The sequence below is a fragment of the Sorex fumeus genome, unplaced genomic scaffold (genome assembly GCF_029834395.1).
Source record: "Sorex fumeus unplaced genomic scaffold, SorFum_2.1 ptg000051l, whole genome shotgun sequence".
Taxonomy (NCBI): Eukaryota; Metazoa; Chordata; class Mammalia; order Eulipotyphla; family Soricidae; genus Sorex; species Sorex fumeus.
This window is the reverse complement of record NW_026606108.1, coordinates 41,852,430-43,005,862: the sequence shown is the minus strand read 5'-3', so window position 1 is coordinate 43,005,862 and position 1,153,433 is coordinate 41,852,430. Positions and strand designations below refer to the sequence as shown.

The window sequence follows — 1,153,433 nt, the reverse complement described above, 5'->3', positions numbered from 1 at the left end:
GCTCTGTGTTTTTTCCCTCACAGACGACCTGGTGGGGGGTAGGGGTGAGGGAGCACCATGTGCTGGGGGTAGAACCCTGGCCCCTGCATACATAGCATGCTTTACATACACTCAGCCACTGAGCTGTCTCTGTAGGTCACCAAGTTTCAGGTGTTGTTTTTTCAAAACTTTAGTATTTATCATTGCCTTAAGATGCACAAAACTCCAGGAAAATCAGCCCACTTGATTTGAGTTTCACTGCAACCAGCTAGCACGGTGCCTTGAACTTTATTTTGCATTTACCAGATTTTCAGTGACATAAAATTAATTAGAGGCTCTTGTTTTCTGTATTTAATTGAAAAGATTATCACGGGGTCAAACTTGTTGGAAGTATCACCATTCCTGCTAATGCAGGGTCCCAGTGCAGCCCAGGTGAGGAGATATGGAATCTCCCCACCTCAGGGATTTGGGGGGAGGTGTACGTCGGAGAGCAGAATGAATTGATCACCTGGCCTCCACAAAGGCTGGGAAACAGTTACGCCTCTCATGAATCATCAGGTAAAGTCTCTCCAGCATGCTCAGGGGGCCTCCTGAACTTTGAAACTTGGATCTCCTCCAAACATGAAATATGGAATGGTGCTCTTTATGCAATGCTTTCATCACCAACTCCCTTTCGCGTCTCTTTCATCTCAGCGAAGAGCAACAAACAGGTTCTGGTAACTGCTCCCTATGATTGTCATGCTAACAAAACTGTTTACATGGAAATTAGGAAGATTTTGGAATCAAAGGGCATGTGGATACTGTAATCACAGAAGACTGTGCCCATATGGTAATGATTCCAATCTGGATGCTAATTCAACTTTACTCCCTCATGTGGTATGTGTAACGGAGCATAGCATTGTTCCCTCTTTGGTGAGCACGTAGGTTTTGGTCTCCATTTATAGAAGACCAAAGTATTTAGCATAAAAATGATCCACACGATCTTCCATTGGAAACACACACACAAACACACACACACACACACACACAAGAACACACTCCTTAGATCACTCTTCAAACACCACTGAGGTGCTGATGATGAAGCTGACAATTTTAAATCAGTAATAACCAACTCCCCACATGGATAGATGTTAGTTAGCAGCTGGGCTCCTGACATCCCTAAGCCCAGAAAAAAAGTTGCTGGAGCCACAAAGGAGGCAGAAGATGTAATGCTGGAAACGATAATCTATCCTCTCTGGTTCTTTTACCTTTAAACAAATCCTCCCCACAAAAGAAAGATGTTTGTTTGTTATTTTCAGTCAAGTTGAAGGTTTATCCACATTTCCTGCTGATGAGTCATTTCTGCAGTTTACTGGGGAAAAAAATTGAGAACGAAAGTGCTACAAAATTAAGGATCAAAGACGTAAAACTGACGTAAGCCCCAAATAGGTAGGGGCCAGTAACTTAATCAGCAAACACATCCGTTGACACATCAGGACAGTACTTCCAGGGAGTTTGAGTTGTCAGGGATTTTCCCCAGCCTGCCTCTGGGTAGCATTTCTGTTGGCATCACCTATCAGAGACTTGCAAACAAAGCACACAGAGTATTTGGTCAAGGAACCATATTTGCCTGTAGTCCACGAGAGAAATGACCTCTGGCTTGCTTCTCGTGATGGCCAGGTTAAGATAGAAATGTTTGTTGTTTGTCTATGGGGCCTGGGTTGAAAAGACCAGCAGAAAATTGCATCATCTTTACAATGTGCAAGTGCAGAGAGAGACACCAGGCTCTGTCTGAGATTGGTAGCAAGTTCATTGGGGGAACATATGTGAGAACCCACACACAACCTAAGCGGATGGGTCTGCTTTCCATACACAAACATATTTGTTCTTAATTATTATTTCAATTTTTCCTCTGTAGACAATTTATTCAGTATAAAGAAACAGAGAACATATATATGCATATGTATGCATATATATATATATATACTCACGCACAATACACACACACACACACACACACATACATGCACCTATAGAGTTTCACTTGAAATATCTACAGTGATAACAACAGTAACAAAAAACATGACTGGGGCCAAAGCAATAGTACAGTAGGGAGTGTGTTTGCCTTGCACGTGGCCAACCCAGGTTTGATCCCTGGCACCCTATATGGTCCCTCAGCACTGCCAGGAGTGATGCCTGAGTGCAGAAGCAAGAGTAACCCCTGAGCATCACCAGGTGTGACCCAAAAAGAAAGAAAAAAAACATTACCAGGGGAAAAATTTAAATGTTAAAAAATATACAAATAACATGTATTTAGCACACATATATTATGCATCACATTTATTATTTGTGTGATTTAATCTCAGAACAACCCTATGTAGGACTTTTATTATTGTTTTCATAGATGAAGGAGTCTTATTACATCTTTTTCCAGTGTACACAGCAAGTAAAAGGGTCTTGACTGCAAATTCTTACCAAGCACTGTGCTCTCCTCTTCTGAGGATGAATCATTTCTGCCAGCACTTGGTTATATCCTCAGATCAAATCCTTCCTTTTCTACAAATTAAAAGCCTCTTAATCCTGGGTGGGAGTGATAGCACAGCAGGTAGGGCTTTGCCTTGCACGCGGCCAACCAGTGTTCGATTACCAGCATCCCATATGGTCCCCTGAGCACCGCCAAGAGTAATTCCTGAGTGCATGAGCCATAAATAACCCCTGTGTATCGCTGGGTATGACCCAAAAAGACAAAAAAAAGCCTCTCAATCCTACCTCGAATTCTGGATAATGAATGAACAAAGAGAAAACTTTGAACTTTCATTTAAGCAGTTGAGACACCGACCTTCACACATTGCCTAACAGAGCAGGTGAGTCTACAGTCATTTTATAACTTCAAGCCTATCTTGAAGTTACAGCCTCTAGACCTGATAGAAACCCCTCCAAGAGCTGCATTCACCTAGCGCTCTGCCATGTTCACTAGGGATGTTCTTGCCTGCCTCCATGTCCCAGGCCTTTCCGAAGGGAAAAGATACCCCTCTTCCAGTCTCTTCCTACTTTCACAAAGTCCCCTTCACCTCTGCTAATCTGTCCCTACAACCTTCGTCTCAGACTTGCGTTCTTCAAGACTGCCGTGCGATGGTCAAAAGCTCCAGTGTTTTCCAAGATCAGACATGTGTCTATGATGCCACCAAGAACTGAAGGAAGACAACATTTTCAAAGTCCCTCTCTGTGTCTCTCCCTTCTCTGCTGTCTGCTTTGCCATGCCCCACTCAGCTACTGCCTTTAAACAATGACTAGTTGTGAAACTGAGATACCAGAGGTGACACACATTAACCTTGATTTCCTAAAGATCAGCTTACAGTATCTGAAACAGAATCAGTTAATGTTGTCTACTGACTTGCAATTCAAAACCCCACTCTTTTTAAAACATATATTCGTCCAGGACCATCCTTCTCGGCAGAACGTGTATTAAACACTTGTAAGTTCACTCTTCTCTACTCACTAGAACCCAGGTTAGCCATCTGCAAAATCAAAGGACTGGACCAAAGTATCTCTAAAGTCATTTTCAGTTCTAATACTCCGATGTAATTTAAGTTCCCATTTTCCTACACTGAAGTTTACATGCACACACACACACACACACACACATGAATGTATATATATTCAGTATATAAAGTGCAGTTGCATGTATATTATATATACATTTAAAAAACTGTATATACAAAGTGCTTCCTATGGGGATTTAGCAATAACCAGAACAAGTAATAACTCTACTGTCATGGGTTTATGATTTTCTCTCCTTCCTCTTCCCCAAATAATTTCAACATATAAAGAAAGTCCATGGTAAAGTTGATCAAACAGTTTTGCATAATGGATTGAAACCTGAGCTCAAATTCCATTACTACATGTCATACCTTGGGTAAGTTATTCTAGCTGTCTGAGTCCTTTTTGTAGAAAAAGAGAAACTAAGAGCTACATAATGGAGTTACTAAAGGAAGAGGAATGGGTATTTTTAATTTCCTTATTCATTATTTCAGGGTTTTTTTAACCTTGGAAAATAATCTATTTGGAGGCTTTTGTAATTGATGATTTAAATAAATATAACTTGACTGAAATAAAAGCACAGGGCTCTGTGCCAAGTGCGTGGCACATAGTAAATGCTCAGTCGTGGTAGTTATTGTCATTATTATGAACAGAGCTTTAATGCACCCAACTTATTCCTCTTAAGTGACTCTGCTTGTTTTTGTTTAAATGATAGGATTTACATCTAATTTAATTGAATCTAACTGAAGTTCTGCAACATCTCCCTAGTAGAGATTTACAAATTCCCAACTCACAATATGATATCCCAATCAGTTATACCCAGTGTTAATTTTCTTTTGTTGTAAAAAATGAATTACAAATGAATTAATGGATTAAAACAACACAAAATTTGTCATCTTATAATTCTGTGCTCAAAAGTCTAAGATGGCTTCCAGTGAATGAAAATCAATACATCAGTCAAGCTGTGCTGTTCATTCTGGAGGGAAGAACATGCTACCCAGACTATTGCCTGCATTTCTCAGCTCATAGCTCTTTTCTCTTTCAAAGACAGTTGTGTCTCCTTCTTAAATCTCTCTCTAACTTACTTCTCTTCCACCTCCCTCTTCTATTCTTAAGATTCTTAAGGACCATGATCTGTTAACTATAAGGCCTTAGAAATATCATTTACTCTTCTTCCATTTTATGTTCTGGGACCAGAGAGATAATATATATCACTCACTTTTCATATGCCCAACCTCATTTCACTCTCTTGCTACTGCATATGATCCCTCAAGGAATGATCCCTGAGTACATAGGCAGGAGTAAACTCTGAGCACCTCCATGTGTGACCCAACCCTTCCCCAAAAGAATCAATATAAAATAGGATTAATATCTTTCTCAATCAACAGCCCTCAGGATAAAATGACAACACATATGAAGCCATAGTCCAGTAACTGTCACATTGTGAGTACTCAAATAGAAGCATCTAGAAGAGGTTAATAAACTATTCTTTAAAAACCCTGACAGTAAATATTTAAGGCTTTGCAAACCATGTTATCTCTAGTACAAATATTAAACCCTGCCATTATAGTGTAACAGTAGGCCCCCCAAAAGTAGACAAATGTACATAGCTATATTCCAATAAAATTCTACCTACAAGGACAAGTAGAGTCATATTTGGTCTCCAAGTTGATCACTACCATGTGAGCATATAGCAAAGGTTCCCATTGGCTTGCTGTTACCAAAGTGAATTAAACAAAAAGATGTATATTTTGAACTCTTCCATAATCTGTTTTGAACTCAGAGAGGCTAGTAATACCTTATTTTAAATCTCCTGTCAGTATGAAGGTTAAAAATATCTCAAGGGGCTGGAGCAATAGCACAGTGGGTAGGGTGCTTGCCTTGCACGTGGCCTACCTTGGTTCAATTCCCAGCATCTCATATGGTCCCCCGAGCACCACCAGGAGTAATTCCTGAGTGCAGAGCCAGGAATAACCCCTGAGCATTGCTGGGTGTGACCTAAAAAATAGTCTCAAATCCTTTTTTCCTTCTATTGAAAGGAAATCTAATTCTCCTTGCCTTGCGTCTGAGTTATACTTGATGATTGTTTGACAAATATATGGTGGTAACAGTGGTATTTTAGAATTCCTGAGGCTAGATTATAAGAGGACTTTAAACACATAAATTTTATAATTTTTAATCCCAAACATTCAAAATACATCTTAAAGATTCTTTCCAGAACCCTGTGGAATGCTGACTCTGTGGAGTCTGGCCATGTGGAAAGGTCAGTGGATAAATCTTCATGTGAGCTCCCAGTTGTCCATCCATCAGCATTAATTTTGCACAATCCTGCACAGGATCCAGTTAATCAAGTGAAGAAGCACTGAATGATGCTATTTGTCGATGAACCAGTCAGCATAACCTTTACTGATTTCCAAATACAAACAATTATGTTCAAGATGACATGGGTTATTGAGTGAAGCCACTTTTTCAGGTAGTTGATACCTAACAGATAATTAGAAAATCTTGGAATTTAGTTCTAGGGCACGGCAATTTTTATCTCGTTTTCTCACTGTTAGTGTAATACAGAAAACAATGTTAGTGTTTTCAAACATTCTCAGATAGTAACTGGCAATGGAAAATATTCAGCAAACAATCACTGAATGAATTAATGGTGATCCAGTTCCTCCCCACTCTGCCTGACCGGATTTCCTTGACAATTCCAAGTCACAGCTCAATTATTGCGTTATTCCAAAAGCTTTCCTCTGTTTGTCTCCCTTCCTTTAGATCAGATTACACCATTTGTTACCTGTTTCTTCATCACAGTAAACTATACTTTTTAATAACTTTAATTCACAATATGATTCTTCAAAGTGATGCTAAGTCTGCCTTCTCAAACACAAGGATGGGATCTTTCATGTCCTTCAATCCTACAAACACACAATAAGTGCCCTATAAAAATTAAGCACAAGGGCCGGAGTGATAGTACAGCAGGTAGGGCATTTGCCTTGCACACGGTCGACGTGGGTTCAATCCCTGGCATCCCATATGGTACCCCAAGCACTGTCAGGACTAACCCCTGAGCATTTCTGGGTGTGACCCAAAAAGCACAAAAAAAATTAAGCACAAATATTGAATACATGACATAAGTTGCCACCGCAGGAAGATTTTTATCTAGAAAATTCTGTGCACTTGCACTTATTCAGTACAGATAGCCGCAAAGATGGTGTACAAGAAATAGCTAAATATTCTTCATCTCTTGGAGGGACTTTTCCTCTTTCTTTTTGTTTTCTATAGGTTTCTGCCTCCCCTGCTCCCTGAGTGTCCACACAGCTGCACGCTGAGCTCAGACTTATTCAGAGATACAGCTTCCTGTCATGTGGGAGCTTCAGGAACTAGTTTTCTTACCACAACCAATTCTCAAAGGGCCTGAACCCACCGCTGCTGATCCTCCAGAGAATCCCAAGGTCCATGCTCTCAACCTTGGCAGGTTTAGCCTGACCTGCTCTCAATTGCCCTTGCCTATGGGAAGAGAAGAGGCTGGTTCTCCCCCGTCCTTGAAAATAGGGTGAAGTAAGGAATGTGACAGGGGCCTTATTGGGCTTACTTCTTGGAACCCTGAAAGATTCTGGGGACCACTGAGCCGAGCCAGTGCCACCCTCCATGTAAAATAAAACCACACTTGTGTCACTTATGCTTAACTCCGTGCTTTCTATTTTCATGACGTGATACCTACTATCTACCTACTAATATCCAACTCCCCTCTTCCCCTAGTGGATTCATAAATCCTATCACTGATATTTCGGTCCTAACCATCGGGACAGAGCTCTGCCACTGTGTGTGTGTGTGTGTGTGTGTGTGTGTGTGTGTGTGTGTTTGAGTCAGTCCCTCAAAAACCCTGACCCTCAGTTTCCTCTCCATAAGATGGCCCTCTTCCTACCTGACAGCTGTAGATAGAAGATTGAGAAATAACACAAGCACCCCAAGCCTGCTAGATGGCACTGTGTGAGTCCTGGCGGTATACAGACCACAGAGAGACTCACTGGATGACCAGCTCTTGCTGCATTCAGCCAACTGAATTCTTCCACCTCACTTCTGAGGGACACTCAAATCTCTTTGCACAGAAGAGGAAACTGTGGCCGTGGGACAGTCAGCCACTTTCCCAGGGTTACCTGGCCCACACAGCTGTACATGTGTGTCTCTCCCTGACTCTCGGGTTCAGATTCACAAGCCTGGCTCCCAAGACTGAAATCCCTACATACCCACCCTGTCCTTCCTGTTCTCATACTCATCCTTTCACCTGGTCTAGTAGCTCTGTGGGGAGGTCTCCTAAGCAAGATCCTCATTCTCTTGATGGTGCCTCAGCCCCCCTAACTGGGAAGGGATTGCCATGGCTGCTCCATCCAGCAGGAATGCAAGCATGTCTGCAAAGTTTTCATTTCCTGGTTGCCAGTGTGGAAGGAAAGGCAGCGCAAATGCAACTCATTGTTCCCCATGCTTCTGGTTGGTTTTCCAGGCACAAGAAGCTGAATGGATTTTTGATACCTGCGCTTGTTATTACAACCTTCTCTGGAGGACCTGAAAGCTCGCCGCAGGCCACAGAGCGGCTGCGGATCCAGAATTGGGAGGACTCGAAAGTAAAATTGTCCTCTGCGGTAAAAGTCAGACCAAACAGAACCCAGCCAGTGTCTTCTCATTCAATAGTCTGGAGTCTGGCTTGCAGTGGCATCAGCAGCACTTTGACATTCACTCTGGTGTTTTCCCATATATTTTGGGAGACAAGGATGGGCTGTAGGAAACCACATTCCACTGGGCTGCCCCCCAGCCGTGCTCACCCCACCCTCCCCACCAACTAATATGACTCTAACCTAAAACCCAAGACAGAAAAATAGCTTTTGCTAAATTTTAAAGGGCAAAAAATAAGGAAATCTCTGGAGCTGGTAATTTTAGGAGCTTCTGCTTTAAACATACACACACACACACACACATTTTTCTTTAATATTTACAGTTATGCAGGATTGTACTATATTATAGATGCTGTACTGGTGCATTTCATCCTTAAATATAGCAAGCAGGCAAATGGCCACATATAGTCCTCAGGTTAGCAGGTAGGGAAAGTCCCAGAGAGGTTAAGAAATTGGCCCATGGTCTGGAGCCTTGGAGAACAGAAGGAACTCTGAGCTGGGCCCGTCACACTCCAAAGTAGAGACTTCCCTGGGTCTCACTGGACTGACTTTTTCTCTTGGGCTGAGCAGGCCTTGAGCACTCCTCTCCCCACACACTCATTCCATAAGGCAACTCACAAGATGGGGGTCCCTTTGGAAAAATTGAGAAAGGGCGTAGCAAGAAGAAGCAGATGGGAACTAAACGGTGAAGGGGTGGGGGCAAGGGACTCAGGGCCTTAGGGACACGGGCAGTGTAAAGGAGTGGTATAGTTATCTATCCAAAATGCAAAATTGACAAAGCTAATAGAAGGAGCTTCACACCACAACAATCAAACTTAATAATATGACTGTCAGGGTCAGAGCAATAGTATAACAGGTAGAGCATTTGCCTTGCATGCCACTGACCCAGATTCAATTACTGGCACCACCTATGATCAGTACCCTGAGCCCTACCGGGAGTGATCTGAGCACAGAGCCCGGAGCAAGGCCTGAGCAACACTGGGTATGGCCCCAAAACAAACAAACCCCAAATATGGGCCTGCCAGGGAGGCATGCTATGAAGGTTCAGGTGGAGACAGGAGGGAACAACCTGGGGACACAGGTGGAGGGAAGTTGTCACTGGTGGTAGGACTGATGCTGATGGAACATAGTATTACTAAAATTCAGCTGTAAATGACTTAGTAAACCATGGTGTCTCCACAAAAAAATTAAAATTTAATTTAGAAAAGGCAGATTCAAAGATTGTCTAGACAAAGGAGAAGCCCACAACTGAAGTTAACAGCAGGAGAATGCCTTGCATATTTTCAGTGAAGTCTATATGTCTGGACAAAAAGAGAGGATCGGGAATAATTGGGCTTATTGTCTGTATGACAAGCAGAACTGGTTTGGATGATGCTGTGGGGAAGGAATAAACCCAGCTTGGTCTTTGCAGCAACCAGTTATTTAACTTTGCCTGGGCAGTCCACTTTTCAATTTGACTCCATGGCAGTATAGAGACAGAACCAAGATGCTTGGCACAGAGGTTCCAAACACACACAGGCTTTGTCATCTGGTGACTGACTCCCAGGAATCTTGGATCTGATGGAAAGGTCCAACTGGGTCCCTTCAGTCTTACAGAAATATTCAGAATGTCCAAGACAGTTCTCTGCATTTAAAAAAAAATGGCTTTTTGGGTTACACCTGGCAATGCTCAGGGGTTACTCAGGAATTACTTCTGGCTGTGCACAGGGGACCATATGGGATGCTGGAGATCAAACCCAGGTCAGCGTATGCAAAACAAAAGTGCTACCCACTGTACAATGTTCCAGGCCCTCTGTATTTAAAATTTCCCAGTCACTTAACAGTTCCCTGGAGATTACCTAAGGCCCAAGATGGAAGTTTGGAAGCCACAGGGATTTAAAAGTATATTTTTCAGGTTTTAAATTTTTGAATAAACAATATTCCAATGCCATAGTAATATATAAAATACAAATTAATGTATTTGTCACACTAAGCTTTATGACCTTCCCTACATAAAACTACTATTAATAACTTATTCCCATCTTTCCTTGCATTTTATACATTATTAAAGAGATAGATCCATGATAGATATGTATGTGCAGGACTTTTCAAAAATATAATTTCAGATTATATAAATTATTCTCAAAGTACTCTTCATACTCAATAACCGGTTTCCTTTCCATTCATTGAGCTCTATATTAGTCTTTTACATTGCTTCTTGGAAACTATGGTACATCTACACAATGGAATACTATGCAACCACCAGTTGTGAAGTCAAGAAATTTGCTTAAAAATAAATATTTAAAAAATCATCGTATGAGACTAATATCGGAGGACAGTACAAAAAAGGGCCAGGAAGACTGGCCCATAGTTGGAAGTTTGCCACAAGTGCTGAAGGAGATGGGAAGAAGGCAGTTGTGATAAAGAAGGGACCACTATAACAATGATAATTGAAAATGATCACTCTGGATAAAAACTGTATGCTGAAAGTCAGTAAAGGAACAGATGTTTACTGAAAAAAAGGAAAAAAGAAAAAAATCCTCTCAGTACCTTATATTGCAAACCATAATGCCTAGAAAGAGAGAGAGAGAGAGAGAGAGAGAGAGAGAGAGACAGAGAGAGACAGAGAGAGAGAGAGAGAGAGAGAGAGAGAGAGAGAGAGAGAGGAAAACAAGAAAGTGCCCAGCCTAGAGGCAGGCTGCGGCAGGGTTGTGAGTGGCAGGAGGGAAACTGGAGACATTGATTTTGGAAAATATACACTGGTGGAGGGGTGGGTGTTAGAACATTGTATTATTGAAACTCAACCATGAACATCTTTGTAACTGTGTATCCCATGATGATTCAATAAAAGTAAATAAATAAATAATTGCTTCTTGATGGGCCAAAGCAATAGTACAGCAGGTGGGGTGCTTCTCCTGAAAGCTACTAACTGGGCTGGGTTCGATCCTGGTACCCCATATGGTTCCCTGGGCCCTTCCAGGAGTAAAATATAAGTACTGCTTGGTATGATACAAAACCAAAATAAGCACTGTAGCACTGTAACACTGTCCTCCTGTTGTTCATCAATTTGCTCCAGCGGGCACCAGTAATGTCTCCATTGTGAGACCTGTTGTTACTCTTTTGGGCTTATTGAATACGCCACAGGGAGCTTTCCAGGCTCTGCCATGCAGGCGGGATACTCTCAATAGCTTGCCCAGCTCTCCAAGAGGGATGGAGGAATAGAACCCAGTCGGTCAGCCATGTGCAAAGCAAACGTCCTACACAATGTGCTATTGCTCCAGCCCTTTAAGCTATAGTACTTAAAAAATGTTGTTAAAACCAAAATAAATGAATAATAAATTTAAAATAATATACAGGGCTAGAAAGATAGTACAGCAGGTATTGAACTTGTCTTGCATATGGCCAATAAGGGTTCTATCCTTCACATCCCAAGCAAGCACCACCAGGAGTTAACTCTGAGCACAGAGCCAGGAGTAACCCCCCAAACAAAAAACCAAATAAATAAATAAAACTAATAATCTGTTGCTTGGCATTTTTCTAATACTATCCACCTTCTATTCCTCTGTAACTAGACAATGAATAATTTTATATTTTCTTGCAATATTACAAGCAATGCTATATTGGTCTAACACATACATTTATCCTGTGCATTTTCAAAAATGTATCAAAAGGAAGATTTCCTAGAAATACAGTTACAGGGTAAAAGGATGTGCGTTTTCCTGGGTCTTGTAAATGGGTTTTGTTTTTGTTCTGTTTTGTTTCGTTTTTAGTAGACAAGAGGGGGGATTGGTTCTTCATATCTGTTTTTGTTTGTTTTGTTTTATTTTGTTTGCGAGCCCACCCGGTAGTGTTCAGGGCGTACTCCTAGCTCTCGTTCAGGGGTCTCTGGCAGTGCTCAGGGATCATATGGGATGCCAGAGATTGAACACAGGTCAGCTACAAACAAGGCAAGTGCCCTATCCACTGTATTATCACTCTGGCCAGTCATATCCATTTTAACCTCTAACTCGACAGAAACCTGCTAATTACTTCTCAAACAAGCAAACAAAAAGCAGTACCAATTTCCTCTCTTCCCAACAGCATGTGAAAGAAAAGCTTCACATTTTGAAACACAGACTGCTCAAACCATTGCCTGAATTCATTTCTTTTCCAGCAAAGAGGATAAAGTGCAGAGACTAAAAAGCCACATTCATTTCATCCTCTGCACATAGGAGAGATGGGGACGGACTGGGAGGAGAGGGAGTAAGTGTGGGATAGGGTGGGGGAGGGGGGTGCTGGAGATTGGGGTGGAGATGTAGGGAGGGTTCAGGAGAGAGAAGTGGGGTGCAAGAGGTGGGGAGTGGACCTAAGGGGGGAGAGAGTGAGAGCTGAGAAAGGGATGGAGAAAAGAGAGGGAGTTGGAAGGGGGGTTGGGGGTGAGAAGGAGAGTGAATGTGGTGGAAAATTCCCAGCACACAGATGTACTTCCCTTGCCTGAACTTGTGAGGTGTCCAGACAGTGAGATTTAGGAAGGCTCTGCAGGAAGCAGAGGAACTCGGGGGTACTAATCCAGCTGTGCCCTGGAAATCTGAACATTCAGTACTGCAAGAAATACAGCTCCGGGACTCATCCCCTATCTCCAACATTCCATAACTGCATACCTGACAGGAGTGAGTCACCTCAGCAGAGAACTGCAGGACAGCATGCAGAAGTGGGGAGACTGGCAAGCCACATTCCGTGTGTCCTTCTGTGTTCTCAACCCCCTTCACTCTTTGCTCCTCCTGTCTTTGTCTTTGATTCTAATGCAAGGAAAACCAGGAGGGGGCCCTGATCTGGCCCTAGTCTTAGCTCTCCCCCCTATCCTTCTGTCCCCCTGTCCCCCGACCAGTGTCTTCACTCCCTCTGATTTCGCAAACATCCTGCGAGCTTCCTGCCCATTCATCCTGCCTGAACTTTTCTTTCCTACGCAAAAGGAACCCCCTGAAGGGAATCCCAGGCTCATGATTTAAACAGCTGGAAAATGGCTTTGTCTCGCCTCTGCCCACATGTGGCAGACAGAACTTTACAGGATATGTTTTATCATCAGCTCTTGAGCTGACTCAGGCCATTTCCAGGAAATATTAATAATTTCCAGAATGCCATCAAGTTCAAGAAACTGCCTCGAAGCGCTCAGGCTGCGTTTGTTCCAACCACACTGCAGGCCTGGGGCTTCAGTGACAGCCAGTGTGAGAGCGGGGTCTGTCCTACACACCAGGGGCGGGAAGGAAAAACGAGATACTGAGTGTGGAAAGATAGAGAGGGGAGGATCTTCAAAGACAGACAGGGGTGTTGAAGGACAGGGCAGAGGCGGTTTTGTCTTACCCAGATCAGCTCAATGATGGATCTGCAGGTGTTGCCTGCTCTGGCATGATGAACATGACTAACTAAAGATGCATGACTAACATGCAACTTTAAATATGTTGATTTCACACAATCTAGCTGTCTAGTGCCTGAACACTTGTTTTCTCTGAGTGACTCCATATTGCTTATATCCTCCAGTTGCCTTAGGACCCCAAATCAGCAAAATTAGGCATTTGCTTCACAGTTTAGTCCAGCGATGCTGCAGCATTTTATGTCCAGACTCACCATCTGCTCTCCATAGGGACATTGTCCGACTCTACTGCTATCGTCCCCCTACTGTTTCTGAGTGAATGACATTGGGATTGGAAGAACACTCCAGTAAGTCTGTACATTTGAGTGTCAGTGAAGGAGTGTAAGTTTCCCCAAGCATCTCCAGGTGAGGCCCTGGAGGAATCCAAGCGCCATTGGGGTTAACCTGGTGGTCTGCAACATTGCATGACCCAGGAAACTTTGTGTCCTTGGGCCTTAGCATTCAATCATATGGCTTGCTTAGCTTTTTATCACAGTAAGGACCTCTGAGCACTGCTTAGGAATCGCCCCACCCAAAATAAACAGAAAAATGAATAATTTTTTTGAGGTTTTCTCTCTTTGATCCCATCTGTTGCACTCCAAGGACAATCATGACCTCAGTCCCAGTTACTCTAAGATATTGCTTGTTTTTTTTCAGCTTATGCATTTACATGAAACCCATTTTCAATAGTAAACATATTTTCTTATCATTACAAGAATATTATCATGTGTTTTTGTCACACTAGTAACTTATTTGACCTTCCTCTAAACCAGCACTTCTTATGCCAAAGTGGTCCAAGGGGGAAGCGGGGATCACAGATGAAAACCATGTAAAGAGAGGCCACAACATGGGTCTAGGGGGCCAAGCAGTAGCACGGGGGGGGGGGGGGGGGGTCACAGGTAGGAAACAAATTTAAAAGGGGACAATGCTGAGAAAACATTGGAGAAGCATAGGTTTTTACCAAAAACATTTGAAGATTTATTACATGCATCAGCACTTTTGATAGCAAATTGCCAGCATCCATGTCAACCATGTTAAGCAATATAAGAAATGTTAGCTCCTGTAACTAAAACACACAGATAAAATGATAAGATAATAAAATGGAAAGACTGACAGATATGTATATATATACACATATATAATCTATATCATGGGCTGGAGCGATAGCACAGCGGGTAGGGTGTTCGCCTTACAAGTGGCCAACAAGGCCAACCCGAGTTCGATTCCTCCGCCCCTCTCGGAGAGCCCGGCAAGCTACCGAGAGCATTCGATATGCCAAACACAGTAACAACAAAGTCTCCAATGGAGACGTTACTGGGCCCGCTCAAGCAAATTGACGATCAACAGGAGGGCCAATCTATATCATGTGAACTTTACCTGGAACTAACTCCTTCAATCTGCAGTCCTCTCCAGTTCTGCTGGCTGTATTTCAAGCTGAATTTACCCTCAGCAGCAAAACAATGTCAGTCATTCTGGATTTCCATTCTATATGGTACCATAGTAAAGTAAAGGTAAAAGCCCTCCCGTTGTTCATAGATTTGCTCGAGCGGGCCCAGTAACATCTCCATTGGAGATTTTGTTGCTACTGTGTTTGGCATATCGAATACATCACGGGTGGCTTGCCAGGCTCTGCCGTCTGGGCGAGATAGTCTCGGTAACTTGCTGGGCTCTCCGAGAGGGGCGGAGGAATCGAACTCCGGTCGGCCATGTTGGCTGCATGCAAGGCAAACGCCCTACCGCTGTGCTATCGCTCCAGGAACAACTTCTCTTCATCTATTCCTTTGAGACTGAAAGGGTCTCATCTCCAAAAGTTCTGGCTCGATTCAAATGTTCATCTTGTGGCACCCCTAACCATCAAACGCAGCCCCAGCTGTCTCTCCAGAGAAACATAAGCTGCACGGCTCCCCCAAATAGCCAAAAGGCAATTTTTCAAAGTCGCTCAATCTATACCCACTAACTCATGACTCATATGAAATGGGGAGGGAGGCCAGGCACAGTGTCCAACAGAGGTGAGCAGAGGCAAGGAGGATCGGAAATGAAAGAGCTCAGTGTGTGCCATAGCATGCCTGTTGCCAGCACTGTCCACAGCGTCCTTAGCAGTCACACAAGTGGGTAGAGGATATGAAATCATATCTAACAGGTCTGACTCAAAAGGCTGAGAATCTCTGTTCTAGGCTATCAGCTACCCAAGGGCAGGGACTGTATGTTACTTATCTCGGTGGCAAATATAAAATGAATTCTCCCTCACCTCACTGGCCCAAAACCACCTTGTTCTTTTCCTGTAATTATTCTGATGTTTTAATTTTTTTTCCTTGATCTCCTCTCTCTCCTCAAAGGTCCTCGATAAGGGTCAGGAATATGGTTCAAGTGGCAGAGCATGTGCTTGGGGCGTTCAACATCCTGCATTCAAAGCCTGGCCTCTCTCAGCAACACTGGGTATAGCCCTGATTCCCCATAAGTATCACTGGGAGTGGCCCCTATAAAAAATAAAGGGGAAGGGAGAGGAGTATAGGGGAGGGGAGGGGAGGAGTGGGAAGGGGAGTGGAAGGGGAAGATTAAAAAGAAAAGAAAAATTATTCACCATATTGTAAACATCACTCTGCCCATTACCCAACCACCTGTGCTCTGGAGAATATAATTTGGTTTGTTTATTTTCTTGTTTCTGATTTACACCCAGCTCTGCTCAGGCGTTACTCTTGGTTTTGATTTTGGGCATCACTCCTGGCAGACTCAGGGGAGCATATGGGCTGCCAGGACTCAAACCTGGGAAGGTGATGTGTGAGACAAATGACCTACCCACAGCCTCTCCAGATGCCTGGTGAATATAATTTGAAAAACAAAATGCAAACTCTTTGTTTGGTGGAGAAGGGGAAATTCACTGTGGGGGTCAAATCGAGAATGAGGTGACAATAGTCAGAAAAGGTGTCCACCCCCACACTTCAAAGCTCGTTGTCTGCTGGACAACCAGGTGCAGACCTGGAACTGCCCATGACTTTGTTGCAATAGGAATTTCTAAAATATAAATCTTGATTTAGACGTGGCTTTCGGTTAATCAGAGAAACATTGCATTTCCTATTCCTCTGTACTTAGACGTGATGGGTTGAAAACTGTGGTAGATGCCCTAGGTCCCTCTGGGCTGAGCACTTGTACAATGTCATTTGCATGGTCTGTATTACAATCTCTACAGGACTTCTTCTATTCAAAGGGAAATGGTTTGCACAGGGATAGATTATGACATTCATAAACTATAAGCATGACAGATGATAGTACCCTCCTTTCAGACACCTAAAGGGTGCTCAACTGTATCACCTAAAATGGGTTTTGTGGGTATCTGTACTTGTTATGTTTTATTTTATTATATACATGAAAATCTAGTTTCTTCCTGTCACCTTAAATTTGCCCCTTTTATCCTAATTATGCACGCAGCCAACCCAGTTTCAATTCCTTTGTCCCTCTCGGAGAGCCCAGCAAGATACCAAGAGTATCCCGCCTGCATGGCAGAGCCTGGCAAGCTCCCCGTGGGGTATTCAATATGCCAAAAACAGTAACAAGTCTTACAATGGAGATGTTACTGGTGCCCACTCGAGCAAATCGATGAACAATGGGAGGACAGTGCTACAGACAATGCTACCCTAATTACACACACACACACACACACACACACACACACACACAATTTCCTTCTTCCTTTGTGGTACCCCCTATTCTGTTCCTATACTCTAGAAGCAAGGTTTCAATTTAGTTCTGCTAGTTCATTTATGTAGTTTCTTTATCTACCATTTTTTAATAATATTATACAGTGTTTGTATTTCTGTTTGACTTATTTCTTTAAACACAATACCCTCTTATTTCTCCTCTCTCTCTTCCTATACCTCTTTGAAGTTTTGTGCTTTGTTGTGGGACTTGAACTGTATCTCTCTGTCTTTTAAATAGCCCAGCCCTGAATCTATCTATAAAGGATTCAGATGGCTCCCTTTGTTCAATTTTCACCATTCTAATTGGCTAAGTGAGCTTTTCATGGGGTGGGTGGGGTAAAGAGTTGAATGAGAAAAGATAGTCTTAGGGCGTTGAGTTCTTTGCTGAAATCACCTGAAGAAACTAACCTCTCGGTCACTAAATTCTCCAAGTGTTGGTGCAATGACCACACAGTGAGAATAGAACTCTCTCTGACCAAGAAAGAAAAGAGAGTTTATTTCTCTCAGTCCCATTGACTGAGCGAAAACCCTGTGTTCCTATCCAGAACCAATTCTGCTCTCTATTCTGCTCTTGATCTAGTCTCCTATAGTCAATCCAAATTCAATACCTCAGCAATCTGTATCTTCCTCTCCTCCTTCCTCAGCATGCTCGCTTCTTCATTGACTTTCTCCCACCAGTCAACAAATATGCTGTTACATTTGTAAAATTCCCTCCCAAATTTTGGAATTGGTGGAGGAATCTGGAAGTGATTCCTCCATCAATTCCAGATCTCCAATGACCTCCGATGGTCCCTCTGCAACTCTGACATTGGTTCACAGCCACCATTGTTCTGGTTTTCCTCCTCCTTGTCCGTGTTTTCCTTCCCCATCTCTTTGCCTGTTCTTCCTCCTCCACAAAGTCAGAAGTTCCAGGGACTTCATGAATCCTCATCTCACACTCACTCCCTACGTGATCTCCGTGATCTCATTTCTCTCATCCTGTTTGAGATGTCTATCTTCAGCACAGAACTCTCTCTTGAATTTCAGTGCATAATAAATGGCCAACACAGTGACACCACTTAAATGGATAATAAGCATTTGTTAACACAACATGTCCAGGATAAACCCTTATTTTGCCCATCCATTTACTCCCATCCCGACCAAACCTGTTCAACAGTCTTCCCCATCTCACGTGGTGAGGTCCTTCTTTTGCTCAAGACTCTAAATCATCCATCAGCATATTCATATCTTGAAAATAGAGCTGGAGTCCAGTCTTTCGAGATGTCACTAACTGATTCAGATCTTGTCAAAATTATTGTCCACCCTGCTACCACCTCCCCCCTATAGTTAATCCTCAGCAGAACTGCCTCACAAAGCACATAAATCATAAATCAGATCATATACCTCCAGTGACTCATACAGAGTAAGTCAGGGCCCCACATAGTTCAGTTCCCTTCCTGAATCCTTTCCCACGATTCCTTTACTTGCAGGTAGCAGTGTTGGGTTCAATTTTTTCTAGTCCATCCTGCCACTCTGTGTCTCTTAATTGGTACATTTAGCCCATGGACATTGAGAGAGATTTGGTGTGCTTGAGGGGCTTATTTTGTCTTAAAGTAGCTCATTCTGTCCTTCTTGTAACAGTGGTTTTGAGTCTATGAGGTTCCTCAGTTGTTGTTTATCTGTGAAGCTGTGCATTATTTCTTCAAATATGAAAGAGAGTCTAGCTGGGTAAAATCTTTTTGCTGATATGTTCATTTCATTGAGTTTTTTCACTATAGCCCACCATTGTCTTCAGGTCCAAAGGATTTCATCTGATAATTCTGCTGAGAATATTAAGGATACTCCTTTGTAAGTAATTTTCTTCTTTGATCTTTCTGCTTCCAATATTCCATCTCCATAGTATTCCCTTTCATACCTCCACTGTGAATACTCTTAAATTTTTTATCTCCTGAAGCACACAAGGCATGCCCCTAATTTTAATGTTTGTATCATCTCTTTAAATAAACCAATCTGCATACTCTTGTTTAAGCCCAAAACTTCCCATTTCTACTAAGGTCTTCCCTATTTCGTTCTATTTTTTCCTAAAGTGGTTTTATATTTCATAAAAACATATTGCATATTCCATAATACACAATATTATCAATTCTATTATAAACATACCAGGTAGGTAGTTATTTTCCATGCCTACTGTTTATTGTCAGTATTAAAGGAAACTATAGAATGTAATTATGCTCTTTTGAGTATTATTTTTATTTATTTATTTATTTATTTTGAGTCTTAGTTTTATTCATTGAATATGACAGGATGCCTGCTTCATCCATGGCACTTGATGCTTGTCCTATAATCAACTTTATATATTCATTTTGTGTTTCATGTCCTGACCCATTTTTATGATTGATAATGTCATATTTGAGTCTATGTGTTATCCCATATGTATACAATATAAGCATATAAGACATATTACTAATTTGTAAATTTTTCACTATAGTGTACGTAAAAAATTTCTATTAACTTTTTATGTGTGAAGAATTTCCAAGCCCCATATGTTCAGGCCAGTTCTGAAAGATCAATTCCCTCTCAGAGTACTGCAAGGAAACTAACAAGAGTAATGAAAATCAGAGCTAAAAAGGCAGTATGTCTCTGCAAGTTTAGATTTTGTAGGTCAAGCATTTTAACAGCAGCTTAGTATTTAAGAGCACAGGCATTAGAGTCTAACTGCCTGATTTCTTATTGTGGAATCAGACTTTATTAAACTTCCATTTTGTCATCTACAGCACTGGTGTTATTATTTTAATCATTATTATAACCATTACTCAAAATAGCTGAATGGGAGGTATAGTAGACTTCAAACTTCAAAGATGCTACATTCAAAATCTACTACTACATAACTCTTCAAGAAAAAGGGGACTCTTCAGATGTGATTAGGATTACAATTCTTGAGGCGGAAAGGTGATCGGTTTGTCTCTGTACCGAATGTAAGCACATGCACTTATAAGAGTGGAAGAGGAAGCAGAGTACTTTAAAAGAAGCAGGAAATACAAAAATCACAAAAGAGGGACTCAAATCTCTGTTGTTGGCTTTAAAAACTAAAGGACGTGAGCCAAGAAATATGGGAAGCCTGAAAACCAAGAACAAGCCCCCAGTAGAGAATCTGCAAGAAACAGAAGTTCATCCTTCCAACAACATAAAATTCAACTCCTCTGACAACTGTGATCAAACTTCTCACAACAGAGAAAACAGTTTCACTCACCATCAGCTTTCCAGAGCTATGAGACACTAGGTCTGCATGCCAACTACCAAAAACATGGAGTTCTACCAGGAAAATTTTTGTTATTCATATACCCCATTAACTTCTGCAGAAAGACTTCAAGAGGCATGGTATGAATGGAAACTGATATGCTTAGCTTATGTTGGATACCTTGCTGGGAATTTTTATGTATTACATCTCATTTAAAAACACAGAAAACTGGGCCAGAGAAATAGTACAGAAGGTATGGTGCTTGCCAGGCACCCAGATTCAAAACCCAATGCCATGAAGGGTCCTCTGAGCCTCACCAGGGGTGATCCCTGAGCTCAAAGCTAGAAGTAAGCCCTGACCATTGCAGGGTATGGTCCCCCCCCAAATTAATTAATTAATTAATTAAATCAATATCGCTCCAGCCCCATCAATAAAATCACAACAGGTGAGAGCAGCCATACCACATGACCTTTATTGTGAGGGTAGGTCAAGAGCTGTAAAATGGAAGAGAAATAAAATAATACCAGAAATGGCTAAGTATACTCGACAACTAAATTACCTAACTGTGATAGTGTTCATTAAAATGAGGTTATTATAAAACTTTCAAAAAACAAAATCAACTAATATAATAAATATCCATTTCTCCATCATCCAAATTGAACAAACACCAGTCCTTTTGCCATAACTGACTCAGATCTTTGCTTTTGTTATAAGAATAAAAATGTATCAAAAATGCTCTTGTTACCCTTATCCCAGCTAGCTGCCACCTAGCTCGCCCTTAGTTCCTCAGAGGTAACTACTGTTCCTAAGTGATTTGAATCCTCTGTGTCCACTATGATAAGTACAAATTTATACAATAGTCTACACTATTGGTATTTCTGCCTCTCATGAATGGTTCTGTGCACTCCATTTCATTCAGCAAGGAACCTTTTCTGCTCTGCCATCTACATTTTTTTAAACCAACAGAGGGTTTTTTCCCCGTCTGTTGACATAAGTTATTTGTTTTAACATATGAATAGCGTCATCCTTGCGCGATAGCACAGAGGTAGGACGTCTGCCTTGCACGCAGCCAACATGGTTGACCCGAGTTCGATTCCTCCGCCCCTCTCGGAGAGCCCGGCAAGCTACCGAGAGTATTCGATATGCCAGACACAGTAACAACAAAGTCTCCAATGGAGACGTTACTGGGCCCGCTCGAGCAAATCGATGATCAACGGGAGGGCCTTTACTTTTACTTTTACTTTACTTTATGAATAGCATCCTATTGAATGAGGAAACTACAATTTATTTACCCATTTACATAATAATAGGCAATTTTATTTTGCTTTAAAGTTTTGGCTAGAACAGAAGCTGCTGTAATCAGCTCTCTGTGCATGCATTTCTGAGTGCAAATGGATTGTTTCTCCTGGAGACATAACGAATACAAAAAAGATAATACAACAATTATTGAGGTGAGAACTCCTGCTACATAACTGTACATCTGCGCTGTTTCCCCTCTCAACATGGCCAAATCCCTCTTGAAGTGTTGGCACCAGTTTGCAAGCCCCCAGCAGCAGGTCAGAGTTCCCCTGCATCCTCCTCAGCAATAGTTATCCTCAGACTTAGAAACATTTGCTTGGGGTCTGGAACAATAGTACAGCGAGTAGGGCGTTTGCCTTGCATGCAGCTGACCCGGGTTCCATTCCCAGCATCCCATATGGTTCCCTGAGCACCGCTAGGAGTCGTTCCTAGTGTAAAACCAGGAGTAACCCCTGTTCATAACCGGGTGTGACCCAAAAAGCGAAAAAAAAAGAGAAACATTTGCTTGACTGATCTGCAAACTTGTCCTTTGAATTTCAATCTCCTAATTACATGTAAAGTTGAGCATCGTCCCATGTTCTAACTGGCTAACTTCTCATTCCTTGAAATTACTCTTTTAGAGCTATTGTCTATGTTTTCTTTTAATGAAAAAAATTGTCTTTTTCCAGTTCACTGATAATTCATTATATAATCTAGCAATAAAATCTTTGCTCCTTTTAAGAACTGCAAATGCCTTCTCCTAGTAAATTATTTATTTAGTCCTTTTTAAAAGGTTACCTTCCTTTTAAATATAGACAATAACACATTCAAACATATCCATTGTTCATGTTATATGTTCTCTTAGTCTTGTTTGAAGAACCATCTCTAACTTGAGGGGACTCTTAAAGGTGACTTAGAGGTCACCAAGGAAGGAAGACATTGAGGGACCCTGCATGTGGACTTTATTCCTCTGCTCCTAGCAGTGAAGATTAGCATCTCATATGTCTATTTCATATTTAGACTCCTACATAGCTTCACACTCAAAGAGTTGTCCTGCTGTCAACTTTTTTTCTTTGAATATTTTTATATTTGTTTTGAGATTTCTGTCCACCAAGACAAAAAGAGAAAGAGGATACCTTACATAAACTCATTAAAAAAAATTATAAGCAAATATGATGTGTCATTAGCTGGGGAAAGGGCTAGGCTGGAAGAGGAAAAGTCCTAGAAGCAAGTTTAAGAACAATAGATCCTATAGACCCAGATGTCACTGGAGTGAGCAAACCATGAACAGTAGACTTCCAAAGGTTCTAAGTTTCATATGACCTTGCGTGTGGCACTAGAAAGAGTTAAATCACAGAATTAATCAGATATTAAGAGTTAATCAAAGAACAATAGACTAGAAGGTAGGGTGTTTGTCTTGCATGCAGCTGACCGAAGTTCAAGCCCTAGCAGCAGATATGGTCCCCCAAGCCTGCAGAGCCAAAAATAAGCCCTGAGCATTGCTGGTTGTGCCCCCCCCCCAAAAAAAAACATTAAAAAAACAGTTCAGCATGAAATGAATACAGGATTCTTTTTCCTTTCTGAGCCCGATTGAAACAAGAAGATATGTGTGTTGGGGTCATGCTCCAGGTCTGGGTCTCCAGTGAGGTCCGTGAAAGAGCTCTGATTGGTGCTTGTGCATCTGGGGAAGCAAAGGGCCTCGATAAGGGAGCAATTCTTTCTTTTGCTCGAGCGGGCCCAGTAACGTCTCCATTGGAGACTTTGTTGTTACTGTGTCTGGCATATCGAATACTCTCGGTAACTTGCCGGGCTCTCCGAGAGGGGCGGAGGAATCGAACTCGGGTCGGCCATGTTGGCCGCTTGTAAGGCGAACGCCCTACCCGCTGTGCTATCGTCTTAATTTTGGAAACTCTCTCAAGTGAAATAAGAAGCTTTATAATTCAGCAACTTCAAGTCCTTCATACTTTAAAGGATACACATAACAAGCATCTTATGAAGATGAAATAAAGGACACAAACTACTCCTCCCTTCCTCTGTAGAAACCATCCCTGTGGGTTTAATGATTCTCAACATGTAGAAAAATCTAGCTCTTTTTTTGGGGGGGGAAGGGTGATGATTGGGTAAATCAGATTAACTGGAATGTCTTTTTGTGAAAAACATTTATCTTTCAAGATATTTTGCTATCCCCAGCAAAGGCACAAGGCAAAAGCTAAAAAAAACTTTGCTGGGTTATTAATTTGTCTTTTTCTTGAACTCTTTTATTCCTCCCCCACATATCGATTTTCCTCATTTTCTTTCCTTTTCATGTATGTGTGTGTATGTGTGTGTGTGTGAGAGAGAGAGAGACAGAGAGAGAGAGAGGGAGAGAGAGAGAGATATGGGGCACAGGGGGTGGTTTGTCTCAGTCTCATTTTACATTCCCTCTGTTGGGGCTCCTTGGTTACGCTTTTCTTCATTTTTTTATGTAACCTGCTTAAGCTTAAAATGATCTGTTTTCTTAAACAAGGTTAGCACACATGATTATATGTTTCCTGGCCTTCTGCCACCGCACCATCACCCAGCTTTCTGGATTTGAGGCTTGTTTCTTCAGGAATGTGCAGAACTGTTGAGAATAAAGATAAAACAAGGAATTCAAAACTCTTCTCCCAAGAAAGGTATGCAGAGTGATTTTTTCATACCTGTGCAGTAAAAAAAGGATGAGAAAAGTATTTCCTTTGCACGTTAAGAATCTTGAACCTAAATAATTCTCAGCCAGATGTTTCTACCCTCTCTCTGGAGTACGTGTCAGAGTGAGGAACTTCTACTGTGTGTCAATCCATGGGCATTTTCCCCAAGAAGTCTTCATTTCACAAGTCTGGGAATTGAATCAAGTAAAAGGAACACATGGATTTCTCCCCAGCTGTGAAAGATTCCATGTCCTGCACTTAGAATTCCAAGTACAAAGGAACTTTCATTATACTACTACCAAGGTCCCAGCAAGCGGAAACAATCTGCAGCACGGGGTTTAATAAAGGAATTTTTTATGGAGTCAATGCAGCCAAGAAAGAATGTTGAAACTTCAGGTGATGCTAACAGCAGAAAGATATTCAGAGAAAAAAATGTTTTGTGGGAGTCAGGCTGATCTAGAACTAAGAAAAGAGGGTTGCACGGCAGAACTGGGATTCCGGCGTGGGGGGCAGTGGGGGAGGGAGGTTGTGGAGGGGCAGATGGCCGTGGGAGACAGAGAAGGAGGAGGTCCCAAATAACACATCTCTCTGCTGCTAATCGCCTGTTTCCCCTGGAGGAAGCCAACCGGCAGAGGCGGCAGGCAAGGCCTTGCACTGGAAATGTCCAGAGGACAGCCTTCTAGGCTCATAAGATGGAGGAGGAGGTAGCAAGGAAAGGATGGTTTCTGAGAAAATGGAAGCTAACCACCTCTGTTCAGAATGAGCAGAATTTTGTTCATTTATCATTTGAAAAACAATCTTGCTTATTCATTTAGTCTGTGAGACTTTGGAGAGTTAGAAGCTAATAGTTTAATATATTGTGGAGAAGTCCCCCAATTTTCTAAGTGTCTGTTTTTGCTAAGAAACATGAGCTGAGGGCTGGAAAGATAGTACAAGGGTTAAGGTGCTGGCCTTGTGCGCGGCCAAAATCATCCCAGCAGCCTATCTGGTCCCCAGAGCATCACTGGGAGAGATTCCTGATTACAGTCAGGAGTAACTCCTAAGCATTGCTGGGTGTGGCCAAAAAACAAAAACAACAATTTTTTAATTTATTAAAAAATAAGACACATGAACTGAAACTCAAAAACTTCCCTGATAATGACTAATTATTCCAGCTGAGGGGCCAGAGTGATTTTTTTTATTATTATTAGTGAAACACCATGAGGTACAGTTGTAGATTTACAATTTTTTGTGCTTGGGTTTCGATTACACAATGATCAAATACCCATCCCTCCACCAGTGCCCATTTACCACCACCATGGATAATATCCCTCCCACCCCCACCCCTCCCATCCACCCTGCCTCTGTGGCAAGGCAATCCCTTGTGTTCGCCAGAGTGATTTTACAGCAGGTAGGACATTTGCCTTGCGCACTGCCAACCCGGTTCAATCCATGGCATTCCATATGGACGCCAAAGCACCACCAGAAGTAATTCCTGAGTGCAGATATAGAAGTAACCCCTGAGCATTGCAGGGTGTAACTCAAAAAGCTATCAATAGATCAATCAATACATAAATAAATGTTCCAGGTGGAAGAGTCCTCTCAGACAGCATCTAATTTGCTTGCCTCTCTTTATACATGGGAAAGATGAAACTTGTGGTTTTCCTTTCTTTCTAGTTCTTCCATTACAACAGTACCAGTATGAATTTGATTTTGTACCAGGTGCTGTTCTAGTGGTCATAAGTCCACCATGAACAAAAGGAACAGTGTCCTCATGGAACTCAAATGTTCTAATAGACGGGAGGGAGCAATAAATAATAATAAAATAGGATTGATCAGAAGCATATAGTTGTTCTGAAGAAAAAACAGACAAGCTAGAGGGGGAGAGAGAGAGAGAGAGAGAGAGAGAGAGAGAGAGAGAGAAAGCAGATGAGGAATGGGATTCCCTGGAGGGCTCGATGGCTGTTCTCTCCACACCACTGAGTAGGAAGTAGGAGGTAAGGGATGGATGAGATTTGTGGACATCCTGGGCAGCAGTATTCTGGGAAGATGGAACAGGAAGTGTGAGGGCCATTAGTGGGAGCTGGCTCAATAAAGAGTCTAAAAGAAGCAGATTAGTAATAGGAGATGATGGAGGGTGGTGGGGAAGGTGAAGGTGGGAATATTTTTTCTAAGTTTTATTTTATTTATTTATAATAATTTTATTCGGTATGAGTATAAAGCTCAGAAAATGCCCTGAGATTTGAAGTGTAAATGTGGATATAGCATTTAAAATAATGAGAGAATGCAGTCATCTTCATAGTAAATGTAAATATATATTTTAAATAAATAGACCGAAACTTTCCCCTCAGTTCCCAAAATAAACTAATAATATTCCTATTCACTGATATTATTATCATCATCATAGGCATCATCGTTAAGTGCTTGCTGTGCACCAAGAATGGAGCTAAACACTGCACATATGTTATTATCTCATTTTATTCTCATAACAAGTCTGTGAGAAATTTACTAAGATTCCCACCTTACAGATAGCACGACCGGGGTTCAGAGGAATTTACTGGTCTGTCCAAGTCACACAACTCATATGTGGCGAAGCTGGGAATCAAGCCCAGACAATCTGACTCCAGAGGAGCCGCGGACACAAGCTTACATAGCAAGTTTGTGGCAGCAGATGTCTGATAAGCTTCTCTCCGCTGTGCTGGCCCTGCTGATTAAGTTCTTTCACTTCCACACAGAGCTGCACAGAGCTGCTCTGAATGAAGACAGAGCATCCCGGCACACAGCACTCCCCACACCCAAGCCAGTGTAGATATTTGAACTCTTCTCATTGTCCAACCTTAGGAATCAACCAACTCCCCTAAGGGTCAAGGTTCTGAATCTGCATCTCAGTTACTCGGTCTAAAGACCTTGCTCACTGGAACTGCTCTGTCGTTATAGACCACGGTGGGTCCACTGTGACTTCACTAACTCATCTAGACAATGACATGGAGAGTGACAAGGCCAGACCTGTCTTCACTCCTCTAAAGGACAACTGGCAGGATGGGAGATGTGTACCAAAAGTAGACTATAGACCGAACATAATGGCCACTTAATACCTGCATTGCAGACCACAACACCCTAAAGGAGAGAGAGAGTAAAAGGGAATCCATCTACCACAGAGGTAGGGATTGGGGGAGGGAAGGTGGGAGGGATTGGGAGCATTGGTGGTGGAGAATGGGCACTGGTGGAGGGATGGGTACTCGATCCTTGTACAACTGAAATATAAGCATGAAAGTTTGTAAGTCTGTAGTTATATCTCACATTGATTCATTAAAAAAAATCTTCAACTGGAAAAAAAAGTAAAATAAAAAATAAAGGAGGGCTGAAATCCACCTTTTGGAAGCTCCACAACACAGCAGATTTACTGGTTCTGTCTAGGATAGTTTGACTTGTCCAGGAGAATTCATCACAACTGGGGAAATAAGCTGGGAGGTCATCGGGTCCGGAGGGGGGATCTATGTTTATTACAGAACTCCCCCAGACACAGCCAAGCAGGGATCGTCTCAAAGACTGGCCCTGTGCTGTGTTTTTGCACTGAGGCAGGCAGCTCAGATAGCTTCCCTTTTGCTTTCCACCACTAGCCCTCAGAAATGTGGCAGAACCGTAATTGGAACCTTTCAAAGAGCTATTTGGATAAACAGACTGTCAGTTCTCGGTTATAAATAAACTGCCATCAGACATCTGAAAAAGACAAAAAGACAGCAGAGCACTAAAATGCTAAGGGATGCATACCTCACAGTGCTCTCCAAGACCAGTTGCAAACTCTGTCACTTTCACCACCTCCAGTTCCCAAATTGATCCAGAGAGTGGTGTGAGTGTGAGGTAGTTAATCCCAGGCTCCTTGGCATCCTCGTGCATAAAGCAGAGAAGACAGAGGTATGTGTGTGTGTGGTGGGGGGGGGGGGTGTGTAGAATAATTCCAAGTGATAATATATACACAGCAGATATGGAAAGCCACTTCACCACCCCACCCTCAACCCTCACAACCTCTCTTAGCACCACCAGGAACTGGAAGATAAACATACTGTGGGAAATGAGAGCACTAGTGATGATGAAGTTGTTGATGGCAGCAGTTATGATGATAATGTGGTGTGATGAAAGTGATAATGGGGGCAGGGGAGACATCTTTGCAGCATTTGTGAGCATAGGCCAAGCCCATAACTCTGTGTTGTTTTTTTTTTTGTTTGTTTGTTTTTTAGCTTTTTGGGTCATAACCAACAATGCACAGTGGTTACTCCTGGCTCATGCACTCAGGAGTTACTCCTTGCGGTGCTCAGGGAACCATATGAGATGCTGGGAATCAAACCTGGGCCGGCCACATGCACGGCAAATGCCCTACCCATTGTGCTATCATTCCAGCCCCAAGGCCCAAAACTCTGTAGAAGATAGAAGATAAATGTAAGGTCTGAGAGAACATTGCTACTTTAAAGAAGGATGTTTAGGTATATTAAGCTTAAATACTTGAAAATACCAACACTGTTCACACCAACACAGACAATATTTACCATGTATTCAACATTCACTTTATGGACATACGCAACTTAGTTTACATGTATTTCATTTAGTTCTCAACACTACCCTTTGAAGGACCAAGTATGAGTTTCCTATCAGATTAGAAACCCAAGGCTATGAAAGATTAAGTGTATCAGCCAAGGTCACAGAACTGAGAAGAGCCAAAGTAGGAATTCAAGCCCAAGATCATTTGACTCTAGTGCCCAAACTTATAACCACTGAACCATGTCTTCTGTGTCCTGGACAGACCTACAGTAGCTCGGCTGAGTGGACAGAGGTCCAAGGAGTCACAGAGACTGGGGGCTACCTAGCTTTATGTTTATTAAAAATCCACATGGGAAAATAAAAATGCGCATGATTTTATGAATTTATTCCCCCTCACTTCCCCACTTAGCCAAGTGTGATCCCTGGTGACAATGCTGTTGTGATCCTCGGCATGAGAATGAATATTCCAGCTCCTTACACCCTACAACTGACTGTGTGACCCCAGGATATTGCAACAACAATGAAGCAACAAGAAAGGGAAAAGAAAGGAAGTGAAAACAATAACAAAATAAAATGATGGTACAGTAAAGCTTTGTTTTTTCCTTATTCTCAACCTTTCATAAGTACTTCTCCAAGTTCTTCAGAATGCAGGAAGGACCCCCAGTAACCCCATGAAATAAAATAAAGATCTCTCTTTTATTTTTTCTTTGGTAGAGAAGAAAGTTTAAATGAAAATGTTGATAAGAAAACACGTGTGTGGCATTTCACAATGTTCAAGGCCCAGTCACATCTACCAACTCATTTAAATCTCAAAAAATAATCCAGTGATGTGGGCGAAGTGGAGGAGGGGTGAAGGGGGATAACATGTATACCTGTGAGAGACTGGACTTAAGTTCTCCTAAAAGTCCTATGGTCAGTAGGCAAGAGGATGTGAATGAGGATCCAGACCCAGACTGAGGTGAATCATCACAGGACACACTCAGCTATTGCCCCAGTAAAGTTAACTCACTTATCATGGACCTTTGCTCCAACAGAACAGAAACTAAAAGAGGAGGGAGGGTCAAGGATCTCATGGGACTGCCCCCCTCACTTCCTGCCTCTTCCCTTTCTGCCTTTCTTCTATCTGAGTCCATGAGTCCATTGTCACCTACTCTGTGTCTTGACTGTGCTAAGCACAAGCCACATACAAAAGTAAACTAAGGCCAAAAGAAAATAACCAAAATGTAACAGGAATATCATTCGTGGTTTTTTTTTTTATGATTTTCAGACCCACTTTGCCATCACTCCATGAGCTCATTGTGTGTCCATTTTACAGATAGATTTTTAGGTTCCAAAAAGCTAAGTGACAAAAGCTAGTCAGTCATATTGCTGAGACTCAAATGCAGATCGCAATTCTTTAGGCTCAGTTCTCTTTTCACTATTGATACTTCTTACTGATAATGAAGTACTTTACACACTAAGGTGCTAAGAAAGGTTTGCAAAAGTTAAATTAATTTGATTCTCTAGGTTAACAAAAAAAACACCTAATACAAATATTTCTTTTAAGATTAAAAAAGAAAGGTTTATTGAAAATCTTTGAAGTCTTTTTTTCAGTTTAACTCAGAAACACCTGAAATTATTCACTATTATTTCACCTAAAGCAATATATGTAGCTAAAACTATAAAAACAAATACTTCTTTTAAGGCAGATAACTTCAGATAAAGCTTTTCTTAGGTTTGTTGACATTCTTCTATGCCCAAGGACAATCTGTTAAGAAGAAAATATTTTCCCTATCTACCTCAAAGCACATTCCAGACCCAAAGGGAATATTGGATAGTAAGTGGTAAAGCAAATTGCTTAATCTTCTCAGATTCTCTTTCCCTAAATAAGTTTCCAAGTACACGACAGGCAGGGTCCCAAGAAGGTTTTTGAATTTTATTTCTGCATTAGGGTGCATAGGAAATTTTTTTTGTCATGGATTGAAATCAAGAGCCAATATGTGGTTTGAGCCTTCTGTGGACACCTGGTTCTCCACTACCCTCACTTGGAAAGACCCAACGGGCCCCACTGTATATTCCCACACTTGAAGTTGATCCTTCTCAAAGGTGGTTATACCAGGTCTGTTCTCCCTCTGGAAATGGCACCCAGAGCCATTCACTATGCTCATAGTCTCCTTTTTCATCCCTACCACTTCATCCTCCAGGTCCTTCTCCTGATCGATGATCTCTACCACTTCCAAATGTAACTAGACACATCATTCAGGTAACAGAAGAGATCGACCACCAAGGCATGGATTCTGTAAAACAAAGGATCTGGAGCTGTCAATTGATAAGTCAACCACATTGATTCAATCCTGTGGTCCTAAGTCTGTCTCACTCTGATTTCCTCCTTTTCCCTTCTCTCCCACTCTTTCAATCAGCCAATATTTCTCAAAGTATGACCTGTACCCACGATCCCATCACCATCTGTGCAGGCAGTAGCATTTCAGATTATCCGACCCCGAACTCTACACCCACTGAATCTTTGGGGGGTGGGGGATAAGGAACTTTTGTTTTAGCCAATCTTCCAGCTAAGTGTTATAGAAACACCATGTCTGGGAGTTCTGGTTACAACAAGTTTTCCTCCCAACGGGTATCATTCTTTTAACCACTCACAGCAATCTTGCTTCCAATATTTATATTATGGAGAAAGATTTTATTCTCATACTACTGGTACAGTCTTCAAATGATCACCTTTGATATAAAGTCAGAAGAAAAATTCAGATCAAACTCTAAAAATTCAGCAAGAAATCCTCAATAAGGGGCTGGAGTGATAGTAAAGCGGGTAGGGAGCTTGCCTTGCATGTGGCCGACCTGGGTTCAATTCCCAGCATCCCATATGGTCCCCCAAGCACTTCCAGGAGCAATTCCTGAGTGCAGAGCCAGGAGTAACCCCTGAGCATCGCTGGGTATGCCCCAAAAAGAAAAAAAAAGAAATCCTCAATAAGATTGGAAAGAGTGTACACTCTAACAGCTCATGGCTCTGGATTCAACTTATTTCAAGTTCATCCACTGCAGACTGTGGGAGTATAGGCAATAATGTCTCTCCTTATCCAACAAAATGTAGACCCTCACCAAAAAAAAAAAACGCTGATGTGGTTATTATGAAGATGATTGAGAGAGTACATATAAGGTGCATATAACACACACAAGCCACTCAGGAAGCTTTCCTTCTCCCTCTTCAAGGGTTGGGCCTGGTAAAACTCAGAATAAAACAGACTCCTGAACCTTGTATTTCCTCTTCACATCTCCCCAGACATTATCAAAGAGGTCAAGATATCTCTTGAGACCAGGAGAAGGACCAAAGTATCTCCGTCCAATGTCCAGTAACTGTGTGTGTGTGTGTGTGCGCGCATAATCTTTATCTTCAGAGCAGAATGGGACCAATATTAATATGTGTTAACCTTTCATTTGCTCTGAAGTAGAAATGTGGCAATGGAGCATAAACAATGGAGATTCAGAGTCTACAAATTTATTTATATTTATCTAAAATTTGCTGCCAGAAAAAATGATGCTTAAACAGAACAACACTCATGAGTTGGGTCCTTGAAAAGGAAGAGGGAACCATCTAATGATTTCCAGAGTCTAGGAAAAATAGTCTTCAAAAATGCTCCATTTCCTTCATGCTGGAGTTGTACTGATAATTTCTTATTTACTGACTTCTATGTACCTGATCCTAAGCTCTTAGATGATTCATATGCATTAGTGCACTGAATCCTCAGAAGTAATTACTATTCTCTAATTTCCCCCCACCAATATACAGATGAGAAAAGACTTCAAAGTTAAAGTCTTGTCACCACAGTGCACCAGGGGGGATATAAACCTGTGAGTTCACTCCAGAATCTGAGCTCCTAATCATCTAATTCAGTTTTCAGTTAGTTCAAGGAAATAAATCCCCTAATTTATAGACACCGGTAATCTAACCTTTGGCAAATTTAACAATCCCACTACAATCATAGTTGACATTCTGATTGATAACTCTCTTCCCTGGGACCAGTAGACAGCTCAAAGGGCTGGAGCACATGTTATGAATGCTAGAGACCCTGGATTCAATTCCTAGAATCCACAAGGGTCTCCTGCATTGCTAGGAGCAATCTCTGAGTACCAGGTAAGGCACCCTCTCCCCCCAAAATTTTTGCATTTTTTTCTTGGGAATTAGTACATAACAATTTAATAAGCTCAAGAATAGTTTATTGGATAAAGTTTCTAAAGCTACAAAGATGAGAGGTAGGCCTTGTCCCAAGATGACCTTGCCACAGAATTTCCTACCTGAGCATACTTGCTGCAGACATCTATCCAAGGAATTATTTGGTCTTTGATACCACAATTGTAATCAAAGTTACACAACTATGGACAATTCAGAGGGAACACGGGATAATTGTGTTAAAAGAAGCAGGATTATAGGAGTTTTAAGAATACAGTGGAGTTAAATGCATTCAGAAATTCCAAGGGCAGCAAACAGTTTTTAAGTGAAAAATTCAGGTTGTGGTCGTGCTTGCATGGAACCCGAATTAAGGAAGACTGTGAGGCCACTTCCGGACTTCATAGGAAAGAAGGTCATGGTTGGTGAGCAATGTCTGCCATGATCATAGGAAGCTGACATGCAGTTCCATATGTATCTTCCCTTCTTTAATGCTAGAATTTTAATAGATACTGACAATTATCTTGGATGTAGTGTCTATTTATGTACACATACAAAATAACATATTTTTAAAATATCCACCAGTGAAAAAGGGAATAAAATTATTGTGTGTGTTTTATATAAAATAATTATAGTAAATCATAAGAAGGTATCAGCTGATATATGAAAACTTGTAGTTTCATATAGACAAACTTTCAGTATGTCTATCTTAACAAGGTAAAACACAAAAGGAAAATATTTCTATGTAAAAAAATTGAGGTTCTTGTGGGTCCTCAATATGAATAGAAGTTTATGTTGCTTATGTTTAAACATTTGAAGGAGATAAAAATAACAGAATTTTTGTATTTTAAATGTGATAAGAGATGTATGCTTTAAATTGGAAATGCAAATCTAAATCTTCCCACCCTGCATCTGAACTCTCGCTATCTGCTAATGGTATAATTTAATATACATATTTTAACTATTACAAATAAGCTCTTAAAATTAAATATTGAATTTTAAAATGTGAGTATAATGTCAGTTTACAAAAATAATCAAGTGTGTCCCTGTTTTCCAGCAGCAATTAGGAAACAAATTTGTCAAGGACATTATAAAATACCATTATAATGTATAAAACAAATTAAGTAAAGTTAAATCTAGTGAAAGAAGGACTGGAGAGATAGCACAGAAGGTAAGGCACTTGCTTTGCACATAGCTGACCTAAATTCCATCTTTGGCATTCTATATAGTCCCCCAACCACCACCAGGAGTAATTCCAGGTGTAGAGTCAGGAGTAACCCCTGAGCAACACCAGATGTGACTCCAAAACCAAAAAAATTAAAAATCCAGTGAAATATATTTAGAAAACTTGAAGACATCACTGAGAGAATTAGAGACGAACTCAACAAAGGAGAGGCTCTTTAATATTCACTGATAAAATCTCATACTTTTTATCCCCAAATTAGTTCATGGATTCAATGTATTCTTGATCAGAATCATTATAGATTTGCCTGTGAGAGAGAGAGAGAGAGAGAGAGAGAGAGAGAGAGAGAGAGAGAAAGAATTAACAGGTACTTAGTGAAGATAATATTGAGGAAGAAATTCTGAGGCATTATCACATCTAAAATATTTTATAAAGATATAGTAATTAATAATAGCTGTGACCCAAAGGAATATACACGATGACCTTTCAGTATCTGTATTGCAAACCATAATGCCCAAAGGACAAATACGGGGGAAAGAGGGAGAGAAAATAAAAGAGAGAAAGAGAAAAGTGGGGTGGAGGGAGGAGACAGAGGAAAAGTGGGACACTAGTGGTGGGAAATGTGCGCTGTTGAAGGGATGGGTGTTGGAACATTATATGACTGAAACTCAATCATGAGCAACTTCGTAACTGTGTATCTCACTGCAGTTCAATAAGAGAGAGAAAAAGAGAGAGTATGAGATTGAGAAAGAGAATAGCAGTGGCCTCCAAGATTCATAAATAATTCTCAATAAAGACCAACTAATAAATTCTCAAGATAACCAGTCCCAGCTGAGACCCCGGGACAATCTTGGAAGTGGGTGAGCCAAGTTCCTGCCCTACCAAAGCCTCAGCAGCTACAATAATACTCTAATAGTTACCCCATGCCTTTGAGTAGTCTTCCCAATTAAATATTCTGGGTTTTTGGGAGCGACATCTCCAAACCCTATACAACTAACACCCCAGTAGGACAACACCAGATTGTATGGGAATGTATTATAGAAGTCAACTAATCTCAACTGACAAAAATGTTAACACAGAAGGCTTAACATCAACAACAGCTTAGTAAACTCTCAGACAAGGACTTAATGACTCCCTGGAGAGATACCACAATTTTCTTTTTCTGAAACATTTTTGGATCATTCCATTAGCCATTTAGTGGTAATAAGCAATATAAAATAAATTATTGTGGGCCCACTCTGAGGGCAGGCTTGAGGGGTGGTTGGGAGAATGGAGACAATGGTGGAGGGAAGGTGTCAGTGGTGATGGGGTTGCTGTTGGAATATTGAATGTCTGTAACAAATCATCACAAACAGCTTTGTAAACCATAGTGTTTAAATAAAGTGGTGGGTGGAGGGGGGAAAGAATAGCTGTGGCCTAAGAACAAACAAATCAACAGATTTTTAATCCAAAGGAGATCCCACAGCATCATTCAATTCCTGACAACATTGCCAGGACTTGGCTTGAATAAAGAAGAGCCTCTACAGCAAATGATGCTCAGTCAAGTTGCAGTTGACTTTTGTGGTGGAGGAAATAAAGCCCAGCCCCTCCAATTCACAAAATTCAGATGTGATTTTTATCAAATGTGAGTAGCAAAAGAGTCATTTTTCTAAAGATAGTAAAACTGTTTTATCACTTTGGGATTGAGCCATAATTCCTTACACAGGAAAAGCACTGACTAGAAGGGAAAAGATGATAAACTTGTCTCTCTTACCACTTGAAGCTTTTGTTCATCAAAACTTGCAGCATATACACACAGTGAAATATTAATCAGCCCTAAGGAAAAATGAAGTCTTGGATTTTTCTATAATGAATGGGATGAAACAGGATTATGCTAAACAAAATAAGTCAGAAACAGAAAGAAGTACAAGATTATCTCACTAGTATCTGGTATTTAAAACAAAGTAAGGAGACATACAGTACCCACTGAAAAGCCAGAGATTTTTGGTAACAGAACCGAGGCTGCCAAGGGCTTGGAGATACACAAAGGGATTTAGGGACAATAGTTGAGAAACATTGGTGCTTCGGTGGTTGATATAATAAAGTAGTACCGTACCCCTAAAACATAAATATTTAGACTCCTATTTTAAAAGTTTTAAATATACATGGTCAAGAGGATAAATAGGCAAGCAGAAGAGTAGGTACAGATATTTGCATCTGTCTAAAACAGGAGGTGTAACTGTTGTTATTGTTTAAAAATGCATAAATCAGAAAAGAAATCAGACAATGAAGCAAAAAAAGTACATTTGAATAAGCAATTCACATAAAGGGATATGAAAATGGTCAATATAAGTCTTCAACATCATTCAATATAATGAGTAATACTACACACCCAGTAAAAACCACTGTTTTGTTTGTTTTGGAACTACATCTGGTAGTTCTTAGGGCTACTCTCAATTCCATGCTGGTGGCACATGTGGGGGTGGGGACAGGGTTTGTGCAGTGGTTCATTTCTGGTGATGCTCAGGGGCCCATCTGTGGTACTATGGTTTGAACCCCAGTCTTCTGCATGTAAAGCATGACATGAAATGGATAGTCATTGAGCTTTCTCTCTAGGCCCCAAATTAAAATTTTTTAAGAGATTTGGAATGAGAGGTGTCGGTGAGAATATACAATAACTAGACTCACCTACTGTTGAAATTGGTACAATCTTGAAAGCTGTTTGACAATATCTACTAAAACTAAGCATATAAGCTCCAATAACATGGCAATTTTACTCTTAGGAATATAAAAACTGTGTATTTCTGTACACAATCACTGTCACTGTCATTGTCCGCCCGTTGTTCATCAATTTGCTCGAGCAGGCCCAGTATCGTCTCCATGTGAGACCTTGTTTTTACTGTGTTTGGCATATCGAATACATCATGGGTAGCTTTCCAGGCTTTGCCATGCAGGCGAGATACTCTTGGTAGCTTGCCTGGCTCTCAGAGAGGGGCGGAGGAATCGAATTCGGGCCAGCCATGTTGGCTGCATGCAAGGCAAACACCCTACCCACTGTGATATGGCTCCGGCCCATGTACACAATACATGTAGAAAAAATGCTTGTAGAAGCATTATTTGTAGATCAAAGAAACTAAAACAACACAAATGTTAACAATAGACAAATACATTGTGGAATTGGCATGCAATGCCACTTGTTACTACAGTGAAAGGAAATGAACATCTTCACCCAGCAGCATGGATGAATATCACCATTCAGCAGGTGGGAGGGGCTGTGGCTCAACTATTGAGCACCTGTCTCACATCTCCAAGGCTTAGGTTCGATCCCCAACAGCATACATATGGTCAGACCAACACATACACACACACACACACACACACACACACACACAATATAGGTCAGTGTATGGTTGCATAAAAGAAACTAGATACAAAAGAATGTCTATGCATTTATTGGCACTGTATCATTGATATAAATTCAAAACCAAACTCATTAAAATTGAAGTTGAAAAGCAGTAGTGCTTGGTAAAGTGGGAGTCTTATCTCAGTTGCATAAAATGCTTCACGTTTTAGGTATTGTTGGTGGGACAATGATTTAACTTTCAAAACTATTGTTTATAGAAGTGAGAATAGTGGAACAGTGACACCAAAGGGACTCAGGAAACTTTCAAAAGCTGATGATGCTACATTTCTTGATCCAGGTGGAGATTACATGGGAATGTTCACTTTGTAAACATTTATCAAACTACTTACTTGTGGTTTCTGTATCTTTCAATAAAGGCTTTTTTTTCTTCAATAAAACTTTACTTTCGAAAAAATAGGTTCTGTGGTTCAGAAATATAGCACTATAAAATACATAGATAATATGGACAGGCCAATCTTACTGATGATCACAATAGTAGAAAATATTTATTGAGCGTGTAGCACATGCCAAGCACTGAGCTAATTACCTTTCTGAGGATTCTAATTCCATTCTCAGGTCTCCCACAAGAAGGGCCCTCTTATTATCCCCATTTTACAGATGAAGAAACTGAATAATAATCTTTGTAGGCTGTAAAATGGGAAAATGAAATTCAAAAGAATAAAAAAGAGAGTGGGGATTGGAAGGAGAGAAAGGATAAGGATAACAGGAGGGGAAAAGGGGGAAGAGAAGAGAGAAGTGTGGAAGTGGGGGAGGGGATAGGGAAGAGGAAGTGGGGATATGGGGAAGGAGGGAAAGGGAAGGGGAGAGAGGGGAAGGGGAGAGAAAGCTGCCTACTCTCTCTCACCTCATGGGTGACCTCAGTTCCTCAGACCCCACAGAAGGCTGCTGTGAAGTGTCTTCAGTCTTGGTTGGGAAGTTTGGAAGAGGTTCGAAGGGAGGGAAGGTGCAGAAAAACCCAGGAAACTGCTGTGGTCAGTGCTGACTGGGCTTTTTGTAACTGGAAAAGTGAGGTAATGGTGTTTAGCCAGAGCAGAAAACAGGCCTCACCAGGAGCTGTGTGTGAAACCAGCCTTTGTCATACCAGACCTCAGCCCGCTCCACCACCTTTGACACACACACCTCGCACACCTCCCCTCCTGGCCCCTGTGAGTTTGCTCTTTTCTCAGAGCCCCATGACTGAAAACACTAATATTTGGGTGTGTCTCAAGCACAGCCTTTCACTGAGAACTGAGACTTGCTCTTCAGCTGCAACATTTCCTTAGTCTGAGCCGGGTGGGTAGGTGGGGCCTTTTGCTTGGAGAAATACTATGGAGGTTTCTCAGAAACCTGTGGTGAGTGATTTCTGTCATATCCCGAAGACTCTAAACAAACTCAAAATTCCAGAGCTAATGCAATGCTTGGAGTCAGAGGAAGATTTGAGCATCTGCAGATTAGGAGCCAGACTCAGACCTGGTGGCTAACAGCTCCCCTGGGACAACAGGCCCTGTACTGGAACAACAAGAGGAGGCACAGTGAAAAATAAGACCCTCGTGGCACTGGAAGACAGTACAGAGTACAGAGGGTAGGGCACTTGAACTACACGTGCCCACTAGGGTTCAATTCCCCATCTGACCTATGGGCTCCAAACCCTAGCAGGAGTGATCCTTGATCGCAAAGCCAGGAGTAAACCCTGAGTACTGCTGAGGGTGCCCCCAATGCTCCCCCCTAAATGAGATCCTTGTAGCTATCTTCAGTTACTGCCTTCCATGAGCTTCTCCTCTTCCTAGAATCATCCAAGTGTTTTACGTATTTCCGATATTCCTAGAAAAATTGTATCCTCCATCAGTAATTTTCCACTGGATTATCCTGCATTTATCTTTATTTATTTATTATTTATTCTGGTTTAAGGGCTACAGCCAGAGGTGCTCAGAGCTTATTACTGGCTCTGTGCCCAGGAGTGACCCCTAGCAGTGCTGAGGATGAGGGTGGTGGTCTATATGCAGTGCCAACAATCAAACTGGGGTTGGCCTCGTGAAACACCATAATTATCCCCTGCACTGTCTCTCCTCTCTAGGTTCTCCTGTATTTATACTGCATTCACCTACTCTCATGACTTACTCATTTATATTTTTTATTCATTCACTTATTCTGTGTACTCTGAACTCTGAGAAATCAGCTGTGAATAAGAGACATTATTTTCTTTCCCAGGTTCTAGAGTTGATCAATATTCTTACTTTATTTATATATATATACATATATATGTACACATATATGGAGCACCTATTTATTATGGGCTAAGCACTGCTTTCATCATTTTACATGTACTATGATCCTCATAATACTCTATAAGTAACTTCTATCTTTTAGGTGAGGGAAACTGGGACTAATAATCTAAAAATAATTTCTTCTAAGAGAGAGACAGAAAAGTGTGTGCCATTGAGGTAGGCTGGTGAGAAGAAGATGGGAAGGAAACTGGGGACACTGGTGGTGGGAAATGTACACGGGGGAAGGGATGGGTGATTGAACATTGTATGGCTGAAACCCAATCATGAGAAACTTTGTAACAGTGTACCTCGTGATGATTCAATAAAAAATAATTTAAAAATATATTTTTGAAAATAAAAATAATTTCTTCTAGTCCTGCTTGGCTAATGCATGATGATACAGCCGAGATTTCTGCCAGACACTCTTATTCCTCAGCCCCAGCTTTTAACTACTTACTATGTCTATATAAATAAATAGTTAAAAATCTTGAACACAATAATGAAATATCAATCAAAGTTATATTGCAGTTGGAAGTAAAAGGAGGTGGAAAAGCTAGTGATGTGCTTTGTTTTTGATAAATATTCTGTAGTCTTATTCTCTTGCCCGCTCCCTTTCTCACTTGAGCCTACTTAACTTGTACAAGGAGAAAGTCAACTGGGTTCTAAAAGCATCTAAAGAGGTGGGTTAGAGAAGTGAGGGGGGTAGAAGAGGTGATGCGTGCATAGCAGGTATGTGAAGACACAGGAAGAAGCTGCCTCTTAGGCACTGAGGCAAGATGTCTGTTTCCAGATAGCTCAACCCTTACCCAACTGTGAATTAAACAATCCTGTTGCTCTCTCTTTTGTGATATTCTTATTTCTATGTCAGGGATTTTGTCTACTTACAGTGTCTGAGAATGGGTGCCCTTTCATCTGATCAAGGTGAAGAAGACCCAACTCAACTGTGGTATTACAGGAGGCATTATTTTTCCTATATCTTAACATAAAATAGACTGAAAATCTTATTTAGTGACCTAATGATCTACATAGGTTGAAATACTACCTTCTGCAACTCAACAGAGCCTGGTTATGTTGGAAAAATAATTTCCCAGCATATATTCTAAGTACAATGAGAAGCTATTGTCAAGGAACTGACCAGATTTGATTTGTGTTTAAAGATCATGTGGAGGGGATAATAGACAGAATGTTTGTCTCCCAACTGGACAGTGGGCCCAACTCTTATTTGCTATGTACTTCTGTGTCCTTTTCCATGCCAGCTGTGTGGGAGCAGAAACTTGCTTGATCTGTCTTTTCTCTACCATGGCACTAATGACCAGAATAATACCCAGTCCATTTTAGACTCTAATAAATATTTGTTGAATGAATGAGCGAATTGATACAAGAACAGGTGAATGAGAAAAGTATCCCTTGAAAGAAGATAAAGTAAAAGCACTGAGTCTCATGAAAACACCTAAGAAGACAATTGGGATGAAGCAACAAAGATGCTGATAATTGTGGCTCAGAAATGAAGAGAAGTCAATTCAAGGCATATTTATGACATAAAAGTCATAAAAATCACCCAAATATTGGAGGTGGAGAAGGAAGAACTGCACTTGTTAAGAAGGTGCACTTCCTTTCTTGGTCCTCCAAACTGGACATCCAATTCAATTGCATTTAATTGAAGCTGAATGACTGTTTTCCAAGATGTTTATGAGCTATTTTTACAGAAAAGCATGGTATAACAAGCATTATTTTCCAAATAATGACATTATTTCATTGAAAATAGGGGAATAAAATGGTTCTTTTATAGTTCCTATAGGATTTAATAGATAGCAGTCTAGGATGGTTTTTTCAACACTCCTTCCACCCCAATCTCCTGATACTTCTCTAAGGTTTCCATGGCTAGGTTTCCATGACACTCCACAGTCAATTTCTCCTATTCTATTAAAAAAATAAACTAATCAGAAAAAAAGGATTTTTCTGGCAACTAATGAAAATATGCACCCACTCTTCACCCCCAACACACACACACACATACACACACACACCTGTGAAAGACATACATATGCATGCACATACACCCTTGTTCCTTGCACAGAGCTAGATACACAGGTTTTTTTTTTATGATTATTTATACTTGGGTTAAAATATCTTGCATTTCTTATAAACTTTAGTGGACTGTCAGATTAATATTTATAAAGGGTAATTTCCAAATTAAGTGCTCTTCTACCCTTTAGTTTGATTCTCTTGAGATTCCCTGCAAAAGCAGGCATTAATATTGTACAAATTACAAATAAAGTCCCCCCCCCCCCATCTTAACACCTTCACCATTATTTTGCCTTAAATTCCAAAACTAGAAGCTGAGGAGATTATTTTTTGTATGTGGATATATGAAGCTTAGGTTTTCCTTTTACCCTCAACCACGTTATTCAGAATATGTTGGCTACACAGCCCTCCAAAACCTACCCTAGTTGTGATTTCTACTTGACTGGAATGTTCAACTGAGTTCACAGAGACTGCATTTACAAGTTTGAGATCTTCACTCTCCAGCACCAAGATAATGCCCTTCTGTGGCACAGTGAGCTATTGAATCTCTGCCATGGTGACTGGTGAGTGAATGTCTGTCAATATTTCCAAGTCATAAAGCTAGAATGACTAAACAAACAGCATGTGGACTCAATTACTTGAGGCTGCCTCCTTTGATGGCATGTTGACTTTTCTCGGGGTGGCAGCAGATGATGGACAATTCTTGTGAAAATCTGATTGTCTTCTCTGTCCAAGTGTTTCTGCAAGAGTACAGCAACGTAGAAATACATCTTAATTACAAAACTGTTTGGAAGAGTTTCAGAGATTGTATACTATACAGGTGCTTACCTTGCTTGTGACTGTTCCAGGTTTGATCCCTGATATCATACAGGGTCCCCTCAACATACCAGGAGTGATCTGTGAGCAAAGAACTAAAAATAAAAGTAAGCCTGAGTACAGTCAGATGTAGCAAAAACAAAAAACCGAGAACACCTACTCATGACAAGATCAATAAAGACTGGACCCCCTGACATCAAAGATGTTTTCATAAAATCCACATTCTGTGCCAATATTCTTAGTTTGCAACACATACAATTTCTATTAACTTCCCTATTTGTCCCCACAGATGCAAAGTTTTCTCTAGCTTCATAAACTTAACAAGAAGACAACCAGACACAGAGCTAGGACAGCTTTATGAGTCAGTTGCAAATTTGGTATAAACTTGAAGTCTGCAGGGGTCATCTACACTAATGTGCCTCAGGTTTACAAAGGGTCAACAAAGAAGCTTTGTGATGGTACAGCTCACAAAAACAAATTACTGCTTTTTGTGGGGGGTAAATTATTCTATCATGGTTATATGCAGAACCCTGAGCAAAAACTTCAGTAAGCAAGTGTCTGAGGGGCGATAATAACAGAGGGTAGGGCATTTGACTTGCACGTGGCCAACCTGGGTCCAATTCCCAGCATTCCATATGGTCCCCAGAGCACTTCCAGGACTAATTCCTGAGAGCAAAGCCAGAATTAATCCCTGAGTATCGCTGGATGTGACCCAAAAAGCAAAAAAAAAAAAAAAAGTGTCTGAACTAAATGCAGTAACCAGTGGACCACTGAAACAATTTCTTTTTGGTTTAATCTGTGCATAATGTACACTATATTATGTACAGTGTATTATGTAATATCCTGTGTATAATGTAAAATATTTTGTGTATACTGTATATAGGGGCCGGAGTGATAGCATAGTAGGTAGGGTGTTTGCCTTGCGCATGGCCAACCTGGGTTTGATTCCTGTCAAGCTACTGAGAGTATCCCGCCCGCATGGCAGACCCTGGCAAGCTACCCATGACGTATTCAATAAACCAAAAACTGTAACAACAAGTCTCACAATAGAGACGTTACTGGCGCTAGCTCGAGAAAATCGATGAACAATGGGAGGACAGTGGACAATGCTACTGTATACAGGAATGAGAGCATATTTGATCATGCTTAAAATTCTTCAAGCATGAAGATTTCTGTTTCTTCCCATAGCTCATAGTGCCCTGAATATTCTTGTATCATTTTGATTTCATGACCCCTCTTCCCACCTAATCACACTTCTCTGTATTCCAACCACCTTCTTTATTTTTCATTTCCTTGACATGGATATGTTTTCTCCCACCCCTGATATTTCATGAAAGACACAGTTACCAGTACTGGATAACTCACATCACATATACTTGCCCACACACCTACGTACTCACCAACCCCAGAGACACATCAACCATTCATAAACTCTTTTCTACCCAGCTCACTCCTAGTTGTCCTCAAACTGTAAATCAAACATCTTATAATAACTTAATATAATGAATAACTTAATTCTAACCAGTGAGGCTTGGAAAACCTACCTTAATACTATAGTTTTTTATATACTCTAATCAAACTTATTTTCTTCTGACAATTTGACTCCATTGTTATGACTTTGTTAATTCTTTATCAAAGGCAGCTTTCATTCTTGATTTTGTTAATTTTGTTACATCAGACATGTGATTTTCTCACTCCTGTTTCCTTGGCCTTGAATATAGACCCAGCACATGATGGTTTGCAATAAATATTACATGGATGTATAGATGGATATACATAGATGGAGTGGCTGTAAGCAAATAGGAATATTTGCACCATAATTCGAAGCATATAGTTTTGGTTTTATTTGATTTAGGCTATTCTGATATTATGTAGAAATAGTAGTATTCTTCACATGAATCAATTTCTTTATAATTATGCTTAAAGGATTAGCATTCATTTAGTCACATAAATACCATGAATGATTCATATGCCTTTGGTTAGCATTCAAGGGAGAAAAATCTATTTATATAATTTAGAATATAATATAAATACCATGTCTTGTTAACTGAGTCCATATTCATTTCAACTTAATCAGAGAAACAGCAATTACTCTTAACACCATTACCAATCTTCTAATGTGCTAAAGATAAATTGCTCAATAAACAAATATTTAAATACATTAGTAGTGACAATTGAGTTTTGTGTTATACACCTTGAACATTCAGCGGCAGTACCCTTCTCTTAATTTTCCCCTTCCCTCCCTCCAGTGGAGCAGCCTGTGGAATTTGGGATACTCCAAATAGATAGGACGCAGAGTACAAATACATACATTGAAGCTTAAAGACAAATGATAGGGGAAGGTCCCATCACCCACTGCTGACTGGTACAATACAGCTGGGAATGCATTTTTGATCATGTACCAGATAATTCAAATAGTTGCAGAATGGAGAATGGTTGATACAAAGCACATGGAGAATCAAGAGCTTAAAATAGTCAAGATTGCATACCAAGGCCAGGTTTGCATTCTAGTTCCTAGTGGCTCATGCCCACTCAAAAGCTGGTTTAGGGAGAAACAGTCAGAGCATAATTCTGCTCATAAATTTACTTTTAAATATAAAAACCAAGGCTTGGTAGAATGACTATGTTTTTAATTATGTAGTGTATTCTTGCTAAAGGATCCAACAATTCACAGGATTGTAACAAATAGGTTTTGTGGTTCAGGAAAAGTATTATTTTCAGGGACTTTTCTATGAGCAATGTAGTGTAAGTTATAGGTAAATAGATATCTGGTGCCTGTAATTCTTTCCTGAGTTATGGCTCCCATTTTCTCTGAAGATCTGTCAAACTTAGAATAACTGGTTTTTCATTTTTATTGAAGTAGCTTGGTTACAATAATACTGAGATGCTTTTAGTGTGCAAAATACTATATCTCCACTGCAGTACAAAGACCCTCCACCCATATAATAATTAAATACAATAAAATTTGTCCATTATGAAAATAATTCTCCTGATTTATTATTTCAGGTGTTTTCAAAAAGTAAAAGCAATATATTTCTATCTAAATGTATAACAATAAATAGAAATCTAAGTAGATATTAAATCAAGGTGCTTATATTATATAGTATAGACTTCTAAATTGAAGAATCCTTTAGCTGCTTCTTCTGCTGCATTTCCTAGCCAGTTCTCCAGAGACATCCATTCTCTAGCAGTTTGATATATTTATTTTCACTTTACACAAATGAGACCCTAATATTTGTTTTTACCCAAAGCATAATGAAAACAATAGTGTTTTTACCTAACATTTACCCAAACACTTTTACTTTGCTTTTCTTTAAGACGAACTGGAGAAACTATATAAAGGGTGCATAGGACTTGAACTTAATGTAATAATTTTGTAATTCTCATAAATCCACAAGGACTTTCGAATATGTTTCTTCTCCCCTCAAATTTATCTCTGATCTTCAGTTTCTCCTTGAATAAGCACATGTTCACCAGACCGTCTGTGGATTCCATGGAGAATCCTTAGGAGGATTATTAGAGAGGGAAGCTTTGAGTATTAGCACAATTAAAAAAACAAACCCATCTGTGAGTTCAACAAAGGAGAGAGGAACTGCCTGGGTTGGTTGAAAACACCAGCAAAGAATTAATGAACTTCTAAAACAATTGCTTAAAACTGTGCGGCAGTCAGGTCTTCTTGATTTAGAAACTCTTCCTACTGGAGAAACAATGACAGGCTTTGTGAGAATTCAGTACTCCTTCCTGTGTCAAGGCAGACTCACTTTGAATGTTAATATTTGCCATAAATAAATGCATTCATTTTCATATTTACAAATGCAACCAATTGAGTAGTCTTCACTATTTGCAGGTCACTGAAACAAGGATACATAAGGCACCTCTTTATCCCTCAAAACACACAGGCTACAATAGCATTTCTTGTCATCTTTTGTCGCCAAGGAGCCCTTGGAAAATTTGATGAAAAGTTTGGAAATAAGATATTATACCTATGTACATGCACCCAAAACATTACAAATGAACTAGCCTGTCATTCTAACTCAGAAACCTATCATTTGGCCTAGAACTAAGTTAAGATGCCTTTGTCTATCAGAAATGCCAAACTGTATTACTGTATCACTGTCATCCTGTTGTTCATCAATTTGCTCAAGCAGGCACCAGTAACAACTCCATTCTTCCCAACCCTGAGATTTTAGCAGCCTCTCCTAACTCGTACTTCCCAATGGTGCCCTATTGGAGGCTCTTTCAGGGTCAGAGGAATGATACCCATTATTGTTACGCCATGGGAAGCTTGCCAGGCTCTGCCATGTAGGCAGGATCCTCTCGGTAGCTTGTTGGGCTCTCTGAGAGGGACAGAGAATATATATAAGAGAATATAAGCAAGTATGTTTGTGTCACTGATGCCAAATGAACACCTGGAAAAATTAGGAACCATAGTGCTTCAGGTACTCTGGTGAAAATGCAGTTGTTCCTTACAGTACTCATTCACAAAGCACTTTGTCCTGCCAACATCCTCCTACAGTAACCAAACTCCATTTTTCAAAAATGAGATCATGTGCTCAAGGAGATGAAGTGATTAGCCCAAGGCCACTCAAATCTAAGCTAGAATTCTGACCAGAATCCAAGTCTTTGGTATGCACTCTGTTTTGCCAAGTAGGGTAGATGACTAGCATGAAATGTCATGAGCAAGGTCTTTAAAAATTCCTAATATTCATTTATGAAAAAAACACAAAAATTTGGCCAGACCCAGGGATTGTGGTATCACAGGGTAGACCACTTACATGCCTGGCATGTAAAAGGCCCTGAGTTTCATCCACTGCACCACCTGCCCTGCCAAAGGTTGACCTGGTGGTCCCAGAGCACCTCAGCCTGTGAGCAACAAAATAAACAAGGATTATTTGCTATTATTATCTGTTATTATTTGTTATTTTATCTGACTAACCCAAGGATTATTTTGTGAATGTAAATGGTTCTGTTTCAGAAAGTGTTTTTTGTTTTTCTTTTCACTCATTCTCTCCCTTCACTTCTCGTCTTATCCTGTCCTTCATCTTCTGTCTCTTTCCTCCTGTATATCTTTATTTTTACAGTCATTTAGTCATTTACTCCTATTAAATTGTGTATTTCTTAAAGAAAGAAACTACACTGGAGAGACTGGACAGTGGGTAAGGAGCTCATCTTGTGCACAACCAACCTGGGCTCAGTCCCCAGCAACATCCAAGCTCTAGCAGGAGTAATCTCTGAGTACAGAGCCAGAAGTAAGCACTGAGCACCACTGGGTGTGACCCAAAAACCGAAAAGAAAAAAGAAGAAAGAAATTACAGATAGTTTATTTCACTTTCTTGTTGCTTGGGAAAGCATCTGGCATAGTCAGTACCCACTGTTGAGTGAATGAAAGTTAATTATAAAAAGAATGAAATTAAGGGTTAATATGTACTAAACATGTCCTCAGTTCATGTTTCATCAACAAAGATCATCTCAGGAGCAAGAAAAATAGCCCTATAATCTTAATTAAGAATAAATTGATATATTGCTCTTTGTTTCTCTTGTATTTTTATCTCCTTTCCCCCCCACCATGTTTTTCAAATGTACTGTAGCACTGTCCTCCCATTGTTCATCGATTTGCTCGAGCAGGCCCAGTAATATCTCCATTGTGAGATTTGTTGTCACTGTGTTTGGCATATCGAATATGACACAGGTAGATTGCCAGGCTTTGCCGTGCGGGTGAGATACTTTAGGTAGCTTGCCAGGCTCTCCGAGAGGGGCGGAGGAATTCAACTCGGGTTGGTCAGGTCGGCCGCATGAAAGGCAAACGCCTTACCTGCTGTGCTATATTCAAATATTTGATAAAACGAAGTCAAGTTGGATTGAGTATAGTTGAATAGTCAGAATTTCATTTGCAGAAATATATGGAATACTTCCACAATAACCTCTAAAATCTCCTGCTACTTAGAAGCACCTGGTCACTTCAGGAGTAAAGTGGCCCTGGAAAGGTCCTACCCTATTGTCATGCCTAAGTTACCTAAGTTACCATGCCTAGTTACCTAACAAGAAGAACCATTGGATTTTTTCAATTCACAAGTAACACTCACTAATTCCTCTTCACATAATACTACCTTTCAATACATAGCAGTTTCTTTCTCTTTAACAACCACATCTCTGCATCTGGGAAATGAATTTAGATGATTATGGAAAACGGTGCCAGATTGATTCTACACTTCCCTTCCTTATATTCTCTGGATCCATGTGACTTGTCTGAAATGTGGTCACTCTCCAGTAGCAACTAACTGAGTGCCCTGGCATTTAATACAGATTTAACACTAATCAAATATACTTGTAAGAAACAGCTTGGAAATGAATTGCCTAGTTTTTAAGCAGATGATTAGGAACTGTGCATTTTGCTAATGCTGAACTGACTTTTTAATTTTTAAAAATTTGATCCCATGTGTTACATGATATTCCTTTAGTATTATTTTAAATGCTGCATGCTCTAGAAAGCATCTCCCTTACTGGAGGGGAACCAGTTGATTATTAGTTATTTTTTTAAAGATAGTGATATTTCCTATTATTTGATAGAGATGTGAGCACCTCTTATGTGTCCAGGAATGTTCTAGAAACTGCAAAAGTAGAAGTAAACAAGATTTTATGGTAGTTACATTATAAAAAAGCAGAAGTGAATACACAAACAGATTCTAAAGTCAAGTTCATGAAGAAAATTAGGGTAGTAGAAGGGGTTAGAAAAGTAGCACAAGATACTGCTTTACAATGAGTAGACAGGGGCTGGAGCAATAGTACAGTGGGTAGAGCATTTGCCTTGCACTTGGCCAACCCGGTTCAATTCCCAGCATACCATATGGTCCCCCAAGTACTGCCAGCAGTTAATTCTTAAGTGCATGAGCCAGGAGTAACCCCTGTGCATCACCAGGTGTGACCCAAAAGGCAATAAATAAATAAATAAATAAATAAATAAATAAATAAAATTACAATGAGTAGACAGTATCTCACAAGAGATGATACTTACATAAAAAACCAAAATTAGAGTACAAGCCTGTCACATCTACTCCATTCTGTTCCCTATCTCCATCTCTGCCCATTTTCTGAGCACAAAAGTCCAATTCAGATTGTCTTTCCCCCTCCCACATCTACTCGACTGTCATCCATTTCTCCCTGCTTCATGTGACCAATTTTAATGGAATTCCTACTGCATTCTTCCATTCGCCAAGCAGCAATCAAAATGTTTCATGCTACTTCTGTGAAAGAGCAAACTGATAATTGAGTGGCCACTTCACAAATGTGGTTTGAATGCTCATGGCTCATTGTGAGGGCTTCTGTGGAGCTGCTCCTTGCAGTCAATTGTGATGGAAAGGAAACCTGCATTGTTGTTGGCTTTGTTTGTTTGCATGACATCATTGTGAATGACCTTTGTCTAACCCACCAGGAGACCAGAAGACAAAATCTGTCAAAGTTGGCCTTTAGATCAACTCCACCCCATGTACTTCAAAACAATATGGATTATCCTACGTCCTCTCACCTCACTCTCCTTTTGAACCCAAATCTCCTGTGTGAGAATGGAGACAAGTTAACTGACTTTTGTCCTGCACTCTGATTAACACATTCTGGTTAGGTTCTATGTTAGGTGGCATTTCAGTTAGCTCCCCCTATGCACCATGAAACAAGTTCATTTGAACACGTGTGGAAATCAGCTCTGATATTTCCTGCTGATATACAATTTCTACATTATTTTTAAAGTTCATAATGGAGTGTAAGTGATGTTGTTTTCCTGTGTGGGTTATGAGGTTGTATGGAAATACAGAACATTGGACTTAGACCTCCCAGAAAGTACTGCTGAGAACTCAGGGAGAGCTTTTAAATTAGTCTCAATTACTCATTTTCAGGGTGCTGGTAATGCCCACCTAGCCAAACCCTCTTATTTGGTTGTAAGGAATCAATGAGCCAGTGGCTGTGGCAGCACTTGGAAAAGTGCAAAGCTCTGTTCCTAAGTCATGTGCTATTGTCATTACCAAGAGTAACCAGCACCACCATTTCCCTTCTCATGAACTGAAAACCTTTGAAGCTATTGTTGCTTCCATGAGAAGAGTCAGCGCCTGCAAGCCTGGCCTGGAAAGTTCATTGAGGACATAATTGTTTTCAGACTACTCAAATAAATCCACAGGGGTGGATTGTTTCATCTTTTAGTATTATGTAAAACATAGTTTAATTGAGATAAACTGACATAAATCACTATATAAAGCTAAAGTGTAGAACATGTTTAATTGACGTGCTTGTATTTTGTAAAATGATCACCACCAATAGCTTTACCTCCATCATGTCACATAATTATATCTCATTTCCAGGGTGAGAACATTTAATATCTAGTCTCCTAGCAACCTTGAATCATATTATTATGCATTGACCTAAAGAACTTATTCATCTCCTAAATGTTTTCCCTTTAACCAGTCTCCCTAGATCCCTGCATCCCTGATAACTATTCCTATAGGCTAAGTTACTTTAGATACCACATAGCAATAATACCAAACAATAATTGTCTCTCTCTGTCTGACTTATCTCATTTGCAATGCACTCAAAGTCTGTCCATGATGTCATAAATGGCAAGACTCTTTCTTTTTTAATGAACTCTAATACATCTCTAATACATTATATTATGACATAATGTTAACCTAACCTGATATATATTACACCTTTATTCCATCATACATTGGCAGACATTACATTTTTTTCACTTCTTGGCTATTATGAATAATGTTAGAATAAGTAGAAATAAATATATATTTGGTATCCTATTTTTACTTCCTTCAGATAAATGTTCAAAAATATATTTGTTAGATTAGGCAGTAATTCAGTCTTATTTTTTTGAGGAAACATGTTACTATTTGCCACAGTGTTAGAACCAATTTGAACTCTCACCAATAACAGACAAGAGTTATCTTTTCTTTATATGTTTCCAACTTTTGATAACTTTTGTCTTCATTTTTGTAGGATGAGTGACTCTTAAATGGTGCTCATAAATGGTGCTCAGGGCCATGCATGGCAAAAGTCAGTCAGCCATACCAGATGGCTCAATGCTAGTGCCAGTAATGTGACACTACTCTGACCCAATGGTTCTGGTGGCCACCAGGTCTACATCAGTGATGCAAAGGGTAGAGAGACTGTTGTGCTGTAGATAGAACTAGACTTGTATATGCAAGCATGTATGCCTGACCCCTGAGCTAGACTCCTGCATTCCCCTAATTAGTGACATGACACATCTTTTTCTATGCCTTTTGTCCATTTATGTATTTTCTTGGAAAATTCTATTCAATTAATCAATTTATTTATTGGTTACACCCAGCAGTATGTAGGAGTTACTCTATGCTTAGGAGGCATACCTTGGTGATGCCCAGGAGACTAAGGATTTGAATAGGGTTGGCAGCATGTAACCACCTTAACCACCAAACTATCTCTCCTGACCCACCTGTTCCAATTTTTGATATCAGGTTGAGGATTTGCTTATTGAATTGTGTGAGTCCTTCATATATTAACTCCTTAACAGTTATATTATTTGCTAATAATTTCTCCAAGCCCGTGGTTGCCTATACTTGCTGTGCAGGAGCTTTTTGGTTTCATGTAATCCCACTTATTTATTTTTGCTTCTGTGGCTTGGATGTTTGGTACAATTATAAAATGTTATTGCTGATACCTATTTTAAGAAAGTACATTCTTAAGTTTTCTTTTAGATTTATATATTTCCGGTTCTTATACCCATTTTGAGTTCAGTTTTAAGGATGTAAACTATTTTTTATACATGTTATTATTCAGTTTTATGAACACCACTCACTGAACTATTCAATGAAAAACTATCCCTTTTCATTGAGTAGTCTTTCCTGCCTTGCCAACTCTATCTAACCATATATGCAAGGGTTTACTTCTGATTTTCTAGTTTTTTTCTATTGACTCATACATCATTTTATGCCAGTTCCATGCCATTTTGATAACTATAAATTTATAGTATAGTTTGACATCAGGATGGATGCCTCTTGCTTTGTTTCGTAAACTGGGCATAGAAGGAGAAAAGGAAGATCACATATGACAAACCACAGTTAACATCATACTCAGTGGTGAAATACTAAAAGTTTTCCTCTAAGATCAGGAACAAAATAAGGATATCCACCATCAGCACATAATATTTGGAGTCCTAGCTAGGTCAGACAATAGAAACAAAAACTTTTAAACATGAAAACAAAGTGGAAAATGCACCTAATTACAGATGATATAATTTTCCATAAAGGAAATATTAAAGACTCAAAAAACTGTTAGAATTAAAACTGTTAGAATTAATCAACAAATTCAGTAAAAACTGTTAGAATTAATCAACTGTTAGAATTAATCAACTGTTAGAATTAATCAATTAAAAAACTGTTAGAATTAATCAACAAATTCAGTAAAATAATATAATGTAAAGGATTCAGTAAAATAATATAATGTAAAGGTAACACACAGCAAGCAGCATTTCTGTACACTAACAATAAATAATATAACTGAAAGAGAAAACAATTTGGTTCACAATCACCTCAAAAACAATAAAGTATTTAAGAATATATCTAGTCCAGGGAGTCAAAAATGTGTGTGATGAAGACTATAGGATTTTAAAAAAAATTTTATTAGTGAGACATCATGAGGTACAGTTGTAGACTTACAAATTTTTGTGCTTGGGTTTCAATTATACAGTGATCAAATAACCATCCCTCCACCAGTGCCCATTTCCTAACACCACGGATCCCAGTATCCCTCCCAAACCCCATCCACCCAATCCCACCCTGCCTCTGTGGCAGGGCATTCCCTTTTGTTCTCTCTCTCTTATTGGGTGTCGTGGTTTGCAAAAGAGGCAATGGGTGACAATCATGTTTGGTCTATAGTCTACTTTCAGCATGCTTCTCCCATCCTGGGAGGATCCTCCCAACACCCTTTATTTGGTGTTCCCTTCTCTATCTGAGCTCCCTTTTCCCCTAGCATGTGTGGTTGGCCTCCAAGCCATGGAGTAAAATTCCTGGTACTAATCTCGGCCATTCTTGGGTGTTAGTCTCCTATTTTGTTACTTTATGTTCCCCCGATGAATGCAATCTTTCTATGTCTATCCCTTTCTTTCTGAGTCATTTCGCTTAACATGATACTTTCCATGTAGTATCACTGATGAAAGAAATTTCCACGAAAATACAAACTTGTGGAAAATACTGCAAGTAGCACTGTTTTCAGTGTTAACAAATCATCAAAATGGTTTCTTTGTGCATTTTCATTAGTTGTCAATAATCCATCCTCAACCAATACATATCTGAAATGATGGGGTCTTTCAAATATGTTAGATAGCTCTTATTTGGAAACAAATATTGTTATTCCCCTGGCCCTGGTTACAGCAGCGTTGAGAAAGATGTGGAAGGAGAGACTGATAAAATCTCAAGGCGGAACTAGGCTGCTAAAATGAAGAATGACAAAAATGACTGTCTGTACTTTCAATGCACGTATGCTGGCATCTGATGCATCCATCGAGGAACTGATGGTACAAGCACGAAAGATCAAGTAAGACATCATTGGTCTGGACCGAGATGAGAAGGCATAAATTACATCATGCCGTTTTCAACACTGGAGAAGAACTGTTCCTTGGAACATGCAACAAAAGAGGCGTCGGTGGTGTCGGTGTCCTTGTCAACATGAACTTAGCCATGAGCATTGATTCATTCGAATGTCTAACAACCCGAATCGGACAATAACACTTGAATAGATGTGGCTCATTGCTGGAAGTTTCCATCTTCGTTGTCTACGCACCAACATCCAACTATTGTAAAAGAGAAATAGAGAAGTTCTACATGGAGCTGGAGAAGTTCTTTAAAGAAGACCACACCTTCTACAAGATCATTGTCGGTGATTTTAATGCCAAGATAAGACCAAGAAGATCAGCTGAAGAACTTCACATCGGGACCCATTGCCTAGAATGGAACAAACAGGGTGACAGACTATCTGAATTCATCAAATCAACCAAGACCATCCATGGTAGCTCACAGTCCCAGAAGGCTGAATCTAAACATGGACATGGGAGTCTCCCGGTGGTCGGTTCCACAATCATATTGACCACATCATATTCAATCAACTGTTTTGCCTGACCTAGGCAAAGTCTCCATTGTCCCAAAATTCCAAACAGGATCAGACCACTGTCTCCTTCGTGCAAAATTCTACCTCATGGAGCAGGGAGAAAGGGCTGCAAAGTTTAAGAAGAGAAATTCCAAACGAACACCAACTGGGAGATCTTTGGCTCTGTGGCGGCAACATGGGAAAATGCCGTCATTGACAACATTGACGAGGAATACGATCAACTGGTTCAACACCTCCATGATTGTGCGAAAAACGTGGAGAGATAGCCACGAAAAGACGCTTGTCTTCTACCTGTTATCTGTCGTCTACAAGATGTTCACTCAACTCATCCTGAATAGGATTGGCAGAACACTAGAATGAAGGACAACCGTGCGAGCAAGCAGAGTTCCAAAAATGATTCAGCATGATCGACCATATCCACACGATAACCAAGCTCATTGAGATTTCTCAGAAGTTCAAGATGCCACTCTGTCTAATGTTCATTGATTTAAAGAAGGCCTTTGATTCTGTTGAGATGGAAGTGGTCATCGAAGTCCTAGCCAATCAGGGCGTTCAAACTCAATACATCAGGATCCTCCATGAACTGTAGTACAGACTCACTACCAGGATCTCAACATTCTACAAATAAGTGGTCATCCATGTCAAGAGAGGGGTTCAGCATGGTGATACCATTTCACTGAAACTCTTCAGTGCCACCCTCGAGAATGCCATGCAACGACTGGAATGGGAAGGAATGGGAGTGAAGATAGATGGTCGGCAACTACACCACCTCCACTTTGCTGATATCATCGTTCTAAATAACACCAAATATCAACCAAGTGGCACAAATGCAGACCAACTTCGACCATGAGTGTGGAAAGGTCAGATTATAGCTGAATCTCACAAAGACAACGTTCATGAGAAACAGTCTTGTTCCTGACGTTCCATTCACTCTCAACGGAATGACCATCTCCGAATGTAACAGTTATGTGTACCTAGGTCGAGAAGTCAACATGACGAATGACCTGGCACCTGAGTTGCTCAGGAGGAAGAGAGTGGTTTGTAACACTTTCAAGAGCATCGAAGAAATAACTAAGAGGACAAAGAACCTCCAGCTCTGAGCACATCTCTTCGATTCCACTGTTCTTCCTGCATTAACATACACCTCAGAGACCTGGGCCCTATGAAAACAGGATGAGAATGCTATTTGGGTCTCTCAAAGAGGAATCAAAAGAGCTATGATTGGAGTATCACGCTTCACTCAAATGAGAGAAAGAATCCGGAGTTCCAACCTCTGTCAACGCTCAAGAATCAGGGACACTGTCTCATTTGCCAAGGCATCGAAAATCAGATGGGATGGACACATAATGAGATTTAGAGATGACTGCTGGACTAGAGCCATTACCGACTGGATTCCACGGGATGTCAAAGATCACGTGGCCACCCACCTATGAGATGGTCAGACTTCTTCATCAAGACCCTGAACGATTAGTTTGAGGCTCTTCATGTTCCTAGAATGAGCAGATTCCACTGGGCTACACTAGCACGCAACAGGGATGAATGGAGACGTTACTGGAGCCTGCTCAAGCAAATCAATGAGTAATAGGATATCAAGTGATCAAGTGATTGTCTCCTATCACTTTATTATTTTATTTCCCCATCAAGTCTTATGCCACCTTTTAAAATAAGACAGACTGAAAAATTGTATTTAGAAGGATAAAGCAACTCATTGTACGGTTAAATGTTAAACTAAAAAACACTTTGCTTTGAAGTGGTAGTATGATGTGTTCTATTTATTATAATGTAAAATATGAGTTTGTATAAAAACCTAGTTAAATGTCTAACTAGACGACCTAGTCTCATGATTGAACACCTGTATTGTGGAGTCAGACTGACATGGGTTCAAATCTATTGTTTGCCTTACGTGGTGAACTTGAATGAGTTTTTGTTTTTCATCATCGACATTTTTTCTTCTATGAGGAATTTAGCTTCCTGAAATTGTTAGGGAGGACTGAGTTGTGTTAAGTAGTTAGCATAGAGCCTCATCCACAGTCATTCATCATCATTATTTGTAAATTATAGCATTATAAGTATATAAGTAACATTACTATAAATTTATATACTATTATTACTGATAACCATAACAGTAGATGAAAAGATACAAATATGTCAAGAGCTATAACTGCTTAGATTTAAGAATGATTTTTATGTACTTCTGTAGGTCCCATTCCCATCTTAGACAACTATTCAAATATGTTAGCACATATTTATTGCATATTGGAAAAATAAGACATATCCTGTAGTGTGCTTTATGAGAAGCTGGTATAATATATATTTATATATATAATTGACCTTGCTTTTTAAATAAGAATTATTTTTGAGATTCACTTAGGTCACTGTTCACTTCTAGTTCATTCCTTTTAAATAATGTTTCGTTCAAGACAATATTTACTGCAAAACATCTGTTCTCAGCCATTTTATTCAATCTGCTCTCTAAGAAAACGGACTTCAAGTCTAACTCTCCACCATTCCAAATAATATGACTATAAATCTTCTCATTCACATCCTTGGAAAGTTCCCTACAAGATATTCTTTAAAATGCATACATAGGAGTGGAATTGTTGGGTTTGTTATATATGGATATATATGTATATGTATATATATATATATATATATTCTTGATTTAACAAATTAGATCCAGATGGTCAATGTTAGGTAAGTCCATCTTACCTAAGACCTATAATGATTAAGTTATTATATTCCTACACTGCTGCCAACACTGGCTTTATCTATCATTCTAACTTTTCCTAGTCTAACAAATATGAATAACTCATGATTAAGTTTCCTAGATTACTAATGATTTAGAACATTATTTTTCTTTATATGTTCAGGAGTAACTTAGGGTTTCTCTTCTATAAAGTGTCTGTTTGTATCCTTTGCCTGTTTTTCTGTTGTGTTGGCTGCCTTTCTCTCATTTTTCAAAAGTTTCCTGAGATGGGTCCAGAGAAACAGTACAGCAAGCAAGGCACTGTACAGCATCCCATATGGTTCCCTGAGCCCAGTCAGAAGTGATCCCTGAGTGCAGAGCCAGGAGTTATCCCTGAGCAATGTCAAGTACCACACCAATAGCAAAAACTAGCAATAATAATAATAAGAATAAGAAGAAGAAGAAGAAGAAGAAGAAGAAGAAGAAGAAGAAGAAGAAGAAGAAGAAGAAGAATTAAAAATAAAGAAACATTTAGAATTTTCTCCAGTTGCCATCTATGTGATAAATTTTCCCACAGTGTCTGTCTTCTAAGAACATAAAAACTTCATATTGATTCACTCAAAGGCATTATTACTACTGAGATTTTCTATTTACATTTCTGAAATCTTGTTTGAAAAGCTGTCCTTGCCCAATGGTCACTAAGATATTCTTCATGATGCCCCTCAATTTATAACTATGTCTTTTTTTCTTAACTCTTTAATCTTTGTGGCGTCCACATTTATGTTATGGCATGTTACATGAGACAAGGATCCAATTTTATTTCTCTCTCTTGATGAGATCATTTTTCTATTGCCAGATGCTAGGTATTGGCTTGCGATATTCTCTTTGTCGTATTTAATTTTTCATATATACTTATGAGCCAGGGTCTGAGCTCTCTGTCCTATATTACTGGCCTATTTATCTGGATTTTGCACCAATCACATCATTGTTTTTGCTCTGGTTTTGTCAAGAGTCCTAATGTCCAGTAGAGCAAACTCCCTTTTGCTACAAATTCTCAGCTTGACTTCATGAACTTTCATTTCTCATTTATTCATTTAAAGTAATTTTAAAGTCAGTTTCCAAATTCCTCAAAAATCTCCATGAAAAGTTTATTGTAAGTATGTAAATTTATAGATTTGAAAGGAAGTCTTAATGTCTTTACAGTAAATTTTTAAGTTTTTCCATCCAAATGAATAGGGCTTTCTGCATTTATTCAAACTGTATTTACATCTCATTATTATTTTAAAGTCCTTTTCCCCTCTATAGCTACAGTATTACAGTAAGACAATTAACTCCTATATATTAACTGCAGCACTGTCCATTGGTTGTTCATTGATTTGCTCAAGCAGACACCAGTAACATCTCACAACAAATTGTGAGACTTGTTACTGTTTTTGGTATGTCAAATACCTCACAGGTAGCTTGCCAGGCTTTGCTGTGGGGGTGAGATACTAAGTAGCTTGCCAAGCTCTCTGAGAGGGGTGGAAGAATCAACCCCAGGTCTGCCGTGTGCAAGGCAAATGCCCTACCTGCTGTTATTGCTCCAGCCCCATATATTAACTAGATTTATTAATGATATATTAACTAGTAATGCTAACATATTTTATTATCTTTGTTGCTAGTATTAAACAAAGACAGATGTTCGAAATCAGAGAGATAATATAGCTGGCAAGTCATTTACCTTGTACAGAACCAACCAGATTTAATCCCGAGCACTTAGCACCCTAAAGTCCTTCTAGGAGTGATCCCTAAGTATAGAAACAGGAGTAAGCCCTGAGGACTGCCAGGTGTAGGCCTCTCTCCTCCACCAAAATAATAACAACAACAACAATAATAATAATAAAAGATGTTTGACCTCATTTTTAGCAATCATATTCAGCTATCTGACTGGTTCTAACCATCTGTTTATTTCTTCTTGGGCTCTCCAGTAATGCTCAGATACTTGAGGCCTAAGCCACCCTTGGCTCACAGGAGCACTTTGCCCAAGGGTACAGGATGGCTCAGCACTAGGAGCAAGCCATTTGATGCTCTTAGGCCTAGAGCTACTGAGGGCCATCAGGGCCACACCCAGTGGTGCTGCTATTTCGGAAGGAGGCACCAGATCCACAGCTGGCTGAGCAAGGCATACACTCCAACCCTTTAAGCTATTTCCCTAGCCCTATCTGTTTAATCTGTTGATTTTTCTAGATAATGATAATATCATAGATAAATAAAGATAGTTTTTTATCTCCTGTTTTCCTATATTAGTCAGCACTCACCATGATAGCAAACAACCCCAAGTCTAGTAACTTTAGAACAAAAAAAAAAATCTCTCACTTATATAACATGTTGGATGTACATTGGCCCAAGCACAGGTCTGTGTGTTTCGGATTCTGGGATTCACACTGAAGAAGACCCTATCAGGAACACGGCATCCTAGCAGCAGAGAAATAGTATAAGATAATAAGTTAATCTATCCAGTGGCTGTTAGACTATCTCTTAGAGCTGGCACATTGTCAAACCCTTCATAGGTATTGGCCAAAACAAATTCCATGGTCAAAGTCGATAATAGGATAAAAAGGTCCCTCCTCCCAGAGAAAACTGCAAATCACATGACAACAGGCAGCCAAGTATAACACTCTGTAGTAATGTGAGTAATGAATAATTGGAAACAAGAGTATGATTTGCCACCTTTTAAGCCCCATTCTTATTTTTTCTGTCTTTAGTGTCAGCCATGAAGGCAAATAGAAAGACTGTCTTCTGAATTGCTTCTCTCTTAAAACGTACAAATCTTAGTTTATTTGTTAATGTATTGATGCCACACTGCAATTCGTATTTCATTAAATAACATTCAAGTGTGAGTCGCCAGGACATCAATGTGATGCACCAGCATCAGTGTATTAAGGGTAATACAGGGCTGGAGAGATAGAAGTTGACAATATTCTTTGTATGTGTGTGGGAGTGTGAGGGTGTGTTTGATCCTTGGCTCCATGTCACATGGTTCCCTGAATATTACTGGGAGCAACACCAGGCAATGCTGATGTGAAAAAAATTAGGTAATAATATATATATATATATATATATATATATATATATATATATGGGCTGGAGCAATAGCACAGCGGTAGGGTATTTGCCTTGCATGCAGCCAACATGGCCGACCCAAGTTTGATTCCTCCGCCCCTCTCGGAAAGCCCGGCAAGCTACCGAGAGTGTACCGCCCACACGGCAGAGCCTGGCAAGCTACCCGTGACGTATTCGATAAGCCAAACACAGTAACAACAAATTCTCCAATGGAGACATTACTGGGCCCGCTCGAGCAAATTGATGAACAGCGGGAGGACAGTGACTATATATATATATATATATATATATATATATATATATATATATATATGTAATATATATGTATATATATATTCTTGGCATAAATAACTTTATCAATTTAAAAACAAAACGTCTGTTATCCCTACTGCTTAATATTAAGCATAATTTTTAATTGAATCTTTTCAAGTGTATTTTAGTTGATTGATAATATAAAATGATTTTTGTCTTCATTACTTTAGTATATTACCATATACAAATGAAATTTCTATGCTGAATCATCCTACATGTCTGAGATAAAGTCTACTTGATTTTGATATTTCCCTTTTTTTAACTTTCTTACAGTGTTTGTTAATTTTTTTCTTTTTTTTATTGAATCACCGTGAGATATTTACAAGCTTTCGTGTTTGAGTTTTAGTCATACAATGATCAAACACCCATCCCTCCACCAATGCATAGTCGCTACCACCAATGTCCCCAGTATACCGCCTCCCTTCGCAACCTTCCCGCTGCCTCCATAGCAGACAATTTCCCCCAAACTCTCGCTCTACTTTGGGGCATCATCGTCTGCAATATAGATACTGAGAGATTATGATTTTGATATTTTCTTTTTTGTTTGTTTTTAAGTCATATTCAGTAATACTCAGGACTTACTCCTGTCTCTCTCCTCAGGAATAAGTCCTGGCAGAGCTCAGGGGACCATATGGACTAAGAGGGATTGAACCCAGGCTGACAGCATGCAAGGTAAGTGCCCTACCCACTGGACTATCTCTCCAGACCCTTCAAGTATTTTTAAACACACATTTTTTTCCTTAAATTTTTATTATGAAACACCATGAGGTACAGTTGTAGACTTACAAATTTTTGTGCTTGGGTTTCAGTTATACAATGATCAAATACCCATCCCTCCACCAGTGTCCCTTCTCCACCACCACCAGTCCCAGTATCCCTTTCACCCCCCTTCCCCCCATCCCACCCTACCACTGTGGCAGGGCATTCCCTTTTGTTATCTCTCTCCTTTTGAGTGCTGTGGTTTGCAAAAGAGACATTGAGTGGCAGTCTTGTTCGGACTATAGTCTACTCTCATCACGCATTTCCCATCCTGAGAGGAACCTCCCAACACCCTTTATTTGGTGCTCCCTTCTCTATCTGAGCTGCCTTTTTCCCTAGCATGTGCGGCTGTCCTCAAAGCCATGGAGTAATCCTCCTGGTACTTATCTCAGCTATTCTAGGGTGTTAGTCTCCTATTTTGTTACTTTATGTTCCCCAGATGAATGCAATCTTTCTATGTCTATCTCTCTTTCTGACTCATGTCACTTAGCATGATACTTTCCATGTAGTACCACTTGTATGTAAATTTCATGACTTCATCCTTTCTGACAGCTACATAGTATTTCATTGAAACACACACTTTTTAAGGCTATAAAGAAGGTGATTTTGAATTTCGATTAATTAATAAAACTGACCTATTATATGTTATTTGTGATCCTAATCTAATTTTAGAATAATGTAATACTGGTCTCATAAAATGATATGCATAGATTTGGACTCTTTTCTATCTTCAATCTTGTAAGATAAAAGGCCCTCCCATTGTTCATCGATTTGTTCGAGCGGGCCCAGTAACGTCTCCATTGGAGACTTTGTTGTTACTGTGTTTGGCATATCGAGTACATCACGGGGAGCTTGCCAGGCTCTGCCGGGCGGGCGAGATACTCTCGGTAGCTTGCCGGGCTCTCCAAGAGGGGCGGAAGAATCGAACTCGGGTCGGCCATGTTGGCTGCGTGCAAGGCAAACGCCCTAGCGCTGTGCTATCGCTCCAGCCCTAAGATAAAAATTAACATTATTTAATATACATGCATTCTGCATTCTTGTAATAAATGCTATATTTCTTTTATACCAGCTTTGGCATTTCATCTTTTTTTCCTGGCAATTTATCCACCTAATTGTATGGATAGTTTTTAAAACTTATTAGGTTGTAATTGATCATAAAACTTTATACCATGTTTAATAAAGATGTACATAAATGTTATAAATTTATCTTAAAGTAATATTAAATATCACTTATATGTTTTAGCATTCTCTGTGTTTTTCTCCTATAGTCTCAATATTTTTCACTAAGATACTATTTTTATATAATATAAAACAACTTAGGCAGTTTTTATTTACACTTAAAGTAATCTATAAAATGCACCTATAATCAGAAATAGATTCAGATATCCAGGTGCTGCACTGATGGGGCGATATTTAAAAAAATCCTTGGCAAACTTCTTCCTCAGTACTGAATTAATCTGTAAGCAGAGTACTTACAGGGGAAAACCATAACTGTACATGGTCCTAAATCTCCCTGTGCACTTTCAATATTTTATAAACAATAATTAGCAAGCACTATCTGGCCCTCTTAGATTTATACCAATGTATTTTATTTTTTAAAAGGACATTTAAAAATAGACATCTATGAGAACATTATTTTTATTTGCAATAAGACTCTTGGAACATCAGTTATTTGTCCTGTTTGTCTGTTTTACTGCCTTTACTATCCACTCAAGTATGGGTTTTATTAAGCAGTGTATATTTCACTTAAGACCTTGAAAATGTACTTTTTCAGAAAAAAAGCTTTTCTTAGTATTTTGCGGTAAGTGGTCCCTTATTTCTATTTGGTCTCTAAGTGTGTTTTGAATGGGTCCTAGGGATTCAATAAGGCTATTTTCTTTTGAAATGTTGTCAGAGAACACAAATTTAAAACACAAAAGCAAATAGACACAGTCAAATGGGTTCATACAGCTCATATGCATTTAAAACAAATGGAAGGGAGAGGTAGAGAATAATTTTAAAGAGGACTATCAACAAAACGTCTTCAGTTCTCCCAGGAAACATCAGTTATATATATGCATGATTTATATGCATGGATGATATATTGTTTGGAGTTATTAGAATTATGTTATCAGCGGAGCAGAGGTGGTGTAGTTGCTGACCATCTATCTTCACTCCCAGTCCTTCACATTCCAGTCATCTCATGACATTCTCAAGGGTGGCACTGAAGAGTTTCAGTGAAATGGAATCGCTCTGTGGAACACTTCTCTTTACATAGATGATCTATGATGACTGCTTCAGTCTCAACAGAATCAAAGGCCTTTAAATGGATGAATGTTAGTGTGGCATATTGAACTCTCAAGAAACCTCAATCAGCTTGGTCACCATGTGGATATGTTCAATATTGCTGAATCCTTTTCAGAACCCGGCTTGCTTGCATGGTTGTCCTTCATCTAGTGTTCTGCCAATCTTATTTAGGATTACACCAAACATTAGCCAATGTATAACATCAAACATTAGCCAAGCAGCATGAATGCTGGCCGACTTCGACAGTGAGTGTGGAAAGATCGGACTGCAGCTGAATCTCACCAAGACAATGTTCATGAAAAACAAACTAGTCCCTGACGTTTCATTTTCTTTCAATGGAATGAACATCTCTGAATGCAGCAGCTATGCGTACCTGGGTCAAGAACTCAACATGAGGAACAAATTGACACCAGAACTGCACAGGAGGAAGAGAGTGGCGTGAAATGCCTTCAAAAGCGTTGAAGAGGTTGTTAAGAGGACGAAGAACCTCTGGCTCTAGGCACACCTTTTTGACTCCACCATTCTTCTTGCACTAATATACACCTCAGAGATCTAGGCCCTACGAAAACAGGATGAGAACGCTATTCAGGTTTCCCAAAAAGGAATCAAAAGATTTATGCTTGGAGTATCATGCATCACTCAAGTGAGAAAAGATATCCAGAGTTCCAACCTCCATAAATGATCAAGGATCAAGGATACTGTCTCGTTTGCCAAGCCCTCGAAAATCAGATGGGACAAACACATAATGCAATTTGGAGATGACCGCTGGACTAGAGCCGTTACTGACTAGATTCAACGGGATGTCAAAAGAATGCCTGGCCACCCACCAACGAGATGGTCAGTTTTCTTCGTCAAAACCCTGAATGAATGGTTTGATGCTCTTTGTGTTCCTGGAGTGAGCAGATGCCATTGGCTACATTAGCACATGACAGCAATGAATGGAGATGTTACTGGCACCCACAGATCCATGAGCAACAGGATAAGTGACATAAGTGATTCAAGTATGATATACTATATCACACAAAAAACACGTGTACACACACATACATATACATGTGTATATATATATATATATATACATATATGTGTGTGTTTGTGTGTGTGTTTTCCAGACTGCTACCTCTTTGATGCCAGCTCTCTTACAAATATACTGAAATAATTCTAGGTAAATTGATACTTTTCCTGACAACAAAGGATTCTGGAATGAATTAATTTGGGAGGGACTAGAAACCACTAAAATAGATTTTCGTTCTCAGAACTCTGCCCTAGTCTTCCTCATAGAGAGGAGAATATAGAATCAGAATACAAGATGGCTGCACCCTACTCATTATGTTAGCAGAGTTTCATGTTAACACATGTTAATAGAGTGAGGATTCAGAGACCAAGACAACTTTTAACTGTGATGTTGGTCAAAAAATTCAACTCTTTAGTTTTGGCTTCCTACCAACAAATTGGAGATGATACCAGTTCCTAAATCATATGGATGCCATAAGAATTAAGTGAGACATTAAGCAGCACATTTTATACAGGTATGTATTTACCTACTATTTTCTGCCCCATTGAAGTATTTAGTTCCATCAGGACAAGGAGATTTTTCTTTGTGTTTACTATTATTCTGGTTTTGGCATATCGAATACACAGCGGATAGCTTGCCAGGCTCTTCCCTGCGGGCGGAATACTCTCGGTAGCTTGCCAGTCTTTCCGAGAGGGATAGAGGCTTTTGGGGTGACCTCTAATCACCCTTGTAGGTGTTACCATATTTGAACCCTATCAAATATGGTACGACAATTCCAGAAGATGGGTATTTCGTGTCTTATGATGTGCGGCCGCGCGGGTCCAGAAAACGTCCTGGAGTGTGGCGACGGCTGGGTAGTGGAAGTAGTGTCGAGAGTGGAAGTCTGCCAGTGGGGTATTTATCTGGGTAGGGTGAGTCTCCTGTGCACAATTCGATCCCTGGGTGGTTGATGGAAGCAGACAGGGCAGGGTAGGGTGGGGCTCCTGATTAGAATCCCTTTGTCACCTGTGGTGGTGGGAGCAAGCAGAGAAGCTCTGTCCCTGGGTCCGCGGAGCCTGGAGTCCAAGGTCTCAGAGAGTTCCGCTTATCTTGTTCTGTGAGTCTTCAGTTGTGAGTGGGTCTCGGCCGGAGCTGCCACGCGGGTCCAGAAAGCATCCTGGAGTGTGGCAACGGCTGGGTAGTGGAAGTAGTGTAGCCCCCGGCGCTGGGAATCCTCGCGCCAACCCCGCCACCCAGTCCACTCGGAGCCCGGAGACCCCGGCGGGAGTCTGTTTAAGGTTCATTGATTTAAAGAAGGCCTTTGATTCTGTTGAAACGGAAGCGGTCATTGAAGCCCTAGCCAATCAGGGTATTCAAGCCCAATACATCAGGATCCTCCGTGAGCTGTATTGCGGATTCACTACCAAGATCTCACCATTCTACAAAGAAATGATCGTTGATGTCAAGAGAGGGGTGCGGCAGGGTGATACCATTTCACCGAAACTCTTCAGTGCCACCCTCGAGAACATCATGCGACGACTGGAATGGGAAGGAATGGGAGTGAAGATAGATGGTCGGCAACTACACCACCTCCGCTTTGCTGATGACATTGTTTTAATAACACCAAACATCAGCAAAGTGGCACAAATGCTGGCCGACTTTGACCGTGAGTGTAGAAAGGTAGGACTACAGCTGAATCTCACGAAGACAATGTTTATGAGAAACAGCCTTGTTCCTGACGCCCCATTCGCTCTCAATGGAACGACCATCTCCGAATGCAACAGCTATGTGTACCTAGGTCGAGAGGTCAACATGACAAATGACCTGGCACCCGAGCTGCGCAGGAGGAAGAGAGCGGCTTGGAACACCTTCAAGAACGTCGAAGAAATAGCTAAGAGGACGAAGAACCTCCGGCTCCGGGCACATCTCTTTGATTCCACTGTTCTTCCTGCATTAACATATGCCTCAGAGACCCGGGCCCTACGCAAACAGGATGAGAATGCTATTCAGGTCTCCCAAAGAAGAATAGAAAGAGCTATGCTTGAAATATCACGTTTCACTCAAATGAGAGAACGAATCCGGAGTTCTGACATCCGTCGACGATCAAGGATCAGGGACGCTGTCTCATTTGCCAAGGTGTCGAAAATCAGATGGGCTGGTCACGTAATGAGATTTAAAGACGACCGTTGGACTAAAGCTGTTACTGATTGGATTCCACGGGTTGTCAAAAGACCGTGTGGCCGCCCACCTACCAGATGGTCAGACTTCTTCGTCAAGATCATGAACAATCGGTTTGAGGCCCTTCATGTTCCCGGAGCGAACAGATGCCATTGGGCTACACTAGCACGCGACAGGGACAAATGGAGACGTTACTGGCGCCCGCTCGAGCAAATCGACGACTAACGGGAAGTTAAGTGATTAAGTTATTACTATTATTCTACAAACACACTATAATCATGGTAAGAATATAATAGGTCTTCAATAATAGCAACATTAGTAGCATTCATCTTTGTAATTAGAGTGTATCTGCTAAGTATTCTATGAATAATACAATAATTATTAATAAAGGTATAATAAACAAAAGTGGTGGTTGTAGTAGAGGTAGTGATAGTGTTGATATAGATGGAGGCGATGGAAGTGATCATGGTGATGGAAAAGGTGATGGGGTGGAGATGGTAGTAAATTGCAGCAGTTAATTGCAAAACCTTCTTGAAAACAGTCAACATATATTAACTCCTAGGATACTACCCTTGCACTGCAACTTGGATTTTATTGTCCTCATTTTTAATAGCACAGCGGTAGGGTGTTTGCCTTGCATGCAGCCAACATGGCCGACCTGAGTTCGATTCCTCCGCCCCTCTCAGAGAGTCCAGCAAGCTACTGAGAGTATCTTGCCCACATGGCAGAGCCTGGCGAGCTTCCCATGACGTATTCGATATGCCAGACACAGTATCAACAAAGTCTCCAATGGAGACATTACTGGGCCCGCTCGAGCAAATCGATGATCAACGGGAGGGCCTTTACCTTTTACCTTTTATTTTTAATGAGTATAGTAGTGTCTGTCTTTTTAGAATTCTTGTGAAAAGAGAATTTGTTAATATTTTAGAATAAAGTTTTATCATTATTACAACCACACCCACTACTTACATAGCTGTTTAGTTACTGCTATTATGAATCACAATTTTAAAGGAAAACATTCAAAGAAATCATATATCCTTAAGGTACTAAACTAAAGAGATTGACCCAAAAGAAAAAACATCAATGGAATGGAAGATGTAATTACAATTGGATAGTAAGTGAGCATAATATTTTGTTTACCTTGTGGTTTCTTAAACTTTCCCACTCTTGAACTCTTATTATTTGAGAAATTTCTGAACGATTATTTAATTCATTATAAATCTTTAAATAATCATTCAAAAACTTTGGCATATTCGATATGCCAAATCCAATAATTAAAATGGATCTAATTCCCCTGACCCTGAATACGGCAGCGTTGAGAAGGATGTGGAAGGAGAGGCTGATAAAATCTCAAAGCCGAACTAGGCTGTCAAAACGAAGAAAGACAAAAATGACTCTCTGTACTTTCAATGCACGTACACTGGCATCTGATGTATCCATCGAGGACCTGATGGTTCAAGGGCAAAAGATCAAGTACATCATCATCTGACGAGACAAGAAGGCATCAATCACATCACGCCGTTTTCGACACTGGAGAAGAACTGTTCCTTGGAACATGCAACAAAAGAGGCATCAGTGGTGTTGGTGTCCTTGTCAACATGAACTTAGCCATGAGCATTGATTCGTTCAGATGCTTAACAACCAGAATTGGACTTGAATTGATGTGGCTCACTGCCGGCAGTTTCTATCTTTGTTGTCTATGCACTGACATTCAATTATGGTGAAAGAGAAATAGAGAAGTTCTACATGGAATTGGAGAAGTTCTTTAAAGAAGACCACACCTTCTACAAGATCATTGTTGGTGATTTTAATGCCAAGATAGGACCGAGAAGATCAGCTGAAGAACACCACATCAGGACCCATGGCCTAAAATGGAACAAACAGGGTGACAGACTGTCTGAGTTCATCATGTCGACCAAGACCATCCATGGTAGCTCACAGTTCCAGAAGGCCGAATCTAAACGTTGGACATGGGAGTCTCCCGGTGAAGGGTTCCACAACAAAACTGACCACATTATATTCAATTGATGGTTTTGCCTGACTGATGTTGCTGTTATCCCAAAATTCCAAACGGGATCGGACCACTTTCTCCATGCAAAATTCTACTTCACAGAGAGGGGAGAAAGGAATGCAAAGTTTAAGAAGAGAACTCCCAGAACAACCACCAACTGGGAGCTCTTTGGCTTTGTTGTGGCAACATGGGAAGATGCCGTTGTTGACAACATTGACGAGGAATACGATAGACTGGTTCAGCACCTCCATGATTGTGCGATGAATGCCAAGAGAGAGATAACCACAAAAAAAATGCCTGTCTTTGAACACTCTTGAGCTTATTCACCAACGTGGCTTGGCGCATGCAGCAGGCAAGTGAAAGTGAACGTCCAAGCTCAGAAAACAGTGCAGAGAAGCGATCAAGGAAGACCTCAAAGACAGAAGAGCAGCAGTGCTGGTAGATGTGGCAGAAGCTGGGAAAAGCATTCGTAATGCCCCCCTGTCCTTCACCAACTACAAGACCAAGATGACTGCCCTCCAACGTCCTGATGGTGATGGATCTATCACATCTTCCAGAAGGGCAATGGAGAAGATTATTCATGACTTCTACTCAGATCTCTTTAATAGCTTGCCCACGTAGCAAATTCCGCAGGATGGATATGTCATTCCCAACGTTCTCCCTTCTGAAATCTGACATGCCAACTTGTTGGTAAAGAAACAAAGAACATCTGGCCCAGACAAGGTCAGACCTGAACACCTGAAGAATCTACCGTCAGGACTCATCAATACACTGACTCGGCTCTTCTCACACTATCTGTCTACATACAAGGTTCTGTCCCAATGGAAAACCAGCAGGACTGTACAAGAAGGGAGATATCCAGCAGGATGTATACAAGAAGGGAGACATCCACGACATTGGCAACTATCGGCTATCTCCCTATTGTCTGTCATCTACAAGCTGTTCACTCAAGTCATCCTGAATAGGATTTGCAGAACACTAGATGAAGGACAACCATGCAAGCAAGCCAGGTTCCGAAAAGGATTCAGCACAATTGAGCATATCTACACGATAACCAAGCTCATTGACGTTTCTTGGGAGTTCAAGATGCCGCTCTTCTAACGTTCATTGATTTAAAGAAGGCCTTTGATTCTGTTGAGATGGAAGTGGTCATCGAAGCCCTACCCAATCAGGGCATTCAAACTCAATACATCAGGATCCTCCATGAACTGTATTATGGATTCGCTACCAGGATCTCAACATTACACAAAGAAGTGATCATCCATGTCAAGAGAGGGGTTCTGCAGGGTGATACTATTTCACTGAACCTCTTCAGTGCCACCCTCAAGAATGCCATGCAACGACTGGAATGGGAAGGAATGGGAGTGAAGATAGATGGTCGGTAACTACATCACCACCGCTTTGCTGATGTCATCATTCTAATACCAAACATAAGCCAAGAAGCACAAATGCTGACCGACTTCGACCATGAGTGTTGAAAAGTCGGATTACAGCTGAATCTCACAAAGACAATGTACATGAGAAACAGTCTTGTTCCTGACGTTCCATTCACTCTCAATGGAACAACCACATCCGAATGCAACATTTATGTATACCTAGGTCGTGAAGTCAACATGACGAATGACCTGGCACCTGAGTTGCGAAGGAGGAAGAGAGTGGCTTGGTATGCTTCCAAGAGCATTGAAGAAATAACTAAGAGGATGAAGAACCTCCAGCTCCGAGCACAATAAGCATCTATACTTTTATAATGGGAGGGAGAAAGCAATCGAAAAGCTATTTACACATTGTAAGAAAGGCGACTGATCAAGAGTCTGATTAATTGGATTGCCAAGATCAATCTAATTTTAAAATTCTAACCGACCTGAGTCTCTGCGGAGTGAAAAACCTATAGCCAAAACGTGGTGACTATTAAGCTACCAGCTTTGTGACCACATGTTAATGACCATTAGTCTGGGAAATTTGGAAGAATCTTCCAGTGCATTTGTCCAGTGACATATTTGAGTGTGGGAGAGGGGAGTCAAGAGGGAAAAATGTTTTAAGAAAAGTAAAAAGAACCAGAAGAAAATAAAATAATATAGAACAATTTGAGACCAGGAATGATCAAAGGCTGAAGTAGGCCAAAATGATTTGCATGTCTTCAGGGACAGCAAAAAATTTAAATACCTTTTGCCCAGGGAATAAACTAGCAAAAGCATGATTTTTGTCCTTTCTGTGAATTACACCTTAATAAATACCTCCTATCATTTGAAATGTTGTATTTTATTTCTTAATTTGTTATGCTTAGTAAAGGGAATTTCAATTGTTGCTGTCTCAGAATCACCTAAAAAAATTGTTAAAATATACTGCCAGATTTCTCCCTTAAAGCCCTTGACAGATTTGTGTTGGGGCTGAGGATTTTGTCTTTTAACGAGTTTCCCATTGGTTGGTGCTGTTGATCTGGGAAGATCACTTTGAGAATAATAGGAGTGACAGCCTACAATATCTCCAATATAGCCTTATGCATTATTCCCTTTTCAAAGTTACATGTTACCATTAGAACAAAAGTGAAATGACCCATGAAATTCAAAGGGTGAATTACCAATAATTTTATTTCCTACCAAATAAAGGTTTACTTTTGCTTTTATTCCCATAACTATCATTTTTTATATGTGAAATTTTTAAAAATAAACATACAAAATATAATAGTGCTCCTTTATTATCAAAGACATGTTCACCTTATTTCCTGTTGCTAAATGTGGGCAGCTGGACTCTGACAAAATTCTTCCACAATGAAAATGCACCTAGGGACAGAGAGAAAGGATACTTGTCACTTCAGTGGTGATGAAGAGTGAAGGTGTATACCAAAAGCATACACATTAACCCTGTGGTAAACAATGTCACCTCAATAGTAACCCATTTTTTAAAATTCTTTCATAGCTTACTTTGTGCTTATATTGATGTCTATAAAACTCAGTACAGAAAAGTGATAAAGAACTCAAATTGTAATCCATGTTAAAATTCTGGTTTACATATATTACTGCATGTCTTCTAAAGTCCCAGTCCAAGTCTGAGTCTAACAGCAATAAAGCCTGCCTCTTCTATTAATCTAAAAAATAAAAAAATAAAATAAAATCTGGTTTATCTCTTAACTATAGGTACACAGATTTCACTGGAATTCAGAGTCTATTTGGGGATTTTCTTTTCTTGTAGGATCAAAAGATAATTAAATACTTAAATCGGGTTGTGTGGGATTTAAATTGTCAACAGGTAGAATCATTTAGCCCAGCCCCTACATAGAATAATTAATTTTAAGCCGTCGTTATTATCTGCATACAAACAAGAGTTATTTTTCATACCTCTCTCTGTAACTTTTTTTTTTGCAGCAGGTGAAAGAGTACAATACTCATTAACTCATAGTCAAATAATACTCTATGGTAATAATATTCCATGGCTTTATTCTGCTGTGTCCTCTCTTGGTGAACTCACCCCTCACTAATGCACATTCTGGTTGGTTCCAGATTTTTACAACAACCGTTGCAGTAACCTCCTTAACCCCTCAGCACTTTAGTACCACAAGTTGTGACTTTTATTTTTGGCTCAGGAACTGCCCTTTGCCTCAGTTCCCGACAGATAGGGTCATCTGTCACTGACCTCCCCCACTTTTATGCCCTTTCCCTGTCAAGCTGTTGAAGTTTGTTAAGCCCCAGGGGGGACTAGCTGGCAGCTAACAGGCTAAAGCCAGAGTCCCTAAGATCCATCATCCCAAAGGCATGCATCTGTGATGATTCCTGGGCTGGAAAATAAGACAAAACCAGCAGAAATATGGCAAGAAGCCATTTTGAAATGATGAGAGGCCAGAAAATACCCAGGCAATCAGTTTGTGTACATAGCCCAGAACCCCAGCTGTTTTTAACTACAGTCTCTAGAAAGGACACCAGCCACAGAGTTAGCCTCTCTTAGAAATTAGCCACTAATAATGATGCCTTGAAGATCTTGTTGGCTCGGTTATGTCATTAAGGGCTTTTCTGCTGAGTTGAGACCCTCATGACTCAGATCAACTGAGTTGTGATTGGGCTGTACTATTGAGGTTTGCTGAAATCCCAGATCCAGTCAGCCTTGGAACCAGTGTTTTGGGTTTTAAGGCAACACAAAATTTCCCCCTTGAAATTCCCATGAGTTTATCCAGTTCCCATTGGGTTTGGAACTAACCATTATTAAGTTCATTTTCATCTGGAGGCATTTAAATGTTATTTGACACTTAATCCTCCCTGAATGCCAGAAACTGTTGTCCCCACGTTGCAAAAAATGGCCATGGAGACTTGAAGAGGTGAAGCATCCTGAGAGTACATAACTGGTTCAGGAGCAGAGCTGGGAATCTAAGCCCAAATTCATGAGAATAAGAACTATGCAGGCACATATGTATACACACACACCCATGCGCACGCGCGCGCGCACACACACACACACACACACAAATCACCAAACCCAATCTTAAAATTAAAACAAGGAAACTGTCGCTTTCTCAGTTTATTAGCATCAGCTATCAAACGAGAAGCCAGATTATGTTCTGCATCCTCTCCAAAAAGTTGGTTGTAATATTATGATGACATGGTGAGAATGATGGTTTGGTGGTGGTAAGGATATTTTCCATCCCCTGGGTACTCTGTGTCAAGCACAGAACTGGACACTCTATATTCTTATACTGAGCCTTTTCACTGTTGCCATGAGCCAGGTATTTTGTGTTGAAAGGCACACTTGCACACACAAAATCCTGCCATGGTGATCAAAGCTTGCACAGTATAGCAGAACTGAGATTTGACCTCAGGCCCCTAACACAGGCCCCTCACCCAGTGCTTGGAAGTTGTGTGGTTCAACATGTCCTTCATCTCCCAGAGGGTCTATTAAAAGAAAACAGACCCTGGAAATCTTCCACTGGTCTCCCCTGCAGAAATGACCATTCTTAGATTTGCATATTTTATTCTGTAAGGCTCAGATGTATTAGACACTTTAAGTTAATCATTACCTGTCACAATTTATCTGGACTGTTCATTGTCAGCGAGCACATGTCATCTTGAGGTCCCAATTGCCCTCTGCTTTACATCACATTTTTTATTAGACAGCCATCATATTAATAGTTGAACTCTCCTGCTAGCATCAGGCCATTTTTGTGGAGCCGAAGATAATGTAGGTGCTCAGTCCAAATTAACTGGGTAATTACCTCCGACTTTTCTGTAATCCATCATCATGGTTCCCACACAGTTCAGTCACACGTCAGTCATAACTGAGATAACACTGTATCCTCCAAGAAATGAAGAAAGAGCAGTACAGAATTCTTCACAAGGCCCACCACCTACCAGCAGTGAAAATTCACTCTCCTCCCAGGAACCATTTATCCTGACTGAAGCACAACTGCCCCCACTTGGTTTCCCCCATTCAGTTCCTCCCTATCAAAGGTCATTGTTAGAGTGGTGCGTGCCCGCTGTGTGCCAGCAAAGTTGGCAGCCACCACACATACCAATAGCGTGGCGTTTCTTCTCGACTTGACAGCTGGCTTTTATGCAAGCGGAATTGTAGTCTATTAGCAAAGCTCCACTTGGGCTCTTTTCTGGACAGTGTGAAGGCCCACGAGCGAATCCAGTCGGCATCACTATTGCTTTAGTAATTCTGTTCTTCTCTTTCCTTCACTTTTATTAAGTTGAGTCTTCACTTTCACTAAGTTTTGCTCTTTCTAGAAACTGTGTTCTGGACATGCCCTCTACTTCAGGGCCATCAGGCAGGGAGGGAGAAAAAAAAAACACAACTCCAGATACTTGTGGAAACTCACTGTGTGTGCTGTTCCCTTCCTGGATGATCACAATGGGTGTTTAAGGCTAGAGTCCTGCAGTGAATTTGCTTCATCCCATGATGGTCAGTCTTATTTGAGGATTAAATTCCTCTTGAGGAACGGAGGTTCCACATTGCTATGAAGTCCCATTCTCCCTAGTGGCCGTAGCCTCTGGATTCTAGAGCATGAAAATGAAGACAAGAGCTGGCAGATGCTAGTAGAATCCTCAGGGATTCCACTGATGTCATGGCGCCAAAGACCATTCTTGACAATTCGGAACACCCTGACCTCAAAAAACATTTTCACAGAGTTCCAAAATGAAAACAAGCACCCCTAAATTCTTTCAAGAGTCCCAGGCTATTCTTGACACCCACCACAATTTCCTACATCACTGCAGAGTCAGGGAGAAAGGGCGAGGGCAGCAACTCAGGAGAAATCAACACTTCTATGTCGTGAGGTCTCTCTCTGCCAGTCAAACTTCTTTTCACGTTGCAGACAACCCCATGGTGAGGTGCCTTTAAGCCTTCACTGGATTTCCAAACCCTGAATTGGTATATGATGGGGGCAAACATTCTTTACCTCTCTCAATTTATTTACAGAGGCCTGAAACTCAGTCCTACAGTCTGAAGATATATTTGTTTAACAAAAATATTCTAATGCAAATAAAAGAGAAAAAGGCTGCTGGAGCCAGTCTAACCCATCCTGGAAGAGATTAAAGCTGCAAGGAGCCTTGGGGTGTTTTCTGCTCCCTGTAAGTTCAGTTGAATCCATTTCCAACTCTAGCCTCTGGATAATGAATCACATTAGAGCTCACCAAGTGCCCACTGACCCAGTTTGGGGAATGTTACTCCCTTATCCAGGACTTCTTCAAAGGCAGACTGCTAGGAATTCTTTAAATAGCTTTAAGTTTCTTTCATTTCTAGAAGTGGTACATGTGATTCAGTTCCAAGGGACAGGGATTGCTCCACAGTTGGAAGCCTGCCTGAAGTGTTGGGGGAAAGGTCAGTTGGGATAGAGAAGGGACCATTATGACAATGATGGTTGGAAGGGATCATTCTGGATGGAAGATGTGTTCTGAAAGTGGTTAAAGGACCGAACATGATGGCTTCTCAGTATATGTATTGCAAACCATAATGCCTTAAAGTAGAGAGAGAGGGAAAAAGAAATGAGGAAGAAAAGTGCCTGTCATAGAGGCTGGCTGGGGGCAGGTGGAGGGTGGCAGGAGGGATATGAGGGATATTGATGGTGGAAAATGTATACTGGTGGAGGGGTGGTTGTTGAAACAATGAATAACTGAAATCTGGTCATGAAAGTTTTGTAACTGTATCTCATGGTGATTCAATAAAAATAAATCAATAAATATCAGAACATTGCAAGTTAAATTCAGGAACACTTTGAAGATGTGTTCTCAATACTCCCCCCTACTGCAAACCCTTCTGCCTATGCCCCCCAGAGGTGATGATAATATTTTATTTCTGCACACACACGCGTGCACGCATGCACACACACATACACACACACACCCTAATGTATGCACTGTGTGAATCACATACATATTCATGAATCCTGTAGTATAAGACATTTTTGTGTTTTTATAATAGTAAGATATCATTGTTTTGTAACTTGCTTTTTGCAATGCAAAATGTGTCTGCGAGGTCAATTCAGTTGATACATACCTAGTCGTTCTTTTTCAGTGCCACATGGCAATAACTCTTAAATTTTTATCATAATTATCATAATTTTTCCATCTATTTTCCATTCTGTTGGATCTAGGATTGTTTCCCAGTAGGACTGTTATATAGCATAACACACTGAGCATACTCGTTCCTGGTTTCTTGAGCAAAAGTCAGGGGTGGTAAAGTAAGAGACCTAGAGATGTTACTAATAGATCACAGGTTTGTTTCCACTTTCAGATGATGCTGCCTAGCCAAGAGCAAAGAACTATGCAAGGGTGCCAGGGAAAGGACTCTCCACAGTGACTCAAGGAATCAAAACTGAGATGAAGGTGGGCTTATAGATCTGCAGTTGAAACACCTCCAAGGTTCATTTTCATGGCAACAGCCCCCCTAAACTCATTCATTGTCAATTTGAAGCTATGGTCCCATTTTATCTTGCCCAAAGGCTACCTTTGGCCTTTCAAGCCTCCTTTTTTCCCGTCTATCCTTACATTGTTGTGCTAAGCTGGTCTTCTGCTCCTAACTGCTATAGAGTTTGTGTGCACATTTGTGGTAAGAAAGACAGACAAAATGTCACTGAAGGTTTGCCACTGAATTCCTTCTAATAGAAAAACAAACTTTGGTTTAGTAATAAAGAAGGATGCAAATGAAGCCAAATAATCTACTGTTAAGTAGAGTAAAAGGCAGGGTTGTACAAATCACAATGAGATATTTTCTAAAAGGAGTCCAGAGAGAGAGTACAGCTGGTAAGACATTTGCCTTGCATACAGCCAACTCAGCTTTAGTCCACAGCACTTGATCTGCTCTCCTAAGCACCACCAGGAGTGATCACTGAACACAGAGGCAGGAGTAAGCCCTGAGCATAGCCCTGTGTGACATAACCCTCCCCTGAGCACCCCTTGCCCCAAAGAGATAAACAAAAGGGAGCAGTGGGATATTTATGAGCCAGGTAGGAGAGACTCATTTGTATTCCAATTAGGTTTTTAAACTTAAGAATATTAAAATATTGTCTTAAAAATTAAGTCTAGGAGCTGGAGGGATAGCACAGCGGGTAGGGCGTTTGCTTTGGTCGCAGCCAACATGGCGGACCCAGGTTCGATTTCCAGCATCCCATATGGTCCCCCGAGCACCGCCAGGAGTAATTCCTGAGTTCATGAGCCAGGAGTAACCCCTGAGCATCGCCAGGTGTGACCCAAAAAGCAAAAAAAAAAAAAAATTAAGTCTAAACACAACAATCATAAGTATATTGCTTATGAAAACTGTTTTCTTCAAAATCTAGGCACAGGGAGTGTGACTCAGTGTCAGAGTGAATAAATGAGGCCTGAGGCCCTGAGTTCAGTTTAAGGGACTGCCAAAAAAAAAAAAAAATCTCAGGCACAGAGGTCTTGAGATAATGTATTATTATATAATAGAAATTTTAAGAGTAAGAAAATGGCCACGAAATTTCTACAAGGGTTAAAGACCAAGAAAACCTTCCCCAAACTACCACCTCATCTTGCATGGTACAGCTCTTTCAGCCTCTTCTATAAAAGACTTTACTCTCTTCACTCTCATAAGCACCCCCAAGGACATGATACAAATTGAAAATGAGAAGTAGAGTTATGATGGAGATGCCTGCCACAAAATTAGAGTAGGAACATTTGCAATTATACCCTGGAGTATAATTTCCTTGGGAGTGGAAACTTAAGATTTGGTAATAGGAGTCAAAGCGTTAGGAACACTGAGTATTGTTTGCGGCCTATATTTTGGCACACCCATCCAGCAGGGATGCTAAATGGTAACGCTTGAGGACACCAAACGGCCTAAAATATAAAAGACTGTTAGCGCCTGGAACTTGCACTGTGAACATTGCTGCCTAAGCAGAGATAGGCCCAAGATGTTTTCAGAATTTTTCTTTAATTTGTACAAAATTTTAAAGGAAAAAAAATGTAACATTGTAAAAGTGCACTGAAAGATAAAATTCTCTTTCTACTTTCTCCAATCTAGGATTCTATACTTAAGAAACTGCTATTAAGGTCAGACATGTGGCTCAGTGGTAGAGCTCAAACTTCCAAGGAGAGCCCTGGGTGCAACCATCCTCTAACACTGCAAAGCAAGCAAACAGAAAAATTACCATTAAAGTTTCCCAAACTGATTATCCTTCCAGAAATTATGTTATGAACTTTAGCTTATGGATAGATGAATAAAGAGATGTGAATATGTTTGTGCCAATTAGCCTTCAAATAAATAATATCTCATTTAAAGTGTCCTTATCTTGCTCTTTTTACTTACTAAATTTTAGACATTTTTCTAAATCAGCAATTTCTTTATCTCCCACATTTTTCAAATAGTTGCCTGATATTTTAGAAGTCCAAACTCTCTTGGCTGTACTAAAATAAATTTATAAACCCAGGTCCCTAATGATGGGCATCTGAATTTTTTTTTAATTTTTGATATTATAAATCACATGGAAATTGACATTCTTAAACAAATATATCATTGCCTGCAGACATAAATGTCCACATAACTTATTTCAAACAATGGAATTGTTCAAGCAAAGCCTTTACACTTTATTACCAAATTTTAGTTGTAAAAGTTTATATCAGTGGTGTGCAAGAGCATCTACATTTCTCAACATTCTCACCATTCTACAGTTTTATCAATATTAAAGTTGATTCAGTTTTAGTAAAAAATTATGTACTTTGATAGTTACTTTGCCAATCTAGTGGAGTCTATGTTTCTTCTTTTGTGTTTATTATGATTAAATTAACATGTCACTGGTCACTTTTTTCCATGAGTTCTTTCTTTATATTATTTATTCTTTTTATTTTTTTATTTAGTGAGTTATACGAACTATCTTTATATAAAGAGATATTTTATCACCACACTGCACTGTAGGACTGTCTTTCCATTGTTCATCGATTTGCTCGAGCGTGCACCAGTAACGTTTCCATTGTGAGACTTGTTGTTACTAGTTTTGGCATATCAAATACGTCACGGGGAGCTTGCCAGGCTTTGCCACTGTGGCTGAATACTTTTGGTAGCTTGCCAAGCTCTCTGAGAGGGGTGGAGGAATTGAACCCGGGTCAGCGGCATGCAAGGCAAATGCCCTACCCGCTATGCTATTGCTCCGGCCCATTTTATCACATGTGCAACAAACAATTTTCTAGTTTATTATTTATCTTTTATTTACTGCTTTTCTTAAAATACAGAACTATTTCGTTGATAAATATGATTTCTATAACTGCTGGAATGCATTTATTTTAATGACAGATTTATGATCACTTTTTCTGATTTCACAAGAAAATATATTTCTTACTATATATTATTAATAGACAAGTATTTTAGTTAATGCCTGCATGTTAATATCTCCAACTATATTTAAAGCGCTTATAAGACAAAAGAAATTAAATAAATCTTCATATTCTCCATACCAGTGACAGGTATCTAGAAGAGAAATATATTTCACCCAGGGAATTTCAAACACAAGCAATGCTAATAAAAGAATTGTAAGAATCTAAGCTTTGGGATTGGTGTTGGAATGGTATATGCCTAAGATTCAACTGGCAATAATTTTTACATCACGGTTCTTTAAATTAAAAAAAATAGAAAATAATCTAGGGATAAATAAGCCCAAATTTGGTATAAATAAACCCTGAAAAGAGAAAGAGATACCCAAACAATACATATACAATCCCAAGACAAATTCAGGCTTGTCCTCCTGACTAGATTGAGAATAACTATTTTTTTATATTGTTCTTATGTCTTCCCAACTTTATCTAATAAACTCTTCCTTTCTCTTTATGTGCTACTACCTTGGGCTTCAAACTGTGATTCAAATTTTTAACAACCTTACCTAGGACCTTTACCTGAAATATTCTCCCCTTGATTTTCACAATTCTAACTCCTCCTGTTATTCATATTTGTGAAAAATTAGATTTTCCAAATATGGCTATTAAAATAAAATATACTCTACAATGTGATGTTAACCATCCAGCAATAAAAGATTCTCCATTAATTGCATTGAAACCAGATTGAGTTTTTTGTAATCAGCTTAACCAATAGATAGTGGCAGAAGTGATACTATGTCACTTCCAACTCTTTGGCATTAAGCACCATAGACCATTAAGGACAATGGCTCTCAAAGTTGATGCTGTTGGTGGGATTGGTGCTAGAACATTGTGTGTCTAAAACTCAACTACCAACAACTTTGTAAACTATGGTTCTTACATTTTAAGCATTTATAAAACAATAACAACAATGGCTCACTCTACAGACACTCATACTTGTAACCAAGTATGGTGTGAGGGCTGCAGGACACATGGAGGGTTTCCATGAAGGTGCATGGGCCAACAGTGCTATTGAAGCATTCATTCAGCCATCAACAAGACATGTAATTGAGAAAACCCTAAATTGCTCCCAAACCCTGGCATTCCATCTAGACCACAGACATTGTGGGGTGGAGATAAGTTGTTTCCTCTCAGAATCCATGAAAAGAAAATCTCTGAACATAAAAATACATTGGTTTCTTTAAATTTTGAGGGTTTTATTTATTTATTTATTTTTCCTTGCCTAGAGATATTCAGGAGTTACTCCTGGCTCTGCACTCAGGAATCACTTTTGGTGATACTCAGAGAACCATATGGGGTGCTGAGGATTGAACCTGAATTTGCTGCGTGCAAGGAAAGTGACTTACCTGCTGTACTATCACTCTGCCCCTCCTCCCTGCCCCAAATTTATTGTTTTAAGTTATGAGTTTATTGGTAATTCATTACTCTGGCAGGCCACAGTAATGATAGCAAGACCTTAGCTTAAATGACCTTTAACAGATCTTCCTTGGTCACCTGCTCTAAAGTTATGAAGTAATTATCTTACCACCTTACTTAACTCTAGTTCTCTACCTACTACTCTCTGCTAGTTTCCTCTTATTTTATTGGTTTGCTTATTTTTCCGTTTTTCCAGTAGAAAAGTAACAATACATGTACTAGATTTCTATGTGTCTTGTCTAGCTCAGATTCCGTAGCACCTACAAGTAAGTGTCTGGAACACAGTAGGTCATCCCAAAACATTTATAAGTTAATAAATGTATCACATTTATTCCTCTGCTCTACCAGTCACACAATCAAGTTAATAAATGAGTGTTCTTAAGCAATTGGATTCTTCTATTGTACTTTATTTTTGCTACCTGATGTAACATCTTACTGAGAACTATTTTTTATTTTTCAGGGATATGTTGTCATTTTCTGTGCTGTGACTACCTATGAACCTAAAAATGGTTTAAAATATATGAAATAGAAGTAAAAAATAAGTAATAACTGGAGATGTATATAATGAGATATTTTAACTGATCTTAAAGACGACAAAAATAGGGGCTGAATTTATGGTACAGGAATTAAGCACATACCTTACATCTGGCCAACCTTGATTTCTGGCACAGAATGGTTCACTGACCACCTCTGGGTATAGTTCTGAAGACATACAAGCACTATTGGGGCAGCCCATGTAATATCAGGTACCATAAGACCCAAGGAGCATTGTGTCCTCAAAATCTCCCATTAAACCACAGTTCAGAATTATCAGAATATTGTGGCAATGCCCCCCTGGAACTCCAGAGCAGTTCTTGTGATACCCACCACCAAGAAAAGGTTTTTTTATAAAAGTTATTAAAAATGTTAATGACAGTATTGCATAAAATAAAATTAAGTGAGTAAATAAAAGCTGTTTGAACAATAACTTTTACTCCATGGTCCTTCAGTAGGTACTCAGTAAAATGTAAAATCGTTCCTTTGGCCAAGTTTCTTATTCTGCAACTTTTATCATGACTTGCAATTTAAATCCAATTCTTCTGAGTCCTCTTTTCAAATATGAGTTGAGAAAAATGAATTCAGTGACTTTTCAATAGAATTGCTTGTCTCTCTCGGTCATCAGTGATTGAGTCAGAAGACAGCTTGGGCAATGACCCGAAAATAGGAACAAGACGAATCATTAGACCGAGTCTAAATGGGACCAAAATCACACCATCAGACTCTCAAGAGTTAATTGTACTTCTATGTGCAGGATGCCAGAGAATATTCTAGTCTTTCCTTACATCTTTAATGGTAAGGCAATGACATATGCCTTAAATGAATGAGCAATTAATGATAATATGAATATCAGTTAAAGAACAGCAAACGTCTACTACAGAACCACTGGAAATGTGTGTCCCAACATGCTTCTCTTAAGTTCATTTGGCGAGGTCCCATTCCCTCCTCTAGAAAGTTGAATGTCATACAGATGACCCCTGGGTTAGAATTACTAAACCAAATATTGGCTTCCACATTCTGGAACTTGTCATTCTGCAAGAATTGTGTGTGTGAGCTGATTAGATGCCCTTTTGCTTAGTAAGTCTCTTCTGACAGCAAACATAATACCCTTAATATGAGTCAATGCTTTTAGCCCACATATCCCTGACTTATAACTTTCCTTTCATCATTGTGCCTCCTCTATTACCGTAACATAAAAGTTTGTCCCAGAATGATAAAAATACCAATAGATAAGCCACAAATTATCATCAACATCTTCATTGTCATTTTCCGACCAAGTGAGTGGCAAATGTCAGCCTGGTTTCAAATGAATGAATTCCAGCAAGCTTAAAATTCTTGTGAATTCCTTCTGTGTTAAATTAAAACTTAAAAAAAATATGCTCACTTACTTATTTTACTAATAAAATAAGTAAGTTTACTAAGTTTCATATTGTAGTTCAAGAAAATGAGACTTCAGGAGTTTTTTTTTTTTTGACCAGCTTATACCGCGCGACATCTTATCAGGACATCTTTTTATGACATCTTATTATCTCATTCCTACTTTGGACAAACTTGCAGTCTATCGAATGTAGCCTGCCCACAGGGCAGAGTCTGGCAAACTCCCCGTGGCCTACCAAATATGCCAAATACCAGTAACAATGATGGGTCTCATTCTCCTAAAGAGCCTTGAATATAATCTCAGGGCTAGGATGAAAGAGACGTTACTGGGGCCTGCTCGAGACAATCGACGAATAACAGGATGATGAATGAATGAATGAATGAATGAATATGGCAAGTTGAAATCAAATGGTTTTGACACAACAGTGATTTTGATGGGTTAACTGCCAATGAACATCCTTATGGATAAAATTCTTCCTGATGTGCATGTGGGTGTATTTAAGGGTAGAGCACTTGGGACAAAACACATTTCAAGCTTTTCAAACACCCGTGTATCTACAGAGACCATTTAATGTAACTTTCTTCTTCTTGTTCTACACTAATTTCAAATCTGGCCAGTTTCAAACTCTTTGAAGGAAAGGGTTCTTCTCTTTTCTAGGCACTACTCCTTTTTCTTTCTAGACAAGCACCCTCCTTCCACTCCTTCCTATTATCAGAGGAAGAAAATGTTCAACAGAAACCCAGAGCTTATCCATACCCTCAATAAGCAAAGTCATAGCAGCAAGCTAGAAGGAAAAGACACATTGAAACTCATTCAATTCTAGCCCACTTCCATTCCTCTAAGATATCTGTAGTCTCTCTTTTCTGTTCCTCAGAGGGAGTTGAGAATTAACTCTTTTTTACCCATGAACTGCTATCAAGCAAATATTCCCAAAGAAAGGAAAATGTTCCTCCAACTTTCCCCCAAAGCTATCCATCAATGAATACTTATTTAAATGCATAAATATCTGGTTATCTTCACCAGCCTCCCTCTTGTTGATTTTGATCCACTGATTTAATACTCTAAGATTGCCCTAATTCCAAATACTATCAAATACTTGGGGAGGCAGCAAAGAGGTTGGGTCTAACACGAGTCTTAAGGATTTAGGCTGTAATCACTGTTATTCTACAGAGGGCTTAGAATTCTCAGTGCTCCAATTCCTGCTACCAGTCTGAGTTGTCATTTGAGATTAAATCTATTTACTGCTTTAGATGTTCCACTGGCTTTTTATTGGATTTATTCACAAGTGGGCAGTCAGATTACATGTCTTAATATCTGTGTATCACTTGAACTTCTATTTTATAACTTCTGGCCATAAAAAGCCCATCCAAGTTATTTGAAAACTCTTTCACAAACATGGTACACCCAAGTGAGTGCCTCAAATCACCTCACTTACAATGACATTGTCACTTGTTTCCAGATATCCCTTCTTTCTCTATACAATAACCAATGACCTGCCCATCACAGGAAAAATAATGGCAAGTTTTTGTGAGTATTTTTCATATTTTGGTTAATAATAATCAAAGCAAATCAAGAATGCATCTGTTTTTCTTTTAGAAAAAATGAAGTTTGATTATGGTGACTTTTGATACCAAGTTGGAAGGAAAATATGGAAAACACTTTTCATATAGACCAAAGCCTAGAGAGAACTGCTGCTTCTATTATTGTTAATAATATCTATGAGATAGCTCTTACTGTCTTGTGTAAGAAATTTGGCATTGAAAATTCCAACTTGACATTGGAATGTAAAATTGATTTTGTACATCATCTCTAAGTGTATATGCATATATATGCCTATATACACAGTATATATGTTTAAAGCAGGCAGGAGTTTTAACTTACCTCCACATTCTCCAGGTGAGAATGCTACTTGAGAATGCTATGAGACACTTGGTAAGTGATGAATATGAGGTTTAAATAGATATTCTCTATTGTTTCTTCTTGAAAAATATTAACTTTTTCCTCTAATGTGTGAGATAAGAAATGAAGAACCAGAGAAATAGTTCAGTGGTACTATATAATAGTAAGTGCTTGCTTTGCATGCTACCAACCCAAGTTTGGTCCCCAGTACCACATATGATTTCCCAAGTACAAGAAGGAGTGATTCTTAAGCAAAGAACCAAAAGTCAGGCCTGATCACATTCAGGTATGGCTGTCCCTAACCACCCACACACCCAAGAAATTCAAAAGGTTCCAGATTTGCCAATTTTGATATTCTAAATTTGGAAAATCACAAGAATTTACTTTAAAAGCCAAAGTACAAGTATCTATTTCCACACTCAGTCTTTTGTTTGTTTGTTTCTTGTCATTTATCTTTACTTTTTAATTTTTATTAGTGAGACATCATGAGGTACAATTGTAGTCTTACAAATTTTTGTGCTTGGATTTCAATTATACAGTGATCAAATACCATCCCTTCACCAGTGCCCATTTTCTACCACCACGGATCCCAGTATCCCTCCCACCCCGACCCCATCCCATCCCCCCTAACTCTGTGGCAGGGCATTCCCTTTTGTTCCCTTTTGCTGGGTCAAATGGGAGCTCAATTTCTAATTTTTTGAGGATCGTCTATACTGTTTTCCAAAAGGACTGAACCACTCGGCATTCCCACCAGCAGTGAAGGAGGGTCTCTTTGTTCTCTCTCTCTTATTGGGTGTCGTGGTTTGCAAAAGAGGCAATGGGTGACAATCATGTTTGGTCTATAGTCTACTTTCAGCATGCTTCTCCCATCCTGGGAGGATCCTCCCAACACCTTTATTTGGTGTTCCCTTCTCTATCTGAGCTGCCTTTTCCCCTAGCATGTGTGGCTGGCCTCCAAGCCATGGAGTAAAATTCCTGGTACTAATCTCGGCCATTCTTGGGTGTTAGTCTCCTATTTTGTTACTTTATGTTCCCCAGTAACACATAAAGTTATATGAATATATTATATTCAAAGCCTTGAATATAATCTCAGAGCTAGGATGAAAGAGACGTTACTGGGGCCTGCTCGAGGCAATCGACGAATGATGATGAAAATGTTCCCCAGATGAATGCAATCTTTCTATGTCTATCTCTTTCTTTCTTAGTCATTTCGCTTAACATGATATTTTCCATGTAGTACCAATTGTATGTAAATTTCGTGACTTCATCGTTTCTAACAGCTACATAGTACTCCATTGTGTAAATGTACCAAAGTTTCTTTAACCAGCCATCTGTTCTCGGGCACTCAGGTTTTCTCGGGATTCTGGCTATTGTAGAGTGCTGCAATGAACAAACAATTGCAGATGTCACTTCAACTATACTTTTTTGCCTCTCTGGGATATATTCCCAGGAGTAGTATTGCTGGGTCAAATGGGAGCTCAATTTCTAATTTTTTGAGGATCGTCCATACTGTTTTCCAAAAGGACTGAACCACTCGGCATTCCCACCAGCAGTGAAGAAGGGTCCCTTTCTCACCACATCCACGCCAGCACCGGTTACTTTTGTTCTTGTGGATATGGGCCAGTCTCTGTGGTATGAAATTATATCTCATTGTGATTTTGATCTGCATCTCCCTGATGACTAATGATGTGGAGCATTTTCTCATGTGCCTTTTAGCCAATCGGATTTCTTCTTTGTAAAAGTTTCTATTCATTTCATCTCGCCATTTTTTGATGGGGTTGGATGTTTTCTTCTTGTGGAGTTCAACCAGTACTTTGTATATCTTTGATATCAACCCCTTATTGGATGTGTATTTGGCGAATATTCTTTACCATTCTGTAGACTGTCTTTGCATTTTGGTCACTGTTTCTTTTGAGGTGCAGAAGCTTCTTAGATTAAGATAGTCCCATTTGTCTATCTCTGTTTTCACTTGCTTGGTCAGCAGCGTGACATCTTTGAAGATACCATTAGCTTCAATGTCATGGAGGGTTTTGCCAACTTTTTCCCCAGTGTACCTTATAGATTCCGGTCTGATGTTGAGGTCTTTAATCCACTTTGATCTTACTTTTGTACATGGCGTTAGGCAGAGATCTGAGCCCACTTTTTTGCATGTAGCCATCCAGTTTTGCCGGCACAATTTGTTAAAGAGGGTTTCCTTGCTCCACTTAACTTTTCTTGCCCCCTTATTGAAGACTAGATGGTCGTATGCTTGGGGGGAGATGTCAGTATATTCAACCCTGTTCCATTGGTCTACAGCTCTGCTTCTGTTCCAGTACCATGCTGTTTTAATTATTACTGCTTTGTAGTAGTGTTTGAAGTTAGGGAGGTTGATTCCTCCCATTTTCTTTTTCCCAAGAATTGCTTTAGCTATTCGTGGGGGCTTATTGTTCCATATGAATTTCAAGAATGTTTGCTCCATTTCTTTGAAGAATGTCATGGGTACCCTAATAGGGATCGCATTGAATTTATACAGTGCTTTGGGAAGTATTGCCATTTTGACAATGTTAATTCTCCGATCCATGAACAGGGGATATTTTTCCATTTCCTCGTGTCCTCTTTTATTTCCTGAAGTAGCGTTTTGTAGTTGCCTTTGTACAGGTCCTTTACTTCCTTAGTTAAGCTGATTCCTAGGTACTTGATTTTCTGGGGCACAATTGTGAACGGGATTGTTTTCTTCATGTCACTTTCTTCTCTTTCACTATTTGCATATAGGAAAGCCATGGACTTTTGGGTATTGATTTTATAGCTTGCAACTATACAAGCCTATTGTTTCTAGGAGTTTCTTGGTAGAGGTTTTAGGGTTCTCTAAGTATAGTATCAGATCATCTGCGAATAGTGAGAGCTTGATTTCTTCCTTTCCTACCTGGATACCCCTAATAACTTTTTCTTGCCCTATCGCTATTGCAAATACTTCCAGTACTATATTGAACAGCAGTGGAGAGGGTGGACATCCTTGTCTCGTCCCTGATCTTAGAGGGAAGGCTCTCAGTTTTTCCCCATTGAGGATGATACTTGCTGTAGGCTTGTGGTAGATGGCTTTAACTATATTGAGGAAAATCCCCTCTATCCCTATTTTGGCGAGGGTTTTCATCATAAACGGGTGCTGGATCTTGTCAAATGCTTTCTCTGCATCTAGTGATATGATCATATGACTTTTATCTTTTCTTTTGTTTATATGAAGGATTATGTTGATTGATTTACAAGTGTTAAACCAGCCTTGCATCCCTGGGATGAATCCAACTGGTCATGGTGTATGATCTTTTTGATGATTAGTTGAATTCTATTTGCTAGTATTTTTTTGAGAATCTTCGCATCTATGTTCATCAGGGTTCATCAGGGATATTGGCCTGTAGTTTTCTTTTCTCGTGGTGTCTTTGTTTCCTTTTGGTATTAGAGAGATATGGGTTTCATAGAAACTGTTTGGGAGAGTTTTTGTTTTTTAAATTTCCTATAAAAGCTTGAGTAGGACTGGTAGTATGTCCTCTTTAAATTTTTGGAAAAATTCGCTAGTGAATCCATCTGGAGCTGGGCTTTTGTTTTTGGGAAGACTTTTGATTACAGTTTCAATTTCCTTGATGTTAATAGGTCTATTCAGATATTCTAGATCTTCTTGATTCAGTTTTGGGAGATTATAGGAGTCCAGAAATTTATCCATTTCTTCTCGGTTCTCTTGTTTTGTGGCATACCGACTTTCAAAGTAGTCTCTGATGATCTTTTGTATTTCTTTGGTTTCTGTTGTGATATCCCCCTTCTCATTTCTGATTCAGTTTATTAGGGTTCTCTCTCTGTTTCTTTGTGAGTATTGCTAGTGGTTTACCAATCTTGTTTATTTTCTCAAAGAACCAGCTCTTTTTTTCATTGATATTTTGGGTTGTTTCTTTGGTTTCCATGTTATTGATTTCTGCTCTAAGTTTTATGATCTCTTTTCTTCTGCCTGATTTAGGCTCTTTCCGTTGATTCTTTTCTAAGGTCTTGACCTGTGAGGTCAAGTTTTTTCTGTGCATCCTTTCTACAGTCCTAAGATATCCTTGCAGAGCTATAAATTTTCCCCTTAATACAGCTTTTGCTGCATCCAATAGGTTCTGGTAGCTCGTGTCTACATTCTTATTTGTTTTCAGGTATCTTTTGATTTTGTCCTTGACTTCCTTCCTGACCCACTCGTTGTTCAGCATTGAGTTGTTTAATTTCCAGCTGTTTGATTTGGTTCTCCGTGTCTGTGTGTGATTCACTTCTATCCTCAGTGCATTGTGGTCTGAAAATATGGTTGATACTATTTCTATCTTCCTGATTCTGTTGAGGTATGTTTTGTGTCCTAGCACATGGTCTATTTTGGAAAATGTTCCATGCGCCCTGGAGAAGAACGTGTATTCTTTCTTTTGGGGGTGTAAAGCCCTATATAGGTCTATAAGCCCTTTCTCTTCTATTTCTTCTTTCAAAGCCAAAGCCAATGATTCCTTGCTGGGTTTTGTTCTTGTTGGTCTATACAGAGGTGATAAGGCGATGTTGAAGTCTCCAAGCACTATTGTGTTGCTAGCAATATCCTCCTTAAAATCTGTTAGCAGTTGTTTTCAATATTTTGCTGTTCCCTCATTAGATGTGTATTCATTTAAGGGTGTGATTTCTTCCTCTTGTACGTATCCCTTGATGAAGAGAAAATAGCCTTCGCTGTCCCTTCTAATCTTTTTCAACGTGAAATAAATGTTGTCGGATACTAGTATGGCCACCCCAGCTTTTTTGAAGGAGCTGTTTGCTTGTTTTCCATCCTTTGACTTTGAGTCTGTGTTTGCTCTGACTGTTGAGATGAGTTTCTTGTTGGCAGCAGAATGTTGGGTTCTGTCTCTGTATCCATTTTGCCACTCTGTGTCTCTTAAATGGTGAATTTAGACCGTTGACATTAAGAGAGATTATTGTTATGGGGTTTTGTGTCATCTTTCTGTGTCTGTTGTGGTTGTAGGGTTTGTCTTGTCTTACAGTAGCCCCTTTAGCCCTTGTTTTAGGTTTGGTTTTGAGTCTATGAAGTTCCTGAACTGCTGTTTATCTAGAAAATAGTGTACTGTTTCTTCCATTTTGAGTGAGAGTTTAGCCAGATAGAGTATTCTTGGTGAAGCATTCATTTCAGTGAGTTTTTTCACTATATCTCACCACTGCCTTCGGGCTTGGAGGGTTTCCCCCACACTCAATCTTAAAATACAACACACACACACACACACACACACACACACACACACACCACAGAAAAAGAGAGAGCTAAATTACTGGAATAAAGGAATCAATTTGGATAGTATATTAGAGTTTTTTTTTCAAAAACAGAAATGGATTTGCAGTTTTTCATGCTGGCCTTTCAAAGTGGCTTCCATAAAAGAAAAAGATCAGATTAACCTTCCTTAGAAGGATACCAGTTGACCACTTACTGACAATCACATCACTTGATAGACTTATCCAAAACAAACAAAAGGAGACACCTGATTCCAAAAAGAATAAGAAAAAAAATAAAACATTTCTATCCCTTTTCCCTTTCAAACAAAAGACAAAATGTAAGTTAGAACCTAATGTTTAGTAAATTCACAGTAGTTAAGTCACTGTGGGTACAAAATGTGTATTTTTTGTGTCCCTAATTTTTTCAAATTGAGGTATTATAATAACTGAAAATTACAGGGTCGTGATGGAGTGTCATGGTTAAAGAGTACAGTCCTTCAGTTATGCAGGCCTGAGTTTGAGTTTCTGTTTTGTCATGTCCTTTCTGGGTGCATTAAACAATTTAGACAAGTTTGCTGACCCTCAGTTTCCTCATCTAAAAAGGAGGGGGACTGGAAAGCTTGAATTTAAAAGTTGCTAATTTCAAAAGACTGTAAAAATTAAATGAATTAAATGAGTCTGTATCATGTACTCACAGTGTCTGGCACAGAAAAACAGTGAATGCTTGCTGTCCTAGCCATGATTCTTACATCAGTTGGAGGGGAATTAATTTGGCAAAAACAATGATAGACTAGAAGTAGCACAAAAGTGTCTTATCATTGAGAACAGAGCCTTTCTGAGAAATTAGAAGTCCAGTAAGTCCAATAACTATAATTCATTGGAATGAAATGGATACCAATATGCCATTGCTAAAACCAGGACTGAGAACTGTTAATGAGGATTCAGACAGCAGTTAGGAGAAGACAAAAATGGCAAATGAACACGGCATGCTGTGGTCAGTTGAGAAGCAGTTTTAAAATAAAGCTTTATTGAAACAACATTGGCTTATAATATCACAAGCCAATGGGGTGCACAGAGTTATAACTTAACATCTGTATATATTAAATTATGATCGCTATTAAAATTTTCATTTCCATTCACCGCCATCCATCCACACATATACATACTATGGAGATCCTCATAGCTCCATCCAAATGCTGTATTAGAGCTGAAAAGCTGCCCTTTTGGAGCCAACAAATTTACAGTGTTCAAGAAATTGATTTTTCAATTGGGAATTTACAGAAAAGGCCTTAATTTTGTCTACAGCATTAAAAGGGACAGTCACAGAGACCTAGAGACTCTAGGTGTTCATGATTGATGCCTAAAGTCAAGTCATTCTTGGGGAAGATGGTACCACATACAGGTCTATGTCTCAATCAATTCTTTCCCTTGGGATTTCATAGAGAACAGCCAGTCCCACGGAGCTCACCCTTCAGTGACAGGTTACTAGAGACACTTGCTGGACAGGTGCCTAGTGGGATCTCTGCAGGGATATATCAAGGTTATGTTGTTGGGTTCAAAAACACAAAAACATAGAACCAGACTTGATGCCCCATAGAGAATGAATGGGGTTATAATGGAGAAGAAGAAAGAGGATAGAACAGAATCAAAGATCCAGAGCAAGAGAGTCACATAGCTGAGGGATTAAAAAATGATCTGTGCCACTGCGGCGAGAAGCAGGGAGCACATTCGCTTTAGTGATGGATATACCACATTAATTTGTTCTCACTCTGCACCAGGCCCTGTGACAAGCAGACCTATTATGAGTTGTAGCTCATTAAATCTGCACTGCAATCCTGTGAGCTAGGGACGGTGGTTAACCTCATCTTACTAATGGGGACACTTGGAATAAGCAAGCTGAGATTTTGAGATATTAAGACCTGAGTCGAAGATCCTATGCTGAAGTGAGGTGGTATTTCTAGCCAGGCCATATGACCTCTGGGTATCTGCTTAGCAGCAATGCCCTCCCAAAGATAGAACCCTCTCATAGGCAGTTCATTCCAAGAATTTTCAGATACAGAGGACTAGATGATGTTTTGTAGAGAAATCTGGGTCTACAATTTGCTTCCAGTTAAATTAGAAATAAAAAATACTGCAAAACTGAAGCCAGAGCGATAGTACAGTGAGTAGCATGTTTACCTTGCATGTGGCTCACCCAGGTTCAGGCCCCAGCATCCCATTAATGGTCCCCTGAGCAGTACCAGGAATGATTCCTGAGTGCAGAGCCAGGAGTAATCCCTGGGCATAACTGGTTGTGACCCATAGAGAAAAAAAATCTGCAAAACAGAACAAAAATTCACCTGTATTCTTACGACAGAAGGCATGAGGATAGATGTTTACTTTGGCACTCTTTTTTTCACCAGATTTTTCTTTATTGACTCCCAATTCCTTGTAAAGTCTTAAAATACATTATTTTGAAATCCTTCAGGTAGAAATTTGATTTCATCTGAGAGTTCTGTTCCATCTGGGATTCAAGCAAAGTCTCAGAATGTACCTGATTCTGTTATTATATCCACATACCATTGGGGAAGATATTTTTTCTTAAATTCTGAGCTTCTAGTTGGCCATTTGAAAAAGAAAAAAAGTCACTATGTCTGACTGACTTCTCTACAGAGTAGCCAACTAGAAAACAAATCATGAGCTACAGCAACAGTACTGCAGGTAGGGTATTTGCCTTGCATGCAGCTGACGCCAGTTCAATTCCCATCATCCCAGGTGGTCCCTCAAGCACCGCCAGAAGTAATTCCTAAGTGCAAAGTCAGGAACAATCCCTTAGCATCACAAAGTGTTAACCAAAAAAGCAAAAAAAAAAAAAATTTTAAAGCATTACTGGCCACTATTTTGGTCTCACCACAACCTGCATGCAGGAGATGACAGAAAAAATACTGAGAATAAATGGATATAGAAGTGTGTGAAAAGCTCATTTATGTTCTTTATTTTTTTTTTAATTTTCTCCTAAACATAGGAGAAATATCTCTGTGCAAGGAGAAACGATCCTGACCATAATCAAAAGTTATACCAATAGGGGCTGGAGCGATAGCACAGTGGGTAGGGCGTTTGCCTTGCACGCAGCCAACCCAGGTTCGAATCCCAGCATCCCATATGGTCCCCTGAGCACCACCAGGAGTAATTCCTGAGTACAGAGCCAGGAGTAACCCCTGAGCATTGCCAGGCGTAACCCAAAAAGCAAAAAAAAAAAGTTATACAAATAGAGAGGCTGAGCACAGCAGTAGGGCGTTTGCCTTGCATGTGGCCGACCCGGCTTCAATCTCCAGTATCCAATACGGTCCCCAGAGCACCGTCAGGAGTGATTCCTGAGTGCAGAGCTAGGAGTAACCCCTAAACATCACTGGGTGTGACCCAAAAAGAAAAAAAAAGTTATACAAATAGAAACAACCAATACTCATTGCAGCATTATTCACATTACCAGAAGACAGAAGCCGCCTAATTGTCCACCAAAGGGTGAATTGATAAAGAAAATAGCTAAGGCACATATAATGGATTCATATCCAGCATAAACACTGAATCAAAGTCTGATACATACTATAACATTGATGATTCTTTAGGATATTATGCTAAGTGACAATCACAAAAGAATAAATACTATAGGATTTCACTTTTGTAAACATAGTAAACAAATTCATAGAGACAGAAATTGTAATAGTAGTTGCCAAGGACAGAAGAAAGGAGACGATACTGAGTTATTATTTAATGGAGACAGTTTCAGTTTTGCAAGGTGAAATCACTCTAGAGAAGGATAGTGAGTGATGAGCGCTGGACATCAGTGTGAATGGCTCACAGCCGAGCTGTATTTTTAAAGTGCTTATAATAATAAACTTGGTGTATATGCCCTTTACTGTGGTTTAAAAAACAATAACACAGAGGCTCAACTAGCAATGAACAGCTTAATAAATTCCAATACAAGGACTTAACAACCCCTTTACCTGATGTAACAGTTTTCACATAAAAAATAATTTTTCTTCTCATATACCTATTGATTTTAATATTTGAGCTTTCTTTTTTAATATTTTTAATTGAATAACAGTGATATACACATTTACAAAGTGGTTCGTGATTAGATTTCAGTCATATAATGTTCCGACATCCGTCCCTTCACCAGTGTATATTTCCCACCACCAATTATCTCAGTTTCCCTCCCACCACCTCCATCCCATCTCACTGACTGAGACTATGGCAGGCACTTTTCTTTTCTCTCTCTCTCTCTCTCTATTTGAGCTTTCTTATCTAATCAATATTAATTCTATAATTGTATCAACAATTGTGGCTTTTGATATAAGAATAAACTTCTAAAAAATTAATAGAGAGGGTCTGGGTTGGGTGCTTGCCTTGCATGTGGCTGACCTGGGTTCAGTCCCAGCACCCAATATGGTCCCCCCAAACACCGACAGGAGTAATTACTGAGTGTAGAGCCAGGAATAACCCCTAAGCATTTCTGGATGTGACCCAAAAACTAACAAAACCTTTTTTTATTAATAGAGAGTGGCTAGAGCAGTAGTACAGTAGGTTGAGTACTGGCTGAGCTCAGTTCTGTCTCTGGTATCTTATATGGTCCTCTTAGCACCACCAGAAAGGATCTCTAAGTATAGAAACAGGAATAAGCCCTGAGCACTGCCAGGTGTGACCCAAACACACACACACACACACACACACACACACACATACACACAAATTATTAGATAAAATATAGACATATTCAGAAAAAATGCAAATTATTACATCATAGATATAGTATAATGTAGTAATTGTTATATAACATCTTTTTATAACAGAACTACACTATAATTATCATATATAGCATCTAGTTGAAAACTTTATTATAGTGTAATGGTAAAGAATAAGTGCTGTTGTAGCTAACATATATCGGATACTTATTGTGTGTTAAACTCTTTTAAATATTTCTTGCTTTATGTACTTACAGCAAAATACTATGAGATAATTGCAGTTGTTTTCATCTAGTTACAGATCAGAAATATGAGTTACACAGTGTTAAATAACTTTTGAGAGGCACAGAGCTAATAAACGAGATTGTGATTATTCTAAGGAAATAGAGTGAAAGAGTCATAGATGGGTTGACCTCTTACAACTATTCTGCAGGAGGGAAAATAGTTTATGTGCTTGACTAGTAGTATGGATGGTCAAACCTAAGTTCCCAGCTGTTTATAATCTCACACACAAGACCCCCAATTAACCACAGACAAGTAATCACAACAGGATAAGAGGAATTTCCAGATGACTAGTAACAGACTAAGGCATTTAGATGTGTTTTCTTATCCCATCTTCCCAATAATCATAGGAGATAAATTCCACAATTGCCCTTGTTTTACAGATGAGGATACTGCAGCACTTAGTCCAGTGGTGAAGAAACTTGCCCACTGGCTATCTGACTAATAAGTGCCATAGTTGGGATGGACCCAGGCAGCCTGATGCTAAACTTTGCTCATTGACCACAATGCCACAGTGCCTTAAGCTATTATCTGAGACTTAACTTCGAAGCATTACTCATACACATTATAGTGAGTTAATATTTCACAAGCACTTGCCATATACCAAACTGTTAACAATTTGTTATCTCCTAGTTCCCCCAAAGAACCTTCTTGAGGAGATACTGCCATGGGCCCAATTTTACAGAAAGGGTTAGCCTATTCTCTCCCCACTGGCAAGAAGTATAAGCAGCTATCGGGACTCTTATCCCAAGGTTGCACACTTAGAAGCTATATCCCTCCCTGCTCAGAATAACAACCTCCAGCAGCATCTCCCGGGAGCTGGTTGGAATCACAAACCTTTGGCCCCTACTCCAGACCAAATAAATGAGCATCTGTAGATGGTCACAATCTGGCATGTAGTTTGTGTGCATCTGGAGGATTGAAGGATCTTGGACTGCTTTTCTCTCCCTTTCCTAAAGGCAACCTCTTAGGGTCTGGCACAGACCAGGTCTTGCCACCACACTGGAAAAGAGAGGAGAAGCAGATTCCCAATAAGGAAAGGATTACAAACCAAGCTAGGGATGCTTTAAAATATGCAGCGTCCCAGGGTCCTCCAAAACTAGCTCAAACAGAGCTTCTGGGGTTGGGTCCTGGAAACGTGCCATTGAAATGCTATTGTTCTCCTTGGTAAAGCTCAGGAGAAGACTCCAACATCAGTATCCCTCCTACTTTTCTTATCACCCCAATTCTTTGCATGGGAGAGGTGGATAAGAAAGAATATCCCTAATAATCTGCCTAATCTGAAGACAAGGAATTAAATACGACCCTTCTGTGTGCATTCATTTAGACATTAGAGAACCTGTAAGGCTATTTAATAGGCCATTCAAACCTACAGAAGCTCGCCATGGACCTCAGGGGTATGGAAGCATTCTTGCTTCTGAGTCTGGCTCTGCCCTCCTGCTACATAGTGAATGCCAACATACCCCAGCACTAGTGGTACAAGTGTAATGTGACAAGGGCAGCCAGGCCCTAGGCAGATACTAACCCATGAAGGCCATGCATGCATTGCAGCCAAGAACCAAATCTCATCTGGCACACTGGCCCAATGTCCGGCTCCTAATTCTTATTCACCAATCATTCCTTAACAGTTCTGAAGCTCTCATTACTGACAACTGCTAGCCAGCCCCTTCAAAACCACAAGCACCAAGATGTAAGTAATATGATAGCTCTCCTGTTTCCAAAGAGAAATGAGACTCACCACCAAAGCACGGAATTGCTTGCTAATTGCTCAGCATTGCACTAAGAGATCCAGGTGTGTCTTTTTTTTTTTTTAAATTTTTTAATAGTGAAACACCATGAGGTACAGTTGTAGATTTACAAATTTTTGTGCTTGGATTTCGGTCATACCATGATCAAATACCCATCCCTCCACCAGTGCCCATTTTCCACCACCAGGATAATATCCCTCCCCCCCCCCATCCCCCCCGATCCCCCCCCTGCCACTGTGGCAGGGCATTCCCTTTTGTTCTCTCTCTCCTTTTGGGTGTTGTGATCAGCAAAAGAGGCATTGAGTGGCAAACATGTTCAGTCCAGTCTACTTTCAACCTGCATCTCTCCTCCTGGGAGGATCCTCCAAACACCCTCCATTTGGTGCTCCCTTCTCTATCTGAACTGCCCTTTCCCCTAGAATACCCAGCTGGCCTCTAAGCTAGCTGAGATCAACACCAGGAGGATTACTCCAGGTGTGTCTTTTGATTCTCCCAGTGCCCATACCTCCCAAGAGGAAGTTACTTAAGTTGACCCCCTTGGCACTGAGATGTGACTGTAACTGGACAGAGAAAGAAAGGGAGGAGGGAAAGAAGGGAAGAGGGAAGGGAGCAAGGGAGCAAGGAAGTAAGAGAGGAAGGGAAGAAAGGGAAGAATGGGAGGAAAGGGAGGGAGAAGGAAGGAAAGACTAGTGAAAATTAAGAAAGAGAGAAGAGAGGATTAAAGAGTTGTACAAGGAAGGGAGGAGGAAAATGAAAGGAAAGATCTCTTATCTTTCCCCTGGGATAGAAGGAAAAGTATAAAAGCATAAATACCCGAAACTGAAATAATCAAACTTCTCACAAGATTGGATTATTTATGTTCTATAAACTCAGACAATAATAAAGAGCTGAATTTTAACCAACACAATCTGTCTGTCTGTCTGTCTGTCTCTCTCTCTCTCTCTCTCTCTCTCTCTCTCTCTCTCTCTCTCTCTTTCTCACTCACTCACATACACACACAACACATACAAAGACACACAGACACAGTTTGTTTTCTTAATTATGACTTCTTGGGACTGAATGGAAAGTTGGCAATCTGATTAGCAATTAGCTGTTGCTTACAATAAAATAGCACTAAATAGGTGTTTTATATGTCCTTTGTTTCTCGTTCTCCTTGGAAGACTGTCAAGAGTTTAATGAAACTAATTCTTTCGGATTTGTGTATCTTATAACCAGAAACCAGGGCCTCTCCAACATTAACTGTTGGAAGTAACTCAAGTTTTTTGAGCCTGTACAATGTACCAGACACTGAACTAAGTACTTGATGAGCACGCCCTCTCCCCACTGCCCCTGACAAAGTCTTCTCCCAACAACCCTGCAGTGAGGATGTGACTGAGAATTTCACATAATAGGTTTTTTTTAAGTCTACATAACTTGGCCAAACAACATACAGAGGAGCTGGGTAGACAAGTAGCCCAACTCCAGAGCCTCCTTCTCTAAAGATTGTGGCAAGCACTAACCAATATTTATGTCACCTAGCAATGCTCAGGACTTACTCCTGGCTCTGTGCTCACTCCTAGAAAAGGTTGGCAGACCACATATGGTGCCAGAGATCAAACCAGATTTGGCTGCAAGCAAGCAAGTGCCCTACTAGCTGTACTAACTATATAATTAAAATTATAATTTATACGTATATAAGCTTGACTAATTGTTTTTAGTAATTTTATAGATAAAGCTTCAGAAATACATCATCCCTCCGTATCAGAGTGATTTGACCTTCACCTAGCATGCTGAGGGAAAATCTGTGAGTTCAGAATGTTACTAAAGCATCATTGTGCCCGCTCTTCCAGCTTTTGTGGGAGGGGCACATTCCCCACAGCAGGCCCTGGGGTGTGGTGCATGGAACAATGGAAGCATCCATTCGTTGAATGAACACATCTGAACCAACAGACTGCCACGTGCCCAGCACTATGTTGCCACTTAAAGTAATATTATTATTTTATTCTCAAGAGAGCCCTGTGAGATAGTTTTCACATAATACCTCCCCATTATATGAAGGGGAAAATAGAAGTCCACACTGGTTAACTCAAGCTGGGGTTTTTAGCAGGCCAGTCTGATGTCTCTAGAGCTTGTGCTCTCAACCAAATGATAATAATGAGCATGAAAAGATAGACAAGTTACCCACCCTAGAGAAACTATGAAACCCACAGAGGAGATGTTTGTGAAGCCACTAATTACCCAATTAATCATTTTCTTCCCATAATGGAAAGTACTACGAGCTGATAGAGTAGGCTTTTTGTGTATGCTGAACAGGAGAGTGTCCTAAGGATCAGGAAATATTCCCTGATAAAGTGATGGTTTGGATGAAAGATGAGGTGAGTGGGAAGCAAGGAGAAGAAGAAAGGTACAACTATTCCGATGGAGGGGAATGGAATATGTTAAGATCCTGGCATATTAAGTAATAATGGATTAATGGATAAGAAGAGTAACAGAAGATGTAAGATTCTGCTGAAACAACCATCTATTGTCCTCGTGGCTTTTCTTATACATCTCTGTGTTATTCTCACTCCCAAAAGAGGAACTGGCCTCAAGTTAAATCCTCCCACTATCAAATTCCTTGCTGTGTGCCAGTGTTGCCTAACAGACATTCAGTGCACCAATGATGCATGAAAGAAATAAATGGACAAATGAATGAAGTAAAAAAAATTTGGCTCAAAGTCAAACAATAGTCTAGGAAGGAAAATAGTGCTCAAATTAAAAAGCAGATGTGTCGTATTGCTGATTTTTCTAATAGCTATAATTTTAAGTTGTGAACCATTATAAAACAATTAAAAATAGATATAGATCTGGGAATATAGTTCAGTGATAGAGCACTTGTCTTGCATCCATGAGGACAAAGGAAGGAAGGAAGGAAGGAAGGAAGGAAGGAAGGAAGGAAGGAAGGACAAATGAAAGAAGTGAATAGAAAAGGAAGGAGGGAGGAAGGAAGAGAGAAGGAAAATATAAAACATAAAAGTGAATATCTACATGCAGAATAATGAAGCAGGTGTTATGAAAAAATAAATATAAAATATAAATTTAAATTTAAAAGCCAAAGTTACAATGTTTATGAAAAAGTTTTTATAAAAACTTCCAAGTAAACATAGTCATAAATCTTTGTGACTTTGCCTATGTAGTGTATTATATGTGGCACCTAAATCACAAGCAATCAAAAAATAAACACACAGCTTTATTAAAATATAAATGGTTAGGTCCCATGAGACACTATCAAGAAACTAAAAATTCTCAGAATAAAAGAAAATATGTGTAAGCCATATACATCTGAAAAGAGACTTGTATTCTTTAAAAGTTTAAAGACCTTCTATAATTCAAGAATATTCATTCCCCAAATAATCCAATTTTAAATGCAGAAAGGATTAAAATAGACTTTCTCTGACTAATATATAGAAATTACTAGCATCATATAAATAGATTATCAATATCCCTTTTTATTAGGAACAAGAAAATCAAAGCCTCAATGAGCTACTTACATGATTTAGATTGCCCATGATTATTTTTCTGGAGCTCTGTAGCACTGCCCTCCCGTTGTTCATCAATTTGCTTGCGCAGGCCTAGTAACGTCTCCATTGTGATACTTGTTGCTACTGTGTTTGGCATATCAAATACATCACGGGTAGCTTGCCAGGCTTTGTGACGAGGGGGAGATATTCTCAGTAGCTTGCCGGGCTCTCCAAGAGGGGCGGAGGAATCAAACCTGGGTCACCCGGGTCAGCTACATGCAAGGCAAACGCCCTATCTGCTGTGCTATTTATCTAGAAATTATAAAAATAAATATTGGGCAAATATATAGATATTAAAATATATATTTCTGATGAGAATGTGAAATAATACTACAACTTTGGAAACAGTTTAGCAGTTCCTAGAATGTCAAACACTTATTCAACTCCAAAATAAGGATGAAAACCTTTACAGAAATGCTTCATGACGCAAAAGTAGAAACCATAAAAATATGTATGGATTGATGAGTGGATCTACAATATGTGTGATATCCATGATAAGTATTACTAGTTATGAACTTAAAAGAAATAATTGCCAACATATCTACTACATCAATGTAATTTGAGAGCATTAACTTTTTTTTATAAGTGCCAGGTGAAAGAAGTAAATTTCACTTTGTCTGATTTCATTCTTTGTTAAGAACAGGCAAATTCATACAGATAGAAAGTAACTGCAAGTTACTGAGCAAGTAACTGCCCGTGTTTGGCTAGAGGACACGGACTAGGAAGGGGCTGCTAATTCAGCTATGGTTACTTTGGAGAGAGATAAATGGGATAGAATTATTGCTAGTGATTGTTATCTACTAAACAGCAGTGAATTGTACAATTAAAATGTTTTAGTTTTATGGCATATAAATTATAGCTCAAGAAAAGTACTTTTTAAAAGTTACTTTTAAAAAGGTCCATGTGTGGGGGTGAAGGGCAGTTTGGAAAGACAAGGTACCAGTATAACGATGAAAGTTGAAGATTATCACTCTGGACAAGAACTAAGTGTTGAAAATAGGTAAAGGGATATATACCTGATAACATTTCAGTATCTATATTGCAAACCATAATGCCCAAAGGGGTATGTGTGTGTGATGGAGAGAGAAAAAGAGAGAGTGAGAGTGAGAGAGAGAAAGAGAGAGAGAGAGAGAGAGAGAGAGAGAGAGAGAGAGAGAAGGAAAGTGTCTGCCATAGAGGTGAGGAGAGGGGGGACTGGGAGAAAAACTGGAGACATTAATGGTGGGAAATGTATACTGGTGAAGGGACGGGTGTTGAAACAGTATATGACTAAAACCCGATCATGAACAACTTTGTAACTGTGTATTTCACTGTGATTCAATAAATAGATAATAAAATAAAATAATAAAATAAATTGATAATAAAATAAAATAAATTGATTAATTAAAAGTTCCATGACACCTCACTCACTGGCCCTGCTCCACCAAATCCCGACTAAATCTCCCAGCAGACACAGCTGAACAGCCAAGCAGCTCAACCTTATGGAATTGCCACCTTGTTGACTCATAGATCCGTAAGAGCCAGACCACGCATGCGTATGAGACCACACAGCACCTCCTGAAGCAACAAAAAGCTTAACACATTCTTAGACAAGGACTTACCAACCCTGCGATCAGATATAACAATGTTGATATAAATTTATTTTCTAGATCTATTGATTTTAATATAGAAACTTGGTTAGCTAACTGATTTTAATCCTACAATTGCATCAAAGTTGCTACCTTTTCCTACATTGAATTTCAAAAATATATAAATGAATAAAATAAATATGTACATGAGATAGAACTACTGTTACAACCTCAATTTTACTAGAACTGTTTTGTTTGTTTTGAGTATAGCCTTGGCTATTGAGTGTCTTACACCAAAATTACAAATTAAAAATTCCTTTATCCCACTAACATTTTTTTAAAATTACTTCTTGTATGAGGCCAGAGAGATAGTCAAATAGTTAGGGCACTTGCTTTGCGTGTAGCACCCCACAAGTTTCCCCAAGCCCTGCCAAGAGTGATCCTTGAGCACAGCACCAGGAGTAAGCCCAGAGAACCACCAGATATGGCCCCAAAGGTGTTATTTCCAAGACATACCTGGTCAGAACAAAATTAAGACCTTTTTTTAAAATAAAAATATTTACTTATGTATTTTGTTTTTTGGGTTACACCCAGTGATGCTCAGGAGTTACTCCTGGCTCTACACGCAGGAATTACTCCTGGCCATGCTCAGGGGACCATATGGGGTTCGGAGACAAAATCCTGGTCAGATACGAAATGCCCTACCCACTGTACTATCACCTCGGTCCCAAAGGTAAGACCTTTATCTACCTTTGTCTTCTCTCTTGTATTCACTTTTTTCTAAAGAAACACAGGAAATATCTGAAATTAAAAAATAAAATTTTTGAAAGATAAAAAAATATTCCCTCTACTGTGTTTCTAAGCCATTCTCCCACCCCCCTCAAAGTGACTGTAAACAGAAAGCTGGAAATAAATTTCTTCTGAGTCTAAACAAAGCAGATCAGCAAAAACAGAAACAATAAAACCAACCCATTCGCCAGGAATTCTAGTTATGCGAATTTTTTTCTATAGTTACAGCCGCATCTTTGAAGCTGGCTTTGGCTTCAGTGCTAGGAATTTAAGTTACACAAAAGTCATTTTCTTAGAAGCACTGCTAAACAATGTGTTATTGAACAAATATGTACATTTTTCCATTTGTGGACATCAGGGCTTTCTTGGCAGGGGTGCTCGAGAGACACTCTGAGCAATATGAGACCAATCAAACTGGAAGGTTTAATACTCAGCTCTTCCATGGGAAAGTGCCTGGCCTAGCAGTGCTTAGGGACCACTAGGACTACACCCAGCTGTGTTGCAGAATCATGAGATGCTGGGGCCGACTTGGGGTCTCACGCATGCAAGGTTTATACTCCTGCCCTTTGAGCTAACTCCTCCAATCTAATATTAGTTGGAGGTTTTGTTTCTTTAAAGACTATCCGTGAACTCCCTATCACAGTGTGTTTGGTCCTCCTATAAAGTAAGAAGGCAAATACAATTTCTTGCAATCCCCTAAGCATCCTATTACCTGTACTCCTTATTTAATGGTTCATCCTCCATTCTGTCATCACTTGCTATCCATTCCCTGCTTTACTGCTCATTTTCAGCATAATAGCCACCTCATTCTATGCATCATCTCTGAAAATTTCGGGGAATAGCCATGTAAGAGAAATGTGCTTTTTGAATTTAGAACAGTACATTATGTGTATACTTTATATTTCCTTCCATTTGCGCTGCTTCAATGACATTGGCCAAACTTAGTAGCAGAATGAAATGACTGCTATGTTTTCCTTTTGGGAAGGACAACATAATATTTAGCAGAAATATGGTAACATTTATTTTCTTTACCATTAAACGTACTTTGCAGTCTTTGCCACCCTAAGCAGTGTGAGGTATAAGTTTAGCAAGTTTGAACTATTTGTCCTGTCCAAAAGGATTTTAACCTCAATGTTTTAGTTTTATCTTCTTAACCCTAAAGAACAAATAGACTTATCAGAAAAGGTCTCTTAAACATTCACAAAACTGCTTCTGATACCAACTACAGTATCTGACAGAAGGATATAATTAGAAATATAATAATAATATAATAATAGCTAATATTTATTGAGATCTTACAATGGCCCAGCCACCACTTAAAGAAATAAAAGATAGACATGAGGTTATCTTACTCTATCTCAAGAAAAACCCTATGAAACAGGTGCTGTTATTATTCTTATTCTGCAGATGAAGAAATTGAGATACAGAGACATTAATTAACTTGCCTGAGATCACACCATTGATAACCAACAGAATTAGGATTCAAATCCCAGAGTGGACTCCCAAGGCACTCTTCCATGTTGCCTAGTAGCAGTTTAATAAACCTCTTCCAGTGAACAGGTGGGGGATGTATAGCAACAAAAGAAATCCATGACAGCAAAGTTCCATTTACTCCTCTCCACCCATCTTTTTAAAGCAGGTATGTGCCCTCTGAAAGCCTCCTGAATTTACTAGAATAGAAAGGACATTGTTCTTTCCTCTCATTTTCCTTCTCTTTTACTGTCTTCCTAGTCATGGACAAAGCTTTACAGGGAATGTGTTTATAGAAAAAAAGAATTGTGCTTGAAAAACAAGCTATTTCCCTATTCCCCAGGAACCCAAACATCAGTGTGCAGATGTACAAGGTCTATCTATTCTCTGGCATATTGTCCTCTTCAGAAGAAAAGTGGATTCTGATAAAGGCTTCTGATAAAGCAGATATAGAGAGCCAAAATCCTGCAGTAACCTAGAGTTCTGACACTGAGTTTCAAAGTTATCTGCTCCAAGCATTTACATTAAGGCATGGTTAAACTTGAACTTTTCCCGGGGTGGGGGGAGGGCAGGGCGGAGGAAATGGAGTCATAGTACAGTGAGTAGGGCATCTACCTTGCATGCGGCTGACCCAAGCTATGTCCCCTGCACCCCATATAGTGCCCTGAGCTGGCCAGGAGGGATCCCTCACTGCATACCTGGGAGTAAGCCCTGAGCACAGCGAGATGTGGCCCGAAAGTATAAACAAATTGGACTTTGTGAAATCATTTGAACCCCTCTTTGCTAATTAGTTAAACAAATTAAGGAAGTTGCTCATTCTTAGCCTTCAAATCAGAAGTCAGAACTTTCAGGTCAAAAGCATTCGGCACATATAAAAGTGGCAATGCTGAACACATCATAGGGTCTTGGCCTTCTATTCAGAAATGCCAGTAGATGTCTGACAGCTGAAGCTCCTGAGAATGTGTGAGGAAACTTAGAGTGAAGAGGTGTTAGTGTGAGGTAAATGCTATCTCATGGGAGGAGCAAATGCCCAGAAACCTCGCCTCACCTATTGAGAAATGTTAACTAAGCCTGGTTTTGAACCACATACTGAAAGGGTTAAGTTCTCCCTTTACACACATTACAGATTCCTTCCAATAGTCCTACAAGATTGTTTTCAGATCCTTAATAAGGAGAATAAAGTAGAGACAAGATCAAATGCAGGACTTTGACAATCCAAAACCCTCAGTTTAACCATCACAACTCTCCTACTTCAAAGCATCTGAACATAAAGACAGAAACTTTGCAACAAATACCTTGATGGAACCAATTCAACTCATTTCTACAACCTCCTTTGTAGTACATTTTAGGCATTGGAGACCCATAGGTCCAAACATATTTCTTGTAATATCCTGATTTTCCCCCAATATATGAGCATGGTATTATTTCTAGGAAACCCAAATTAAATGTAGAAATAGACCATAAAGTTTAGTGATAACAAATTAAATAAACATATTTAATTCAGTAAAATATAGTATATCATCAATTCTCTTATATTCTTTTTTATAGTCTCTGATTATAAGTCTTCTACCATATTATGCTTAGGTAATAAGTGTTTGTTGAAGTTCAGTGTTGCATAATTTATCAGGTTTCAAAATCAATTCAGCAACGTTCTCTCATTTGATCATAGTAACAGCCCAGTGAGGAAGGCAAATAAGAGACTTTTTCCAATCTTACTGAGTGAAAATTGAGACTTTGTATTACTAATGTAGCACAATTGTAAGCAATTGAGTGGATGTTGGAATCCACTTCTGTTTGATGGCGAGCTTCTTGTCACTTTTCCATATTGATTCTGATAAATCTACTGGCACACATTTCCACACAAACATAAACTGAGCAGACCAATGCTCCACCTCTCCTACAACTATCAGAGACCTAGTGTAGCTCAGTTTTGACAGCTCGATAAAGAAAACATCCAGTGTACTGAATGCCACATTAACTTTAGAAAAAGAAAGAGGAAGCATGACAAGCAAAAGTACTACATAGCATTTGGTGGTAGCAAATATGTAGAAAATCACTCATTAATTGAAGAAAAGATTAGTACTTCATCTTGGAATACGAGGTCAGTGAGAATACATAGCTAGTAAAACAACATGAAAAATTAGAAGGTGTCAGAGACAGTTACAGGTAGGGTAACACATGGAAACTACAAGATAATACTATCAGATTGTACCTGTATATTTTGGAAATACATAAAATGTTTGGAAACAGAATGGAATTTTGAATTCCTGCTGCCGTAGCAGTGTTTCTCAACCAGTGGTCATATGCTTCCTAGGATACTCTAAGAGGTCACAGTTGAGCATTTTGTAAATTGGAGAGTATATAACTAAGGAATTTTAACTCAGTACTTAGAGGTGTGATACTTTACACATTTGTGCATCTTAAAGACTCCATACTTGTTTTGTTTTGTTTTGCTTTTGTTTTTGTTTTGTTTTTTTGGTCACACCTGGCGATGCACAGGAGTTACTCCTGGCTCATGCACTCAGGCATTACTCCTGGTGGTGCTCGGGGGACCATATGGGATGCTGGGAATCGAACCCAGGTGGACCACTTACAAGGCAAATTCCCTACCTGCTGTGCTATCACTCCAGCCCCCAGACTCCATACCATCTTTTCAAATAAAATGAAAGAAACAAATTGTTTATCATACCAATCTTGACCATGGGCAGATGATAAGCCAGGCATAGTGCTGGGTGTGACCAGATGATCACCAAACACAAATCACCTAGCCTTGCGTTAGCAGAATTAGCTATTAAATATTAGCAGAATATTTAATACTAGCAGCACAGGGTTCTACAGAAGTTGTGACAATGAGCCTTTCTATCATTCACTTGATCTAGGAAAGCTTCAAACAGAAACTGACACCAGCTAAGACTGGAAAACTAAAGCATTTGCCTTAATAGTCTCAGGAAATACAGACCAGATTAATTATATACAAATGCTTGTATCGAAAGCTAGTTTGGGAGCAGAAAAGGGAGAGAGAGGCAGAATGATGAGGGTGAGGTTAGATGATCATGTAGGCCCTCCTATTCTGTCCTTGCCTGTGTTTTTACTTGATAAACATTGAAACTGTGTCTACCACAGGGCTACACGCTGACAAGAACAATGTATGAGGAGAGAAGTAGAGTGTCCTCACACAATTCCCTGACTTCACCCTCTTCCTATGCTGTACCCTAACACTGAATCAATAGCAACCATTGAGGGGAGAGGCAAGAGCATGGAGGCAGAGTGGACCTGTGAGCCGAATGGGGCTTCCCTTTCTCGTCCCTGGCTCCTGAAGAAGTTGCTCTGGCAGATTTCCACTTTGTAGACATTCTACCATTTGTCATAGGCAAGTTACACAACTCAGTGATCAAATTACCAACGGAGCTGCTATTTGAGGAGAGGAGGATCACGGTTGTTTCTCACTCCTTCACATGGTTTAATAGGAATTGAATTAATTGTTTCTAAACTCCCTGGTTAGAAGAAGGAAACATAAAAATTATGTCTGGTCTTATAGTCGTGATGTAAAAGCCACATTCAAACCCATTCATCAACCAGGAGGATCCCTTTGTCTAACCTTGGTCCTATGGTTAGATTTATAAAGGGTGAGATCATTGTCAGTTTCATTTATCTTTGTTATTAAATTCACTGGGCCTCCTTCAGTGACATTATATCTTCTTATCTAACTCAAATAAATGTCTTACTCATGACTAGAATGTAGATGGTGAAATCCCATTGTTAACTCAATAATTGAGATAATCTCATTGTTTGGCATTCCTTACAGAATCCTGAATCCATTGCTCATACCTGGCATTCCACTCTGTTCCCCAAACTTTTCTTAAAACTGCTGCTAGGCATTCTCTGTGCCTTGAGGTTTCTAAGAGAATGGCACGTTTTTGCCTTCTTCCTTAGCAGTTATCTTGGTTTGTTTTTCTTATGCAAAATGATTGCTCAATTTTACCTTTGTATTTATTTTCCTTAACTGGGATTAAATATATTGGTGAGAAAGTACCTATAGGCACAGACGTTGGAATAAATCTCAGGTTTGAATTCTAGCACTGTGACCTTATGTGACTTAACTTCAGTTTTCCGGGGATAGTCACTACCTCTTAAAAGTGAGTGTGTAGGCTGTGTGGTTAACCATTAGGTAACCAAGTCAAATAAGGCACTGACCATTGTATCTAACCTGACTAGAAATATGATTTATTATGCAATGATGTGAACATACTTTCTGAACTGTTGCTTATGAGAGTGATTTTCATCCTACTTCTTACTGTCCTTTTAGAGTACTTGCATCTTAATGACTTACTTCTGAGATCATGTGCACAAACCAGTCTCCAAATTTATTTTGTTTGACTTGGTTGCATTTTCTCAGAGGCCTCACTTTACAGAGTGCTCATAAGCATAAATTTAACTGCCACAATTAGTTAAGGAACATGAGTTCCCAACAATACCATTCAAACTTGGGTTTTCACAGTCTAAATACCGTAAAGAAAAATCCCAATCCTTGCTCTTCAATCTACAATCACTTTATAAAAAACAGATTCACCTCAAAATCAGTAACAACTCTTGCTATACTTCCAATGTCTCCTGGGTATTGGTCCCTGCACCTATTTATTTGGTTCACACAGAGAAATAATAAAGTTAGCAGTGGAATTGTTCCCTTGTCAGCTGGTGAACAAAATCCCACATTATGTTATTCAAATATGGGTCATTGAAAAGGGGTATTAGCCGGGAAGGGTGAAAGTGCATCAAAATCAAACACATATCACATGTGCTCAAAGATATATTAGAAATAATTAACCATCAAATGTTGACATCTTTCATGTTGGATATACTCTAACCATCAGAGGAGACCCCTGAAAGCAAATATATTGGCATAAATGAGTAAAATGGTCATGATAAAAATGTGAGAATGTCACAGAAAAAAAAACCTCTGAAGTTTAAAGTACAGTATATAATGCAGGAAGGATGAAGCTACTTACATGCAACCAACCTGGAGTTCAGTCTCTAGCTCTGTATCTCTTTTAAGCACCAACCAGAGCAATCCCTGAGCAAGGAGCCAGGAGTGGGCCCTAGGAAACACTAATTGTGGCCCATAAACTAACAGAAAGGAAAAGAAACTCTGACATTCACTTCTTTGTACGTGACGTCTCTGTTGCCATGCTAGTTTGAATTATATTTTTTCCTTTTTTATTAACACTTAAGCTCTAAAGTATTCTAATGGAATAGTTATATTTTTTAAAAATCTAATTTATTCTAATATAGTCCTTTAAAAACCAATTGAATATATTCAGATTAAGTTTTATTTTAATAGAAACATCTCTACTTCTTTTTGCTCACATTGTAAAAAACATCCTAATAATAATAGAGTATATAGATCTGGGCTAGAGCGATAGCACAGCGGTAGGGCGTTTGCCTTGCATGCAGCCAACATGGCCAACCTGAGTTCGATTCCTCCGCCCCTCTCGGAGAGCCTGGCAAGCTACCGAGAGTATCTCGCCCGCACTGCAGAGCCTGGCAAGCTCCCCGTGACGTATTCGATATGCCAGACACAGTAACAACAAAGTCTCCAATGGAGACGGTACTGGGCCCGCTTGAGCAAATCGATGAACAACGGGAGGGCCTTTACCTTTATCTTTATATAGATCTGTTAAGAATATTTTGCAAATGAAATCAAGGACTGAATACTTATAAAATTAGTTTTGTATATCTACAAAAAACTACCTAAAATATTAAAATATATAAGTAGGTGAAAAGCTTGGCAAAGAAGGAGCAGAAAGAAAGTGTCCTTACACAGTTAGGAAAACCATTCCTCCAGATTTTTACTAAGTAAGCCACAATTTTTGAAATTTAAAGCTATGTCTTCTTCATACAAATAAAAATATATGATTTCTACTGCTACAATTTATATTCTAAAACTAAAAACATGTACTTACCCTGTTTTTAGCATATATACTTATTTATAATCATAAGTACATAAAACTTATATAATATTGTGATACAATATTATTTCAATGAAACACTTAAATGTTTGGTGCATGCTTAATAAATCACCATTTCCTTCCTATTTTCATTTTTCTACAGTTTTAAAACCAACAGCAAAATTGTTTTTAAAGGTCATGGAACCATCACAGTGTTTCCAATTAATTATGACCTTCATTTTACATGATTCGAATTGTGTAAAATTAGACTACATTAGATTACATGGTCATTGTGATGATCCCAAACTACTATTCCACATGAAAATAGTACATATTGTAGATGACTCCTATAGTACAATCAGTTATTACACACATTCACATGATTGTAACTGAGCATTAGGCTGTATGAGCAAGTGAATGAGTGACTTGAATGAACCAGTTAGTGAATTCTAAGTGGCTTCCTCCATATTAAAATATTAGGACTGAAGGACTTATTTTTCCCTCCCTCTCCCTTATGGACACTCCACCCATATTCCAAGGAGTAGACATACTCTGTGTTCAAATCACCTCCGTAGGCCTAATGATAATCCCAGAGCTTGGGGTCAACTCTAGAAGCAACAGCTCAATGTTGCAACTTGAGACTGGCTCCACCAGATTCAGCTCTAGCTCAGGGTAGCACAACCCCCACTGTGCCATCAGCACTTGAGTTTATGATCCAGACATTGAGACACAGACTTGGCCATGAGGCATAGGGATACTGTAAGTAAATGAAATTTACTGCTATAATATAAACTTCAGCCTGGCCTGTAACTTTTATATCCTATCCTCCCACATCTTTGCTAGCACTGCTATTAAATATCCAGATTTAATTTTTGTCTTTTCATGCAGAGAGCAGTAACATAGCTAAGATGTCAATACTGCAATAGCGGCCTTTCAAAATTCATATAATATAATCTCAGGTTAATTTAAAATTTTGAAAGTCTGATATTTTTCTGGTGTTGGTACTTTCATCATTATAAATTTGTTGGAATTGCAACAACGAAGAGATAGACTATGAAAGGGGCTGTATTCCCAGTGTTTGTATGTCAGATGGGCGATCCCATTAAGACATTTCCAGGAAATACCACAAACAAACTTATTTATGTTTCTTTTCCTCCTGGGATTCTTAACAGAGGATTTTTAAAATTGAATTATTCATTTTCCTGGGGCCCTTAATAGTTCTTTATTTTATGGTTCTGTTGAAATTTTCTCCCAAATATGTTGCCCGGGGTGGTTGGGAATTGCATTTATTCTTCTTTTTATCTAGCAACATTTATGGAACACCTAACTCTATTCCAAGTTCTGTGAGCAGCACTGGAATAAGTATTGTAGAGTCAGACATACCTTTCTGGGGCTTATAGACTAATGTCAGAAAAAGATCAATCAACAGATGAACAAATGATAAAATATTGGAATTAAATTCAAGCCATGTGCTGTAATGAATAGTGTGAAGAAAAGACCATTTTTTAGAGAACAACTTGGAGCATCAAGGAAGAGCTTGAAGATTGTAAGAACTTCAATGAGATTTAGGGAAGAGAAGAAGTTGTGTTACAGAGTAATCCATAGGTTCATAAACTCTGAGACAGGAGGCATGTGGAGTGCTCAAGGAAGTGAAAGGGAGGAAGGGGGAAATTAGGTGCAGGACATAATGAAAATTCATGCAAGACTTGGGACAACTCTCGGGAACTGATCTTTGGCCTCCTTGAATCCAGTTCCTCCATCCAAGCCTGATCTCCTCAGGAACCTCTCCTATCTGCTTCCTGTTGGTAGCTTACTTGTCCTGATGTAAGACTTGTACTTGGGGAAACTATTTAAACTCAACTTTTCTGGTACTCGCTGAGCTGAGTAGGAATCCACACTAAGGTTCCTGAGTTCCAGGCTCACCTTCCCTTGCATGCTTTCTCTACTAAAGACTTAAGATCAGCAGTTTTCATCATCATCAATGCCTTCCTGTGCCCATAGGTAAGAGACTGAATGGTGGCCCCCATGTAGAAGGCTGGAAGGGGGTGTGGGGAGACACGGACTCCAAGGCCAGTGAGGATACCTGCTGTGAAAGGGCACAGTAATTCACTTAACTTATATTCCCAAACTTTCTTGTTCCAGATTTCCAAAGAAGCATAGTCATCACAATGTTAAGCTCATTGCAGCACATAATTGAGAAAGTCTGTGATTTGAACTAAGTCAGGAAACCTCTTATGGCATGTCCTCATGTCATACAATAAAAGCTGTGACTATAAATCTGTTTTTTAAATCTACAGGACACTTTCAGCTCTTTAGTCTAGCTATTATAAGGATTTTTCAGTACTTAGAACTGTTATTAACAAGGTTTAGAATAAAGGGAGATAATAGATTGGTTGATCTTTCTAGGAAGTAGTTCCTGTCTCGGAGGCTACATTATTTTAGGAACTGAAGGGGGATAATGACCATTGTCAACCCCACAGGGCTGTTGAAATAATTAAGTAAACTGGTTTGTTAAGTTCATGGTCAGGGACCCACATCGGATTTAGATCTTAACAACAATAGAAATTCTCATTTTATAATAAAACACTCTTTCTTTTTTTTCTTTTTAATTAAGTAACCCCAGTCTTTTTAATCATTAAGACAAGTTCTTCCATCAATTAGAACCAAGCCAGGGTTTGCTATAAGGATGATTTTTGCAGATTTTCCTCAGATTTCTCTGTTTTATTAGGCATTTGCAAGGTACACTTGGATCCTTACTCACCTGGAGTGACACAGTTTAGTGCCCCAAAAACAAAGATGGCACGTTGCTGATAAAAATAACCTCTAACGGAAGTCTGAGCTCTGTTGGAACTAATAAAATATGTTCTATTCTGCATTTATTCCACTCATTGGGCAAGAGACACTCTATACTCATTACTCTATAAAACAGTAGAAATTTAAAAGTTCTAATAGTAATCATTATTGATTTTGGTACCAGTATTTTTATTTATCATTTTCTTGCTGGCTTTAAGGTATTTTTGGAGGGGCAGCCACTATGCTTGGTGTTACAATGGCTTTGTTTACCTAATATCTACAAGTTAGCTAGCCCTCCCATGCCCATTTTGCAGGAGAGAACCCAGAAGCTTGTCTGGGTATACTAACCAAAGTCACTCCCTCCTTAGTGGCAGATCAGGATATAAATCCACCCTTTTTTGATGCTCCCTCTAGGAGAAGCTTCTTCTCTTTAGATTGATTATAAGAGTACAGGATTCTGGACAAGTCATTTGATGGAAAAGAAGACTGCAGGTGATTTGGCCTGATCATATGCTGTTTCGAGCTGAGGTCAGGTTCTATAAGTCACTCCACCCCTCTGTTCCTCAAATGGAAGTTCAATTTTTCATAATCATTACAACTTCCTTAATCAGTACAATTGGCTTCCCAGTCTGAGATGTGTACGTATTCCCATGATTCTATTGATTCTGGTCTAAGAGATTTAACAGATCTCCCGAGTCACATACTTCTTGTTCCCAGTCTTCCTCTTCATAGAAATAAAATCTTAAGGAAATCCGTCAGGCTGGCTCATCCATTCTGAAAGAATGTTCATTGTGGAAGGAAGAATTAGTGTCATTTCTCTGCTGTAGCCATGCCAAGCAGTCTCTCAGCCAAGGCCTTGCTGAGAGCACTCTCCACACACTAGGATGAGCCTCACGCATAAAAGAACTGACAGAGGAACCCAGGTGTGTGGGACCCGGGGCTGAGATCTCTAAGCCTGTACAGTTTAGGACTGGACCTGCCAGTAACTAGACAGTTACACCCACCAACTGCCGTGTAACTCCAACAACAGCCAGGATCCAGAGATCATCACACTCAGCTCCTGGAAGCGCGCAGCCGCATTTGCGGCCGCGCGACATCTTATCATCTCATTCCTAATTCAGTCAAACTGGCAGGCTACCAAATGTAACATGCCCACACGGCAGAGTCTGGCAAACTCCCCGTGGTATACCCAATATGCCAAATACCAGTAACAATGATGGGTCTCATTCTCCTAACCCTGAAAAAGCCTTGAATATGGCACTTTAAAAAAAAAATCTCAGGGCTAGGACGAAGAAGACGTTACTGGTACCTGCTCGAGGCAATCGACGAACAACAGGGTGGTCGTGATCGTGATGAGCCATGCCATGTGAACTCATTAAAAGTATTCTCTTATTCTTTCTCTGTCCTGCCCTGTCTTGTCTGTCTGTCTCTTTCTCTCTTGCTTGCTCTCTCTCTCTCTCTGTTTCATTATGTTTTTTACATACTAAATGGGGTATGACTAGTACCTACGTCATAAGATTGTTAGGAAAGTAAATGAGAGTAAGTTTAACTAAGTGACCTGACACCCAGCTGTCTCAATATACATTGTTATTGTTGCACCTAATAGATGGTTTTTAAAGATTATGCAATTTACCCAAGGCCATGAGTTGCAGAGCTGGGACTAATTGATCACAGAGTCAATACTCCAACCACAGTTTACACTGCCTCTTTAAATTCCTGAGTTTACTACTAAACTGACCACAGCTGGGCATTGTGGAAGATTCCAATGTTTCTTCAAAAATGACCTTCGATCCAAAAATTTCACTTCCAAGAACTTGACCAAAATGAAACAAATACTTAAAGGCATAGGTGTGAGAATGATCATCACATTATTTATGATGGTAGAAGACCAAATAAACTTTTTCCTAATTAAAAAAAAATAGAAAAGGAGTTGGAGAGATAGTACAGCCAGTAAGGCACTTGCCTTGCACATAATCGGGGTTCAACCTCCAGCACCCCACATGTTCTCTTGAGCACCGACAGGAGATATCCCTGAGTACAGAGGTAGAAATAAGCCCCAAGCAACCACCAGATATGGCCCAAAACCAAAAAATAGAAATGGCCATTAAAATTAATACAGGCTGAATAGAATGTTTCTCTACTTATGATCTTTTGAGCACATATGTTCACGGAAAATACCAAGTTAACTTGATGAGCAGAGTGGGGGAACAGGCTGTGGAAGCACTCACAAACTAGAGAAGCTGGGCTTCTGTATCCTGCATCTCACATGTTCTGACTTGATATCCCTCTCAGACTGCCTAAGGGTCATTGACGCAGAATCCACAGGATTTGGGAATTTCCATTTGAGAAGGTGAGAAATTTTCTCTCCTCATTTCTTGTTTGTATGGGTTTGTTTTTTGTTTTTTTTTCTTTTTTTGGCTTGGTGTGTTTTGGGCTTTTTTGTTGTTGTTGTTCTTGTTGTTTTTGACTTTTGGGATCACACCCAGGGATGCTCAGGGAATGACTCTGCTCTCGGAATCATTCCCAGAGGTTATTGGTGGACCATATAGCATGCCAGGGATCGAACTTGGGTTGCTGGCATAAGGCAAATGCCCTATTCACTATACTATTGCTCCAGATCCATCTCTCGTCATTTTCAGATAAGTTCTAGGGACTTTCTCTGGCCCACCCTGGGATAAGTCAGTGATTCCTGTGGCACAGGGTAGATGACAAGTGACTGCAGAAGGAATTGCTGCACTCCAGTCTCTGCTCATCTCAGCTTGGATCTATTTCATGTAGAATGAATATCTGGATAGTCAGGCAAGGGCTGGGCCTTTTATTATTATTATTATTATTATTAAAAAGTTGTTGTGCTACTTAAATTAACACGGTGCATTGTGCTCTTCCCTTCACGTGTATAGACACAGCCCACTTAAAATCTGTATTAAAAAATAGAATTGGCAGTGGCTTTTGCTCCCACTTGAGCTTGCCAAAAAGGTTAGAAATGAGCATGCTTCTTCCTGCCTCTCCTGGCTGGGTTCCCTGTTAGAAGTTGGTGGAGACAGAACCTTTCTCTCCCTCCACTTTCCCTTGAACAGTCAGTGGACAGTGGGGGTGGGTTCCCCGTGAAGGGCCTTTCACAATCAAGGAGGTGGTGATGTAGAAATATCAGGTGCTGGCAACAAAATTTGGGAGCTTCTGATCAAGTTCCCATGCTGTTGCTTAATCCTTAATCATCCCTTTTGGCATTCTTCCCACTGCTACTGCTTGCATAAAATTGGAAGGGACTAATTGCCTCAATCAGTATTTTCTATAAAGCTATGCCTAATGCAAAACCCACAGGGATTCCCCGTATGGTTATTTTGACCTAATAGGCTGTTTTATTTGCTTCCAAGAAGTCGCTTCTATCTTCCCCCTTATATTCTAAAATTTCTTACTCCCAAGTGACAGTCAGAGACATGGGAGATATTTAAACATTTCCTGCAGGAATACATGATGTTAGTTGAATTCCACACCATCTCTCTGGATGAGATTAATTATCAATGGGGTTGCTGCTATGAACAGGGTCTTTGTAGAAATGACCTCTGCTATTTTATTTTGCCTAAAGACTAGAACAGAGAGATCAAGAGGAATCATTTTTGCATCAACATGTCTATACCAAAAGAACAAAAGGAAAATCTCAGATTGTTTCAGTTTGTTATAATGAAAATCTGAGGACTCTTATGGATCTGAAATATGTCATTCATCTGAAGTCTTTCTCAGAAGAAAAAAGTTCACTGCACTCTTCAGGAATGAAAGTGTAAGCTCCACCCAAATTATTGCATAAACCAAAAATGTTCACAGTTGATCCATGAAAACTTTATGGCCAATCCTTAGGTGCTGTTTGCTTGCTACCAGGGAGGTTCTTGTCCTAAAATATCTTTGATTCTAATACTTGAAATCAGCCCTTTGAGGACTTTCTTAAAGCCCTCAGCAATTAAAGAAGAAAATAAAAACATCATCAGTCTCTTAATAGCTACAGATAATTTGTCTGTCGAATCTTTCCCCAAATTGGAAACAAGAATAATTTCTCCAATTTCGTTCTTATTATAGATTGATACACCATCAGTTTAAGTACATATTAGGGCAAAATTAAAACTTCCTATACCATTATAAGAGATAAGGTGTGGTAGCACACGATCCCTTCAATGGAGAAAGGAAGACAGTTAGGTTGAATGTGAGGAGATAAAAGCAGGAAACAGTAATAAGACATGGGGTATATAAGCCAGAGAAGTTCTGGGCAGGGCTCATTGGAGGCTGTCAACTAAGGAGCTGGTGCAGAAAAAGGAAGCAGCAGCCTCTGCAAGAGGCATTTTCTTCTCTCATTTCTGATGCTCGGTGCTTACTCATTCGATAAAATTAACAAGACCCTGAAATACTATTGAGTTTTTGAGTTTTGCACCACTTCCTGTGCAATGCATTCTCAAAAGATGACGTGACTTGTGCAGATTCCAAGTATCCGCCCCTGAGGGATTGCAGGGATTGAGAATGCAAATCAGGGGGTCCATGCATAGGCTAAAGAGAAAATCTCAGAAGAAAGAGGGTCAAAGAAATTCTTAATATGACTCCAAGAAATAAATTAAGCCTCTGTGAGTTTCTGTAGGTTAGTGAAAGGGGTAAACCTCTTAAAATAAGGCTCACTGATTCCTAAACCTTACACTTCCAGTCATGGCTACTCAGACCCGAGATTAGAGGAAGCGTAAGGTGATTGCCAGAGTTATGAGGATACCAACAAAACATCCTTAAACTCTCTTAAACTTTCTTCAGTTTAAGGAAACTCACTGAAAGAGTGGAATAGGATATGATGGAACTTAATAATAACCTATAGAGAGCAAATCACTGCATCATTTAGTTTCACTGTATATATATATATATATATATATATATATATATATATATCAGCCTTCAGTCTACAGTGAAACTAAATGATGCAGTGATTTGCTCTATAGGTTATTATTAAGATATATATATATATATATATCACTGTCCTGTTGTTCATCGATTTGATCGAGCAGGCCCAGTAACATTGTGAGACTTGTTACTATGTTTGGCATATTGAATACGTCACGGGTAGCTTGCCAGGCTTTGCCGTGCAGGCAAGATACTCTTGGTAACTTGCCGGGCTCTTCGAGAGGGGTGGAGGAATCAAACTCAGGTCAGCCATGTTGGCTGCGTGCAAGGCAAACGCCCTACCACTGTGCTATTGCTCCAGCCCATATATATATATATATATATATATATATATATATATATATATATATCCATATATATGTTGTTATTTTTAATATATCACAACTTTTCGTTACAGTGATGACTCTTAGACTAAGTTGTTGCTACTAGTATGATGCTTCAAAGAATTTCTTGTGCATGTTCCTTTCTGCCCGCATGGAATTATTTCCCAAAGAAATTTACCCAGAAATAGACTTTTGGGTGAAAAGTTATGGTCATTTTAATTTTATAAAATCCTAACAAGTGCTTCTCCAAACTGTTTATCAATGATCTAACACAGGGTTTATACAGTTCTAATTGCTCTGTATTTTCTGCAATTCTCAGTCTTGTTAGGCTTATATTGTTAGCCCATCTCATGAGTGTGAAAAGCCTATTTAAGTTAACATTTCACTAGTTACTAGTGGAGCCGGAATTATGTCATATATTTATCGAAATTTGATTTTCATTAATTTCTTATTGATTAACTTCTGTCCATTTTCTCATGAATTTTCTGTCTTTTCCTTATATTCATGTCTTTCTTTGTCTGACTCCTTTAGCCAGACTATGAATGAGCTTCTGTAAAGAATCACGACCTCCAACATTTACTAAGTTAACATTCACTGAATGACTACTATGAGCAAAACCCTACAGAAGCACTGTAGCTCTGTGTTCTTTCCCTGGAGATGCAATTGTCTTCACAAGTCTTATAATTATGTTTGGCATATATGGAGATTTGTTGAATGAACCAAAAGTTCACTAAGGAATATAAACTGTCTTCTGCAATCTTGTGAAGAAAATTTCCTCCTTTTTATATGTAAGTTATGTGAGAAGAATTGAGTTAAAACATAACAAAAATGTACTAATAATTAGATAGATAGGTTCAAAGGTAAAGTAATGAGCAGCCATTCCTGGATACACCCAGGAATAGTCTCATTAACTCACTCTTGAATAGAGGATATAACATTAGAGATTAGACTACTTGACTTCCTCTATTCCCTGAAATGTTAAAAAAAATGCAATGTAACGTTTTAGTTCACAAAATTAACTTAAGATATTTTATTTTCTAAACTCCCTAATAATTGTGTGCAAAGCTCACATTTCCATATGGCAGTTTTCATATTAAAATGCTTCCAGCAACTCCTAAATTCAATAACTCTGATGTCAGTTGGTTTTTTGTTTTTGAGGGGTTTTTTTTGTTTGTTTCTGTGTTTATGTATGTGTGGGAGGAGGTATGGAGCTTCTCAAGCTGGGTACCTAGAGCCACTTCCGATGCTACTGCATCCACTAGCTGGATGGCTGCTTGCTCAGGCCCAGCTGTGTGGCCCTTACTTGAGTTCAGCAGTGCTGGAAGGCACCAGGGTGTCTCTGAAACCCAGCTTCACCCTTTTATTTCATTTTTAAATTGTATTTGTTTAATTTTATTCATTTTAAAACTAAATCACAGTGAGATATAATTACAAAGTTGTTCATGATTGGGTTTCTATCATATAATGTTCCAACACCTGTCCCTTTACCAGTGTACATTTCCTACCATCAAGTTTTCCTCCCACCCCCACCCCACCTCTATGGCACTCTCTCTCTTTCTCTCTCTCTTGCTCGCTCTCTCTCTTTCTCTCCACTGCCAGCTCTCTCTTTGGGGGCATTATGGTTTGTAATACACATACTGAAAGGTTACATTACCTACTTTCAACACTCAGTTCTTGTTCTGAGTGATCATTTCCAACTATTACTGTCATATTAGTTCCTTCTCCAACCTAACTGCCCTCTGACCCCTACATTTGTGTCAAGCTTCCAACCATTGACCAGTCCTTCTGGCTCCTGTTTTCCCTGCCCTTGGGTATTAATCTCATACTATAATTTCTTTATGTTCCACAAATGAATGCATTCATTCTATATCTGCTCTTCTCCTTCTGACTCATTTCATTCATTCCACTCAACTTTTAATATCTGCAGTTAATTTAATAAACTATTGTCCTTATAATCCTTTCACCTTACTTCTTACTATGACAGAGAGGACTTCATCTTTCATTCCATGCAGATGACCTAATGAGTTATATCATAATGCCTTTAAAAAATGAAAAAATAGCTTCTTCCTTCCCTAATACTACTGCATAGAATACAAAATCACTGTTCTGAATGAGTCCCCATTACCATACCCAAAATATTAGACACTAGGTGTATAAAACTAGTCTCCTTTGATTTACACACACAAATTCTCTTAGAGTCACAGGTTTAAATGCAGGAAAAGACAATATCCTTTATTTTTGGTGAAATCGGGTATCTGGCATAAAGTGGCATTAAAGAAATAAAGAATAACTCTCTTATTCCCTGAGTATCTACCCAACTTATACTATATCTGTGGATACCATACAGCCGCTTAAGCAGCCAGTAAACATTACTGAGAGCCTAGCAGGAATGCAGCAGCATGCTAAAGTTAGACCCGGCATGATGTTCAAGAGATAGTCTCTACTCTCCAGGAACTTGCAATTATATTGGAGAGAAACAAAGAGAGATAAAAGACAATATGACACACAAATCAAAACCAGAGCCTGGCACAGGGCAGACATCAAAGAGAGTGACTGAAACAAGGAGAATCCATGACAATTCACAGAGTTCTTACTTGCAAGCCAAGGGTAAATGGTCATACCACTTGTCCATAAAAGAGATTCTAGAAGGAGCAATAATGGAGGCAGGGGAAGGTGGATCCGAGAGGTAGATAATGAATATATCTGGAGCACAAGTGTGGGTGAGCACTATTGAGACACTAAGCATTGGATGCAAGAATTTAGAAGTACATAATAATAACATACAAACTTGGTAGTCTCTAGAAAACAGCCTAGAGCCAAACTTAGAGAAACACCATCTTTAATACCTTGGTAGAAAAGATATATCCATGAAGGAAGCAGAGGACACTGTGGGCTCCACACGGGGAGAAGAGAGGTCAATGATAGAGTCATATGCTGCTAAGAATTCAAGTAAATAAGGACACAGAAGGATACTGCCTTTGACTTGGAGGTAGCTGGAAAAGAGCTGATGAACATCAAAGCTTGCTCTAATCCCAAAGGAACGGTGGTACGGTTGGGCTTCTGACATGGATATGAGGAAGGCTAGGCAAAAGGTGGAAGGGAATTTTAAGCATCACTTAAAAGCCACATAGTGAGTGGCACTTGGGGAACATGTGTCACAGTGGAAATTTCCTGCATAGTCACCATCTGGAAAGGGATGCTAGAGAGGAAGCCTTGGCTAGAAGGCTTGGACATCTGGCAAAGAACTTGGATTTTCCTCTCCAACTAAAAAGAGGTTTTGAGTCTAAAAGTGCCTATGAAATGCCATGAAACTCCATTTGTAGTTATGGGAGATATGATCCTTCTTAGTAACTGGGTGGGGACACACTTCAAACACACAAAATTTAAGCTGAGATTCAGCAGCAAAGGACAAAACACACTTTGAGACAAGCAGATTTGTTTCACCATCCTGTGAGCTCATGGATGGGAAACCTCCACCCTGTGAGGGAGACACGAGACACAATTTAGAGCTGTTATTATCATGGCAATAGTCATCACCTCTCCAGAGACAGAGAAAGGAAGAAAGAGAGAGAGAGAGAATAAAATCAGAGCTCCAGCAGAAAGTAGGAAAGAGTAACCACTTTCTTATTATTTCTGACTTGGTGAGTTACATAAGTACAGGCTGTGCCGGATCTGAAAAGCTGAGTTGATCCAGTTCCCAAGCAGAGTCTTTTTATCTTTTTTGCTTCTACTACCTTGGTTCATCCTTAAAGTCGGAGATCTTTGTTTGTCATGATAGACTTGGGGTTCTCTAGGGATTTGAGATAGGGATTCAAATCTGTGACTTAGCAATGAAATGAAATGATCTAATGACTCTCTCTACTTGTATCTTGTCTCTAGAAGGAAATAAAGGTGGAGGGGTTTGGAATGTTTCCTGGGACATTGCAGAAAGAAAAGGCCTGCTGGAGAAGTCAAGAGAACGGGTGGCCAGAGAAGAATGACAAAAAGAATAAAGCTAATTTCTGTGTTGCCTTCCTCTCTTCCAACCCAAAGACTGTTGTGCTATTCTAACTCTTTCCTTTATTGCTATGAGAACTCACCACATGCTTGGCATGAAGCTAAGCACTGTTGATTATCTGGGGATCAGCACACACACCATCTCTAGCCTTGCGGATTTGTTAATCTAGCAGGAAAGAGAGGGTCAAGCAAGTCACGTCATATGTGAATAATCATCTGCAAAAATGAGTCTATTGAAGGGCAACTACAGGAACAAAAGTCAGGGGCATCCTAATTACCCTAAGGATAGCTTCCCTGTAGAAGATTTGATAGAGTTTGAACCAAAGGATGATTAGGACTTTATGTGGTTAAAGGACTTTGGAAAGAGATGCGGAAAGACCCTAAAAGAGACAAGCAGTGCTAGGAATGAGGAAGAAAGGTCAGGCCACAGCACAGGCAGTAGAGATGGTGCCAGGAACTCCTTCAGAAGCCAAACTACCAAGGTTCCTGTTGCTAAAGAATCGGTTATCCTAAAAGCAGTGGGCATCCAAGGAGCATTTTTGAACAGCGAGTGCATGATGAGATCAGATTTATATTTGAATCAGCAGCAAAACAATAATACAGATGGCAGTGCTACCAGTGTGGTGTGTTTGTGTGCAGTCAGTCGATTGCATTCCCTCCTCTTGTCCCTCAGGCTCATCCTGCCCCTGACCCTGTACTTTCTGTAGGGTCAATGGATCACTTGGCTGCTGCAATAGGAGAAACAGGCAGCCGGCAGATGTTCCCCTGGAACAGTGGCCAAGAGAAAACTGCTTCCAGGCGACTGGCACGCACTTAGAAACGTGGGAGTCAGATAAGGGCATCTTGGAACTGTTTGAAAGTTAATCTAGCCTGTATGAAAATGCTATGCCATATGATGGAAATGCCCAAGATACACCATGAAGTGGAAAATGCCAGGGACAAAGCAACAGCATCAGTATACAATGCAGTGCAGTGTGTGTGTGTGTGTGTGTGTGTGTGTGTGTGTGTGTGTGTAAGCTTTTAGAGATTCATGTGCATGTTTGCATGGGAAAAAATCTCAGAGACTACTACGTAGAAAATTATTAATGGGGTTAACTGCACCATGGGAGATTGGCAATCTTTTTCTTTTTTATTATGTCTTATTGGGTTTTCTAAGTGTTTTTCTATTAACCCAGTGGGAGAAGATGATTGGGTAAAAAGACTGATTCCAGGGCCTTCATGGAGACCTTAGTTGTTGTAGTCCTGCTCCTCCTGTTCTTCAAATCCCCAAACATCCCTGCTTGGCTCCAGTTATGCCCAGGGACATCTTATTTAAAAAAAATTGGTCCCAATTGACTGGTCATCTCTCAGGACAAGTCACCATTTCCTTGAAACTTCAAACTCTTAGGTAATAGCTCATTCTGTCATCCCTTCAATAAACCAGGAGTCACGGTGCAGCTTCCCTTGTTCTGGAGGTTGTGAATCAGATAAGAAAAGAGGAATGGACACCACCCAGAAAAAAACCTAACCATTGAGGTTCCCTAAGTCTCATCCTTATGTTTAACCATCAACCCACCTGCTAAAAAGTTAGTAATTTTACAAATCTAATGTTTTAATATGTTAATACTGTCAGAGCTACTTGGGTCTGCAAAATAAGGATAGGATTTCAAGATTGGTCAAAGCAGGAAACAGTTGTCCTCTAGATAAAAGTCTCCAAATACCCTGACCTATGTTTTTGTGGGGCCATAATACTTAAATTATCCATGTGGAGTCTATCCTAAAACAATGATTCTGACTTAGAAAGCACTTAGACATGCTTTTAATATTATTTGTTTTGAATCCTCCAATAGTTGATGAAACAATAGCTCTCTTAAGTCACAAAAAGGGATTTACATAACTGAAAATTCCAAGGTAAAACTGAATCTTCTTGACCTCCTGGCTTGCTTCTTGGGTAGGTCAAGTGCTAAACCAACCCGTTTTGTAGGATAGAGGACACATATTGACTAGAGCTGAGTCAGATAACAACTCTTGGACCCTGTTAGGTTGGTTAGCCTTTCCTAAAAGTTCAAATTGAATGAGAGATGAGGATAGCTCACCAAAAGGAAATGGAAGATAAAGCTAAAGGATTCCTATCAGATAAAGTATCAAATGTCCACAAAACCCAGAAAGACATTAAGGGGCTTCTCAATTCATTTTCTTCCAGATAAGACTGAAACCTTGAGAAGAGGATGGTGTAATGGAGGAACACTGAGCACAGAAGGAGTGACCAGTGGTCCTGACTCACTAATCTTCCTGCCTTGAGTCTATCCTGATTCGTTTTCCATAGTGTGCCCATGATGATCCAGCTAAAATGCAAATAAAAGTATGCCTCAGCCTGGAATTCTTCAACACTGACTCCCCTACTTGTCTCCCTACCCCCATTGCCCACCCCACAATAATTCCAAGATCTCTAAGACTGACATGCAACACCCCTACCCCAAAGTCTTCTTTCCCCTTCATTCCCCTTGAACTCATATTAATACCACAATATCATTGAGTTTCTGGTAGTTCACATTCAGACACTCAGTGCAAGTTCATATCTTTGCTCTTGCTCTTTTTTGCTGTGTCCCTATGACTTAACTCAACCAACTTTTGCCTGGCCAATTCCATCTTAACCTTAACAACAAGGCCTAGATGTTATTTCTAAGGAGCAGTCTCCTTAGTCTTTCTCACAAGCACCACAATAACTCAGCACAGTTCTCTCTTTGCAATTAAAAATCTTCTAATTATCTATTTGAAATCATATTCCCACAAAATAATCAAAGTAGGAAGCTGCCTTTATTCTCTGGTCCCACAAAGTTTCTTATGAAAGAATATTTTACTGAATTTTACAGGACTTACTTCCTACTAATATATAATGAGAACATTGAACTATGAGCTATAGTGTTCCTTCCAGTTCGAGAAGGTTTGCATTAGACTAGCTCTCTTATCATTAAAGAACAGTATGGGGAAGGGATGAGATGCAGATGATAAACTTTGAGAGACAAAAATCAGAATGAGGGGGCTGGAGTGATAGCACAGCAGGCAGGGCATTTGCCTTGCATGCGGCCAACCCGGGTTCAATTCCTAGCATCCCATATGGTCCCCTGAGCACCGCCAGGAGTAATTCCTGAGTGCAGAGCCAGGAGTAACCTCTGTGCATTGCCAGATGTGACCCAAAAAAGAAAAAAAATCAGAATGAATCCTAACAAAACAGTGAAATAGTTACCAAAACTTGGAAGTGATGAATTCTGTTCGCTTCAGAAGAAATAAAGTGTGGATCAAAAGAAAAAATTCACAAGAGTTATTGTCTTCAGATTGGAAGGTTTACTAGATGGAGCCTGTATAGACACACTGTCAAACACACACCATGGACACAGAGTAAATATTCAACAATGTAGTAGAACTGAATGCAAGAAATTAACTTCATCTGCCTCTCTACCTAGTGTATGGCCTGACATGTACCTGATAAAAGGAGAGTCAAGGAAACATCTGCCTGTATTATATAGCAACAACCCTAGACGACCCTGATTGGTTCATGATATACCAGCAATTCAGCCTACAAAATCCCTGATAGGATTGATGCTAACCCAGATGGATGGATAAAAACTAGATAAAAGAGAAAGTACCCTAAGATGTGGAAAGTTTCATAGCAATGAATTACTCCCACAAGAATACTTAATCTTCCTTCACAGTGAAGATAGACATGTTACTACCAACTTCTTCAGACCCTTTTGCTTCTCTTTCAACATCTGCTAGAGATTAAAATCAAGGAAGATTGGATTTATGATTATTGGAAAACACACTCCTAAAGTAGAACAAAAAATCAGTATTTAATCATAGGCTGAAAGATTTCCTCTAAAGCCTCCCAATTTGGAGGCCAGGGGAAAGCTTCCAAGCAATGTCCTGGGCACTGGAGCCATTCCCAATCCAGTCAGATAAGTCAATACTTAGCCAAGCACGTGGTCACTGCATCTTGGACTCAGTAGTGTTGGGGGCCACCAAGACACCAGAAGTACTCAGAGAATCAAATGGCCCTGGGGATTGAACCCAAGGCCCCCACATGCAAAGCAAGTGTTCCCAACCATTTGACAATATCCCCAACTCCTTAAATTTCCCAGTTATTCAAAATTTGTATGATAGTTGCCTGAGAAGGAAGAATATAAGTTAAATTCTTAGGAGAATGTTATAATAGCAAACTAAATGTGTTAGGATACGTTTTCACTTAAGTAAACTAATTTTTTTAAGTTGACATTGCAATGGTTTTCTGACACTCAGGGGAGAATTTGTTTTCAGGGGCATTACGTCATTATCTGCGTTGTTGGTTTGGTTTTGTTTTGTTAAAATGCCTATGAGTTTGTGCCCAAAGATGTGCTTTGTCTCATGACTAGAGTTTTGGTAATATAAATGTACTTTGCTTCATTTAACTTATTCATTTAATTTCTGCTTGGGTGATAGTTGTCTGTCTTTTCCTTACTAACTCAGACTTCCTGGCAATTTTATGTTGAAAATTAAAGTAATATTCTTTCTGAACCTGAATTGATTTTGCCCAGGTCTTATTTCAGAAATAATAGCGAAGAGAAATAATAGACTCAAAGACCTTGAATTTCGCAGATTCCTTCTTTGCAGTCTGGCTTGAAGCCATAATATGAAGTCAGAGCTTTGGTTTTTTGTTTTGTTTTGGTTTGGGTTTTTTTTTTTTTGCTCTTTTTTTTTTCCACTTTCTCCTCTAAGAGTAATCACTTGACTCATGTCACTGATTTCTGATTTATATGACTTTTTTGTTGCTGCTGAAAATAAATTGGATCAACAGCCTGTAATTAAATCATCTGCTTATTTTTTCCCTTTAAAAAGAACCAAAAATCTTCCCCCCACATCCCCACAAGAGATGTGGGACAATGTCAAATGGAGCTTGGACTTGGGTTCTAAGGGTAAAGGGAACCCTAAGGTCATGACGTCCAACAAAATGGAAATGGGTGGGAAGGACAGCCATCTGGCTTCAATTCAGCTCTAGTCTTGATGGGACAGTTTTATTTGGCCTCTTTTGTCCAAATATTTGCTTTTGTTCTTTCTTTTGCGTTCCCTCTCTTACCCCTTCTTTGACCCCACCTCTTTTTTCTCTTTCTCTTTCTCTTCCTTTCTTCCTTCTCCTGGTATATATTGACCAGAATAAAAATTAAATACATATAAGGAAGGATGTAAGTAGCCACCTCTACCCCCAACCTTTAAAAGAAATTTTTTTAATTCATTGTTTGTTCCCAGAGATAGGGTTTAACCAGATGATGTCTTGGTCTCCCCTTTATTAATATATAGATACAGCCTTAAAATGGATTGCATATTGTTCAGTAATACTTCCTCCAGATGTCATTGGCTTCATAATATAGGACAAATGTGGCATAAGGACTTGAAAGAACCGCTGCTCTGGTCTACATACCCCAAATAAATCTGGCACTGCTCATACACAGCTAGTAAAACCCTTAATTTGTGTGGGTTAGGTTGTGGAGAGATAGTCTAGCAAGTAAAGCACTTGCCTGCACACACACACCCAGTTTGATTCCTGGCATGACATAGGGTCCCCTCAACCCCAGGAGTGATCCCTGAATGTAGAGCCAGTAGTAAGCCCTAAGCCACTTGGTGTGAACCCCCTAAAAATTTCTGTGGAAGTCAGTTTTCAAACATATATTTGACCTCAAAATCTCTTCAAGTACTAATGTTCTGAAGTCTTTGATCTCTTCTGAATATCTTCTCTAGGTGCTAGACTTCTGTCTGTAGTTCTCTTAGGTTATCCATCTATAATTTGGTCTTCAAAGAAGTCAAAAGCAGCTTTGAAAGAATAGTTTCACTTTGATCATACACTTTTTCTTCAGACTACCTATAGGAAATTTATAATATATGTATAGACTTTGTCAAATGCCAATTTAAATTAATTCCCACTTTGTAGTGAGCAATTCCTGCTGTTCAGACAGTGGAGCCTGAAAATAGACTTTCTCTAGTCTCTCCAGTACAGAAGGATGGGGGAATCTTGCCATCAAAGAACTCCTTCCAGTTCATTATCTCAACTTCCCCTGCAAACCTGAGGTTAAATCTAGAACCCAGCTGTACAGTAGAGCAGCTGTATTTCCCATGTGGTATTTAAATGCTTCAAATGTCCAAATTATGATATCTTATATGAATCAAAAAGCTCAGCAGATTTTTTATAATTTAGTATGAAAACAGTAAGTAAACTATCCCATTGATACTTTTATATTAATTCCCATATGAAATAACATTTTGAGCAAATTTGATGAAATAAGAGATCATAACATTAACTTTTCCTCTTTCTGCTTTTTTTATGTGGAAATTAGAACTGTTCTAATTTTAATTTTATGTGTGGCTCACATTCAGACAAAAGGGATACAGAGGTTTCTCTTACTGCTGATCAGTACAGCCTGCTGAGAGCACTCAAATGGCATATCTGGGTTAATGAAGTAAGAGTTCAGGATCAATTAGAAAAGTTATGGGAGTAGCCTCAGGAGGAAGTTAGTAGGTCTGCTCTGTACAAACTCAAATGGACACATTTCTTTACACTAGGTAAAAAGGAGCGGTCCATTACCCCCAAAGGAGAGGAGCGGTTCTCTAAGCCAAGTTACATAATTTCTGATGTTTTTTAATTTCTTTGTAAAAGTTCGACAAATTCACACTGATTTCAGCACCAGGAAAGCTGCCAGTTTGGCAGCCTCAAACAGAATTTTTTCTCTGATCTGAGGTACAAAGTTCCTGGGCTGTGTAAGTTTTCCTTCCTGCTATAGTACTTCTGACCTGTTTGGAAAGGTTACAGTCAAGAATGAACTGCAGCAACAAAGTTTGTGGGAGTTGAAACAAAACCACCAGAACCATCTGACTCTAATGCAAAGAGAAAAAAAATGTCAATTGACTTTTACAAACTTCTTCCTCTCTAAAAGTACTTTTCAAAGGGGACCTCTTACACATACATCTATACTCTCCACCCCTGTTTGTCCAAGAAATAAAACACAGGAGAGTAAGCCAGAAACGCCTCAGATTCATTATGTGGTTGATTTTGAGTTAATTTTTGCTTGTTGTGCATTTAGAAACCTTTCACTGTTGCCAAGTTTTTCACAACCCTCAGTTACGTGACCCCATATAAAATTGTAACCCACAGTTTAAGCAGCCAGGATTTAGACAACAGATTACAAAACCCTCTACGCTGATAAATTCTGTAGGACTCTCTTTACTTCTTACCATCAGATGCTAATTTTTACATGTGACCAAAAACTCCCTACTCTTTTCCCTTCTAATCTCCCCAGCACTCTATGATGCAGCCCCATCAATGTTCTCAGCTTCTCAGGCTCACCCAAATGTTCCCTCTAGCCAGAATGTTTTCCTACATGTCCTCCCAGAATCTGGGAAAATCCACACACCTTTCCAACTCAGGTACAACCTGGCATTCTTTCTGGGCTTGCCTAACTACCAGAATTCTGCGTGCTTCAGTTCCCAATATATATCACCATATTTGTACTCCTGGTTTGCCTTTCCAATTTGCAAGATGCTTCAAACTATGGACCAAATATTACTCATCTTTCTCTATCAGTAGTGCTTTATTTCTGCCCCCTATTAGGTAGTAAACCATTCTTATGAAATAAATGAGTGAATAAATGACTGAACAAATGAATATTCAGTTTTGCTGTTTCATCTGGAATTCTTTTACTAACCAAATCAAAATGGCAAACATTTTACAAATCTGAAGTAGACAGTCTTCACTGCTGAACTTTTAAGTCTCTGCATGGGACTTGCTTACTCTATCTATATGACTCTTTCTCAATGTTTAATCTATATTTCATTGTATTTTATTAGTAAGTATTCAGGAGGCAGGATGAAGGGGACACTAGTGGCATTTAATGATATATGAGCCCTATGGTAGCATGATCAGTCAGTCTCTAGAATACACCTTGATTTCTTGGATTGGAAATCAGGATAATTGCAGATTCATCCAGTCAGTAAATTGTATTTTCTAAGAGATTGTTAAATGAGATGTGTGTCTATAACCATTAGAAAACAGTTTAAAAAGCTTGTCCAAAAAGATATGAAGGCTTCTCCATCCTCATAAAGCCTCCAGACAAATATATTCACTCATTCTCATTAGTTTTATTGAGATCCAAACCATGATATGTGTCAGTGAAGAAAATTGAATGAAATTATTCTTCTTTGTGTCTTCTATGAGAGAATATAAACTCCATCAATACAGGATTTTTTGTCTATTTTCTTCACCCACAGTGACTCTCGCTGCAAGAAAGTCCTTCATAAGTATTGTTGAACAACCCAATGAAAGCATGGCAGTTGTGAATGAGGTAGAAAAAGGCATTCTTTTTAAGTTTTTTTTTATTAGTGAAACACCATGAGGTAGAGTTATAGACTTACAATTTTTTGCGCTTGGGTTTCATTTATACAATGATCAAGTACCCATCCCTCCACCAGTGCCCATCCTCCACCACCACGGGTCCCAGCATCCCTCCCACCCCCCATACCCCCCATCCCATCCTGCCTCTGTGGCAGGGCATTCCCTTTTGTTCTCTCTCCTTTTGGGTCCTGTGGTTTGCAAGAGATGCATTGAGTGACAGTCATGTTTGGTCTATAGTCTACTTTCAGTATGCTTCTCCCATCCTGGGAGGTTCCTCCCAACACCCTTTATTTGGTGCTCTCTTCTCTATCTGAGCTGCCTTTTCCCCTAGCACATGTGGCTGGCCTCCAAGTCATGGAGCAAAATTTCTGGTACTAATCTCAGCCACTCCTGGGTGTTCATCTCCCATTTTGTTGCTTTATGTTCCCCAGATGAATGCAATCTTTCTGTGTCTGTCCCTCTCTTTCTGACTCATTTCATTTGACATGATACTTTCCATGTAGTACCACTTGTATGTTAATTTCATTTGACGCTGGAAATAGCTTATTTTTTGGTAAATATGTTCCCTCATCTTATCCAAAAAAATTGAAATGACATTAAAATACAACTTTCTCCCCACACCAATCTCAAATATAAAATTGAGAGACAAGTTTTATGTCAAAAAAGGAAGTCAAATAGGTGACAGAAATTGTTTTCATTTCAGAATTTTCAATAACCAAGCCTAGAAAAACATTTCTGTCAAGTGACCTCTTTGCTGAGAGTTCTTTAGATAAGAAAGAAAATGCTGGAGCAAAATGGGGCTTTTCACATGACTAATTATATATCTCCCATTTAAGCAGCATAGGCTATGATAAGTTTGTCTAAATTTCTGGATTTCTGAGTAATTTGAACATTTCAAGAGCATGTGGAAGCCAGGTCTTGAAGTGGCATTTGGAGACTATTTCACACAATGGAAACTTATAACCCTAAAGGAATATGGTTATGACGGTTAGATTATGACATGGCTATGACCATAGTTTTAATGGTTGGAAAATGGTGAGTTTGAAAAATTAACTTTCTTATACTACTCTAAAGTGAGCTTAAAATAGACAAAAATCATGGTATAAATACATTTTACTCATTAGGATTCTCCAAGCCTAAAGTTCTCTTTTAAATCACTAATGTAGCAATGAAAGTTTCAGGAAGCTTATCTTTTAATGTACATACCATAATGTCTTAATGTTTTAACATATGAATACATAGTAAAATTATTACTAAAATCAACCTAATTAATACCTCTATCACTTCAGATAGTTAAGGTTTTTCTCTCAACAAATCTCAAGCACACAATATATTGTCTTAACTATAGTCAACAATCTGTATATTAGGTAGTCAGAACTTATTTTTTATAAGTGAAATGTTGTATCTTTTAAAAAGAATTTCCCTTCTTCCCTATTGCCAAGCCCCTGCAAACTATCCTTCTACTGTTTTTTACAAGTTGGATATTTTTAGACTCCACACACAAGTGAAATCATGAGAATTGGTTTTTAAGTGTCTGGCTTATTTTACTTAGCATGATTTTCTCCAGATTCATCCATTTTTCCACAAATGACATGATTGAACATACTTCATGGGATAAAATTCCACATATATATACATAGACAATAAACCATGTTGTATGTGCACACATAATTACGCATATTATTTCATTTAAAACGCACACATCCATATATATAGTCACATAGTAGAAAGTCACAGCAGTAAGGAGAAGACTTGGTGACATTAGTGACAAAGTTATAAACTATATATATGTAGCATGTATATATGTGATATGTTATATTTTTATCTTCTTTATATTTTTAAAAAATTGTATTGATTGAGGTTATGTGATTTGCAATATTTTCAATGATCATTTCTCCTGCACCTAACTCCAACACTACACCTATCACAAGTGCACCCACTTTCTTCCCTCAAGAATCCCATCACCCCTTCCTGTAAGACCCCCACCCACTAACTCAGTTGTGTACCCATTCATCTTTGACAAAGGCAAAAGTCATACTAAACTTGTATTGTTTCCTAATCTTAGCTGTTGCAACAATGAATATAATGATACATGTATCTTTGTAGTCGGTGTTTTCCTTTCCTTCACATGTATACAAGGAAGTGGGATTGCTGGATCATTAAGATCTAGCTCCTTAATATAGTTATTTTTTAATTTCCAGATCGTAGGACCTATGATTTTATTTTTAATATTTTCAGGAGCCTCCACAGTATTTCCCACGGGGGCCATACCAGTTACATTCCCATCAACTATGTCTACTGGTTTTCTTTTCTCCTCCTCCTCTTTACCACTTACAAATGCTTGACTTTTTGATAATATTCATTCTAACAGGTGCCATTTCATTGTGATTTTGACTTATACTTCCCTGCTTATTAGTGAGGTTGTGATTAATAATGTGTATTGGTCATCTTTGTGTATTCATTGTGATGTTTATTCAGATCCCCTATCCATGTTTTCAGCAAATAGTTGCGTGCTTTTTTGTTGCTTGTTTTTTTTTTCTATTGAGTTCTTTAAATACACGTTGATTTTTTTTTTCTTTTTGGGTCACACCCGGCGATGCACAGAGGTTACTCCTGGCTCTTCACTCAGGAATTACCCTTGACAGTGCTAGGGAGACCATATGGGATGCTGGAAATTGAACCTGGGTAGGCCTCGTGCAAGGCAAACACCCTACCCGCTGTGCTATTGCTCTAGCCCCCACATTGAATTTTTACCCCTTACTAGATCTATGACTCTCAAACATTCCATCCAACACTTTGGTTTGTTTTTTCATTTTATTGACTGCTCTGCAAAAACTTTTAAATTTTATATCCTATCACTCCCTTCTCTGTGCTTGTGTTACCTTTGGCTTAGGGGTTAAATCCAAATTGGAAAAAAACAAAAAACACCAAGGCCATGTCAAAGAAACTCTCATTCTTTTTTCCTAGTGAGGCCCTGAAAATCACCTTCACCTGCCTTCTCCCTGTCTCAGTGTGGAGTTGATTTTCTGCATGTGCTCCTAAGCTGTTGACAAATGTCTGTATGTCTGACTGTTGGGAACAAGTCTTGGAGGAAAGCGTCAAAGAACTGGGAGCCCCCGTGGGTCAATTTAGAAAGTCCAAAAGCAATCCATTAAGTGATTGTGGGCTAGTCTCCTGCAGTCTTTGGGGCAGATGAGAGACTACACAGCTCTCAGTGGACTTTGACTCCTATTTGTTGTGCGTCCTCCCCTCTCTGCCCTGCTGCAATACTCTCCTAACCACTTAGCCAATCACAGTATTTGGAGTGAGTCAAGAAAGCAAGAACCTTGGGCTACAGCCTAGATGACTGAGCAAGCTTGTGGTTAAGCACTGCACCCTCATTTTCCTTGGTGGAAGAAATCAGTGCAAGGAGAAAGACTTCACAGCTAAAGTGAAATGATTTGTATCCTCTTAAATATTACCATTTTCAGATTTTACTTTGCTCTGAAGGGCTTCTGGAACTTCCACCACTTAACTCCCAGGGTTTTGCAAAAGTTATTTATATCCATGGGGATTGACAATATCAGTGTTCAGGGGGGAACACAGCAAAAAATTTCTATTCTACCATCTTGCTAATTTACTCTTCAGCAAACAGTTGCAAAGACATTAGACATGTTGTAGATAGGTGGCTTCCCCTGCATTCCAGAAAATAATTACATTTCTATCATCATCATCAACAACACCATCAATGTGTATAACCCTAGACCTCAATGGGTCTTTAAGACTATATGTCACCAGGGTTAAAAGCACCATATAGCATACTACATAGCTATGTCAAGTCTTTCACTGAGTCAAATCAGAAATCACAAATCATCCTATTATTCATCAATTGCCTCGAGCAGGCCCCACTAACGTCTCCTTCATCCTAGCCCTGAGATAATATTCAAGACTCTTTAGGAGAATGAGACCCATCATTGTTACTGGTATTTGGCATATTGGGTACGCCACGGGGAGTTTGCCAGACTCTGCCCTGTGGGCAGGCTACATTTGGTAGCCTGCCAGTTTGTCCAAAGTTGGAATGAGATAATAAGATGTCATAATAAGATGTCACACGGCCGCGAATGTGGCCACGCGGTTCCGGGAGCTGGTTTTTATAGACTCCGAGTTTTGGCCGTTGATGGGATTACACAGCGCCCGGGGGCCAGTTGGTGGGTGTGACCCCCGCCTACTGGAATTTGGAGGATCTGGGTGGAGGATGCTCGGCCCCGATCCGAGTAGGCTTGGAGGTCTCGGCCCCGGAACCCACATGGCTTTGTCCCTCTGCCAGTACCTTCATGTGTGTGGAGAGTGGTCTCAGCATGGTGGTGGCTGGTCCTGGAGGTCTTCGACTGCTGGAGCCCTGGTCGGGGCGGGGAGGAAAGCTCAACCCGCTCCCCTCCAAGGTGAGCCTTTCACTGAGTAATGATATAATTTTAGGCATGTTATTAGTATCTATAAAATGGAGAGTAGAAATAATACCAAACTACCCCATAGGTTGATCACTTGATCACTTGACATCCCGTTTTTCAACAGGCACCAGTAGTGTCTCCATTTGCTCAAGCGGGCACCAGTAATGTCTCCATTCATCCCTATCACGTGCTAGTGTGGCCCAATGGCATCTGCTCATTCTAGGAACACGAAGAGCCTCAAACTGAGCATTCAGGGTCTTGACAAAGAAGTCTGACCATCTGGTAGGTGGGCGGCCATGTGCTCTTTTAAAGTCCAGTGGAATCCAGTCTGTAATGGCTCTAGTCCAGTGGTCATCTCCAAATCTCATTACATGTCCAACCCATCTGATTTTCGACGCCTTGGCAAACAAGACAGCATTCCTGATTCTTGATTGTCAACGGGGGTCGGAACTCCAGATTCTTTCATTTGAGTGAAGTATAATATTCCAAGCATAGCTCTTTTTATTCCTCTTTGGGAGACCTGAGTAGCATTCTCATCCTGTTTTCATAGAGCCCAGGTCTCTGAGGCGTATGTTAATGCAGGAAGAACAATGAAATCGAAGAGATGTGACCAGAGTCGGAGGTTCTTCATCCTCTTAGCTATTTCTTTGACGTTCTTGAAGGCGTTCCACTCTCTTCCTCCTGCTCAACTCAGGTGCCAGGTCATTCATCATGTTGACTTCTTGATCTAGGTCACTGTCACTGTCACTGTCCTCCCGTTCTTCATCGATTTGCTCAAACTTGACCTAAGCACACATAACTGTTGCACTTGGAGATGTTCCTTCCATTGACAGTGAATGGAACGCCAGGAACAAGACCGTTTCTCATAAACATTGTCTTTCTGAGATTCAGTTGTAGTACAACCTTTCCACACTCACAGTCAAAGTCGGCCAACATTTGTGCCACCTGGCTAATGTTTGGTGTTATTAGAACGATGTCATCAGCAAAGCAGAGGTGGTGTAGTTGCCTACTATATATCTTCACTCCCATTCCTTCCCATTCCAGTCATCGCATGACATTCTCGAGGGTGGCACTGAAGAGTTTCAGTGAAATGGTATCACCCTACCAAACCCCTCTCTTGACATGGATGATCACTTCCTTCTAGAATGGTGAGATCATGGCAGTGAATCTGTAATACAGCTCACAGAGGATCCTGATGTATTGAGTTTGAATGCCCTGTTTGGCTAGGGCTTCGATGACCTCTTCCTTCTCAACAGAATCAAAGGCCTTCTTTAAATCAATGAACGTTAGACAGAGCGGCATCTCAATGAGCTTGGTTATCGTGTGGATATGGTCGATCATGCTAAATCCTTTTCGGAAACCGGCTTGCTCGCATGGTTATCCTTTATTCTAGTGTTCTGCCAATCCTATTCAGGATGACTCAAGTGAACAGTTTGTAGATGACAGAAAACAGGTAGATCCAGTGATAGTTGCCAATTTCGTGGATGTCTCCCTTCTTGTACAGTAGTACAGTCCTGCTGGTTTTCTATTGGGACGGAAACTTGCATTCAGACAGGTAGAGTGTGAAGAGCTGAGCCGAGTATTGATGAGTACTGATGGCAGGTTCTTCAGGTGTTCAGGTCTGAACTTGTCTGGGCCAGGTGCTGTTCACTTCTTTACCAATGAAATGGCATGTTGGACTTCAGAAGGGAGAATGTAGGGAACGACATATCCATCCTGCGGAATTTGATAAGTGGGCAGGTGGACATGGCTATCAAAGAGATCCAAGTAGAAGTCATGAATAATCTTCTCCATTGTCCTTCTGGAAGATGTGATAGATCCATCAGGACATCGGAGAGCAGTCATCTTGGTCTTGTAATTGGCGAAGGACAGGCAGGCATTGTGAATGCTTTTCCCAGCTTCTGCTACATCTGCCAGCAATGTTGCTCTTCTCTCTTTGAGGTCTTTCTTGATCGCTTCTCTGCACTGCTTTTAGAGCCCAGACGTTCACTTTCGGTTGCCTGAGGCTTGAGCCAAGCCACGTTGGTGAATGTGCTTGAGAATTTTCAAATACAGGCATCTTTTTGTAGCTATCTCTCTCTCCATGTTTCTCGCACAATCATGGAGTTGCTGAACCAGTCAATTGTATTCTTTGTCAATATTGTCAACGACTGCATCTTCCCATATTGCCACAATAGTGCCAAAGAGCTCTCAGTTGGTCATCATTTGGAAGTTCTCTTCTTAAACTTTGCAGCCCTTTCTCCCTGCTCTGTGAGGTAGAATTCTGCATGAAGGAGATGGAGGTCCGATCCCGTTTGGAATTTTGGGACAATAGCGACTTTGCCTTGGTCAGGCAAAATGATTGATTGAATATGATGTGGTCAATTTGATTGTGGAACCATCCACCAGGAGACTCCCATGTCCATGTTTATATTCAGCCTTCTGGAACTGTGAGTTATCATGGATGGTCTTGGTCAACATGATGAAATCAGATAGTCTGTCACCCTGTTTGTTCCATTCTAGGCCATGGGTCCTGATCTGGAGTTCTTCAGCTGATCTTCTCGGTCCTATCTTGCTTGGCATTAAAAGGGTTGGTTGGGTTGATATAAAGAAAATATAAATAATGCAGGTAAAAATGTCTCACACAGACAAGTACTCAAAATCATTGACTTATTCTCATCACCATTTTAAAAATCATTATGCTGTGTGATTATTTGTGGCAAGATTGAAAGGTTAATGTTTCCTAGCTATACAAAAAAGGTCATCCTGTTATAAATTTATAAATGAAATTATAAATGAAGTTGTGAATGAAGTACCCATCTTAGTAAAATGAAGACATTAGCAGAATTAAAATTTGTAAAAGAAACCGTTCATTCAAAATAATTATAAGTTATATTAAAATGCTTATAAAATTATAAGCATGCTCTATTATAATCTTTAACTTTGAAAAACCTCACAATTATCAATATGTTTGTCAATATGTTCCAGTTCTATGTGTGTCAACTCTTGTTATAAACTAAGGGTTTTTTTGATATATTTTAAAATTGAGGTTTTACTTTATTCAACCAAGTTTAAACAAATGAGTTTTTGAGTGGAGGAGAGAGGAAAGAGGAGAGGGAATGGAAGGGAACCAGGGAGGGAAAGCCCTTCATAACTTGCTTATGAAGAAGACAGCCAGAAAATAGATTGCTCTGGAAGATGAGCAGGACTAAGTAATAACTAAGTAATTCCCAAAAAAGCTGCCACAACTGATAGATTACAACCAGTTAAGTCTGTCCTTTCATCTCAGCAGTGTATTAAGAACCACAGCACAAGATGAGGGAGTTTCAGATATACCCACTGCACAGAGACTAGATGGTGCCCTCTTATCAAATTTGAAACTGTCCCACTTAAACTTGATTTGTCCCAGTTTAACGTTGTAAAGAGATTTTTAAGGTTATAATATTGAAAAGTCTGCAAGAATGTCCTTTGAGGCAATATTTCTCTTCTCCCTTAAGTTGATAGACTTTAGTTACCTTCTGAGCCCACTGCAGGAGGGGAATGAAGTTCCAGTCGATTTTCTGCAGCAGTTCAATTACTACAGATTGGATTGGAGAGGCTATGTTTCACAGACATTTCAAAATACTAAATTGCTAACTCACTGCTTTGCTTTTTTCTGGATTTCTTAGTTCAGAAAGGGAATATTAAATATAGATCTTCAGTTTCTATGCCAGGCAGCCTGGAATCAAATTTCTGCATTGGAGGTTGGGAGGTTCCACTTACTAATAATCAGGTAATGTTAATACATAGTAACGTTTAGGGAAAGCTACTGTAGGACCAAGCAAACTTTCCCTCTATGACTTTCAAGGTCATTTCAACTCTGTCCTCTACACATGATACCCTTTATCTTCATTAACATAAAGCATTCTCTACATGGAGAGGGAGTGAAGCTAAGGAAGTATTTTAGGTCTCATTATACTTCTTTTTTTTAACTCTTTTTCTCTTTTTTTTCTTTTCCTCTTTTTCTCCCTTAATTCTTCCTCCCCTCCCAAATTTTCCCCATTGGCTGGCTGCTGGCAAGGTAGCAGATGGCGAATCTAATGGGCATTTTCTTTAAGATCATGTCCACAGCAATTCAGGAACTGCATTCTTAAAGCCTTGGTAATGACCTTTCATTATATTTTTTTTCTTTCTCCATGCTGCAGTTCAATTTAGTCCCATTTATGTGCAAATCATTCAGTCAACATTTATTGAACATGCACTAGAAGAATTAGATGAGCAACGTAAGTTAACTCAACAGGCATAGGTTAGTAAATTCTAACCTAAACTGGAACAGATACTTTATGATAATGAGCCAAGTATAATGGGAGTCTTAGGGGAAAAACATTATCTTGGATGGAGAAAAGTGAGTATTTTTGAGAAAACCCACAAGATGGACCACAGAAGTCTTGTCACTACATAGAAAGGTGAGAGAGGTGTTCAAAGCAACGAGACCATAGAAGTTCTAGGTTTCTTCAAGAGTGACAAGAAGCTTCTGGAACCTCACTGCTCTTCAACATAAAAATAGGAAAATCCACTGCTTAAGCTGGGCAGACTTAGGGGTAAGACACCCAAGTAGCACCAAATATACCCAGTGCCCAGATCTTAGTTTCTAATATCATTCCCCAATAAAGGTATGCAAGACTGCTTGGAAAAATCACTAAGCATTAATAAAACCAACAGATAAATCCTAGATATAAGATGATCCTGTCAAGGTACGTAGCAACTTAAAGAGCTCCCCATGATCAAAACTAGGAATTATTTGAGAATAATAATAATAATAATAATAATAATAATGGGCTGGAGCGATAACACAGTGGGTAGGGCGTTTGCCTTGCTTGTGGCCAACGTGGCTGACCCAAGTTCTGTTCCTCCGCCCCTCTCAGAGAGCCCAGCAAGCTACTGAGAGTATCTCACCCTCACGGAAAAGCTTGGCAAGCTACCCGTGACATATTTGATATGCCAAACACAGTAACAATTGTCACAATGGAGACATTACTGGGCCCACTCGAGCAAATCGATGACAGTGACATAATAATAATAAAATAAATAGTATTGAATTATAACCAAACATATAGAATTAGTAGTGATTTAGTATTTACTGATAAATATGTATTAAAATGAATATATAAAGCCTGGAGACAATAGAATGATTAGGGTGAACACCTGCATGCATCCCACCTCAGTTCAATTCCTGGCACCACTTGGCCTCTTTTGCATCACCTCATGCAACTCCAGAGGCTCTTTAGTTCCAGCAGGTGTGGTTCTGAAGGTCTCTACCATCTCCAGAGAGTCCTGAGTTTACCCAGCACTCCAGACCCCAGCAAGCATCCCATCCTGGGGCCCTTATGCTAAATCCAATTACTCAATTGGCTGAAAACCACCAGTAGGGCCCCAATCCTCCTGAGCACTGCTTGCGAGAACATATTCCCCCAACTGAACATATAAACCATGATAACAATCAAATGCACACAGAAGAATTCTAAACAATCTATGTAGAGGCTTTCAAGAAGGAAGAACATAGCTCCCCATGCATGCATGGGCTATGGTGCACCCCTTATGTCTAAAGAATATGATGTGGCAAGAAAGGAAAAGGTTACTTGACAGTGGAGAATCCTGACAGCCACACCTAAGTCAGCTTATCAGAGTGACAAAGCACTTTGGTCTCATGCAACGAGAAGGACACTTCTCCTCACTTCTTCCCAGATGGACAATCTGGGAAATGCCTAGCCAATGCTCTTCAAAATTGTAAAGGTCGTTAAAAGTAAAGAAAAGAAAAATCTGAGAAAAGTCCTAACCCAGAGAAAGCAAAGGCATGACAAATAAGTGTTATGTGGACTCCTGGAGGGAATCTTGAAATAGAAATATGGCAGTCTTCTTTTGCAAACCACAACACCCAAAAGGAGAGAGAGAACAAAAGGGAATGCCCTGCCACAGAGGCAGGGTGGGAAGGGGGGTGGGGGGGATATAATCCATGGTGGTGGAAAGTGGGCACTGATGGATGGGTATTTGATCATTGTATAATTGAAACCCAAGCACAAAAAATTGTAAATCTACAACTGTACTTCATGGTGTTTCACTAATAAAAAGAAAAAAAATGAAAAAAAAAAGCTCTGTAAAAGCCAGAGAGGTAACTCGGAGTGAGGGCGCATGCCTTGCAAGCAGAGAACTTAGGTTTGATCTCCAGAACTGCAACAAATATATAAGAAAATTTTTTTTAAAAAAAAAAACAAAGAAATATGGCAGTCAGTCAAAACTATGAAACTCGGGGTAAAGTCTGAACCTCAGCAAGACTAATTACAAATACTGGTTAGCTAATGTCTCCAATGTACCAAACAAATGCAAAATAAAAATAGGGGGACCTGGAGGTGAGTTGATGCAAATGCTCTGCACTCTCTTTAAACTTTTCTGTTCATCTATTTCCATTCTGTATTCTAAAATTGAGTTTATCTTAAAATACCATGATGATCACATCTGCTTGCCTGCTCTCTGTGTTGTTTTGAGTATCAAATGGCATAAAGTAGGTAAGTATACTTTCTAAACTCCCATGCGCACCACAACAAATGAAAGCGTTTTAAGGATTTGCTTGGGGGAGTAGATGCTATTTTTAGTTCTGTTGGTTTTGTTTGAGTTGTCATAAATCAAACCCAGGGACTCACACATGCACGGCATGTGCTCTACCACTGAACTACACTGCTGGCCCTAAATTATGTTTTAAATATTTAAAATTATTCTTGGTGTGAGATTAAAGTATACAGGCTGTGGCCAGACGCTGAACAACCCAGAAGCTAAGTTAAGGATTCTAGATTTAACTCTGAAGACAAGAAACTGCTAAATAATTCTAATTCAAGGGGAATAATTGGCTCTAAAGTTTAGTATTGGTGATGGAAGAAACCTGCATTATGGAAACCATGGGAATAGAGACAGAGATGCTTAAGACGAAGCAGAGGTAGTACACATGGTACAGAGGTGGTACTAAAAGGCCTCCAGACTTCCCAGAAAAGATGCCAATTCAACATTATTTTGATATTTCCAATAAATGTAAGCCATTATTGGATGAGCATAAGTAGATTTTTAGATATAGTGGCCGATGCTAATAGATGGATGCATCCATCACACAGGAATCTTCAGTCATCAGAATTGTGTCTGACTTGGATTTGAGAAGATTTGATCCTGGAGATGATAGTCTGACGCATGTGAGTGGGTCATTCCTCAGCCTCATTTCCCTTCTCTCTAACATAGGCACTATCGTAGTGCCTGTCTCATGGATTGTTGTGAGGAATGAAAAAGCACAGCTGTGTAAAAGCACATAGCGCATAGTGTGATGGATAGCGAGCATGAGGCAGATGTTAGTCTAAATGGTAGTAGGAGAAGAAATGGGTCTCCTTCACATTGCTTGGGATAATTATTTAAAATAGTGGAATTCATAAATCCCTGCTGTTATTTATCACTGTCTGTTTGCCCTGATGAGAGGCAGCTAGATCATTGCTAATAAGTGCCGACAATTGGAAGCATCTGCTTTCAGTGACTTGCCTCTTGAGACTCGTCTATAAAACCACTGTTTTTCTTCTCCATCTACTTCATCTTAATACACAAAAAGCACTCAACAAATATAGCTTCTCGTCATAGTGATTTTATGTCACATTCTCCTCATTGGCAACCCCAAGGAATTGTTCTAATCAGTTTCTCTGCACCGGAAGTAATCACTCGTCTATTTAAAATGCCACCCTAAGGCTACTCCAAAGTGCATGTGTATGTATACCATAGAGCTCATTTTTCATGTCATATCATTCCAAACATACCCTCTAGATTTCATACAAGTCCACCAAGCTATTTCCTGGAATGTGTTGCATGCAAACCGAAAGAATCTTGATTTTATGAGCAAAAGTAGTAAAGGTTTCCTATGCCCTGCTGTTATCTGTTTCTCAGCTGTCAGCAGTTTGGGGGCAGAATCCTGTCCCACCATCCACACCCAGGCCTGGACCTCTGATGGGCTTCACTGATAGCTGGAGACAACCACTACTCAGAGAAACCTCTTGAACCCAGCTTCTTAAACTGTGGCTTATATCCCATATCAGTCCACAAACTGAATGTGGGGTCACAAAAGATCTTGAAAATTGTTTCAAAATACATTTTGTTATGACTTATTATCAGTAAATGTTTTTATAAATGTATTATGTATACGTATTTTATAAATGTATCTACAAGAGGTGGTGGAAAAGTTTCTTGCATTGAAAAGAGTTGTGCATTGGGAAAATAACATTTAAGATCCCTCCCTCTGGAAACAGTACATCTCTTCCTATGAGTCTCTAAGCAGAGATACAACCCAGGGGTTAACTCTCCTTGTGAAACTTGACTGCATTAGCCACCTCTAAATCCCATTTATTTTTAAAAGAAATGGAGCTATTTTCATCTCTACTCTACCATTCCAGGAATCTATCTGTAGATTTTTTTAAGGCTAGAACTATCTAATAATGAGTAATTTCACTAGTCTATATTTAGCAGCCGAGACCTCCAAGCCTACTCGAATTGGAGTCGAGCATCTTCCACCCAGATCCTCCAAATTCCAGTAGGCGGGGGTCACACCCACCACCTGGCCCCCTGGCGCCGTGTAATCCCATCAGCGGCCAAGACTCAGAGACTATAAAATCCAGATCCCGGACGAGAGCAGTGCAGTCTCTGCCCCCGCGCTTCGGTGTTCCTTCCCGGAGTCCCTTGGAGGGGAGCGGGTTGAGCTTTCCTCCCCGCCCCGGCCAGGGCTACGGCAGCCGGAGACCTCCAGGACCAGCCACCACCATGCTGAGACCACTCTCCGCACACCTGAAGGTACTGGCAGAGGGACAAAGCCACGCGGGTTCCGGGGCCGAGACCTCCAAGCCTACTCGAATTGGAGTCGAGCATCTTCCACCCAGATCCTCCAAATTCCAGTAGGCGGGGGTCACACCCACCACCTGGCCCCCTGGCGCCGTGTAATCCCATCAGCGGCCAAGACTCAGAGACTATAAAATCCAGATCCCGGACGAGAGCAGTGCAGTCTCTGCCCCCGCGCTTCGGTGTTCCTTCCCGGAGTCCCTTGGAGGGGAGCGGGTTGAGCTTTCCTCCCCGCCCCGGCCAGGGCTACGGCAGCCGGAGACCTCCAGGACCAGCCACCACCATGCTGAGACCACTCTCCGCACACCTGAAGGTACTGGCAGAGGGACAAAGCCACGCGGGTTCCGGGGCCGAGACCTCCAAGCCTACTCGAATTGGAGTCGAGCATCTTCCACCCAGATCCTCCAAATTCCAGTAGGCGGGGGTCACACCCACCACCTGGCCCCCTGGCGCCGTGTAATCCCATCAGCGGCCAAGACTCAGAGACTATAAAATCCAGATCCCGGACGAGAGCAGTGCAGTCTCTGCCCCCGCGCTTCGGTGTTCCTTCCCGGAGTCCCTTGGAGGGGAGCGGGTTGAGCTTTCCTCCCCGCCCCGGCCAGGGCTACGGCAGCCGGAGACCTCCAGGACCAGCCACCACCATGCTGAGACCACTCTCCGCACACCTGAAGGTACTGGCAGAGGGACAAAGCCACGCGGGTTCCGGGGCCGAGACCTCCAAGCCTACTCGAATTGGAGTCGAGCATCTTCCACCCAGATCCTCCAAATTCCAGTAGGCGGGGGTCACACCCACCACCTGGCCCCCTGGCGCCGTGTAATCCCATCAGCGGCCAAGACTCAGAGACTATAAAATCCAGATCCCGGAACCGCGCGGCCGCATTCGCGGCCGCGCGACATCTTATTATCTCATTCCTACTTTGGACAAACTTGCAGGCTGTCGAATGTAGCCTGCCCACAGGGCAGAGTCTGGCAAACTCCCCGTGGCCTACCAAATATGCCAAATACCAGTAACAATGATGGGTCTCATTCTCCTAAAGAGCCCTGAATATAATCTCAGGGCTAGGATGAAAGAGACGTTACTGGGGCCTGCTCGAGGCAATCGACGATTAACAGGATGATGAAATGAAAATATTTAGCAGCAAGAAAGATTTTTTTAGGTCATTGCAAGGAAGTTCTCAGAAACTCTGCAAGTTGGAAAAAGCCTGCTGACAGAAGGTAAATCCCATTCTTTTTCCTTTCCTGAAAAGGATTTGCCACCACAAACCAGATCTCAGAGAGCAGAGTTACATTGTCCACACCAACAACTGACTAGTGTAGTATTCACCCTTGAGAGCTTTGGGGAACAGTAAATTAACAAATACAAAACACTTGCCCAGTCGTCAAACACTGTTAGTCCAACTCCACCTAGTTCTCTCCTGTCTCTCATTTCCTCTGCTCTGCATTTCAGCTTCATAGCCCAGAACTTACTTGTGACCTCTTGCTTCCAATCTCCCAGTTTATCTTTGCCCTTCCAAAAGCTCATCTCTGAATGTCTCCCTTATTATTAAGATTTTTCTGCATGTCTTTCTGGTTGACACCATGGCCTCCGTTGTGATTCCACATTCCAAAATTCTAATCATTCCAGTTACGTACCCTCTAATAGATGATACTTAAATTAACATAATTTGGAATTGAACATTAATAATATATCTAGATGGATAATCCCCCCCAAAATTTTAGAACTTAATAACTCATTTTTAAATATTTTTTATTTAGGCAACATAATTTATAATATTGTTAATCGTAGAGTTTCAATTAAACAAAGTTCCAACCAGTATCAGTATCACTCTACCAAAGCTCAACCTACCCCTTTTCAGAAACCTTTTAAATTTTAATTACTGTAGTTTGGGTCACATGTTTACAATAGTGTTAACAAATGTGGTTTTGCTGTACACAGTAACTTCACCCCACTGCCAGAAAAATGCCTAAGACCCTCCACCAGTGACCTTCTATGACTTCTGGTTCACCACTTCATTTCTTGCCATCCACTGCCCTGACCCAATTTGGTATTTTCAGTTCTATAAGGCCAAGGGGTTGTCATCATTTGAAACCTTTCATTCCCTGATCTTATTTCTCTATATACCACAGCTCAGTGAGATTATCCAATATAATAACACATAGATGTAAGAAGAAATTACAGAGTTAACTATAAACTACTTCAAACTGAGTGCTAAAGAAAACATAGATATTGAAAGGTATAGAAAGTGACTAACATAGCATTTGGAAGGAAATTTATGACTTTAAATGGTTATAGTAGAAAATAGTATGGGAAACAAATTAACATGCTTCAACCTTAAAGCAACTAAAGAGAAAAGAGCAAATTAAAACCTAAAAGTAAATAGACAAATAATAAGTATATCAAAAACATTCAGTGAAAAAGAAATAACAATGGAAACATGTAAGAAAAGAGCATATTCTTTGTAAATGTTAATAAAATCGATAAATCCACTAGCAAGAATGATTAAGGAAACCAAACATGAACAAGAATTATGACTGCCATAGTAGATGAGAACACACCATAAATGACTCTAAAGAACTCAAAGGAATATTATAAACAACTCTACACCAAAAAACTTGACAGTTCAGATTAACTGAAGAAATTCCGTGAAACACTCATCATTCCTTGAAAAACATTTGAAGTACTTCCAGTAAAAGAGAAGTAGACATATTGAGGAAAGTGACTTGATGATTTTAAAATGTATCTAGGAATGCAAAGAAATCATAACTTCCAAAACAATTTTGTGCTAAAAAATTAATTTGGAGGGCTTCCACTACCTATAAGATCACTATGAAGCTACAGGAATTAAAGACAGAGTAACATGGGGACAGAAAGATAGTGACGGGGTTAAGGCTCTTGCCTTGAAGGCAGTTGACTATGACTGGATTCCTGGCAGTGCTTATGGTCCCTATAGCCCCACCAGGAATGATCACTGAGAACAAAAGGAGAAGCAAGACGTTGTACTGTCAGTGTGCCCCAAAACCAAATTAATAATAACTTTTTAAAAATATCAGTAAATAAGAACCTAGACTCCATAAATATACCCACACATATATTCCAGTTATTTTTTTAATCTACTGTCCACCGTCCTCCCATTGTTCATCGATTTGCTCAAGCGGGCACCAGTTACATATTCATTGTGAGATCTGTTGTTACTGTTTTTGACATATTGAATATGCTACAGGAAGCTTGCCAGGCTCTGCTGTGGGGGCGGGAATTCTCAGTAGCTTGCAGGGCTCTCCTAGAGGAATGGAGGAATCGAACCTGGGTCGGTCGCGTGCAAGGCAAAGGCCCTACCCACTGTGCTATTGCTCCAGCCCAACATACCATATCACTTGATCACTTGACTTCCCATTAATCGTCGATTTGCTCGAGCGGGCGCAGGAACATATCCATTTGTCCCTGTCACATGCTAGTGTAGCCTAATGGCATCTGTTAGTTCTAGGAACACAAAGAGCCTCAAACCGATCATTTATGATCTTGATGAAGAAGTCTGACCATCTGGTAGGTGGGTAGCCACATGGTCTTTTGACATCCCGTGGAATCCAGTCGGTAACGGCTCTAGTCCAGCTGTCATCTCTAAATCTCATTACGTGTCCAACCCATCTGATTTTTGACGCCTTGGCAAACAAAACAGCATCCCTGATTCGTGATCATTGACGGAGGTCAGAACTCCGGATTCTTTCTCTCATTAGAGTGAAACGTGATACTCCAAGCATAGCTCTTTCAATTCCTCTTTGGGAGATCCGAATAGCGTTCTCATTCTGTTTGTGTAGGGCCCAGGTCTCTGAGGCGTATTTTAATGCAGGAAAAACAGTGGAATCAAAGAGATGTGCCCGGAGCTGAAGGTTCTTTGTCCTCTTAGCTATTTCTTCAACGCTCTTGAAGGCATACCAAGCCGCTCTCTTCCTCCTGCGCAACTCAGGTGCCAGGGCATTCATCATGTTGACTTCTCGACCTAGGTACACATAACTGTTGCATTCGGAGATGGTTGTTCTGTTGAGAGCAAATGGAGCGTCAGGAACGAGACTGTTTCTCATAAACATTGTCTTTCTGAGATTCAGTTGTAGTACAACATTTCCACACTCACGGTCAAAGTCGGTCAGCATTTGTGGTGCTTGGCTAATGTTTGGTGTTATTAGAACAATGTCATCAGCAAAGAGGAGGTGGTGTAGTTGCTGACCATCTATCTTCACTCCCATTCCTTCCCATTCCAGTCATCACATGATGTTCTCGAGGTGGCACTGAAGAGTTTCGGTGAAATGTTATCACCCTGCCAAACCCCTCTCTTGACATCAATGATTACTTCTTTGTAGAATGGTGAGATCGTGGTAGTGAATCAGTAATACAGCTCATGGAGGATCCTGATGTATTGAATTTGAATGCCCTGATTGGCTAGGGCTTCAGTGACTGTTTCTGTCTCAACAGAATCAAAGTCCTTCGTTAAGTCAATGAATGTTAGACAGAGCGGCATCTTGAACTCCTGAGAAACCTCAATGAAGCTTGGTTATTGCGTGGATATGGTTGATGGTACTGAATCCTTTTCGGAACCCAGCTTGCTCTCATGGTTTTCCTTCATCTAGTGTTCTGCCAATTCTATTCAGGATGACTCGAGTGAACAGCTTGTAGATGACAGACAATAGACAGATTGGGCGATAGTTGCCAATGTCATGGATGTCTCCCTTCTTGTACAGTAGTACAGTCCTGCTGGTTTTCCATTGGATGGAACCTTGCATTCAGATAAGTAGCGTGTGAAGTGCCAAGCCAGGGTATTGATGAGTATTGACGGCAGGTTCTTCAGATGTTCAGGTCTGACCTTGTCTGGGCTGGGTGCTGTTTGTTTCTTTACCGATGAAATGGCGTGTCAGATTTCAGAAGGGAGAACATTGGGAACAACATATCCATCCTGTGGAATTTGGTATGTGGGCAGGTGGACATGGCTATCGAAGAGATCTGAGTAGAAGTCATGGATAATCTTCTCCATTGCCGTTCTGGAAGATGTGATAGATCCATCAGGACGTTGGAGTGCAGTCATCTTGGTCTTGTAGTTGGCGAAGGACAGGCGAGCATTACGAATGCTTTTTCCGGCTTCTGCCGCATCTACCAGTACTTCTGCTCTTCTCTCTTGAGGTCTTCCTTGATCGCATCTCTGCACTGCTTTGCAAGCTCAGACGTTTGCTTGCAGTTTCCTGAGGCATACACCAAACCATGTTAGCGAATAAGCTCAAGAGTTTTCAAAGACAGGTATTTCTTTGTGGCTATCTCTCTCTTGGCATTCCTTGCACAATCATGAAGGTGCTGAATCAGTCGATCGTATTCCTCATCAACGTTGTCTAATCCATCATATCAACAAAAGATAAAAATCATATGATCATATCAAGAGATGCAGAGAAAGAATTTGACAAGATCCAGCACCCATTCATGATGAAAACCCTTGCCAAAATGGGGATAAAGAGGACTTTCCTCAATATAGTTAAAGTCATCTACCACAAACCTACAGCAAACATCATCCTCAATGGGGAAAAACTGAGAGCCTTCCCCTAAGGTCAGGGATGAGACAAGGATGCCCACTCTCTCCACTGCTGTTCAATATAGTACTGGAAGTACTTGCAATAGCAATTAGGCAAGAAAAAGATATTAAGGGCATCCAGGTAGGAAAGGAAGAAATCAAGCTCTCACTATTCGCAGATGATATGATACTATACTTAGAGAACCCTAAAACCTCTACCAAGAAACTCCTAGAAACAATAGGCTTGTATAGTAAAGTGGCAGGCTATAAAATCAATACCTCGTCAATATTGTCAACAATGGCATCTTCCCATGTTGCAGCAATAGTGCCAAAGAGCTCCCAGTTGGTGGTCATTCTGGGAGTTCTCTTCTTAAACTTTGCAGCCCTTTCTCCCTGCTCTGTGAAGTAGAATTTTGCACGAAGGAGACGGTGGTCTTATCCCGTTTGGAATTTTGGGACAACAGTGACATTGGTCAGGCAAAACCATCGATTGAATATGATGTGGTCTACTTTGTTGTGGAACCGTCCACCAGAAGACTCCCAGGTCCAACGTTTAGATTCGGCCTTCTGGAACTGTGAGTTACCATGGATGGTCTTGGTTGACATGATGAACTCAGACAGTCTCTCACCCTGTTCGTTCCATTCTAGGCCATGGGTCCCTATGTGGGACCTACACTACCCAGCCACCGCCACGCTCCAGGATGCTTTCCGGACCGCGTGACACATCATAAGACACTTAATATCCATCTTCCAGAATTGCCGTACCTAATTTGATAGGGTTCAAATATGGTTTGAACCATAGGAACACCTACAAGGGCGATTAGAGGCCGCCCTAAAAGCCTCTATCCCTCTTGGAGAGCCTGGCAAGCTACCGAGAGTATTCCACCTGCACAGCAGAGCCTCGCAAGCTATCCATTGTGTATTCGATATTCCAAAACCATAATTACAAAGGGTCTCATTCCCCTGACCCTGAAGGCATCACCAATATGGCAGCGTTGAGAAGGATGAGAAAGGAGAGGCCGATAAATTCTCAAGGCCAATCTAGGCTGACAAAATGAAGGAAGACAAAAATGATCATCTGTACTTTCAATGCACATACGCTAGCATCAGATGCATCCATCGAGGACCTGATGGTACAAGCGTGAAAGATCAAGTATGACATCATTGGTCTGACCGAGACAAGAAGGCACCAATCACATCTTGCCATTTTTGGCACTGGAGAAGAATTGTTCCTCAGAACATGCAAAAAAAGAAGCATCGGTGTCCTTGTCAACACGAACTTGGCCATGAGCATTGATTCATTCAAATGCCTAACAACCCGAATCAGACGTTTACATTTGAATAGATGTGGCTCACTGCCAGCAGTTTCTATCTTCGTTGTCTACTCACCAACATCCAATTATGATGAAGGAGAAATTGAGAAGTTCTACATGAAGCTGGAGAAATTCTATAAAGAAGATCACACCATCTACAAGATCATTGTGGGTGATTTTAATGCCAAGATAGGACCAAGAAGATCAGCCGAAGAACTCCACATCGGGACCCATGACACACCATATACAAAGATTAATTCTAAATGGATCCTAGAAAAATACTGTGATATGTTTAAACTAAAACTATTAATACTTTTCATTAAAACTATAAGCTACCATTTAATTTCCATCAGAGAAGCTAAAATCAAAAATACAATACTAAATTGGGGTGAGCATGTGGGACAACTGTAATACTTTTACATGTTTAGAAAGATTGCAAACTGGGACAAACACTTTGCAAATATTTAACATTTTCTTTATGACATTAAGCATACACTTATTTTACAATCCAACAATTCTGCTATGCATTTACTCAAAGACATTTTAAAAATATGAACTCCACAATTTTAAAAATATGAACTCCACAAACACCTGTGCAAGAATATTTATACCAGCTTTATATTCATAATATCCCAAACCTGGTAAAACAAAAACTGGTGAATGGTCAAACAAATTATAATTTTTTTATATGACAGAACACAACTCGGTATTAAGAAAGTAACACCACACTGATGTGTTTCACAGCAGAGATAAAATTAATCTATCATGAATCAGAACTGTGGTTTTCTACAACAGTTTTATGGTTTAATGGAAGGTAGCATGAGAGAACTTCCTAAGTAACCAAAGTATTAGTTACAAAAGTGCATAATCAAAACTTACCAAGTTTTGAACAAATATTTAGGATTTTGTGTCATAGTATGTTTTTCTGGTGGTATATGACAAAATAGGGTTCCCTAAGTATCTTTCCTTCTTCAGGGTATCTGGTATGGAAACTGTAGAGGTCAAGATATTCTACATCTGTGAGATGAGTGGGAGAAGGACTTTGCAGCAAGCTGAAGACCTTTTTCTGCCTCTAGTGACCTCACTGTGTTGGTGGTTCTCAAGACCATGTGGACCAACAGGTACACCACCCTGCATCTGTAACCAAATTCACTGTCACAGAAAACACTTTTGACAAAAGTGATTGTTGAGGCTATATAAACCCTTTCATTGAAGGTAGAAGGGTAGGTATCACTATTAAAACCACAGGAAATAACCTGGCCCTCAGCATAAATCAGCATAAATCTGGATACCGTTGAGGGGTCTCTGCAGTCTTGTTTCACCATCTTCTTGTATTTGGCAGCTTTGGAAAAGTTTGATCCCCTGCAGGAACATCCATGTACATTTCACCTCTGTAAAAATAATGCGCTCTCACCTCAACAGATGAGGGTAGAGCTGAAGAAAGATGTGGACATTAATCCTGGCTCTATAACTTACTAATGATTTTGAGCTTCTTAATTTCTTTATATGAAAGTGAAGATGCTAAGAACACCAAGTTTGTAGGGTTGTTAGGAGACTCAAGAAAGTTAATTCTCAATATGATGAAATGTTGAATGAATCTTGATGAATGTTGGGAGATTCAAGAGTCTAAAATGTCTCAACATTTAGAGGAAGGGAGGAAGCGATCTCCTCCCTTCCAAGTGGACTAATGTGAAAACCTACTTGCTGTGTATCATTTCTAGGAGTTCAGTTTCTTATCTCTTACCCTTGCAGTTATGTCCCTAAAGCTACATAGCTTCTTCACCTCACATTTTGATCATATCTTTCTCAGTTTCTCTCCTGTTTCCCCTACCCTTGTTTAGATTTGGTCTTCATAGGAAGATTGCAGGCTCTTAAAGACAGAGTCCATCCAGACTGTATCCAAAAAAAAAAATATGAGATACACAGCTACGGGGGCCATTTCTGAAGTGTCTCTTGGTGTTATTAATTTTAAATGAGTCATACAAATTTGAAGAAGCAATATTCAATGCTAAGTCTTACAATGTTCAAAAATAAATTAAAAAAAAAGGTATTCAGTGAAATGTCTCCTCCAAAGCTCTCTCTCTTGTGGGGAAGAGGGGGTATACTGGGGAGATTGGTGGTGGTGAATGTGCACTGGTGGAGGGATGAGTGTTTTATCATTGTGCGATTGTAACCCAAACATGAAAGCTTGTAACTATCTCACGGTGATTCAGTGAAATTTAAAAAAAAAAATCTCTCTCTTACCTGGTTCCCACACCTCCAACACCATCTCTAAAAGCAAAATGGACAGTCCTATTATTCATCACATTTCTCTATAAAAATGTAACAGTCTTATTTCTTTCTTTGCTACAGAAAAGGTAGCTACTATAATATGTGGGCATTTTGTGCTATTTTTCAACTAATATTACAACTTGAACCTCTTGGTAAGTCACTGCTTAGAAATTAGTCTGAGTGTCACATTTTTATTTTGTGTATTAAGGGTTATTTTCAATATTTGATTTTTATAAACAATATTATAATGAATACGTTTTTAAGTAACCCCTTCACAAGTATACTAGCAGAACTATGGGATATCTTTTTTTATTTTTATTAGTGAAATACCATGAGGTACAGATGTAGACTTACAAATTTTTGTGCTTGGGTTTCAGTTATACAATGATCAAGTACCCATCCCTCCACCAGTGCCCATTTTCCACCATTACGGGTCCCAGTATCCCTCCCACTCCCCATCCCCCCACCCCACCCTGCCTCTGTGGCAGGGCATTCCCTTTTGTTCTTTCTCTCCTTTTGGGTGTTGTGGTTTATAAAAGAGGCATTGAGTGGCAATCATGTTTGGTCTATAGTCGATTTTCAGCATGCTTCTCCCATCTTAGGAGGATGGGATATCTTTTTTAAAGTAAAATTTCTGCATAAAGGCTATATGTGCTGCTAGTTGATACTGTCAATTTATTCTCTCTGGGGATTTGCCAACATGCATATCCATAAGCCATAAATGATAGTACCTGAACCCACATACTTGCCAAAGGAATGAGAAATCAAATCCAAAATTTGTATGTTTGCTGATATGTTAAGTAGAAAATAGGATCTCGTTTATTTTCTTTCATAAATAGTGATCTTAAGTTAAGATGCCATTTGTTTTTCTTTCTTTGTGAATTGTTCATCCATTTTTCTAATGAAATTTTGGTCTTTTTCTTGTATTTCTTAAGTTATTCCTGACATAGCAGAGAGACTCCATTCAGACTGTATCCAAAAAAAAAATATGAGATACACAGCTACAGGGGCCATTTCTGAAGTGTCTCTTGGTGTCTCTCCGCACACATGAAGGTACTGGCAGAGGGACAAAGCCATGCAGGTTCCGGGGCCGAGATCTCCAAGCCTACATCTTATTATGACATCTTATTATCTCACTCCTACTTTGGACAAACTGGCAGGCTACCGAATGTAGCCTGCCCACACGGCAGAGTCTGGCAAACTCCCCGTGGCGTACCCAATATGCCAAATACCAGTAACAATGATGGGTCTCATTCTCCTAAAGAGCCTTGAATATATTCTCACGGCTAGGATGAAGGAGACGTTACTGGGGCCTGCTCGAGGCAATCGACGAATAACAGGATGATTTGTGATTTTGTGATTTGTGACATAACAGAGAAATGTTTTTTATATCATTTTTTATATATTTCCCATTTGTATTTTCTTTGCTTCCTTTCATGCTGTTCATGTTGGGTTTTTGTCATATAATGTTCCAGCACTGATCCTTCCACGAGTGTCCCCAGTTTCCCACCTGTCACCCACAACTCTCACCCCACCCCACAAGCTTGCCTCTATGGCAAGCACTTTTCTTCTCTCTCTCTTCCTCTCTTTCTCTCTCTTCTTCTCTCTCTCCTTTCCTCTCTCCCTCCCTCTCTTCCTCTTTCTCTTCCTCTCTCCCTCCCTCTTTCTCGCTCCCCCTCTGTCTTTCTCTTTGGGGCATTAGGGTTTGCAATACAAATACTGAGCAGTTATTATGTTTGTTGCTTTGCCTCCTTTCAGCATGCAATTCTTATCCAAAGTGATCATTTCTGACCATCATTGTCATGGTGGTCCCTTCTCTATCCCAACTGCCTTCTCCCCAGCACTTGAGGCAGGCTTCCAACGATAGAAGAGAAGGAGAGGGACAGACATAGAATGATTGAACTCGTTTGTGAAATATAAAAAAATAGTTTGAGACTAAGACCCAAGGACAGTATTAATCTTTTATTTTATAGCCTTTAAATTTTGAGTCATAATTAGAATGGCCTTCTGATGGTTTCTTTTCTAATCTGGTTGTTACATTATGCCAAAAGTACCAGATATTCCAAGGTAAACGTTAAAACTTTGAAGTGTTAAAAGAAAAGATAAAAGCTTTTTGAACAGATTCTTTTCTTATATATTTTGCATGTTGTGGGTCACTTCTAATTCCACAGTGGACATAAAGAAGGAATTTTGATCAGTGTCTATGATCATCTATGCTGAGCTCATTGCAGTTTCTTTATCCTACTGGCTAAAGCATTTAGCAAGCAGCCTTAGTAACAACAGATCTAATCAGGAACTGGAGTTTCTAACTCTGGACATAGTCCAAAATCTATTTCTGCTTAAGTTGCTGCTTTTGGTTTTACTGTTGTTTTTCTTTGTTTGTGTTTGTTTTCTCATAAGCAGGAACACAAGTTACTGTCAACCATAGTTATTCAAAGACCCTTGTCTTAGTCTCTTTTTTTTTTGTATGTCACTAAGGGATGAAAAGAGGGTTGAATCTTTCACTCATCCAACAAATGTATCTTGAATAAGCATGTAATATATGTGAGGCATCCTTCTAAGTACTTAGCAGGCATAGTGTAAAAAACAAACAAATTCACTACCTTCCTGAAACTTATATTCTGCAGGAAAGCATTAAGTGCCAAGAATAAATACAGATTGAGATTTTATAAAAGGGTCCTCTGAAATAATTGAACAGATGAGGAATGAATCCCCTCTGTTGAACTTAACTTCAAAGTATGCATAGAAACTAAGGCAAAGAACAGAAAGCGATTTCCAGACAAAAATTAAGCAAGAGCACTAACCAGAGCCCAGGAGAAGAGAAGTACAGCCTAGGAACTGAAAAAATCTGTGACCTTACTGGGTTGGAGGACAGTGGAATAAAAGCTACATATGTCAGTTGGTTCCCTGGCTCTTGGAACACCATCAAGGAGCGGGAGGGGAGGAAGTAAGATTAGGCAGGGAGAGAAGTTGAAATGGACTGTCTCACAAGGAGGCCTCAATCAACTGTGCAGAGAGTTCTGAAGTGCACAGGAGGGTCTCTCGGTGGTGGCACAGGAAGACTGACCTTCATAGCTTCACGTTAAACAGTTGTTCTCTGAAGTTCTGTCCCAATAAGGAATCTGGACAGAAAAGCATAGTACCCATAGGGGAAGGCATGTCACTCTAGCCCTTTCAAGGTAAGGGATTTGAATTTTATTTCAAGTGCAGGTGAAAATGCCAAGAGAGAATTGCAAGCAAGCAAGCAAGTAAAGTGATCTGATTGACCTTTTCAAAAGACTAGTCAGACTGCCTTACATACGTAGTATAAGTGGATGGAAGAAAGAAGTACTTAGAGACCTTTGGAATGGTGACATGAATTTAACTGGTAGTAAAGGAGAGATATTGGATATGGAAAGCAATTTGGATGGATTTGGAAACAGTGCCTCTGAGACTTCCTGGCAGACTGAACATGAACTGCCAGAGAAAAAGAGAAATTCTAGAAGTTGCCTAGATTTGGAACTAAACAATTCCTAAGTGTTGCATCATTTAATAAGATGAAGAAGACCAGTGAAGGTGCACAATCATAAGTCATCACATCCATTTCCCGGGGAAGCAGCTTCATCAGATGGTGCTCAGCTATCTATCCTGCTTATCATCTGTGTACTATTCTTAAGCGTACAAGGTCACAACTTATTGTTTGGGTTATGGCTCTGCATTCAAAATCTCAACCTTTAATGTCCAAGATCAGTGTTACTTCTTCAGTGAATTTTCCCTTGATTATCAAAGTTGATTTATAGGGGCTGGAGAGATAGTACAAAGAGTTAATATGTATGTCTTGTATGGTACAATTCCTGACTCTAGAAACCCCTCCATGATGGCCCAGGTAACCCCCAACATTGCATAGTCTGACCTGCACAGTATCCTTGGGTTCTTGTGTTTAGTTCTTGGCCCAGCTGGCTGAAAATCTCCATAAGGTACACCTGAGCCAGCAGAGAAATGTTTGAGAGCATCCCCATAGGAACTGAAATATAAAATATAAATATAAAATAGAGCAGATTGATCAAAAGAATGGAGCCCATGCCTTACTTACATGAGGCCCCTGGATTATTTGGCCCCTGAATACATATAAGCCGATACCCTACACCTTTGGCCCCTCAGAATAAATAGTCAAAAACTGATGGTGGGTTTGAACATAGGAAGCATGGATGAAGGGAGTGCCAAGGTTGACTTCTGATGACTTGGTGACATTTACAGAGGTTGAAAGCATCAGGACAAGAGGTATTTCCGGCAAAAGATCTTGAGTTTGGGGGCACATACTTATGAAGTTATGGGCTCTGCATTGGGACCTCTGTGTGGACTCACTAAGTAACTAATAATTAAGTCTCTAAGGGGACACTGCAGGGCTGGTGCCTACATCTTCTGTCAATACTTTTCACTGATATTGAGGACATCAAAACACAATGTGTGCTACACCATCTCCCTGATGTCCTATTTACTATTGCTGCCTCCCATTGGCATAACTCATAGTCACAAAGTCTGTGTGAAATGCAGATTGCAAAGCAGAGCATGAGAAAGTGAATACGGGGCTGACAGATACTCAGACAATAAAGATCCCAGCATGTTGGGGAAATGAGACCTGAATTAGAAATCAGAACACTGTTTCTTATTTCTAGTTCCATCAGCTGGTTTGGGCCATGCCATTTCCCATCACGGAATCTCTTTTCCCTTCCTTTAACTGTGCAAATACCTCCTTAATGCTGCATATATTTAGATATTGATCCTGAAAGAAACTTTCCCTGACCCCCATCCCTTGGAGCCTTACTAGTTGCTCACATAAATTCATTTTCTGCCTCTTTTTATTTTTGCTTTATTTTATAATTGAGAAATAACTAACATGTGATTAAAAGCAAAGATACTCAATGTTCAGTGTGATACATTTTGACAATTGAATATGCTGGTGTAATCACCAGCCCAAACAACACATAAAGCATTTCTTTTTCCAAAAAAGATTTCCCCCTCTGATGAAAATCCCACAATCCTCAGCATATATTCTCTGATTTCCAAGATGATCTCTTAGTTTGCTTGTGATCAAACTTTATATATATTTTCTATATACTATGTATTTTAAATGTTCTATTGTTTTCAAATACTTTCTCTCAAATAAGGCATCAGATTTTCTGCTTTAGCTGCTATAAAGCCAGTAATTAGTGACATTTAATTCACAATATGTGTAACCATCATCATGATCTATCTCTTTGTCACCCTTCATTTTATTCAGCTCTGGATGAATCTAATACCCCTAGTGGAAATCACCCCTCAAGGGATGAGATCATGTCTTACCCCAGTGACTGGCACCAAGTAAATACTGGCATTATTAGATGAATGGATGGATTGACGGATAGATAGATAAATGTAGAGATGGAAAAATATCTAAAATCTTATTGAATCTATGTTTACTCCAAAAAAACTATAATAGTTACTTAGCTTCTCCTTTATTCCCCCTAAACTTCTCAGACATTCATTAAATGTCAATATGGCATCTGTTTTCTAGATTCCAGAAATTTAAAATGACTTTGACAAAAATCCTGCCTCCAAGTTCATGAGGATACAAGCTAAGTTATGGATTCACACATGTGAATAACATGTAATAAAATAAGCCTTAGTAGAAAGATGAATGGGATGAAAAATATAAGTACAGCAATACAGTAATGCTTTATATTGCCTTGAGCAAGCAAGGAGGACTTTGTGGAGATCCATAAAGAACTACTGAGTGGCAGGGTGACTGGGGACAGACTATGGGGACTACACAGAATTCTCTACTGCCAGAGTCAGGGTCTCTCCTCCTGCTGTTCTCTCATTTTTCCTAAGACTAATCTTGGTGAAGTGAGTGACATTAATTTTTTTGAAATATGATTGGTTTGTTTTGCTCTCTTCCCACACCTCTTTATTAATGTTCTCCATATTTCTCTTTTTTCCTAAGTATCAATGTTTTTCATGGATTAGTCTTTTCTCCTTGCATGTGCTCTCTTCACTATTTGTGGTTTCTCATTTAAGATCTTTTTTCAAGACTTTGGGCTTTCTCTGGGATGACCACATTAATCTCCAAAATAATTTTTTTCTTGGTCTGTTCAAATGCAGCTGTTAAAAGAATTTGTATCTCCTTGTCACTCTACATCACACATTTGTTTTCTCGCCTGAATCCCACACATCCCATCCTCCATAATTCTTCTTAATCAGGTTCTACAGAGACAATAGGTGTAACAGCCTAGCAAGGACCATTCTTCCTTCTTCCATATGTACCCAAAATAATTCTTAGGAAACAATCTATAAAAATATACAGAACATGTTCTTGTTTCCCTCCTCTTATTATAACTAGGGTAAGTTATACATGACAGTAGAATCGCCCCAGTGTCGCCTTCACATGCAGTTCAAACTCTATCTTTACCCATAAGAAAGCAAGATTGTCATGTGGCAATGGTCAGGAAACCTTCCAGAATACGCAAAGCAGGGTTGTCTGAGGACCCTGGCTTCCACCCAAGAAGGAATTTGACTCTAGTTGCAGAAACAAGAATAACTTGAAAATCATGCAGGCCAAGGGTGAAAAGATGAACTGACCTAATCATCTTCCCTCCCTCATGAATCTGAGACTGAAGTGTTGGCAGCGAATAAGGTTATAAGCAGAGGCAGCAGAAATTGGCAAGACCAGAAGACCAACCTGTAAGAAAAATTTACATTTGAATTAAAACTAAAATCATTAGGGGCAGTGAGGGGGGATATATAAACATGCAAAATCTAGAAGATAGTACATTTACTATTGACATATTTTCTTGGATTATTTAATAATCCTACAGTACTCTGAAATATTCTTGCATCCATCCTGAACAGTTTACACATCATTTCCTTGGAGAAACATTTCTAAACAGCTCTATTCTGCACCCTCTACTCCCCAGGTTTAGATACTGAAAGACTGAACTGTTTCCTTATTCTTGGAGAAAGACAGACCTTGAGAAGGTATGAGTATTGTTGGCCATTTCAGTAATATAACTTTCCAATCACAATAGGATTTCTTTAAGCCATTTGGATCAGGTGCAAAGCTGCTTCCTGGGAGTCTCATCCCTGGTGAAAACACTGAACAGAAAATGTCTTTCTCAGATCCCTGGAATTTTCCACCCTCCTTCTTCAAAGTCTCAGTATCTCTAGAATGTCAGCTAGCAATCCAGGCCACTATAGAGTCCTCTGCTTATTACCTCTGTGGATACAAAGTTCCACATTCATGCAGCAGGGATATGGCATTTGCCAACAGAACACCCTACCCACCCCCATCTCCTTCCTAATACCGCCAAATTGTGGGAAGAATCAATTAAAAGGTACAATTTTTTTCTCATAGAGTCACAACCAATAATGCCTATCAATGCTCTATTGTTTCTTGATAAAAGTACTCTACCCTTCTTTCCTTAAGAAAGAACTAAGAGGCAGATTATAGGATGGTTACAGTCTTTCATCTGATCTTTGGAATCACACAAGCCAAAGATAAAAGTACATATGTTCAGGTTCAGCTATAAGTAATGTAGGTTTACCAGAGAGAGCACAAAATCTCTCTGTGACTCTTTCCTCCAAAATAAAGTGATCACATCTACTGTAGGGAAGGGGCATGGGTACTATCAAAACAATATTATAGAGTATCCTCCGAGCAATTTGTATTAGTGTCCAGTGTGGATTCAGAACCCATATGGTTTGTTTGCTGTTGCTGTATCAGTGCTAATACTGCAGAAAATACCTAACCGAAGGCTAATGGGAGAGATACTTGAGCATAGAGCTTTCCTTAGGATCCCTAAACCAGAGCTTTAATAAAAACTTCCAATTAAATCACTTTTTTAAAGGCAAATGCACCAACAGGCATGTTAGGAAACTAATGCTTTATAGGGCCCTGATAGAAATAACTGTCTCTTGTCCATATCTACATTCCAAGCAACAAGCAGAATGCTTGCCCAAAGGAGAGGCATTCATCCCTATGTTGAACAAGCTATACTTGTTAGCCTCAGATCTAGGGTCTGGAAGAAAGAACAAACCTGAGAAAAGTAGATGTAGCCCAGTCTTTCTGGAGATCACAGTTCTACTGCAAAATTGCCATTCACACGTTCACAGGAGAGGCACAGACACAATACACATGCTTTGCATGTGGCCAATCCTGGTTTGATCCCCAGCACCACGTATTCCTCTGAGCAACACCAGGAATAAGCCCTGAGAATCAGCATGTGTATGGCCCAGCTCCCTACCCCAAAGAAAACATCACAGGAAACATAGAAAAGCTGTACTGTCTCTTCTCTTTCATTTTTCTTTTGCTTATGAGAGACACATCTCCTTTTAGAACTCAACCTGAAGAAACTCAACATTGCAAGGATGATAATAAATGGCAGATGGCAAAGTCTGGGTTTTAGAGTGACAATATGTGTGCTAGACAGAATGCCACTATAAAACAATAGAGGTGGTACTTTCTTCAGTGTTAAGATTTCTTGTTCTGGGGCTGGAGTGATAGTACATTGGGTAGGGCGATTACCTTGCAAGCAGCCTACCAAGTTTAATCCCCAGCATCCCATATGGTCCCCCAAGCACTACCAGGAGTGATTCCTGAGCACAGAGCCAGGAGTAACCCCTGAGCATTGCTGGGTGTGGCCCAAAAACTTTAAAAAAATATTTCTGGTTCTGTATGACGGACACTGATTTTTGGAAGTGGGACATATAACAGACTGAGGATGGTGAGCAGATGCCAGGCAGCTGGGTGAGGTGCAGTGTGATTGCTCAGGGAATTGGGCTTCAGTGACCAACAAGCACCAGTCAGGTCCCTGGCAGGGTAGGGAATGGTGTTCAATTAGCAAATCGATATGACTGAACTCATTCATTTTAAATAATTTTTTCTTTCCATTCACTCAAGTTTTACAGCAAAGGGGAAACCCTTTTCAATCAATCAATTTGAGAAGTCAGAATATCCCCCCTCAGGGTGACTTTAAGCATCTTGTTCCTGCAGGAAGAAACCAGGGGGATTAAGCCTTGTTCTGCCTCTATCAAATCCTAATCCTTTTAGAATGGTTAATTGTCTGTAGGACTTGTTAAATGACAGCGGATGGTCTTAATCTCCTGAATGCGTGTGACAGGGTCACCTAGATGCCCCTAGAGAGATGAGGATCAGGCTACTCTCTTTATTTGGCATTTTTTTTAGGTTGAAGAGTTTAAGGAACTCTGGAAAAGAAATGAAATGAAAGAAGGGGAAAGACTAGAGGACATTGAGAAAGGAGATTTCAAAAGTGAGGGTGTTGAGGGTGTTTCTTAAAATAAATGCCAAAAAAATTCTGAAATGTGTTTTATTTGCTTCAATATTTGCTAATAACTAAGACATTTTGAACAAACAGCCTGCACCATTTTATACATAAGAAAATAGCATTTTGTGGTCTTTAAACATACAATTTTCAGAGTTGTCTGTTTTTCTCTTGGCACACTTATAAAAGCAAATATAAATGGACTACTATTTTAATAACCCTTATGGTATAGAGTTATGTATTAGATGCAATTCATTGTTTCCTACCCCTTATTTATTTCCCACAGCACACTGCTACTTTTACATTACACAGTCGACCCTGTAGGGAGGAAAAGAGACCCAGCCCTTTCTTTTTGCAGACATCCTGTAATTAGCTCAAGTCTTCATAGCTTCACAGCAAGACTCTGCTGCACAAAACAGAAAAGTTCTCTTTTCTCAACATGTTTTGGCCAGATGTTTGTACAAAAAATAAAATGTAAAGGCAATGCTTTTTGTGCACACCAATGCATAGATAGGATTTCATCCTTAATGACTACTTCAAAATGCTCCCCGCCCCCCCCCCCCCATTAAGCAACTCCCTTAATTCTCTGCATTGGTCTTTTTTAAAGCCTACATGTTGTCCCAACTTCACAGTCTGTCATCGGTTCAGAAGTTTATTTAAGACTGTCCCTCAGGAAGAAGTCAACTCTGAGCTCCATTCACCTCATCCTCTCTTCTGCCCAGCAAATCCAAAATGAAAACGTTCCTGTTGTGACAGATGAAAAATTCAATCCCTGTAAATTAACATGTGAAACTCCTGCTGTCTCTCCCATTAACCTTATAATTTTGACTAAGTAAGGGATACTTCTGTGATTTTGTGTTAGAATTGTCTGATAAATTTCTATCAGAATTAGCAGCCAGGCTTTGTCAACTTTGCTTGAGATAGCAGTGTGCTCAGCTTTGCTGGAGAATATGATTTTATAAAGATATCCCTAGTACTAGGGAGAGCACTGTAATGCTCACCACCTCAACAACAACCAAAAGTCCTCTGTCCTCGAGATATTAGCTTAGCAGTCATACTAAATTGTGTCAAGTCCATATCTGAAGTGACTTTAAAGATCCATTTCAGATCCCCCTTTTTAAAATAGCTGACAAAAATTAGAGGAGGGGAGTTGCACTAATTTTCCCTCTGGTTAGTCCATTTCCTACACCTGTAAGTAACACATGGCACTGAGTTTTCATGTTTAAAACCCCCCAAACACAATGGTAACCAAAGCCCATCACCGTCTGTCAGTGATGCTAGGTTGAATCAACTAGAATGATGTCTCTATACACCCCTATCCATTGCAGGATGGTATTCTTCATGCCAACTGTCTCATGAGTGGGGCAGATCTACCCACTCTACTATTTAATATATTTGGGAATACAACACATATATGAACATCCACAAGAATCAGTGGCATATGGTAAGACTCTTGGACGAGAAATGGCTGTGCACATAGACATGAATCTGAACCTCCACTTCTTATCAACAATGAACTTGGGCGACTTTTTCTGTTTCTCTAATTTTCAGTTTTCTTGTTTCAAAACTGAATAAGTAGAGAGGCTTGAGAGACAGTACAATGGGCAGATCATTTGCCTTGCACACAGCAGACCCATGTTTGAGCCCCTGTGCTACATATGGTCCCTTAAACCCTGCCAGGAGTAATTCCTGAGTACAGAACTCGAATAAGCCCTGAGCACCACCAGGTGTGGCTCCCAAACAAAACAATACTGAATAAGTAACAAAAACTTCTTCAAAGGGCACTGTGAGGAATGAATAAACAAGTTGATGAGCCTTAGCCTGTATGGTATAATACCTAAAAGACAATGAGCACCTGACATATTAGCATTTTTGCTATGATTAGTTAAAATTGCAAGGGTCTAGATTGTAAAGCTTTGGTTAAAACATTTAAATCTAAATATTTGGCTAAAATAAAAATATTACTTGGTTACAATCCCAACTGCCTAAGATAAAGTGGAGAAGGATTGAGGCTGTAGCTCAAAGGTAGAGCTCATGCTTTGCATGTATGAAAGTTTGATCTCTTGTACAACATACATATACACATACATGTGAATCCCACCACACACACACACACACACACACACACACACACACACTGAGCGGAATGAACGGAAGTCATCACCAATGAGGTTCAGGTTTCAAGACTAGGCTACTGAATATTCTGAACACTTGGCAAGATCCACTTATCAACCCTTTTGAAAGAAGAAAAACACTAGTTTCTTCCCCCTCATTTAATTAAGGAGAGCTAGAACTAGAAAGAGACAAATAAGATGACTGAGGTTAAAACACACACACACACACACACACACACACATAATTGTGTGGCTTATTAGGACCTGCATGACACTGAGAACCATAGTCTCCTAGATTTCTCACCAAGGCCTTCCTTCCTGTCACTCTCTACCATGGGTGAAGATCTGGCTGGTAACCTGCAGATGGACAGATACTGGAGAGAGAGCGAGCATGCTTGATGATTCTCCTCCCTGCTCTTTTCTCCATCAAAGCAAAGCTTACCTCCTCCTGATGGGAGAGCTCAGTGGCCATGAGAAAGCAGGGCACCCTAGCCAAATACAGGAACATGTATGATCAAGAAATAAAATCTTGTTACATCGAGCCTCTGAGATTTGGAGATTCTCTGCTACAACAACAAAACCCAGTTTCGTTATTTCATTATAGTTTAGGTAACAAGGTTCGAATACTGATAATGCTTAGGATATTGAAGTACAAAGTCCCCCCCCCCCCCCTCTATCTAAATGCCCAAGAACCTCCTCCATTGTCCCTATGTCATCTTGAGTCCACCTCCTCATTCCTCATATTCTTCCCCCACTACTTGGTAATCTGATTTTTGTAATCCAAGGCAAATCTGATTTCATAATCCATCATTTTTATATTAAAACTTCATCTTATTCTTATTTTCATTGTTCCAACCAAAATAAAACACACCCTCCTTTTTTTTATTACTCTCTACCTGAGTTTTGAACCCAGGTGAAGTCCATTTTAAAGCTTAGCTCTGAACCTTTTACTGGTTATATTATCCCTATCTCAGTTTTCTCAGCAAATAAAATGGTACTAATCAGGCAATCTCTTCAGGACTTTTGCATTATGTTAACTTGTATCTTAGTTGGTTATAAATGGGAACAAAACTTTCCTAAAAAGTTCCTAATGGCAGTGAATATCTCTGTGGCCCTGGTGTCTTAGCCAGTTTCTTGCAAGTATTTAATAGATATTTGAGTAAAAGAGTATATTGGTTTATCAGTTACAACAATTTTCTATGCAAAAACTATGAGCCATCTGGGAACCAAGACAATGGCCCAGATTTTCTCCTGTGTCTCTCTGTGAATCTCTCCTTTCAGTGCCTGCCTCAGCTAGGTTGTCAAGGTTACCTCTCATCATCTTTGGAATATTATTAGATGTTGACCCATATTGTGTCAAAATTATACCTAGACCTGGATGTGTGTTTTTCTCCCCTACAGTTTCAACTATTGTTATTCTCTTCTCTCATCTGTTTCATTCATTCTACTGTATTCAAATTTGTGAAAAATTTTACAGCTTGGCTCTTCATCAGAATGAGATATCATCCTGCATTATACAGACTCAGTGGGATTCAAGAGATTTAGACTCAAACTATGAAAAAAGAACAAGTTCTTTTGACATTTAAGTGAGACTATCTAACTCTTCTTTCTAAATCTGTAGATACTATCTACAGTTACTGTTATAATTAAGACATATTTCCATTACCATAATCACCATCACCATCATTATCTCAGCAGTTTATTTCTTTGTCCCTGTGTTAGGTGCTCTGCTAAGTACTCTCCATGTAGAGTATCATTAATATCACCTCAATCTTATGAAAAATACACTAATATTACTCCTGTTTTACAGATGAGAATACTGAGATTCAATAAAATAAGTAACTGGCTTCTGGCCACACAATTGGAGTTAAGATTAAATCCAGGTTTAATTTCACTAAGTCCTATGATATGACCTTTTCATTGTGTCATGAATCAAAGTAAAGGGAGTTCTCAAAGCTGATGGAATTCCTTTCAGTTTCATGACCATACATTTGAAAAGTTAAATAAAAACAATGAATACTAGTCTGCTGAACACTTAAGTGGTATAAAAGAAAAGTAACTAGTGATGTAGTCTGAAGTTTGGGGTTAAAAAAAAAACAGGATCTTTTTGTCTGATCCCACTTAAATCTATAAACTATGGCAAGAACAGGAAGTGGATTGTAGTTGCAAAGAATTGGTTTAATGAGGGAAAGTATTTTTAAAATCAATCTTTTAAGTGTACATCTTTTAAGTGTAGGAATTGTAGGAATGGGTCAAAGAGATAATACTTGTAAAGTCAGTTGTCTTGGTATGGACCCCCAGGTTCTTTTCCCAGCTCCATTTGGTAACCCTAGCATCACTACCACATGTGGTTCAAAATCCTCTTTAAAATAATACTACTGGAGCTGGAGAGATAGAACAGCGGGTAGGGTGTTTGCCTTGCACATGGCCGACCCGGGTTCGATTCCTAGCATCCCGTATAGTCCCTCGAGCACCACCAGGAGTGATTCCTGAGTGCAGAGCCAGGAGTTACTCCTGTGCATTTCCAAGTGTGACTTAAAAATCAATAATAATAATAATAATAATAATAAACATATTAACAGTGTTGCAGCCATCTTACCTAAACTGCAATAAAAATTAAATTTTTATCTTAAGAAAAATAAGTAGACTAATATTTTTTGTTTTTTTTCCTTTTGCACATCTTTATTCTGCTCTTTTAATAACCACTAATATTTTTCTTGAACCAATTTAAAGAATTGTACTTTGTTAAAAAAAATTTTTCTTGCTCTTCCTGTTTGTTCCCAATGCTGTGCCCAGTCTTCTTACTTCCACAGGTCAGTCAGTATTTGAATTCGGGACTTGGCTTTCTCCATGTACACGCCCCAGGTCCCCTGAGCCTCTTCCTGTTCATCCCCAATGCTGTGCTCGGTCTTCTTCCTCCCCCAAGTTGTACCCCCGACACACACACACCAGGTATCTGTAGGGGGCGTGGCCTCTTCAGAAGTGGGTATGGCTTCTGTAGAAGTAGATGTGGTCTAATTTTGAGCCTGCGGACGCTCACGATGCTCACTCGGCCGCAGGTGATTTACTCATACCCAGCAGTCTTGTGTAACATCTCAGTCTCCATACCTCCACACCAACATGAAGAAACAACTCAAATCCCCACCACGAGGGGAGAAAAATGAAAAGAGTCCAGAAGCCTCAGTAGGTGTACTCACCTAAGGGACCTGTCTGAGAAAGAATTCAGATATGAAGTAATGAAGATGTCAATGAACTCAATGAAACAGTGAGACAGATATCCAGTAAATTAAAGGAGGACATGAAAGAAACAATCAAGAAATGGAAAGAAATGAGAACAGAAATTGGAAAGCTACACACAGAAATGTCATGAATAAAAGATTCCGTAGATGAAATTAAAAAACTCATTCTGTGCCCTCAACAGTAGAATGGCCACAGCTGAGGTCAGAATCAGTGAGCTGGAAGATCAGTTGCATGAAGCCAACAGGCAACAACAAACAATGGCAAGAGACCTCAAAATAGCTCTAGAGCGAATCAGAGTCCTAGAAGATGATTCCAAGAAGAACAACATTAGAATCACTGGAGTACCAGAAGCTCAGGGAAACAATCCCAATGAAAACGCCATGGTTAAACAAATCATTGCCTGAAGGCAATGGTGGGAATATAGTGAAAAAGCTCACTTAAATGAACCCTTCACCAAGAATACTCTATCCAGCTGAACTCTCTCTCAAACTCGAAGGAACGGTACAATATTTTGTGGATAAACAGCAGCTCAGGAACTTCATAGACTCAAAGCCAAACCTAAAAGAAGGGCTAAAGGGGCTACTATAAGACAAGACAAATCCTACAAGCACAACAGACCCTTACAGAAAGATGACACAAAACCCCATAACAATTATCTTTCTCAATGTCAATGGTCTAAATTCACCAATTAAGAGATACCGAGTGGCAAAATGGATTCAGAGACAGAACCCAACATTCTGCTACCTACAAGAAACTCATCCAAACAGTCAGAGCAAACACAGACTCAAAGTTAAAGGATGGAAAACAATCCTGCAAGCAAACAGCTCCCTCAAAAAAGCTAGGGTGGCCATACTAGTATCCGACAACATAAATTTCAGGGTGAAAAAGATTAGAAGGGACAGAGAAGGCCATTTTCATTCATCAAGGGGTACGTACAACAGGAAGAAATCACATGCTTAAATGTATAAGCACCTAATGAGGAAACAGCTAAATATTTAAAACAACTGCTAACAGATTTTAAGGAGGACATTGCTAGCAACATAATAGTAGCTGGAGACTTCAACATCGCCTTATCACCTCTGGATAGATCAACAAAAACAAAACTCAGCAGGGAAGAAATAGAAGAGAGAAGGCTTATAGACCTATACAGTGCTTTACACCCCAAAAAGAAAGAATACAAATTCTTCTCCAGTGCACACAGAACATTTTCCAAAGAATGCCATGTGCTAGGACACAAAACATACCTCAATAGAATCAGGAAGATAGAAATAGTTTCAACAACCTTTTCAGACCACGATGCACTGAGAATAGAATTTAATCACACACAGACATGGGAACCAAATCAAACACCTGGAAATTAAACAACTCAATGTTGAACAAAGAGTGGGTCAGGAAGGAAGTCAAGGATAAAATCAAAAGATACCTGGAAACAAATGAGAATGAGACACAAGCTACCAGAACCTATGGGATGCAGCTAAAGCAGTGTTAAGGAGGAAAATTATAGTTTTGCTAGCAATTCTCAAGGGCCCACATAAACAACATCACTTCACAGATCAAGAGCTTAGAAAAGAATCAACAAAAGGAGCCCAAACCAGGCAGAAGGAAAGAGATCATAAAACTTAGAGCAGAAATCAATGGCATGAAACCAAAAAAAACAATTAGAAAGATCAATGAAACCAAGAGCTGGTTCTTCGAGAAAATAAACAAGATAGATAAACCACTAGCAACACTCACAAAGAAAGAGAGAGAGAGAGAGAGAGAGAGAAAGAGAGAGAGAGAGAGAGAACCCTAATAAACCAAATCAGAAATGAGAAGGGGGATATCACAACAGAAATCAAAGAAATTCAAAAGATCATCAGAGACTACTTTGAAAGTCTGTTTGCCATGAAACAAGAGAACCTAGAAGAAATGGATAAATTCCTGTATTCCTATAATCTCCCAAGGCTGAATCAAGAAGATCTAGAGTACCTGAATAGTCCTATTAACATAGAAGAAATTGAAACTGTAATCAATAGTCTTCCCAAAAACAAAAACCCAGATCCAGATGGATTCTCTAGCGAATTTTTCCAAACATTTAAAGAGGACCTATTGCCAGTTCTTTTCAAGCTTTCACAAGAAATTGAAGAAACAGAAACTCCCAAACAGTTTCTATGAAACCCATATCTCTCTAATACCAAAAGAAACAAAGACACTACAATAAATGAAAACTACAGGCCGATATCCCATATGAACATGGATTTGAAGATTCTCAACAACATACTACCAAATAGAATTCAACAATTCATCAAAAAGATCATACACCATGGCCAAGTGGGATTCATCCCAGGGATGCAAGGATAGTTTAACATTTGGAAATCAATCAACATAATCCATCATATCAACAAAAGAAAAGATAAAAAACCAAATTATCGTATCAATAGATGCAGAGAAAGCATTTGACAAGATCCAGCACATATTTATGATGAAAATCCTCGCCAAAATGAGGATAGAAGGGAGTTTCCTCAATATAGTTAAAGCCATCTACCACAAGCCTATGGCAAGCATCATCCTCAATGGGGAAAAACTGAGAGCCTTCCCTCTAATATCAGCAATGAGACAAGGATGCCCATTCTCTCCACTGCTGTTCAATATAGTACTGGAAGTACTTACAATAGTGGTTAGGCAAAAAAAAGACATTAAGGGCATTCAGGTAGGAAATAAAGGAAACAAGCTCTCACTATTCACAGATGATATGATACTATACTTAGAGAACCCTAAAACCTCTACCAAGAAACTCCTAGAAAAAATAGACTTGTATAGTAAAGCTGAAGGCTATAAAATCAATACCCAAAAGTCTCCTGCCTCTGCGCCTGACTGTCCTCACCAGGGCCCTTTGGAGGAATGTAGGTTGAGTTTCCCTCCTCACCCCGAACAGAGCCCTGGCAGCTGAAAACCTCCGGTTCCAGCCACAGCCATGCTTAAGACCACTTTCCAAATGTTCAGACGAGCCTCACGCATGAAGGAACTGGCCAAGGAACCCAGGTGTGTGGCACCCGGGGCGTAGATCTCCAAGCCTGCTCGGATTAGGACTGGGGCCTCTTCCACCCAGATCCCCCATCTTCCAGTATGTAGGCGTTACACTCACCACCTGCCCCCAGTGCTGTGTAATCCCATCAACGGCCAAGACTCAAAGACTATAAAACTCTGCTCCTGGAAGCAAACAGACATCTTATTATCTAATTTTTACTCTGGAGAACCTGGCAGGCTACCAAAAGTACCCTGCCCACACGGCAGAGTCTGGCAAACTCTCCATGGTGTATTCAATATGCCAAAAACCAATAACAATGATGGGTCTCATTCTCCTGACCCTGAAAGAGCCTTGAATGTGGCACTTTTTAAAATCTCAGGGCTAGGACAAAGGAGACGTTACTGGGGCCTGTTTGAGGCAATCAATGAACAACAGGAAGACAGTGATACAGTGATACCCAAAAGTCCATGGCTTTCCTATACACAAATAGTGAGAGAGAAGAATGTGACATGCAAAAAACAATCCCATTCACAATTGTGCCCCGGAAAATCAAGTATCTAGGAATCAGCTTAACTAAGGAAGTAAAAGATCTGTACAAAGAAAAATTACAAAATGCTATTTCAGGAAATAAAAGAGGACACGAGGAAATGGAAAAATATCTCCTGCTCATGGATCGGGAGAATTAACATTGTCAAAATGGCAGTACTTCCCAAAGCATTGTACAAATTCAATGTGATCCCTATAATAACGATACCAATGACATTCTTCAAAGAAATGGAGCAAACACTCCTGAAATTCATATGGAACAATAAGCCCCCACGAATAGCTAAAGCAATTCTTGGGAAAAAGAAAATGGGAGTAATCAACCTCCCCAACTTCAAACTCTACTACAAAGCAGTAATAAATAAAACATCATGGTACTGGAACAAAGGCAGAGCTGCAGACCAATGGAACAGGGTTGAATATACTGACATCTCCCCCCAAACATATGATCATCTAATATTTGATAAGGGAGCAAGAAATGTGAAGTGGAGCAAGAAAAGCCTCTTTAACAAATTGTACTGGCAAAACTGAACAGCTACATGCAAAAAATGGGCTCAGAACTCTGCCTAACACCATGTACAAAAGTAAGATTAAAATTGATTAAAGACCTCAACATCAGACCAGAATCCATAAGGTACATTGAAGACAAGGTTGGCAAAACCCTTCACGACATTCAAGCTAATGGTATCTTCAAAGATGTCACGCTGCTGACCAAGCAAGTGAAAACAGAGATAGACAAATGGGACTATTTTAAACTAAGAAGCTTCTGCACCTCAAAAGAAGCAGTGACCAAAATACAAAGACAGTCTACAGAATGGGAAAGGATATTCACCCAATACACATCTGACAAGGGGTTGATATCAAGGATACAAAGCACTGGTTGAACTCCACAAGAAGAAAACATCAAACCCCGTCAAAAAATTGGGCAACAAAATGAACAGAAACTTTCTCAAAGAAGAAATCTGAATGGCAAAAAGGCACATGAGAAAATGCTCTACATCATTAATCATCAGGGAGATGCAGATCAAAACAACAATGGGATATCATCTCATACCACAGAGACTGGCCCATCCAAAAGAACAAAAGCAACCAGTGTTGGTGCAGATGTGGCAAGAAAGGGACCCTCCTCCACTGCTGGTGGAAATGCCAACTGGTTCAGCCCTTTTGGAAAACAGTATGGACAATTCTCAAAAAATTAGAAATTGAGCTCCCATTTGACCCAGCAATACCACTCCTGTGAATATATCCCGGAGAGGCAAAAAAGTACAGTCAAAATGACTTCTGCACTTCTATGTTCCCATTGCTGCACTGTTCACAATAGCCAAAATCTGGAAAAAGCCCAAATGCCTGAGAACAGATGACTGGTTAAAGAAACTTTGGTGCATCTACACAATGGAGTACTATGTAGCTATTAGAAAAGATAAAGTCATGAAATTTACATACAAGTGGTACAACATTGAAAGTATCATGCTAAGTGAAATGAGTTAAAGAGAGGGACAAACATAGAAAGATTGCATTCATCTGGGGAATATAAAGTAACAAAATAGGAGACTAATGCCCAAGAATAGCTGAGATACGAACCAGGAGCTTCACTCCATGGCATGGAGGCCTGCCGCACATGCAAGGGGAAAAAGGCAGCTCAGATAGAGAAGGGAGCACCAAGTAAAGAGTGTTGGGAGGATCCTCCCAGGAGGAGAGATGCATACTGAAAGTAGACTATAGACCGAATATGATTGCCACTCAATGCCTCTTTTGCAAACCACAGCACCCAAAAGGAGAGAGAGAACAAAAGGGAATGCCCTGACACAGAGGCGGGGTGGGATGGGGGGATAAGAGGGTGGGAGTGATACTGGGATCATTGACGGTGGAGAATGGACACTGGTGGAGGGATGGGTACTCGATCATTGTATAATTGAAACACATGCACAAAAATTTGTAAGTCTACAACTGTACTTCATGGTATTTCACTAATGAAAATTAAAAAATAAATAAATAAAATACCTTTCACTGCCAAAAAAACAAAAAAAATAAAAATAAAACAATGAGACATTTTATCACTGAAAAATAAAGAAATTTTCTTTCAAAAAATGATATTTTCAAACTGAATTAAAAATATCATGGTGTTGACCATTTTTACTTCATTTTGTGAGAATTATCTATTCATAAAAAATTGCCATTTTCAGCTGAAAATATACACATGTTTTCATGTAATATAATATTCTATATAAATATAAACTGTAATCTTTGTATGCAACATAAATTAGACCTTTCATTTATTATTGTAGTGTAAACATTTTTCTTGCATGTTGTGTATACTTTCTTTGCTTGTGGCATTTTCTGTCCAAAGATATTTTAATTTTTATGTTTAAATGAATAGCTTTGATATTTCCTATGACTAGGAAAAACTTGGATATCAAAATCTAGTTTCACTAATCCATTTCATGTCAATAACAAGAAGGCAGGGAGGCACTGTATAATTTGTGAGGTAATTTGCAGAAGGTTTCCTGTTAGTCTCTGGGCATCATTAAATAATAGCCATGTGCTGATTTGGCCACTTTCCATGCAAAGCCTCAGAGTCACTCTATCAGCACTGAAATCAGTTTGTCATGCCTGGCTGGTCATGATCGGTGTTAACACCAGCCCATAAAATCACTGCTACTTTATGGGTTTGTTGAAATGTCAAGCGATTTGCTGCTGAGAGAAAGAATGAAGGAGAGAAAAGGAAGAAAGCTGGAAAGATGAGAGGGGGGAAATGGTAAAGGAATGGAAAGAATCAAAGAAAAGGAAGGCAATGGGATAAGTGTAGCACTACACTGTCTTCCCACTGTTCATCGATTTGCTTGAGCGGGCCCAGTAACGTCTCCATCATGAGACTTGTTGTTACTGTGTTTGGCATATCCAATACGTCACGGGTAGCTTGCCAGGCTTCGCCATGTGGGCGAGATACTCTCAGTAGCTTGCCGGGCTCACCTAGAAGGATGGATAAGTGTAAAATAAAAAGAAATAAGGTTGTTTTAAAAAAATAGGAACTGAAGAAGAAAAGGAGAACACAGAGAGAATGCATAGAAGGAAAGGATGTAGAGAATCAAAGAGGGTATTTGATCATTGTATAATTGAAACCCAAGCAGAAAAATTTGTAAGTCTACAAAGCGAGGGAGAGAGGGAGCGAGGGAGGGAGGGAGGGAGGGAGGGAAGGAGAAAGCAGAAATCAAAATGAAAATTAATTCCTTCAGGAAGGAGGGAGAAAATAAAAATGAATGACTTCATCAAGTCACACTAAATCCATTTCCACCATTCAAACTGTTCATAAATACTAGGAAGAAAAGGGAATACACAGTTCCTTTGAATCTAAGCTCCCCTTTTATAGGGAGCAAAGATTAAGGAATTTACCTCACTCTCACTGCAAATTCATAACAGATTAAGAACCAACTCTATTTCAGCTATCTAATCTGACTTACCTTGTCTCATATAGCAACCCTTATTACACTGGAAATTATCTATTATTTTGAGTTGAATTCAAGTAACATTCAACATAAACAACATTAGAGCCAAAAATATATATCTTTATGCAATAGAGGACATTTTTAAGGTGTATGTGAATTTTTTTTAATTTTTATTAGTGAAACACCATGAGGTACAGTTGTAGACTTACAAATTTTTGTGCTTGGGTTTCAATTATACAATGATCCAATACCCATCCCTCCACCAGTGCCCATTTCCCACCACCATGATCCCAGTATCCCTCCAACCCCCCATCCCCCCACCCCACCCTGCCTCTGTGGCAGGGCATTCCCTTTTGTTCTCTCTCTCCTATTGGGTGTTGTGGTTTGCAAAGGAGGCAATGGGTGGCAATCATGTTTGGTCTATAGTCTATTTTCAGCATGCTTCTCCCATCCTGGGAGGATCCTCCCAACACTAGAGGCCATTCTTAAACTGTGTGTGTTCTAATTGCATGCATTGTCACAGAGATTTTGATGTATAATAGTAAAAAATAAAATTAATGAACTGAATTCTTTGGTATTCGTAGGTTTTTAACTTTTTCTTTATGAAAAGGAAAATGCAGTCATACAATCAAATAAAAACTCAGTTTCTTTTCAATTCAAACAAATTAAAAATTTTGTGGATGCTAAGACTGAAATATAAAAGAACTTTATTTTTTGGAACCACATAATATAGATAAAGACCTTAATAATATATCCAACATACTAACAAGTTTCTTCTTAGATTCTTAAGAACTTACTCATCTTTTCTTATTTCTTAAAAAAGAAAGAAAAGAAAGAAAAAGAAAAAATCACCTAATTCTGGTAATTTTAACTTCATGTCGATATCTTTAGAAAAATTGAAAATGTACTACACAATTATCTTTGCCTCTGTAGTACAATATGACCTCACTATAACTTTGTAGACACCAGCTAATTGGATTAAAAAGCAATTGTTTCTAGGTGTAATTTCCAATGATAGTTTATGTCAAACATTGAAATCCTTTGCAATTTCTGCCATTTCACCTGTGCCAAAGCAAGTTTTTTAGAAATAAGTTCATAACAACATTGTGCTATGGAAAAGATTGAACACAGGAGAGGATAAACCTTCTAAGTGCAACAAATAAACAAACAAGCGTCCAGTTCTTATTAGTTCTGCTGAGTGCTCTTGGAATGTGACCTTATTATTATATAAACAGCCACAAAAAACCCCTCTCACCTGCTCAGTTATTGCCATGATGCTTAAAGCTGCTTATTTGCCATATCAACATGTTTAGGTGAGTCACCTGGGCACTGCGCTAATTTGGGGATTCCATTTTAGGGGCAAACAAATGATATGTTAATAGTAATTCAAACTCGAATAAATTTTAAACTGTACACCCATGTAGACTGTCTAGTCCCAGTAATTAAAAATTTAAGAAAATCAAATTAAAAAAAAAAAAGCCCCACTCCTTCCTGGCACCTGTTGGATGAGAACAGACAATTATCAACCATGGTGAAACTGCCCTGGAATGAGTCTTTCCTTTTCTTTCCCAGATGGGCAGTAGAGTATGTGTTTGTGCTCAGTGCTTCAAAATTCCCCCGGGCTCCTTCCCTAATCCACTGTGGTGTCTCCGCAGACCTCTGAGTGGAGACCAATCACTTTCACTTCTGCTGGGGAAATTACAGTCCTCTTTTTTTTTTTAATGGCAGAGCAAAGGAGAAACCCCAGCTCTTCTAATAATAAATCATTGGGCTTTGGGGGTTAGTCATTTTTTAAGCCCATCAGAATCATAAATGGTATCGAGAGAAGCACTGGGGTGTTGATGGGGAGGAAAAGAAAAAAGTAGGGAAGACAGAAAAGAGTAATGCTTTCATCATTCTAGAACCCCTGCGTGACCATCCTCCAGTGTCTTGACACCAAATTACACGTGGAGTTTCCACTGCGTCTGAGTCAGGGGCGGTCTGCTGAATCAGTTGCTGGTAGTTAACATCAGGAAATTCACCCAAAACTGAAGGACCCCGTGGAGGTCAGGGTCACTCAGCTTATACCTGGAAGGAAGAGGCCTTTGATCTTTGTTGTTTGGTCTCCTGGGAAATCCCTGGCTTGGCTGTTTGTCTGGCAAATTCCTGCTGCTGGTTTGCAGGGTGCGGGTGGGGGTGGGGAGAATGAGGCTCTTCTCTCCTCGAAGATTCTGTTCCTCTGTCCCCCTCAAAGCCCAGAAGGGGGTCCGTCTTCCACAGCCCTGCCACAAAGCAGGTGCAGTGAAAGTGCCACGGATATTAACTGTGATAGGCACTTGATGAATGCTTACTCTGAGAAGTGAGAGAGACAAGGCACAGCCCCGGCCTGCCTGGGGCGCTTATTGCAACTCCATAAAGAGAATTTTCATCTGGGCGGCTCCTTCCTTCTGAGAACAAAGGAGACTTTTTCATAGGCTGCATCCTCCGGGTGCAGAGAAGGCAGGCAGGCAGGTGGTATGTTTACACCCATTCTCCAACTGGATAGAATGAGTTCTAATGAAGGCAAGTCACTTGCTAAAGTTCATCCAGAGGTCAGGACCTCAAAGAGTTGGGGGTGGGGAGGACCATCTATTGGACTCTTGTTGTGTGGTGAACAGTTTAAACCAACTGAGAAGGCAGAAAACGTTTTTGTACGTGGAATCTTCTCTGAAAAGGAATATGCTCCTCTCTGAGTTTTTTGGAAAACATAGTCACCTACAGAATTTATTCTTTTCAACTTTTTAGTGGGTGCGTGGGGGGGGTGGGGGTGCACCAGGAAATACTCAGGCCTTATTCCTGGCTCTCCATTCAGAGATCATTCCTGGTGATGCTCGGGGGTCCATACGGGATGCGGGCGATCAAACCTGGGTCACCTGCAGGCAAGGCAAGAGCCCAAGCTGCTGTACATGGTTCTAGCCCCTACAGCATTTATCCTCAATATGAGGTCAGCATTTATTCTTAGTATGAGGTCAGCAGTATTGGCTGTGGGCTATGACATGGAGGCTCACAGAAGATCACCACACTGATCTGCAAATCCCTCACAGCTTCATGCTTCAGAAGCCTCACGAGGGTCAAGGAAAATACACTAGTAATGGACACTCAGCCTCCAGGCCTATACTCCATGACAGGATGCGTCAGCCCTGGTTCCACCCTTTGCCATCTGAGGGACTGTGAGTGAGCCCTCCCCCGGCTGCCCCCCCCCCCACACACACACACACACTCCTCCACAGTATCTTGGCTGTGAATGAGGGATGATTGTTTCTGCTTGCACCTCACGAGAAAGCACTGACTAAGCCTGTACATCTTAAATAGCAACAGGCATATGGATGAATTACTAGTGACATCGGTTGTGCTATCAGAGTTCACTTATTGAGTCCATTGCATTGCCTTTGGGGTAATAAGTCCAGTTCCAATAGCAACGGGCATATGGATGAATTACTAGTGACATCATTTGTGCTATCAGAGTTCACTTACTGAGTTCATTCCATTGCCTTTTGGGTAATAAGTCCAATTGCTCAAAATCTCCCTCCAACAACCCGTCATGGTGAAAGAATTTCCCCATTAGCTGGATTGTTTTCCAGTAAGGCCTTGTGGACCCCGTCACAGCTCCTTTGAAAACCAAACTTTAACTCAAGCCACTGTCAGTCATTTGGCAATTTCAATCAATTTATGGACTAGGTTGCATTTTTATCATTATTTGCAGTTAGGTTTGAATGGGAGAAAGAAGGAAAATATTTACATGGGGCAAAGAAAGCAACAGTTTGGAATGGATAAGGGGTTTCGGGGTGCTAAGAGAGCACACATATTGAACTGGTCCCTGAGGGAAGGAATCTGACAAATTAACTGTCTCCAGTGAAATGTTGTTCAGATTTGCCTCATGTGAATGGTGTTTCTCTTAGCTAATAAAAATTGATGTCTTGGAAGGACTTGAAAATTATTGTATCAAAAAGTTCAGAAGCCAAAACTTCCCAGAAAACAATAAATTCATGGAGAATCATATGTTTCAATGGTCGCTTTGGCTTGCTTTGTTTAAACAAACTTGTCCTCAAGCATCTCACACTTCTCCAGTTATGGTGTCCCCACTTTACCTCAGCCTTTAAAGAGTCTCTCTCCCCTAAACATTTCTAGAAATGCCCAAGAAGGCTAACACAGGGCTAGAAAATAATTCCAGTTAGAGACCTCACCAGGAATCCCATGAACCAGCCTTCCGATGCCTCCACAAAGATGCCCCTCAGAATGAAAACCAGGCTTATCCCTGTTGCAGCCCTGATGAATGAACCCCCACCTGGACATCCGGGAGGCCCTAAGCTGGTGAATGTATGATATCTCCACTTGTCTAAGATGGAAGCCCTCATCATCTCCTCACTTGGCAAAGTGAGAAGAGAGTTACATGGTGGGACAGTCAGCAAAGAGTCCCACAGCAAATTTGTTTAACCTCAGCTGTCAGAAAGGCTCTGGAGGGGTTCTATCTTTGGAGGCCTAGGGTGGCAATCCAGGATGTGGGCACTCACATCCTGACAATTCCCCAGACATCCTTCCCCTCCAAGGTGTTAGTCCTGTCATCTTTGAAACTACTGTGAGTCCCAAGTCACTAGAACTGTGACTCAAAACTGGAGGTGTTGTTTGGGATGATCAGTCCACTCAGCCTTGACCCTGCTACAGGGTTGCTTGAGCCCCTTGTTTTTTCACGATTACAAGTTTATCATTCTGAGCTGGAGAGCTAATACAGCAGGTAAGGAGCTTGTCTTGCATGAGGCTAACCCGGATTCAATCCCTAACACCCCACATGATCCCCAAAGCCTGCCAGGAGTGACCCCTGAACATTGTTAAGCTCTGAGCACCACTGAGTGTGGCCCCCCAATTTTTTAAAATTTTATCAAAGAGGTTTATCATTCTTCCCAATCATAAACACCATGCCTTTCTCTGAGACTGAAAATGGGCTCCAGGATAAGTGGGCCAGACTCCTGACTGCATCAACATCATCCTTGGTCACCAGGTTGGCAGAAACAGCTTCCCTCTTGCCTGTAGAAGTGGGTTCCTTTTTATAATACCCTTCATGTACGGGCACCCTCACTTCTCTAACAGATTGGCAATGCATTTCTCTGGCTACCGCTGAGCTTACAGAAAATCAGTAGGTTCAAATGAACCTACTGGGAATGTGTATGGTCTACCCCCATTCCCTGGAGCTCCAAAGATCTTGAGCCTGCCTGGTCCTTGCACTATATTTTCCTAAGCCAGGACTGAAACTCTCTCTGAAGGGATGAAGGGAAACCAAACTGTAGAACCCAGAAAATGAAAATATTGGAAACTTAACTCTCTGCTCAAGTTACACTGTAGATAGTTAAATTTAAAATCTGCCCTCCAGGTAGTTATGGTTAATATAAAGTTAATGAGCAGAATTGTTAAAGGCAGGAGCAGAATTGTAAGTTCAAAAACTGTGTGTGTGTGTGTGTGTTGCTAAGAAATGTAGTCTATCAGCAACTTCCCTTTAAATAACAGATTGAGTGAAAATTTTCTTCTCATAGCACTCTTCCTGTACTATCTGTGCTGGAGAGATAGTACAGCAAGTAAGGTGTTTGCCTTGCATGCGGTCCACTTGAGTTTGATCACTGGTACCTCATATGATCTCCCCAGTCCCTGCCAAGAGTGATCCCTGAGCTCAGAGACAGGATTAATCCCTGAGCACTCCTCAATGTGGTCTAAAAAACAAATAAACAAAATGGAATATGTACTTTGGAGAAAGCATAGAAGTACAGAAAAATGTATAAAAGAAAATAATTATCAGCCATTATCTGCTTCTTAGAGATATCCTGGCTAATATTTGAATGCAATTCTTGTGATGTTGTTTGGCATAAATTAATATGTTTTATAAAATACCTAATATTTTTATGAAATCAATGACTATAGCTCCTAAAAATATTATTTCTCCTAAATATCTCCTAAAATACTTACACAGGATATCTTCTAAAGATACCTCCTAGTGTTATTTGTGTTTTATTCACACCCAATTCAAATGCACATGTTTTTGTAATACAAAAAAATGTTGACTGAATATAGCATGATAAAGTAGAACAAAATTATTAATAGTATTAATAAGAAGAGCCATAGCTTATTAAGCAATTATATTAAGGTGGTTTCCTTTTGGTTTACTTTTTATTGCTACCTCATTGCCTCTCTTACCAATGAGATAAGGCAGGAGCAGAATTTTCTTCTAATTCAGTAAGATACGAAACACCATCCAGATATTTTGATCTGATCTACTGTCCACCAAGCTCTGGTTATTGCGCTACATGCGGTTGCCTACAGTTCAACTTAAGCTTTTGTTTCCATTTGTTTGGTTGTGTGGGGCAGAGGTGTTGCTTTGGGGCTTACTTCTGGCTCTGTGATAAGGGATCCCTCCTGGCAGGGCTTGGGAAACTATATGAAACACCGAGGGTTGATCAAACCTAGGTCAGTTGCATTCAAGGCTGGTGAGTAAATCCTGTGTTCCCTCTCCAGTCCTAGCTTTAGTTTTTGAAAGAAATCTGAACGCTTACTTCCAATTAATCCTCCCCCTTAAAGTAGATAAAGTTAAAATTTTCCAGCTTTGGGTTTGTTTGTTTGTTTGTTTGTTTGTTTTTTTGTCTCCTGTCCCCGCACCTGGCTGTCCTCGCCGGGGGCCCATTGGAGGGGAGCGGGTCGAGTTTCCCTCCCCACCCTGACCAGGGCTCCGGCAGCCGAAGACCTCCAGAACCAGCCACTACCATGCTGAGACCACTCTCCACACGCATGAAGGTACCGGCAGAGGAACAAAGGCATGCGGGTCCCCGGACTGAGATCTCCAAGCCTGCTTGGATTGGGGCTGAGCATCCTCCACCCAGATCCTCCAAATTCCAGTAGGTAGGGATCACACCCACCAACTGGCCCCCTGGCACCGTGTAATCCCAGCAACGGCCAAGACTCAGAGACTATAAAATCCAGCTCCCGGAAGCGACATCTTATTATCTCATTCCTACTTTGGACAAACTGGCAGGCTACTGAATGTAACCTGCCCACACGGCAGAGTCTGGCAAACTCCCCGTGGCGTACCCAATATGCCAAATACCAGTAACAATGATGGGTCTCATTCTCCTAACCCTGAAAGAACCTTGAATATGGCACCTTTTAAAAAAAATCTCAGGGCTAGGACGAAGGAGACGTTACTGGGGCCTGCTCGAGGCAATCGACAAATAGCAGGATGGTCATGATCCTGATCATGATCGTTTGTTTTAATGTAGGAGTATTGCTATTTATTCAGCCACTAATTAGCTGATTGAATTGGGCATTAATGCTACCTTACTTTTTTTTTCATTTTTTATAATTTTATTTATTGAATCACCATGAGAGCAGTTACAAATCTTTTGAGTTTAAGTCTCGGTCATACAATAAAACACCCATATCTTCACCAGTGCCCATTCTCCCCCCAAAAATCCCCAGTATGCCACCATCTCACACCCTCCCTCTACCTGTAGAGCAAATGATTTCCACATTACTCTCTCTCTCTACTTTGATCATACTCAATATTTTGACACCAGATCCACCATCAGATCTGCTAAAAAGACAACAGTAGAAAATTTGTTTGCTATTGCTGGTTATGAATAACATATGATGTCGTGTGCCTGCAGTAGTGGCTGTGCGATTTTGAAATTCCGAAATTTTAACAATTAAATCTGGAGGGATTTCTGCCAAAACCTGCTGGGTTCTGAGATTTGTTCCTGAGTCTCTTGGATCATGGCCGTTAAGCAGCTTGATCAGGAGCCAGAAAGGTCATTCGTGGACGGTGAGTCGGGATCTTGTTGGGACAGGGAGGAAAGGGCCGGCTCCAACCCCTACTCGTGAGGTCCCATGTGTCTCATCACTGAGGCCCCAAACCTGCCTGTCCAATGGCCTCTGGAGTATGGCGGCCACTGGGCTGCCTAGGGGGAGCAGGTGGAGGGACAGCACCCTTCCCCCCGGAATGATCCAACGACAGTAACCTACTGCGGGGTCTGGACACATTTCTGCCCAAAGCCACTGGATTTCGAGATTTGTTTCTGAGTCTCTGGGATCTTGGCCGTTAAGCAACTTGATCAGGAGCCAGAGAGGCTGTTCATGGGCAGTGACTCGGGGTCTCGTTGGGGTGGGAGGGAAAGGGCCAGCTCCACACCCATCCCGTGAGATCCCGTGCATCTCATCACTGTGGGCCCAAACCTGACTGTCTGATGGCCTCTGGCAGATGTTGGCCACTGAGCCACCAAGGGGGAGCAGGCGTAGGGACAACACCCTTTCCCCCGTGGAATGGCCCAGCGACAGTAACCTACTGCAAGGCCCAGACACATTTTTGCCCAAAGCCCTGGGTTTCAAGATTTGTTTCTGAGTCTCTGGGATCTTGGCCATTAAGCAGCTTGTTAAGGAGCCAGAGAGGCCATTCGTGAGCGGTGAGTTGGGGTCTCGTTGGGATGGGGAGGAAAGGGCTGGCTCCACCCCCATTCCATGAGGCCCCACGTGTCTCGTCACTGAGGCCCCAAATCTGACTGTCCAGTGGCCTCTGGAGGATGATGGCTACCAGGCTGCCAGGAGGAACAGCCCAAGGCACGAAACCTATTCCCACTTAGGGTGGCCCAGCACCTGTAACCTACTACAGGGACTGGATGCATTTCTGCCAAAAGCCACTGAGTTTCTAGATTTGTTTCTGAGTCTCTGGGATCATGGCCATTAAGCAGTTCTATCAGGAACCAGATAGGCCATGCCTCCAATTATATAGCTGAGCCAGAGGTGGTTTGTGGGTGTGTCTCCCACATACCTAACTTTTGGTCATTTACTTTTTGGTAAACTTTGCCCCAAATTTTTGGGGTCTGGCCAAAGGCACAGCAGCAATTTTGGGGTATCTGGAAATCTGAATGCACCATCAGGCTGTTGATGCACTCGCCTCGCAGGTACAGATTGACCTGCTGGCGGCACCATACCCCCTAAAATTTTCCAGCTTTTGTCGACTTACCTGGAAAGGAAGGATAGTCTCACTGACTTCATAAACTAGAAATGACTACCTACAGATGAAGTATTAGTTTACTAGTGCAATAAATATGGTAATAGAGCTAAAACGAATGTATTATAAGTGCTGGTTTTGAATCTTGACTCTACCACTCACCATTTATTTTTATGTAACAGGCAAGTTACTTACCCTTCCTTTTTATCAGCTTCCTCATCCTTAAAATGAATAACAGAAGCACTTACTTCATAGGTGAGGATTAGATAAGATCGTATATTTAAAGCATGTAGCAAAGCATTGGTTACTATTATTATCTTTGTTACTTATTATTAAGCAGTACACTTAAACACAATGTGGAACTGCTTAGAACTCATGGCTTCCTATTGAATGATGTTAAGGCACTAGTGGTATGAGTAATTATAAATTCAATCAAACAAGAAATTAATACTCAAACGAGAAATTAATACTCAAAGTCCAAAAGAAAATAGTAAACTCAACATTTTTCAAGAGATCTCCCAGCCTACTCAGATTGGAGTCGAGCATCCTCCACCCAGATCCTCCAAATTCCAGTAGGCGGGGGTCACACCCACCACCTGGCCCCCTGGCGCTGTGTAATCCCATCAACAGCCAAGACTCAGAGACTATAAAATCCAGCTCCCGGACGAGAACAGTGCAGTGTGCTGCCCCCGCGCCTGGCTGTTCCTGGCCGGGGCTCATTGGAGGGGAGCGGGTTGAGCTTTCCTCCCCACCCCGACCAGGGCTCCGGCAGGCGAAGACCTCCAGGACCAGCCACCACCATGCTGAGACCACTCTCCGCACACATGAAGGTACTGGCAGAGGGACAAATCCACGCGGGTTCCGGGGCCGAGATCTCCCAGCCTACTTGGATTGGAGTCGAGCATCCTCCACCCAGATCCTCCAAATTCCAGTAGGCGGGGGTCACACCCACCACCTGGCCCCATGGCGCTGTGTAATCCCATCAACGGCCAAGACTCAGAGACTATAAAATCCAGCTCCCGGAACCGCGACATTTTATCAGGACATCTTTTTATGACATCTTATTATCTCATTCCTACTTTGGACAAACTGGTAGGCTATCGAATGTAGCCTGCCCACAGGGCAGAGTCTGGCAAACTCCCCGTGGCGTACCAAATATGCCAAATACCAGTAACAATGATGGGTCTCATTCTCCTAAAGAGCCTTGAATATAATCTCAGGGTTAGGATGAAAGAGACGTTACTGGGGCCTGCTCGAGGCAATCGACAAATAACAAGATGATGAAATGAAATGAAATGAATGAACATTTTTCAATATCTGTGCCCTAAGGTTATAAGTTCTTATGAGTGTGCCAGAAACATTTGGTGGAGAAAAGAGTGGTAGTCAGAATAGTAAAGACAATGAAGATTATAAGACCCTCAAATTCCAAGCTTTGTTGTTTTATTTTTGTTTTTGTTTTCTGATTGTTTGTTCGTTCAAAGCAACAGGAAGCAGTGCTCAGAGTTTACTCCTGGGTCTATGCTCAGGGTTCACTTCTGTCAGTGCCTGACGGATCTTGTGCAGGGATTGAACCAGGATCAGCTGTGTACAAGGCAAGTGCTTTAACCCATGGATCATCGTTCCAGACTCCATATCTTACTTTAGTGACAAAAAAAAAAAATGATTTTATGATGAACAAAGTCATTTATTTTTCTTAGATTATCATGTAAACTTTTTTTTATGGTCTCTGCAGGTAGGTGTTACCAGGTAATGTTACAAGACATTATGATCATCAAGTCTCCATCTAATCATCCTATTCTGCTGTTGTACCATAAAGTAGCCATAGGCAATATATGAACAAATAGGTGTACTGTTTCCCAACAAACCTGCAGGACATTGCTGTAGCTTGTTAGTCCTAATCTAGAGAAAGCCAAGCTAAGGAGTTAACCTTGGGGTGGAAGGCAGAGTTGGTGGATAGAAAGGATCCTGTGGGTCCAAATTTGAAGTTTGCTTCTATCCCAGAAACAGGAGAGAGGCCTTTGAAGGGTTTTAGAAAAATATGTGGTCAGATGTAAATAAGGCCAGTCATCAATATATCAATCAGCATCCTAGTTTTGAAACACCTGTGAACTTTTGGCCCCATTTTATTACTTCCTTAGTTGGGTGGGTTCCTTCCTAAGTTAAATTCAAAGCAAGTATCTGACTGAGATGGTATCTTCAGGGAAAGTTCAGTGAGCAGAATTCATGAGCTTTGTAACCTTGGCTATACCATGACCGTAGTGCTGACCCACAGCGAGTCAGAATCCAGAATCTGTTAGTCCGTCCCTCTCTTCCTGACCCAGTTGTACTACACTACATGATTAGCATGGTGAAATGAAATGAAAACCACAATTGCCACAAGTGAGTAGTTGCATATATATACTAACGTTGGAATAACAGTAACTATAATGGTTAACATTTATTAACAACCTGCCATTAATTTAAGTGAGTACCATATTTAATGTCCATAACAAGCCCATCAAAGAGCTAGTGTGATGAAGGCAGTATTTGTAGAGAAAATTAGAGGTTATGAAACATGGAAGATGATAAAGGTAGAGAGTGGTAGAGATGGATGGTGAACTCATATGGCATGGACCACAGTCAGGGCATTTCATTAATCTCACATGGTGTCTTATAGGAGGCAAACATGCTCACTGAAACCTCAGCGGGAGGAGGAAAATTAAAATCCAATTTAAGCCATCAGGTTGGCACAGCCTGAGATGTCCGTCTTATCAGCTAAGAAAGTATTGTCAGTGGGCAAAGCCCTTCACTCTAGTGCCTCCAGGCTAGCCGTGACCCTTGTACACACTTTGTGCGAGTTTCAAAATGAAATCCCAAAGATAATGTCCCTCTTTCCAGTCTTATCATGACAGTGATTCCCATCATGATTTATCTTTCCTTTCTGTTAATAATAAGACAGAAAATTTCTAAGTCTTTTCTCTCTTTTTTTTAATGCCTTTACTCTAGAAACAAACAAAAAAAAAGCAATAGCCAGAGAATTAATACTTTCCTTGCTTGCAGCTGAGTCCAGTTCAATCCCCAGTCCATATATAGTTGCCTGGACCACCAGGAGTGATCTGTGAGCACAGAACCAGGGGTAAGCCCTGAGCACTGCGGGGGGCAGGGGTCAGGGGCCATGGCCCAAACACCAAAACATAAACAAATAAAATGGCAACATCTGGAGTGGAACATTCAGCAAGAACAGTTTGTTCTACTAAATAATCCTAACCTCTTATAGTGTAGACCTGGGCTTCTCTTGGAGGATAACAAGTAATCATGTGCTGAGGTGTCCTTGGACATTCACTAAGGAATCTTGGCCTTTAGACATCAAAGGAGAAGAATTGAAGAAATAGAACTGCTTGAATAGACAATACTGTCTGTGTGATTTGTAAATTATAGTCCCCTTTTGAAAATCCTAACGGATATTTAAGAACAAGAGAGCAGAACTCGGAGGAGTCTTTGCCATGAAAGATGGTAAGCCAGCTCAAGGAAAGACTGGAAATCATCACTGCTATGGAGAATGAGGAATCTGGGAATCTTCAATGACTAACTCAGGCTGAGCCTACTCTCAGCATCAAGGAAAAAGACCTGAAAACCAGGATTTCTCCCAGCCCTGAAGGGATGAGATGGACTCCTTTCTGCCAGGACATCTCTGTGGAAAATGAGGCCCAAACCTACATCCAGTTCAACCTGAAGGCTCGAAGCCATCCAATTCATCGTAGGACATCTTATGGCCAGGCCTGGGTATCTCTGATGTGCCAGATAAGATTAATTGGTGTGTCTCCCGTCTTTAGCCAACCCCCAGGACTTCTTAGTGAATAACAAAGTACCCCAAATGGAGAGTTCTCTAATATTGCTGTGTTTATGCAAAAGAACAAGCCAGGTTTGTTAAGACATTTGGCAAAATTTTAAAATGAAGGTGGAGAGAAAACCATGTTTCTGTAACTTGCTTTTTGTAAGAATTGGATTCTAATTCTACAGAGGTGATCATATAAATGTATTCTAATCTTGATCTAAAAAAAACCAAAAAGATGGTAAAAGCAGGGACTAAGGCACAGGGCTCCTTGGGTTAACCCCAGATAAATAACTGTTTAGTGCATTACAAGAATTTATGCTTTTCTTGAAATAACTAACTGTTCCTATGAGATGGAATTTGACCTGAATTATTGTACCGCGCAGTTTTAATAAACTTTTTTTCAGTGTGAAGCCAGTGAATCATCATATGGGAATCTAAAACTTAGTCCAAGTAGTCTTGACAACTAAGTCATTTAAACTTGTTTTCCCTTCTGCCCCTGCCTACTTTCATAATCTGAATCTCCTTCTCACTTAGAATGGAATACATGTGTTTCCATGAAGCAGTGAATAATATGCTTCTTGTCCTTTATTATTTTAGCTAATTTGTATCTGTGTATCAACCCAAGATCATGCTATTGTATGCTGAAATAGGATAGTGCCCCAAAGCCAAAACTTCTCCCAATCTCTTCCCCATTTGTGCTTTGTCAGTCCACTAAGTTGGGAGAACCCGAAGGTGAAGTTCAACTGGTTTTTTTTTCAGCATTGATATAAGTAAACAAATGAATGTGTGGGTTGACACATCGCCAGCAATAAATTGATTAAGGGTAAATATTGACATCGGATGATAATATATCACTGTGTTTAGTGTGTGGAGAGCTAGAGCGGGAGTTAGGAGAGTTCACATATTCACTTTGGTTCCTTGAAAAATCACTGAGTTTCCAGACAATCTTTGTATTTGTCTGTGCTTTTCATTTCTCTGTGCTTTTCTTTTTCTTTCTGCTCTCGGATGTTGCTGGTCGAAGAACTCATTATCAGCTTTTATATTTTTGAATATTGTTCTTTCTTTGAGCAGGCCCAGATGAATTTCATGAATAATCTATGGTTTTCTTGAATTCCATAAGCATCAACTCCCACAACACAATCTAACCTGTTATGACTTACAGAATTATTGGATCTTAAAGCCAAAGAACCTGGTAAAACTTGTAAAGAAAATTTCCAAGTTAATTGCCGAATATTATTTTCACAGAATCCTCCTCAGGTGCTCAGTGAGCTTCATGTCACAACCCACATTATGAGGTAGCATGTAGTTTCAAGGAAGCCAACATAGCATATGTGTGCATGTATGCATGTGTTCATGTGTATGTGTGCTTTTTTCCCTGAGTGGGATATGGCTTACATGTTATCCCATTTTCTACAGAGATTCTTGATGAATGCATTTCTATACTTTGTCCCTGTCACTAAACCCTGTGCATAGTTATGTAACAATACCAGAATTTACAAACACTATCAGAGAGACTGTGCTAAATACTAAGAATAGCATATTTGATCTGTACAAAAACCTTATGAAGCAAATACTATTTATTACCTTTATTTTTTTAAGTCAGGGAAATAAAATTCAGAGATGTTAACTAACTTGCTAAGAGATGGACTATCAAGTATAATATTTCAGATAAAGTTGGAGCTATTAAAAATTAAGTAAATGTTGACTGAATTCAATGAATGATAACCCTATTCACCATCACACCTTATCTGCTAAGGATGAGAGAAAAGTAAGAAATTTAAATCTGTAAGACAATAACAATATTTGTATAAGAATTGTGGCTTTAATTCAACTAAGGGATTGATTTTTCACATTAGTGTAGTTTTTCCCTCAAACCATCAGACCTAAAAATATAAATAAGATCTTAACATATTTTATTATACACTTTGCCTAGACTATATTTACAACTACTGTATTTAAGTTAATGTTTTATCAAGTCTCCTATAAACAAAGCAATAAAATATAAGTCTGAATCAATGAGGAAAACAGAGTCATTATTTCGGTTTCCCTAAAGGAAATTGAGATAATATTTTTCTTTTGGAACATCATCAGTAACTTTTTTCTTTTGAAATGTTATTTAATAGAAAGGAATTTCTGTATTAATAAAAAATGAAAACTTGAGACAGAATAAATCAATTAGTAAAGAGTTATAGTGTAATTTTTAAAATCTATTTCAAATAAAGAAAGAGTTTGCTATGTCACCTAGTTAATCATTAATGGGAAACATCATGAGTCAAACTCATGAAGCAGGTAAATTTTATGTTTGGAAATTCAACTATCTCCTTTTCGGACTTCTTGTTCTCTTATGGGGACACCCTACAAGTTTCTTAGGCCCTTAGACTGACTCTGAGTAGCCCAAGACTAAGATTTTTGCTTCTGATATAGAATTCTTTCAGATGCAAGTCCAGTTGTGTAGGGGGAAAAAAGAATTTATTGGCATACATAATAGTCATATTTAGAGATAGAATAACCTAGTCTGAAGATCTAGTCATCAAAATATAAAGCTAGAATTCTGTGTATAGCCGGGTCTCCTTTCTGCTTTTTCTTAATTTTTATTACCTCATTCACTGGAAGCTCAAAACAGTAAACTACAACTGCATCAAGATAACTCCTTTGTTTAAAAAAATGCATATTTCTAAATAATCATGGAACACTTAAAATGGCTGAAGGGATAGTATAACAGGGTAGGGCATTTGCCTTGCATGTAGCTGACCCAGATTTGATCCCTGCCACCTCTGAGTACAAAGGAGTGGTCTCTGAGTACAAAGTAAGGCATAATCCCTGAGCACTGATAGGTGAGGCCAAAGCAAAGTCAAACAAAATAAAAAATTAGAATGAAGGCTCATTTGTGTCTTCAACATGCCCATCTCTGAACTAAGGTTCTGATTGGTCAGGTCCATCCCACAATAGAATGCAAGTGAATAGTTTTCTACAGAAAATTTAGATCTCAGTGCCATATGTGGAAAGTGGGTAAATGGAAGGCAAAATCCTTATAAATCTTTCAGGATAGTGGATTTTCTTCTACGGCCTGAGAGATAATGGATGTGCCAAATACCTTAGTGAGGAAGCTGAGTCATGAAAAAGTCTACAACTGTGCCTCGCCTGGCAAGCTCCCCGTGACGTATTCGATATGCCAAACACAGTAATAAAAATTAAATAAAAAATAAAAAATAAAAGATTTGGAAGAATTAAAAATAACTGTGGTAATCCTTAGCAATTTCATGCATATGGATACTTTATGTTTAATCTAGTTTTCTTGAATTTATAATACAATTGACAAAAGAATGGATTTAAAAACTAAACTGATCCATAAACAAGATATCAGATATCAGGGATGTCTCCTGCTCTAATTAACTTTTTCTAGAATGCCTAAAGAAAGATGAAGGTATAAAGTGTTCATTGTTATGAACACAATTTTTTTGAGAAGCTCATTCAGATGGCAAATTTGAGTGCTCAATTATGAATTTCATCTGCCTGAACAATTTGAATTCCATAAGAAAAAATTTCACAATGATACAAAGATATAGATATAAGACTGTGCATGGGTCATAGTAGTGAAAAATTCAAAATAAATATTTATCAATAAGAAAAGAATTAAATTACTTATAATATTGTTAAATAATTCAATGCCACGTTGTAATTATCTGAAAATATTTAGATGCGTTTGTGTAGACATCGGCAGAGCCTGACAAGCTACCCGTGATGTATTCAATATGCTGAACACAGTAACAACAAAGTCTCCGATGGAGACGTTACTGGGCCCACTCGAGCAAATCGATGAACAACGGGAGGACCGTGACCGTGACCATGTGTGGACATGTCTGTGTTCTTTTCACTGATGAAGAAAGTTGAAAAACATGTTTCATAAAATTCAATGTTTTATTCTTTAAGAAATTTAGGGGGAAAATAGGGGGGGGATACAGGATTGATAAATGAGAACTTTCACCTTTGGTGTTGAAGAGATAGCACAATGCATAGGGAGTTTGCTCTAAACGTTTCTAATCTGGGTTTGTTTCTTGGTACTACATATAATCCCCTGAATCCCACCAGGAGTGATCCTTGAAAACAGTGTCAGGAGTAAGCCCTGAGCACCACTGGATGTAGAAGAAGAAGAAAAGAGGAGAAGGAGGAAGAGGAGGAGGAGGAGGAGGAGGAGGAAGAGAAGAATGAAGAAGAGGAGGAGGAAGAAGACAAGAGGAAGAGGAAAAGAAGAGGAAGAAGAGGAGGAATAAAAAGAGGGGGAGAGGGACTGGAGCCATAGCACAGAGGGTAGAGAGTTTGCCTTGCACACAGTCAACCCGAGTTCAATTCCCAGCATCCTATTAGGTCCCCTGAGCACCGCTAGGAGTAATTCCTGAGTGCAGAGCCAGGAGTAACCCCTGCCCCTGTGCATTGCTGGGTGTGACCCAAAAAGCAAAAAAAAAAAAAAAAAAAAAAAAGAGTGAGATTTGGAAGTTATGTATATTAGGTCTTTAAAATAGTTAACATCTGATAAAAGGATTAGATGAGGGGGGTGATATTTTATGTTTTATTCTACATTTGCCTTTAAAATATATATTTATATATCATTTTAATGTCTTTTACAAAGATGGGGGTAAAATCTAAAGTTATGCTTAACCATTGCATAGTTTAAAGTTTGGTGCAATTTCAAAAAACTAACTGCTTTCTTGGAAGCCTTCAACCTTCTGTTAAAATCCTACCTCACTTCTCATATTCATAACTTGAACCCTCCTCACTGTTCTTCATTTGCTCCATAGAGCAATCCAGTTAATACCCACAGTCAAATTAACATTAATTTTAATTAAAAAGACTAATTTGCAAATATATGTGGTGTGCAGTAAGATAGCTTTGAGAACAGCACAATTACTCAAAAAGCAATTTCTTTTCTCCAAATATCCCCTCAATAATTCCATTGCGGACTTGAGCTATTCAAAATAAAATTAAATTTAGACAGATAGGCAAGCAGAAGACAGAAGGAAGACAGCTAATTCATAGATAGAATAAAATGGAACAATCAGAAATTTATCACAGGCGGTTGTATTAGTCTGATGAACAGAAACACATGTGGTGAAGTCACAGAGAAGTAAAATAGAAAATGAAAACGAGGACCAAGGAAAGAGGAATAAAAATATGCTGGACATCATTCAATAACTATTTGCTGATGATAATTATAGGGGTGGAAAACCCATCAGGCCAATGGCACTAAAATTAATCATCAAGTATTCATGGAGCGCCTCCTGCTTCTATTACTGGTTCTGGCTTCCTGCCTGCCCAGTGCCCAGGCTGGAGATATTTGCGTGACATTCAGCTTGTCAAGACAGAAGGAGCAAAGTAAGCAGGCAGAGCACACGGCAGCAGTCTCTACCCTGTCATATTAGATGGAATCACAGCCTAGTCAGACAAATTTCTTCTGTGAAAGACTATAAAACAAGCTTAGAAGTTGTAAACACCACTACATCACCTGTAAAGAGCCCAATTAAGTGGAGTCTACTTCTGCAAAGCAAGAGTCAATTCATTTGGGTATTATTTGAGATTTTGGAAGTACAAATCCACATTTTTTCCTATGAAAGCCAGGAAGAGAGCACTGTAGGACATGTATCAGCTATAATTACTTTTTTTTTTGCTGACAAATAGTTTAAGCCAGGATTAATTCCATTTAAATGTAAAAGAAGGTATTTATTGTCACTGTTAATATTATGGTGAATAGTGTAGTGATGTCTATTATTTACATGTTCAGTATCTTTCCTTTCCTCCTTTAAAGCTCAATTTTGCTGATTTCCTCACTCTCAGGAGTCAATGTTGGAACATTTCCAATCTCAGAACACAAACATCTCTTACGCGGTTTAGTCAGTCATTTGGCACAGAGATGAGCATGAGATCAAACTATATTAATAAATTTCTTCCAATCATATCCAATAATTTATTGGCAAAGAATTCTATTTCTACAGGAGTTACTAAAATGATGCTTTAAATCTCAATGTTATAGGTCACCAGGTAAATTCAACCTTCTTCCAAACAAATCTAAACCTCTTAATCATTTTTATGTCCCTGTATCCTAAAACTGGAACTTTATATATTTGGTTATGTTGAAGGAATGAATAGAAGAGAAAATTAGTTGGGAAAGTACCTTTAATTAACAAAGATATTTGAGTAATTAAGCCATCAATCAAATAACTAATTATCAGAAGACAAAGATAAATCAAATTGATGTTTCCTAGCTGTATCCTCAAAGAGTCTGCTTTTGGTAGCTGTTTAGTAGAAGTCTTTTTCTTTCCCATCTAATTAGTATTGAGAGGGTATGTAAAATGAAAGATTTTTTTTTTCTCCCAAAACAATTGCCACTTAATACTGTAGTAGATCATGCTTTCTCTTGCAAGCATTACAAACTAATGTGGAATGTAGATTATAGTTTATGAGGTGAGAAAAAGTGATAATGATAACCAGAAGTCTGCTGATAACTGCAAGGCCACCTAGTAGGGTGACTTCTGGTATGGAGGGGAAGGAGGTACACCCAGAGATGCTCAGGGGTTAGTCCTGGCTCTGCACTCAGAAATGACTCCTGGCAGTGTTCAGGGGACCATAGGGATGCCAAGGACCAAACCAGGCAAGGCAAGGTACAGTCCATTTTATGGCACAGCACAGACTGAGGTGGAAAAAAAGAGGCAGCATTCAGTGGAATGAACATGGTCAAATGGTAGGAAAAGTCTGACTCTAGATTAGGCTAGAACAAAGGCATTGAGAGAAACACTCAGCAAAAAAATCATAATAAAATTCTAGATGAGTAAGAAAACTTCTGAGTATATGAGTTCCAGTTATGACATGTTACTGGTATTGGGGGATTCCCCTCCTCACTCCCACTTCAAGGTCTAACTTTCTCCATGAACTTTAAAGGTCATTGATCTAGAAACCCTAGAAACACCAATACTTCCTCATCCCCATTCTGCATGTTGCTTCTTGCTCTTCTGAGATGCAGCTTTCTATGTACTCAACCCTTTACTCATCAACTCCTCTTAGTTTTCACCAGTCAGCTGGTCTCCCTTTAACCAAGGCAACTCCTGAAAGCTCCTCTCATGAAACTGCTGAATGACGAGGCCTCAAAAACGCTTCTCTGGTCACATCATAGCTCCCATCATTGATTGGTCAGTCACTGGTACAGAATAATCATGAGACCAAATTTTAACAGTGAAGCTCCTCCAGTGACATCTGATGAGTTATTAACAGATAACTCTATTTCCACTGGAGTTATGAAGAGGATGTTTTAAATCTAGGTGTTATAGATCACCAAGAGACTTGCTGAGAATAAATCTAAAAACAAAGGGAAGTAAAGCTAGGAGAGAGATTCCAAACTCTGCTCTTTGATTTTTCTACCATCACGTAAGCTTCCTGGATCCAGCCAGACCTGGGGGGGTGGGGAGCAGTATATATATATACCTATGTGTATGTATGTATATATGTATACACACGTATGTGTGTATATATGTGTGTGTAGCGCCCTATCGCTGTGCTATCGCTCCAGTCCCCGTGTGTATATATATACATATATATAAAAAGGTAAAGGCCCTCCCGTTGATCGTCGATTTGCTCGAGCGGGCCCAGTAACGTCTCCATTGGAGACTTTGTTGTTACTGTGTTTGGCATATCGAATACTCTCGGTAGCTTGCCGGGCTCTCCGAGAGGGGCGGAGGAATCGAACTCGGGTCGGCCATGTTGGCTGCTTATGAGGCGAACGCCCTACCGCTGTGCTATCGCTCCAGCCCTATACATATATATATACATACATATATATATATATATATATATATATATTTGCCACCACACTGGTGCAAAAGTCCATTTTTTTTTTTTGACCAGTGAACCTTTGTTATTACTGCTTTCATTTCCTTCTTTGATTCTTCCAAGTCAGGATCCACCATACAGGTAAAATGGATTTCCAAAGTATAAATTAGATTATGGTCATGCTGGTAAATGTTGAATATCAGATAATAGTTTTCAAGGATAAGAAAAATATTTTCTCAAAATTTTGTATTATTCATAAAATAATACACTGTCACTGTCACTGTCCTCCTGTTGTTCATCAATTTGCTCAAGCAGGCCCAGTAGCATCTCCATTGTGAGACATATTGTTACTGTGTTTGGCATATCGAATACCTCACGGGGAGCTTGCCAGGCTTTGCCATGCGGGCAAGATACTCTTGGTAGCTTGCCAGGCTCTCCGAGAGGGGGGAGGAATCGAACAGGGGTCGCCCAGCTCAGCCGTGTGTAAGGCAAATGCCCTACCGACTGTGCTATCATTCCAGTCCTAAAATAATACACTATCAAGTTTTATTATTAATATTTCCTCTTCGTTTCTCAGTTATACTAGAAAAAATTAGTCTCTGATCTCTAACATTTCTGTAGTGTAAAATGTCCACCGTGGGTAATTTCAAAATATCAAAATAGCATTTCTGAATATAGAGTTGGAAAGAGATATGCTGTATCCCACATTATACAGGGCATGCCAAAAATAACATTAAATCAAAAGAAGTAGTAAAACATAATTAAGAGATAAAGGCTTGATCAGTTATTCCCTTGTTTTAAAATATTTAAGTTAGTAAACTTAATATTATTAATATTGACTATACTTAGCAACAGATTTGGAACATTCCTAATGTAAGAAGTGAGAAAGGTAAACCAGGGAAAAGGCAACAGCCTTGCATTACGTCAACTCCTGTTCAATCCCCAACACCAAATACAGTGTTCCCACCCCAGAACCAATAGAGGTCACTCCTGAGCACAGAGTCTATAGTCCCTGAGCACCACCAAGTGTGTGTCCCCACACCTCCAAAAAGCCCAAAGGCCCTTAACTATCAGTTTTAGTAAATGAGTACTAGTGTACTCTGAATGATCATTCCTCTGCTTAAAAATTTAAAGTAGGTAAAGGGATAACCTTTCAGTATCTGTATTGCAAACAATCATGCCTCAAAAGGAGGAAGAGAGGGAGGGAGAGTGGGAGAGAGAGAGAGAGAACAGTGCCTGCCATAAAGAGAGGTGTGCTGGCATGAGTGATAAGAGGGTAACTGGGAACATTGCTGGGGGGAAATGTACACTGGTGAAGCCGTGGGATTTGGAACACTGTATGACTGAGACCCAATCATGAACAGCTTTGTAATGGCCTATTTCATCATGATTCAATTTTTAAAAATTTTTAAAAATTGACCGCCCATTGCATTGATTTTGCAGGGGAGCTAGTGAAGAGAGGCAATGGCCATTTTCAATAAAATTAGTGATTATTTTTGTTGTTGGGACCTGATGATATATATAATATACATACACATATGTATTACACACACACACACACATACATACACACACACACAGTCCTCTCTACTTTCCAAAAAGCTTAGTATTTAAAACTCCTTCGTATGCATCTTTCCACTTGGACCTTACAAGATTTTCTGTCAGGAAGAAAATGAGGTAAATATAATTCTCTTTCCTTACAGATAGAAAAAAAAAATGAGAGAATCAAATAACTGGCCCCTGTCCATTCAGTTAAGTAAGTAGCAGGAAAAGAATCAGAAATTGATTTCAAACTAAGATCTTGATTTTTGTTTTGTAAATAGTGGCCACAACCTGAAGTAGCAGGGATCAAACTCAGGGCTTCAAACACACTCAGCAAAGCATGTGCTCTGTCTACCACTTAAGCAATCTCTTCGGCCCCAAGGATTTAAATTGAAAATTTAAGCTATCTCCTGACTCCAAGTCTTATATCAAAAATTTAACAAGACAAAACTTAGATGGTACATTGAATTTTAAGAATTGTAACAAAGGTATTTAATAACACTTCACAGAGTCTGATATAATAAAGTAGATTGATATCTAATAAAGAGATCTCTATACTAAGGATGTTTTGGTTATGCAAGCCCCACTGTTTCTAACCTAACTTGAAAAACACTTGAATGTGACCTAGTAAGTTAATAAGATAGAAATGCCAAAATGGAAATGTAGATTCTCAACCATGAACTAAAAGTTTCCACCTATAAATGAAACAATCTCTACTAATGAGGCAAGGGACAGGCTAGGAGATTAAATCAGAAGAAGGAAGAATGCTAAAGACATCATGGCCGGCCACAAATGCCACAAATGCAAAACAAAGTATGTAGCTAACACTTATAGCAGCTATTCAGTGTGCTTGCTCTCATGTCTCCAAACATTAAAAGCATTAGATTTCTGCTTATTGCAACCATTATGTCACTTATCTGCTGGTATTTCACTCCTTCTTGAATCAGGTACCAATAAGGCAGCATGAAGAATGCAGATTGAGCAGGACAACCACAGAGCATTGCATGTATATGAGCGCAGATTGGGATATTTTCAGAATCTTATAATGAAAGCATCATGAGGAGCACCAAAATGCCAGGGATTCAAGTAGCATTTTCCAGCTTTGGAAAGAATGCTAATTCCAATGAGAAAGGACAGAATCAAAGTGGAATTCATTACTACTAGAAAGGTACTGAACCAGAAGAAGTTACTTCTATTAGGCAAAGTTATTCATATTAGGTGGGTCTGGTGTAAAATGAAATAATGGAGTAAAGGGACCCGGGTTACCTTGAGTCTCTTACCTGCGAAAGTTGCACAAAAATACAAGTGTTTACTAGAATCAAAATATTAAAGAAGAGACTTATAACTTTGATAGAGCCAGAAAGATAGTTTGAAGTATGTTATGATAGTTCTCAAAAGCTGTTTGATAAAATTAACATCATTATTCAAAATTGTTGATGTATACAAAAGAATAGAATGTGTCAAATAAAATCATTGACTTAAAATGTATAGAGGGAGATAATAAATGGAAACCAGGGCCATGTCAGAAATTAAGCTATAGGAAAATAGGTTACAGGAGATATCTTTCTGTAAGAAATGTAGAAAAGATAGGTTGAAGCTCAAGGCATGCTGAACACTGGAGTCAAGGTTATTTGCTACTTCTGCTCCTACCAGTTAAACTACATACTTACCAACAGTAACACTGCCTGTGTTTATCCCCCAAATATGTTCATTCCATTTGTGCAAGTTACTGTAGTTACTTAGATACTTAAACATTAAGTAAAAAGATGAAAGGTGAGTTTTAAAAAGTAACAGTTGCTGCTCTATAAAAACTAAAGGGAAAGATGCCATATAACAATCGCTATCAAATTAAGTGGGTGGAAAACCACTTTAAAGAACCTGGATGAGGGGGGTCAGAGATGCTCAATGGTAGAGCACATACCTTTCGTGTATGAGGTGCTGAGTCTCATCCCAGTATCTAAGCAAAATTAAAACACACTTACGCAAAGATGGGAGCGAGGGGAGGGAGAGGTGGAGATGGACCATAAAAATTTTTAAATCTACATTGATACTTTTAAGTACTCTTAAAGTTTTTACTCCACTTAATCTGAGAAAAACAATAGTACTGCATATTCATTAAATTGCTATGCTTAAACACTTAATATGTCCCAGGAACTAATCTAAGTGTTACACTTACACATCTTCAACTTGTTTTGATTTTATAATAATTTGAGTCCTATTATCATGCTTGTATAGGTGGGAACCAGGGGCACAGAGGTTTAGGTGAGATTACATTTCTTACCGTGAAGCAAGAACAGTCTGCTCTGATCCATTTCCCTTGCCTTCCTTTTTTTTTTTTTTTTTTTTTTTTTTTTTTTGTCTAAGGGCGAGAACTCCAATGTTTACTTATAAGAAAAAGAGGATCCTGAATATTATTTGTACACCTTTTATTAATTCCTTTGACTTCCATCAACCCATTAAGAGTGATATTATGTCTGGTTGACATAAATCTATTACTCTATTATTTACAATGCTATTATAACTGTAAAATATTTGCTGAGTACCATCCTTTGTTCTAATGATGAGACATAGAACACTGAATAAATCAGTTCTTAAAAGGAGTTTAGATTTTTCATCTTTATTCCCAATGTTATTTCTGAAACAAATATATTCCCCACATAAAATTCCCCACGTCCGGATGGGCCTCATGCATGAAAGAACTGGCAGAGGAACCCAGGCATGGGGGTCCCCGGGCTGAGGTCTCCAAGCCTACTCAGATTGGGACTGGGCCTTCTCCAACCAGACTCCCCCATCTTCCAGTAGGTAGGCGTCACACCCACCAGCTGCCGCCAGCGCCAGGTTGGTCCCATCAATGGCCAAGACACAGAGACTATAAAACCCAGCTCCCGGAAGAGAACAGCACGGAGTCTCCTGCCCCTGCGTCTGGCTGTCCTCACCGGGGCCCCTTGGAGGGGGGAGGGTTGAGTTTCTCTCCCCCACCCCGCCCCGAGCAGAGCCCCAGCAGCTGAGGACCTCCGGAGCCAGCCATGGCCATGCTGGGACCACTCTCCACATGGGCCTCATGCATGAAAGAACAGGCAGAGGAACCCAGGCATGTGGGTCCCAGGGCTGAGGTCTCCAAGCCTACTCGGATTGGGACTGGGCCTTCTCCAACCAGGCTCCCCCATCTTCCAGTAGGTAGGCCTCACACCCACCAGCTGCTGCCAGCGCCATGTTGGTCCCATCAACCGTCAAGACGCAGAGACTATACAACCCAGCTCCCGGAAGTGCGCAGCCACAAATGCAGCCGCGCAACATCTTATTATCTTATTTTTCCTTTGGAGAACCTGGCAGGCTACCAAAAGTATCCTGCCTGCACAGCAGAGTCTGGCAAAATTCCAGCGTCGTACTCACTATGCCAAATACCAGTAACAATGTTGGGTCTCATTCTCCTAATCCTGAAAGAGCATTGCAATGGTTCTTTTAAAATCTCAGGGCTAAGAAGGAGACGTTACTGGTGCCTGCTCAAGGAAATCGACAAACAACAGGATGATCATGATCGTGAAGTTAATTTACCCCACCTTCTTCATTTGTATTTATTATAACTTCCCAGTCTACCTATTAGTAATTTTATGTGTGCTGTGTCACAGACAGTGGAGCTCAGAGCTCACTACTGGCTCAGTAGTCAGAAATCATTCCTGGGGGGCTCTTGGGACCATATAGGGTTCCATGAATGAAATCCAGGTGGGCTGCATGCAAGAGCCCTACCTGCGACACTATTGCTATCCCTATATTTGTCATTTTCTTACCTAGAGCTATAATAGTACAAAACACTTTCAATTGGTTGACTGCCTGATAATAATAAATAATAATAATAATGGGCAGATAATAAATGCTCGATAAATATTAACTATTGCAGAATTTGTTATTACTACATTGCTTAATTGCATGTCCTTTATGGTACACTGGACTTCAGCTCTGAATTCAATTTCACATTCACTTACTGCAAAACTATCATGGAATTGGCTATTTCATGGAAATTATCAAATAAGTGAAGAAAAACATTATTTGATGTCTAATTCTTCCTTCTGTATTAAGAATCTTTGCAAGCCTGGATAAGCACCAAGCTCTACTTTAGATTCTTTCTACTGAAAATTAGAATACTAATGTCTATTCCATTCAGGTATTATCAGTAAAAATGAGCAACAAGCTTGTGGTGGGTGGGTATGCCAATGTTAGCTATAAAGCTAACACATTCTAACTGAAAAACACACTGGGTTAACTTACATATTGTGCTGGCTTCCAAATGGCTGTGAAAGAATGAGAGATTTTCTCTCTAAAAAAAAAACTTGCATATTTATTTTAGCTCACTGAAAAGAAAAAGGAAAATTCCACACTGGTGCTCATTTCAAAGTATTTTCAGTGGCATTTTAATTTTAAATCGATGGGAGTCTTAATTTTAAGATGATTGCCGGATCCACAAGAAAAGCAAGCAGGGAAAAGTTAATTGGCAACTTTTGTAAGATGAGAAGTACTTAAAACCTGAGATGCACCAGCTAAAATTTGAATATATGAGAGATGAAGTAGATTCTTTTCCTCAAGATTCAGCTCTGAAACAAGTCTACTGGGAGGGGGCAGAATTCCATGAGATAATCGTTATGGTCTCTTCCTTAAAAAAAAAAAAAACACATGCATGGGGCTGGAGCGATAGTACAGCGGGGAGGGCATTTGCCTTGCATGCTGCCAACCCAGGTTCCATTCCCAGCATCCCAGATGGTCCCGGGAGGCCTCCAAGAGTAATTCCTGAGTGCAAAGTCAGAAGGAACCTGTGCATCACCAGGTGTGACCCCCCCCCCAAAAAACCCACATACATATATAAATATGTGGCATATATATATAGATATAGATATAATGTCTATAAAGAAACTATTCCCGTTATACCACTGAGGAAAGGAATAACCAAATTAGCACCAGCTCCTTAACATTAGCGTTGCTAAACCATGGGCAAGATCATTGCAGATTTGGGCCTTGACACCTTCCCATGAAACTCTTGGGCATTTGGGGGACCACCTGTTGAGTGGAGAAGCATCGGTTTATTTGAACTTGAGACTTAAAAGGCTACGAAAGCCTTCAACTGGGCCAAGGAGTGACTCGGAACAGTCGTGAACAGTCTCGTGGTCCACTGCCAACACCCATGGCTGGGGTTGGAAGCGTTGCATCAGTAGCCAAGCAATGGGGGGTGGGGGGAGGGGCGTTTCTTCTGCACTCAGGAAGAATGCTCCTTTGGCCCCCGATGTTGCCGGGAGTCCTTGTCTCGCGTCAGTCCTGCTGGCCGATGCTCCACCTGGGCAACGGTTTGGGTTCCCCGCGCACGGCGTCTCTTCCTTTGCCAAGATGGCGCCCCTAGAGGCGTCCGGAGGGCGGTCCGCGTGGATCCGCTCCGGCCGGGCGGCGGCCGGCGGCCTCGCTCTCTTCCTCCACCCCGTACAACTCACGGGGCCGACGCTGCCCGCCAACTGCCAAGACTAGGCGACTCGGGTCGCCAGCGACGGCAATGCCCGGCCAAGATGGTGGTCACCAGGCCCGCCCGCGGGCGGCGCCATCCTTTACCAAGATGGCGGTAGCCTGGCTTCCGGCACGCGCTGCCCGCAGCCCATGCAAGATGTCAAAGCAGATGCGCGCGGCGGGAGTGTGTGCATGTGTGTGTGTGTGAGCGTGCGTGTGTGAGTGTGAGCGTGAGTGTGCATGTGTGTGAGCGCGGCCCGAGACGAACGAGCGGCTGCAGGCGAGCGCCGGGGCGCACTGTGACGAGGTGGAGCCGCGGCAGCCTCCGCCCCTGCTGGGGAGCTGGCAAGGGCTGTCACCTGTGGGGGCGCAAAAGTTAGCTCCCCAAGCCCTAAAAGCAATGCCGCACCACCTTTCCCCGAGTCAAAAAAATCCAGATGTGTGTGCGTGTGTGCGCGCGCGCCGCACTCAGGCATCGGAAGGAGGCTCAGTCCCTGCGGCGCCGAAGCTTTGGGGACGCGGGCGGCTGGGGAAGGGGGCTGGGGCGGGAGCCTCCCGCGCCGACACCCCACACCCCTCTCCTTGGGGATTGGCCACGTGTTTCCCTCGGTCCAAGGGGGAGGCGCAAAACCGGAACAGCTGGAGGGAGTTTAATGCTGACATTTGCAAGCCCTGCGTGTATTCTGTTTTCGTTTGCAAAGGCCGGGGTCCCTGGAACATGAAAAAGGTGGGTGGGTGCGGGTGGCTGGGGGGTGGGGGTGGTAGAGGGGAGACGACGGTTAGAGCCGAGCGCAGCTAATGTCAAGATTCGGGGGAGGGGCCTCACGGGAAACTTGGCCGCGGGCCCTCGGAGGGGGTGGAAGAAGAGGTCAGGAGTTTGGGGCGGGAAGGATGAGCAGGGCATTACTTCCCCAGCAACTTACTAGTCGGCCTGCAACTTGCTTTTGGGTCGGCCACCCCCCACTTTTCCTTAAATATATATATATTATTTTTTTAAAGAGTCCTAATAAAGCGCAAAGAAATGCAACTCGCTGGAGGTTTTGCATTTGGCTTGCAACTTCCTTCAAGTGTGAGCGCGCTGGGAGGGAGGAGGGATGGGGGTTGAACTTGGCAGGCGGTACCTCCTTCTGCCGCCGCCGCCGCCGCCGCCTCGCAGACTCGGGGAAGAGGGTGGGGGACGGCCGGGGCGCGGGGGAGGGAGGATTCAGCTTTGCAACTTCTCTCCCGGAGCAAGAGCGCGGCGGCGGCGGCAGCGGCGGCGGCGGCTGCAGGCGCGGGCCTCCGAGAAGATGCGGGGCCGGGGACCTGACCGCACGCGACTTCCCGGGGCCCCCGAGTACGTACGCCCCGAGCCCCTTCGCGGCCCAACCCGCCCATCCCCGAAGCCTCCCCGGAGGGCGTGTCTGGCCGTCCGGGCCCCGCGCGCGGCCGCGACGCTGCGGCACCGTGTCGCTGCCGTTCCGGAGCCCCGCGCGAAGTGACACACTTCGAGCAAGTGGCTCCGGGCGGGGTGGGGGGGCAGGGGCGGCGGCGCGGATCACCCCCGCGGGGCGCCGTGCAGCGGGACCGCGCCCCGGGCTCCCCTTCGGCCGCCCGCTGTCACCCGCCGGGGCGCCGGCGCGGGGACTGGGCGAGCTCGGGAGCGGCTCGGGGTTCGCGGGGAGGGGGCGGGCAAGAGGCGGCGGCGAGGAGAGAAACTCGGGGAAGTCGGCGGCCCCGGGAACGACCAGGTGGGCCCCCCGCGCGCTCTCCGGCTCGCGCTCTTCTTTCTCTCGGGGGTGCACGGTGGGCGGCGGGCGCCGTCGGGGCGCCGAGGCCGTGGGGGCGGGGGCCGCCCCTGCAGTTGCCGAGCGTCGCCAACAGGTTGCACCGTCGGCCGCGGGCGGCGGGGAGCGGCCGGGGGTGGAGTGGGAGCGCGTGTGAGCGAGTCTGCCGCGCGCCTGGCGCCGCCCCCGCCCGCCCCCCGCCCTGGCCCGCTCGCTCCCTAGCCCGCCCGCCCGCCCGCCGCGGCGGCCCTTTGCGCTGCTCTGCGCCGCTTCCCCCTCCTCCTCCTCTCCTCCTCCTCCTCCTCCTCCATTTTGCGAGCTCGACTCGGTGACGGGAGTCCGAGTGGCCGCCAGCCCGTCGGGGCCGGATCCCGGGCGTTGGAGGGCGCCGGCGCCGGGACGGGGGCCGCGCGGGCGGCCGGGGAGGAGGACGCGGGGCCGGAGCGCCTGGCCTGTCAGCCAGGAAATGGGCGACTTTCTTAAATAGGGGTGCGCCCCTCTGCAGCCCCCGCTCCCCATGGAAAAAAGGGGCGGCTGTTTACTTCCTTTTTCTTAAGAAGAAGAAGAAAAAGAAGAAAAAACACCACCCCTGGCTGCCGCCGCTCGCGCTCGCACGCGCCAAGTTGTTTATCTCGGCGGCGGGGGGCGCCGCGGCCCGAGGTAAGAGGCGGGCAGGGCCGGCGGGGTCCCGGGCGCTGGCCCCAGGGCGGCCCTGAGCCCCGCAAACTTTTATGCGTCTCGCGGAGTGGGGGTGGGGGGTGGGCGCTGGCGAGGGCCGGGTTGACGGTGACGAAAGGGCAGCTCGAGGGTGACAGCGCCGGCCGCTTCCTCTCCCGGGGCCGAGGGGGAGGACCCGCAGCGGTGACTGTGCGAGCGTCGGGCTGCCCTGGCGCGGACCGGGCTCCCCTCCACGCCCTCTCCCCGGATCCTTCCAAGTCCACCCCCTCCCCGCCTTTCCTTTCCTTCCTAAAGGGGACGCAGCGGGGGGTGGGTTGGGGGGTGGGGAGTGCGCTTCCTCAACACCCGTGTCTCCGGTGAGTGCGGAACCGCGTCTGGATTCTAATCGCCTGAGTATTTCCCCTCCACCCCGGTGCGCCCGATCGCGATCAGGGGTTTCTGTCGAGCTCTTCGGCGTGTCTCCTGGCTCTGTGTGTGTGCGTGTGTGTTGAGAGAGAGAGAGAGAGAGAGAGAGAGAGAGAGAGAGAGAGAGAGAGAGAGAGAGAGAGAGAAGGGAAGCGCTCGGGTGTGTGTGCGTGTGTGCATGCATGTGTGCATGCATGTGCGCACGCGTGTGTGCATGCATGAGCGTGTGTGCACGCATACGTGTGTGTGTGCGTGCATGCATTCGTGTGTGTGTGCGCGCGCGCAGGGGGCTGACAGCCTGCAACTTGGAGACTTCGGCCAGCTCCGTGTTATCTGGTAGAAGTGGGCGTGTCGGAGAAAGAACTCAACAGGTCTGAACACATTTCTCTTTCAACTTCGCACTTTTCCCTGTCCCGCTCCCACTCCCCACACCTCACCCCCCGCCCCAGAAGGTGGTTCTTTTTGCTTATCATCTTTTCGACATCACCAACTGGCCCTTTTAGAAAGGGGGGGGGGAGACTTTTCCCGACTTGTGATCGCTTTTGCGGTGCATATTTTGGGGGTGGAAGGCGCGACTTTGAGGTTTGGCGTTGGCCGACGCGATCCTCGCGGGACCGTTTTGAAGACCCCGAGGCTCCGTTCCTAAAGGCCGACTACCCAGACGAGGCTGTTTCGTGGCGTAAACTGGGGGGTGGGGGGTGGGGGGGGAAATCCTGTGGCTGGAGGGATAGTTTCGTTTTAGAAAGTACTGTTTTGGTTTCGGGGCTTTGAAGGCTGCTGTCAAAGCGGCTTGGAAAATTCATTAGGCTCAGTTTGATACCTTGTGTTTAGAGATCATTATCGGATAAACACGGCGGTGGGGCGGGGAGATAAGCCGTTTACCAGCGAGATCGCCGTTGGCGGCCCCTTCCTCTTTGCCTTCGGCTTCTTGGATTTGCAGCGAGGGATTGAAATTTATGCTTCAAGTGTCCGTGCGCATTGGGGATGGAAAAGTTTCTTTTGAGTGGGATTTGACTGCATCGTCTCCAATGTGACCGTCGAAATCTTGAGGTTCTGAAAACAACCCGATTGTTAACAGTATTCTAGTAATCAAGTATTTCTTGAGAATAGGCTCTCAAGGATAGGTTTAGAATGCAGGGGAAATTACTGAGTGTTTTTATTGGCTATTGTTTTACTCTTTTTTTTTCCCCCCTTTAGTGCGGTTTTTACAGTTCTGGAGTTTTCTGCCATTTAGCACTTTTACATTTGGAAAGAAATATAGTTTAATTTGGAGATAACAATATTATTTTTAGAAATTCGAGTTTTATTGTTAAGAGGGCGAGAGAAGCCATAATTGCAGTGTGATGGTTACAATTCTAAGAAGCTACCACATTTTCTACTCTGCGTTGTAAAATTTAAAATGTAATTGCCTGATACACAACATATTTCATTTCACAGGTCCGGAATTTGAAAGCAGGCACTGTTAGGCACATTCAGTTTTTAAAAAATGAGAGTTAATGAATGTAAGGGGCTTTTCCTAACCTATTGGGAGCTGGGAATTTGAGCAGATCATCGTCATTTTTTCCTAAATAAAACGTGTGTGGTTCACCAGTTGGTTGTTTCACAAAGTTTGTGTGTGTTGACTGGCATGTAGGAGGGAGATTATTAGACTAATAAGAGAGAGTAAATTCTATCACCATATTTATCAAATTTCATGGGTAATGCTTCTTACAGAAGCAAAACAATCTTAATTGCAAAGAAGTAGGAACCTTAATGGCCAATGCTTAAAATGAAAACAGGCTTTGGCATTAGCATGAACCTTAAGAATGATCAGATGCTACAAATTACAATTCTATGGTTAACAAAGTTACAGTTCTTTTGAGTGGTGAAATGAATAACCAAACTTGTTTAACTCACTTCTGCCCTCAGCTATACACATAGATTACATTGCAACCTTTTAAAATGTTTCAAACTGAATGAGAGCAGGGAACCTGGCTTTTATTCTTTTATTTCAGGAGACAGAAGCTACTCTGGTGATTAACAAGTAATTAGATTTGGAGTTAACTGAAAGGTTCATTTAACAGATTCTTACTAATCCGATCACAGAGATAGTATGGCCTTATAGCTTATTATGTTTCTCTACCTTTTTTTTTTTTTCAGTTTTGCTGCTGATACTCACTGATGGACTCCAAAGAATCTTTAAGCGCCTCGAATAAAGAAAGCCCCGGTAGTGTACTTGTCCCGGAGACGGGAAATGTGATGGACTTCTATAAAACCTTAAGGGGAGGAGCTACTGTGAAGGTTTCTGTATCTTCTGCCTCACTGGCTGCCGTTCCTCCATCAGACTCCAAGCAGCAAAGACTTTTGGTTGATTTTCAAAAAAACTCTGGAAGCAATGCGCAACAGCCAGATCTGTCCAAGGCAGTATCACTCTCAATGGGACTATATATGGGAGAGACAGAAACAAAAGTGATGGCAAATGACCTGGGATTCCCACAGCAGGGCCAAATCAGCCTCTCTACTGGGGAAACAGATTTTCGGCTTCTGGAAGAAAGCATCGCAAACCTCAACAGGTCGACCAGTGTACCAGAGAACCCCAAGAATTCAGCACCCACTGCTGTTTCTGCTACCCCCGCAGAAAAGGAGTTTCCAAAACCTTATTCGGATCTGTCTTCAGAACAGCAGAATTTGAAGGGCCAGACTGGCACCAATGGGGGCAACGTGAAGTTATATTCCACAGACCAAAGTACCTTTGACATTTTGCAGGATTTGGACTTTCCTTCTGAGTCCCCAGGTAAAGAGACAAATCAGAGCCCTTGGAGATCAGACATCTTGCTAGATGAACACTGTTTGCTTTCTCCTTTGGCAGGAGAAGAAGATCCATTCCTTTCAGAAGGAAATTCAAATGAGGACTGTAAGCCTCTTGTTTTACCGGACACTAAACCTAAAATTAAGGATAATGGAGATCTGATCTTACCAAGCTCCAACAGTGTGCCACTACCCCAAGTGAAAACAGAAAAAGATGATTTCATTGAACTCTGCACCCCTGGGGTAATTAAGCAGGAGAAACTGGGCCCCGTATACTGTCAGGCAAGCTTTTCTGGGACAAATATAATTGGTAATAAAATGTCTGCCGTTTCTGTTCACGGTGTGAGCACCTCTGGGGGACAGATGTACCATTATGACATGAACACAGCAGCGTCCCTTTCTCAGCAGCAGGATCAGAAGCCCATTTTCAATGTTATTCCACAAATTCCTGTTGGTTCCGAAAATTGGAATAGGTGCCAGGGATCTGGAGATGACAACCTGACTTCCTTGGGGAATTTGAACTTCCCCGGTCGATCGGTTTTTTCTAATGGCTACTCAAGGTAAGATTAATGCTTTCCTATGTCATCTGGGTGGTCCATTTACAATAAATTGGGAGATTCGATTATTCCTTTATCTGTGTGTTTCAAGGAGTGATGGACATGTGTTCTGTGCACATGTTTGATGTTGGTTTTGAAAGGAGGCTTGTTAGACAATCTATCTGCACATATTCGTTTGGTGTTTTTCTGAAATAATGGTACTTGGCATCCCATTGATTAGTGATCAAAGGCTTTCCTCCAAATCTTAATGTTGCTCTTTAACAGGTCGTAAATAATAATCAGGCAAATTCAAGAGTATTAACAAATTCAATATAATGGGTATTAACAGAGTGCAATAATTGTCATGTTTAAGTTATTTTAAAATTTGTTCTCTGTATAGAAGTCTCCCCTTACTACTTCACGTCATCAAAAGGTTGTGCTGTTGTGTTGGACATTTTGAATTACGCGCTTGAGAATAAAGGGGCTGAAGAATTAAAGTACTAACAGTGAGCCCTTTTATTCCATTTGAACGTTATTTAGTTTTGCAGTTGATAAAGCAGGGCAGAGAGCAGTGTGCCTAACCATAGTGGTCATAGGAACTTGACCCTGGGATCCCAGACCCTAAGTAGACAAACTGTCTGCTGACCAGCAGTATCTTCATCAGGAAGTTGGTGGCAGCATGATACAAAACAAGACTTTATTCTCAGATGTTCCAAGTTCTCAGATAGCTCTAAATGATGGCCAACATTGTTCAATTGCAGATTTAAGCAGTTCTTCAGCTTCTCTGTCTCTTTTGGGTGTTGCGGGGGACTGAGGTAGGTCCCCAGCCTTGTAGAGCAAGTGCTCTGCTGCTGAGCTGTGTACAGCCAGGCCCTCTGGCTTATGGTGTTTTTCTGTTTGTCTTAGTCAATTTTAAGGCACATTTCTGTCTCATAGGGAAAAGCTTGGTTAAAATGGAATCACCAGGGCAAATTCTAATAATTTAGATCATGTGTGGTATAGGAATTAAGTCCTCCCTCCTCTCCCCCACATTCAGATAAAAAACTGAATTGCATATCACAATTAAGGTGTAAAGGGAAATATAAAAAGTGTGTTCTCGTGACACAGGATTAATATGTGGATTTACTTTTAAGAATAAAATACTATTCTTAAAATATTAAACAGCATAATAAACACTGATTTATTTGCACATAAGTGTTTTAGAATTTCTTCTTAAATGTTAGGCTCTTCACTGTCCCCATTTATTATCTTCGAAGATTTTATTTTTGACTCTCCTTAAAATTTATGTCTGCTAAAGATACATTCTAGCACTGAGATATTGCATTTCTCTAAGTGGGAATTTTTTCTTGGGGAAATTTTTGGACTTTAAATTTAGGCTAGTTTCTATTTCTTTCAAAGGCTTAGTTTTTTTAACTAAAGGAAAAAGGCCTTTGTTCTTGTGTTTCTTAATGTAAACTAATCTATTGTTTAAATAACTTATTTCACTATTTCAACTTTTATTTAGTCTTTCTCAACATTTTACTCACATGCCATTCTGATTTAAAGGTTTAAGTTGGAATAAAGAGATTTGGGATGTTTCTTATCATATAATAAGATACTGTGTTTAAATGCTAAAAGATTCTGTTTAATTTTTTTCAATCTCAAATTTTTGGCAGTGAAATTCATGATGATGTGTGCTTGGAGTTGTTTTCAAAGAGTAAGGTTAATATGACTAAGCTATCTATAAGAAACTATTATGTTGACTTATTCAACATGTAAATGTGCAAAGAAAAAATAACATGTTTTAGGAAGCTGTTGGGCATTATTAATGAATTTTTATTTGGATAAATAGATTATTTTCTTACTATAAGGAAGGCATGAAATAATATATTTTCCATTCACAGTGGAAAGCATAAAAATCTGGAGCATAACTTAGATGAACAGTTATCCTAAATCAATAGTTAATTTTAGTGTATTTTATAATTGTGTATGACATAAAGGATTTGTATTTTAAATCGAGTCTCCTAACGATGGAGGCAAATCAAGAATGATTTATTTCATTCTCAAGTGATAATTTTTATGCAGACGTGTTATTTGAAATGATAATAAGTAGTTATATCCTAGTAAAAAGGAACTAATATCTTATATGAGCTCTTTTGGTAATGTTTGGAAATTTTATACCGTATGGCATTGATTTAACTTTGGGAACTATGATTATCCAAACAAAGCTTCTTCTAAATAAGTTGAAACAATGTTTCTTTTCTAATCAGCATTGAATTAGCTTATTGTTTCCAAACAACAGCCTTAGTTCCCAAAATTGGTTGCTTTCTCTTCTCTATATGTTAAGTGACTCTTAGCCAAACACTAGCTGTAACCAGATAGATAATTCACCAAGCTGACACCACAACTATATTGAATACCTGCTGACTTCAGATATGAAAGTACTAAAAGCCACTAGTAAATAACTTCACTTGGATTTCTTTTACATTTTTTTAAAAAGGCATACATATATTGTACTTTGACCTTTTTAAGAGAGCTCCTAAAATTGCTTTTCCTTAGAACCCTTACAGATGACACACTGGTTTTGGGGAAGCCAATTCCCTGTGATGTGACAGTTTACCAGTGTCCAGTTAACACTATGAATAGCATAGCTGAGCATAGTAGAGTAGTTCTTTTTGAGGGTTAAGTTCACTGATAGCAAAACAAGAGATACCGTATTGATACTCAGGTGCATTCTTAAAGGAAAAGGATTTATGCCATTCTTGATAAGTTTTTTGAAATACTGAAGTTCAGTGAGTTGAACTTATTGTTACATAGATGAAGGCACAGATTTATACAATTTTCTGGTCAACATTAAAAGAGGCAGAGAAGTCAGTAGTTACAGATGGAATTAGAGCTTTTGTGATGTTAGAAAGTACCTATTTCTGAAGAGTAAGATTGTTGAGAATTCCAGAGGAATCTGTAAATTCAGTCTGAGGTGGAGTTTAGAACTATGATAGGTTTTTTTCAATGAGGCCAAGAAAATTTATGTAGGTTTTAACCATTATTGATTTCATGTGTCTAGTTTTCTGAAAATAGGGTATTAAAAACTTACCACAAACCCAAAATGAAGCATAATATTTCCCCTTTTTCTGCTTTCTTACTAATTTTGAATGTTGGAGCAGTAAGAGATTTTGTTTGGTCATGATTCACCCCTTTTAATGGAGTCTTCATCCCTTCTTTCCCTTTTTCTAAGGGAAATGGAAGTGAGTGCTTCATTGTCTTTTAAAAGCATATTTCTGATATTCATCTATATAAAATGATTTTTGAATGTTAAGCATTCACTTTGAGGTATTTTTAAAGTATGAATCTTTTTCATAAAAAAAAACACATACATGGTTATGACTTTGTTAATACAAGAAGGGGAGGGGGCAACCTAAAACGAAACACACTATATATTCAGCCACGTCAATTTTTGTGTAGAATGACTTCTAATACAGAAGTCTGTTACCATCATGTAGTTATATCTTCTTGGAATTGCTTCTTGTGGTGTTCTTTGGTTGTCCTGTTAACATTCTTATAATTAGTAATATAATTTCTACTATAATGTTATTTTGGTTTATAGTCTGATTACTTTCAGTATACCATTGGCTGTTTATGGATTTCATGAAAGTTATTCTGACACATACCCTGTAGAAATGTAGGTTAAATGCAAATTGTATTAATAGTGAAATTACATGTGGGTAGAGATCACTTTAGGGACCTTTTGAGATCTTAGTGAAGGAGAGATTGGATAAAAGGGGTTTATTTTAGTAAGCATGCCTAATGTGAAAAAAATAACATCTGTATTAATTGCTTGGTTATATAAATCTTAATCCACTCTGGCCTGCAGGTGCTTGAAATAACCTAGTTACCTTAGAAAATTTTAATTTGCATTAGGTTTAAAATATGTCTGGGTTAGATTTCTTAAAACTTTCTTTTCTTACTTTAAAGACTGCACCTTAATTTTAATTAGCAACGAGTTTTTAATATGTGCTACTGACATATCATCAAATTAAATGGCAAAGTAGGGTTTTGCTGAATAGCATTTATCCTTCTGAGGACATTCTGTTGTCATGTAGTATTTACAGGTATTTGCCAAATTAGTGGGTACTTGTTTCTGAATCATGGAAAATATATATTGGTGAATCGTGGTAAATCAAGATTTCAAGAAATACATTATTGAAATAAGCTATAATGGGAAAGAAAATTAGTCACTTTCTAAATGGTTTAAAAGCTCATAACCTTCTTATTTCTGTAGATTCAGTGAGCCAGTTGATTTCATTTCCTGCTTCAATTTTATATTCTTTCAAAGTAAATAAAAATATGCGTGCGAGAATTTCCATTTAAAAAATCCACTCAGTGTTTTTCCTTTGAATATATGTCATCATTTCTGTGCTAACCTGGATTAGAGAGTGTTTTTTAATAGTGCTGATTTTTGTATTCATTTTTACACAATAAGGTCTATTACAGAAAATAAAGGAGCCGAGAATCAATTGTAGAGGGTGATTACAATCCCCAAACACCTAATTTTGACAGGATGTCTTCTTCACTATTTTTTCCCATCACTACTGTCTTAAAAAGATTTATGATGGAGCTGAGAAAGTTAATGGGTATTGGGGTAAGAGAAGGTAAGAGAAAGTAGGAGGGAGAAAAGTAGGTGCGGAAAGGCGCAAGAGAAGTTTAAACCTATAAACAGCTCTGAAACCGACTTTCGGATTAGCTGTTATAAAGACTGCACATTGAAAAGAGAAAACGGCTTTGCTTGTGTACCAGGGGATGCAATAGGATTACAAGTTACAATTAAGTTTCTTTCACTCGAGGTCGAAATCATAAGTGAATTTGGGGTAATGTAGCCTTAACTGTTTATAGAATTAGGATGCTATCTCTTGCCTATGCTTTATTACCAAGAGTGGAATGAACTTTAATTCCCTTTAGATTATTTCAGCCAAAATCAAGTTAATATCTTTTCCATTTTTATTTAGACTCATACTAATGGAAATCTCATGACTGGAATGTTGAAATCATGATGTCTTTCATTGATTATAAGCACTTCTTATTCTCTAGTGCATTTTTACATACATTTTCATCTGACTAGAGTGCATATCCTTTCCTTAGCGTGTATTTGCATGTGTTGTGTATTTTTCTGCTAGAATACTGAAGAAATGTAATTCTTATCTAATGATACATGTAGAATAAAATTACAGGGTCAGCAATAGGTAGACACTCATTTAAACTTTAATATTGCAGTAAGACCTTAAAGCCAATTACTTTGAGTAGAAGTGTGTCATCCCCTAATAACTCTGGATCAATTTGAATATCAGTGATTTATCTTTGTAGAGCTGCATCCTCAAACATACTTTTTGAGGGTAACCCAAATACTAATTTTGAGTGCTTACAAATTTGTTTTCCCCTTTTAAACAAGTTTCAGTAAGATTAATATTATCTATAATGCTGAAAATTTAAATGAAAATAATTCTTTAGAATATTTTTTTCATTCCTAGAACATATGTATATGGGTATATATGTGTGAGAAAGGTTTTCTGATCAGTTGTGGATGGTTATCACACTTTTTCACATTGAATTTTAAATTTCTAAATATAGACTAAACTTAAGTATACAGTGTATAAGACTTACAGCCCATTTCTATTAAAGTTAACTTATTTCTCTGCATTATAAAACTAGCCTTTATTCTAGTTGGTTTCATCATTGCCCATAATATTTAACTGTGGCTATTATGAAAGTATATCTGATAGCCAATTTTTGAAAGCTGTTGTGAAATGACATCTAATTTAGTTTGTGATTTATTATTTTGTCCTGGTTAGGACACTGCAGTGACTTATGACCTTGTGATCATCACATGTCGAACAGTAAAGCTCTACTGGTTGGTTATGATGCTCTTTTCGTTGGTTGTTGTTTGGGTGCTTTGTTGTTGAGTAATTATTAGGGATAAAGACTTTATTAATTCTAACATGATATCAATGGAAAATTTGGTGCTTTACTTTTCCTTGTTATCCTCAAACCCCTTTCAAACATTATCTGTTACTTATTTAATAGAAGAGCCATTAGAAACTAATAAGATTTGGGTTCTAAGACTAAGCTGATGGGGTGTACTCAAAATACCTTAAGAAGTCACGTATTTTGGAGTTAAAAGTACATTCTTTCATATGAATTAATTTCAAGACATGTATTTTTGTTTCTGAATTTGATGTACCCCTTAACCTATCGCTTTAGTGAAGGGGAGACTTTTTGGTTTGGGTTTTGTTTTGTTTTTTTGGCTACATCTCTCAGTGCTCAGAGGTTACTTCTGACTTGGCTCTACACTCAGGAATTACTCCTTGAGGTGCTCAGGGACCATGTGAGATACCATGGATCAAACCCAGAACCTGGGTCAGTCTCATACAAGGTCTCCCTACCCTGCTGTACTCTGGCTACAGCCCTGTGAAAGGGAGACAGTTCAGGTATATATAGAGTAAATGAAATTGGTTCTTTGACATTTTTAAACTTTCCTATTCATTCCCATCACAACTCGTCTTAAGAACAAGACCACAAAAATGAACCCTGATTTGATATTTTTCTAAAACAAAAACTTAAAACAATAGACTCGGAGAAAGGTAATATAAACACTGTTGGTGGTAGAGTTTGGGAGGTGGAGTTCTCAGTTCTCAGAACTCATTGAATGTGTTAGCAGCGGCAGTTTTACATTGAAGCTGAAAGCAGTTATATATTCCAGCTTGAAAGATATATATTCCAGCTTGCCCATATCCCCCACTCTCTCAGCTTTTCAGGTGAGGAAATGCAACTAATGAAATATGTCTAGGGAAGGCTCTCAAAATTAGTGGTGCTTCCCAGTTGAATATTGTAATTCTTGGTTATTTAAGTTCCCATAAGCCTCTCAACATCTGCTTTTTAAGTCTAGAGCCTTGAAGCAAATAATTGATGGAATACAGACTAGTCAGGTGTTTTACAAAAGTTACTTTGACCAGGTTAAATGTGTAAAGATACACAATATGTGATATCTTTCTCATACATTAGCACTCAGTATTATTATTTAAATTGTTAATATAGTATGCCCTGCACTGTGCATACTATATTAACAATTTAAATAATAATACTGTGTACTAAATATGCTGCAACACTGTGTTTAATCCCTGTATTTAATTTTAACCTCTTAATCTGTGAGGGTTTTAAATTTTAGTTTTTGCAGTGTTTTTATCTGTCAGTATGTGGTAAAGAAGGTAGTTCATTACTTTTATAGGCGGGAAAACCTGAAATTTTTTTTTAAATATATAAAGAATAAATAGAAGAACCTAATACTGAACTGAAGGGAAATAACCTCATGGATGTTTTTTATGGATGTTTTTGTCATCACTGAATCTTAAAGGACAGTATGTAAAGGACAAATGGGATCGAGACCTTTGTTCTTCTGTATATCTGTGTCACTGGCTGCTTTCTGCCTGTTTTAGCTTTTTATATATAGGGAGAGCACCCAGCATTTTATTTTTCCTGACAGGATTTGTGTATGGGTGTTTCCTTTGAAAATTAAAAAAAAAATGTACTTTGAAAATTCAGGATGAATTTCTAAAGCTCTGCCAAGCCAACTGAGCTCAAACCAGAGTGACCCACTTCAGGTACCTTAGGACACCTGTGACTGTATAAGAAGCTCTTATTCATTGAGCACTAACACATTTCCAGCCTTTACTTTGTGCAATACCTGAAGGGTCACAAATCCCAATTTCAAAACCTTCAGGTACCAAGGTCATTGTTGTTGGGTTGGTTTTTTTTTTTTTCCAAGTTATGTTGTTTTGATTTCCGGTGGATTTTAGTGTCAGTAGGCATACTGTCTTTAATTTAATAGCCATATTGAGAACTTGACCACATCGCTAAACTTTTAAGTAATAGATAATAGAAGCTCGTCTGTCCCCTTCCTGGTTTTTTTGGTAGTCCTATAAAATCAAGTATACAAAGAATCTTTTTAATCAATTAATTTTAATCTGCATGAAAATGAGGAAAAAATGGCCAGTTCTAAATACTTTATGTTCATTATACAAAGATGTGTGAAAAGAACTTCTGACTATATTGAGAAGTATAATCTTTCCACAGTGCATAAACTTGATTGCATTTATTAGCTTTATTGATCAGAAGGTTGACAAAACCCATCAGTAAGTAAATTTGATAGATGAAACCGAAGTTCTAAATTCATTTTTTTGCATAACAAGCCAAGTATATAGAAACAAGTTTTATGATAGTTTAAAGTGTTAAACATTACCAATGCAGAATATAACTTAAGTTTGCAGAGACGTCTTTCTTAAGAAGGATTTTTGATTTTTTAATTTTAAATTTTGATTTTTAAATTTTTTTAAGTAGAATTTAATGTGAGAAACCTATCATTTTGAATTAGGCTGAGTTTGTTAAGGACAAACTATGTGCATAAAATACGGATTTTTTTTTTTAAAGCAGAAAGCACAGATGAAGAATGTACTTCTAAGTCTCCATCTTCAGAACAACCTTGTAAACCATAAAAGCATATAGTAACATCTAAATGTTCTAGATTAATCAGAACTTGTATTCTTTGCCTAGATCATTTGCCCTATTTATGTGATTCCAAGTGATATATGTGTTTTCATAAATTTAGAACTGTAATTCTCTCACATTAATTATATTTATTGATGAGGGTATTTTAAAAACACATTTAGGTATGTCTGCAGAAGTTGTTTAAAATTGTGTTAAAATTTTTGGAATAAATGTCTAGCGTCCCAAAGTTGCTAATCTGAAATAGATTGTGCTCAGTGGTTGATTTCTGATCTGTTTTAATTTATCGGGGAGCTTTATATGAATAGCTTATAAACTTGACAAAGTGCAAAACAAAGCCCCCTCCCCAACACAAATCACACACCTCTAAGGCTGATGTTTAGCATGTTCATACAATAAGGTGGGCTTGTCTTTGCCTTGGACTTAACAGGAATGTAATGATAGTAGATGTAAAGTAAATGAAAAACTTTTTAAATTGTTTCTTTTTATTGTTGTTTTGGGGGCACACCTGGCAGTGCCCAGGGCTTTCTTTAGACTCTGTGTTCAAGGATCACTTCAGGTGGGCATGAGGGAACTGTACGAGGTGCCAGGGATCGAACCTGGATTGGTATTTCTGTAATTTTTTATTCCTCATAACCTGAAATGTTCTGCTCTCACTGACAGTACTTTAAAAAAACTAAGCAGATTTTAGTTGTCACTGCTGTTTTCTAAACTTAGTTATGTTTATTATTCATAAAATTCTAGGACTGGAATGGATCCCAGCCTTTGAAATCATGAAGATACATGTAGTGGAATTAAAAGTGGGACATAATTTTTGCAATCATTCTTGTCAGTATTGAAATTCCTTGTGGGAATTCCTTTATTAGAATAATCTGCTTAAGTTTCCCTTGTTCTCGAAATAACCTCATGTATTTTTCTAAATCACTTTTTCCTCCAAAAATGATTCGTAAGTTTTCGGAGGAGGAGGAAAGAGGATAAAATCATCATATCACGATAGAGGTATTTCATTGTGAATTTTGTGCTTTTATTCTTTCATTAGTCTTGAATCTCCTCCTTTGTTCTTTTAGCTATGAGGCATTAGCGTTTTCTATTGAGTGGAAAAGGCACTTTATTACTAAGTGTTCATGCAGTCTGTGGTACCAGATCCTAAATATAATCTATGAAAAAAAAGAATGAAAGTTTTAAATTCCTGTTTCTCTGGTAAAATTGGATTTTTCTATGTCTAACTGTTTCTGTGTGAACACTAGGGAATAGATCAGCAGCCTTACTATATTGTGTTGGTAGGTGAAAGAGCAACAAACGCATTTACTTATTAATGAAGGCTTGAGCTAGGTGGTGTGGGAGATTAACTCTATGGTCTCAGAAGATTTTTTCCAACTGTCCTAGCAGCTGTAAGCACTGAGTGAAGCACTGGATAGACAGAGAAGAGGAAAATCCACACCCTCAAAGAAAGCCACCACCAGGTGTGCTTCCCGCCCAGGCCACCACCTCCTTCCTTAAACCAGTATGCTTTTTGAAATGCAACTTGAAGAAAGTTGAATTTTCCACCCCTATCCTCACCCCTGGAAATTATATTATCATGCTTCGAGTGAAGAGAATGTGTGAATGAATGAGGAGAAGGAGTTGATTTGACTCTTCAGAATAAAGAGGGGTCAAGGAGCATGACACTGAAGGAGGAACTCTAGATGGAACGAGTATACTAGAGGACTAGGAACGAGTCAGCAGTAGAGTTTAGCCACAGGTGGAGGAAAGGAAAACGGTCATTCTTTTTTTTGGGGGGGGGGGTCATACCTTGGCGATGCACAGGAGTTACTCCTGGCTCTGCACTCAGGAATTACCCCTGGCGATGTTCAGGGAATCAAACCCGGGTCGGCCGCATGCAAGGCAAATGCCCTACCCGCTGTGCTATTGCTCCAGCCCCAGAACTGTCATTCTTTATATGACATGATACAAGTCAAGAGAAAAACATGGTCTTTACTGTAAACATGTAACATCAAATCTTTAGGCGTTTAAAGAGTATCTTAAGTTTTAGAGACGCATAATCCCCAGGCCAATGACTCTTGCCATATTCTTCCCAATATATCCATATGACTTATTCTTTAACTTTACTTAGCGTGTGTGTGTGTGTGTGTGTGTGTGTGTGTGTATGCGTGTGTGTTAAGTGGACCTAAACGCTCTCTGCAAGAGAGACCACCTTTCTCTAATACGCTTTTCTCTAAGACATCTTTCTATCTTCCATCATCATTCTATCTTCTATCATCATTGAGTCTGTTGTGTACATTTCTTCTGCCTTATGGAGAAAGTCAGGCAAGAAGTTGATCTGTCTCCTTTTCAGGTCCAGAGCATGTTTAGTAATTGCATGCTCGTGAGGTGCATTCATTTTTATTTGAATTTCCAAATTATCTTTTAACCTTTTTTATAGTCTAAATTTGTCTTATTCTGTCTATAGTATACAGCAGCAATTGAAAAGGTTACTAAGAGACCTACTAACAGTTAGAAGAGAGTTCAACCTAATATGTTATAGACAATTTAAAGGGGGAGAAATGAAAGTTAAGTATTCCCTAACAAGAAAATCAGCTGTGCATAGTGGAGCGGGGGTTGGAGGAAGAAGTCAGATGAGGTCATTTAGGAATGAACCTTTTTAATATTAAGTTCAGGATGAAAAGGGAGGACCAAGGACAAAGCTTGGAAGGCATCCGAAAGAGAGCAGCCATGCTAGCTGAGAATTCGGAGTGAATCATCTTAAGGCGATGTGGGGAAGAAGTAGGTAAACCAGGGCAGATGGTAGAACAGAATATCATGAAAGTGAGAGATTGCTGTGCAAGCCAGTCCTTACATGAACATTCTCAAAACTACAAGTCAGTGAATTCCTCGAGGAAACAACAGGTTAGGTGGATTCATTTCAGTCTTGTTTTTAAAGAAGAAATCCTAAGTTTGAAAACCACATTGATCTTTGAACTTTTAGACTTAGTATTAAAAGGAATGAGACATGCTTCTCAGTCCATAGAGTTTCTATGACATTGTAAACAACTGGAAATTGGGGTGGAATTAAGTTCCTGTTCCAGAGAAGCTATCGCAACACACACACAAAAAAAAATCAAAAACTCTTAATTCGAATGCCTACTGCTTCACTAGTCTCCTCCTTGTTAGTGTTCAGGGCCAGAGTGATAGTCCAGCAAGTAGGACAATTACCTTGCTTGTAGCTAGCTCAGGTTTGATTCATGGTACCTGATATGATCCCCAAGCACCAACAGGAGTGATCCCTGAGAGCAAAGCCAGGAGTAAGCACTGAGAACCACCGAGGTAAAGGTAAAGGCCCTCCCGTTGATCGTCGATTTGCTCGAGCGGGCCCAGTAACGTCTCCATTGGAGACTTTGTTGTTACTGTGTCTGGCATATCGAATACTCTCGGTAGCTTGCCGGGCTCTCCGAGAGGGGCGGAGGAATCGAACTCGGGTCGGCCATGTTGGCTGCGTGTAAGGCGAACGCCCTACCGCTGTGCTATCGCTCTAACCACCTAGGTGTGGCCCAAAAACGAAAACACAAAAAAGACTTTTAGGAAACATTCAAATGAAGACAACCGATCACAGGTTCTTCTCAGCAGAGGTTGTGGAATTTTGATCCATCCATTAGACATTTATCTGGTACCTTTTTAAAAATTTTTATACTCTATTTGTTTATTTATTTTTAATCAATCACCAAATCATCGTGAGATACAGTTACAGACTTACTTGATTCATTTAGATCAGACTTTCGTGATTTCATTTTAGTCATACAGTCATCAAGTACCTATCCCTCCACCAGTGCCCATTCTCCACCACCAATGTTCCCAGTATCCCTCCCACCACCCCACCCCCCCTCCCCCGCCCCCACCTGCCTCTGGTACCTTTTCTGCCCAGAACTGAAAAGAAAGCAGCTGGGCAGACTATTCCCCACTGACCTGAGTACTAGACTTATTTCCCAAACCAGCTTCACCAACTCCGTCTGTGGAATGACTGAGTGATTGCAGCTGCTGTACATACAGGCGCCTTCTTGTTTAAGGGAAGACCTGAAACTCAGCACACAGTCCAGTATGTCATCAACACATAGATTCCCTGTATTCACACTTGGCGTCAAATATTAATGTCTCTGTCACTATCCTGCCATTGTTGATCAGTTTGCTCGAGTAGGCCCGGTAACATTGTGAGACTTGTTACTGTGTTTGGCATATCTAATACGTTATGGGGAGCTTGCCAGGCTTTGCCGTGCAGGCTAGATACTCTAGGCAGCTTGCCGGGCTCTCTGAGAGGGGTGGAGGAATCGAACTCCGGTCGACTGGGTCAGCCACGTGCAAGGCAAACGCCCTACCCACTGTGCTATCACTCCCGCCATTAATATTAATATCCAATAATATTATTTTCCAACTACATAATAATTGTACCCTATCATCATCTTCCTAGCATGCATCTCTCTAACTGTTGTGTGGCCATGAGCATGCCCTTCACCCTGTAAGCACTTTAAAGTAGGACCAAGGAGATAATGCATGTACATCACACAGCATAGTGTTTCAGTATGCTTAGAAAGCACTCAAGAAATAGTTTTTTTGTTAGTGACATGGATAAGAGCAGTTCCTTAACACCACAGATTCTTCCTTAGGGATCTCTGAAAGTGTGCCTATTACCCTCTTCATAAGATTTTCAACTTTTTCAAGTTGTTTCATTGGTAAATTTTATATAAGCTTACTTAAGAGGGTTTTTTTGTTTGTTTGTTTCAGTCTACATAACTGTAGCTGTGTAATCTCTGCTCTAATCTCTGCTGCTGTGCTCATTTTGCTAGCCCATGTGCTAAAGTTGGAATAATACCCAGATGATTGGAAAGCCCCTCCGTGCAAGAGTAACCCCTGATACCACTAACCCTAACCCTGATACCACTATCGTATTTGGGGGAGGACTGTCAGCTTCAAGAGGAAATGAAAAATGCACATGTGATATGTGATGGATATTTTGTTAAGAGGCGTGCTGTATTTCCCTCCACTTCTCTCCTGGCCCCATGCTCCACCTTCCTCTACTCTGTCATTTCTCTGTTTCTTAAAATGGTTGTAGAACTTAATTATTAGGGTTAAAGCAGCATCACAATTTAAAGAAAAATCTTACATCCTTGCAAATTCTTGGGGTTTTATCGATAAATTTATTGCTTCTATTGCTTCTTTCAGCTTCTCTAAAGGCAATATTTACTCAAAATTCTTATTTCAATGCAAAGGTGTTCTCTCTCCCTCTGCCCAAAGCACTTCAAAGACAACACAAAGCAAAAGTGCTAGTTTTTATTATGATTCAGTATGGATTTGATCATACAATAAAAGGGAAATCATTATGACAAATTAAAAAATTTTAATTGGATCGCATTGAATTACAGGCAGAGAGTTATTCATAATTACGTTACAGGCATCAGTGTTTTAACACCAGTCCTTTCACCAGTGTCTGTCCACTTTTCCCCACTAATTGTCCCTAATTTCCTGCCCTCTCCCAACCAAGCCTGCCTCTGTGGCAGACATTTTTGAAACAGACTACATTCTTAGAGTCGAGTTCAAATATATAATTTTTCATGTCCATAACTGAACTTATTACATGTGTTAAAGCAACTTGCAAAATTTTGGATGGCTCAGGTCACCTGTGTCAGCCTTATTTTGAAAGTTTAAATAATGAAGGACGCGTTGAACACTTTGTTTTAATATCAACAAACTCTTGCATGTTAGAACCCATCTTCTAAAAACAACTTTTTGTTTCACTTTCTCTGGTAGCTCAAAGCGGATTTGTTTGGTTGTTCTGTTAAGCAGTAAGTACCTGCTCTGTAAGGAACAGGCCACCCCCACGCTCATGCAGGAGTATGCATTTCGGCTGATCTGGACAGGCTCCACTCATCTTAGCTGGGTGTCTTTCAGTATGTCCTGTTGGCTCATTGGCAGTGGCATTGAAAACCGAAGCGATAGCTCATTGTCTCACAGGCATTCACAGGTTGGTAACAGAGTGGAAGTAGGGCTTCAAAAGAACCAGCAGATGGTGGGAAATGTGTGCTGAATGGAGATACAGGACCAAACATGAAACTTCTCAGTGTCTATATTGCAAACCATAATGCCTAAAAGCAGAGAAGAGAGTATGGGGGAAATTGTCTGCTACAGAGGCAGGAAGAGAGTTGAAAAGGGGATGGGGGGATACTGGGAACATTGGTGGTAAAGAATGTGCACTGGTGGAGGGATAGGTGTTGCATCATTCATTGTATGACTGAAATTCAAACATGAAAGCTCTGTAACTGTATCTCATGGAGATTCACTAAAAAGAAGAAGAAGAAGAACCCGCAGAAGAACTCAGGTTTATTAAGGCTTGGAGTTGGAATAACTCTCCACTATCTTCTATTGGTCCTAGGAAGTCACATGGCCCATGTATATTCAGGAAGTAGAGGGCCTGCTGAGTTAACTCTACAAAGGACAAGAATATAATAACAAGAGATCTTTACTCTGTCAAAATAGTTATAGGCATTAAATGCATCTGAAATTCTGAACCGTTAGTTTCTGATCCTACTTGCCCAGGGTTGAAAGTCAGAAATTGTGATCAAAAGGATATAAAAGTTTAGAATTTAGACTTTGAAATTCAAATTCTATTTGTATTCTACAGTCCTGTACGAGTTACTTAACTTTTCTGTTGGGCGTTCGGTAATACCAGATTCTTAACATGTAATTTAATATTTTTCAGGTAATTTATGTAATCATTTCTTTTTCCTCCTTTTCTTTGTTTTGGGGCCATACCCAGCATTACTCAGGGTTTACTCCTGACTCTGTACTCAGGAATCACTCCTGACAGTGCTCAGGTGACTGTGTGGGATGTCAGAGATGGAACCTGGGTTGGCCACTGCAAGGCAAGTGCCCTGTTAAGTGTACTATCTCTCCAGCCTTAAGAGATAGTAATTTCTAAGTGCTTAAAATAACTGCTTTTATTCATGCAAAAAAAATCGCTTTTATTCTTCTACACTCCATTTAAGGTGCAAGGCTCTGTCACTTTCTTGGAATAAGAAAGAAAAGTGAAATGTGGTAGGACAAGAATAACTATGGCCTTAAAATGAAGTAAACACTCACAGGGGTGTTTTTCTATAAGAAAAAAGTGGCTGAAACCACTAGTTAAGAAATAAAAATCAGGTGGGTACCTTGGGGATTCATGAAGTAAACAGTTTAAGATTAGTTTCAGTCCAAATCTAGATTTAAAGTAATATGTAAATGCACTCTTGGTGTGTGCCTTAACACTGAATTTAAATTTTTATGATTAAAAATAAGACATTAAATGAAATGGGAAAAATAACAATATTAGCCTCCATTAACATTGTAAGTTGCTTTAAAATAAAGGAGCCACGTAGAAGTACAATTAGATGTATTATTGTCATAGTGTTGAAAACTGTTGTCATACTGTGTGAGACTGAGTACTTAAATCTCTTCCTGCTAAAAGGAAATTTTAAAAAGGAAAACAAACGCTGTGGTAAAACAGCTTCCTGGGTTAGCTTAACTCAAAAAGGGCCGTGTATTTTCTGACTCCAGAAAGTGAGAAATGATTTAACTGGAGTTTTTATTGCTTCTCTTAGGACAGGTACCAGATGTTGGTACCAAAAGAATAGAGAACACAAGTTAGATGAGTTGATTTGTCTACTTTCATGTTGAAAACTTAATACATGCCAAGGCAAGATTTTGGCTATAGTTTTTGTGTTATTTAATGAATATTTCAGTGTGTACTGAAATATCTAGAAGCCCTTGATTTTTTTTTTTAAATTAGCCTTCTGAATTTTAGTCTTTGCTTTTTCAGTCAACATTTCCCAATTTCATTCTTCACCAACACCATTTGGCAACTGTAAACCCTGAGGAAACTTCAGCTCTCCAAATATATTTGTGACCCTAAAATATTTTCTGAAATCATTCTCAGAGAATTTTAATGTCAGCACTTCTCAAAACGCACAAAAATCAACTGCTGATGACTCTTAGTTCAGAAGGAAGGGTAGTTAATTAGAAAAAGTAATAATGTGCAAGCAAATGAACTTCAGTGCTCAGAGGCAGAGGGTCTTAAAGAGATGGCAGTAGAAGAATGTTTCTCCCAGCTAGCTGTTGATTGGGTGGATTAACATGTTACTGAAGACTTTCCACATGTTCTGTACTTGGGAGGAGGGAAGAGAAGTAGTATTTTTTTTTTTCTGACCTCAAAGGTGTATATCTAGCTGGGGAGACATGATAGAATTAAGAAACAACTGTAGCAGGTACTTAAGAGTGTTCCAGAAGGTCAGAGAATATGAGGAGTAACAGTGTAATGCATTCTCAGGTGATTCTCTCTTAAGCAGCACAGATTGGTATTTCCTGGGGATCAAGCCCCCAAACAGCACCACAGGTTCCACTTGGTTTAGTGTACAGCTAGGAAGAAGCAGGTGGAATTTCGTTGCATCAGTGAAAGAGGAGAATTGAGTACTATTTCTATTTTGACAAGTGACAGCCTTAAGAAAGGCATGAAATCAGGGGCGGGAGCGATAATGTAGTGGGTAGGGCATTGGCCTGGCACGCAGACAACTCAGGTTTACTCCCCGGAACCCCACATGATCCCCCAAAGTACTCCAGGCTGATCCCTGAGTTCAGAGCCAGGAGTAAGCCCTGAGCGCCGTGGGGTGTGCCTTGCACGGCAGGGTGTGCCTTGCCCTCCAAAAATATCAAGGAATGAATCATGATGAAATTTTAGGCACTTTACTATTTTTTTTTAAGTAAAAGGTAGTAAGATAGGCTGAAGCAAAAGAACCTCACTCACAACACCTAAAGCCAGTCCTACCTGTTTTTCCCATTCTTAATCTCCCCAACCCCCCAATTTTTCTTAATCTCCAGTTCCTCTGCTTTTCCGAACTCTGATGTACTCAAGTCACAGATCATGAATCAGTCAAGACTGCTGGTAAATTTCAGTGCCAAGTTCTTAGGAAATTTTAAGAAAATTAACTATTTCTGTCTATTGCTTCTTCTTCTTGCCCTCACCCCTTTTGTAAGAGTGGTAGGGATAGAGCCTAATAATCCGGACGTGTTCAGAAAGTATGGAAAGTCTGGATTATGCAGAGTATTGCTCTAAGGACAAAAGAGATGCTAATAAACTCTACTGCCAAGGAGGGAATGGTGGGTGCAGACCTCCTAACATGAGACGTCTACAATGGCCAAGTGGTTCCTGTGGCCCAGGTGACATAGGAATAGAGTCGAGTAGCTGTGGGGGTGGGCTGGAGCAATAGCACAGCCAGCGGTAAGGCCAACCCAGGTTCAATTCCTCCACCCCTCTCGGAGAGCCCAGCAAGCTACCGAGAGTCTCTCGCCCTCACGGCAAAGCATATATTCAGTATGCCAAACACAGTAACAATAAGTCTCAAAATGGAGACGTCAATGGGCCCGCTTGAGCAAATCGATGAACAATGGAAGGACAGTGTTTGTTTTGTTGTTTGTATCTCAGGACTGGACGGTACTTTTCCACTTCCAAGAGTCTCAATTTCAACTGCATTTTGTGATGAAAAAAAGACAATTATAACCTGTCATTTTTTTCCAATATATTACTCTCATTTCCCTTGCATGTGGTTCAAACATGAGAATTTTTTCAGCTTTCTGTTAGCCAGTTTAATGGATTTTCTGTACACGCATAGCTTTCAACTTTCTAATGGGTAATACTTTTTTCTTCAGAAAAATTTTATTTTTCTTTTTGTCATACCCAGTGGTGCTCAGGGCTTACTCCTGTCAAGGACTGGGGTACCAAGGGTTGAACCAAAATCAACTGCATACAAGGCAAGGATCCTATCTGCTCTAATATCTCTCTGTCCCCTCTTTAGAAAAATTCTTAATTGGCACTTAATTTCAGGGGGTCTCCCGTGGAAGCTAACTACATACAGTGTTTGTGAAAGTGATTTAGAGCCTCGTGCCTATTTCAAAAGGGAATACCTCGTGAAAAGTAGTAATATTGTAAATATCAAGCTTCTACTGTGTTTTAAGATCTCTGATAATACAGAAATGACTAAACAAGGGGCCTGGGAGATGGTTCAAGTGGCAAGATCTTGAATTTGAACACAGGGCCCCCACCACCTGTCTCCGACCACTGGTTGAAAACCACCACCTGCTTTGAGTGACCCCTGTAGAAATTATAATTAGGGGCTGCATAGACGACTGGAAGGCAGGAGCGCGTGCTCTGCGTGCTGGAGCCCAGGATTTGTTCCTCCACACCCTCATGATCCTCTGAGGGCCCAGAGGCGTGTCCTCCCATAGTAATTAACATGAATTTTTTTTAAATTAAGTCTTTTTCCTTAGTTTTTTAAAAAGTGCCTTATGCTTGAACTCTTGGTACCCCTCAGGGAGTGTAACAAAGCCAGTAAACTGCTCATTCTCAGGTTTCTAACAAAGCTTCAATTTGCAGTGTGCTGTTACAATGAGTGCTAATTATTAGATTATTTTTGATATTCTGATGCTTTCAAGAAGTTGTTTGTTTGCTTGTAAAATGTGTAATCTTTAATTAGAATTCTTAAAAGTTTTGAAGTAACATTTGGATTTGTAGAATCTGTATATTTGCATATAAATCATGTCTTTAAAAAATGGTTTCTTTTAGCCAGAGAGATAGTTATAGGGCTTAAGGCTCTTGCATACCCCCCCCCCCCCACCCCCAGTCTGATCTGGACGCCACGTATGGTCTCCTGAGCACAGAGCCAGGAGAAGCCCTGATCCCTGCCAGGTAGTGCCCAAATCTCCTTGACTTGCAAAAAAAATTTTTTTTAATTACCCAAGGAGTTTGGGTAAAGAAGCATAATTTGTATACTTTCCGTAACTTGAAACTCAAATCTCAGACCTTAAATTCAGCATCCTGTTTTCTTTCTTGGTAGCTCACCATAGCATTAATCCTTCAGTTTCATTTACTGCCCTACAAAGTCAAGTCTGAGGCTGACATAAGGCCGACACAAGTTACTAGTGCTGTAGAATCTGGGTAAGCTAAACCGTAAAATATTGAATCATGAAAGGCAGTGAAGGCAGCCACTGATTATGTATGTTGAGAGAGAGGCAAAATAAAAGAGGTGTCAAAGTGGAGAGAAAGGAGTGACTGGATTCATGGACTTTCCTGAAAATAGCTCTGTTTGATCATAGGCATCCCATTTTAAAATCAGTTACTTTAGAATACAAGAAATGAGTGTACAGTTAATACATATGATCAGATAAGTGCTCCTTTGTGCTTACCACACAACATGAAGAACGCTCCTTACTGTCAGCTTCGAGGCTCACTGCACTTACTGTTCAAGCCACATTTTCTTTCCCTTCAACCTGTGGCGACTGTAACAGTGAATTTGGTGATTTTGACGTTCGTTGACTGTAAGGATTGTACTACCTACCACATATCCCCAAATCACATGCACTTTCGGTCTAGACGATCCTTAGCTTGGCGGATTGAACATGGCTGGAACAGCCCTTAGCAGCTTTTTTCTTTCAACTCTGTAAGTTTCATCTGTGTAAGCTTAACTTGCTTAATGCAGATATATTGTTAGACCATTCGGTGAATATTGTACACACATTTATCCATCCTCATGTTACTGGACATTGGGCCATTTCTAGTTTTCTTAATTTTGGGGCACTGCTGTGAAAAGTCACTAGTGCATGTGAAGAGGGGTTCTCTATTCCCAGAGGCGTGAATCAGCAGCAGAGAGCTTGCTTTGTATGTGAGGGCCTGCCTTTAAAACCCTGCACTACAAGAAGAATTATTTCCCTGGGGAATTACACCTAAAAGTAAAATAACTAAATCATAAGCAATATACAGGTACAACTTCTAGTTAATGCCAAATTGTTCCCAAGTGATGTTACTTTTTGCCTCCTATCCTCACCAGTTTTGGGTGGTAGTGCTAATAATTTCTTTTGTGACAGTATGGTCAATGGGAAGTATTTACATTTTGTGTTAAGTGTTGCATTGAATGTAGCATTCAAGTCAATTTAGAAAAAAATTGAGGCTCTTCAAGCTGGTATTCTCCTCTGAACATGTATCTCATTTGCTCCTATGATTCTTTGCTTACTTATTTCCATTCTGGAGAGAATTTTTTTTTGAACAAATGTCTCCCCACATTTTTTCTCCCACATTTTTTATAATTTTATTGTTTGAATCACCGTGAGAGAAGTTACAAAGCTTTTGGGTTTAAGTCTTGGTCATACAATGAAACCCATACCTTCACCAGTGCCCATTCTCCACCCCCCAAAACCCCAGTATACCCCCATCCCACACCCTCCCCCTACCTGTGGGGTAGATGATTTCCACATTGCTCTCTCTCTACTTTGATTACATTCAATATTTTGACAAGAGACCCATCATTATTATTTGGGATTTTACCCCAACACTCAGATCTGCCTAAAAGGCAAGAGTAGACAATTTGTTTTCTATTGCTGGTTATGAGTAACATATGATGCTGCGTGGCTGCAGTAGTGGCCAAACGATTTTGAAATTCTGAAATTTTAGCAATTAAATATGGAGGGATTTTTGCCCAAACCTGCTGGGTTCCAAGATTTGTTCCTGAGTCTCTGGGATCATGGCCATTAAGCAGCTTGATCAGGAGCCAGAGAGGCCACTCATGGATGGCTAGTTGGGGGTCTCTTTGGGACGGGGAGGAAAGGGCCGGCTCCACCTCCATCCCATGAGGCCCCATGTGTCTCGTCACTGCGAGCCAAAACCTGACTATCCAGTGGCCTCAGGCAGATGGTGGCCACCGAGCCGCCAATGGGGAGCAAGTGGAGGAACAGCACCTTTCCCCCCCTGGGGTGGCCTGGTGACAGTAATCTACTGCGGGGTCTGGACGCATTTCTGCCAAAAGTCACTGGGTTTCAAGATTTGTTTCTGAGTCTCTGGGATCATGACTGTTAAGCAATCCGATCAGGAACCAGAGAGGCCATGCCTCCAGTTATATAGCTGAGCTGGAGGTGGTTTGTGAATGTGTCTCCCATATACCTAACTTTTGGCCATTTACTTTTTTGGTAAACTTTGCCCAAGTTTTGGGGGTCTGGCCAAAGGCACAGCAGCAATTTGGGGGTATCTGGAAATCTGAAGGTGCCATCAGGCTGCTGATGCACTCGCCTCTCAGGTACAGATTGACCCGCTGGTGGCACCATACCCCCTTTCTCTCACATTTTTTATAACTAAGTTGTTCAGAATCTTATCTTGCTTGACAAAAAAAATTACATATATATATATATGCCAGAGAGATAGTACAGAGGATTAAGGTGCTTGTCTTGCACTTAACCATTTCAGGTTTTATCCTCAGTAAAACATAAGGTCTCCTGAGCACAACCAGGATTGATCACTGAGCACAGAACCAGGAATAATCCCTGAGCACAGACCAAAAAAATTTTAATACAGAAATTATTATTAACACTTAGAAAAAAACATCAGTAAAAGTGTCTGAAAGCAAAACATTTTAACTATTCCGGAGCTTCTCTGCCCCATTAGTGAAACTGGTTTGTTACTTATTGGTGCTTAGAAGTCCAAGAAATGATAGTGGTTGTTGGTAGATATGAACATTGTGTTTTTAAACGGGAGTATAATGAACACTTACAGATGTGGGTTTCATCCTCTGTACTTTTTAAGTTGCAACAAGGTTAAGGCTCAGAGTGCCAGAATATTGCCAGTTATGATAAAACATAGGAAACTCCAAGAGTTTTTGAAACTGGCTATTAACATTTAAGTAAAGACTGAGGAAGAGAAGACAGGGGAGGGTTAGAAAGATCAATTCAGCTGTTTTGAGGGTAGGCAAGACAAATACTTGGGAAAGGAAAACTAGGATTTACCTTAGCAACAGTGACCTAGAGAATGGATTATAATCACACCTCTATGACTCTTAAATCCCAGAACCTTCAGGCTCCTTTAACAATAATTGTAGGGGCCAGAGCAATAGTAACGCAGATAGGGCATTTGCCTTGCACACAGCTGACCCAGGTTATGTAGTCCCCCCAGCACTGCCAGGAGTAATTCCTGAGCACAGAGCTAGGAGTAACCCATGAGCATGACTGAGTGTTATCCAAGAACAAAAAAACAAGTATTCTAAAAGGAAGGTATCATTCCGTGCCCCGCCCGCCCGTGTATTGATAAAGCAACAAGAAGAGTGATGAAAGAAGTTGATAAACAAATATCAGAACAGTGACAGAGGCAGACCGCAATTTGGGGATCCTCATGGGAAGCTCATGGTTATTGGGTTCTTTTGCTTTTTACTGTTCTGGCCCCCGAATACCAATGCCTCACTTCCACCATAACATCACAGATCCTCTGCCCTGAGCAGTCTTAGTGCCTGGTACAGACTCAAGAGAAAGTGCCAGGTCCCTGCAAACACAGTCTAATGAATAACAAAAATAAGATAGGTTTCTAATGAAATACTGGGCTGGGTAAGTAAACACCTACTGGGCTAGTGAATCAGAAATAAGGGCACTATTCAGAATAGAACCAAAACCAGTTGAAACTTAAAGTGATTTTTGAAATCGTGTTTTCTTTTGAGAAAAACATCCAACTTCCAACCGTTCACCCTGCAATTGAGATATTACTGATTTGTTTGATAACTTCAGGTAGGAGGTAACCTAATATATTAGAGAATTTATTAGGTAATCCAGTATCATAGAGAACTTACATATAAATAGATTTTTATTTTAAACACCACCTTCCCCTTTTCTGGTCTTGGGTCAGTTAAGGACTCAAGTTATCAGAGTAAGACTTAAGAGTTTTTCTGCAATACTTTTATTTTAGTATGTAATAGCTCTTTATGTCTTGCACAACTTTTCCTCTGGCTATGGTCTAAAGCAATGATTTTCTACGCTTTTTTATGCTAGCAAGCCAGTGAACTGGCATCAGATTGATACATGTGTTCGTTTGCCTTCACTTTCAGATATTAAAGTATCAGCCGCAGACAGTGGATAATTTACTTTTATATACCCTAATATGAGTTTCTTTTAAAGTTTAGTTATTCTTTTCAATTAATTGATTTTTAACGAATTTTTATGCGTTAGTAAAAAGTTGCAAGGGGACCAGAGCCATAGCACTGCAGGGAGGGCACTTGTCTTGCTTGCGGCCAATCTGAGTCAGTCACCAGCACCACCTCTGGGCACTGAGCCTGTCAGGAGCAAGCCCTGAGCACTGCTAGGTGTGGCCCAAAAACTAAAAAAAAAAAAAAAAATAGGTCACAAGGGAGAAATTGTGTGCTTTTCTGTATCTTTCATGAAGTTTTTCAGATAAGTATTCGAATGTCAGGGGATGGGGAGTTGAGAGTAGTTGTGGGGTAAGGGTAGGGCATGTGGGGTAGGGGTAGAGCAGGTGGATGTGTGTAAGAACCTGCAATAGCCGGAGGTCAGACCAGTAAAACCTCTGCCAAATGCTAGTCCTTGCTGAGGCCTGGGTGGCCCTGGGCATTATACAAATCTATAGCCACTGTCCTTAGTGTTTTGGCTTCGTCTCTCATGACTCTCCTTCATAAATAGGCTTCTTAGTCATATTAACTCAGAGACTGACGAGGTAGGACAGGAAATAAGGCTCATACCTCAGCTGTGGCTGACCCTGAGTCTCTGGCACCACATGGTCCCCTGAGCATTTGCAGGTGAAGCCCGGGAGCCCCTCCCCCCAGCACTACTGGGTGTGTGGCTGGAGGCCCATAAGCGCTGCACATATTCCTGAGTTAATATTTTGCAGATCTTAAAAAAAAAAAGCCAATAGGTTCCCTAGTGGTTGTGCAAAGGGAACCGTACTGTCATTGGCTCTTGGCTGCCAGCCCGTCACATAAGTCAGCTAAGGAGAGTAAGTACTGTAAGCTGAGAACATTTTTAACTGCTATAAGTATTGGGGAAGTTTATTTTCCTGGCCATCAGAAACCATCTTTTGGGGGGTGTATTGAGGGAAGGGGCTGGAGGGGACAGCTATTGTGAAGATCCACTGATAACTGTAATAGCTTAAAGAGATAAATTCCATATTAATACAAGAATTTTTAGTAAAAATTTAAATGTTTTAATTTTAATAAAAATGAAAAACAAAGCCCATATCCGAAAAAGCATCTTTTTTGTTATTTTTAAGTGATTATTAAAACACCTGTTACAAGTTGAATTAATGTTTGATTCTCATAACCTAGTGGGGTACTAGAACATCTCTAAAATGGCTCTTGTTATTTTGAATGAGTAAATAGATTCAATGACAGAGTGACTTGGGTGTTCACAGAAGCAGAAACTATCGGAACTCATGATTTCTGCTGCTTTACCTTTCCCTGCTATACATCCATGCTTTCTGCCTCATAAAACTATATAAAAAAAACACTCATATTTTTTCAAAAGCTGCCTCTATTTTGTAAATGAAGGATTTCTTGTCTTGTTCATGATTTTCAAATACCTTCACCAATGAAGCACTTACATCATCCTTCAAAGAAAAATAAAATAACTGGTAACTGGTCAGTTTCCAGGAGAAGGTTAGTAAAGAACCACAGGAAAATGGGGGGTGGGGGTGGAATAAAAAATCCACAGGTCACAATGTGCTCCCAACTTTTTTACAGTTTCATAGCCATATATCATTGAGCAAGTTTGGGATCCAAATTGCAAAAGCTGTCACAAAAGCCATGATCTCATCTTCTTCAATGACTGGGCATAAATGTGCAAGAAGGAGTTTTCTACCAACAAAATATCCTTAAAACATGTTCTCAAAACATTGGAATGGCAGTTCTGATCCTACAGAGTCACATCTAGTCTAGTGAAACTCTTCTCAGAAGAATAAACTTGAATTGCAAGATTTTAAGGAATGCGATGTTTAAAATGTGATGATTAAGGTGTGTACAAAACTTGAGACTTAACAATTGATTTGATTGTGTAAAAATGAATGCGAAACTAGGACTCCAGTAAGTTTTGGAGTGCTATTATCTCAAAATTCCGTGAATGTTATTTACATGACTGGTTTTCTTTCCTTATTTAATGGATTAAGCTTCATGTTAGAAGATTTTTCCATTTTGGGAGCGCTAACATTCTAAACGGTGCTATCCTTTGTTATTAAGAGGATGTTCTTTTCATTGTAAAATGGTTAGTGACACCCTTGACAATCATTAATCCTTCTGTCTCATCGATTTGCCTGTTGGGCATCCATGTAAATGGTACACAGTGTGTGGCCTTTTATGTCTACGTTCAGCTTGCGTTTTCAAAGCTTGTTAGTGTGCTTTCGTTTTATGACTAAGGCTCCGTTATGTGGATATGCCACATTGTGTGTATCCCTTCATTAGTTGATAGGCCTTTAGGTTGCTTCCTTTCCGGCAGCTTTGAGTAATGCTGTTGTGAATGTTTGTGCAGGTTTTTCATGTGTGTGGGAGAGGGACTCCCAAGCAGTGCTTCCAGGGCCCAGCTGCCCCTCCCAGCACTACGCAGCCTCCCAAGCTGGACCGTCCAGTGTGAAGACCCAGTGGAGCAGGGTACCCTCGGGCTACTCTGGCACAGCTCCAAGGCCTCCAGGGCTAGAGCTGTTGATGCTGAGTGGTGGGTGGGAAATGGTGGCCATTTGGTGCTGCAACTACGACTCTGGGCCTTATGCATGCAAGGCATATGTGCCCCTGACACAAGCTGTTTCCCAGACTCCAGGTGTAACCTCCTCCTTAAATAGCAAGTAGGGGATTACTGGGTCACATGGTAATTTATTTGTTTGGGGTCTGGTGATGCTCCAGGCTTACTGCTGGCACTGTGCTTAGGGATCACTCCTGGCCATGCTTAGGAAACCAGGCTGGGCATTGAATCAGGGTTGGAAACGTGCAAGGCAAGTGCCTTAACTACTATACTCTCTCTCTCTCTCTCTCTCTCTCTCTCCCCACCCCCCCAAGATATTTGTTTTTTAACTATATCCACTCAGTTTCTTACAACGTTTGTATGTTTTATTTCTGTTGATTATTACTGGATAGACTCAATATAAAACTTTCTGGTCCTCTATAGCAACATTTGTCAGTCTGTAGTGGGAGAAAACTTAAAATAGGTCTAGAATGTATGCTTTGGAGTAACTTGAAAGTCATGTTATTTGTTCTTTACAGAAGCTCTAAATGAGATAACAGAAACTCTAGAAATATCTATATAGAGAGCAGTGTCATTCATATTACATTCAATGTCATATGAGGGACAGAGAGATAGAAACAGGGCTTGCATGCAAGTGTCCGACACGGGTTCAATCCCCAGCACTGCATAATATCTCCTGATCACCATCAAGAGTGGACCCTAAACTCAGAGCCAGGAGTAAGCCCTGAGTACTGCTTTGATATGCCCCCAAAACAGAACAAAACAACAAAGGAAATGCTGAAAGACAAAAACCTGGTACCAGCTTGGCATGTATGTTATTAAAGACCCATATTTCTTTATTTTTATTTTGACATTGGTGCTTTCTGGTGACATTCAAAAATTTCATGCTGTCAGTTTAAGTGAATTGGTATAAAAGAAAGATAAGAATCTGAGACTACTCTGCATATTTTGTTTTCTACTAATTTACCAGTAAATTAGTGAGCCACTTTCTCAGAAGTAGAACTGATTATCTTGAAAACTTCATTCTCTTTTAAATAAGAACCTGGAATTTTATATATATTTTAAAGCTGCCTCTGCTCCTTTCTGAACAAGGCACATATATATTATGAATTACAAAAAAAATATAAGTCTCAATATCAAAGTTTCAGCTTGCTTTTCAAGCCCCTGGTCTCTGTCAGACGAGTATCTTGTCACTTTTTCTTTTCTTGTCTATTGCCACTCTGGAAAAGCCTGTGTTCTCTTGAGCACTTCTCTTTCTTTCCCCTGACATCTTTCTAGATAAATTTCGATAAAATCAATCCTGCTTCACCTAATAATCACTAGTATCACTTGTCATCCCGTTGCTCATCGATTTGCTGGAGCAGTCGCTAGCTCACCTAATCCACTGACCACTGTCCTCCCATTGTTCATCGATTTGCTCAAGCAGGCACCAGTAACGTCTCACAACAAATTGTGAGAATTGTTACTGTTTTTGGCATATCGAATACGTCACAGGTAGCTTGCCAGACTTTGCTGTGCGGGCAAGATACTCTCGGTAGCTTGCCGGGCTCTCCGAGAGGGGCGGAGGAATCAAACCCAGGTCAGCCGCGTGCAAGGCAAATGCCCTACCCACTGTGCTATCACTCCAGTCCAGCTCACCTAATAATGATAATAATCATATAAAATCTTAGAGAACTTAAGCACTATAAAAATATGAATTCTATGCTTGTCACTTAAAGTAGCTGTACTATGTGCAGGTAGCAATACGTGTAGAGAATGCGTGTATTTAGTATATCTAAAATAGTAATCAAATATTATGCAATAAAGAACACTTGAATTATTTTTAGTCTTAGTGTAGAATTGGGGGTTTTCCATCTCATCTTGCTAGATTTTTTGTGTGTGCCAAACTGTGACTTTTACATTTTTAATTCCTCAACATAAACTACAGATCACACTGTATTTATATTTGCTTTTTTCCCCCTATAAATGGCATAGAACTCAAGGATAGGGGAAGTGACTCAAAGGATGGAGATTATGCTTTGCATGCTGGAGCCCATGGTTTGATCCGAAGCACCACGTGATTCCCTGAGCACTGGTGGATGAGGCCTGAAAACAAACAAACTCACAAAAGCAAAACATATGCCAGCTGGCAACAAATAGCTCAGTAAATCCTCAGACAATGACTCTAATAACACCGTTGTGCGATAGAACAGTTTTCACAATTTTCTTTCACTGAACTATATTTTGATATTCCCGTTTACCATTTTCGTTGAAAAAAGCAATATAAAGAAAATATTTTGTGCCTGCCAAGGGAGCAGGCTTGGGGGTGGAGAATGGGAAACTGGGAACACTAATGAAGAGAAGGTCATAGTGGTGATGGGATTCGTGTTGGAGCATTGAATGACCAAATCGAGTCAACTGTATCATGAGCAACTGTGTAAACCAAGGTGTTTAAATAAAGTTTTATACACATACTCTCTCTCCCCTGCATGCCCGTGTGTGTGTATTCATGTGTGTGTGTGTATAAAACTTTATTTAAAGACCATGTTTTAGTCCCATGTGTGTGTATTTGTGTTTGTCTGTGTGTGTGTGTGTGTCTGTGTATAGATAGATTGAGGATTTTTTTTTTTAAGAATCAAAATAAAAGCTTGGGGACCAGAAAGTACTCGGCAGTCTGGAGCACCAGGACCTCCCATGAGCACTTCTGCTGTGGCTCTGGAGTTTTTGAGAACTACCTGCTTCTCAGGTGTCCTGAGATCCAAGAAGCTCTGCATCGTAGACCCTAGCACTGAACTGCCGGGTCTATTTGGCCAAGTACCACCGGGAGTGGGAGCATCCCTCTCTAAAAATATCTAGATTTTTAAAACCCCAGTCAAGAAATAAATATGTATCCTGTTGGGTTTCTCTGTAGTAGTCTTGATTCTGTATCATATGATCCATCATGTAAGTAGCCCATTCATTGATAAAGGCAATCAATCACTTCATAATTTCTGAGTGTCAGAAATTATTGAGTACTTTCAGAAATACAAGGAAGTAGCTTTTGTTGAGGATGGCTGCAGAAAATTTCAAGACAGAAAAAGCAAAAAACTTAGAGGATAGTAATTGGCACTCAGAACATTTGTTAAGTGAATGAGTGAATGAATTTGGCTTGTCAGGGACACAGAGAAGACAGAGTGTGGCTTATAGCATCTGTAAAGAATTAGAGGTATAGTTCAGATTGATTACAGTTAATTATTTTTACAGAATGAAGATGTGATAGAAGTTGGAAACAAGGCTTGGAGGCTGAGCCTCCTAACAAGGTTAGGGAAGTAGTTTCCAAACTCCTTAACTGCCAGTTTCAATTTTACTGTTTTTATTGCTGTTCTAATTGATTTATTTATAAATTAGTATTTATTGCATAAATTATGCTTTATCAGTGTCTTTCTTTATACTTATATGTTTATACCTATCATAATACCTGTAAGTATATATTATATAATATATACATATATATACCTGTTATACCTATGTATTTTATACCTATATATAACTATTATAGTAGGTATACATACATAATAGGTATAAATATATAGGTATACTATAAACATATAGTAGTATAATAGGTATAAACACATAGATATACTATAAACTTATATGTATTTTATATACGTTTATACCTATTTTATGTACTGGTCTTGTGTATAGGTTTACATTTTTAAAAATTAAGGGTTCTGGGCTAGAGGGGTCCTATAGCAGGTAAGTTTTTCCCCTTTTCAGTCCCTGGCACCCTGTATGTTCCCCTGAACACTGCCTGAAGTAATCCCCAGGCAGAGAGCTAGAAGTTAAGCCATCTGGGTGAGGCCCAAAAACAAAAACAAAAGAACCAAAGATAAAAGCGCTGTAGCACCATCCTCCGGTTGTTCATCAGTTTGCTCGAGCAGGCACCAGTAACGTCTCCATTGTGAGACTTGTTGTTACTGTATTTGGCATATCAAATATACCACGGGGAGCTTGCCAGGCTCTGCCGTGTGGGCAGGATACTCTCGGTAGCTTGCCGGCCTTTTCAAGCGGGGCGGAGGAATCAAACCTGGGTCAGTCGCATGCAAGGAAAATGCCCTATCCCTGTGCTGTAGCACCACTAAAAGATTAAAAATAATAATAAAATAAAATTTAAAAAAGATAAAAATAAATAAAGAGTATCACTAATAACTTCAGAAGTCCAAGGAGAAAAAGGGTAGAGCAGGCTCAGACTACACATAAAGGAGCCGGGTTCTGGCTGAGCTCAGTGCACGTGGCACTGTGTGAGGTCTGGGGTTCCCACTCCCCACACCATAGGAAGTTCATAGATGCAGTTCCAAGAGGACAGTTAGGAGGCGCTTGTGCTCAGAATTCTTTTTTAATGTATTGCACAATAGAATTCCCCCAAGAATATCTAATAGTACCACATACTCATGGTTGGAAGGGCTGAACTGCTCAAAGGATGTTATCATATTCATGAGTGACTCAGTCAGATTCTTGGACAATTCCTTTTCAGAATCAAATGGTTTGTTTGTTTAAAATGCTGTAAATGTTGAGGTTGTGGGAATTTCCCCCTTTTCTTCCCTTGCCTGCCCAGCTCTGTCTTGTCCTGTCCACTGTGAGCCAACATAACTCTTGCTAAGTCTAAGAATGGCAATAAGGGCATTAGCCATGGGGCTTGGACATTCAGTGGCATGGAGGTGAGGTAGCTACATCAAAACAATAAGAGTCAACACTAGTGTAAGTGTGTAACCCAAACAAATGTATTTTTTTTTGCTAAGGAGGCAGGGTCAGAGTGGGTCAGGAACCTTGGGTCATTGGTAGAAGGATGAGAACAGCTACGGTGAGTTTGGAGTTAGAACATTGACATCCTGAAACTGTTATTAACAGCATTGTAATCATGGGGACTTAATAAAGAACAATATGTATATCATTATACATCACTGTATCACTGTATCACTGTCATCCCGTTGTTCGTCGATTTATTTGAGCAAGTGCCAGAAATGTCTCTATTCCTTCCAGCCCTGAGATTTTAGCAGCCGCTCCTTACTCTTCTTTCCCAACGACTGGAGCCTCTTTTGGGGTCGGGGGATGAGACCTGTTATCGTTACTGTTTTGGGCATATCAAATACGACATAGGGAGCTTGCCAGGCTCTGCCTGTGTGGGCAGGATACACTCGGTAGCTTGCTGGGCTCTTCGATATATATATATATAGATATATATATATATATTTCTCTCTCTATGATTTGTTGCCTAATGTCTGAACCCCATCAAATATGGTGTGGTAATTATGGAAAATGGGTAGGAAGTGTCCTATGATACTTATGACACCAGAAAGAGGCCTGGAGCTTGGTGGCAGTTGGATAGTAGAGATCAGCTGCTAGAGCTGGGTCCCTCGGGGTGGGGAGGGCTCTCACCCGCCCACTCTGGGGCACCCTGAGTGAAAACAGCCTGGCGCAGAGTCCCTTTTGGCTTCTCGGCCTTTTGGCTAAGATCAAATGTATTATTATACATATACTTAATAAAAGTGTATAGAAAAAAAAGACGAAAAATTCTTGGTGGGGAATTTGCCACATTGAATAATAATTTCTTTTGGAAAATCACAGCAAAAAAATGTTTCAAAGTGTGAAAAAAAGAAGAAAAAACATAACTTTATAGTTGCAGATATGCATTTTATTGACACAGAAAAGAACCACTGGGAAGAGAGGATATGAAGATACTTCATTTACTTAAATCCTAACATCCTTTGCTGCAGTTAGTTATGATTTTTGTTTTATTGGCTTTTGAGCCACCCCAGGCAAAGCTTGTGGAACCATATGGGGTGTCACATGCACGGCAAACACTCTACCCCCTGTACTTTCACTTCAGCCCCTGATTCTTGTTTCATTAAAATTGAAGGGGGAAAGTGAGGTTAGAAATTTTTCTGAGTAATAGACCTATTTGTAGTAAAAAACAAATACTGGTATTGGCTTTTTTTTATTAGTAGTGTTTTTATCATTGCATTGATCAAAATTGCTTTCCTGCAGCAAATGTACTAACAATACATTGTATTTATGAAAGTGTCCACCTATTTAATGGTTCTTTTGGGGATGCTTGGATTTAGTAGTGGAATTGAGGAATCAGTTCTGTTGCATCGTCGCTCTTTGGAAATCCCATTTATGAACTAATTTTCAAGGCCATAAGAGTGGCACCTACCCAGGTATTACTGCTAGGAAGAAGATTGAATTTGATTTTATAGATTGATCTATTCATTGAAACCTAATTAAACTTCACCTCCTAAGTAGATCTTAGAAATAACATATGCAGTCTAACACAATGTAACTAGTTTTCCTTGCACATATTATTCTTTTTGTTTGCACTTCCACAAAAATTAGAAAGTAGAATAGGGTTATCTAGTCTATTGGATGAATTTCCACACACCCTTTCAGGAAGAAATGGGTATTGTTTAAAACAGCAAACTGTAAGGCGTGTAGACAGAATCATATTATCGGAATGAAGGATTGCTGGAACTAGAATTCCAAAATTGTTAGACATAATAGACTTAAGATGTAGGAGAAGGGTGACTAGATCTGTCTCCCAGTGTGGGTGATACTGGACATCCTGAAATGATGGGAGCAGCTGTAGCCCCCACTGCAGGGGTTGCTTTATGATTGCTTGAAGAGGGAGATTTTTTTTGGGGGGGGGGGGAAGAAGGGTGCTGAGTGTTTTGGGTCTTGTTGTTATTTTTTTAATTTCTGAGAAGGGGATGGTGATCCATCCCCTGGGAACGTCTGATTTGTTCAGCTTGGTTCTGGACTTGGGACTCATGAGCTGCTAGAAAATGGTTAAGAGATGTCTTAGTGTATGATAGTAAGAGACATCACTCTCTAGAAGATTTGGTTACCTGCTGAAAGATTACCCGTGGAAAGTGTAGTAACGGAAGCTGGAGAAGCCAACTTCTCCCCAGCACTGCTGTTTATAAGAGGTGGGTTTGAGTGGATCTGTGGTCTTCCAGGATTTTATACAACCTTTTGTTGGTGTCCCTTCTGTGCTTCCTCATCTTGCTACAGATAATGTGACTTAAGAACTATTTTTAGGGGCTGGAGTGATGCACAGCGGGTAGGGCATTTGCCTTGCATGTGGCTGACCCGGGTTCGATTCCCAGCATCCCATATGGTCCCCTGAGCACCGCCAGGAGTAATTCCTGAGTGCAAAGCCAGGAGTAACCCCTGAGCATCGCCGGGTGTGACCCAAAAAGCAAAAAAAAAAAACAAAAAAAAACCCAAAACACTATTTTTAGTTCCTTGGGCTCGATGAGCTGATGTGTGCACAAAATTTGATTCTCAGAAACTAAGTTTGATGAGATAACCTGAGACATTCCCTTGTATGTTATTTATTTTAATGTTTTAATGTTCTTTGAGTACACTGAAAGATTTGTTTGGATCTTTTCACTGGCAACTGGTATCAGTGATGGCCTGTGTCCCTGAGAAGACACTTAGGATTGTTGTAGTTGTCTGAAATGTCTGATCTGGCCAGTGCAGAAAGAGGTTCTCTAAAGGCGAAGCATCTACTGTGATTTCTGTCTCCAGAAATAACATCCTTCTCTGTATATTCTATTTCAATGAATTATTCTCAATCTTTATTCTAAGTGCTTAGAATATTTTAAATAGTTTTTGTTTGTTTTGGGGGTGACACCCAGTGATATCCAGGGGTTGCCCCTGACTCTGCACTTAGAAATTACATTTGGCAGTGCTTGGGAACCATATGGGATGCTGATGATTAAACCTGGGTCAGATGCAGACAAGGCAAGTGCCTTACCCTCTGTACTATCTCTCTAGCCCCTAAAATAGCTTAAATATTACAAGATTTTATTCCTGTCCATTTTAAGATACAGTGACCTTTAAAAGTTGTATTTCAAAGGTGTTTAAAGTGATTAGGACACTCTTCCTGTTGTATTCATAAACTGTGATTTCAAGATTGTCTAAGAGGATCAATTATTTAAGTTTAAAATGCTTTTGTTAGTGAAACTTGTGTTGAACATCTTGGATCAGTGTTAATAATACCTCTAAGAGTGTAATAAAACGTATAAAAATTCTTTCCCTGCTGCTATATCTTGAACTGTGTCTCTACATATGTCTTATCGGCGGTGTGATTGGTAGATGGGAATAAGCTTCCTGTAATTGGGCCCCATGCCAGCTGGCTTCAAGCAGCATCAAGCTTATGATTTATGTGGGGGTAAGGAGAATGCATTTTAACTTGCTCATTTCCGTTCTCTTAATCATGAAAAAAAAATGCTGCAACTGTACCCAAGTGTTAAGTAACCTTGTAAGATTTTTCTTGTTTTAATCAGTTCCCCTTTCCCTTCCTTGTTGATGATGCTGGACTAACCCAGGTCTGCACGCATGCCTAGCTGTCATTGTTGCACTCTGAACTTGGTTCTTGCCCTGGGTTGCACAGCAGGTTGCAGCGCCCACTGTGATTGGCACTCCTTTCCATGTGGTGCCTGCACTCATGTTCCCTGGGTGAGTACTCTTAGTTGTGGTTGGTGGGGGTTGCTGGGGGTTTCGGCAGCGCTCACACATGTGTGTGCCAGAGGCCATGATGCTCTCTTGGGGGTTGGGGAGTGTACCATTTCTTGTGATGCAGCCAGAAATCACTTGCTTCCCATGGGGATCACAGGCAGCAGCGCTGCTCAACTCATATGTAGAGGTGCCAGGATCACACATAGCACACTGGGGTTGAAACCGTGATGGTCAGCTTGCAGAACAGGTGCTGTGAGCCGCTGCACTTTTCCTCCAGGTGGCTCAGAAAGTCTTTTAGGGCTTACAAAAATCTTTTTGAATCCTCTCCCCTCCGCCCCCGGGAAGTTTTTAATAATGTTTCACTGGCTCCACCTCTTCTCTCAAATAGTGATGAGATTTTCAAAGGCAGTTATTTTTCCTTGATTTGAGGGTTTGGGGGTAGGCTCAGGGATCGCTTCTGGCAGTGCTCGGGGGCCATTTCAGTGCTGGGGCTTGAACTGGAGCAAATCCCTTGCCCGGCAAGCACCTTAACCCTTGCACTATCTCTCGGCCTCTGAGAAGGTGATTTTAATTATTAAAAGTAATCCATCAGATTGGCTTCCCTAATTTGATTTGCTTGGAACTATATTTGGGATGTCCTCTGATCTACTTTCAGTATACTTAAATTTTCATTCAGTTATTTTGGATAAAAAAAAATGTTATGTGATATATATGCTTAGAATTCAGTTTTTCCTTTTTATGATAAGATCAGCCAAATAAATAAATAAATAAATAAAAGCACTTTTTAAAAAATAGGAAAGACCTTATCTTTGTCTCTAGAGCTATATTGTGACCAAAGCGCTGCTAAGAGCTGGTGAATTATTTAGTCACATCAGCCAAGTGAGTAACTTTGCCTGGAAGGTGGGGGCCGCTGCATGGTGCATAGCTTCTTTGTGGGGTGGGGGACCTTGAGGGCCACTCCCAGCAATTCTTGGCCAACACACTTGCATATGAGGGCCTGAGGATGGCATCCTTCCCAGGCCCTCCAGTGCAGGGATTACTTTTGCTGGCCTTGCGATGCCTGGAGAACTCCAAGGCCACACCCAGCAGTGCTCAGGGAACCATCTGGTGCTGGGATCAAACCTGGGGTCACACCCACGCAAGGCATGCACCTGACCCCTTCCTATCCCTAGCCCATGTACAGTTTTTTATTGAAAAGCAAATGGTCCTCTTGGGTTTTCTGTAGTATTTTACCCACCACACAAGAAATTCTTGTCTCTAGTCTTTGTTTAGATAACTTTCTGAGTACCAGACAGGCAGTACAGTGGGTAAGATGCTTGCCTCGCACACGACCAACCTGGATTTTATCTCTAGCATAACGTTCCCCCTGAGCATAGTGAGGAGGAAGCTGTCCATAGTAAACAAGACAGTTTTTTTAAAATGTGATCAATTTCAAAGTATAGTCATAAGTTTTGATGGTTCTAGATCTTTCTCTTTCGTTTGGGGGAGGGTGTCATACTTGGCAGTGCTCAGGGGCTGTTTCTGGCTCAGGAGTGATCCCTGAGGTGCTGTGCCCCATGTATACCAGGGTTCCAGCACCCCAACTGCATTAAGAGCAAGTGCTTTACCTCCTGACCAATCTCTTTGGCCCCAGATATTTCTGTTTTTATGAAGATCTTTTGAGAATCCAAAGACTGCTTAAATTTGAGAATTTTAAGTTTATAACTTCATTGCAGTCACACACAAAGATTCCTGTATCCTAGTGAAGGTTCCTAGGCATTGTGCCAAATTATTTATACTGATGGCATGACAGATGGAAAAATTTTTCATTAAGGATGAAATGATGCTGATTTTGTTAGGTAGCTGTCAAGAGACGTAATTTGTAATTTCCATTTCTGTCCTGCTTCATCTTTTCTCCTTGAGACCATGATGTTGGAAGATTTGGAGTCTGTAGGTTGGAATTGGGAGATGGTCATACCAAAGTGGCAGGTTCCGTAGAATTCCAGTCTCATTGGACAGGAAGGAAAAAGCAGTTTCTGTTACCAAAGCTGCAACTTACTTAATCAAATGGACAGCAGGAGACCAGTCCTGGCCTAGTCTGTCATTTTTCATTAGCTAACTTTGATAACCCAGATTTAGAATTCTAAAAGCATGTGACATATGCCCTTTATTAAAGGCAGAACTTTATATATTTAGCATAGTGATTAAGAGCTTGGCATCTCTTCAGGGTCTAACCTAGCTAATTTTTGGTTGCATGAGCCTTTGTGTTTTTGGGACACACCAGGCATTGCTCAGGGATTACTTCTGGTGTGGCGGGGGGTGGGGTGGGGTGGCGTGGGGGGGGTGGGGTGGCGCACAATGTCTTATGTTGAGAATTGAACCCCAGTTGGCCTCATGCAAGGTCTGTGCTGTCTGCTGTACGCTCCCTCTAGCATTTATGTCTTTCTTTGGGAAAACTATCTAACCTCTGTGAGCCAAAATGTCGTCATTCTTAAAATGGAAGTAATTATGCATATGAGAAATGAGAAATCTGATTACATTAATTTTTAGTTATATGACCTTGGGCAGGTAATTTCTCTGAGTTTGCATTTTCCTGGTCTATTTAGGGATTATAATAATACATACTTCACATGGTTGTGGTGATTACTGAATAAAGTTAAGATTTTAACAAGGGAGAGAATAAGCCAATATTTATAAAGTGCTGAGAACAGTGTCTAGCACACACTAAGTATTCATTATTCATTGTTGCCATTACTGTGATTTTTGTGTGGTTCTTACTTGGTTCACTTGTGTGCTACATGAGAGGGTAAAATAAAATATTGTCAGAGAAAAGCAGTTTTATACAATAATGAATATGGAAGATTCTGTTGTGTTTTTCCTTCCTACCCTTTTTAAAGCTTATATCACCCAAAATAGATGTAAAAAGTGTAGTATTTAAATGCAAAGTACTATGTGACCATAAGTTAATTTAGAAAGCCACAATATAGTTTTTAGTCTAAAAATTAGGCTTATTCACAAAGGTAAATAATATTCTTTATTAATCATATTTTCATAAATGGAAGAAATTTGTGTGGAAGCATTTGTAATTCATCTCTCTGTAATATTTGCTTTTAAAATCTATGAAATTTGCTTCATCTGGAAAGGCACAGAAATGAAGACCTTGATGCATGTGTATAGTTCTGGGACCATCACTGAGTCTCTTGCAGTGTTTCTGTTACCTCATCACAGTATGCAGATAACAACAGTCTGTCTACCTTCTAAGGCTACTGTGATTATAAATTGCTGAGATGAAGATGACTTTGGGAAATCTCAGTCTCAACAATGCTGAGGATATTGCCAGTCTGTGGATGAGATAGGAAGCATCATGCACAGACTCTACAGCTGGAATGCCCGGAGTGAAATCGTGTTCTGCTCATTCTCATACGGCTCCTTCTCCGAGTTTCCTGGTATACTCAGGGGAAATAATAGTACACCTACCTCTTATGATTTCAGGGAAAATTAAATGAGGACTTTTAAGTGCGATCCCACTGCTTGGTCCTTAAGACACAGTATTAGCCACCATTATTCTCATTTAGAGAGTATTGTTGTTGTTCATCTTTGGACATTTGCCATCATGTTCTGGAGCTCGCCAACTATAGTTAGTACAACTGAAACAATTCCCCAAAGATCTTGAGGTGCAGCACCCTGCCCCATAGTCATATCACTGGCTTCTCTGGGAGTCAGAGGAGACAAAGCTGAAGTCCAGGGAAGCCACAGAAGCAGTTGGCTTCAGGTTGTGGGAGCACAGTGAGAATTTCTCTGGACCCACTTCTAGTGGAGACTGGATGGAGAGACCCCTGCTTCGAAGTAGAGTGTTATGTCCCTGTCCTGAAAATGTACTGTGGAGCCATGCCTGAGCACATGTGAGGCCCTGGGCTTAAGGCCTGACACCAATGAGATCTTGAAAATGTCCACCCTTAAGACTTCTCTTTCCCCAGGGATTCCCATATATTTGCTTCTTATTCAGTTTCACCGATGACTTCCAGATCACTTTAGAACACCACTATCTAGTGTGTTCTAATTTTCTTTAATGCTTTTGTTGGTGGGTTGGAGTGATAGCACAGTGGGTAGGGCATTTGCCTTGCATTTGGCCGACCCAGGTTTGGGAGCCTAGCAAGCTACCGAGAATATCTCGCCCGCACGGCAAAGCCTGGCAAGCTACCCATGATGTATTTAATATGCCAAACAGTAACAACAAGTCTCGCAATTTGTTGTGAGACGTTACTGGTACCTGCTTGAGCAAATCGACAAACAACTAGAGAACAGTGCAGTGCAGTGTAGTGCTTTTGTTGGTATTTGGGTTACTTTTGAATTTCCCAAAGAATAGCTCTCCCTGCGCCAGGACACCTCTGCACACCAGTGACCTTCTTTCCCGTGACTTTCTTCACCTGTTCACCTTTCTTGCAGTTAGTATTGATGCAGCCTTCTCCAGGAAGATTTCCTACCATCTCTGGAGGCCCCCCAGTGCTCAAGCAGCATGAATCACAAGGCGTTAGAACTGCCCATTTCCTTGTTTTGCTTCTATACAGGCTGTAAAAGGTTCCCAAGAATAGAATGTGTGTTGGTTTGATTTTTAATCATAATCCAAATACAGTGTACACATCCTAAACCCAGGTTAAGGACTCCATCATCTTACTCTCCCTGCTCAGGACTTGGATTCCATCAAGAGTTTGGGGCATCACCTCTCATTTTTCGGTAGCTTCTCTCCCAACACCATCAGGACGTCTTACAACTTTCCAGCTTCTCCTAAAATTTAATTATTCATACATGCATTTATGCAAATCCTGGAGGCCAGGGAAATAGTCTTAACAATATGTAGCACTTGCTTTATATGCAGGAGACCCAGGTTCAATCCTTGGCACCTCATGGCCCAACCAAGCCCCAGTGGGGGACAATCCATGAGCATTCTGCTGGGAGTAAATTCTGAGAATTGCCGAGGATAGCCCCAAACCATACCATAACATTTGTTATCAATATGTCAGCAAGAGAGAAGTAACAGAATTTTGCAAAGAAACTCAGCCCAAGGCCTTAGTGTCTATATTCTAGTTTTCCGAGCTGCTGCTGTGGTTTACTTGGGCCACATACTTTCTAAGCCTGTTTCCACAGGCATGCGGGTCCCGGGGCTGAGATCTCCAAGCCTGCCTGGATCAGGGCTGAGCATCCTCCACCCAGATCCTCCATCTTCCAGTAGGCAGGGGTCACACCCGCCAACTGCCCCCAGTGCCAGGTAATCTCATCAAAAGCCAAGACCCAAAGACTATATAAAACCCAGCTCCTAGAAGAGAACAATGCAGAGTCTGCTGCCCCTGCGCCTGGCTGTCTTCGCTGGGGCCCTAGGAGGGGTACAGCTTGAGTTTCCCTCCCCACCCTGAGCAGAGCCTTGGCGGCCAAAGACTTCCAGAACCAGCCACAACCATACTGAGACCACTCTCCACACGCATGAAGGAACCGGCGGAGAAACACAGGCATGCGGGTCCCGGGGCTGAGATCTCCAAGCCTGCTCAGATCGGGGCTGAGCATCCTCCACTCAGATCCTCCATCTTCCAGTAGACAGGGGTCACACCCACCAACTGCCCCCAGCGCCAGGTAATCCAATCAACGGCCGGACCCAGAGACTATAAAACCCAGCTCCCGGAAGCATCTTATTATCTCATTCTTACTTTGGACAACCTGGCAGGCTACCAAATGAAACCTGCCCACACGGCAGAGTCTGGCAAACTCCCTGTGGCATGCCCATTATGCCAAATACCAGTAACAATGATGGGTCTCATTCTCCTAACCCTGAAAAATCCTTGAATATGACACTTTTTAAAATCTCAGGGCTAGGACGAAGGAGTCGTTACTGGTGCCTGTTACTGGTGCCTGCTCGAGGCAATTGACGAACAACAGGATGATTGTGATCATTTTCTTATAGTGGGAATATTAATGGAATCCACTTCCAAGGTAATTCAAAGGCTGCCAAGATGAAAATAACCCAAGGAAGGTCTTAATTTCTGCATCAGAAAAATGGGATTACTTTCAAAGACCTGCGAGCTTTATACACTTGATCAAGTGCCCATCCAGAACTTACAAGGTGCTAAATGCAACTGATATTTAGTCAAGTTGAATGTTTAAATAAATAACTATATATTTTTTGTCTTATCTGGTCTCAGCATTAGTTAACACATCCACTTAAACCCACTGTTTTTTGTAGTCAATTATCTATAAATCTTCCACCTACAAAACTGGCAGTGTGACTAAACAATTTCTTCTTAGGAAGGCTGTATAATATTGAGTCTATTTTACTTTAAGTTAGGTATTACACACTTTTTGAAACAGTCCAAAAGTTGCCATTTTTGTGATCATAAATCTTCAACAGGATACTTTGGCTAAAAGTAGTATTTCAGAAAAAATAATCACTATATTCCCCCCAAATCTAAGGTCTACTATGTTAATTATATAGAATGTGCTTCAAAACTCTCTAAGTGAGTGGTGCTGGAGAGATGAAAGTCCCCAGGTTTGGTCCCCAGCACGACTGCCAGGTCAGGTCCTCCAAGCACTGCCATGAGTGATTCTTGAGTACAACCTGGCCCTCCAAATATCAAAAACAAACTAAAAACCAAAACTCCTCTATGAGTAAAATGTTCTGGTGAATAAACAAAACACTCTTATTTTTTGTTTCATAATTTCCCCCATGGTCTCACATACCTATGTGTAGTTTCAGTATTGAATGGCAAGTCTGACTTTGTCTTAATAGTTTAGAATGAGAATATGGTGATTTGAGAGTTAAGTCATATCTAAACAAAAAATTTAAATGTTCTAAATTATTTTTGTATCTCCTTTTTTTGGGGGTCACATCCAGCAATGCTCAGGAGTTACTTCTCGCTCTGCACTCAGGAATTACTCCTGGCGGTGCTTAGGGGACCATATGGGATGCTGGGGATCAAATCCAGGTCGGCCACGTGCAAAGCAAATGCCCTACCCACTGAACTACCACTCCAGCCCCTATTTTTGTATCTTTAAGCTGACCTCTCTATATTTTTCACTACATTGTACAACCAAGAAGGTAAGAAGATTGAAAGCAAACCATTTCCTATGTATACAGACTATTACATAATGACTCACATGTAATGACTCACACACTCTTCTAAGAATCTTAAAGTGAAATGAGTATCACCCCATAGGCCCCTATCAGGGGCGGAGTCATGAAGCTGAGGGCATGAATTTTTGAACCAGGTGATGCTGAAGAAGCAGGTTGTGCTAATGGGGGGGGGAGGGTGAAAGCTTAATTTATAATTTCTCATAAATGGTATAGACATAAGGATTATTTGTGATAATATATGTGTATTACAGTACCTAATCATGGGCTTTGACAGAGAGAATTAAAAATCTATTACTATGAAAGCAAGGTTTTGTTGCACTTGCTGAAAATAAAGTCTTAAATTTGTCATCTGCTTGTATTATTGAGGTTGGCTAGCTAACTTTCATGTCATTTTAAAGGTCATTTTCTTTTCTCTGCCATTTAGGGGACAGGTTTAGCAGTGTTTTTACTATTTAAATAATAAATTAAATAAAATCTTTCAGAGCCGTTATGTAAAGTAGAACATCAAATCCTGAGGGAAATAAAATATATACATGTATATGTGTATACATATATATAACATACTACAATTTGTATGAATGATACATTTTTGTAGACTAGTCTAGAGAAAGCAAGAGATCCTCAGACTAATGGAAGGATCTAAAGAGTGAAGCCTCGGATTTTAATTAAGGGAAGGGAGGAAGTATGTGGTCTTCAATCCAGTTGGGGTTGGTTCTGAGGATTTTCTTCCTTCCTTCCTTTATACTAATATGAATATAGACACAGATACTCTGTGATCATTAGAAATAATATAGACCCACCAAATTATAAAGCAACTTTTTTTTTTACCATGTTTTCTGCTCTAACAACCCTAATCTGGACACCATCTTCATTTGCATTGATCCCTGGGCGCTGCAGGGTCACTGGAGGCCAGCATGGGGACATCACTACCTCTTGCTGTGCACTAATGAGAAATCAAACCTTAGCGTACAGAGTAGTAAATATTTTCCCTCATCTTGAAGACCTGGATTTACCTCATCTTTTCACTTTTGCCCATTGTTGGAGTAAGGGAAATGGACTTGGCTAAGAACACTGATACTGGTGTCAAAGACCAGGCCTGAGGGCAGAAGTGAGAGGGGGGAGGGCGAGGCACTTGCTTTTGTTGTCCAGAATTCCAGAAGTATATACACCCCCCAGTGTCACCAGGAGGGGGTCCCTGAGCACAAAATCAGGAGTAAACCCTAAACACTTCCATCCTTTCTATCCCCCCTTCCTTCCCATCCCCCATAAGAAAGACAGAGTTCAAAGACTGATTTTGATAGTTTCTGTATCACCTTCAGGAAGTCAGATTATTTCAATGTTTCCTGCTCTGTAAAATGTACCTGACTCATAGATCTGTGGAGAGGACTAAAGATCGAGCGTCCATAATAACACACGGTGGAGCGGATACCTGTATTCTGGGTCTTTTGTAGAACACAAATCCTTTTGTAGAACACAAAGCAGTGTATAAGAGAGGTAACAAGGTGACACCATCCATGATCCTAAGGCTATAAAGACGTCCAAGACAAGGAGAGTGGAATTATTGTTGACAGGACATGTATCCATCATCAGGTGTCATGGGATGGCCTTTCCTACCTGGCTGTCTAGACCCAGAGGTGTCCATGAATTAAAAAAGCTACGGTGGGCTCTCACAGGTGGGCAAATACCTCTCAGCAGAAGCTCCTAGGAGACAGGGGCACACAGTAGGCACATCGGGATTATGTCTAGAAAGCAGGATCCGCAGGATGGCAAAGACACCACAGGGTCTGAGCAGGGAGAAACTAATGGATTAGAGAACTGGGGGCTGTGTGGGCCAGGTTGGGCTGGCACCATGTGCCCTGGACGGCCTCTTCCCTTTCTCCTGCCCTTTTCCTCCGCCTCCACTCCAGTCTTGAGAACACCACCTGCTTGGAATTTGCTGATTCAACCCCTTGTTTCATAGACAAGGACTCTAAGTCAGGATTCTGAGTGACAGACCATTGATTTCTCAGAACTCTGAAAAGGATATATCATTCTCCACTCAGCCTTTACGAAAAATGTGCCCAGACTATGTTTGATTGTTCTAACCCTTCTTGAGAAGAGTATCAGTGACACCTATAGTTTGGGGAAACTTTCTTCATCTTCACCTGAAGTTAAGACCTATGGAAACCACTCTCAAAACGCAAAGAGGAGGATGCATTTTCCTTTGGCTTGCTAAATAAGATAAAAAGTAATGCTAAGACAATTGTTGTATGTTTTTATTGAATCACTGTGAGATAGACCATTACAGCACTGTTCATGATTGGGTTTCAGTCAGTGTTCCAGCACCCATCCCTCCACCAGTGCATGTTTTCCAGCACCAGTGTACCAAGACAATTTAATGGAAATATTGTGAAAGTGTTCTTCAGAGTATTTTTTTTGCATTTTTTTAAAAAAAAACCCCAAAATAGCAAACAAATTAGTAATCCTTTAGCTAATACAGGGATAAATGAGCAATCATGAAACAATTGCCAAGAGTTTGATGCAAATTACTGAAATTTTTCCCGAAAGAATAAATATAAGAAAAATTAAGGGGTGTCAGGTCTTTGGGGGTAGGAATGTAATACAAGTTAAGTATTTTAACTTTTAAGGCTAGTGGGAAACTAGAGTAAGTTCCTGGGTTAGGCTAATCACCACAGCCTGTCTTGTCTCTGGCCTCATCTTTTAAATCATTTGGACTCACCTTGAATCAAAGAGTATTTAGGACTGGCCTCAGCTGCTCTGTTGAAAGATTAAAACATTGATTTTCACAGATGTTCCACAGGCTGATGTGGACTCACAGGTGTAAAAGGTTGGAATTCGGGGGCTGGAGTGATAGCACAGAGGGTAGGGTGTTTGCTTTGCCCACGGCCGACCTCGGTTCATTCCCAGCATCCCGTATGGTCCCCCGAGCACCACCACACCACCAAGAGTAATTCCTGAGTGCAGAGCCAGAAGTAACCGCTGTGCATCGCCGGGTGTGGCTCAAAAAGAAAAAATAAAGTTAGTTTTTACAGTGTTTCTGGTTCTGTTGACTCTTTTTTTCCCCTGTAATTTTAGGTTGCTTAGAATCCTCTAGCAAGGGTTTTTTGACTCAGAACCATGGAAACTTGAGACTGGGTGATGCTGTACTGTGGGGGCTTAGCTGCACCATCACGTCTGCTCAGTGCCAGTTGCATCACCCAATGCCACATTATCTCCAGATCCTTCCGTTGCCTCCTGGGGGCCAGGACTGCTCCAGATTGAGAGCTGTCGCTTGATAGTATTCAGATAAAATGGGGAAAGCCAGTGAGAATATGCCTGTTCCATTTGTAGTTGGTAAAAACTGATCAAGTTCTAAGATTAATTTCCAGAAGTATTATGTTAAATGAAATGAGTCAGAAAGAGAGGGACAGAATAGAAGGATTGCACTCATTTGTGGAATATAAAGTAACAGAAAGGGAGACTGACACCCAAGAATAGTAGAGATAAGCACAGGAGGATTGCTCCACGGCTTGGAAGCCGGACTCAGCATGCTGGGGGAAAAAGGCAGTTCAGATAGAGAAGGGAGCACCAAGTAAAGAATGCTTGGAGGGCCCACTCGGGATCGGAGATGCATTCTGAAAATAGACTATAGAACAAACATGATGGCCACTCCATACCTCTATTGCAGACCACAACACCCAAAATGAGAGAGAGAAAGCAAAAGGGTGTGCCCTGCAACAGAAGCAGGGCAGGGTGGGGGGATGAGGTGGGGGTCGGGGGAGGAGCACTGGGATCATTGGTGGTGGAGAATGGGCACTGGTGGAGGGATGGGGACTGAGCATTATATGACTGAAACGTAATCATGAAAGTTTGTAAGTCTATAACTGCACCTCACGGGAAATCCATTACAAAAATTTAAAAATTAAAAAACAAGTGCAAATATATTTCTAATAAAATATGTATATTTTTTAAAAAATTAATTTCGGGGCTGGAGCAATAGCACAGTGGGTAGGGCGTTTGCCTTGCACACGGCCGACCTGGGTTTGATTCCCAGCATCCCATATGTTCCCCTGAGCACTGGCAGGAGTAATTCCTGAGTAAAGAGCCAGGAGTAACCCCTGTGCATCGCTGGGTGTGACCCAAAAAAATTAATTTTCAGGATTTTTTTCCTTGTGAATGAATGCTTGTTCTCAGAGGCAGTGTCCTTTTGGGGAAAGAAAGCAAATATGTATTTTTTTAAGTTGGGGGGAAAAAATCTTTAAAAGCAAAGTAGATCTACATTTTATTGAAATTTTGTTGATTACATTTTCTTATCTTAAAGCTTAAGTCAACCATGCCATTTAGGTTTGTAACAGTTCATCATCTTTGTTCCTTTCTATTTGAAGGAAAACCTCTAATTTAGTAAGCAATACTGTATCATTTTGCCAGGTGCATTACTGTCCCCGTTTAGAAATAGGGCAATTGAGATTTAGGGAGATTAAGAGGTCACCAAGCTACTACACTACACGGTGCTATTAGGAATTCTAGGCTTTTCCTTGGAGTCCTTATTATTCTCTATTACAGCAGTTTTCAAAATGTGATCTGTGAACCCAAGGGTTCCCAAATCCTTTTTAAAAATATTTTTATTTTATAAAGTAGTACATAATATTTGGTTACATTTAATATTCAAACACCAATTTTTCCACCATTACACCTTCCCACTGCCATATTTCTGATTTTTCCACCCCAAACCCCAATCGCTGTCCCAAAGCAGACCCAAAATAATATATTTTGTATTGTTTGTTACGAAAAACTGCTGAAAATGCTACAAAAAAAGTGCCCTTAGTGGAAAGAGTGTGAAGATTGTTGTATTTCACCTAGAGGCCATTAAGCCCATGTTAAGAGATCATTAACATGTTGTTAAAGGTTGAACCGTGTGTGCTTTATATATATATATATATATATATATATATATATATATATACATATATATATATATACACACACACACACACATATATATCTGTAAAACAAAAACATTTCCCTCTAAGATTGGTTGCCTCCTACTTTGAACGCCATTAAGAGTATGGGTAGGGTGTGTGGTATGAAGTGTCCAGGAATAGGTTCACTCATAGGTGAGGCTCAGCCCAAGCACATGGAGAGTGGCCTTGAGTGCGGTGGCAGTTGGGTTCTGGAAGTTTTCGGCTGCCGGGGCTGGGTCTCTTGGGGCAGGGAGGGCTCTCAAACCTACCCCCAGGGCGCCCCAAGTGAACAGCCTGGCACAGAGTCCGGCAACATGGTTATAGCGAGTGCCACGTTATGCTCCCTTCCCAGAGAGAATGACATGCGATCTGGATGGTGGCCAATGACGAGATCTTTCAGAACTATTTTTGTGGCGACACATAGTAGACTTTATTTGCTTTCCCACCAACTATGTCGCCGTTTATACTGATCATACAGAAGTAGCATTTAAAACTGCTCGTGCTTTCCTGTGCTACGGTCATTGTTTCCACTTAAAAATATGTGAAGAAGAAGCACAATATTGACGTCTGCCTTTGGACATAGGACTTTCTAAATTTCTATGTGACGGAATGGGAAGGCACATCAAGCACATAAGCTGCATGTAGCTGTCATGCATGGCTTGTACTCTCCGGTTGCAACGTGGCTCGTCTATGGTTTTCCAGGCTTGTATGCACCATAGCTGCTCTTCCCAGAAATGATTAAAGTGAGCTTATCACGTTCCTCATCTCAAGGAAAACCACTGACAGTAATTGTTACTATTCAGTAAAAATTTAAACTTACAAAAAGGAGAATTTTGGAAGGATTATGGTTGCCTTATGAACTTGAATGTTTGCTCTTCTCGGTTTTATAATGAACTTGATCAACTTTTGAGAGAGCTGCATAAAGTCAGTGAACCAGTATTATCCAAATAACTGATATATAGTATTAACTCATACCTGAGTCAAAAGTCCAATCAAAATACAAGTGAAACCAAGGGATTTTAATGTAACAAAGTTACCGAAAAATTCCCATCTATATGGCTTTACATTTCAGGTTGCCACACTAAGCTTCAAATACTAAATAGTCAAGTGTGAGTATAGCATCAATACAGAATTTTTACAGATAGCTGAACTGAAGCTTCTGGAGAACCATTAAGTTGCATAGAGAAAGTTCTAACACTTCTCTTTCCCTAGCATCCTCCAGAATGGGGAAGTAGGTAGAGTTGGGTGAATTGGAGTGTGAGGAAACGGTGTTGTGTGATCTCCAGGGGTATGCCAGTACCAGGTTAGAACACGTTAGAGCACTAGAGCTGGGATTTGAATCTAGAAGAGAATACTATTGGCCAAAGGGCAGATAAAAAATGTTCTACTCCACGTATATCAAAGTCTCAAGACTGTCTTTTGAACCCTTCAATATTATATATATGTATCCCACCATGGGCTGGAGCGGTAGCACAGGGGTAGGGCGTTTGCCTTACACGTGGCCAACATGGCCGACCCGAGTTCGATTCCTCCACCCCTCTCAGAGAGCCTGGCAAGCTACCGAGAGTATCTCGCTTGCATGGCAGATCCTGGCAAGCTACCAGTGACGTATTCGATATGCCAAACACAGTAACAATAAGTCCATGATGGAGACGTTACTGGGCCTGCTCGAGCAAATCGATGAACAACGGGAGGACCGTATCCCACCATGCCTGGAATTCAGGTGCCAGAAAGTACTTGCTAAAGAGAATGTGATTTGCTGTATATTCTGTATACTTCTCAAGGAGTTTGATTATCATAATAAATCAATGAATATCTCACCCTGATCCTTTTCATCAGTCACTTTTGTTAGAAGGAAAGAAAACAAAACAGAATTATGCACTTTCCCTCTCAATTCTTAACATAAAATGTGAATAGCCTTGAGAATAACTTGGTGTTCAGCAGTCTCCATCCCTTATGGGAAATAGCATTCAGCTCTTCACCCAGGACAATGCATTTTGTTCCTGTTTTGTCACATAAAGCACCTTAGGTACGGTATCCTTCCTAATAGTGTTTGGCACAACTGTAAGTACATATTGACCAAAGGCCAGGGCCTTTCGACCTTTCCATTTAAAGGAGTATAATATGCATTCTTATTATGGTGTGTTTTCTGCAGCAATTCCCACACCCAGGATATACATAGGCAAAGTTTTTTAACTATCCTCCTTGCCCCTGTGGTACAATTTTTATTTCATTTTGCCATATAGTCTTACTGAAGATGATTGATTGCATGTGATTTTCCTTTGAAGTCCATTTTGAGAGCGATAGCACAGTGGGTAGGGCGTTTGCCTTGCACGCGGCCAACATGGCCGACCCGAGTTCGATTCCTCCGCCCCTCTCGGAGAGCCCGGCAAGCTACCGAGAGTATTCGATATGCCAGACACAGTAACAACAAAGTCTCCAATGGAGACGTTACTGGGCCCACTCGAGCAAATCGACGATCAATGGGAGGACCTTTACCTTTACCTTTTGTTCTGTAGCACATGCTCCTTCATCAACATAGTCATAAACTGAATACCATTCTGTATTCGTTTCTCCCAGTGGCATTCATCGGAGGCCACCATCATCTTCTAGTGTTCCAAAACTTTTTTCCCCCTCACTGATGTCCAGTACACATGGCAGTTTTCAATGGACTCAGTTGTTGAATGTATACCTGAGGGAATCTCAAACCCTGATTTCAGTTCCAGATTTATAGCTACAGTTCTCTCTGTCCATTTGCTTATGCAGTTTTATCTTTCTCCATCACCTGTAGCCTCAGATGAGAGGCTTGAACTTGTGCCTGCTCTAGTTTATAAGTGAGAACTTGGGAATATCATCCTAGGCAGACTTTATAGAATATACTATGAAGAAGTATACTCTATACTACGAAGGAGTATACTCTATACTCTTCATTCCAAAACACTGTTTTGTTGTTTTTTTTTAATTGAGTCACCATGAGATAGTTACAAAGCTTTCATGTTTGAGTTTCAGTCATACAATGATCGAACACCCATCCCTCCACCAGTGCACATTCTCTACCACCAATGTCACCAGTATACCCCCACCCAATCCAACCCTCCCCCTGCCTCTATGGCAGACAGTTTATCCCATACTCTCTCTCTCTACTTTTGGCCATTATGGTTTGCGATACAGATACTGAGAGGCTATCACGTTTGGTCTTTTATCTACTTTCAGCACACATCTCCCATCTGAACGATCCCCTCAATCATGATTCACTTGGTGATCCCTTCTCTATTCCAGCTACCTTCTCCCCCGGCTTATGAGGCAGGCTACCAACCATGGAGCAATATTCCTGACTCAGTCTCTACTGCCCTTGGGTGTCAGTCTCATATTATGTTATTTTATATTCCACAAATGAGTGCAGTCATTCTATGTCTGTCCCTCTCTTCCTGACTCATTTCACTTAGCATGATACTGTCCATGACCACCCACTTATAAGCAAATTTCATGATTTCATCTTTCCTAACAGCTGCATACTATTCCATCGTGTAGATATACTAAAGTTTCTTTAACCAGTCATCTGTTCTCGGGCACTCATGTTGTTTCCAGATTCTGGCAATTGTGAAAAGTGCTGCAATGAACATACAGGTGCAGATGTTACTTCTACTGTGGGGTTTTTTTTTTTCACCCTTGGTATTTAGTCCCAGAAGTGGTATTAGCTCAATTTCTAGTTTTTTAAGGAATGCCCATATTGTTTTCCCAAAAAAGGCTGGACCAGTCAGCATTCCCACCAACAATCCGAACTCTGTGTTTGTTCTTTCCATAAAACTTTCACTTCACTTGAAAGAGAAAATGAAAATTTTCAGCTGGGATATGGAAATTTCTTGTTTGACTGTAAATCACCTCCCTAGTAAACCTTTACTACTGTGTGTGCTCCCCTAGGGGTTGAGACACCCTTTTAACAGGATTGTTAAATATAAAAGAGATTATCCCCATGAAAGTGTTTTTCAAACTCTCAAGTCGTATCATGTCCCATTAAATTAAGTATGCATTTTTAAATGAGGAAATAATAACAAAAATCAAACCTGAAAATCTTTATTGCACTCATTTTCCATCAAGGAACTACACAGCCAAGTGTGGTTCCAAAAAGGCCATGTCAGATGCCAGATTCACTGAGCAGGAAGAGCAGCCTCCTCAGGCTAGAAGCCAGAGAGTCTCCTGCCCTCTTGCACTGCTCTCTCTGCTCCAGCACTCAGAGACCTTTCTTTGTCTCCATAGCATTCACAGGGGCTTCAGAAGCACCTGGGGCAAAGAGGAGGACCTGAGCTTTGTCCCTGGTGCTCCTTGCACTGTGTGATCCCAACGGCCCATCCTGGATCCCTGGTCAGAGACGAGACAAAAATTCCGGCCCTCGAGCCGTTCCTCTGCGTTAGCTGAAAGTTTCCATTAATCAAAGCTGCGGCTTGTGCCAGACCTACAACAGTCACCCAGCTTCTTCTCCTTGTAGATTGTCAGTGTATTCTCAGTCAAGACCCTCCCCCCGCCCCCCATCCACCCAGTGTGTTGTGATCCAGAAGCATCTAGAAACTCTTCTTGCCGGTTTTGAGGTTTCGTGTGAAACCCTGGAGCCTATTGCCAGAGTTTGGAGAGTGCAAATACTTCCCCGTTGCTTAAATCTCTTAGAGATGCTGAAGGGTAGTAGATGTAGTAAGTTTTATTAAAGGATTGGATTTAGGGGGAGCTTTTCCCTTTCTGGTTCAATTACTTAACATGATATTTGTAAAACAAATTGACCTTCTGCAATTACCAATAAAACCTTTTATTATAAATCAAAAGCAAAATAAAATGTTAAGCATAATTTTGAGGCATTTTGAATAACCAAAATAATCTCTTAGATTAAGCATGTCTGTAATTGAGATTTAGGATGGTTATGGACTGAACTAAGCAAAATAGGAAGTAATAAAGGATGACAAAGATGCAACCAACATGACAGAGTTGATTCCCCAATGTAATTGCTTGTAGAAATTAGACTTGTTCAGAAAATTGCAGAGAAAGATTAACATTTCTGAATTTTCTTCTGGATAAGAAACTTTAATATCTAGACTTCCAATCTCTTCACCGTCCACATGTTTTGAAGAACACATAACCAGAGAAAGGACTAAGAAGTCTCTAATTATGAAAGCAGAAGATTAGACACATTAGTTATGCAATAGTTTTGGCTTTAAAGATGACATGTACAAAAATTCTTAAGGTATATAATTTTGGAAATCTCCTGTTATATTTATATAGTAAATGTTTTATAGTTAACCTAGTTTAGGGGCAGGGAGATAGGTCAAGGGCACTGACTTGCTCGAAAGTGGAAGGTTTGACCCCTGGCACCATATTGGGTTCCCAGGCACTACCAAGCATGTAGGGAGAGCCCTGAGCACCAACCAGCGGGGTGGGCACTATTGGGCACCATTTATACCAGGACCAGGACCATCAGGCCGTGCGTCCATCTTCAGAGGCCCCAGCCTTAGGTACCACATGGCAGTCTAGCATGACCACTCCCAGCTCAGAATGCCTATCCATGAAGCTCTCTAAGCTCCCTCCCCAGTCTGCCGACTGCTTCTTATGCCCCTCCTGTCTGATTTGGAGTCAGACTGGAAAAAAGTCACATCTGTAGATCATTTTTCTGAGACACGTGTCTTGTTTCCGGCAGGACGGCAGGGGGAATGATATAGGGCTCATCTCGAGGTTAAAAGTGTTTTATCCTCCCATTGTTTCTGTTGTTGCTGCAGTGGCCAGGAGTCACACTCATACTTGGTGGTGGCAGCGGCCGAGGCTCACTTGTACCCTTTAGTTGTGGTGCTTGAGTTCATCCTGGAGGTGGTGGCCACTGCTGGTCCCACTCTCGATGCTTGTGCGGGTTTTAGCTGGGATGCTCACACACACTTCAAACGTAAAACAGCTGGACCACACTTGGCACTTGCGGGCTGTACACCGAGGATCAAACTCACCACCTCATGCTTGCAGACATGGGAGTGGAAGTACATTTTGCCATGGAGCCAATTCTGGGCCCCTCAGACTGTAAAAAGTTAGGACTGTAGTAGAGGATCTGGGTAAAACTGTGAAGAGATATGATTGAATTTAGAAAGTTGCTGTCAGACCTATGAAAAGTATGCGGATTTAAAAGGGTTTTCCCAAAGCTGCCACCCAGTTAAAAAAAAAATCACCCCTCGCTATACCTTCCCCATAAAAATACTGAAGTTCCTGCCATCTAAAACTTTACAGCACTGATAAAGTAGTAGCACACCAGATTGGAGAAGGCAACCAATCTCAGTTAACAGAACAAGCACAGAGACTTAACCTGTAACAACATCTTGGTGATCTCTCATACAAAGACTTAATGTCTCCATGATGAGATACAGCAATTTATTGGTCCATGTTTGAAAGCTTGCCTCAAGTGCTGCGGGAGAAGGTAGTTGGAAGAGAAGGGACCTCTAGGACAATGGTAGTTGAAAATGATCACTGTGGGTAAGAACTGCTATAAGGAGGATATGGTGCCACCAGCAGGTCAGTCTGTACCTGTGAGGCGAGTGCATCAACAGCCAGATGGCGCCTTCAGACATCCAGATACCCCAAAATTGCTACTGTGCCTTTGGCCAGACCCCAACAACTTGGGGCAAAGTTTACCAAGAAAGTAAACAGCCAAAAGTTAGGTATGTGGGAGACAGACTCACAAACCACCTCTGGCTCAGCTATATAATTGGAGGCATGGCCTCTCTGGTTCCTGATCGGACTGCTTAACGACCATGATCCCAGAGACTCTGAAACAAATCTCGAAACTCAATGGCTTTTGGCAGAAATGCATCCGGACTCCGCAGTAGGTTACTGTTGCCGGGCCACCCCATGGGGGAAAGGGTGCTGTCCCTCCACCTGCTCCCCCTAGGGGGCTCAGTGGCCGCCATCCGCCAAAGGCCATTGGACAGTCAGGTTTGGGCCTGCAGTGAGGAGACACGTGGGGCCTCATGGGATGGTTGTGGAGCCAGCCCTTTGCCCCCTTACCCCATCGAGACCCTCAGTCACCGCCAATGATCGGCCTCTCTGGCTCCTGATCAAGCCACTTAACAGCCATGATCCCAGAGACTCAGAAACAAATTGCAGAACCCAGTGGCTTTTGGCAGAAATGCATCCAGTCCCTGCAGTAGGTTACCAGCGCTGGGCCACCCCAGGTGGGAATAGGTTTTGGGCCTTGGCCTGTTCCCCCTGGTGGCCCAGTAGCCACCATCCTCCAGACGCCACTGGACAGTCAAGTTTGGGCCCAGAGTGACGAGACACGTGGGGCCTCACGGGAAAGGGGTGTAGACGGCCCTTTATTCCCCATCCCAATGAGACCTCGAGTCACTGCCCATGAATGGCCTCTCTGACTCCCGATCAAGTTGCTTAACGGCCATCATCCCATCAGAAACAAATCTTGAAACCCAGCAGTTTTTTGCAGAAATGCATCCGGATCCGCAGTAGGTTACTGTCGCTGGGCCACCCCAGGGGGGAAGGGGTGCTGTCCCTCTGCCTGTTCCCCCTAGGCGGCTCGGTTTCCGCCATCCTCCAGAGGCCATTGAACAGTCAGGTTTGGGCCCTCAGTGATGAGACACATGGGGCCTCATAGGATGGGGGTGGAGCCAGCCCTTTCCTCCCAGTCCCAACGAGACCCCAACTCACCGCCCATGAATGGCCTCTTTGGCTCCTGATCAATCTGCTTAATGGCCATGATCTCAGAGACTCAGGAACAAATCTCGGAACCCAACAGATTTTGGCAGAAATCCCTCCAGATTTAATTGTTAAAATTTCAGAATTTCAAAATCTTTTGGCCACTACTGCAGCCATGCAACATCATATGTTATTCATAACCAGCAGTAGAAAACAAATTGTCTACTGTTGCCTTTTCAGCAGATCTGAGTGTTGGGGTAAAATCCCAAATAATAATGGTGGGTCTCTTGTCAAAATATTGAATGTAATCAAAGTATAGAGAGAGTAATGTGGAAATCATATGCCACACAGGTAGGGGTATGGTGTGGAATGGGGATATACTGGGGTTTGGGGGGCTGGAGAATGGGCACTGGTGAAGGTACAGGTGTTCATTTTATGACCGAGACTTAAACCCGAAAGCTTTGCAACTGCTTTCACGGTGATTCAAACAATAAAATTATAAAAAATGGGGGAAAGAAAAGAACTGCTATAAGAACTGTGCTGACCCAAAGGAGAGAGCGAACAAAAGGGAATGCCCTGCCACAGAGGCAGGGTGTGATGGCGGGGATGGAGGGGTGGGAGGGATACTGGGATCATTGGTGGTGGAGAATGGGCACTGATGGAGGGATGGGTACTCGATCATTGTATAACTGAAACCCAAACACAAAAATTTATAAGTCTACAATTGTATCTCATGGTGTTTCACTAATAAAAATTTAAAAAAAACTGTGCTGAAAGTAGACAAAGGAACAAACAGTATCTTTCAGTATCTGTATTGTAAACCATAATGCCCAAAAGTGGGGGGGGGGGGGGGGAGAAAGAGAAAGAGAGAAGAAAGTGCCTGCTGGGGGTGTGGGGGGGAGGGAATGTGCATTGGTGGAGACAAGATATTAGAACATTGTGTGACTAAAACCCAATTATGTACAGTTTTGTAATGGTGTATTTCACAGTTATTCAATACAAAGAACTTAATTTCTTTTTGAAAAGGATTTTTTTTTTAGAAAAAAAACCTTTCATGAACAGGATGCCTTTCAGCTTCTTAATGACCCTGTGAAAGAGGTGCCATCACCAATAGACAATTCCCACAGAACCCTACTTGTGGCTATAGTGGTATTTTCCAGATCCCAGCTCTTCCATTTAGAGATTACCTGTGTGTGTTGAAAACAAGGTTTTGTTTTGTTTGTTTGTTTATGATCCTAAGCCATCAGTGTGAGCATCTGCTCTTGAGTAAGAAGGTAAGAGAATTTTCATGTGATACTCCATGCTTTGTCGTGACCATTAAGTCACAGTGCTGCTTGCTTTTTCCTCAGCCCTGGAATGAGACCAGATGTGAACTCGCCTCCGTCCAGCTCATCTGCAGCCACGGGACCACCTCCCAAACTCTGCCTCGTATGCTCCGATGAAGCTTCAGGATGTCATTATGGGGTCTTGACGTGTGGAAGCTGTAAAGTTTTCTTCAAAAGAGCAGTGGAAGGTAGTGTGTGTTTTGAAGAGTTCGGTTTCTTTTTCCCTCTTATTCCTATTTCATCGCGTGAACTTTAAATTTTTGTTACGTGCAAAGTCTGGTAAGATTAGACGTCAGCGAAAGGTGGAGAGGAAGGTGACTCCTGGCTCCTCCCAGGCAAGAGATCCCTGAGCCATTCCAGCCACTAGACTACAGTAGAAGTCTGTAAATTGCAGGGAGGGAGTCTGGCCCGCCTAAGACGGTGACGGCAAGACTGTGCCATCAATTGAAGAGCTGATGTTTGGGAAGTGAACACAAAGGTCATCGTCTTCTTTCTTGAGTCAGCACCAAGCTAAGTGGTATAAATACTCCTCTCTCAGAGGCTACAGGAGACTACAGCCGTCTTATTTTCAGGATGTAAATGCAGTTATCCTAAGAATACAATAGTGCTTCTTCTATGACATTTACAAAATGATATTTGAAAGTGAAAATCAGAGTAGAATAAGGGAACCTTTGCAATTCGGATACTTAAAATTTTGTGTTCTCTATTTTAATCAAAATTATCCTGTAAAATAAAGTGAAAGCTTCAAATACATATAGATAATCACGTTATGTGTTGTCCTTGCCAAAAAATAATCCAAGTGGGGGAAGAAGGTCGGTGTTGGTTTTAAAGAATTACGGAATCCTGTACCCAAAAGTGTGGGAATGGAATTTTTAAATGATGGTAAAGTTCGGGGATGTGGAGCAGTGGCGGAGCATATGCAACACTTGTGTGAAGCTCTCAGTTTGACCCCACGCTGAAAAAAGTAAAGCTGTCATGCCTCCCAAGTATGCCACCTCTGGGAGCTACTGTCTGCTAGCGACTTTTTATGCTTGTTTTAAAATAAAGTTAACATTCGGTGAAATCACACTTAGCCAGTGAGGCTGGGAGAGCCAATGGGAGGACCCAAGAAGGCAGCAGTGCTACCTGCTCTGAACAACCAGAGTCCTGTGTAGCTCAGATCAGGAGGGCTGTGTGGTACCAGCATTCACACCTTGGTCTCACCACATGCGAAGCTGCACCTCTGGCCACAGAGCTGCCTCCTCAGTTCCCGCTGCCCTTGCCTGAACCAGTTACAAGGATGCAGCTTGTTTGATTTACATGGTACACTTGAACTCCGTTTTCACATCCATATGTAGGAAATTTTCTATGCTAGTTCAAAACTCTCCCCCCCGCCCCTAATTTCTTTTTATTCTATTTTTTTACATAGCTACCTTTATTAATATATCTTTGGGCTCTTAGATGCTTGCTGTTATGATTCAGAGTTGATACACTAGGAAACTTACAGTGGCAGAGCTAGGATTCAAACAGAACTATCTCCCAGAAGACTCTGTTTTCTGTTTTTGGAGTGGAGAGCCAGGGGCGGCCACACCGGAGGGGGAGCGGGAGTGCAAGGATCCCTCTGTGCTGTCCACTCACTTTCTCATGTGCTTGCTTGTTTGCTTGGGGACCACACCTGACAGTGCTCCCGGCTTACTCCTGGCAGTGCTCAGGGAACCATATGCAATGCCGGGGATCGAACCTGGACTGGCTGCAAGAAAGGCAAGCACCGTAACCATTGTGCTCTTGCTCCAGCCCCTCCAAAAAAGACTTTAACCCCAAACCCTAATACCCTACTAACTTCCTGCAAGGTGATAAAGTCTTCTCACCTGACAGTTTGTAATCTAGATTCTGAGAGTAAAGCAGTCACAAGGGAATTCCTTATAGAATGCTTCAGTTTGGTGGGTATTATTTAAGAATCCTCAGACAGTTGCTTCAAACCTTTCCAGAAATCCAGGAATAATGGTAAACAGAGGCTCAGACATGCTAATAACCTGAAATTATATTGCTAGGAAATAGGGTTGAAGCTCAGATTATGGTTTCCTGGTACCCTGCTGGCCTCCATTCCACTGTACCACATTGTTTTTAAGAACAGACAAAGAATCTTAGTCACAACTCAGTTAATCCTCAGATACTTTAAGTAGGCTATACAAACAAGCCATTTGCTATGCTCTTATTTCCTATATGACTTTGATGATCTGGGTTGTTCCCATGTATCACTTGTATTTATTAAAAATACTATTCACTCATGGTTTTAAAAAACTTATTATTTTGGGGGCCTGGAGTGATAGCACAGAGGGTAGGGCGTTTGCCTTGTACACTGCCAACCCAGGTTCGATTCCCAGCATCCTATTTGGTCCCCTGAGCACTGCCAGGAGTAATACCTGAGTGCATGAACCAGGAGTAACCCCTGTGCATCGCCAGGTATGACCCAAAAAGCAAAAAAATAAAATAAAATAAAAGACCATTTTTTAAAAGGACTGGAGAGCTGGTACAAGATTTAACTGCTAATCATGCGTGCAGCTGACCCTGGGGTTTGATCCCAAGTAATCACCTATGGTCCTCTGCATCCTGCCAGGAGTAACCTGCACACAACCAGGTGTGGCCCCAAAACAAAAAGAGAAGAACGTCTTGGCAGCTAGAAAGATAGTGCAGTGGTTACTTATGGCATTTGCCTTGCACACGGTCAACCTAGGTTTGATCTGTTGCACCATATGTGGTCTCTTGAGTACTGCAGAGGGAAGGGGGGGTAGGCCAGGGAAACAAACAAAATGTTTATCTTTTGCTGTGTCATAAATTACCCCCTAAAAGGAATGCCTTTTAAAAAGGAACAACACATAACAAAACAAAAATCTGTTATGTGATGTCATTTCTCACCAACATTCAGCATCAACCTTGTTGGCTGAGCCCTAGGACTGATTCAGACGCTAGGGAAGGGTTGCAGTCATCAAAGGTTTAACCAGCACTGGAGAATTCATTGCCAAGTGCAATCACAGTTCTTGGTAGGAAGGTTTAGTTCCTGATTACATGGGCCTCCAGCATAGCAATTAGTATCTCCCTAAGAAAATTACCCAGCAGAGAGTAGGACCAATATGTAAACATAGCTTTATAACAGTCCCAGGTGTTGCCCTGCTATCATTCCACTGTTTGTTGTTGTTCTGTCTATTTGGTTTGGGCCACACCTAACTGTGCTCAAGGCTTAATCCTGGCTCTGATCTTAGGGATCACTACTGGCAAGGCTCAGGGGTCCATAGGGGATGCTGGGGATCAAACTTGGGTCAGTTGTGTGCAAGGCAAGTGCCCTACCCACTATACTATCTCTCGGCTCCTTGCCATATCTTTTTGGTGATAAACACCAAAGAAAGTGACTATACAAGTGTGAATACTTTGGGAATTCTTCTGGGACATCACCACATATACCTTTTAAAAGATACCAGAATCTCTTCCCAACATTAGATTGTAATAAAATACAGTGCAAACAAAAAAAAATTTTTAATTCAGAAATCACTTTGTCCAAAAGGCTGTTTTCTTGACATCAGCTTCATATGCCATGGAAAGCACATTTAGTGAGAGTAGAAGACATAGGTACTCTGAACCAAGTTGTCTTGTCAAAAGGATTGACATTGAGTAACTATTAGCATTAGATATCCATACCTTGTAAAAGTAACCAGTAGGTAAAACTCCTCATTTTCTAGGTGAGTCGGAGACAATCTGTCACTGTCCTCCCATTGTTCATCTATTTGCTCGAGTGGGCCCAGTAACATTGTGAGACTTGTTACTGTATTTGGCATATTGAATGCGTCACTGATAGGCTTTGTCCTGCGGGCGAGATACGCTGGGTAGCTTGCTGGGCTCTCCAGGAGGGGCGGAGGAATGGAACTCGGGTTGGCCATGTTGCCTGCTTGCAAGGCAAACTTCCTACCTGCTGTACTATCGCTCTAGACCTTATCTGTTGTTACAGTAGAAAAATTATTAGGACAGTGCTTCCATATTGTGTCCAAGTAAAGAATCTAGGAAACTTACATAATGCATAAAAGACTTGAAACAGCTGGTAAGGACACTTGGCACTAAAGAGCAGTTGAGGAACAAAGTTGAACTGTAGCTGTTATGTGACTCTGGTTTATTGAAACTTTAAATGTCTAACCAAATTAAAAAAGATCATTGTTGTGCATTATATTAGGAAGAACCAAGTAAAGATTGTTTCCATCCAAACCAAGTCTTAGGTTTTTCTATCTATAAAGATTCTTGCACTACAAGTCAGAACGAAGTATTTTCCATCTAGAATAATTGTGGTATGTTTTCTTTTTTAAAAGAATGATTTATTCTATAGCACAAATATCCTGTAGTGGTAGGACAACCATCCCTTCTAGTGCATGGCACATGGGCTCTTAGTTGATTAGCATATTTATTTATTTAGTTAAGCTGGGCTCATGTAAAAGAATCCTTTTAGTTTTTGCCAAGCCAGCAGATCCACAGTTTCCTGCAACACTGAAAAACCATATTAAAACTGTAAGAAAGTGCTCCATGGAGAAAGAAGATACTTAGTTATTTTCTTTTTAACCACCTTTGGATGGTTTTACCCTATGAAAACTGCAATATTGTCTCTTAATATGTTACCTAACATGGTGCCAGAAGATTTAGGCACTAATGACCTTTTCAAATTAATATTTGGGATCAACCAGATATAATATTCAAACAGTCTTAGATACACTCTATATACAGTAGTTCACCTTTCTAAGTCTGTAATTCAAGTAACTAATTGCTGGTAACATTGGATAACAGATGTATAAAATGCTGTTTTAGGGGTACAGTCATACCACTTGTCTACTAAGCTACTCCTTACCTATTCCCACTTGCATAACCTCATTTCTGTACCTCATTTCTGTAGTCAAAAGACAAAACTGGCATTGAAGAGGTAGTAAAGTACTTGCTTTGCACATTGCTGACCTGGGTTTGATCCTCATCACCCTTTTGGTCCCCCAAGCCCACCATGAGTGATTCCTGAGCACAGCCAGGTGTGATCCTCGTCCACCCAACCCCCAACACACACACACACACACACACACACACACACACACACAAAGACACTTTTTTTCAAAGTAGGTGATACTGTTCCTGGGTTGGGTGGTTAAGGTAATATTGTCAGATGTAATTGTGCACTTTCTGTTTGCTTCAAGAAGTCAGATTTACTGGGTGTGGTGAAGGGAGTTATTGAGTAAAGTTTTTTTCTCCTGAAAAAGATTGGTATGCCATAAATGTCCGGGAATCTCTTTAAGGGTTTATTTAATTTTAGCTTCGACTACAACTTACTTATCCATTCATGTGTCATTGGGCACTTGGGTTATTTCCAAATCTTGGCTCTTATAAATAGCACCACAGTGAACGTGCATCTGTCTTTTCAGCTGAGTATTTTTCAGGTTCTTTGTGTAGACTTGTTGAGTATAATGAGTAGAATTGTTGGATCATATGAAAGCTAAACCAGTTTACATTCCTACCAGTAGTGAATGAAAGTTCCTTTTACACTGCATTCCTATCAGTACTTTTTTTTTTCTAAGCTGTTTTGTTTTGGGGCCACACCTGGCAGTGCTCAGGAATCATTCCTGATAGGACTTGGGGGACTGTATACAGAGAAATCAAACCCAAGACAAGCTCCCTACCACACTGTACTGTCTCTCTGGCTCCAATTGCTTCTATGTTTTTGGTTTGAGGTGTTTCATTTCATACATTTCATTACGTTTTACTGGTATGAGAGTTGTTGTCATATTATTATCTTGATTTTAATTTCCCTGATGATCAGAGGTGCGGAACATTTCTTCGTGTGCCTGTTAGCCATTTGTATTTCTTCTTTGCAGAAGTATCTGTCCCAAATCAATAATGATCAAAACAGTGTGGTATCAGAATAAAGGCCAACAACCCAGACCAACAGAATTGAATCATGAACTCAGAGAATAACCCTTGGATATCTGGACAGGGCATAAAATGGAGAAAGGAATGTCTCTTCGGTAGTATTGGGTACGGGGAAGAGAGAAACAGTATAGACGTCAAAGTATTAGCCTTGTGTGCAGCTGACCCAGATTTCATCCTTGGCACTGTAAATAGTCCCTTGAGCACAGCTGGATATGGCCCAAGAACAACAGCCAAAAAAAAAAAAAAAAAACAGAAAAAAAGGATCTAAGGTTCTGGGAAAACTGGTTCACTATCCTGTGCTGCATACACACACACACAAAAAAAATATGACTCAAAAGATTGATTAGACGTGAATCTATAAAATACATTGAAGAAAACCCAGGATATTGGCTTTAAGGGTGTCTTCAGGGATAAACTCCATTGGGATGGGAAAAATAAAACAGGATGACAACAGAGTCAAAACTTCTGCAATGTGAAAGAAGCGATCATTAAAACAAAATGATTACTTATGAATAGGAGGAAGTCTCCACACAAGAAAGTACTCATGCACTATACATCTATCAAAGATGCATGATTTAATATCTGTCACTGTCACTGTCCTCCCGTTGTTCATCGATTTGCTTGAGCGGGTCCAGTAACATCTCCATTGTGACAATTGTTACCGTATTTGGCATATAGAATACATCGCGGGTAGCTTGCCAGGCTTTGCCATGAGGGCGAGATACTCTCGGTAGCTTGCCAGGTTCTTCAAGAGGGGTGGAGGAATCGAACTCGGGTCGACCATGTTGGCCACTTGCAAAGCAAATGCCCTACCGCTGTGCTGTCGCTCAATTTAATATCTAAGAGATAATAAAGCATTCACAAAAACTCAACCACAAAAGCAACCCCATCAAGAAAATGGGGAGATGAGCTAAGTCATCTTAGCTGGAGCTGGAGCTATAGCATAGCAGGTAGGGCGTTTGTTTTGCACGTGGCTGGCCCAGGTTCAATTCCCATATGGTCCCCTGAGCACTGCCAGGGGAATTCCTGAGTGCAGAGCCAAGAGCAACCCCTGTGCATTGTCGAGTATGACCCAAAAAACAGAAAAGGGGGGGGGGGCGGGATGAGCTAAATCCTGTTTTGTGTATCACTTTATTATTACGATTTTAAATTTCAGGCACTGTCTGGTTCCCAGAACCATCATGCACAAAATATTTCTGTACCATATCCTCTACCAGTGACTGCTTCCTTCCATCCTCCTTACTAAGATTTAAAATTAGGACAAAGGGCTCATTTATTTGTATATGATTGCTTAATGTAGAATAAGAACTATTTTGTTAGGACTTCAATAGTATTTTAAGCCAATCTCTTCTTTCTTCCTCATTTGCATTAGGTCAGAGGTCAAAATAAAAATGGGATTACACACATTTTCTGTAACTGTTGAAGAAGAAGAAACTATATAAATGTAACACAAATTCTCCAACTCCCTTATAGTTATTAGGAGGGTCCGTGGGGTATTGTTGTACTTCTGGAGCTGATGGTTGTTCAGTTTGTGAAAATATATTAGGTGATAGACTTATGTATCGTACACTTGTCCAAATGGCTTATGTCTAATATGTCTAATAAGCAAAAGCGAGACTTGGTTTTTCTTCTATATTTTTAATGTAATTTGGTCACACAGTTACAATAGTTAACTTGTTGATGGGTTGGTTATGCTCACCTCACTGCCAAAATTCCCAAGACCACCCCCTCCACCCCACCCATGTCTTTAGGTAACTTCTAGTCCTCCTCTCCGTTCTCCTTATTCCCTTAATCTCAGTAATTTGTAACCCTTGCATGGCTCAGAGTTTATCACTGTTTAGTATTATCTTTTGTATTGTTTAAATATAAAAGGTGAGTGATGTCATCTGGTATTTATCCTCCCTCTGGCCGATCTTGCTCTTCGTGATATCTACTGTTCCATGCACATTGCAGCAAATTGAGAAATTTCATCTGATAGCTGCCTAGCAGTATTCCATGCTGTGTGTATGCAGCATAACTTCTTGATCCATTTATCTGTTGGGGAATATTTGGGTTGTTAGCATATCGTGGCTATTAGCCTAAGGGTTGCAATGAACACAGAACTGGTTTCCATGTGTTTTAGAGGTAGATGTCAGGAAGGGGGTGTTGCTGGGTCTTGTGGAAGCCCTGTTCTTTGAGATTCCTACATAATGTTTTCCACCCATGCTGACTCAGACAGCATTCCCACCATCAGAGATTGAGGCTTCCTTTTGCTCCACATCTGCACCAGTCTTGATGTATGCCATTCTCACTAGACACTCATATGATGTCTTACTGCCATTCTGATTGCATTTCCTTGATGATAAGTGATGAACAGTTTTTCAGATTTCATCTGCCTGTCTCTATATCTTCTTCAAGGAAAGTCTGTTCATCTCTTCTTATTTTTTTATGGAGTTTTTTTGTTTTTGAGCTCTGTGAGTACTTCACATATAAAGAATATTTTCTCCCATCCATTCATCTTTTTATTTGTGCGTCCCTTTTGTCATGTAAAAATTATTTAATTTGAGGTAGCTAAAACTGAAATTGTCTCTGAAGTCCAGATCCTAGAGTGTTCTGCTGTTTACTGAAAAATATTTTGTGAATTCTGTGCTACTTTCAGATTTTTAGTCTACTTTAAGTTAAAAAGGACTTTAAATGAACCTAAACTTAATGATGGCAAAATAATCAAGATGTAATCCTTTAGTGCTTCTGGACTTTGACTGTGTTAATCCAAAATAGAAACAAAGGACATTTTTGTGGAAAGACTCTTAAGTGATGTAAAAGACTAAAACCTGTAAAATTTAATACTCCCTTTTGTTTCCTGTATAGGACAGCACAATTATCTTTGTGCTGGAAGAAATGATTGTATCATTGATAAAATTCGAAGAAAAAACTGCCCAGCATGCCGCTATCGAAAATGTCTCCAAGCTGGAATGAACCTGGAAGGTAATGTAAATACCTTGCAAGGAATTGTCTTGTTTCGCTTTTGTAAATATGAGTAAATGAGTGTAATAAAATATGTATGCACTTGATTAACATAATTAGAAATAAAGTAGGAAATTTTTCATGGATATTCCATTTTCTGCTTAAGTGTATCCACACACTAAATTCAGTGTCAAGAAAGGAAAATGAAGAAATAATGAAACTTAGAAAGCTTGCGGCAATATGACTTATTTTTTCTTGTCAGCTGTATTCCCTGCAGGGGCTGGGGCATTGTTAGAGCAGGTAGCGTACTTGCTCGTGTATACAATCAACCCAGGTCTGGTCCCTAAGCATAGAGCCAGGAGTAAGCCCTACCTCCAACCAGGTATGGCCCCCAAACAAAATACTGTGTTTCTGTATCAGGCACAGTTATATGTCCATTTTTCTATCATCTGCCTTTATAAAGATACAACTTTAACCTACCATAGAGCTGTATATGGTGCAGGAAGAGGGGGGAGTATAGATCAATCTCAAGGCACTGGATGGGTTTTGTTTGTGTTGCTTTTTAAATAAAGAAGAAATCTGAAACTTGTTTGACTTTCAGATCCCCATTTATATAACAGGTTATATAATTAACATAACTGGCCATTTTAAAATCTCCCTCTGAAAGCAGATTGGAATTCTGCTCTATTTGAAATTGAAAATTCCACAAATGTGGTAGGCATAATCCATGTGTTTGGTCTTTGTGTCATGACCCTCTTGTTCAGCAGGTGCTCCCCGATGAGGCGGGCCCAAGACAAAGTGAATTAGAAAGTTTCTGTATCAAGGAGTTTCCTGTTGGATTAGATTCACATTTTGAAAGATTGAATGTCTACAGAGCGCCCAGCGGAATGAGCCTATAAATAATGCAGATATTGGTGGGAGACTGGGTGCTTGAAGAGAGGCTGTTGGTGCTCTCTAGGATTCGCTCTTCTTGTTGGTTTTCTTAAGATGTCTGGGTGTGACTAAAAAGAACCTTCGTCCCCGCAACCACACATACCAGCACCTGTCTTCTCACTTCTTATATTCAGCAGCAGAAAAAACAATTGAGACTAGTCTTTGCCATATTCATTGACACCTGTGACAACACTTAACCCAGTTTTCAGAGTATGACTAAGTTGCTTACAAAGCTTTACTCATATACTTGATTAAGCATTGATTTAAGGAAATGGTAGCTCCAAATTTCTTGTCGTTAGCAGTTATCACAAATACAAGTTCATATAAAAGTTTACTCTCAGTTGCAGAAGGATAGTTTATTTTCATTTTAAAAGTAGATACTGTATTCTTTACTTTTTCACATGTGCCAGATTTCTGCCTAGATTTTATAGTTTCATTTCGATACTCTCTGAGCTCTTGAATACATAAATATTAAAGCCAGGTCAGTTTTTAGTGATTGCTTTTCTTTGGCCCCAGTTTTATACCTTTTTTCCTACCTAGTAGGTTAGTCCCTGAGCAAACACAAATACAGTTCTATCCTGTCACTAAGTAAAATTGTGGCTTCCCTGGTAACATTTTTAGGTGCCTTCCTGAGAATGCATCAAGCTTTCTGTCTTTGGAGATTTAACACGTCGATGCCAGCGAGTCCCACTAGTAGCTCACACATGAATGTTGTTTAATTAAAACAAGCTGCAGTGCTGGCTTCAACACCTTAAGCATATAATATTCTTCTGGGCAATTTCTCCCCGACATATACTGGTGGGGAATCTTTAATTACAAAAAATAAGATATATCTACCGTAAAGTAAGTAATTGTGATGATCAGGTAAATATGTCCCATTTCTCCTCCCTCTTAAAATTCAGTTACAATTATCAATGCTATTTGCTTTTATTTCATGTGACAACAATAAAGGCATTTAACATCTAATTTTTTTCTCTAGTTGGATCTTTTGTTGAAAGTCACCCTTTTTCTTTCTTTTTTTTTTAATGAACCCATGTCTTCTGCATTCAAGGCTTGTCATTTACTACAGAATCCTTTGTGAATGAATAAACTTTAAGCATGCAATTTGAACTGAACACTAAATCAGTATTTTTAGAATTACATGCTTTTATAAATTTTCAGTACCAGAATAGTGGGGAAACTGGCACTGGCCAAGAGCTATCCTCAGGACTCTTAGATATATACCTGTTTGCTGATGGACATAATTTTGGGAACTCATACTATTAAAAACATGTTAAAGTAGGGCGAGTATTAACCTTCATTTCTATTTCATACTTTAATTTTTAATTTAATAAGAGTACATTAAAAGTAGGCACATCAAGCATTTGGTAACATAATTTTACTGTAAAAAAATGCCTTTAAAAATCTAAGCTCACAGTTTTTGTATTTGATAAACTAGTGCAATAAGCCTAAGTGAAATGTTAAACTCTACCTTTGTTTAAAAAGCAATACTATCACTGTTTCACAGACATTTCTATAAACATAGTATGTTGACTGCTATAATATATTACAGGAAATCAATAGAAAGTTAAGTGAATCCTTAACTAAATCAGTTAACAACTTGCTGTCCCACAAAAATGTCTTGATGCACTTTTTTTGCTCTAATTAGTACAATACAGGCTCACTTTTGTATGTATATGTTGGGCAGTAGGGAGGACAGGCTTAATTCAGAAGCTTTGGGTCTCATTTAGGACAATAGACAAAGAGAAATTAAATTAAATATAGATTGAGTCATAGAAGCCATCCAGCTTATGTTAACCTTTCCTAGTCCAATGTTGGAACATGTGCACTATATAATTTAAATTTATGGTTAACGGAAGGTTTTATAGTAAGATTTCAGTATACTGATATTTGGAACATGCATTTTTTTAACAAGTTATATTTTCATTCCATAATTTTGAGATCCAGATTTCAGTGTGATACATCTGGGTGCTTAAAGAGTTTCATTTGGGGACTGGAGAGAGAACAGGGGTTTGCTTTTGGCCCACCCCAGTTCAATCCCCAGGACCATAAATTGCCCCTCATGCACCATAGGTGCACGCATGGACCATAGGTGGTCCACACACCCCCACCAGTAGTTTCATCTATATAAAGGTATTCTTCCTTTTATTTTGGGAGGGTTTGGGGCCACACCCAGTGATTCTCAGGGTTACTCCTACTGGTGCTGGGGGTCCATATGAGATGCCGGGGATCAAACCCAGGTGGACTGCATTATTGCGAGAGTTATATGCATTATATGCAAGTTATATGCATTATATGCATTATATGCAAGAGCCCTACCCATTGTATTGTCACTCCAGTCCCTGTTTTCCATCTTAAAGCCGTATCACTCTACTACAGACGTGTATGGTCTGAATTAAAGATATTTAAAACCATATTCCCCTACAAGTTGAGGCAGTGCTATTTCTTATATAGCACTTACTGTGTGACAAGAACTTTACCGTGCATTTGACACATGTTAACTGGCCAATTCTCAGTGACCCTATGAAGTAGTAATGTTCTTAAAGAATTTAAGACCCTGGGGCTAGAGCAATAGTACAGTGGGTAGGGCGTTTTCCTTCCACATGGCTGATCTGGGTTCAATTCCCAACATCCCATATGGTCCCCTAAGCACCACCAGGAGTAATTCCTGAGTGCAAAGCCAGGAGTAACCCCTGTATATCACAGGATATGACCCAAAAAGCAAAAAATATATAAGAATTTAAGACCCATGGTGCAACATGCATAGATACCCATCTAATAAATGGCAGAATTTAAATGCAAACATGTTCTTTTAAGATACGTAATTTTATTGCCAGATCATTCTCTATCTTCAGTAGAATATGGGAAAGTAAATCAAATGAATCAGTCATGGTCTGGTTTCTCTGTTTAAGAATGTTACGTGAAGATTCTGAAATTTCCTCATGGCAAATTCTAGTGAATGTAAATGTTTAGCTTTCTTCTTTTCATGCCTGCCACCATATCTGTCCTCCACAAACTCTGCATTTTACCATTTGAGGGACATAGGATCTAATCAATTATTTTAAAATGTAGTGTTTACTTTTTCCTCAGCAAAATAGTTTGTGTCCCTGATAACTTAAACAAGTGTATGTCTTCTATATAAATACATATTTTTCACATCCTTGAAACTTCATAGACTACTTTGTTTTTAAGTGTAAATGTATTTGTCATTAAATCAAGTAACTTCAAGGTTATGAATATTACTTGAAAAATCTACAGAATCCATGTTATAATTTCTTAACAGTTGTTCCAGATTAAACCATAAAAGATAGTTTTACGTGTGACGATGAAAATAGAGGTTTTTGATTTGCAGTCATTAATATCGGTCTTTCATAAAAGGGAGATTAGCCACTGATGGTTTATGTGGATAAATGAAAAGTTTTTATTTTCATTTTCCCAAATGTTTTTAGTCCCAAGTATCCATGATATAAAGATATAAGGTTAGCTTCTGTTAATAGAAATAATGTTCTTTTATCATACATTTTATCTTACATTTAGTCCAAGAGTATAAAGAGCATATCTCTGCTCCATATGCAGTACCATAATTTAGATTAATCCTAAAGCAGTTTCTAGTCTGGCACTATAGGTTCTTCCACTTTCTAGTAAAAATAATGTGCTTTATAGAATTAATGACCATTTCAACTTTAGAGTAAAAATGGTTCAGAAATTAATTTACTGAACCATCTGCAAGAACTTGCTTCATTTAGATCATTTTAGCATAGTTTCATATGTAAAACACTTAATTGTGTAAGTTAAACAGCAACTGGATTTATTATATAATGAGGAAATTAAAGTATCTCCTTTTAAATCTCTTTAATTGCTGAAACCTTTCTATCTTCCAATAAATAAAAATCTCTTGAATAAAACCGCTGTAGACCATTGCAACTCAGATTTTGTGTATTTTATTTTTTAACACCCACAGCTCGGAAAACAAAAAAGAAAATAAAAGGAATTCATCAGGCCGCTACAGGAGTCTCCCAAGAAACTCCGGAAAATCCTGTCAACAAAACAATAGTCCCTGCTACATTACAGCTCACCCCAACTCTGGTGTCTCTGCTGGAGGTCATTGAACCTGAAGTGTTATATTCAGGCTACGACAGTAGTCTTCCGGATAGCACGTGGCGGATCATGACCACGCTCAACATGTTAGGTGGACGGCAAGTGATTGCCGCGGTGAAATGGGCAAAGGCAATACCAGGTAAGGGCCAGAGGAGCAGCTGGTTGTGGTGCGCACCTTTGTCTGTCCAGAGCACGCAGGGGTCAGAGATGTGGCTCAGTGGTAGACTGCTTGCCTGAAGTGTCAGAGACCTCGGGCTCCATCCCAGCACCACAAAACAAAGCAGAAGTCTCTGTCTCGATGGTCCTGAAGCCCCGGTATGTCTTTTTTCTCTTAACCTAGCTTTGGGGATTGACAAGTGGAGTCAGGTTAACTGTGAGAGGGTACATTGTCTATTGTAAAACTTCCGTGGCTCCCTGTCTTTCCAGTTATTACTTGTACATAGGACTTTCATAGAGGATGTCAGAACTGACTAAAAATTCCTATTGGCTTCATTCTTGATGGAAAATTCTAGTCTTTGTGGAAATTGTATTTTGCTTCAACATATTGCATAAATAGTATACATAAAACTGCTAAAAATACTTACAGGTGAGGTGCTGTCAAAAAAGGAATGATTTTTAACTCATTAAATAAAATGATACACATTGAATGTAAATTTTTTACATAAATAATCCTTCATTGAAAGTTGTGAAAGACCATGGGTAAATGTTAGCATCAACTTTTAAGGGGAGGGAAGGGGAAGTAACAAACTTTTGTCCACACAACCAGGGAAAGAATAAAGTAACCTGACCTCCTATGATCTCTGCCATTCAAGGTGGAAGAGGCATGACTATTAGGGATATATTTTTAAAATTTAAATTTACTGAATAATGTCATAAAGCCAGTACACCTGGCTTTTTATTCATATTTAAACAAGCAAAAGGTGGCATTGAAGGCTATTAAAAAGCACTGGGAACTATGGTCTTAACATGTACAAGGAAAACGGCCACAGTTGATGTTACGTTTCCTCTAGTGTTCCTCATAAGATGATCTCTCTAGCCACTAGCATGTGTTCTCATGCTTGCTTTCTTTCTATTCAGGATTCAGGAACTTACACCTGGATGACCAAATGACCCTACTTCAGTACTCCTGGATGTTCCTCATGGCATTTGCCTTAGGGTGGAGATCATATAGACATTCAAGTTCAAACCTGCTGTGTTTTGCTCCGGATCTGATTATTAATGAGTAAGTCATGTGTGAATCACTTTACCTGTATTTATAAGTTTGTTTTTTTTTAATCCAGTTGTTTTCCTGATATTGTTATGACTGATTCATTGGATGATCACAATATCAGGTATCTTGAAACAGTGGAAATTTGAAATAGAGTTAAATAATTTTATCTGTGTTTGACAAAAGCCACGGACTATTACTCGTCCTGGACCATTCTTAATGATGAATATATATGTATGTATATATATACATATATATATATTCAATTGTGATCATTTCTGGGGTGAATGGAGTCTATAACAGAATAACAGATTTACATGGGATCCTTATTACAGAAAAGAAAAGAAGCTTGATAAAACTCATAGTGATCTCATTTTCAGTAGAGATAATTACAGGTGAGGTGGTCGGAAATACTGACTCAGTGATGAATGTTTGAATGGTGAGGATCACTCAGTGTTTATGGCTTAGAAATATGGTGACAAGTACTGCTTCTAAATGGTTAAAAAAATAAAAAGCAGCCAAGATTTTATAAATCAAATATTTTCTTGTCCTCTAGGCCTCTACTTCCACCTGTAAATTAGTTCGAGTGCCCAATCCCCTTTACCTGAGTTTCTAGCCTTCTGCCTCCAGCATAATCTCCATGATCTTGACGTTTTTCTTTCTAAAAACTGTTCTGATCACAGCACATAGATACCTTCAGTTCTCCTCACTGACTCATAGTTCATATTAACCATGATGCCTCAGTTTCCAGAAATCGCCCTCATTTTTGTTCACCTTCACATACTCAGCATGGCCACTGAGGTAGTCCATGCTTCAAACATGACTCTTGCCCATGATGCTCATTATCACAGGTGATATTCCTGCCAGCGTCCTCACTGCTCTCAACCATCATTTTATTGTCATCTACCCACAACTTTATTAGACTGAAAACAGAGAAATCACACATAGTCAGGATCTGAGAAAGTAAAAAATGGAGATTTATATCTTTGTGGGAGAAAAACAGAAGGAGAGATCTTAATTGTGAGTTCCAGATGCTGTTAAGTCTTCAAAAAAAGGTAAAGGTAAAAAGGTAAAGGCCCTCCCGTTGATCGTCGATTTGCTCGAGCGGGCCCAGTAACGTCTCCATTGGAGACTTTGTTGTTACTGTGTCTGGCATATCGAATACTCTCGGTAGCTTGCCAGGCTCTCCAAGAGGGGCGGAGGAATCGAACTCGGGTCGGCGGCCATGTTGGCCGCGTGTAAGGCGAACGCCCTACCCGCTGTGCTATCGCTCCAGCCCTTCAAGCTGGAGAGCCCAGCAAGCTACCGAGAGTATTCGATATGCCAGACACAGTAACAACAAAGTCTCCAATGGAGACGTTACTGGGCCCGCTCGAGCAAATCGACGATCAACGGGAGGGCCTTTACCTTTACCTTCAAAAAAAAAAGCAATGAAATATTAAATGGTTCCATGGTCGTTTATGTAATTCACTGATGCTCAGAACTGAGTGTCATAATAAGGGTACCAGTGATGACTTAAAAACATATCCAGAGTAGTTTTGAAATGAATACGTTTTGAAGAGCAGGATGTTGGAGTAGAAGAGACTTCCTAATGATGAGATAATTGTAAACAGGAGTCTAGGAGATAATAAGAAAACAGGTTTATTTGGGGTATGTTTGTATAAAAGTAACAGAAACCACTGAAATGCATAGCATTGAGCCATGTGGTAAGTGTAAAAAGTTCTGCCTTGGGATATAGGAAGATCAAGTTAGGACTGGATGATATTAGCCCTAGATTTTTAAAAAAATTTTTTATTGAATCACCATGAGATACAGTTACAAAGCTTTCATGATCAGGTTTCAATCATACAATGACCCAGCACCCGTCCCTCCACCAGTGTACATTCCCACCACCAATATCCTGATCCATATCCCTCCGGCCAACACCCCCCCCACCTCCACTTTGCTTCTGTGTCTCTCTCTTTCTCTCTCTCTCTTCTTTTGTAGCTCTTAGATATTGTAAGCATTGTGCAGGAAGCTACAAGTAGTGAGCTAATTCCAGATTCAAGCTACATAGCAATAGAAGGCTAGTAAAAGAGAATTGCCTAAAACAGATATTTTGTGTCTCTATTAGACTTCTTGTTACTGTGTTTGGCATATTGAGAAACTACATTAAAATAAAAACCAGTCTTAAAACTTCAGCCAGGACTGAGCTTTCGAGTTTAAATTTACTATTAGGGTGGTTGTATTTATTTCCAGCACAGTTTTCATTCAGTGATATTTGAGTACTTACCAGGTGCATGGCACTATTTTAGGAGCTTGAGTTATAAGAGTGAGCACAATAGATGCAGCCCCTGCTAACGGTTGATAGGGGGAAATCAAATAAATTTCCAAAATTATTTCAAATGTTTATTACATAACAGTGTGACTGGTGGGGGTAGGGGTTTTATCGCCAGAGAAGGAAATCACTCTCTAAACAGCTGGACAGTAAATAGTACAAAAGGATAAGCCATGTGACATGTAGGGCATTCCACAAAAAAAGGAAGCAAAGGCAGCATCAGAAGTGCCACATCCCTAATTTATGACCAACAGCATACTAGTAGAAAATGAGACCCAAAAAACGGTGCCTTGGATAGTCATCTGTCTTTCCACAACTATAATATAAAGAGTAAGGGTCAGGGACCTTCTTTGTCTTTCTCTTTGCTATTTCAAATAGGGCAGCCAATGATGGCATTTTGTAGGAGGTGTCATTTTAGGGGGGTTTTTTGGTTTTTGTTTTTCTTTTTTGCCTTTTTTGCCTTTTTGGGTCACATCTGGCGATGCAGAGGGGTTGCTCCTGGCTCTGCACACAGGAATCACTCCTGGCGGTGCTCAGGGGACCATATGGGATGCTGGGAATCGAACCCAGGTCAGCCGAGTACAAAGCAACGCCCTGCCCACTATACTATCACCCCAGCCCCAAGGAGATGTCATTTTGAAGGAAGGGGAAGACCAAGGTTCATAGTGAGAAGCAACCGGGACAGTGAGCCTGAGAGACCTTTGCCCTCAGCATGGTCCTGGGTCACCCAGTATGAGAGAAAGAAGTCACTGTAACCTTCAGACCTCATCACAGCTTAACAGAGAGGATGAGAGCCAGGTCAAACTGGTGGCAGGAGTCAGGTGTAAGGTGGTAGATGGAGTAATCCTGAGGATGGTGGTCATAGAGCTGCATCCTAATAGAAACTTCTTATAAGCCAATGTGATTTGATTAATAGACTTAAACCAGTGATAACTTCAAATCTCACAATGTTTATTGCTCACTTCAAAATCCAAGCTCATTTAGAACAATTGTTTACAGTGACTTTCTAAAAACTATGTCAAATCATTTCATTGGGATTATAACTGTGAACAGACCTGTCTAGGAAACACCAGCACAGCAGAGCCCGACATTGCCAAATACATTAGTTTTATTTTAATGATGGGACAAAAAAGAATGCATATTAAGGGATTATTTTTTATTCACTGTTCCAGGACTCAGCTATGGAAAGGTAGATGGCATTCTCGTGTCTATATGATGCGGTGGCCAGACCTCCTCCTTCACACTGTTTCCATACTACTCTTATCTGTGATAAGCAGATTGCGGGTGTTAGAAAGCCTACATACATTCCACTTCCGACCATCTGTGTAACTGTAAAACAACTCTAATGGCTGTCCTTAGGGCAGAATGTTGTAAAAACAATAATTACTGCATGAAACTCCAGAAGAAAAAGAATCCATTCAGAAAAGAAATGCTTAATTCCTACTAGGGGATTAGGAAGAAATGGCCTAAATAAGAAATTGTTAATTTCAGAAGTCATGCAACATTTTGGCAGTAGTCGAGGCAAATGACTGGTCAGAAACTAAAAACAACGGGCCTTGAAGTATTTTAAAAGCCACGAACTGGGGCTGGGTGATGCTCAGAGGGTTGGTGCCCTTTGCACTCAGGATCCCAGCCCCCACATTCATCAAAATAGCCATGAACTGGCCATGTACGTGTTCAGGCTCTTAGTGTCATTCTGAAAGACTGGAAACTTTAAAGATCTACTTGAAAATCATAGTGTTGACATCACGATAATGGCAATTGAGAATTCTTTCGGTCCCTTTAATCCTTCAGGGTAAGTGGCAGCTTCAAGTATAGAAAACTCAGGATTCTGATCCCCTATACAATTCTGAATAGTATCGTTGTATTGAGTCTAAAAAAATACCTTTTGGTTTTTAAATGGGTAAAATCTAAAAATGGTGTGGTCAAACTGGCCATACTTAAATGATATTGTAAAATTAAAATCGGCAGATCTTTGTGAATATCTAAACATTTAAATATATAACATATCACATACACAATAGAAAAATAATTTCTCCAACATATAATTAGACCAGAGATCAAATTTAATCAATAGTTAGGTTTTCCTTTTTTATGTTCATAGAACCATTTTAAATGAATTCTTCTTTAACAAGAACTATTTCTTTCACAGGCAGAGAATGAGTCTACCCTACATGTATGACCAATGTAAACATATGCTGTTTGTTTCCTCTGAGTTACAGAGGCTTCAGGTATCTTATGAAGAATATCTTTGTATGAAAACCTTACTACTTCTCTCTACAGGTTGGTAGATCTATTTATAAAACTCACTTTAAAAATCTAAAAACAAGGTTTAATTGTAATATAGAGCACTGATAATTATCCATGCCTACAACTACTTCCTACTACCATAATTCAGATTTTCATAAATTTAAAAGTATGAGAAAGGCACAGCCAGGACCTAAAAGACTAATAGATGTCATGGGAAAAAATGAGTATTATGAACTGCACAGGTTATCCCAAAATGATTTTCTTTTCTTGGTCAAAGTTAAATAACAAATACTGCTAGAGTGTATCATATATTATGGGAGGAAAATATGCCTGATAATTTAATTAGATGGTAACAGTAAGTATTTGAGCTGGATTATTAGACAATTATGCTATCTTGAAAGTTTTGATACCAGAAAATTTTAAAAAACTTTTCTATTACTATTCTGTACTTTTCGACACCATGCCCGTCACAGTGTAGCCTCCAGCTGTGGGACTCAGTTCTCCTTTATATTGCCTTCAGGCATTTGTTGCGCCCTTTCCTTGTGTCTTTAAGTCCCACATAAGAGCCTACAGTGTCTCTAGCTAACAGAGGCAACCTTAGAAATCTGGAAAGCTTTTGAAAAATGTATCTTGTCTTTCTTAGTGAAAGTGTGGCATTTTCTCTAATAAAAGCAAGACTGTGAACCAGTTGGTACTTTAAGTTAATGGCTTGAATACCTTTTTCTTATAGGAAAAGGAATTCTGCCATTTGTTTGTTTGGGGGCCATACACAGCAGTTTGCAGGGGACTGAGCTGGCATCAGCTGCATACAAGGAATGTACGAGCAGTGTAACTTGCTCTCTGGGCCCCAAATGTGATTTTTTTTAATTGAGCATATGTGTAACTTGTGTGAGGCCCAGAATTTCATCCCTGGAACTGCATGCCCATCATAGAATGTGGCCACTATTTTTCAAAAGTGCAGTACTTTCTCAACCAGAACTTATAGTTTATCACCGATAGACCCAACCTTGCATAGAATGTTCAAAGAAGATCTTCCAATGAAGAGAAAGAATATGGGTCAGCAATGTTTATCTGAAGAAAAAGATGTGGACTAGAGAAAGAGAAAATTTTTCTTTCTTCTAAATTAATCTGCACTGTCCTCCCGTTGTTCTTTGATTTGCTCGAGCGGGCACCTGTAACTTCTCCATTGTGAGACTTGTTACTGTTTTTGGCATATCGAATATATCACGGGGAGCTTGCCAGATTTGCTGTGCAGGCGGAATACTCTCAGTAGCTTGTCAGGCTCTCCGAGAGGGGCGGAAGAATCAAACCTGGGTCGTCTGCGTGCAAGGCAAACCTGCTATGATATGACTCAGGCCCAAATTAACAATTCGTAATTTAATGATAACAATAATGTTGTATGGTTGTAACTTAGATAATACTAAAGAGAATGGAAGGAAAGTATGGGAACTTCTCTGGGTTATGGTTCCTATACAACCTACAAAGTGGAATAGCTATTTGAAAGGATAATTTGAACCTACCAGCAGGTTCTACTGAATCTCTCAAATTCAAGAGCAGGGTGTGGAGCAGTGGTACAGGGAGCTGGGTGCTTGCCTTGTATGGTACCTTACAGGGGTTCACATACAGTGAGCTTTTCATGTCCCCCAAAATAAACTTCTCCTGTGTATCATTGTTTCATGTAACAATGATATTGGAGCTTTAGAGATAAGCAAAACAGCTATGCCGGGACTGGTTTCACTCCTCAGACTTCAGGGTTTCCCAAGCACCACTGGATTGGCCCTGGGGGTTCTCAACTCAGCAGGCCCCTGCAATGCATCGATGGCCTTGTTGACGGACAATATATGGAAACTGCATGTGAGTGAGCAGAATTTGATTTTAAAAAAATAATGCTTTCAATTCACAAAGATGATAACTGGAAATAGAGTGACAAAACATAACAAGTTGCGGGGAACATGGTAAGGAAAAATAATTTAAAAGAAGCATTGGGGAGCGTGTAAATAAGATTTGGAAAAGAGGAAGTTGGTACAAATAAATTCCGATAGATTGTTAAGGAAAATTAAATGATTCAGGGCAAAAAAGATGCAAGACAGAATTTATACAATGTGCAAGCAAGTTGAAAGTCTTAAGCAAAAGACTTGTTACACTATACACCATATATCCCATAGATGACAGACTTTATATACACGACCACATACATTAAATGTACTCAGCTTTACATAGACTCACTTCTAGCTAATCAGTTCTGGCTCTTGGGCAGGGGCAATACTAATCAGGCATTTAATGTACCAGTAAAACTTTCACAGGAGATACGAAGTGGAATTTAACACACAGGCTAGAGTTTACTGAAAGGTGACAAAAAAATAAAGATTTAGATAATGCATTGTAGTTACCAGAAAAATAGTTTTAAATATATGGATGGTCTCCATGTACATCAAAGAAAAAAATTCATGAAACTAGAAATATTTAGACAAATCTTTTAAACAGAGAGAGATTATACCCATACCCTTTCTCACAAATTAATAGATCAAGCAGACCCCCAAAATTTTAAAAACATCAATAAGGATATGGACATATGTTTCATTACTCTTGAGTAAATACCAAAATGTGAGATCATTAGGACATATGGTGAGTGTTTAAATTTTATTTTTAAAGCTGCCAAACTTTTCCAGAATTGCTGTAACATTCACCAGTAATGTACGAGACTTGTATTTGTTCCGCCGCTTCCTTAACATTTGGTATTTTCAAAATCTTTATGTATAGCCATTTCATTATTAAAAATGTTTAGCCTTTCATCTTCATTGCTTCTTTACTAGACTATAAAGCCAGTTACCAAGTAGGTTTTCTTTTACTCAAAGAATTGCTCTTTTATTTTTGGTGGGAGGGACTCCCAAATAATGCTCAGGGATCAGTTCTGGTGATGCTCAGACCCAGAGATTTTGGGGAATCCAAGTTTGGACTCAGCGGGGTTGGGGCATGCACACCACCTATTTTAGTGATCTTCCAGCGCCCATTTTCTTAAGATCTCTCAAAGAACAAAACTTCTGGGCCACACTGTGTATTGCTCAGGGATCACGCCTGCGGGGTTCAGGGGACTATGTGGGGTGCCGGAGATCAAACCTGTGTTGGCCACGTGGAAGGCATGCACCCTGCCCACTCTGCTCTTTCTCTAGTCCCTCTTTAAAAATTTGAAACAGGCAAGTAATGTTCATCTTTTTCTTTTATGGCACATGTTCTGCCTAAATTATTTTAAAATGTTTCTACTGTGTATTTTGTTTGAAAAGTTTTATGCACAGGTATATCATCTCTAATACATCGGTTTTTGTAAGTAAGAGATAAGGATGAAGTTTATTTTTCCCGAATCCCAAATCCATTTGTTCCAGAACTGGTTAATGCTATGGTTTTTTTTCAGGTAAAAAAAAAAAAAGCCTAGAATTGACTTGTTACTCAGTGTGGCTCATCTGACTTGTTCCTATCTTGCCAGTGATCATGAAGTTATTTGCTGCTTATTGATCAGTGCCTGCAATTGTCCATTCTCTGGTTGCAGAGAATTAGGGGCAGGTGGAGTTCAGATGGTATTTCCTCTCCCTGAGGCCAGAAATAGACATAATACCAGTGATTTTTAACATTAAAAAAAAATTGGAGGGAAATATCATCAACCTACATATTGGGATCAATGAAATATTTTTAAGAAATGAATAAGACAGCTCTCGTAATTGTATCATCTACAGTAATATCTGAAATAAACCATTTTTTAACATGGTAGTCTCTTATCACTCCCAGTTAAGGATCTTCATTTTCATTTTATTGGCATTCAGAGGCGTGAAATTTTGTTTAATGGCATCAAAACGTTTTTTGATATGCATGAATCATTTGAACCTTAATCAAAACTCAGTGAAAGAGAAAGCGTGGAAGCAGACTTAGGAGGGGGCATAGTTAATCCCGGGACAGGACTAACAAAATGAAGACTTGTTGCTCCTCACTGCACTACTTTCCTCTGTACTCGCATTTTCTAAAATTTTCAGCAGCAGTGAAGTTTGGGAGACAGTGTTCTTCTCACTGATAAGTATAAAGTTATAGCTCTGGCAAGTCCTGAGATCTAGAAATCTGCCTAAGTTTGTGGGCATTTTGGGGGGTTGGGGGTGTCACTCCTGGCAATGCTTGGGGACCATATGCTGTGCTAGGGATCAAGCCCAGGTCCTCCATGTGCAAGACAAACACCATTCCCACTGTACTATCTCTCTGACCCTTAAGATTGTTTAGCTTTGCTTAAATTTTAACCACTAAATCCTACAGGACTAGAGTTCCTAGGGAGGGGTACTCTTTAAGAAATGTAGCACACCATAATACTATGATCTTTGTAAGATTGTGTAAAGTCATAATCTCTTCACAGTCCCTAACTAATACAGTTTTTTTAATCCTTATTTTGTAACTTACATTCTATGTTTCTAAGTATTGTAAGGAAATGCAGGTATTTGCTCCTCATTGTGTGTGCATTATATTTACTATATAAGAACACGTCTTTTAGAATAGGATCATTCTAAAAGATGATTAGCGTGTATGTTAGCAAGTTACTAACTAAATGCGTTTGCATGATGAAGTTTACATGACTGGTGAACTCTAAGATGTAATTGGTGGAGTAAATCTTATAAAGTCTGCTATCTCTTTACTAGAATTAAACTGAAATGCAGAATGACAGTCACTGCCATTACTCCTTTGGCCTTCAGATTATTGGTCTATGAACTAGGCAGAAAGATCTCGCCACCAGCTCCATTTTATAATAAAAGTGACCGATGTAAGGCTAAATTGCCCAATTCTCTGTTACCCCATGTTGTCTGTTTGCTTTAGTTCTGTGATCCTTTGGAAATGCATTTTAATTGAGGATATTGTGTAGAGAGTGTAAGTCATATGTATCTTATTAAGATTAAATGCCCTGTTTGCATGTATGAAATTCTCTGACTTTGTCTTCATGTTTCAGTTCCTAAAGAAGGCCTGAAGAGCCAAGAGCTGTTTGATGAAATCAGAATGACCTACATCAAAGAGCTCGGGAAAGCCATTGTCAAGAGGGAAGGGAATTCCAGTCAGAACTGGCAGCGTTTCTATCAACTGACAAAACTCTTGGACTCCATGCATGATGTAAGTGTCAGACATAAATCCAAATATAAGAACTTTCACGTGTATAATCGTACACACATAGTTTTCCCTGGTCTGTGGGTTTTGGTCATTATGCATTTTTCCTCAGACCAATGGTGAACTCCTGTTTCACAGCATAATGCTAATACAGAAGTGAATGGTAGTATTTTTTAAAAGATAGTATTACCAGATTTTTGTTCTGGTAGGTGCTGGGGACCAAATTGTACACAGGAGGCTTTTGTTCTAGGCACTGAGTGACATCTTCAATCCCCTTAGAATTGGGGCAGGGGCGTGGGTCACTCCAGTGGAGTTCAAGGGCTTCTACCAACTCCATTCATTCATTCATTCATCATCCTGTTATTCGTCTATTGCCTCGAGCAGGCCCCAGTAACGTCTCTTTCATCCTAGCCCTGAGATTATATTCAAGGCTCTTTAGAGAATGAGACCCATCAATGTTACTGGTATTTGGCATATTTGGTGCGCCACGGGGAGTTTGCCAGACTCTGCCCTGTGGGCAGGCTACATTCGATAGCCTGCCAGTTTGTCCAAAGTAGGAATCAGATAATAAGATGTCATAAAAGGATGTCCTGATACCAACTCCATACTCAAAAATTTCAGGGTTGCTTAGGGAACCATGTGCTGCTGGGGATTGAACCCAGGCCTCCATCCTGCACCCCATCACACTGAGCCTTCTCCCTGGCCCTAGGATTTGGGGGGAGGGGGTGCGGTTAATCCACTCACTTAGAGAATATTCATATTTATTGTGATGCTGCATTTTATCATGAAACAGATTGAGATATTCTACCAAAAGTTTAAGTGCTTGTTTTAACTAAACTTCTACTAGGGAATCGCACTCGAGATAAGTGTATTATAGGCCAGTTTGTTTAAAATGGATTGATGGGAGCTGGAGCAGTAGCGCAGAGGGTAGGGTGTTTGCCTTGCACATGGCCTGCCTGGGTTTGATTCCCAGCATCCCATATGGTCCCTGAGCTCCTGAGCACCGCCAGGAGTAATTCCTGAGTGCAGAGCCAGGAGTAACCCCTGTGCATCTCCGGTTTGACCCAGATAGCAAAAAATAAAATAAAATGGATTGATGTTCTGTGATTTACAGGACTGTTATTTGTGGTTTACCAAGCCCATAATCCAATCCCCACCTCCCTTCCTCAAGGGCCCCCAAACTCACCTGTGTGGCTCAGTTTCCCTATTGTGCTGCCTTTGGCCCTTTGTTGCTCCCTCCTGTAGATGTCACATATGAATGGGCGCATTTTGTATCTGTCCATTTCTTTCTGACTCACTTCACTCAGCACACTACCCTCGAGTTCCATCCATGTTGCCGCAAATTACATGATTTCAGGCCAGTTTTTAAAAGTAAAGAGAGCCAGGGATATGGCTCAAGCATCCTTGTTCATACGCAAGTCCCTGATTTATCCTGTCTCTACGGCCCCTGCAAAGTGGCAGGTATGGATAAAAAGATGAATCTGATGTGCTCACTGACCTGTTTTTAAGCCCAGTCCTACTTTTTTTCTTTTGCAGGTGGTTGAAAATCTCCTTAACTATTGCTTCCAAACATTTTTGGATAAGACCATGAGTGTTGAATTTCCCGAGATGTTAGCCGAGATCATCACCAATCAGATACCAAAATACTCAAGTGGAAATATTAAAAAACTTCTGTTTCATCAAAAGTGACTGCCTTAACCAGAAAGGTTGCCTTAAAGAAAGTTGAATTTATAGCTTTTATTGTACAACCATCAGTTTTGTCCTGTAGCAATTTTGTTGTTTTCCTGTTTTGTTTTGGTCTGGTTCTTGTTTTGTTTTAAATACGCACTACATGTGGTTTATAGAGGGCCAAGACTTGACAACAGAAGCAGTTGAGCCATCACTGGTCAGTGATGGGAGAGTGATAATGGGTGATTCCTGTGGGTTAGATCTGACCCCAGGATCCCCCACTCTCAGAGAAGTAGCACCGAAACCACCAGTGCCCGAAGTCTGTGTGATGAACTTGTTCTGCTCATGCTTTTCACAGTTGGCTGGATAAAATTTTCTTCTAGACTTTTTGGGTGTATTTCCCCCTGTATAGTTAGAGTAGCATTTTTTGATTTATGCATGGAAACCTGAAAAAAGTTTACAAGTGTATGTCAGAAAAGGGAAGTTGTGCCTTTTATAGCTATTACTGTCTGGTTTTAACAGTTTTCCTTTATATTCGGTGAACTACGCTTGCTCATTTTTTTCTTTCATAATTTTTGTATTCGAGTTATTGTACAGCTGTTTTAGATGGGCAGCTAGTTCTTGGCTTTCCTTAAGAAACTCTAAACATTAATCTTCTTTCTGTGTGAAAATGGGTTGGTGCTTCTAACCTGATGGCACTTAGCTGTCAGAAGACCACAAAAATTGACTCAAATCTCCAGTATTCTTGTCAAAAAAATAAAAAGCTCTTATTTGTATATATCTGCTTCAGTGGAAAATTCCATAGGTCATGCACATTAACCAGTATAGAGCACCTAGTCCAGTGACCTTCTGGATAAACTGAGGATGATGGTCGCAAAAGACAAATTGGGGTGGGGGGGATCTACCAAGAGGCACTATTGCACCTAATGCCCTGTTCTAAGCAATGGTTAGATGGCAAGAGAGTTGGTAACTGTCTTGTCGGGACCTTTTGTTGTAGTCTGTGTACAACTCTTGAGAGTCAATAATTCCAGATAAGCAGCTGAAATTTTTCATCCGACGAATTCCTCCCAAACTGTACCCCCCAAATAATTTTAATACATTGAAGTGGCTAGATACCCATTTTCACATCCCCATCTGTCATCAATTGGTCTCTTTTCCTGAAGATACAGGAAAACTCAGCTACTGATTTTTTTGTGATTTAGAACGTATGTCAGACTTCCATGTTTGTAAAACTACACATCCCTATGTGTGCCATAGAGTTTTAACAAGAGTCTTGTGACTTTCTCCTCCTCACTCTTGAGAATTATCCTTTTAAACAAAATAGAAGCTGTAGTAGCCCTTTCTGTGTGCACCTTACCAACTTTCTGTAAACTCAGAACTTACCATATTTACAAAGCCACGAGAAATTTGATTTCTATTAAAAGGTGGCCAAATTATTTGTGTAATAGAAAACTGAAAATCTAATATTAAAAACATGAAACTTCTAATATATTTTTATATTTAGTTATAGTTTCAGATATATATCATATTGGTATTCACTAATCTGGGAAGGGAAGGGCTACTGCAGCTTTACATGCAATTTATTAAAAATGATTGTAAAATAGCTTGTATAGTGTAAAATAAGAATGATTTTTAGATGAGATTGTTTTATCGCAACATGTTATATATTTTTTGTAGGGGTCAAAGAAATGATGGCTAAAGCCTAGGTGATTTCTAGCACGTGTGAGCATTCGGACAGGCAGCTGGGTCTCAGAAAGCAAACAGGTTGGCTCCAGGGAAGAGGGGGAAACAGACGCGTCCTGTGTGTGGTGAAGGTTTGCCAAGGCTTCGTCCCATTCAGATCACGGAGGGGATTATCCTCTGCTGCCCAGAATGCCTCCCCTTCTCTTTCCATCCCAGTCTGTCAGCACAGTTTTCATTTCCTGAATCTCCCCTGGCACTAGAGTGTGAACAGGGGACAAGAGAAAAGATGGCGCTTCCACACTGGCAGGCACCATCTCCTCGTACGGACACTCCGTACAGCCTCTCCAACAGTCTTCAGCAGTTTGGCAATAATGACGCCTAGAGGTACCAGCAATATGTAAATAGTGCAGACTCTCCTAGGTTGCCAATAATACACTAATTCCTTTCTATCCTGCAAGAATTTACCAACAAAAATGAGGACATGTTTTATGTTTTCTTTGGATGCTTTTTTGAATGTTACTTTTTCAGTATTTTTTTGGAGCAGTTATATAGTAACAATGTAATCATTTGCTTTTTGAATGCTCTCTGAAAGGGAATGCTCTTATGTGTAATGGTTTCAGTTGATATCAAAGTATTTTTTAAATGGTTTATAACCCAGCTGGATGTGAAACTTTTGGTGCCTACGAAATACCGCTTGAATATTATCAGTGACAGTGTTAAAATATTACAGAATGTTTTATGGTTAAAACCAGAAAGCACATCAAACATTAATCTTATTTTAGTCCCAACAACTTCAGTTCTCCATAAACAGAGCTGGATTTAAAGAAATTTAAAAATGATGTGCATGTTAACAATTAAAAAGTCAACTGACATTCATATACAACTCTGAGAAGCTGAACATTAAATGGAAGAAGAAGCTATGCCCTTTTAGAATGTGTGGGAATAAAACATTATCTTAATTATGCTTGTGTATAAGTATGGGTTTCAGCAGAATAAAGTTGCGGCTCTCCTTGAAAGCAGCTTCATTGTCTATGTAGGTGGTATCTCACTGTCCCCAAACTAAATTAACTTCGTACTGAGAGTTGGTGACACGTGGGTAACTCACAACAAAGCCTGAGAAATATTTTTAATTACTGATACGAAAAAGGTGACCCAATGATTTAGACCTTGCTGTGATCTCCTATACAATTACTTTTGGAGAATAATGCCCAATTTTTTTTGTAATCTTTTTAACTGCGGGAGAGAGGGGAACCTCCCTACTGGTGGGTGGGGAGGTTGAGGAAAAGACGCCTCAACAGGAAACTGGATCTGGTTGAATATGAAGAGCTTGCTGACCAACATAAAGTTAACTATGTAAATGCATGTCAAAAAGCCAGACATGTGAGAATTGGAGTGCAGGGGTGAGCAGTACAACCTATTCCCATGAAGTCTTTTCTGTTTAAATACCCGAAAACTACATTACCATGAGCACTCTGACCTGTCAGAAAACAAAAACTACCGTGGTCCTCAGTGAGATTTTCACTTAGGCTGATCAACCAAAATTATGTAGCTATAGATGAATGTTGTTATGTGCCTGGTTTGACAGTTGGAAAGGAGAAGGAGGTGAGGAGGACACTTTAAACCACTTTGAATGGAAGTTTCATCATTTTCCAGACTATTAGTCATCTGGTTCACTACGGTTTAGTGACCAGGTTTTGGAAAAGGATTAGCTTCTCTCTAGGAAATACCTGAAAGGATTTTATTTTCTGATGAATAGCTGTATGAAAATACCCTCTTCAAATAACTTGCTTAACTACATATAGATTCAAGTGTGTCAATATTCTATTTTGTATATTAAACAAATGCTATATAATGGGGACAAATCTATATTATACTGTGTATGGCATTATTAAGAAGCTTTTTCATTATTTTTTATCACAGTAATTTTAAAATGTGTAAAAATTAAAACCAGTGACTCCTGTTTAAAAATAAAAGTTGTAGTTTTTTATTCATGCTAAATAATAATCTGTAGTAAGAAAAAAAAAGTCTTTTTACCTACGCAGTGAAATGTCAGACTGTAAAATCTTGTGTGGAAATGTTTAACTTTTATTTTTCATTTAAAATCGCTGTTCTGGTATTACCAAACCACACATTTGTACTGAATTGGCAGTAAATGTTAGTTAGCCATTTACAGCAATGCCAAATATGGAAAAACATCATAATAAAAATCTGCTTTTTCATTATATGACTCCAACATGCTTTTGTAGCACTTAGGTGCTTCTAATCTTTCTTTGTTTCCACTCATTATAATGAAGAGAGTTATCACTTAGGAAACCTAAAACGATAGGATGAATATTTGAATCTCAGTGTTATGGTGTATGCACGCAAATATGGCATAAATTCAGAATGCGATTAACAGTCGAGCCAGATATAAAGATTCTCCATCCAGGCCAAGTCATCTGTCATGGCTGCAGAGTTACTGAAGGAAGAACTCTTGACACTTCAAATTTATCTTTATTGTGGAAAAATAATATATCATAGAAACAAATATCTTGCCAAAACTCTTCCTCCAAAATTAGTCAACAGAGTGAGTGAAGAAACTACTTAGTCACTACCCTTAGTCACTTAGGATTGGGTTTAACGGAGCCAGAGTGAAAATGCAACAGGTAAGGCATTTGTCTCGCAGGTACCTGACCTGAATTCAGCCCCCCAGTTTTGCATATGCTTCCCCTGGCCCCATCAGGTGTGATATCTGAGCATTCTGGGTAAGATCCCAAAACACTGTCACTGTCCTCCCGTTGTTCATCAGTTTGCTCAGGCGGGCCCAGGAATGTCTCCATTGTGAGACTTGTTGTTACTGTGTTTGGCATATCAAATACAACACGGGTAGCTTGCCAGGCTTTGCTGTGAGGGCGAGATACTCTTGGTAGCTTGCTGGGCTCTCTGAGAGGGGCAGAGGAATCGAACCTGGGTCGGCTACATGCAAGGCAAACGCCCTACCCGCTGTACTATCTCTCCCGCCCACTCCAAAACACAACCAGAAGAATTGGTTATTACCAGTAGCTTGAGGTACTGTACAGAATACAGGATGGGGTATACTGCTGTTTCCTTTGGGGATAAGGGCTCGAAGACAATCTCAGGAGGATCATGCGCTATGGGCAGTCAAACCAATTTGGGCATAGGTACCCTAACTGCTGTGCTGTCCCCTGGCCCAATTACTGTTTGAACAATCATCCCAAATACTAATCTTAGGTTTGTACAATGCCTGAACTTCATTGGTTATTTTTAACATTTTCACATTTAGGGATTGGCAAACATTTAGGTCTGCAAACGAGCAGTTGAAAGCCAGCTTCATGTTACTTACTCAATCTTGGAGGATACTAATTTTATTTTGTGGTAGAAGAGAAGAAAAGAGAAGGAGAGAAGAAGGGAGTTCAGAATTGAAAAAACTGGTTTATAGCTGATGAGACCCACTTTACTGAAGCTGGAATGGGCAGTCTTTGTAATGAGGCCATTTAGCACTTGTCAAAGGGCATGTCTGGGTCTGCAAGTCTCCCAGGGAAGAGCTTGTTTGTGTTTGTTTTAAAGTGTTACCTATGATGAGCACTTACTACTAGTCAGACATTGTACTTCATTAAATCTCATTTAAGCTTAGCAACTCTGAAAGCTGCTGCTACAAAATACTAATAACCCTAAGGCATTTATTTAAAGAAACTATGGCTTTAATAATTGAATAAACTGCCAAAAGTCACAAAGATGGAAAGTGGATAATTGGTTAATTCGACTATCAAAACAAAATAGCAAAACTGGCCATTTGGTACTAGTCTATATTCTTAAACATTACTGAGAAATTATAAATATGAAACTCTCCAGATTAAATAAGCTCATATTGGGGCTGGAGCTATAGTATACTGTATATAGTATACTATATATATACTATAGCTGGAGCTATAGTATACTGGAGCTATAGTATACTGGGTAGGGCATTTGCCTTGCATGCGGCCAACCCAGGTTTAATCCCCAGCATCCCATATTATCCCCAGAGCACCACCAGGAGTAATTCATGCATGCAGAGCCAGGAGTAATCCCTGAGCATCGCCAGGTGTCACCCAAAAAAGCAAAATAAACCCATATTAGCAAGCCTTTCAACATGATATTTAATTCCTGGCGCACCATATCAATATTAATATAGCCATTTAATAATTGTATTTCTTGTTTAAAATATTCCAGGCTGGAGTGAGAGTGCAGGGGTTAAGGCAATTGCCTTGCATGTGGCCAACCGTGGTTTGGTTCCCAGTACAGCATAGTCCTCAAACATTGCAGGGAGTGAGCACAGAGCCAGGAGTAGCCCCCAAAACCCACTGGATGTGACCCCAAACCTCCCCAAATAAAAATATGTGTCTGTTTTCTGGGGACATTGACCATGAATACCCAGATGACATTTAATTTGTCAAATATACGGGCACTTGATTTGTCCACGGAGGGAGGGATAAGGTGGGTGGGGAAATCAAATATTTCTATATTTAAACTGGGAAGGAAAGTTATTCACAATTGAAAAGCACTTTCTAAGTCAAGATCTGTTACCAGACCAGACTTTGTGGGGCCAGAGAGCACATGCTTCATGTGCAGGAGTCCTGGGCTTGATCCCCAGCACACTGGGGTCCTGGAGTACAGCTGGGGGTAAACTCCCAAGCACAGAGGCAGGGAGTAGTCACTGAGCACTGCTGGGTGTCTTGTCAAAATTAATAAATATTAATTAATATTAATATTTTAATAAATAAATAATATTAAAATTGAGAACATAGGGATGTTTACACTAAATTATTGTTCAACTAATCTCTTAATTGACAGTGACATGACAATTATAACATGACAGCATTTTCTTTCTGATGAAAGAACTTAGCATCCTCTTCCATCAGGCTTGAGCTTTCTACTAAAAATGAAATAGCATCTTGGTTGGAAAATCGTTTACTTGGATACAGATCCATTATCTAAAAGATAGTTTATGTAGATGATGTTAGATATTCCAACTAGCTCTTCCCTGATGTTAGATATTCCAACTAGCTCTTCCCTATAGCCAGATGACTTGCCCAAGACACAGTTTACACTGTTGATCCTTTATGCCAGAGGTTAGCACACTGATCATACCCTTTTGAGGGGAAAAACAGATACCTCATGTCCAGACATTCCTGAAAATCTAATTTCTTAAGTGAACAAAATGTGTCCAAACTACTACCCCTCCCATTGAATTGTTCTAGCAATCAGAGGAAGAGCACATCTAAATGACAGGAACACCATGGCGAGAGAACACAGCCTTTGATGTGTGTGAATAGTTACCACAGCAACCCCTACACTCTTGTAGGTACCACCCTAAAGAGTCTGATCCTTGGAGATCACTAGACTCAAGGGTGCTACCACCACAACCAGGCATGTGTGGCATGTGTGTAGCCCTGTCATTAGAAAAATAACCAAAAGAGGAAAGATATTTTTTAATGAACAGAAAACATTAACAAAGGAAGTAAACACAATTTTAAAAGTCCATCAATGAAAACGAAACCTAATTGTGACATTCCCATAATGGAATATTACTTAGCACTACAAATGAATAAACAATTGGCACATGTATTAACATGAATGAATCTCAAAAGCACTCTTAAGTAAAAGACACAAAAGGTCTTTATTGATTCCACTTCTGACATTATGAAAAGACAAATTTAGGAATATTGAAAACTGATGGCTATTGGAAACCACAATGCACAGAATGTGGGTTGCATATATATATATATATATTTTTTTTTTTTTTTTGCTTAATCTATTTGTGTTCTTGGGATAAAGGGCAGGGAGTAGAATCACTGGGTGATATGGGAGTTCTGTTTTTAATTCAGAAATCTCCATACTGTTTTGCAAAGCGACTGACAACTGGTTGTTTCTGGTCTTTTTTCTAGAAACCATTCCCAGAAGTATAAAATGATAGCTTATTGTCATTTTGATTTAAATTTCCCTGATCTTGGGGATGGAAAACAACTTCATATCCTTTCTCAAGGAACTGTCTATTCATCTCTCCCCATCTTTTGATGAGGTGGTTTGTATTTTTGTGATGACCTTTGTGAGTACCTATCTTTGATATTAACCCTTTCTTTGTCAGGTGTATGATGTGTACATATATTCTTCCATTCTGTACGGTATTTTAATTTTATTCCTATTTTCTTTCTCCATGAAAAAGTTTTTAGCAGTGACTAAATGCCATTGGCCAAGCAAACCAAAGTTAAACAAATGGGACCACATTGAATTAAGAAACTTATGCACTGCAAAAGAAATAAATGACTAAAATTAAAAGATACTCCACATGATAGGGAGAAAATATCTGCTTGCCACTCATCTGATATAAAGCACCTGTGAAACTTAACCTCCTCCCTCTGAAAAAAATCAAAAGAAAGAAATGAACAGAAACTTCCTCAAGAAGGTATACTGGTGGCCAATAGGTATATGGTAAAATACTCAGCATCACTTAGCATCGGGGAAATGCAAAATCAAAACAATAAAGACATATCGCTTCACAGCAGTGAAACTGGCACACACAAAAATGAACAAAACCAACCAGTGTTGTCTTGAGGTGGAGCAAAAGGAACACTCATCCACTATGGGTGGGAATGCTGACTGCTCAACTACTTTTGGAAGGCAGTACAGACATTTCTCCAAAAATATGCCAACTGAGCTTCAGTATAACCCCGCAATTCTACTTCTCAGCATCTACCCCAATGGCCCAATACTTCAAAAAAGATCTGTACACTCCTATTTTCATAACATCCAGAACCCCAGAGCAATCAAATACCCAAGAACAGATGACAGAACAGAAACAAAAAGTCAAAGGAGGAAAGAAACTCAGAAGGTGGGTGTATGGGTGAGGAGTGAGGGGGAGGTTTGGGTCACTGAGCCCGTCGGTGCTGTAAATACATACACAAATATGCCATATGTCTAGATATACATGTATAAACTACAATGTCAACAGTACTGCAAACATGAGATCCAAACCACAACAAATAAACTTTAAAATGTGTCTACTGGAACTGGAGAGATAGTAAAGCGGGTAAGGTTTTATTTACTTTACGAATAATGCTGGGGATCAAACCTGGACTGGTCATGTGCAAAGCAAACAGTCTACCTGCTGTATACTATTACAGGAGCAATAGTATGTGGCCAAGCTGGGTTTGATTCCTGGCACGTTTTAGGGCCCCCCTAGTGCACCAGGAGTGATCCATGGGAGTAGAGACAGGAGTAAGCCCTGAGTACCATCAGGGTACTGTGGCCCAAAGGCGTTTTTTAAAAAATGTGCCTGTGAAGGAAGTAGGGATGGGAATGGGAGAGATCCTGGGGTCACTGGTGGACCGAAGTCAACACTGGTGGTGGGATTGGTGCTGGTGTGTTGGACTTCTGAAACTCAACGATACCTATGTAAGTCACAGTGCCTTAATATTTTTTTTTAAAGGAAGGGAAAAAGTAACTCAAATCTAATCACTATTTCTGGAACCAGAAGTTTGGAGTAGAGTTCACAGGGCCAAAACAATGCACCAAATACATGTGCTATATCTACACAGTGGAGTACTCCTCGGCCACAAGAAAACAAATTAGTCAGTTTTCCACGTACATAGATAAAACCAGAGAACATCATGCTGAGTGAAGTCAACCCAAAGGAGAGGGACACACAGAGAAGGAACTCATATGTGGGATATAAATAAATAGTATGTGAATCACAAATGCTCCAAGTCAACGAAACTTGATAACTGGTTTATAGAACTCAACTTACCAAGAGTGGGTAGAGGGTTGGTGGGTTGGTTGGGAGGTGACCCTAAGACAGTGATGCAGGAAACAAACACCTGACAGTATGATGTTGGGACATCTGTAGCACTGTAGCACTGTCCTGCCATTGTTCATCAATTTGCTTGAGCGGGCACCAGTAATGTCTCCATTGTGAGACTTGTTGTTACTGTGTTTGGCATATCGAATACGCCTCGAGGAGAGCTTGCCAGACTCTGCCATGCAGGCAGGATACTCTCAGTAACTTTCTGGGCTTTCTGAGAGGGATGGAGGAATCGAACCCGGTTCAGCCACGTGCAAGGCAAATGCTCTACCCATTGTGCTATCACTCCAGTGATGTTGGGACATCATATGCATAAAACCCTATCAGTAACAGCATTTTAAATCATGGTGCTTCAAATAAAAATATAAATATTTTAGTTTTCTGTTGTCTCATTGGTTTATTTTCACTTTTGTTTTCCTTGCCAGTGGGGATGAATCACTGAAGACATCTCTGAAATCAATAACTGGAGAGTTTTGCCTATGATTCTAGTCTAATGATGAGATCTTTGATCCATTTTTGAATTAACTCTGGGTTATGGTGTGAGATATCTATCCAGTTTCCCTGAACCATTGGAGAGGTTTTCTTCCTCCACTGAATGTTTTTGGCTCCTTTCTCACAAATTTAACTGAACATATACCTAAGGGTTTACTTCTGGGTTTTCAATTCTATTCCACCAGTGTGAAAATCTTTTATTTCATTACTATACTGTTTGTGCACACATAAGACAGTGGTCTTCCACTTGGCAGAATGACCAAAGTGTTGATGCACACCTGTCCCTTCAAATGAAGCTAGGAACAAAGTCCCACGCAGAAGGAACATTGCAGAAAAGGAGGAAATGAGAAGAAATTCACAAGTCACTTCACATTCTGGCCAGATCATTGCCCCTACCAACAGTGGCCTGTTTGTTGCAAATATTCTCTCGGATGGGGGTGGGGAACCATAAATAGAATGAGTCTTGAACAACATGACTTGCCATGGAGATGGGGAAGGTTAACAAGAGTCTCTCCAGGGATGAGAAAAGGCACTAAAGTGGGGTCTCTTCAATGCCCAGCTTCTTAGAGGACCCGCCAGGAGGTTAGTGGTGCCGGAGCGTCGCTTTCACACAGGTTAGAGAAATCAGACAACTGGTTAAAGAAACTTTGGTACATCTACACAATGGAATACTATGCAGCTATTAGGAAAGATGATGTCATGAAATTTGCTTATAAGTGGACGGTCATGGAGAGTATCATACTAAGTGAAATGAGTCAGAAAGAGAGGAACAGACATAAAGTGACTGCACTCATTTGTGGAAAATAAATTAAGACTGACACCCAAGGACAGTAGACACAACGGCCAGGAATATTGCTCCCCATGATGGGTAGGCTGCCTCATGAGCTGGGAAGAAGGCAGCTAAGAAGGGATCACTAAGTTAGTGATGGTTGGAGGGATCGCTTGGGATGTGAGATGTGTACCTTTCAGTAAAGGACCAAATGTGATAGCCTCTCAGTATCTATATTGCAAACCATAATGCCCAAAATTAGAGAGTATGAGGGAAATTGTCTGCCATTGAGGCAGGGGGAGGGTTGTAAAAGCAGAGGGGGTGGGAGATACTGGGAACATCGGTGGTAGAGAATGTGCACTAATGGAGAGTGTTCCATCATTGTATGACTGAAACTCAAACATGAATGCTTTGTAACGGTATCTCATGGTGATTCAATAAGAAGAGAAGGGGGGGGGAGAAGGAAAAGCAGGACCCTGACTCATGCATGGTGCTGCCAAGTTTAGAAAAGGGCACATGCTCAAGACCGAATAGTGCCCCTAAGGGCTTACAGTTCTAATAATACAAGGTGGCAAGCCCCACAATGTATGGAGTGCAAAACATTGGAAGATTGAAGAGAAAAATCACGGTTGAGTTCCAGGTGTTACCACCTTAGGACAGCAGCTGTCTTCCTGTGATTATACACCCATCTTTGCGTGGACCATGGAAAGCATCCTTGGACAACAAGCCCAGGCTCAACTGGGCACTCAGACAGTTCTCAGAATCCAGGCACCATGGGCACTGGACCCTGAGTGAGGGAATGACCAAGCAGGCTCCTTCCTGTCCCCCGTGCCCATAACACATTTTAATAGAAATAGGAAACACAATTCTTGGGGGCAAAGCAATAGTATAGTATGTAGGGCACTTGCCTCGCATATGGCCAACCCAATTTTATCCCCAGCATCCCATATGGTCCCTCAAGCACTACCAGGAGCAATTCCTGAGTGCAAAGCCAGGAGTAATCTCTGAGCATCCCCAGGTGGAGCCCCAAAAGAAAACTAAAACACAATTCTATAATTCATATGGAACCGTAAAGAACCCAGACCATCAAAATAATACCTTATGAATATGGAGGCATAAACACTTATTTATTTCAAAACATATTACAAACATACGGCAATTAAAGGATACACAGAGTTGGGTTTTTTTTAAAGTATGAAACTAATATCCAAGGGCAGGTAAAATGGGGCCAGGATGACTGGTCAATGGTTGGGAGCTGTCACAAGTGTGTGGGTGGCAAAGTACAGGACAGAGAAGGGATCAGTATGACAATATTTAAAGGAGAGGGGGTAATAAGGATGGAGGGAGAGAAGGAGAAAGGGAGGGAGGGAAAAGGGAGGGAGAAATGGGGAAGGAAAAGGAAATGGAGAAAGACAGAGAGCAGAATGTGCCACAGAGGTAGGGGTGGTAGGTGGGAGGGAAACTGGAGAAATGTACACTGGTGAAGGGATGGGTGTTGGAACATGATATGACTGAAATCCAACCAGGAAAATCTTTGTAACTGTATCTCACTGTGCTTCACTTTTTAAAAAATAAAAATTTAAATATACATACAGAGCAATGAAATAGAAATGTGAGATCAGAAATGAAGTCACACATATATGGCCCATTATCTCCCAAATTTAGCTATTGTAAAGAACTGGGTTTTTTTTTTTTTCAGATAAAGTTTGGAAAACTGGATGTTCAAACACAAAAGCAATATAGGGGTTGGAGCTCTAGATAGTACAGTGGGCAGGGTGCTTGCTTTGCACACACCCAGGCAGGTTCAATCCCAGGCACTCCCTCTGATATCCTGAGCTGCCAGGAGTGATCCCTGACGGCCTCTGGGCACGTACCAGGCCTAGAGTCGATTCCCTGCACCACACAGCCTCTGGGACACCTTAGGTCTGCAGTCCCCTCAGAACTCCCTGCATACACACACACCCCAAAAAATAAATTAAAAAATAGAAATACAGTATGATCCAGTAACACCGTTAATAGACATTTATCCAAATAATATGAAAACACTAATTCAAAAGGATATTTTTGACCTTTTGTTCCCAGTGGCTTTATTCATAGTAGCAGAAACATGGAATCAATCTAAATGCCTATGAGCAGATGACAGGTTAAATATTCCTTCGTCTGTATCCTCCACCGAATTAACCCTGGGCTGCAAAAAAGGAAGAAATTTTACCATTTTGGGAAAAAAATGAATGAAACTTGAGGTGGTTATACTAAATAAAATATGAAAATGAGATGGTTTCATGCGTCTACAGAACATAAATAACTAAAACAAATAACTGGCATGACAACCAAATAACTCCCTACACTAAGAAAAATGTAACGTGGTGACTGGAGAGAATGGAGAGTCTGTAGAGAGAAAGGGCCAGGGATCTATTTAGGTGGGTGTGGGGAGTCCTAGGTAAGCGACTCTTCTGAAATTCTATCTGTACACTTGTTAAATTCAGTACAAAGCAAAAGGTCAAAACAACCTCCTGATTTGTGAGCAAAATATTTAACATCCCTATTAAAATATGGGAATTGAGCCTGAATAGACATTTCTCAAAACAAGACACTCAAATGGCCAACAAGTTTAACATGTGGACACAATTGTGTACCACAGTGGCCGAATTAACACAAAGTGTGGCTCTGGCATCCATGTGTGGAGAAAATATAATCATCAGGAAGACATAAACCAAAAGTCACAATAAAATATGACCTTATTGTTGGCGTGGCTACTGTCAAAGGGTTCAGAAGACAGCAAGTGTTGGTGAAGACACAGAGAGTCTGGAACTCTCCTGCAGGAAGTCAGAGTCACTTAACATTGTCAATAAGTTCTTGGCTTGTTGAATTTAAGTTTAAAGAATAGATAAGGAAACCAGTTTTACCTTAAGTTTGCTGATATAAACACAAGGTAAATTACTGCGGCACACTTCTAGTCACAAAAAAAGTCACCCAGATTCTAAAGAAACATTTCTAGAAGAATTTGTCATTTTAAACCAAACATTTTTCAACCCACTTATTCCAGTTTGGGGGTCACTGGTAACCAGAGTCTATCTTGGTAGCTCAAGGCACAGGATGTAAACAAATCCAGAACAGAAATTCTTCCATCACACACACGCAGAGAGAGAGAGAGAGAGAGAGGGAGGGAGAGGGAGGGGAGGGAGAGAGGGGGGGAGGGAGAGAGAGAGAGAAAGAGAGAGAGAGAGAGAGAGAGAGAGAGAGAGAGAGAGAGAAACTGGGACAATTGTTAAGTCACACATGAGTTATACAGATATAGTGAAATGTTATTTCGTCTCAAAAAAAATTCTGCAGGGGCCAGAAAGAGACAAGACATCAGGCAATTGCTTACATCTGGACAATTTGGCTAATTTTTGGCAATTTTTCCCTAGTACTGGGTCTGGTACCTTGAACACTGCCAGGGGTGAGTCCTGAGCCCAGAGTCAGGCATAGCCCCTGAGAACTGCTGGGGGTGACCTAAGCCCAGTCTCCCCCTAAATATTTCCACAGTGTGCAATTACAGAGATGAACATATGTTAGTGGAGAACAAATACTGAGTACTCCCATGTATCAAGATATTTAAATATTAAGGTGATAATCCCAGAATTAAAAAGTTTCAAAATGATGATTCCCAGAGGCTCAGGGGAGAGGAAAAGGAATATTTTCTAATTAATTGGCATAACACGTAAGAAAGATGAAATATGTCCTAAGGACCCTCTGAACAATACAACACTGCACCTATAATTAATACACCAGGTTCTCAGCATTTTGTTGAAACACAGATGAGAAAACAACAATCCTAGCCACTGTTTGTTATTCAAGGACCATCATTTCATTTAGAGATGCAGTTTCCAATAGTTTATCAGAGATGTTATGAAAGCTTAATGCACTGTATTATATACTTAAAAAATTGTGGAAAGGTTAGGGAAAGGTCACTCTTTCCCAGTTTACAGAATCCTCCCTAAAGAGTTTAATGCATGAGGCCAAGAAATCATTTTGAAATTCTTCTAAAGTCGGTGGCCAAGAAGACTTACAATCAAATTAAATTTGAGTGCATGTGTTTACTGCACGTGTTTAGTAAGGCCTTTGAAAATCTATGTTTAGCAGTTGTTTAAAACAACGTTATTTAACACTCTTGGGCAGGAAAATACAGTCAAGATTTTAAAAATAATCTGGTGTTTCTTCCTAGCAGGAGGTAGGGTCAGGGATGTCCCAGCAGTAATTGGTCCAGCAGTGCTCAGAGATCACTAAGAACGCACCCTGGGCTGCATGGGAGGCCCCGAGCTATGCCCAACCACAGCAGGGATTTGATTCAGCACCTTCCACCCAGCCCCATTGAGCTAACTTCCCAGCCTCTGAAAATAATTTTAAAAGTTTATCCACATTCTTAGTCTAAATATTTAGTAAAATCACCTGAAAGCAGGCCAAATATTTTATCCATAATTTAGAAAATTCAAAGATCAACTTAAGTATCACCTTAATATCAACTTAATATCAATACATTAAGTAAACCATATTCTTTAATTTTTTTTTAATTTTATATGGTAGTTCACAATATTTTATTACATTTAACATTCAAACACCAATCCCACCACCATTACACCTTCCCACTACCAAATTTGGGATGTTTCCATCCCAAGCCCCAATCCTTGTCCCAAAGCACAACCCAAATAATATATTTTGTCTTCTCTGTTATGAAAAGCCACTGAAAATGCTACAAAAAATTATCCATAGACGAAACAGTGTGAAGATTGTTCTATTTTGGCAGGAGCCACTAAGACATTCTTTAGGATAGCATCACTAGCATTTTGTTAAAGATTAGGGGGTATGGTGCCGCCAACAGGTCAACCGGTACCTGCAGGGCAAGTGCATCAGCAACCTGATGTTGCTTTCAGACTTCCTAATACCAAAAAATTGCCATTGTGCCTTTGTCCAGACAAGTATACCAAGAAATTAAATGGCCAAAAGTTAGGTATGTGGGAGTCACACCTACCACCTCCAGCTCAGCCATACAAGCTCACTCAGAGTTGGGATGGGCTACCTCCCCCACATCCCAATACACATGGAAGCACTGGCAGTCACCCCCACGAACCATCTCCAACAACACCCTGTAAACTCTACTATTGGCCTTGCCTCAGAGACCCCTAAATAAATCTCAGAAGAGATCAAAAGTTAAACTCGAACCCATACATGGCTGAACAGACCGGAGTAAACTGGAGGGAGCAGGTTGGCCTATGCCCACCCAAGCAGAGTCCCCAGCAGCCACTTGCTTCCGCAATCCAAAATTTTTGCCATACCTCAAGCCTGACTCCATCTCTCAGGATGGACCTCACCAAGATATAATCTGCTGAAAATTTTGTAATGTGGATCTTAGTACACCAACAGCCCTGGCCCAGAGACACAGCAGCAAGTCCCAGAAGACACCACAGCACCAGAGATCCCTCTGGACCCCATACCAAGCCAACATCACAGGGCACCCCAGATGGAGCAGGTGCGGTCTCCCTGCCTACTCCAGATGGAATCCAGGTGACCAAGCAAGGCCCAGGTTATTCGAGTTCAGGACTAAATCTCCAGGATGCATGGCAGCAGAGGACCCAGGCTGTCCCTCCACGGGTCACCACCCGCACAGAAGACTGGCTGTCATGCCCACAATTAATTTGCCTCCGGATGCCATCTTAGTGAACCAATAGCCCTGACCCAGAGACTCCCAATTTAATCCCAAAAGGGATTAGTGCCATACAGAGATGTCTCTGGAACCCAACCATTTACAATCTAGAAATTTACATTTATAATCGCGGCCATGCAAGTTCTCATGATATTCAAAATGAGCTATGGAAAATATATTATCTAGTGTCTACCCCCCGGCAGGTAGGCTTGAATGGTGGTGGGAAAATTTGAGCAAAATTAATGCCCAAAATTAGAGAGAGAGTATTGAGGAAATTGTCTGCCATAAATGCAGGGTGAGTGCTATGTGGGGAGTTGATACTTAGGACATTGATGACAGAAAATGTTCACTGGTGGAGGGATGGGTGTTCCATAATTGTATGGCTGAATCTCAAACATGAAAGTTTTGTAACTCTATCTCACAATGATACAATAAAATAAAAAAGTAATGTGGAGTTCATGCCCAACTCAAATCAGCTTAATCAATGGCCGAACAAATAGCAGTACTCCTACATTATTAAAAAAAAAAAACCATGTTGTTAAAGGTTGAGTGATGTGGGCTTTTGTATATATATATATATATATATATATATATATATATATATATTTGAAAATATGTAGCACTGTAGCACTGTCCTCCCATTGTTTATCAATTTGCTCGAGCAGGCACCAGTAACGTCTCCATTGTGAGACTTGTTATTACTGTTTTTGGCATATTGAATATGCCACAGGGAGCTTGCCAAACTCTGCCTTGTGGGCGGGATCCTCTCGGTAGCTTGCTGGGCAGACCATAGGGTATAGAAATTCAGGAAACTTTTGCATTAGACAATTTAAGAAACAAAGTTCACGTATCTAAAATAATTCAAATGATGGAGTCAGGAAAACAATATAATGAAAAACCAGTTACTAATTCTATGTTAAAAATAACCTTTCCTGTGTTATCTAAAAATAAAATACCATCAGAATTTCTTCTCCAGTGACATATATATTTACATATATATATATATATACACACACACACACACACACACACACAAACACACACATCAGGGACGCTGTCTCATTTGCCAAGGCATCAAAAATCAGATGGGCTGGACACGTAATGAGGTTTACAGGCAACTGCTGGACTAGAGCCATTACTGACTGGATTCCACGGGACGTCAAAAGATCGTGTGGACACCCACCTACAAGATGGTCAGACTTCTTCGTCAAGACCCTGAACGATCGGTTTGAGGCTTTGCATATTCCTAGAACGTACAGATGCCATTGGGCTACGTTAGCACGCAACAGGGATGAATGGAGACGTTACTGGCACCCGCTCGAGTAAATTGATGAATAACGGGGGATCAAGTGATCAAGTGATATATATATATATGTATATATATATTTCCCTCTATTATTTGTTGCCTACTATTTGAACCCCATCAAATGTGGTATGGTACTTATGGAGAATGGGTAGGGAGTTCGTGGCCACCCGGTTTAGGAATACGTTCACTCATACATGAGGCTCAGTCCAAGCGTGTGGGAAATGGCCTTGAGCATGATGGTGGTTGGGTTCTGGAGGCTTTGGGCTGCCAGTGCTGGGTCCCTTGAGGCATGGAGGGCTCTCACCCCTCCCCCCCGGGGCACCCCGGTAAACCATTATATTTAAGGCAATACAATATATAGTTTCTAGAATATGCTACTTGATATTAAATAGCCTTCAAGCATTGAGTCAGATGTGACACAGTCTCCCCAAAATATGCACAATTCGGCAGTTCCTCACAAAGTTGAACATAGAATAGACATCTTCTCAAAGTTTATCTCCTAATACCTAAAAGAACTGATAAGAATCGTTACACAAAATCTTGCACAAAAATGCTCACAAAAATGAACTTTATTCATATAAGCCAAAAGGGGAAGCAACAGAAATGTCCATTCACCAACAGATGAATGAATTAAATGTGGTGTATCAATAGAAAGGAATAAAAAAGAGACAAAGGTACTGATGCAACATGGATGAAATCTGAAAATATGCTAACGTGAAAGTAGTTACAAAAGAGCACATATATATGAGTAAATTTACAGAAACTATTTAGAGTACATAAATCCATAGAACTGAAAGTGGAGTAGTGGTTGTAAGGACCAAAATAAGGGGACTTGGGAGAGTATTGAAGAGTGTATTCTGACTAAGAGATATCATGTACATATTATCCTCCGAGAAAATTCAGACACATATATATGAAGGTAAATGTATGGTTATAGATAGTCAGACTTCTTTGCCAAGACCCTGAATGATCAGTTCGAGGATCTTTGTGTTCCTAGAAGGAGCAGATGCCATTGGGCTACAGTAGCACGTGACAGAGATGAATGGAGACATTACTGGCACCTGCTTGAGCAAATCGATGAGTAACAGGATGTCAAGTGATCAAGTGATCAAGCATAGTTATTAAGGAATATAAACACCTAGTAAGCATAAATCATGCACCAATAAAAATACAAAACAGGACCAAAGAGAGAGTCTAGCAGGTAAGAAACTTGCCTGTCACACATCTAATCTGGGTTTGACCCTCAGCACACATATCCCTGAATACCACTAGAAGTGATCCTTGAGCACAGGGTCAGGAGTAAGCCCTGAGTATGGCAGAGTGTGGCCCAAATATAAACAAAAAAACTCCCTAAAATTGGCATATCGAAGTGCAACTATACAATAAATATCAACTCCATGTCCCGTGATGATTATTATCTGATTTAATTATCCTAATAAAACTGAAATGACGGCTCATGAATACAAAGTTTCTTTTTCTGGGCGATAAAATGTTCCAAAACAGTAGTAGTACCAGCAGAAATGTGTGACTAAAATGAAAACCACTGAATTACTCCACTTTGTAAGGATGAACTATGCCTAGTTTCTTTAAAATGGACTTTGTCTGGGACCAGTATAGATATTCAACAGGCTGGACATATGGTTTACATCAGGAGACCCAAGTTCCACCCCCGAAACACACACTCTCCCAAACACAAAAACTTTACAGTGTATGAGGATAGCGCAATGCATCAGATTAAGCAAAGAAAAATATTTATTACACAAGGGCAATAAACAGTTTACCTGCTTCCTACTTAAATATATTAGGCTAGTGACCAAGTGCCAAAAACAGGCAAAATCATAAACACAACCCGGAAGCTGCTATTGACCTCACCTCTCAAGTACAGACAATCAAGTAAAAGATAAGATTCTGTTGTAACTGCTTGGAATTGATGAAACTCTAGAATTCATCAGAAAAGTATATGTTTAAGCATAAATATCAGCAAACATTTCTCATCAGCAGTGATTGCTTTACTAGGTCCATCTTTTGGCTTTCAGTGATAAAGTAACAAAATCTGAGTGCTATTCCTTAACTTAAATCCAGGTTTCCAAAACACAACATGAAGCTAAAGCACTGCCATACATATTGTCCTAAGAGGACGTTTCCTTGAGTTCAACTTTAAAGAAAAAGAAGAATTGAGCTTTTTTTTTTTAAAAAAAATTGTTTACATTCCAAATCCAAAATTCCAGGATGCTAGCAGGGACTTGCTCAGAGTAAACACTCACAGGATGGCCAATGCACACTGCAAGAAAACTTGTAGCACCACATATTAGAATGTGCTTTAGAGCCAAGGTCTGCATCAGGGTTGATTCCTTACCCTAGGAGCTGAGCACAGAAATTATCATTTTATCCGGAATATGTTTAATGTTTGCTGAAAACCATCATCCTCAAAGCATGGCCCTAATCATTTCAATCAGAAATCCAAGAAAATGTGATTTACCTTAAAGATTTACTTTAAAAAAAAAAAGCTGTGGATACAGAGAACTCAGAGGGATTTTCCAGATTCTGTTAAGCATTTCCTAGAGATTGACACTCTTCCAAGAGCAAATTACAGAAATATGCAGAAATGTGACAGAAACCTACGCTTGGTTTGTTGGGTTTTTTCTTTTTTTGCATCTTGGATCAGCTGAATTCACGGATGGAAGAAGTTAAAAACGTTATTAGCTTGCCTGCCCCCAGGAAGAAGCGGATTCTTCTACCCATTCCAGGCTAAACGATTAAGATGAATCCTTCGACCTCTGCACAAACTGGCCAAATGTGTTTACAAAGTCCCTTCCCTAAGAACGAAATACAGCACAAGAGGTCAGAGGTCAAATCCCTTTCCACTCCTCTAGTGAAAGGGATTCCACTCACTTTGCAGAAAGAAGATGCCACGAAGGCAGAGAACAGCGAAGGGTTCACGACGAGCCTACCAGACTAACTGAGCTCCCAGACCAGCTTTAGCTGTGTGACCTGCAACAAATCATCTAGCCTCCAGCCTCTTCATCCACAGCAACATCGCTCCAGCTGGCCCTTGTGCTTGTCTCGACTGTGAAATGATCTTGTTTAAGCAGAACACCTGGTCCTCCCTGCCTGGCTGCGGAAAGGACGCACACAGAACCCCAGAACACTTCCCTCACTCTCCACAGGTCCCCAGCACACGCGTCCAGTTGGGCCAGTCCTGGGGGTCACCAGATGAGACAGAAACACCCCTGCCCTCCAAGTCTGCAGGCACATGACGGGAGTGGGCTGGTGAGTGGCTTTGGGAGCTACAGTAGAGCAGGCTCCGAGATGCCCAACACCTGCCTCACTAGGATGACAAGCATCTTACACACCTGGACAGGTATTTACGGAGGAGCCTTGCAGACGGGAAACTCACTCACACCAGCTTAAGCAATGCATAAAAGAAACGCCATACCTCCGAGAGATGTTGAGGTTCCAAAGGGGGTTCTTGCAGTTCTGGGTTCCGCAGGCCTCAGCTCTCTGTCTGGGCTATAGGCACCAGGACACCCAGCAGGTTGGGCGAGGCTGGGCTTACACCCAGAAGGCCCTGAGAGGTGAGCTCTCATTGGTCCAAACTAACGTGGCTTTGCCCACTCCACAACCTATCAGAGACCAGGGAGAGCAGATCACCTAGGATTGATCTAGAAGTTGGGGCAGATATTCAGAGTCCTTCACAGCATCTAGTTCAAAGTGCTCAGTGAGGGGCCAGAGAGATAGTACAATGGGTAGGGTATTTGCCTTGTCCCCGCCCTACCCAGAATCAGTCTCCAGCACCCCATGTGATCTTCCAAACCCTCCAGGAGTGATCCCTGAACGTAGAGCCAGGAGTAAGCCCTAAACATTGCCACATGTGGTCTCCAAAACAAAAGAAAGCAAACAAAAAGTGCTCAGTCAGTATTTGGTGAAGGAATAATGAATAGCTGAATTGACAAGAGAATGGAATGGGAGCTCTTTTTGAAGAATTTATTTTCCTTTGGAGGTTGCTTTTAAAATAAAGCTTAAGATAATTAAATAATGACTTGATAGAAAAATCTGTCAAGATTTTTCTTGACAAGAAAAATAGACAAGACCACCATTAATATAGACAAGACCACCATTAATATTACTAAGCAAGTCGTTAATTATTGTCATCTTTTGGGGGAAAGAGGGGCTCCTACCCAGAGCTGCTCAGGGATCATTCCTGGTGGGCCTCAGAGGACCACATGTGGTATTGGTGATCAAACCACGTCAGCTGTGTGCAGGACAAGTGCCTCACCCGCCATTCTGGGAGCAGTCAAGAGCAACGCATCCAAACCCAACCATTTCTGGTGCCCCTGCATCTCCTGCTTTGTGGGTTCGTGTATCCCCCGCCCCATATTTACACTGTTCCCATGACCACGGGCCAGCAGCATGACCCCATTCCCTATTTCCCACCACCGCTTTGGCCTAAGGAACAAACCCAGGATGTAGGCAAAGACGAACTACAGATTTAAAGTTCTGTATTATCTTAGAGGCATCTAATTCAATCACTCCATGTCTCATTAATTTGTGGTGCACAGGGACCTGGTCAGAATGGGAAGGCAGGTGCCAGGGTAACTCACGGAACAGTTTGTCACCAGAAATCAAAGTTCTATCGGGCTGGGCCACTTCTATGTGCCTGTTTTCTGCTATTCATCAGCTGTGAGCGGGGCCGGGGAGGAATTGTTTCCAGTTTGCTCTTGTTCTACTCCCATCAGTCTCAACGGACTAGTTTATTTTTAATCCAGAGAGATGGTACTTGAATTCGGTCCTTGCCTCAACTATAGTGGTAACAGCTGGGGTAGAGAAGTAGCAGTCCCACCAAATTATCAGTGCTTCTACACACTGGCATCTTAATAGTAGACCTTCTGAGGCTTGGGAGATGACCCAGGGTTGTAGGCTCACTCCCCAGCACCGCATGGCCCTCTGAGCATCTTTAGGGGTATCCCTGGAGGCCCCCAAACATTGCCAGGGTAACCCTAGTGGTGCTCAGCACTGCAGAACTGAAGCTGCTTGAAAATTTATCAAAAAAGGTTCAGGCATTTCCAAAAGAGCTTTCATAGTTGAAAAGCTACAAAGGGGTTGTCCTGAAGACAATTTCCAGACCTCCTGGGATCAGGAGCTTGCCAGCAGGTACAGTTTCTCATGTGTTGATGTTGGGATCATGTTAGACCCTAGACCCACCTCCGCCTGGTGCTAAAATTAGGCAGCTGTTTGGAAAGCCGTCTGCTGCTCCCCTGCCCACAAGCGTCTCTCCTGTCATACTCGCCTTGATCAGCCCAACAGGCTGCTTGCCACATTCTGAGATGAGTTACCTTAGATAGGAAGGAAGGATGGTGAAGTCAAGAAAACACTATGGCACTAGATCTGATGTCCACTGAGCCATTTGGCCTCAGAGAACCATTTATATACAAAATTTGGGTTCAAATCTTCACACCAACAGTTATGGGCTTCTTGAGTTTGGTTAATGAACTGCGCTTTATTTTTCTCACCTAGAGAAGATCATCCTATCAACTGCATTTAGTGCCCCCCCAAAATGAAGGAAGGTCTTCTCTCTAGTATTTATGGACTGCAGTTGCCAGAAGCTCAGATTTCCAATACAAATTTCCTTTCTCACATATTCATACTCATAGGATCCCCTGATGTGTCATGTGTGCGGCCAGGGAACATGCTTGGGTGCAGGTCAGTTCTGCGCTCTTCAATAGCTCTGAGATCTTCTCAGATCTCCCCCAAACATACATCAATTAAGCCTAATGGCAAGCACCAGATTGGGCTAAGGAGCAGAGAGCCGCATAGCTGCTCTTGCCTCAGCTTCCGTGAAGGCTGCAGGACCCAGTTCACCAGGTGCTTGCCAGTAGCCTGAAAACTGCCTGAAAATGCAGCAGTTGTTTGGAATAACCTGACTCCGCCCAACTCCTGATGCAACTGACTCTTCTTTAAGACAGCTGTGAAGAAGGTATTTGAACTCTATGCCCAGATGGGAGGCAGAAGAGTAAATCCTGCAGCAAACTATCCTTTATTCATTCTGAAAGAATTTTCCAAATGATTCCACGAAGAGTAAATTATTTCCATTAGGTTTCTGTAGCTACCGGTCTACAGAGAAAAAACTACTCATTCCTGATCTGAGTCTAGAGGAGCCATGGAAAGCAACAGCTTCTGTGGGCTGTCAGACACTCAGTTCTGTTATTAAGATGTGGAACCTGTTTGGGGTATCCAAAATGTTGACTCTTCCTTGTGACAGCCTTGAACAGCTCCTAACACCCCCTTTATTACCCCATGACCTCCTGGCAGCAGACTTATCTCCACAGCTCTTCCCTGTCTGTTATGGCTTCACTTTATGACTGCAAATGATTCTTTCATGCTCTCTTGTCCGAAGGGCTGTTAAGTTTAAGAGACCAGGGATAGCGCCCAAGAGAAATCCTAATGACACGCCCACTTGACTCCTGGTCTTTAATCAAAGCTTCAGCTGCCGGCCTCACTCCTCCTCATCTTTCCTCTGGGCAATGCTCCCTCCTCATCCTCCTTCTGACCAGGGGATCCAGGCTCAACAATCCCTGTGCACAGCCTTAGGCTCTGGAGGAGCCCATTTTGATGGCACATTTTGATGGCAAAGACTGAGATTTTAGACTTGGGGTTCACAAGCCCCCCAACCCTTCCCCCTGCTTTCTATGGACTCTTTCTAGTCTTAGTATTTTAACCTGAGAGGAATCCATGTGAGCAATGAGCTAATCTGGTAAATTCATCTCCTCAGTCCTGTATCCCAGCAGTTAAGAATTGTTAAGAATTAAGGATATTGAGATTAAAATGCACTTAACCATATGAACAAACAATTAGACTTTCAGAAATATTTATTGCAGCTACCCTTGCACTTGAAATTGTGAAAGGACATTTAATGAAAACCTACAACAGCACTAGACGGAAAGGAGATCAAATGTCAATGGTCAGATGAGTTAAACAGCGAGACTGCCACGGGACGCATCCTCTGTAGCTGTATCTACTGATATTTGTTTTAAGCGCCAAAGAATATTAAATTCAAAAAAGGCAAGAGGCAAAAGTGTTTGGAGTACATTACCATTTGCTTAAAAGTCAGCATATTCTTAAATACCAGGGCTATCATGGGTTGAATTGTGTCATCCCAAAATTCAATCATCAAAGTCCTATGAACATCATACTTTGATCTTACTTTGAGATAAAGTCTTTGTAGAGGAAACAGTTAAAGTGAGATCAAAATGGTGGGGTGAACCTCAATTGAAAATGACTGGTGTCCTTATAAAAGGGGGAAATTTTATTTATTTATTTTATTGATTCACCATGAGCAACACTTAGAAAGCTTTCATGTTTGGGTTTCAGTCATACAATAGTGGAACACCCATCCCTCCACCAGTGCACATTTTTACCACCAATGTCCCCAGTATTCCCCCCCATCCCACCCCTCCTCCTGACTCTATGGCAGACAATTTCCCCCCTACTCTCTCTCTACTTTTGGGCATAATGCTTTGCAATACAGATACTGAGAGGCTATCATGTTTGGTCCTTCACCTACTTTCAACACACATCTCCCATCCTGAATGATCAAAGCGGGTAAATTTAGACCTAGTCATGCCCTCAAGGAGAATGCCATTCCATTGTGAAGACAGAGATTGGGGAGAAGTAGGGTAGCAGGGGTAGCTCAATGGGAGAGCAAGAAGCCCACGGTCCCCAGAAGGGCCCACTTGCTGATGGTGACCACAGGGATCCCTGGCAATGGCAGACAAGTATGGGCACCATGATCCAAATGTGTGAACACCAGTGAGCATGACATGACAACCAAAGATGAGCATATGCAAGCCTTGATCTTCACAGCATCACTGAGGGATGGGAAAAGGGAGAAGGATGTCAGAGACCACAGAACTAGCCACGGGGGTGGAGGGAGGTATGACACACGCTCACCACTGGGCTCTGGAAGCAGAGGGTCAGCTAGCTGCCCAGCCTGCAGCAGCATGAATACACCTCAGTAAAATGTGTTTATGTACCTACATTATAGATCCACACACCTAGATGGATAGATGGATAGGCGTGTGCGTGCACACACACACACACACACACACACACACACACACACACACACACACGTCTCCAGGAAGGGAACTTCATTAGGAAAGAACATTTTTGCTTTTATGTCTTTTAAATTTATTTTTGTTTGACCTTGCTTGTAGGACCATGCCCTGTGATGCTTAGGGTTACTCCTAGTCTGGTGCTTGGGGGCTTGCACCTGGCAGTCTCAGGGGACCAGGCAGTTCCAGGGACTGAACCTCGGCACCCCACATAGAGAGCATGTGCTCAGTCCATTCTGCAATCTCCCTGGGCTCCTAGACCGTTTGAGTTGTCTGCACAGTGTGTGTTTTCCCTTTTCCCATTGCCAGAGACCAAGTAATTATCCAAGTCCATAAAAGCAGCCGTCGGGACACTGCCCGCCCAGCAAGCAACTGGATTTGCCCAGGGTGAAGGAGTCAGCGTGTTTTATCCCCAGGACGATGTCTGAGCAGAGCCCGGCTGTTGGCTGGACGGGAGGGAAGTTTCTCACGCCTTTGGAACACGTGCACAGAGCAGGGAGGGGTGTGGGGCAAGTGCCGCGGCATCTGCCAACCGTGCCTCCCCCAGATCCGCTCAGGCTGGGGTGGCTGAGAAGATGGTCGCAGTCCAAGACACCTTCCAATCACGGGACGTGGTTCCAGGCCTCCATTCTCTGCCACGTCTCGAGCAGGTACCCCCCACCTCCCAGTCCTCCACCCTCCCCCCCCAGCGTGTGCTCTGCTGCTGCAGCCCAGGCCTGAATCTGGGCCACTTGTGTGTAAAGGGTTTTTGTGTGTGTGGTTCTTTTTTTTTTTTTTTCTGAATAAATGGGCAGATGGATAGCCACTGGGTGAGTCACGCAGCCCGAGGCCCCAAATGTCGATGCAGATGGAGGAAAATGAGATCCTGTGCGGGAGGCTCCCCTCTCCTCAGGCCCAGGGGTCTGACCCCCTGCCTGGGTGGCCCTGCAGAATACACCCGCTCCCAGAGGCACTTTTGTCCCTGGGATGAGGCCCGGGGACTTGGCGTGGCTGGGAGCGCTGCGAGGCCCTCGGTCACCTTCCAAACCAGAAGTGATCATAAGCTTGGAACCCGGCTCCACATGGAAGAAATGAGAGCAAAGGCTGTTCAGTGCGTGCCAGGGTCAGCTTAACCCGGCTTCTAAATATCACAGGAAAACATGACTCCAGTACATTTTTTTTTCTCTTTTCATAATTGCATGGAGGCAAGAGACATCCCTTCAAAGATCCCTTCAAGGGAAAGAAAGAATCCAAATGTTTCAGAGAAATTTGAGAGAGTGAATCTGGAGCCTAAAACTGGACTTCCTGTGAAATCAGTTAAGCAAGATCATGAGCAGAGCAAAGGGCAGAGTTCCTGATGTGTACCGGGCTCCATGGGGGTGCCAAGCAATGAACTAGGTCATTTGCTGGGGATGGCAATGCCCACAGAAGTGAGGCTACACAATCCTTTAATTTCCTCCCCCTTTCTTTAGACTTTTGGGTCACACTGGCTGTGCTCAGGGCTCACTTCTGGCTTTGTGCTCAGGGATCACTCCTAGAGGTGCCCAAGGGACCACGCTGGTGCCAGAGAGCAAACTAATGTAGGCTGTGTGCAAAGCAAGTGCCCTAACCCCTGCATTCTCTCCAGCCCTGGTATTATTGATCTTAAAGGCCACTGTATGGAAGTTGACACACTTCCAACTAGGCCAACTCAGAAGCAAAGAAAACATGCTCTGGACACCAGAAGAGATCAAAGAACTTCTGAGCTGAATTTTCAGGGTGAAAAGGAATCTTTCATTTAAAAAGGAGAGAAGGGCTGAGGAGATAGATACAGTGCTAGAGTAATAGGTAAACAGGGGGTAAGGCACTGGCCTTGCACATGGCCAGCCCGGTTCTGTCCCTAGTAGGTTCCATTCCAGCACCACATGTGAGCACAGAGCGAGAAGTCAGGCTCTGTGTATTGCTGAGTGGAGAGAGAGAGAGAGAGAGAGAGAGAGAGAGAGAGAGAGAGAGAGAGAGAGAGAGAGAGAGAGAGAGAAGATAGAGGGCAAGTCTAGCAGTGACTGAGTAGCAGTTGGGCACCTGATGCCCAGGAGACATCAGGCTCAGAGACGAGCAGGTCCTTACCTGGCAAATCCAGTCGCGTCTCCCCGGGAGTCACTGGGGGAGCCAACACAGGTCACTTCACGGCCTTCTCCAGTTCCCACTGTGCCTCGTGAACCAGAGTGAGCCAGGGAAGCACAGGTGCAGGGGAGACATATGGGGGGGCGGGGGGCGGTGTGTCTACTAGCAGGGGCAAGGCCATGAAGAGCCGGAGCCCAGGAGCAGAGGGCATGAGAGGAAGGCTCAGGCCTGAGGCCTTTGGGGTCTGGCATTGTGACATCTGCCTCGGAGAAGATCTTTCTTTCTTTCTTTCTTTCTTTCTTTCTTTCTTTCTTTCTTTCTTTCTTTCTTTCTTTCTTTCTTTGTCACATCCAGTGATGCACAAAGGTTACTCCTGGCTCATGCACTCAAGAATTACTCCTGGCAGTGCTCAAAGGACCATATGGCATGCTAGGAATAGAACTCAGGTCAGCCGCATGCAAGGCAAATGCCCTCCCTACTGTGCTATTGCTCTAGCCCTGATCTTGAGGTTTCTGACTTGGCTTTCGCCTTCCTCATCGAAACCAGAGGCTGCTGGAGGAAGAGCGCCGTGAGGTATCCCTTTAGACAAAGTCTGCAGTTCCCGTGGATCTCCAAACTAGAAAGTCTGTCCCCCTGACCTCCACTCCTGCCCCCCACCACACACACGGGTCACTGTGGACAGCAGGAGAAGGGTGGGGGCAGGGGTGACAGTGCTGCCTGGCAATTGGGGGCATAGCCTGGCAGTTCCTCGGGCAGGGCAGCTTCTTCCTTACCCCCGTGTGGTCGCCCAGAAGCTGCCCAGGTCTAGGGGACTGGCAGGAAGGTGAGGCTGACAGCCCCCGCCCAGCCCTGAGCCCCACATTGGTCTAGAGTTTAAGATCGTTCCAGTCCTCCCTCCCCTCCTTGCTTTTTGAGGGTGTTGCTGTGATTCCGGGGAGGCATACTCGTGCCCATGGACTCTTCCTTGAGTGCCCACATGCATGCTCACCAACACCTGAGGTGCTTGTCTGTCTTGAGTCGTGGCGTCAGCTATGTGCCAGAGACATACTCTCTGCTGTGGTGCCTCGGAGCCCAGAGAGCAGCATCTCTAGGGTTCTGCCCTCAGCGCACAGGATCACCCCCAGGCAGTGGCCTCCTGGCCTCATGCTTATCTGGCAGATGCTTCAAGCCACTGAACTACCCTCAGGACCCAGCCTAGAAGTGCATATTTTGGTGAATCCTTCTCACACAGGATTAATTTCTGCAGCGCCATAGCCCTGAGGTCCAGCTAGAAAATGGCAACTTGGAGATGTGAAGGGAGGGAGGGGGGTCAGGAGTCCAGCAGGACCTGGCACTGGCCAAACACCACCCTCATGTGCACTGACACCCCCTGGGCCCTCTCCTTTGAGCCTGGTTCTTTGTTTCTACATTGTGGCAGTTAGCCCCATTTTCTGAAGGAAGGTCCTTCTTATAGGTCCTGCCTGAGATGGCCTATCTGGGAAGTGGGGGTCTGGGGTTTGCAAACAGTGAGTGACCCCAGGCACTGCTTTCTTTACAAAGATTCCTGGCGTACAGATATGATTAATCTATATGGAGCTTTGGATGGTCAAAAAAAGCACTCACCTCTAAGTCCTCCAAACCAGCAGCGACAGGACTGGGATGAAACCTCACGTTTGACTTGGAGGACCTGATCGGGATGGGAGATATGTGCTGGAAGAAGACTATAGATCGAACATGATGGTCACTTAATACCTGCATTGCAGACCACAACACCCTAAAGGAGAGAAAGAGAGAGAAAAAGGGAATCCGCCTGCCACAGAGGTGGTGGGGGGGGGGCGGGGCGGGAATGGGATGGTGGTGGGAGGAATACTGGGTTCATTGGTGTGGAGAATGGGCACTGGTGGAGAGATGGGTACTTGATCATTGTATGACTGAAACGTAAGCACAAAAGTTTGTGATCCTGTAACTGTAATCTCACAGTGATTCATTAGAAACATTTTTTAAAAATTAAAAAAAATAATAATAAAAAAAGAAACTTCACATTCGAAATGCTTCTTTGCTGTTCTCTGTCTACCTGCTTTTTCATCCATTACAGCCTCTGCGGGAGCTGAGTCCAAGCAAGAGGGCTCAGGGCAGCCCCACTGGCTGTGCCACCTTATCCGGGTGGGGGGGGGGCTCATGAAGCCAACATGCCCCACAGCCAATGAACCCACCAAGGACCCGAACCCAGACCCAGATGCCAAGAGTAGAACTGACTGGGCCGTAGGCGGCAGGTGGGGTGGTCTGTGTGCCGTCCAATGCTGTAGAACGCGTCCGGCCAATCCTCCGGGGTTAATCACTGTCTCTTTTGGCTTCTAACTCTGTACAAAATAAACTCAAATTCCATTGTATGATCAACAAGTACCACAACAGCGAGAGCTATTGTGATTAAGTGTGTGCTGGGAACAGTCTTTTGGGAAAAAAAAAAGGCAGTTTCACATTTACGGAAGTTGCTGGTATTTCAAAGGATTCAGGGAATCCCTTTACTTCAGCACAGCAACGGCACAGCAGCTCAGCTCAGACTACTCTGTCCTGCTCTCGTCATCCCTCTTTCTTTTCTCTCTTCTTTCACCATTTAAGTCATGGGGCTGCTACTCTTTAGCCCTAAATACGTATGGAGATTTCCTAAAAGTCTGCCTAAAAGCCCTGCCTTTCCAAACCACAGCGGTATGAACATTGATGCAATATAATGATCTAATCCAGAAACCTCACTTGCGTTTGCCAAACGTCCCTCCAAACCCCTCGGCAGCCAGAGAAATCCCATGATTGGTTATCGTGTGCAGCGGTCATGTCTCTGGACATCTGGAACAGTTTCATGACACTGACATTTTTTAAAAAATGAACAACCGGCTTTGTTATGCAGCATACCCCTCCGTTCCATTTTGTTTTCTCGTGGGGTGATTCAGGTGGTGCATTCTAGGAGGAATTCCACAGAAAACAGGATGAGCTCTTTATCACACCCTATAGAAGGGACACACAGCTGAGAGGTCCTAACGGAAGTTCATGTCTCTGGATTCATCCATTGAGTATCCATTTACCCCATCTCTTCCATTCCTTGAGGTGGTACAGGGGGTCATGCAGATGTCTGGCGGCACTTGTTGGGAGGTGCACAGTTGGTTGTTGTGCGACTGCATATATGGCCGAGGGTCACACTCCTTGCTGGGGTGTACCAGGTGCTGGTTCTTTCCTTGTGCTAATGCACTCTCTGGGTGTGGTGTCACACACACCTGGGGATCATAATAGCAGGTTCCTGGGCATATGTTCCAGGCACATGGCAACATGGGGGGGGGGGTGTGAATTCTTGTTTGGGGCTGGTAAAACAGGTGCTTACGGACATACCCCAGGCCTCAGAGTTCCTGGTGATCCACTGTGAGTAATGATTACCTTTGGGGGAGATTCTTTGAGACTATGCAAATATCCTCTGATGAGCCATCCATCAGTAATTCCTAGCTGACTTAGATCTTATTCTGATTGCCAAATGCTGACAGCCGACTTCAACCACTTACTCTACAACAACTGAGCAGGCTCTCCATCATAAGGACAATCTGATAATTGAATTATGTGAAGTTCCAACTCTGAAGTATTCGTTCTGGAATTTGAGGTAGGGGGAAAGTTCCCTGCTTTTTCCTTTGCTATTGTTGCTGCAAAAACCAGGGGTTCCATCCATGGAGGTGCTGGGAGCTGGGAGCACATACACGGGAGTCCACCCATTGCTGTGCTCAGAAATCCCACTAGTGGCCCCAGCCTGCACAGTGGACACTCGACCACTGAGCTAATCCTGGGCTCTGGAAGGAAAAGTTTACTGACTTAGTCACCTTTTAATGGAGTTAGTGGAAACTTTACTGTCACTGTCAGTGTTAGTCACGGTATGGATGGAAGTTCTGTCCTGATTCCGCAGGGAAGTTGCTAGAAGTGCTAAAGAGCATCCAGAACTTAGACATATACACATACTATACATACGTGCATTAACATATGCCTCAGAGACCTGGGCCCTACGCAAACAGGATGAGAACACTATTCGGGTCTCCCAAAGAGGAATCGAAAGAGCTATGCTTGGAGAATCACGCTTCACTCAAATGAGAGAAAGAATACGGAGTTCTGATCTCCATCGACAGTCAAGAATCAGGGACGCTGTCTCAGTTGCCAAGGCGTCGAAAATCAGATGGGCTGGACACGTAAAGAGATTTGGAGACGACCGCTGGACTAGAGCCATTACCGACTGGATCCCACAGAACGTCAAAAGACCCCGAGGCCACCCACCTACAAGATGGTCAGACTTCTTCGTCAAGACCCTGAATGATCGGTTTGAGGCTCTTCGTGTTCCTAGAATGAACAGATGCCATTGGGCTACATTAGCATGCGACAGGGATGACTGGAGACATTACTGGCGCCCGCTCGAGCAAATCGGTAAGTAACGGGATGTCAAGTGATCAAGTGATACATACATGCAATCAGTGGAACCCAGGTCCTACACAGACATGTACTTTGCTGCTGACTCACATCCCTTGCCATTTTTTCCATATTCAATTGAAAAGGAACTGTGTGTACTTAAGCACCAATCCTCTCCCGTTTGACCCCAGGGGACTTCACAGAGAGCTTTCAGAACCTCAGGTTTGGGTAGGGTGTTTGCTTTGCATGAGGCTGACCCAGGTTCAATTCTTGGTGTTCCATACTGTCCCTCGAGCACAGCCAAGTGCAGAGCCAGGAGTAAGCCCTGAGCATTACCAGGTATGGCCCAACCGCCCATCTGCCCTAACAAAAAAAGAATCTTGGGTGTTACAATCTATCACTATAAAGAGAGGGTCCGAGGCGTCACCCCAGACCCCGCAGACTGAGCACTCCGGTTCCAACTAGCTTCCCTGGCTCCTGTGGCCCCAAAACAGCAGGAGCTGGTGCAGCCTCTGCCCAGCGACTTTCTATGCCTGCTGCCCTGGCCCCCACTGGCTGCCAGTCTGTAGGCCTCCTGCCCTCTGCCTTGTTTGTCTACAGCAATCACCAAGGAACAGTCCCTCCATGCTCCCTGGGGTGGGGCAACAAGAAGTGGGGGGCTTTCAGTCCTTCCTGGAGACACTGGGCTAAAGTGTCCAGAAGCCTCCCACTGTCTCAGGCCTGCCGGAAGCAGAACATTTCATGAGCCCAGGACTTAGGCCCAGCATCTGGATTGTTCTTGGCAGCTAAGTTTTGAGGAGTTTCATTCTGCAGGGTGCAAAGAGCCACCCCACCCCCACTACCCCTTCTAGGATCTGGTTAAACCAGCGTAGATAAACAAACAGCAGCTGTTCCCTACACTTGGGAAAGGTTTCTCCATCCCCACCCCGAGATCTCTGTGGAACTTCCTCCTGAATCAGTGTTGGTGGCTCCCCAGCTCTGTGCTTCCTCCTCCCCAGCATCACCGAGGCCAGAATCAGTGTGAGCTGGTCCCAGCCAAGGTCAGAGAAGGCATCTTCTGGCTTGCTTCCAGGGAGACTGCAGTGGGTGTGCCCTGGGAAACAGGGTGTGGAGATAGGTAAGGGCCACAGATACTCTCCTCAGGCCACCAGCCAGGAACCACCTGTTCCCAGGATTTCTGCATCTTTAACAGAAGGCTCTTGCACGACGTGAGGTGAGGAGGGGAGGGTCTCCTTTGGGAAATACAGGATGGGGGCGGAGGGGAAAGGCCCATCCCTGATGCTCAGGATTTCTCCCTTGCATCAGCATTCGAATACCGTAAAGTGGTCCAGGACCTGGCATGTGCCTCACGGGCTCCAGGATGCTCAGGGTGGCCCATACTAGACAGCAGTTCTGGTAATGCTAATGGCCAAGGGTTCCTGAGGGCAGAGGGACTAGGAAATACAAGTTGGTCCTGACTTTGGATGGTTCCACTTGGCAGGGGTTTCCCACTGACATTCCAGTGGGAACTGCATCCTTGAACTTGTGAGTCCCCATCTGTCCCCAGAAGAGTAATTCCCATGGAGGGGTTGGGGGTTGGGGGAGGGTGTAGCCACTGCCACCATGCTGCTCAGTCCTGGGGTCCTGGAGAGAGAAAAAGCTGCTGTGCTTTGGGAGGATACTGCTTTGGGAGGATTCAAGAAAATGAATTCAGGGTCAGAGTAATAGTACAGCGGGTAGGGTGTTTGCCTTGCACACGGCTGACCTGGGTTTGATCCCCAGCATCCCATACAGTCCCCAAGAACCACCAGGAGTAATTCTTGAGTGCAGAGCCAGGAGTAACCCCTGAGCATCGCTGGGTGTGACGCCAAAAAAAAAAAATTCAACACACTGTTCTAAAACATGGTTTGTGTGAAGGCATTTTTCCCTATCACAGGTTGATGGAAGGGTGCTGAACCCGATTGAAGAAGGGTAAGCTCTGAGACTGGAGGTGAGGTGTAGTAAATAGTAAGTGAATTTTCCACTTACTGATATTTTCAACGAACAATGATGGATTTCAAGGGACATATCAACCTTGACGCAAGTAGCACCTGTAGCCATGCCAGCTCGGCTCTCCTTGCAGTGCCAAGGCTGACAGTGGGGGTTGTAGTAACACCATGTCATGTCTGCACAAATATATGGTCTGTAAATTAGTGGCCAGCCCCATCTATGCCAGTTTCTAAATCCACACTTCCAGCTATGGCTGGAACTGGAGGTGGGCACGTTTCCTTCTGGTGTGAAGAAACCTGTGTGTGTTCTTTCGTCCATGAGCTCATTCCAGAGTCCAGAGCCCAGGGCTGCAGACTGTAGCTACATGACCTCGGTCCACTCCCACAGGCGCTGCAAACTACTTTCTCCCCCACTGCCAACTGGAACCTAGCAGGTTTAAAGGAGGCTCCTTTGGATGGCAAGGGACAGAAGTCACTTCCATAACCTCTTCTACAAACAGGTGTCAACTATAGGCACATAGTGATACTCTGGAATCCCAGAACAGGGCATCAAGTATAGCCAAATCCTCTAGGAAGAGAAAATGCTGGTTGAGAGCCAGGAGAGTGTAGAGCAGTAGGGTGCATGCCTGGTAGGCCGCTCACCCAGCTTGATTCCTGGCAATGCATGTGTGACCCTGGAGGTCCTGAGCTCCAGCCAGGGGACCCAGGTAATTCACAGCCCTGCAAACTGAGGGTCCAAGCAGCATCACATCTTTGGGCCCTTGGCATTGGACCACCAACCTGTGTGGCTGAGATTTGATGGTGGGGCCCCAGGACTCATGAGCACAGCTTGGGTACCAAGGAAGGAAGGAAGGAAGGAAGGAAGGAAGGAAGGGAGGGAGGGAGGGAGGGAGGGAGGGAGGGAGGGAAAGAAGGAGGGAGGGCTTGTCGGCATGGAGGTAGCCTTTTTCAAGTCTTCTTCCAGGTCCATTCCTCTTGTCTCTGCATCAATCTCCCACCTCTGAAGGCAGCTTTCCTGTCTCTGAACTTGTTTCTCATACAAGGCCTCACCTGGCTAAGTAGCTCCCACTTCATGCATGAGCCACAAAGGGTGACTTCTCCTGGAGGTCACAGTCACAGGATTGGTCTGTGCTGGGGGTGTGGGCAAGCCACAAGCCACTTAGGCCGCTGCATTCTGACAGCACTTGGCTTAGGTGTCTGTGCGGATGGAGTCCATGGCCAGGGAAGCAATGCAGGATGTGGGGTTCGAGCTTATAGGGGATTGCCAGGGTCTGTTCAACCAGACAGTCCCTCCCAGGACTGAAAGCAGTAATGGCTTGTGAGACTTGCACAAGCATGGAGCAACTGCCAACTATACGCAAAGCACTGAAGTAGTTCATGTGGGAAGGGTGAAATATCATAGGAAGGAGTTTTGAAGACGATGACTTCTATAAAGGCATTCAGAAATGTCATTTCATTGAGTCCAGATAACTTTATACGCAAGGCATCCTGGTGTCCATTTTAAAGATGTTCTGATGCTCAAGAGAAGATTGCTGGGCCAGAGTGATAGCACAGCGGGGAGGACATCTGCCTTGCACGCAGCTGACCTGGGTTCAATTCCCGGCATCCCATATGGTCCCCTAAGCAGCGCCAGGAGTAACCCCTGAGCATCTCTGGATGTGACCCAAAAAGCAAAAAAAAAAAAATCACTTTAGGCTTCTACGGTTGGGAAGTGATACAATAGGTGTGGTATCAGGTTTCTCTCGGTCCAGTGCTCTTTCCTCCTGACATGGGCTGGACAGTCGAGTGGGAGACAGTGCTGCAAGGCATCACTGAAGCCTTAGTTGAGCCTCCAGGTTTCAGTTATAAGTGGAAGACTGTGACAAAGTTTCTTGGGCAAAATGAGAATCTGTTTGCTCTCACAACAGACACATGGCGCTCAAGAAGCTGAGACTCGGAGCACTGGATCCCGTGAGTCTCCTGAGCCTTGGGTAGGTGGCTTTGGATAGGTAGGTGACTTCTCTTCCAAGGAGACAAGAGGACAGCCACAGAAAACAGTCTCTCATTGAGTGCGCCAAGAAGTCCAGAAATCAAACCTCCTGGGACTTTATTAGATCCTGGGTCCATCCCTGAATTGATCCAATCCCCAAGGCTGGGTGACCAGTCTGGTCATGACTGAGTCTAAAATTCAGGTGAGACCTACAACAATGGGGCCTGAGGGGAGGGGTGGGTGTTTTCCTTAAAAAAACAACAATCATATGAGACCGGCTTCCAAGACGTGGAGTGATCCTCCTTATCTCTATCAATAGTGGAAAGGACCACCAAGTAAATGATGGATGGTTGGAGGGATTGCTCGGGTTGGGAGATGTGTGCTGAAAGTAGATATGGTCCGAATATGATGGCCACTTAGTAACCATGTTGCAAACCATAACACCCAAAAGGAGAGAGAGAGTAAAAGGGAATGTGCTTGACACAAAGGGAGTGTGGGGGTGGCGAGGGGATCCTGGAAACATTGGTGGTGGAGAATAGGCACTGGTGGAGGGGTGGGTACTTGGTCATTGTATGACTGAAATGTAATCACAAAAGTTTGTAAGTCTGTAACTGGATCTCACGGTGATTCATTAAAAACAAAACAACAACAAAACAATAACAAAAAACAATCGCTGAAGTGCTGTTGCCCTAAAGGGGCAAAGACTGGCCCAGGGGCAACTGGAGTAGCTATTCCCTTGGACTGTGCAAGGTGAGGAGCAAAGATCCATAGTTAGCCTCAGGACTCCAGTCCCAGAGCACCAACACTGACACGGGAAATAGAAGGGAATCTATGGACAAGCTTTAGTGCCTGATCATACAGGCATGGGGAGTTGGTACCTCAGGGGCATAGTACATTAATGGCATTAGGGGGGGTAATCCATAGTGCTTTTAAGCCAAAGGAGTTTCTGAAAGTGCTTGATTAAGGGGCCTGCCTTGGCGCAACATTATCAGAAGGAAAAAAATCTGACATTCCTAAGTGCTGTTTAAAAGAAAACACATTCTCTTTTGTTAGTGAGCTAGGACTTCCCTCCTTACCTGTAAAGTTTCTCGGGTAAGACCTAAGTTCTCTTCAGAAAGAAGTCATTGAAACTAGGACAGTGAGCCCAGTCATGGGTGGGGGTTAGAAGAGCAGATTCTCTGGGTCTGAGTAGACACCCCAACTCCTGGTGCAGGGCCTCCAAATATGCAGCCCCTCCCAAAGGAAGGCGAAGAACTGAACTCCGTGACACTGGGGTGTCTGAGGCCCACATTTGTGGGATGGTTGAGCAGGTCTGGGTGGGGTTCCCAGAGTGTGTGAACAGTTTTCTGAGAACAACATGGCATGCCATCCAATTCCATAGCATGATTGGGCATGGTTTAATTGACGTTTTCTATTGCATTGACTGGGGGGTCCTCCATGAGATCTCCACAGTAAAATGTCTCAACACTCAGGCACCCCTGGGATGAGCCAAATCATCAAGCAATGACTTGAATAAACTTGGGCTGGGAAAGTATTCATCGAGAGCTCCAAATGCTTCAAAGACCCACGCATGGTTGCTTATGGTCCAGAACAGAGAAGAGATGTCAGAATAAAACACAACAAAACAAACAATTGTTTTGCTAAATCCAGGCACCAAGTCTTCTCTCTTAATGAACCCAGTCTAGGGTAGAGCAAACGAGTGCTGGGGTTATCCATTATATGTGGCACCTAATATCTCAAATCTCCCTGCTCTCTGATGTGACTTTTCTGAGAGGGACAGTATTAAACTCTCCACAGGTAAATACTCAACATCAAATAGGAGGGTCCTTGTGCCGGAGAGACAGTACAGCGGATAGGGTGTTTGCCTTGCTGACCTGGGTTTGATCCCCGGCATCCCATATGGGCCCCCAAGCACCTCCAGGAGTAATTCCTGAGTGCAGAACCAGGAGTAACCCCTGAGCATTGCTGGGCGTGCCCCTCCCCCCAAATAAGAGGGTCCTGGAATAAACACAAGAGGCAGACAAGAGCTCATGCTAAGAAACCAACTGAGGGAAGCGGGGTGGGGATGGGGATGGTTCATCCCACCCTTTCCTGATGTGATGAATTTTCTTGCTGTGAAATTATGCATCATCCTGGAACAAAGCCCTGGCATGTAGGGCTTAACTGGGGCCGGTGCCCACTGGTGAACCAACCACTGACTCTGGCTGCTGGATATGCTGACTGCACTGGCCTACTGGGGCTACAGGTTCACTGATGGATCAAGGTTTGATGCCAGCCCACCCTGATCAATGGGATAACAAGGAGAAGAAATGAGTGTTTGCTCCAAGAAAAAACAAGGGGCTATTATAAAGGGGCACCGGATGCCAAAGAGGCATGAACAGAGAACTACTTCCTTAGGCTTACGCATTTGGGGGAGGTAGAGGGAAGGATGCTGGAACTTCTGAGCCCTTTCTCAGAGTTGAGCAGCGTGGGAGTGAAGTGTGTGAGCTCTGCCGTCTGCCTGCTGAAGTCAAATCTCTGTTACTTATTAGTTCAGTGACTTTGAAGCAGTTACCCAACTTGGCTTCTTCATCTGCGAAGCAGGGCAACAGAGCTTTCCCTTGGGTCAAACTGAGACTCAAATGCAATGATGCATGCAGAGCATGCACCGTCACCCCAGCACATAGTCTTCAGCACTAACTGCAGAGACCTGGTGAGTTTTCCCAGAGGCCAACCCACAGAGAAGCCAACATTTTTTGTGTCTTGCAATTACTCAACCCTGGTCTGCAATGAGCTCTCTCACACGATCTCTTCCGACCACAACCTTCACCCCCCCACCTGCTCCCGATCTGATTAAGCTCCGGAGGGGGTAAAATGCTAAAGAAGAACTCAATTTTAGAGCATTAATAGCTGATGCTAGGAACATTCAACCGCCCCCCCCCCCCCCCACATACACACACTTCCACAAGAAGACTGGAGCTCGAGGGATTTCACTGACAATCCTGTAGGATCCCGAGGCCTGGTGCTAGCAGCTGGGGTAGGGGAGAGAAGGGACCATTTTCCAATTGTTACATTTTTTCACTTGCACAGTTCCAGCTAGTAAATCCTGGCTGGGCCTTCAGCAAGGGCTGTCTCTTTGCTGTGTCTTCAGACACTGATGGGACCCGCCAAAGCTTGCAGCTGGAGTCCCAGGAGAACCAGAGGACCTGCTCCAAGCTCAAGAAATGGTGAACTATTCACTCAAGATGAGTAAGCAAAAGGTTCCAAGGAGGAAAGCAAGTTGTCTCGTCAAAACACATCTTGCTTTTCCTCTAGCCACTGCAAAAGCCAGGCTGAGTGTTTGCTGCAAGGGCTCACTGAGGCAAATGGCATATGAGGTGGCTGACACTGGTTATGAGAAAGGAGACGTATGTGCAAGGGTCAAAGAACTCAGTCAGAAGGGGGAGAGAAAACCTCTGCCCAATTCAAAGACATGTTATGCACTTATGCAAAAGCATGTGTATCTGCAAAGAATTTTTTTAAATTGAAGACCACGAAGGCTCAAGAAGGTTTGACCTGCACCAGCTTGTAGTATATATGACCACCCGAACTTCTGTTCCTCTTGTGTACAATGAACTCACGACAGCAGTTCTTTCCTAGATTTCGAGCATTCAGTGAGTTCGTGGATGGGTGGTCGTGGCTGATATCTGCTAAGAGTCATATTGTCTGATCAATATGAGAAAACAGAAGTCAAGAGGCTCATGGGAGATAGGTGAGAGTGAAGTGTTTTCATTTTGTCAGAAAGCCTTCATCTCCAATGCCCCTGAGCTCCCTCTCCCCTTCAGCGCTTGTTCCTGGCTGTCCCTGTGCTTTGGACACTCCCCCGGCCTGAGGCAAATTCTTCATCTTTCATGATTCCTCTCCAAAGTCACGTCTGTGCAGCTCCCTGGTACCTACTCCTCAAATACAAAGGCTCGCCCATGACTCCTGACTCCTCACTGCTCGTGTAGCCACACCACCTGGCCCTGATGTCTCTTCTCTACCTCCCAAATGCAAGGCACAACTCTGAGTTCAGCCAGGACACAGAAGGCATCTTAGACCTCTGGTCTTACCAGCGCCTGATACACAAAAGGTCAAGAAGTGTTACTAAATAGAAGCATAAAAATGGAAGGTCATTACTCTAAAGAGTTGATGGCCGGTTGTTCTCCACCCTAAGAGGGGAAAACATATAAAAGGAAGTGGGCTTAAGCTGTCTTCTGAAAGTTCCCAGGGGACAGTATGGAATTTCCTTTTAAAGTCTTTGAAGAGGAGTATATATACATATATTTTAGATTAGCAGTTGAATCTGATGTGCTTGTGCTTGAAAGCAGGCCCCTAGCCTGGCATTAAGTGGTAAAAGCCCATGTTGACAAGCAATCTCCTGGCCTTGGGCAGCCCGAAGTCCAGATGGTTCCTAGCATCGAGCACTAGGGGAGGAGGCTGGGAAAGAATGTGCTCATGTGTGCTCTATGGGAGAGTGGGAAGTCTCCTCCAAAAAGCCTAAATTCTAGGATCTGAACGAATGGACTCATTTTTCAGTCATAAAGTCACCTTGTATCCATGCAGCCAAGCCTAGTGACCCCCAATTTCTTCCCTTCAACAGCACTGCAGAGCAAAACCCGAAGGAGTGACTAGCATCCAGAGTGGTGCTTTCCCCACTCTCCTTGACTTTTCTGCCCAATCAGGTCCTGCTTGGCATATGCTGAGGCCAGGCTGGGGACAGGATGCCAGCAGAGAAGTTGAGTAAGGCTCAGTCATGGTCTTACTGTTTATTAAGAGGGAGCGACCCTCCCCCCCCCACACACACACTGCAAATAACAAATGTGGTCTATGTAGACAGAACTGTTGAGAGAAAAAGCATATGATGGGAGGAAAGGCAGGGCAAGAAAGACCAGTAAATCCTTCATTTCACATGATATGCACAAGGCAAGCAATGCTGCTTCTTTTTCACCGATTCTAAAAAAAGATGAAGTTAATACTTTTTCAAAAGATCCTTTCAATAATCTATCCACCCATCCACCCAATCACCCCGGTGCATAGAGGGCATGCAGCCAAAGTGTCAGAATGAAAGTTTTAACATCAAGGTGGGCAGGAGGCCTTGAAGTAGTAGCATGTGATTTGGTACCCAGAGAAAAGCCCCAGGAACTCATATCTTTACTGATTTGCTGATGGGCCTGGGGAGAAGTTATGAGTTACCAGGGTTTAGTAGAGGCTGGGAGTTTTGTGGAGCCAGTTACACATGAGACTTTACATACAATGTGATGGGAATTGCTAAGTGCTGTGGGCTATAGCAGGGCTTGTGGTGTGAATACCTTTTTGCAAGGTGGCCCCTGCCTGCAGCTGAGTGACATTCTGGCCGCCACTCTCAGTGCATGGGCAGTCCTGATCTCCCACCCAGAACATTTTACTATGCTGACTTGAGGCTTACTGGGTTGCTGTGCTGGCTGAACTCAGGCAATCCCGAGGAATGCTGCATAGCTATTAGCAGCTGAGTTGCAGCTCAGCTTGGTGCTATTAAAAGGTAAGCCAGTGACATTGGCACATCTGGCTAGAGAGATGGGTGGTGTCAGAGTGGAGGTTGAAAAAGAACAAGGGGGAAAAAAAGAAGGAAGGTGGTGTGGATTTAATTCCCAGGCCAAGACACATCCCTGGGGTCTGGGCAACGTCTTGCATTTGCCTCATTTCAAGCACCCTAACCAGTCAAGCCCATTTCTAACTGAGACAATGACAAATGACAAATCATGTTGCCAGAACTAACAAGTGAAAAACACCAAACCAACCACAGGACAATTTGAGCATTGTTCTGAGAGGCTGTCAAAAAACAAAATCACAATCACAAATCATCCTGTTAATCGTCGATTGCCTCGAGTAGGCCCCAGTAACGTCTCCTTCATCCTAGCCCTGAGATTATATTGAAGGCTCTTTAGGAGAATGAGACCCATCATTGTTACTGGTATTTGGCATGTTGGGTACGTCACGGGGAGTTTGCCAGACTCTGCCGTGTGGGCAGGCTACATTCGGTAGCCTGCCAGTTTGTCCAAAGTAGGAATGAGATAATAAGATGTTATAATAGGATGTCGCGGCCGCTCGGTTCCGGGAGCTGGTTTTTATAGTCTCTAAGTCTTGGCCGTTGATGGGATTACACGGCGCCAGGGGGCCACTTGGTGGGTGTGACCCCCGCCTACTGGAATTTGGAGGATCTGGGTGGAGGATGCTCAGCCCAAATCCGAGTAGGCTTGGAGATCTCGGCCCCAGAACCCGCGTGACTTTGTCCCTCTGCCAGTACCTTCATGTGTGCGGAGAGTGGTCTCAGCATGGTGGTGGCTGGTCCTGGAGGTCTTTGGCTGCCGGAGCCCTGGTCAGGGCAGGGAGGAAAGCTCAACCCGCTCCCCTCCAAGGGGCCCCTGCGGCAAGGACAGTCAGGCGCGGGGGCAGGAGACTGCACTGTTCTCTTCTGGGAGCTGGTTTTTATAATCTCTGAGTCTTGGCCGTTGATGGAATTACACGGCGCCAGGGGGCTAGTTGGTGGGTGTGACCCCCGCCTACTGGAATTTGGAGGATCTGGGTGGAGGATGCTCGGCCCAAATCCGAGTAGGCTTGGAGATCTCGGACAAAATGAGCATGGAAATCTTTCATGTAAAAATGATAGAGAAGTTCAAGTGATTGGAATGGCTCTAAGATTAAGGCAAAGGGCAAGCAAGATGCAAATACATATGCACCATTCAGTATTGCACCCAGCAAGTAACACGTGGGTGCTACACACAAGTCTCACTGGGCTGTTTGACCTGCCACCAGGCTTCGGAGACTTGGGGAATTTTTGGTGAAAGTTCAGAGAAGGCAGATGCAGAGTCTCTGCCCTTCACAAGGGTAAATATGCATTTTGTTAAGTGATGATGAAAACATTATTAAAGAGATCACTGGTGGACTGGTGGACTCCCCCACCCCCCATTCAAGGAACCAACTGTACCTCAGAAGCAGCTTCCAGCGATCCTTCCTTCTCTAGTGCTGTATCAAGTATCTCCACCACACCATGAGCATGCAGCTCTGCTGCACTCTCCGCGAGGCCCTCTGTAGAAGTGATAACGTGCCACTGGGTCTTAGACGCAACTCAGAATATACTTAGACGCTAGAATAAATGAGACTCAATAAAACTCATTGGCCTGGCACACATGCCCGAAGCTCTTAGGAACCGCTTTACAAACCTGTCTGAGACACCCCAGGTGCAGTGGGGCTGTCTGAATTCTAGTTCTCTGATTATTGCATTCCATGTTATTGAAGTTCCATCAAAGAGTATTAACAGGTCTTGAGTAATATTTGTTCAGCATCGTTTTTTCTCCCCTCATTCTTAATAATGTTGATAAGACCAGAACAATCCTGGCTGATGTTCAAAGAATCCACATTATCTGAGAACCTACTTTTGCTGTAAGCATTTTGCTTAAAGCTGCAGTTTCCAAGAGTCTATCAGTAACACTGGGTGAGATTTTAATGTGGACGATTAGCAAGCTGGAGATAGAAAAACTATGTATTCTAGGATGCAAAATTCAGAAACTTGATTTGGGATATGACTCCAGTGCTGAATTGTTGAATGCCTGGTAACTCCCCTCAAGTACCCGAGCATTTGATCTTTACTAAAGGAAACCAGTGCTCTCCTCAACATGGCAGAAAGCAGCATGTGATAAACACCAGTAACCACAAGCATATTTGTGATGTTTCACCCTCATCTTCATGTGCTTATCTAAAAAAAACAGTAAAATATGCACCATGTCAAACTGTATCAGAAACTCAAGAAACAAAGATGCCATCAAAGAAAGTCATTTAATTCAAAAGTCACACTTCCACTCATTTCAGGGGATTGTCATGAACACCAACCAAATTTTCAGAGGCCACACCACAGAAATTGTATTGTCATTATGTATCTGCTTAGTGACATGGAAACACATTTTCAAAACCCTTTACATGGCAAAACTGGTTTACTAATAACAGGAATAAAGTTCTATTCTAGGCACCGAGTACATTTTACTTACAGAATTGGATTCTACACACCAGTCAATATTCAATACTGAACTGAAGTTTAAACAGTGCATTATTTATGGTTTTGAAAAAACATTAAAGTGCCATTTTATAAGTACTTTATTGGTATTATTATATCACACAGCACTTTACAGTATACTCAAAGGTAGCTTAAACTATGAATTAAACATGCAAATATTTTCTTCTCCAAAACATGGACAAAATGTGTTTAGAGTGCTTTTTTCCCCAACACTATGCCTAGTATAAGCTAATAAAAGTTTATGAGTTTTTTTAACACGATTTTTAATAAGCTAACAAGGAACATAGCTGTAGATAGCAACCGTCTGATAAATATGAAGAAGGTTGTAAAGTGGCACTTAATTTATATCTTTGATCACTGAATAATCAATTGACAGTTTCTCTTGTTTCTCAAATTCTCAACCTTTAAAATCTTGAATGCTGTGATGGTTCAAGCTGCCAGCTCATATGGGTCTCCACAGAGTCTGAATCTGTAATATGCCAATGTGCATTGTACAGATATGTATACAAACATACACGCCTACATACATGCTTTAGAAGGATCAGATGAACCTCTTATCACAGGTACAAAGTTGACCTTGGCAACTAGATATTCAAGGAAGCTGCTTGTTGGGGTATGTCTAGATGATTTTGTAGAAATGATGGCTGTCGAATGGTGTTGAATATCTTAGCTTCTTTTGAGAATTCTGTATCTTGATGATCAATTATGTTCCCACTGACTACATTAAAGAGATTCTTGGCAACATGGTCATTGCTACCTTGTACAAGCCTTTGCTACCCAAAGCATTGTGCACTGAATGATGAATTCATCTTCCAGTGTAAAAAATCTATAGAAATATTAATTGCTGAAGGCTGGAGAGATAACAATGATGGGGAAAAAGCAGTGACAGGAATTAAACCTGTGAATTCCAGACAGGTGCTTCACTTGGATTGGTCACTGCATGTTCTCTGGAACACTTCTGGGTACAGCCTAGGTGACCCCCAGCACTCTCTGGAGCCTCCTCCCACAAATATTGTCAACGTTTTCTGTGGTTTTCCCTTTAAAAAATTGTACTTATCCCATTTAAAAATCAAAAGTACTTCAGTAAGGTTCACCATTCTCTTTGTGCCTAGCGTTACTTCATATCCAAAACTTTTTCTTCCAAGGAAACAAATGCTTTCCCTAGAAAAGCAAGTTTCAGCAAGGCTGCCTCTGGACTCTAGATTTTTCCATCTGCGTCTCTCTCTACTTTGGGAAATTCTTTAGCTAGACAAGTACTGTAGGCGGTAAAGGTGGTGGTGTGGGGGGAGTTAATTATTCCTTGCTGGAGTCTTGTCTCAGGCATGCTGTAGGATTGTGCAAAGTTCAATCTGCTGCTGTTGTCATTTTGATGCTACAATTGCAGAGACGTGGTTCAGTGCTGGCAGATCAGAGTGGCTGCCAAATACATTTGAGCATGACAAGATAAATTTTTAAAACGCCAGTATGGGGTGTGATCGAGGACACCCAGTTGACTTAAAAGAGATAGGAGCACAGCTGTCTAGGTAATTGATTATACTCAAGTTTGCCAGAGATGATAGATAACTCCCTCAATAGAAAACCTTGGGACATTCCAAGTCAGATAGATAAGAGGCTCTTTGGTTTCTTCAATGCTAGTTATGTACTTGGGCAAGACAATTGTTCATCAAAAAAAAGTCAGTATTTGGACAAATTATGGGTGCCATGTTAGTACCTGTTGGCCCTGGATTCCTGTGGTTCTAAGATTGGGGAATTGAGACTTAATTTTGGGAATGCAAATCAGGAAGCTACCAGCAGCCACGAATAGGTTATCATGAGTCAATTATTTCTGTCTTCCAATCCCTCTATAATGGCTGCTTTCAGAGTCTATGAATCAAGAGTTTCTGATATGTCTAGAACTGCTGATTTTTGGGAGACATGAATTCCAGATCTGGAGGATTTCCCTTTGAGCCACAGGTATGGTATACACAAAGTGTGAAGTCTTGCCAAGAAGTGACCTCGGCACTAGCTGTGTTCCAGCTTGTTTGCCAATATCTGACTATTCATTTTCTTTTTGTTCCTCTGTCAAAAAAAACACTTGACAAGAAGAGGTGAACTGAAATTACGCTGAACAAAGAGAGATTTGTGTGACAGAAGAAAATATACATTGGCCATAGAAATACTGAACCATTCAGTTAAAAAATGTCTCCAATTCTAGAATACCAAAGAGGACTATGCTGAAAAGCATATACCCCTTATATGCTATTCTCTAAAGTCTGAAAAGAGTATCAGCAGCACTAAGCAAATCAGGAATTTATGCTCGTGGACAGAGAGAAATATAAAACTAGTTATATTCTCATGGCATAGCATTCATTAACTACTGAGTTCTGTGAGAACATGGAGAAACTAATCTTAACATCCCCCAAAGAATCAGGCTATGATTGTCTAATGGACTCAGAGCCTTCCCAAAAAAAATGGTTACAGCACTGGGTTACAGGGAATCCCAGGGATCCTGGTCAACCACCCTTTGTTGTTCTTTGCAGTCAGTTTATGCCCCAGATCTGCCTCCAGGTTCCCTCTTCAAGGAGAGAGTTGGTGGCATAGACACTGGAGAGGGTAAATTTTATTTTTAGTCTTTAAGTCTTTAAGTTCCTATTTGTTGGCTCAAGTTCTGAACAGTTGCTCTGGTTCTGCAGCTTACAGGGAGGAGGTGAGCCTGGTTGGGGAAAGGGAAGCAGAGCCATCTGTCACCGGCCCAGCATGGTCCAGAGAAGCTGGGAAGGGCGCGACCTAAAAATTCCCACTGGCAGCAGCTCTGGTTCCCTCAAGGCAGGGCCAACGGAGAGAAGACACACTTCCAGGTGGTGGGGCTGGAGCCAAATGTCGACAGGTGTGCTTCAGGGAGGGACTCCTGGAGCCAGGGCTGTGCCACCTTCTGTGCCTCCGAGAGGCTACACTGAAATTTCCCATGGGACGAGGGGGTGAGTTGAAATGTCAAATATGTTACAAGCATTGTGTTGGACTTTTTTCCATTAGGAAAACAGTGGATTGTGAGCGTTCCCCCGCCCCTCCCCATTTCTCCCAGACCCCTCAGAACAGGTCCCTAAGATATTCACAGTCGGGGTGGGGAGGGGGTAGATGTAGCCTATGCAGATAGTCCCCCGTTACCCTTTTTTGGTTTTCAACGATTGCTGTCTTGAGTCTTCCTTACTTAGACTCACTTTTACTTCTTGTTTCCTAATTTAGTACTCGAGTCTGGTTGTCTCCTGGACAAGTTCTTTCACTAACAAAAGCCTTATAATTTTGAATTGATAAAACTGCATTGCAATGACAATCTCTCACTAAGTTTAAACCACAGACTCTCAATTGATAAAAAAAATAATTAAAATAAAACCCTCAAGTTCTACCAAACAATTCCCACCCTTCTTTTTTTTTTGGTTTGTATGTGAGGGAGACTTACAGAAAGTCTGAGATGAACATTAAGAATACGAACATGTTTAGGGTAAGGGGAAGCAGCAGATCAAGAACTACAGCTCTTAAAAAGTTAATTTTTCTTAGATACACACAAAACTCACAAACTAGCTTGGCCTCACTTATAAGGTCTTTGAAGATGTATAGAAGAGTCTGATGTAAGGAGCAAACAACTGTCTCATCTCCTTCATCCTGATGTCTTGGGGTACCAAGAAATACACCTGAGAAGAAAAACAGAAACAACAAAAAACTAACCCCTGCCCCCACTTATTTAAGTCCTGAGCTTTATCTTGCTACTGAGATCTTCAAAAATAATAACCACTGCCTGAAGATGTTCCTTTCATCTCTAAATCCACAGTCCAAGAAATGCTCAGAAACACATCGGAATTAAGGCTGAACATCCAGGACAGGCCAAGCTTACAAGAGTCAGCAGAATGTACAGAAAAATCTTCCCCTTCTTCAAGGCCACCGCGTCTTGACCTTGACCTTCTTTGACCTTGCCTCTCCTCTCTCCCTCATCCTCCTTGTTCAGCAATCCAAGCGTAAAGGTGTGGAATATCAAATATAAAACTTTGCCATATAGTATTTCAAATCACTCTATTTACAAGTTTATCTTAAAAAAAAAAGTAGAAGTACAGTAATGCAACACAATTCAAGTTTTCCTTTTCTTCTTTAAAGTTCCATAAAGAGAATTCCAGAAGCAGGAAGCACTCTCTGGAGTAACTTGGTCATCCTAAGAGGCTCCTGGGGAGTCTCTGTCCGTGAGCTTATGGGGGTGTCAGCCCAGAGGCACTCTTGCGTGGAGAAACAATCGTTCCTTTGCTGGCCGAGTGAACCGGAAACGTCCAAGGGGAACTTCCCCACCCGCACCCCCACCAGGGCCAGTCCCTTTCAGATTAGGAAATTCTTGTTCTGGAAGGCAGCCACCCCACACCTTACAGGCCCCCGACCTGTGGGTATCCTCATGAATCATCCTGGCTGATACCAGATTCATTCTCTAAAAGCCTGAGAAACAATTCCCTTTTTTGGAGTGGCAGTGAATCTTTTCAACTATAGGCTATATAGGGCTAGTCCAGGAATCCTCCCTGAAAATCACCCGCTAAGTAACGCTCAGCAGCCCAGGGCACTGTGAAGGGGCTGGGGGCAGGGTATTCAGTGAGGGGTCGGGGGCAGCGCGGGGCAGGGGGAGAGATAGGTCAGTGGACGAGGCCCAGAAGGAATGAAGAAAGGAATAGGCCCATCCTGGGAATAGTGCAAAGCCCTCCAGGAAGGAAAAATGGTTAAGCTTCTGAAGTAACTTAATTTCAAGAGGTTACTAGAATTTGCTCCAAACTGATGCGACTGAAATTCACCAGAGAAGGAGGAAAGGCAGTCATTGTGTCTGCCTCGAGAAGCCTGCTCAACTTTGATTTTCTGCTTTGGGTGGTTAGAAAGACCATTTAAGAAACTACCACAAAAGGAGGAGAGGAAAAAAAATTATCATGCAAAGAGAGTATGTTATTTTTTGGTTTGGTTTTAGAGTAGGCTGGGTTGCCATGGTTACTGGGTGATGCAGTGCTTAGAGGCAGAGAAGTTCCTAGCTTGGGAGAGGGGCATGTAGGGTGTAGGGGTGTGTGTGTGTGTGTGTGTGTGTGTGTGTGTGTGTGTGTGTCTGTGTGTATGTGTGTATTTTCCCTTGCATGAGAGCACTGGACTGAATCTTACTGATTTTGGACCAATGGCCACTACAGAGATGGTAAGAGATTGGGTCTCATGTAAATGGTGCCATAACCCCTCTCCACCCTGCATGCAAAGATCCAGACTCACTGCCCGTAGCACTGTGGGTCTCAAGTATTCAGGGGAGGGAGGCACACATCTACTGTAAACAAGAGGGGTGCACCCAGCCTGAGCTCTGAGCTACTGCCCATCCCTGTCTGACCCCCTCAAACACTGCGCAGTCTTGGGTCTTGGGGCCTACCCAACATTTTACTTTTCTTTTGCAGAAGGCTGGGGGTTTGGGATGACTGCTGAAACAAAAGGAGTGTTCCGAGTTCAGGTGCTCACGGAGGGGAACAAAGCTGCCAGCCTTTCCCTCAGTTGTCAAAAACTGAATAGCCTCCCATTGATAGATATGCTTCTGTTTCAGGCAGTGTGAGTTGAGGCTGAGATGATCACAGGACAGGGTGACACCGGCGTTCACAGAAACATTTGTGTTGACAGGTAGCAGCAGAGTCAGTCACTGTCCATTCCTCAGTGTCACAGAGAAATGGCCTCCAACAGTGGAATCAGCAGTTGTCATGGATACCACGGACCACTCAGCAGTCGTGTTGGGGACCAGGGTTAGAGGAACTCCACATAGTTCTCAGGGATGAGACCAGTCTTTCCGTTCAGAGTTCCCTCCAACCAGCCAGGCTCCTGTGACGGGTGAACTGGATAGAAAGGAGAGAGAGAGGGAAGGACGTATGAGATAAAAGGTTACAGTTAGGATAGGAGGTGGGGGTGTGTGAAATTTTTTTGGGGGGGATGCACACAAGTATGTGGAAGAAGTTTGGGTGGTGAGTGCTACTGTTCATTGAATCTGATAATTCTAGGACTTGCTTGAACTAGAGATTCTGACCCTTTATGGGACATGCATAAAATATCTGCTGCAGATATATTCTTCAAAATATATATTCAAAATATATTCTTCACAATAAAAAGGGAAATGATTACAGGCATTCAACAGGTTATAGTTATAGGATTTTTTTTTAAGGCCAGGAGGATCACTCTACAGGCATTTTATTTGTCCTTCCAAAGCTCCTGGTTTAAATTCTAAAATCAGAACAAGAGACTCTGACTTCGTGTGTTAAAGATCCTGGACACGGTGCTCCAGTAGAGACCCTTACAGTGTCTGTTCAGTGCTACCTGTACCCCCAGGAGAGTCCACAGAGAACAGCTAAGAGACTGTCTTTAGACATATCTAGCTCCTAATAAAGCATCTTACTTTTCTTCAAATTCTAACCACTGCTACTCATTTCCTTGGAAATTCCCTCCACACATATATATCATATATTTGTACATTCCATTAAAGGCATTTTACAGCATTACTTTTTTCTGCTCCTTCTTAGTTTTGTTTCCTGCGCTATAAATTTTTATTCCCTCTTAGGTATAGTTGAAAGATGCCCTCTTCTTAAAAAAAATTCTGTCCCTTTGAATTTTCAATATTTAAAAATATTTTTGAATTTTCAATATAAAAAATATTTCCTTTTCTTTGTCACCTCAATGGAAACTAGATGCTGTATTATTGTAAACACTGTATAAAATCTAGCGAGTCTGCAAAGTAGGCAAGAAGAGGTTAAAAAGAGAGACGAATCCTGGAACTGGGAGATTGGGAGCTATTCAAGTTTGTTAATGGGAAATTAGCAAATCACTTCTGGATGAGGGAGGACATTTGTTCTTACTGTATGAGGGAAACTCCATTTTTCTGAAACTGCCTGAGAGAATGAATTTTCCCCAATTCATTTCCTAGGCTTGTTTAGGTGACTTCCTGTGCCTCTTTTAGAAAAGCATTTCCTCTTCCAACATTACTACATAACGCTAGTCTCAGTTTGTAGAGAAAGAGGCCAGAATAGAAACAAGCTAAAGGAAGCACATGGGGATATGCAAAGGTGCTCTGTCATACGGCGAGGCTTACAGAAGCTCTTGGTCAGCCAGATCTAGCTCTTGAATGCACGTTTAGGAAAGGACAAGGTCCAACTTCTACTAATCGCCACCAGAATGTCTGCATACTTTCATATGATTTGTTTTAGGAGTAAGTCCAAAGCTGTCAGGTTCTTTGGATTTGGGACCCCCCACACAAGAAGTCTGGGAGTAAAGTACCATGAACGCACATTTAAAAGTTCCTTGGCCTGTTCGGTTACTGAGACCTCCCATCCTGGCTGTAAAATATTATCCCTCAAAGAATCCGGCCTTCCGCCCACACTCCCAGCTAAAGCTGTCAGGATCATTTCAGTTTCTGCACTGAAGGTGGTTAGAAACAAATGAGTTTCCTCCTTCGTAGGCTCTTGTGAGAGTTCAAAGACTCAACAAAAGTCATGGAGAGGGGCCGGAACAATAGTACAGTGGGTAGGGCGTTTGGCTTGCACACAACTGACCGGGGTTCTATCTCTGACATCCCATTGGGTCTCCTGAGCACCGCTAGGTTCAATCCATGAGTGAAGAGCCAGGAGTAAGCCCTGAGCACTGCTGCTTATGGGCCACCCAAAAACAAAACAAAATGATAACAACAACAACAACAACAACGAAAGTCATGGAGAAAGCACTCAATGGAGCCTGGACACTGTGAGGATTCAGCACAGGGTAGTCAGCTTGGGGACCCCTGTGTCACCTGATCAGTGAACAGGACTCTTCCTTGGTAAAAACTGGGTCAGGGTCTGGTTTCAACATCCACTTAATCTTCTGGAAACCTTAGATGTTCAGGATCCAAACCAAATATATCCAAATAACTCCGCCAAACAAATGACTAAAGCAATCAACCAAGCAGTCAGCTAACCTTGCACCCATCCACCAAAACAAGCCAAGAACAGCCAAAACAAAACAAAACCATGCCCACTTTACCGCTTTCACAGCTATTATTCCATTGGGCACACTAAGTTCATCTGCTGCAGACACTCCACCTTTTCAGCTAGCCATCCAAATACAGATCAGGTGCTGAGGTAGTAATGCACAGGATGGTAGAGACATGTGCAGATGGAGGGAACCAGAGTTAACAGGAAAGGCCCTCCAGAAATGAGAACAAGATAGAGAGGTGCCATAGGGGATGGGTGGCACCAAGGGGGCCTTTGGGCCAGGTTGCTGACTCACAGGAATTATAGCATTGGGCTCTGTGAAGGCATGGTCCAGGGCCATGTGTGTCAGAATCACCTGGATGCTGCGATTCCTGGGCCCTGTGGAACATCAACTAAAGTGGGACCTCGCAGAGGAGAAACTAGGGATCTGTTGGTGCAGTTGTCGACAGAGAGTTAACTGTCATTATTTTGCTGTTACTAAAGGCCTCTGTCATGAGAGGGGAAATAAGATTAAAAATGTAAATTCTTCTTAACTGATGGAGGAGGAAGGCAGCACCAGATGCCCTCCTGCTTTGCTACCTTCTGTTTCCCTCTCTCATATTTCAAGGCCCAAAGCCAGCTCTATAAATACTATTATGGAATTCCATCTTCTTGCTCTATCCCTCCACCAGACTCTTGTAATTCCCTTGATACTTTCCACTACTTCTCATGTGTCTTATTAATGCTATGCAAATGTGTCGAGCTTTGTTTTCCTAATGACTTTTTTGGTGCATTTTGCATGTAATTCATACAATGTCACTCAACATTCTTTAGTTGACTCTTCTGTGCTCGAAGAAAATGAGTTAAGCCCTACAGTGGTGACAGCAGGAGTCCAGAGCCTTAGAGAGACATGGGTGGATTGTATCTTCAAGATCTTAGCATCTATCTAGATTCTTCCATCTCTTCTATGATAAAAACATTAATGTTCAGAGGGGTAAATTAATATGTGCATGGACACATGGTAGAATCAGAATTTCAATGCAGTTTGTTTGACTCAGAGAGTTTTTTCTCCATAGGTCTATTCCACAGAGAATGGATCCTTGAGGAAAACAATGATGATGCATACGTCGAACACAGACTAAGCAGTGGGTCTTCTACCTAAACCTGCAGGTCACCTCATTTTCATCAAAATGACTAACGAAGCTGGCTCTACAGTTATGCTCACTTTAGTGATAAGAAACCAAGGATCATGGAGGTGAAGCATCTTGCGCCAAGTCACACAGCTCGCTGATGCTGGTGGTGGATCTGAATCAAGGCCATGTGATATAGGGCCCATGGTCTGCTTTTGTATGCCTGGTGCTCTGGACAGTGCGGATGCTCATAAGCGCTCACCGGGATGAATTGCTCCAATGTCCAAACTTTCTGAATCAAACCTGTGTCTGATATGATGTGTCATACAAGGTACCGCAGGGTGCTGTGTGGGCAGCTCTCTAGCCCTGCAGGCATACCATAAATATGAGCTTTGGCTGCAGATCTGGACGTGCTTCCTGCCACCCACTTTCTCTCAGCTCTGTGCATGTGTGTATCACATATTCCTACATATGCAACTCGTGTTCTCTCCCCTCCTTTTGCTCACTGCAGACAAGGAGCATGTGTGTCATTAAGGTCTTTAATTCCTTGTTATCTCAAGGGGAAAAGACAATGCCTGGAAGGAGTGCTGACTACTCTGTAGCTTAGTGCATTGACTTAGTGAGAGTTTACCAAGCATGATTTTGTAACAATGGGATGTAAGTTTTTCTACAGTGCTGGACTATAAAGGTGTCTTGAGTCAACCCTGCCACTGTTGGGCTACAGATAATATGTAAACAAAAAAGTGTGACTGTGATCTAATGATTCAAGGGCACGGTGCAGCCTGTGAGAGAGAGATCAGAGTTGCCTGCCCTCTGTGACAACGTGCGGGCCCCAGAGGACTCTGGAGACAGAGCATCATGCTGGGGCGAGGAGGCAGAGAGAGCAGGAGTTGGCTGTAGTGTTCTCATCAATTATTCTTCTGTTTGGTTTGGGGGCCACACCCAGCAGTACTCAGGGCTGAGTCCTGACTCTATGTTCAGGGCTAACTCCTGGTAGGGTTTGGGGGACCCCACGTGGTGCTGGGGATGGAATCCAGGTCGGCTGTGTGCATGGCAAGTGCCCTACCTGCTGCACTATCTCCCAGCCCCGCTCTTGTAGGTAACTCTAAGAGAACAAATTCCAGGTATTGGGTGCAAGAAAAAAACATCATGTGATTCCTATCCCCGCCCCCATCCCCCAAAGAACATTCAGTTGCTCTCTAGAGAGTGGACAATGGTGGAGGCGAGAGAAATAAGGCAGCGGGCAGAAAGGTCCAGGTGAAAGGTGGAGATGGCAGGAAACAGCATCAGGGAGGCTAAGCGACTCCTAGGAGGATACCCCAGCAACCTGCTGGCCCCAGGTGACATTATCCACTGTCCGTAGAGGAAACTTGGGGCCCCGCACTCCTGTCTCACCCTGTACCCAGGCGATGGTGAGACGACCCACCTCTGATTGATCAAAGTATCCTAAGAATCCAATTTTAGTAAGTGCCATCTGAATTTTCGAGGTATCACTAATCACATTGCTTCACGATGACTAATGTTCCTGAGAACATGCATGTCTCTCTTTCCAGTTACTGGTGGAGGTGCTCTTACTGAAGTGAAGAGTTTCCCAGGAGGTAGGGAGGAGCTGACACTGGAGTTCTTTCTGAGTATTACACATCCATGCCCTGCTGCTCAAAGTCCAAAAGCTGACGGGGCAGCCCTCTAGAATCACAGCACAGGGCCCTGGAATCCTGAGGCTTAGGTATTAACAATCAGGGAGCAACAAACCTTCCCCAACATGCCCCTCCCTTGCCTCCTTATCCATTCTTCTTGATACCAAAAAAGCTCGTGCGTGCGCATACACACACACACACACACACACACACACACACACACACACACACATACATTCTTAACCTGTCATTAGCAACTTTCTTCTGATTGGTCTAATGACTTAATCCAATAGCAACAGAGTACTCGATTTATGTAGCCCCGGATCTCACACCTCCAGCAGGAAACTCGAAAAAGAGAGAGAGAGAGAGAGAGAGAGAGAGAGAGAGAGAGAGAGAGAGAGAGAGAGAGCACAGTAAATTCGAAACTGATTGTACTGATTATAGAATAGGAATAGAGTCTTCCTGGCCAAAACATTAAGAAGGTTTTTTTTATTTGTTTTTCTCCTTTAATGCCTCACTTCTTTGATGGAAATAAAGGGAGGAAGAAAATAAGCAAGAGATTTTACTTTTAAAGATGGACATCCTAAAACGTTATACAAAAATTCAATCTGAAAAGTGGACTGATGTTTTGTCCAACTCTTCTTCTTCAGTGGACGTGGAGGGATGTTTTCTTTGGGTCTGAAGATGACCTTTTGCTCTTAGGGAGCCTGAGGGTCATGGGCACTGCTGGTTAAAACAAAACTAGTGGCAATGAACTCTGTCATGACTCCTGGAGGCTGCGGGAAAGCCGGGGTTAGACTGACTCATCACACCAAACCTCAGTGATCACTATAAGATTTAGGGAGATCACCAAGTCACTGGGTGGGGAGAAGTCACAGAACCTGCTGGGAAAGAGAGAAGGAGAAGTAAAACAACATCACCCCCCTCCTCAACTCCCCCTGGGAGCACTGAAACCAAAGCGTGTGCAGGCACTGTAGATAAGTGGATAACCCCTAGCCCCTCCCCCTGCCTGCCCCAGAATCATAACAGTCACAACAAGAAAAGGGAAGGGGGAAAAACAAAACTGAAAAAAAATATCAGTTAGGGAACTCTTTTTTCCCCCCTCTTTTGGTTGGCTACTAAAACTACTTCAACAAAGTCTTAAAAATGTAGACAGCAGGACCGTTAAATCAAACAACTCTGTGAAACGGTTTGGCGGGTCCTCACATGGTTAACTGGAGTTATTGAATGATGAGGCAGTCTCACTCCTAGGTAAGCTGCCAAGAGGCTTGCTCCCTGCCACGTGAATATGTACAGTGGCACTGTAATAGCTGAAAAGCGGAAAGGCTCAAAATGTCCCTTCACTGATGAATGGATGAATAAAGTGTGATCTATTCGCACAATGGGAACATATTCAGTCATTAAAAACAGGAATGAAGTTCTGAGTCGGGATGCAGGACAATTGAGAAGTTATGCTAAGTAACGAGTTTCAAAGATCATTGTACAAATTCCATTTATATGAACTCTCCAAAGCCGGCACACTGACTGAGCCAGAAAGTAGATTAGAGGTGACCTAGAGATAGGGCAGAGCTGGGGCCTTACAAGGTACAAGCCTGTGAGAGGGATTCAGGGCTTATTTGGAGAAGAGAAAGATAGTCTGGAATTAGAGAACTGTGATGGTTGCAAAACTGAACACATGAACCTCCTATGGGTGTACAAAATGGGCAATGTGTACTGTATGTTCACAGTACATACAGCCAGGGTAATTGAGTCTTTTTTTCCCCCTGTGGCTTTTTTTGGGTCACACCCAGTGATGCTCAAGGTTTACACCTGGTTCTGCACTCAGGAATTACTCCTGACAGTGCTCGGAGGGGGGGTGGGTATGTGGGATTCTGGGGATGAAACCCAGGTAGGCCGCATGCAAGGCAAGCACTCTACTCACTGTACTATTGCTCTGGCCTCTCTCCCTCTCTTGCACTCACTCACTTGCTCTCTCTTTCACTCTCTTGCTCTCGCTTTCTCACTCACAATTTCACATTGGCAAGAGGCCAGAGGCAATAGAATCTCTTCAAGTTCTGCTATAATCCCCGGCATCCCACGTGCAAGGCAAATGTCCTACCCCCTGTCCTATTGTTCCAGCTCCCAATGAAGTCATTTTTTTTAAAAACAGAAGAAGAACAAGCCTATACTCCGGAAAAGAAATCACAAGTGCCGCACCCCTTCTTCTTTGGAGCCCTAGATGCTCCCTGAGGAGATCACTGCTACACTGGGATGGGGGTCCTCTGTGCTGTCAGGATGAAGCACGCCGAAGGAAATTTGGTGCGGTCATGAGCTGGGCCCTAGAGAAGAGCTCTGACGCTCCAGGTTCAGTGCCAATGTGGGGATCTCTCCATTCTCGCAACGCTTCTTGGCAAGAGCTGCTGAAGCAGAACAGCCCGAATCCTGTGTATATTTGTGTGTTGTGTCATGCCCTATAGGACCTTGGACTCCTGTCACTGAAACTATCCAGGGTGCCCAGGAGTTCCTAATTCATGTCCTCCAGGGCTGAACTTCTCTGTAGGGACTTGAAGGCTCCAAAGGTGGAAGTTTTGATTTGTAAAGGACAGAAAAGAAAGTTAAGGGAGCAAAGCTTTAAGGCTACTGCTTCAGGGTTTGGAGATATTACCAACAGACCACAGGGAGGAACTGGCTGACTCTGTAGGACACTCCAGGGCTCAGAGTGCGTAGTGTCCACTGTGACCAAGTGCTCTGTGATCTCTTGCTCATTCAGCTACCTTGGCCCCATGAACATCTCTCCATGCTGAAGGCAGGGGTGGGAGGTTGTATCCTGAGGAACCCATCTCTGCTCTGGTGTGGCTCTCCAGGGCCCTGGGAGTGAAGGGGCACCACCCAGAGCCAGTTAGATGGGATCAGATCCAGAAAGTTTAGCCCCTCAAAAAGAACTCCATCTTGGGAAAGAGCTCAGAAATGTGGGTTTTGCCCCAGAATTCTGATGTTTCCCCTTGGCAGATGGCACATTATGACAAAGTACGACAGCTACTCAAGGAAGCACAATTCTCCAGTTATTATCATCATCATTTATGTGTGTCTGTTTGGGAGGGTAACTCCTGTCAGTGCTTAGGACTTACTGCCGCTGTGCTTTGAGATCACTCCTGGTGGGGCTCAAGGTACCATATGGGATGTTGGGGATTGAACCAGGTTTGGCTCCTTGTAGGGCAAGTGCCCGACCTGTTGTACTATCTCTGCAGCCCCTAGTGCTCAGTTCTATAGGCCAGGTTTCCTGAGCAGGCCTGCAGGCACTGAGCAGAGCAATTTAATCCTGGGGTATCCACACTCTGCTCTCCAAAGAGACCCATGTGCACACGTGCATGTGCTGAGACACACACGCACACACTCCTAGTCTCCAATTTTATCGAGAACTCCTGAAGAGCCCAGTTACATGCTCTTTTTTCCACATGGACGAGAAACTCACCATTATCGAAGATCGTGCCTGCTGTGAATGAGAGCTCGGAGTCGTGTTCAGCTTTGCAGGCGTACAAGGCCTTAGCTTTCCGGAACGGGGTGCTGTGTGGAAACAGGAGCCTATTATGAACATGTCAAAATCCGCCGCACCCCAGATGTTTAACCTTCCTCCTCCCCTCTCCCTACAAGCCACTCATCTTCTTTCTCGGGGGAAGAGCCTGAGTAGGCAGCCAGACAGCAGAATGTGAGGAAGACAAGCTGCAAAGACCACAGGAGAAAAGTGAGAATGATCCAAGGAAAAAGCCTTAAGTTCAAAGAAACCTTGTGCCAGGCTGAAAACTTGACCTAGGCGTTTTAACAGCTGGACAGTGGGAGGGCAGGCAGGGCCCTGTTTGGGGAGGAGGGTGGGGGGCAGGAAAGAACTTCCAAGTTGTTGTAGAGAACACTTTTCCAAACCTCTGGTGAAAGTTGGTAAGGCAGTGAATCAAAAAGGAGAAATTCTAGCACAGCCAGCTGGAGGACTGATACTTTCCCAGGCGTTTCTCATGGGGCTGGTGGAGCAGGATTCCGGAGTCGGAGCTCCCTGAGCCCCGGGGTAGGGAACAGACAAGGTGTGCGTGTGAGCAGCTACACAGAAGTGTTTGAGCACACGTGCACACATGCTTGGGGGCTTCAGGGAGGGGGAAAAAGGGATGGGATGTGAGAAGTATCTTGTCACATCCTAGGGGTAACCACCACCACTTGACACTGGGAACTAATTCTTGTAAATAACAAAACAAGGTAAACATTTGGGTTCTACCCAGCCTTGCAGATGCAGCTATAAACATCAGTATATTTTAAAAGCTCTTTCAGTGAATATAATGTGCAACCTAAGGAAGTGCAGTGCACATAAGCAGAAGCTGTCAAGTCAAGCTCTCTTGGTAAAGGGTGAGCTTTTGTGGGTTGCGGGGAGGTGTGGAAATTTGCCACAAGCAATCACCTCCACCCTCTGAGGAGGCATACTTAGGGGCTTCAGGACAGAATGAATAGAGGAGTAGATCCCTTAGGTCAGATAGTTATTCAAAGTATATATATTACTTATTGTCTGTTACTCAGAGAGAGCTGCCAGGACCCAATGAGGGTAAATCTGTCATGGCTTACTGATTCCCAGTGAGGGATGGTCTGGTCCAAAGTAAATGCAAATTATATCACAAAAGGTGGGTATTTTGCCTCCTGCTGACCCACTGCTTTAGCTTGGGAAAAAGAGGCATGAAGGCACCTTGGGAAAAAGAGGCATGAAGGCACCAAAATCATGGGTCAAACATCCAAAACTTCTCATCTTGCTCCCGTGAACACTGAGTCGAGTCAATGGTTACCTAGAATTTGTGGCAGGGGTTTCATTTACTGTTTATGCTCTATGATCTTTTAATAGTCAAGAGATGAAGATGGGCAGATTCATTAGGAGAGTAGTGGAAAATGTGGTGGGTTCGCTGAGAATGAAGGAAGGGAAGTCTTTGGAATTTATCAACTCCAACTGGAAAAAAGCTTTTCCTGCATAATTAGCAGTGAAAAATGTTCAGGACAAGGGGCACATTCTGTGATCTAACTGAACCAAGTCTTCATGTTGGCCAATAAAGGCCTAATAGCCCATGTGCCTGGTGGGGGTGGGGGTGGGGGCTGGGTTTCTTTATTCAAGGGAGTAAGGCATGACCTGGTTATGCAAAGTGCAAAGCTAGACCCAAGCTGAGCGCAACAACCACGTTTTGACAAGGAGGGCAGAAGCCCAGTTAGCCAGGATCTGAGTGACCAGGCTCTACAGTTGGTCACTGTCCCTCAAGGACAGAGTAGAGTAGGTGGGTAAAGAGCAGAGACCGATCTGCAGGGACAAGGTGAGGGAAAGGTCATGTGAGGTCAGGCTCCTGTGGCTGGATTTTCATAGAGGTTACTTATTAATCACATTAGATAAAGGGAACGGGACAAAAATGAGAGCAAACCAGGGAAACCAACTGGGGTGTCTGGCTGAAATAAAGTAGAGGGAATGGTCACAGGTGCCCAAGACTCTCATTCAAGAGAAGTAATTTTCCACTAATATCAGACTTCTGGGATGGAATGAAAAAGTGACAATTAAAAATATTAAAAATAAAGGTCAGGAAAGTTAAAAAAAATTATTTTTGGTTTTTTCTTTTTGGATCATTCCCAGGGGTGCTCAGGCTTCCTCCTGGATCCACAGTCAGGGATCCTAGTGGGGCCGGGAGACATTATGGGGTGCTGGGGATTAAACCTGGATTGGCTGTGTGCAAACCTTGCTTGCTGGACTAGCACTCTGGCCCTTTAGAAATAGTTTCCTCTCAAACTAAGAGGTGAGAGAGGTTGTAAGAGTTTCTTCCCTTAGGGTCCCCCCACCCTCACAGGGCAGCCCAAATGGGAGACACGACAGAAAGGAAATTTCCGAAGGGTGTGGTCATGTTCCCCAGAATGGGGCCAGCAAATAAAATATAAGACTTCCAGTAAATTTAAATTTTAAATCACAGATGAATAGTCATTTGGTATAAATAGGTCCTCAATATTACATAGGACATATTTACACTTAAAAAAAAAACCCCGCTGGCTATTTACGATGAGAATTAAGAGGACATTTGGCATTTCAGTTGTAGCTGCTAACTTGAGCAACCCCACAGTGGGAGAGGGTTTATCTTCTTTCAAGTTAGTGGCCTGAGTTCAGTGTTTCAGGTCCCACAATGCCCCGCAAAGCCCGGAGCAGTGTGCTGGAGGGGATTTTCCTACTGAGGCCGATCTGAGGGCAGAGACTCTGCTTGCAGCCTCCGGCTCTCTTTAAAGAAATCAGAAAGTCCTGCAAATCGCCTTTGGTTCTTTAGCACCCCGTCTTCCCATTCTTGCCCTGCACCCTGACTCCAGACCTGGGGAGCTGGGAGGGGACGTGAGGGAGGCTCTCCGTGGCTCCTCTGTGAATGCCCTTCAGACCTCAGCTTGGCCTTCAAGGGCATGAGCAAGTTTGGAAGCTTCTGCTAGCTCATTTTTAATTTTCGCCTCTGAGCATGGCACCAGGCCAGCAGAGCACTCAGAGGAGTTTCCCTCAAATGCCCTTGCAAGCCTTGCAAAATGACAACCAGCTCGTCCCCGTACGGCACTGGGGAGGTGGGGTAGCCAGCAATGGCTGGATCCTGTAGGGCCAGTTTCCAGAGATCCCTGTAAACTGGCATGTGATGACTTGGGGGAAGGGAGTTTCTTCTAAGGGAGCATCCGGAAGGAGAGGGGCATGTGAAGGGAAGGTTCTCTGGGCACCCTTGTTCTGCTGTGGTGGCAGAAGCATCTGCATTCTTGAGCCTGAACACACATGGCACCGAGAGGGCTCTAAAGTGGGTGAGGAGATAGTATGTGGAAAGCTTATGAAGCAATTAATTAGGTCCAATGAAGTATTTGCTTTAAGAGCCTTTTCCAGAAAAAGCATTTCTTTTCCAGGGAAGGAAGTATGTTATATGTTGTGGAGGTGCCCTGAGGTGAAGGCCTCACCAGGCGTGAATAATAGATGTATGCCCCCACCTCTTGGCTACCCACTGCAACAGCAGGTAGGGAACTGGAATGGGCCCTCTCTGTGGGCTACTTCCCCTGGGCTCACTCTCCGGCAGTGTCCCTACTCAGGCTCATCTTGGCACAGATATTTAACTCGGTGGCAGTTAATTCCACATCTGTTCTGCCTTGTTGCAAAATGCTGGCTTCGTAAAGAAAGGGAGGTGGAACAGCAGGGCCCAAATGGTGCTATTCCAACAGTAGCCAGAGTGGGCAGTAGTGAGTAAGCAGCGCTTGAACAGTCTATTGCCACTAGCCTCTTGCCAATTGGGAAAGAGAGGGCAAGAGAGTGAGAGGGAGAGAGAGTGCAAAAGAGAGAGTGAGTGAGTGAGTGAGTGAGTGAGCGAGCGAGTATGTGCAAGAGTGAGTGAGTGCAAGAGAGGGGGGTTGGCAGAGCAATATTATGGTGGGTAGGGTGCTTGCCTTGCATGTGGCTGACCTTGGTTTGATCCCCAGCATCCTATATGGTTCCCTGAGCACTGCCAGGAGTAATTTCTGAGTGCAGAGTCAGGAGTAAGCCCCGAGCATTGCTAGGTGTGACCCACAAACAAACAAAAAACCACCTCCCCAAAAGAGAGAGAGAGAGAGAGAGAGAGAGAGAGAGAGAGAGAGAGAGAGAGAGAGAAGGAAGGAAGGGAGGGGAGAGACAGAGAGTGAGAGAAACAGAGACAGAGAGATACAGAGAGAGACAATACCAAATCCCCAAACCTGTAAAATATTTTAGAAGATGAAAAAAGTGGAGAGGACATACTACGGGCTCCAGAACTCAGAGCTCTAATATCTTCAAATTAGAGATTATTGGTTTCTGACTAAATGATTCTGCTGTCCTGAGTTTATTTTAAGGGAGCCATGTTCTGTATAGTTTTAATCTCTTTTATGAAAATGAATGCCCATGTTTCTCTTCCAAATTCCCAATGCATTTTGGAAAGTGACTGTCTCGGCCACTGTGGTTTGTCAGCTCGTACTGGTTGAGGGCCACATAGGGTAATCAATGTTGGAATCAAAGCAACCCATGCTCCAGCTGATGGACCTCAAGGACCCAGACTAGGTCTGAAACATAATTCAGATATAACTTAAAAGTATCACCTGCATTTTGACCTTATTCCGAAGATGAAGTAGAAAGAATATATTGAAAATCTACTCCCCCCACCCTCCACCCCTTCTTCGAGGGCAAAGCTAAAGAGGAAATTTGGAAGGTTTGGAAGCAAGAAAGGTTCTGGGGCTTTACAAGGAAAGTTAAATTTTGGGTCACCCATATGTTTGGAAGAAAATGTTAGGTGGAGAACAAGGAATCTTGAATTCTGGATTCACTCTTATGGAAGTATGGAACTTCTGTGTGAATTGGCCTCTTTTTGGTCATTTTTGCTTCTGTGCCACACCTGGGGCTGTTTAGGGGATTCCTGTTGGCTTTGCACTCAGGAGTTACTTCTGGAGGCTCCAAGGGGAGGTGCGGGAGTCAAACCTGGGTAGGCAAACGACCTACCCACTCTACTATCTCTCTAGCTCTCTAATCATGAGTTAGCTTTCTTTTTTTTATTTATTTTTTTATTTGAAAATGTTTATTATATATTTTCAAGATTAAATCAGAAAATCATGTGAGAGAAAATTTGAAAAATGGTCAAGCTTATTTTATTTTCTTTGCTTATGACAATTAGCTTTCTTTTTTGATAAGTCATTTTACCTCTCATTCTCATAGGACAGAATGAGATGATAGCTATGAGAGTACCTGAAAGAGAATAAAGTGTTATATGTATATGTGTGTTTATGTATATATGTATGTGTACATATACACATAAACATGTATACATACACATATATAAACATGTGTATATAAATACACATACATATATGCATGAGAATGTAAGGGTATATACAATTTTTACATATATAAGATATATATATTGTCAGCAATATATATATTTATATATTATATATGTGCAGATATAAATAGCACGGGGTTTTCTGTTTTTAAAAGTGAGACTCGGCTTTATAAATTATTTAAGCCCTCTGTTGGACACACCCCAAAGGGGGAAAAATAGCTATGAGAAAAAAAAAGATGGATAAGAAAATACTGCCAAGTCCCCAAATGCTTATGAAGCTTAAAACTGGGCTGTATATTTTGGTTTCAAAGCAGAGATTAAGTTCAAGAGAGACACAGGCTTGGGAACTATGGTGCAGAAAGAGCCTGCAAAATTTTATTATTCCCCTCCTTGTATTTAAAATGGCCTCTTTTTCTCCAGAGATCAAGTGCAGCGAATGAAGGCTAGGGAGCAAAGAAGGAACGCTGTATGGTAGTTCTTGGGGAGAGGAGTTAGTTCTACACCCTCAGAGAGGTCTGGGCCTTTCCCTAGAGGGCTGAGAGTTCCTGACATGGGGAGACAGCGCAGGGAGGAGCACCGATGGCTGCTATACAAGGAGGGAAAGGAAGCAGTCACAAACTCATTCTCATTCAAGAGAAATTGCTGCTGATCCTGAGCCACTGTTTTGTGCTTGCTTAGTCTTCCTCAGTGCTCTTATCTCTGCAACCAGGTTTGAGTACTCCTGGATGAGCCCAATGTTACAAAAAGGTGTTGCCTGATCCTACCTGACCAAAATGAATGAGGGAAAGGCAATCATGCTGTCCCATACTCTTCACCCTGATATCACCCTAAAGCACAGAGACCCATGTTTCAGAGTGACCGGAAGTGGAGCCTCCACACGAGGCCTTCTTCCCCCCAAGCTCTGGGTGTTACAGATTAACTCAGACCCTGGAGGCAGGGCATGGAGAATGCCATGCTGGTTACTGCAAATAGGCCATCCTGGCTTTGGTCTCTCAGGCTGGACCACCAGGGAGTTGCTGATCTCCCCATCATCTCCAACCAGCTTGGAGAAACAGGAATGGATTGGTCGTCATCCGTGATTTTACCTGCAGTCTTCAGGAACCTCTTCATCTGGCCTGTCAAAAAGCAAGTGCAGGTTTGGATGGCAGGGAACAAAGTTGACGAGGAGGCTGAACACTGCATGAAGAGAGGACCAAGCCAATGAGAGAACAACAGCAGCAACAGAAAACCAAACAAATCCTGCAACAGACCTGATGGGGGATGAGTCGCTGGACGTGGATGAGGTGGGCATAGGGCTGGATGGCGCCGAGAACATGGGCCAAGATGGCGAGAGGGGTGAAGTTGGGCTTGGATTCGGGGGGCTGCAAGACAGAACAACCAGAAAACTCATCAGCACACAAGGGAAACCACAGCAGGAGCACAGCGGCTCACGGAGTGCCACATGACAGGGAGCTGGCGTGGATGAGCGCTGAAGCCCAGCTGTGCTGCCAACTCGCGTTTCTCCAGATCAAACCTCCCTGTCTTCCAAGTAAGGCCTGTTCTAGAGTTCCTCAGAACAGTGCCGTGCCTCTCGACCCTGCAGGCTTTCTAGGCGAGAGGAAGCTTCTTCAGTCCTACCCACTGGACCCGGGGCATTGGTGGAAAACACCCTGACCACTGCATCCATGAGCGGCCCCACCAACTGTTAGCCTCTGACAGCGCCAGGGTGACGCTGTGTGAGTGTTTTTTAAAGTTGTGTCTCAGCAGAAAGGATTATTTTTCTGGGCCACATAGGCTATTTGGCCAGAAAACAATTTCCTGTTTACATTTTGAACTCAATGGGCGGTGTGCCATGAGACCCAGAGAATCATTAGAAAATGACGCGGCTGGAGTGGGTCTGGACACCCACCTCTGAGGGGGCTCCTTGGGGCTTGTTCACCTGCCCTTTCACTTAACGTGGACTTGGGGCATCTAAATAGTCAAAGAAAACATCGCACAGGGAAATCAATAATAATAATAATAATAATAATAATAATAAAATCCTCATTTGAAACCTTAAATCTATTTGACAAAAGAATCTACTTTGTCCTTTGATGGGTGACTGAAGAAATATTTGGAGAGGAAACACTGAAATTACCCACTGAAATATGGCTTGTGGATTTTATGGCTGGTCATGACCTTATTTCCACAAATTATGCAAACACTTATTTCAGCAACTCTGTAGAATCACATTAAGTCACCGGTAGTGCAAATACCCATGACTGAGAAAATGACAAGAAAACTACTGTTCTACCACCTGTAGTTCCCGATACTCAGCTGACTGCTGGATTGCTGAGTCCAACACTATCAGGATGAAGATGAAAACCATCCAATTCCAGGGGAACAGCCCTTGTATGCTGAGAAGGATTTAGCAAGAACACATAAATGGCTAGTGGGACATTCTCAATTCAGACATGACAGCTCTAATTACCTATAAAACTATATAATCAAACCCACTTTTTGAGTTGCTGTGATATTCCCAGACTAACTGAATAAAACATTTATCAAATGCTAAGAAATGCATTATTCTTATAGTATATAAATTCCGTAAGAGCAGGGGTTTGTACCTCTTTTGCTTATTGTCTCTCCTAAAAGCCTAAAATAGTGCCTATGGCTGGGGATGTAATTTAACAGAAAAGACACTTGTATGAGGTACTGGGCTTGATCCCTGACACTGAAAAAAAATGTGTCTATAGGTATTCAATCACACACACACACATACACACACACACACACACACACACTCATTTTGGGGGTGACACCCAGGGTCTATTCCTGGCACACTTCTCCAGCCTTTGAACAATCTCCCCAGACTCTCAATAAATAACTATTGAGGAAATTAATGCATCTCATTTAAGTCACACAATAAAGAGGTATTATTTTAATTTCCATTGCACTCTGTGGGAATTTGGGTCAGGTTGAGGTAACCTTTAAATGACAGAGTCAAGGTTCAGACTACTTCCCTGAGACCCCCAGCTTAAGGTCCACAACCCTTGCTGACACAGTGGATGGTCTCTGAGGTGGCAGGACTTGCTATTTCTCTCACAGGGCCATGCTTTTTAGACCCACCATAGAACCAGAAGATTTCAGTACTGACTTCCCTTTAGACACCTGTTTGCAAGGGAGAATGGGAATGTAGCAACAGACAGTTAAAACACACTTCTTTTTCAACAAAATTTCCAATTCTGTCTTCAAGCCTTCTGTGTGTTGGATTCATATAGCCTGTGGAGTGAACAGTGTAAAGTGAATTCAGAGGATGGTTTTGTTTTGTTCTGGGGCCTCACATATTGGTGCTAAGGGGCTACTCCCATCTGTGAGTTTAGGGGTTGCTCCCTGCAGTGCTCAGGAGACCAGGCAGTGCTGAGGACTGAACTTAGGGCTCCTATATGCAAAGCATGTGCTCAGACAATTGACTTGGCTCTCTGCCCCTGGTTTCCCCTCATTAATGTAGCAAAGACTAATGACTGTGCATTGAGTATGATCAAGACAGTAAGTAGAATACAACCAGCACTAGTCAAGGTCCCTTAGTTTAAGAGCAGAAGATGCATTTTACAAAATGGGACAGATGAAAAACAACACTAATATAAGAGAGTAGAATTCATCAACTGAGATAGCCTCTCTCACTTGATTCTGCTTTGAGTTCTGGGCAAACGCTGCCTCACTTCCACAATGCTGTCTGAAACTGCTTTCACAGCAGCAGCAGAAGAAAAGATTCATCACAACAAAGACTCTCCACAGAGGCAATAAACATGTGGCCAAGGCCTGGGTGATGAGTTCTGAGACATAGCCTGACACAGGAGCCCAAGTTTCAACAAGGATCGGCATGCAGATCAAGACAGCGGCCGGGGCCTGGAGTCCTGAATTAGCTTGCCTCTCTGGTTGATGGTCACCACAGGACAATTGAAAGTCCTTAAGACTTGATTCTGGAGGATATTTTCCCTCTTTTTTGGTGACTTTCATAACCAGAAACACTTCCAGCTTCTTACTCATCAGTATTAAGAGTGATTCCTTTGGCTAAAGGCATCATGGGAACATATTTCATGAACACAACGCAAATTCTGAGTGTTTTTTCACATCTTAGATTATCTGAATATCTTGGTCAGAAGTAAGTGGCCAGTAGGAATTATCTGGGGTGTGGCTGGAATGCAGGGAATGAATCATTATTTTAAGAACAAACTCTTCAAGCTCCATATCAATGAATATACTATTGCCTGTAATTTTAAAATAAAAAATAGCATTTTCTTGGTTTACTTGTTTTAGTCATAATAATAAGAATTATTTGCTATAAAATAACCATAATTTAAAATTTATTATGGCTTCATTTAAGAAAAACAAAATGAATATGTCACAGTACTTCGGATTTTTAAAATCACTATATGTCCATAAAGCTCACTGTCAACTCTACCCCTTGGACATCTTTGTACACCAAACTAATGTCTGCTTCAACAAAATGACTGTAAACATATAAATTCCCCTTCTAGAAATTATTATCAAAATTTTGATGTAATTCAGAGAACACACAGACTGGCAATAAGAGGTGATGATAATGGCCAAAGACTTTGTATAGTCTTAAATTCTCTTTTCTTCTATCTAACTACAGAAGAATCTAGCTATATATAAACATCATACCAAAATTATTGTCCTTAAAAATTCCAAGTAAAACAGACAAGCAAAGATAAAAGGTTAGTTTTACTACTGACTCTGAACCTCTGATATAAAATCCTCTAACTCTTTTCCCAGTAACGATGCCAAAGATAACAAATGTCTGAGTATAGAAGAAAATAATTTTATAACTGAAATTTTTAGCGATTCCTCCCGCCCTCCCCCCCCCCCCCCCGCCTCCACACACACAACCTATCTATAGAACCCTCAAGTCTAGCTGGGAGTATCTGAGCTGAACATCTGATAAGTATTCCTGGGGGCCTGCCAGATCCCTATATTAAGACCCAGCTACATCAATAATAACCTAGACATTAGCATGGAAAGATCATTGCTAGTGAGCACTGGATATAAGTGGAAGGTCTTGTGCTTTATTCTGCTGGTCCAGTATCCTCCATAGAGTCACACAATCACTATCAGTCCCTTTGGCATTCACCAGAGTGAAGAAATAATGGTTTAGGAAGACAAGGCTCAAAGGTCTGGCAGCTTGTAGCTGATAGTTCAAATACAGTGTGTGGCAATGTCATCAGCTTGACACCCTCCTCTGGTGACTCACTAGATGATGGAACGTCTAGAGGAGCGGCCAGGGCATGCCCATGCCACTGTGGTCAGGGCTGCATCGGAAGTCCCAAACCTCAGACACGGCAGACCCCTGACCTCCCAGCCAGCGAGTTAAAACCTGAGCTCGGAAGAGATCACTGGTGGGAGCGCTGACAGTGAAAAAGGAAACTAATCTTGTTTTAAGTTTGATGTTCAAAATTACACAAAGGCCTTTGAAAAGCACTGGAAAAATATCAACGAGGAAGAAAAGCAGTCAAACTATATACCACGAACCCACTGGTAATCGCTCCTCACATTTTGGACAGGGGTGGGGGGCAATAGTACATACATGGGTGCCTGTTTTTGTTTTTTCACTTAAAGCATTTTCCAGAGTCATGAAATAACCACTGATATCATATTTTCTATTGCAGAAGTATTCCATTGTATGCTGCATCCTGATTTATGTGCACATTTAGATCATCACCCCCTTTGCTATTATAGTGTCACGATTCATATCCTTGGTAGAGGATAATTTCCTCAGCATAAATTCCTGGAAATTAAATCAGCAGGTGAAAGGCCAGCAGGTTTTATTTTATGGGTCTTGATTCAACCCACAAAATAGCTGTGGACAGCTCGACTGAATTGTTTTCTCATCAAAAGTGTGTTGCACTTATGCCTTCTCACTAGTGTGGAGCAGGCGCATTCAAAAAGGTGGAATGATCTCTCTCTCTCTCTCTCTCTCTCTCTCTCTCTCTCTCTCATTCGCTCACTCGCTCTCTCTCTCTGAATGTTTCTCTCCCAGATCACAAACATTACCTCGGACCTTCCACTTTCCTAACATTTCCAATGATGTGAAAACAAACCAAGCAAGTATGATTCCTTTCCTGTGTGCTGTTTCTATTTGGAAGTAGTGTTTGATTTTCCAAAGAGCGTTTTGCCAAAAAGGTAGTATGGGTGGGAACCAGGGAGATGGAGAGTGAGACGGACAACCACAACCTGGGGGTGTCACGCCCCCTCTTCAGATGCCTGGGCTGCTTCAAGAAAGACAGGGAGAGGTGGATGTTTTCCTTAGGTCATGGCCTTTAGACAAATATGTTGAAAGGATGACTAAGTATGCTAGTGAGGGAAAGAGTAGTGTCAGCAGCCTACTGGGGGGAAGGTACAAACTGGCATGCAGAGCTCTGCCAGGCGGTCTCTGTCTGATATTCTCTTGGCCCCGAGGCCCGCTGGCCTGGGTAATGCTCCAACCTTAATGTTCTGTCAGTGTCCCTTCCCACTCAGGCCTGCAAGGCAGATGGCACGATTAAATGCAAGGGGTGTTTTTTCTTTCCCTCTAGTAGTCATGGAGAAGAAAAAATTCTATGAAAATTTCTGAAGTTCTATTTGATCTGGTCTCAAATGAGTTACTATTTCCTTGGAAACTATCCCTTATGGCACCAAACTCATGGAACAATAAAACAAAAGGGATATCAAGCTTTAGTAAAAAAAAAAAAAAAAAAAAAAAAAAAAAAAAAAAAAGAACAGGGCCAAAGGAATATGGAAGGCTGGATGGTAGAAATCAGAGCAAAGGAGAAAAATACTGATTCCTCTGTTGAAAATCTGAAAACTTTATATTCATTATAAGTGGTCATTAAAGCTTCCATGGCATAGATATTCTCTATCTGTCCCAGGCTCCATAACTTTAAGTTCTTCCCATCTTTAAAAAAGAAAAAACTGCTGTGCCTAAGGTGGATTGTTTCATACATTCACTAAAGTATATAATATTTACACAGATTTTCTTCCTTATCTAAAATTACTTAGTATAAACTTTTATTCAGATAATAAGAGATCTGATTCTTATTTAAGTAAGACGAACTCAAGAAATCACTTTAGGGTCGTAGCAAGCATAATAGCTATCAAAATAGTTTTTTTTTTTTTAAAAAAGTAGATATTAACTTTAAATATAATTTGACCAATCTATAGTGCACCTATTATGTATTCAAGTTAAAAAATTTAAATCCAAGTTTTAAATAAATTTTAAAGTCAAATGAAATATTGTGGGAATGGGCAAAAATTTCATGATTTAAACAGTTCAAAAATTGTAGAATAGAGTATCTCTCATCCTTAAGTTTCCTAAATCAATACTTTGCACTCCCTATGAGACTACTATAGGAATATGAGGTAGAGGGAAAACCTCCAAACTGGGGTGGGGGAGCCTATATACTAGTCTGGGTTCAACTGCTCACTGCAAAAAAAAAAGAACAAAAACAACAACAACAAAGCACATTTCAAGAGATAGGAGGAGGAAGTTAAAAGCTTCTGTCATGCTTCATGTCTTCATACTGAGAACAGCTCTTTCCTACTGAGCCTGACGGCAGTAATTCAGCCTCTTTCAATAACACATTTCAGGTATATCTGAATTAGTTCTTAAAATAAAATGCATTATATCTTTCAATAATAAAAAAAAGACCTTCCCAGTTTGTGAAGTCATTTGAAAGAATGCTAAAGCATTGTTGGGCTACTACAAAGATTCAATATAGTAACCTTTGCTATTTTAAAATATATGATTGCTAGAAAATCTTAATACTTCTTTACTATCTTAAAAAAAGATGCAAAACTTAGATACATAAAATTCACTCATTTTAATCACGGAAACTTCAGTAAATTTGTAGTTTTATGACCATCTCCCTGTTATCTTAAAATGAGAGCAGTACAACTGTCATTCTTGGTCTAATAAAGAGATCACGCTTGCAAAGAGAAATCCATTCACGGTCACTTGAAAAAGAAAACAAGTGTGCTACAAGATTCAATATTCCACTGCTCTGAGGCATAATTTAAAGCCATTATTTAATGTAAGGCTATTTCAACACTATTATTTATAATTGCTTTCATGTCTTATATAGTACCCCTCCCTTCCCTATTTTGTTGTTGCAGTTGTTGACTGTGGGGGCGGCGGTGCAGGAGGGGTACTTGAAGGCACAGATCACAGGCATTGTTGTGGCACCAGGAATCCCAAACAGTAGAGCTGTTCAGGATCGGACTCAGCGCACGAAGGTGATACTTCTTGCCTACAAGATGGTTTCTACCTCTGAAGGTTCCTGGACCATAGAAACACTAATTCTAAAATGTGTTAGCAGGAAAGTCACTGCTATGGAGGAGAATGGGGAACTGGAGATCCAGGCACAAACTGAACTGCTTTGAAAATCTGTCTGTTCATACTCTTCCAGTTTTTAAATCAAAAGCTTATCTTACAATAACCGTGCAAAGCACTCTTCCAGAGATGGTGCAGAGATAACTGGACCTGTATGGAAAATATGACACTTGGCCCCCATCTCATGTCTGAGCTAACAAATGATTTCCAGGTGGATTACAGATCTAAGAGCCAAAGGAAAACAATGAAGGCTTCAGAAGAGAATGACTCCAGGAACTTGGGGTTGGGACTTATCCAACAAGGCATTAAAAATCATCATGCATAAAAAAATACAGATATGCTTGACATGAAAATTGGGAATTACAACTTCTCAAAAGACTACACTAGAAGAGAGTAAAAGGCACTCACAAGATCTAAGTAGAAAAGGTCTCATAACTAGAACATACAGAGATTCCTTTATGTGATCAGTAAGAAAAAGGCATACATTGAGTAGGAAATGGACTAAGAATCTGAATGGGAAATTTAGAAAATGGGCAAAAGGGTGGGGGGCGGGGGAGCTCAACTTTTCTGCAATACAGGAAGTGTTCATTAAAGCAAGAGAGAGATGCTCTTGAATGTCTACCAGAGCAGTACATGGCTGACAGTAAATGACTAAAAATACGAAGTGCTTACAAGATAGAAAACATCTGGAGCTCTTGAATTTTGTAGGAAGAGGGAGCACATTGCCACACTCACTTTGTACAAAAGTTTCATGTTATTCCGTGGAAGAAAATATCATACACCTTGGCTCAGCATTCCTAGACATCTATCCTAGAGCACAGTGTGAGAATGTTCCCAAGAAGACAGACTTATTAAAGTAATTATTTATAAAGGAACTAGGAACAACCCAGAAATTCAACAAAAGCAGAACAGGGAAATGTTTTTAGTGTATTAATGCAATGGAGTATTCTATCATAATGAAAATTAATGAAAGTAAATGAGCTGAAGCTACAAGAATGACTCAAGACAACATAGAAGTGGGGATATGGCTCAACTGGCTGAGCATGGATTTTGCACATGTATGGTTCAGGGCTAACTCCTGTCAGGCTTCCTTCCTCCAGAACTACCAGAAGTCCTGTTGCCTTTTAAAACCACCGGATATGGAACCCACAATAAAACAAATAATAAAATAAATAAAGTCAAAGAAACCAGACTTTAAATAAAAAAATGAATTGAAAATTATTTCTTAGGTATACATACAATAAATCTGTATTATTTGCCAATAAACTTATTTGCTAAAATTTAGTTGAAACTATGGAATCAATGCTCAAAGTGCTTTCATAATCCCCCCCACCCTTTTTGGTCTAGGGGCACACCCAGCAGTGTTTTGGGCTTACCCCTGTACTGAGGGATCACTCTGGTGGGTTTGGGGGACAATATGGGGGTGTCAGGAATAGAACCCAGGTCAGCCGTGTGCAAGGGAATCTCCCTACCTGCTGTGCAATGTATCACTACGGCCCTATTATCTTTCGGGGATATGGGAACAGTAATGAAAAGCTTAAGCTACCCTGTGTTACCCAATGCGACATTCCCAACTGACAATGAACAGAACAGGGCTCTACCTTCTTGTCTCCATTGTTCAGTATTCCCAGGTGCCAGAAAGCTGGGATATGCAAGACAGGAGATAAATCAACTTTTGTCAGGCATGGCTATGGGTATGAGTCAACATTAATGAATCAATAAAACAATATCAAACAATGAATCCTTGAAACAGAAACACACATAGACAAAGTTATATACTGATCCACTGAGGAAAATATCAGGATGGTATGTCACAGGAACCTAACTCTGAACTTCCTCTAGGAGAAATGTTTTAATATCTGTTAATTCAGTATCGGTGGAAGCTTTAATGGGAAAAAGAACCACACAAGTCAGAATCTGGATATAACAAGTAAAAATATAAATAAAAGCAAAGAATTGATTATTATAACTATCATGTTAGTGGTTACCTTTGAGGGACAAGAGAGGGTGTTGGTACAGAAGGATACAGTAAGATGGGGATATTTTTCTGGGGCCCAAAAGGGGTTGTAATTCTTAATCTAGATGGATGATTGTGTGACTATTTGAAACTGTAACTAACAATAATGAGCTAAGCTATACATTTTCATTTCATATACTTGAGCTCGGCAAGCTACCGAGAGTATTCGATATGCCAGACACAGTAACAACAAAGTCTCCAATGGAGACGTTACTGGGCCCGCTCGAGCAAATCGACGATCAACGGGAGGGCCTTTACCTTTACCTTTATACTTGAGCTATCACTGTCCTCCTGTCGTTCATCAATTTGCTCGAGCGGGCCCAGTAACATTGTGAGAATTGTTGTTACTGTGTTTGGCATATCAAATACGTCATGGGTAGCTTGCCAGGCTTTGCCATGCAGGTGAGATACTCTCAGTAGCTTGCCGGGCTCTCCAAGAGGGGAGGAGGACTCGAACTCAGGTCGGCTGGCTCAGCCTTGTGCAAGGCAAACACCTTACCCACTCTGCTATCGCTCCAGCCCATTTCATATACTTAGTAATAAAAAATATGCAACATATCTTAAAACATATACTGGGCAATAAGAATAGCAACATATTAACGACATTAGCTCGGTGACAGGATTACAGGTAATTTGAATTATTTGTGTTTTAAAAATAATCTGACATTTTCTGCAATTAAAACATTTCAGGTATAACCAAAAATGGAGTGATAGCATATCGGGTAGGGCATTTGCCTTGCATGCGGCCAACCCAGTTCAATTCCTCCGCCCCTCTCGAAGAGCCCAGCAAGTTACCGAGAGTATCTCGCCTGCACAACAAAGCCTGGTAAGCTACCCATGACATATTCTATACGCCAAAAACAGCAACAGTAAGTCTCACAATTTGTTGTGAGATGTTATTGGTGCCTGCTCGAGCAAATCTATGAACAACTGGACGACAGTGCTACAGTGCAGAAAAAAGAAATCTCTCTAATCATATGAATGGCTACTTATTTATTTCTGTTTTTTGGCAACACTGGGCTATGCCCCTGGCTCTGAACTCAGGAATTACTCCTTGTGTTGCTTGGGGGTAAAAACAGTCACTTTTATTCTCTAGGAGAGGGATGTTTAATAGAGGTAAGATGACAGTTTAGTCTTTGTTACACCAACCCTTGATTTAGGTTATATAAGACACCTGGCAGTTCCCAAATGTTTGTACCATTTATCTGCTTTTTTAGTTAAATACAATCAATAAATATTTATTGAGCACCTTCCGCATGCTACAGCTATTTTTTCTACCATGTTCTTACCGACAAATTATGTGGATTTCTCTGGTCATTTAAAAAATTCTGGTAAAGTTTTACAGCACATCAATGGTGTCTTCCTTTACCTGGGCATGGGGAAGACATCTCAAGATGTCACATTCTGATTAAGTTGGCAACACGTTAGCTACACTGGCTGAAAGTCACTGGCAATCTGGCATACTTTCTATATGATTTGCTTTCAGGGAATATTTCCTGTTTGCATTTGGGGGAGGAAAAGAAGGGCAAATGATTTAAGAATCTAAATGTCCACTGTTGAAGGCAGACCTAAAACAAATTAGTGGTGGTCACCCAGGATACTTCAGTGTCAAAGTAATGGCAAAGTAAGAGGATGCACCTTGAAAAAAAACTTGAAAGATTTCACTGTGTTAAGAATTCTCAGCAACAGAAAAAAGCACCTCTGCTCAAACTAATATTCAGGATGATGAAGTTAAACGCCTGTAACCAAATCTTAGTCCGGATACCATGAAAGGCATATGAGGCAGAGAGATAAGAAGAGGATGCACTTTGATGAAAAGGTCAATAGTCTCTAACTTTCCTTTTTTCTCCCCAAGCAAACAGCTGACTTCCCTCTTATTGGAGTGTTTATTCAATAGTCTAAACATGTGGGAAACTGTTTCTGATCTGACTTTAACCTACTCAAACATCCTCTTGATTCCATTTGTGCCTCCCATGCCTGGTGCTTCACCTTCGACAGGAGGGTGTTCAAGGCAGTTCAAGACTTCTCCCTTTAGTGCCTGACCTCCTGGGGCTGGCTCACATGGTCCTGAGGGAATGCAGTCTTCATGGGCTTCAGGGGGATTTCCCCTGGTTCATTTGGTGCTTATTGGCTCTACTGGGAAAGACTTTAAATGATTTTCCAGCAAAGTCACCCTTTCCACTGGAAAAAGAGTTATAACATCTGTGAAGGAAAACAAACTTGAAGGAAAATAAGTTTTATATTCTCCTCTGGTTCTTGCACTCTAAACAAAATGCCCACTGAGAAATCAATATAAAAACAGACCCAATAAAATGAGATTTTTTTAAATCTTACACACAAAAAATTAAAATTTTGCTTTTTCAAATATATTTTGGGTCCAAATTTACTCTGGAAAATCTGTGCACTGATGAGCAAACTTACAAAGTAAACAAGACCTTCAATACAAATGAGTACCATTCTTGGTGATTATTTCAAAATGCAAATTGGATCATGCCATTTCTGTTTAAAATACACAGTATTTGTATTTTATATGATGTATTTTTGTATTTTATTTGCTTCTATGATGAAGATCAAGGCTTTATCACCTGAATGACAGGCAGAATAACAAGCCTGGTCTCTCTACCTCTTACCATTTTTATCTATCAACCCTACAGGTCGGTTTATCATAACTACACCAACAATCTAAACATATTTAATATGTGTTGAATGGGGTATAGTGAATGTAAGTTTTATTCTCATAAAAACCATAATGCCCCAAAGTAGAGAGTATGGGGAATATTGTCTGCCATGGAAGCAGTGGGATGGTGGGAAATGGGCAGTATACCAGGGATATTGGTGGTGGGGAATGTGCACTGGTGAAGGGATGGGTGTTTGATCATTGTGTGATTGTAATCCAAACATGAAAGCTTGTAACTATCTCATGGTGATTCAATAAAATTAAAAAAATAAAAACAAAAAACACCCATTACCAACCGAAAGTAGAATAAATTCCTTAACTTGGCATTGTGGATGATGTAAACACAGTGTACTTCTGTCTCTCAGTTTTACCCCTCCCACTGGCTGGTTCACCTGGAATTCTTCTCCATGCCAAATGATACAGTGTGGGTGCACTGAGCCTCTGATTTCAATGCAGGGCAGGCACGTAAAATAGGCTGACATGTCAGAGTACCCCTTTCTCTGGACATAGTGACAGGATCAAGATTGGGCAAGTAACAGATCACAGGGGTCTCATACCTAGGTGTTCTACTTCTGAATACAAAGCCTACATGTAAGTGCCAGAGATCAGACACAACTTATCCTATTACATGGTAGATCTATCTAAGAATTAATAAGAAAGAAGGAAGAGAGTGAGGAAGTGAGAAAGTGAGAAAGAGAGTGAGAAAGTGAGGAAGGGAGGAAGGGAAGAAGAGAGTGAGGAAGGGAGGGAGGGAGGAAAAGAGTGAGGGAGGGAGGAAAAGAGTGAGGGAAGGAGGAAGGGAAGGAGGGAGGGAGGGAAGGGAGAAAAGGGAGGGAGGGAGGAAGGAAGGAAGGAAGGAAGGATGGAAGGAAGGAAGGAAGGAAGGAAGGAAGAAAGGAAGGAAGGAAGGAAACCAAGCAAAATAGTAATTTTCACTCCTAGATTCAGTTGTGCTTAAGGTTAGATCCACCCTGACATTTCCCCCAAATTGTAAGCTCCGTGTTTCCCTTAAACTAGTTGGGTTTCCGTCCTGTGAAAGTCTTGTCCAATGCGACCTCAGTGCACTCCACACCACTCACTGTTCAGCTCCATGTCCCGCTTGCTCGCCTACTCAGCAAACTTTTCCTTAGAGATCAGTAGTAAATGTTTGGAACTTTGGTGAGCAGAGAGGCAAACTTCAAAGTATTATGTTGGTACTTATACAACCATGTAAAATGTTACAGTTTAACAACGGAAAAACTACTCTTATCTCATGAACCATGAAACAAAAACAAAAACAAAAATCAGGCAGCTGGCCGGATTTGGCCCAGGAGCCGAAGTTTCCAGCCTCTGTTGTACTCAGTCTGGCTTCCTTGTGCCATGAGAATACTCTCACTTGTGTCGTTCTTATGGTACGGCTCTGCCTACCCTGAAAGTCTCTTCCCAGGTCCTTCAACCATGCAGCATTTAAAGCCCACTTCAACTGCAGTCAGAGCTGCAGCTTCTCACCATGAGCTGACTACCTTTTCTCTGTATTTATCTCCTTTTTTTGGGCTCTTCTTTGCACTGCAGTTGCCTTACTACCGGGGTATCGCTTGCTCACTGTGCAGTTAGTACATGTCTTTGGAATTAGTAAATGTCTTGGGAAGGTCTTTGAATTCTAGAATTCAAAAAATTGAATTTTTTCATTCAGCCTTTTGACTGGATCCAAAGGCTGAATTGGAAAAAAAAAAACCTGGACTCCTTTCATGCTAGAGCCATTCCGACAGCTAAGCCCAGAGCTGGCAGGCCTGGGCTGGTTAACTACAGTATGTGTTTGTGGGGGTCAGGAGGCCTTTGGCGGACTCTGGTGTGTCAGTATTCCCCTGCTGTCACTCACTGTCACGGCCCTCCCTGATTTCAGGGTGGCGTTGTCCAATCTCAGTCACATATGCATGCCCCAGTCTCATCTTCTGCCATGCCTATGTATCATATGCATCTTCCACTCTTAAGAGTCTCCTAAAATTGATCCCCTTAAAACAAGTATCTACTTTAGCCCGTTTTATTGATTTATTTGGGCTTCCCAAGCAGTGCTCAGGAGAGAGGGGCTCACTCCCAGCGATACTAGGGCTGATTCAATACTAGGGTCTAGCGATGCTGGGGGTTACCAGGGCTTTACCTGATGAGGCCAGGGGAGCAGTTTGTTGTGCTGGGAATAGAACCCAGCACTTGCCCACAGAAGACATGTGGCCCTGGCCTCCCCAGTCCCTGATTCGCTTCATTTAAAATAATAAAACATTGTTATTATAAGACAGAGAAAAATATGTACAGTGAAGCTTGCAAATGGGACACAATATGTACAGCAAAGCTTGCAAAATGGGACACAGCCCTACCCGCTGTGCTATCACTTTAGCCCTTCCTGGACATTAAAAAAATTAATCTCCAAACAGATACCATGTTTCTTTAAATAATTCTTTCAATAAATGTTCTGGTTTTCCTTTTTCTCTATGGGACCAGCACTCCTGTTCCAACTGTATACAAGTGGAAACCTGCCTTTGCAGGCATGGAAACATCTAATCAGTAGCTACTAATCAGCTAATTAGCTAATCAGCTAATCTGCATAGATTCTGCTTTGTCCAGGCAGCCCTCAATATTTGACTTTGGAAGACAAAGTTCCCCCACTCTACAGAGCAGTGATTTTTTTTTTAATTAACAATTTTACCCATGCAGCATTTAGAACTATTCATCCAATGATATAAGAGGTATTTAAGGTGTAAGAACAGCTTTCAGGCTAACATCTAGAAATCTTCTCAAATGGCTGCCTTCCACTCATACTCAGGAGCTGTTTTATAATTTGCTTTAAAATTTTAATCCTTCTCTTTTGTTTCCACAAAAGAGGTTTTATATAGAAATCTCGCATGTATTGTTTGTACAATATAGGTCTAACTTTATGAGCCCAAATGCATCACCACCTTCTACAGAGAGACAACTATTTATTTGAATTTACCTAATTTTACCTAATTTCCAGATTCCCAAACTTATTTGGCCTACTACCTCATTTTCAGAAAGAAAATAGTTATTCAATATCCTACCTGGAAATCTACCTTCTTTGAAGTGGCCTCTGGATGATTCCAGTGCCTCCACTGCATGTAGGGCAGGGGAGGGTGGGGATGAGAAGCTACCTCCTACTTTACACTAATTTATTCAATGAAGACTCAACCAATCTATCCAATTAGGTTTGGGGACTGAAACTTTTTGGGGAAACTCTAAATGTGAAGGAGAAAGGTAATGAAAAGTGGATTATATCAGCCCAAAGCATAATTCTTTGAGAAAGCATTATTTTGACCTTGTCATTTTTAAGCAACACCAGACACAGGAAAGGTCTGAAAATGGAGTAGAAGTCACATTTTTATACAAGGCACATACCAAAAAAAAAAATCTTCACGGGGAAGGGTGTCATTGTTCTCTGTATCACCAGAAGAGAAAACTGAATGTCTATAATTCCTATCAGCAACTCTGCTGGAGAAGACAGCATCTGAAAGTTGCCTAATAACCAGACGCTTATTTGCTGTATTTTAGCTGAAGATCTTCTGTCAGGGGCCAGAGAAGATAATCCAGCAGGTTAAGGTACTTGCCTTGCAGACAGTCAAACCCAATCTGATCCCTGTAAACTCTATATGGTCCCTGAACACCACTCACAGTGATCTCTAAGCAGAGTCAGGAGTAAGTTCTGATCACTGCCAGGTATGGCCCTAAATCCCCCTTCCCCCCCCAAAAAAAGAGTAAGTAACTCTGTTAGCAGTCCTTCTTCAATCCTCCATTCCATACCTTTCTTTTGCTATTAGAAAAACTTCTAAGTCTGTGACTTGGACCATTTAGGAAAATTCAGTTTTTTCCTGGGTATGTCTCATGAGAGCTCCCATGTAGACGACAGGAAGTTTTTGTGGTACTAAATGTTTTTCTCGCTTATTATTTCAGGTTTTCAGTTCCACAAGGTTCACATTTTGGAGATTTCATTTTCTTTTTAAAAAAAATTTTTTGGGGGTCACACCTGGTGATGCACTGGGGTTACTCCTGGCTCTGCACTCAGGAATCACCCCTAGCAGTGCTCAGGGGACCATATGGGATGCCAGGAATTGAAACCAAGTTGGCCAGGGTGCAAGGTAAACGCCCTACTGGCTGTGCTATCGCTCCAGCTCCCTGGAGATTTCATTTTCTTTTGCAAAAGTAGAGCACATATTTTACAAGCGAACCCATTTTAAGCATACAACTAAATGATTAATACACTCGGATGCTTTAAACATTAGTAGAGCTGTGTAATCATTAACATACTCCAGTTTTATAATGTTTCTGTCGGCTCAGAAAGGGCCCTTGGACTAACTGCAGTAAAACTTTACTCCTATTCTCAGCTATATGCAACTGTCTTCCCCCCAGAGTTATACTCGTTTCTCAACATATCACAAAAATGGACTCATAGATGTATGATCTTTTGTATCCAGCTGATTTCACATTAACACTTTTGAGGTTCATGCCTATTGTAGTATATATCAACATGGCCGACCCGAGTTCGATTCCTCCGCCCTCTCGGAGAGCCCGGCAAGCTACCGAGAATATTCAATATGCCAGACACAGTAACAACAAAGTCTCCAATGGAGACGTTACTGGGCCCGCTCGAGCAAATCGACGATCAACGGGAGGGCCTTTACCTTACCTTACCTTACATTAATTTTTCTATATGCACTGACAATATTTCATTTTGTGTTCTGATTTTTTTTGGTCACACCCAGTGGTGCTCAAGGGTTACTTTTGGCTCTGTACTCATGAATCACTCCTGGTGGTGCTGGGGGAACCCTATAGGATGCTAGGTATAGAACCTGGGTTGGCTATGTGCAAAAAAACCCACACTCCCTGCTGTGCTATCCATCCGGCCCTGATTTCTTATACTTAAGGCTTTTCTATTTCAGAAGCATTATTTTTTTAAAAATCAGTGATAGTACTTGGCAACACATTCTCCCAATTTGTGCTTTGCTTTATTTTCATAGAAGCAAAGGAAAAGATTTTTGATTTGGCGAGTTCATCAACTATTTCTTTTATGGATTGTGTATTTGTTATTTTGATCTTGGTAATCTTTGAATAAACATGAAGATTTCTACTTTGTTTTCTTCTAGAAATTTCCCAAGAAAGGTTTTATTTCACCCTCATTTATTAAGGATAATTTATGGGGGAAGAGTTGGGGATCACATCGGTCAGAACTTAGGGCAAATCCATGGCTCTTTATTGAGATTATTCACTGATTCTTTGTCATATTTTCTTTGAATTCTTTCATTATTTAAAATTATTTGAGATCCAGCTCCTGGAAAGCCGGTTTTCAACCCCTGATCTGCACGGGTCGGGCACGGAGGCCCAGCTCTGGGCAACAAAGCTGAACGGCTCCAATTCCAAACAGGTACAGCCCGCCCCCAAGGGCCTGGGACCCTCTCTGGGCATGCGCAGCTAGATCCAGCTCCTAGAAAGCCGGTTTTCAACCCCTGATCTGCGCGGGACAGGCACGGAGGCCCAGCTCTGGGCAACAAAGCTGAACAGCTCCAATTCCAAACAGGTATAGCCTGCCCCCAAGGGCCTGGGACCCTCTCTGGGCATGCGCAGCTAGATCCAGCTCCTAGAAAGCCAGTTTTCAACCCCTGATCTGCGCGGAACGGGCACGGAGGCCCAGCTCTGGGCAACAAAGCTGAACAGCTGGCTCCAATTCAAAACAGGTACAGCCCACCCCCAAGGGCCTGGGACCCTCTCTGGGCATGCGCAGCTAGATCCAGCTCCTAGAAAGCCGGTTTTCAACCCCTGATCTGCACGGGATGGGCACGGAGGTCCAGCTCTGGGCAACAAAGCTGAACGGCTCCAATTCCAAACAGAAGATGTTCCCAACTCCTCGGCCAGTGCCAGGAACTCTTTCCGGAGCCACAGCTGCTAATGCGGCCGCGAAATATTTTCCCACTACGTATGCCATAGGAACCATAAGCTACCTTCTTAGATGGAAATTTCTCTATTTTATCTCAGCCACTAGAAACACAGTAGTCAATAACTCATAAGCCTATCTTAACTCACACTGCATATCAAGCAGAATAGTAACAGTGAACGTGAAGGACTAAACCACACCTCTCACAATGGTAAAGCAACGCAAAAGCCCACCAAACTTTCATATTGAAGAGTCTAGCCCAGATGACACCAACAGTACTGTAGTGTTAGACAACCTCTCTGACAAGGAATTCAGAAGGGAGTTACTTAGGATGCTTAGGGAATTAAAAGAAACAATGGAAAGCAATGCCAATAGAAGACAAGAAGATCTGAAGGCAGAAATGAGGAAAATGCAATCAGAAATGTCAGACCTGAAAAATCCCGTAGGCGAATTGAAAAGCTCAGTGGAAGGCCTCAGCAGCAGAGTAAGAGCTGCTGAGAACAGAATCAGTGAGCTCGAAGATGAAGTTCAGAGACTCTCCAGAAAAGAGCAGAAAATGGAAAAGAGACTCACAATTCGGGAACAGATGGCAAGAGAAGATCGTGATGAAGCCAAGAGGGGTAGCATAAGAATTATTGGAGTCTCAGAGGGACAGGAAGAAAACCTCGATGAAGAAGAAACTGTCAAAGACATCATTGCTACAACATTTCCAGAGCTGAAGAAAACTTGTGACCACATTCAGGAGGCCCGAAGGGTACCAGCTAGAAGAAATCCGAATAAAAATACCCCAAGACACATTCTGATCAAAATGACCAAAACCTTAGACAGAGACAAAATTCTGAAAGCAGCAAGATCGAAGAAAGAAATCTCTTACAAAGGAGCATCCTTAAAATTCACAGCTGATTTTTCTGATGAAACCCTCATGGCCCGAAAACAGTGGTGGGACATAGTGAAAAAACTCAATGAAATAAATGCCTCCCCAAAAATACTTTTCCCAGCAAGACTCTCATTCATAATAGAAGGAACAACACACAGTTTCACAGACAAACAACAGCTCAGGAACTTCATAGACTCAAAACCATGGTTACAAGAACAACTAAATGGGCTACTTTAAGGCAAGAAAGGCCCCTCAAATACACCAAATTTTAACAGAACAATGGGACAAAATCCCATAACAATAATATCTCTCAATGTCAATGGGCTAAACGCACCAATTAAAAGACATAGAGTGGCAGGATGGATTAGAAAATTGAACCCAACATTCTGCTGCCTGCAAGAAACGCATCTCAATAGTCAAATCAAACACAGACTCAGAGTCAAAGGCTGGAAAACAATCCTACAGGCAAACAGCTCCCATAAAAAAGCTGGGGTAGCCATCCTTATATCAGACCACATCGATTTCAGAGTGAGGAAGGTCATAAGAGAAAGTGAAGGCCATTTCTTATTGATCAAAGGATCTGTACAACAGGAAGAACTTACAATAATAAATGTATATGCACCTAATGAGAGATGAGCAAAGTACTTAAAACAACTACTCATAGATTTGGAAAAAGACATCAATAGCAACACAATACTAGTGGGAGACTTCAACACTGCTTTGTCACCTCTTGATAGATCAACCAGACTCAAGCTTAGCAAGGACATACTTCATTTGAGGGAAACAATGGAAGAAAGGGACTTAGTAGATATATACAGGACACTTCATCCACAAAAAGCTGAATACACATTCTTCTCAAGCGTACATGGAACATTCTCCAAGATAGACCACATGCTGAGCCACAAAACATGCCTCCATAAAATTAAGAAGATAGAGATTGTAGCAACAATCTCCTCAGACCATAATGTGCTGAAATTAGAAGTAAATCACACACAAAAACAGAAAACTAAATCAAACACCTGGAAATTAAACAGTGCACTATTGAACAACGAGTGGATTAGACAGGAAATCAAAGAGGAAATCAAAAGATTCCTAGAAACGAATGAAAATGAGAACACAAGTTACCAAAACTTATGGGACACAGCAAAGGCTGTGTTAAGAGGAAAGTTTATAGCTCTACAAGCATTCCTCAGGAAGGAGGAGCGAGCACACATAAGTAACCTAACCTCACAGCTTAAGAGCTTGGAGAAGGACCAAAAAAAGGAGCACAACCCGAACAGGAGAAAGGAAATAATAAAACTCAGAGCAGAGATTAACGAGATGGAAACCCAAAAAACAATCCGAAAGATCAATGAAACCAAAAGCTGGTTCTTTGAGAAAATTAACAAGATCGATAAGCCTCTAGCAAAACTCACAAAGAAAGGGAGAGAGAAAACCCTAATAAACCGAATCAGAAATGAAAAGGGGGTCATTACAACAGAAACCACAGAAATTCAGAGGATCCTCAGGGAGTACTTTGAGAAGCTTTATGCCACGGAACATCAAAACCTCGAGGAAATGGATAAATTCCTAGACTCCTACAGACTCCCAAGGCTGAACCAAGAAGAGCTGGAATACCTGAACAGACCTATCACCATCAAGGAAATTGAAATGGTAATAAAAAGTCTCCCCAAGCACAAAAGTCCTGGCCCGGATGGATTCACTAGTGAATTCTTCCAAATCTTTAAAGAGGACTTACTCCCAATGCTCTTTAAGCTTTTCCACGAAATTGAAATATCAAAAACACTTCCGAACAGTTTCTACGAAGCAAATATCACACTGATACCAAAAGCAGACAGAGATACCACAAAGAAAGAGAATTACAGGCCGATATTCCCTGATGAACACAGATGCAAAGATCCTCAACAAACTACTAGCAAATAGAATCCAACTAATCATCAAAAAGATCATACACCATGACCAAGTAGGATTCATCCCAGGGATGCAAGGATGGTTTAACATTCGAAAATCAATCAACATAATCCATCATATCAACAAAAGAAAAGATAAAAAGCATATGATTATATCAATAGATGCAGAGAAAGCATTTGACAAGATCCAGCACCCCTTTATGATGAAAACCCTAGCCAAAATGGGTATAGAGGGGACCTTCCTCAACATAATTAAAGCCATCTACCACAAGCCTACAGCAAGCATCATCCTCAATGGGGAAAAACTGAGAGCCTTCCCTCTAAGATCAGGGACGAGACAGGGATGCCCACTCTCTCCACTGCTGTTCAATACAGTACTGGAAGTACTTGCAATAGCGATTAGGCAAGAAAAAGATATTAAGGGCATTCAGGTCGGAAAGGAAGAAATCAAGCTCTCACTATTCGCAGATGATATGATACTCTACTTAGAGAACCCAATAACCTCCACCAAAAAACTCCTAGAAACAATAGACTCGTATAGTAAAGTTGCAGGTTATAAAATCAATACCCAAAAGTCCATGGCTTTCCTATATGCAAACAGTGAGAGAGAAGAAAGCAACATGAAAAAAACAATCCCGTTCACAATTGTGCCCCAGAAAATCAAGTACCTAAGAATCAGCTTAACTAAGGAAGTAAAGGACCTGTACAAAGAAAACTACAAAACACTACTTCAGGAAATAAAAGAGGACATGAGGAAATGGAAAGATATCCCTTGCTCATGGGTCGGGAGACTTAACATTGTCAAAATGGCAATACTACCGAAAGCATTGTATAAATTCAATGCAATCCCTATAAGGATACCCATGACATTCTTCAAAGAAATGGAGCAAACACTCCTGAAATTTATATGGAACAATAAGCCCCCACGAATAGCTAAAGCAATTCTTGGGAAAAAGAAAATGGGAGGAATCAACCTCCCGAACTTCAAACTGTACTACAAAGCAGTAATAATTAAAACAGCATGGTACTGGAACAAAGGCAGAACTGCAGACCAATGGAACAGGGTTGAATACACTGACATCTCTCCTCAATCATATGATCATCTAATCTTTGATAAAAGTGCAAGTAATGTGAAGTGGAGTAAGGAAAGCCTCTTTAATAAATTGTGTTGGCATCACTGGACGGCTACATGCAAAAAATAGGCTCAGAACTCTGCCTAACACCATGTACAAAAGTAAGATCAAAATGGATTAAAGACCTCAACATCAGACCAGAAACCATAAGGTACATTGAAGATAAAGTTGGCAAAACCCTCCATGACATTGAAGCTAATGGTATCTTCAAAGATGCCACGCCACTGGCCGAGCAAGTGAAAATAGAGATAGATAAATGGGACTATCTTAAACTAAGAAGCTTCTGCACCTCCAAAGAAACAGTGACCAAAATACAAAGACTGTCTACAGAATGGGAAAGGATATTCACCGAATACACATCTGACAAAGGGTTGATATCCAGGATATACAAAATACTGGTTAAACTCCACAAGAAGAAAACATCCAACCCCATCCAAAAATGGGGCAATGAAATGAACAGAAACTTTCTCAAAGAAGAAATCCGAATGGCAAAAAAGCACATGAGAAAATGCTCTACATCATTAATCATCAGGGAGATGCAGATCAAAACCACAATGAGATACCATCTCACACCTCAGAGACTGGCTCACATTCAAAAGAACAAAAGCAACCGATGCTGGCGTGGATGTGGCGAGAAAGGGACACTCCTTCACTGTTGGTGGGAATGTCCACTGGTTCAGCCCTTCTGGAAAACAGTATGGACGATTCTCAAAAAATTAGAAATTGAGCTCCCATTTCACCCAGCAATACCACTCCTGGGAATATATCCCAGAGAGGCAAAAATGTATAGTCGAAGTGACATCTGCACTTGTTTGTTCATTGCAGCACTCTTTACAATAGCCAGAAACTGGAAGAAACCTGAACAGATGACTGGTTAAAGAAACTTTGGTACATCTACACAATGGAGTACTATGTAGCTGTTAGAAAAGATGAAGTCATGAAATTTACATACAAGTGGTACAATATGGAAAGTATCATGCTAAGCGAAATGAGTCAGAAAGAGAGGGATAGACATAGAAATATTGCATTCATCTGGGGGATATAAAGTAACAAAGTATGAGATTAATACCCAAGAATAGCTGAGATCAGCACCAGGAGGATTACTCCATAACTTAGAGGCCAGCCGGGTATCCTAGAGGAAAGGGCAGTTCAGATAGAGAAGGGAGCACCAAATAAAGGATGTTTGGAGGATCCTCCCAGGAGGGGAGATGCATGTTGAAAGTAGACTATGGACTGAACATGTTTGCCACTCGATGCCTCTTTTGCAGACCACAACACCCAAAAGGAGAGAGAGAACACAGGGGATTGCCCTGCCACAGAGACAGGGGGGGAAGGGGGGGTGGTGGTGGGGGGATATTATCCATGGTGGTGGAAAATGGGCACTGGTGGAGGGATGGGTATCTGATCATTGTATAATCGAAACCCAAGCACAAAAAATTGTAAATCTACAACTGTAAAAAAATAAATAAATAAATAAAAATAAAGGGAAAAATTATTTAACATGAATTCTTTTAATTAATGGGAATCTATTTATAATAGCTGTTTTAAGCACCTTTTCTGCTAAGGTTAATATCTGAGGAGACTTTTACAAAGGTGACACGAAGTAACATCTATTTTCTAATTTTTTCCTGCACATGAGTCGTTCTTTCCTTTAAAATTTGAAGTTCTGTTATTAAAATGGATATTCTAGATAATATACTGTTCTAACTATGGCTATGGATAGAGGCTCTTGTCTTTGTTCTTTAATAACATGTCCTGCTTAACTGAGCTCTGTGTCTCCATTGCAGAGGTGGCAGTGGATTTTCTTTTAAATTCTTGTTCTTATGTTAAGATACAGTCTCACAGAGTTGTCTCTATATTTTTGGTAGACTATTCATCAATCTGTGACTGCACCAAGTCTCTGCTCAAATGTTTCAAGCCAGTGGGAGCACTGTTCTCTCTTGGCGGCTCTTTAGATGGGAAGATGCACACATTCATCACTTAGGCTGTCTCAGGCGTGCCTGGCTTTCACTTTCTATCGGTTCCTTTGACATTTCTTTTGTATGTGCCCCGATCTCTGGACTGAGCCCTCTCCAGTTTCTGCTTGTGCCTGGGTACAGACTCAGCGAGGATTAGGTTTGCCCTGACCACAAATACAACCACAAGCAAGTAGAAACACGGGTCTTTTCTGCTTGCCTGTTGCATAAACTGGCATTTCTGCTATTGCCTATTGTCCCAAGTAGAGTGAATTCCCTTCAATGATGTCAGTGACGTTACTGTAGTTGTGGCCTGTGCCACTCGGTGCCACTCTGGCAGAACGTCTGCCCTGAACAAGTGGGGGAGGGGTATCTCAAAGCAGTTCCAGGACAAAATGCCATGGTGGTTTCTCAGCTGAGTTTCAATATTTTTATGTAAGCACTTAACAGGCTGTTTTTATGTCTTTCGTTAATTTCCAGAGGCTGGAATGGTTTTTAATTTTATCCAAATTTATAGTTTCTTTTCTTCCAGCTTACATCCACTCTGAACTTTACTTTTAATTTACTTATAATTTACTCTTTCTAGTATTCAGCTACATGTGTTTGACAAATGTGCAGAGTTTTCTATCTACCATCAAAATTATGTCATGGGACAATTTCCATTATCCTCTTATGACCTTTTTGTATTCAACCATATCTTCCATCTCAATTCCTGATCTGTTCTGGGAACAATCATTTTATCTTGACAGAAATCACAGCAGACTTTTGAATCTAGGTCTTTCTTTAGAATCCTAGCTTCATTCTTAATATTCTATGCCTTTCTGTATATGAAGAAGCAGAAGTTCTAGGTCAAACTTGCCTAGGTTAAAAACGTGGCTCTATGGGTTATTGAGTTCGTAACTGTGGTCAAATCACCTTCTCTGAAGCTTTACTTCCCTCATAAAATGAGGACTATGAACGGGTTTTACACTTACTTTATTAGGCTGTTGTGAATTAAACAAGTTCACATATAAAAAATGCTGAACACCCATAAAAGTGCTTGCTGTTGGTTTTATTATTACTTCACACAAATGTCTGCAACTAGAAAATTATAGATCTTTTTGACTAATAGCAGTTGGAAAGAAAGCTCAAAGCAGACGCTGAATGTCTGAAAAAGGCCGTTCATGTAAATCTCCAGTTTATATAAAAATGCCCATTAACTCACTTTTTGAGGGGAGGGGGCACACCTGCAAAAATGCTCAGGGTCTATTCCTGACTCATAGCAGTACTCAGAGAGCATATGTGGTGTTGGGGATGCAACTGGGGTTGGAGAGAGGTCAGGCAAGAAAGCACCTTACCTCCTGTCAGGCAAGAAAGCTGATCCCTCTCTTCAGTCCCAGATTGGGCTTCCCAGAAAGAGAACAGAAATCTATCTATTGATCTATCTATTATTGGATGAGTAGAGGGAAATGATCTCTTACTCCTTCCATCTACTCTTGCTGGTAGCCAGAGAAATCACCTATTTTGTACATTAATAACAACCAACTGTCTTCCTTAACAAGAAACTAACTTGTTTCTTAAAACTCTGGCTCTTATTTGCCACCTGGAAGTCACAATTTATAGTGGGCCAGCAGCTTCCAAAGTAAAGGTGAAAAGATGGTAATAAGCAATGAATTAACATAGTAATGAATATTTACTTATGTGTAGAATGCCAACTGTGGAGATAAGTTTACCAGATAGGTTCTATTCCTATTTTTTCTGATCATAGTTAAATTTTCTTTGCCTGAGGACAGTGTGGAACTAACCTGTAACTCTTAGCCACTAAGCTAACTGCCCCTCTGTTAAAAAAAGAAAAAGAAAAAGAAAAAAAAAGTATTGTGCAAAGAGATTTCCCTTTCCTTTTTCAAGGTGAATTATCAATTCAGAGGCAGAGATGGCAATGCAAAGGTCATCAAACCCAGGGAAGACACACTGAGGGGACCTAGGTGTGCCACTCAAGTGACACTCTGATACCTTCTTAGCACATCCTGCCTCCTGAGGTGCAGGGACCGCCCGCCTGGCTCAGGACAATCTGCTCGGGGTGAGCGCTCTGCTCCTCACCTGAGCTCCTGCTCTCGATCTGTGGCAGTCTCTCCGCTTTATTAAAAAGCGTTTTGTGGGGAGACAGGAAAATAGATATTGAAGGCTGCTTATGAGCAACTTTCCTCCACAGCTGATCCCTGTGTGCCATCTGTTATAAGGGAAACCAGAAACCACCTGTCTGCCTGAGCCCTGCTCTTAGCAAGGAAGCTGTAATTACCTCTGTGGTGAAGGATTTGAATCATTACAGTAAATCCCTTATTCAGCACATATTGTATTAAGGAGGCATCTGACCCTAAAATCCATAGTTTTCTCCTCTGGCCCTGTACAAAGATATGGGGGGCGGGGCGGGAAAGACCTAGGCAATTCAGAGCAAAACTGAATGAATTTGAATTGTGCCTTAACCTTGTTTGTTAATGACAAATTATTTACTGAATTTGAATATTTCCCGTGCTCCAATGAGATGGAAGTGCTGTTACAGGCTCTAGAACAGAGCAGAAAACTCACTCCAGAAGCTTAGCATGCAAGTTCACAGCCCCTACTCACATTTCTGGTAGGGTGGGAGAAAATACAAGCTGGGTGGAGGGAAAGAAAACAGCTAAACTAATGCTTGCATTCTGAAAATAGTTGTATCTCATATATGTCTTCTGATGTGTGTAATGTAAAAATTAGTAAGGTAGGTCCGTACCTGCTGTTTTGAAGTCAAAGTAACAAATAAATGTGACAGCGCATGCCCAAATATTCTGACTGCATTTCGAATGTTCAAATGATCTAAATGGTTTAGAAAACACTGTCCTTTTGTGTGACTGACAATTGAAAAAAAATCAACCCAATAAGATCAATTAAAGGTCTGAATTCTGTGGGAAAGGCTGGCTTCTTTCAGAAGGAACAGCTGAGAGTTAGAGGGCTGAGGGCTCATTATCTTAAACACCAGTGCGTCTTCTTGTTTCAGCCATTTGGGATTAAAAACAAACAAACAGAAAGCCCCATTTCCTCCCCAAGTTTCCTCAGTCTCTCGGATTAATCATAGAACCTTTTCCCAGAATACGGTGTGAACTTAATGGAAAGGGTCATGTTATGAAGGAAAGAACTACTGAAAGATCAGTAATAAATGCTGGCCCTACTGTAACAGAATTCCCAGTAGAGGATGGTGACAGCAAAAGTTACTTTTCCTGAAAGAAATTGTTTCCTGGAAAAGCTAAAAAGTCACTCTGTTTGGGGAAACAAATGTTCACCTCTTCAATGAAGCCTCTCTGAATCCTAAAAAAAGAGGGCATCGCTTGTTCCTTTTGGAAAGGAATTAGAAAAGCCACAACAGTCTAAAGATCTCTCTCTCTCTCTCTCTCTCTGATTGCCACATCCCCAATTCTTTATAGGAAGAAGCACATGGTTAGAAACTAGTTACTATCCCTCCTTTTTGTTTATTTGTTTTTTGCTTTTTGGGTCACACCAGCAATGCACAGGGGTTACTCCTGGCTTTGAACTCAGGAATTACTCCTCGCGGTGCTGGAGGGACCGACCATATGGGATGCTGGGAACTGAACCCGGGTCTGCCGCGTGCAAGGCAAATGCCCTACCTGCTCCAGCCCCGACTGTACCTCCTTTTCCCTAGGTCACTGACGCTTCTGTTAATTCACTTAAAAAAGTTTTTGTTAAGAGGGGCTGCAGCAATAGCACAGCGGGTAGGGGATTGCCTTGCACATGGTCAATCAGGGTTTGATCCCCAGCCATTCCACAGAGTTCCTGAGTACCACCAGGAGTACATCCTGAGCGCAGACCCCAAAATTAATCCTGATCACTGCCAGATGGCCCCCAGCCAAAAACAAAACAATAAACAAAGAAAACAAACAAAAATACTCAATTTGTGCTGTTTGACAAGCCCGTTCCATTTTCTTCAGAAACCAGTTTATATTTTCAAAGACACCTACCTGAAATGTGAGAGCAACTCAACAATGCCGTTCCCCCAAGTCTGTATCTGCTTTTCCTTTTTAGAGTCACCCAGACTTATTATGAATAAATGGCACTGCGGATATACTTCACTTTTAGTTATTCAGGAAAATATGGAAAATCTAGGAGAATCCCTTCTCAACAATGAATACTGCAATCCACATTTTAGAAAATTACAAATGTGAAATAGAATAAAATATATTTTCCAAAATGAAAACTTCTCTTACCATCAAGCAACTGAATGAGTCAGGGGGTGTTGGGGCCAAATACACTTTAAATTGTTGCCTCCACTTGGGCCAGAACCCCACTCCGGTTCTGATAAGAATTCATTATGGGGACTGTGGATTTGCTGTCTCCACGGAATTTACACATCAGCTTTGAAAAGTCACTGGACAATATGAATACACTGGAGGCTCAGAAGCAGAACCGCAAAACACCCATGCAATTATTTTATTTCTCCAAAATCTTTGCTTTGTTTTCATGGGTATTTATTATTTGGAATTTGGAAAATACCTAAACCTCTTATCTACCGAACTGATGGATCCCGGGCACTTGTCTATGTCTGATTTGGTTAGAAGAATTGAAGAAATTCTCAAAAGAGAACTAGGGTAGCTGGGGAAGGTTTTCCTTGAGTTGGGGTGTTCTCATTATCCATTTGGGGGCTGAAGGCAAAAGGGGCTAAAGTTCATCCTAGAAGCTGGGATAGGAGTGTCAATGTTAAGGACAAAATGAGCTCCCCCTTCCCTGAGACAAAGCATACTGACAATATAGAGCTTTGCTTCTGAGACAACTGCTCCCAGTGGGGGACAGTGCTTACCCTGGGCTGGTCACTTAAAGTCATGCCTTGTCTACTGTAAAGGCTGCCCTGACTCTTTCCAAGGGTGAGCTACAAGTCAGAAAGGCTGGCTGGATGATTTTTTAAGCATTGGAGATGGGTGCTTCCTGATTCTGAACTCCGATCTCAATCCCTGCACCTGCTGCCTCCTGCGGCCCTTCCCTCTGTTGCTTCCACCTGCTGGAGGCTCTGAGTGGGCTTTCTGCATGAGCAGGGCTCATATCACAAACCTGACAGGTGCAAAGGTGGTGCAAACCAAGTGAGCCATCTTAAATGGTATTTGCTTGAAGTGCCCTAGCGGAGGTGGTTGAAACTTCAGTTTGAAGATCTCATAAATATGCATTAAATAGAAAATGGTAAAAAAAAAAAGTGGCTTGAGAGTGTCCCAATACTTTGAAGGGCTGTTTTCAGAGTGTGCCTGTCTTCATATTTGATAAGGAAATTACTAAGTGAAAACAGCATCCTTAAGAATAGTGAACTGTTGAATGGACACATCTGAGGCTGGGCCACCTGAAGTGCTGGTTCACTGGTTCTGCAGTTATTAACTGTGTAACTGCAGTTAACTCAGGAAATTTCACTTCATTGTCCTTCATTTTCTACTCCTTAAAATGGAGGCAATTAACTAGATGTAAGTGTCATCAGTGCAAATTAAAGGAGACCTAATAAATATTAGATAGTATACTTGGTTTATTCATATGTATCATATATATAATATACATAGTTTATTCAAGTTAATATGCAGTGTTTAGTAAATGATAGCTTTCAGCATTAAAATTATGCTTGACATTGTCACTGTCATTGTCACTGTCCTCCTGTTGTTCATCGATTTTCTCGAGCGGGCCCAGTAATGTCTCTGTTTTTTGAGACTTTGTTGTTACTGTGTTTGGCATATCGAATACGTCACGGGTAGCTTGCCAGGCTTTGCCGTGCGGGCGAGATATTCTCAGTAGCTTGCCGGGCTCTCCGAGAGGGGTGGAGAAATGGAACTTGGGTCGGCCTTGTTGGCTGCATGCAAGGCAATAGCCCTACCCGCTGTGATATCGCTCCAGCCCATGCTTGACATTATGGTTTGCAATACAGATACTGAGAGGCAGAGAGAGAGTATGGGGGAAACTGTCTATCATAGAGGCAGGGGGAAGGTTGGTAAAGGGGGGTTGTATACTGGGGGCATTGGTGAAGAACATGCACTGGTGGACGGATGGAGGGTGTTCGATCATTGTATGACTGAAACTCAAGCATGAAAGCTTTGTAAATGTATCTCATGGTGATTCAATAATAATAATAATAATAATAATAATAATAATAATAAAATTATGCTTGACCTGTCCAAAGAAAACAGCTCTTGCATTTTATGTTCTGTAGTGCCAGGTTTCAAACCTAGGGCTACATGTGACACGTGGTTAGTACCAATAGGCCATATTCCTGACCGTGGTTCTTGCAATTTTACATGAAAAGTGGCCTTGAGGACGCAGTAAGTGTAACATCTACAAATCCTACGGTGTTGATCGAAACAGAAGTGAAAATAGAAACTGTCCCGTGACCTAGCCAAAAGGAAAGAGAAAAAGGTAATAAGCCCCGAGTCTCAGGCCTTCATCCGAGGATCATTACCCCTCTTAGCACAACCCTGTTACCTGTGTCTGCACAGCAAAGCCCCCAAAGGAAAATACACAAAGGCGAGCTCCCAGCGGCTTAGGGGGCATTATCAGAGGTAAGCAGGTCTGCAGGTATCACACAACCTGTACCCAAGGCTCAGAATTTCATGTTCAAGTGGAAGTGTCAATTCTGGCCCTGGCTTATGTGTGGACCTTGATTAAGCTCAGTTCCCCCACCCCCTCTTCTCTCTAGGTCAAGCCAAGAGGAAATGTCTATTTTTCTGCTCGCCCCAGGAAAAGCTGTTCGTGTCACTGGAAAACTTGAGTATGTTGCAAAAAAAAAAAAAAGGGCCTAGGAGGCTGATGTGGGCAGGCAGTATGCTCCTGCCCATACTTCTGCGGGGATGAGTGCAGAGATTTGAGTCAAGATTGCTCCTGTGGCTGAGAGATGCTGGCGGGGGGGGGGGGGGGGGGGGGTGGACAGAGTTACAAGGCTATACAAGGCGACTCTGTATTCTTAAAAGTGGCAGAGGGACGGGGCTGGTCTTCCTACAATATTTAAAAGCAGCAGAGTGGCCATCACTAGGTGAGCCAGGAAGGCGGATTCTGGGGCTCAATGAATGGCTCTATACTAGGGCTGGTACATGGATCATGAAAGCAGCTTCTTTCTTTTCTTTTCCTTCTACGCCAAGGCCACTCAGCCTATAATGTTTCCTTTCTGGCTCTCACCAATGCCAGCAGGCTGAGAATGCCAACAGTTCCTTAAAGTGGGGGGCTCCTTTTGGAGGACAGGCCTCGAGGAGATTTCCTGAGAAGTCGCTGGCTGGGAAGGCAATGGTAGGTGAAGAGCAGGGTAGCGGAGGTGGCTGGAGTGATGGGGTGGGGGTGGGGGGTTCCTGAGGGTTCCTTCTGCCTTGCTCTCCTCATTTGAAAACCAGGGAGTTTTCAGCCCAAAAAGCGCTGTTGAGGCCCATATACACCAACATGAAATGCCTGCACCTCAAAAAGTACCCTTGACCTAACAGAAAATCTGAACACTTATTAAATGGGGTAGAGTCGCAGAAATAAGGATAGGCTAAACAACAACTTGGGGGTCTGCGCAGCCACATCTGTCTTGCCCAAGCATAACCGACCAGGGAAGTTTCCAGGGTTCTAGTTCAGTGAAAGATTCAAAGTCAAATCATTTTGCTCTTGGGGGCTGGAGCAATAATAATACAGAAGGCAGAGCTCTTGCCTTACACTCAGCATAGTTACATAGTTAGGTTTGATCCTTACCATTCAATATAGTCCCCCCCCCCCCCCCCCAGCATGGCTAGGAGTCATTTCTGAGTGCAGAGCCAGGAGTAACACTGATTATTGCAGAGTATGGCCAAAAACAAAAATTAAAGTTTTAAAAAAAGGGGCTGTGGTGACAGTATGGCAACAGGACACCTGCCTGACTGGGCTCCATCCTTCATACCCCCTGTGGGCCCTGTGCCCCACCAGGAGTGATCCCTGAGTGCAGAGCCAGAGGTAAGTCCTGAGCCCCACTGGGTATGACCCTCCCCTACAAAAGGACAAGGGAAATAAAGGAGCAGGGACAGAGCTAGGGGTCTGTGGCCCACCTTTCCCAAAGCATGGCAGAGGTGGTCTTTGTGGTGGCAAACGCCAAGGGGCCCGAGTAGCACAGCATCTCAGGTGCCCCTTTGAATGAGCTGGTGGGTCAAAGGTCTTCAAAGGTGGCCCTAGGCTGATTGAGCACTGCGAGAGAGGCTCTCCCTTCCCCAGGAGAAAACCAAAACAGAGGGCAGAGGAATGCCCCAGAATCTCAGCGTGGGAGGGCCCTTGATGTGGCAGTCAGGAAGTCTGGGGACCATGTTTGGAAATTGAAGCCAATCAACCAGACCACACTGTTCAATGTGGTGACAGGCCTGAGGGTGCTGTAGAGGCCTGGGGTCAGTCAGGGGTACTGGGGCCTTGGGGCCAAGACCTGACAGTGCTCAGGCAGCCATGTGGGGCCAGAGACAAGGCTGGGTCTCCTGAGTCCCAGAATCTTCTGTATCCTTTTGGTTTTAGGGTGACACCCAGTGGTGTTCAAGACTTTCTCCTAGCTCTGTGCTCAGGGCTCACTCCTGGGGTGCCTGGGGGATCATGTGGGATCAGTCTATGTACCAAGGTAAGCGAGCGTCTTCCCTGCCGTACCATCTCTCTGATCTCCTAATATCTCTATCACTGTCACTGTCTTCCTGTTGCTCATCGATTTGCTCAAGTGGGCCCAGTAATGTCTCCATTGTGACAATTGTTACTGTGTTTGGCATATGGCATATCGAATACGTCATGGGTAGCTTGCCAGGCTTTGCCTTGTGGGCAAGATACTCAAGCTACCAAGAGTATCTTGCCGGACTCTCTGAGAGGGGTGGAGGGATCGAACTCAGGTTGGCTATGTTGGCCGCTTGCAAGACAAATGCCTTACCTGCTGTGCTATTGCTCCAGCCCCTAATATCTCTAATATTAAGAATTCATTATTTAAAATACATAAAGAAAATGTATAGTTTCTTGCTTTAAAAGCAAGTACCATTGAATATAGAAAAAAATTAATGATATGAAATAAAAACAGCCACCCACACTCTCACTCCAAGGTGCCATTGTTCACAGGCGGACTGACATCTGCTCCAGAACCTTCCGCTAGCTCCCCTGCATCCGTCTGCATTTTTGTTTTGTGCATTCAAATACCACCATAATATGTATGCCTTTTACTCTTTTTAAAATAGTGTTTTATTATGAGAACAGTCTCATGTTGATAAATACCTCTCAGCACAGTTAACTTTCAGTAATTATGTACTAGTTTCTGGTTGTGGATGGTAACTACCAAACAGCACCACTCTTGGGCATTTACACTGTTTTATTTTTAACCAATTTTGGAATAATAATCCATCCACTTTTGCAAATAGCTATTATGTACTTCTCAAATACTAGAAGTAAAATTGCTAGTCAATGGATTGTCCTAATCTTAAAAACAAATTTACACACAGTCCCACTCAGGCTGGGTCCAAAGTAGTGGAGTACATGCCAAGCATGCTCAAGGCCCCGAGTTTGATCCTTGTTTCTGCATAAGCCACCCCTACCACCTCACACTGCCAGTAGCCTGCTACAACTGTGGGCCCAAAGCATCATTGAGGGGGGTAGGGGCTGAGGGAGACTCAGTTATTGAAAAGGAAATGGAAGGTCATATACTGATTTATAACCCACCCTCACCAAGATATTTTGGCCTCACAGAAGTGTTTCTTCTCCCTCTACTCTGATGTATGGATTTTTTTTCTTTTTTCACCTGCTGTCAATCAGGATGGCAAAGACAAAAATGGGACAAATCCAGTCTAGTTTCGAATCATTCATTCAAAATACATGAGCGTTCCAATAGAAGACTGCTCTCAGCCCTGCCATGTTTCAGGGGAAAGAGGGGGGGTGGCAGGAGAAGGGCGCAGAGATTTGTGCTTCCTGGGTTTCTACCTCTGAATTGAGAATTACTGGCTTCCTTCACTCCATCAATCAACAAACAGCCTGAACACTGAATTACAGCAAGGGAATGAATGAGCTTATATAGAGTTGGGAGACACATGCTGAGCACAAACACGCATCCAGACACCCCAACACCTCCGGCGGTGATGCTGGACATACTGGCAGGTAAAATGCCCTTTCATAATCTTTATGGACTCAAGGGGCAATGCTCCTTATGCAGTTAATTTTTCTTTAAAGGAGAAAGAGAGGAAAGGGATAAATGTCAATACATGAACTTGGGCTGGCGACTCTTGAACACTTGTAATGCTTGTAAAAAGAGGCATTCTCTACCCACAGTGGGCAGGAAGGGACAGCTGGCATTTTGGAGCTGGCAAATTCCTCCCACAAGATCAATGTTGTCTCTGTGTTTGACAGACTGATCTGGTTCAAGCTTTATTTGTTGAAATAGTAACGTAATATTCAGGCGTCAGCATGTGCACACACAGCGGGCTCCCCCTTAGCCCCTTCCCTGGCAGACCCTAAACACCCCCCTCAGATTCCAGGGTCAGGATTTAGATGAGGGCAAAGGAAGACTGAGAACCACTGGGAGGAAAGAGGGAGAGGAGGATAAGGGGGAGAGAGAGGGGGAGAGAGGAAGAGAGGAAGAGAAGGAGAGGGGGAGAGAAGGAGAGAGGAAGACAGGGGAGAGGGGAGAGAAGGAGAGGAGAGGGAAAGAGAGGGAAAGAGGGAGGGAGAGAGGGTAGAGAGAAGGAGAGGAGGAAAGGAAAAGAGGGGGAGAGGGGGAGAGGGAGAAAGGAAGAGGAGGAGAGGGGGAGAAAGAGGGAGAAGAGGAGAGAGGAAGACAGGGGGAGAGGGGAGAGGAGGAGAGGGAAAGAGAGGGAAAGAGGGAGGGAGAGAGGGTAGAAAGGAGAGGAAGAAAGAAAAGAGGGGGAGAGGGAGAGAGGAAAGAGGGAGAGGGAGAGAAGAAAAGAAGGGGTGAGGGAGAGAGAGAGGGAGAGATAAGATAGGGGAAAGGGGGAGAGAAGGAGAGGGGGATGGGGGAGAGGAAAGAGTGGTAATGGGGAAGAGAGGGAGAGAGGAGAGAGTAGAAGGGAGAGAAGAGGGGAAGCGAGGGAAAGAGGAAGAGAGGGAAAGAAGGAACAGAAGGAAGAGGAGAAGGGGAGGGAGAGAGGGAGAGAAGGAGGGGGAGAGGGAGGAGGAAGGAAGAGGGAGAGGAGGGGAGAGGAGGAGAGAGGAGGAGAAAGGAGGATGGGGGGAGAGGGGGAGAGAGAACCAGGTTCAAGAACTACAAGGGTATCAAAATCCTAACCTCACCCCCCACCCCCCAGCTCTCTGCCTAGTGACAGGCAGAGAGTGGCTTGTCTGGAGGTGAGGGGTAGGGTGTGGTGAGGAGCCTGGGTTCCTGCAGAGCCCCACAATCCAGACCCCCTCATCCCCTGTTGGGTTGGTGAAGGGCATTTGTAGCCTGTTCCAGGCCCAGAGGCGGTGAGTGGCCTGGGGGAATTTCCACTGCTGCCCCGCTGTTTTCTGGGGAAATCACAGTCTGTGTGGGCAGGGAAGAGCTCGAGAGAGGAGCTGCCTGAAGCCAGCTCATTCTGCAAGTCGCTCCCCAGCAATGATGGACCGTGATGATAGACTGTAGGTGTTTTGCAACAGCTTGGGATGGGGCAAACTCTCAGTGCCAAAGCCCCGGCACCTGAGTCCTTCCAGAACAGCAGCTAAACAGTGGTAAGAGATAAGGGTGACTGGGGGCCCCTCACAGGCCAGGCCAGGGGGTCTTTGCTGTTGCTCCTTCCTCAGTCTTCATAGCAAGCCAGCGGGGCACGAGACTCTGGGGATGAATTTGGTGCTCTGAAAAAATGTCAGCGAACCTCCCAGGGGCCTTGTTCTGTGTTGTGGCGACCCCCCTCCTGGTCCTCTCAACAAATCCTTTTCCAAGAACCCGTGTTTACACATCCGTTGTGAGGTTGTGTTACCACCAGAAACAGCTGCAATTTCCCCACAGGCCTTATCTCGGAAAAGAAACAGGCTCATTTATTACTTTGAAAGTGCGTGAGGTAGAATGCGAACAACTCTGAGGCCAAAGGAGCAAAGCTGCTGCCAATGTGGAGTAAAAAAAAAATCTAGATGGCCTTGGGGACAAGAGGAGCATTGGATCTCTAAAGAAGTCATTGGAGAGGGTCAGGGGGGAGGGAATTGGGGTCAAGACTCCGAAGATAATTTTCTTCACATAGTTTGTGAAAGCAACTATTTGCATAGCAGCTGAACTTAGGTTTGCAGCTGCTGAAAACCGGCTATTTACCTAAGAACTGGCATGACCGAGCCACCACCAAGGGAACGAAAGATTTGTCTCAATTTCCAGAAAACTCCACAGAATTCTGGCCTGACACAGTTGGCAGTGAGCATGCAAAATTCAACTGCTATGTGAATTGTTTCCTAGGCCAATTACTTAAGGTAGGTGAGAAATTATCTTGTACATCTTCCCTGTAAATGACAGGCATTGTCTAAAGGAACTCTTGGCTCATCAACAAAACCAAGCTTTTTTATTTTTATTTTTTAAAAATGAATGGAAGGCTAGTTTAAGCGTAGAACACATGTCTACTATGTTCGAGGCACAACTTTGATGCCGAAAGCACTCCATGCTCTCTGCCACCTGTCACTCCCAGCACTCAGACATATAACCCTGGAGGCCCCCATGGAGGACCAGCAGGTCTGAGCAACACACCCCTAGGTTGTTTCACAGAGACAAGAGGGAGAGAGGAAGAAAGGAGGAGAGGGGGAAAAAATTAAAATAAACCAGGCCCAGGGAGGAGATAGCTCAAAGGGCTAGGGTACATGCTTTATTTTTGGAAGCCCTTAATAGAGCATCGTCCCCCAGCACTGCCAGGAGTGACCCCTGAAGACCAAGTCTTGGGGAACCACTAATTGATGGCTCCCAAGCCAAAGACAACAATGACAAAAGCACAACAAAATGGATCCATCTAACAACTATTTCTGAAGCTTCTATCATGGGTCAGGAACTTATCGTTGGTATTGGGGATGCTGCGATAAACGAGGTACTGAGGTTCCTGTGTCCTCAGTGCTTATAGTGTCCTGAGGAAAAGAGGAACAGGAAGAAGATGAGTTGCAAGGCAAGAACAGTTCAGAAAGAAAGGGCTAAGGCAGGATGCAGTGGGTAGGGGCATCCTACCCTACCCACTGTGAGGAGAGGAAAGAACACCCAAATGCCATAGGGATAGGTGATGCTAAGGGCCTGCGGCAAGGAAGACCTTGGCTTATACATGGGAAGAATAAGTGCAAGAGTGAGGCAGGGAGCTGGTTGAGAGCAGTGAGGTCAGGAAGGTCAGGTAAGGTGAGCATGGGCCAAGTCACGTAGGCCCGAGTTTAGATTTGACTGTGTGTGCAACTGAAGGCCCGAGTTTAGATTTGACTGTGTGAGCAACTGAAGGCACTGGAGAATTTTAAACTGCTTTCTGAGATCTCAGGCACTGCCCAGCATCTGATGTGTTTATAAAACCCAAAACAACAACAACAACAAAATCTAAAACAAAACAAAAACAAAAACTCAAAGATAGTGACTCAGGAATGGGAGAGGATGAGGCTAAAGAAAAATTGCACTTATTGCAAGGTTGAGTTTCTAGAAATCTTTTTTCAATGTGTGTGCTTATTCATTTGTGTGAAAAAGACCTGTTCACTATTTATATTCTAGGCAGTGTGCTGGACACTGAGGAGAACTGTGAAGACCTTGCCTGTCATAAAGGATACTGTCCTGTAGAACTGTCCTCCTGTTCATCGATTTGCTCGAGCAGGCACCAGTAACATCTCCATTGTGAGACTTGTTGTTACTGTTTTTGGCATATTGAATACGTCATGGGGAGCTTGTCAGGCTTTGCTGTGTAGGCGAGATACTTTCCATAGCTTGCCGGGCTCTTGAGAGGGGCAGAGGAATAGAACCTGGTCAGCTGTGTGCAAGGGAAAACGCCCTACCTGCTGTGCTATTGCTCCAGAGACAGGCAAATGTCAGTTGGTGACAGCATACTATTTGGGGATCTGTACTTTCCCCCCAATTCAGGAGGTATCCCATCCTGTCTAGGGGTGGCGGGTAGGAATGATAAAGGAGAACCAGAAAAGGCTTTCTCAAGCAACTGATGTTTAATAATGATAAGAGCAAGGTGAAGGAAGTAGAGACAAGTTCCAGGATTCAGGGTCTTGGGCATTGGGGGTGGGGTGTAAGGTCTTGGACAGTTGCAATGACTTTGCACTGCACAGGTATGAACATGTGAATGTAAACATGCTTTAGCTAGCAATTACAATCAAAAATTTAAAAGACAGGTACTGTGTCCAACAGGGGTACATCATCCAGAGTAAAGGTCTTGAATAAGATTTGGGGGTTAACATGCCAATATCAGGGCTGGAGAGGAGACATCAGAGTCTCCCCATGTTCAAGTGCGGGCCAAATAGGGCTGTACTACAGAGAGTGAATTGGAGGGACCAGTGAAGGAATAGAAGACCAGAGGGGCAAGGCCGGGGCTACAATGTCACAGAGCTAGAGACAAGTGACTGATGTGGGAGGCAGAACCCACGGGTCGTGATCATTGATGTGAAGTCAGTGATATGATTAAAGGAGTGGTAAAGAAGCTGGCCTGTTTTTCAGGCATCTGAGAGAGGAGTAGAATTCAAGGAAACAAGAAGCACAGGGTATTTTGTATGTGTGTGGGGGGTGGGGGTGGGGGATGGAGGGCACGTGTATAGGAGGGGGTCAGGGAAAGTTCATATGCAACAGCCAAATGTTCTTGGGACTTGGCTTAGAGTTGGGCATATGGGTGTAAAGAACAGACAGACAATTCGGATATACACATGCTCTTTGGTTTGTTGCTGGTGACTGGAAGCATTTAACGAGATGTAATCAGTTACAGAGTTTAAATATTTAAAACTAGCTCCCAAGAAATAACACCTTTGAAAGAGAAAGGCACAAACATAACCTCTCCATATCTGTGTTGCAGACCATGGCAACCAGAAGGCGGGTGGGGAGGGAGAGAAAGAGAGTGAAAGCGAGCAAGAGATTGAGAGAGAGAGCAAGAGAGAGTGAGAGAGCGCCTGCCATAGAGGGAGGCTATGGAAAGGATGCTGCGGTCATTGGTGGTGGTAAATGGGCATTGGTGGAGGGATGGGTGTTGGATCACTGTTTGACTGAAACCTATCATGAACAGCTTTGAAACTGTGTACCTCATGGTGACTCAATTAAAAAAATAAAAATTAAAAAATAAATAAATAAAAGAGAAAGGAACTGGCCTTCCTGCAGAGTCCCATAAATAAATCTCGAAAGAGATCAAAATCTGCAGTTAATCTTGGACCTGCACAAGGTTAAACAGACCAAGGTAAACCAGAGGGGAGTGGGTCAGCCTCATGCTCGCCCAAGCAGAGCCCCCAGCAGTAAGCCCACTTGCTTCCACAATCCAAAACTGCTGCCATGTTCCTGGCTGGACTCCACTGTCTTGGGATGGCCCTCACCGAGATATACTCTGCTTGAAAAGGGTTTTGTGAACGAAATTTCCTGGCTTTCTCAGGATTGGGATGGGCTACCTTCCCCTACCTCCCTGTAGTTCTGGAAGCCTCAGCAGTCAGGTCCACACCCCAAAGCTGCCACCCAGTTAGAAAAGCTACTCTAGCCTTATCTTCCTGATAGAAATACCAAATGCCTTGAACAAACATGATGACCTTTAGTATTGCAAACCATAATGCACAAAAGAAGAGAGGGAAAGAAAAAAGTGACTGGGGGTGGGGGAGTGCTGGGGGATGGTGGGAGGGAAATGGGGGACATTTGTGGTGAGAAGTGTACACTGGTGGAGGGATGGGTATAGGATCATCGTATGACTGAAAACCAATCATAAATAGCTTTGTAATGCTCTATCTCATGAATATTCAGGAAAAAATTAGAAAAAAAGGGGAAAGGAGCTTTCTGAGGAAATTGAGACAAAGAAACAAGAACAGTAGTCCCAGCAAAGACAAGTGGCTTTAGAGAGAGGCACTGCTGACCATGTCCACAGTGCTGCCATAAGGAAGGATTGAAGGGGATCCATGAGATTTGTTTTAGGTCACTGGTCACCCTGGGGAGAGCAATACTGGCCTTGTGGTTGAGTGGGGTGTAGGGTATATCTATACTTAATCTCTTGCATAGGAATGAAAAGAAATTCAGCACAGAACTTGCCTAGCATTAGCAAATCCAGTGTGAATAAAGTTCAACTGTTGGAAATAACTCTGGGTTTAAAAGGGAGCTCAGACAGAGAAGGGAGCACCAAATAAAGGGTGTTGGGAGGATCCTCTCAGGATGGGAGAAACATACTGAAAGTAGACTACACAACAAACATGATTACCACTCAATGCCTCTTTTGCAAACCACAACACCCAAAAGGAGAGAAAGAACAAAAGGGAATGCCTTGCCACAGAGGCAGGGTGGGTTGGGCGGGATGGGGGATGGGAGGGATACTGGGACCCATGGTGGTGGAAAATGGGCACTGGTGAAGGGATGGGTACTCGATCATCATATAACTGAAACCCAAGCACAAAAATTTGTAAGTCTACAACTGTGTTTCACTAATAAAAATTTTTTAAAAAATGGGTCATTTTGGAGCAAATGACCTCAGATAAGGAAAGATCCTTAAGGAGGATCTCACCTTCTAAAAGCCTTCAGGAGCTAATGACTAACTCCATCCTAGTGAGCTGTGCCCCAGGAGGAGGAAGATGATTCCAGGGCGGGAGACGCCTGCCAAAGAGAGCTCACTGGGTTAGTTTTGAGAAGTCAGGGCAGCATTTAGGAGGGATGATGACAGGCAGCAGACCAGAAAGCCACAGTCATAAAAAGCAAACATTAGAGGTGGTCAAAGGTTAGCCCATAAGGCCGGTATAGTGGCTGTTTACATGTGGGAGATCCCACAGCTCCTCCTCACTGCTCATCCACCCAGCAACTATGCAGAAAATGCTACCTCACTGCCAGGAAAGGTATTACGTGCCAAAGAGCAAGAAGACCCAGCTCTAAGCCTGGGGAAGCCTGGTATCTAGAGAGATGAATAGCAAGCATTTAGGGAAGCAAAGGGGGGGCGGGGCAAAATAGTCATGGTGTGGGACTTCTGAACTGGTCACAAGAAGCTCTTTGACCATGGCCAAGGCAAATAATCTGAGCCTCAATTTCCCTACCGAGCAGTGAGGGTATTAATAGTCTCCCTCCTGAGGTGAGTGAGAGAATGTTCAACTCACTGTGAGGTGTCTGGGACAATGACACTCAATGGAGCCTGAAAGCAGCAGCTGTTACGGTAAATTATAGAGAAGGGAGCAGTATGCCAATACTAGTTGGAAATGATCACTCTGGACAAGAACTGAGTGCTGAGAGTAGGTCAAGGAATGTCAAGGGATGCCCAAAGGGGGCGGTGAAGGAGGGAGTGGAGGGAGGAGAGAGAGAGAGAGAGAGAGAGAGAGAGAGAGAGAGAGAGAGAGAGAGAGAGCGCCTGCCATAGAGGTGGGCAGGGGGTGAGAGGTTAAATGGGGACATTGGTGGTGGGAAATGTACACTGGTGCAGGAATGGGTGTTGAAACACAATATGATTGAAACCCAATCATGAACAACTTTGTAACTGTGTATTTCATAGTGATTCAACTAAAATATAAACAAAAATTTAAAACAAAAACAAGCCCTGGCTCTTGGATTGTCTTCAACTAAGACGCTAACATGTAAAACAAAGAAAAGGTAAAATAAATTGTGAACAAAATTCTAACCCTAACCCCATTGCTGAGCCTAAGGCTGACTGTAGCAATCTCACTCTAGACAAGGTCGAAACCTACCAATTAGCCTAAATTTAACAATAACCATAAAAATAACATGGACATTTAACTTTAAACAGAGCCGAAACTAAATCCTAATCCACCTGTGCCTAACCCTTACCATTTATATTTAAAATAACAGGTTTACCCACGCCTAAACCTTACGCTTATGCTTTAAATAACTCTAACTCTAGAGTCACTTACTTATAGTGGCCTAAACATCCCAACACACCTAAATTTAACAGTAGCCAATGAATAACACTGATATTTAACTTTTAAAACGGCCAAAGCTAAATCTGAAACCTCTTAAAAACCTAACCCAAACCCTAATCCCTATGTTTAACCTAAACCTAACCCTACAGTCACCTTACTCCACAGTGGCCTCAATATGCCAATAAGTCTAAATTTAACACTCTCTCGTGAAATAACATACTTTAAAAAAAAAGTTTTATTACAGCCAAACCTAGCTCATACAATCTGAAATCCTACTCCTAACCCTAACCCTTGTATAACCCTACTGTACCCTAAGTAGGAACCAATTTAATAATCTCACCCAAAATAATATTGATGTTTTACATTTAAAACAGTCCAAGCTAAATCCTAAACCTGTGTATATGCTAATAACCCTGTTCCCAATATATGTCCTAACCCTACCCCATTCATAACCCTACCTCAGAATGAACATTCCAATTTGCCCACATTTAACAACTGCCCTATAAGTAACACTGATATTTAGCTTTCAAAACAGTCAAACCTAATAGGTTTCAGGAAACCTATTGTAAACCTAACCCTAAACCTGACACTATTTCTGACTCTAACCCCAACCCTGTGGTACCTTTACCTAGCTTAGGTCTAACCCTACCATTTAACCTACATTTAACAATTACTATACAAACAAAATTGATATTTATTTTAAAAACAACCAAAGCTAAATCCTAAGCCTATTGCAAAGCCAAACCTACCCTAACCCTATGGTTACCCTAATCCTAACCCTCGCTGGAGGGGCTCAGAGTGGATCTTTAAGGTGAGGGAGACAAATATCAAGAGGGAAAGGAGGAAAGGCCAAGATGTGGGAACCTCTATTTCCCGTTTTTTTTTTTTTTCTGTTTTAACAAACTTTCTAACCTCAGGCAATGAAATTGATGGTACCTTTCCCCTGGATGATTCAGCAGACATAGCACAAGGTTTGGAAACAAGGTCCAGACGGGAACAGCAGCCTCCTGCTGTCACACAGATGCTGACGGGCTGCTTGAGTCTCTGAGGGCACAGTTTCCCTCATTCTCTAGATGGTGGCAATAGCTGCCCTCTGTTCTCAATCAGTCTTTATTTACCAAATAGTCCCAGAGAGCACTGTCAAGTGCTGGGGAAACAAAAGTGAACAAGGAGAACGGATGGCGGCAAGTTACAGTGTAGTGCAGAAGCGGAGACATAAATTGGCAAGTATAATCCAGCGTGTAAAAAATTAGGATGGGGGATAACAGAAAGAAATAAAAATACTCCATCAGGAAGCGCCATCAATATTTTATATTATTATTTTCAATTCAGCTAACCAATGGAGATCTGCAGGATTGTTTTCAAACTTCTGGTGTTCTGATGGCATCTGTTTCCAAGTCAGCTAAGGTTCAATGTTTTTATCAATGTATATATAAACCTGCTAACACTTACTGTCATGGCCAGGTTCTCTGTGGTCTAGTAATCAACCCAAGAGAACATCGTGTTTACACTCGGAAACATTAAGGTTGGTGATTTCACAGCATCTCATGGAACTCTATAGACTTGTGATGTACTGATTCCTTCACTCAACACATATCTTATGTTAAACAAACATTAGCCAAGTATAAGTGGTAGCACAGAGACAGAGACGATTCAAAGATGTCACCTGACTGAAAAAGAACTTTTTGGCCTTGCCATACTGTAGACAATTATTCACATAATTTAACCATCCAAGCTAGGACTGTGAGCTAAGTGGGTGAGAAGCTACTAAATTTATACCTGGGCTAGGGATTTTAGAGGCGAACTGAGCTCTATGTCCCTAGATAGAATACAGAAGTCAAACTTTTCCCCCTCAGTGTCATGTTAGATGAGTTCAGGCTTTATCAAAGCATACTGATACAACGGCCTGGTTCAATGTGGTTTATATTTTTGCTCTGTATGAAGTTGATTATCTTCTTTCCAGGGTTCCTTGGAAATTGTCATTTTCTTTGCATATTGGACATTAAAAACATTTACGAACTTGTATTCTGAGCTGAAAATTGCATAAAAGTGACAATTAGCTATCTCTACATGATCTCAGATGTCTGCGTCTCTTTCAGAGCATTTTATTAATACCACTGATATTGACATGTCCTAGCCATCTCTATCTCCAAACTTCTGCCTAATGGCCTGCTACTTAGATGGATGTTAAACATTCAGATAAAAGAATTCTTTCCTCATGCTCCAAAAGAACTGTCTTTCCAAGAACATTTTAATATTAACATTGAAAAGCATTCTTCCAAGTTGGCCCACATCTAAGTCAAATTAATTACTCTTTTTTAAAGTGGTGCTCTGTCTCGTGGTAAATGAGCTACTACTTTAATGTGTAAGCACAGAAGTGATCCTCCCAGTAAGATGAACTGGAAGGATTAAAAAAAAAGTCTTGGATACAACTATGTTATACTGCTTGGATGTCAAAGTCCTGCCTAACCGGCTCCCCTGCCAAGCCTGCAGGTAATTTCCACGAAATCTACTTCCAAAATAAATTCCATTGCATTAATTCCCACCATCTAACAAGCAAGCTTCTGTTTATAAATATGAACCTAGACTTGGCTGGCAAGTTTCTCATCCCATCCACAGAGCCACAGATGTCTCTACAAACGCAACATGACTTTTCAGCTTTTGATTAAGGGACAAATGTTTGGCCACTTTTTGGCTTAATGGAGATGTAGATTTCACAATGTGGATTCCATCTCACTGCACATGCTGTATTTCAGATGAGAAACCAAAGGGGGGGGGGAGGAAAGAAGGGAAAACTTAAAGAACTTAAAGGTGGATTATAAATATTCCTTACATCAGTTCTCTCCCAAACCTCAAGCCAGAAAGAAATCCATGGTCGTTTTTTGCAAAAGTATGACTCCCTTCTCCTCCTGAGTAAATTAAGCGGTATGAAACTTCTGGAGTAGTTCAGTATCAGGAATCATCTATATTTGTGTCCTTTCTCATTGTAAGAGAAATGTTTTTTAGCCTTTTCCCGTACTTTATTTTTTCAAAGAAAGATTTGAAAATATCTCACATACTTGAAAGAGAAATATAAGTGACAGAAGCAAATGACAGACGTCCTTTGCTTCTGACAAGATGACATCAAACGCATTTCCTTCTATGTCAGTAGCGCGCTACTCCGGCATCTCAGGCACCACAAGCATGTTGCTTTATGCTTCCCATTGCGGGTTTTCATGATGTTTCTCCATCCCTTTGATCAGTAACTGTTTATAAACCCTGCCAGCTGCAAGAATGACCCTCTAGGCCTCGATTTTTACTGGTTAAAATACTACTACTTAGTCACTTGAGAAGAGCGGAACATATGTATCAGCCCTCTATGTCCTCAACAGTCTGAAAGAGGAGACAGAACTTTCGGAAGAGAAGCCTTTTTTTTTTTTTTTTTTAAGAGAGGAACAACGGACAGATTGAGCACAGAGCTTCTCTCTGGCACCTTTCCTGTAGCTCCGTATCAAATCTAAAATGTAGTTTAAAACTCAGGTTTGCATTTAAGCTTGCTTATCTCTGATAATGGGCTTGGATACATATCAAAGAACCTGCCCATGTGCAGTTATCAGCCCCTGACAGGTCTGAGGCTTAGAAGCTCAATATGGGACTTTATTGCTCACTTGTTCAGAAACTTAGACACAGTGTATCAGCAGGTATTTGGATGATTACTCCAACTACTTATGATCCAGGATAATCCCATATTGCTACAGGGTTGCTTGTGATAAACTACAGGTGAATAACTCATAATCATGGGACAGAGGTGTTATCTATAAATATAAGTGAAATATATGAATATCCTTCAACTTGTTTGGAAAATGATGAGGTTTTTCTCTATAATTTTTACATGAAGCCATTGCTCTGAATTTATGTTAGATACTAAAATTTCCACACAATATAAAAATGGTAGATTGGGCAAAAAAAAAAGAGTTATACTAAAAGACAGTACTGCAGGTAAAGGCACTTTAGGGTTCAATCCCTGGCACCCCATAAGCCCCCCCAGAACCCTGTCAGGAGTGATTCCTGAGTGCAGAGTCACAGTCAGTCCTGAGAACACTGCATGCACCCCTTCAGACCTGAACCCACCCCTCAAAATAGAACTGGCTCTTTCCACTGACCCTCTCTTCCACAGAAGTAACCACTGCTATGAATTCCTTCTATTTCCTTCCAGAGATATCATAAGAACATACAAGTTTGTATATCTGTGTGACAGAAAGAGACTGCTCTCCTTCAAAACAAATAGCAATCATTCTGAACATTTCTTATTCTCCTTTACAATCTATCCTGATTGCTACATGAAGAGTTGTCCCCTTTTCAGTGTCCACACGGCATTCCTCTGTAGGAACAACAACTTAACCAGATCCTCATTAACGAGCATATAGGTTGTTTACCTTCTTTTGAAGAAGGCACATCTCAGAGCTGGAATAACCTTCTTTTGAAAAATGTAAGACAGGGGCCAGAGTGATAGCACAGCGAATAGGGCACTTCTTTTGCATGTGGCCACCAGGTTCAATCCCCAGCATCCCATATGGTCCCCTAAGAATCACCAGGAATAATTCCTGAGAGCAGAGCCAGGAAGCCCTGAGTACTGCCGGGTGTGACCCCAGAACAAAAACAAGACAAAACAAAAATAAATAAATAAATAAATAAATAATGTAAGAGAGAAGAGGCACCCTTTAATAAAAAAAAAAGACATGGAGTGACTACTTGGAAGAAATGGGTATCTGCCTTTCCTCAGCTACCTGTAGAAAGCTACGTATTTTTTTTTTCCTAAGGTTAACAGTTGGTTCTGGAAGTGGGTGAGGTTTTTATGTTGCCTCTGAGCAATAGCTGAGCCCTGGGAAGAGGAGCTAATAAACTTTGCAGAAACAAATTCATCACGTTGGAATGACCAGTCTCAGCATCTCGGCAGCCAGCGGCAAGCAAAAAGCTTTCAGGTTCGGGATGCCTCTTTGGAATCTAGGTATAGATTCCACAGACTTTATATAGCATGGGACAGAATGTTAATTCTTTCGGCTCTAATTTAGGGCTTGCCCTGGCTCTGGGAAGAAAAAAATAAATCTTCAGTGGGGTGATAAAAAGTCTCTGGAGTTGGACCGCCTGGACTCTGAGAAAGCTTTAGCTTTCCCATGACTTAATTTCCTCTCTATGAAATGGGGAAAGTGAGGGCCCAGGGCTAGGGTTGGGTGGTAGAGTTACCTGACATTTGTGGCTGAGGCCAAGAGCTGTCACATCAGGAGACCCAAGCACTGGCTCGCATCATCAGGTGCAATCATGCCTCTGCCACTGTGGTTCCCAGCCCTGCCTGGGCCAGAAGTATACTGTTCTGTGCACTGCAGTGCGCTTGTGCATGAGCCCCACAACCAAGTGTCTGCAGCCACAGTCACGGGAGTGGGCACTGCAGGAAGAGTGTCTGCACACCATAAGCAAGGTACTCAGGCACCGTGTCCACAACCACCAAAGGGAAGGAAGGTGAACTGTGGGGGAACCCCGCCTCAGAGGGTCACTGTGTGAATTAAGTAAAATAATGCAAGAGTTCATTGCTCAGGTACCTGAACTTAGAAAAGACTCAAGGATGTATTAAGTATTACATTTAAAAACATGCAGAGCTTTTTTTTTTCTTTTTGCTGTGATACACTTCTTGCCCACACCTCTGTTGTGCACCCTGGCATTAAGATGGCCCCCAGTTCATCTGACTCCAATCTCTGTATGGCTCCTGCTTCTTCGCTAAGTGGTTGGTCATTTCTTAAATACACAGTATTTTTGTCTCTCTGATGTGTTTATTCAGTTGCATATGTCTAGGTGCCTTTCCATATGGGTAGCTTTTACTCCTGAGACACACTCTGAAGGACAAGGCTAAACATCCTCCTTTGGGACCCCACTGGGTCCTAAGACCCCTCCATTATGGTGTTATAATACGGGAAGGGGGCAGAACTTCACAGGGCAGGAGCACCATCTTCCCAGCTCTGGGTCTACCTCAGCACATCCTGGGACCTGAGAAAAACTCAAAGATCCCCAAAGAAGCAAGGATTTGGACTAGGCTGTTTGTTTTTTCAATAAATATTTCAGATTTTTATATATAGTATATACAATATACTTCTATGAAGAATTATAACCATATAATGTAATAATAAATATAAACTTTCAATCAACCTATATAGGTATTTATTTCCAGGTGTTTAAAACTCTTAAGAACTTCAGTTTAGGGCCAGGGAGATAGCTCAAAAGGCTAATGCACATGGTTTACATGCAGGAGGCTGGGTTTGATCACTCCTACCATATGCCCCCAAAAGATACCCCTGAGCAATACTGGGGACAATAATAAAGTACCAAGCAATAATAAAATCATAGAATAAAACTTACTCCATTTATAACTGCCACACAGCTTCCTGCCAAATGCATGCCTGAGGCAACTGATGAGCCTCCCTAAGAGGCATCTTGCCCTTACTCACTATCCCTGTACCCAGGCGGGCCACCACTTCCTCTAACTTGTCCTTTCCCTTGCACATAGTAAAAAGGAATTACAATATTTCAGCTTTATGTGACTATCTATAACGAGTAGGACTAATATAGCAAAGAGCTACCTACGGAAAACTCATTTAATGCATAAAACTTCAATATAAGATTTGGCCCATTGTGCTATTCTAAACTGCTAATGCAAAATGGGCACTGGAGGAGGGATGGGTACTTGATCATTGTATAATTGAAACCCAAGCACAAAAATCTGTAAGTCTACAACTGCATCTCATGGTGTTTCACTAACAAAAATTAAAAAAAAAAACCTGCTAATGCAGAGACTCTCATGACAAAATTAGTACTTAACCTTCATGAACTGGCATTTTCCTTGGAACTGATGACTGAAATATATATATATATATATATTGTCACTGTCACTGTCCTCCCATTTTTCATTGATTTGCTCGAGCAGGCCCAGTAACACTGTGAGACTTGTTACTGTGTTTGGCATATCAAATATGTCACAGGTAGCTTCCCAGGCTTTGCCATGTGGGCGAGATAATCTCGGTAACTTGCCGGGCTCTCCGAGAGGGGAGGAGGAATCGAACTCAGGTCGGCCATGTTGGCTGCATGCAAGGCAAACGCCCTACCCACTGTGCTATCACTCCAGCCCATATATATATATTCCCCAATTCCCCTTCTTTGTCACAGTCACTGGTAGATTAGGATACTGTGTGCTAATTTCTCTTCTCAAGGTCTTTTCAAGGTTCATTATTCTTTAATTTTTCTCTACTTTTATGTGTTTTGAAAAAAATAACAAGCTCCCATTTTCGTTAGGCTAGCAACAATGCCCACAGAACAATTGTCACTAGGCAATTGGACAAGCAACAAATTCGCTCAGTTAACAAATTTAATTATTCGAATGTGTTTCAAACAAAATCAGAAACGTGCCAGTATAGACTTGTTAGCAGCAGGACTTAATACAGAATGCAAATATTGCCAAAGGCCTGTGTGTCTGGAATATGCTGACCCAGTGAGCAATGAGAGAGAGGTGTGCACTGGTAATGAGAGAGAGGTGTGCACTGGTGGCTGCTTACACAGATTTTGAGATGGAGTGACGATGTGCAAGCTGTAAAGTCACCATTGAGTAAGTGTATTGAAATAGGCCCAACCTTCAGGGGAACAACAATGCTGGATTCCAAGCAATAAACAAAAGAGATGAGGGAAAATGAAGAAACAGTCCATGGTCCAAATTGTAATCCTAACAGAAAACTGGAATTGCAACCACTGGATATTGGGATTACACCTGTATGAGAGAGATGAAAGCTGAACTTGTAGACATCCTGCTGCCCTTTCTCCGAACTGGAGGGAGGCACAGGGACAGCCAGATGGTCAGCTCCTGAGAGGGAAGGTCGTTAGTCTTCCTACCGGTGCTCAGGTCTCCAGACCCAGTCCTGGGTGGGCAGGATGGGTCTGAGAGCTCAATGCTCGGAGGCTGCAGGACTGTCAGCCCGGGAGATGCCCAGACCATGCTGGAGATTTAGTTTTGTTGTTAATGGTAGAAGACAACAAATGTACAGATATTGTGGGTAATAAAAAACTGTTTATCTGATATTAGAAGATTATGGAAAGTGTAAAAATGAATCAGCACCTCTGCCAAGAGCCTTACAGTGTAAAGAATTGTTAGTTCTGTAAAGGCTGAACCTGTGCAAGGAGGTGTGACCTAAAACTGTAGTTCGTTTCCCTCTGTTGGGAGTAAAGGGCAAGTGGTCCCAGGAAAATGGCTCTATTTGTGCTGTCTCAGAGTGCTTCTCTGAATCTCAGCATCTCAGGTATGGTTCCCATCCAGGGCCACAAATGATGATCTGGGTGAGACCTCAAGATAAAGGAGCACTTGCTAGTCAGGGACATACATAGGTCTTAGTTCAAATCCTGGGTTTGCTACCCCCTTGAAAACCAGTTTGCCCATCAAAACTGGGGACACTGGGCTAAAGTCCTAATTAAGGATTTAAATCATAAACTTTGCATGTGGCTAGCCAACCCTGATTCAATCCCTGGCACAACATGGTCCCCCCAGGTTAACACTTGGTTTAGCCATAGAAGATGGGAGGCAGGACTAATCCCAGCATTACAGGGATCATGCAGCACTGCCTCCTCAGACCCTCACACAAAACCACAGGTCTGGTTCACTGAGAATTGCCCAGTGGGGCCCCAGGCCTCCTGAATACCACTTGGGAAGTAACCCTCCCCTCCCCCAATCCAAATGAGGACATTAAAAATGATTGCTGCTCAGCTCACTGGTTCAAAGGGATTTTAGATAATGTATACAAAACTCAAAACTAGTGCCTGTCAACACAAAAGGGTCATGAAACATCCATCCCATCGATTTTCCCGTCACCTCCTGTTTGTGCCTTTCCTCTCTGTCCTTCTCACAGAAGGACAATATTCCAATTATTCCAAATATTCCAATATTCCAATTATTTGCTGCCCTCCAATCTCTCAAGCTTTGTCCTGCCCAATTTTGTTTTTAGGCACGGATTCACATAAATTCATCCAGCATCTGAACTCAATTCACCTCAGGAATGGAGAATTAGAATGAACAGGATGAGATGCTTAAGTTCCTTACCTGCCCAAAGGCATTCACTTACAGCACCTGTGCTCTACTGGTAGAGCAATCCAGGCAGCCTCTGACTGCCAGGGGTCGAATCCCATCTGTTGCCGCCCCCCTCCCCTTTCAACTCCCACCCTGGGAATTAGTCAACTTCTTTGTGCCTGCTTCCTCATTAGTAAATTGGAGGTTATAATAGACTCCCAGGCATTACCATGACCAAAAGCAAAGTTCCTGGTATAACAGTATGGAAGAAACGTTGACTGTCATCGTTACCATCCTTATCACACCCTATCTTATAGGCCTGACTTCCCATCTACAGACTTTGAGAACAAATTTTGTTTGCAAGAATATGAACCAGACATCAGAGGAGCAAACTAATGTGAAATTTTTGAGAAACCCAAAGTGATCCTGGCAGGAGAATCCGTTCTTATCCACAATAGTTTTGGAGAACGTCACCATGAGTTGGCTGTTTGTACATGACCCGAGGTGGCCTTTGACTGCACTATTCTTTTTGGTAGATGCCAGCACCCAGCAGCCTATACCCGAGGAACAAGCAGAGCTACTGAGTCAGAGATATACTGTTCCCACAAGTTCAGAGCTCTCTGAGAAGGGAAGGGGCCAGTCCCAGTCTTTTAAGATTCCATTTCCTCTTGTTATACAGACGCCAAGATGCACTCCTTATGAGGCTGCCATTAAAACAGTGGAGGCCAAACCCTCACACACTGGCGTTTGCCTCATGTCTTCTAATGATCTGTAATGGGGTCTGATAATGAAAGTCTTTTCCTGGAAATTTATTTTAGAAATGAAGCAACTGTGTCCAGTGCAAGGGTGACATTTTCTTCATTAAAAAAAAATCTATAAAATGCTATTCTGGAAGGAGTCAATTAACTAGGAATCGAGTAAGAAATTTTGTAACAACAATTTTAACTAAGGAAGGGATATTTCAGAGAATATATAGGGAAATATTGTGGACAGCAACAATACAGAGATGTCTTATTTGTCTCCTGCAGTGTGGAAGCACCAGATCCTTTACTATAGCCACAATAGAAAGGCAGTGGTGTGGCTGGAGCGGTAGTACAGCAGGTAGAGAGCTTGCCTTGTAAGAGGCTGACCTGGGTTTGGACTGTGACACCTAACACAGTTTCCCAAGCACCACAAGGCATAATTCCTGAGTACAAAGCCTGATAACCACTCAGCAAACCAGGTGTGGCCCAGAGACCAAAAAAAAAAAAAGAAAAAGGAGAGGAGGAAGGAGAGAAAGAAGAGGACATAGAGGAAGGAAAAGGAGAGGAGGAGGTAAGAAGAAAGAGGAGGAAGAAGACAAAGAAGGAGAGGAGGCGGAAGAAGAGGAAGAAGGAGAGGGAGAGGAAGAAGAGGAAGGAGAGGAAGAAGAGGAAGAGGGAGAGGAGGAGGAAGAAAAGTAGGAGGAGGAGGAGGAGGAGGTGGAGGAGGAGGGGGAGGAGGAGGAGAAAGGTAGCAGCAGTGAACGATCTGGCTTGCTTCTTCCAAGATCCTCACAATTCAAGGAGGGATGGGTACTTGATCATTGTATAACTGAAACCCAAGCACAAAAATTTGTAAGTTTACAACTGTACCTCATGGTGTTTCACTAATAAAAATTTGAAAAAAAAAATGCTAGAGAATAAGTAAAAAAAAAAAAAGCTCTACATGTCCATGAGTCAAGGATGAATAGGCAATTCATGTTATGCTCTGCAGAGTATCACATATTCCTGGTCATACAGCTTAATAAAGAGAGAGAACTTATTCAGTATGGATCAAAAAGGCCTAAGACTTAGACTACTGTTTAAACTTTGGGAAGAGAGGTTCTTTCTTTATTCCTGGTCTTGAGAGTTTTAAGGAAGTAAGTTCTGCTGGTGATAACCATCTTGCAATCAAAAGGAAAGAACTTACTGAAGAGAAAAATCAACAGAGAAGAAATTTAAGCTGAAAGACAGAGAGAGAGCTGGGTTCCAAGAGCAAGATTTGAGAGCTGAGATGCAGCCAGGCCTAAAACAGATGTTTCTGTGCTTCTCAAGTACACAGGTGAACCAACAGGTTCTATTTTAGCTTAAGTTAATGGAGTAAGATTTGTTAAACTTTTTGCTTGTTTTTGGCCACACCCATTGGTTTGAGACTCATTCCTAGTCTGTGCTCAGAAATCACTCCTAATGGTGCTCTGGGAACAATATGGGATTCTGGGGACTGAAAGTGCAAGAATGTGCATGGAATTTACATTGCCATGTGCAATGCAAATGCCCTACCCAATGTACTATCACTTAGGCCCAGATTTCTTTTACTTGTAACCAAGAATCCTGATTGGTAAATTTGCTCAAGCCAATGTTAGGGAAGTTTGTACAAGTGTATAGTTTCCAGGGGGCTGGAGCGATAGCACAGTGGTAGGGCGTTTGCCTTGCATGCAGCCAACTTGGCCGACCTGAGTTCGATTCTTCGGCCCCTCTCGGAGAGCCTGGCAAGCTACCAGGAGTATCTCGCCCGCACGGCAGAGCCTGGCAAGCTACCCATGATGTTTTCGATATGCAAAACACAGTAACAACAAAGTCTCCAATGGAGACATTACTGGGCCCGCTCGAGCAAATCGATGAACAACGGGAGGACAGTGACAGTGACAGTGATAGTTTCCAGAAACATGTGAGAAGGACAGAAAGAGTCAACTTTCATGAAGTCCAGAAAGGGACCAGATTGAAAACATTCTAATATTCCAAAATCAAAGGCTCTGCCAGTCATTCCTACCATGTATGGCATCTTGTGACAAAGTGTCAGCTACAGCACAATGGCCCGGGTGTAGTTTTCTTACATCACTTATAATTTGAGAGAGAAAGAGGATGTTACAGATCCAAATGAAAATAAATACCAGGCTTATTTCAGTGGGTTAAGCACAGTAACTGGAGGCTAAACATAGCAACTTTGCTGAAGGAGTAAAAATAAGCAGGAATTTTCTGTAAGGCTATGTGACTCCTATTTATAGTCTCTCCTTATTAAGCCCATTATGAATCCGGACAGTCACAATTATCTCTGAGCTGCTCTACCCTGTCAGGGCTCAAAGCTATTCACTTAGAGGTAGATCCTTTCTGGGGCTGGGGTGATAATACAGTGGGTAGGGCTTACACCAAGCTGACCTGGGTTCGATCCCTGGCACTCTTGGAGCATGAAGAGCCTTAAGTCCTGAGGACAGAGCCAGGAGTAAGTCTTGAGTATTGCCAGGAATAGCCCCTGAACATGGCTTGGTGTGGCCTCCAAGAAAACAAAAAGTAAAACCGCTTCAAGGTAAACATAGCTTTGGCTCCTTAACAGATCACTATTTAAAGTTTAATTATTGTATTTTGTGTCCCATGCTTTCAGCAGTGTTGGGTCTAATGGTTTAGATACAGATATCTTATCTCTACACTAGAGTATAAATAACTTTCTACTGAATGGAACTTTAAAAAGGACATAGTATATATATTCAAAGACACACACACATATATATATACAAAATAGAAATTTTTATTGAGGAAACAGGATGGGAAACACCAATAGTTGTTTTATAATATCACATAGCTACGATAAAAAAGGGGGTGCTTAGGTATGAAGAATAACTTGTTCTTTATCCATGGTTTTTCATGGTTTAAAATATTTTTTACATAGTTTTAAAAATTCTTCTGTATGCCACATCATCAGCAAGCCTAACTTTATTACTTTTAAAATATGCATGATTGGAACTTCAATTTCATCATAATTGTGTGTGGAATAAGGTATTTCATAGGCACAGCAAACTCAGATTCCACCCCCCCTTACTTTCTGCTGAAAGGTTTTGTAACTCAGCCCCTCAGGCCACAGGCTGGCCACCAGCCAACGATAAGATTCAGCATAAAGAACAGTCACTCTTACCTCCAGGAAAGTGGGCTGAGAGGTAGAGGGGGAAATTCAGTGCAGAGAGAAGCAATGAAGCATCTCTGGGGCCCCAGGCCATTATGACATTCCAAACCCATAGTGGAAGGAGAACAAGAACAAGCTGTGTGCCAGCATCCAGCAGCAATAAGGTATTGAACAGCCAACGCAGCATAGGGTTGAAGGCTGGTGATGTGGAGCAAAACTGGCCAGTCAGTTGAAGTTCCAGCTCTTTCTATTCTTTCCTGGATTCCAGGACTGTTCCCAGCCCATACTTCCATCATCCCCCGACGTGTCCTAAAGATAGCTGGATTCTTTATCATAGAATCCAGATAAAGTGGTGGGTTCTGGCCACAGCTGGTGCTGTGGTCCTCACTGCCAGATGTGTAGCTGGACTGGTCTAGATGAGCTGGGGGAGCAGGCTGTGCTATTCTGTTACTGGGAAATGACCCGACACTTACAGGCAGCATCCCTGATTCTACACCATCTCAGTACCCCTGATTCTACAACACTTCAGCAAACCCCTTCAAAGCCATCTGTGTCCTCAGCTTTTAAAACAGCAACTATGTTGGTAAAATAACAATCAATACACCAGGAAACTTTCATCGTCTATTCCTATGTACTAGAAGTCAAACTAAGTGCCTTATATGAACTATTCATTCGATCCTTACAATACAACTAGATTTCATGGACTGCCTGCTTTGAATGCAGGAGCCCCAAGTTTGATCGCTACCAGAAACTCTATGGTCCCCTGAACACCCCTAAACACTGCTGGGTGTGCCTCAAAACCAGGAAAAAAGATAACGGATGAGGCTTACAGTCATCGTCAGCATAGTTAAAAAGCAGTAAAGTTGGAATATTAACTCCAATTAGTGGGACCTCAAAGTCCATGCTTCAGCACTGGGGCAAAATAATGGAAAACTAATTTTTACTGAAGACTTAATGAGGTAATATGAAAGAAGATTCATATCATGCATCACATACAAGGAGTTCCATAAAAATTCCTTTTGGTTAGTGCTGTACCCCGAAAGTTTCTCCTCAAATGGCAACTTCCCTATTGCTACTCCTCCTCTCTGACTATCCAAATCTCTCCCTCAATGCAACCAGAATCCACCCCCATCTCTGCACATTACAGTTGCTTCCACATGAAACTAAGGCAGCCCTGAAGTGATGTGTATGAAAGTGGTCTTGGATTCATATACTCTACAGAAATGAGGGCTATCCAGACACAGGGCAAACTCAGGTGGTCGGCCGCCTGTGTGAGCAGAGAAAGTGTGTCCCCCCCTTAATACAGATGTTTGCATTTCTAGAAAAATCTTGAGTAAAGTTATGCTGTAGCAGCATACAAATAAGGTTCTGATTGGAATTACCTTGCTCTCCTGTTTGGGCACCTGACATCCCAAATACATATTCATAGTCTAGATGAGGTGTCAGGTTTCCACCCAACATTTTGTACAAGAGACCGAAGTCTTCCCAAAGCAAGTGAAGTTCAGTGGGTTACATGGTCAACTTGCTTGTGTGAAGTGTACCATAAATGAGTAGTAAAGCAGATAGCTGGCTTTGGCCATTTCAACAGGAGCATTCACAGTACGGTGAATGGAACTCTCCATGATCCAATTCAGAACGAGTTGTGTTCAAATATCAACTCACTTCAGTTTTATTAAGCCTCCCTTGTCTGTCACTGGAATCAGCTACTGAATTGTACCTTGAAAAGAATAAGCTCTAGTAGCATATGTCTGGGGAAGAATAGTCTGAAAAGATTAGTCATATATACAAAGAAAAGATAAAGCTAGAAAAGTTTCTTTGTAATGATAAACCTGGTAGCTTAATTAAGGGCATACGACTTAACTGATTCATGCCGAAATTAAAGGCAGAACTTAATAACTGGCTTGTGAGGAAGAGGGAATTTAATCTAGAATTTCTTTAAAGACAAAGAACTAGAATAAATCCCTCACTGCTCTGAAAAGATTTGGGTATCACAGAAAAGCTTATTTGCAAAACTTCTCTGGAATTGTGCAAGGCACAGTCTCATTTCACTGATTTTTTTTTTCCTGGCTACTTTGATTCAGAGTTTAAAGGACTACTAATTCATAAGAACTTTTTTCCAAATAAGGTCAGAAAACAATCCTTCAAGATATGAAATAAATCCCAATTTAACAAAGTATGTGGTATAGGGTTTTAAATGAGAAACTGTTACCGAGACTTTTTGGGCCATAACAGTGGGTAGGGCGTCTGCCTTGCACGCAGCCAACATGGCCGACCCGAGTTCGATTCCTCCGCCCCTCTTGGAGAGCCCGGCAAGCTACCGAGAATATTTGATATGCCAGACACAGTAACAACAAAAGTCTCCAATGGAGACGTTACTGGGCCCGCTCGAGCAAATCAATGATCAACGGGAGGGCCTTTTACTTACTAGTTCTTTGAAAAGGGGAAAAACTGTTTAAATGAATTTTTCTCTTGCTGGGTGGGGGAAGGGATGTTTTAAAAATACAACTTTTTCAAACAGCTCTTCATTCCTTTCACTACCTTTCCTTTCTACCTCATTTCTTATATCCAAATTTTAAATATTTTGGCTCCTGAAATGTTAGATCCATAGAAACCTCCGTGGAAAAACAATCTGGGACAATTGATTGGGCCATTGTTTCTTTTATAAGCACAGTATTTTACAATCAGTAGAGTCTCCAATATGGAACCTACCTAGCTAAATGGATGCAAAAGGTGGGTACCTAGAACTTTTCGCCCACCACCCCAACTCTCAGTAAGCTAGATCAAAACAGATTAGAAAACTACAAAGTTCAAAGGTGATCTAGACGGTGAAGTAGGTTGATTGCTGAAAATTCTTGTCACACAATGTGTACTGAAAAGAGACTTGAAGCATAAATATGTCTGAGTCAATCAGGTCACTCAACTACCAGCTGAGATCTTCTCCCGTGGATAGTAATGATCTCCTTATGTATCTATGTTCCCTTGCTGGGCTACAAAAGATTTGAACGAAGGTATTCTTCAGTCTCTTTCTTAGAGCTGGCAACAGCTGACCTAAGCACTAGGTTCTTTGAAAGTATTTTCTAACTGACTGGGAAAGAACAGTATGTCAGATACAGATATTCATGATGGCTCCAGGACGCAGACAGGCTCCAACAGCAAATATTCAAATGGTGGGCACGTAGGACGAGGATAACTCTGGGTTCCATTGAGATTTTAGAAAGGGCTGGAGGTTAAACAAGAGCAGTAGATGGGTGTTCTGCTAATCATGACTTAACTGTTTTCATTCTGGACAATGTGGGATCTCACCGCTCTTTGGGGAGGATTACGAGGGCCACATTGGTCACCAGCATGTGAATCTTGTCTCATGTGGATTAGCATGTCCAGGAGTTTGATGACTCTATTTCTTGATTCTTGGTCTCTTGCCAGTTTATTCCCATTATAATAATTGCACATTGTCAGTTCGGCCGCAGGATGACTAAGGACTTATTTCCTAGTTCCATTTTGACACCCAGAGTCAAGAGAAGAAAGGGAAAGAGGATGTATGAGTGTGTGTGTACAGCGGGTGGGGGGGGGGGGCAAACTGGGAACTGTTTCTACCACAGAGGAAGTGCAGAGTGGTCTGGTGCTCGTATCGAGGCCTGTGATGCAAGCAAGGTGTTCGGCAGTCACGAGAATGCAGACTTCCTCGTAGAGAGCTGATGCCAACACACTTGCCTGAAATTTATGACTTAAATCAAAAGAAATCTCTCTAGTGCTTTGTCTTGGAATTTCCCAGCTTTCAACAAGTATTCTTCAAGTCAAGTGCCGAAAGTAGTGAGCTTTATTGTCCTTAGCAGTGACTTGATGAGATACAGTCAGTCAGGGAAGTTTTGTTCTCCTATTCTATCACTACCACCCCAGCCTTTTATTGTGTAAGTTTCACATGCTGAAACTTTCTACAGCTTCTTATTTTTGAGAGTGGAGGTGGGATAGGGTCTCCAAGTAGGGCTCAGGTCACCTAAGGGTAAGTCGCTGTGATACTTAATCGACCAGGCTAGTGGGCTAGGGCCCAGTGATGAAGAACTGCTCAGGCCCAGCCATGCTAAAGGTCGGCCACCTGGGCCACCTTGGCAGCATGCAGGGCACCATGCAGTATCAGAAACGAAACTCAGATTATTATTATTATTATTATTATTATTATTATTTTGGGTCACACTCGGCGATGCATTACTCCTGGCTCATGCACTCAGGAATCACTCCTAGCGGTGCTCGGGGGACCATATGGGATGCTGGGAATCGAACCCCAGTTGGCTGCGTGCAAGACAAATGCCCTACCCGCTGTACTATCTCTCCAGCCCCCAAACTCAGATTGTTAAGCATGTCCTCCTCCACTATTTCCCTAGCGGCAGTTTCAAAGGGTTTGAGTATAGTGATGAACAGAGTTAGCTAAACATGGATTTCCAACTTGTTCAACATTTGAGATAATTTCTATCCTAGGCCACTGCTTTTGTTACTGAAAAACAAGCTCCCTTATACGTATGCCCATCAAAATAGCATCCATTCTCTTATAATGGAAACTAAAGAGGATCAAAAAAATCACTAAGTTGGCATTGGAGAGACAGTCTAGGAGATGTGGCACTTGCCTGTAGCCCACCCTGGATGGGACCTGACAGCACATTGTTCCCAGCATTTATTCTTGAGACCAGAGCCAGCTGGGTAGGCCTCCTACCCTACCCCCAAATATCAATTACTCATTCTTTTTCATTTTTTATTACCAGGAAGATGATGGGCTGCTTTCTAGAACACATGGAATAGTGATGAATACAGGTCATCTAAGCAATGAGTCTTAATGTACCAGGGCAACTTGAAATGATTACTGAGCAAATCTAATCTATTTCTAGAAGTTTCCATTATGAGATCTTCTTTAAAATGGGGCTTTTAGTAAGAATACTTGGCAGACAGCAGATGGAGAGTGACACATGAATATCAGGTGAAACACTATACAAATCAAGAAAATGGAACTACTTAAATTTTATAGGAGAGGATCCACAACTAGCTTCTGAATGTCAAAAAAGACTTTCTTGTTTCCTACGTTAGGGTGTCCTAATTTAATAAGAGGGGAAGTAATTCCAAACTCAGGGGTCTAAAAATTAGTCCACTGTACTTATTCCCTGAGATAGATTTCCTAGAGTTAGAATTTATGAAATTAAAATAATACTCTGGGCAGACCCCTTGGAGTGGAGTCATTTAATCACAGAAAGAATGATTCAAATAACCTTAATTCATCTGAAAACATCTGAAAAGCTACACCTTCTTCATACAGACCTTATTCTTTGCTCAAATGGTATCTCACTTTGATACTGAAAATATAACCAATTTTATAGGTTAAAAAAATAATTGTTCACACAAAGATGTGCAGTGTAAAACTGAGCAAATCTATTTCTAATTGCATTTTTGTAACTGATCAATTTATGCACATTCCAAAAAATTCCCAACAAAGAAGTGTCAGGATCTTCCTACAAGAAGGCTGCCCCATCTGCTGGGGAACCACAATGATTCTTACCTCAGTCTATTTCCAGAAATAACACAAACATATGCCTCCATCTGTATCTGCATATACACCTGGATTCTTAAGATAAATCAGATCTTTCAGTGCAAACTAATAGTTTTCACATCTAGGTGCATCTCAAAATCATGTAGGAATAAAGAAATGTCAGGACTCAATGTTAAATCCAACATTTAAATTAACTCCAAGGGTCCAGGGAGGGGTATAAGTATTTTATTTTTAATTTATTATTATTTTTTTAATTCTACAGATGCTAATGTGAATCACAGTCATTCCCACACCTTGGTTTTCCCCCATTTCTCTCTGAAAGTTGCACCACACCAGTACACACAGAATGACAGTCCTCCACTATATTGGGTACTGGTCTATTTTGTGATTGATTTAATCACCCTTTACTGTTGGATTACCCTTTCTGGTTCCACTTTTTGGCCTCGATAAATGACAATGCAAGATAGATTCTATCCTGGATACCCATTCTTCTTTCACCACTGGGTGCCAACCAACATAGATGAACCCAAAAGGATTTCTTCACTCTCTGGTTTTCTCTGTTCAGTTCTCTAGTGAGGAGCTCTAAAGGTAAAGGTAAAGACCCTCCCGTTGATCGTGGATTTGCTTGAGCGGGCCTAGTAATGTCTCCATTGGAGATTTTGTTGTTACTGTGTTTGGCATATCGAATACTCTTGGTAGCTTGCCGGGCTCTCCGAGAGGGACGGAGGAATCGAACTCGGGTCGGCCATGTTTGGCCGCTTATAAGGCAAACGCCCTACCCGCTGTGCTAGGAGATTAATAGGCAGTAGAAGAGAGCCAAGATATATATTCCCTTTCCCTCCCTCCCTCCCTCCTTCCCTCCCTCCCTCCTTCCTTCCTTCCAACTTTTGGGCCACACCCATAGGCTTACCAGGCTCTGTGCTCTAGGATCACTCCTTGTGGGCTCAAAGGACCACATGGGGTGCCGAGTGTTGAGCTGGGTTGGCTGCATGCAAGGCAAGTACCCTACCTGCTGTACTATCTCATTTCTCTTTTTGAGATCACGTTCACCTGGCTGAGACCCTCAACCAAAAGTGCATTCAAGGTGCCATGAAAACAGATCCCTCCTTTTCCGAGTTCTGGCAATCACTTTACTTCTTAAATTTCTTAAGCCTAAGAATGGCAGGTAACTGGCTACCTAGCACTGGTTTGTTAGGCTTTCTCTATGGTTCTGCTGTCTTAGCAGCCACTGTAAATATACTCTTCCTTGAAATTTGCTATTTTCATCATGATCCTGTTTCTGAGGATTCTAACACACCTTTCTTGAATGAATACCTTTATGGGGATTCTCTGTGGACAACATCAAAGTACTCTAAAGACCTGACAACAAGAGGTAACTGGGCAGCAATGAACATAGAAGTGTAGATGTCATTTCGACTGTACATTTTTGCCTCTCCAGCATATATTCCCAGAAGTGGGTCAAATGGGAGCCCAATTTCTAATTTTTTGAGAATCATCCATACTGTTTTCCAAAAGGGCTGAACCAGTGGCATTCCCACCAGCAGTGAAAGAGGGTCCCTTTCTTGCCACATCTGTGCCAACACCGGTTGCTTTTGTTCTTTTGGATGTGGGCCAGTCTCTGTGGTGTGAGATAGTATCTCATTGCTGTTTTGATCTGCATCTCCCTGATGATTAGTGATGTAGAGCATTTTCTCATGTGCCTTTTTGCCATTTGGATTTCTTTTTTGAGAAAGTTTCTGTTCATTTTATCGCCCCATTTTTTGATGGGGTTGGATATTAGTATATCCTTGATATCAACCCCTTGTTGGATGTATATTGGGCAAATATCCTTTCCCATTCTGTAGACTATTTTTGTATTTTGGTCACTGTTTCTTTTGAGGTACAGAAGCTTCTTAGTTTAAGATAGTCCTATTTGTCTATCTCTGTTTTCACTTGTTTGGCCAGTGGTGTGTCATCTTTGAAGATACTGTTTGCTTCATTGTCTTGGAGGATTTTGCGAATCTTGTTCTCAATGTACCTTATGAATTCTGGTCTGATGTTGAGGTCTTTAATCCAATTTGATCTTACTTTCGTACATGGTGTTAGGTAGAGATCTGAGCCCTTATTATTTTTTTTTTTTTTGCATATAGCTGTCCAGTTTTGCCAGCACAATTTGTTAAAGAGGCGTTCCTTGATCCACTTCACATTTCTTGCTCCCTTATTAAAGATTAGCTGATTATATGTTTGGGGGGGAGATGTCAGTATATTCAACCCTATTCCATAGGTCTGCAGCTCTGCCTTTGTTCCAGTACCATGCTGTTTTAATTATTACTGCTTTGTAGTAGAGTTTGAGGTTGGGGAGGTTGATTCCTCCCATTTTCTTTTTCCCAAGTATTGCTTTAGCTATTCTTGGGGCCTTATTGTTCCATATGACTTTCAGAAGTGTTTGTTCCATTTCTTTGAAAAACATCATGGGTATCATTATAGGGATCTCATTGAATTTGCACAATGCTTTGGGGAATACTGCCATTTTGATAATGTCAATTCTCCCGATCCATGAGCAGGGGATATCTTTCCATTTCCTTGTGTCCTCTTTTATTTCCTGAAGTAGAGTTTTGTAGTTTTATTTGTCTAAGGTTTTTTACGTCTTTAGTTAAGCTGATTCCTAGGGCATAATTGTGAATGGGACTGTTTTTTTCATGTAACTTTCTTCTTTCTCATTATTAGCATATAAGAAAGCCATAGCCAAAATTTGGGAAAAACCCGTGTGCCTGAGAACAGACGGCTGGTTAAAGAAACTTTGGAACATCTACACAATGGAATACTATGTAGCTGTTAGAAAAGATGAAGTCATGAAATTTACATACAAGTGGTTCTACATGGAAAGTGTCATGCTAAGTGAAATGAGCCAGAAAGAGAGGGACAGACATAGAAAGACTGCGCTCATCTAGGGAATATAAAGTAACAGAATGGGAGTTGAACATCCAAGAATAGTTGAGATAAGTACCAGGAGGTCTGCTCCAGGGCTTGGAAGCCGGCAGCACATGCTGGGGGGAAAGGCAGCTCAGATAGAGAAGGGAACACCAAGTAAAGGATGTTTGGAGGACTCGCTTGGGATGTGAGATGCTTGCTGAAAGTAGACTATAGACCAAACACGATGGCAACTCAATTGCCACACAATACCTCTATTGCAAACTACAAGACCCTGAAGGAAAGAGTAAGCAAAAGGGAATGCCCTGCCACTGAGGTGCGGTAGGGTGGGGGGGATGGGGTGTGGGGTTGGTAGGGTTACTAGGATCATTGGTGGTGGGGAATGGGCACTGGTGGAGGGATAGGTATTCGATCATTGTATAACTGAAACCCAAGCACAAAAGTTTGTAAGTCTACAACTGTATCTCATGGTGTTTCACTAATAAAAAATAAATTTTAAAAAAAGAGGTAACTGGGAAATCCTTAAAGCGACTATTTTATTCCTTTTCTGAGCATTTGACAATTTCCATGGATTATCCCTATTCCCACTTCCATTTCTAAGAAATACTGGAAGGCTTATGAAAGTGATGGCTTTGAGAGACCACTCTTACTTTCAGAAGAAAGATGGTGCTGGATGACAATCTGAGAGAGCAATGCAGTGAATGACTAAGATGCAGAATTTCAAACTGATTTTTTAAAAACAGAAACAGTTTTTCTTTTTTTTTCTTCACTAATGACAGTTAAATTTTCAAAGCATCACAGACTGGAAAAAATTTCTTTTTATTTTTTTGAAAGAAATTTCTTGAGGCAAGATTTCCCCCTAGTGTAAACTCAGGATTGCAAATAAGCCCTAATATAATTTGTATAGCTCTAATAGGCTTTTCCAGGTAGAGAAATAATATGGAATAATAAAATTCCAGAGTTAATACCTAGGGCTGCTGACTTTGTGCCAACCAACAGCTTGAACTCTGACTTTTCAGAGGACTGCCTCTATTGATTTTGGTTATATTTCATTTTGTAGTCTATTTGGTTTTAGGTGTTTTAACGTACTTAAGAAATTAGCTCAGTTACATATATATTTGGGGGTGATATTGGGCAACATGTTGTTGCTATTCTAGCTATTTCTGGCTTTGGTTTGGGGCTACTTCGGCAGCACTCAGGAGGCTATATGAGGTGCCAGGGATTTAAACTGGGGTCAGCGACATGCAAGGAAAGGAACTTACCTCCTGTACTACCTTGCAGGCCCCTTTAGGTTGGTTTTAAAGTTGGGCTGCTCTATGTCACATCAGGATCAAATAAATAAGTAAAAATCAATGCTTGGTACCTAACTACTGCCACCATGGAATGACATCAAATTGAGAGTTTTACTGATTGGCAGTGGAAGCATTTTAGGAGAAAAAAAGTTAAATAAAAAATAACTACAGCAACTGATTTTTATTTTTGATGATTTGGTATAAACAAGGATGCAAGCATTATCTCATTTAACCCTCACAATAACCTTGAAGGCAGGTCTTATTACCGTTTCACAAAGGAGGCTGAACTAAGAGAGGGCAAAATGAAGCCAAGTTTTCATTCCACCACCAGACCACATAAGCTCTTCCATATACCAGATCGTAAAACCTACTGCCTACTAGGGTTTTTATTTGGGGGGGGGGGGCGCAGACCCAGAAGTGCCAGTGCTCAGGGTCGACTCCTGGCTCTATTCTCAAGGATTACTCCCAGCAGGGCTCGGGAGACCTTATGGGATGCTAGGGATCAAACCCAGGTAGACAAGTGTCCTACCCACTGCACCATGACTCCGGCCCCACAGAATATAATCCTCTTCCATGTTCATCTAGTTATCTTTGGTGATAAAATTATACACGCACTATCTATTCTCTTCAAGAATCTTCCACCCACTAATTATAAAAACAAAACAAACACCACCTCAAGAACAGAGAGCTGATCTAAAATAGCATTTCCTGAACTGTGTCTTAAGCGGCTGAAGAGAAGTGATGCAGAAAACATATTCTGTAGCCAACAAGTTTAGGAAAGGTAGTCCAAGGCCCTTTGGGGGATCCATAATGGACAGTGATGGGAATCAACAGAACTTTGCAGAGCTCAGTTCTTGCTTTTTTCATAAGCACCCCCAATCCAGCATCAGTATGAGGAATCTCGAACACTGTTCATGTCACCAAAAGGCATGTATTTGCCATCAGTTGACTGGCTTCCATGGGGAGCTGGAAAGTTTCTCCCTCATGAACTCAGTAGTTGTCCTCAGATGCACACCCACCAATCCTTGGCACCATCAGCTCACATCAATTGTGGCTGATATCAAAGGCCACAGACTGGGGTTCTTAAGCTTCATGGCTGTCATCACTATAGGAACAATTTAAGTGGTAGTAATGACACAGAGAGTTCTAGAAGGAAGCAAATCCATCCTGATTTTCTACTTGTGAAAGTACATCGGTCTAATGAGCTACAATATTGTTCTAAGACTGGAGCATGTAATGTGTCTTAAAATCATCTGCGGGGTTTGTTAAAATACCTGGCTGGGTTCTTCCTCCAGAGCTGTTGATCTAATAAATATGGAGTGGTGTCTGAGAATATGTATACCAACAAGCTTCCAGGTGATGCTAATAGTGACAGTCCCAGGGGCACACTGAGTCCAGCTGCCCTGGAAGGGATCTGAGGAGGCTGACAGGGCCTTTTGAATGACTCTTCATGCAGAGAATGGGTTAAAACAAAGGTCCTCAGGCCATATTCAACCAGAAGTGTGTTTCTAGTTAAGTAAGCATCTGCTTTACAGACTGACATATAAAAAAAATGCTTTAAAAGTACGATTTTAGTATGATTTCAATTTACCCGATTTAGGATCTGAATTCGTGAGACTCCCTCAAGTTATATACATAGGAGGGAGAGAAACAAACTCCTATCTAACCCTAAGGAAGGAAAATATCTTTTAAGAGTTACTTCGAAGTCCCCTTAAAGGCATAACAGTGCTGAAAGCAATGACAAAATCTTAAGTTCATTTTCTTCCTTCCTGAAAGGTTCTATCAAACATTCAAGGTTAAAATGCTTAACACCTACTCACACATAGCAAATGCAATGCGGCTAAAAGGCATTTGAGGGCAACTAGATTCGAAATGGAATTATTCATTCATAGGTTTAATTAAACCCCAAAGCTCTGGCACCTACTGTGCATCATGTTTGAGGAATTGTTTCAAGTTACTTAGCAAAATTAATGTGTTTATAGGAAAAAAAAAACTTCTCTTAAATGATCTTAGCTCACAATGGGGAAAAATACACGAAGGAAAATATTATTCTGATTGTGATTCTCATAATACTGGAAAAACAGTGGTGGGGGTATGCTTAAGCTCTGGTGGCATGGGTACATACATATATATGTACACACACACACACACACACACACACACACACACACACACACACTCCTCCTTCCATACTCCTCTGCAGAGATCCAAGAGTCATTGACAGCCTGGTGCCAGAGAAAGAAATGCTGTCAGGTCATGAAGTGTCGGAGCTGATTTGATTCTTTTAAAAAATTTTTTGTACAGAGTGAGGGGTCACACCTTAAAGTGCTTAGGGCTTAGTATTGACTCTGTGCTCAGGGGTCTCTTCTGGTGGGGCTACGAGGACCTTTGTAGTGCTGGGGATCAAATCAGGTAGGGGATGTACAAGCAAGTTCCTTAAACCCCTTATATTTCTTTGGCTTATGGGCTGCCTTGATTTTCATGTGCAGAGGCGGAGAAACACTAATTACCAAACACAGGACTTAATAGTCATGAAATGGGTCAGAACCAAGAGAAGTCAAATGGGCGCATGATTGGTGGGGGAATTCTTAGCTAAGGGAACCCATACAACCAACCAAAGCCGTGTACAAAATAGTAATACAAGTCCTACCAGTGACAAGTTCTGAAAATGTCAAGGGGACATGAAGTGATTTTTGGAGGGGTTGTGGCTTGGCAGCCTTTGGGAGTCTGAGGTGTTTCTGCCTTTATCCAAGAAGCAACCCAAAACAAGCAGGGTGAGGTAGTTGTGAGGTGGAGCATGAAAACACAATGATGCCTTGTAGAAACAATTCTGCCAGGGGTCCAGTTCGGAGTTTGGGCTTGCATGTCTGAGGGCCTGGGCTAAATTCCCAGCAGTCCGAAAGGGGGGAAAAAAAACCTTACGCTTTTCAATTATTTCCTAATTTGGTGAATGCCACCAACTTTTCATGCAAAACAGTCTGAAGACATCTTTTCTGGTTGGAGGTGGGTAAGAAACTGACTCCCTTGATTCAGTGAGAAAGATCCTCCTCCACAGGAAAGTGATCCAATCACGGAGGAAAACATCCTCTTTCAAAATCCCTGTATTCCTAACAATAACAAATAAAAATCATTGTAGTAAAATCATAGCTGCTGCAATGGGTGTAACTCTTTTGGCATAAGCAAGCACTTAGATGGCAAACTGACTTAAAAAATGTGCCATTAATTATCACTTGCCTAATGCATATTATTCATCTTATGATTCACTTGGTCTCAATAAATAATGGCTAAGCACACAACTCATCAGGTACACTGTGGGATGTGGAAGTTTCCAAATTTTTCAGGAACAGGCGTGTCTATCCCAGCTGGTCTTGGTTAGAATGGAGCCACCTGATGGGAGAGCAGTTCCTCCTTTTCCCCAATCTTTCTGCACATGACAAATGCATATCAGAGTGGACAGAACAGAAAGTATAACGTCCACAGGAAGCCCTCCAAAATAATCTTAATAGTATTTAGCAATCATAGCGCTAACCCACAAAACAAAAGACAAGATAGCAACGGATGAGCTTTTTAAAAGCTTTACACCTATCTGAAGGAGGGCTGATTACCTTATTTTACATTTGAGTAAACTGAGGTAGAAAAGCGTTTACAGCACCTTGCCTCCTTTCCTTCCAAATCCACGGATCCCTTATTCTGTGTTAGTTTTCTCCAATTTCTCAGTATCTGATATACAGGCTACTGACTTACCTTCCGTCTGCCCTACAATCTAAAATCAGTAGAGCCGAAGCAGTTTTTAAAGCATCTTCTCTTTTGTAGCCAAAACACCTGGCCCACAATGGGTGTTTGAAACATATTTGCCAATGCTGACAGTATGAACAAAACATCAGCAAAGTTTTAGAGCAACATCTTCAAGCAAACTTTAGTTGACAACAGCTGACTCCAAGTCAGAAGGAGCTGAGAGAGAATGTCAGAGCAACAAACATGTCTGCCTGAAAGAAGGCCTTGTTCAGCCTCTGGATTCTGGAGACAGCTCTTTCTCTTCTTGCTGACAATTGTGATAGAATGGGCACTGGACTCTGGCAAAACCTGAGGCATCTGGCATGTACACATCTCTAGGTCACCAGAAATAACTTAATAACTTGGAAATGTGTGTGTGTGTGTGTGTGTGAGAGAGAGAGAGAGAGAGAGAGAGAGAGAGAGAGAGAGAGAGAGAGAGAGAGAGAGTGCTCTTTTATATAAAAGAGCTGTAGCTACAACAACACCTGGTGACAAAGGGTGTTCATAGGGTATGTTAAGAGAAAAGGATGTGAAAAATTAGTTTTATTTACATGATTACAGGGAAGTTAGTTTGTAGGGATGGGGACCACTTAAAGAGATTTCCAAGGTTGGGCTGCTCCATTCCTGTACTCATCTTCCACCTGCCAACCCTTCTTTCAATATAAGATGCTCCTCATTCATTTGCTGTTTTTTTTAAAAATTTGGGGTGATTACTGCAGTATCTAGGGACCTCCCCACACTTCTCTCATAGTGTTTGCTTATTTCCTCCTTTATAAACCACTGTCTTTCAGAGAGACACTCACTCTGGGGTGCCAGCCCCACTGGGCTCTGTGAGAGGGTAGAGCCTTTTATTTCTGCAGTCTTTGAAGTGCCCATGGAACAGTCTTGCTTCCCTGAGGCACGTCAACTCCACCTTATCACCAGAGGGAGTGGGGCAGAGGCATGTTTGGAGCCAAGGGCTGACTAGCATCTCCGCTTTCCATTCCAGCCTTGGGCTCTCTTTCTAGTTGCTTAGCCATGAGCTAGGAATTTTGTTTTGTTTCTTAACTTCTCAGAATCTCACTTATCAATCATTTTCTTTCAGAGACAATACAGTACAGCAAGAGGCTAATCTCCAGGCTTCCTTTACTCACAGGGCACCTGACAGACTTTTCTGTTGTACCCAGGTAGCTGTGTCTGTGACCCTGAGGTCTCACATTTTTAAATATTTTCTCAGTAAACTATTGCTGAATATAGCAGCCCCAACTGAGTCGCTTAAAATGACTGCATCGTATTTCTCATGAATATGTGGGTTGGCTGGGAATTTTTTTTTCTCTGGTCTTTCTTGGATTCTCACTCATGTAGCCAAATTCAGCTCATCAGTGGCCTGGGTATGGGTTTGCTGAGACAACACCTGTGCATCTGGTTCCGGTAGTGTTTCAACTTCAAGAAGGCTAGTCAGGGTTTTTTGTTTGTTTTACAAGCTGGTTGAATTCTGAAATGGAAGCTGTAAAGGTTGTTTGGCCTGGCATGTTATCCAAGTACCTCTACGATCTTCTATGGGCCAGATCAAGTCAGTCTAATCAACAGTGTAAAAGTCAGCCTCGACTCTAGAACTCTACCTCTGAATAGAAGAGGTTGTGAAGATTTTTTGCCATACTTAATCTACCAAGCATTCTGGGATAAGATACACAAGCCAAAGCAGGTCCGTTGTAAGAACACAGAGACAGCATCATCTGGTACCAGGGAACATATGGTTAGGTGTGGTCAAGTTTTCTCCTTTTCAAAAGAAGCTGGAAAATCTGGGTTAAACAGTATTAACATACTTCATTTTTAGGGCAATTTTAGATCCGTAGAAATTTTGTGCAAATAGCTTAGTTTTGATACACAGTTGCCTGCTCCCAGTTTCCCTTACTTAGGGTGGTATAAACCAATGAACCAATATTGAAAACCATAATTACAAGCGGCCAACATGGCCGATCCGAGTTCGATTCCTCCGCCCCTCTCGGAGAGCCCGGCAAGCTACCGAGAGTATTCGATATGCCAGACACAGTAACAACAAAGTCTCCAATGGAGACGTTACTGGGCCCGCTCGAGCAAATCGACGATCAACGGGAGGGCCTTTACCTTTACCTTATAATTAATTAAAGAACATAGTTTAGAGTATACCCTTTGTGTTCTATGAGTTAAAGGGTTTGAACAAATGTATGTCTCATTTCATTCACGGTATTATACAGAATGGTTTCACTGACCTAAAATACTCTATGTTCCACCTAGGCATACATCCCACCCACACTGCCAGCCCCCATATGCTAGAAACTACCAATCTCATGTTGCTCTAGTTTTGACTAGCACCATCAGTCACTATCATGTCATTGCGATCTTTTCAAACTAGCTTCTTTCATTTTTGTGATACGCATTTAAGATTCATCCACATATTGTTCATGACTTGGTGGCTCATTTTGAAAAATATTCCACTTTCTGGGTTTTTTTTTTTTGGTTTGTTTTGTTTTTTTGTTAATTCACTTGCCTATTGATGACATCTTGGTAGTTTCCAAGTTTAGGAAATTATGAGTAAATCTGCCATAAATAATTATGGGCTGGCTTTGTGTGAACAAACACATTTTCAACACATTTGCGCAAATACCTACCACTGTGATTACAAGACTGTGTCCTATGAGATGTTTTTATTTAGCTTTGTAAGAAACTGCCACATTGTATTTCAAAGTGGTCTGACCCATTGTTGCTATCCCACAAGTAATCAAAGAGAATTTCTCTTGCTCCACATCCTTACCAGCATTTGGTGTTAATGTTTTGAAATTTAGTCATTCTAATATGTATGTAGTAAGGTCTCACTGTTTGAATTTGCAATTCCCTAATGATGTGATATATTAAGCATTATTTTGTATGCTTTTTTGTCATCTGTTTTGTATAGTTTCTTAGTGAACTGTCTGTTCAGATCCTTTGCCCAGTTTTTAATTGAATTGTTTATTGTTGGATTTTTGATTTCTTGTATATTTTTGATCCTCATCCTTTAGCAAGTAATGTTCTGCAAATATTTTCTCCTCGTGGCTTGACTTTTCACTCTTTTGGGTCGGGTGGAGGTGGGAATCACAGCCAGCAGTGGTCCTTAATGGGCAGGGTTCCTTAATGAGGTCCATCTTACTAATTTTTCCTTTCATCAATAATGTGTTTTTGGAATTTTATTACATAGTCATTGTTTATATTTTCACCTATATTGTCGTTGGGAAATTTTATAATTTTGATATTTATATTTTAAAATTTTATATTCATTGCCATTTAGGTTTAAAATTTTGGGTTAATTTTTTTTAAAGGTGCAATGTGTGTATATAGATTTATTTCTCTGTATGTGAGGTGAGGCTGTGAAGTTTCTTTTTCTTTTGCATGTATAACTGTTTCAGTATGAAATCTGGATTTTAGTGTGAAGCATCCTAATTTTAAAGGTTGGTTTATTATTTTTTTTTTTGGTGGAAGTAGGGATATAGGAACCACACCCTCCAACACACCTGTCTATCTGTACACTGTATTTTGTTAATCTGGATCACATTATCTCAGCCTCTATCACCCCCTTGGTCAGAATGTTCTTCATCAAGCTATACCACCTTACCTAATGCCCACCTCACAATTTCTCTACTCGAGATTTCCCAGTAGCTTTACTGGTGTACGTACTCATCAGATAAACAAGTAAAGCTGTTGAACTCTAAACACAATTATGGGTCCCTAGACTCCCACTCCGAATCCCCTAGTGAAAAGAAAGAAAGATCCTGAATCAGAAAGTCAACATGCTGAGCAATAAATGACTTTAGCAACTGCCAGGTACATAGATTTAAATTGAGGAGGAAAAAAACCCAGAAACTAGAATCTCCGTAAAATCTAGAAAACCCGATCTGGGAGTGTTTGACAGAGCCATATGACAAAGAAAGAACTCAAAGGGCAGGCCAGCCATGGAGAAGCAGAAGAAACTCACTGTTCATCAATGGAACAAGTTCAATTATATTGAGCTCTTGAGTCAACGGTCCACTTCTTAGTGAACAGACATATTATGTACTGAATAACAGTAAGTAATTAAACCTCCTGAACATCAAGGTTAATATTTAAACCTGACAATAGCTGCAAAGAGACCTAATTTTGACAACATAAAACTTCATCTTATGCAATAATTATGTTTTCATTATAAGTACACTCCAGTACATTTAGAGTCACTTGTCCTCTTAAACCTTAATATTCCTTCATATATTCTAAGGGAAAACATTGTTGGATGCAGTCTCCAGATCTATTAATATCTTAAAGAGACAGAATCCCAGGGCTACCACAAAACTGTGGCATGGAGATGGGCAGAAGATTCTGATATCCCATGTCTCATCAAGTGGAGCAACTTGAAGGCAATCTATGACTAAACCTCAAACATTTCCACTGGAGAGAGAATGATGAAGTCAACTCTGCTTTTCTTGAGTCTTACACAACTGTAGTCTGAAAGTCCAGCTGTTCTGGTCACAGCCTCACATTCTTTCTGCAAAGCTCCAACTGACAAGATTTGTGGAGTAGCCTGGAGAAGCATGTTAAGCAATGTGGGATGAAACCACAAAGGCTAAGGAGAACTTTTTGGCCCTAGAGGAGTAAATCTAGTTTCTTGGGGAGCTGGACAACCAATCCCCAAACTACCTATTGGCTAGGAGAGTTCAAAACCCAAGACTCAAACAGCAAAGGTTTTTCTCTCTCCTAGTCTTTTTCCTATGAGAAATCGAATGCAGGAGGCAGAAAGAGAGAGATACAGAGACAGAGAGAGAAAGAGGGAAAGAGGAAGAGAGAGAAAGAGGGAGAGGAAGAGAAAGAGACAGAGAGAAGGAGAGAGACAGAGAGAGGGGCAAAGAGAGAGGCAGAGGGACAGAGAGAGAGGCAGAGAGAGAGGCAAAGAAAGAAAGAAGGAAAGAGAAAGAAAGAAAGAAAGAAAGAAAGAAAGAAAGAAAGAAAGAAAGAAAGGAAGGAAGGAAGGAGAGAGGCAGAGAAAGAGGCAGAGAGAAGAAAGAGACAGAGAGAGAAAGGCAGTGAGAGAGAGCGAGAGAGGCAGAGAGAGAGTGAGAGGCATAGAGAGACAGAGTATATGTACAGGAATTAAGGCACACATGGCCAAGCATGTTTCAATCTCCAGCACCACATATGGCCCCTCAAACATTGCCAGGATTGATCCCTGAGCACAGAGCTAGAAATAAGCCCTGAACATTGCTGGGTGTGTAATTTCTTCCTTGCAAGATTATGGTCATGCTAAGGTTTGAGGATCTTCAGTCTCAAGGGGCTACTAGAAATAGTTCTTGCTAGATTCAGTGAAATTTTAGAACATTCTCAACACAAGAAAAAGGAAAACTGAAACAATCTGTAAAAACGAAACCAACTTTGCTACTGACACACAGCTCCAGTATGTGGACTTCTGAGAGACGAAATGAAATTGCTTTGCATGCCCGGCAGCCAGCAGCACAGGCAGGAGCCACCCCCAAAGCCATCTCAAGCAGGATTGTTTGTCAAAAATCATCAGGACCAAGAAGCAATGTGTTAGGAAAAATAATGACTCCCTTCCGACATGATGATGCTTAAAACATCTGCAGCAAACTCGCGAAGCTCCAAGATGGAAGGTTCACAGCATGTTCATGGAATGATGCTTGGAGGCAGATGGGCCCTGGGGCCACTCTGTGTGGCACAGCTGACCAACTCCAGCCCGCTGTGCCAGGTCCCTGGGTGTTGTACTTACAGTGAGTTGGGCCGAGTGGGTTTCAGAACATCTAGGTCTGGGTCACTAGAGTTCATGGTGGGTTGTAAGCTGCTGCTGGAGTTAAGGATGCTGTTTGTATTTGATGAGACGACAGATTCTAAGCTGGAGTTGATGATGCTGTTCCTTTGTTCTTCTGCAGGGAAGGGGGAGATCAAGAACCTTAATATTAGTATTATTCCATATGGATACTTTTCCTTACATGTACAAATAATATGCATCTAATGAGATTACATGGAGATGTCTGGTCCCAATGAAGCTTTAAAAAAATGACACAGAAAAAGATTAAGCAGTAAGAATGGAGACCAGGGAGATAGTGCAAAGAGCTGGAGCACATGTGCTACGTCCATGAGGCACCCAACTTGATCCACAGTGGTACATAGCTCCACTAGCACTGCTGGTGTAGTGCAGGCATCTCCTTGCACCAGTGTTAGAGCAGCAGTGTTCAGCCGGGCCTGAACACAGAGCAAATATCACTAGGAGTGACCATCTGGACCTTTGAGTCTTTGGAATCTTGAAGAACACAAAGAAAATAAAATACTATAAAATAGAAGAAGAAGAGAGAAAAGAAAAGTGGGAAAGGATATAGCATAATAGCTAACTTGAAATTCAACCGCAAAACACCCATCTCACTCAACATAAATATAAAATTTCTCCCTAACATTCTTATATGCCACTTAACAGCGGCCACTTTACTACAAATTTTGCCTTTTGGAAAATATAAATTATTCAATATTTATTTTTTCCTTTTTAAAACAAAATGTTGAGATTCTATGGTTTCCAATTATATTAATAATGGTTTCTCATGAACATATAAAGTATGCCTTTTGACTGGAAGAGGCTCAGCTTACATAGATCCTTTACATTCAACCAGACCCCTGGATGTTCAACTTTGATGCTGTGACTTTTGCTCCCGATATTGTCCTAATGCTCAAGACTATATCCTACCTCTAAATCATAGCACTTCACAATAAAATATCTGCTGCTTTACCATTAACTCCTTATAACTTGGGTCTCAATTCCTGACTGCTTCCCCAAATACTCTTCTGATTGTCTCTAGCTCCATGCACTTGATGTTTAACTTCTAATTAGTCTGTTCATAGATCTCTAAAATGTAGAGAGTTTAGTGTGATTAAAAATGGAGTTGATGTTCACAAAAATCAAAACAATACTCTGAAAACTTCACTATGTGAAGAGGATGAAAATCTGAGCTGATTCCTAGCCCCCACCTCTGACTGGCTGTTCCCCAGTGTCTCACCCCTTCTCTGATCCCTGCCCAGTTTATCTATAAAGAGCACTATCCTGTATAGCTCAAGGAGCTGCCATGAGGATCAAGTGGGATCAAAAGCAAGAATGTGTTTTGTAAACTTCAGAATATCGCTCAAAGATGAGAACTTTCTGTTTCTTCCCATCTTTAAAAACTTGAAACCATGCACTGAAAAAAACATTTTGAGGGATGATTTAGTTAAATGGGACAGGGATAACTGCTGTAGGGATTTGGGATTTGAAATGTCATTCTGATCCCACAGTCACTACAGATAGGCCATATTGAAATCAACAGATGCTTTTGTGATCAATTTATTTATCAGTAAATAAATCTGGCTACATGATCACTAAACCCTTTTAAGATGAGTCTGGCTAGGTTCACTGTCAAGGTAGTTTACAGGTCGTGATTTGAATTCTTGTCTCTAACAAGAAATAAAGAGGAGTGATTGACCCAAAAAACCCACATTTCTCCCTGTACTATTCTTATATGTAAAATATATCATGATTTTAAAATAATATTAGAGTAAAATTTATGTTAAACAAAGACATACACTCCAATAGCCTCTAATATCTTGGCAAATTTTCAATGTTTTGTTTAAAGGTCCATATATAAGAGGTATATGCCATGAGGTTATTATGTACTCACAGTACACTTTGGGGGGGAGAACACTAATTAAGGCCAGAGTAATTTTACAATGTGTAGGATGTGTATGTCTGCCTTGCATGCAGCCAATCTGCAGTTGATTCCGAGAACTACCCATGGCCTTCAGAGTCCCAACAGGAATGATCCCTGAGCACCACTGGAGGTGATCCCAAAACATACAAAACCCAAATTATCCTGAGATTTAGAAGCATTCATATTTCTACACCTCAAGTTCTAAACAGAAAGAAACAACAACCAAAGAAAAGACAAACCAGGGTTAGTGAGATGGTTCAAAGGGCAGATGTGGGAATCCCTGTGCCCCACTGATCCTCAGAGCAGTGCCACAGTGATCCCTGATTACAGAGCCAGAGGTAAGTGCTGAGCACTGCTGGGTGACTCAAAACAAGAGCCAGAAGAAAGAAACTAGAAGAGTTGAATTCAACCATGTAGGAACACTTAGGTGGCTTGCTATCAGGAAAAAAAATAACTCTGCAATTGCACAATCAGGGGGTCATGGAGGGAATGTACATGTCCCTTATAGGTATAAATCTATATGCCAAATTTTCTTCTGTACACAATATTCAAGAGGGCAGAAAGATGCCAACTAAGACCAACATACAAAAAAAGGGAATAAAGATTTCCCTTCTATAGAGTTCCACTGGAGATTTTTTCTGCTTTATTTGGAAGAAGAGAGGAACAGTTTAGGTTTAGTTTGAAGTCAACTTTAGAAGACATAATTCCCTCAATTCATAGTAAATAAAAGACTATAACTACAGTTTATATTCCTTGGGGGTATTTATTTGTGTTAAAAGAGGGTTGTGAGTATACAAATTAGAAAACTGATTTTGCTAGAAGTATACTTCTTTTCTCAAAATATTATCTAGATTTTTTTCTACATTACTATTCATTAGGAAAAGAATATAACAAAAGCATCTTCAATTTTCATTAATTCAGTGTCTGTTTTTTGAGTACCTTCTGGGTATCAAACATGGTCACCAACATTTAGTAGACATCATGCTATTCCTTGGTATTTTGTTCAGATGAAATAAGAGATTTTATTGTTCACTGTTCACTATCCTCCCGTTTTCATCAATTTGCTCAAGCGGGCCCAGTAAACGTCTCCATTGGAGACCTTGTTGTTACTGTGTTTGGCATATCAAATACATCACGGGGAGCTTGCCAGGCTCTGCTGTGGGGCGAGATACTCTCGGTAGCTTGCCGGGCTCTCTGAGAGGGGTGGAGGAATCGAACTCGGGTCGGCCATGTTGGCTGCGTGCAAGGCAAACGCCCTACCGCTGTGCTATCACTCCAGCCCTTCGATAGCTCAGCTGGTAGAGCGGAGGACTGTAGACTGTAAGAGATTTTATTAAGCTGCACATATTTATTTATCTACCTTCCTTTGTAGACTATGAACAAACTAGGGCTTCTGACAAGATTTTAAAATAACAATTCTAGAAAATGTTAAAGATATTTTAAGAAATTTTACTCGTCCCAAATTTTTATTAGGCATTGTGGTTTAAAATCCTGTTTTAATACAGTTTCAGTCACACTGTGTTCCAACACCAATGACAACTGCCAATGTCAGCATCCCTCAACAATGCTCCAATGTCTCCTTCTATCTGCTTGCCCCACCCCTTGAAAAAGTCATTAAAAAAACAGACAAATCTAAATCCTTATAATTTGGGTCACAAGTTTACAGTAGTGTTATGATTTTGATATATGCGGCTGCATTACCTCACCACCACAAAGTGCCCAAGATACTCCACCAATATCATTCTCCCATTTGTCCATTGCCCAACTCTTTACTTGGCATTCTCAGTTCTATAACCCAAGGCTAACAGTCTGCAAGATATTTTGCCAGAACCCTAATGCTTACAAATAGATTTCACTTTAAAAACTTGATTGAGATTAATTTAAAGAACACATCTACCATTATTTCATTACACACTGACTTCTCTGTCTAAATGAGAAGTCTGCAGCATATGGAATATGTTATTTGTCTGAAATAAACCCAAAAGAGAGTAATAAAAGTGTAAAGAAAGAAGATTCAGCCCTATAAAATGATAAGAAAGAACAGAATAAGTATTGGAGCATCCTGTGACTGAAAGCCAACCATGAACAACATTGTGATTCTGTATTTCACGGTGATTCAGTATAATTTGTTTTTTAAAAAAACAAAGAAATACATAAAAACAAACAAAAAAGAATGAAGAGAACGAAACAGGTGGTTAACTCAAATTGTGTGTGAGGTTTTCTAGTAGTTTCTTTACCGGAGCACACTAGAATTTTTAAATTTTTAAAAAAAGAAATGCTTTAATTACTTAGTATCCCCATTAGTCTAGAGGTTAGGGGCTTTGCCTAGCAATATTCAACACTCAGGCCAGCTCTGGGGTTACCAGGGTTGGTACTTAAGGTGGAGTAGGGGCTGTCAAAAGTGATCTTCCTGATCCAAAGTAAATTGTTTTTGTTTCCTTGCTTTTGGGGCCACACCCTGAGATGCTCAGAGATTACTCCTGGTTCTGCACTCAGGATTTACTCCTGGTGGTACTTGGGGACCATACAGGAAACCGGAGATTGAACCTGGGTGGGCTGCGTGCAAGGCAAACATCTTACTCACTATACTATAACTCCATTGTCAGTCAGTTCTTTTTGAGACATTTTTTTAAAAAATATTTATTAGGGAAACACCATGAGGTACAGTTATAGACTTACAAATTTTTGTGCTTGGGTTTCAATTATACAATGATCGAGTACCCATCCCTCCACCAGTGCCCATTTTCCACCACCACTGATCCCATTATCCCTCCCACCCCCCATCACCCCCATCTCACCCTGCCTCTGTGGCAGGGCATTCCCTTTGGTTCTCTCTCTCCTTTTGGATGCTGTGGTTTGCAAAAGAGGCATTGAGTGGCAATTATATTCGGTCTATAGTTTACTTTCAGCATGCATCTCCCATTCTGGGAGGATCCTCCCAACACCCTTAATTTGGTGCTCCCTTCTCTATCTGAGCTGCCTTTTCCCCTAGCATGTATGACTGGCCTCCAAGCCATGGAGTAAACCTCCTGGTACCTATCTGGGCTATTCTTGGGTGTTGGTCTCCTATTTTGTTACTTTTATGTTACCCAGATGAATGCAATCTTTCTGTCTGTCCCTTTCTTTCTGACTCATTTCACTTAGAATGATACTTTCCGTTTAGTACCACTTGTATGCAAATTTCATGACTTCATCTTTTCTAACAGCTACATAGTACTCCATTGTGTAGATGTACCAAAGTTTCTTTAGACTACATTTTGACTGATATCTGACATCTAGAATTTTTCACACATGCTACTGCTATAACAAAATGGCACAAAAGAACAATTTGAGGAAAGAAGTTCTTAGTCCGAGAAGCAAGTACAAAATATTATATGATCAAAAAATCATAGTTTTGTAGACAAGAGAGTCAAATGTGCAGTGGAAGAGGCAGGTTATCACTAATATCCCTGTGGCCATACTCTAAAGGCATCTTGGATTCTTGCACCTCTAACCTAACACTACTGGACTGTTATATGACACAGAAAACTCAAACAATGACACTGGGGACTTCTAGGTAGACAAACTTCTAAACTGAAATACTTAAAATTCTTACCATGGATGAGCAGGTAGGTGAGGTTTATTCCAGAGAAATGGTGGACAGTGAAATCAATAGTAAATCAAACATTTTAGTGGTTATGACAAATTATACCCAGACAAATTCTATAAAGCATTTGTAATGGGCTGGGGGGGCAAAGACAAAAATGATTCAGCATATGCCACTCAAAACAAGAGAATTTTTTGGTCAGGTGGGCAAATGATAGTTTTTCCTGACAAAACAACATAATGAGACTAAACAGCTTATAAGACTTATGAAAAAATTAGCCCAATCATTTAAACAACAGAGCTGGACCTCTTTGTTACCACTGATGATCCAAACTGCTTCTGAGATTTTCATCAAAAGGTACAAGAACAATTGATCGCAATGGAATTACTGCAGAAAATAAAATTATAGGCTAGTGGACCGAAAGAGAAAAACAAGCAGCTATGAGTCAAATCAACAAGATCAGAGAGAACCTTTAAAATGACCAAAAGAGAAAGAATGCCTAAGTTGGAGAGTATCTATAAACTGGAGTCAGGCTCTTCACATGCCTCGAATATTTGTTAATAAGAATTTCTCTTCGTATTTGTCACAGAAAACAGGAGCCGACAAGCAAGGACAATCCCCAAACAACTGTAAATATGTGTGGGGAACGCCTGGGACACTTTCATGAACCTGTGTTCCAGCAGAAGTGACAAATGAGATGTGGAGTTGGTCCCTCTGAATGAAGGCACTCAGCAGCAGGGCTCATAGGGCATTTCTGTTGACCCGCAGAGAACACATTAAACATCCTTATGGTGACCTGTAAAGTTGGCATCAGCTCATGCATTTCAGGTGCTGGCTCCAAGCTCTGCACATGCATATAGCCCCACAAATGTTTCAAGTCATGGATATAATGGAACAACAAGCAATCAAAATGTATTGTGCAAGCTCAGAAAGAGGCAATTTGTGGGAGTGCAATTTTCAGGTGCTTCAGAGAGAGACCATTAATGTCCTTGAAACCAAAGTACTGGTTACAGTGGACAAATCTCTGTTTTTTTGTACAAATCAGGAGCGGAAAAACACGGACATGCAACAAAATCACTGCAACTAAAAAAGGAAAGCCACAGAGTCATTTTGGCGATATTGTACTTGTTCTGGGGGTTGCCATGGAAATCTGGGAGCAAAGCTACTTCACTTTCCATATTTACCAAGTGACTCCCGCTTACTCTAATGACAACCCCACCACATACAAGATGTAGGGGCTCTGTTAATCACAAGGATCCAGAAGTGAGGCCAGTGGAGCACACACAGAGCCGACAAGTCCATACGTCTCAGCAAGCCTGAACACGTCTGGGGCGCCAAATACACAGTGCGGGAGGGTAAACATGAAATGCAGCCATCAATGTCACTTTGGGGGAGCTTTCTCACCACGCACAGAATTCTGTCAGAATCTAAGTGCATGTCCCATCTTTCCATTATGCCTGAGACTAGCTGTCAAAAAGGCAAGGAAAGATTAGTCTTCAGCAGTGGTTCACGATGCCTCTGTCCACACAAATGCACAGGAAGAAAAGGGAGGAACCCAACAGAAAGGACTTTTGCAGACAAGTAGGGCTGTATGGAAAAAAAAAAATTAAGGCAAAAGCAAAATACCCAGAGGCTTTCTTGTGCTGTGCTGAGGGTGTACTTTCCCCTGCTTGTTAAAGTTTTGCAATGAAGTCTGCAATGTATCATCTTGACAAGATAGGATGATAATAAGCATGGCAGCTTAATGAATTTTGCAATAAAAAAATGATGAGTGTGCAGCGATTCTGAGCTCACCCTCTCTGGGAAACACCCGACTACATGGGAAGCTTGGAAACAGACTTTTTGCAAGAGTATTTCTCTAACTTTTCATGCTGATAATAACTTTAGCATGGTCTGTCAAGCCACACATAAAACTTTATGCTTATTCAGTCTTGCTTCCTATGACAAAAATAAGTGCAGAAGAGTCTGGGCAATGTGTTTGGGCACATAAAAACAGTTTGGGCAATATTTTAAAAAATGTTCAACGTAGTTTGTGGGCTGGAGAGGCAGTACAGGTGTTAAGGCACTTGCCTTACAAGCGACTCACTCAAATCTGATGCCCAGCACCGTGTATGGCCCCTGAGTACCACCAGGAGTGGTCTATGAGCACAGAACCAGAAGTAAGCCCTGAGCACTGTCAGCTGTGGTCCCCAAAAAAGGTAGTTTGGGAAATGGATGAGTAAGCAGTGATTGGTAAATGAAAAATCTGATTGATCCAATGTTTTGACCATTCATAGGAGACAGTACATGATGTCTTCAGCAAAACTATCACTGATTTTGCTTCTATGATGACTAACCGACTTATTTTCTTGCCACCATATTCTCCATAATAGCCTTTTCCTTTGCAAAGAATGCCAATACAATTGGATTTCATGAGAGAATGGAGAAGTCTCTGCGGCTGGCTTAGGATCAAACTGTATCACAGGCATGGAGGCATGACAGGTAAGCTCATCCCTGAAATGGTGTGTGAAAAAATCTACAAAAGAGGAATGAGCATCTGATGGTGCTCTAATGAATTATTGAATAGAGAAGTGGATAATATGGAGTGTTACACGGAAATTGTGCTACTCACAACACAGCCAGCCTTCCTCTTTTCTACACAAGAGCTTGCTGTTGAGTAGCTTTTAGTTCTTCTTTCAGTTCAAAATACATAAAAATGTGAGATTCTTGGGGCTGAAGAGAAAATATAATGGGTAGGGCACTTGTTTTGCTTGCAACTCACCTGGACTCAATTCCCAGTAACCGAAATGTTCCCCAACCCACAAGTGTGATCCCTGTTCTCAGAGCCAGGAGTAAGCCCTGAGCATAACTGGGTGTAGCCCCAAAACAAGACAAACAAATAAGGAAAAAAAAACTCTGGGGAGTCCAGATATAAATACTTGTACTAAATTTGTATTTTAAAAAATGTGACTCGGGCTGGAGCGATAGCACAGCGGGTAGGGCATTTGCCCTTGCACGCGGTCGGCCCAGGTTTGATTCCCAGCATCCCATATGGTTCCCTGAGCACCGCCAGGAGTAATTCCTGAGTGCAGGGCCAGGAGTAGCCCCTGTGCATTGCCGGGTATGACCCCAAAAGCAAAAAAAAAAAAAATAAAAAATGTGACTCAAAAAACAGGCTTGAGATAGTAAATAAGATATGATTAAGGAGTCTTGTTTTTAATAACATAGGAATTAGAGAATATAAAATTAACAGGTATTCTTCAATTTAGGAAGCATAGAAATTTATGTAAATATATAATATGTATTTGGCATAGAAATGTCCAAGAGTTTTACTATGCACAGAAGTATACATGCATACATGGTTTTCTTTTAATAAATGGGGTAATTACTGAGTTCACTGACTTAGTGACAATGCGGGAGACTTGAGCTTTATCAATATGCTTCTGTATAGGCTTTTCTTCCTTCAGTGATCTATCTTGAACATTTTGTTCTTGCTCTATGCTTTTCACAGCACTGTCATTGTTCTGTTTTGTTTTTTCGGTTTCTCCTGGCTGTGCCCCTAGGTGGGGTCCCCATGGCCATATCCAGTGATGTGGGTTGGGGGAGGTGGGAGCATGAAAAGTGCTAGGATCCAACTCGGGGCTTCACATCCGCTGGGTGTATGCTCTACCACTTAAGATATCTCCTTGGCCCCGCATTATTTACAGGCCACCTCAATTGCAATGTTTTTAGTCACACACAATGAAGCCCAAAGCCACATTACACCTTCCTGTCTGTGTGACAACAGAAATCCATGTGGATAAACATGGTGGCTCATCTGCCTCGAAGCAGGGGTGCTGAGGGCTCAGGATCTACAGGGGTCATCTGGGAACAGGCACATGCTGCAGCCCTGAGTGCCTAGTGGAAGGTGTGGATGAGCCTCGGAAGTGTATGGCCTTCCAGTTATTTTTCAACAAGGAAGACACGCCAGGAGAAGTATACTACATTCTCAAGCTCTCATTTCTCTGAGTCTACCTGGGAGAAGTCCAGGGTAAATTAACTAAAATAATTGATTAGAACTATAATCCCAGCAGCTAGTTAACATGATCCATGGAAGACAAGCCCGAGCATCCCTTTCTATTTCCACCAATTCTGTGCAATTTATCTCAAGCTGCTGATGGAGCTGCATGGAAGTTATCAGGTGGTGTCTGGACAGCACTTCATTATCCTCACACATGGGCCTCTCTTGGAATCTGCAGGTTCGGAGTGCAGTATTTTCTTAGTCAAAAGTAAGGTAAAGCTATAGCCTGATGATAATCATTGTAGTCACAATGAATATTTATGAGGGGCTTACAATGTTCTAGGTCCAGTGTTGAATACTTTACATGCACTTAGTAAGGGTGATCACCCCCCAAGGAAGTGATTATCTGTGATTGATTTTATAGATAAGCAAATGGAGGTTGAAAATAGGAAAGTAATTTACTCCTGGTCTGAGAGCCATTACGGTACAGAGATGGGTACTAAAACAACAACCAATTTTTCAGTCATTGGAGGAGATTTGAATTTGTCCCAAATAAGATTCAAAGGAACATTCTGGTAATAAAGGAAGAAACATATCATTGAGTATCCCTCTCTTCATCATGCAAGTGCGTCTTATCTTAAGCTGTATCACCAGGGTGCTTTTAAAAATACAGATTCCCAAGTTTGAGCCAAGACGCGCCCCCCCCCCCCACAACCCCCTCACTCAGAATATACTCGGGAGATCAGGCATCTGTATTTAATAAGCTCCTTTGGTGATTCTAATCTACACGCAAGTCTAAGAATCACCCTTCCAAGAAACACGTTTCAACACCTCAAGTATAAACATAAACATTTGGGAAATAATAAGCAATAGATGTCTCCTTACAATTTCGTGGAAGAAATCCTGTAGGAAAGTTCATACAAAGCTGGTTTCTGGTTCCTTCTAAACCTATGAGTCTACTTTCTATAGTTGTCTACAAAAAATTATATACAGCTTGCATATTGGTATCTTTTACTTAGGTATCTTGTTTCAATTTCTGTAGTATGATGTGTATATGTGTGTGTAAACTTGGAGACGAAACACTAATCAGCTATGCCACCATTCACCTGGCAGCAAGGTAGAAAACCCTCATTCCATCTGTCCTCAGGCAGTCACATCTGAGAGTGATTGCATTGGCACCTCATATTGAAACGATTACATCTCCTCTGCTTTCTGCCTAGTCGGTACTAGCTCCAGAAGGCTCACTGAAGAGTGGCAGCTGCCCACCAGCACATAATGAGTACCCCACTAAACGTGGTTCCAGAGGTCCCCTTGCAGTGCTGGAAGCTGGGAAAGAGACTATTAATTGCTTCTATAACTCAGTCTGGTTTGGTCTTCACTTCTGTAATTTAAGGGCCAACAACGGCAACTTGGCGGGGGGGGCTGGGAATGAGGAAGAGAGACCACCTGGGGTCCATCTCCTATGCCATTTACCAGCTGTGCACCTGCTAAACCTCTCCAGCCTCAGTTTCCTTGTCAGTAAAATGTGTATGAGAACCTCCCTAATAGGGTGATTATCAATTGTGTGGTATAATAATGAACTCAGCAGGTTCCTTGGAGTATTAGTTGTGCACTAATAGTTTTTATTGTTACTGTTATTAAGAAAGGCCCAAATTAGGCTTGACTTCCAGGCATTTTTCCCCTAATCAAATGACAAGTACCCTTTCACACCAGCCCCCCAATTTTTTTAAAATAATTTATTTATTTATTGAATCACTGTGGGAAAAGTTACAAAGCTTTCAGGTTTAGGTCTCAGTCATGCAAATATCAAACACCTTTCCCTTTACCAATACTTATTTTTTATCACGAAGAACCCCAATAAAATCCCACCCCCCACCCCTCCCAATGCCTGCGAGGCAGATGAATTCTAGTTGACACTCTATCTGCTTTGATTAGATTCATTGTTTCAATAAAAGATGCACCACTATTATTTAGAGTTTACCCCCTCCCCCCAAATCAGACATGCTGAGAAAGCATTGTGAAGTGATTCGCTTTCTACAGCTGGGTTCAAGAATTAAATGTTGGTTTTGGATTTCCGCTATTTTGCTAATTAACCCTGGAAGTATTTCTACTGAGAGTCAGATAATTAAGAGATTGGTTTCTGTGCTCTGGAGTCGTGGCCGTGCTGGAGAGCCGCTCGTGGGGGGCAACTGGTGGCCTCGGTAGGACGTGAAGGACAGACTGGAATGCCCCCCTTCCCATGAGGTTTTGGTCGCCCCCACACCCCCGGCTCACACCTGCTCTCCACAAGGCACCCATGTGGCCGTCATCTTTCTTTCCAGAGAGGAGAGGGCAAATGGGGCAACACCCTTTCCCCTCCGGGCAGACATGATGGCCTGGATTAACGCATAGTCCGTTCACTTTTCTGCTCCAAGCTGCTGGGTTCTGCATTAAGTCCTTGTGCTTCTGGGGCCATGGCTGTGCCGGAGAGCCGCTCGTGGGGGGCAACTGGCGATCTCGGTAAGGCGTGAAGGACAGACCGGAACGCCCCCCTTCCCATGAGGTTTTTGTCGCCCCCACACCCCCGGCTCATACCTGCTCTCCACAAGGCTCCCATGCGGCCGCCATCTTTCTTTCCAGAGGGAGGAGGGCAAATGGCAGCCCCCCAATTTTTAAAGGCAGATTACAATTTTCAGCTTCAGGTCTCTAAGTGTTACTAGAAATATTTCCCTCAAAAATAATATTAGTTTTACAGGCTAAGTCCAAAAAGTCCCCAAAGTAAATACTCATCTAGAATAATCCCACAATTTTTAACTAGAAGGCTAATGATAGGTTAATTGCAGCTTTGATATCAGTATGATTATGTTCAAATCTACCACTCTGCTTTTGTGTGACTCCTGACTCTATTATTTAATACAAATTTTGTTTTCCTCCAAGTGTAGAACAGCAACTGTATATCTATGTGATAAAACAGTGAAGATGAAACAAGCTGCTGCTATGGCACAGTGCCCAGCAAGCGAAATCCCTTGACAAATCATGTAGCCATTACATTAGCTATGCATAAACAAAAAGTCAACTTCTATGGGAAAATTTTTTCCAAGTTCAATCTGGAAACATATCTTTCCACAATCCCTCACATCAGTTTAGAGATGAAAGCTGGGCTCTGCTACTTTACAGAAAGACTCTCTCCTTCTGTAAGCATCACTAAACCGTTCTGTCTTTCCAGTAGGAGTGTAACTCATTTCCTTTAGTATCTTTCTCAAGAATCCTCTTTGCAGAAAATACTCTTTGACAAGCTAGAGTCGACCTGGATCCTTACTCTGCTCCTCACTAAAAGACTCAGTGACTTCCTGATGATTTATTTCCATTTGCTGCTAGGACATTTTCTTTTTTGGGGGGGAGGGGATGGGGGGAAGGGGGCTATCTTCTATGAAAAATTTTATTAAAGAGCCATGATTTATAGTTTCTGATAGTTGCATTTTAGAAATACAATAATTCAACACCAAACCCTCCATCAGTGCTGACTTCACCCCACCAGTGTTCCCAGGTTCCCTCCCCATCCCAACCTGACTCCAACCATACCTGTCAACTTCACAGGTACATTACAGAGTTCAGTGGCTGCCACTTAGCTCTCATGTTTTCAATTCTGTTTGTGGTATATGGCTGTACCCCTCACTCATATCCCTGGCATAACTGAAACTCTGGTTCCTGTTAATCCATTACATGTTGGTCTCTTCTTCCCCCCATGATTTCTATCCTTCTGTCACAGTCTCCTCTCTAAGCACTGAGATCGAGGAGGATCTAAGCATTCCTCTTTTACAACAATACATTTCCTCATTCAGTATTTTATATTCCACAGATAAGTGAGATCATCCTGTGTTTGTCTTTCTTCTTCTGGCTGACTTCACTCAACATATCTTCCAGTTCCAATCACGTTGCAGTAAATTGCATGCTTTTATTGTTCCTTGCAGTTGCATAGAATTCTACTGTGTAAAGACACCACATCTTCATAATCCATTCATCTGTTGTTGGACACCTAGGTTAATTCCACATCTTAGCTATTGTACTGAGTGCAGCAATGAAAAATGGTGTGCATATGTCCTTTGCAGAGAGTGTTTTTATCTCATGTGGACAGATGACCAGAAGTGGAATTGAATTGCTGGGTCATAAGACAGTTCAATTCTAAGTTTACTGAGAACTTCTCATACTGTTTTCCAATGGGGTTCTGCCAGACAATATTCCTACCAACAATGGGTGAGAGTTTCTTTCTCATCACATCCCTGTCAATACAGATTGTTCTTACTTTTTTTGATTGTGCCATTTTCACTGGTGTGAGATGGTTATCTCATTGTTATCTTGATTTGGAGTTCTTTGTTGATAAGTGATGCTGAGCAATTTTTCATCTGCCTACTGGCCATCCACTTGTCTTCCTCTGGGAGGTATCTATTCAATTACTCTCCCCAATTGTTGATAGCATTTTGAATTTTTTTGATCTTCATGAATAGATTATATAGCCTATACATCAAACCTTTATCTGATGTGTGAACTGCAAATATTTTTTTCCACTCAGTTGTCTTTTAGTTCTAGCCTATGGGGTTTTCCCCCATATCCACCCCCACACCACATACAGAAGCTCTTTAACTTATTGTCGTTCCATTTATTTACTTTTTAATTGCTGCCTTTGCCAATGGTATCTGGTCATTAAAGGCACCTGTAGCACTGTACTCCCATTGTTCATCGATTTGCTCGAGCAAGCCCAGTAATGTCTCCATTGTGAGACTTTGTTGTTACTGTGTTTGGCATATCGAATACGTCACGGGGAGCTTGCCAGGCTTTGCTGTGTGGGCGAGATACTCTCAGTAGCTTGCCGGGCTCTCCGAGAGGGGCAGAGGAATCGAACTCGGGTCGGCCGCATGCAAGGCAAATGCCCTACCCACTGTGCTATTGCTCCAGCCCATTGAGGTCTAAATCTTAAAGTGTTCTGCTTATATTTTCCTCAACATACTTTACAGTTTCTGATCAGATCTCAAGATCTTTGAATGACTTTTGTGTGAGGTGTAAGATATGGATCCAGCTTTAGTTTCTTACATGTAGTTATCCAATTTTCCCATTTGTTGAAGAGGCTATTTTTACTCCATTTCATGTGCTCAGCTCCTTTATAGAAAATTAACTGCTCATATATGTGGGTTTTTGTCATAGGGTATTTGAATCTGACCCATTGATCTCAGGATTTATACTGGAATAAATAGCTTTCCAGTACCAGCCGTTTTGATCACTATCACTATATAATATAATCCCAAGTTAAGTAATGTAATACTTTCCAATTCCTTATTTTTCAGTATGGTTCTGGCTATTTGGGATCTTTTCTGATTCCATGCAAACTTTATTATTTATTTTTATAAAAATAAAATAATGTCATCTGAATTTGGATGGGGATTGCATTGAATCTATGTAATAGTTTAGATAGGATAGTCATTTTAATAATATTCTTCCAATCCATGGATTACTATTTTAAATGCAATGGGCTCCTTGCTTTCTCCTCTGCTTCAATTTTTGTATACAGAAATGCAACTGATTTTTGTGTATTTACTTTGTACTGGGCCACTCTACTGTATTGGTTTATTGTTTCTAGGAGCTTATTTTTTTTTATTGGGGACTCTTTGGGGTCTTCTATGTATATTTTCATGTCATCTGCAAATAGTGAAAGTCCGAGATTATTTTTTTTCTAATTTGGATCGCTTTGATTTGTTTTTCTTGCCTGACTGCTGTAACAGGGCTTCTAATACTATGTTGAACAGAAGTGGATGGAGAATGGACCTCCTTGCCTTGTAGCGATCTCAGAAGAAATTCTTTCAGTCTTTCACCATTAAGTATGATACTGGCTGTAGGCTTGTTGGAGATGGCCATTATTATTTTGAGAAAGGTTCCTTTCACCCTTATTTTTGTTAATTTTTTTTAAAATCATAGATGGATGTTGAATCTTGTCAAAGGCTTTCTCTGCATCAACTGACATGATCATAAAATTTTTTATGTATCTTTTATTAATGTGGTGTTATGTTAATTGATTTGCGTATGTTGAACCATCCCTGGGATAATGCCCACTTGATCAGGGTGTATGATTTTGTGATATGTCATTGAATTTGGTTAGATAAGATTTTGTTAAGGATTTTTGCATTGATATTCTTCAGGAGATTGGTCTGAAATTTTCTTTTCTGGAAGTGTCTCTGTTTGGTTTGGGTATTAGTGCAATGTTAGCTTTACAAAAGCTGTGAGGAAGAATCCCTGTGTCTTTGATACTTTGAAGAGTTTAGAGAGAGTATAGGCAGTAAACATTCTTTGGAGGTTTGACAAAACCCACCAGTGAATCTGTCTGGACCAGAACTTTTGTTCTTGGGGAGATTCTTAATTACTGTTTCAATTTCCTTACTTGTGACTGTCCTGCTTTAGGCTCTCTGCTTCCTCCTCGTTCAGCTTTGGGAGATCACAAGATTCAAAAAATCTATTTCTTCTAGGTTCTCCATTTAAGAGAATAAAGTTGTTCATATAACCTCTCATTATTTTTTTAATTTCGGAAGAATATGTTGTAATTTCTTCCCTTTAATATCTGATCTGATTTATTTGAACATTTTCTCTTTTTCCCCTTTGTGAATCTAGCTAAAGGTTTATCTACCTTGCTTATTTTTCTGAAGAACCACCTCCTGGTTTCACTGATTCTTTGAATTGCTTTCTTGGTTTCTATGCTGTTAATTTCTACCCTATTTTTTTAAATTATTATTTCTCTCCCTCTGCTACATTTTGGATCTGTTTATTGTTCCTTCTCTAGATTTTTGAGGTGTGTGTTCAGTTTTTGATTTGGGATTTTCCTTTCTTAATGCAGGCCTACACTGCTATGAATTTCCACCTTAAGACAGCTTTTGCTGTACCCTATAGATTCTGGTAGCTTGTGTCGTCATTCTCATTAGCTTTAAGGAATCTTTTTATTTTTTTACTAGTTTTTAAAATTCATTAATTTTTTTAATTAAATAAGTGAGAGATACATAGTTACAAATTTGTTTGTGATTGGATTTCAGTAATTCATCTTTAAAATTCTTCCTTGATTTCCTCTTTGATTCAATTATTGTTTAGCAGTTCTTTTTTTCAACTTCCAAGTGTTGAAGTTTTCCTGATCATCTTTCTATGATTAATCTCTACTTTCATGGCTTTGTGGTCTAAGAAGGCAGACTGTAAAATTTATATATTTGTAAATTTATGTATGTTTGAGTTGTGCCCTGATATATGACCTATTCCAGAGAATTTTCCATGTACATTACAGAAGAAGGTGAATTCTTGTTTTGGGAGAATGCAGAGCCCTGTATATGTCCAACAATCCCAGTTCTTTCAGATCCTTATTTAGGGCTATTGTCTCTTTATTGATGTTCTGATTAGTTCATCTCTCTAGTGGGAAAAATGCTGTGTTGAAGTCTTCCACTACTATTGTATTTCCGTCACTGAGTTTCTTTAGGTTTGTTTGTAAGCAGAAGCTTTATTAACCTCGTTGAGGCTTCATTTGGTTCATAAGTGTTAATGATAATATTTGATCGATTCTTCTCTTAACAAACAGGTAGTGTCCATCATTGTCCCTAATTACTTCTTTTGTATTGACTGGAATTTGGTTTAATATAAGTGTGGCTGTCCCAGCAGCTAGGACATTTTCTAAATCTTGCACTTCTCTTTATTTCCTTTGTTATCTTACAAAGTCTTAATCTCAGAAGCTACTCCCATCTCATTCCTAGTCCCACTTCCACCACACAATGAAGAACCACACTGTCTGTTAACTGAGTAAAGTTCCCACCCAGCATGGTGCATAAGAAAATATACAGATCCTCATTCTGGAAAGAAGGTACCATCATCATAAAGATGGTCTAACTTTTAGGGAAAAAGAAAAAAGCTAGAGGATTCTACTGCCGTCACCTATAGATTAAAGCCACAGAGCTAATGAAGTTGTCTGAGTACATGAACTGCTTTATTACATAGAAGGACAAAAAAGAAAATCTCCTTCTGGAAAATAAGATGTGCATCTGTGAGCCCCAATTGTTAAGCCAGGTACTTCCATGATAATTAGTAGGCAGAAGAGAGAAAAAGAGTAGGCTCCAATTTCTGCATAGAGCAAGAATACCACACTGCAGAAGGATGGGGAAAATGGCCTGATGATAAAAGGAACCTCCAAAAGAGAGAGCACCCTAATGTTGTACCCTGGGAGTTTCACATTTGTTTGCATCTCAAAACGGCTTTCATGGCTGAACAGGGAATACAGAATATTAACCTGCAGATACATACATGAGGAGAAAAAGCTTAACTGAATTCAAAAGAGATTTCACAGAAGAGGGAACGAGGCTCTGAAAAATAAATAAGCATTTATGCCATTTGAAGGTAGAGAAGAGGTATAGGTAGATGACATAATTGTGCGTGCGTGCGTGCATACGTGTGTGTGTGTGTGTGTGTGTGTGTGTGTGTGTGTGGTCTCAGACATGATCTGTCCAACAAGACATAGCTCTGTGGCAAGATCCTAAAGAAAAGTAAAACAAAAACAAAAAAGGAAGAAAGAAAGAAAAAAAGTAAGTAAGTGATCTGGTAGCTGCCTTTAGAGAACTATGTCCCTTCCTATCAGACATGGAAATGGAAAAACCCATTTGTGATGCTTAACCTCACAGCTCAGAAGTCACAAACTGACTGGAATGGACTGACTCTGTTGGAGACCATTCTGTTTGTTTGGGGATTTAGGGATTGAATAATGTTTTAATTTTTTTGAGGATATGAAAAATAGGGAATTTTTACATGTTGACCCCCCTGCCCCCGCTTCTAGCTCATCTTAAAACAAATTGCAATGGACCAACATCCTCTCCTGTTGGCATAAGAGTGGAGTCCCCGTAGGAACTAGTCCACTCTCCAGTTGATCGCGGTCCTCACCTGGCCTTCTTACTCATACTAGCCTCACCACCCAACTATCCTGTCTAGCTGCTACAAACGTGCATCCAGTCTATGCCACTTTTAGAACATAAGATCTTTTAGGGCAATAATGTTGTGTGTTGATCAATGAAATAAATCAATGCCACAAAATAGGTATAGACAGGCAGTTGCTACTAAATAAAATATGGAGCAATGTAGCACTGTCCTTCCGTTGTTCATCGATTTGCTCGAGTGGGCACCAGTAATGTCTCCATTGTGAGACTTGTTACTGTTTTTGGCATACTGAATATGCCAAAGGGAGTTTGCCAAGCTCTGGCATGCAGGCGGGATACTCTCGGTAGCTTGCTGGGCTCTCCGAGAGGGATGAAGGAATCAAACCCGGGTCGGTCTTGTGCAAGGGAAATGCCCTACCCGCTGTGCTATCACTCCAGCCAAATAAAATATGTGAACAAAATAAAAAAAAAATAGAAGGCAAGGACAGGAGTCACAAGGAAACACAGCCTGAAACAAAGAGATTAACAATGGTGTCCACGGCCAGATAAACAACCAGTTCATAGGACGTGAGCAAAACTCTGGCTGATGAGACAAAAAAGATTTGAGTTTGTATATTTACATTAAGAGGAAGGATATGAGTCAGTCAATAATTCAGAGCAAGGTCTGTGGACTCCAACCCGGGGGCCATACACCACAGGCAAGACCCAAGACAATTCTGAGGTTGGATGTAGATGAACATTCTGAATTTCATTGGTTATGGATTGATAATGTACATTAGAGGAAAAACACAGGGACATCATGAAATCATGGCATGAGGAATTTCGCTGAGTAGGAATAGACTATGTAGAGAGGTGAGTTGCTTTAAAATGGATAGAAATATACAATTTAAACAAAGAACAGTGAAAGATTTCCAGGGTCATATCTTAAACAATGAATTTACGTAAAGCCAAAGGATTCTACAAATGATTCAAATGTGGAAGCTACTGATATGGATACGGAGAGTCCCAAACCAAAAACCATCAGGATTATAGAGTATACTATTATTGTGTATTAGGTAATACACATCATCATAATGACCAATTTTCTCCACAAATTTCTTTCATAGTCTCATGAAACTGCGTCATGAGATTGCTTCAATACACTCTTCCATCTTTGGAGACAATGTTTTTAATCTCTGTAGATTAGACTGCAAAGAGAAGGGGGCTTGTGAAAAATTCATAGTGCACGCTCCTGCTCCTTTAACAGTGGTTCTTTGTGACTACTGAGAAGGGGCAAGCAACAGAAAAATCTTCTGGGCTTCTTGCTCAAGCTTCCTCACAGCAGCAACTTCCCCGCATCCTCCTCCTATCCCACCTCCTAGGGTGCTATCAAAAGGCAGACCCACTACCCCTAGGCTCAGAGAAAAAAGGGGGCCTCCAAATCGACAAAAAGCATGCTTCTATGCACACCACTCTAATACTTCCCAATAAAAATACTTTTGCTCTGTACTCCACATATACCCGAGCCTTCAGACGAAATCCAGTTTCCAAAAGGCATTTTCTAACCTTTTGAAGGAAAATACTGCCACCCTGACCCCTGCCTTCCACCCTGCCATCTGCGGAAAGGGAAAGAGAAGTTCAGGCAAGGCTGCCTCCTCCATTCTTTAACTTTCATCATCTGCCTCATCACATCAAAATCTATTTCGGGCAAAGATCTGATTGTCTTCTAAGCTCCATTTTCATTCTTATGTGCTTAAGAGAATGCACTTCAAGACCTGTTTAACAAAGAATCTGTTTCTGCTTCAACCTTAGCCCAAACTAAGCATTATTCTGAGCTCAGAGTAATTTACCAGGTCCGTCTGGCGTGTCCTGATTTGTGCTGTGCATGGCTTTGTACACAACATGAGGTGATCATGGCTCGCCCGGAAACCTGAGAGGCCAATAACTCCACAGTCCTGTGTCTTTCTTGGAGCAGTCGTGGCTTAAGTCAGGTTTGTTCCAAGCCTTCCACGTGTATGTGGAAAGGCCGACAACAGAGAGAACAACTCCAGCCAAACATTTCAGAGGAACACAGGCTCCTGTCTGCTGGAAAAAACACTGATCCCAGTATAGGGGTGGAGGTGGGGGGCAAACCTCTAGAATCATGGCTATCCTTTGATGTAGAAATTCTTCCAGGAAATCTGTGATAAGGAAATGATCACGACTATAAAAAACATTTTGCTATATGGGTGATAATTTACTTAAAAGAGAAAAATATCCAAATCAACCCCAAAAAGTGGCAAAACAGCAAGGCACAGCCATATTATGGGGCAGCGGTAGGGCATTTGCCTTGTGCGCAGCCAGCCCAGCAGAGCCGGGTTCGATCCTCTGCTCCTCTCGGAGAGCCTGGCAAGCTACCAAGAATATCTCGCCCACATGGCAAGGCCTGGCTATGGTAGCTACCTGTGACATATTCAATATGCCAAACACAGTAACAGATCACAAATCACAAATCATCCTGTTATTCGTCGATTGCCTCGAGCAGGCCCCAGTAACGTCTCCTTCATCCTAGCCCTGAGATTATATTGAAGGCTCTTTAGGAGAATGAGACCCATCATTGTTACTGGTATTTGGCATATTGGGTACGCCACGGGGAGTTTGCCAGACTCTGCTGTGTGGGCAGGCTACATTCGGTAGCCTGCCAGTTTGTCCAAAGTAGGAATGAGATAATAAGATGTCATAATAAGATGATTACACCAGCTCCCGGAAGAGAATAGTGCAGTCTCCTGCCCCCGCGCCTGGCTGTCCTCGCCGGGGGCCCCTTGGAGGGGAGCGGGTTGAGCTTTCCTCCCCGCCCCGACCAGGGTCCCAGCAGCTGAAGACCTCCAGGACCAGCCACCACCATGCTGAGACCCTCTCCGCACACATGAAGGTACTGGCAGAGGGACAAAGCCACACGGGTTCCAGGGCCGAGATCTCCAAGCCTACTCGGATCGGGGCCAAGCATCCTCCACCCAGAGCCTCCAAATTCCAGTAGGCGGGGGTCACACCCACCAACTGGCCCCCTGGTGCCATGTAATCCCATCAACAGTAACAGAAAGCCTCAAAAAAATGGAGACCCGCTCGAGCAAATCGATGAACAACAGGAGAACAGTGTTTGTCAATGTGAAGTACTTGAAATACAGTTATGTTATCAGGTGGGGAAGGTTGGTTTTGGGGAGTTATGCTAAGGAAACGCCTTACATCTGAAATACCAGAGACTAAAAAGCATTTTCCATAACAAGGATGAGAAAGGTGGCAACTCAGATACGGGGGCCTCTCATCTTCAGGGGGAAGTAGATCTGGAGTCTGATTTCACTTTGTGCCTTTTTATACTTATTTGGGGTTGGGTGGGGGTAAAAGGAATGGGGGAAGAGAAGAGCAGCAGTACTAAAAGCCCTCTAAATTTACTGAACACTCACTGTGTGCTAGGAACTGTATGGGATGCCTTTGTCTGCACAACACCACTTGTTGAAACCATTATTATCCCCATTTTTAGGAAGTGAAGACTGAGGCTCTGACATATCACTAACTTGTCCATGCCTTACGCAGCTGATGAACAGCAGAAACAGAATCCTTACCCAGGCACCAGTACATGTTTTCAACTGTGCCTCTGAGGGGACGCATCTTTGTCTCTTGGAAAGCAGTTACTGCACTGACCCACATCATTTGCCCTTGACTTCACTGACTCTATTTTGGGCTCTTTAAAGACAAGGACCCATTTTTATATGCCCTGTCCCTAGCAGGCAGCAGGTAAATCTTGGTTATACAAAGGAACTAGTTCGGGTATCTGCATACAAATTAACTGGTAACTAATAGTAATAGCAGATCTCAAGGCCTTCCAGTCCCTGGCCCAGCTGAGCCAGATGCTTAAATTTCATTTAGTTCTTCCCTGTGTATGCCATAGACATTCTTAGCCCTACTGGACAGACAGGGAAACTGAGGCTGGAGAAGGGAAAGCTTTGCCCATTTGTTGGGAAAATCTTCCCAATGACCCAACTTCAGGCACACTACAGAGTTTGGTTCTTAATATCAACACAGAAACATGACTGAACATTTTAGAACCCACTAACCCAGTCACTGCAAAGAACTTAGAAATCCTAAAAGGGAAAACTGATTCAATATAATTGTGGTGTGATTTGTAGCAAGGAAAACTACCACTTCCCTGACTGATGCATTAATTAAGTTCACACATTTAGTGCCCACTGTGCAAGAGGCCCCATGAGAGGGGGTGGCAGAGGAGGGGTGGCACAAGGCCCAGCACTCGGTCACAGTGCAGTGGCACACAGGACTCACTCTAATGAGCATTTAATGACAAGCTGAGCAAAGGTGCAGAAACTGGTTGGATGAGGCTGCAGTGAGAGCAAGGAGAAGTACTCCTGAACTGAGCTCTGAGTGTGCAGCATGAGGAAAGGGGCTGATTCAGTTACGGCACTCAAGGGGTTCTATGAGATAGTCCTCGGTGGTCCCAAAGGCATGGACAGAGACCACAGAGGTGTCAGGAAGTGACATGAAGGTGGCAGGGCTGCCCCCAGGGCCCTGGGCTGGCCTAAGCAATGAGACTCACGTTTCTCTGTGGACTGCACAGTGTGAAAGAGTGTCAGGGGCCTCTCACTGCAGGATGGGGGCTTGGAATCGCTGCTCTTCTTCCGAGACAGGTGCAGCTGGGTGCTGGAGAGCGGCATCTCAGGCACGGTGTTAAAGATCTGCAAGTTAAGTTTTGCAAAAGGTTATGAACGATCAGGAATCACGGGGAAAAATGCAGAGAACTAGCACCACCGGAAGCTTGATGGTATCTAAGAAACAGTAAGTCCTTAAAAGATCACCAGCACTTATTTGCTCAGGACTTAAGGAAGTGGCCAAAGTACTGTCTCTTGGAAGTGTCTTCCAGTGTTTGGCAGCCATTAATTCCCATGGGGAACCCCTTCTGCCATTGCTTCTGGGAATCTATTTTCTGTGGTTCTCTTCAGGGAAAACAGAAAGCAGCAGTGTTAACTAAGAGTCAATGCCTGTTAATAAAGTATTTGTGTGTGTGTGTGTGTGTGTGTGTGTGTGTGTGTGTATGAAATCATTGTTATCTACAACCACTTTAAAACCCCTTTTCCTCATTGGTGTCACTTCCCAGTTCCTAACAACTGCTTCACAATATTCTTAGAATGGGAAACATGTATTTAACATGTATTTAGACATGTATTTAAATAACATTCCACAAAAGAACCTCAGAGCAGGGTACTACTAGCCAGTCTGCAATGATCCTCAGATGCTTTTAAAATTCAACAGCCAGGGAGATAGCTCAAAGGGCTGGAGCATATGCTTTGCATGTTGGAAGCCTGTGTTCAATCCTGGAACCAATTGGTTTCCCAAGCACCCCCAGGGAAGCACACCCAGAGCACCAAACCAGGCAGGAACTGGATGGACTAGTCTTTGAGGACCTTTAGGGGTGGTTCAAGAAACAAAACGAGAGGACTGAGAGATAGTATGTGCAGGGGTTAAAGTGCTTGCCTTGCACACTACTGATCCCGGTTCAATCCCTGTCACTGCATATGGCCCCTCAAGCACTGCCAGGGTTGATCCTTAAGTACAGAGCCAAGAGTAAGCCTAAGTACCACTGGGTATGGTTCAAAATCCAAGTAAACAAAGCTAAATAAATTTGGAAGCTCTGTGATATCACTAAAGCTGAGATATTCTTTTTAATTAAAATGGGGGGGGGGCTGTTTGTCCTTTCCTTGATGACCAAAGTAACATATATACTAAAAACTTGGAAAATATTTTTTAAAGCATCAAGGGAAAAAAAAAACAACAAAAGGGGCTAGGGCAGTATCTCATTCTCCCAATTCCACTATTTGGAGATATTCAAGGTAGCATTTGACATTTTATTTAATGCAATTTTTTTTACATATTTCCCCCTTTTATGCTTTTATTATAAGAAAATTCCATGGTAAAAAAATGAGAAGACATCAATAGAAAGATAATAATAATAATAATCCTTATCTTGTTTTCCTAGATTGCCAAATACAGCAGAATTAATAAAGATCACTTCCCATGAATACAGTAGCTGCCTTCCACATGGATTCCCTAGAACCCATTCATCAGCACATGTGTCCAACAAGAACAGTCACTTCTCTGTGACCAGAGCAATGGGAACTGCCCTCAGATAAAAAAACTGCAGCAAAGAGGGCAAGCTGCCACAATTAAAACATAATTACATAGGGCAGCAGCATCTTTCCCCCGCCCCCAGATTTCTTTTGAAATATATATAATAAAAACAGCATGAATTCAATCTAAAATATCTTCTGAGCATCAAATTGGGTTGCTTTTTGGGAGATGGGAGGTGGGGGCTGGGGCAGTTTGGGCCCAAACCTGATGGCGCTTAGGGGTTACTCCTGGCTCTACACTCAGGGATCACTCCTGGCGGTGCTTGGGGAACCATATCGGGTGCCTGGAATCAAACCCGGGTCATCTGTGTGCTGGGTCAACACCCTACCTGTTGTACTATCACTCTGGTCTCTGAGCATCAACTTTATACCAGACACACCAAGTATAATAGCCTCGGAGACAAATGTCATCTCTGCATTTATAGAGGTTGCATTCAGAAGCTATGATTAAATATTTGCCATACCAGGTTCAGCTCAGTATATGCTTTATATCATTTTTTTAATCTAACGTCAAAACATATTTATTCTACTATTGGGACTATAATTCTTTATACAGTTTTGTATGCTCTATGATTCATCGAACATGATGCTATTATTTTTAAAATATGCTGACATTAAAAGATTATGATGAAATGAATAAAAAATCTTAAAATGTGATTTTAAACATCTACAGAGTTGTATAGCACTCTTAAGTATGATCCACCCCGTCATCGCTTACTCTTTGGAGCACATCTCCTTTTAGCTTCATGAGTTATAAGGGGTGAGGGGAAGTACCTCATTCCCTTCACCTGCAGGTAACCCCAAACAGTCTTTCTTGTGGTCCTCTCTATTTTGCACATGCACTTAACAGCAGATCTGAGAAGCTGACATATAGAAAGCAAAGTCACAGAATTATAAAAATTCCAGTCAAAACAGCTGCTCTCCATGGACTGGCAGGTCCACAGGCTCTAAAGATGCCAGGCAGCTGGTTAAGTCAGTCTCGCTCCCAAACACAGCTGTCTGAAAACAGCATTATCATATTTTCCCTGGGCTACTGAAATTTTCAGCAAAATAAACTGAATCACCACAAAAATGAGTTCAACTGAGGCAAGGGGGTAAAAAGAAAATAAGACTTCAAGTAAAACCAATTATATACATATGTGCATATATATATACACACATATGTGTGTATACATATGTATATATACTTACTAAATAAAGGAACAAAGTAAGAAGCACCCATCTAAAACTATTACTTGTATTTGATATGCCAAGAACAGTAACAATAATGGGTCTCATTCCTCTGACTCTGAAAGAGCCTCCAATACAGCAGCGTTGGGAAAGATGAGTAAGGAAAGGCTGCTAAAATCTCAGGGCTGGGACAAATGGAGACGTTACTGGTGCCTGCTCAAGCAAGTCGATGACAATGGGATGATGGTGATACAGTGATGTGTGTGTGTGTGTGTGTGTGTGTGTGTGTGTGTGTGTGTGTGTGTATTTATTAAGCTTCTGGTTTCTGGAGAGTTTTGTGGTAGGGAAACTGGAGGCACTGGTGGTGGGAAATGTACACTGGTAAAGAGATTGGTGGTAGAACAGTATATAACTGAAACCCAATCATGAACAGCTTTGTAACTCTATTATCAGTGTGATTCATTTAAAAAAATACCACTGCTACACATTCTCCAGGCTTCTTCTGAGTATTTACAAGGAGAAAAAAAAATGAGAGAGAGAATGCAGGGTTGGTACTAAGCTGAAAGGCCATAGGCCTCTAAGAATCTTTTTCAGACCTTGACTCTGGTGCTCAAACCAGGCAGAATCATGACCATTTCCTAGGAGAGAACCTAGGGCAGCACATGGTCACTCTCCTTCAACCAGGCACAGTGCGAGGCATGTTAATAAGCTCAAAGACAAGCTAATTCGGCAGAAGTAAGATGACAACTTCACGTCCACAGATTTGCTAAGGGGATAAGCAATGCAACCCTGCAGCCATAAATTTGCACTATGACCTGCCCTCAGCAGTTATTCCTCATTCATCTCATCTTCCCCGGCCAAGTCTCACTACAGGAGTCACTGCCCTGCCCTCACACCCACATGTACAGTTTCAACAAAAGTCATCTCTCAGAAGCCTTGAGCCTCTGACTTCACATTTCGCCCAATCAGCAACACCTAGCTAAACACATTTCAAATGAATGCACTCCCCTCCCCCACCTCCTTAAGTTTGACTTCCAAATTGTCATTTTTTCCTTGTGAGAATGAGTTTCTTGCCCAGTTATAATGGGAACTAAGATAACTGCATATAGATTTTAATCCCAACTGCGACTAAAAAAAATAAATAAAAAAACTCAAAAAATGTGAGCACTTATTCTTTCCTTAAAACTGTAGCAAATGCTAGCAAAACAAAGAACAAGTTGTGTGGAAGGACTGTGGATTTAGACAGATGCATGAAAAATTGCTTCCAAAACAATGTTTATTCACAGCCAAGGAGGAAAAGACATTGAAAACATGAGATAATTTAATTCTGATCACTGTCTGTTTACTCTAAAAGACAAAAAAAAAACCCACAAAAATAAAAACACAACACCCCAAAAACAAACATGATTGAAGATTATTAGAACTGATTTTCAGTGGAGAAGTTCAGCATAGGAAAGAGCTAGCATCTTTTAGTTTTGGTTTGTGGGTCACCTTGGTGATGCTTAGGGTTTACGCCTGGCCCTGCACTTAGAATTACTCCTGGCAGTGCGTTGGGGACCAAATAGGATGCCAGGGATGGAACCTGGGGAGGCTGTGTATAAGGCAAGCATCTTACCCACTGTATTAAATCTCCAGCCCCAGAGAGCTACCATCTTATTTTTAATTTTTATTAGTGAAACACCATGAGGTAGACTTACAAATTTTTGTGCTTGGGTTTCAATTATACAATAATCAAATACCCATCCCTCCACCAGTGCCCAGGCCAGTTTTCTGGATATTGCTCTGAGCAGGATCTAGGCTTCTGGAGAGCTCTGCCATGGCTGCACAAGGTCGAGAAGCAAGCACAATTATTACAAGCATTTTTCTTAGGTGCACCTCTGTAAATCAGACCCAGTAAGAGCCAACAGTCCATACTTATGTTTTGGAACCGGGTGTTGGAAGGATCCTCCCAGGATGGGAGAAGCATGCTGAAAGTAGACTATAGACCAAACATGATTGCTACTCAATGCCTCTTTTGCAAACCACAACACCCAAAAGGAGAGAGAGAACAGAGGGAATGCCCTGACACAGTGGCAGGGTGGGATGGAGGGGTGGGGAGTGGGAGGGATACTGGAATCCGTGGTGGTGGGAAATGGGCACTGGTGGAGGGATGGGTATTTGATCATTGTATAATTGAAACCCAAGCACAAAATTTGTAAGTCTACAACTGTACCTCATGGTGTCTCACTAGTAAAAAAATAAATTAAAAAAAATTCATTCTCAAAAAAAAAAAAATCATTCTCCAAATTAACTCTGAAACTTCAACCACACAAGTTGCTTAAAGGCAGCCTATTATTTGGTCACTTTCTAGCTAGTCAAGAGCTTTATTCTGTGCTGGAAGTTCAAGTTGAAATTTTGATGAGAATATGAGTAATCTAGCCTTGTTGGTTAGAGCAGCAACCCTGTTTCATGTGGGAGAAATGACTACCAGCGGAAGTTTCCTGCAGTCTGATGAGAAGCATCCCTGACTGAATGAGCCTGGTAGATGATGGAAGTGTGAGTTCATGTAATCTATGAGCAATGGATTTATGGAACTCTCCCTGTGGCTGGAACAATCCACTCATTTCACAGAGACTTGCCCAATTAACACAAAAGGGGGAGGAATTTGTTCTGTGCCCAAGTGCCCTGTTAATTCTGGCCAAATTTACAAACTAATCCTGACATAGGAATGCCTTAGAAATCAGAGTTATTAGGTAGACTGTAAGCCTTGTGGAAGTTGCTGGGGAGTAAAACTGTAAACTAAAAATACAACTCTGAATAACTCCTCCAAGTATCATATTTTCAAGCTTCCTATAAGTGGAATTAGCAGACCCATAAATATCAAGCTACTGTTTCCCCTTCAGCTGTGTGATAGAGTGGCCAGAGCTGTGTGGCCTGTGCAGGCAGACAGACAGACAGACCTGGGTTGCACTCAATGGGCAACACATACAGCTACAGTGACCTCAACAGTTGTGACGTACTATCTTTACTGCAACACCAAGAAAAAAAGCAGGAAACCATCTGCAGTCATTCTGCAGGTAGAAAGTAAACAGGTTTTGCAGCAAGACAGACTCCTCACCTAGCTGAGCCTGTTTCCTTTGTGCCATTGAGGATCTACTATCTGCCTGGTACAGCCAGTAAAAGGATAATATGCATAAAATGCTTATCACAGTTCCTCTTAGATGCCTGGCAAAAGGTGATGGCAAAAATGACAATAAAAGGAACTGGAATTTCAGAGTTTTTTTTTTTAAATAAAGTGTTTACTATGGTACATAAGTGACATGAATTCTCATTATTTTACTCAACTAGTCAAGAGAGGTGCTATAGTGCTATGCTTCTTTCCATCTTGCAAGCAAGAAAACTGAGCCTCAATGAGAGGAATCGATTGGCAAAAGCTATGAACGTTTGGACTGGGGCTGAGACAGCTAGATGCCTGGGTCTTAGCTACTTGTTTTTATTTTATGCCAATTATAAATCTGAGAGACATAGGAAATGTAAAGATCATAAAGTCGAGCCTGACAGATCTGATTTCAGTCACTCATTGGCTCTGTGACTAGAGTCAGTTATGTAATTCTCTGACCTTCAGATAAAGCCTCATCTGTAAAAAATCCCAGGACTGTAGGGAGGGCTGAAATCCATAACACTGTCGGACACCCAGTGTTCAAGACATTATTGCATTCAATAAAGCATAAGAAGGCGAATAATTGTAGATTCAGCAATAAATTATTTTCAGTCAAGACACAAGGATTTAATTTATAAGTGCAAATTTAATTACTGCCCTTTGCAAAACATTGATCTTAACTGTTTACAGCAATGGAAGAATTTGCTATTCGCTTTCCTAGTCATCGCCTGCAAAATTCAAATTTCACTGGCCCCTATGCAGTCCACTTTGACATTGGAGATCACTGACACTCGTGGAATTTGTTCTCAGCCATTTCACACACAGTTTTACACCTTTCCCAATCCCATGTGTCACATGCTTCTGCAATTTGCAAGGATTAGAAGCCGCCCAGTCTTGTCTATGGTGTACCCATCATGTGCTGTGTTGTTTTTTTTTTCTTAATGAGAAGAAAATTAAGTCAAGATGAAGAGTTCCTGGTCTATAACTGCAAAGAAGGGCTGTGAGACAGTAAATCAAGACCAGAGGCCTGGGAATCACAATACAAAACAGAAGGCTTCTATGAAAGAAGAGACCAACCTACTTTTTTTTAAGACACAAATGCAACAGGGTCCCAAGTATTAAGGGATAATAACAAGTGTGGACTTATTTAATCTGAAGAGTGTCTGCCTGGGGAGTGAAGGAGTAGAATTACCGAGCATGGCTTGTAAACTGCTCACTCTGTCTCAGCATTGACTGTGGACTGCTGAGGGCACACAAAGCTGTAAACCCAGTAGTTTCCTGGCAAGTTATAGACCAAGTCTAATGGGCTCCTTTATCTTTGACAGTTACGATACTACATCAAAGGCTGCAGCTTTGGAGGGTTTGTTTGTTCGTTTGGGTTCCATACCCAGTGGTGCTTGGGGCTTACTCCTGCCTCTGTACTTTGGGATCCCTCCTAGTGGGGTTTAGGGGATCATATAGGGTGCTGGGAATAGAATCTAGGTTGGCCACGTATAGGGCAAGTGCCCTAGCTGCTGTATCTCTCCAGCCCTGAGCTTCAAAGGTTTTTAAAGATAGCTGGAAGTCCAACATTCTGTCAATTATCAGAATTTTGGTTCTCAGAGGATCAACAGTTTGAAAAGCAGTATGGGGAGTTTTATTAAAAATCTTTCAAAAGTAACAGCTGCATCTAGTAACTGCAAATAGAGATGGTCTTGGCAATATCATTGGGACACTGTAATCTTTGGCCTCCAAAGATTCCACTTCCTGTTGTCTCTGCTGATAAAAGGAATAGAATAAAATGAATAAAGCTCTACCCTTAATAGAAAAAACATTAAAAGGAGCTTTATAGGGGTCAGAAAGATAGTACAGTGTGTAAGACTCATACATTGCATGCAGCTGACCGGGGTTTAATCCCTGGCACATTTGATTCCCTGAGCATTGCCAGGAGTGATGCATGATCGTAAAGTCAAGAGTTTGCCCTGAGCAACACTGGCTCTGGCCTAAAAACAAACAAAAAATAATCAAATATATTAAGAAAGCTTCACAATTTAAATTATAATTGCTTTATCTAGAGCCCTTTGAGAGGAATACACATGTTTAGATCCATTATTATATATCATAAAGAAAGAGTACTGTGCACAGATAATACTTGACATGGGGGGGGGGGGGGAATCAGCCTTTGAGAGCAGCATTCCAAGACAGCACACAAATATATTTACTTTCCAGTAAGCTTCACAGAACAGAATCACAAAGGGTATACTCAGGAACCAATGGCAGAAAGGTAACAACAACAAAAACTTGATGAACAAATAAGAAGGCCTGATCAAAGATACAAAGTTAGCTTCCCAGGAAGGCAACAGTACCAGAGATTATCTCAGTTTAATAAAGTACCCATTAATGTTGCATTAATCACAGCTGTTTGATATACCAAAGAAATGAAATACAATGCCAAACATTTAGTTACCAGAGAGTACCTAAAGCAACTACATTTTGTTAGCTGAAAAATGTTTTGTACAAGATTTTTAGAATTCTGTAACAGATTCTAATGTTGCCAACATTTTGGTACAAACAGCAAATTAAGGGCTGGGAATATGTTGAGCATTAAAGCATGTGTCTTGCATGTATGTGGGCCTGCATTTGATCCTTCACAAACACACAAACAAAAAGTAAGCAGAAGATTAAGGCAGCTTGCTGAATCCAATTTAAATCAAGACAGTTGCATAAAATACTACCATTTTACACAAATAGATAAATGAATGGACTAATGGATAAATGAATGAAAAATTGGGATTGGGAGCTTAGAGCAGGGCCATTTATTGGTTGCTAACTCTTCTTGACACAGAAGGTCAAAAGTTAAGGATTTGGGATGTAGATCAGCGGCAAATCACTTGTGTTTAATAGGCTGGATGTCTGGCACCACCAAAATCCAATATAGTAAAAGTTAACTGAAGGGAGTTTGAGATATAGCAAAGAGCACATGCTTAGCTCATGTAAGATTCTGGGTCCAAACCTTGACACTGGAAACCCCCAAAGTAAAAACTTTGCATGTTATAATGAGAGCACTGATCTTTCGGTATTTCTGAGATCTTTGGGTATTAACAGCTTAGAGACCAACCCTCTTTTTTTTTTCAAAGCAAACTGATGAATTAAGAAAAGTATGATAGTGGGTATGGTGCCGCCAGCAGGTCAATCTGTACCTGTGAGACGAGTGCATCAGCAGCCTGATGGCACCATCAGACTTTCACATACCCCAAAATTGCTGCTGTGCCTTTGGCCAGACCACAAATTCTTGGGGCAAAGTTTACCAAGAAAGTAAACGGCCAAAGCAAGTGAAAACAGAGATAGATAAATGGGACTATCTTAAACTAAGTAAGAAGCTTCTGCACCTCAAAAGAAACAGTGACCAAAATACAAAGACAGTCTACAGAATGGGAAAGGATATTCGCTGAATACACATCTGACAAGGGGTTGATATCAAAGATATACAAAATACTGGTTGAACTCCACAAGAAGAAAACATCCAACCCCATCAAAAAATGGGGTAATGAAATGAACAGAAACTTTCTCAAAGAAGAAATCCAAATGGCAAAAAAGCACATGAGAAAATGTTCTACATCATTAATTATCAGGAAGATGCAGATTAAAACCACAATGAGATACCATCTCACACCTCAGAGACTGGCCCACATCCAAATGAACAAAAGCAACCGATGCTGGCGCGGATGTGGCGAGAAAGGGACACTCCTTCACTGTTGGTGGGAATGTTGACTGGTTCAGCCTTTCTGGAAAATAGTATGGATGATTCTCAAAAAATTAGAAATTGAGCTCCCATTTGACCCAGCAATACCACTCCTGGGAATATATCCCAGAGAGGCAAAAATGTATAGTCGAAGTGATATCTGCACTTGTTTGTTCATTGTGGCACTCTTTACAATAGTCAGAACCTGGAAGAAACCTGAATGCCCAAGAACAGATGACTGGTTAAAGAAACTTTGGTACATCTACACAATGGAGTACTATGTAGCTGTTAGAAAAGATGAAGTCATGAAATTTATATACAAGTGTTACTACATGGAAAGTATCATGCTAAGCGAAATGAGTCAGAAAGAGAGGGATAGACATAGAAAGATCGCATTCATCTGGGGAATATAAAGAAACAAAATATGAGATTTATACCCAAGAATAGCTGAGATCAACACCAGGAGGATTACTCCATAGCTTAGAGACCAGCCAGGCATTCTAGGGGAAAGGGCAGCTCAGATAGAGAAGGGAGCACCAAATAAAGGGTGTTTGGAGGATCCTCCCAGGAGGGGAGATGCATGTTGAAAGTAGACTATGGACTGAACATGTTTGCCACTCAAAGCCTCTTTTGCAGACCACAACACTCAAAAGGAGAGAGAGAACACAAGGGATTGCCCTGCCACAGAGGCAGGGTGAGATGGGAGGGATGGGGGTGGGAGGAATATTATCCATGGTGGTGGAAAATGGGCTCTGGTGGAGGGATGGGTGTTTGATCATTGTATAATCGAAACCCAAGCACAAAAAATTGTAAATCTACAACTGTACCTCATGGTGTTTCACTAAAAATAAATAAATAAATAAATAAATACAAAATTAAAAAAAAAGAAAGTAAACGGCCAAAAGTTACGTATGTGGGAGACAGCCACAAACCACCTCCGGCTCAGCTATATAATTGGAGGCATGGCCTCTCTGGTTCCTAATCAAACTGCTTAATGGCCATGATCCCAGAGACTCAGAAACGAATCTCAGAACCTAAAGGCTTTTGGCTCTTAAGATAATCAGTGTACAGAGTTTAGTCAATGGTGTGAAATGTGCCATGAGTTAGTATTTTCCTTTAACAACTCTGGCAAGAAAAACCAAATTAGGATCATATTCTACCCTACAAGAGGCAAGAACTGTTGGTCAAAAGTTACACTCCCTGAGTAAGATTCATTTTCTATATAGCCTCAAATTTACAACAGTATAGCCAACAATGGTTTTGTTATTTAATGAGTTACTTTGATACCAACAGCTAGAGTATAATTTGGTTCAGCTTCCGGGGATGTAATCCAGGGATGCACTAATACAATAATTTCACTGCTTTACTTGGAAACCTCTGAAGGCTCCCATTTTACAGAAGTAAATGCTAATGCTTTCTACTGCTTTCAAACCCTCTTGATAAATGGGCTCAATGAAATGGTTTGGCATCATCTCCTACCAGCTGCTAAGACAGAACTCAGAGTTCTTCATAACCAAGTCATTGTCATGCATGACATGATTAATGTTGGCTGTTAATGTTCTTCTGGAAGCTGTTCCTCCTATGTCCACATTTTATGTGACAAGACAATGTCTCTATCTGTCAGAGCATAAATACAGGCATACTCTTTTTCTATTTGGTCGTGCCATACACTTTGTTCATTTTACTGATTGTCACTTAGCATACTGTATTACGGTTAGTTACACTCTAAAAGAATAGGACCTTGGAAACAAAGCTATCTTTTTTATCTTTAGCTGATAATAGATGATCAAAAAATATTTGCTGTACTATTGCATAGAGATTAAAATAGATCATTCGACTTGTGCAAGAGGTCTCAAGTTCCACCATTGTTTCCCTACAAACAAGAAGCTTATTTCTTAAACTGTCTACACTTAAGGTTCAAAATTTGTAAAACCAAGAAATAAATATTCACATATAGTGCTGCAACAAAAATTAAATTATGATATAAAGCTGCTTCAACACAATTATCTTCAGGACAAAAAAAAAAGCTATAGTCAGTTGTTATCATCACTATTTCTTCTACACCACGTATAACAAAAGGATCACATTACCTGCAACTGAGTGAATAAAGAGCTATATACCATGAACATGAATTGTCAAAGGAAAAAAAATCACCTGAGTTCCCCAACAAAATTCAGGCACACCTCAGTGAATTACAGATATGGCTCCAGAAAATGGTTATATATTAGACATTGCAATAAAGGGATTCACAATAAAAATTTGGTTTCCTAGAGCATATAAAATTTATGTTGAAAATATAAGGGTGCAACAGTATTTTGCAACAGTGTTTTGTCTATATACCTAAGTAAAGAACTTTTTCCTCTTTTGAAAGCAGATGCTTTGTCAGGTAAAAGAAATCAAATTTTCTAGCAAAACGTACTATTCCTCCCTATTTGAAAATACCCACTTCTAAGACTGAGATGTTTTCCTGTTTCAGACACTGGCAAATCTGTTCTCCGTCCTGAGGTTTAGGAAGGACTAAACTCTCATGCCCACTAGGTGTAGGAAGGCAGCAATGCTCCCCATTAGATGAACACACTACCACCACACATGGGTGCCTCCTGGTCAGGCAAAAATAAAAATCAGATAAAAATGGCAGAAGAGAACAGAAAGGGGAAAGAACTTCTTAAAAGCAACACTGAGGCGTTCAGCATGAGTCATTAACAGGAAGCAAAGCCTTCTTCAGAGGAACTGGCACAGCCACCAATCGGCGAGCATGAGGCATCAGGGAAAATCACCCTCATGGAAGACGGCATCACGGACTCTCCCTTGCGCCCGTGTACATGCTGTTCTCTCTATCCAGACATGGCATCTATTTCCCACCCCTTCAATCTGGCTCAATTTGTAGTCATTGTCACCAATAAAATGTGACAGAAATAGTGCTTTGTTTGCTTCAGGTCAGGCATAAAGCATCCTGGCAGCTTCCGTGTAGAACCTTTCTGGGAAGCTCAGGCTAGACTAGGAAACGGGAGAGCACAGGAAAAGCGTCGGTGTTCCAGCGGAGGGCGAGTGCCTGCGAGGTCTATTTAGAGGCCAAGTTCAGACCACCTTGGAGCCTCCCCTCCATGTCAGGCTGAGAGTTGGGCGCCTCTTCCTGCCGTATGTAAATTTACAACAAGAGAATCAAGGAGCCTTATTTCAAGTTGTTTGTACCAGAAAAAGAAAATGAAGCGCTGACTACTTTTCCCCAGAATAATGTGCATACACAGGCCTGCGATATGACTGTGACCTAGATTAAACATTTCTCTGAAGCTGGTAGACGAGCTCTGCCGGATTGAGACAGACAGGTATGCTGGCACAGCCTGCATCCAAGGAATACTTCGCTCATACTCTTCCATGAGCTTCCACGGGAAGAGAAATCATCCTGTGGTTCATGTCACTCTGATGGAGACTAATGAAAAAAAGAACTAAGGAAGCACCCAGTCCTCCTTGAATATGTACCTCACCAGATGCACAGCAGGGAGGAACGTGATGTGTGCTGACCATGCTAGCAGAGTATTTGCCCCAGTTCTTGCCTGTGTATTTAACAAGTCTGGCCACGCAATTCATACTTCAGTACTAATTCTATAGTCTGTGCCCATGGCAGGATGGCAGCTTGTTTACACAAGTTTCAACATTGTTATTAACATCATCCGGTGCTTTTAACTACTGTGCTACATTTAAATATGTTTTCAGTCTCCAAAGGCCTAAGGACATGGACAACAGTTACACTTCAAAAATCATTAGACTCTACCTGATGTAAACTCGAATATGACCTCTGGGAAAATGAAACACAATCAAACTGCTTACTCCTTAGTGCTCTGTCTCCACATGTAATGTCATTTAAGAATATATTAAGTTATAAAAAGTGCTATTTTGGGAAAATGGCACAAGTGACATTCAGAGGTCAAATTGAGCTCTATTTTCAGAGAATTCTATTGAGACTGGCAAAAAACAATGGTTTACAGTTACTGAATCATATTTTCATGCCAAATTCTTGGCCAAGTCCTTTACATAAAGCAGCTTATTTAATCTTCACAACAAATTGCAGAAATGTGGCTGCCTGGTTTGCTGCACATCCAACTTGTTTTCTTTTGTTTTGTGCACAGAGGTAAGCTGATTTCTCAGTCTCTCCTGCAGTCACATGCAGCCATGGGACTGAGTCCTGGCGATAGAATATGGCAAGAAACAAGGAAAGTATGCTCCAGGCTAAGCCCACGCAACTTTGCCCAATTTTTTCAGGCTCTCTCACTTTTCCCATTGGCTGGCTGATGGCAGAGATCTGCAGAGCAAAAAGAGGAACTAGGAAATGGCAAAAGCTTTGCAGTGGGGGCGATGTTCGGGGCAGGGAAATGGGGAAGAGCTAAATCACCACTCTGGATGCCATGTTCAGAATCCCCTCAATATACTGTATGTAAGGATGAGGTAAAATTCTCTAGACCTTGGGGCTGGAGAGATAGTACAGAAAGTAGGACACTTGCCTTGCATGCAGCCAACCCAGGTTTGATCACTGGCACCCCATATGTTTCCCCGAGCACTGTCAGAATGATTCCTGAGTGCAAAGTCAAGAGTAACCCCTGGGCATCACTAGGTGTGAACTAAAAGCCAAAAAAAAAAAATACAATTAAAAATTCTCTAGCCCCAAGTTACTGACATGCAGGTTGATTTTTATTCCCCCACCTTTGTTTCAAATAATAGATAGAACTACAAGTATTTGCATAAGCCTAGAGAATAAATGACCATGGTCACAAAGCTGGTAAAATGTGAAATGCCCGTATTCCAAAGTACTGTCCTCAGAATCATGCTATTAACTACTGTTTGATTATATTTATCTTTCAATATAAAATGTTCATCCTATAAACCATAAACTTCTCCTAGGTTGAATTTATTTATTTTTTAAAAATTTTATTGAATCACCGTGAGATAGTTACAAGCTTCCATGTTTGGGTTACAATCACACAATGATCAAACAGATCAAACACCCATCCCTCCACTAGTGCACTTTCCCCACCACCAATATTCCCGGTATATGCCCCCTTTCCCACCCTCCCCCTGCCTCCATGGCAGACATTATTCCCCATAATGTCTCTCTACTTTTGGGCATTATGGTTTGTAGTACAGACACCGAGAGGCCATCATGCTTGGTCCTTTTATCTACTTTCTGCACACATCTCCCATCCCGACCGATTCCTCCAGCCATCATTTTCTAAGTTGATCCTTTCTCTATTCCAGCTGCCTTCTCCCCTTTGCTCATGAGGCAGGCTTTCAGCTAAGGAGCAATCTACCTGTCCTGTGTATCTACTATCCTTAGGTGTCAGCCTCATGTTATGTTGAATTTACTATAATTGAGGGAGTCTAGCGGAAAGAAGGCCAAAGAGTATGACAGAAATAATAATTACTTCAAATAAACCCTCTAGTTTCTCTATCTCTTTACTAACTGTGTAAGGGTGGAGTTATACTATTTAAGTACCTATGTGTGATACCTCATTACTTTGTGAAAGTTTAGAGGTTTATAGAAGTTATTAATGTTATATAACCCCCGTCTTCCACTCCCCTCCCCAAGAATCCTTAGTGGCTTAAAACTTAAAAACTTACATTATCTCTCCTAGTTTCTGTCTTCAAAATCCATGAGAGGCTTGGGGACCTCCAACTGGGTTATACTCATGAAGTAACTTGAAGCCCATCATTTGAGACTTAATCAGCATGCAAAGATTCACTTCCAAAGTAGCTTACTCCTTGGGCTAGCAAGTTGGTGCTGCTGTTGGTAGGAAGCCTCTTATCTTCGCACAGGGCGATATGGTTGTACTCACAACTAAGTAGCTTGCTTCCCCGCCAATACAAAGCAAATTCTCCGATGTCTCCTATGACTAGTCCTCAAAGTCACACACTTACTTTTTGCAGTCACACTGGGATCAAAATTTCGACTGATCATGGGATGAATATTGGGATTCCCCTTGTCTAGTATACAAGGGGATTAATACTAGGAAAAAAGGCGGGGAGCCCTTTGGTAGGCTTGCCACCACAAGAATCCATTTAGCTGGCAAATGCACATATTTATGTAGGACAATGCGATAAATGAGACAAAGTTCTTCCTTTCAAGCTTCTTCCTTTTGTGAAGCATAATTTCTTGCTGACAGACAGTAAGTCAAATATATAGTATTCTAGCTATGGAGAGAGATAGAAAGCAAAGTCAATGTGGTGGAAGTTCTGGAGGGTGGGACTGTTTTTAATTTTAGGCAGATACCAAGGCGAGTTTCATTAAGAAAGCTTGAAAGACTACGGTACATCTGCACAATGGAATACTATGCAGCTATTAAAAATGAAGTAATAAAATCTGGTTATAAATGGATGGACATGGAGAATATCATGCTGAGTTAAATGAGTTAGAAGGAGAGGAACAGATATAGAATGATTACACTCAGTTGTGGGATATTAGGGGAAAAAAACACCAAAACACACAGCATGAGATTACTACTCAAGGACAGCAGAAACAAGGGCCAGAAGGATCTATCCATGGTTGGAAGTCTACCTAAAGTGCTGGGAGAGAAAAGGCAGTTGGGATAAAGAAGGGACCACTATGGCAATGATCACTCTGGATAAGTAGGTAAAGGAGCAAACATGATAAACTCTTGGTATCTGTATTGTAAGCAATAATACCCAAAAGGAGGGAGAGTGAGAGAGAAAAAAAAAAAGAAAAGTGGGAGGTTGAGGAGGGGGGTGGGAGGGATACTGGGGATTGGTGGGGAGTGTACACTGGTGAAGAGATGGTAGATGTTCCCAAAATTGTATGATGGGAACCTGATCATGAACAGCTTTGTAAACTGTGTATCTCATGGTGATTCAATTAAAAAAAAAGGAAAGCTTGAAAGTAGCAAGGATTGTGCCATGTATGTACACAAAGGAAGACTATTCACAGTACCAGAAGCAGCAACTGTAAAGACCTTTGGGTGGGTGTGGGTGACGTGTGAGAAACAAGAAGGCAGGCAAGGGGACTATAAAAATGCAATCATGGGGCCAGAGCAATAGTACAGTGAGGAGGGCATTTGCCTTGCATGTGGCTGACCCGGATTCAATCCCTGGCATCCCATACAGTCCCCCAGCACCTCCAGAAGTGATCCCTGAGTGAAGAGCCAGGAGTAACCAATGAGCATTGCTGGATGTGGCCCCAAAAGCAAAATAATTTTTTTTTAAAAAAGCAACCGCAATCATGGAAGAGGTTCCAGGAAATAGGCAGTGCCAGAAAGACTATTAAGATTTTCTAGGCTCTGATATTATCTCAGTGAAATGGGAAGCAAGCAGATGATTCTTAGCAGAAAACAGATAAGCTCTGACTCAGCATTTCAAACATCTTACTCCGATACTGGTATCAGAATACACAGGCTAAAGGTGGGAACAGAGACATAGTCTAGGAGGTTCTAGAAATGCAGCGATGACCATGTCTTGCATGGAAGTACTGCCAATGACCTGGTGAGAAAATTCAGATTTTGGATTTGTTTTGTATTTATCTAAGCACAAGCAGTTCATCATTCTAAATAAAAGGAATATAGTTTTAGAATTAGTGGCTTTCAAGTGGTGCTGGAGGTTCTGAGAAGTCCCTTAGGGATATGATATTAGGACGTGAAATAGTATAGATGCGTGAAGCTTCACATGCCCGCTTCACATTTTATAAGGATAGCCGTGTTGGCACATTTCATCATTATGTGTGGAGAAAGATCTTTAAGATCAGAGAATCCCAGATCCTAAAAGAAAATACTGTATACAAACATACAGACAAGGATATAACCCCTACTCCCACATATACAAACTGTATGAAAATACTAGTTATAAAACTGAAAGGAAAACTCTAGAAAACACAACTAATGCCCAAATAAAAGTTTAATATTCTAAATATAAAAATATATCAATAAATGAGCTAGAGTGAAAACCTAGGAGCAGGCAAGGCACTTGTCTTGCTGGGCTAGACTGGGGTTGGATCCCTTGTGCCACATATGAGCCCAAAGAGCCCTACCAGAAGTGATCCATGAGTGCAAAGCTGGATTAAGCAAGCTCTGAGGTCCAAAAAAATCAAGACAGCGACCACGTTAAAAAATGGGCCAAAGTTTTTTCACAGTGAGGTGCACAATGAATAACTTCCTTCACCGGATTGTTGTGGGGATAAAATGTCTTCAAACATCTCACTCTGGTACCTGTATCAGATACAGGCAAAGGTGGGAATAGAGACGTAACCTAGGAAATTCTCTAGAAATCCAGAGATGACCATGGTCTGCATTACAAAAAATGCTTTACGGCACATACAAGAAAAATGTTCAATGAACATAGCTTACAGCTGTTCCCACTGGAAGCATCCCTGTTGCTCCCAATATCACTGGGTGATGATTGTGACAGACATGACCACCACTATTGGCAGCTTCACCACAGCAGCCCAAGAGCTAGATCTGTAACACAAACCCGCAGCAACCCTCAAGGGCCATTCTTCACTCAAATAACCAACACACCTTACCTTTTCATGATTTTCAATGAGGATCTCAATGACAATGTTCTGAAATTTGATGTCCATGATAGCTGCTACTGTTTCTTCCTGGGGCCGCAGCAAGGTAGGTCCAAACACCACACCAAGGTTTGCCACAGTCATCAGATTCTGTTTGTGGTTGTTAGCAACACTGAGAGGGAGAAAGAAAAGGGACAAATGGGAGAAGCCATATATGAAGAGATTGTTGAGTTTCCCATTTCTTCCTATCTTCATACTATTCACCTGCTAGGGGCCAGACCTCAGGAGAAATATGGATGTCCTAGGAATGAATTCAAAGCAAGATTCTTCCAGCATATTTTCATCTACTTAAGTTTCAGAAAACTTTCTAACTCAGGTTAGTTGTCTTTTTTAGGATATGATACTCATTATTTCTATTTTGCTTAAAACAAAACAACCAAAGCAGCAGCTTTCCAAAATGTGAGCCTTTCTCATGTGAATTCCTGTTCTGCAAATTTAGGAAACTGCTAATTTCTTTTAGTAACAACGTTTATATTTGGCTGTTGATTTGTGATCATTAACATTCTTGCTTGTGCAAATAAGAAGTTCTGACAGTTTAAATATGTTCACAAATGTAGGCACAAAACAGACCTAATTTTTAAAACAGGAAGATGTGATCATGTAATGCGGTCAAGAAATTCATTACTTTAGTCCGAAGATAGTAAAAACCGATCACATTGAACATATGGTTTACATTAAGTGAGAATTAACATAAATAGGAGTGAAAACACAGCAGTGTATGTCCATATATTTGGCGCATGCAGGGTTAGTAGTAGCTGGGTCTCAGCAATTTACTAAAACAGATGTATATTTGTGGATAAAGAATAATTTAAAACATATATATACACAGGACACCATAATGTTGTCATAAAACTTGTTCATTTTTTGGCAATGCACATAAAAATACACAAATTATCTACTGAAAACAAGTAAAAGTTAAGGTCATTCAATATTAAGAAAATATTGGGACTTCTCTAAATCACCTGTTAGAAAAAGGAAAGTATTCATGACTAACGGGGAATTCTAGAGAAAAATTGGACAGAAATGGCAGTTTACACAGACATACCTCCCCAAGATTTAGTGCTATTTATACTGAGCATTTTCACACAGTTCTATGAATGCCTACACTGTTTCTCTTGTAAACTTATATTCTGTAGGAGGAAAAGAGTTTCTACTGCCTTAAGTGCTGGTTTTGAAACTGAGAATTTACTGAAGCATTACATCAACGAGTTTTATCAGCAGATGTGGACTTTTCTATAATTTCCTCAGGCTGAAAATCTAATTTCATAAAACTTACTTCTCCAAAAGGAACACGGAGGATGGCTAGGTGTATGAACTTTAAGTGTGGAAAAGGATAGCAAGGTTAGGCGGGGAAATGCTTTCTTATTACTAAGAAACACCCAGTGAAATTTGCTACTAGTATCCTGGCCTGAATTTTGTTCAAGTGTTTTCAAACTATTTCTGAGTTCTAGTCAAATTTTCTGATTTTATTCAAGAGTTTTTCATACTGCCCCAAACAGTATTACATGTAGAGTCTGGAAGTATAAATGCAGATGCCCAGTGTTATTTTATTTTTATTTTGTTTTGGCTATCCACACCGGAAGTGCACAGGGAAACATGTGCTTCTGGGGATCAATCCCAGATCTTCTCATACAAAGCATAGACTCAACCCTTTGAACATCTCTCCAGCAAGGAAGATGGTAAAGCTCTTCTCTGGCAAGGGAGAGAATCTGGTTCTATACGCCTAAACCAGCAAGCATGCACATTTATAAGCTGCTACAATATCGTTATTTTCAACATCATCTTCTATGATGAAGAGGATTCCATGCTCATAGACACCCCACCTAAATGTGAGGAGTCCTATGAGAGATGTATGGAAGCACATTAAAATTGATGATCAACATTAAAAATTATAATTTGGAGGTCATGGTTTTTCACTATAGTGCTGTTCCCAGAGTCTATACCTGCTCTACCAAGTCATTTTTTGAGAACTACAATGGACTTACACGTCCTGGGTTGAAGAACACAATAATAGAGCACACATGAAACATTTTGCAATAATTCATTTGATTGAATTGTTGATAGTGATCATTAAAAGCTCTTGATAGGCTCCATTGTTTGAAACACAAAGTTCAAAAGTCTTGAAACAGCTCACCTTTTCTCAACTCATATCGAAGGCCATCTCCTAGTTCTAGCTCCCTGATCAAGAGATTCAATATGTCTAAACATTGTAACATTGGGTTCCTTATCTATTCTTTAAAGGGGGTGGCAGGCTTGGGGTAAACAATACACCTATTTCATAAGGTTTCTAAATAGAATAAATATTTGGAAATACAGGTTACTAAAAAATTATTCACTATCATCCCATGCCTCTTCGCTTTTAGTGAAAATTATTCACTATCATCCCATTCTCTGCCTAGAATGTTCTTATTTTTAATTTTCTTGGGCAACTGCTTATGTTCAAGGTTCAGTTCTATGGCTCCCTTCCTTCTGGAGTTTCTATCTGGTCTTCCTTCTATACCTCAACAAAGACAGAAGTGTAAGTTGGCTGCTCTAATTATTACATGCAATTAATGTTCCACTGCTGCTTTAGGAACAGAGACTGTGCTTATTTTGCTCACCAGCATTGAGCAAAACACATGGCCCAGAAGAGTTTCTGAGTAGAAATACAATTACTCTCAATGTAGTTTCATACATGCAAGACCTCAAATTACTATTGATGATTTTGGGGAATGTATCTCAACTATCCAAACCTCCCTTTCAAAGTCAAGATCTGTGTTCCATTTCTTAGATTTAATTAATGACTAGTAATTATTCTGATTTGCAGGCCCCAATGCCCAAAGGCATTTGGAAAAAAGAATCAGTAATTCTGCATAAGCAACTCTGAATATAAATAGGCTTGAGGCTATCCAACATAATTAATTTCCTTTTTAATGATCCATCTTAGTTTAGAATTAAAAACACACACACACATTGATCTACGTCTTACAAAACATTTTTTTGTGAAAAAAATCTTCACCTTTCATTACTAACTACCATTATCTATTGGCACTCTGAAATAATAAATTGATCTATCACTTGATTACTTCTGCTCACAACTTGGTATGGCTAAATTCATTACTTTTGAATGAATTATTCATGGTTCAAAATCTCTGTATCCCAGAGAGAAAGGCCTAGACCTCGCCTCTATTGGCACCAGCCATCCATTATATCTTGAAGAATTTACAGAGGTGTGGGAGGCAGACTGGCAGAGTACTGGGAAGCCTGGTCCAGCTGAAGCCACGGGACTCATTCATTAGTGAGGTCTATAAAACACCCAAAGCCAGCCTTCTGGCTTGGTAACTGAGCTGATAGAGTTCCTCTTCACACAGTCCAGAATGGCATGTTCAGTCTTGACTTCAAATCCACAAAAAGAAGTTCCTTATAAACTGCACATTCCTTTGAAGGAGTTTTTGAGTGTCTTTCAGATCTAGGTCTACACGAACAATTTTGTGGAGAGCCACCTACTATCCTACTTTGCAGGTTCCAAAGACACAGTTTCACATGTGATTTTTAACTGTGAAAGGCCTTTCTCCTCTGTGATCACTTAACATTAGCTGGATCACCAGCTGAAGAGGCAGGCTGCCTCCTGAGGGGCATGCCTTCACAGCAGTTGTCAGGGAACTTGTACCCCGTGTTCCCTGCAGTTCTCTCCTTTGAAATTAATGAGGAGAGAACACAGCCAGGATATATGGCTTTGACCCCAGAGCTTCTTGCGACCTTTGTTGAGAAGCATAATAGTTGGGGCCTCTGACTTGGTCTGACAGTCTTTGGGGGTCAGAAGGAGACAAACTGCTTCCAGATGAAGAAGGTCATGGTGAGAACTAGAAAGAAGCCAACCCTTTGGAGACCTATAATGCAAAGACTCCCATGTTGTCATAGGGATTCCATCTGTTTTCCTAGCATTTATATGGGAGCTAGAGCTCTGTAAGTGCTAAGCAGTACTTCAGAACCACAGACTGGCCCTGTTGAACTCCAACAATATGCCCATTACGGGTTTGTAAATAAGTTTCATCTTGACATCTGGAGTGTGGTATAGCACTGTATAGCACTGTCCTCCCGTCGTTCATCAATTTGCTCGAGCTGGCACCAGTAATGTCTTCACTGTGAGACTTGTTGTTACTGTTTTTGGCATATTGAATATGCCACGGGGAGCTTGCCAGGCTCTGCCATGCAGGTGGGATACTCTCAGTAGCTTGCCGGGCTCTCTGAGAGGGACAGAGAAATTGAACCCAGGTCGGCTGCATGCCAAAGCAAACGCCCACTGTGCTATTGCTCCAGCCCCTGGAGTACGGTATGGAATCAAATCAAAGCTGAGTTCTAACTTCACTGGACACAATGTGGTGACATATTAGCATTATCTGTGATGTGCTGAATGGGTAGAATAACAGGCATACTGATCTGCCTTCTTTTATTAGTTTGCTTCAACATAGAATTGTAGGGTATTTTTCAGTATACAAGAAGCTCTATATCAAATTTTAATGTTTATTTACTTTTAAATAACTCTAAAACAAAGGCTCTCAAATTTACTGGCAATGGTAGACTACATATATTCTTAAGTAACATTTTACTAGCATGCATTTATATATAAATACATATATTTATAAAAATATAATATATACACATACACACATAGATGATCATAAACACATAAATAAATACATATGCCAGATAAAATATTAGAGTAACTGGGACTCTTTTTTGTTCTATTCTTTTTTTAAAAAAAAGAAGACTAAAATCAATTGCACAACTCACTATGTCATGACCTACAATTTGAAAAATGCTAGTCAAATGATGTAAATTACGATCTCTCGTTTACAAATATTTGAGCTCTCATTTACAGACATTATCTCTCATTTACAAATAAGGGGAGGGAGCACTACGGCAGGCAGTTGTAGTACAGTGGCTGGAATCAGCTATATATTTCTAACTGGATGTCAGTAGACAAATTGCTTTTCTAAACTCATTTTCTCACCTGCACACCAGGAGCAATAATACCCACTCCAGTAAACTTCTAAAACTGATTTGGCATAAAATAATGACTTAGTAAGTTACTTTGTAAGTGCCATGGTACTGGTTGAGGTAGTGATCACAGCAGTGGCAGAGGCAGTAAGAAAAGCAGTTTGAAGTCATACAGTGAAATCTGCCACTTGATATCTTGCTCAGAACCCTCAAGTGCCCTGCGTCTATGCAAAGTAAGGTCTCCCTTCAACTGTATTTCAGGGGCTTTCATCATTGCTCCTACTTGTATTTCTTTTCTTACTCCTCTTTCTTTCCTTTAAAAAAAATTACAACTACTGCAAATCTCGAGCTAAGTTTGTACTGCATTACTTATTTTCCATCACTTCCCCTATAAGTGACTCTGGAACAATAGACAGAGAGCCTTACAGGAAGCTACAGCCAACCCACCAAACATATTGTCTATAGGGCACTGCCTAACTCCAGTTCTGCCTGGCAAATGCTTCTGCAATCCTCCGAAGTCTACTGCCCTCCTAGGCCCAGCTCAGACACTCCTTGATCAGAAGTCCATCTCCTCTCAGTGACTTCATTCAGAGGCAATTCCGTGAGGTCTACACTTACTGTTCCCTTTTTGCAAGCACCTCAGGAGGGTGCTGCATCATGACTGTGGAGTGCATTCTCTGCAGTCCACAGGCAGAGAGTGGGGAGGTCTCAGTCTACCAATTCTGAAAGTGGCTGAGTGGATGGGCACCGAAACTGAATATCACCCTTCCTTCTACTGCCTTCTCAGGGTAGAGAAATGCCAAGCTGTGGGGCTGAGAAGAATTAGGTGAAAATGAAGCTGCTAGAAATATAGTTTTGTTTTGTTTGGGGTTTATTTTTGTTTTGAGTTACTGTGGCTAACTGGCAAGTTTGGTTTTCAGGTTGTTTATCTGGTTCTTTTTATCAACATCAAGTTCATCCTTAATATATAATGGGAGTTGGCGGGGGTGGTAGGGAATCCCCACCACCACTGGCTACCTGCTTTCCACTTGGTCAGACTCTGTGTGCGCACGTGTGTGTGTGTGTGTGTGTGTGTGTGTGTGTGTGTGTGTGTGTGTTGCCTGGATACCACATGGACTTGGTGCAGTAGGACCAGGCTATATGGTCCTGAGACGCCTCTGCCAAAGAAACTCATCTGAGTTGTACATATATCTCTGTTGGGCCCCCCCAATGGCTGGCAATGGAACAAGAGTTTAAAATAAATTGCTCATTGTGCTAACTAGAATCACACTCACCAATCATATTCAGCATCTCTCTGGGAATGATTATCTGTTTAGTGAGGGGAAGACTTAAAACAGTTCTGACTTCTATGCAGTATAATCATCAAGGGAAGGTGAGAATTTGAGGAAGGTGGGTAAGGCCATGGCTAAAACTGGATAGATGAGGAAACTGAGACAGGAAGGTAGGATTTTTGCCTGAGGTCAGAGCCCACAGTTAATGGAGGGAGAGCCAAGAGGAAAACTGTGGCCTCAAAGCCACCCTCTTTCCCTGGCACCCAGCACTTGGCTGCTTCTCAGCATTACAGATCAGCCTTGCCTGAGCGAGGCCTATTTTTCCCCCCAGAAGATCCAACCAAAATGAATATACAGAGAAGTTACATGCTTGAGCCTGTGGAGAAAAAAAAGTAAAGGCTATAACAGGAAAAAAAAATGCGTTGCCTCCTTCATTCACTAAATTAGATTACTGAAAAGGAAGAAAAGAGACTGGGATGTGGGGGTGGGGATGGGAGGGGTGTGCAGAGGGAAAGAGAAAGCAATTATGACCCTCAAACTAACCACTGTTTATTCTCCCTTCCTGAACCGAAAAAATAATTGCATACTAGACAAGAATCAAGAAAATTATAAAATGTCCTTCAACCATGATGGTGCTGCAATCATAGCTGACTGACATAAAAGGAGAGCTGCTTCCGAATAATGGAAGAGAAATACGCCATAAAGTCCTATAAAACTGAGAGAAGAGTGTGCTACAGCAAAACAAGGAAGGGGAAATGAGAGGAAACCATGAGCAAATAGTTTCCATGGGTGTCCCCAAGCCTCACTCCCTCAGAATAAAGGGACAGTGACCATTCGGGCTGCCCTGCTTTCAGCAAATGCTATCAAATCTCCATGAAGAAATACAGTGTCTGCTTTGCTTCTGGTGGAATGTATGAACTGTATTGCAGAGGGACAGATTCCCAGGTATTAAGTATCACCCAGCATCACATCCATCAACTTTCACACCTTTGGGCTGAACATTCTTCAGAGCAAAGAGAAACGGACTGGGTGGAGTGAGCAAGGTCAAGGCACCCAGAATACAGATTTCCAGGCAAAGCAAAGACTGCCCTGAACTCAGAGCTTATGACCAGGTCTATTTCCATATGTTCACTGCCACTGCTTGTCTGTTTTTTTCATTTGTTGGGGGGCTGTGCTCAGGGATCACCCCTGGTGGTGCTCAGGGAATCATACATGGTGCCCAGGACAGAACCCGTGGCTACAAACAAAACAAGCACCTTCCTTGCTGTCATATTATCTCTGGCCCCACTACTACCTATTTAAAACTTACCAACAGCTTCTAACTGGTTTTTTTTTCTTAATTTTATTACAAGTTTTGGTGTGAAAGAGCCTGCATGATTCTGCTAATCTCTCCAGGTTTTCTCTACCATGACTTGTCACTGATCTGTGAGCTAAAAAAATCTGGAGTCTTGGGTGCCACTGTTCACCATTCAGAGTCACTGTTGTGGAGAATCTCTCTGTCCCTCTTATCTGTCCCCTTACTACTTTATCAACACTCATTCCTTGAAGAGTCTTTCTGAACGTCCCATATCAGATGAGGTTCCCTGCTAAAATTCCAAATGCTCAACTCTCCTTCCCAGCACTTAACAAAATATGCCAGCTTTCATGGAATAGATATCGTCTCCCTATCCCCAATTTCTGGAAGCCTCAAGAGGACAGTGATAACATTACCCTTTCTTACTGCCATCTACCTCCCACCTGCTGCCCCAGTGCCGAGCATAGTTTGCCCTAAACTGGTCCCGAGAAGGAAAACACATACATGATTTACAAAGTCACTTTCTGCTATGGTATCAAGGTTCAGCCATGCTCAATGCCTGGTTTAACTCATGTAAAGTTAACTGGCTTCTTAGAATTTTTGCCTAGTTCAGGCAGAGCACTTCACCTTACACTGATGGCACATAACAAACCACAAAGCTCTTCTTGTTTTTACCGAACATTTGAAAGCTCCAAAGGCTATAAAATATTCACAAGGTATAATTACCATTTTTACATGCATTACCTAATATATGTTATATAATGCAGCACAAAGCCACACGATCAAACCAGGATCCTAACAATATCCTTATTAAACTTTCTAGAATAGTGCCTTTATTTCCTTATCCCCAATTTATTTCTGAAATTCTTTTACTTCCTTCCTGCCTTTGATTACTACTAGGAGGGATGTACACTGGTGATGGGTGTGGTGGTAGAATTATGTGCAGGAGAAACCACCAATAACAATTCTGTGAATCACAGAATTCAATCACTAAAAATTAATTTAAAAAATTAAAATTAGGTGCTGGAGATACTATAGAATGTAGGGCACTTGCCTTTCATGCAGCTAGTACCCTACATAGTCCCTGAGCCTCACCAGGTGTGATCCCTGAGTGCAGACCAGAAGTAACCCTTGAGCACAGTTGGGTGTGTCCCCAAAACAAAAATAAACAAAAATAAAGAATTTAAACAAATTAAAAAATGTATTGATGGCCAACAAAGATATGAGGTTCAATTCCATCTACTAACAGCATAAAATCCCTAAACTGTGCTACAGATGAAAAACTTGTCTGGGTTATTAAAATTACTACAATCCCCCACAGAACAGAGCAAGTTTCATTAATAAAACTTATAGAATTTGGGGGCTAGGCTGTCTAGTTTTCTTAGATTAATTACAAGCAGGTAGAGACTAATAATAGCAAGTCTAATCCAAATTGTATCTGCCTTATGCTGTCTCAGCTGTTTGGTATCTGAAGTAGTTTTATACATATGGAAGACACATCTAGTAGTCAACTGATTATCTTTCTTCTCTCTGGTCCAGGTTAGATTGGGCTCTGGCCTGTAGATATATTCTTGGACTAGGTTCACCGACCCAGTTGGGGAAAAGCAGCACTCACAGAGAAAAAAGACCTGCAGAGAAGCTGGCTCAGGAAACCATTCTTCCTGGAAAATTACTCAACTATTTCAATTATATAACAATCCATTCTAAAAACCAATGTAATTACCATTTGCAAAGCATTTTACAGTTTATAAAGTCCTTTCACATTCATTATTACTGATTCATGTCATTTGAAGCTGATGTTCTGAAATCTACAGAGAAATGTCAGAGCACAAACAAAGCAGGTATCAAAGTTGCATTTGTGCATGCCAACCTGATGTCACCAAGTGCTGTGAAAGCGTCTGCTCCTGTGGTGATAATATTTGCTTCAGCAGTTTAGCCTAGCATCTTCATAAGTCCAAAGAGGTAGGGAGGCCTCAGGACTGTCTACCCAAGGAAAGAGGTACATGGTTATCCAGAACAGAGACTAATAGTGCATCGTCTATTTTTTCAATTATCAAATATTTCTGAGTGCCAATTATGTGCCAGGAACTGCTGTAAGTGCTGCTTTAAGTGCAGCAGTAACCAAAACGGATACTGCTGAAATTCCCTGCTTTAATAAGTGCACATTCTTTGGTGGATTAAGCTAATAAAATAGAGAGAAAAGGGAGCACAGGGGAGACAGTTTCAAATCTGGCATTCAGGGAAGCATTCCTGAGAAGGTGGCATGTAGAGAGCTTCAGTAAGGCCCACCAGCAGATGCATTTATACCTCCAGAAGGACCATACCAAACTGGCTGGTGACACCAAATGCAAGCAATGTCCTTGCAGTAGGGAGAACACGGGGAAAACACTAGACATTAGTGAGATAATGGACTCACGTAGGGAAGTCCTTGTGGGCCACTTTCAAAGCGTTGGTTTCCACTAACTGAATGAAAAGCAATGTGATTGCTCAATTCTAAGGAATAATGCAATGCCAGTCATTCCTCTATAAACTCAGAAAGGCTTCAACTTACTAACATGTATATATTCAAATTCCAAAAGTTAAGGGGATCTAAAAATAAGAGAAATTCATAAGCTAGCACAAAACCCAATGAAAGAACTTATGACATAAAACCCAAAACAAAGTACTTATATTATCTGAGTAAGTAAAATAATGCTGGCATGGAGTCTTTCCACCTGTGTATATTCTAACATGTCAGATCTCTGAAGTTGTTCCACATCTTATTCTTAAGCACTATATTGATCCTACTGGGAAGTTTGGTGAAAGCAAAATCAATGAGCCAAAGTAAGCCACAGAGCTAGAATATGTTAACAGCCTCTAAGGTACAAACCCAGCCAACAGTCACCCATGAACAACATTGAGTAAACACTTATAGAATCCATTGAATTTAACCAGCATACCAATCTTGAGCTGTTCAAATAAATAGCCATCTTCTCAAACAAAATCAGAATTACTCATCTCACTCTACAGATGAAAGAACAAGGACAAAAGAACTAAACCAAAGGTGAAGGCACTGGCCTGTCACCCTGCAGCTTAATGTTGCTGAAAACAGCTATGAGGTTAATCAAGTTGCTTATTTCATGTTAAGTATAAACCTCATTTCTGCTCCTACAGAAATAAGAAGGAATCTTTCTAGAGGGTAAATCAAACAGAGTTTATGCAAAATGTTACAGAAGAGTGACAGATCAAAACAGTAACATCACACACACACACACACACACACACACACACACACACACACACACAGAAAGCCTGGGCAATCTGTCTCCTTTCATGGAGATTTTTATAAATAAGGGGCATAACCCATCTGACTGGCATATTTTTGAAAAGGAGGGTTGTTCCTTCACCCCAAAAAGGAAACAAACAGAAAATTGCATTCCTTGCCATGGATCTGAAACAAATTGCAAGGCTGAAGTTGAAAAGACAACTTTATTTTGAGAGGTAATGTACCAAATCACCTAGACAGTATAAACACACAAAAACTATCAAAAAACTTTAGAATTACATGTGACCATTCAACTAATAGAGAAAAACAATAATTTTGTGATGTTCGATGAAGTAAATGGCTCTTAATAGGTAAGAGTAGGCTTCCCAAGGAAAAGTTCCAGAGATTAATTAGCACTACAAAAAATGATTTAAAAACATATTCTATGTAGTTCATGCTCTTTATGAATTACTGAGATGAGAAATCATCTCACACCTATAGAATGGCCTCTATCAAAAAGGCTCACAACAAAAAGTTCTGATTGGGGGGTGTGAAGAACAAGTAGCCCTCTTTCACTGTTGGTTTGGGTGTAAATTGGCCAGCCAGTAATGGAAAACAGTTGATTTCTTTAAAAATTTTAAAAAAAATTAAAAATAGAACTAAAGAAGTTAGAGCAATAGCTCAATGAAAAATGCATGCTTTGCATGCAGCAGGCCTGGACTCAATGCCTGGCACCACATGGTACCCCAAACACTGCCAGGAATGACCATCCCTCCCCCATCCACCCTGACAAACATGGAGCCAGGAACAGCCTTTAAATACCACAGGTGTGACTCAAGTCCCCAACTCCTCACCCTCCTAAACTAAAACTACAGTATGATACAGAAAATTCACTATGCATCTATTTAAAGAACACAAAAACAGGAGTCTTGTAAACATCTGCATACCATATCATTATGGCACTCTTGACAACAGCCAAGATTTAGGAACAACCCAAGTGCCTGATGTATGATTAAATATTTCACTATGCATTTACACTATTCGCTATAAGAAAAGATGAAGTCTTGCCTTTTGAGACAACACTGGAGAGAGCACAGAAGAGGGTTATGCTAGGCAAAATAAGTCAGAACAGGAAAGAATAATACTGGATGATGTTACTCATATGTGATTTATAAAGAAGCTAGGAAGGAAACAACAAAGTTCAATGGAAAGAACCTTTGGACTCTGACCACAGAATACAAGATACCAAAGGAGAGAGGGTTGAAAGGATGAAAGGTTCCCAGTGAACTAGCAATTTGGTGGGGCGTGGGGTGTGGTGTAAAATTTGAAGAGGTGTAAAATTGAGCCCATAAAATACATACAGTCTTATAAACTTGAGCTACCTAAAAAAAATTGCTTTAAAATGAATTATTTAAATAGTACACCAACATTTTATATATTTACATACCTGATGCTGAAGAATAGAGTTTTCTTAAAAAGCCAATATATTTTCATAGTTCATAAAAGTTATTTAAAAAATCCGAATTTATACTCCACTACTTTTCCCTACTCCTAAAGTTCTGAGCCAATGGCTCCAGCTTCTTGCTGTATTAAATTGTTACCTCCTCAAATTTCGCTGTACGTTCAAGCCTAAATGAAACATCTCATTTATTTTAACATAGAAAATTACTGTGTTTATATAAAGTAGTTCATATTAGAATAAGTCAACACACAAATCCTTCTATTATACTTATTGCCCAACACACATAGACACACAACTAGGGAATGCTAATAGAGTTTTTACTAAACTGCATGCGCATTCTTCTCACTAGCAACATAAAAACAGAAACTCATTCTGCTACCTTGGGAGTAAATTATAAAACAAATTACAATGTTGATAAATAGGAACTAGAGGTCCAAAATGAGAAAACCAACATATTAAGCACTCAGAGAACGGCACAGAGCATCTAGTCACAAATATACCGTATGATTCCAACATTGGAGTTACATGTAGTTGCTTCAGCCACACTCATGCTCTAGGTTTCATTCCAAAGTCCAAATCTAGTATCTATCAATGGGAAAGTCTCTATATTTAATGGCAAATTTCTGGGATTCTTTCAGTTGTGGAAGTATCAGAGCTAACCACTTTGGCTTTTGTCATCATTCTCTGTGGAACTCTCCATGCCAGATGGTTAAAGAATGTTAAACTCAGAGCAGTGAGATGGGGAGAAGAATACAATGCAGGCAAAGGGAGCACTTCCCAGACAGTAATCCCCATCTATCAGAAAAGTCATTAGTAACCAACTTTAACAACCCAACTTGGATATTCAGTTCACTTGAAAGAAACAACTTAGTGAACATTCTCAAGCAAATCTAAAATTTGAAACCCCAAATCCAAAGCCATCACCACGGCCCACATAACCCTCCCCAAAGACCCTCCAATTCCCTATTGTGCATTTCTTCCCTCCCTCATAGACCCAATCACCCTGCTTTTCTGCATGTTCCTAAACACAATCACTTACATTCACACCCAACACCACAATGAGGAGGTCAATCAACCGTGCAAGCACCGGGATGCAGTAAGAACAAAGATCAACCAGATGTTTCTGATATACAGCCTTTGTATTCCAACCAGAAAGGCAGATAAGACAAACATCCATAAAGATGTTAGACTGTGAAAATGGGACAAAGAAAACCGATGTGAAAATGGGTGAGGCCAGACAGGGATATGGCTCAGGTGGCAGAGCCCATCCTGTGCATATGAGAGACCCTGACTTAATACCTGGCACCACAAACCCTCTGAATACTGCGGAAACAGCAACAAAAAAATACCTGATGAGAAGGACCCATTTTGGCAGGCCCCTGAAGTTGTATTTTAAGGGGAGAGATGTGAGTCTAGCATATTTATCAGAGTGTGATCTGCTGATGAGGGCAGAGTACGAATCAGCCATGCAAAAGCATTGGCTATGAGAGGCACAGTTTCAACCAAAGACCTTGGTATTATCTGCCTGGGAGATCTCTTTAAGAGTTATATTCCAGAGGAGCTTCCTTCCTTTTTCCACAGGAATTCCAAAGTCTGTGTCAACAGCTGCTGAAGTACAACTGGAAGCGCTGGAATCCTTACCACCCCTCTGGTTTCCCACACAATGATGAGAACACCCGTGGCTTCTGGCTGCTGCCTCCACCCTGTCCATCTCCAGGGTCCAAACCTAGTTAGCAAGTTGCTGTTCCTGAAAAAAAAGTCATTGAAATGCTCCATGTTCCAAGCAAAAGGCCACCTTCCCCACATTTACATAGAAGAAACATTCACAGCAGGTTCCTATTGACAGGCATGTCATTTTGTGGGTTATATGACAAGCTAAGTAATCATTAAAACGGGGCAGGAAACAAATGAGTATGCCTTCTACACAATGGAGTACTATGTAGCTCTTAGAAAAGATGAAGTCATGAAATTTACATACAAGTGGTACAATATGGAAAGTATCATGCTAAGCGAAATGAGTCAGAAAGAGAGGGATAGACATAGAAAAATTGCATTCATCTGGGGGATATAAAGCAACAAAATATGAGATCAATACCTAAGAATAGCTGAGATCAACACCAGGAGGATTACTCCATAACTTAGAGGCCAGCCGGATATTCTAGGGGAAAGGGCAGTTCAGATAGATAAGGGAACACCAAATGAAAGGTGTTTGGAGGATCCTCCCAGGAGGGGAAATGCATGTTGAAAGTGGACTGTGGACTGAACATGATTGCCACTGAATGCCTCTTTTGCAGACCACAACACCCAAAAGGAGAGAGAGAACAAAGGGGAATGCCCTGCCACAGAGGCAGGGTGGGAGGGGGGGGGTGGGGGGAAATGGGCACTGGTGGAGGGATGGGTATTTGATCATTGTATGACCGAAACTCAGGCACAAAGATTTGTAAATCTACAACTGTACCTCATGGTGCTTCACTAATAAAAAAAAAGGGGGGGGGAGAAAAAAAAAAGATGGCTCTTATTTGGAAACTCAACAAGAAAAGAGGGAATTCTGCTCCTCTCAGAAAAGGGCAAGATTCAGATAAATCAGGATAAAATTGTCAGACTCAGGCTTGCACTCACCCAACCAGCAGTCTTTTCCACAACTGGTATTGAGAGATAAAAAATGGAGGGCTGGGGACTTGGCTCAGTGATAGAGTGCATGTCTCGCTTCTGTGAGGCTATGGGTTTAACCCCCATAGCACAAGAATATTTAATAAATTAAAGATGGTGCTTAAAAACAAACAAATAGCATATGACTTCAAGAAATATTTATTCTATGCATCACTGTCTCACGAAGATCTAGTACAGCTAAAACTTCAGACTCGTGACCCACTGAAGATGGTTGCAGGCAGCTGTCTCCAGGGCATTGGATGAAGGAACATGGAGACACTTTAGGCATCTTTGGACACTAAAGATCTGTGTCCTCTTGGACCCCTTCAGCCTGCCAGGTTTTGAGACATATTCACACATATGGACATGCACAGGTATATGCACATTCCCTTAAGCATACAGCTACACACTTAAGATTCTCACACTTCTAGCATGCATACACACACAAATCTGCATAATATAATACTTCTCTCTTCCTTAAAACACAATCAGCTTAAAGTCCTAAGATATCACATTGATTTTGAGGAGGGTAATAGTCCTGTGTAAATAGCTTTCTCTACTTCTTTTGGGGCTATTATTCGGGGGAAAAATATTCTATCATATATACACTACATTCAAATATTTAGGTGTAAAGTTTTGTGGAGTAATTGAAAAAAAGTAAATATTACCAAATGTTACCTGGAGATGTGTATCGATTTACATTCCCTCCTAGAATGTGATAGTATGGTTGCTTCCCATTAGACACTATTATTTTGAAAACTACAGTAAGTATAAAATTGAACTTTTTCCAAGTGCTCATTGATCCAATGACATTATTAAGAGCCTGTAGATAATTATTCTCTAAAAAAGAAGACTAGAGAGGCCTGAGCAATAGTACAGTGGGTTAAGCGTTTGCATTGCATATGGCTGACTTGGATTCAATTCCTGACAACCCATATGGTCCCCCAAGCATCACCAGGAGTAATTCCCGAGCATTGCTGGGTGTGATACAAAAAACAAAAGCAAGAAAAAAAAAGATGACTACAGAAACAGTTTAAGATATACCAGGGGTAGAGAGAACATTCCTTTTCTATTAAAAAAAAGTGCAGCTCTATATCCATAAAGAATTCCTTACAGAGGGCCCTTGGAAAAAACCATTTTCATTATAACATTGAGGAAAGGATACTATGAGAACTTGGTTTTGTTATACACTGCTACAAAGTTGTAGTTTCTTAGAATCTACCCCACATTTCTAAGTGAAGATTTAATGTATTTATTTATACTCTATATAACATTCATGAAATTACTGGGGAAGAAAAATACTACCGAAATATCAAGTCCCTCTCCATGGAGTTGTCAAGGGTGACTTTTCTGGTTCTATACTCGGCACAGGAACAAATCAGGGTCTACTGAGAACCACCAACAAAGACAGCAAGAAATAGTCTTTATGCCCGTCCTCTTGCTCTGCAAGGCCACTGAGGTAAAGGCCATATCTGTCTTGTTTTCAAAGTATGTCCCATTCCCAGCAGGACAGGAAATTAATCAATAGGTGCTAGTGGAATGTTCAAACTGATGGACCAAGTATTTGAAAAGAACCAAGCTTAAGAGCCCTAAGCTTCATGGATTTCAACATCTCCTACTCATCCCAGGAGACAGCCTTGGCACTCCAAAGGTATGACATAAATGTTTGTAGCTGCCACAGAGGCTAAAAAAAGGGATCACTTTACAGGGAGGTTTGTAAAGACAAAGAGAAAAGGAGAGGTGAAAAGTGTTCTGAAAACTATCCCATGGAGTGTGAAGTGGAGAGATGAGGAGGGAAAGGGGAGTGCATCTAAACAGAAGCCTCTGAGGAGCAGGACAGATGAGTACATGCAGAGAATGTTATGAAGGCCTTGATAAGATCAAGCTTCTGCTCTGGTGTCCCGTGAGCTGTTCCCTTGCAAAAGTCTGTCTCCTAGGAGCCTGGATGAGCAATGCTAGAGGCACAGGGTGTAGCCATGCCACAAGGTCTGATTTGCCAACTTTTAATTGTGGGCCATGGCTGCTGGGCTGTTATTCAAGAGTCTTGTTGACGGGCTTCCTCACCGTCCCACTGTGTAGCAGGTACTCTGGGATACGTATGTGCACGGATTTACTTTTATTTCTACTTTCAGGAGTTCTGTGACTTCTGAACCTGGTGTTTCAAGTCTCTCAAGGTCCAGCAGGAAGTCAGCTATTAGCTGAATGAAGCACTGTTATGCAAGTTTTATTGGGATCAGCATGAGCTGGAATAGAAGAAACATTCCTAACAATTTTCTCTAGCGCAGAGTCAAAGAAAAGCACACATCGTCAACCAGTGGAAGGGCCAAATCTGTGGTTTCGAGCAAAGGCAGACCTTAGAAAGTGATGAGGGAGACTTTTACCAAGCCCCAATCAGAGATCCTGAGGAACTACATATCAATCTAATAATTCCTCATCGGGCTTAGACTGGAAATTAGGGAGAAGAAGCCCAGGCCTAAGATGTAAGAAGGGAAAGGAGATGGCGCGGATGAAGGTTTGCATGGACTGGAAGGGGCTGTGCTGAGTCAAGGACAGCCTTTCTGCCCAGGCATCCACTGACTGGGTCTGGGAGGAACAGAGAACGGCTTAGAGGCCTATGCCCTTGACTCTTGGTTCTGCTCTCTTACCCTGAGTAATCTCAGGGTACTCAGAAACAAAACTACCACCAACCACTCATCTATAGATAACATACAGTTTCAATTATGAAAAATGGCAGTAATCACTTAGGAAAAAAGCTTGCTGGAGGCTACTGCAGCTCCTGGTTATTGTCCCAAGCTCTCCAGACTCTTATACCACCAGCGTCACTAAGGTCACCCCTCTCCCCACTAAAAGCTGTTGCCATGGTAGCTGTTTCCCCCTGCCCCCCTTACGAAGGGCATGCTACAAATCATTATGAAAATAAAAAGCTTTTACGTTTTCAGGCTACCTCTCCTCCAGCTTCTGTCCTGTCCAGTTAAATTCTGAAAAAAACATGCAGCAGAAATTGAAATTGGGTATTTCAATTACAGCAATGACAAAAAAATTAATAATCTAGCTCCCAGACAGAAAGGAGGAGGAAACAACTGTTCAAAGCTACCGTATGTGTGTGTGTGTGAAACAAAAAAAAAATTAAGAATAATAAAAAGAAAAATTAAATAAAGATATTTTCTGCAGATCATTAGATCTTACAGACACTAAAGGACTGAACAGTTGGAAGCTGCTAAAGAAAAGGGAAGGAGAAAAATCAATGATGACAGCTGATGAGAAGTTCCCCAGAGGATTGAGAAATAATTCCTTTTTTGTTAAGGGAAGCCAGAGGAGGAGTGAGAACTGTCTGGCAGCCCAGCAAAGAAACCTTTAAGGACCATTCCTCTGGGGAAAATAGCGGGTGGTAAGCTAAGTAACAACCCTACAGCAAGAGACTTGTTGTTACCCCGCACTGAATGCGAAACAGCACATACGGAAAGAAAAGAAGACTCTTCTATTTTGATGGAAGTCATTTTCTGTTTTGTCCTATCTCTAAAAGAACGCTTTCTTTCTGCTAAACCCCATCCTCATTCTCTCATAACTCTGCTGTGGTTGTCCATGAATGAGAGAGAGCCCTGGTAAGATCCTCACCCCTTGCAATGCCTCCAAAATAAAGGATAACTTCAGGTCTCAATATTTAAATCGAGAACAAAGACATTGCATCAATCCACAAGTAGAAAAGAGAAGCAAAGGAGCAGGGGAAAGCCAGCATTGGAGAAGTCTCATTTCCAGCCCCAATTACTGAGCTAACTACCCAGCAGTACCAGTTCTAGTACAATTCCTGGGGAGTGATTAAAACCCAAAATTAACACCAATATCAATTTAAAACCACTTTTACAACACAAAGATGAAGGGAAAGATCATTTGTGCCATTTACTATTCTAGTGTTTACCAAGATTTAAGTTCTTAAGATACCAAGAGCAAGTTCACAGATGTTCAGTTTGCATTAACAGATTATAACGGATTTTATTTAACTCAGCAGTTTCCAGCTTTTTGAAAACCTTTGAAACAGTACCAACCAACCAACCCGCAAAGCAGCAATCGAAAACCACACATCTAGAATGTTCTGCATCATTGCTAGGAACACACACACATATATGGACACACACACACATATATAAAATCACAATATACATATATATATATATATATATATATATAAAATCTCCCTTTGGAAGTTGCTGTGATTGACACAATCTGATATTTTATGTTTCTCAACTTAAGAGAAGTCAAATGTTATCTCCTCTCTTACCTTCATGAACTCCTATTGAGATATTTTGTTTTTATTTAATTCTCATGAGGGCCTTCCGGAGGCCAATCCCAGCAACGCTTACCTGGTAGCACAGTCAAGTGCCTTGCTTGGATACAACAGGCTACCAGGGCCATTTAAGTAGTACTTGGGAACAATGGGGGTATACCACATGTCAGAAATATAATTTTTACCCTCTCTGTCCTCTGTGTCTCTTTAGATATTTTCTAATGAACTATTCTCTAGACAGCACCCTCGCGGCCCCCAGTTAGGAACATGAAAGTGTACCTAATAACCCATTTTCAGACCAAAGGTTGTTAATACATTCAACAAAAATGCATATTATATTGCTGCTGTGTATTTACAGAGTAATCATCCAGATCCATTTTGGGTAGTTCAAAACTGCTCCCAAATAGACATCCCAGATATCTTACGATAACATAAACAAGTATCTGTTCCCCCATGTGGACTTCAGCCCACTCTTTCAGAGGATGCACTTCTTGGTGGACTTTCTGTGAAGGAAAAACTTCTGTGTTGAGATGGAAATCCAGACTTTGAACAGCTGCATCTTGATTATGAAATATACCTGAACCTTGATCGTGACCTTGACCATGACTGGAAATTCCCCAATCTAACTAGGCCTAAGGGTCGGGGAGACAGTACAGGAGGTAGGGCTCTTGCCTTGTGCCAACCAACCTGGTTCCATCTCTAGCACCTTAGAAGGTTCCTCAAATCCTGTCAGGAGGCAGGATGGATCCCTAAACACAGAGTCAGGTGCAACCACAGAGTGCTCCCCCCAAAAGACAACAACAACAACAATAATAGAACAACAATAGAGAACCAGATCAAGAGAATGTGAGGGAAGATGATCTTGATCTCTAAAGAGACACAGACCTGGACTGTTTGAAGTGATGCTGACTTTGACCACATGGCTCTGCTCTAACTCAGGACCAAGGTATTATCTATGTCTGGGGATCTCAAATATCCTCTAGATTGTGACCTGCTTCTTCTTTGCTGGCTATAGCGGTGACAACCATCAGCATGATTTCCCTTTTTGCCCTCCACACTCATAGCATCTATCATTGGGATCAGTGTTGACAGTGGCAGGTGGTCTGTCAAATGAGATCTCTAGGGCATGCCTATTAAGATAGTTCCACCCTCACTCAGGACCCACAAATTGCCTCCTATCCAGGCACACGTGGCATCTTCTACATCTAGAGGGTCTTCAAACTTCACAAGGTGAACCCTGGAGGACTTCTAGCAATCCAGTTCCCAAGGGGGCTATACATGTCTGAAACTCTCTAACTCTTCTAACTCTCTTTCCTGGCATCTGTGTCCAGGTTACCAGCATACAACTTGGTTTCCCACTGGTACCACCAAGAATGCAATGTGATGGCCAATCAATAGGCTCAAAGCAGCCAGAGCTGTTAATAAAAAGGTGAGCACACACATTACCTCACCATTGGGACAAGTTTTAACATATTCTTGCTACATGTCTCATCAGCTTTCTTTAAGTCTAACCTTTATTTTGACCAACTGTGTTTTTAATTTTAATAATTATTTTTTGTTTCTGTAAGTGCCATTTTATTTTCCCACTTCTGCCTATTCTTTTGCTTTTAGTTCTTATGTTTTTAATTATTTGAAACACAACTACTTTATGGTCCCTGTGAGTCCTTTCTATTATTGTTTTATTATTCAATGTGCATGGGTTTTTTGTACTTCTGCACCGTTTCCATGGACTCTAGTTAGTGGTATATTGTTACCCTCTGTTTATAATTTTGAACTAATCTGCGGAGATTATTTATTTATGAAGATCCTAGACTCCACAGGCTAAGTAGATAGCTTTTAACTATTACTGAAGGAACGTTACAGAGTGATACTGATAGAGTGAGTGTGAATTTGCTTATATATATATCCTTACAGAGCACAGACTGAGTTAGAAAACTAATCCCTTATTATTGCCCTGTGTTGAAAAGTGGATTTTAAAATCTAGCACTCATTCTCAATGAGGGTGAAGCCTCTCCACCCATTCCCAAGTGCTCCCCAGGTCTCTTCTCCAACCCCAGGATTTTATGAATTTGTTTTTAAACTTTTAGGCTACATCCAAGCACTGCTCAGGGCTTACTCCTGGTAGGCTCAGGGAACCATATAGGATGCCAAGTATCGAACCTGAGCTGGCCTCATCCAAGGCAAATGCTTGCTGTACAATTGCTCTGGTCCCAACCCTAGGTATTTTAATACCCAGTTAACTGACACCGGAAACTATTTCTCTACCCTCTGCCCCTACCCCCATCTGTCTGGGATAGGTCTTTGTTAAGTGCTTTTGTAGGAAAATTACTTTCATTTTACTAATTATTTACTCTAATGAGAACTCAGACTCTGGAAATACAGATTCAGACTTAAACTAAAATTGATAAACTGGTAGATTATTATTGTGTGGATGCACTTAATTACAGAATGGTCCAGCTAATATAGATTTAATCATACTGTTTTTTTAATTGAATCACCATGAGATAATCATTATAAAGCTGTTCATGACTGCGTTTCAGTCATACAATGTTTGAACACCAATCTTACCATGAGTGTAATTTTCGAGGACCAGTATCCCTAGTTTCCCTCCCACCCCTTCCCTGTCTCTATGGCAGGCACCTACTCATTCTCTCTCTCTCTCTCTCTCTCTCTCTCTCTCTCTCTCTCTCATTTTAGGCATTATGGTTTACAGATGCTTAAAGGTTATCATCACAGTTTTTGAGGGAAGATAGTTCAATACATTATTCACACTCACCTGACTGTTAAGTTATTGATTGATTCCTATTGATTATTTCTGTGAACTGATTTTAAATCAAACTTGGGATCATAGTTAAGAAGGAAATTAAAAATATAACTGAACTTGAAAATGGAAAGTCACCATATGATACTGTTAAACTTAGACTAAAAATAGCTTGCTTGGTAAAAATGAACACTGAGAGATTCTAAACAGGTATGCAGCCCAACATAAATGTTAAGGAAGTGTATGAGGTCTGAACCCTGTTAGTGTAAAACTATTAATACCCTAGACTGACTATGAATGGCAGTACCATACTGTACCAACAGTCTGCATTGTTCACCAATATAAACTCACAGGGAAAAACAAAAAGCTGATTTTTACTTGAAAATAATCCTTGATACGTCAGTAAAACAACAGTAGTACTGTATTTTACATAGTATTTTAGCCATGCATTTTTACAATGTTATGAAGTAGAAAATATACATAAAGTACTTCTTTTTTACATACCAGTTTTACATGTCAAAACTGACCTGAGAGAAAGCAGCTATATAATAGTTTGAGTTGCAATTATGAGAGTCTTCTTTCATGAACCCATTTTATCTTGAACAATTGGCACATCAGGGTTATTCAGAGTTGGGTATTCAAAAGCTATTTTTCTCAAAAATGAAACAAATTACATCAAGTAAAATACAGCAGTATAGGCTGCAATGAAAAAAACTTTCAAAAAAAATTCAGAAAACTTGGACCTGCTCAAAAAACACCCATGAGCTTGAAAACCATTCCATGGTTAAGTATATTTTTAAATAAGATTAGTTATATGAATATAATTTCAATACATATGATGAAATACATTCCTATTAGAAGTAATATATAACTCAATGCTCAGTGAACTACCATTTTCCAAGTGACCAATGTATGTTTTTAAAAATCATGCAGGGATAAAAGAACTATTCAAAGAATAAGGTAGATCAATAGATTCTAATTCAACCACATGTGAAAAGCTAATAAATCTTCTATTTTTCACAATAAAATAAACCTTCAATTACCACTTGTTGATTTTGGTGTGTTAAAATAATCAAAAATAATCAAAATAGGGGCTGGAGAGATAACACAGTAGGTAGGGCATTTGCCTTGCATGCAGCCAACCCGGGTTCGATTCCCAACATCCCACATGGTCCCCTGAGCACTGCCAGGAGTAACTCCTGAGTGCAGAGCCAGGAGTAACCCCGTGCATCTCAGGGTGTGACCCAAAAAGCAAAAAATAAAAAATAAAAAATAAAAATAAAAAATATGTAAACTACCTAAAGCTATTTCAAATATTTTCTCTTTTCCCAAGTGGTCTGTGTGTGTGTGTGTGTGTGTGTGTGTGTGTGTTGTCTGTGTCTGTGTGTCCTAATAACCCATCAGGAACAAAATATATGATCATAGGTTGAAAAATATTTTGTTATCTATCACTATCACCCTGTTGTTCACCAATTTGCTCGAGCAGGCGCCAATAACGTCTCCATTCATCCCTGTCACGTGCTAGTGTAGCCCGATGGCATACTGGGGGCTCTTTCAGGGTCAGAAGAATGAGGACAATCATTATTACTGTTTTTAGCATATCAAATAGGTCACAGGTAGCTTTCCAGGCTTTGCCGTGTGAGTGGAATACATCTCAGAGAGGGATGGAAGCTTTTGGGGCAGCCTCAAATCACCTTAACAGTTGTTCCCATTGAAGCATATATGCGGGCGGGAGCTTGGTTTTATAGTTTCTGGATCTTGGCCATTGATGGAGTTACATGGCAGTTGGTGGGTGTTAACTGTCTAGCTACTGGAAGATGGGGGATCTGGGTGGAGGAGGCCCAGTCCCGAACTGAGCAGGCTTTTGTTATCTAATTACCTTCTATTACATAAACTTAAAGGTATATAAAAATTGTTTAAAAATGCCATCTTGGGGGCTGAAGCAATAGCACAGTGGGTAGGGCATTTGCCTTGCACTTGGCCAACCTGTGTTTGATTCCCAGCATCCTATATTGTCCCCTGAGCACCGCCAGGGGTAATTCCTGAGTGCAGAGCCAGGAGTAACCCTTGTGCATTGCCAGATGTGACCTAAAAAGCAAAAAAAAAAAATGCTATCTCATAGGTTGGTAATTCATAGGTTGGTAATTCCATCTTCAAATTACTTTCAGCTTCATTTTGTCTATAGTTCACATATAGGTTTTGGAGTCCTAAAGTAACTTTTAAGACTCTAAAGAGGTGATACCTGGAAACTAAATAGCTTGTTACTGAACAACCAGTGGGTCAGAGAAGAAATCAAAGAAAAAAAATAAAAGATTCTTGGAAACAAACAAGAATAAGTACACGACCAACCAGAACCTGTAAGACACAGCAAAAGCAGTGTTAGGATAAAAGTTCATAGCTAAGCAAGCATTCATCAGGAAGGAAAAAAATAATTTGACGCACAACTTAAGAAACTGGAAAATGACTAACAAAAGGAACTCAAAGTAGGCAGGAGAAAGAAAAATTAAGACTGAGAGCAGAAGTTAATGAGAATCCAAAAACATAATCCAAGAGATCAGTGAAACAAAGAGTTGATTCCCAAAAAATAAATGAGCTCAATAAACTATTAGCAAGACTCACAAAGAGAGAGAAAACCCTAATAAACAGAACTAGAAATGAGAAGGGATGCATCACAACAGACAATACAGAAATCCAAAGGATCAATCAGAGATTATTTTGAAAATCTTCAGATCATGAAATGAGAGAACCTAGAAGAAATGAATACAGTCCTGGACTCCTACAATTTGCCAAGGCTCAACCAAGACAGTCTGGAATACCTGAACAGACCTATCACTATCAAGGAAGTTGATGTGATAATCAAAAGCATTTGCAAAAACAAAAGCCAGGGCCCAGACTGATTCACTAGTTAATTCTTTCAAACCTTTAAAGAATCCTTTTCAGGTTCTTCCAGGAAGTTGAAGAAACAGAAACACTCCCAAACAGTTTCTATGAAGTAAACATGACTCTTATACAAAAGCAGACAGATACTGAGAGAGAGAGAGAAAGAGAGAGAGAGAGAGAGAGAGAGAGAGAGAGAGAGAGAGAGAGAGAGAGAGAATTACAGGCTAATATCGCTTATGAACACACATGCAATGATCCTCAACAAATTACTAATAAATAGAATCCATCACCTCATCAAGAAAATTATATACCATGACCAAGGGATGCATCCTAGGGATGTAAAGGTGGTTTAACTTACACAAATCAATGTAAATTAATAAAAGAAAAACATCCTATTATCATATCACTAGATGCAAAGAAAGCATTTGACAAAATTCAGGACCCCTTCATAATAAAAACTGTCAACAAAATAGAAAATGAAGGATGTTTCCTCAACATAGTCAAAGCCATTTACCACAAGCCTACAGCAAACATTACAATTAAGGGGTGAAAACTAAAAGCCTTTCCACTAAGATCAGGCATAAAACAAGGTTGCCCACTCTCACAACTTCTATACAATACAGTATTTACCATAGCTAATAAGTAAGAAAAAGATAGGGGGCTGGAACAATAGCACAGAGGGTAAGGCATTTGCCTTGCATGCAGCCAACCGGGGTCTGATTCCCGGCATCCCATATGGTCCCCCGGGTACCACCAGGAGAAATTCCTGAGTCCATGAGCCAGGAGTAACCTCTGTGCAAGGCCAGGTGTGACCCAAAAAACAAAAAACAAAACAAAATATAAGAAAAAAATAGCAAGGGCATCTAGATCGGAAAGAAAGAATTCAAGCTCTCAGAATTGACAGATGTCATAATAATGCACTGCAGTGTACTGTACTCCCGTTGTTCATCTATTTGCTCGAGCGGGTACCAGTAACACCTCCATTTTGAGACTTGTTGTTACTGTTTTTGGTATATTGAATACGTCATGGGTAGCTTGCCAGGCTTTGTCATGTGGGCGGGATACTACTCTTGGTAGCTTGCCAGGCTCTCCGAGAGGGGTGGAGGAATCGAACCTAGGTCAGCTGCGCGCAAGGCAAACACCCTACCCCCTGTGCTATCGCTCCAGCCCCGTCATGATACTATATTTAGAAAATCCTAAAGACTCTATAAAAAAAGTTCCTAGAAAGAACAGATTTGTATAGTAAAATGGCAGGCAACAAAACTAATATGCAAAAGTTCATAGCTTTCCTATATGCAGATAACAAAAGAGAAAAGAGATATTTTTTAAATCTCAACAACAACCTTAATCACAGTGCTTCAGAAAATCAAGTAGTTTGGAACCAGTTTAGCTGAAGAGGTGAAAGATCTATATAAAGAAAACTGGGGGAAGGGAAAGGGGGTTATACTGGGGAGATTGATGGTGGGGAATGTGCACTGGTAGAGGAATGGGTATTTGATCATTGTATGACTGTAATCAAACATGAAAGCTTGTAACTGTATCTCACGGTGATTCAATAAAGTAAAAAAATAAAAATAAGAGAAAACTACAAAACAATATTCAACAAATAAGAGATTACAGAAAGAAATGGAAGCACAGTCCCTGCTCATGGACTAAGAGGATTAATAAAACCAAAATGGCAATACTCCCCAAAGTATTGTACAAATTTAATGCAGTCTCTATAAGGATACCCATGCCATTTTTTAAAAGAAATAGATCAAACATTCCTTAAATTTCTATGGAAAAATACCCTCCAACCCCCCCCCCCCCCCACACACACACACACACACCCCAGAAAAGCTAAAGGAGTCCTTGGGAAAAGAAGACGGAAGGCATCATTTTTCCCAACTTCAAACAATACTATGAAGTGGTAGTAATTAAAACCAGGTACTTCAATACACACAAACACTCAGATCAAAGGACCCTCAGTTCAATATCCTGAAACAGACCTTCAGGTGTATGGACAGTTAATCTTCAATAAAGGAGCAAAAATATGAAGCAGAACAAGGAAATCTTCATTGTTAGGGAAACTGGTCAGTCATATGAATAAAAAACAACTGAGAACTCTTTCTAATACCATGCCTAAAAGTCAATCAAAACCTTAATATCAGATCTGAATCCATAAGGTACATAGAGGAAAATGTAGACAGAACTCTCCTTGACATTGAAGTTAAAGGCATCTTCAAGGATGAATATCACTGACTGGAAGCAATAATAAACAAATTCTTACATAAAACTAAGAAGTTTCTGCACCTCAATGGAACTGATGACCAGTATATGAAGATAACCCATGGAAGAAATTTTTACCCATACTCATCGGATAAGGGGTTAATATCAAAGATATATAAGACACTGGTAGAATTTTACAAGGAAAAAAATCCAATACCATGAAAAATTGGGAAGAAGAGATGACAGAAACTTTCTCAAAAAGAAATACAAATGATGAAAAGGCACATGAAAAAATACTTTGCATCACTAATCATTAGGGAAGTAAAGTAAAGTAAATAAAAGTAAAGGCCCTCCGGTTGATCATCGATTTGCTCGAGCGGGCCCAGTAACGTCTCCATTGGAGACTTTGTTGTTACTGTGTCTGGCATATCGAATACTCTCGGTAGCTTGCCGGGCTCTCCGAGAGGGGCGGAGGAATCGAACTCGGGTCGGCCATGTTGGCTGCGTGAAAGGCAAACGCCCTACCCGCTGTGCTATCGCTCCAGCCTGCAATCATTACGGAATCATTAGGGAAATGCAAATCAAAACAATAGTAAGGTATCATCTCACTACTGCAGAAAAGAACAAGAACCAGTGCTGGTGTGGATGTGGGGAGAAAGGTAACAACCACTGCTGGTGGTGATGTCAACTGGTCCCACCTTTTGGAAAATATGGGACATTCCGAAAAAGAATTGAGTTTTCATTTGATTCAGCAACTTCACTTCTTGGAATATACCCCAGGGGTTCAAAAACAAAATGAAGGGAAAAAATTGCACCTCTATGTTCCTTTCAGTACTATCCACATAGGCTAAATCTGAAAACAACCCAAGTGTCCAAGAATAGATGACTGGATAAAGAAACTACAGTGCACATACGCAATGGAATATTACTGGGTCACAAGAAAAGATAAAAGTCACGAAATGAGCTGCTACATGGAGGAACCTGGAGAGTTTCATGTTGAATGAAATTAGTCAGAGGGAGAGAGACAGGCACAGAATGATCTCTCTCATATGTAGGATATAAAGAAATATGATGAAGGAATAACAAAGACCCAAAGACAATGGGAACAAAGATCATGAGAAGTGGTATTCAGTAGGAAACATGCCACTTGTGGACCTGGGGTATAGGACAAGGAAGGGACAACAGCTAAGGTGAAGGAAAGTGTTCAACCAGGAGGAGGAGGTGGTGCTGAAAGATGCTAAAGTGTTAGGTATGAAACCCTATCAGCAAAAGTTCTGCAAATCAGAGTGCAAAAGCTTACTTAAAAAGAAAAAGTGCTTCGTGTAGAAGCAGACTGGTGGGTGGGAGACAAATGGGGGTGGGGAAATATTGGTGGAGGGAAATGGACACTGGTGAGGGGATTGGTGCTGAAGCACCTTATGTCTAAATCCAAATTATGAACAGTGCTATAATTTCACAACGACTAAATTGAAAGAGTCTAAAGAGGTGTTGAGACAAAAAAGTTTAGGAACACTGAGCTAATAACTTTGCTTCCATCCAAGTGGTACTTTGGGTGGAATTTCCATTAGGGATGATAAAAACTACTGGAATTAGATAGAAGGGATGGCTATAAAACATGATCAATGTACTAAATGACACCAAATAGCGTATTCTAAAACAGCTCACTTAAAAATATATCGTACTCTCATGGCCAATTTCCACATGCTCATACAAGCCTCATTCATGAGTGAAACTGCTGTAAAACCAAGGTATGCGGACTTGTGACTGAAATCTCCAGGCTTGCACCAAGTTGGGTATGGGTGGTCTCTCCCTGTCTCCCTGTGCTTTTGATAGGCTGGCAGTCATGCCCACGAAATTCCTCTGGTGCCACATAAGCCATGATCCAGACACTCACAAATAAATCTCTCAGAAGAGAGGAACACAAGAGCAACATGTTTCAGAAATGCCTCTAGACCACCAAGTCATCATCTAGTTAAAAAAATTAATTACTGTAAAACATGTGTGTGATACACGCATATATGTATATAGTACTACGGAATCACAACCCTGACTGGGCAGCAACCCCTTCACAAAATGAAGCTCCAGAGTCATTCTCTATCTTCCAAAAGATTTTTTCAATTTAAAATCAACTAAGATATCCTTATGCTTAATATAAAATTCAAATATTCGTGGTAGCCCTTTTTTTAATAAACATGACCATAACTAAGTTTTTATAATTTTGCCCAAATCCCAGGGACCTTTAAAGCTACCGAGAGTATTCGATATGCCAGACACAGTAACAACAAAGTCTCCAATGGAGACGTTACTGGGCCCGCTCGAGCAAATCGACGATCAACGGGAAGGCCCAAAACCCAGGTTTATCACTTCTGTATCACTTCAGACTAATAAATGTAATCATTCTGTCAATAATCAATATTCACCCACTTATCCTTCCATCCTGAGTCTAGAGTCCACCATATATGCCATGTTATATACACTTGTGAAGGGGTCAAAAATATAGACAACCAAAAAATCACAGGTGTTTCCTCCCTTCTTCATCGTTTAGTGCAAAGAAAGTACAGCAGTCCACAAATGTCACAAATTAAAGAAAACAGAGATCAACAAGGAGTGATCTACTAGTGAAATGTATAGGGTTCCAGAACAAGCACAAGAGAGTCTGACAGAGCTGAACGAGTCCCAAAGGACCAGTGTGCAGGTGCTCCCTCAGAGCTTAGAGGAAACTGGCAATAAACTTTCAAGCCCCCTTTTGGATCTACTGAAGGAAAATCTGTATTTTAAAATGATTCCTGTAAGATTTCTGATAGAAGAATAGAGTTGGTCTAGATGAATGAGGCAGAGGTATAAACCAAGGTCCAAAGACAGTGAGGAGGACATGGTTGAAGAAATCATCAAAAATTATCATGGAGGGAGCATGGGAGTTTGGTGGAGGGGCTAGCATACACTAAATCCGGTCTGGAGTGAACCTCCTAACTCTATCAGGCACTCCTTTCTGGCACTCAGTGAATGCTTTCAAAACAAACACAACAGTTAGGTACTCATCCTTTTATAGTTGCTGAAGGGCAAATACCTTTAATTCCAATGAAAGAACCAAGTTCTTATAGCACAAGTGAGAACAGCTCTGGTTCTCCATAGTGAAACAACAGGACTTGCTTGCAACACCTTAATCTGAATGTGTGTAAGAGATCACATTAACACTGTGATGCTTCAGAGGGCCTTCCATAAGGGAAAGGTCAGAACTAGGCAGAATTGGTGACTACACTCTGGATTCTAACTAAACATTAAAGCACAGTGTATGTGAGCCCCTGTTAACAGATATGGATCACGATTCCATGGATTCTGTTGAACACTTGATCTAGTACTTGGAAAACTTAATGGAACGTGACCCAGCAAGTTTGTAAAGATAAACAGACTCCATTCTGAAAGTTGTATCAAAGGGACAACATCAATAAAAATGTTTGAGAGAGGAGCCAGAGAGATAGTAGAGCAGGTAGGGCATTTGGCTTGCACGGGGCTGACCCAGGTTCAATACCCAGCACCCTACAGGGTCACCAAAGCACTGTCAGGTTAAACCTTAAGCACCACCAAGTGTGGTTTAAAAACAAAAAGGACAGAGAAAGAGAGAGTGAGAGAAAGAGAGAGAAACAGAGACAGAGAGATGCAGAGAGAGACACAGAGTGATCAGAATCTGAAACTTTAATGTGACTCCAAGCATTTATGTCTAAGTATAGAGGAAGAAACTGCCCATGCCCAGAAGTCTCCTCTGTATTGACTTAAGTGAATTTTGTGGTATAAAGACCCTCAACAAATGGGAAGAATCATATTGTGGAATTGGTCTGGGTAAATGAAGCATACTGGAAGCATCTCAGCAACAGCCAAAAAGAGTGGAAAGTATCTTGAGCAATACAAGGAAGATTAGCTCCAGCTCCAGCCGATAATCTGCAGAGCAATACCGAAAATGAAGGGAACCCAGACTTAGATTCTTGAAGACTTTTTCTTTTAATCACTCTAGGAACCAAGGTGTTCTGGCGAAAGTTGCTTGCATGAGAAACTGAAAATTAAGATGGAGGCCCAAGTTGTACCCCAAACTCCAAATTCTACATGAATGACAAACAATGAATTTTAGTCATTTTAGCAATGCCAGAGGGGATCAAAAGTTTTCTAAATAACTGTCTCCAGCTTTACAATTCTTCCAGATACTTTTTAAAAAAATTTTTTTCAACAAAAAAATATAATTAACTTCCTGATCATGATGGCCAACAGAAGCTGCATTAGGAGTCACCATATGGAAGTCCATATGGCCAACTCTGACAAAGACTAGAATAAAACAAGAGGTTTTTTTTTTTCTTGATTCTCTGTGGAAATCACTGATGAGTATCTATCAACCATGAAAGATGAAAAGTTTCCTTGCATAACAGAGAATAAGCAGAGCCAAAATTACTGAAATATTATCTCCCCCACCCATTTTTTTTTAAACTCACAAGCTCAGCAATGAGGATTTTTTCTACTGAATCTGAGATTATCTTTCGGTTAAGGAGGTTAGTTAGCTTTTCATACTCACATGGCATTCCAGGGCTAAGAATCTTTTAGCACTCCTTCAAATTCGACTGAAAGGAATAAATAGTTTAAACGAATACTTAGAAAACTCGACATCTGCAGCCACCACCTTCAAAGTCAGGGACAAGGACAGGATGAACAGAATCTGACTTATAGTACTGCCCATCTACTTCTAAAATGCAGACCAATCGCTTCACTTAAAAATTAGAAATTATTTGTTATGTACAGATGCATTGCTGCAATTTTCCTATGTTCATTTCTACCCTGGCTTGTACTATGACTACATCACTCATCTTCATATAAGCCATGATCTGAGAGTCTCTACTTTGAGTTCCTTTCCTTTACCAATTCCTCTGCAACTAATTTCCTTCTAACTCAGTCTCACCCAACTCCCAGACCCCTAATTAGGGATGGTCCTTCTACACTGCCTCAATCACAAGCATTCAGGGAATTATCTGGTGTAGACTTCCCCCACCCTCTCCCACCTGTGATCTCTGTGAAGCCCCTATAAAAGGTCAGGCATAGTGGGACCAATGATGAGACAGACAATGGGACTAGCATCAAGGAGCTTGCCCTGAAACAGAGGGGGAAAACTCTGGTGGAATCCAGTGCTTTAGAGGCTAGGACCACAGGGCAGATAATGCACAAGGTGGAAATGGGTCAACAAATTCTACCCGTGAAAAAAACATTATTTCAGGTGGTGATAATGGCAAGAGCGATAGACAAATCTGTAGGCATTTCAAGAAATGGGTTCATTTCAAGAAATGGGTTCCTTCCAGAGCATCAGAGTGGAGCGAGGGAAGGTTACAGGGGGAGCTACTTCCAGATGGAGCTTGTCTTAGTCTAGATGCTGGAAAGTACAGGCTTCAGTTTTAAGTAGGCCAGTGGAAAGGGCTGGGCTCTTTTGGTTACAAACATGCCTTCCTCCAAATCTGTGGAAATTCAGGCCAGAATCCTTTCGCTACTCTTCAGCCAAATTTCCCAGAAGCACTCCAAGCATTCCACTCCTGAGAGCAGAAAGGAGTGGGCAGCTTTTCCATGCATTCCAAAGTCAATTCTATGTGCCATCACAAATCAATCAACACAGACAGGGCTGAGAATCAAGAAGCCACAGCTGGGGATGGAAAACCAAATCCACCTCATTCTCATCTGCCTTTATTTTTCTATTGTAATGACATATTTCAAAAAAATTTAAAAATTTATTTAAGTGGCATTATTTTTTTCCTTTTTGGAGTCATACTTGGCAATGCTCAGGTCTACTCATGGCTCTGAGCTCAGGAATCACTCCTGGTAGTGCTCGGAAGGGACAATATGAGATAGAACCTGGGTCAGATGCAGAGGCAAGCACCCTACCTGTTAACTGTCACTCTGACCCCTAAAAGTGGCATCAAAATTAAAAGACAGAGAATAATGACCATATTTGTGATTCCACATCTCCTTGAAAAGTAATCTACCCCTACAGTCAGGTTGCAGGCTGCTAAATTAAAATAATGAATTATAGTTTTTCATAATTTATACTACTTATATGCATGCATATACATACACACATATGCACAGAGTCCATCTAGATTAATGGGTTGGTGACCTGATATAAAGGTCAATATAGAAGACTGAATCTTCTCAATCCATTTTCAGTAAGGAGAACATGGAATGAGCTAAAGGATCTCATATCTTAGAGAACATTTGTGCTCTAAAACCATGTTATAATTTTGTATGTCTTGAAACTTGTCCTTTGAAAATAAAGTATTTTAAGGTTGTCTTATGAGAGTGCTAAATCTCAAGATGGAATATGGGGTAAAAATATATTGAACCTTTAAAGATATATAAAGGCGAGTCCTCAACTGAAGAAAGAAATTACTGTGAAACTCCCATGTGACCAAAAAACTGGATACTGAGGTATTCAGACAAATAGTACAAGATATCCCACTCCAAGGGAACATCAGGGGAAGGAAGACAGGGTAAAGGGAAACAAAGATATATCAGGTTACAGTAAAGCAAATCATTCAACAGATATTGACGTGTGCATCAGAGAGGGGAAGATGAAGCCAAGATTTCAGAAGTCCTGCTGTTCTTTGTCAACATGGGTTTCAACTGCATGATTTCACAATCATAGGCATTAAAAACCTAGTGGAGGGACTGGGATCTAGCTCAAGTGGTAAAACACAGGATTAGCCTGCTCAAAGCTCCGAGAGGCACTGAGTAGATGGCCGGGACCACATGTCCATTCCTCTTGCCCACTACAGCTATGTGTGCTCTTGGTTCCTCTTCCTAGCACTGCTGGGCATGTCCCTGGCAGCCCCTGATACCTCAGGCCACATAGGTCAAGACCTCCTGAGAGTAGCCCCTATTTAAAAAAAAATCCATTGGCCAAATATGTAGACAGCTATTGAACGTGATTCAAAAAAGTTAATTCAAAATTCTGACTGTACAGCAGTTAAGTGTCCCTAATCCGTGTGTTTTTTAAGGGTAAACTTTATTTCTAAAAGGCAAAATAGCCATTGGTAAATGATAAAGTACCCGAGAAAAGTGGTTAATACTTGTAGCTTAGATCACTAACAGTAATAACAAAAACTAGAGACCATCTGGAAAACAACACTGTCTAAGGGAAAAAGAAAAGAAAAACAAACAAACCCTAGTTTTAATCTTCTTACAGTAAGTGCATCAAGAATTACCACCAAGTGGAAAATATCTCTACTGAGATTCTTTCTAACTTTCTAAGTTACTGGCTTGCTCTTCAAGCCCCTATTTTCGCTTGAACATGTACTTTCTTTCTCTCCCTTCGCATCTAATAATGTTACAATAAAACTATCCTATTTCACACAAACACACACACATATTTTAAATTATTGGTTCAGAAAAAATGTAATGATCTTTTTCTATAAGGAATACAACAGCTATAAATCCCAAATAAACATAGGTGACATGATTATTTCCCTTACATTTTTAAAACTCCATAAAACTTTTGAGTTCAGTTGAAAAAAATCTCGAGCAGGCCCCAGTAACGTCTCCTTCATCCTAGCCCTGAGATTTTTTAAAAAGTGCCACATTAAAGGCTCTTTCAGGGTTAGGAGAATGAGACCCATCATTGTTACTGGTATTTGGCATATTGGGTACGCCACGGGGAGTTTGCCAGACTCTGCCGTGTGGGCAGGTTACATTTAAAATAATAACTAAAGGAAAAACATTTAGACTTTAAAGATTTGAAAAGGAATAATCTCACTATACAAAAATTCAAAAGGAAATAAAATACATTAGAAAAAGAGGTTTGATCAAAGTGAGCTATGTAACAATTCCCATTATTTTCATTTGAGATCTGTAATTAATGTTATATAGAAGTAGATGATATAGTATGAAAAGTAGTAAGAAGTAAGAAAAGACAGGCTCAAAACTGAGACAGGAACACAGATACTAATTCCTGACTTTTAAACTTGGTAGCAATATCAAGTTTGGACTAGTTATGTAATTGTAAGAATAAATCTCATTATTTTCTTCTGTGAATAAAATATTCTGATACCTGATTTGGGGGAATTTTTGTAAAGAAAGTAAAGATTTTATAATAAAAAGAATCTTATACAGATCTGAAAGCATCTGATATATGTCTTCAACAAATACAATATTCTATTATTTCATTATGTTGTTCATAAATTCTTGAGCATAAATTCTCATTCATCTTGACTTCCAAGCAAGGGCAAATAATAAAATTAGTAAGCTTTCATCCCTAAATGTAAACATTCAACACAGCTCCAGAATGTTGTAGCAGTTCAAGGAACATAGTTCATTCCCCTGAAGGACTTTCTCCTAACACTTCACGCATGACATAATCATTGTCTTGGGGATTGGGGCAAGTGTCTGGGCTGAAGCAGGTAGGGCAGTTATCACTAAGCTGAGAGCCAGCAACAGATACCACACAGCAGTTATAAATAGTAAAGAAAGATCTGAAACCTCCACACAGACAATGTGCTATCCCACGAGTATTAGAGAGCCAAAAACAAACAAACAAACAAATAAACAAAAAACACAAACCACAACCCAGAAAGTTAATGAGGTCAAAGCTTCCAAGCTTCCATTTGGGGGCTCTGACACCATATTAGAACTATAACATGCACTTATCATGTAACAATCAAGTTCATATTCAGGACTCTCAAATAAGTGCCCCCATTTTTATAATAAGAACACAAAGGTCCAGATGTCAGATAATGTGTTGAAGGCTCCTGGCTAGTAACTGCAACTAGAATTCAAACTCAGGTCTGTCTAACTCTATGACAACAGCTTCCCTGAAACAATGTTCCATTTCCCAAACCATCAATAGAAAACTAATTAAGCAGTCATAACTTTAAAGAAACCAATTTTTTTTTTCCCAAACTGCAGGTTCTATTTTTTAAAGTTTGATTTTGGTGCCTTTTAGGTGTTGAGTTCTTACTAGCATATACGCAGCAGCTTCTGTTCCAGTTTTAAGCCATTCCCCAAACTCTTTGTTGGTTCCATCTATCCCCAGTTCTTTGGAAGTTTCTTATTTTGAGGGGTGCGGTGGGCATGTGCAGGGACTACTCCTGATGGTGCTTGGGGATCTCAGAAAGTGCTGGAAATCAACCAGGTCCAGCCAAATGCAAGGCAGGAGTCTGGTAAGTGCCTTAAGCATGCTATCTCTCTGGCCCCACACCCTTCCATACTAAGAAGATAAAACTACCTAGCTTTCTCTCACCAGAAAGCTTTCAATCTGATTCCTCCTGCCACATCTATCTAACCTATATCACCCTTCGTAGTACTGGACCAATGAAGGGTGGCAGTAGCCTCAGGTGCAATTAAGGAGCATTTTTTGTTTGTTCACTTAAAGGTAGAAGGCAGATTTCCAGAGGGATGGTGAGTTATTTTTTTCCCCCGAAACAACAACAACAACAACAAAACCCTAGGTCACATAAAGTTTGGGACCTCTGCATTCTAGCCCACCAGTTAATTCTATTGGCCTTATCTTTGAAGTCCATCCCATGTCTGGTGACCTCTCAGCCTTCCACCATCACCATCCTCATGCAGGCCTCCAATGTCTGCTCTGCTTCACTCCCACAGCCATCAAGGGGGGTTCCTGAAGCCCCTTACCCCAAATCAGTAACTTCTGCATATAGAAACAATCATCTTAGAAAGAAGAATAAAAATAGGATAAGCAATTTGCCAAAGAACCCCTCAAATTTCCCACAGTATGAAAGTGATACAAACGTCCTCCCCAAGACCCGCCCCCCCCGCCACACACACCTTCCTGGTCAGGCCCACATTCACCTCTATAAATTAGCTCCCCCAGTGTAGCTTGTACCATCCTGACTTTACTGTTTCTTGAATGAACCAAGTGTTTTCCAGCATCAAATTGGTTTCTTTCCCAGATGTATTGCACTTCTGCTCCTCCTGTCCAAAGGAGTCTTCCTCTAAATCTTTCTTATGTCTGCTCCCACATTTCACTTGGGGGTGACTTAGCTGCCTCTGCAGAGAGGCCTCCTTTGCCTCCTGAACGAACAGTCCCTTACCCATCAACATGATTCAAATATATTGTCCAAGAGTGTTTAACATGTTCTGAAGTCATCCTGATAACAGTCTACCCTATTAAACCATAATTTATTTTAAACACCGCTATTATAGTCACAAGACACAAAATAGAGTAGCTGCTTACTGAGTATTTGTATCTGTCTTGCTCCTCCATAAATTTATTATTTCCAAGAGAATACAGACTTCATCTATTGAGGCCACATGCCCATAGTAGTACCGGCATATAATGGGCACCTCGATATCTGCAGAACTAACCAGAAGATGGATACTAACAGCCCTTTGGAGTTGAGACCGACTCCCATCTTAAGCACAAGATGCAGTCTCTTCATGGAACAACCAGGTGATTTCAAGTTAGAGAGGTTCTAAGTAACCCACTGTTCGGAGCTGTGACATCTTTGTGAGGGTTCACATGAGATTTTCCCCTTCCAGGTGGCTTTAGTCAAGTAACAGCTGCCTTGGTCTGACAATGAAGGAAGCGGGATGGAGGAGAAACTGTGAAACAATATGAGACTAAGTTTGGGGCATACTAAGAATTCTGCGTGTAACCTATTATCTCTAGATTTCTCCACAGACTAGGCATGCTGCACTATTGGGTAGATTTCCACAAGCATGGCAGCCATGTTGGTGCGGCAAGAAAAAATGAGTCTAAAGGCAAAATAGAGCCTTTGTGTGTTATTTTGGTTCCAGGGAACCACCAGGACAATGCAAGCACTAGCTCTGAGACCTGAACACGGCCCATATGTTTAAAAACGCCTTCATCTAATCCAGTCTGGCAGCGAGAAGCGTTTAGAAGGGCCCTGACACCAAGGCGGCTGTAGGCTGTCTGGCAGAACCTGCAGGTGTTTGCAGTTAAATGTGATAATCAAATTAACTGCAGAGCATGGTTAACTCTCAAGCAGTAAACCAAGCTTCCTGGGTGATCTCCCCATCTGCCTTTCTCCTGAGTTAAGTGAAAAGTTGAACAAGCTGAGGCTCCAGTGAAGGTGAACCAGCAGAGGTGCTTACAGGCATACAAGAATACAATGGACACACAAGAACAAAACAGGATACTGTTAAGGGGGAGCCAGGAGAGAGGGTCAGTTTCTGGTATGGCAGTCCCCATGGGAGAAGGTGCTTACGAGAGGTCAGGAGACAGAAAAAGGTCTAGGCTGACGCCATCAGAAAGTTTTCTGGTTTCCATGTCATTGATTTCTGCTCTAAGTTTTATGATCTCTTTCCTTCTGCCCGATTTGGGCTCCTTCTGTTGGTCTAATTGTATAAGTTCCTTGTGGCCTCCCATAGCTTTCCTCCTCCCAAATTGCCTGCACCCTCAGGGGAGAGATGGATCCGCTGCAGGTCTGATTTGTGGAAACCAAAAGCCAAGCTAAACCTCTGGTCAGATCGTCTGGGCTGCTTTATGGTCAGTATTCCTGTCTGATTCAGCTGGAAATTATATTTGGGGTCCAAGTGAGCAGAACCTGGTGAGAAAATCATGAACATGACGGGCGACTGTTCTGAGAGCAAAGGCTGCATATAAATTCCATGGCTTCTACCACTACTAATCCTTTTAAATGGCTCCAAGCAACCACCTGCTTTACCAGTCAGGAACAAAAGTTCTTACAAAGCCCAGATGTTCAAAACTTGCTTTTCCAGTTTCTCAGCGAACCAAACCCACCTGTTCCTTTTTTTTTCTTTTTCTTTTTTCTTTTTTTTTTTTTTGCTAGAGTCCTACTCAGAACCATATTTCAACGATTGATGTGAGTGGGAGGGAAGGGCAATTTTCAATGAGCCATGCTACGTGGCAACAGCCACATTCCTGGAAAGTTCTCTTTGAATCCAAGTTGTTTCTGAAACCCTCACTGCCTCATGGACGGCTATAAAATCCTGATGGAGCCTGAGGGGTCCACAAGCTGGGTGGAAGCTGTGCATTCTCCTGCACTGCCCCTGCTGTCCACAGCTGAGGAACAAGAGCACGGTCTAGGGTCTTGGTAATGACAAGAAGCCTAAAATGGGCATTTAACACCAGCCAGAACCTGAATGAGGGTGAAGGAGAGAATGCAGGGGAGCAAGAGTTCAGGAGACAGTGAGCTGTGATGTGTCAGAGGATGCGCCCCTCTTTAAAATCTAAAGCTACCAATTTATTATGGTTTTGGGTTTGGAGGCCACACCCAGAGATGCTCAGGGGTTACTGCTGGCTCTGCACTCAGGAGCGACTCCTGGTGGTGCTTGGGGGACCATATGGGATGCTAGAAATGGAACTGGGCTGTTTTAGTGCAAGGCACAAGCCCTGCCCACTGTACTTTTACTGCTCTGACCCCTTTAAGCTACAAATTTAAAGAAGTGCTAAATAGCAGCTGACCCTCAGGTCTGTTTTCGCTTTAAATCTTATTCTTCAGTGTCTCTCTTCCTTGTCCTACTTCCAGCCCTGCGATACACATCATCTTGGTGTCTCAACTACCGTTTTGGGGGGAGTGGGAAGGGGCAAACCCAGCAGTGCTCGAGGCTAATTCCTGGCTCTGAGCTCAGGAATCTGGAGTTCAGGGGGCCATATGTAGTACATGGGATTGAACTAGCATACAAGGCAAGTGCCCTACCCTTGGTATTATTGCTCCGGTCCCATTTTACTTACTTTTTATATTAACTTAATATAATGGTATTGGCTAGGTAAAGCAGAAGCCTAGTCTTTGCTAAGATGGATCTTCCTTTCTTCAGAGAAGATCTGATTCCCCCTTCCTCCCCTCTTCTCCACTTCCACTCACTCATGGGAGGTAAGAAAATATGTGATTTACCTCAATGGTGTGAGAATATTCGAGTAAGCATGTAGAGACAAACTGGCCCTAACAGGTGACCACAGCATAGGTGAATGGCCATCTTCTTGGGACCACTTCAGGGAGAAGACATGGGCTCAGACACCACCTCAAGGACAAGAGTCCAGATGCCAAGAGTTGGTCACCCTCTTCCCCACCACCCCTGCCCCCAGTACCGAGAACCTACAAGGCAGTTCCTTGTCTTAGAGCCCTCTGGGGAGGCAGGTGGCTTTTCAGACCCAAAGCTGGAAAGATGGACGCCTCTCTCTGGCACAGTTTCACATTTCGAATTTCCTCATATTAGTCAGCTATATCAGATTCATCCTCAAAACAAGATTTCCACAGAGAAGCCAGAAAGGCCTTATCATCTTTTTGAACCAGAAAGTAGGGGCTCCCCGCAACTCTGGCTTAAGCCAGGGTCCCCTGGAGCTGCATCATCAGAGTGAGGCCTTTGATGAGATGTGTCTGAAGTTGTGGGCCTCTGGGGTGCAAGAACTATTTTAGAGAGGCTTGTGGCACAGATAAGGAATATACAGGACTTGCCAAAGCCCTAGTGAGGACAACAGCAAGGACAAGTGCTGGGATATTTCTATGTCAGATCTCTTTGGGAGGTTAGAACGGCCAGCCATAATTTTAAGCAGTGATGTGTCCTTCTTTGGTTCCTCGGCTTTCCTTCTTTCTTGATACTGCTGCCCTCGATCCACTCACCTTCACACGCACCTCTATAGTCTAGTCACTCCTGCTTCAATCTTTTACCGCTCACTCAGCAGTCATGCATCACCTTTCCTATACATAACATATTCTAAGCGCTTACAACCCTTAGAACTGGGAACAAAAGATGATTTTGTACTTCTAGATGAAACTACTTTTCCAAATGAAAGGCATATCCCATGCAAACTGAGTCAGTCATTATGAAAAATAATTTGAGAGTACCCTCAGAAAATTAAGTCTGAGTATACCTGTAACTCTATTCCTACTTACAGACCATGAATAAAAAACACAATCAAGAGTATGCCTACTGTAATGTTATTTATAATGGTAAAAACTTTAAAATGCTACATATACCAATAAAAAAGTAATTAATAGCAAGTGGCATATTGACATAGTATTTGAGGGAATAAACTAGCATTTATCTCAAAATGATAAAATTGAGTGAAAATTTCTAGCTCAAAAATTAGAGTACACTCCAATAGCATTTGTGAAAATGATGACACAATTACAAGATGTCTATCAGAGCGGTAGGGCGTCTGCCTTGCACGCAGCCAACATGGCCGACCCGAGTTCGATTCCTCCGCCCCTCTCGGAGAGCCCGGCAAGCTACCAAGAGGATCTCGCCCGCAGCTACCCGTGATTATTCAATATGCCAAACACAGTAACAACAAAGTCTCCAATGGAGACGTTATTGGGCCCGCTCGAGCAAATCGATGAACAACGGGAGGACCGTGACCGTGACTAAAAATAAATTTTAAAATATACAGTTTATAATGCTACACACTAAAATCCATGCTAATTTTTCACACAAACACAAGGGCCAAAATTCAGCAAAAGGGCCAAAGAAGACTTTAATGTTAAAGAGAGAAAGGAGGAGGAAGAAAGAGAGAGGATATGACAATTTGTTATGCTATATAAAATACATAGTACATAAACTAAAAATTACCACAAAACATAAAATATTACAAATATACATATATTCCCAAATAATTTCTATATTCTTCTTCAAAATTTTCCCCCCAAAAGAAGGAAAGAGCATTTTTGGAAAATCAGAATCTTTCATGTGTTCTCAAATAACTTTTAAAAGCTCTGGGCATTTCATGGACCACTAGTAGTTGATAGGGGAATAATATAGCTTTAAAAATAAAATAAATAACTAAAATGCATCTTTAATCAATATTACTCTTAGTAGTAGTTCCCAGACTTAGTGTAGATAGAAATTAAATGGGGACTTATTAAAAAAAAAGTCTCTGATCCTCCTGATTCAACTCCCCACTGTTATGATTCAGGAGATTGTAAGCAGGGCTCAATGATCTTTTTTTTTTTTTTTTTTTTTTTTGCTTTTTGGGTCACATCCGGGGTGATGCACAGGGGTTACTCCTGGCTCTGCACTCAGGAGTTACTCCTGGCGGTGCTTAGGGGACCATATGGGATGCTGGGAATCGAACCCGGGTCGGCCGCTTGCAAGGCAAACGCCCTACCCACTGTGCTATCTCTCCAGCCCCTCAATGATCTTCTTTTTATATCAAAAACAATAAAGAAAAAAAACCCACAGACAAAAACAGCTAGCATTCCAAGCTTAATAGTTAAACCTTTTAACATTTACTGAAAAACGCTAACAAAAACCTTTAAAGAAATAAAAATTGTGATTTAAATTTAAAAATCTATTCTCCTTTGGCCTCATTAGCTAACAGTGACTCTTAAAAGAAGTTTTGCATTTTCATAAAAAAACCCCTCTAAATAATGTTTATTCACACAGCTTTAAAGTGATACCTCTGTAACAGAGCTGTGAATTTTATGTATAACTGAAATGTTAACATACCCCTTCCCTTGTTAAAATTGTGACAACTACTGTTCTAGGTAATAAAGTCATGGAACAACTTAGCAATGTAAGAAGATGCAGGCCTTAAGCTGTTAGGGATCTGTTACCCTTTATCTTATAATAACCTCCTCACTTCCTGCTTCCCAGCAGCGTCAGTTTCACAGCTCCTCACAGCCCTGGGCAGGAGTGCTCTGGCCTCTGCTACAATTTGCTGTGACAGGTCCCTGTATTCCTCTAGCTTATGAGTTTGTTCTAACAGGCAAGGAATCGTCTTCCTCTTTGCCACTCTCTTCTATGTCGGGATACAGTACACAGCAGGTCCCTCAGAAGTATCTGCTGAATGATTTAACAACTCTGAACAGGTCTTAGGTTGAATAGACCCCCGTGAAAAAAGGTATCTGGCACAGAGCTGGTACACTGGTCTTCTATAGGACCAAAAAGAAAATATACCAGATTGTGAGGGGCATATGGTTTCTCTTGTAATTTCCAATTGGCCATTGAAATAAAAGGCTCTCACAGCTAATAAGTAAAAATAACTGGTGTTCTGTCTCAAACTTCACAAATATTGAAATTTCAGCGGCATTCTTTTTTTTAATGTGCCATGAAGCATTGTCTTTCGATTATTCAAACATTTAAATAACTATTCTAAGTTGGTGGGCTATGAAAAACCAGTAGCAGGGTTTTTAACCCTGCTCTAACACAGCTGAGCAGAGCGGTAGGTAGGAACCCAGACAGGCTGAAAGAGACCTGGTCGGGGAAGAAAAGACAGGTTTAAGTTTCCGATGGAATAAGTCAGTGGCCCTTTACCCGCATACAGGAGAAAAAGAAATAATACAGAAATGGAAAGCAAGGCCATTTTTGTTATTTTTCTTTTCTCTTACAACAGTAATACAGGCTATAAAATTTATATTCAATTAAAAGATGGCTAAGGGAGTTAGAAAAATTAACTTTAGTGATACTAGGTGGTTTGTTTTGGGGGTGGGGAGACTCAAACCTTTTCATGTTAACATTCAATATCTCCAGCGAGGCTAAAATGTCATCTCCTTTCCTTTTGCTACTCACTCTTAAGAAGAAGTGCAAACACACAAAGAAGTGGACAACGGGAATTCTGCATCGAAATACCTAAGGATTGATTGTCCTACCCAGTCCTACTGCATAAAATTATACTTGTCTTTAAAATTAAAAGGGGCTCAGAATCACAGAGTCTGCCCCATTCATTGAGATAATTATGACTCTTTAAATAACACACATGGCCATTTTATACAACTTTAAAAATAAAGAGGCCAAGAGAAGGAAACCTCAGCGCCCAAAAGATGGCTCAGTTGCTTACAGTACCTGCCTGTTAAGCATGTGACTCTGAGTTCAAACCCTGGGGCTGCTGAGTATGCTGAGGTGATTCTAGCACAGCTACTTGAGATCCAGGAGAGAAGGCCCCAGAGGATGACTCAGTGGCTTAAAGAGCCCTGGGCAAGTATGAGGCAAGGGGGGAAGAATCTTGGGCTTGCCAGTAGAATACTCAAGCATCTTGAGGTAAGTTAACATACCAGTGGCTATCCTTTTAAGTCTCTATTTTCCTTAACTGCATTGTGCATGCACTTAAAAAAAAAACAGTGTGAAATAATCCTGATTATTTTTCAGATTAAAAAAAAAACTTAACTCCTGATAAACTTGTTTAAGATGATCCATAAATATGAGCTCAGTAAAAACTCAGGATTAGAACCTCTTTCCTGTTGGCCTAATACTCTCTCTTTTCAGCTAGTAGAAATATATAATTAGCACCTTGAAGAAATCAATGTCCTGCCCTTTAGCAGGTGCCCAATAAATCAGTGATACATGAAAGCTGTCAATGAGGCTGTCTTTATCTTGGACTAGCTCTGTCCAGGACAGCTCATCAGAGATGCTCCTGACATCACTGTCACCTGGGGCATAATCTGTTCATTAGCTGCTGAACCCCAAATTGCAAGGAGATGTAGGACAGCCTCTTTTAGCAGTAAATGACACGCAATTTAGTGCTTTTGCTACTGACCGTGCTTGTTTTGGAAGGGGTTTTTGGCTCCACTGCATATACACAGATATAGAGAAGTAGCAGATGTAGATATAATAGTTGTTGCAGTGCCTCATAAGTGCAAGGTTCTTATATGTTCGACTCCTGAACCGTGTAGCCAGCCTGGGCTCATTTGTAAATAAGGCACTGTGTCCTGTGTCCTTTATAGGCGAGTTTATTAGAAAATCAATTTTGGATCCCTCCTTTCCTCCCAAGGGGGAAGATTACAAGGAGCAGAAATATTTGCATAAGGTTTGCCTAAGTTTCAGTTGAGTAACATCAGTCTTAACTGTGACTAAGACAATTACTGATAAGCCTATTCATGTCAAGAGTCACAACACATTATGACACGGCAAGAAAGGAGTGACTGACAGCTCTGCTGGTGCTCTCTGCTTCATTAGCCATCTGACCAAGTCTGGGAAAAATGACATTGTGAGAGAAGCAGCAAATCTAGAAGGAACGCTCAAATCTAGCTGTCATGTGAAACAGTTTAAGGGAAGTGTAGATTTCAAAGCAGCAAATGACAAGGTTATCTTTCAACTGATAGAACAAGAAAATCAGAATAGATAGTTAGGCTGGAAGATGAGCTTGAAATGAGGCATGTGCCTGGTAACAGAGGGAGACATGTTATAATGTGGGGGCTGGTGAAATAACTTTGCGCCTTCCCTCCAAATGTCGCTGCAGATAGTTCTGGGCCCAGGACACTTCTGAAAAACAAGCTCTGAACGAAGTCCAGGCTTTTACAAAATGCTAGTTCATAGGAAAACAAAACAGAAGTATTTGCGGGAACTGAGCTATGCAGTTCACGTTCAAGAAAACATCTGAATAATTCTGTCTGCAATTCTCAGTATGATGATTCCAACCTTTACGTGATGCATAATAGGACTATAGAGGCATTTAAAAAATTACCAAAGTTATTATCTGTATCGAGTTCTGAAACTTTCCATATAAAATGGGGATTCTTGAAGACCTAGTTGCTTCTCCACAAACATGACACCATGATCTGATCTTTCGACCTGTCCATATCCCTTGAGGAAAGACATTGAAGTTTACTTCGGACTTTCCTTCTTATGGTATGACAGCTGAGCACCCCACTGCCAACTTCCCACAAAAGTACCTTACCCAAGAGAAGCCATTACCACTTTCTTACTAGGAATGTTCACATGCAGCAGAACCACAAGAGAACAAAGGTGGTTGGACCTTAAACATTCCAAAGGGATTACCCATGAGTTCTCTGGATACTTTCTACTCTTTATTTCATTCACAATTCAACAAATATTTATTGAGTACCTCCTTCCAATACAAGCACCTTTTTGGATGCCAGTGATCTAGCAGAGTAGAATCAGACAGAAATTAAATATCTTACACTTCAGGGAGAGGACCAGAGGTAGGGAGGGAGGGAGAATACCAAGAAACAAATATAAAAATATTTGTATCAATTTCTGACCCATCTATAGAAAACTGAGTAAATCTGGTTCGGCAGAAACACGCTCTGAAGGCTGCAATCTCAGAGTTAAGACCTCCTTGGGGAGAAGGGAGGAAAGAATGGCAGACCATGTCTAAGTATCAAAGGACTGAGCATTGGGTACAGCAACTGAGGCTGAAAGGAGCAGCCAGGGAGGTGGGAGTAAAGTCAGGAGAGCTCATGGCACTGAAGAAGTCAAGTGAGGAGAGCACTGCAAAGTGGGAAGGAAACTCTGAGATTTATTTAACAATGAGGTCACAGGCAGCAATACCGCACTACCTTGAGGCATTCAGTGGAACAATAGGTGTGAAAGCCAGAGTAAGTTCAAGAGGAACGAGGAAGAAAGGATTGGGAGCAGCACACAGAGACAACGATCTGATGCTAAAGACGTCCAGTGAATTTCCTTTCACTTATTAGTCACAATTGATTTTGGCTGCTTACAACTGAAGACTTCACAGATGCAGTGTTTGGTGAACACTCAGGTTTTTGAGGCCCTGTTTCCTCAATGATAGGCTTTCACAAAGTAGTGATTCTATGCTATCAGATTCTATGTACCACTAAGCACAGAGGAAGATGTGGAGCATACAAACAAGCCGCACATTCACTATTGGTACTGCACAAAATAAAGATATATATTTACAAGGCTAATTTGAAAAAACCCAAAGCAGGATGCCAAAATCCTTAAAGAAATGTACACCTACACATGTAAGAATTCAGATACGATTAATGCCCATATTCAAAACACCAAGACATTTTTTCAATTCCTCTCTTTAGTAAAAACTGCAAAAGTATCGGACTAGAGTGATATATGTGTTGTCATCCTCCAGGAAATTAAGAGTTATTACCACTTTGCACGTGACTGACCTGGGTTCAATCCCCAGCATACCATATGGTCCTTGAAACCAGCAAGGAGTGATTCAGAACCAGGTGAGTGCAGAACCAGGACCAAACCTTGAACATCACTGAGTGTGACCCCAAAACTAACTAAATAAAATAATTGCAAAAGTGTGTAACAAAGTGGAATAAAGTTGAATGCAGACACAACTTTCCTTACAGTGTAAATTACTACCTCAATAATTCCCTGTGAAGATTTCCCTGTGAAGACATGCTAAGAGATAAACTGAAGGAAAAGAGAATCATTCCCACAGTGGATGGTTATGTTTAATCTGGGAAGAGAATCTAAACCTGAGTTGAACCAAACTGAGCAAGAAAGAAGGAAAATCACACACACACACACACACACACACACACACACACACACACACCATTCTGAAAATCACAAAGATGAGTGGAAATTTCCAGACAGTGTAGACTAAGATGAAGTTTCATGATATAATGTGTTGCCCCCCTCCAGGAAATTAAGAGTTATTACAAAGACAGCTGCTTCGGAGATGGAATCAGCCTTGCGACACCGAGGAGCAGGAGGGTGAGAATGAGGAGCTCCCAGCTTCCCAGGGAAATCAGCCCCGAACGGCTGGTTCTTTCAAACAGGTGCACCGCTCCACAGGGCATCTGAATCAGTGATGAACCACGAGGACCCGCTGGGTAGTATGCGGCTCAGGGTGAGGTATGACCTGAAAGCAGCGACACAAACGCTCTCTCCCTTCGCTGACCCTCTGTGGCACATGCTTTTCTAGGAAGGTTGTATTCAGTCTCATTTTGTTTGGGTCACAGGCACACAAACTACCAAGAAAAACACCGAGTTGCAAAAATAAACATATGCACATACATGAAACTCACAAGTAGGTAAGAGCAACGTGTGCTGGTTTCGACACCCCGGGACAGGTGGTAAGAACAAAAGGAGGGCATGATGTGACAAGCTATCAAGTTGTCCCTGCATCAAGTCAGCGGGGGACACAACTGGTCATGGCAGAGGGGGCTAAAATTCATAAAGAAAAGTCAAGAATATCCTGCATGCTCATTTAAAGGCTTCTAATTCTGGGGCTGTAGCAATAGTATAGTGAGAAAGGAGCGTGCCTTGCATGTGGGAGACCCGAATTTGATTCCCAGCATCCTATATGTTCCTGTGAGTCTGTCCGGAGTAATTAACTTCTGAGTGCAGAGGCAGGAGTAAGTTCTCAGCATTGCTGGGTGTGACTCAAAAAGATTCTAATTCAAAGATTATATTTCCATCTCCAGATAAGTGATTTCTGGCATAGAAGTGAAGTGATACAACAAGTTTTCGAAGACAAGAGCAAAACCACATAGTTGGCTCTCAAACATTCTCTTTTTACCATGGTGCTCTCAGCCTGTATGAAACACCTGCAACTAGCTGTAAGTCATCTCACTGCAGATATAATAGTTGTAAAGAATGAAGGGAAACTAGCTGGTGCCTGAAAAGAAGTATCACAGACTTGTGACACGAGATGATACAGCCAGACAGGGCACCAGTGTCCCAAAGAATATGAATGAAGAGACAGTCACTACAGCCATAGCAAAGGGAGTGACATTTTGAAACTCTCCCCAGAGCCACCCTATAGGAAAACTGGCTCCTCAGAGCAGAAATAGTGAAATGTGGGCTGTAAAGACAATAGGAAGGAAGTTAGGCAAGATAAAGTTGGTTTTCTCAGAAAGATAGATTAAACACATTAGACCCACCAAGAAAAAAATGAGAATGACTTAGAAATAAGATACGAAAAAAGGAAGAAAAAATTATCGAGCTCTGCTAAGGGTTTGCAAAGGAAAAACCAAGTCATGTTTGTGACACTCCTCACCCTTGCCAATGGGAGCAACAAATAAGAATGGAAGTGAGTGCCCTCTTCTTATCTCCTCCCTGGATTTCAGAGAGGATCCACTGGCAACAGTGGGTTCAGAAGAGAAAGAGGTACATCCAAAATCAGGAAAGTCATTGAAAAAATAAATCCAACAGCTGTAAAAGAAATGAGCTCCAAGGAGTTTATTTACAGTTTGAAAATATTTACCTTTTTGATGAGCATTTCTTATGAAGTAAAAGATTTAGTTCCTTAAATTCAGAAATTTTGTTCATTTTTTTTAAAAAAAGTAAGACATTTAAACTACTCATATCTTTCCCTTTTCCTAACAATGAAAACTGGAAGGCCACATAATAGAGAAATTCCTGGGTTGAAAGTGAAGATCTGTCAGTGAGGCTAAATATGGGTTATGCTCTGAGGACTTCTGCATTTCCATTAATTTAAAGTGCTAAGTTGTCTGTTTGCTTTAAAATATGTGGTTGTCCTTTTTGCAGTATCCCTTTAAATAGATTTTCCTTGGGCTCCACCAAAAATAACTAGAAAAGGTCCTTTGAGAATTCCATTCTTAGTCTTAAAAAATATACTCTGCTCCCTAACCCATACACATAAAGAGGCCTGGAACTGTATCTCCCTTTCTTCCAGGAACTTCTAATCTATCAGAAATAATGGCTCTTTTAGGAGAAAAACAAGGCTGGTCAGGGATGTCATTCTCCCAGGCCATTTTTGCTGTTTCACTAGCATAACCTCCAGAAATGGAATTCCTCTGGCATTAGCAGAAAAACAGGGCAGAATTAAAAAACCCAAATGTGTACCTTAAGGATAGGCAGGTAAAGATCAAGAAAGAAGAGTCAGGAACTAGATACAAAGGGGGTTGCTGGGAAATACTGAACACTGGGGAAGGAACAGCCTGGGAATCGGGTGGGGCTCTTGCTCAGCTTCAGATAATTATTAGCAAGATGTAATTTCCACCCCCCACCCCCATTACAATTATTCCTGCTAAAACTACTGGGAACCTATCTCAAATTTAAAGGCTGCAATGTGTGGGACAATGATACCAAATTTGCAACCTCTAAGTAAGAAACAAAGAAAAAGGAAGACATTCTGTCTGTCTCCTGAAAGCGTATGACATAGCAGGAATGAGAAGATACATCTAGCAAACTGTCCCACCAAATGGAATGTGAGACCGTGCAAGAAAGGAATGGCAAAGGCTGTGGGGATTCAGGAAAGCAAGAAGGCCCTTAAGGGAGAAAGGGTTCTTACACGCCCTAGCATTTGGGAGAGGCTAAAGAAATGAGGTAGATTTTGGCAGGCAGGAGGCGAGAAGGGTAATTCTAAGCAGAAGAAAATGAATTGCAATGGACAAAATGAGGAAGCAAGGAGGAGGATATTTGAGAACTGCTCAAGAGAGTAGTCAGCTGTAAGCGTGGCAGCAATTGAGTTCTGGAGGTTTGCAGCTGCCAGGATTCATTTGGGGCAGTCAAAGGGACACACCTGTCCCCACCTCTGAAGTGCTCCAGTGAAATCAGCCTGTTGTGGGGTGGGAAAACATCTCTGCTGTGTGCTGCTCTCTTCCAAGATTCATTTCTGAGTCTCTGAATCATGGCTGTTAACATGCTTAAATAGCCTGATTTTGATCTCTTTCGAGATTTATTTATGGGTGTCTGAAGCAAGGCTTGTATATATGAGCTTGTATAGCTGTGCCAGAGGTGGTTTGACTCCCACATATCTAACTTTTGATCATTTCATTTCTCAAGAAACGTTGGTCCCAAGTTGCTGGGGTCTGGCCAGAGGCACAGTTAGCAGTTTTGGGGTATCAGAAAAACCTGAAGGCATCAACAGGCCACTAATATACTCGCCCCACAGATATAGGTTGACCTGCTGGCAGCACATCCTGAGCCCCCCATGCATAAGAATTAATCTGCTGAAAAAAAAAAAAACAAGTATGCAGGACTAGTGATTGAAAACTCCAGGCTTCATGGAGTTGGGGATGGACAACCGCCCCATCTCCCCACCCTTCCAGTTCCCTGGCAGTCATGCCCAAGAACTGCCTCTGGGTGCCTTTTAATGTATAACATGATTCCAAGACTCACAAATGAATCTCGGGAGAGACCAGCATGCTGCAGAGATGCCCCCGAAACCCAAATATTAAAAAAATTCTAGAATTCCAGGAGTGTGCAGCCACTTTTGCAGCTACACGGCATCTCATACTATGCATAACAAGCAATACAAAATAAATTTTTTAGCATCTGCCTATGGGGCAGGCTTAGGTGGTGGTGGGAAAATTCAAAATAATGGTGGTGGGAAGGTGTAATGGTGGTGGGATTGGTGTTGAAATGTTGAATGTAAACAATTATTGTGAACAACTTCTGTAGCACTGTAGCATTGTCCTCCCATTGTTCTTCGATTTGCTTGAGCAGGCCCAGTAACATTGTGAGACTTGTTGTTACTGTGTTTGGCATATCAAGTACATCACAGGGAGCTTGCCGGGCTTTCTCGTGTGGGCGAGATACTCTCGGTAGCTTGCCGAGCTCTCCTGCCCCCATGAACAACTGCATAAAAATAAACACTGTCACACTGTCCTCCCGTTGTTCATCGATTTGCTCGAGCAGGCCCAGTAACATCTCCATCGTGAGACTTGTTACTGTGTTTGGCATATTGAATACATCACGGGTAGCTTGCCAGGCTTTGCCATGAGGGCAAGATACTCTGGGTAGCTTGCCGGGCTCTCTGAGAGGGGCGGAATAATTGAACCCGGCTCGGGCCGGGCTGGCTGCACGCAAGGCAAATGCCCTACTGCTGTGCTATAGCTCCAGACCGATGAAAATTAAAAAAATAAATTTTAATAATGTGGAGTTCAAGCCTGCTTTAGTTAGCTAAATCAGTGGCTGAACAAATAGCAGTACTCCTACATTAAAAAAAGAGAGAGAGAAAGATTAGTCATACTTCTACACAACGAATATGCATGAAGGTCTACCATTGGCCCTGTAGTGGAGGATGCAAGGGTGATTCTGACATCAAGCCTGGAAGGGCCCCGTCCAAATAAGGCCTTGGAGGAAGGACACAGAGTTTTACTTGAAGAACAACGGGAAAGCTGCCTTTGAAGTTTCTTTTATAGCAGGGGAAAAACATGTTGAGATTTTCAAAGTTCCAAATTCTGAGCTGCAGGCCTGTATTCTGTGCAATGGTAGGGAACCAGAGAGCCACCAGCACCTCAATAAAAAAAAAAAATAGGAGGAGGTTATAGATTGGCTTAGGGGGCTAATGAAGGACATGGGGAGAAAGTGAATGGATATAACAGATAGCTGGGGGTTAGAATTCCCAGAAATATCAATTCAGGGTAGGAGTCAGTGAGGGAGAAGGTAGATGGAACTGGAGAAGGTGATCACAGTGGCTTTCTGGGGTTACCAGGCCACATATCACTAGTGACCCAGCAATCAAGCAAATCTGTGTGGGCTGCAGGACAGAAGGGAGACTTAGGAGTCGGCCAGGGTATTTGACTGAGGGAAGACTGCCAGAGAAGTTCATGGGAGCTTTCTACCTTAGATAGCCATCATTCTTAAAGCACTGTTTTCTTTCAAATGTGCTTTAAAAAAGAAACAGTCCACAGCTATTTTGCTTGGACTAGTCTTGATGGCAAGGAAATGAGTACTTCTCTTCATGTGTTCACCAGTTCTTCACTAAGCCAAATTTTACCTTCTGGACTTAAGATGAACAAAGAAGGAATCTTAAAATATACAGAGGCCGGACAGATAGACAGTACAGTGTGGAGGGCACTTGGCTTGAATGCAGTAGACTCAGATTCAATTGCTGGCATCCCATAGGGGGTCCCTGCCAATAAGTGATTCCTGAGCACAGAGCCATGAGTAAGCTCTGAACACCACTAGGTGTGGTCCAAAAACAACAACAAAAAGATATACGTTGCTGGCAAGGATCCATGCCTTCTATTTTGACTCTTTTTTATAAGAATGCCAAGGTTCTGGAGCCAGACAATAGTAAAAAATGTAATGCACTTGCCTTGCATATGGTTAACCCAGTTTCAATCTCTGAGTCCCATATGATCCCACAAGCAGCACCAGGAATGATTCCTGAGCACAGAGCCAGGAGTAAGCTCTGAGCATATAAGGGTGTGGCCCCAAAACAAAAACGAAATGCCAAGGTGAACAAGTTAATCACAAAGGCCCAACCTCCTTTGCACAAGGTCAGGAAAGGGGTGTGTTACTAATCATCTTTTCATATTTCTTTATAACCATATTTAGCCATAAAATTATAGTATACCCATCAATTGTTCACACAGAATAACAGCTACTTAGCATACAACCCAAATCTAATACTTCTAGTTTATATTATAACTATTTCCACATTTATACTATTCACAGCTTATCCACAACAATACTGTCCCTCTCACACAAAATAAATTCATTTTAATTCTAAGGTAAAGGTAAAGGCCCTCCTGTTGATCGTCGATTTGCTCGAGCGGGCCCAGTAATGTCTCCATTGGAGACTTTGTTGTTACTGTGTCTGGCATATCGAATACTCTCGGTAGCTTGCCGGGCTCTCCGAGAGGGGCGGAGGAATCGAACTCGGGTCGGCCATGTTGGCCGCTTGTAAGACGAACGCCCTACCCGCTGTGCTATCGCTCCAGCCCATTTTTTTTTTATTTTACATCACTAAATATCAATATATTCTTAACTTGCAAGCACACAAGTTACAGGAAGAAGAGAAAAAAAGCTACAGTGACAGCATCCTCATAGTTTGACAAGGTCTTTTTGTATGCCAAACACGTGCCACAAAATACTGCCTTATGATAGTTGCAATCTAAAGAATTTTGCCCTTTTGGATAGTCACAACATGGAACAGATGATCCAAATAAATACTAGACAACTGAGTAATGAAAAGAATAAGAAATCAGTAGGTAGGAAAAGAGACTAAATTTGATTTTATCATCTTCATCGCTCCCTGACTCTCCACCTGGCAAACCTTTCCACTTTGGTGGCTACATGGCCACATTACAAATGCAACTGTCCTTTCTCTGACAATGCTGTGAGGTGCCCCACATATTTTCCCAGAATCAGCGTGCCATAACAAGATCATTCAATAGACAATGCTCTCTGTGAAGTGTTCTTTTACCAAGATTACTCCATTTGACACTGCTGGCTACTCACTCAGAGCTCTGGCTTATGTTCAAGACACATGCTTCCTAAAAGGGACTCAGGTAAGTCCTATGTGGCTCAAAACGATCATGGTAGTCTGATTTGCCCTACTGGTGTCAATGAGATATAATGGGAAGTGTAGAGAATTTCTGGAGAAAAAAAGCATTAACTATAACTCTTAAAAAAAGAATATAAGACAATAAATAAATAATAAATAAAGGCTTCATCTGTCTCTCAATACTACAACGTGCGCAAATCCATTGGACCAGAACGCTACTGACCCTGAGAGGGACATGGCAGCACAAAGGGGCGGCCTGTAAGCCAACACTGGGAATAACCTGGGTGCTTCAGGAGTAGGAAATGAACCCATCTATGGGACTTACTCTGTATACCAAGACAATCTATTCTCTAATTTTTTAAGCCATTTTTGAACCCCAAATATCGTCAATGACATGCTGCCTCTTTGGAGAAGCAGGACAGGGCTCCGAGTCTCTACCAAAATTCTACTTTTTTAAAAAAAATTTTTTTAATTAATTTATTTATTTATTTTTTATAATTTTTTTTATTAGTGAAACACCCAAAATTCTAGCCACAGAGGACAGCTGCCTCATAAAAAAGAAAAAAAAAGCTAAGATTTATTTCCCAGTAAGTGTTCAGGGGAAAAACAGCTGTAAAAAGGTATTTTGAATAGCCATTCCTGATGTATAGAGAGTCTTTTGAACTCCTACATGATATAAACACTGTAATAAAATTCTGATGAGCCACTATGAATGGTATGTGTGGGGATATACAGCATGACTGGAGTCGTCATAATATGTAAACATTAGGGCGCTAACATGAAATTAGTCTTTTTTACTCATCGACTCATTTCTTTCTACAATTCTAAGATCAGGAACATTTTTCTTATTTCACTCTCCTTTTACCTGAAGAAAATGCAGACTTCCCTGATAGGAAGGAATTTGAAAAACCAAGTGTTAGCGTGAATGATTTCCACAAGGTCCCACAGTGAGCTAGGCACAATTTTCTTTATTACTAAAAATGTTTTATGTATGACTTGATTACAAACTCATTTGCTGAACATGCAAGTGAATGGGAAATTGAACTGTAAAGGCATAATAAACGAAAACCAATCTTTACCCTTTCTGTTTTTGGAATTTAGTTGTGAAACAAACAAATTCCTTTTTGAACTGATTTCTGCTTCTTACTATTTCTATAATCTTCCTAAACCTCAATCCATTCTTCTCAAAATCATTGCTCTATGTCAATGTCTCCTACAAAATCCCTGTATATAGCCCATTGTCTGTTCAGTGTTTCTCAAAAGATGATTTGCATGATGATTACCTAGGAGATTTAGTAGACCCATGGTGGGGCCCAGCAATGTTAATATAAACAAGCACCCCAGTTGCCTCAAAGGGACATGTCTTCAAGGGACATGACTCCAGACTGTATACTAGATTTTAGGATCGGAATAGAAAACATCTAATTATCATAGTAGATTTACGCTGGAACAAAAAAAAATATGTGCATCGTTGCCTGTAATTTTTATGTTCCCTCTGAGGTCTGAAAGCAACCCCAGGAGCTCTGTGATTTGGATGCACCCTGGTAATCATTTGCTTTAGAGGTTAGGAGTTTTAAATCCCTTGCCCCCTCTGAAGCTACCCTGACAAACACACCAAATGCATTTCTATTTGTGATTGAATTTAAAAAAAAATGCCTTAACTCTTCCTCCACAGTGAAAGGAAATCAATTTTGGAAAGTGTTTCCAAAGAGTAATTTTAAAATACACAATACAAAATGCCTTCCCTCTGAATCAAATGTCTGAGATGCATAGGGCAAGCAAAGTAGGTAATGAGAGAAGTAAACACCAGCAAAACCAGCCCTGAAACCAAAACTTAGGAAGGAAGCTGACCATTAAGTGGACCAGAGGAACAATAGCTCAGGCTATCCTAGAGTAATTCTGAACCTAAGAAAACTGGAATGAAAGACAAACCTCTTGTACCAAGTTAACTTCCTCTTACAACTTGATTTAAAACAGAACAATACTGTAAAGGAGAACCTAACAGTATAAGTGGAATCTTAGAATTTCTCTTATTGCCAAAAACTTTTACAACCCTAAATAATCCTTACTGGATTCAGCAGAGCACACTTGTAAACCATATAAGATATCTTAAACCTGGAGGCTCCATAAACCAAAAACAGCATGCTGAAAACCTAAATATGTATGTCCAATGCTAACATCAGTTCAGACCGACTTGCATCACAGGCTGAAAATCTTCCTACATAAGGATTTCTGCACAATTATATGAACGAAAAGGGGGAGAAAAAGCCAGGGAGATAGCTCAAAAGGCTAGTGCACATGCTTTGCATGGGGGAGACCTAGTTTTAATCCCTGAACACCTCCAGGGAGTAGCCGTGACACCAAAGAATAATAATGATGTGATGATGACAATGCTAATAAACAAACGTCATAAAAAATTCTCTGTCAATTTTTAAAGACAAGATACCACGTTCCAGAAATCCTTGACATAACCCCCACAACAAAACTGTTTTAAATGTTTTGAGAGTACAGAGACAGGAGGAAGCTCTGAGCACTGTGGGGTGTGGCAACCATATACTGTAGCACTGTCTGTCGCACTGTCCTCCCACTGTTCATCGATTTGCTTGAGCAGGCACCAGTAAGTCTCCATTGTGAGACTGGTCACTGTTTTTGGTATATCGAATACGCCACGGGGAACTTGCCAGGCTGCCGTGTGGGCGGGATACTCTCAGTAGCTTGCCAGGCTCTCTGAGACGGACAGAGAAATCGAATCCGGGTCAACTGCATGCAAACACCCTACCCTCTGTGCCAACGTCCTACTCACTCCAGCCCAGCAACCATACAAACTAGCTTAAATTCATTAGAAGGCAAAAAGTCAAGATCACGGCTGAAATGTGAAAATTACAGTTGTAGCAGTCTCTGCATCAGGGCAAGTTCAAAGATAGACTGAACATAAAGGGGCTGGGAGAGGTGTGAGCACAACACAAGGATGAAAACGAGCCATCGATGAGGAATTGCTCAACTGATCAGGTTTGAATAAACTTGACTGTTCAAGCTCCAATCTGAGGTTTTAAGAAAGAATTTTTTTTCTTGAAATATTCTCAATAAACCTTGGGGGCAAGTTAAAACCGAAAATTCAATCCAGGTTCTGCTGATCACCACTTACTCTTGGTTTCTTTAAGGCCAATTAAGGTCTCATTACAATCATACAGCTATCTTTCAGCTGGTTCCGAAACCTTTTCCTGCAACTGCTCTCAGCAGCTTGAAGGTCTCCATAAGACCCACAGCAATAACGCAGCCAAGCTTGGTGGCAGTGTGTATACCTAGATATTACTCTGTCTTGCTGGAAACCTTGAAGTGTGTAAAGTTTTACCACCATGTTTTCTGTTTAAGAAATGTCTGACTCTAGGTTGTGTGAAAGAAGCACTAAACCATCTTCTCAAAGTATCTAGAGTTAATTTTAAGACCCAGTTACCATTATTTTAAACATACTTCATCATCATCCTCTGACATTTGAAGGTATTCTTCCCTGTCAACTTGCACATTTTCTACTACGGCATGGCAAGGAAAAGAAAAATGACCAATCACAGAGCAGTCCTCAATTCTGCCAAATGCTTATCACTAACAAGAAAAACCTTGATTCTGTATAATTAGATCTGTAGAATATTTATGATAAAATATTTAAATATATACACTCTCTCTGAAAGGTTATATCTAATACTTAGAATGAACACAAAAACAAAACATCATAAATTCCCTCAGCAGAATATCAATTTATTCCAATCACTTAATGGCATGAAAACTGCGTGGGTAAAGGTCCAAGTATTATGTTCACTCAGTCAAATTGAGAGCTTAATGATTTAGATGAACTGTTACACTCTGTCTTTTTTGACATAACCACACCCAGTGGTGCTTGGAAACCAATGGAGTGCTGGAAATTGAACCTAGGGGTCTCACGTGCAAAACACACACTCCAATTCTTTGAGTCATCTCCCCAGCCTATTACACTGTCTTTTCTTGGGCTTCAGCCTCTGATCAAAAGCATTTTTCAAAGTCAGCGTTAGACTAAAATATGCACACATTAGACTAAAATATGTTGTGACTCAGGAAAACCCAGTATTGGAAATGTGAGTAGTTTACTAAGAACAGAATCAACTCTAGAATCCAAGCCTCTCAATTCTAAATCCAAGATCTATAAACCACAACATCATCTGGTGTACCCTTGACCACTGTAACAACATAAGACCCCTGAAAACTCTGCTTAGTCGCCCAGTCCCACGGACAGCACTCTCCTGGTTGCCTGAGAAATACTGCTGGGGCACTCCCCCTATATCTTCTGTGAAGACAATCTGGCACTCGCTGCTAATGGGCATCTAACATTTCACATATTTCTTTCTATGGTTTCCAACATACCTGATGCAACAGTGGAAGGAAAAAAGGCAAAAACTGAGACCAGCTTTACTATTACGATAAGAGCTTTTCAGGGGTGAGATTAGGGTCAGTAATCAGTCTGAGACATACTTTGCCAAGTGGTTCATGAGCAGCTGTAACATATGCCTGTTTTTCTCTGGGAGCCGATGAACAAGACTGTGGATTTCAGAGACCCGAGATTCTTGGTTCTCCAGTTCTGCAAAAGAAGGAGAGTAATACTTGATCAGCGTCACGCAGATAAATGAACTGACAAAACAGAAATCAAAGAAAATAAAAGGTTGCACACTAACAGATTTCAACAAGGTTTAAGATTCTGTTTTGCAGACTAGTGATGAGTGTGGTTATATCTCAAAGTTCCTTGAATGGTGTTTGCTGTATCAAGAATTAATCCCAAAACTGGCCATTAAAATAAATAAATAAATAAATAAATAAATAAAACCTCAAGCCAAAATGATGACATGAGGAAACAAAGCCAGTAAACTGCACACTCAAAGCCAGGAGCAGCGAGCTCCCTAGAGTGATGGCTTCATTTCAAGGAAGAAACTTAATGCCTCTGTCAAGTGATAAACAAATTGTACGGGAACAATATCACAAGGGCCTCAAATACCAAACTTACAACTCAAGATGGTTGCAAAAAATATCAAAAGTAATGACCAGTTATTCTCAAATCATATATGACAACCAATCTTATAGAAGGAAGTAAATCTTTCGGTCAGCCTGGTAAACTAAATCATAGCCTGTCATATTTTCTTGGACAAACGTGGGTGACTGGCTTCATGTGCCAGGGAAACACTTAGAGAACTGAGGTGTGCTTTAGAGAATGGCCAGAGAGGTTTTGGAATTTCCCTGAGAAAGAAATCACCAACACCCACAGTCTTCTCCCATTTTTCTCCCTGTTTTAAGGGGCCAACTAAAAGTAAATATGGACGGCAGCATTATGCATTGCTAAATTAGGTCAGCTGTAGCCACCAGGCTAAACAAACTCTGAAGGGTTAACAGAAGCAAGGAGAGAGACACACAGGCTCTTGACATTATTGCACTGTGGTGATTCATGCCAGATTTAAATCTGTTAGAGAATTTACTACCCCCTAACAGGGGCCTGCCCCATGCAGACAGATTCTAGCATAATTGGGGTAGCTCAAACCTAATCCCTCTGTATTTTAAAACCAGTAATAGAACACCAGAGACCTAGATGACATTGCTAAAGAATGATCAGAAGCTGCAAATGGAAGCCATGATGAAGAGAACTGGGAAGTTATATAAATGGTGTCGTATTCAGGGAAACACTTCCAACACTCAATTTAGGTAATGTGCAATGTCTGATTCATTCTGCAAAATGCTACTCAAGGACTGGAAAGAAACTCAAGGAGTTAAGAATTCCAATCATCAAAATTAGAACGGAAACTTGCTTTTCTCTCCTCCCTAGCTCTTAAAACACTTTTGAAGTTTCTCTCCTCTACTGTAAATTCAACCTGGTAGCAAGGCCCTCAGACATCCTGATTTGGTTTCACTTTTATACTGTGTCAGTCTCACGAGTGCAAATGTGGGCAGTTTACATGCCAAATGAGAGGAGTTAGATAATATTTATTTTGGGATACTGACTGTTCTTTGAAATAGAAAGATCTATTCCCTTCCCCTTAAAACTGTGACAAAAAGAAAACTTACTTGCTGCTTTGATGAAACTCCTTTGAAACTGGTACATCATGAGTGGTCCTGGAAGCATTCTGGAATAAAAAGATATACAGTCGTCAGCTCAATACAAACATAATCATCTTCTCTCTAAATAGCAGCCTAGAGACTGCCAAACGATGACATTTCCCACAGACCAAGATTTCAGAGAAACAGCAACTCAACTCAGTTGCCCTATGGAAAAAAAAATCCTAAGAAATTCACCTGAAATTTTTTTCATTTCTCAAATTAAAGAAAATAGATACAGCTGTTTCAGAGTCACAACTAGAAAAATGCTAATGCTACAGTCTAGCATAAACCAAGAAGTTTCCTTTTAAGTCAGTGACTCACCTATCAACAAGAGCATCTAGCAAAACAGGCAACAAACTCAAAACCTTTGCAATTACCTGTGCTTAACCTCTTGTCTTTCCAGCCATTTAGACAGCTATTAAAATGTCTTCCCTTTCTATTAAAATCACTTCATCCAGAAAAACTATGAAAAAACTTTTTTAAGTGTTCTGGATAATGAATTCATTAAGGAGTGTTACCCAGGAATGTCAAAAAGTGAGAATCTGCCTCAATAGGGCTGACACAATAAAAACCTATCTATAGTCTGAAAAGAAAAAAATACAGTGACATTTACTCTTAAAGCTAATCAGTATCAGCATGTGAAAATAAGCAATCAATAGAAGCTTCTACAATATAGTCTTGTATAAAATACAGCCAGTCTCTGGAATAAGCGTTTGTTGTACAAGTTTAATTGCAAACGACTCCTTTTCTGGTAGTCTAAATGACATGCTTCTCACAAACTCTACATCATTGATGGTGTAGACTTTGTTTCTCATCAGATGCCCTGTTTCAATTCTTAGCAATCATTCGCACTATATATTGCACTCGACTGCAAGACACTTCCATCATTTCCCTAAGAGTCAATAAAACCTGCATCACCAATTCCTCTTTTGTGGCTTTGCTACTTTGCTTTTGGGCCAAATGAATCTTCACAAAACCTGCACACATGCTTATGCAATTCATAATTACAGTTATCCTGTTTAAGACTACACCCTGCCTTTCTGTGTAAGAAGAACTACAACATTTATACCCTTCAAGGGCAGCAAAAAATTTCTGGCTACTGATGAAACTAAGATGTGGGCAGTGAGTCGGCTCTCCCCTCCTTTGTTATTAGTGCTCTCTTTCCTCCCCTCCCTTTGTTATTAAAGGAGGAGAAGAGAGATGCATGTATTACAACAAGGAAAACTTTTCTTTCTGGGCTGAAAAAGAGAAAAATTCCAATAAAGTCTTATTTTTATTGACCAATGTCAATGAAATATATATATAACATATTCTATCAATACCACACACAAGAATACAGGCATCAAAACATGGGAGCTAATCATACATTCCCAGCAACAGGGACAAACGACTTCTTATTTTCTTAATAGATTGCCAACAGATTTTAGTGAATACCATGTTTAAGGTTCTGTTAAAGGCTAATTATCACAGTAGCATCTCATAAGAGCAGTTTCCTAAATCCCTCCCGGCACCACTGCACAATGGCAACCCATTATGAGTATGGATGCCTTAGAATTAGTTTGACCAGCTAGCTAATTGCACCCACACATGAGCTGTTTCCACATCTCAAACACCCACCCAACAGCTCTCTGAAAGCTGAAAATAAAACTGCTTTCTTCCTGATGGCATGATAACAAGCTGGCAACCTGCCCTGCAAATGGAAAGTCCCAACCTTAGGTAGGTCTTCAAAGCACTGGTGATGGTCTTTATCTCCCATTCTGCACAGATATCCGTTTCTGTTTCAGAAGCTGTTTTGGGGTCTAAAACAAAGAAGTAGAAAAAGAAAACTTAAAAAAAACATGCAGATTGCTAAGTCAGAAAAAAAAAAGACAAAACCAAATAGAACCCAATGTTAAATTTTAAAAAATGCTGGGGTTGGAGCAATAGTACATCAGGTATGGCATTTGCCTTGCAGGCAGCAGACCCAGGTTCGATTCCTGGAATCCCATATAGACCCCTGAATAATCCCTGAATACAAAGCTAGGAGCTACCTCTGAGCAACACTGGGTGTGGCCCCCCCAAACAAAATAAACAAACAAAAATTTTTTTAAAGAAAAGTAAAATGCTTAAAAATTCCAATATTTATTGCTGGAAAAACTGTAGTAAAACTGATCTTCCCATAAATTGTTGAAGGCAGCAGAGATTAATGCATCTTTTTAAAAACAGTATGTATCTAGAGTTATAAAAAATTAAACCCTTTATTTCATTGTTATTTTGGGGAGTGGGTATCCTTGGCAGTGCTTGAGGATCATTCCAGTTGTACTCCTGAGACATGTGCTGGGGATTGAACCTGGATCTCCTGTAAGCAAAATATGCACACCAGTCCTTTGGGCTATCTCCTAGCCCAATATGTTTATAATGTTTCAACCAGTAATATCATGTCTTACTGTTTATTCTCAGGAAATAAGACACGACAAAAGTTCTATACTCCAAAAATAGCCATCATTTTTCTTTAATAACAGTAGAGGGTACAGGCAGCTTTAAGAAGACAAATTACAGGTGTGGATCATGTGAGGCCCCAAATCCTATTCCTGGGACATCCTTACCCCCAGCACTAGGTATACCCCTTATGTATACCCTTAAGGTGGGTCCAAGCACCGTACCACCTGTGAGTGACTGCAGAGCACTGCTGGGCAGGCCTCCCAGCCAATAATACAACACCAAACCAAACCAAACCAAGCTAGTTAGCTATCTAACAACAAAGGAATTAAAAGTTAATTATGGCATGTCTACCTGCGAGAATAATATGTTACATTACCTGATAAATATAGCTATAGAGAAATATGAAAAGTAATTGAATTGTGATGCAATGTCAAGGGAAAATTTAAATTTAAAGTGTGTGAGAAAGTCATATGAACCAAAGGAAAGGAAATAAACCAAAATTTAATGGTGGTTGGGTTAGAGTGACTGGATGATTTTTTTTTTTAAATAGTTTCTAGATTATGACTTCTTGTTACTTTTATATTTGTTTTAAATTGCCTTAAGTCAAGAACTACTGTGCAAGTCACCATAATTATATCAGCGTTGGACATTTCTTTCTCTATTTTTTGTATACTTTGTCATGAACATTCTTAATCTTAGATTTTTATTGAAGTAACATTTGTTTCTACGGTTTGGGGGATACAGCATTATAAATCAACATCTAAACATATAATATGATTAACACCAAAAGTCTCTCCCAGTCTTGTTTTCCTCCATCACCATACAATTGACCCTCTTTATCTTACTACCCAATCTCTCCTTTCTCTTTCCATCTGTCAACCATTATTTTGCTCTTATAGTCTACAAAGTTCATTTCTATTTTGTTTTATCTTCTATAAGGATTTTGATAAGTGTTTTAAATTATGAACAAATTACCACAGTGCTCCTGAACAGCACACAAAGGCAAAAATAAGAGGCAGAGGTTGAGGAATATAAATTACTGCACCAGTCAGCAGATCCCCATTTTATTGCTGCTCGGGTGTGTTCCAACACACCTAGAGAAGAACTCAGCTTCCTCCCGCAGAAGACTAGATTTAGCCTCAAAAGCTCCCACAACCTTCCTTCTGAAAAATGCCTCAAAAGTGATGCTAACTTTTCTCATGTTTCTTCCACATACTCAGGTAAGGAATGAGACTCGGGTCAGAATGCTCACATAGCTCATAGAACACATTTTTCTGATAGATGATTCCCAGCTGGTCCAAGACGTAAGCAAGTCCAAGGAGACTGAACCTTAGGACTGTTCCAGGAGACGGGGAGGATCCTGCGATTTCCTGCCAGGCTTGCTCGCATTTGAGAGATTATGCAACTGCATTGCTTGCCAGCAGGTAGAGACTGAAAGTTGAGTCTCATGGATAAGGATAGAGAAGAGTAGGAGCGAGTCTCTTTATCATTTTTCTATTTTCTGGAACACACATATCTCAGTGTGCCCAGGGCTTACTCCTGGCTCTGTCCTCAGGGAAGACTCTTAGTGGTGCCCCAGGGGGGATCATGCATATGCCAAAGATTGAACTGAGATCAGTCACATGAATGGCAAGACCCTTAACTCCTGTACAACCTCTGTAGTCCCTCATTTTCTTTTTTCCTTTTTATAAATCTATACTAAGATAGACTTGGCAACTCCAGTAGCATCTGAAGTAAACAAATTTGGTGTTTTGTTTTTAGAATGAATCACCAGAAGATACACAAAGTGGTTCATGACTGGACTTCAGTCATTTAGCCATACAATGTTCCAGCACCCGTCCTTTCACCAGCGTACATTTCCCACCACAAATATCCCCAGTTTTCCTTCTGCTACATCCCCCCATCCCCAGCCTGCCTCTATGGCAGGACTTTTCTTTTTCTTTTCTTTTCTTTTTTAACTCTCTCTCCCTCTTCTCTTTTGGGCATTATGGTTTGCAACACACTGAAAGGTTAACATTAGCACTCAGTTCTTGTCCAGAGTGATCATTTCAAACTATCACTATCATAGCGGTCCCTTCTTCAAGTTAATAAATTTGTACCATTGCAATTATTTTTAAACCTACTTCCCCACACTTCCAACGGGAGAACAAGTCTTAAACGGTTACAGCCTTTGTGTCTGGCCACAGGCTTATTAACTGTTATTGGGAAAGAAATGACATGTAACATTAGAAACATTTTAGGTGGGCAAAATAATAATTTATTTGTACAGTACTTTAATCACATAAGCCATTAAAGTTCCCTTTTTTTCCTTTAGCCAGTTGGAGTCAAATGTTCTCCTTTTTTAATCAAATAAATAGTTCTAAATAATACAGCAGTAAACAGAGACACAGGTCTGTCTCTCTGGAATGTCTCCAAGAAGAAAGAGATTCCTCCTGCAGGGCCAACGGCCTTTCAGCTGGAAAAGAATGAGTCACGGAGGAGGACAATACGTTTTCTGTTTCTGGAAAAGAGCTCTCTTCCCTCCAGTAGGGAGACACTGAAGAGCCATAAGAGGCTTGTGGATTTAGGCTCTACACCCCAGGAAAGGGCATGGACCCACTGGGCACCTACCGTCCAGTCTGCTCTCTCAGACACAAACTGGGAGGTTGAAGAAGGGTCCAGCTTGAAAGATTTTTCAATTCTTAAAAGCAGAACATTTGTGATGTTTACACATGACCCTAAGTAGCACTGTAGCACTGTCCTCCCGCTGTTCATCGATTTGCTAGAGCGGGCACAGTAACGTCTCACAACAAATTGTGAGACTTGTTGTTACTGTTTTTAGCATATCAAATACGTCACGGGTAGCTTGCCAGACTTCGCGGTGCAGGCGAGATACTCTTGGTACCTTGCTGGGCTCTCCAAAAGGGGCGGAGGAATCAAACCCAGGTCAGCTGTGTGCAAGGCAAATGCCCTACCCACTGGAGACCCTAAGTAATAATGGAATAAATGTCTTGTCACAAAAAAAGGACCAGAAGCCTAAAGAACATGAATTTATTTTGAGGGCCCTGATAAAATCCATAGAGTTGAATCACAACAAATTTAAGAGGTGAACACAACGTGCCTTTCAAAATATCCCAAACCTCTTCAGCTTTAATTTGTTTCTAGCTTTGCCATCTATGCTCCCTAACGGTTTATCCATGCAGAAGTACATGCACCAAAAATTTGTGCTTAGCATGACCTTCTCCCTTTCCCAACCCCCATTCCCAAGATGCATGGAGAGCTACCATACTTCACGGTTCTTGGAAGCAAGACAAATGCTACTGTACATTTTTTTCTGAGGAGAAAACCAACCTCCACCCAAAAGAGAGTGAACATGACACTAAACAAGCAGCAGTTGGCAGGTCTGGGAGCTGTGAACTGTTCCATGAACCGCATTTAGCAAACTAATGATTAGCTTCCACTTACTCGGGCTCTGTAACCATAGGAATATTGTGTAACATTACAGAGAAGAGAGTCAAATTACAGCCTGGCTAAGGGGCTTTTTATAGCACTCATGAGGCAAGGCTCATAACTTGAACTTGTCCATTTTAATTCATTGAATATTTAAACTAATCTGAGTATGGTCCCACAAGGTACCCCACTTGCAGAAGGAGCTGCCAATTTCCACATCTCCCCCCTACTGGGGCTCCTCTCTCATACAAGCTTCCTGGAACCATCTGAATTGGATGCAAAGACATCACTTTTTTTTTTTTAATTTAGCAAATTTTTCCTTACCCTGTCACTTGACTACTACATTTAGTAAAAGTGACCTAAATTAAAGGAGCAGAACAATGTATGTAAAGTCATCAAAGAGGCAAAATGAAATGAGATCACTTCCACATTAATTCTGAAAAGGAGAAGACAGACTGAAAGCAGAGGTTACAAGGGGAAGAGGTCTTGGAAATGTCAGACTGGATCAGTCCCAAATTCTTTTAGTTCACTGCAGTGTTGTTGACAAAAACCCTAAGGACTTGTTAGAGGAAATGATTAGGAACATCATGTAAATACTCCTAAATTTCTTAGCAACACACCATAATGCATGCAAATTAAAATGTTTCCTCTTTAACTAAGAAGCTATTATAGGTACATGGAAAAAATAAACAAGCAAAGCAGAGCTGTACACGGAAAGATTTTCCAGCACCAAAGAAAACTACTAATACTGTATAAGCTGATTTTAACAGTGTAGGCCTAAAAATTTATTTTTAAAAAGGACATATATGAATATATACATCTTTTAAATTTTGGTTATGGGGCAACGCCTGGCAGTTCTGGGCAGGATTTGCCTTCGTGCATAGAGGGGGCTGGGATCTGAACTCAGGAGAGAAACCAAGAGACAGAGAGAGATTTAAAAGCAAAAAATGGAAGCATACTATATTATTCTGCACATTATTTTCATTCAACAATATCTTAAGAAACAATATTAATAAGCAAATATATCTGTCTCACACTACTTCTCTATACCATATTTAATTTAATTTTCCTATTCATGAAAAGTATGGCTGCTGCCAGGTTTTGCTAGAAATAAAAACAACTGCTTCTATGTACTCTCAACCTTGTGGGAAGAATTTCCAACTGTGTAATTTCTAGGTCAGAAATTACAGGTATTTAAGTTTTAAAATACGCTGCCAGAGTGATGACTTCCCTAAGTCATTGACAAATTAAAATACTTTTATCTTAGCCAGTGTGATAGGTTTTTTGGGGGAAAGGGTATCCAATTATTTTAATTTGCATTTTTTTAACAAAGAAAAGAGATACTTCTATGTTTAATTAATCTCAAGTTTATCCCACATTTTTAACCTTTTTTAATGTACAGCTTAGTGATTAAAAAAAAAAAAACAACTTCTTATGGTCACATAACAGGGCTGGAGTGGTAGTCCAGCAGGCAGGGTGTTTGCCTTGCACACAGTCCACCCGACCCACCCAGATTCGCCCGGCAAGCTACCGAGAAGCTACAGAGAGTATCTCACCCACACAGCAAAGCCTGGCAAGCTCCCCGTGACGTATTCAATATGCGAAACACAGTAACAACAAGTCTCACAATGGAGAGGGTCCTGGGCCCTCTAGAGCAAATGGATGAACAATGGGAGGACAGTGCTACAGTGCTATGGTCACATAACAATCATCAGAATCAAGATTGTATCATTTCCCTCACTGACCCAAATTCTTCTTGTCCTTTTACAGTCAATTCCCTCTCTAGGAACCTAACCCTTTGCAGTCACTTTGATATACATAATTCTTCTGAAATCCATCTGCATTGCTGGATATGCTAGTAAGTAAATCCTTTAATACTAACTAGTGCTCAACTTTATGATATGGCACAATTTGTCACAATCTGTCACAAGACGATAGGTATTTGGTCCATTTCCAATTTAAGACTGTCAAAAATAAAACTGCTATAAATATTTGCATATAGGTCTTTATATGGACTACATTTTGAACTCTTAGATAAATACTTAAAAGTGGAGCGGGGTAAAAATATGTAGGAGTGTGTCATATGGTAAGTATGTTTAACTTTAATGGACTCTGTCAAATTGTTTTCCCAAACAGGCCATTTTACATTCCCATCAGCAATGTCAAAGCTCTGGCTGCATCTCAACTTCATCGACACATGATTGGTCGAGTGTTTAATTCAGAAATTGTACCTATTCTAATAGGTATATAGAAGTAACTCATTTCTTAAATTTGCTTTTCCTTAATGAATTATGTTGGTCAACATGTGCTCTATTTTCTCTTTTTCTCCACTTCTTAAAAAACATTTATATATTTTATTTAGTAAAATATTTGCTTAAATATTTTGCTCAATTAAAATATTAAGCTATTGGGTCTGGAGCAATAGCACAGTGGGTAGGGCATTTGCCTTGCACGCGGCTGACCCGGGTTCGATTCCCAGCATGCGGCTGACCCGGGTTCAATTCCCAGCATCCCGTATGGTCCCCTGAGCACCGCCAGGAGTAATTCCTGAGTGCAAAGCCAGGAGTAACCCCTGAGCATCGCCGGGTGTGACCCAAAAACCAAAAAAAAAAATTAAGTTATGTTTTTATTCTAAGTTGTGGGAATTATTTTTAATACGCTCTGATACAAATCACTTAGCAAATACATGTTTTTCACATTTTCTCCTGACAGGTAGTTTGTCCGTTCTATTCCTTAATCTATTAAAGCTCAGACGTTTTATACCTGGATGTAGTTTAACTTGTGACAGATCTTTTATGATTCATCATTTTTGTTTTCTCAGAAATCTTTTATAAACCAAACTGAATAAAAGATTTTCTCCAAAGTTTTCATTTCATGATACATTCTGAATTTATAAACGTATTTTGTAAGATAAAGGTTGAATTTAATTTTTTCCCAATTTAATTTTTTCCCAAATGTATTTCCCAACTGTATTTACCATTGCTGAGAAAAAAATGTCCTTTACCCCAGTAAATTATTTGACACCTTTATCAAAGATCAATTGGCCATACCAATATGAGCTCTAGTTCTGCACTCGCATCTGTTACAGTGATCTATATGCCATTCCTTAATACTAGAATATGGGGCAAGAGAGACTGTACAATGCCCAGGGGCTTGTCTCCAGGTATAAGAATTTGTCAAGAAGATGGGAGCCAGAGGGACAGTATAGTAGGTAGAGCGTTTGCCTTGCTTTTGACCAACATGGGTTCAATCCCCAGAATACCAGGAGTGATCCTTGAGTGCTGAGGTGGGAGTAAGCCCTGAACAGCACTGGGTGTGGCCCCAAATAAACAAAAACAAAACACCAGAAGTTGTCAAGAAAAATGTCTATGACTTCAGATTGATTTAGAAAGAAATCTTTGGTTTTATTTATTCTGTTCTATTCAAGAGTATGAGAAATGAAGGATACAGGAAAAAGGAAAAACAGATACTCAAGGCCTTTGGGGGAGTGAAACCAAAAAATGTTTATAGCTGAATCTGAGATATGTGGTTGAGACATGTTCCTCAGTTTGACACTTCTGCAAGCACTGCAGTGTGCTTCCATAGACAAGCTTGTTACCTCTACCTCTCTAGGGCACTGACATTCCTTTAAACATTTTTTTTTAATTACAGAACAAGGAAAACATAAAAATACTATATGTGTATTCCTTCATGATCACAGCGAAATACAGAAGAACACAAACACAGGGACACATAGCTTCAATAGCATAGGAAAAGAATATTTATCAGGGGACGCTCTGAAGTAAACCTGGTTGGAGGAACACTATGGTAGGTTCTTCCAGCCATCTGACATAAGACCCAAGTTCCTCCAAGGAATGATGTCACATTGAACCCCCCAACCCCCATGCAGACATAGCAGATACACTTGAGGATATATCAGGAAAAGCGAATTAAGAAGGAAGAAAGTCCTAGAAAAAACTAGGAGTGACCAAGAAAGAGCTATAAAATACTTGTCATTAACCAGAAAACAAAAAGTATCACTTCTTACAGAACCAGGAGAATGTTCTTAGGGCTTCTTGGGACACAAAAATGAAAGATTTAAGAGAGTAAGTGAGTTGGGTGGAATCATGTACAACAGCCCTTGAGTTTCACGAGAGGGGCGGGGATGGGGCCCTGGAGTAGCGGATGCCATGCGTGTCTGAGGTGCTGGCTTCAGTCTCTGGCATTGCAAAAGATCCCAAAATAAACAAACAAAAAACCTCACCAGAGAGGGTGATTTTAATATTATTTCTGAAATTATCAGAAAAAGGCAATATAAAAATCAAGTTGATTTGGGCCCAGAGAGATAGTACAAGGGGGTGGATACTATCTTGCATTTGGCTGACCTGGGTTTGATCTCTGGCACTGCATATGGAGTCCCGAGCACCACTAGGAATGAGCCCTGAACACCTCCAGGTATGACCCCCAAACCCAAAATATAAATAAATTAAAATAAAATAAAATTAGGTTGGTTAAACAAAAGATTTAATAGCACATAAAATATTTGGCAAAATAAAGAGATCAAGGAACAGGGATCTGACAGAGCACTTGGCTCACATTTCTGAGACCCTTGGTTCAATCCTTAGCATCACAGGAAAATAAAATATCCCAAACAGAAAGATCAAAAGACTGAGAACTGTAAAATTATTGTTGAAAACTCTTGTTACTAAAAATGAATTCTTTTTTTGGAAATGGATACTGTGAAATTAAAAAAAAAGGAAAATAAAGAGAAACACAGTAAAACAATAAAAATGACAACTAAAAGGTACAAATGAAAGCAACTAGATAAATTAGTAAAGGCGCTGAAAATCCATTATAAAATTAAATAGCAAAAAGAAAAATGCAGCATAAATTAAATTTAAATAAAAGACACAAATATACGTTTAGAGGAGTTTTGTTGGTATGTCAATAATTAGAAGAAAATTGAATTATAAAGGTAAAAATGGAGCCACAGTGATAGTATAATAGGTAAGCTGGGGGGAATGAAAAATTAAAATAATGCATTAAAATATTTTTATTTATATTTTGGAGGGTCATACCCAGCAATGCACAGGAATTACTCACGTCTCTGAGCTCAAGTCTCACTTCTGGTGGTGCTTGGGAACCTTATGAGGTGCCAGAAATTGACCCTACATAGGCCTCATGGGAGGCAAGCACCCTATCTGCTGTCTTATCACCCGATTATCTAACAATAATTTAAATCAGTTAAGGTAATAGGGTTACAAAAGTGTTTAACTTATCAATGATGCATTTTAAGAGTGAAAACTACAAAATAAGAAACAAAATACTGCTTTCTATCAGAAAAATGTATAAAAACTCCTTCAGTGGCCCTAATGTTTATTGAAGGAATAACTGCATGGTGATATTTAAAAGTCAAGGAAAGAGAAAAAAATTTTCATTATATGGTTATTTGTCAAGTGGATTAATACTTGAGGAACAGGGGAGTTAAGCTTCCATTTTGTATTACTATACTCCACATCAATTTTTTTATTTTATTTTTTATTAATTTTATTTATTTATTTATTGAATCACTGTGGGAAAGGTTACAAAGCTTTCAGGTTTATGTCTCAGTCATGCAAATATCAAACACATTTCCCTTTACCAATACTTATTTTTTACCATGAAGAACCCCAATAAAACCCCACCCCCCACCCCTCCCAGTCCCTGTGAGGCAGATGAATTCTAGTTGACACTCTATCTGCTTTGATTAGATTCATTGTTTCAATAAAAGATTCACCACTATTATTTAGAGTTTACCCCCCCCCCCAAATCAGACATGCTGAAAAAGCATTGTGAAGTGATTTGCTTTCTACAGCTGGGTTCAAGAATTAAATGTTGGTTTTGGATTTCTGCTATTTTATTTATTGACCCTGGAAGTATTTCTACTGAAAGTCAGATAGTTAAGAAATTGGTTTCTGTGCTCTGGAGTCGTGGCCGTGCCAGAGAGCCGCTCGTGGGGGGCAACTGGTAGGGCGTGAAGGGCGGACCAAAACGCCCCCCTTCCCATGAGGTTTTAGTCGTCCCCACACCCCCGGCTCATACCTGCTGTCCACAAGGCTCCCATGCGGCTGCCATCTACTCCACATCAATTTTTAAGAAAAACAAGAGGCGATTTTAATCCTGAAAAACTAAAGGTGTCTTGTCTTCTAATGCACAATGTAAAGAGCTGCTTTATACATTTGGGCTTCATGTAAACTTGAACTATTTATAAGACAAAAACAAAAAGTACCCAGAAATTTAAGATAAACAAAATCAAAAAATATTGGTAACATCACATCTATATACAAAAGTTCTCACAATAAAGGGCTGGAGAGATAGTACAGGAGATAAAATGCTTTGCCTTGCTGCATCTGACCCTGGTTCAAATCCCTGGCACCTCATATGGTCCTGCCAGTGGTCATTCCTGAGCACAGAGCCAAAAACAGTCCTTTGAATCCTGCTGCGTGTAAACAAAACAAACAAAATAAAATAAACAAAATAAAACAAAAAGATAAAATAAAATAAAACAAAAAAGTTTTAATAATCGAAAGATCGAAAGATTATAATCACCATCACCACCACCACCAAAACAGCTTATAGCACACAAGTAGGCAACTCAAAAAAAAAGAAAAGTTAAACAGCAATAAATGCAAGGAATATGCCTGACAGAATCCAAATTAAAAAAATGCAATGTCAATAAATGGAGATTAACTTTGAATGTAATGTGCCAAAATAAAGAAGGTAACATAATTTGGCAAAGATGTGAAGTGCTGGGTACTCCCATCAGACTGAGAGCAAATCTGGGAACATAAAGGAAGGATCTTGAACACATGGATATACCTTAACTTTGCAATTTGAAATTTTAAAATAAACCTTATGGAAACAACTAAATTATCATATAAAATTAAGGGACTGGAGCGACAGCACATAGGATAAGGTATTTTGCCTTGAACAAAGTCAACCAGGGCTCAATCCCCGGCATCCCACATGGCCCCCCAAGCACTGCCAGGAATAACTGCTGAGTGCAAAGTCAGGAGAAAGCCCTGAGCAGAACAAACAAAAATCCTATAAAATTAAGAGCAACGACAGCAAACATTTACTAACATCTAGGATCTGGTATCTTGGAAACTCCCGTTGTATTTTTTTCACTTAATCCTTACATTATTCAGGATGCAGGGCTAACACTACAAGTGCTAAAATGGAAGAGTAGCTAAGCTTAAATAATTTGTGTAGGGTCAAACAGATAAGCCATGTAAATAGAACTGTTTCAACCCCCAAATGCCTTCTGTTAACCTCTGTTATGAGAATCTTCACCTGAAAGCTTCTAGAAAGACGAAGCTAGTCTGCAAATACTGGAACAGACTAAAATTTGGAGATCATTCATATAGCACATTGCTCAAATAATCACACTCTGGAATTTGAATGACATCAAAAAATAAAATTGGTATCCTATTACTTGAAAAAGTATATGGAAAAACAAATTTTATGCAGTGGAATTCCAATTCTGCAAACATTTATTTTGTTATACCACATGATAGTATATTGAAAAAGTGATAGAAATATTAAATTGTCAATAAAGGTTACCTCTGGTCTTCCAGACATTTTTTTCTTTTTATATTTCCCCAAATTTGCTACAATGGCCACTCAGTTTTTAATAAGAAAAAAAGTTATTTTGAATAGATATTTATAGAAAAAGAGACTGACACAAATTTAAAAATATAGCTAGTTGATTTATTTTGAAGAAAAGATGCTGAGGTAAAAATTTGGCAACATTTATCTTCATTTAACATTCAGGGAGAGGAAGAAAGTACACACAAGATACTCTATTTCTGGGAACCTGCAAATCTTTTTTCACTCTTCAAAGATAGGATCCCGGTATCTAGCAAGAAGGGATCAAGCTCCTGGTATGACCAAAGTACAGGGCCATCCCAGATCTGCTAGGAAAAAAGTAACCAGCTTTCTTAAGTATTCCCAATTGCTAAAGTCTAACTTTGCAAAGCACCATTCCACTTCAAAAAGTCTTTGACAAAGTAAAGCAAATCCTGCACACGAACTGGCATCTAATAGGGAATTCAGTGAATAAAGGAAGAGTGAAGAAGTAGTTCCCACATGGCCAGGATGTCCCCAAGACAGGGAGGCTATGGCTACTGGAGTCATAGAAATTTTCAACTCTAGGCTATTCCAGTCTAGTACCAGAACTTAGCACTAGCGGAAATAAGAGTGCGTTTGTCAGAAAGAAAGGAGATAGACCTCCCACTTCGACACTGGAGTCTTGCTGCTAATGGATGATTCATCCATTCCAAGATCCAAACCATTTAAACTGATGGAGAGAATCTAGGAGGCTATTTTCAAGTCTGGATTCAATCCGGCCACTGAGGATGGCACTGTGTTCACCTCTTAATATGATCTGAATCTCAGTTTGCACCCCAGATTATCGAAAGAGTCCCTCTGGCAGAGAATACTGGCCTTATGACTTGTGATTGTTATTTGTTTTTCCTGTTTCTTTCATGGGCTTAAGTATTTCCTCTATCTACAGGGAAACTGAGAACAACATTTGACCCAGGGCTGCTCACTCAGGAACACCAGGGTCTGGACAGGCTACTCTGCTTAGCACAACTGACCTAGAATGACTGTTTTCACATTAGCAAACCATTCTAAAATGTCGCTTCTTTTCTTCTGACACCTTGCATAACAAGCCATTATCTTTGAAATCTCTCTGCTCTCATATCCAGTTGGCTACAAAGTCTGGTTGATCCTCTATCTCCAATCACTTTGAGCTTGTCCTTTTCTCCTGCCCTCGGAGCAGCTGTTTGCTCTAAGCCTTGATAGGTTATGCTCCGCTTAACCTATTTTAACAGCCTCCTTCCTCCATGCCTTGCTATGATCAAATAAATGTTCCACATTTCTGCCAAGGTTATCCTCCTATGACTACAATATGATCTAGTTATAGCTGAGTTGAAGGTACTTTTAAAAAGAAGCTTCCAGCAGCTATTGTCTTAGGAAAGCACTCCATCATTCTATTAAAAATCCTGCTCAGCCCAGGGTCTAGGAACCAAACCCCTGATAGTCTCTCCTTCTCAAAACACAGCACCAGAGACACGTGTAAGGGCCAGATTATCTGTATTCATCTGCCATGACTAGACTGAGACAGAGGATCAGATCATGTGACAGAACCCACACTCATGAATCAAAGATTTCCTGGGGCCTTCTGCTAAAACTACCAAGGAAAATAATACTTCAGTGATGTATTCAGCTGGCTATTTGAACCACACCCAAGGAGAACACACCAATACTAAAATAACCAGAGGCCACAGAGAACAAGAAGCCAAAAAAGGGGAGTGGAAAAGGTCCAATACACATAAAGATGTCCCTGGAGTCACCAGGTCCAGCTGTGTGTGTGTCTTCTGTCTTGGGAGTTATTCAAATGAAGAAAGGTCTTCTACTTTTCCTTTCATAGATCTTGGCAAAAGGGAATGCCCTGCCACAGAGGCAGGATGGGATGTGGGGGGGGGAATGGGAAGGTGGGATACTGGGACCCGTGATGGTGGAAAATGGGCACTGGTGGAAGGATGGGTACTTGATCATTGTATAATTGAAACCCAAGCACAAAAATTTGTAAATCTACAAAATTTGTAAGTCTACAACTGTACCTCATGGTGTTTCACTAATAAAAATTTTAAAAAAATAGATCTTGGATGCTCCCTTGGGCAAAAGAGACCTAGTCATATAAAATCATTACTTAGAAACTCTTTTGGGGTCACCCAGTGATGCATAGGGATCACTCCTGACTGCACTCAGGAATTACCTCTGGCAGTGCTCAGGGGATTATATGTGATGCTGGGAATCGAACCTAGGTCAGCTGCATGCAAGGCAAACACCCTACCCACTGTGCTATCGCTCCAGCTCCTACTTAGAAACTTTTAACTGCGTCTCACTTCCTGAGAAAAAAATGACCAAAACTAAACAAAAATTTCTCAAGTTCCTCAACATGTGCTATGTTAGAATTTTCAGTTTTTAACACTTCTTTACTACTATCAAGTACTTGAGAGTCTAAACACATCATAATAATTATTCTTATTAGGAGCTAGAGCGAGAGTATAGTTGGTAAAGCACTTGCCTTGCACAGAGCATTCTCAGTTCAATCCCTGACACCACACAGGGCACCTCATTATTACTAGGTATAATCCCTGAGCACAGAGCTAGAAATAAGTACTGCATGTGAGCCAAAGACCAAAAACCAAAACCAAAATATGTACATAAGCATTATTAAATAAAATAATCCTCTCTGCAGTAGTTACCACAGACCTTGATTTCTGTCCCTCATGCCACTGTTTAAAATATTTCCTATTTTTTGTCTTCTAATTTTCCTATTCACACTCAATCTTCCAGAACCAGCTCATATTAGGTACTGCTACTATATTTTATATTAAACCTTTAGCATGCATGCATATTCTACCCAAAGCAGGACACTTTGCAGATAAAAACATACTTTTTATGAAGTTTCATTTGCTGCAATGAATAATGTTTCAGAAAGAAACATTTCAAAACTATTTGTATCTGACATAAATATCTGAGACTGATACACATTAGAATCGATTTGTTCTTACAAACAGGATTTTTATAATGTTAAGAAGTAGTACAGGGGTTAAGGTGTTTGTCTTGCCTGCAGCTAACTCTAATTCAATCCCTGGCACTGCAGATAATCCCCCAAACACAGCCAGAAGTCACCCCTGAGCACAGGGCCTAGAGGAATCCCAGAGCACCTCTAGATGTGGCCCAAACCCCTCCAACCCCAAAGGAATACATCCTTGCAACTGCATCTGTGGGCATTTATCTCACAGAACAAATGTTCAACAAAAAATATACATGATCTTCATGCAGTTTTATCCAAAACTTCTCCACACAGGAAATGATTCTTCAATAAATGAATGGTTAAACAATCTGTATAATTATATATCTATATGATAAAATCTCACTCAGGAATAAAAGAAACTATTAAAACACAGCAACCTGAATAAATCATTTTTTTAAGGGGTGGGGGCACACTCCACAATGCTCAGATGTTGCTACTAGCTCTGCATTCAGGAATTACTCCTGACTGTGCTCAGGGAACCACATGGGACACTGAGGATCAAACCCAGACTGGTCATACACAAGTCAAATACCCTACCTGTTGTACTACCTCGCAGGTCCCATAACTTGAATAAATTCTGAGGGAGTTAAACTATTCACTGTACTATTGCCCAGGGGACCAGAGTGATCAGACAGCATGTAGGGCACTAGGCCTGCACCACTGGGTGTGCCCCCCCACCAAAAAAAATACCTATTTATATACTTTACAACTCTCCTTATGTAACAATCTTGAAATGACCAAAGTACAAAAAAAAAATCCGAGAACAAATTAGTTTACCGTGGATAAACGATAGGGGTAGGTGGGAGATGAGGTGGATATGCACAACCATAAAACAGCTGAGGTCCTTGACATAACAAAACTGCTCTGCATCTTCGTTATGACACTAATATTGACTACAAATGATGCCAAAGGAGGAAAGTGGGAAAAGGATGCACAGAATAATTTCTTACAATTACATATGAATCTATGAATGTCTTAAAATTCACAATTTTCTTTAAAAAATAACAAACATGTACTAAATCGCCCCTCCACGGAAAAAAAGAGATTATCACAAATAATCATAGTTAAAAAGAATCTCACTACTACTAGCAATATGATAGAGTTTTGCCCAAATGAGGTAAATAGATTTCTTTTTTAAAAGAGCAGTAAAGTTCTGGTTAGACCCTAGACAGTGTATTTCTTTACATATGAAAACTACTTCAGAAACTGGGAGGAGAAAGAAATGAAAAATATCAACAAGGTGTCTGTGCTCAGAACACCAAGTAGGACCCCAAATAACAATCTATCTGCCTGAGTGCAAGGCTGGGCTTCTCTGGGCATAAACAGTGCTGGGTGAAATCTGATCTGTTTGCCATTTAAACCCATGTGACTCACTAAAGCTGGCTGCATTCATACCTAAAAATACAAGAAATCTGCAGCTTAAGCAAATTTGACTCATTGGTTTTTTTACTATACCACTGCACATTTGAAGGTAGAGTTTTTCTATTTACAAGAGCCAGCTGCAGAGGCGGTTTTGCTCAAATGACAGAGACTGTCTTCAAAATCAAGAGGCAAAGAGGATCCAGGAGAATCATCTGCTTGTATACATTATCTCAGCAGTTGCCACGTGACCCCGTTGAGAAACAGGGAATTTGAGGCCTGCTGAGGCCAGCGGCCTAAGATGCCCTTCTGTGGGCAGCAGACGTGTGCCACTAGATGGCCTCCAAAGACGACCGAGCTTCACCCATTTGACCCAGCAATACCACTCCTGGGAATATATCCCAGAGAGGCAAAAAAATATAGTCGAAGTGACATCTGCACTTGTTTATTCATTGCAGCACTTTTTACAATAGCCAGAATCTGGAAAAAACCTGAGTACCTGAGAACAGATGACTGGTTAAAGAAACTTTCGTACATCTACACAATGGAGTACTATGTAGCTGTTAGAAAAGATGAAGTCATGAAATTTACATACAAGTGGTACTACATGGAAAGTATCAAGCTAAGCGAAATGAGTCAGAAAGAAAGGGATAGACATAGAAAGATTGCATTCATCTGGGGAACATAAAGTAACAAAATAGGAGACTAACACCTAAGAATAGCCGAGATTAGTACCAGGAGGTTTACTCCATGGCTTGGAGGCCAGCCATATATGATATATGCTAGGGGAAAGGGCAGCTCAGATAGAGAAGGGAGAACCAAATAAAGGGTGTTGGGAGGATCCTCCCAGGATGAGAGAAGCATGCTGAAAGTAGACTACAGACCAAATATGATTGCCACTCAATGCCTCTTTTGCAAACCACAATACCCAAAAGGAGAGAGAGAGCAGATGGTAATGCCCTGCCACTGAAGCAGGGTGGGATGGGGGAAATGGCGGGGGGGGGTATGGGATACTGGGATCTGTGGTGGTGGGAAATGGGCACTGGTGGAAGGGTGGGTATTTGATCATTGTATAATTGAAACCCAAGAACAAAATTTGTAAGTCTACAACTGTACCTCATGGTGTCTCACTAATAAAAATTTTTCAAAAAAGAAAAATTAATGTAACACTTAAAATACAGTTCTAAATGCTGTACACAGCAATAAAGCATTTTAATTAAAATCATAATTAAAAACATCAGCCAAGTGGCACAAATGCTGACCAACTTCGACCGTGAGTGTGAAAAGGTCAAATTACAGCTGAATCTCACAAAGACAAAGTGCATGAGAAACAGTCTTGTTCCTGACATTCCATTCGTTTTCAACTGAACAACCATCTCCGAATGCAACAGTTATGTGTACCTAGGTCGAGAAATTAACATGACAAATGACCTGGCACCTGAGTTGCGCAGGAAGATAACAGCTTGGAATGCCTTCAAGAGCGTTGAAGAAATAGCTAAGAGGAGAAAAAACCTCCAGCTCCGAGCACATCTCCTCGATTCCACTGTTCTTCCTGTATTAACACATGCCTCAGAGACTTGGGCCTTACAAAAACAGGATGAGAACGCTATTCGGGTCTCTCAAAGAGGAATCGAAAGAGCTATGCTTGGAGTATCACGCTTCACTCAAATGAGAGAAAGAATCCAGAGTTCCAATCTCCGTCAACACTCAAGAATCAAGGATGCTGTCTCGTTTGCCAAGGCATGGAAAATCAGATGGGCTGGACACGTAATGAGATTTAGAGATGACTAGAGCCATTACCGACTGGATTCCATGGGATGTCAAAAGATCGTGTGGACGCCCACCTACGAGATGGTCAGACTTCTTCGTGAAGACCCAGAACGATTGGTTTGAGGCTCTTAGAATGATTTGAGGCTCTTAGATTGGTTTGAGGTTCCTAGAATGAACAGATGCCAGTGGGCTATGCTAGCACGCAACAGGGATGAATGGAGACGTTACTAGTGCCTGATCAAGCAAATCGATGAGTAATGGAATATCAAGTGATCAATTAAAAAGAAAAAAAAAGAGGACTGAGCTTCAGGCACTATTAAAGCAGATGATGGTGTGGTGGTCACCTGAGCAACCCAGCACCACTCAGAGGGGTGGCCACCAAATCCACAGAGGATAAGGTGCTTGAGACCTGCCATTTTTGCCTGTCTGTCCCCTCTCAGTACCTTTTCCAGCAATGACCTCAGTCAGGACAACTGGTTAGGGTAGGGCGGCAAATGACTTCTCAGGGTTGCCTCTTAAAGACCCTGATTCCCCAAGGAGCTTGCCCAGATTTCTGTCTGTCCCCCGGATCCACCGGGAGGGAGAGTCAGAGCATGTGCACTCACCCATCAGAACACTCAGCAGCTTCTGCACTCGAGAATTGACCCCCACAATTCGGTAAAGTCCTTGCTCATTGATCCCTGAGAATAGAAACGGTGATAATTTAATTAGACACACCTCAGAACACAAGCCAAGCCAAGCCAGCCCAGTGCACTTTTTCCCCCCTTCATTTTCTCAGTCTTCCTAAAAGCTGCTCTAATTAAAGTCCCCTGTCACTCAAGCCTGCTCTTAGCATAGGAGTGGGATTTGCTACAGCTGTCTAGGATTTCACGGGTGTGCGGCACACTTCAGCCCCTGTGTTAGCTCATCATCAGAGGGAGGGGAAAAAAATCTTCCTCTTTTGTTGCCAAGGACAGCATTTCAGGAACTATAAAGGATGCAAAATACATGCTTTAAAATATCACAGTTAACCAGGTACTTTTTTGAAGAGCCAAAAATGTCATGATAAACAATTAATATTAATATGACAGAAAAAATAGTTTATAATCTAGTTTCACGTAGAGAATGAAAACACATATAAGAACATTTTTAACTTTGAAGAATTTTAATCACAGCTGAGAAATTAGAAAATCCATACATTTATACTGCAAACATTTTTAAAAGGTGGAAAATGGATCATCTTCGGTCAAACCAAATAATGGAGTAGAGGGGATTTACCTTCTATATCCAAAAGAATAAAAAATGAGCCCACTTCAGTACTTGGCTTGTTCAGATAGAAACTTTAGATCACCATCATACAATTGACGAAAGGGTACAATGTATAGCAAGCAATATAAAATGGTTTTTCTCTGTGTAATTCTAGGCCCCTTATCCATTAACCTGTCTTTTAATTCCTAGTTCTCCTATGTGCTTTCTCCATCCTATAGCAAAGAAAACTTGTTTTAAGTATAAACTGGTTCAAATCAACCTTTAACTTAAAACCTTCCCACAGGAAAATGGTTGTCCATTGCTTTATGACCACAATCAAAACCGATTAGACAAAAAGGCCCTACACAAGTTCTCAACATCCATTTTCATTCCCTCCAGCTACACTGGCTTTCTCTTACAGATCAGGCTTACAGATCAGGCTCAGGAACCCAAGCCACAACCATGCGTGATTCTTCCACCAAGAAGGACACTTGTCCTGAACTGCTCATCATGCAGTTCTCATCGGTCTCTTCGCTCTAAGGCATCTCATAACCAACACTACTCTGCTGTCCTTCATCCTCTTTAACTTTATAGCAGTTAAAAATAGCTTTTGGTTAGTTTGATTATACTCTTCTTCCTACAATTACAAAACCCCTGAGACTATTTAAGCCCCAAATCCCAAGGAGACTCTATTCAACCATTCTAACCCCTGCACTTCTATCAACATATGATATAGGGTAGAATGACTAAAACACCAAATTATACACTATCAGTGTGAACACTTTGGGGCAGAAACAAAATTTTCTGGAAAATAATTCTGAAAAAGGCTGATTATGCAGTGCCTTCAATAGGACCTATATTGAACATAGTGAGAAAAGATACGTGAAAGGACATGATCTGGAATGATAGGATTTTACAGACAAAGTGCTCTCTGCAAAGACATAGACATCAGGTACCTGTGAGCAAAAAATTTTTAAAAGGCCCCAAATATCCATTTTCTCTGAGTGCTTATTGTTAAAACGGCATTTCGTGTATACTGTTTTCATTTCCTCTTTGAAATTTCTCTTACTTGGAACTCACCACATCATCCACATTTTACAGAGGGAGAGGGCAAGAATGCAGAGGCTAAGAAATCAGACCAACTAGTGTCCTTCTTATGCATTCATGACTAACTGCATATATTTGTTTGGGTTTTTTTTGGTAGTAGTGGGGACTTTTGGGGTCACACTCAGTGGTGCTCAGGGGTTAGTCCTGGCTCTGCGCTCAGGAATTACTCCTGGCAGTGCTCGGGGGACCAAATGGGATGTCAAGAATCAAATCTGGATCAGCTGTGTGCAAGGCAAATGCCCTAGCCACTGTACTATGACTCCACCCCCCGCCTCCATGCATACATCTATTTGGTTTTCGATCAGGAAAGGCTGCCCTCCTAGCTACTGGTCTATATTTACTACACAAATTCAGTGGCATGTTATAGATGATTAGGTTTCCCTCTTGCTTTTGCCTGATGAAATTTGAGAAACATATAATCAAGAATATGAACTTCATTGTGGAAGCAAGGTGATTTCTTTTTGGAACTCCTTTTGGCTCTATTTTTATGCCTTTACTTTGTTAACCCCAAATTTGGCCCTTTTTTACCTTTTTTTCTTTTATGCTAATGAAAACAAAAAAAATCCCCGTGGAAAAAAATATCATAGTAATAAACATTTTTAAAATTTAGAAAACTGCACTTCAGATGAGATGTTCTAACCAGCAGAGTCAGTAATAACACAGTAGTATCTATGCAGACACAAACTTCCCCTCTCTCTGCCAGATCTAGAATGGGCTCATATCGGGCAGACTGTTGTATAATTTGCATTTTCACTGGAAATTCTAATAAAAATCCTAGTTATCAGTAATTCTTACTGAATTTCTAGTGACTTGTGATTTTTAACTGCATGGCTTATACCACTGATGATTTTACCAGCTTGGTTGAGGAGGTGGTGTTCCCTGCAGTGCTGGGGTGGGGTGATATTTCTTGACACACACAGCCCAGCTAAGTATACCTAATCATTTTGGTGCTGAGCCCAGGAGTTCTAGAGGTTATCAGGATCACAACAGTGTGTTATGTGTTATATCAAGAGGGGAATGTAGCTACAAGGAAAGAACTCAGGTTCTTACTAATGAAAGACACCCAACGCCAGTCCTCTGAGCTATCTCTCTGGCCCTCTGGTTTAACCAATTTTTGAAATATTAGGTAGATTCTCATTATTCATTTTAATACCATTGCACAAACATCCTATGATGCAACTAGGCTCCCATATCCTTATTATTTTTTAAGATCTATGCCTAGGTAGATCATTACTAACTTACCTAGTTAGATCACCTAACTTTCTCAGTTAGATCACCTAATAACTTACCTAGTTAGATCACCTACTTCAACTTTATATTCTCTCTGCCAATACGTTACATATTTTTGCAGTTCTCCTCAACTCTTTACTCCAAAAAAGGTAGCAGAAATAAGCAGGTATATTTTTAGAATGTTACCATCAATTAAAATAATTGCCTTGGGAAGAATACTTCTTTATCCAGATACATAGCAGTAGAGATTCATAAAGACATGAGAGTTTTGTTTTCCCCTTTCCCCTCTACTCAATGTCTGATAGCCATTACAAAGATAATTCTATTTCCTATCTGCTAAGAGCTTTAAATGACAAAACTTTAAAAGAATTCTCAAACAAATAAAAAGGACTACTGGTAGGGGCCAAGAGAGTAGAAGGTGTAAGGTGACTTACTGCCTTGTATGTACCTGATCTGGGTTTAATCCTGTCACCACATATGGTCCTCTGATTCTGCCAATAGTGATCCCTGAGCAAAGAGCCACGAATAAGCCCCTTTTTAAAAAACAAACCAATTTGGTGGGGAGGATGCTGGGGGGGAAAGGCTGTAGAATAAACAAAATGTAGATCTTTGATCCTGGTTCAAACCAAATCCAGATAAAAAATAGTTATCGACATTTTTCTTTGGGAAATAGGAGACCAGTGTACTCAAAGATACTAATACCAAAACAGAGGAATCTTCTTTTTAGCAACTGATCAGAGGAGAATGGATACCCTGCCATTGAAACAACTCACCCGGCCTATTCCTACAAACCCAGAAAAGAGTCAACCTTTCTAATGTGACAGGCAGGGTCTGACTTCAGCACTGCCACGGACCTCTTTTCCCTACCAAAATGCCCCTTCTGGTGAAAGACCAACAGTCTTAACTTCAGACCCATGGAGTCCACTAGAGAATTAGTATGTATGTGATCTTAGGCAGAAAATAATTTCCTTCTTATTTTAATTAACCTATCATTGAATTTAAGCATTTCATCAGTAAGTAACAAATCAATAGTACTACAGCATCAGTAACTTGCTCACAAAAAAACAGATATTCAGTCAGACCTATAGTACAGTGAGTAGGGCATTTGCCTTACAAGCAGCTGAGCCAGGTTCAATCCCCAGCACCCATATGAGCCCCCAAAACTGCCAGGAGTATTTCCTGAACGCAGAGCCAGGAGTAACCCCCGAGAACAGCTGGATTTGGTCCCCAAACAAACAAATCAATGATATTTTCATGATCCCTTATAATTACAACAGCTGTCACAAAATGTCCCCATTTTCAAATTATATTAGTCCACAACTAAAAGCTGTTATTCTAAATGTAAAAGTAATATCAAAACCTTGTTATTAATGCTTTCATTGAAATTTCAATGACCAGAGTACTTAGAGTCCCATGATTATGTGTGCGCACGTGAACACATGCACACACACACACACCTGAAATACTTTTCCGATTAGCCAGAGAGGTTGATAACAACATACATACTGAGCATGCTTGCTTAGAGCAACATGACTTGTGGAAACAAGCTGACAATGGCACTTGGGGAGCTAATCAATCACTTATTATCGGAAAACAGCTGGTAACAGGTCTGAGGTCTCACCAGATGCGCAACCTTCACTGAGAACAATGCCATCTGTTGAACTACCTTACCTCGAGTCTCCACAGCGTGGATGCACTTCCTGATTATGCTGAAGCCAATGCTGTCCAACTGTGCAGCTGCAAGAGAGAGAGAAGCGCTGTCAGGGTGTCACTCCAGGGTCAAGGCCTGACCAGCCTCGCCAGGGTCAATACCAGAGTACAGTACAACCATGTATCCTTTTCATTTTTCCCACTAGAGGTATAATAAAAATGATCCAACAAATTAGCTAATATTCACTGAGAGCTTAATCATATTCCAAGTATAATTCTAATTGCTTTGTATATTATTAACTTGATTAATACTCATAGTAAAAATTATTATGCAAAGATAACATGCAAGGTAATATATTGCCCCCAAACAATGGCTCCATTAAATGGTTCATTTATAGCTGAAGAAACTACAAATAAATTCAGCACTTTACCAAAGGAATAGTTAAGCTCTGTGTTTTCTATTACTGGGAGCTGTAGGATGAAAACTTGCTGATCTTCTTCAAAAAGTACAAAGAAAGTGCTCAATAAAGTTGGGTGAATGCTTTACACAGATGTCATCAATCCTAGAAAGTTCTCTAAGCTGTTTATTAGCCCCATAACACACTGAGATTTTGCAGAGCAAAATGTCTTGATCAAATTTACAAATATATGAGACTTAACTCCACAGTCTGTACTACCAAGTTATTTTATATATGACACTGAACTAAAAAGAAGTAAAATCTTTTATAGGTGATTTTAGAAAAAAGAATAAAATGAATAAAGAAAATGTAACAGGTTAGAAAAATAAAACAAAAAAGCTATCCAGATAATACAGACCATCTGTGTGGCCAAACAGCAGGAAGGGATGTCTCTCCTTCTGCTCCAAAACTCACTGTCACTAAAAATAAGTGACCTATTACAGGACAGTAGGGAGCAATTCCCAAGCTGGTAATAAAGCACCAAAATTCACCCTGCATTTTGTTACCCAGAGATAAGACACGTGGGGATTTTTTAAAGAATGAGCTTACAGGGCAGGGAAATAGATAAATTAGCTAAGTATATACATTGTATGCAGGAGGCCCGGGTTTAAGCCCCAGAGCATCACCCGGAATGAACACCTCGACTTCTAATGCAGAGCCAGAAGTTGTCCTTGAGAACCATTCTCTGTAGGTTCCAAGGAAGAAAACTGTTGGGTGATATGGTAAGTCTGTTTAACTTCTGGAGCAACTGTCAAATTGCTTTCAAAAGCATAGTGCCATTTTACATTCCCACCAGCCAGGCAGAAGGATACCAAATTCTTCACCTCATTCCAACATTTGTTACTGTCCTTTTGATTACAGTCATTCTCGTGGGTGTGAAATGGTACCTCATTGTGTTTTCTATTTGCATTTCCCTAATGACTAATGATGTTGGGCACTTTTTCATGTGCAGAGGAGGATTTTCATTCCTTTATACAGTAGTCATACTCAAGCTTACTGGAAAGCATTTGTCACAGAAGAAATTATTTTTTGCACTTAAAAGAGATTTCCAAAACACAACTGTGATTCAACAGTCAGCTGAAGCTTTTTAGTTCATCTTTTAAGGTGTGCTTAAGAGTATACTTTCATGGGGTGATAGTCAAAGAAGTGAGGGAGAAAAAGAATTGTCATTTTGTGTAGTCTCTGGAGAACAGCAGAAACTAATTCCAGAGTTGCATGTTTTAAGTATAGCTTATTATTATTATTATTATTATTATTATTATTATTATTATTTTATAGCTTGTTCTGTGAGGTAGTAATGCACCTTTATCCCAGACAGACTCATTTTGCTTCCCTACCTAATGAATGCTCATAAAAATTTCAAAAAATGTGAAATGACTGGGAAGATGGCAATGATAACACTAATAGTCAGAAGACTTAAGTCCATAAAGCCCAAATAGCAAAAGAAATAAGAACACAGTTACAGATAATCCTGGAGGGGGAATAAACCCTTGAAATTTTTCTTGTGAAACTGTAAAAAGCTAAATATTTTTCTATATAATGTATATTTAATGGAAAATGATAAAATTGACCCTCTAAGTTATATACAGAAAAAAAATCCATAAGCCTACATTAACTGTAATTACGTGTTCTGATAAATGACAAAAGCATTTCTCCCCATTCCCAAAATTTGAGTAAATATTTTTTCTTTAGTTTTCCTATAATTAGAAGTTCTCCAATTAGTTTTAAACCAGAAACATCCTTTTATTAAATCTTACAGAGATGTTACATATAAAGACCTTATACATTGTGAGTGCCCCATACATTAGCTAAGTTAAAATGTACGTAACATTTACATATTGCAGTGTCAAATATAAAGTAACTGTTAGTCTCTAAAGGGTTCCAAACTACTCTCCTATGTGAGACTTTAAGATGCATAGAAAGGAAACAACAAAGATCCAAAGGCAACATAATAGAGAACTAGTGGACAGAACTGAGGTGGTGAGGGCAAGTTTCAGTGGAAGGGCTGTTGAAGTCCTTGAGAGAGGGATGTTGGCACATTGGTGAAGAGTGAGCTGTTGGAATTGTGAGCCTGGGAAATCATTATGAACAGTACTGTCAGCCACAGAATCTCAATAAAAAAAACCCAAAGTATTCAAGTTGCTTACTGGTAATTATTATAAACTGATAAAGTTATGTTGAGAAGGTGCTGGAGAAATAGTGCAGGGCAACAGCTCTTTCTTTGCAAGCAACTGACACTGGTTTGATCCCTGGCACCACATACAGTCCACTGAGTGCAGCCAGGCGTCACTCACTCCTAAACAAAAAGCAAGGTAAAAGCCCATGAACTTCCAGGTGTGGCCCCAAACTCTCCCCGCAAATAAAATTCCCACTAAACATTTTTCCTCAACAAAGTGTTCTCACAAAACACAGTTTAACAGTTGTCATAAATCTCAAAACTGGAACTGGTATAATACAAGTTTTTACATTGCCTGCTGCCCTGGCACATTACCCTGTCTGTCTAGTCTGTCTTTGTAACACACACACACACACACACACACACACACACACACACACACACAGTGTTCTAACCACTGCTTTCATCAATTTGTTTCCTGCTGATGTGATAATTAGTTCACTAATGATTACCAACTGCTTTATTATTTAATATGTACCACTAATGTGAACGGAACTATAGTGCATATATATAACCAGGTTATTATGTCTGATCTTCGCCCAGCAGATACTTAATCTAAGTCCATTGAAATCACCTATTCTGTGAAAAGTGAGTTCCCACTGAAAGGTTCAAGAACACCATCACCAAGGAGCAGAGTTTGCTAATGACAGTGAAAGTCTAAGTAGCTGGCCAGATGGCAGCGGCTGTCCTTAATCCCCTTGAGCAGGTGATTCAGCTCTTTCACTGAGCCAAGGCTCAGAAAAGGTCAGGGATTTATAAGCAATTTCTGTATCCCTATAATCTCCAGAAATAATCTCTCATTAAATATCTACTAGGCTTGCATTATTCCCTTAATTTGACTTGAAATGAGTTGTCGCAGGATCAGTGGCTTCAGGGCCTGACATCCGCCATCCTGCAGGGAAGGTCTGGACCAGCTGGTTTTCCTGCCTTGAAGCCTGAGTTGGGCTCTGCCTGGGCTTCACACACAGACAGGGCAAACAGTGGTTGTAGAATGAATATCCACAACGCCTGTGCTGAATACCCAGGTTGACCTGCCAAGTGAGAAATGTGTCATCCTCTTCATTTATATTTCTCAACTTTTGAGGCCTTGTTTCTTGGTGTCCCTTTCCAGAGAGGAAAGGGTCAGGGTCACACAAACCCATTTTCTCAAAGTTCTATGGAGAACATGAGGACACTTGGAGAGGTGAATCAACAAGCAGCATTGAGGGCGAAACCAGAAGTGGGAGGAGAATGTCTTGCAGACTGTTGAGGTTTGTGCTATCAGGTCGAGGGCATGAACTTTGCGAGGAGGCAAGTAATTAAATCCAGAAATTGTCATACTGCAAAGGGTTTGAACAATAACATTCACTAATTTCAATCAAGCATTTTTCTGATCTAAAAGATGACGACTGATGGGCCATACAGACAGACATGGATTTTTCAGCATGACCACAGTTGTCATGTCCCAAAGCTTCTGAAACCCCAACTCATACTTTCTCAGTCAAGATACTTAAAATAAATAAACAAATAAATAAGTGGGGGGTGGGGTAGGTGTAGGCGGTGGTAAGGTTTTAAGAACTACAACAGACCCATAACCATTGATCTTAGTATGCTTCTCTTTTTCAGCCCCTATATCTAGATGGGCATCAAGTCCCTTAATTTTATCTCCTAGTCTCAATTTCATCCAGTTGTCTCCATCTCTGCCACCACTGTCCGGGCTCTGGCCTCTCTAGTTTGTTACTAGAACTGCTACAGTCACCTCCTAATTGGCCTCTTCACACCTCTTCTGGCTCTTCCAAATCTCTCCCTACATTGTCATCCTGTGAAAATGACATAATTGAGGTGTCACTTCCCTGTTCAAGCTCTCTTTGTGGTGCTCCACTGTAGTTAGGTGGATCCAAATCCCTGACACTCACCCCAGCAGAGTATAGTCCCAGTATGTCTGCCCAGACTTATTAAAGTAATGGACATGAAGTGGGAACATGTAACTTTTAATTTATGAAACTTCTCTAACTTCTTCTTTTAATGTATGAATAGGAAAACCAGTGACTGAATGTGGCGCAGTGGTCCATGAACCAGATGATGAAAAGAGTTACTGTGTGGTGTAGCTGAAATGTCCTTTCAAATTCCAACTAACATTACCCCAATGAGAATAGATGAGATACTTAAGCTCCTTATCTTCTGTTTTTTTCTTATCATCTATTTTTTCCTTTTTATTTTCTGTGAGTACATAAAGGTTAAATAAAGAAATGAATGGCCTGATCTAACCACTTCCTTCCTGTATCAATACAAAAAGATATTACCACCTACCCATACCATCCCCCAAATGAGTTAGACAGGAAAAGTAAAAGCTGTGCAAACCAAGATATAAAAGACAGGAGACAAAACCAAGCCTATATTTTCTTGGACACTTTGAGATGTTTCTTGCTCGTCCTCCAGGGTATTTTCATCACTGAGTTATATGCAGCACAATTCTTAGGCTGGCAGGGGAAGAGACAGTTCTTCCACGTTATACAAACTAGACCATATACACAGACAGAGCTGATAGTCAAACAAAGCTCTAGAAAACAAGAACATACCCCCTCAGCCCTCCATCCCCAGAGCTCTGAACTAACCCACAGATGGCAGGAGCTGCCTTTCTGAAAATCACTGACCTGACTGTTCCCCACTCCAGTTCTCAGAAAACCAAGAAATGAGGAGTCAAGAAGTGGCCAAATCATCAGTGTTGATGAGTACAAGATCTGTCTGTCCATGCGGCTGACCAAAAGACACACAGTCTGCATTAACACTCTACCAGTGATTTCAATCCTTTCACATCTGTGAATGGAAGTGGTCCATGAACCAGCAGATGAAAACCACTCCTCTAGAATATATTTCAAAGTTACTCCATGCCTGTGTTCTGGGAATTGCACAGACCTTCAGGACACGACCTTTTCCAAAGGTTAAGAGTTAATATACTAAATTAATATTAACACCCATCAGAATGGTTAATAAACATGTTCCTAAACCATCGCTCAGCAGGTTCCACCTTCCCCCATCTTAAATCCCCCTCTGCTCCACTACACAGGAAACTTCTTCATCTCTCCTTCCTTCAATCAAACAAATGACAACAAAAACAGAACCTAGTCAACTAAAGGGGGGTTTGCTTTTGTTTTAATGGAGTACACAAATTTGCTGGAATCACTAGACGTCTGCATAAAAAGAGAACACTAAGAGGTGTCCCATTTTTATGCGGCTGAATGTAGGAAGTTGTCTGAAGTTGCCATGAACCATTTCAGGGGCAGCTAGCTCCAGGGACAGGCTCTCACCACCGAAACTTACTCAATTTCTCAGCATGATTTGCTCTTTTGAATCTGGCCTGCCTCACTCATTCTGAATTTAATCAATTTCAGCACCATTAAAAGCCATGAAGAAAACCATCCACAGTAAACTGAATACAAAATCCACCTGGACAATAGATTCTCAATTGGCTCACATACTCAGAGCAGCTCACACTCTTCTCCTAATCATGTGAATTCCTACTGTTGCCAGGGTTCCCTGGCTATGGCCCCTGAGAAAATGTCTTCACAGCGGCCACTTTCCATAGAGGTCAGGGAGGCAGTGGGGAAACTGACCAACTGATTCTTAGCCAAGCAGGTATAAATTCTCTACTTTTGGTCTCCAGCATTTCTAATCCCAAATCAGTTCCCACAGACCTTGTGCCCCAGACCCCTCTAATGCTTACTCTTGTATGGGGCTGGTCTTTAGCCAATGTGAAGTAACTTCAGCACTGACTGAAACCACACGGACACAAGGAGTATGTGGTGGGAACACAAGGAAAAACTTTAAAGCCAGACAGACGCGGATCAGAATCCTGTCGCTGTACTTCTGGCAGGGTTTAAACTTAGGTGAAGGGTTTTGCCTCTCCAAGATTCACCTCAGCTGCAGTGTGGGGATAATTCACCAAGATGTTGGATCAAATAAAATGTGCAGTAATTGAGACTTATTGGGCATTCAATAAAAAGTCATTACCGGCATACTAAATACTAGAACGTTTCAGGACATCAGAATTACTAGACTATTATACACAAATGTACATTAGGATGTTAGATTTCAGAATGTTGGAACCAAACTTCCAGTTGAGAAAATTTTTCCCGCCCAAATTCATGTACTCCTTACTGTAATCCCATGGGGTGATTTCCAACTGTTACTAATCATTTCTTGTTGTGCTGCCACGGTAATGAGCTTAATGGAGGATAATACATTCCCCTTTAAAGAATAAATTAATAAATCACAGCTTATTTGATTTTTTCCAATATATCTGTCACATTTTTAGGATGAAAAAAGCCAGGCTCAGGATGTTAAGTGGCCATCATGAGGAGAGCAATAGCAAATACTTACTGAGCAGCCTGTATTGCTCTGGGCTAAGCACTTAAATACACGATATCATCACCTTGCTTCTTAGGCAGGAGACCCAGGCACAGACAAGATTCAGGAACTTCTTTATGATTATAGTGTCTGGGAGTGGGAGGATTCCTACTCTCCTGCTAGATTCTCATGACTAGTCTGAGAGCCAGGGAGCACTTCTTCTAAATTTTTCCCTTTCTACTCTGTTTATGGTTCTCACCTGTGTAGACGAGTGATGCTACCATGCAGATCTCAGGTGCCTTCCCATCATATGTTTTGCATCAGTGGTTATGAGAATCACGCCTGGGCAAATACTGTAGCTAGGTCCCGAACAATTAAAATCACTATCATTAAACACAAAACAGATGATTCTCAACTAAATAGTTGCTAATATCGAAGTCATATTTCCATCTCAAACTAATGATTTATCCATGCTACATATCTTAAATGATTTCAAGTGGTTCACAAATATTGACTTATCACAAATCTCTAGACTTTTCCTAAACTTCAGAATCTAACCTTACCTCCTCCTCACCTAGAACATATCCTCTCAAAACTAACACCCAAGAATGGCCGACATTAGTATCAGGAATTTTACTCCATGACTTGGAGGCCAACCACACATACTAGGGGGAAAGGGAGCTCAGATAAAAAGGGAAACACCAAATAAAGGTGTTGGGAGGATCCGTCCAGGATGGGAGAAGTATGCTGAAAGTAGACTATAGACCAAACATGATTGCCACTCAATGTTTCTTTTGTAAACCACAACACCCAAAAGGAGAGAGAAAACAGAGGGGAATGCCCTGCCACAGAGACAGGGTGGGATGAGGGGGAAGGGGGGTGGGAGGGATACTGGGATCCGTGGTGGTGGGAAATGGGCACTGGTGGAGGGATGGGTGTTTGATCATTGTATAATTGAAACCCAAGCACAAAAATGTGTAAGTCTGCAACTGTACCTCATGATGTCTCACTATTAAAAAATTTTTAACAAAAAAAAAAAAAAGAACATATCCTCTCAGCATACCTGACCAATTTCCCAATGGTCTCCTACAATCTAGACACGAGGTCCTTCCTGATATTCTAAACATGGCTAGTTCATTTCCTCTACCTCTTAGACCTTGGAACATTCTGGTCCTTTTGCCAGTTCCCAATATGGCTCATTCTTTCCCTTTTGCTCAGGTTTCTCCTCAAAGTCTACCTCCTCAAGAGGCCTTTTTTGTTCCTAGCACCTAAATCATCTACCCCTTCCTTGTTATTCCCTAATTCTTCTGTAATGTCCTTCTCTCCATCTAAAGGTCTATTTTTATTCACCTGCTTACTGTATTCTAACAATTTCCCTTGATAGTATTATCATGAGAGCAGGGACTCTCTTCGCCTTGTTAATTACTGTCGTTTTACTAAATATTTCCTGAATAAAAGAACACATACAATTCACACTTTGACCAGCTGAGACACTGGACCCAATAAATACAGAAGTTTCTACCCCGCAGAAGCGATAGCCCAGATCATGATTTCACATCTTCTGTAGTGCCCATGGCTGAACATGTTGCGACCTTGTCTAGTTCAGGGGCTTTACTGGAGAAAGCACAACACAAATGGAGTTGGTGGCAAAGTCATTTATCCCTTATCACCAAGCCTGAAAACTCCCAAGCCGAATTCTCTTTCCTAGTGTACCAGAGACACAGATACTCTTCTTCCCCATGATTTCTGGGGAACACACGCACAGGGTAAAGAAAGGAAAATTGGCACAGAGAAATAGAGAGGGGAAAAAAATCCTGCTTGACCTGAAATAAACCTACCAGATTTTCACCCGAGTCCAGGGATACTCTGAAATGTCTAGTGTTTCAATTTTTGGCAAGACATGGCAGCCAAGGTGGTAGCGCCTGGGTTCTTTTGTAGCATGGACTAAGAACGGTCGATCATATGTAGGTGAAGAAGTGTTTACTAACAGTTTTTACATCTGTTATCTCCCAATGCATCTTAAATTTCCAAATCTGGGCCAATGTGAAAGAGCAACATTTAATACTCCTCTTAATAATGCCAACCAGAATCAACTGTCTCCAGCACAAGAGGTGGTGATCCTGGGAATGAATTCCAATTCAGGAGCCTCAATTCCTTTCAGATTCTAGGTTTGGGTGTTTGTGATCTGATTTCCCAACCCAAAGAGATGACCAGTTTTCTGAAGGTGGAAGTGTTTCAGAAAAAAACCCAAACTACCTCTGCCATCTAGATCCCTTTCTATCTTTACCTACCTGTATTCTCACCTTGGTCTGTCCTAGTTGCCGTGAAGTTACATTTTGGCTACAACAAACTCTGAGGTAAATAAAAAAGGGAAAAAAGGGACAAGGGAAAGAAATGATATTCACAAGCAATGTTCAAGCCTGAAACCATGGATAGTGCGGCCTCTCAAACCCTCATTTGTAAGATTAAGTGCTGTGTAAATCAACAGGGCTGTGTTTGTGAAGGCAAGCTAATAAACGCTCAAGAAACTGTCACGTATAAATTGTTTTGGTTTTGAATCACGGTGATGCAATAGATAATAAGACCTTGCTGGCAGCAGTGAGCTGAAGATTTCTAATCTCATTCAATTCTTCCAACAAGCCAATTGTGTAGGAATCAAATCTATTTTCATCTTACGGATAAGCAAACTGAGGACCTGAGTAACTTATTTCCCAAGGTCACACAAAGCTGAGATTGTACAGATCTTGAAAGACACATATGGAACATTGTATTATAATAGTCCCTACCACTACTTAAGACTGTCAGCACTGTGGAGACATTCGTGGACAGTGTCTGCTATGTTCTGCCCCCCCCACCCCCCGCCCATGGGGAGAGTAGTGGACAGCGTCGGTTGAATGTGAGCTGCACTCTCAGAACACTCTGCTGGAGGACAGGAAGGGATGATCTTGAATTAGTCCACATCAACACTTAAGAATGAAACCTCAGTTTTGTCATCTATAAATGGGGCCGATAATACTACCTCATAAGATGTTTCTATGGATCAAATGATGGAATGTCCAATAATGAATAAGCTGTCCATTTCATACTTGTGCTCAGTAAATATTGGGAGCCTCCCCACAGAAATGGGGGGAACCTTCTGTCTCTGCTCAACAACTGCTTGCCCTGGGCTTCTGAGTTCAAGATTAAGCCAGGGACCTGCTCAATATTCCTTGGCTAAAACCCAAATTAAGATGCCAAGTGGCTGCTAGCACCTGCCAGGCTGTGGCCTGCTGCTGGCGCTGAGCCCACATGGCTGAGGGAAAGGGGATATTAGGCCACAGTAAAGTCACACACTGTCTGCACCTGTCTAATATTGGCTGAGGGAGAGGATGTACTGAAGTGTCATTTAAGACAAACGTTTGACTATCCCAGGAGATTCAAAGCTTACTAGCACATCAAAGTCCCATCCTTGGGGGTGGGGGCGGGGGGGCGGGGAGGAGGAATCATGAAACGAAATGGTTGGGAACCTATATAAGAAACCTCTGAGGAAACAGTCTATTCCTGATCCTTCCTTTCCTGCTAGTCCTCAGCCCCGCCTCAGCTAAGCTATTCTCAAACTGGGGTGTTACTGCTCAACTAAATATATTTTGGGCACAACACAGACCACAGCAACTGTGTTGTGTGCAAAGTCATAATGAAAAGAGAGGTGCTGAAAGTCAGCACTTAAGCAAGCTAGAATTACACCATCTTGCCCGAGACAACGACTTGGAAGATGAAGAGTGGGAGAGTGGTGACTGGAGCAACCTGCCTGAGCACAGGGGCAAGGGGACAAGAGAAGAGTCAAGGGCCAGGGGAGGTGTGGGGCAGCTGTAAGAAAGCGGGCGTGAGGGGCTGCTGTTAGCCCAGACCTGGCAGGTGTGGATGGAAAGTTGGAAGGGAAGGTATACTCAGCTGACACTCTCATGGGCCAGCAGAGACCAGGCCACCATGCCCATTAATGCCGTCCATCCTTCTCGGGTTTAAAGGGGAAATGTTCTATTTATAAACTTCTGACCAGAGGCCACCTGGCAGCCATTGGATGGCTCTGATCCCACAGGGATCTGGCTTACCAGTGGTGGCCTTTGCCTGCCTCTCAACCGTGGCTGTGCTACCTGCAAAAGATGACTGGAAGCAGGAGGAAAAAGCAAACCCTCTTCTCTGTCCTCTGCCTTCTGAAGACTGCTGGACTTTGAGTCATGGCTGAAGGTTTTAGAATCATTCAAAAGCACAGCAACCCAGCTCAGCTCATCAAGCTCTTTTTCTCAGCGAGCTTCAAGACCAGATCTCTCTTTATGTTTTACAGATCAAGGGCAGATAAAGGATTGCACAAGCCCTGGGCAGGACAGTGGACATGCAGAGCAGAGGCATGCCCACCAGATCGCTTCCTGAGCCTCGCTCTCAGCCACATGAAAGAAAACAGCCTGGAGGGAACCCCATCCCACGCTGGATCTGAAGGGTGACCTGGAAAGGAACGAGTGCTGGGGATAGAACAGCATAAACAGTAGCTTGGGTTGTGCCATCAAATGCATAAGGACAGTCACTGAAACCCGACTCGGGCCCTGCAACATGATGATATAACATCATCTGTGGAACACTGGTAGCTCTACTGAAGGAGCTAACCAAGGAAGAATGTAGGTGTATGGGGGTTGGGGGGCTCAGTAGCAAAGCGCAAAGTTTGCTAGGTATTGGAAGTTGATGATGAAATTCCTTCCAGTCCTCTTGGGCGAGCCACATAATGACAGGATGGGAAGGGGGAAGGAGAGATTTTGTGCATAACAACCGTGGGGGCTGGGGTGGGGGGAGGGGAATGATGACATTGGAAATCAGGCACAGTCAAGTTTAGACACCAGCTTTACTCATGCTTTTTTGTGCTTCCTTGCCCTTGAAACCTGTTTGCTCATAATGCAAACTCAGTGGTTGTGATTTCCTGCATAGGGCAACCATTCCCATACCAGTTTATCTTCTCCAATGTAATTCATGCCATCTTAAATAAATAGACTTAAAAAAAAACCTCACAGGGTAAGGCATATAATTCAGTGCTACAGCACATAGCACACAGATATGAAATGTGAAGATATCAGTCTCTGGTATTACAAAACTGTCAACAACAAACACTGTCCTCCCGCTGTTCATCGATTTTGCTCGAGCGGACCCAGTAACGTCTCCATTTTGAGACTTTTTGTTACTGTGTTTGGCATTGCCACGCAGGCGAAATGCTCTCAGTAGCTTGCTGGGTTCTCCGAGAGGGGCGGAGGAATCGAACCCAGCTCGGCCAGGCTGGCTGCGCCCAAGGCAAATGCCCTACCGCTATGCATTGCTCCAGCCCTATGCAAAAACTGATGCTGAAATAATATTTGGCTTAACTAACTTTTAAAGCCTGGAGCAAATTCACTATTGCCTATATTATAAATAAATTTAGATGAGTAAATGCCCACACATTCATTTTCATATTTTTAGGCTATTTCCACATAACAGGAGAGTGAAATTCTTACCATAAGACAGAAGATATTTACCATCTAGCTCTTTAATGAAAGATCAAAGTCCTCTGCTTAGCAATAACATTTTAAAAATTGGGGAGATAGAGGTACATTTTCCCTCATGGCACCAATATACATTAAATAAACCTGTGAGAATGGCATATATCACCAAAACAAAACAAAAACTGGAAATAAGCAGTGCTGGTGGGGATGTAGTAAGAAAAGATCTTTCATTCTTTGTTGCTGGGAATATCATCTGGTTCAATCTCTGTGGAAAACACCATGAAAATTCCACAAAAAAAAAAATCATTCATGTGACTCCAAGATTCCACTTTTTGGCATCTACCCCTTCCTGCCTGCCCAAATTTAAAAACGTTAACCTGAAAAGCCAGATGCATACCTATATTCACTGAAGCACTCAGTCCGAAACCCAAAATATGAAAACAACCCCAAACATTCACCAACAGATTAATGGATAGAGAAAATGCATTGGATAGACACAACTATGTGAATACTATGTGGCTAGAAGAAAAGACTCATCTTGCTGTTGGCTAAAAATTTCTTAGAACTGGAGCGGATCATGTTAAGTGAAATAAGTCAGAAGAAGGACAAATACCAAATGCTCTCACACAGCTGTGGTATCTAAAGAAACAAAACTAGGGAAAAGACAGCACTGAACAGTAACAAACCCTTGAAATTGAGTTATAAACCTGAGTTATAAAACTTACCAAGTACGTTGACTAGAAATAACATAAAGAGGGTCCTGGGCACTGTGGTGGTGATAAGTGTACATCAAAGCCAAAAATATTAATACTATTAAAACCATGTTATCTATACGATAACAGATTATTGAAAATTTTTAAATAAGTAAATGCACCTGTAACTGAATAATGATTGTAAAATGTTCTTCTGTTGCTATTTAAAATGATCTTGAGTATCACCAGATGTGTGCATGTCTTACTCTGAGACACACAGTCATCAGGATCAAATGAACATTCATGTCACTGCCCTTCAGCCTACCACAAAATCCACTCATAAGAAGTGCCACTGGTTTTAGAGAGAAGGATAAAGACCAAGAGTACTTGGATGAATATGAGCTAATATGGCAGATACAGTGCTGAACTTTAATCCTTGTGACACCTTTAGGAGGCTGGTCCTTTTTAAAAATAATCTCCAATTTACAGAAAAGGAAATAGCATCTTAGAGGTTTAGCACCAATCCACAGTTCTACAGAAGTGCACCAAAATGCTGATCTACACCATGCCCACCCCCTCCTCTGCGGAAACAATTCTCTCCAATCATGCAGCAGCACCAATCCACAAGAAATGATCAGACTGGAATGTTATCCAGATCAATATTCCTCACAGTCACAAAAATCTTGAAACAACATTTCAAGTTCAATGATAAGGAACAGTTCAATAAATTAGGACTAAGCTATAAGCTATAAAATTGCCATTTCAAAGAATATTTATAAACAATTTCCAAGATGTGAGAATATGCTAATAACTATTTTAACTCAGTACAAACAAATATATTTGGGACAGTGCCAATTAAACCAGAATATATGTTGATTTTGACAAAATACATATACAAGGGAAGAAGGAAATATCTGTGGGTGGCATAGATGACTTTTATTACATTTCGCAAGGTTGTTGCTATAATTCTTTACCGCTCTACAATGCGTTACTGATATTTTAGTAATAAGCCAAAGTACATGTTTTCAAAACTGCTTAGGAGTGAGGTTCAGAAATTCAATATCTAGATCCCACAGATGACTGGATGCTAATTCCAACTTGGCATTGCTGCCCTAGTTGCCTTTTTCCTGCTGCCCCATGCGAACGACACAGGGCAGATTGCAGGATGTTCTTGAGCACTAGACAAATACAGAGGAGCCCTAGGAAAGTTCTAGTTTAGAAACAAACTGGAAGGAATAAAGGGATTAGAACTTGGAAGAATCAAACGGGGGTGACATTTTCTCCTCTGGGTGAGAAACGTAGGAAATTTTCATTTTCAAGCCTAAAACAAAGCCATTCCCAGTGGTTCTGGGCACCGTGTCTGTGCACTGGGTATGGGCAGACTGAATATTGCACACACCCACACATGACAGAGCCATCTGTCTATCGGCTCATGGTGGCCCAAGCCTCCAGTTAGATCATATACTCATTAAAGACAGAAAGGAGCATGCCCTGCTGCTGGGTGTACCTAACCCTCAGGACTCACAAAGCCCAGAGCCAGAGATCCTTAGGAACGCTCAAAGGACTAACTGAATCAAGGGCTACAGGACAGAACGCCTGAACCCCTGCAGTTAAATTCACCCAAAGGTTCAAGTAGCAGCAGAAAGATGCTAAACAGTGTGGGAAGAGAATAACATCACAATACACTCTAGGTACACTCCAGGAAAGTGCTGATGGGCACTGAGCTGTGTCCTCAGGCACACAGGAAGGTAGGCCAGGGTCAACGGCAGTGTGTTCCTTGAAAATAATCCAATGAATCTTTAGAATCTGACAGAAAACTCACTTTAAGAGGAGTGGCACAATAAAGTAAAAAATGGGAGACGGCACTGTTTCTGCCTCAGTCTGTCAGCCTTCAGCCTTCCCACAGCTGGAGATGTAGTGGGAGAGCAACGTTTCTATAAACAAGCTAATCTGTTTAGAGCAAGTAGGCAGCGACATTTATTATTGAAAAGTATAAACTTGAAATGCACCAACTCACATTTAAAAACAGGCCTGTCCTGCCCTTCCTCTCGCACAGGATTGTTTTTTCCCCCCTCTTCCAAGTTCTCAGCTTTCCATCTGTCCCTCAGGTAGGACAACAAGACAACTGCCCAACTGAGAATAGACCATTTGCTGGCTTCACACCCTGCTTCTGACCTGGGGAGTACTTTGAAGGAGAATGAAAACAATTCTCACAGAGCCTCTCAAGACTAAGTCTCAGAACAGTGGCCAAAAGGAGGGAAAACAATAGGACAAGCAGACTCAGAAGATATGCAGTAAGATGGCAAAGGGTACCAAGTAGGGCAGAATGGAGATGGGAGAGTCCTTATTTAGTAGAGTCCTGTCCTTTATATTCTTAGGGAGTAGATTATGGATATTGGTTTCATTAATTTCTCAGGGAAAAAAATGTAGATGGGGGGATGTCGCCAGCAGGTCAGTCTGTACCTGTGAGGCAAGTGCATCAGTAACTTGATAGTGCCTCAGACTTTCAGATACCCCATAATTGCTACTGTGCCTTTGGCCAGACCCCAAAAATTTGGGCAAAGTTTACCAAGAAAGTAAATGGCCAAAAGTTAGGTATGTGGGAGACACGTCCACAAACCAACTCCGGCTCAGCTATATAACTGGAGGCATGGCCTCTCTGGTTCCTGATCGAATTGCTTAACGGCCATGATCCCAGAGACTCAGAAACAAATTTCAAAACCCAATGGCTTTTGGCAGAAAGGTGTCCGGTCCCTGAAGTAGGTTACTGGCACCAGTCCACCCCAGGTGGAAATAGGTTCTGTGTCCTGGCCTGTTCCCCCTGGCGGCCTGGTGGCCGCCAACCTCCAGAGGCCACTGGACAGTCAGGTTTGGGCCCACAGTGACAAGACACACGGGGCCTCATGGGATGGGGGTGAAGCCGACCCTTTCCTCCCCACCCCAACAAGACCCCAAGTCACCGTCCACGAACGGACTCTCTGGCTCCTGATCAAGCTGCTTAACAGCCATGATCCCAGAGACTCAGAACCAAATCTCAAAACCCAGCAGCTTTTGCAGAAAAGCGTCCAGTCCCCACAGTAGGTTACTGTCACCAGGCCACACTTGGAGGGAAAGGGTGCTGTCTCTCCTCCTGCTCCCCCTTGGTGGCTCGGTGGCCACCATCTTCCAGAGGCCATTGGACATTCAGGTTTGTGACCGCAGTGAGGAGACACACAGGGCCTCATGGGATGGGGGTGGAGCCAGCCCTTTCCTCCCCACCCCAACAAGACCCCGAGTCACCACCAATGAACAGCCTCTCTGACTCCTGATCAAGCCGCTTAACAGCCATGATCCCAGAGACTCAGAAACAAATCTCAGAATCCAGGGACTTTTGCCAGAAATGCATCCGGCCCTGCAGTAGGTTACCAGTGCTGGGCCACCCCAGGTGGGAATAGATTCTGTGCCTTGGCCTATCCCCCCTGGCGACCCAATGGCCACCATCCTCCAGAGACCACTGGACAGCCAGGTTTGGGCCCACAGTGACGAGACATGCTGGGCCTCACGGGATGTGGGTGGAACCGGCCCTTTCTTCCCTGCCCCAATGAAACCCCATGTCGCTACCCACAAATGACCTCTCTAGCTCCTGATCAAGCTGCTTAATGGCCATGATCCCAGAGACTCAGAAACAAATCTCAAAACCCAGCGGCTTTTGGCAAAAATGCATCCGGGCACCGAGGTAGGTTATTGTTGCCAGGCCACCTCAGGGGGGAAAGGGTGCTGTCCCCCCACCTGCTCCCCCTTGGTGGCTTAATGGCCGCCATCCTCCAGAGGCCACTGGACAGTCAGGTTTGGGCCCACAGTGATAAGACACACGGGGCCTCATGGGATGGGGGTGGAGCCAGCCCTTTTCTCCCCGCCCCAACGAGACCCCGACTCACCGCCTACAAACGGACTCTCTGGCTCCTGATTAAGCTGCTTAATGGCCATGATCCAAGAGACTCAGAAACAAATCTTGGAACCCAATAGGTTTTCGCAGAAATCTCTCCAGATTTAATTGTGAAAAGTTTGGAAATTCAAAATCACTTGGCCACTACTGCAGCCACGCGACATCATAACCAGCATAACCGACATTCATAACCAGCAATAGAAAACAAATTTTCCATTGTTGCCTTTTCAGCAGATCTGAGTGTTGGGGTTCACTGATTTGCGCTAGTGGGCCCAGTAACATTGTGAGACTTGTTACTGTGTTTGGCATATCGAATACGCCATGGGTGGCTTGCCAGGCTTTGCCGTGTGGGTAAGACACTCTCGGCAGCTTGCCGGGCTCTCCGAGAAGGGTGAAGGAATCGAACTCGGGTTGGCCATGTTGGCTGCATGCAAGGCAAACGCCCTACCCACTGTGCTATTGCTCCATCCCAAGTGTTGGGGTAAAATCTCAAATAATAATGGTGGGTCTGGTGTCAAAACATTGAATGTAAATCAAAGTATAGAGAGAAATGTGGAAATCATCTGCTCCATAGATAGAGGGAGGGTGTGGAATGGGGGTATACTGGGGTTTTGGTGGTGGAGAATGGGCACTGGTAAAGGTATGGGTGTTTCGTTGTATGACCGAGACTTAAACCCAAAAGCTTTGTAACTGCTCTCGTGGTGATTAAATAAATAAAATTATAAAAAATGAAAAAAAGTAAGGTAGAGTTCATGCCCAATTCAATCAGCCTAATCAGTGGCTGAAATAGCAGTACTCCTACATTTAAAAAAAATGTAGAGAGCCAAAACCACTTCTGTCACTGACAAGAATTTGAACAATGAGAGAAAACTCAGAATCACTGAAGTATATTCCTGACATTCCAGAAATAACGCAGGAGCAGTTCCCTTATGATGACAGATTCCATGGTGAGAGACCAACAGAAGTGGCACAAAGAGCAGTCTTGTGAACTCAACATTTATGAATTAACTCAATCAAGATGGTCAAGACCAGCAGACAGAAGATTAAAAGTTGAGAATCAGAGACGGCAGTCAGGATAAAATGGGAAAACACTGCTCATGAAGATGATGTAATAAATAGGTTGATACTCCATCAAATGAGTCTATATAATTCAATGAACTGCCTTATGAATTTATAATGTCCCTAAGGAACTTCATACTTACTCAAGAATTTGAACAGAAAGTGAAAAGACCAACAACAACAATCTTAAATTCTCAGACTAAAGAGAGAGAAATTAACCACTGAGACCAAGACCTGCCTGCTTCAAAGTCATCCTTTAAAAACCAGAGAGGTATCAACACAAGAACAAACAGACCAAGGAAACTAGGCTCAGAGACAGACCCGCAGACCTAACAGAAAATACAACAAACCTGGCACCACAGTCAGATCAGGGAAAAACAGGTAGTTAAGCAGATGTTAGTAAGAAAAAAAGAGTACTGGTGGATAAAAATAAAACTGGATTCTCACCAAACACTGAATACAATGGTAGACAGCAGTTGGATTAGAAACAAAAATGTGAACATGAAATACAGAGGCCAGTTTTAAAGATGGCAAGTTCACAGATGTGTGACATGGTGTTAAGGTCTTTCTTAAAAATATAACTTTAAAATCATGAACCAAAAGATCAAAGGACATGAGAGACGAATTAGAATATTGGTAGAGGAAGGCTTCACAGTAAGGAAAGGCTAACATTCTATAGTAACAGACGTATATTAAGATAGGGGAGTGTATGTAGAATGTCTACAAAGGATTAATATCTAGGAGATAAAGGAACTTTACAAATCACTAAGACAGGTAACTGCAATATAAAAAATGGTAAGCAGGTAGGCTATCAAAACAGAAATAACTAATAGATATATGAGGAGATGTCATGGACTCGTTACTTAGCAAAGAAATGCAAATCAAGACATGAGTAAATGATCATTTCATATGAGCTGGACAAGAAATTAGAAATCTGAGTAAAGGTAAGAGATGAAAGGAATGAAAGACGTCTCAGTGAAGTGAGTGGGTCTGTGGACTGACAACTCAGCAGAATCCATGAAAGCACCACCTCAAATGAAGTGCCAACCTTGACTGGCCAGCAATTTTCCACATGGATATACTCCCAAAGAAATTCTCACCCATGGGGGTCAGTCCATAGATGTTATGGTAGTATTCATAGGTCGAGGAGTTAAGAGGTATAAAAGGATGGGTGCATCTCTGCAAAGTCAGACACGTGGTGTTAGCACACAGCTGAAAGAAACCATCTTCCAGAAGCAGACAAGACCATCAGCTGCACCTAACACAACACTCAAAGGCACCATAAACATGACTTTAAAACACAGGTAAAACCCAAGAATAGCCGAGATTAGTACCAGGAGGTTTACTCCATGGCCAGCCATATATGCTAGGGGAAAGGGCAGCTCAGATAGAGAAGGGAGCACCAAATAAAGGGTGTTGGGAGGATTCTCCCAGGATGGGAGAAGCATGCTGAAAGTAGACTATAGACCAAACATGATTGCCACTCAATGCCTCTTTTGCAAACCACAACACCCGAAAGGAGAGAGAGAACAGAAGGGAATGCCCTGCCACAGAGGCAGGATAGGATGGGGAGGATGGGGGATGGGAGGGATACTGGGATCCATGGTAGTGGGAAATGGGCACTGGTGGAGAAATGGGTATTTGATCATTGTATAATTGAAACCCAGTCTACAACTGTACCTCATGATGTCTCACTAATAAAAATTAAAAAAAAAAACAGGTAAAGACACACTATTCAAGAATAGATTTTAAAATTACAAAGTAGAATGGTGGCCAATAAAGGGGGAAAAAGGAAAAGAAGTTGGGAAAGAAGAAATGTACAAATAAATGAGTGGTTTATATTCCCACAAACCACGAAATAGAATTAATTCAATTCAATCTTTCTATACATAAGATCTAAATAGAAAAAAAAGATAAAAATTGTTTTAAAAAGAAAAGTTCATGTATTTCAATGCTGCCATCCTCTCCCCTGGCCACTGGGCCTCTTGGAAAAGACCAGCAATGACAAATGCTATTTATGATCCTGTTTTATTTCCTACTGATTTCCCCAAGAGAAAGTTCAAGATGAAAGCAACAAATCCATAAGTGTCTATAAAGGAATTTCATTTTTCTACCTGCCCCTTCAAAATAAAATAATCTGTCTGGGTGGTAAAATACTGGCATTCAATTTTCCACTAAAACATTTTCTAGAAAAGGAAATGCCAGGCATTTTAGAATTTGAATATTAAAGGTGCTAAGAGCAATACACAGCTCTTAACTTCACACCGGACTGACGTCTTACCTTTAAATAAATTTCAATTATGGTATTAAGCTGGCCGGACCTATCGCTCGATAGCACAGCAGGTATGGCATTTGCCTTGCACACAGCCGACCCAGGTTCAATTCCTCCGCCCCTCTCAGAGAGCCTGGCAAGCAACCTAGAGTATCTCGGCCACAGGCCAAAGCCTGGCAAGCTACCCGTGACGTATTCAATATGTCAAAAACAGTAACAGCAAGTCTCAGAATTTGTTGTGAGACATTAGTGGTGCCCGCTCAAGCAAATCAATGAACAATGGGAGGACAGTGCTACAGTGCAGTGCTATGGTGTTAAGCAGAAAGATTGTGACAGACCCTGGATAATGCTGCCCCCAATGGCCGATGAGCTCTCAAAGTGGGTCCAGAGGAGATTGCGAGCAAATTATTGCCATTGAAAGATAATAAAAGTACAACCAATTCAAAGAAGCAGGGGAGCTGAGGCTTTACGTTAAAACAGGAATACATGAGAAGAGGTGAGGAAACACTAACTGACAATGAGACTGATTATATCAGCTTGTAAATGAGCAAATGAAACTTCTAATAAAAAAATACCCCAGGAAAACCTGTCTTGTTTAAACTGCTTCCCCATATTTTAATAATTTAATCCATTTTGATCAACATTTTAATGTTTTTTTGCTCACCTGCTTGCTAAACTAAAGGGCAAGGAACCGAAGAAACATTAGCGACTCATAGTGCATTTTTGGTACTATTTTTTTCCTAATCAGCTAGAATACCATTGTAGCTTTTCTAAAAAGGCAGAGGTGGGGGAGTTCAGAAGTAGAAGAACTCAGATACTAAGCCGAGTCCCTTGATCTCACTAGCTTCAATTTCTTAATCTAAAAATGTAGGTCAGGAGTGTCTCTTCTCTGAGTTGCAAGCAATTACATATTTAAATGTGCATAAAATATCTTTGAAACTTCGTGGTCAATAAATGCTATTAATAGTTTTTTTAAAATTGAATTACTGTGAGATACACATTTACAAAGTTGTTCATGCTTGCGTTTCAGTCATACAATGTTCCAACACCCATCCCTACACCAGTGTACTTTTACCACAACCAATGTTCCCAGTTTCTGTCCTACCACCCTCCCCTCCTGCCTGCCCCCCTACCCCACCCACCCAGCCTGCCTCTACGGCAGGCACTTTTCTTCTTTCTCTCTCTTTCCTTCTGGACATTATGTTTTGCAATACTGGTACTGAGAGGTTATCATGTTACCTACTTTCAACACTCAGTTCTTGTCCAGAGTGATTATTTCCAACTATCATCAATAGCTATTATTAATACAAAATGTAGGTTTTCTGCTGATAATGCAAAGTGCAGAGAGGTATTTAAGTAAAGTCAATGTCTCCTAAAAATCAACCATCTATACTGATCAGAAGTTTGAAGATGAACCTGTACCTCCAGACTTTTCACTACCTATCTAGATGAGTATAATCATTTATTTCATCAACTTTACTGTTCTCTAACCTGATATTCCAAATGCTCAATTAACAATATACTGTGGGCACTAGTTATGTATATTTACCTTGCTCTCTTTTTTATTCTTTATTTTATGTACTTTCACACTTTTATACAAGGGAGGTAGATGTTCCTTTTTAAAAAATGATCCCCCACTTCCTTCCCATTTGTTATAACTGTGACCTGATCCAACAGGGAGGGGTGATGAGCCTAAGCTCTGAGGCACCAGAATCAGCACTTCCCTGTGGGCAGAACACAAACAGCAGAGCTGGGGGCATGGTGCTTGGCATGAGGAGTGGTGCTGGGAAAGAAACTCTCAGACTCAAGCCTGCCAAGTAGGTGCTCTACAAATGAGCATCCACTGACACCCTCTTATGTTTTTGTTTTTTGTTTGGGGGATATACTCAGAGGTGCTCGGGGATTACTCCTGGCTCTATGATCAGAAATCATAGTAGTGCTCAGAGGAGCACGGTACAGAGGACTGATTGAGAATCTGCCGGATGCAAGGCAAGCAGTTTAACCCTTGCTTGCCTTGTCTGCACTTCCCCGTTCTTTTTATTGATGGATTTAGTTGTTTCTTGGACCACCCCCAACTGTGCACAGGGCTTACTCCTGAATGTAGTCAGGAATCACTCCTCGAAGGACCTGTGGGACTCTAGGTGCTACAGAAGATCAAACCCAGATCAGTTGCATGCAAGGCAAGTGCTTTATGCCCTGTGCTATCTCCACCCCTATTCTTTTAAAATTTTCTTAGTATTCTATAATATTTTTAATCAGCTTCCTGTTGAACATTTTTATTTGTCTCCAATTCTTTGCTATTATTACCAATGCTCCAATAATTTCTTTGTTGCACAAACATCTTTTGACTGACGTCTATTGTTTTAGGACAAGTCATTGGTTCAAAGGAAAAACTTTTAATTAAAGAAAAAACAACTTCACAAAGGCCTTAAAGAATGGCAGGGCCAGTGCCGTACACTTGGAACTGTCTATCAAGTATGCTGTTTCATGGGTGAGTCCATGCTATACCAATTTTACACTATCTTTCCTGGGAATCAGAATCTTCATAACAGTGAGTCAATGACATGACTAAAAAGACAGTGTGGAGGTTTATCAACCTACAAATATTATCCTGAAGATTTTCATGCATTCCTCCTTTTCTGGGGCTCTAAAGACGGCTATTTTACCAGTTAATTCTTAGTCTTCCTACCCTATTGTATTTTATACTTTAATCTTTATGCTTGTACGTAAATGATTGTACCACAATGTTTCATTTCTCATTTTTACTATTCCTTTTGTTTCTAACATTGTTATTTTAGCCCATGTGAGCCGCAGATAAAATTTAAAAATAATGCAGTATGAAGGAGGGGGAAGGATGTTTACTTGTGCCCTTGAATATTGACAAGTTGAAAAGAAATCCCCTTTTAAGGCCTCTTACCTATTTATAGGGATCATTCTAAATTACTTATTATAAAAAGTGTAAATTGGGGGGGGGGGGATAAAAGTATGTCCCCTAAAGGATCTCAGTGAAAAGGTGAAATCCTTTGATCTGATTCCTTAGTCTACATGACGAAGGAATATTCTGCTGATTTTTCTAATGATGCTGGAATTCATGAGAAGGTTCTCTTTGAATTTTTCTTCCACATGGATTTTACAAAGCCAATCTGGAGCCAGGGAACAGGATTTCCTCTGTATTCTTGTAGCAACCTGAAAGGCATTTGTTTTTGCTCCTAGGCACCAGGGAGATAATCAGCCCAAACACTCGGCAGTTGCACTTTCATTTTAATCCCATCATCTTTACAAGGTTACAGGTGCCCTTGGAAATCATGATTAACCAGAAAGCTTAGAGCCAGGAGAAGGGAAATGTGCTGTATACTCTTCAGAGGCTGCCCAGAGTCATTTCAATCAAACAGGATTATTTGATTACAGAGGTCACCATCTCCACTCCTTCCTCTCCAAAGAGCACTGAGTTACTAAGCAATCAGGAAGATAGTTATTGTCTCTCCAAACTTTTGAGCAGGACAACGAAGAGAGGCAAAGTCAATTCTGCTTTCCCCCAGAACAGGGCATTTGGGGAGCAAGAAATTATTCAAGCAAGTGTCTGATTTGCTATGGTTTTAATTGCCAGGGGGTGGGACAAAGAAGGAACGGGAACTTTGCATGTGCTATTGTTGTTTTCGTATGTATGTATGTGGGATCACACATCAAACCCAGGATCTCAGATATGGGAAGCATGCTATGGACCTGATTTACATCCCTGGTCCCAGGCTCAGACTTTAGAATGGTGATGAGAGCTACATTCATAAGACAATTTAAGATTTACTGAAGAAAATGTATAGGAAATTGCTTTGTAAAATATGCAGAATTATTGCAAACAGTCAGGCTCAGGAAATATCTTGGGGTATTATGGGAAGTACGTGTAGAAGACTCCCGGGAAATAGAGTAGACCCAACAAGCCAACAGCACCTCCTGGTGGTTCCTCTTTGGAATAACAACTTTTGGAATCCGAATTCCATCCCCAACTATAGAAAATTATCCAAGCCGCCACAAAGAACAAAGAAATCTTGCCATTTGTTGTAATTCTCATGAAACTGCAGGATATAATGTTAAGTCATAAAAAGACAAACTGACAGGGCTGTCTCACTTCTCTGTGGCCTACAAAATAACAGGACTTTAAGGGAATGCAAGGTTTTAAAAGGGTGATACCTGAATCATCCTTGACCTACAGCATAGGAAGGAGGGTGGAGAAGGAAAGAAAACTAGAAAAGCAGCAGCAGGAAGTAATAAGGGCAGGGGCCAGAGGCTTTGGGCGGTTTCGTGGGGGCAGGGAGTGGTGGATCCACACATCTAAACCACAGAGTCACCAACAGTGAAAACCAGAAGATCCAAACTATAGCAACCAAACTTACAAAAGTGCCTGTCACCGTCCTTCATGCCCGACCGAGGTTGCCAGCTGCCCCCCACGAGCGGCTCTCCGGCATGGCCACGGCCCTGGAGGCACAAGGACTTAGCACAGAGAGCCACCCGCTTGGAGCAGAAAAGCAAATGGACTATGTGTTAAACCGCGCCAGCATGCCTGCCCGGAGGGGAAAGGGTGTTGACCCACCAGCCAGCTCCTCTCTGGAAAGAAAGATGGCGGCCTCACGGGAGCCTTGTGGACAGCAGGTTTGAGCCGGGGGTGGTGGGAGCGGCAGGGACCTCATGGGAAGGGGGGCGTAATGGGCCGTCCTTCAGGCCCGACCGAGGTCGCCAGCTGCCCCCCACGAGCGGCTCTCCAGCATGGCCACGACTCCAGAGCACAGAAACCAATCTCTTAACTATCTAACTTTTAATAGAAATTCTTCCAGGGTTAGTAAGTAAAATAGCAGAAATCCAAAACCGCAATAGCGGCCACGCGACATCATTTTATTCTTAAACCAAGTTGTAGAAAGCAAATAATTTCACAACGCTGTTTCCGCATGTCTGATTGGGGGGGGGGGGTCGTAAACTCTAAACAATAATTGTGCATCTTCTATCGAAACAATGTATCTAGTCAAAGTAGATAGAGTATTAACTAGAACTCATCTGCCTCACAGGAATTGGGAGGGGTGGGAGGTGGGGTTCTATTGGGGTTCGCAATTAAAAATAAGTATTGGTAAAGGGAAATGTGTTTGATATTTACATGACTGAGACCTAAACCTGAAAGCTCTGTAACTTTTCCCACAGTGATTCAATAAAGAAATAAATTATAAAAAATAAAAATTAAAAAAAAGTGCCTGTCAAGGAGGGAGACTGGGGGAGGGAATCTGGAGAAAGACACTGGTGGAGGGACGCGCACACTTGTGGTGAGGGTGGCATTGGTACACTGCAGACCTGAAACTTGAAAACCACAGTGCCTTCATTTAAAAAAGAACAAACAGAAATTATTAAAGAAAGAAAAATATTCAAGCAACATACTCACTTCCTTCACTCTGACTGTCTTTGTTTGAGTTGTAGACCTGGAAAACAAAAACAAACCTTTATTTTGATGCATTTATAACATCCTCCATATTCACTGAAACCATTACATTCCCTCTTCTTCAACTTCTTGGTAGGCAACTTTTGGAATCCAAAAATGAATTCCGTCTACCATTATAGACTTCAGTAATTTTCTTGTCCTTAAGCCTGTGTGCCTCAGAATGACTTGTGGAGTTTTAGCATAAAAATGTAACATTCCTGGAGCTCGAATTCCTAGTACAGCAAGTAGGATGCTGGCTTTGAACATGGCTGAGACAATTCAACCCCCAGCCCCCATACGGTCCCCCAGGTGCCCTCGGAGTGCAGAGCACTGCCTGGTCTGGCCCAAACCACTCCCTCCCCACACACAAAAGAAAATTCTCAAAATTTTTTACTGACAGATTGGTTAGGAAAGGGCACAGCCGGCAGTGCTCAGGGACTATTCCTGATTCTGTGCTCCGGAGTGACTCTGGGGGGTGCTTGGAGGACCAAGCATAGTGCTAGGGATTTGAACAAGGGGCTCAGTGGAACACCAGTTAAATGCCTTAACCCCTGGACTGTCTCTCCAGCCCCAAATTCTTTTTTTAAGCAAAATAAATCTGCATTCATCAACTTAAAAAAGAATTTTAATTACAAGTTATTAGGCATTAATTATGCACCAGGCAATGTACTAAGCAATTCAAATAAATTATCTAAAATAATTTACACAACAATTCTGTTGGGTAAGAACTATTATTATCATTGTTCTACAGATGGAGAATCTGAGACTTTGAGGATTTAACTAAGACCTCATAAATAATAAGTGGCCATGTCAGGACAAAGATACACTGTTAAGTATTAAATCAATTGTTAAATGAAATCAATCACTTCTTTACTTCATAACTTTTACAAATTTGAGTGCTAAAATGAGAATGTTTCTTCATAATTTTAAATCTCTGACTTGGATGCCAGAGAGATAGCACAGCGGGCAGGACATTTGTCTTGCATATGGCCAAACAGGGTTCATTCCTCAGTACCTCATCCAGTTCCCCAAGCACTGCCAGGAGTGATCCTTGAGCACAGAGCCAAGAGTAATCCTTTAGCAATGCCAGGTGTGGCTCCAAAATAAAGCCAAACAAATCTGATTTATAGTAACTATAAAAAGGAAAATGTTGCCATATAGAAACAGATAATTACATACTGAAAGAATCAGTGAGCTGCTCTGTAAAGTACCAGTATTTGGGAATTTATGGGCCAAAAGGCAAAAATAGGTGATACTCTGCAGGGACTTGCATAAGGAGAGAAAATAAGTTGCCACAACATTTTTGCTGACAGTAATCACAATGTAGCAATTGTTTAAAATAGAGGTACAACGACCAGAGAGGTAGTTGAGCTCATACTTTGCATGCAGGAAGCCTGAGTTCAATACTTGTCACCCCATGATCCTCCAAACACCATCATATTTGACCTATCTTGCTGATCTTGTCTTCTATAACATGGACATGATCACAGCTGTTCTGTCCATTTCTCCTGGGATGCTCTAAGGACTATTTATAATTGTAAAAGAGAAATATGCTGAAACAGTACAACACATAAACAAGCACTTTGGGCTGTACTATAGGGAAAAAAGCTGCTTAATATTCATGAAACTTGTGAGGTGGCCGATACTGAGGTTGTGCAAATTTCTATCTGCACGGAGAGGAAAGAGCTGTTCTTCTTCCCTTGGCAGCACTTCTGGCATCAATACAAATAAAGAATCTGAACCACATCATGACTTTCAAATTGGACCTCACAGCACCAGCACAAGGACTGCCAAAGGGGAAGGAAGAAATGTGTAGTCCAGTTTCTGAAAGTGCCTTCCATTTGCTGTTATTGGTTTTCTTCATGGGGCTACCAAATAAAGCCATGCTGACTGGCTTTGAAAAGTTTAAAGGTATTGGGGTCAGAGCAATAGTAATAGTAAGTAATAGTAATAGTAATAGTAATAGTAATAGTAATAGTAATAGTAAGGTATTTGCATTGCGGTTGCTGACCCAGGTTCAATCCCCAGCATCCTATATGGTCACCAGAGCACCACCAAGAGGAATTCCTAGAACCAGGAGTAAGTCCTGAGCACTGCAGGTGTTCACCCCACCCCACTCACACCAACAAAAAAAGTTTAAAGATACTGCAAGTGGTAATTTCTAAAAATACTTTCAATGCATTGATTTGTTTATTCACTCATGGATTCAATAAATATTTTTATTGTGTACTGTTCCAGGTGCTGGATACAGAAGAATATGCCATCTATAATCTCTGTTCTCATGGAATCTGCAGACAAGTCAAGAAAAAAAAGTGGTGGTGGGAGACAAAGTGGCAGGAGGGAGGGGTCACATTGGTGGAGGGAAATGGATACTCATGAAGTGACTGATGTTGAAACATTGTCTGCCTGAACCCCAATAATGAACAACTCTGTACATTGACTGAATAAAATAAAATAAAAGGTCTCTTTGGCTGGGGTTTGTGTCACATGAATAGTAGAGTACAACTTATATGTTTTCAGGTTAAGACTCTCAAGATTCTTGCTGTTAACAGGATAGACACCATCTTCCAAAGATAAACTCAATGGGACAAGAATCACTAAAATGCTTAGTTATTGCTCATAGGAAGAATGAATCACCAACATATCTTCTCAATGACCCACCCTAAGCTAAAGTCTGTCCATCCTACTTAGTCAAGAATCTCTGAGGCCTGGTCATACTGACAGCTTCCCAGCCTGTGGTTTTCTGAACTTTGATGAAAAAAATATATATAATATATATATATATCTGCCAAATACTATCCAGTTAGCCCTGTTCAAGACCACAGAAAGGATACTTGATTTCAAGTGTATGCTTCTACAAAACAGAAATTGCTTGTGTTTATCTTATCAGAATTTATTTGTGGGTCTGTGGGTCATTATAAAAAAATTCAATAGCAATAATAAAATAACTATAATTATAAATGCATTGCTGTGTGTCAGACCCCATGCCAAATATTTTATACCGACTTCCCCTCCCCCACAGATGTTGTACTGCATTTGACATTATGTAAGTTTTCAGGAGTGCACCATTATAAGTCAACATCTACATATGCAACATTAATTCACCACTGAAAATAAAGTTTCATTCTCATAGCAACCTAGTCCTATCATATAGAGGAGAATAATGAGACATAAGGAAGAACAGTCCTTTACCCAAGGTTAGGTAGTGGAACTGGGCAAAATCCAGCCAGAAATTCCTTCAATCTGCTTCACTAACCACATAATGTTGATAAAGGCAATGAGAAGTGGCAGGAAGCAAGAGGAGGTGAGAACTGGAAGAATTTGCCCCAAGTCACAGAAAATGAAACACGAAAAAAGAACTGAAGCATTCATCAGTAACCCTTAGACCCAGTTGGCATCCAACATAGAAGTAATACTTAGTATTCTCTTTGAACCACAGGGCTCCATCCTGAAGATAAAGATTAGAACAGAAAAATAGATCTTGATACAAATCACAGGACACAAGAATTATGTAAATTCTCACCAGAAGCTACAATGGGAGTGTAATTTAATAAATCAAAGGAGGGTGAGGAAAGCCTTCATATGCTTCCTCCATATTAAGATGTGATTTTTGCAATAAATTCTGCCCACTGCTGAGCCAATTCAATTTGCATGTCCCAAGAGAAAATACAGAGTCATCTGGATTCCCAGAATTTTCCTAGGGGTAACCTTTATTACCATTATTCAGGCCTTAGAATAAGAGCATTGAGAGGAATTTTTTAAATTATTTTTGTTTTAGGCACCATGATTCACAAATTAGTAGGGTTTCCATACATGACACACTCTACTACCACACCTTTCACTAGTGTCCACTTCCCTCCACAACTGTCCTCGTGTCCCATTCACCGTCCCCCTCCACTCCCAAACTTCCGAATAAATATCAGTTCTCACTTTCTGTCACCTTTTGGCATTTGCTATTCCCTTACTGATTTCTTATATGCCTTATATGAAAAAGTTCATTCTTTATCTGTCTGATTAATTTCACTCAGCAAGATATTCACCAAAAAGAAACTACATTACATTACACCCCCCCACACACACACACACACAAATACTACTTACTAAGCTCAGCTTTAAGAAAAAAATCATGCAGTTTACTGCTATGTGAATGGATCTGAGAAAATATTTTTTACTTATAAATTATAGGGACTTTTTTTAAAAAAAGCAATATTCAGGCAAAACAATCAAGTTTTTCTTCTAAGTGACATATGCATTAGCACTCAGTCATATCACTAAAGCATATATAAAGCTAGTAGAAAGTCCTTTCAACCAGAATCTATCCTCAGTCACAACTCATACAATTTCCCTCAGTTCCGCCAGTGGAAAAATAGCTTGGTGATTAACAAAGAACTCAAAATCTAAGCAGTAATTAGACTGGCAACAACACAACCATTATGTAAGGATGAAATTTCCACTCAATTTAAACCTAACAGTAGTTCCACAAACTTCCAATTATTATAACAGCAATTGTTGAGATGCTTCAAGAAGCCCCTCACCCCCCACCCCAAACACCCTTCCTCCACACTGTAAGCACACAGACAGAGAGCTGGCCCTAGTTACCAAGTAGTATGTGGCACAGATTTCTTACTACAGCCCACATTACAATATTAAACAAACTCTTTCGGCTGGCTAAATTTAGGAACTTTCAGTAACAACCCTGAGAAGTTGCTGGTAAGGCACCCTTAATCTGTGAAATGCATCCAAAAATGGACAAGGAGAACTTTTCTGCTCACAGTGGGCCAGAGGCTGCACTTGGAAAAACTTTCAAGAAGGTGCTGCTTGAATCTTAAGCATGTGAGGATAAAAGCAGTTTGAATGACTTGAAGTAAATAAAGATGTGTCTCAACTTGAGGAACCAGAGCTTGGGAACCAGATCACTGTCTTTCCCCCACCACTGCCCCTTTTCCTCCTCCTCTCAGAAATGTGCCTCTCATCCTCATAGTCAGTGACAAAACAGCTTAGGAGAAGGGAAGTGGAAGGGCTGATGCTGCTTTTCTATTTCTCACCTAGCAACATACCCTCTGGCGTGCCCACCCCTCTGTTCCTGCATCTGCTGAACTTTGGGTGGTTCTCTGGAAAATAAAGCCAATAAAAATGGATTCATGGTTGTTCCTGAGAAAAACTATCTTGAAGGAAAAAAAGAAAAAAGAACAAGAAAACTCAGCACTGACTTACCCCAGATGAATTATACACAACAAGGGTGTAGCAACTGGCATGCTACAATCAACTTAATAAACATTGATTAAGTCAGAGGTTTCAAACTTACTTGGCCTGTCACTGCCTTCTTTTTTTTTTTTACATTTTTTCCCCTTTATTTTATTTTATTTTTTTTTAAAGTTGTAGATTTACAATTTTTTGTGCTTTGGTTTCAATTATACAATGATCAGATACCCATCCCTCCACCAGTGCCCATTTTCCACCACCATGGATAATATCCCTCCTACCCCCATCCCCCCAACCCCCCTGTCTCTGTGGCAGGGCAAATCCCCTGTGTTCTCTCTCTCCTTTTGGGTGTTGTGGTCTGCAAAAGAGGCATTGAGTGGCAAACATGTTCAGTCCATGGTCTACTTTCGACATGCATCTCCCCTCCTGGGAGGATCCTCCAAACATCCTTTATTTGGTGCTCCCTTCTCTATCTGAACTGCCCTTTCCTCTAGGATACCCGGCTGGCCTCTAAGTTATGGAGTAATCCTCCTGGTGCTGATCTCAGCTATTCTTGGGTATTAATCTCATACTTTGTTACTTTATATCCCCCAGATGAATGCAATCTTTCTATGTCTATCCCTCTCTTTCTGACTCATTTCGCTTAGCATGATACTTTCCATATTGTACCACTTGTATGGAAATTTCATGACTTCATCTTTTCTAACAGCTACATAGTACTCCATTGTGTAGATGTACCAAAGTTTCTTTAACCAGTCATCTGTTCTTGGGCATTCAGGTTTCTTCCAGTTTCTGGCTATTGTAAAGAGTGTCACTGCCTTCTTAAAGGGAGAAAAAAAAAAATCAGTGCCCTCACGGAAATCAAAAAATAGGAAAAATAGAAAATAGCTCCCAACTGCACTAAGGACTACTTCTTTTGACCAGGATCATTCCAGCATCCTCCATGGGAAGCACTGGATTTTTTTTCTTTTCATTTATTTTAACGTTTTAAGTAGCTGAACTTCTAATGCCATTCATTATACTTTTCATGCATATATCATTCTGACATCATATCCAACAATTTTTGAATAGAAGAAAAGAGACTGAAATGGAAGGGAGGCAAAAATATCTCCACGTTGCAACTGTTAAGGTCAATGCATGAATGCACTGACCAATCAGAAAAAGTAAATCAATAAATCACTTCCTGGTGATTTTTATCTCATTTTCCTAATGAATTCTGAAAAATTCTCTGGAATCTTTTTTTGGAGAGGAATGAAAATCTATTATTTCAAGCCTTCTTATAAGACAACTCAAGCAGGTTTGTATTATTTGTATAAACTCAAGACCACCAAGATCCCTCATAAAGCATTTCTTTTCAAGGGCCCACAATAAAATGTAAGATCCACACCCAGGTGGTAAAGTGAATGCTGCTAATAGTTGTAGATTCGTTGGCATAACCAGGGAGTTCTAATATAAGAACTAAGGATGGCTTATTGGAGCTCACGGTTCTGCGTTTCCCTCCTTTGTGCAATTGAAGTGCCTTAGGACTAAGTCTAAGTCTCTCCAAAAATGGCCCAGAAAAGAGTGTAGCTGCTGCTTCTTCTTTTTTTTCTTTTTTTGGTTGTTGTTGCTGCTGCTGCTGCTGTGGTGTAAGGTGTGTGTGGGGGGGGGGGCGTTGATAAGGATCATGCTCAATACTTAACATCTCATACATGTTAAGTATGCACCGTACCATTTGTACTATCTCCCCAGCCCTCAAAAGGCTTCCTGAATACAACACACTAGCAGGCCAACAAGTAAATGACAGACATTATTCAACATTGTTTGGACCAATGATCACCTGATCACTTTTGTAGGGCCCTATGAAAACAGGATGAGAACACTATTCGGGTGTCCCAAAGAGGAATCGAAAGAGCTATGCTTGGAGTAAACTGCTTCACTCAAATGAGAGAATGAATCCGGAGCTCTGACCTCCATCGATGATCAAGAATCAGGGATGCTGTCTTGTTTGCCAAGACGTCAAAAATCAGATGGGCTGAACACGTAATGAGATTTGGAGACGACCGCTGGACTAGAGCCGTTACCGACTGGATTACACGGGATGTCAAAAGATCGCGTGGCCGCCCACCTAGAGATGGTCAGACTTCTTCATCAACACCCTGAATGATCGGTTTGAGGCTCTTCGTGTTCTTATAACAAGCAGATGCCATTGGGCTATAGTAGCATGCTACAGGCACAACTGGGGACGTTACTGGTGCCTGCTCGAGCACGGGATGTCAAGTGATCAAGTGATCTCATTAGTTCAAGCATCACCCAATGCTTTTGTCCCTAAGGCTCCAAGAGATCTATCTCTTCTATACTTTCCTCAGCAGTTCTTCGAGGAAACAGGGTGCTCTGGGTATCTTTTACCCATCATCCATGTTCCTATAGTTCGACATGTGAAGCAGATATTACATCTGGCAGTGTACGAGGCTCATTCCATGTTAAACTCAGTCAACCACACTTGTATTTAATACTTTTTATTTCAACTGTCCGGCAAGCTAGCAAGAGTATCTTGCCCACACAGAAGAGCCTGGCACGCTACCCTCGACATATTCAATATGCCAAACACAGTAACAACAAGTCTCATGATGGAGACGTTACTGGGCCCACTCGAGCAAATCGATGAACAACGGGAGGACCGTGACCGTGACCATTTCAACTGTATGAAATAAGGCCTTGTTAAGTGTTGTGACAATAAGTAACATACATGGAGCTTTTGTGACTGAACTGATCACCATATAGGTCAAGCCTGGGCCAAACAGATCAAACTAAAGCAGGTGGAGGTGTAATAGGAAGGGAACAGTATTGTCTGAGCCCTTTTTATCTGAAAGCATCCGATGCTGAGCCTTCCTCTATCCATAATGGAATCAATATCCCTTTACTTTAGTTTTCCTGTAGCTTGCAGCTAAGCATTGTAGTAAATTTTTTCAAAAGCTGCTGAGGGCAAGGAATCATTGGCTTTGAAAGAAGAAATAGAAGAGAAAGGGCTTATAGACCTATACAGGGCTTTACACCCCCAAAAGAAAGAATACACATTCTTCTTCAAGCATGCTTAAAGTAGACTATAGACCAAACATGATTGCTACTCAATGCCTCTTTTGCAAACCACAACTCCCGAAAGGAGAGAGAGAACAAAACAGAATGCCCTGCCACAGAGGCAGGGTGGGATGGGGGGTGGGAGGGATACTGGGGTCCGTGGTGGTGGGAAATGAGCACTGGTGGAGGGATGGGTATTTGATCATTGTATAATTGAAACCCAAGCACAAAAAATTTGTAAGTCTACAACTGTACCTCATGGTGTCTCACTAATAAAAATTAAAAAATTATAAAAAAAAAAAAGTAAGGGATTGGCAAGATCTCAGACTTCCTATTCCTGCTAACTAGGTGTGTGGGCGGGGGTGGGGGTGAGGGAGAGGGACCAATATCTAGAAATAAATAAGTCAAACAGTTAAAAAAAAAAGCTGCTGAGGGGCAAGAGGGGCTGGAGCTATAGCACAGCGGGTAGGGCGTTTGCCTTGCAAGCAGCCAATGTGGCCAACCCGAGTTCGATTCCTCCACCCCTCTCGAAGAGCCTGGGAAGCTACTGAGAGTATTTCGCCTGCATGGCAAAGCCTGGCAAGCTACCCGTGACATATCCGATATACCAAACACAGTAACAATTGTCTCAATGAAGACGTTACTGGACCCGCTTAAGCAAATTGATGAACAATGGGAGGACAGTGACAGTGAGGGGCTAGAGAGATATTCCAGGGGCTAAGGTGCTTGCCTTGAACATGGCCGACCCTGGTTTGATCCCCAGCACTGTGAATAGTCATTAGAGAACCACAAGTGATCACTGAGCACCTAAACAAGAAAAATCTGATGAAGAAAAATCTAGTTAAGCATCAGAGAGGGGTTCTAGAATAAAGAACAAAGAAATACATGGAGTAATATCAATCAGAAAGAAAAATTATTCCCCCTATAGGGGAAATGACCCCTTTCCGTCTGTCTCACTGAGTCAGCACCAAGATTTTTCATTTCTGTAACTCTTGTGAAACTACTCCTTATCTCCATTTCTTCTCCTTCTGCTGTCCTAGATTAGGTATGACCTTGTCACTGGTTTTCCTAGCGCTGCTCTATTCTCGGTTCCAATATGCCATACACACTGCTCCTGCAAGGCATATTTCCCTAAACCATAGCCTCAACTATAGAGGAAAGCCTTCAACCACCCCAGCACTGATCTTCAAGGACTTGAAAACTGTCATATGAGTAAGGGGAAGACATTCTAAATGGAGATGGGAGTCAGGGCGGAGTCCCAGGAAGGCAGATTTTAGCTGGATATAAATAACAGTTGAGAGCTTTTCATGGTCCACACTAAAGGGGGACAGGTGGTTGGGTGTCATTCTAACACACCGGACTCAGTTCTATTTCATCTAGAAGGTGGCCCGGGACCCTGGACATTTCTAGGCTGACAATTCAGCTTCAGCTGAGGTTGAATTATTGGTAACCTGTCCTTTCACCTGGAAAAGTCTTGGATGGATTCCAGAATGGGAAACTGGATTGGGATCAGGCAAACTATGGTGGCAGACAAAGTATGCTGTGGGTTCTGAAGATCAGGCATGAATGCCTGGTTCCATCACTTCTAAAATGCCTTCCGAATTCAACAATTCTTCTTGCAAAGCAAATCAAGTAATGATATTTTTAGATATTTAGAGAATGAAAAAGCATCTCTCCAAGCCTAGAAGTGCTGAGGGAAAAATTTTTAGTTCCTTTCTTCTATTCACCCCACAGGACAGAGCCTGGCAAGCTCCCCATGGAGTATTCAACATGCCAGAAACAGTAACAAGTCTCACAATGGAGACGTTACTAGTGCCTGCTCAAGCAAATCCATGAACAATGGGAGGACAGTGCTACAGTGCTATAGAGTTTCTAGGTTACTTGATGACCACCCTATTATCTCCTTTCCTTAGGCTCTCACTGCTCTCTTAGACTGTTTTATAAAATACAATCCTTTCGGACAAGGAAAGAGTTCAAGTGGCAGAAAGCATACCAAGCATGTGCAAGGCCCTGAGTTTCCCCTGTTGAGATGCACGCTCCCCTCACCACACTACCACAAAAGGACCCTGAGACCCCAGGACAGGCTGATATGGTCTCTATGGGAAAAAGAAAATTAACAGCAGTTCAGTCTCAAACTTCTATGAGGATTCCACATCATCTCCATATTGGGCATAACTTTAGTGTCTGAACAATTGTTCCTAGTTAAGGAACGAGAGCTTAAGATAGATTCACAGAAGATCAGAAGACAGTACATTTTTTTCCCTCGGCCATTCTTTCTCAGTTGGTCAGAAATGGATAGTAATGACCTTGAGGAGCAAAGCATCCTTTATTTATGTCTATACTGGTTTTTGGACCACACCCAGCTATGCTGCGGGTTTACTCCTGGTTCTGCACTCAGGGATCACTTCTGGCAGGCTTGGGGACCACATGGGATGTCAAGGACCAAACCCAGGTCTGCAGCATGCAAGGTAAGTACCTTACTTGCTGTACTATCTTCTGGTGTTGGGGGTAAAATGACATTTGGAGCAATCTTTCATATCTTGAGTGCTGTCAACTCTTATCTCACAACCCTGTGAGAAACCTCAGACTAAGCAGAGGTAATTTCAAAGGAAAAAAGCAAAACAGCGCCTTACAGAACACAGGTTATACCCTGCTATCCAGTGAAGGATAAACCATTGAGTTTTCTTTGCTTATAATCCTGGAGAACTGAGTGTAAGCAAAAATCTTCTGGGATGACTAGCACTGATTGTCGTGGGTGCTTGCCCTCTCCAGGGACTTTGATTTGTGTTACATAAATATTGTTACCATAGTTATAATTCAGGAAGCTTTGTTGTTTGACCTCAGAAAAATTCAACCTTAAATCTGGATAACGCTGACTCTCTCTAGACCACATTAGATCGTTGAGGATAGGGTCTGCCAAATTCCTTCAAGCTTCTAGAAGGAACTACTGTACTTTGGGTAGCAAACAAGTGACAAGAGGAAATGCTGCAACATTATGCAATTTCCTTGCATTTCAGATTCAGAAATCCTGAAAACCCTAAAAGCAGCTTCCTTAGTTTTCAATCCAAGATCAAAATCACAGTCAAAGTAAACAGAACAGGATGCAAAAGTGGACGTGAGGAGGGAAGGGGGGGGGGGCAGAAAATAAACCTAGGTAATGTACAAGTCAGAAAAAAAATAGTTCAGGAAATTTAAAGGCAACAGAGACAACACAACTCACATGGTATCAAATGCCCAACAGTTACACAGACTGCCTGGGAGCCTACATGGAAATAGGTTGTGGCCAGTTCACAGTGTTAGAAAACTCTTGCTTGAACATTTCTTGGCTTCATGGTGATGCAACATTCAAAAAGGGGGGTGTGAACCTACTAGCATGCCAGATTGAATCTCTCCAGCTCTCCATCCCCTTAACGAAAAAATACCATCTTCAACAGAAGATCTTTCTATATTTTCTCCCTCTCTCAACCCATCTTTGGAAACAGTGACACAACTCTGTCCATAGAAAAGGGACCCTTGTTCTTTGTGCTTTGGAAAATTGCAACTAAGAAATTCCTCTATGCAGCATACATGATTGCAAAGTAGCTCTGGAGCTTGGCTGCTGGAATAGGGCCCCGCCCAGGAAAACATGGCCAGAGGGTAAATCACCACAGACACCCTCCTTCTACATCCAGTTTCCCCAAGTTCCAGAAGACTAAAGTCAAGCAGGATTTACACCCACGTCACTAATCCCCAGTAACAATCTGCGGTGCAGGAGAATTGATCCAACATCTATGGAAGTGACATCATTGTCAGAGAAAAGTGGGAGGCCAAAACTACTTCTCTAGTCATATCTCCAAGGTGAGTCTCCCCCAATACTGCTCCAACCAGAACAGATACTTCCTTCACTTAATCACTTAATCACTTAACTTCCCGTTAGTCGTCGATTTGCTCGAGCGGGCGCCAGTAACGTCTCCATTTGTCCCTGTCACGTGCTAGTGTAGCCCAATGGCATCTGTTCGCTCCGGGAACAGGAAGGGCCTCAAACCGATCGTTCATGATCTTCACGAAGAAGTCTGACTGTCTGGTAGGTGGGTGGCCACGCGGTCTTTTGACATCCCGTGGAATCCAATCAGTAACAGCTCTAGTCCAACGGTCGTCTTTAAATCTCATTACGTGACCAGCCCATCTGATTTTCGACACCTTGGCAAATGAGATAGCGTCCCTGATCCTTGATCGTCGATGGATGTCAGAACTCCGGATTTGTTCTCTCATTTGAGTGAAACGTGATATTCCAAGCATAGCTCTTTCTATTCTTCTTTGGGAGACCTGAATAGCGTTCTCATCTTGTTTGCGTAGGGCTCAGGTCTCTGAGGCATATGTTAATGCAGGAAGAACAGTGGAATCAAAGAGATGTGCCCGGAGCCGGAGGTTCTTCGTCCTCTTAGCTATTTCTTTGACGTTCTTGAAGGCGTTCCAAGCCGCTCTCTTCCTCCTGCGCAGCTCGGGTGCCAGGTCATTTGTCATGTTGACCTCTCGACCTAGGTACACATAGCTGTTGCATTCGGAGATGGTCGTTCCATTGAGAGCGAATGGGGCATCAGGAACAAGGCTGTTTCTCATAAACATTGTCTTCGTAAGATTCAGCTGTAGTCCTACCTTTCCACACTCACGGTCAAAGTCGGCCAGCATTTGTGCCGCTTGGCTGATGTTTGGTGTTATTAAAACAATGTCATCAGCAAAGCGGAGGTGGTGTAGTTGCCGACCATCTATCTTAAGATAGATACTATCTATCTATCATAAGATACTTCCTATTCCCAATATTTTCCACATGAAGCACACACACATGCACGCGCGCACCCCCCCCCACACACAGATTACCCCAGACTGTAAACACACATAATCCATAACCTCTATGGTACAGCTGCTAATATTTTGCTGTATTTGTCTTGTCACAGATCTAGCTATCAATTCAGTGTATTTTTCACAAATTTTACATTAGGATGCAGATATCACCATGTCTTATCTAAACCCACTGATATGCATAATCTTTCATTAGTAAAGTTCACAATATTTGTATCTGCATCAACCTTTTTAAGGTAAAATTTACCTACACTGAAATGCACAGTACTTAAATGTGCCAATGTTGTGTGGGAACTGCTACAATTTCATTTATCTGTGGGTCAAAGGGTCCATATGAAGAAACTTTTTACCCATACAAAGAAATGTTTCCATCACCTCAGTTAGCTCTCTTGGTGGGTGTGTGTGTTGGGGGGGTGGGGAACAGACGGAGGGGAAGGCACACTCAGGACTATTCAGGGCTACTCCCTGAACTATGTCATGCTCAGGGATCTTTCCTACAGTGCTCAAGTATACTCAAACCACCATGTCAGGGATCAGAGAGACCACAGATGAGGCAAGAGCCTTAAAATCACAATAATATCTCTTCCGTTCCACCTTATTTCTCTCAAGTCTCTTTCTACCTTATGATTCACACACACACAGACACACAATGTGCACACACACAGACACACAATGTGTGCTCTCTGTCTCTCTGTCTCTCCCCCGCACCCTCCCCTCCCCCCCCCCCCCCCGCTTCTACCACTAGTTTTACTTCTTAAAATTACATCATTCAGTCTGTCAAGTTCTATGGCTGCTTCATATCATTCAGCATAAAATTTTTGAGATTCAACCATGCCTTGGAATAATACAAAATATTTCTGGTCCCTGTTTCCCCCCCAGTCTCCAGTGACCCAGGGGCTGCCCATAAGCCACGTCCTGCCGGTGTCAGACAATCTTCTCATTGGCCACCATCCAGATTAAATGGCTTCTTCTCCCAGAAGGGAGAAACATGACGCCCACCATAACTCTGCCATGGGACTCTGCGCCAGTAAGACCCAGAGGGGGGTAGGTGAGAGCCCTCCCTGCCCCATGGGACCCAGCCCCATCAACCAAAAACCTCCAGAACCCAACCACCACCATGCTCAAGGCCATTCCCCACACACTTGGGCAGAGCCTCACATACAAGTGAATGTGATCCTGGTACACGTGGCGCGACACATTGTAAAACACTTCCTACCCATTCTCCATAAGTACCACACCACATTTGATGGGGTCCAAATAGTTGGCAACTAATCATAGAGGGAAAAAATATACATATGCATATATACACAATTTCAGATATATATATATATATATATATATGAAAACTCACATCACTCAACCTTTAACAACATGTTAGTGATATTCTAAAGAATGTCTTAATGGCCCCTGCCAAAATAGAACAATCTTCACACTGTCTCCTCTATGGAATCTTTTTTGTAGCATTTTCAATGGTTTTCCATAACAGACAATGCAAAATTTATCATTTCGGTTGTGCTTTGGGACAGGGATTAAGGCTTGGGATGGAAACATACCAAATTTGGAGGTGGGAAGATGTAATGGTGATGGGATTGGTGTTTGAATATTAACTGTAATCAAATATTGTAAAATAAAATTTAAAAAAATTTCAAATTCTGATCCCTTCTATTGATGAAAAATCACACTGTTACACACTGTCACACTATCCTCCCGTTGTTCATCGATTTGCTCGAGCAGGCCCAGTAACATCTCCATCGTGAGACTTGTTGTTACTGTGTTTGGCATATTGAATACATCACAGGTAGCTTGCCAGGCTTTGCCATGAGGGCGAGATACTCTGGGTAGCTTGCCGGGCTCTCTGAGAGGGGCGGAGGAATCGAACCCGGCTCGGGCCGGGCTGGCTGCACGCAAGGCAAATGCCCTACTGCTGTGCTATAGCTCCAGACCCATGAAAATTAAAAAAAAAATTTTAAATAATGTGGAGTTCAAGCCTCCTTTAGCTAGCTTAATCAATGGCTGATGAAAAATATTTGATAAATATGTCAGTTTGTTTTAATCACTTGTTTGTGAACAAGTAGGTAAGCTTACTTGGGTAAGCTGTTAGCTATATTTTACTATGAGAAATGAAACTATTTCAAATAATTTTATGTAAGTCCTTTATTTTATTTGTGGGGGAGTCCTAAGCAGTGCTCAGGAGACTCAGGAGTGACCTCAGAGATTCCCAACCATCAGGCCAGCAGTTCAATTCAAGGGTCCAAGGATATTATATTGCTTCAGTGCTAGAGGTTACACAGTTCACCCCAGCATTGCAGGAGGATCCCAAGTTTACCCCAGTGATATTCATGGGATTATGTGGTGCTAGGAATCAAACCCGAGTCAGGGGCGAAGAGATAGTTAAGGCACTTGCCTAGCTTGCAGCCAACCATGTTCAATCCCCAGCACTGTGTGTGGTACCCTGAGCACTGAGCCAGGAGTAAGCCCTCAGCATTGTCTTATGTAGTCCAAAAAACAAAATTAAAACCAAAAGCACACTAGAATCAGGCATATGGCACCCTAGCTGCTCTACTATCTTCTGCTATATTATCCCCTTGTATAAAAATTCTTTTGTGGGTATATGCTTTCATTTTTCTGTTTTAGATATTTAGGAGAGGAATCATTACATTATAGGGCAAAGATGTATTATTATTAAATATGAAGCTACTAAATTCTGTTCTAAAATATTTTGTACTCTCCCCACTAACACTGACAGTTAGAGTTGCATCATATACTCTCCAATAAGTGATGTTTCAAGTCTTTCACTGTCAGCATTCCAATGAATATGTAATAATATCCGAAGGTTTTAATTTGCATTTCCCTGATTAATATGTTAAGCACTTTTTTTTATATCCTTGTTGAACAATCTTAATCTTCCTTCATGAAATGTCTCTGAGTCTTTTAGATTATCATTTAACTTAATTGTTCTTTTTCTTACAGAGTTGCATGAGCTCTCCATAGATTTTGGCTCTAAGTTCTTTGTTAGATATACCAAAATACAATAACTTGAAAATATTTTCTCCTATCTATGACTTGCCAAATGAGCTGCCTAACAGTGTCTTTTGACAAACACAACTTTTTTTCACTTTAAGAAAATCGTATTTTTTTCCTTGTTGGCAGAGCTACTACCTTCTGTATCATTTAAGAAAGCTCTGTGAGAACTCAGGGAGAAAGCTAGCTAAGGGCTGGCAGTGCATGCTTTGCAATCAGAAGGCCCAGGTTTGATCTCCAGAGCATCACCAGGAACTGAACTGAGCTGGAAGTAACCCCAAACACTGAGCCAGGTCTGACCCAAAACCAAAACAGGCAAACTTGGAAATCCCTGTTAGTCATGATTACAAAAGATTTTTTGTCTGATTTTCTTCTAGAAATCTTAGAGTTTTCACATTTTCACATTTAGGATCCATCAAGAATAAATTCCCTAGTTTGTAAATGATGCAAAGTTGTTTCTGTGTCACAAACCACTTAAGATATTCACTGGTTCAAAATATAAATTAAAGGACAAATCACCTGCCTCATTCCCATCAGAAAATTATCACATGGAAATCTAACCATAGAACCTTTGAGTTCTACGGCTATAACTCTATGTGCCAGTGGTAATTTTCAGGACACACAGTCAAGAACAGGGCTCCCTAAGAGACTAGACCCTAACAGGCAAGAAGCCCTGGTAACTTGAAAAAGACAGGAGTGGACTTGACCAGTAACTCACTTAGTGAGTTACCTTGATTTAACTGCTTCCTTAAGCTGTACCAGCATTTCCTAAACCATCAAGAGATGTCTGAAACATCTGCTTGAAATACCTGAGGCTCCCTTATAACCTACCCTGTCCAACCAAAAATAACTCCTTTGGATCCAAGATGACTCTTCAAGACTTTATTCTCAGAGAAGGAACTACTATGACAAAGATAGCTGAAAAATGATCATTCTGGACAAGAACTAAGTGCTGAAAGTGGGTTAAGGGATATACATGAAAACCTGTCAGTACTTGTATTGCAAACCATAATGCAAAAAAGCATGGGGGGGGGGAGAGAGAGAGAGAGAGAGAGAGAGAGAGAGAGAGAGAGAGAGAGAGAGAGAGAGAGAGAGGAGAGAAGAGAGAAGTGCCTGCCATAGAAGCAACCTGGGGTAGGGGTGGGGATGGGGATGGGGTGGTGGCAGGAGGGAAACTGGGGACATTGGTTGTTGGAAAGGTACACTGGCAGATGGATGAGTAATGAAACATTTTATGACAGAAACCAAATCATGAACAACTCTGTAACTGTGCATCTCACAATTATATAAAAAAAAAATTTCAAATTGAAAAAAAAGAACTTTGTTCTCTGTAAAAGTTCAGATTACAATAAGAAGACAGTATCTTAAACTTATGCATAAACTGTCTAACTGATTTGCTGAGGAAAGATCAGAATAAGGCCCTTTATATTTAGAGAAAAAGGAGTAAAGAAAACAGAGGGAGGCAGAATTGGAAAGCTGCTGTGCCCAAATCAGCTTAAATTACTGAGCAATAATCTTAGAGCTCCTCCATCAGCAGAAAGCTAACTCAAGCCTCTTTTCCAGAGAGCCAAGCACACTATATGCAGAGCCATTGAGCTTGGTTGTAAGCACAGCCAGCAGCCAAAGACAACTGGGAAAACTGGTCCCTTTGAGTCTGCTTTTGTAGAGTTGTGGAGGATGGGAAAGATGAGGACATGCCTAACTTTTGACCCAAATTTGACAGCATGGCAGATAAACACATAAATCCAAAAGCCACTTCTGGGCCCTTTCCAACAGCACTTGATACGGTTGATTACCCTGTGTCCTTTGCGTGTTCACCTCCCCTGAACCTTACCCAGCGTGTTCCACAGAAAACACTGCAAGTGCCATAAACTGAAAATTAGTGAATACCTAACCATTTCTCCTTCGAGCAAAACAGGGTGAGGTTCCGCTGGGCCCTGTCACACCATTTTAATCAGCTCATCAATACATAGTCTTGTTTTCTGTAAGCTTCTGTTGAAATACATCTGTCTATTTCTATTGTTAAGTCATCAACACTGAATTTAATTCCTAACAGGACTTTCCCTATTGCCTAAAGGAAGCTCATCTCAGCCTGAGGCATGTGACACTCAACAGTGCACAGGACTACTGGCCAGTAGGACACCTGAGGGCCATTTTAAGCTGCAAAATCACCAGTAGACAGCATAAAAATGCAATTTTAGTGTCACTACGTAGGAAAATAACACTAGTGGTAAGAGCACTAAAACAAGGTGTCACTTTGGCATAAGCTCAACAAACGACTAAAATTTTTTTCACTCTGCACATTATTTGTGAATGAGTGCAAAAGTGTCATAAATATTGATTTGAGATTACAAATAAATTTTAGCAAATTGATAAATTTATAAATACAGTATCTATAATCATAAAGATCAACCATGATCTTTATATCTTTTAATTTCTTCCTATGCCCCCCAAAATAGCACACATTTTCAAACTTGTACATATGAAGATATCTATAAACAACAGCAGTTTTTAAGTATTCTTAAGTACATATCATGTACTTATCTAAACTTGAAACTTACTTTTTCCTTTATTATCATCACCCTGAAATAGGAGCACATTAACAAATGCACATCGAGGATTGATTTTTATCCACACTAACGTGTTCCCTTTAACCAGTAAGAGTTTGAACCACTTCGGTGCAGATGAAAATACAAAGGTTATTTTCTAATTGTCACTACTATAAACCACATGACAGTGGCCAACCTACTTACTAGTCTCCTTTTATACCCACGTGTGAGTTTCTATGGATCTAATGTTAACAAACCACAACCCATGGACCCAATCCAGCCTGTCTTGTGCTTTAAAGATTTTTTGACAACACTACGCTCGGTCATTTACATATTGTCTGCACTGCTTTTGTGCTACAACAACAGAGCAAAGTAGCTCCAACAGAAGTTTCATACATGTTATACCTTTACTAGGTTTGGAGTGGATACACCAATTTCTGTTCCCACCAACAGTATACTTTGTTGAGAGCTCCAACAGATTATCATAAAAATTTTCCTGACTCCTTCTTTGGCTCTCTTTACTTATCACACCTCTCTTTCCAGATGCAAAATTTAGAAATGCCATTCATCATTCCCAAAGCATCAACAAATAATCTCATGCAGATGTCAATCTGTCTGCCTGCAGCACGGATTTCCCTCAAGCTTTCTAAGGAGTACAGCGCAACTTCTGTTGAACATCTCCATCTGGGAATTTCCCTGAATTTCAAAACCAATATTTGTTTCTCCTCTTACCACCAAGCAGGGTTTCCTGAGATAATGGGAGGGTTAACAAACATCTTAAAACTTGTGAACAAGCAACTTGTAACTTGTTTTTTAGTGTTTGGGTTGACACAAAGTCATTTAATAAAGAAGAAAAAATATATACAAACTCTGATCCTTTCTGATTGTAAGACTTCTTTGAACTTCATCACCTCATCTATTAAATGGGGGTCATTCTACCTAAACTAAATAATGTGTTAACAAGTCTGTTATCAAATATAAAAGCAGTAGCTGTGCCTAGAACTCATTAAATGCTCCAAATGCTCCATAGTTAATCATCACCTCCATGGACCTGAATCTTCAATATCCTATCTTTTTTTTTAGCTTTACTTCTAATCAGGTAACAAAAACTGTATTTTATTTTGATAATACCAATCAAATCCATGCCTTCTTTTTGAGTCCCAGGTTCCCAGCGGTAAGTTTATCATCTTTTATTTAAAAATACCTTCAAGCTTATTTAACTTCTGCCTCATTTGCCTAACAAATTCTTACAATCTATGAGATCTCTGACAAGTTCATATCAGTGTTTCCTGTCTTATTTCCCATGTTCTCCTCCAAAACCCCAGGCCCCTGCTAAATACAACAACCATTTATTTCCTACACCTACCCCATGCTTTCCTGTCTAAGAATCATCACTCCTGTATTTTTGGCAAGCCCTTTACCCATCTTTGCCTATGCATATCCTTCAAAGACGTAATTACTTATATGTGCTTCCTCCATAAAGCTGTCTTCATCACCCTCTATCTAAAATCATCACCCTGATTTCAAAGCAGTGTTTATGCCTCATATGCATCACTTCCACTCTGGAATAATAGCAAGGCAACAGATTTATCCCTATAAACCCCAGAGGAACTTAGCATAATTGGCATCCAACAAGCATTTGATGAACAACATTATGAGCCAAGGACATTTAAAGTGCTGTCAACATACATCCTGGACTCAGTTTACAATAACTTTAAAAATGTCAATCCAATCATTCATCCATCCAAGTTATATAAATAAAACTTAGTTTAGAACTTAGAGAAAGCTTCAAATCTAGTAAGAGAAAATTGCCACCTATCAGCATTTTAAATATTAAAGTGTATGCCAAAATTTTTGCCACCAAGATGATTAAGCAGTAAGAATTGGAATTTCCTCAGTCCTAGTTACAAGTCAACCATGAGGACATTGGAGTCTTACATATGAAAACCCATGTCATTTCATCAATAGCAATCAACTTGATATATGCCCTGCACTTACAGAAACAAATCACTGCTCTACTGGTAAATTATCATGAGACATTTCAAATTAGTTGGAAAATAATGACATTGACATGACAATAATAATTTGAAAGAGAAAAAAAGTCAAGGTAGATCTCCACCTTTTATTACATTTTGATACCAATTTTTTTCAGGTAATATATATTTTAAAATATGATGCATTCAATATATAAAGAGTTCCTGAAAGTAGTAAGATAATAGAAAAACAAACAATATACTACTTGCAAATGAACATGTGTCTAATAAATAGAATGTTCTAATTTAACAAAAATCCAAATTCAAATTACAAAAACATTTTCCTTTTGAAAAGAAGGAGTTACTTTAAAATGGGAAACATGAGAACCATTAATGGTAAACCACAGAAGCTCAATCAACAAAAATTGTAATATAAGAGAGATCATTATGAGTCTGTCCCTCTCCCTCTGACTTCACTCAATATGATACTCTCTGAAGTGTCATCCACGCAGCAACAAAGAGTGTTATCTTTTCTTACAGCTGTGTAGTATTCCATTGTCTCTATATACCATAGTTTCTTTAACAAGTCATCTGAATGCGAGATATGAAAGAGTAGAAGAGTAACAAATGCCCAAAGGCAATATAAAGAAAGAACACAAGGACTGGTCTTCAGTTGGAAGCATCAAATGCGGTAGGTGGGGAGACATACAGGCAGCCTGAGGAGTGGAAGGGAAACTGGGATCATTGATGGAGGGAAGTCAAGACCGATGAAGGGTTTGGTGTTAGAGCACTGTATACCTAAAAAAATCACAAATAACTCTGTAATCACAGTGCCTCAATAAAAAACCCAAGCAAAAATAAAATGGCACAATAAGACAACAGTAGAGATGTGGGCTCAAGGAAATGGACTCTCCCATTTGTGACATACAAAGTATAAACTAGCAATCTTCAAAGAGAACAAGCTTCAAAAATGGTTGTGTTGATTCACCAAATCTATTCTGATGAACTGACACTAAGAACCATGGATAGAGGCCTACAGGAGCTTCAGTAATTTAATAAACCTTCCTGATCTTATATGTCAAATGTCAAGTGTTTGCACATTTCTCTGTGGAGAGAGAAATGTGGAGAGGGTACACCTATCATCAAAGGGGAGCCAGAGAGCTAGTAGAATGGGTTAAGATACTTGCCTTGCATGAGGCCAAGTCCAGTTCAGTCCCTAGCACTGCATGTCCTGAAGCACTGGCAGGAATGACTTATGAGCAGAGTCAGGAGTAGCCGCCAGCATTACCAGATGTGCCCCAACTTCCACCACCCAAACAAATTTTAAAAATCATGAGACTGTAAGTCGCTCAAGAACTGGCTATGCAATAATATTTAAAACAAGAAGATAAGCACAGTCAGTTACCTATGCAATCAATATCCATTCTTCCCTTATATAATAGAGCCCCTGACTATAGAAAAGTGAACTCTCTCTCTCTCTCTCTCTCTCTCTCTCTCTCTCTCTCTCTCTCTCTCTCTCTCCTCTCTTTCTTTTCTCCACTTCAACTTCCCTGTATAACCATACACAAAGCCCAGTGGTGCAGCATTCATCTCAAAATTCTGTGACAGGAAAAGCAAAACTACAACTTAAGACTAGTGGACAAAACATGAAAAGAACCTGGGTCCCTGCAGGTTTCCCCCACAACCCTGTTTGTTCCAGACTGCCTATTCAATGTTGTAATACCTACATACCTCTCATTTCACTGAAGCCCCTGCATTATTTATTGGATTTTTCAGTGCTAATAGCAAAAATCATAGCTAACAGCTACATAAGAGATACTTAAGTGAAAATATTACTTACATAAAAAATGAAACACGTATGTCTTTGTGCCTTTTCACTGCACATGTGCCGAAGACAACAGTTCAATTTTTTGTTTACCAAAAAGTGGGGTGCAGCCATTTTTCTCTTTAACATGCCAGTAATGTTTTTAAAATAGGAGATAATAGTTAAGAAGTGGTCATATTACTTGGTGAAATACAATATATGAATTTATAGACCAAACATACACACTATATACATACAGTGACAGGAAAAAGAAAACATTAAAAAATTATCAAATTTTACTTTGTATTCTATCTCTGTGAGTGAGATCGATGATATTTCTTTCTTCTCTACACATTTGGTTTGTTATTTTCCAGTTTGGTCATATTAAAAACAATAGGAACAATATATTGGCATCTTTGATTCTAATTCACCAAGGACTGGCAAAGGAGGTTCAGCCTCCAAGAGAGATCAAGGGCAAACACAACTGTTTTCAGATCAGTCTGAGTTTGTGGCACCATCTCACCTGCCAATAAAGTGCAGCACACAGGGTGGAGGTTCACTGGGGAGAAACTACACTCTCAGCAAGCTCTCAGATGGCCTGAGAAAGAGTTATTGATCCCTGATACAAGACCTCAATATAAGGCTATAGGTCTGCAGGGATCCTGCTTAACTACGCTGGATCTCTTCTGGGCAATGCATAGAGAGAACTGATACAATGCCCAGAGATGATCTCCCAAGTTGGCACCTTAACACTAGACAGAAAGTCCCAAGACTTCTCCAAACTTTCTGTTCGACCTTCATCCATTCCTAAAAATGGTAAGTTTAACCATCCCAGCAGGTGACCTGGAGCCTACCTGGGTAACTATAATGGAGATACACTGTGTACTAAATTTGAGGTAACTGTTTCAAAACCTTCCAAGAAAGTTCCTCAACAAAAAGGTACATTCAAACACTGGGTGTGCAGAATAGCAAGGCTGGAACTACCAAACTGGTGGTGAGAGCCTTTCCTTCCTGAACAGATTCCTTCCTTCATCCGCCAGTTGCCTCATGACAACTGAGCTGTACAACAATCTAACTCCAGGCCAGCTGCCCTGCCCTCTCTTCCTGTTTAGGAAACTTGAAGCAGGGAGACAGACCCCTCCCATCACTGACACCCTTCTCTCTCCTAACCCAGAACACAAAGCCAACGGTGATATTTGGGGGATCACAGTCCTGATTTCTGCTCTATTCGACTCACACAGCTGAACAAAATGATTGTTCTCATTTTAAAAATGAGCCCACATTTTGTTGCCAGTGCAAGCAATTCCCAAGTGCTCCAAAGCTGAGTTTGCCTGGGCCAGCAGCCAGCCAGCCATCTGGACTGCTCCAACAACTTATGTAACTTGTTGGGTTTCCACCTTTGGCGAGTGAGTGTGTATGTGTGTAAGGCAGGAAACGGGTTTAGATTGAGCTTTCAATCCATCATGTTTGAACAGTCTGCTAAACATTTGGTCACAGTTTTTTCACCTTCCAAAGCAACATAGAATGAACCGTAACAAGCTAGTTACATGCCACAAGAGCAAAAATAAAAGGAGCATGATGTAAATATGAAGAAGACTTCTCTAAATTGACTAATGCCATAAAAAAAAACTCAAGGCAACTCTCTTCTATGTTAACAAGTGAAATGCAGGATGGAAGCCTTCGACTTTATAATTTCTGGTAATTAGAAAGAGTTTGGGAGCAGGAAAATGAGCTTTAAGTCAGGCCGGTGGTGTGGTGGCACCATGGGTAAGTAAAGTACCTTTTCCCCAACCAAGGGCAAAGGCATCTGTAGTTTTGTTTTGAAAGGCAACCCTTGGGCTGGGGCGATAGCACAGCGGGTAGGGCGTTTGCCTTGCAAGCAACTGATCCAGGTTTAATTCCCAAGGGACCATATGGGATGCTGGGGATATAAGGGATGCTGGGAATTGCCCCAAGGACAATTATTTTGGCATACATTGAACATTCAAACACTGGGGGAGCTACTTCTTTTGACTCACCTGAATATTCAATTTCCTGAGAATTAGAACTAGTGTTCTTGGGTTATAATCCCCAAGATATCCATGTATATTGTTCTTAAGCACTGTAGCACCATCCGCCCGTTGAACATCGATTTGCTCGAGCGGGCCAGTAATGTCTCCATTGTGAGGCTTGTTGTTACTGTGTTTGGCATATCAATACTCTCAGTAGCTTGCCAGGTTCTCTGAGAGGGGCAGAGGAATCAAACCTGGCTCGGCCAGGCCGGCCATGCGCAAGGCTAACACCCTACCACTGTGCTATTGCTCCAGCCCTACATTGTACTTTATATATTTTTTTTAATTTTTATTAGTAAAACACCAGGAGATACAGTTGTAGACTTACAAATTTTTGTGCTTGGATTTCCAGTTATACAATGATCGAATACCCATCCCTCCACCAGTGCCCATTCTCCACCACCAATTAGCCCAGTATTCCTCCCACCCCCCATCCTCCCCACCCCACCCTGCCTCTGTGGCAGGGCATTCCCTTTTGTTCTCTCTCTCCTTTTGGGTGCTGTGGTTTGCAAGAGAGGCATTGAGTGGCAATCATGTTCAGTCTATAGTATACTTTCAGCATGCATCTCCCATCCTGGGAGGATCCTCCCAACACCCTTTATTTGGTGCTCCCTACTCTATCTGAGCTGCCTTTTTCCCTAGCATGTGCAGCTGGCCCCCAAGCCATGGAGTAAACCTCCTGGTACCTTTCTTGGCTATTCTTGGATGTTAGTCTCCTATTTTGTTACTTTATGTTCCCCAGATGAATGCAATCTTTCTATGTCTGTCCCTTTCTTTCTGACTCATTTCTCTTAGCATGATACTTTCCATGCAGTACCACTTATATGTAAATTTCATGACTTCATCTTTTCTAACAGCTACATAGTACTTCATTGTGTAGGTGTACCAAAGTTTCTTTAACCAGTTTCTTTAACCAGTTCTCGGGCACTCAGGTTTTTTCCAGATTCTGGCTATTGTAAACAGTGCTGCATTGAACAAACAAGTGCGGATGTCACTTCAACTATACTTTTTTGCCTCTCTGGGATATATTCCCAGGAGTGGTATTGCTGGGTCAAATGGGAGCTCAATTTCTAGCTTTTTGAGAATTGTCCATACTGTTTTCCAAAAGGGCTGAACCAGTCAGCATTCCCACCAGCAGTGAAAGAGGGTCCCTTTCTCGCCACATCCATGCCAACACCGGTTGCTTTTATTCTTTTGGATGTGGGCCAGTCTCTGTGGTGTGAGATATCTCATTGTTGTTTTGATCTGCATCTCCCTGATGATCAGTGATATAGAGCATTTTCTCATGTGCCTTTTTGCTATTCAAATTTCTTCTTTGAGAAAGTTTCTGTTCATTACATCGCCCCACTTTCTGATGGGGTTGGATGTACTCTTCTTGTGAAGTTCTACCAGTACTTTGTATATCCTTGATATCACCCCTTGTTGTATTGAGCGAATATCCTTTCCCATTCTGTAGACTGTCTTTGTATTTTGGTCACTGTTTCTTTTGAGGTGCAGAAGCTTCTTAGTTTAAGATAGTCCCATTTGTCTATCTCTGCTTTCACTTGCTTGGCCAGTAGCATGACATCTTTGAAGATACCGTTAGCTTCAATGTCATGGAAGGTTTTGCCAACCTTGTCTTCAATGTACCTTATGGATTCCGGTCTGATGTTGAGGTCTTTAATCCATTTTGATATTACTTTTGTACATGGTATACAGCCCTACATTGTACTTTAAAAAAAATAGGTGCTTCCACCAAAAGTGATCTCTAAGCATAGAGCTATGTGTAAGACCTGAGCACAGTTGGATGCAACCAAGAAATAAACAATTAAATTAAAAGGTAGGTGTTCAATAAAAGAACAGCTTACTTAAAGTGAAAGAAAAAATGTTAATAATGTAAAAGTTGAGTCAGAGAATGAAAGTTCGGGAGTTGGGTCATTTAATGAAACCACAACCCCAAACGTTGAATGGTTAAAAATAGATCAGAAATGGGCAGGATAATTAGATCTTGGCCAAACAGTACATGAGAAATGGGTCGTTTCATCTGACACTACAACTGACTGGATGCTCCACATTTAAAATATCCCATTCTCAGGGCTGGAGAGATAGTACAGTGAGCAGTGTACTTGCCTTGCACATGGCCAGATTGATTCACTTTCATATGGTTCCCCGAGTGATGACAGGAGTAATTCCTGAGTGCAGGGTGTGACTCCCCAAAACTAAACACCCCATTCTCTGAAATAAGTCCCCGCCCCCCCATTTATTGTGCAGTGTATGAAACAAATTATCTATAAGTATGCGAAGTAATGTAAGGAGTACTGATATGCAGTTATTACTGGATTTTATAGTAAGGATAAAGGTCAGATGGTTATCCAACTAGTAGCTAGTGAGACTGAGACTGGAGCACATGGTACTGGGAACTGCCGCCCATGCTTTCAATCACTAACCATGCTGTCTCCACCTGCAGCTCAGTTGTATTTCTCTTCAGACACTCCTGACACTCAATTCTTCCCTTTACAAAAAGGGCCAGTTTGCTATTTTAAAACAGCAAAAGACAGCAAAGACAATTCATAAAAGGTATTCAAATGGTTTACACACCATGAATCATCAAGGAAATGCACACAATGAGATAGTAATAAATGTGCATCAAATACACACACAATAAGATGCTAAGACACACATCAAAAATGGCCACAATTTAAAATATGGACAACTCCAAGTGTTGTTGAACATGTGAAGAACTAGAACCTTTATACAATGTTGACAGAAATGAAAGCAAGTACAAATGTTTGGCAAGGCTATTTGAAAATACCCATAATGTAAACTGCACTGCACTGCACTGCCCTCCCGTTGTTCATCAATTAGCTCGAGCAGGCCCAGTAATGTCTCCATCGTGAGACTTGTTGTTACTGTGTTTGGCATATTGAATACGTCACGGGTAGCTTGCCAGGCTTTGCCGTAAACATGTCTACTTTATTTCCACAAATCTCACTCCTACAGGTAAACTCAAGAGAAGTGAGTACTGCTGGTGGGAATGTCAACTGATCTTTGTCAAACATAACAATCATTCCTAAAAAGCTAGGAATTGAACTTTCATATCACCCAGCAATTCCATTCCTGGGAATATACCCTCAGGGCCCCCAAACAATTTATAAAAGAGATATGCACTCCTATGCTCATTATAGTATTACTCAAAAGAAACAAAATATGAATACAACCCAAGTGCCCCAAAACAGAAGAAACAACTGGACTGAGAAGCGGTGTTACAAGTAGAATAACACTGCTTTGTCCTTTCTCCCTTGCCACAAGGCGCTTAGGTTTATCAGATCACACCCATCAAAGTGCTCCCAGTCACCCCCATTCTTTTGTTTATCTGTAACCACTTCTCTATGCTCTCTTCCTCAAACAGTTAATCAGCTTATTCCCCTAAGCAGTTTCTGTTCATTTGTAAGGTCAGATCATTCTAGGACAATGAACTTGATTTATAAGTAAATATTGCCTTTCTCCTCTCCTAAGGAGAGGAGAAATTATAAGTAAATATTGCCTTTCTCCTCTCCTAAGGAGAGGAGAAATTATCAAAATTATCTTTTGAATAATTTACTTTAAAGCAATGTCCTTTTGTATAGAAACAAGAAGACAATTAATATTATGCTTTTGTAACTTGGGATTTAGTTGGCTTCGAATATTAGTCATTCCTGGGCATTTGCTTTCTCAACTTAAGCCTCAGTTGCTCTTACTTCCTAGCGTCCCCAAAAGCAGGGTCACAAGGAGGGACTGGATGGAATCAGGGCAAATGGTAAGCTATGTGCTACCCTGGTACATACATGGGCCTGGCCAAAGTGCCACAATTCTTAACTATAAGTTAAGAGTTTGATCATGGACAAATGCTGTCATGATTCAAAAGTAACGACGAGACTAGGACCCTGTTGGGGATAGGAAAGACTAATCTGGCCTGAGCATTGTAGTATGAGATCAGGATGACCTCAGGAGAGCAATTCTATAAGCTTAATGCATCTCTCACTGTGTCCATACAAAATTATTAATATTATGAATGCTGATAAGTTTGCTGGACAAGGAGAGGAGAAACACTCATGGGATTCCTGCTGAAAGAGAATCTGTCCTAGATGCAGCATCCTCTGAGGGAAAGAACTTTAACCCTATCGATTGTGACCACACCTATGTGTAAGCCCAGCCCCCCATGGTTTTGGGATTGAACTAGACCATAAGAGTCTAGGGAATGAGATCCAGAGTCAGAGCTAGAAAGAGAAAGGGGTTCCAGATAGGGAGCCAGGAGAGCAGCAGAGAGAGAGACAGGAGCGAACAGGGATGAGAATGGAATAAACAGCATTTGATCAATCAGCCAGCTTGGCCCTCGCTTTGTCCACCGTCTGCCCCATGGCCCGGGCCACCCTGGCTGGGAGAGTAGCCTGGGCCCCCCCAGAATCCTGGCTCTGCCCCTGGACGCTCCTCGGAGTTTTTATAGTGGTACACATACACAATGGAATACTATGCAGTCATTAGGAAAGAGTAAGTCATTTGCTGATACATGGATGGATCCTGAGAGCATCATGAAGAGTAAAATGCATAAGAAAGAGGGGGTCAGACACACAACTATGGCACTCATTTGCCAGATTATAAACACTGTAGAATAATAATGCCCAAAGATAATAGAAATAAAGGGCAGAAGAACTGGTCCTTTGTGGAGGCTTTATCACAGTGCGGAGGAGGGGCTTAGGACAGGGAAGCAACCACTAGGATGGTGACGAGGGGAAGTGGTCAATTTGGATGACAACTCAGTGCCAAAAGAAGGTAAAGTGATATGCAGGATATGCTTTCACAGTACTGCAAACCACAGTGCCTTACAGGAAAAACACTGGTGGTAATGGAGGGTGGGCGGGAAGGGGAGGGGGGTATTGGGGGCTGGCTGCACAGCTGTTTGATGGAGGGAAGGGGACACTAGTGAATGGACTGGTGCTCCATTACTGTACTCCTGAAACTCATCATGGATATCTTTGTAACTTGGTGATTCAGTAAGTGAAAAAATTATTAAATTAAAAAATTAAGGCACTGATGGCCCTCAAAAGATGGGAGACTATCACTAGAAAATTTATTCAAAACAGTTTAAATTTTTAAATAGCCCAAAGTTCACCAACCAAGGAATTAAAAACTTATGACATCATCTGTAAAATACTTTGTTCTCAGTAAGAACAAACAATATCCAAGTATGGATGAATCACATAGACAATAAATTAGAGAAAAGAGAACAAAAATCCATGCCATATTATCCCATTTATAATAACAATTTACAACAATGACAGTCACCAACATGGAAACTAATCAATGGTGATAGAAGTCAGAATAATGTTAAGCTATGTGAAGAATAAAGTTAAGATACTGATTGGGTGGACTTGGGGGGCCTTCAAGGCTGTTGGCAAAGTTTCAATATTTTGATCTGGGTGATGATTAGATATAAATTTGAACTGAAAGTGACAATAAGGCATGATCCAACTGGTTGACATTCCTCTCCAGAAATTCTTACTCTTGAATTTCTAGCTGCTGGTCAAAGCAGCACCACATCTGGCTCTCCCCTCCCCACCCACACACGTCTGTAACAATGACTACAGAGAGTACACTTTTGTGAACTGCCTGCTGAGAATAAGCTTAGAGTAGGTCAGTTTCCCTTAAGTGTCAGAAAAGGACTTCTGTGCCCTCAGATATTAATTATGCAACCTGAAAACAAATCTGGAGATTCTTCCTTTAAATTTGTCCTCCCTTCGACTCTGTATGGAAGCTTAAAAATATTTCAAAGTTCATCAGTCTGCTCCAGTTTTTTTCCTATAGGTCTTGACAAGGCAGCTCAAAAAATTGGCATTCCTCGTCCTCAACAGACATATCTCTACTAGGCAAATCCTAAGTAAAAACACTGAATCTAAATGAACAGTCCCAGCACCTATAGACAGATCATGGTCCCTGTAAGACTAGATCTTTCTGAACATAATCCTACCAGCTGGAGACACAGATCATGCTGAAGTATTACAAAATCCAGCCACCAGCTAGGTTCAGTATAGAAGAGAGAAGCAACTTACCTATTTTGAAAGTAACTATGATTTATTAAGGGGAAAATAATATAAAGAGGAAAGTGCCACACCATCATGATACCTAAAAATTAATTATCTGCTAGGCAGTCCATATTGAAATTTCCAAAACTGCTTCAAAAGATCTTTGGGGGATTGGAGCAATAGCACAGCAGGTAGGGAGTTTGCCTTGCAAGTGGCAAGCACAGGTTCGATTCCCAGCATCCCCTATGGTCCCCTGAGCACTGCCAGAAGTGATTACTGAGTGCATTGCCAGGTGTGACCCAAAAAGCAAAAAAAAAAAAAAAAAAAAAAAAAAGCAGAAAATCTTTGGTAACCAATTTGTACATACCACAGTTCAACTCAAAGCCAGAAATTGCATTTCATTAGGTATATTCATCACTTGTTTTCAACAGGCTTCCTCACCCCCCCCCCACACTTTCCTTTATCATATAGCATTCTTAATTAGAGGGCATTATCTGTAATTTTTTTTATAATTCCAAAGGAAATGTAATGAAGGGTTGGGACTTGAGAAAGCTAACTGGTCATACAATATGGATCATTATAGGGTGCTTTATGCTTCTTCAAAACGTCAACCCAATTTCAATCCTTGACATAAAGTTCAATGAGGTAATAATGTTAACTTTATAAATGTCCACATCATTGAACATATTATGCAAGTGATTTAGATGGATCATCTCATGTAATTGACCATAAACTCTTCGAGGTTGGTGTAAACTTCTCTCCATTTGACAATTAAGAAACAAGGATAGATTATCAAGTAATAAAGTGATACGGTCCAATTTCAACACCAGGTTGTCTAAAATTAGATCATACTCTTTAGGCCACCATCCTCTACTGGTGTTTCAATGTTTAAGAGTGGCCACTGACTAATTCTGTCTATTAGTCAGGAACACCAGGGGAAAAAAATGGACCGTGTACCTTTCTCCAAAGAAACAAAGGATTCCTCAGATACTATCTAATGCCTCCTCATTGCTAAAGAAAGAGAAGAATTTGCAGAAGCAAGGTTGTAGTGGCATGAGGCAGCTCTTAATCAAGATACTCTGCTGATGATCTGGATCCCTCTTAGACATAAGAAGACTAAGCCTGAAGCGGCCTGCTCCAATTAATGAAGAAAGGAACATTTTATGACTGAATATGTTCACTTATGGGAAGGGACTACAAGAACCCAGAAACAAAATGGAAAATATTTGCAACATATCACAGTCACTGAAAATTAAGTCAGAGTGGTCAAGAGAAACCAGGTCACCTTCCTGTGGTACACTGGATAATCTATCAAACACCCAGGGCGGGGTCAGGAGGAAACCCTTCAAGGTACTGCTGATGACTCTTACTACTAGAAGGGTAGCAGAAGCCATCAAAGTAGAAAAATACAAGATGCCAGAGGCTTGGTGAACTGTGTAAACACATTCACCCTGACACGTCTCGGACTCATGACTTCCTCAGTGAATTTTTGTGGTCAAGGGAGGATAACAGATCTGTCTTTGGAAAGAAAAAGTGTGAAATAGTTTTGCTTCCTTTCCCTACCACCTTTCATTTTCTTTCTGAACCAGGATCGAGACTTCCAAAGGCAGCTGCATGGGATTCCACCAGATCAAAGCAGTGGAGGACACAAATGTTAACTCCTTAGCCAGAAAGTCACAGGGTTCAACACAAAAAACCCATCTCAAATGCCCAAAACTTAGCACCACACCAGGGGTGAAAAAACACCTGAGCAGCCAGCCCTGCAGGGAGATATCCCAAGACCTCCAATCAAGTCAATATAGCAAAAAATCTGCAGAACCTTTGTGGACTTGGAAAACAAGTCCAGATATCAAAATAGGATTCTACCTTTGCCTTTGTTCCTTGAGGAACCAATTTAATTGTGTGTTAATAAGCAAAGCGCTGAGTATCTGTCTCGTGTTCTCATCATTGACCTAGTAATGCCACAAAAGAAAAGCCCACTCAGGTCAACAAGTTATTGAAAAATTCAAAATGTTAATTTAACATCATTTTCTTGACTCATTACTACTAGCAGTCCTTTCTAAAGCTAATCTACTGGTTCCCCAGGTCTCTTGACAATGGAGACAATGTTCCTACTGGCATGATATGAAAGATCTTTTGGGGAATCTAAGGACACCAAAATTTCTTTCCGTAAAATTAATGGATTCAGAAAGGTACTACAGAGGCTGAGGCTAAAGTGCATGTGTTTGCCCCTGGTTGGATTCCCAGCACCACACAGTCCCTGAGTCCCACCAGAAATGAGCAAAGAGCCAGAAGTAAACCCTGAGCTCCACCAAGTGCCCCCCCAGACACAAAATATTTATACTGAATGGGTCGTTATTAAACATGGTTGTAAAAGATTTCATGGAAACCATAAGAAAATATATCATGATGATTGATTGGTTCAAATATTCTTGGAGTACAAAGAACTTATCCTTTTGTCACTTTCATACTGGGCAAAAGAAAAGACCAAGAGAAATCTTTTTGTAAAGATTTCTACAGATACACTTGCTACTCTATACACACTGCTAAACTTACAACATGCAGACAATCTTTATTTGATGGGGGCGGGGGCGGAGAGGAACCCCTCTGGTGATGCTCAGGGAACCATATGGAATATGGGGATTGAATTCAGGTCAGCTACATGCAAGGCAAACACCCTACCCACTATACTACCCTCCTGCCCCAAAGAACGTGTTCTTAAAATGCTTTAATTTTACTGTTTGAAAAGGATTTTCAAAAATTCTTTTAAGGGCACAAGGCAGTACTATGGAATCATAACATCTAATAAAAATCTACACTGCTTCATAAGAAATAGCTTCCAATGAGTGAAATCAAATGCAACAATATCACACCTTCCTTGTGCAAGAATTTTTTAAATAACACTTCATGCAAAACTCAGAGAGTGTGAGAATTTCTTCTGAAAAGACTAGAAGCCGTGTGAACAGGATCCTGTGCATGACTTTAACTGCACGGCGCTACCTTACAAAAAGTCCACAGAGAGCCTGTCCTCCATCTGTGGCTCCTGCAGGGAGCACCACTCAGAGAAGTTGTTATGTGTGCAAAGGCCACATTATATCTGAGTTGTCTGTAGGATACTTAAAAGTTGAGTTCATTAAGAGCATCGCAAATACCAACCAACTTTACTGTGCTTTGTTAGTTTCTCTGTTTTTCTGTTTTTTCTTTTTGAAAGAGTTGGGGCACACACAGAAATATTCCTGGCTCTGAGCTTCAGATTACTCTGGTGGAGTGGAGGAACCACATGTGGTGCTAGGGAACTGAACTGGGGAGGGGGTGCTAAATACAAAGCAAGTGCCTTCCCTCTCTATTATATTGCCGACCTCAAATTGGTCGGGAGGGGGGCTTCTTCATATTTCCTGTCATATTTTTAGGAGGGTGTTATATTAACTGTATGAAGTGCTTAAAAACTGTTCCCAGAGCCTTCCCTTACCCACTGCACTTCTATGGGCAAACACATACTATCCCCCCTCCCCCCAAATAAAAAAGATTGTTTAATTTGATTGAACTTTGTTCTTTAGGAAATGACAGGAGGCCCCTGAAGTTAACTTTAAGCTATAAATCCTATATTAAGTGACCTAGGTATCTGAGATAAATAGATTTACATGGAACCAAGATTTACATCAGACCTAAAGAACAAAGTTCAATCAAATTAAACAATCTTTTTTATTTGGGGGGAGGGGGGATAGTATGTGTTTGCCCATAGAAGTGCAGTGGGTAAGGGAAGGCTCTGGGAACAGTTTTTAAGCACTTCATACAGTTAATATAACACCCTCCTAAAAATATTTCTTGAGTAACAATGTGTGTAAGAGACAGTGAGTGGCATTAACATCATCTAATTGGGTGGTTTTCCAATTATTAATAGAGAATTCTTTTAATCAAAACTCAATCCATCAATCAATTAAAAATTAAAAGGCAGTTCCAGAAAGAAAAGCAAAACTAGGGAAAAGCCCTCTGTCCAACTCAATAGTCACAAAATCCCAGAAATTCCTGAAGCAATGCGATAAACCACTGATACAAGATTACGCCAATCTTGCCCCCTCTCCTACAGCTGCAGAATCACAGGGTTAGAGAAAAAGAGCAACTTCTCCAAGGCCACACAGCTGAGTGGCATCACTGGACAAGAAGCCAAAAACCCTGACACATGGAGATGTTGAGGGCAGGACACTACACTGGTGAAGGGATAGATACTGGACCACCTGAGACTCAATGAGACTAAAAACACATCCGACTCAATCATCAACAACTTTGTAACTGTGCATCTTATGGTAATTGAATTTTTTTAATTCTGATAATGTTTGCCACCACCGAGTGCATAAAATGTGATGATTCAAACCTGCGCACAAGGGACTAACAGAGATTTGGCATGATCAGAGTTGGCCAGGCCATGGTCCAGGCGGGCAAGACTGCTGACAAAATGAGAGTTTGGTATTAGACATTGCAGAAAAAGAGTAAGTCAGAAATGAATTAATGGAAAAGATTACTGGGGGCAAAGGCTGTGAGAACAGAGGAAAGTGTGGGGAAGAAGAGACACAAGCAAAACTGAAGTAAAATCTTTTTGTAAAAGGACAGGGAAGGAGAGGGAGAGAAAAAAAAACAAGAAGGGAAAATATTAGAAATGCTAAATAACTGAGGAAAATCTATTTCCAAAATGATGTGCCACTTTTCTGAAGATGGACCTGCCAAATGCTTTCTGCAGCACTAATATGGTACAGGTGTGGGGATGGAAGGAAAACAAAGGCCTGAGTTCTAGAGGCTTCTTGATATTCCAGTGCAGACAGAAATGACAACTGCCAATACTAAATGAGCTCATCTTAACCCCCAAAAGAGGTCATGCAAACATTAAATAAGTATGCAGAGTAAAATAAATCAGTAAATGAGACATTCAGGGACTGGAGGGTGTGACTCAAGTGGTATACTATATGCCTCGCCTATGCAAGGCTCTGGATTCCTTCCCCAGGCTGGGTGTACCCCCACCCTCACAACCAGCAGAGCTCTCACTAGCCTCAAGTCCTTGAGCATCTACAGGATGTGGCCCCCAAAACAGAAAAAGGAAGTTACAATTTAAACCTTAGTTTAATAAAAGTGCATCTGTTTTTATGAAAAGCCCATGTAAAGAGGGTTCTTGGAATATTCACAAGAAGTTTTGTAGGGACTGGAGCGATAGCACAGCGAGTAGGGCTAAGAAATTATCTAGATTCTCAGAAAGCAAGCATTAAAGTGCTGAGATAAGAGAGATGAATGAAATAAGAGAGCAGGGGGGATGGTTTAAAACCAGACCTGCTCACAAAACTAGAGCAGGACAATAAGGATAATAATAAAACAGTGGATGACGATTTAACAAAACTGATCAAATAAAAAAGTAACACAATACACGGACTCTCTAAATACTGTAAAGTGGTTAAAAAAATAAAAATGTTGAGGTACTGCCTAGTCTAAAATAATCTCTTCAAAATGCATATAAAAAAAAAGACAGGAAATTATTAGAAACCAGTAACTAACAAAGATCAAGGAAGCAAAATTTACCAATCCTCTATAGCACTCTCTGCCTCCCCTCTCCCCACACAGCAAAAACCAAAACCTTTTTTTTTCCCTTTGGTTGAGTTGTTCATCTATTTACAAATGCCCACCAGGGCATAGGCATGGTTTCATAAAGCCTGGAATGAAAAAAAGAAAGAAATGCCCCATGTTTTAGAGTCTGCAACCATCCCAGCAAAAGTACAGCAATGTTAGACCCTGAGACCTTCCCACCACAGGAGACAAGCAGTTTATCAAGGGCTGAAAGAATGTAAGGACATACCCAACTGGAGAGACGGCAACTAAAGGACCTCAAGCACTACCAGGGTAACTGCCCCTGGTGCTCCTGTGCACTGTTGAGCCCACACTGCCGGGGCCTAGCCCTGAAACATCCACCAAGCACCTGGGTTGGCTGAGTATTGCTGAGAGTCCCTCTGGTCACACTTGGTAGTCTCTCACTTATAAAATAAGAAAAAAATTTTAAAAAAAAAGCATGGGTGAGAAAGGTATCTGTAGTGCAGACTCGGTGGTGGCAGCAGTTGGTTATTGTCAAGTTCTAGATAACTGTATCTTCTAGAATACAGAATACAGAGAAAGGATGTGTTCCTTTCTCTGAAATTTCTTTCCTTTACAAAAAAAAAAGACTTTTTTTTCATGTACTAACAAAGAATAAGGATCTAGTAGAGTCCTTTGTAAATACGAGGGACTAAAGCAAAAGCTACAACTTACATTATTTTCCTGCCAAAACACACAGATCTGTCGTATTAATAAATCACTGTAATGCACATCTTTGAAAAGTGGGTTTTAAGACAACACCCAAAAGGAGATAGAGAACAGAGGGAAATGCCCTGCCACAGAGGCAGGGTGGGATGAGGGGGATGGGGGATGGGAGGGATACTGGGATCCGTGGTGGTGGGAAATGAGCACTGGTGGAGGGATAGGCATTTGATCATTGTATAATTGAAATCCAAGCACAAAATTTGTAAGTCTACAACTGTACCTCATGGTGTCTCATTAATAAAAATTTTTTTAAAAAGTGGGTCCATAGTTCAGTCCTCAAATTCGAGTAAACTCAACCCCTAATACCTCTTAAAGAACTTATAGAGTCTTGAGTTACACCAAAATCATATTTAAGCACAATTTAAACTAACAGAATCACACTAACTCACAAAGCTCAAAAAGAACCCCATCAAAAATAGGGAAAAGCCCTCCCGTTGATCGTCGATTTGCTTGAGCGGGCCCAGTAACGTCTCCATTGGAGACTTTGTTGTTACTGTGTCTGGCATATCGAATACTCTCGGTAGTTTGCCGGGCTCTCCGAAAAAATAGGGAAAGGAAAGAAAAACTTTACTCTGAAGAGGACATACAAACTGGCCAGCAGGCATATGAAAAAGTGTTCATTATCACTTATCAGAAAAATGCAGATAAAAACAAAAATGAGATTATCATCTCACACCAGTGTAAATGATGTAAGTCAAAAAAAACTGGATATGATCAGTGTTAACCAGGATGTGATGAAAAGGAAATGGCCTTTCACTGCTGTTGGGGATACTGTCTGGTCTGGCTAATATGGTAAACAGTCTGAAGACTATTTAACAGAGTAAGACACAAGAACACAAAAACACTAATTCAAAAATATCTGCATACCTATGCTCACTACAGCACCAAGGACAATAGCCAGGATATGGAAGCAACTCAAGTGTCACACAAAAGATGAATGCATATAAATATAAATGTGATGGACTATTATGGAGCTATAAAAGAATAAAATCTTAAAATCTGTTGCAACTTAGATAGGACTGGAGGATGTCCTGTTAAGTAAAATAAGTCAAGGAGGAAAGAACAAAAACTGAATGATCTCACTTATCTGTGGCATACAGAGAAACAAGAAAGGTAATACAAATGGTAATGAATGAATACAAAGCATTGGCCTTTAACAGCAAAACAGATTACCAAGCAGAGGGGACAGAGAAGAAGAAACAAAGGAGAGGAGACATAAGGACAGTGTGAAAGTACAATAACTTGGCACAGCAAAACCATGAAACACTACCATATTTATTACCTAAAGGACACTTTTCTTAAAATCATATAAAAGAATTTCATGCCTAGAAAAATGGCTAATATAGTCTTGGGTATATTCATGTGTTTATTCCATATTCCTTCATTTATGCCAGATTAAGGCACCATTATCTGTAGAATGAAATGAAATTCTGAGTGAAAGGTACTTCCTCTCCTTGTCCTCCTATACCTTCTAGTAACTTCTATCATTGGATTACTATTCTGATGGCCTTTATTTTGGCTTGTCCCCTATCCATACATACTTCTGATAACAGTGCCGATATCAATCTCCTTTGGGGAAATCATTCCCCCTCCAATGTCAGTCCAGGTGACTACCCCTTCTGTTACCCCAAGACCTAGATCTGTCCAGTCTATCCTCCCTGTTTCTGTTCACAATGACTGACATGTGACTCAACAAGACTTCTAATGGAATGAAGGGGGGGAAAAAAGGAGGCCTTCCATCTAGGAACTGCTGCTAACTGTAAGGGGGGTGCAAGCTTGGAGTCATAAAGAATAGAATGACTACGGGGTCACCAATGAACTGATGCAATGTGAGAAGGAAGACAACAGAGAAGAAAACTTGAACACAACAAGGTCTGCACCTGGACTTTCAGCCATATAAGCTAAAAATTCTTTTTTACCTCGAACCAGTCCCTGATATTTTGAAGCAAATCCACAAACACAACGTTGCTCTATTTTTTTTTTTAAAGGCCATCTCCTACTTGATCACAAGCCCTCAAATGGAAAATACAGTGTTTATACCATCATCTTTCTAGCTCCATAATTAACAAAAGATCTGGCTCAAAAGCACTCAGTATATTGGGTCCTGGAAGATGGTTCAGTGGCTAAATAAGTATGTGTCGAGGGAACACAAGTTCTGGGGCACTGGGTGAGGGAGGGAAAATTGCTTAATACAACTATTCTCCTGCTAAACAAATGCTTTCTATGCACTCAGAACACAGTTGTAATATCAATAACAATAAGCATAAAAGATAACTGATTGTGGCTGCTTATATATAAGAATGGTAATAAAATGATAAGATTTTCCTATTTTGCTTACTAGAAACCAATATTTATTAGCTTGCTCTGCATACCCCCAACTCAAACATATCAAGATTTTTTTTAAGAAAACCAATAGTCTCAAAGCAGTGCCAGTGAAACAGCATCACATGAAAAGAGCAAAGTGACTCTGGCAGGAGATAAGCAGGAGTTTCTCTAACGGAGATCCTTACCTCTGCGGTCCTGACCCTGAATAACGTGCATTTCTGTACGTGGAGGAACCACAATGAACTTATACTTTCAAAGGTCAGAGAGTCCATAAAGGTTCAGAACTACTAGTCTAATGGGTACAGTAAGAATTTCTGGCATTTCATTTCTCTTCCCCTGTTAATTCAGCTAGAGGAAACTGACTATAACTCAGAAAAAAAAAGATAAGAAAATAATTCAAGTGAGCTGTTTTATGCACAGAAGATAGTCTTCAAGGAACCGATTAACATAAAATTAAGTTTTGTTTGCTCATTTGAACCTGGTCTCTAAAGGAAGAGAAGAATTTAAAGTGTAATTCACTCTACTGGAAATGATTGGCAGCAGTCAGCATATATCCAACTAAGTGAAGAGTAAAGAGCTTTGTCTTCTCCCTGCCAAGAGTCTGTCAACCCAAAAAACTTATTCACAAAATGCCCAGCCTATTTCAAATGAGAGAATGGCATTATTATTAACAGTGAAAAACAAGAAACAAACTAAAGGTTCACTAAGAGACTACATATATATCCTAAAACAACAGAAACATGATTCATTAAATATTCACTAAGCATGTACTGTGAGCCAGAAATTAGCATGCATCTTGTTTCAAAAACTGGAGACAAACAAATGTAAAACCAAAAACCATATAAAACATAATTCCATTAACTAATATATACACATACATATAACTATGCATAAAAAGATAACTGTACCTCCCAAGCACATAAGTCCCCCAAGCACCTCTGGGCATAACCCCCAAATGAAAACAAATTGAAAAAATCATTTAAGTGTAGGTCATAAAAAATGATATTCTAATGTAAATTTTTGAGAGAGAAAGAGGTGAGATGTTTTTAATGATGAAATTACTTAATTTCATACTTGGAGCTATTTAATATACAATTTAACAATATATCTAAAAGAACTGCATCTAATACCAGTGATCTGAGTTTGTTTACCTTTGTCATTTATTTGCCATGTAACTTTAAATAAATGAATCTCTCCATGACTCAGTTCCTCAAATGTAAACTGAGGATAGTCAAAGAGTACTTATTAAGATTGGGTAAATTAATAACAAAAGGGAAGAAGAAAATTATAACAATGATGGCAACAGAGGAGGTAAAGCACTTCCAAATACACTTACTACCATGCACAGAGAGCCTTATCTGAAATTTCTCTGAATATCGGCCCGATTCTAGCCCTTCTCTGAATCCATTCCTCTCCAAGCAGTAAGACTGACCTCTCCAAAGATAATAGCAACTTCAAGCAAAATCTTGCTCCTGGCTGACTCAACAATTTATCCATGCCCCAGCAAATATTTTTCATCTATCTGCTTTCCACCATACCAACAAGAACATTATTTCTCCAGTATTGAACCTTCTACTTTCTAAGTACCTAAGAAAGAACCTTCCACTTTCTTTCCTTCCCCTAATGATCCAGGGACATTCTCTTGTTCTAATTATAACCACATTTCATCCCATCCCATCAGAGCCACTCAACTAAATCTTGGGCTCTAGATTAGTTGGCTGGTTGGTTTTTGAAATGTATTGAAGCATATTCTTCCCCCCTTAAATTCTGATCTGGATTACTATTCTTAGAAGACTGCCCATTCACCCATCCATCACTTGGCATTCGATGCAGTGATATTCAATCACCAGCCTGAGAACTGGTGCCAGTCTCTGGCATCAATAGGCTGAAGATCACTACTTTAGTAAATGACAATGATGAAAACATTGTGCTAGATGCTAAGCCAGGAAGGGTATCTGAGGCTACCATCATAGAGTCAAGTGTTAAATTGCTACCACAGATATCTTTCAGCAACTTGGGAGCCTTATGACACTCAAAATTTACATTTACTTGATTTCCTTATACAACTGAATTGAGTTTGTCTTACTGCCACTGTTTTTACTTACATGTGGCCGATTCTTATCATTTTTTTCTTCTCTTGAACTTTATTCCCAACAAAAGAAATTATAAGAGTAAAAGGGTATTAAGATTTTTTTAAACAAACCACCCTGATAAAAACCATCTGTTTTATCTTGTGTTTCCTCTGGGTTTCTGTTTATGTGTGAGCCTGTGTATATGGATCTATAGTGTTGTAATATTAACACAGATATACTCTCATAATATTACTTTTTCATGGCTAAGCATTTTTACATTTAATATTTATGATTTAATGTCAGTATAACATTAAAAGATTTTTCATAGCAGATTTATGCTTATCATTATGTGACTTAGAGTAGTATACTTACTTATTGAATTATTGGCAAAACACAGATTGTTTCTACTTTAAAAGATTAATTAATCATCAATAAATAATTTTCCTATATAGATTCTTTTCTAACTATAGACTAGGAAATTATTTTCAAGCAATGGAATTATCAAAATCAATTTTAGAATGTCAATCTTTTAATAGTCAAATGGCCTTCCAAAGGCTTTAACAATTTGATATACTATACTTTATTATCCACCCTAATGGAAGTAAGTCATGTTAAGGATAATCCCAGTTATTTCTGTTTGCAATTGGGAAGCCAAACATTTATACATACTCTGATAGACCTTTTTGGGGGGGGCTGAGGGACTTCTGGACCACACATAACTGTGCTCAGGGCTTACTCCTGCCTCTACACTCAGGTATCACTCCTCACAGTGCTCAGGGACCATATATGATGTCAAAAATTGAATCCAGATTGGTTATGTGCATTTTAGTGCACTATATCTCCAGCCCAAAGATTATTTATCCTCTTAATTAAACCTCACATGCCAACAGAAGACATGCAGATAAAACAACATCATATGGAAGTCCTCTAAAACATAAAGACAGATACAAATTTGAACCCTGCAGGGAACAGGGAAATCAGTCATGAAATTCTCAGTGAGCAAAAGTCATCTGTATTCATATGTCTAAAGGTCCCTGTGCAGATATGCACGTATGTTATAAAGTATTCTGTAGAACAATGCTTTTTGACCAGGGATGGACCATATGGCACCTCTGTGAGCACCTAGGATATTCCAAGGTTATCACTAGTAATCATGCGAGTGGGTCACATGAATAGAAACTAGAAGTCAATCATCAGGATTGGGGGAAGGGGGGGGTGGAGAGGAGAGACTACAAAAAGGAAAAAGGGGCTGTGACATTTTTTTCTTTAATGAAATTTTCCAAGAAAGTGAAACATCAAAAACAAGTTTTAAGACTGAAGAACTTAGAGGAATCTAACCCAAATCAAGAAGGATGTTCTTCATCTTTTGGTCTCCTCAATACAATATGTATCCTTAAATATAAGGGGCTATATTTTAATAGCATATGTCTTATTTCAATTACCAGGCATCATACATAGAAGTAGAATACAGCAGCTCAAATTTCTGCCAACTAATACAAAATTCAAACTACTTATATTTGAGGTTAGCCTTATCTTGATTTATTGAGTTTTATGTTCATCTGTAAAAACATTATAATTTAACGGCTTCATTTTGCCTTCTGATTACTTTCTAATCATTAAAAACCTGGAACACTTAAGGTTTTAGATTTTCCCCTTTGTTAATTATTTGATGATGTACAAATAATGCTGCAGATATTCTGATAAAGCAAAGTGAAAGTTTCATGATGTATAAATATGTGAAATCCTTCTGCTATTTAAGTTATTTTGCCCACAACTTACCTTTTTGCAAGATATTCAGATAGATATCAAGAGCTAAGCACTCTAACTATGCAAAAGGGAGGTATCCACCTCAATTCTACTCACTGTGCATCTGAGTTGCCTGTTTGAGAATTCGTGTTGCTTTCTCTCACTGCTCAAATAGAAGTAGTGCTTTGAATATAAATAGCTTTACCAACAAGAATACTTTTTAAAAAGCTATTTAATTAAAGACCCGTGACTTACAAAGTTATTGACAGTTGAGTTTTAGGCAGACCATTATTTCTACATCAATCCCACCAGCAGTGTCAACTTCCCTCCACCATGGTCCCATGCTGCCCTCCAACCTTATACTTTGGAAGTCACATTTCAAAGTTCTATGATTGTAATTTAGATCTCATGTTTTTGTTTTTTCTTTTATCTTTTTTAAAAAAGAATGAAAAACCAGGGGTCGAAGCAATAGTACAGCACGTAAGGTGTTTGCCTTCCATATGGCCAATCCAGGTTTGATCTCTGGCACCCCACAGAGTCCCCCAAACCCACCAGGAGTGATCCTTGAGTGCTGCGAAAAGAAGGAAAGGAGGCCAAGAAAGAAAATGAGGGGTCATCAACACTCAGTACTGTTAGTCAAGGAAGGAAAACTCACGGATCTTCTGACTGGCAGATTAAGACCATAATTAAAATACATATTAAGATGCCCAATAATAAGTGGACACTGGTGAAGAAGCTGGCATTGAAACACTGTCTGCCTGAACTCAGTCAAAAATATCTTTGATACTTTGTAACTCACAGTAATTTAATAAAAGGTAAATGTTTGAAAGATACCCAATACCAATCATAGATACTACTAGACTTTGAGAATCTAGAAGTGTGCCATAAAGGCTTTTGGCTTTTCTCTCCCCACTCCCCACTCTTTTACAATACTTAAGAAACAAAAGCATCTCTACCCATGTAGTGCATACTGAAAACCTGTTTGCTGAAAAAAACTCCAGAGCTGAACAAATTTAAAGGAGACAAAATAGCAAAATGAATTAAAAGAAAAACTGGATAGGCCATTTCACGTTTGTCAGAGTAAATGCCTATAGATATGCACCTATGAAAAACGTCTGTTAAATTAAAGATCTCTCATGGTGAATTTGAGATGTGTGTGGCATCATCTATAGGTGAAAAACAGAGAGAGTTTTAGTTTGGAAATGTGCTCCTTTACTTTTCTATCATTTGTATCTCTCCTGCTTTGCTTAAGCCTTTAAAGTTTTTCATTAATTCCATCTCTGTACCATAGGTATCTATGTATCTCTGTATCATAGGTATCTCAAAGGGAAATGATATTTTCAACAAAGCCAGAGATACTGAAGGTTAGGAACACTGGCCAGAGTTCAACAGATGCATACTTTCCACCAGAAGAGGAATCTGTCGTCATTTTTAATAGATATTGAAAATGAAAACAACTAACTTAAATGAGAAGTGATAGCAGGAGATGGGGGAGACGCTGTGGAGAGAATGAACAGAAATATTTCAAATGGGACATTAGAAGACAACTATTAATTTATTTATTTATTTTGGATTTAGGGCCATGCAGAAGGGGCTAATGGGCAACTCCAAACTTAGGTGTTGAAGGTTGTCCCCAATTACACTTTGGAGCAAGGGGTGGGGGTGGCGATGGGGGGCATGAGGTGACAGAGATAAAACTTAGGCAAAGAAGAAGCAGATAATCTAATCCTTTGAACCTTTTCTCAGTCCCCAATTTAATTTAAGGAAAATCAATAATACTCAAAGTTAAATGTTTCCAATCAAAAACTGGTGGAAAATAATAAAAAAAAACAAGAAACAGGGATGTTAATCTTATTTCTTATTATAATGAGCTATGACCTGAAATACAACTTCAGTTGTATACAACTTCATTAATCCACTCTTACCCTTACTGCAAAATTGATAGTCAGAAAATATCAATTTTGAAATGTGAAATGAAGAAGTGAAATTTCCTAATTTTGTGAGTGCTACACTCTCTTATGTCATGATTTCCCTTTCTGACAATGCGACATCTAACCCCACGTCCAATTTTACATCCAACCAATAGTGACTGAAGAGTGTCTACTACATGCTGGTCCCAATGTCACCACTGAAAGAAACCAAGGAAAAAAAGGTTTATTTAGTTCAAGGAGTGCCATCCAAAAGGTGAGAAACAGATCACAAATAGAATAGGCTGTGCAGGAAATACAGGGAGTGATATAAAAGAAGATGGGGGGAGGCATGATGGGAACCAAGGGGACTAGGAAAAGCATCTCTGAGAAAATACTTTTAGTCTAAGCTCCAAAGAACAAGAGCAAGTTAGATAAAAGGACCTGGGAAAAATCATCACTACATTGCAGATGGCTAGAATGGCATGTGGAAAGGCCCTAAGTGGAGGAAAGGTCAGGGGTCCTGGGGAATAGAAAGTTGGTCAAGGAGGCTGGCCTTCCTGGCCACAACAGGCGCTGAAGTTATCTTCTCTGGGAAGGGGAAGCCAGTGGAGAGCCACTGAAGTGGAATTGCTTTTCAAAATATGTTCAACATTTTTTTTAAATGTAGGAGTACTGCTATTTATTCAACCATTGATTAAGCTGAATGTTCAACATTTTTAAGTGTCAAAATGTTACTTTGTTTTGATAGGAACTGTTTCACCATTATAGTGTATATTTTTCTCTTCTGAAGTCTCCCTACTCACCCCCCAAAAAGACCATTAATACAGCCTCCTGATGACAAAAAAAGCTTCACTGAAAACAAACAATAAAATAGTATATTATATTAACAATCTGTGTTCTTCTACCTACTTACACCTCCTCTCTTGTGTAGAAGTCCATGGACCAGCAGTTATGAGCAAGGTGGTAACCCAGACATTTTCAACCTCTATACACAGTGAATAGGTACTAGTCTGTGGATAAATGGTTGCAAACTACTGCTGTAAATGACATGGAGTCTAAGCATTCATGACATACCTAGCATTTTCTAACTTTCCAAAAAATATTTCCAGACTATGTAGCTTGTCTGTAAAGTTTCTCAAATTGTCACCCATCTCCGAGCAGTTTTTTGCACATATTTACTGTAAAATAATCACATATAAGTAGACTGGCACTGTTTGAAGCCAGGCTGTTCATGAGTATTTAGAATTTAAATTTTTCCTGTTGACTTGAGCTCAGTATTTGGTGCTCTGACATCCATAAGGAAGACTGAATATTAAACCAAGTTCACTGGCCTTGTACAATTCAATTTCTTTCCTCTTCCTCTACAACCAAAAATCACTTCTTTTTCTATCAGTTTGTTCCAACTGCCTTATGAAGAACAACTTCAAAGCTGGAGAGATACTACAATGAGAACGGCACCTGTCTTGCAGAAGAGTGACCCAGGTTCAATCTCAGACATCCCCTATGGTCACCCAAGCCCCACCAAGAGTGATTCCTGAGTGCAGAGCCAGCAGTAAGCCCGGAGCATGTGTGGCCCAACCCCATCCCCTAAAAATATTAAACAACTTCAGCTAAACCACCAGGCCACACATGACACTGACTTTTCTATGCAATCAAGTGCAGATATTTGGGTGACAGTTATTTCTGTCTCTAGTGATCATTTTCACTCTAGAATTTGAAAATAAACAGACACACACCAATTTCTAATGTGTAGACTGAACAAAAGACTAGAGATCATCTTGGTGTGCAAAGGTCCTGAGCTTGGTCTCCAGTACATGATCCTCAAACAACTCTGGTGTGGCCTTGATGACCCCTAGCCCCACAGAGCCCAAGCAATGAACCACCTGGCTCACACAATCGGGTGGAATATCACCAGAGGTAGCCCCAGCCTCCTGAGCATTACTTGGGAGACCTTCCCCCAAACGAGATCAATCTTACACGGCTCCCTTTTCCCTTCTTCACTTCAGAGCTCATACAAGAAATCACAGATGACAAGGTCAATCCAAAATTTGACCACCAGATTGATAGCACAGCGGGAAGGTCGTTTGCCTTGCACGCAGCCAACATGGCCAATCCGAGTTCGATTCTTCCGCCCCTCTTGGAGAGCCCAGCAAGCTACTGAGAGTATCTTGCCCGCACGGCAAAGCCTGGCAAGCTACCCATGATATATTCGATATGCCAAACACAGTAACAACAAAGTCTCAAAATGGAGACATTACTGGGCCCACTCGAGAAAATTGATGACCAACGGGAGGACAGTGACAGTGACAGATAAGTTATGTGTAGTGACAGAATTCTAAAACTGGCTTCCTCAAAATATTCCTTATGGTTACTCAAACTTTAATGAAGGTCACTGTCACTGTCCTCCCGTTGTTCATCAATTTTCTCGAGCGGGCCCAGTAATATTGTGAGACTTGTTATTACTGTGTTTGGCATATCGAATACGTCACGGGTAGCTTGCCAGGCTTTGTCGTGTGGGCGAGATATTCTCGAGCTTTCCGGGCTCTCCGAGCGGGGCGGAGGAATCAAATTCGGGTCTACCAAGTCGGCTGTGTGCAAGGCAAACACCCTACTTGCTGTGCTATCGATCCAGCCCTTAATGAAGGTACTATGACCAAATCTAGAGTTTCCCTACAAGGGGCTGGATGGCCCCCTATAGAGCCCCAGGATATTGCAAAGGGGCCACAGGTAAAAATCGTGTAAATGTGGGTCCAGTGCATGAAACTAGGAAACTAGCCACTAAGGAGAAGACATAAGAATGTGGGAAGGGTGCCATAGTCAGAAAAAGGTACAGAAACACTGACCAGGTGACATGAGTACTTTAAAAGCTAAGTTTCTCAGGCTGGCAACCAAAGCAACAGTTGGTGTAACCCCAACTCTATGAAGGATTCCACATGCTACTATTGGGTTGAAAATGGAGAGGGCCATGCCTGAGGCATGTGGGGCTGCCTATAGCTGTAACAGTAAGTCCTAGTAGATGGCAAGCATGAATTATAGGACTCATGATCTATAGTCACGAGATACTGAATTCCACCAATCACAGCGATGAGTCTGAAAGAGAACTCTAGTTCAAGGTGAGAACACAGCTACTCAATACTTCCGAGATTCATTTTGCCCCAAAAGCCTAGGCATGCTGGCAAAATAGGTGTCCAGGAAGTCTGGAAGATTAATAATAAACTATATAAATAAATGATCTCTTAAAATTTCATTCAAATTTCTTACAAATCTCCATGTAATAGCAAGGTACTTTATTCTGAGCCACTGTCCTGCATTCTATCCTGGCTCTGTCCCTGAGTGCTTGTGTGATGTAGCAAGGAATTCATTCTCTTTCTTTGGGCCTTTCTTCACTAAGTGAGGGGGAAATGTCAGCTGACTGGTAAGGTATCCCTCAGCCCTGACAGTGACGAGATTAGTCATTTCCTTTTTAGAGTAGAAAGTTTAATAAAAACAAATATGCAGATTCTTCTATAGATTTTTCTATTTTCTATATACTTGAATTTCAAATTATATTCATGACTTCCTACAAATTACCACAGCTCTATTTCAAAGTTACAATATTGAAGGTAAGTTGTAGAACATAAATCTGCGAATACTGTTTGTTTTTAATATATAGCTACAAAGTTTATGCTTAGCACAGCGGTAGGGCATTTGCCTTGTGTGCAGCCAGCCCCGCTGAGCCGGGTTCGATTCCTCCTCCCCTCTCGGAGAGCCCTGCAAGCTACTGAGAGTATCTTGCCCACACGGCAAAGCCTGGCAAGCTACCCATGACATATTCAATATGCCAAACACAGTAACAAGTCTCAAAATGGAGATGCTACCGGGCCCACTCAAGCAAATCAATGAACAATGGGAGGACAGTATGACAGTGTCTAATTATGACCGGCACCTAGCAAGCTTTTTGATCTTGCAGTTCCCTAATATTTGGGCCTTTTACAAGGTTTATCTTTACATAAGAGTTGAGTCAACATAATGCTAAAACTAATTTATTTAAAATGTAACCAGAAGGTCAAATTAGGAATGGAGAGAGAGGGAATATATATGAGATTTTAAATCTTTGAAAGTGTTTCTTGACTTCAAACAATAGCCATAACAGTCTTGAAGGGCTCTATTTTAATTTTCACTCTACTTTTTGAAATTTCCATACTGATCATTAGTTTCAAAAAGAAAGGCCTAAATCTTCCCTCTTTTACTTCCAAATGTGTTCATATTCTGCTAAAGTTACAAGTTATTGTTAACTAATCCATTACAAAATAAAAATCTTTCCAAAGAAGTCATTTCAAGTTTATGCAATTCGAATAGCTTTCCAGATTGCAAACCTGAGCTGGTACAAAACATAATATGTGGAAGTGGGAGGCCTTGGGTGGGGAATGTGGAGGAGAGTGATTTGCAGAGTTCTGATATGTATGAGTTTCCTTTGCAGCTCAACAGCTCAATTCTCTGTACTTAAAACTGAATTCTAAGTTGTCACGTAAGGGTGCAGGAGCACTTCCTAAAGGAAAGCATGTACTGCAATGTAAGAAGAGATTTCCAGACAGAGAAGCAGGAAATAAAAGGAGTACAAGAGAGAAATACAGTTCAAATTAGAACGGAAACGCTCCTGTTTTAAAGATCTAGAAAGTTGTAGCAAAATCTACTGCTTCTCGTATGTGTAGTTGTATGTATATATCAGAAAGAGTTATTATTGTTAGAATATTATTCCCAAGAAGAAAAGTCACAGAGTACCTTCTTTTAATTTGAAGACCAACATTATATAGTTAAATGTGGGTCTTAGAGATGGTAGAGTAGATGGATAAGGACTAGGAGACAATTTTACTTTTTCCAGGAAAATGAAGCAGCAAATAATCAAAATAGGATTTTTTAAAATCAAAATTTAATTTTTTTTAGGCCAGGGATTAGCTTGGTGGTAAATCATTAACCTTGCACCTGCAAGGTCCTGAGTTTGATCCAAGACACAGAAAAAATAATTGTTCTTATTTTAACCTATGCACAAAATCCTAACAATTAAGTGCTTATAGGAAATACAATTTTTCTACATTCTTTTCTGTTAAGTCACAAGATAACCTATATTCAATTCTAACCACCAAAAGGATGATAACTACTGCAAAGCTAACTGAGGGCCTCAGCATTTTCCCATATTCCATTCTTTGGGGTGTGGGTATTGTTTTGGGTAGACTTTCAAGCAGTACTCAGGAGGTCTGGATTCCCGCCCCTTCACCCCATCAGCAATTTCTGGTGGGTAAGTGCAAGGGTCCAAGCATGTGGTACTGCTGAAGCCCTGTGGTGCCAGGAATATCCAAGCTACATCACTAGTGCTTCGGTCTCCAGGGCCACACCCAGCAATGCCTGGTGGACCACATGGTACCAATAATCAAATCAGGTGTACTGTCCACTTCAGCCCCATTTTGCATTTGGGGAGCATACCAGATGGCATCCATGGGTCATTTCTGGCTCTGTGGTCAGAAATGACCTTTGGTTATTCTCAGTGCTGGGGACAGAACAGAGGTCAGCAGGAAGCAATGAAAGCACCTTTGCCCCTGAACTATCTCTCTGGCCCCATTTCACCGTCACTGTCACTGTCCTCCCACTGTTCATTGATTTGCTTTGCTGGAGCGGGCCCCAGTAACGTCTCCATTGTGAGACTTGTTTTTGTGTTTGGCATATCGAATACGTCTCGGGTAGCTAGCCAGGCTTTGCCGTGCAGGTGAAGTACTCTCGGTAGCTTGCAGGGCTCTCTGAGAGGGGCGGAGGAATCAAACCCAGGTTGGTCAGGTGGACCACATGCAAGGCAAATGCCCTACTGCTGTGCTATCACTTGCCCCAATTTACCATTCTTAACTCTTTGACTAAAATCATTCTTCTCTCAAGTTTCTACAAAGTCATCATTCTTATATAGTTTCTCTTCAACAAGTACAAAATAGTCTCTTTGACCATGATCATTGTTCAAGATTCAAGATTCATGGACTTCTTACAATCCTTTGGGTCTCCTCACCTTTGGGTTTCCAGGAATGTGATGCAGTGGTACAGTGCCTGCCTGGAATGAGGCCACATTTCAATCCCTGACACCAGATCACATTGCTGTCAAGGGTAATACTTGACTCTGCCAGTGGATTCTTGTGTGAGTGCAATGCATCACAATAGCAAAAAGAGACAAGATGAGGGAAAATGTCCAACAGCAGTTATAAGATATACAATTTCTCTTTGCCCTCCTTTTGAATGTTTATCTGCTAGAGAGAGATCAGGAGCCCAGCAAGATGCCCTAGTGTAAATAAAAGTGTTAAACACGAAGAATAGCTAGCTGAGCTTTGAGTCCTTTTAGTAGTGGTTCATCTTTATTCATGTTTTCAATTAATAATAATTCTGCTTTCCAAGGTAAGTCTGTAACTTCAGAAATTCAAATAATGAAAACACTGATCAATAAGCTCTCTATCCCCATAACTATGATTTAAACCATGTATACCTTTATATTAAAGTGCAAGTTTAAGCAATGTAGGAATTCTCAGCTAATCCTTTGCTGAACTTCAAAAGTCTTAAGTAAAAGAAGACCTCAGCAGAGATTCTTCCAAGGACATAACTGGCTGACTAGATTCCACTCTTTGCCAAAGCCAAGATTCTGGAAATGTAAGCAAACCAAGCCACGTAATAGGCAGGCTTTATAAGGATTCACTCCAAGTGTGCTACTTGTTGCATAGAAACTACATGAGGTGGTCTGTCCAAAAAAGCAGATGACAAAAATCTACTACTAATTGGAATGAGTCACCAATCCCTTCCATTTTCCAGATGCTATGGTGCTGGAAAAAAAAATGACTGATGTAGGTAAGGGAATCTGGCAAGTTCCCTGGAAGACGGGTGCAGAGAGCCCAATGGTTATCTGAACTAACAAGGAAATTTTTTTTAAGAATGAAAAAGTTGAAGAGAAAACTGAACCAACTGAGTCTAAAGAGGCAGAACTGAGTATCAAGGACAATTCATCAACTCATTAGAAAACATATTTTGAACACACAGGAGAGATAACCTTGGGGATTTTCAATGACTAGAACAAAGGGACTCACCAGAAGCAAAGGGGGCAGCCCAGACAACACTTGGTCAATGGAACAGAAAAAGAAGGCATTACTTGACAAGGGCTTAAACTGAGTAAATACTGTAATTAGTCCTTTGAATAATTCCACTTATGAGGCCTAATGTTCTTATACTTCACAGAAATAGCAGGCTTAATAAATCTTAATGACTTTTGGTGGTTTTTAACAAAATTCACCAATGTCTAGATGTCTTTTCATCATAGAAATCAGCTATAAAGTTAAACCATATATATTGTTTGCAAACTCTTGTTCTATTAATTAGATAGCATACTTGCTCACCTTATATAATTTATAGAAACTGTGGAGGGGGATAATTCCTTCAGTGGTACAAAGGAGATAAGACAATTGTGATCAGATACTATCAGCGATTCAGGTCTGAATAGAATGACTCTAGTATTGGCATACCCCACCCAGATGGACTGTGCCAACCAAGTAGCTATGTAAGAAGTCAGCTCTCCTACCAAACAATTCTATGGACCCATCCCAGCTTAATAGTTGACAGCTCGCCCTCAGCAGAGTTGATACTTATTCACTGCATCTTACAGGGCAGAAGTAAATGGAAAACCCTATTTTCTGTTGTCTCTTGTCAATTGTTTTCTGTACGTTCCACTTCACTAAAATTAAAAACAGGAGATTTGCCTTGTCCATCTAAGACAGGTGGCCTTAGTTTTGACAAGTCCCAAAATAATTATACAAGCAAGACACAGGCAGGTTCTCCAAGGTCAGAACTTAAAGAGTCAGCCAATCAGAGAGGAAGGAGGTGGTGAAACAAGCAGGTGCTTGAAGTGGGCTGTTGAAAGCTCCAAACCTTTGAGAAATAAGACTCTGAAACTACAACCCCCCACATCTGTATATATTTGCTGCATGGTCTTTCTTAGGTGGAAGTTTTACAAACAAACAAACAAACAAAAATTTTCAATTTAAACAACCCCTGAAGTGCAAAGATTAGAAATCTATACCAAAAGAAAAGGAGAAAAGGAACTATTTATGGCTTAGGAGCAGGTGCATAATCTGTGTGCTTGTAAACTCTCAACACCTATATAGTGGCTTAGTTTAAACTCAATCAATTTTCACTGAACTGAATCCAGACGCTCAAATTTTGAAGAGCAGGTGACAACATCTGTGTGCCAGAGGACAGCAGCAGTGGCACTTCAGAGAGAGCAGATTTGGGTGGTGCGGAGTGCTCCTCCAGTCAACTGAGACCACAGCTCAACTTGTGGACACTAATTAAAGCAAAGTGTCATAAGCAAGACGCCATTATCTCCATGCCACTCTGGCTGCAAATACCTTACTAAAATCAAACAAGCAGGCACAAAAACACCAGTTGCTAATGGGAGTCTGGTACTGACAGAGACCCCTCAGCATATGTATCTATGTCTGCCTTTGAATAACAGAGGATGGTCCCTAGGACAAAAATGGAATTCACTGCTGGTTTTGGAACATTCCTTTTTCTTTTCTTTTTGGTTTTGCAGCTACTCCTGTGGTTATCCCTGGCTCAATGCTCAGGAGCACCATGTGGTGCCACCGACTAAACTCAGTCCACTGAATTATCTCTCTGATCCTAGCATTCCTTTTTCTACTGATAACTACCAGCTAGTCCCATGTCCCCTCCACTAAAAAGGAAGGTCATCCTATGCTTAAAATCATAATAAAATGTCTATAGGGAATCAATGAAGGGGAATATGAAAGCCAAGTCAATGAGAGAGAGAGAGAGAGGAAGAGAGAAAGAGAGAGAGAAAAGAAAGAGAAAGAAAGAGAGAAAGAGGAAGGGAGGGAGGGAAGGAGGGAGGGAGGGAGGGAGGGAGGGAGAAAAGAGACAAGGGAAGGAGAGAGAGAGAGAGAGAGAGAGAGAGGGAGGACAGAGTAAGAGGGAGAGACAAAGAGGGGGAGAGGGAAGGATGGAGGGAGGGAACCCTGAGCAGTGCGAAAGCAATGTAGTAACTTCAACGCTTACGACTAAAAAGCAAAGTGTACCCAAGTATTCTTCTCTTCGTAATTTAAAAACATTAATTGGGAACCAAATAGATAGTACAGCAGGTAGAGCACTTGCCCTGAATGAGGCCAACCAGGTTCAACCTCCAAGACACCACTTATGGTTCCACAAGCACCACCAGGAATGGCCCCTGATTACAGAGCCAGAAGTAAGCCCTGAGCACCACCAGGAGGTATGACCTTTAAAAAAATTTCTCTCTCTATATATATGTATGTATACATATATATACACACATGTACACAACATGTAATTATATATACACATATATAACTTAATTATGTTACATATTACATATATATGTAATACATGTTATGCGTATATAATATGCATACTATATGTTTGCAATATACACATGTGTATATATATACAATGTATAATACATATATTATGCATACATGTTATGTATATAATACATAATACATATAATACACAAAATGAGAAGTAAGCCCTAAGCCCACCCCTTCCCCAGGCAGGGCTCAAAAACAAAAATAAAGACAGAGAGGATAAGATCAACACTTGTCTCAGCAAGCCTACAACTTTCTGCATTCGACAACATAGAGGTATTAACAAGGCAGAGAAAGAACCAAAGCAAGGCATTAGCCATACAGATGTCTCATATGAACACTACTAAGAGAAATACTGCATTCATGTTTGTAAAGTAGTTCCAAGAGAAGAAGCTAAAAAGCACTCCAGTATATTACAACACTAACCATCCGCTGCCACCCCCACAATTTTTTTTTGCTTTTTTGGTTATACCTGGTGATGCACAGGGGTTACTCCTGGATTTTCACTCAGGAATTACTCCTGGAAGTGTTTGGAGGACCATATGGGATGCTGGGAATCGAACCCCAATCTGCCACGTGCAAGAAGACAAAAGCCCTACCCGCTGTGCTATTGCTCCAGTCCCACACAATTTTTTTTTAATTCCTCTCAATCTACCCCCCCAAATGCTGATTTCCTTAGTCTGGCTGGGAGGTCAAGATTTTGTTAAGTTTTATGGTGTAAACAAAACAAATGAGCAATGACTATAAGAGGGCATAATGCTAAGCTAAATAATTTTAGCTTAATTTCTGGTTTCTCATACCCTCTTCTTTCTTTTCTATTTTAAAATAAAGAGGTGAAGACAGGGTGAACTTAATTTCCTTGGCTTTGTGTCAGTAAAGACCACACAGCATGCAGGAACAATGACAGCTGGCTGGGGCCTGGCCAGGGCTAACTCCCTCTGGTCAGCCTTTGGCGATAACCACTAGACCACACGTCTGAGCTATTTTGGGGTGGTCAAAGGGAACAGTTAAAACCACACTACAATATGTCTTTGCTTTTAGGGTGTATTTCTTCCAGGGTCATGGAGCAGGATTTTTGGAAATATACCTAAAACAGATGTGGTCACATTGGTATCAGGAGTCCTCGTCACTTAACCATACTGGGTCTGATTCCACAAACCCCAGTTTTATAAAAATGCTTCTCACATTCCACACCTCCCGAAAAGCAAACAAACTAATTCACTTATTTCTAATATTCAAAATGCCTTCATGGACATGTGTCAATGTATTTTTTAAGAGCTATCCTTTATTTGAATGCTAATGACTATTATAATTTTTTGGCTTTTAGAGTCTAAAAGAGAACTGCAAGAAGTGGTCTAAGTCCATTCAATCATTCTTCATTCTTCACACAGTCGTTCTAAAAAGATCTTCCCTTTATTGACTGCCTTTCCCACAGAGAAAAAAAAATTTTAAAAAAAAACCTTGAAAGTAGTCCAACCATAATCTTTACTCCCATGAATCACTGCCGTAATATCTGATAGAGGGCCAACAGTAATTGGTACTGCTGATAAAAGGGAGAGGTCACACTATGGAATGGATATTAAGACAATGTTACAGCCTCAAATGTCTTTAAACTAACACTTTAATAGAGATAATAAACACAGTAAATTGCAGACAGATGAACATATGATATGAGGAGAAGAAATAGGAGACAATCTACAAAAGACCCAGATGTGTGTTCCCAAAATCTATGAGCATGAGATTCATCTAAGAAAACCTTTGAAAGAAGACAGGAACATTTGATTGTGGAAAGGTATGAATGGTTACCTAGAGAGGAGGAGACTGATGCAAGTTGTCAAATACATCCCAAGAAAGGGACAAAGATAAGATGATGTCTTTCTGGTTAAGTTTCATTAAAAGTCAAGCCTGAAAACTATTACAGGTTCAACTAAACTAAGGAGATGTGATAAAGAAATGCAATGGCATCCTGGATCCCCTTCCCCCCCCCAAAAAAAATTGATAGTGGGACAGGTGGCAAGATTTGAATATCTGTTAAGTAGATGATACTGCATCAATATTAATTTGGTTTGAAAATTATACTGTTCTTATGAAAGACATTAACATTCGGAGTATCTGGGTAAAGGGTCTTCTGGATCTGTTTTTGCAACATTTTTATTAGTCTGAAATGATTTCAAAATGAAAAGTGAAAAAATAATAAATTTTAATGAAGTAACACACAACACAGCTATGACCTCTGGTAAATTATTGACTTGCAAAAACGTGACCCTCCAGATGGAGGAAACAAAAAACAAAAAAGAGAACTGTTAAGCTGACCTTTATTCTGACTCAAGTGAACAACTAATTAGTGACAGAAACCTTCAGTTACAGTCTTGCTTATGCCTCTCCTTGACGATAGTTAGGTCTAGACCCTGAAAATGGAGGAATGAATTGCCAAAGAGCAAGGAAACTGTGTATAGAGCTAAGGAAGCAGCAACACAATTATTGCCCTCAGAATCAGTTCAGTGAGGGGCAGGCATCTTCTCTAAGTCAGAACCGTGCATAGAGGGTAGAAACCCATAGGTCAGGCTGGGGGGGGGGGGGGGCGCATACCCATCCCAGAGTCCTCCAGATGAGCAACCCTGAAGTATGAGAAACTGCAGTTCTGGGGCACCCAGAGAAGGAATGAGCTATTATCTCCTTGAAAGTTAAAAAGGCCTAGAGAGCACCTGGGTGTGTCTCACAATCTAAGAACTGCTGTTAGCACAAAATTGTGAGGAGGCTCCTGGGTCTCCCATTAGGATGAGATTCCAGCAAAGACAAAAATGTAAAGTCGTACAAGGCAAGGAAGAATACTAGGGAAAAAAGCCGGGTTTATACCTTGAACTTTAGAAAGCAGAACTGAGAAAAATGAAGGGTGCAATCCTAAAGCAAAAAATTGAAAAACAAATGAAAATAATACTATATATAGTATGAATCACATGTCAGATACTGTACTGCATACTTGACATTAATTACTGTATACAAAGGTAAAGATACAAATGGTGTACTTGAGAACTATAAAAAAAGTTTTTGATCTTATTAGTAACTTAAGAAATGAAAAAAAAAGCAAGATCCATTTTCTTTTTATTTGTTAGACACATGCATACAACACCAAAAAGCTCATAATTCGCAGTCGTAGCAAAGGTGTGGAAAAAATGAACACCCTCGTAAGTAACTGGAGGAAGTATAATCTTGAAACCTTTTGCACAGACTAATCAGTATCTATTAAAATATAATGTGTGCATATCATTCAACATATAATTACATCTGGTATAAGTCTTAGAATATGCTCAAATAGGTTAATAGCAAAGTACACATGAAGATATTCATTATATGACAGTAAGTAATGATAAAAGGCTAGCTAAATAATATCCATAAAAGTACTATGGCTCTATACAGTAAAGAAACTCTAGGCTCTGCCAAGTAGGCTAGGGACAGAAGGCTTCCTAATGAAAGCACAACTACACAACTGTAACCAACACCAATGACAGAGAAGGAGATGCCTGAAAGAAGAATGGTCTCTATCTCACCATTATGACTTTTATTTCTAGTAACAAAATCAAAATATGATGATTATGAATTTTTTTCCAAAAAACAGAAGTGAAGGGTCAAAGTTACAGCCAGTCCTATCCCCCAAAGGCTAAGCTCAAGTGAAACAGAGACAAAAATAATGACAGAAAATGAAAGGAGGCAAATAAAATTCAAACAAGAAAAGCTCATGCCTATTAAGCTAGTGAGTCGTGTGAAGATGAAATCAGCAATGATCTGAAACTATAGAAAATGCAAAAAACCAAAAGGGCATATCAACTATTTAGTCCCAAAATATGAATAACAAATGAGAATATTAAGAATTCGTGAATTTGAATTCCAACAGGTACAGCCCGCCCCCAAGGGCTCAGGTCCCTCTCTGGGCACGCGCAGCTAGAAACAGCCCCTAGACAGCCGGTTTTCAACCCCTGATCTGCGTGGGACGGGCACAGAGGCCCAGCTCTGGGCAACAAAGCTGAACGGCTCCAATTCCAAACAGGAGACATTCCCAACTCCTCGCCTAGTGCCAGGGACTCTTTCCAGAGCCGCGGCCACTGACGCGGCCGCGAAATATTTTCCCACTACATATGCCATAGGAACCATAAGCTAATTTCTTAGATGGAAACTTCTCTATTTTAGCTCAGCCACTAGAAACACAGTAGCCAATAACTCATAAGCCTATCTTAACTCACACTGCATATCAAAGCAGAATAGTAACAGTGAACGTGAAGGACTAAACCACACCTCTCACAATGGTAAAGCAACGCAAAAGCCCACCAAACTTTCATATTGAAGAGTCTAGCCCAGATGACACCAACAGTACTGTAGTGTTAGACAACCTCTCTGACAAGGAATTCAGAAGGGAGCTACTTACGATGCTTAGGGAATTAAAAGAAACAATGGAAAGCAATGCCAATAGAAGACAAGAGGATCTGAAGGCAGAAATGAGGAAAATGCAATCAGAAATGTCAGACCTGAAAAATCTCGTAGGCGAATTGAAAAGCTCAGTGGAAGGCCTCAGCAGCAGAGTAACAGCTGCTGAGAACAGAATCAGTGAGCTCGAAGATGAAGTTCAGAGACTCTCCAGAAAAGAGCAGAAAATGGAAAAGAGACTCACAATTCGGGAACAGATGGCAAGAGAAGATCGTGATGAAGCCAAGAGGGGTAACATAAGAATTATTGGAGTCCCAGAGGTACAGGAAGAAAACCTCGATGAAGAAGAAACTGTCAAAGAAATCATTGCTACAACATTTCCAGAGCTGAAGAAAACTTGTGACCACATTCAGGAGGCCCGAAGGGTACCAGCTAGAAGAAATCCGAATAAAAATACCCCAAGACACATTCTGATCAAAATGACCAAAACCTTAGACAGAGACAAAATTCTGAAAGCAGCAAGATCGAAGAAAGAAATCTCTTACAAAGGAGCATCCTTAAAATTCACAGCTGATTTTTCTGATGAAACCCTCATGGCCCGAAAACAGTGGTGGGACATAGTAAAAAAACTCAATGAAATAAATGCCTCCCCCAAAATACTTTTCCCAGCAAGACTCTCATTCATAATAGAAGGAACAACACACAGTTTCACAGACAAACAACAGCTCAGGAACTTCATAGACTCAAAACCATGGTTACAAGAACAACTAAATGGGCTACTTTAAGGCAAGAAAGGCCCCTCAAATACACCAAATTTTAACAGAACAATGGGACAAAATCCCATAACAATAATCTCTCTCAATGTCAATGGGCTAAACGCACCAATTAAAAGACATAGAGTGGCAGGATGGATTAGAAAATTGAACCCAACATTCTGTTGCCTGCAAGAAACGCATCTCAATAGTCAAAGCAAACACAGACTCAGAGTCAAAGGCTGGAAAACAATCCTACAGGCAAACAGCTCCCATAAAAAAGCTGGGGTAGCCATCCTTATATCAGACCACATCGATTTCAGAGTGAGGAAGGTCATAAGAGACAGTGAAGGCCATTTCTTATTGATCAAAGGATCTGTACAACAGGAAGAACTTACAATAATAAATGTATATGCACCTAATGAGAGACCAGCAAAGTACTTAAAAAAACTACTCATAGATTTGGAAAAAGACATCAATAGCAACACAATACTAGTGGGAGACTTCAACACTGCTTTGTCACCTCTTGATAGATCAACCAGACTCAAGCTTAGCAAGGACATACTTCATTTGAGGGAAACAATGGAAGAAAGGGACTTAGTAGATATATACAGGACACTTCATCCACAAAAAGCTGAATACACATTCTTCTCAAGCGTACATGGAACATTCTCCAAGATAGACCACATGCTGAGCCACAAAACATGCCTCCATAAAATTAAGAAGGTAGAGATTGTATCAACAATCTTCTCAGACCATAATGCGCTGAAATTAGAAGTAAATCACACACAAAAACAGAAAACTAAATCAAACACCTGGAAATTAAACAGTGCACTATTGAACAACGAGTGGATTAGACAGGAAATCAAAGAGGAAATCAAAAGATTCCTAGAAATGAATGAAAATGAGAACACGAGTTACCAAAACTTATGGGACACAGCAAAGGCTGTGTTAAGAGGAAAGTTTATAGCTCTACAAGCATTCCTCAGGAAGGAGGAGCGAGCACACATAAGTAACCTAACCTCACAGCTTAAGAGCTTGGAGAAGGACCAAAAAAAGGAGCACAACCCGAACAGGAGAAAGGAAATAATAAAACTCAGAGCAGAGATTAACGAGATGGAAACCCAAAAAACAATCCGAAAGATCAATGAAACCAAAAGCTGGTTCTTCGAGAAAATTAACAAGATCGATAAGCTTCTAGCAAAACTCACAAAGAAAGGGAGAGAGAAAACCCTAATAAACCGAATCAGAAATGAAAAGGGGGTCATTACAACAGAAACCACAGAAATTCAGAGGATCCTCAGGGAGTACTTTGAAAAGCTTTATGCCACGGAACATCAAAACCTCGAGGAAATGGATAAATTCCTAGACTCCTACAGACTCCCAAGGCTGAACCAAGAAGACCTGGAATACCTGAACAGACCTATCACCATCAAGGAAATTGAAATGGTAATAAAAAGTCTCCCCAAGCACAAAAGTCCTGGCCCGGATGGATTCACTAGTGAATTCTTCCAAATCTTTAAAGAAGTCATACTCCCAATCCTCTTTAAGCTTTTCCACGAGATTGAAATATCAAAAACACTTCCGAACAGTTTCTACAAAGCAAATATCACACTGATACTAAAAGCAGACAGAGATACCACAAAGAAAGAGAATTACAGGCCGATATCCCTGATGAACACAGATGCAAAGATCCTCAACAAACTACTAGCAAATAGAATCCAACTACTCATCAAAAAGATCATACACCATGACCAAGTAGGATTCATCCCAGGGATGCAAGGATGGTTTAACATTCGGAAATCAATCAACATAATCCACCATATCAACAAAAGATAAAAAGCATAGGATCATATCAATAGATGCAGAGAAAGCATTTGATAAGATCCAGCACCCCTTTATGATGAAAACCCTAGCCAAAATGGGTATAGAGGGGACCTTCCTCAACATAATTAAAGCCATCTACCACAAGCCTACAGCAAGCATCATCCTCAATGGGGAAAAACTGAGAGCCTTCCCTCTAAGATCAGGGACGAGACAGGGATGCCCACTCTCTCCACTGCTGTTCAATATAGTACTGGAAGTACTTGCAATAGCGATTAGGCAGGAAAAAGATATTAAGGGCATTCAGGTAGGAAAGGAAGAAATCAAGCTCTCACTATTCGCAGATGATATGATACTCTACTTAGAGAACCCAATAACTTCCACCAAAAAACTCCTAGAAACAATAGACTCGTATAGTAAAGTTGCAGGTTATAAAATCAATACCCAAAAGTCCATGGCTTTCCTATACGCAAACAGTGAGAGAGAAGAAAGCAACATGAAAAAAACAATCCCGTTCACAATTGTGCCCCAGAAAATCAAGTACCTAGGAATCAGCTTAACTAAGGAAGTAAAGAACCTGTACAAAGAAAACTACAAAACGCTACTTCAGGAAATAAAAGAGGACATGAGGAAATGGAAAGATATCCCCTGCTCATGGGTCGGGAGACTTAACATTGTCAAAATGGCAATACTACCAAAAGCATTGTATAAATTCAATGCAATCCCTATAAGGATACCCATGACATTCTTCAAAGAAATGGAGCAAACACTCCTGAAATTTATATGGAACAATAAGCCCCCACGAATAGCTAAAGCAATTCTTGGGAAAAAGAAAATGGGAGGAATCAACCTCCCGAACTTCAAACTGTACTACAAAGCAGTAATAATTAAAACAGCATGGTACTGGAACAAAGACAGAACTGCAGACCAATGGAACAGGGTTGAATACACTGACATCTCTCCTCAATCATATGCTCATCTAATCTTTGATAAAGGTGCAAGTAATGTGAAGTGGAGTAAGGAAAGCCTCTTTAATAAATTGTGTTGGCATCACTGGACGGCTACATGCAAAAAAATAGGCTCAGAACTCTGCCTAACACCATGTACAAAAGTAAGATCAAAATGGATTAAAGACCTCAACATCAGACCAGAAACCATAAGGTACATTGAAGATAAAGTTGGCAAAACCCTCCATGACATTGAAGCTAATGGTATCTTCAAAGATGCCACGCCACTGGCCGAGCAAGTGAAAACAGAGATAGATAAATGGGACTATCTTAAACTAAGAAGCTTCTGCACCTCCAAAGAAACAGTGACCAAAATACAAAGACAGTCTACAGAATGGGAAAGGATATTCACCGAATACACATCTGACAAGGGGTTGATATCCAGGATATACAAAATACTGGTTAAACTCCACAAGAAGAAAACATCCAACCCCATCCAAAAATGGGGCAATGAAATGAACAGAAACTTTCTCAAAGAAGAAAACCGAATGGCAAAAAAGCACATGAGAAAATGCTCTACATCATTAATCATCAGGGAGATGCAGATCAAAACCACAATGAGATACCATCTCACACCTCAGAGACTAGCCCACATTCAAAAGAACAAAAGCAACCGATGCTGGCGTGGATGTGGCGAGAAAGGGACACTCCTTCACTGTTGGTGGGAATGTCCACTGGTTCAGCCCTTCTGGAAAACAGTATGGACGATTCTCAAAAAATTAGAAATTGAGCTCCCATTTGACCCAGCAATATCACTCCTGGGAATATATCCCAGAGAGGCAAAAATGTATAGTCGAAGTGACATCTGCACTTGTTTGTTCATTGCAGCACTCTTTACAATAGCCAGAAACTGGAAGAAACCTGAGTGCCCAAGAACAGATGACTGGTTAAAGAAACTTTGGTACATCTACACAATGGAGTACTATGTAGCTCTTAGAAAAGATGGTAAAGGTAAAGGTAAAGGCCCTCCCGTTGATCGTCGATTTGCTCGAGCGGGCCCAGTAACATCTCCATTGGAGACTTTGTTGTTACTGTGTCTGGCATATCGAATACTCTCGGTAGCTTGCCGGGCTCTCCGAGAGGGGCGGAGGAATCGAACTCGGGTCGGCCATGTGTAAGGCGAACGCCCTACCCGCTGTGCTATCGCTCCAGCTACTAGAAAAGATGAAGTCATGAAATTTACATACAAGTGGTACAATATGGAAAGTATCATGCTAAGCGAAATGAGTCAGAAAGAGAGGGATAGACATAGAAAGATTGCATTCATCTGGGGGATATAAAGTAACAAAGTATGAGATTAATACCCAAGAATAGCTGAGATCAGCACCAGGAGGATTACTCCATAACTTAGAGGCCAGCCGGGTATCCTAGAGGAAAGGGCAGTTCAGATAGAGAAGGGAGCACCAAATAAAGGATGTTTGGAGGATCCTCCCAGGAGGGGAGATGCATGTCGAAAGTAGACTATGGACTGAACATGTTTGCCACTCAATGCCTCTTTTGCAGACCACAACACCCAAAAGGAGAGAGAGAACACAGGGGATTGCCCTGCCACAGAGACAGGGGGGAAGGGGGGATGGGGGTGGGAGGGATATTATCCATGGTGGTGGAAAATGGGCACTGGTGGAGGGATGGGTATCTGATCATTGTATAATTGAAAATAAAGCACAAAAAATTGTAAATCTACAACTTAAAAAAAAATAAAATACAATAAAGGGAAAAAAAAAAAGAATTCGTGAATTTAAATTTGTGAAGACCTGGCGAGGTAGATGGGAAACAACCTTTAAACACACCTCTAAATGTTAGCTAAACTTCATTTCAGGTAAAGAAGAATACTATCCCCAAGAGTTATTAGAGCTGTCCTTATACTGTATTTTAATATGGCAACAGAGACACAGACATTTAATACTTTGAAAACTACACATTGTTTTATAAGCCATGTAACTCTAGCTTATGCATTATTAAGAAAAAGAATCTAAAAATTTTGCCTGAGTAATACATAAATCTACAGCACAAGCTAGATTAATGTAACTCAGCTAAATTCTGATTCAAACATAGTTATATAAACATAAATTACAAAATTTCAACTTTACAGAATTTAGAGTTTATGAAATTATAAAATCAACAACCTTTATTTACCTCTATTGTCTCAGATCATGGTAGAAATCAATTACATTTTATCCTCAATCTTACTGTGTAGTTTTGACATTAATTATTCAACTAGTATTAATTTTATGCTAGGTAATGGTAAAATAGTCAAAAATACTGTTAGCCTAGCCCATTTTCATCTTGGTGTCCTCATTGTCCTTTAAAGTGACTGGCACACACCTAAATGTTAGCTAAACTGACAGAATGCCTATGACTTGAATAAATGTCACCCTTAAGTTGTTAAGTCACAATACAAGCCAAAATGTTCTGGCTATTAAGATTTCCATTTGTTGGAAAAATTTTACCAACTGTTCAGTATGAAACAATTTTATCCAGGCCAGAGAGATAGTACAGTGGATAATGCACTTGCCTTGCATGCTGCAGACCAGGATTCTATCCGAGGCACCCAATAGGGTCCCCTGAGTCCGCCAGGAATGATTCCTGAGCACAGAGCCAGAAATAAGCCCTGAGTACTGCTTGCTGGGTGTGTCCCAAAAACAAAACAAAACATTTATCTGACTTTCTCCTCATCACTTTCCAAGTCAGACTGATCAGCTAACGATCCCCTGATTTTCAGGAGAAATTTTCTCTGGGAAGAAAGTGAATATTATGAAATTTCTTTTTAAGACTGGAGCACATAATGTGACATAAAAAGCATACTCTAATGGATTCCACCTATTTTAAAACATGTGACTTACATAAAGCTTGCAACCTAAGTCTTGATCCAGTTAACGATAAAACAAACAAAAGAATGGGGAACTTTTTAAAGCAATTTCCCAGCACCTCAGGGTTGGGTGAGAGAAACAAAACAAACTGGAACCCTCACTTTGAAATTCTTCACTGGCTCACACTGTGTGTCATTATAAAATCATAAAATGGGCAGAACTGGCATCCCAAATAATCATTCCACTCATATAAGATTGAGATATGCATCACTACACACAAAGGCTTAGAAATTTAACTCCACACCTTCTTAGCCATCATTACTCCTCTGACTGCCAGTTTTCTGAAGGAGAAGGGACGCCATAGAATGGTGAGTTGAGCTTATCACAAGCTAGGTCTAGGCTGCATTCTAGCAAAGGAAGCTATTACTTCATGCTCCTGTGCTCACTGCCTGGAAGTCCAAAAGCACGACTAAATGAAATGACTTTTTCCAAAGTAGTAAAAGCAATTCCTGCTCTGCACTCTGATGTGGCTACACAAGGTGACTTTAAATCCACTGTGCTTAAAAAAATAAAGTAAAATTTAAAAAGTCAAGTCACTTGGAAATGGAGCTAGGAAGAGAATTTGGGTATTTCAATTTCTTAAAAAAATAAGGTCATAAGAAAATTTTAACACACACACTTCACCACGGAAGGTCACTGTGCTACTTGGGTTACAAATATGCAGATCCTTACATAAAAATTTTACAGAAACACTATAATTAACTTCATTTTTAAGGCAAAGAGATACTCAGAGGAAAGAATATTAGGTGTTAGAAAGTGGGGATGAAAACTCAAGCTTGTCTGGGGGTACATCCTTAACCACATGATCTGCATCAAATTCTGGAATCTCATTTATTTAGTAAGTAATCTTCCTTTCTCCTTTAGATCCTCTAACAGCTGTCTTTCAGACATCAGGTATACAACAGAAGCAGCAATGTGACTGCTCATTTATTCCCTGGGTCTTGAAGAACTAGGGGTATAGAGCTTGGGCATAGTAAAGAAATAAGAGAGATGGGCACACTTCATTTAACAAGTCCAAATGGACTAAAAGAGAAAATTCCTTGAAAATGGGGGTGAGTAGAAGAAGCAAAGATGGCATGGCATATGCTCTTACTAAAGGAATTGCTCTTTAGTTTTTAATTTTATTCAGTGCAGTAGTCACACAAAGGAGCTCCATTTACAAGTGGAACATGACTCCGAGCAATTTGACTGTGTGCACAGTAGTAAAAGAAGCATAGAGCTAAAAGCTGGAGGTCAGCTGAGATTCTCCTTCTGCTCTGCAGCTAGGTGGTAGAGCTATCTAAAATTGCCAGTATCTGGCCTTCTTTTTTTTTTAAGCAACAGAGATGACAATTATGAAACTTTGAAACTAATACATAATTTATACACAACTTTTGATGATGTAATACCTGTTTAGAGCTTTGTGTTTTTCTTTTGTGCTAGGAATCAAACCCAGGGCCCCACACGCACGTGGCAAGTACTCTATGGCTAAGTACCAGGCTCCCTATATCACCTGGTTACTAAAAAAAAATCAAAGAGTACTCATTCAAATTACAAAAATATTTTATAATTGCTAAAGAATCCTTGGGCTCCGAAGAACTACTACCTTTGAATTTAAAAGGTAATATAAGGAATTCCAAACAGAGAACACCAATTACAGCTGACAGAAGATACAGAAACACAATTTAAAGAGGATGGTCCAAGTTCCAAGGCTCTAGGTTGCCTCACTAGATTCACTGAGTTGCTGAGTCATCTTTCCATAGTGAACAGAGAATAATACTTCAAACTGATTGTGGACATCATGTTGAGAATGCTGATCAGCTGGTAATAATTTTTTTTAGAAATATGCTCAACAAGCAAAGTTCAAAGATAAAAGGAAAAAGAATTTTAGTTTCTAAGAACTGAGAAAATTTAGGGTCTTGAAAACTTCTCTGAACTGCAATTTAATAAGGTTTAAACTAAGCCTACATTTACAATTTAATATGGAAAGTCATCTGCTCCTAGACCTAAGACAATGTCCATAAAGTTAAAATGGAAGCTTCTGTGGTTACAATAATGATTCAAGAATTTGTCAATCCAAAGTTAATAGAAAAATGAAGAAAATTCAGAAGAATTATTTCAAAACTTAATCAGAAGAGTTTATCCTGCTGATAAATAAAAATGGATTAGTGACCTACATTAAAATGCCTTTCATTTTATTTTCTTGCCCTACTGAACTGGCTAGTACTTCTAGTGCTATCCTGAATCAGAGTGATAAGAGAAAACATCTTTTTCTCACTACTGTTCTTAGGGGGGAAGTATTCCATGTTGTACCAGAAGAAATGACATTTATAGTAAACTTGTTCTCACTCCTGGCCAAGCACCAATAAGCAAACTCTGAATATAAAATTTATTGGAATATAGGTCAGAGTGGTGAGAAACTATGTCACTTTTTCCCTACCTAATTTCTACCCCTCTTTCTTCATAAAACAATACTTAAGTTTTCCCTCGGGGAACAAAAAACTTCCCCACCATCTACGCAGTCTGATGCAATGGGCAAGTGAGTCAGGTTTGGCCAACTCCTCAATCTCATTATAAGTACTCTGTCAAATAAAATGCAAACATAAGACTTCATAAGAATTATTAGGAAATTATTAGGCAGTACTCTCTGTGCACCAGGCTTATAAATTTGTAATCAACAAACTATGGCCCATGCCTAAGGTTGCCTTCTCCCTGTTTTTTCACATGATATCCCACTAAAATGTGGCCATACTCATTTACATATTGTCCATGCAGCCCTGGAGTCTCAGTAGCAAAGCAGAGTAGCTCCAACAGTGACCACATGGTTCTCAGAGTCTGAAATATTTACAATCTGGACTGTCTCACACCACACACACACACACACACACACACACACACACAAAGTTACCTGATCCCTGTTTTTGATAATAAGATGTAAGCTGGGAATAATTAGGAAGCATATCACCACTATATGGACAGAACCTATTAGAAATGAAGGCAAAATTAAAGAAGAAACTAATTCTCAGTGTTATCGAAGTTCCCAGATTCAGGTGAACAAGAACTATTAAACTTCAATATATACCAGTTATGTAAATTTATAAATATGTAAATTTGTAAATCAATCAATTCATCTTTTTCTCAGGCAAATTTGAACTTGGTTTTATTTATCTGAATTCAAACTCACTATACAGGTGAAGTCCACCTGCTCATTTTTAGGACTACAACTCTAAGTTCTTTCTCCATATACAGTCATCAATGCCATGAAGACATTTGACATTTCTTTAGGCCAGAATGTCACTGGCTGCTAAGATGTTGTAAAATTAAATGATCTGAATTCATTTAGATTTATTTTCAATCAACCACCCACAGATAGTACTGAACAATGAAAGAATAAAGGAGAGAAACCAAAATTAGCTTCCCTTCAAATAAAAAAATTAAGAATAACAATCAATCACAGAAAATAGGAGTAAGTATAAAAACATAGAGAGGTTCCACCATTAACATCTCCCTACAATAAGGGAACTATTCCCAGACCAAATAAATAAAGAAATTTCTGCTCCCATACAAAAGCCAAACCTCCCAGGGGGATAGATTTAACTAATTAGGGAGCTGGTGATTAAAACTGGAAGTGCTAATTGCCTACTGGGTATATATCTCCAGTAATGTTCCCTAGGGGATCTCAGCAATAGGAGACAAAATTAAGCCTAATATTCCTGCCAATTACGCAGAATCATTGTCTGCACTTATCTCCCTCTTTAGGAAACTAAAAATTACGTGGAGGTGTGGTTTTCAATACAAGCTATAAGTTCCTGGGAGAAAATAAGCTCATATCATATTTAGAAATAACTCTTTTGTGTTTAAACGTGTTTTAATGTGTACTTTCTAGAGATGTTGTTTTCAACAGAATGCTCTCCACCTGCAGAGGCCAGTGGTTAATCTATAAGAAAATGAAGTAGTTAGGAAGAAGACCAATTATATATAGACAGGGAACGGATATCAAGAAACGGAGGGAGAGGGGCATGGGTGGCTTAAAACAGAGTTGGTGATGCAATTTTAGAACTCTAACATACTGGAGGAAACACACACAAGCAGGGACACATGAGTGGGAGCAGGGGACATGCATAACAAGAGAAATATACCCTCACAAAATTTTTTCTTCCTGGGAACCTCATACAACATGAAGGCTATTTAAAAGAATTGCATAAAGTATTATAAAAATGAACAGGAGGGGCTCAGCGATAAGCACAGTAGGGAGGGCGTTTGTTTTGCACGCAGCCAACCCAGGTTCGATTCCCAGCATCCCATGGTCATATGGGATGCTGGAAATCGAACCCGGGTTGGCCACGAGCACCACCAGGAATAATTCCTGAGTGCATGAGCGAGGAGTAACCCCTATGCATCGCCGGGTGTGACCCAAAAAGAAAAAAAAATGAACAGGAAAGACTTGTAGGAGGTAATGTGACATTTTATTACATTAAAGATGGAATATGTGTCTTTGGCCAAACATGGGTTCAAATTCTAACATAGTGACCATGGTGAGGACTGCAATCACCCCCATAGCGTTCTTTCTCTTCTTCCTTGAAGTGCAAAGATGCCTTGGTTGCTAGCTGTCACTTGAGTGCCTGGGGACAGACTAGATTTCCCATTCTTCTTTACAAATAAATGTGGTCATATAATTGTATCTGCACCAAACTGGATGTTTTTGTCTCCATTATCTGGTGCAACCTGGGAAGCCATAGGTTTAGAATAGCAGAATGACCCTGCCAAGCAGGAACTGCTGCACTCTGAGAGATATATAAGTTTAATCTTATTTGAGCTACAATATTTTGGGAGTCTTTTATAGCAACCTAGCCCATTTCCAACTAATATAGGGACAGTTATTTAATCTCTCTAAGGTTCAGTTTCCTTATCTATAAAATAAAATCAAAACACTTATTTTGTAAGTACTAAGAGGAGTAAGGGTTAAGAAGTGTAAAGTACTTAATACAGGCCTTCCCAAAAGAAATGCTCAACTAATGGCAATTCGCTTCAGCAAAGAAACAGTCTACTTAGAAACCTACTTCCAAAGTCTGAGCACTTCAGGCAGCAACTACATCCACAAGAGCCCTACAGGTAAAAATGTGCATTTGCTTTGAGAGAGTTCTATCAGCAACAATATATCCCAGGAGTATCTGGTATCAGCTCAAAAGGAGAATTAAGATTAAAGAAACATTCAGAGTTTGGTAAAGCTAAAACCTCTAAACAGTTCTTTAAATATGCAGAAAGCATCAAGTGTTATGGAAACACTAATAGTTTATGCTCTGATGAATACACTGGGTTTCATGTTTATATACAAACAGCTGAGTAGAGGAAAATAATAATAATCAATACAGATCATCTAAGCAAAGTCAGCTGAGAAAGATACATAAACTGAAGTCATATACTTCATATTCAGCACTGTGCATCAGTGATATCTATGACTTAAAGCCCATTGTATGTGGTTCCCCACTTTGGACAATGCCTTTGAAAGGGATATTGACTGGCAGTCTGACATTATGAATTCTTCTTATTTTTTACTAGTGGTACTTAGTTATATTTATACTTCTTAAAATAGGGGCCATACTTGGGAGTACTGGAGGGCAATTAGGACAACACCCAAGGTTACTAAGGATCAAACCTGAGAACTGCCAGGGCTATTTTTAGCAGTACTCAGAGGCATCATGTGGTGCCAGGCATTGAACCGAGGGCCATGTACATGCTTAGCACATGTTCTAGCACCTGAACAATCTTTCCAGTTCTGAGACATTATGTGTTTCAAAGACCCAAGACTTTAGAGCAAGAGCAGAAATACCACACCAAAAAAGCAACAACAACCCAGCAGCTTTATCCTTGCTGCACTTCCCTGAATTGTTACTTACAGGTTCTCGGCCGTCCATGGCTTCCATCCAGAGTCTCCGGTCCTCCTCTGACATGGCCTGCATAGTGATAACCCCTGGCCTGCAGGAAAAGGGAAATACAAATGTGAACCCACAGGTAACAAGAGAGATCCTTACAGAGAGGAACTTTAAAGAAACACTCCCTCAACTAAGAGGATGCTGGCATTACCGACACAGAGAGGCATAGCTCTCAAGTTTTCTGAAAACTCTAGTTTCCAAAGGCAAAGCCTGCAGGCATTCCCCTCAATGCCATCTCCCCCAGGAAGCAGAAACTCAGATGACATGACTATATGTACAGGTAACAGACACAGGAATAAAGGGACTCCTGTTAGGAGTTAAGTCCAATGAGCTCATTCCTCCAAAATGCTTAACAAGGTGCTTTACTCACAAGTAGGAGTGCAGAAAAACTGAAAGGAATGGAAAGTAAAGCCCGAAAAAGATACATGATGGATACATACGGGGAAGCAGTCTCCTCTAATATTTAGTCCAGTACTTCTAAACTGCTACCAACATGGAGAAGTTTTATGAAGATAGTCAACTTTGTAACTATTATTAGAGCAAACATACATAGTAATTTTTTAAGATTTTTTTTAAGTTCCCACTACAACACGTTTTACAAGCATTGGCTCTTTTCACTCACAGAAATTAGCTTATCTTTCAAAGTGAATACAAATACTCCAGAAAGCACAGTATTAAATGGTGTCTGTTATGTTTTGATTATATATGGCACTTCACAAGTAGAGACTTGTACCATAAAAATGAACTCAGAAGGCACTAAAAGCCTCTATGTTCATTAAAACAGCAGTTCCTTATTAGGGTCTATCAGCAGATCCTAGAGAGTCCAGAAACCACATTCTTGCTCTGACTGTACGTGTATTTTTTCTTTAGAAACAATTCAAACTGTCTCCAAAAGGAAAAATAGTCATCTGCCACTAGGTTATCAAAGAAAAGAACAATCCTCAAAAAGCTAAGACATGCTGACTCTAATCCTTAAAATTTGAGGAAGTCAAAGACAAAGAGGTCTACTCCGCAAAGCTTAAGTTCTATGACCATGAGTCACAGCATCACTAATGATCACATACAGTAATGACACACATGGCCTGGCAACATCAAGGGACACCATTCTGTTCATCCAGCCACAAAGATGGCGATCCCTGTCTTGTTTCCATCAAGTAGGAACATCAACTAGGCTAAACCTATGCTAACTGTATTTTAAACAATTTGAATCTTTGCATAGATTATTTCTCAATATTAATATGTTTCAAAGATATACAGAGAGACTGAGGTATTTGAGAGGCTTTGTGTGAGACTGCAAACAGGGAGTATTGGGGGTGGAGGAGAGCAGGGGTGCCTCAGCATTCTGGGCAAAGAGGGAAACAGGTGGATGAAAAGGTGTATTGAGCATGAGAGACAGGTTATGGGAGGGACATGTCCTGAGAGAACGGTCATTCCTGTGAAGACCACATCAAAAACTGGTATTTAAATATAAAGATGATGTGAAGATACCTATCTCTTAAAAGACGGCAAACCCTCGTTCCTAGATTGCAGAAATGAATACTCCAAGGAAGGACAAGTGGGAGGGGGTGGGGGCGAGGATGCAGACTGGCAATAACATAAGGGCATTAGTCAAGAATCTCAAACATTTTGGTGGTTTAGAAGTGAGGTGACTATGTACATCAAACCGTAAGAGCAAGTAATGATCTTACAGGCAAGTGACCCAAAACAAATTTTAAAAATATTTATTTTGCTATGGAGGCTAGGTGGGGAGAGGGAAGGAACCTGGTGTCAGTGGTGGAGGAACGCTGGTACTGATGATGGGTTTGGAATTGGAACATCAAATGCTCAAAACTAACTCTGTAGGTCGGAGCAATAGTACAGTGGGTAGGGTGTTTGGGCTTGCACACAGCCAACCCAGGTTTGATCCCCGGTACTCCATATGGTCCCGAGCACCACCAGGAGTAATTCCTGAGTGCAGTGTCAGGAGTAATTCCTGAGCATTGCCAGGTGTAACCCAAAAATCAATAATAATAATAATAATAATAATGGGCTGGAGCAATAGCACAGCGGGTAAGGTGTCTGCCTGCATGTGTCCGACCCAGGTTCGATTCCTCCGTCCCTCTCAGAGAGCCCTGCAAGCTACCGAGAGTATTCCGCTTGCACAGAAGAGCCTGGCAAGCTCCCTGTGGTGTATTCAATATGCCAAAAACAGTAACAACAAGTCTCACAATGGAGACGTTACTGGTGCCTGCTCAAGCAAAGGGATGAACAACAGGAGAACAGTGCTACAGTGCTACAATAATAATGATAACAAAACAAACTCTGTGGCAAGGGGACATAATGGACTGATTCAATACTACCTTTTAAAGAACCAAAGACAAAACATTAATGGCTTTGAAATAAAAAGTTTATAAAGCTACCTTCTATGACAGAACCCTCTGGGCCCTGGAGCTGAAAGGACTGCTCAGCATGTTGGGCCTAGATCTCTGGCAGCAGAAGTGGGCATCCCTTCAAATAGAAACTCTGGCCTAATCTGCTCAACAGAATCTGAACTTCTGGGCTGCTCTTGAGAACTTGGATACCAACCAACTCCACAGTGCACAGATTTAGGTCTAAGGCCCCACAATCAACGGCTGACCAATCTTTCCCACCAGTTTCCCCTCGGCTACACTGCACTGGACAGCAAAGAGAGCATCCTCCTTATGCTGGGGCCAAGTAGCCAATGTGTCTCCAGTTCACTTCCTGCTATACACTCACCAGCAAACACTGAGAACACAACAATTGCCCCGTGAACCAAGAGCTCAGGGCCCTCACATATGTCATTTAAACTACTTTATTGCGTGTAGCGTGAAATTTCCACCCCAAGCCACAAAGAGGAAGTGCAGACAAGTTCAGAGGCTTTGAGGGCAAGCCAGTGAGCCTTAGTAATTAGAAAAGTCAGCAGGTTCGTTTTCATACCAAGAGAAATACCAAAATACCAATTATTTTCTATATGCTGCTTTATCTTTCATTAGGGCAAAGGATGGCAGAACTGAAGAAAATGAGCATGATTTAGTTCTAATTCGATAGTCCCAAGTTCAGACTTTCCCTTCGGCTCCTATAGGGACATCTGGATCACAGTATGACCTTTCTAGCCATTTACAAAGCATTCTCCAACTCCAAGGTTCTTTTCATTCTTTACCATTTAAACCATCATTACATAACTCTCCTACGTTTGCATTTCCTAGAACCAAAATTAAAAGGTCAACTCTCTTTATTTTGGAATCCGCAATTTTTCCATATTTAACCTTCCCTATGTCCCTATTAGACACAAGCGCTGGAAACAAAATGAGTCCAGTTCTCAATAACCTCACACTTTCCAAGTCAGCCCCTGTAAGATGTAAGATGGCAATTTCAAATCGTCTGTATGGACCCTCATTCAGTTCGTGTTTGGAATGCTTGTGGATTTGCTGTATAAGCCAGCAAACAAGTAATTCAAATCACTGTATTGTTCCCCTTTACAATGTAGATAATAAGACCACTTACTTCCATGGAATGCCTGTGAAGGTAAATGAAAAATGTGTCAAATGTCAGACACATAACAAAACAGTACAAAATTTACTTATTAAAAGGGCTAATAGGGGTCTGAGGGAAGAAACAAAATGCCCAATGTGGATTAAGGTTAAAATTAAAGATCAAGATGGAGAGGTGTGTACAGTTCATTTCAAAGGTAAAAGAAAGGAGTCATAGTTGCTTCTGATTCAGGCACCTCCCTCTCCACCCCCCAAGAAAGGACAACACCACTCACACACAACACTGAAAATCACATCTCTACCACAAAGCCAGCCAAGCGAAGGGCAGAAGTGACACACAGGCTCTGACATCATGGCATTTCCTTTTTCCTCCAGAGTTAAACATCCAAGTGGCCTACTTCCCCTTTTCTGAATTAATGTTTTCTAATTTATAAAGACAAACAAGGAGATTGAGGCAATTTCTAGAAAATCTGCCATGAAACACCTTTTCTCTACCAGATGAGAGAGAGAGAACTCAAATCACTCAGACTCCTTTTCAGAGTTCAACCTTAAGATTCTCCTTAAAATACAGCACTCCCTTTTCACTCAAAACAAGTCTTGGTTAGTGCTCAATCTGGATCATGAACAAGAATCTGCAATTCTCTCTAAACTGACATCTTGCCTGTCTCATTTCAGGGCAATGCAAAAGTAATTATCCACTTGCCACAGAAAAAAACTGTTACCCACCCCAAATCTCCTCCAACTCTACCTTCCCCCAAAAGCAATACAGAGTTTAGCAACATCTTCAGGATCCTGGGACTACTGACAACAGTTTGGAGCCTCCTCAGCAGTCAAGAACAAGCAGATTCATAACCAGCCCCAATTCCAGGGTTACTAGACAGCTTCCCCAATCTTATTCCTGAATCTGAGTCAACAATGGTGATCTCAGAGGCTTGGCAAGTTACCCACTTCCTATTGGACAAGGAAATGCTCTTACTAACCCCACCCCACTGAAACAAACACTCTCAGAACCTAACAGTACTGTTCCTTTCAAGTCAACTTACAATCCTCTACAGTTTACTCATTCACAAGAGACTGTAAATTTTCTGTTGGCAAGAATTCATTCCCAGCTTCCATGCACATGAGGGCACATTTAAAGGTCAAGTCTACAGTAAAAGAAGGAAGGTGGCACCCACAAAAACACACGTTCTCATGACCTATTCTTGTAGCCTGCCTCAAAAGCTTAGAAATGAAGATGGCTGACACCCACAGGTTAAAAAGATATGCAGGAACTGGAGCAATAGTACAGCAGGTAGCAACTCAGTTTTAATCCCCAGCAACCCCCTGTGGTCCTCCAATTGTTGGCAGGAGTGATCCACGAGCTGTGACCCAGAAGTAGGCCCTGAGCGACTGCTGGGGAGGGAGGGAGGGAGGGAGGGAGGGAGGGAGGGAGGGAGGGAGGGATATAAAGAGAGAGAGAGATAGACCTGCAAGTGTCAGGGATTCGCTGCTTCTAAAGTGCTTCTGGAAAACTAAATTCTGTGTAGTTACTGGACAATAACAATGGTTCAGCCTTCAGGAAATCTCCACTTATATCAAACACACACAGCAGATCTTCATGTACACGAAGATATGGCCACAGTCTCGCAGAAAAATCTTATACAATGACATGTCTCCCATGTCTACCCAGAGAATTATATATAGATGTTATAAAAGGCCAGGAAGTGAGCAAAATGAGTAAAATAAATTCTTGCTGCAAAGAAAATGGCTCGATGTGATTTTCCTTAAAACATACAACCTTTTATTTTCTTTCCGCACTTTTACTTTCTGACAGAAAAATGAGGATTTCCTAGGAACAAGTGAGAACACCCCTCTAGAAGAAATGCCTGAGTAAGGGAGAAAGTACCTGGGTTACCTAAGGCACATGACTTGCATGCATCTGATCCAGGTTCGAACCCCAGCACTGCATGCCCTCCCTACCCCCGCCTCATCACAGGATCTAGCCCAGAAGGTTTCTAAGCATCACCAGGTGTGGTCTTGGAGGACCCCAACAGCATCAGGGTGGCCCTGGCCCTGATGGTCCCATTCACTAGCATTGAGCACCAGGCCCAATAGAGCATCAGCACCAGTGGTACCTGGACCTCCTGAGAACCACTTAGAAGACCCAAAATTAACCTATCAATAATTGATTGATCACAAATTAAAAAAAAAAAACAGAAGAAAGCAACCATGCAAGTACAAAACAAAGTGGCTGCCATCACCTGTCACTCAGTGTGGGACATCAGGGTGTGGTGGCGACTTCAACAATGTCGAGGCACAGGCCCACCTAAAAGCATCTACCATTTACCTGGCACACGGGAAGAAGGAATCAGAATTTACATCATTTACCATTTAAAATGCTGCCTTGAACACTACTGAAGTTAAGACAAACATGCCTGCACACCAGTTTGCAATGTATCTGTCTTTCTCTCTCTCTCTCCATATATATATATATATACACACACACACACATATATATATATATATATATATACACCTTAATTCCACCAGTCTTACTGAGACATATTAGAGTCTTTTCATCCATCAGGACTAATAATGATACATGTTGTATTCTTTACCTGTAGTCCAACTAAACAGTTCAACAGCATAAGAATAATCTGGAAGACTTCTCATGTTCATGAAAATATATCATAATACATACCACAGTATCTTGTGATATTAATATATCATGGAAATTAAGATGACACAAAAAATTAACGAAGAGAAACTACAAGTTACAAACTGGAGACCCACAAATTATAGCTAAGATTTACTGAGTGTTTATTACGTACCAAGCATTGTTAAAGGATATTATCTACATCACCATTTTTCAAAGTAAATGTTTGAAGTAGATAACATCAATGTATTTTTCTAAAATTCAAAACTTATAAATTACTTGCATTAATGTCACATACAGCTATAAAGTGGCAAAGCTTCAACTTGAACCCTGTTTCTGACTCTCAAGCAAAGTCTGTACCTTAATCACAATACTGTACTGCCCCCAAGTGCATGCAGTGTGTGTGCCTGGGGTATGGGGAGACAGTGAAACCAGCTAGCTTGTGCTCTCTTGCTCTCTCGCTCTCACTCTCGCTTCATAAACATAAACACACATACACACACACACAATTAAACCTTAAAATGTCTTACAAGGATTTCCAATCAATTATTTAGAAAAGATCTGATCCTAATAAATGAATAATAACCTATTATGGACTGCAGCATTGGCCTCCTAGAAGGAAAACTCCTAAATTAAGAACACAGTAAAATGAATCACCTTAAGGCTAAATATTGCCAATCACATCAGATAACTTCATACATTTTTATTTTAAGGAAGACTAAAGTGACAAAATCAGGGAGCACATACAAATCTTTGGTACATTAAGCTTTCTGTTCCTTAAATGAAACCAATATTGATTAAGTGTCTGTCATGTACCAGCCATCCTGCTAAGAACCAGAACTCAATATTAAGGGTTTTTTTTTTTATGTTTTTGTTTTTTGCTTTGCTTTTGGGCCACATCCCATGTTGCTCAGAATTTACTCTTGACTCTGTGCTCAGGGATCACTCCTGGCTGAGCTTGAAGGCCACATATGGTGCTGGAATAAAACCAGGATCAGTGGCAGTGTGCAAGGAAAGCACCTTTCCTGCTGAACTCTCTCTCTCTCTCTCTCTCTCTCTCTCTCTCTCTCTCTCTCTCTCTCTGGCCCAATAAGCAAATTTTAATATACTGCTCCAGCAGAGGCATTACCGGTTGCTAGGATGGTTAAGATTCAGGGAGAAAGAAATCATGTTACCACATTAACAATCTATTAAAAATATTTTAATTTGGAGCTGAAGTCGGCCAGTAGTTATCCCACAGTGCAGAGTAAGGAGAAAGCCCTGAGCACTGCTGGGTATGGCAAAAAAGCCAAAACAAAATAATTGAAAAATATTCTAAATCTAGAAAGGTCGATAAATGGAATTTACTAGTTGATCATCTCCCTTCCTCAGATTTCTGTAATTGCAAAATGTTGGTTCATGGTACTTTATATTTAGTTATTGGCAAATAAGCTGCTTTACTAAATCAATAAAACCCCCAACTTCATTCTTCAGAATAGAGAATAAAGTTCAAGCTTTATTAACCACCACCACCCCATTTTTATTCAAACCAGGGTCCAAACTGCTCTCTCGTAAGCAAATAAAAATCAACAGGATTCAAATATGGATGCCAAAGATCCCACCAGCCTCCCCACTAGCTCAATTTCCAGAACAGCAATGAGATAATTCCCGAAGTCGGGCTGCTCCCATCCATGCTTCCCCCACCCAAGTCATGGAAGTCAGAGCAGTATAACAGCCTGTGAGGAAGGAAAAGGCCATTTCCTCTCTGAAATGTCAATGCATAAAGACCAGCACTCTAATCCAACCAGCAGGAAGACAAAATCAAATATTATTTCAAAGAAGGGGTGAGAAGGGGAGAGGGGGGGAAGTTTGTAACCAGGAAAAATGGATTCATCTGTTACAAGAGATAACGGCACACTGCAAAGGGAAAGTGGGATCGCCTGATTCTCAGCAGACACGGGCCAGCCAAATCACTCATCTGTTTTCCCCGCCATCTCCAAACTGAACCGTCTCTGAAGCAACTTTAACTCAGAAACAGTAGAAGAAAAACTTTTAAACAGAGTTAACTGAGCTGCAGGAAAGCGGGTATGAAATGATCCATCAAATAAAGGGTGGGAGGAAGGAATTTCCAGAGAACTAATTTAGAATGCTTTTTCCTCTAAGGAATAACATTTGCATGACTTCATCTACAGAAAACACACGCGAAGAAATCTTCCTTCTCCACATAAGGAGGACAGCTAATTTTCAAGTAGATCCTCTAGTAACTACGAATCCATTTACAAAACTGCCACCTAGAGGTTAATCGCGAAAAACTCTGTTACATAAGATGGTCACTCTGTTTTAGAATGCACTCAACCTTAAACTCAAGCAACTAATAAAGACATAAACAAATGCATGCATAAACTACTTATGTCATCACAATCACAATCACGATCATCCTGTTGTGGGTCGATTGCCTCGAGCATGCATCAGTAACGTCTCCTTCATCCTAGCCCTGAGATTTTAAAAAGTGCCATATTCAAGGCTCTTTCAGGGTTAGGAGAATGAGACCCATCATTGTTATTGGTATTTGGCATATTTATGTCATACTAAAAGTAATAGTAATATTTTAATTTAAAATCACTGCAGTTTCCTTTTAAGATGATTGGCTGAAAGAAGAGGCATAAAAGTATAGGAAGGAAAAAAATATATATATATAAACAACAGGTCAGGGCTGGTGCCACAGTACAGTGAGTAAGGGGTATGCTTTGTGCTCGGCCAACCTGGGTTCAATACCTGCAGCCCAATATGGTTCCCTGAGCCCACCATTAGAGATCCCTGAGCACAGGGCCAGGAGTAAGCCCTGAACATGGCCAGGTATGAGCACACCATACCCTCCATTCCCCACCCACCCACTTTCCAAAAAAACTAAACAACAGGTCACAATATGAAAATGGAATTTCCCTCTTACAGTCTCTTTGCACATACACATCAGCTCAGATATGATGTTAAGTTTGGAAACTGAAGGAATATCAGGAAGGCGGAATAATAATTTTTAAAAAAATAGCTCAGACAAACACTCAAAAAGCTAAAGATTAACCCTAAGAATAATAAGGTAAAGGTAAAGGCCCTCCCGTTGTTCATCGATTTGCTCGAGCGGGCCCAGTAACGTCTCCATTGGAGATTTTTGTTGTTACTGTGTTTGGCTGGAGCGATAGCACAGCGGGTAGGGCGTTCGCCTTACAAGCGGCCAACATGGGCCGACCCAAGTTCGATTCCTCCGCCCCTCTCGGAGAGCCCGGCAAGCTACCGAGAGTATTCGATATGCCAGACACAGTAACAACAAAGTCTCCAATGGAGATGTTACTGGGCCCGCTCGAGCAAATCGAGGATCAACGGGAGGGCCTTTACCTTTTACCTTTACCTTTACTGTGTTTGGCATATCAAATACATCACGGGTGGCTTGCCAGGCTCTGCCGTGTGGGCGAGATACTCTCGGTAGCTTGCCGGGCTCTCCGAAAGGGGCGGAGGAATCGAGCTTGGGTCGGCCATGTTGGCTGCGTGCAAGGCAAACGCCCTACCGCTGTGCTATAAAGTCCGAGATTTTAGAGAAAAGATTCCTAGACATATTTTGCAGCACAGGACTGCACCACAAAGAACTTCTGCCCTAAACTCACCTTTAATGCAGTCTTGCAAAGTATGTATGATCAGGCCCCCTTCCAGATGTAGCTAGGACCACCTGACCAGATGCACAGTCTATGAAAGGAGGGTCCCCGGGTCAAACAGAGTTATCAAGTGGCTCGCCCAAAACCATACTTGAAATAAGGGTGAAATGGAGGTTCTGAGAGATTATTCAGGGCTTCCATAAATCTCTTGACCAACCTCCCATGGTGGTGGTGAAGCGGGCTAACAGTTCTGTTCTTCCCATCTAAAAATGCAAACCCTATGAAACATTTGTAGCAATTAACAAAAGATTATATCTCTTTTGTTGTTACATAGTAGATCGCCAAAATCCCAAAGAAAGGATCATAATCTATCCCAAAATCACATCACCGGGAAAATAAGGCTGGACCACCACATGCACAGCAATGCTGTATAAAAACTATATAAAACGATTACACTCTGCCTCTGGAAGCAAATTACCTGTGTTATTTAGAACTGAACAGAGGGGTGTAAAGCATACCTAACTGAATAACCAGAAAAACAATAAAGAAAAGCTCATATAGTATACAAATTCATAGTACACTGTAGGAAGACAGAGCCAGATCAAGCCAGTTTGAAGCTGGTTCCAAGTAAAGCATATATCTCACCTATTTGCGAAAAGCTTGTTGATTTGAAAGAAAAATAAGGCGATGACTTTTATCAAAGAAATCCCAATCAATTCAGACTGCCTGAAATATTATGTATCTCAACTGTTTCTCTCATGATAATGCAATCAGTGAGGGGCAGGAGGGACAAAAATGAATTCAGTATTTCATTCATGCCGTCACTCTTTGTAAGAATAAAAAGGTTGGGCAAGAGAAGCAGTACATGGGTTTACGGCTCTGTGCACAGCAGACTCCAGTTTGATACCCAGCACCAAATATGGTCCCCTGAGCACCTCCAGGAGTGATCCCGGAACACAGAACCAGGAGTTAGTACTGAGCACCACTAGTGTGGCCCAATCTCCTCCCCTCAGAATAGAATGGCAACAGGGCAAGTTTCACTATTTGTTCCCATTTTCCTTGGTATTCTGGTCATTCAAGTTTCAAGCTTGCTCTAATACCCACCCTAATGGTATTTATATATTGAGGGAAAGGTAATGACAATGGTTGTCCCTACTTCCCACTACACCATCAGCACCAAACACCACCATCATTTTTAATAATCTGTCCTTTGCCACCCACCTCTGGTAAATTCCAAAGCTGAGTATAGGGTATTTAACACACCATATAATTTTTTCAATCATATGAACTTCTGTTGGAATCAGCTAGTCCTGGGGGAAAAAAATTAAGCATTCTAATCACTTCCTTTCCACAAGCATAAACACTGTTCCTCAAGAGACTACACTGATTCAGTGCATCAGAAAAGAAGCTTTCTGTTTTTATTATTTTCCATATGTTTTAGTGGTCCCCTTTTGGAAAACATTTGGGAGAAAATATCCATGTGTCACTTACATCTGTGAGAAATTTCTTAAAAATAAACAAATTCAGGGATGTTGGCAGATGACTACCCCCATGATTTTTTTTAGCTTAAACAAATGTTTTTTCTATATTTGCTCATTAATTTCCATAAGACACTGCAGGGTTGAGATAATTATTCAAAATGAGTGAAGACAAATGTTAGCAATTCACTTATCACTACCACTAAAGACTCCTTTGAGATCAAGCCCCCTTTACACGGAAGGAGTTCACACCAAACTCCCTAAGAGCTGAAACACCTTAAAGACAAAAATTTTTTAAAAATTCCAAATCTAGACTTTATTCCATAAGCCATGAAAAAATAAGAAACTTCAAGAGGTCTGTGCTTTAAAAAGGCAGTAAAGAATACTTCACAAATACGCTCTAAGGAAAGATGATATCATAAAAACCTCATGAAATCTTAGGTCACCAAAATAGTATTTAAAATAACAAAGAGGAATTTTGTGAAGGGGCTGATTTGAGTGACTTGGGGCTTTTATCAATGGAAATATCACAGAATATGTGTTGGGGCATCCATCAAAAATGTTTCCTGGGGAACAGTAGGAGTGTCAGTGCCATCCTGATTGGTGCTACATTCATTTGCTGGAGCTACTATAATAAAGTACCACAGCTTAAAGGACAGAATTGCATTGCACAGGCTTAGAGGTTCAAAGTTCAGCAGCAAGATTGACAGGGTAAGTCCCACTGAGGTATATGAAAGAGAAGCTGGTTCTCTCCTGCCTTCTAGTGGCCAGCCGGTACTACCTGAGGGCCAGACCCTGATGACCTTTCATGCTCACACAGCAGTCTCCCAATGTGTGTGTCTGTCTCTGAGTCCAGATCATTCCTTTCCATAAAGGCACCACACATATTAGATTAGACCACCCTAACCATCTCACTTTACCTCTATTACCTCTGTAATACACTTCTATTTCAATTACTTCAAACATTTTCAAAAATGAATGATTAGAATTTCAACACACTGTCACTGTCACTGTCCTCCCGTTGTTCATCGATTTGCATCGATTTACTCGAGCAGGCCCAGTAATATTGTGAAACTTGTTACTGTGTTTGGCATATCGAATACATCACAGGTAGCTTGCCAGGCTTTGCCGTGCAGGAGAGATACTCTCGGTAGCTTGCCGGGCTCTTTGAGAGGGGCAGAGGAATAGAACTCAGGTCGACCATGTTGGCTGTGTGCAAAGCAAACTCCCTACCCGCTGTGCTATCGCTCCAGCCCTTTCAACACACAAGTTTTGTAATTCAGCCTGAAACAAGTACCTTCTAGGAAAGGAGGAAACACTTTTCTTTGTAGCATGCCTGTCAATGCCCTGTAATAATTACAAGTCCTAAAACTAATGTTTTGGTTTGGTTTTTTAGAAAAAATAAAAGGCAAAATGAAAATTCAAAGAACATAACATCAATCTGATGGGTATGACCCCCTTGACGTAAGTAATTTGGAGGTTTTGGACAATAGGAACAGGAATTTTCATGTTGAGAATAATAAAACTCTCTTGAAGGAAAAGCCAAAGGCATGAAGAGATAATTATTGTCTTGAAATATTTGTTCAGAATACTCCAGGGGGTTAGTAGTTTCTCAGGTCTGAGCCCACCCCAAATCTAATTTTGAAGAAAGGGTAGGGGGTGGGGAAGGAAGGTTGAGCTGGAGAGAATGTAAGAGCTAAAGCTCATGCCTTACATGTAAGAACTCCATTCAGGTCACCAATATTACCAATGAACATGGCCCTGCAGGCCCCTGACCACTGCCCACTCATCTAAGTATTCACCAGCACAGCAGGGCCAGAGCACAGCAGGATAGCTGGCCACTCCCACAAGTCAAAAACAAGAAAGAAAACACCAGAGAAAAGAAATAGGTGAAATGAAGCATTTGAAATGATGTGGCAACCAATAAAGAAGGCTACTGTCATAGTTTGAAGAAATAAAAGGAAAATCTTCGAAATAAGAATCTGAAATGTGAAAAAATTGGTCAGAAAGATAGTATAGGGGTAAGGCACTTGTCTTGTTTGCAGTTGACTTGTCTTGCATGCAGTACCACACAGATCCCCATGCCCTGCCAAGAGTGACCTCTGAGCACAGTAAGCCCTGAACACTGCCTTGGTGACCCCAAAACACTTCTCAAAATGTTTATGGAAGAGTCTCTAGTAAAAGGATCTTTGACCCCACAAAGCTCAAGAATTCTACACCTAAATTCCAAAATCCTGAGTTTGCTTTCCTGCTCACTACTGAGTAAAAGAGTCACAACAGCTCTCCCTCAGTAAGACAAAAAGAGACTCATGAAAGGCTCAAGCAAACAAAACCTTATATATTCAAAGAGCCTAGAAACAGTGCAAACAGCACATCACCTCAGAGTGATCCAGAACAAATCAGTGTTCTAGGGAGGCAGAAGTGACAGAAATGAGGAGAGACTCGAGGTTACAGACTCTCTTAAGAGTTTCCATGAAAAAAATAAGGTAGGTCAGGATAAATGGTTTATTGGCCAGTTGGAATCATTTCAGGTGGCTCTAAGCTTCTAGGACTGATTCCTTAGAGGTCCAGAGGCTCAGGTGATTAAATAGACACTGAGTTCTGGGGTACACTGACCAAATGGAGAAAGCATGGCTCTCAACTGGTTCATGTGAGCAGTGGCAGCATTCCAGGCTGAGTTTTTGTTTTTTTCTAAGAAAAAATGTCAGTTAGCCCTATAAGGGCAGGCTTTTCCTAACCAAATGATACCAACATGCTAAAAAATACCACAATATACAGTGAAAAAATGTAAATAGTACATTTGAATTATCTATTCAGCAGCTGATTAGGAGAGCTAGCAGCCTTTTTTTGAACCATAATCGAAACCCCTAACATGCCAAACTGAGAATCGGAGAGAAACTTGGCAGAAACCAACTTCCCAAACCCCATCATTATGCTTGATGTGATATAATACTCTCAGCTTTTGAAACAAGAAAAATTTCTATGAACCTCATAAAAAGAGGTGCTAGAAAATGTTGGCAAGGGTAAAAGTAAGAAGACGACACACAGTGAATTTCAGCTGCCTCAAAAACAACTCTCAAGAACCTTAGGGGTCACTTCTAAGAAGAAAACACAGAACACGATACGGATTCAGGAAGTATCTCTTAGCTTGTTTGCAGTCTCACCAAGAGCAGCAATGAGAGGCATGCCCATTCAGTCACTGAGACATGCCCATTCACTGAGGCATGCCCATTCACTGAGGTATGCCCATTCACAGGCATGCCCATTCACAGGCATGCCCATTCCTATGGCGCCACACAAACACATATCTGACCCGCATCAAACAACTGGTTCTGCTTCCACACAATCTTCTGAACTTCTTTCACCTGCCAACAGTAAGAATTTCCTTAAATCCCATACTTAGTGCAGAGAAGAGTGATACCTACAAATGATTAAAACATTTGGATTGAGAATTTGTGTTGGACCAAGAATAGTCAAGTCCAGTTTGAAGCAGAGTATTGGCCGTTCTTCTCTGCCAACCAATTCAACTTCTCCTCTCCCCACTACCCATGCAAGACTATTACATCTCCAAACTTGGTACAAAAGTGGAGTACTTTTCTTCTTTACAAATATCAAGTCTAATAAGCATTCAAGAAAAATTAATTAACGGTAACAGCTAATATTTGTTGAACATTTATTGATTGCTAGTGTGCCTGGCATTTTACATTCATTCTCTCCTCTAATCCTTACAACCATAGGAACTATTATCTTCATATTTCAAAATAAGCAAATACAGACCTCTCAAGAGATTAATTCACTCAAAGTCACAAAACATTAAAGCAGGAAAGTAAAAAGTTAGACCCAGTTTATACCCTAAATTGAAAGCCAAAGGTATAAGGATTAAACTATTAAACAGATGTGGTTAGCTTCCATGAATGTTAGGTTAAAGGGCAAGCTTGGTCTCTATGAGAGCGCTCAGCCTCCAGCAGCCACAGTGCAGAGAGACAGGGCTTGACAAGACATTCCAAACCTGTAAACACTGGGGAAGTGAGTCCCAGGTGGCACTCTGCCTCTCTGATTGGAAAAAAAGAAAGAAGAAGAAGAAGGGGAGAAACGAAATGGCATTTACCTTCTGTCATGCTGAGATTAAAGATTATTCAGGTAATACTGCTGATCTTGAAAAGACAGGTCAAATATGCTTACAATTAGAAAAAAACTTAACTTGTTGCTAAGTGCAGTATCGCAAAGAACTGAAATGCTGTCAGTCTGGCTTAACACCATCAATCAGTACAACTTAATGAGACTCAACAACTCTAAAGAAATGCCACACACAGCTTTCACTCTTCAAAAACTGTGATTTAGCAAGTATTTCTAAATAGCAAGGCTGTCTCTTCTGAGTGCTCACACACACTGAATTAGGTAGAGTGTTCTACCTAAAGGATTTATTTTTTTAGTTGTGGAAAATTTCTTCCATCTTTATCTTTACCCAATTCTTTTTAAATCCTTAACTAAAAACAAAAATTTAATTAAAGACAAAAATAGCTAGCTAAGAAACCATCCCCCGCAAGAAAATTTGTGTTTTTTAAACTTCTACTTAACCTTCTGTGACATAATACCCTTCTCAGAAATCAAAGCAAAGAAAACAACAAAAGGAAAGAAAACAAACCAGTGGATTAGTTCTACACCAAAGAGAGAGAAGACTGTAGTGATCCTTTCAGCAAGAGGCCAGAGGTCTAATCCAAACTGAATACTGCTAGAGGCATAAAACTGAGAAAAGGACAAGGAATAAGAAGTCCTGGCTGAATGGAAAAGATAGAGAGTCCAAATTCCATAATGTCTATATCCTAAGAAAAGTGAAACAGTTACTCACCTGTCCACTGCTTCTACATCAAAGCAAAATCTCTTCTCAATAGAATCTGTTTTCCTCCGTGTGCAGGACTTGAGAGTGACTGATTCATCTTCTCCCTATTGGGGACAGGCAGACTGTCAGGATAAGGCCAGTAAATGGGTATTTCTCTTCTGCGGGGTAAAATGGCAGATTGACACAAGAGACCATTTCCTTCTCAGGCAAGTATTCATGACCACAAGTGGTGAAAATTGATCCTGAACTGTCTCTGGCAAGAGCCTTATGCTATCAAGTGTCTAAATTATGTTCTTTAAGAACCGAGACATGTATATGTTTAAACATGTACTAAATGGTACTAGGCACAGTAGCAACACACACTAGAGAAACTAAAGGGATCTGACTTGGTGAAGAAGGCCAGCAAAGTCTGTCTTGTGCTGAGAACTGAAGGAGTCATGGGAGATAAATCCAGGAAAGTTGTCTTGAAGAGGAATAGAAATCATGTGTACAGGCCTCTATGATCAAGACCCACAGAATTCTGGAAGAACTGAAAGAAAGCAGGTGTACCTGAATCCCATATAGAGTAGGAAGTGGAATAAGAAAGGTTTGGGCATGCCAGGGTGGGGAGCAGGGGAGGGAGGGAAACTGGGGACATTGGTGCTGGGCAATGTACACTGGTAAAGGGATGGGTGTTAGAACACTATATGTTTGAAAAAAAAATTTTTTTGCTTTTTGGGTCATAACCAGCAATGCACAGGGGTTACTTCTGGCTCTTCACTCAGGAGTTACTCCTGGCAGTGCTCAGGAGACCATATGGGATGCTGGGAATCAAACCCGGGTCTGCTGCATGCAAGGCAAACGCCCTACCTGCTTTGCTATATATTCTCCAGCCTGTTTGAAAATTTTTAACTGTAATATCACAGTGACTTCAGACAACAAACAAACAAAAAGAGTTGGGTGCAGTAAGGGAAATGAGGAAAAGATCTTGCGGGTTGTCATGTGTCTCCCGAGAGCAGCAGGAAAATAATGAAGGGCTTCAAGTCAGGGAAGTGCTCAAGTCAGCGCTGAGCTGCTGCCGACCTCCAGCAGAGATGCTGCATGTTGGAGGGTCAGATACAGAGAAATTCTTCATTACAAACACACTTGGGTGTGTAAGGGGAAGAAGACTAACTCATTAGTAATATAGGCTCAATATCGCAAAGAACAAAAATGCCTGGGATAGAGTGGATGTGGGGCAAAAGGGACCCTTGTTCACCACTGGTGAGAATGACAACTTGTCTAACCTTTTAGGGAAAGTGGAAACCTCTCAAAAAACTAGGAATTGAACTTCCATATGACTCAGCAATTCACTTTTTGGCATCTACCCCAAGGGCCCAAAAACTCTATGCAGAAAAGATACCTGCATTCCTATATTCACTGCAGCATAATTCATAAGAGCAAAAACACGAGACAATCCAAGTGTCCAAGTACAGATGAATGGTAAAAAAACTATAATACATACACACAACAGATTACTAATCGGTCATAAGAAATGATAAATGACCATAAATAAACAACATCAAGGTATAAAAATGCCCAAAGGCAAGAGAAACTGAGAACTGTTTTGCAGGAAGAAGCTTACCTTAGGAGAGGGAAAACAGAAGAAGAGGATGGAAAGAAGGAGGGAAGTGGACACTCTGAGGAAGCTCTGAGGAAAGATGTCGTGCTAAAGTCTGTTATGCTTGAAGCCCTACCATTAACTATATTGTAAAACAGTGTCCAAAATAAAGTTTATTATATATATGTATTTGTTATTATTATATGTTTATATATTTTATAATATATACTCATATATAGGGTCTGTTTATATAACAATATATATAAAACAAACACATATATACACATATGTCACTGTCACTGCCCCTGTCCTATCACTGTCCTCCCACTGTTCATCGATTTGTTCGAGCAGGCACTAGTAACATTGTGAGACTTGTTGTTATTGTGTTTGGCATATCGAATACGTCCAGGGTAACTTGCTGTGCAGGCGAAATACTCTAGGTAGCTTGCTGGACTCTCCAAGAGGGGCGGAGGAATCAAACTCCAGTTGACCATGTTGGCCGAGTGCAAGGCAAAATGCCCTACCCACTACGCTATCGTTCCAGCCCCATATACACATATACATAATTTTATTTTGGGCATTGTGGTTTATAATATAGTAAACCAGAAACCAAAGAGATCATTTTATCTCTGACCCTTAAATAATTTTCTCCTTTCTAATGAAGAAAAGTTGAATCAAATATAAATAATATAGAACAATAAAAAGGCTTAAATATAAACTCTAAGAATAATTCATAGGAAACTGAATCATTATATCAAGCTTTTACAATGGCATTCATTAGGTATAAGGCTCTTGTCCAATTTACATAAAATTAACAACCCATCACTATTATCTCATTTTAATCTTAGAAGTCCCAAATAACCACCATAATTCATCTTTGCCCTCCCCTTTCCAGTGTGGTAAGAAAAAAGATAAAAAACATGAGAGTCTTTCATTTAAGGTTTAAGGAAGCATAAGATTAAAAGTCACAAATAAAGATTGCGAGAGAATCATTCAATGAAGCTAGTTTCTATAAAGATTAAACAACAGGATTACTCTTAGATTGAGTTTAATAACAGAGAAGGTATACTTAATGCTACTTCCACCTTAAGAATATTGGGGAACACCATAAATACTTAGGAGATACCTAGTAATAGAGTTCTCTGATATTCCTTCTAACAGCAATCTCTCAGTATTTACCACTTCTGTTTTACTGAGATTATTCCATCCTGACAACACACATTAACAGGTTTTGGATATTTTTTTTTAACTCTGATGCAGGAAGGAAGAAAGATATTGATAAACTCCTATGTTGTGGCCAGGGAGGTGGGGTGCGGGGGAGGCGGGACTGGAAATGAGATGGCAGAGAGCAAGAGGGGCACACAGCTGAGGCATCAACAGTGATAATAACAGCATCTAACATCACTTAGGCTCCACTTTCAGAGGCAGAGCTCTTGGCCTCTACACTACTAACCCAACACATTGCACAGAGGACTATTCTGCCAACAGACTACACAGCTAAAAAATGATTTAAACTAAAGCTAGTGGGGCCGGAGCAATAGTACAGCAGGTAGGGCATTTGCTTTGCATGTGGCCAACCTGAGTTCAATCCCCAGCATCCCATAGAGTCCCCCAACCACCGCAAGGAGTTAATTCCTAAGTGCAGAACCAGGAGTAACCCCTGAGCATCACTGGTGTGACCCAAAAAGCCAAAATCAAAAGAAAATAAATAAACTAAAAACAGAACCAAAGAAAGTGTTCAGAAAGGGTCCAAAGATACACAAACATGAAAAATTATTTTATTAAAACATTTCCATAGTTATTCAAGATATTAATTCCAGAAGGGGCAAGTAAAACACATGGAAAGGGTATGAAAATGAAAATCATAATTAGGAAGAATTCACCAAAGTTCTCAAAAGACACAAAATTCTATTCCCAAGAATAAAATGTGAGTGGGGCATGGAAACAGGTGGAATTACACCTAAAACCTTCATAATGAAATGTAGAATAACAAAGTAGGGTTGTAGAGAGGAGATACTGAGAGCATCCAGAAGAAACAACAGATCAGTGAAGAAAGGAGCGTACTCAGATGCAGAGACCCAGTTCAGAGGAAAGCACTCCCCTCGGTCCAAGAACATCTCCTCCTGCACTCTTCAACATAGTGTAAATCCGACAGTGCTCCCATGGAGATGCAGGGTCTGGACGATCTCCACTGAAACAAAGTGTATTTCAGGAGGGGGGGGCCAGGGGGTTGTAACTATCTCAACCAACAGGAATGGCAAACATCTGCATGACTCCTAAGGTCAGCAAAGCACTATCTGGAATCTTCACCCTTGAAACTTTGAGCAGTCCTGAGGTCACATGCTATGGGGAAGCCAAACCTGGCTAGAGAGAAAAACCAGACACACATACCCTGAGACAGCACAGGGAAAGCAGAGCAGAGAGAAGGGGACAGGACAAAGACAGTGTCTGTCCAGCACTGTGCTGCTTCAGACCTGATTGCTCCAGCTTGCACCAAATTATCACTAGAACCATTTAAGGAACCCAAGCCAGAGATTCAAGTGCTTGCTGAAATCCAAACCCACAGAAGCGTTGACTGATACTGTTTGAAAACCTCATTAAGTTTTGAGGCCTGGGGATGGATCTATAGCTAAAAGCACCTGTTTTGCAAGCCTGTGGTCATGAATTCTATTCTTTGGTACCATCCACATGCACTGAACATTGTGCCATCAATTGTACGTAAGCACAGTAAGCAATGAGACTGGCAATGCCACTGTCTATCCCCCCTTAAGACAGATTTCCTGGATTTATCTCCCATGAATCCTTCAAATCTCAGCACAAAAAAAGGCTTTGCTGACCTTCTTCACCAGGTCAGATCCCTTTAATTTCTCTAGTGTGGGTTGTTGCTGTGCCTAGTACCATTTAGTACATGTTTAAACATATACTTTACAAAAAAATATATATACTTTAACGTGTCTCGGTTCTTAAAGAACACAATCAGATGCATGGCCCACATCCAGCCCAACAGAGCATGTGAGATCTCTAGTCATCGAATTAACAACAGCAGCACAGGGAAGGGAAGGGGGGAGAAGTGAGTATATGGCACAAGTGAACTGGAACATGGCACTAACTGAAGTGCACTAGTAGTTGAAAATGGCAATCAGTTTCACAGGATGATGTCACTACCTCTAGCATCTATGTCTAGCAATCTAACATCTGACACAAGTATAAGAGATATGAAATGTTACCAAGTTTTCTTAATGAAATTCTAAGTTACTTTTGGAAATACCATTAGAACCACTGTATAAAATGTTTTTTTAAGCTGAAGAGATTAACACACACACACACACACACACACACACACACAACCAAAGGAAGAAAAAAAGAAAATGACAGTGAAACAAGTACTATTTTATATATGCAGCATAATTATTAACTGTAATATTAGCCAAGCAAATCAAACATGATATTTTAAAATAAACTCACCCCCTTTCCTCCTGACTTTTGGTCAAAAGGTATCATAGTGATTTGTTTGGAATCCCGTTGATAAGTACAGTAGTGCTTCACCCAAGAAGTTCCAAAGTGACCTGAAAGATATTATTTCCAATAAAAAATCTATTTATGTCCAATGTTTGCTTTAACAGAACACATAATCTACAACCCACACTACTCAGTTTAAAACAGCTCCTAGGGGTAATATATTCTCCACACCAGCTAGACTGGAATAGGCAAAAATCTAATCCCCCAACTGGAAATGGAACTGGCCCAGGACTTTCTCTAGGGACCTAGAAAGACAGTTTCCCACTGAAAGCTGCATTCAATGAGCCTTAAATATAAGGGAAGTAGATGCTCCTTGGGGAAATGAATTGACTTTCCCATCATCAATCTCCATTTGAAGTCCCCTTTCTTTTTTCCTGACAGGAGTAAGACAACTTAGGAGAAAACACAGAAAGACCCTTCAAAATGCCTGCGCCCGTTACCATATGGTGCAATGACTTCACACTTCCACACAGTGGCCCTGCAACTTGGTGCACAGACACACAGGGGTTATGACCTACTTCCAAAGCCCCTTGACTTCAGCAGAGCTGAAGAAGATCTGAACACAGAAAAGGAGAACTCAGACACCAGGAGTAGAATGGAAGTGAAAAGCTGACGATCAAATGTAAAGACTTTGTCCTTTATTACCCCTCAGGAAAATGGAAGATACTTCATAGTCAAACATGACAAAGTCTCTGATATTCTCTTGGAGCTTGAGCAGTTACTTTATTTTGAACAACAAAGTATTGTCAGAAAAAGAAGGTCTTATTAATCTACAAGTGCTTGAGTAGTAACTTTATTTTGAACAACAAAGTATTATCAGAGAAAGAAGGTCTTATTAATCTACAAGTACCTCAGTCAATAAGAATCTTAAGATGCTTAAGAAATCTTAACAGAATTGAATATAAAGATCTGAACTGAGGTTTTAACACTTCATAATTACTTTCCAGGAAATTACTATCATCACAAGTATTCGTCATCATTCAGTAAAAGTTAAATAAGAAACAATGCACTACATGTATACCTTAGAGCATCAAGATCAAATGAAAATACCAACCTCGTCCTAACATATACACTGATGGCAGAGAAGCGATTCCAGTGAAATCACAAAACAAAGATTCTTAAACTGCAATATCTTGGGCATTCTGAACATCAAAACAAAGAAGGGCAGTAATGATTTAGCTTAATGAATAAACAGGAATCCATAAGGCCATATTGACAATAGAAAGATGACAAATGACTAAGTGCAATGAGAAAAGAGAATGCTGGGAGGAGAAGCAAAGGGGAGGAAGAATAGAAGTGCAGTCACTTCTTCCTTATAATGTGACAACTAATAAATACGAAGGGGAAAGCAGAGGAAGGGGATGACCACTTTGCAACCATCATGAAAAATTCTTCACACAGTTAAGGTGAAGATTGAAACTATCAACTATATGAGAGACAAAGAGGGATGAGAAGGGTATGGTCTTAAGGTTTTTCCCCACACGAGGCTAACTTTTGGTTGCACAGAAAAAATAGTGTTCAGTGGTGAAATTAGATAATACCTCAAGTGAAGGAACAAAATTAATACCACTGTAAAGGGTCCGTCAGAAGCCATCCTAGATTTCCAGACACAATACTCAAAGGACATGATGACTTATGTAGGACTTGACTAAGGATGCATAACTGGAACATAATCAGGAGGAAACATAAGTAAAACCTACACTAAAAAAAAGTCTATGAAAAAATCGTGACAACATTTTTCAAAAACAATCAGTCATGAAATGAAAGAAGCACTAAAGAACTGTTGCAGATTAAAAGATACAAAAGTCATTATTTTTCAAGTCATTGTGAGACCCTGAACTAAAGGGAATTAAGAGCAATATTTGAACTGACAAAATTTGAACATGAGCCATCAACTAGATTCATTACCTTATCAATACTAATTTCCTGGATGTGGTCACCATACAATGGTTGTATTGTGTTGGAGTACAAGGAGCTCAGGTTTATCAGGTTGCACCCATCACAGTGCTCCAGAGTCATTCCCATTAGTTTGTCTGTAACTACTTCTTTGTGCTCTCTTCCCCAACCAATTTGTAAGGTCTTATCCTTCTAGGACACCGAACTTGTACTGTAAGTTAATATTGCCTTTCTCTTCTCCTTATGTCTTTTGAGCAGTTTACTTTAATGCAATGTCCTTTTTGTATAGATACAGGAAGACATTATTATGCTTTATAACTTAGGATTTTATTGGCTTTGAATATAATTCACTCCTAGGCATCTGCTTTCTCAACTTAAGCCTCAGTTGCCCTCACTTCCTAGCACCTCAAAAGCAGGGTCTCGACGTGGGACTGGATGCAACCAGGGCAAGCCGGTAAGTCATGTGCTACCCTGGCATTGAGATGGGCCAGGCCAAGGTGCCACGATTCTTAACTATAGGTTAAGAGTTCGATCATATGCAAATGCTGTCATGATCCAAAAGTAACAACGAGACTAGGATCCTGCTTCTAAGAATAGGAAAGTTATCTGGCCTGGGCACTGCAGTCTGAGATCGAGATGGCCCTAGGAGAGCAATTCTATAAGCTTAAAGTATTTCTTACTGTCTCGGTCACGGTCCTCCCGTTGTTCATCGATTTTCTCGAGCGGGCCCAGTAACGTCTCCATTGTGACAACGTGTTACTGTGTTTGGCATATCAAATACATCACAGGTAGCTTGCCAGGCTCTGCCGTGTGGGCGAGATACTCTCGGTAGCTTGCCGGGCACTCCGAGAGGGGTGGAGGAATCGAACTCAGGTCGGCCATGTCGGCTGCGTGCAAGGCAAACGCCCTACCGCTGTGCTATCGCTCCAGCCCATTTCTTACTGTGTCCATACAAAATGATTTATATTATGTATGCTTATATGTTGGTCGGACAAGGAGAGGAGAAACACAGCCAGGGAATTCTGTTCTACTGTGGGTTGATCTGCTAAATGAGAATCTGTCCTAGAAGCAGTTTTCCCTTGTGTCCTGACTAGCTTGGATGAGACTGAACTTTTCTCCCCCTCATCTGCCTTCAGTAAATAATTTCAGTATATTGTAAGAGGCAGCTTCCCTTATCTCACAGAAACCTAGCTGGTCTTAGATATGCAGATCTCAGGTGCTAGCCAGGCCTGATCTTGGGGAAGTAGATGCCTGGCTCTAGGCAGGCTAGTCTTTGAGATGTAGATTCCAAGCTCTAACAGACTGATCTTTGGTATGCAAATCCAAGTGCTGGTGAAAGATGAGGCCAAGATTACTGGCCTGTGGATGTAAAGAAACAATGTATGCTTTGCCCCCTCAATGTTCTTTCTATAACTCCTTTTGATGACATCACATGTACCTTTAGAGGTACCATGATCTATATAAGGGAGATTTCAGGGCTCTCTGGGGGACACATGCCTCAGAGAACCTGGGAAGATGGGGCTGAGAACAGAAGCTGAGAGGACAAAGGAGCACATGCTTGAGAGATCCTGGGGCCTCCATGACATACATCTCTTCCATGTAATAAATTGCTACTAAGAACAGCCTGGCCCTCGTTTCTTTCCTTCGCCTGACCATCGCCATCGACCTCCCTGGAGTGGGGAAACGGCCTAAGACTACCGAACGAGGGCAGCAGGAGAGATAGGCCCCTGCCATCCCTTTGCCCTTCCTTTTTTGTGTGTTTGTTTACACAGTATTGAAAGGAGACTATTTAGGAAATATACACTTAAGTAAAAGAACATCATTATGTGTATCCTACTTTCAAATGGTTGGGGGGAAAATCTATCTGTCACTGCACAATCATGATCACAATCATCCTGTTGTTCGTCGATTGCCTCGAGCAGGCACCAGTAACGTCTCCTTCGTCCTAGCCCTGAGATTCTAAAAAGTGCCACATTCAAGGCTCTTTCAGGGTAAGGAGAATGAGACCCATCATTGTTACTGGTATATGGCATATTGGGTACACCACGGGGAGTTTGCCAGACTCTGCCATGTGGGCAGGTTACATTTCGTAGCCTGCCAGGTTGCCCAAAGCAAGAATGAGATAATAAGATGCCACGTGGCTGCGAATGCAATGATACATATATAAGCCAGAGACAGGAAGATTATTAGTAAATAGTAAACCTTCATGAAACTGGGGCAGAGACATAACTCAACAGATTCAGAAAAAGCTTGGCATGTGAGAAGCCAGGGTTCCATTCCCAGCTCCTCCAGGAGCAACCCTGTGTTGACACAGCTGGAAGCAGAGCTTGGGGACTGCCAGGTATGGTCCAAAAATAAAAAAAATAAAATAAATGTGTGAGTCTGTGTAAAGCTCATTATGGTTGCTCTTCATACTATTTTTGCAACTCTTCTCTTGGTCTGAAACTATTTCAAAACAATAACGTAAAACTTTCAAACAAAAAGTATTTTTCTTAAACAAACAAAGAAAGCTATATCCCAGTAATATGCTGCATCTAGATAAATGAGCTTAGAGGATAAAATTTTCTTCTTATGATAATTAAGACATAAATACTCAAAGAGTACATTAAGTATTTGAGTAAAATTGTGTAATAGAGGGCCAGATCGAGAGTACAGTACATAGGGTGTTTGCCTTGCATGCAGCCAACATGGGTTTGATACCCAGAATCCCATATAGTCCCCTGAGCACTGCCAGAACTCCTGAGTACAGAGCCAGGAAAAACCCCTGAGCATCACTGGGTGTGACCCAAAATCCAAAAGCAAAGAAAAATGCATAATAGGGGCCAAAGAGATAAAAAGGGACAAAGATGCATGCCCCACACACAGTCCACCTGGTTCAGTCCCTGTCACCACACAGTCCCTCAAGCATTGTTAAACATGGCCTGGAGAGCCCTGAGCTCCAACAGGCTGACCCAGTGATTCCCTGTAGTGTGCTGGTCCATCAAGTGAAAAGTTATCGGAAGGGCACCCCAGGCCTCTCAGGCACCACTTGGAAGACCCCAAGATAAACAAAACTTTAATTTAAAAAATAGAAAATATGCATAATGCAATATAAGCCACAAAAAAAGGAATATTGCTTTCGTATGTGCAAGCAAACAATAAATTAAGAAATAAGAGTATACAACTATGTTTTCATAACCAGATTGTATATTTTCAAACAGACCTTAAAACTTATGGGAAAGGGTTAAAAAAACATGCAACTAAAGCAGCTTCATTTCTTACTACACTCAACAAGCTTTGTTTAAGAATAAGGTTCCTCTCAAAGGCAGATATGCAGACCAATGGAACAGGGTTGAATATACTGACATCTCCCCGCAAACATATGATCATCTAATCTTTGAAAACAGAGCAAGAAATGTGAAGTGGAGTAAGGAAAGCCTTTTTTAGCAAATGGTGCTGGCAAAACTGGATGGCTACATGCAAAAAACTGGGCTCAGATCTCTGCCTAATACCATGTACAAAAGTAAGATCAAAATGGATTAAAGACCTCAACATCAGACCAGAATCCATAAGGTACATTGAAGATAAAGTTGGCAAAACCCTCCATGACATTGAAGCTAGTGGTATCTTCAAAGATGTCACGCCACTGGCCAAGCAAGTGAAAACAGAGATAGACAAATGGGACTATCTTAAACTAAGAAGCTTCTGCACCTCCAAAGAAACAGTGACCAAAATACAAAAATAGTCTACAGAATGGGAAAGGATATTCGCCCAATACACATCCAACAAGGGGTTGATATCAAGGATATACAAAGTACTGGTTGAACTCCACAAGAAGAAAACATCCAACCCCATCTAAAATGGGGCAACAAAATGAACAGAAACTTTCTCAAAGAAGAAATCTGAATGGCTAAAAGGTACATGAGAAAATGCTCTACATCATTAATCATCAGGGAGATGCAGATCAAAACAACAATGAGATATCATTTCACACCACAGACACTGGCCCACATCCAAAAGAACAAAAGCAACCAGTGCTGGCACAGATGTGGCGAGAAAGGGACCCTCCTTCACTGCTGGTGGGAATGCCAACTGGTTCAGCCCTTTTGAAAAATAGTATGGACGATTCTCAAAAAACTAGAAACTGAGCTCCCATTTGACCCAGCAATTCCATTCCTGAGAATATACCCCGGAGAGGCAAAACAGTATAGTTGAAGCAACATCTGCACTTGTTTTTTCATTGCAGCACTGTTTACAATAGCTAGAATATGAAAAAAACCTGAGTGCCCGAGAAGAGATGACTGGTTAAAGAAACTTTGGTACATCTACACAATGGAGTACTATGTAGCTGTTAGAAAGGATGAAGTCATGAAATTTACATACAAGCGGTACTACATGGAAAGTATCATGCTAAGCGAAATGAGTCAGAAAGAGAGGGACAGACATAGAAAGATTGCATTCATCTGGGGAACATAAAGTAATAAAATAGGAGACTAACACCCAAGAATAGCCGAGATAAATACCAGGAGGTTTACTCCATGGCTTGGAGGCCAGCCGCACACTCTAGGAGAAAAGGCAGCTCAGATAGAGAAGGGAGCACCAAATAAAGGGTGTTGGGAAGATCCGCCCAGGATGGGAGATGCATGCTGAGAGTAGACTATAGATCAAACATGATTGCCACTCAATGCCTCTTTTGCAAACCACAGCACCCAAATGGAGAGAACAAAAGGGAATGCCCTGCCACAGAGGCAGGGTGGGATGGGGGGATGGGGGAGGTGGAAGGGATACTGGGATTAGTGGGGGTGGAGAATGGGCACTGGTGGAGGGATGGGTACTTGATTATTGTATAACTGAAACCCAATCACAAAAATTTGTAAGTCTACAACTGTACCTCATGGTGTTTCACTAATAAAAATTTTAAAAAAATAAATAAATAAGGTTCCTCTAATCACAAGCATGCTTGGATTTCCAACCCTCCTACTGCACCCAGATGTCAAAAGGTGATAAACCTAAGCAAACTACCAGGTAATCCCTAAACACTGAAGAAGAATAAGACTCATCACTGAAGCCAAGTATCATAATTCTATTCTATTAAAAAAAAAACTCCCATAAGTGAAGACATCTGCCTAATCTTAAATCGACATAATAGGGAACTGTCAGAAAGAGAGGAATAGACATAGAAAGACTGCACTCATTTGTGGAATATAAAGTAACAGAATGGGAGACTTACACCCAAGAATAGTAGAGATGAGTACCAGGATCACTCCACAGCTTGGAAGCCAGCCTCACATGCTGGGGGGAAAGGCAGCTCAGATAGAGAAGGGACCACCAAGTAAAGGATGCTGGGAGGGCCTACTTGGGATGGGAGATGCATGCTGAAAGTAGACTATAGATCAAATGATGGCCACTCAATACCTCTATTGCAAAGCACAACACCCAAAAGGAGTGAGAGAGTGCAAAAGAGGTGGGGTGGGGTAGGGGAATGGGGTAGGGGTGGTGGGAGGGATACTGAGATCATTAGTGGTGGAGATGGGCACTGGTGGAGGGATGGGTACTCAAACATTGTATGACTGAAATGTAAGCTCGAAAGTTTACAAATCTGTAACTGTACTTCAGGGTGGTTCATTAAAAATAAATTAATTAATTTTTTTTAAAAAAAAAAGGAATAGGGAACTGAAGGGAAAACACATAGATCTGGGAAAAGTAATGTGCCCAGCCAAAAGAGCAGTGTAGCAGAACAGAACTCTTCTTTAAAGAAAACCTTCACTTTCTTTAATCCCTAGCACTGCATATACACCTTATTCTGGAAGTGCTAGCCAACACAAATTCTGTCTTCAGGTCTACAGCCTGAGTTTGTGGACCATCAATAAAAACTTCAGGTTAGCAACACTTGGCATCTGACTTTTCTTCCTGGTTCGCACGTAAGATGCTGTTTGTACTTTTAATAAAATGTAAGAGCTAGAAAGATGGGAGTTGAATGTAAGAGGAAAGAAAACTAAAAATCACTATGACTGCTGGTAATAATAAGGTCTAGTTTAGCAAGGTATTTCCCAGGCTCTCCTGCAAAGATATGTATAGTTTTCATATCACTATGGATAGAGGAATTTCTAGAATAGAGTCATCCCAGGGAGAAAAAAACAGCTACAACATGGCCCCAATTAATCCCAGATTCCTAAAGAAATTTCAGTCCCCCACCCCCCTTCCCCCAAAAAGAATAAATACATCACTCAGAGGTAAGCAAGACCTTGTGGAATTCATCTTTTTCTTAGTAAACTAAATTTTAACTGTGTCTCACTCATCCCAACTCTTGTTTACATAACACAGCTCCAGATCAAGCAGTACTGAATATTCCTTCCTCCTTCTGAGCAACAGAACAAGCACAGCCCAAGCTGTTGATCCTCAGGCACTCACGTTTCTCCTGAACATAGAGGTATCCTTCCATGGTGTAGGGACTGATGGTTTTGTGGTCAAGGGGATTCTCTTTCATCTTTTTCATCAATGATTCCACTTCCGATCTGGTGCCTTCAAAGCGGTTTCTTGTCTAGGATGAAAGATATTTTATTCAAGTCTAATAAAATCCTGTTACCTTTTTGAACAATTTAATCCCACAGAGTCCTCAGATCCAAAACCAGGTAAGTGGCATTCAGTCATCTAGAAACTAGACAGACAGATGCTTTCAAGAAGTCCACGTTGGTCTTAAAATGTTGAACCAGATTAACTCTCAAATTCAGCATCAAAATCACCTGGGAACTGATTTTTTTTTAAAAAAGTGCAAATGTCCAGGCTTCAGCCTCCAAAATCAAGATGGTACGTCTGGACCCAGAAATTTCTATTTGAAACAGGCATGTTCTGACTTAGGACTGGGTGATTATTTCTGCAGGGAATGTGGCTGGCAGCCCACAGTTGATTCCTTTCTCTATAAGAAGCAGCTTGGGGCTGAAGAGAAAGCACAGAGAGTAAAGCACTTGTCTTGCACCCAGGGCAACCCAGGTTCAATCCCCGGCATCCCATATCATCCCTGGAGCACTGCCAGGAGTGATAGCTGAACACAGAGTCAGTAGTAACCCAGAGCACAGAGTATGGCCCAATTCCCCACCGCCACCACCACCACCACACAAAGGGAGCTACTTCTTCCAATTTACCCTTTCCCGGGGCAGCCTGCATCCAATAACTAGTGGGGGCCAGTAGCAAAAAAGGTTAAGAACCAAAAGCTTGGCCAGTCTCAAGGTCCACCCTGTTGCGTGTGGCCCAGGTCCACCCTGCTTCTCTGTGGCCCTGCCCGAGGCTTCCGGAGCACAGCCTCATGTCTCCCAGCAGCGGCCCTGCTGCCTGACACTCTCACAGGACAGCCAGTACTGCTCCCTTGTAACCCCCTCAGTGTCAGAGGAATCCAGCCTCAACGGAAACCAGGTGTGGAGTGCCCTGCTCTGAACCAAGGAAGCTTCTAGTTCTCTGGCAACAGAGGGCCCTGCCAGGGCAGGCTGCAGGCTGCAGGCTGCAGGGCTGACACCAAGAGACACGCTGGGATTCTTTTCTACATGGGATCATCCAGAATCCGAGGCAACACGCAGACTGGCCTGGTTCCACACATTGAAGACGCCCCTGCCACTGCGGACCAAGCAGCCCTAAACACAATACTGAGCACCCAAAGGTCCGGCAGTTTCAAATCTGAGAAAGGAGATTGGCAGTAAATCACAGTGACTGGGGCTTCCTGTTAGCCTTCCTCAGAGTTGAACGAGAGCACATCCTTTGAGCCAGAGGCCACACAGAGGTGCCCCACCCCCTCTGTCTAAACACACTCCAAGGTCTCCGGTGCACAGGCAGCTAGAGGCATGACAGGGAAGCTGGGCTGGGCCGGCCTTTCCACTGCCAAAGGAAATCCTGACTCCAGGGCCACAGATCTACAACATAATCAACAGCAGCACTTCCGAGAACAAAAATAGAGTTTTGAAATAATGGGGAAGAGGATAATGCGCTAACCTGGGGTTACCAAGCACCCCAGAAAGGCCTGCCCCCAGATGCCCTCTGAACCCAAGCGAGTCTCAGCCTTCTTGGGGGCTTTCTACGCCACAGAAGAGATCTCTGTGCCACCAAAACCACACTCAGTTTTAACGCTGCCTTAACCAGAGAAAAGAAATCGGCCCCCTTGCCCACTCACATTCTGTATGCTTATGGTCAGCTGCGTCTTGAAGTCGCTGAAGTCCTTGGCCAGTTCATAGCCATGGTGATAGAAAGTGAAGAGTCCTTGCAAGAACGCCAGCAGCTGGAATGAAGGAAGAAGGGTAGAGGCCATGTAAGTGGGTTAAAGAGGTTTCATGCAGCGTCGCCTGGTTCCCCAGCTCTGGTTTAAAAGTCTGGCTAGAGTCAAGTATTAATAATGGCAACTGTTTGCTGAGCACTACAGACAGGCCAAGCACCAGAACTTCCTATGCCCTTTCTGACCAAATTCTCACAACAGCATCCCTGTTATCTCCACTTTAATCTTGGCAAAGCATATTCAGAGAGGTTAAGAAACTCGCCTCAGAATTCACAGCAGCAGCCAGCATTCAAAACCAGGTCTGACACTAACAACTAAACTCTCACCCTCTGCGCTCACCACCTTAAGAGAAAAAATATATATATCAATATTCCATCACACTCTGAAACTCAGAGCTCCAACCCAGTGTCCTGATGCCAAGTACAAAACCATGCACAGGGTGTGGTTAGAAAGACAACCAGCTATGAATGGAGGAAAGGAAGCTGTTGGTCTGCGGTCTAACGGGCAGTGTCAAATCAAAGACAGTCATTTAGGTCAGCCAGCAACTAATGGTATTTCTGTGCTCTTCCTACCTTTTTCAAAACTAAACACTTAGGATCCTTCAATGAAAGATTCCCTAGTCCTACTTCGTTAGTTAAGATGTTTTTGTAAATTCTAATGACTCCCTCAGATTAAAGGGAAAAACATTAGCTGCTGAGTCTTGTCTTTGTGAAAAGGGAGAACATCTGTCCACCACAAACTTCACAGCATGCCTTCAGATACTTTAGAACTACTGATGTGACCACCTTTAGCCCCTGCACAACTTAGATCAATGGTCCTGGGATCTTTCAGAGTCCATATGCTGGCCTGACTGTAGTTTGGCTTTCCTGGCTCATTTCCAAGTTTCAAACATTTTTGTCTCATATCCAAATCTCAGCCCAAAGAAAGGGTTCTAATAAGGCCTGAACGGGGCTTGGAAGGACCAGGTGCATCACCTCAATTACAAGTTCAGCTCAACTGCATATTTTAAGCTGAACATCTCTCTACCAATTCATGAGCCTAGAAGTCCCCTCTGCTGGCCCTGGTCTATTTCTACTACAAGATAGATTAAGACATACTTTCTTTACTCTACCTTCTATTTGATTTGTCATAGTCTGTATTTAGTTATCCAGTCTCTAAATGAATATACCCTGATTTACTAAACAGTCTCAGTCTCACGAATTTTCACCTCTCCTTTTCTTTTTTTTCTCTCTCTCTCTTTTTTTTTTCATTTGGGGAAGTATTGGACAACTGTGTGGTCTTTGCTGCTCCTGCAGGGAGCTTACAGTTTATTGAGCCACTCCCACAGCAGTGCCACTGAGGCACACACAATTACATCAGACACTAATAATCCTAAATTGCTTTTCTCTTTCCATTTGTATGGTTTATTTAACAATGCCCTTTTTTACAGACACAGGAAGACAGTTGATGCTATGCTATGCAACATGGAAGTTAACTGACTTCAAAATAATATTTATTCCTGGGCATCCATATTTACTTAGTTCCTAGCACTCCAAGAGCAGGGTCACGACGAGGGACTGATGGACACAGGGCAAGCTGTGTGCTACCCTGGCATCAAAATGGGCCAGACCAAGCGCCACAATACATAACTATAAGTTAAGAGCAAGACAAACACTGTCATGACGCAAAAAGAAGCAATGATCCCTAGATAACTATGCTGTAACGGGTAAGAAGGGTGTGGTAGAGAGATTTGTAGGAGGTAGACTAGACTCTGGATGGGAGAATTGTTGAAGATGCTGAGGACAAAGTAAGAATAGAACAGAAAAGAAATGAAGAAAGAAAAGACTAGACACTGGGGAAGGAAAACAGAACTACTCTGAAACAAGACTCCGGGACTGGACTCTGGGAAGGAGATGCTGAGAAGGAGATGTTGGGAAAAAGCTGAAGACTGGACACTGAGGACTAGACATTGAGGATGAGAAGGTCGACGAGATGTTAAAGACGAGGAGGAGAACTAAGACTTTGGCGATTTTGAGGTCTTTGAGAAGACTAGGATGTTGAAACTCTGATAACTGGGACTACGGCCAAAGTGACAACTATGACTGTGCTATAAAGGGAGAGATCAGACGACACAGGGGAGAAGAGAGAAATGGGAGGAGAGAGAAATAAACTGACTACGGACCAGCCTGCAGCCCAGTTCCTGTTCCTCCATTCTCCTTTCCCCTGCTCCTTCCCCCGTCGTCCAGCCTGGGGAGGCAGCTCTTGGCCACCAAACATCCTGCATCCTACCTCTGCACGAGCCCACCATCACAACCCTTGCACCTTTCCATTTTTTTATAATGAAAACTTACAGGGGAGAGTGGAGGACACACTCAGCAGTGCTCAGGGCTTTCGCCTGCCTCCATGTTCAGGGATTACTCCTGGCAGTGCTCTGAGAACCATAAAGGTTCCAGGGATCGAACCCAGGTGAGACACGTGCAAGGTGCGTGCCTTGGCAGCTGTACCATCTCTGCAGCCCACCTCTCCTTTTCTAATTAGGCAACTCTTAATAATAATAGCAAACAAACTTTACCCTACCCTGTTATTCTTCCATCTTGTTTGGCAAATTGGCAAGCACCAAGGTCTGTGCTAACTTTAGCTGAGCTGGGAGGAGGGACTCGGGCCCGTCCTTGGGCTAAGACATGTGCCCAGACCCATGTATCCAAGAGCTCTACACTGGAGAGTCTGATCCGAGCGCATGGTGCCACAATGTCCCCTGTGACTGGCCCTGGCGCACTGAACTCCCAAATTCCATTTGGAGCTGTTAAGAGTGGCTAAACGGTCCTTACACAGAGGTCACTCTCCTAAATTAAGGAACGGGTGACAGGCCAGTGGTCAGCAAAGACTCATAATGAAATCTTTCCTTCACAGATGACTAAAGTCCTTTGGAGTTACTCTATATGAAATAATCTTCTGAGGACCAGAGCAATAGTACAGCAAGGAGGACACTTGCCGTGCCTGCATCTTACCCTGGTCTGATCCCCGGCATCCCACAGGGACCCTTGAGCACCACCAGGAGTGATTTCTGAGTGCAGAGCTTGGAGTAAGCCCTGGGCATCGCCAGGTGAAGTGGTCCAGAACCCAAGTAAACAAAGAAATAATTTTTGAAAGACCATTCTTTGGAGAGGAAGGCTGATACTTTTCCTTCTAAGCAGTCCAGTAATAAAGCGTTCTCATGTCAAACCTGGTGGCAGTATTCACAGGGAAGAATGTCTCTTCAGATCTTTTCCCTGTCTGCTGTCCTGGAAGGTTGCATCCCATCACTTTTCCAAGGCACTTAGCCCTCCTCTAGTGGAAGATAATATAAAGAGAAGCAGCTAATCCTAAATCATTCTGCCTATTAACACTAATTCATCCTTCATTTAAAGTCAATAGGGCCTCTCTTACTCGGATCTCAAACAGCTTACTAGGATGCTACTTGGGTATCAGCTTCCTAAGATGTGACTTGGGTATAGAGGCAAGTGTTCCAAAGGTACAGTATTGCTTGTATCTATTTTGGTTTGCACTTCCTTTGCTCTCATGGCTGATTGTCCATTTTTCTACAGGAAATTATTCCTTAGATATTATTATCTTTGGCCCACTTCCCTTCTCTCTGCCACTGCGGCAGCTTTGCTCCCTCCCCCAACTCTTTCCATTCCCTTCCTACACACTGTACAACACGTGGAACCTATTACTCAATGGGGATTGGAAAGTTCACTCTTCAAGGAGCAGGACAAGACCCACAGAAGAACTCCAGAGACGAAAGGATCTGTCTGCCTCAAAGATACACTTCCACCCAAACACGCAGAGGAAACACTTGCTGCAGTGTTACCTGTCTATCAGATAAATCAGCTTTGGAACACGGAATCACGGCACAACAAAGGAAACACCAAAGAAGGGTTTGTCTCCCCCTTTCCCCCACCACCCCGATTTACTTTATCTTCTTCCCATCTTGTTTAATTTCTTAGTATAAGAAGAAAATTTATTTGCTTCTAAGTGGATGGACATGGAGAGTATCATGCTAAGTGAAATGAGTCAGAAAGAGAGGGACACACACAGAGTAACTGCACTCATTTGTGGGTTACAAAATAACATGAGATTAACCCCAAGGACAGTGGAGACAAGGGACAAGAAGATCGCTCCATGCTGGAAGCCTGCCTCAGAAGCTGGGGGGAGAAGGCAGCTGGGATAGAGAAGGGATCGCTAAGTCAACGATGGTTGGAAGGATTGCTCAGGATGGGAGATGTGTGCTGAAAATAGATAAAGGACCAAACATGATGGCCTCTCAGTATCTGTGTTGCAAACCATAATGTCGAAAAGGAGAGAGAGAGTAAGAAGGAAAGTGTTTGCCATGGAATCAGGGAGAGAGGTGGAGGCAGGGCAGAAAGGATACTGGGGATTGGTGGTGGAAAATGTACACTGGTGGAAGGATGGGTGTTCGATCATTGTATGACTGAAACACAAACATAAAAGCTCTGCAACTATATCTCACAGTGACTCAATAAAAAACAAAGAAAATGTATTTCTATTTCTTAGCTGTCAGACAACACAAATACACTGTGCAAAGTGTAATTGCAATTTTAGCTCTGATGGCACCTATTCTGAACTGATACATTCAGTTTGCCTCTGTTCACTCAAACAGAAGAACTATTGTCGTAACTGAAATTACCTCTCCCTCAACCCCTAAAAAAAAAGAAAAAAAGAAAGTGTACGTTAAAATTATAACCCTCAGTCACTGTCACTGTCCTCCCATTGTTCATCGATTTGCTCATGCGGGCCCGGTAACGTCTCCATTGGAGACTTTTGTTGTTACTGTGTTTGGCATATCGAATACATCACAGGTAGCTTGCCCGGCTCTGCCGTGCGGGCAAGATACTCTCGGTAGCTTGCCGGGCTCTCCGAGAGGGACGGAGGAATCGAACTGGGGTCGGCCATGTTAGTACGCAGCTAACATGGCCGACCCCAGTTCAATTCCTCCGTCCCTCTCGGAGAGCCCGGCAAGCTACCGAGAGTATCAAACCTGGCAAGCTCCCCGTGACATATTCGATCTGCCAAACACAGTAACAAGTGTCACAATGGAGATGTTACTGGGCCCACTCAAGTGAATTACCTGCTTTCGAGTTTCCCCTATAGCAAATAACCCTCAATATGTCATAATTTTATTTGGGACTAGGACCTTTAAAGAGGCAATCGAGTTAAAATAGCCATCAGGATCTAAGTTAAAATAACTAGTTATAAAAAAGGGCAATTTGGACACAGAGACAGAAACACAAGAACCAGAGCCATAGTACAGTGGGAAGGGCACTTGTCTTGCACACCACTGACCCGGTTCAATTACAGGCATTCCATACTGCTTGAGCATCACAAGGAGTAATTCCTGAGTGCAGAGCCAGGAGTAACTCCTAAGCACTGCTGGTTGTGGTCCAAAAAAAAAAGAGGGAGGGAGGGAGGGAGGGAGGGAGGGAGGGAGACCATAAGAAAATATTCATAAAGTCATCAGGCTGCAGTGATGTATGGATAAGAATAGCAAACAATGCCAGCTAATCCCTGAAGCCAAAAAAAAGAAGACTTCCCTACTGGATTCAGAAGGAACACAGACCTGCTGGTAACCTGTTCTTTGGTTTGTAGAACTATGAGACAATAAATTTGTTTGTAGTATTTGGTTACAGATGGCAACTCTATTCAACAAATGAATAGAGTTTCCAAATATTCTTCACTCACATAACAAAAAGAATGGGAGCCAGCAGAGTATGAAAACTCAGACCTGATATGCCAGCTAACACCCTTGCAGTAAAAACTCAGCATCTGTGGAATGGGCCTTGCACAGAAGAACAAGCAAGACAGTGCTCACCAAGAGAAATATGAGAATGATGTTTTAGAAAATGCAGGATAACTGGGTTCCAGTTGGAGTGAAGGCAGAGGTCCAGGATGAAATACAGGTGAAAGAATGCAGACCTGCGGATAGACAGAAGTAGGAGAAGGGACTGGGAGGGCAGGCACTAAGAGGAGATAACACTTTGAGGATGTGGGGTCTGGCAAAGTCAAAACTGAGTGCCCTAAGCACTAGGTGATCTTCAATTATGGAAATTCAGGGAATAGATAGAACTTCACTTCACTTTCATGAAGTCAGTACATCATTTTACGCAATCCAAATCTCAAGAACATTTAGTACCTCAATATGAAAATAAAGGCTTCCAGGGCAAAAAAAGAAAAAATATATTATTTAGATGCCAGAAGTCCGGCCTTCCTTCCTTGGAACACTAAAAATTTGTCTCTGTTTTCTGAAGGTTAGCAATGTTCTAGTACTTGAAGTTACTTTCTAAGAAATAAATGAAATAGTGTGCATGTATGGCCCTTGAACAGCTAGAAGATTCTACTTTGACTGCAACCAAGACAAAATATTAATAACCACATCAGGTACCCCAACAATTTAATTCAATGGATTTCTTACTGGTTTCCTTTTTAATAGTAAGAAATGAAACGGTGTTTCATAGAGATTGAGGAACCTACCATTACAGTTCTTCATTAAATTAAGTGTGACTATGGATAAATAAGTGTACCTCCAATTCTTCATCTAAAAGCAGATTTAAAAATAACAGCACTGCACTGTCCTCTTGTTCAGCAATTTGCTCGAACGGGCCCAGTAACGTCTCCATTGTGAGACTTGTTACTGTGTTTGGCATATCGAATACGTCACAGGTAGCTTGTCAGGTTTTGCCATGCAGGCGAGACACTCTCAGTAGCTTGCCGGGCTCTCCAAGAGGGGCGGAGGAATTGAACCTGGGTTGGCCAGGTCAGCGGTGTGCAAGGCAACCGCCCTACCCACTGTGCTATTGCTCCAGCCCTTAAAAATAATAATTATACCTAACTTCAGAAATGTTTCGTGGATTTAACTTCATAATGGAGGTAAAGTGTTTGTTACAAGTACAGTACAAAACAGAATTTAAGCTAATAGCATCAATTACTCTTTCATGTTTCTCTTTTCTATAATCAAGGGCACTGACTCAAAATTTGATGTACAAAGCAATCACCTGCTATATCTACTAAACCACTAATGAACAGGCCCTATCACCTGGGTAGAGCCTCAGTCCCTCGGGATTTCTATTTCTAAGGCTGAAGAGTATTCTACTCAGTGGCTTCTTCACTCTTTGAATCTCTTCTCCCTAGCCACAGCCCCTGAAGCCAGAGCCTGTAAGTTGGTGCAAATATTCAGAAAGAAATGATTTCCACTTCCATTTTGGAAGTTAAACATCCAAACCTTACATCACTTCCCGTTAGAGAAGAGAAATTACCTCTCTTACTTTCTCTCTTCATTCTATGAAACCAAAACTTTTTTCTCCTCAGCATGTCAGGTACCATTCTTTATGACCTAATAACATAGTAGTTTTTGACTCTTTTATCCCTCTGGCATCTATTTCCAACTTTGCCCAGCCGGTCACTGATCTGCCTGCTACCTTAGCTCTTGACTCTATTTAACAAGCTTCCTGATAAGGCTCTGAGCAACTCAGACACAGTTGACAGGGCCCTGCTGCATTCTCCTTGATACTCAGCAAATAAGTGCTTTTAAATTTACCAACACATTAAAATAGGTGAGCCCTGTTAATACTGGTAATTGGTTCATTTTACATCGAGGAGACCCTAAACTGACAAAACTAATATATTCCTCTACCATGAAATGAAAAAAATATTGTTAGCTGGCTGCTTGTTGGCAGTTGTTCTATGCATGAGGATCAAAAAAATTAATCCTCAGAACACTTTTATAAGATAGGTAGTATTATTATGCCCATTTTGTAGATGAGTTAACTAACGTTCAGAGAGATAAATAATGCTAGCCCTCTGACCTATGAGGATATGATTCTCGAAACTAAACACATGGATAAAACATAATAGAATGCACCAAAAAATAAAAGGACAGACGTTTAAAGATTTCTTTTTTAAAAAAGGGGAAGGAGGAAGAAGAGGGAGGAGGAGAAAAGAGGAAAGGGGAGGAGGAGGGAGGAAGAAAAGGGAGGAGGAGGAAAAGCCTGCAGAGATCAACAGTCATGCAAGTGAGCTAAACCAAGATTAGATGTATCCTATTAAGGAATGAGGCATCCATGTCTACTGTATATCAGGCTTCAGGGTTATCTGCTACCCTAAGAAAGCTAAGAGATACAATACTTGACTCTGAGAGGTTAAAGTGAAAACGTGTAAATTCATTTTTAAAAAGGAGAATTAGCCAATCAAAACATAATTCACAAAAATAAAGAAGACACAGAATTATTGCTATAATCATGTAGAGTTGATTTATGTGTACGTTAAATTATTGAAACAGACTCTCTAAAAATTCCAGTCAAAACTAATAAAAATACCAATGACCAAAACTGGAGAGTGAGTTCACAGGGACAGACCATATGCTTTGCATGCATGGGGCCCTAAGGTAAAACCCTAGTACCGCATGCCCCCTTTCCCAGAACCATGAGGAGGTTCCCAGAACCTCTGGAGGTTTCCAAGCACCACTGAACCTGAGTGCTACCACATAAGCAGACCTGAACACTGAATCATAAGGTCCAATAGATACAGCTTGGAGCACTGCTAGGAAGGTCCTCATCCCCCCCCCCCCCAATTGTTTTTAACAGGAAGCATTTGCATTTCAATTGTGATCATCACAGAAGATGGATCTTCAGTGAACCTCTGACCCAAAGGCCAAAGGCTGGCTTTACCACCACTGTGCCCTAGGCAGGAAAATCAACAAAGTTGTCTGAAGGGTGGTGTCCCACCCCACCTAACCAAAAAGATGAGAATTTATACCTGAGCACTTCAACAAGTGGTGTACTCTGAAGTTCCCAGTATTAGGTTACTAAGAAAAGGCAGTTATAAAAAATTTACAGAATTTGCCAGAAGTATCTGTAATCCCAAGAACATAGTTCTGGGGCTGGAGCAAAAGTACAGCACATAGGTCATTGGCCTTGCATGCAGCCAACCCTGGTTTGATCCCTGGCATCCCATACGGTCCCCTGAGTACTGCCAGGTGTAATACCTGAGCACAGAGCCTGGAGTAACCCCTGAGTATCACCAGATATGACCCAAAACAAAACAAAACAAAAAACCCAAGAATTTAGTTCTAATATAATAAAGGATGCATGACAAAGAGAGTTGGAAATAATCACTCTGGAAAGGAACTGCATGCGGAAAGTAGGTAAAGGAGCAAACAGTATATGCATTACAGACCACAGTGCCCAGAAAGGAGGAGGGGTGGGGGAGGGGGAGAGAAAGTGCTTGCCTTAGAGCCACAGAGGCAGGCTGGGGAAGGTGGGGTGGCAGGAGGGAAACTGGGGTAATTGGTGACGAAAATGGACTCTGGTAGAGGGATGGGTGTTGGATCACTGTATGACTGAAACCTGATCATGAACAGCTTTGAAACTATGTATCCCAGGGTGACTCAATTAAAAAAATAAAAATTTAAAAAATTAAATAAATGAATAAATTAAAGATGCATGGGGTTCCAGAGCCAGCTAGAACCTTGATGAAACTATGAGCAAGACGCCTAAAAGCAGCCCCAAAGCTTCCAGACTAAAAATGGGACACAGAATACTTTATTGAGAGAAGTGATTTTAGAAGAATATAGGCAAGCAGAGAAAGAAGGGACTCGCTCCCCCACACCCACCCATTGTAATGAGTTTGGGGGAATAAAACCAATATGCCTGAGGCTGACAGGGCTTATGCTGTGGACACAGGAACTAAGACTTGATAAGACCTTTAACCCGAGCCAGCACAGACCAGAGAAGGCCTACCCACTCCAAGAGAAGTTTCAGCGGGAACAAAAGCAAGGACAGGAATATCAAAGAAGACTATCAACTGCGCCCAGTTCTAGCCTAGACAGCTACTCTTACCTAGGGAGAATGCCCCGGGACACTCTGAACAAGTTCAAACCCAATCATGGTTCATTCAGCCAAATCCCCTAGTTGCTTGGTTAGAACAAACTACAGGTGGAAAATTGCTATATAAAATCCTCTCTTTTCTTTCATGAATAAGGAAAGGAAGTGATTTTCATTCAGGAGACAAAAAGAAAAAGACATCTTATATTTCCTCTTCTTTCTCTAGATTACTACTTCATTACAATTATCTGAGAAAGGAGGAAGAGGCAGGAGATGGTATGTGAAGGTGAGATAGTTCTCAGTCGTCAAGATAAACACTTTTCCCCTCCCCCCTTCTACCGGGGAAACAAAACCACAGCACAGGGTAGCAGGAGAAAGGCACAGTAGCTGAAAGCTCCATCTCTCTCTCTAGAGATGCGTAATGGCTACTGGGGAGAACTCAGGGTAGCCAGATCAACTTAGCTGAAGGCACAGCATTCGAACTAGTGGGCCTTTTGATGAGCAATTCAGAGCATTTTGAAACATGCTGGGTAGGTATGGGTCTAAAATTATGGGCGCAGCATTAAACTCTGATCACCTACTTACCGGCTCCACGAACTCAAACATCTTTCTCTCTTGGACTTCCTGCACCTTGAAGACATACTCCAGGGATACTTCATAGAAACGCTGTCGGGCCACGTCCACTTGGCTATCCGCCTACAAACAAGATGGAATTTAGGACAAAAACCAAGTCACTAACCAAAGAGAACACTCAGCAAGCAGGCTAGAAAAATCTCAGAAGGTGAGCAAATAAAGCAAATAAAACAGTATAAAATGGGATAAATGGTAATAATGGCTAACCACTAATTCTTGTAGATATACTTCTGTACTCAGTCCTCATTCATTTCAGTCATTTATTCCTTAAATTCCCATAAAGAATATAATAAATTTAACTTACAGGAGGAAAATGAACCCAGTGACTTTAAGGACCCTGCCACAGTTAGTGCAGGTTCTGGGAATTTGTCCACCTAACAAAAACCCCAAGGATAAGATATACCCCTAGGTAAGAGTTTAGGTCTTAAAATACAGAGGGTTTTGCGTGTGTGCACCCAGGAAAGACTAGATTAGCAGGAAAAAATAGAACAGATGACAAATATCTGAAATGTGCACTGGACAAGCACAGAATAAGGCTGTTTAGGGTATTTTAGATATAGGGGTAACATAAGCCAAAATAGAACAGGAAACTGCCAGGGACTTTATCTTAGGTTGCCTCCTGATTAGCTACATAAAATATCCCAGCCTTTAATCTTCATGTACCTATTGAATATTGATGTACTGAGAGTCTTTAACTATCTCTTTTCAGGATGCCTTACCTATGGGGAGCCTGGGGGCGGCGGGGAGCAGCAGTCAATTTATTCCTGTTATTATAAGCTGGCCCGTGAACTCAAGGATGGCTGTTCAGGCATAAAGCAACCTAAAGCAGCTTAGACAGTCCATGTGTGTTTGTCTCCTCCTGTGTTCATCTCATTCTCTGCAACTAACCCCCACTGGACAAAGGTTGAAGGCGCCAATCCAACTGGCATTAAGCAACAAGGAAGAGTGGGACTTCTATGTTGGTTGGTCTGTTGCCAAGAACCTTGATCATCCCTTTATCTTCTACCTCCTTCTCATACCCTTGGGAAGAGTTGCATTCCATGAAAACAGATTTTTAAAGAGAGAGGAAAAAAAAAACTTAAAACCCTACAGGGCCAATCTGATTTGAATTCTCCTAATGCAATCTTGATCTTGACAAAGGCATTTTTAAAACAGTCCTAAAGCTTCCTTTGTGACAAAGACACACTCTCCTTTGACCCAATGAAAATGAACAACACTGTTCTCTGGGCAGAGGGTATGTCCAGGTCTAAAGTAGGTTCTGAAACCCAGGGAGAAAATCACTGTGCATGCACATTTCAAATCACTGTCACTTAACTTTCCTTAACATTCCCAGAGTGACCGGGAAACTCTAAGTAGATAATTCACTGAAAGCACATTTTAGTAATCAAATATAGAAAACCTTGCTTTCAAATAAAGGCTTGAAGGTAAGGTTTCAGAAAATGCTTTTCTTACTCCCCACGTATAGCTATTTAGATCACTGGGTTTGTAACCACCCAAAGTCCCAAAAGCTCATCATAGCCTTTAATTACCTTGCAAATCCAGCAAAAACACTTAGAGCTACATCTTTTTCCCCCAAGATTCCCACCACCACCACTACCTACAACAGTAACACATACATACACACACTGAAAAGTGAAAAGTGTCTTGCACTGTTAGGCAAGATGAGGGAGCCAGAAAGAAAATCCTCAGAGCAAAGGAACAAGAATCCAGCACCATCGGAGAGAGTACAGCCAAATTCTGCATGTGCAGTACTGTGTTTTATAGGCACAATCTATAGCTGGTGCAGCCGTGTGCATCACTTATCCTTTCTGGATCTCTTCACCCTGGGATGATGGAAATGATCCCATGTGCTCTTCTGAGCTGAGCTACTTCAAAGAAAAAAGGAGCTAAAGGCTACGTACAATCGGAGCATGAAGTATTATGTCCATGGCAGTGGTTATCAGCAAACACTTCTGAGTTGAAGTTCCAATTCCAGCTCCTACCCCAAGTAAGACACCACCACATCTCTGAGAGATGGCACTCCTGATGGCCCTGCTTTCCGCTCCTCATCTGGCACCCATACCCCCGACCACTCTCCCCACAGCGACCAGAATGAGTTTTTACAAATCACAGTCAGATGCTCCACCAGGATGCTTCAATGAGAAAGGGGAGCAGAATAATTCTCCTCAAAGTGGGCCAACAACCTAAATTAATTTAGGGAGTGGGGCTGGAGCAATAGTACAGCAGGTAGGACAATTGCCTAGCATGCTTCTGACCAAGGTTCAATCCCTGGAACCACATATGGTTCCCCAAGCAACTCCAGGATGGATCCTTGAATGCAAGTAAGCCCTGTGCATAAGAGGATGTGTCCCCCCACCCCCTAGAGAAAAAGAACTTGGGAAGACCTGGCCCAGAACAAGCACTATTACCAGAGAAAATGTTTTATCTGAATGATCTCTCCAGATCGCCAGGCAAACACCAAATTATAAAACATCTGTTCTGTTTGTGCTTGTCCCATGAGACCGCCCTGCAAAGTCCAGGTCCCGTGTTCATTCTTACCTAAGGAGGCATCTAAGCCTCAGTTGCCCTATTAGCCTCATATCTTTGGGAATCCCTGTGAAAATAAAATGAACGTGGGGCCAGAGCAATAGTACAGTGGATAGGGCACTTGCCTGGCACTCAGCCAACCTGGGTTCTATCCCCAGCATCCCATAAGGTCCCCTGAGTACTTCCAGGAGTGATTCCTGAGTGCAGAGCCAGGAGTATCCCCTGAGCACTGCTGGGTGTGGCCAAAAATAAATAAATAAATAAACATTTCTCTCCCTAAAATATGTTACATCAACTTAATTGTTGATACTGTTGTTAGATCAAAGAACCCAAAATGGGAGTAAAATATGAGACCCCTACAATACTGTCCTTTAGGCCTCTATGGTAGTCTGCAAGACCCTGTGTGATGGCACATCCCTCCTCTCTCATCTCCTCCCATCTTAACCATCTTACTGTTCCAGCTGGGATCTTTTCTATTCTCTAACATCCTGAAACCCTTTCTTGCAATGAATCTTCATTCTGCTCAAAAACCTCTTTTCCTAATCTTTTTTTTTATCAGAACTTCAATAAATGAGAAGAGATAACATTTTGAATGAGAATATAATACATATTCAAAATCAAATGTGATAAGCATTTATGTTTCAAACTGTATTCTAGTTAACTGTATTTCATGACCCAGAAAGTCAGACTTCATAACACGCCCACAATTTAGGGAGCACTCTTATATTTTTACCTTGCTCGCTTTCTCATCCTGTTTTCAATTTAAATATTGCCTCTTTAAATATACCTTCGTTTATCATTTTATTTTTTCAAAGATTGACCACCCCCCACCCCAGGAGTCTCTATTTGACCTCCCAAATGACTTATCACTACTTGAAAGGTGTGTTTGTTTCTTGGGTATTTCCTCTTACAATAGGAGTTTGATGAGGCAAAATTCTTCTATCATTTTTCTACTTATCTTGCTCCTATTTCCTGGTCCAGACTGAGAATGCAATAGATGCCTGAGAAATGAATGAATGAATGAATGAATGAATGAATCTCTATGCTGCCATCAGCTGACACAGCACTCTGAGGAAATGCATAACTCAATGCATTTCCAAAAGAAAGGGAAGAATAAATCCTAAGCTGAAACGTTAAATTTCTCTCCCCTCAGATCATCTGTTTTGCTGTGTTTGGCTTGGGGGGGTGGGGGAGGAGGAGTGGGGGAGAGAGCATACCCAGCAATGCTCAGAGGTTACTCCTGACTCTGTACCTCCCTGGTTCCCGTGGCCTTTAAGCCTCTCATCCCAACCACACAATAGACTCCAAAACTAGGACTCCAACCCACCCAAAAGGCCACTCAAGATGGCGCCTGTTAACTTGAAAAACTCAATCTACCAGCTGTTCTGAGAACCAGCAACCATCTGTGCTTCTTGGAAATGAGACATTCTTCTAGACAGAAAGCTCCATAAAGGTTCACAGTTCCTGCTACTTCCCACAATATAATAGTGCCTGAACAGACATTCACAAAATTATCCAATGAATATTTATTGAGACAACAACCAATGTTGCCTTGGAAGTGCGCTTCTCAGCTGCGGTGACACTGATGTTTGCAACACCATCCACTAGATGGCAGTGTCACTTCACACTGCTGCCCTAGAATTTCCCCACTATGGACTAGAATTTCAAAGTATTCAGTTCAGAGCCTGGCAATCAGGGAACAATTGTAAGCTACCAAAACAAATAGATTTCATAAAAAGTATATAATAACTGTCCTCGAAGAGCTAATTTTTAATGAAGAAAACTCTCACAAAATTGTTACAAGAAATTCTATCACAACTTCAGGAATCTCAGTTCCTTTGAATGTAATTCCTAGATGCCCAACCAGAAGGTCATCAAGATCTCCCCCTCTCTCTAGTGCTATCTGGCACTGAAGGACAATAGATGGTGGCATAAGACCACACATGTCCCTAAGAAGATGGAGAAAGAGGTAATATGGGTGAAGGAAAAGGGCTCCAGAGGTTAAGAGCCACGGTTAGGCGTGGACTACTGAACATCTCTGAACCTGTCTCCATAGATAGAACACAAAAGGAATAGGTCTGGATCTCATGGACTAGTTTAGAAGATTGCATGTTTAATACAATATCTGACATATAAATATGTATTTAATAAACACTTGCAAATACTGCTGATGCTATCAGTGAACGTATTATTACTACTGTTACTAGGCTTTTATTCCATCTAACTCAGTTCAGATACAACTAAAAAGGATTGTGAAGAACAGGCCAGGACTTGTAATAAAGACTGGCAAGACCAGCACTCCTTGTCATGCCTTCAAAGGACTAAGGAAGAATGAATGGGTCAAAGACAAAAACACGGTCAATAGTCACAAAAGGGGCCGGAGTGATCGTACAGTAGGTAAGGCTTTTGCCTTGCATGCAGCCAACCTGGGTTTGACCTCAGGCATCCCAAATGGTCACCCGAGCCTATCAGGAGTGATCCTTGAATGCAGAGTCAGGAGTAAGTCTATCCAAGCACCACCAGATGTGACCACAAAACCAAAACAAATAAACCATAAATAAAGAGCATATTAAAAAATTCTCGACCAAGAGATCAAGTCGCCAGAACAGTATTATACAAAGACTAAATGTCTATGCCCCTCTTTCCCGTACACACCCAAATTCAAGTGTTAAAACTTAATCCCTACTGGGATGGCATTTAGAAATGGTGCCTTTGTGTTATGGAGGAAGAGCACAGAAAATGTAGTAGTAGTGATCTTAAAAGAATAAAAATGAAACCTAACCCGCAGTGAGCTGGGGAATAGTTCTGAGTGCTGGAGCATATGCCTTGCACGAGTTGGGCCCCAAGTTGAATCCCTGGTACTACGTGATACCCTTATCACTGGCGGGTGAGGCCCTGCTGGGTTCCAGCATCACCAAGTCTGAGTTGCTGCACTGCAGGGACAGAGCACTGGACTGTCAGCCTGCAGAGGAACTCAGAGCACTCCCAAGAAGGGCAACTGAGCACTGTGGAGACAAAGCTATCCCCACACACTACAAAACATGAGAGGAGAGACCCAGAAAGTTCACTCCTCTGGAAATGAAGTGAAAGGGGGATTCCTAGATCACCCCTGACCCCAATTTTTAGAGAGAAGAAGGGCAGAGAAAGCAAGGGGGGGAAAGAGAACAGGAAGTGACTGGGGAACAGGCATTAGGGCTTCAGTTACATGGGAGATATGTGTGAGAGGTAGAGCCATATATCCAACACACAGACTCAACAACACCAAAACCGTGCACTCTAAGCTGTAATCACTGGCACTCTGTAATGTGCCTATCAAGCTGACAGGAAGGGATAAAGAAGGGGTTGGGGTAGGGAGGAAATATGGGAATATGGGAATACTGGTGGTGGGAATGGTGTTGGTGTTGAAAAAACTGTATGAACTAAAATTCAATTATCAACAACTTTGTAAATCACAGTTAATTTTTTTTAAAAAGGGGGAAAAAATAGTCCATTCAACCCTTCTACTACCGAGAACAAAGTTAAAAGACAGTAGGCCTATGAATCAAGGAGAGAGCCCCACCAGCAAATATGCCCAGCACTTTAACAAAAACAAATGGACTAACCTCTAGCACTGGTTGAAATAATGAGTCAAGGATTTCAAATCACTGATATAAAAAACAGGAGTAAAAATCGAAGTGACAGAGAATCAAGATCAGGGGTGAGAGAAACCAGAACTGAGGTCTCAGTCTGAAAGGAAAAAGTGAATCTGAAAATTAGGGCTGCCCCTAAAGGGCTTGGGTGATGTTGTTTGGCAACATGCTGCTCCACTCTGCACAGGCTGGAGCTGAGTGTGGCGTGGAGTGTGGGCAGGAAAATCTAAGGCCCCCGAGCTATGTGTCAGATGCTGAATCCAATCAATCTCCTGACTAGAGAAGCTCTTTAGGGCCTAGAATTAACCTATAATTTCCTGACAAAGAGAATCAGTACAATAACCCCCGCACCATGTAAAAGTGAAACACTTCATCCCAGATACTAGGAAACTTGCTTACCTCCTGGAGCTGAGATTCTTTCTTTTTGGATGACAAATTCAAGTGCTTGTCTAAGATGCCACAGTACTTCTCTGTCTCCTTGTCATACTTCTTCTTGGCGTCCTGATTGGGAGAGACAAAGAGGAAGGGAGGGAGGGAGGGAGGGAGGGAGGGAGGGAGGGAGGGAAAGGAAAGGAGAGAAGAGAGAAAAAGAAGAATAATGTCTCACTGGAATAAAAGCAATCGAAGACACAACCGTTTTGCTCATCTTTGTAACTCCCTCATTCCCTCAGATCAACAACAGCAGCAAACCAGCACCTCACTCTATTATGTCCATAAAATCAGTCACCCAGCAACAGCCCAGCGGTTATTAGAGCCTGTCCATGTGACACCGTTTCATGCTGAAATGAGATACACATCAATACTGAATAGCGTCAAAGTTAGGACTTGAACTTCTACAAACTTCATTTGTGAAAGAAGAATATCCAATTTCTAGCCCTGTGGGATGTTCAAACCACAGACAGGAGAGGGAAGTTACTATGAACCCAAAACAAGAAGATCTACTTCCAGTTTAAGTGTAAACTACGAGCAGATCCAGTTTTGACAGTGTTCAAAAGTACTTCTTTATATACAGACCTAAGTGTCTTATAACATAGTAACAGCAACTTTTTTAACAGTTATAAAACTTTCATGTTTGAGTTTAAGCCATACAATGAAGGAAGACCAATCCCTCCGCCAGTGTACATTTTCCACCATCAATGTTCCCAGTATCCCTCCCACCCCCCCATCCCAGACCTCCCCCTGCCTCTATGGCAGACTTCTTACTCTCTCTCTACTTCTAGAAATTATGGTTTGCAGTACAGATACTGAGAGGCCATCATAATAACAACAACTTTTTAAAAATCCAAATAGGGACTAGTGAGATAGGACAACAGATAGGACAAAGACCTGGGCTTAATCCCTGGCATTCCATATGTTCCCCCACGTCCTACTAAGGGATTAGGAGTGATCCCTGAGTGCAGAGCCAAGAGCACCACTGGGTATGGCCCAAAATAAATGAATAATTAAATCTAAGAATAATTCAAAGTAAAGAAGATTTCATCTTCACAGATGCATTCACAAGTGAATTCCTTGTGGTATCATCTATAAAAGGAATAAAACAGGGGCCAGAGAGATAGTACAAGGGTGAAGGCACAGGCCTTGTATGCATTTGGTCCCTGTCTGATTCCCAGCACCACAGGGCCCCCCCCCAAGCACCAGGAAAGGCAGCCCCAGAGCACCCCACCCCTCTCATGCACCATTGATGTGCTCCTGAAGGCCCCCAGGGCTGCTCAGGTGGCCCAGGCAAAGCCCAGCACTGCAGCACCCCAATAGCCCTTTAGCCTCAGGTCCCTACATTGAACTGCTGGCCTCACCGGCTGAGAGTCACGGTGAGGTTGGGCGGGGGGAGATGTGAGGAAGGTCCAGAACCTCCTGAGCATGACCTAAAAATGCTGCCCCCAAGAAAAGAAAAATTAAAAGAGGGAAAAGAGAAAACATCACTGCTTAAAGACAGAGTTTTAGAATCAAAGGGCAGCATGAACAGCAATAAATATAAGTAAGAAGGCAAGGTGGTCATGTGAAAAATTGCTCATGAAACCAACATGGAATATCCGACTAAAAGCAGAGTGAGACTCCTGTGGAAAATAGTTCAATGCAAAGACCTGAGTTAGGGGAAATGGAATAAAGAGTAAGCATCCCATTCCCCCTTTTTATTATCCTCTACCATTCCTTGCAAAATGAAAGGAATATAAATGTAAGACACAGCCTTGCTCCCCCACCAAATCCTTGGGTCATGGAAGTTCTATTTTTATCCCCCCTCTCAGAGATAAGAAAACTTTGCTGCAGCAAGTTAACTTAGACTGAAAAAAAACCACGGAGATGGACAGCGCTGAGATCCCAGCCCAAGACAAGATGCCTCCAGGATCCACGTTCCCAGCCACGCCTGAGACTCACAGTCACGGGCAATTTCTCCTTCTCCCACAAGCCAGCAATCAGGAGACAAGGGGGCCGGGAGAAGGTTGGCACCAGCTTATTAAACAGGATTGCATTTTCTGAGTGCCTCAGTCCTGCGCTGGACTCAAATATAGCTCAGAAGGGGTATTTTTCCACAACTCCAAGGTCTATCAGAGGAGAAAGAATTTTGCGCCCATATAAGGATGATCAGAGACACTTCTTATTTCATAAATCCACAGTGAGGCTGCCTTTGTGTTGGGCTCCACTCCTTAACCTCAAGGTGGGTAGGTTCCAGGCTTTGGAGAACCACAGTTCAGGTATAAACCAACAGCCAAGTTACAGAATACTGCAATCATATGAAGCTGATCTACAGAGGGCAGCTGCAGAGATTATTATTCCTAGGGGTGTGGGGAGGAAGCAGCTCTTTGAAGGGCAAGGGAGAAGGAAAGAGCTAAGATCCCAAATCGTCTGAAGGGGCAGAGTTCAGAGCACAAGAGTCCGTGCCAACGCTTAGGCACCACATCCTGACCCTAATGGCATGGGCACACCAAAGAGCCCTCACCTGAAGCTCTGTAAGTCCCAGTGCTGATAGAACCATCCTCAGTCCAAAGCAAGAGTCCCAGCCTCACAGAGCAGGCAGAACTGCCATGGACACACATTGTCGCTGAGCCCATATCCAATCCTACAAATATGAAATTTTTTTTATTTCTTTTGTTTTGGGGCCACACTTGGTGGTGCTCAGGAATCACTCCTGGCCGTGATCAGGGGACCATAGGAATGACAAAGATCAAACCTGGGTTAGCCACGTGCAAGGCAAACACCCTCCCCACTGTACTATCACTGTGGCCCCTACAAATGTGAATTTTGCTTATAAGGTTACTGACAAGAACTGAACATGCAGAAGCAAGTGAGGGGTAAGTGAGGAGACATCACTCCTTCAAACAGGGTAAAGGAGGACAGGCCTAACACCTGTCTCAAGCAATTCTTTCTTTTTATAGAAACCAGCAATTTTTCTGGTCTTTTTCCAGAAAATTTTTCCAGGGGAGGGGAGCCTCCAACCCCAATCAATGCCTACAGAGCCATTCGACCAGCCTTATCAGCAAACCCAAAAAGGAAAACACTGTGACAGCCGAGTCCCACAGGCCAAAGGTGAGCAATGGCCAGGGAACATGAGTCACTGGCATTCTGTGACTCTCTGCCCGACATTCCACATCCAGGACAGCCAGCTCTGGGGAAAAAGGGAAACCATTTCCATCCTGAGAAGGCAGCAACAAGAGCTGGCGGGAATACTAGCACCCAGAACTGACAGGGGGCATCACTTGATTACTCAGCTCTGGATGGTCCCCTGCAGAAAGCAGAAGGATGGAAGACAGAGGGAGGACAGGCTGGGCTCCAGGACCAGAGTGATGGCCTGTGCCTAAATGACCACAGTAGCACAGAATGCTCAGGACTCTTCCTCTCCAGTAGCCTTCAAAACAACACTCCGACTTAGGGTTCTCACAGGCAGCAGTGAGTTATTATACAGCAACGAAAGCAGCAGAGCAGAGGGAGAAGAAGGAAGGGCTATTTCAGCATCACTCAGGCAGAACTGGGCCCTAAAAAGCACATGCTGGCGCTCTGGCTACTCTTCGGCCTTTTCCCTGGAAACCCTCCAGATTCACCAGTTTGTTTCTACCTTTGGATTCTCTCAAATGTATGGGTGTGGGGACTAACCGGTGGGGGACAGGCAGGCAGGAAGAAAGAAATGATAAGAACATGTATATGGGCAGGGAAGCTAAGACAGCGCTGCCAATGTCCTCCTGCCACTTTTTTTTTTGCGGGGGGGGGGGGATTTTGGAGTCACACACAGCAATGCACAGGGGTTACTACTGGCTCTGCACTCAGGAATTACTTCTGGCTCAGGGGACCATATGGGATGCTGGGAATCAAACCCAGGTCGGCCGCATGCAAGGCAAACACCGTACCAGTTGTGCTATCACTCCAGGCCCCCTTCTGCCACTCGTGAATGGATATGACAGCAGAGGGGATGCAGTAGAGGAAAGTTGTTTTGCTGCCTATTTTATTGAAATTCTTTCATTCTCATTTTCCCAACAGCTGCGGTCGTATTCCCACCCCTGGGTACCAGCTCCTCTATTTATGAGCACTCGAGCCAAAGGGAGCCCTCTCGGATCTCTGCTCTTTCAGGGAGACTATGGGATTTCCCCAAACCAGGGCAGTGGGAAGAGGCCAGGACTCTGGGAACGGTGCCTCAGAGTGACTCTGACTGCCCTGAGGCTCTCCAGAGTCACTCCTATGACAGCAGGGGTGGGGGAAGGTGGGGGGTCTCAGGCCCCCAGATAACCAAGGAGAAGGCTTGCCTGTGGAGCTGGTGTGGGTGCAAGCCCGGGAAGGGACCCTACTGGCAGGATCTCAGCCATTACTTTGTCACATCAGAGTCTCAAAACAAACCTTAGTGCAGCAAGACTGCCTTTTAATGACACAACTGACCCCTGAGAAGCACAGGTCTGAACTTCAAAGGCCCAGTTCTGTGTGGCTTCTTCTGTCTCGCCCCCACCATGCACTTAATCTGCAGGTTCTCACTTCATGGACTCAGTCAAGTCTGGATGTCCAAGGGTTAAGTTTATAATGTTTAATCTCAGATACAAAACCCCCAATAAGCTCCCATTTCTTTGTATATGTACACTGCATTGGTGTAAAAACTGAAAAAAGAACCTTGCTATTATTAAGTGTACTTCAAACTAATGGCTACCTGCTCCTCTAAAAGAAACTCACTTATCTGTGAGCATTATGTCGTGGAGATTTGTTTTCAGAAAGCATTTGACAGGGGTGAGGAGATCCCACGTTATGACATTTGGCTATCTTCTTCCCGCCTTAAAGAGGTGTGAATAATTCAAGGTCATGTCCTAACTCAATCAAACCTGCTTCAGGAAAGCAAGAGGGCTGTGTTGCCTGAAATCTCCTGCAGGTGGCGCAAGTGACTGTGGCTAAATGACACAGTTCCAGAAAAAAGGAGAAAAATTTGAAAAATCCTTTTTTATTCACTTATTTATTTATTTATTTATTCATTCATTTTGCTTTCACTGATTCCAATGAAAACATCTCCCTTGCGGCCTCTAACACCCTGCTGAAGCTCAAACTGACTAAGCTTTTCTAGTGATTTATCCAGGGGAATCTGGAGGACCCACCTGTTAAAAATGAACAGGATTCTCTTCGGAGATCTTTCAATAACACAATGGAATCAGCCAACTTTAGCTTTGGAGAGGGCTAGGGGCATCCCTTTGAGATCAGTGGTGACCAACGGGACTACTGAAGCCATCCTGGTTCCTTGCTGGTTTTGGCGTCACACCTGGCAATGCTCAGGGAACCATATAGGATCCCGTGGATAGAACCCAGGTCAGCTGCATGCAAGGCTAGTGCCTACCTGTTGTACTCTCACTCTAGCCCCAGAGTTCTGCTTTCTGGACTGCAAAATTTGTGAAATATTGTTTAAAGGATTTGGAAAACTTCAAAAGAAAAAAATGTTTGTGTAAAGACTCTGGAAAGTTTTGGGGCTGGAATGATAGCGCAGCAGGTAGGGTGTTTGCCTTGCACGTGGCCCGACCCGGGTTTGATTCCCAGCATCCCATATGGTCCCCCAAGCACAGCCAGGAGTAATTCCTAAGTGTATGAGCCAGGAGTAACCCCTGTGGATCACTGGGTGTGACCCAAAAAGCAAACAAATAAATAAATATTTTTTAAAAAAAGACTTTTGAAAGTTTCTCAGAAAATTTAAAGATGTACAGACAGAGGATCTTCCTCCTCCACAAACCGCAGACACTGTCCAAAGCTACTACCAACTGCCTCCCTTTCATCTGGACCTCTGAAACACAGGGCTCAGCCCTGGGTCCTCCAGATATATCACTGGTTTTGTCAAATGCCCAAGTTTCTGCCTCTGGATCAATTGCCAACTGAAACAAAATCATGAAGTGGGAGCGACAGTACAGTGGGTAGGGAGTTTGCCTTGCATGCTGCCAACATGGACGACCCAAGTTCGATTCCTCTGCCCCTCTCAGAGAGCCCGGCAAGCTACCGAGAGTATCTCGCCTGCACAGCAAAGCCTGGCTAGCTACCCATGACGTATTTGATATGCCAAACACAGTAACAAGTCTCACAAAGTTACTGGGCCCACTCGAGCAAATCGATGAACAACAGGAGGACAGTGACAGTGACAAAGTAGCAGAATGACTGCTGTTGTGTGGACCATTTAGGTGATTTGCTTCAGACTCTTGTACAAACCAGATGAGTTGTGTTCTAGGCTTATCAACCCTGGCTGGGCTGCAGCCAGAGGACTGAGACTTTTCCGAAGCGGGTTTGAAGACATCCCACACTGAGGTCCAAGAACAAGGCTTTTGAGAGTCTCACCTTGGCAACCAAAATCTGCTCCCTTCGGAACTTCTCCAAGGGAGTGATGAGCACTTCATTGGCATTGTCAATCTAGTGAGGGCGAAAAAAGAAAAAAAGGAGACACAAAAGCATTATCAACAAAGAACATCTGGAGCTGGCCACAAAACGCCTACCCCATTTCTCAGTATGAAGTCTGAGCAATACTGTATAGGTGGTAACTGTTCGCAATGCAATCTTGACATCAGTTCAAAGTGTAATGCATTCTCCCTGAGCATGGCAGGGGAGGGGGGGGGGTGCTCAATTCTTTTAAAAATAAAATGAGAGCTGCTAAAATCATGTGACCACTGGAGGCACAGAGATTGGTAGAAGAACAGAGTCTGGACTTCAAGTTTCCAGTGACGTTTCAGACATGTTCATCCACTCAAGTTATATTTAAGTGATATATTTAAAGCAGATAAGCATTGAGTCTGTGTTGAAAACAAAAACAAAACACCCTTGAACATCTGGCACCATGAGAACCCTCAAGTCTGGTTTTGCACAGTCCCACCAACTCTGATGGAGACCGGAACTCTGGGCCTCCTGACCAGTTTGCATCTCTGGTCACCTCACAGTGTGCCCTCTCAGCTCCCTCTCTCCAACCACACGGTGCTCCAAGGCACCTCAAATGTTCCAAACCCATCCCATGTCCAGCTGTGCCTCTGGCACTTTCCTGAGATCCTCTGACCCTCCCATCCCTGTGTGGAAAAGTCTATACTTCTTATAATTCCTGTTTCAACTTCAAGTTCACCTCAAGGAAGCTCTCCCTGGGCATCAATGCAATCCAGCTACAATACTAACCATGCCAAGTATCTGAAGGGTCTTCTTCAAAGGATGAAAGTCAGTCTGTCCATCACCAGATAAACACACACACACATGCAGAAGCAGCCTGCAAATTCTCACTTGGCTTCCACTATCATCAAGACACAGAAGACTGCCATAATATAGGCACACTCAAATATATTTGAAAGATCTAATCAGCATTTTCCAAAGTGGGAGATATACTTCACTTGCCTATGGAAAGGATGGAAAACACACACACACACACACACACACACACACACACACACACACACACACACACCCCACTGGAATAATCTATCAGGAAGTATCAGCCTTTAGTGCAACTGGGTGGAAGTTGGGGAGGGAGAGCATTTTACAAATGAGACAGTAAGCCAAGTATGTTTAGAAACCTCTGGACTAAAAGAGTGAACAAATCATTTCTTGGTTGACTGCCAACTGTGTGACCATGGGCTAAACATTTAACCTCTCTGGGCTCTAATTTCCTCATCCGAAAATGAGTAGGCTGAATTGTCTCAGCTCGAAAGTTCTATGATCTTCTCAAAGGCAGCACAGAATTCTGCGATCATTCCTTTTAAGTCATTCACTGCTCCCTCATCACCCAACTAATTATTTCAGGAATCTCATTGCAACAAAGCATTATTTTTCTAAATCACATGCATATCCACTGCAATGAAACCAACAGAAATGCCAGAAGTCATAGATGGACACAGCAAAGAACTAGTTGCAATTGGAGGGAGAAAATAAGTGGAAGGTCTCCAAAAGTATTTCCTGCCACTTGTGTTTTCCTCCATTCTGAAAGCATTTATTTTTGAAGAGTTCTGCTGAACTCCTAGTCAGTGGGTCTAATCTTAGGTGCATATTAGAATCACCAGGGGAGCTGAAAAATCCCAATGACCAAGCCAAACACCAGACCAATTCAATCAAAAATCTCTCCACTTAGTCACAGGCATCAACATTGTTTCAACTCCCTAAGATGTTCCCATGGAAACCCACATTTCAGAATCCAGATGCTAAGGACACTATTCACCTTACCATAAGCCTAGCTCCTTGTCCCAGTCCTATTACTCTTCTTCTGTCTTCACAAGACCTCAATGGGAGGCTGCAGATGAATTAGGAACCTCTGTATCTATGACTGTGACTGTAATGTCCACTCACTGTTTGAAGCTCTATGTTGATGGTGAAGATACAGTAGCCCATTCTCTACCCTTCAGAATTCATCTGAGGGCCCAGACATGGCCCCTAATATAAAATCAAGGGCATGAACTAAAGAATAAGAAAAAGCAGTTGGTCAGGAAGGGGCGGGGTGTGGGGGAATACAGTTGGGCTAGGGCAATAGTACTGTGGATAGAGCATTTGTCTACACACAGCTGATCCGGGCTTGATCCCCAGCATCCCACATGGTCCCCTGAGTCCACAGGAGGGATCCATGTACAAAGAGTAAGCCATGAGTATGGCTGATTGTGGCCCCCAAAAAACAATAACACAGTTGACCCTTGAACAAAGAGGGTTTAAACTACACAGGGTCACTTACATGCAAATTTTACTGCAAACAAGTTTGCTCATTAATACAGTACTATAAAGGATTTTTTTTACTATTTTCTTAATAATATATCTCAGATCACTTTATTATAATAGAGCATATAACACATATAAAATACAAAATATGTGTTCCTCAACAGTGTATTGGTAAGTATTCTTCTAGTCAACTGCATGCTACTAGAGAAGTTTTCATGAGTCAAAAGTTATATAGAGGGGCCTGAGTGACAGCACAGCAGGAAGGGTACTTGCCTCACACATGGCAAATCCAAGTTACATTCCCAGCACTCCAGCACTCCACATGGTCTCTGAGCACTTCCAGGAGTGATCCCTGAACACAGAGTCAGGAGTAATGCCTGAGCATTGCCAGGTATGGCCCAAACAAACAAAAAGTTCTATGAAGATCTTTCTAAGAAGGTTTCCAAGCACTGCTCAAAGGTCCAGGGGTCCCTCATGGTGATTCTTGACCATGGGCCTGCTGGTTCAATCTAAGTCTGAGGACATGGTGCTGGTCAGATTCTGTAGTCCCCAGGATTACTCAGGCCACCCCCAGGGTCGTTTGGGGGTTTCCTGCACACAGGGACCTTCGAGACTGCACCCAGCAATGCCTGAGACCATGTGGTACCAGGATCAAACCAGCAGGGTTGGCTACCCACAAGGCATGCGCCGGAGCTTCTGTGCTCTCTCCCCACACCTTATATGCAGATTTCTTTATTGCTCAGGGACAGGAAGTGGGGGCCCACACTGCTTAGAATGAACCTTAGAAGGATGGTCAGATTATCCAGAAAGTCAGGGATGGTGTCTCCAAAGGCATCCTCTGTGCTTTTCTGCTGCCCTGGAGTGGGAGGCAGCAAAGGGGCTTGCCGTAGCTCAAGACTCAGATGCAGACAGAGTAGAAACTCGGTTCACTGGCATTAATAATCAAATTGCAGAGGTTGGCTAAAAAATATAATCTAGCCATTGTTCTCTTCCAGCAGGCCACAGCAATCTGCAGGGCATTCATCATGATATGCCTACCACATCTCCACCCCCGAAATACTGAGGAGGCCAAGAATCAGACTCAAAAAAAATCACTTTCCATTCTCAGGCACTAGCACGTGCATAAACACACAAACTTGGCCCTGCCTCCACTTACGGCCAACTCCAGTGCTGCCGATATGGCCCTTCATGGTGCTCCAAGGACACAGGGGTGAGTAATCAAGGGCAGTGATGTCTCTCTGAGGGGTGCAAGTCAGACAATTCTTCTCTGGCTTGGTTTTGAAAGAAATTACCACGATTCTTCTCTGTTTGGGTTTGAAAGAAATCACGCATTCTTTGGTGTGACGCCTACGCTCCTTCCTTTGAATTCAGACTGGGCACTCAACTGTGGCACTTTGAGGCATGTTTTCATAAGCTCTCTAAACCTCAGTATTTTCATGTGGATAACAGGGACACTAGAGGAACCACGTCAGAGTCATCACTCAGAGTCAAAACTAGGATTAAAATAGAAAACACTTGAGCGCATGTCTTAGTAGATGCTAAAAATTGAACAAAACCCCTCCCAAATTCTAATGTTGAAGTGCTAACCTTGTTGGGTTTGTGGTGTTTTTTGCTTGTTTTCCTTTGTTTTGTTTTGTTTTTATTTTTCGTTTGTTTAGTTGGTTATTTGGGGGGTCATACCTAGAGATACTCAGGGCTTACTCCTTGATCTGCACTTAGGAATTTTTCCTGGCAGTGCTCAGGGGACCACACAGAATGCTGGGTATTGAACCTGTGTTGGCCACATGCAAGGCAAGCACCTTACGAGCTGCACTCTCTCTCTGGTCCTTGTTTTGTTTTGGAGCCACACCCAGCTGTACTCAGGGATCATTTTCGGCAAGTTCAAGGGACCATATGGAATACTGGGGATTGAGACCAGGTCATCTGAGTGCAAAGCAAGTGCCTTACCTTCTGTACTATTGCTCTGGCCCCACCCTTGTTGGAATAATTAACAGAGGAGGCTAGCCAAATGAAATGAATCTTATATTTAGCACCCTACATGAGCACACCAATCAAAGTCCAAGACTATAAATGCCTCAACATTAAGAAATTGAAATTAAGGGGAACCAATCACAAACAGCCAACTATACTTTCCCAAATCACCCAATCGTGTTAAGCTACCACACCAAAGAACTACTACTCTTTTCCTCCACGTTATCTCTGCAAACTTAGTCCTAACCACTTATGTGTCAGTGGTGCCTAGTTTAAACCAATTTTTGCTCAAATAAATTCAAGAAACTAATGTGTCTCAGTTTATCTTGTCACACCTGCAATGAAACAATATTTGGACATGGAACCTTTTATAAGGTGATCAAGTCCCTGGAGCGGAGGTTCTTTGTCCTCTTAGCTATTTCTTCGATGCTCTTGAAGGCATTCCAAGCCGCTCTCTTCCTCCTGCACAGCTCAGGTGCCAGGTCATTTGTCATGTTGACTTCTCAACCTAGGTACACATAACTATTGCATTCGGAGATGGTCGTTCCTTTGAGAACGAATGGAGTGTCAGGAATGAGGCTGTTTCTCATAAACATTGTCTTCGTAAGATTCAGATGCAGTCCGACCTTTCCAGACTCATGGCGGAAGTCGGCAAGCATTTGTGCCACTTGGCTAATGTTTGGTGTTATTAGAACAATGTCATCAGCAAAGCGGAGGTGGTGTAGTTGCCAACCATCTATCTTCACTCCCATTTCTTCCCATTCCAGTCGTCGCATGATGTTCTCGAGGGTGGCACTGAAGAGTTTCGGTGAAATGGTGTCACCCTGACGAACCCCTCTCTTGACATCAATGATTACTTCTTTGTAGAATGGTGAGATTCTGGTAGTGAATCCACAATACAGCTCACGGAGGATCCTGATGTATTGAGTTTGAATGCCCTGATTGACCACTTCCGTCTCAACAGAATCAAAGGCCTTCTTTAAATCAATGAATGTTAGACAGAGTGGCATCTTGAACTCCCAAGAAACCTCAATGAGCTCGGTTACTGTGTGGATATGGTCGATGGTGCTGAATCCTCTGACTCCGGGCACATCTTTTTGATTCCACTGTTCTTCCTGCATTAACATACGCCTCAGAGATCTGGGCCCTACGCAAACAGAATGAGAATGCTATTCGGGTCTGTCAAGGAGGAATTGAAAGAGCTATGCTTGGAGTACCACGTTTCACTCAAATGAGAGAAAGAATCCGGAGTTTCAACCTCCGTCGACGATCAAGAATCAGGGACGCTGTCTCATATGCCAAGGCGTCAAAAATCAGACGGGCTGGTCACGTAATGAGATTTAGAGACGACCATTGGACTAGAGTTGGATTCCACGGGATGTCAAAAGACCGCGTGGCCGCACACCTACCAGATGGTCACACTTCTTCATCAAGATCCTGAATGATCAGTTTCAGGCTCTTCATGTTCCTAGAACGAACAGATGCCATTGGGCTACCCTAGCACTCAACAAGGACAAATGGAGACGTTACTGGCGCCCGCTCGAGCAAATCAACGATTAATGGGAAGTCAAGTGATCAAGTCATCAAGTCTCTGGATGGGGTTGGTGCCTTTTGAGAAGAAACAAGCAAGGCCCCCTTTCCCTTCATTTTCCATGTGAGACCACAACAGGGGGACAGCAATCTTCAAGGCAGAAAAGGAATCTCCCTTGGAACTGAGTCAGTTGTGATCCTGTGATTCTGACTCCCAATTTCCAGAATTTTAGAAGTAAATATTTATTTTTTCAGATACCAATCTGTGGCTTTTTATTATGGCAGTCTGTGATATTGTGATTATAAGAAATATTTTACATAAAAATACGCCCATGTAATTAGAGAGATATAGACATATAGAGACACATATGTGTATATATGTGTGTATGTGTGTGTCTATCTATATATCTATATCTATATGTCTTTCTATCTCTCTCTATATACATATCTATCTATATATATACAGAGAAAGAGATAAATATATCTCCCAGGATTTTATAATTCACTGGGTGGTAAGAGTACTACATCCCTGTTGTAACGTTTGGTCTTTGGCCCTGGTTCCTGAAACATGGCTCCAGTCAGTCTTGAAATTTTCAGGGCAATCAGAGTAACTTTTGCCCTAATGAGCTGGTTCTGAATGGGGTCCTGGATGAAAACTGGTCACCAGAAAGAATAAGTCATAATTAGAAACTTAGGCTTTTCATCCCTACCACCCACAGTCTAGAAAGGGCTGAAACAGAGTTAATGACTGATCACCTCGATGTCATGAAATCTCCATAAAAGTCTCTAAAATACAGGGCTCAGAGTCTACCGGGGTGCAGAGGACTGGCATGCCTGGAGAGGGCACGGAATCCCCCGACCCCTTCCCCAGACCCCTTCCCCGCCCAACTTTATCATAGCCTTCTGAAGTCAACTGAAAAATGTAGTGCTTCTCTTAGTCCTGTGAGCTACTCTAGCAATTTCATCAAACCCAAGGAGGGAGGTATTGGCATCTCCAATCTACAGCTAGTTGGTCAGAAGCCCAGAAGACAACCAAACTTGTGGCTGGCAACTGAAATGTGCACAGTATGGGGGACGGATTGGGGGGGTTTGTGAGACTGAATCTTTAATCTATGAAATCTGACATTATCTCCAGGAAAACAGAATTGAGTTAAACTGTAAGATATCCAGGTGGTGTCACAAAGAATTTCTTGGAAAAATGTCCACACATTTGCTGCCAAGCCGTGAAGCATCTCTTGCAGGTCATAAAGGACACCAAAGATATGAAAAGCAAAGTAGGGACGATTTGTTTTTATCTACAGAGAAGAAGGAATCCATCTATGCCAGTAAACTTAATCCCATACTACCACACTCTCTGGTGTCAGTATGAGAAGGAAGATCCCTGAGGACTCTTCCCTAGTTCTCAAAGGTGTTGCTGCCCAGAGACGAGACTTTAGGAGAACAATGGGAACACAGCCAGCAGGCTGATCTGATTTTGTTTCTAACATCTGGGGGTAAGGAGGAGGAAATAGAAGAACGTACTGTGGCTACTGAGTCACATTAGAATAAAGCCTAATACAAATATATCTCTCCTAATGTAGAACAGCATTTGACTCTTGAATGTGCCCCGTGTACTATTCTCAGAACTTCATATTGGCTCCCATCACTAAGTACACACTTAGTGGGTACCTAATACATAGCAGGTACTTACCAAGAACTTCAAAATTCAAAGTGAAGGAATAACTCCTGACCTTTAAGAATGCTTGGACTCTCTATGGCAAGAACAGGGTAAGCAGAGGGAATACCTTCATTCCCACTCTGCTGATAGAGAATTTAAGACCCTCATACCCGAAGAGAAACAGTTCCAAAGAATCGCCCTGAAGTCATTTACCTTATATGTATACATTTATAATGTATCTTTAGGAACACCACAATGTGGCTCTGAAGCTACACACATATGTTCTTTAACATTTACAATAGGCATCAAGCCCAGCAAAACATGAGAAATTGAGATTTGCTCAAGAGCTCGAGGTACCTGAGTACAAGAGCCTGGACTTGAACCCACTCTTTTAACAATAAATGCCTTACTTCCTTTGATATAACCACAGTACGTGGGACCAAGGGCAGTCTGGTCATACTCACCATCCGTATCCGCTCATCTTCAAGGTTCCTGAGGACAGTGGCAAACTCCTGCAAAGACCGTGCTGAAACAGAAAAAGGAGTCAAGAAGAGGCAGCAGCATAACAGATCTTGGGAACTTCCCTGATGCAGTTACCATTAAGGACTGCAAGCCCTTGGCACATGCCGACATCAACTGCTTTCCAAGGTGCCCCTTAGCTTTTAATCATCAATCATTAAAGATGATACAAAAAAGCAGGTAAAGCCATCTTACAATCTAGGCCGAGAAGGATTTCCTTCAAGGAAAAGACTGCCTATTCCTGAGAATATCCAAGACTGATGAGAGGCCTAAAAGGCTGCCAGGTCCCTGGGTGGAAGGGGATAGACTTCCGCTTATGAGATGAAGGATTTCCTGCCTGAGATTCAATCTTCTCAATCTTTGTGGTTGGGACTGCATCACAAACTAGCCTTCTCTTCAGCACCAGAATGAGTCAAACAGTGCAACTGGTATCAAATGTCACAGCTTCTCCTTCAGTTCACACACTCCCAGCTCATAAGTGATGCAGTTTACAGCATGGCAGTCAGACATTGATAATCTCCTTTGCCAGAGTTACTCACGAAGGCACCAAGTGTGATCATCGGATGGCTATCCGGGCCATATGTGCAGTGGGGGAAGTCATTTCTGCTTGTTCTGAGTTATCTCCTAGCCACATTTCTCATCACAGATCATGCTCTGCAGAGAAGCATTGAGGACACAATTCTCTGTGATTTTCACAATTCTTGCTTTTGGGTTCAGTTGGGGGGGGGGGGGAGGGCACACCCCGCTGTGCTCAAATCTTACGCCTAGCTCTTAGCTCAGGAATCACTCCTGCCAGGCTTGGGGGACCCTATGAGGTGCCAGGGATCAAAGCCCTGCCAGCCACATATTAGACAAGCATCCTACCCAATATACTATTGCTCCAGCCCCAATTCTTGCTCATTTAATGGAGCCGATCAAGATGGCCTGGGTAAGAACAAGGATTTAGTCAATGACGAGTGATAACTAAAGTTGACCAAAAAAAGACTGTCATCTTGATGCCCCAGATCCTCTGTGTGCAGCATGGCCTATGTGGCTTCTTCACTGATCCTGGGAGGTGATGGGGAATAGTGAAGTGACTCAGATGGACAGTGAGTGGGAATTCCACCTTCAGGGAGAGAGGGGCCCACAGTAAACTGGACACCAACCTCCTCTCAGTGGGAGGTGGTAGCAGTTCTACAGGGCCAGACACTTCCTCAGGGAGCTGTCAGAGTCTCCGGTTTTTAAAGAAGCTGCAAAAACTGGAACTTCAGATAAATTCTATTTATATGGTAATTCAATTTTTTAAATCAGGGCCAAGGAAAATGGGGCTGCATTCTGATCTCAGTCACCAAGCTATCATTTGGCAGTCTCTGATCTAATTCTTTCCTCACTGACTTGCATTCTAGTTTTACTCGAGCTTCTTGTTCTGAGGCAGAAGTAAGAATGACACAAAAACAGCTGGAAGAAGAACACTGATGGCACATGGAAGGAGGAAGCCCACAGCAAATCTTCAAGCATTCAGCAGGCCACAGGGCGTCTGATCTTCACAGAACTCTGCCCTTCCACTGCTACTCTAGAATTCCATATTCATGACACTGAGTCATTTCCTATCATAGGAGAACAGGCTCAGGACATCAGGAAAGAGAAGCTCTGTTTAACAGTGAACTCTTGCAGGCTGGGGCAGGGGCTGGAGGGCACTGGTGGTGGGAAATGGACACTGGTGAACAGACGGGTGTTGGAACACTGTACAACTGAAACCCAATCATGAACAAATTTGTAACTGTGTTTCTCACAGTGACTCGATTAAAAAAAAATGAACTTTTACTTACATGCAATTTTGACTTACCTATACACATTTCATCATCTGTCTCAGCATCTCCTATGCACTGAAATTTAAATTCATTTAAGGAATCTGCAAATTTCCTCTTTGCCGAAGACAAATCTAGTGCGAAAAAGAGCAGAAAAGAAGAAAAAATTACTAAAATAAACTGTCTTTTCTACTTGTTATGCTTTTCAGCTCTATCGGCATAGCAGAGATTTATTCCCGCATACATTTCAAAGCAGAAAAGAAGAAAGATCTGCAAATTTTACAAAGTATAAATCTGTTAATAACCTGAAAAATGGATTTGGCTTAGACATTGATATTTTTATCATATTTGCTATAACAATCCCAGACCAATTAATTCCTCAAATCAGTCAAACAGTGTTAGCCCTGTCGTCCCCTCTTGATACAGGTGGGAATTTGTTCTGAGGCCATCGTAGAGGCATTATGAGGCAGTGACATCAGCACATACAGCCTTGGGGAGTGCCACAGAGTCTCCCTCTGGCACGAGGTACCGCCACATTCACCACAACAGTATACTTTCCACTAGTACGAGTCACATGACAGACTGATGTTAGGCAGAGAGTTGCAGCGAGGAACCTGGAACTGTCCAGCCACCCTGGCATGGAGCACCCGAACGAACTACTGCTTCATCCCACTCGTGATCTGGAATACTCAGTGCACTCTCAACTCTCCTTAGAAGCACAACAGTTGGTGAAGGTGACAAATTTCTACTTAAGCCATTTCCCAAGGTCCGCACCTGGCACTGCAGTCACGGGAACAAAGCCCTGACAATGGCTGGGTTGAGGTAAAAGCACACTCCACACATGGTACCTATAAAGAAAGCTCGCATAGGCCCCTGTCAAATTTTAAAAATAAGCTTTCATTTAAGACAGTAATAAAAGCCAATGATCCTTCCTGAACCCTCAGCTTCGGTTAAGGATATAAAACCATCAAGGTACCTTTAAGTAGCCTGACAGACACGGCTGCTCGGTACAAATATGCTTAACTTAATTCCACAAAGCAGTCTTCCTGCAGATTAAGCTAATCATTCAAATTACCCTCATGCATGTTTCCCTCATTGAAGGGGAAATGGCATTATGTTCAAATTCCCAGGGGAGGGAAATATGAGGCATAACTGGCAACAAGGTCTGGCTTTAATAAGATACTCCGGGAGAAGGGGTAGGGGAAGGTTCCTGGTCAGAGATCAACCCACACAATCCAGGGAATAAAAGCATTCAGGACTTTTTCAACACTTTTTCAGGTCCCAGATTTGTCCCTTGAAGTTCAGGCCATGTTTGGCATTTTTGCCCCATCTTTAGTTTGTTGACTCTCCACAAATTTGTCACAGCATCCTGCTCAGTGCGTACTGAATAATCTAAAAGAGAGAGAGAGAGAGAGAGAGAGAGAGAGACAGAGAGAGAGAGAGAGACAGAGAGAGAGTGTGTGTGTGTGTGTGTAGGTACAGACATCTATGTGGAAAATCCAATACCCAGGGCTTAATTCATCAATCCGAATACTCATTCCAACCAGTGGCTTCCAGGGAAGGTGTCAAGATGAGGCCATCCTGCTATCCTCAAGTCTGGGGCTCAGGCTACTGTTACATAGGGCTCCTGTTCCGGGACTGCCCCTCCAAACCCTCAGATGACATGAGTCCAAGCTAACTGTGGCTGGTGGCAGGCCCTCTGCCCATACCCCAAAGGAAGGCAGCACTTGGAATGAATACAGGAGCATGTGGTCAATGGTACTGAGTCTCTCTCTGGTTTGGTCCCTTTAACGCATATTGTTTGACAAATAAGCAGGCAGAGAAACTGGGCCTCTCGTCTCAGTGACCAACCCGGGCTGAGGATATCCCTGAGAACAAAAACCACTCCCTGGCAAGCCAACAAAGACACAGATGCATCTGAAAATCAGAACTCCTAGGACAGGAAGACCATAGGAGGTAAGAGGCAGGCGGGGGGCAGAAAAGAAGAAAACAGTCTTTCAGAGCAGAAGACAAAGCTCTCCATAAGCCCCCAAGTGTGGCGTGCAGGGAATGTGGCCTTGGCTGCACCATCTTATCTTAGAATGTTGCCCCAAGAGAATTCACAGAGAAATGCCTGAGTACAGAGTTAATAACAAGGTGGCCTCTCTGTCCTCTGATAGTCCTCCTGTGCGGCCCCCAGCAGGGCAAAGAAGTACTCAAACCAATCTTCCCAAAAGAGTAGAAAAGAACTGAAATGCAAGGCAGACCTAGGAAAGCTCCCAGCACAAACCTGAAAAGCTAAGCTGCCAGGAGAGGCTGCCAAGGAGCATCAAGGGATGCCTGGCACACAGCAAGCCTATGTGGGTGCCTCTGACCAGGGAGGAGACTGATTCTCTGTCTGCTGCACATTGTGTACCAGGCCACAGTGAGAGCCGCAAAAGCCCCTCTCAAGCAGGTAAAGAGGTCAGTTTCTTGGTAGAAAGCAGGCTGATGAATATGGTGTGGAGTCAATAACGGGCAGCAGGTCAGTGGGGACAGCTGGGGTGTGCAAGAATCCCAGCTACTGGAATCTGAAAAAGAGTGCGCCATGGATCGAATGACTCCTGCTCAGAGAATAAGCTTTCAAAAGAGATCATGAATATCTGTGCTGCTGCTTAAGCGACACCATTCTTTGTCTTGGGAAGGGCATCTCAGGCCTGTGTCAGAGAACCTCCCCTCCATACACACACCCCAATCCACTTGCACTGTGGATCCTGATTATAAGCCGACCAGACCATTTCCCAGTCACACCCCAATCTCAGCTGGCTTCTGTCTCAAGTTTTCGCTCCACCACTTAACTAACCCTACCTGGTCCATCAGGTTGTCAGGAGATGCAATGGGACACACTGTAAGTACTTTGCATACTAGGAATTTCCACTCCAGACAAGGTAGGGGTATTTCTTCCCTAATACATAAATCCTCCAGTGATAGGACTTGGGGAAGGGAAGCAAGACTCCCTGTCTTGGGCGTTTACGTAAGTTAAAGACTCCATAAAAGAACTCTAGAAAGAAACCTAGATCACATTAGCAAATCTGAATCACACTGGGCCCCCTAGGGTTACCTAATCCAGTTAAAATAAGGGCTGGGGAGAGAGTTTAAGTTGTCAGAGCCCTGAGTTAGATCCCTGAGTGACTCCCAACCACCATCAGGTGTGGCCTGGTATTCCCTGAAAAACTAAGCCCCCAGGCCCACTCCGCAGACTAGGCTCTGGCTGCCACCCCCTGAGCTCCACTAGCAGGTGACCAATCAATCAGTAAGTGAATACTGCTTTTTGTTACATGGAAAACTGGAGAAGACATTTTTTTAAAAAGAGAGAGAGGTTCCAAAAGTCTTAGCCTCTGGTCTATTTAAAAGCCAAAGTTTTCTTGTGTCGATGTGCAGAGGTTTCTTTTAGGAGTGTTTACTACGAGGCACACTGGCACCTAAGCCTCATAGGGGAGAGGAGGGAAGGGAAGTGGAGGGGAGGGGAGGGGAGGAGAGAGGAGAGGAGGGGAGGGGAGGGGAGGGGAGGGGAGGAGGGAGGTAAAAGGGGGGCTCTGTTACGGGTGCACAAGGCTTCATGGCACCCTGTCACATAACCCACTGTTCCCTGTCAGGCCGTGCAGAACAGCTAGGAGCCAAGCAGAGTCAAAAATATTTACTTTGCTGAAACATCTGTTGCTAGAAAGACAGAACGCTGGCCAGAGGAAAGCGAAGCCCTAACTGGCAGCCTCTGGGGAGGCACAGGAATCTGCTCCACAAGAGGAAGCAGGCTGCAGTACTGGGACAGAAGGCACGTGAGCGTGGGGTATGCAAACATTAGGGCTGAGTCCTGAGAAACTGTCCCCATGCTGTCAACTCTCTAGGGGGTCAGAGCAGTGCATTCCCTTCCCAAAGATGCCCCGCTCAGTCGGAGCAGATGGTTTGAGAATTTAAGTCAAGTATTATCCTCTTTATTTTTTAACCATCATCATAATTTTCATCACAATTTTTAAACTAGAATCATTATTTTAAGCAAGTCTGACCAATAACACCACAAACCAAGCCATCTCCCTTTTCTCCTTGGGTAAAACATAACAAAGATGTCCACACAAACACACACACATAAGGACAACCAAATACTGAGGGGCTCAAGATAACCTGGGCTGGAAAGAAAGCTGGACTGTTTTCAGTGGGCTGAGTGCACACATGCTTGGTATGCAGGAAGCTAGATTCAGTTCTCATCACCACACAGTACCAGAGCACTCCCGGGGGCAACCCACAAGAGCACAGGCTGAGAATAGTTCCCCAAACACCACCGGTGTGGTCCCAAGACCCTCTCCCAAAAAGGTAGATATCTGTAACTTCCATTTCTTTTCAGAGCATCTATTGCTCTTCTCTGAACTCCACTGTGTTTACCAAATCTGTGTTTATAGAAAAGTGCCTGTAACATAGGCATGCTAGGGGTGGGCTAGGGTGGCAGAGGAGAAACTGGGGACACATGTGATGGGAAACATACATTGATGAAGGGATGGGTGTTGGAATGCTATATGAATGAAACCCAATGAACAATTTTTGAACAATTTTTCAAATGTGTAGTAGTGATTCGATTTGTTTTAAAAAGTTAAAAAATAATTAAAAAAAAAACCTTAAATTTTTGGTTACTAGGTTCCATCTCCTTGAATTTAAGAGTTGATTATACCAGACCCACTGACATGGTAACTTATAGCAGGATTGACCTCAGGGTGCATAAAGTGCAGGAAAACCAGCCAAGGTCTGCAGGCCTGGCTAATCTCTCCCTTTTCTGAAGGTCAATCACATTCACTCTCTGGCACGGGGAGTGATTCCTGTGCCCTAGCACGTGAGTGCCCAGAATAGGGTTGGAAGTCTGTTGCCTTGGTCTAATGGGTACAGTCACACAGTGGTCATGGAAGTGGAGAGCCAGAGACTCAAGGAAAGACAATGCATGAGAAGCAAACCTGAGAGATAACACTTCCACTAACATGGCCAGGTGACACTCAACCCCTTTTCCAATGCTAATCTGTGCCCAGAGTCAACATGTGCACTTCAGCCAGAGGCGGCTCTGTCCATCCAGCCCCCAACCCCAGATCAATCACAACCCCTGCCTTCATCTTTCATAGCAGTCTTCCCTCAGGTGCCCTGTCTATTCCCAAGTCTGTCCCCAGGGCCTCCAAAGCATGTTGGTTCTGCACACTCCTATCATTCCTCCCTGCACCAACTACCCCCTGGCCTCCCCACACCCACTTTTGTCACCCCAGTCCATTCTCCACACAGTGATGTCAGCTCCATTAACTTCCACCTTGAGATGAACTTCTGGTGGTCTGAGGAAAATGACCAGAGACCCTCCGGAGGTACTGCAGGCTGTGACCCACTTCCTTCTTGGGTTTCCCAACACCCTGGCCGGTCCCAGCTCCTGGACTGTAATCTCCTCCTGCCAGTCATGAACTGAGAAGGTCCCTCCTCAGGATGCCTCCCTCAACTTTTCAAACCAAGCCAAAACCTCCCCAAGTTTCACTCCCTGAGTACTGGCTGTTTCTTCTTCAACACAATCTTGTACTGCTCAGATAAGAGCTCCATGAACAGCTTCCGGGCTGCTAAGCTCCCTGAGGGTAAAGATCATCTCGCTTCAAGCTCACAAATATTTCCTCAGAACTCAGCACACCACCTGGCAGAAAGCAAGGGTCAAGGAAAGAACAGTGGGAGAGTTCGGCGCTCTACTAGATCATGACATTCATCAAAGGTGAACTATGTTTGACAAACAAAGTAAAGATTAGGCCTGTTAGGAAAACCTCACCAACCTCTGTAAGTTTGGCTGGCTCTTGACATGTTTAGGAAAGTGCCAACTATAAAACATGAAACCACCTCCCATACTGATGTCCACTGAGAAAATTCCCACAGATCTGAAGAGAAAGCCACTAGCAAGCACAAAAGACTCAACCTCCCTCCACACCAAACACAAGCTACTGACACAATAGAGGCATTAATTGCCCACAGGCGTAGGTGTGGCTTCGGCCCAAACATTTCCCCCCACCCCCACCCCCACCCCCCCCACCCCCAGCCTGGAACTAAGACCTGAAGTTTCTGGGCTGCATGGTCTGACCCACGGCCACTAGGTGGCAGTGGACTGTACCAGAGAAGATATGCTAAGACTTCAGAAATCAGAGGACCAGCCTCAAATGCAATAATGAGACCAGATTCTGTCTGGCTACTGGCAACACGCACCAGGAAAGGAACTGTCCAATAGCACTCTATCAACAACTGAGGGGGGTCCCAGATCTCTGAGATAGAAGAATTATTCTAATGCATGCACAGAGTCGGTGTCTATAGTGTCCCTCCAAATATAAGGGGAAGGATGAAGGTGCTGCCAATGTGTCTCTCAAGGCCTTTCAACTCCCGCTGAAGCAAACTCAGAAAATCTCTCATCTCACCAGAGAATGATATACATGTGCTGTGCATTCTGAGTCTTCCTGAGATCTTTTCCCAACTATGCATTTCCTAAATGAAGCCAGAGTCAGCCCTGACTAGGGAGAATCTGTATTTCCAATCGGAGCACTATGACTAATAAAATTCCCAGAGGTGATTATAAAATGAAATCAAATATAATGAAGGACGTGTGTCAAATGAAGAGAAGGAGAACTGGTCTACAGTAGGAAGCTTGGTGCTGCGTGGGGGGATAAGTTAAGGAGGCAAGCTGAGGGGAAACTGAGGACATAGGTGGAGGGTAGTAGATATGGTAAAGGAGCTGGTGTTATAATAGCTGTAATCACAAATACCTTTGTAATAATTCAGAAGGGAGCGATCTATATATATGTATATATATATGAACTTTTAAGTTAAACATGCTAAGGCAATGATTATTAAAAAGTGCAAGCAGGCAAATGGCTCAAATGATCAAGCATGTACTCCACAGTTGGTATTCCTTGGTCCAACATTTGGCAGCACATAGTCCCCCAAGTACTAATGGAAACGACCTCCTAAAAAAATGTGCAAGCAAGTTACTATTCCAGCTAAGGCTACTGAAGATGTAGCAGCGGGGGAGATGGCAATGACTAGAGAACAGTAAAGAACTGAGCCTTAAAAGTTTTATTCAGATATCTGGAAATGAGAGAAGGTACAGAACAGAGGAGAACAGCACGGGAAGTATCTAAAAGTAGGAACAGGAAAGAAGATTCAAAAGCAGAGAACCAACCCACAAACAGCAGGAAATTCAGCTTAACGGATGGGCCCAACACTGAGCTTTGAGACACCTACTCTTTCTCTCTGTCATAGTTCAGAGCAAGATTATGCAACCATAGTAGTAAAATTTCTTCTACAAGGGCTTAATGACTCCAGGCTGAGATCAAACAATCTTCACACACTTTCTTCTAAGGAAACGTTTTTTGATCATTTTTAGAGAACTGTTCATTATAAGCAATCACTGTATCACTGTATCACTGTCATCCCATTGTTCGTCGATTTACTCGAATGGGTGCCAGTAAGGTCTCTATTTCTCCCAGCCTGAGATTTTAGCAGACTCTCCTTACTTGTCTTTCCCAAGGATTCCAGGCTTTTTCAGGGTCAAGGGAATGGGACCTGTTATCGTTACTTGTAGAATAACACTGTTTTTGTCCTTCCTGCATAGCCTCAGGTAGTTTAGGTTTATTGGGTTGCTCCCATCCCAGTGCTCCCGAGTCACTCCCATTCTTTTGTTTATTTGTAACTACTTCTCTACTTCTCTATGCTCTCTTCCCCAAACAGTTAATCAGTTTATTCCGCTAATCAGTTTCTGTTCATTTGTAAGGTCAGATCTTTCTAGGACACTGAACTTATATTGTAAGTTAATATTGCCTTTCTCCTCTCCTTATGTCTTTTGAATAGTTTACTTTAAAGCAATGTCCTTTTGTATTGACACAAGAAGACAATTAATATTATGCTTTTGTAACTTGGGATTTTCATGTTGCTAGAGCGAACAGACACCATTGGGCTACACTAGGCACGCGACATGGACAAATGGAGACATTACTGGCGCCCGCTCGAGCAAATCGCCAATTAACGGGAAGTCGAGTGATCAAGTGATCAAGAACTTCGGATTTAACTGGCTTCGAGTAATATTCATTCCCGAGCATCTGCTTTCTCAACTTAAGCCTCAGTTGCCCTCACTTCCTAGCGCCCCCAAAAGCAGGGTCCCAATGAGGGACTGGATGGAATGAGGGAAAGCGGTAAGCTATGTGCTACCCTGGCATCGAGATGGGCCTGGCTAAAGCGCCACAATTCTTAACTATAAGAGCTTGATCATGACAAATACTGTCATGATCCAAAAGTAACAATGAGACTAGGACCCTGCTAGGGATAGGAAAGAAGACTAATCTGGTCTGAGCACTGTAGTCTGAGATAGAGATGATCCCTGGAGAGAAATTCTATAAGCTTAATGCATATCTTACTGTGTCCATACAAAATGATTAATATTATGAATGCTTATGTTTGTTGGACAAGGAGAGGAGAAACACACCCATAGGATTCCACCCTTGGGTGGGAGGTCCTGCTGAAAGAGAATCTGTCCTAGAAGCAGCATCCCCTGAGGGGAAGAACTTTAACCCTATTGATTGTGACCACACTTATGTGTAAGCCCAGCCCCTCAAGGTTGTGGGGATTTAACTAGACTGTAAGAGGGGGCTGGAGAAGAGAAGATCAGGATCAAGATCCAGAGTCAAAGCCAGAAGGAGAAAGGGGTTCCAGATCAGGCCAAAGAGAGAGAGAGAGAAGCGAACAGGGATGGGAATGGAATAAACAGCATCTGATCAATCAACCGGCTTGGACTTCGTTTCCTCTGCCATCTGCCCCAGGGCCCGGTTCCCCCAGAACCTGGGCAGCCAGGGGAAGAGCCGTCAGGGTCAACCCCTGGCCGCCCTCAGAGTTTTTTACAGTTACCATTTTTGGCATATCAAATATGCCACAGAGAGCTTGCCAGGCTCTGCTCATGTGGGCAGGATACTCTTGGTACCTTGCCGGGATCTCCGAGAGGCATATATAAATATATTTCTCTCTAAGATTTTGCTGCCTACTGTCTGAACCCTATAAAATATGGTGTAGCAATTATGGAAAACAGGTACAAAGTGTCTTATGATGTGTCACATGGCCACAAAGTGACTGCACAATCCAGAAAGCGGCCTGGAGCATGAAATGGTCGGCTGCTGTGGGGGGTCCCTTGGGGTGGGGAGGGCTCTTACCTGCCCCACTTAGGGGTGCCTTGATAACAGCTTGGTGCAGAGTCCGGTGGCATGGTTTTGGGAGCCTCATTTTATGCTCCCTTCTAGGAGAAGCAGCCAATGAGTTCTGGAGGGTGGCCCATGAGGAGATTATCTGATGCTGGCAGCAAGTGGCTTATGGGTGTGACCCCTGGGTCACCGGAGACTGGGGGAAGCAGTTAGAGGATCTCTGTTCCCAGGTCCTGTTGAGGCCAGAGTCTAAGGTCACAAGGTTCCGCGTTACCTGGGTTCTGTGGAACTTCATTCATGCATGAGGCTCGGTCAGAGCATCCAGAAAGCGGTCTGGAGTGTGGCCGCGGTAGGATAGTGGAGGTAGGCTGTCGGGGCTGGTCCCTTGGGGTGGGGAGGGCTCTCACCCTGGGGCACCTTGAGTGAAAACAGCCTGGCGTGGAGGCAACACAAAAATTATTTAATGGCCAGCTATTGGGGAAGGCTTAGATGGTGGTTGAGAAAATTCAAAATACTGCTGATGGGAAGGTGTAATGGTGGTGAAATTGGTGTTGTAATTAATTATTATGAACAACTTTATAAAAATGAAATTAAAAATTGGAAAAAAATAATATGCAACCAGAGTCAATGATTTTTTTGCCTAATAAGATGGCCAGAGGCATTTCTGAAGATAGACATTGATACAGAAACCACGAGTCGGCCAAGAGACAGACTATGGGAATTCAAAGGAAAATTTGAATTTTCCATCAGGTTATTATTATAAATGGTCACAATCACCATTTAATGTATAAATTAATGTACATATTAATGTACATATTATAGACAAATAATGTACATAAGTTAATATTTACTTCCAAGTTCTATATTAAAGAGTGGGTACTAGATACTTTACAAAGAGCAAGCTTAGTGTTTCACAAAGTGGATGTTGTCACACAGCTCATACTTAAATACTTGATCATCAATAACCTTTATGTTAAATGATGTACGTCAACATCAGATCTAAGAAGAAAACTCAAGCTCTAAAAGAATCCAGTCCCAAATATGAATGCTCAGCCCTGACATGTGGCAATGTGCATTTGGAGAACTGAGGTATCATATCATAGAAAGATTCACATCATGTCCCAAGACCTTCTAAGACAAATGGTAGGTAAGCACAGGGAAAACTCCCTCAAGGAAAACAACAGTTGCTTGGTTAAAAGATATCCATGGAGGAGAAGAGTAGGGAGGCGGGAGTGGGAACACAAGTACACACATTACCTCACTCTGGCTAAGCCCAACAGCTGCCATGCCCAGCTCCACAACTCCCAGAGAACGTCTGTGCCTTCAGATTGACTAGTAGAAGCACAGCAAATCTGATGGGAAAGTTGCAGAGAAGCTCACAAAATTTTATGGGCAAAAACAACATGGAAGGCTGAACCAGCTCAGTAAGTCCTTAATAGCCTCAGTGACATCACTGTTAGATATTATCACTTGATCACTTGACTTCCCATTAATTGTCGATTTGCTAGAGCGGGTGCCGGTAACGTGTCCATTTCTCCTTGTCACATGCTAAGGTAGCCCAATGGCATCTGTTCATTCCAGGAACACAAAGAGCCTCAAACCGATCATTCAGGATCTTGATGAAGAAGTCTGACCATCTGGTAGGTGGGCGGCCATGCAGTCTTTTGACATCCCGTGGAATCCAGTTGGTAATGGCTCTAATCCAGTGGTCGTCTCTAAATCTCATTACGTGACCAGCCCATCTGATTTTGACGCCTTGGCAAACAAGACAGCGTCCCTGATTCTTGATGGTTGACGGAGGTAGGAACTCTGGATTCTTTCTCTCATTTGAGTGAAACGTGATACTCGAAGCATAACTCTTTCAATTCCTCTTTGGGAGACCTGAATAGAATTCTCATCCTGTCTGCCTAGGGCCCAGGTCTCTGAGGCGTATGTTAATGCAGGAAGAATAGTGGAATCAAAGAGATGTGTCTGGTGCCAGAGGTTCTTCGTCCTCTTAGCTATTTCTTCAATGCTCTTGAAGGCGTTCCAAACCGCTCTCTTCCTCCTGCACAGCTCAGGTGCCAGGTCATTTGTCATGTTGAATTCTCGACCTAGGTACACATAACTGTTGCATTTGGAGATGGTCATTCCGTTGAGAGCGAATGGACTGTCAGGAATGAGGCTGTTTCTCATAAACATTGTCTTCGTAAGATTAAGCTGTAGTCCCACCTTTCCACACTCACGGTAGAAGTCGGCCAGCATTTGTGCCACTTGGCTAATGTTTGGTGTTATTAAAACAATGTCATCAGCAAAGCAGAGGTGGTGTAGCTGCCAACCACCTATCTTCACTCCCATTCCTTCCCATTCCAGTTGTCTCATGATGTTCTCGAGGGTGGCACTGAAGAGTTTCGGTGAAATGGTATCATCCTGACGAACCCCTCTTTTGACATCAATGATTACTTCTTTGTAGAATGGTGAGATCCTGGTAGTGAATCCGTAATACAGCTCACGGAGGATCCTGATGTATTGAGTTTGAATGCCCTGATTGGCTAGGGCTTCAGTGACTGTTTCCATCTCAACAGAATCAAAGGCCTTCTTTAAATCAATGAACGTTAGACAGAGTGGCATCTTGAACTCCCGAGAAACCTCAATGAGCTTAGTCATCGTGTGGATATGATCGATGGTGCTGAATCCTTTGTGGAACCCGGCTTGCTCGCATGGTTGTCCTTCATCTAGTGTTCTGCCAATCCTATTCAGGATGAATAGAGTGAACAGCTTTTAGATGACAGATAATAGGCAGATCGGGCGATAGTTGCCAATGTCATGGATGTCTCCCTTCTTGTACAGTAGTACAGTCCTGCTGGTTTTCCATTGGGACAGAACCTTGCATTCAGACAGGTAGCGTGTAAAGAGCCGAGCCAGTGTATTGATGAGTACTGACAGCAGGTTCTTCAGGTGTTCAGGTCTGACTTTGTCTGGGCCAGGTGCTGTTCGTTTCTTTACCGACGAAATGGTGTATGCTAGATTTCGGAAGGGAGAACGTTGGGAATGACATATCCATCCTGTGGAATTTGGTATGTGGGCAGGTGTACATTGCTATCGAAGAGATTTGAGTAGAAGTCATGGATAATCTTCTCCATTGCCCTTCTGGAAGATGTGATAGATCCATCAGGACGTCGGAGGGCAGTCATCTTGGTCCTGTAGTTGGCGAAGGACAGGCGGGCGTTATGAATACTTTTCCCGGCTTCTGCCGCATCTACCAGCACTTCTCCTCTTCTCTCTTTGAGGTCTTCCTTGATAGATATAATAATTATCACAAATTTTTATTGATCTAGTTTTTGATGGGCTGGAGCGATCACACAGCAGTAAGGTGTTTGCCTTGCAAGCCGCCAGCCCGGCCAAACCAGGTTCGATTCTTCTACCCCTCTCGGAGAGCCCAGCAAGCTACCGAGAGTATCTCACCTGCACAGCAAAGCCTGGCAAGCTATCCATGATGTATTTGATATGCTAAAACACAGTAACAAAAAGTCTCACAATGGAAACATTACTGGGCTCACTCAAGCAAATCGAACAAAAGGAGGACAGTGCTACAGTGCTACAGTTTTTGATAATTCCATTTGTCATTTTGTTGTAACAAACAATGAAGTAAATTTGTTTGTGCTGCTAAGAGGGAAGGCTTAAAGGGTGGTGGAAAACTGGGGACATTGGTGGAAGGTAAGTAATACTAGGGGTGGGATTGGTGCTGGAACACTGAATGCCTGAAACAACTTTATTATGAACAACTTCATAAATCACGGTTTTAAAAATTTTTAATGATAAAAAAATACAAATAATAGCCATTTTAGGTATTGACAGTCACAGTCTACATAGTAACTGCTCAACTGTGCTACTACATCAGGAAAGAAGTAAATAACTAATAATTTTTTAAAAGATACCCATTTTGAGTGGCTAATCAATTAAAGGAACAACATAAAAGGGTATTTCCAAGCTGCTCAAAAATCAATCTCTCTCTCTCTCTCTCTCTCTCTCTCTCTCTCTCTCTCTCTCACACACACACACACACACACATACACACACACACACACACACACACACACCCAGAGCAATTCAAAAGAGTATGAAATGTGTAAACTCTGCAAGCAAGAGTTCAATTTCCAGACCTGAGGATTGCTCCCTGAATAACCAGGAAAATTACTCAACTTTCCACGTGCTTTCATAACTATGAGGACAATACATACTTCTGAGGTTGTTCTGGGATTAAAGATGAAGTCATGAAATTTACGTACAAGTGGTACTACATGGAAAGTATCGTGCTAAGCGAAATGAGTCAGAAAGAGAGGGATAGACATAAAAAGATTGCATTCATCTGGGGGACATAAAGTAACAAAATAGGAGATTAATACCCAAGAACAGCCAAGATCAGTACCAGGAGGATTACTCCATGGCTTAGAGGCCAGCCGGGCATTCTGGGGGAAAGGGCAACTCAGATAGAGAAGGGAACACCAAATAAAGGGTGTCTGGAGGATTCTCCCAGGATGGGAGATGCATGTTGAAAGTAGACTATGGACCGAATATGATTGCCACTCAATGCTTCTTTTGCAGGCCACAACACCCAAAAGGAGAGAGAGAACAAAAGGGAATGCCCTGCCACAGAGGCAGGGTGGAATGGGGGAGGTGGGGGTGGGAGGGATACTGGGGTCCATGGTGGTGGAAAATGGGCACTGGTGGAGGGACAGGTATTTGATCATTGTATAATCGAAACCCAAGCACAAAAATTTGTAAGTCTACAACTGTACCTCATGGTGTTTCACTAATAAAAATTAAAGATAAAAAAATGGGAAAAAAAACAGAGAAGAGAATCTGCAAAAGGACAAAACTTAATTAACATGAGAATTAATGAATTTATGCCTCATTAATCTGGGGAAAAAAGCAAATAATCACTGTTCTGGTGAATAACTAACAACATATTAGAATCCTTAAAGTTCCTCAGTAACTTAGAAAATCCGACAACTTTTCATCCTTGAAGATAAAAAGGAGAAGCAAAGCCCACAGGCAATTTTTAACTAAACTAAAACTCAAAACAGTACAGATTTCTTCTTAAGAAGTTTAGTAAATTCGAATGATACCTGTTAAATATACTAGGGCAGCATTTCTCAACTGGGGTCATACTGCCCTCTGAGGGTCCCCAGATGTTTCAAAAGGGACCATGGGTGAAGACTGCATAAATGCATTTGGGGGAGTTGTGGGGGGGGCGGAGGTGGCACCGCGTGAGACTAGGGAGCCAACCAATAAGAAAAAGGTTGAGAAGCATTATACTAAAGAAACAGTGGTAGCATCAAATCCCTATGTGGTTCTTCTCCCCTTTTAAAAAAAAAAAAAACAGGTACTTTTTAGAAAAGGAGAGGGCATTAAGAGGAGAAAATCATACTAAAAGGTCTTTAAGGAGAGCAGAGTTCAGATGAGGCCTGGGAGGACCAGAAGGGGCCAGACAAAGCAAAAAAGAAAATGGGGAGATTTCCTCTGAGCCACATTTTGGCAACCCAATTATGCTCAACCTTGAGCCAAGGGACAACTGAGGAAGGGGAGAGGTGCAGGAGGATCCTGTCTTGGATTTCAAGATTTGGTTTTTGTTTCCAGATCACCCTACCTTCTCAAAGCAAAGTTTCTCCTATGTTAATGTACAACCAATCACCAAGGATCTCGGTCAAAAAGCTACCTCTGACGCAGTAGGCCTCGGAGCCTACAATGCTGCTCACTGTTCCTCTCACTTCAATTTTTTTTTAGACCACAGCTGGTGGTGGTCAGGGCTTACTCCTGGCTCTGTTCTCAGGGCTCACTTCTGGTGGTGCTCCAGCAACCATACACAGTACCAGAGAGAGTCGAACCAGGGTCTTGCATGCAAGATGCTATCTCTCCAGTCTCACCTGCTAAGGGTCCAGGTGATGTCTAAGCTGTGATCTTGTTTTCAGGACTGTCCAATCCTGAAAACAAGATCACATTATCTTTATGTTTCTATCACAGTACCTACAAGCACAGAGAAGCTCAGTATGTAATGGAAGAATGAACTTCTTCTAAGAACTTAACCTATTGTAGAAAAAAAAAACAGAATAGAACCTGGAACAAGGTGCAGAATAGGAGGTATCCTTGCTCACCCACCAAACATTCCTATGAACTGACAGAAAAGTCAACATCCACACTTGAAACTGAGAACTACTTTGAAAAACCAGAGGCTGAATCACCTTATCTTTAAAGGCCCTTCTGACCCAAAGTATTGATTCTGTGCTTTTATTTAAAAAATAAAAAAGTATTACTTAAGGTACAGTTGTATGCTGATACTCCTAGAGAAGGCACCCTCTCCTTTTAGACAGCAGTTTCTAAAACCAAGGAGAGAACACAGGCTATCAGTCTCTGCAGAGAACTATAGCAAATAATACCCAAATAAAATGATGTTTAACAATGACGTGCTGGCTCAATCAGATTAAGAGGGTGATGTGTACCATCTCAAAATTTTCCATCATAACTTACAGTAAAAAAAAAACAGACCTTCTTGGAAGAGATCTAGAAGCAATGCCCTGCTGATAAAATAGAGAAGAGATAAGGCATCAGAAAAAAACGAGGTGACTAGAGCACGACTGCCCTGCCTGTAACATCCACACAGCTAGTCCATGCAGCCAGGTATGAATTCAAACTGGTCAAACAGCTACACATCACAGTAGGCTCATGTCCACCAGTGAGTTACCAGTTTACCCTCATCTTATTCCTTTCTTCATGCACATCATGAAAGGAAGTAAATACTGCCACCTCGGAAGAGTTACCAAAATAACTGCAAAGATTTTATGTCAAAAAAGAACAAAGGCAAAATAGAAAATCAGAGTTGATGGTGGATTTCCGGTCACACTGATTTCTTCAGAGGTCTGCAGAAGATGTAGGTTTTCTTTGATAAGATCTAAAGACCAGAGTCAGAATTGTGAAGGAAAAAACTCTACATCTGTAAGTTCTAGAACTTATCATCTTTCCACATCCTGAGACCTGCCTCTTCCCGGGGCCACATAATCAGATTTCACTCTGAGCAAACTCAGGCAAGAACCTAAGTTTGAAAAGCAGGAAAAGGGAAGTCAAGACCTTTCACCTCCCTGTAACTCTGAAACATTTTCTAGCAAAAGAGAAAAGAAAAACAACAACAAACACAAACACAGCCCCATCAGGACTAAACTTGCTTTCCATCCTTATAAGCTCAGAAAATCCTTATAAGCGCTTCCCTGCTCCCGGAAGTGCACAGCCACATTCGCAGCCACACGACATCTTATTATCTAGTTCTTACTAGTATCCTGCCCATACAGCAGAGTCTGGCAAACTCCCCGTGGCGTATTCAATATGCCAAAAACCAGTAACAATGATGGGTCTCATTCTCCTGACCCTGAAAGAGCCTCGAATGTGGCACTTTTTAAAATCTCAGGGCTAGGATGAAGGAGACATTACTGGGGCCTGCTCGAGGCAATCGATGAACAACAGAATGACAGTGATACAGTGAAGCTCAAAAAATCACAGACAGCATCACTTGGAGATTATACACAAAACAAAGACACAAAAGCAGAGACCCCTTCAGCTGTTCTTTATCGACTGTAAAAATAAATTTGAGGCTATTTAAGGCAAAAACAAGGCATGGTGAGTAAATCAAGGCCTACCACCTTAGCGTGGAATAGTGGTTCAATGCTGCCCCTCTGGGAACAAATGCTGGCTCAGAGTACAAATGCCTACCTCAAAGTCTAAAGGTCTCTGCACTCATTTTCACCTGAATGACAAAGAGGAAACAGGAAACCTGCCTCTTGGGATGGGATGACATGTAGTGAGAAAAGAGATGACACTCGGGCATGCTTAGCAGTGGCCTGGCCTGCAGCGAGCACTCAGTAAATGATACATACATACCATTGTGGACTGGAGCAATAGCAAGTGGTAGGGCGTTTGCCTTGCACAAGGCCGACCCAGGTTTGATTCCTCCCTTCCTCTAGGAGAGCCTGGCAAGCTACTGAGAGTGTCCCGCCTGCACAGTAGAGCCTAGAAAGCTCCCAGGGGCATATTTGATATGCCAAAAACAATAACAAAAAGTCTCACAATGGAGATGTTACTGGTGCCTGCTTGAGCAAATCAATAAAAAACGGGAGGACAGTGCTACAGTGCTACATACCATTGTATATAGTAATATAATCAATAAAATGCCAGGCTGATTAATTTCTGGATAAAGAGGAGAGGATAATACAAGGCTTCCTCCTACTATTTTTACAGCCCAAGACTCTGATGCTGAGCCCCCCAACCCACCACTGTTCTGATCTTAACTGAAGCAACCTAATCCCTGAGCACAGACCAGACACTCCACCCCACTAATACTAGAGGAGGCAAAGGGCCACACCTCAGCACCAGAGGAAACTTAATTAAAAGAGGAATATCCACCTGGATACCCCTGGATTCAATCAATGCTTCCTAAAAGGGGAACAGGGAGAACCTAACAGTTCTCACAGAGTCACACCTAATAATAGTCTCAGAAATTCGTTCCTTTTATCCTTTATTTAATGAGCCACTTTCATGGCATCTCAGGGCTCAGGGGTGCCCCAGGGACCAAGAAAGGTGGTGGGAGGGTGGGTGAGTCATTCACCCATCCTGACAGGACTGCCTCCTTACCCCTCCCCCAGCATCTCCAGGACAGACTGAAAGATTATACACAATTATATACCCTCTCACTCCCACTCTTCCTGCTAAAGTTTGAGAACAGCTATCACCTAAACCTACAGAACATCCAGTACCAAGTGCCAATAATGCAACTTCTCCAGATTACTAGATATTTCCAAGGAACAAGCCGGAACTTCAAATTCCTGACAGCAGGTTTATAAATATTCCCAAAGCAGGCGATTAATGCTGGGAGCAGAAGAAATGCAAGTGACAGTAGAGGTGGGAGAAGGGAACACCAAAATTCAAGTTAGCAACCACCAATTCTGAACTCTGCACCTTTTTACCAAAAAAAGTTCTCCATCTCATCTCCTGTTCAGAAACCCAACACACCAGCTGGGAAAGCAGCTCCGTTAAGGACCTGACTTGTACAGACCCAGCTGGACAGACCCACGACGTGCAGACTGGATGAACAGCCCTGGGGTGGAAGCACAGAAACCCACCAGAATCCACATTTCCAGAGAAGTGGCAGCTACTTCCAGCGCACCAGCCCACAGGCCTACAATACAATACAGACTCTTTCCTGCACCTGCAGAGATAACTCCAACCCAGACTCACAACGGGTCAAGGGCCACAGAGCAGCTGAGGGATAGAGTCCATGAGGTGCAGGGTAGTTTCCAGGGCTCTGAGGTCACACAAGAACCATCCCTCCAAAGGGCTGCTTGGCTTCATGTTCAGGTCCACAGGCCCTGAAGTGTGTCTATGGAGTCCGCTCAGAAACTGCGTTCTGCAGGTCAGTTGATGGGATGGGAGCTTGTGGAGAGGGGAGTTGTGGAACATGGCACCTCCTTGCCCTAGCATGCATTCTCCCAGGCAGGGGATTTGCCATGCCCAAGAAACACAGGACTCTAGGGGACCCACAATGTGTGGGAGTTGAGAGAGACTGAAATCCTGTACAAAACAAGGTAAGCGTGTTATGCATGAGCACACACAACTACAGGCCAGAAAAAGCGATGCTTTCCAATTCAAACCAGAATATGCCAAAAGCAGAAAAATAGCCTTATACATGTTCTAAGAAGCATGACGGGCAGAGGGACCAGTCCCAGTCCCTCCCACTTGTGTTGTCTCCCTGGATACGCCAACACCCTGTGCTGACCATGACATAGCACTGGAGGCGACAGCTGTGACAGAGCAAACTGTGCTCCCTTTCATTTCGCCTTATCAATAAACTGAAGGGAGGGTGCCGGGGCACATATGTAAATTCAGTGTAATGAAAACAAGTTCCTTTGGGTATGGTTCTACAATTCTGGTAAAAATAAAATTGATATGCATGGGAGTTACAGAAAGTGAACTGTGTAATTGCTCATCTCAGTTATTGCACCATTTTTATATCTAAGGTAACATTGTGAAAAAAATGAAAGACAAGATTCAGACCAGCAGCTTCTTTTCCTTTACAACAACCCTAAATAACAAAAAGACACTGTAATAAATTAAGAGAGACTGGGGAGGAGGAGTACCTTACGATTTCAGTATCTTAAAGGGCATGATTTCTGCTTTATAAACTGTGGAAATAGATAAGTAGGCAGCCCTGGGCAGAACCGTTGGGTGGATCTTCCAACCCACCACATCTAAAGAAAGACCTCCATTTCAGCTGCAGCACTGAGCCTAGATAGCACCGTCTGTGACCTGAACTAGCACTTCCCAGCCTCACTAACAACATTTGGGGCCTGGACTCCCATCTAGCCTCTCCATTTCCCTCCAAACTCCCTTCCAAACCAGCAGTGCCCAGGATCACTTGATTTCCCATTAATTGTCGACTGGCTCGAGCAGGCGTCAGTAATGTCTCCATTTGTCCCTGTCGCGTGCTAGTGTAGCCCAGTGGCATCTGTTCGTTCTAAGGAACACGAAGAGCCTCAAACCGATTGTTCGGGATCTTGATGAAGAAGTCTGACCATCTGGTAGGTGAGCGGCTGTAAAATCTTATCACGCCGAAGGTTGTGTGTACACGGGCTCACTGGATGGCACTGTCTCACCGCCTGCGTTCGGTGCTCCTGAGCCGCTGTGTGTGGCCTGGATCGGAACGGCTGTTGGCCAAGGGCAGACGGAAGAAGAAACGAGGGCCAGGCTGGTCTATATCAATAGTAGTTTATTCCAATCCTCTTCACTCCTGTCTTTCTCTGCCTCCTTGTCTCCTGGGTCCCAATCTTGGAACCTCTCTCCTTCTGCCTCTGACTCTGGATCTTTGGAGCCCGAGCTCTCTCGCTTCTGACTCTCTTCTCCGAGCTTACGTCTTAGTTTATATAGCAGTCACATAAGGCGGTGACATAAAGGTGGGTTGAATACTGACGAATCAACTAAGAGAGGTAATACCACTCCTCCAGGAGATTAACTCAAGGATAAAAATCTCATCTACAGAGATTACTTCAGATTACTAGGAGATCCGCTCAAGGGTGAGATCCCAACAAGGGTATGTTCTTCCCTCAGTTAGTAAGTACGTAAAGGCCCTCCCGTTGATTATCGATTTGCTCGAGGGGACCCAGTAACGTCTCCATTGGAGACTGTTGTTACTGTGTCTGGCATATCGAATACGTCACGGGGAGTTTGCCAGGCTCTGCCGTGCGGGCGAGATACTCTCGGTAGCTTGCCAGGCTCTCCGAGAGGGGCAGAGGAATCGAACTCAGGTCAGCCATGTTGGCTGCGTGCAAGGCAAACGCCCTACCGCTGTGCTATCACTCCAGTCCTCAGTTAGTAATCTACTTAAATAGTTGTAATAAATCTACTTCTAATATTTCTAGCAATGTCATACTGTATGAGCACAGTAAGAGATATAAATTTAGTTTGGTTCTTCCTGAGAACATCTCACTATACATTCCACAGTCCTCAGGCCAGGTTAATCTTCCTAGCTCCAGCAGGGTCCTATTCTCGTCGTTACTTACTTTTGGATCATGACAGCATTTGTCCATGATCATGCCCTCAACTTATAGTTGAGTATCATGGCTCTTTGGCCTGGCCCATTTCGATGCCAGGGTAGCTCACTGCTTGCCCTGGGTCCATTCAGTCCCTCATCGGAACCCTGCTTTTGGGGTGCTAGGAACTAAGGGCAACTGAGACAAGAAATCAGATGCCCAGGAGTAAATATTACTTGGAGTCAATCAACTCCCAAGTTACAAAGCATAATATTAACTGTCGTCCTGTGTTCACACAGAAAGGACATTGCTTACAAGTTCAGTGTCCTTAGATGGGTGTGACCTGACAAACCTAAGTTACCTGAGGAAGGACAAAAGAGTGTTATCCTACAGGCGGCCACACAGTCTTTTGACGTGCCGTGGAATCCAGTCAGTAATGGCTCTAGTCCTGCGGACGTCTCTAAATCTCATTACGTGTCCAGCCCATCTGATTTTTGACGTCTTGGCAAATGAGACAGCGTCCCTGATTCTTGATGGTCAACGGAGGGGAACTCCGGATTCTTTTTCTCATTTGAGTGAAACGTGCTACTCCAAGCATAGCTCTTTCAATTCCACTTTGGGAGACCCGAATAGCTAGTGTTCTCATCCTGTTTGCATAGGGCCCAGGTCTCTGAGGCATATCTTAATGCAGGAAGAAGAGTGGAATCAAAGAGATGTGCCTGGAGCCGGAGGTTCTTGAAGGCGTTCCAAGCCGCTCTCTTCCTCCTGCACAGCTCAGGTGCCAGGATTTCTCGACCTAGGTACACATAATTGTTGCATTCAGAGACAGTCGTTCCACTGAGAGTCAATGGAGCATCAGGAACGAGACTGTTTCTCATAAACATTGTCTTCGTAAGATTCAGCTGTAGTCCCACCTTTCCACACTCACGGTAGAAGTTTGCCAGCATTTGTGCCACTTGGCTAATGTTTGGTGTTATTAGAACAATGTCATCAGCAAAGCCGAGGTGGTGTAGTTGCCAACCATCTATCTTCACTCCTATTTCTTCCCATTCCAGTCGTCACATGATGTTCTCGAGGGTCGCACTGAAGAGTTTCGGTGAAATGGTGTCACCATGATGAACCTCTCTCTTGACATCAATGATTATTTCTTTGTAGAATGGTGAGATCCTGATAGTGAATCCATAACTCAGCTCACGGAGGATCCTGATGTATTGAGTCTGAATGCCCTGATTGGCTAGGGCTTCAATGACCGCTTCCGTCTTAACAGAATCAAAGGCCTTCTTTAAATCAATGAACGTTAAACAGAGTGGCATCTTGAACTCCCAAGAAACCTCAATGAGCTTGGTTATCGTGTGGATATGGTCGATGGTGCTGAATCCTTTGCGGAACCCGGCTTGTTCGCATGGTTGTCCTCATCTAGTGTTCTGCCAATCCTATTCAGGATGACTCGAGTGAACAGCTTGTAGATGACAGACATTAGGCAGATTGGGCGATAGTTGCCAATGTCATGGATGTCTCCCTTCTTGTACAGTAGTACAGTCCTGCTGGTTTTCCATTGGGACAAAAACTTGCATTCAGACAGGTAGTGTGTGAAGAGCCGAGCCAGTGTATTGATGAGTACTGAAGGCAGGTTCTTCAGGTATTCAGGTCTGACTTTGTCTGGGCCGGGTGCTGTTCGTTTCTTTACCGATGAAATGGCGTATGTCAGATTTCGGAAGTGAGAACGTTGGGAATGACATATCCATCCTGTGGAATTTGGTATGTGGGCAGGTGTACATGGCTATTGAAGAGATTTGAGTAGAAGTCATGGATAATCTTCTCCATTGCCCTTCTGGAAGATGTGATAGATCCAATAGGATGTCGGAGAGCAGTCATCTTGGTCTTGTAGTCGGTGAAGGACAGGCGGGCGTTACAAATGCTTTTCCCTGCTTCTGCCGCATCTATCAGCACTTCTCTTCTCTCTTTGAGGTCTTCCTTGATCGCATCTCTGCACTGCTTTGTGAGCTCAGACATTCACTTGCGGTTGCCTGAGGCATGCGCCAAACAATGTTGGCAAATAAGCTCAAGAGTTTTCGATGACAGGCATTTTTTGTGGCTATCTCTCTCTTGGCATTCCTCGCACAATCATGGAGGTGCTGAACCAGTCGATCATATTCCTCATCAATGTTGTCAACAATGGCATCTTCCCATGTTGCAGCAATAGTGCCATAGAGCTCCCGGTTGGTGGTCGTTCTGGGAGTTCCCTTCTTAAACTCTGCAGCCCTTTCTCCCTGCTCTGTGAAGTAGAATTTTGCACGTAGGAGACGGTGGTCCGATCCCATTCGGAATTTTAGGACAACAGCGACATCGGTCAGGCAAAACTGTCAATTGAATATGGTGTGGTCTATTTCATTGTGGAACCATCCACCGGGAGACTCCCATGGCCAATGTTTAGATTCTACCTTCTGGAACTGTAAGTTACCATGGATGGTCTTGGTCAAAAGATAAACTCAGACAGTCTCTCACCCTGTTAGGACGATTAGAGGCTGCCCCAAAAGCCTCTATCCCTCTCGGAGAGCCTGGCAATCTACCAAGAGTATTCCGCCCACATGGCAGAGCCTTGCAAGCTATCCGTTGTGTATTCTATATGCGAAAACCAGTGCCCAGGATATTCTTCCCAAAATGCAACCTGATCTTGTCATCATCCTTTCCACACCCTCCCCAACTGTAACTCTTCCTTTTCATTTCAAAATTACCACACATCTGACCGCAGCCTGCTTCACCCACTCACCCCACAGGTCTTGCCCTCTCCTCAAGCTCCAGCAACACCGGCCAACTTTCAGGTCCTCAAATGTGTAGGGACGCTCCAGCCACAAAGCTCACACACATGAGGTCCATCTACCCATGATGCTCCACACCCCTCTCCACCCAGTAGCTGCCCTCTGGTCCTTTAGATTCCACTGGATGGGTCAAGGTTCATGTTTTCCTCCCTTCCCATCCCCTTCTGACAGCAATTCCATTTGGTTCTGTATGTTTAATGTGCACCCCACTGTGGGGGTAAACTATTAACAACTTCAAGCAAGCAGTAGCCTTGTCTGTTTTGTTAATAAAAGGTCATTCTCTGAAGCTCTAGCACATAGTAAGCCCCCAGTGATTTTAAATAAACACATGAGCACAGGAAGATCATGCCTCCTTCATTGTGATAGTAATGCTCGGAGCCATACCCAGCAGTGCTAGGGACCAGGGGTGGGGGGTGAAAATGTGCCCAGTGGATGGACAGATCAAATCAGGGCTACACATGCAAGGTGTTTTCCACTGAGTCATATGGAGTGGCGATTTCTCCAAGAGTCCAGTCAAGAGAGTGGCAAATCCTAACATTAGTTTTCTTTAAAAAGGGAAAGCCAGTAGGCAGCAATGAAAACCTAAGATCCACCCCATTATTTACTCCATAACACACATAAAACAATAAGAAACCCAATTTCTAAGCCCTAAAGTCATAAACCATACAGTCCCCGTTCACTTTCTTCATCAAAGAGCACATAGATAATGCTTTCCAGGTACCACTAATCCTATTTTAAAATTAGTCTACCTACAGTCAAATGACAGAGGAATTTGTATTTAGATATCTAAAATCAGGAAGTCAAAAATTTAAAATATATAATCGGGTGGGGGAAAGGTATGCCAATTAGCATCGTGTAAATGTAGAAGTCATATTTTCTAATAGGAAAGAGAGAGAGGAAGAAGAGGGAGGAACAAGGAGAGAGGAAGGAGGGAGACAGACAGACCCTTCAAGGGAAGTTTTCCTCAGTTTGACTTTTAAAGTTGCAGTTTACCTGAACAAAAATTCTTGGCATCAAATATGAAAATCTGCGTTTTTAGTAAGTTCTCCTGATGACTGATAAATTCTCTAAGTTTAAGAATCAATATTAGGGGGCCTAATAGAGACTTCAACGGGCTGAGAGCTTGTTTTGCATGCATGCTCTATCCCTGGCACCATATGGTCCTTCCTCCCAGCACTTTCTCCCAGCACTTTCTGGAGAGATTACTCTCCCCACACACACCTGGGAGTAGTTCCTGAGCACCACTGAGTGTGTGTCCCCAACAAAGCAAACCCACTGTTATAGGAAGACACTGTTGTGCAATCTCTCAAGATACCACAGGACTGAAAGAAGCTACTAACCCAAACCCAAGAGGGCACGACCACAAGACTGAAAAGGAAAGCAGTGTCCTGTGGGCCAGAAAGTCCCTGGCAACAACACGCCTCCAAGAAAAGAGGAGGAAACTGTTCCCACAGAAGAAAAGGACTATGGAAAAACCCTGGGCCATTGTTGACGAGGGTCATTAATTATTCTGGCCACTTTATTCCTGTGACCACTTCCTCCTTTCTCCAGGTGCACCAGAAACATCAGAAAGAAACCCTGAATGCCCCATTCTGCAGGACAGACAAGGTGAAAGTGACCAGGGCCATCTGACCCAGTCTCACAGCTTCTTTAGGTTATTTGAGAGCCTCATCAAGATGGACTAAATCACCACTGTAGGACCCTTTCTCTACACTGGTCTCCCTGCCTGCATCAACCAGAAAATTTGAGGGGAAAACCCACAGGAAACCTCCCAGTACTGTTCCTACCAACTCAATGCCCCTTCCTGTAATGGGGTGAAGAAAGTGTCCCCTCTCCCCCCAAATCACGTCCAACTGGAACCTAAGAATGTTTTTGTTTGGAAGCATGCTCTTTACCGATACAGTCAGTTAAGGTACAGTCAGACTGGATTTTAATGGGACCTAAATCTAATTACTGGAGACCATGTATGAGGTGAGGGCACAGACACTCAAGGATGGAGGCGGGAAAGAATGGAATGATGAGGCTATCAGCCAAAGAACACCAAGATATCCAGGGTCACTGTCGCTGGGGAAATTAAACCTTTAGAGGAACCATTCTGGTGACAGCCTAATTTCAGATTTCTACCCCCAGAAGTATAAAGTTTTGTTAGGACAACCCCTTAGGTAACTAGTGACCTCCTTTCTCAGAAAGTCTGCCTTTGAGTCACAATGTTACTAAAATCTGGGGGTTCTGCCACACAATAAGAAAAGAAATGCAGGGCTGAAGCAATAACACAGCAGGTAGGACGTTTGCCTTACATGCAGCCAACATGGCCGACCCGGGTTCGATTCCCAGCATCCCTATGGTCCCCTGAGCACCGCCAGGAGTAATTCCTGAGTGCATGAGCCAGGAGTAACTCCTGAGCATCGCCGGGTGTGACCCAAAAAGCAAAAAAAGAAAAGAAAAGAAATGCTTGCTTTGCAGACACTACAGATCCTTGCTTCTTGAACTGTGGGCCACAGCCCCATATGGGGGGAGGAGGGTCACAAAACTGAACAGGAGGGTCATGAAAATTTTGTTTTAAAATAAATTTGTGATTCACTATAGTAAATATTTGTATACATAACTTACCTAAAATACACATGATTTGTTATCAGTAAATACTTGGATACTTACATTAGATACCCAGGGTCTCGTAAAAATTTCTCAGGTGAAAAGAGGTCATGAGTGAAAAAGGCTTACAACGTCGTAGTCTAATGGCCCTGACCTCAATGAGGGCAGCTCTCCAGACACAGGCAGGAGAGGAGGGCCACCTCAGCGTCCTTTCCCCTCAGCACCCTCACAGGTTGTAGCACCAGCCACGGTCAGCACTATCGTCCTCCAGGGAAAGTTTCAAGGTGCAACCCTGAGGGAGGAATCTGAATTTCTCCTTCCAGAACCTCCCACACTTGTGGGTGCCAGCAGCTCCAAGACAGCAGCTGCCACATCAGGCCAGTTCTCTGCCAGAGCCTACTGCTCACCACAGCACAATGCACTGGAGAGGCCTGGAAACATCATCAAGGACAGGGACAAACAGTCAACTGCATATACAACTCTCCTGGGCTTCACTGCCTGAACCACTGTGAAGTCAGTGTTAACAATCCTTTCTTCTTTGTGACTTCTCACTTAATAGCAGTGACTACAGTCATATTACAGTGTGCCCTACACCATACTAATCACTTGTTTGTTCTGATCTTTAATTTGTAAGGAACTATACACGGAGCACCTATATGCCTAATAAGTCAGTAAGTGGCACAAAGGTAGCAAAATGCAGGCACAGGCTGTGTCTTTACAGCACTGTAAGTGTGTGTGTGTGTGTGTGTGTGTGTGTGTGTGTGTGTAAAATGGGTGATGGATAAACTGATCATTAATAAACAAAGAGCTGAAAATCAGTAAAGCAACCATGTTCATAAATCTGACATTCCTGCTAAATTATTTCCTATTCTGGGTGCCAGGGGAAAAGGAAAGCTAAACTGAAGAAGAAAGGAAAGAAAAAGTGACGAGTACTAATCGGCAGTCAACAGCAGTGGGTAGATGGAAGGATGTATGAAACTGTATGGTGCAAAACACCTGAGATGGAACATGCAAAAACTCAATTTTGGGCTGGAGCAATAGTATAGTGGGTAGGGTGTTTGTCTTGCACTCAGCCAACCCGGGTTCGATTCCCAGCATCCCATACAGTCCTCTGAGCACTGCCAGGAGTAATTCCTGAGTGCAGAGTCATGAGTGACCCCTGTGCATCACCAGATGTGATCCAAATAAGAAAAAAAATCCAATTTAACGGGCTAAGGAGAGAGCTGCAAGAGTCAGTGCATATGATTCTCATGCACCAGGATCTGAGTCATATCTTCGAGGTGCAAGCCCCACCAGGAGCTCAGTCTCAGTGACCCTGGGGGCTCCCAGCACCAGACAAAGGGGCCAAAGTTCATTTGATGGGCCCTCAGCCACCAGCACAGCTGGGGAGGCCCCTTATTTATAAAAAGAATTGTTTTAAGATCCCAGTACTTCCAGAAACACCTCATACTATCCAGACCAACTCCCCAGCATTTGAAAGAAACAGGATTCTAAAAGGATCTGGCATTCCACCTCTTCTGTAAACATTCAATAAAAAACCAGCCTCATCAACACAAACAGGTTCTCTCCTGCCTCCCACCTCCGCCCGTTCTTTCTGTAATGGGGGTTTTAAAAGCCTGCCTTGCTGGTTGTTCTCCACAGAGAGTATGTGCCATAAAATGTAGACTCTTGCTAACATATACACCACAGTCTGCTTGTGTCGTTTTTAATTATTATTTTTATGAGCTTTCCTTTAGTGATTTAGACATCTCTCCAAGAGATTCCAAGTTCATTCTGAAATTTCAATGTCCCTTACAACCAGAGAGTAGAAAGGGGGCTTGGAAATAACACTAATTGGAGAAAAATAGGACCTAGGAGTCTTTCAATAGTATGGCCTATTCAAGTTCCCTATGGAATTCTGGAGTAGAAAAGCAATTTTGGGAAAAAGAAACAAAGGAAACCAAAAGATGCTACATGAATGGTCAAGCATGCACAGAAGCACTGGACCTCAGAATGACAGGGGTTTCCCGCACATCCCCTCCCTGCTTCTGGCTTTACCATGTCAGATTTCCTACATTTCCGGGACCTCCTGCAACTCATGTCAGTGAGAATGTTAGAGTCATCTGAGACCTTCAGAGTCTTTTCGTCTCTTTGATCTCCCTCTGCTGAAGATAAGAATAACTTGGCATCTCTGAGAACAACACCGTCGTTTTTGCTCGCAATAAAGGCCCAACGGTGTGTACATTTCATTCTGGCAACAGATACGTTCATTCACCCTGAAGCTCTCCAGTAAGCGGCTCCAGGAAGCAAGAAGGCAAAACTGACAAGATCCTTGTCCCCCTCCGCCTGCAACTTCGTAGAGACAGACACTCCATAAAGACACAGACACTATGATCATCTGAAAGTCAGGGGATGGAATGAAAGTGCAGATTAAGGCCACAAGGAAATGTGTGAGGAAGAGGAGAGGGGATCCTCCTTCCTACCTGATTTAGCTTGAAGCAAGGCTAAGGAGTGGCTCATCAGCTAGGGAGAAATAAGATTTCTGAAATAGACATCAATAGTTCAACCACGACTGAGCTAACAGCGTCACACATGTGCACAGATGCCAGAATTTACCTCATAGTGAGATTTAATGCATGCAGTTTCTTTATGCTAAACTATGTTGTTTTCATTTCCCCCAAAAACTTGTTACCTATCCTTATGATCTCCAGAATGATGAAGATTCCTATAGCCACAGAATGTCAAAAATAACAGGCTTTTGCATACCATATTCCTGCACTTAGCTTCATTTATTTGATGAACAAGGATTTATTAAATCTACTGTGAGTCAGGTGTCCACTGGTGAATAAAAGCCCAGTTCTCCTGGCACTCGTGGTTGCTGACAAGTGAGTAACCAAGTAGAAAATATCTTTGCTATCCATGTACTTACAGAGAAGGGCTTACAGTATTCCCAGAATATATCGAGTTAAGATTACTCTGAAAAGTTTTCAACATGATAATAGCTAATAATTTATTGAAAGCTTATTACAGGTATGTGGCCCAACCCCTATATACTTTAAAGCCACAGTTGTCAACCACCAGTTCACGATCCAGTGTCAGTTTGCAGGTGTAAAAAGGTTCAAAACTACCGGACTAATGTGTGGTCACTAATTGCTGGTCCCCAGAGTGTCATGCAGACAGGTGTGGGTCCAACTGGAAAAAGGTTACAAACCAATACCACACGGAAGTGTTTCTCAGCCTCCTTCCAACTGTGGCTCACTTACAACCTTTCTCCCTTCCTAAGTCTCTCTCTCCTTCTAGCTGGGCCCTGAATCTCAAAGCATGGCCCCCACTGATAACAATATTCCACCTGTGGCCCCCTTGGAATATCTGGGGAGAGGATACAGCCCCCAGTTTATAAATACTGCTTTTAAGCATTTTTTTAATTCTCCCCCAAACTTTGCTGATTTATGTAATAATGCTCAAATCCACTTTACAAATGAAAACTTTGGCAACAACTGTCAGAACTAAGATATAAACCCAGGGTCTCACTATTAAGAATTCTAAGCTAGGTTTTGTACACAAAAGCATTTATTAAAGGATGGAGAGATAGTGCAATGGGTAAGGTGCTTGCCTTGCATGTGGCTGACCCGAGTTTGATTCATGGCACCCTATTATGTTCCTCTCCCCCACCTCCCACAGAACCCACCTGGAGTGTTTTCGAAGTGCAAAGCTAGGAGGAAATCATGAGTACAATTTATTGATGACTAGAATAAAAAGATACCCCACAGGCTGGGAGAAAATAATGCTCAACACTTATCTTACTGACAAGGAGTTAATGCCCAAAACATATAAAGCAGTTGTAAAACTTAATAACAAAAAATATAAACATCCCAATGAAAATGGGAAGAAGAGTTGAAAAGACACTTCCTTAAAGAAGACATACAGATGGTAAGTGCATATATCTATATATAAACTCTCCATCAGCGAAACACAATTAAAACAATGAAATATCACCTCATACAAATGAGACTGGCACACATCAAAAACAACAAAGATACCAGTGTTGGGTGGGTACAGGAGAAAGGGAACCCTCATCGACTGCTAGAGAGAACACAGGCTGGTTGAAGCTCTTGGGAAAACAGTATGGACACTTCTGAAAAAAAACTATAAACTGAGCTTCCAAGTAAGCCAGCAGTTTCATTTAAGGTAAAATAAATTTGCTCTAAAACAGCCTCCACAAACCAAATGCTCTGTCTTTCCTGAAAGACACGCCTGTCTTTCCTGAAAGACATGCATGTGTTTTTAAGGCTTCAGGTCCAGCAGTACAAGCTTTCCCCCAAGAAAACCTCTTATATTGGCAGCAGAGACACAGAAAAGAGGGGTCTTCATTGGCTGTGTAGCACTTGTGACAGTCCCCACCAATGCCTTTGAGTCTTCAATGATTCCCCATCTGAGACCCACTGATGATGTGGGAGTCATGAAAAAATTGATAACAGTAAAAAGTTGCTGAATGTGCAGTGACCAGGTATAAATCCAGATCAACCCATAATACAGCCCAGGTGTTTCTGGCAGTTTGCCCATGTTGCATTTCTCAGATGGAAAGGGGTCATGAGTTAGTAAAAGCTTAAGCAATCCTCCTCCTAATGATGAGAAAGCTGCTGGGGCCCCCACCTGGGAAACCACCTCCCAACCCTCAGAGAGCTTTGCTCAATCACAAGATACATTTCTCCTCTCATGAACACTGTATTGCATTGCCCACCACTTCACAAAAATCCTCTAGAAGCCTTCAACACAAATACTTATAACCTCATCAACTGTGAGAGAACAGGGAGTAAATCCAACTTACTGCTAGAGTGCAGTTTAATCTTTCTGGCAAAGTGAGCCATCTTTCTAACCCACAAGGAGAGACGGCATGTGCCGAAATAGATTGGACCCCAAAAAGACTATGGAGTCTACAGATTCTGACCTACCTGAGCATCATTTCCCCTAGACCTCAATATGGGGAAGAAGAGGTGACTGCCAGAGAGAGGCCTGGGAAACAAATCTATGTAGTGACAGCTCAAGCCAGAGAGATGAGGAGTTAAAGAAATGAAGCCTGTGGTCCTGGAAGCACAGGGAACCTTGGGAAGACCTACAGAACAGGAAAGATAAGCTAGGGAGGAGGGATGCTGAGGAGAAGGGAGAGGAAGCCTGGAGAGCATCCTGCCAATGAAGACAGAGGAACAGAGCTTCGCGAGAAGGGAAAGAAGATGCACAGAAATCATGGGTGTGACTCACTGTCCCTGACATCTTTTGGTTTGCAGGCACAGAAGGAAATGTAGACAGCCACTGGACATCAGGGCTCTCGGTAATAAAGCAAGACAGGTAGTAAATACAGAATATTCCTTCAGGCAGGCTAATTGTGACAGGAGCCCACAATGGTACAGAAGCAAGAGAAGTTTAAAGGGAAGCTCTGTTGGGAGTGGAAGCTTTCCCCAGTTTTAAAATAATAATCTTAACCACAACACCCAATAGGAGAGAGAGAACAAATAGAAATGCCCTGCCACAGAGGCAGGGTGGGAGGGGAGGATGGGGGGCGGGAGGGAAACTGGGATCTGTGGTGGTAGGAAATGGGCACTGGAGAGGGATGGGTATTTGATCATTGTATAATTGAAACCCAAGCACAAAAATTTGTAAGTCTACAACTGTACCTCATGGTGTCTCACTAATAAAAATAAAAAATAAAAATAAATAAAAATTTAAAAATAAAATAATAATCTTTATGGCCTAAAGAGATAGTACAGTGGGTAGGGCGGTTTCTCCTGCACACAGCCAACACAGGTTCGATCCTCAACATCCTATATGGTTTCCTGAGCACCTCCAGGCATAATTCCTGAGTACAGAGCCAGAAGTAACCCCTGAGCACTGCTGGGTGTGGTCCAAAAAAATAATATAAGTCTTCAGCATGTTTGCAGACAGATGAAAACCTGCCAGTGAAAAGAGGAGAGTGTGGTAATTCACTGTTTCACTGTTGGGGGAAGAAGGGCTGCCCTGGGCACTTTATTAATGAGTATGAGGGCCCAGTGAAGCAGGAGGAAAACAGTGAAGAGAGTGAGCACCAAGAGAGCCGGCAGGTTTTCCTGGAGAAGGGGCTGCTGCCCTGACCACGGTGAACTGGGGTACGGGACAGCTCCGTTTTCTTGACAGTCACAAGTCACAAGGTGGGTAATATTTTAAACTATACTCCCACACCTGCATCCATCTTCTCAGACAGGTCAAGTACAAATATGAGTGCTATGGGAGGGGCGAGACAAAGGTGTGCATGCAGCTGCCTCACAGGGTGAGGAAACGAAAGCAAGGAGTGGCTGCACCTACAGGAAAACCTCCTTGAATGGCCTTTGCTAAGATACCAACTACCCTGTCTTCTCATCCTTCCTTACATTTTCCCAACTTTCAAACCTGATTCCTTCTGCCCCTCTTTTAAAAGTGCTGTTTATACCTCAAGAAGATAGTGATATGATCACGTTTTTAGATCAAGCTGGAGTTGGGGGTGGAAGTGCCCTGGAATAGATAAACAGCACAACACAGACGGTCAGTAAAGGATGACCTGGATCATAATCTTCCATTTAAAACCAATTTAGTGTAATGCTAATTCTAATTCACTGCTCCTGGAATCCAGAATACAATGACATCTATCCCCTGACAGCTGTTACTTAGAAAGGACAAGGGACCAAACAGGAAAGAGAGATGGGCTCCTGGGCCATAAGTTAAATCTACTGGCAAATCCTCACAAACCTGAGCAGGACATTGCAGCGAGGGAGCACGCCCTGAGTTTAAGGAGCTTCCACTCTTGTCACCTGTTCTCTGAAAACCATCCGAGGAAATAAAAGAGGACATGAGGAAATGGAAAGATATCCCCTGCTCATGGGTCGGGAGACTTAACACTGTCAAAATGGCAACACTACCGAAAGCATTGTATAAATTCAATGCAATTCCTATAAGGATACCCATGACATTCTTCAAAGAAATGGAGCAAACACTCCTGAAATTTATATGGAACAATAAGCCCCCGCGAATGACTAAAGCAATTCTTGGGAAAAAGAAAATGGGAGGAATCAACCTCCCTAACTTCAAACTCTACTACAAAGCAGTAATAATTAAAACAGCATGGTACTGGAACAAAGGCAGAACTGCAGACCAATGGAACAGGGTTGAATACACTGACATGTCCCCTCAATCATATGATCATCTAATATTTGATAAAGGTGCAAGAAATGTGAAGTGGAGTAAGGAAAGTCTCTTTAACAAATTGTGCTGGCATCACTGGACGGCTACATGCAAAAAAATGGGCTCAGAACTCTGCCTAACACCATGTACAAAAGTAAGATCAAAATGGATTAAAGACCTCAACATCAGACCAGACACCATAAGATACATTGAAGACAATGTTGGCAAAACCCTCCATGACATTGAGGCTAGTGGTATTTTCAAAGATGCCACGCCACTGGCCGAGCAAGTGAAAACAGAGATAGATAAATGGAACTATCTTAAACTAAGAAGCTTCTGCACCTCCAAAGAAACAGTGACCAAAATACAAAGACAGTCTACAGAATGGGAAAGGATATTCGCCGAATACACATCTGACAAGGGGTTGATATCAAGGATATACAAAATACTGGTTGAACTCCAACAAGAAGAAAACATCCAACCCCATCAAAAAATGGGGCAATGAAATGAACAGAAACTTTCTCAAGGAAGAAATCCGAATGGCAAAAAAGCACATGAGAAAATGCTCTACATCATTAATCATCAGGGAGATGCAGATCAAAACCACAATGAGATACCATCTCACACCTCACAGATTGGCCCACATTCAAAAGAACAAAAGCAACCGATGCTGGCGAGGATGTGGCGAGAAAGGGACACTCCTTCACTGTTGGTGGGAATGCCGACTGGTTCAGCCCTTCTGGAAAACAGTATGGACGTTTCTCAAAAAATTAGAAATTGAGCTCCCATTTGACCCAGCAATACCACTCCTGGGAATATATCCCAGAGAGGCAAAAATGTATAGTTGAAGTGACATCTGCACTTGTCTGTTCATTGCAGCACTCTTTACAATAGCCAGAAACTGGAAGAAACCTGAATGCCCAAGAACAGATGACTGGTTAAAGAAACTTTGGTACATCTACACAATGGAGTACTATGTAGCTCTTTGAAAAGATGAAGTCATGAAATTTACATACAAGTGGTACAATATGGAAAATATCATGCTAAGCGAAATGAGTCAGAAAGAGAGGGATAGACATAGAAAGATTGCATTCATCTAGGGGATATAAAGTAACATAATATGAGATTAATACCCAAGAATAGCTGAGATCAACACCAGGAGGATTACTCCATAGCTTAGAGGCCAGCCGGGTATTCTAGGGGAAAGGGCAGTTCAGATAGAGAAAGGAGCACCAAATAAAGGGTGTTTGGAGGATCCTCCCAGGAGGGGAGATGCATGTTGAAAGTAGACTATGGACTGAACATGTTTGCCACTCAATGCCTCTTTTGCAGACCACAACACCCAAAAGGAGAGAGAGAAAACAAAAGGGAATGCCCTGCCACAGAGGGTGGAGGGGGGGATGGGGGAGATATTATCCATGGTGGTGGAAAATGGGCACTGGTGGAGGGATGGGTATTTGATAATTGTATGACCGAAACCCAAGCACAAAGATTTGTAAATCTACAACTGTACCCCATGGTGCTTCACTAAAAAAATAAATAAATAAAATGTCATCATAATTTGTAAAAGAAAAAAAAAATAAAAGCATGTCTTCTTGTGTCCATAAAAAAAAAATTTAAAAAAAAAAGAAAACCATCCGAAGAATCACATATTAGAGTACAGATGGTCAAAATCATAGTAATTCTGTGTCTTGTAAGGACTCACAATGGGAAGCATTCCTCCACCTGGCGCCCCCCATGGCAGGATCCACAACCATCAACCCAACTGACCTGCACAGGAGGCGCCCTACCAGGTGAGACGAAGGAAAACCTTTGCCTTTTGCCCATGAGCCAAACCCCCTCCAATGAGAATCTGACCACACAAAATAAGGAAAAACAGGAAAAGGAAAGAAGGAAACATGGCTGGAAAATTGCAAGGCCACACAGGATATTTACATCAAACTTGCTTTGGTTTGGTTTGGGGTTCTATGGTCTGAAAGTGAAACAAAAAGCAACGTCTAGAGCAACTTACAATTTAATAGTTCAATACCAGGCAGCTGAGCAGGCTGGCATTTTACAGCAGAAATAAACAAGTCAAGGCCTTAGTGTTAGCAGAAACCAACTTCTCCATCCGAAGTTCAAAACTCCTTTCTCCCAGTCACCCCTACCCCACACTTCACCAGGAGTGGTGGGGCTGCCATAGGCCAAACAAACTGAGCCAGGCCACTGCCTTCACAGGGCATCCACAGCCCTATGCAGCTGTGAGTCAGAGTTCCGAGTCCACACATCCCCCAATCCTCACTCCTGAACAAGTGTCTGCTGTCCTCAGTCCCTGCCCCCTGCCATCCAACAGCAATATTTTGTTTCTCCATTTTCTCCATTCACCATGCCAATGGGTTGCTACACCAATCTCCTCCATCAAGTCCTTCCCAATCCCATGTCAGCCTGCCTGCAGCGTCTCCATCTATCCTCATAAAGCAGGAGCCACTTCCCTCCTCAGATGACTTGTGCCAATCAGTGAGTTAGCATCTTTCATTCCATTCACCTGTAGTACCCAGGCCAAGTTGGCTTCCCAAAATCTCTGCTGTTAAAATTCTTAAAACAAGAAGTCAAGAAGAACTAATGATGTGGTTCAAGCTGGAGATGCGCGAATTCAATCCTCTGCACCACCAGGACATGCCAGGTGCCATCCAGTGGCACTGATGTTTGTGGTTCTAGTCCCTCAATAAAAAGTTTGTGATCTCTGGTATACCACAACCCAGTATGTGCCAGCACCATAACTAAAAAGCTTGAAACGTATCTGAGGCTCTAGGTTCAATCCTGAGCACTGCTCCAAACCAAAAGGAAGTGTACAAACCCTGGGCAAGGAGTGCAAACTATGCAGGAGAACACACACGTAATCCCCAGCAAACATCACAATGAAAAATGTGCAAGCAGGGCACTGAGTACGTGTAATACTCCTCACAAAAACAATAGAAGGAAAAGAAAAGAATCAGGGGAATGCCCAATAGAGGGCAAAGAGTCATTTTATTCTGAGATAGTTATAAGCACCGGGGAAATGCGGTGAAATTTACACTGTCTTCTTTGCTCCTCAAAATTCTCTACGGTTAGGCCCAATTACCCACACAGACAAGAAGACAGACGGTCAGACAGGCTGAGTGGTTTGCTGGAGATCTATAGACAACGAACAGCAGAGCAGAAATTCTCACTTTGACAGCCTTACACCTCAGTCCTCTCCACATCACGAATCTCCACTCTCTGTCTTCAGTTTCCTGCCTCACTAACAGGGGCTGCTGTGTGAAATTACATGAATGCTCCTTAGCACACTGGCTGGTTCTAGGTCCTTCTGTTCCTATGGTAACCACCCCTAAGGGGAAACAATTCGTGGACATGCACGCTTTAAACACAACAAATAATAAGGAAGAAAATGAAAAGAATGAAAGACATCTGCTGAACTACCGAAACAAGATGAGGAAGAGTCTTACAAGTGGTTTACATCCTATATATAGATCTGCACATGATAGCACAAAATGTCTTTCTCCGAACAGCTTTCACAAGCCATCCTCACCCCAGGGACAAAGGGGACACCAAGAGGGAGGTGACAGCAGCAGAATGAGCAGACATGGCACAGCACATCCCAGACGCGGGCAGGCCCAGTTCTGCAGTCCCCACCAAGCACAAATCCTCACTGGAAGGAAATCCCATCCAAATCCTCTTTGTCAGAGCAGAGGTCAAGGAGACTAATCCTCAAGAGGACTTGAAATTCTGGATCTTCTGTGCCACACCAAAAGACAAGCGTCTGGGGAAGCAAAAGACAAAGGTGACAGTTCCACCCAACTCCTAGTTGGTGCTAACACATCCGTGCCTGAGCTCCCATCTGAGCATGGGCATGTCACCTGGGCAAGCCATGAGCCGGATGATAATACAGGCAACAGCCGAGCAGGCCCGGTGCTGGAAGGGGAGAAGAGTGGTTAATCTGCAGAGCCTGTGCACTAACTTTATGGGTGCGCCTGCAACAGGGACTCACGGGGTCCTACACTTCACTCAGTGCTGCCCTTGCTTTCCACACAGGATGACTCCACTCCATGCACTCCAGCAATCTGTGCCTGGTTTTAGTCATGGGGGCGCTGAGTGACTGACTTCAGTTTCTTTGATAATAAACAATCAAAAAAGATACAAGAAATCCAGCGTTGGTGAGTTAGTAAAGGGGTTAAGGTGCTTGCCTTGCATGTGGTCAGTCCCACTGGGGCCACTGTCACCATCTGTGGTCCTCTGAGCACCATCAGGAGTGATTCCTGAGCACAGAGCCAGATGTAGCCCTGAATACTGTTGGATGTGTTCCCGGCCAGAAAAAAAAAAAATAAAAGCGCAACACTGAATGTAACTGGTCTTAGAGCAGAGGAAAGTGTGTGTAAGTGGGTGAGATGGGGAAAGAAAAAGAAGGAAAACGCAAGCAGGGACATGGAGACAAAGGATGCTGTCTGCCTGGTCACCAACCAGCCAAGAGATGTCAGCTGTTCTCTTGCCACATTTGGGGAGAGTAGGAACAATCCCTGTGGGGGACCAGTGCTTAAGCTGGCAAGAAACAAGTCTTGGGGGTCAGGCCTGCCTCCATCCCTGTAGCCAGGACAGCAGATACCACACAGGCGCCAGCATATGAGCATACAAACATGGTCAGTGCTGACACTCCTGCAGGTTTCAGCATTCAGAAACTGCCACATCTCTCTGCATAAACAGTAGACACGGAAGTTTCTTCCTTTGCTAAAAATACACGGCTGCAGTTGGGCACTGCGCAAGTCACTCAGTACGCAGAGTAAAGCCGGCATCTGCGGGTGCCTCGCCACGGACAGAAGTAGCATTTCCTTTCTCAGCAGTCAGGAGTGTGAGCACACCCTTCGCCCCACAGGAAACCCCTCGGAATGAAGAGCTCAGCCACTGACACACACGGGAGCTGAGCCCACCTCTGCTGCTTCCCATCCTGAGTGTCCTTGGCCTCAGTGTCCACCTCTGTCAAGTGGGAATGATAGTCTTGTCAGGATCAGAAATAGTGACTGTGAAGCACCTGGGACAGTTCCTGGCCCCCAGCCAGCCGAATATAGCCAGCAGCTGTGTGATACCAGAATCCCAGGACTTCTGTTGTTCCCAGGCCCATTCCATCCCTCCCTCATCCCAGACATACCCCAGCCATGCAAGACAAGGATGGATTTTCATTACTTCCTCAATTGCTACTGCTTGTTTTAAGGAGCAGCGGCAATGCCAAGAAATCAGGAGGCTGTTTATTAATGACCCGGAGCACAGGGGACAAGGGAGCACTGGCCTCTGGCCCTTCCTCACGGAGGTGTTTCTGTAGGCTCTGAACTCAAGTAGCAGGTGTCTCTGGGAAGATAAGGAAGCAGCCCTGTGACAGGATTCCTGGGCCCACTGAAACAACCTCCCCACTGCAGTCTGCACACAAGGAGCTTGAGATAGCAATGATATGAAGGTGAATTTGGATAAACATGCATTTATTTGGGAAAGGGTAAGGAAGATTCATCAGTTTCTCAATAAAGTCTCATAATACCCTCTAAACAACAAAAGCCTTTTTAAACTTCCAACTGATTAAGGAGAAATGAGAGAATCTGAGAAAGAAAGATTAACACAAAAGGCACTCTAATTCTTAGCGCACGTGAAGTCACACTTGACAGGCATTATAAGGTGTTACACTGGCCACAAGAACTGAGATAATTATCCCACAGTGAAGAAATTGAGGATCAGAGCAAGATGCCACAACCTGAGCTTTTTAAATTGCAAATGGCTGGGTATATGCACTCAACACCAAGGTCTTCTCTGAGATCAAAGCTCAGCATTCTGATCATCACATCACCATCTCCAGGACAAGCCCGAGATTTTATAAACTAGAAGGAAAGGTAGATGAAGAGTGAAGAAAATGAGGCTAAGGAAGGAGAGATGCTAGAAACTGACTCAGAGCTCAACAATCTTTCCCCCACACCATTTCTGCTAGTGTTTTCACACACTGATACCTTATAATTTTTAAGACAGAGTGGGAGTAGGGAGTGAGGACAAGGAGTCATATGGGACTTCATATAAAGCTGAATACATTATATCAGTAGGAAAGGATCTAAATTTCCTTGCTGGCGAACAGGGTGAAAGGAATTACTATTCCAGGACCAGAGACATAGTACAGCAGGTAAGACTCTTGCCTTGCACTCTGCAAACCAACGTTCATCAACTGCACCATACACGGTCCCCCCCCAAGACCTGCCAGGAGTGGTGACCCCTGAATAGAGTCTGGCACAAGCCCTCAGCAAAGTTGGTGTGGATCAGAAAACAAAAACAAAAATGGACCAGAACGATAGTATAGCAGGTAGGGAGGTTACCTTGTATGTAGCTGCCCCAGGTTCAACCCCCCGATATTCCATGTGGTCCAGCAAGCACTGCTGAGAGTAATTCCAAAGAGCAGAGCCAGAAGTAACCCCTAAGTATCGCCTGGTGTGGCCCCAAAACAAAATAACAAAAAATATATATACATATACACATATATGTATTTTTATATATGTGTTGTTATAATATATATAATATATATATATACATATTGTTCCATGCAAGTCTGGTATGTGTAAAGCACTCCAGGATGAATGGCAGGCATAATCATGGTCGCATCATTCTAGTGTGCTGGCACATCCTAGCCACCAATGGTGCCATTTCTGTGTGATAAACATGTCTAATAAGCCCAGCCCCTGCACTGCTGCACCCCTCCCAAATGCCAGTGAGAAAGAGACTATCCAGCCCCAGGAGTGATCACTCTCTCCCCACAGCTGCAGACTCAGGAGGCCAGCAACATCAAGTGCCAGAAAGACTTGGGAGCAAGGCAGAGTCCCAGAGCCAACTCTCTAACATCATCCAAGGTGCTGAGAGGTCTTGGAAATCTCCAGGGTGATTACAGGAGGTTGGGAATATTTGTGGCAAGCTTCTCCAGACACAGACAGAAACTTGGAAAATAAGTTATCAAAAGTCCACCTCTGAGCTGGCCATGCCAACAGATGAAAATGCCAGGATTCTGGTGGACCAGCATTTAAAAGAAGAAAAGTTGGAGGACCTTTGATTCAAACTCCCTTCATTCCTATAAGACATACATCTAACAATGGCATTCTTCAAGAAAGAAAATAGCCATAAAGTCGGCCCATTCTTCACAGCCAGAATATATCATTCTCCAGCATAATTTGAGGTCTGCAAACATAAAAGGAAGCAGCTGCCATTTTAGTAATTGTACTATATGGTAAGTCCTTTATCAAAATCTCAAAATGGAATTTTGAGGGAGCTGCCATTCCCATTCTGCAGACTAGAAACTGGCTTCACAAAAATTATGTAATCTCTCTGATGTCATCGGGCTGATAGGTGACAAAGACAGATTTCTGAACACTATGCTTTTAATTACAATGTGGTTTTAGATGGAACACTGGATTCCACCAACAGGGTCTATAACATCTTTTTCTCCAGTGCATCCTCTTATTCCATCCATATCCAAATATAAAAAACTTCTTATGCTTGGTACAGAACCAATAGTACTAACCTGAGTATCAGCTGTGCTCAGATGTACATAAGGCAAGGATGTAAATGACACCAAGTGCATGTAAGGTAAGGACATTAACAAGAGAAAGGAGGGTAAAACCACAGACTGACAAAGTGCAAGTGAGGTAAGGACATTAACTAAGAGAAAGGAGGGTAAGACCACAGACTGAAAAACCCAGAACATTCCAAACTTTGCTTCTTTTTTTAAGCACATTTTCAAGAAAAGGTGCCATCACAAAAGACACTAACATTTTTTGAAGACCTGGAGTACCTGTATAATAAGCAAAGGTGACTCCAGAAGACTGCAGAGGAAATAGCACTCAAAAAAACAGCAAACACACAATGCCCTGCAACTGTTCTCCATTAGCTTTCCCAAAGCAAGTCATGACTTTGGAACCAGCCCATTAACACAAATCAAAATAATCTGAACCAAATGTTCCCATGTAAAGGTCCTTTCCCCCTTGAAGAGCTGTATAATGTTCTACAAGGGTAATTCACTCTCACACACCAGGCCACCTCACTGCAGTAATTACCACCAGGCTTGCCTAATTTTGCAAACTTTGCAGGCTTGCTCAAGGCTCACATGGCTCTAGCCAAGCCAAAGAAAGTCCATGAACCTTAAAACAAAGAGCAGAGATCACCAGAAAGGTGGGGAGAGGTAGATACAATGAACATGGGAAAAGTCACAAATTCACAAATAGAGCCTCCCTAAGAAAATAAAATCCCCTTCATGGATTTTTGTTCCTAGAAGGCATACTTTAACAGACTCACACCCAACTCTGCTCCACCCTTAACGAGTGGCCATCTCCTCTGCTCCACCAATGGGAAATATCACTTAGCAACTACTCTCCAACAAAAATAGGAAGCCAAGATTGAAGTCAGACAAGTCTTGCTCCCTAGCACTCATGGACAAGTTTTCAGCAAAGCCAAGAAATCTATAGTTTCCATCAGACCTGGGGTCAGAAGAGGAAGAGAAGCCCTGCAAAAGTACGTCACTTACTGTCACTTAATCATCACCCTGCATGACTCCAGCCAGGTCAAAGTTTCTCAGGAAACGTCATGACTGCAAGAACACAATACAATGAAGGAACCAAAACATCCCCAGTTTTCATCCAATATTTCCTCAATTACAGTGTAAATATGGTTCCAATGAAGTCTTGGATTTGAGCAAATCCATCTTCCAGCCGAGACAGTTGCCTCATCATCATAACTGACACCTTTGGCCACCTCCTCAGAGCTCTTCCTAGATCATCTGTGATTTTCGTTTCTGGACATTTTGTAAATTAGAATAATATTATCTGACTTCATTTTCCTTTGTCTGCTTCAATGATCCTGGTACTGTTTCAGTATACAGACACTGACACTAAGAAGGCAAAACTATATCCACTGCATTAAGGAGATAAAATAATAAAAAAATGCACATGACCTTTGCATAGATTCATAAGTGATTAGAAACATAGTCTAATGATACTAACTTCCTTAAGTAGCATCTTAAAGACCCACTGTACATATATTTATAAAATATCTAATATCTTTCCACATTCTCTCTCAGTCTCGGGGCAAGTAAATGAATTACCTGTGCTTACTAATACTATGTTAAAGTAATACTCCTTTCTATGTCCCAAATTACCTCATCTGTATCATTTTTCTTTCCATGAGAAAGCAGAATGGGCTACACCCAGTGGTGCTCAGGGTTCACTTCTTGTGGTACTCAGGGGACCATATGATGCCAGGGCTTGAACTGAGGTCAGCTGCATACAAGGCAAGAGTTTTAAACCCTGCATTATCTCTTGATTCTGACTGAACCTCTGGAGGGGAAAGAGGAGTGAAAATAATATAGATGTGAAAATAATGCAGAGTAGATATTAAACAGGTGGTTAATCTAACAATTACTTAAGGATTTTATGAACAAGCTCATGTTTTCCCTAGACATTCCTTAACAATTTCTTCTGAGCATGCACATAATACATACAGGATCCCAAGGAAAGGCACTACATGAAACTCTTCATGTTTTTTTTTCTGATGACTTTGGCCAACTAACCAGACTCACATAATAGGACAACTCCCTAGTGGCTTAACCAGGAACTTTGTAACTATCTGAAATCTACAGCTATTTACTTGATTACTGCCTGTGTTTGTAGCATGGATTTGTTTCATAAGAGAGAAGCAATCCTTGTCTTGCTCACCAGTCCCTGAAACATGTTAGGCCCCATTAAACAACTGGCAACTGAACTTAGAATAACTGTGTGCTTTTGCAAAGTTGCCTAAGCTTCTGGACAAAGAGTAAGAGTTTGTTCCCTCCTACAATAAAAAAATAATGTATGGATTATTCTTCTATGAAGAGGGAAGACTTCTCCCCAACCACTCCCCATGATATATTCACATTACTATGAATATACTCCATTCAAATTCCAACCCCAAACAATTTAAGTTTAGCCCTTTCAACATCTGTAAATTTCATAAATCACAGTGACTCTTGAGATAGGGGGTCTCTACAAAGTCTCCACACCCAAATAAGCCTATTTAGCAAACACAGTCAACACATATGTAGCAAATTATATCCTCCAGAAATGGTCATCCTAGTCCAGTTCATCCCACACTGCTCTCACAATGACCAAGTTATACACATTTCTCTACCATTCAGTGGGGTTTCTGCTACCTCCCCTTGAACCTGGAAGACCACTGCAACATCAGAAACCCATTTAACATGGAGACATGTGACTGTCTGACTTCAGAGCCTAAATCAAGAGATCTTTCTGGTATGTGCTCACTCTAAAATAACCATTCTGAAGAGACCAACAGAGAAAGCACATAAAGAGATGATCAGATGTGCTAAAGCCCAGCTGTTCCAGTTCTCCAGTGCAGATGCCTCACATGGGAAGGAGGGAGGATCCAGATGACTGTGGTCCCGTTTTCTAGCCAGCCATGAATGCAGAGCAAAGCAGAAAAGAACTGCCCCGATGAGCCTTTCCCACACTTCAAATCAGTAAGTCAAATAAAGTTTATTTTAAAATCACTGATTTGGGAAAGGTTTGTTCTTTGGTCACAGTACCGAGAACAATGTGTAGAGTCAACAATGAGCTCCTCACCTTTCACTACAGGAAGTAAGGGGCAGCGGTAACTTCAGTTTACAGGATATAAAGTCCCAAAACTTCTAGTTTAAGAGACATCAAAATGAACAGAAACTCCCTCAAAGAAAAATACAAATGGCCGAAAGGCATATGAGTAAAATGCTCTCTAGCAGTAATTATCAGGGAAATGAAATTAAAACAGTAATGAGATTACCACCTCATAGGACAGAGATTGGCACTCATCAAAAGTAAAAACCAGTGTTGGTGTGGATGCAGGGGGAAAAAGAGACCCTTATTCATTGCTGGTTAGAATGTCGATTAATCCAGTCTTTTTAGAATACAATATGGACATTCCTCAAAAAACTATGAATTGGCTTCCATATGACCCTGAAATTCCACTCCTGGAAATTTACCCCAAGCGCCTATTAAAAAAAAATGCAGAAAAGACATGTGTGCTCCTATGTTCACTGCACTCCTATAATTACAACAATCAAAATCTGCGAACAACCCAAGTGTCCAAGAACAGATGACTGGATAAAGAAGATACGATATATACACACAATGGAATACTACTTGGACGTAAGGAGAGATGAAGTCATACATGGATGGTTTTAGAGAGTACCAAGCTGAATGAAATGAATCAGAAGAAGAGGGAAAGACAAAAATGATCTCACTCATATGCGTGATATAAAGAAACACAGTAGGGGAATAACAAACGCCAAAAGGCACAAGTAACAGAGCAGGAGAACTGATCCTTAGTAGAAACCTGGTCACTGTGAGGGGAGAGGAGATAGGTCAAGGAAAGGACCACTACAACAATGATAGAGGGGAGTGGTCATTCTGTATGAGGACTGGGTGATGAAAGGAGAGAAAAGGATATATGCATGATACACTATAAGTAACACTGTAAACTGCAGTGCCTAAAAATAAATAAATAAATAAATGATTTATAAGTGCCTGCCTCTATAGGGGTGCAGAAAGGAAACTAGGTACACTGGTGGAAGGAAGTGAACACTGGTGAAGAAACAGGTGTTGAAACACTAGAGGCATGAAACCCAATCTTGAATAACTTTGTAAATTTGTTATGATTCATGGTAATTCAATTAAAAAAAAATTTTTTTAAAGAGACACAGGAACTGGAGTGATAGTACAGCAAATAGGGAGTTTGCCTTGCACGCAGTTTATATGGGTTTGATCCCTGAATCCCATGTGGTTCCTCAAGTCCACCAGGAGTGATCCCTGAGTGCAGAGCCAGGAGTAAGACCCCGCCCCCCGCCTTCCCACCTAAAAAAAAAAAGAGAGACATCATAAAGCAAGAAGCAGAAAGTGTGCAACACTGTGGAGCAGGCCAAGCTTTTCTGTGTTCTCCAGGCTTTGAGCTCCTCGGACTGTAAGAAGTTGCAGTCTGTTCTCTAGCCAATTGCCACGTTCCTCCTTCACTGTTCTCATTTTAACAAAAAGACCCTGAAAATGGAGAGCATTTTCCTTTTAAACAAATTCTTTTTGCCAGCTTTACTTTCAAAAAAGGCTCACTAGAGAACTGTTTTAACAAACTAGCATGGGATTATTCACCTATGTAAGGTTTCTCCTAGGTTCATCTTAGCAGACTTCATCCACTCAACATGAATAGTCTTTAATGCGAACAATCCTTAACAAGAACAGAATCATTTAATGAGAACATTTCATTATTGAACAAACATTTCACATGCGTACATCTACTATCCCATTCGTGTTTCCGTATCAGAAACACGTGAGTTCAAATACTGGCCCTCCCACTTGACAGCTGTGTGACCTTGGGCAAATTATTTGATTTCTTTGGGCTTCAATTTACTGTATCTATTAGAGAGAAAATAACACTCTTCAAAAGAATGTTGATAGACATAAGTGTGGTTATTATCAGTAATACTTAAAAGTGCTTAACATAAGCCAGAAATGACTCAGGGTCTATCTGACACTCACTGAGTAGTTAAGTACTCCCCAAGGGTAGCTGCTGTGCGTATCATTGTTACTCCTATCACTAGATTAGTATTTGCTCCATGACTGAGACCATAATTGTTTTGGAATAAATCTAATAGTGGCACAAGAAGAATGGCTCAAATTCACCATCTAGCCAAACAACTCATCTCAAACTCATTAATGGAAACACATTAAGGTGAATAAGAAACATCTAAGGCTTCTGCTAAATTATGAGCTACACCTGCAGATAGGTTGATTTAGCGTCTGGGATGGTATCTAGGGCTTTGCTTTTTTTAATCCTAACTCTCCCCTACTCCCTCTCCCACTGGCCCCCTACACACACAGGTGATTCCAGGAAACTCTGAGATAGGATGCAATAAAAATCTGGCCTAAGCCCCAAACAGCATAAGCTAAGGAGCAGCAGCTATGGATTTTGAATTCTCAACTTTTTCCCAGACACTTAATGTCTCTGAGTCTCAGTTTTCTGATCTGTAAAATGATTTCAGACTAAAAAATCCCAAAGGTGTCTCATTTTCTAAATTTCATACTACAGTACTACTAGATGCAAGTCCCTTGGGCTAACTCATTTGTGCATTTTAAGCAACTGAACTAAGAGCTATCATTTAGTAAGACCCTGCCCATGTTATGCAATGGCACTGATGAAGATATTTACTGACTCACTGAGTTATTTCTAATGTTTACAACCATGTTGTCATGAAGTGCACAGGGATAAAATACTGAACTCAGGTTCAATAACCTGAGCGATCACAGTCAGTAAGTGGCAGAACCCGGGTCTGCCCTGCATTTATGCTTTTGGCCATCTCATTATAAAATTAACTTTCTTCTTATTTCTTTAAGGAGTAATAAAGCTTGGTTGCAAGAAGTTCAAAATGAGAGAAAAGGGAGTGAAATAAAACTGCAAAACCAATTTCCTATTTAAGATCTTACATAATCATTGCAGCAGAATCTACCAACATCTTTTTGACACCCAATATTTAATAGCTGAACACTCACTGCTTCCTGGAAATACCCCTTTAGGGTAAAAGGAAAATCCTGATTGTGGCTGTAAAAAAACTACATAAATAAGTATTCATTGATCCTGTTTCCATTTAAAACAATCACAAAACTGCTTTGTACTTACTTAACTCTCAGAAAACATAAGTTTGGGACATAAATACCTAAAATTGGTACCAAAAACTCAAATGCAGGATTCCACACAAATCATGCAAGAAATGAAAAAACCTGGCTCCTGAAAAAATTAAAATTCAATTTTGATTCCACAAACTATCTTTTACTGGGGGAGGGGGGAACAAGGTCGACTCACACCTAAGCTCTTCAATACACAAAGCACCAAAGGGCAGGAAGAGACAGAAAGGGAGAGAAGCAGGCAAGGACTAGCACTTCATACCTAAAATGCAGTTCTTAGCAGCCCAAAAGTTAAGCTCAGAGAGAAGTGAGAGTTTCAAGTAACTATGTCAAAATGATGTCTTCAGTAGGAGGAACTGCGAAGTAGGTGGTAAAAGAGGCTGCAAAGAAACAACACAAAGCACTGAGGTTGGTCAGCGAGAAAAAGGGGTGTGTGTGGGGGGGGGGGTGGGGACAGGCTTTAGCCAAGATGATTCCTCCCTTTCTTAATTCCTCTCATGGGAATAACAGAACTTTCCTCCTCTGCTGAGCTTAAAGATACAATGGGGAAGTTTCTCATGACGTCCACTCTTTTGTATTCTCTTGCCAAGTAACTAAAAGGGAACCTAATCCCAGCCCTCTTGCCTGCAACCTTCATTACTTCATGTCAGGGACTTAGATAAAAAATGGAAAGAGAGGAGGAGGAAAAAGAGCACTCACTATAGCAAGCTCTACCAGTTTCCAAATGTGTTCTCTGAACAGCAGAAGGGTGTTAGTACAGGTTAAGTTGCCCAGGAAAAAGGGCAAGATTTGAAATCAAACAAACCTGGTTTGATCCAGGAACTGTGTGGATACTTCCTAACCTTCTGACCTTGGGCGAGTTACCTAAACTTCCTTCAGATTTCACATCTTTAAAAAGAGGCTGGTAACACCCACATCGCAGACTTTTTTGTTTTAATTTTCTTTTTTTTTTTAGGCTGGAGCGATAGCACAGCGGTAGGGCATTTGCCTTGCACGCAGCCAACATGGCTGACCCGAGTTCGATTCCTCCGCCCCTCTCGGAGAGCCCGGCAAGCTACCAAGAGTATCTCGCCCGCACGGCAGAGCCTGGCAAGCTCCCCGTGACGTATTCGATATGCCAGACACAGTAACAACAAAGTCTCCAATGGAGACGTTACTGGGCCCGCTCGAGCAAATCAATGATCAACGGGAGGGCCTTTACTTTACTTACTTACTTTTTTTCAGTTCAATCACCATAAGCTACAGTTACAAAACTTTCATGTTTGAGTTTCAGTCATACAATGATCAAACAACCATGCCTCCACCAAAGCACATTTTTCACCACCAAAGTCCCCAGTATCCCTCTCCCCACCCCCCCACCTCTATGACAGACAATTTCCCTCTTACTATCTCTCTACTTATGGGCATTATAGTTTGCAATAGAGATAATGAGAGGCCATTATGTTTGGTTCTTTGTCTATTTTCAACATACATCTCCCATCCTGAGTGATCCCTCCAACCATCACTGACTTAATGATCACTTCAATATCCCAGTTGCCTTCTCTCCCAGCTCATAAGGCAGGTTTAATCATGAAGCAATCTTCCTGCCCCTTGTCTCTACTGTCCTTGTGTATTAATCTCATATTATGATATTTTATATTCCACAAATGAGTGCAGTCGTTCTATGTCTGTCCCTCTTTTCTGATTCATTTCACTTAGCATGATACTCTCCATTACCATCCACTTATAAGCAAATTTCATGACTTCATCTTTCCTAACAGCTGCATAGTTTTCCATTGTGTAGATGTACCAGGGTTTCTTTAACCAGTGTCTGTTCTCGAGCACTCAGGTTGTTTCCAGATTCTGATTACTGGGAGCAGTGCTGCAATGAAGGTACAGGTGCAGATGTCATTTCTACTGTGCTTTTTTGCACCCTTGGAATATAAAAGTAAAGGCCCTCCCGTTGATCATCGATTTGCTCGAGCGGGCCCAGTAAAGTCTCCATTGGAGACTTTGTTGTTACTGTGTCTGGCATATTGAATACTCTCGGTAGCTTGCCAGGCTCTCCGAGAGGGGCAGAGGAATCGAACTCGGGTCAGCCATGTTGGCTGCATGCAAGGCAAACGCCCTACCCGCTGTGCTATCACTCCAGTGACTCAGACAATGTGCAGAAAATGAATGCCTTAGGGTATGTCAAATTTACCTGCTGAAGCCAAGGAAAAGCACAGATGATGATGTCTGCCTAGGTGCATAAAAAGTGCACCGAGATATTATCGGTGCATTATTATCTGAGGCCCACAACAATAAGAAGAGAAAAGAGGCCCTGGAAAGCATCCCTAGGTGAGGGCATTTTGCTCCTCTTTGAGGCTGTCAATGTTTTCAAGGTTAATCACAGCAGGGGAAAGCTTTCATGTTTTAAGGATGCCAGTTCCTCTCTTCAGAAGGGAACAACAAGGCCCAAATTCAATGAGAAGTCAAAACCCCAGAAAGATCATTCATGAAGCAGAACAGGAACTTGGTATAGCTAGTTCTGCAATCCTGTGGCTTCACCACAACAGTGTCTGGCCCAGGATTAAGTGGCACAGGACTGGGGTGGTCTGCAGCACAGGGTTGGATATCCTGCATCATGTCGACATCCATGAAGATTCAATTCCAGAGAGAAACAGAAAGGGATACTCAAGCTCAGGACTCAGATACTCGAGGTTACCTGGCTCTGCCATTTATTGACTCTATGAATTACTTACCTGCCTGTGCCTGGATTTCCTGATCTATAAAATAAAAACCAGAATAGGAAATTAAAGAGAACAAGTCAGAGGGTTCTGTGATGATTGCAGTAGTCTGTACTAAATTAAGTTATCTAATTTAGTAGCCAAAGCACCGTGAGTTAATGTTTCTCAATGAACCCCCTCCCCAAAACAGGCCTCATTCAATAAACAGAACCCGTTCCCTGTTCTGTCACTAACAAATCAAAACAAACAAAAGCACCTATAACCAGGTTCTGTAGAGATTCCTCAATAAAACTGATTCAAAGAAAATCACCCAGTAGGCATATATTTGGTAAGTCAGAAGACTGAATATTGGCGGTGGCGTCAGAATTCCTGGTGATACTCAGGGGACCAGATGGAATAGCAGGGATCAACGCTGGGTTGGCCATGTACAAGGCAAATACCCTACTGCTGTACTAACTCTTCAGCCCTGGACTGGGCTTTTTTTTATTTATTTGGCTTTTTGGGTCAAACCTGGCAATGCTCAAGATTTACTCCTGGCTCTGCACTCAGGAATTACTCCTGGCAGTGCTCAGGGGACCATATGGGATGCCAGTGATCAAACCCACATCAGCTGCATGCAAGGCAAATGTCCAACCCGCTGTACTATCAATCCATCACAGACTGGGCATTTTTCAAGAGTCAGAGCCTCTTCTTGTATCAGACAAACCTGACATTATTTGAGTATTTCCTTTTAATACAAACTCAAGAACCCAAGAGTAAAGTGAATAAAGTTGCTGAAGACAGTAGTGCCTTCTGCCCACCCCACTATCTGTGAGGACACACTCCAAGAAGCCCAGTGGATGCCAAAAGCAATGCATACTTGACCTTATACACTATTGCTTCTTCCCTATACATAATAACTATGAGAGTTTAATTTGAAAAGCACGCTCAGTAAGAGATCAATAACAATAATTTATGATAAAATGAGCAATTACAGGCCAGCAAGATAGTATAAAAGATAAGGTGCTTGCCTTGCACACGTCCAACCCAGGTTCAGTCACTGGCACCACTTATAATCCCTTGAGCCCACTAGGAGTAATCCCTGGGCATAGAGCCAAGAGTAAGCCCTGAGCATTGGCAGGCATGGTCCAAAAGAATAATTAAAATGTGGGGTGATAAACCACGTCCACGTGTCTCAAAAACTACCTTTCTGTAGATAGTATTTTTGGACTCTGGTTGACCACAAGTAACTCAGATCTCAGAAAGCAAAACCATGTATAAGGGGGGCCATCATACTCTCTTACAGTGGAAGTCCAGAGACCAGAATAGGTCTCTCTAACACAAACCTTATCTCTGATGATCCAATGAGCAGTGTACTATGTACAGCAACATAAATTCCAAAAAAGTGTTCACTCTAGAAATGCATTAGCTTGTATCAATTTCATAAAAATAAGCAGAAGCAAATTCAAATAAGGAAGGAAAATGAGCAGACGCAAATTCAAACAAGAAAGTGAAAATGTTTTGGTCAAAATCAAACTTTGTTTAAAAAAAAAAAAGTCAATCCCTAATAGTACTTTTATTTCTGAACCAATCCTCTTAAATAAAATGAAGATAAAGTTCTGTGCAAACAATAATCTTGGTTCATAGAACAACAGCATACTTTAAATAGTAGGGCACCTTGTTTAAAGGTCAACAACTTCACTGCACACTCCTTTGCTATATGACTTTGTCACTCCTCCCATTCAGAAATGAACTCTACTACTCTGGTACCTTGAGTCTGGGCTGGCTTTAGAACTTGCTCTGATCAACTATACTTTCAGGGATCATTTCTATAGTTCGTTACTAAAACCTGCTCTGATCAATAGAACGTGGAGAAACTGATGCAGTAAATTCCAGAAACCAAGCAATATGAGGGCTAAAGCTTCCACCTCTGTCCTTTGGGAATTCTTCCTGAGACAATCAAACCATGGAAAAATGCAGGGCAAAAGATCAAAAGTGGGGAGAGATCATGTGTCCCAGCCCATAGAAAGCACACAGTAAGCCCCAAGAGGCCAAAAGAAGTGTTGGCCAATCCACTGAGTTGCAAGAAATAAATGCTACTGCCACCTTTCCAAAGGTTTAGGTATACTTTTTTGAATAGTAGTACTTAAGGAATACTGGCTTGGGGTTATTTCATTTCTTCTAAAGAGTTTTCAAAGCAGTTTTTAAAAAACTCTTTCAAACTCAACAACAGGCAAAGTCTAAATTGCTGGGACACCAGACTAGTAGTAACCTTAGAAGAAAAGGAATGGGTAGAAATAAAGAAACTATCTACTGATAATTATGGGTGATTATGGGTGTGTCCATTTAATGATAATATGTCACGCTATGTACTTCTGAGCTGTGTACTTTTATGGACATATACTAAATTTACACTTTAAATAAAGTAAGTATTGTGTGGTAAACCTCTGAGAAAAAGTATGATGTGAGTGAAGGAAATAAAATGACCGTGTTCACAATTTTTAGTAGACTTACAAATTTTTTATAAAAAAAAAAAAATCGGGGGCTGGAGTGATAGCACGGCAGGTAGGGCATTTGCCTTGCACATGGCCGACCTGGGTTTGATTCCCAGAATCCCATATGGTTCCCTGAGCACCGCCAGGGATAATTCCTGAGAACAGAGCCGGAAGTAACCCCTGTGCATCTCCGGGTGTGACCCAAAAAGAAAAAAAAAATCCCCAGAAGTATATACCAGACAAAAACCCAACAACACTTGTTACACATAAGCTATTTCTTCCTTGCAGAAAGCAAGAGACCATTTATGAATCTAAAAAGGATCCTGGACTACCAGGAAACTCTAATATAAGGTCAAGTATTTCCAAGCACTCATTCGAAGTTTTCATGTCATTTAAAGAAGACAGTGTAAATCACTTACAAAGCAAAAGGTCCTCGGAGCTGGCATACTCATAAGTTGTCTCCTTTGAAAAATCACAAATTCTGTTATGTCACATTTCATTGTCATCTGGTCCCACTACTCTAATGTCAAAGTTACACAATCACCTGTTCATATGGATGATATCTATGTTACTGGTAAGACATCCTCAAAGCTCTCAAGAATGCTCATGTCCGTTGATTAAATAATTCGCCCCAAAAAAACTTGCTCAAAGGAGATAATTTTAAATAGAGGCAAAAATTCATATACAAAATTATGCATAAAATTCTTTATTATTTTCTTCATTTTAGGGCTATGTGTTCATGGCTTACTCATGGCTCTACACTCAGGGATGACTCCTGGCAGGGTTTGGGGATCATATAGAGTGCTAGGGATTGAACTTTGGTTAGCCACATTCAAGGTAAGTCCCCTACCTACTGTACTATCTCTCCAGCTCCTGCACCAAGTTCTTTAAAACAGAAAAAAATAAAATTAAAAAATTAAAAATAAAAACACACCAAAATGTTTAAAGTTAGGAAATTAGGTAATAAAACATATCCATAAAGTAGCACTGCAGCACCATTGTTCATTGATTTGCTCGAGTGGGCACCAATAACATCCCATTGTAAGACCTGTTGTTACTTTTTTTCGCATACTGAATACAACACAGGGAGCTTGCCAGGTTCTGCTGTGTGAGCAGGATACTCTCGGTAGCTTGCCCGGCTCTCCAAGAGGGACAGAGGAATCGAGCCCAGGTTGGCCACGTGCAAGGCAAACACTCTATTTTAATTGACATCAATATTTTTAAGCAGAGAGAACAGAAATTCTCTGTGGTAGGACAATCAATATGTTCCCCTTCTTTACAATTTTCTGTACTCTTCAAATTTTGTACAAGTTGATAGTACTTTCACTTTTTAGCTTTAAAATCAAAAGAGGGGGAGAAAAAATTGGGCAGGAATGTATTAAATTATAGGTGATTAACATTATAACCAAATTCTCTTAGTATCTGTTTATGACTCTGTCCATTACTTATGTTCCTTGCCTAAAGTCACAACTTCAATTACATCCTTTTGCCTGGGGAGAGAAGGAAGTAGGGACACAAGCAGTACTTGGGGAGTCAGGGTGCCACTTCTGGCAATACCTGGTCAGTCAGGTGTGACAGATCAATCTCAGTCCCGATGTAGAGGGAGTGGTCTTAGTGCCGCTGGGGTTCACCAAGCCACCTGGACTGTGCTCAAGGGCCTCTGGGGCTCTACACCAGTGGTGCTGGGATGAGTTTCCAGTATGGGTTTTGAACTTGGTCTTACAAATGCAAGGCATGTGCCCCTGACTCCTGAACACTCTCCATGGCCCATACAAAGATAAACCAGTATATGTATATATTATGTATAGTATATAGTAAACATTTTACTAGACTCACCTCTATGAGTCACACTCATCTACATTTCTTTCCCACTAGGCTCTGTGCTCTTCATTATCTTTGTAAAGCCAATGATCAGTACAGTGTCTTGTTCTTTTTTGTTTTTTTGAGGCCACACTTGGCTGTGCTCAGAGAACACTGCTTGGCAGGATCATCTGAGGTTCTAGGAACTGAACATGGGTAGGACATTTGCAAGGCAAACTCCCTACCCACGTTACTATCTCTTGGGGCCTTAGTATCTTGTTCATTATGGTCCTGTATATACTGTTGCTTAAAGCTGCTGATTGGCAAGGTAAAAAGTTTCACTTAACCTGAATGGCAAAAAGGACCATGTTTCTCTGCATGGCACATACCTGGCATAGAACCCATGCAAACTAAGCATTTATTATGTGTTAGTCAACTCAGGCTGCCATAAGAGAACACTAGCGGTGGGGGTGACAGAAACCAGCAAATGCTATTTCTTCTGGCTCAGGAGGCTGGGAGGCTGGGCTGAAGGTGCCAGCATGATTGGGTTCTGGGAAGAACTCTTCCTGGTTTTCAGAGTCCTCCTTGTCATGTGCTCATGTGACCTCACCTTTTGTGCACATGTAGAGCAGGAGAAACGGCTTCTGGCTTCTCTTCTTTAAAGAGTACTAATCCTATCTAATCACACACTCATGATCTCATTTAACCAAATTACCCCCTTACAGGCCTTCTTTCCAAATAAAGTCACACTGCAGATTAAAACATCAGGATATGAATGGGGGAGGGAGGGAGGGAGGGAGGGAGGGAGGGAGGGAGGGAGGGAGGGAGGGAGAACATAATCCAATTCATATTAATAAATGAAAACTGGAGCCAGAGAGATAGCACAGTGGATAAGGCACTTGCCTTGCACAAGGTTGACCTGGATCACCAAGAGTGATCCCTGAGCAAAAAGCCAGAAGTAAGCCCTGATCAGTGGCTGGAATGACCCAAGAAAGGTAGAAAATGAAAGGAAGGGAAGGAGGGAGGGAGGAAGGGAGGAAAAACTGACATTTTACCTCACCAATGATTCACTATAAAATTGGAATAATATGGGCAGGAGCAAGAGTACAGTGCATAGGATGCTTACCTTGCATGCAGCCAACCTGGGTTCAATCTCTGGTACTTCATATGATCCCCAAGCCTACCAGGAGTATGAACTAACAACACCCTCAAAAAGAATAATTAAATTTTAAAAAACTAAACAAATTACACTAGGAGGCAGAGTAATAATGCGGCAATTAGGGCATTTGCCTCGCAGACAGCTAACCCAGGTTCAATTCCCAGGATCACATATGGTCCACTGAACCCTTACAGGAGCGATCCTTGAGTACAGATCCAGGAGTAAACCCTGAACACCACCATGTCTGACCAAAAACAAATGAACTAATACCTGTGACCTTTGTGGCCCAAAAATACTTCTCTCAGTCAATGGGGCATATCAGGGAACAGTGAAGGTTTTGGTATGGCTTCATAATTTTATGGACAATAAGGAATCAAGGAAGGATATGAGCATGGGTGTGATATGTCTAAACCCATGCTTTAGGAAGACTAATCAGGAAGCCTTAGGTCTGGATCCAAGTATATGAAAACACAGACAATGAAAACTGGTGGAAGCCAATCCAAGATCAGCAGGAAGGTATCGGGGTGCTGGGAGTGGATACAGCTTTGATGCTAGGAGAATAAAAGGGGAAAGAGCAGGTACAAGGAGCATCACCAGATCCATGGGAAATGCAAACTGAAATTCAGTAATGAGAGACACAGAAACTGGCAAAGGAAGCATTGAGAGAGGAGCTACACTATCCAAAGATCCAGGGATGGAAGAAGGAAGGGCAAGATAATCTGCCTCTGCAGTATGTTGGATTTGATCAAGCAGGAGACTTCCAGGGAAACTGCTAGTCAGACAGCTGGAAATGGCAGCATGGAATCTCAAGATGGAAGGGCCCAGAGGTGGAGGAAGACAGTCAAGGAAACCTCAGGGAAGTGAGCACAGAAACTCAAGGGGTCATTTTCTTTGGACAATGAAGAAAGGCAAGGAGAAAGTCAAGCTAATGTGGTGCCATGAAAGCCAGAAAAGTGATGTGTGTGGGCAGGACCAAGTATGCAGGAGCAGCAGAAGTGGAATATGGAGCACGGTGACCTAGCTTCTAGGTGGGACCCTACAGGTAGTTGTTTCAATGGAGTGCAAAGAGCAAGCAGGAATCCACAATTTGAAAAAAAGCAGAAGCTGATGGGCTCAGTACCTATGTGTATAGCAGGGATCATTAGTGGAATTTCATATAGATTAGGATCTTTAAAATTTATAAGCAACCTGACAAGGTAGGTACAACTATAATTTGTATTCAGAGCTCTCTATATAAAAATAATAAAGAAAGGAGCATATCCATAAGGTCATCTTTGCCTGTCTGAAAAAGCAAACATCTCATACATATTTGGATGTAGCTATGGAGATATGATAGTGGGCATGTAGGTGGAAACAGATATCAGGGAAAATGATAAAAACTAAAAGGGGTGGAGTATGCAGTGGTCTGCCTAGTGACTAATCAATTCTGTGTGTGTGTGTGTGTGTGAGAGAGAGAGAGAGAGAGAAAGAGAGAGAGAGAGAGAGAGAGAGAGAGAGAGAGAGAGAGAGAGAGAGAGAAATCTGATCATCTCTGGCTCTCACAAGAACTGAGAACTAAGAAAAACACATACAAAACAATGTTGATTTTGTTTGTTTGTTTGTTTGTTTGTTTTGAGGCCATACCCAGAAATGCTCAGGGGTTATTTTAGGTTCTGCACTCAGGAATTACTCCTGGTGGTGCTCAGGGGACCATGTGAGATGCCAGGGACCTAATCCAGGTCGGTTTTGTGCAAGGCATTTATTTGCACTATCACTCCAGCCCCCAATTCTATGCTCATTTTGTGATACAACCCCAGCATAACACTTGTACTATTAGTGCCATTCTGTAAGAGCTAATCTTTGGTATACATCTGTGTTACACAGATCATTCATTGAACACCTTAATTAATGGGCCAGAGAGATAGCCCAGTAGCTGAGCCCATGCTTTGCTAGCACAGCCCCTGCCATCCATTTGACCTCCAGCTCCACCTGGGCCCATGAGCACCAGCAGGGAGTAGCCCTTGAGCAGAGAGCTGGGAGTAGTGCCCAAGCACCCCAGGGTGTGGCCCACAAAACAGAAAGAGAAAAGTAAATTTCAGGTATTGACTCAAATCATTACAACTATAAAACAACAGTGACTGACTGAACTAACAAGACTCTCAGAAACCTCTCAAACTCTGAAAATCTAACACAAAGGGGAAGATTGAGATTTTGTGTGTGTGTATGTGTGTGTGTGTGCGTGCTTTCTGAGTCACACCAAAAAACACAGGGGTTACTCCTGGCTCTGCACTCAGGAACTAATCCTAGTGGTGCTCAGGGGGAATATATGGAATGCTGGGTATCGAACCCGGGTCAGCCAAGTGCAAGGCAAATGCCCTACCCGCTGTGCTATCACTCCTGTCCCAAGATCAGCATTTTAGAAATCCTTTATTTCCCCTTCCAACCCTCTAGCTATTATCACTACAAAATAAATGTTCATCATTGCCACAATCACGCTAAACTATGCCATTTAAAATATTCATAATCACCTTGCATTTCTCAGACAGGTACTTAATCTATACTTGACAGTAATGAGCTGTTTTATTAAAACTGTTCCCCAAAAATGAGCTGTTTTATTAAAACTGTTCCCCAAAAATGCTAGAAGTTCTGAGCCTGCAAGAAATCCTAATAATAACAGCTTCTTTGGATTCACAACCCCATAAATCTGAGGATGCTTTCTGACATTTATTTGACATAAATAACATCTCTACATGCTGGGATCCTGAGGGATGGCCAGTATTCTAGACAAATAGCTAAACTCACCCAGAGAGATTTGGAAAGGCTCACTCTGGACAAATACATCCTAGTATCAATTGCACCTTCTTAGTATTCTCCTCATACAGGCTGACAATATCCTTTTCTAAAGTAATATTATCCATTTCCAAAGTAATAAAGGCATAGTTCTGGCACTGAATGTTGCCTCTGCCACTTTTTAGCAAAAACAGTGGCTCACAATCTAAGTCAGTTTCCTCCACGGACTAGGAAAAAACACATACCAGAGTTTCTAACTGAAGATGTTGTGCCAATATGGCAACAACAAGGGGTATCCACAACAAATCACCATTACCTATTTATCTGTATGACACTGGGATCATTCATCATTTCTTTCCTTTAGGTTTTATATACTTTCAATTATTATCACATCAATTTAAGTCAACGAGCTATGAAGATTCAGTTCTTTAACTCCATGCCAATACTTGCCATTTCCTTTTGGCAAGTAGCCAGAAAGACTGATACTACTTATATCACATCTTATCTGCTGCTCTCCTATGAGATCTAAAGTGCCCTCTACTTAGCAGATTTGTAGTGTTTTGTGTGTGTGTGTGTGTGTGTGTGTGTGTGTGTGTTTACAGTTAATTAGGGCAAGTCTTATAACCACTATTTATTCTTTCTTGCTGATTTGAAAGCAGAGGCTCAATCTTAATATGAGAGCTTCTAGAGAAAACTGAAAACTAGAATTTATTCCTATGAACGAAAGTTTTAAAGAAACCTAAAGTGACTGATATAGAAAATAACCGTGTCTCAGCTGGGGCAATTTTGATAATGGGCATTATTAATAGCTACGCCAAGACATATAGTCCTCTGCTTAGGAAATGTATAGTTTTGAGCTTTTTTCCTTTTTGTGTTAATAAGGACATCAGATATGACCCAAGACTTAACAGTTATCTGGTCAGGTCTCTTGTAGGGATCAAGATTCCAGTCTACTGCTTTACCTCTCCTATCAACTAAGTTCCAGCCAAGGGAATCCAGGGGCCAGAAAGGTTACAGTCACCTCAGCATCTCCTACCTTCTTTATCTTCTTTACGGTATAACTTTTCCCTACCCAATAAAAGTGCATGCCTAGTTAGTGCTCACCAACCACATAATCAAACTGCCTTTCTTTTGCACATGGTGGCCAACTTCCAAAACCACAAAGTGTAGGAAACATTAGCACAGACAGGTTTAAGTTGAAATGCAGGCATACTAGCTGGTATAGGCTGAGAACAAGGATCACACTGCTGAGGAATGACACCTGCAGATTGTCACAATCACCTAGCACTGCAGTCCTAGTCCTGATGCGAAAAGCAAAGCTCAGACTTGGGCAATTCCACACAGCAGCCAGGGAGCAGTGCTCCCTGAGAGGGCCTGAGGAACTGCCAAGTCCCAGAAAAACTTACCACACAGATCCTGTACAATCAGTTGCTTCACAGTCTCCCAGCAACTGTCAATAAGAAGTCCCTTGCACAGGAGAACAAAACCCTTCTTCCTCAACTATGAAGAACTTCCTCAACCGAAAAATGAAGTATTTTAGTTCCAACTATTATGAGAAAAACGAAAGCAAACTCATGTCAAAGTAAAAGCGTTGGCAAAAAGATTGTGTGTGTGTGTGTGTTAACATACTTCCTTTTTGTTTTCATTTTCCCAATCATTTCAGAACTGGCTAGGAAGGGTCTAAGTTTACCACTAACACATAGGGATTTAAAAAAAAAAGCAGAAAAAAATAAAAAGTCTTAATTCATAATGACTTGTTCATGGCATGCCGTAAGACCAAAAAGAAAGGCTGTGAAAGAGCAGAAAAATTAAATGGGTCAAAGTGGAGTAGTTCAGAGTGTAGAAATATCTTCTACTAAAATGCACTCAACATTTTTCCCATCAGAAGGGCAGAGATGTCACAGACCACAACTTCATTTTTATTTTTTGGTAACTTTTTTTTTTTGAGGGAAGTGGCAGGGGGCAGGGAATCACACCCTGCTGTGCTCAAGGCTTACTCCTTCCTCTGCACTCAAGGCTCATTCCTGATGGCTTCAGGAGACTACATGGGGTAGCAGGGCTTGACTTTGGGTTGGCCAAGTGCCAGGCAAACTCCCTACCACACTGTTCCCTACCCACTGTACTTTTGGTCTGACCCACAACTTTATTTTTAACAAAGAGTTGTTTCGCACGTGTATTTCCAGCATTTCATACACCCTGCAAGCAATTTCCAGAGTTTCTTTGTAGCACTGAGGACTCAATGATACCTAACTCCTACTCAAGAAGGAACGTGAAAAGCAAAGCATCTATTTCTCCAGGACAGGGTATGTCTCTGCTCATCTACTAGTCCACAGGTTTCCAAGCTTATTGGTTTACCACTCCCCTTTAAGAAAAGAAAATAAATAAATCACTCAGCATCCCCCTGGAAATCTATTTTCCTTAAGCAAACAAACAGAAAGCTCCCCCAACTGCCCTTGAGGCTACTTACACCCTCTGGATCAATTCAATCTGGTGGTAACACCCACTGTGGGAAACTGTATTAGTCCTACATCAAAGCCAAGGGAGAAAAGACTAGGAAGTGTGGTCTTGAAAGTAATGACTTCACTGGAAAGAAGAGATCCAACATAAACTACAACACTGGAAAAATAAAAGGAGTAGCAACACTTCCTGGATGCTAGGGGAAGTCGTTAGCTGGTTAACATTTATAAAACACTTTAAAATGCCAAGCAGTATTTGAGGCACAATAAATAGGCATTCTGCTATCCGCCCTCCCCCCCCACCCCCCCCACCCCCCCACCCCCCCACCCCCCGGCCAACAATCCTGAGAGAGAGGATTGTTGAGCTGCCATTCCCATTTTGGGGATGAGAATTTGAAGTAGTTTCTATACTTTGGTCACCCAGAGAGTAAACAGCAGAGCCAGAAATGGACCTCCATAAGAACTCAAGTGCCCATGCTGTGATCTCTATATTATACAACTCCTCAATTGTTGTTAACCCTGCCAGTAAATAAAATGATAAAGACAGAAACTCCAGGTCTTCTTGACCCAAAAACCCATGGTCTTTACCTATCATAGTCCACAGTTATCTGAACACCATTACTAGTCATACAGCCCAAATACCACTAACTTTACTGTTGCTCTATAAACAATAAAAGGCAGCATATATGAACTACATACTGTGCTAGGATGGAACCTGGGCTTAAAAAGATCATACTAAGCCCTCCCACAGGCACTGCCATGGTACTGCTCTTCTGGCTCACACCTCAATCTCTGAGGAGAGTCAAGGCAAGATGCAAGTCAAGTCAAGCTAAAAATTCATCAACAAACCTCGCTGAAAACTCTGGGGCACTCTTGGGAGTTGCGGGGTGGGCCAAGTTGCTGCCCTGCCAAAGCCCTAGCAGCCACAGCAACACCCCACCAATGCCACCGCATCAAGGGTCCAATTCCAACACACTACTCTGCAGAGATATCAAACCGCAAAAAATTTCAAGTTCTCAATCAGTGTTCAGGCTGAGAACTCTGGGATCTCCTCGGTGTGGGAACCGACAGCCTCCACCAACTCCTTGCATTCCCTGAAGATCTAGGAGCAACGCTCACCTCCACAGTGCAGCCACAGTCATGTCAGCTCAAAGGCCCAATTCTACAGATCCTTAAGTTTTTGGACCATGCCACACCTCCAAATTCCACAATACTGAAATTCCACTAGGACCATGGCAAAATAGGTGGGAAAATAACATAGAAGCCAACTAAGCCCAACAAATAAAAACAGTAACACAGAAGGCTCAACTAGTAACCAACAGCTTAGTAAAATCTCATTCAAGGACTTAACCCAAGGTTGTGAGACATACAATTTTCTTTTACTAAAGTATTTTTGATATTTTCATTAGCCATTTGGTTGTAACAAGCAATGTAAAATAAATTCTTGTGTGCCCACAAAGGGAAAAGGCTTGGGGAGTGGCTGGGAAAACTGGGACAATGGTGGAGGAAAGTCACTCTGGTGGTTGTATTGGTGCTAAAACATCAAAAGCTCGGAACAACTGTATTATTAATAACTTTGTAAACCATGGTGTTTAAATAAAGTATCTATTTTAATGATGTTATATTGGTACTAGAGAGATAATACAGTGGACAGGGCACTTGCATTGAATGTGGCTAACCCAGGTTCACTGACTCAGATCTGAAACTAATACATAATGGGGCCAGGATTCGAACTAAGTCCACTGGTCTTTAAAGCCTGATCTCTTAATCCTTATGAGAGGCCAGGGCTGCAGCAAGACTACACTACCAGACACAGGCACATAGGCAGCCAATGCAAGAAGTTGCAGTCACAAAATCATTAACTCTTGTTTAGTTCTTACCCAGCAATATAAAGCATTTTATTTCATTTTAAAAAAATAGAAAAGTCCCCAAAAGATCATTTTCTTCCATCATAGATTTAAAACAACCAACATGAAGTGAAATGTAGCTAGAGACAATCTCAGTGACAAGTAGGTAAGGTGACAAATGACACACAAAGTAAACCAAAATAAAAACTGAGAGTGGAGACTCAAAATTATATGTGCATCAATGAAGCACAAAATGACAGGCCTGAGTCATCATTGAGAGGGGGGAAAAAAAGGCAACTTAGTCCTATACAAATTCCTCCTCTGACAGGAAGTTTCTTTCTCTTCTATTTTCCAATAAACTTTTCTATTTTCTAAAGGGAAAAAAAAGCTAAAAAGCTTCAACTTAGGCATTCTCTGCTTTTAAAATCAGGGAAATGCCTGACATTTAAGCCAAGTTTTCCTTGAGTATTCAGCATTTTCAAGTCTAAGCATTTAAAATAGTAAGAGGCAGAAAGGCTTAGTGGAAACAGCAGAGAGGATGGTGGCCTGCCCTGGGTTTCAGTGCTTAGGGGTACAAAACAGTTTCGGGGGCTGGAGTGGTAGAACAGCAGGTAGGGTGTTTGCCTTGCATGCAGCCAACTCAGGTTCAATTCCCAGCATCCCATATGGTCCCCAAGCACAGTAGGAGTAATTCCTGAGTGCAAAGACAGGAGTGATCCCTGTGCAACGCTGGGTGTGACCCAAAAAGTAAAAAAAAAAAAAAAAAAGTCTCAACTGTGTAGCCGCAGGACCCAAATAATTCACTGTAACTCGGGCATCTCAGCCTTACCCATCTAGCCCACCATGTGACTTGTGTATGGTGACAAATCCCATAACTTGAGCCTAACCATACTTGGGTGGATCCTGCCTCAACCCACATGTGATGCTACCTAGATAACCCCAACGCCTGGCACACAATGCAAACTCAATAAATTACAGTGAATGAATGAGACTGCAACACTGAACAAATGGCTTCACTCTTTGAACTCCAATCTCCTACTCTGCAAAACAGTATGATGATTCCTAAATTATAGAATTGTGATAACGATTAAGCGGCCTTATTCTGTAGAGTGTCTCATTCATGGGAAATTTTCTGAAAGACATCCTACTATAAGGAGAATCATATAGATAATCTTCAGTTATCTGGAAATCTGATTTAGGAAGCACCCCCAGTTCCCTGTAATAATAGACAAAAAGACCAGCTCCCAGCGCTGCCAAATAGATGAAGTATAATTTGAGGAAATTATATATCCCAATCCTTTAAAAATGCTTCCCCAATTTAACTCTATCTCACTGGCCATCAAGATCTTTGCATGTTTGAAAGATGCTCTAATCTGCAAAAGAAGCTGCCTTGCACAGCAGTAAATTTCCTGGATTAATGAATGGTAACAATTCTAGGACTCTGGCAGGCTACCTCGCTGGGGTCATCTCTGCCACTGGACACTTTATATCCACAGGTCTCTGGTGCAGAAAGCAACAAATCCCAGGCCAGAGATGACAGAAGAAAGGGCAGCATTGTTATAAGCAGATTTTTTAAACTCATATCTAAACTCTGTTTCCATCAAGGACACTGATAAATGATACTTTCTGGCCAATAAACACTCTGCCTGGGACAAAACAATGGCCAAGGGACAAAAAAAAATTCTCCTAAGAATACTGGCTTTTACTACTTCCAACTTTATCCTTCAGTCAGTGTTGCCAACTTAGCTTTTCAAAAAGAAAGAAAAAAAAAACGTCCCCAGTGTTCCAGTGTTCCAGAAGGGAAATTTATCAACCCTCTAAGAAATTTACAATAGAAAAATAAGAATCCCCTGAACTTTAGTAGGCCTCTGGTCAAAGATGAGAGGAAATAAAAAAGAGCAGCTGGAGCTCTGGGGAGGAAGACCCAGGCCTCCAGAAAGAGGCTATGGACCTAAGCCCCTCCTTAGCTGAGTGATGGGTGGTGGGAGGGGGAGAGGGAAGTGGTCTAGTCTTTGGGGTCTCCCTCCTTCTTTCCACCTCCAGCAGAGAGGCACTGGGTGGAAGAAGATGCTTCTCTGTCTCATATGGCCAGCTTTGGCGGGAGCATCCAGCCATCGTCTTCCTCAAGATGATTCTCCCTTGTTCAATGACCAAGCAGGTAATGGTGGCGATAGTAACAAGTCCCCACTAAAGCAGATTGTGTACTGGGAGAGATGTGGTGGTAAGCTCTTAAAATAGATGGGTTGACTAGAATTCTCACAACTACCCTGTATGTGAAGGAGGCCAGTTTCTCGTGCCCAGAAGCCACACAACCTGGGAAGATCACACAATCGAGGAAGATGGCTCACTTCACTACTTTCACACTGACAGCCCACTTGCAAACTTGAAAAGGAAGGGAGGGGGCCCCTACCATCTCCTGTAGAGATGGCAGAACATAGTGATCACATGTTGAGATGGCAGAACATAACAATCACATGTAGGAAACACTGAAAAAAGAAACGTAAGTGGGGGAAAACAGTAGCTGACCTACGTTCATTAGTCATCCCAGTAACTGGTACCAGTCTGCACTTTCCTTTCTCTGCCAAGGGCAAAGACCCTCAGTATGTATTTAACATGTGAAACATTCTCCCAACTCCCAACTCCTAACGAATTTAAAAAAAAAAAAAAAGAAAGTCCCTGTGCCTTTTGCTGAAAATCTGGCCTCACTATGCCGCTCTTAAGGCCTGTGCTGCTAATGCTGCCACCTGGAAAATTCTATTAGAGTCAATGCATCCCATCTGGGTCTCTTTTATATGCTCTGAAGTTCCACGCAGACACAGCTGCTGGGACCACTTTCTGGGACGTCTCGACAGTTAAGCCTAGTGGCAAGCCAGCCGCCTCACCTCCCACCTTTGTAGGTTGTGTCATCAGTCTCCTCTGAGTCCTGCCAAGTCCCATGCTGACAGGCAGAGGCCAGAAGATGCACATGGGTAATAATTTAACAAATCACCTGTCTGGCTCTTCTTCCAGGACACCCACTCTGCAGCTCATGCACCTGCTGATGCTACAGCTGCAGCCCATTGGGGCGTCAGTTCCAAGACAGGGGCAGGGACAGGGCCTCACAGCCCACACACTTTTCAGCTCTGTGCTGCCAAAGAAATCAAGGTGGGGCACTTCTCCAGGACTATACCTCTCTCCCCACACCTCGCTCCCTGAGGACTTTTAAATATTCTCATTTAGCCAGTTACAGAGCTAACAGACAGAACTCTATTCGAAACATTCGCAAATATCCTCTCAGGAACCTGCATCACAGGACCTGACCAGAACACACCTATAGGGTGCACACAGAGCAGGAAGGTAAATTGGAGCAAACAAACACCCAAAATATGCTCTGAAACATAGCCAGAGTTCCACAACCAAAACAAACAGAAAACTGTGATGTGAAATTAATTTTGGAGCTGATTCTCAAAAGTGTCTGACTCATACCCTATCCAGGACCACAGGAAGAGAAGTGAAATGGTCCACAAACTATTTACAATACCCACTTTTTTGATTATTTGTCTGAAAACTACTGAAAGAAAAGTTCCTTTCAGGATTGCGAATGATATGTCCCCCTTTAAAAAGTGAAAATTCTGCCAGGTCAGGGCTAACAGAAGGAGCAAAGGGTTCTACCACAGCAGCAGTAGGTAAAGGGAAATAACCTAAGGAAACGGAGTCTTTAAAAACCATTAGCAAGTTATGAGCTGTCTACATGCAATTATTGCTGTCAAACACTTGTTAACAGGCACACTATGACATTCACATTAGAGAGCAAAGCTCGGGGCTTTTAGAATAATAATTTTTCTAAATGTTCCAAGCTACACTCCTGATCCCCAAAGGAAATAAGATCTTTGTCTCATTGTAAATGTAAGGCCATGATGCTTGAGGTTGCTTTGCCTCTCAGACTAGATAACATCGGACAACAATGTTACTCTGAAGCTTTCAGAATAAGAGCTGTTAGCTAAGGTCACAGAGCCCTCCAGCCAAGCTTTTTTGTGTGTGTGAACATAAGAGAACTGGGAATAGCTTGGCAGTCTATGGCTATAACTCTTCAGGGAGGAAGAGGAGAGACATACAGAAGGGAAGCACATGCTGAGCACTGGACACTATGAGTACAAGGATACACCTGCATCTGCGGATCTTAAAAACGCCAAGCAAAAGCCATAGAGCCACATATGCGTTCCTTCTCTGCAGGTTAGTGCCCTTACCACAACAGAGTCAAATGTTCAAGTTTCAAAGTCAAATACCTTAAGTCAAATCCAAGCTCTACATTAACCAGCTGTAGGACACTGGCCAGATACACTACTTATCAAACTCCTTCTAAGTGGCTCCAGCTATGAGGCCAGAGAGACAGTACAGGGAGTGGAGCACTTGCCTTGCACATGGCTGATCCAGGTTCAATCCCTGGCACCCTATATGGTCCTCCACACACACACACACACACACACACACACACACACACACACACGAGTGATCTCTGAGCTCAGAGCCAGGAGTAAGTCCTGAGCACCAACAGGTGTAGCCCAAAAACAATAACAAACAAAAACAACTAAGTTGATCCAGCTGTAAAATTGGAATTGTGATGCCACTGTGTCATTAGAGAGAATTAAATGACAGACTATATTTCAAGGGATTAGCACAATACTTATCTCACAGAGAAAACTCCATAAATGATAGCTGCCATTGTAAACCTCAGCACCACTTCAATAGATGGAGGCTTATGCATAAACCAGAATGGTAATATCTACACAGTTAGTCAACAACTAATGACCGACTGCTCTCCATGTGCCACATACAACATTAGAGGTTTAGGCACAAAGGGGAAACATGCACCTCAAGCTTCAGTAATTCCAGTCAGCAAGGAAGACATTCATGGAACCCATCCCCGTCTCTGATCACCCCACACACCCCCGCCCCAAGAAAAGAACACTTAAAATAAAAACACTGTCAAACAAACACTGTCCTCCCGTTGTTCACCGATTTGATCGAGCGGGCCCAGTAACGTCTCCATTGTGAGACTTCTTGTTACTGTGTTTGGCATATTGAATACTCTCGGTAGCTTGCCAGGCTCTCCGAGAGGGGCGGAGGAATCGAACCTGGCTCGGCCGGGCTGGCTGCGTGCAAGGCAAACATCCTACCGCTGTGCTATCACTCCAGCTGGAGTGATAGCACTTAAAATAAGTATTAAAAAAAATTAATTGTTTCATAGGTCAAATGCATACATAAATCATTTAAAATATCTTACTACATTTGTTTTCTACATAGGATTTATAGTTCTGATCGATAGGGGTTTTGCCAACACATCAGCAGAGAGTTAATGTTCAACAGTGAGCAGCAGTGCAGAACTGAGAGGAGGAGCTACTAGATCAATATTCACCGAAATAAAAAGAGCCTTCCCCTTCAAAGAGGGACAGAATCCAGTGTGCATGTCATGAGAAAACAGAAACCATAAAACTACAGATGCAAAGACATCCAGCTGGCTACATTTATGAACTGTGAGTATGAGTCATCAGGCAACTCTCTGGGCAAATATAAGACTCTACTGGCCAATTGTTGACAATTCATCAAAAAGTTAGTGCAACAGAAAAATGGAGAATGAGTCAACTCTGGGCAAAAGAAAGTGGACCAGCAAAGACCTCTCCCAGAACTATGACAGGCTTAAAAGGGAAAGCAATTATTTCTTTCAAGCCCATGATTGAACTCTTGGGGGTGAGGGGGCACGCGTGTTCCTTATGGGAAATGGAGTTTGGTTAGCAGACCAGCAGTTTACCACCTTTGAGTTTTTACTTCCCTCAAAAGTTTGGTCAGAGGGTACTTTACAACCAATCTAAAATCTCCTGTGAATTACCATTTCACATTAGTTAGTTAAAAAAAAAAAAAGTTTATCTAAATCTGTCTCAATTTTCAGCTAAGTACCCAATAAATAAAGAACAAAGAAGAGGACTGTTACTTAGAGGGACCTAAACAAGGTTAAGAGGAAAATAGCTTTTCTTAATAAAAATTCTTCCAAGCAAGCCTGCCTCAGGAGCAGAGGGGAGAAGGCAGATGGAATAGAGAAGGGATCACTAAGAAAATGATGGCTGGAGGAATCAGTTGGGATGGGAGATGTGTGCCAAAAGTAGATAACGAATCAAACATGATGACCTCTCAGTGTCTGTATTGCAAACCATAATGCCCAAAAGCAGAGTGAGAGTATGGGGAATATTGTCTGCCATGGAGGCAGGGGTGGGGGGCAGGGGGGTATACCGGGGATATTGGTGGTGGGGAATGTGCACTGGTGGAGGTATGGATGTTTGATCATTGTGTGATTCTAATCCAAACATGAAAGCTTGTAACTTTCTCAGTGATTCAATAAATTTTTTTTTTAAAAATTAAGTATTTAAAAAAAAATTCTTCCAAGCAGAGTTGGTACTGAAAATCAACTCACTAAACTGAGATGCACCCCAATCAGGCCTTCTCAAATTTGAAAGATCATACAAGTCACATGCATGTTATTAAAATGTCAATTCCAACTCTCTGAGTAACAAATTAGGCCATAACTCTTTCCTTATACAGAAAAGGGTGATACTTCTGGGATGTGAACCACAGTTTGAGGAGCAGAACCTGGACTAGCCAGCCCCTGTGAGTTCCCCTTGGAAAGAGACATCTGCTTAAGGGGTTCTGTATGGAAGCCAGGAATTCCTCTCCCAAAAAAAATGCACATGTGCACTTGGAAACTCCAATACAGCCATGCAAAATTTCAAAATTCTATTCCAGGCTATCAAAGGAGGCTCTTCACCTCTGGGAAGCAGTTCACAGATGACATAGGAAGACTCTCTTCCCTAAGAGACCTGTCAAAGTCTGCTGCCAACACCAGAGGGGAACTGAGGCAGGGTGGAGGGAAGCACATTCTTAACCACACTGGCCAATGTTTCACCAGTTCATCCTCTTTTTCCCATTTGCCCAAGGAAACATAATTAAAGTGCATGAAATATGGATAAGGATAATAAACATATTAGGAAGCTTTGTAATTGTGGTCCCCAGATACAGTTTATTCCCCTTCAACTTAAGTTGTACCAAAAGTGGTCCAGTTTCTGGGCATTCTGTATTCTGGAAGAAGGCTGCCAGAACCCCACAATGAAGAGGTGCTGCCTACTCGGATCATTTCACTTCTATTTTAGACCCAAATGCCAAAGACCAACCCTCTCTCCCAGCTCTTCTACGTATTCTACAGTCTCCATCTCACCTGTAAAATACATGAACAGACCCCATAGAGTTTTGGGAAAGAATAAGAAAATGCATAAAAGATAATGTCTGCCACATCCCGAATGCTTATAAAATTATTCTATTTTTATTTTTATGAACATACAGAGATCAAGAATCACAAAACAAAAGTTGTTCTTCTTTTCTAAATGGAAGAGCATAACCAATGCTACGGAAAATACCAGCTGAGACATCCTACTGCTACACAGACACCTGGCAGGGCTAGATCCAGACACCTGAGGACTATCCTAGGGGCTGGGGCTACCACTGTCATTCATAAGCCCTTAGTCACTGTCTTCTATTTATTTTTTCTTTGATAAAATACACTGTGATTGTCTTTTACCAATCACTGTAGCCAGTCATGCCTGTCTCTAACAGAATAAGATCACCTAACCTTCAGCTTCAAGCTGACATCACTCAATCAGAGCTGTCATTAACATCTTGAACTGGGAGTCAAATTCAAACCCAAAAGGTCTGTGCTGAGAAGACAAGGCCAGACTATTAAGAAATCATCACAACTATAATTTGTGATTTATCTGACAAGTTTCATGCATGTACCTCAAAAACTTCTTAATAAGAAAGTTTTACCAGTATTCTAAGGATGCTGGATTGGGACAAAATTATATTCTAGAGCCTCTAAATGGAGTTCCTCATTGGAAGGTCCAAGGATCGCCTATTGAGAATCACCTAAAAGCTTGTGAAATACAGTTTTCTAGTATTACATTCCAACTGCTATATCAAAAGTTCTGTGGGGGAACACTGCAATTTTTGACAAATAACTCACAATGTACCCGTGCACAAGACTTCTGGAGCAGATGGGGACTGTCAAGGGAAGAGAAAAATCTTTGCCTACAGTTCCAAGAGATGTACAGACCCCCTGAAGTCTACTTCGCTCACGGGTGGAAATCCCTGGTCTATACATCACCAGCCTCAACTACTTCTCAATGTCAGTCTTTCAGATAACACCTTAATCTTTCATTCTAAATCCATACTACCTTATTTTTAAAATAAATGTGTTACAAAAGGAAATTTTCAATTTCAAATTGTGGATTTCACTACAACATCTTAATAAAATTATTACCCATTAATATTAGAATATAGAATATAGAATTATCCCCCATTATTGCTATTAAAATTATTACTGAATTTATTATTATTATTATAGGGATTACTCCATTATTACCCAAAAATGTAAATGTATCATCTAAAGCCATCTCTCGTGTCACCTGTATAAAGTACTACCCTCTCTTCAGTAAACACTGCTTTAAGAAATTCAGAGATCAAAACCTTCGAGGAACTGTATGTTTTCACAGCCTGGAATGGCGCGGGGTGGGGGGGGGGGGTGATTCCTGACAAACCCCAGATGACCTAATAGCCACAACCCTGCAAACACCAGGCAACAGCAGGGATACAGAGGGGAGGGAGGAGAGGGAGGGTTCCCCCCCCACCCCGCTTCTTCCAGAAGGTTAGGAGAGATGACATGTTTAAAGGGGAGTGACCTGCCCTCATACCTTCCCCTGCTTCTAACTGCACGAGCCAGAGGTGGGTAACTGGCCTGGCGGGGGTCAATCTGTTTCTCTTTGTAATTAGGGCAGAGGTTTGTTCATTTTTGCTGGACTTCAAACCCAGGAGAGTTTTAGAATTGACCTAAGGCATTCTCTTTCTTTCTCAGTTACAAGCAGAGGCAGGAAGTGAGCCTGTGAAGGCAAGAAACAGGAGACACCAACAGCTCTATGGAGAAATACAGACAATCCTGTTTCCTGATTACCCGATTTCTGATCTCAGGCCAGCTGGTACTTTCTGCCCTCGAGGTTTATGGGACATCCTGGCATTCCACATCCAACATCTCCTCTTCACTCAGCCGGGCTGAGCAGACAATGCTTATACCTGAACCACCGTAAACTAAGATTCCTGTGGGGTAACATGCCAACCCAGATGAGAAGGTGGCACCAAAGGCAGGTCGGAGTCCAAGCACTCCACAGGGAGCAGTGCTGGAACCGCATTAGAAGGACAAAAAAGGGGATTTCTATGCCCTCGGGAGCACACAGTCTGAAGGTGTCACAGAAGTCACAGACCAGAAGGGCACTGCAAGAATCGTGGGGAAGCCTGCCTCCTGTTAATGAAAGTAATAACAACAAACACAGCAAATCTCTCCTGAGATTCGTGTTAGCAAATGAATGAGGCTCTTTCCAACTGTGATCTCATCTCTTCTTCCTGAGCACCCTGTGAAGGGGTTAATGACATTTTCCAGAGTTACAGAGGAGGAAACTGAGACTCAGAAAAAGGAAGTGATTGCCAAGGTGATACAGCTCATCAACAGAGAACACACATGCCAGAGTCGGAACTGTTCCTCCTTGTGCAGCCATGCTTTATGAAATGACAGGAAAGGACAGTACCAAGACCCCAAGTGCAACTCATGATGAAGTGACAACAGAAGGAGCAGCCATTCCTCCTGCCAGCTGCAGGAAGCAGCCCCGCCTCCTGTGCCTGTCTTTGACCCAGTCAACAATACCACACCTTTGGGCACAGCCCCAAGAATAAAAGGTAACAGGGTGAGAAAAGGAGAAAAGGTGTGCCACCTGGGGGGGGGGGGGGGGGCGAAGGAGGGGATGGCAGGCCGAACAAGGCCTCAGTAACAGGTAGAGGTTAAAAGTGGAATAATGGAGGGTGGGCAGGGGCAGTTGGGCGGGGCGGGGGGGGGGGGGGAGGAACGACAACACAGATATATGGAATTCTCCTTTGAGGCCACACATAGGGTGGAAGAGAAGATACACAACCAAATCAGATAAATCTAAAGAAAGCAAGCTGCCAGCAGCAGAGTGCTACCAGAACTCCTCTAGCAGATAACAAAACAGAAACCAAATTCCTGTTTCAGGACTGGGTGACAAGCTAAGGGAGAGAAGAGCCCTAATTACCAATTCTTCTGCCCGTTCAGGTACCCACTAGGCTTCATATGATATTTCTAACTCCTAAAGCCCAGAGCAGACAACAAACGGTCCAGGTCCACAAATAAACTTTAATGAAAACCAATTCCTCACACTCTCAGCAGAAACGCAGCCTGATGAGGGATTTTAAACCAGGTGCCTGAAATGTTGATGTCGCGGGGCTGATTTCCCCATAGAAATGACACTGACCAGCCATTCTACTCAGTCTGTACAAGAGGAATGGATTCAGGACAACACAGCAACTATGGATGAAACGACGTTCTGGGCAGGCACTGAAGCTGTGCAGACCATCTCGCATGTGGGGTGGTTTGGGCTCAAGGGCCAGGAACAATAAAGATGGCTGGCTGAAATGTGCAGACCCCCAAATCCAACCTCACCCACGGCTGCCAAGGTTCTCAGCTTCATCATGAGCATGATGAGCACGTTAGCAGCACCAAGGCTATGCTGTGCATCACGCCCTCCATGGCACCATTCCCTCAGGTTCCTCCCCTATATCCCTAATTGTCCTGCATTTGCTTCCTGCTTCTTCCTCTCATCCTGCAGATTATATCCCCAAACCCCAGCAACTGACCGAACGTCTGTGTCCCCCGGAAACTCACATATTGAAACACCAGTCCCGGTATGACTGTATTAGAAAACAGGCCTTGGAAGGTGGCTGGGATTGTGAGGGTGGGCTCCCTACACAGACACAGGACCTTAGTAGAGTCCAAAGAGTTTGCTTCCTCCTCTGTCACGGAAGAGAGAGTTCTCCCCAGAACATGAGCAGGCTGTCATTTCTGCCTTTGGAACTGTGAGAAAGGAACTTCCAGTGTTGGTAAGTCCACGAAGCCCCTGCTCCCTCCTGGGGCCCAGCTGGAATTCTCCCTCCTAACTCCACTCCCGCTTTTCCAAACACCTCCTGAGCTGAGTCTTCTGAAGGCTGTGCAGGCGCCTCCTCTGGCTCCCTCCCTCCCACCTGTTCCTCCACCTGAGTTCCTTATTTCTGGCACTGCAAGAGAACTAACATTTACCAAAATTCTATTCCTTGCCAAGTGCCAGGCTGGCGATTCCGCGCTCCAGCATGTAATGAATCATTCGAGTCTCGTATTCAAAACTCCTCCCTCATCTCTTATCTCCACCCAATGACACAGCCCCATCCTCTCTGTTCTTTCTCTTCTCACACTCCAAGGCTCTTGAGGCCCGATTTCAGTCCTCCTCTTCCTCCTCCCTGGATGCTCCCTACTTGGCACCCCTACCACCCATGCACTAAAGATACTGCCTTCTTGGAGACAGTACTGATCCCCTCACCCCTCTCTCAGCTCAGGACTTCTAGGTACAGCCCCTTTTTCTTCCAGGACATCTTCACACTGCCCCCTGCTTCCCTGCAGACCTGTTGGGCCCCAAACCACAGGTGTGATGGCCCTGAGGGCCAAGTCTTTGCTGCTAGTCCCCTTCATCTAATGTTCCTTTTTCTGCATTTCTTCAGGACCAACCTGATACTTCCTACAAGATGTCTTTGCGGCTATCCCCATGGACTATGACCCCGCCCCTCCCAGGAAACTCCCTTCATCTATGGACTCCTTCTATGGCATCTTTTAACTGCTCTGAGCTGAGACTGGACACTCCTTAGGAGCAGGAGCAGGAGAGACCTTGCCTCTGTAGCCGCCATGACACCTAAATTAGCAATTTCCTCCAAACAACATCCACTAATTGATTGAACCCAGATTCAACCAGTGTCCCCAATATACCAAGCTATTCAAGTACAGTGATGAATAAACAAAGACATGATTCCTCCCCTCATAGGCTTCCTATCAGTGAAGAGACAAATGTTAATCAAGCTTTACATAAATAAATGTATAGTTGTCTTAAAGCTCTGCAGTGCAGAACAAAACAGAATTCAACAGAAGTACCAGAAAACCATAAAAGTCGAGAACAGGAAGTAAATAAGACTGGATGAGTCTAAGGAATGAGTGGTAGAGAGTGTCAAAGTGGACTCGCCTGTGCAAAAGTCCTGTGGCAGGTGAGAAAAGAAGGCCCAAGTGAATGGAGACTGCAGAAGCAGCACGGGAGGCTGCAGGAAGAAGAAGAGGACCTCTCAATAAATGTCCAGCCTGATATGAATACCCTCACCACATTTGAATACTTTTTTAATGCCCATAAAGCTAATCAAACTTACATCTACAGCAAAGCACCATCTATAAACCAAAAATTTATACTACATTCCCCTTTGTAAAGAACTTTTTTATTGAGTGCTCTTAAAAAAAAGTTTTAGTACCTTATGGTGTCTCACTAATAAAAATTTAAAAAATAAAAAAATTAAGAAAATGCTTCAGATACCAAAAAAAAAGTTTTACTACCTACAAATACAGAAAAAAGTAAATATTTTTTTAACTACAACTCTGTAAGTAATACAATGCTGTTATATTCTTAATTATTCTTAATTAAAGGCTGGTTTCATGACTAGGTAAGATTCCTGCACTGGTAATAAGAGAAGACACTGGCAATGGTTCTCAGAAGTTGAGCAGGGACGTGGGTGTCACCTGAATTACAGCAATTTATCTTCACCATATCAGGGATGTGAGTACAATATGCAAGTACTGATAGCATTCCCACTTCACAGATAGGAAACTAAGAGAGAAATAAAATAATTGGCCCAAGGTCACATGGATGAGCAATAGAGACAGATCTGAAGCTGATCAGAAGGGAGTGCCACACACATGGCCTCTCCCAGAACTACAATGACAGCACTACCAGAACAGCATGATTCTCTTTTCCTCTCCTTGTTGCACTTCATCTTTAAGCTCCCAAACACTGACAATGCAAAAAAAAAAAAAAAAAAAAAAAGCTCAAATAATCTCTGAAGGAATGCAGTCAAACTTGTGGTGTCAGCTCACTTCCTGTCCCAGGTCTCCCTCCTAACACCCCAACTCTTCCTCCAGTTTTAAGAGAGAAAAGTTTTCCAGTTTGTTGCAATACTTCATATCCCCGACCGGACAGGAATTGGAAACCGATGAATCTTCTCAGGCTACAGCTCAGCCAAAGTCAACAGATTCCAAACCCCTTTTGTAGGCAGTCACTGTTTACAGAACATCTATAGTTCATCAAACAGGAAGAAAGGGAAGTTTCAGATTACTGAAAAGCTCTAGCCCAGTTTTCCCAGTACTTGACAAAGTTCAAATCTAGCCTAAAGTACAATATTATGCTCTGCCTGTCAATAAAGCCTTTTCCAAGTGTGCTATTCTCACATTTGGTCTGGTAATAGCAAGACAGAAGAGAAAAGAGCAAAGCTTCCCTATCTGTGGTGGCTAAAACTGATCAGAAAAGCCACCTGAGAAGCAGTCCACTGGTATCAGCAATATCACATCAAACTATTAAGGGTGGCCACTACAAAGTTAATGCCCAAGCCTGAAGGCTGATTCGCCATCTGATCTCCCTACTGACCCTCAAAGCTCCATTAAGCTTAAGACCTAGGTAATATCAGGGCCTGAAGAGACAATCTAATAGGTAGGGATTTCTGTCTCGTACATGGCCAACCTAGGTTCAATCTCCAGCACTGAATATGGTCCCCCAAGGACCACCAGTAATAAACACTAAGCACTGCAAGGTGTGACCCCCAAGAAAAAACAAAATAAATCCAAAAAGCTAGTCAATATGAGCTTATATTAGATCTGCATTTCTGAACCACAGTTTTTCTATTTCAATTTTTGCGCCACACCCAGCTAAGCTCAGGGGCCACTACCAAAAATGCTGAAGATCAAATCTGCACGTAAAACATATGATCTTGTATGAATTGAGCTGTATCCCCCTAAAGGCCCTACCTCCCGGTACTGCAAGACAACCTGGGTTCAATCCCTAGTATCCCATATGGTTCCCCCAAGCACCACCATTACTGAGAAAGCAGAGCTAAAAGTAACCCCTGAGCATCACCAGGTGTGACTCAAAAAGCCTAGAGAGAGAGAGAAAGAAAGAGAGAGAGAGAGAGAGAGATGAAAGCTTCAACAATGGGAGTCATCAACAAGGCAAGAGAAAAGATTTCAAAAGAATGTGACACCATCTATACCTTGGCATCAGCTATATAGCCACCAAAACTGTGAAAAAATAAAATTTCCCTTGTTTAAATCCCCAATGTGTGTCACTAAAGCAGCCCTAGGCAATCAACACACATACTATTTAAATTTTGCTCAAACTTTAAGCAATTGCCTTCCACTCTGCAGGACACAGGAGGGTGGAGTCCTTCTGAAGGGGTCAGCCCACAGGACATGGCCACAGGCCACCAAACTGACTTAGGCCACTGAGTGTCTCACATGATGAAGATCTCGGCCTTTCCGGGACTGGGAAAAATTTCTGTTTGTGTTGCCACACACAGAGGTGATAAATGTACTTCTTCCTTTTGAACAAGAATAGAATGTAAAAGCAGTTAAACCCCTTCACAGACAAGAACCTAGGGCCAGCATTGGTTCCCTCTGTTTTTAGACCAATTAAGCCCTTTGGGGCTTTTCTTATTTTTCTGATAATAAAGAATGGAGTTAAAAGATCTTTTCCAGCACACTGCAGAGCTAGAATTCCTGCCCTAATAACCTCATACTACAGGGAAAGAGGAAGAAGCACTGAGGACAGGAGAGTCTCTCACAGTTAACAAAGAACAAAAGATCCTTAACCCAAAAAAAAGGTTATCCAAAACCTCAGAATGTCAACTCACAACATCAGCTAACTGATGAGTAAGCTTATTTCAGGAGGTGACCAAGAATTTTTAGAGTCCTGTGATTAGGGGAGGAGGCTCCATGCTTTCTAGAGGGTTTGGTGTTTTGTGATTTACTTAAGGGCAAAGGGCCAGGGATAGGCATCAAGTTGGTAGAGCCCCTGGGTTTGATCCCTGATACCATGTGGTCCTGGAATATAGTCGGTATGTCCCATCCCCTGCAACAATAACAAAAACTAATAAGGATTTAAAGGATAAGAAATAAAGAATATTTTGTTGGATGCTGCTGAAGCTAAAATAACAGTGGGCCCAGGGCTCAAATGCTCTCAAGTCTTGTACAACACAAGGCAAATAAGTATCTTAATGAAACAGCCACCACTGATTAAACAAGTTCTGTGCCTTAGGCACTGTGCTAAACACTCCGTAAGTGCCAGTTCATGGGAATTTCACAACAGGGTGCAGGGCAATATTATTCCCAATTAACAGATGGAAATAAGGTTCTGTAAAACATGCCCCCCCCCCACCATTTGTTAGTCTCCCTAGGGCACAGAACAGTATCTGACACAAAGCAAACACAAAATGCTTACTTGTTGAGTAAAGGTAAAGGTAAAGGTAAAGGTAAAGGCCCTCCCGTTGATCGTGGATTTGCTCGAGCGGGCCCAGTAACGTCTCCATTGGAGACTTTATTGTTACTGTGTTTGGCATACTCTTGGTAGCTTGCCGGGCTCTCCGAGAGGGGCAGAGGAATCGAACTCGGGTCGGCCGGGCTGGCTGCGTGCAAGGCGAACGCCCTACCACTGAGAAAGGGATTACTTTCACCTACAAAGAAGTTTAGGTCCCAGATCTGAACCCATAATTGTCAGTCTCAGGGCACCACACTCTCAGCTTCAGCTCTGCCAAACAGAATGGAGAAAACTTCATGAAGCGTGGGGAAGAAATTTCTCTCTGGTCTATCAACAGCTTGGCCCAAAGAACATTTTAGTGTCCACATAACCTGCTCTTCAGCACTGGGATATTACTCCATACTCATAGTACAGAGTGAAGTTATTTAAGGGGTGGCCAGAATTACTCCATCATACCTATGACACCCCCAAGGACTTCCTGGTCCACCAACTCATATCATAACCTACTTTAGTGTGAGGAGGACATGGTAGGAAAGTCACTGGAAGGTGAGAAATTCACTCATTTATTCTTCTGACTCTCCCAGAGTATGTTATAGAGCTGGTATAATCAGAACTTTCCAAAGTATGGTAAGCTTGCAACTTTATGACACTGGAAGTAATTATAGGTATCACATAATAATAATAAACCCGGCAAGCTACCGAGAGTATTCGATATGCCAGACACAGTAACAACAAAGTCTCCAATGGAGACGTTACTGGGCCCGCTCAAGCACATAAATAAACATTAACATTTATATACTGAATATTTTTGGTCTAACCAGGGGTTAAACTCAAGGTCTCACAAATGTGAGCCAAGTCCTCAATCACTGAGTTAGACCCCAGTCCCTCCCTATAGATTGATTTTTATATGGTTTCCTTCCACTGGAAGCAAACCATACCAGTGCTTTATTTGTGGCCAAGTTCTAAAAGAACCTTTTCAAAACAAAGAGCGTCCTTTCAAAAAAAACAAGTACTCCCATTTAAAAAAAAACATTCAGTGGTGGTGGAGAATGGGCACAGGTGGAGGGATGGGATGGGTATTCGATCATTGTATAACTGAAACCCAAGCACCAAAATTTGTAAGTCTACAACTGTACCTCAAGGTATTTCACTAATAAAAATAAAAAATAAAAAAAAATTAAGTAAATAATAGAATAGGTGTTACATAAATGCAGCAGAAAATCATGATGAAATACATGAGTAACTAAAATTTGGGAAATGTGATTTGCTGGAACTTTTTAGATTCTCTGGGTCAAATGTCCCCTTCCTTGCAATTCACAAACCCACCCACATATGCCATATTCAAGAGAATTTACAGAGAATAAGTTCAACATTTTCCATCAAAATCTTTTAATAAATTATTAAATATAACAGACAGCAGCTGAAACAGAGCGATCAAGAGAAAGATTAAGAGAGATGGAGAGAGATGGAGAGAGAGAAGGAGGGAGGGAAGGAGGGAGGGAGGGAGGGAGGGAGGGAGGGAGGAGAGGGGAACAGACACAAAAGGCATGTTCATTAAAATATTATCAAGTTAACAACAGGGCTTGACCTGGGGCTGAAGTCCTGCCCTCTGCTTGGAGAGAGCTGGAACACAGAGCTCCCTTTGACTGGATACTATGCTAAATTCCACACTGATTTTTTTTTTCTGCTATTATTTTATGGCATGGTAGCTTAGCTCAGCCCTATCCAAAGAACTGTCCTGAGGTCTCTGGGACTTGTTCCAACAACAACACACAATGAGGCCTTCTCTCTCTCTCTCTGATAAAGCCAGGAACCCCTCCCTCTGTGATTTGCTCCCCTATTCCTCCCAGACAAAAGTGAAGTTACAATTTGGGATGAATTCAGCCAGCCAAATGCTGTTTTTTTCCTCCTCACCTTCCCAGTCAGGGAGGATCAAGTTGCAAGTTTCAGGTCAGCTGTGGATCTGAAGGTGAACTGAGCTCCAGGGCAGAACCTGGGGTTCTGGTTAGAAAAGAATGCCTTCCGTGACCACAGGAGGGTTAAAGACTACAGGAAAGCAATAACACAGTCTGCACCATCCACTGTAAGTTCTGTAAGATCAGGGACTTGTCTTACTAGTGCCCTATTCTCCAGTATCTGCTGCTGAGTAAAAAAGTAGTGAATGAATGAATGAATGGATGAGTGAGATTGGGTGACTCCAGCAGAGTTGGGAAGATAAAGTGAAAGGGAAATATGACTAAGATCATTTTTCCTTTCTGCTTGAGAACTGGTAACTGGGTAAGTAGAAGACCCCAGAGTACTAATTTTTGCTTCTTATAGTCCACCCAAGCAGGTAGCAAATGAAGCGCAGGACTTCTGACCCCTTAATTCTCCGGGATAACAGAAAAGCAAATGCTACGTTGACTTACTCCAAGACATGCTTTGACACTCCAACTTGTGTCTTGACTTCCAGTGTCTGGGAAAAGGGTGAGAAAGGCAATTCTGGGAATGATAATGATTTGCACTAGCTTACTCTCCACCTCCTTTCAAGAAGTTCAAAGTCCTTCACAGCCTGGCTTCTCTCAAGGGGCTTTTCTTTATAGAGTATATGTAGATAGTTCCTCTCTTTTCCTGTTTTCTCTCTTTGCTTCTCTGAATTTTCTAATCATCCTATGATAAGCAGAGATTACTTAGTAATAATATTTTCTAACACAGAGAGATAAAATATACAAATAAAATTTTTAAAAAGACCCTGAAAATGAGTGTTTCAGAGTTTCATTTTAACATTTCTGTTACCAAGTTTCACGTTAAGGTCTCATGCAATTTAATTCAACTGTATCCTTGGAGAAGCCATAAATTTCTGATAGAAGTTAAAACAATGAGTTAAAATCAGAACACTGACCACATAGGTACTTCATTCTTACAAAGGAAACAACTTTCCAGTGGGGAAAGTACCAGAAAATTAGACAAGTCCAAGGACACAAGTTTAATAAGCTATGGTCCATACATATAGTGAGCACAGTGAGAGCAGCTAACAGTGGCCAAGGTCCTTCTACCATGACACCCTCTCTTTCTCCTTATGCTGAGTGGTACCTCTTGGACCTCAATCCTCACCTGACAAGGATAGACTGCTTTGAGTAACTCAAACAGCAACTTCTGTTACAGCCCTATCTCTGATCTCATTGTCAAATGTCAGTCTGTCCACCAAAGGAATAGCAAAGAAAGTAGCTAGGCAGATCCTGTGCAACTCAACCACTTCAAGACCTTGGAGACTCCATCTGACTATAATTTGGTAATACTGCCATATCTCATAGGTTGTGAGAATAAAACTAAGGCAAATGTTAAATGGGGTTGGGGGGTGTGGAACTGGGATAAAAGGAGAGGAATGGAGAAGCTACTTAAGTCATCTGTAAGCAAATTTTGATACGAGTTAAATCAATGTGACTTTACCAATCTCAAACCATCTTAGAAAGTTACCAAGCAAAAGAGGGAGTCAACTATTTTAAATCCAAAATTCTCCTAAAATATATTCTTTCAACCCCCCCCCCCACACACACACTTTATTTAAACATCATGGTTTACAAAGTTGTTCATGGTGATTTATTACAGGCTTTCAATATTTCAACACAATCCCACCACCACTGTCACCTTCCCTTCACCATTCTCTCCAATTTTTCCCAACCATCCCTCAAGTCTTCCTCCTTAGCAGGCCCACAATAATTTATTTTATATTGCTTGTTACCAATAAACTGCTAATGAAATGATTTAAAAAATTTCCTTTGAATTAGTGAAAATTGTTGTATCTCACCAGAGAGATATTAGTCCTTGTGTGAGGAATTACTAAAATGTTGTTACAAGTTAAGCATTCTGTGTTAATGTTTTTGTTAGTTGAACTTGGTTGTCTTCTATATTATACCCCACCAATCTAGTTTGCTACTACTGGATTGTCAGTGTTGTAAGAGTTTGGAGATGTAATTTCAGAAAATCCAAAATATTTAACTGGGCATTCCAATATTTCTTTGAGAGTCTCTGGAACAAAGCCAGTAGATGAGCTTACATGGCAGTGGAGGTGGTTCATGGGCATGACTATCAGGTATTCCAGAAGTACAGGGAGGTGGGGGGAGGTAGTTCATCCCAACTTGGAGATGGTCTGGAGTTTTCAATCACAGGAATCCACATACCTGGGATTTTCAGCAGCTTTAGGGTCTTAATGAGGCTCACACTTGTCTGGCTGGTGACATGGCAGTGACTTTGGAGTCAGATAAAACATTCTTAAATTCAGAAAAAGAAGGAAGGGAGGAAGGAAGGAAGGAAGGAAGGAAGGAAGGAAGGAAGGAAGACTTCAATTTTCTCATTTTCTTCTATCTTCCTCCTCATAAGAAATGAAATGACAAAGCATTTAAAATGTGACCTGCAAGAACTGCATGAAACAGTCAGCAGAAAGTCCTCTTCCCAAGGCAAACTCAGACACATGAACACCAGGACTGGTGCTCACATCCTACCCTCAGCCCAGGAGCTGGAGTTGTGACTTCAGTGTGAACTTGAACATCCTGGGGATATATCAATCTAAAAGGGGTGAGGAGGGCAGCCAGGGCAGAGACTTTCCCAAGAGCAATCAATAGAGCTGTATGTAGACAGAGGGGCAACATATAAAGCATCAATCACACCAGTGCTATGCATCTGACTCCTCAAGGCCTGCCAAGCATGGCACAAGGAATCCATGCCTTGTTCATTCCCTTTTCATTCACACCTCCGCACGAAAGCTGGAACAGAGTGCTGGGCCGCCAGGTAGGAGACTAGAGCAGGAACTGCTCAACTGAGAGGTCTAGGTTTTGAGAAAACAGACAAGGTTTAATTCAGAGATCAGCCCTTTACTGTCAGTGGACTCTGCATCTCCTCTCCAACGGCAAGTAAACAAGTTACTAAACATTCCTGACCCTGAATTGCTTTGCACAAAAAATGGAACACCTTACCTAACACAATAGTTGCTAGGGTCAAATTACACCATGCCCCAAAGCACTTAGCACACAGGACTCAGCTCAACACACTTCACTCTTTATTAATTTCATGCACAGAATCATCACTATTGTTATTAATTTTTAAAATAGCTGCGTATACATCAGGATCATTTTACCACAGAAAAATTGCAATCCCCAATCCCAAGCTTGCAAGCAAGGCCCAAGCTTCCTTCACCTGAAAGACCAGAGCTGCTGTTATCCACATTCTCACTATAGTGCTGTTTCTGCAGTCTCCAGACACCACAGAACATCCAAAGAAAACAGCCATTTATCCTGAATAGAATCAATTGTTGGTGAGCCCCAAAGATCCAGATGTAATCCAACCCCAGCTTGGCTCTGCCTTCTCCACACTCCATCAAAGCAGAGGATAGCATAAATGATCCCAGACTCAGAGATCTCAATAATGGGTTTACCTGTATGACTTAATCCCTTCTTGAAGTCACTAATCCTTTATTTTGGTCTCATCACTTCAGATGCCCCCACTCCACAATTATATGAGAAAAGAGGCAAATCACCAGGGCCACCATGAATGCCAAGAGATTCCTTCCCCAAACTTTCGCTGAAGCACTGTGTCCATATTTTGAATTTCAACAGCCATCTTCAACTACACACACATACATACATACACACACACACACACACACACTTGATTGTCTGTATTCATTATATCAAGTATACCCTTTAAAAAATATCTATCACTATCACCTAATTAAAAAACAGAACATCCTAACTATTCCAAAATGGTAAAAATATATTTCATAATCACTGTCACTGTCCTCCCGTGTTCACCGATTTTCTCGAACGGGCCCAGTAACGTCTCCATTGTGAGACTTCTTGTTACTGTGTTTGGCATATCGAGTATGTCACGGGGAGCTTGCCAGGCTTTGCCGTGGGGGAGAGATACTCTCAGTAGCTTGCCGGGTTCTCTGAGAGGGGCGGAGAAATCGAACTCGGGTTAGCCATGTTGGCTGCGTGCAAGGCAGACGCCCTACCCGCTGTGCTATAGCTCCAGCCCATATTCCATAATAACACACAGATTTCTGAATTATGCAAAATTTTATGAAAAATTCCTATTGTTCATTTCTTTCTCAGTAAAAAACTGTAGGACTCAACTTTTGAGAACTGATATCCTAGGAGGCAGCATAATTACCTTTCTGAAAGTACAAACAACCATAAAGATTATAAAATGATATTCAACGTCTGAATCCACAGCCAGCAGTGAAAAAGACTGATAAATCTGAAAATTGGCACCAGCCCTCATGAACATCAGAATCTTCATAGGCTACCCAGAATCTTCATGGGTTACCCAGCTGCCCTTCTTAACTCTAGCACTTTAAATTCTGTCAAACTTATCTGTCTGGGTTTAGTCACTTTACTCCAGGTCACCATGTCTTGCTGGCTAGTCCCAACCTCATTCCCACTTTTGAGAGCTCATGGGAACCCATTTTCACTCTCCTTCTTCAAAAATATGCTCAAGCTAAATGTACCAGCAATTCAGGTAGTTTATGCCTAGATATATACCTAAGAAAATTGAAAGCATAAATACACACACACACACACACAAACAAAAAATATATGTTCATGATGTTCATGATGGAAATATATATATATAAAGAGAAATGATTCAAATACTAATGGCTGGTGAATGGGAAAATGAAATATGTTACATTTATACAATGGAATACTACACAGCAATAAAAAGAGGGAAATGTTATAAGTTTAAAACTATATATGATTCTATTTTGATGAAATAACCAGAACAAGACCAAAATAAGATAAATCAGTGGTTTCTTGGGGGTAACAGTATGACTGACTACAAATGGGAGAAAACAAAATTTTCTGTAATTAAAGAATATGTTCAAAACTATACTAAGTATGATACTTGGAAGATTTCAGTGAATTTCTATTCAGTGAGTGAACCTCACTCACTGAGTAAAGTGAGTGAATGAACAAATGAAAACTAATTTCCCAGAAGATTCTCTGGTAAGTCTTAACTAAATTCATGCATTTCACTTGGAAAGAGTTCACTTGGTAAGGTTTCACTTAGTAAAGAGTAAGGTAAGAGTGAATTCTGTGTGTGTGTGTGTGTGTGTGTGTGTGTGTGTGTGTGTGTGTGCCCGCATGTTCGTTCTTACTCTTTGGATTAGACTAAGCTATGAAATTCATTTTTGTAAGCAAAAAAAAGACAAAACACTGCAATTTTTGATGCAGGAGAACAAGAGAGAACAGAAGCTCTTAAGTCAGACCAAATTACATATGACTATAGGCTTCATCACATATTCTCAGTTTCAGTTTCCTCGTGTGAAAAAGAAGTGATCACAGGTTCTTGCTCCTAGGGCTGTTGTGAGGGTTACAGTGGCAAAGCAGGATAGCACCTACCAGCACTGAGGCAAGACCCAAAGGAAATGTCCAGTAAATTTCTGCAATTATTTACATGTACTGATCCTATCTACATACTATACATTCCTCTGTTAAAGAGGATTGCATCTTTTATTTCTTATCTATCCAAGTGTTCCCCACACCTAAAGACAAGGGAGGCTCATTGCTGGGTCCTGCACATATAAGACTTAAATTCAGCAATATCTGAAGCAGCATCAGAGAAATTCCCTTCTGGCTTCTTTTCCAATAAAAATGTTAGGCTGATATACAACCAGTGTTTCAATAAACTACGGGGGCTCTGGGGCAAGAGCAATAATACAGCAGGTTGGTTGCCTCGCAGGTGGCCAACCTGGATTCGATCCCTGGCATCCCATATGGGCTCCCGAGCACCACCAGGAGTGATTCCTGAATGCAAAGCCCAGACTAACCCCTAAGGTGTGACTCAAAAAGCCAAAAAAAAAAAAAAAGAAAGAAAGAAAATCAAAAATACAAATAATGGGGGCTCTTTGTGAATGACCAGTATTCTACTAGTAGCAACAAAGGGAATATGAGGAAGATGCAAATCACATCATACCCGTACATTCTATTCAAAATTCCTCAACTTATTTGTAGTGATCAAAGAGTCCAAAGAAGGAAAACAAGGTTATTATTAAAAGGTTACCAGATTTCACAAGTAAATTTCAAAGACAATTTTAAAGATAAACAGCAAATATTTGGGAGTACACTTATACTCCAGAGTTTTCTTATTTATCTGAAATTCAAACTCACCTGGAAAACCTGTATTTTATCTAGTACTTCTTCATTAAATTGCTATTATAGATTATTCCTTTATTTCCCTAACACAAAACAATGCTTTTTTCAATTCAACTACTTTAAGTTTCCACAATTTTTATAAAATACTCATCTATTTCATCTGATTTTATAGACATCATCCCCAATGAACATATTTAGTACAAGAAAGCAAATCAGACAACCCAAGTTATTATTTTCCACACACTAAGCATTAACTACACAGAACACTAGGAAATAGCAAACACAAATAACCAAAGAAAAGCTATGTAGATAGAAAGACAAAGGTACCAAATTTCATGAAAATCTTTTCAGCCACCACTTAATAGAGCTGAGCCAACACATGCTAAGCACTTTGTATGAGCTGTCAGCTCACAGAAACTTCCTATTAGTCCTGTGACAAACTATTATTTCTGTTTTATAGGTGTTAAATTTAGACTTAATGAAGGCATGGGCAAACTACTTTGGACAATCAATCTGAATCAAAATAATAATGGCTAGGATCCTCTCACCAGAGTCCTAGGCAGTCTACTGTGTACTCAATTGTCCCTGAGCTGATTCCAAATTCCCAATGCCCTGATATATAAATCATATTTTTGTAAAGCTGCTAGAGATCATTTTTCCAATGTCCCCTTCTTCAGCAATAAAACTGAGAAACTTCAAGCCCCTTCAGTCTATTAATATAAAGCCTTTTTTTCCATCCTATTCTACTGCCAGATCTGAGCAATTTTACTTCTCATGTGGCTCCGAACTTAAATTAAGGACAGAAAAAAAAAAGAGCAAACCAAACTTTAAACAAGTTAAACCCTGACTATTGGGCAGGGCTCTGTTAAAGGATGCTGAGAAAATGAGACTCAAAATGAAATTTGAAAAATGCCAACTTCAACACATTCATTTATATTCTCCATCACCAATGATAACGGAGCTGGCCACAATTGAGAAAATTGCAGTCGTTACTGTTAAAAGAAAATTCCCCAGACAATTCTAAACAAATGTCTCATTCATACATAAGATACCACAGAGCATTTCCCATCTCAGCTCTGAAAGCTTCGGGGGCTGCCAGGGACTTAAGAGGGAACAGATTCTCTTTGATATTCTTCTTTTCAGTCTAGATTTCATCCTCTTTCCAAAAGGTTACTGAATCTGACCTACACCCACTCTGGTCTCACAAGCCAAAAGGCAACTGCTATGTGGCTATCCCAGCCAACGGCAGGCATTACAGATATGCAGAAGGAGACATATTTAAATTCATTTTTAAAAAACACAGTTTCCTTAAGAGAAGAGGACTACTCTATCAGAGTTCCAGTCAAGGCATTTTTTTCTTTATTCTTCATAAGGAAAATAGACTGGTGTGGAGACATTCTTCAAACACAAGAGTAACCATAAGCATTGTGTGTTTTTGTGTGTGGGGGGAGGGGTGTAAGGAGGGGGGAAGATTCATCATTGCATTTGCCTTTGGAAACCAATCCATCTCCTTGGTAACAGTTCTAAAAATGAAAAAAAAAGTCCCCTACTAAATCTTACACCTTAGCTGACAGCCTAGAAAACATGCCTGTAATCAGGGAAGGTGCCCAGTTCTTTTTTTCAAAGAAACGCTTAGGTGTTTGGGAGTTGGTTGACTGGTTGGTTTTTCTGTAGAGGCATCTAATACCTTTCCAAATGGATCTTCTGATTTTGTCATATGTACAATGGAGAAAGTGGCAACAGTGATAGTATCACCATCTTACAAATTAATTAGGGGAATTCACTAAGAGTATATACAGGATTGCCTGGGTCTGGTTATAGTGTGTCATCAATTGACATTAACTCTACTATTACTTCCCAGGGAAGCGTTACAATGTGAATATTAACCTGGAGATGATGGGGGATAGAACTGGGATGTGTGTGTGTGTGTGTGTGTGAGAGAGAGAGAGAGAGAGAGAAAGAGAGAGAGAGAGAGAGAGAGAGAGAGAGAGAGAGAGTGCACGTTATCACAAGGGTGCCTACATAAATTCCACAGCTCAGGTCAAAGAATCAGAGGTAAGTCCAGAAAGCAATTTCAAAAACAAACAAAAATCAGCTCTGTAGCCCACTAAATAAATCACACAGCCACCTGTCAGGCAATTACGATGCCTCAGCGCACAGGAAATAGCACCTGCAGTGAGCTGCTGACTGAATCACACACTTATACACCCACCCAGCACCCCATCTGTGCCGCCATGTTCCTCATCAGAGAGGAGGAGGAGCCATACAATGTGGAGGTCTCCAGGTAAGAAAGGTAGACAGGATCACAGTGCCATCTCTGTCTGTCCTGCTTCCTTCTACCACAATGATAGAACCTTCCAGGGCACAGGCACAATGCAACTAAGAAGCACACTTGGGCACACAAGAACACAATACCAGGTTCCAAGGAAGAGGCATGGAAGTTAGGAAATTAGTGAACCAATAGTACAAGCAAGTCATCTGATGAAGCACAGATAGCAGAAAGCACAGATAGCAGACAAGAAAAATTGTTTCACCTTCTGTTGGCAGTTGGAAATAAGAGAAGCCCAGAGAGAGGAAGAGCTCCACTGAGTCATAACAGAAGTGACTAAGCTACTTGTCTCTGTGGTCCTTCCTAGCCACCAATCTTTTTATGTTAGGACTAATGCATTCATCAGTCAACCAACCACTTAAATCTGAATGTTTACGGTTATTTATTCTGCAGTGAATGCTTTCCCAACAGCATTCCAGTCAATGAGAAGTTAATCAGGATTCTCTCTGAGCTTGCATTTGGAGATAATAGGAGGTAACAAGGTAACACTGTCCAGTTGACTCCAGTGATGAAGCCTTTTCATTTAACACCTCGAGCATCCACTGTACCAGGCTGGTGAGTCAATCTAGTCAACAGGCAACTGCCCAGTTCTCCCTGCAACAGTGTTTCTGCAACTCATATCACTCTCTAGAGTTTACAAAAACAAATCTGGGTGAAGAATTCACAAACTCATACAAATACACTCAGACTTGTGCCTGAATGAGAGGACAGCAAGGAGGGTACTGCCTTGAATGCAGCCCACCCAGGTTCAGTCCTGGCACCCACCCAAGTTCTCCAGGAGTAATCCCTGAGAACAGTCAGGAATAAGCTCTGAACACAGTTAGGTATGCCCCCTCCCAAACACATACACACACACACACACACACACACACACACACACACGCATACACATACACGCATTCGAGAGTAAAGAAAACAAATACCTTCAACTTCAAAGCATCACTGATAACTTCTAAAAGACAGGTGGTACAAATTAAAAAGTTTCTCTTATCTATAATGTGCCAATCACTATACAGATGACTGACCTCTTACAGAAAGGCCATGAGCTCTGTCCTCATGGAGGGCAGAATCCACGCTAAGTGGACCTTACAATTCAAGTTCTAAAATTATGAGAAGAATCCAAAATGCAGAGAAAAAAGTCTCCAGGGAAGGGATAAGGATAACATTAAAACATGTCTCTTAGGAAGGGAGCACCAAATAAAGGGTGTTGGGAGGATCCTCCCAGGATGGGAGAAGCATGCTGAAAGTAGACTACAGACCAAACATGATTGCCACTCAATGCCTCTTTTGCAAACCACAACAGCCAAAAGGAGAGAGAGAGAACAAAAGGGAATGCCCTGCCACAGAGGCAGAGTGCGATGGGGGGGGATGGGAGGGAGACTGGGACCCGTGGTGGTGGAAAATGGGCACTGGTGGAGGGATGGGTACTTGATCATTGTATAACTGAAACCCAAGTACAAAAATTTGTAAGTCTACAACTGTACCTCATGGTGTTTCACTAATAAAAATTGAAAGAAAAAAAAAGAATTACAACATGCTACACACACACACACACACACACACACACACACACACAAAATGCCTCTAAGAACACAGTTATGGGGCCCAGGATTTAACTCAGTGGTAGAGTCTGGCATGCGTGAGGGTCTAGGTTCAATCTCCAGGTCACAAAATTTAAAATGTCAGCTAAAAAAGAAAAAACAGCATGCTAACTCCCTGCTCCTCTTCCCTCATCTTCAAATCCTGATAACCAATAATGAATAAATAATATAAACTAAAAGTTGTTACTGAGGCGACAGCAGGAAGGCAAATAAAGGTGAGGTCGGCTAAATTGGCTACAGAACATATGCACAGCATCACCTCAAGGCAATGCAGTATGAAAAGAATGGGATCACCTAAGCCACTGAAACAGGACAGCTGTCACATACAGGAAGTTACCATTCAAATGGCCACCGCCTGAAGAACCTCAGGCTCTAATGAGATCTGGATTCTTTCCCCAGCTCAGTCCTATTTCCTATGTATCCAAACTAGTGGATTTTTTCTTTTGGGGTACAATTTCTGTATTTATAAAAGTTCAAGAACAACAGAAAAAAGAGAAGTGTGATGAATAGGGAGAAGGCACTCTGACTGTTCACCAAGAGTGCACATAATCAGCAGCCGCCACCGCCAGCTTTAAATGGCATAATTCTGTCCCTAACGGAAATGCTTTGCTCTTCCCCTTCCTCCTACACACCATGAAATGCACTTTCGCCATCACCACCCTTCCAGGCTGAGTAGATTTAGAAAAGGAGCTCTTGGGAAATCTACAACTTCCTAAAACCTATGCAATGTTCCACTTGAGCAGACAGTTAGGACACAAAATCAGTAATGTATATACTAACCAAGCCACCACTAACTTGCTGCTGACCCCAGATGTGCACCAGAGCAGCAAAAAGCCACTTAGTCAGGGAGGCCGGAGGTGGCTTCCAGGAGAAGTAGCCCTGGAGTAGGGGAAAGAACAGATAGCGGTCAGGTGAAGGAGAGCGGCATCAGAAGCAAAGATATGCTGAAGCTCTGAGATGAGAGGAACATAGGCATTGAAGGGAAGAGAACAGGATCCTATAGTTCAAAACTGCAAGCATGGGACAAAATGAAAAACTGAGAGGCAAAGGGGATAAACCATGAAAAAGGGATTTTTCTAAGAGCAATGGGAGGTCACCACAGGGTTTTAACCAGATTTTCTATTTTGAAAAAAAAAAAAAAACAGAAAATCCTAGGAGTGCCGATGGTGAGTACCAGCAGCCAATAAACAGAACAACCAAGATCAAAATCACAAAATCACAAATCATCCTGTTATTCGTCGATTTCCTCGAGCAGGCCCCAGTAACGTCTCCTTATTCCTAGCCCTGAGATTATATTCAAGGCTCTTTAGGAGAATGAGACCCATCATTGTACCCAATATGCCAAATACCAGTAACAATGATGGGTCTCAGCAACCAAGATAAAAAAAAAGGCTGGAAAGATCCTCCTGGGAGGATCCTCATAAATAAAGGTGTTGGGAGGATCCTCCCAGGATGGGAGAACCATGCTGAAAGTAGACTATAGACCAAACATGATTGCCACTCAGTGCCTATCTTGCAGACCACAATACCCAAAAGGAGAGAGAGAACAGAGGGGAATGCCCTGCCACAGAGGCAGGGTGGGATGGGGGTGGGAGGGATACTGGGATGCGTGGTGGTGAGAAATGGGCACTGGTGGAGGGATGGGTATTTGATCATTGTATAACTGAAACCCAAGCACAAAATTTGTAAGTCTACAGCTGTACCTCATGGTGTCTCACCAATAAAATTTTTTTTTAAAAATTAAAAAATAAATAAATAATTAATTAATTAATTAAAAGGTTGGGAAGAGAGAAAAGGGAGAAGGGTTAGAAAGAGGAAAAATTAAGACTACTAAGTGCAATTTGGGAGCATCAACAGATTTTTAAGAAATGCAGAATAAGCCTTCATTCAATCCCCGGCACCACACTAAACCCCTGAACACCAACAGGAGAGATTCCTTAGCACTGAGCCTGGGGTAAGTCCTGAACATTGCCAGGACAAAAAGTGGGGGGAAAGTGCAGAATATCAAGTCCCACCACAAAACCTGTATTTTAACAAAGTGCCAAGGCAATTCAGACAAACATCAGAGTTCAAGAAACTGCTCCAAAACAGAATGGGAACTAAGTTTTTGGAGAACATAAATTTTGACCCCCAACTTTTGGCATTTTTCAAACCCAGTTTTAACAGTCTGAAATGAAAATGTAAAGATGCACTAAATTCAAGTAAAATGCCAGATCAGGCTTCTTATGAAACATCTCTCTCCCTAAACCTTGTCAACAGGGCTACAACACAGGGTGACAAGCGGTATGATGCAAAGAAGCATTGTACATCCATCCGCTGAAATATCCAGGTGTCTCCCTAAGCAGAATCCAAATCTGTGCCAAAACTGCCAGAAGCATCCATAAGCCAGCCACCTTTGAGAGAATGTCTCTCAACATTCAACACAACTATTCACTTTCTACCCAGCTGAAAACTTGAAACAGCTGGCAACACTCATCAGTCTTGCAGATTACAATTCTAATGATAAAAACGCTTATTGGTTCAATCATTGCTTTCTCTGACGCCTAAAATAAGCCCTTTAATTATTATGTGTCCCAGCTTTTTCAAGTAATCAAAATAGGAAACCTAGCATTTATCCCCCACCCTCCCCAAAGAATGTGAAGACATACTTGGGGATTCCTAGGGATTAATTAGGGAAATGATGTTTTCAATGCTCTTTGTGGTATATCTGGGATATCTGCTCCCTACAGCTCTGATTATGTCACTATGTGACTCAAAACCTTAGTGGTTTCATGGCATACAGTGAATAGACAAAGTCCTCACTTGGGCACCCCAGCCTTCCTCAGTCATTAATCCCCCAAACCTTGGCATTCTTGTTGCAGAGACATTCCAGCCAACCCAGACTGTCACAGCTCTGAAACAAACTGGATTGTTTTTTGTCTCCACAATTTGTAAGATTCCCAGTGAAACCCACTGCAAAATTTCTCCCTAAATCCACACACCCCCTGCATTAAAACCTAATGTATGAGGGTAAACTATCTTAAAGGAGGCAGGCAAGTTACCACATAAGGAAAAAGGGACAGAAATACTCAGTGGACTAACATTGGAAAATTTATTATCCACTGGAAATACTGAACTAATTCAGTAGGACTCGAACACAGAACACGTAAACAGAGGCAGTGTGAAGACAGGGGCCACAGCAGCCTGCTCTCAGAAAGGCCCTCTGGACTTTTAATCCTAAAAAGACAAGTAGGAAGGTTCTTGAAGACAACCATACTATATATAATATTTCAGAACTCAGTGAGAGCAGAAGGCACTTCCAAAAACATTTCCTGAAATTCTTATAATCTACTTTACCCACAAATGAAATTCAAAATACTTTAAGGAAATATCTGTGGGAGTTTTAATAGCAGTACAATTTCTTTTTTACCAAAGATTATAATCACAGATCCACAGACCTGCTAGGAAAGTTAGCAATCATTTGCCCTAACCCCTTATTTTAAAGATAAGAAAACTATAGTCCTGAGAGATTAAATGATTTGCTCAAAGAGAGAGGCAATTTTGGTAGGGTCAATATTCAAACCCAAGTCTCAAAACTTCTAGGCCAGAGAAAAAAGAGAATAGTAAATATTCCAATATAGGAGTGAACGCATTCATTCACTCTTCTGACAAATATTTATGTACCAGATGTCATTGCAAGCACTGAAAAGAAGAAGTAAACAAGACAAATATCCTGAGAGAGATTTGCCCTTACAGAGTTTTTTCTTAGAGAGACATAAAAGAAAACCTAACAAATAATTTAGTCAGTTAGTCCAAAAGAGGAACTACCTCAAAAAATGAAGGCAGAAGTGGGATGGGAGTTAGCTACAGAACTCACTAAAAGTAGATCTCACTGACCAAGGGACAACTAAGCTATGACTAAAGAAGAAGTGTGCCTGCAGATACTGATGATTTGAAAAGTCAGTGGTCACCTATTCCATTATCATTCACCTTAACAAAGAGTTGGGCTGAGCTTATAGAGAAGAATGAAGCTCTTTTCTTCAACCTACTGACAGCAATCCACTAAGTCCAAGAAGTAAATATCCATGCATCTAACATCTCTCTTATAAAAAGGACCCCCCCAAACAAGCAAAAAGTAAAACCTAAACTTCTCCTTCTGGCTTTAATAAGAGACCTTGATAGGATGATAAAACGGAATGTAGTGGAAAAGCAGATAAGGAGGGAATTTCAGGCTAGAAGCAAAACAAGTAAATATTCTACGTTTTGACAATGAACCAAGCCAACTTATTTTGGTAACTGCCAAATATGGTTAAAATGTGGGTCACTTCCTGAAGATAGAAATTAAACCAACATTGGCACCAAGTTCCCAAAACCTAATAAAGAGTTGCCTAGAACAGAGCAAATGAGGGTATCAAAAGAACGACAAGAGAAATTAAAAGTTTCTCCACCCCAGCCCAGAGTACACTGTACAGCAGTAAAACAGTGATTCTGAAAATCACATTCTTGCTGTGCAATTCTCACAATAAGCTCACGAGAAGTATGTCTTTATCAGACTCACTGTTTTTTTGAAATTTTATTTATTTTTGTTGTTGTTGTTACGTTTATTTATTGAATCACTGTGGGAAAGGTTACAAAGCTTTCAAGATTAAGTCTCGGTCATACAAAGATCAAACACCTTTCCCTTCACCAGTACTTACTTTTCACCACCAAGAACCCCAATATACCCCCTCCCACCCCTCATAATGCCTGTGAGGCAGATGATTTCTACTTAACTCTCTCTCTACTTTGATTACATTCATTATTTCGACAAAAAAATGCACCATTATTGTTTAGAATTCCCCCCCAACAATCAGAACTGCTGAAAAGGCACTGTGAAATAATTTGTTTTCTATAGCTGGTTATAAGAACCATATGATGTTGCGCGGCCGCTATCGCGCAATTTTGGATTTCTGATATTTTACTAGGTAAGTCTGGAGGGACTTCTGCCAAGAGCCAGATAATTATGAGATTGTTTTCTGTGCGTCTGGTGTTATGGCCATGCTGGAGAGCCGCTCATGGTGGGCAACTCGTGACCTCGGTAGGGCGTGAAGGACGAGCCAGTACCGCCCCCCTTCCCATGTATTAGACTCACTTTAAACAGGAGTAAATCAGAGCAACTAAGTCCCTAAGAGTTTAAAACACCCACAAAGTTCACAAGCAACACAGACAAGAGTCTGTGACTAGAACATGTCTCTCTGACCCCATAACCCACCAGGGTTCATCAAACTTTTGCCCCTGGACTGCTGTTGATTAAAATCTGTGAAGGAAGAATAATTTTTATATTATTAAAAGGTTTTACGGCAGAGCCTGGCAAGCTCCCCGCAACGTATTCGATATGCCAGACACAGTAAAAACAAAGTCTCCAATGGAGACGTTACTGGGCCCGCTCGAGCAAATTGATGATCAACGGGAGGGCCTTTTACTTTACTTATTAAAAGGTTTTAAACACAGAGTGGGGGTGGGGAAAGTATGTATGTGCAGGCTCTGTGAAACTCACACCCGAAGTATTTACAATCTTACCCATCTTAGAGAAGTTTGACAAACCTTATAGTCTCACCCAATGTTTTTCAACCTTTATATACTTCAGGTTATACATTTCAACATTTATACAGCAGTTCTGAGACCAGGGGTTAAAAACTATGATGCTGAGGCCAAAAGATAGAACTGCTGGTAAGGTGCTTGCCTTGCACACAACCCAGCCAGGTTCAAGACCTTGCACAATACATGGTACCCCGCCAGTCCTACCCAGAAGTAAGTCCTGAACACAAAGCCAGGAGTAAGCCCTGAGCATAGTCAGACGTAAACAAAAACAAAACTAAACAACAACAACAAAATTAACAAGTTAAGGAGCCGTAACTTTCGCGTTGACCTGAAAGAAATTTCATGGACCAAAAGTAGGTCCATGAACTGATGGTGCAATAAACAAACTGTACTAAGCATCAGCAGATTCAAAACAAACTCTACCAGATGTGTTTTGTTCCCCAGACCATAATCTTTCATCAGGAGAAAGAGGCACTAACGAGTCAAAACAAGACCCTGCACTGGTCAGGCTAGAAGACCAACACTACCCAGGGGAGTCCCAGGGGCCCCTCCATACTGCTAACCAATTTTACTCAGCATGTGCTTTTACTTCTTATACTTTCTCCCAGCATAGAGCAATCTTTTCCTTCCCTTCCTACCCACCTGCTCTCAAGGCACCAGATCTTAAACCATTCTCAGGCTGCCTACAGACTGCCCAATACTTCAGAACTCTCTCCATTTTTTCCACTACAAATCTGAATTTCCACGGTTTCTCTATCAAACTATTACAGCCTGAAAGTCCAAATTAATTTACCCAAATGTGGAGAAGAACCAGGAAATATTTGGGAGGCCCAGTCCTTTCTCTTCCCTAGATGACCCCATTCAATTTACTTAGACTAGAGCAGAGAAATTTTGTTGCCTTGGCCTCCTGGCAGCTATTCCCTTTTCTGTATTTATAGCACCCTAATATTCCTTTGGGAAACCATCCCTCCCTGGCCTCTGGAACATTATTTCATATGTTGTTGAGCCTACTCTGAGCTCAAACTAGTTCAAGGATTATCTCAAGGATGAGCATGTGGTTCAGTTAAAAAAAAAAATGTCACTCAGAACCATGCTCAGGGCGTAAGTTTTAACTCCTGGTCACAGATTATCTTTCCAATGTGAGAGAATGAACCATAATAAGAAAGCCATGGGGAGGTAAAGCAAATCTGAATGATGCTGGAAGACCAAGGCCTGCCAACATGGTGTGAGCATAAGGCGCAGCCTACTCTGAAGTGAGGACAGCCCTGTTCCAGACACTCCAGCTCCAGACCACATTCAAGCCTTTCCTGCTTAAAAAGTAACACAGACCCAACTAAATTCAACAAACAAAAACAGTAAGTCACAAGGTTCAACGAGTACAAACAGTTTAGTACATCCTTAGACAAGGACTTAACAAGCCCTTGGTGAGTTATAAAAAAATTCTTTTTTATAATTTATTTCTTTATTGAATCACTGTGGGAAAAGTTACAGAGCTTTCGGGTTTAGGTCTCAGTCATGTAAATATCAAACACATTTCCCTTTACCAATACTTATTTTTAACCACGAACCCCAACAGAACCCCACCTCCCACCCCTCCCAATTCCTGTGAGGCAGATGAGTTCTAGTTAATACTCTATCTACTTTGACTAGATACATTGTTTCGATAGAAGATGCACAATTATTGTTTAGAGTTTACGACCCCCCCCCCCCAATCAGATATGCTGAAACAGCGTTGTGAAATGATTTGCTTTCTACAACTTGGTTTAAGAATAAAATGATGTCGCGCGGCCGCAATAGCGGCTGCGCGGTTTTGGATTTCTGCTATTTTACTTATTAACCCTTATTAACCCGCGACACATCATAAGACACTAAATACCCATCTTCCGGAAATGTCGTACCATATTTGATAGGGTTCAAATATGGTAACACCTACAAGGGTGATTAGAGGTCACCCCAAAAGCCTCTCGGAATCCCTCTCGGAAAGACTGGCAAGCTACCGAGAGTATTCCGCCCGCACGGAAGAGCCTGGCAAGCTATCCGCTGTGTATTCGATATGCCAAAACCAGTAACTACAACTGGTCTCATTCACCTGACCCTGAAGGCTTCACCAACATGGCAGCACTGAGAAGGATGAGAAAGGAGAGGCCGACAAAATCTCAAGGCCGACTTAGGCTGCCACAACGAAGGAAGACAAAAATGACCATCTGTACTTTCAATGCACGTACGCTAGTATCAGATGCATCCATCGAGGACCTGATGGTACAAGCGCGAATGATCAAGTACGACATCATTGGTCTGACCGAGACAAGAAGGCACGAATCTCACCATGCCGTTTTTGACACTGGAGAAGAATTGTTCCTCGGAACATGCGATAAAAGAGGTGTCGGGGGCGTCAACACAAACTTGGCCAAGAGCACTGATTCATTTGAATGCCTAACAACCCGAATCGGACGTTTACATTTGAATAGATGTGACTCACTGCCTGCAGTTTCTATCTTCGTTGTCTATGCACCAACATCTCATTATGATGAAAGAGAAATCGAGAAGTTCTACATGGAGCTAGAGAAGTTCTATAAAGAAGACCACACCTTCTACAAGATCATTGTGGGTGATTTTAATGCCAAGATAGGACCAAGAAGATCAGCTGAAGAACTTCACATCGGGACCCATGGCCTAGAATGGAACAAACAGGGTGAGAGACTGTCTGAGTTCATCATGTCGACCAAGACCATTCATGGTAACTCACAGTTCCAGAAGGCAGAATCTAAATGATGGACATGGGAGTCTCCCGGTGGACAATTCCACAACGAAATAGACCACATCATATTCAATCGACGGTTTTGCCTGACTGATGTCGCTGTTGTCCCAAAATTTCGAACGGGATCGGACCACCGTCTCCTTCGTGCAAAATTCTACTTCACAGAGCGGGAGAAAGGGCTGCAAAGTTCAAAAAGAGAACTCCCAGAATGACCACCAACTGGGAACTCTTTGGTACTATTGCAGCAACATGGGAAGATGCCATTGTTGACAACACTGACGAGGAATATGATCGACTGGTTCAGCACCTCCATGAATGTGCGAGGAACGCCAAGAGAGAGATAGCCACAAAAAATCGCCTATCTTCAAAAACTCTTGAGCTAATTCGCCAGCGTGGTTTGGCACATGCCTCAGGCAACTGCAAGCTAACGTCCGAGCTCACAAAGCAGTGCAGAGATGCGATCAAGGAAGACCTCAAAGAGAGAAGAGCAAAAGTACTGGTAGATGCGGCAGAAGCCGGGAAAAGTATTCGTAACGCCCACCTGTCCTTCGCCAACTATAAAACCAAGATGAGTGCCCTCCGACGTCCTGATGGATCCATCACATCCTCCAGAACGGCAATGGAGAAGATTATCCATGACTTCTACTCAAATCTCTTCGATAGCCATGTCCACTTGCCGACATACCAAATTCCACAGGATGGATATGTCGTTCCCAATGTTCTCCCTTCCGAAATCCAACACGCCATTTCGTCAGTAAAGAAACAAACAGCACCCGGCCCAGACAAGGTCAGACCTGAACACCTGAAGAACCTGCCGTCAGTACTCATCAATACACTAGCTCGGCTCTTCACTCGCTACCTGTCTGAATGCAAGGTTCCGTCCCAATGGAAAACCAGCAGGACCGTACTACTGTTCAAGAAGGGAGACATCCATGACATTGGCAACTATAGCCCGATCTGCCTATTGTCTGTCATCTACAAGTTGTTCACTCAAGTCATCCTAAATAGGATTGGCAGAACACTAGATGAAGGACAACCATGCGAGCAAGCAGGGTTCCGCAAAGGATTCAGCACCATCGACCATATCCACACAATAACCAAGCTCATTGAGATTTCTCGGGAGTTCAAGATGCCGCTCTGTTTAACGTTCATTGATTTAAAGAAGGCCTTTGATTCTGTTGAGACGGAAGCGGTCATTGAAGCCCTAGCCAATCAGGGCATTCAAGCCCAATACATCAGGATCCTCCGTGAGCTGTATTGCGGATTCACTACCAGGATCTCACCATTCTACAAAGAAGTGATCGTTGATGTCAAGAGAGGGGTGCGGCAGGGTGATACCATTTCACCGAAACTCTTCAGTGCCACCCTCGAGAACATCATGCGACGACTGGAATGGGAAGGAATGGGAGTGAAGATAGATGGTCGGCAACTACACCACCTCCGCTTTGCTGATGACATTGTTTTAATAACACCAAACATCAGCCAAGCGGCACAAATGCTGGCCGACTTTGACCGTGAGTGTGGAAAGGTAGGACTACAGCTGAATCTTACGAAGACAATGTTTATGAGAAACAGCCTTGTTCCTGACGCCCCATTCGCTCTCAATGGAACGACCATCTCTGAATGCAACAGCTATGTGTACCTAGGTCGAGAGGTCAACATGACAAATGACCTGGCACCCGAGCTGTGCAGGAGGAAGAGAGCAGCTTGGAACGCCTTCAAGAATGTTGAAGAAATAGCTAAGAGGACGAAGAACCTCCGGCTCCGGGCACATCTCTTTGATTCCACTGTTCTTCCTACATTAACATATGCCTCAGAGACCTGGGCCCTACGCAAACAAGATGAGAACGCTATTCAGGTCTCCCAAAGAAGAATAGAAAGAGCTATGCTTGGAATATCACGTTCACTCAAATGAGAGAAAGAATCCGGAGTTCTGACATCCGTCGACGATCAAGAATCAGGGACGCTGTCTCATTTGCCAAGGTGTCGAAAATCAGATGGGCTGGTCACGTAATGAGATTTAAAGACGACCACTGGACTAGAGCTGTTACCGACTGGATTCCACGGGATGTCAAAAGACTGCGTGGCCGCCCACCTTCCAGATGGTCAGACTTCTTCATCAAGATCATGAACGATCGGTTTGAGGCCCTTCATGTTCCTGGAGCGAACAGATGCCATTGGGCTACACTAGCACGTGACAGGGACAAATGGAGACGTTACTGGCGCCAGCTCGAGCAAATCGACGACTAACGGGAAGTTAAGTGATTAGGTGATTAAGTGACTTATTAACCCTGGAAGAATTTCTATTAAAAGTTAGATAGTTAAGAAATTGGTTTCTGTGCTCTGGAGTCATGGCCGTGCCGGAGAGCCGCTCGTGGGGGGCAGCTGGTGACCTCGGTCGGGCATGAAGGACGGCCCATTACGCCCCCCTTCCCATGAGGTCCCTGCCGTTCCCACCCCTGGCTCAAACCTGCTGTCCACAAGGCCGCCATCTATCTTTCGAGTTATAAAAATTTTCACAAATTTTCTCTCACTGAAGTATTTTTGATAAATCCTTTAGTCCTTTAGTTGTAACAAACAATATAAAATAAATTCTTGTGTGCCTGCTAAAAGAGTAGGCTTGGGTGTGGTTTGGAAAATGGAGTAGTAGTGGAGGGAAAGTGAGTTGGTGATGGTAGGAGTTCGGACATGAAAGCCCATAACAACCGTATTGTGAATAACTTTGTAAACCAAAGTGTTTCATTTCATTTCATTTCATTTCATTTCATCATCCTGTTATTCGTTGATTGCCTCGAGCAGGCCCCAGTAATGTCTCTTTCATCCTAGCCCTGAGATTATATTCAAGGCTATTTAGGAGAATGAGACCCATCAATGTTACTGGTATTTGGCATATTTGGTACGCCACGGGGAGTTTGCCAGACTCTGCCCTGTGGGCAGGCTACATTCGATAGCCTGCAAGTTTGTCCAAAGTAGGAATGAGACAATAAGATGTCATAAAAAAAAGTTCTGATAAGATGTCTGATAAGTGTTTAAGTAAAATATTTTATTTTAAAAAAATAAATTCTTTTCCTGCTTCAACAATTTGAACTGAGTCTTCTCACCCTCACCACATGAGCCTATTAGGTTCAGTCCAAGTACAGGGACCTTGACTACAAGTGCATCTCTTCAAAGCTGAAAATAACCAAAGCATCCTTCACTTTCCACAGCTCTTCAGCAGTACTCCAGCCTGTGCGGAAAACAAAGGGAATTCACCTCTATTCTGTGGCTGCTGAGAACACAAGGCTTACCTGAGAGATGGCAGGGTCTTCTAATTTAGCACCAAGTTATCAGAGACCGAGGACCAGTGAGATTCAAACAGTAAATTCACTCAGTATTTCAGATTTATACTTTATCTCTTCCCACACCCAAAACGAGTATTCCTCAAAGGGAAGGGGAAAAAAATAAAAGCAAAGTAACAGTCAGTGGGTGAGTCCTCTTGCTTTTATTATGTTCGGCGTTGCTTAGCAACTGGCCTCAGTCCACTGATTCAGATGGACAAGCAGAGGAACACGCGTCAGACCTCCGGGTCATGCAGCATGTCCTGTTTATAACCCTTTGACTCCAAGGCAGAAGAGAGTTTGTGTTATTCTACCAAATGAACCAAATACAGCCCTCAGAGCACCTCCTGCCCTCAAGGGCTACCCATGGACATATCTCTTCCTCCCTGGCCAGAACTTTTGCTTTCAATGAACAGACACTATCAATATTTCACCCAAACATTTTTCTTCATCTTTTTTATTAAAGAACTATGATTTAGAGAGCAAGAATGAGAGAGAGAAATAAGAAAAGTTCCTGCTGAACTATGATTTAGAGGACAGAGAGAGAGACAGAAAAACAAGAAAAGTACCTGCCATAGAGGTGGGAAGGGGGACAGAGGGGTGAGGCGAGGAGGCAGGAGGGAAACTGTGGGTAGTAGTGGTGGGAATGTACACTGGTAAAAGGATAGGTACTGGAAAATTGTATGACTCAACCCAATCACGATCAACTTTGTAACTGTGTAACGTGATTCAATTTTAAAAAATAATTTTCTAAGGAACTGTGATTTACAAAGTTTATTGATAGTTTCGGTCACGGTCACGGTCCTCCCGTTGTTCAGTGATTTGCTCAAGCAGGCCCAGTGACATCTCCATCGTGAGACTTGTTGTTACTGTGTTTGGCATATCCAATACGTCACGGGTAGCTTGCCAGGCTCTGCCATGCGGGTAAGATACTCTCGGTAGCTTGCCAGGCTCTCCGAGGGGGGCGGAGGAATCGAACTCGGGTCGGCCATTTTAGCCGCTTGTAAAGCAAACGCCCTACCACTGTGCTATCGCTCCAGCCCATTGAAAGTTTTAGGCATACAACATTTCAACACCAATACCACCACCAGTATCAACTCTCCTCCACCAGTATTCCCATATTCCCTTCCCACTCCAATTTCCATGTTGGCCGCTTGTAAAGCAAACGCCCTACTGCTGTGCTATCGCTCCAGCCCATTGATAGTTTTAGGCATACAATATTTCAACACCAATACCACCACCAGTGTCAACTCTCCTCCACCAGTATTCCCATATTCCCTTCCCACTCCAATTTCCACCCCATTCCCGCTGTCAACTTAGAGGCACATTACAAAGTTTCAGTGGTTGCAGTTTGTATCTCACGCTTTCAGTTTTGTTGAGTCTGTGTTTTAGACATATGGCTATACCACTCACCCGTATCACCTATGTAACTGAAGCCCTGATGCCTGTTCATCTATTATTTCCAGTTCTCTTCTTCCCCCCTTGATTTCTTTCCTTCTTTGTCCTTCTCCTCTCTAAACACTAAGGTCAAAGATGATCCAGGAATCTCCCTTTTATTACAGTGCATTTCCTCATCTGGTATTCTATATGCCACAGATAAGTGAGATCATCCTGCATTTGTCTTTATTCTTCTGGCTTACTTTGCTCAACACGATATCTTCCTGCTCCAGTCACGTTTCAGCAAACTGCATGATTTCATCATTCCTTGCAGCTGCATAGCATTCCATTGTGTATATGCACCACATCTTCATAATCCATTTCAAAAAATATTTCCAAAAAATAGCTCTACTGAGACCGGGAATACAGCTCAGCTTTGGAGCACATGCCTTGCATATGTGAGGCTTAATACCTGGTTTGAGAAGATGGGGTGGAAAGCGGGGGGAGCATGAAGGGAACTGGGCAAGTCCAGTAGTTTCAAGAAATAGTTTTGACACAGAACTTTATTTTTCACTAAGAGAGAAGAGATCAAGTGGGAGGAATGAAAAGGAGTGGTGCAAAGCCAGGGAAACCCAGGCCAACTGATGCAAGTTCAGGACTGTCTAGAATTCTCTAAGACACTATTTATTCCACTATCCCAGCACTGACAGCACAGCCACAGCGTTTTCTGTCTCTGGGTCATGAGCTAAATTCCAGCAACAAAGAAGTCAGTGGGGACAGAGATTTCTACCCCTGACGACCCATTTTAGAAGTAACTGTGGTACCAGGTCCCTGCAGTCAGTACCATGGAGGAGAGGAGGAAAAGAATGTAGGTCAATGAGACTCTAGTGCTTAAATGTCACTGCACAGGGTGTCAGTGTGTGTGAAATATAGGAGACGGTGTTCTTTCTCTCTCCCTGCCTGCTCTTAATTAAATACCTGAGCACCATGGTTCTCTGCAAAGACCAGAGCCCGAGAGATAGACAGCTAAAAGAAACTGATTCTCAGGCTTCAATTCTATTGAGCAAGATTCTGTTAGTACACTTTCCGAGGCTGAGTGGGAAGCACTGTCTTTTATTAGCTGAATTCCTCTTTCGATCTTTTGGTCTACAAGAACTATCCAAATAAATAGATATTAAATTTGATTTTTTTAAGTCACTACAGGATTTCAGCCTTGGGGTATATTCACTGGAGGAACAAGAGATGTAATTCCAACATAGAAATATTGTCAACAAAACCACACAGCACAGCCAGCAAGAAGAATAATCTTCTCAGAGGAAAATGAAAAAATGAGTCTTTTCTGATTATTCATGAGGTTTATAAAGGGTGCCTATCATTTGTGCTACCATGACAGCTAAACTGTTAAGGTAACGTCTTTAAAAATTGAAGGGTATGAAGTAAAATACTCTAAATTCAAATTATCTTTTATTTCATTTATGTATTTTATTTATTTCACTTTTTTTAGTCATACCCAGCAATGCCAGCATCTACTCATAGCATGTCATTTGGGAGTTAGTGCCAGTGGTGCTTGTGGGGGCATGTAACACCAGAGATGAAACCTGGGCCTCCCACATGGAAAGCATGAGCACTAGCCCTTTGAAATCTCTCCAGAACTTAATTTTAAAGAAAACAAAATTTGGGGGGGGAGGTGGGACAGTGGAGAGAGAGCACAAAGATTAAGGCACTTCCCTTGCATGCAGCCAGTCCTGGTTCCATCCCAGGCACCACACATGGTCCGGGAGCACCACTAGGAGTGATCCCTAAACACAGAGCCAGGAGTTGCGACTAAAAACTGTCAGGTGTGGCACAAACCCCCACAACATCCAAAAACAATAAGAAAAAAAAATAAAAAACATAAGCAAACAGCCTTAACAAATTAAGAGTCAGGTATTTAAGTCCGTTTCTTCTAAGCAAAAAGACTATGAAAGGAATCAATCCAGAGAAAATTAACTGGCCCAATCGAGAAGATTTGGGCCACCTACTTGAGGCAGCTTATGACTTAGATTTAGAAACTTTGGGGGCTGTGGGTATGGCTCAGTAGCAAAGCACTGCCTTGCATGTGTGAAACCCTGGGTTCAGCCTACAGCACCACAAAAATAAACAGAAAATTAACAGAAACTTTAGTTTTCTCTTCAGCGACAGATCTAAGAGAGAAAAAGAGTTAGAACAGGATATAGGTGGGAAGAAAACAAAGGCTGGGGACAGTTGTGATAATCAATTCTTAACACTGATTCTTGCTTTATTCAACTCATCTATCTTATGCAAATCCAAAGGTAGACTGGTGAAGAGAAGTGACACCTGACCTGTTGAACAGAAAATCTTGAGAACTAAATGTAACCTAAAGGGAATGAAGAGGTATTTGATGCCATGAACACCTCAAGGTACTTTCAGAACACAATCAAATAGCAGAAATGGGTTCTTTGGGGGACCTCTGAAATCATTCAACATAACCCTCCCACAAGAGAGGGTGGGAAGTACTGTCACTGATAAAAAAAAAAAAAAAAAGGAATGGTACAGACAGAGAAAAAGGGCATCAGCCAATCAGACTGAGGCCATTGGAGGAGCCTGAGGAGAACTGCAGCTCAGACCTCAAGGAAAAGAACCAAGTGAAGACTGGCTAATGCAAAAGCATCACAAAGGAACATCAGAGAAAAGGTCCTGAGAATAGAAAGTGCTCAGTCTGGAACAGGTAAGGTTTAAGCAGTGAGGGAGAAGGAGAACCAATGGCCGAGAGGTGAACAGAAGCCACACTAAGCAGTTATATTTGTATTCTGGATGACAAGGAAAGCTGCTGGGAAATTTCTGTTAAGAGACATATGTTTTCTTTATTAACTTATATCTCCATTTATTCACTAAGCAGTGAACTTCAATTTCTGAAGCAGTTTTTATTTTTATTTAATTAAAGAATAGTGTTAATAAAGTTGATAGATGGGTTTTAGGCATACAATATTGTGACACCAATCCCAACACCAGTGTCAACTTCCCTCCACCAGTGTTCCTGTGCTCCATCCTGCCCTCCACCCTTACCTGCCCCTTTGACAGGCACATTTCAAAGTTCTGTGGCTGTGGCTTTAGTTTAGCTCTCATGCTTTCAGTGTTGTTGAGTCTGTGCCTTGGAAATATAGCTATCCTACTTTTATATCACTAGTATAACCCATGCCTCTAACCCCTATTCCCCCATTACTTCCCTTTCTCTTCTTCCTTTCCTCTTGGTTTCTTTTCTTCTCTGTCTTTCTCCTCCCTACACTCTGGGATCAAGGCAGCTCTAAACACCCCCCACCTTTTACTACAGAACCTTTCCTCATCCAGGTATTTTAAAATATGAGTCCACATGCCATTGGAAGACTAGATTCTAACTTGCCTAGATTGATAAGTTTGGGCACAATCATTATTCCCATGCCAAAGAATGGTTCTAACTATGGAAACAGAACAGGAAATTCAAAGCAGAGCTCTCCATCAGGTGATAGCTTGAGATTTTTGAACAAACAGAATCACCAAGTGCAGACCCGGAATATCAGCCCCACAGAAAAGCAATGTCTGGTCATATAACATCAAGTGGCCACTACCCATCACTATTCTTCTCTCTCTGACTTCCATCAAAGCACTTCTCACTATCTAAAAATATCCCTACAGTTTACTTTTTTCATTTTCCTATTAAAAATATAAGTTCCTTGAGCAGCAGAACTTTCTCTTGTTAAGAGCTAGTCCCCCAGTGTCTAGAACAAGAACTAGTAAATAGTTGGTGCCCTGCAGACATGTGTTGACTAGGCTAATGAATTTAAGACCCTATCTTTTTTTAAATAATTTTTTATTTTGTAAAGTAGTTCACAATATTTCATTATATTTCATATTCAAACACCAATCCCACTACCACTATACCTTCCCACCACATTTTAGGTATTTCCATCCCAAACCCCAATCCCTGCCCCAAAGCAGAACCGAAATAATATGTTTGTTACGAAAAACTGCTGGAAATGCTACAAAATCTTAGAGTATGGATAAGGTGTGTGGTATGAGGTGTCACGCAGCTGCAAATGCCCTATCTTTACTACTACTCCACAAAAAAACAAAATATCCTACCATTCCCCAATCTTGTGTTCCTTTTTAAAACAATCAGCTTCTCAAAAGAGTGGCTGTTATTCTAAAATAACTTCAGAAATTCAGTAGACATAAGGGGAGTAAAAAGTTCCCCTGCCTTAGATCTCACTGATCTTTTGTTTTCCTCAAAACTGCCTAGCATTCAAGTCTACAAAGACATGAGTGAAAGAGGACCTGGCGATAAACATACTGAAGCTGGGGAGACCAGAGCAATAGTACAGCATGTAGTACACTTGCCTTGCATGTAGCTGACTTGGGACCAATTCCATGAACTCCTTATTGTCCCCAGAGCCTGATCAGGAATGATCCCTGAGCACAGAGCCAGAAGTAAGTCCTGAACACTGCCAGGTGTGATCCAATTCTCCCACAAAAAAAAAAAAAAAAAAAAGAAGAAGAAGAAGAAGAAGAAAAGAATACCAAAAAAAAACTCAAGTTGGGAACTGGGAAAGTTCAAAGACCAGAAGATAGAGATCACTGCCCTCTGACACCAATATTCAATATTCACAGAAACAGCAACTTTGTGTTAGGTATGACAAAAGATACTTCTGTTAGACTGAGAAGAACAAACTTAAGTCAGCTACCTGCTCCAACCCTGTTAGTGAATTGTGCTGGGAGAGGGCCTCTTACAATGTGGTTTGGGTTTCTGGCAAGTCAGCAATCAAACAGACCACACGAGAATCCTGTGACCAAATGTGTTTAAAAGCAAGACATCTGGACTATGTTCCACACGATTTACTGGTCAAAGTAGAAAGCCCAGTCAATAATTTCTAGAGGTAATTTCCAATATAATGATTCCTCTTTAATGTGGAAGCCAGAGAGATCTAGACCTGGAAATAGCAAAAAAATCGGATTGATAGCACAGCATTCAGGGAATTTGCCTTGCACACAGTCGACCTGGCCGATCCAGGTTTGATGCCTCTGCCCCTCTCAGAGAGCCCAGCAAGCTACCAACAGTATCTCGCCCACGCGGCAAAGACTGGCAAGCAATCCATGACGTATTCAATATGCCAAACACAATAACAACAAATTTCACAATGGAGACATTACTGGGCCCACTCGTGCAAATCGATGAACAATGGGAGGACAGTGACAGTGCAGTGCAATATTATTCCTATCCAATAAATAAGAATGGTAATTTTATATATTAGCACTTTAATTAAATATTATATATCATTGGGGGTATGGTGCCGCCAGCAGGTCAATCTGTACCTGTGAGGTGAGTGCATCAGCAGCCTCATGTTGCCTTCAGACTTCCAGATATCCCAAAATTGCTGCTGTGCCTTTGGCCAGACCCCAAAAACTTGGGGCAAAGTTTACCAAGAAAGTAAATGGCCAAAAGTTAGGTATGTGGGAAACACACCCACAAACCACCTCCGGCTCAACTATATAATTGGAGGCATGGCCTCTCTGGTTCCTGACTGAACTGCTTAATGGCCATGATCCCAGAGACTCAGAAACAAATCTTGAAACCCAGCAGCTTTTGGCAGAAATGCGTCCAGTCCCTGCAGTAGGTTACCGGTCCTGGGCCAACCCAGGTGGGAATAGGTTTCGTGCCTTGGCCTGTTCCCCCTGGCAGCCCGGTGACCGCCATCCTCCAGAGGCCACTGGACAGTCAGATTTGGGCCCGCAGTGACGAGACATGCAGGGCCTCATGGGATGGGGGTGGAGCGAGTCCTGTCCTCCCCACCCCAACGAGACCTCAAGTCATCGCCCACGAACAGCCTCTCTGGCTCCTGATCAAGCTGCGTAACGGCCAAGATCCCAGAGACTCAGAAAAAAATCTCAAAACCCAGTGGTTTTTGGCAGAAATGCATCCAGACCCGGCAACAGTTTACTATTGCCAGGCCATCCCAGGGGGGAAGGAGTGTTGTCCCTCTGCCTGCTTCCCCCTGGCGGCTCAGTGGCTGTCATCCTCCAGAGACCATTGGACAGTCAGTTTTGGGCCCACACTGACGAGACATTTTGGGCCTCACAGGATGGGGGTGGAGCTGGTCCTGTCCTCCCCAACCCAACGAGACCCCAAGTCATCGCCCACAAACGGCCTTTCTGGCTCCTGATCAAGCTGCTTAATGGCCATGATCCCAGAGACTCAGGAGCAAATCTCGGAACCCAGCAGGTTTTGGCAGAAATCCCTCCAGATTTAAGTGTTAAAATTTTTGGAATTTCAAAATCACGCGGCCACTGCTGCAGTCATGCAACTCATATGTTATTCATAACCAGCAATAGAAAACAAATTGTCTACTATTGCCTTTTCAGCATATCTAAGTGTTGGGGTAAAATCTCAATAATAGTGGGTCTGGTGTCAAAATATTGAATGTGATCAAAGTAGAGAGAGAGTAATGTGAAAATCATCTGCCCCACAGGTAGGGGGTGTGAGATGGGGGTATACTGGGGTTGTTTGGGGGTGGAGAATGGGCACTGGTGAAGGTATGGGTGTTTCATTGTACGACCGAGACTTAGACCCAGAAGCTTTGTAACTGCTCTCACAGTGATTCAATAAATATCATTATCACTGTCCTCCCGTTGTTCATCGATTTTTCTCGAGTGGGTCCAGTAACGTCTCCATTTTGAGACTTTGTTGTTACTGTGTTTGGCATATCGAATACATCACGGGTAGCTTGCCAGGCTTTGCCATGTGGGCGAGATACTCTCGGTAGCTTGCTGGGCTCTCCAAGAGGGGCAGAGGAATCGAACTCAGGTTGGCCATGTTGGCTGTGTGCAAGGCAAATGCCCTACCCGCTGTGCTATCGCTCCAGCCCAAATATCATTATAAAAAATGAAAAAGAAAAAAGTAAGGTGGAGTTCATGCACAATTCAATCAGCTAATCAGTGGCTGAATAAATAGCAGTACTCCTACATTAAAAAATATTATATATTATTACAGACTATATGTAATCAGAGTAAAAATGAGCTATTGCAGCTGTGACTTCAGTATATGTGTTTTACACATAGTACCACAATTAACCCTTACAAAGCTCTCAAGTAGGTAGTATTATTCCATTTTATAAATGAAACAAGATTTAAGGATCTGAGCAATAAAATTATAGAGTTTGTAGCATAGCTCTTTAGACCTAAATGGTTGGTACTGAACCAAGGTTCAACTTTTTTTTTTTTAATATAGGAGTACTGCTATTTTCCAGCCATTGATTAGGCTGATTGAATTGGGCATGAACTCCACCTTACTTTTTTTTTTCCTTTTTATAAATTTATTTATTGAATCACCGTGAGAGCAGTTACAAAGCTTTCGGGTCTAAGTCTGGCACCAACTCTTTAGCAATATGAGTTACGTTAGATTTTTCTGCCTCAGTGTTCTTATTTTTTGTTTTATTGAGCTGGAGGGTATGAGGGGGATTAGGCCACATCTGGCGATATCCAGGGATTATTCCTGCTCTGCACTCAGAAGTCACCCCTGGCAGTGCTCATGGGACCATATGGGATGCCAGGAATTGAACCCAGGTCAGCCACATGCAAAGCAAGCGCCTACCTTGCTTTGATAAGCCACATGTAAAGCAAGCGCCTCATCCAGCTGTGATATCTCCTCAGCCCCACCTGCCTCCGTGTTCTAAGTTACACAACTGTTATGAAGATTCATATAAATAAAATTTGTTAAACACTTTAACAAAAGAGTCTGTCACACTGTAAACAATAAAATGGTGTTAGGTACTACACTACTACTGTTATATTCCAAATAAATTTAACAATATGCCTTCAACATTAAGGAAGACTTCATTCTACAGACTTCTGAAAGGATATCTGCTCTTTGTCTCCAAAGTTCTGCTCAACCAGCAAAGAAAAGATGGGAAGAAGGAGAGAGAGAGAGAAGCTGATTCTTAAAGATATGGAAAGAAATTAAATGCAGCCTATGCAAATTTATTTAAGAAGGTAATGGTGGTAATTCCAGGGCGCATTCATATTAAACCATAAAGATGACAAAACAAACCAAGAAATCGGGAACCCAAGAAGTGATCTTTCATAAATTCTTGACACAACCTACCTATAATATGACAGCCACTGAAAACACTTCTTAGAGTGATTAATGTTATAGAAAGATTCACTGTAAACTATTGAGTAGGAAAGGCTATATATAAAAATCAGTAATATCTCTATCAGTATTCTAATTGTAATAGTGTAATGGACATTTTCTTCTTTTATTCATCTGTAACTTCTCATTTTTCTATAGCCCGCACAACAAAGCCTGGCAAGCTCCCCATGACGTATTCGGTATGCCAAACACAGTAACAAGAAGTCTCACAATGGAGACGTTACTGGGCCCGCTTGAGAAAAATCGATGAAGCATGTATTAACTATATAATCAGAAAAAAATACAAGTTTGAGTTTGGACAGCTTTTTTTTATGACTGCCTATCTATGCATTTAAAAAGAATAGAGAATGTATCCCTCAGAAGAAGACAGAGAGGACATCCTGCTATTTTCACGTTGATGGCTTTGTGAACCACAGGGTCAAGCTTGAGGGGAGGAGATGTATGCCATCTTATTCAGGTCTCATTCAAATATGTTCAAAATATATCCTTTCTGTGACTCTAGGTAGGGTACCTGCAAAGATTGAGATTTCAATAAATAGTTTCTTGACCTATCCCAAATAGATTTCTAGGTCCCTGATTGGCATTAAAAATACATTAACTATATCCGGAGCTGTTCAACTAACCCAAATAACATGCTCTCATTTAATGTTCCCAATTCTTCTTGAAATATAAACCACTGACCTACTTTGAATAGCATCTCTCATCCCAATGATAAAAATGGGAAATGTAAGTTTGTTTTAGGTCCCAAAGAAAGGCTAAAAATAAACTGTACTGTCTCCCCCCCACCACACACACACACACACACATACACCAGAGCAGCTAAGCAGTAAATCCAACATTCTGTACTCACCCTGGTTCTAAGCTGTCACTTCTGGAACATAACATGAAAGTATAACAGGAAAGGATGCCCCAGACAATTTTTTTCTGTAAGATGAAATCACTCACAACCTATGATACTACCTAATTCCAAGCTCACAAATGACAGATTCTACAGATTTGCCTCAAATCTAAAGTTTTTTTCACAATACTCCTAAAACTCCAGAAATCAGCTGCAAATTATTCACATTTACAAAACACTTTGATCTTTCCATAACAAAATGATTAGATATTGGTCACTTCTTTGGCCCTTTTGCAAGGCAAGATGAGAATGGTGGAAGAGCAGACCAAAAAAATGGGAAAAGTGAATGAAAAAGATGAGTAGTAAATGAGAAAAATGGTACATGAAAGCATACATGTTATCTACATTGTTCTAAGAAATACAAGGTCTTGAACTTAGTCCTACGCTAAGTTCCTCCCTGGCTGGGAAATTTCTCATTCTTTTCCTCTACTTTCCAATAAATCTTTCTATTTCCACCTGAGTCTGAGCATCTTTAAATAAAAATAATAATAATAACCACAAGAAGAAGAAGAAATACAATGTCTCTGGTAAAGAAGAACTTTCACAGTCCTTACCAAATCATTGCCTAACCAAGTTATTGCCACTCCAGCACCCGAAAAACTAACTTCACTCACAGGTCCTAAAATTGAAAACTTCAAAAATAATAATTCTTATGGGAATATATGCTTCTACTGTAGTAATACAAAAATTCTTATCTTCTGCCCAAAATACTGCATTCACTTACAGGATGTTGGGTTCTTCCTTCTGCTCTCACTAGCAAATCACCCTGAAATGCAATAGCAGAACCAAGGAAGGGAGGTGGTAGGAAAAGCTCTAAGCCAGAGACTGTGACTTAGTTCTGCTACACTGGCCATTCTGTCCAATGACTAGAATAGAGAAAATGTCAGATCCAAACATCCTGGCATTGAAACTGCAACATTCAGGGAAACTAGAAGTTGTTTAGATGCACCAAAGGAAAAGGAAATGTGACTTAACAAGATCAAGGGACAAAGCAAAAAGGAGCACTCCAAACATTTGGGACATGGATTTAAAATTCCCAGTGAGAAGCTAGGGAGACAGCTGAGGGATCAGAAATAAAGCCCAAGTTTGATGCCACCTCTACCCCCAGCCCAGCACGCCCCCTCAGCACTGAAGGCCCTCAAGCACTGTTGAATCTGACTGACACCAAGTCCTAGTAAACCAGCCAAAGTGGTTAGGAGTGACCCTGAGCATTTCTTGGGAGCCAGCCACTCACCCTCTGCCAAATACCGAGAAAGTCAGAGCTGTTAGGATGGAAAGACTGAGGGAGGGAGAGATTGGTGTCTACAGAGTATGAGCCTTCTTTGGGTGATGAGAATTTTTTGAAATTAATTGTGGAGATAGATGGAAAACTCTATTAACATACTAACAGTCATAAACTCTACGCTGTAAGTGAATAAAATATGAAGTATTTATTACATCTCAATAAAGCTACCTACAAAGTTCTAAGGAAAGATCTTCACAGTCTCCAGTCACCACTGCCTAACACCATCCATCTGGCAAATTTGGGAAATTCAGGAATGCGTCTACAACCAAACGTTTCACACATTTCTCATTTACAATAACCATCAATAAAATACATCATCTTTTCTCAAAGAGACTCAGCTCTCCAAACTGAAGGGGGAGGGAAGATTAGACAATGACATTCAGAACGCAGGTTTATGAAGACGAACACAAGCTCATTTTTTTGTCTATTGGTGATCATTTCTGCGCACAAACTCTAAGCTGCTTCACATACAAACCCTCAATCCCTGTTGTGCTTTTCAATGCTGTGTGGTGTGAAGTTATGCTGGCAAGAGATGGGGTGTTGGGGGGGGGGGGTTGAGAAGCAAGCCAGAGTCACATCCCAAAATACACCGAGGCCAAAAGCTCTCAGTTCTACTCCAATTTTCTATGCAGCGAAGCAGAGCTTGCCCCGCTGGAAAGCTGATTACAAGCATGCTGGGTATGTAAAGAGGCAACAGGATTTCTTTCCAGAGAGAGAACCGGCTTGTTGTTGCTCTGAAAGGAGCTGGCAAGATGGCAGCTGACTGACTGGGCACACTGAGCTCGGCTGTCTATAGTCTCTGAGTCTGGGCCAGCAGACCAGATGCTGGGGTTGGCCCAGGCTGCAGAAGTTAAAGCCCCCCCCCCCCCCACCCCATTCCCGAGTCTCCTGGCCTCCGTGTCACCACAGCATGAGCAGTTAGGCTGAGGAATCCACTGGCCACGCCTTCCAGCTTAGAGTTTATAGGAAACACCTCAGTGTGTGCACCAGTTATAAATGTAACAACACTCTGTCTTTGGAAATGTAGTCACATAACTTCTAAAGAAGCAAATCTGAGGTTGAAAGCAGCATGAGCACTGATCCCTTTGCTGCAACACCCTGGAGTCTCATCAATAGCACCATGGTCTTCCGGTCTCTCAGCTCTCCTCAGAGGGTAGAGAAGAGTCTGAGATGAGAAAGGAGATAAGGGGGATCAGGTGACCAGAAATGAGAAATGAGTTGCCCCAGGGCACTTTACACACACACACACACACACACACACACACACACACACACACACACAGAGAATTGTCTATCTCTGGGTTTGGGGTACCTCAGACTACAGAACCATCAGCGAGTCCCCAGATGCCAAGTTCTCTGTGGTTATACTACAGCTCTTTCAGCTCATATTTCCCAACTGTTTTTTTTAAATGTGCAACATAATGAGAGATTGACCCAATATGACTTTAACCCTGGCATAGGGAACTGAAGATTCAATGTTATCTTTACCCAGTGCCTTACTAAAGGCCCAGGGACATGAACTTTCCTATCAGGAGCTTCCCCACCTTCAACGCCACAGAAAAGGCCGGTCCCACAAGTCAAGTTCATGGAACTCTTGGTATGGAGTGCATACAAAGCTATTCTCAAGTCACCTAAACTTGTACACTTCGGAACCATACCCCCATCACTCCTTCGAGATGGCTAGCTGTGGGGAGGAGTGGGACAAAGGATTGAGATAATTCTGGCCTACTTGTAATTCACATATGATCCAAGAACCACCTCCATGACCCTGGGAGGAAGGAAGGTTTCCAGAACTTGCCCAGGAGCTCAGGCATCAGAATCTCCTCAAGGGGAGCCTGGGAATCTGCAGTGACGGAATTCACACATTCACCCTTTAGAACCATTTAAAAACAAGAATAATCTGAAATGACAGTAGTAGGATGTTCTCATTTTACAGCACTTGGCACATATCTGCTTGTCCTTCTATGCACAAAACCTATGACTCTCCTTTATGTCTCATATATTACATGGTGGGTACTTCCTGTGTACCCTCTGCTTTCTCCAGTTTCACTTCCTAAGGTTGAATTCAAAGGCTTCTGGACAAGTTCTAATCTCACTGACCTGAATGACCATAATCAGGCAAAAGAAACTCGCTGACCATCATAAGGCAAAAGAATCTCCGATTTCTCAGTACACTGCCTCACCACTTCAGCAACTCTGCCGAATGCTTGAGGACTGCAGCATCCACTCTCTTCTCTCACTTCACCCCAGTGGTTCTCTACCTTTCTGCACATTGAATGATCTGGTGGTTTCTTTTTAAAGTTCCTGTGCCCCCTCTTCCACTCACATAAATTATGTCAGAAATTTCCCTTGGTTCTCACAATACCTGGTGAGACCCCGACAGACACTAATAACACAATACCACTTACTCCCTCCAGAGCATCCAGTTTCCCATGGCTTTGGAGGTGTGCCCTGCAAAACGGGTCTAACTCAGTAAGAACCATCCTTGCTAACTCTACCCCCACTCCCATTTCACACCATAGTTCTCCCACCCAACCATCCAGCCATCCCCCATATGACCTACAACAGAAACTCTCCAGACACCCTGGGCCCATGAGGACCATTCGTGCTTCTCTTCACCCATGCCAGCACCTCTCCCTTGAAAACTGCCATGGGATTCCGGACTTTCCTCTGCAATTTATCTGTTGGTTTGAATAACCAAAGAATGATTCTCCACCGAGTCAAACATTCTCAGCAATGTGGAATCATTGTCACTTGCTCAAGGCACCTGCTGGCACTCACTACCTACCAAAAGCCTCACTGTCTGAGAAGGGCATTCATTCCTCCCTTACCCTCAGGAAGGCAGATGGCCAGATGATGGCCATTTCTCATGCACTCTGACTTGAGACTGTGTTAAACAGAGTGAAGATCCAATCACTGGTCCAATACATAGTTTAGATAATACAATGACAAACTTTTTAATGATTATGATTTCATGACTATACATGAAGATGTTTTAGGAGAAATTATCGCTAATCACATCAAATTGTGGTTTTGGATGCCATAAGGTTCTCTTGAAATAATTTTTAAGAGATTATTTTTCCAAGGGCTGGAGCGATAGCACAGTGGGTAGGGCATTTGCCTTGCACACAATCAACATGGCCGACTCAAGTTTGATTCCTCCACCCCTCTCAGAGAGCCCAGCAAGCTACCGAGAGTATCTTGCCCGCACGGCAGAGCCTGGCAAGCTATCCGTGACATACTCAATATGCCAAACACAGTAACAACAACTCTCATGATGGAGACGTTACTGGACCCGCTCGAGCAAATCGATGAACAATGGGAGGACCATGCTTGTTATTTTTCCAGAGTAAAGAAACAGTGGCTGAGGAGAGACAAAACAATAGAACTAGGGTTCTTCTATTTGTTCTGGACCACCAAGTTGTGCGCAGGAGTCTCGGTGGGATCTCCTGGTGACTCCTGACGAAGAATCAACTGGACAACTGGGGCAAATGTAGGGGCCCAAAATGTGACACTGCTCAGGCCCCTAGTACCAAGGACATCTGAGCCACCCTGTGATGCTAGGGGGGCTCTGGGGCTGTACCTAGCATTGCTCAAGGAACTACGTGGTGCCAGGAATCAAACTCAGGTCTGCTGCATGAAAGGCATATGCCTTAACTAGCCTGTATTATCTCTCTGGCCCAAGCTAAGTTGTTTTCAAACACTGATCTTTTCGAAACACTGACTACAGAGACTTGCTAAGCCTTCAAAACTGCCTTTTCCAAACTTCTTCATTCCCTCCTCAAAGACCTGACTTTTTCATACCAAAATGCAATGGCTCCTTTCCACTTAAATGCAGATTTTTTTAAAATAATTTATTTATTGAATCACTGTGGGAAAAGTTACAAAGCTTTCAGGTTTAGGTCTCAGTCATGCAAATATCAAACACCATTCCCTTTACCAATACTTATTTTTTACCACGAAGAACCCCAATAAAACCCCACCCCCACCCCTCCCAATGCCTGCGAGGCAGATGAATTCTAGTTGACACTCTATCTGCTTTGATTAGATTCATTGTTTCAATAAAAGATGCACTACTATTATTTAGAGTTTACCCCCTCCCCCCAAATCAGACATGCTGAGAAAGCATTGTGAAGTGATTCGCTTTCTACAGCTGGGTTCAAGAATTAAATGTTGGTTTTGGATTTCCGCTATTTTGCTAATTAACCCTGGAAGTATTTCTACTGAGAGTCAGATAATTAAGAGATTGGTTTCTGTGCTCTGGAGTCGTGGCCGTGCTGGAGAGCCGCTCGGGGGGGCAACTGGCGGCCTCGGTAGGGCGTGAAGGATGGACTGGAACGCCCCCCTTCCCATGAGGTTTTAGTCGCCCCCACACCCCCGGCTCACACCTGCTCTCCACAAGGCAACCATGTGGCCGCCATCTTCTTTCCAGAGAGGAGAGGGCGAATGGGGCAACACCCTTTCCCCTCCAGGCAGACATGATGACCTGGATTAACGCATAGTCCATTCACTTTTCTGCTCCAAGCTGCTGGGTTCTGCATTAAGTCCTTGTGCTTCTGGGGCTGTGGCCGTGCTGGAGAGCCGCTCGTGGGGGGCAATTGGTGACCTTGGTAGGGCGTGAAGGATGGACGAGAACGCCCCCCTTCCCATGAGGTTTTTGTCGCCCCCGCACCCCCGGCTCATACCTGCTGTTCACAAGGCTCCCATGCGGCCGCCATCTTTCTTTCCAGAGGGAGGAGGGCGGAAGGGAGCAACACCCTTTCCCCTCCAGGCAGACATGATGGCCTGGATTAACGCATAGTCCATTTACTTTTCTGCTCCAAGCTGCTGGGTTCTGCATTAAGTCCTTGTGCTTCTGGGGCTGTGGCCATGCTGGAGAGCCGCTCGTGGGGGGCAACTGGTGGCCTCGGTAGGGTGTGAAGGACGGACCGGAACGCCCCCCTTCCCATGAGGTTTTTGTCGCCTCCGCACCCCCGGCTCATACCTGCTCTCCACAAGGCTCCCATGTGGCCGCCATCTTTCTTTCCAGAGAGGAGAGGGCGAATGGGGCAACACCCTTTCCCCTCCGGGCAGACATGATGGCCTGGATTAATGCATAGTCCGTTCACTTTTCTGCTCCAAGCTGCTGGGTTCTGCATTAAGTCCTTGTGCTTCTGGGGCCGAGGCCGTGATGGAGAGCCACTCGTGGGGGGCAACTGGTGACCCCGGTAGGGCGTGAAGGACGGACCAGAACGCCCCCCTTCCCATGAGGTTTTTGTCACCCCCGCACCCCCGGCTCATACCTTAAATGCAGATTTTTTTCAATAACTATAACTGGTCTTCCAGTTCTGAATTCAGAGAATTAACCAACTTTAAATGTTGCTTGGTTGAACTTCGGGATGCAGGACCCATGGTTATCAAGGGCATAGAGGAATTATACATTCCAAGACTGAGGTCGCTAAAGCCAATCCTTCAGTATGACTGCAAAAGTCATATGCAGATCAACTGGGTAAGTATCAGCACCCCAAGTCCTTGTGTTATTCAGAGGAAACTGTTCTAAAACTGATCCCTAGTACTGTGTCCTGTGTACTCAGTGCTTCTCCTGCCTCCTTTCGAGACCCTAAGGCCCTGGAAGACCCATCCCAGAAAGCCCACCATGAGCAGGATGTCACAGGCACTGGGATAAAGCAGAGGACAAGCAGCAAGACTGTGACTTTCATCCAGGGAAGTGCTAGCCTATGAGAGAGACAGACAGAAAATAGATGTTGGACCAAATGATCTGCTCCTTTCCCACTCCACAGAAAATTTTCACTCACAATTAAAATGTGCCTACTGACCCAGTCATGATCTCCAGTTATTAAAAGTAGAGAGTGCCCTTCTGTAATATTTGCCAAACTTCCTGAGTCATGCAGATGCACAAAGATAAAAATTCAACAGCACCCACTCCGAAAACATAAACAAGTTGTGCAGGGCCCTGCACACAAGTGAATCCTAGAAAGCCAAGTCTCATTTCAGGGAATGATTCTGTTGAAACTTTAGCCCCAAACCATCAAGACACATATACAAACCTGGGAGCAGGTAGTGAGAAAAATGATGCTAAGCATTGTTCTATTACAGAGGCTACTCTGTTATAATCTAAATAGTGAGCTTCCATCTTCCTCTAAGATCATAATTTGTGAAATTTAAAATTCCCAGTTCTCTTGACTTTTCAGAAAAACTTCTCTGAGATAGTGATGGAAATAAAGGGGCCGGAACAATAGTACACTGTGTTAAGACACTTGGCTTGCACACAGCTGACCCTGGTTTGATTCCCTGGTATCCCATAAGGTAATATGGTCTCTACCAGAAGTCATTCCTGACTGCAGACCAGGAGTAACCTGTGAGCATCACCAGGTGTGGCTCAAAAAGCAAAAGAATTAAATTATATTTAAAAATTAAAATGTACATACTCTTTACCCAGCAGTTTAATTTCTTGGAATTTATACTTCAAATGTATACACGAATACTACAGGTACCAGAATGTAAACAGCAGCAATTCATATAATGGTGAAAGGCTGGAAAATATCTAAATGTCTGTTAGCTGAAGAATGGTTAAATAAACTAAGTTTTTTTTGTTTGGTTGGTTTCTTGAGAGTTTCGGTTTATACCCACTGGTGCTGTGGGGTTTTGGTTTATACCTCCTGGCTTTGTGCTTAGGATCCAGATGCAAGGCAAGCATCCAAACCTCTGCACTATCTCTCAGGTCCCTGAACTACATTTAATCCAAACAACATAATACAATGCAGTTCTAAAGATGCATGAACTCTATGTATATGAACATAGACTAGCTAAAATAAATTAAAATTGTGTAACATGAAAATATATGAAAAGCAGCACATAAGGTATGCAACCGATATATATTTACTGACACAAGCATAAATTATATCTGATAAATACACAAAAACTGGCAAAATGTTGTTTCTAGTGGACGACCTCAGGATGAGGACATAAGAGGAATACTCAGAGTCCTTTTTGTCCCTTTTGATTTTTGTCCTTTTTGAATAGTGCTACTTACAGGTATCGCCCATTTAAACTTTTTTATAAGACATAAATTTTATAAGTAAAAATGTTTAATTTTACTTGCTCAGTTCATAATCATTTTCAATCCCTGACCCACAAGTGTGACAACATAGTATCTAATCTAAACTCTGTTAAGGTTCTCATTATCCAGTGAACAGAAATAGCCTCAAGTTCAAACTAGATCTACCAAGAAATCTATCCAAAGTCTCACAAGAGCTAGTTTATGTTCTCAAAGAGTTCAAATGTGCATGCTGTAAATGTACAAAGACATCCGATACTCAGATCAGGTGAGATGTGAAACCTACTTGTAGTGTCTATAAACCATGTAAAATGGGAGTTATTTCTGCTTTCTCCTGTGTGGCAGCAGCAGGAGTTCAAGCAGTGAACCAGCTTGGCCCCAAGAAATCAATTAACAGGGTTTAGTTCTGATTCCCAAATAGTCCCTCAAATCTTTGTCCATCTGGCAGAGGGAGCATGCGTGTGCACACACTACAAACATATCCTGAACCCCAGGAATCTCCTCATTCTAAATATAGTAGGCAACTGCCCAGGCTCCATGCTCACCCTCTGCCACATTCTGTGCCTTCCAACCAAGGTGAAAGGAACCAGATGTAAACACACCAGGACAGCTTCTGGCCCACGCTGCCAAGCTATGCACCTTATTGTTTCTTCTCTGTCTCCACTAAAGGTTTCTACAAAAATGAGTAAACCCCAGTAACTCAAATTTGCAAACATTCCTCTAGCCACTAATGCTGTTGGTTACAGCCTGACGAACAAGATACACAGCCTTTCTTCGTCCTTGAAATCTGAAGTCAGAATAGTCTGTTAGATATAGGCCAAGCATCCATATCCCCATTTTATCTGTAAGAATAAAAATATAATGGCTCAAAAATATATTAGGCAGGTCCAAGGATAACTAGGATGCAATTAATATAACACACACACACACACACACACACACACACACACACACACACACCAGATAATCTGGAAATTGGAATGTCCCAAACAGAGCTCAAAGGACCTGGATTCACTACTGGCAATACTTAACCAATAGACCCATGCTTCATTGCTAAAACCAGTCATGGAGGGTATATCCTGGGCCCACAGGGCCACCCCAGTGGTTTTCAGAGAACTCCAGAGCCAACCCAGTTGTGCTTATGGACTCCAGAACTACACCCAGCAATGTCAAGGGGGCCATAACATGCAAAGGGTCAAACTTAGATCCATGACATGAGCCTCTCAGGAGCCCCTGAACTATCAATTCTTGGACCCACCCATATTTTTTTTTCACTTCTAATTATTTTAGAATCCATGGGGCTTGAGCGATAGCACAGCAGTAGGGTGTTTGCCTTGCATGCAGCCAACATGGCCAACCCGAGTTCGATTCCTCCACCCCTCTCAGAGAGCCCGGCAAGCTACCAAGAGTATCTCTCCCACACGGCAGAGCCTGGCTAGCCACCCGTGATGTATTTGATATGCCAAACACAGTAACAACAAAATCTCCAATGGAGATGTTACTGGGCCCGCTCGAGCAAATCGATGATCAACAGGAGGGCCTTTATCCTTTATCCTATGTCAGTGGTTAATAGAAGGACCTGTTTTGTTAGGATGCTTCCATCTTAAAGGAAAAGATTAAGTTGCTGAAACAATCTAGCCTGTTCAAAAGAATACTAGACAAATATTAAGTGCCGATAGTAGACTGATAGTTCATCTAATGCAAAGAACAAAAATAGCAGATATAAAGAGAGCTTGTAAAACTTACAAGCTAACAATTTTACTTTAAGGATATTATCCCATGAAAAGACCAAGACACACACAAATGCAAATAATCACTAGTGCACTTTTCTTATTAGAAAAATTGATCACCTTCAATAGGATACTGGGTAAATGAGCTCTAGAATAGCTATTAAGTATGATTCCACTTAGCTTAGATTCTCAAAAATGGTTTGTCTATAGAAACAGAAAAAAAGTGATGGACCAAGATGAGAATGCAAAAGAGTATTTTGGGAGCAGCAGAAACAAACACTAAACTGAGGTGATGTTGCCCAACTCAGTAAATTAAACTGCAAACCCCTAAATGATGCACTTAAAACTGTATTCTGGCAGGGGAGGGCATGAAGAGATAGTATGTAGATCAAGGCACTTGCCTTCCATGCAAGCAACCTTGGGTCAATCCCCAGCATTGCAAGATACCCCAAGTACTGAGACGGTCCCAGCACCCCCGGTACAACCCAAACCTTCTGTCCCCAAAATGATGAATTTTATAATTACATAAAACTGTTTTAAACTTTAAATATGATCACTTCAAACAAATGGCTACCTGAACAAAACAAAAATATATAAATAGTATCGTGAGACTATTTATAGAACATAAATACAAAATGTTCAATAATGTTCTTGATAATTGATATGTAGCTGCTAAGTGTCACTGATCATCCTGAGAGGAAAAAAAGAAGTGGAGAGAAAAAATATCCTTCCATGATTTTTAAGAGATAGAACTGTCGTTTTAATCATAGTCACTGCATTCAAATTCATAAACAAGATATTCTGTTATAAAAAGAAATTCTGACAATGCTATGGGGCTGGAGCAATAGCACAGCTGTAGGGCGTTTGCCTTGCATGCAGCCAGCCTGGCAGACCCGAGTTCGATTCCTCCCCCCACCTCGGAGAGCCCGGCAAGCTACCAAGAGTATCTCTCCTGCACAGCAAAGCCTGGCAAGCTACCCGTGATGTATTCAATATGTCAAACACAGTAACAACAAATCTCAAAATGGAGACGTTACTGGGCCCGCTTGAGCAAATCAATGAATAACGGGAGAACAGTGACAGTGACAATGCTACATGGATGAACCATGACTGTATGTTAAGTGAACTAAACTAGACACAAAAGGCCGAATACTGTATTTTCCACTCATATGAACTACTTACAGCAACCAAAATAAGGAAGGAAGGAAGGAAGGAAGGAAGGAAGGAAGGAAGGAAGGAAGGAAGGAAGGAAGGAAGGAAGGAAGGAAAAATGCTACAAAGAGGGGAGTAAAGTAAAGTAAAGGCCCTCCCGTTGATCATCGATTTGCTCGAGCGGGCCCAGTCTCCATTGGAGACTTTGTTGTTACTGTGTCTGGCATATCGAATACGTCACGGGGAGATTGCCAGGCTCTGCCGTGATTGTTAAATGGGCATAAACTTGCTGTTTGATATGGTTAAAAGTTCTGAAAATAGACAGTAAAAATACAAGCTACATAGCACCGTAAATTTACTTAATCACTCTGTAATACAGACGTTTTAGTATTAAAGTGGGGGCCAGAGCGAAAGCACAGCAAGTAGGGCATTTTCTTGCACGCAGCCAACCTGGGTTTGATCCCTGGCATCCCATATGGTCGCCCGAGCACCACCAGGAGTAATTCCTGAGTGCAGAGCCAGGAGTTACCCCTGAGCATCGCCAGGAGTGACCCAAAATTTTTAAACAAACAACAAAAAAGTGCTTAAGTAGTGAATTCCATTATATATATTTTTCCCACTATTTTTTAAAACCTGAAAATAGGAACTAGATAGTACAGAGAGTAAGACACTTGCCTTGTATGCAACTGACTCAAGGTGAACTTCAGGTACTCCATATGATCTCCTGAGCCCACCATGAGTGCTCCCTGAGCAAGAGGCAGGAGTAAGTCCTAGTCCCAGCCAGTATGGTTGAAATAGCAGAAATTTTTTTTTAAAAATTTGAAACACACACACAAAAAAAAAATTGAAACACTGAAAATGAAAAACCCAAACAACCCAATTAAAAAACGGACAAACCGGGGCTGGAGCGATATCACAGCGGGTAGGGTGTTTGCCTTGCACGCGGCCGACCCAGGTTCGATTCCCAGCATCCCATATGGTCCCCTGAGCACCGCCAGGAGTAATTCCTGAATGCAGAGCCAGGAATAACACCTGTGCATCACTGGGTGTGACCCAAAAAGCAAAAAAAAAAAAATGGACAAACCAACACCTCGCCAAGGAAGAAAAAGGGTGGCAAATAAACATATGAAAAAATATTCATTATCATATTATTGGGGAATTATAAAATTTTTAAATTAAATACTACTTCACAGCCATTAGAAATCCAAAGACAGATGACACAAAATGCTAGAGAGAATATGCAGAATAGGAGTTCTCATCTATTGCTGGAAACTCACTGAATTGAGTTTCCATTGCCGGAGAAAATGCCAAATGAACAGGCATGTTGGAAAACAGTTTGGCAGTTCCTTAAAATATTAGATATGCTCTTACCACATGATCCAACAATTGTACTGCCTGGTCTTTACCCAAAATCACTGGAAACATCTATCCACATAAAATCCTGCATAAGGATGTTTACAGTAGCGATATCTGTAACTGCTAAAAATTGGAAGCAACCAAGATGTCTTTCAATAAATAAATGGATAAACTGTGTTACATCCAATGGAATATAGTCAATGAGAGAAAGAAATGCACTATCAGGTCACAGAAAGACAAAGAGGACCCTTAAATAGGTTCCTCTAAAAATTCTTGCTAAATGAAAAAAGATCGTTGCTAAGTGAAGAGGCCATAACTTTCTGAAAAATGTAAAACTAGAGACAAGGTAAAAAGATTAAGTGTTTACCAAGGATGGAGGAAGAAGAGATATATGAATAAAAGAAGAAGAGTTTTTAGGACAATAAAACTACATTTACATTGTAATGTCAACTACATGTTATATGCATTTATCAAAACTCATAGATGTATAAAGAGTAAGCACTGGGGTCAGAACAATAGTACAGCAGGTAGTACTAAGGTAGTGCTTGCCTTGCATGTGCCCTATCCAAGTTTGATCCCCAGCATCCCATATGGTCCCCCAAGCAGTGCCAAGAATGACTTCCTGAGTGCAGAGTCAGGAGTAACCCTGAGTATCACAGAGTGTCGCCCAAAAACAAAAAAGGAAAAAAAAGGAGTGAACCCTAACACAAATTACAGACTATAAATTGCAAAGATGTAGCTCAGCAGGAAGAGCAAGCATGCCTCCCTATATGAAGCCCTGGATTCAATTCCCAAATTATAAATAGTAATAATTATTATGATTAATAAGTATCATTATTGTAACAACTTTATAGTTAGCCAGTGAAATGTTAATTGGGGAAACTGGACCTAGGAGGAATAGATGTGAGGGACTATATAAACTGCTCCAAAATCTTTATATTTAAGATTAAAAAAAAATGGAAGCTTAAACTTCAGTTAGTGAACTGAGAGCTACAGCTTAAATGCAATTTACCCGTTCCCATCAAGAACTGAAGGAATTAAAGTGGAAGATTCAAAAAGAAAATGATGTGGTTATATAAAAATTACCAAAAAAAAATCTTGCTAAGATTTAATTAGTTTTGTTTATATTTGTATGAGTAATACACCAAATGTTGGTACTGCAAATTACCACCATTTACAAATAATTAGGAATGTATTTTTTTTCTCCCCCTTTTACTCACAAGGTGCTAAAGAAAAGCAAAAGATCTGGAAAAAACTGTTTGCTACCAAATTCTGCATCCCTGTGTTCCATTAAGACTTGTGAGTAACATAATTACTCCTATACAAAGCTGGCTAGTATTGAATATACTCTGGAAATTTATGACAAAATTCCAAAGGATCAAGAGCTCATCTCTCCATTGCAAAAGCCTATATTAAATTTTAAAGGACAAAATGGTTGACATGCTCCAAGTAGAAAACTCTTTATGCTGATTCTATTATAACTCTTTTTAATAAGCAAAACAGAAAAACCGTTAGTCATATACCAAATAGATCCAAACAAAATGTTTTTGGCAATGCTGTTAAATGTCTTATTTTTCAGGTAAAACAATATAGAGCTGAGTAATAGCATCACTCGGCACCTGCCTACAAATATACCTTCTCAAAGATAAATTTAAAATATTTAAAAGCAACACCCCCAAATATATCAGAGGCAATGACCATCTCCCTGGATTATTCTAGTCCCAGTAAGGGGCTGGAGGCTTATTGGCCACTTTGGGAAATACTGATCTAGATATATGAAAAATTTGCATCTGAACTTCAATATCTTTTCTGAATGTCTGTCCAAAAGATAGCCCTGCAGTTCATTCCCAGATTCAAAACATGACTGCAGAACTCCCTAGCTATGTGACGTTGTACATATTATCCCATTACTGAAAGTCAAAAAACCACAAGTATACATCTTTCACGCTGGTGATAACGTTTAAAAAGACAAATGTGCACTGAGCAGAGGGTCAGACACTTGGTAAGGACTCAATAAATGAATTGCTCTCATTCTTACTAGACTGCATACTTATCTCTGTTAAAATTCACTTTTTGCCTTGGTGATGCTATGGATAATAGATCTGAAAGTTACTACCAAGAATTCAATTTTTTTTTAAAAAAAATATGTCATCTCCAAAAAGTATCATCAAAACTATAGACTCAACTAGAAATTCATTTAAGTATCAACTAGAAGGACACAAGTCACAAAGTAGAACACTAATCAATATCGTACGTATAATACTTCTCATCTGGACTTGAATGAAAGCTCAATGAGAGAAGGCTTCTTAGTCTCTTTTGATTATTTGGTCTGCATGCATTGAAGTACCATGAATCCACTCCCATCTTCTTTGGCTGGAAACACAAAGAAACACCTAAATTTCTCTAAGTCCTGAAACGTAGTTCGGTCTTGGGATTTCATCTCTACTTAATTACCCTGATTTGAAGGAAAAGAACTTATCAATTCAGTTGCACCATTTGCAATTTCGTCCAGAATCCAGTTCCTGAAGTTGCTCACAACTATCTGATAGAAAACAACTAAAACTGCACTTCTGATATTCAGAATACCCATAGGGAGTGTACATAGAGTATATACATTAGTGGCTAATTCTGCTGCTGGGAGAGAAAGGAGTTAGGGAAAAGAAGGGAACAACTGCTAATGGGAATGAGGTTTCTTAGGGACTGTGAGGAGGTGGTGATGAATAAGATAGGTTGTGGTAATAATTGCACAACTCTGTATATAAACTAAAGAAGCATTTAAGTGGGTCTGGAGAAATAATATGGTAGTTTAGATATTTGCCTTGCATGATCCAATTCTGGTTAGATCCCTGGCACAATACAGCAATGACAGGAGTGATCCCTGAGTAGAGCCAAGAGTAAGCACTGAGCACTGGCGGGTATGGCCCAAAACCAAATACAGACCAGAAAAATGTTAGTTGGATGTTATAAATAGACTGGAGTGATAGCACAGCGGGCAGGGTGTTTGCCTTGCATGAGGCCAACCCGGGTTCGATTCCACCGTCCCTCTCAGAGAGCCCAGTAAGCTACCGAGAGTGTATCGCCCGCACGGCAGAGCCTGGCAAGCTCCCTGTAGCATACTCGATATGCCAAAAACAGTAACAATTCTCACAATGGAGACATAATGGTGCCCACTAGAGCAAATTGATGAAGGACAGTACTACAGTTATAAATAGGTGTACTAAATGTGAAAGTAAATTATATCTCAATAAAGTTGATATCTTATTTATTTAGGCCGCTTCCAGCAATGCTCAGACTCTTGTAAGGGTCTAACATTTCAATGCTCAGGGATCAACTGGGTCACCCAGGTAGGAGGGCCAGGGATCAAACTCAGAGGTTCACACATGTTAAGCATGCTCTTGAGCCACGCCCCTGCCTCCAGAGTTTTAAGATTCTAGCTGCATTTCTCACTCTATCTCAGAAAGCAGAAGTTAAACTTAAAGGAGCAGATCCCCAGCAACAAGTGTGACATGAGAAGAAATATAGCTCCTGAAACCCCACACTACACCTCAAAATTAACAAATCATGCTTCATTTGCCCAGTCTAAGAAACAGCCAGAGTCCAATCCATTTTGCAAGCATTTCTATGAGGCAGAAAGGCAACCACCCCAGTCAGGGAGAGGGGGGAGTTAACCTACAAGAAGGCTGAAAGTTCGGGGCCAGAGTGATAGTACAGCAGGTAGCCATTTGTCTTGCACACAGCCAACCGGGGTTCAATACCCGGCATCCTATATGGTCTCCCAAGCACCACCAGGACTGATTCCTGAATCAGAGCCAGAAGTGAGCATCACTCCTGAGCATCACCCAAAATGGAAAAAAAAAAAAAAAGGAGGAGGAGGAGGAGGAGGCTGAAATTTGAATTACCACAATCCTATTAGGGAAAAAAAAGGTTGGGGGATGCCTTTTTTTCTTGTAAGCCTGTGGAACTTGATGTTTTGGGCTTTGTTTTTTTGTATAACCACAACTTTGTACAAACAGAATTAATCAGAATTCTTCCCCAGTGGTTAATATATATACAACCATGTGTTATAACAACTGGCATGGGAAAGACTCCTTATACCCAAACCAAGGAAAAAATGCTCCTCCTCTCATGGTTTTTGTTAGCAGTCTTCACAATACTCAAGGTTAATGGAAAATTAACCCCCATTAAATGAGTAAAACTCTGTGTAAGTCTCCAAGCTAAATGCCTTCTTCATACATTCTTCATATAGTCCTCAATACAGTCCCTGAAAGGGAGTATGGTGATCCCCTTTTCAATGGCATTGCTCAGCCTTCCTGACTTGTCCACAAATCAACCAGAAAGTGATGGGATAAAGATCCAGAACCTGGATAATCCTAATACCCTTAATTCTCCACCTCTGAACTTGACCTTCATCCTCTATCATCTCTACCCAAAAAAGGAGGGAGAGGGGGACTGAAACATACAGAATCCTCATGGCAGGCACAATGATTCATCAAAGAAACAGTCTTGGGCAAATGAATATATCCACTGAGAAAGTCTAGTTAAATCTGCACTGAAGATACAAAGAGTCGCCATGACTTGACGCCAAAAAACTTTCCACAAAATCAAGATATTTTTATCTTTTTTTTTTTCTTAAAGAAAGGTTTTCGTCTTTAATGTAAGTCCCAAATCACTATATTGCTTATCTTCTGTTTGTCCAAACCAGAGGTCGGAAGTCTAAAGATTTCACAGGATTCATTTATCAGATTTCCAAAGGGATTCAAGAGACTAATGAACTAGAGGACAGTTTGGTTTCAGGTTAAACAAACAGGCATTGGACTTAAGACAACTTGGGTTTACATAGACTTGTGCTATGCCAACCCTGGCAGGCTACCAGACTCTCCGATCTCCAGTCTCATTCATAAACCAAAGTATCGAAGCCAGAAAGACAGTACAGGGCCTTGCATGCTGTCCACTCTAGTCTGATCCCCACCACCACATATGGTCCCTTGGACACCTACCTGCAGGAGTGACCTCTGAGCAGAGAGTCATGAGCTACCTCTGAGTACCAACGGGTATGGTGCAAAAATCCCCCAGAAGAAAAAAAAAGCAATAACCATGATCTAACTAAACATTGAAAATTTCTGGAGGCCAATTTTATTGCCTTAAGGAGGAAACATGAACCTCAAGACATATCAACATTAATTATAAAACAAAATTCTAAAGTTGGAAGCATCTAGAAATCACTTAAATCAATATTACATATATAAAGTATGTGTTTATTTTACGATTTTATTTTTAATACAAGATTTGCAATAGTGATAAGATTATTTAGGAGGCTAGAGAGACAACAGCCAGATTAAGTCGCTTTCCTTTCATCCTGCCGCTAAGGTCCCAATCTCCACCACTATATAAGGTCTACCTGAGCATTGCTAGGGGTCATTCCTGAGCTCAAAGGGAGGAACAGAATAGCCCTGAGCACCACTGAGGCTGATGCATACCCCCTAACCTTCAAAAAAATTTTTTTAAGAAAAATAATGTGGGACTAGCTCAAAGGTATAGAGGCAATATCTCACATATGTGAGGCCCTGGATTGGATTCCTGGCACCACAAAAATATAAATAAATAAAAGAAAAATACTAAACAGTTGGACAGTATGCAACAAGCTCCTAATGACAGTATTGGGGGAATATCGGAAATCTGAGAAATGATGATCAATCACATCCACTTTCAGCAGTCACATGACTTGTTTAAGCAGTAGCTAATAGTAAAACAGTACAGATAGCGGCAGAGCAGGATATACAAGGATTAGAAAACCTAGTGCCCCATTAGTCTTTCCCTCAGTTTATAACTATGCAGTCTATTGCATTAACACTTGAACCCTATCATTCCTACCCAAAGAATTCTCAGAGAATTACATACCTAAATAGTGGTATCTAAATTGCCAGTCACACCCAAAGGCACAGTCCCTAGATTCCAGATAAAAGATGCAAGTCCAAATTCCAGAAGGCATGGTCCATGCATCCAATCTGGGCAAGTCAAGACAGAGTCAGAAATCAAGAGCTCTGCATCACCAGGAATTCCATCCTTGGCCCCGACAGTAGTAGAGGCTCAAAATTAAATCCCACTGGTAGAGCTGTGTGGCTCTGTTCTCATTTGTGAGTTCCCCAAGTCTATTTTCTCATTTATGAAATAAGCATGAGGCCATTAAAATCATGCAGAGTAAACTTCTGGTGCCACTGGACCTACATCTTACTCTGCTCACGATGGTACCCAGAACACAGCAGGTATTCCAAGCACGTGCTAAATAAAACATAAAAGCCAGTCTAAATTTCAGTTTTAAAAACCATGGGCCCAACCTGTAATAATAGCAACATTAACTTACTTCAGAACCAGGGGTCATGCATTCCCTGTATAAGGAGGGGGGGGCGGGGCATGACATTGGCCAGAAAGATAGTAGGAAGGAAGATTGTCTTGCATGGCATGCAGTCAACATGGGTTCGATTCCTAGCACCCCATATGGTCCCTTGAGCACACCAGGGGTGATCCCCAACCACAGAGCCAGGGGTAAGCCCTGAGCACAGCTGTATGTGGCCCCAAAACAAAGTCTGTTCTTATACTTCAAGTCTCAACCTCCTGCAAGGCCCCTGTGTCTAGTTTGACACTGCCATGGGGTTCCACCGTCTCCCTCTTCATTTTTAGAAACAGGCCCAGAGAAACCCATCACAGGCATGTGACTTCAGTCAGCGTCTTTTAAAAAAGCTTAGGAACAATTCTCACAATTTGGACCCTTCTCTGCCAACACAACATAGACTGAAAAATCTCACCTACTGAGGTAACCACAGCAGAGTGGGGGGGTTGGGGGGGAAACGACACTTCAAGTTAAAGTCAATTGTCAATTTTGTCATCTGACTTTGTGGTTTTCTTGATTTTTAAACTGGAAGGTGGACCTTAGGACTGCTTAGTGGATGGACTAAAGGAAAAGGGGGGAGGAAAAAGAAAAACACCACGGGGGGGGGGGGGGGGAAGGAAGAAAAATGAAAAAACGAGCATTCAAACCCAGGCACTCATCTTCAGAGCTCTTCTTGGAAATTCTCTGTCCCAGCGCCAAGGCGAGGGAAATGCATTCACAGAACGTATATTTCCCCTCTCCCTGACCAAAAGGAAATAAGCAAGGAGGGCTGGAGATTTAAAAAAAAAAAATCTTTTCAGGGATGCGTTGCGAATTCTGCTTCCCGAGTGAGGATGCAAGACATTCCCTTCTCACACTCTTGAGTTCCCCAGGATAAGCGCGAGGTACTCAGGAGAGCCGGGGGGAGAGAGTCGGGCTCTGCTCGAGCTATTTTTACACCCTCGCCCACAGCTTAGAGTAAAGGAACACTCTGATTCTTTACTCCCACCGCTCTCACCTCCTGTCTAACGCGGGCACCGGGACCTGCGCGCGTACCACGGGCCCGATTCCCACAGACCCGCGGGCTTGCTTTCCGGCTGTCGCTGCTCCCCGGAACCACGAGCCGAACCCCGGCGCCCCCGACCCGACCCCCCGAGTTCCACCGCCCGCCAGGCGCGCGGCGGCGCCCTGAGGAGGCTGCGGGGCGCGAGCGCGGCGGCAGCAGCAGGTGTGCCACTCTCCCCCGGCGGCGCGTCTCGGGGCGCGCAGCCTCGCCGGGGTTTCCCCTCAGCCCTCCGCGACGGCACCGGGCACCCGCGTCCCCCGCTGGCCGGACACCTGCGCGCCCTCGCCCCCAGAGCGGGTCTTCGCCCATTTTGGGTCCCCGTTCCCGCCCTCCTGACGCGCCGGGGTCGCGACCCTCCGGGTTCCCCCTCCCACCTCACAAAAAAAAAAAAAAACCCTCCCGCGAGACCGGCCGCGGGGGCCACTCACTCTTGAGCGCGCTGATGAGCGTCTTCCCGTCCTTGATCAGCTCCTTGATGAATTTGTTGGTCTTGTCCAGCTCCGCTTCGTGCGACTTGAGGGTGTCTCGGAAATGCGGGCTGTCGAGGCAGCAGTCGCTGAACTCGAGCGCGGGGAGCCCCATGCCGCCCGTGACGCCCGGCCCCGGGGGGCGCCGGCCGGGACCCTCCCCCTCAGACGGCCGCGGACTCCACAGGTGTGGCGCCGGCTCCGCTCCGGGCGCGCTGTCCGCGGGCGCGCGCGACTCCCCGACCCGGCGGGACCCGCAGGAGGGGCGGCTGCTCCGACGGCGGGGGGCGGGGGTGGCGGGAGGGGGCACGCGCCACCAGAGCGGGCGGATGGGCAGGAAACGCCGCGGCAGACCCGCGGCGGCGCCGGGAAACCGAGCAGCCGGCGAGCGCGAGCAGCCACCGCCCCCCCGCCTCCTTGGCTGCTTCGCTTGCCAGCAGCCTCGAGCGCCCTCTCACAGCAGCCTCGGCCTCCCGGGCCGGCGTCCGGGCCGCCCGAACCTGCTAGCGATGACCTAATCCCAGCCTCCGCCAATCAGCACGCCCGTCCCAGCCCGACCTCTCCCAGTCTCGCGGGGATGCCCCGCCCTTCCGTGCCTTGGAGCCAATCAGGAGGTCTGTAGGCGGGGCCTCGGACAGGGGGGCGGAGCTCGCGCCACCCAAGAGGTCCGCAGCACAAGCCCCGCCCCCGCCCGCCAGCCCGCCCGCCCGCGCGGTGCTGCGGACGCTACCCGCTGTGGGTCCCTGCGACGACCACCCCCGCCTCCCCAGGACCTTGCCGATCTGCTGCAGGCGAGATCATCGGAGCCCGAGGTGGAGAAGCTGGTGAACCGGGAAGCATGGAAACCCGGGAAATTAGGACTGCAGTTTCCACCTCAGCCCTTTCTGAGACGCTAGGCAGTGGAGCTTGCACTCAGAATGCAACCCCCTTAAACGCTGCGAGCAACCACGTAGACCCCAGGCGCATGATCCTTCTCTAGTCGGGCAGAAAATATCAGCATCCCGAAACGACCGGCTCAGCCCCGCAGTCTTCCCGCCCCCTACAGTCCGTCTCCCTTCTCGCCAACTCCAACTCAGAACCCTCCCACCTCTGCCTTCCTTCACCTCACACCCACTCTTTCTAAGGACCCAACATCCTTAAGAGGGTATCAGTCGCCTGTTGTTTTCTCGGCACCTAGCACAATTTTTACATAATTACCTGCTCTGCTCTCCTTCCCTACACCGTGAGGGCACGTGCTACCGCAGTTTTCTTGTGGGTTGCTGCATATCAACAACCACAATAGTGGCTAGTATTTAATGAGAGGGGCGCTTTAAGGGATTGTGTCACAGTGCTTAATCAATATTTCTGAAATCAATGAAAGGATCCTTCCTGGTGCCCCCCTCCGCCGCACACCGCCTATGTATGTGTTGCTCGCTCCCTGTTTATCCACCTTAGAACTCAATTCTAGCAGCTCTCTCGCTGCGCCTGCCTGGGTGAATGTTACGGTGTCTAGTGCTGAATTGTAAATTCCTTAGAACTGTCCTTGAATAATTACTTGTATGTAGAAGAACTAGTAGCCTTGCTTCTGTTGAGCAGTTTGCTTTGAAGTGCAGGCTCTAGGTAGACTTCAGGGATACCACACAATCAACTTGATTGCTGCTGGTCAGTGGGAAAATGAAACTAACAAGCAATAAATTAGGACGGAAACTTACATGGAGTAGGAGTTGCTGGAGGAGCCATGGGGGGTGGGGCCAGTGGGGAGATTGAGAAGGTTCCCATGTTGAGAAATTAATTGATGGACAGAAAAATGCATAAGGGAATGATAATCCGGTTGCTAATTCCTTAGTTTTCATCTCAAATTTCCACTTGGTAGCAGGCCCAAACATCTAACTGATGCACAGTTAAAACCCTGAAAATAATGTAAAAACCTTGTTCCTCAGTGAGGGAAATGTGCAGTGAAAATTCCCTGAAAGTAAGTCTACATGACACTGTGTTTGAACTCTTAAAGGCCGTCGTTCTAGTTCTCTAATTTTAGATAACAAGTCACACCGCAATGTTGCTGTTTGAAAAATAAGAACAGTTTTATTTTCTCCCCTGGTCTCTGTGGGTTTGGCTACGTGATTCTAGCTGGGGGTCAGCCTTGTAGACAGCTGAGGCAAGCAGCTCCCTCTCTTGAGATGAACTTGAGGTTTCTCTAGGTGGTCTCTCGGGGCCTCTGTACGATGGCATCAAGAGGGCAGAGTGAACATTCTAGCTCTTTAGAGGAAAGCTAGATCCATCTCATGGTTGGAAGTCACCCATTCCTACCACCTTCATAAGCTACAAGCAGGTCACAGCCCATGCAGTCTCAAGGGGAGGAGATTCAACTCCATCCTCTCTAAGAATGACAAGCACAGGAGATGCTTTCACCTCTGAAAAAAGAATCTTGCTGTGGGCCTACTTGGTAGTCAATAATGAGGTCATCAATTGTTTTTCTTACTGAACCAATGTTGTGAACAAAAGTAATAGTTACCAATTTGTTAAACACTTAGTGTGTGCCAGATACTATTAAATTATCGACATGCATTGAATCCCCATACGGTAAGATTGGCTCTAAAATAATCCTTAAGTTTTGTAAAGAAAAGGGAGGCCCAGAGTTGTTAAATTCACAGGTAACCTTACTAAAAAGTGCATGTGGCCCCTATACACAAATATATAACTGAACAGACCATTTAGGGACAAATGTACAGTTACATGGATAACATGCAAATTTATGTGGAATATTCACAAAAGACTTCCCATTTCCAGCAATCATTATCAGAAAAGGGGGTGGGGGGAATCCAAATGCAGTAGTTTGAGAAACTGGCACAAGGAAGGGACATTGTTTCTCTCTTCTGAGGGCCAGAAGGTGAGATTTTATAGAGTTCCCTGCCACGGTCCCAGCAATTAGCACAGCAGTGAGTTCTTTAAAGGTGCACTAACCACAACAGGAGGGACAAATGTTTCATAAGAATTAAATATGGGCAGGGAGATGGCTCGGAGGACTAGAAAGCATACTTTTCTTATAGGAGACCCAAGGTTTTTGTGGGGTTTTGTTACTTTGGTTAGTTATTGAGCCACACCCAGCAGTGCTCAGGGCTTACTCCTGGCTCTGCTACCAGGGATCATTCCTAATGGACCCAGAAGACCTAATGGGGTGACAGGGATGGAACCTGCATCAACTACTGGACAGCAACTCTGGCCCAGCTTTGATCTCTGTATTTCATGGTCCCCTGACAAGTGACCCCAAGCACCAAGCTGAGAGCAGCCCCCTGTGTACCACTGGGTGTTACCAAAAATTTTAAATAAATAAGTATTAAACAACAATTCAATAGGCCATCGTCGATTTGCTCGAGCGGGCCCAGATGGGCTGGAACGATAGCACAGCGGGTAGGGCGTCTGCCTTGCACGCAGCCAACATGGCCGACCCGAGTTCAATTCCTCCGCCCCTCTCGGAGAGCCCGGCAAGCTACCGAGAGTATTCGATATGCCAGACACAGTAACAACAAAGTCTCCAATGGAGACGTTACTGGGCCCGCTCGAGCAAATCGACGATCAACGGGAGAGACTTTACTTTACTTACTTTACAATAGGCCATATAGGTTATGATCATTAACTCAAATAAAGGAGAATAGTTATCAAATTGTTTTCATATGAAATATCAAAATAATTTAGGTCAAATACTTTGACATGCATCCACATTATTTAGATGAATATCTGAATGTCTTCATATTAGTCCATTAGTCTTTTGTGAAGTCTTTTGGTATCAATATATTTTAAACCCGTATTAGTTCTAACCTTGACAGCACAGCAGGTAGGGCATTTGCCTTGCACACAGCCAACCCAGGTTCGATTCCTCCATCCCTCTCTGAGAGCCTGGCAAGCCACCAAAAGTATCCCGCCCCCACAACAGAGCCAGTCAAGCTCCATGTGGCATATTTGATATGCCAAAAACAGTAACAACAAGTCTCACAATGAAGATATTACTGGTACCCGCTAGAGCAAGTTGATGAACAATGGGAGGACACTGCTACAGTGCATGACTTGAATCATTGAATTCACTATCTATTCGCCACAGAATTACCTCGCATTTGTTGAAAGGGGAAAAACTCACTCATAAAAGGTATGTCTAAAGCCACTTAATCAGAGGTGGGTATGGGCTGCTGACTTACTGGTTCCTGCTGAAGGTTCACTGACCCTCCTATAACTGGGACCAGGGATAAATGTGGCTTCCAAGTAGACTCCAGGGATTTAGCAATGACGTCAGCAAAAGGTCTCCCTCCCTCCATCCCTCCAGTTGACCTTTCTCTGATGCTTTTGCTCTTAGTGGCTCTCTTCTTTGCCAAATTTACATCCAGCATTATTAGCCACAAGAGAATTTTCTTTCCAAGAAATTCAACCAAAATGAAAAAAATGAAGCAGGCAGCGAAACAACCCCACTCCTAATACATAAAGAAAGGACAGGCAAAGGGCTTTTAAGCAAAGGAGAAGAGAAAAACTGATGCTGAAAAAAGCAGTATTAAGCAGCGCACCTGACCAGTCCCCTGAGCCCCTCAAAATAAATGGTCCTTCTGGTACTTTCCCTTGGTTTCATAAGTCTAGTTAGCACTTATTCATCCATTTTCATAGTTGATACCATATGTTTCTTTACAGAGTGGCTTCTCTTCTGTATTATTACTGGCAAAGATATCAGTTTTCCTATTTTAAAATAATGATTCAAGGTGCTGAAAATGTTCAATATTTCTGTTGTGTTCATAACAAAAGCATGAACACTTGTCAAAATTCATTGGTGCTTTTTACTATACATAAATTACAACTCAACAAAGTTGGGGATTTTGGGTGGGTAGTGATTTGGGCCACATCTAGTGATGCTCAGGACTAACTCCTGGCACTGTGTTCCAGGAATCATTTCTGAATGGGGTGGAAGCGGGGGACCATATGATGTGCCAGGGATTGAACCCTGGTTGGTGATATGCAAGGCAAGGGTCTTACTATACTATCAAGCTATACTATCACTCCAGCCCCCAAAGTTGATTATTTTTAATGGTGATGTTGATGGAAGTGACATCAATAAATTCTGGTGTGTAACATAACCTATATTATAATCTATGCTAAGTATTTGGGGGAGGATTGTCGGGCCACACCTGGCAGAGTTCAGGACTTACTCCTGTCTCTGCAGTCATAATGCAATGGTGCCAGGGATCAAATCAGGATTGGCTATGTGTAAGGCTAGTGCCTTAACCCCTGTAGTATCTCTCTGGCTCACTGTGTTAAGTATTTTATTGCATTCCCTGACTCAACCTATCTGAAATCATGGGAAGTAAAAACAATCAGCACCCCCATTTTCTAGATCAGAAAAGCTTAGAGCACAATGGTCCCCCAGGTAGTGATACCATTAGACAGAATTCAAATATACCTCTCTTAAATGAAAACCCCCACATAAAATGAATATAAGAAAAACATTAGATATCATTAATAACAGAGAAACACTTTTTTGTTATTGTTTTTGGGGTACATCTGGTGCTGCTCGGGGGTTACTCCTGGCTCTGCACTCAGGAATCACTCCTGGCTGACTCGGGGGTTCATATGGAATGTCAGGGATCAAACCTGGGTCAGCCAATGGTAGGCAAGCACCCTACCCACTGTAATATCTTTCTTGGCCCCCATGATAAACACTTTTAAATGGAACAAGATCACAATTAATGTGAAAAGAAATTTATTTACTCTGCACTAGTTACTCCTCTAAATAGTTCAAAAAATTAACTTGACCACATTGACGCTGCACATACCACCATGCTCGAATGTGACGTGATGAACATATATTGCCGTACAAGTGTCAATTTATTTTAAACTCTCAAAAATACTGTCATTATCCTCTCTCCATGTTACAGGGGAGGACAATGAAAATGAATTACCAAACTCTTATGACTACTGAGTGGCAAGACCAAGATACCAAGTGGTAAATCAGAGCTGCAGATCAAGGTTGTATTTCTCACAGCACCCCAATGGACCAGCTAAAAAAGCTCAGATCCTTGGGTCTTCACAGTGATGGTGACTATGAGCCACTTTTCTGGCCTTTGAGAGAGACATCATTGGCAATGGGACTCCGGAAAAGTTGTTGTTTTGGTAAAAGGGCTACGGACACACTGTTTGTCTTCCTTCTCTGCTCCTTTTGCCTCAAATGTGGACACAATCTATGGAGAAGCAGCAACCATCTTGTACCCATGAGGGTAAGAAATATTATCTGCTAAGGACAATTTCATGTCATACTGCAGTCAGGGGTTTTGGGGGAATCCATACTACCTAGCCTCAATGTGCTAACATCATAAACTCCTCATTTCATTAAGGAAAAAAAACACAACCCATCAATGTCACAACAGTGAGGTTTTCTGTTACTCAACACCAAGCACAACCCCAACTGATATCTGTTAAATCACCAAATCACAAAACCAGAATCAGCAAAGCCTATTGTTTTACCTCCAGCTGAAATCGGCCACCTATATTTACAAAGGTCCTTGAGTCCTCTTCAAATTGGAAAACCATTACTTTTAAGGATGACTTCCTAAGCATTTAAAGATAACTATGAGTTTACAGAATGTAAATGTATGTTAAGTGAGGAAAAATGTTTGAGATAAGGGACAAATCCTTAATATAGACCTGTTCAAAAGCTAAGATGAAAACTAGCAAACCATCAAAGGCAATTTCAGTAGAGACCTAGTTCTAGGTCAATTAAAATAGTCTATTTCTCCTAAGTGCTGCTGCTAAAAATGACCAAATCAGTCATCTTACGTTACCTAAATTAAAGCAATCTTTTGCCTCTTGTTCTTTGGATCTTCTTATATATATGTATGTATGTATGCTTTAAATGCACATTACCATCTTATGGGCTCTCAGAATCCTGCAGAAAATCACCTTCTGGGAATTTCTAAATCCAGGATTTCTCACATGTCTTAAAATTTTTTCTACCAACATTAAATCCTATGTGGTTAGTGCCCTAGGAGACACATTCAGGAAATCACCAATAGCACTGACAATAGCAACAAGGACACACAAAAGAAACAAGAATCTTTGGTTGCCTTTTCAGTGTTGCAAAATAGAAAATAAGTCTTGGGTAATTCACAAACTTTCTAAAACTATCACATCCAACTTCAAATTTTTATTAATGCATGAACTTTTGTTCTTGAGAGATTCATGTTCCCTTGGATAACTCTGAATTTTAGTAGTGTCTGCTTAAGATGACATGGCAGAGGTAAAAGAGGGCAATACTTCAAGGGAGAAATTATTCTGCTGTTAATTTCTCCTAGGGATAAGTTAGTGTGAAAAATCAGTACTGAAATAGGTCATCTCACATCAAAAATACAGGGCAATGCGACTATAATATCAGTTGAGGTTCAGTGGATATTGGCAAATTTTAAAATTTTTCTTATACACTTCCTTCTGTATTTCTTATCTAGAATTTCTCATCACTATATTTTCATTACTCAGCCCTCCTTTATAGAATTTTTTAACTTATAAAACTAAAGACTATAAGTAATAACCTCAAACAATAATGTTTCATCATTAACATATTCACATCTTCCCCCAAAATGTGTGCCCAGGTTTGAACCTGCGTCAGCCGCATGAAAGGTTAAGTGCTTAACCTCTGTGTTATCTCTTTGGCCCCAAAGAACTTCCCTTTTTTTGGTTGGTAGAGTGGGCAGGCATAGGAGGTTGGGCACACATGGTGCTAGTCAGGGGCTGATCCTGGCTCTGTGCTCAGAGGATGTGCTACTCAGGGCTCAATTCCTGGTACATCAGATGGTGTAGAACCTGGTTTGGTCATATGCAAAGCAAGTGCCTTCCCCTGTACTATTGCTCCTGGGGGGGACCCCATTTTCCGATTTTAAACTTAAACTAAAGATTATTTTCTTTGAAAAGTAACAACAGGAGCAAATCCTATGCTTCCAAAAGTTGATAAGGTAAGTGGGTCAGGAAGAAGGCTCCTCTGATCCACCTTAAAATAAAAACAATGCCAAAGAACTATTTTTTATGAAATCCCACATATTCATATGGAAAGAATACTTTTTCAGATTATGAATACATAATGCATTCATTTTTGAAAGACTATTCTAAGGGGGAAAGTAGCAACTATAGTTTTTTTGCTTTTGTTTTTTGTTTTTTGGGTATTTAGGTATTTTTGTTTGTTTTTGTTTTTGCTTTTTGGGACACATCAGCCAATGCTCAGGGCTTACTCCTGGCTCTGCACTCAGAAATCACTCCTGACAGTGCTCAGGAGACCACATAGGATGCTGGGAATCTAACCAGGGTCTGTAAGGCAAATGCCCTACCCACTGAACTATCGCTCTAGACCCAACTATAGTATTTTTTTTTAATTTTTGGCAAAATTAATATTTGGAAGTCCAATGTCCTCTAACTTTGTCAATTTTATATTTTATCAATGAATTCAAAGAAATATTGTGTTTTTTACACTTCTATGAGCTGTATGGTGCCTAGCAATAATAAACAATAACATAATTTGACAGATATTAAAAGATCAACCGAAGCACATTCTGCAGGAGTTTATTTGAGCAAGCATCAATTCATGCCAAGTTGGTGACATCAAGTTGGTGCCTGAGTATGGCTAGAGTCAGTCAACCTAGAAGGCCTAATGTTTTTAGAGAGAAGATTCAGAAATAAGACAAAGCAATGATTTCATTAGTTAGAGCTTAAGCAGTTGCTTTCTTTGTGAAAATGTAAAATGTGGTTGACTGTGATTGGTTGTTTTTATTGTCTATGTTTTGGGACACATCAGCCGATGCTCAGGACTTACTCCTGGCTCTGGGGACCACATGGGATGCTGGGGATCAAACTAAGGTCAGCCAAGTGCAAGACAAGTGCCCTATCTGCTTGACTATCTCTCTGACCCAACTTTTAGTTGCTTTTAAGTTTCTTTTTCTCAGATTTAAGAGTTTCTACTTAAGCCTAGGTTTGGGTATGCTTCTGTGGGCTACATAAGGGCATCAGAGCTGTTTATTTTGATACTTTAACACAGAATAAATGCAGAGGATGACAGGCTTTTTTTTAAAAATCTAGAGCTCATATGCATTATAGACCACACAGGCTGTTACACATACTCATCTCTGTTACTATAGCAGGAAAACAGTCATAGGCAGCACATAAAAGAATAAGGGGCTGTGCTCCCAAAACTGTATTTATGGAAATGGAAATTTGAATTTCATAGTTTTTATGTGTCAAAAATAAGTATGTGGGATTGGGGGGTTGAAGAAATAGTACAATGGGTAAGTCTATTGCCTTGCATATGACAGACCTGGGTTCAATCCCCTGCAACACATAAGGTCATATAAATCTCTCTTGAGCACCTCCAGGAGAGATCCCTGTCCACAGAGACAGAAATAAGCCCTGAGCACCACATGGTGTAGCCCAAATCCAAAAATATGATGATGATGAAGATTAAGCTTCTTCCCAAATAAGACGAATTTTTTAAATAAAAAAATAACTTGTAGGGGGTATGATGCCGCCAGCAGGTCAATCTGTACCTGTGAGGCGAGTGCATCAGCAGCCTTATGTGTTGCAGGGGATTGAACCTAGGTCTGTCATATGCAAGGCAATAGGTATGCCTCCAATTATATAGTTGAGCCAGAGGTTTGTTGGGTGTGTCTCCCACATACCTAACTTTTGGCCGTTTACTTTCTTGGTAAACTTTGCTCCAAGTTTTTGGGGTCTGGCCAAAGACATAGCAGCAATTTTGGGGTATCTGGAAGTCTGAAGGCTCCATGAGACTGCTGATTTACTCACCTCACAGGTACAGATTGACCTGCTGGCGGCATCATACCCCCAGAAGTTATTTTTTTATTTAAAAAATTTGTCTTATTTGGGAAGAAGCTTAATCTTCATCATCATCATATTTTTGGATTTGGGCTACACCATGTGGTGCTCAGGCTTTTTTCGGTGGTGGAGAATGGGCACTGGTGAAGGTACAGGTGTTTCATTGTATGACCAAGACTTAAACCCAAAAGCTTTGTAACTGCTCTCACAGTGATTCAATAAATAAAAATATAAAAAATGAAATAAAAGTAAGGTGGAGTTCATGCCCAATTCGATCAGCCTAATCAGTGGCTGAATAAATAGTAGTACTCCTACATTAAAAAAAACTTGTAATACCCCCTCTGTTTATGGTCCATACACAAACAGGATGCAAGACAGATTTGGTCCATACATCTTATTTTTCTCTGACCCCTGAACAAAGCAAATAAAAGAATGAATGACTGCATACATGGAAAGACTAGAAATCTCAGAGGTACCAGGCTTAATGTTTCCTTGGCATTGACTGACAATGCCCTCATAAAAAGCCAAACTAAGACACTGGGATAGGTCTGAAGATTTGGCTCAAGTGGTAGATCACATGTCTTCCATATGTGAGGCGCTGGGTTTGATCCCCAACAACATATGAACCCAGGTGTGACCCTGCCCCTTTCCCAACACAGCCAGATTTGAAAGCAACTCAAATCTTTTTTTTCAGGCTTCTGTTCATGAGAAATGATATAAATTACTACAAGAAAATTATTTATAACTGAGAAGGGCAAAATAACATAGCTTTGAGTAGAAAAGAGAGAATGGTAGATATATTTACTAAATCAATTTAAAAGATTCATTTTCCAACTTTCTTATATACACACACACACACAAAACACAAAATGAGAAAAGCAGTCACCCCACCGAACACCAATGAATTACCTAGATTATTCATGGAAGAACAGAACCAGGGAGTTTTAAAGCTCAAAAGACTGGAAGACGTCCAGTCCGATCACATTGTTTTGAAGGCATGGAAACTGAATAGCAGAGAAGAAAGACATTTCCTGCAAGGTCACAGATTCAGGGAATGAAAATACCAATTTAAAAAAAGACACCTCTGAAACTCTGAATAGGAATTAAAGTGGTCGTGAAAAGATGAAATTGGTTTTTCATCTCTAAGTTCAAATATTGGCTTTGAGTCAATGATTCAGAATCTCAGATGAGTTACTTAACTATCGGAGTTTCAATGTGTTCATTTTTGAAAGGGGGACAATAATTAGTATCTTAGGGTTAAGAACAAGTTAAATAATAGACACTACATTGTCACACATACAAATGCTTAATAAATAAAATATAACTTGTATTAGTATTGTATAGCTTTAAAAATACCAAAGTCTCAAATTTTACAGTAGCTAAAAAAATTCTAAAATTATGTTTTAAAATTGAGCTAAGATATACAACCAATATATCTGATGCTCTTACAAAATATTTTTATCTTTATTAGTTGAAACTTCCTTGAATTTCTATTTCTATTTATAGTATTCCTGGAAGACAGTGTCGTGCTGTTTTTAAACTTGAAATCACAAATGAACACACTTTCACTTTATGATGAAATCTGAGTAACCATTAAAACAGATTTGTCAGTGAAATACTCCAAATATGCAACTTTGAAAAAACCCTTGCCCCTATAAATTTTTATTCTGGCTTCTTACCTGGCACTTCTTTCATGAAAATAAGACAATTATCAGTGTCCTCATATAATCTTTTTAAAGCAGTGCTGAGAAGAAAATCTGGGACTGGGGAAAAAGCTCAGGGGAGAGCACAGCCTTTGCATGTAGGACTCACTGGGCTCAGTCTCTGGCACCAAAAAACAAATAAACAAAATATATAAATGAAAGCAAAATTATGACTATTTGAATAAATATGGTTTTCATCACATTTTTTAAAATTTATTTATTTTTTTGCTTTTTGGGGTCACACCCAGTGATGCACAGGGGTTACTCCTGGCCCTGCACTCAGGAATTACTCCTGGCAGTGCTTAGGGGACCATATGGGATGCTGGGAATCGAACCCTTCTGTGTTATAGCTCCAGCCCCTCATCACATTTCTACATTGCTGTTTGTGTGACTATGGACAGTTAATCTCTTTAACCTTGACATTTGGGAATTTCTACTGTTGGTTTGTTTTTGGATCATGGTGGTGTTTGGAGGACCACATGGTGCCGGGAATCAAACTTGGGGCTCCAGCCTGCAAAGCATGTGCTCTGAGTCCTTTGAGTCATCTCCCCTGCCCCCTCAGGTTTTTTTGGTTTTTGGTTTTCTAGTTTTTTACTTTTTGGGTCACATCTGGCAATGCTAATAGTTACTCCTGGCTCTGCACCCCATATGGGATGCCAGGGATCAAAATGTGGTCGGCTGTATGCAAGGCAAACATCCTACCCACTATACTCTAGCTCTGACTGCTCAGGATTTTTTTCTTAAATAGGACATGAGAGTTATGAAAGTACTTATCTCACAGGACTGCTTTGAAAAATTGAATGATAGATGCACATAAAATTCTGAATCAGACAGTGTGCATTGTGGTTAAGTGATCAAATAATAATAATAATAATAATCTACATTAAATTGTAACTAGGCATATCCTTGGATGGTGAATTTTGGTATCATCTGTTTTGTTTTTGCTTCGTCTGGCAGATATTAAATAAAGTATAAAGGAACAAATTTTTTAGAGTAATGGTGTAAATGGTAAAGGTTGACATAAAGAGAAACCAGAGCTCTACTTCCTCCATTGTTCTAGTAAGCTTGGATGAAGCCAAGAGCCTCAGGAGGTTCTAGGAACTAAAAACACAGGTTTAATTCAGGACTCCTAAAATGATTTACTGAGTAAAGACACCACACCACAATGCTTCAGAGAAGTTTATCTTCCGCCCAACAAGCAAGAATGGCAGTAAAGTTGATTCTGGGACTATATAGTTCATGACTATATTTTCAATGCCTAGACAGTGCGCACTGTTGGAAGTTTTACTCTCTCTGGTGAGTGAGTGAATAACTTTCATTTATTCATCCATCAGTGGTTTTGTGAATTGGTAGCCCTGGAAGATGCACAGTGCTCCATTAGAAGTATGGAAAGGAGGGACTGGAGCGATAGCACAGTGGGTAGGGCGTTTGCCAACCCAGGTTCAATTCCCAGCATCCCATATGATCCTCCGAGTACCGCCAGGAGTAATTCCTGAGTGTATGAACCAGGATTAACCCCTGTGCATTGCTGGGTGTGACCCAAAAAGAAAAAAGAAGTATGGAAAGGAAGCTGAACTGATCTTACACATGCCAAAATATAAATACATAAAATAGAAAAGAGTGAAATTTGTTACCATAAAGACTCAGTACCGAAGTGCTAGATCACAGAAACTCAATTTCTAGGTGTGGAATCAAAGGCATATATGTTAGCTGGGTAACTCCAGGTAGGAAATGGTATTCATATATATATATACACACACACACATATACATTCACACACACATCCATACAGAAATATTATATCCACTGAGACTGCAGATATTAGGATTTGGTTGTTTCTTCAGCCATGATAATCTTTTTCTGTTGGCTTCTGAGTCAACACTCCCTCATAGCCTCTTGAATCTCTTTTCTCATTAGTCCCTCCTCCAGCAGAATTTCCTTTACTAATTCCTCCTCATTTTTCCAACCTTTAAACAATGGACCCTCCTAGGGGGGAACTCAAACCTCTTTTCATATAAAACCTAGGTAAGGTCACCTTGCCCCATGTCTGCAATACCATCTGCAGTCTCATAAGCTCCAAATAGTTATTCTAGCTTTGAGCGAACTTCTGAACTCTAGGCAGGTAAATAACATTCGACAACTTAGGTCTATTTTTTCCTACTTTTTATTTTTGTTTTTTGGGCCATACCTGGCAGTGCTTAGGGTTTATTCCTGGCTTTGTCCTCAGGGTTTCACTCCTGACAGTGCTCATGGGGTGATATGTGGTGTCAGGGATCGGGATCTGGGGTGTGCAAGGCAAGAGATTTAATCTCTGCAATATCTCTCTTCTTCAAAAGTCTTCAAAAGTCTACTTACACATCTGCAAATGAAGCTCAAATTTAAAAAGAAACCAGACTGAACTCTTGATAATCCCTCCAAACCTCCCAAAGCAAACGTATCTTTGCAATTGTTTAAGCCCCAAATCTCAGGGTCATCCTTCTCTCCCATCTCCACAATACACATCTGAGAACCAGCACATTCTTTGGGCTGAGTCTACAATCTGTCACTGTCAGTGTCACTGTTATCCCATTGTTCATCGATTTACTTGAGCGGGCGTCAGTACTATCTCTATTCATCCCAGCCCTGAGATTTTAGCAGCTTTCCTGACGATTGGAGACTCTTTCAGGGTCAGGGGAATGAGACCTGTTATAGTTACTGGTTTTGGCATATCGAATATGCCACGGGGAGCTTGCGAGGCTATACCCGTGCGGGCAAGGTACTCTCGGTAGCTTGCTGGGCTCTCGAAGATATATATATATATATATATATATATATATATATATATATATATATGTATACATATATACATATATATCTTCAAGATATATATATCCAAGATATATAGACATATATATATCTATATATATCTTGATCACTTAACATCCTGTTACTCATTGATTTGCTTGAGCGGGCACCAGTAACGTCTCCATTAGTCTCTGTCACATGCTAGTGTAGCCCAATGGCGTCTGCTTGCTCCAGGAACACGAAGAGCCTCAAACCAATCGTTCAGGGTCTTGACAAAGAAGTCTGACCATCTTGTAGGTGGGCAGCCACGTGATCTTTTGATGTCCTGTGGAATCCAGACGGTAACAGCTCTAGTCCAGTGGCCATCTCCAAATCGCATTATGTGTCCAGCCCATCTGATTTTCAACACCTTGGCAAACGAGACAACATCCCTGATTCTTGATTGCCGAGGGAAGTCGGAACTCCGGATTCTTTCTCTCACTTGAGTGAAACATGATACTCCAAGCATAGCTCTTTGGACTCCTCTTTGGGAGACCAGAATACCATTCTCATCCTGTTTGCGCAGGACCCAGGTCTCTGAGGCTATGTTAATGCAGGAAGAACAGTGGAATCGAAGAGATGTGCTCGGAGCCAGAGGTTCTTCGTTCTCTTAGCTATTTCTTTGACGCTCTTGAAGGCGTTCCAGCCGCTCTCTTCCTCCTGTGCAACTCAGGTGCCAGGTCATTCGTCATGTTGATTCTCTACCTAGGTACACATAACTCTTGCATTCGGAGATGTTTGTTCCATTGAGAACAAATGGAACGTTGGGAATGAGACCGTTTCTCATGAACATTGTCTTTGTGAGATTCAGCTGTCGTCCGACCTTTCCACACTCACGGTCAAAGTCGGCCAGCATTTGTGCCGCTTGGCTAATGTTTAGTGTTATTAGAACGATGTCATCAGTGAAGCAGAGGTGGTGTAGTTTCCAGCCATCTATCTTCACTCCCATTCCTTCCCATTCTAGTCGTCGCATGATGTTCTCGAGAATGGCACTGAAGAGATTTGGTGAAATGGTATCACCCTGCCGAACCCCTCTCTTGACATGGATGATCACTTCCTTGTAGAATGGTGAGATCCTGGTAGTGAATCCATAACATAGCTCACAAAGATTCTTGATGTATTGAGTGGGAGCCAGCAGAGATCTCTATTTCCAGGTCCTGTTGAGACTGGAGTCCAAGGTCACAGAGTTCCACTTACCTGGTTCTGTGGGGCTTCAGCCTGAGCATCCGGAAAGTGGCCTGGAGCATGGTGGTGGTTGGGTAGTGGAGGTCGTCTGTGGGGGTTAGGACCCTTGGGGCGGGGAGGGCTCTTGCCCGCCCCCCACTGAGGTGTTCCAAGTGAAAACAGCCTGGCAAGGAGTCCCGAGTCTTCAATATAATCTACAATTTGACCACCTTTCTCTCTTCTCTGTTCTGCCACCGGTAGCCTTTTGCCTGGATTATTATAGGTGCCCTCTAATTTGTGTCTTGACTTTGCTCTTGTTGTCTGTACTTAGTCTCCTCTAAGTGACTGTGGTAATAGTTCTAGAACATTCAACTACATTTATACTGTTCTTCTTATCCAAACCCTCCAGTGGTTTTCATCTTACCAAAGTAAAAGCAAAACCATGATCTAATTCAAAGATTCATCTTCTCCCACTTCCTATTCTCCAAATCACTGTGCTTTGACTGACAATTATTTGGAATTCTAATTCATTTAGAAAGTATTCATTTGAAAGTTAAGGAGAGGGTTAAAGAGATCTGATTAAGTAAATAAGTTGCTTAAGCTATTTCTGATATTTTTATTAACCCTTTCTCTGATGCTGAGCTATAAGATCACCGTATATTTTAGACTCTTTGCATTCCCTACTATTAATTTGAGGGGCTAGAAAATAAAAATTAGGGTACTTGCATTTTTCTGCTAGTACCCCTTATATCAAACTTGAACAACAATTTCCTATAGAGGTTGATATATTTTTAAAATGCCTTTCTTATGCTATAGAAGCTATCAGGGTCAAAACATCTGTTCTGCTTAAGAGGACACATGGTCTCTCTGATTGCAACTATTCAAAAGGGAAGCAGACTCTAGCGGAGGGTGTGGTGCAGGAATGTGTTATGCACTGGGGAAAATATAAAACAAGTAAAAAAAGATACATAAATGCAGCAGGCAAAAATGTGGTGGACATGGAAGCAAAGTGAGATAGCATAGGACTCAACAGTGCATGTAACATCAGACATTTAAAGTATATTCATATTCTGAGCTTTACTCTGTGTTAAAATTGCCTTGTGATAGCACAGAGAGATAGTACCAGGGGCAAAGTGTTCACTTGCACATGACTGGTGCTGGCTTGAATCCTGGGCTCATATGACTAGGGGTCACTCCTAGAGTATGGAGCTAGGAACCATTCCTGAGCAATGCCTGCTGTGACCTAAACCCCATCCCCACCCCTATGCTGCCCCAAATGTTCTTCATGATCACTTGATCACTTGACTTCCTGTTAATCATCGATTTGCTCAAGCAGGCACCAGTAACATCTCCATTTGTCCCTGTCACGTGCTAGTGTAGCCCAATGACATCTGTTCGTTCTAGGAACACGAAGAGCCTCAAACTGATCATTCAGGATCTTGATGGAGAATTCTGACCATCTGATAGGTGGGTGGCCACACAGTCTTTTGACGTCCTGTGGAATCCAGTCGGTAAAGGCTCTAGTTCAGCAGTCATCTCCAAATCTCATTACGTGTCAGCCCATCTAATTTTTGATGCCTTGGCAAATGAGACAGCATCCCTGATTCTTGATCGTCAAAGGAGGTCGGAACTCTGGATTCTTTCTCTCATTTGAGTGAAATGGGACACTCCAATCATAGCTCTTTCGATTTCTCTTTGAGAGACCCAAATAGCGTTCTCATCCTGTTTGCATAGGGCCCAGGTCTCTGAGGCTTATGTTAATGCAGAAAGAACAGTGGAATCAAAGAGATGTGCCTGGAGCTGGAGGTTCTTCGTCCTCTTAGCTATTTCTTCGATGCTCTTGAAGGCGTTCCAAGCCGCTCTCTTCCTCCTGTGCAACTCAGGTGCCAGGTCATTTGTCATGTTGACTTCTCGACCTAGGTACACGTAACTGTTGCATTTGGAGATGGTCATTCCATTGAGAGCGAATGGAGCATCAGGAATGAGGCTGTTTCTCATAAGCATTGTCTTTGTAAGATTCAGCTGCTGTCATCGGACCTTTCCACACTCACGGTCAAAATCGGCCAGCATTTGTGCTGCTTGGCTAATGTTTGGTGTTATTAGAATGATGTCATCAGTGAAGCAGAGGTGGTGTAGTTGCCGACCATCTATCTTCACTCCCATTCCTTCCCATTCCAGTCGTCGCATGATGTTCTTGAGGGTGGCACTGAAGAGATTCGATGAAATGGTATCACCCTGCCAAAGCCCTCTCTTGACATCAATGATTACTTCTTTGTAGAATGGTGAGATCCTGATAGTGAATCTTTAACACAGCTCACAGAGGATCCTGATGTATTGAGTTTGAATGCCCTGATTGGCTAGGGCTTCAGTGACCGCTTCTGTCTCAACAGAATCAAAGGCTTTCTTTAAATCAATAAAAGCTAGACAGAGTGGCATCTTGAACTCCCGAAAAACCTCAATGAACTTGGTTATCATGTGGATATGGTTGATGGTGCTGAATCCTTTGCAGTACCAGATAAATACCTCACTGGCAGACCTCCACTACTTCCACTACCTCCACTACCTCCACTACCCAGCCGCCGCCATGCTCCAGGAAGCTTTCCGGACCCCGTGGCCACTTTGCGGCTGCGCGACACATTATAAGACACTTAATATCCGTCTTCCAGAATTGCCGTACCATGTTTGATAGGGTTCAAATATGGTTTGAACCATGGGAACACCTACAAGGACGATTAGAGGCCGCCCCAAAAGCCTCTATCCCTCTAGGAGAACCTGGCAAGCTACCGAGAGTATTCCGCCCGCACAGCAGAGCCTCGCAAGCTATCCATTGTGTATTCAATATGCCAAAACCAGTAATTACAATGGGTCTCATTCCCCTAACCCTGAAGGCGTTGAGAAGTTCTTCATGAATGATTTCTAAATTGAAAATCAAATAGTTCTCAAAAAAAAACTAGACAAAGTGGGTGCTTCTCTCTCTTCTCCCTCCTTCCCTCCCTCCCTCCCTCCCTCTCTCCCTCCCTCCCTCCCTTCCTTCCTTCCTTCCTTCCTTCCTTCCTTCCTTCCTTCCCTTCTTTCTCTTTTTCTGTCTTTCTGCTTTGTCTCCTTGCAAGATTATTTAGGCAATAGTTGAATCTCTAGTTATCATTTTTTTTCCTCTCTTGATATGCAGGATTGAAGCCAGAGCCTTATACAGGTAAAATATGTGCTCCACCATGGCAGTACAGTCTTAGCCCTCTAGTTATCAAATTTAATTACCAAGTTTGTGCTATGCTGTGCATATGCTATAAACAATTTAGTCTACTTTTTTACCCATTTATGATGATTATTTTCTCCTCTCGGTGTTAACTCAGTAATACCAGTTTAAGCAAGAAGATGCAGCTTTGTCTGAAAACAGCTTAAGTGGCTAAGGCCTGATGGCACAATCTCTTCAGTATTGGGTTTCCATGCTGGTAAGAGAAATTGCTGCTTCTGATTAATTCTGTGTGAATGTGATCAGAACTAGTTATGGACAATTGATTTTCTGTTTTCTTGTCACTTGTTGCTTACCCAGCACCCCTTTCTCTTTCAATGTTTGAAGGGGAGGACTAGGCAGGGGACTCCCAAATAGTGCTCAGTGGGCCCAGGGGCTCAGCTGTGTGGACCTGATGGTCAGTGTTCAGCTCACTGATGTGGTGCTGTTTGGGCCTTGCAGCGTGGACAGTGATGAGGGCGACACTCGGAAGTGCTGGGTTCGGCAGCGGGGGACCCCACTATGCTGCACAAAGTATGGAACTCAAGGTCTCCACATAACAGCCATGTACTCCAGAACTTTGGGCTGTCTCCCTACTTGTGCTTTTGTTTGGGGGCCACACTCAGCAGTGCTCAGGGGTTACTCTTGGCTCTGCCCTCAGTAATTACTCCTGGCAGGCTTGGGGGACCATATAAAATGCCAGGGATCAAACCCAAACTGGCTACATGCAAGGCAAGCTCCCTATCCACTAGACTATCACTTTGGCCCTCACACCTCATTTTTTTAAAATTAATTTTTATTAAAAACACTGTGATTTACAAATTTGTTCATTTACAAAGTTGTTTCAAGTATCTAGTGTTCCAACACCACCAATGTGACATTCCCTTAACCAATATCCCCATTTTCTCTCCCAATCCCAACCTGCCCCCTTAGGCATATAACAGATTTACTTTATATTGTTTATTCCAACAAAACCTTAAGAAATGGCAAACAGAATGATCAGTAAATAAATCAGTAAGAGCCAAATTGTTATTGTTATATGATTTTGACCTGTGTAAATAATAAAATTTAAACCATTTAATACAATATAACTAAATGCCTATTCTTATTTATGTATATATGTTTTCAACTCTAGAATCTAAAGTATATTATACTAAATCTTATTTTATACTTGGATCTGTAGTTTGATCCTCTGCCCCTCTCAGAGAGCCCAGCAAACTACTGAGAGTATCTCGCCTGTACGGCAAAGCCTGGCAAGCTACCTGTGATGTATTCGATATGCCAAACACAGTAACAAGTCTCACAGTGTTACTGGGCCCACTCGAGCAAATCGATGAACAACGGGAGGACAGTGACAGTGACAGTGACTTTGATCTTATTATTGTAATAATCATGTTTCACCTGTCATTAATAAAACTTTTAAAGCAATTATGTGTTAATATATTTTGGAGTTTACATAGAATAGGTTAGGCCTACATATGTAAATGTTCCCCCTATACTTCATATAAGCACTGTGGTTTACAAAGTGTGATTTATATAAACACTGTGGTTCATGACATTCAATATCCCAACACCAATCCCACCACCATTTCACCTTCCCTCCACCATTATCTTCAATTTTCCCAACCACCCCTTTAGCCTGCCCCCATAGAAGACCCTCAATAATTTATTTTGTATTGCTTGTTATCAATAATTTGCTAACAGAATGATCAAAAAATGTTTCCTTAGAAGAAAATTTGTGTAAGTAGTTGTATATCACCATGGAGAGATTAAGTCTTTGTAAAAGAGATTACTGTCACTGTCACTGTCCTCCCGTTGTTCATTGATTTGCTCAAGCGGGCCCAGTAACATCTCCATTGTGACAGTTGTTACTGTGTTTGGCATATCGAATACATCACGGCTTTGCCATGCTGGAGAGATACTCTCGGTAGCTTGTCGGGCTCTCCGAGAGGGGCGGAGGAATCGAACTCGGGTCGGCCATGTTGGCTGCTTGCAAGGCAAATGCCCTTGTGCTATCACTCCAGCCCATAAGAGATTACTAAGATGTTGTTACAGGTCAAGCCTTCTATGCTTATGTTTTGTTCATCAAGATTAGTTGCCTTCGACTTTCATCCTATCTAATCTGGTCACACCTCATTTTTATGGGAACGCTGTCTGAGTTTTTTCCTGGGTACCCACATCCTCCCCATTCCCAGTCCAGGTGAGCTGGGTGGAGCTTACTGCATTGAGCTTCAAAGGGTGAGCACGGGAGCCAGAGTTGATCAATAAAACATGGCTACCCCCTGGACCAGTGAGGGCTCTGGAATGGGTGTGTGATCTTATCAGTGAGATAAAATTCTCAGAGTAACCAGACCCAACATACTCTTCACTGAAACTGTAGGAGTCTCTTATGGGGAAAGCCTGTCTGAGAAGGAGGTGAGTGCAGAGGCCAGAGAAGTGAGAGCTAGAGAAAGAGACAGGTCTGAAGACTTCGTTTAAGCTCCTAGATCTGACCATAACTGTGTCTGCTCCAGGTTCATTTGTGTTACATTCTATGAATATGTGAGTCAAAAATTTCCCCCTTTAACACCCAAATTTTAACAACCAAACTTAGAAAGGCAGTGTGTGGGGAGGGGGATGGGGTCCAAACAGGAGGGAACCTGGAAACTTTGGTGCAGGGATGTTGACACTGGAGATGGAATTGGTGCTGCAATATTGTTTGTCTAAAACTCCACTATGAATTGCTATGTAAATTACAGTGCTTTGATTTAAAAATGTGGCAAATAAGGTGCCAGAGCGATAGTACAGTGGGGAGGGCATTTGCCTTGCACATGGCTGATCCAGGTTCAATCCCTGGCATCCCATAGGGTCCCCCAAGCACTGCCAGGAGTAATTCCTGAGTGCAGAGGCAGGAAAAACCCCTGAGCATCGCTGGATATGACCCAAAAAGGGGAAAAAAATGTGGAAAATAAATAAATACATTCCCTCTTTAAACTCTGGCTACATTTGACTAGCTTTTGCTCTCTTTCCCAAAGCCCCCAGAGAGAGACGTGGATCCGTTTCTTTCTTCTGCTTTCTTCACTAACAGGGAACAAGCTGTCTTCTTCAGATTCACATCCTCAGCCCCTGAGCTCATTTCTCACTTTCAGGTCAGCCCCGGTGCCACCTCCACTTCAGCTACAAACTGTTTCTACGTCAAGCTCTCTTCTCACCCGGCTCAGTTCCTCACCTGAGCTCACTGATTTGAAGTCGGATCCACGGAGCTAGGCTCTCACGCTTCCCACTGACACTTCCTGTTTATTGTATTCACCTACCATGCGCTCTTTCTCCCCTGCCAATCTGTTTGTTTTAATAACAAGAGGCAGGACTGGATGGAAGCCACTTCTGTCCCCAGACATGAAAAGCCCAATGCCAAATTGTAGGGTTCTGGACACCACCCAGCACCACAGAACACTGTGTCCAGGCTCAAGACTTCTTTGTCCTGAATGTGAACACGCTGCTGTTTTTAGCTCCCTTCCTCCCTCAGAACACTTAGCCTGATGTTAGTCCCCAAATCTTGCCATCATTATAGCTGCAGTGCCACTCAAGACATCGGTCATTTCCCCCTCATTTGAGAATTTCCATGCAATCGTACCTTAGTGTTCTAGAGGGGTCTATTTTACAAAACCCGTTTTATAATCACAGAAAATTCTTCCTCCTGCAACCAAATTATGTCCTATTTTCCTGCCTCCAAGCAGGGAAGGTAACTACTTTATACCTACCAAGAGAAGAAAAGAGCTATCTTCAGAATTATACAAGGGGCTGGGGCTGGGGTGGGGAGCACTTTCCTCTCAGGCTTTACTGGAAACACACACACACACACACACACACACACACACACACAAACAGAAGGGCTGATACTTCTCTCAGTACACATGAGAATTTGTTCTTCCTCCTCTGGTTTTGTTTTCTTCCTTGCAATCAATTTCTCTCAATCAGAAGTATAAATTTAGTGGCTCTCTATTTTTCTCTCAACTCCTGGCTCTGCCCTCAGGGATCACTCCTAATGAAACTCAGGTGACAATATGGGGTGACTGGGATTAAACCCTTCAAGTGCTTTACCCACTGAACTATCTCTCTGGTCCCAAGGATGGTTGGGGGGATTGAACAGTAACTTTTAAAAAACAAACTCAACATTTAATTGAGCACCTAATATGTGCCAGGCATCATTCTAGGTAAAGAGAATACAGAGGAGAGTGAGATGGAAAAGATCTCTACTACCCTACTCTAGGGAAGAGAGAAAAAGGTCACCAGAAACATGAACAAGTAAATGTACAACAATGTACAACAGTTCACATGGTGAGAAGTTATTAAAAGAAATATAAAGGGATACTATGCATTAGAATAAGGGGGGCTTTTCCAGATAGAGATAAAAGAAGGCTAATCTGGGGAGGTAATATCTGAATTAAAATCCAAAAGAAAATGGATGCGAGAGCCACATGACAAGTACATTGGGTAGGGTGTTTGCCTTGCACATGGCTGACCCAGGTTCAATCCCTGGCACTGCCAGGAGTGATCCCTGAGCACAGAGCCAGGAGTAAGCCCTGAGCACAGCAGGTGTGACATAAAAACAAAAACAGAAACAAAATCCCAAAAATGAAAAGGTACAAATGATGTGACAATCTCAGAGTATTCCCAACAGACCATCAGTACGTGCAAAGGGCCTGTGCTTGGAGCACACCTGACATGTTTAAAAAAAGGGCAGTAGGTAAAATATGGTCCAGGGATCAAATCCAGACTACCGGTTTTTGGTCATACCCAATTAACCCAGAATTTACTCCTGGCTCTGCCCTCAGGGATCACTGCTAGTGAGACTCGGGTGACAACATGGGGTGCCTGGGATTAAACCCTTCAAGTGCCTTACTCACTGGACTATCTCTCTGGCCCCAAGGATGGTCTTATTTTAAGCTAAAAATGACTTTTACATTTTTTCATGTTTTTCCTAAAAAGAACAATATTTTGTGACACACGATAATTATATAAAATTCAAATGTCAGTGACCATAAATAAAAATTTTATTGGAACAGAAGACCTCTCCTTTCATTCATGTATTTTCTATGCCTGGTTTCAAGCACACTTGGCAGAGCCAAACAAGACCATGTGGTCCGTGTAAATTCTAACATTCTCACCATCTGGCCTCTGGGAAAAAGTACCCAAACCTCTCTGTTATAGGGACAGGTAGAAATATCTTCCCAGGCTGGAGAGGATTTTGAATTTATTTCATTTTTTTAGGGTCCTTTTGCTCACAAATAACAGAAAACCTATTTCTAGTGGACATCTGTGGAGAATTAACCGCCAGACACTCTGATATTGTTCCCAGCAAGAGACAGAATCTGCGTCATCTTCTTTTAACTGTGAGAGGGCTCTGCGCCCACTTGGACCCATTCCTTTATGGTAGAGTCTCTGCCTTTCCAGGGATGGGCCATGGGGTATTGTTTCCTCTTCCTCTTGGAGCACTCTTCTCCATGGAGCTGAGTATTCAGTCTATGAACTGAGTATCTAGTATTAAAATGACCTTGCTGGAGAGTCCGCCTGTACATGACCTAGACAACACCCCCCAACGTCTGAGGGAAGCCATCTTGGACACTTCCGACTAGTTGGTCAGACAGTAGGATACCACTGAATGACCTCCATTAGCACTTCACCAAAGTTTCTTAACTGCATACCAGGCAAGCATCTTACCGCTATACTATTTCTCTGCTCCCACCTTTTGGTTTTTGAGAATAAAGATATTTCAAACACAGTGAATTGTTGATCTGTTATCCATTTACCGTTTACCTACTATTCATTTACCTATTCCTACCCGACATCATCCCTGCTTATTATCAATTTTTTTCCCGAGCGATAGCACAGCGGTAGGGCGTTTGCCTTGCACGCAGCCAACATGGCCGACACGAGTTCTATTCCTCCACCCCTCTCGGAGAGCCCAGCAAGCTACCGAGAGTATCCCGCCCGCATGGCAGGGCCTGGCAAGCTTCCCGTGACGTATTCAATATGCCAAACACAGTATCAAGAAGTCTCAGGATGGAGACGTTACTGGGCCCGCTCGTGCAAATCGATGAACAACGGGAGGATGGTGGACCGTGACCATGACCATCAATTTTGATGTGGTGTTGGCACCTCCAAGTGAGGTGTCCTAGCCCATGACATTGTGAGCTGTGCTAAAAATGAGTGCTAGCTGAAGCCACTCCAAATGGAGTCATTGTGTCAGAGCAATAGAACAGAGAAGAAAGAACATTTGATTACCTCACATAATCCAAAGTTCAGAGGTAGATGGATCAGGTCCAGGAGCAACATAATGATAGTAACTGCTTTTCTTGAATTCCTTTGGTTCTGCCTTCTTCTTAGACTTGGTTTTACTGTGAGATTGGGGGTCATATGATTGCAGGAGGCCCAGGAGTCTCATTCAAGTGGAACAAAGTCTAAAAGAAGAGGTGAGAGAAGATATGGACCTGTTGGAACCTCTGCAGGAATTAGGACAGAGCTCCCTCCTCTCAGTCACTTGGAGGTGTGAACAGCACATCAAAATTGATGGTAGGCAGGGATGAAGCAGGGAGGGAGTAGGTAAGTGAATAGCAGGTCCGCAATCCACTGTGTTCAAAGTACTTTTATTCTCAAAAACAAACAAACAGAAAATATGTGTGTGTGGGGGGGGGGTGCAGATACATATTATAGTGGGTAGGACACTTGTCTTGCATGTGGCAGCTGGATTCAAACCCCAGCACCCCATATGGTCCCCTGAGCACTGCCAGGACTGATCCCTGAGCACCAGCCAAAAGTATTGCTAGAAGTATTGCCACAAAGCCAGAAGTAATATTGCCTTGAGCATTACCAGGTGTGGCCTCCCAAACAAACAAACAAACAAACAAACAAAACAGCAGTTACTATAGTCAAGTGACATTGATGGCAGTTAAATGGTGCCAAATTTAAGGAAGGGGACACAAGAGGACCAGCTATGTAATACAGAGCTGAGTTCAAAGGGAAAAGGGACAGTCCATGAGGAATTTCAAGATGTAATAGCAGAGTATGAGATTGAGGGGGGAGTCCCAAGCTCAGGACCCTGTGTGATGGTACAGGCTGTGTCACCCTGAAATTGGCCGTAAGGAAAGCACAGGCAGCCAGAGAGAGAACAGAGGAAGACTTGGTTTAGGCCGGGGGGCGGAGGGGAGGGGGCATTGGACAGCATCAGGTGAGAGTAAAGGCATGGGTGATGCAGGGAGGCCAGTGGGTAACCCGTGGAGGAACAAGGTTGCTGGCACAGAGCGGCAGCACCGTGGCCTCTTCTGCCTGTGGCTAGCTGGTTCAGACTTAGCTAGCTTGTCTTCACCAGTTGGGACAAGAAGGAAAACAAAGAGTGAACAGATCCCTTTTCTTACCTCTGTCAGCACAGGCCTGTCCCCTAACACCTTCCTAGTTTCAGAATTTAGCTCTTGGTTAATCTGTCTACTCAATCGGATTGTTCCCCTTCAGCCCATTTGTACCTGGACAACGCTTCAGGGCTCCAGCCTGTTGCTTGACTGCAGGCATGGCCAAGGTCAACACCTGACCCTCTTGAGCTCCTGGGTCCGGGCGAACCTACGCAGGGATGAGTTCTCCTTGTTCTCAAGTTCCCCAAACCCAAGTCCGGGATTCTACTAACACAGATTGGATCGCAGAATATTTTTACCACCAGGAAAAGGAAATACGTTTTGAAATGACACATCATTTTATCACAATCCCAAATCTTTTCCCTAAAATGACCAGATTCTATTTTCAGTTCTACAATTTTCTTTGGCTGTATCAGAAACTTGATATAAGGACTTGGTTAAATGAAAAGCATTAAAAATACAGATATCCCAGACCCATGCCAAACCCATCTGATTGTCTGTGTGTGTGTGTGTGTGTGTGTGTGTGTGTGTGTGTGTGTGTGTTTTGGGGACCACACCTGATAGTGCTCAGGGCCACTGCTGGCTCTGCACTCAGGCTTGGGGGACCATATTGGGTGCCGGGGACTGTGGGGATTGAACCAAGGTCAGCCACATGCAAGGCAAGTGCCCTACCTACTATATAATCTGTCCAGCCTCCCAGCTCCTCTGTTTTTTAAAAAACTCCACAGGAAATTCTGATGTCAGGTCTTCAAACCATTTCTTTAAATCAACTGGACAATATGGAGGAAGTCATCGGGGTGTGGAGAGGAGATGACTCCATTTCTGTGAGCCCAGAGAGATCAACAGGCTGAACGTATGCAAAGCATTTGCTCAGAGGAGGCCCAGGTGTGATCTCTGGTCTCTGAGCGCCTCTGGCAGTGGGCCAAGCCCTCACCCCTCACCCTGGTTCCCATCATGAAGGGAGTGCCACAAGGTGCGGCAAAAAACAACAAAATAACTTGATCACTAGATTTCCCGTTAATCATCGATTTGCTCTAGCGGGCACCAGTAACGTCTCCATTTGTCCCTGTCGCGTGTTAGTGTAGCCCAATGGCCTCTGTTCATTCTAGGAACACGAAGAGCCTCAAACTGATCGTTCAGGATCTTGGTGGAGAAGTCTGACCATCTGGTAGGTGGGTGGCCACGCGGTCTTTTGACATCCTGTGGAATCCAGTCAGTAAAGGTTCTAGTTCAGCAGTCATCTCCAAATCTCATTACGTGTCAGCCCATCTAATTTTTGATGCCTTGGCAAATGAGACAGCATCCCTGATTCTTGATCATCCACGGAGGTCAGAACTCCGGATTCTTTCTCTCATTTGAGTGAAACGGGACACTCCAAGCATAGCTCTTTTGATTCCTCTTTGGGAGAACCTAATAGCGTTCTCATCCTGTTTGCACAGGGCCCAGGTCTCTGAGGCATATGTTAATGCAGGAAGAACAGTGGAATCAAAGAGATGTGCCTGGAGCTGGAGGTTCTTCGTCCTCTTAGCTATTTCTTCGATGCTCTTGAAGGCGTTCCAAGCTGCTCTCTTCCTCCTGTGCAACTCAGGTGCCAGGTCATTTGTCATGTTGACTTCTCGACCTAGGTACACATAACTGTTGCATTCGGAGATGGTCATTCCATTGAGAGTGAATGGAGCATCAGGAACGAGACTGTTTCTCATAAACATTGTCTTCGTAAGATTCAGCTGTAGTCCTACCTTTCCACACTCACGGTCAAAGTTGGCCAGCATTTGTGCTGCTTCGTTAATGTTTGGTGTTATTAGAATAATGTCATCAGCAAAGCGGAGGTGGTGTAGTTGCCGACCATCTATCTTCACTCCCATTCCTTCCCATTCCAGTCGTCGCATGATGTTCTTGAGGGTGGCACTGAAGAGTTTCAGTGAAATGGTGTCACCCTGCCAAACCCCTCTCTTGACATTGATAATTACTTCTTTGTGGAATGGTGAGATCCTGGTAGTGAATCCATAATACAGCTCACGGAGGATCCTGATGTATTGAGTTTGATTGCCCTGACTGGCTAGGGCTTCAATGACCGCTTCCGTCTCAACAGAATCAAAGGCCTTCTTTAAATCAATGAACGTTAGACAGAGTGGCATCTTGAACTCCTGAGAAACCTCAATGAGCTTGGTTATCGTGTGGATATGGTTGATGGTGCTGAATCCTTTTTGGAACCCAGCTTGCTCGCATGGTTTTCCTTCATCTAGTGTTCTGCCAATCCTATTCAGGATGACTTGAGTGAACAGCTTATAGATGACAGACAATAGGCAGATTGGCCGATAGTTATCAATGTTGTGGATGTCTCCCTTCTTGTACAGTAGTACAGTCTTGCTGGTTTTCCATTGGGACAGAACCTTGCATTCAGACAGGTAGAGTGTGAAGAGCTGAGCCAGTGTATTGATGAGTACTGACGGCAGGTTCTTCAGGTGTTCAGGTCTGACCTTGTCTGGGCCGGGTGCTGTTCGTTTCTTTACCGATGAAATGGCGTGTTGGATTTCGGAAGGGAGGACATTGGGAACCACATATCCATCCTGTGGAATTTGGTATGTGGGCAGGTGCACATGGATATCAAAAAGATCTGAGTAGAAGTCATGAATAATCTTCTCCATTGTCCTTCTGGAAGATGTGATAGATCTATCAGGATGTCAGAGGGCAGTGATCTTGGTCTTGTAGTTGGTGAAGGAAAGGCGGGCGTTACGAATGCTTTTCCCAGCTTCTGCCGCATCTACCAGTACCTCTGCTCTTCTCTCTTGAGGTCTTCCTTGATCGCATCTCTTCACTGCTTTGGGTGCTCAAACGTTCGCTTGCGGTTGCCTGAGGCATGTGCCAAACCACGTTGGCAAGTAAGCACAAGAGTTTTCAAAGCAGGCATTTTTTTATGGCTATCTCTCACTTGCTGTTCTTCACACAATCATGGAGGTGCTGAACCAGTCGATCATATTCCTCATCAATGTTGTCAACAATGGCATCTTCCCACGTTGCAGCAATAGTGCCAAAGAGCTCCCAGTTGGCGGTCGTTCTGGGAGTTCTCTTCTTAAACTTTGCAGCTCTTTCTCCCCGCTCTGTGAAGTAGAATTTTGCACAAAGGAGATGGTGGTCCGATCCCGTTTGGAATTTTGGGACAACAGCGACATCGGTCAGGCAAAACCGTCGATTGAATATGATGTGGTCTATTTAGTTGTGGAACCGTCCACCAGGAGACTCCCATGTCCAACGTTTAGATTCAGCCTTCTGAAACTGTGAGTTACCATGGATGGTCTTGGTCGACATGATGAACTCAGACAGTCTCTCACCCTGTTCGTTCTATTCTAGGCCATGGGTCCTGATGTGGAGTTCTTTGGCTGATCTTCTCGGTCCTATCTTGGCATTAAAATCACCGACAATGATCTTGTAGAAGGTGTGGTCTTCTTTATAGAACTTCTCCAGCTCCATGTAGAACTTCTCAGTTTCTCTTTTGTCATAATTGGATGTTGGTGCATGTACAACAAAGATAGAAACTGCCGGCAGTGAGCTACATCTATTCAAGTGTAAACGTCCAATTTGGGTTGTTAGGCATTCGAATGAATCAATGCTTATGGCCAAGTTCATGTTGACAAGGACACGGACACCTCTGACGCCTCTTTTATCGCATGTTGTGAGGAACAATTCTTCTCCACTGTCTAAAACGGCGTGATGTGATTCACGCCTTCTTGTCTCGGTCAGACCAATGATGTTGTACTTGATCTTTCACGCTTGTACCATCAGGTTCTCGATGGATGCATCTGATGCTAGCATACATGCATCGTAAGCACAGACAATTATTTTTGTCTTCCTTCATTTTAGCAGTCTAGTTTGGCCTTGAGATTTTATCAGCCTCTCCTTCCTCAACCTTCTAAACGCTGCCATATTGGTGACACCTTCAGGGTTAGGGGAATGAGACCCATTGTAATTATTGGTTTTGGCATATCGAATACACAACGGATAGCTTGCGAGGCTCTGCCATGCAGGCGGCGGAATACTCTCGGTAGCTTGACAGGCTCTCCAAGAGGGATAGAGGCTTTTGGAGCGGCCTCTAATTGCCCTTGTAGGTGTTCCCATGGTTCAAACCATATTTTAACCCTATCAAATATGGTACAGCAATTCTGGAAGATGGACATTAAGTATCTTATGGCCGTGCAGTCCAGAAAGCATCCTGGAGCGTGGCAGCAGTTGGGTAGTGGAGGCAAAAAAACAACAACAAAAATTGTTTTAAATTAATTAATTAAATTTTTAAAAGTTTCTATCATCAAATGTGACTCTTGGGCAAATGTGACTCTTGGGCAAACTAAATTTATTCGATGTCTCATTCAGTAAGGTGGTGACAATTCCTCCTTTCTATCTCCAGTCCTATCTCTGTGCTGTGAGATGCTCATCATTTTCCATGTTCCTGGTGATTTTAATGGGATCAATACTCTTTGGGGTGGGAGCATCTCAGTTTTCTTCAGGAACTGCTCATTGCACATGGGCTTATAATATCAGCCAGGATGTCCCCTGGTTGACTGGTAGGTCCAAGACCAAAGTCTGATGCGTCAGATTTTCTCTTCCAAGAAAATCAAATCTTGAAACAAGTGAAGAAGAAGCTAAGAATACATGAAGCTTATTCCTCTGGTGACTGCAGTTGAGCTATTCTTAAACCTGGCTGATCCCTGCCACGATCCGTGAACAACTCACCATCTTCGAATAAGTGCTTTTGTCTTGTTGGAGTGAGTCAGAGTTGGTTCTGTTGTTCGCCACCAAAGAATCCTCACTGATTCTCAGAACTGAAATCTTTGATGGTGTTTTATATAACAATGTCAGCACATTCATACTTCTACTTGTTTTACTTTTTGTTATTGTAGAGCCCATACCTGGTGGTGCTGGCATGGCTGTGATGCTCTAGTGCCACCAAGGTTGTTGCTGGTAGTTTGCAGGGGCCCATAAGGTGCTGGGGATTGAACCCAGAGCTTCACACATGCAAAATATATGCTCTACCATTTGATTTCACTTCTCTAGTCACATAACGTCCATTCTTAAAATCCTACAATGGGGAGGGGGTGTAGAGATAGTTCAGCAGAAAGAGCACTTGCCTTGCATGGAGCTGACCCAGATTTGATCCCTGGTATCCCATATGGGTCCCCCAAGCACTGCCGTGAGTAATTCCTGAGTGAAGAGACAGGAGTAAACCCTAGAATCACTGGGTATGGCCCCAAAATCAAACCAACAAACAACAAAGCCAAAAAATTGCTACTATGAGGGGCCTGGGTGATAGTACAGCAGGCAGGGTTGAATGCAGATGACCTGGGTTCAATCTTCGATACTCCATGTAGTCCCTGAGACTCTGCCAGGAGTGATCCCTGAGCACAGAGCCAGGAGTAAACCCTGAGCATCATCAGGCATAGCCCCAAAACACACACAAAAAGTGCCACTTTGATTAATGCGCATAAACAAAATGATCATCCTAATGGAAATTCAAAAGTTAATTTTAATAATAACATATTTGGTCCTATAATAATATAGTAAAATTTCCTCAATTAGATAAGAGATTATTCATTTGCACCACTGATATAACTTACATGGAAATAGGTTTTTGGTAAATACTGTTTTCACTATATGATATTCAATATTTTGGACCTCAGAGAAGGAGAGGATAAGAGAAAATAGAAAAAAAAAGGGAGATTAGTTCAATTAAAATCAGTCCCCCTTGAGCTGTAGGACCCTATTGCACACAAATTTAAGAAAGCAGGACAGAATGTAGAGGAAATTTGGGCTTGAAAAATACCTAAGCAGGTTGGAGCGCATGCTTTGCATGTGGAGGCCTGGGTTTGATCCCTGATGGTCTCCAGGAGTGACCCCCGAACACTGAAACAGGAGTATCCCCTGTACACCAAGGGTGTGGCCCCAAGCCCATAAAGGAAAGAGTAAAAGAAAAAAGTTCTCTTTGGAAAACGCAAATATGCACTTTTAAGGCGTGACCATGACAGAGGAAATAGCTGTTGGGATTGAAGGGTTTCCTCTCAGCTGCCTCGCTGTTGTTCCTCCCAATTCATTGTTAAGTTATTACAATTTCTCATCTGTGTTGACATCTTCATTATTATGATTCTAGTGAAGAGTCACTGAGCACTTCCTGTGAACGAGCCATGATTACATGAGTTACCTCATTTAATCCTAAGACTGACCCGTCAAAGTCAATGTTATTAGCCTTGTTTTAGTTTTTATTTTATTTTTTAATAATTTTTAAATTGAGTTACAGTGAGACACACAGTTATAAGATTGTTCATGATTGTTCATATAATGTTCCAATACCTGTCCTTTCACCAGTATACATTTCCCACCACCAATGTCCCCATTTTTCTTCCTGACCACCCCCCACCTCAAATGGCAGGTACTTTTCTTTTCTCTTTCCCTCTCTCCATCTTTCTGTCTCTCTCTGTGTCTCTATCTCTATCTCTGTGTCTCTGTGTCTGTCTGTCTATCTGTCTCTCTGCTCTCTCTCTCTCTCTCTCTCTTTCTCTTTCCTTTTGGGCATTGTGGTTTTCAATACAGATAGAGGGGGCTGAAGCCATAGCACAGCAGGTAGGGTGTTTGCCTTGCACACGGCCAACCTGGGTTTGATTCCCAGCATCCCATATGGACACCGAGCATCACCAGGAGTAATTCCTGAGTGAATGAGCCAGAAGTAACCCCTGTACAACACTGGTTGTGACCCCAAAAAAGCAAAAATAAATAAATAAATAAATAAAAATTTTAAAACATACAGATACTGAAAGGTTATCAGGTATATCCCTTTACCTACTTTCAACACTCAGTTCCTGTCCAAAGTGATCATTTCCAACTCATAATGGTCCCTTCTCTATCCTAACTGTCCTTTGCCCTCCCTCCTCGCTCCCCACCCGCCAACCCCCCCCCCCCCACACACACACTTGTGGCAAGCTTCTAAAAAATTGACCACTACTCCTGGCCCTTGTTTTGTCTGATTAGCCCTGTTTTATAGAGTTCTGTAATCTTCGGACTAGGGCTAAGGAGAAAGGCAACCACTTAGTTTTCTACTTTCCCACACTTTTCTCCTGTGGAACTCTATTTATTGCTCTAAGTGGGAAGTGTTTGCAATCCAAGCCTCACTGGAAGTGGTTTTAAATGAGACACTGCATTTCAAACAACAAACAAACAACCCAGCAGCAGAACTTGCTCTCCTGTTCCATTCTGTTTCCCTAATTAGATTCTAAGCTCCTTGAGGGTAGGAACTTTTTTTCCCTTCTTTTTGGGTCAGACCTGTCATTGCACAGGGGTCACTCCTGGTTCATGCACTCAGGAATTACTCCTGGCAGTGCTCAGGGGACCATATGGGATGCTGGGAATCAAACCTGGGTCAGCCGCGTGCAAGGCAAACCCCTACCCGCTGTGCTATCGTTCCAGTCCCAGGAACTTTGTTTTATCTGTCACAGTCTCACTGTCAACTATCTAGCACAGACAAAATGTTCAAAAATTTTACAAGGAACCAACGACTATCTCAGAAGGTCCTCAGATCTAGGGACTAGGAACCTTCATAGAGCCAGAAGAAAGACAGGTTAGTGTCAAAAAGAAATTCTAGACTACTCTTAAAGAATTGAGCCAATCTGAAATCTTGGCCAAGTATTGAAGCAAGTGTTGGGGAAGGACTTTGAACTTGAGCTTTGCCAGGACATTCTCTCTCTCTCTCTTTCTCTCTCTCTCTCTCTCCCATCTCTCTCTCCCCCTTCTGATTAGTTATTCTATCTCCTAAATACAATCTTAGGAACTTATGAGGAGCAGACATTTCTAAAATTCTGAAATACAACTAAGAGGAAATAGAAAGTCTAAAATACCATTCATTCTTTCCCCAGAGCCACTTAGCACACAGCATGCCCCAACCCAGCTCACTGACTCTCTGGGGCTTGAGCGTGTAATGTTCTATATTACTAGAATTACTCCCCCAAGCGGAGCTAATCTTTGGTCGACATAAAACCCGCTATATATCCTTGGGTGAACTCATTCTGTGCTGTAGTTCCGCAAATATGGAAAACAATCCAGTAAGGACCCAGAAGACCAATAAAAAGTCTTCACCAAGACCATGGGTGTCCTCAGTGGGGTTTTATTCATTCATTACTATTATTTTATTTTTTTTTTTTTATTATTTTTTTTAATTTATTGAATCACCTTGGGAAAGGTTACAAAGCTTTCAGGTTTAGGTCTCAGTCATGCAAATATCAAACACATTTCCCTTTACCAATACTTTTTTTTTACCATGAAGAACCCCAATAAAACCCCACCCCCCACCCCTCCCAGTCCCTGTGGGGCAGATGAATTCTAGTTAACACTCTATCTGCTTTGATTAGATTCATTGTTTCAATAAAAGATTCACCACTATTATTTAGAGTTTACCCCCCCCCCAAATCAGACATGCTGAAAAAGCATTGTGACGTGATTTGCTTTCTACAGCTGGGTTCAAGAATTAAATGTTGGTTTTGGATTTCTGCTATTTTACTTATTGACCCTGGAAGTATTTTTACTGAAAGTCAGATAGTTAAGAAATTGGTTTCTGTGCTCTGGAGTCGTGGCCGTGCTGGAGAGCCGCTAGTGGGGGGCAACTGGTGGCCTCGGTAGGGCGTGAAGGGCGGACCGAAACGCCCCCTTCCCATGAGGTTTTAGTCGCCCCCACTCCCCCGGCTCATACCTGCTGTCCATAAGGCTCCCATGCGGCCGCCACCTTTCTTTCCAGAGGGAGGAGGGCGGAAGGGAGCAACACCCTTTCCCCTCCGGGCAGACATGATGGCCTGGATTAACGCATAGTCCTTTCACTTTTCTGCTCCAAGCTGCTGGGTTCTGCATTAAGTCCTTGTGCTTCTGGGGCTGTGTCCGTGCTGGAGAGCCGCTCGTGGGGGGCAACTGGTGGCCTCGGTAGGGTGTGAAGGACTGACCGGAACGCCCCCCTTCCCAAGAGCCGAGATCATCGGGAAGTCCCACATGGGGTAGGTACCGCATCCCGCCTCCCCCAGATGGAACCCCGGTGACCAGAAACCTCATTACTATTATTTTAGAGTTTGACCTTTGGCTTTAGGCAATTCTGAAATCAGACTTTGCTTGTGCAAAGCCTGGGGACTGAGGTATAGCATTATAAACACTTAAAGATTCTGCAAGTTTACCTGTTGTTGTGAGGATGGCAAAATGTGCTGATGTGTTCAGAATGCTTAGCCCAGGGCCAGGAATGTGATGGCTTAATTACAGTGGCTTCACTTAACACACATCTAAATAGTCTGATAAGGTCTTGGTATGTTACACACTTACAATGTGAAAACACCCTTTGAGTGTGTAGATCTATCTCTCAATTTCTAATGGGAAAGCAGAATTATAGCAGAATAAGGTCACGGTATTATATGGGTATACTTGAACATGTCTGTCCTGGAAAAGGAATCTTAGCTCTTTGAAAAGGCTAAGAAAAGTAAATCTATATCCACACAGAGACAATTTTTGACCCTTGCTCAGGGAAAATCAGTATCTCTTTGGAAAACACCTTGAAAGTTTTATTGCCTAACCCTTGTTTCTATTTTAAGGTTCCAATGTAAGACATGGAGCAGGACTGTTTTAATGTGGCAGAGATGAAATGTTACTCTTTTCTGAAGAGACTTAGCAGGTATTCAAAAAGTCCCCATCCTGCCTCATTTTTGTTAGATCAGAAGTCATTCCCTTATAGTTTCAAGTCAGGTGGTTGCAAGCACTCAAATCATACTCTTATCACACTGATGATGGGCAGGGTGAATGGAAAATCCTAAGCAGTCAAAAGATTGAACTCTGCTACAGTCAGGTGTGGCTACGAGTCATGCAAGATCTCTTGAGATGTGTTCTGTAAGAGTCAGAATATAATTTAAGGTGCCTACTTCTCCCTGGCAGGCCTGGCTGACACTGAACTGAACATGTCAGCCTGACCAAAATAATATTATGTTGTTTTAATGACTTTAGGACCATGGGTTTCTGTAGCATGACCTGTCTATTCTGATGAATACAGCAAAGATTTAAGTGCAGTTGGCATATACAACAGACACAATTGTGGTGCCAATGCCTAAATCCTCTTATCTCAGTCAATGATTAACTTCCAGAAGTCAATGGGTCAGTGGGATAGAGAAATGAGTGTGTGAGTGAAGTCAAAGTCTGTCTGCGTAGTTTCACAGACTAGGGAGAGATTCAAAGTTATTCTTCTAACCATCGTATGAGGGAGGCACCTGATTCCTGACTGTTCCCAGCTAGAATTCTGTCATAGGCTGACTCCCTGACACCCTGAGAGAACTTTTTTTCTGGGAATATTTATTTATTTAGCTTATTAGCACCAATATCTGAAAAAAGAAAAACCTCTAAACACAGGATAAGAAAACTCGAACAGTAACATCCTTCTTTACTTTCGGGTAGCTCTGCAATACGGAAAATATAAAAACTTCAAACAGCTGCAAAAATAGTGTCTCTGGGAGAAAATAGAATGTCTACATCAGTAGGCATTTTTTCTAATGCCACTCAGTCCTGGGGCAGGTGGAGGACGGGCAGGTAACCCTGCCCCTGCCCCCCAGCAATGCCAGCTTTCCACCTCCCCCACCCGGAGCTGGGCAGGCTGGTGGCTGCTCAAGACAATCTCAGGACAAAAGCGAGATGAAAATGCCACTTGGAAAAGCGTTGCCCCCTCTGCCAGCAGCTGGACTGGTCCAGTGTTGGGCCCCCTGAGGGCTACTTAGGTCAGCTCCTCCAATCAAAGGGAGGGATGGGGTATCCCTCCAATGTGCTCGGGATTCCCCAGATGAGGGGGAGGACGGGGGCTGACCTTACACTGAGAGCACTTTGGGACACATCCTCCACCTCAACTCACCCTTTCTTCAGGAAGTTAATATTCTGCCCACCAAGGCTTCCCAGAGGAGGAGGCTCCGGACAGATGCCAGCCTCGCACACACCATCCATCCCACAGTAGCCTTTCCCCACAGGAATCAACGCACCCCATCTCTTTTCTCCTCCCTGGTGGAACACTGAGGATCCAACATAATTTTAATTTTCAAAAAAACTCATGCAGTCCAAATCCCCACCCTCAGCAATAATAATGATCATTGGTGGACCCCTTCCTATGTGGCACGAGGAGGGCACTTTGCAGCCACTGTCTTATTTAATGCTTACAGCAACAGAAGGAGGCCAAGAATTATTATCTCCTTTTGTACAGACAAAACAAAACAAAGCTTCGAGCAGCTGAACAACTTGCCTAAAGTCCGTCAGCCCAGAAGTTGGGAGAACTCAAGCCAAGTCAGAGCTGTTCTCCTAAGGACCCCCGTTCCCTGCCCCGCGGCCCCCAATCTTGGCTGCCACTATTGCATCTCAGCCCCACATCGAAGATGCAAAAACGTTTGCATTTTCCTTGTCTTGGTTCTGTTGCCAGTGACCTAATGACATCATTTCTGGTCTTGAACCAGAAACACTGCTCCAGAATATTCCCCAGGAGAATCAGCCCTCCACACCTGCTTCGTTTCTTCCTTCCTTTCCAGAGTCTGAGAAAAGAAACTTGGGGAGGTGATCGGTTAGTGATTAAAGTTGGGGACAGAGAGTCCCACAGGGGAAGAAGAGTTATTTTCCTTTCTGAAATTCTGGGTGACTATTAGCTGTGAAAAAAAAAAAGTGGATCTCTGGGGTAGTTAGAGAGCCTGAGGCGGAAATAGATATTATGAGACCAAGAAGGGGGCGGAACCAGAGGCTCCAGCCAGGAAACAAAGGACAGGAAACAGGATTTATTTTTTTTTCCAGGGACCAGAACAAAGCTGACGAGGAGTTTGGCAGGAAGGGACCACCATCTCATACTCTGAGTGGAAAAAGTACTAAGTGTTCAAAATGGAAGATATTTGGGAAGGGATGAGTCATGGACGGGGTGGGGGTGGGGGGGGGCAGTGATAGCCAATACTCGCTCACGACAGCCATTCTTTTATCATTTGCCCCTGTGCCTTGCAGTGCGCCGGGCCAGGTAAGGGCTGGGAGGTTCTCACCTCGTGGTCAGCTGAGAAAGCTGCTTCTCGTCTCTGGCCCCTTACTTTCACATCTGCTGCGGCCTTTCCTGGAACACCTTTTTCATTGCTGCTGATACGCCTACTTCTCCATTGTATTTAGGTCTTAGCTTAAATTTCCCTTTCTTAAAGGAGATTTCTTTGATCTTTGTTTCTGTGGCAGGGGGTGCTAGCTGTCCAACTAGCATCCGCTCTCCTTTCATATTAGTGGTATTCTGGTTTGGATGGTGATGCTCCCAGAGAAATACTGCATTTCCACCCCAGGAATGCGTCTCCAGGGTAGAGTGTATGTGTGAGGTCCTGGGTTTGATCCCTTGTATTTCACAAAGCAAAATAAAACAATTTTAAAAAATAAACAATGGGGGGCTGGAGTGATAGCACAGTAAGTTGGGCATTTGCCTTGCATATGACCAACCTGGGTTCGATTCCCAGCATCCCATATGGTCCCCCGAGCACCGCCAGGAGTAATTCCTGAGTGAAGAGCCAGGAGTAACCCCTGTGCGTTGCTGGGTGAGTCTTAAATAAATAAATAAATAAAATAAACAATGGGCTGGAGACATAGCACAGGGTTAAGGTGCTTGCCTTGCACGAGGCCGAAGCTGTCCTCAGCTCTATCCATGGCACTGTTACAGCCCCTGAACACCACCAGGAGTGATACCTGAGTACAGAGCCAAGAGTAAGCCCTGAGCATAGTTGAGTGTGACCCAAATTCTCTCCCCTAAAACAAACAAATAAAACAATGCCATATTTTCCAGACTTCTTTTTTATTAGGGGTGGTCCTATGGTATAGTTCAACCTACTTGGAAGATTTCTCTCAAAGGAAGGCCAGGTCTGTTAGCCCAGACTGTATTTGGCCTTTCTTCCTTATCTCTGATGTGATGTGCAGTATGCCAGACACCTTCTTTTAGGCATGAGGTCAAAGGCCATACTCTGATGACAGCAAATCATCAAGTTAGAAGAAATCAGAGGCACCTTGATGCAAAGACAAAGTGGAAAATAGCTAGAGCATCTCTATCAACAGAGCAGAATATACACTTGACCACTGAACCCACGTTGCCTTGTTGTTTCATCCTCTGGACTACGTGACTGCAGGAGTCAGTGATGTTTTTTGCATAGAGAGGGCTGTGTAAAATAAGAGGACGAGAGAAAATTGGGGAAAATAATAGTTGCTATTGTGAAGACTGTGATAACTGGTGAGTATCTCTTTGACATAGCTTGACCAGGGCCCCGGCAGCCAAAGACCTCCAGGACCAGCCACCACCATGCTGAGACCACTCTCCGCACACCTGAAGGTTTCGGCAGAGGAACAAAACCACGTGGGTCCGGGGCCGAGATCTTCAAGCCTACTCGGATTGGAGTCAAGCATCCTCCACCCAGATCCTCCAAATTCCAGTAGGCGGGGGTCACACCCACCAACTGGCCCCCTGGTGCTGTGTAATCCCATCAGCAGCCAAGACTCAGAGACTATAAAAACCAGATCCCGGAACCTATGACATCTCATTCCTACTTTGACAAACTGGCAGGCTACCGAATGTAGCCTGCCCACACGGCAGAGTCTGGCAAACTCCCCGTGGCGTACCCAATATGCCAAATACCAATAACAATGATGGGTCTCATTCTCCTAAAGAGCCTTGAATATAATCTCAGGGCTAGGATGAAGGAGACGTTACTGAGGCCTGCTCGAGGCAATCGACGAATAACAGAATGATCTGTGTGATCTGTGTGTGATTGTGAAAACTGTGATAACTGGTGAGTATCTCTTTGACATAGCTTCTCAAAGTCATGATTTGCATTTATAGCCAATTTCTCTTCCTAATAACCCTGAAACTTTAAGCAGACTGACTTTACTCCATAGGGAGACATCATTTAAAGGAAACTTTTTTCTCATATTTATTTGAATATGTTGAAAAGAGTCATCATTACTTCCTCCCTTCCTTCATGGTTGGTACTACGAGACAGGGGTCACATGCATGGTCCATTATGGTACTTGCACATACCTGGTGACCTGTAGATTGCACACTTTGCTGTGGTGTTGGGGGTTCCAAAGAGCAGAGCCCCAAGGACCAGGCTCACTACATGTGGGTAACACGAGGCACCAAACTCATGGATTTACACTTGTGAGGCACGTGTGTTTATAGACCACTTCCCATTTGTGCCCCAGGTCTACAAGAGTCATTACTTTTGGAAACTGTTTTAATGTCGTTCAATTTTGTTTTCCTGGAAAAAAATTTCAAATTGTTACGGTGATAGGAAAATGTCACCCGGATAAAATATTTGTCAATATGTGATTGCCCTTGTTCCCGGTTACTTGACAAGCCTGCATGCACAGTTATATAGATATCAAGCAAACCTCAACTTGCACATGTAAAAGTCTTGTAAAAGGCTTGATATGAGCTCCCCTCACTGCAGACCTGGAAACCAAGACAGGAGAGTGAGTAGCTCATTTGGGAGGTGTGGGAAATTGGTGAAGGTTTGGGGAGGGAAGGGAAGGCAGCCAACAAAGGAAGTGTTAGAAAGTCAGCAGCTACAGCAAATGACTGGAATTGAATCCAACAGAGAAAGTTTGGGAAATGGTGCTAAAGACATGCCTGAGAAGTAGCCCCCAGAGGGGTGAGGTAGCTGGGGCATGTTGACATCAATTCCCAAGAATTTTTGGCCCAGGCTAGTTGTTGGGGACATTTCACTCCCTGACAGCCTGCAGAACAGGGCTGACGGGCATTCTCTGGTTCTGGAAAAAGCCTTCAGGCACAGAGATGCACATCCTGTTAGTAAAAGGACTCAGAGTACAAGGAAGCTTAAAGGTCTAAAGGGCACAGGCAGTGTCTGCTAGCTTAGTCCCTGCCTTAAGTAAAGCTCATACATCAATGTCCTATTACATAGATGGCATAGGAGAAATTTTAGGTATCACCTGGCAAACCATGTTTTTTAGTACCTTTAAATTAGGTTTAAAGTTCCCTTCCATGTAATGTAGGAGGGGCTGGTGTTCCATTTGTGGAAGTGATGGATAATAAAAGCACCGTAGCACGGTCCTCCCATTGTTCATCAATTAGCTCGAGCAGGCACAAGTAACGTCTCACAACAAATTGTGAGACTTTTGTTACTGTTTTTGGCATGTCGAATACATCACGGGTAGCTTGCCTTGCCAGGCTTTGCCGTGCGGGCGAGATACTCTCGGTAGCTTGCTCTCTGAGAGGGGCGGAGGAATCAAACCCAGGTCGGCCGTGTGCAAGGCAAATGCCCTACCCACTATACTATCGCTCCAGCCCAGATAATAAAAGAAATCAGGAAAAAAAATAAAGAGAATTTGAGGACTTAAAGAATACTGAGAAATGAATCAAACAAACCAAAGGCATGTGATATGGAAAGCAACAGGGAAACGACTGAAGCTTGGGAAATGCTGCCAGCTGCTTTGCAGGTGGTGAAGCTGAAGCAGGAAGCCAGGTCCTGGGGTGGGTGCAGAATCGATGTTTAACATGTGGCCGGAGGTCTTCTAGAATAAGAGACATAGACCGCACGTACCACGCCACAGGGATTCCAGGGCTGCACTGGTCATGCTTTCATCTTCCGCGTCTGCCAAGGGAAAACTACACCAACCTGTGAAGACACAGGAAACCAGAAAAGGGCTGCCTGTGCAGATCACAAAGCTCTTTTCAAGAAGTTTTATCTAGAAGATGGTGTCGGTTTTGTTTGTTTGCTTGCTTTTTATTCACACCGAGCGATACTCGCGGCTCTGCACTCGGGAATTAACTCTGGTGGCGCTTGAGGGACCATATGGGATACCAGGGATTGAACCCAGGTTAGCTCTGTGCAAGGCAAATGCCCTCCCTGCTGGATTTTATGGCTCCAGACCCTAGAAGATGGTCTCATTGAAGTTTCCAACACAGGAACAGATGCCTTCATGGAGGCAGGAGTGAAAATCAGAGAGGCATTTCCCAGCCTCTCTGCCATGACAGAAAGGACAAGTAAGGCACAGGCTTTAGCGGTCCCCTTCCACTGTCCCTTCAGAGTCACTGTTCCACAGCCGGGAGAAGGAAGGATGGAGAGGAAGTAATGTTCTGAACTGCCCCCAACCTTATTGGAGAAGACATACCCTCCAGATGACTGTTTCAGGCTATGCAGCTTCCTAGACAGAGGTCACATTTCCCAGCACATCCTAATTCTATTGCGTGTGGGTGTGTGAGAGAACCTAATGTCATTAACGATGGCCAGGCACGAGGACAGGCCAGGACATGCTGGCCAGCTGCTTGGCTCTGGGTTCCGGGAGGTTGGCAGGAGCAGCCAGTGCTGGGCTGCATCCAAGTATCACGTGGCCTCCTGGAGGCGCTACACATCTGTAGGCACAGATCTGAGCAGAGGGCAACATCCCTTCCCTTTGAGACCTAAGCTGAGCCATAAATTTGCTACCGAAAATGCCAATGGGGTGGAGCCCTCGCCCCAAATAGGGTGATTCGCATATGGTTGACTTCACTTGGGCGGTGGTGGACTTAACTGTGGCCAATGCTCACTGACCTTTGCATCCTCCTGAATCCAGGTGGAAATAGTCAAGCCTGTGAGCACCAACCATGAGAGGCAGGGGTGATAGCTCAGGTGTTGGAGTACTGGCCTGGCAGGTACCTGCTCTGAGTTCAGGACCCAAATTTCATGATACGCAGAGCACCATCTGGTGTGGCCTTGGGGCCTTCCATGCATCACCAGGCCTCAGGACCAAGCAGGCAAGCCTGTACCATTGGGCTGGGAATTGCTAAGGGTGGTCCTGGTTACCCCAAGCACTGCTGGGGATGGATGGCTTTTATTAAAAAATATTTTAAGGGATCAGAGATGTAGTGCAGTGGGTAAGGTGCTTGTCTTGCACATGGCCAACCTGAGTTCAATCCCTCCACACCCCATTTGCTCCTGGAGCACTGCTAGTAGTGACTGCTGAGTGCAGAGCCAGGACTAACCCTTGAGCATTGCCAGGTGTGGCCCCCAAATAAAACAAAAACAAATTAAAAAACCACCCTGGGGGCAGAAAGAGCTTAGAATTGGCTCTTTTCCTTTTCTTTTTTTTTAAATTGGAATCCCCATGAGATACACAGTAACAAAATAGTTCATGATTGAGTTTCAGACGTACAATGTTTCAACACCAACACAGAAGTGATTCAGAGCATGCCTTGGATCCCCACAGCCTGGTCTGAGGCTGGCTCTGCCACTCACTCAAGCACCAGCCATGGGCTGCTTGCTCAGGTGCCCAGAGCATTTCCCCTGTAGAATGGTAACACCCAGGATACAGGATCCAGACTTCATTCCTGGCACACAATAAGTCCTCGAGAAATGTAAGAAATGCAACTATATCTAAGTAGCACTGATTTTTATTGCAACTGTCTTTGTGTTGGAGGTCAGGTGAGGGTAGGGACACAGCCCAGGACCTCCCAAGTGGAGTCATCTTCCTTTAGCTATTGACATCTTTCCTCACTGCAAATTAGCAGAGCACTGATAAATTAAATGAGGTCACTCCACTGAAGTGTTTTCAACACTATGGGGGGTGGTTTATATAAGAAAACCAAATCCTAAGCCTCAAATGCCTTAAAGTTATGGCATGAGGACATGAGGACCTAAGGACAGCCAACCACAAACAGTCACATAAGCTGCTTAAGAGACAGCCACTCCAGCAACTTCCTCTGTCTGCATCCACCTATACTCCATTTCTGTTTTTTTCCTGGATTCTGTCTGTAGTGGGGGGTTACTAACTACTTCTGGCGTGGCACTGCATGCTCCAATCAGAGTTTGCTCCAACAGACTCTTATTAAATGTTTGCTAAGCCCTGGTGGATGGGGGGTGAGGGGAGGTCCCTGTGGCCCACTGAAAGAGGAGGCAGAAGCAGCCCTCGCTGGATATGTTACAGCTTGGCCTGGTTGCTGTGTGCAAGGTGAAACTGAACGTGGGTGTAATACAGTCCCACGAAATGGCGGTGCAGACTGACTGAGGCAGAGATAAAAGATCTTCCCAATGGTACAGTTACCTTCTCAGAGTGATGCACATGGTCAGCCACTTTGTGTGAAGGAATCAGAGGCCTGGGGTGAGAATACGAATCACAGAGTGTTAGGGACAGGGCCATAGGATCATCTGATCAGGGTGTCTGCATGACAGGAAGAAGAGAGACAAGGAAGCCTAGGACCTGGGGGTGGACATGTGGTGGTGGCAATGTCAGGACCTTCAAATGTCAGTGCTGGACAGGAAGTGCTCATTAGAGCAACAACCAGCAGGTACCTTCAGCACTTAGTGGCTTGACAGCAGCAAAGAGACAATGCATGGGGAAGCAACTTCCCCCCTCACTGTGTCTCACCTAGATCTGAGGACGGCTGTCTCTGATGTTCAGACACTAGCCGGGGCCCATGGTAGGCAGAGTTTTGTCCTCCACAACATTCATGCCATTATACACTGACCTCTTGGACCTCAGACTGTGATGATACTAGGAGCTGGAACCATCTAGAGACACCAGGTCGTTGGCATGTGTCCTAATCCAATCTGACCTTGTCAGGAGAGGAAATCCGAGCACTGACACAGGGGCTTAGAGAAGGGTGGAAAGAGTGGGGAGAAGACAAGAGTGAGGGCCACAGAGATTCATCCTTCAGGACCCTCAGAAGGAACCCATCTTGCCATGACTATTTAGCTCCCAGAACTGTGATTAAAAACAGATTTCTGGTGTTGTGTTTTTTTGTTTCTGTTTTTTTGCTTCTTGTGTCACACCCAGCGATGCACAGGGGTTACTCCTGACTCTGCACTCAGGAATTACTCCTGGCAGTGCTCGTGGGACCATATGGGATGCTGGGAATCGAACCTGAGTCAACCAGGTGCAAGGCAAACACCCTACCTGCCGTGCTATCGCTCCAGCCCCTTCTGTTGTTTTTTGACTCCATGGTGCTTCGTAACAGGAGCTCTAGATGACTAACGTGACCTCTGATACACTATTCCTCAAGGAAGTCAACAGACTACTGGGTGACAGACAAGTTAAGCCCTTTCTGGGGCCAGAAGGATAGTACAGTGAGTAGAGCACTTGCCTTGCATGCAGCTCACCCAGGGTTCAGTTCCTGGTGTCCCATATGGTCCCCTGCACACCACCAGGAATGATTCCTGAGCACAGAGCCAGGAGCACAAGTTGGGTGTGGTCCAACTCCTGTCCCACAAAATAGTGAGTCTCAGCACCCAGAAAAGTGAACAAGACTGGCAGGGCTGATATCGCTGAGGGTAAGGGGAGATGGAGAGTGAACAGAGGAGGAGGGTGGGAGTCTCACAGCCCTGAGACCTACCTCGGCCCTGGAGACTGTGGCGGAGTTCACTCGTGTTCTTCTTCTTCTTTTTCTTTTTTTCTTTTGGATCACACCCAGCAATGCTCAGGGTTTACTCCTGGCTCTGCACTCAGGAATTACTCCTGGTGGTGTTTGGGGGACCATATGGGATGTTGGGGCCAAGTGCAAAGCAAACGCTCTACCCACTGTACTATGACTCCGGCCCTCACTCTGCTCTTTTAGTGTTCACCCCTGGAAGGGAAATGTGTGGGAACATGGAGGGGGGTCCCCCATTTTAATGTGTACGCAGATATGGCTTGCTTCATTGCGCATCACAGACTGCTTTTTACAAAATCTTTCAGTGGTGAAAAGATAAGGCCTTGCTGGAAGGTTCAGATGGTTATTAACCTTTTATTAGCATTTTTATTGGTGCCTCCCCAATGGTGCTCAGGGGGCCTGAGAGGGGCAGCCTAATACAGAGGCTTAACAAGTTGATGACCACAACGTGGTGGTGTTGGGGGTGACCAGGGCCACATTTTGGGGTGCTGGAGATGGAACTCAGGGCTTTGTGCATGCAAGGTATATAAATCGCAGCCCTCTGAACCACTGCCCCACCCTAACAACAGAGTATTTTTAATCAAGGCATACTCGTTTTTTCTAATTAAATAATAAGGCTGCTGCACGCTGAGGAGAGTACAATATAATGCAAATATAACTTCATGTGCACAGGAAACCAAAAACCTCCTGCAAGTTGCTTTATGAGGGCTGCAGCTTGATTGCAATGTTCCAGAGCAGACCTTCCATTCCTCTGAGGCACACGTGCATGCATGCAGAAGTGGGTCTTTGTGCACCAGGCGGGACCCGTGAAGGTGCTGAGATGACAGCTGAGGACAGAACCTGCCATGAGGACTTCAGGGGGAAACCCCCACCTGGGACCCCAGAAGCTGCTGCATTCAGCTCAGCACTCTTACGGAGGCCACATTCTCACCAAGCACCCACCACTGACAGAGTGTTGTCACCGTGCCAGAGCCAGGACCTTTTGGACCCGTCTAGCCCTCTATGTGGGCAAGTTTTATGCAGGAGCCCCCTGTCAGTCTTGCTAAGATGCTCTAAGGACCACACCTGAGTCTAATGCTTTCACTTCCTGCCAGGTATAATGCCATCTCAGCACCTGTTCCCAGAGGGCTGAACTGAGCACATCACAACTCCTCATTAGAATGGCCGGGGAGGTGGCACAAAAGGCTTCGATATTCCACCAAGCACCACACCAGGCTCACGTTTGGCTGCCAAGCAAACAACAAAGGACATGTGAGGTCCCTAGCAAGTGTGAGGTCCTGGAGGAGCAAATGTAGACAAAGGCCCAGAACTGCACTGCCTGAACTGTGAACATGGATTCACACTTCTGTTTCCCTCGTGGGAAAGGATGAGCTAGGGCTTCAAATCAGAGAGAAGAGCGGGAGACAGCATGGGTTCTTAGACACTATGCTGGGTTTTCTCTCATTTCTTGGTTCCTGGGAAAAACCAACCTTGGAATCAGTGCTTGAATTAAACCAACTTCAGAGTGTCTTGGGTTTCAACCTTTTGACACCTGTGTTGTGTCATGTGTCTCCGGACTAGGGGTTGAAAAACACTGTCCTTGTGGATCTTGTGACTCAAAATAGCATCTTAGATGCTAATAGCTCTCAACTCGACATGTCAGTTCACCACATATACAAGCTCCTGTTCTTCACCAGTCATCATCAAGAAAGAAAAATAATTGAGAGATAGCTCAGTGGATAGTGTATAGTCGACCTTGCATGCGATCAACCCAGGTTCAACCTTTTTTTTTTTTGCTTTTTGGGTCACTCCTGGCAATGCACAGGGGTTACTCCTGGCTCATGCGATCAGGAATTACTCCTGGCTGTGCTCGGGGGACCATATAGGATGCTGGGAATCGAACCCAGGCAAACGCCCTACCCACTGTGCTATGGCTCCAGCCCTCCCCCCCCCCCCCCCCACTGATTCAATCTTTAGCACACCATATGGAGCCCCAAGCACCATCAGGAGAGATTCCTGAGCACAGAGACAGAAGTAAGCCCTGAGCAACACTGGTAATGGCCAGAGAGAGAGAGAGAGAGAGAGAGAGAGAGAGAGAGAGAGAGAAAGAGAGGGGGTCTTATATTAGATAGGGATGCATATTCAAGGGGTATAAATCACCTTTCATGAGTGTGTGCCTTCCACGTGTGATACTGCCAGTTAGATCTCAGCATTAGAACACTGCCCTGTGGGTCCCCCAGTGAGCACTGTCACAAACGTACGTGAGCACCACAACTAAAGGAGTGGCAGCCTGGTAAGTACCTGTGCAACTCCACAATCGTGTGTGCGACCCCCCAGTCAGCGCAAGAACCAAAAGGAAAGGAAGGGGAGTCAATGTTTTTAGAGAAGAGCTCTTAGGAACTCATCTGTTCCCAACTCCAGGTCCACAGGTCTTTGTGACTGAAAATATCAGGCCTTCTCAGAGTCAGGGCCGGCGACCTCCCCCAACCTCTGTGTACTTCCAGAAGACCCGGCAGCTGTGCCCAGTTAAACAGTTAGCTGCCCAGTTAAATATTTTGGGTTTTTTTTTTTGAGCACGTGTCTGCATTAATGGCCATGAGACATGCCCAAATTCTACAACACTGACAGTAGTAGCCAGTAGCCAGTAGCAGCCCTGAGCACAGTCAGGTATGGCCCCCAAACATAACCAAACTAGAAGACAAACACACAAGCAGAAACTCTAACGCACCAGAACCTCAAAAAGGGTCTGTCTGGAGTCAGAGCCCCCCAAGTCCTGCCCAGGCTGTGAGGGAAAAAAAATGAAGCCACTGGGCAGGGGTGGGGAAGAGGGGTGATTGGGGACTGGCCAGTGTTATATGTGTCCTCACAAGGGGAGATTTGGACACAGAGGACCAGCAGGGTCTCTGGGCACAGAGGAAGGCACACAGGTCACAGTAGGAGGACAGCCACTGCCTGTCTATTGGCCACAGGAAAACTCAACACGCTGGTGTGTGATCTTAAACTTGCAGCTCCTATAGCAAAAGGAGAAACAAAACTTCCATTCCTGAAGTTCTCCAATCTGCTATTTTGTTCAAACAGTGCCAAAAATTCACAAAAACACATCCCAAGGATCTACCATCCACACAGCAGGCAGAGGGGCCCTGTGAAACCCACACTTTCACGCTGCCATTTCACCTCAAGTCCTCCCGGAGCCTGTACGGTCACCTTCTGATGGACCCTTCCCCAGGACACAGCTCTGTCCTGCAGTGCTTACTGTGCTCAGCCCTGCTGACCTCTGGGTGGTCCGCGGGCACAAAACTGCAATCGGGCATCTTGGCCTTAGCATCTGCCCTCTGCTGGTCCTGAGCTTGCCCTGTGTCTGTGTGGCTCGGCTGACTGCCTTGGTCACATCGTCCCTCATTAAGGGGTCATCCCTAAAAGTGTTCTACGATGGACAGACCCCTGAACATAGTTCCACGTTTCTCTTCTCATCACCTGACATATTATTCTCTTATAGTTTGTTGTTTACTGGTATAATTTTTGTTTGTTTGTTTGGGAGGGAGCACACCCAGCAATAGCAACAGTTACTCCCGGCTCTGCACTAAAGGATCACTCCTGGCGTGCTCAGGGGACCATATGGGGTACTGGGGACTGAATCCAGGCTAGCCGTGTACAAGGCAAGCTCCCGACCCACGGTTCTAGCACTGTGGCCCCTAGTGGTTAAATGTTTGTCTCCCTCAACTGGAATTCAAGTGCCATGAAAGTAAACTCTGGCTGCACTCACACAAATCCTTGGTGTTTAGGACAGCGCCAGGTATGCAAGAGAAACGGAATGAATGGTAGGTTTTTCTAAATAGAGGAGCAGGGGAAGGAATCAAGGTCATTAGAATGACTTTTAAAACCAATCGTTTTTCTTTTTTTTTTCCTTTTTTTTTCCCTTTTTTTTAAATAATTTATTTCTTTATTGAATCACTGTGGGAAAAGTTACAAAGCTTTCAGGTTTAGGTCTCAGTCATGTAAGTATCAAACACATTTCCCTTTACCAATACTTATTTTTAACCGTGAACCCCAATAGAACCCCACCTCCCACCCCTCCCAATTCCTGTGTGGCAGATGAGTTCTAGTTAATACTCTACTAATCTACTTTGACTAGATACATTGTTTCGATAGAAGATGCACAATTATTGTTTAGAGTTTATGACCCCCCCCCCCGAATCAGATATACTGAAACAGCGTTGTGAAATGATTTGCTTTCTACAGTTTGGTTTAAGAATAAAATGATGTTGCGCGGCCCCGATAGCGGCCGCACGGTTTTGGATTTCTGCTGTTTTACTTATTAACCCTGGAAGTATTTCTATTAAAAGTTAGATAGTTAAGAGATTGGTTTCTGTGCTCTGGAGTCGTGGCTGTGCCGGAGAGCCGCTCGTGGGGGGCAGCTGGTGACCTCGGTCGGGCGTGAAGGATGGCCCAGAACGCCCCCCTTCCCATGAGGCCCCTGCCGCCCCCCGCCCCCGGCTCAAACCTGCTGTCCACAAGGCTCCCGTGTGGCCGTCATCTTTCTTTCCAGAGAGGAGCGGGCGGGTGGGTCAACACCCTTTCCCCTCCGGGCAGGCATGCTGGCGCGGTTTAACACATAGTCCATTTGCTTTTCTGCTCCAAGCGGGTGGCTCTCTGTGCTAAGTCCTTGTGCCTCCGGGGCCGTGGCCGTGCAGGAGAGCCGCTCGTGGGGGCAACCGATCGTTTTTCTTGTTTCCTTTGCATAAGCTCTGAACAAATCTGTATGCCACCCCTAGTAAGTAGCCAGGGCATTTATGCATTAACTTTCCATGATTCTGGAAAGCTTTTCCAAATCGTGTCTGTTTCCTGACCTTTATTTTCTGGTTGCTTCTGTTTCTCATTTTGCAATAGACTGTGTGCCTTTAAACTGCCTTAGGTTTTTCAACGATCTCACATGTAAGGAAAAGAACTTAAGAAATTTTCTTAACTTCTCCACTTTCTAGCCTTCTGGAATGGCTCTTTGCTCTCTAACTGTCATTAGGGGGTGGGGGAGTGAGAGGAGGCTACTTCTGGTGTCTCTAGTCCCTATAACTGGTGGGGTGGCCATACACATAGGTTCCCCTTGTCTCAGGAGTTTCTGGGTAATTCTTCCGGAGGTCCCTGAATTCTCCCAGGGATCATCAGATGCAGCAGGAGCAGCAAAAATATATATAAAAATAAATAATTAAAAAAAAAGACTCTCGAAAGCCTCCTGGTCCAAGAGGATGGAAAACTGTGCTCTTCCGGGGAGGAAAATGCATCCTCCCAGCCAACGAGCAGAGCTGGAGCCCCGGGCTAGAGCTGCAAAGAGTACTCTTACATTTGCTGCCCCAAAGGGCACAAGGGCAGATTCGGGGTTAATTGCTGAGTTGCTTGAGTGGAACACAGCAAACATTGTTTGGGACCTGGGAGAGTGGCTCTGCAGTGGCCATCCATGGCCAGCCTCGCCATGCCCACTGCCCACCAGGAGAGCCTGAACCAGCACAGCCAGGATGGTGCCCAACCATTCCTCCCTGCAACTGAAGCCTTAGGCTGACCGGATGTCTGATCTTTGGGTCCAAATTTCCAAGGCATGGGGGACAGCATGATAGTACAGCATGGTCGGGCTCTTGCCTTGCACATGGCCGACATGGGTTCAATCCCCAGCACCTCGTATGATCCCCTGTGTCTGCCAGGAGTGAACCCTGAGCACTGCCAGGTGTAATCTGCAAACCGACCAACCAAATTCCCCGGGCAAGAGCATGAGAGCTGTTTGTCCAGCAAGCTCAGGACTGACCACTGAGCCCCCTTTCTGGAGCACTGGGCCGAGCAGGCAATTTGTGGAGGTTTACTTGTGCCCCCTTTGGCCCCTGCCACCTCAGGGGCCTTGTGACAGTCAAGGTGATCTGCCTGGTGTTTTTCCACTGCAGCTTCTTGGCCTCCAACACAACGTGGCCTCGGATTACATCACTTTTCTACTCTCTTTGCTCCTTTGTGTGAAGTTGACCCACACTTCCCTATGTGGCCAAGTGAAGTCCAGTTGCGTCAGGAATAAAACACAAACCCCAGGTGGGGAGGAGGTGGGGTTCTGTGAGTGGGAAATTCAGTGTGTGACCTGGTAGGTGTCAGGGTGCATGAGAATCCTTCCTGCAACTGCTCTTTGCGAGTAAAAGGGTCCAAGAGGAGACAGCCAGCCTGGGTGCAGGCAGCCCGTGAGAGCTGGGGCTGTACTTGTCGCCATGCAGGGGGTTTAGTTGGGCCAAAAAAGCCCCCTCCCCCGAAAAAAAGGGGCCCCTGGGGATGGCTGGAGGCAGTCGGGAGGCCTCTCTGGGAGAAGTCAGCCTAAGGAGCCGTGATCTAGTCTGGTTATCACTTGCCCCTCATCTCACAGCCCTCTGTGTGTATCATCCTGCACAGGATCCTAGCCCCTCACCCACCCCGAGTCTGGGACCTTCACTGCAGAGGGGATTTCACCCCCAATTGGTTTATTCTCCAGACTTTCCCTTTGGCATTTCCTCCCTCCAAGAGCTCTGATCTTTTGTTGCATAGTTGCTGGGTACAGAACCCACAGCAGAAACTGTTCTGTGCCCCACGGCTGAGATAGTGGCCGGAAGCAGGGAGCACAGAACTGTGGGGCCGCAGAGAGCAGTGAAGAGGGTGTTTGCCTTGCACACGACCTGGGTTTGATCCCCAGCAGCCCATCTGATAACTTGAGCCTCATCAGGAGTAATTGCTGAGAGTGGAGCCAAGAGTAAGCCCTGGGCAAGACCAGGTGTCACCCAAAACCCAACAAAAACAACAAGAACAAAACCCCCAAAAATGAAATAACTGGAGCACCATATCTGTGTCAGGACACAGGGCTTTGCCTGCTCCCCTGGGTCCCGTGGGAACTCTAGAGCACCCCTCTGGCTGGGCCTGGGGCTGGGGAGGCAGCTCCTCTGAGCTCACCTACAGCCAGTGAGGGGGCAGGACATTCCACTGGCTGAGTATCATTGAGGATTCTCCACTGCTGGGGCCCTGGGGAGCCAGGGATACCCGGGACACCTCAGAGATGCTGAGAGACTTCAGGGTTGCACCCCTCACCGCTCAGAGGACCAGGGGGTGCCCAGACTAAAACCTGGGTAAGGCATACACTGACCATGTGCCTTAATCACTGCACTCTCCTGCCCTGCACTTCCGTGGTTGAAAACAAATGGAGAAAGGGGTGGGACAGAAACGGGCCAAGAGATGTGGAAGATCAGGAGAAATGCGTGAAAAGCAGGGCAAACTGAGAGTGGGCACTGGGTGGTGGGGAGAGAGAGAGGAGTCTCCCACCAGCAGCTGGGTGGAAGACCGGAAGAGCCAGGACAGGGACAGAACCCCCTCCCCCCCAGAGCTGCCTGGGGCTGCTCTCCGAACCCACCGTGGTGCCCTCGGCAACCCCACCTCCTGCCAGGAATAGGCAAGAGCTCCTGTCTCTGCCTCAGAGCTCAGCATTTCCTCGGTTGTCCTCGGAAAAGTGTGCAGGAGGAGCTGTCAGCACAGAGTAAGGGCCAGATGGGACACGGAACATGTTTGTCCTGCTAGGGTCCCCAACCAAACAGAAGATGCTCTGATTGGGAAGCTGGGGGTGGGGACCCCAAGTTTCATCCCTGTCACCTGGAACTGGGGACAAGGGGGTGGGGACAGGAAGTGGGTCTGGAAGAGGTTTGGGATTCTTTAAGGTCTATCCAGGTGCTCTGGGCAGGGCTGAACGGGGACCGCTTGTTTAGAAACCCAGCACTGAGTCCAGGGCTGAGGTTGAAGCCAAACTCTATCACGCAGACATTCAACAGAAGGAGAGTCACAGCCTCACCCCTGCCTGGCCCTGGCCTTCCCTACCCGTTTGGAGGTGCAGGTGGATCGTGGGGATGGGTGGGGGAGTGGAGGGTGCCCCCTTGTGGCTTTAGTTGGGAAACCACTTGAGCTGCAGAGCTGGGACTGTTCGCCAGTTTCCATGGCACCCGCTGGGCCAGCCAAAGGAAACCTCAGCTGTTCGTCATCCACCAGATCCGGCAAAGGGACTGAGGGTCCCGTTCACAGGAGTGTGATCGGTTAGATCCTTGGTGCCAAAGTGATTTCTTAACATGACTTTGGGATTTTATAGGGTGACAATCAGAACAAGCCAGGCAATTCCGTAAATGCTGGGTTGGAGAATGGGCATTGGAAACGCAAGTGAGAACTGCTGGGTCCACGATGTGGCTCAGAAGTGAGTACTTGCCTGGCCTACGCCAAGTCCTGGGTTTGATCCCTGGCACTGAAAGCAAAAAGGGAGAAAGCCCTAAGTTAGAAACAATTCAAAATCCTGGAGGAACTCTGTGACTAAGAAGGGCCCTTCGAGTGACTTTGAGCTATATCTTTCCCCTCAGATTTCCTGAAACTAGAAAGCTGGTATTATTGTGGTTAAAAGTGGGGAAGAAAAAAAAAACCCAAACAAACAAAAAACCCCACTCTGGCATCCAGCCCTGTCAACAGCCAATTGGAGCAAGCTTGTAACTGCCTGGACCGGGAGGCGTGACTACACTGGGGTGGGATTTGCTGCCCTCTGCTGCTCACAGCAGGGTGTGCAGGTGCCGGTAAGGAGGAAACCAAGAGAAGCAGGTGGCTTTGCTCCAAGTTTGTTTGCAATCACCTGCAGGCCTTATCCAACTACAGCTTTCCACACGTGGCTCTCATGGATGTGGGTCAGCGGATGGATAAGGAACCTCAGAAATGGATTTTTAATTTTTTTCTAATAACTTCCTAGATGCTGCTGGCTGGGGTGGAAATGCTGTGTTAGCCAAGGCACCTGACGGCATTTGTACACGGTGGCCACACATTTCCAGAGCTTGATGATTAATTCCAGTGTGTAAAGAACCTGAGTCTCTGATTCAAGGTTCTCACCTGAGAATTCTTAGTATTTTGACCTGATAATTCCTGTACTGTTGGGAGAGGGGATATGCCATTTCTCGGAGATTGTTCAAGGTATTCTTGGCTTCTTTCGGGGCCCAGGGCAGCCCTCTTCCTGCAGACACCCCACAGAAAATGGTCAGAACGTCCCCAGACAACCCTGGGCTTGTCCAAACTTCCCTCTCGAAAAGGGACAGATTTTCCTCCTCCCACTATGGAGATACATCCTGATTTTCCCAGAAATCTCTCGGCTCTGGGGATTGAACTGACAACAGGAGAAACAATATATTTTTGGGTTTTGCTTTGGGGCAACACCCAGAGATACTCAGGGGTTACTCTTGACTCTGCACTCAGAAATTACTCCTGGTGGTGCTTGTGGGACCATAGGGGATGCTGGTCAGCCGCATGCAAGGCGAGTGCCCTCCCCACTGTACTATTGCTCCAGTCCCCCTAAACAGTGCATTCTGGATGAACAGCTGCTGCATATGAGACACCACACCCTGCTGTAATTCCCACGCCCACTCTTACTGAACAGGAAACGGAAACTCTGATAGGGTAAATAACTGAGGCGGCCATGCTTCATTCCAGTTAGACCTGGGAGAGGCAACAGGAACTTAAACAGTAGAATTGGAGTAATCCAACAAAAACAAAGCAATTCTGAGAGAGGAGCACGGTGTGAATTTACATTTCAGAGAAAATGTCAAAAGGCTACAACCAACAGGGAAGTTGCCTTTAGTGTCTTTGATGTAACCCCACATTTATAGCCAAAGGGTTAGCATTTGAATATGCAATCAGCATTTTAACAATTGTTCATGGACTTTTCCCTCCCTTTGCCTGAGCCCTTAGTCTTTGAAATCCAGATGTATTTTTCACTCCCAGTATCTCTCCGTTGGCATTTGCCTCTCAGGGGCTAACAAGTCACACATGTGACTGCTGTTAATGACCTGTACACAGGGGTTCCTTCCATGGCGTTCATCTCCCTTCAGCGTCTGTCTCCAGCTCAGCCACATCACCAGACTTGAATGCCTATTTATGCATTTTGCAATCTGTTCTTGTTGTGCTTCTGCTTATTTAATTAATTGAATTTATTGGGGGGGCACATCCAATGGTACTCCCAGCTTTGTGCTCGGGGCTTGCTCCTGGTGGTACTTGGGGGGGGGCCCAGACATTGCCAGGGATCAAAGCATGTGCCCCAGCCTTCGAGTCATCTCTCCAGCCTCCGCTTATTTTAAAATAAGATCTACAGTTTTATAAAACTTATCAGAGGATATCTCATCTGGTGGCCAGACTGTTGACTATTATCTAATTTTAGTTCTGAGCTTGTCTAGTGGCTGTTTTCCCACACAGTCTGTGTTTGTATTTGCTTAACAAGAGACTATTCATCTTATCTGATGCTAATCACTGAAGCACAGATTTAATAGCACTCCTGTGCCTTTTGGTTTATTTCCCAACATCAAGGAATATTCCTCCTCCTTCCAGGGTTCTGCCTTTCATCAACCCCTATTCAGAACTTCTCCTAAAAGTTCCTCTAGCGATCCTTAGAAAACCTACTCCACTTTCCTTTGTTCATTCACACCTTTCTTCATTCACATTTTACAGGCATAAAAAGTAAGAGAGATCAGGAGCTAGAAGAGCTAGTACAGGGGTAGGACTCTTGCCTTGCACACAGCTGACCCAGATTCTGTCTCCAGCATCCTACACAGTCCCCTGAGCACCACCAGGGTAATTCTTGAGTGCAGAGCCAGGAGTAAGCTCTGAGCACCACCGGTTATGGCGGACAACAAACCAAAAGGAACCAAAACAATCCATGGAGAAAGAGGCAAATTCTTTTTTTTTCTTTTTGGGTCACACCTGGCAATGCACAGGGGTTACTCCTGGTTCTGCACTCAAGAACTACTCCTGGCGGTGCTCAGGGGACCCTATGGGATGCTGGGAATCAAACCTGGGTCAGCTGTGTGCAAGGCAAACGCCCTACCCGCTGTGTTATCACTCCATCCCTGAGAGGTAAATTCTTTAAACAATTTTTTTTCTTTAATTGAATCACTGTGAGATAGGCCCTTAAAAATTGTTCATGATTAGGTTTCAGTCATACAGTGCTCCAACACCCATCATTACCAGTGTACATTTCCCAGCACCAGTGTCCCCAAGTTCCCTCCCATCACTTCCCCATTCTCTCTCTCTCTCTCTCTCTCTCTCTCTCTCTCTCTCTCCTTTTGGGAATTGTGGTTTGCAATACAGATCACGATCATGATCATGATCATCCTATTGTTCGTCGATTGCCTCGAGCAGGCACCAGTAATGTCTCCTTCTTCCTAGCCCTGAGATTTTAAAAGAGCCATATTCAATGCTCTTTCAGGGTTAGGAGAATGAGACCCATCATTGTTACTGGTATTTGGCATATTCAGTACGACACAGGAAGTTTGCCAGACTAGATAATAAGATGTCGCATGGCCTCATTTGTGGCCACATGTTTCTAGGAACTGGGTTTTATAGTCTCTGGGTCTTGGCCGTTGATGGGACCACCTGGCACCAATGGCAGCTGGTAGGTGTGATGCCTACCTACTGGAAGATGGGGGATCTGGGTGGAGAAGGCCCAGTAGGCTTGGAAATCCGAGCAGGTTTGGAGATCTCAGCCCTGGGACCCGCATGCCTGGGTTCCTGTGCCAGTCCCTTCATGCATGAAGCTTGTCCTGACATGTGGAGAGTAGTCTCAGCATGGCTGTGGCTGGTTCTGGAGGTCTTTGGCTGCTGGGGCTCTGCTTATGGTGGAAAAAGAAACTCAAGCCACCCCCCTCCAAGGGACCCCGGTGAGGACAGCCAGGCGCGGGGGCAGGAGACGCTGTGCTGTTCTCTTCCAGGAGCTGGGTTTTATAGTCTCTGGATCTTGGCCGTTGATGGGACCACCTGGCGCTGGCGGAAGCTGGTGGGTGTGATGCCTACCTACTGGAAGATGGGGGATCTGGGTGGAGAAGGTCTAGTCCTGATCAATACAAATACTAAAAGATTTTCAGGAATATCCCTTTACCTTCTTTTCATACTCAATTACCTACCCTCTGCCCCACACATACTTGTGGCTGATTCCAACCATTGGCCAGTCCTCCTAGCCCATGTTTTCCCTGGTCATGGATACTACTCTTCCATTACATATTTTTTATATACCACAAATGAATACAGTCATTCTATATCTGTCCCAAGAGAGGTAAATTCTAAGGTCAATGAATGCCAGTAAAAGTAGTGATAAAAAAAAGTGATGAAAACTAATCCTTATGAAATGTCTCTACCACATGAACCACACACCAAGCTCAGCAATTCACACACAGATTATCTTCTGGCGGGGGAGGGGGGCAGGAGGCCTGAGGACCCTTCCTAGCCCTCCTTGGCCAAGTGAGTCAGTAGCTGAATGCAAGGACTGAATGACAGGGTGCCGCCCAGGCCCTGTAGCATGGAGGATTCTCCAACTACCAAGTCTGGGGACCTCCAGGGATGCACCCAGGGATGCTCTAGGGACCATGTGGTGTCAAGATGAGGCTTGTGTCAGCCACATGCAAAGCAAGCTGTGCATTAGCTCTCTGGTTACCCTGTGCAGGATCTCAATGGCTTTTCCTGGGAAGATACTAGTGAGCGGTAGTTTCGAAAGAGAGGAGAGGTGAGACAACGCGCAGTCAGAGTTGAGCGGCAGGGCTGGAGTCATTGAACTCTACTTGGATGACAAAGCCGAGGTCCCAGCCGTTGTTCTCTGCTGTCTCCAATGTGACCTGGAGATATTCTTGTTTCTGTGTGCAAGTACGTGATTCTGCAGACTGTACATTCTGGGATGCTAATTTTCTCTCTCTTGTTTGTATTTGGACCACAGTTGGTGGTGCTCAGAGCTTATTCCTTGCTCTGTGCTCAGGGAACGCTCCTAGAGGGCTGGGGGACCATATGGGGTGCAAGGCACCAAACCCAGGTGGGCCACATACAAAGCAGATGTCTGATCAGCTGTACTGTCCCTCTGACCCCTGTGAGCCTTCCCTTGGTAGGGAAAATAAAAGATGTATTGGTTCTTGGTGTTTTAGGTTCTGGTACTCCTCGGGGCTCTTGTCTAGAAGAAAGGTCATGACTGGGACCCATCTGGAGCTGAGTAAGGTCACATCAAACACCAGGGCCAGGGACTGGGACATACACAAATATCCAAGTGGTCTTCATGTACCGAGCAGTTCATGGCCCTCAGTTTGATTCTTGGTACCACATAACACCCAGCACCATCATGTGTGGTCCTGGTGACCCTGGTGACCCTGGTGGCCTAAGGACCAAGCCAAGCATAACTGGAAGTAACACACCCCCTCGCCACCACACACACACACTGCTGGGTGTGAGCCCCTATTTAAAGAAAAGGACCAGGGAGAAGAGTTATGGCACAAAGCAGAGCACAGTGGGCTTTGGGGTGGATGGGCATGGGGAAGTGGGAGCAGGGGATGAAGCCAGGCCTTTGGAGGGGAGAGGCTGTGCACAGTGGGAGCTGATGGCTGAAGGCTCAGGCAGGGGTTATTTTTTCACTCTGCAATGCCGTGTTGGTAAACACATGAGCATGTTGTGATGTCGATGGAGGGACAGTGGACAGGGCTGAAGAGGCCCGAGAGCTTGATGGGCCAGTTGCTGACTCTGCAAGGACCCTAGGGGGTCAGGGCAAGAAGATTCTTAAAGGTATGGGAGTGACTGACATGTGTTTTCTGTATTTGATGCCAAAGTCTTCTTAGACTTCATCATTCTACCATATCCCATTGTTCTGCCTCATCTTCAGGTGCTCATAGGCCAGTGGCTTGGGAAGTCAATGATTTAATTATTGCCTGGACCACTTCTCCATACTGGGCTTAACACGGTATGTGAGAAAAATGCAATGCCCATGGGGTTGGAGAGATGGTACAGGTGTTAAGAAGTTTTCTTTGAAGGCAGCGGACCCAGGTTTGATCCCCAGCACCACATAGGATCTCTCAAGCCCCGCAAGGAGTGACCCCTGGGCAGGAGTAAGCCCTGAGCATCATGAGGTGTGGCCCCCAAACTAACTGAACAAAGATTCAATACTCTCTCCACCTAACTCCAATACTCACAGCCTACTGGGTCTTGGAAATATCCCGCCATTTGAATGAGCTTCCTTTCTAGTTCTCTGAAGAGCACCCACATTCATTACAGTGTTATTCCCAGAGGTCAAAGGTGAATGCAACAAGTGGTACTACATGGAAAGTATCATGTTAAGCGAAATGAGTCAGAAAGAGAGGGATAGACACAGAAAGATTGCATTCATCTTGGAAACATAAAGCAACAAAAAGGGAGACTAACACCCAGGAATGGCTGAGATTAGTACCAGGAATTTTGCTCCATGACTTGAAGGCCAGCCACACGTGCTAGGTGAAAAGGAAGCTCAGATAGAGAAGAGAGCACCAAATAAAGGGTGTTGTGAGGACCCTCCCAGGGTGGGAGAAGCATGCTAAAAGTAGTCTATAGACCAAATATGATTGCCACTCAGTGCCTCTCTTGCAAAACACAGTACCCAAAAGAAGAGAGAGAGAACAAGGGGGAATGCCCTGCCACAGAGGCAGGGTGGGACGGGGGGGATGGGGGGTGGGGGGGATGCTGGGACCCGTGGTGGTGGAGAATGGGCACTGGTGGAGGGATGGGTACTTGATCATTGTATAACTGAAACCCAAGCACAAAAACTTATAAGTCTATAACTGTACCTCATGGTGTTTCACTAATAAAAAAAAAAGATGCATTCCAAAAAAAAAAAAAAGGTGAATGCAGCCTGCATGCCCACAGATGGATGAAGAACTTAAGGTGGTAGACACAGGGTGGAAGAGGATCTGGCCTTTAAAAGTAGGAAATTCTGACACACATGACAAACAGAGACACATACTGCGGGATTTCCCCTTACACAAAGCTCCTAGGACATGCCACTTCAGAGAGATAGGAAGTAGAAAGGGGCAGTGACCAGGAGCCAGGGTGAGGCTCTGGAGAATTCTACATCCACAGTTTCAGGTTTGCAAGAGGAGTTCAAGGCCCAGGGAGGAGGATGGGATGCGATGGTGGCCAGCCAGGCAGAGATGCTTAAGATGGTAGGTTGTTCTTTGCATAATTTCTATACTTATTAATATAGATCATGTTGGTAACTTTCTCACAGAGAATAAGTAAATAGGCACGAGTTTCTGGGAGGGAACCAAACAGGGGTCGGAACTGAGCAAATGCCGTGAGATGAGGTGATCCATGAGGCAGAGAAATAAGTGCACCGAATTAAGAGAAGAGAAGGCGTCATTGACCATCTCTCGGCTGTGGTGAGAGAGTTGCCAAGCACGAATGAGATGTGCCTTCCCGACATTGTGAAAGACGAAACACAGGGGCACCCAGTGGTAGGTTTCAGGCTTTGTGTGTTTAATTCCTGAAGAAGGAGGGCAAAGGCATCTGGTCACTTTCGCATAGATTGCTGGACGGCTCAGCTTCTGGGGAGGAGGGAAGCTCAGCGCAGAGAGCCCCGAGCCTGGACCAGGAGGAGCAGAGAAGAGGGAGTGGTGGGGACACCCCGTGACTGGCTGTCTGTCCTGACCCACACGTCCCTAGGGGGGGCGGTGGGGAGACTCAGACTTGGGGGTACTTTTCCCTTTTATTGAAGTGTCTGTCCAGAAGCATGTGTGTGTGTGCGTGTATGCGTGTGTGCGTGTGTGCATGTATGCGTGTGTGTGTGTGTGTGTGTGTGTGTGTGTGTGTGTGTTGGGGTGAGGAATAGCACTGCCGGCTATTATTAATCAATTCCTGGCCAATCAGTGGCTTGTCTGAAAACCTCCCAGATAACCCTTCTCACACGCTGGGAAGGGCAGGGTGTCCCTGAGAGTGAGTGTCAAAGTGGAAGGTGGCAGTGAGGAAGGGGCAAGTGTATCCTTGAGTCTCCAGGATGCCTCATCCATCCCCCTGCACTGTCCATCATGCTGCAGTGCTTTCTCTACCTCAGAACTGGGGAGATAAAGTGGCTCTGCCCTTCCTCTGCTTCTATCTTCCTGGGAGGAAATACAGGGGCTGGGGCACTCAGGGGGAGGGGGGCGGGAGAGCCCCGATTTCCAGACTCCCTCCTCATTTCTGGGAGACCCCAGTTCTTGGATCAGAGAAAGCAGTAGCTCTGAGTTCTCCCTGCTGGGAGAGAGTCATCATGCTCTGTCAGGATGGAAACACTCAAGGAAGGAAGGAATTTCATTTCCGGCCTCTGCAGCTTGAATCCCAGGCTGAACAGATGCTATTTTTATCAAATACTTGCTATTCTGTGACATGCTTTGCCAACTTTCTTTTATGAGACAAATTAGGAAAAAAGGAAGAAAAAAAGTCCACATTGATTTGCTCCCTCTTCCGTCTGGCATCTTCCTCCCCAATCTGCAGGAGGAAAGGAGGGAGAGGGTTTGGCCAGGGCCCCTCCCCCTACCCCCCTCCCTGCTGTGGGGTTGTAGGTAAGTGATGAGGAAATGACAGCCATCTGAGACCTCACCTGGGTGCCAAGCATGCTGGCAGGGACTCTGCGTCCTGTGCGAATGACGTCTGGTCTTGGCGTCACCCCAACCCAGATGGCAGCGTTGAGGGCACGGGAAAAATACATATTTTAGAGTATTTCCAGCGTCATTTCTCCCCGTCCCCACTTCCTGTGCGGGAGGCCAGCCAAAGCCCTGGAGCCTTTCCTGCAGAGAACACAGGAAAATAGGGCCAGGGAGGCTGGATGGGGCCTTGATGTGGGTGGGATGGTTTGATGCGCCCCCAAGAAAGGGCAGGAAATGACCTGCTGGATATAGGAGACTGGCCCAAAGGTGAGTGGAAGGGCAAGAGTGAGTGTGCTGGGCAGGGCTGAAGTCAGGGGATTCAAGAGGACCAGAAGAGTTGCGGGGATGTCCTGATGATGATTTGAGAGGGATGTGGAAGGAGATTTAAAAAAATTTTTTTTATTTTACTGAATCACCGTGAGATACAGTTACAGACTTACAAACTTTTATGACTGTTTTTCAGTCAAACAATATTTGAATACCCATTCCTCAACCAGTACCCATTCTCCACCATAAATGTTCCCAAGTATCCCTCCCCTCACCCCCCCTTACCACCCCCTGCCTCTGTGGCAGGCACATTCCCTATTACTCTTTCTGTCCTTTTGCGTGTTCACTTGATCACTTGACTTCCCATTAATCATCGATTTGCTCAAGCAGGCGCCAGTAACGTCTCCATTTGTCCCTGTTGCGTGCTAGTGTAGCCCAATGGTGTCTGTTCGTTCTAGGAACACGAAGAGCCTCAAACCTATCGTTCAGGATCTTGATGAAGAAGTCTGACCATCAGGTAGGTGGGCGGCCATGCAGTCTTTTGACGTCCTGTGGAATCCAGTCAGTAATGGCTCTTGTCCAGAGGTCATCTCCAAATCTCATTACGTGTCCAGCCCATCTGGTTTTTGACGCCTTGACAAACGAGACAGTGTCCCTGATTTTTGATCATTGATGGAGGTCAGAACTCCAGATTCTTTCTTTCATTTGAGTGAAACGTGATATTCCAAGCATCGCTCTTTTGATTCCTCTTTGGGAGACCCGAATAGCGTTCTCATCCTGTTTGCATAGGGTCCAGGTCTCTGAGGTGTAAGTTAATGCAGGAAGAACACTGAAATCGAAGAGATGTGCCCGGAGCTGGAGATTCTTCGTCCTCTTAGCTATTTCTTCGATGCTCTTGAAGGCCACTCTCTTCCTCCTGCACACTCAGGTGCCAGGTCATTCATCATGTTGACTTCTCGACCTAGGTACACATAACTGTTGCATTCGGAGATGGTCATTCCATTGAGAGCGAATGGTGCGTTAAGAATGAGGCTGTTTCTCATAAACATTGTCTTTGTGAGATTCAGCTGTAATCTGACATTTCCACACTCATGGTCAAAGTCAGCCAGCATTTGTGCCACTTGGCTAATGTTTGGTGTTATTAGAACGATGTCATCAGCAAAGCGGAGGTGGTGTAGTTGCCGACCATCTATCTTCACTCCCATTCCTTCCCATTTCAGTTGTCGCATGATGTTCTCGAGGGTGGCACTGAAGAGTCTTGGTGAAATGGTATCATCCTGCCGAACCCCTCTCTTGACATGGATGATCACTTCTTTGTAGAATGGTGAGATCCTGGTAGTGAATCCGTAATACAGCTCACGGAGGATCCTGATGTATTGAGTTTGAATGCCCTGATTGGCTAGGGCTTCAGTGACCTCTTCCGTCTCAACAGAATCAAAGGCCTTCTTTAAATCAATGAACGTTAGACAGAGCGGCATCTTGAACTCCCGAGAAACCTCAATGAGCTTGGTTATCATGTGGATAGGGTCGATGGTGCTGAAACCTTTGCGGAACCTGTCTTGCTTGCATGGTTGTCCTTCATCTAGTGTTCTGCCAATCCTATTCAGGATGAATAGAGTGAACAGCTTGTAGATGACAGACAATAGGCAGATTGGCCGATAGTTGCCAATGTCGTGGATGTCTCCTTTCTTGTACAGTAGTAGAGTCCTGCTGGTTTTCCATTGGGACGGAACCTTGCATTCAGACAGGTAGCATGTGAAGAGCCGAGCCAGTGTATTGATGAATACTGAGGGCAGGTTCTTCAGGTGTTCAGGTCTGTTTGTCTGGGCCGGGTGCTCTTCGTTTCTTTACTGATGAAATGGCGTGTTGGATTTCGGAAGGGAGAACATTGGGAACCACATATCCATCCTGCAGAATTTGGTATGTCGGCAGGTGGACATGGCTATTGAAGATATTTGAGTAAAAATCATGGATAATCTTCTCCATTGCCCTTCTGGAAGATGTGATAGATCCACCAGGATGTCAGAGGGCCAAGTCATCTTGGTCTTGTAGTTGGCAAAGGACAGAGGGGTGTTACGAATGCTTTTCCCAGCTTCTGCCACATCTACCAGCACTTCTGCTCTTCTCTCTTTGAGGTCTTTCTTTATCGCATCTCTGCACTGCTTTGGGTGCTCAGACGTTCGCTTGCGGTTGCCTGAGGCATATGCCAAACCACATGGGCGAATAAGCTCAAGAGTTTTCAAAGGCAGGCATTTTTTTGTGGCTATCTCTCACTTGCTGTTCCTCGCACAATCATGGAGGTGCTGAACCAGTCGATCATATTCCTCATCATTATTGTCAACAATGACATCTTCCCATGTTGCAGCAATAGTGCCAAAGAGCTCCCAGTTGGTGGTCGTTCTGGGAGTTCTCTTCTTAAGCTTTGCAGCCCTTTCTCCCTGCTCTGTGAAGTAGAATTTTGCACGAAGGAGACGGTGGTCCAATCCTGTTTGGAATTTTGAGACAACAGTGACATCGTTCAGGCAAAACCGTCGATTGAATATGATGTGGTCTATTTTGTTATGGAACCAACCACCAGGAGACTCCCATGTCAGCGTTTAGATTCGGCCTTCTGGAACTGTGAGTTACCATGGATGGTCTTGGTCGACATGATGACCTCAGATAGTCTCTCATCCTGTTCGTTCCATTCTAGGCCATAGGTCCCGATGTGGAGTTCTTTAGCTGATCTTCTCGGTCCTATCTTGGCATTAAAATCACCGACAATGATCTTGTAGAAGGTGTGGTCTTCTTTATAGAACTTTTCCAGCTCCATGTAGAACTTCTCGATTTCTCCTTCATCATAATTGGATGTTGGTGTGTAGACAACAAAGATAGAAACTGCCGGCAGTGAGCCACATCTATTCAAGTGTAAAAGTCCAATTTGGGTTGTTAGGCATTCGAATGAATCAATGCTCATGGCCAAGTTCGTGTTGATGAGGACACCGACGCCTCCAACACCTCTTTTATCACATGTTCCGAGGAACAATTCTTCTCCAGTGTCGAAAACGGTGTGATGTGACTGATACCTTCTTGTCTCGGTCAGATCAATTATGTCATACTTGATCTTTCTTGCTTGTACCATCAGGTCCTCTATGGATGCATCTGATGCTAGCATACATGCATTGAAAGTACAGACAATCATTTTTGTCTTCCTTCGTTTTGGCAGTCTAGTTCGGCCTTAAGATTTTATCAGCCTCTCCTTCCTCATCCTTCTCAACGCTGCCATATTGGTGAAGCCTTCAGGGTTTTGGGAATAAGACCCATTGTAATTACTGGTTTTGGCATATCGAGTACACAACGGATAGCTTGCGAGGCTCTGCCGTGCAGGCAGAATACTCCCCCCCCCCAAAAAAAATGCCTCCTCCTTTGTTTGCCTTTTTTTTTCTTTTTTGGGTCACACCTGGCAATGCACAGGGGTTACTCCTGGCAGTGCTTGGGGGACCATATGGGATGCTGGGAATTGAACCTGGGTCAGCCGTGTGCAAGGCAAATGCCCTACCTGCTGTGCTATCACTCCAGCCCCTTGGCTGCATTTTTTAAAAGGGAAATTTTTGCTGTTTTTTCCTTTTTTGGGTCACACCTGGTAATGCACAGGAGTTATTCCTGGCTTTGCACTCAGGAATTACTTCTGGCAATGCTCAGGGGACCATATGGGATGCTGGGAATCTAACCCAGGTCAGCTGCGTGCAAGGGAAATGCCCTACCCACTGTGCTATTGCTCCAGCTCCAAGAGGGAATTTTTGTAAGTAAGTTTTAATATGCTAACACTAGTTCTACAATATATATATGCTTCCATTTTTTGGAAGCATATATATATTGTAGAACTGGAAACATATATTGTATAACATTTTTGGAAATATATATATATAGTAGGAATTCTGGAAGCATTCATATGTTCTATTTTGGGTGTTATGGTTCTCAATATAGGTACCAAGAAGCCATCATGTTTGGTTCATAGTCTACTTTCAGAATGCATCTACCATCCCGAGCGTGCCCTCCAAGCATCATGTACTTAGTGGTCCCTTCTCCATCCCAGCTGCCTTTTTTCCAGCACATGAGATCGGCTGTGGAAGGAGATTCTCAGAAATGCTGGTGTTGGAATGGAATCTGTCCCTGAGAGGTTTCCGGAAAGACTTCAGTTGGATTTGGAACCAGTTTTTGCATGAGCAGTTTAGGATTACTCAAGGCTACCTGGACTGCTGGGGACTAAAGGTTTCAGAGTCATTAAGGAAACCAGCTGCACCCCACAACTGTCATCCCATCAGCAGACTGTACCTCAGGTACTTCTAACTGGTGTCTTGTGGGCGGGTCTTGGACCCCAGATGTAGCTTATTGAGACTTCATTTTTTTTTTCACCCCACCATGGCAAATTGAAATTTCACATTTAAAAAGCTTGCATTTCCTACTTCTCATGAAAAAGTAGGAAAATCTGGTAACATGAGATCTCCCTCCCCCATCCCCATAAGGCAAAGATGACCCCCTCTCTCTAGCCAAACCCCTGCCTGCCCCTCCAGAGGGTGTAGATGTCTCCAGACACCGGGCTTACTACCTGCTGGTTATCTTTATTTCCAACCATTTGGTAATGACAGCCTAGATCACCAGGGCCCTGCTCCCCTGCTGCAGACAATGACAGAAATGAGTCAAAAGAAAAACAAAATAGAAACGAGGGCATCCGAGGGATAAAATACTATGGAGAATGGTCAAGTAGATCTGAGAAGAGTGGGCATGGAGTGAGGCCTCTTGCCTCGAGGGTCCTGGCTGCTTCTGGGAGAGAGGGCTTGGAGGCTGAGGCAGAGCAGCTGAGGCTGTCCCTGACGGCTCAGGGGACAAAAGTTGAAATCTTGTACCTGCCAAAGGAGAGGAGGAGGAAGAACAGACCCCCTGCCCATCCCGCCCACACACCCCCTGCTTTAGACCAGGACCGTTCATAATAAATCTGGAAGGATTGGAAATGGAACAAATTTAGCAGAGCCTTAGCCCAGCTTCCAATGTGCTTAATTCTACAAATTGGATTAAGATGATCCCAAATTACTAGAATCCCTGGGTGCACAGCAAAAGCAAATGTAAATGTTCCGACTGAAAATAAGACGATAATAGCCTGACATTGTTTCTACCAGTAATTTTTCACATACAATTAGAGCACATGTGAAAATAACCAGATGCACGAGGAAATAAGACAACAGGAACGAGATCCAGTAGAAATAGCTACAACAGAAACAATCTCAGAAAACTCTAGTTATTGGGGACCCAGACAGAACCCTTCATGACTCTGAATTCAGAACCACTTTTTGCATAACCCAATGTGATTACACAAGTAAACAGAAGCAAAAATAAACAAATGGAACTGCATCAAATGAAGAGCTTTTGTACAGCAAAAAAAAAAAAAGAATGTGAACAAGAGATACCCCATAAACTGGGAGACAATATTTATTCAGTATTCATCTGACAAAATGTTAATATCCAAACATATAAAATCCTAGTAAAATTCAACAACAACAACAACAATACCCTTCCCCCCAAAAAAACCAAACAACCAGCCAACCTCATCAAAAGTTGGGAAGAAGAGGGGCTGGAGCGATAGCACAGCTGGTAGGGTGTTTGCCTTGTTTGCACGCGACCAACCCGGGTTCGATTCCCAGCATCCCATATGGTCCCCTGAGCACCGCCAGGAGTAATTCCTGAGTGCAGAGTAATCCCTGTGCATTGCCGGGTGTGACCCAAAAAGAAAAAAAAAAGTTGGGAAGAAGAGATGAGCAGACACTTCCTCAAAGCAGACATCCAGAGGTTAAAAAAAAAATAAATTCTCAGCATCACTTATCATCAGGAACATGCAAATCTGAACAACATGCAAATCTTACACACCAGTAGAGTGGCACACATAAAAAAGAACAAAAACAACCAGCTCTGGCAGGGATGTGGGGGAGAAGGAATCCTTAGTCACTGGTGATGGGAATGTCGCCTAGTTCGATCTCTTTGCAAAATAATATGAACACTACTCAAAAACAAAACAAAAACTAAGAATTGAGCTTCCACACAACCCAGCAATTCCACTTCTTGGCACTTAACTTAAGGGTCCCAAAACACCATTTGGATAAAGTGATTTGCATTCCTATGTTCATTGCAATACTATCCACAATTGCTGAGATCTGGAGCAGATAACTGGATAAGAAACTGTGGTCTCTATACACAGTGGAATACTCAGCTCTAAGAAAAGATGCGGTTATTCAGTCTGCCATCACAGGGGTGGAACTGGAGGGTATCTTTCTGAGTGAAGTTAGATGGTAAGAGACAGATGAAGACTGATCTCTTTCATCTGAGGAACACAAAGAAACATAGTCAGGGAATAGTGAATGGCTAAAGACAACAGAACCTGAGGTGGTCTCCAGAACTGAGAACTCTTTACCAAGAGTGAGAGGTAGATGGGAGGGGACCTTGAAACATTGGTAGAGAGAAGCAGATACTGTGGGATGGGCTCAGACCTTGCTCCTGATCTGCACTCAGGGACCACTTTGGGTAGGGTTTGGGATGCCAGGGATCAATCTGGGACAGCAGCATACCAGGGAAGCACCTTAACTTTCATATTATCTCTCTCACCCAAAGGATAACTTCTAAAAGAATCGTTTTTTCAAAAATATGTACGATTCAAGGTAACAGAGGGGAAAACAATAGTCAGATACTGTAGCACTGTCCTCCCGTTATTCATCGATTTGCTCTAGCGGGCACCAGTAATGTCTTCATTGTGAGACTTGTTACTGTTTTTGGCATATAGAGTACATCACGAGTAGCTTGCCAGGCTTTGCTGTGTGGGCGGAATACTCTTGGTGACTTGCCGGGCTCTCCAAGAGGGGCGGAGGAATCGTACCTGGGTCGTTTGTGTACAAGGCAAACGCCCTACCCGCTATGCTATTACTCCGGCCCAGTCAGATACTATAAAGCAGGCAAATTTGGATTAAAATAACATGGAGTATGTGGGACAAATGAAAATTTTCAATAAAATGGAGCTTGTGTGTGTGTAGGGGGGGAGGGGGGTTGTGCTGGGGGAAGAGGGTGGAGTGGTGAGTCATACCCAGAGGTGCTCTGTCTCTGCGGTGGAGTGAATCCTGGCAGTGCTCAGGTTATGTGGTTCTGGGACCAAACCTGGATCAGCCTCATGCAAGGCAGGTGCTTTACCCCTGTACTATCTCTCCAGCCAAAGTTGAGGTATTTAATCCAAATATATTAATAGTCACATAAAATATAAACAAAAAAAATAATCCAGCTAAAAGCGAATGAACACTAAACTGTATAAAAGACACTACAGATAGTTGCTTTTTCTCTCTTGAGTGTGTCCTCTCTCTCTCTTTCCTCTCATGCTTCTACGTAAATTTCTTTCACTAAGACTATTTTGCTTGACTAAAAAAACCCCATCTGATACAACCTGAAAAAGTGTAAAAATTAATTGAAATTATATTAATATAAGTAGTGCATACTAATCACAGATCAGCTGCTTTGAAGGCAAAAAATAATTTCTAAAGTTAAAGGAGGATACATCATAAGGATAAAACATTCCATTGGATACATCATACATGCCTGAAAATCAACTGCCAAGAATATAAAGCTAAGATGGACAGAACCACAAGCAGAAGTGGTTCTGAGATAAATAAGGATAGAGGCTACTATCCGAATCAGATGAGCAACTGTGATGTAGCAGACACACAGAATATTGCGTCCAACAATGACTGAATTTATGCTCCCCATTATGTTATGACTCCTCATCTTCCAAGAAAATAACGGAACTAAAAGTTTTTCCACCTCATTCTGTTAGGAGGTTTGGCCAATGAAATGTGAGTAAGAATTAGCAACTTCCAGTGCTACCGGATCTTTAGCGTATCTCCCTTTCTGTCCCCTTCTCTTGAGCTGAGTCATGATTGAGAATGACTTAGAGCAGAGCTTCCCAGACAACCTGCAGACGCATGATGATGTCAATGAGTTAGAAATAAACTTTTTCATATTTCACTCACTGAAACGTGGAGGTTATTTATAATCGCAGTATGATCTAGTCCCTCCAGATGAATAAGTGTGTTTTCTAGGCACAGAGGTGAGCCTGTCTTGATGACGTTTCACTGAATTCATTGTGGCTTAAGTTCCATGCAGTTAGAGTGGGGCAGGGGGTAGGGCAGGGACAGAGACCACCCTCACCCCTTGCCAAGAATATGATGACTGGCTAGAGACAAAATGGGAAGGATCTTGGGTTTGACGATATGGAACAGATATCCTTGGAAGTGAAGAATATTCAGAAGGAAGTGACTGGTTGGATTTTAGCAGCAATGGAGATGATGGACTAGGGAAAACCCAGTGAAAGCAGGGAATTAGGTAGAGAGTCATTCTCAAGAAACACCTTAGAGGGGTTTTTTTCTTTTTTTTTTTTTTTATGTAGGAGTACTGCTATTTATTCAGCCACTGATTAGCTGATTGAATTGTGCATGAACTCCACCTTACTTTTTTTTTAATGTTTTATAATTTTATTTATTGAATCACCATGAGAGCAGTCACAAAGCTTCAGGGTCTAAGTCTCGGTCATACAATGAAACACTCGTACCTTCACCAGTGCCCATTCTCCACCCCCAACAACCCCAGTATACCCCCATCCCACACTCTCCCACTACCTGTGGGACAGATGATTTCCACATTACTCTCTCTCTACTTTGATCACATTCAATATTTTGACACCAGACCCACCATTATTATTTGAGATTTTACCCCAACACTCAGATTTGCTGAAAAGGCAACAGTAGACAGTTTGTTTTCTATTGCTGGTTATCAATAACATATGATGTCGCATGGCTGCAGTAGTGGCCGCGCGGTTTTGAAATTCCGAAATTTTAACACTTAAATCTGGAGGGATTTCTACCAAAACCTGCTGGGTTCTGAGATATGCTCCTGAGTCTCTGGGATCATGGACATTAAGAAGCTTGATCAGGAACCAGAAAGGCCGTTCGTGGGCGATGACTTGGGGTCTCGTTGGATTGGGGAGGACAGAACCGGCTCCACCCCCATCTCGTGAGGCCCAACAAGTTTCGTCACTGCAGGCCCAAGCCTGACTGTCCAATGGCCTCTGGAGGATGGTGGCCACCGAGCCACCAAGGGGAAGCAGGTGGAGGGACAGCACCCTTTCCCCCCTAGGGTGGCCCAGCAACAGTAACCTACTGTGGGGTCCGGACACATTTCTGCCAAAAGCCACTGGATTTCAAGATTTGTTTGTGAGTCTCTGGGATCATGGCCATTAAGCAGCTTGATAAGGAGCCAGAGAGGCCGTTCGTGGGCGATGACTTGGGGTCTTGTTGGGGTGGGGAGGACAGGACCGGCTCCACCCCCATCCCGTGAGGCCCTGCATGTCTCGTCACTGCGGGCCCAAACCTGACTGTCCAGTGGCCACTGGAGGATGGCGGCCACCGGACCACCAAGGGGAACAGGCCAAGGCACAAAACCTATTCCCACCTGGGTTGGCCCAGCACTGGTAACTACTGCAGGGACCAGATGCATTTCTGCCAAAAGCTGTTGGGTTTTGAGATTTGTTTCTGAGTCTCTGGGATCATGGCCATTAAGCAGTTCAATCAGGAACCAGAGAGGCCATGCCTCCAATTATATAGCTGAGCTGAAGGTGGTTTGTGGGTGTGTTTCCCACATACTTAACTTTTGGCCGTTTACTTTCTTGGTAAACTTTGCCCCAAGTTTTTGGGGTCTGGCCAAAGGCACAGCAGCAATTTTGGGGTATCTGGGAGTCTGAAGGTGCCATCAGGCTGCTGATGCACTCACCTCACAGGTACAGACTGACCTGCTGGAGGCACCATACCCCCCTTATAGGGTTTTTATTACAATCCTAAAGCAGTAGATCACAAACATCTGGCTGACTGTCCCCTTTTCAGGAAAAAAAAAAACCTACTCAGTGTCCCTTGTAAATCTACCTTCTTTAAGTGAGCAAACAGAAAACACCCCCACGCCCACCCTGTACATTCACTTGCACCCAAGGCTACCACTACTAGCCTCCTCCTGGATTGTTCGAGCATGTCCCAGGAGTAGGTAATGTCCACTTGGGAAAGTACTGCCCTCGAGGTAACAGTTGTTAAAGAGTTTGGTGAATATTTCCCCAACAATTGAGCATGCACATATATACATAAGTAAAATAAGTACAAATTAGATCATATTTGCTATCATATAATGAATATTTTAGACTACTCTGAACTCTTTTTGTATAGTTATTCTCTTCATAGTTCTTTTCTGTGTGATCTCAAAGAGATGTGCCCTTTCCATTGTGTGCTTACAGTCACTCTATAGATGCAGCATAACCATGCTTCTGTGAGGACATTTAGGTTGTTTACTCTGTCACAATTTCAGTGGTCTGCTTTGTGGTAATATCCATTCAATTTAATGTTTTTTTTTTGACAGAAACAATACCAGTGTTCCACTATTTAAATAGTGAAAGTTCCAGGCTGGGTAGCAAGAACACAAATAGAAGAGCCATTTGGTGTGATGATTTTGGTCACATGGGATGTTTCAGTTACGTCCATTAGTGGGCACTCAATAACTTTATGCAGAGTAAGCAAATGGGTGAAAGAATGAAACCACATCTATGTAGGTACTTGTAGGGCCTTAATTATAGCGGGGCTTCTCAACCTCTGTTGAAATAGTCTTTTTAAGGACAGATGATTCTTTGCTGTGAGGGGCTGACGTGTGTGTTGCCAAGCATTTAGCAGCATCCATGTCCTCTACCCACTAGATGTGACCAGCACAACATCAGGTGCAGCAACCAAAAGTATCTCCAGAAATTGCCAAGTGGGATAAAGGTGCTCTGGTTGAGAACCTCGACTTACAATATGGGTTGTGTAAAGGCAACGGCCCTTTATTCAAATATTGACTCTATAAATGCACAAAATCTTCCTGTCTCTTTTTCTCCCAAGTTCTCCCATGTGAGAGACCCAGCTTCCTTCCTGGGTTTAGTCCTTTCCTAGTGATTCCTGTACATCTTAGTCTTGGACCCAATTTTATTTCTATAGAAGTACTTTCCCTGACACCTCCCCCATGGATTGGGTCAATCTCCATTAATCACTTAATCACTTAATCCCCGTTATTCATCGATTTACTCGAGCGGGTGCCAGTAACGTCTCCATTCATCCCGGTTGCGTGCTAGCGTAGCCCAATGGTATCTGTTCGTTCTAGGAACATGCAGAGCCTCAAACCGATCATTCAGGGTCTTGACGAAGAGGTCTGACCATCTTGTAGGTGGGCGTCCACGTGATCTTTTGATGCCCCGTGGAATCCAATCAGTAATGGCTCTAGTCCAGTGGTTGTCTGTAAACCTCATTACGTGTCCAGCCCATCTCCATTATAGATTGTCAATTCTCAGATGTTTTCTAATCACCAAATAACTTTGGAAGTACATATCAAAGTTGAATTTTTGAATTTCTTTTAGTAAGGATTCATTTATAGTAGTGAAGTATTGGCTTGGAGCCTGTCAGATTTTGCTCACCATATTTATATCTAGTGCCAGAAGTAATGCTAACAACCACTAGCTGTTCAGTACTAGTGTTTGGATGGATGGATGGATAGATGGATGATTAGGTGGATAAACAAATGATGAATGGATAGATGGCTTGATAGATGGATGTGATGGGTTGTTGGATGGATGCATGGTTGGATGGATGGATAGATGGATGGTTGGATGGATAGATGGATTATTTAATGGAGAGAAGGTTAATGAATAGTGGTTTGGATGGATGGATAGTTGGATGGATGGATGGATGGATAGTTGGATGGATGGATAGTTGGATGGATAGATAATTGATTCAATGGATGGATGGTTTAATGATGGCCTAGTCTCAATCAGAAATAATCATCCTAGGGAATCAGCAGTTTTTGTTCCAGTTGCTTGGTTTGTTGCTTAGTTTTATTCCTGTGCTTAAAAATGATTTTGATAAGTGATGTTGCCTACACCTACATTTTGAAATTGATTTTTTGGGGAGGAGGCAACATCCAGGATATGAAATTACTCCTGGCTCAGCGCTAAGGTGTCACTTTCGTCAGGGCTCGAAAGACTGAACAAGGATTTGCTGTGTACAAGGAAAAATCCTTGTACTGTCTCTCTAGTCCCTAAAATGTGTGTTATATATTCAACTTTAAATCCATATAGCTTCAAGGTAATAGTTTCCAACCTATTGTAAGTATTTGAAATTTAAAAATGAAACTATGGGCTGGAGTGACAGTCCAGTAGGTGGGGCACTTGCTTTACACGTGGCTGACCTGGGTTCAATCCCCGGCACCCCATCACTGTATCACTGTATCACTGTCATCCTCTTGTTCATCAATTTCCTCGAGCAGGCACCAGTAACATCTCCATTTGTGCTAGCCCTGAGATTTTAGCAAGTGCCGCATTGGAGTCTCCTTCAGGGTCAGGGGAATAAGACCCATCATTGTTACTGAGTTTTGGCACAGCAAATATGCCACGGGGAGCTTGCCAGACTCTGCCGTGCGGGCAGGATACACTCAGTAGCCTGTTGGGTTCTCCAAGAGAGAGAACCAGACAATAAGAGGTCGAGCTGGGTTTTATAGTCTTTGGGTCTTGGCCATTGATGGGATAACACCGCGCCAGGGGTAGTTGGTGGGTGTAACACCTAGCTAATGGAAATTGGGGGAGCTGGATGGAGGAGGCCCAGTCCCGATCCAAGCAGGCTTGGAGATCTCAGCCCCGAGTCCCGTACTCCAAATGATTCCCCCAAACCCTGAAAGTCATGACCCCTGAGTACAGAGCCAGAAGTAAGCCCCGAGCACCACCAGATGTGACCCCAACAGCCAAAATATAAAATAAAAGAAACCATGACATTACTCTCTAACTGCACTTATTAATATCCTCAATACTTTAAGTTGCTTTAGGACTTAACAATTAAATGACGTTGAATTAAATAATTAGAAGATGCTTCCCTTAGCAGAGGGGAGATGTTCACATTTGAGGCACTGACTCCTTAGTAAGCTTGTGACAGGCGGTATTTCCAGGAAGGGAAATAGTAGATGCACCCAGACAAATTCCCAGGCTAATTAATTTTCTCAAAGAGTGCCCACAGAAATTAGGAATAGAAAATTTTGGAAATTGAATTTTAGTAGCCATAATAATAATAATAAATAATAATAATAATAATAATCGTGAAAAACCCTGGAAAATCTGGAGGGCGACTCCCTGGGGCAGTGCGGGCTTCGGCCGGCAGAGGGCGGGGGACAGCCGGCTCCTCGCTCGCTCTCCGCACGGTGGCAGCGGCGGCTCGCTCTGCACTGCCAGCCCTGTGCTGCAAAGCGAGTTCTTCATGGAAAACGGGCTCCCAGGGGGAGGGGGGGTGCTCCGACATGCCCCTAGAATCAGAGCTGGGGCTGTAAGCAGTCGAAAATGCTCTCACTCCCCAGCCCCTCCCTCTTTCAAAGAATAAACTTGGGAAAGAAATTGCAATAGAGAACCTGAATGGAAGGCGCGCTATTATGATTATTATTAAACTTTTTTTTTTTGGTCTTATTTCCCCCCTCACCGACTCCTGAAAAACAACGGTGAAATGTCAATAACTGCTTGGAGACTGAGCAAACCCGAGGCCAGCTCCCCCATTGGGCACCACCAAGAGCTCTCTCCCAGGCCCTGCCGTGTCACTCCACAGCTGTCAATCACAACAGGGTCACTTCCTCCCACCTTCGAGGGGATGGGGGCATTTAGCAAGAGCCAGACACAGAGTGAAAGAGTGATGGTGAAGAGGCTGCTGCAAAATCCTACTCTGCCCGGCAGGAGTGCTTCAAACCTTTCCACTGCGGCCGGATGGGGAAGAATCGGGCGGAAAATCTACACTGTGTAAATGTTAAATGTTGAAATATTACACCCATAGGTGTTAGGAGCCAGACGGAAAAGAGGTAGAATGCGTGAAGGGGCATTTACAGAAGGGGCAGCAGGGACTTTCAGGGCTGGGGGTCCCACTGCTGCGGAGAAGGGGTGTCTGCGCCTAAAAGGGGGTGCAGGTAACTTAGGTCAAGAGCAATGTGGACAAGCCCATCAACCCTGCCGCCCCAAGCAATAGCGTGCCCCATCACATTTATCTTTTGGGAGACTCAGCAGGGTAGAAATAAACAGGGGGCAAGTTGGCGATTCGGACTGATTATTCAGATGGACTGAATGCAAGGCTTGGGGCCTGCAAGAGTAAGCAAAGGCTGCAGGAATAGAGGCCCATAGAGAAGTTGGAGCAGACAACTGTCCTTTCACCTGGCAGCGGTCCAGCCCCCAAATAGCTTTTGTGCCCTGTCCAAAAATAAGATCACATGAGAGGGGAAGGAATAAATCGACCAGTGCTCGTCCTTGGGCCTTCTGTGGGCACATGCCTGGCTGCTCCGTGCCCTGCGGTCCCTCCAACCAGACTCGGGCACGTGGGCTTTGCATTTCTCTTGCGGCTCCCTCCTGCAGAAGAGAAGGTGCAGAAGAGGCAGGCCGGCCGATCCAAGGGCCTCAGCTCCCAGGAGGAGGGCATGGCCTCTTTCCACTAAAGGACACTCCCTTCTGATGGACACTCCCTTCCTCCTGCAGAAGCCTGCCAGCAGCCCCACTGCGAGGCCCCCACTGTAAGGCTGCTGCCGCCGCCGTGGTCCAGGGAGAACGTGTGTCCCAGCCAAGGCTGACAGGTGAGTGTGTCCATTTCTCTTGCTTCTGTCCTTCCTGCTTGCACCCCTCCCCCTCCCCTGGAGCCCGTTCTTCCTCATCTCTGTGATCCAGGTGAGAGCCACGGCTGGTTCAGATACATGTGACAGGTGTTGAGCTAAAGTATTCCCCTACTCCCTTCTCTCATGCAGACACCCATTCTCACCCCACCACATCCGGGAAGAACTGGGTAGATCTAGTTCTCCGCAGGGAGACAGGGAGTGATGCCTAACAAGATCCAAACAGACATTGCCCAGGAAATCATTAGACAAATCTCATTATGGCAGAGTTAATGCTTCATTTGTTCAAAGTCTTACTGAATGGAATAGGAACAAAACAAAAAGCAGGCAGGCAGATTCTGTTATTAGGCGAAAGGGAGCGGAGAAAAAGAAAGAGGCTGAGCACTGCTTCCTCCCCCACACCCTCTCCTAGCTCTTGTGGACTTCGCAGAGCCCAGCAAAACACAGTGAACAGATGGGAGGACGCCTTCCTTTTGTGCAGAGTAAAAGGAATCAAAGCCAAGCCTTGGGGGAGAGCTGTCCTGCAGGCAGCGTGAGGGATGAGAGGGACCAGTCTGGGCGTTCCCTGCTCTCCTCAGCCCCCGTACACGGGTGGGGAGGGCTGTGCTGATTTAGGGACAAGTAGGGCTGTCACCATCCTGTCACCATCGCTTGAACCATCTCCCCAATACACACGGCCCCCTGCTGTGGGCTGCAAATAGCTCTGAGAACACACTGGCGGGAAGAAGGAGCAGTGAGGGGATCGGCATTTTGCCCACTGGTCTGAAAGTCCGTTAGAGGAGATGCAGGCAAAAGAAAGATGAAGTTTAAAAAAAGAAAATGGGTTTACTCTTAAATGGCAAAGGGGTGCCTTTGGGAGAGTAGTGCCCTGACCCCGTGGCTCCCCGGGGCTTGGCCCCGCACCCCAGTGCTGTGCTATTCCCGGGAGCAACAGCCATCACGGTGGCGAGCTGATCGCCAGCAGACCCAGGCTGACCCCCGCAGGACACAGCCACCTGGCAGGAGCCACAGACACTGGGCATCTAGCCTGTCCCTGTCCCAAGCTGCAAGTCATCCCCACCCGGACCCAAAGAACAGAGCCATGAAGGAGAGGGTCACCACAGGGGATGGAGGGTCATCTCAGGGGATGGAGGGGTGGGGGGGGGGGCAACATAGACATGTCCACAGCACCCCCCAGGATCCAAGTCCCTCCAACACAACCTCCCCTGCTTCCTCCTCCCCCTCAGATGCTCACACGTTTATTGGAGATAGCCGACCTCAGAGGATGGGCAGTGAGCAGGGAGGGGCATGAGCCGTGGCTCGCCAGCCCTCCCCAACTCCCTTCCTATCCACACCCACTGGGCCCCTAACTTTTTCTCCCATAGGTTTTCTCTCCCACTCTTGCCCACGTTGTAGGTTGCTCCCTGCTCCGCCGACGGGCACCTTATGGCTGTCCATGGTCCAGCATCTGCGCTGCCTCCCTCGGGTCTTTTATGGCCTGTCCACTGCCTCTGCTCTCTCCCTCCTGGCTCCCACTCCCCGTTAGGATGGTCACTCGCTTCCCTGCTCTTTAAAGCACCTGAGTTTTCACTGGGGCTGGGGAGTGGGCAGAAATCAAATCTCATCTCCAGCCCTCCCCAAGGCACTGAACAGGCAGATGATGATGAGACACTTCTAACTACTTGCCCATCAGAAAGCCATTCTCCCTGACTTATTTACCAAGGGCGGCCTGAAGGAAACCCAGGCAACCCCTCAAGGCACCCTCACAGGGAGCCTATGGGCACCATCAAGAGATGCAGAATCTCCAAGAGCTAATTCACTCGCTCTCGATGGCACGGATGGTCCGTGGGGACCTGGAAGAGTCCGCTGCCTTCCCTCATGCCAACACTTCCGGGTTTTCCAGCAGTTTCTGGGAGTCTGATCCAATAAAGCACAGGGTGCTGGATGCTGGTCAGGGGAAGCGCAGGCATTTGGGGTCCCTCTGGCCACCTGGATGGATTCCCAGTGCCTTGACAGAGGGGTCCATCTAAGACTGTACCCAGGGGTGAGGGGTTGCACCCTCCCCCAGAGCCACCAAGAATGTCACAAGAGGTGTGGCGGTGGCTTTGCGGAGATCAAGGTGCCTCTAGATGACCTGAAGGTGGAGTTCTCTGAGGAAAGGTCGCCTAGTAATGGGCTCTCCAGTGTGAGCTGCCCCCTGGCTGACCCCCTAGGCATGGGTCTGACCCTCCTCCTCCCCACTCTGAAAAGGGAAACGAGGTCAGGGGCCACCCACAGAGGGTTGTTTGCAGAATTTGGAAAGCAACCAAGTTCTAAAAAGAAGGGAAAGCAGGAAAGTCTTGGGGAAAATGTTGATTCTTCATCCCTGTACCCCTCCACGCGGCCCTGGACTCTTGGTGGTGGTGCCCCCACCCCTGCCAGATGCAGGTGTCTGGATGCAGGCTCCATGCACAAGAAACAAGGGGGTCGAATCTTTCTCTCTCTCTCTCTCTCTCTCTCTCTCTCTCTCTCTCTCTCTCTTCCTCTCCTTCCCTCTCCCTCTCTCTCTCTCCCTGTCTCTCTCCCTGTCTCCCTCCCTCCCTCCCTCCCTCCCTCCCTCCATCCTTCCCATTTCCTTCCTTCCCTCCTTTCCCCTCCCTCCCTTCCCCTTCCCTATGTCTGTCTTGTAGTATGGTAGGGAGCTCCTCAGCTGTGTTCTTGCTCTCTGGGGGCGATTCCTGGTCTTTCCTGGCCCACGGGAACAGATCTGAAACTTTGGTGCTTGGGCTCTGTGCTCCAGTTCAGTTGAGACCCTGATGTGCCGGGGCTCAGGGAGAGCAGATGGTGCCAGGGATCAAACTTAGGGCCTCATGCATGCCAGGCAAGAGTTCCCATGCTCGAAGCTATCTCCCAGACCCTTTGTTTCTGTTTAAACCTATCCATAGGGATTAATACCTTCTCAAGAGCAGATCCAATTTAAAAAAAAAATTTTAGAAAAAAATTTATTTTTATTTTAAAATTATTTTTTAATATTAATTTCTAAATTTATTGAATCACCATAAGAGATAGAGCATTACAAAGCTGTTCATGATTGGGTTTCAGCCATACAATGTTCCAACACCCATCTCTCCACCAGTGTAATTTCCTACCACCAATGTCCCCAGTTTCCCTCCCACCCCCCAACCCCCCCCATCCCCACCCCAGCCTGCCTCTAGGGCAGACACCTCTCTTCTCTCTCTTGCTTTCTCTTTCTTTCTCTCATTATAGGCATTATGAATGAACAGATCCTATTTTACTTTTGCCATTTATCCTTCCAATATCTCATAGAGCTGGTATCGGGTCACGGAGCAGGTATGCAGATCACAGAGCTGGTATGCAGGTCACAGGGCTGGTAGGAGGGTCACAGGGCTGGAATGTGGGTCACAGGGCTGGGACGCACATGACCGAGACACAGAAAGTGGGGTCCATTTCACACTAAGGAAGCAGAGCAGGGTCCACCCCAGGACAGAACCACCCTGGGGTCTTTGGGGTCGGAATCTGCTCAGTACTTGCTGAGGTTAAAGTCAGAAGAAAAGAAAAAAAAAATGGAAAGAATCATGATGTTAAGGAAAGTTCCCTGGGCCAAACTTTCAAAAGAAAACCTATTGCTGGGAGGTAGTACTGTGGTTCAGGTACATGCCTAGCAAGCATCTGAGCCGGATTCGATTCCCGGGACCATAGGTACTGCTCCAGGCACTCCCAGCAGTGTCTGTAGCCTGGGTACCCCTTGGACCCCAGGGTCTGAGCAGCGCCTCATCCTTGGGCCTTGGCATTGCACTGACAGTTGGCCCTGGACTAGTGACAATTTCCAGAGAGGCCCCATGTCTCATGAGCACTGCTTTGGAACTTTGCCTCCCTCCAACCCCCCAAAAAGGGAAAGTAAAACAAAAACCACTGCTCGACTAAGAGAAATGAAAGCATACACACACAAGCATGCACATGTATGTTCGAACCAGCATTGCTCATGATAGCCAAACCGAGAAGGTAAGCCACCAGTGAATGGATAAAGAAAATGTGACACACACACAACCATTCAGCAACAAGAAAAGGAACTTCTGGCATCTGGAACCATGCTGTGACTCAGAGAGATCTCCAAGATACCAGGCATGGTGCTTTCTAGGGGAAAGGAGCCCTGAATTATTGCATTTATAGGAAATGGTCAGAAGAGGCAAACAGAGAGAGACAAAATTGGGGGGCTGTGAGGCATGGTGAGAGAGAGGTGTGGGAGTGATTGCCAAGGAGGCTGAGGTTTCTCTCGGGATGACACAAATATTCTAAAATTAGCAGTGATGTTTGTACAACTTTGTGAATATGCACAAACCATTTAATCATACACTTTTGATGGGTGGATTGTATGGTATATGAGTTATATCTCGATAATAAAAACCCAGACCATGGCTAATGAAATAATTCAGCCAGTACAGGGCCTACTCAAGGATGTGGCCTCACCCTGTCTGATCTGATAAGCTTTAGGTCTTGACCCCAAGATCTTGGCCACAGGCCACAGAGACAATTCGAGTGGAAAGAGGATAAATACAAGAAATGCGATCCATTAATTTCTGTCTAGAGTAAAAATCAGGAGGATTCCACACCCTCCCCCACCCCTCTATTGTACATTTAAATTTTTATGGAATCAATCTTACTATGTTATCTTCATTTCTGGGTTTCAAATAATTTTTCAAAAAGCATTTCCTGGGGCTGGAGAGAGAAAACAGAGTTCAGGAACTTGCCTCACATGCAGTTGGCTCAGGACCAAACTCCTGAGCCCCAACAAGAATTATCCCCAAGCTCAGAGTCAGGAGCAAGCCCTGAGCACAGGTGGGTATGGCCTCCAAACCGAATCAGAACCAAACCAAAACAAAAAACAAGTAAAAGCATTTCTTATGCTAATATTATGTTTTTAATTTTTTTTGGTAGGAGAGATTTTAGTTTTGTACATATTTTGTTGACAACTGACATTAATTTTAGATGCACATGATTACATATTTGTGGACATTGTTGTAAATATCATTAATGTTCTCTAAGATTATTTTTTGTTCTTTGCTTTTTTTGTGTGGGTCACACCCAGCAATGTTCAGGGTTTCCTCCTGGCTCAGCACTCAGGAATTTCTCCTGGCAGTGCACAGGGAACCAGATGTGATGCCACGGATCAAACCCTGGTCAGCCATGTGCAAGGTGGGCACCTTATCCGGTGGACTATCGCTGTGGCCATTCTTTTCCATTTTTATTAACACCATTACCGAATGGTAAACAGCAATTTCTTTTAAAAAGTTGCAGACCTAAAAAACCTCCTAAAAGAAAGTTTAATTTTTGCAAAGTTTATATTATCTAACCAAAACTATAAATAAGTAACAGGTAAATGACACAACCTTTTTCTGTGTTACAAATAGCACACTTGCATTTTATGGCTAAAAGAGGAAAACGTTTTCCCAAGAAGAACTAAAAAATATTTTGCACAAGGTTTTCAGAGAGAAAATCTTATTTAGAAGTGATAGCACAGTGGGTAGGGTGCTTGCTTTGCACGTGTTTGGTTCCTCCATCGCTCTCAGAGAGCCCAGCAAGCTACTGAGAGTATCCTGAGTATCCCACCTGCATGGCAGAGCCTGGCAAGCTCCCCGTGGTGTATTTGATATGCCAAAAACAGTAACAACCAAGTCTCACAATGGAGACATTACTGGTGCCCACGCGAGCAAATTGATGAACAACGAGAGGATAGTGCTACAGTGCTACAAAATACTTATTTTTTTTCCCAAAAAGGCACATTTTCACACGATGATCTAAGTTTCCTCTTCAAGAATCCAGAAAAAGAACGCACAGTAAGCCCCCTTTATGCAGGAAATCCAACAAAAGGGCAAAAAAAAATCAATAAAATCAAAAGCAGAAAAATAACAGATAAGTCAATAAAAGCAAATGATTTTTTTTAGGTAATTAAAATCTATAGTTCTCTAATCAGACTGAAAAAAGGAAAAAAGAGAAACGAGAAAGTTATCAGTATCAGAAATTAAACTGAAGTGCTGGCTAGAGGTCCCCTCCAGATATATTTTTTGAAAGATCCTAAGAAGTTATTATAAACAAAAATTCAAAAACACAAATGAAATGAACCAATGTCTTGAAAACTACAAGCTAAGGGGGTGGGGTCAGAAATGGCTCAGTGATGAAAGTTCCTATCTTGCAAGTGTTAGGTGGAGAGGGGCCGGAGCGACAGTACAGCAGGTAGGGCACTGACCTGGCACGTGGCTGACATGGGTTCGATCCCCAGCATTCCATATGGTCCCCTGAGCCCTGCCAGAAGGGACTCCAGAGAACCAAGCCAGGAGAAGCCCCTGAGCACAGCCGGGTGTGACCCTCTAAACCAAAACCCAAACCAAAACAAAATAAAACAAATTTGATGCCAGCACCATGGCACGTCTGCCTAATACTGGCACAGTGGCACTGCTACCTGGAGTCCCCTGAGCCCCAGGGAAGGTGTGTGCCATGTCCAGCAAACCAAATGTGTTCAAGTAGCCCAACTAAAGCATATGTGACTTCTGGGAAAGGGAATTTAAAAAAAATAAAGGGGTAGGGTGGTTGTTTTGTTTTGAGAAATGGAAACTACGGAATGTGGGGAGATGGCTCCAAGGGCTAGAGTGCATGCCTCTCATGCCAGAAGGTTCTTCCACAGCACCTGAGCACTTCTGGGAGAGCCTCTGCCAAATACCGAGCCTGGAGTAGCCCCTGACAATCACCAGGATGCCGCCCAATTTCACCCTCACAAAAAAAAAAAAATTCAAAGTGGTGCAAGAAATAAAAAAAAACAACCATCAAACATATCCCAAAATAAAACAGATAACCTGAAGAATCCTAAAGCTTTTTTTTTTTTTGTTTTTCGGAGTTGGGGGTGGGGAAGGCATACCTGGCAGTGCTCAGGGCTTATTCCTGACTTTGCACTCAAGAATCATTCCTGGAAGGGCGCAGGGGACCATATTTGGTGCCAGGGATCGAACCTAGGTTAACCATATGCAAGGTAAGCTCCTTAACTCCTGCATGCTCTGAGCTCTATCCCTATCTGGGGTCTGTGTGTGTGTGTGTGTGTGTGTGTGTGTGTGTGTGTGTGTGTGTGTGTTTATTTGAGTCACACCCAGTGATGCTCAGATGTTATTCCTAGCTCTGCACCCAGGACTCATTCCTGGTGGTGCTTTGAGGACCCTTATGGAATCCCAGGGATCAAACCCAGTTTGGCCACATGCTAGGCAAGCAGAATTTTTTTTTCTTTTTGGGTCACACTGGCATTGCACAGAGGTTACTCCTGGCTCTGCACTCAGAATTACTCCTGGCAGTGGGGGACCATGTGGGATGCTGGGAATTGAACCCCGGGTAGGCCATGCGCAAGGCAAATGCCCTACCCGCTATGCTGTTTCTCCAGCCCAAGCAAACTTTTTTTAAACAGAGAAATAAGATCTACTTTTAAAGACCAAATATAAACTTTAGAATTGGAAAGAACAATATCTTAAACTTAAAATCCTCTAAGATTTTCAGAATGGAGATATAGGAACAGAATCAGTAAACCTGAAAATAAAAAATCCCATTACTATTCTTTCCCACATGCTTTTTTTCCCCTTTTCAGATCTTATTAGCTCCAAGTCATGTTTCTTTTACTTTTATGGAAATTTCTTCAGTATTTGTTGAAGGGTTGGTTTAATGGATTCTCTTAACTGTTGTTTGTCTGAAAAGCTCTTTATTCAACCTTTAAAATTAGCCAGGTACAGTAATCTTGGTTGGAGTTCCTTTGCATCCCGCACTTTGTATACGTCAGGTTACTTCCTTCAGAACTGCAGAGTTGGGGCTGGAGTGATAGCATAGTGGTTCGGGCATTTGCCTTGCACGCTGCTAACCCGGGTTTGATTCCCAGTATCCCATATGGTGCCTACGGCACCGCCAGGAGTAGCCTCTGTGCATCGCTGGGTGTGACCCAAAAAGGAAAAAAACACTGCAGAGTTTCTGCTGAGAAATCTGCTGATGGTCTTATGGGAGTTCCCTACTATTTTGTTCTCTTTTGTTATTGTTGTCATTGTTGCTTTTAGGATTTTTTTTATCTTTGATCCCTCTGCACCCAATTTTAAATTATAAAATGTCTTGATATGTTTCTGTCTGGATTTTTTTGCGCTCACTGCACCTAGATATCTAACTCCTTTCTCAGCTTCGGAAAATTCTTGATTACTATTTTTTCTTTCTTTTTTTATGTTTTTGGCTATTGATCGTTGATTTGCTCAAGCGGGCCCAGTAACGTCTCCATTGGAGACTTTGTTGTTACTGTGTCTGGCATATCGAATACTCTCAGTAGCTTGCCGGGCTCTCCGAGAGGGGCGGAGGAATCGAACTCGGGTCGGCCATGTTGGCCGCTTGTAAGGCGAACGCCCTACCCGCTGTGCTATTATTTTTTTTCAAATAAGAACTCTGTCCCTCTCTCTCTCTCCTCCTCCTGGAACCCTGGTGTGAATGTTGCTCCTCTTGATGTTGTCCCATGTAGTTGCATATTATCTTCATAATCTTGAATTATTTCTTTCTTTTGAGTGGTTTCTTCCACCTATCCTCAGTGTTCAGCTTCTGTCACTCAGCTATTGAATCCTTTATCTTTTTGTTGAGTGATTGTATTTTTCAGCTCTATGATTTTTGCAAACATTCTCTCATACTGTCTGGATCTGTTGACGTTCTCTCCCATTGATCTCCTCAGTATGGTAGACTGTTGCATGGAGATCTTCCATAGGCAGCTTGCATTGTGCTGTCATATTAGGGATTCTTTGCAGGCTACTGTATTGATCCATAAATGTAGGTGAGTTTCTCTGTGTCATTACATCTAGTGGGACATGAGAGCCTGGGTAGTGGATGGGGAACATATGTGGGGGTGAGTGTAAGAGTAGTCTTCAGGGCTGAGGAGATGGCTCCAAGGGCTGGAGCACATGCTGTGCATGCAGGAGGTCCTGGTTCAATCCTAGAACCTTGCTGGGAGTAGCCCTGGAGTATATCTGGGTGTGACCCAAGGTAAAGGTAAGGTAAAGGCCCTCCCATTGATCGTTGATTTGCTCAAGCGGGCCCAGTAACGTCTCCATTGGAGACTTTGTTGTTACTGTGTCTGGCATATCGAATACTCTCGGTAGCTTGCCGAGAGGGGCGGAGGAATCGAACTCGGGTTGGCCATGTTGGCCGCTTGTAAGGTGAACGCCTTACCCGCTGTGCTATCGCTCCAGCCCCAAAAACTGAAAGAAAAAAAAAATAGAGTAGGCTGCTGTCTGTGTCCCAGCTGGACCCACTGGCAAGTGCTCCCTTGCCAATGGACTGTGTTCTGAGGGCCTAGCTGGGGGTTTCCTGTCTATAAGAGTGTAGGTTTCTTACTAGTCTTCAGATGATAACTCGCAGAACCTTGATCTGGTTGCTAATTAGAAGTAAGAATTCCCCACCTACCCCTGGGCCCACCAAACCCTGTAGAGCTTGGGGCTATAGCTGGCTATTGGTGGGGAGAGGAGATTACTCCTAGCAGTGAGAGAGATTGAACCCAAGCCCCCCTAAAGTATCCAGTCAGTCTATTGATCATTGTTTATCAGTCCTCGCTTGCCCAGCTACTTGCTAGGAATGAGAGGAGCTTTCGTGGGAAATTTCCCATCAGGGTCTGTTATCATGAGGCTGAGATCCAATATGTCACCCACCACTGCTATCAGCATGATTGGGAGCTTATGCAGATGCACCTGTCAGTGATCTGGCCCTGTTTTGACCCCATTTCTAGCCTCCCATCCCAATGGTGCCAATACAAGATGTCAGGATCAGGACAACATGGTGGGTGTTTGGAACAAGCATTATTCCCGTGGTCAATTTCTTCACCTAATCACTACCTGATTGTAGTTTGTTATCTAGCAGTGGTTTTTTTTTCTTTTTTGGCTAGGACATCATTTTTTTTTCCTTTTTTTTTATTTTTATTTTTTTTTCCCCTTTATTTTATTTTATTTTTTTTAAAGTTGTAGATTTACAATTTTTTGTGCTTTGGTTTCAATTATACAATGATCAGATACCCATCCCTCCACCAGTGCCCATTTTCCACCACCATGGATAATATCCCTCCCACCCCCATCCCCCCATCCCCCCGTCTCTGTGGCAGGGCAATCCCCTGTGTTCTCTCTCTCCTTTTGAGTGTTGTGGTCTGCAAAAGAGGCATTGAGTGGCAAACATGTTCAGTCCATAGTCTACTTTCGACATGCATCTCCCCTCCTGGGAGGATCCTCCAAACATCCTTTATTTGGTGCTCCCTTCTCTATCTGAATAGCCCTTTCCTCTAGGATACCCGGCTGGCCTCTAAGTTATGGAGTAATCCTCCTGGTGCTGATCTCAGCTATTCTTGGGTATTAATCTCATACTTTGTTACTTTATATCCCCCAGATGAATGCAATCTTTCTATGTCTATCCCTCTCTTTCTGACTCATTTCGCTTAGCATGATACTTTCCATATTGTACCACTTGTATGTAAATTTCATGACTTCATCTTTTCTAAGAGCTACATAGTACTCCATTTAGGACATCATTTTGTTCTAATCCATGTGGGTAGTTTTCTTCTATCCCTTACTGTGAAGACTGTTCATTAGGTTTCAGGACATTTTTTGTTTAGATTATTTCAAGTTTGAATGTTTTAGACTTGCTCTGACTGTGGAAAGAGGTAAATACAATCTCTCATTTTAGCCATGCTTGACTGTGTCCCTGAAGTCTGTCTTCTTACCCCTGCATTTCTGATTCATTAAGACTTTCAATTATAAACTGGGTTCCCAGTTTGTTTTGGCTAGGTCTTGCCAAAGAGCTACGCAATAGTTAGGTCAGGAGTTTTAAATTTGGAATCATAATGGATTTGGGTTATTTTATAACTTCCTGAAGTTAAATGTGAAAACAGTGTATGTGTGTATATATATATATTTTTTTTTTTTCTTTATTGAGTAGAGAAACGTAGTTACAGAGCTTTTCAAATCCTAGAGGGGTTTAGACGCAAGTCACTGAACTCTAAATTTCATAACCTGGTCCAGGTGGGTGAGTTGTGAACGTTCTCAAACTGCCTCCTGGCAGCTCTCAAAGCATGCACCACCACCATCAGCATCACCTGGGAACTGGTCCACATGAAGAACCCCAGGCCCACCTCAGATCTACTGAAGCAGGGGCTCATCAATCTGTGCTTTAATACACCTTCTAGGTGACACTGATGCAATCAAGCCTTAGGTCTAGGGCCTAAGTCTCTAACACTGAACAAAGAAAATCCCTGCTCACCACATGAAGTTTACAGTCCAGTGTGTGTTATGGAGAATTAAAAACAAACCTTGGGGGCTGGAGTGATAGTACAGTGGGTAGGGCACTTGCGTGGCATGCAGCCAACCTGGGTTTGATTCCTGACATCCCCTATGGTTCTCTGAGCCCAATAGGAGTGATCCCTGAGCACCTCTGGGTATGGCCAAAAGTCTTTTTAAAAAGGAAAAAAAAGAGTAAACAAGTAATGGAATAGAGTCATTTTCAAACAGAATAAGATCAGTGAAGGAAAAGAATGCAGGGGCTGTCAAGAGCCGTGGCAGGGCAGTAATTTAGAATAGATGATCAGGAAGAAGGTGGCCCCAAATGAGACCTGAATGATAATAGAATGTCTGTCAGACCTCTCCCCCTAGAAAACACCAAGGGGCAGAAAATAACAGGACACTCAGGGGAAAGTGAACCACAAATGCAAAAGCCCTGGGGTAGGACCATATCTGTTTGGCCCAGGTGAAAAGCAATGATGCAAGCCGCATGCACAGGGAGAGGGGTGTATGAGATGGGCTTGGAAGTGGTAGGAAGTTTATCTCTTGCTCTTAGTGTAGGGGAAAGGCACTGTGCAGTTGTAAGCAACTTGGAAACCAGAATAACGTGACAATAAGCCAGGGAAGGACTAGCAGTGCTTGGATAGATTAGACTAAATATGCCAAGACTTACTATTGAGTGCAAAGTATAGAGCATCACACAGAGCATACTGGTTTTAAGTATACTCATGTGCAGGTAAACTAAAGGCACTTTGTTCCTGAAAGAATGAAGCTATGCATAAAATAGTGGTTATCTTTGGGAAGGAGTGGGTCATTTTATTCACATGTGCCTGAAGTGGTAAGAAGTGGATCTTTGGGAAGATGAGGATTGTTTTATGCCTTTCTGTACATTGTTCATGCATGTGCACAAAGCCTTAATTTTATTTAAGATAAATACTTAGAAATAGGGGCTACAGGGGCCAGAGTGATAGAACAATGGGTAGGGCATTTGCCTTGCACACAGCCAACCTGGGTTCGATCCCTGGCACCCCAAGGACTGTCAGGAGTAATTCCTGAGTGCAGAGCCAGGAGTAACCCCTGAGCATCGCTGGGTGTGACCCGAAAAGAAAAAAAAAAGATAGTTTGTTATAGGTTTTTTTTTTTTAATGAAGAATCCGGGCTGGAGCAATAGCATAGCGGGTAGGGCATTTGCCTTGCACACAGCCGACCCGGGTTCAATTCCCAGCATCCCATATGGTCCCCCAAGCACCACCAGGAGTCATTCCTGAGTGCAAAGCCAGGAGTAACCCCTGAGCATCGCCGGGTGTGACCCAAAAAGCAAAAAAAAAAAAAAAAAAAAAAAAGAAGAAGAATCCCCAGCACCAAAAGGCCCGAACAGCATCAGATCTTTGTCCTTTGCATAGAACTCTGGCCTGAATGATCAAGAATTACCAGAATGGACCCCCCAAATGGAAAAATGGTGATAGAGAAACGAGAGGTGACAAGGACCAATACCAAAGCAAGTCCATCTCTTATGATAGGGCCCTTTCTAAGATATCCCTGGAGTTACTGACAAATTAGGTATGACCCCCTCTGCTCGGGGTCAGGGCAAGACACCTTCCCACTGGAGAATTATGGAGCCCCATTCTTGTCCTGTAGCTCAGGTGACAGGTGTGGTTGTCAGCTGTATTTCTCTGTGACCAGTTTGCCAACTCACTCTGCTCCATCATCTTGGCAGCTATGAGGCCAGCATGCCTTTTACGTAATTGCATGATTGGGCATAAATGGAGAGAAATGCTTTGCTGGTGGGGGTGGGAGGAGAGGGAGAGTGGCGCATAGCATATGATTTCTCCCATCAGCTGGCTGTGTTCCAGCAAGGTCAAATGAGATTAGAAAGAAAACAGTGTCTGGTGTGCACTCCACAGCATCATTTACAGACAGGGTAGACGAAGAGGAAATAGTAAAGCAAATATTAAATGTCAGTCTTAAGATTCAAGGACAAGAAGCTAGGGTTTACAAGTGATACCTGGAGAAAAGAGAAATTTCTTTATTGGGGATCTTTTGAGCCCTGCAGATTTGATCTTCCACGGAGTGCAGTTACAAAGTGGTAGTTTTCTGATTTCTAGAAGTGCTTACAGAACCCAGAGGACATAAAACTATGGAAATGCCACATTCTACCTTGATTGTTCTTCTAAAGCTCTTTAAGAGTAAGAAGCTTAGAGTCACTTCCTGAAAGAGCAACGCTGAGTGTTGGGGAGTAAGTTAACCTCTTAAGACCAGGGAGGAAAAATCTCTCAGCGTTATGGACACAGATGGCCCTGACCCAGACAAGCCTACAAAGCTTCTATACGGATTTTTATTGGGCCTCAAATCTGTCCTTTTCTTCCTTTCTTAGACCCAGCCTTCTGCAGGCTCAGTGAGTTCACAGACTCGGTTTTAATCACCGCAAGAGTGCCTATCACCATGGCCAGGGTCTCTGCTAGATTCTCTGAGTAGGATCTAACTTGCGTGGGTCCTCAATAGATGGCTTTCTCAGCAGCTATTAGTCTCCTGGACTATTTCTTGGCCCAGAGCCCAAGGGCTATTTTGAGGACAGACTTTTAGGCTAGGTAATGTCCTTATCCCTTTACACACTAAATGGGGCCAATAAAGCATGAAATCTTATGATTTGAAATAGTGGCATGTATGTATATTTATTGAGTACACTAATCTAGATACTCTACAAAGAAGTTGTAGGGAACTTGAGGAAAGATAAAGCAAAATTGGGGGGGGGGGATGGATCCTTCCCAGTAATGTTTGGGAGCTCCTTGAGTCACTCTAGGTGACACTCAGCTCTGCAATGCAGCTCTGATGGCTCCAGCTCTGTTGATTAATGTCCTGCTTGTTCCTGGTGGCAATCAGGGGCCACTAGGGCTACACTCAGCAGGGCTGGGGCTGGGGTCTGTGGTGCTTGGGCGCAAACTCAGGGCCTCATACAGGTCAGGCATATGCTGTGCTCCTTAACCTCTCTTCCCTAAAATGAGATTTAAAAAAAATTTCAGTATTGGGGAGAATTATATTACAGCATGTGTCTTATAGAAAATGAATACTTTTATTTCACTGTAGACAGTAGTGTGACCAAACACTGCACAGGGAATGAAGAAATGACTTAATATTAGTAGCTAGGGATTATAATAAACTAAGAGCTCTGTGTGTGTATGTGCTTAAAGAGCGTTTCACAACTGGTTTTGATGGCGAAAGAAAAATAAAAAGAACGACTCATGTTTGCATTGCCAGATTTCAAGGCGATGCCATAGCACATTGGCACACTTGATTAGCGCAATAAGCTTGGGGGGAAGATGCGGCTGAAGTTCCTGTCTTCTTTGGAGAGGACACTCAGAATGCAGAGTGGCCTTGGAATTGTGGGGCAGTCCAGTCACCATGTGGCTGGGGGGAAAGATATCCTGGGGCAAGGAGAAGGTGGGGGCTCTGACTTGGGGTGCAACCAAGTGAGCCTTCGAGCTTCATCTTTAAACCTCATTACTCCATGAGATTTAGAAGGTTTAACAGGGGCCAGTAAGGGAGTTCCGTGGATAAGGAGTGAGCTTTGCACATAGCTGCCCAGGGTTGAATGCTCAGCACTGCTGAGCCAAGCCTAGCTAAGCCCTGAGCACCGTAGGGTGTGGCACCCCAACAAACCAAAACCAACCCCAAAAGACTTAATACACACAGTATAGACAGGGTAACAAGTAGTTAGAAGATGCTTATGGCAAACATTTTTATTTCCTTGTGACAGAAACCCCTTGAGAATTGTGCAAAGGAAATCAAGACTGTTAAAAGCCAACAATCAACAGCCACTGTCTCTGTGGAAGGGATAAGTTTGGCGAGGTTCTGGGGACTACAATTTGGAGAAGTCATTTTTTTCTGGGTAGGGAAGGAAAAAATATCTTTTCTTCCCTGTTAGTTAGGCAGTGTGCAGAGGCTGGGCCTCTTAGAAAAAGGCTCTGGGGGCTCGCAGGGAGTCTGGAAATCAGGTTTCTTTGCCCCCTGCCCAGAGAAAGGGGAAGCCATTCACCAGGCCGGCCTGCATCCACCTGGATCATCAGGTGGGCAGGCGTGCTCTCGTGCACTCGCATGTGTGCGCACGTGTACACACACACACACACACACACACACACACACACCTGCTCAGGGGTGTCCGATGACAGAAGCGAAGAGGAGTCTCTTTCATCTGACGGTCTCCTGATTCCAGAGAGACGTTTTGAGCCACAACCTGCTGTTCCCTGGGCAACCGAGGCCTCCAAATAAACAGGCTTCTGCTCAGACGGGCCAGTAGTCCACTGGGCTCAGGCATTTGCCCCAAGACAAACCACGCTAAAATAACCCCAGGGATAGTGGCCACCGCAGCGCCTGCGCCTGCCTCCTTTCGCGGCGGGCCAATCACTCTGCGTCCCGGGGCTGCCCTGCAGAGTTGGGCACCCGGGAGCTCAGGGTACGTCTCTGTGGGCGGGGTTGGTACGGGCTGTTGGAAAAAAAGCAGGTGCCCTCTGCTGATAAACAAGGCCAGACGGAGATTCCGGGCGGACGCTAGCTCGGAGCCCCCCAGCCGCCTCCTTGCTCCTCACACAGCCCCCGCCCCGGCACGGGAGGCCGCTCAGTGGAGCCCTGTTTGGAGGCGGGCCGGCAAGCTCCCTGCATGCTGTGACCCATCCCCTCTCCCCACGCAGAGCTGCCAGACTCAGGAGGTTCCGAGAGAGCCACCGGGAAGCAGTTGCAGCCTCTAGGGGGACAGCGACCAGCAGGATAGTGAACCGCTCCTGGTGGATTCCCTCTCGCTCTTCGGGTAAGAATTCAGGGCATCTGTTCTTGCAAAACAGCGCGGGTTCAGAGCACAGCTAGTCCTGCGTGTGTTTGAGTGCGCCGGCACAACTGTAATATCAGGTTACTTTGTGAGAAGAGAAAATGTCCAGTATTGGAAACAGATACTGCCGGCATCAGCTGTCTTGTAAGTGAAGCCCAGAAGCTCGCCTGGGGCTGGATTGAAACAGAGCTGCAGGCTGCCTTGAGGGCCTGGCTTTCCAGTGGCATGTAAAAATAGCACCTGGAGCTTAGAGACGCACCAATGCCCCTGCACCAAGCTGGTCCCTTCTTCATCCTCAGGCACAGCCAGGGTGCGAGCGCTGGTGGGGAAGGGGCTGCCCAGTGACTGCAGAGCTCAGTCTTGTGGCCTCAGTGAAGCTGGGGTGGGGTGGGGGGCATGGGCAGCACTCTGCTGTGTCACACGCAGGCTGGTGGCCAGCCAGGAAATCCAGCCACCTCCGAGAGCCTGTCAGCAGGCAGGCGGCTTTGGATGTGAAAGGCAGAGAAGGAGAATGGTGGTTTGGCGTGTTTGACAGATGCCATCTGATGGGTTCGCTAGTCACCTGGATGACTCCTAACCTCTGCTCTCCTCCTCTGCTCCGGGGAAGTCCCAGCTGAGGATCAGGAGAGCCACAAGGCACGTGACGTTAGCCACACCCACATCACCATTTGTGCCCAAAGTATGCCCGGTTTCCAGAAAGAGTTGCTCTGGGAAAGGCCAGGCCTCCTGGTTCTGGGATAGGAATCCCAGGCATTTCATCAAGGGCCCATTATTCCTAGCCCGAGGGAGAGCACGCCTGCAGGACTCTGCTGGCTCCCCACCCCCTTCCAGCAGCTTTGGTGACCAGCACTTTCCCTTTCCTTCACCACAGGGATGTGATTGTGTTTTCTTTCAGCAAACACCAGCGAAAAGACAGGAGCATCCCAGCCCAGGCTGTGCCGGGCTCACAGTGGGCCCAGGGGCGGGATGAAATGAGCCTGGCCTTGCACCACGGTGTCTGGCAACCTTGCAAAGCTCCGGCCAGCTGTGTCTTGGGGCTGTCTGCCGGAGGCCAGGGTGGATTTTGGTCTCTGTGCTGGGGTGGGGGTGAGGGGATGTGATTCACAGCCACTGGTTCTCTTTGCCTTTGTTTTCTTTATGTGTGGTCATTGAGCTTTTAAGGAAAGTCCCTTTTTGAGGTTGTATATCTGGAGGCAAGAGCAACACATCTGCAGAGGGCAGTGGGTGTTTGCCAGAAGACTGGCTTCCTCTGGACTCTGTCCTTTTCAGTATGACCCCAAGGATTTGTTCCGAAGGTACTACCACCACCCAAATTCACGAACGAAGCATTCAGTTGCATGGGAAGCTGGTAGAGTTCCAAGATGAACTAAAGAAATCGATGTCTGGTGGATTGAGTGGTTTGACTTGGCAAAACCCACTTATAACACTATTTTCATTGGTGTTGATGGTGGACAGGCAACCGTCACATACACCGTACTTGCTTGTTTTGCAGATTTGCATTCTGTAGGCCCTAAAGAAATTGTTTGGGATCAAGGAGTTGCCATCCCCATGGTGCCAGCTTCTGGGTGTTAGGGATCATGTGGAACGGAAGGAAGGTACGCCCAATCCACTGCATCTGATTGGGTTGCTTGGCTAACGCCATAATCCTTGATTTCCGCTAACCGGGAAAATAAACTAGTCATTCGTACCATGAATGACATATCTTGTATTAGGTCAATTTAATTGTGGCCGAAAGAGTACTTTTCCTTAAGAAAGGATTCACTAATCCATAAATGTTCATGAATACTGACAAGGCATCCCATCGGATACAGCCAACTCACCATAGAGAAGGGAGGAGACCAGCCAGCAGGAACCCAATGTCCAACTCCGTGGGATGCTGGGAAGGAATCCAAGCTATCGGAACATGGATAAGTATCTGGCCAGTCGCCTGCAGGAAGAGAAAGAGGGAGGAAATAGTAATTATTTGCTTAACTTCACTATTTAAGGGAGGCAGCATCCTACAGAGAGGCAGAATCTGGGATTCCAATTCAGACGTTGCTCCTTATTAAGTTCCTCCTTAGTTCCCAGACCATGTCTCATTTTGTTTTGTGTCTGACCATCTGTCATCTATAAGATGGGGATGATAAAATACCAAGTTTGTCATTGAGAGGATGGAATGGGTATCAGCTCATTGCCTAGTTCAGAGTGAGTATTAGGTAAGATTTGCTATTGTTGTCATTATTGTTGAAAGGTCAGTTTTGGAAGACCTGTCTACAATTCCATTTGTTCTAAACTCCAAGATGACACCTTGTAAGTGACCTCTAGGCCTCCCATCCGGGGCCAAGTGGAGTTTTGCATGCCTCTCGGACAGAGCAATAGAACATCTGCGGTGGTGGCATTCCTTGAGCCCTTTCCCTGCTCCGGGCTCTCTCTGCTTGACTTTCTGTGTATTTATTCCCTGAATTCTCCTAACAGCCCTGTCATGGCTATAGAAATTGAGGCAGCATGGGCATCAGAGACTAACTTCAGTTCCATGATGGGGGTGACTGTCTCAAGAGGTAGAGGGAGCTTGGCGAGAGAAACTCAGCAACTGGGAGTATCTGGAAACCCTAAAATAGTAGGTCAGGATCTGGAAGGTCTTCCAAGAGATGGCAGAACCTCAGTGTCTGGCCCAGAGGACAGTTTCAGCTTTGTGGACCTCATGGCCTTTGGGAACTGGAGGATGAGGATGGGAGAGTTTCCTGAACCAGGCAATGGGGGGTGGCCAAGAAGAACAGAACCGGCCCTGACCACAGGGACAGAGATCCAGCAAAGGCGCAGGGGGCCCCTGGCTCCTTCTCCTCCAGAAGTCGAGGTCAGAGGTCATTTTGAGCAAAGTCTGAGTCAAGGCTAGGAGGCTCCGTCTGTGGAGTGAGGAGGAATGACAATGCAAAGCTTAGTCACTATATCTGGGTGGGGTGACACTTACAGTGGCATGAAAGACCCGATTGACCAATTTAGTCTCTTTAAATAGAACCTTTAAAACGTGACTGACTACCTAAGATTCCCTCCCTGGCTTTGTCTGAGAAGAGTTGATGGGGCAGGTAGGGGGGCTGGTCTATCCTGCACCAGGGCTGGGCTGATGTGGGAGTGACTGATGGACAAGGCTTCTCTCAGTCCCTCCAGGACCTGGGGGGTGTGGGGGAGCGGTCACACTTTAATGTCCCGAAGAATTGCAAGGGAAACTTATTAAAATAAGATCAGCTTCCAGGGTTCTGCTCATAGAAATCCTGAGCCAGGCAGCCTGGAGGGAATCCAGGACTCTGCATTTCCAGGAAGGGGCCTGGAGGCCTGTGATGGCTCCAGCTCTTTGTTTTCATGTCACCATTCACGACCATGTGGAGTCCGTGGCCCAGATCTGTGGCAGCCAGCCTCCTCCTGCTCCTCCCCTTCTTCCTGGCTTCCCATCTGCCACAGACGAGCCCTGCAGTGTGCTAGCCATGACAGCTCACAGTGCAGACTGAGTTTCCCAGATCAGGCCTTGAGCTGCTCTCTCCTGCGGCCACACATGGATCCACGAGGGAAGGGTGTGGAGGATCCACATTTTGACAAGTGCAGAAACAGGCCCCGTGCTGGACAGTGGCTCGTATTCTCTCTGGGGCAGGAACTCAGGAGAAGCAGATGAGCAGGGCTCAGCCAAAGAACCACTAGGCTAGTCTAAGAGAGTCAGTAAACTCTCTTTTTTGTTTTTTCACACCTCAGGATCTTTCTCCAGGGCTCTCCGCTTGTTTGTAGGTGGTGCCAGGAGCCACTCCCTGGTCCTGTGCATGTAAAGCAAACACCCATCTGAGCCATGTCTGAGCCCCCCTCTCATCCCACTCCTTGCTCCCAATACATTCCTTCAGGAGAGGATGTGTCCTTGGCTTCCCTCCTGTCTCAGCGAGTCACAAGAGGTCGGGTCCCTGTGCAGGTGGAAAATAAGTTTGTGTCCTCGCCCCCAATATCTCAGCCTGTGACCTTATTTGGAGAGGGTGTCTTTGCAGAGATGAGGTCATTTGGGTGGGCCCTAATCCCCTATGACTGGAATCCTTGTGAAGAAAGGGAGCTGGACGCAGACAGAGGGAAGATGACATGAGGGCACAGGGGGAGGACGGCCATTCGCACGCCCAGGAGAGAGGCCGGGACAGCGCTGTCCTCGAAGCTTCTGGCGGAGTCCAGCCACTGACCAGTTCCGCAGCAGACCTCAGAACCGTGAGACAATATTGGCTTTGCTCTGTTGCTTAAGCCCCCTCCTTCATCCCCCCTGAACCCTCTGTCTGTGGGATATGTTAATCAGTTCATGCATTCATGCATATGACCCCCTAGGTTCCCCCCTCCCCGAGACCCCAAGGCCCTGACTTTGGGGTAACACTATGCTTGGCAGATTTGCCTTTGTTTTAACTGGGTATTTTTTTCCCTGTCAGCTTAAAAGATGTTTTTTGGGAGTTCATGGGTCCAAGGTTGGTGCGCAGGTAGGTAGATCCTTGGGAAGTTGAAGGTAGCTCTGAAGGGAAAAAGAGATGGAGACAAAAGATGAAGAGGGAAGAGTGAAGGGAGAGGAGGGGGAGAAAAGGTTGGAAGGAAGGAGCAGAGAGAGCGAGCAGTGTTGGGGCATTCTGGGGAGTCGCTGTGGCTTCCGGTTTGTGCTGCTCATCATGGGGCACCTTGTGGGCCAGAGAGCTAAAGTGGGGGTGCACAGCACCTGGAACCCTCAGTCCTTCCCCGCCTGAAAATTAGAGACCAGGTGGGGATCCAGAACCCCTTAACCATGCAACTCTGCTGCCTGGTGCTGAGGAGGTGAGGCGTGGGCTGGGATCTGGAGGTACAGCTGGATGCTGAGTGGGGGGCTGGGGATGGCAACCTTGGGAAGGTTACAGGCATGGGGACATGTGGGTACCCAGAGCCACAGGGAAGACCAGTGTGACTGGGCTTCAGAAGGGAAGGGGCCAAGCTGAGCTGAGGCTGGTCTTTAAGCTGAGGTCTCAGAAATCCAAAGGCAGCAGCAGTCCAATCTAGGGGGACCGTTGCAGCAGAGGGTGTGGGGAGGGGATGCCTTGTCCCTGCAGCAGGTCACCTCTGAGGCTCAGTCTCCGGAAGAGACTTTCCCAGGGGTGTAACAGCCCGTCTGCTCCCAGCATTCTCCAGGCGTCAGGCTCAGCCCTCAGGAAGGGTCTGTGGAGGGACACTGCTTTCTCTCCCTGCCAAGCTCGGCAGCCAGGCAAGCTTGGGCCGGCCTCGGCAGAAGCTGCAGCCTCCTTGACATCGTTTGGAGAACACAGAGGCAGACTCAGATGCAGCACCCAGGTCTGCAGCCGCGGGGGGAGGAGCTTGGGAAGGATTCAGGCTGTGCCCCCCAAACCCAGATAAAGAGTCCCGAGGTGAAAGGGAGGAGGTGAGAGAGGAGGCCCAGGGGACCTGCGGCAAGGCTGACCCGCTGACCCTCGGCAGAGACAGTGAGAAGGCAGGAGGCTGAAAGGACCGAGGTGCAAGGCAGCTGGCCTGAAGCCACAGCGGGCGGGTTCATGGTTTCATGCACACACAGAGGATAGCCCTGCGCCCCGCCGGGGAATTCCAGCTGTGGGGAGTCCTGCCAGGGTCTGAATGGACGCACACACTCACACACTCACACACTCATACACAGACACACTCACACACTCATACACAGACACACATACACACTCATACACAGACATGCACTTTCACAGACACTTACACATTCACACACAGATACACACACTCACATTCATACACAGACACACACACTCACACACTCATACACAGACACACACTTTCACAGACACACACACATATACTCTCACACACTCACACACTCATACACAGACACACACACTCACACACTCATACACAGACACACACTCACACACTCATACACAGACACACTTTCACAGATACACACTCACACACTCATACACAGACACACATTTTCACAGACACACACACTCATACACTCGTACACAGACACATATACTCACACACTCACTCATACACAAACACTCATTTTCACTGACACACTCACACACTCCTACACAGACACATACTTTCACAGACACATACACTCTGACACAGACACACATGCTCACACATAGACTCATACTTTTACAGACACATACACACTCATACACAGACACACACTTTCACAGACACACTCATACACAGACACACACTTTCATAGACACTACACACATATTCTCACACACTCATACACAGACATGCACTTTCACAGACATATACACACAGACACACACTTTCATAGACACTACACACATATTCTCACACACTCATACACAGACATGCACTTTCACAGACATATACACACAGACACACACTTTCACAGACACATACACTCTTACACAGACACACACATGCTCACACATAGACTCACACTTTTACAGACACATACACATTCACAGACACACTCACACACTCACACACAGACTCTCACTTTCACAGACATACATACACTCACACACACTTCCACACACACTCATACTTCCACAGACACACACACTCACACATTCATATATAGACATGCATCTTCACACACTCCGAGACTCATACACAAATATGCACTTTCACAGACACACACACACTCATACAGGCATGCACTTTCACAGACACACATAGTCATACAGACACCTTTCATACAAATAGACTCACACCCCCTCACAAACACAGACACACAGCCCTCAAAAATACTCACAGACACATACACTCATACACAGACATGCCCTTTTGCAGACACACATACCTTTACATTCAAAGATACATAGACACACTCAGACACAGAGACACACATATGAACTCACAGACACACCCCTACACACACTCACAAGCATATAGAGACACACTCATACATACAGACACACATATATGCTCACAGACACATACTCTCAAATACAGACTCAGACACACAACACATCCTTCCATACAGACATATTCACAGACACACATATTCACACAGACACACACATTCAAAACACACACTCTAACAGACACAGACACAGACAGACAGACAGACAGACACACACACACACACACACATATTCCCATCACGGAAAGCCATGCCCTGGCTGAAGCCCTGCCCGTCCCTGCATGAATTCTTTCCCTTGAGCTGAGGGAGGCTTTGGCTAGTCATGGGTAGTCCTGGGTGTGGACAGAGCAGGCTTCAGGGAGAGTTGCTTTTCAGAAGGATGAGGGACACAGAGGCCTCTTGGGGAGCAAGGCCCCCCAATCCCCACCCTTCTCACCTCGCCTGATCTTCCAGGTACTCCCAGGCCCTGCACCCTTTCCAGTGCTCAGAGTACGCTGTGGCTGTCCCAGCTCTCTGGAGGGCCTGGCCCGACTCTCCTCAGAGCAGACCGCCTTTCACACCCAGATTCCTGGTTCTCACTGACTTCTCCAAGATGTTTTTCTCTTCTGCCTCAGCCTCTCTTATCTCTGTCTTCCTGGTGACACTTATACCAGTTGGCAGTTATCCCATCCTTCTTTAAAAAAAAATGTGCTGTTGGGGCCAGAGAGATAGTACAGTGGGTAGGGCATTGGCCTTGTGTACAGTCAACCTGGAGTTGATCCCCAACATCCCACACTATGAGAAGCGGTTCCTGAGTACAGAACCAGGAGTAACCCTTGAGCATTGCCTCATGTTGCCCAAAATACACACACACACACACACACACACACACACACACACACACACAAAAACAAAAGCACTGTTGCCCATGCCCCCTGCCAAAACTTGAACCCCTCAGGCCAGGCCTTGCCTGCCAGGATTTCTGCTGCACCTGCCTGACTTAGAATCACAGAGCAAAGAATCAATACATATGGGCCCATGGAAAAGATGGAAGCTTCAGTCACTTTTTCAGTGTGGAAAAGTCACTCCTCAGGGTCCTGGCGGGCAGGGGTTGAGAGGACAGCAGTGGGTCCTGCCACCTTCTGGGGCTCCTCAAGCTGGGATAGGAGTTGGGTGCCCACTGGGGTGGAGTAGGGGGCGCAGTGAGGCACACAGTCTTCAGGACCACTTTCTGCACATCCATGGCTCTTGCTCCTGTGTTTTGGTCTCCTCTTGTCAAAAAAAAAAAAAACCCTTTGAGAGCCTGGACGTACCCCATCCTGTTGCATTCAGGCTGAGGAGTAACTTCTGGGTGATGGTTCTCAAAGGCACCCAGAGGGAGCCGGTGGTGGGGAGCGGTCCAGCCTCACAACCATGGACACAGATGGAGCCACACAACTCTGCCTGCAGCCTCTGTCTGCTGTGTGTGGTACAGCATCTGCATCGATTAATCAATATGTGCAAAGAGCCGACGGATACCTCTGGGGCCGTCAAGAGCTTCCGGAGGCAGAGACTCTGACTGGCTTTCCTCAGACGCTTTGTCAGAACTGAGAAAGAGCAAGGAGGGCTAAGTGGAAAACTGCTAGACTTGAGTTGCTTCCTGGGGTCTACACTGCGAATCCATGGCCAGGACAGGATTCCTTCCCTGGCTCTCAGACACCGACAGGCCCTGGGGCAGTGGTCTTTAGAGATAAGCAGTGTCCAAGGCATTGAAGCAAAGCCCTCCTCTTTGCTACTCACTTTTCTCCTGCTGGAAACCTTAACAGAATGATCCCAGAGGCAGAGATGTGGGCTGGCTCAGCTGAGAACACTGCCCCTCAGCACCCCAATAGCTCTGCCCCCCTTGATGCCCTCCACGACACTGCCTCTGCCCCTCCCCTCCAGCCTGGCCCTAGGAGCTTTGCTCAGGGTTGGGATTCTGGGTCCTGGCAGCCAGTGGCGGAGCGGTTGGGGGGCGGGGAGGGGACAATCTGCGGGGAGAACAGACAGGAGCACAAGAGTGTGCGGGTTCCAGTCCAGACCCGCCTCTCTCCCGACCTTGCCCCTGTGGTGTGATACTTAGGGGGATGGCAGGGGAGGGGTCAGGGCGGGGAGCACAGATTCAGGGTTCAAACTCCATGTCTTAATTTTGACTGACACCAACAGCTGCAAAGTCTTGGCCAAGTGGCACGACTGCTCCCTTGCTTTAAATCGGGGTGTCACGGGCCAGGGAGATAGGAGCAGGCCAGGTGGGGCATTTGGGGGCACTTGCCTTGTACCTGTGAGCCTAGATTTGATTCCTGGCACCCCCCCGTGCTAGTCCCTGCACACAGAGCCAGGAGTACGCTCCAAGCACCGCTGGATGTGATCCCTCTCCTATAAAATAGGCAACAGTGGCACCTACATCCAACATCCTAGTCTGTCGGCAGGAAGTGAGGCAAAGGCGGAGCTCAGTGCTGGTGTTCTTAGCGTCTGCTACTGCTCTTTTACAGGGTTGGTGAAAGAATTTAGTTTTTTTAAACTTTGGGTAATTTTTTAAAAAGTGTTTCAAGATAAATTTCTGGTTTGTTTCATGTTGGTGCTGGCACCCTTTCAAATAGTACTCGGGGAGGTCCAGAGGGCCACTGCTGGTGATACCTGGCCAAGAGGGCAGTGAATCCTTGCTCCCCAGAGAGGCAAAGTCCAGGGGACACTGCAGCGTGGAACCAGGGTCTCCGCAAGCAAGACGAACGCCTGAAAGTCTCTGGCCTCCTGAAAGAGATTTCTTTATGATTTTGTTTTAAATCAATAAAGGTTTTATTTGCATACCAATTTTCTACCCCTTGTGGGCTGAAGTGATAGCACAGCGGGTAGGGCATTTGCCTTGCACACGGCCAACCCGGGCAACCCACGTTTGATTCCTCTGCCCCTCTCCGAGAGCCTGGCAAGCTACCGAGAGTATTTCGCTCGCATGGCAAAGCCTGGCAAGCTACCCATGATGTATTTGATGTGCCAAACAGAGTAACAACAAGTCTCACAATGGAGACGTTACTAGGCCTACTCAAGCAAATCGATGAACAATGGGAGGACAGTGACAGTGATATATTACTTGCAGGGGTGGGGGGTGGTGTAGAAATATTTCTCAGGCTCTAAGGGCACTGTAAGTGGCAAAAGTTTTAAGTCCTGGCTTCTCATGGGGCCCAGCAAGCACCAAGTGGAGGACTCAAACCCCAGTGGGTTCCATGGCATCCTGGGGGTCTGAGGAAGGGCCTGGAAGATGGCTCAGAGGCTTTGGTGGCGCCAGGAGACTCTGAGTGGAATCCCAGCACTGTGCATGCTCCCAGACAACATGGGCAGTTGGGGGGTTCAGTCTGGTGACACATGCAAAGTACCCCAAGTATTTTAATCCACAACACCTAGTACACAGCATTTGCTCAATTAAATATCTGATGAGCACTGAGAAGCATTGTGGTCTGGCTTAAGTTTGGGGGAAGCCTTTATAAGATTGTATCTGACCAAGAAACTCCTAAGAACATGTCGAGGTGGGGGGTGGTGGGTGGTGAAGCTTGCTGGCTGCCCCACAAGTTCCCTGTTTTGGCTTGTTTGTTTAGGGGTGGGGGGTTCACACTTGACTGTGTTCAAGGCTTACTCCTGGCTCTGTGCTCAGGGATCAGTCGTGGCAGGACTTGGGGGACCACATGTGGCCTTTTCTTGCTGGACCCCAGAGTACAGGAAGCAGCAGGACAGGGAAGGAAGGAAACTGAGGGGGAAGTAAGAGGAGAGCTGGGAAGTCACATGGGACAGGTCAAGGTCCTCGGGTACATGCATGGTGGAGGGGAGTGGGCAACTCCGTGTCCCACCCATGGGGACAAGGACACTGAAAGCAGGAGATCCGAACCCCAACAACCAATCTCAACAATGGGCTTGTCAGGAATACAGGCGGATGGGGGTATGTATGTGTGGAGGGAACTGGGGACCCTGGTGGAGGGAAGCTGACAGGTGTTGGACTGTTGTGTACCTGAAAACCAGGTTCAGTCCAGGCTCAGTCCCTTTGTCTGTCACCAACTTCATTCATTGACTACACAACAACATCTAATTATGATGAAAGAGAAATTGAGAAGTTCTACATGGAGCTGGAGAAGTTATATAAAGAAGACCACACCTTCTACAAGATCACTGTGGGTTATTTTAATGCCAAGATAGGATCGAGAAGATCAGATGAAGAACTTCACATCAGGACCCATGGCGTAGAATGGAACGAACAGGGTGAGAGACTGTCTGAGTTCATCATGTCGACCAAGACCATCCATGGTAACTCACAGTTCCAGAAGGCAGAATCTAAATGTTGGACATGGGAGTCTCCCAGTGGACAATTCCACAACGAAATAGACCACATCATATTCAATCGACGGTTTTGCCTGACCGATGTCACTGTTGTCCCAAAATTCCAAATGGGATCGTAACCACCATCTCCTTCATGCAAAATTCTACTTCACAGAGCGGGGAGAAAGGGCTGCAAAGTTTAAAAAGAGAACTCCCAGAACGACCACCAACTGGGAGCTCCTTGGCATTATTGCGGCAACATGGGAAGATGCCATTGTTGACAACATTGATGAGGAATATGATCGACTGGTTCAGCACCTCTATGATTGTGCGAGGAACGCCAAGAGAGAGATAGCCACAAAAAAACGCCTGTCTTCGAAAACTCTTGAGCTTATTCGACAACGTGGTTTGGCGCATGCCTCAGGCAACCACAAGCTAATGTCCAAGCTCGCAAAGCAGTGCAGAGATGCGATCAAAGAAGACCTCAAAGAGAGAAGAGCAGAAGTGCTGGTAGATGTGGCAGAAGCCGGCAAAAGTATTCATAACGCCCGCCTGTCCTTCGCCAACTACAAGACCAAGATGACTGCCCTCCAACGTAGTGATGGATCTATCACATCTTCCAGAACGGCAATGGAGAAGATTATCCATGATTTCTACTCAAATCTCTTCAATAGCCATGTCCACCTGCCGACATACCAAATTCCACAGGATGGATATGTGGTTCCCAATGTTCTCCCTTCCGAAATCCGACACGCCATTTCGTCGGTAAAGAAATGAACAGCACTCGGCCCAGACAAGGTCAGACCTGAACACCTGAAGAACCTGCCGTCAGTACTCATCAATATACTGGCTTGGCTCTTCACACGCTACCTGTCTGAATGCAAGGTTCCATCTCAATGGAAAACCAGCAGGACCGTACTACTGTTCAAGAAGGGAGACATCCATGACATTGGCAACTATCGCCCGATCTGCCTATTATCTGTCATCTACAGGTTGTTAACTCGAGTCATCCTAAATAGGATCGGCAGAACACTAGATGAAGGATAACCATGCGAGCAAGCCAGGTTCCCCAAAGGATTCAGCACCATCGACCATATCCACACGATAACCAAGCTCATTGAGGTTTCTCGGGAGTTCAAGATGCTGCTCTGTCTAACGTTCATTGATTTAAAGAAGGCCTTTGATTCTGTTGAGACGAAAGCGGTCATTGAAGCCCTAGCCAATCAGGGCATTCAAGCCCAATACATCAAGATCCTCCGTGAGCTGTATTGCGGATTCACTACCAGGATCTCACCATTCTACAAAGAAGTAATCATTGATGTCAAGAGAGGGGTTCGGCAGGGTGATACCATTTCACTGAAACTCTTCAGTGCCACCCTCGAGAACATCATGCAACGACTGGAATGGGAAGGAATGGGAGTGAAGATAGATGGTCGGCAACTACACCACCTTTGCTTTGCTGATGACATTATTTTAATAACACCAAACATCAGCCAAGCGGCACAAATGCTGGCTGACTTTGACCATGAGTGTGGAAAGGTAGGACTACAGCTGAATCTTACAAAGACAATGTTTATGAGAAACAGCCTCGTTCCTGACGCCCCATTCGCTCTCAACGGAACGATCATCTCTGAATGCAACAGCTATGTGTACCTAGGTCAAGAGGTCAACATGACAAATGACCTGGCACCCGAGCTGCGCAGGAGGAAGAGAGCGGCTCGGAACGCTTTCAAGAGCATCGAAGAAAGAGCTAAGAAAACGAAGAACCTCCGGCTCCGGGCACATCTCTTTGATTCCACTGTTCTTCCTGCATTAACATATGCCTCAGAGACCTGGGCCCTACGCAAACAGGATGAGAATGCTATTCAGGTCTCCCAAAGAAGAATTGAAAGAGTTATGCTTGGAATATCACGTTTCACTCAAATGAGAGAAAGAATTCGGAGTTCTGACATCCGTTGACGATCAAGAATCAGGGACACTGTCTCGTTTGCCAAGGTATCAAAAATCAGATGGGCTGGTCACGTAATGAGATTTAAAGACAACCACTGGACTAGAGCTGTTACCGACTGGATTCCACGGGATGTCAAAAGACCGCGTGGCCGCCCATCTACCAGATGGTCAGACTTCTTCATCAAGATCATGAACGATCGGTTTGAGGCTCTTCATGTTCCTAGAGCGAACAGACGCCATTGGGCTACACTAGCACGCGACAGGGACAAATGGAGACGTTACTGGCGTCTGCTCGAGCAAATCGAGGATTAACAGGAAGTTAAGTGATTAAGTGATTAAGTGAACTTCATACAAAGCTTTCTTTAAAAAAAAAAAAAAAGACCCTAGGGGCTGGAGCAATAGCACAGCGGGGAGGGAGTTTGCCTTGCACGCAGCCGACCTAGGCTCAATTCCCAGCATCCCATATGGTCCCCAAGCACCACCAGAAGTAATTCCTGAGTGCATGAACCAAGAGTAACTCCTGTGCATCGCTGGGTGTGACCCAAAAAGAAAAAAAAAAAAACACCTGAAGTCCGACACCTAAAAGGAGCCAAGGAAACAACCCTCTCCTGAGGTCATTTACCTGGGAACCTGCACCTGCCTCCCTTCTCCAGCCCTTTCAAGCTGCAGCCACTCCCTAGGAGAGCCAGAGGCAGTGGCCTCCAGCAGTTTCTTTGTGGCCTTCAGCAGTTTCTTTTGCTCCAACCACTCAAAGGCTTGGTGACACTCACCTGGCAGGGACTCATAGGTCTCCCCAGACACACCACACACACACACACACACACACACACACACACACACACACACACACCCCTGCCTCAGAAACGCTGTTAGGTTCCCAGCCCTGGGCTTTGAGTTGAAATTGTGTGAAAAGTGACTTTGGGGATGAGTAGAGGCAGCTCCCTGGAAACCTCCAAGCTGTTATGCGTCCAGGCTGCAGCCTCCCCCTCCCATCACCCCCCTTTTCTGGCCGTGCTCTGCAGGCTCGCCTCTGGCCTCTGGGGGGTCGACACGGGGAGGTGTCTTGCTCACTTTCCCATCACATCGCTGTAGATACGGTGGTGGCCCAGGCAATGGGAGATGGAGACGCTGATTTTCCCTCGCACCAGGCGACCCTGAGCGTGTGGGGCTGGGGTGGGGCTGGGGGCTCATGATGCAACCAGGAGTGATGAACCATGAGTCACCCGAACCCCCAGCCAGCAGGAGTGGGGTCTGCTGCAGCCCCCACGACCCCCTCCTGATTGCAGGAAAAGAGTAGCGTTCTCCCCACCCCAGTCCGAAGGCTGACAGTCTTCCAGAGAGGAAGGAGCCCCTTCCTGACCCCCTGGCCGCCCCCCAACCTCCTTCCCCCTCCCCAGGCTAAGGGCTGGCTGCACAGCTGCTTGAGGGTGGAGCCGGGAGAGTGTTTCCAAGGTGACGCCTGAGTTGTTTTTCGTGGGTCACCCACTGACCTGACCTTCCTCCCCTCATGCTGCCCTGAGCCAAGACTCTGCAGGGCGGTTACACCTTGGGGTATCTGGCCGGGGCCCCAACTGTAGTGGGAGGTTGGGCTCCCACACTGGGGTGCGCCTGGCGAAGGGCAGGGGGAAGGTGAGCCAAAGTGGGCCCCAGGGGAAGGTGAGCCAAAGTGGGCCTGGCCTCGCGGCACCTCCCGGCCTCCTGCCCCTTCTAGTAGCTCCCAGGCAAATGTGGAATGTGGAGGCCCTGGCTTTAGGGATCACGCAGCACATCTCTCTCTCCAAAGCTTTCAATGCATTTTTGCAGGAGGAGGGAAGGTGATGCTGAACTGGGGATTTTAAAAGTCTCTCTGTGGGGCTGGAGCGATAGCACAGTGGGTAGGGCTTTATGTCTTGCACACAGCCAATCCAGGTTCGATTCCTAGCATCCCATATGGTCCTCTGAGCACCGCCAGGAGTAATGCAGAGCCAGGAATAACTCCTGAGCATCGCTGGGTGTGACCCAAAAAGAAAAAAAAAAGTCTCTCCACAAGGCTGCAGATGGAGGGGGCAGGACCCCAGTGACTAAGCCCAGGCCAGTCCGAGAGGTGCTTTCCTGGAGTCCAGGGCCCTTTCTCCCACCACCCCCTTGCCCCCACCCTGGCCAGTCCCACAGCCCGCTGGGCTGGCATTGGCCTGCTCCTGTTTCTCATTATCTCCCTCCCCCCTCCCCCCATCCTCTTGTTCCACCCAGGGGTTTTATTTTTAAACTTCCACAGTAATGCTAGGGCTGAGCAGGACACACTGCCCACATGCACGGGAAACTGGGAAGCTTGGAAGAGCAGTCCCTTCCCAGACTTCCTTTGGCCCTCCCTCCCCTCCTTCCAGGAGTCTGGGGCTCCTCCTCCATGAAGGACCCCAAGCTTGCAACAGAGGGCAGCTTCTCTGCCCTTGAACATGTTGCCTGCTAAGGGGGCTGGGACCTGGGGGCAAACCCACATACACATACTGACTGACACAGGGTAAGTCAACTCATTCAAAACATGCCATTCATAGATGTTCTGTCGAGATCTGTCTGGAAAGAGAACGAACCAGGCCCTGGGACACGAGAAGCTGCTACACCTTAACTAGGAAAGGAGAGCTTCTTAGAGGAGGAGGTGCCACAGAAGCCAAGCGCAGACAGAGAAGAGGAACTGTGTATGCCAAGGACGAGGACTGTTCAGGGAAGGAAAAGCAGGTCTTGCTGGTGTGTGCTAGGCTCCAAGAGAAGATGAGAACAGCTCAACGAGAATGGACAAGGAGGAGCTGGGAGACAGCATGGGGTGAAGGTCTCCATGATACAGTCCCCAGTGCCACAGGCTTCCCAAGCGGCACTGCCAGGCCTTGCAACCCTGGTCGAAGGGTTATGCTAGGGTGTCTGCATATTCACAGCACCACCGGGCCCAAACAGCACTGCATTCCCACGGACTCCTGCATTGAGCCTCTGCCCTGGTGAGTGAAAATTGCTTGGGGTGGGGAGTGCCCCTGAACCTCCTGGGCATTTCTTGAGAGGTTTTCATCCCCCTCAAAAATAAAAATTGACAAGCAGAGGATAAGTAAGAGAGGTGTGCAAAAGCCTGAGCAGACAGAGTCTCTGCCAAGAGTCCTGGCTTTATTCCGGGCACAGTGGAAAACCACTGGAGGGTAGAAGGAGATGGTGGTGGGCAGTGACTTTTCAGGTGCTCCCTTGGTTCTGGAGGAGAGGTGACTCGAGTGCAGGAGGGTGGGTGTGGGACTGAGATGGGCAGGAAGGAGGGAATGGCGCTGGAATGTGGCAGGACCACAGCCACAACCAGGCCTGTTTTCCAGGAATTCAGTCCTGAACAGTTTCCTTACTGGAATCCACAGCTATTACATTACACCCGTAAGTCAGTCTAGAACCCAAGGCCCCAAGTTGCAGAGTCTACAGAGGCAGCAGAGTTAGGATCTTCTGTGCTGGAGTCTCTGCTATGCATGCATGAGGCCCTGGGTTGGATCCCCATCCCCCTTCCCCTCCCCACCAAAAAACCAGACAGACATGCTTAGCTATATTTAGCCCTATTCTAAATCAGAATACTTAATGGTCGAAGTGTACTTCTCTGTAAACATAACTAGCAATGTTTATTAGAATTCAAAATATAATTAAGACCCTTGTCTAATATCAGCTTTCAAGATTTTCTGAAAGTGGGATGAGAAATGCGGCCTCTCTCTAAACCATGCAGATCTGGGATCTGAGGTCTGGTAGCCTGGCGGAAGGGTCTGTGCAGGCTCAAAGGTGACAATATTTGCCCTAAAACCTCAACAGTGGGCACTGCATTTTGTTTTGGTTTCGGTTTTCATTTTGGGGGCCACACCTGGCAATGCTCAAGACTTAACTCCTGGCTCTGCACTCAGGAATTACTCCTGGTGGTGCTCAAGGGACCAAACGGGATACTGGGGATCAAACCTGGGTTGGCCACATGCAAGGCAAACACCCTACCTGCTGTACTATCACTCAGGCCCTATTAGGTGTTGTTTTGAAAGAGAATGTTTCTCTGTGTTTCTCTGCGTTTCTGCTCTTCAGAAGAGAAAACACAGAACAGCCACGGAGCCCTCCTCCAGAGACCAATAAAACAAAGAAGCCCTTCTGGGCAATGCACTTCAAGCACTGCAGTGGGTCATCTAAACCTTTAAGATTCCTGAACTTTGTTCTTCCTTGATAAGAGCCTAGAACAAAGGGAAGTGGTGGTGGTGGTGGGTGGGAGGGGGAAGCTGCATTCTCTCCAGTTGGGGAGGTGGCAGTCAGGGCTGGGGCAGGGGCAGTCAGCCTCCACTGGTATAACTATTGACAAAACCCAGCCACCCTCCATTGCTCTCATGTTTGTGTAAAGTTGTGGAGCAGAAGACCCGAAGAAAACCTCCCAAAACGTTAGCAGGGCAGGGAGGAGAGTATATTTGTTTTCAGTGTTTGAATATTTTGAATAATGGTGCCAGAGAACAGGGGAGTATCTAATCTATTTAATAAACTTACTGAGTTCATGACTATGTGATATAGACATATTCATGTTTGTGAGAAAGTACTCAGTACATGCCACATGAGAGCTAAATTAAAGAAATTTTCAGAAAACCAAAATTTATCCTCAGGGCCAGAAAGATAGCACAGTGGGTAGGGTGTTTGCCTTATACACAGCTGACCTGGATTTAATCCTTGGCATCATATATGGTCCCCCAAGCACCATGAGGAATGATCCCTGAGCATAGAGCAGGGAGTAAGCACTGAACATCGCTGGGTGTGTTCCCACCCCCCACACACACATACACACATATCAAGAACAAACAAAATATATACCCGAAATCAAGGGATAGCAACTAGTAAAACAATGGTGATGATAAATTTTGAGGTTTCTTTTCCCTGTCTGTGTCTTCCTCTTATTGAGCTACACATGCTTATGTACATGGGTGTGTATGTAAAGCAAACATGAGCTTACAGACTTCTTATTTTTTATGTATATTACCGTCTCTATTTGCTAGTTTTCTAAAATAGAATACTTATGGTTGCAGTGGACTCTGATATAACTGATTTAATGAGTTCTCTATCATTGTTATTAAGTTTGTGGTCACCATTGTTAATAATGCTGTATTGAAGATCTTTCTACAAAAACGTGTTTGTGCACCTAGGCTACTATTAAAGAGGAAAGAGCATTATACACTGCAATACAAAAGTGAGCAATTTATTTTTAGGGTTCTTTGGGGTAGGCTCACTAACTCGTTTCTTGCATCAGTATACTCCTCATTTTCCCAACTTTGGTCATGGCTCACTGCTCAAGTATGTTTTTGGTGCAATTATGCTGCAACAGAGGAGGGTTAAGAAAAATCTAGGCTCGGGGCCAGAGCAATAGTACAGTGGGTCAGGTGCTTGCCTTGCATGCAGTTGACCCGGGTTCGATCCCTGACATCTGTAGGATTCTCTGAGCACCATCAGGAGTGATTCCTGAATGCAGAGCCAGGAGTAACTCCCGAGCACTGCCAGATGTGGCCCCAAAACTAAAAAACAAGAAAGAAAGAAAGAAAGAAAGAAAGAAAGAAAGAAAGAAAGAAAGAAAGAAAGATTCAGATGGTTGGAGAGGTAGTACAAATGAAACTTAGTTCAAATCCCCAGCACCACATATGGTCCCCTGAGCACAACCAGGGTTCATTTCCAATCACAGAGCCAGGAATAGTCCCCAAGTACTGCTGAGCAAGACCCTAAACCAACACCCTCTGCAGAAAGAAAGAAAGAAACAAAGAAACAAAGAAAAAGAGAAAGATAAAGAAAGGAAGGAACGAAAAATGGAAGAAAGGAAATATGGAAGGAAGGAAGGAAGGAAGGAAGGAAGGAAGGAAGGGAGGGAAGGAAGGAAAGATGGAAGGAAGGAAGGAAGGAAGGAAGGAAGGAAGGAAGGAAAGAAAGATGAAAGAAAAAGAAAGATTCTAGTTGTGACTAAAATCCTGAAGTTAGACAAATGTGTTTAAATTCCAATCTTACCCCTCACCAGATGTGTGAGCCTCAGTTTCCACATGTGTAAATGATACATACCTCATAGTATTTAACAAGATGAATACTTATGCTCCCATTGTTTTTCGGGTCATGAAACTAGTACTCAGACAATGGTTATTACTAATGTTCTGAAGATAATTTCCTCATAGGTTCTGCTAAACTCCCTTGAAACTCCTTCCTAATCTGAAGTATTCAAGGAAAATTAATTTAAAAATCACCAAACATATCCTCTGGCTATATTACCCTGTGTTATATATATTAAAGTCTAAAAGTGTATTTAAAAACAACAGCAACAACAACAACAACAAACAAAGACTGAACAATTAGTTCTTCCTTCCCTCCTTACCAAGAACCAGGTTTGCTGGTTTGAAATAAATTTAAATTCTGTTGTTCACAGCTACACAACAGTGTGGCTCTTTGTCACCAGTTATCCAGTTTTATAACTATCCTAAAGTGAAAACAAAGCAGGCAACAACAAAAAAGACTATTTACACAACTGCAAATTGTTCGGTGTTCTATAGACAACAGTGAATCTACTCTTAAAACACAGACACAGAAAGAACCAACCCAATTTATATACTAGACATCATTTGCTAATGCAGACAGGGTATAGGCACCCAGCAGGTACATAGCTGAACTATGTTGAATGTATTTCTTTAATATGTCTTCCATGTAGATAGGGAGCTATTGAGAAATTAGTGTATTCACCTGACCCAAATGCCATCCCCAACTGTTCAGAGGGTCAGAAGACCACAGCTAATTACATACATAGATGCCTTTTAAATTCATATGTTGACTATTGGGAAAATAGTTCCTCTAATTTATCATTCTTGAAAACTATGAATAGTTAGGACTCTGGTAGGATTGTATCTAAAACGTCATTGGCAGAATGTGAGATAAAGAAATTCTGGCCAAGTGTTTCTACTTCTGTCTAACTATGGGAAATGTTCACCAAATACCTCAACCCATGTACACCAGTGTATTCTCCATAGTGAAGGGGCTCTAGAAATCTAAGATGACATAGATAAGTGTAATGAAACTCAACATTGGGTAAAGATATTAATGACAAGCAAACCTCTGAAGTCAAATAACTATAAGGCACCCAAACTTCTCAGTAAATAACTAGGAACCATAGAACTGACAACATCTGGCTTTTTGGAAGGGGAGTGGGTGGGGACTCCCAAGAAGTGCTCTGGAGACCCGGAGCCACACTGACAAATCTTAGCCAACTGGGCTGTTGGTTCAGTGGGAGGGTAGCAGGATGTAATGCTGCATGGGCTCTTTGATGCCTGGGATACCCGGAAGAGCCCAAAGGTGCTGGTTGGGGGGTAGGGCAGAATCATGTGATGCAAGGAATGGAGCCTGCGTTGGTGCCTGCTAGGCAGGTATCCTAACTGCCGTACTATCACCTGGGACCCAACATCTACTGTTTTTAGGTATTTTTTTCCCCCTTCATCATCTCTATTGGTATTCGTTCAATGTCTTCTGCGTGTAAAAAGATCAGGCCATGGAAGGTTCAAAGATGTGTTTCCTGTTCTTGTGTGTCGTTAAACCTGTGGAGGAAGAGACAACTCTTAGCAGGAACCGAGCAACGGCCAGGCCTGGTCCTTCCCAGTGAGTGGAGCAGCAACACCCCTTCATGCTGGAGAGGCCTGGGGAGGGGAGGTAGTTTTGACCTTGAAGGAGAAGCAGAGTCTGAACTTGCAGAAACTAGAAGGGAAGGCTATAATAACAGCATGAACCAACTCACACAGGCATCGAGGGTCTTCGTGGACAGCAGGGAGAGGAAGCCACCCAAATGGCTGAAAGGGTCAAGGAATTAAAATGGATTGCAACAATTTTCAGGTCAGATCAGAGGGTACAAATGTTTCCCCACGGAATCTGGGCCTTCCTGCATTGGAAGGGGGAACAGCGGCCATAAAGCATAAAGGTCTTCCTGGAACAGCAAAATGGGGGGTGGGGTGAAGCAGAAGACTCATCCTAAGGTTCCAGCTTCCGTTTCCCATTTGTTGAACACGTTGACTTTGGTGTGTACCACTAGTGGCTCACACTTGAACTAACCCATGTAATGGCGTCAGCATCAGTGTGCTAATCTCCAAGTCACTTCAAGCCCATGTGCATCGGCACCCACTTCCCCCGTGAAGGCTGTGAGCCCCTCCCATCTCCTGGGGTTTCCTGCTCTCAGATCACAGGCCACACAGGGGACTCCCTGGAGATCCGGGCCTGCCTCTGTTGGGCCTGGCGTCAGGCTCCAGTCTTCTCTGCTCCCATTCACTCTCCTACATCTTCCTTCGGGGCGGGTGACTGTCCTCCATATCTTACCCCATAGCTGGTGTTTGCTCAGCTGAATGGGCTCCTGCTGGCTGTGGTTACTCAGCCGGTAGCTTCCCCACCCATCTCTCTGCCTCCCACCCACACCGAGTCATCTTGGATGATTCCTTTCATGAGTCCGTATCATTTGCCAAATCCTCTCCTCCCCAAATGGCCAGAGACCCACCCTCTCCTCCTTTCACATGCCTCAAGAGTCTCTTTAAAACATTGGTATTACATTAGTTTACAGGGTAATGTAAATTTTAGGGGTAGAGTGTTACCACACTACATCCAGCCCCAATAACCCTCCGCTGCTGTCCATAGGCCCCTTCCTGTCTGCTCCTGCCTTGGAAACCTCAACTCTGTCATCAGAATCCAAGGGTTTGATTTCCCTGGACATGGTCTCTTCCTTGCTTTGTTTCTTTATATACTACACATGAGTGAGATCATCCAGTGTTTATCTTTCCTTTGAACTTATTTCCCTTAGCAAGACTTCCTCTAGTTCCATCCATGTTGTGGCAAATTGAAAGATTATGTCTTTGTCCCTGAGTAAGATCCTACTAGGTATCTTTTTCTGCTATGTCTTTAGCCTCTGATCTGTTGTTGGGCACTTGAGTTGTTTCCACATCTGGACTATGGTGAGTTGTGCTGCAGTGGACACAGGTGTGCACGTTTCTTGATGTTCTTGAGTTTTCGGCCTAGAAGCCCAGGAGTGCCCATGCTGGGTGGCATGGCAGATCTACTGATATGTTTTAAGAAGTCACCATACCATTTTACAGAGCTGCTGACCCAGCAGACGCCCCTTTCCAACAGGCATTGAAGTTCCTTTAGTTTATACTCATTTTACGTAGTTTAAGAGCCATTTCCTGAGCTGCAGTGATGACGCAGGGATAGGGACAGGGTAAGAGGCACATGTCCCCTGTCCTGGATGGGCCTGAAGACTGATAAAGATGACAAACTTCCACCAGGATGTGGAGACGACTGGGTGTTTGCAGACCTAGGACCAGCAGTGAGCCCTCAGCCTCTAAGTAGCCCCTGAGCTCTGTCCAGGTCTTTCTGTAACATGTGACCAGAAAGAAGTGACCTCTAAATTCCCTTTTCAAAAAAATGCCCAAATAATGTGCTAGCTAAAAGACTAAACTCTTTGGAGGAGAATTATACACAGTTCCAAGGTGTGGCCCGGCCCTAGTGTCTATTCTGCATGCCCCTCATGCAGGCTGGGAGAACTTTCTCCTATGGGCCCAGGGAAGGGTCTTCATTCAGCCTCTTGCTTTTTTAATTAAGTCACCGTGAGATAGTTACAAAGCCTTCGTGATCATGCTTCAATCATACAATGTTCCCACACCCATCCCTCTACCAGTGTATATTTCCCATCACCAATATCCCCAATATCCCTCCCATCACACCCCGCAGCCCCAGACAGACACTTCCCCCACCCCTCTCTCTCTCATGCATGTGCATTATACAGACACTGAGAGGCCATCATGTTTGGTCCTTTACTCCTTGCAGCCCACATCTCCCACCCAGAACTATCCCTTCCAACCATCATTATCATGATGGTCCCTTCTCCATCCCAACTGCCCTCTGCCCCAGCCCTTGAGGCAGTCAGCCTCTTTCTTGATTCTCATGCCCAGCTGAGCCCACTGCACACTTCTGGCCCCTGCTGCTTCCTCTCTCTGGCATCTCCACCGAGGCCCTTATCACAGTCAGCCATCATTATTATTTTGCTTCTCCCCTCCCTCGCCTGCAGAAAGTGCATCTAATTCATCTGGAATAGTCATGACAACAAAACACAGTCACTCCACCTGTAGATCTGGTGCATGTTCCAAGAGCCTGAGTGCCTTGCCTGGCCATGCCCTTGTAATGACACAGGAGTAGGCACTGCCCCTAGACTCACTGTGACAACCAGACCAAGTGCTCAGTGAAGCTCAGAGAAGTGAATTGATATTGTGCTTCTAAATCCCGGAAGCCAGAGCCCATGGTCTGAACCATGACCAGCTAAGTGCATGGAGCCAGCAAAGCCCAAGGCAGTCTCCCCAAGATCCCCCTGCAAGTCACATCACGGATGGGTGCTGAATGTTGTATATTGCTACCCTTCTTCTCTTATCCATGTCAACCAGGACCCATTGACTGCAGCCGGGCTTCCCAACCCTATCGGGGACCACACAACTGATGTGGGGGTGTGAAAACATACGCCAATAGCAAAAGGGTTTTGGTTTTGTTCTGGGGATCCAGAAGCACATCTGGGAGTGCTCAGGGCTTCCTACTGAGCCTGCTCAGGGATCACTCCTGGCTCAGGAGGTCCTCTGTGGTACCGGGACTCAAACTTGGGCCAGCACCTTAACCCCTGTACTATCTCTGCAGCCCCAATAGTCAAAGGTTTCTGAACAGTCAACAATTGGAACTTAATTCAAAACTGTATCACAAAGTGTTTTTGGCAGTGTTTGTCCTGGCTGCATTTCTTCTGTGAAAAGGGAAAGAGTTTAAGTGATCCTAAATTAAAAAGTGGAAGCATTATGGGGTTGTAGTGATAGTACCGTGGGGAGGGCGTTTGCCTCGCATGCAGCCGACACTGGTTCAATCCCTGGCATCCCATAGGGTCCCTGAGCACCGCCAGGAGTAATTCCTGAATGCAGTCAGGAGTAACCCCTGAGCATCGCCGGGTGCGACCCTTCCCACATCCCCCCAAAAGACAGTGGAGGCAGTTTTTCAAAGGACATCAACACAGAGTCCAATGGCCCATGATATCAAGGAGCAGATGGCAACTTGTTGAATCTGGTTGGCTTATTGGATTAGACTTGGGCATTTGTAGGCCATCAACCCTGGCCTGTTGAACCAGGCACCCAAAGCAAAACACTTTCCTTTCTCTCTGCTGCCACTCAGGCATCTCTGCCTGAGCCCGCGGGCGCTATTTAAGGAGGTGCACACCCCTCCCGGCTCACTGGACTGGACCTGTCGGTTTCCTTAAGGAAGGGGAGTGGTGGAGGCCGGGCCCTCCCCTGGGGCCTCCCTGCTGGTCCAGACAGACCTGCCTTTGTGAGCACCAGCAGGCTGGCGGGCAAGACCTCTATGGCATCCTGAGTGGGTGGAAGTAGGCCCTGAGGGGAGAGCTGGGGCGGGGAGCCTGGGAGAGGGACATGGCTGCCTGCCCGAGGGCTGGGTACAGGCAGCCACTGGGCGCTTCTTCCATTCCTTCCCGGGCTTGAGCTGGCCTCAGCTAGAGGGTCTGAAGGAAGGATGCCCCAGTACCCAAATTCTGGCAGTTGGGCAGCGTCGAGAACCCTCGAAGGAAACTTTTGTAATGGGGGGGGGGAGCAGTGGGAGAATGTCCATGTCTGCTCTCTCCATGGCCTGGCAGGGATGACCAGGAGGGTGGCCTGCCCTTGCTTGCTTTTAATGGCTTTTGGGTCCCACTCAGTGACGCTCAGGGGTTACTCATGGCTCTGCTCTCAGGAATCACTCCTGGAGGTGCTTAGAGAACCCTATGGGATGCTGGGGATTGAACCCAGGTTGGCTGTGTGCAAGGCAAGTGCCCTTCCCTCTGTACTCCCCTCTGTACAACCTTGTTTGCTTCCTGACTCTGGCTGGCTCGCACTGTCGGTTCGTTCAGTATCACAGGCCACTCTCCACCCCACCTGGTCTGCTAGCTGAAATGCTCCTCATGTTTCCCCAGGAGGTCAGAGGAGCTGCAGACAGACAGGGAATCTGCTCAAACATGGCCTCTGATTCAGAGCTGCCATGATGCTTCTGCATCATGGGAGAGCCCTGGCCGCCCCGCCCGGCCCTGCACAGAGCCGCCCTCAGAATTCCTAAGTCAGGGCTGGAGAGATGGTACCAGCATGGAGGTGCTAGCCCACCTGGCTTGTGGCTGACTCCAGGTCTATTCCCAGCACCTCTTGGCACCGTCCACGCTTCCCAGCACTGCCTCGAGTGACCTCAAACATAGCAACAGGGTGGGGGTGGAGGCATCTTTTATGTGAGCAGAAACAAGCTGTGAGAAGCAGAGACTGTGACACATTCCTTAGACCACGAGAATCATTGTGTGGTGTCCAAATCCGGGTGAAAAGCCCCAATTCCACAGTATCCCTTAGCGACAGGGCCCAGAAGTGGCTCCAAACAACCAAACTTGAGGGGGACCCTGAGCTATTTCCTCACCACACCCAAGGCTCTATCAAATGCCTCCAGCTAGGCTCCGTGACAGGCCAGTCCCATCCACAGCGACGTTACAGGTGTAGCTCTGGGTTTCCCCAGCCCTGTGAAGCAGCTCAGTCACAATACAGATGAGGGGCTTCTTACCTCTGTCACCTAGGACGGAAAGCCTTAGCTTTCTCTTCTGTGCTCATGACTTGAGGAGAAAGATGAGGGGAGGTCAGGGTCAGGTAGTTGGGGGAAGACATGAGAGGAGAGAAGAGGATGAAGGTACAGAGAAGAGCCTTGTTGGGTGTGGTCTTTGGTAATTCACAGCCTGAGAAAACCCCCAGCTGGGGTTTGTGGTAGCCTTTTCCAAGGGGGAGTGACCAGCCATTGTTCCAAGATAGTTACTAAAGTCATGGGTCGGAGGAGCCAAAGTCCTCAGAGACGGGTGCCAGGGTGACAGGAAGCTGCCTCAGTGGGGGAGGCCACTCAAACAGGGGCTGTACTGTCCACCCCACAGCAGGTCACGGGGATGGCATGGGTACTGAGAGCCCATGGACAGTGTGACATGCCATGGATGTTTTGTGAGGCTGTTCCCACGGTATCTCAGAAATCATCACCCTAATAACACTTCTGAAAGTGCCACCTTGTTACACGGTATAATGTCATCATTTATTTGCACTGTTATCACCATCTTTTAATAAGGCGCTTAACATGACTTCACCTCACTCTATTCTCACAATAACCCTGGGGAGTGGAACACTGTTATCCTGCTGTGGAGAAGAGGAAACGGAGGCTCACAGAAGTGATGCTGCCGAGCCAAGCAGTAGCAGAGTCAAGACTTTGCTACACCCCGCGGGGAAGCAGCTCAGGCAGCCTGGAGACGAGAAGTCATGGCTGTGCACAGCCTTAGGGTACCCGAGCTGAGGTAGAGCTACCATAGCACACTTCGTCCTCCCCTGACTAGACATTTGCTATTAAATCACATCTGAGAGGCCACAAAGTGTAAGACACACGTCACTGCTGTGTCACTAAGAAAGAAAATGCTGCTCAGTATGAGATTTGAGCTGTTAACACAGCTAGAGAAAGACGTCTCTGAGGTGCAAAGAGATGTCTGAAGCTCTGGGCTTGGTCAGGGCTTCTTATGACCCCAACCACAGCCTTTTCTTATCAGCCCGGATGAGGAACCAGTGGGGCCTGTGTCCATGGTCACTGACACCCAGTCAGGGAGGTAATGTGCCTGCTTCCTGTCCCCCACTCCTAGCCCCAAACCACCAGACACACAGTCTCCCTTCCTGCATCTGAAGGACACAGCCTCCCGGTCATTTGTCCACTGTGACTTTCCAGCTTCCCTGAACTTGGGAACTTGCCACAGAGGAACTCGGGTCCTCTGTGGCAAAGTCATGTGACCTCTTTCCAGACTTTCTTGCCGTTCTGTTTGTCAGTTTCACGTTCCTGCATGTCCCATGTGCCGGCTCTCACCCTGGTCCCTCTCTTCCTCCCCACATCCTCCAGGAGGGATTTTAAAACATCTTTGACCCTGAACTGGATTCATCCCATGTTTTCCTTTGCTAAGTGTTTTTTAGCATTTCTTAGTAATTCCTCCCATTAGTGCCTTAACTCTTGGCCTGTCTCTGCCCTGTCCAAGAGCCTCCTTCATTCCTGTCTCCTTCATTTCCTAGCCCCCTTGACACCTTCTTCTCAGAAAAGGTTTCCTAGAATGGTTGTGTGCTAGCATGCAAAGTTGGGGCCAAAGAGAGTTGGAACCAAGGAATTGTATAGATGGGGAAAGTCAACTATTTGGCAAGTTTTCTTGCTTCACTTTTTGACCCTAAGCCCCCATAACCCACTGTGGGCTGTAAGACTATAGGCAGAGCTCTTGGCTTCCCGACTCATGACATCACGCTAGACCTTCTTACCCTCTGTCCTCACCTCTTGGCTCCCCTTCCATAGTTTTCTGGAGTGGAGAGGTCACTTGCACTTTAATGAAACCTTCTCCATCTCTTTGAAACACCCTTGTTCCCTCCCCTCCCAGCCACTGAGTCACTCTTTCCTTTCACATGGCTTCACAGAGGCTTCCTGACCCTGGGGATGAAGGATGCAGCTTGGCGCATCTCCCTTCCTCGATATACTCCCCATTTTTACACAAAATTATAACTGTAACTTATAAATACCTCCCAGAAAAATCATCCCCTTTGAAAACATCCTCCCCCCACCCCCCGATTAACCTTGGCTCTCATCCTTTATCCTTCACAATTGCTTTTTTTTTTAAATTCTTTGACTGTTTTTCTAAACTCGCTTCACTTCCCATCAAGACCCCCGAAACGGAGAACTCTGGCACACTACAGCCCTCACTGAGTGTGCACTGTTGCTTGCTTTCAGTATTTACTCAGTTCCAGACCTGCTCAGAACAGGTTTCCTTTGCTCTAAGTTCCTGACAAGGACACAGGGACTGCCTCACTCACTTATCCCCAACACTGTGGGGACAGTGGCTGACAGACAATGCTAGGCTTTGTGATGTCAAAGCTCACACAGTCCATAAAGCAGCCACTCATTTAATCAATATTTACTGAGACCTCATTGTGACCCAGGCCTGCTTTCAACACTGTTGTGGATACAACAGTGAACAACAACAAAGATCTCACCCCCTCCCTGAAACTTATCTTCTAATGAGGAACAACAACCTAAAATCATTACATGGGTATCTAGCCACTAATATTGAGCTCCAGTAAGTTTGTCGGGTAGAATCTTAAATTATGGAAAGGCAATTTTATATTCATTCTAGGAAAGCTAAGATGCTGGAAAGAGGCCATTAGAGAGTGAGATGAGAATGTTATCAAATAGCATTGTGGATACAGTTTTCATGCCATACAGTAATACACTGATTTGAAGTGTGCGATTCAAAGGTCTTTACATTTGCATATTTGTGGAACTGGCCAAAATCTAAGTTCAGGAATTTTTGTCATTCTAAAAACACCCCACATGCATTCAACTATCACTCCCCATTCTCTGCTCTTTTGGTCCTTGGAAATCACAAATCTATTTTTCTAGCCCTTTGGGTTTTTATATTTTGGATGTTTTGTATAGATGCTGCAATTTGTGTTTGTGATGGGTTCTTTCACTGAGAACAAGGTTTTCCAGGTTCATCCCTGTTGCTATATGTACCAAGATCTCTATTCCCTTTCATTGTTGAGTAATATTCCATTGTATAGATAGCCACGTGTTTCATCAATTCATTCTTTGTTGGGTGGGTATTTGAGATATTCCTACTTTTTGGCTATTATGAATCATGCGGCCATGAACATTAGAATTCATGTTTTTGTATGAAGTCACTTTTAATTTCCCTTGGGCATGTTCTTGGAGTGGGATTGTTGTGTCCTATGGCAACTCTGTGGATGACCACTTGAACTACCAAAGAGTCTTCCAAGGGCTGTGCCAATGTTTAAATTCCGACAACAATGTAGGAAGACTCCAACGCCTCCCCTGCCCCTTGCATCCTCGCCAATGCTTGTTACTATGCATCTTTGAGCAGTAAACATCCTAATGGATGTAATACACCCCACTATAATTTTAATAGGCATTTTCCAGATGGGCAATGATGAGGCGCATCCTGTTGTGTGGAAATGAGAAGGTGTTAGGGTGTCTGTGAGGCAGGTATAGACTTGTTTCTTGGGGCAGTTCCAAAGAACATAGGTGCTCAGTAGTACTTGCTGAATGAACACAACTAAGAGTGGAGCAAAGAGAAAGTGCCTTGAAGGGTTCTGGCCCCATTCGCTAAGACAGACCAGTGAGTGCAATGTTGTAAGAGGGACAATATTTTGTGAATATGAAGCAATGTATTTTTATCCCTCTCACTCTATCCTGCTGCCTCTAAACCGCTTTGGAGCCTTGCTTCCCAGAGGCTGGGTCAGAAGGCCTTTTGCCCAGAGCCAGAGAAGGAAAAGGGAACATGAAATAAAGAGTTTAGTCAGCTTGACTGCCAAGACTGATGGAGAGATTTGCGAAATTGCTTGGGCTTCCATCAACATGGTGAGGGCTAGGCCTGGCAGGCAGACGGCAAAGCCTCTCGCTGTGTGGTGGATAATCATCCTCCCCCAGGGCTTAGCCCTGAAAATGGTGTTGAAAAAGGACTGTTGGGTGTTTATGTGTTTATGTAAGTGTGTGGTGGTTTTGGCCTTAGTACCATCCTGGAGTGTTGAGGGGAACCCCGAGGGCCGGGAAACTGGTCCTGCAATATGGGGAGGCCCAGAGAATTGGGGGACAAAATGCAGCGACATCTCAAGACAGGGAGATGTCATTTGGTGTTTCCTGCAGACCCTGCCCGGTACAGCTGCTAAGAAAAGCCAAAGGCTTCACAGGTGGCCATGGGTGGCCCTGCAGAAGGAATGGGACAGGCCTCCTGGCCAGAGAGGTGGATACCCAGAGTGACCCAATGGCCACCAAGAGATGGTCAGTGAAAGGGTCACCTTGGGCTCAGACCTAACTATGAGGGATCAGAACTCAACCTGTGCCCTCAGGAAGGGCTGAGGCAGATTGGGGCAGGGATCCATGCTGGTCCTGAGCAGCAGTCTGGACTTCCCTTCCACTCCTCTGACAGTCAGTGTCTACTCCTTAGGAGAACGGCAAGGGTCCAGAGACGGAGGCTCTGAGGGGCAGCTCACACCTGACAGGACCATCGAGATCTCCTCACCACACTTGAGACTGACGCTGGTTTTCAGCTTCCTGCCAGATGAGTTCTTGTGAGGAAGCCCGATTCCAGACAAATAGAAGCCATATTTGTGTTGTGTGAGAAAACTGATGAGTTGATGGCCTGAGTCTGGTTATGATGACCAGCGCAGCAGTGAGCTAAATCGGCTCAGGTCAGTGAGAGCCTGGATGACCTCAGTCTGAAGGGCACCGAGCCTGATGGGATAGCTGCATCTGTAGCTACTCCCAGGGCCCTTCTTTTTTTTTCTTTTTGGGTCATAGCTGGCGATGCACAGGTGTTACTCCTGGCTGTGCACTCAGGAATTATTCCTGGCGGTGCTCAGGAATGGGATACTGGGAATTGAACTTGGGTTGGCTGTGTGCAAGGCAAATGCACTACCCACTATTGCTCTAGCCACGCCCCCCCCGGGGCCTTCTTAGAGGGATATGCTCAAGCATTTCTCCCCTTTGACCAGAAAAGTCCAAAGAGGGATATTCTTTGTTCCCTATGACTATGATTCTTCTAGAAGCTTTTGATGACCAGGCTAATGAAATATCATCCCTGTAGCAAGGGCACCTTTGGATTTCTGAGCCCTTACTTTATTCCAAGCACTTGTTAACTCTTAAACAAATCACTGAATTATTCCAGCAATGCAGTTATTTGTTTATATATAAAGAATAATAAGGGCTTGCTGAGATTTCCCAGGATCTCAGATGGCAAAGTGACTAAGCCACTATTTGAACGCAATGAACTCTGGGCACTAGTGCACTAACCACATGTCCACTCAATTTTCCTGCCTAACAAGTCCCTTGAAGTTGAAGCAATATCTGAATAAGAGCTGCTCACGGAAGGAAAAATATATCAGAAATGTTGTTTTTTAATTAATTTAAAAAATACTTGACTATTTTATCATAAGGATGGCCAATTAGAAAAATGACATGTAACTAAGGGTGGCACAGGAGCTAAACTAATAGTTGCTCTTCAAACACAAGAAAATTGCAGCAAACTTACAGTTTCAGCTTTGTTGATTACATAGTTATTCCCCAAAGACATTACACTAAACTGAGCTCAAAGTATACATGGTTACCTAGTCACTATTCACACACTCACCATGTTCCTGCTCATTCCCATCCATCCATCCATCCATCCATCCATCCATCCATCATGCATCCATCCACCCCTACATCCATCCATCATGCATGCATTCATGTATCCATCATGCATGCATGCATCCATCCTCCCACCCTCCAGCACTCACTTAGCAACTCACCCATCCATCCATCCATCAACTCACTCATCATCATTCCATCTATCCATCCATCTGTCTATTCATCCCTTAGATTTTCATCTCATAGTTACTGAATTGAATTGTCTGTGTATCAGGGAGCCCAACAGAACAAGAAGACCACAGTTGGGGCAAAAGTGCCCTGGGATACCATGTACTAGATTTCAGAGTAGACACCAGAAGAGTATATAGAGAGGCCAGCATGAGGAACTTTGGCCTGGAATAAGCTACCCCAGGTTGCCTACCATAACCTCTGTTCACTCAGGTCTTCTCTCAGTGTCTACTCCTCAGGAGTTTGCTCACTCATTTATTTTAGAGTTGACTTGACTCTTTATTCTCTGTCTTGGTTCACTGATATTGCAATTTTTCTTTGTCCTTTAAAAAGTAAGGACAAAGTGTGTGTGTGTGTGGGGGGGGGGACTGGAGCAATAGCACAGTGGGTAGGGCATTTGCCTTGCACGCGGCCAACCCAGATTCAATTCCCAGCATCCCATATGGTCCCCTGAGCACCGCCAGGAGTAACTCCTGAGTGCAGAGCCAGGAGTAACCTCTGTGCATCGCTGGGTGTGACTCAAAAAGCAAAAAAATAAAAGTGTGTGGGTGGGGGTGGGGTGGGGGGGTGCAGCATCATTGAAGATCCTGGTACAAAGTGGTTCCATTAGGGCAGGGATAATGACTTACTTTTTCCCCACAAAAGTCTTCTCAATGTCTGCTATACAATGGGTGCTCAGTTTGTTTCCTGAATGAATGAATGTTAGAACCGGATCATCAAGAGCTTGAAATGCCAAGGTAAGAAATTTGGGCTGTGGCCTGCAGGCAGGGAAGAAGAATGGAAGCCTTGCGGTTGGGGAGGACAAGGCTGGAGATGTTGTGAGTGAGGTCAGAGGAATCTTCCATAGGGAGAGAAATGAGAAGCAGCGGCCTCGGGTAGGGGTGAGATTTTGTTGGCCTAACCCAAGGCACTGATGGACAGGCAGGAAATGCAAGTCACGGAAAGGGCTACTGGGATTTGATCATTCAGAACTGCCCATGATTAATGTGAGATGGGGGAGCTGGTCATCAAGTTGGGGGGTGGGGGGCACAGGAGGGATTTGGAAGACCCCAGTGGGGTGGTACTCAACACAAGTAGAACACACAGTGTTAAGGGGGGATTCTGTGGGGCACACCCCAAAGGATGCTGCCTTTAAAGAGGGTCCAAGGAGAGAAGGCAGGCCAGGTTGCCAAGAGCATGGAGCCTCAGGGTCTGGCCAGTTCTTTGCTGAGTACAGACACAGAATCATCTGGAATGGAGTTTAAAGCTCTTATGTGCATGGGGGCAGGAGAGTCTGTCGGGGAGAATGAAAGCATCCGGTCAGGGGGACCCCCAGTTCCAGGCATGCAGGAGAGCTGGTGCAATGGTTAAAGGGAAGTCAACAAGGTGGCGTTTCAGATGGAACTCTTGGGAGGGTAAAGAACAACCAGAATCCATGTTTGACGACAGGGGCACACATCTGCAGAGGAGGCTGGAGTGAGTCTTTGCAAGAGGCCTTTGGGTGGAAGGGGACGAAGGAGATTCCAGAAGGCTCCAAGACATGTTGGGGTGTGGACTTCCTTTGGGAAGCAGAGAGTAGAGGGCACAAAGGGCACCCTAGGAGGGTAAGAAGAATTATCCAGGTTAAGGGAATTCAGCAAGTTTGGAGACTTTAGGGACAGGAAGAGAGGACAGCACTTTTGCCCTTTGTTTCAGAGGCCTTAAAAGCATTAGTGTTTTTCCCTAGATTAGAAAAATACCTGCAATAACAAAATTAAGTGGGATCTCCATGCCATCCAACTTTTAAAGTTTTTATCCCTCAATCTTTAAAAAATTCGAGGTCAGGCCAGAGAGACAGTACAGCATTAAGGCACTTGCCATGTATGCAGAGACCTGGGTTCGATCTCCACATTAGGTTTCTCAAGCCCTGCCAAGAGTGACCCCTGAGCACAGAGCAAGCAAGCCCTGAGCACCACCGGGTGTGGTCCCAAAATCCAGAAGGAGAAAGAGAGAGAGAAGAGAGAGGAGAGAGAGAGAGAGAGAGAGAGGAGAAAGGAGAGAGAGAGAGAAAGAGAGAGAGAGAAAGCTGGGCTTGAAAGTATCCCAGATTATGAAGAGGCAGCTTTTTTTTTCATCCAGATGCAGTGGGTCAGGCGGCAGTACTTATGGATAGGTGATTTATTAAGTTCATAAAGATGGAACAGATGAAAATAACTTTCAGAGAGATCAAATAACTCTTTTTGAGCCTAGAGTTAATATTTGGAGAAACCACTGATTCCTGGGAGCCCAGTTAAACAATCTCAGAGTCACGGGGCGTAACATTCACTCAGATTTCAGGGAGACCAAAGGTTGAAGGCCATGAAAAAATGTTCCAAGAAGATCATACGCCTGGGATTTGGCATTTAATCTGTGATATCATCAGTTTAATTATATTTTTAGAAGATCATCCTTTGGCACAGAGGAAAGAAAACTCTCTCTAATTCCTACAGAGAACAAAAACATTCTGCAAAAAACAAAGAGGCAGTAGAAATGGCCTCTGTAAGGAGCCCCCACTCCACAACCAGGTCGGCACCTTTAGTTCTGAGCGCCCCCTTCTGGCATCAGGCTGCACTGCCGCACCCTGGTCCACCCCACCCAAGGACTCCGCTCTCCATTCTCACTTGTTCAGCACCATGGAAACCTGTACTGGCCTCTGAACCCCCAGATGCTCTTCTTCCGTATCTGTGCTCTATTTTGAGGTGTCAGAGGACTGTTCCCTCTTCAAAATGATTTTTTTATAACACCCAGATTAGACCTGAGTTAAATCACTGGGAACTGACTTCAGCTTGTTAACTATTGGGAACGCATCTGTAATGCCGGGTGAGTGGGAGCTAGTTCAGGGGGCCACAGTAGAAGAGTTCTCTCAATGCGATCATGATCACGATCACGACCATCCTGTTGTTCGTCGATTGCCTCGAGCAGGCCCCAGTAACATCTCCTTCATCCTAGCACTGAGATTTTTTAAAAATGTGCCATATTCAAAGCTCTTTCAGGGTTAGGAGAATGAGACCCATCATTGTTACTAGTATTTGGCATATTGGGTACATCATGGGGAGTTTGCCAGACTCTGCCATGTGGGCAGGTTACATTCGGTAGCCTGCCAAGTCGTCCAAAGCAAGAATGAGATAAAAAGATGTTGTGTGGCCGTGAATGTGGCCTCACGCTTCTGGGATCTGGAATGTGGAGGATCTGGGTGGAGGATGCTCGGCCCTGATCCGAGCAGGCTTGGAGATCTCAGTCCTAGGACCCGCATGCCTTTGTTCCTCTGCTGGTACCTTCGTGTGTGTGGAGAGCGGTCTCAGCATTGTGGTGGCTGGTTCTGGAGGTCTTCGGCTGCTGGAGTCCTGGTCGGGGCGGGGAGGGAAACTCAACCCACTCCCCTCCAAGGGACCCCGGTGAGGACAGCCAGGCACGGGGGCAGGAGACTCAATGCATTTGAGAAAAATGGGTGCACTACTGAGGTATTCTGCCCCACTCCAGGAAGCTGTCAGAATCTTTGCTTCAACCTCCAGATTTTGCTGAGCGCGGGTTACTGACCAGAAGGTGTATTGACAGATTTGCAGTGGGGCGTCAGAGAAAAGAGTGTCATCTGAATCAATTATATGTGATAATTCAGCGGTTGTTTTATTGCAACATGCTTGGAAATCAAAGCGCCTCACAACAGGGGCTCAACCGTGTTCTTCCAAGTCCCTGTTAACCTCCCGGGTCTGGCACTATTCGGCTAGCTAGGCACATCCTTTCAGCTCAGAAAGGGCTTCTTTTTACCTTCTTTAAAGGAGCGATTCAATCCTCCTTGGGACATGCCTGTGACCCGTTATGAAAGGAAGCTGAAGGCAGGAAGAAGGCAAACAGCTTCTCCAAACAGCTGCCTGTTTTCTTTGGAGCCCATGGGCAGAGCTGGGGCTGGTTGTTATTTGCATGCAGACCCTTTGGGGACCTGACGCTATCTTCATAAACCCCAGGGTGGGCGCCAGGCTGCTGCCCATTGCTCACTCCTCTCCAAGCTCATCCTCCAGGTACCCCAAACTTAAGGGATCTTTCCAGATCTTTCCAGAAAGTCACTCCTCTGGATATCTTCCCTCTTTGAGCTAACAAGCAGAAAAATCTTTCCAGATCTTTCCAAACTTAAGGGATCTTTCCACCTCTTTCCAGAAAGTCACTCCTCTGGATATCTTCCCTCTTTGAGCTAACAAACAGAAAGGAACATCCCCCCGCCCCCACCCCCCGATTGGTACCCAATGCTGCTATCCCTCTTTCCATTGGAACATTCCAGAAACCCCCAGCCCTGGGGTGGCATCATACACTCTAGGAGACAATGAGCCAGCAAGTGCATCAGAGAGGGTTGCCAGGCTGAAGGCAGTCACAACCCTAACCTGCTTGACTTCCTGTATGATCCTGATGCTTTCTTCCCCTCCCCACTCCCTATTTTGGTACCACACCTGGCAGTGCTCAAGGGTTACTCTTGGCTCTGCACTCAGGAATCACTCCTGGTGTGCTCGGGGACCACATGGGATGCCAGGGATTGAACCCAGGTCAGCTGTGTGCAAGGCAAACGCCCTACCTGCTGTACTATGGCTCCAGCCCCCCAGTGCTTCCCTAGGGTCTGATTTTCATGGAAATTCAAATGAACTGCAGAGAGGCAGACTCCCTTTCCTCTTCATTCCTCCTGGATTTCTAATCATCCCAAGCTGCTTCTGTGGCAAGTTGCTCACTCACTTGAAGCCCTTTCTAATCTGCTTTGCAAATGAGAACAGAAGTCTGGTTTTGAAGAACTGTTACAGGCTCTGACAACCACTCCAGATTTCCAGGGTGGGGCTTAGGAATGGCTATTTTGTGCTTCACCCCCCATCAGAAGCTGTGACTTTTTTTTTCCCTCAGAAGCCCTTTTCCAAGCGGTTCTGTCCCATGTAATGCAGTTTAGTGTTCAAGACACCAAATATTGACGGAGCAGAACACTGGGTTAGGAGAAGACTCGGACACCGTCTCCCTAGGAAAGGCGCAGACCCAGGGCTGAGACAGATGAGCAAACAAATCGCTGGTCAGGGCAATGAAGGGACCAGGCACGGGCAGGACTTTCAACCCTCTGCTCTCACAGTGTTATGAGAGGCACCGCCACTCACTCACAGGGAAACTGCACAACTGGAAGAAGAGCTTACACAGGGCCGGGGCTCAGAAGCAGAAGCAGGAAGCACAAAGGGAAGGAGAGGAATACCCAGGAGGTTCCCCAGCAGGTGTCCTGACGAGTGCAGGGAGCAGAGGCGCAGGCAGGACAGGTGATGATGCCATAGGAGGAGATGCCACGCGGTGTCCCTGAGGGACTCCACCCAAGCTCAGTGACTGAGCCGGGGCTGGACGGTGGGGGCTGTGGTGTGGTCAGGTCCCCTGCCCAGCCTGGCCTGGCCTTCTGTGTCGTCATTTCCTTGCCTGTGTCATCAGAGCAGCCCCTCTGAGGAACAAAGGTGTCCCTTAGAGCTGAAGAGGAGGCGGCTGCAGCAGGGGTCACTGAGACTGTGCAAATGACATCCTTGTCATCCAGGGCCCCAGGGCCAGCTGGGCCAAGCTTGGAAGTGACCTCCCTACCTGACTGGGCCCTTGAGTGTTCTCAGAGCCACAGCCACCACTCTCAGAGCCACCTCTGGCTTTCTGGAGACATCCGGAATGAATGGCCGGCGGGGCCACTGACCGCAGCGCTCCAAAACCATCACCAAGAGTTTATCCCCAAATACCCCAGGAGGGGAAAAATTAAAAAAAAAAAATGAGACAGAGGAAAGAGGGCAAGTGCCTCCTGGGGGAAGGCGGTCTATAAATGGAACATTACACGGAAAGAAAACAAATCGTATTTGATGTGGGTCCATTTTGGACTGTCTGGAACTGCAGGGCCGAAGGAAGTGGAGGGGACGGGAAGGGAGCAGGTGTGCCTGGGCGGAGCTGGCTCCCCCGCGAAGGCTGCTATGTGTGCGCTGCGTGCCACCGCAGACCAGACACTGGACAGAGCTGGGGCCCACTCTGGACTGTGACACAGACCCGGGGTGCAAACGCTGGTCCTGGGCTGGGCTGGGGAGCAGGGAGGCAGGCAGCACGGGCTGGACCAACTGCCGGGGCCTCAGATCTTTCCCAAGATGCGGGACTGAGGAATCTCACTGCCACCATGACTGCATGCAAGACCGAGTCAGTCGTGCCCATGACGTGCAAGCTTGCAAAACCATCCTGGCTCTGTCCCATGCAGTTCAGAGCCTCTCATACCCAGGGTGGCTTTTCGCTCCCGTTGTAGAACTATTTGCTGCATGGCACCAAATCACTTCTGAAGATCTCACAGCACCTGCCCTTAGAGAGGAACTGCATCCTGAGGGTCAAAGTGGTCCTCCTTCCAACACCACACTTCCAAGGGACATTCAGTGACTGGCCTTTGCTCTGTACTAAAGAAGCTCAAGGCGGCACCTTCCCGGGGATTCCTCAGCCTCAGTCTGGAGCTGGAGGCAGAAAGTCTGGGCCCAAATTCAAGCCAATGTTTTCTGGGATCTTGAGATTTTGCAGTTTCTTCATTTGTAAACTGGGGAAATGCCTTATCTCCACACCCCGGCATGCAGGAGGGACTGGATGATCATGGCTGCCCGGGTAAAGGCATTCAGGAGGAAAGCAGGGTTTAAGAAGTGCTCCAGCTCACTGCTGTCACAAATTCTCCCGGCGGCCCATGGCCAGGAGGCTGAGGCAAAGCCAAAGTTCTAGGTTGACTCGACAGAATATTTATTTTCACAATGAGAAACGTCGAGAAAGGCAGGAATGGAAAGTTAATGCATATTGCTAAGTCAGTCAGTCTGAAAAGGTTGCCCACCACTCGCCTGAGTCCAGTGACCCCACATTCTGAAACAAGAAAAACTATGGGGACTGTAAACATATTAGTAGTTTCTGGGGCCTGAGGATGGGAAGGCGGGAAGGACAGAACAAAGAACTTAAGGCAGTGGCAGGGCCCCATGAGACCGAGTGGTGGGTAATATCATCACACACTGTTAAGATTCTCTGACCCCTATAAACTGAGGATTCTGTGTCATGGGAGGTTTGTGACATGTAATCCACGTGTCACTGTGATGATGCTGATGGTTAGAAGTCCATTACAAATATGGAAAGATTGTCTGCCTTCCTCTGAACTTAAAAAATATTATGTTTTTTCATTGAATCACTGGGGGATAGACCTTTACAAAGCTAATCATTATTAGATTTCAGTCATACAGTGTTCCAACACCCACCCCTCCACCAGTGTACATTTCCAAGCACCAGTGTCCCCAGTTTCCCTCCCATCACCCATCACCCATCCCACCTCCCACCCCCCACCCCAGCCTACCTCTATGGCAGGCACTTTTCTTCTCTCTTTCTCTCTTTCTGTCTCATTCTCCCTCTGAATTTTTCCGTGAACCTAATACTGCTATAAAAAAAAAGCCTAATCCTTACACAAACAATAACAACAACAATAACAACAACAAAACAGGTCAGAAAGTTCAATGGGCTGAACACATGCTTTGTATGAGGAGGCTTCTGAGCTAATCCATGGCATCCCATGGGCCCCCTGAACACGGCTGGCTATGGCCCACCCAACCGAATAAAGAAGCAACACCCGGGTATTAAGTGGCATGGCTCCTAGGAGGTAGAGCAGGACTGAGGTCTAGCTGCGTCTGGACTGATTTCCTGCACTGAAGGGGCAGGTATGGCATCCTGGAGTGAAACCACCGCTGAGATGAGAAGGATGAGACTCAGGACATAGAGACTGGGCTCCTCGGGTCATCTTGACCTGCTTCCTGGTCTATAGTCAGTGCTTCCCGACCTTCCAGCAGCTTCGCTCCTACTATTCTCTCATCCCTTTGAGCCACAGCCCTGCATGAGGGACCTCTGTGATCACCTTCTTCCGGCTGACAAGGACAGGGCCACATATAAACACACCAGGAACATGGACACTGTGACACATTCATGCCTAAGAGCTTAACATGTCCACACTGGGAGCCAGAGTGATAGTACAACAGGTCAGGAGCTTGCCTTGCATGCCATCGACCCAGGCTCAATCTCCAGCAACAATTATGGTCCCATGATCATCTGCACTTGTTTGTTCTTGAAGCACTGTTTACAATAGCTAGAATCTGGAAAAAACCTGAGTGCCCGAGAACAGATGACTGGTTAAAGAAATTTTGGTACATCTACACAATACAGTACTAGGTAGCTGTTAGAAAAGATGAAGTCATGAAATTTACATACAAGTGGTACTACATGGAAAGTATCATGCTAAGCAAAATGAGTCAGAAAGAAAAGGACAGACATAGAAAGATTGCATTCATCTGGGGAACATAAAGTAACAAAGTAGAAGACTAACACCCAAGAACAGCCAAGATAAGTACCAGGAGGTTTACTCCATGGCTTGGAGGCCAGCTGCACACACTAGGGGAAAAGGCAGCTCAGATAGAGAAGGGAACACCAAATAAAGGGTGTTGGGAGGATCCTCCCAGGATGAGAAATGCATGCTGAAAGTAGACTATAGACTGAATATGATTGCCACTCAATGCCTCTTTTGCAAACCACAGCACCCAAAAGGAGAGAGAGAACAAAAGGGAATGCCCTGCCACAGAGGCAGGGTGGGATGGGGGAGATGGGGGTGGGTGGGAGGGATACTGGGATCAGGGAGGGATACTGGGTGGTAGAGAATGAGCACTGGTGGAGGGATGGGTACTCGATCATTGTATAATTGAAACCCAAGCACAAAAATTTGTAAGTCTACAACTGTATCTCATGGTGTTTCACTAATAAAAAGTAAAATAAATAAATAAATAAATAAAAATACAGTATTAGGAGCACAAGTGTAAAAAAAAAATCTCTTCAACTTAAAAAAAATATATGGTCCCCTGACCCAGCCAGGAGTGATCCCTGAGCAGAGCCAGGAGTAAGGGTAAGCACTTACTTATCACCCCCAAGGCAAAACAAAGAAAAGAATCTTCTGGCTTAGCCTCAACCCAACAGCACAGGAAACTTCCTCATCTTCCACTCTAATTCATTTGTAGCCGACTAAATATATTGATCATATTTTCCCAAGAGGATGACAGTATAATGGAGGGAAAAGGGATTAAGACCCAAGATGGTCTTAAACCCAGTTACTATAAAACTCTGTTACAGTTTCAAACAATGTCACTCTCCATCACATTATAAAATAGAGACTGATTATAAAGGGGGCAGAGTAACAACAGCAGACTAATCATTCTCTCCACCAGCACTGACCCTTTTTTTGTTTGTTTTTGTTTTTTGGGTCACACCCAGCGATTTTTAGGGGTTACACCTGGCAGTGCTCAGGGGACCATATGGGATGCTGGAAATCAAACCCAGGTCGGCTGTGTACAAGGCAAACGTCCTACCTGCTACGCTATTGCTCCACAGCACTAGTCCTTTTATTGGCGACTAAAGGAGGCTTTATCCCTCATCATAAACAGAAACCATCTCAGAACAGAAACCATCTCAACTAACACCTCCCCGCCCCATACACACCCCTCACAAATCTTCAGCACAAGTGATTAATGCCTCTTGGGGGCTCCCCAATAACCCTGGTTTCTTTCTTTGTGCTACTCATCAACTTCCAACCCTCCCCTGCCCCCCCCCATTTGTTTTTGTTTTGTTTGGGGGCCACACCCAGTGGTGCTCAGAGCTTCCTCCTAGCTCTGCACTCAGGGATGACTCCAGGTGGCCTTGGGAGACTGTATGGGATGCTGGGGATCAAACCCGAGTTGGCTGCATGCAAGGGAAGTGCCCTCCCCACTGGACTATTGATCCAGCCTCCCTTTTGTGTGCTGCATCTCTCCTGCTGGGCTGGAAGTTCTCAAGAACAGGGTTTGCTTCCTGTTCCTTTACCACAATTTCCATCCAATTCAGAACTGCTCCCAGCACAGAGAAGAACGCATCTTTAAATGTGTTGAATAAACGAATGAGCAGGAAATATTCTGAGATGACAACCCGGGATTAATCTAGTCAGGGGTGCTGACAGGCGAGAGGCTTTTTTTTTTTTAAACCTTATAGGAAGGGACGTTTGCTGCATTTCTGCATCACTGGTATAAAATCGCCAAGTACAAAGCTAAGTGTCAGCCTTTGCTTATCTCCAAATAGCAATGAATGGAAACCGACTTCAGGCCAAGGGTATTTCTGAAACAATGATTTGGAGGGACTGGGGGTATGGCTTAGTGGTAGAGCACTTGCCTAGTATAAGTGTGGCCTTGGATTCAATTCCTGGCACCACATGGTCTCCCTATGCCAGAAGAAGCCCTGAGCACCAAGCTAGAAGTAGCCCCGGCACCATGGGGCGTGGCCCTAAAACAAACAAAAAAAGTATCTGAATCTAATTTATGAATTCACTAAAGAGTGAGAAAAGCTAGGGGTGTGGTGTGTTCTTTCCTAGAAAGAAATTTTATCTGGGGCTGGAGATGGGGCTCAGCCATCTCAACAGTATTGCCCATGCACCTTGCAAGCATGGAATCACATACCTTGCAGGTGCTAAAAAAAAAAAGCCTCATTTGTAATCCCCACCAGTGCTGTCTCAGACACAGATTTCAACACGGGGCATCAGTCTACTCTGCTTGCTGGGCGTGTGTGTCTATTATTCTGGGGTCTTGGAAGCTGGAGTGGAGTCTTGATCATTTTAGGACCTGGTGTGCCAACTGCCCGTGAGGTATCTTTCCCAGAGCACTGACTTGTTCCAGTCAGACGCTGCCCCAGGTCATGCATTCAGCAGCAGGATTGACACAAGGATGGGTGAGAGACTTGGTGATGTCTTACAGGCCCCTAGAAAGTGCTAGAAAGACAAGACAGATCCTAAAGAGCAAATAGATGAGGCCGGGGTTCGAGAGGGTGAGAGGTAAAGAGTGACTCTGGTAAGCAGCAAAGGGTCAGAGGCTGTGAGGTGAACAGGAACCGGAAGGGAAGATGGGATAGCAACGGAGGCTCTGGGGGAGGGGACTCGCCCTCAGCCACCTCCAAGGCCAGGGAAGCTGGTCTCCTACAGACTGTCTGATCCTCTTCTCCCAGCGGCCCTGTATTTAACCCAGCAGAGAGGCAGCTGCAAGATCAGAGAGCTGAAGTAACTGTCTTGGGGGGTGATGGAGCCAGGAACGAGAAGAGTTGGAATTCAGATCTGGCCCCATATTTGTAGTCATCCCTTTCTGACTTCTGATATTCATTCACCCCACCACACACACCCACCCATGCCTGTCTCGGTTGAGAGGTGACATGTCCCCCGGCGTGCCAGTGAGCAAGGTGCTGGGCGTGAGCTAATTCAGAGGTGAGGTTCAAAGCCTGCTGGAGTGAGCTGGGCTCAGAGCAGAAATGCTCTCATCTGTCAGTGGGGGGAATACTCATGCCATTGTGTCGGGCCCCGCCTAAATGTTTTTTTTATTGTCTGCTCCTCCATGAGTAATGCCACTTTCCATTTTAAGCCGGTGCTTCAGGAGACAACCGCGTTCTAAGTCAGGGTTTAGAGCTAAGTGCTGGCTGGAGGATTACTCACCCACTTCAAGACTCAGCCAACACGCATGTGCGCGCGCGCGCGCGCGCGCAGACACACACACACACACACACACACACACACACACACACACACACACACACGGGCTGCTGCTGGAATATTCTCTCCCTTGGCAAAGCCTAAAGGAAATTTGGTTTCCCCCTGGAATCTGACCAGGAGTGACTCTAGATGAGCAGAAAGTTGATTCTCCGTGGAGGTTCGGGGCATCCCCTGTGGGCTAAGGTTTTGATGTTTGCTCCTTCACTTGGCATTTGCTGAGGTCCCACGGCATGTGGGCACCCTGCTCTGAGCTAGAGGCGTGCCTCCAGATTCAGTCCTTGTCTCCAGAGAGCAGAGTGTGGAGCTAAGCAGACAATGAAGAGAAAATATCCTAAGGTGGGGGGGGGGGGGGAATGGCCTAAATGACCAGTGTGACAGGCAGAGCTCGGGGAATTTGGCGAACCAACAGCTGGACAATTTATGCCAAACTTGGAGTGAAGGACATGCAGGATCTGGCTGGGTTTCTTAATTGTAAGCAAGCATGTGACTGCTTAATATAAGTAGAAAGATAAATTTCGAGAACCTGGGAAAGGTATGGGAGCCCAGTTGCACATTGCAGGCAAAGTCCAGCCAGACCAAGATGTGTGTGTGTGTGTGTGTGTGTGTGTGTGCGTGTGTGTGTGTGCGTGTGTGTGTGTGTGTGTGTGTGTGAGAGAGAGAGAGAGACAGAGAGAGAGAGAAATTCAAGGAGGGGGGCAGGGGATTCCTTAATTATGGGATGGGGTTCCAGATGCTGGGCAGTCCAAAAGGATGACAAATGTCCAGAACATTTGACCAGCAGGTAGAAGTGGAGAAGGTGGGGAGGAGAAGGCTGTCTCAGAATGATCTAAGACAGTCTGAGTCACAGAAACCAGAAGTGCTTAAAGAGAGAGCTGACTTACTGAGGCAGGAGGCCCGGCCACCAGGCAGCCTGGCTCTTCGGGGGGTTTATTAGGGAGTGAAGTTTGCTGAGCAACCAGAGACGCACACGGCTCTCCGAGGAAACAAGCTGCAGTGCTCAGGTAAGCAAGGACTCTGCTTGAGGCTTTTCCTTTTGTTGTAGTATTCCTGCGGCCATTCTAGAAGGTCCCAGTCCTGATCAGATGCCTGGGACTGTACAACCTGGCCAAATCAGAAAAAAATGTCTTCTGTCTTATGGTTGGAAAATATGATGGGGAGAAATGAATGGGATAGTAAAAATAGCCAGCTTTGCCGCTTACGTATATTATTTCATGAAATCCTCAAAATAATAAAAACAGACAGAGGCATAAGGGTGGTCAATGACTCGGCCAAGATACCAGGGCAAGGAAACTGTGGCGCTGGGATGGAGATCCAGGGTACTGTAGTCAAGAGCTGCTGCTGATGGTGTGAGGAACTGAGGGTCAGGTGGGGAAAACGGGGGATCGGTTGAAGGGAAACCTGCCCTCTGGGCTAAGCACCTACTGAAGACCTGGAAGTCTGGCCCTGGGCTGTCACCGGGCTCACGGTGCCATGTTGAACCTGTTCCTCCCTTTTGTGACATTTTCAAATTTTACCTAAGAAGAAAACAAGACACTGTTTCCCTAGAGGGGATATCATGTCAAGAACTATTGCAATAGCTTGGGGTGCTGATCCTAAACTGCCACAAGAATTATAGGTAGTATTTTTTATAGATTTTTATTAATACATACTACTTGCCAAAAATTAATTAGGAAAACATGAAAAGATATAAGGGAGAGAACTAGAATTATCTGTAAATTTACTACACAGGGTTGGCTGTTGTTACATGCTGAGGTGTGGGTAGAGTGTTTGTATATCTGTGTCTATGGGTGTGCATGTGTGTATTATGTATATGCATAGTATCACTGTAGCGCTGTCCTCCCATTGTTCATCAATTTGCTCGAGCGGGCACCAGTAACATCTCCATTGTGAGACTTGTTGTTACTGTTTTGAGCATATCGAATATGCCACAGGGAGCTTGCCAGGCTCTGCTGTGTGGGTGGGATACTCTCGGTAGCTTGCTGGGCTCTATGAGGGGGATGAAGGAATCAAAGCCGGGTTGGCCTCATGCTGCATGCAAGGCAAATACCCTACCCGCTGTGCTATCACTCCTAGTATATAAATAATTATGTGTACAAATATATTATTATGCAAACATATAAACATATGAATATTCATATGTAAATATTATACATATTGCATTTTATTTGGAGAGGGGCAGTTTGGGCCACACTGGCGATGCTCAGGAGTTACTCCTGACTCTGCACTCAGAAATTACTCCTGGTGGTGGTTGGGGAACCAGATGTTGTACTAGTGATTGAACCCGGGTCAGCTGCATGCAAAACAAGTACCTATGCTGTCCTATGGCTACAGCCCCTGTATTTTAGAGTTTTAGTCCTTAATACTGTAAGTAATTGTTATTGCCTCAATTTTACCCTCTTCCTCAAGGAAAACCTCTATTACAGTATTCATGAATATCAATTAATAGTAGAGTAGGACATGGAGGCCAGGCTGGTTCTTGAAGAGTCAGGAGAAGCAGAGAGGATTTCTGGGGTGTACTGACAGTGTGTAGAGAAGTACTCGGTTCTTCAACGAACACTTGGTTTTTCACTACTATTGCTTTAAATCGGTAATCTTTGTCCAAAAAATGTTTAATATTATGATCAACCTTATCAGGTAGCCATTTAATTAGCAATGATATATTCCACAGGAAATGAACCTATGGAACATTGTAACTCTGTGTAGACAAAAAGTAGAAGAGGTAGAAGAGTAGTTTCTGTGCTGGAGCCCCATGAGAACCCCAGTTCCCATCCCATTTCCTTTTGTCTGGCCTAGGGACCCATCTCTTTCCACATCCCAGCCAAGATGTTCCAAAGTGCCACAGTGTGGCCCCCCTCCCCCCGCCTTACCCCCACCTGACGCTGCACCATCCCTAGACTGGACTGCAGGGCTCTGTGACTCTCTGAACACAAACTCGCTGTTCACAGGACTCAAGGCAGCGCAAAGCCAAGGCGAGCTGGCTGCTGCTGTTGTCAGTTCTTGGCATACCCCATGCCACCCACCTCGTGCATTGTTCCCGAGGTCTTACTGCCGCAGGGGCCCTGGAGGTTCCTGTGGCAAAGCTCAGACATCTGTTTCACGTTGGGAGCCAGGGGGTTGTCTGCGGCATGCACACTGCAACTGGATGCAAACAGAATTCCCTGCTGGGGAGCCTTCGGACCCCACACAACGATGCCCCGGGGCCTTGAGGCCGGGTCTGAAGGGACTGAGAAAATGAGCTGGAGTCTTACTAATAAGTTACAGCCAAGGGGGGAGCAAATCACCTGGTTCTACTCTTACCTCTCTGCCCCATGTAACCCTTTTCTTCCGGGGCCATTCTTGGCTGTGGACTGAAGCAGGGCACATGGGTGTGTCCATGAAGGACCAGCCACGGGCCCTCTGGCTCCTCCATCAAGTGACCCTCAGTGACACTCTCCTTCCTGAATCTGGGCAGAGTTCTTTTCCACTCTTGCTTATTCCCCACACATCCCCCAACATCCCACCCTAGGCCTCATCATATTTGATCCTTATCTACAGGTCAATTGTTAAACAGGGGAGAAGCTTATATTTTAATAGTTAATCACTGTCAGCTTTACCTTCTACCCTACTTTTTAGCTCCATGGAATTCACGAGCTTCCTTTTATACATTCCCACACACCAAATGATCATTCAGATGTAAACGTCTCAACCAGGGATTGTTTAATTTCTCAAGCTCTGCTTGGCAACAGGAGAAAAAAAAAAAACTCTCGGGGTGGTGACGCTGAAGTGTAGCGAAGCAAAATCGGGTGATAACCCCCACAGGGTACTTACCAAGAAGAGTGAGTATTGGTGAGGCATCTTTTGTTTCTAAAATTTCACAAGGTTGACTTGTATCACACTCACTTGCACAGTCACCTTTGTGGCAAGGGGCACTTATTGACACCAAATTCTTGTAAGACGGAAACTCCAGTTTGAACACTGATTTAACTTTCAAAATATTATGGTTTGAAGAGATAGTACGGGGGGAACGGTGTTTGCTTTGCATGCAGTCAACCCAGGCTCGATCTCTGGCACCACTGTGGTCCTCTAAGCACCCCAGTTGAATGATCGCTGAGTGCAGAGCCAGGAGTAAGTCCTGAGCACTGCTAGGTGTGGTCTAACAGCCCCACCCCCAAAAGAAACCTTTCCAAATACTAATAAAATCCATTTTTATAGCTGTGTAGATAGATAGATAGAATGAAACATGTATATATAGAGGCATAGTTGCATTATATTCTATGCATATATATAAACTTAATATCCTCAAAGAAATAAATGGAAAAGAAAAACAATAAAAATAGTAAACCTTTATCAACCAGCTGAATGAACACAGACTCTTGTGATCTATTACTGGTGGGAACAGTTTTGATGATCTCCAATAGCCTTGTACCACTACACAGATGAAGACAGCAAAACACACTGTCTGCCTCATTGCCCCATGCCCTTTTTGAGATTCTAGAATGCCTTTTCTCGCCCAGCACCCCTGCCTCCAAACTAGAAAGCCTTTACACTTTCCCCCAAGAGAAGCATCTAGGCATGAAGTTTCCCCCCAAGAGTTCTCTGCTCCAAAATTATTGCTTCCATGCCCCAATTCAAATTTCTTTTAAAAATAGGTAGGATGGACTGGAGAGATCAGAAGGCAGGTAGGGTGCTTGCTTGGCGTGCGGCTGACCTGGGTTTGATACCCTGAGTCCTGCGAGGGGTGATTTCTGAGTGCAGAACCAGGAGTAAGTCCCAAGTATCAATGTGTGTGGCCTTAAACCCCAAAATAAATAAATAAAATTAAAAGCAGGTAGTTCCCAAAGCCATAGATAGACATCTCACAGTTATTTAATTTAATAACTGAAATCTCAACAAATCTGTCATTCACCAGGAGCATTTTATTAACCATGTGCAACATCGGGAAAGGGAAATGCACAGTTGCCAATCCCTGGCTTCTGGGAGAACAAATTTACTTCGGAGGCCCGGGGGGAGGGTGGGAGGATGTAAGAATCAGGAGCGGCCCTAGGCCAGCCACACATTGAGGGTGGACTTGGTCAGGATCCAGGTAGGTTCAGGATGAAGACAGCATCTTTCCACCTCACTCCCCGAAGCATTTGCCCTTTATATAGATTAGATTAGGGTTGGAGAGGCAGTACAGGGGTTAAGGGGCTTGCCTTGCACTCAGTGGAACTTAATTCATCCTGACACCACAGGTGATTCCCGGAGCATCAGGACTGAACCCTGAGCACCCGTGTGCAAGCGAGGCAGCATGATGTCTCCATAGACGCTGAATGTGGGGGGAGGGGAGAAGCCCGAGTCCCCTTACACCTGGCCCCTTAGGGTACCATTGGCCCTGCTCTTCTCCATGTCATCCAGACTCACTATATAACCAGGCCAGTCTTCTGTCCCTCGGTGACATGTCTGTGGCCCCGAGAAGCCAATATCCGAGTCATGCTTCTCTATTCTACAAGACCGTGTCATCTCTTGTGGGTGAAAGTGACCACCGTGGGACCATGTGGGACTGGATGTCATCTGTGGGGCTGGATGACTCGGGGGTGCAGAGGTCATTCTCAGGGGCCTTCATTCATTCACTTCACAGAGGTTGTTTTTTTTAAAAAAAATTAGGAAGTGGCATGTTTTTAGCTCCATTCTCAGACAGTGACATTGTCAGCTGGGTCCTGCCACTGTGGACCTTCCATTCCGGTCATTTCCTGAGGCATGCCCATGACCCAGACTGCCTCCCAGCCTGCCTCACCCGGTCCTTGTTATGAGTCAGGAGGGCTCAAGAGTTCCCTGGCCTCGAGTCCCTTGGTGGTTTCTACCATGAGGAAATCCTTTGCCGTTGGCAGAAGTGCCAGATGCGCTCCCACATCTGCACCTTTGAACTTGCTTTGCCCACAAGGCCATCCACCACCCGTCAGGCATCGGGCACCATCAACCCTGCTCAGATGTTACAAAACCAGACAAACCTTCCCGATGCCTCCGTGTTTTATGGAAGCTCTTTTCTGGACTGTTCTCTTCACCTCGACTTGATTCCATGAGGCAGAGCCTTTGATCATGTTACTTGGCCTCTGATGCCCTGTTTGTTGCATGCACTTGGCACGCAGATATACTTAGTAAGTGCTCGTTGAAAGGAAGGAGTGTGTGAGGGGGACAGAATCCATGTGGTAACTGACTGACTCTCACGTTCCCAAAGCAGCAGCATCTCATGTAGGGATTATCTGTCCTGGAAGATTTGGTACAGGGACTTTTAAAGAGACTGTGGTCAGTGGACAGTGAGGAAGTGGGGTGCCAGGGCCATCCCTGAGGAGGTTTAGCCTGAGGGTTTGATGCTTGGGCCTAGCAGTGCTGGACGTGAACTGGTTACAGCTCAAGGCCTGAGAATGCTAAGGTAAGGCTGTGGCACTTGAGCTCCTCTTGGCCTGCTACCGGGATTTAAAAAAAAAGTTTTGTTTAATAAAAGCACAATGAATAAATAGTTACAATGTTGTCCATGATTGAGTTTCAGTCATACAATGTTCCAACGTCCCTCTCTTCACCAAGGTACATTCCTGACCACCAACGTCCCCACTTTCCTTCCTTCTACCCCAAGTCGTCGTCTTCTTCTCTTTCTTTTCTTCTCTTCTCTTTTCTTCTTCTTCTTCTTCTTCTTCTTCTTCTTCTTCTTCTTCTTCTTCTTCTTCTTCTTCTTCTTCTTCTTCCTCTTCCTCTTCCTCTTCCTCTTCCTCTTCCTCTCTCTCTCTCTCTCTCCTCTCTCTGTCTCTCATCATTATGGTTTGTGACACAGGAACTGTCAGGTTATCATGTATATCCCTTTGCCTACTTTTAGCACTTCGTTCTTGTCCAGAGTGATCATTTCCAACTGTCATTGTCATAGTGGTTGACATGGGGATTTTTTAAAATTATTTTTTTTTATAATTTAATGAATCACCATTACAGTTACAGATTTATGGTCATGGTCATGGTCACGGTCCTCCCATTGTTCATCGATTTGCTCGAGCGGGCCCAGTAACGTCTCCATCGTGAGACTTGTTGTTACTGTGTTTGGCATATTGAATATGTCATGGGTAGCTTGCCAGGCTCTGCCATGCAGGCGAGATACTCTCCGAAGCTTGCCGGGCTCTCCGAGAGGGGCAGAGGAATCGAACTCGGGTCAGCCATATTGGCTGCGTGCAAGGCAAATGCCCTACTGCTGTGCTATCGCTACAGACTTATAAACTTTTATAATTGTGTTTCAGTCAAACAATGTTTGAGTACCTATATGGGGATTTTTAAATGCATGTGTAAGTGCTCTTCTAGCCTATGCTCTGGCCGGATGCCACCATCTTCGGGAGCAAGAGACGGGGCCAGTGAATCCGGGAAGCCGGGAGAGCAGAGGGCACGGTGGACCTGCACCCACCTTTGCGGCCCTGTCAGGTCTGCTGTCTCTTCCGAGGTTATTTCCTCTTTTCCAGCCTTTAGCCTCCGATGTGCCTCTACTCTTCAGAAGTGGCATCTTAGATTGTGAATCTGACTGTGCATCGTTCGGAGGGTTTCTGAATTCGTGCAGATCCATCTGCCCAGCTCCAGTTCTCTGTGGAATGTGTATCCAATCTCGAACAACTTTATCAAATAAAATGAGAGACAGAGAGAAATGAAAAGCTAACAGCACTGCTTTGTCACCTGGAAACCATTGACTTCCAGCCCTTGGATTTCATCTGATGATGGGCAGTGTGAGGTGGTTAGGTCCGGTCTGGGTCTCAGAATTGGTCCCTCCCTGGCTGGAGTCAGAGGAACTCAGGTCTTTGCACCCATCAGGATCAGCAAACAGAACCAGAGCCGTGGAAAACTGTGAATTAGCTGAGTCTAGTTTTGCCATCTTTATAGAAACTCATTCACTATTGATGTTATGGGGGTAGAATCAAGTCCACAAACCAGATCCAATGAGAGAGAGGCTCAAGGGAACAAGCATGAAGACACCCAGCAGTGACCTTGCTCACACCCTCCCACCCATCACCTCCTTGCCACCTCCCCCTGCTGCAGAGGCGGGAAACACCCCCTTGTCCCCCAGTCTCGCACAGCCAAATGGGTAGACAGAGCTGGGAACTTCACTCATTCTGCCTCACTCTCTGCATTACTCTCTATGCCCCCCCCCAAGTCCAACTCCCCCAACAGGGACAAACAATAATTCAGTAAAGGAAATATGAGTAATGGAAAGAAAGGAGGGGGGAATATCAAAATGGGCAGAGTCCCCGGAGCCACTGCTTTTAAAGAAAACAAGGAGAGTGGATTTGGAGATATTTTAGTGACTCTGCTAAAAGGAGAAAAATAATCAAGCTGGTCCCTCCCTTCTGGGCTGAATTCCTTTCCTCTATCTTGAGGGAGAAAGTGAGGTTCCTTAGACTGAGGCTTCTCACACCCAGCCCCTCTAAGAATCAGAATTTGTGGGGATAGACCCTTATGTGAGTCCCAAGCAGAGAAGACCCCACTGTGGGGGTCTGGCAGAGGCAGCGAAAGAAAAATAAGATTTGCTCTGTGAATCTCAGAGTCAGCACCTTAATGCTGGAGATGGGGAAATAGTGACCCCATTACTCCCTGGGCCCTCAAACAATGGTTTTAATCAGCAGAAGAACAAAGAGTGTGAATGGTGGTTTTTACAGAGGGAGGGAGGGGCGCATACTCCAGCCATTTAATTCATTAAGGGATGCAGGCAAGCCTGCGCCAGAAGATGCTGGTGCTGAAATGACTAAGCCGGATGATGCTGGATGCTAATGGCATGGCCTCCAGTACCTGATTTATGTCCCTCCGCCCTCCAAGGCAGGCTGAGCTCCACCCAGTGGGCAAAGAAGCTGACCACTTGCACCACATTTCCCAGTGAAGGGCAGCTGAGGGAAGCTAGCTCCCCTGCCACTGCTGCAGCCTCTGGCCTCAGCCCCTCAGGGAGAGCTTCCCTGGTGGTGGTGGTGGGGGGGGGGTGGTCCCCGCACCTTTTGGGTGCCTCTGCTTCATGGAAAAGGCCCCAGGAAACATAAAGGATGGTGCCAAATCAAAAGGAGGGAAGGAAAGGGAAGAGAAGGGAAGGGAAGGGAAGGGAAGGGAAGGGAAGGGAAGGGAAGGGAAGGGAAGGGAAGGGAAGGGAAGGGAAGAGAAGGGGAGGGGAGGGGAGGGGAAGGGAAGAGAAGGGAAGGGAAGGGAAGGAAAGAGAAGGGAAAGAAAGGGGAAGGGAAGGAAAAAAAGGGAAGAGAAGGGAAAGGAAGGGAAAGGGAAAAGAGAAAGGGGAAAGTAAAAAGGAAAAGGGAAAGGTAAAGGAAAAAATGAAAGGATAAAGGAAAGAGAAGTTCCTTTCCTTAATCAGGCAATCAGCCTCCTGCTTCCTTACAGGAGTCCAAACTGAGTCAAAGAAGGACAGGCAGCTCCATCTCCACAGCACGCTTAGGCAGATACGTAGTCCGGAGCTCCATGGCTAGCACCAAAGGAAGCTTAATTCATCAGTCAATTCCCTGTACAAACCCTGTGAACAACATCCCCTTTGGCTGGGAGCATGTCACCTGGGATACTGCCCTGCTCCCCTCAAGTGCTCTCATCAACCACCCCCCAGCCAGGTACTTGTTTGCATGCGGCTGGACTCCGAGGATGAGCTCACGCCTGTGAAGCGGAGAGGCAGAGGGAACAGCCCCGGCTCTGAATCACAGCGCGTTCTTCTCTTATTTTCAATCGAAACCCAGACACCACTTGGAATGTGGAATGACCAAGACTTCTCAATTGCCCGCCACTTCTTTGGCTGTGCCAAGCCTCAGCTCTGTCTGAGAGGCTACCGGGGCTCCGGGAGTTCAACAGCTATTTCCTGATCACCTTTGGCATAGGCTGTGTCCCCAGCACCAGATCCCCAAGACCCCGCCGGCTAGAAAGTGGGAGAGATGGGGGAGAGGGTCGCTCACACTGAACAAATGGACAGGGGATTAGCAGGCACACTCGAAACACTTGGGGCCAGTGAATCCAGGGCTGGAATTGTGGGGTCACAGCCAGCAGAGGCTGCTCAGAGCTGAGAGCTGAGGGCAGCGTTAGCCAAGGAGGGGAGTGGTTCACAAGTGACAGAGGCAAAGGGCAATGCAATGGCCGGCTGACCACAGCCCCAGCCGCCTCGAACATTCTGCTCCCTTTGGCCCGGGAACACATGCTCAAGGGTCACACACGGCAGTGCTGGGGAAAGTCTCCCTCGAGCAGAGCCGGGGGCAGCAGATGGAGTGAAATCACTTTCCAGGAGCGGCTCATCCTCAAGTCTGGGTGAAAGGGTGAGTCTCTCCTCTGACCCGGGGACTCTGAAATCACAGTCGGCAGGTTCCGACTTTGCAGTTATTTCTCCTCTGGCCCGGAAGAGCAGATACAGCATGTAGGAAGGAAGGAAGCAGATAGGGCGAGGAGATAAAACAATCCTTAAAGCCCAGAGAGTGATAAACATGGGACCAGAGAGACAGCACCAGTATGAAGGTGCTTGCCCTGTAGGCAGCCAACCCCAGCTCAATCCCTGGCAAAGCAGAGGTTCCGCTGCCCCCGACCCTTTAGCAACTCCTGAGCACGGAGCCAGGAGTAGCGCCTGAGCACCGTGGGGTGTGGGCCAAAATATAAAAACCACGCGTACACAAATAAAATATACATATATTGTACTTATTCATTTGGTTTTTGGGCCACCCTCGGTGGTACTCAGGCATCACTCCCGGAGGGGGGATGCTGGGGATTGAACCCAGGTCAACCGCTTGCAAGGCAAGCTCCCTACCTGGTATACTATCACTTGGACCCCCCTTTATTTTTTTCAAAAAAAAAAAGTTACAAACTTCCAAAAAATTCTAATATAAACCTTAATAAAATGTGTCTGCTTTCACTTAGCAATCCCACTTCAAAGTGTTCCCTCAAGAAGGTGACAGTATATGAGAATGAACATGGTAGTTTTGATTCTAAAGACAGACGGGAAAGCAGCCATATGTCCAGGAACAGAGAATTCACTCAGCTGTGCATGTGCATGTGATGGAGCCCCCAAGCCTGATGGCAGGGAGCAGTGGGCTTCACCATCAGTGCCGGGGGTGGGGGTGGGGGGAAGAGTGCTGATATATTGAGCAAAGTCAGGTACAGAACAGCAGATTACATATACATGAAAATGTTACAAAGTGGAGTCATGTATTTGTGTGTTTATAAATTTACAAAAATATGTATTTGTGTGTGTGTGTGTATGATTCACCTTCATCAAATGCTTACTTCTCTACGTGCAGAATGGTAAGAGAAGTTATCTCTGGCTTATTAGGATAGAGGAACACTCTTTAGAAATATTTCATTGCCGTTTGCCTGTATTTTCTAACTTTCATCTCCCTCCCTCATATTGATTGGTTTCTATGTCAACTGCCTTCCTGGTGGACTTGACCTAATGGTACAGTGAGAGGCACTGCTCACCTGTGGCCATGCGTATGGCCCTGATGTATAGGAGACACCTGAGAGGTCTTGATGCAGAGCTCAGGGATAGCACATGGGGTAAGCAAGCCCCTTTGGAGGATCGCGCAAGAGTCTGGCCACTCCAGGAAAAAGCTCAGGTGTGGCACCTTGGCTTTGCGTGTCCAAGAGAACAGAGTGGCAGTGGCTGTCCCTCTTAGTGGCCAAAGATACTCTGTAGGCACATGGCAGCATCTCAGCAAAGGCCAATGACAAGTGGGGTGTGCGTGCTCTCTCTCTCTCTCTCTCTCTCTTTCTCTCTCTCTCTCTCTCTCTCTCGCGCGCGCGCACGCGCGCTCTCTGTTCTCCCTCTCTCCTATCTCTTCTCTCTCTTCTTTATTCTTCTCTCTTCTTTCTCTCTTCTCTTGTCTCTCTCTTCTCTTTCTTTCCTCTCCTCTCCTCTCTTCTGTGGTTTGCAGGAATTCTGAGCAATTTATGAAAAGGTTGTGCAATTATACCAGCAAAATGAGGCTTTCTTTAAACAAGGCTATTAAATCTAAGGCAAACCACTTGTCAGTGATCTGCACAAAGCAGGCAGGTGAGGCACTGGCAAGCAGACAGGAAAGGAAGTGAAGGATAGGGTGGCGTACCCAGCTGGGAGCTGAGGAACGTGAGCGGAGCACTGGGGGTGCAGCGCTGGTCTGGATGGACCTTCCATAGTCACTAGCACAGCCCAACTGCTCCCTGGGGCCTCGGTTTCTCTTGTATCAATTTTTGTTTGTTTGGGGGCCACACCTGGTAATGTTCAGGGGTTACTCCTGGCTCTGTGCTTGGGAACCACTCTCGGTGGTGCTTAGGGGACCCTATGGGATACCGAGGATTGAATCCGGGTGACCATATGCAAGGCAAATGCCCTCCCCACTGTACTATTACTCCAGACCTTGTTTATCATTTTATTTATTTTTTTATGTAGGAGTATTGCTATTTATTCAGCCACTGATTAGCTGATTAAATTGGGCATGAACTCCATCTTACTTTTTTTTTTATAATTTTATTTATTTATTATTTTTTCTTCTTATATTTATTTATTGAATCACTGTGGGAAAAGTTACTAAGCTTTCAGGTTTAAGTCTCGGTCATACAATGATCAAACACCTCTCCCTTCACCAGTACACATTTTTCACCACCAAGAACCCCAATATACCTCCCTCCCACCCCTCCCAATGCCTGTGAGGCAGATGATTTCCACTTAACTATTCTCTACATTGACTACATCCATTATTTCGACAAAAGATGCACCATTATCGTTTGGAATTTCCCCCCCAACAATCAGAATTGCTGAAAAGGCATTGTGAAATATTTTGTTTTCTATAGCTGGTTATGAGAATCATATAATGATTTTGGATTTCTGCAAAGAGCCAGATAATTACGAGATTAGTTTCTGTGCGTCAGTGTTATGGCTGTGCTGGAGAGCCGCTCGTGGGGGGCAACTCATGACCTCGGTAGGGCGTGAAGGACAAGCCGGTACCGCCCCCCTTCCCATGAGACTGCAGTTTCCCAGTCAATGCCGGTTCATACCTGGCTTTCTTATAAGCTCTGAAGCTGCGGCCACCTTGCTGCTTGGGGGTGGTGGTGGAGGAGGCAGAAGGGAGCAACACCCTTTCCTCCCAGGGAGGCATGGCTCCATGGTTTAATGCATGGTCCATTCACTTTTCTGTCACAAGCTGTGTTTATCATTTTAATATACAACAAAACCCTGGGAATAGTCCTGAGTACCAGCCCGGGTTATAATAACCTGGGTGGGGAACAGCCGGGGGGCATACTCTGAGCAGTTCCAGAACAATCCATCAGGGAGGCCCCAAAGAGCAGACAGTGTCCTTACACCCGTGGACTGGAGGAAAGGGGCCTGGCACAGGGAGGGGGCAAGTCGGGCCTATTTTTGTCAGTGCTTTTGAGTGGTGAGCAGACTGGCTTCCTGTGGTTTGCAGGAATTCTGAGCAGGTTCTGGGGAGGACGTTGATGATGGGGAGCGGGGACTGGCGGAGTGAGAATCAGCAATTATCTCTATATTTGCTTCGCACTCTCTCTGTTGATAGAATCTAGGGTGCAGGAGGGACGCTTGCTTTGGAAGAGCGACGTTCACGGTGGCCCAGGGCAGCAGGGAGGGGCCGGGAAAACTCCATGGCGAGGGGCAGCATCCTGAGGTCAAGATTTTGCAAGCTAGAGATTGATGTCTGTGGTCCCCCCATCCCTTATTCACTCAACAAATATTTGCCCGGCTCCTTGGGGCTCAGGTCTCACCGCGGGACTGGGGAGAAGACGGTGGATCAACATGCACCGTCCCCCAGGAGCTGGCCATGTGGCGAGGGCGGAAGACACCAAACCCACAAACACATGGAGGGACCCATCCATCATTGGTGACAAGTGAGGAAACATTCGGGGAAGGGAAAGAACAGAAAGCAAGTCAGGGACAGAGCGGGGCCTGGCAGGAGCTCAGAGAAGGCCTCAAGGAGGTGGTGTCCAGAGAGAGCGGGAAACAGGCCGTGCAAAGGGCTGGGGGAGGGCAGTGCAAAGGGCAAGGGGGGCGGCATTTGGGGAAGAAGGCTGGGAGGGTGGGAAAGCAGGGAAGGCTGCAGTATGCAGGGCCAGGGGATAGATTTCAGTGGTACTTGATGGACATGAAAAGCCATGGGTGGTTTGAAGCCAGAGACCCGTCTCTGTGAGCTCGAAAAGATCTGAGCCTCTGGGTGTAGAAATAACTATTGGGCCCCAGAAAGAAAAGGGGAAGCTATTTCAGAAGCCCAGATGGAGGCCGAGAGTGTTGGCAGTGAGGAATAAGTGCGTGCATTTCAAAACCTTGATCAAAGGGCTTGATTCTGAGTTCGAGAGAGTCAGCCAATGAACAGGAGTGGGGTGTGGTGCGTGAGGAAAGCACTTCAGTGCAGACTTCAGCCAGAAACCGAGATAAATTTTGATTTCTTTGTGCCTGGGCAGGGCGGGGAGGCAGGCACACACCCGGCTTTGCTCAGGAGGCTACTCCCAGCTTGGTGCTTAGGAACCACTCCTGGAGGTGCCAGGAACGGAACCCAGGCATCTGGCATGCAAAACATGTCCTACGGTTCTTAGGACAATTGTCCTGGCTGCAGAGTAAATAGTATTTTAATGTGATAGCCTTGAAGATTCCCCCCACCCCCTCAGTGGTTCCTGGGGTCAATGAGAGCTACACCCAGCTTGCTCTGAGCACTGGATCATGAGCCACCAGGGATTGAACCTGGAGCCTCAGGGATGTAAGGCTTGTGCTCCATCCCTCAGAGTCCTCCCCTTGGCACTTTATAAAATATATATATATATATATATTTTTGCTTTTTGGGTCACTTCTGGCGATGCTCAGGGGTTACTCCTTGCTCTGCACTCAGGAATTACTCCTGGCAGTGCTCAGGGGACCATATGGTATGCTGGTATTCGAACCTGGGTCGGCCACGTGCAAGGCAAACGTCCTACCCACTGTGCTATCACTCCAGCCCCTTGTTTTTTTTTTTTTAAGATCTTCTTTTCTTTTTTTTTTCTTTTTACTTTTTTGAATAACATTTTTTAAAAAAAAATCAAATTTGGTGCAAAGGAATACATGATCAACGAAATATCAGATTTCGTTTCAAGAATGCAAATCGGCAACAGTGCTAGCAAGCCATAAAAGGAACCTAAAACAAAAGGAGGAAATCAGTAATATTGTCTTTACTTATTAAAAATGGTGATCTTTCATATGTTTTCTCTCTTCTGTCCCATCTGGCTCACTTCCCTCCCAAAATGAAGGTGGTCAAGTGAGGCCGGTAAAATGAAGAAGCGACTGGCCACACAGCATGGAATGGTCAGGGAAGGAAAATACATTGCCTCATGCCCCCTGGTGGCACTGAGACGCTCACTCTCCAGGCCTCTGAACACTCAGGGACAGAGTCATTCCACAAAACACTTCTGATTGCGGTAGTGACAGGCAAGTCTTAAATCTGACCTTATCTGACCTGGTTTTTTTTTTAAACCCAACAGCTGATTTACTTTTATTTATTTATTTATTTTTTTGCAAATACATTGCTTGAATTCACTCACTCCTAAATATTTACGGAGCAACTACTATGTGACAGGCCTGGGTCTAGGTGTTGATAAAATAATGTGAGCAAAACATACTTCACCAGGGTCTTTGTCTCAGTGAGGTGTAGGGATGTGTGTGAGAGAAACAGACAGACAGAGAAAATTCAGAACACTCAGCTTCCCACCTATTTCTCTTCACTGCTCAAATGGAAACCCTCCATTCTACCATATCTGGTCACCAAGCATGTGGGGTTACTCCCGGCATGGAGCAGTTCTGAGGTATCAGTGCAGTGTTCCATAATTTAACTCAGGTCTGAATCCTGACACTAACTGGAGAGTGGGTTAGATCCTGGGGTTAGGGCATCCGTCCATCACAAGAAAGCCCCCCGACTTCAGCGACAGATTGACTTTAAGCCAGATGTCCCCAGGAAACCCTGGTCAGCTTTGCTGAGTGCGTGAGTGCAGATCTCAGGAGAACGGGGCGTCTACTGCTCACCAGTTCATCATCAAAGGAGATGGTCAATGACGGACAGACACAGAGACAGGCACATGGAAGGGGCGCCAAGCATCCCTGCCTCTGGCGTCTCTACTCTCCTTCTGGTAAGCCCCCCAGTCTCTGACCCGCACCATTGGCATTTTCTATGGAGGCTTCTGTATGTGAACACAATGGACCAGGAAGCCTGGTTCCATCCCTCCTCACGGGAGTAGGGGGAGGGGAGCACAGCCTGAGAATTCCAACCTCTGCTTAGTCTCTCTGTGGCCATGCAGGAGCCCACCCAATCACACATGGAATGACGCAGGGGTCAGGAGCCCTGTGCCCACAGCCAGAGCAGAGACAAGTAGGAATTTCCTTTTCTTGAGGTGATAGCACAGTGAGTAGGGTGTTTGCCTTGCATATGGCCAACTCAGGTGCAATCCCTGGCATCCCATGTGGTCCCCCAAGCACCCAATGAGTAATTCCTGAGTGCAGAGCCAGGAGGAACTCCTAAGCATCGCTGGGTGTGGCGCAAAAAAGAGAGAGAGAGAGGTGAGAGAAAGATACTTTCTGTTCTCTCACACAAATACATATTTGAGTCTGACATGGAGAACAAAGAGATGAGGGGAACAGTCAGACTCGCGAGGCAGAATTATGATGCCCTTTATAGCATCATAATCTTATTGCTGAAATACTGTTTTGCTAAGCATTTGGGATCAAGCTTCCTGTGGAGCATGAAGTCTTACAATTCAGTGACTCCTCCTATAGGGTAGAAGGTTTTGAAAAGCAGCCCTAACTTGTTTGTATTTTCTACATGGAGAGAGAGAGAGAGAGAGAGAGAGAGAGAGAGAGAGCCATAAGTAGCTTGCACACACCACTGAAAATGCAAGAATATAGTTATCGAGCTTTAGGCAATGTTCTGCTTGTGTCTGCCCCAACCCAGGGGCTCATCTAAATGTCTCGAGAGTTATGAAGTTCCAGAGGAATCCCTCAAACCTGATAATGCCAGGAAGGAGACGTCAAGGAATGCTACACCTCTGAGAGTGCAGAGGGATGATGTGCAGAGTGAGAGGAGGCCAAGGCGGCAAGGCTTCATGCTGACGGTGGTGCTCCTCACCTCTGTTGCCTAATCTGCTTTCAAAGGCTAAGAAAAAAAAACATGGAAATTGCCCATTTTTCAAATACCCCCCACAATGGGGGGGGAGGGGGCTTTGATCTCTCCAAAGGGAGAGAGGTGCCCTGGGTAGTGAAGGATCTGAATGGCTCTGAAAGATCTGTTAGAAAATAAAAAACAAAAACAAGGAGGAAAACCATGAGGAATTGAAATGAAAGCCAAACCGGTTTAAACTACCTGCCTCAATTAAGGAGAACACTCGAGAGAGGTCCCCCCCCACCCCACCCCCCGCCCCCAACCAAGGTCAGAGGTCACAGCAGGGGTCCCTGCCCCTTGGGTTTTATTCTGATCAGTGGTATCTTGTTTGCAAAGTGCAACTTCCTGGAGGCAGCAGGGCAGCTTTATCTCTGAGTTTAACTTCTTGGATGGAGATTCCAGCTCTCTCCCAAGCTCTTTCATCCCTTATCAGCCACCAGTCATCCCCCAGGGTCTTTGCTGACGTTCTTTGGCTCCATTTTTTTCCCATAACCCCAGTGGTTCCTGCCCAGTGCCTGCTGGGCGTGGATCTGGTAGAGTTAACCAGTGAAATGGGCACAGGGCTGGGAGAGTTGGCGGAGAGGCCAGAGAGGGCCATTGTGCAAAGAGGGGAGAGGGCCCTTTGGGATGCTTCATGTGGCATCAAAGAGAGCTGGCAAGGAAGAGGCATCTCTAAGAATAGCCCAAGTCCTTAAAAAGAAACCATGCTTCCTTTGATGATGAAAACAACGTGGACACTGTGTTCATGGGTGATTCTGCGCACATGAGACCCTAGATAGCTGACGCTGGGCCCGGGACTATTTACTCCCTGCTCTGGGGTGGGACACCCACGGAGCGCCTTTGGGCCCTGCTTCCCTCTTTCCTGTGGAGTGTTGGATGCCATGCTAGGATAGGTCAGTCTCGGGCTGAGTCTCAGCGGACAGAGACCCAGAAAGGAAGTGGGTGTTTAGGGCCCGTGTTCAAGGTCTGCTTGAGCTCCACCGGGCTGGTGTTTCTCTCTCACCTCCAAGCACTTGGAAATGCAGCTGCGCATGCGAGACAGCTGGCTTCTCCCCACCCCCCACTCCACCCCCCACCTCACCCCAGGATGTCTGCACAGCATCACTGTGGCAGAAATGGGAGTTTTGTCCTTTTGACTTTTTGAAATGACCTGAGAGAACACAGGGCCTTTGGGGACCAAGCTACCCCCCACCCAGCCCCAGAGGGGTGACAGCAGGGATGGAAGACTTGGGATTCTCCGGAAGCTCCAGATCCTCTCTCTCTCCTAGCTACAGAAAACGGGGAGGCGTCTGTTTAGCCTTCTGATAAGAGGGGACCTCGAGTGCAGAATGAGGGTCCCATGCCCTGTGCCATCTCAGGCGCCCATGTAGGCTTGTTCACACATATCCAGGGCCTCAGATGCTAGTAAAATGGGAATAATCAAGAACAAAGAGGCCCTAAAGAATGATGTTTGCATTTTTCTGGTGCTCACTGCTGGGGGGGTGGGGGGGCGGGGGCTTCCCTGGACAGGTTCTGTTCTCTCTTCGTGGCCCTAGAGGATAGCAGGGTCCCTGAGTTGCCACATTTTCAGATGAGGCAGCCAGCACACAGCACGGTTCAAGGGCTTTCCTGATCCCGAAAGGGTTAATGACATGGCAGGAACCCAAACAGGTCACATGCCTCGTGGGGATCACCCTACCTGTGCTCAGCTGCACCTAACCCTTTAAAAGCCCTGGGGTGTGCCTCCACTGTGACAAAGGCCTAGGTGACCTTGATGAAAACTGCGTCACTTGTGGGGATCACAGTGATATTCAGGGACACGCTGGAAGAGATCCGGGTCCTGCTGTGGAAGAGAACCACCCAAGTCCAGCGAGGGATTTGCAAGGACTGTACGTCATGAGAACCAGGGCCTCTTGCCAATCACCCCTGGGTTAAGTTATGGGAACTTGTAGAGACTCCAAAAGACCAAGGAGCTCTCAACCCTCAGGGCAATTTTAACCCCCTTCCGCTTTTCCTGGCATCCAAAGTCCTAGGCTCGGGAATCAGAAAACCCTTTCTTTAGAACTCTGACATTTGAGCTATGTGATCTCAGCTAAATGACAAAAATTCTTGAGCTGCAAAATGGGAGATAAGAAAGTAACGCTTGGGCCTGGGAGAGAGTTCAGTGGCTGGAGATGCATACAAGCATGCACAGGAACCCAAGTTTGATCCCCGACACCACACGGCCCTCTGAGTACCACCCAGTGTGGCTCTGAAGGGTCCCAGGTACTGCCAGGGTGGCCCTGGCGGAGGGTGCTGTGTGCACAGCATCTCAGGCCTACAGGAAACCACCCGCCCAGCTGTCCAAGTACCACAGGGAGCCACCTGGACCCTCCCAGCACCACTTAGGAGAGCCCCCACATCCTAAAAGAATAATGCTTACGTTCAATCATGCCTCAACCCATGTTCTGTTGGGTTTTATGCCTGTTTCTTTTGGGGAGTATGGGTGGGGTGTTGGGCTACACTCGCTGCAACTCAGCTCACTCCTGGTTCTACATTCAGCAATCACTCTCGGTCTTGCATGGGAGACTGTATATGAGTTTGGGGATCAAACTGGGGTTGGCTCTGTGCAAGGCAAGTTCCTTGACCCTAGTACTGTCTCTGGCCCATGCCTGGTCATCCAATGTCACAGAAAGTGGTCCAGGTAGATGCTTGCACACAGAAGAGTGCCCTCCCGTTGTTCATCGATTTGCTCGAGCGAGCCCAGTAACGTCTCCATTGGAGACTTTGTTGTTACTGTGTTTGGCATATCAAATATATCATGGGTGGCTTGTCAGGCTCTGCTATGCGGGCGAGATACTCTCGGTAGCTTGCCGGGCTCTCCGAGAGGGGTGGAGGAATTGAACTCGGGTCGGCCATGTTGGCTGCGTGCAAGGCAAACGCCCTACCGCTGTGCTATCGCTCCAGCCACAGAAGAGTATTCTAGTCATTTATCTCCCTGCCTGTAAAAACAAAGAAGTGAAAACCAGCATTTCCAACCTAGCAGAATTTATTTGAAAATTAAAGAAAACAATGTATGTAGATTGCTTAGGCCTGTTCCTGTTCCTGGTATACAGCAAATATTTGAAAAAGAGGTCATTATCTCCCCCCACCCCCATTATGAATGCGTTTTCTTATTTACAGGTATTTCCAGAGTAGGCTATTGTGAAACATGGTAGGAGAAACTCAGCATTTCCAAAGAGATAACAAGGGCATACTGCAAAAGAGAGAGTTGGAAAAGCCAAATTTTTAGGTTGAGAGAGGTGGAAAAACAGAAAATAGAAACAGATCCAGACCATCTTCTCGTGAGCTGGAGGCTCTGCAGTCTTGGAGGAGGCAGAGTGTCCTGGCAGGGCGGGTTCTGGAGAGTGTAACTCGCATACAGATGGGAAAGAGTTTTGGAGACACATGAGAAACAAGAGGTTTCAGGACATAGAACAGGTCATCCGGGGCCCCTGCAGAATGTCTCTGCGCTTGGCGCAGGGCCTGGGTTTGAAGCGCCAACCTGCAGGAGGGGCATTTCTGCTGAAGATGCGGATGGTCAGGTCTGCAGGGTGCTCTGGGCGGGGAGCACCATTCAAGTTCAGACAGAACCGCCTCCCCTCCCCCCACCCAAAGAAAAACAGGGTGTGCTCTGCTTTTCCTCTTGGAGTGGAGGCAGATTTTGCCAAGCACTTAAAGGAATTCCTGACCTCCTACTGAACAAAGGGGGAGCAGGGGATGTGGCAAGACTGGAGAATCTGAAAATCCAGAGAATCCATGATCCAGAATCCAGTGGAGAAATGGGGAACAGCAGAGGAACTCCTTGGGATGTCACATATCTGGGGGGAGCTGCCAGGGGATCCAACTGGATTAGATGGATGGTCCCCCTACCTGAGCATCCGTGGCCTCCTCCCAGAAGCAGGGTTGATGGTCTGCTATGGCCAAACTGGGCCCTCCGTTAAGGCAGGCACTGTGTTTCCTACACAGGTCCCGAGTTTCTAATCTGAAAAGCCCTGGGGCTGATGCATTTCAGCATCAAGGGAGGTCTTCAAAAGGTAGTACGGAACATCTTCTACATATAACGGAACCACTCCAGTCGGCTGGAGGTAGCCTCGTACAATCCAACATGTTACTAATTCTACACCTGGTTATATAAATACGAATCAAGAGAATTAAAAAAGATTTTTTAAAGTTGCAATACAGGCACTAAGTGGCGATCGTGTTTGGTCCATATTCTACTTTCAGCACACATCTCCCATCCCAAATGAGCCCTCCAAGCATCATTTACTTAGTGGTCCCTTCTCTATTCCAGCTGGCTTTTCGCCCAGCATTTCAAGCTGTAGAGCGATCCTCCTGGCCCTTCTCTCTACTCTCCTTGGGTGTTACTCTCCCATTATGTTACTTCGTATTCCACAAATGAGTGTGGTCCTTCTATATCTGTCCTTTTCTCTCTGACTCATTTCTCTTAGCATGATACTCTCCATATTGATTCACTTATATGCAAATTTCATAGTGATTCATTAAAATTTTTTTTAAATTTTTCACACTTTCATTAGAGTTCATTTCCATGTTACCATGTAATTGAAGTAGAGCTGTAAGTAAAGATTTATTTTTATGTTTTAAAAAAAAAGGCAAAAAAAAATTTAAAAAAGGCAAAAAGAAAAAGTTGAGGGCAGTTGGGTCTGGGTGTGCTTCTGAGAGATGTCTAAGTTATCAGGCAGAAACATGCAACTTTCTCCAGACTTACTCAGAATACAGAAAGGCAATAAAAAGGGGAATATTTTTCTCATAAAAAAAAGTTATCAGTCTTTTGCCTTTCAGAATTGTGGCTTAAGGGATTTAAAAAAACTACTCCCCGTTCTCCATTTCTTATCTTGTTTCCAGGCTATCAGCAACCTTCTGCCTCTGAGAGGTGCTGAGCAAATGTTGGCATCTAGAATACAACATTCTGATGTCTGCAAATAGTATTTGATTGGGGAGCCAGAGAATGTCCTGTTCTTGGGGACGCTTGGGGATTATTTAGAGTTAGAAGAATCCTCAGTTAAAGAAGAGGCAAGCAATGCTATTGACTCCGAGGGTCCCGCTCCTCCTGCACATGCACAGACTCATAAACTCCACAGTCATCTCACAGTCGGCAGCTGAACAACTCAGCACAGAGCCTCACTGTACAGCCACGATAAGTAAAAGTCTCACTTAGAGAAGGGGATTCCCTCCCCCCCAACCATTGCTAAATTATCACTAAATGTTTTTAAAAATGGAGTTTTTTATTTTCAATCTGAAGTCAGTAACACGGACCACATGCAAAAGTAAACAAGACAGGGGCTGGAAAGGTAGTGCAGGGGTTAAGGCACTTGCCTGAAACACAACCAACCCAGGATCGATCCCCAGCATTACATAGGAGTCCCAAAACACTGCTGGGAGTGATCCCTGAATACAGAGCCAGAAGTAGATACTGAAGCACCATCTGGTGTGGCTCCCAAACAAAAACAGGCCAACAAAGCAAACTAGATAGTGCTTAAGCGTTGGGACACCTAAATGTGCACAAGTGTTCAAAGGCTGGGCTCCATGCTTCCGACACATCATCGTTTGTCACTCATGGGACATCTGTGCAGCAGAGACTGCTAGGGAGCTTGAATTAACAGATAGGGAAATGCATGCTCCGTAAGGCGGGGCTATTTGCTTGGAAGTATATATATATATAGGTCCATATATTGTATAAATGGAAGCACTCCAGTGGGCTAGAGATAGCCCCTTATAATCAAACATGTTAATAATTATATATCCAGTTAAATATGAATTCGGGGAATTAAGAAAGACATTACTGGGGCTAGAGTAATAGCACAGCGGGTAGGGCATTTGCCTTGCACGCAGCAGACCCGGGTTCGATTCCCAGCATCCCATATGGTTTCCTGAGCACCACCAGGGGTAATTCCTGAGTGCAGAGCCAGGAGTAACCCCTGTGGATCCCCAGGTGTGACCTAAAAAAGCAAAAAAAAGAAAAGAAAGAAAGAAAGACATTACACCTTATATAGCAAAAGACATCTGTGTCCCTCTTATCATTTATGAAATTCCAGGGGGTTTAGAATCTCTGCTCTAGGCATGTGATGTAGAATGTTATGGTATTTCTTATTAGAACCCACAGAATCACAGTTCATGCCCACTCAGTGCTTCTTTCTATATTTTTGGAGGGCCTCTTTGGAAAGCACCTGTACGTCTTTTGACCCTTTTTTGTTGGTTGTCTTAAAAAATGTTTTGTTGTAGTTTCTGTATGTTCTGAAGACGCATCCTTTGTTTAATATATGTATCGCAAACACCTTCCAGTGTGCGGCCTGTCTTTTCACACACTTTGTCTTTTGATAAAAAGAAGTTATTAATAAAGTGCAAAAAAGAAATAAAGAAAGAAAGAAAGAAAGGAAGGAAGGAAGGAATAAAGAAGAAAGAAAGACTTTAACTAGTTTAGGACAGTTTGGTCTCAGGTCACCTGAAAGATATCTGAAGTTTTGTGTTTCAGAATTGTGGGTTTGGAGGCTGGAGAGATAGTAGAGTGGGCAGGGTGCTTGCCTTGCCGGCGGCTCACCTGGGTTTGATCCCTGGCACCCCATATGGTCTGCCGAGCACCACCACAAGTAATTCCTGAGTGTAGAGCCAGGAGTAACTCCTGAGCATTGCTAGGTGTGGCCCCCAAAACCAAAACCAAAACCAAACAAACAATTAAAAAAACCCAACACCACCAGAATTGTGGGTTCTGAGATTTCAGAAAATCCTGCCAGGACTCTTACCCTGGTCTAGCACCATGCAGGCAGAGCAGCGATTAGAGAAAAGGAAGAAGGAGGGATGGGAGAAAAGAAAAGCCCCAACTTCTATCACTTGCCAACTCCTCTTGCGTAAATAAGCTCACCAACGTTGATTGTAGTTGCCAATGGTTTAACAACGTGCCTGCGAAATTCTTGAAGCTCGACGCATTGGTTTTCAGGAACGTGTAGAAGTTGACTCCTGCACATGACCAACAGCCCCTCCCGGGGCCAGGGCCACAGGTGACTGCCAACTCAGGAAGATGAGATTGCAGCCCAGGGAAAGGAATTGGCCCAGGAGAAGCGTGTGGGGAGCCAATCAACCAGGACGCCTGACCTCAGGGCTGGTCCAGGTCACAATGGCTGGAATGGGTGGGGGGGGGGGGCAGGGGGGAATGAGATAGGAGAACACACTGTCTCATTTATCTCTTCAGGCAAACTTTCCTTTGCCAGTGGGTGTGAGGTGCACCCTGCCAACCTGACACTCCCTGGCAGAAATAACTAACCCTGGAATTTTCTCAAGCCCTCCAATCTTTCTTCCTTGCTCAGATAAGAAAGGCAGACTTGGTCCCACAATGTATGGTTTCTTCCTAAAGAGACCTTTGTTCCCACTTCTTTGAATTAAAGCTCTTCTACAATACAGGGACATGCTTGAGGCTTACTTTAAATCTACAGTAGGAAGGTCCAGACTAATTTAAATGGAATTAAATTACATTTATGTATCTTTCTGCTTTGCTCTGCCGTTAGTACCAGCATCTTCTCACTGCGTCTCTGGATAATGTGTTCCTACTACAGTCTGGTATTCATTCAACAAATACACACACACACAGGACAGTGAAGGGGCTCAGGCCATGTGCTACATGCGGGATTTAGGAAGAAAATGCACCATTTCTCTAACAGGGTCTTAGAGACTAAAGAAGGCGTCAGATCAACATAGTTAAGTTCTATTCATTCACTCATCCAGCAAATATTTATCAAGTGCCTGTGAGATGCCATGCATCTTGCCAGGCATAGGGGCACCATGGTCAACAAGATAGATGAGCTCGTACAGTCATGGAGCTGACAGTCCCGTCTTACATCATGGCAAGGATAAGAGTACAATAAAAACAACTGAAGTGCTCGCTTCGGCAGCCATATACTAAAATTGGAACGATACAGAGAAGATTAGCATGGCCCCTGCGCAAGGATGACACGCAAATTTGTGAAGTGTTCCATATTTTTAAGTATGCTGAAAGCAGACTATAGACCAAACATGATTTCCACTAAATGCCTCTTTCGCAAACCACAGCACTCAAAAGGAGAGAGAGAACAAAAGGGAATGCCCTGCCACAGAGGCAGGGTGGGATGGGGGGGATGGGGGGGTGGGAGGGATACTGGGACTTGTGGTAGTGGAAAATGGGCACTGGTGGAGGGATGGATATTTGATCACTGTATAATTGAAACCCAAGCACAAAAATTTGTAAGTCTACAACTGTACCTCATGGTGTTTTACTAATAAAACATAAATAATAAAAAAAAAAACAACTGAGGAGTTCTGGAGCGGGAGTGAGAGAACAGCGGGGAGGGCATTTGCCTTGCACGTGACTGACACGGGTTTGATCCCTGGCATCCCATATGGTCCCCCAAGCACCACCAGGAGTAATTCCTGAGTGCAGAGCCAGGAGTAACCCGTGAGCATTGCTGGGGTAACCTCAAAAGAAACACACACACAGAGACACACACACACACACACACACACACACACACACACACACACACATCAAATAGCTGTGAAGAATTAGGAAAAGATCCCTGTGAGAACTATGTTGGGAGGGGTGGGAGGGCGGGAACCTGGGAACTTGACCAGTGAAGCAAAGACAGAAAAGGAGGAGCCCATGGGGAATTATTCACCAGGATGCTGGGGTGGAGGAATCACACTGCTAGGGGGAGGGGGTTAGTGTCCACAAAGGTCTCGAGCTTGGTGGGAGCATTCGTGCTCCATGGAGTGGAAGGCGAGTCAGGGGGAGGCCAGGGCTGTGCTTGGCACAACACAGCAAGGCCTTACTCTCCCACAGAGCAAAGGGAAAGTGACGTGCAGGGTCATCAGGGAACGAACAGGCGCGGCTGTGGGATCAACTCATCTCAGGCTTCCTGTGGGCAGGAGCAGGGAGCTTCAGGCTGGGGAGGGGTCCCAGTTGGCTTTCTGGAGGAGGAGGGTTCTAATATGCAGTTCTGAGGGGGTGAATCTGACTGAGTTATGGACCTATGTCCTGGAAGAAGGGCGGAGGAAGGGAGGGGAAAGGGGGGAGAGAGAGAAGAGAGAGAGGGAGAGAGAGAGAGAGAGAGAGAGAGAGAGAGAGAGAGAGAGAGAGAGAGAGAGAGAGAGCGCTGTTCTGGTAGGTTATAAGAACAAGTGATAGAGTTCAGTGGGGACCAGAGGATGACAGGTGAAGTCTGAGTTTAATCGTGATGGCAACAGGGAGCCACAGACTCAGAGATCTTCAGCGAAGGGGTGATGGCCTGATTAATGCAACAGAATTTTGGGCAGATGGAGGGAGCCCAGGAGGACAAGAGACCCCCATGATGATGACTCCTGGTGATGATGGATCACTTAGGCAGCTGCAGCAAGAAAGAAGAGGGGGTTCGGAGACAGTAGAAAGATAAAATGGAAGGGTTTTGTCATTAATTCGATGAGTTGGATAATTTCCACACTACCCAAAGAACACTCTGAAAGGAATGGATTATTTTATTGAATCCCGTCTTGCGTGTGATCAAATTCTACACATGCGCCACATCTCCTCTACAGAGCAGTGGTCAGAAATTGCTGGGTGCCTGGTTCTAGAGTCACTCAGTTAATCTTGCTACTTGTGTGTGTCAATTTTCTAAAGCCCTGATAATAATTTTTTATGCTTGCTCCATCATCGATGACATATGTGTTAATGTCTCACACCACTGTTTTGGATTTATTCATTTTATTTTATTTATTTTGAGGTCATCATTAGGTGCTACATTCGCTACACTAGCACGCGACAGGGACAAATGGAGCCTGCTCAAGCAAATTGATGATTAACAGGAAGTCAAGTGATCAAGTGATCATTAGGTGCATACAAATTTAGAATATTTATATCTTTATATTGAATACTTATACTTACTATGAAGTGGTTCCTTTGATTCTCGATGATTATTTTTTGCTTCAAACTACTCTTTTTGTTATTATTTGTCTGGTATCTGTTTTTTACCCCTGTACCTTGAAACTTCCTGTGTCTTTATGTTTTAAATATTTATTAGAATCAGAAATAGATTATTCTTTTATTTGGTACCTAGAGTAAACTGACCCCACTTACATTTACTGTAATTGTAAACATATTTTAATTTCCCTTTGTCACTTACTTTTGTGCAATTTTCTATTTCCTCTTTTTTCATACTTTTGGAAAAGCATACTATTATCTATTTTATTTCATTTTCCTTACCTGTTTCTGCTTGGAATCAGTATATTCTATTTTTTTTTCTCTTAGTAATCACCTTTACATTTATTTCATCAAACATGGATTCCCGATTTAATGATGCCTATGGCTAATTAGCATAATAAAGTGAGTAAAAGTTTTGAGGTGCCACACCTCCATTGGGGCTCAGCAAGACAGACACAAAATTCTGCCCACTGGAGACTGGTCACGCAAATCATTCTATGTACAGTGAGATGGTACCAACGTATAATTGGCAGTATACAATTATTGTCTCCTGTGCTCAATTAGGTCTATGCTTTATGAAGGACTTGGGAAAAATATTGATGGTCTCTTAGTCATTTTTAAAGATAGGTATCTATTAAGTCTCATATACTCAGGTGAAGTGGTGATGGGAAAGATACCACAAACAAGGCAAATGCCCTCACTGCTGAGCTATGGCTCTAGCCCTGGGAGAAGGAGGGTTTAGGAAGGAAATGCAACAGGGAGTTTGAAGTCAGCACTGCACTCTTCCCTGTAACACAATGTGAAAAGTTGAATTTTCTATTTGTCACTTTATGGTATAAAAAGAGCTAGACAGAGTTCTACTGTGTGTGAAGGAGGAGAGCTGGAACAATCTTTTAGCTTTTCAATACATTTATCTGATAAATGCCAATTTATTTTATTTGGTGGAGGGTGGCCTTTGGAGGGACTTCAAACAATAGCCAAAACTGAGGACACTGACTGATCTGTCTGGCTGCATAAAGAGAGACAGGGCAGAGACAAATGGAAGTTTCCTATGGGAATGTTAAGTCCAAGTTCACCACGACAAAATATTCAAATTTTTATCATAAAATTGCTTTCCATGTGAGTCACTTCATGACGCTACTCTGGGAGGGAGAGGAGGGATGGATGGATGAATGGATGGATGGATGGATGGATGGATGGATGGATGGATGGGTGGGTGGATGGGTGGATGAATGGGGGATGGATGGGATGGATGGATGGATCAGTGATGAATGGATGGATGAATGGATAAGTAGTGGATGAATGGATGGATGGGTTGATGCCTGGATGGGTAATGGATGGCTGGATGGGTGATGAATGGATGGCTGGATGGGTAATGGATGGATGGGTGATGGATGGATGGATGGATGGGTGATGGGTGGATGGATGGATGAGTAGAGGGTACAATGAGTTCTTAATTGCTTTTTTCTCCTTTTGATCTCAGCCCTTATGGTCATCAGTAATTCATTCTCCTATGTGGTGGGGCCAGTAGACACTATAAGATTCTAACATTCATTAGGGACTTGGTTTTATAATCCATAGAGGGGTTACTGGAAGAATTTTTACATAATAATAGAGATTTGTGATTGGTAGTAGTACAGCAGCTAAGGGTGTGGCTGACCCAGGTACAATCCCTGGCACCTCATCTGGTCCCTGATGGCTGAGCCAGGAGTAAGCCCTGAGCACTGCCAGGCGTGACAAGCAAGAGGGACGGGTTTAAAAGTAGAGAGAGAGTATGGGGGAAATTGTCTGCCATAGAGGCAGGGGGAGGGTTGGAAAGAGGGGCGTAATACCGGGGACACTGGTGGTGGAGAATGTGCATTGGTGGAGGGATGGGTGTTTGATCATTGTGTGACTGAAACTCAAACATGAAAGCTTTGTAACTGTATCTCATGGTGATTCAATACATATATATATATAAAATATATATTGAATATATATACATTATTTATATATATATATATATAGAGAGAGAGAGAGAGAGAGAATGGGTTTATCTCAATGAAGGTCTAGAGCATTAGAGGATCATGGTATATGGCCTGGTTGTCTGTCATAGGAAGCAGTTCTCAGGAGAAAAGAATGAGGGCAAAATTTGGTACAATGGACAGACCCACTTTCTCCTGTGGAGTGGGCAGTGATGAGCCTTCTGTGTAACCATCCGTCTAGAACACGTCCTTTGGCACAGAGACTGGCCGTTGAAAACCCCACTCGCCACCCCACCCGGTGTCTCGGGCCCTGTCCTGTTCTTGCCGGCAACCCCTGAATTTTCCTTCCCTCATCCTCCTCGGCCGTCTCTGTTGTGGAAAGCTGGCGGGGCCCGTCGGCTCAGTCTCTCCTACGGGTTCCTGAGTGTGTATATGGGCTGTGTTATCACTGCCCACGGGGCCCTCGGGGACCAGGTCACAGTGGCGGGAGGGCAGAGGGCAGAACCTCAGTGCCCGCCACTTGGCCTTTGTGGGTTCCCACAAGACCCCAGGTGTTATTTTAGCGCAACTCCAGTGTTTAATTTGAAGCTCTGAAGGAGGGCCGCAAACCTTCCTCACCGGCTTTGAACCCACCGATTCCACTTGAAGTTCTAAAAACGGCCCTGCCTGGATTCAAGCTTGTCCAATTGGGTACTGAGGAAGGGCTGCACGTGGGAGACTGTGTTTCCCGCCCTGCTGGCCTCTCCCGGAGGCACCGACTGGCCATCCCCCATGGGCAGGATCCCTGTACCCAAGCTAGAAGGATCCTGCCACACAGATTGGCTTCTTCTCTTACAGCCTAGACCCCGCCGCTGCAGCAGCTGAGCCATGGCCGAAGGGGAGATCACCACCTTTGGGGCGCTGATGGAGAAGTTTAATCTGCCGCCAGGGAATTACAAGAAGCCCAAACTCCTTTACTGCAGCAATGGGGGCCACTTCCTGCGCATCCTCCCGGACGGCACAGTAGATGGGACCAGGGACCGCAGTGACCAGCACAGTAAGTGACTCTCTCTCACACAGCCCTGCTTTCTGCTGTCATGCTGGGTCGAGGGAAGCAGATGGGAGCCCTGGAGCTCACCTCTGCTCCCAGATGATTCCACCTAGGCACAGCACTCTCTGAGGCAGGGAAGAGAAATCTAGGGAGCCTGGAGGGAGGCATTGTGAGGGCTCAACCTACCCCATGAGGTCCCGTTTAGAACGTTTTAAAAGGACTCTGTTGACCTCACACCACAGCCTCTGGAACTAGTTTCAGACGGTCCTTGAGGCTGGACAGTCCAGTGGCAGCATGGCAGGGAGGGTGCTGAGTGGGGCCAAGGTGGTGCACAGCCTGCAGAGAAGCACGGGCTGGGCTCCGGGCTCCCACTGGGCTTGGTTTCTGAAATCCTAGTTCCCAACTGGGGTCTTGCACATCATAAATTACGCGGCACTCGCTCGATACCGATCACGCAGATGTGGTTGTGGGAAGGAGGACAGGGAAAGTCATTCTCCAGACCTCCAAGGAAGCAGAGTGCCCGGGTGATCAGAGCCAGCCGGGCTCTGTGCTGGCAGGGGGGATAAGTGGAGGTCTGACTTTGGAGAATGAATAAAAACCCCATTGAGCTTGAGAGACATCTGGTGCTGTGTGTGTGTGTGTGTGTGTGTGTGTGTGTGTGTGTTTGAGATATGGTGTCTGGCCTTGCTGTGGTGCTAGGAATAGCCCCTGAGGTCAGACCTGTTCCATGCTAAAGGGGAAAACTGCCTATGAATGAAGGAAAGGAATGTGTGATTGAACAGGTCACAGAGACAGACACAGGGCGATTGTGAGGTCTGGCCACGGGCTTTATTTATTTACTTATTTTTGGCTTCTTTTTGGCTCACACCTAGCGATGCTCAGGGGTTACTCCTGACTTTGCACTCAGGAAACACTCCTGGCGGTGCTCAGAGGACCATATGGGACTCTGGGAATCGAACCCGGGTCAGCCGCATGCAAGGCAAACATCCTACCTGCTGTGCTATTATTGCTCCAGCCCCGGGCCATGGGCTATAAACTGCAGAGCAGTGCTCCAGCCTGGCTGGGCTTGGTGCTTTCTAGATCAGATTGTCTTCGGGGTTCTGGAACAAACACCAAATCTCTGAGCACAAATGAAACTCATGACAACCCCTGCATGCTGCTCATACTCTTCCATCGGGGGCACAGGGAGCAGGGCCAGCAGCCGACAGTCCTCAGAGACACGGTCCTTTCCCACCCGCCCAGCACACAGGCCCTCGAGGCACAGCCACAGGGTTATACTTTTGAGGCTGTGTTTCTGTAGCTGGCCTTCAGATATGCCTGCAGAATGCCATCTGTTCCCACAACGAAGTGAGACGCTCATGTCTACTCCGAAGAAGTCCTGAAGACTCCAATACATTCAAGCAAACACCTAAAAGGATTGGCAATAAAGTGGCCCACGGCCCGTGGCATATGCAAAGACACAGCCTGTGGGTCTGTCCCACACCCCAAGGCTTTTATTTCTTCATGGCTTTCATTTTCCCAACTTTTTTTTTAAACCCATGTTAAGAATCACTAAGAATACGCCCTCATGCTCAGAATCACCAAGGAAAGACCACCTGGGTGACACCGGGGTTAGGCCCTTCCTGAAAGGGGAATGACAAATGACAAATGACCTGGCACCCGAGCTGCGCAGGAGGAAGAGAGCGGCTTGGAACGCCTTCAAGAACGTCGAAGAAATAGCTAAGAAGACGAAGAACCTCCGGCTCCGGGCACATCTCTTTGATTCCACTGTTCTTCCTGCATTAACATATGCCTCAGAGACCTGGGCCCTACGCAAACAAGATGAGAACGCTATTCAGGTCTCCCAAAGAAGAATAGAAAGAGCTATGCTTGGAATATCACATTTCACTCAAATGAGAGAACGAATCCGGAGTTCTGACATCCGTCGACGATCAAGGATCAGGGACGCTGTCTCATTTGCCAAGGTGTCAAAAATCAGATGGGCTGGTCACGTAATGAGATTTAAAGACGACCGTTGGACTAGAGCTGTTACTGATTGGATTCCACGGGATGTCAAAAGACCGCGTGGCCGCCCACCTACCAGATGGTCAGACTTCTTCGTCAAGATCATGAACGATCGGTTTGAGGCCATTCCTGTTCCCGGAGCGAACAGATGCCATTGGGCTACACTAGCACTTGACAGGGACAAATGGAGACGTTACTGGCGCCCGCTCGAGCAAATCGACGACTAACGGGAAGTTAAGTGATTAAGTGATAAGTGATACATTCCAAGGTTTTGTGGACAAATTTCATGTGACCTCATCATTGTGGTTCTGACACTAAGGGGGGCTCCCTAACTGTGCTCTGGTTTGGGCAGTGGCTCAGGCAGACGTAGGAACCCTTGCGGTGCTCACGGTGTGGGGAGGTTTGCACCCAGGCACTGCCTGGGTCAAGATCTGTCATGGTTCCCTGTTCTCCCCTGGACAAGCAGGAGAATGTTACCCGCCACCTACCTAGGTTTCTTGGAGAATGGCTTGAGATTAATTCAGTGAACATTCTTGGCAGGGAACCTTGCTGAGATCCCCGCACAGTATTAACCCTGACACCGGCAGCCGGGTCATCACCATCACTGTGAGGATTTCCAGATATTCACCCCAGTGCAAGGAAACACAGGATCCCCACACTCCTTCCCTAGTCCCATCAGCAAACCCCCCTCCCGGGACAGCCAGAAATGCAGCTTCCCATTTGGACCTTGCTGCCAACAAGAGTCACTGTGTTGGCTTTGTCATTTAGCCTGGACTATGAACAAGGAAAAGGATGCTGAGAGATCTGAGTCAGTGTGGTGGGGGAGAATACAGAAATTTCTTTTTTTATTTTTCTTTTGGTTTTTGGGCCATAGCCAGCCTTGCTCAGGGCTGACTCCAGGCTCTGTACTCAGAAATCACTCCTGGCGCTGCTCGGGGGACCCGGTGGGAAGCCTGTGTAAGGCAAGTGCCCTCCCCGATTAGTCCTGCCCTGGGTACAGCAATTTCTGCCTGTCCCTGTCACCATCAGTGGTGAGTTCTATCGGACTCAGCCCTGAGAGATTCCAGTTCCCTCCACTTTGCATTCAGGGTTCTGAAAACGTCGCTTCAAGTCCCCCAGGAACTGATGAGTTCCTGGATGTCTTAGCAGATTCCTTGCTTACAAGGAAAACTGTGCAGGCTTGGAACTGCCTTGACCTTGCAGGCAAGCACTGGTGTGGTTCTGTCGCCCTCTACTGCCTAGTATCAGTACTATCACAGCTCTTGAAAATGTCGAAGTTTCTTTCGCCCCAAAATGCAGTGCTTAGGACTTACTTTTGGCTCTGTGCTCAGGGGTCGCTCCTGCCGGTGCCCTGGGGGCCATACACATTTCTGGGTGGGGATCCAACACTGTTTTCAAGGCAAGGCAAGCACCCTTCCCACGGGACTACCTCTCCAGCCCCAAGGTCTCCTCATTTTAAACACAAAGATGCCGGCAGTACCTGCCTCCTAAGAGAGAGGGAGGGTTAAGTGTGATCAAACTTGTCGAAGGATTTGACACACTGCCTGTCAGAGCTTGAAAATGGGTATTTATCACAGCACCATCATCAGCATCCCCATGACCATCATCACCACCATCACTACTGCCGCCCCCCCCACCCCAACCTGTCTTTGGAATCCCTTAGGTCGAGTGGCGCTCACTGACAGAGGCAGGTGCTTCTCCCCAGGCCCCTGGGGCCTCTGCGTGTGGCCATTGAGCAGGCCAGCACGGGGGTGTTGTGCCCAGGATGGATCCAGCCAACCCTGCCCGATCCCACCTCTTCCCCTGGCCGGGTGCCTGGGGCAAGGCCAGGGAACACACCCCGTCTGCTCCTGCCTGGCGCCCCTTTTCGAGTGGAGGGACCCCGACTTTGGCAGCCGGATTAACAACCAGAACAGTCACGAAGCAGGAGAACAAGCCCCCGCACTGCGAAGCCTGCAGCCCCCTCCGAGGACCTGCTCCCCCCGCCCCCCCCCCCCCCAACCTCCCGATGCACGAGAGAAGGAGCAGGGTTATTCCTGGCCTCATTCGCCACACAGATGGAAATGTTCCTGAGCAAAGTGTGCGCCGATGAAATATTTATGAATCAAACCACATCCTAAAGGTACTTAGGGAGTTTGCCGGGCCAAAGCCTCCAACTCTGTCGCGGGTTATAAAGAACAGGCCCCTCCTTCCGTGCAATCCCTCTGCCCGCTTGCTTTGGGGGTGTGTGTGTGGGGGGCGGGGGAAGCCAGCTTCCCTTCTCTGGCTGGATGTAATGGTACTTAGTGGTCATGGCATAACAATTAAACCAGCTTTCCCATTGTCCAGGAGACAGGCTGGTTGCCACAGATCAGAAAGGGGCAGGTTTGGGCCAGAGTGATAGTCCAGCGGGTAGGGCATTTGCCTTGCACATCGCAGACCTGGGTTCGAGCCTCGGCATCCCATATGGTTCCCTGAGCACTACCAGGAATGACTCTTGAGTGCAGAGCCAGGGGTAACCCCTGAGCATCACTGGGTGTGGCAAGAAAGAAAGAAAGAAAGAAAGAAAGAAAGAAAGAAAGAAAGAGAGAGAGAGAGAGAGAGGGAGGGAGGGAGGGAGGGAGGAAGGAAGGAAGGAAGGGGCAGATTTGAGGGGGCTGGGGGGAATCACTCACCCCATGCAGGGGCCTTCATCAAGGTGGGATGGGACCATAGTGCTCCCAGTCCCTTCTCCCCACTTGCTCCTTATCTTCTTTCTCCCTCAAGGTTTCTCTAGGTTAAAATTTTCTTTTGTTAATAGGATGTAGTTTATACAGTGTATCAAATATTCCCAGACACCTTATTCTGCCCCCAAAGGTGAGCGGACACACATTCTAAATACCCTTTTCTATCTATCTAGATGTGTGTGGATGTATGCGCACGCACTCCAAACCACTGGAATCTTTTTTCCCACAAACTTCCCCCACCCCTTTCCTACCCCCCTCCTACGTCTTTAATGTTTTCTGGAGCCCAACTTGTGGCTACATTTTAATTATAAATGCCACTGACACAAAACCACCTCACGGAGCTCTGAATGAGGCTGACCTCACTTTGGGTAAACACGGCCAGGGACGGGAAGTCTCCAGCTCAGAATAAACCAGGCACGTAATCTCGCTGGGCCTCTCTCTGGATGCCGCAGTGGAAAGCAGATTCAGGGCCACAGGGGTGGCGACAGCGCCCCCCACACACGCCCCCCACACGCGTCTGTCCTAATTGGCTACAGAATCCTCTTGAGCACGTCCTAGTCAAGAGCAGGGATGTAGCTCAGGCTTCACCTGTATGAAGCTCTGGGTTCCATTCCTAGCACCAAAACCAGTTAAGCCCCCAAAAGGAAATTAAAAATAAAGTCACTGCCTAGCTTAAGTTAAACAAGGTAACTGGGGGCACAGATATTATATAATGATTGAGTGCTCAAAGTCAAGAGGGATTGAGTTGCTAGCATAGATGCACCAAATAACCAAACAATATATAAAGAGGGCTGGAATGATAGCACAGTGGGTAAAGCATTTGCCTTGCGTACAGCTGACCCGGGTTTGATTCCCAGCACCCCATATGGTCCCCCGAGCATCACCAGAAGTAATTCCTGAGTGCATGAGCCAGGAGTAACCTTTGTGAATCACCAGGTGTGACCAAGAAGCAAAAAAAAAAAAAAAAGATATATAAAGAAACCACTAAGAAACCTGAAGAGAGAAACTGAGCATCACAGAACAGAGGGGTCTGTTCCCCAGTTCTCGGAGTCTAACCTGATGGAAAGTGCCAGAAAAGGAAAACTGAATCAAGAGGGTGTGGTGGTAGGGCCCCGCCTAAAGCAGTGCCAAGGCTCCTCTCTGTGGACCCCTCTGTACAGGGCTAGATGGGGCGTGAAGTCGAGCCTGAACTGCGTCATCCAACAGGGCCGGGCCTAGGGAACAGGAAGCAGGAGCCCCAGCCAGCAAGCAAAGAAGGAGGCTTTAGAATGAACCTACAGGAAGTAGGAAGCAAACCCCGCACCGAACCAGCAGCACCTTGGCCCGCAGTGAGCTGGTGTTTCTGTGCCATTGTGACTTCAAATAGAACCAAAAGGTTGATCCCTCCTCTCCTCGCCCCGGTCTCAGTCCTTGCTCTTTCCCTGCCTGGAGCATCCTAGGCAAGAGGGAGTCTGTCTGTCTCTTGGGCACATTTTCCACTCTAGTCCCTATACTAGCTATGCAAATGGCTATAGTCACGATTTTTTGTTTAACCAAGAATTTACTGTAACTATTCATTTTGCTGTATTTTTTTCCCCACAGTAGATTATTTTCTTTTTTTATTTTGGGAAGAGAAAAAAAGTGTGTGTGTAGGAGAGAGAGAGAAAGAGAGAGAGAGAGAGAGAGACAGAGAGAGAGAGACAGAGAGAGAGAGAGACAGAGAGAGAGACAGAGACAGAGAGACAGAGAATCGCTTCTTGTCGAAGCTGTCTTGGGACTTTGTCCTTACCCTTCAGGGACTCATCTGAACCTTGATTGGATAAAGGCCCTAAGATGGGCCCTGCCTGGCAGTATCTATATTGCAAATTATAATGCCCAAAAGGAGGGGACAGGAGAGAGAGAGAGAGAGAGAGAGAGAGAGAGAGAGAGAGAGAGAGAGAGAGAGAAGAAAAGTGCCTGCCATAGAGGCAGGCTGGGGTGGGGGGGGTGGCAGGAGGGATGTGGGGGACATTGGTGGTAGGAAATGTGCACTGGTGGAGGGATGGATGTTCCATCACTGTGTGACTGAAACTCAATCATGACAGCTTTGTAACTGTACCTCATGGTGATGTGGTGATTCAATAAAAAGAAAAGAAACGGGCCCTCTCGGGCCTAGTCACCATTCCCTGTGGACAGTGGTCTGGCCCTGGTCTGAGTTATCTGCGTGGCTTTGTGGCTGTGGTACCCTGACCAGCTACCCATGGAAGGAGATGCATCTTCTGCGGGGCTGTGCACCCCCCCCCCCCATCTTTCTGAGCTCCCCTTCTGCCTGTGCTGGGCCTCCTGCTCCTTCTCAGCAGCTGCAGGAGGATGTGGGCTGGGAGAGCTGGAACTCGGTTCCCCGGGGGAGACGGACACCTAGTCCGTTACCGGAGCAGCTCAGCCTGGGTGTTGCTCCTTCCTGCTCCCCCCACCCCCACTTGCAGAAGGATATATGTTTAGGAAACGGAGCCAGAAAGAAATCTAGTGAAAATGAGCTATGAAACTTGGACATCCTGGAGAAATAATATTTACAGAGGAAACTCTTGAGACGAACTCTCACTAGCACTCTGAGCCGGGGGCCGAGGACTGAAGCAAGTGCCAAATGCCTCTGGCTCATGTTTACCTCTGGGAGGCTTTTCCCCGGCCAAGATGGGACTCCACAAACGGCTATGTCAACTCCACTTACCCCACAGCAAGACAAGTGGCCACAGAGTGAAGGCATAGAACAGAACGGAGCTCAGAAATGAAAAGCCAAGAACAAACCTGGTCCTGAGAGATAACAGGCAGGCTTGTGGGATATTAAACCCTGGTTTCCTGGGGGGTGAGGAGGCAGTTCTGGCGATGGGGGCAGCTGCAATAGTGGAAGGAGGGGGCACGGAGGAAATCTCTCCACCTTCCCTTCAACTTTGCTATCAGCCTGAAAACTTCCGACAGTGAAAGTCTACTAATAGCTTTTTAAAATCTGCTTTGAAGAGCCAGAGAGAGATGGAGGTAAAGCACTTGCCCTGTGTGCAATCAACCCCCATTTAATCTCAGGCCCCACACATGGTTCCCGGAACACTGCCAGGAGTGATCCCTGAGCACAGAGCCGAGAAAACCCTGAGCACAGCCCATTTATAAACCCCCAAACAAAAGAAGTCTTGATTGCCAGGAAGACGTGCTCGTTGGGACTTCTGTAGCATCTTCCATGGGTCTGCCGGGCTGTTCCTACACCAGCTCATCTCACCAGCCCGGGCTGGGGTTGCACTCTGCACCCACAGCCTCCTCCACAGACTGAAGCTCAGTGCAAACCTGTATTGGGCCAGGCTGTGGGTGCCAGCTTTCAAATAGTCCGTGCTCACTTCAAAGTGATTCTCACCAGCTGTCAATCTTTCCTATCTGTGTCTGTGGTCTTTGAATGTTGCTATGTTTCCATGGCAACTGTTTGGGACGCCACCCCTCACAGCCACAGAGACAGAAGACATATAAAAGCCTATGGCATAAAGTCTCAAGCAACACAGGAAGAGGCAATTTGGGGGGAATCCGACTAGATCACTTGTCCTTGTGAAAACATTTTGGGAAGACACTTTGGGCGATCCACAGCCTCTCAACCTAAGGTTGTATCCATGTATTCTAGGTTCTCTCCCTTCCTGAGAAGCCCGTGTTCTTGATGAGTCTCTCTCTCTCCCTCTCTCACTCTATCTCTTCTTCCCTCTTTCTCTATTCCTCATTTTCTCCATCTCCCTCTCTGTCTCTTTCTCTCCCCACTCTCCCTCTCTTTCTCTCTCTCCCTCTTTCTATCTCTCTCCTTCTTTGTCTCTCTCCCTCTCTCCTCCCTCACTTTCCCTCTCTACTCCCACCTGTTCCTTCTCTCCCTCTCTCCATAACTATATAAATGAAACCATTTAATTCTGGGGCTGGAGCGATAGCACAGCAAGTAGGGCATTTGCCTTGCATGCGGCCGACCGGGCCAACCTGGGTTCAATTCCTCCACCCTTCTTGGAGAGCCTGGCAAGCTACTGAGAGTATCTCACCAGCACGAAAAAGCCTGGCAAGCTTACTGGGCCCGCTTGAGCAAATCAATGAACAACAGGAGGACAGTGCTACAGTGCTGTTTCATTCTAGGAAAAAAAAGAGACAGCACACTTTACTCATAAATATGTATGTTTGGCCTGACCCAAAAACTGGCCATCCCCTTGTCTCTTTCCCTCTTCTTGGGACACCCTATGAAGCCAAGACAAAACAATTTTGAAATTAGCCCAATTAACAACCCTCCAACGGTTTCTACAAATCCAAGTGCAAGGAAGAAATCTCTCTAAATCAGTAGCTAGAAACAATTAAGCTTAATGAGGAAGGCACGTCAGAAGCCAAAGCAGGCAGAAAGCTTGGCCTCCTTGCCAGTTAGCTAAGCTATGAATGCCAAGGAAAGTTCTTGAAGAAAATGGAAAGTGTCACTTCAATGAACACAGGAATGATAAGGAAGTGAAGCAGTCTTATTCCTGATATGGAGAAAGTGTGACTGTTCTGGATAAAGGATCAAATCATAAAGAGGAGAAGGGACAGGTGGAGGGAGGGAAAGGGAGAGGAAGGGAGGGAGGGGGGAGAGAGAGAAGGAGAGGGAGAGAGAGAGAAGAAGAGGGAGGAAGAGGGGGAGAGAGAGAGAGAGAGAGAGAGAGAGAGAGAGAGAGAGAGAGCTCAGACAGCTGCAGTGCACCCTGGCATGCATAAAGACCTGAGCTGGATCCCAGGTACCACTTGGTACCCAGAACCAAGAGGCCAGAGCAGCACCACATTGCCAGGTTTAAGCACTGGGCTGAGAGTGAGCCAAGTGCTCCAGGGAGTGCTCCAGAGCCCCGTGAGCGCTGCTTTGGAACCTCCCCACACTCAAATAAAAAGACCAAACCAGCCATAATATTCCCATCAGCTAAAGTCAAATGAAAAGCAAGGACCTAATTCTGTCTAAGTTTGGGAAAACACAGTAAGGAAGGAGCAAAAAAAAGCTGGATTTTTGCAGGGGTGGGTTCATGAGATTTCAGAAAAGAAACCATCTCGAATGCATCTGAGTTTAAGGTAAGGCAGCAAATGCTAAGTGAGAAGCTGTAACCAGAGATCCAGAATGTCTTGACAAGATCACCAATGAAGTCACCTGCACCGAAGGAAAGATTTTCAATGGAAAGACAGCTTTCTGTTGGGCAAAGATACCACCTATTAGCTAGAGAGGAGAAATTCATGCTTGGCTCCAAAACTTCAAAGGACAGTGTGGTTCCTACTAGGGCTACTGCATCTGGTAACTCAAAATTGATGCCAATGCTTGCTTACTATTATTTAAGGACACAGAAGGTCAAAGGCATTACAAATGATGGTAAGGGCCAGAGAGACAGCACAGCGGGTAACATGCTTGTCTTGTATGCCACCAATCAGGGTTTAATGTCCAGCATCACTTATAGTACCCTAAGTCCTGCCAGGGAGTGATTCCTGAGTACAGCCAGGTGTGACCCAATGCCCTCCACATGCCAGAAAGAATTATGCAAAATCTTCCCTGCCTATACTCTATAAATCAAAAAGCAGTCTGGGCAACAGCCCTTCTAATTATAACATGGTGTGCTGGATATTTCAAACTCTCTCTTGAAACCAACCACAAGTGGTTGTGCAGTCACCTGTAGGACAGCTGGTGACCCCTTTCTGTAGGAGATGCTCTGAGAAGCAATGAGGACAATAAAAAGGACAGGGACAACTCTGGACAATTTTCCAGGGGCTATTTCATGCATCATCACAACACCAGGATGTTATCATCATAGATTAGGAAACGGGTGACTGAGGTGCCCGGTAATGGCACAGCTATACAGAAGCAAGGGTAATTTCACTCAGCATCCACACCTTTAATTCTATATATATATAATTTAATTATGTGTTTATACCAACACAGAATCCCAGGCAAGGCCTCAGCTCTTATAGGTGGCCCATCAATAGTTGTCCTCTTTACTTCGCTCTTTTCTAAACATACCTATGTTGAGATGTTGGTCTCTTTTCTTTAGAGCATATAAAAGGTCTCTGAAATCCACAAAGTCTAAAGATTTTTTTTAATTTATTTTTTATTTTTAGTGAAACACCATGAGGTACAGTTATAGATTTACAATTTTTTGTGCTTGGGTTTCGATTATACAATGATCAAATACCCACCCCTCCACCAGTGCCCATTTTCCACCACCATGGATAATATCCCTCCCACCCCCATCCCTCCCATCTCACCCTGCCTCTGTGGCAGGGCAATCCCATGTGTTCTCGCTCTCCTTTTGAGTGTTGTGGTCTGCAAAAGAGGCTTTGAGTGGCAAACATGTTCAGTCCAGAGTCTACTTTCAACATGCATCTCCCCTCCTGGGAGGATCCTCCAAACACTCTTTATTTGGTGCTCCCTTTTCTAACTGAGCTGCCCTTTCCCCTAGAATGCCTGCCTGGCCTCTAAGCTATGGAGTAATCCTCCTGGTGTTGATCTCAGCTCTTCTTGGGTATTAATCTCATATTTTGTTTCTTTATATTCCCCAGATGAATGCAATCCTTCTATGTCTATCCCTCTCTTTCTGACTCATTTCGCTTAGCATGATACTTTCCATGTTGTACCACTTGTATATAAATTTCATGACTTCATCTTTTCTAACAGCTACGTAGTACTCCATTGTGTAGATGTACCAAAGTTTCTTTAACCAGTCATCTGTTCTTGGGCATTCAGGTTTCTTCCAGGTTCTGGCTATTGTAAAGAGTGCTGCAATGAACAAACAAGTGCAGATATCACTTCGCAAAGTCTAAAGATTTTAATCAGTCTCAAGAAGAGCATTTTAAGAAAGCAGTTCACCAAGATAAACACAGAATCATTCAATTTGTCCAGTTAAAGGGCACACATCATTGTTCTTTCTTATATCCAGACTTGGGAAAACATCTTTGCCATCAGTTGTAGAACATTTTCCTGTCCTCAAAAGAAACCCTCTCTCTCCTAACCCCTGTGTCCCTTCCATGTTCCCCCTCAGTTCCTGACCACCACTGACCCGCTTCCTATCCCTGTGGCTTTATCCATTGAGGACTCACCAAAGTTCGAAAGATTGGAAAAAATTGCTCCGTGGCTTTTAGGTTTCTTTATGGAAATCAGCTTCCTGTGATAAGATAAAATTCACTTACCACAGGAAGTGAGCAGAAGCCTTGAGTTTCTGTAATAAAGACTTCCAAGGACAAGAGAATTTCTGTCTTCAAAGAGAGTGATGCCACTGCGGATCACCTCGGGTGAATCAGAGGATAAGGAAAGAGAAGATGAGTTGATCCAGGCGATGAGTATGGACATGGTCAGAGGCCTGTGGGATAGTGGCAGAGTGGAACACGGTTCAAGTGGTAAAAAGAAGGCAGCTCATGTACCAATGTGGAAAAATCTCTAGTTAGTTACTAAACAAAACGGGCGAAGGGAGGGGAGGGGAGAAAGTACAAATTGTGTATAGCATTTACCATTTGTATTTTTAAAACAATGGTAGGAGAGATAACATACATGCTCCTACATGCAAAACTCTCTAGAATGAGGCATCTAAATCTTGGGGAGGGAGGTGGTTCTTTTTTTGCTTCAGTGTCCCCAGGAGAACACCTCCTGGGAGGGGGGTGTCTATCTGGTCGACTCTGTCTACAGTGGCATTCCCTTCTAGTGCATGTGGGAGGCTGGGTGAGAAGGGAGAGAGAAGTTTCTAGGTGGGATGGGCGAGAGATGTTTCTCTGCCTCCTTTTCCATTTCTTCCAAGTTTAAAACATGTGAATGTATGTGTCCTGTTCAGAGAAACTTTAAAATAAAAACAAAGAAGCAATGAGGACTTGGGATCTGCTGGCTGGAGCCCTGGATCCCTTGCAGCTGCCCTGCCCAGTCTCCAGGTGGGGTTAGAGGTTGTGGGGTTGGGTTATCCAGACTGACATGCTCCTCCTCTTGGAAAACAACTGGGGCAGCATGGTCATCCCTGGTCTAGTGTTCACTACTCATCCTAACAGTGGTTGTGAGAGTTAGGTGAGCCAAGGAACTGTCCACTAGAGTCAAGAATCAATGGGATTTCCAGATGTGAACCTCCTTTCCACGACCATCATGTTGCAAATAATCCAGTGGGTACCAGATGCCAGTGAGATGCCCAGTAGTGAAATCACAAAGAATCTATCATTATCAACAGGCAGAGAGTGGATCCAAGGAATCCAACCTTGAGTTTTCACAGTCTCGGTACCACTGATTCTGGGGCCCATCACTCCTTGTTGTTACACATGGCCCCATGCTCAGGCGTGTCTTTGGCCTCTGCCTACTAGATATTTATGGGTTGCACCATCCTGATCCAGTTTCCACAACCAAAAGTGTCTCTGAACACGGACAAATGTCCCTTGAAGAACAAAATTCCCTCCCTCCTTCATCCTGCCATGCCAGGTGAGGCTGGCTGCCCCATGCCTGCATTTTCAGATGACCAAATGCCAGGGGCCCCCTTCACCTCCACTCCAGGTGAAGTTGGGCTTCACAGGATGTGGGTGGGGACTGTTTTTCCTCATTTCAGATGTGCTCATGAATCCTAACTTCTGGGATGATTTTTTCTTTTTTGAGGGGAGGGAGGAAGAGGAGGAGGAGGAGGAGGAGCAGAAGGAGGGGGAGAAGGAGGAGAAGAAAGAGGAGGAGGAAGAAGAGGAGGAGGAGAGGAGGAGGAGGAGGTGGAGGAAGAGGAGGAGGAGGAGGAGAAGGGGGGAGGAGGAGGAGGAGGAGGAGGAGGAGGAGGAAGAGGAAGAGGAAGAGGAAGAGGAAGAAGAAGAAGAAGAAGAAGAAGAAGAAGAAGAAGAAGAAGAAGAAGAAGAAGAAGAAGAAGAAACTATTAGATTTGTATATAATAATGATCTGTCCACCAGAATCTCACACACCTCAAAGGTCAGGGCCACAGCTAGGCAGCCCTGGGCAGGTGGCGAACCTGCCTTCTTACTGGAACCCCAAGGTGTGATGTTGTGATGGAGCCCAGGCTAGTGAATTTTTTTCGCCCAGGGATGTTCTTTTTTCTCCAGGTGAATCAGGAGTGAGGCACATGAAAGTGCATGTAGGGTCAGCTAGTAAGAGGGTGGACTGGGGGTCCCCTGTCCTCTTTCCTCTACAAACATAACTCCCAACAGACAGCTTTCTTTGGAGGGCAAAGAAAAAGGAACTGTATTACTCTGTTTTCATTCCTCTGGGGCTCATCCTCGAGGGCTCTGTGCAGTGAGTGAGCAGAATTTTCCGTGGCTAACTGTCCTGGCCACCCGGCCCTATCGGCTACGGCTTAGTGTTTATTTACTTTTGCTTGTGTTATTTTTATTTCAGTTCAGCTGCAGCTCAGTGCGGAAAGCGTGGGGGAGGTGTATATAAAGAGCACGGAGACTGGCCATTACTTGGCCATGGACACCGACGGGCTTTTATACGGCTCAGTAAGTATGAGGCTGACACGCTCCCAGACGCGGCCAAGGTTTGTGGTTTCCAGAAATCTTGTTACATTGAGTGATGCAAACTATAAAGCAACAATTAGTCTCTGTTTGTTTTTTTTTTTTCCAAGTAGGGTTTCCACCCTCTCCCCTGTCTTATTGTAGGCCCAAACATCAAAGAATTTCTTGTGGTATTGTCTCAAAATACTCAAATGTATTATCATGCGAGCGTAGGGGAGGCATTGATTGAAGTGTCAGTAACTTGTGGGTCACTTGTTTCAGAATACCTAATCCTATCTGGGCTGGAGAGACAGTACTAGTACTTAGTACAGCGGGCAAGGCATTTGCTTTGCAAACAACCCGGGTTCGATTCCTGGCATCCGGCCCACCAGGAGTGATTCCCTGAGTATAGAGCCAGGAGTAATTCCTGAGCACTCTCGGGTGTGCCCCCCCCCCAAAAAAAAACAAACACACAAATTACAGGACCCAGGCTCCAACAATTTATATGCTAAACTGCAAAAACAGGTTTTTGTTTTTGTTGTTATTGCTGCTGTTGTTTTGGAAGGGTCACCTAAAAGTCTAAAAGTTTAACACACATTTATCAAGTGCCTTCTGTATCTAACTGCTGTTAAGTCTACAAACGATGTAAGGATGAATGAACTGGGTCCTTGCCTCATAAAACACCATCTAAGAGACAACGGTTGTTAACTTTTTTTTTTTGCTTTTTGGGTCACAACCATCGATACACAGGGGTTACTCTTGGTTCTGCACTCAGGAGTTACTCCTGGCAGTGCTCAGAGGAACATATGGGGTGCTGGGAATCGAACCCGGGTCAGCCGCATCAAGGCAAATGCCCTATACCCGCTGTGCTATCTCTCCAGCCCCAGTTGTTAACTTTTTTTCACCTAAGGGCTGGTACTAGTTCTGACTAGCCATTGAAAATCACTGTCAATTCTGAGGCAAGGACCTTTTTGGAGGACAGCTGAGTTACTTCCGCAGATGGGTGACAGTCTGTGAACTGACCATTGAAATTACTGGTCTAAGAGTTGATTCAGGGGCTAAATCCCTTTACCTCTCCGATTCCTTTCCTCTCCTAGCTTTGTTTAATTTTCATTCCATTTATACTGATCTTTGCAAGAAAAGGCCAAAAGTAAAGGCAATATGATTTTGCCCAAAACAGTATCTCTGCTGGAAAGAGAATTGAAGTCAGTAGCCTCATTTGGAAATTATTCTAGATTTCAATGATAGTCTATGTAATTCCTAGCCCAGGCCCAAACCCTTTGTTCTCTTTTAAGCAGCTGTTTCAAAAAAGAAAAACAGTAGGAGATATGCTAGTCTGGGCTTCTTTTGCCAATGTCAAATGACCAACTGAGAGCAGCACAAGAAATCCTCTCTCAAAACCAGGCTCAGTCACGGTTCAGGGTATGAACAAAATTCAGTTTTTCATGGAACTCACTAGTGGTCTGGAGATAAGAGCCTCAAATGGTAGGTTGATTGCTGGAATCTAGATTGATAAAACATCACTGAAAATTTTGGATACAGGCCAATGGCTATCATTGGTGAGTAGTTTATTGTTGGTGTTTTTTTGTTTGTTTGTTTCTTGTTTTTTTTTGGGGGGGGTCACACCTTGTAACACTGGACTTACTGCTAGCTCTGTGCTCAGGGGTCATTCCTGGTGGTGCTCAGGGCACTATATATGGGACTGGGGAATCAAACCAGGGTCTGCCCCATGCAGGGCAAGTGTCTTACCTCCCATACTACCTCTCCAGTCCTTCTTGCTGTTGTTGTTTTTGCCTTAAGTTGTTTCATAGTGGGAGTAGATTTTTTTCAGTGTTTTTTCCAATTGCTACTAATCAATCATTCAATCTCAGATTCATAATGGAATCCTCTGGCATTCTTCTGCCACTTTGGCAAGTGACTCGCCCACTTTAATCTTTGTCTAAAATGAGAAACTAGAGAGTCATCATCTCTGGGGTTTAGGAGTATTATGGAACTGCCTACCAGCAAGCCTAGTATATGGGAGGAGCTAAAAATCCATTTAGAAGCCCCTTCCCCTCATTATTTCTTAGGTTCTATGTTACAGTTCATGAACCCCCACAAAAGTCTTACAAATGCGTAATCATAATTTTTGCTTGTATAAAAAATATCAAAGAAGAACCTATTGCTCAAATCCAATGTCCTTTAAGTTTCAAATTTTCTCTTCCCCCACCAGAATAGTGGTGTTACTATAATTCTCATGAATTATTCAGAGGGTGATCTTCATATATTTTGCCTCACGACTCTTCTGCTTCCCCACTGGTGACAAGAGATTTTACAATACCTCAGAGTTCTGCTCATATTCCTAACCAATTTGAAATAAGAATCCATTCTGATTCAAAGTGTGCATGTGTGTACATGTGTGTATGCATGTATGTGTGTGTGCACATGAAAGATACATTTATATTTAAGAGAATACTTTTGAAAGACTCCATACCAAGATATTGCTGTATTTGTGTCTGGGGTGATGAGGGGATGCTCACACACTATGCAAACTCCTTATTTCATTTTCCCAAACTTTCTAACATGGTATATGACACCCTGGGGGAAGGTATGCTAAGTATAAACATACAAATACTTAAAACAATAGGCATGAATCAATGGTTAATCTCTGTGCCCTTGGCATTGTGACAAGTGCAGAACAAGTGCTGACAAATCATGGTTTGGGGAGGACCTGGCCTGCTGATTCAACCTGTGACTCAGCATTTGCGTGTGTGTCAATTTGTCTAACATAATACAGACAGCAGAAAGGGGATGTAACCATCCTCAGCATCATATATCGCAGGCTCGACACCCACTAAGGAGCTTCCCAGGGTGAGCCCAGGGACTGGGCATCCCACTCATGTTCCAAACTGGCTACCACATCCCCCGCGAACTTGAACAATGTGCATGAGACACCAATGTCTAGACTAAGTTCCGTGAGGGGGACAGAGCTCCCCCAGATACATAACCTATCTGTGGTCTATCCAGGACTACAGTGACACAAAGTCTCACCCAGCTGCATATGAGACGACAGAGAAACAAGAAGTAGGAAACTCCACATGGCATAGGTCCCAACTGATCAAAGATCACTTTATTGAGGGCTTATCTCCAGAATCAAATTAAATTTGCCACCTATTCTTTGAAAGGGCCGTTTCTAGGGGATTAACACAGGCCGACAAGATTCCATTCTTTTTCCTCAGCAGGACTTAGACATGAAAGGGCCAAGTCAGCCCACAAAGAGAGAACAATGAAAGACATGACCGGAGCTACCAGGAAGGGCTCACTCATCACTGGTGGTCGAGAGGTGACAGGCAGGTCACGTCACCTGGAACTGGAGCAAAGTCAACACATAGCAGTGTGATTCTTTAGTACTTTGCATGTTTCACATCCAAATATTTGTAAAGAATTCTAAAATCTTGATGGAAATTTCAAACAACTTGGATTCTTCCAATTCTTTAACAGAGAAATAACAAGTTAAAGTAGAAGTGTATGGTAAATAATTTTCAGGTAACTGTACTTTGCAGTTTAGTGCATTAACGGCTGCATCGGACTGCTGTGTAGATGCACCACAATCCACATGGCCAGTCTCCTGTCCAAGGACAATCAGAGTACTTTTAATCGATTGCATTGATATCCAACCCTTAAATATTATCCTTGAAAACTGGTGTACGCTTGCTCAATTGTTTCCTAAGGAAGACTTCCTAGGAAAATTAAGTGACTGGGTCGAGGAAAGGCACACCTGACACGTCGCCAAATGACTCTCTGAAAGTTTGACCAGTGTATCTTATAAGTGGGGTATGAAGGGACATATTTCCCACAATCCTACTAAAAGGGAAGACTTTTAAATGTTTCTGCCTCTCTGAAGATATAGCCAACATTTATTAAATCATGTGTATTGTGTGCTTCTTGCCAGTGAGTTTGTGTATATTTCCTGCATTTATTGCCCATTTTCGTTGATCATGGCCATTCCCAGCAGAGAATGGGCCATGCTGACTGTGGTATGCAGGACAGTGGTGCCAAGGGGTTCCCCAGGCTGCATTCAGCAGTCCTTGGAGGACTGGGGGATCAAACTCAGCCCTCTATCTACCACTCAAGCTATTTCTTTAGCCCCTATGATCCCCTCACCCCATGTTTTGTTGTTTTGGGGACATACTGGTGGGGATCAAGGTTGACTCCTGACCCTGCACCCAAGGATTACTTCTGGCAGGATTAGGGAGACCATATGTGATGCAGGGATCAAACCTGTGTTGGCAGATGGATAGCAGATGGAAGGGAAGCTTACAAGGGCAGGAAATACTCACTGGCAGTTTCTTAGAACCACCTAATTTAGACACAAGTTTCATTTCTACACCAAATTCCTGAAAAACAAATGGGAGACAGGGACAGCCCGGTTGCTTGACCATGGTCCCATAGCTAGCAGACAGAGAGGCTCTACTTAAAACCACTCACTGAAGGGCTGGTACAGCAGGGACGGCACTAGCTTTCTTATGGATGACATGGGTTCAATCCCTGGCACCCCATATTGTCCCCCTGAGCTCCTCAACAAGTTCTGATCCCTGAGCACAGAGCCAGGAGTAAGCCCTGAGCACCAACAAAACAAACAGACTAAACACCTCACTGTTTGGGCTTTATCTTTTCAGCAAACACCAAATGAGGAATGTCTGTTTCTGGAAAGGCTGGAGGAAAACCATTACAACACCTACACCTCCAAGAAGCATGCCGAGAAGAATTGGTTTGTTGGTCTCAAGAAGAACGGAAGCTGCAAGCGTGGTCCCCGGACTCACTACGGCCAGAAAGCGATCTTGTTTCTCCCCCTGCCTGTCTCCTCTGACTAGAGAGATGCACTCTGGGTGCTGAGCGCTCCACAGCTGACCCCAGATCGTTCCCTTGACCATTGGCTGCGCTCACCCCTGGCCCCCCCGAGCCTGAGCCTGTCAGCGATGCCCTTCTCCATGCCCAGTACCCTCCTTTGGCAGTGCCCTTTACCCCAGCACAGTTTGGGATGAAGGGAACAAATTGCTTCCAGGGGCCAACTGGCTGGCCACGGTGGGTCTTGTTTGAATGTCCAGTTGCCTCTGGGCACCTGCAGGCTGAGCCTTTTCATGCCTCGATGGGGCCATTTGAGATGTGGGAAGGGGTCTGCCAAGTGGGCCATTAGTAACCATGTCCAGTCCCTCTGCTGAGTAAACCCTGCCTGTGACTTTCCCCCCAACATCTGCCTGACTCCCTTGGTCCTTGCAAAACCCCACAAATATTGGCAGAGAAGCTTATAGTTAGGCAAGAAGGTGGTGGTGTTCCACGGATAGAAACAGAAATCTCCCCTTGACACAAAAGAGATTAAGCACCAAGGGAGATGAAATTTGGGGTGGTGAGCTTAGAACAAAGGGAATTCGAATTTCCCAAATGGGATAAGTTGGGTGGGGAGACTTTAGCCCTGGGGAAAGCAGCAGAAATATGTAGCTCTGTGGGTCCTTGAAACCTGAACTCAGTTACTTTGGGCAATTGGAAGTCCCTGGAGGGAGTCAGGTAGAGAGAGAGTGAAGCCAGTTTCTGTGAAAGTGAAGGCTCTTGGGACTGATACATTCATCCAGGGCCAGGGAGTGTGTGAGAGTGAAGAGGAAGAAGGAATGACTCGGGCAGCAAGGATATACATTCTCAGACGTGTAAAGGGAAAAGTCTAGGATGCCATGACTTTTGTGGCCCCAACAGGAAGCCCAGGGTTAGGGTACAGTTCAGCACTCCTGGGACATTCAGGATATCCTGTTTGGGAGGGGTAGAGGCCCCCTTGATGGGTCTGGATAAAGTTCTGCCATTTCTCAAAAGCTCCTAGGTGCCATCCATGTGGCTTCCTTCCTGCCCCCGAGTCTCAGAGCCAGGTACAGTAGAACTGGGGCGCAAATGATGGTGACTCAAACCCATCCCACTCCCGACTGTCTGATGGCCTCCCCGCACACCCCCAGGCAGCATCCACAGCACCCCCGCCTGCATTAAGAAGCATGGATGCAAGGCGCTTTGGCCCAAGGCCTATGCAATGCCCATTAAAAGATCCACAAAGGCATACTGCAGAAACCATTCAACCCTCACACACAGGTTTCCCCGGGGACCTTGTGTGTTATGATTACTTGTATAAATATGTTTCCTGCTTAAAGTAAACTTGACCCAAGTGGCTAGCAAATTAGAAACACCATTCATCTCTGACATATGATATTGCTGCCATGCAAAGGCCTTTAATAAGCCATTGAAATTTACTGTGAGACTGTTTTTAATCACATTTTAAAAAATATAGTTCAGAGGCGGTTACACTGATTAGCATTCAGCCATTAAGAATTATAAAAGTAGTATGGGGCCAGAATGATAGTACAGTGGGTGTATGCCTTGCACAGAGCTAGGGTTCAATCCCCAGCATCCATATGGTCCCCTGAGCACCGCCAGGAGTAATTCCTGAGTACAGAGCCAGGAGTAACCCCTGAGCACAGCCAAGTGTGGCCAAAAAACAAAAAACAAAGAAAAAAGAATTACAAAATTAGATATGATATGTAAGCTATTCAATTATCTACTACTTGCACTACATTTACCTATAAAATGAGATTTTTTTCTTCCACTGTATTGTAACACATTGTCTTTTGGAAATGGAGACTCTTATATACAACAATATGATCATTGTGGATAAAAACTTATGAGAATGTTAGCTCATGTTTTGTGAGGAATTGAACTAATCATTAGTTAAAAAAAAATTCCTTAGCAATGGACCTGTCATATTTAGAATGGAAGAACAATCACAATTTATGAAAGTTCAAAGTGACAGTGCAATTAAAGAACTGAGCAAAGTTAAAATTATGGTTAATAACACCGTCCTGCATTTGTACAACATAATGATTTCAGAACTTTGGTTTTGTACCTTGGACGAAATTATTCTGTTTTATTTTAGTACATCTTTGCAAGCAAGTTGGGGCTAGCACAGTGTAACTTAACAGCTCTTTACTATGAAGATTTGGCCAGAAAAAAAAGGTACCCAGAGAGGAAATCCAAGATATTAATAATGATCTGTAATTTCTAGCATCTGAATCAAATTCAAGTATAACATTGGCCAAGAAAAATGAAATCCTGTTGCTAACAGATGAAACAGAACTCTGTGGTTTAAGAAACCCAAAACACTGTAGAAGAAACAGTGCTGTAACTTCTACAAGCCATGCCAGTCTTCTTTGGTAGGTTTGTTGGATGTATTTAAGTGCCTACTGTGTACTGGGCACTGGATGGAGTACTAGGGTCTCTGGGAACCTGTCTCTCTGGTCTGCTGCTGTATTCTCTCCCAGGGCATTATATTTATGACTGTAGATTCATTTCTTTCAACCCAGTATAAACATAGACTTTATTGGTTCCTTCAGAATAAACACCAAGTCTCAGAAATCCAGGTTTTGGAAGAATCAGCAACCCCCAAAGTGTTAGATAAATTTCTACCAAAGTGGCAGAGCACAAAGGGAGACAAAATCCAACATTTTCAATGATGGAACAGGGTTGGCTTTGGGGGAACTGTTTTCAACATAGGGATAGAGAGTCTGTCAGCTCCTGTACGAAGGAAGTAGCTGGCAGTTCTATGCTCTATTTTGAATATGCACCAGTTCCTCAAACACAGAACATTCCCAATGTCTCTGTCTCTCTCTTGCCTGAGTAAAGCCTGTGGCCATCTGCCTGTCACATGGCTGCTGTGGAGACTGATTATCAAGCCAATTCTTATGAGCAAACTGACTTTGTGTACAAAGTACCAAGAGCGTGCCTGTCTTTGACTGTTCCCAATGCGGTGATGGAGGTGGTGGTGACGTTTCCTTGGAAGGGTTGATAATAAGAGCCTCCCATGGCCAACAGTGTGTACTTAGAAAAATCTGACTGGCGCCTCATGTGTTACTGAAGATCAAGTGTCCTGCCTTGTAGAGGAGGTGATAGAGTCCAAGTCCTCAGCTGTGTAGAACCCTCTGGCAGAGTGAACCGTGCTCCCGGGATACAATGCCGATCTCTGGTGAAGATGCCTGTCGTTTCATATCACACACGCCCCCTCCATTTCTTTTGCACCCTACAAGTATTAATAAACATTCTAGTATGTGAGACTTTCTCATAGGTGTCTCTGAGTCTCTGGCAATTGTGCTATCTCACCTTGCCGTGGAAGAACTTTCCCTGGCACCCTTGGGCTGTGGCTTCTTGGTTTTCTATACTAAGCTGTGTCCCATATAAGGCAAAGCTAACACAGAAATATTTCTCATTTTGTTTCGGAAACCTAAGGCAACAATGCAACATTGGCACTTATCTAGGGTCCATTAGAAAACTATATTTATAAAGTTCATTCCCTAAAGAAACATGCCTATGGTCAGTGGAATAGCTCTATTGATTTCTGTTCTTCAGACTGTAGATGATATGAAATTTTGCTACCAGTATAGAGTTGGCCAAACTAGATGCATATAAAGAAACTACAATAAAACAACAACAACAACAACAACAACAAAAAACAACCATGAGGACTCACAATTCTAACTCCAAGGCAAGAGGTGTGTATCCTACATCTCAAGTGCCTTGATATGTGGCCACAGGTCAGATTTCTGGAAGTTGTTACTACTGTATGAATCTTATGACTAAATCTTTTGGCTTAATCTATTTCTGAAGTGCATCACTTCTTATTCTCAGGACAAAATCTACCACGGTAGCAGAACTGGGTCACTCACTCATGCACACACTCACATAAGCCCAAGAACCACTGACAGAAAACAATGAGGTTAAAAAGAAAGAAAGAAAGAAAGAAAGAAAGAAAGAAAGAAAGAAAGAAAGAAAGAGAAAAAAAGAAAGAAAGGAAAGAAAGAAAGAGAAAACAATGAGGTAATATTTGTTGACTTGTCCAGTTACATACCACCCACAATTCCCACTTTCTGATCAAAGTTGCCTGAAGCGATATTTTTCTCCTTTCACTGGAGCTTGCACCACTGTAAGAACTACAGATTCTACTACAACCTGGTACACACAATTGTTAGCTCCTGTAAGAAAGAAGTAATATTTATACTACTATTTATGGCTCTAGCCCTAGCATATATACACCTTTATATGTATAGCACTGTGGCACTGTCCTCCTGGTGTTCATCAATTTGCTTGAGTGGGCACCAGTAATGTCTCCATTGTGAGACTTGTTGTTACTGTTTTGGTATATTGAATACACCATGGGGAGCTTGCCAGGATCTGCAGTGCAGGTGGGATACCTTCAGTAGCTTACTGGGATCTCCAAGAGGGACGGAGGAATCAAACCTGGGTTGGCCACATGCAAGGCAAAGACCCTACCTGCTGTGCTATAGCTCTAGCCCACCTTTATATCTATAGGCAAAGGAAACAAAAATATGTCACCAGAACTCCATGTTTGAGGTACACTACAGCTTTTGGGTCATGTTCCAAATGATGACTCAAAAATGCTTGTTCCCAGACCAGTGAAATTGGTTATGATCTGGACCCAGCCCTTGCATGGCAACAGGGGCAGTTTGAAGAACACCTGTGGAGTCATTGTTCTCCCCCAAAGACAACAACACCCAATTGGGACCCTGTGCCACAATTAAATTTTTGTTCTTAAGTGTGAACACACTTCGGTTCTTGAACAAACAAGGAAAGGGAACATCCAACTACCCAGGAGTCATCTGTTTTGAGGGCTTGAGGAATTCATTGCATTGGTCTGTGTTTAATCATGTGAAGGAATGGATGGAACTGACCTCACAGGCCCCATTGCTGCTATCACTTCTGGTCTCTGCCTGATTCTGTTCAAGAACTGGATACACTGTCCCTTCCCCTCCAATGTACTTCTCAGCATCTTATTCTTTTGTGGTGGGGGACACAGTGATGCCCAGTGGTTCCTCCTGGCTCTGTACTAGGGAACTACTCCTGGCAGTGCCTCGGGGACCTGGCAAATGAGATACTGGGATCAAACCCATGCAAGGCAAATGCCTGCTCTGCTGTGCTATGGTTCCAGTCCCAGCAAATTGACTCTTGAGATGAATCATTCACTCTCACCATATTTATTTTAGTCCTTGCTCTTGCCCCCAACACTTTTAATTTCACAATTTCTTTTATTCGCTTTTTTCCAGGCTGGAGTGATAGCACAGCTGGTAGGGAATTTGCCTTGCATGCGGCCAACCAGGCTGACCCAGGTTTGATTCCTCCATCCCTCTCGGAGAGCCCAGCAAGCTACCGAAAGTATCTCGCCTGCACAGCAAAGCCTGGCAAGCTACCCGTGACATATTCGATATGCAAAACACAGTAACAAGTGTCACAATGGAGATGTTTCTGGGCCCACTCAAGCAAATCGATGAACAACAGGAGAACAGTGACAGTGACAGTGACAGTGACATATTATTGGGGGCAAGGAGGGGGGTGGGCGGCTACACCCAGTGGTGCTTCTGATGTTTCTCTTGATTCAGCACTCAGAAGACTGAACCTGGGTTGGTTGCATGCAAGGCAATAACCTTACCTACTGTCCTATCACTCCTGCCCCATAATTTCACAATAATTTTGGGAAAAAAAGCAGGCAATATTGACAAAAGCAAGAAACATCTAGAAACCCAGGTCCTTTGAGTATCCCACCTCCAGTACCAGTATCATTTTCTGAAAATCACCAACCTCACTTTAAAAAATAATAAGTTTACCATTCATATCTCTGTCTAACAAATGTCACTGCTACTGAAATATATTTATTGGAGATTTTTAAATGTCCATCTTTGCTGAACCAACTGAAAAACACAGCTCTACACCCTAAATCTGGAGGAGTTTAAGGTGACTGAGAATTAGCCTCTAATAGGCAAACTGGACATCAAAGGGGAAAATACCAATGAAATGGTGGCTTCTCTTGTTTATCTGAACGACGTCCTGTCTGCCATGGGGCAGGTTGATGGGGGTTATCTCCAACTCTATGCAATTCGGGTATGGCACATTGTTGTGATATTAATGAGTATGGTAGTACCAACACATCAAACCAAGATATGTCTTCAACTGCACACCCCCAAATATTAATGATAATGGTTTTAAAGAACAGCAGTGCAATGGAGAAATAGTTAAGCCCAACCAAGAGATGAAACTTGTATGTTTTCTATTTCAAAACTGTTTGGGATGATTTGCTTGACAATCATTACAATAAAAAATTGATGGTTGTAAAAAGGCAAAAGCCCCACATTCCTGTCCATGCCCCCTAGAAAGAAACTCCCTTCACTATTATTATTATTATTTTACATAAAATGCACTATAAAATCCTGAGAACCTGAACAGAGACACTCTGGACCCCACAAAGTCACTGAATGTTTTCTTGTTCTAAGAGTTACATGTTCAATGCTTATTAAGATATTTCTGTCACCTTGCACCAAAACCAATGTTTTTTAATTTTTTTTTTTATTTTATAAAGTGCAATGGGCTGGAGTGATAGCACAGCAAGTAGGGCTTTTGCCTTGCACGCAGTCGACCGGACCGATCCGATTTTGATTCTTCCACCCCTCTCGGAGAGCCCGGCAAGCTACCAAGAGTATCTCACCCGCACAACAAAGCCTGGCAAGCTACCCATGACGTATTCAATATGCCAACCACAGTAACAACAAGTCTCACAATGGAGACGTTACTGGGCCTGCTTAAGCAAATCGATGAACAATGGGAGGACAGTGACAGTGACAGTGAAAGTGTGATAGCACAGAGGGTAGGGCGTTTTCCTTGCACACTGCCGACCCAGGTTCGATTCCTCTGCCCCTCTCAGAGAACCTGGCAAGCTACGGAGAATATCTTGCCTGCACAGCAAAGCTGGCTACCTGTGACGTATTCGATATGCCAAACACAGTAACAGCAAGTCTCACAATGGAGATATTACTGGGCCCGCTCGAGCAAATTGATGAACAACGGGAGGACAGTGCAACAGTGCAATAAAGTAGTTCATAATATTTTATTACATTTAATATTCAAACACCAATCCCACCACCATTATACCTCCCCACTACCATATTTCGAATGTTTACATCCATAACCCCATTCTCTGACCCAAAGCAGAACCAAAATAATATATTCTGTATTTTTTATTGTGAAAAACCACTGAAAATGCTACAAAAAAGTACCCTTAGAGGAAAGAGTGTGAAGATTGTTGTATTTCACCCAGGGGCCATTAAGCTCTTCTATAAGAGATTCACTAACATGTTATTAAAGGTGAGTCTTGTGTGCTTTTATATATGTATCTGTAAAAAAAAATTTCCCTCTAAGATTGGTTACCCCCTACTTTGAACCCCATCAAATGGGGTGTGGTACTCTTGAAGCATGGGTAGGGTGTGTGGTGTGAAGTTTGCAGCCACATGGTCCAGGAATAGATTCACTCATGGGTGAGACTCAGCCTGAGCATATGGAGAGTGGCCATGACCATGGCGATGGTTGAGTTCTGGAGACAAAACCAATATTTTTTAAGGTACCAGGTCACATATAACCAGAAACAAAATGGAGGGTTTGCTTTATATAATGCATATAGGATAGGATCTAGTTTTGGGGTCTTTGGGAGGATCTGAGAATGTTTGGGGGTGGGGGTGTGTCCAGTGTTTTCCTTCCCTCTTAGCTTCCCACTGTCACACAGGCTAAATTTACACAGTGAGAAGCTAAATGCTGGCACCTATTACATAAATGCCCAAACCTCCTCATATCCTTGATTTCTTTTCCCTAGGCCTTAACAAAGGGTTGAGCATGTCCTATTTGAAACTGTGTTCAATTTCAGGATTTGGTTTACTTGGTTGAAGTGTTTGGGGGGTGGGGGGTGCTAGATATAGAAAGGCAATTTGGGTAACTTTTCACTGAAACACATTTCATGATGATTTCAAAATTTCATGGTTTGCTCCCTTTGGGGGGAAATCTATGTTTAAGTCTGACCCAGAGATCCAGAAGAGCAGGACACTGGGCTATTTGACCCTCTCTAGAGTGTTCTGGAAGGTTCCCATGTTTCCCACCAGGAGTCAGTAAGACTGCAGGAAGCACTTGCTGGAGTGCAAAAACGCTCCTATGTGTGTGTGTGGGGGGAGGGGGTGGGGGGGGGTCTATGTATCACCAGGGCCCGGCAGGTGCTGCCCTGGCCTCTGAGACATCAGAGCAAAGGAAAAGCAGAGCAAGTCCCAGAGAACAGTCCCTTCCACTTGCAATGTCCCTCCAGTGCCCTCTGCTGACAGACCTTAGAGTGCAGGGTGCATCAGCTGGCAAAGAAGAAAGGCATGGGGGGGTGGGGGGGGGGGCTCCAACATCACAAAGCAAAGCAAAAAGGAATGTATTTGGAACAGAGAAGCAATGAACTGAGATAAGAAATAATCAGGATTTAGATACTCTGTTATGCACAGTATTAAAAGATGAATAAATGCGGTCCTTTCCCTTAAAAAGATTACAGAACTGCAGGAAGTGGCAATTGACTTGTTCTATTCACTTTTAAGAAATGCCACTTCCTTTTTAAGATTTCTGAATTTCTATGAAGACTACCATGATCTCAGAGGTCAGAGATGTATTACAGTAGGTAGGGTGCTCACCTTGCATGTGGCCGACCCAGGTTTGATCCCCAGCATCACATATGGTCTCCTGTTGAACCTGTCCTGTCCTCCTGTTGTTCATCAATTTGCTCGAGCGAGCCCAGTAATGTCTCTGTTGTGAGACTTGTTACTGTGTTTGGCATATTGAATACGTCACGAGTAGCTTGTCAGGCTTTGCTGCGCAGGCGGGATACTCTCGGTAGCTTGCCAGGCTCTCTGAGGAGGCGGAGGAATTGAACCTGGCTTGGCCCGGGCTAGTCACATGCAAGGCAAATGCCCTACTGCTGTGCTATCGCTCCAGCCCTGTTGAACCATCAGGAGTAATTCCTGAATGCAGAGCCAGAAGTAATCCCTGAGCATCATTGGTTATAGCCACCACCACCCCCACCAAAAGAAAATAATAAAAAGACCACGATAATGTCTAGGGTAATTTATTTAGATAGCATTATTCAATGATTTAAATCAACCAAAATAACTTGCATATATATTTGTGTGTCTGTTTAAGTAAGAGGTTGGGAGATTGTTAACTCCGTTTACCAACTCTGTAACTTTAGGTAAATTACTTTAGTCTATCTGCATCCTCATCTCTATAATACGAACACAAACATTACAACTCACTGGATTGTTGAGAGGATTAAATGTGATGCAGGTATGCAAGTATTTCTAACACAACATGTTATATGTGATAAGGACTAAAAGTTGCCATTACTTTTGTGATTAATATAATTACCCATATTACATAATAGTAAGGCAGGGCTCATGGCAATCTTGTAGAGTTTCCTGTTTAGGTTCCCAGGAATCTGGTTACTTAGATTATCTCTGGATTGGGTTTTGGTTTAGGAACCATGCTCAGCAGTGCTCGGGGCTTACTCCTAGGTCTGTGCATAGGGGCCACTCCTGGCAAGACTGGGGAGGGAATCCTGGTCAGCCACATATCAGGCAAACACCTTCCCTGCTCCTGTATCTCTCTGATCTGTGAATGATCATTTTATCCACATTTACAGAGACCTTGTGCACAACAGGCTCATAAGCGGGTGTGAATCTTGGTTGACTCCAAACTCATTTCCTTAAAGCTCAGCTCTTGGATGGTAACTCTAACATGAGCGCTGTCATTTTACATCTGGGTGGTCAAAGCCCATTCAAGATGCTGCAGACTAAATTAAGTCCTGCAAGTTTTAACAAATATTACAGAGTATCCGAAGAGTAGAAAGGGTCCAGGAAAATATACTTAAAAAGAGCAGCCAAAGAAACTAGCCCTGTTTAGTTCTTTGTAATAAAAAGATGCAAGAAAAGCTACTTAAGCTCTCTTCAGACATTATGAAGGTCATTTTGGTTTTCTTGCTTTGGTAGTCAAAATGAATATTTGGAATTAATTTAGATATTTGGAACAGGACTGGAAGTGAGGTTTGGTGTAACATAAAGAAGAAGAGGAAATTGGGCCGGAGAGACAGTACAGTGGTTAAAAAGCATTGCGTGCACAGTCACCCCTGATTCAATTCATAAGCACTGAGTCAGGAGCAGTTCTAACGGTGAGGTCCAAAATGCCTGCCCCATCCCTCTCCAGAAGAGGAAGAAGAAAATGAACAACTTTCTAATAACTTCATCATGACAACCACAGCTGGAGCACATCTATAAATAATCTATAAATAATCGACTGCTATCTACTGCTACCGAGAATATCTCATTGAGCCTGAGTGACACCTGGACCGATGCTCTTCAGAAAGGTTGCTTTTTAGAAACAACCCTCTCTTACAGAATGTATTACCTACACACAGCGCTTAGACTGCAGTGTCCTTCAGAGATGCCCTCAGTGAGGAGTACAACCTTTCCACCTCGAAAGATGGACTGCACAGGTATAAGATTGCCTCGCCCCTTTGCCTCAACAAACGAACAGCTCTAAAGTCTCACTGTAGCTACAGAACTTCTTGGCGGGTTGGCAGAGGCCTCTTCTGCCTTGGCATCTTCCTTCCCTTCTCCAGGTGTCAATCCCCAGCGCTCTAATAACTTTAATAACGGCCTCAGAGTTGGCTTCCCAGGGAAGTAGCCTGTGACATCTAGTACCCATCCAGAATGCTAGAGCCACACTCAAAGCTCCCCTGTGACTCTACAAAGTCTCTGGGCATCCAAATAGGAATGACGGATGCCTTCAAAGTTCCATACAGCCCCCACTGTGTGCAGTCACATGGTTGAGAGCAGGTTTGTCCTTCTTTCAAATCATCTGACTTGTGGCTGGCCTGATGTCCCTTGGGAGGTCACTTATTGAATTCTTTGTTCAGAGGTTCCCAAACTTACTTGGCCCACTGCATGTGTTTCAGAAAAATAATTACACTGTGACCCCCCACTCTCAGACACTGACCCTTCATAAGTCAACAAAGTACCCCCCAATTGCACCTGAGTCTAACCCCTCCCCCACTACTCCAGGGCTCTCCAGAGAGAGGTACAGCACACTTTGAGATATACTGTATTAGAACTTTCAATTATTCACTTGTCCCATCTTGCAACAAATATTCATCAAGGTCTGAGTAAGCGCCAAGTCTGGCACAAACAAATGCCACAAAAAGTGCTCTCCTGAGCTTTCTAGATTCTAGTGAGGGGAAACACTGAAGATATTATTTCCCAACTCTTTGTCATTTTCCAAAAATTGGTGCTTCCAATTTGTTTTTTTGCCATTGCCTGATCATGAAAATTCTATTTCATATGAATTATCAAAGTTACATTCCATTTTACCTGAGTTAGGGACATTATATGCAAAAATAATTAAAGAGTATAAACTATTGTAGATAAGCTACACATATATTTATAAGAGTAAACTATATAGATTTTTCTACTATACATTCAAATGAACTTCACTTTAAAAAATTAACACCTCTATATCATCTATCCCATATACACAGACCACACTTTATGAAGCAATTTACACAGAGAAATAGAAAACGGCAAGAGTAGCAGGAAGTTACAGCTGAACAGTATTCAGTATCCTTAGAATATGCACAAGGGAAAAAGCTTCACTGAGAAAATGAGCTCATAGCTAAAGGAATAGTAAGAGTTGTTTTGGTTAAAAAGGTAGAATGTAGGTTGTAAAGAACACTGCAGAGAGAGGGATCAGTATTTGCTAAGGCCCTGTGGCAGGAAGGAGCACAATGCCAAAGATGCTCGAGAGGGATCATGATGTGAAATGAGCCCAATTATCAGGCAGAGCGAGTGATGGAAGAGGGGAGTTAGTTAGACTCCAACATTTGTAGGTGACCATGTAGAACTATGTACATGTCCAATCTTTCTGCACTTTGCTCTCTCCACACAGCTAAATTATAACAATTTCTATAGACTCTGCCCAAGGTCACAAATAATCAGTATCAACATGCACATTTATGTCCAGGGCTCAAATCTAAGATTCTGAAATATATTCCAGACTTGAAATTTTGGAGGCTGGGATTAAATTTGCTAAATGTTTAGCTCTTTCCGTGAAGCTTTTATTCATTCCATCCAGCAGGTAGAGTATAGGGAAATGGTTTCTGTTCGCAACAAATCCCCATATATCCAAAAGAAAAACAAGGTTTGCCAACATGGTCAAGGGTGAGAGACGGAATAAGCAATAGGTGATTGTGTATTTGCGTGTTATTCATATGGAAAACATGAACCAATTAGCTTCTTACTGCTCTGCTTCCAGAGATGCTGAATTTGACATTTCTGTCCAAGTTTGGATAGCTATGCTATTAATCAGTCCCCAAACAAATGAAGCTGCTTAAAAAAGAATCACACAACCAAAACCCACATCCGTCACAAGCTTAAAAAACAGAAAGGCAACTTGAAAACTTCTCAGATACAGTGCCAGTTTTTGGATTTGGGGGAGGTTTGGCTGGCTGGAGGAGATGTCTTAATCTGGGTCTGAACATCGATAACATAAACATGTTTAAAGAGATCTAACGAGGAAAACTCAACCGACCACATTACCATGCAGATACCAGCTTCTTAAAGCCCTATGGTCAAATAGTGACCCCCCAGAAAGAATAAAGAAACCAAGGAGAAAGCAAATTGAGATAGGATAGATGATTTCAGCATGCAAATTCTGTAACAAACATGACTGCTTCTCTATAATAACTACTTTGAATTAATCTCATTCACTTTTGGGGGTGGGGGCTGGGAGGGAAGCAGGTTTATTTTCATGAATAGTCTCTCCCTTCCTTGCTAACACTCAAGGGAGATTGGTTCCGAAACCTTACTCTGGGTAAGGGATTGAAATAGTGGAACAGTGTCAAGGGGGAAAAAGATGAAAACAGTGGGGGACTATACAGGGGAGTTGACAACTTGGCTACAGTCCGTGTCTATAAACAAAATCATCAGCATGCAATGTAGGAGAGTGCTAAGAGAAATACAGACATGGTGCCACGGGAGCAGAGCAGGAGAACAAAGTGGTGATCAGGGGAAAGTTTTCTGAGGGAGAAATGTTTGATCTGTGTCAGAAGGACGTGTGTGCCAGATGGGAAAAGGTGGGAGTGTCACCCCAGCTCATATACTAGGCACTGGAAAGCCAGACTGCAAAGGAGGGTCACACTTGGCGAAAGTCAGCTCTGAAAAACCTACAGGGAGGCGGACAGAGTATCTCTCAGGAAAGTTATGGAAATGCATTTGGGGAACTTTGCCACAAGAACATCACGAATGACTGGACACTGTAATCACACACCCCAGAACACATCTCCCCTTCACTCCCGTATAGGAGCCTGGCGTAGAATGGCAGGCAGATTTTCTTTCTCTCTCTCTCTCTCTCTCTCTCTCTTTCTCTCTCTTTCTCTTCTCTCCTCTCCTCTCCTCTCCTCTCCTTTCCCCTCCCTCCCCTCCCCTCCCCTCCTTTCCCCTCCCCTCCCCTCTCTTCTCTCTCTCTCTCCTCTTTCCCTCCCTCCCTCCTTCCCTCTCTTCTCATCTCCACTATTTAATATTCCTAGACTCTGGTTTCCACCTCTCTAATACAAGGTTATGAGAATTAAATGAACTAATCCAGGCAGATTGACTAAATCAGAACAGAATCCATCACAACATAGGGTAAATGGTCAATAAATATTAATTATTGCTGCAATCAGAGGAAAAAGCATGTGTTAGAAACATGTGCAGAGAAGTGCAAAGGATGAAGAGGAACATTACTAGGAAGATGTGAAACTAGTAAGGGAAGTGGTGCAAAGGAGCTTGTGAAGGAGCTCTCTTTGTTGCAGAGCTAAGCTTAAACTCCACCTTTGTTCGGAGAGCACTAGCTATGTTGTGGACCAAAGACTGGAAAGACAGTGAGACGCCTATAAGAACTTTATCTCACAGAGACACAGAGAATACAGAGAATAAGAGATACAGAGAATCTGAGTTGATGAAGATAAAGATGATGAAGGCAGTTTAAACAGGCTAGACTAGGCATCCATTTAAATATAGGTCACAAGAAAAAATGTCTTCATGCCAACTTTACACTTGGTTGACAAGCTGGTTGGGTATGGAAGTCTCAGTGGGGGCAAATGTGGCTCTTTATCTCCTGGTATACAATGTCGATATGGCAAAGCTGGTTGAATTCCAATTCCTAAACAAAGTTTCCTCCTTTACTTTCTTTTTTTTTTTCAATTTATTTCTTTATTTATTGAATCACCATGGGAAAGGTTACAAAGCTTTCAGTTTAGGTCTCAGTCATGCAAATATCAAGCACATTTCCCTTTACCAAAACTTATTTTTTACCATGAAGAACCCCAATAAAACCCCACCCCCCACCCTTCCCAGTCCCTGTGGGGCAGATGAATTCTAGTTAACACTCTATCTGCTTTGATTAGATTCATTGTTTCAATAAAAGATTCACCACTATTATTTAGAGTTTACCGCCCCCCCCCCCCCCCCCGAATCAGACATGCTGACAAAGCATTGTGAAGTGATTTGCTTTATACAGCTGGGTTCAAGAATTATATGTTGGTTTTGGATTTCTGCTATTTTACTTATTGACCCTGGAAGTATTTCTACTGAAAGTCAGATAGTTAAGAAACTGGTTTCTGTGCTCTGGAGCCGTGGCCGTGCTGGAGAGCCGCTCATGGGGGGCAACTGGTGGCCTCGGTAGGGCGTGAAGGGCGGACCGAAACGCCCCCCTTCCCATGAGGTTTTAGTCGCCCCCAATCCTCCGGCTCATACCTGCTGTCCACAAGGCTCCCATGCAGCCGCCATCTTTCTTTCCAGAGAGGAGAAGGCGACTGGGGCAACACCCTTTCCCCTCCGGACAGACCTGATGGCCTGGATTAACGCATAGTCCGTTCACTTTTCTGCTCCAAGCTGCTGGGTTCTGCATTAAGTCCTTGTGCTTCTGGGGCTGTGGCCGTGCTGGAGAGCCGCTCGTGGGGGGCAACTGGTGACCTCGGTAGGGCGTGAAGGACGGACTGGAACGCCCCCCTTCCCATGAGGTTTTAGTTGCCCCCACTCCCCCGGCTCATACCTGCTGTCCACAAGGCTCCCATGTGGCCGCCATCTTTCTTTCCAGAGAGGAGAAGGCGACTGGGGCAACACCCTTTCCCTTCTGGACAGACCTGATGGCCTGGATTAACGCATAGTCCGTTCACTTTTCTGCTCCAAGCTGTCGGGTTCTGCATTAAGTCCTTGTGCTTCTGGGGCCGTGGCCGTGCTGGAGAGCCGCTCGCGGGGGGCAACTGGTGACCTCGGTAGGGCGTGAAGGACGGACCGGAACGCCCCCCTTCCCATGAGGTTTTAGTTGCCCCCACACCCCCGGCTCATACCTGCTGTCCACAAGGCTCCCATGTGGCCGCCAACTTCTTTCCAGAGAGTAGAGGGCGAATGGGGCAACACCCTTTCCCCTCCGGACAGTCATGATGGCCTGGATTAACGCATAGCCCGTTCACTTTTCTGCTCCAAGCTGCTGGGTTATGCATTAAGTCCTTGTGTTTCTGGGGCTGTGGCCGTGCTCCAAACTTAACTATGATTTTCAGAGAGAAACGTTGGGTCATTTACTTTCCATGGATCACTTTGTATATAGAGAGATGTCGCGCGGCCGCGTGAGCAGCCACGCGGTTTTGAGGAAAAGTCCTAGTTCCCGCATACTCGAGCTGTGGTTGTAGAGGCTTCTGGTCACCGGGGTTCCATCTGGGGGAGGCGGGATGCGGTACCTACCCCATCTGGGGCTTCCCGATGATCTCGGCTCTTTTTGGAACCTTTTTTTTTTTTCCTTCGGGATCTGTGGATCCCGCCCTCCATGTTGTTCTTCTCTTGGGCTGAATGCTGTAAATATGGCGCTGGGGGGCGGGCTGTGGGCGTGACTTCCGGAATCTGAGGTTACCTGGGAGTTGCAGTCCCGGCACATTTGAAGAAAAGTCCAAGTTCCCGCATACTCGAGCTGTGGTTGTAGAGGCTTCTGGTCACCGGGGTTCCATCTGGGGGAGGCGGGATGCGGTACCTACCCCATCTGGGGCTTCCCGATGATCTCGGCTCTTTTTGGAACCTTTTTTTTTTTTTCTTCAGGATCTGTGGATCCCGCCCTCCATGTTGTTCTTCTCTTGGGCTGAATGCTGTAAATATGGCGCTGGGGGGCGGGCTGTGGGCGTGACTTCCGGAATCTGAGGTTACCTGGGAGTTGCAGTCCTGGCACATTTGAGGAAAGTCCAAGTTCCCGCATACTCGAGCTGTGGTTGTAGAGGCTTCTGGTCACCGGGGTTCCATCTGGGGGAGGCGGGATGCGGTACCTACCCCATCTGGGGCTTCCCGATGATCTCGGCTCTTTTTGGAACCTTTTTTTTTTTTTCTTCGGGATCTGTGGATCCCGCCCTCCATGTTGTTCTTCTCTCTTCCTCCTTTACTTTCTTAACATTTCCATTTAAACTTTACCTCCAATGTCTGACATTTTATAATACTATGAGTGGGTGGATCTTTTAAGTCATTGTATTTATGTGAAGTAGGCCTGTTCAAATCTAGGGATCTTTGCTACAGGGAATTTTCTGGTAAAATTTCTTGGTTAACATTTTGGGTTCTATTAATTCTATTAACTTTCTCTCCAAACCCTATACACTCTTAGTTGTTTTGTTTTGTTTAACATTTTATGTGGTGTTGAAAATTTTATTATATCGAATCACCTTCAGATATGCAGTTATAAAGTTGTTTATGATTGTTCATAGGTTTCAATCATACAAGACTCTATCACCTGTCCCTTCACTTACACTCTTAGTTTGTGTCTGTCTCTCTGTCTCTCTCTGTTCTATTTCTCAAAAGAATACTGACTAACCTAATTTGTTAGGTACAAAACAGTAATGAATTGATTGGAGCCTTTACAGGATTCTTGACTTGCATGCTGCCAATCCCAGACTGATCTCTGGAACTGAATATGGTCCTTCAAGCACCACCAGGAATGATCCCTGAGCACAGAGCCAGGAGAAATTCCTAAATACTTCCAAGTGTGCCCTCAAAACCCATTAACATTTTATAGAAAAGAAGCCTTTTTTTTTTTTGAGAGGGTGAGATGCACGCTAAAGAATTTAGGCAAAGGCAAGCAAAATATTTTCTGTATACTGCCAACCTCAAAATGAGGAGGTATCATTTTTATTTTATTTATTTATTTATTTATTGTTTTTTGGGTCATAACCAGAGATGCACAGGGATTACTCCTGGCTCATGCACTCAGGAATTACTCCTGGTGGTGCTCAGGGAACCATATGGGATGCTGGGAATCGAACCTGGGTCGACTGCTTGTAAGGCAAATGCTCTACCCGCTGTGCTATCACTCCAGCCCTATGTATCATTTTTAGTGTTCTGTGCGCTTCTGAGCACTAGCTCCTAATCCATAATTTACTAGGTAAGAAGTTAACACAACACATGGTACTCTCAACACCCAAGAGCTGCAGATCCTGGGATTGTGACACATATCACTGAGTATAGCCCACAGAATATTTCAGGTACATCAACTCCATTTGCAAAAGCAACTTACACTATGAGAAATAAAAGGACTATTGTGACTACTAGGGAGACTTGACTTTGAAAGAAATGAAATAGAACTTCAAATGAAAAACAGAGATATCAAAATAAAAACCTAATGGGTGGACTGCTTCCAAAATGAACAGTGAAGAGGACAGGAAGTCCTCCCATAGATACCAATGACAAAAACAAGATAAAAATTAAAAAAATTTAAGACTGTGATGAGAGTTCAAAAGCAGAGAGAGACAGAGGAGTGTTTTTAAAAAATACTGCCAGAGGATGGGGTAAAAATTGAGAGTTTATGACTTCTAGCCGGAGGGTGATGTCCAACCCTGATGGCTGCAACAGTTAAGGAAAGAAAAAAAAAAGATAACCATGGGCAACCACAGCTTTCCCGGCAAAGGTACCAGAGATCAGAGTCAAACGCTGAAAATGCAGTGAGAAATCTACAGGAAAAAACACTGGCAGCAGAAAAACCACAGAGTGAGCATAAAACAGAGTATAAACTCTGCTCGAATCCCCGCCAAGCACTGAACTACACATGTCAGGGAGGAGGCCCTAAGGGTGTCTGGTGAAAAGAAGACAGAAACCAGAAAGAAACCTGCTTTTGTATAGCAGGAAATGTAACTCATGTGCTAGAGAACAGCTTGAGTGAGTGTGACCCTATCTGTGAATTTGCTGCCTCAAAAAATAAATATATGTATATAATGTATATTCACAATATATATAAGTTCACTATATATATAAGTTCAATCTATATAAAAGTTATATATACTATATGTATACAATATATACAAGTTCAATCTATATACATATAAGCTATATATATATTTGGGGGAAAGGGCTGATACATATTGATTGAACTTCATAACGATGTGCCAGTCAGGTACTGAGAAGCTGAATCTATTTTTTTTCCTTTTTGGGTCACACCCAGCAATGCTCAGGGGTTATTTCTGACTCTGAGCTCAGGAATTACTTTTGGCGGTGCTTGGGAGACCATATGGGATGCTGTGGATTGAATCCGGGTTGGCCACATGCAAGGCAAATGCCCTACCTGCTGTATTATTGTTCCGGCCCTAAGAAGCTGAATCTTAGATGCTTGAAATATCAGGGATAGTTCAAAGGAAGCCAGGGACTGGGCAGATCACTCAAAGGGCTCATGTGCATGCTTTGCATGTGGAAGTCTTGGGTTTGATCCCAGCCCTGCACGATTCCCCAAACACCTTGGGGTGTGCCCCCCCTCCTGAAAAAATTAAACAACCAAATCACTAGAAATTATGAGGGGAGGGCTCCGAGAATAAGAAAATCTAGAAAGAATGACCACCATTTGTTGTTGAAAGCCTTGATTAACCACCAAATTACAAAGAAAGAGAAAACTCTCAATGGGTTATGTGGAAAATGGAGCCATGGGAAGTCCCAAGAACTAAAATAGCAGCTGTGATGCATCACCGGGTAACAAAGTTTGCAGTTGGGGTCCTGTTTAATTAATTGCCTATTTAGGCAAAAACAAAAACATCAGAAGAATACAATAGATCTGCGGTTGTCATAATGTGTTATCTACAAAGCCCAATTTTCAACCAGAAATAACTAGACGTGCAAAGAATAATTAAAATGTTCTTTTTACTCAAGGGGAAAGGCAGCCAATAGACTCTGACTGAGTGGTCCCAGAGATTTGATTTAACAGAAAACACTTTGGTAACAGTTCTTATAAATACGATCAAGAATTAAAGGAAAATAAAGTATACTGAAAGAACAGCTAGAAATTCTCAATAGAGAAATGGAAACCAAAAAAATTTTAATGGAAATTCTAGAGCTGAAAGGTACACACCTAAATTTGGCTCTGGTTTGGGTATTTTGTTTTAAACCCTGTAGATCCTAAGCCTCATACAGGGAAGACATATGCTCTACTGCAAGGCTATATCCTATATCGCCCCAAAACTTGAAATTTAAGATGTAATCTGGATGAACTCAACCATTTATTGGGAAGTCAGAAGAAGTAAGCAATGAACTCAAAAAAAAAAAAAAAAAGAGCCACAGAACACCATGGGCTCAACTCCACTGCTTCACGAATATTCTCTGCAGATACCAATCTCCGAATAATTGCAGGTACCCACTGCCCTGGCTGAGAACTCTGGTGTTTGTTTTCAGAGTCAGTGTCGGTAGCCTCTTCTCCATCCCCCATACTTCCGGAAGTTCCTGCAGCCTCTCTCACCTCCCATTCCTGCAGTCCCATTCACCTCCCACATCTGCCACCTGATCAACTCTTTGGCCCAGATCATAGATCTAGAAGTGTCTGGAGCACAGCGTTTGTGGCCACACAACACCTCCTGAATCAACAAAATGCTTAATAAATTCTTATACAGGATTTAGCAACCCAGTGATTAGATATAACAATGTTCCCATAAATGTATTTTCTAGATATATTGATTTTAATATTGCAACTTTGTTAAACAGTTTTAATCCTAAAATTGTGTCAACAGTTGCTGCTTTTATCTATATTAGAATACTTTTCAATTAAAAAAACTGAAAAAAAGAAAAGAAAAAAGGGGGACAGAAATGCCTAGCATAAAGATCAAGGATAGGGGCCAAAGCAATAGGTTGGGCATTTGCCTTGCACGTGGTCAACTTGGTTTGATCCCCAGCATCCCATATGGTTCCCTGAGCAATGCCAAAAGTAATTCCTGAGTACAGAGCCAGGAGTAACCCCGGGGCATCGCCAGATGTAACCCAAAAAGTCTAAAATAAAATAAAGATAATGAAAAGTGAACTAAAATAAAAATAAGGAAAAACAGAAGAAATTCAGATAACAATATCCAAATTTTCAATACATATATCATTGAAATTCCAGAGGAAAAGGAGAAAATAGGGGACTAGGAAAATATATTTGAAGAAAATTTACCAAAAGCTTCCCCAAGAGGCCCCAGGGAAACTCTGAGTGCTGTGGAAATATTCTGTATTTTGACTGACGTGGTTGTTGCTTGGGTGTATATATTCATCAAAACTAATTCGATTGTACAACTTCTGTGGATATGTTTTCTTCCCTTTTTTTTTTGAGGCAACATGATTTACAATATTGTTTGTGCACATATTATTGTTCCAGTACTACATTCACCACCAGAGTATCAACTTTCCTCCACCAATACCCAAAAGACGATCCCTGCCCAGTCCACACACAGTCCATCCCCCTAACATGTTAGCTCAGCTCTACAGTCCAATATTTTAGTTCTGTTGCCCTTGGCCAGTCAACAAAGTTGTTTAAAATATAAATGATGGACTACACCTGTACTTCCATTAAAGAAAACCCATCTGAAATGATAATGACTAAATAGAAAAATCAATCTGGAGAAATTAATTTCTTACAACATCCCATTTCCTAAAATGCAGTTACATTGCTCAGGATGTAGCAGGGAAAAATCAATGAGAGGTTAAGAGAGGAGGGAAAGCAGACTGAGAGAAGGGCTTGAGGAGATACAAGAGGAAGCAAAGATGCAGGGCAACAGGAGAGATCTTCACTGAGACTTTACCAGTTTTACAGAAATTCCTTGGCTCAGGCAGCACATGGAGGCCTACCCGGCATAAATCAGCATATCCAGACCTACAGTTGTAAAGTTGGAGACATCCCCAGAAGATGGCTTCCACAGATCAGCGACAATCTGTAAGTGTTAAAGAGGTTGACATGTAGCCAAAGAGTCTTAGAATCCACTTGAGGGGAGGGTCCTTCTAAATGACATTTATGCTCACAGCAGCAGACTTGTCAACACAATAGTGACTGAGAGAGGAGCCTCTGGTCTCCAAATTCTACCTGCAGAAAACAAACCCCTCTGGGGCAGTCCTGTGACCCTTTGTAGAGTCACTTCTGAACACCATCTTCTGTTTAAAGCCTTCTTATGACTTCCACTCTCCCAGTCCATAAAATTATGTCCAGTCTCCTAAGCAATTAAGGGATTTTATTTGAGTAAACAGTGTTGATGTGTTAAGGGTGTTAATGACTTAATACTATCGAGTGCCAGTGTTGACCTAATAAGCTCTTTTTTATTATAATATGACTTAAATAGGCACAAACATATAAAACTGTGCATAAACACTTATGCTTATAGTCTCACACAGTTATTTAACCAAAATGTTTGTTTGACAAGGTTTATTTACAAAGAAATAAAAAACAAAATTACAGGGACCGGAGTGATAGTACAGTGGGTTTGCTTTGCTTGCAGCCAACCCAGGTTCAATCCCCAGCATCCTATATGGTTCTCCAGGACCTCCAGAAGTAATTCCTGAGTGCAGAGCCAGGAGTAACCTCTGAGCATCGCAGAATGTGACCAAAATACAAAAATAAAAAAATGAAATTACAATGCCAATGATATCTAAAATAGTAACAAATGTATGAAAAATAGTGCTATTTTCTTAGATTGAGGCACTGAAAGTGGGATCAGTAGCAGGAAATTGCAGTTGTATGACTTGTTTCACCAAGGAGCTCGAAAGGATGGTATGGAGTCAAACTCCCCGAACTGCAATCCTGTGTGGTCTGGGCTAGTGACAATGCAGCTTCTCTACTCCTCCCCTATAAACAGATAGTGTGCACCTATTTCTGGTGTGCTGTGATGACTGGTGACAACAAAGTAAGAGAAGTACTTAGCCCCGTGTCCAGTACATAAATAAGACTATAGTAAGACTGTTGTTTTTGTTATTTGTCCTTTTTGGTAGTGAACCCATTCGAACCTCTGTTTCAATAAGGTGAAAGGTTGTTCAGATCAGTAATGTACCTGCAAATACAAGACTCCAAGAACTCCAATCAAGTAAAAGATCCTCGTGGTGCTGGCAACAGACAAAGCTGGCTCTCGGCTGCATCTCTCTGTAGTGCAGGAAAGGATCAAGCACACCTGGCTCTCAAGGTTGGGGTCCTCTGTGAATGAGCAGACTGTTGGCTTCCCAGTGCGCAGACCTTCAATCTCCCTTACCTCATGGGTGCCAGTGGGCTTCTCTAGCTGCCACATGAACTTAACTTCCCATGGGAATTGAGGATCCAAGACTGTGGTTGTACTGAGTGGGGCATGATGGGCCAGGAAGTCCAGAAGACAGGAAGAGTTATGTTTTTAAAGATCCCCCTCAAATAATCAATCTTTTGTACTAATAACATTATTTTTAAAAAAAGCAAACAGGGGCCAGAGAGAGAGTTCAGAGGTAGGGAATTTGCCTTGCAAGCTGCTGACCTGGGTTGGATCCCTGGCTTCCCATATAGTCCCCAAGTGCTGAGAGGGTCAATTCCTGAGTACAAAGCCAAGAGTTTCCCCTGAGTACTGCCGGATATGGCCCCCAAACAAACAAATAAATGAATAAATACAAGCAAAACAAACAAAACACCCACTATATTCAGCAATCCCAGCGATAGCTATGCAGAATTAAGTCATAATTTTAGTCTTTCTAGGGTGGTAACTTGTGATAAGGAAGACTGGGCTGAACTAGCTCTACAATTGTTTATCAGAGGAAATTTAATAAGCAAACTTGCAGTACTGGAGGAGGAAAACATGGAATTATTGTAAAATGATTTTAGTCCCTACCATGCACAAATGCAGATACTTACAAATAAATCATAAACATACTTGTGAGCTCTGTTGACCTATTCCCCACTGTTCTTACAGTTCATACTGGCCAACAGTGCTAAATGGGTAAGAAAAGGTATTAGATGTAGTTATTTCTCCCGATAATCACAGATTCTCTCAGGGGGAAGCAGGCCGTCTCACTGAGTACTTAGTGCTTCAATCTTTAAGTCCTCTCCTAAAAGCAAACTCTGGGATGAATGCAGTAAAGGCCAGAAAAAAGAGAGCATATAAAGAACTACCCAGGCAAGCTATTGGCCCAGAGCCTGAGAAAGCTACAGACACAGAGAAGCTGGTGGCTCTGACAGGCTCCAGTCTGTCACTAAAATCCACTTCCCGAGGCTGAAATGTGACTTTCTTTCTCCTCTCAGGGAGGAGCATGGAGACTAATTAAAAACAACAATTCAAATCCTTCAAGGATACAAAGTACAAAGAAAAATGATTATGTTCATATAAACACTAGATTCCGAGAAACTGGAGACTACACAAACTGCCCCACTGCAGCAATTTAAAATAAAAATTGGGAGGTGGCAAAGAACTCAAAAGCACAGACTCACACAGAAACATGTACGCTAGTATTCACAGCAATATTATTCATGAAAGTCAAAAGGAGGAATTAACCCAAGTGTCTATAGACAGATGAATGAATACATGCATTGGAGTATTACTTGACCTTAAAAAAAATGAAGTGCTGACAAATGAAACAACTTAGATAAACCTAGAAACATTTTACTATGCAGGAAAAAAGGACACAAAGGACAAATATTGCATGGTGCCATTTCTAGGAAAATTCTAGAAGAGGCAAATTCATAAAAAAAAAAACAAAAAATGAATTTGAGATAAGCTGTGGATGGAACAAATGGAAACTTACTGTTTAACTGATAATGTGATTTCTTTGAAAGGTAATAAAAATGTCTGGAAATACTTAAGGAGGTGCTTATACTACATTGTGAACATAGTGCCATATTCAAACCATTTGACCTTTGCACTTCAAATCATTTCACGGTCACGGTCCTCCCGTTGTCCATGTTCATCAATTTGCTTGAGTGGGCCCAGTAACATTGTGAGACTTGTTACTGTGTTTGGCATATCGAATATCTCACGGGTAGCTTGCCAGGCTTTGCCGCGCAGGCGAGACATTCTTGGTAGCTTGCCAGGCTCTCTGAGAGGGGCGGAGGAATCGAACTCAGGTCTGCCATGTTGCCCACATGCAAGGCAAATGCCCTACCCGCTGTGCTATCGCTCCAGCCAAATCATTTAAGTAATTTTTTTTTACCTTGTATCTGTTTTCTAATATTTTTTAATGAGGGACCCAAATCACAGGGATCAACCCAAAAATTCTTCTGCAAGTTCCTGTATAGACAAATCATGGTATAGCCATGTGTTTTAATAAGATGAACAAACTTGTGATATACAATTGAATAATGCAGAGGGCGCAGTGCTGAATGGGTGAAAAAGAAAACTGTGTCAAAAGAGGAGCTACTGTTTGACTCGATGTATAGAATTTCCTCAAAAAGACAGAACATAGGGATGGAGAACAGAGCAGAGGTGCTAGGGTTTGGGAGTTCAGGCCAGCATACGCTTCTCAAGAGACAGTACAAGGAAGTTTGTGAAGGATGAGAGAACTGTGATGTGCCCCAGATTATGGAGGTGATTCTATGAACCTAGACATATATTAAAATTCAGAACTACTCATCAAAAATGTTCTTAAAGTCAAATTATGTTTTGCTTTTTAAAAAGTAGGACAGAGGGGGCTGGAGTGATAGTACAGTGGGTAGGGCGTTTGCCTTGCACATGGTCGACAAGGGTTCAATTTCCAGCATCCCATAAGGTCCCCTGAGCACCGCCAGGAGTAATTCCTGAGTGCAAAGCTGGGAGTAACTCCTGTCCATCACTGGGTGTGACTCCCCCCCACAAAAAAAAAGTAGGACAGAGGGAGAAACAACACTAATTGCTCCCACTATTCTTGGACCCAGTGATAACCACTTCCTCTCTTGAGCCCTTTGTGTCTCCTGTGAATTTCTCTATCTCTTACAATGTTCAAGGATCACAGTCCAGAACGAGGCTCCGTGACATTAGTAAGAAGAGTCCGTATTGCTCGTTCTCTGCACCTCATCCATCCACACGTAATCACAGTTTGTCTTTCTGGCCCTGAAACCTTTCCTGGAGTAAACTTCCCTCACTCAGGGAACAGGAATGTAGCTGAGTCCCAGAGGTCACATCCACAAGAGGGCCTGGTGGGGATTAGCACACACATCTGTCACAACACTGCCAGGAGGGCGCTCCTAGCACTTCCGTCGAGGTGATAGTGGGGAAATCTGTCTTCTTGAAGGCATCTGAAGGTATCTGACAGAGAGAGACCCAGAAAACGTGGTTTCCTGAGTAGCTGGAAGCAGCCAGTCCCATAAGAACCCCCACTGATGGCACCACCAAAGAAACACAGACACACACACACACACATACACACACACACAGCAGGGGGAGGGAGGTGTCTGTGGGAAACTTGGGTCAAAAGCAGTGAGAAAGTGCAGGAGAAAGAAATGGTGAGAGAAAGCTCCCCATTAGTTTATGTTCCCATGGTCATTCTTGCTACACTGGCAAATCTGGCCTTTGGAAGCTTCTGGAAGCCCGTGTAACATTATTTATGGCAACTACAGGCAGTTACAGGTCCTAAATGTAAGCTGGACAACATTGGGAGAAAACAAGACAACGACAGACTCTGTTTTATCTCCTCATGTACTTCCTCACCTCTCCGTGTGGGCAGAGGTGTCACCCAGGGCGAGCGTATTTTACAGGCAAGCCATTCATCAGCGCTCCTAATTAAAAAGCTGGAAAGCGTAACACTGGAGCTGGCTATGCCATCCTCTGACACCTCATTAACCTTGTCACTGTTCTTCTGTGGAGAGCAGGAGTTTCAGGAACGACTACATGAGTTCTGTCCTGAACGTGCAAGGAGGGGAAGAGAAAACCACAATGCTTTGCCTGAGAAATATAATGTCCCACCCCCTCCCCGCTATCCCCCACATTCCAACACCCCCAAGATAATCATGACAGTTGTGCCAAGTCACGAAGCAAACAGGAAGGATGTGACAAGGAGCGGGAGATGGACTTGGATTCTGCTAAATTTAGGAAGACTCACCTTTACCCAGAAGAAAAGAGAGGGAGAATAACAAGCGGCCATTTATCACAGGCCTTTCTAGTATAGTGGGGCGCTGGGGGAGGGTTCGGTGCTACCGAGCTTCTCTCAGAAGGAGACAGCTGAGGCTACATAGCAGGAGATCTGTCTCCCCAAAGCTGCACAGTTTGTGAAATTTGAACTGAACCCAAGCAAGCCTTCTTTTCTACTCAATGGCAAAGCTATACTTACATTTTAAATGCATAAAACGGCTACATGCCAGCATGTACCTACGTTGTATGGTTCAAACTGAAACCATGTCCATTTTCTTTCTATGACTTGAGAAATAAAACATGAAGATATTGGGGGGTGGGATGCAGGGTGATGAGATAGCAGGTAGGGCATTTGCCTTGCATGCAGCCAGTCGCGGTTCAATTCCTGGTATCTCATATGGTCCCCCCGAGCACTGCCAGAAGGGATTCCTGAGTGCAGAGCCAGGAGTAACCCCTGAGCATCACAGGGGGTGGTTCAAAATAAGAAAACAAAAAATACTGGTGGGGGGTGGCTCAATAGCAAGAAGTACCTGCCTTGCAAATGTGAGGCTGTAAATTTGATCCCTGGCACTACCATGTATACCAAGCGCAGTCCCAGTGGCTCTGCAGTCTGGGACCCTGTCGTTAACCCAGAGCGTGTGATAATCAGCATGTAGCCAGCCATGATAGAGCACCAAAGTTGAGCATGCTTGAGCACTGCACCAGGAGCAAAGCCCCAGACCTCATGTAGGTGAACACCCACAGCAATCACAGGTGAGCACATCTGCCAGAATATGTGTGAGCACCAAGAGACCAGTGAGCACCAGTGAGCACATATACAGTTACCACAGCAGAAGTGTGCCAGCCCCAGGGAGCACTGCAGCCAAGAGTCTGCTATACCTGGCCACTGTGACAAAGCAGTGGGAAAAAGGGCAAAGTTTCCTCAGCTAAACTAAGATGCTGATGCACTTGAGTCTGTCTGTGATGGCAAGGAGATGGAGGAAGGAGTAAGGCTTCTAACACCTCAGCGAAATACTGGGAGCAAGGCACCTAACTCCAGTTCACGCCTGGAGAGACTCTGGTGGGACTTTGAGAAGAAGATGGTTGCACCTGGTCTCCTAGATCCACAGGCAGGATTTGAACCGCATGTGGATTTGTGATACTCTCGCTTGCCCACAAGAAACAGAATTCCTCCCTTTGTTGGTCCTTTATAAGAGCAAAGTTACAAAGTTCCTTCCCTTCTCCTTTTTTTTTAATCCAAAAATAAAAATCAAGAGACCAAATGACAGATTCCCATGTTTACCTATTTTCTTTGGCCTCGAGCAACTTAGCAGGGCTATGATATTGCTGTCCAGTCACTTGGATCCCTTCCAAAAGTTTAATGGATCCCTTCATCAATCTGAACGGACGGAAGGGATGTTAAGTGTGGCAGACACAGCGAGGCCAGATATTTTATCTCACCTAGTTAGGAATTAATGGTGCATGTGGACAGATTGCAAGACAAGCCGGAACACTAATGTATCCTGGAAATGTTGACATCATAGACAAAAAATATTGAAACTGGTGATTTGTAGCACAGACAGAAGGCATGGCCTCGAGCCAGAGGCTGTCTCCTCAGAGAGCAGAGGACAATGATGCGGGCCTGGACCACAGCCCTGGCCATATTTTGCAATCTCTGGGTTGGCTTTTTCCTCTTCCTCCTCCTCCTCCTCCTCCTCCTGTGTTTGCAAAAGGGCACATTTGACCTCTAATATTCTCCTTAGGTGCCTACAGCTCTTTCCAGGTTTCTCCCCCAGAGCGAGCCTATTCCTTGTACACATTATGTCTGCACCTCTGTAGGGAGCAATGGGTCAGTATGTACAGCCACGACTAGACACTGCCAGCTGGATGGTGGGCAAACAGCGTGAAGATCATTAGCTAGGAGCCAAAAAGATAGTGTGGGCACACATCTGCCCTGTGGCCACGCCTGGTTCCCAGCACCCAATGACCTCAAGAGTGGCCCTGGAGTGCCTGATCACCACAGGCTGACCCTGAGAAGCCCTGGCACCGAAGGGGCTGGAGCAACATCATAGCCTGGGGCCCTCACCACCGACCTAGTTAGCCCAAAAGTTCTGGTGGGTCCCCAGACCTCCTGAGCACTGCCTGGGAAGTCCCCTACCCCCCAATTAACTTATTGAGAAAAATATCATTCACCATTTCCTCCTTAGTCTTAAATCTATGAAAGTTCTGAGTTAAGCAGCAAAATGCATACCCAAATGATTCCTTTGATATTTTGTCTCAAAACAAATAGATTTCCTGCAAGAAAGAAGAAGATAGAGGTTGACCATGTGGTCTAGATATACCTGCTCATCTGGAGCCAAGGTAGATGGTGAGGGTAGGGGAGTTCAGGGGGCCAGAGAATGAGGGATAGCAGGTGGCCTCCAGGAGACATAGGAGGTACCTGAAAAGCTGGTTGATTGGACAAACAATTCTCTGGGAACTCAGCGAGTTTCCTGACATTTGTACTCAGTGTTACATAGAACCCGTTTATTGGAGGTACGATGGAAGCTCTTTCTAGAGCCCACTTCAGTCCTGGGAGCTTTCAGAACTCTTGTGGCTTCCCTTAGCAAGGTCAACAAGCACTTAACTAAAGTGTAAATGCTCCTAAGGAAAGAGAGAACTCTTCAAGAAAGAATGAATGTCGATTAAGTCTGATTTTTGCCTCTTCTCTGCAGTTCTGCTATTCCTGCCATGTCGCTGAAGACCCAACCAAAATCCCTTCTCTTTATTTCTACTTACAATGTCTCAGAGCAGCTGACAAATTATTTAGAAAAGATAAAGCAGGGGCTGGAGCTATAGCACAGTGGGGAAGGCATTTGCCTTGCACGTGGCCAACCCGGTTTTGATCCCCAGCATCCTATATAGTCCCCCAAGCCCCTCCAGGAGTAATTCCTGAGTGCAGAGCCAGGAGTAACCCCTGATCATCACTGGGTTGACCCAAAAAGCAAAAGAAAAAAAAACAAAAGAAAAGCCAAAAAAAGAAGATAAGCAAACACTTGTTTAAAAATAAAGTGAAGAACACGAAAGTGATCACATACAATTCTATGACCCAAAATCTAGAATCCTCTTCATCTTTCTTTTTCTGCGGGAAAGACACAATAAGGCCCATGGGTGAGAAGGTGAGAAGGCATGAAACTAGTGTTTCAGGGGCAAGACCCAAGCAGAGTAATTGATGTTTGCATCTTATGTCCTTTTCATTCTCTCAACTGCTACCCTTCTTAAAAACACATCTTGGAGAAATGCGTCTGGACTTCACATTACGTTGCTAGCGCCAGGCCACGCCAGGTGGGAAAAGGTGCCGTCCCTCTGCCTTTTCCTCTTGGCAGCTCAGTGGCCGCCATCTTCCAGAGGCCATTGGACAGTCAGGTTTGGGCCCTGCAAACAGGAAGGATGTGACAAGGAGCAGGAGATGGACTTGGATTCTGCTAAATTTAGGAAGACTCACCTTTACCCAGAAGAAAAGAGAGGGAGAATAACAAGCAGCCATTTATCACAGGCCTTTCTAGTATAGTGGGGTGCTGGGGGAGGGTTTGGTGCTACCGAGCTTCTCTCAGAAGGAGACAGCTGACAAGATATGCAGGGCCTCACAGGATGGGGGTGTTGCTGGCTTTGACTTCCCCCACCCCAATGAGACCCAGAGTCACTGCCCATGAATAGGGCCCTCCGGCTACACTGATCAAGCTGCTTAATGGCCATGATCCTAGAGACACACAAGTGAAACTTGGAACCCAGCGGCTTTTGGCAGAAATTCCTCCAGATTTAGTTACTAAAATTTCAGAATTCCAAAACTGCTATCGCAGCCACGCAACATCATATGCTAGTCATAATCAGCAATAGAAAAAAATTGTCTTTTCTAACAGCTGCATAGTACTACATTGTGTAGATGTACCAAAGTTTCTTTAACCAGTCATCTGTTCTCGGGCACTCAGGTTTTTTCCAGATTCTGGCTATTGTAAAGAGTGCTGCAATGAACAGATAATTGCAGATGTCACTTCGACTATACTTTTTTGCCTCTCTGGGATATATTCCCAGGACTGGTATTGCTGGGTCAAATGGGAGCTCAATTTCTAATTTTTTGAGAATCGTCTATATTGTTTTCCAAAAGGGCTGAACAGTCGGCATTCCCACCTGCAGTGAAGGAGGGTCCCTTTCTCTCCATATCTGCGCCAACAGTGGTTGCTTTGGTTCTTTTGGATGTGGGCCAGTCTCTGTGGCATGAGATGATAACTCATTGTTGCTTTGATCTGCATCTCCCTGATGATTAATAATATAGAGCATTTTCTCATGTGCCATTCGGATTTCTTGAGAAAGTTTCTGCTCATTTTGTCATCCCATTTTTTGATGGGGTTGGATGTTTTCTTCTTGTGGAGTTCAAAAAGATGAAGTAATGAAATTTACATGCAAGTGGTACTACATGGAAAGTATCATGCTAAGCAAAATGAGTCAGAAAGAGAGGGACAGACATAGAAAGATTGCATTCATCTGGGGCACATAAAGTAACAAAATAGGAGACTAACACCCAAGAATAGTCAAGATAAGTACCAGGAGGTTTACTCCATGGCTTGGAGGTCAGCCGCACATGCAAGGGGAAAAGGCAGCTCAGATAGAAAAGTGGAGCACCAAATAAAGGGTGTTGGGAGGTTCCTCTCAAGATGGGAGATGCATGCTGAAAGTAGACTATAGACCGAACATGATTGCCACTCAATGCCTCTTTTGCAAATCACAGCACCCAAAAGGAGAGAGAGAACAAAAGGGAATGCTCTGCCACAGAGGCAGGGTAGGATGGGGGGATGGGGGAATGGGAGGGATACTGGGATCAGTGGTGGTATAGAATGAGCACTGGTAGAGGGATGGGTACTCGATCATTGTATAACTGAAACCCAAGCACAAAAATTTGAAGTCTACAACTGTACCTCATGATGTTTCACTAATAAAAATTTTAAATAAATAAATAAATAAATGGCTAGACATGAAGAGTATCATGCTAAGTGAAATGAGTCAGAAAGAGAGGGACAGACATAGAAGGACTGCACTCATTTGTGGATATAAAAAAACATAACATGAGGCTGACCCCTAAGGATAGTAGATACATGGGACAGATAGATTGTTCCATAGCTGGAAGCCTGCCTCATGAACAAAGGGGAGAAGGCAGCTGGAATAGAGAAGGGGTCACTAAGAAAAAGATGGCTGAAGAAATCGGTCAGGGTGGGAGATGTGTGCAGAAAGTAGATATAGGACAAAACATGATAACCTCTCAAGGTCTGTATTGCAAAACATAATGCCCGAAAGTAGAGAGAGATTATTGGGAATCATGTCTGCCATGGAGGCAGGGGGAGGGTGGGAAAGGGAGGGTATACTGGGGATATTGGTGGTGGGGAATGTACACTGGTGGAGGGATGGGTGTTTGATCATTGTGTGATTGTAACCCAAACATGAAAGCTTTTAACTATCTCACAGTGATTCAATAAAATTTAAAAAAAAAGAAAAGAAAACAAATAGTCTGATGTTACCTTTTCAGCAGGTCTGAATGTTGGAAAGAAATCCCAAATAATAGTGGTGGGTCTGGTGTCGAAATATTGAATGTAACCAAAGTAGAGAGAAAATAATATGGAAATCATCTGCCACACAGGTAGGGGGAAGGGGTGGGATGGGTGGGATAGTGGGGTTTTTGGTGGTGGAAAATGTGCACTGGTAAAGGGACAGGTGTTTCATCATTGTAAGACTTAAACCCCAAAGATTTGGAACTGTTCTCACGATGATTCAATAAATACATACATACATACATACATACATACACACACACACACACACACACACACACGTCTGGGGGAGGGGGTTGGAACAATAGTTCAGTGGGTAGGACATTTGCCTTGCATGCAGCTTATCTGGTTCAATCTTTGGCATCCCATATGGTCCCTAGCACTGCCAGGAGTATTTCCTGAGCACAGAACCAGGAGTAACCCCCAAGCATCACTGGGTGTGACCCAAAAAGAAAAAAAACACGTCTTGGGGGGCTGAAGAGAGGATCAATGGACTGAGTGCATGCCTTGCATGCAGGAGGCTATGTCCAGTCCTCTGGCACTGCCTTCTCCCCTGGGCAACACCAGAAGTGACCCCGAGCAACAAGGCAGGAATAGCCCCTGAGCACTGCTGAGTGTGGCCCCAAACTGCAGCAGCAACAAACCCAGGGTCTTGATTCCTGCCTCTATTCTAGATTTCTTCCTCCTTGGCGTTCTACTTCCACACGCCCTCCCCACACCACCTTGGTTCTGTACCTTCAGAGAAGTGGTTTATCCAAACAGATACGCTGATTTCAAAGTCCAGCTCCAAACCCTCTAACAAACCCTTTCTTCTTAGAAACCTTTCACTCCGTGGTTTCCATCTACATGGCAGACCAGGTTGACATCAGAATTACCTGCTGATGGCCCCGGCATCCCTGAGTCTCTGCCTGCCCAGGACTTCAGTATCTGCCTCCAGTATCTTGCTCCAGGTACTGTGGGGAATCCACCGGTGACTCTACCAAACACAGAAAAATAGACTCTCAAAATTTTGCATATTATAATCTCGATATACTAAAGACTTAATCTATGGTAACTGTAGCACTGTAGCACTGTCCGCCCATTGTTCATCAATTTGCTCTAGCAGGCACTAGTAATGTCTCCATTGTGAGACTTGTTGTTACTGTTTTTGGCATATTGAATACGCCACGGGGAGCTTGTCAGGCTTTGCCATGCGGTCAGGATACTCTTGCTAGCTTGCTGGGCTCTCCAAGAGGGACAGAGGAATTGAACCCAGGTCGGCCGTGTGCAAGGCAAACGGACTAACTGCATATGATAACTATGTTCATATATTCACACAATAAATATGAATTAAAAATACAAATTAAAGAGCATTACTCTTGCTGGGGTGACAGCTCAAAGGCTTTCAGAGTATGCCTGGCATGCAGAAGGCCCAGGTTCAATTCCTGCCACCACATGGTCCTCTGAGCACCACTGGGATGGCCCGGGTAGTCCCCAGTACTGCTGGGCCTTAGCAGAACCACCAGGAGTAGCCCATAGGGCCACTGAGCACTGCTTGCGAGAGACTCTGAAGAAAAGCACAAAATAAACCCATAAAGATTTTATTTTTGCTCTTATATTTCACTGAAGACATCAACAGCTGCACCAAGCTGGAGTAAATGCTTTCCACGTGGTCCCAAGATCCACCAGATATGACCCTCAAAAATAAAAACAAAAACAATGAACAAAAAAAGCACATGAAGATCACAGGATTTTTACATAGCATGATGCTGCAAATTTGATTAATTCTGGACTACATGTCATTATAATGTGCTCTTTGTCCTGATTTTGCTAGACAGAACTCTGTGAGGCTGATCTACTTGACAACAAAGTATTTGGGGAATCAGCCTAGGTCAGCAGAAATTTTTTTTTAATTTTTTTTTTTAATTAGTGAAACACCATGAGGTACAGTTGTAGATTTACAATTTTTTGTGCTTGGGTTTGATTATACAATGATCAGATACCCATCCCTCCACCAGTGCCCATTTTCCACCACCATGGATAATATCCCCCCCCACCCCCATCCCCCCATCTCCTCCCTGCCTCTGTGGCAGGGCAATCCCCTGTGTTCTCTCTCTCCTTTTGGGTGTTGTGGTCGGTCAGCAGAAATTTTGTTTCAAAGCACCCCCGCCCTCAAACCTCATAGAATCAGTTTTCAAACATCATTGGTTTCCTTTGAGGATCAGTGACTGAGGGGGTATCTCAACATTTATTGGAAAATAAATAAATGGGGCTGGAGAGATAGTGCAGCGGTTAGGGCTCTTGTTTTGCATACAGCCAGCCCAGGTTTGATCCCCAGTATCCCATATGGTCCCCAGAACACAGCCAGAATGATTCCTGAGGCCAGAATCAGGAGTTACACCTGAAAATCTCCAGACGTGGCCCTCAAACAAACAAAAATAGTTGAGGAGGGACAGTATATGATATGTAAGATTCCTTCTCTGAAAGTTATGCATGATCTCAACCTCCCTTAGTTTGCCTTATAGAGAATATTTCGGGAACTTAAAACTATCAAGTATCGAGACTTGTTATAAGATTCTATTAATCGAGGCAACAGTTGTCTACAATAACTCAACAAGGTTAGACGAGCTGATAAGGAAACAGAGCAGGAGGGTCAGAACCCCACACCTGAGGTAATAATGTGGGTAGAGATTTCTTTCAACTGGCCTGAGTTAACTGAATATTCATAAGGAAAGAGTAATCACAATCTCTATTTCAGAACATACCCATGAATACAATTAAAATGGGACTGTGGGAATAGTTCTCAAGGCTGTAGCACACGTCTGGCATGCAACAAGCCAGGTTCTACGCTCAGCACCTTGGAAGGCCTCAGACAAACAAACTAGAGATCTAAATGTGGAAAGTCGAAGAAAGCTGCTCGAAAAAAATAAAGATTATTTTTATGATCTTAAAGAAGACAACTTTTTAATATACCATGTAAGCATTCCATCATAAAGAGAAAGACTGAGGGACTGAAGAGATAGTACAGCAGATAAGGCTCACCTTGCATAGGCCTATCTTGTGTATCACTGGGGTATCACCGGGATATATCTTGTGTATCACCCTGAGCCCCACCAGGAGTGATCCTTGAGTGCAGACACAGGAGTAATCTCTGAGCACTGCAGAGTGTGGCCCCCAAATAAAAAATAAACAAAAAAAGTGTTGGGGGTAGAAGCAGATCCACTAGTCTATTTTGAGTTAATGCTTCTATTTTTTTTTTTTTTGCTTTTTGGGTCACACCCAGCGATGCTCAGGGGTTACTCCTGGCTTTGTGCTCAGGAATCACTCCTGGCGGTGCTCAGGGGACCATATGGGATGCTGGGAATCAAACCTGGGTCGGCCGTGTGCAAGGCAAACGCCCTACCCGCTGTGCTATTGCTCCAGCCCCAATGCTTCTATTTTTAATACAAAACTACAAACTTCTACTAATCAAGTGACTTTTAGTAATATGAAAAAGCTGATTTTCATATTTCATTTCAGATTGGTTAAAAAAAATTCTCACAGTAAAATGTATATGACAGTTTACCTTTTTAACAATTTTAAAGGCACAATTCAGTGGCATTCAGTCCAGTCATGTGATTCTGTGCAAATGAAAATTCTACCCATTGAACCAAGTTACAGGAGGATCCGATATTCCCTCCTCCCAAGGAAAAGCTGAATAAAGAGATCCATGTGGATCAATTCTCTCTGAGAGAAATCCAGAAATCCAGAATCTGGATAATAACTGATTCCTACATTGTGGACAAGTAAAACATCCACATCAAAACTGTTAGGAAAGGGAAAAAAAACTGGGAAAGGTTTTAAGGCTTAAATACATATATATATAAAATATAAATATTTATATATATTTATATATATATATATTTACACAAATCCATACCAGCATAGTAGCTTAGAACTGTAAATTTATCCCCAACTCCCAGATTTTTTTCTGGAGAGCAAAAGTTTCAGGTCATACTTTCAGTACCCCAGCTGTCAGACAGCCACCCGAGGGAGAGGTTCCTAAGCACTTAGTTTTGAGGACCAATGTGACTTACATCCATGAGTCCCATAGGACTCCAGGGAACAAGGAAACCGTTAAGCGGATACACAGGCATTCTCTATGGCAGGAATAGGGGACCTCTTTCCCGCCAAGGGCCACCTAGATACTTACAACAGCAGTCATAGGCCATTCAAAACGGAGATGGACATCAAGCAGCCAATAAGAAGCACATGTGTGTGTCCCATCAGGTACCAGGGCCAGACCATGTGATATCATGGGCTTCAGACAGTCTGCATGCCAGACATAACCCAGCCCTTATTATGGCTATACTCAGTCCCTCTTGCCCAGCTCTGCATAGAGGGACCAGACAGAACTGTGCGATCACCACATCTCCTCCCTGTGAGGAAACAGAGCTCACTCTCAGCGGCTACATGAGATTCCTAATCTGTCTCCATGGAAGAGCTGACTAGCACCCCCGGGAATCCTGAAAGAGTTGTTGGGTACATCTCCCACAATCTCCTCATGGTTCATGACAATATTACAACTGAGTCTCCTGCTTCTCCCCGGAAGAAACCTGTCCCCTATGTCTAGGGTCTCAGCTCTTCCAGCTGCCACTCTAACCAAATGGGCTCCCACATCAGCAGGAACTAATGAGGTCTGGCATTCACGAGTCCCCTAGTCCTCATAAAACAAAAGAGGTTTTTTTATTTTTTGGGGGGAAGGGGGGCTGCAAAAGTACTGCCAGCAACTGTTCTCACTGGATCAGTAATGCAGCAGGTAAGAAGAAACATTCCAGTTTCCTTCTGCTAGAAAGCTGGATAGGGGCTAGACTGCACTATTGAAGACTCTGATTTAACCAGGGGTTGCCTGAATGTCAAGTTTCCACTTATTCTGAGTTGAGGAGGGGAAGAACTAGTAATCAGTAGTTCTACAAGAGCCTGAAGAAAAAAAAATTGACATTCCCTATGTTTGGGGGACACTTAGGTTCTGAAACCACTGACAGTGGCTTGGACAATCTCCCAAGCATGGCAAAAGTGGTCCTGGTATTCCCTGGTACCATCGAATCTGAGCAACACTTCCTCCTTGGGCCTGAGTGCTAAGCCACTGGCCAGACTGGCCAGGCATTGCTAGGAAGACCCTTGGCTTGCTCAGGGAGATCCCCACACAATAAAACAAAAACTAAAAGCTTCAATGGCATATTTCATTGAAATGGAAGAATTCTAAAATTTGTTAGGAAGCACAAAAGACCCTAAGTAACCAAAGCAATCTATTTTTATGTTGGAGTACTGCTGTTTGTTCAGCCATTGATTAACCAAAGCAATCTTTATTTATTTATTTATTTATTTATTTGCTTTTTGGGTCACACCCAGCGATGCTCAGAGGTTAGTCCTGGCTCTGCACTCAGGAATTACTCCTGGCGGTGCTTGGAGGACCCTATGGGATGCCAGGGATTGAACCCAGGTTGGCCGCATGCAAGGCAAATGTCCTACCCACTGTGCTATTGCTCTGGCCCCCGGACCAAAGCAATTTAAAGGGAAAAAATTAACAAAACTAGAAACAGCATACTTCCTGATGTCAAACAATGATTATTATATTCACTTCACTTAATCACTTAATCCCCGTTATTCATCGATTTACTCGAGTGGGTGCCAGTAACGTCTCCATTCATCCCGGTTGCGTGCTAGCGTAGCCCAATGGCATCTGTTCGTTCTAGGAACATGCAGAGCCTCAAACCGATCATTCAGGGTCTTGACGAAGAAGTCTTACCATCTTGTAGGTGGGCGTCCACACGATCTTTTGATGTCCCGTGGAATCCAATCAGTAATGGTGCTAGTCCAGCGTTGTCTGTAAACCTCATTACATGTCCAGCCTATCTGATTTTTGATGCCTTGGCAAATGAGACAGCGTCCCTGATTCTTGAGCGTTGATGAAGATCAACTCCGGATTCTATCTCTCATTTGAGTGAATCATGATATTCCAAGCATAGCTCTTTTGATTCCTCTTTGAGAGACCCGAATAGCGTTCTCATCCTGTTTTCGTAGGGCCCAGGTCTCTGAGGCATATGTTAATGCAGGAAGAACAGTGGAATCGAAGAGATGTGCTCATAGGTGGAGGTTCTTTGTCCTCTTAGTTATTTCTTCAATGCTCTTGAAGTCATCTCAAGCCGCTCTCTTCCTTCTGTGCAACTCAGGTGCCAGGTCATTCATCATGTTGATTTCTCGACCTAGGTATATATAACTGTTGCATTCGGAGATGGTGGTTCCGTTGAGAGCGAATGGAGCGTCAGGAGCAAGGCTGTTTCTCATAAACATTGTCTTCGTAAGATTCAGCTGTAGTCCGACCTTTCCACATTCACGGTTGAAGTCAGTCAGCATTTGTGCCGCTTGGCTGATGTTTGGTGTTATTAGAACGATGTCATCAGCAAAGCGGAGGTGGTGTAGTTGCCGACCATCTATCTTCACTCCCATGCTTTCCCATTCCAGTCGTCGCATGATGTTCTCGAGGGTGGCACTGAAGAGTTTTGGTGAAATGGTATCACCCTGCTGAACCCCTCTCTTGACATGGATGATTACTTCTTTGTAGAATGGTGAGATCCTGGTAGTGAATCCATAATAGAGCTCATGAAGGATCCTGATGTATTGAGTTTGTACGCCCTGATTGGCTAGGGCTTCTATGACTGCTTCCATCTCAACAGAATCAAAGGCCTTCTTTAAATCAATAAACGTTAGACAGAGCGGCATCTTGAACTCCTGAGAAACCTCAATGAGCTTAGTAATCGTGTGGATATGGTCGATGGTACTGAATCCTTTTAGGAATCCGGCTTGTTCACATGGTTGTCCTTCATCTAGTGTTCTGCTAATCCTATTCAGGATGACTCTAGTGAACAGTTTGTAGATGACAGACAATAGGCAGATTGGGCGATAGTTGCCAATGTTGTGGATGTCTCCCTTCTTGTATAGTAGTACAGTCCTGCTGGTTTTCCATTGGGATGGAACCTTTCATTCAGACAGGTAACGTGTGAAGAGCCGAGCCAGTGTATTGATGAGTACTGATGGTAAGTTCTTCAGGTGTTCAGGTCTGATCTTGTCTGGGCCAGGTGCTCTTTGTTTCTTTACCGACGAGATGGCATGTTGGATTTCGGAAGGGAGAACATGGGAACGACATATCCATCATGTGGAATGTGGTATGTGGGCAAGTGGAAGTGGCTATTAAAGAGATCTGAGTAGAAGTCATGAATAATCTTCTCCATTGCCCTTCTGGAAGATGTGATAGATCCATCATGATGTCGGAGGGCAGTCATCTTGGTCTTGTAGTTGGTGAAGGACAGGCGGGCATTACGAATGCTTTTCCCAGCTTCTGCCATGTCTACCAGCTCTGCTGCTCTCCTGTTTTTGAGGTCATCCTTGATGGCTTCTCTGCATTATTATATTACATGATTATAATATTACAAATGATTATAACAAGAACAACAGGTATGGGCATAAAAATAGGGATACAGATCATTAGAAGAGAAGTCCCATAAATAAAACCATATAACTTTAGACAAGTTATTTATTTTTGGAGGGAGTGTTATTTATTTATTTTGCTCGTGGTGTTTGGGGGCTATTCCTGGTTCTGCTCTCAGAAGTGATCCCTAGAAGTGCTTGAGAGATCATACGTGATTTCAGGTACTTGAATCAGGGTCAGCTTCATGCAAGCCAAGTGCCTTGGCCCCTGTACTATCTCTTCAGCCAATGGTAAATTAAGTTATGTAAAGGAACCAGTATACAATGGGGAAGAACAGTTATTTCAATCAATGATGTAGGGAAAACTAGACATTCACATACAAAAGAATTTCAATGGATCCCTATTTTATACCACATGCAAGTCACTTCTAAATGGATTAAAGATTTGAAGACTCAACGTTTACAACTCCTAGAAGAAAAGAAAGATAGTAAGCAAGTTGTCTTAGGTCTTGGAAAAGAGTTGGAATTCGACACCAAATGCAAAAGAAATAAAAATAACAACAAATTAGGGACTACATTAAGCTAAAATGTTCTTCACAGCAAAAGAAACTATCAATAAAACTGTTCTTCACAACATGTGCGAATGTAGCAGCTGTTGTTAGGGGATGATCATTCGATACAATGAAGTTACTATACCCTGTCCTGAACTATATAAAATGTTAACATAGAAGAGAAATGCCCAAGTCTTAGTAAGAGATAATTGAAGAATAATGTTGTGTACAACATTAAGATGTACAGCATAATGATTTGATATATGTATACATTGCAAAATGATTATCACACTAAACTCTCATGAGTAAAGTTCCTGGAAGCATTAGATACTTGGAAGGACATGATGAAATATGTAGGATAGGGCTTAGTCATTTATTATAGACAGTCATTTATTATAATCAAAGCCCACATGGTGTTGGTTGAAAGGAAACAGTGAGGAGCACCAGGTTTTCTCTAGGAGGGTTTTGTCCATCACAATCTCATAGGTTATTGGCACATCAGTAAACTTACCAATAGAACTGGTGCTCTACTTCACCAGGGCTTTAGAGCAAGTCAGCCTTGAGGAAGTCCACTAATACCAATCAAATGCTTTAGAGGTTTACACACATGAACCAACTAGATGGCTTCTGCTCTGCTTCCATTCAACTGTGTAAGTGGGATACTTGGATAATCAGCAATTCCATCTGCCTTGATTCTTCTACTTCAAACATGGTATTCAATCTTTTCCTCTGAGCTCCTCCTTAACCTACCAATAAATTTCCCTATGACTCATCATTTCAAGTTCACAATATAGATGGTATTATTGCTGTTACTGTTTTACACATGAGATAATGGAAGCGTAGCAAGGCTAAGTGACCTGTCCATGATCATGTAGCTGGGATTTAGGCTGAAGCTTGGATGACTGTAAAGTCTCTGCTCTTTAAAATAAAAAAAAGTTTAAAAAGAGTAAAATAATAATAAATAAAAAACAGTAAATAATAAAATTAAATAAAGTCTCTGCTCTTAATAACCTTGCTGTGCTACCTCAAATTCACTTCTAATCACAGAGGGCCTTTATAATTGGTTAAATATAAGCTCAGAGAAATTATATAATTCACTCATGACCACATATGGTAAATGAGTAAGAGAGCTGGGACTTGAATTCAGGTCTATCTAAGACCAAGTCTAGATTCTTTTCCATTTGATGTCATGGCTTCACTTGTCTACTGAGCTAAAAATAAGCAATACCTCATCTGAAATAAGAAGCTAAGAGCAAGCAGGTAAATTTGTAGCTTGAGGAGAACATTTGCCCATTCAAGATTATAGCCCTGCAGCTGTCAATTTCAACCCAAATAACTGCAAATTTTCTAAAATGAAAGTAATGATTAATACCGATTATTTGATGGGGTTTTCTTCACTCCTCAGACTCACTTGAGTCTCTCATTTAGAGAGCTAAAAGAGCATTTTTATGAGGTCTGTGCAATTGATCACATTTGAAAGTGGTAACAATTACTATTAGTGATTGTCACTGTAATTGCATTCAGTGCTACGATCTGTAAACCAATGACTCCAAAGAGTTAGTGTCCTTCTTCAGTATCTGATTTCTTTCCAACCAATGATCTAGACATAGAGGAGAGAAAAATATAGAATGCTATAGATTTTGGACTATGAAGTAGCTATGAAAACATTCCCAGACCTTTCAGTAAATTTGTTCTAACATAATACAACCTGAGAAGAAACAGTCCAGGAACCATGATTTAAAAAGAGACTGGAAAAAGATGCCAAACTGCTGAATCATCTCAGGTAGATGAATCCGCAAGCTGAAAACTCTGAGACTTTCTTGGGATGGGGGTGAGCACACTGTCATTCTAGGACATTCAAACCTCTCCTGGTATATAAATGGCCCAGCTCCACAATCCTAGTGCATTCAGCAACATACTTATTTTATAGCACTAATGTCCCAGTGGGCTGGAGCAATAGTACAGTGGTAGGGCGTTTGCCTTGCACGCAGCCAACATGACCGACTCGAGTTCGATTCCTCTGCCCTTCTTGGAGAGCCCGGCAAGCTACTGAGAGTATCTCGCCCTCATGGCAGAGCCTGCAAGCTACCCGTGATGTATTCGATATGCCAATCACAGTAACAACAAAGTCTCCAATGGAGACGTTACTGGGCCTGCTCGAGCAAATCGATGAACAACGGGAGGACCGTTCTTAATGTCCCAGTAGAAGTACAGCAAATTTGATGAAAAGTTGTATAGATTACCACCAAGATCAATGAGGAAACACTAAAACACAAAAGGATCAACCAGTACCAAACAGCTCAGTAAATCCTCAGACAATGACTTTAGTTCCACCACTGTAAAATATAACAATGATACAAATTGACTTTTATTGATCTATTTCTTGATAATTCCATTTGGCATTTTGTTATAATAAACAATATAAAGTTAATTTGTCTGTGCCTGCTAAGTGGAGAGGCTTGGGAGGTGGGTGGGAAATGGGGAACATTGTTGGAGGGAAGGTCACATTGATGGTGGGATTGGTATTGGAACACTGAATGGCTAAATGCTTGAAATAACTCTTATGAACAACTTTGCAAATTACGGGTGTTTAAAATTTTTAAATGTAAAAAAAATAATAAAAAAATAAATAGAAAGAGACTGGCCATCAAAACAGCACTGAGTAGACAAGGTTTCATTTATTTTTTTTGGAACGTTCCTACTGGCAGCCATGCCCTCTAGTTAATGGAATATTCTTGACTCATTAAACAGGCGCATTTAGAGAAAGGAGCCACTAGGACATGTGTGGGATGAGAAATCACCCTGGCTCTCCCTTGGAACATCCTCCAAAAATGGTGCCTTTTCAACAGCTCTCAAATATAGTATGTTGACACAATGGGTCTTAGCATCATGATGACAGACATCAAGAAAAGCAGCATCAGAGCTAGACACTGAGTCTCAGAGGGAGGAAGTGACAGAGTGGGGCCTCTTCTAGCTCTTGTCTGGCGCCTAAGAGTGGGAGCAGGGGAGACTTAGGCAAGTAACAGCCACAAGAGTCTATGTCCAGTCCCACCTCTGGGCTGCTACAGTAGGACCTGGCCTTCGCTCTGCAGTCCCTCCTCCCCTGAGGCTGTTTATCGGAAAAGCAAGTTTTGCTTATCCTCTGGGATCCCTGGGCCCCCACTCTCATTTTGAGCGCTGGCCATGATGGTCAGCAGAGCCTTGAGTTGGGAAGGAGCTCAGAACACTGATTCCCAGTGTCAATTTAAGGTCTGCAGCCAAGAACTGTGACTGTCAACAATCGGCTGTGAGTCTTAATGCCAAACCTCTCAATCTTGTATCTCTCACCTCTGAAATAACAGCGAGATCATTCTCCATATAATTCCCAAAAGACAATCGTAAGTGTCATTTAAACACGATAAATGTGTGAACTCTTGGCAGAAAGACCAAATCCTGCATGCAATAAATATAACTGCAACAACAACAACAGAAAAATCATCTTCAAACTCCTTCCAGGGTCCATTTATTTCTAGCAATATTTAGTATCATGTATCTCAAGTTAAAACAGAGTCTAATCATCCCTTGGATTTTTTTCATGTTGAATGCTGACCTACTAATGTACTGAGGAGAAAAACACTTGAATCAAACATCAAATTCTTTTTCTATTTTCTTGTTTGTTTGTTTGAGGGCCAAACCCAATAGTACTCTGGGCTTACTCTTGGATCTGGGCTCAAAGATCACTCATGGTACTAAGGATTGAACACAGGCAGGCTGTATGCAAGTGTCCTCCCCTTGTACTATCTCTCCAACCTTCAACTAACTGTCTAACAAAGATCAACATCAGCAACATACAATTGTATAACATTTTAAGACATTTTGTCGGGACATACTTTTCAATTAAATATCCTAAGATTATTTGTGTTTATTTATCATCCTTCTGTTTCTCTAATGTCAATCTGTTCACCCTTCTCTGCCCCAGACACTCTACCAGAAATGGTTTCACTAAGCTAATCAACTAGAAAACATCACCGAAACTCACCTTGGAAGAACTGTCTGGCTCAAACGATTTCTCCTTACTGGACTGTGTATTTCGTTAGTTTAAAAAAAAAAAAAAAAGATCCTGCTGGTGGAGCTGGATAATACAAGGGGAGGGCACTTTCCTTTCTTGGGGTCCACCCAGGTCTCTGGCATCCCATGTGATTCCTCAAGCTTATCCAGGAGTGATCCCTGAGTGCAGAGCCTAGAGTAAGCCCTGGGTACCGACAGGACAGGTGTGGCACAAAATAATACAGAAGCCTTGCTAGGGCTGGTCAACCCTACAGGGTTTATCTCACGCTGTAAGAAGGCAATTCACATGTGCACACACTCTCACACGCACATTTATATGAGCAAGTTTTAAATCATTGTGTTCCTCTGAGTCCAAGATCCTGCCCAAGATTTCACATAAATACACACACACACACACACACACACACACACACACACACACGTAATAAAACTCAGTTCCTAACTTGAGGTAGAAAGAGAAAGAATAAAGTTAACAGAAAGATGATAAGGAAGGAGTGGGGTTTTCCAAAACTAATCAGTTTCTAGAAATGGGAACACAAACAACTCTGTTCTAGAGAAAACAGTCTTGCTATTTTTTTTTTCCATCCTACATGGAAGTTTTACCCCACAGTATTATAAACAAAACAAAACAAAAACCTAACCGTCCACAAGGAGGAAGGGAAAACTAAAGAGTTTGCCATTTCCCTGTTTTGTTTATTCTACCCCAGAAAGAAGGGCATAAAGTCACATAAACTCCTGTACTCTAGGGACTAAAACTTTTTTTTTAATTGTACTTTATGTTAAATAAACAAACTTTCTGAAGTACTGCCATTTGTTGGAGAAAATGTAAATCTGGACTTAATGGGCCTCAGATGTCCTTTGGGCCTGTCTGAACATGACCAGGAATGGAAAAGTGCTATAAGCCCCAGAAGGTACTCGTGTGTTCAGCTGCAGATTTGTTCGACTAAAGACCATCTTCTTCCTTTAAAAGTGAATTCTTGGTCCCAGACTCCTAGCATTTGCAAGGGTAGCTTTTGGGTTATACAAAAGGGCCCAATGGTAAGTGAGGTATGCAAGTAGAGCTTCTGGTGTCCTCCAAAGTTCAACAGAAATGAGAGGCGAGAGTCACCAGTTTACAGGCTTACCACAATATGCTAAAGTTTCCCCAGGTCACTATTTGGCCTCAGAGTACCATTATGGCCTCTGTCAATACACAATCACATCATAGAAAGATTGCAGTCATTTGTGGAATATAAAGTTACAGAATGGGAGACTAACACCCAAGAATAGTAGAGATAAGCACCAGAAAGATCACTCCACAGTTTAGAAGCCAATATCACATGATGGGGGGAAAGGCAGTCCATCAGAAGGGACCACCAAGTAAAGGGTGCTAGCAGGACCTGCTCAGGATGGGAGATGCAGGCTGAAAGTAGACTATAGACCAAACATGATGGTCATTTAATACCTCTATTGCAAACCACAACACCCAAGGAGAGAGCGAGAGAGAGAGAGAGAGAGAGAGAGAGAGAGCGCATAAGAGGGAATGTCCTGCCACAGAGGTGGGGTAGGGTAGAGGGGATGGGGTGGGTATTACAAACCACAACACCCAAGAAGAGAGAGAGAGAGAGAGAGAGGGAGAGAGAGAGAGAAAGAGAGAGAGAGAAAGAGAGAGAGAGTGTAAGAGAGAATGTCCTGCCACAGAGGTGGAGTAGGGTAGAAGGGATGGGGTGGGTATAGTGGGAGGGATGCTGGGACCATTGGTTATGGGAAATGGGCACTGGTGGAGGGATGGGTACTCAATCACTGTATGACTGAAATGCAAGCATGAAAGTTTGTAAGTCTGTAACTGTACCTCACAGGGATTCACTAATAAAAAAAAATACACAGTCATGGAGAGTGGCAGAGCAGATTCATGGCTCTATGAACATCATAGAGGGTAGCTGCCCTCATCTAAGTGGTCTGACCAACCACACAACTTAGGCTAGATGGTACAACTTACTGAAACCACTGTGGAATGTGTGATTGATAATGTGACACAGGACTATCCATTTGTTGACAGCGATTTCTAGAAGGATTTCCTCCAAAGGCAGGTGCACAGCTTCCAAGGGGAAAAACACTGTTCATTCCCTTCAAAGAAAGTTTTCTAGTGTTTCCTGCGAGTTCACTAAACAGAAAAGGGAGGGGCTATGGAGAGTGTGTGGGGGGAATGTGGCACAGAGTTTCCCTACTCAGAAGTCCAGGGCTCACTCCCAAGACTATTGAGGTGATGGGCAAATCTCAAACCAAAGAAACTCTAGGGAGACAGAACAACCAAACGCAATGACATGGAGTCTCAAGTTGAGTCATATTCGTAACCTTCTAATGTCTCTCAGTGCCTTGGTTTTGACAAATGTACCGCAGCATGTAAGAGGGTAAAGATGGGAGAAGGGGTACTCAGGGTCAACTCAGTGACAGAGCACCTACCGCGAGCACTGCCTACAGGTACCCAGCACCATCCTGACTGCTCTGTTTTGGGGCATCCCTGGCATCATCACAAAGTGCGTTAGCTCCAGTATACCCCAGTCCTGTGGGTGTGAGCACAGCAACCAAGTGTGCATGACCTCAGACCATCAAAACAATGACAGATAGGAAAGGGAAGGGGAATAAGAAAACATGAGAAACTGGGTGAAGGGTGGAGGAAAATATCTCTATACCTTTTATTTTTTTGCTTTTTGGGTCACACCCAGTGATGCTCAGGGTTACTCCTGGCTCTGCACTCAGGAATTACTCCTGAGTAATTCCTGGCAGTGCTCAGGGAACCATATGGGATGCTGGAAATCGAACCCGGGTCGGCCTTATGCAAGGCAAACACCCTACCGGCTGGAGCATTAGCAAAGCAGGTAGGGTGTCTGCCTTGCACGCAGCCCACCAGACTGACCCGGGTTCAATTCCTCCACCCCTCTCGGAGAGCATCTTGCTTGCACGGCAAAGCCTGGCAAGCTACCCATGACGTATTCGATATGCCAAACACAGTAACAAGTCTCACAATGAAGATGTTTTGGGTCCGCTGGAGCAAATCGATGAACAATGGGAGGACAGTGATACAATGCTACCTTTTATTTAAACCTAAACTTATACCCCCTCCAAAAAAGGAATATAAATCTGATCAAATACAACCTGAGTGAGGTAGGAGAGGTAGTACAGGTGGTGAGACACTTGTCTTTCAAACAGTTCAAAGCCCTGGCATAGCATACACACAGAAAATAAAACCAAAACAATTATGAGGGAATAGCATAAAAATAATGACAAAGCAGATAAGGAGTGTGTGTGTGTGTTTGTGTGTGTGTGTGCATGCTCGTGCATGTGTATATGTGCAATGTAATGACAGACACTGACAGAGTCTAAACAAATGATAGATGTCAAAATCTCCCAGCAATGCCATGTTGTGTATCTTAATTTCATCCCTTTTCAAAGACGAGGAAACCGAAGGTCTGGCAATTGGAAGGAGCGATAACTGACCACAAATCACAAAACTGTATGGGGTAGAGGTAAAATTCAAACCAAGAAAGAATAATTTCAATTTTTTACTTTTCATGCTATAGCAACAGTCATTTTCTCTCATCACAGGATGGAGGGATCTTTTTTCACCCATCATTTCTTCTTTTCTCAGGATAAAGGAATCCACTGACCTGCTGCTCAGTAAGAGGAAAACTGAGGAGAGAGGTCCTCTTATTTTAACTATAAAATAACATAGTGAAGCTATAAAGAAGATCTAAAAATGGGGGAAATGGGAAAAGAAAATCCCTTCCCTTTGTGCCCAAGCCCTATTTCTAACTGGAACCATGAAGGTCCAGTTGATAGCCACTCATAGGCCAATTATTTGAGAGACCCAGATACAGGGTCAGAAAGAGTTGCAATGGCCACACACAAGCTGGCAGATTGGAAGATGGAGGGCCTCAGGTCTCCCCAAGTAAAATACATCTTGCCCAGACAGTCACAAGTAGTTTCTTCAGGAAAGGAAAACAGGAAAAGTACATTTTAAGAAAGGGTGGGTAGGAGAACTGGTAGGTACCATGGTGATCAAGAATTTTCTCCTGATCTGGCCCCCCAAGGTACACTTCTGATATAATTATAAGTAAAGATTTCTGATGAAGATGTCCATTCTCTTATTCTTTAGGACAAGATAAGGAAACATTCTGGAAATTTTCTACCACCCTTGGCCAGACAAGTTGCCTGGTTTCTAGTATGAAATTCGACTCTTGATTTCTTTGGGCTGGCTTCAGGATGAGCAGAGTGAGAAAGAGTATGTTTAAGAACCATAAAAAAATCAGAGTTCATGCACACAGAGATAGAGATCTGTTCATCAAGTCTTTGAATATGAAAACCCTGAAGGCCCTTAGAACTTTATCGAAATAAACAAAGGCCATATTCTACGTGGCAGGAAGTGACCTCCTGAATCTCTCTCTCTGGGGTGCTGCTGTAAACAGAAAAGGGAAAGGCCTTCAGGAAGGTTTAAGGTGAATTCTTGGCTGCTGAGTCCTGGCAGGCAGTTAAAGGAAAGTTGGGGGCATCTGAGCTGCATCACAGTGTTTTAAAATTAATATGGAACAGGTCAGCCATGCTTCCCAGGGAGTCAGAACAGTTCAACAAAGAAACAATGAAGTTCCATATTCGTTAGGAATGTTTTCAATTGAAAACCAAACCAACAAACCAACCATCTAAGCCACTGCCAGTTACTCTTTACTTCTCTAGAAAGTCTAGAAATAGATGCTTTCGGGAATTCATCAAATCAACAATTTTGTGAAGACTGCTGGTCTTTTTGGCTCCTGTGTAACATTAGCCAGCAAGGATGCTCTTTTTTTTTTTGGTGCTGATCAATTTTTACCTCACGATCACAAGACAGCTGCAGAACACCAGGAATCAGCAATCCAAGCGGGATAGACAAGATAGAGTGATAAAAATCTTTCTCATCACCTGGGCCTAGTAACCTTTTCTAGGATGGAAAGAAAATAAATCCCAGCAGTAACCAGTTTATTATTTATTTATTTATTTTGCTTTTTTTGGGTCACATCTGGCAATACACAGGGGTTTCTCCTGGCTCTGCACTCAGGAGTTACTCCTGGCGGTGCTCAGGGAACCATATGGGATGCTGGGAATTGAACCCGGGTCAGCCACGTGCAAGGCAAATGCCCTACCCACTGTGCTATCTCTCCAGCTCCCCAGTAACCAGTTTAGAGCTCATTGACCAAACTAGGTGTGCGCCTGTTGTGGCCTGGATGACAGTCCCTGAGCCTCAAACTGCTAGGTTAGATGTCCTACCCCCCAATATCTCACAATGTGATGAGAGTTGAGACATGATCTTTCAAAGAGTGATTAAGTTAAAATGAGGTCCTGGATCTCCTCTTAAGTCCTTCGAAGAGGAATTTTGGACACAGAAAGCCATCTGGGAAGCCCCTGCAAAGTCACAGCAAGAAGTGGCCTGCCCTTTGCAAGCCAAGAGAGAGGCCTCAGGAGCAAGAGATCCTGCCAACACCTTGATCTTGAACTTGTAACCACAAGACTAAGAGAAACAGCAGCTGTTGAAGCCGTTCAGTCTGTGGTGTTTTGGTATGGCAGCCCTAGCAGACCAGAACAGTTCCTGACCTACACAGGTTTCGAATAGGGAGACAGGAAAGGAACTGGGTAGGTGCTCTCAACATATACGAAGTCAAAGGACATAGCACATAGGGGGTTGGAGGATTGGGGAGGAGGGTTGGAGGATTGGCTATTGAGTTAGCACCAGGACTACATCATAATTCTACCACTGCTACTTAGCAATGGCCAGAGGTAAGACACTGAACTTTGATTCAGCAAAGTGGGGATAATAATATTCTCCTCCCCATACTGAAACCTTGAAATTCTATATCTATATGGGTTCTCTGAGAAAAAATTACTTCTAAGATACACACAACCTTATAGGAACACATATAAGCGATACAGACCTAAAATGTAGATACTTTGATACAATAGCTCCTGATGTTATGTTTCAACTTTCCATTGTTCAAGAGCATAAATCCTTTAAACAAACGTTAAGTGCCCATTTTCAAGATCCCGCTAATGAGTTTGTAAATGCACACATGCTTCATGAAGTGAAGATATGAAGTTTCCCAGTTTTATAAACTTCCGGAGGACAAATATCGTTTATAATCATGTTTGTGATCCCATTGCACATAATGGTGGCAAGCAACACCCTTGATGAATGGAAAACACGAATTCTGGAAAACCATCTTCTTATCCTTTATTTTACAAAGATTTGTCAAATAAGAGAATTTAATTAGTGCATCTTTCTGGAAGATGGGCCTCACTATCTTTCGTGTCAGTCAAGGATTAAATGATTTTCTTGGCTAAAGAGCAGCATGAAAAGCTCATTGTGAAATACTCAGCATGTCTTAAATAAGTTTATCTTAACTTATAAAAGAGGTTTTATTTTTAAAAGTGCCAAGAAAAGATGCATTCACTAATGAACAGCATGAAAATAACCAATTAGGTACGTGGAAATAAAATGCAGGTTTGTTTCTATTGTCTGATTTCTTTTAGTTGAAGTTTGGGATTTATCTGTAAGAAATTAGACAGAATTGATGATTTTTTAAAATCTTAGTTTATGAAAGGGTTTCTAAACATGTCCAGAAGCAAAAAGAGATTTGATAGTTCCTTCCATAAAAGTAATTTTCCAAATGTCATACCAAAAAAATATAAATGAAAACCAAATGCCAATAAAGTGGGAAACTAATGCTAATACCAATGACAAGAAAGACCTCTTTTCCTTTCTCCGTAAAGAGAGCTTTGACTCAGTAAGACACAGATAAATAAAATAATGGGGAAATGGTCAAAGTTACATACACAGGAAGTTCACAGGGGGAAAAACGGTTTCCTTATATGACAATAACATTAGAACCCACTATCAAGAAAGTACTCAGTTAAGTAATAATAAAATATCTTCATGTTTGGGATGGACAGTGTAAGTCTGAAGAGACAGTACCAGGGTGAAGGTATTTACCTTGCATGCAGCCAATCCAGATTCATTCCCACATGGTCCCCTGAGCACTGCTGAGAGTTTCTCCCAAGCACAGAGTCAGGAGGCTCTGAGCACCACTGGATGTGCCTCATTAATCCTCCACCCACAAATGGATGATGTAAAAGAACTTGATTTTATGTGTATTTGCATATAGTGTGCAACTAGGCATTCTCTCACATCGGTTTGAAGTTTAAAATGGCAGCAACTTTATTAAAGGACAATCTGACAACATCTAATTTGACAATTCAACATATCAAAACGTTAACATCCCAAGGCACTATAATTAAAAAATATATATATATAACTCAATGTTCATCCAAAAATAAGGACTATAAGTATAAATTTACACTTTTTAAATGTAGGATGGTTTGTCATAAAGAAAAAAAAACTCTAAATGCTCATCAGAAGGGACCTGATTTTAACACATTAATACATTCAAAAAATAAATGCAATTTTTAAATGAGCAAACTGGATTTTCTGAAGTGGGAAACATCTAAAATGTGCTAAGTGAAAATAGCAAGTTGTACAACAAGATGTCCAATCTGTTCCCAATTGTGTGAAAAGAAGAACTGTCTATACATATGTATATGTGTATAAGCTGGAGAGCGTGCCTAGGACATTTCCGGAAGCATCCACAAAATGCTATGTAACAGTGGAAATGACTCTGTTTCAAATTTGTACTGTGATTGTATGTTGCTTTAGTAATAAAAATAAATACATCATTAAAATACAAAAAAGCCCCCTACTGCTTCCTCTGAAATCCTTCAAATTGTAAAGTTAAGCATAAAATCTTAGCACTTATCACTTCCTCCTAAAGATTTATTGGGGGAGGGGGGAGGCAAAGAGGAGAGAGAGAGAGAAAAAGAGAGAAGGGGGGAGGGAAGGAGGAAAGGAGGGAGGGATGGAGGGAGGCTGGGAAAGAATGAAACTTCTTGAATGCATCTTTCAGAGCTCGGTTTCCAATGCAATATTCCGAAATGTCTCAACCCCGTATTCTGAAACGCCCGCGTCTGGGAGTGGAAGGGCTGAAGTCTCCAACCCAGGCCTCCCCGCACCCGCCACCTGCCTGCCCAGCCACGAGGGCGGCCCTGCCTCAGCAGCCGGACTCCATCCCTAATCTCCTCCTGACCTTAGCCCTCCAGTCCACTCTGGAGGGACGCTGGGGGGAAAGGGGGGTCGGCGGGGGAAGGGTGTGAGGAAGGCCCCCGGGGAATGACATCAAACAGCTTGGAAGCATCTCTGACCTCTGGGTCACAAGCCACTTAGAACAAACGCTCCCCTGCAGCCCACCCTGGGCGCCAGCCCTGCAAGCCAATTGCGAGTGATTTAGGAAATCGCTCAGCCCGGAGCCGGGCCGGGGCGGGCAGGAAAGGAGCGATTAAGGGCGAGCGGGAGAAGCGAGGCTTCCACGGGAATGAGCGCATTTGGAAGCGAGGCCGGAAGGGGGCAGGAAGCCGCGCTCATAAAGCAATCTGACAATTACGTGTCAGTCCCTCTCCGAGCCGAGCCGGGGTCTGGAAATTACGGGGCTGCCGCGCTCACTCCCGCTCCGGGGCGCTCCTCTCCCTTCCCCCCACCCAACTTCCTCATGACTGCAATGAGCTGCAAGAGGAAATTATATTCGGGGCCAGGTAGCTGTTGCTCTACGATTGGGTTCAACTTGGGACTGAGAAGTTTGCACTCACACGCCAGCCCCCTGCCGAAGGGAACAATTTCCCTGGTACCCATGAAAGGCGCCGGTAGCCACAGCCAATTCCATCCGCCTGGCACATCGGGCAGAGCTGCTACTATCCCCAGCATTTGCCAAATGTTCACTCTCAGCAGATCAGCTCGCCCTGTCCCTGAGGTGGATACCGAGGCCTAGCTTGGAGGAACAGAATTTGCCTCCTGGTGCTGTCTCCAGAGGCTGGCACTCAAAGTTTAGGTGAGGAGGTAGCTCAGACATTTTTCATGAGAGCGACCAGAATCCTTTGTTATAGATGCCTCTGGGTGAAAGAGGCTCCTCAGTGGACATTTATTCACACCTAAGGATGAACTTCTCCTTGTCTCTCAATAATTCACTTGCTCCCTTATACCCAGGAAGTTCGCAGGATGTGAGCAAGGCACTTGGGTCTCTGTGATTACCAGACTGACTCCTGATCCTGAGAAGGATACTATTTATGGACTTAGCCCCCAAATATAGTTTCATTCCTCTCCTAGATTTTTTTTGGTGGGGGGGTATGAGGGGGAGGGCACACTCATAAGCTCAGGGCTTATTACTGGCTCTGTGCTTAGGGATCACTCCCGGCAGGGCTTTGAAGACCAGATGGGGTGCCAGGGATTGAACCAGGGTCGGACACGTGCGAGGCAAGCACACTGCCCATTGTCCTCTGACCTCTCCTGGATCTTGGCATGATGCTTTGAAGCCCATTCTGGGTTTGCTTGGAGCAGACACTTTCCAAATTTCCAAAGACTGTTTGATGAGCACATGCTGGACAGAGAGTGAATCTGGGCAGATACTGGCCCCACTGCCCCTTCCTTGCCCAGCCCCATCTCCATTCCACAGGGATCTTTCAAGAAGCCGTGGGACACTTAGAAAGGGACCAAGGCTCAACCTGACTGTTCCCAAATGAACTTAGTGTGATCCCTAGAAGCCCTCAGGTGCCTCCTGACGGGATACCAAGAGAACAAGTGGTCGAGTGGCCCTACTCCTCATAGATCAAATATGTCACAGCTGCATGGTCCTGGACACGCTGCTCCGCCCTTCTGAGCCTCTTCTGGAAGGTGAAGTTGTCATGAGGATCTGCAGATCTGGCTTGTCAGGCTCTGGGAGAGCTTCCTGGAACACAGTGAGCGGACGGTCTTGGCTGTCCCACCAGGGTCTGTGCTGTGTCTGCTGTTCGAGAGAGTAAACCATCTCGCCCTCAAAGCCCATTCTATCAGCAAATACGCCTGAGACATCAGAAATGCTTTATAACCTCCTGGGCTCAAATTTGTGATGCTCAAAACACATAAATATTTATGTAAAAAAATTATACCTGAGAATATGATTGTTTCCTGGGTTGCTTAGTTGAGCATTTACCTATCTACTGTCAAAGCCAAAACCTCTCTCTAGAACTAGACTTCTGAATCCAGACACCATCCTTAACTCTTGGGCCAGTTCTCTTTGAACCTTAATTTCCTCATCTGGCAGCCAATAAATAACTAGGATAGTTCAGCACAGCGGCATTTGCCTTGCATGCAGCCAGCCTGGCCAAGCTGGGTTCGATTCCTCTACCCCTCTCGGAGAGCCTGGCAAGCTACCCAGAGTATTGAATATGCCAAACACAGTAACAAGAAGTCTCACAATGGAGACGTTACTGGTCCCGCTTGAGCAAATCGATGAACAACGGGAGGACAGTGACAGTGACAATTCTTATCATGCAGCTGTACACATTAATGAAAAATTATAAAACTGTTAGGTGCCTGGCCTCAGGTAAGGACTCACTAAATGATAACTATTATCCCTATTTTTTATTATTGTTGCATCAAAACCTGACTTAGGAAAGCAGATTTAATCCTAGACTCATGAGATAAAATAACTAACATGTTCTTCGACATGTTCAAGAACTCAAGTCAATTAGAATAAATGCTTGGACAAACTAGAAACTAGAATACAGAGTAGTGTTGAGAGGACACCATTAAAATCTCTTTATTTCTGGCGATTTAAATGAGAAGCAACAGGAAATGTTGGAAGGCAGAAGGCAGTGGCAGGTGGCACAATGTCCTGGAGGCTTATGATCTGCAGTGACCCTGAATTGCTTCAATGGGAGCCCTGCCCCCGGAAACTCCTATTTCTGGAGGCTCCTCTGAAGTGTGAGGTTTCTGGGTGACTACTTGCTTTGCATCTGCCACCTCAGGAAGAAGCTGCCAGGTAACAAACACCCCCCATAGCTCTAGGAATCCTGCCATACAGAGGCCCCAAAGCACTTTGACTATTTTGTAATGGTTCTACAAAAACTCTACAACTTTGTAACATCATATTTTACAAGGCCGGGAGATAGTCAAGTGGTTGGCTCATGCATGTGCCCTTTCCGGGTTCAATCCCTGCCACCACAAGGCTCTTTGAGCACTGACAGGTTCAACCCTGAAGCCCCCCACCCTCCAGTCTCCCACCCAAGAACCACCATGGTCCCAGCTCGACAGGGCCTGACCACCACCACAACCTCAGGTACTTGCACTACACCGCCAGTCCAGTGGTCAAATGTCACTAAGGGGTCTCCAGACCTCCGAGCATCACTCAGGATTCCCCCTCTTTCCTTCACCAAAATAATATAATACTGTGTGCATGCTCAGTTCTTTGTGTTCACATTCCTAGCCTACACTGGCTATAAGCTTTCTTGGAATTACTTCCACCAATCCCACCCCCTCAACCTCCCCTAATTCAGGAGTCCTGCTCATAGTTAAGCTAAAATAAGTCCTTGTTCCCTTCCTTGACATGGCTCATTAATTACCGCTTTGGATTTGCAAACTGTCCAAGGCAGTGTTCGAAGGAAAACAAAAGGGCCATGAGGGGGCAGTGATGGGGCAGAGCTAACTGGAGAAGCAGAAATGCCGGGCATTATCCAAGAGGAGCTCTGGGGACAAATGAAAAACATTTGGATTTAGCCCAGGAGAGGGTGCTACCTACTTCCAAGACAGCCTCGCCAAGACCGCTTGGCAGAACCGGGCCCTGAAATGAAGCTGGTATTTGGGTTTCTGAGTAGTTGGTTTGCCAGTACAGGAAAAATGCTCCAACTCCAGTAGCCTTCCTTTGATACAAGGAACTCTCTTTTTTCTGAATCAGACAAGCCACAGGCAGGAGGCTAGGGAACGCAAAAATGTAGCACAGATACAAAGCTTCTGCTTTGAAGCATTTGTCCCAGTAGCGCCTGGGCACTGGAGATAAAGTGTGTGTGTGTGTGTGTGTGTGTGTGTGTGTGTGTGTGTGTGTGTGTTGGGGGGGTGTGGGGAGGCAGGGGAAATAATCTTTGTCACCACCTTCCTACAGATGCGTTCCCTAAAATTGTTTTCAAAAGATTCTCAGAGGAGAAGTTTTGCATATAGGGATGAGTAATTAGAGATCCTGGAATACTGAGTAAGTCTTAAATCTGCTTTGTTGTTTTGCTTGGTTTGGGGTTCACATCTGGTGATGCTCAGGGGTTACTCCTGGTTCTTCACTCAGGAATTACTCCTGGCAGTGCTTAGGGGACCAAATGGGGGTGCGGATGATTGAACCCAGGTCAGCTATGTGCAAGGCAAACACCTTACGCTCTGTACTGTCTCTCCGGACCCCAGAATAAGTCTTAAATCTGGACCTTCTCCTGATCCTTATATAAAGTATCTTTTTTTTTATTTCCACTGGGGGTCAAAATCCCTTTGTCTCTGGAATGAAAGAACTTTTCTAGGGCTCTAAAAGACCGACCTTTATATTCTGAGTTGCATCTCTGATCCTTTCTTGGAAAAAGAACTTCAGTGGGCTCTTTCATTTCTTAAGATCTTAATATGTCCATACCTTAAATAGAAATAATTGCTAGCATCTTTTCAATGAGCTGGAACTTTTGCTCATAACGCACTTTCAACAATACACAGCATTCTACTGAAGCAGATCACTCACCTGCTTCTCATTTGTCTTTTGAAAAGTCAGATATTAATGTGTTTGCTAGGCAGAAAACCAAATAACAAAAGCAGTAAGAGAAGAGGAGACTAGAACAGCTAAACTGCAGCTGCTGGTGGGAACTTATACTTCAAAGCTGCTGGTGGGAGCGGATGTGTAGATGACGTTACTCACGTATCATACAGACCGCTTCACACAGCCTCTCTAATACAGTAAATCACTCTGACAGATCTATCAGGGTATCTGCACAGAGGAAACCTGTGCAAGTGAATCTTGCAGCAATGTTGTACTAACAAAGCTCTGGAGACAAACGTTCAGGAACAATAGAAAGTAATAGTCATGGCGTATATCTACTGTTATAATGAGACAGAAGCATGTGTGCACAGGTCTTTTTTTGAAAGATGTTTAGAATTACTATTCCGTCTTAAATGAATAGATAGACAGACAGATAGATAGATAGATAGATAGATAGATAGATAGATAGATAGATAAAGCCACAGAGACAGTCCAGGGGTTAAGGTCCTGGCGTGATGTCCAGTACCACATGGTCTGCCAAGTACTGCCAGGCATGATCTCTGATCCCTGAGCACAGATCCAGGAGTGAGACCTGAGCACAGAGCCAAGAGTGAGACCTGAGCACCATCAGGTGTGGCCTAAAGACAAAACAGGCTAGAATGTTATCATGAAAACTTTGTCTCTATAAGTGAAGTAAAATGGCTTTATTTAGGAAATATTAAAGAAGAGAGAGAGAGAGAGAAAAGGGTACCCCATAAAATAAGAGAAAGGAATTCCAAATGCAGGTGGCTCCTTAATGAGAATACTCCTGAAAGCATTCCAGGTGATAGACTAGAGAAGGGTACTTAGAAACCATGTATTTTCCCATGATTAAGTCTTGTGCCTTGTTACTTTTGTAATCACAATAACCAGCCCGGGTGGGGGAGATGGTTCAAACTTTGTGTACAGGTGGCCCAGGTTCAATTCCTGGAACCACACCGTCCCCTGAGCCTGAGAACATGTCGTGGGGGCATCGTGGAGCCCTTTGGCTTAGGAACATTGAACCTGTATCAGCTGGGTCCAGCTGTGAGGACAAGAAAATCCCACACAACGGTATCTTATGGAGCTCAAAGGTACTTTTCCTTCTGTGTGACATCCCTGAAGTCAGGGCACATGGGTGCTGCTTCTCTCTTGTTCGTGGTGCCTGGCTCTACCCTCAGGCACCACGATGGTGGCTGTTACATTTCCCAGAGAGGATGCAGGAGCCTTGAAGACAAGACAACGTGTGGATATGCATTACTTCTACAGCAGTTTCTGGGGGCTGGGAGACAGCTCAGGAGCCAGAGGTGCATGCCTTGCTTGTCCACCGCCGGGCCCCAGGTGCCCTATTTGGCCAGGCCTGAATACTAACCCAAGCCGCCCGCTGACCAAGCATCATCGCAAGTCACCCCTCCGTCCCTGAGCACTGCTTGGGAGAGCCAAAAAAATTATCTTATCAAAAATGTTTATTTAATAATTTCTAGGAGTTTCCCCCTCGATATTTCTACCCACCAGCATTGAGCAGAACTGAGCTGGATGCTCTGCCTGGCTTCAAGAGAAGCTGAGGAAGTGTAGGCTTAATGCCAGTGACTGCACAGACAGTTTTACAAAGAGGGTTTTATGTTATCGCCCAGGAAAAGGCCAGAGTGGGCACTGGGAGAGGACTGAGGGGGCTCTGCAATGCTGAACTCACCTACTTCCTCAGCCCCCCCCCCCAACCTACTTCCTACAAAGGCAAATTTATCATCCCAACAAGTGATAAAGGCAATCAGAAGTACCTTGGTCCCTCCTACAGACACTCCTTTTATAAGTTTAGAAAAACACTTAGAGGAAAAAAAAATCTATCATTTTGACAATGGAAAGGAATCCTGGAATTCCATGCTTCTGTATTTCCCCGATCTGCCTCAGCTCTACTACTTTGAACATAAATGGCATTTTCCTAGCTCTGGGAGGGAACAGGACCCATGTCATCCCAACAGAAGCTCTCACCATAAACGTCAGCAAGATACACTGGGAACTGGCCCGTGATGTCATTCAAAGGCGATTTCCTGGGAATGAGACAATATGCACCAGAATAGCGGGCTATTTATGCTATGGGAAAGGCCCAGGGGGTCAGATTTAGGTTCAAGGGAAAAGGAATTCACTATCTGATTCAACCAGATCCCTGGAGATTAAGGATAGGAGGGTTAGCAGTCAGAGAGGAATTGGGGCTTGAGAAAGGACAAAATCCTGTCTGGGGTAGATGGTGGTACGCTCCCTGGTGATTCATCAGGCCTCTGTCCAGAGGCACGTGGGCCCTCCCTACCTCCACCGCACCCACCATGTCCCGTCCGTTAGGTTCCTCACAGGATGCTGAACTGTATTGTAGCCTGTGGACTGCTAGTGAGCAATTAAAAACAAACAAACAAACAAAAGCCAAATGTTGAATCCTGAAGTTAGCCTTCAGGTAGGGAGACTCTTGTTAAAAACCACTTTGTGGTTCTTGGATCACAAATACTATAAAGGTATACAAAAAAAGACAGAAGAGCAGCATGACCGTGACAGTCCTGGCAAGTCCCTGCCAGCTGCTTGGGGGAGCAGAGAGATCAAAGGCTCCTTGGCAGATTTCCGGGCAACCTTGGAGGAGGTCTGGAGCAGCCTGAAGATCTCTCACCCGTTGGTTTCAGCCTCGAGTTGGGTCTACCCTCTTGGGCCCTTGGCATCTCGGGAAGCAGGGATGCCACGTGAAGCTCTCAAGCTAAGGCTCTCAGCTCAGATGCCAACTATCTGCTTGGCTTGTCCCCACCCCACAACTTCCCCAAGCTGTTCAAACTCAGGATACACTGCCTGGTACAGAGAAGATAAATACCTGGGGGAAAAATGTGGCTGGCACATCAGCTACTTAAATGTGCTGCATTCAGCAAAACAGCACATTTATAATATGACCAAGAGAAAATATGCATAAGACGAATCTGTACAAATACGCATATGGGCTTTTTTATACCAACCTAGTGTTTGGTTTGTTTGTAACATTAAAAAGCAAGAGAGAAATTTGTGGAGTGTAAAATAACAAAACATGAGACTGACACCCAAGGACAGTAGGGTCATGAGGATTGCTGCATAGTTGGAAGCCTGCCTTATGAATTGGGGGAGAAGGCACCTGGAATAGAGAAGGGATCACTAAGAAAATGGTTGGAGGGATCAGTCTGGATGGGAGGTGTGTGCTGAAAGTAGATAAAGGACCAAACATGATAATTTCTCAGTATCTGTATTGGAAACTATAATGCCCAAAAGTAAAGAGAGAGTATGGGGGAAATTGTCTGCCATGAAGGCAGGGGGAAGGTGGGATAGAGGGGTTATACTGGGGATACTGGTGGTGGGGAATGTGCACTGGTGGAGGGATATGTGTTTGATCATTGTATGAATGTAACTCAAACATGAAAGCTTATAACTGTGCCTCATGGTGATTCAATAAAATTTAAAAAATTAATTAATAAAAACATTTTTAGGGGCTGGAGCAATAGCACAGCGGGTAGGGCATTTGCCTTGCATGCGGCCAACCTGGGTTCGATTCCCTGCATCCCATATGGTCCCCTGAGAACCGCCAGGGGTAATTCCTATGTGCAGAGCCAGGAGCAACCCCTGTTCATCGCCAGGTGTGACCCAAAAAAAGCAAAAAGATAAATAAATAATTTTTTTAAAGCAAGAGAGAAGGAAAGATGTTGCATGTCCAATGAGGAAGGAAAACCATTTTCTGAACCTTGGCATTATTCTAGGTCCAGAGGTAGAAACTCAGTAGACAGTTCCCTGCTTCTTACAGGGAAATGGGAATGGAGGTTTGAGGTGAAGATGCTGGAAGGAATGCAATAAATATACAAATGAGAAAGTTTCAAAACACTCCATGATAATATATACTTTCAAAATCCTACTCAAACTTAGCAATAAAAATTCACTAAGTTTAGGTCTATGGATTTGCCTATGAGTCACTTTCTTCACCCACCAAAAATCTCCTGTACTTTTAAGTGAGAAACATGTGCTTATATTTCACCTGATAATATGATTAATTATTAATATTTTGTTATTAAGTATTAACATAGGCTGCTCAACTCAGAGAGGTTATTTTATAACTTTTTTTTTTTGGTGGTGGTGATTGTTCCAGGGATCATACCCAGGGCCTATATATGAAAAAAAACCTACTGAGCTAGAACTCTAGGTCCTTTCACTTATTTAAGTGCTGACATATACCATGTCAAAAAGCAGTCTCTCTTGTAACTTGACTTTGCAAGGAATGTGGTACCTCTGGTGGGCATCAGGTTATTCACTAAATCTTTACTTCATTTCTCACAGATCCTAAAATGTAAATGTCTCGATTCTTCCTGACTCATCACTGAAACTTTGTGGGTATCTCAGCACTGCTGAGAATTGGTATGCTTTTACTTTAGCAAAGTTGTTGAAGATTCCATAAGGATTTCACTCCCCGTTCACAAATGAACTGAGTGAAAACACAGAACTGCTCGGAATAGAGACATGCTTGAGAATCACAAGGGAAATGTCACTTATTCTCTGAGCTTTCGGCTTCTGCTATCCCCAGAGTGAGAACCTACACTGTCATTCCAATTTCCTATAAACTTGGCAGGACTCTCTGTCCATTTGGAATTGTAATAGCCCGGATTTCAGTTTGAGGAGGGAGGAAGGAAGGAGTTATTGCATTCTGCTAAAGAGTCCACAAGCTGATTCCCAAGAAGCCAAAGCGGAAATGTCAATGTTCTCCCAAAGGAAAGAGATGGCTCCATTTAATGCATTCACCTGGTTACGGCTCTATAAAATACAGTTCTGGGAGGTTCTCTTTGCCTGTCCTACCCGGACAACGTTCTGCAAAGTTACTTACCACAGAAAACACTGGTGCCTGCAGTAGGGTGTGTGCTTGGGGGGGGGGGGGGGAGGGGGGAGGGTTGGGGTGGTGTTGTTCTTTTGTTTGTAATTATTCACAGGTTTTTCACATGAAATTCAGGATATACATACTCTTAATGCTTATTCCCCCATGCCTTCAAGCTTCCGGATTTAGGACATGGAAACTGAAAGGAAGGCCAAGCACTTGGCAGGAGACAGAGGCGGGGGCTGAATCCTATTATGGCCAGGGCAGGGTCATCCTTCAGGTCGGAGATGCTTCTCTCAGGCTTCTGAAGGGAACCAGGTGAGAGACATGTTGCGAGGGGCAGAAAAAGGCAAAGGTCTGCTGACAGAGATCCAGCCCTCAGCTTCGGGCCCCTTGCTCCACTCTCTTCCCACTTTGGGTTCCAGATAAGTGATTTGCGTGCAAACATTCACATTCCACAAGCAAGCCATTTCCTTTTCCTCTGGGAAGGCAACGGTGAGGAAAGGAAGGAAGAAGCACACAGCTCTGCTGAAAACCAGGTCTGCATTAAGGCCTGCCGAGGCCCTTGGGCTCTGCATCTGGGCTCTGCACATGTTCCAAAACATGCGTAGCCCTGTCAGAAAACCTGTTTCTTTCTCTCATATTTTGTAGCAGGACCTTAATGTTCTCTTTTTAAGTTATTTGGTTCCCAAGAACTGATGTATAAACACTGTCTGGGAAAGGAGAAAATCCAGTAAGTAAATTGTTTTCAGATCAAATCAGGGTCTCAATGGACACTCAAGAGCTAACTTAGTTGGCATGATGTTGGCTTTCAATGAGACATGGACTAATTAAAGCTTTGTGGGCTTCTTTTTATAGATTGAAAATACATTCTCTTTTTCTGTCTATTATATACATATATAATTACAAATATATGCAACAGGTTACATTTTCTCAGAGTTAAATATGGCCACAGGCTCTTAAACTCTGCCAGTGCTGGGGTCCTGTGCCCACAGACTTTAATGGCTACAGCAGATGGGGAGATTGGAAACAAAGAAAACAGTCCTATAAAAACGGGCTACAAAGGTGGGCCAGTGAATGGCTTAACATTGCTAGAAGGTCCATTCTGTTGAGGCTCTCTTGCCAGGCCAAAGATTCTTCTAGAAGCCCTGCTGTTTCAACCCTGTCCCCTCCAGTCTTGCCCTAGGAAGCAGTGAGCCCACCACAGCAGTTTCTATTTCAAACCCCCTGCCAGCCCCCTGGGATTAGGATCCAGGCAGTCCTTCCTAAACCACTTGAATCTCATTTCTCCAGCAGCTGATTTTTTCCCCCTCCAAGATGTTAACAATTTCTGTGGAACCATCTGGATGTTATTAGGAAAGTGTCCCGGGTCCTCTGAGGCAGCTGGCTGCTGCCTCGTGCCTTGTTTCCTGTGTCCTGGATGTCTAAGTTGACTTTCATAAGAAATTTGGAATATTAGCTTAAAAAAAGAAACAGTCAATATTTTTCAGGCGTTGAGCTCTTGCAGCTTAATTTCCCCCGGTTGGGACTTTGCATTTTGAATTCTCATTGTTGGCCCTTGTTCTGGGAAGGATGAAGCACATCTTGTTTTAAAAACAGAAGGCAACCGTGGTCAGTAGTGAAGCAGAAATCCAGCCCTCTCCACCCTTCCCAATTCTCCTCATAAAACCTTCCTGCCCCGTAGCTGCTGGGATGGGGGTGAGGGAGGGCTTTCTATAGCTGAGAAAGAGCTGAGAGCGCCCCCCACCAACTCTGTCCAAGGCCAAACATGTGTTGGCTCACCTTTTAGATTCTCTCTGAACATCCTTGAGGGGAAAAGGAATGATGGAGAACAACGAGAAAAGACAATAATAACACCAAAATAGCCCATTTTTCTAAACCACCAGCTGGGGTCTGACCAAGGAAGTTCCAAGGATCCATTTGACCATTCAGAGTGCACAAATGCACCAGGGCCACTGGCTCACCGAGTTTCCTGTTTATCACTCACATTCAAGGGCCAGCTTCCGTCGCTTGCCCTGACCATTTGCCTCCCCTCAAGTATCCATGCCCACCCCCTCCTGCCTTCTTCTACCCAGGACTTTACCCCGCAACCAGCTTGCATCTCACCACCCTTTTAATATCACGGCTAAAGTTGACACTAGTTATCTGGAAGATTTTCAAGGCTCCTAACCAACAGGGCTATCTCAAACCAACAGTCAGTGCTCTGATTCTACCTGTGACACCCAAGTAAAAAAATGACTTTCTAAGAAGACGTAAAACTCGACCATCTCTGTTTCTGAAATCAGTGAAATTTTTGAAGGAAAATCTGTATATCTCATACTCCACTGAGGGTTTAGCTTAGAAAGGGAAGAGGACTCGAGCTCAGCACTCTATTTTCTTGGAATAACCCTCAGAAATCTATCATGCCCTATTTGGATGCAAAGGGATTTGAAAAATTGGTAACCTCTTCCAAAACGTTTTATATTTAAAAAAAAAATCTCAAGGGGCTGGATAGATAGCAGGCAAGGCATTTGCCTTGCACGTGGCAGACCAGGGTTCAATCCGTGGCATCCCATATGGTCTCCCAAGAACCGTTAGAACTAATTTCTGAGCTCAGAGCCAAGAGTATACCCTGAGCACCACTGGGTGTGGCCCCCAAAACAAAAAAAAAAAATAAAAATAAAAAATTCAAGCTGCAAAAATTAAAAAATACTTACGGAGCAGGGGAATTGTGGAGTGACGGAGACAAGGGGACAATGGTGGAGGGGAGATGACACATGGTGCTGGAATGACTTAGACAAGAAACCTTACCATTAACAGTACTGGAAACTGCTCTGCCTAACGTAAAGTAAAATTTAAAAGCATTTGTGTGTACAGTGAATCCCTTCTAATCTTTATCTAAATCACTGATTGTTTATATTTTACCATCTCACCCCCAATTTTTTGGTGATTCATTTAAAAGTAAAGTGCAAATGTGACATTTTATCCCTAAGTACATCATACTTCAACACATTCAAAAATATTTCCTACAAGTAGAACAGCCCTCTGTAGAGCCGAAGTACAAGAAACTTAACACTGAAAATATTATTTGATAGCTCATGTTTAAATTTTCTCAAGTGTCCCAATCAATGTCTTTATAGCCTTTTTTTAAAAAATCAAGGTAAATCCATGTGGCATCAAATTCACCCTTTCAAAGTTTACTTAGGGTTGAAGAAGAAGGTCTTCCCCTGCCCACTCCTGCCCCTTCCCCCCTTTTTTTCTGAGTATTCAACTCACAATCAATATCAGATTATTAGGAGAAATGTAGCACTGTAGCACTGTCCTCCCATTGTTCATCGATTTGCTCGAGCGGGCCCAGTAACATCTCCATTATGAGACTTGTTGTTACTGTGTTTGGCATATCGAATACGTCATGGGTAGCTTGCCAGGCTTTGCCACGCAGGCGAGATACTCTTGGTAGCTTGCCAGGCTCTCCGAGAAGGATGGAGGAATCAAACCTGGCTCGGCTGGGCCGGTGGCTTACAAGGCAAATGCCCTACCACTGTGCTATTGCTCCAGCCCTAAGAGAAATGAAGAGATTTAATTATAAATGTGGGAGAATTCACATAGATGCTGCTTCTAAAATAAATGAGGCAATTGAGGGTACAAATCCTGAGCTAGGAAGGGGAAGAGGTCTGGAGCTTCAAAGAGATAGACTGGGGCCTTGCATGACAAGAGGGAGACTCTTTAAGAGAAAAATCAGATTATATTAGAAGCTTTCCCTACCATATAGATAGGTTTGTACAAAGACTCTGATTTTTAAAAATCCAGGTTTGTACAAAGACTCTGATTTTAAAAAATCCTAATCTTTGCTGAGACCACTCTCCGCACACATGAAGGTACTGGCAGAGGGACAAATCCACGTGGGTTCCGGGGCCGAGATCTCCAAGCCTACTCGGATTGGAGTCGAGCATCCTCCACCCAGATCCTCCAAATTCCAGTAGGCGGGGGTCACACCCACCACCTGGCCCCCTGGCGCCGTGTAATCCCATCAACGGCCAAGACTCAGAGACTATAAAATCCAGCTCCTGGAACCGTGCGGCCGCATTCACGGCCGCATGACATCTTATCAGGACATCTTTTTTATGACATCTTATTATCTCATTCCTACTTTGGACAAACTTGCAGGCTATCGAATATAGCCTGCCCACAGGGCAGAGTCTGGCAAACTCCCCATGGCGTACCAAATATGCCAAATACCAGTAACAATGATGGGTCTCATTCTCCTAAAGAGCCTTGAATATAATCTCAGGGCTAGGATGAAAGAGACGTTACTGGGGCCTGCTCGAGGCAATCGACGAATAACAGGATGATGAAAAAAAATGAAATCTTTGGTAATAACTTCAATTTTCATTCTTCTTAATGGAAAAGGGAGTGATAAAAATGTTGTGGTTCCTATAGGGCTTCAATGGTCTTAGCTCAAAATAATCCACCTGCCCAAGTGATGCATCTTGATGAGTTCAATCCTTCACTACAATTCAGATTTTAAATGCATTCACAAGGTTGAGCCACCATCACCACTAATTTCAGAAGATTTTTCATCATCTACTATCCCAGAAAACCGGTAACTCACTAGCAGCTACTTCCGATGTCTCTCTCCCCAGCCCTTGGCAACCACTGACCTATTTTCTGTCTCAATGGATTTGTCTATTTTGAACATTTCCCAGAAATGGAATCCAAAAATATGTGGTTCCGTGTCTTGCCATGGTGTGTTCAGGGCTCATTTTATTGCAGCATGCATCATACTTGCTTCCTTTGTCTTTTTGTGGACATACCACATTTTGTTTACCTATTCATCAACTGATAGACATTGCATTGGTTTCACAACCTGTTTAAAAATCCACAATTCCACCAAGAACTGTCTGCTGCTATTCATTTTCTTGTGATGTGTTTAATTTCCTTTAATCAAGATGCTATCATATTAAATCTAGAACCTAAATAGAGATTTTTGAATGTTCCTCCCATTGGTTTTCTTCTTTTGTCTTTTTTTCTTTTTTTTTTTAAATAATTTATTTCTTTATTGAATCACTGTGGGAAAAGTTACAGAGCTTTCGGGTTTAGGTCTCAGTCATGTAAGTATCAAACACATTTCCCTTTACCAATACTTATTTTTAACCGTGAACCCCAATAGAACCCCACCACCTACCCCTCCCAGTTCCTGTGAGGCAGATGAGTTCTAGTTAATACTCTATCTACTTTGACTAGATACATTGTTTCGATAGAAGATGCACAATTACTGTTTAGAGTTTACGACCCCCCTCCCAATCAGATATGCTGAAACAGCGTTGTGAAATGATTTGCTTTCTACAGTTTGGTTTAAGAATAAAATGATGTCGCGCGGCCCCGATAGCGGCTGCACGGTTTTGGATTTCTGCTGTTTTACTTATTAACCCTGGAAGTATTTCTATTAAAAGTTAGATAGTTAAGAGATTGGTTTCTGTGCTCTGGAGTCGTGGCCGTGCCGGAGAGCCGCTCGTGGGGGGCAGCTGGTGACCTCGGTCGGGCGTGAAGGATGGCCCAGAATGCCCCTCTTCCCATGAGGCCCCTGCCGCCCCCCGCCCCCGGCTCAAACCTGCTGTCCACAAGGCTCCCGTGCGGCCGCCATCTTTCTCTCTTTTGTCTTTTTTTTCAATAGCAAAATATTTGGAAAGTACTGGTCAGTTAGGGGGAAATGACCTCGTGAAGTTGTCTAATTGTTTCCTATTATTTAACCTATGTTGGATAATCTGGACACTAACATTCCAGGAGTGGATACATCCAGTTGCATCATGTCAGAAGCAACAGTGAGTTGTAATGAGTGAAGCTAAATTTGGTTATTTGATTAGATGGCATTACCAAAGCTTCACACAGGAAAAAAAAGATGTACTTTTCTCCTCATAAAAAGTAAGACATGACAACTGTAGCACTGTAACACTGTTCTCCCGTTGTTCATCGATTTGCTTGAGTGGGCACCAGTAATGTCTTCATTGTGACACTTGTTGTTACTGTGTTTGGCATATCTAATACGCCATGGGGAGCTTGCCAGGCTCTGCCATGCAGGAGGGATACTCTCAGTAGCTTGCCGGGCTCTCCGAGAATGGATGGAAGAATCGAACGTGGGCCGGCCAGCGTGCAAGGCAACATGACAACAGACAGTGTTAATATAAGTAATCATTTTTATGGCCGGGGGTGGCAGGAGAATGGGGGAGTGGTTACACCCATGCTCAAGGATTACTCCTGGCTCTGTGCTCAGGGATCACACCTGGTAGGGCTCAGGGAACCAGAGTGTTGGTGCTAGGAATGGAACCTGGGTCACTGACCGGACTATCTCTCCAATCCCAAAAAGTAAATCCTTTAGATTATGTGTTAGATTATGTGTTTATCTTATTTCCCAACAGCTTTAATAAGCTTCTAGCAGTCCCTGCCTGAATTCATTATGACAAATGAGTTTCAAGACAGTAATTTTCTGACTTTTCTTGTTCTATGATTCCTTCTATCAATAGTCAACTGGCATTTCGGCAAGAGAAAATAAAGAGGAAGAAAACTTTCTAGCTCTGCCTTTTTTCATTACCACTGTGAACTAACTCATAAACCTTTTTTTTAAAAAAAAACTTCAATGTCTTATAATCAACCTCATTTTCATCATTTTTCTGATGCTCCAATCTGGAGTAATTCTGATGCTAAGAATTATCCCAGATTGGAGAAGAGGAAGCAAGGTTGGGTCAACAACTCTCTTTCTGACACGTTTCCATCAGACACACCCACAGGCTCCAGATCTGCCTTGTACCTTCCCGCCTCCAGAACTCAGATCAGCATCTCTCCAAGAAGATCTGGTTTCTTTTAGTGAGAAATGGTATTTAGAAACCAAGATTAGAATGCTAGATGTGCTCACTGATGCCAGATTATCTCAAGTGTTTGTGTCTGGATGACTCAGAGCATTTATTTAAATCTTCCATGTGTAACATCTGGTGATTTTTATCTGGTTTCAATTAGTTGGTAACACTATTGCATATTTAATATGTCCGACATACTACAGGTAGAATGGCTGACTTTCTTTTTTTTTAGTAGTTCCTAAGTGCATAAAATCTCTTTACTTGGTTTTTTTACAGTCACTAATCTTTGAAACAACTCAATGACGTAGGCACAAATTACTCTTATTTAATAGATACGGTAATTGAGATGCAGAGGTAACCCTTGCCAAAATCACACCGCAAGTGAGTGGCAGAGCTGGGACTAGATTCCAGATCTGGCTGACTTCAGACTTCTTAAATACTAGGTATTATACCACCAATCAGGATGCCTCCAAACTTGCAATCCACTTGAGGCCTATGAGACCACATTTATAAAGCAGATGTGGTCATACCACTTCACTCTGAAGGGCACAAAACTCCCCACCCATCGATCTGGTCAGCCCCTTGACCTTCCCAGGCCTCCATCTCCTGCCCTCTGTGAAGGTGGAGCAACATACTTAGCCTGCACACCATACAGGGTTGGAGTGGAATCAAACAGTAATAAGCAGAAGCCACAGCAAGAATTAGAAAACTCCAATCAAACTGTACACAAGAATCACCTTCAGTGGGGCCAGAGCAGTGGTATAGCATTTCCAGTCCTTTCTCGAGCACAGCTGACCTGGATTCCATCCTTGGCACTGAATAGATTATCACTGAGATCCCCAGAGAACTACCTGGAGTGATCTTTGAGCACAGAATCAGGAGTGAGAGTGAGGACTACAGGATGTGTGGAGGGAAGGAGGGAGGGAAGGTAGGAAGGGAGGGAAGGTAGAAAGGGAAGGAGGGAGGAAGGAAGGGAGGGAGGGAGGACGGGAGGGAGGGAGGGAGGGAGGGAGGGAGGGAGGGTGATACATCACCTACAGGGAGTGTCACTGACTAAGCTTTAGTCCTGATTGCTGGCTTTGCTCATAGAAATTCTGATACAGTGTCTGGTGTGAGGTCCAGGACTCTAGATTTTTAATTTGCTTCCCAGGGATCCTGATGCAGGTGGCTTACACATCACACTCAGAAACATTTCCATGGAGTTAAAAAAAATGAGCAAAGAGATGCTAAGCCAGTGCTTAAAACCACATCACCTCCTCATACATATCCTTTGCATCGGATCGTTTTGCCTTTCTTCTTTCACGGTCAACCCTCTACCCAGTTTCGTTCTATTCATTCTGATTTCTGCTCAAATGTCACTTGCCCTACCTGCTGGACACACCCTATTTTCTCTGATATCACCTCCTTCAAGTTACCATAGCACTCATCACCCTAATAATTATGTGATTTCAGTTTGAAATCAGATATTTAACATCTTTCTCTCTTCAGAGCACAAGCAGCTGAGGGCAGGGACCAGCCCGGAGTCCGTGTCCGCAGGTCCAGGATCCAACACATACTCGGCACTCGTAGGCCAGCAATAAGCACGTCTTTTCTGAATCACAAAGGAAGGAACAAAGGCAACCGGAACTTTCCTCCAGAGCACAGACTGGACCAAGTGCTGGATTCATCAATAATGAATACAGCATCAAGTTCCTTAACAACATGAATTATTGGATATTCCACTTCCTGTTCTCATCATCCTTCCAGGACGGCAAAGGCTGTATTCATAAAGGAAATTACACTTTTAATGACAAATTTGGGGACAATCTGCCCAGGAGTGGCAGGAATTCATAATGCAGTGATGTCCCTCTGCTCCTACCTCCCTTTCCTTTCCTGCCTCTCCCACTCCAGCTGCCCTGTGAAATGCAGCCCTCCACCCCTTTCCTCTCTCTTAGGAGAGGCAGTGCTGTTGGGAGGTGCTCATGGGGCACCGGGGAGCTGCCCACCTGGGGAGGAGGCCTCCCTGGGGCCGTCATTAATTGTGTGTGTTCCCCAAGTCCTGTGTGTTTTCATTTGGGCATTTATCTCCATCCTGAATGGGGCCCATAAAACTCCTTTATGATTGAGCCTCCGGCCAAATGAGCATAGAATTTCACAACCAAAGTTTATGCTTGTGTATTTATGACAAGGTGGGAGGCAGGAGTTGTTTTGTTTTAAATATTTGTTTCTCTGGAGTGTCTGGAAAATCTGAAAGAGTGAGTGTGAAAGGGCAAGAAGAGGAACCTTTTCTTGCCGGGGAAGGAGTTGTTTTTACCAAATGACAGCATTCCGAATAAACTGCCTCAGGCACCTGGGCATACTGATGTCTCCAGCGGAAGGCACTTGAGGAAATGGCAGAGACACAGGGGAGGCTCACCTCTCCCCATCTCCTCATCTTCCTGCAGGATGCAAGAAAAGGAACAGTCGGTACCCAAGACAGAAGGACAACGCAGAGCATCCTGAGGCCCACGCTGCCTTCTTCCCTCTGTCCTGATTGCTCCAACTGATGCAAGAGATGAAGTGGTTTTAAGCACGAGCTCAGCATCTCTTCTCTCATCTTCTTTAACCCCATGGAAGCATTTCTGAGTGTGCTGTGTAAGCCACCTGCACTTAAGCCAGCAGCGTTCTACTCTCAGTTTCTTTACTGCTGCACTTCCTCCTAACCACTCCCATAGGGCCAGAACTTATCGAAAAGAATCCACATGCTTTTCTCCTCCTGTCAGTGTAGGCTCTAGATCCTGCCGGGGGCCTCAGAAGATGTAGAAGAACATTTCCCCTCTTCTACACCAGTTTCCAGAATGTTAGCATGACCCTGGACTGAAGGCCACAGCATAGTGCCCAGTGAGGGCTGCTGAGAACTGACTTGACCTGATGCTTCTCAGCCAGGACCCAGTTCCCAAGCATTTGCGGGTGCCAGAAAACACACACTGACTTCAAATCTCCTGTTTTTAAAATAGGGATCTCCCCAATGGTACTCAGGGGTGTAGGCTCTGTGTTTAGCCCAGCCCTGCGATGCAGGGGGTGAGGGGGATGATGGCTGTGGTACTGGAGATGCAACTCTGTGCTTGGAGGTGCAAGGCATGTGCTCCACCACTTGGAGCTCTCTGTTCTCTGAATCTCCATCTGAACAAAATAAATTGCCTCAATTAACAGAGGGGAAGAAGTGGGAAAAAAGAAAGGGCAGGGGTGGGGGGTGGAAACACTCCATCAATAATAGCAATAGTTCTAAAACCTTGGGGGTGGGTATGGTGAGGCTTATTTGCATACAGAGATGTGAAGCTGTCTCCATGAAATGTACATAATTTTATAAACAAACTGTAGATACACTTAATTCAACAAAAAAGTACCCTACTGCCTGATAACTATTAACAACAATTATTGTTAAGAGCATGCATACTGAGTCTCCCAAATGTTATGACCATGATCATTTTGACCATGATCACTTTTTCATCCACCCCTGGCATCCCATATGGTCCCCAGGGCACTGGTAGGAGTAATTCTTGAGTGTATAGCCAGGAGTAAGTCCTGAGCATCATAGGTGTGGCCTAAGAGCAAAAAATAAAAATAAAACAAAAACAAAAAACAAAGAACAACAACAAAAGAAATTCTTATGTCTCTCAGTTTTGGCTTTCGGTTTTCTTTCCTCTTCGGAATTCAGACCTTTGGAACTCAGTGCTAGCACTGAGCAGCTCTGGGGTCCAGTACATTCCACAGCCCTAAGCAGAACATTCCAGGGGCTCCCTGGGCTCATGGCCAGTGCTTAATAGCTGGGTGCTGCAGGACCCGATGTTGTCTCTCGGGCCCTCCATTTCTTGGTCTGTAGGATGGTGTTACTACTATGCACTGGAGTCCTAGTAGAGGCATCACAGAATTGTGAGGCTCAATGAGAAAAGTATCAGTCTTGTTCAGATTTGGCCCAGAATGAATGCTAGAATGAATGCAATGATCATTTCAGGGGGCATGAGGATTGCTCCAGGGGCTGAATGGATGCTCTGCTCATAGGAGGCCCAATTTTGATCAGTGGCATAGCACTGTCCCCAGAGCAACACAGATAGTGATCCCCCTGAGTGTGGAGCTGGGGGGTAGTCCATGAGCCCTGCCAGGTGTGGCCCAAATCCCCCCACCTACCAGAAAAAAATGCAGATCTCAACTTTAGTGTAGGTGTGTGACCAGTTTCTACTGACGAGCCAGAAGGCTTTCATTCGAGGGTAACAAGCCTTGTAGTAAAGGTGCTGGGGTGAGGAGCTGGTGCTTTGGGCCCCAAGGGGAACTCAGGCATCGAGGCTGGGGGATCATAGCATGAGCTGACAGGGTGACATGCAGCTTCTCAGAGTGGCATGGAAATGAGACTGGGGCCGATATTCAGCTATGAAGCCTCGGTTAGACACTCCTTAGCCCTCCAAAGAGTCTATGACCCACCGTCAGTATCTTTCATTTCTGCTCCAGAAAACCTAAAGTGTGTTGTAGGGCTGGCAACTAAGTACTTCTCACATCCCTCTCTGTTGGGTTAGCCAAACACGGAGACAATGAACATCCAAAGTCACCAAAGCTCTATTTGATTCAAAGGAAGTGTCAGAGTAATGATTGGATTTGTAGAGAAACATGGAGCACTAATAGGGAACTAGAAATCTTCTTAAGAGTATTTTCAACCTGTGTCTTTTCATTATAAAGGAATAATGGAGGAACAGAACTGAAAGGACCTTTAAAGATGATCGAGGTCTCCTCAAAGAGAAAAATGAGAGCCAGAGAGAAAAATCAACTCCTCTAAAGTCACATAGCAACTAAGTGTGAAGGTCACTGGCTGAGAAATAAAATCTTGGCTGTAGCTACTGTTTACTCCCAATCTCATCATGTAATCCCTGAGTCATTTTGCTGGGTCTAGTCATTTGTAAGTAAAGTAACAGTCCACATTCTCTAATATTACTATGAAGAGCAAAGGAGATAGTACATCCAAGGCAATTAGCAGAGTGGCAAAACTCCTCAACAAATTGCATCCAGCACCACATCAACATAATTATCCTATCAAAATATCAATGGCATTTCTCACCAATAATATAGAAAAATTATTTTTAAATTTGCATGGAACCAAAAAAGACCTCAAATAACCAAAGCAATCCTGGGCGGGATTGTGGGGGGAGGGAGGGTTGCGGAGAGAAAAATATAGGCATCACACTCTTTAATTAAAGTCTACAACAAAGTGATAGTAATCAAACAATGTGGTATTGGAACAAAAACAGGTAAACAACCCAATAAAATATAATTTAAATCCCAGAAATAGCCCCACATATATATAGTGTTTAAAACAAAGGAGTCAAGACCACACAAAGTATAAATGAAAGTCTCATCCACAAATATTGAGGGAAATATGAACAACCACTTGCAAACAAAACTAGATCACCATATAATATTACACACCAATGAACTCAAATGGATTAAAAACCTGGAACTTTACCCTTAAAGAACACAAGCAAAAAAAGTGATTTACTTACTTGTAGAAGGCATTTACATATTTCACATGATACTAAGAGTAAATGCCCAAAATATGTAAAAAGTTCAATTTTTCAATTTAGGTCCAGAGAGATTGTACAACAGATAGTTGTATGCATTGCATGTGACCCCAATTCAATCCCTGAAATTGCACAAGTTCTCCCAAGTACCAGGAGTGATTCCTGAGTAAAGAACCAGGAGTAAAATATGAGCACAACCATCTCGCCCCAAAAAACTTAAAAACAAAATTATAAAACCCCCAATAAAATAATGGCAGAGGATTTGAAAAAGCAATTCTCCAAAGAAGACATAGAGATGGTCAACAGAAATATAAGAAAATATTTAACTTATTTATATTAGAAAAATGCTAATGAGATAGCATCTCAGCCTTGTTAAAACAGAAAAGACACATGAGTTAATAAGTTTTTTAAACTCCTGTTTATGACCATAAGGAATCTAGTTCAGTATACTAAAAACCAAATCAAGAAAAGAAAGCATTTTCCCTGCCTTTCTTATATGAACTGTGCCACTAAATGAATGCATCATAGAAGAGATTCAGTGCTGCTGAGATAAAAGTATTCCAGCAAATTAACAACAGCAACAAAAAGGACTTAGAGTAGTGCCTATTTATAACTGGAATGAATTAAGACCTCGGCAACAAACATCAATGGCTACCAACATTAAAAACATAGAGACACAAATATTATGTGTCAACTGATGAAAGAACCCAGAAGAGTACCACTTACAGTCTTGCCAAATGTATCAGACACAAGTTTGATTAAACCTCAGTGCTAGTTGCAGGGAACACAGGAACAAAGGAATAAGCTAAAATGCCTCGTGGAGTCATATTCAACCAAATCCAGACAGAAAAATCTACGAGTTAAAACCCTGAATAGTGGGAAATGTGTAGATTCAGCACTTAGAGAGGGGTGAAGGGACAGAGTGCGTAATCTATGGGGTTCTATGTTTGATCCCTGACATCACAGACAACAGATTCAGGGAATGGAGAGACACTAAAAGGTTTAAGGCACTTGCCTTCCAACCACCTGATCCCAGTTCAATCATGGCACACCATACAGTCCTCTGAGCACTGCTAGGAGTGACCCCCGAGCACAGAGCAAGGAGTGAATCCCGAGCACTACTGGATGTGGTCCCAAAACAACATATTTCTTTAAAATTATATAACGCATTGAATTTTAAAGACTACTCATCGAAAATGTCAACATGTGAATATTTGAGTGACAAAGCTAAAAAATAAAGCTATATTTATTATCATCAGGAGAGTGTGTGCTTTTGAGAGGAAGGGGGGCACAGGATGGGGAAAGGTGCTGGGGGCTTGTGGAGTGGATGGCGCAGTTCCATTTTGTTGACCCAAGTGTTTGCCTTAGAAGAAATTTATCAAACTGGAAATCTGTTTTGTACAATTCTCTATTTATTACAAGAAGGCATTTTGTTTTATTTTTGGTTTGGTTTTGTTTTGGGGCCACACCCAGCAATGCTCATGGCTTACTCCAGGCTCTGCCCTTAGGAATTATTCCTGGCAGTACTCAGGTAACCATATGGGGTGTCGGGAATTGAGCCCAGGATAGTTGCATGCAAGGCAAGTGCCTGCCCGCTCTACTATACTCCAGTCCCACAAGAAGACATTTTAAAGAAATAGTGCAGACAAGCAGAGGGTGAGAAAGTGAATGCATTCCTAGAGAATATCTGCCTCCCATCTCTGAAGATTGGAAAGATGAAACACGAAGCCGAACAGTGCTAAAGACAAAAAACATGAGCTATTTTTCTAGCATAATGGGGGGAAATTGTACAGTCTATTGAGGGCACTAAGTAGATGAACTGAAAAAAAGGCTTGGAAGGCTATTCAATATGTCTGCAGTAGCGTATTCTAGAATTGATTATTTGGTTTTGGTTAATTTTGCAGTGCCATGGATTGAACTGAAGTTTCGCAGCAGGCATTGACTTTACCCTGAGCCATAGTCCCAGACCCTGCAGCAATATAACTTTTTTAAACATTAAAGTAACTGATTCAGTTAAAGAAAGTTGGTAAAGAAGCGAACAGCACCCAGCCCAGACAAGGTCAGACCTGAACACCTGAAGAACCTGCCATCAGTTCTCACCAATACACTGACTTGGCTCTTCACACGCTACCTGTCTGAATGCAAGGTTCCATCCCAATGGAAAATCAGCAGGACTGTACTACTGTACAAGAAGGGAGACATCCACGGCATTGGCAATTATCACCTAATCTGCCTATTGTCTGTCATCTACAAGCTGTTCACTCAAGTCATCCTGAATAGGATTGGCAGAACACTAGATGAAGTACAACCATACGAGCAAGCTGAGTTCCGCAACGGATTCAACAACATCAACCATATCCAAATGGTAACCAAGCTCATTGAGGTTTCTCGGGAGTTCAAGATGCCACTCTGTCTAATGTTCATTGATTTAAAGAAGGCCTTTGATTCTCTTGAGACTGAAGCGGTCATTGAAGCCCTAGCCAAACAGGGCATTCAAACTTAACACATCAGGATCCTTCGTGAGCTCTATTATGGATTCACTACCGTTCTATGGATCTCACCATTCTACAAGGAAGTGATCATCCATGTCAAGAGAGGCAGGATGATACCATTTCACAGAAACTCTTCAGTGCTACCCTCAAGAACATCATGTGACAACTGGAAGGGGAAGGAATGGGAGTGAAGATAGATGGTCGGCAACTACACTTCCACTTAGCTGATAACATCGTTCTAATAACACCAAACATTAGCCAAGCTGCACAAATGCTGGCCGACTTCGACTGTGAGTGTGGAAAGGTCAGACTACAGCTGAATCTCATGAAGACAATGTTTATGAGAAATGGTCTTATTCCTGACATTCCTTTCGCTCTCAATGGAACAAACATCTCTGAATGCAGCAGCTATGTATACCTAGGTTGAGAAGTCAACATGATGAATTACCTGGCACCTAAGTTGTGCAGGGGGAAGAGAGCGGCTTGGAAGGCCTTCAAGAGCATCAAAGAAATAGCTAAGAGGACGAAGAACCTCTGGCTCCGGGCACATCTCTTCTATTCCACTGTTCTTCCTGCATTAACATATGCATCAGAGACCTGGGCCCTACAAAAACGGGATGAGAATGCTATTTGAGTCTCCCAAAGAAGAACCAAAAGAGCTATGCTTGGAGTATCACACTTCACTCAAGTGAGAGAAAGAATCTGGAGTTCCGACCTCTGTCGATGGTCAAAAATCATGGATGCTGTCTCATTTGCCAAGGCATCGAAAATCAGATGGGCTGGGCATGTAGTGCTATTAGGAGATGACCGCTGGACTAGAGCCATTACCGACTGGATTCCATGGGACATATAAAGATCACGTGGTCGCCCACCTACAAGATGATCATATTTTTTGTCAAGACCCTGAATGATTGGTTTGAGGTTCTTTGTGTTCCTAGAACGAGCAGACGCCATTGGGCTACACTAGCATGCGATAGGGATGAATGGAGACATTACTGGTGCTCGCTCGAGCAAATTGATGAGTAATGGGATATCAAGTGATCAAGTGAAATTACCTGATTAATTTTTGGTGTAAGGTCACATCTTTATGTGCTCAGAGCTTATTCTTGGTTCTCTGCTCATGTACACCTGGCATTGTTCCTCCACATGTGGTGCTGAGGATTGAACCCAGACCAGCTGCAAACAAGCTAAGTGCCTTAACCTCTGTACTAACTCTCCATCCCAGCAGTATATACGGAAGGAAATAAGTATGGGTATAGTTCATATTTTTATGTATGTGTGTATGTACATATATATTCCTAATGTACTGATTTTATTAAAAAGAAAATGACTACTTGTTTTTGAGACATTAATCTCTGTTATCCAGAACTTTAGGTTCAGCATCTTTTAGAAAAGAGGGTGTAAAAGACACACCCTTTGGAATGGTCCAGAAATCTAAATGTATCACTCCACACACAACCACTGCACTTATCCAATCGCATCCCTCCCTGGTTTCACCAGGAAACCTTCAGTGTATCATCTGGCACCCCGTGCTACTCTATTTCAGGGACAGAAGGCACAGAGAGTGAACATGAGCATTCCTCTGTTTTTGATGGTAGTATTTCTCACTGTATACAGACAGGCTGAATAGCCATTAGAGAGGAATGGATTATGGTGAAGATAATGAACAATGAGAAGGTAAGATGAATAGTGAGAATATTTGCTTCCTTGTTTAAAACTTTGGTCTCTTTCTCCTCTGAACAGTGGAAGATGACTGATCAGCAGAAGCCAGGGAATGGCTACAGAAAACTATCAAAGCAAAAACCAAGAAGAAACCACCCCCCAAGCCTCTGGACCCTTACTCCATCATCTGTTCCAGCCCACCAGATCACTAAAAGGCACCCAACTCTAACTCCCAGTACAGGTGTAGCTAGGACATTCTACCATGCTTTCAGATGTCAATGCCATCCAAGGGTAAATATTCTGCTGTATTTTTTTCTTAGTGTCTTTGTGTGTGGATTCATGCTTTTCTTTTTTTAAAAAAAAATGTAGGAGTACTGCTATTTGTTAGCTATTGATTAAACTGGATTCATGCTTTTTAAGTTTCAATCTTTAATTCTCTTAGAATTTATTTAAATAAATAGCAATGATCCTACATAAAAAGAATTTATTTAGATTTATTATATAAACTGGGAATCAAATTTTATTGTACATGTCTGAATATCTTTTATTTGTATCAGTACCATTCGTTGAATAACCTAACTTCCCCACTCCTATCCCTGGTTTAAAACGCTGGTACTTGGGGACAGAATAGAAAAGGAACCCTACCTAATTCACTATATGTGACACTGAAAATGGTTTGGTTGCAAAGAACAAACTATGTAGTATCCTTGGAACTCTTCAAAAATTGAAAATAGAACTACCAGATTACCCAGTAATTCCACTCCTTGGTATGTGTCCTCCGAACACAAAATAATAATAATTTTTTTAAAAATGGTACCAAGGATGGGGGAGAAAAGTGGTTGACAGGGAGAGGTGGAGAAGACAACATTAATACTATTGTTAAAAATATATGGAAAAAATATATGTAAAAGAATAAATTATATTATTATTCATTAAAATATAGTAATATAATTGTACATATAGATACATGGTAAAGGTAAAGGCCCTCCCGTTGATCGTCGATTTGCTCGAGCGGGCCCAGTAACATCTCCATTGGAGACTTTTGTTGTTACTGTGTCTGGCATATCGAATACTCTCGGTAGCCAGCGATAGCACAGTGGTAAGGAGTTTGTCTTGCGCGCAGCCAGCCCAGTTGAGCCGGGTTCAATTCCTCCGCCCCTCTCGGAGAGCCTGGCAAGCTACCGAGAGTATCTCGTCCGCACGGCAAAGCCTGGCAAGCTCCCCGTGACATATTCAATATGCCAAACACAGTAACAACAAGTCTCACGATGGAGACGTTACTGAGCCCGCTCGAGCAAATCGGTGAACAATGGGAGGACAGTGTTTGGGCTGGAGCGATAGCACAGCGGGTAGGGCGTTCGCCTTACAAGCGGCCAACATGGCCGACCCGAGTTCAATTCCTCCGCCCCTCTTGGAGAGCCCGGCAAGCTACCGAGAGTATTCGATATGCCAGACACAGTAACAACAAAGTCTCCAATGGAGACGTTACTGGGCCCGCTCGAGCAAATCGACGATCAACGGGAGGACCTTTACCTATAGATACATGAACATGCTTTTGTTCACTGGAGAGCTACTTACAATCATCAAACTCTAGAAACAACCCAAGTATACCTTAATACATGGATGGATGTGGATAAAGAAATTATGAGATATCTGTATGGAATACTACTCAGCTATAAGAAACAATGAAATCGTACATTTTGCTATTACTTAGATGAAACTTGAGGATTTCAAATTAAGTTCCAGAGGATTTCAAAATAAGTCAGAGGGAGGGAGAGGGAGAAAATACAAGTCAGAGGGAAAGAAACAAATATTAGATGATCTCACTGACGTGAAGTATATAAAGAAACAAAACAAGGGCCTAGACAATGGCCAATGGGGTGGGGGGGTGACCTTCTGGGGCTGGAGAGATGGTACAGCAGGCAGGGCACTTGCTTTGCATGCAGCTGGCCTGGGCTTGATCCCTGGTACCCCATATGGTCCCCCAAGCCTGCTAGGAGTGATTGTTGAGTGTAAAGCCAGAAGTAAGCCCCAAGTATCACCAGGTATGGCCCAAAACTGAAGAAACGAAAAGAAAGAGAGAGAAAGAGAGACAAAGAGAGAAAGAAAGGAAAGGAAAGGAAAGGAAAGGAAAGGAAAGGAAAGGAAAGGAAAGGAAAGGAAAGGAAAGGAAAGGACAAGAAAGGAAAGGAAGGAAAAAGAAAGACAAAAATAAAACAAACCCTTAGACTACAAAACCAAACTAAAATTGAATTGATCAAACTAGGGTGCAGTGGCGAGTGGAGGAGGAGGTGCAAAGCAGAGGGACCTAGAGACAGTGGTGACGGGACAATGGTATGTCCATGGTGGGTATGGGGGGAGTGACAGAGTACGCCTACAGCATAATTATTACCACTGCTGAAAATCACACAGCAGAAAAATATAATCACACATTTTAGCAGAATAAAAGTAAACAAATAAAATGCTGCCATCGTAGGAAGGATGGGTCCACAGTGCAAGAAGCTGACTTTAACATGGAGATTCTTCCAAATCTTTAGCTCAGAGCTGGTTGTAGCTTTGAGGCCAGAGATGGCAGCCCTGAATCTAAGCAGATTGAATGAGGGTTCATTTACTAATGCACAACCAGCGGCCTTCCTGTCTCCTGGGGATTTGCAGCTGAAGGCTCAGAACTGCAGAACCAGTAAACCTGAGCCTGATTCTACTTCTCTCGTCACTGGCCAAATGACATGGGCTACAACACTTAATATCTCTCTATCTCATTCTTTCTCTTCTGGAAAACAGGGAGGGCAAAAGAACAAACAGTTTGTAAAGATGAAATTAAAGAAATCATTTAAAGTGCTGAGGAATAATAATACCAACAGAATGGTATTTTTAAAAAATATTACCATTCTCATCCACAAAGTCTAGTTGGCTCACATTGGGTCAAGGAAGATTCATATTCACTTCTCATTTGTTCATTGGTTTCTCCTGAGAATTTGCTGTGCTCCCACCATGGTTCTAGCGGTGAATAAACAAAGGATCTCAGTGCCATACTAATACACACTAGTACGGAAATCTGTTAAATCACTAGTTACACAAGAAAATACACAGAAAATACACAGTGCTGCCATAAAAGCAGAGGAATGTAGTGGTGTAGTAGAATTTCATTGGGTTTGGGGAGTAGGACCTCATACATGCAAAGCCTGTGCTCTACCACAGTGCCACATCCCCAGCCCACTAGTGTGTGTATATGTGTGTGTGTGTGTGTGTGTGTGTGTGTGTTGCCAGAGACTGTATCCATTTCTTGTTTGGGGGCTACACCCAGCAGTGCTCATGACTTACTCCTGGCTTTGTGTTCAGATATCTCTCCTGGTAGGGCTACGGGAGACATATGCAGTGCCAGGAACTGAACCCAAGTTGGCTGCCATGCAAGCAAGTACCTTACCAACTTATCTCTCCAGCCCCTATATTCATTTCGTTTCATTTAGGACTGGAGCGATAGCAGAGCAATAGCACAGCGGTAGGGCGTTTGCCTTGCAAGCAGCCAACATGGCCGACCCGAGTTCGATTCCTCCGCCCCTCTCGGAGAGCCCGGCAAGCTACCGAGAGTATCTCGCCCGCACGGCAGAGCCTGGCAAGCTCCCTGTGATGTATTCGATATGCCAAACACAGTAACAACAAAGTCTCCAATGGAGACGTTACTGGGCCCACTCGAGCAAATCGATGATCAAAGGGAGAGCCTTTACTTTACTTTTACTTTACTTCATTTCGTTTTAAGTTGTTGTTTGTTTGTTTGTTTTAAATTTTAGGCACAGTTATTTACAAACACTGTTAATGGTAGTTTCTCTTGCATAAAACATTCCAGTGTCTGCTTTCCTCTACCATTGTCCGAGTGTTCCATATCCTCCCCGGCATACACACACACACACACACACACACACACACACACACACACACACCTATTTTCCTCCTATCTCCTCTGCAGTGATATGCTTCCTACAAAATACCACTTCTTGGCATCTACCCCAAAGGCCCAAAAACTATTCAGGAAAGACATTTGCACTATATTCATTGCAGTCCTATTCACAATAGGCAAAATCTGGAAAGAACCCAAGTATCCAAAAACATACAGCTGGATAAAGAAACCATGGTACATATACACAATGAAATACCACTGGGTTGTATCCATTTATTTTTAATCTCATTGTGTCATTATACTTAAAAATGGGTTATTTATAGAGAACATATAGTGGGATATTATATTTTTATCCAGTCTGTCAATCTCTGCTTTCAATTGGGACATTTATTCTTTTCTGTTCCTTTGGTTTATTTTTGAGTCACATCTGGTGGTACTCAGGGGCCACTCCCAGCTCTGCGCTTGGCGGGGGAGGGGTGTCACTTCCAAGAGAGCTTGGGGGACCATGCAGTGCCAGGGCTTCCATCCAGGCCTCTTGCAGGCAGAGCACAGCAAGCGCCCAACACACTGAGCTATCTTTCTGGCATTCTACCTACATTTAATTATTTGATATAATTTTATATAGTTGAATTAAATTTAACATTCTAATGTTTTGTATTCTGCCTGTCTTCTGTTTTTTTTTTGTTCTTCTTTGCCCTTCTTTATTACAGTATAATCAAACAATATTTAAGAATTCTATTACCATTTACCCATTTGGTTTTTAGATATACTCTTCTTTGCTTTGTCGAGTTACTGTTTTAGAGATTATAATAAATATCTCCAACAGTGCCAAGTCAATTGAGTGAGTATTCTGCCATTTCACTAAATGTAAGAAACTTGTATGAAAGTTCATTTTATCCACCCCTATTCTTTATACTCTACTTTATAGTGAGGTTGGACATTAACAAATCTCAAAACAAAACTAGCATTGTTCCCTTTAAATGTGATGTGTATCATGAGGAAATTAGGAGGAAAGTACCTTGTCCGATTTATGGATATGTTCATGACATCAGCACACTTCATCTGTTCTTGAAGATGGAGATTTCCCTCTGGTAGCTTCCCCCTTCAGGCCCAAGATCTGAGTATTTCTTTCAGTCCATTCAGGTGGCAATGAGTTAATGAATTCTCTCAAGTTTTGCTTATCTGAAAATGCCTTCTCCCTACTCCCTTCAGACTCAAAAGCTACTTTTGTTGTGTATAAGAGTCTGGGTTGATTGTGTTTCTTTTGGCACTTTAAAGTTTTTGTTCCATTGTTTTCAGGCTTCTAGAGGTCATGAAATCCAGTCTTTTGTATCTTCCCTTTCTAGATTTATTTTTAACTTTTTGGTTGTTTGTGGATCACACCTATCTGTGCTTGGGGGCATCCTCTAGCCCTAGGCTTGGGGTTGGCATCTGAGGGTGCCTAGGAGATCGTGAGGAGCCAGGGATGGAACTCAGGGCTTCTCACAGGACATGTGCTCTACCACTGAGTCATAACCCAGATTTACTTTTTAATTTTCTGTGTGTGTGTAAATTTGTATTTTATATTAATATATATTAAAGCTTTGCTTGGGTATGGTATTTTTGTATCTTATTTAAAATCTTCCGGCATTATTTTGTCAAATATTGTCTTGTCCTAGTTTTTTTCCCCTTCTATTTCTGGAACTCCAATTAAAATATGCTGAACTTCATATATTGCTTATAAGTGTGAGGTTCTAAATTCTTTTTTCTTTAGATTCCCTAGCTTAGATAACTTCTATTGACATAGCTTTCATTTCTGAGTTCCTTCTTTTATGACTTCCAATTTCCTGTTATGCTCATTGAGCAAGTTTTTCCAGATATTTTCTTTTCAGTTCCAGAATGTTCATTTTGTCATTTCTCTTTTGCTGTTGATTTCCATTTCTCCATTAATTGTGGGAATACTTTTCCTAACATATTGAACAGTTATAGAATCCTTGTCCACTAATTCAGTTCATTTGTCCACTAATCCTTGTACACTAACATGATCATGTCTAATAATGGATATACAGAGTGCCTTCTCTTGAATATGTCACATTATTTAGATTTCTTCGTATGTGTTCATAATTTTGAGTGGTGTCCTGAAAAGACAGAACCAAGTGCAGTAGTCGCTAATAGCGTTTGCTACCATCTCGTTGTTTCAGTGGGCCAACTGACTTGTCTACCTTGAGACTGCACAGTTTCCCTACAATGCGTGAGAGCAGATCGCTCTGTCGAGTTCCGCCTGCCATATTCTGGGTTGCTTGGAGTCTACCCCACGTAAACAGAATTCAGAATTTTGGCCACTCCCTCTTTCCTCCATCCTGTTAGTCAAGTATAGACTCCTTCCCAATTGTGTCTGCTTTTGATTACTCACTAGTCCCTCAGGGCAGTTGTTTGTCTATTTTTCCCCCCACAGTTTATTGTTGTTATCTGTGTGAGGGCTGGAGTTGGTTAGATATTACTGGAAGTGGTCCGTTGAAAATTTTTAAATGGGGGAGTGACATGAACTTATTTATTTCTTAAAGAGATAACTTTGGCTGCGATGTGGGGAAATGAATTGCAAGCAGGGATAAATAACAGAAGCAAGGAAACAAGTTAGAAGGCCACATAATGGCTCAGGAAAATGGGAGGGTAGGTTGTGCAAGGGCAGCGGGAGCAGAAGAAATGAAGAAAAGCAGACAGAGGCACACTCAAAGAGCAAGTCCATAGAGCTTGCTAAGGGACTGTGGGGGGCAGGGGGGCAGGTGTGGGGGGTAGGGGGGCTGGCAAAGGGGGAGAAAACAGGGTTATGGCTCAGGCACAGAGGCAGAGGCCACACCTGGCATGTGTGAGACTCTGGGTTTGATCTGCAGAATTCAGAAAGTCGCAAACTTGAGTGTGTGAGAGAGGGGTGGGATGGGGCAATAAGCAGGGGGTTGGGGTATATTAAGACAAATTGATTTTAAGGTGCCTATTAATGACCTATTTATGTAACCCGATCAACGGCCAGGATCCAGAGGCTATAACACCAAGCTCCTGGAAGCGCACAGCTGTGCGACTTCTTATTCTCTAGTTCTCACTCTCAGAGAACCCGGCAGGCTACTGAGAGTATCATACCAGCACATACGCCTGAATAGGAACATCTGTAAAGTTTATTTGTGTTTTTCAGATTACCGAGAATATCGCACATGCACGGCAGAGCCTGGCAAGCTATTCGTGGTGTATTCGATATGCCAAATCCAGTAAATACAAATTCAGTAAATACCTGAAGGAGCCACCAATACGGCAGTGTTGAGAAGGATGTGGAAGGGGAGGCTGAAAAAAGACTCAAAGCTGAACTACGTTGCCAAAATGAAGAAAGACAAAAATGATTATCTGTACTTTCAATGCACATACACTGGCATCAGATGCATCCATCGAGGACCTGATGGTACAAGCGTGAAAGATCAAATAGACATCATTGGTCTGACTGAGATGAGAAGGCATCAATCACATCACACTGTTTTCGACACTGGAGAAGAACTGTTCCTTGGAACATGTGATAAAAGAGGCGTCGGAGGCGTCGGTGTCCTTGTCAACACAAACTTGGCCATGAGCATTGATTCATTCGAATGCCTAACAACCCGAATCGGATGATTACACTTGAATAGATGTGGCTCACTGCCGGCCATTTCTATCTTCGTTGTCTATGCACCAACACCCAATTATGATGAAGGAGAAATTGAGAAGTTCTACATGGAGCTGGAAAAGTTCTATAAAGAAGACCACACCTTCTACAAGATCATTGTGGGTGATTTTAATGCCAAGATAGGACCGATAAGATCAGCTGAAGAACTCCACATCAGGACCCATGGCCTAGAATGGAATGAACAGGGTGACAGACTGTCTGAATTCATCACGTCGACCAAGACCATCCATGGTAACTCACAGTTCCAGAGGGTCAAATCTAAATATTGGACATGGGAGTCTCCCAGTGGACGGTTCCAAAACGAAATTGACCACATCATATTCAATTGACGGTTTTGCCTGACTGATGTCACTGTTATCCCAAAATTCCAAACGGGATTGGACTACCGGCTCCTTCACACAAAATTCTACTTCACAGAGCGGGAAGAAAGGGTTGCAAAGTTTAAAAAGGGAACTCCCAGAACGACCAACAACTGGGAGCTCTTTGGCTCTGTTGTGGCAACACGGGAAAATGCTGTTATTGACAACATTGATGAGGAATATAATCAACTGGTTCAGCACCTCCATGATTGTGCGAGGAATGCCAAAAGAGAGATAACCACAAAAAAAAGCCTGCCTTCGAAAACTCTTGAGCTTATTCGCCAACGTGGTTTGGTGCATGCCTCAGGCAACCGCAAGCGAACATTCGAGTCTGAGCTCGCAAAGCTGTACAGAGAAGTGATCAAGAAAGACCTCAAAGAGAGAAGAGCAGCAGTGCTGGTCGATGTGGCAGAAGCCGCGAAAATCATTCATAATGCCTCCCTGTCCTTCACCATTGGGCTACATTAGCACGGGACAGGGATGAATGGAGACATTACTGGCGCCTGCTCAAGCAAATCAATGAGTAACGGGATTTCAAGTGATCAAATGATCAAGTGAATTCACTTTTTGGCATGTTTATTTGGTTGGGGGGGGCACACCTTAAGGTGCTCAAGGATTACTCCTGATCAAGTGATTAATGACCTAGAAAGTATCAAGTAGGCAGTGAGATATCAGGCTCTGGTGTCTGGCAGAGGTTAGAGTTAAAGGCATAGATTTGAAGATGTGAATTTATATGATAGGTGACAACCAATGGGCGTGGGTAAGTTGAATGTGAGGAAGGTGAAGATGAAGAAAAGTGCTGGCAGGGACCAGTCGTAGGACTTTCAAATGTGTATAGGTTGAGAAAAAAGGTATAGAGCAAGCCATAGGTAGAAAACCCTCTTGAAGGGGGAAAAAAAGGTACTTCAAAAATAATGATGATTTAAGCACTGGTGTGACTGTGAGAAAAATGAACAAAAATGACCTCTTTTAAATTTACCAGGGGGTTGGGGGGGCATGGGGATCATCAAGTGAGAGTTTGTGGCCCATGTGCAGTGACTGTGGAGAAAACTGAAGGAGGAAGAGGAGGAAGAGGAGGAGGGAGAATTAAGAGGATGATTCTGCAGAAAACCTGTCACTCCTTTTAATGCTGAGGTGCCTGGGTGGGTCTTGCCGATAATCCCAGGAAGTGATGTACAAATTAGGGATGAGATTCTAAACATTAAAAGACAGCTCAAACCTCCAGGTTTGCTCTCCAGCACCACCAAGACCTAGGAGCTGCCCAAGGAACACAGAGTTGGGAGTCACCCAGAACACTTTTGGGTTTAGGCTGAATAAAATAAAAACATAGATTTTGATGCATCAGAGATAGTAGCATTGTAGCACTGTCCTCCCGTTGTTCATCGATTTGCTTGAGCAGGCCCAGTAACGTCTCCATCGTGAGACTTGTTGTTACTGTGTTTGGCATATTGAATACGCCACGGGTAGCTTGCCAGGCTTTGCTGTGTGGGCAGGATACTCTCGGTAGCTTGCCAGACTCTCCAAGAGGGGCGGAGGAATCGAACCCAGCTTGGTCGGCTCGGCCGCGTGCAAGGCAAACGCCCTACCGCTGTGCTATCGCTCCTAGTTAATTGCAAAATTGTGCAGACAGCCTGATTCTGAAAGATTTGGCACCCACCCACCTGCCTCTTTCCCCACTGCCTGTGGGCTATTGGCAAATCATCTCCCAGATATTGTCATTTTTAGAAACTAAGTCAAGGGCTGGAGAGAGAGTGCAGCGTGCAGGGCACTTGCCATGCCCGTGATGACCCAAATTTGATTCCTGGCACCCCACGTGGTCCCCAGAGCCCTGCCAGGAGTCAGCCCCGAGCACCACCAGGTGTGACTACAAAACACAACAAAAACAATTGAGTCCAAGTGTAAAGGCTTTCAGTCTTGGGAGATGTTCCAGCAGGGAGGGCACCTGCCTTGCACGCGGCCAGCCTGGGCTCCATCCACACCCCCCCCCATGGTTCCCTGAGTCCCGCCAGGAGTGACCCCTGAGTGCAGAGCCAGGAGGAGGCCTTGAGCATCACCAGATGGGGTCCCCAAAACAAAAATAATTCACTCCCTGGTGCCACTTCAGAATGCCAGAAGCCCACACTCTCAGTGCCTCATGTGTGTGGGGGCGTGTGGGTGTGTTTGTGTGGGGTGGTGTGTGTGGGTGTGTGTGTGGGTGGGTGGGTGTATATGTATGTTTGTGTTTGTGTGTGCGTATGTGTCTGTGTGTGTGTACGAATGTGCATGTGTGTCTGTGTATGTTTGTTGGAGTCACTGGCGTCGTGCTGGGGCATTTCCCACAACCGCAGACAATCCCGGGGGTGGCGGGTGATGGCACCGAGGGGCACGTGTGCGCCCTGCTGCCGGCTCACTGGTGTGTGACCTTGTTTCTCCTTCCCTCTTCAGGTGAACGAGCTGGATGGCATCCCCCTTATCCTGGACAGCTGCAAACTGGATGACCACAACCCCTGTATCCTTGCACAGCCGTGAGCATGGGCTGCACCCGCCTCCCGTGGGGCCAGAAGCGCCCACCAAGAACACGTTGGCGAGGCTGTCCCCTTGCTGCAGGACCCTGGGGAGTCCTTGGAGGAAGTACGAGGCCACGGGCCCCTAGGTGTTTCACTGATCAAGCCCCTGGCCCCGGGGCCGAGTCCACGAGGCTGGAGTGTCCGTTGGGTGGGGCCGCTGGGCAGGGAGCTGGTCTGCTTCCATGCAGTGTGTCTAGGGGCCTGTCAATCTCGAGGACTTCCTGGGGAGCCATGGGCCCGTGGCCTCTGGTGCAGAGCGCCAGGCTGAGGTTCCAGCCGAATGGGCTTTCGTGTGCATTTTTATGCCTCTTCCTGGCAGGCATTGGGATTGGGATTGTTTTGGCCTTTCCCGTGTCTCTGCTGCCTGTCCTGGCTTCTGGCTTTGCCCACAGGCCGCTCAGAGCAGTGTTTCTGCATTTCCGGTCAGCAGGAAGCTCCTGGAGCTCCTTGGGGGCTTGGGCCCTCCCCGGCCTCTGCACCACAGCCTGTCTTTGTGGCCCCCAGGCCGGGAGGTGGCTCGTGGCTCTGTCCCGCTGTCTGTACGGATTCTCAGCTTGGGTGTCATCCCAGAGAGAGCATCATGCTGGGCGTTGGGAGGCGTCAGGCACACCCTTCAGTGCTTTCCTCACAGAAAGGTGTGCCGCATAGCCTCTCCCTTCGGAGTCACCCTTTGCCTCCAGAAACGCTTTTGTGCCCGGAAGTCGTCTTGTAATTTAGATGTGATTTGGCATGTGCTGTTGTCTGGGCTGTATCCAGCAGTGCTGGGGCCTGGGGGGTGGGGATGGGGTGGGGGCGTGCTGCTGGGGACCAACCCCAGGACTCTGCACACAGCAGCGATGTGCCCTCTTCCTGATCAGGCTGGTTGCCACCAGTGCCAGTGGCGTCACCTTTTTAGTTGTTTATTTCAGCCTTTCTGTATCAGACTTTCTTATAAACAGCATGCAGTTAGGTTTTTTCTTTTTCTCATTTGAGGTTTTTTGGATTTTGTGTTTCTTTCCGGGGGGGTGCATATCTGGTGGGACTCGGGGCTAGCTCCTGGCTCTGTACTTGGGGATCACTCCTGGTGGGCTCGGGGGCCAGATGGTGTGCTGGGAATCCAACCCAGGTTGCAATGTGCAAGGCAAGCGCCCTATGTGCCATATTATTACTCCAGCACACTAAAATATGTATTTTTAATGTAACTCACCGATGCGTTGATACTGAAGCCCTCCATTTGACCTTACTTTCTTTTTTTCTCTTGTCTCTTTCCAATTTATTGGCTGCATTATTTTGAATAGCTTGGTGAATTCTCTCTTGGCTTTGTTCTGTTAAAGCTTCCTGAAACTGAGTCTCCTGTCTCCCAGCCCGGCCCTGTCACACATCCCCTCTGTGTCCCTGTGTCCCTCAGAGCTTGTGGCCGTTCCCTTTGGTGATGTCCTAAGAAGGCCACATCGCACCTCCTCCCCCATCAGAGATAGTACAGGCGGTAAAGCACTTGCTTTGCATGAAGCTGACCTGGGTTCAATTCCCAGAATCCCATATGGTCCCCCCAAACACCACCAGAAGTGATTCCTGGGTGCAGTCAGGAGTAACCCCTGAGCATGGCCAGGCGTGACTCCCCCAATCCCCTAAAAAACACAGATTTTGGTCTCATTTGTACACCTATATTCAAATTCTGGTTCTGCTTCTTCAGACTTTGCAGGGAAGAAAGAAAAATATATTCCAAATATCTCCCCCCGCTGCCCTCCACAATTTCCAAAATAAATGGTATATGTCTTTTTAATAACAAATATAGACTAGATATATATATATATGTATATAGATAGCTAGGTATTAACAAATATAGCTATGTATTTGTGTGTCATTCTTCATTAATATCATCAATACATCTGCCTTTCCATCTTTATACACCATGCTGGAGCGATAGCACAGCGGGTAGGGCGTTCGCCTTACAAGCGGCCAACATGGCCGACCCGAGTTCGATTCCTCAGCCCCTCTCGGAGAGCCCGGCAAGCTACCGAGAGTATTCGATATGCCAAACACAGTAACAACAAAGTCTCCAAATGGAGACGTTACTGGGCCCGCTCGAGCAAATCGACGATCAACGGGAGGGCCTTTACCTTTACCTGTATATATAAGTCTAGGTAAATAAGTCTAGAAATTGCAGCCACTTTGAAATCTATCTCAACATTCAAAAATGGGACATAGGATTCAGTATTTGCGTTACAGATATAAAGCTTATTCACACGTCCAAGAGTTTCCGGCCATAGGGATCTCTCATTGCATAAGCAGGTATCTGTGCAAAGTCCAAGGTTAATAATGAACCACTCTATTTTATCTGTGGATCAGGAGGTAAACTCAGTCTTGTCAAACACCAGGCAAACGCACAGCAAAGCATTTCCCAAAAATATCCAGAGAGATAAGTCAGAGAGAAATGTACCTGTTAGAAAGATTACCACTTTCCTGGGATTTACTCCTGGCTTCCAAAAACTAGTCATATCTGTCCACATGAGTCATTCCATTCCCCTCAACCTTATCTGAGCTAATAACTCTCAAAATTAAGACCAAAATTTTGTTCCCCCACAAAACACTGAAAATAAACCAGGGCACCCTAAGCTTCAGAGGCAAGAATCAGATTTCCTGTCAAAAGTCAAAAGCAAATCTCTGAGAATGACAAAAGCATTTGGTTTCTAGAAATTATATTGACAGCCATTGAGTCCAAGATTATATTTCCCATTGTTCTCATTTGGGGCAGGGGGTGGGGGCGGGGAGTTGAAATTTGCCTGAAAATGGAACAACAGGGAGAATATATGTCTCCTTGAAACTTGCATATGTTTGGCTTGCTGTTCTGATACTCCCAAACCATCATAATATCCAAGTCATAGTACAACGTGTTGTGAAAAAAAAGAAAAAGATGCCTTTCTTCTAAGCAATATATCTACACACACACACACACACACACACACACACACACACACACACACACACACACACACCCCTCTACATATTTACCTGAAATACAGGTAAGAGTTTGAGTGCTCATCTAGTTTTACATCCCACCCTGGGGAATCCCATCCTCTGGCACTCAAGGAAAAGTAGCTCCTTCCCTGGGCTCATTAAAAAGGTGCAGACAAGCCTTTGTTCCCACCAGCGACTCCTCGTCTACATTGCGGCCTGCCCATATATTTGCCAGTAGGAGAAACTCAATCTTCCTGACTCTCAAACATGAAAGGCTGCCTGGGCCCGACGGTGCCGAGGAGTCTCGGTATCCCCCGAAAGGGCTCAGATCAGAGGTCACCCCGTCCCTCCCCTGGGAGAGGAGCAGCAATAGACACCACCACCCCAGGTGGAGATTTGGGGGTGAATTATGACGATTTAAATTTGTCTGGTTGGAGACCGGAGCACACAGTAGAGACTCTGCAGGAAGTAGCTGAACTGCAGATAAGCGTCGAGAGCATGAAATAAGTAGGATGGACAAACTGAGCAGAAACCCAGAAGGTGCTGTGGCTCCCTGGACTGCTAGCAGTTCCTTTTGACCTAACATTATCTGGTTCCCTTAAAAGAATGAAACTGTCCAGACCATCAGAGAATGCAGTGCTGTCTCATTTTCATTCAGGAGGAGGTGAGAGCCCTTTAGTGGATGAGTTGAGAGTGTGTGCAGGTAGGAGAGAGAGCATGCACATTTTACGAGGGTGTTCCCAAGAAGGTGTGAATAGGCAGGGGGTGGGGGGAGATGGGGAACCACATTTTCTGGAAGGAAAGGCAGGTTTTCTCTGAGTGTTTCCACCTTCATTGGGAAGCATTCCTTTAAGGTGCAGTTCTGGGCTCCTTCACGGATTGGCATTGTGATCTAAGGGGCATTCTCAGATTCTGCATACCAACATTTTCCCGAGTGATTCTTAGGTTCCTGGGAGTCTGAGAATCACTGGAAGAGGCGACAGGAAGAACTTTTAGAGAGTGGAGTAAGTCTGTGCAATAAAATAAACAAGGTTCCCTGATCCCTATTTTCAGACAGGCCAAGGTTACAGCCTCGCACCTAGGAAGGAGACATAATAAATGTGAAAATTCCCAGAGCACAGGGCCACGACAACTGGCCATTCTCTTGGAAACAAAATCAACACCAAACTTAATCCCTTCCTGCACACTTACACAAAATTCTTTCTAGGTCAATGAAAAGATCTCCATGTGAAAAACTCAGCCACCCTTTGATTTCTTCCCTTTACTTTTAGAAGGGAAGAAAGAGTGAGATTTTTTTTAATTGTGAAAGGATATGATGTTTTGAATAAGGTACATAAAAGCAGAAAGCGTGAAGGGATGGTTTCTCTATTTGGATGCTCAAACAGATTTAAGTATTTCCATAAAAGACTGGAAATGCACCCAGCTACGCTGGGGCTAAGTAGCATTGCCGAGCTGAGCTGTCAGGCCAAGCACTCCAGAGTCCAACCTGATCAGTCAAGTACCCTAGAAGTGGTCCAGGGACTCCTGAGCACTGTTTGGAAATTCCCCCCCACACACACACATAAATAAATTAAATATGAAAGATATGCAACTAATTTGGAGAACTACTTGGAACTCTCAAATCAGACAGAAGATAGTGATGGATAGTAACCCATAGTTGATCAAGAACTTCTACAAATCAGTGGGAAATCAGTAACTGAATGTAGAGACAACAAATGTTACAGACCAGACACTCACTGAAAACTGAAATAAGCAGATGAAAAGACGAGCAATTTCATTAACAATTCAGCAAATGCAAGCATTTAAAAAATGTGAGAGTCAGAGAGAGAGAGAGAGAGCACAACAGGCTGAGCACACCGACTTTGCATGCAGGAGGCCTGGTTCAAGGCCAGGCACTGCATTATCCCTGAAAACTGTAAAGAATGGCACCCCATACAGCACAGAGATGGTCTTAACCCCCATTACCTGTGAATGCTAGTTCTACATATAAATTTTTTTCACATATGTGTACATGAATATTCTTTGGGGCATTATGATTGTATTTGAAATCATAAAAATTAAGGAGGATACTTTCCTTAAACATTCATATTCATTAAGGAGGATACTTTCCAAAATATTCATCAGTGAGATGAGTGATGTGACTCTATTCGTATTCAAATTGTGGATTCCTAGAAGCAGTCACAACGAAGTAAGTCTACTGAATTAGCAAGGATAAGTCTGCAAAACATAATGTCAAAACAAAAGCATATTCCAAAAGACTTGTATACAGAATAAGACCACGGAAGTAAATTATTAACATACAAATTGTATTATATCTTGTTACATGAACAATTTGATCTAATGAAGAGTGCAAGGCATGAATCCAGTGATAAATTCCAGCTTCCATTGAATCACTTCTGTTGGGGGAAGAACCTTAGTGCTAATGTTTTAAAGAGGGCTGTGTAGGGAATGTGACGAAGCATCCACACAGGCTGATCTGAGTGGCGAGTACCCAAATGTCTGTTCTCCTATTTGTGCAGGTTGAAATTTTCATAATTCTAAATATTAAAAAATGAAATCAAACAGAGTCCAAGAAAATCACAGGGCCGCTGTCATATTAGATTAGGTAAGATATGTGAGTCCTGTAATGCTGAAAGCAGGCAAGAGGGTCAAGGGCGCCAGTCTTCGAGACTAACTCCCAAGAATAGTAGAGATAAGTACCAGGAGGACTGCTTCATGGCTTGGAAGCCATCCTCACATGCTGGGGGGAAAGGGAGCTCAGATAGAGAAGGGACCACCAAGTAAAGGGTGCTAGGAGGCCCCACTCGGGATGGGAGATGGGTGCTGAAAGTAGACCACAGACCGAACATGATGGCCATTTAGTACCTCTATTGCAAACCACAACACCCAAAAGGAGAGATAGAGAGCAAAAGGGAATGCCCTACCACAGAGGTGGGGTGGAATGAGGGGGATGAGGTGGGGGTGGTGGGAGGGATACTGGGATCATTGGTGGTAGAGAATGGGCAGTGGTGGAGGGATGTGTACTCAATCATTGTATGACTAAAACACAGCACGAAAGTACAAAAGTTTGTAAGTCTGTAACTGTACCTCATGATGATTTATGAATAAAAAATTATTTTTAAAAAAAGGGTGCCAGTCTTCTCAAAAAAATGGGCAGGACTAAAAAGCGTTTTTCAGAGACCTGTGGGAGAGTTCAAAGAACTGAGGCTCATGCCTTGCATACATAAGGCTCCTACTTAGTGCCATCCTTATGTGCCCTCCTGCCTCCATGCAGCATAGTCACGGGCACCCCGGTGGCCCCAGCACTGCCATGTGTGGCCTAAGGAGCACAGAACCATCCAGCCCACACTAAAGGAGCTCCCAGAACTCCACCGGGGAGGCATCCCCCCAAATTAAATTAAAGCTCTTATCAATGGCTACCCCATTTGGGTTTGGTTAAAGCAAAACCAGAGAAGCGGCATTTCCTGGTGAGCAAAGGAAGAGAGAAGCTGACTGTACAAAATGTATAAAGTGCTGCCTTGAAATAAAATGGCTTGAGCAGACGAGATATAATGTGGCTACGCTTTTCTTACTACATAACTTTGTCATGATGATGGCACCAAACGAGGATGCTTTATAACTGTGAAATCTAGGAAGCTAAGCAATCCTTTGTGATGGCCTAGAAGAAACACATTTGGCCAGGCCACCGAGCTGAGATGCAGAGAGCTTAATCTCCCGTGTGTGTGTGCGCGTGTGTGTGCGTGTGTGTGTGTGTGTGTGTGTGTACACATATTACGTATAACCTGAGCAAAATCTCTCCCTTGAAGTCATGGAAGAAGAACCATTAATTTAAGGAGAGCAATCTCCTTCTCTGGAAATTTTTGAGAGCGTGCACAAAGTGCATTTTCTCAACTGCACTCAACCAACTCAAGGTCAAGTGTAATGCTGCTGGAGGGAAAAGAAAGATTTCTGGATTAGAGTATTTAGGAGATGCTCAGTATTTGCTGGACTGATAACACTGTCACAATAGAGGACATCAGAATCAAATAACCAGGATAAGAAGCCAGGAGGCTCAGCACTCGTGTAGGTGAAGTTCCATCATCATGAATCACAGACACTCTCCCCTCTCCGCCCCTCCTCTCCTCCAGAAGCTGTGCATTGGTTAAGTCAGCCCTGGCAGTTCCTTCAGCCCTGGGCCTCTGATGCTGCCACCAGCAATCAATTGTTCCCTGCGAGAGTGAGCGGGCTGTGTGGAGCACAACATTCAGAAAGGCTTCTTGGGGCTGGAGCGATAGCACAGTGGGTAGGCATTTGCCTTGCATGTGGCCGACCCGGGTTCAATTCCCAGCATCCCATATGGTGCCCTGAGCACCTCCAGGAGTAATTCCTGAGTACAGAACCAGGAGTAACCCCTGTGCATGGTATGACCCAAAAAGCAAAAAAAAAAAAAAAAAAAAAAAAAAAGGCTTCCTGTTCTGCACAAGCACATGTTACTCTCTGCATACCTGATTCAGGAAGGGCCTAGCAGGGCAGGACAGTTCCTCCCTGGTGCCAGGGGGATGAATTTTCCTAGTTAGGGTCAAACATTGCAAGATTCCTCTTGCCAGTGACTGTCTTAGTCATGACACAACCAAAGGAAAAGACATGGGAACCGTCCCTTTTTCTGTTTTGCAGCGAACTGCAGCAGCCATTCTGGGAAAGCGAGGCAGCCATGTCTACAGAAAGGGGATGGTTGTGAGTGCCCCCAGGACTCATGACCGATCATTACTAATGGGGGCACAGCCCCTTGCTGGACACACTTGTCAAGTGAGCCTGCAAATAGCCCTCTCTGAGTTCAACTCCTTTCCATGGAGTTTTCATCTCTTGGCAGAGAAACACTCCTAAGAGCTCGGGGCCAAATGACAGCTGCCAGATTTCACTAGGTATGCTGGTGGACCCAAGCTTGCCTGTGGACATCGTTTTTTTTTTTTTAATTATTATTATTTTTTAAATCAGGGCCCCCAGGGTGAAAGCAGTTCATTCCCTGAGAGTCTTTTTTCCAAGCCCTGGCCAGCCTCTTCAGAAAGCCCGCAACTCTGGGAAGTACTGGATGATTTGTTCAGGGGACAGTGGGTGCTGAGCAAACAGGCAGGCACTGTTTCAGAAGTGTGGAGGGACCCTGCGGGCAGGCTGTGAGCCTAGATGCAGAGGAAAGCCTCTGGCATGCTGGCCGACAGGACAGAGACCCTGAGGTCCAATTACCAGGAGACTTCAACACAGACTGTCCTCGGGTGCAGTGACTCAGAAACACTGGGCACCTCCTCTGCAAGGGAGAGCCTGGCCTGCACCCTGGGGGGAAGACACAAGCAGGGGCTGAGGGGGCTGGGCACAGGCTCGGGCCTCTCCACACTGCTGCCCTCCTGCAAAGCTGGCCTGTCTCTGGAAGGGAGACATAGAATGTGACATATTCCATTGTCATGTGTGTACACACACACACACATACACACAGTCTGATTTCTTCAAGTTCACTGCCCTGTTTGAGGCCTCACAACAAGCAGCAAAACTTTCCGGGAGAGAGAGCAAAAGAGAGTGAAAGTATGAGAGAGAATATGAGAGAAAGAATGAGAGAGAAAGAGAGAGAAAATGAGAGACTATGAGAGAGAATGAGAGTATGAGAGAATATAACAGAATATGAGAGAGAAAGAGAGAGAGAATATGAGAGAGAAAGAGAGAGAATCGGAGAGAGAAAGAGAGAGAATAGGAGAGAGAGACTATGAGAGAGAATGAGAATATGAGTATGAGAGAGAAAAAGAGAGAATATGAGAAAGAGAATAGGAGAGAGAATATGAGAGAGACTATGAGAGAGAGTATGAGAGAGAGAGAGAGTGTGTGAGAGAGAGAGAGAGAGAGAGAGAGAGAGAGAGAGAGAGAGAGAGAGAGAAATTAGGTCAGGGCTCTGGTGCTGGTCGCTCTCTGTACTGGGCCAACTCCAAAGGCATCTGCCCCCTTGGAGGTCTCTGTTGAGCAACGAGAGTGATGTCAGGGGCAGGAGCCTGACAGCCCTCCCCTACCCCCCAGAACCTGACCTCCCCGGTGGTTTTCCTGGTAACTTTGTAAAACCATTCCTTCCTGCCTTGGGCTTTATTTATCCCACATGTTTATTTTCTATACCGTCTATTCCCAAACAGAGTGCTGTGTGCATTTCCAGGTCACCGGGTCCCAGGGGATTTCCCAGATGTAGGGTGCTCCAGGGGATAGAACAGACCCGCACCCGCAGCAGAGCACAAGCTGCATGAGGGAAGCTGAGCTTTCCCGGGCCCAGCCTGCCGCAGCTCTGACTCTGACGCCTGTCCCGGGTGCAAAGAGGGCTGGGAGGGCCCCCAGCGCAGCCCCCAGAGGGTTCCTTGCTGACAGGCTTAAGCCCAGCATGGGGGTCAAAGAGATGGCCAAAGACGCGGGCTTTGGTTGTTTGGGGTTTGGGGTTTTTGCTTTTCACAACCGAAAGCATTGGCCATTTCCTTCCACTTAATTTGGTTTGGGAGAGTTTCTGGCAGACTCTGCAGCTGTCCGGGCAATCGGGGCCAGCAGGGCGGGACTCTAAGGTGGATGTGCCCTAGGCCCACAGCCCACTGGCCTCAGCTTCCTGGGATCGTGCGACCCCCCAACCCCCCAGCCTGGCCCCCAGCAACTTGGCACCACCACAAAGCCAAGAGCCCATCCGTCGGAGCCATTTTAAACCAGATTAGAAGATTGATGGTCCTTGTTCCTCTACCAGATACCAACCATCTTTTTTTTTTTAGAAAAAGAAAAATGAAAGCTCCCTAGAAAACCAAACCCCAAACCTCTGAACTCAGTTTTACTAAAACTAAAATTGATCTTTCATGCTTCTGAAACCACAAGCAGAAATTTGGTTTGTGCTGTGGGCTGTTTTTGTGACCTCTTCTGCGTAGGAGATTTACCCTGCCGTGTCCAGGGAGGGGAGGATCCGGGTACACACACGGAGGCCCCCACAGTGGCCAGCAGAAGAGGGTGCCCGCAGCCCCAGCTGCACACCACTGGGGGATACACACACTCGGGAGGAGAGGGACCACCTCTCTTGCTGTCATCTGGTAGGTCAAGGGCATCTCTGCAGATGACTGCACCTTATAACTGTGCCCCCCATGCCAATCTGCTCTGTGAATGCATGACTCCCAAACACCAGTTACCACTGCGTAGCTGGCACACTGTCCTCTGACGAAGCACACACACTTGCCTCTGCTTTCACTACCACACCATGTGGGGTGGGGTAAGAGCACTCTCACGATGCATGAGATATTCCCCAAGGCTTAGCTGACCCTCACAGCAGTCCACTGGAGTCCAGCACTGATCATGTGCAGGGCCTGACCCCCAGTACTTGCATATGCGGTCTTGTTTGGGGTCAAGGGTCATTGGATTAAAAATCTCAAGATATGAGGCTGGAGCAATAGCACAGAGGGTAGGGTGTTTGCCTTGCATGCAGCCAACCCAGGTTCGATTCCCAGCATCCCATATGGTCCCTCGAGCACCACCAGGAGTAATTCCTGAGTACATGAGCCAGGAGTAAGTAACCACTGTGCATTGCCCGGTGTGACCCAAAGAGAAAAAAAAATCTCAAGATAATTGTTTTAGGCTATCAGGCAAGTCCTCAATCCAATGACAAGTGTCCTGAGAGAAGAGAGAAGAGGAGACACGGGGGGGGGGGGGGGGGGCAGAGAGATAGTACAGTGGGTAGGGCATTTGCCTTGCATGCATTTTTAACCCTGGTTCAATCCCTGGCATCCAAAATGGTCCTCAGTCAGGAGTAATTCCTGAAATCAGAGCCAGAAATAACCCCTGAGCATTGTCAGGTATGCCTCCCTCACCCCTCAAAAGAAGAAGAAGAAGGAGAAGACAACACAGGAGAAAGGGAGAAAGCCAAAAACAGGGAGGCTAGATGGCAATGATGGAACCACCACAAGTTAGGGCCTTGGAGCCCCTGGGGGAGCAAGTGCGGATTCAACCCCAGAAACTTCAGTGGAAGCAGAGCCCTCTGACCCCAGGGTTTAGGACTTCCAGCTTCCAGAACTAGGAGAGAATGTGGTTTTGTGATTTTTTTTTTAAAACACCATGTTTGTTGTCATTTCTTAGAGCAGTACTGGGAAACCATGTGACTCTTATCTTCCCAGAGACAGAAAGTTAACACAGAAGATGAAGCGCTTTGCCCAACTGCCCAGGAAGCGACAGAATTAGAATTGCTTCCCAGGAAGCCTGGTAAAAAAAAAAAGTGCCTGCTCGTGCCTGGAATATACCTGCTGAACAACAGCTGACATGGGGAGGCAGCCTTAGGGGAAAAAAGACCAGAGGGCTGGAAAGATAGTACAGAGGGCAGGGCACTTGCCTTGCATGTGGCTGACCTGGGTTCAATTCTTAGCATCTCAGATGTTCCCCCAAGCATCGCCAGGAATGATCCATGAGCACAGAGCCAGGAGTAGCCCTGAGCACCAGCAGGTGTGGCCCCCAAACAAACAACAAAAACTTGGCTTCTGCAGAGACCTTGTGCAGGACCTAAGAATTAAGAAGGACATGTCAGACATAAGGACATGCATGTAATTGTGGATGACTGTTCTTTGCTTCTTTTTTCCATTTCCTATTCACATGTTAACTTCCCCCCAAAATAAATAAATAATAAATATTTTAAAAACCTGCACAAAAAAAATTAAAACAAAGGGACAATGGGGCATTCCCCATGACCACACTGTCGGAGGGGCAGAGATCTGAACAGCAGCCCTCTACTCCAGGGTCAGCCTTCTTCTCTTGAACCCTGGCCTGCGGGCTTCAGTGTTCAGTGTTCTTGTACACCTGAAAGGTGACAGCAGGGGACTAGGAGCTGCAGTGACTGTCCCCTTACCTTTTAGGGAAGACGCCAACCTAGTGACCCACCAGGAAGTCACTTCTCTGAGTCTCCCCTGGGCAGACTGGAGGACAGACCTCTAGGGACAAGATCTGGAGGAGGGGGTATGCAGGCGGACGTTGCACCTCCAGATTTGGGGCAGGCTCCAACTTAACTCTTCCAGCCTCAGGGTCAGCCCCACTGCTAAGTTTGCATGGAATAATCTAAATTCCACCTGGGAACAGACTTAAGTGAAACTGACTTAAGTGAAACCAGACGTTATTCCCCAGGTCCAAGGACTGAGAGAGCAGAGCGGGGCATCTGCACTTTCCATGAGGTAGAGATTGTTGTGTTCTGGGACTTCCGACACCTAAAGACAAACACATTGGAAAGGACGGAAGGGCCAGAAAGAGCCGGAAATGTGTTTTTTAAATTGTTTCTTCCTTGGAATGGGGGGTGGGGGGGGAGCTGAATGGGGGGGGGGGGTGGCAGAATGAAAGGAAGAAAAAATATATATAGGCAAGCCTGCAGAACTCTGCTGCAATTTCTCATCATGAATTGAATTTAACTGGAGCAAATGCAAAAGCTAAGAAAGGAAAGGAAATAAAATGAGAGGGTGGAAAAAAAGAAGGAAGAACAAAGGAAAAGGTAGACAGAGACAAACTGGGAAGTGAATCCATTCAAGAAGACCAGAAAAACAATATATGAAGATTAAGTGGCAAGAGAGCCAAAAAAAAAAAAAACCATAAGGGCAGGGGCCAGAGAAATAGTACAAGTGGGTTTAGGCAGGGCTTGCCTGGCATATACCCAGCCCGAATTTGATCTCTGGTACCTTATACAGTCACAAATACCACCAAGAGGGTTCCCTGAGCACAGAGCCATGAGTAAACCCTGAGCACTGCTGGGTGTGGTCCCCAAACAAACAAAAAAACCCAAAAAATCCATAGATATAGATCTATGAAAATGAACTGAATTCAAGCAGGGAAGCTGGAGGCAAAGCAGAGCAGGATGGTTCTATTCTGTCAGTTTTCCAAATGACCCTCCACCTGGGCCCTGGCCACCCCCTCCCTTTGGCTGTGGCTCAGGGGACTCTCTCTCAGTCTATTGAAGAGGCTATCCGCTTACAAGAAGAGAGGAAGCAGAGGAAGAGGAAAGCAAGCAGACAAATTACTAAATGAGGAAGCCAATTACCCAGTGCACCATACTTCAAGCTGTCAGGAGGCGGCTGTTCCTCAGGCACCTTGGAGCAAAGTGGGACTTAGAAGACTCGCGTTTGCTGCCATCTGGACTCTCCAATAAGATAATCTCTGCAGACATCCCCCATCCGTGTCCAGTTGCCAGCATCCTGCCTGCAAAGCCGTCCAAGCCAGAGAGACCACTGTGAGATGACCACGGCGTCCCAGGCCGACGAGGCCTCCAGAGAAATACATCCAGGTTTCCTATTTGGACAACTACTGGGCTTATTTGGAGCTTTCGGCCGACTTCTCTAATGGCAACAAATACTAAAAAGGCCAAAAGCAATAGACATTTGCTTCGGTCAAGAAGCCAAGGATGGTGCAGGGTGAACGACGTGGACGCCAGAGGCCGGGGAGTCCAGCACACAAGCAGCACAACTGATGGGACATTCTTTGCTTTCGCCTTGAACCGTTACAAAGAAGGCTGCAGAATCAGGCAAACGCTACCTCACTCCAACCATGAAGGCTAGCGTGGAGCACTGCCCGAGAATTTCACGTGGGAAGGTGGGGGTCAAGAAAGGTCAAACCAGACTGGGGGTGGGGTGGGGGGAGATCCTAACTTCCGGGGGAAAGAATCCCATTCACCAGTCAGCGACAGGCTCTGCTTTGCAAGAACTACAGAGTCACGGAGAGGAGCAGTTACATAACCTCCCCATCCCGCGGCCGTAGCTAAACAAACTCCAGCCATGGGGGCTGCTGCAAGGTTGACATTTATGATGCACTGTATTTTCTTGTTCCCTGAAGAAAGTCATGTGGCAGAGCTGGCCTGAGTCTGAAGGAAATCAAGAGCTTCTGGAAAAGGGAAACACCAGCTTGGTGGGGAGAATTACCTGTGAGACAGACGATTCCAACGGCTGGATGACAACCATGTCCGGGGAACCGGTGTGGGGTGGGGTTTCTCCCAGCATACCCCCCCCACACACACACACACACATACTCCCCCACCAGCTGCTGCTTAACTTTAGAAACTCTCCTCCTGGGAGAGCAATGAATCTCAGGGAAGCTGAGACACACCCTCAACTTCATGCTGGACAGGGCAGAACCAAGGAGGTGCATTCAGTTTCTGTCACTGCATTTCTTGGGGTGAAGTCTGTGAACTCTTTCCTAGGGGTAGCAGAGGAGAGTGCAGGAAAGAAAGTGCAGAAGTGAAAGCACGTAGCTCATAAATGCCATCCTTGGGCCCTCACTGAAGCGCCAGCAAGAAAGAAGCCCAAAACGGGGCTTCTGACCAGGCTTAGGAGGACCCCCTACTGCCGACACAACCTCCCAAAAGATCACCAAGTGGGACATGTTGAAACTATAGATTGTTAAAAGTTTGGGGGCTTGGAGCTCAAGCATGCATTTTCAATAGGGCTTTGCTGAAAAATTTGCATGGATTAATTCCAAAATCTGAAAACGCCTCTTCGGTCATATGTGGTCAGCGGGGCACCCTGACTCTTCCTTTCTTCCCCTCATTTCATCCACCCTTTTCCTTCTTTCCTCCCACTGTCCATTCATCACAGTCTTCGCTCAAGGCCCATGGGTAATGCTAAGTAGGTAAGATGGACAGAGCTCACCCTGGTTAGTGGCTATGAGAATAAAGCTCTAAAAAGTTAGAGCGTTTTAGCTTTTTATTCATGTTCCTACAACTCAACTCTAAAAGCTTGTAGCCATCCAGGAGAAGATGGATTTGGCTTCATTTTGTGAAAGTCAAGACTTCTAACATATAAATATATTTGAGTAAATGAAAACCTCCCCTAATGGTTGCAAGACCTAGTCCATTTATTGGGGCAACTCTTTGGGCAAGAAGTGTATAAACATAAACATGTTTGTCATATTTGTCAGTAATTCTTTGCTGCGTACATTGCCCTTATTTAGTTATTTGACTGTGCCATACAGAGCACATTATCTTTACTCGACATGAATAAGAATAAAATTTGCTTAGGTCTGTGCCAAAGGCGTAACCATCTGAATAAGTAAGTTAACTGCTGGCAGCAGATACCTGCCACGGAGGCCAGAGACTTCTCAAACACGGGCAGGAGTTTCTCCTGAGCCTGCCACTATTCACTCCGAGGCCACAAAATGAGAGGGGCAGGAACAACGACAGGAAACTGATTCTGGAGTCCGCTGTTAAGACAGTTTTGTTCATCTTCCCATCTTGTCCAGCCAACTTGCTCCAAGTGGAAGTGTATACAGTGGCTCTTTCCAATGTCCAAGCCCAAATGTGGATCTTAATGCCTTGCTCCACTCAGTATCAGCACAATTGAGTGGACACTGACAGATCACATCTGTGCCTTCCTGAGAAGATGTGCCTTTTCCTGTGTGTTTTCATATGCTCTCCACCTTTCTGTGACATCTCAGTAGGCCTCCCATTGCCTTCCCCTTGCATGAATTCAGGATTGCATTTCTAGCCTCACTGGGTTCAAGGTCTCATTTCTCTTTCCACAACAGTACCCTTGGTCTTCCCACCACCACCACCACCAACCCCCCTTCCAGCTTCCTTTCAACCACCAGAAGCTTTCAAATGAGAACAAAATAATACTGCTTGTCCAAGTTTTGCATGTATTTTAGCTCTGCAAATAAACAGGAGGAAAGATCTCCAAGAATTTCATGCTAACCATAAAACATTCTTATGTGGAATCTGGGTTTCCTCCTAGACAAAGAAAAGGAGAGCAGGCACATAGCGTACACTAAGAAAGACTCAGGAGATGGCAGCTGTGTGGTTTCGGCTCCACGGATCCAACTTAAACAAGAGAAGAATGGACCCGAAGGAAACCCTGTCTGATAACCATTAAAACATTCCACTGCTTGGTAAGAAACAACTTATTTCCTGTAAGGTAGGAAGTTATGCATGCCATCAGTGGAACTGTGTAGCTAATCCACCTTGGAAAAGAATCCAATGGTCCCATAGTCTAATGCAATCATATTTCTGCCTCTTTGGACTTTAGATAAAGCCACCCATCTCACTAATGTGACAACAGCATTTTACATGTGGTCCCTGGGTAATCTCTTCTACCACCTCCGGGTCCTAGGATGTCCAAACACAAAAAAAAGCCATGAACAGGAAACTCAAAAAGCTTAAAACCACTAGCATCACACAATAGTTTCCATGGGTTTTCAGGTGCCAAGGCAAAAGACAAAACGGAATAAAGACAGGAAATCACTCAACCTCAATACCGCTGTCGACCACATCAGGTTGGCCTGGATTCTAACAATAGATGATGTTGACTCTGGCAGTCACCAAATATTTGGGTCAGGGAGGGCCGGGTTAGAGAAGGCCCTTTTCAGGGATACATTTTAATCCTTTTTCTATGTCCTTGAGTTATGTAAAATGATTTCTCAGAAAAGTTGTAGGCGTTCATTCAAAATAACGGGGAAGCCCTCCAAAGACTCCTGGTGTCAGTGGCTCTGGGTAAAGCAGCAATGTCACTGGTGTTGGGTTCCTGGTTATTTATAACTGCCTTAGCTGGTCATCTCTGTGACTCTCGTCAACAGCAACCTTCAGTGGGTGGACTTGAGAGTCTGTTCTATTGAAGCAGACCCAAGAAGCTCCTTGGAAGTCAGAAATTTGTAGGTTTTTTGGGCAGGGATAAGGGATGGGGGTGAAGGTAAGGGGAGGGCTCCATACATATTTCACTCAATTTATAAAGAGAAGTCTGATTATTTTCAGAAAATTTCCACTATAATTCTTGACCTTAAAGCTTTTAAGGAAGCAATCAAAAATCATCAAAAGGATAAGATCAGGGCTCACGGCTTGTTCACATGTAAACAGAGAGTAGCTTATACAAAAGTGATGGAGGGGAACAGTAGCACCCATTTCCACCCACGCTATCTAGTTTCCAGTCCCCAATCTCAATCTCTCCTGTCAGCATCCTGTAATTTCTCCAAACTACTCGATATCATCGTTATCATTCCCACCTATAAATTCTTACTCTATTGTACATTCATTATATAAATTACCTCTTTAAGCCCCACAATACACTTACATTTAAGATATTGCATTATTAGGGCCAGAGAGGTAGTAAAGTGGGTAGGGTGCCTGTCTTGCATGCAGCCACCTGGGTTCGATCCCCAGCATCCATCACGATCACAATCACAACCATCCTGTTATTCGTCGATTGCCTTGAGCAGGCCCCTGCTCGTCTCGTTTGTCCTAGCCCTGAGATTTTTTGAAAAGTGCCATATTCAAGGCTCTCTCAGGCTTAGGAGAATGAGACCCATCATTGTTACTGGAATTTGGCATATTGGGTACGCCACGGGGAGTTTGCCAGACTCTGCCGTGTGGGCAGGTTACATTCAGTAGCCTGCCGGTTTGTCCAAAGTAAGAATGAGATAAGATGTCACACGGCTGCAAATGCAGTAGGCAGGGGGGTCACACCCACCAAATACGGGCCATGTGCTTCCGGGAGCTGGGTTTTATATCTCTGGATCTTGGCCGTTGGTGGGATTACATGGCGCCAGGGGGCCAGTTGGTGAGTGTGACCCCTGCCTACTGGAAGGTGGAGGATCTGGGTGGAGGATACTCTGCCCTGATCCGAGCAGGCTTGGAGATCTCACCCCCGGGACCCACATGCCTTTGTTCCTGTGCTGGTACCTTCATGTGTGTGGAGAGTGGTCTCAGCATGGTGGTGGCTGGTTCTGGAAGTCTTTGGCTGCCGGAGCCCTCGTCAGGGCGGGAAGGGAAACTCAACCCACCCCCCTCCAAGAGGCCCTGGTGAGGACAGCCCGGTGCGGGGGCAGGAGACTCTGCCAGCATCCATATGGTCTCCCAAACACTTTCAAGAGTAATTCCTGAGTGCAGAGCCAGGAGTAACCCTTGAGCATTGCTGAGCATGGTTCAAAAACACTTCCCCCCCCCCCCTCCAAAAAAAGATATCATCATTATCAGCATTTCCTAGGGATAAACCTGAAGCACAGAAATTTCAATCACAGCCAAAATTACAGAAGGTGAGTGACAGAGCCAGGCTTCAAAGGTTAGGCTAAACCAGCATATATGAGAAAGCAGCACAGAAGCCAACTACACTCAACAAACAAAAACAATAACACAGGCAGCTCAACTAGCAACCAACATCTCGGCAAATCCTCAAAGACCTGACAACCTCCTGATGAGACATAAAAATTTCCACAAATTTTCATTTGGGGGGATTTGGGGGTCACACCTGGCGATGCTCAGGGGTTACTTCTGGCTCTGCACTCAGAAATTACTCCTGGTAGTGTACAGGGGAACATATGGAATGCTGGGGATTGAACCTGGATCAGCTACATGCAAGGCAAATGTTCTACTTGCCGTACTATCACTCCAGCCCCTCACAAATTTTCTTTCACTGAAGTATTTTTGAGAATTCCTGTAGCCACTTGGTTGTAACAAGTAATGTGAAGCAAATTTTTGTGTGCCTGCAAAAAAAGGCAGTCTTGGGAAAAAAAGGCAGTCAATGGTGGAGGGAAGGTCACTAAGGTTATGGGATTGGTGTTGGAACATCAAAAGTCTGTAATAACTGTATTATGAGCAGCTTTGTAAACCACAGTGTTTAAATAAAGTAAATATATATATTATAATTTGAATTTATTTCCATACAGAAGAGAAATTTGCATGACCACAGAGTCATTGAATAAAAAAATGAGGAAGGAAATGTCAATTTCTTTAGTCACAAAATACTAGGAAGCCTTTTCACTGAAGGCACCTGGGCCTAAGTAGGAATATGAGAGGCAAGTAAAAATGAGTGGAGTATCAAAGCATTCCTCTGGAACTCAAAAGTATGTCTGCCTAAGAAAATTGTCAAACTCAGTAGTTCATAGTCTGTTAAAGCTGTCTAAAGAAGATGAGAAAACTGATAATATATGCTGTGATATCACCTCCATGGACTTTTAAGAATCTGTAAATGGCATTGTTCAAAGCAAGCCCAGAAGAGTTTCCATTAATTTTTTAAAATATTTTTTATTTTTTTGAATCATGTGAGATAGAGCATTACATTCCACTGATCTGAGGGTCTGTCTTTATGGCAGTACCATGTGTTTTAATTACTATCACCTTGTAGTATTAGTTTGAAATTGGGGAAAGTGATGTCTCCCATCTTCTTTTTCCCAAGGATTAGCTCTTGGGGGATGGGTGAGTATTATTCCATATGGATTTCAGGAAATGTTTGATCTGTATCTTTGAAAAATATTATGGGTTTCCTTATAGGGACTACACTGAATCTGTACAATCACAGGAGACTGCCATTGTAGTTTCTCCATTCATTCTCTCCTTTGACAAATATCCCCGACAGGCCAACTACGTGCCAGGTCTTGTTCTGTAAAATAGGATCCCCTCTCTACACAGAGGCTCCTACTCCAGAGTTCCTTCATGCCCTAATGCATTAAAGAACTCATCCCCCTAACCCCAAACTTTTCTACCAGGGTTTCCCAGACTTATGAGGTCTGGTTTCCAAACTTGGACTCTGAATTTCAGCCCTCTTGGGGAACCATTATTCCAAGCACTTGACTCTTCCTGACAAATAATCATCTAGTCACTTGCCTTGGTGCCAGCTTTACTCCAGCAGCACTGACTGATAGGGAGAACTCCCAAGGGAGTCTTCAAAGATTAGAAACAGGGAGGGATGTACCCCCAAAGCCAGCCCTCATCAGTCTCATGATATCAATGATGCAGAGTGGAACACAGATACTCCTCTATAAGCTGCCCCCACCCTCAAGTCACTGCTCTACACAGGAAGAGCAGATTGTGATTCTGAAGTTGGGGACCTGCTATAAGACTAGGGAGAAAGACATTGACATTAATGAGATTCAGTTCTTATTTAGCTTTATATCATCTCTTCCCACAAATATTCTCCAGGTCAAAGCTCTGCCTTGCTCCTCATGTCTGTGTGTGTGTGTGTGTGTGTGCATGCACACACACATGCACATGTTTTCCAAAATGTACCATGGACTTTCTGCTAAAAGGTCAGTTTCTTTCAACTTGCCTTTCTCCAATCTTCCTCCCAAATGAAAAATATTAAAAAGCAAAATCCTAAACATCCTGGGGGTGGTTTGGCAAGTGGCAAATTTCTCCCCAGGGCAAGGAAGGAACTTTGTGAGGAAAGGGTTAAGCATTAACACATTTCCCTGGAAAGTCTCTTTCACCCTGTTAATGGAACCCAAGTGCAAACCTTGGCAGGAGTCGCGCATTAGCTCATGACAGGTGTGGGCTTCGTGCTGGTTGCTGCTGCATTTCCAGCAAAAAAAAAAAAAAATCGGGGACACGGGGACCACTTCGTGACACAGTAGGCTAGAACAGATTGCTCGGCAGAGATCTTTTCTGGCTGAAGTAATCCCTTATAACAACTTCCTTGACACGCTGTCAGGATGGCCTGTTTCCAAGGTAATGGCTGGTGCATGGGGATATAATAGACATCGTCTGTGGTCTTCCAGAGATGAAGTCACCAGAACAGCTCTGTCACACTCTTCCAACAGCCCTTCATCCACTTCGCAATGTTGACTAAATGGGGTGCCCTTGTCAATACTTCTCAGCAGCCTCCAGCTCTGGCTGTATCCTGCCACTGTTTGCTTTTAGCTTAGGGCACAAACTCAAATTCAGATATGAACCCAGATAATAGAAATGACCAAAGCAGGCAACTGTCACCCAAAGAGTTCCTCCTGCCTGTGTAAAGGGACAAGCCCCTCTCAGCTCTGGTCTATGGTTCTAAGTTCAGAATGCTTTCCTGGAAGACTTGTTGGCCGATCTCTTCGGGCTTATTAGACAATGTCCTGGATGGTCTGCCATAAACACCATCATAAACACTGTCAGGATGGCCTATTTGAGTAGGCCCTGAAAGTCACGTCCATCGGAAACTTTGGGAGGAGAGGAAAGGAGGGCTTTGCAGATGTGATGACTTGAAGACGAAGTCAGGAAATGATTGGTGTCCTCAGCAGAGGAGGGGATGCAGAGAGGTCCAGACCCAGAAGTGAAGATGCTGTGAAGACAGAAGGCAAGGCTGGAGTGGGGAGACTTTGGGGCAACCCAATGCCAAAGAAATGCCAACTAGGAGAGAGACATGAAACTACGGGGCGGGGTGGGGGGAGGAGAGGGAAGGTGGGGGAGATGGGATCTTATATTTATCTTTCATTTAATGAAAGTGAACAAAAACAGGCATGGACTCTCTATTATGGTCTCTCTCCCTACTGCTGGATTTCTGATGTGTTCTAACTCCTTTCATTCTGCTCTCTACCCTGTAGACACAGGGATTTTTTTCTTTAAAAATCTCAAGTCAGGTGATGTCACACCCCTCCCCTCAAATCCTTCAATAATATCACATGGCTCTCTTAATAAAAGCAAAAAAAAAAAACACTTCCCAGGGTTCACACAACCTATTAGGGGGTCCAGCTCACCTCCCTGTCTGCCTCACTGGCATAAACTGCCTCACGCTCCCTGGAGACTCTTTAACCCAAGGCTCTTTGCACAGTCTTGTCTTCCTGTCTCAAATGCCTGCCACTTCATTCTCTACCCACTCAATGCATGAGTGTCTGTATGCATGCATGCGCACACATACACTCTCATGAATGTACACACGCACATACACACACACACATACACACTTATCCACATTTCTTTCAGTGGGCTTATGATGATTCATTTTGTAGCTCTCTAAAAATCTAAAATAGGGCCAGAGCGATAGGACAGCGGGTAGGGCATTTGCCTTGCATGCGGGCAACCCGGATTTTATCCCTGGCATTCTATAATGGGGCCCCCACGCACCACCAGGAGTTATTCCTGAGTGCAGAGCCAGGAGGAAGCCCTGAGCATCGCCAGGTGTGACCCAAAAAGCAAGATAAATAAATAAATAAATATATCTAAAATAAAGCCTACTAAAAATCTAAAGATCTCTTGTGTTCACTGAGCACTTCCTTTCTCAGGAATCTTTCCCTTGCCTGCACCTCATCCCAGCTAAAGTGAACCCAATCCATTTCATATATTCTCATGGTAGCACATCCCTGTAATACTTAGCATCTCTCACCTAAACATGTGGAGGGCGAGGGATGGGCATCTGATTCATTCTGTCACTCCCAGTGCCTGGGCATGGTGCCCGCCATATAGGCACACCTTGGATGGTTTCCTAAGATGTTCACAGTATTAGAACCCCAGGAATTTCTAGGTCTGATGTTCTCCTGTTTCTGGCCAAAGGGTCCCTACAGTGTCTTCTCTACTAGTCCTTGGTTGGTTTGCTTTCTTTTGTTTTGTTTTGTTTTGGTTTTGGGTCACACTCAGTAGTTCTGAGAGGTACTCCTGACTCTACACTCAGAAATCACTCTTAGTGGGGTTTGGGGACTATATGGGATGCCAGGGACCAAACCCAGGTTGGACACATGCAAGGCAACCACTAGATCAGTTGTATTATCACTCTGGCCCATGTTCCTTTTACCTATTTATTTTTGTGGGAGGGAAAGTTGATTCTATTATTATGGTAACAACCAACTTTTAAAATCTTCATTGAGGTGCTGTGACTTAAATAACATTAATGATGATTTTGCATACAATATTGCCGCATCACAGCCATCACCAGAGGACCTGCTTCCCTCCCCCCAAGTGGCAAAGACAGGCCTCATCCCCTGCAAACATAGTTCTCTGAGTCAAGTCTCCAATTCCTCTGCCTTTGGCCCATTTGGTACTTTACTTTGTATCTGTCAGCCCCACATAGGAGAAAGATCATTCTGCCCCTCTTCCTTCCCTTCTGGCTGATTCCACTCAGCATGGTGCCCTCTAGCTGCATCCAACACAGTGCAGTATTCTCCGATCACATCCCTTTACCTCTTTCGACCACTGGCCACACCAAGGGCAGCTTATGCTGTTCCCATCACTGCAGAACTCGGTGGACAGGACGGGCCTTGGACCCACCAACCTAGTAAGTATCTGTTAATCTCTTAAAGGCATGCTTTAAAATTGGACTGAGAATGAGAGCGGAGAGCCTACACAGAAGGTGTGGGCAAGCACGAGAACACAGCATGCCGAAGTTCAGGAGACTGGACAGGATGAACCTCACTCAAGAGCGGACCGGCAGAAAAACCCAGGTATTCGGGTACCTGTGACTGAAATCTCCAAGCCCGATTGGATCAGGGATGGGCCTCCTCCTCCCAGCTCCCTAGTTTTCCAGTAGCTTGGCAGTCACACCCACAAACTGCCCCCGGTGCCATATAATCTCATCAACAGCCAAGACCCAGAGACTATAAACTAAAGCTCCCGGAAGAGAATGACACAGAATTTCCTGGAGCCGAATGAGGCCGAAATTTCCAGAATTTCTGAATGCAGGCATGCAACTTTTGTTTTTTTCTTTTTGGATAACACCCGGCAATGCACAGGGGTTACTCCTGGCTCTGCACTCAGGAATTACTCCTGGCGGTGCTCAGGGGACCATATGGGATGCTGGGAATCGAAACCAGGTCTGCCGCGTGCAAGGCAACTGCCCTACCCACTGTGCTATCGCTCCAGCCCCACAACTACGCAACTTTTTACACTCTATCTTACTTACTTATCAAAAGTAGCACACACTTGTTTGGTTTTAACATATTTGCTTGTATACTCTTATATTTGGGCTTAAATAGCTCCAGAATGAAATACAACAACCTTCACACACTTCCCCCTTAGTGTGGTGGGAAGGTGGGAAGGTGCTCAGTGGTGGGATTGGTGTTTAAATATTATCTGTAATAAACTATTGTGAACTAGTTTTATGAAATAAAATTTTAAAAAAAATAGTTCAGGAGACTGGTTGTGAATCCACTATGTGATTGTGGGCCAGTGAATTCACCTCGCTGTGGTCTAGTTCCTTCTGTGGAAAACAAGGGTGAGGCCACAACTCACCACTGAGTGCCACTGAGATGGGAAAGGCATGCAAGAGCTCAGAGACAAATGGATCCAGAAAGCAAATCAGCAAAGGCCCATGGGCTTATTCTGCCTATGACAACACTTATTCGTGCATGGACTAAATGTTACAACAATGCAACTGCCTTATTTCTAAGCTGTTGATGGTTCAGGGAAAAGTTTCACTGGAAAAGTAGTAATTTAACAGGCAAATATATATATTGGAGAGATAGCACAGCGGTAGGGCTGGAGAGATAGCACAGCGGTAGGGCATTTGCCTTGCACGCAGCCAACATGGCCAACCCGAGTTCGATTCCTCCGCCCCTCTCGGAGAGCCCGGCAAACTACCGAGAGTATCTTACCCACACAGTAGAGCCTGGCAAGCCACCCGTGATGTATTCGATATGCCAAACACAGTAACAACAAAATCTCCAATGGAGACGTTACTGGGCCCGCTCAAACAAATTGATGAACAACGGGAAGGCCTTTTATATATATATATATATATATATATATATATGTGTGTGTGTGTGTGTGTGTGTGTGTGTGTGTGTGTGTGTATACACACATTTATACATCTACATATAGTTCTATATTATATATAATAGTTATACAATAGTTGATGATTCTAGTTGCCAAAAACAGAAGAGGAAGCAATAAAAGGCACAACCTAGGAGTAGACTTTTTTGGGGCAGATATAAAGACAATTCTCCACTGAGGAAGACTTCATCAGAAACCATTTGACTAGGGAAATGGCTGGAGAGCACGCTTTGCATGTGGGATTCCCCACATTTGATTCCAGCACCGTGTAATCCCGCAAGTATCTCTGGGAATAACTTCTGAGAACTGCTCCAAAATGACATTTAAACAACGACAACAAAACACAGGTTTCCCACTGCAAGATTTCCACTCATGAGAGAGAGAAGGGAAGAGACAGAGAGAGAGAAAAAAGTGCCTACCATAAAAGCAGTGGGGGCAGGAGGGAAACTTGGGGGTATTGGTGGTGGGAAATGTACACTGGTGAAGGGATGAGTGTTGGGACATTACATGACTGAAACTTAATTATAAACAACTTTGTAACTGTGTATCTCACTGATTCAATAAATAAATTTTAAAAAAGATTTCTCCTCAAAAGTTTTACTTTTCTCAAATTGGAAGCTATTTGTACCCCCTCCAAAGACATTGAATACTGCCTGGAGACTTTTCTTATTCTGTCTTGGTAGGGGGTGGGGGCAAGAGCAGATAGAGGGAGAAAGGGTCACTACCAATATTCAGTGTTGATGCCAGGGATGTTGCTAGCCATTCCCCCTGCAGTGCATAGTAGAGACTCCTTTTCCCTGGAGAATGATCAAACCCAAAATGTCAGCAGTGCTTGTTTTAGGGCACTGCCTTTTCATATCCTCAGTATCCTGCATCCTCAACATCCTCAGAGACAGCAGGGTGAAAGACCGGGCTCATTTAGCTTCGGTGGCTTTTCGAAGAAGACCTCTTTGCAGAGAAGATCCTTCAACAGGAATCAATTTGTTTGAAGACTTGGTAAACCATAAAGTAGCTTGCCTTAATCCAAATTAAATCTTCCATCTCTTCCATTGGGGGTTGGCGACCCCCAGATTCCTCGCCCCCCCCCCGCACCCCCTATTGTGGCCATTCTCTCTCCCAGGGGATCAGGGAGCCTCAAGGAACTCAAGCTGCTCAGCGCATGCAGGAAATTTGTGGTTAATCACTTCAACCTGCTTTACTTTAACAGCGATTTTCTGAGACCTGTTTATTGTTCCGCTGCCTGGCTGCTCTGGAGTTTATCTATGACTGAAGTTTTACATTTATTTGTAGAGTAGAAGAAGGTATATTTTTACTCTCACATCCCTTCCAAGTCCCTGAATTAAATTAGTGTGAACTTTCCAAAATAAATTCACCTTTGAGCAGAAACTAAGCATGGAAAGTTTCAGGCCAAAAGGATACCTTACTGGAAAGTTAGAAGGAAATGAAAATGGGGATTAGAATGGATATTTTAGTGTAACTTCAGCACTCATACTTACAAAGGGCAGAGTATTTGTTATATAAAGATTCCCTAACTGACTTGATGTATGCAATCCAGGATTAACTTTCAGTTCCCTTTTCTTCAGAGTCTAAGAAAAAACAACTGGAAATAAATAGAATGGAAAAATCAGCACATGTGGATCTAATTCTGCACCATGTCACTGGTTAAAACCCAAGGAAAGAATGTTTTATCAGAATGAGAAAAGGGGAACAATCAATAATAGCAAAGAAGACCTCTGGTTCCTTCCCTCCACAAACATAATTTGTTGGACTTCGCTGTGTGGTGGTGTTTGTCAACAACTCAAAATGAACATTTTATGAGGATGGCCACCCTGATCTTTCCTGCAGGAAACTATTGTCAGAGCTCTGAGAGATTTGTAATATGGGTAAATGTTAGGGCACCGAGAGCTTGGCTTTTTGTTCTTGATACTTGACATAAAAAAAAAAAACTATTTCCCAATCACCTCCAACTCCTGGAAGAGTCATAATCTACATGAACGTGAGCCAAGCAGTTTTCAAAACTCCATTCACAGACACGACAGGGACTTGCCCACCCACCCCCCAAAAAGGCCCAATGAAAATAATATTAAACATTTATAATAAATATTAGTCACAGCATTTTTACTTATGGGGCTATAAGGATTGGGTCACAGTCTGAGATGCTCAGGGCTTACCCCTGGCTTTGTCCTCAGATGAGCACTCCTGGCAGTGCTCCGGGGACGATATGCAGTGCCAGGAAGAGAATCCTGGTCAAGAGTATGCAAGGCCAGTATGAAATCCCTGTACTATCTCTCCAGTCCAAATACTACATGTTTAATACTGCAGAAAATAAGCTATCTTCTAGATAAAATTGGTTAGGCTGTGTGTGTGTGTGCACATGTGTGTGTATGTGTGCGTGTGCGTGTGTGTATGTGTGTGCATGTGTGTATGTGTGTGCATGTGTGCGTGCGTGTGTGTGTGTGTGTTGCTACAGCTTTTCAGAAGCAATAGGATGCTACTCTCCATGTGAACTTCCCCTTCTTCCCTCTAGACACATATGCCAACTCATACGGACTGTGAATATACAAAACAGATCAAGAGGAATTGCTCTGAACAAGCCAGGATCCCAAAAGCTCATTTGTAACTCCCCTCAGTAGCTCTCTACTGAAAGTCTGGACAAATAAATGGGGAAGGAGAGTTACCAAATGATTTTTTTTGTTGTTTTTCAGTGGACTGTTCGCATCAGATAGAGCTGGTCCTTGTTGAGGCCACAGAAGTTTGAAGTGACTTCTCAATTAATTTTAACAGTTCAATTAAATCATAGTTACTGGGAAATATAATTTGAGCAAGTTGACTTTTGGTTTTACTTTCCTTGATTCTGGGTTATTTGCACTTTTCTCACTTGCCCCTCCCCCAAATGCAAATCTTTTAAAAGGAACATCTAGAAAATAATCGAGTTACTATTTTATTAAGCTTCTGTTTTATCTTTTTGGTGAATAATTCTTTTAAATTGATCATATGATGGCAAATAGAAAACTTCTTTTTCACTTACAATGGAGTCAAACTCTGCCACAGGCCTACAGACATAGTGAAACGGTTACAGACTCTAGTTCCAGATTCCTAAGCACAACTGCTTGTACATTCACACTTAATTAGTTTTTATGGAACATATGATGCTTGAATTGTGACAGTGTCACCCAAGGATGATTAGGGATGATTCTGGGGATGCTTTTGTTGCTATGTTTTGATACTCATCCTTTCTCATGACCCTATGAACACACTTTCATACCTCTCACTGAAGAGAGGTATGAAGCACATTCCCAGGTGAAGGAAAATGATTCTTCCTATATGCAAGGCACACCAGTTTTCCTTGATACAAGTTAATAAGATTACAATACACATTCATTCATTCATTCATTCATCATCCTGTTATTCGTCGATTGCCTCGAGCAGGCCTCAGTAACGTCTCTTTCATCCTAGCCCTGAGATTATATTCAAGGCTCTTTAGGAGAATGAAACCCATCATTGTTACTGGTATTTGGCATATTTGGTACGCCACGGGGAGTTTGCCAGACTCTGCCCTGTGGGCAGGCTACGTTCGATAGCCTGCAAGTTTGTCCAAAGTAGGAATGAGATAATAAGATGTCATAAAAAGATGTCCTGATAAGATGTCCGGGAGCTGGATTTTATAGTTTCTGAGTCTTGGCCGTTGATGGGATTACACGGCGCCAGGGGGCCAGGTGGTGGGTGTGACCCCCGCCTACTGGAATTTGGAGGATCTGGGTGGAGGATGCTCGACTCCAATCCGAGTAGGCTCGGAGATCTCGGCCCCGGAACCCGCGTGGATTTGTCCCTCTGCCAGTACCTTCATGTGTGCCGAGAGTCGTCTCAGCATGGTGACATAGCCTTAAGTATATATGCATATTGGATAATTTATAACTTTTTGGTTGTTTGGGGACCATACCTGGCAGTGCTCAGGGGTTAATCCTGGCTCTACAGTCATGAATTACTCCTGGAAGTGCTCAGGGAACCATATTAGATGCTGGGGATTGAACCCAGGTTTGCTGCCTGAAAGGCAAATGCCTTCCTGGCTGTAGTCTCTCCAACACCTAATTCTATGCTTTTTAATAAAAACCTTTGTTAAACATTCACAGGGCCTTGAGTGTATATTGGGAATGAGAAAACATCTTTTAAATTCATTTTCTTCAGAAAAAAATCCCCCCTCCAGTGGTGCATTATCTCTAAAATGAGAATCAACTCCTGAAATCTGTCATCCTGCCTAAGAAGTCACACACCAGAAGCAGTTAGACGACCAAGGTTTGCAGGAGCAAAATCTCCCTAAAATATCCTGAGCACTCCTCCCTCCAAAGCGAGAAGAAATTAGAGCAACTGAAGTTGCAGTATTTCCCGGGTCAGGACTGAAAAACAGTATCACCAAGTTGACGTATCTTATCTTAGCGTCTCCATTTCCAGTGAAGCCCAATGCAGAAAGTGCATATGCTTTGAACTAATTTACTTTATGGGGGGGAGAGCAATCCTGGAAACTTTCCATATTCTTCTTTTAAAAAAAATTTTTTAAGTTCCTCTTGAAAACTAGTTACTACTCTGAGCAGGAAGGAAGGGTCTGGAACAGATGTCCCTGGGTGAGCAGGGAGACTGTTAATCACTGTTCCTTCTCTCCTGGACTCAAAGATTAGCTCACATCCCCGGCCCTGGAAAAGGAAGCTGCATACATTTAACTTCTGAGACGATCACGAGGAATATTTCTGTAACAGTAGTAGCATGTCAGCCAGATCTCAAAGATGCTCAAGTCCGGAAACATAGCCCAAGGCAGCAAGAGCCCAAAGGGTCAGCAGTGGGCTGACTGGACATTTGAGAAAGCCATTTGTTTCTTGACTTAAGTTCCCCAGGAAAAAAGCTCAACTGAACAAAAACATGAAAAACACAATCACCATTGAGTCAGAGATGTGCATAATATAATCCTCATCTTCTCCAGCAAAGAAGACTCTTCACAGATCTTCACCGACCTCAAGTGAGAATAAAAAAAATTTTCAAGAAAATTAAAAATAAATTTTACAAACTGCATTAGATGTGATTTCTCTTAAACCTTGTTAAGAGGGGAGAGCAAGACATAGGGACACAGATCATATATAATCCCACTGCAATACACAATAACTCCCTGACCCATAATAAAAGTCTTTTCCTTTGTAACTCAGGATATAGGTAGGAATGGAAGGCTATATAAGTCAGTAATATTCATAGCACAGAAGAAAGCAGCAAAGGAAAAGGCTAACTTAAGAAAAGACTGTTGGGTAGAAAACTGAGCGTGGCAAAAGATTATGGGAAACTGCAGGTAAAACTTAATGGTTTTCTTATAAATATGAAAAAATGGAATACTTTTGTATTCCAAGTGCTGGGAGGTGGCACAAAGGGAAACTTATGGGCTTTGAGGGAGAAATCACTGATGAGTTTCTTGGTCTGTGCAAAAAGGTTTTAGAGTTACACAGAATATGGTAGATCCTCTAACTTCAGATATATATGCCCTCTGCCTACTAACTCTGTGTAACATAGCTACATGATGACATGGGGAGAAAATGAGAGGCATTTCAAACGAGGGTCTGAGACCCCATGAAGACCCACAGTGGCCCAGGCCATCTGCTAGAAGCCATCCACACCCAGAGGGCTCCTAAAGCTCGCACAAATGGGGAGCGAAGTGAAAACGGTCCTCTCAGCAATAGATTTTC

At 42.7% G+C, this 1,153,433-nt stretch overlaps 3 protein-coding genes, 1 long non-coding RNA gene and 2 other non-coding genes across 10 annotated transcripts; 4 read left to right on the top strand and 2 right to left on the bottom strand.

Moving 5' to 3' along the window:
* Positions 1–139,393: 139,393 nt before the first annotated feature.
* LOC130033206 (small nucleolar RNA SNORA32) lies at positions 139,394–139,514 on the bottom strand. The gene has a single exon (XR_008793925.1). It is a non-coding gene; the product is annotated as a small nucleolar RNA SNORA32 (small nucleolar RNA).
* A 63,710-nt stretch (positions 139,515–203,224) lies between these two features.
* On the top strand, positions 203,225–294,806 carry NR3C1 (nuclear receptor subfamily 3 group C member 1). Of its 4 annotated transcripts, none has more exons than XM_056124262.1 (9): positions 203,225–203,409; positions 207,671–208,878; positions 264,453–264,619; positions 273,201–273,317; positions 278,191–278,466; positions 279,405–279,549; positions 284,004–284,134; positions 289,077–289,234; positions 290,765–294,806. In XM_056124262.1, exons 2-9 carry the CDS (start codon positions 207,692–207,694, stop codon positions 290,915–290,917), a joined length of 2,334 nt encoding a protein of 777 aa, XP_055980237.1. In that variant the 5' UTR covers positions 203,225–203,409; positions 207,671–207,691; the 3' UTR covers positions 290,918–294,806. The 4 variants fall into 4 exon arrangements, with proteins under 4 accessions (XP_055980237.1, XP_055980236.1, XP_055980239.1 ...); XM_056124261.1 differs by lacking the exon at positions 203,225–203,409 and adding an exon at positions 204,782–205,108; XM_056124264.1 differs by lacking the exon at positions 203,225–203,409 and adding an exon at positions 204,784–205,108 and having other exon boundaries at positions 264,453–264,616.
* A 43,519-nt stretch (positions 294,807–338,325) lies between these two features.
* Positions 338,326–850,084, bottom strand: ARHGAP26 (Rho GTPase activating protein 26). Of its 2 annotated transcripts, XM_056124844.1 has the most exons (23): positions 849,598–850,084; positions 717,290–717,385; positions 715,410–715,471; positions 707,451–707,522; positions 701,076–701,177; positions 694,474–694,584; positions 683,936–684,040; positions 682,189–682,318; positions 673,849–673,949; positions 668,814–668,908; positions 652,702–652,780; positions 581,606–581,642; positions 555,802–555,867; positions 551,172–551,246; positions 532,669–532,756; positions 530,925–530,983; positions 529,350–529,455; positions 470,938–471,097; positions 452,802–452,940; positions 429,795–429,948; positions 356,047–356,157; positions 349,420–349,511; positions 338,326–341,104 (listed from the first exon to the last, which is right to left on the bottom strand). In XM_056124844.1, exons 1-23 carry the CDS (start codon positions 849,749–849,751, stop codon positions 341,016–341,018), a joined length of 2,283 nt encoding a protein of 760 aa, XP_055980819.1. In that variant the 5' UTR covers positions 849,752–850,084; the 3' UTR covers positions 338,326–341,015. The 2 variants fall into 2 exon arrangements, with proteins under 2 accessions (XP_055980819.1, XP_055980820.1); XM_056124845.1 differs by lacking the exon at positions 356,047–356,157.
* Positions 836,787–1,038,891, top strand: LOC130033130 (uncharacterized). Its single transcript, XR_008793896.1, has 3 exons — positions 836,787–836,815; positions 1,036,496–1,038,775; positions 1,038,877–1,038,891. It is a non-coding gene; the product is annotated as an uncharacterized LOC130033130 (long non-coding RNA).
* On the top strand, positions 942,583–1,038,121 carry FGF1 (fibroblast growth factor 1). The gene is made up of 4 exons (XM_056124846.1): positions 942,583–942,689; positions 1,015,678–1,015,876; positions 1,029,899–1,030,002; positions 1,034,655–1,038,121. The coding sequence occupies exons 2-4, from the start codon at positions 1,015,708–1,015,710 to the stop codon at positions 1,034,847–1,034,849; spliced, it is 468 nt and encodes a 155-aa protein (XP_055980821.1). The 5' UTR covers positions 942,583–942,689; positions 1,015,678–1,015,707; the 3' UTR covers positions 1,034,850–1,038,121.
* LOC130033235 (U6 spliceosomal RNA) lies at positions 1,010,827–1,010,930 on the top strand. Its single transcript, XR_008793937.1, has one exon. It is a non-coding gene; the product is annotated as a U6 spliceosomal RNA (small nuclear RNA).
* Positions 1,038,892–1,153,433: the final 114,542 nt, after the last annotated feature.

Coding starts and splice junctions, on each gene's coding strand:
- ARHGAP26 (XM_056124844.1), bottom strand. CDS start 849,751: ATGGGGCTCCCCGCGCTCGAGTTCAGCGACTGCTGCCTCGACAGCCCG. Junction 701,178..707,450: donor AGCAGATTTTGGTTGCCAAG/GTGAGACTCTCA, acceptor TCTCCCAATCAG/GACGCCAAGAAGAAGTATGA. Junction 532,757..551,171: donor GCTGCTGAGTGTTCTGATGG/GTGAGTGCACAT, acceptor TCTTTGTTTTAG/ACCCCAAAACAGCTTCTGAA.
- FGF1 (XM_056124846.1), top strand. CDS start 1,015,708: ATGGCCGAAGGGGAGATCACCACCTTTGGGGCGCTGATGGAGAAGTTT. Junction 1,015,877..1,029,898: donor GGACCGCAGTGACCAGCACA/GTAAGTGACTCT, acceptor TTTTTATTTCAG/TTCAGCTGCAGCTCAGTGCG. Junction 1,030,003..1,034,654: donor ACGGGCTTTTATACGGCTCA/GTAAGTATGAGG, acceptor TTATCTTTTCAG/CAAACACCAAATGAGGAATG.
- NR3C1 (XM_056124262.1), top strand. CDS start 207,692: ATGGACTCCAAAGAATCTTTAAGCGCCTCGAATAAAGAAAGCCCCGGT. Junction 284,135..289,076: donor CTTACTACTTCTCTCTACAG/GTTGGTAGATCT, acceptor TTCATGTTTCAG/TTCCTAAAGAAGGCCTGAAG. Junction 289,235..290,764: donor TCTTGGACTCCATGCATGAT/GTAAGTGTCAGA, acceptor TTTCTTTTGCAG/GTGGTTGAAAATCTCCTTAA.